Source organism: Giraffa tippelskirchi, chromosome 10 (assembly GCF_054371585.1).
Source record: "Giraffa tippelskirchi isolate mGirTip1 chromosome 10, T2T-mGirTip1v1.2.pri, whole genome shotgun sequence".
In the NCBI taxonomy this organism is placed as follows: domain Eukaryota; kingdom Metazoa; phylum Chordata; class Mammalia; order Artiodactyla; family Giraffidae; genus Giraffa; species Giraffa tippelskirchi.
Genome location: NC_137284.1, coordinates 2,683,464 through 3,824,498, shown reverse-complemented (window position 1 = coordinate 3,824,498; position 1,141,035 = coordinate 2,683,464). Strand labels below are relative to the sequence as shown.

At 53.2% G+C, this 1,141,035-nt stretch overlaps 8 protein-coding genes, 11 long non-coding RNA genes and 2 pseudogenes across 90 annotated transcripts; 9 read left to right on the top strand and 12 right to left on the bottom strand.

Moving 5' to 3' along the window:
- Positions 1-29,577: 29,577 nt before the first annotated feature.
- LOC145524902 (5S ribosomal RNA) lies at positions 29,578-29,696 on the bottom strand (annotated as a pseudogene).
- Positions 29,697-45,454: 15,758 nt separating this feature from the next.
- ANO1 (anoctamin 1) lies at positions 45,455-219,848 on the top strand. 30 transcript variants are annotated; one of them, XM_081533795.1, is made up of 28 exons: positions 45,497-45,775; positions 124,676-124,848; positions 130,800-131,132; positions 148,034-148,132; positions 148,894-149,045; positions 150,577-150,631; positions 153,651-153,702; positions 155,621-155,686; positions 156,178-156,233; positions 159,728-159,769; positions 165,738-165,802; positions 166,604-166,738; positions 171,188-171,348; positions 185,741-185,823; positions 187,904-187,915; positions 188,518-188,589; positions 190,842-190,919; positions 191,859-191,933; positions 195,211-195,412; positions 195,579-195,690; positions 196,797-196,854; positions 198,571-198,671; positions 199,603-199,748; positions 202,334-202,486; positions 209,095-209,147; positions 211,234-211,418; positions 216,009-216,114; positions 217,992-219,848. In XM_081533795.1, the coding sequence occupies exons 1-28, from the start codon at positions 45,718-45,720 to the stop codon at positions 218,253-218,255; spliced, it is 3,147 nt and encodes a 1,048-aa protein (XP_081389921.1). In that variant the 5' UTR covers positions 45,497-45,717; the 3' UTR covers positions 218,256-219,848. The 30 variants fall into 30 exon arrangements, 17 of the variants coding, with proteins under 17 accessions (XP_081389924.1, XP_081389921.1, XP_081389929.1 ...); XR_014066602.1 differs by lacking the exons at positions 187,904-187,915; positions 190,842-190,919 and having other exon boundaries at positions 211,353-211,418; positions 217,992-218,568; positions 219,593-219,848; XR_014066600.1 differs by lacking the exons at positions 187,904-187,915; positions 190,842-190,919 and having other exon boundaries at positions 217,992-218,568; positions 219,593-219,848.
- LOC145524531 (uncharacterized) lies at positions 106,660-110,908 on the bottom strand. The gene is made up of 2 exons (XR_014067637.1): positions 108,737-110,908; positions 106,660-107,900 (listed from the first exon to the last, which is right to left on the bottom strand). It is a non-coding gene; the product is annotated as an uncharacterized LOC145524531 (long non-coding RNA).
- LOC145523484 (uncharacterized) lies at positions 142,745-146,619 on the bottom strand. The gene is made up of 2 exons (XR_014066614.1): positions 143,019-146,619; positions 142,745-142,820 (listed from the first exon to the last, which is right to left on the bottom strand). It is a non-coding gene; the product is annotated as an uncharacterized LOC145523484 (long non-coding RNA).
- A 9,286-nt stretch (positions 219,849-229,134) lies between the features above and the next one.
- Positions 229,135-234,416, bottom strand: LOC145523483 (uncharacterized). The gene is made up of 5 exons (XR_014066613.1): positions 234,292-234,416; positions 232,933-233,044; positions 232,038-232,141; positions 230,557-230,629; positions 229,135-230,464 (listed from the first exon to the last, which is right to left on the bottom strand). It is a non-coding gene; the product is annotated as an uncharacterized LOC145523483 (long non-coding RNA).
- Positions 234,417-234,541: 125 nt separating this feature from the next.
- Positions 234,542-238,309, top strand: FADD (Fas associated via death domain). The gene is made up of 2 exons (XM_081533794.1): positions 234,542-234,902; positions 236,639-238,309. The coding sequence occupies exons 1-2, from the start codon at positions 234,617-234,619 to the stop codon at positions 236,980-236,982; spliced, it is 630 nt and encodes a 209-aa protein (XP_081389920.1). The 5' UTR covers positions 234,542-234,616; the 3' UTR covers positions 236,983-238,309.
- Positions 238,310-271,387: 33,078 nt separating this feature from the next.
- Positions 271,388-274,668, bottom strand: LOC145523478 (adenylosuccinate lyase-like; annotated as a pseudogene). The gene is made up of 2 exons (XR_014066599.1): positions 272,231-274,668; positions 271,388-271,794 (listed from the first exon to the last, which is right to left on the bottom strand). The product of XR_014066599.1 is annotated as an adenylosuccinate lyase-like (transcript).
- Positions 274,669-279,632: 4,964 nt separating this feature from the next.
- PPFIA1 (PPFI scaffold protein A1) lies at positions 279,633-359,121 on the top strand. 4 transcript variants are annotated; one of them, XM_081533790.1, is made up of 32 exons: positions 279,633-279,858; positions 281,063-281,326; positions 313,246-313,347; positions 313,814-313,978; positions 314,635-314,709; positions 315,080-315,181; positions 315,392-315,613; positions 317,518-317,664; positions 319,065-319,199; positions 320,028-320,102; positions 320,443-320,526; positions 323,290-323,421; positions 325,088-325,150; positions 326,113-326,192; positions 328,317-328,452; positions 331,063-331,286; positions 333,077-333,308; positions 335,378-335,407; positions 337,978-338,129; positions 338,939-339,111; positions 339,454-339,547; positions 343,875-343,956; positions 344,066-344,266; positions 345,782-345,844; positions 346,338-346,364; positions 350,775-350,950; positions 351,040-351,137; positions 353,044-353,219; positions 353,893-353,961; positions 354,871-355,036; positions 356,992-357,058; positions 357,715-359,121. In XM_081533790.1, the coding sequence occupies exons 2-31, from the start codon at positions 281,063-281,065 to the stop codon at positions 357,048-357,050; spliced, it is 3,804 nt and encodes a 1,267-aa protein (XP_081389916.1). In that variant the 5' UTR covers positions 279,633-279,858; the 3' UTR covers positions 357,051-357,058; positions 357,715-359,121. The 4 variants fall into 4 exon arrangements, with proteins under 4 accessions (XP_081389916.1, XP_081389917.1, XP_081389918.1 ...); XM_081533791.1 differs by lacking the exons at positions 335,378-335,407; positions 345,782-345,844; positions 346,338-346,364; XM_081533792.1 differs by lacking the exons at positions 320,028-320,102; positions 335,378-335,407; positions 345,782-345,844; positions 346,338-346,364.
- Positions 290,180-291,455, bottom strand: LOC145523477 (uncharacterized). The gene is made up of 2 exons (XR_014066598.1): positions 291,425-291,455; positions 290,180-290,625 (listed from the first exon to the last, which is right to left on the bottom strand). It is a non-coding gene; the product is annotated as an uncharacterized LOC145523477 (long non-coding RNA).
- A 13,188-nt stretch (positions 359,122-372,309) lies between the features above and the next one.
- On the top strand, positions 372,310-400,827 carry CTTN (cortactin). 26 transcript variants are annotated; one of them, XM_081533769.1, is made up of 19 exons: positions 372,310-372,402; positions 376,613-376,709; positions 378,672-378,758; positions 378,895-378,968; positions 380,821-380,950; positions 383,317-383,427; positions 384,092-384,146; positions 385,008-385,118; positions 387,401-387,511; positions 388,067-388,177; positions 388,913-389,023; positions 391,941-391,996; positions 394,045-394,114; positions 394,766-394,914; positions 396,608-396,672; positions 396,703-396,727; positions 398,243-398,384; positions 399,031-399,102; positions 399,805-400,827. In XM_081533769.1, exons 3-19 carry the CDS (start codon positions 378,672-378,674, stop codon positions 399,939-399,941), a joined length of 1,617 nt encoding a protein of 538 aa, XP_081389895.1. In that variant the 5' UTR covers positions 372,310-372,402; positions 376,613-376,709; the 3' UTR covers positions 399,942-400,827. The 26 variants fall into 26 exon arrangements, 24 of the variants coding, with proteins under 24 accessions (XP_081389895.1, XP_081389894.1, XP_081389896.1 ...); XM_081533768.1 differs by adding an exon at positions 373,462-373,834 and having other exon boundaries at positions 372,310-372,574; positions 396,608-396,727; XR_014066596.1 differs by having other exon boundaries at positions 396,608-396,731.
- On the top strand, positions 389,472-390,878 carry LOC145523855 (uncharacterized). The gene is made up of 4 exons (XM_081534964.1): positions 389,472-389,513; positions 389,576-390,531; positions 390,618-390,740; positions 390,836-390,878. The coding sequence occupies exons 1-4, from the start codon at positions 389,472-389,474 to the stop codon at positions 390,876-390,878; spliced, it is 1,164 nt and encodes a 387-aa protein (XP_081391090.1).
- A 12,538-nt stretch (positions 400,828-413,365) lies between the features above and the next one.
- LOC145523471 (uncharacterized) lies at positions 413,366-417,757 on the top strand. Its single transcript, XR_014066592.1, has 2 exons — positions 413,366-413,794; positions 417,378-417,757. It is a non-coding gene; the product is annotated as an uncharacterized LOC145523471 (long non-coding RNA).
- A 4,056-nt stretch (positions 417,758-421,813) lies between these two features.
- Positions 421,814-984,008, bottom strand: SHANK2 (SH3 and multiple ankyrin repeat domains 2). Of its 6 annotated transcripts, XM_081533759.1 has the most exons (26): positions 983,899-984,008; positions 949,481-949,578; positions 894,756-894,974; positions 873,805-874,008; positions 868,217-868,288; positions 866,190-866,298; positions 849,397-849,548; positions 848,265-848,432; positions 835,436-835,552; positions 822,947-823,024; positions 773,477-773,543; positions 725,045-725,360; positions 714,356-714,525; positions 707,851-707,964; positions 623,039-623,114; positions 583,275-583,357; positions 581,562-581,686; positions 444,368-444,503; positions 443,742-443,822; positions 443,467-443,475; positions 442,148-442,168; positions 436,747-436,877; positions 435,132-435,243; positions 434,338-434,358; positions 430,475-432,890; positions 421,814-422,444 (listed from the first exon to the last, which is right to left on the bottom strand). In XM_081533759.1, the coding sequence occupies exons 3-26, from the start codon at positions 894,960-894,962 to the stop codon at positions 421,874-421,876; spliced, it is 5,556 nt and encodes a 1,851-aa protein (XP_081389885.1). In that variant the 5' UTR covers positions 894,963-894,974; positions 949,481-949,578; positions 983,899-984,008; the 3' UTR covers positions 421,814-421,873. The 6 variants fall into 6 exon arrangements, with proteins under 6 accessions (XP_081389885.1, XP_081389887.1, XP_081389886.1 ...); XM_081533761.1 differs by lacking the exons at positions 773,477-773,543; positions 822,947-823,024; positions 835,436-835,552; ... (6 more) ...; positions 949,481-949,578; positions 983,899-984,008 and adding an exon at positions 729,209-729,440; XM_081533760.1 differs by lacking the exons at positions 442,148-442,168; positions 443,467-443,475; positions 773,477-773,543; ... (8 more) ...; positions 949,481-949,578; positions 983,899-984,008 and adding an exon at positions 729,209-729,440.
- LOC145523472 (uncharacterized) lies at positions 758,599-759,152 on the bottom strand. Its single transcript, XR_014066593.1, has 2 exons — positions 759,009-759,152; positions 758,599-758,891 (listed from the first exon to the last, which is right to left on the bottom strand). It is a non-coding gene; the product is annotated as an uncharacterized LOC145523472 (long non-coding RNA).
- Positions 984,009-998,742: 14,734 nt separating the features above from the next.
- On the bottom strand, positions 998,743-1,015,254 carry LOC145523468 (uncharacterized). The gene is made up of 3 exons (XR_014066590.1): positions 1,015,148-1,015,254; positions 1,007,145-1,008,082; positions 998,743-1,000,121 (listed from the first exon to the last, which is right to left on the bottom strand). It is a non-coding gene; the product is annotated as an uncharacterized LOC145523468 (long non-coding RNA).
- Positions 1,014,123-1,021,034, top strand: LOC145523467 (uncharacterized). Its single transcript, XR_014066589.1, has 2 exons — positions 1,014,123-1,015,949; positions 1,017,105-1,021,034. It is a non-coding gene; the product is annotated as an uncharacterized LOC145523467 (long non-coding RNA).
- A 48,240-nt stretch (positions 1,021,035-1,069,274) lies between these two features.
- Positions 1,069,275-1,104,961, bottom strand: LOC145524821 (actin, alpha skeletal muscle 2-like). 5 transcript variants are annotated; one of them, XM_081537827.1, is made up of 10 exons: positions 1,104,598-1,104,624; positions 1,104,258-1,104,363; positions 1,099,402-1,099,534; positions 1,094,016-1,094,144; positions 1,091,945-1,092,055; positions 1,085,896-1,085,980; positions 1,082,706-1,082,867; positions 1,080,286-1,080,474; positions 1,077,980-1,078,161; positions 1,069,275-1,069,579 (listed from the first exon to the last, which is right to left on the bottom strand). In XM_081537827.1, the coding sequence occupies exons 3-10, from the start codon at positions 1,099,513-1,099,515 to the stop codon at positions 1,069,436-1,069,438; spliced, it is 1,116 nt and encodes a 371-aa protein (XP_081393953.1). In that variant the 5' UTR covers positions 1,099,516-1,099,534; positions 1,104,258-1,104,363; positions 1,104,598-1,104,624; the 3' UTR covers positions 1,069,275-1,069,435. The 5 variants fall into 5 exon arrangements, with proteins under 5 accessions (XP_081393953.1, XP_081393954.1, XP_081393952.1 ...); XM_081537828.1 differs by having other exon boundaries at positions 1,094,016-1,094,141; XM_081537826.1 differs by lacking the exon at positions 1,104,258-1,104,363 and having other exon boundaries at positions 1,104,598-1,104,961.
- On the top strand, positions 1,080,452-1,084,974 carry LOC145524828 (uncharacterized). Its single transcript, XR_014067869.1, has 2 exons — positions 1,080,452-1,082,357; positions 1,083,236-1,084,974. It is a non-coding gene; the product is annotated as an uncharacterized LOC145524828 (long non-coding RNA).
- On the bottom strand, positions 1,094,630-1,098,530 carry LOC145524829 (uncharacterized). The gene is made up of 3 exons (XR_014067870.1): positions 1,098,392-1,098,530; positions 1,097,541-1,097,694; positions 1,094,630-1,095,959 (listed from the first exon to the last, which is right to left on the bottom strand). It is a non-coding gene; the product is annotated as an uncharacterized LOC145524829 (long non-coding RNA).
- A 395-nt stretch (positions 1,104,962-1,105,356) lies between the features above and the next one.
- On the top strand, positions 1,105,357-1,107,262 carry LOC145524825 (uncharacterized). The gene is made up of 2 exons (XR_014067866.1): positions 1,105,357-1,106,186; positions 1,106,955-1,107,262. It is a non-coding gene; the product is annotated as an uncharacterized LOC145524825 (long non-coding RNA).
- An 11,867-nt stretch (positions 1,107,263-1,119,129) lies between these two features.
- DHCR7 (7-dehydrocholesterol reductase) lies at positions 1,119,130-1,138,214 on the bottom strand. Of its 5 annotated transcripts, none has more exons than XR_014067863.1 (10): positions 1,138,131-1,138,214; positions 1,133,037-1,133,165; positions 1,130,645-1,130,748; positions 1,129,544-1,129,766; positions 1,128,275-1,128,365; positions 1,127,401-1,127,614; positions 1,125,350-1,125,554; positions 1,124,419-1,124,550; positions 1,120,068-1,121,189; positions 1,119,130-1,119,777 (listed from the first exon to the last, which is right to left on the bottom strand). XR_014067863.1 is itself a non-coding variant. In XM_081537771.1 (9 exons), exons 3-9 carry the CDS (start codon positions 1,130,740-1,130,742, stop codon positions 1,120,725-1,120,727), a joined length of 1,428 nt encoding a protein of 475 aa, XP_081393897.1. In that variant the 5' UTR covers positions 1,130,743-1,130,748; positions 1,133,037-1,133,165; positions 1,137,881-1,138,214; the 3' UTR covers positions 1,119,130-1,120,724. The 5 variants fall into 5 exon arrangements, 3 of the variants coding, with proteins under 3 accessions (XP_081393897.1, XP_081393896.1, XP_081393895.1); XR_014067864.1 differs by having other exon boundaries at positions 1,138,169-1,138,214; XM_081537771.1 differs by having other exon boundaries at positions 1,119,130-1,121,189; positions 1,137,881-1,138,214.
- Positions 1,138,215-1,141,035: the final 2,821 nt, after the last annotated feature.

The window sequence follows — 1,141,035 nt, the reverse complement described above, 5'->3', positions numbered from 1 at the left end:
CCCCCCTGAAAAGTGTCCAGGTTTGCTTGATTTTTCCTTCTTTTAGCATCTGGGGGGGAAGGTGGGCTGCTGACCACCAGCCCTCCCTGGTCGCCTCCTGGGCGGGGCCAGACCAGATCAGAGCTGGCCAGACCTCATGCTGCGTCCACAGCCAAGGATGGTTGCCCCCGCCCCCCAGCCTCTGCATGCAGGACCGGGAGCAGGGCCGGCTGGGGTCCTGGCTCCTCCAGGCTGCTTAGTAACCTTTGCTCGTCCCCTTTAGAACCCTGTCTCTTTCTTTCTCATGCAAGATCTTGAGATCCAGTGAGGGGTGGGGGTTAAGGCCAAGTTGAGAGACTGTGAATAAACATTTCAACTCTGCCTTCAGATTTGCTGCTTCATCTGATTCTTACGGTTCTGGGAAGGAATGTTGAAAGCAATAAATGGTGAAACGTTAGCTATGCAGTTATATGCCCAAGTCCCGCTGATCCCAAACAGCTCGTAGATCCATCCCTTACTGTACACCTCCTCCCGCTCCCCACTTTCTGGGATGAGACCAGGGTCCCCTCTGCTCCCAGACCACTGCATCAGCCAGGCAGACAGGCTTTACCTCCCTTTCCACCCCTTCTAGGCCATTCTCCACACTGCAGCCAGGGAATGCCTGGGGCTTGTTGGGGTCTGCTGACAGCCAGATGCAAAGATGCAGTTTGACACAGAAGAGGTTTGTTGATGGAACCAGCAGGAGACAGAGCAAAGAGCCTTCAGAACACAGTGCAGGACCGCCACCTCTGGAAGGAGAGAGGAGGACCAGAGGACCACGCAGAGTGGGTCTCCACCTGCAGCATCATTCTAAGAAAGGTTCAACCAAGCTGACTTTTTGGAGGGAAAAAGGCAATTAAAACCAGCAAAATTAAGAAAAAGAGAGAATATATACATCCATATACAGAATGCATGCGTGCTAAGCTGCTTTAGTCATGCCCGATTCTTTGCGGCCCCATGGACTATAGCCCACCAGGCTCCTCTGTCCATGGGGTTCTTCAGGCAAGAATACTGGAGTGGGTTGCCATGCCCTCCTCCAGGGGATCTTCCTGACCCAAGAACTGAACACGTCTCTAATGTCTCCTGCACTGGTAGGCAGGTTCTTTACCACCAGCACCACCTGAGCAGGCCCATGTACAGAATAAGACAATACAGACAGAGAAATATGAACAGAGAAAATGGAAAGAACCACAAAAGAATGCTTTGATCAACTTTATGCCAATAAATCTGTAGACTTGGATGAAACGGATTCTTTCTAAGAAACTGTAATTATAAGACTTAACCCCAGAAGAGACAGAAAAGAGAAAATGACCCAACTACCATAAAAAATGATATTCTTAAATAGATAGTTCTAGCTCACGCCAAAACAGCACCCGGCTGTGCGGTTTCACATGGGAATTCTAACACAGTTTTAGGAAACAGATTATTCCAATGCCATTTAAACAGTTCCAGGGCGTGGAAAAAGTAGACAAGTCTCAAAAAACCTTTAGAAAAAGCTAGTGTAACACTGGTACCAAATTCAACAAAAAGAGAAGAAAATCTTGAAAACCATTGACCATGCAACAATCTGAAATAGAATATTACTGAACACTACAAATCCTAACTTAGGGACAAAAACCCTCAGTGAAATACTCAATCAAATTGAGAAACATATAAAATGATTACACAGTATGGCCACATGGCATTTATCCCAGGAATGCAGGGTTGGTTTGACATATGAAAATCGATCAACATAATATATAATATTGTTAGAATAAAAGATAAAACCACAAATTCACCTCGATAGATGTGGGGAGAGCATCTAACAAAACATTTTCATAATGAAAACACTCAACAAACTAGGAATGGAGCTTCTTCAACATGATAAGAGCATCTATGAAAAACTCACATCTAACATCGACTTAATCTTGAGATCAGATGTACTGGAGGTTTTAGCCAGAACAATAAGGGAGGAAAAAGAAATAAAATGGTTTCAGGTAAACAGAGAAAGGACTCAGTCGTACATACACAAGTATCCATTCTCCCCCAAACTTCCCTCCCATCCAGGCTGCCACATAATATTGAGCAGAGTTCTCTGTGCTGTGCAGTAGGTTGTTGCTGGTTATCCAGCTTAAATATAGCAGTGTGTACATGTCCATCCCTAACTCCTTAACTATCCCCTCCCCCCAGGGGATGGCTCAAATTCTTTTAAAAAAACAGACAATGATATATACACAATGGAATATTATTCAACCATAAGAAGAATGAAATGTTGCCATTTGCAGCAACATGGATGGACTTGGAGGGCTAAGTGAAGTCAGACAGAGGACACATACTGTATGATACTGTTTACATGTGGATCTAAAACATACAACAAACTGGTGAATGCAACAAAGAAGAAACAGACTCATAAGTACAGAGAACAAACTAGTGGTTACTGTGGGAAGAGGGAAGGGGACAAGATAGTCACAGAGGATTAAGAGATACATGCTACTGTGTATAAAATAAATAAGCTACAAGGATATACTGTAGAGCACACGGAATGTAGCCAATATCTTATAATAAATATAAATGAGACGTAACCTTTAAAAACTGTGAATCACTATGTTGTACACCTGAAACATATATGCATCAACTATTTCTCAATTTAAGAAAAGAGACGGTAACAAATTTTTCAGAATCTTTGGCTTCTTTTTCCGACCAACCCCAGGCATGCCCCACTCCCTCACACACACACACACACACACACACACACATACTTCCCAGCAATACCCCAGTAACCAGCAGCCTGACACCTCCAGCTCAGGCAGGTGGAGCTGGTGGTCTTCCCCAGCTGGAGATGAGGCTCCACAGAGAAGACGCAGACTCTCCCTGTCCAGCAGCCTCCAAACTCCCAGGGGTGAGCGGAGAGTTTAGAGTTCACGTTCCTGAAATTCAGGCCCTGCGTTTTCAGACCCCACTGCCCCAGGATCAACTTTTGGAAGCTCTGAACAACCATCTTCCCAGCTTTGAAATCACCAAGTTCTCTCAAATGCCATAAAACTCAATGTAAACAGCTTTGCAACTCTAACCACGAGTGTCCCGGTCACCCCGAGAGGTTGCTAGGATATTATCTCGGGCGGGAAGTCTCTCCGCCAAGTTTGAAGACCAACAGCGTGGTTTCACAGCACAGAAAGTGGACAGATCTGCACAGAACAAACTTCCTGTCCTCCAACCAGCCCTCCCGGGGTGTCTGGCCTTTCTGGGTGCCCACAGGACGACGCAGCGGGGCACGGCTTCCCTGGATACCAGGGTGGGCTTGGCTGTGGCTCCCTGGAGAAGGGTCCCCAAGCTGTTCCCTCGCACTGCCCCCTCCCAGCCCTCCACCCAAGCAGCGAGCATGGGTCACTCAGTCCTGGGAGAGACTGCGGGGTGGCCGTGGTCAGGGCGCTGGGCAGACCCCAAGGCTTCTGAGAGCAGCCGTATCAGGCTGTTTCTGGCCACAGGGTGAGAATGGGGCTCGTCCTCCCCGCGTCGTGGGGCAGCGATCCCAGGATTTGCTGTTTCTCATGTTGAAAGCGCGTGTTGATGACCTGACTCCATCAGTGTTCTTCCCCCAGAGACAGACGAGGAAAAGGGCAAGACGAACGCGTGCTGGGGAGTAAGGGTGCCCCCAGGGGAGTGGGGGGGACAAGGGTGCCTGGCAGGGCTGTCTCAGCCCGCGGGAGGGGGCTTTTTGCCTCGTCCATCTTCTCAGACACATGGGCATTAACCCATTCAGCAGTGACTCCCCGGGGCCTTTGCATATGCTATGCCCCCTGCCCTGGTTGTCCTGGACCACCCCAAAGCCATGTCCCGGAGTGATCCAGGTCAGGAGGCCGCCCTCTGAGACCCCCAGGGCAGCAGGGACCACCCGAGGCTGCCACTGTGCAGTGCTTGGCTCTGTCCCCAGCGACAGGAGCCTTTCCTGCCTGGGTTTCAGTTGTGACTCTGCCTTCTTTCTGTGGAGGCGGTCCGAATGCGGGTTGGAAATGAATTTCCACACAGAGAGCATTTCAGAAGGGAGTGAGTTTATTAAGAACAAAGAACAGAGATAATGTGGGCCCTGCGAGCGCACCAGGTTGACCTCCTGAAAGACCAAGGGAAGCTGACCGTTTTCGTGGGTTAGTAGCCAATTTTTATAGCCTCAAGACAAAGAAAATTCCTGCCAGAAGGTGGGCGTTATATGGTGTTTGCTGGAGTGGACATCTTTGTCTAATTAGGAGTCAGGAAGCTTGTTAGTGATGATCAGAGGGGCATTTGGCAACAGTTACAATGGTTACAAAGAGGCTCACTCAGCTTCGGAGGTGACCTGTGTTCTGTGGCCTTGGTGCAAGGCCTGCGGCCTGGGGGGCAGGACTCAACACTTTCCAAAACTGGAGCCCACAGCAAATCTTTATTAAGGTCGGGGAAAAAAATCTTTATTAAAGACGGCCAGTGCTCTCAGCCCCAGAGGGGCTAGAGTGAGTGCCGGGACCCCCGAGGTCCCAGCTCCGCGAACCAGTGAGGCTGGGTTGAGCTTCCCTCGGGGCAGGGTCCTCACATCTGGGGCCGGAACGGCCTTTGTTGTGGACTCTGTTCTGTGTCCTGAAGGAAGGCGAGCGGCACCTGTGGCCTTGACCCTGCACACTAGGTGTCTAGCACCCCGACTCCCAGTAAAATGCCTCTAGACCTCGCCAAGGGTCCCTGGGGGATGAAATCACCAGGCTCCCCACCCCACCCCCACCTGCTGAGAACCGCAGTCCCAGGGTGGCCGACTTGCCCCCTGCCCCCAGGAGGCCCGCAGGGAAGAGGAAGGGTCCGTCCTGAGGTCAAGCTCCCCTCCGCACCCCTAGCTGGCTGCGTGTTACCATCTGCTCCGCTCAACAAGGCAGGGCGTGCCCAGAGGCAGGTGGGGCGGGGCGGGGCCCGGGAGCAGGTATGAATCCCGCCCTTGACCCCACCCACCTGTGACCTCCCTCCGCGGGCCTGTGAAGGAAGGGTCAACTCAGACAGGATCATCCAGGGGGAAAAAAAAAGAGAGAGCCTTACTGCACAGAGGCTCGCGAAAGCCAGCTGCAGGAGGACGGGCTTGGGAAACAAAGCCCAGCGGGTTCCAGGCTCCCTGGCCTACCCAGAGGGCAGTGCCAGTGGGCATGAGGTAGAAGAACAGCGATTTATCCGAGGTCCAAATCCACACAGGCAGAGACCGGGGTGGGGGAAACCAGCAAGGGCAAAGGTCAGGGCGATGAGGAGTGGGAAGCCAGAGGCCGGGCCCAGGCGGCACTTACGCTGGAGACCAGGGCTCAGCAGTGACCTGCCATGACCTGGTTTGCCTTAGAAAGGACAGCGACCTCCAGATGCCGCAGGGGTGTCCCTTCCTTCCCTCTGCTCGCACACCGCCCCGCGGAACATCGCCTCTCGTCTGGACAGCTGGACAGCCTCCCTGGCTTCCTACCTGCCCTCCCCACCTCCGCTGGACACCCCCCCAGTCTCTGCTTCACCGGAAAAGCAAACCAGCCACGCCCTGGGCTGAAGCCCTGGGTGGCTTGTGGCCCATTCTCCCAGGCAGCCTTCGGATCTCCGCTCGAGCAGGATGGTCTCTGGGACCTGTGTTCCTTAGCCTCACTGGCAAGGACCAGTGCCATGCGGCACACCCTCCTGACTCCAGGGGCCTTGCCATCACCTCAAGTCCCAGACGACGATGTTCACTGGTCTCTGTGCTTTTTCGGATCAACATCCATCTCCCCTATCAGACCTGAATCCCCAAGAGGCCAAGGCTGCGGTGCTTGGGCACATGTAGAGCTCCTAAAGGATGGTTCAGATGATAAAGAAAATCCGCCTGTAATGCAGGAGACCAGAGTTCAATCCCAGAGTCAGGAAGATCCCCTGGAGGAGGGCATGGCAACCTACTCCAATATTCTTACCTGGAGAACCCCCAAGGACAGGTGAGCCTGGAAGGCTACAGTCCATGGGGTCGCAAAGAGTCAGACACGACTGAGTGACTTTTTCACTAACCGACAGGTGAATGAATGAAATTGACACAGATGAGGGCAGTCTCTCTTCTAGAGGCAGAGACAGATTCCAGACTGCAGTGGCCATCGAGGCACTGCCCAGCCTGGCCACTGACTGCCCCCCCAAGCAGCTTCTATGCTGGTCGGTGAAGCCAGATCTGCCAGTGACAGCTGGTGACCTCCAAAGGCTCGCCCTGGCAGACGGGGACCAGTGGGCAGGCCGGCAAGATCCAGAGGTGGTGAGGACACACAGGACCCACCCCAGAGAAGGGCAGGCCACGGCTGGCCACCAGGACACCAGGTGAGTCCAGTCACTGCTCAGACCTGGTGGATGTGGGTGAGGCTGGTCTTGCAGGCTGGATGCAGGTCCTTGAAAGGATCCCAAAGAGTAGAGCTTTGCAAGCAGAATTCCTAAGGAGAGTGGGGTCCGGAGGAGCCTGACAGGACCATGGACATGGCCGCAGGGAGTGGACAGTCCCACTGGGCAAGAGATGGATGCAGAGGACAGAAGGTTTGCTCAGCCCCAACGTCCCTCCCACTTCCCCCTGGGGACCAGGCTGCAGGGAGGCGGGAGTCCATATCAGAGCGTCAGCCGTTTCCCACGCTGCCTCCTGCAATGGAGAGACCAGGTCCCCAGGGGAGGCTATTACAAGGACTGACCCAGGCCAGACCCAGAAGCCAGCACTGGGAGTCTCTCCAGGACCGGCCCCGATGAGCAGAAGACTCCCCCTGAGAGGCTCGGGCCGGCCTCTTAGGCCGCTGTGTGCCCCAGGCTGGTTGGGGTGGGGGTAGGGTACCCTGCCCTTGGTGGGCCCACAGGGGCTCGTGGACCCTGAACAGCCCCTCCTGATCTCACACCTCTGGGCTTGTCACTAAAAGAACTTGAGACCTTCTTTCCCCACCACCCAGGCCCCACCGTTTGAAGGTGGGTCCGGGCAAGAGGCCTTCTGGATTCTCCAGCATCAGCAAAGGGTCAGGGACCTCATGGAAACGTGCTGTTCTTCTCGCATGAGCGGGGGCAGATTACAATCCATCTTGGTAGAAAGGAATCTAATCTTGCCCTGTTGTGCAGACTCTTGGTGAAGACACTTGGAACGTTTCCACTGCCTGACGAGGAAGCGTCTTCCTGGGAATCGCTGATTCCCTGTTGACACAGTGGCCAGCACCTGGCGACAAAACACAGTCCCTCTTTTGAATTCGCCTCGGGGGCCTGACGTGGGTGGACCAGGCGGGGCCTGGGGTGGAAAGTGCTGGCATGAGGACCCTAGGTTCCCGCGTGGCTGGACAGGGCCCAAGGGGCTCCCAGCCCAGGTGGGAGGAGAAGCTGGAACTTGGGGGAAACTGAGGCAGAGTGGGCTGGCACAGGCTGGAGAGTTGTGGTAAAGGCTGCCCTTCTCTGCAGCTGGGGCGGCCGAAGCTCTGCCTGTGCTAATTCAAGGCAGCATGGGGCATGCCACCCTCCACGGTGGCCAGGGCTCTAGGTCTGGCCTCCCCAGTCAGAGGGGCCTGGAGCTGGGAGAAGACAGAGGCCCCCAGACCAGCGGTCTCCAGCCTTTTTGGTGCCAGGAATGGGTTTCGTGGAAGACAATTTTTCCGTGGACCAGGGGCAGGGGGATGGTCCCGGGATGGCTCAAGTGCATTACATTTGTTTTGTTGTTGTTTAGTCACTAAGTCTGACTCTTTTCAGACTCCATGGACCAGAGCCCACGGGCTCCTCTGTCTTGCATTTATTTACTTTATTTACATTACATTTATTTTATTTATACTCTCATTACATCAGCTCCATCACACACCATCAGGCATTAAATCCCAAAGGTTGGGGACCTGTGACCCAGACCATGGAGGAATCTGTTCTCAAGACCCCCGCCTGCTCCTCTGTGGGTGTCCTGCTCTGGAGCCAAGTGGCAGGACCCCCGGGGCATAATGAAGAGTCTTCCTTGGCACCCACCCATACCCTCTCCTGGGCTACCTCCTCCCACCCGCTTCAGGCGTCACCTCCGGTCTGGGATCAGGCTGGCTGTACCCACCGGCTTTCAGGCCTCACTTGGCAGGAGCTGAGTAGCCAATGAAACCTCAACTCACCACAGCTTAGATAGCTAAGACTCCCCGTGAGGCTGGCTCTTGCCCTAAAGAACCCAAAGTACGAAGCAACTCAGCAAACACGAGCCACAGAAAGACAATTCCAAATCAGAATCTGCAGAGGTCACAGGATTGGGGCAGGCTGGTGTTGTTCACCATTTCTCAGAGGCTGGTCCCTGGGCTGCAGGCCTCTAGCCTCAAGGGGCCTCAATCAGGAAAGACTCATTTCTCTGTGGAAGCTAATCAGGGTTAGTAGAGATGGCAGGTGTTCAGCGGCTACTTAGTGGATGGGAGGAAAGGAGGCGAGAAGGGCAGGAGGAGATACTGCTGCTGCTGCTAAGTCGCTTCAGTCGTGTCCGACTCTGTGCGACCCCATAGACGGCAGCCCACCAGGCTCCGCCATCCCCGGGATTCTCCAGGCAAGGACACTGGAGTGGGTTGCCATTGCCTTCTCCAATGCATGAAAGTGAAGCCGCTCAGTCGTGTCCGACTCTTTGCGATCCCATGGACTGCAGCCTACCAAGCTCCTGCATCCATAGCATTTTCCAGGCAAGAGTACTGGAGTGGGTTACCATTGCCTTCTCCAGGAGATGAGGAAGGGAGAAAGCAGGGAGAAAGGGAGGCTGGATTGTAGATGGATAGCTAAATGGATGGAAGGAATGATGAAATGAGGCAGGGAGGAAGGGAAGAGTGATTGATGGGTGGATATGTGGTGGATGGAAGGATGATGGATGATGGGTGGATGGATATGTGGATGGATGGATGGATGATGGATGGATGGATATGGGGTGGATGGATGGATGATGGATGGATGGATATGTGGTTGGGTGGATGGGATGGATGGGTGGATGGATGGATGCATATGTGGGTGAATGGATAGGTGAGAGGATAAGTGAACCTCCAGAGAGGGGAACCCCAATACTATAGAAAGATGTTTCACAACAATGATGAACAAAAGACTAATCAAAGTTGCCTTCAAGTGGCAAGACTGTGTGTGGTTGATCTTCCCCTCTGAGCTCTTCCATGTGTAACAAGACTGGACCCCTGGAGTAGGATGAGGATCAGCACAGCTGCTCACCTCCCTGCGGGGCCGGAGGCCCTTATCTTTGCTAAGAGGGGAGAAAAGTCTCCAGGTGGGAGGTGGGCAGACGAGGGGGAGCTCGGCTCACGGCCCTGACATGGGCAGCTCAACAAGAGTGTCTGGCACAGAAAAGACGTGTCTCATGGGTATTGGAGGCTGTCTGCTCTGGGTGAGCGAGGCCCTGCCCTCACAACCTCCCGTAACCCTAATCTCGTCCCAGAGGCCCCAGCATCATCCCACTGGGATCAGGCTCTGACATGTGAATCTGAGGGGACACGGGGGTGTCTCTCCTCCCTTCCCTGTTGAAATTGTCCAAATAGCCTAGAAATAAGACCACCAAGTTCAAAGTTCTGGCCTTCCCCGGAAGCCCCGTGCCCACGTCAAATGCCCTCCATGTGCTGCATGAGGGCCTGCAGCCCAGGGCATCGTCCATGGTGGGGGCATGGTAGGTCTGCACGTTGCTCGGCTCTGACGGGTGGATGGGGCACCTTCACCTGGTCTGTATAAAGTTGCCACGTGGCCTGGAGGCCCCCACCGCCGCACCCGCGGCTGGACGAGAGGACACACGTCCAGGCTCAAGCACTACCACAGTCTGCGATTACAAAACAGAGAGGAAAACCCAAGGTGGTTTGTGGTCCCCATCAGGCATGTTGAATGTTCTGGAACATTCCAGAACATTCCTGAAGCCCCAGTTCCTGATGTTCCAAGCATCACAATTCATGGAAATATCCTCAGGCTTCAGCTCAGTAAGGATGAGCCCAGCTGACCCAGGTGTCCTCCCTAAGCTGACCCCGGGCACCTGTACTTTTAAAATCTCTCCAGATGACTCTGATTCACAGCCTGGCTGATTCCCAAGTGGGGCTGCAGTTTTTCCTGACTGTTAGCCATGCTCCTCCTCACATGGTGGGCTGTGTATCACGGCTGAGCAGGGAATTCCCAGTCGACAGATGAAGCAAGCACCTCTCCCACCGACCTCCGGACAGTCAGGGTGGAAAGGCCTCCAGATTTTGCTCCCCTCCCCTCTGTGAACAAATGGAGAGGAGGGCCCGCCCCTAGCCCTGCCCTGGCCTGTTTGGTTCCCAGCCCCGGCCTCTCTCTGCATATGTGAGCCCCGCCATCAGAGCAGCAGAGTGACTCAAGTCCATGCCTGGGCCGGGCCATCGAGGGGCCCCTGAGTCACCGGTGTGTTTGGAGAACAAGGGCCAGCACCTCCAGGAGGCTGGAGGGATGGAGACACGGTGGGGGTTGCCAGGATGGGGGCTGGACGGCTCTCTGGCATCTGCATGGCTGAGTCACCGCGGGGAGAGTCGGGCAGGCTGGGCTGACCTCAGGACAAGGAGTGGCTGTGATAAGCGACAGATCTCACAGAGAAAGTGCCCCAGACCTGCGCTGCCCGGCCACCTCCCCACAGGCTGAGACCCCGCCCATGGAGAGAGAGGGCACGGCCCACGCGAAAGGGGGACCCGCGCACATTTAATGAAGGAAACTGTTGTTGTAGCTGTGAACTAAAACAAGAGACCAGCGGGGCTCGGGGAGTTGCCCAAGGCCCCCAGGGTGGGCAGCAGTGGTGGGGAGCCCGCATCCCCAGACCGAAGAGGTCGGGGAGGTACTGGTAGAACCAGATACAGCTGCAGCAGTGGGACAGGCTGCTTGGGGAGAGGGACTCAGCCGCGGCCAGCAAGGAGCCAGGACTAATTCCTCAGCCTCTCTCCCCAGCTTCCATCAGGCTCTCCCAGCGGCCCAACTCGACCAGAGGCAAGGATGGGATGAGGGGGTCCCGAGCCACCCGTGCAGGTCAGCCCCCAGGACATGGGGCTGAGAGGGGTGCAGAGAAGCACTGAGGGACCTTGGGGAGTCTGACCCACGCCCACCTGGCATTCAGGATGGAGCCCCCTGCCCCCAGGAGGGTGCTGGTCTCTGTGAACTGCCATGTCCACTGGTGGAGGAGTAGGGGCCTGCTGAGTCCTGCTCCCTGAGACAGAGGATGCTGGGGCCCCCACACAGGACCCAGTCCCGTAGGTGAATACAAGCCAGGGCCATCGGGCAACCTGCCACTAGGGCTCACAGGCCGGGTCAGACTTGTTACGTGGCAGCGGCCCCCATGGCTGGGGGTCAGGCACCCCACTGGGAACTCAGACAGACCACCCCTCTCCTGGAGAGGGACCAGAGGTCTACGGAGGACAGACTAGGGCCGAACAGCCAGATGCTGGGGACTGGCATCCTTGAGAACGGATGGATTTCCCCTCCAAGTGTGAGGCAAGGCAAGTCCTTGCCTTGACTGTGAATGGACTCCAGTCTGGCTGCTTCAGAGCTGGGAGGTTAGGGGAGACACCCACCGTGGTCCCCAGGAGAGCTGGTGGGGGCGGGTGTCAGACTGCAGTTCAGCGCAGTGAGGCAGGTGAGCGACTGAGGCGTCTCGTAGGGGCCCTTTGGAAGGTCGGGAGCCCTGGAGGGGGCTGGTGACCTCGGCTGGGAGAGGGCTGTTTGCTCCAGCAGGAAATTCCATCCTTGTTTCTATGCTAAATTGTTTGGGAGTTGCCAGGCCAGGCGCATACATGTGTCCCCTGAGAGGATATGACCAGCACCCACCTAGATACAGAAACTCCCTTCCTTTGTAGTTTCCAGTTCTTTGTCCCATCATCCCCCATCTTAGCCAGAAGCCTAGAATCTTCCTCTTGAATCCTCCTTCACTGATGTGAAAGTCCAAGAACCTCATGAGCCCAAAGTGTTGCGTCTTACTCGGCATGCAGAGCCCATGTTACACCCAAATTGCCAGTGACCGCAGCCATGAAATTAAAAGATGCTTGCTCATTGGAAGGAAAGCTTTGACAAACCTAAACAGTATATTAAAAAGCAGAAACATAACTTTGCCAACCAAGGTCAGAATATCAAACCTATGGTTTTTCCAGTAGTCATGTACAGATGTGAGAGTCGGACCATAAAGAAGGCTGAGCATTGAAGAATTGATGCTTTCAAATTGTGGTGCTGGAGAAGACTCTTGAGAGTCCCTTGGACAGCAAGCTGACCAAACCAGTCAATCCTAAAGGAAATCAACCCTGAATATTCATTGGAAGGACTGATGCTGAAGCCAAAGCTCCAATACTTTGGCCACTTGCTATGAAGAACCAACCCATTGAAAAACACCCTGGATGCTGGGAATGGTTGAAGACAAAAGGAGAAGGGGGGCGGCAGAGGATGAGATGACTAGATACAGTCACTAACTCAGTGGACATGAATTTGAGCAAACTCTGGGAGACAGTGAAGGACAGAGGAGCCTGGCGTGCTGTCGTCCACGGAGTCACGTAGAGTTGGACACGACTAATTGAACGACAGCCTCTTCTGCTGCCACAAGGTATCGCTATTGAGCACAGTCCCAGAGCATCCCTGCTGCTTGCCTGGGCTGGGGTCCCCCTGCTCAAGTCCTGGTGGGTCCCACACTCAGGAGCCCATGGAGCCAAGGGCTTGTCACTTCTCCCCAGCAGGAGCCCCACTGTGGCAGCACCAGCTCCCTTAACCTCCAGGTCAGCTGGGGAGAAGGCAGATGGGGGTCTCTTTGACACCTGGGGGCGTCCTTGGTCCCTCTCTTGCCTGTGACCTAGGTTGGAACCGACCTCATCCACCTGAGAGCATCTTCAAGGGGGCAGGGCTTCCATTTCTCCCCCAGAAGGCTCCTGCACCTTGGACATGTCTGCCCACCTCTCCTTCAGCACCACTCGGGAGACTGGAGAGAGATGGCCAACCCACCCCATCCACTCCAGACCCCATTCACAGACCCCGAACCCTTGTCAACACCGCTGCCCTCATTATCCAAGTGGTCGGAAAGACAAGTGGCACTTTCCTCGCCTTAACAGCAATAAAAAGTGGCATTTCACCCCACTTGACACCCTGAACTCTGGTGCAGAATGTAATTGTCTGAATTCTGGGGACTGAGAGAGAGGCCCTGAGTGTGGGGCAGAGTGGGGGATAAGCATTGTCTGGGGGGAAAGAGGAAGACGGGTTCTTCCTCAACGGGCTCTTCTTCAGCTCAGGACTGGCCCATTTGTAATGGGAGAAACGGGACCTTGGTCTCCCCGCTCCTTCCTTCAGTGTACGTCCGCTCAGCCGTGTCCGACTCTCTGCGACCCCAGGAACTGTAGTCCTCCAGGCTCCTCTGTCCGTGGAATTTTCCAGGCAAGAATACTGGAGAGGTTGCCATTTCCTCCTCCAGGTGATCTTCCCGTCCCAGAGATCCAACCTGAGTCTCTTGTGTCTCCTGCATTGGCATGCAGGCTCTTTACCACTGGCACCACCTGGGAAGCCTTGGGCAGCCTCATCTGCCCCAATGCCCTCTTGCTCCACCCTCCCCAGGGCAGCCCCTATCCTGGCAGCCTGCCTCCCCCAGCTCTGTGGATCCCCTAGAGACCCTGTCCTCCCAGAACTTTGGGGTGTTAGAAGGAAAGCGTGCTGAACAAACTAATTTATACTATAGTGACAGTGGCTGATAGATAGCAAACCATCCAAAAGCTATTAGTATTTTCTAAAAACATGTTTCCTGAGCCTAAGAGCTCACTAACTAGAGGGCGTCACACCTGGGCCATATCAAAGGCATAGTTCGGTTGTGACAACGCGAGGAGGGGTGAAAGGAGAGAGACAGGGACAGAGAGATGGTGAGAGACAGCTGGTGAGCTGTGGCAGCCCAGGGCCAGAGCAGGAGCGGCTTCCCAGGTGGGTGTGGGGGAGGGGCGGTTTCCTCCTCTCTGAGAATCTCCAGTTGCAAAGAAACAGGCCAGTGGAGGAGGCAGGAAGGTCTTCGGGGGCCGAGGGAACAGCGCTTACAGTGCCCAGAGGATGTGTTCCAATGGCCAGGGGTACCCAGTGGGAGAGAGAGGAGGTCAGCCCCAAAGAGGTCAGCGTGGTGATGAGGCCAGAGTTGGGGGTTGAGGTGTGGAGGGTCCTGGAGCCTGTCCAGGACGGTGAGTTCAATCCCGCAAATAGGGGGAGTCACTGAAGCTGTGAGGGCTTCCCAGGTGGCACTAGTGGTAAAGAACCCGCCTGCCAATGCAGGAGACGTAAGAGATACAGATTTGATCCCTGGGTGGGGAAGATCCCCTGGAGGAGGGGCAACCCACTCCAGTATTCTTGCCTGGAGAATCTCATGGACAGAGGAGCCTGATGGGCTACAGTCCCTAGGCGGGGTCGCACGGGATCAGACACGACTGAAGCGACTCAGCACAGCACAACACTGAAGCTGTGGACAGGGGGAGCCTTTCGGAAGGACCAGCCCACAGCTGGGAGCAGTGGCCCTGCACCCGGACAGAGCCAGGGCCAGCGACCGCCAGGGCCAGAGATGCGGCAGGAACCCGGCCTCAGTGGGAGGAAGGGGGCTGAGTCTTGGAGGTAGAGGCCATGAGCCCAGGGTACCGGAGAGGCGGGGCGGCAGAGGCCTCGATGTTCCTGCCTGTTACACAAAGGTCTACTGTAAGCACGGGACTTCCCTGATGGCTCAGTGGCAAAGAATCCGCCTGGATGAGGGTTGATCCCCTGGGGTCGGGAAGATCCCCTGAAGCAGGAAGTGGCAACCCGCTCCAGGATTCTTGCCTGGGAAATTCCACAGACACAGGAGCCTGGCAGGCTTCAATCCACGGGGTCACGAAGAGTCAGACACGACTTAGCTATTAAACAACTATGTAGCATAAGGAACTCTACTCAGGAATCTGTGATAACCTATATGGGAAAAGAATCCAAAAAAGTATAGACACGTGTATACGTATAACTGATCACTGTGATGCATACCTGAAACTAACACCACATTGTTAATCAAATATGCTCCAAAATAAAATTAAAAGATTTAAATACATATATATACACATATATATATGTGTATGAGCAACAAAGACCTACCGTGTAACACAGGGAACTACAGTCAATATCTTATAATAACCTATAATAGAAAAGAATCTAAAAATGCAATTCATATATATATCTGAATCACTTTGGTGTACAACTGAAACGTTGTAAATCAACTGTACTTCAGTAAAAATATATATTGGGAGGGGAAGTGTATGTTAACACGTGCATAGAATCACGAAGTGACACAGTTCGCCTCTCACAGCTCGAGCCCGTGTGTGTATTTCTATTTTCCCCAGGGCAGCGGAAACTGCTCACACCATCTGAAGCGTTTCTTTCCCCATCTCCCTCCGCCCCGTCCTCCTACATCCAGGGTGTCGGAGCGAGCGCTGAGCTGATGCAGGTGGTGGCCGGTGGAGGAAGCCAGCGATGGGCACCTTGGCTGCGTGTTTCCTCTGATTGGATGGAAGCTGCGCTCCCAGGGTGGTGAGGGTCCCACCTGCTCAGAACAGGGTGACCCCGTGCTCACTGGGGCCTCGCCTGCCTCCCTATCGAGACGCCCCACAGCTCGGGCTGGTGTGTATTCACGGGGAAGGGCAGGCCTGCATCCGGGGCCTCCGCTCGAGCACACGCTCCATCAGACTTCACCTAAAACCCCAGATTCAATAAGAGAACAAGAATCGGAAGACAGAGGCCGCACAGCACAAGACTGAGCTCGGGCTCTCTGAGCTGGCTGCTCCGGGGGACTGTGGGGCCCCACACCCCAAAGCCAGCTGTGACATCAGGCCCCGCTCCGCACCGTCTCTGGGAACCCTCATCCTGCGTTCAGTGCTTGAGGCTGGAGGCCTCGGGTTCTATCTAGGTCAGAAATCCTATAAATGATCCACTCCCTGGTTAATGAGCGCAGCTCCTTCCCAAAGGGGTAAAATCAGGGGCACAGATTTAATTTAACATCTTCCTTTTTTTTTTTTCCCTTTTTAACATCAAGATTTCTAGATCTAACCAGGTCTTATTTTAATTCAAATTTGCCTTTATCCAAATCCCCAAAGACCACCGGCAGGAGCGATGTCAGCCTCCTTCAGTTTTCGGTGCTCCTCCCACCCGGGCAAAGCTAATGGGGCCGGGCAGTATCTACAGGAGCTTTGGGGTAACTGAAGTGGAGGGTGGGGAGGGAGGGAAGAGGGTGAGGAGGGGCCAGGACAGGGGTCCTGGTGCAGGAGGGAAGGTCATGGAGGGTCTGCAGGAGCTCCACACTCGCCCAGGGTCAGGCCAGGCCAGGCCAGAGCCCATTCCAGGATAGACGAGGGGGAACCGCCAGACCCCCTGCTGGGCCTCCTTCACACCCCATTTTTAATAAGGAGCCTGGGCCGGGAGGCCCCTTGTGTTTGCAGAGGCCTTCACCAGCGGCGGGCGAGGTTTGAGGCATTTATTTATCTTTTCATCCATAATGCATGAGCTCCCGGAGAAGAGACTGAAGGTCTGGGCATTCCTGGACGCTGGCATCACCACTAAGGAGCAGGCAAGGGCTTCAGGCACGGCTGTCACCAGGTGACAAATGGGTCCCCTCTGGAGGCAGGCCAGCTCCAGCCACCTGTGACTCCTGGAATGGCTTGGGATGGGGGTGCAGAGGGGGCCCCCCATTAGCAGGCACCTCTGTGTCCTTGCCAGGCTCTTTGCATCCTTATCACAGCCCTGCTAAGGATCAGCGACAGCTCATGTTCTCCTGGCCGCCGTTTTGAGCACTTACAAAGTCATCAGCTGCACAGTTGCCCTGGGAAGGAGGCATGCTTATTATCCCAGTTTATAGATGGGCAAACTGAGGCAGGCGGAGCCAATAAGTGGTGGGACTCCTGACACCCAGGGGACACTCAGGGCCACATGCCTGGTGTTGGACAACACGGTCCCTGACTTATAGGTGAGGACACTCAGGCCTCGAGGCCACGAGTCCAGCCCAAGGTCACACAGGTGGAGCCACACCCATGACTGGCTGATGCCAAGGCCAGGACTGTCAACTGGCCAGGAGAGAGGGCTTGCCCTTCGAAGAGGTGTGAACCCCCTGGCCACAGGGCAGAGGAGCACGACCCAACACTGCCCTCTCAGGGACCCCCACACACTTTCTCTTAGCGGGCAGGCCCAATCTCCCCTTCCTCCCTGTCCATCAGCTGCTGCTAATTCAAACGGCTCCCACCCTGGCCCACGGGGCAGCTAAAATCTCCACAGCCCCTGCCGTCCTCGGGTGCTTCTGATTGCAAGCAACAGCAATTTAACCAAATCTTAGAGACAAGAACAACCAGGGTCAGATTGCTGCGGAGGTGAGGACGTCCACTAAGCCCCGCTTGACCTGGTTAGGAAGTTGTATCCCTCCTCTCGGCCACCCCTTGCTCATCCTCAAGGGGTGGGTAACAAATATACACCAGCATCTCCAGTCCACGTCCCACCCAGGCTCCCAGCAACACTCCCAGGCCCAGCTCGCCCTGGACCAGTTTGGGCCACCTGGCTTCCCTGGGCCTGCCGCCATAGTTCCAGACTGCTGGGGCTCAAGGCCGCCTAGGGGGCTGGCCCCGCCAAAGCTGGAGAGAGAAACTGGCCCCACCTGGGCCTCATGACTGGAGTGGGGAGACTGGAGAAAAGCTGGGACCCAAGAAGCAAAAGCCGTGCCTACACCCCTGAGACCCCGCGCACGATCTCTGCCCGCCATGGGCCTGGGCGGACATGGAGGGACTGGGAGTGACCGCTGCCCGTGACGTGGGGTCAGGAAGTCCTTCGCTGCCAGCTGTTACTGAGGCTCCGCAGCACAGACCAGAGGGGGCAAGGCCCCCGGCCACTCCTGCCGACATCACCCGCTTCTCCTCCGCACCAGCCTTGACCTCGAGACCCCGATATCTTACCCCTCACGACAAGACCACTTGAATCAGAGAATCTGCAGAGAGAACCTTCTGTGGAAGGTTTCTTGGGCCAGGTGGAGGGGGTGTTGACATCTCACACCCAGGGGTGTTTCCTGCCAAGTCCAGCGAAGACACGTGTCTGCATCCCAGGCTTCTCACCCACAGCCCACCACAGGGTCCTCCTCACCAGCCTTCCCCACCCTCCCCCCAGACTGCTGCTGCTGTGGGACCCACCCTCAGGCTCCTCATGCCTCTGAGGGATTTGCTAACTTGTGGCAAAGACCACCACTCATAAAATTCAGCTTTTCCATTTGCCCAATGCAGCGGCACTTGATGAATCCATGATGTTATACAACCATCATCTCCATCTCATCCCGGAATATCTCCATCACTCCAAAAGGAACCCTTGTACCCATGGCAGCCAGTCCATTCCCCCTTGTCCTAAACCCTGGCAATCACCAATTGGCTTTCGGTCTCTACAGCTCTACTCTGGAATTTCATAGAAATGAAATGGTACAGTCTGCAGCCTGTGGTGATCACCTTCTCTCCCTGAGAGTCAGGTCCTCAAAGTTCATGCATGCTGTAGCACATGTCAGAACGTCAGCCCTCTTTATGGATGAATAGTCTTCCGTGTCATGGAGACACCGCAGTCTGTTCATCCATTCCTCTGTTGGTGGACACTTGGTTGTTCCCACATTTTGGTATCGTAAGTAAGGCTGCAGTGAACGTTTGTCTAAGATCTTTTGTTTGAACACATTTAGCTTTGGGCCAACTAAACCCTGGACCAGATGGTGTGCGGGGTTTCAGGGGTGTAGGCACGGCTTTTGCTTCTTGGGTCCCAGCTTTTCTCCAGTCTCCCCACTCCAGTCATGAGGCCCAGGCGGAGCCAGTTTCTCTCTTCAGGTTTGGGGGGGCTGGCCCCCTAGGCGGCCGTGAGCCCCGGCAGTCTGGAACTACAGCAGCAGGTCCAGGGAAGCCAGGTGGCCCAAACCGGTCCAGGGTGAGCTGGCCCTGGGTTAATTGGTGGTTAGCCACACCCTAGAAGTGGAATTGCTGAGTCGTGTGTAATTCCATGTTTAACTTACTGAGGAAGCAAACTCTTTTTGAAGGATATCAAACCAGTCAATCCTAAGGGAAATCAACCCTGAATACTGATTGGAAGGACTGAGGCTGAAGCTAAAGCTCCAGTACTTTGGCCACTTGATGCAAAGAGCCGACTCATTGGAAAAACCCTGATGCTGGGAAAGATTGAAGGCAAAAGGAGAAGAAGGCGGCAGAAGATGAGACGGTTGGGTGGCATCACTAATTCAAATGGACTTGAACTTGAGTGAACTGTGGGAGATGATGAGGGACAGGGAGGCCTGGCATGCTGCAGTCCATGGGGTCACGCAGAGAAGGACACGACTTAGCGACTGAACAAAAAACTTTTTTCTGTAGCGGCTACAACATTTTATAACCCTGGAAAGGGGTTTTGAAAAGCTGCCTTGTAAGGTTACAAGTCCCTGGCACCTGTAAGCATCCACTGGACAGTAGAAAGGGAGGGACGTCCCTGGTGGTCCATTGGTTAAGACTCTGCTTCCAATGAAGGGGTGCAGGTTCGGTCCCTGGTCAGGGAGAGAAGGTCACACATGCCTTTTTTTCAGGGCCAAAAAACCAAAACATAAAACAGAAGCAATAATGTAACAAATCCAATAGAGACTTTATAAGTGGTCCACATCAAAAAATCTTTAAAAAATAAATAAATAAAAGGGAGGTGGTCAGAAGTACAATCTGTACAGACGCCGATCTACATGCAAACTCTGGTGGCATGACTTGCAGGCTGTGTGCCCTTGAGAGAATTACTAAAAGTCTCTGAGCTTCCCTTTCCTGATCCGTCCAACCAGGCTGTTTCAAGGGCTAAACGAACATGACGGTGTCCAGGTTCGCTCTGGGCACACAGCTAGCGCTCGGCAAGCCTCAGAGGTCTGTTCTCAGCCCACACATCTCATCTCAGCAGAAGAGGAGGTGGCCCAGAGACGTCGAGGGGCCCGCCCAGCCACACAGCAGCCAGGTCTGCCGGCTTCTCCCCTGTCATATGCAACCTCCCCACCGCAGAAATGGAACCTTAGACACGGTGCCGAGAGCAAGTATTTTATGCTCATAAAACTCAAGGAGCTCAATAATCCCAAATAAGGTCTCCTATGCGTTTCTCTAGGAACCCAGCCCAGAAGGCAGAATCGAAACACAACTTAGAAGGGGAAAAGTGCCACTCTTCCTTTCTTGGATCTCTCTTTGTAAGACCGCCGCGGTCATATCGTGAGGCCCAAACAAAAGCACTTATGGGACACCCGCCAGCTCCTGCAGCTCAGAGCCTCTTGCTGACAGTTCAAAATAACCCCATAACATGTCGGAAAATGATAAGCAGGGTTCAGGTTTAATGGGCAGAAGGAAACCCACTATTCTTGGTTATTGGAAGGACTTGTGGAGAAGAAACCACTCTCGGATCAGATGTCGGCATGGTGCCTGCCCCTCCGCTTAATAATTTAATAATGAGGATTTTTTTTTAAGTTTCCAAAGAGGTGTTTCTGGAAGGAGCCCAGCCGGGCTGGGCTGGGTGGCCTTGGCCTCCCCAGCTTTGACTCTCCACCACATCTCAGTGCTGCGACCGACCTGGGAGACCCAATTCCGGGTCTCGGCACCTTCTTTTACCCATGAGGCAACTTCTGCCTAATTGCTTCATTTCTTCAGGTGTCAGCTTTCTCACCAGCTAAACTGATGCAAGTGGGTTTCACCCTTGAATGAGAAAATGAGATTCTAAGAGGGCTGAGTACACGGGGAGCTCGTGGAAAACCGTCACCCTTTATCTTTGCCATCATCCGGGCTACCTCGCTGCTTCAGCACATGCAGAGGTCCCACGAGCAGGTCTCTGTGCAAATCTCACACAGCTGGTCCAGACCCCGCTCCGGGGGAAGGGGCAGCTACCTGCAGGCCACTCTGCCTCCTCCACTCTTCACCTGGCCCCAGCTCTGCACCCAGCTGCGTCCTAAGGTGCTTCGTTCATTTTGTTGTGACCGCGTCTCTAGGAATAAGGACCATCACATCACTTTGTACTGCAGAGGAAACCCATGTCCAGGGAGATGAAACCTGTCCTTGGGCTATGAGGGGGGCCCCAGTAACAGGGCTGCTCCCTGAAGGGCCTCAAGAGCCAAGCTCCACCTGCAGGCAGAGGACAGCAGGGGCCAGGACAAGAGGCAGGTGGCCCAGGCAGCTTTGTCTGCTTACCCAGTTTCATCCACTGTGATCCAGTGACTGGAGAGCCTGAGAAAGTGGCCAAGGCTTGGGCACTGAAGCAGCCAACCTGGCACATGGACGGCTAGTCAAGGCTATCATTCACTGAGACTTCCCTTCCCAACTGCAGAGAAATACCTGAGTCCTCCCCGTGGCCTGCACAGCCCTGCCTGGGTTCCTCTGTGCTGTCTCCTTTTCCTCCTGCTCCAGTCATGCTGGGCTTCTTTCAGACAAATCCCTTAATGTGTCAGCTCCTCCTGGCCACAGGGCCTTTGCACATGCTATTTCTGCAGGCTGGAATTCCTCTTGTCATCACGTCTCACCTAGTTAAGTCACATCTGGCCTTCTAGCGCCAGCATCAACTTCATTCCTTAGTGGAGGATATTGAATAAGTAAGTAAGTGAAAGTCACTCAGTCACGTCCACCTCTTTGTGACGCCCTGGACTATAGCCTGCCAGGCTCCTCTGTCCATGGGATTCTCCAGGCAAGAATACTGCAGTGGGTACCCATTCCCTTCTCCAGGGGGTCTTCCCAACCCAGGGATCAAGCCCACATCTTCTTCACTGCAGGCAGATTCTTTACCGTCTGGGCCACCAGGGAAGTCTCAAGACGTTGAATGGTGTCCCCTGAAAGATATGTCCAAGGGCTAACCCCCATATCTGTGAATGTGACCTTATTTAGCAGTTGGGTTTTTAAATAAGGGATTTTTTTTGATGTTTATTTATTTATTTTTGACTGTGCTCAGTCTGCATTGCTGTCAGGCTATTCCGTAGTTGCAGCGAGCGGCAGCTACTCTTTACTTGTGGTGCGTGAGTTTCTCATCGCGGAGGCTTCTCTTGTTGCAGAGCACGGGCTCTGAGGCTCTCAGGCTTCCGTAGTTGCAGCTCCCAGGCTCTAGAGCACAGGCCCAATAGCTGCGGTGCACGGGCTTTCTTGCCCTGCAGCATGTGGGATCGGTCCAGACCAGGGATCTAACCCGTGTCTCCTGCATTGGCAGGTGGATTCTTTACCACTGAGCCACCAGGGAAGCCCAGCAATTGGGTTTTTGCAGTTGTAATCAAGATAAAGATCGGAAGATGAGCTCATGCTGGATTCAGGATGGATCGGGCCCTAAATCCAATGACAAGTGGCCTTTTAAGAGACAGAAAAGGAAAATTCACAGAGACACAGAGAGGAAGGGGACAAGGAGACAAAAGAGAGATTGAAGGGATGCAGCCACAAGCCAAGGATACCAAGGCTTGCCCACAGCCCCCAGAAACCGTGACAGACGCTTGGAAGAGCTTCTCACTCAGATGAGATCGGGTGTGTTCAGGGTGGTATGGCCGTAGACAGCTTCTCACTCAGAGCTGCCAGAAAGGACCAAACCTGTCCACACCTTGATTTGAGACTCCTGGCCACCAGACTGTGAAAGGATCCATTTCTTCTGTTTTAATGCACCCAGTTTGTGGTCATTCATTACAGCAGCCCTGGGAAATGAATACACTTGGAAAGCCTGGCCTACAGGGACAAGCACCTCAGTTTACCCAGAGTGGAGGGCTTCCAGAGGTATGAGATTGCAGGGCCAAAGCCAGGACAATCCCAGGTGGGTGGGGAAGTCCCAGGGCATACCGTCGGTGCTCAGTTTTGGGAGATGCTTCTTGGTAGGAAGAGCTGGCCAGTAACGATCAGGCTGCATGTGAGGTGACCATCAGCTTGCCCCTGGGAGCATTCAAGCAGGGAGGCTGGAGGGAGGGGTGTGGTGGGGCCAGCCTACGCTGGGTAAGAGCTGCAATCAACAGTCTAAGGTCCCCTGAGTCCCAGGGTTCTATAAGCGCCCCATTATGCACACAGAAGACCATCAGCCTAGGTGGAAGGGGCACAGTGCAGGGTTGGGGTGGGAAGGTGGGCAGCCAGGAGTATAGAGCGTTGAATGATGACAGTGAACCTAAAGGAATGATTGCAGGGTAAGAGCAAAATGAAAGCCAATCATCAAAATAATAATAAAAGCTGGACCCATTTTAAAGGTGAAAAAGGCAGCAGAAAGTTAGCTAACTTGTCCTTGACTCTGGATAATGGAGGTTGGGGTCTTCATAGAGGATGAGATGGTTGGATGGCATCACCAGCTCAGTGGACATGGGGTTGAGCAAACTCTGCGGAGATGGTGAAGGACAGAGAAGCCTGGCGTACTTCAGTTCATGGAGTCTCAAAGAGTTGGACAGGACTTAGTGACTGAACAACAATGATCTTCATAGTTTGCAAAATACTTTCTTAAATAAAATGGAAATGTGTTTATTTTTCATGTAAAAATCCTGCATATGTGATAAGAAACCACGCTCCCTGCTTTCGGTGACCCAGGCTTCTTACATTTTGCTGCCCTGCTATTGAAGCCTCCATTCCCCAGGCCACTTCATAGTCTAAAATAGCTTCTTTCACTCCAGCCATCACAGTTGTATCCCAGCTAGTAGGAGTGGGAGAGGACAGGGGAAGGGCATCCTCTCTGTAGGATACTTCCAGATTGTTGCATTCTTGCACACCATCATAATAAATGGTAGGTGCAATAACAACATTTTGGAATCTTGAGCAACATTTTCTCATTCAGTTATTTCATTAATCCCACCAACGTCGTTTGATCACCTACCCTGTACCACTGGCCTCTCTACATCCATCCATCCATCATATGTACTTCTCCCAACAACCCTCTGAGGTAGGTCCCAGCAAGCCTGTTTCACAGATGGGGAACCAACTTGCCTGCAGCGCTCCCCCACCCCAGAAGACACGCCAAGGCTGGAGCCAGCTCAGGGCCTTCCGATGCCAGGCCCGGCTCCTCCACCCCACCCACCACACCAGGCCCCGGAGCTTCCTTCCTGCTCCGGGCCACCCTGTGAGTCACCACGGCCCCTTTGTGTCTCCTCTTCGTTTCCTTGTGATTCACATTGTTGGGTCCACCCCAGGTCATTCCTTGGAAGGAACACCCAGGTATGGAGAGCAGTGACTGAGCAGATGGCCTCCAGTGATGGCCGCCTTTTCCGTGGAGGCTAGACTCTCAAGGAGGGACCATGGGGGCCACCCCCTGCGCCAGGGGATGAGACAGCTGGTTCTACAGGGGGACTTCCTCCAGGCTCCTCCTGGCGGCAGGAGCTTCCCCTGGGTGGCTGTCACCAGGCTCTTGGCTCAAGGCCAGGACCAGCCTGTGGTCCAGCCCATGGTCAGCCTGTGGCCCAGCCCCTCCTCTGTGAGCACAAGGGCCACCCCACTTCAGCGTCCAGGATGTGTGGCAGTGCTGAGCCCAAGCCTGGCACCCCAGTAACATCAGCCATAGCCAACAGCTCACTCTTAGTTTCCTGCCATCCTGGGTTTGGTACACTCCCTGAATAGCATGTGCTAGAGGTGAAGAACCCGCCTGCCAATGCAGGAGACATAAGAGATGTGGGTTCCATGCCGGGGTTGGGAAGATCCCTTGGAGGAGGGCATGGCAACCCACTCCAGCATTCTTGCCTGGAGAATCCCATGGACAGAGGAGCCTGGTGGGCTACAGTCCATGGAGTCGCAGAGTCAGACACGACTGAAGTGATTTAGCATACAGCACGCACTGGACACCCCAGAAATCCAGGGACACCCAGCCTCCCTGAATCCTGCTTGGCAACAATCTATTTCGTTGTTTCAAATCAGTGTGTCCGTTTTGTTGTGCAGTCACTCAGTCGTGTCCGACTCTTTGCGACCCGGTGCACTGCAGCACACCAGGCTTCCCTGTCCTTCGCTGTCTCCCGGAGTTTGCTCAGTCTCGTGTCCGTTGAGTCAATGATGCCATCCACCCATATCCATACAGACCTCAGAGAAACAGGCAGTTCTTCTGACACCTGGTCCCATGCACCTAGACACCTAGCCTACTGCAAGCCCAGGGAACCCCAGATTCGGGGAGTGCGTCCCCCGACTAGGGCAGCACCCAGGAAGCAGCTCTGAAGGCTGCACCAGAAGCCCATCAGTGCCAGACCTTGGAGTGGGGGTCCTGAGGCCCACAGTGGACCGAGCCGGCACCTATATCCAGGGCCGGGTGGAACGAGGACTTGGAGGTAATTGTTTCTCACACAGTCAAAGGCAAAGAGGCCTCTGCAGCTGATTCCTTGGCTCCGTGACCAAATAAGGCAATATTACATTTCACTGTTTACAGTGGCGTGAAGCGGGCGGCTCAGCGGGCATGGGGAGAAGCCGTCAGCCCCGTCTCTCCGTCCTCATCATCCAATAACCCTGTCCAAAGCCAGTTCTAAGTTCCTTATAGAAACAACCATTTGTCACTTTTTAAATACACTAACAAACCCCAGAGGTGACCCCGTCTCGCCTCCAGGCAGCTGGGTGGCGGAACCCTGCTTTGAACCACCACGCACATGATTTAAAGGTCCTCTAAAAATTTTATTCCAGGGCCTGAGCAAAAACAGAGACTCTTCTTAAAGAGCCAGCTTCAGAGCATCATGCGTGAGGTGCCTTCTTCTGCCCTGAGAATTTATTTCAGACTTTCTTTTGCCAGTAAGACCTCTGCTGCAGCAAAGAACCATGAGTGACCTCCTTGCCCCGACAGTATTTATAAAAGGAGACACGCGGTTGGCAGGGTTGAGTCTTAGTAATTGGTATTAATAATAAGACAAGTGTAAATGTTGAAAACCCATTAGGAGGCTTTAAGTGCTAAACAAAGCTTCAACATGCTGGCATTTGCACCCTGCGTGTGGACCAATCTGACCTACAGCTGAGAAAATTGGACCCCTGGGAGGTTCTGCAGCGTCGCTGTGACCCGGCGCTGTCCTCATGGAGCACGTTTAGAGCGCAGGATGGGGCGTGGCTCTGGCAAAACGGGGACAACAGAAGAGCATCAGTCTCACCTTCCAAAGCGAAGTTTTGAACCTGACGTTCTCCCCACGAGACCCCCTGCACTGCCCCCACGCCTTGCTTGCTGTCGGGAACAAGGTTACTTTCATCTCTTTTCCCTACCCCAAAGAAGCCTTTCTGGACGCAGAAGGAAATGTTTCCTGGAAGGAAGAACGAACGAATGAACGAATAAATGGGTGAGCAAGTGAACGAGGAATGAATGAGTGTAATTTACTATTGCATCTCTCACCAGCGGCAGCGTCCGATTTTCTGCCCTTGAGTCTCACGTGAGCTAGTACCGGATGGGTTTGCAGCGGCCAGGCGAGCCGGGACCAGCTTTGCGATAAAATTCTTGAGCCCAGAGTCGATTTCTGGGGAGACCAACAGCAAATTGGTCCTCAGTTTCCTGCCCTGCTGCCCCCGAGATTCCCCCTGTTGTCCCAGTCCCACCCCCGACCCCCACATTGCCCCCCTGCCTCCCCCACCTTCCACACCCTCACGCCCTTCCTCCAATCAGGACAGCGACCATCACTGGCCCCGGCTCTGAGTGAGATCTGCACTGATGGTGAGCCGGGCCCGTGGGGGGAGCCCCCTGCTTTCAAACCTGCCCTCCTAAAGGAAGTGTAATTCCCACTCCCAGATGATGAGGACGCTCTCAGGGGCCAAATGCAGCCTTTTTAGAGATCTCATCCCTGGGAGTCAGACCCACCTGGGTGGAGACCGGCCTGCACTGTGCCTTTGGCCGAGTCACCTGACATAAGTGCTCCTCCAAAACGGCCACGTATGGACACGCCGGCCGGCAAGGTGGGCGAGGATCCTTGGCCTTGAGACGTGAGAGGCAGCCAACACTTACTGAGTCCTTACCGTGTGCTCGGATTTTTCCTGCTCTGCCCCTCTTAACCCTCACCGCGCCCTGCACTGCAAAGACGCCCTGGGGAAACAGAGGCACCACCAGCAGAAATCGTGCCTCCCATTCTCCCTGGCTCTCATCCAGACCTGTCACTGGACAGCCACCTGCCTGGACCTCACCCCCTCACCCGTGAAACTCAGACACACAGCCCTCCATTTGCAAGGCTGGTGAGAATGTTCACAGAGGGCGTGCACGTCGTTGTCGAGTGCCTGGCACAGCACAGGGAACAGAGCAGACGCTCAGGAAGCACAGCTGGCTGACCTGGAGGCGCCGCTGCAGGCCAGGGGTTAGGGTTCACTGCGAAACAGGATCGCTCTCCCTCAACAGCCTTGCCTCTTCGGAGCTGAGAATGAACAGATGAAGGGACAGGATCCCTGGGCATCCGTCCTCCCCTTGAGCAGATAATCAGACCAAGAGGACCCTGATGGTCACCCAGGACCATGGTCAGGGCTGGCGGATGCCATGTGGCAGGGGTCCGTTGGGATCCCAGGGAAGTGTCCGAGCTGTGCGTTAATGATTAACCCACGCGCTCTGAGCCCTCTTGCCAGCTGACTCATTTTGCAAACTCTGCTGGCCCGCTGGAGCAGCCTCTACCCCCTCGCTTGAGATTCCAGCACACAGGTGCCCCGACCTGCCGCGGGCAGCCAGCGCCCGCCTGAGGCCAGCCCCCAGGACACCCTCAGATGGAGGAGACAGCGGTGGACCTTCTGCTAGCGAGTAAGGAGGGGGCCCCTCAACCCGTGGGGGGCTGGGGAACACTGCTCCCTGCCCGACCCAGGCTGGACACCCCGTCTGCCCTCCAAGACCCTGCACAGGTCCAGGGAGGTCTCAGAGACTCCAGCATCCTGTGGTGCCCAGCCCAGCCCAACTCGGGGGTGGAGTGCACCTCCAGGGTGGGCAGGCGACAATGGGAATGTTCGTGCAAGACCCTCTCTAGGTGGGAAGCCCCTTCTTGAGAACAGGGAGCAGAGACCTGGCTTCGCCTGGCACTGTGACACTTGGGGCTGAGTCACTCTGGTCGTGGGGGCTGCCCTGGGCCTTCCTGGGCGTTGAGCAGCACCCCACCTCCACCCACTGGAGGCCAGCAGCATCTGCCTCTGTGGTGATGACTCCAAAACGTCCCCAGATGTGGCCCAGCGTCCCCACTGAGAGCCACCGCGCCGCCGGTATGAAGCGTTAACCGAGCACCCAATCTGCTGAGCACTCAGGCCAACGTGCCCCTGAGCTTCATAGGGGCCCACAAGGTTGGCCCCGATGCAAATCGCCTGACCCTCTGTGCCTTGGTTTTCTCATCAGTAAAATGGGGCTAATAGGAGCAGCCACCCCACAGCACCCTAGGGTGGGAAATGCTAGAGCTGAGATGTGTCAAGGGTGCTAACCTCCGGGCCTGGTCCCCACCACGCGCTGTCGTGATGACATTTCACACGAGCGGGAAAGGCTGGGGCTGGGCGAGGTGAAGTCGCTGGCCTGTGGGTCACACAGCTCGTGGCCTCGGGGCTGTGAGGGACCCTCTCCGAGGCTTCATGTGCTTGGAGGGGCTCCGTCTGCCTGGCGAAGCCCCACCCAGTGGGCAAAGACCAAGGACGGTTCACCCCACCCTCTCAAGCCACTGGCGTCCTTCCGGAGGTCCTTAGGGAGGGCCTACTTGGTGGGGCTGGGGCTCTGAGGCCTTCCTGGCAACCAGGGACCAGCCAGATGGCTTTGGGGAGGGTGGAGGGTCTCTCTGAAGACAGACTCCTCTTCCTGCTGTGTAGGAAATCAGCTAGCGAAGCCAAGTCTTGGATCCGTCTGACCGGCCACCCCGTTCCGTCCTTGGATTAGTGAATGAATGAATGAATGACATCACTCTGTCTTGAGTAAATGAGTGGAGGTAAAGATGAGGAATGAGGAGGTGGACTCACTGCCCCCTGGCCCTCAGAGGGAGCCCCAGGACCCGAGCTGGGGCAGCCTCTTCTGTAGGACAGAGGGCATGGAAGTAGTTCTCAGTGGCCCCCGTTCTGTGCTTCCCCGTGGAGGTCAGAGGTCAGAGTCTACAGGGCTTCCTTGGCCAAGACTGGAACACACCCCCCCAGGAATGGCTCTCTGGCCTCCTGTGGGAGATAAGTTGCAAGGGCAGAGGGGGAAGGGGTGAGGTTTTGCAAAAATGAGCGAATTAGCTGGAAAAGGATGAATTTTTATTTTTGGTTTGTTCTCAAAGTGTCTGAGAGTCAAGCCAGAGGGAGGAGGAATGTGAGTTGAGCAATCGGATGTTCAGAGGGGCCCTCAGCTCACTGCCAAGGTCACCAGGGCTTGGAGATTCCTGCCCTGAGGTTGACCCGAGAGCCACTTCCTCCTCGGTGGCCCCCACGGTGGGGGCATCGCTCTGCCTTCCTAGTGGGAGGGGCCAGCCCGATGCCCACAGAGGAGCAGGGGGGAGTCTGCTCCAGTAACTGTGGGAAATGCCGATTCTCAGAGCAAATACAGGGACTTTTGATAGAGAAAGAAGAAAGATTAGTCACTCAGTCGTGTCCAAGTCTTTGCGACCCCACCAGGCTGTTCTGTCCATGAGATTCTCCAGACAAGACTACTGGAGTGGGGTGCCACTCCCTTCTTCAGGGGATCTATCTTCCCGACCCAGGGATCGAACCCGGGTCTCCTGCATCTCAGGTGGACTCCTTACCACCTGAGCCACCAGGGAAGCCCAAAAGCCTGTAGCACCCGGTGTTCCCAGGGGGTCTCCCGTCCAAGTACTAACCAGGCCCAACCCTGCTTAGCTTCCAAGATCAGACAAGATCGGGTGTGTTCAGGGTGGGATGGCCAGATAAGATCATGGGCGACACCAAAGGCAGGAGGGAGGGGCTGCCGCTGGGTCCTTTCAGGAAAGGGCTGAGATGCGGTGGTCTGCTCCATCTACATCTAGAGAAGATGAGCGTGTAAATCTCCAGGCTTGCTGGGGGCGCCTCTACTCCGTCAGGAGCACTTCCTGGGCAGAATTTCTGTCCAGGAGCTGCCTAGTGAGTGATGCTGCTGCTGCTGCTAAGTCGCTTCAGTTGTGTCCGACTCTGTGCGACCCCATAGACGGCAGCCCACCAGGCTCCCCCGTCCCTGGGATTCTCCAGGCAAGAACACTGGAGTGGGTTGCCATTTCCTTCTCCAATGCACGAAAGTGAAAAGTGAAAGTGAAGTCACTCTGTCATGTCTGACTCTGAGCGACCCCGTGGACTGCAGCCTACCAGGCTCCTCCGTCCATGGGATTTTCCAGGCAAGAGTACTGGAGTGGGCTGCCACTGCCTTGTCCACTAGTGAGTGATACTCCTATGCTAACTGCACAGCCCATGGATTTGTGACCTGGCCTTAAGTTACCTTCCTGCTGGCAGCACAGGGCTATAATTTGAAAGTGTTCCCTGGGAAGACTTCTTGTCATGCTTTGGAAGCTGCATCCCTCCATCTCCATTCCTTTGTCACTAAGTTCTAGGTCCTCAGAGACCTTTATTAGAAAGCGAGTATCTGCAAAGGAGAACAGTTGGACGTGTATCTGTCTGTCACACCCTAGTATAAACAAAGTTAGCACCAGCCTTTCTTGGTAACTACTGGCGGTGTGGAAATGGGCACCACTATAGAATATTAGACAGCTGAGGGACAATCTTGCCGTCTAATGTGGGGGCTGTGGGGAGAGTCCCTGGCAAGGGGTGGAGGTGCGTGACTGGCAGTAAGAAACTTTGCTTCTCCAGCTGACACCAAAAACCAAGCATTTCCCTTTCAGGGCCACGTGTGCTGACTTCCTCCCAGAGAGGCTGGGAAGGGCTACAGGGGATCTGGTCTGAGTCAGGGCTGAATCCCAGTGCCAGGACTGCCTAGCTGGTGTGACCTGGGGCTTCCCAGGTGGCGCGAGTGGTAAAGAACCCACTTGTCAATGCAGGAGACATAAGAGATGCAGGGTTTGATCCCTGGGTCAGGAAGATCCCCTGGAGGAGGAAATGGCAGCCCACTCCGGTATCCTTGCCTGGAGAATCTCATGGACAGAGGAGCCTGGCGGGCTCCAGTCTGTTCAGTCACATGAAGTTGGACATCACTGAAGCCACTTCGCACGCACGGGCCAAACTCTCAGCTCTCAGCATCCCCGTCTGTGAATCGGGCACATCCCACGCAGAGGCCTCCTGGAAGGACAGGACGTCAGTGGCAGCATTTCCCCTGGTGAGGCTCACTGTCTGATACTGGAGCCAGGAAGAACCACACTCGTCTGCTGCCTCTATTTCCTCTCCAGAGTGAGGCCCTGAACATCTGCCCCTACTGGGAAATTGTGTCTCTCTTTCCACTAAGCGCAGAGGTCGAGAAATGCCACTGTGGGGTCGTGGGGTCAGGAGAAGGGCAGCTAGGGAGCTCTGTTGAGACCCCGATGGCAGGAAAGTGGCCAGGATGGATGACGTCACTCCTCAGCAATCAGAGGAGGGGTCTCTGTGAGGAGGGAGGAGTCGCCGAAGGTCAGAGGTGATTATGGCAAGGGGGGTGCACTCTAGTACCCTTAGGGTCTCAAAGAAAATCTCTGCCAACAGGAAATGCAGACAAGGAGGAAGAGAGGCAGGGGAGGAGGGACAGAAGGAGAGCTTAAAGGACCTTCTTGCTCCTGGGGACAGGTGATGCTTCATAGCAGAAGCCTGGCCAGAGCGTGTTGAATCACTGTCTCCAGCGGCCCCAGCAGCCGGCCCTCCAGGGACCGTTTTCTCAGAGCCAACGGGTCCCCACCCGCCCTACAGCGTGTCCCTGGGGAGGGTGGTGCAGAGCTGGGCTGACAGCAGCCACGGAGGCAAAGGCCTTTGAAGTGTCACCAGCCTCATCGATTAGCGGTCACGTGAACACCCTGTTGGGAAATGTTCTTCAGGCCACGGTCTTGGCCGCCACTCTGGAGGCAGGGCCTATTTGCTTTAGCAATTATCCTGTGCAGGTCTGAAGTGAGTGTTTATATAAGAGAAGCTCTGTGACCTCGCACAGTCCATGCCCCCTCTCTTGGGGTTGTTCTCCATCTCAATCATGATGAGAGAGTTGCACAAACAGCCACATGGCAGGGGGAGGAGAGCCAGGGAAAGTCTCTGTTGGTTCAACAGCAAAAAACAAAAAGTGTTATCTCTAAAAAGTGACTCTCCTATAAGAGAAGTCCACAAGGGTTGGTAGGGGGCTTCATAAACTCATCAGAGACCCAGGGTCCCTCTCTCAGACCACTCTGCCATGCTTAGCAAAGGCATCCTCCTCGTGGCCCAAAATGACTGCCTGAGCTCAAGCCATCAAATCTGCATTCCAGTACAGAAAAGAGAAATGGCAGAGAAGGGTACTTTCCTTCCATGAAAGTTACCCACACACTTTGACTCATCCCCATTGGTCATACCAAGCTGTAAGAGAAGCCTAGCCATGCCATCTTTTTTTCTGGGTAAACACATGCCAGTTAAAAAACTAGGAATTCTCTTACTGAGAAAAAGGCTAGGAATAAATATTGGGAGACAACTGGGAGTCTGTGATGAGGTTCAGGATGAATCCCTAGTCCTAGTGACAGGCCGTCAGCTGGCAAGGGACCTGGATGTCTTCTCTCACTCTGAGCCTTGATCTCTCATCTGCAAAATGGGATAGCTGGTCCCACATGGCCTCTGCTTTGGATAAGTGACACTGTTTGAAGCAAAAGTGAGGGCGAATTCAGAGAAATGCTGGAATATTTGACTGATAGGCTGTGTTTGGAGATGCCAGCTTATCTCGGTCTCCAACGTGGAGTGAGTGAGCACGCCTAGGCTTTTCTTTAAGTGAGTACATAGACATTTGGACACATATTTTCCAGTCCTGGCAAAATATGAGTGTTATTCCAAATGCACGGGCAGCAGGCACTGAATCAATTATGAGACAAGCTTCGCAAACAACTGAAGTGCCTCATTTCCTGGGTAGGAACACACACACTTGTGTTTCTCTCTGCTTTGGAAACTGTAAAATGCTGTCATTTTACAACCACACATCACACGTGTCTTCATCCTGAAGCTGTATGACAGTTCGTGTGCCCACTGGATTTTCCTCTCACCTTCACGCTGTATTGTGATCAGATATTTCCGTGTAAATACACAGTATCAACACTTAGCTGCAGTATGCCTGAGGACGTGGTTCATAAATGCAGGAGGATTCCATGTCCTTATTCTTCATCAGCACTCCTGAGAGTCAGGCCAGTTGTGAGAGTAAAGCGAGCCGCCCACGGGGCCTTTGCATGGCTGTTCCCTGGGCCCCGAATTGTTGTTATTGTTGTTCAGTCGCCAAGTCATGTCCAACTCTTTGCAACCCCATGGGCTGCAGCACGCCAGGCCTTCCTGATCCTCACCATCTCTCGGAGTTTGTCCAAGTTCATGTCCACTGAATTGGCGATACCATCCAACCATCTCATCCTCTGTTGCCCTCTTCTCCAGAATATTCTTCCTCAGATACCTGCACAGTTCTCCCCTCTTCACTCAGGCCTCATGCAAACACCCCTTGCCTGTCCCCTGCCTACGGCATCTTGTCATTCTCACTTCTCTCCCCCCACTTCATTTTTCGTCAAACCCCCTCCCTCTCCAGCACAGCATCATTTGTTTATTCTCTCTCTCCTGCATACGAGTGAGATTCCATAGCAGCAAGGACTTTCTCAAAGCCCTCTATCCTTAGCAGCTAGACTTGTGCCTGGGGAATACAGATGCTCAACAAATATTTATCACCCCACGTCATCCCCTTTTCTAAATATTTTTCTGTTAGTCCTTAGAGAGAGACTTTACTAAAGATGAAAATAGTTTTGGGGGGGTATCTATTTTTAAATTTATTTTACAAAAGTATAGTTGATTTACAATGTTGTGTTAATTTCTGCCTGCAGCAAAGTGATTTGGTTATACATACATTCTTTTTCATATTCTTTTCCATTATGGTTAATCACAGAATATTAAATATAGTTCCCTGTGCTACACAGTAGGACCTTGTTGCTCATCCATCCTATATAATGGTTTGCCTCTGCTAATCCCAGACTCCCAATCCATCTCCCCCTCTTCATCCTTGGCAATCACAGGTCTGTTCTCTATGTCTGTGGGTCTGTTTCTATCTCATAGATAAGTTCATCTGTGTTGTATTCTAGATTCTACGTGTAAGTGATATCATATGGTATTTCTCTTTCTCTTTGGCTTACTTCACTTAGTATGACAATCTCTAGGTCCATCCATGTTGTTGCAAAATGGCATTATTTCATTCTTCTTCATGGCTCAGTAGTATTCCATTGTATATATACATACCACATCTTCTTTATCCATTCATCTGTCGATGGACATTTAGATTGTTTCCGTGCCTTGGCAATTGTGAAGACCACTGCTATGAACATAGAAGTATATGTATCTTTTTCAATTAGAATTCTGTCTGGACACATGCCCAAGAGTGGGATGGCTGGCTCAAATGGCAACTTTATTTTTTAGCTTTTTTCTGTTTTTAGATTTTTCTGTTTTTAGTTTTTTAGTGTCTTCCATAATGGCTGCACCAACGTACATTTCCACCAAGAGTGTTGAAGGGTTCCCTTCTCTCCACACTCCCTCCAGGATTTGTTATTTGTAGACTTATTGATGATGGCCATTCTGACCGGTGTGAGGTGGTACCTCATTATAGTATTGATTTGCACTTCTCTAATAATTAGTGATGATGAACATCTTGAAGATGAAAATGCTTTTAATCCTCCACTCTAGCAGTGGTGGGGCATGGCTCTCCTCGGCTGGTATAGAGTCTTCTCGTGCTCTGTCAGGGCACGTGGTCTACCCTGAGCATAAGCTTTTAAGATTCCATCTTGTCCCAAAAGGACTTTAAGGTAGCTTACCAAGATCTTTTAAATATCTCAGAAATAAGATAATTTGAAAGTTTGCAAAGGAAAATGAAGCACAGGGAAAATAAGGTTCTGGAAGTACAATTAAAAGTACCATTCAGCGCTTACTGAATGGCGGCTGTGAGCAAGACACTGGCTTTCCGGGCTCTGGATGACTTGTTCCATGATGATGCTGATGGATCCCATTTCACAGATGAGGAAACTGAAGCCCAGAAGGAGAAGGCTTATGCCCAAGATCACTGTGCTGGCAAAAGGCAGGAAGGTGAGAGTCAGCAGTCTCTTAGCAAATGGGAACCCCGCTGCCCTGGCCCTGTGCTCTTGGCCCCAAAGCCTGGATTGAGGAATGTGGGACCACCTGTGGGTGGCAGAACCCTAAACGCCTTCTCGAGAGACCTCAAGATGAGCTGCCTCTGGGCATGAGTGAAAGCTCCAGTTTCCGTGGGTCAGGATTCCCAGCTGCAAGCAACAGAGGCCGAGTCTAGTTCACCATCTGGGAGAAAGCCTGCTGCAAGGCCCTGTGGGGACAGAGTGAGGACCTCCTGGGTGGCCACGCGTGGGAAAGGCCAGCGTCTTGCCTCAGCCCCTGCCCCTGCCGCCAGGACGCCCTGCCCCTGCACACGGCTGCCACAACCCCCGGACGGCGGCGCCACAGCCTTCTGAGAGAATCCTAACCCTGCCTCACTGGTCCAGAGGCCAGACCGCACACGAGCACGTCTGATTGGCAGAGCCTGGGTCACCTGAGCTTGGCCCAGTTGCCAGGGAGACAGACCCGGAGGACTTCCCACCCGCTTCCATAGGGGTGGCTTTTTATCCATCAACACCACACCCAGAAGATCTCCCAACAGGAAGGGAGGCTGGGTGCTGGGCAGCCCCTCCCACAAATGACCAAAACCACCGCATCCTCTCTGAGGAGTCCCCCAGGACCGCCTCCCAGGGGGTCCACTGAGAACCACAAGCTCTAACTGCCTGAAAAGCCAGGAGTGAGGGGCTGGTGCCTTTCTGTGTCAAGGAAGCCCCTGAGCGAAGGGGTGGGGAAATTGAGCAGACCCAAGGGTGGCCCAGGACCCTTGTTCAGGGGCAATTTGGGCTCCTTTATCACAGAGGCTTATGGATGCTTGGGGATCCTTTGGTTCTTGGCAGTTGCAAAAGCACCTTTACGGAATTTATCAAGAACTCGACAGCTTTAGGGTGCTGCCTCTGGACCCCCCCACCCCCCTGCTCTCCAGGACCAACTGCCCCAAACAGCCTGAAGGGTCCCAGAACCAAAATCACCCCCCAGGCCAGTACGAAGCTGGAGTTGTCTACCAGGTGGGCTGACTTGAGTTTTAGACAGTTCACTCCAAACCTACTGGCTGGCAGGGACGGAGCCGCTGACCGGATTGTTTGTTTTACTTCATTCTGCTTTGTTTGGTTTGTTAAGCTGTCCACGTGGTTGGGGTCAAAGCGCTTGTACAGGGTGCGGTGTGAACCTCTGTCCGCCCGCCTCCCTCGCTGCCCTGCTCTGCTTCGTGTCCAGAGAAGACGGCAGGGGCCAGTACACTGTGTCCACTTGCCCCTGTCACCCTCTGGATTCTGGACACGGCAGGCCACTGGGACCAGAGAACAGGAGAGGAACACTGATGTCTGTTCTCCCGGCCACTCCCGCCAGGCTGGGCCCACTGCTGAGGCCATGGCGCCCAGGGGCAGCCCGTCCCTCCAGCCCGAACCCCAAGGCCGGGCGCCACCCGATCTCTCATCTCTGGGAATCTGCATGCTGCCAGCATCCAAGGGCCTCTCCAGCCCTTATGATTTCCTCTAACCTGACCACGCCTCTGCAAACTGTTCTTGCATTAAACTTGTTTTGGGCTGATCTGTGTCTGCCCGCCTCCAAATTCATAAATGGATACCCTAAGGCCCAGCCCCTCTGAATGCGGCTGTATTTGGAGACGGGGCCTTTAAAGAAATAAATAAGGTAAAATGGGATCACTAGGGCGGGCCCTAATCCCACAGGACTGGTGTCCTTATAAGAAGAGATCAGGACACGGACACACACAGAGGGACGACCCTGTGAGGACACGGGGAGGAGACGGCCGTCTACACGCCCAGGAGGGAGACCTCAGGAGGACCAGCCCTGCCCACACCTGGGTCTTGGATTCCAGCCTCCAGGACTGGAGACAGTGAATCCTGTTGTTTAAGCAAAGCTCCATGTCTCACTGGAAGGAGCTGGGTGTTTGCTGCCAGGCCCTAAATGGTATTAATACATATCACAGCAATTTCATATCAAGGGCTTAGAAGGTGCTGGGCCAGGTGCTTCCTACATGGATTCCCTTATCCTTGCCCCCACCCTCGAAGATAGGCACGTTGGTGTCCCTGTTACCCCAAACCACAGAGCAGATACCCAGGCAGAGTCTGAGAATGCTCCAGAGGGTGTGCGGCTGGGACCTATGCCCGCTGCGCTCAGCCACACTGCACTTTTCTGACCACTAGAGGACATGTTGCCCAGAGTGAAAACAGCCACTACAGTCGCCCAAAATGGTCCTACATTCTTTAGACTGAAATTAATACAAGGGGCCGGAACACAGCTCTGGGTACTTCTTCCTGACCTGTCTCACCAGCCCTGGCACAGGTGATGACTCGAGGGTCCCGCCCATGTGCATGGAAACGGCTAGATGATGTCCTTCCATCCCCAAATGCTCCAGCTGCCATGATGAAAGCCCGCAGAACTGGTCAACATGCTGCCAACAGCTGGATGTTGTTCCAGACCCTGCACTGTGGCCTTCGGAGGGCTTGTCCTGCCCCCAGCGCCCCACTCACCATGCAGGGCCCTGAGGGCCAGGCCTGCCCCTCACCAGCAAGGCCACCTGTGCACCCTGACAGCTGCAGTGGGAGCAGGGTGGGCGGCAGGGCTGCCTTTTCAAAGGGGACACAGGGACTTCCCTGGTGGTCCAGGGGCTGGGACTCCACGCTCCCAATGCGGAGGGGCCTGCGTTTGATCCCTGGTCAGGGAAGTTAGAGCCCACGTGCCACAGCTAAAGATCCCTCATGCTGCAGCCACGAGAAAGGATTCTGAGTGCTGCAACTGGGACCTGGCAGAGCCAAACAAATTAAAAAAAAAGTGGGACGCAGCCTAGCCCAGCAGCCTGCACGGTGGGCCCCACCAGCAGGCCAGGCCTCCGTCTGACGCTCTCCTTCCAGCCAGCACGGCCCCAAGTCTCAAAGGCTGACCTCGGTTGATTTTTAAATCAAATGTTTCATAACAGGGAGCATGAGGGCGGCCTGGGGACACGACTTACTCCGCTTTTCAAGGACAAAGGAGGCCAGCTCCCCGAAGGCCTGGCCCCCGGATGACCAGCCCTGTGTGCGGTCGCCAGGGTATCGTGGGCGGAGTGTCGTCAAGGCCCTCAGCCCTTTGGAGATAGCTGGGGTCAGAGTTTCACTTTTCCTTCTCAGATTCCCTCCCAAGTCTGGGAAAGCATTATCTTGAGGGTCTGTGAACAGTCCTCTCTCTGAGTGGCTGTCGTTTGCATATGTGGCTGAAAGGGGGGAAGAAAATCCCCCCAGGGGCCTCAAGGAGTCTCTGCTCTGGGAGGAGGTGGCTGGTGTCCGCAGGGGCAGTGCCTCTGATGTTTTCTTTGTCTGGGAATCATCTCCCAGACAACTCTGAAGAAGGGGCTGGCCTTTGGGACACATCTGTCCCCTTGTGCAGAAGACCCTGAGCAACACCGGGGTTGCCCTGTGGTTCTGGGGGCACCGGTCCTCCAGCCATCGGAAGCGCCATCTTGCCCACAAGTACCGATGATCAGATGGTGGAGTTTATGCTTTCGCAGGCCAAGTACCTGAAAACAGCTGAGCCTTAAGAAACAGATCCCCTGGGAAGTGACAGATGCCTTCTTGATTGTTTTATTTTTAAACTAAACTCTATGGGAAGCGATCCTTCTCTGGAGACCGTTTTACCCTGGACTCCTGAGTAAAAGCTTGATGTCTCAACTGGGGTGTGTGTGTGTGTGTGTGTGTGTGTGCGCGCGCACACGTGCGTGCTAGTCACTCAGTCCTATGCGACTCTTTGCGACCACATGGACCGTAGCCCACCAGGTTCCTCTGTCCATGGGATTCTCCAGGCAAGACTAGCGCAATGGGATGCCATTTCCTCCTTCACTTGACTGTGGACTCACTGGATAGTCCTTGGGCCTTGCGGGTCTAGAAAGCACCAGGTGTGTTGAATTACAGATACATCTACCATCCTCAGATAGCTCTGAAACCATCTGGAGCCTGTCATCTCGCTACCATCACCTACCCCCCCACCTCTGGTTTATAGCCAAGAGCCTTGGCATCGATACTCTTTACTCTGAAAAAAAAAAAAAAAAGCTGTTTTCTTTGATGGGGCATCGATCGTAAATATTTGCACCATTAATTAGAGTCCCTTTAATTCCCCAAACTAAAACAATATGGGCAGCCTTTAAGGGTAAACAGGCCACAAGATGTTAATCATACCTGGAAGATCACTAGACGAGTGTCCTCCCTCAGGCCCTTCACCAACTTCATTCTGCAAATAAACAAATAGACTAAGGTTGAGGAGAGGCCAAGGAGGCCCCAGCATGAACTCTGGATGTAGGAAATATAAAGGGCTGATTATGGGTTCTCTCTGTTGTTTCCCTGGCCTTCTTGACCCATAATAATGTGTTGCAAGGAGTGTGGCGGGTCCATCCACGCAAATTTCAATTCTAGAGAAACAAATGGGATTTTGGTATGGTGCATTAGAAAGAGTTCTGGAGTTGACTAGAAATTTCTGGAACCCACTGGAGCTGGATATGTCTCCCAGTTCTGCCACTTACTAGCTGTGTGGACTTGGGCAAGTCTTGGTCCCCTCTAGGAGTCAGCTTCCTTAGCTATGAGTAGGAAGCATAACTCAGACATCATTTACTTGAGGTCACACGGGTAAAGATAGCTGTTGTTGTCTAGTCACTAAGTTGTGTCTGATTCTTTGCGAACCCATGGACTGCAGGACGCCAGTTTTCCCTGACCTTCACCACCACCCAGAGCTTGCTCAAACTCATGTCCATTGAGTCGATGACGCCATCCAACCATCTCATCCTCTGTTGCCCCCTTCTCCTCCTGCCCCCAATCTTTCCCAGCATCAGGGTCTTTTCCAATGAGTTGGTTCTTCACATCAAGTGGCCAAAGGATTGCCGAATCAACTTCAGCAGCAGTCCTTCCAATGAATATTCAGGATTGATTTCCTTTAGTATCGACCGGTTTGATCTCCTTGCTATCCGAGGGACTCTCAAGAGTCTTCTCCAGCACCACAGTTCGGAAGCATCAATTCTTTGGCACTCAGCCTTCTTCATGGTCCAGCTCTCACACCGATACATGACCACTGAAAAGACTATAGCTTTGACTATGAGCAAATATTTAATTCCAGCAACTTGTGTTGCCTGAAATCTCTGAGGCCAAGGCTACTTTCCTGCATCTGAGGGGGAAGATGGCCAGTGGGTGGAGGGCCACAGTGTGGGCTCACAAAGCCTGTGTAATGCCCGCAAGCCACCAGTGTTATTTCTGATATTTTCCCAAATGCAGCCCCCCAGGCCACAAGTGCTCTGCAGACCTGCCTGGGTGCCAAGGGAACCAGTCTCAGGTGATGGGAGGAGGGGGTCACAGACTTGGGGAGAATGCAGCGTGGTTTTCATTCCCCTTGCAGGTATTGGGGGCGTGTCAGGGAGATCTCAATCTGGTGCCTGGAGCTCCATGCCCTCTTTACCAAGTGGTCTCCCGGGAATTGGCACCATGTCAGGCTCAGGGTCCCCAGGGCATAGAACCCAGGTAGACCTGAACATGGTTGTACTTTTATTGTCCTTTATTAAACTGTCACCTTTTGTTCATGGCTGGTGATTCTGATTTTCCATCTCCAATCGTAGTATCGAGTTCTTTAAAAATACATTTGATAAGCCTCTAAGAAGGAAGAATTTGAGTTCCAGCTCTTACCGTTCTGTGACCTCAGGCAAGAGACTGTTCCTCTCTGAGCCTCAGTTTCCTGGACTGTAAAGTGGGGATGATGATAGAATGGACTGCACAGAACTAATAATTATGAAGTGCTTGGAACAGAGCCTGGCACACAGTAAGTGCTATGTAAGCGCTTGTTAAATAAACAGACATCCAAGGGGAAGCACCAGGCAGGTGGCTGCCTCTGTCGGCAGGCCCCTGCCCGGGTTAAGGCCTCGGACACAGACCCGCTTCAGCCATAGGTCCTCTGAGTCCATGCGGGGGCCCAGGCTCACTCCAGCGACTGCATGCTGGACTCCTGACACCAACAGTCAGGAGCGCCTGATATCAGCAGCAAGCAGCTGCCTCCAGTCCCCAGCTTCCCAGAAGGCTGGGCTGGCTCCTCCCAGCTCACCGTCCTCTCTCTGGTCCTCCTCCTCCTCCTTCCGCTCCCCTCCCCCACACCCTCCCCCACACCCTCCCCCTCCCCCTCCCACTGCTCCCCCCTCCTCTCATCCACTGACCTCTCTGCTCAGCCTTGCCTGGGGCCTTGGGCCATCTTGTGACCCCCTCAGTCCTTGCAGGCACTTTAGTGAGACACTTCAGTTCCTTTTCCTTTTATTAATTTGTTTGTTTATTTCTGTCTGCTGCAGCACTCATTGTAGCGAAGGGGCTTCTCAGCAGTTGTAGGGCTTGGGCTTAGTCGCCCCAGAGAATGTGGGATCTTAGTCCCCCCAACCAGGGATCAAACCCACGTCCCCTGCATTAGAAGGCAAATTCTAAACCGCTCGACCACCAGGGAAGTTCTCCCCCTCAAGCCCTTTCAAAAGGCTCCTTGGAAACAGCCCAAAGGTCCATCAATGGATGAACAGATAAACAAATGCGACCTAGGCAGACCGTGGAATATCATTCTATCACAAAAAGAAATGACGTTCTGAAATGTGCTGTGACGTGGATGAGCCTCAAAAGCACCATGGATTTTGAAAAAAAAGAAAATTATGAGAAAAGAAAACCACCGTGAAAGGGATGGGACACAAAAGACCACATATGGTATGATTCCGCTGATGTGAAGTGTCATCGATCAATCCGCAAGGGAGAAAAAGCGAGTTGACGAGTTGACGGTTACCGGGGGCTGGGAGAGGGGCGCTGACCCCTCCAGGGTGCTGGCTGTACTCAGAGCGATGAACGTGTTCTCGAACTACATTGTGGCAACGGGGTGATGATTTTATGATGCCAGGAAAGTACCAAACGCCACTGAACTGGACTTTAAAATGGCTGATCTTATATTATGTGAAATGCACCAGATACTACCTTCCCCCCCCCCCCCATAAAAGGACTTGCTTGTTCAATTCAGGGCAGCTGCCTGAGCCCACAGTCCGCAGGGTTCTGCCTTCAGATTCCTCCCTCCCCTGACCCCATCACCTGCCAGGCCACCCTGTTCCCTCACTTCTGTTCCTTTTCCCAGCCTCTCCCCTAAAGCCACCCTTAACCCCTAGAAACCCGCCCACCCCAGTTGGCTCCCACATCAGGGACCACTGCGGCTCTGAGATGCCCCCTAGGAGCCGCCTCCCCTGCCGTAAAGCGCCGGCTACGTGGCCCTTCCCGCTCATCTGGGGACACAAATACCACCCTCTAATCCAGGGCTTGGGACGCGCCAGGTTCTGGGCTGGAAGTGTCTCTCTCCAGCTTCCCCAAACCCTCGAGAGGCAGCTCCTGCCAAGGCCCTTTTCACCGATACGCACACTGAGGGGCCAAGAAGCAATCTGTCCATGGCTGGCTGGGCCCCTCTCCCTCCCTCTGAGGACCAGGGCTTAACGCCTCTGCCACCTTGCTTATCTCCTCAGACTGTACCCCGTGCTTGGGGGGTGGGGGACAGCCCTTGCACCCTCATCTCCTGCCACCCCTGAGTAGGGGCCCTAGGCCCTGAGTGAGAGATGCTCAGAGAATCAGACTGGAATTAAAACAGACTTCTCAAGACTCTCAGAAGCGAGCATTCCGGTGTCCTGTGACCCCGGACGTGTTCCAGGCATGAGTGACAGTGGAGGCAGGGTGTATGTGACAGGCTGGGCACCTCCCGGTCTCTCGGAGGGGCCTGGGTGACTGCAGGGGACAGACACAGGGATCTGCAGTGGAGAGGTGGCCATAGGCCCCATGACACTGTCGGTCCAGGCAGCTTTGGCCTCTGGCCCGCCCCCGAGCAGAATCTGGGGGCAGTGGAGACCTTGAATGGAGTCTGATAGGGTCTGGGGAGGGCTGAGCCCGCCCCAGCGGGGCCCTGGCCTCACCCTGCAAAGCCTATTTAAAATCAGCCCAGGGCCTGAGTGCTGGCCCTCGCTGCAAACTGCCTTCTCTCCCTCCCTCCCTTCCCCGCTTTGCCGAAAAGGGAAACCATTTTCCATAATTACAAGCATTGTGCTGCTGTGATTACTGTATTCCATAATGATGGCTGTGACAGCAGGCGTACCCCCTCCCCGGGACAGTCCACTTGCCCCACTCTGCTTTTGACATCAATGTCTTCCTGACTGCGCAGGGGGTGGACGGTGGGGCTCCCCAGAAGGAAAAGGAGCTGGGAGCCCGGGCACCCCTTCTTCTAGGGCACCCGCTCCCTGTCCAGGCCACAGGGGAGCCCAGCTTGGCAACATTTACCAAAATAGCAGCCGAAACCAATCTTTGTAAAAATGAGCCGGTTTGGGTATTTACTGAAATATCTTTTAAAACTTGATAGGATGAAATATCTTTTTTAAAAGAGTTTGGATCTCCAACGGGCTCTTTTGCATATGTTGGACACAGCTGAAGGGTTTCATCAGAACGCAGCTTAATGGGAGCCAAGAAATGAAAAGAAGAAAAATGGCTTCGATCAGAATGAATCAACATCTATTAATGGCTGTTTAACATATTTCGGCTAATAATAATACGTTAAATAATGTGCATTTTAAACCTGGCTAACTAGACAATAGCTCTTCTCTGCCCTCAAAAGGTAAACAATGATGGTTAAAAATAGCCCCAGGACCTATTTACATTTTTTTCCTCCTGAGCGTTTTTTTGGTTTATAGTTCATCATTCCAGGGGTTAGAATTCTAAAATTTTCTCTGTGTATTTACACAATGGAGCTATTGCTATGTATCACGTTGGCTATCAGACCTTTCCAAGAAAAATGAGTTCGTATCTGGACTCCCACACAACAGTGGTTTGGGTCAGTTAGAAGGGCTCTGGGAAATTCACGTGGGCCCAGCAAGGGCCCCTGCAGTGCCTTTTCTCCATCCAGCTTCCCCAGCTCTCCTGGGTACACATCCGGGGTACACACCCGGGGTACACAGCCTCTGGGCAGCCTCTGCACACAGTGACTCTCCACAGTGCCCCTCCAGGGGCCTCAACGCCCAGTTTTTCAGTCCAGACCAAAAACGAGATAAATACGAAGGACAATCCCAGGTCGCCTCTCTCCCTGACCCCCTGAGAGGAAGGAGGCCTGAGTACCCCCTCTGTACACCGCAGCTGGGGTAGGGCGCAGGGGAGAACTTTCCGGCAGGAAGCACTTCTTTGTGGTTTCGCTGCTACTAGAGCGTTTCCACTGATCGGTACACATGGGTACCGATGCCAGCAGGCCTGGTGGGGGCGCGGGGGTGGTCGGGGAGGACTGATCATCCATCCTCAAGGAGGCATAGACGGCTTTCTAGTGGATGTGGTCTGTCCCCACTGAGGGGCCAGATCCAGTCTCCTGCCCGAGCCAGCCAAAGCCGGGGGGCTCACGGAGTGCTTATTTGGCAGGGGAGCCAGGGGTCCCCAGACTGGGTGAGTGGGCTCCCAGGACCAGCCTGGCTCCTCCTCAGGGTGCAGAAAGTGGGAGGTGGCCTTTCAAAAGGTCAAGCTGTCTGCCCCTGTCCCACCACTGCCCTGCAGTGATCAGCAGCTTAAGTGAATGTTTTCTTTAAGGCAGTTCTGCCTCAGAATTGATGGTATTTATCCGGAGATGTCAGGGGTGTGAGGTCTGCAAAGACACAGGAGGCGCCTTGCCTGAGGCGCTCTGCATGCTCCTGGTGCCCCCATCGCCGCTGCCCGGGAGGATGCTGGCATGTCCAGACCTCACCTTCTAAACAGGAACAAGGCTAGAGAGTGGTACCTGGGGCTCCCAGCCCTGAGCCAGCCTGCGGGATGCGGGGGAAGCCCCTGAGGGCACCCCTGGCTGAGTCCTCTTAGCTGCCGACTAGAATCCTCAAATAACAGGAGTTTTCTGTTTGGGGACAGTTTTCACCTTATTCCGATTCCCAAGTTCTGCATAGGTGAAGGTTCAAGTTCAAGCCAGGCACTTGCCCTGTAACCTCCTGATCGCCTTCGCATCCCTGAGTTTCACTACCTCCCTCCTCTGACAAGTTGAGAGTGATGAACTGGGGTCCCGCTGCCTGGGGGAAGGGGCAGCGGCGCTGTTCGCTGACGCCCCACGCTGTGCGGGTCTCTCCGGACTCGGTCATTGCCTCCTCTCCGCCCCCCACCCCACCGCAGTCAGCACCCCCTTCCCTGGGGCCCTGGCTGGGGGCCCGCCGAGCACAGTGGCTCAGGGCTCCACTGTTTACCCCGACTGATAAGCGGGTCAGACAGCGGGTGGAGACGCACCCCGCAGAGGCCGGGGGCGAGCGGGACCCGCGGCGGATCGCCGCCGTGGCTGCTGGTCTCCAGCGTCCCGCGCGCTCTCGGTGTCCGGTGGCCGCGGGGGCAGCCGCGCTGCGCACTGGGCGGGGCGAGGGCGGGGTCCGCAGGTAGCCCCGCGGGGGGGTGGGGGGCAGGGAGCGGGCCTGGACCCCCTGCCCAGAAAGCCGAGGGGGAGGAGCGGCTCGGCTGTGCGCGAGGGCGGCCAAGTTTGGCTCCGGCGCGCGCGGCTTCGTGTCCTGCGTCTGGGGAGGCGGAGGGGGACCGTCCCCTCCCGAGTTGGGCACGGACCCCGGCGCTCAGAGCCGCTTCAGACCTCTGGGGGTGACTTTCGGTCGCCCCTCCTCTCCTGGATCCCGTGGTCCGGGGCGCACCGGAGCCGGGCAGCGAGCCGCGCCATGCTGGAGGGCGACATCAGCCTAGAGGCACTGACCCCCAAGGAAGCCCCCGCAGCGGGTGAGTATCCAGGGCCGGCGCGGGGGGGCGAGGGACCCGGGTGTGGCGGCAGCGGCGTCAGGGTCTTTCGGGGGCAGCGGCTTCCCAGGGACTGAGAGGCGCGCAGGGAGCAGGAGACACAGACCCCTGACTCCGGTGGCGGGGACGCCCCCCGCGAGCTTTTGGGTGTGTGGGTGGGGACTTGGTCGGCCTCGGGTCACTGAGGGCACTCACAGACAAACTGACAGCGGACAGACAGACCGCTAGCTTGGCGGGGCTGGGGGCGGCCGCGGGCCTCCCCCCCACCCCCCCGGGCCAGCATCAGCCGGCCGTGCGGTTTCCCATTCCCGGGATAGAATCGTCCAAGCCCTAGGCGGATGGAGGGTTTTCGGATGTTTTTACAGGCGCTATTAATACGCATAATATTTCCGTGCTGTTCCGGAGATTTATTTGCGATATAAAGTAACTACTATGACTTGAAGTCATAATGGAAACTGCGGTGAAACTTCGAGGGGGAGACAAGTGAGACTTGGACGGCAGTTGGGAGGGGGAGTCCCTGACTTCCTCCGCCCCTCCCCGCGCATAAATCATGACTCTGGCTATTTTTGTACAAATAATTTTAAAATAAATGGCCCAAGCCATGTTTCCTGGATGATTTTTTCCCCTCCCAGTTCAGAGGTTATTAAATAAACCTCAGAGAGGGACAGTGACAAGGGGCTATAGCAGGCACTTGGCTTTAATTACACAGCCAAGTTCCAGCCGGGAGCACCCTGGTTGGTATGCTGTGCCCGGTGGTCAAAGCCACCTGCAACCAGGAGCCACTAAGGAAGAAGACCTCCTCCTTGTTCCTTGTTCTCCGCTCCTTCCCCCAACCTTCACCTCTTCTGGTGGGGGGGGGGGGGATGCCCATGGAGAAACTTATCCTAGTGTCTGCTTCTTAAACAGCCCCAAATCGGACTTCTTTCTAGAAATGACACCATACCCATCAAAGTCTCTCCAGGAGGAAGAGAGAAGGCACTGCCAGCCAGGGGTGGGAGGCCAGACCTGGGAACGGGGAGGCTTGAGAAAGTCAGCCAGGAGGGCCTGGCCGTGCTGGCTCGAGGGGCCACCTCCAGCTCCCTCTGGACATGCTGCATGCGTGAGTCCCGAACTCAGCATCTGTGAGCGGCTAAGCAAGCTCTTGTCTCCTACTGGGCACTGGATTAAGCACGTCACATGTTTAACCCTCAGCCTAGCCCTGCAAGCTGGGAGCAGAATCATCCCCATTGTGCAGACAAAGAAACTGAGACCACACGGTTAGTTCCCGGGGCTACCCAGACTGGAGCCCAGGATGATGCCTGGGTCCAGCTCCAGTGAGATTTCTGGTCCCCCCTTACCCCCCACCAGGCAGAATCACCCAGTGATGCATCTGGAGCTGTAATTCCTGCACACAGGAGTGTACTAGCTGAGGGGCTTGCTCTTTGGTTTTGAGAGCCTTTAAATTGGGGGGCGGGCCATATCTCTGATGTGAGGATCCGGGGGCTTTCAGGAGGGTCTGATTCTGACGGACTCCACTCCTAAAGCAGCAGGCTTTCTGCTCCCTTCACCTGCGTCTCCGCTCTGTGTGATGGGCAGGGGTCTCGCCCCTTCTGTGCTCTGGGCTTCAGCAGTGACAGGTCTAAGACCCTAGGACCAGCGCTCCAACCTCCATTCCTGGGTTTGCCACCGGGCACCCGGTTCTGCCACAGCCAGTATGCAAGAATGTGGGCGAACTCTGATAGCATCACTCTTCCTCTCTAGCTCTCTCAGCAAAGACCCTGAGGCCGCATTGGCATGCACAGGTCAATAGGAAGTAACAAAGCCGCAGAGGTGGAGGATGGAAAGAGGCCTTAGTCCCCTCCTTTGTCTCTGTGCCAGGCACTGAGGCCCTGACAGCAGATGTCCTCCCGGGGGTTGGGGGGGAGGGTGCAGCTGTGGAAATCCTGATTCTGAATACCAGCTTTGCTGTGGGTGGCTCTGTGACCTTGCTCAACCTACCGAACCTCTCTGTGCCTTAGCTGTCAACCTGGAGGCTTTGAGTCTACAGCCTTTCTCCTACTCCTGCTCTGCTCTGCGCCTGAGTACTGCCCCTCCCTGCTTCATCACTACACACATCAGTCCACAGCTCCGGGTGTAATGTCCTACCCAGCGTCCTGAGACTTATCCCAGGACCAGCTCAGTCTTGCTTCCCTGAAACAATTGTTACAGATGCTACCTCCTTCTCTGTCTTCTTTATAAGCTCCCTCATTGTTTATTAATAAGCTATTTATTCATAAGCTCATGGTTTGCACCTCCCACAAGGGCAGGTGGAGTTAGGGTGAGGTGGACTCAGGCACCCCTCCCCCAGGACATGTCTGCCCAACTCACTCCTGCTCATCCCTCAAAACCCTGCCAGGATGTCCTCTCCTCTTGGAAATGAGCCCATGTGCCTCTCTCCACTGATGGCACCCTGGGCATGGAGAGAGGGAGGGAGGGCTGGTGGGTAAAGATGGCTGTTGGTTGAGCGGTTCGCTGTGGGCCGGGCATCATCACAGAGAGCCTCACCCACTATGTGAGGTGGACCCTGTTGTCTCCCCATTGGTGGATGAGAAAATCGAGGCATGGAGAGATTTCTGAAGGTCACAGAGCTGAGAAGGGGCAGATGCAAGAACTGAACCCCAGGCAGCCTGGCTGTGCCTTGTCACCACACTCTGCTCCCCACTCAGAGAGGATGGGAGAGCTGGCCCCCTGAAACTTTCACTTGCCTGTTCAGCAAACAGCTATCCAAGGCCTGTGGGGTGTCTGGCACTGCACCCTCTGGGCTTGGGACACAGCAGGGGACAAAGCAAATGCAGTCCTGGCCTTCGTAAAGCTTTCTTGATCACGTAGAAGAATTCGACATCTCATATCTTGGCTGGTGATGAGTGCGTGAAGAAAAGTCGAACAGAATAGGGGGCGATTTTCAAAAGGGTGGCCATGTGCTTGCTTCGGCAGCACATATACTAAAAAGGGTGGCCAGAGAAGCCCTCATCGGGAGGCAGCACGGGACTGCATGCCTCAGAGAGGTAGAGGAAGGGCAATCTGGGCAGAGGGAACAGCTGGTGCAAAGCCTTGAGCCTGGAGTGCCCAAAACACGCCAGGTGGGCTCACGGAGTCCAGAGGGAGTGCGAGGGGCAGTCCAGATTGTCATGGGCCCCTGGCCATGGGGCTGGGTGAGACAGGAGCCTCTGGAAGGGTCTGGAGCGGATCTAGGTTTGGGCAGGATCCCTCTGGCCGCTCTGAAGGGGAAGGAGAGGAAGGCTGAGGCGGGGAGGGCAGAAGCCGGTCTGGAGGCTCTGGCAGTAATCCAGGCGTGAGGCAGTGGTGACAAGTGGAGGGCAGTCTCCGGGTGTGTTTTGAGAGTACAGCAGACAAGAATTGGCCGCGCATCACATGCAGGGTCTGAGAGTAAGAGAAAATTTAAAGAGCAGCTGCAAGATTTTTGGATTGAGCAGGAGAAACAGGTGTGGGTTAGGGTAGGTGAGGGGCTCACCTTTTTGGTTTTTTTTAGTTGACGTTAAACAGACCTAGCATTTTCATCATTTTTAAGCATACAAATCAGTGGCATTCAAGTCCTTTTCGAATGTTGTGCAGCCATCACCACTATCTATTTCTAAAGCTCTTCTTACCACCTCCAAACAGAACCTGTGTGCTCATTAGGCAATAACTCTCCATTTTCCTCCCCCACCGCCAAGCCAGGGTAACATCTACCCTACTTTCTGTCTCTATGAATTTGACTATTCTAGGTACTTCAGAAGAGCTAAATCACACAGTATCTGTTCTTTTGTGTCTGGCATATTTTATTCTACATGCTTTCAGGGTTCAAGGTATCAGAATTTCATTCCCTTCTATGACTGAATAACACTCCATTGAACGTGAAACCACATATTTCTTACCCGTTCATTCAATGGACACTTGAGTTATTTCCCCCTTTTGGCTATTGTGATTAAAACTGCAATGAAAATTTGCATTCAAGTGTCTGTTTGAGTCCATGTGTGTATGCTAAGTTGCTTCAGTTGTATCTGACTCTTTGTGGCCCCGTGGACTGTAGCCCGCCAGGCTCCTCTGTCTGTGGGATTCTCCAGGCAAGAATACTGTAGTGGGTTGCCATGCCCTCCTCCAAGGAATCTTCCAGGCCCAGGGATCAAACCCATGTTTATTAAGTCTCTTGCATTGGCTGGCGGGTTCTTCACCACTAGTGCCACCTGGGAAGCCTTATCTGAGTCCAGTTTTCAATTATTTTGAATATGTACTCAGAAGCAGAATAGCTGGATCATATCCTTAACTTTCTGAAGAACCACAGCTGTGGCGCCTTCCAGCAATGTAAGAGGGTTCATCTTTCTTTCCATCCTCAATGCATGCTTAGTCACTCAGTTGTGTCTGACTCTTTGCGACCCCATGCACTATAGCCCACCAGGCTCCTCTGTCCATGGGATTCTCCAGGGAAGAATACTGGGGTGGGTTGCCATTCCCTCCTCCAGGGGATCTTCCTGACCCAGGGACTGAACCCAGGTCTCCTGCATTGCAGGCAGATTCTTTACCATCTGAGCCACCAGGGAAGCCCATATAGCCTTTGTTTATCTGTTCAATTTCTTTGCCCAGTTCTTAGGGGTTGTTTGTCTTCTTGTTGTTGAATTGTAGGAGCTCTTTATATATTCTGGATATTAAATCCTTGCCAATTATAAGATATGCAGATATTTTCACTCTCCCGTAGCTGGCCTCTTCCCTCTCTGAATCGTGTCCTTGGACACACTTGTACACACAGTGACTGTCTCTTCTGTGCTGTCATGTGTCTCATGGAGGAACCTGACTGGTACCTGCAGTTTGATGCATAATTCAACTTAGAGGCAGATGATGCTCGATTTGGGGGCCACTTACAGTGCCGGGAGCTGGAGATACAGGGTAGCCACGGTCCTGCTGTCATGGAGTTTACAGCCTGTGTTGATTTACATTGTGATGTTCATTGTGGAAGGGTGCTGATTCGGGCTGAGTAAGCCCTGTGTGCTGAGGACCCATCCACCCAATTGTCCCACCACCTGCCTCACCTGAGCTGTTCCTTCCGTCAGACACACGACAGGTCAGGTCTTAGGTAACTGCCTGGGCCATGTGTGCCTCACTCGATGGGTCCATTCTCTAGCCCCACCACAGGGCTTGGCAGAGGGAATGAAGGATAGCTGATGGTTCCTGTCCACTCATCCTGTTTTAGGCACTGTTCTGAGCCCTTTACATGCATCACTTCCTTTAATATTCACTTGATGAGTTGGTAACGCATTAGTAATACCATGAGCCCCTTGTGACAGATGAGGAAACCAAGGCACAGAGACACCAAGTAACATGCCCAAGCTCACACAGCCCAGGGTGCCCTGGGGATCAGTCAGGGTGGCTGGAGGTGGGGGGATCCTGAGACTCAGGTCAGAGCAGGGGCCGCTGGACGAGCATCCGACCTGGGTCCCCAGCTCTAGACGTGGGGTCCTCCCCAACTCAGCTGCTGCCTCCCCAGCCCTCTGTCCGGGAGGCAGTCCTCGGGGTGGGAGGATGGGGGCCTTGCTGCTGCTGGAGCCCCTGCAGGGAGCCGGGTGTCGCTCATCAGCTCTTCCTCCCCCGAGCCTGGCTTTGCCTGGCATGGGCGCCCCCAGCAGCCGGCAGGCCCTCCGCCTCCAGCGCCGGGCACACGTGTCAGGGTTTTCACGCTGCGTAATGAACTATCAAAAGCTTTCCGACCTTCAGAAATCCATTTGACCATGGTCACGTGGCCACTGGGTAGACAAATTACTAGTTTCATGCATTCAGCCCTTGGAGGCCCTGCGTATAAAGTAGATGTCTTGCCTGGTAAGCCAGGCTGCTCGTTTGCAGCCCAGGGGTCCCCTCGCTCACCTCGGGGGCTTTCACCTTGATGTAGCCCGGCTGGGCTCCGGGTTCCCACACGCACAGCGGAACCCACCAGGCGCCACCCTCTCTGGGCGGCCGGAAGCTCCTCCCTCCGCCTGCCTCCCTGTTCGCCTCTGGGAGTGGAGGGCAAACGTTCCCCTTGACACCCAAGATTTAATCCTTTCCTTTTCACACTCAACTGGAATGATTGCTGCCCACTTACGGCCTCGGGCGTATAATGACTTTTTAATGCATTTACATGGCACTTCGTTGGAGAAGTCTGAACGCACCGTTTGGGATGGAAATGGAGCTACTGATGTGAGCTGTTAGAATAAGGCATAATTGGGCATATTTTTGTTGCATTGTTTCCTGGTCAGAGAACGGCCAGGGACTGGGGGTTCCTCGGGAAGGAGAGTGGGCGAAAGCCCCGGTCTGTCCGCGGATTCCCACTGCAAACTCAGCTGTTGAGGACGTCGGGCTCCGGGCTGGAGTGGGGCCTGCAGAGCGTTCCTTCCTAAGCCCAGCCCTGTCCTCAGTCCGGGGGGCTCAGATCGCGCCCACCTGCAGGGACTCATGGGAATCACACAGCTCTGCGTGGTGCGGTCACGCTTCCGCTTGGCCCCACCTCCCACCCTCCCTTTACCTGACCCGGTTGATACCAGTTCCCGTGCACCCCTCAAAGCCTCCCCGGCTCCCCCGTCTGTGCTATCCACTCCTCAATTCCACTGTTGCCTCCAGGCTGGCCCCCTCCTCCCCACTGCGCTGGACCCCACCAGCCCTCACCTGGCCCACAGGTGAAGCTCACCTGCCCCTCAAGGTTCCCTCTCACCCTCAGCCCTTGCCCTCGCTGTTCAGCCTCACTGACCTTCTTCTGGTCCTTCATCCCCTCTTTCCTGCTCCCTGGGCTCTTGGCCATTTCTCCCTCCAAGCTCCATCACCTCCTCCTGGAGGCCTTCCCTGACTCTGATGGCCAGTGGGGTCTCAGCACCTCTCCCCTGAGGGCTTACACAGTTGCCCCTCTACCTGCTGCTAGAAGTATTTTTTCAGCGTGGCTCTCCCTGCACTGTTCCAGAAGGCCAGGCCTGAGCTGGTTTTTGCCAATTTGGTTTTACACACCCCCTCTTCGCCCTTAAACCCTTAAGACCAGAACTGGAGGAGCCTGGGAGGGGGCAGGTGCCCGGGCCAGCTCAGGACTCCTTTACACGGTGTTTATGGTCTCGGATGACCTCTTGGGAGTTAGGTGTATTTCATTTGTGTGCTATATGAAAAAGGAGTGATTTTAAGCAAAAGATACTCCACTGTGGATATTTGTATAGCCTGGGAAGATTTCCCTTTAATAATTTTATGTATTTCTTTAATTTTGGCCCTGCTGGGTCTTTGATGCTACACGAATTTTTCTCTAGTTGTGGTGCTCGGCTTTCTCTTTGCGGTGGCTCCTCTTGTCGCAGAGCTCGGGCTCTAGGCAGTTGCGGCTGCCAGGCTCTAGAGCACAGGCTCAATAGTTGTGGCGCAGGGCTTAGTTGCTCGGAGGCATGTGGAATCTTCTTGGACCACGGATCGAATCCGCATCTCCTGCATTGGCAGGTGGATTCTTTACCACCGAGCCACCATGGAAGCCCCAGGAAGGTGTCCCCTTAATTGATAGGTAGCTGGATGATAAGATAGATAGATGCATATAGTTAGGCAGATGATACAGAGATAGCTCTACATAATGTGTTTTGTATAATATATACAATCTCTTTATATTGTTGTTGTTCAGTCACTTCCCTGGTGGCTCAGATGGTAAAGTGTCTGCCTGCAATGCAGGAGAGCCAGGTTCGATCCCTGGGTTGGGAAGATCCCCTGCAGGAGGGCATGGCAACCCACTCCAGTATTCTTGTCTGGAGAATCCCATGGACGGAGGAGCCTGGCGGGCTACAGTCCATGGGGTTGCAAAGAATTGGACGTGACTGAACAACTAATACACACACCTGGCTAAGGTGGGGCATCAGGCTTCTGTGTGAAGTTACTTCTCTTTCTCACACTGTTGGTTGAAGTTATGGAGATTTCTTAGTGGGCTGTAGATTTTATTTATTTTTTAAAATATTTCTTTATTTGGGTGCACCAGGTCTTAGTTTTGGCACACGAGATCTTCAATCTTCATGCAGCATGTAGGATCTTTAGTTGCAACATGTGGGGTCTAGTTCCCTGACCAGGGATCAAACCTGGGCCTCCTGCCTTGGGAGCACAGAGTCTTAGCCACTGGACCACCAATGAAATCCCCTGGGCTATAGATTTTAGATAGTAGCCATCAACTTATGAAACCATCTTGAGCTGAATTTACTACATTTTATCATATGCGAACTCTTTCTTAATTCGTATTTTAACATCAGCATGCCTTACATCACTGACAGTTGGTTGTGGTTATAAATTAAACAATATGTGACTAAGAATACAAACAATTTAAACCTCTCGCTCGGCCAAAGCTCCAAGAGTTGTTAGGAGTGTCCAGCTGAGCCACAAATTGAGTCTTGACCTCAGCTGACCACCTCATTCACACACAGAGGCTCTCCAACTTCCATCTCAAAGGGGAAATCTTTAAGTAATTATGTCTTTGATTTTAACAAAAAGTCATCAGAACAGGTGATCTTCTGCCCTTAAAGAGGCTAACGAATGCCCTGGATCCCCTCCAGAGACCCTGGAATGAGAAAGCCAGGAAACAGGGACTCAGAGAGGTTGCGTGATATTCCAGAAGTCACACAGCAGATTGGTGACAGCGATGGGACCAGAGCACCCGTTAGCTTACTCCAAGTCCAGTGCTTTCTCCGCTCTTCCCAAACCCAAGGAGGAGGTTAGAATCAACATGTAATTAGCCTTGAAAGTCCCTTCAGGAGGCTGCACTGGGGACCAGCTTCGATCCCTGGGTGAGGAAGATCCCCTGGAGGAGGGCATGGCAACCCACTCCAGTATTCTTGTCTGGAAAATCCCATGGACGGAGGAGCCTGGCAGGCTACAGTCCATGGGGTCACAAAGAACATGACTGAGCAGCTAACACACACACCTGGCTAAGGTGAGGCATCAGGCTATCAGGCCTTTAAGAAAGGCCTGGTGTCACCTGTGTCTCCAGCCACTTTAGAAGGGACACCGTGTCTTTGGCTGGTACTAGGTGAAGTTCAGCCTCTACGGTGCAGCGGCTCTGGAGAATGCGCTCTGCTCCTCTGGGGCTGGGGTCCTGGAGGGTGGGTAGGTGACGCCCGCGCCCTGAAAGGCACGAGGGCACGAGACCTGAACAAAGAACAGCGGGTTCACCTCCCTGGACTCAGGCTCCCTGGGAGGCAGGTGGTGGGTGGAACGGCCTGCAGCGTTTGAACGTTTGCTCTTATCACTGTTCTGTTGCGTGGGGAGGAGGGATTAGCCGTTGCAGTTGAATCTTGATGAGTTTGCCTAACCCACCAGGAGCACGGGGATGGCCCCCAGAGCCTCACCTGGGCTGCTTCACATTCTACCCTTAATCCTGCCTTTTGGAAAAAACACTCTCCGCTGCCCTTCCATCCCTCAAATAAAAGATTATAGCCAGTTTAAGGACTTCCCTGGCGGCTCAGCGGTAAAGAATCCGCCTGTAATGCAGGAGCTGCAGGAGACACAGGTTTCATCTCTGGGTTGGGAAGATCCCCTGGAGGAGAAAATGGCAACCCACTCCAGTATTCTTGCCTGGAAAATACCATGGACAGAAGGCCCTGATGGGCTACAGTCCATGGGGTCGCAAAGAGTCAGACACAACTTAGCGACTAAACGGCAACAACAGCTACGTAGAGTAAGATGCCGGGATCTCAAGTGCCATTGATTTTAACAGAGCTTCTTACACCTGTGTAACCCATACCCCTTGAGATATGAAATATTCAGGGGCTTCCCTGGACGTGCAGTGGTTAAGAGTTTGCGTTCCAATGCAGGCGACACGGGTTCAATCTCTGGTGGGGGAACTGGGCTCCCATGTGCTGCAGGACAACTATGCCTGCCTGCCACCACAACTAAGACTCAATGTAATGAAATTTAAAAAAACAAACCATGAAATATTCCTATTGCCCCCAGACAGTGACCTCACACTTGTCTCCCATCAATCGCCCATCCCACCCCCACCATGGACAAACTCTGCCCGTTCTAAACTTCCTATAATGAAGGCACAGGGTGAGAACTCCCCCACATCCAGCTTCTGGTGCTCAGTACGATGTTTTGTGCAGAGCAGTAGCGGTTCTACTGCTGGGCCCGTCCGATCGTGTGGATGGGCTGAAGGTTACATGTCCATCCTCCTAGAAAGATTGGCTGTTTCCAGTTTGAAGCCTTTACGAATGGAGCTTCAAGGAACAGTGCTTTTTATGGTCATGTTTTCATTTCTCCAATAAATGCCTCCAACTGAAATACAGGGGTCATAAGATAAAAGTGTGTTTAACTATTTAAGAAACTGCCCATGTTGTTTAGTTGCTCAGTAGTGTCCCACTCTTTGCAACCCCATGGAATATATAGCCCGCCAGGCTCCTCTGTCCATAGGATTCTCCAGGCAAGCATACTGGAGTGAGTTGCCATTCCCTTCTCCAGGGGATCTATCTTCCCAACCCAGGGATGGAACCCAGGTCTTCTGCATTGTAGGCAAATTCTTTACTGTCTGAGCCACAGTAAAGTCCAAGATGGGAAGCACCAGGGAAGCAAGAAAATGCCAGATGGTTGGCTAGAGTGCTTCTCATTTTCCATCCCCTCAAGCAGGGTCTGAGAATTGTAATTGGATCTGATTTATTGGACTGACTTACTATCTGCCCAAACTCCGGGAGATGGTGAAGGGCAGGGAAGCCTGGCGTGCTGCAGTGCATGGGGTCACAAAGAGTCGGACACGACCGAGCAACTGAACAGCAACTATCTGCCCCTCCTCCTCCACTGATGTAAACGCCAGGTGGTCCAGGAGAACCTCTCTTGTGTGTCCTGAATCTCAGCACCCCCGCAGTGCCGGCACACAGTAGGTGCTCAGTAAACCTTTGCCGAATGAATGCGTTCCCAGTTGTTCTCTGCTGCTGGTTGTCCAGGACCCGTGTGGCTCACTGAGGATCAAGTGGACCCGAGTCCCCATCCTTTTGAGAAAGAATCTGAGCGAGGGCACTCCCACGTCCACTTGGAGACACCTGGAGGGTGTCTGATAACAGTGCGAAGGGTTTCCTCAAGGACAGAGGGCAGGGAGCCCCAAGTATCCTGCATACAGCGCAGCCCCCATTGTTGTGTTCTGAAAAGGCCTGGGGCCGGCTGTAACCAGACACGCACCTCTGCCCAAGTGAAGTCTCAGGAAGGCACTTAACAGGGAACTCCCGGCGGACTCTCCGTGACCGAACCTTTGTAACTGTAGCCCAGCCAGATTACCGGCTGGACGGGGATATGCAGTTGGGTCCGAGCAACGCACAATGACCCCTCGGGGAGAAAGTGGATCAGCACAAGCCGCTCGAAGTCCCGTCTGTGTGTTTGGGCTGGACTTGGAGGAAGAAAATGAAATGTGCACCGTTCCTGGGGGAAAGCTTATCAGTGTGTTCTCAGGAGAGAGGCTTGTTTCCCAAGAACCCAAAATCACATTGGGTGATTGACCAGCGTCTTCAAAGAAAGGGCCCAGTAAGCACATGAAAAAGCCCACAAGTTCATTAGTCATCAGGAAGCGCAAAGTGAAACCACAATTCGATACCATCCTACACCCACCAGAGGGGCTAAAATGCAAAACTCAGACGATGCCAAGCTCAGGCCAGAGCACTGGGCCATGGCGCTCTCACAGGCTGCCTGCAGGGGTGGGAGCTGATACCGGAAACTCTATAGTTGGGAGTCACTGAACCAAGCAGACTTGCTGCTCTCCCCTTGAGACGCCCGGCCTTGGTCGTCTAGAGACACACATGCAGATTCCTTGCAGCAGTGCACACGGTGGCCCCCAAATGGGAGCTCCCAGATACCCAGCAACCCTGGGCCAGATATATACATGTGGTCCCTTCCCACCCCAGAGCCCTCTACAGCCCTGGGGTGAACTGCTCACAGCTGCTCCCAACATCGGGGAGGAACCACCAAGGTCGAAATGAACAAAGGATGCTGGACACAAAAATGACACACGCTGTGGGATCCTGTTTGTAGAACAAGCAGAACGGCGTCTGACCCCAGTTATAGAGCATACAACAGCGAAATGCATCTGAGCAGACAAGAATCGGGGTAGTAGTTTCCCCTTGGGGGTCAGGAAGGGGACTCCTGGGTGCTGGCCGCATGGGAGTGCTTCGTTACCAAAAAGATATCATGTGTGCCTGTCTCTGGCATGTGTGTGACGCTCCCATGAGATGGTTTTAAGACATCAGGAGAGGGCAGTGCCAGAACCCACCCCTGCTTCAAGCTGCCTCAGCATTCTCACTGACCACGCAATCCCACCGTGGAATTATGCATGGCATGGCTTCTGTCTACATGGGGTATCCTGTGTTGAGCTTGCCGCCAATCCCTACACAAGGGTGAGAGACCAATGGCAGGGGGGTTAGGACAGATTTCAGGCAGCTTCTGGGGGCTTCTCCTGCAGAGGTCTGTAGAAGAGCCTTGGTCAGAGACCTGCTTCTCAGGTACAGTGCCAGTCTCAGAAACCCAAGCTCACTGCTTATCGAGCAAAGAGTTGGCACACATTTTAAGTAGGGTATCCACTAAATTAAGAGGTCTATGCTAGTGGGATCTGAGAGCAGAGAAAACTGTGCCAAAGCCTTGAGTCCATGAAAGAGAACAAGTCGACATGGATGAACTCACCACTCAGAGCCACCACAAGCAGTATATTAGTTAGCTTGCGCTGTGTAACAAACAACCTCAGAACCCAGTGGCTTAAAAAAATGCATATTTATTATCTTAGGTTCTTTCGGTGGGGTCAGAAATTCAGAAATGGCTTAGCTGAGTGATTCTGCCTCGGGAGTCCCTCATGAGGTTATCGTCAAGATGTCATCCAGGGCTGCAGGTATCTGAAGGTTGTTCTGGGGCTGGAAGATCAGCCTCCAAGATGGCGCACTCACGGGGCTGTTGGCGGAGCTTCAGCAGCTCACCACAGGGACCTCTCCTCAGGCTGCTTGAGCGTCCTCACAACATGGCGGCTGGCTTCACCCAGGGCAGGAGGTCCAAGAGAGAGTGAGGAAGAGTCTGAAATGCCTCTGACAGCCTTCTTTCAGTAGGTACATGCTGTCGTTTCTACCTTATTCTATAGATGAGAAGTGAGCACTAAGCTTGGCCCATACTTAAGGGGAGGGAGATCGGGCTCCCTTCTGAGCAGAGGATACCCCAAAATTTGAGGACATTATTTAAAACCACCAGAGCAAAACCCCAGGGACGGCAGTATTCTGGGAGCTTCTTCCAGGTTAGACTCTGTGACCAACCATGGGATGGTACCAACTGTCTCTAGCCCCCCTCCCCGCTCCCCAGTCAGAAAGTGGCCTCAGCTGGCCGTGTCCACGCAGTCTAAGACCTCTGGGTGTCAGCCACCATGTTCTCACTCTGGAGATCACACTCATTCTCCTCTAAGCATCGCATGCCCGGAACCCAGTGTCCTGGGCAACCCGGGGACCACACCCATCCTCTCCCACAAGTCGACTCCAGCACCAGTTTTTAAATATTTATTTATTTGGCCACGCTGGCTCTTAGCTGCATCGTGCTGGATTTTTTAGTCGCAGCACATGGGATCTTTCGTCGTGGCATGTGGGATCTAATTCCCTGAGCAGGGATCAAACCTGGGCCCTCTGCATTGGGAGCATGGGGTCTTAGCCACTGGAGCATCAGGGAAATCCCAGTAGCATCATTTTTTGAAGCAATAAGGCAAAATGAGCTTTTGATTTTATAAAGTCTCAGCCAACTCTGATAAAGAGTGTCTGGTCACATTTGCTGAGTTTTTGGCAGCTCGGCAGCAAGTTGAAAAATTGGGCCCAATCACACGCACAAGCTCATTCTATGATTTCCAGGACACAACAGTAAACATCAGTTCATGTTCAACAGGCAGCTACTGTGTGATTATCCACTGTTGCACAGTGAACCTCCCAGAACAGTGGCTGCGAACAGCCACCCGTTATCTCTCATCAGGCTGTGGGTCAGGGGGCTGACTGGGGCCAGATGTGTGGTCGATCTCCAGTGGGGACACTCCTGCATCCACAGTCAGCTGGTGGGTCAGCTGAGCTTGGCTGCTCAAGGGTAGCCACGGTTCCCGATGGACAAGCCAGCTGTTGGCTGGAATGGTGATGGGAGTCTCGTCCTCCAGCAGGGTGGCCTGGGCTTGTTCACAGGGCAGTGGCCAGGTCCAAGACAGAGAGCAGTGCTGTCAAGGCCCTGTGAGGCTTGTCACTTTGCCTCTTTCTGTTGGCCAAACCAAGTCACAGGCCAGCCCAGAAGCTGCCGAAATACTCTGTGCCTCTTGACAGGAAACACTGCAAAGTAGTGTGGCAAAGGGGGCAGCTACAGGCTGGGGCAGGAGAATCATGGCCTCCTACAATCCACTACATGTGTGGTCTTCTTGACTTGATGCTGAAGAAGACATTGGATAGAACTCAACATCTTCCCGCTGTTGTTATTATTGTTCTGTTGCTAAGTCGTGTCTTACTCTTTGCATCCCCATGAACTTCAGCACCCCAGGCTTCCCTGTCCTTCACTATCTCCCGGAGTTTGCTCAAACTCATGTCCATTGAGTCGGTAATGCCATCCAACCATCTCATCCTCTATTGCCCGCTTCATTGGATAGAACTCAACATCTTCCCACTTGACTGGATTCTTTACCAACTGAGCTATGAGGGAAGCCCATCTTCCCATTAAAAACTCTTCAGTTCAGTCACTCAGTCATGTCCTACTATTTGCGACCCCATGAATCGCAGCACGCCAGGCCTCCCTGTCCATCACCAACTCTCGGAGTTTACCCAAACCCATGTCCATCGAGTTAGTGATGCCATCCAACCATCTCATCCTCTGTCATCCCCTTCTTCTCCTGCCCTCAATCCTTCCCAGCATCAGGGTCTTTTCCAATGAGTCGACTCTTCGCATCAGGTGGCCAAAGTATTGGAGTTTCAGCTTCAACATCAGTCCTTCCAATGAACACCCAGGACTGATCTCCTGTAGGATGCACTGGTTGGATCTCCTTGCAGTCCAAGGGACTCTCGAGAGTCTTCTCCAACACCACAGTTCAAAAGCATCAATTCTTCGGCGCTCAGCTTTCTTCATCATCCAACTCTCACATCCATACACGATCACTGGAAAAACCATATCCTTGACTAGACGGACCTTTGTTGGCAGAGTAATGTCTCTGCTTTTAAATGTGCTATCTAGGTTGGTCATAACCTTCCTTCCAAGGAGTAAGCGTCTTTTAATTTCATGGCTGCAGTCACCATCAGCAGTGATTTTTGGAGCCCCCCAAAATAAAGTCTGACACGGTTTCCACTGTTTCCCTATCTATTTCCCATGAAGTGATGGGACCAGATGCCATGATCTTAGTTTTCTGAACGTTGAGCTTTAAGCCAACTTTTTCACTCTCCTCTTTCACTTTCATCAAGAGGCTCTTTATTTCTTCTTCACTTTCTGCCATAAGGGTGGTGTCATCTGCATATCTGAGGTTATTGATATTTCTCCCAGCAATCTTGATTCCAGCTTGTGCTTCCTCCAGCCCAGCGTTTCTCATGATGTACTCTGCATATAAGTTAAATAAGCAGGGTAACAATATACAGCCCTGACGTACTCCTTTTCCTATTTGGAACCAGTCTGTTGTTCCATGTCCAGTTTTAACTGTTGCTTCATGACCTGCATACAGGTTTCTCAAGAGACAGATCAGATAGTCTAGTATTCCCATCTCTTTCAGAATTTTCCACAGTTTATTGGGATCCACACAGTCAAAGGCTTTGGCATAGTCAATAAAGCAGAAATAGATGTTTTTCTGGAACTCTCTTGCTTTTTCGATGATCCATCGGATGTTGGCAATTTGATCTCTGGTTCCTCTGCCTTTTCTAAAACCGGCTTGAACATCTGGAAGTTCATGGTTCACGTATTGCTGAAGCCTGGCTTGGAGAATTTTGAGCATTACTTTACTAGCGTGTGAGATGAGTGCATTTGTGCGGTAGTTTGAGCATTCTTTGGCATTGCTTTTCTTTGGGATTGAAATGAAAACTGGCCTTTTCCAGTCCTGTGGCCACAGGACTGAGTTTTCCACATTTGCTGGCATATCGAGTGCAGCACTTTCACAGCATCATCTTTGAGGATTTGAAATAGCTCAACTGGAATTCCATCACCTCCACTAACTTTGTTCGTAGTGATGCTTTCTAAGGCCCACTTGACTTCACATTCCAGGATGTCTGGCTCTAGGTGAGTGATCACACCATCGTGATTGTCTGGGTCATGAAGATCTTTTTTGTACAGTTCTTCTGTGTATTCTTGCCACCTCTTCTTAATATCTTCTGCTTCTGTTAGGTTCATACCATTTCTGTCCTTTATTGAGTCCATCTTTGCATGAAATATTCCCTTGGTATCTCTAATTTTCTTGAAGAGATCTCTAGTCTTTCCCAATCTGTTGTTTTCCTCTATTTCTTTGCATTGATCGCTGAGGAAGGCTTTCTTATCTCTCCTTGCTATTCCTTGGAACTCTGCATTCAGATGGGAATATCTTTCCTTTTCTCCTTTGCTTTTCGCTTCTCTTCTTTCCCCAGCTATTTGTAAAAACTCTTAAAGAGTCAAAAAGTACAGCTTTGAAACAGGGTTAGAAACATCTATTTCAAGCTAAGAGCCAAAATCACAGTGAATAGTGATGTGTTGCAAGTGGTCTCATTAAAGTCAGGGACAAGTCAAGGATGCTGTGATCACCTCTGTTAATTATCAATGCTCTGAAAGTTCTAGAATGTGCTATTGGACCAGAAAATTCAATAATAATTGTGGTTGTTGAAAGAAGGAAATGAAATGGCCAGTGATTGAAGATGATATGATGGCCTACCTGATGCTTTCAGCTGAAAGTATCAGCTGAAACATGGTGATAATTAGGAGGACAGCTCTGTCAGGGAGTTAGCTGCTAACAACTCTCCAGAGTTGCTGTGTGGCTGAAAGAATCAGTGTAACTGCTGGAAATTGCAGTAGAGAAAGGATGCAATCCAAAAGAGCAGGATGGTGGGGGGAATAGAAATACTCTATGAATAAACTCAAGAGGATAAAATACCAACAGGCACAAAAATGTAAAGTTCTACTGAGTAACAAAGGAAGGAAGGGAGGCATGGGGGAAGGAAGGAAAGAAGTTTGTATAGATGGATGGATGGATGGATAAATGAACAGATGGATGGATTAATGAGTGGATGGGTAGATGGATGGATGGGTGGTTGGATAGATGGATGAATTGATGGACAGATGGATCAAGGATGGGTGGATGAGTGGATTAGTGAGTAGATGGATGGATGGACAGATGGCTGGCTGGCTGGCTGGATTGACAGGTAGATGGATAGATGGGTGGATAGATGAATGGATGGAGTAGTCAGTGGATGAGTGGATGGATTAGCGAGTGGATAGATGGATGAACAGATGGCTGACTGGCTGGATGGGTGGATGAACGGAGGATGGAGTGAATAAAACAGATGTTTACACTCCAATTCTAGAAATACCTTCTACGGAATTGAGTAGGAGCTGGGCAATGATTGTTTTGTACACAACAGTGACAAATGTTTGGAAATGGCCTCAGTGCTCATCAACGAGGGGTGAGGTACCATCTGTGGACACCCCACAAGGAACAGCCCTCCCCCTCCCTCCTGCCACCTTCCCCACCCCCAGGAGCTCATCAGGGGTTCTGCTCGTGCCCCCCACCCCACCCTACAGCCACGCAGGTCCTCCTGGGGTCTCTTCATCGCACAGTGTTATCCTCAGCCCCCCATCTCGCTCAGCTTCATCTCCTTGAGGACAGGGTATGTTCCTGCTTCCTCAACCAGAAATTGGTTGAGTGTCTTGTTTGTGCTGGTTGTGGGATTTTACAGGGGTAAGTGAAAGAGACGTGGTCTGGAACACAGTTAAGTGGCAAGACAGAAAAAGGAGCAGATTATAAAATGCTACCTCTCTTATTAATAAATACAACGCTGAGATGGATGGTGCATTGATTATACACCAGATGCTGTGTGTGCCCCTTACCAAGCAGGTGCTGCCACCTCCTGATTTACAGAGGAGGAGACAGTGATGGTCACACGGTTAGGGCGTGGTGAGGGCAGGTCCACACCCGCGCAGTGGGGCCACGCACTTGGCCAAGCTGCGGCCATCTCTCCAGTGGGCGCAACAGCGATAACACCTGTTGAGATGTCATGTTACATCCTCTGGGACTTAAGGCTTGTAACAGGCTTCTCCGTCTGTGCTCTTTCCTTAAAGTGCATCATGGAAAGACAGAACTATCCTTTTGGTGACTTCCCTGGTTTCTTTTAAAGCTAGGAAATAATGCTTCAGTGCTCCTGGGAGAGGTTTACCATATGGTCCCAAGAGAGGCCAACTTTCACCAGCAGGTCTGTGAATGGCCCTTGACTTGTGGAATCAGAATTGGTGGCAAAAAAATTCTCACCGTGAGTGCCTTATGATTGTCACCACTGGTTACTGAGCATCTCTGTTGTCTTCAGAACCCTATTATGGGTTTATTGTCTAGTTTACTCCTCACAGCATCCCTGAAAGGTAGAGATCATTTCTATACCAAAACTGCGATTCAGAGAGGTTAAGTAACTTGGCAAAAGTCACATAGCTTGTACCAATCTCTCAGAGCAGGAGACTGCTCTTTGCCAGTTTCAGAATCAAGGAGGAGGTGACATTGCTTAAAATGTCAATGAGAAAAACATGCTCGTTGGCACCCTGTCCAGGGTTATTCTAGGAAAGTCTGTGAGAAATTGCTATGGTTTGAAATCTCTGCTTCTCTATGGAGTCAGCCAAACATGGCCTCATTGTTGATCTTCAGAAGCATATTTTTAGTGTGAGGTGGGTTGTGTTTATTTTTCTGATGGATAGCAAAGATGAGGTTTCTATAAATAAAACCTTGGCTCCCCCCCCCCATTTTACTTCCTGTGAACGATTCACAAGTGAGTTGACCAATCAAATGAGTTTACCAGCTCCAAAGAACTCAAAATGGAAAGTTTCCGTGAGTGAAGGGACCATCTCAGTCTTTAAGGTGGCTTTCCACGCCTGGGTAAGAGCGAGCCAGGGGTGCAGTTTGATCATTTTAATGATAATTATGTGATGCGACTACCAGTTAAGGAATGTTTCTCTTTTAACTGAAAGCAACCCACTTTCTGAACTGGAAAGCGTTGTCAACCAAGTGATAAATCCATTTCTAGCTTTCAGTCTGTGAAACAGGTGGCGCCAGTGTGGGGTCTCAGATCACCCAGAGCCCCCAAGACTTGTACTGCTCTGAGTTCTGATCTCCAGGGATCTGAGGCCAGGCCCTCAAGGGATCACCCTCCCCATATTGAGCCCCTGAGCCCCCTTAGCACCACGGCCACGGAAGACCCCGTGCAAACTCTGAACATGTGTGACGGGAGGCGTTTATAGGAGCTCTTGCCTCGCGCTGCCACCAGGTAAGAAACCAGAGATGATGTTCTTAGGAAGAGAAGCCTCTGGAGACGATTTACACCCAGCATTTTCAGTTCTTCCTGCTATGGAGACAAGTCCTAGTCCCTCACCACGCCTGCTCATCCCTTGAGCCACCTCCGCTCTACCTCCAGGTGCGCCCCAGCTGTGCCCCGAGCCTAGCACATGGCAGGTACTCTGGGAGTCCGCATCCAGTGTGGTGCCCAGACGCTCTCCTACCAGAGCGTGCGTCCCAGCTGCCAACCTTGCTCTCTCCCTCTGTCCTTCCTTCCTGCCTGTGTCTTCCCTGTATTAACTCAACCCCTGTGTGATCCCAGCTCCCTGAAGTGAACTTGCCAAGTTCAAGGAGAGCACGGGGTGAGGCACAGCCAGTGTCCACACTGACCTTGGAAGGGACCCCAGCACGCATCTCCCGTGCCTACCTGTCTCCTCAGTTCTCCTCCCTGCCCTGACCTCAGTGTACCTGTCCTTTCCGACACACTCTGGTCCTCTGAAGAGCCTTTAGCTCTGTTAATATTATTGTTACAAAAGATACATCAAATTTCCCCTCCTGCCCACCTTTACGTGCACACTGCGGCAGTGTTAAGTTATTACTGCCAAACCGAAACACCGAACTCACTGGACAATTCTCTCCTTCCCTTCCCCTCTGCCCCTGGTACCCACCATTCTACCCTTTGCTCTTAAGAGTTTGTCTACTTTGAGTGCTTTGAGTAAAAGTGGCATCGTCCAGTCCTCGTGTTTTTGTGGCTGGTTTATTTTACTAAACTCTGGGTCTTCATTGCTGCACGGCCTTTCCTCTAGTTGCGGCGAGTGGGGACTACTCTTTGTTATCGTGTGCAGGCTTCTCTTTGCAGAGCTTCTCCCATTGTGGTTTGAGGGCTCCAGAGCACAGGCTCAGTGCTTGAGGTGCACAGACTTAGTTGCTCTGCAGCATGTGGGATCTTCCCAGATCAGGGATCGAACCCATGACTCCTGCATTGGCAGGCGGACTCTTTACCACTGAGCCACCAGAGAAGCCCTGTCCTTCCCTTTCAAAGCTGAATTACCTTCCATAGTCTTCCCTGGTTGCTCAGACGGTAAAGAATCTGCCTGCAGTGCAGGAGACCTGGGTCTGATCCCTGGGTCAGAAAGATCCCCTGGAGAAGGGAATGGCTAACCACTCCAGTAGACTGGGGAAGATCCTAGACTGTTTTGCCATCCTCCAAATAGGAAATTTCAGGGGGAAATGACCATATTGAGCAGCCTCATAGGGCTCTTTGAAAATATTAAAAGTTGATAAAACTCTTCGAGGACAAGGTACATTGTACTCAGATGGTAAAAGCGTCTGCTTGCAATGGCGGAGACCTGGGTTCAATCCCTGGGTCGGGAAGATCCCCTGGAGAAGGAAATGGCAACCCACTCCAGTACTCTCGCCTGGAAAATTCCATGGATGGAGGAGCCTCATAGGCTACAGTCCATTGGGTCGCAAATAGTCGGACACGACTGAGCAACTTCACTTTAAGCACTCCAGTATTTTTCCCTGGAGAATCCCATGGACAGAGGAACCTGGAGGGCTACAGTCCATGGGGTCACAAAGAGTAGGACATGACTGACTAACACTTTCACTTTCCACCTTCCATTGTGTGGATGGACCATGTCTTTTTCATCCATTCATCTGTCAGTGGACAGTAGGGTTGCTTCCTCCCCTTGGCTGTTGTGAGTAATGCTGCCATGACATGGGGGTGCAAACATCTCTTTGAGACCCTGCTTTCACTTCTTTGGGGGATGTACCCACAGGTGAGGTTGCTGGATCATAGAATAGTTCTCTTTTTAACTTTGTGAGGAGCCTCCACACTGTCTCTCATAGCAGCACGGTTTTGTGCTCCCATCAGGAGTGCACAAGAGTTCCAATTGTGCACTGCATCCTCAACGACCTGTGTTATTTTCCTTTTTTTGATAGTAGCCACCATAATGGGTGTGAAGTGCTACTTTGTTGTGCTTTTGATTGGCATTTCCTTGACGATTAGCGATGTTGAGCATAGTTTCATACGCTCATTGCCCATGTGTATATCTTATTTGAAGAAATGTGTATTCAAGTCTTTTGCCAATCTTAATCAGATTTTTTGGTTTTGGATGTTGAGTTGATGAGTTCTTTCTGTCATCTGGATATGAACTCCTCATCAGATGCATGGTTTGCAAATATGTTCTCCCCTTGTGTAAATTGCCTTTCACCTTATTGATGGTTTCCTTGGCTGCACGGAAGTTCCAAGTTTGCTGTAATCCCACTTGTTTGTTTTTGCTTTTGTGGCCTCTGCTTTTGGTGTCATATGCAAGAAATCATTGCCAGATCCCGTGTCATCAGGATTTCCCCTATGTTTCTCCTAGGAATTTTAGTTTCAAGTCTTCTGTTGAGCTCTTTGATCCATTTTGAGTTAATTTTTGCATGTAATGAAAAGTAAGGTTCCAGGTTCACTCTTTTGCTTGGGGCGATCCTATTTTCCCCAACCCATTTGTTGAAAAGACTGTCCTTTGCTCCACTGCATTCGGTGGTTCAACCAAATGATCTTGTTGAAGATAGTTTGACCGTCTGCACAAGGATTATCTCTGGATTCTCTCTATTCTTTCCCATTTGTCTGTATGTCTGTCTTTCTGCCATTACCACCCTGTTTGTAAGCCTTGCCTTCCTCTTTGGTGGTATGCTGTTGAAGCTGCTTCTACTTTTCCTTGAACTTTATTGATTTTTAGTGTGTTTGGCTGTGCCGGGTCTTTGTTGCAGCACGTAGGATCTCCGATCTGCGTTGCAGCGTGCTGGATCTTTAGTTGCAGCATGCAAACGCTTAGTTGTGGATGTGGAATCTAGTTCCCTGACCAGGGACCGAACCCTGGCCCCCTGCATTGGAAGCATGGAGTTTTAGTCACTGGACCACCAGGGAAGTCCCTTCCCTCAACTTCGAATGAAGCAAGTGCCCTTTAGATTCAGTGGCAGGTGATGACCACAGAGACTTTACAAAAGTTTTTACTTGTGCCAATCCATCCTAAGTGCTGTCAGGTCACTATCCAGAGTGGAAATTCTCTTGACCTCCCCGCCGATCCCGGGAGCTGAGACATCACCTCCAGGAAGCCCACGTGGATGCAGTCCTCAGCATCCTGTGTCCTGCACATCTCTGGGAGGGGATGTTAAGGAATTGAGGGAGAGCCTGATCCAGCCACAGAGTCTCCAGTGAGACAAAGTCGCGTTCCACAGGAGATTAGCCATGGGCCCCTGGCGCCCAGACAGCCCCCTTGGGTCCAGACGCCACAGGCGCTTCCCACATGCACCCCAGACGTCTGGAAAGATGACGTAGCCTTGGCAGATTTCATTATTTCCTTCTCTTAACACCCAGCCAGAATTCATGCCGGATGGGGACTGAAGGACAAAAGGCCTGTGGAGCAGCCAGTGTGAGTCCTGACAGGCCAGGACCAATGATGGGCAGGGCCTCGTTCTGGTGGGGACTTCATCCAAGGGTCAGAGGGCAGCCCCCTCCGTGTGCTCCAGGGTCCCCACGTGAGAGGTGGGGTCAGAGGGCACCCCTCCAGGGGGTTGGTTGCAAAATGAGTGCAGATACTCAAACTCCAGAAATCCTGCTTTTGTTATTACTTTCCCCGGCACAGTGGAAAGCCCCCCTGCTTAGTCTCCGCCTTCCAGAAGGAGATCCAGGAACCACCCCTGCGGCCCATATCCACAGATTCGAGGTTTAAGAGTTTCCTCAGACATCACAAGAGTTAGGGAAGATTACACGTCATGCCTGTTTTTCACCGTAAAGGAAAATGCATTAGTCAACCAGGGCCACCATAACGAAGTCCCACAGCCGGGCAGCTTAGTCAGCCCGATTCACTTTCTCCAGACCTGGAGGCTGGAATCCCAGACCCGGATGTGGGCGGGGCTGGCCCTCCCGAGGCCTCTCTCCTGGGCGTGCAGACGGCCGTCTCCTCCCCGTGTCCTCACAGGGTCGTCCCTCCGTGTGTGCCTGCGTCCTGACCTCCTCTTCTTACAACGACCCCGGTCCTGTGGGATTAGGGCCCGATCCTAGGGGACCTCATTTTGACTCAATCACCTCTTTAAAGGCCTGGCTCCAGATACAGCCACACTCTGAGGTGCTGGGGGTCAGGACTGCAAGGCAGGAATTTTCCTTTTCTTTTTTTGGCTGTATGCCACAGCATGTGGAGTCTTAGTTTCCAGACCAGGGATCAAACCTGTGCCCCCTGTTTCCTGCAGTAGAAGTACAGAGTCTTAGCCACTAGACTGCCAGGGAGTCCCCAGGGCAGGAATTTTGAGGTGACAGAATTGATGCTTTCGAACTGTGGCGCTGGAGAAGAGTCTTGAGAGTCCCTTGGACTGCAAGGAGATCAAATCAGTCAATCCTAAAAGACATCAACCCTGAATATTCATTGGAAGGACCAATGCTGAAGCTGAAGCTCCAATACTTTGGCCACCTGATGCGAAGAATTGACTCACTGGAAAAGACCCTGATGCTGAGAAAGATTGAAGGCAGGAGAAGGGGACGGCAGAGGATGAGATGGTTGGATGGTATCACTGACGTGGTGGACGTGAGTTTGAGCAAGCTCCAGGAGTTGGTGATGGACAGGGAAGCCTGGCGTGCTGCAGTCCCTGGGGTTGCAAAGAGTCAGACAAGACTGAACGACTGAACAATAACAAAATTCAGCCCACACAGGGAACTTTCATCTGAGCCACACAGCCAGGGACCCTGCTGTTCCCCATTCCTGCTCACTTACCCAGATTGCTTCTCGGTGCTTGTGTGTTGGAGTCTCTGCAGGCTTCGCCTGGTACTCCTGCAGGAGCTGCTGGTAACATGTGATCAGGCTGGGGAGGTCTTTCTCCATCTTCACAGGGGACTGTCTGCACTGCACAGTCATGGGAGGGGAAGAGGAATTAGACAAGCCGGGGCAAGGGCACTCTGGCTTCCCTCTGCAGGTGGGGGTGGGTGGCTAGCACACCCACGTGGACTGGCCAGTGCTTGGTCAAACCCCGACCACCTGCCAGAAGCTGCTGTGAGCACCTCGAGGAAGTTGCACCGTCATGAGACAGACAGACACTCAAGAAACAAGTCTTGATTGGGAGGGGCCCACGGGCTGCTTGGCCATCCCTCCAAAGCAGACCCCTCCCGTCTTGGGCCCTGGTCCTTGCTGTCCCTCCTGTCCGAGTCGAGATGCATGAGCTCAGCCATCCCCGCCCCCCCCCCCACGAGAGGCCCCTCCCCTCCTCCTGGGTCCACAGCCTGTTTGATAGCTGTTCACTACACCCCACAGCTTCCCAGGTGGCACTAGTGGTAAAGAATTTGTCCACCACTGCAGGAGACACAAGAGATGCAGGTTCGACCCCTGGGTTGAGAAGATCCTGTGGAGGAGGTCATGGCAACCCACTCCAGTATTCTGGCCTGGAAAATCCCACGGACAGGGGAGACTGGTGGGCTACAGTCCATGGGGTAGCAAAGAGCCGGACATGACTGAGTGACTGAACACACACACACTCTGCATTCTTCACGGATATTACTATTTATTCCACTGGTATGTCAGCCCCCTGGGTCAGGGGCTGTCCTGCTCATACCTGCTCTCAGTGCCTTAACACCTGTCTGCACGTAGTGGGTGCTCTGTGAATGTACGGGAGCAGGGATGTGTGGGGTGAGCAGTGGGAGGGAAGTCTGGTGGAATGTGTTGGGGGAATCCCAGGAAGGCCTCTTGGAGGAAGTGACAACTTCCAGGATGAGTAGACGTTAGATGGAAAGGTGCAGGGAGGGTGTTCCGGGTGGAGGGAATAGCATATGCAAAGGCCTGGAGTGGGGAGAGGAGGATGGAGGACCTGAAAGACACAGAGTTGGGCTGGGGGTGGCGAGAGAGGTAACCTTGAAGAGTTTAGCATGCGTTGCAACACCCACTGCCTCATCAGCCATCCCTGCCTCTGTCTGCCTGACCCTGTAGCTCACAAAGAAGCACCCATGGATTTCTGACACCCACCACAGCCAGCACCCTGGCACATGCCAGCTGCCCACACACCCAGGGTGCAAGAGCCAGAGTCCTCTCACTTCCCCCACGCAGGTGCTGGGGAAATGTCTTTTATCCACTAAAAAAAATTCTTTCTCCTTTCCGTGTAACTGGAGTATTTTTTAGGTGTTTCCAAGCTTTAGTGCTTTAAAAACATAAATATTTAAAGAGGTTCACCATTTGCCCCATCGATGAAATGCTGAAAGATGTATTCTTAGATCACTTCGTAAATATCTGCAAAGCACCAGAGTCCTGACTCATCCGTGCACCTCGAAGTTTCAACAGACGGATTCTGTTGTAAATAGAATTGCTGCCTGTTGGAGATACTTTTATTGGGATTGATATCTACCCATCCATCCACTTGTTCATAGATTTATCCATCTGTCCATCCACCCATCCACCCATCCATCCATCCATCTATGCATCCATCCATCTATGCAACTATCCACCCACCCTTCCAACCATCCATCTATCCAACCATCCATCCATCCAACTAGCCAGCTATCCATCCATCCATCCAACCAACCATCCATCCACTCATCCAACCATGCATCCATTCATGTATCCATCCACCCATCTATCCAATCCTCCATCCGGCCACCTTTCATTCACAGGGGGTGCTGTGGTCCCACTAGAGAACAAGACCAGTCCCTGCCCTCAAGGAGTTCACAGTCTAGTGGGGAAGACAGACAAAAGACAGCAATATTTCATACATTTCCAACCGGAAGGCGTGTAGTGAAAGAAAAGGCAGGTGCTTTGAGACTTTATACCAGATGAATCTGACCCAGCTCCGGATCAAGAAAGCCTTTCCCAAGGAAAAACATGTTTAGGCTGGAACCTGAAGGATGGGTAGGAGCTTGTCAGGAAAAAGGTGGAGAAAAGTGTTTCAGGTGGTAGGACCAAGAAGTGCAAAGACCCTGAGGCAGGTAAGCGCTTGGCATGTTCAAGCAACTGAAACAAGTCGGAGAAGCTGAGATAGCATGGTCTAAGGCTGAAGAGACCAAGAGGGCCTCGATCATGCTGTCTTCAAGACCGAATGATGAATTTGGACTTGATCTTAAGAGCAGAAGAGAAGCCAGGGAAGAACTACTAATAGAGGAGGGCTAGGACTGGGTTTGCTTTTTCAAGTCAAGTTTTAATCGAATACACCATAAGTGGAGAAAAGTGCATGAATCCTAAACACGCTAATTAGCTCAGGATGCCGTAACAAAATACCGTAGACCAGGGACCTGGAAGAGTAGAAATCTATTTCTCATATTTCTGAAGGCTGGAAGTCCAAGATCAAAGTCCAGCGGGGTTGGATTCTGGTGAGTGTTCCCTCCCTGGCTTGCAGATGGCTGCCTTTCTGCTGTGTTCTCACGTGGCCTTCCTTCTGTGTCTGGTGTCCCCACAGGACTAGAGCACCACCCTTGAGGTTAATGACCTCATTTACCCCGAACTCCCTCCTTAATAAGGATTCTATCTCCAAATACATTCCAGCTAGAGGTTAGGGCTTCCACTAACGAATTTGGGAACGATGCAGTTCTATCCGCAGCAGTACAACTCAGTAGGCTTTCATAAAGGGACCACACCCAGGTAACTCACATTCAGGGGAGAAAAAGAATGTGACCCCTAGATGCACTTCTTACCCCTTTCAGTCCCCCCACTGCACCCCCAACAGCTCCCGTGTCTTCCAACACCACAGAGCGTTTTGCCTGGTTTTGAATCACGTACCAGTGGAATTGGGCAGCGAATATTCTAGCTTCCGGCCTCTCTGGCTCAGCGTGTGCTGTGAATGCCATCCTTGTAGCCCATGCATCATGTAGCTCATTCACCCCACACCACATGCTCCTGACAGTCCTCCTGCAGGCAGGTGGGCTGCTCTGGGGGCTGCGGGGAGCGGAGGTGCTCTGGGTGTTTCGTGCAGGGCTTCTGGTGACCACGTGAGAGCGTCTCTGTAGGGAGTGGAACTGTGAGGTCAAAGGTATGCACGAGTGGGGCTCTAGCAGATTACACCTCGACACTTTCCAAATTTCTCTCCAAGTAACACTCCCACCAGCACCGGCTACATTGTGGGGACTGGGCAGCCTGGCGAGCAGGCAGCCTGGAATCCAGAGGCGAGGAGGCGGTGGTCGAGGGGATCCAGACACGTGGACTGTTGACAGATTTTGTAAGCCTTGCGCCCAGGGCTCAGCAGAGCTTCCTAATTTCATGAGAGGCCTGCTGTCCCTTTAATTTGTAAAGCTTCGGGGCTCCGCTCCATCTCTGCCTCTTCATCATTTCACTCTTGGAGCCGTGGTTAGGCGTTTGTGGCTGTTGTTGCTATAATTGTTTGCTGAAAGGCTTAAAATCCTCAAGCCAAGGAGGAAAGCAGGAGATGTGCCAGTGAGTTAACTTTGAGGGAATTATTCCCCATCCTGCTGCTGCTGCTAAGTCGCTTCAGTTGTGTCCGACTCTGTGCAACCCCATAGACGGCAGCCCACCAGGCTCCCCCATCCCTGGGATTCTCCAGGCAAGAACACTGGAGTGGGTTGCCATTTCCTTCTCCAGTGCATGAAAGTGAAAGTGAAGCCGCTCAGTCGTGTCCGACTCTTAGCGACCCCATGGTCTGCAGCCTACCAGGCTCCTCCGTCCATGGGATTTTCCAGGCAAGAGTTCTGGAGTGGGGTGCCATTGCCTTCTCCGATTCCCCACCTATTGAGGACCAATTCCTAGCCGTTGCTGGATTGCGGGAGCGCTATGGGCAGGGCTCTTTTGGATGATCTGGGGGACTCACGTGTACACCAGTGGGGCGCTGGGCCCAGACCAGGATGGGGCCTGGGAGGCGTTGAGCCCCGTCTCTTGCTGCTCCATCACTATGGGGAAGGAGCGGAACCCTGGCTGGAGGCTGAGAAGACCGTGCTCTTGGCACTTCCAAAGGTGGATGGGACCTTGCTTTCCTTTGCCCCCTTTGCCGAGCTCACTGTGACTCTGGCTCCTGGAGACATGCGGACACAGCTTCCCACACAGCTGACTCGGCCACGCAGCAAGCTTCCGTCACTCAAACTCTGGTCCTGTTCATCATCGAGAAGGTGACTCCACTGCAGGGCAGCCCCGGCTCGTGGCACCGGAGGTCCGCTTGCCCTGTTGCCCTTTGAGGACCAGGGAAAGGGGAAGACCTGGGAGACAGAACAAGGGAGGAGCCACGTGACCCCACAGAGGTCAGGAGACATGCCCACGGCCACACAGCTGCATAGAGTTTCCAAGTGATAGCTTACAGTGAATGATGTCGGATTTATGATCTCCAAAGAAGAAGATTTAGCTTCGGGACCAGGGACCAGGCTTCATCGCTCAAGAGATTCTATGTAGCAGAATTTTGTTACAGTCTAAAAGGGGACAGAGAAAGCTTCTGACATAGACATAAGAAGGGGAACAAAGAGTGCCCCCCTCGCTAGTCTTCAGTTCAGTTAGTTCAGTCGCTCAGTCGTGTCTGACACTTTGTGACCCCATGGACGGCAGCACGCCAGGCTTCCTTGTCCATCACCAACTCCCAGAACTTGATCAAACTCATGTCCATCGAGTTGGTGATGCCATCCAACCATCTCATCCTATGTTGTCCCCTTCTCCTCCCACCTTCAATCTTTCCCATCATCAGGGTCTTTTCAGATGAGTCAGCTCTTCGAATCAGGTGGCCAAAGTATTGGAGTTTCAGCTTCAGCATCAGTCCTTCCAATGAACACCCAGGACTGATTTCCTTTAGGATGGACTGGTTGGATTTCCTTGCAGTCCAAGGAACTCTTAAGAGCCCTCTCCAACACCACAGTTCAAAAGTATCTGTTCTTCAGTGCTCAGCTTTCTTTATAGTCCAACTCTCGCATCCATGCATGACCACTGGAAAAACCATAGCTTTGACTAGATGAACTTTTGTTGGCAAAGTAATGTCTCTGCTTTTTAATATACTGTCTAGGTTGGTCATAGGTTTTCTTCCACGGAGGAAGTGTTTTTTAATTTCATAGCTACAGTCACCATCTGCAGTGATTTTGGAGCCCCCCAAAATAAAGTCTCTCATTGTTTCTATTATTTCCCCATCTATTTACCATGAAGTGACGGGACCAGATGCCATGATCTTAGTCTTCTGAATGTTGAGTTTTAAGCCAACTTTTTCACTCTCCTCTCACTTTTATCAAGAGGCTCTTTAGTTCTTCTTCACTTTCCGCCATAAGGATGGTGTTATCTGAGGTTGTTGATATTTCTCCCGGCAATCTTGATTCCAGTTGTGCTTCATCCAGGCTGGCATTTCCCATGATGTACTCTGCATATAAGTTAAATAAGCAGTACTCCTTTCCCGATTTGGAACCAGTCTGTTGTTCCATGTCCAGCTCTAACTGTTGCTTCCTGACCTGCATACAGGTTTCTCAGGAGGCAGGTCAGGTGGTCTGGTATTCCCATCTCTTTCAGAATTTTCCACAGTTTATTGTGATCCACACAGTCAAAGGCTTTGGTGTAGTCAATAAAGCAGAAGTAGATGTTTTTCTGGTACTCTCTTGCTTTTTCTATGATCCAGCAGATGTTGGCGATTTGATCTCTGGTTCCTCTGCCTTTTCTAAATCCAGCTTGAACATCTGGAAGTTCACAGTTCATGTACTGTTGAAGCCTGGCTTGGAGAATTTTGAGCATTACTTTGCTAGCGTGTGAGATGAGTGCAACTGTGCAGTAGTTTGAACATTCCTTGGCATTGCCTTTCTTTGGGATTGGAATGAAAACTGACCTTTTCCAGTCCTGTGGCCACTGCTGAGCTTTCCAAATTTGCTGGCATATTGAGTGTAACACTTTCACAGCATCATCATTTAGGATTTGAAATAGCTCAACTGGAATTCCATCACCTTCACTAGCTTTGTTCATAGTGATGCTTGCTAAGGCCCACTTGACTTCATATTCCAGGATGTCTGGCTCTAGGTGACTGATCACACCATCGTGATTGTATGGGTCGTGAAGATCTTTTTTGTATAGTTCTTCAGTGTATTCTTGCCCCATCTTCTTAATATCTTCTGCTTCTGTTAGCTCCATACCATTTCTGTACCTAATTGTGCCCATCTTTGCATGAAATGTTGCCTTAGTATCTGTAATTTTCTTGAAGAATCTCTAGTTTTTCCCATTCTATTGTTTTCCTCTATGTCTTTGCACTGATCACTGAGGAAGTCTATTCTTTGGAACTCTGCATTCAAATAGGTCTTTCATTTTCTCCTTTGCCGTTAGCTTCTCTTCTTTTCTCAGCTATTTGTAAGCCCTCCTCAGACAACCATTTTGTCTTTTGGCATTTCTTTTTCTTGGGGATGTTCTTGATCACTGCCTCCTGTACAATGTCACAAACCTCTGTCCATAGTTCTTCAGGCACTCTGTCTATCAGATCTAATCCCTTGAATCTATTTCTCACTTCTACTGTATAATCATAAGGGATTTGATTTAGGTCATACCTGAATGGTCTAGTGGTTTTCCCTACTTTCTTCAATTTCAGTCTGAATTTGGCAATAAGGAGTTAATGATCTGAGCCACAGTCAGCTCCCAGTCTTGTTTTTGCTGACTGTATAGAGCTTCTCCATCTTTGGCTGCAAAGAATATTAACAATCTGATTTTGGTATTGACCATCTGGTGATGTCCACGTGTAGAGTCTTCTCTTGTGTTGTTGAAAGAGGTATTTGTTATGACCAGTCTGTTCTTTTGGCAAAACCGTGTTAGCCTTTGACTTGCTTCGTTTTGTACTCCAAGGCCAAATTTGCCTGTTACTCCAGGCATTTCTTGACTTCCTACTTTTTCAAGGCCTTTTATCAAGGTCTTATATACATTTATCAAACCCACTTCCACCACATACATCTTAAATTAACAAGGTTAGAACTAACAATAGAAAGGTCTTACCAGACTCACTCCCACAATATAACAAGATGTTATCTTAAGATAACAAGATTAGTCAGAAGGTTTTTGTTAAAGAGAAACATGTCCTTGAGCAAGATACATTGTTATAATGACTAAGACAAAGCAATGTAGAAGAAAATTTGTCCTTTTCTCCTTGAGAGCCCCAAACCCCTTTCTCCTTCTCAAGGGCTCCAGACCCCTTTCTCCTCCTTGGGGTCCCTGGACTTCTCAACCTACCTAGGAACTGACTCTCTCACAAGAACGCATTCCCCTCCACCCTCCTCCCTTTTTGTGGGGAGACAGGAGGATGACCTGAGATAAGAAAGTCTTCTTCAATGAACAATGCAAAGAAATAGAGGAAAACAATAGAATAGGAAAGACTAGAGATCTCTTCAAGAAAAATGGAGATATCGAGGGAACATTTCATGTAAGGATGAGTACGATAAAGGACAGAAATGGTAAGGACCTAACAGAAGCAGAAGAGATTAAGAAGAGGTGACAAGGATACACAGAGGATATACAAAATAAAAGGTCCTAATGATTGGGATAACCACAACGGTGTGGTCCCTCACCTAGAGCCAGACATCCTGGAGTGTGAAGTCAAGTGGGCCGTAGTAAGCACCACTAGCAACAAAGCTAGAGCAAACTCCAGCAGACGGTGGAGGACAGGGAAGCCTGGTAGGCTGCCGTTCATGGGTCACAAAGAGTCGGATGTGACTTAGCGACTGAACAACAACAGGAGGGTGACCAGATGTCCCCTCGGAGCATCTGCTCATGTGATAATGACAGAAAGGATGGATGCCTGGGTTTTACTGCCTCCCCAATTTGCATCTTAGCAAAAATAAGATGAAGTTGAGGACTCTGGGGAGCAGAAAGAGTGATGGGAAACTGTGCCCGCTCGTCTGTGCCTTTGACCCTGGATTCGAAGTCAAAGAGAGGAGGTGGTACGAGCCTGCACCCCTCTGCTGCCCTTCAGTCATCTGATTTCAGTGGAAGGATGGAGGCGGCGGGGGGGGGATGCTGAGGATGGAAAATGGCACGAGAGAGCAAAACTGGGACAGTATTAGGGCCCAGCTCCGCCCTAGAAAGATGTGTGGTGTGCATGCTAAGTTGCTTTAGTCGTGTCCGACTCTTATGACCCCACAGACTATAGCCTGCCAGGCTCCTTTGTGCATGGGATTGTCCAGGCAAGAATGCTGGAGTGGCTTGCCATGGCCTCCTCTAGGGGATCTTCCGGACTCAGAGATCAAACCTGCATCTCTTACATCTCCATCATTGGCAGGTGAGTTCTTTACCACTAGCACCACCTGGGAAGCCCCCCTAGAAAGATGCCTGGTGTCAAATCCTTGTCCGACAAATGAATTAACACATGAGTTCACATGTGTCTTGTGTCCTGATGCGGGGAGAGGGGTGTGGCTGCTGTATAAAGCCATAACCCGGATGTGTTTCCTTGAAACTACCCCCCCACCCGACCCCAGGAGACAGCACAGCACCCCGCACTGGAGCATAAAAGCTAATTCTTTAGGATTCAAAAGCACTTCTTTTTAAACCCTGAGCCTGTTTCCCATTTGAATGAAGCTGTTTGCATGTAAAACGATATCTCTGTGCCCCTCCCCTCACCCCAACCCCCATGCTTCCTGCTGTTGCCAAGGGCAGACCCACCCCCATGCTTGCAGGACAACCTCCTTCACCTGCTTCATGAAATCCCAGCTCTTAGGACCAGAACCAGCTTCATAATTAGTGGGGTGCATTCCAGAGTGAAAATGCCAGGTTTTGTTCAAAAATGATGAAGAATTTTAAGATGGCAACAGTTCAGTTCAGTTCAGTTTAGTCGCTCAATCGTGTCGGACTCTTTGCGACCCCATGAACCGCAGCACGCCAGGCCTCCCTGTCCATCACCAATTCCCTGAGTCCACCCAAACTCATGTCCATCGAGTTGGTGATGCCATCCAGCCATCTCATCCTCAGTCATCTCCTTCTCCTCCTGCCCTCAATCCTTCCCAGCATCAGAGTCTTTTCCAATGAGTCAACTCTTCGCATCAGGTGGCCAAAGTATTGGAGTTTCAGCTTCAACATCAGTCCTTCCAATGAACACCCAGGACTGATCTCCTTTAGGATGGACTGGTTGGATCTCCTTGCAGTCCAAGGGACTCTCAAGAATCTTCTCCAACACCACAGTTCAAAAGCATCAATTCTTCAGCGCTCAGCTTTCTTTATAGTCCAGCTCTCATATCCATAAATGACCACTGGCAAAACCATAGCCTTGACTAGACGGATCTTTGTTGGCAAAGTAATGTCTCTGCTTTTTAATATGCTGTCTAGGTTGGTCATAACTTTCCTTCCAAGGAGTAAGCATCTTTTAATTTCATGGCTGCAGTCACCATCAGCAGTGATTTTGGAGCCCAGAAAAATAAAGTCAGCCACTGTTTCCACTGTTTCCCCATCTATCTGCCATGAAGTGATGGGACCAGATGCCATGATCTTAGTTTTCTGAATGTTGAGTTTTAAGCCAACTTTTTGACTCTCCTCTCTCACTTTCATCAAGAGGCTCTTTATTTCCTCTTTTCTTTCTGCCATAAGGGTGGTGTCATCTGCATATCTGAGGTTATTGATATTTCTCCCAGCAATCTTGATTCCAGCTTGTGCTTCCTCCAGCCCAGCATTTCTCATCATATACTCTGCATATAAGTTAAATAAGCAGGGTGACAATATACATCCTTGATGTACTCCTTTTCCTATTTGGAACCAGTCTGTTGTTCCATGTCCAGCTCTAACTGTTGCTTCATGACCTGCATACAGGTTTCTCAAGAGACAGGTCAGGTGGTCTGGTATTCCCATCTCTTTCAGAATTTTCCACAGTTTATTGTGATCCACACAGTCAAAGGCTTTGGTGTAGTCAGTAAAGCAGAAGTAGATGTTTTTCTGGTACTCTCTTACTTTTTCTATGATCCAGCAGATGTTGGCAATTTGATCTCTGGTTCCTCTGCCTTTTCTAAAACCAGCTTGAACATCTGGAAGTTCACGGTTCATGTATTGCTGAAGCCTGGCTTGGAGAATTTTAAGCATTACTTTGCTAGCCTGTGAGATGAGTGCAATTGTGCAGTAGTTTGAACATTCCTTGGCATTGCCTTTCTTTGGGATTGGAATGAAAACTGACCTTTTCCAGTCCTGTGGCCACTGCTGAGTTTTCCATATTTGCTGGCATATTGAGTGCAGCACTTTCACAACGTCATCTTTCAGGATTTGAAATAGCTCAACTGAAATTCCATCACCTCCACCAGCTTTGTTCATAGTGATGCTTCCTAAGACTCACTTGACTTCACATTCCAGGATGCCTGGCTCTAGGTGAGTGATCACACCATCGTGATTGTCTGGGTCGTGAAGATCTTTTTTGTACAATTCTTCTGTGTATTCTTACCACCTCTTCTTAATATCTTCTGCTTCTGTTAGGTCCCTACCATTTCTGTCCTTTATTGAGCCCATCTTTGCATGAAATGTTCCCTGGCATCTCTAATTTTCTTGAAAAGGTCTCTAGTCTTTCCCATTCTGTTGTTTTCCTCTATTTCTTTGCATTGATCACTGAGGAAGGCTTTCTTATCTCTCTTTGCTACTATCTGTCTTTGCTACTCTCTTTGAACTCTGCATTCAAATGGGTATATCGTTCCTTTTTTCCTTTGCTTTTCGCTTCCCGTCTTTTCACAGCTATTCGTAAGGCCTCCTCAGACAGCCATTTTGCTTTTTTGCATTTCTTTTTCTTGGGGATGGTCTTGATTCCTGTCTCCTGTACAATGTCATGAACCTCCATCCGTAGTTCATCAGGCATTCTGTCTATCAGATCTAGTCCTTTAAATCTATTTCTCACTTCCACTGTATACTCATAAGGGATTTGATTTAGGTCATACCTGAATGGTCTAGTGGTTTTCTCCACTTTCTTCAATTTCAGTCTGAATTTGGCAATAAGCAGTTCATGATCTGAGCCACAGTCTGCTCCCAGTCTTGTTTTTGCTGACTGTATAGAGCTTCTCCATCTTTGGCTGCAAAGAATATAATCAATCTGATTTCCATGTCGACCATCTGGTGATGTCCATGTGTAGAGTCTTCTCTTGTGTTGTTGGAAGAGGGTGTTTGCTATGACCAGTGCATTCTCTTGGCAGAACTCTATTAGCCTTTGCCCTGCTTCATTCTGTACTCCAAGGCCAAATTTGCCTGTTACTGCAAGTGTTTCTTGACTTCCTACTTTTGCATTCCGGTCCCCTACAATGAAAAGGACATCTTTTTTGGGTGTTAGTTCTAGAAGGTCTTGTAGGTCTTCATAGAACCGTTCAACTTCAGCTTCTTTGGCGTTACTAGTCGGGGCATAGACTTGGATTACTGTGATATTGAATGGTTTGCCTTGGTAACGATCAGAGATCATTCTGTCATTTTTGAGATTGCATCCAAGTACTGCATTTCGGACTCTTTTGTTGACTATAATGGCTACTCCATTTCTTCTAAGGGATTCCTGCCCACAGTAGTAGATATAATGGTCATCTGAGTTAAATTCACCCATTCCAGTCCATCTTAGTTCGCTGATTCCTAGAATGTCGATGTTCACTCTTGTCATCTCCTATTTGACCACTTCCAATTTGCCCTGATTCATGGACCTAACATTCCAGATTCCTATGCAATATTGCTCTTTACAGCATCGAATCTTGCTTCTATCACCAGTCCCATTCACAACTGGGTGTTGTTTTTGCTTTGATTCCATCCCATCATTCTTTCTGGAGTTATTTCTCCACTGATCTCCAGTAGCGTATTGGGCACCTACTGACCTGGGGAGTTCATCTTTCAGTGTCCTATCTTTTTGCCTTTTTATACTGTTCATTGAGCTCTCAAGGCAAGAATACTGAAGTGGTTTGCCGTGCCCTTCTCCAGTGGACCACATTCTGTCAGACCTCTCCACCATGACCTGTCCGTCTTGGGTGGCCCCACACAGCATGGCTTAGTTTCATTGAGTTAGACAAGGCTGTGGTCTGTGTGATCAAATTGGCTAGTTGTCCTTGACTGTAGTTTCAGCCTGTCTGCCCCCTGATGGCGACAACGGAGAATTAAAGCCGGGGGCCTTGGGGGGTGTGCGGAACACACCCCCAGAATGAAATCCACAGGACGCCTGACTGGTGCCACCAGGCAGCCTCTCGTGGACGTTGCTGGGCCAGGCTGCAGGCTCCCCATGCTCCTTGGTACTTTCTGTTCTGGACTGTGCCCACCCTTGCCAATCCTGCCCGTGTTTCAGGAATGAGCCAGGTGGCCTTTGGCGCTGCTCACTTGCAGGTCCCCCTCCTCCTGGGACAAAGATGTGTGGGGCTTCCTGGCTGTGGACCCGTCTGGCACGCAGGTAGTGAGTGGAGGGGACATGGTTCCTTCTGGGCGGGAGCATTTCTGTTTCTAGACTCTGCTCTGACCGGTGCCCAGCAGTGTTTGGGGGCGTCTGCCCCCTCATCTGGATCCTGTGTGACCGCATGGGTTAGATGTGGAAGTTTTGAGTCATGGCTCATTCATCGCTGGCAGAACCTACCTGTCTGAAGGAGACTGAGGACCACCTTGAGCTCCCCCGAAGCCCACCCCTGTTGTGTTTATGCCACACATCAATTATCCCCTTGGTCACCTGTTCAGGAATATTTATGGAGGGTCTGCTAAGTGCTGGGCTCGGAGCCAGTGCTGGGGACACGGCTGTTAATAAGACCACTGTGGAATCTGCCTTGAAGAGGTTTCTCTTGCGGCAGGTTGTGCACGCCTGGAGCCCAAGGAGTTGTCAAATGCATCTGTATTAAGTGCTACGACATCAATGGCATGGTGCCCGTGTGTGGCAGGGAGACCTGTCCTCACTGGGGGACCGGAGAGGGCTTCTGGGAGGAGGTGCCCCAGTCATTACTTTATTCATTCATTCAAAACGCATTGAGACTAGCCAGATCTGCACAGGCCTGTGCAGTGGCGGTTTCACCATGGTCAAAAGAGCACACCTGTTCTCGCGCACTTTGGGGTGGTGAGGGAGACAAGAAAGGCCCCCCACCCCCATACACAGGTGCACGCAGAAAATGTAAGGCCGGGAGGTGTGTTCCGAAGGAAAACGAAGCAGGGAAACCATTGCGTTAGAGGAGCAGGACTCCAGAGGGGACAGCAGATGTCCTATGTTCTTCCCACAGGTCCTTCAAACCTTGGTGTGCTGGGGCTGGCTTACCCCGTTCACACCCATTCACAACTGTTCACAGCCACTCACTCTTGCTCACACTTGCACACACCCACCACACCTGCTCACACTCACACCTGTTCACACTCTCACACCTGCTTACATCCACCACACCTGCTCACACTCACTCTCACCTGCTCACAAGAGCCAACTCTGTGCCTCTTCCCACCTCTGCATTCAGAGACGGCACGTGGAACCTTGAACTCGGCAGCGGTGGGAGTGTTTACACACGGCCATCAGCAAACACTGTAAATCAGGCCTGATCCGTTTGGTTCCAGGAGCCCATTTACCACCCACCACTGTCTGAGGCTGGTCTTCCTAGTGCCCGGGGAATTCTCAGGCTGGTCCCGTGACTTTCTGGTCCCTGTCAGAAGACAAGCTTTCCCAGCCCTGTTGAGTCACAAAAACAGAGTCTCATGAGGATAATTAAAGTGTCCGGTCCCTTGTGAGATTTCACGGACCTCGACCCTGCCTCTGCCCTCTCTCGTTTCCCTAGGGCCTCCCCCACCCCTGGGGCCCCTGGCTGGGCTTGTATGTGAAGCTGGCTCTTGAGGCTGTCTTTGTGGGTTTGGGGCCCTGGTGCAATGAAAGCATCCCACTCAGACCACCCCCCACCCCTGTAGACACACGGGGTCTCTTGACTCCTGGCCGGCTCCCTCCCAAGGGCCCACTTCCGGTCCTCAGGACACTCTCTGACATCCTCACCCCACTCACGCCCTGCTGCCCAGGACATTCCAGCCAAGCTCTTGCCAGAGACGCCTTGAAGCACAAGTCGGACTCTGGTCCACCCTCCCCCAAGTCTAGGGACCTGACCACGCCCCCCGTGGGGTCTCCTGATTGTGTCCCCTCAGCCTCGATCAAGGGGACACCTCTTCACTCAGACAGTTTTCTCCCAGGACGCCCTCTCTTCCTGCCCACAGTAACTCCAGCCCTCTTCCAGACTGCAGGACAGTGTCCCCCTGGGTGTCCCCAAAGCTGTCCTGGTCACCTCCTCGGTGAGTGATGGAGCACATTGTTAGTCTAAATTAGAACGAGGCGCACTGAAAGGCTTGATGATTCAAAGAAGCCAAGGGCTGCCCTCGCAGGCGAGGTCATAGTCAATACTCTAGGAGAGTTTGCTGCTCCCAACTTACTGCTGGTCTGTTTATCAGCGGGCACTGTGCACCAGGCGTGGCCTTGACCTCTTCCTTTACACACATGTCAGCCCTGGCACAAGGGCATCCCCTGTGGGAATTAGTATTTATGTTTCAGAGAAGCCAAACGATTCACACAGCTGCTGAGGGAGAGCGGGATTCAAACCCTGATCTTCCAGATTCCCCGGTCAGTGTTTACCCTCACCCTGATGCTGGGAAAGATCGAAGGCAGGAGGAGAAGGGGATGACAGAGGATGATGAGATGGTTGGATGGCATCACCGACTCGATGGACATGAGTTGATGATGGACAGGGAGGCCTGGCGTGCTGCAGTCCATGGGGTCGCGGAGAGTCAGACACAACTGAGCGACTGAACTGAACTCACCGTGTCGCCATGGTCGACGACAGTGCTGGGACTGCCTGTCATCCTGCTTAACGCTGAGACCCTCTGCTTCACTGTCAATGTCTCTCAGTCCCCACTGGGCACAAGCAAGTCCCATCTTCACATAGTACTCTCCTGACCTGTATTTTAGCCCCTACATTTTCTTTGTCAAGCTACATATAAATTTCAGTCTTTAGAAGAGAGAGAGTTTTTCTTGTTGTTGTTGTTAGCTCGGTCAGAAGAGATTAAACAGAGACGGAATGGAAAACCAAGTATATTTTAAAATAAACCAACTGCTTGGTTCACATTCTCCCTCGGAGAGAGAGAGTGTATCCGTTTTAAGCAGCCTCGTTATTTTTAATGCATCCACTTCCTCGGCCCGCTCACCCGCTCGGTTTTCCCATGTTAATCGTCTGAAAAGTCCCAGCGGGGAGATTTATCCAACGCCGGCCAGTGGCTGGGCGAGGCCCCTGGAGCCAGCTGTTGCCCAGGGAGGCTCCAGAGATGGGAAGTGGGAGCCCTGAAACTGTGCCCCCTGCACACCGGGCAGCCCTCGCCACGTCCCTTGGCGGCACTGACATTAAAAGCCAGGAGCGTGTGAACCAAATCCCAGAGGCTGCTCGCAGTATTTTAAAACCTAAGCTGCCGTCACGTGACAGCTTGTTCCCCTAAAAGACTGGATGTCAGGAGAAGCGAGGGGGCGGAGTCAAGCCCAGGTGTGTCTTCACGGCCCTTTGACACTTCATCTCTCTTTGAGGCAGAATTCCAGAGAAAAACAAGGGTTTCTGAGAGTGGACCACGCGTGGCTTAAGGGTGGTCAAGACACCCGCTTTCCTCTGTGGCCCTTTCAGATTGGAGTCATCCTCTGATTTGCTGTTGGTTTTCAGTTGCTCGGTCTTGTCCGACTCTTTGGGACCCCATGGACTGCAGCACACCAGGCTTCCCTGTCCTTCACTGTCTCCCAGAGTTGGCTCAAACTCACGTCCATTGGGCTGATGGTGTCATCCAACCATCCATCCCTCCTTGCTATTCTTTGAAAGTCTGCATTCAGATGGGTGTATCTTTCCTTTTCTCCTCCGCCTTTTGCTTCCATCCCCCATACACAGTAGTTACTCAGTGAGCATTTACTGATTGAGCTGATGCAGGAATGGCCCTAGAGACCAACTGCAGTTTCTTCTTTCCCCGCATTTGGACATGTTCACACTTCGCAGGTGGGGTGGGCAGAACAGTGACCTCTCCAAGATGCCAGTGCTGATCTCCAGTACCTGTGGCTATCTATCTTTCATTATGTGTCAAGGAATAAGTGGAGTAGAGCCTGCTGATCAGCTGACCTTGGGGTGATGGGGGGGGCGATTATTCTAGATGATGAGATTGGGACCAATGGAATCCCAGGGTCCTTCAGTGCAGAAAGAGGAGGAGGCAGGAGGGTGGATCAGAGCCAGAGGAGGTGTGACGATGGGGGCAGGGTTGCAGTGAAGCATGGCTGACTTTGAAGATGGAGGGAGGGGCCACAAGCCAAGGATGCAGAGCCTCTAAAGCCAGAAAAGGACAGGAACCAGGTTCTCTCATAGAACTTCATGCTTGATTTTAGCCCAGCAAGACCCACCTCAGGCTTCTGACTTCCAGAACTGTCAGCTATTAAATCTGCGTTGTTTTTATGGTGATCTGTTACAGCAGCTGCAAGAAGCTCACGCTGCACTAGGAATTAAGAGGAAAGATGTTCTGAGGCTTCAGGGCTGAGTTTATGCCCCAGGGAAGCCCACCCCCACCCTCAGCAGCTGGCCAGCCTGGGGGCACTTGCATTAATACAAACTGAGTCTTTTTCTGGACAGCATGTCTTCTCAAATGCTAGCACACATGATGAGTGCCCACAGCAAAGGTGTAGTACAGATGTCCCCACACTTAGGTGACCATGGGACACTTTGCGCGGGGATGGGGTCACTTTGTTTTCCTCTGGGGTAGGGTTGGACCAACACTGAGATGGCCCGGTTGCTGCCAGTACCAGGGTTTGGGGAGGTCGGCTTTTGTTCTCTCTGGACATGGAGTCACAGCTTCATGCCCAGACGACAAGACGACCCAGCTAGGAAGATCTGTTTATTTTAAGAAATGCCAAATATTTAAACCATCACCAGAAGGCTTAAAATAATAAAGGCTCTGTTAATGAATTCATGTAGAACTTTCTTTCCCAACATCTTCATAGGAGTATGTGTCTCTGCCCCAGGCCGTCTGTGGGCTGAGAGTCAGAGAAAGAAAGTGGCTGCTGGAAGGAAGATGAGGAAGGAGACAGGGCTGCAGTTAGTTTGTGCTTTAAGTTTGGGGTTGTCCAGTGGACAGAGACTGAACAAAAGAACACAGATGGGTGAGTTTAACCCATCTGTACTATTCAGGACTGTTTGGGTTATAAGTGAAAGTAAACCAGCTTCAGGCACAGCTGGATCCAGGGGCTCAATGTCACCAAAGCTCCATCTTTCTCAGTCTGTTGGTTCTGCTGTTCTTTGGGTCCACCCAGAGGAAGATTCTCTTGGTGACCAGGTGACAGGCACACCTCCTGACGTCCACCTTGTACAGGTCTGGAGGACTGAGAACTTTTGTCCCTTGGACTTTCCAGCAAGAGTTCCAAGGTTAGCTCTGATTGTACTGACTTGGTTTGGGTCTATGATCATTCTTGAATGAGTCACCATGGCCTGGGGGATGCTAAGCTGTGACTGGCCAGAAGCAGACCCTTGTGGCCACTCCTGGAGTCCTGGTTCAGGGTATGGGGAAGTGTAGATGTCCACTGACCCTGAACCTTGTAGGCTGAGAGACGGTAGTGGTTCCTCAAGGAAAACCAGACTGTCAATAGCAAAAGGCAGGGAATAGAAGCTGACAGAGGACATTTATGTGGGAGGCTGGGTCCACCCCATAGAAAATAACGTCTCTTCAAGGGATCCCTCAGACAGCAGCCAAAAGAAATATAATGACCCAAATTTCTCAGGTCTGACAGGTTTGTAACTCTGTCACGGGCTTCCTGGACACCATCTGCTTTAATTCTCGCAACAACCCTGGGAGGTCAGGGTTCACGGCTCGCCTCCTGGTTTACAGAGAAGGAAACTGAGGTCCAGAGACATCCGTTCTGACCCAGGACCCCAAGTTCTTAACCACCGACATGACCAGTGTCTTGTCTGAGCTGCATCTGCCCAGTGGGGTCACTCTGTATAGAAAGCCAGGCTCAGCTGACAGCCGGGTCAGCACTGGGTGAGTCCCATGGCCAGAGCAGCCTCCACTGGAGAGCAGGACCTGGCCCACACATTGTTCTCTTGACTCATATACAGAGGCAGGAACACCAGAGGGCCACCAGTGACCCGCATGGCCATCTGCAGGCAGCAGGGAGGGGGCAGACAGCTGCAAGGACTCAGTGCTGAATTGCCGGGCTCCCCTGACAGAGGAAGAGATCTGAGGGTCAAAGTTGGAGGGAAAACAACAGGAAAAATAAACTTCAGTTCAGTTCAGTTCAGTCACTCAGTCATGTCTGACTCTTTGCGACCCCACGGATTATAGCACGCCAGGCTTCCCTGTCCATCACCAACTCCCAGAGCTTGCTCAAACTCATGTCCATCAAGTCAGTCATGCCTTCCAACCATCTCATCCTCTGTTGTCCCCTTCTCCTCCTGCCTTCAATCTTTCCCAGAATCATTTACTCCAGGCATCATTTACCCCAATCCCTCCTTAGGGCCCCATCACATTCTACCACAGATCTCTGACACTATGTTGCCCCAAGATGATTATATATCTTCTCATGTCTGAGATGTCCCTAAGGCAGGAAACAGCTTCTTCTCTCTGTAGCCTCCCATTTAGTGCAATGCCTGGAGCACAGTAGGTGGTCAGTAATGCTTTGTTTGATGAATGATAGATGGACAGATGGGTGGGTGGATTAATGGATGAAGGATGGGTGAGATGCATGACAAGAGGGTGAATGGGTGGTTGGATAAACGGATGGATGGGTGGTTGGATGGGGAATGGATGGATGGGTGAATGTTTGAATAGTTGGTTGGATGGATGGATGGTTGAATGTGTGGGTGGGAGACACCCTGCCTTCAGGAAACTTACAGTTGTTATGGAGCAGGGTTGGCAAACTCTTATCCAGAGGCCATATCGGCCTCCCACCCCTCCCGTTTTTGTAAATAAAGTTTTATTGAAACACAGTCACACACAATCATTCACATAGCATCTCTGGCTGCTTCTGTACTACAGCAAAGTTGAGTCTTTGCAGCAGAGACCAAATACAGGACCGCTTCATGGAATGTGACCTATACAGGCTCATGAGGCTCTGCACTTAGAAGGGCCCCGTGTCACCATCTTCATCACCCATGTCACAGTCTTTTTTATAAATACATGTTTTCTTTATTAAATTTATTTATTTTTAATTGGGAGGTAATTGTTTTACAATGTTGTGTTGGTTTCTGCCATACATCAACGTGAATCAGCCATAAGCACACGTATGTCCCCTCCCTCCTGAGCCTCCCTCCCACCTCCCATCACACCCTACTCTTCTAGGTTGTCACAGAGGACCAGGTGTGAGCTTCCTGTATCACACAACAAATCCCCACTTGCCATCTATCTTATCTATGGGAATGTATGTGTTTCAACCCTGCTCTCTCCGTTTATCTCCTCCTCTCCATCCGCTATGCCCAAAAGTCTGTTCTCTATGTCTGTATCTCTACTGTTGCCCTACAAACGGGTTCATCAGTACCATTTTTCTCAGTTCCATATACATGTGTTACTATATGATGTTTGTTTTCCTCTTTCTGACTTATTTCACTCTGTATAACAGGCCCTAGGTTCATCCACCTGACTAGAACTGACTCAGATTTGTTCCTTTTTATGGCTGAATAATATTCCATTGTATATATGTACCACATCTTCTTATCCATTCATCTGTCGATGGACGTCTAGGTTACTCCCATGTCCTGGCTGTTGTAAGCAGGGCTACAGTGAACACTGGGGTACATGTGTCTTTTAGAATTGTGGTTTTCTCAGCATACATGCCCAGTAGTGGGATTGCTGGGTCATATGGGCTTCCCTGGTGGCTCAGACAGTAGAGAATCTGCCTGCAATGTGAGAGACCTGGGTTTGATTCCTAGGTCTGGAAGATCTCCTGGAGAAGCGTATGGCAACCCACTCCAGTCTTCTTGCCTGGAGAATCCCCATGGACAGAGGAGCCTGGTGGCCTACAGTCCGTGGGGTCGCAAAGAGTCGGACACAGCTGAGCAACTAAGCACATGGTAGTTTTATTCCTAGTTTTTTAAAGAAATCTCCATACCGTTGTCCATAGTGGCTGGACATTTACATTCCCACCAACAGTGCGAGAGGGTTCCCTATTCTCCACATTCTCTCCAGCATTTATCATTTGCAGATTTTTTTGATTATTGCCATTCTAACCAGTGTGCAGTGATACCTAATTTAGTTTTTATTTGCATTTCTCTAACAATAGGCAATGTTAAGTATTTTTTCATGTGTTTATTAGCCATCTGTATGTCTTCTTTGGAGAAATGTCTGTTTAGGTCTTCTGCCCATTTTTTGATTGGGTTGTTTATTTTTCTGATATTGAGCTGCATGAGCTGCTTATATATTTGGAAGATTAATCCTTTGTCAGTTGCTTCATTTCCAATTATTTTCTCCCATTCTGAGGGTTGTATTTTCATTTTATTTATGGTTTTCTTTGCTATGCAAAAGCTCTTAAGTTTAATTAGGTCCCATTTGTTTATTTTTTCTTTTTATTTCCGTTATTCTAGGAGATGGGTTATAAAGGATCTTGCTGTGATTTTTGCCAGAGAGTGTTCTACCTATGTTTTCCTCTAAGAGTTTTATAGTTTCTTATCTTACATTTAGGTCTTTAATCCATTTTGAGTTTACCTTTGTGTATGGTGTTTGTTAGGAAGTGTTCTAATTTCATTCTTTTATAAAATGTCCAGTTTTCCCAGCACCACTTATTGACGAGACTGTCTTTTCTCTATTATATATTTTTGCCGCCTTTGTCAAAGATAAGGTGCCCATAAGTGTGTGGGTTTATGTCTGGGCTTTCTATCTTGTTCTATTGGTCCATATTTCTGGTTTTATGCCAGTACAATACTGTCTTGATGACTGTAACTTTGTAGTATAGTCTGAAGTTGGGAAGGTTGATTCCTCCATCTCCCTTCTTCTTTCTCAAGATTGCTTTGGCTATTCAGGTTCTTTTGTGTTTCCATATGAATTGTGAGATTTTTTTTGTTCTAGTTCTGTGAAAGATGCTATTGACAATTTGATAGGGATTGCATTGAATCTGTAGTTTGCTTTGGGTAGTATAGTCATTTTCACAATATTGATTCTTCCAGTCCAAGAACATGGTATATCTCTCCATCATTAATTTATTTATTTGACTTCACAAGATCTTCCTTGCAGCATGTAAAATCTTTGGTCTCGGCAAGCAAACTCTTAATTGCGGCATGTGGGATCTATTTCCGTGATCAGGGAGGGAACTCGGGGCCCCTGCATTAGAAGTGTGGAGCCTTAGCCACTGGACCATGGACCATGTCACAATCTTAAAATTTCCAATAATTTTTTACAAAAGGCCCTGCATTTTCATTTTTCTCTAAGTCCATCAGTTATGTCTGTATGACCCACGATGCCTGCAATATTTGCTATCTGGTCCTTTAGAGAAAAAGTTGGCCAGTCCTGGTCTGGAAAATAAGATAGGCACCCAACTTGGGGAAATTCAAGGTAGAAGTGTCGTGTGCCATCTGGGAAGGCAGGCACAGTGTGTCTGGAGCTCAGAGGGCAGAGAAGTCCCTCCAAGCTGAGGGACCCAGAAAGTTCTATGGTCCCTTGGCACCTGCAGCATCAGAGTTTGGGCGGGGAGACAAATGTGCACAGAGAACAAGGTCAGCTTGGGCACTGCTGTGCCAAGAGGGAGTCAACTTTCCTTCTTCCCTGGTCAAGGCAGTGTCCATAACCAACATAAATTATTCATTGTACAAGAAAAAGGAAGCAATTATACGTTGATTTCCGCCCACCTCCCCCAGCATTTATTTTGCCATCACAGCCACAAGCTGGGTGGTCTCTACTACAGGAAAGGACCACTGCTTTTGTGGACAGATCTGGACAAGGGTTGCACATCAGAAGAGGGAAAAATCTCTAGAAGATGGACAGGGAGCAAAGACAAAGCAAACTGTCTGCAGAAAAAGAGTTTCCACATAAGCAATTTTTTTTTCAGTGTTGGGGCTTTTGCATCTAATGGAACATAAATTTAAAGGAGTGAAGCGAGAGCCAGAAAAACCCAAGCAGTGAGCAGTGGCCCAGGCCCCGCAGAGTATGTGCCACTTGGTCAATATTTGCTGAACTGACAGATGCATTGTCCTGGCTGCATCCCAGACCAGGAAGGGGCAAGACAACAGGATCCAGTGGCCACGCCTTCCTCTCTGCACCCAAGTGGCCTAATGCGGGGGCATTAGGGGACCCCGTGCTCTCAGACACTCTGATGGTAAGAGCAGAGCGAGACCCCACTGGCTGAGCCTCCCCCTCTCTCTGTGAGTTCCCGAGAGAGCCACGCACAGAGGGACAGTGGCGAGGGGGAAATGGGTCCCCCTTCCAGCCAGCCAAGGGCTGTGTCCCCCCCAGAGCTGCCTGGCAGCCGGATGGGAGCAGGAGTCTTAGGTCCAGATCCACAGGAAGCTTGTGGCCAGGGTGTAGATTGCATCGCCAGGTTAGGAGACCAGCTGGGGGCTGAGCTTGTGAAGGGCATACAGGAGCAAGTCCTTCTGCCAGTTAGGGCCTTTTCACTCACGACGACTGCTGTGTGCACGTCCTGGGGCACTGCCAGAACAAGTGACCATAAGCAGGGGCTCAAACAACAGGAATTTATCGTCTCGAGATTCTGGAGGCCAGAAGTCCTAAATCAAGGTGTTGACAGGGTCATACTCCCTCCAGAGGCTCCAGGGGAAGGTCTTCCTGCCTCTTTCAGCTTCTGGGGGCTCTGAGCCTCCCAGGGCTTGCGGCTGCATCCCTCAGCCTCTGCCTCTGTCACCATGTTGCCATCTCATCTTCTCTTGGGTCTGTCCCCTGTGTGTCCTCTCATAAGGATACCTGACATTGGATAATCTAGGATGACTTCACCTCCAGATCCTTAATTATATCCTCAAAGACCCTTACTCCAAATACGGTCATATTCACAGGTCCCAGGGGTCAGGATGTGCGCACCTCTTTGAGGGGACACCATTCGGTCCATGCCCCTGCCCACCGGTGCCTGAGGCGTGGCCAGTGACTCTTTCTCTTGGGAATGAAGAGAGAAAGGGCTGAGGATGCTCCCCATACTCTGCCCTGCACAAGTTCTGACATTTGACCCCACCTAGTTTTTGACCTGTTTTCTCTCCCAGAGCCCAGGAGCCGCATCTCAGGCATGTTTGTAGTCCAGCATCTCAGGCATGTTTGTAGTCCAGCATCTCAGGCAATGACTGGTGCTTTGTTGGTGCTCAGCACACCCCTGCTCAGTGAACAGTAAATGAGTAAGTGAGCGACATGGAAGACTCCTTCCCCCTTCTCCATCACCCTTTGGTCCTGACACTGATAGTCGTGTCCAACTTTGTGCAACCCCATGGACTGTAGCCCGGCCCCTCTGTCCATGGAATTTTCCAGCAAGAATACTGGAGTGGGTTGCCATTTCTTCTTCCAGGGGATCTTCCTGACCCAGGGATTGAACCTGTGTCTCCTGCATTGCAGGCAGATTCTTTACCACTGAGCCACCAGGGAAGTAGACCCCTTAAATCATAGGCAAATTTCATAAACTGGATTTTTATGAGTGCCACGTTGTAGTGGCAAACATGAGAAACTAATGCCTTAGAGGAACCTTGACCTTCCTAACAGAGCACGAGGTTGTTCTTCACAACAGTATTTACTCTTTTTAGTTGGTATTTAACATCTAGGTTCGTGTCATTGATTTTTCAGGAGGACACTTACAAATGTAATGTTGAGATCTGAAATTTAAATTCACACACATCCAGCTATTTAGTCTCAGTGAAACACACATTTAAGCAATTCAATCATGCACTAAGTAACGGTTAACATGGCTGATTTTCATGCAGATGTTGGAACTTTGTATTATAAAAATGGCCACATTTACTGTCATAAAAAAGGTGTGACCTCAGGAGACACAACAACAACAACAACATAGTAACCGTGGTCAAGTGTGTAAGCGCCACCAAGGCAGGAGTCTTGGCCTGGTTTTGGTAGCTGCTGGATCCTGTCTAGAACTGAGCCTTGGTATCCAGGAGCTCTGAACACAGGTTTGTTGAAAGAGCAGTTTCCCTGTCCTTCCTTTTTTATCAGCAGAAGGAAGTCTTTTTACTCGGTGACATTTCATTTTCATTTCAAGAAAAAGGGACATAGAACTCCCTCTGAGGTTCCTGCTTATTTTCCTGCATAAGTGTTTCATTTCTATCTTTTAAACCCTACCAACAAACCGGAAGCAATGAGCAGATCTTGCTCATTGCTCATTAGATCTTGGCTTCTAAGTATCTTTCTCTGCTACAAGGAATCAGGGCTTCTCAGAGAGACAGCGGATTCCAGAGCTGGGCCTGGGAGAGCACTCAGTGAGACCAGGGCAAGGACATGCTCTAAGGTGAGGAGGGCGTTAAAAGGCACAGGGCAGGCCTCGTGATGCGGAGCATGACGGAGTGACAGGGCTCAGACTCGCCAGCCCCCACCCTGCCCTAAACAGCAGGAAAGCCATATCAAATCTATGAAGCATACAACTAAATCCCTTTGTTGTACACCTGAGACTCGCACATTGTAAATCAACTTTACTACAATATAAAATATATTTTTTAAAAAAAATCTGGGAAGCAGTGCCTTTCAAATGCTGGACAACAGGCAGCTCAGGACTATGAAAGTGAAAGTCACTCTGTCGTGTCCAACTCTTTGCAACCCCATGGACTATACCCCCCATGGAATTCTCGACCAGAATCCTGGAGTGAGTAGCCTTTCCCTTCTCCAGGGAATCTTCCCAACACAGAGACTGAACCCAGTTCTCCCACACTGCAGGCAGATTCTTTACCAGCTGAGCCACAAGGGAAGCCCAAAAATACTGGAGTGGGTAGCCTATCCCTTCTCCAGGGGATCTTCCCAACCCAGGAATTGAACTGCGGTTTCCTGCATTGCAGGTGGATTCTTTACCAACTGAGTTATCAGGGAAACCCCCATAGCTTCAGGACTATGATTCCTCACAATAAGGAAGTAAGCAGGGATGAACCCGCGATAAATGCTCCATCATCCTTCCTGGGGGCAGTGATGAGGCTGCCGCATGGGAAGGGAGCCCAAACAGCCAGCAGTCTCACTGACTCGAGGTTACAACGATCAGAGGTGAAGGGGCCAAGGCAGTTAAAATTCACAAAGCAGAGGATAGAGAACAGGATGCGGGAGAGAGAGAGGAAGCTACAGAGAGTCTCGAGTCTTTGGTGAGTACTAATCGTCCCAGGTATGAGAAGAAACCCCTGAGGCTGGGGAAGAACCACCAGAAACAGGAGGTCAAACACGTCTGAGGATTCACAGGTGGCTGGGAATGACTCATCTTCCCACCAGCTGAAGTGGGGCATCCCATGATACCCGGAGCATCACATCACAGGGTGTTAGCTGGATTCCAGGCTGCTCTGGACCTGCTCAATCAAGGCATAGAAGCCAACCTCGAAAGAATTCAGCTGATTCTAAGCAACGTCACTGCATGCCAAGACAGAGTCTAACACTAATTAAAGGAATAAGCAGCCAAATCCAGCACCGAACAGCATAAAATCATGATGTCTGGCATCCAATAAAAAAAAATCTACCAGGCGAGCAAAGAGGTGGGAAAACATGATCCGTGACTAGGAGAAAAGTCAATCAAGAGTAAAAGACCCAGAAATGGCACAAATGATGGAATTAGAGGATAAGAATGTGAAAACAGCAGTTGAAAATGTGCTCCATACATTCAAGAAATTAGAAGGGATCATTAGCGGATGAGGAAGAGAATGAAAGATATAGAAAAAGATCCCAATAGAACTTTCAGGTTTGAAAAATACAGAGAATGGGATGAGTGACAGACGAGATGCTGGAGAAGAGAAGGTCAGCAGAGGTGGAAGATGCAGTGACTGAAACACCTCCAAACCCACCCCGGAGTGGGAAAAGACTAGGAACAACTACACAGAGCATGAGTGATTTGTGGGGCAATATCAGGGGGTCCGTAGGTGAAGGGAGAGTCCAAGAAATAGGGAAGGGGGTGTGACAGAAAGAGTAATTGAAGAAGTCATGACCAAGAATTTTCCATCATACATGAAAACCACAAGCCTACAGATCTAAAACATTTAGCAAATCTCAAGTAGAAAAAAACGTGAAAACACATGAAGGCACATCCTAGTCAAACTGCTGAAAACAAGTGTGGTGGTGGTGCAGTCGCTAAGTCGTGTCTGACTCTCTGTGACCCCGCGGACTGTAGCCCACCAGGCTCCTCTGTCCATGGGATCTCCCAGGCAAGAATACTGGAGTGGGTAGCCATTTCCTTCTCCAGGGAGCTTCCTGACCCAGGGATCGAACCCGGGTCTCCTGCACTGCAGGTGGATTCCTTCCAGAGTGAGCCACCAGGGAAGCCAAGTGACAAAGATAAAATCTTAAAAGCAGCCAGAGAAAAAGGACATGTTATGTAAAGAACAAAGTTAAGCATTAGCAGAATTCTCATCAAAACGTATGCTGATCAGAAAACAGTGGAGCAGCACGCTTGAAGTATTGAAAGAAACAAATTGCTGATCTGCAGTTTACACTCAGCAAAAATATGTTTCAAATTAAAAATAAAATAAAGACTTTTCCAGAAAAACAAAAACTGAGAGACTCATTAACAGGAGAACAAGAAATGATAAAGGAAGTTCTCCAGGCAAAAGAAAGATGATAATGGATGGAGATCGGATCTACAGTCACGGATAAAGAGCATCATAGTTAACAAATAATAACAAATATGTGGATTAACATTAAATTTTTTTCTTATTTTTTATCTCCCTGAAAGATAATTGGCTGAAAGATATTTTATCTCCCTGAAAAATAATTGGCTGTTATACAATATAACGACCCCATGGACTATACAGTCCCCGGAATTCTCCAGGCCAGAATACTGGAGTGGGTAGCCTTTCCCTTCTCCAGGGGATCTTCCCAACCCAGGGAATGAACCCAGGTCTTCTGCATTGCAGGCGGATTCTTTACCAGCTGAGCCACCAAGGAATCCCATTATACAATATACATAGGAGTAAACTGTGTGATGGCATTAGTACAAAGGATGAGAGGGAAAAATGGAAATATGTAGCTGAAGGGTCTTTAACTGTATATGAAGTGGTAAAATATTATTCGGAGGTGACTACTACACATTTAACATGAGTATTGCAGGGCTTCCCTTGTGGTCTTAGTGGCTAAGAATCCGCCTGCCGATGCAGGGGATGTGAGTTCTATCCCTGGTCCAGGAAGACCACACAAACATGCTGCAAAGCAACGGAGCCCACGCACCACAGCTACTGAGCCGGTGCTCGAGAGCCCGTGAGCGGCAGCCACTGCAGCCCGCGCTCCCCAGCAAGAGACGCCACTCGGTGAGAAGCCCACACACCGCAGCTGGAGAGTAGCCCCTGCTCACCACAACCAGAGAAGACCTGCAATGAAGACTCAGGGCAGCCAAAAATAAAGAAAGAAGTAAATCTTTTTAAAAGTGCCTATTGTCAACCTAAGGGCAACCACTTTAAAAAGGAAAACAAAATCATATAGCTAGAAATCCAATAGTGCAGGTAAATGGAATTATTAAAAAAAATATTCAATTCATTCAGAAGAAAAAATAAATACATAACGAGATGTAGACTTATACTACACTTTATCAATAATCACATTAAATATAAATTGTCCACACACACTCCCCTCCAGAGGCAGAGATTATCAATTTGGATCAAAAAACAAGACTAAATTGTACGTTGTTGACAAAAGGGACAGAGGAGGAATCAGTGAAGGGAGTATCACTGGCCAAATTCAGAACAACTGGACCATCAAAATAAATACTATAGTAACATAAAACATCGAGTTCATCACGTAAACAGAAACCTGTGAGTCCATAGAGAAGAAGAGAGAAAGGAAGATCTTCCTTATAATTGAATATCAAAGAATAAATATAGAAGTAGTGGAAGCTACTATTGACAGTGAATGCTTCCTAAAGAACATAGCATTTACAAACTCATAAGGTTATCTCTCCACAAATTTCTTCCTGATTAGCAGGGGGAAAATAGTGTCTGGCCTATATTCTTAAAAGCTGTTAAGATCCAGAATGACAAAGAAAGACTGGAGAACTCTTCCTGATCAAAAGACACTGAAGACATGTGACAACAAAATGCAATGTTTGGTGTTAGATTGAATTCTGGATCTGCTGGGATGGCGGTGGGGATGCTATTAATGACAGCTTTGAAACAGTGACAAAATGTGAATATACACTGTGGATTAGATAACGTTGTATTCATGTAAAAATGTCCTGATTTTTATCATTGTGCTATGGTTATGCAAGAGAATGTCTTTATTCTTAGGAAATACATGCGGAAGCATTTAGTCTCCAACCTACTTTCAAATGATTCAGGAAAGAAATACTCTGTAGATACACACAGTCAGAAATAGAAATGAAAGCGGGTGGAGAGGGATAAGCGCACAGGGCAGACAGAAATGACCAGTCAATCTTCGTAAAAGATATTCAAGTGTTCCTTGTACCATCCTTGAACCTTCCTCTATGTGTTTGAAATTAATCAATATTCAACTTTTTTCCAAAAAAAAAAAAAATTCAGTCCTTTGGGACTGACTACTTCCTTTTTTGGAAGAAATGGTTCACCCCAGATGTGCTCTGAAAGCAGAATTTCTGGAACTGGTTTAATGTTAAGAAGCCATGTTCATGTAGAAAGAAAACAAATCTGAAGAATATGGCTATTTTAGAGCAAAAGATTTAATCGTCCTCTACTTGGCCCTAAGATTTCATACATGAGACCCAGAAAGCACCAGCAAAAGAATCAACAAGCATTCCAGTCCAGGCCACCGGGGCCAAGGTTCAGTCACTAATGAATTGATGGGGCTTCTAATTTACCGGATGTGAAGCCGAGCATGATTTACACAGCGGATTGTTTTCAGTGTCTCATGAGTGAGAGGTTTTTGGGAAGAGCTTAGCTTTCTAGCACTCTCTCGCCTCCACTCCTATCCCTGAGAAAAAGTACGTCGGGATAGGCAGCCCCCCCAACACACACGCATCTGAGGATCGGAACAGCACGCTGACTGGCTTCAGATGGAAAGAGGGCTCCTCTGTGATACAGAATCTGAACCAATAGGGATACAGAATGGTGAGATTTTTGTTCTTTTGAGACTGGCCTTGGTCGGAAAAGCAATGCTCCTCCTCCCCTCCCCCCATTCCAGTCTTCACTCGCTCTGGAATACATGACGTCAACTTTGCTGACTGTTCAGAAACCAGGTGCGGGAGAGGAACAGGGAGTGAGCTCAGTTCCCAGGTCAGAGAGCTGATCTTTGAGTCGGTCTGGCCATCACACAAGCTGACACGGGCCACCCAGGGAAGAGCAAAAATCTCTGAATGCACAAGAAAGCTGTGATGGATAACCAGGAAAAACGAAAATGATTCAGCAGAAAATACCCAGTGCCCGCCTATGTTGCAGCGGCAACTTTCTGCTCTCTTAATGTCGTAAAAGCACATGCCGTCCCCGGTGAAGCGGTTTCTGTTTATCCAAGCATCAGGATGCCCCGTGTGAGGGGGCACACACAGGAGCTGGTGTCACCTGACGCCCACCCAAGACCGTCTCTGGGAACACTTCAACAATGTGTGCGGCTTGGGGACCTCTAGTCCCGAGAGCTTAACAGAAATTACCTGATAAAAGAGCAGGCTGTGAATATTGCAAAAGCAGCTCTAACATTTGGAAGATGTAAACACAACCTGGCTTATTGTGATTTCCAGTTTTTCCAGCAATATGGCAGTTTAAGATAAATGAGACCACCTGGGATCCTTCGAGAACTGGATGATTCCAGATACCCGGGTTAGAAAGGACTAAAGTAAGCCTGACACACCTGATTTGCCAGGGAGCAAAGAAGTGTTCAAAGTTGAATGAGTGAGTCAGAAACAGCATCAGAAAGAATAATAATGTCATGTGATGTCCTGGATGGAATCTTGGAATAGAAAAAGTATATTAAGGGACTTTCCTGGTGGTCCAGTGGCTAAGATTCCATACTCCCAATACAGGGGGCCAAGGTTCAATCCTTGGTCAGGGAACTAGATCCCTTATGCTGCAATTAAAGATTCCATATGCTGCAACCATATGGGCTTCCCTGATAACCCAGTTGGTGAAGAATCTGCCTGCAATGCAGGAGACCCCAGTTTGATTCCTGCGTCGGGAAGATCTGCTGGAGAAGGAATAGGCTACCCACTCCAGTACTCCTGGGTTTCCCTTGTGGCTCAGCTGGTAAAGAATCCGCCTGCAATGCAGGAGACCTGGGTTCAGTCCCTGCGCTGGGACGATCCCCTGGAGAAGGGAAAGGCTACCCACTCCAGTATTCTGGCCTGGAGAATTCCACGGACTGTATAGTCCATGGGATCGCAAAGAGTCAGACACGACTGAGCAACTTTCAGTTTCATGCTGCAACCAAGGTCCAGTGCAGTCGAATAAACAAGTTAAAATATATTTTAAAAAAGGAAAAATGATACTAAGTAAAAACAAAGAAGATCTCAGTGAAGTCTGGACTTTATTTAATAGCTATATATCAACAATGGTTCTTTAATTGTAACAGATACATCATACTAAGGTAAGCTGTTAGCCATAGGGGAACCTGGTGCTAGGTATAGAAGGGAACTGCTCTTCAATTTTTCTGTAAATCTGAAGCTATTTTAAAACAAACAAAAAATGTATTGAAAAATAAGAATAATGGCCACAATAGGCCGAAAGACATTAAAGATATATGACCCCCTGAATGATCAGAGTGAAAGAGAAAGCTTACCTGTGTGAGGCCAATTGATATAGTATGAAGACAGAAAAATAGGCAAAAATTCTTTCTCTGCAGTTGAGGGTGGAGAGAGAAAAAAGACAAAAGAAGGGCTTTCTATTAAAAATAACTTCTGTTTACTTTTGGGTCTCTGAAGACCTTCTTCTCAACTGGAGACAAACAAAGATGACATTTTCAGTACAGTTGTTTGAATAATAAGGACCTTTTATTGTAATTCAGCATTTCCATGACACTTGTAAAAATAATTTTGGTAATTGAATATAAAATCATCATCACAAGTGAAAGACCCGGGGGGGGGGGGGGGCGGGGAACAAACTCTGGAATGAACAACTTGGGGACTTCCCTGGGGGACTCTGCACTTCCAATGCAGGGGGCAGGGGTTTGATGCCTGCTTTGGAAACTAAGATCCCACATCCTGTGGGGCGCAACCAAACAAAAGAAAAAGAAAGAAATGAAGAACTCAGCATCTAGTAGGGCGGTACCCTAGGTGTAAGGATGGAGGCTCAGCCTTTTTACCTGAGATACGGCCAAAGGAAAGGAAGGGAGGATGGAATTTCCCCTGGAGACATTAAGATTTTACAACCACTGCCTTTACAGGCAGTTTCTGGTTGGTTTGACATTTTTTGAAATAAATTGTATCTTTGTGGAATGAATGTTTTAAATAATAACCAAAGCCAGTTTCCAGTCAGGCTCCAGCTCCCAGGATTCTGCTGAAACCTCCCTTGCAAAAGTTACATGGACTCTAGGTAATCCAAATTAAAAATAAAATAACTTTTCCAAATATTTTGGTGAAAATAGAAACTTTCCGTTTTATGAGATATTATTTTTGTCTCCCCTCTGTACTCAAAGTAAAACAAAATATTAAGGCTTAATTCCATTTTATTCCAACTGTTTAACTTTGCCCCTGAACTTTTGGATAAACATTTACCCAATGGATGAACTGGTGGATTTGAATTTTTGAAACATAGTAAACATTTTCCTATTTGATAATCTATCTCGTTTCTATAAACTGTATCAATTTATTAGATGTTTTAGCTTCTTTGAAGGTTGAATAAAGTTTAAGGTTTGCTGGGAATTTTTTTTTAAGATGAGTTTATATTCTTCCCCATCTTGCTTTAAAAATGGTTATGGAGGCTGTCTCTGCTTGTGTTTAATCAAGCTTTTGAGGTGAGACAAGAAGTGAAGAGTGACTTATTGATTAGATGTGAGATCTAATCGGGGCCTCCAAGAACATCAGGAGCTCCAAGACGTGAAATAAACTTTGTCCTTGGTTTTCATTCCCTCCCTCCCTCTCCTGTCTGTCTCTCCTCCCTTCCCTCTCCCCAGAGGGGGGCATAGATGGCAGTCACCTTGCTGGCCACTAGGTGCTGTGCAGCACGCCCTGGAGTCTGCCAAACTGGCAGCAGGTCTCTATTCATCGGGAAACGCCACCACCGCACAGAGTGGACAGACGGGATTCTGAGCGCTGAGTCTGCCAGCGGAAACAGGTTCTTCTTGAATGTCAGGGGCTCTGCCTACCTTCTCCGGGCTGGTTTTTGTGTCTTGTGAACACCTGGGCATATGCTTCCCGGATGAGCAGGATATGTTTTCTTCCTGAACCACGACTGTTTTTCACAAGAGTCGCCACCGGCGACAGCCCCTGATTGATTCTGGTGGCTTATGTTGGGAGTTGGCTGCAATACCTGGAAGGTGAAAATCCCAGGTCTGAAAAGGTGCCAAAATCCAGCTCAGCAGAGTAAGCCACAACCTGGCAGGAAATAGGATCAGGGACGTCAGCTCCCACGGCCTGTACCTTCTCTTTTACCCAGCCACAGCAGCGGCACCCTGGGGACCTCTGCGCCTGATACTCTGGCTTTGCAATCCCAAGCCCTGACCTTGACCAAGTTACCTCGCTTCTCTAAGCCTCAGTTTGCTCATCTGTCAAATGAGGCTAATAGTCCCTGACTAGAGATTCTCCTGAAGATAAAGCAACAGGTACAAAGTGCAATCAATGCCTGCCACAGAGTTGGTATGGAGTAAATGCTAGCTCGTTCATGCATTCTGCAGATGGTGCTTTGATCACTTACTATTTTCCTGGCACTGTTATGCACACTGGGGATGGGTTTTCTAAATATTAGTCTTGAATTTAGCTCACCAGACAAAGGTAGTAGTAAAAGAATTGATGTTTTTGAACTGTGGTGTTGGAGAAGACTCTTGAGAGTCCCTTGGACTGCAAGGAGATCCAACCAGTCCATCCTAAAGGAAATCAGTCCTGAATATTCATTGGAAGGACTGATGCTAAAGCTGAAGCTCCAATACTTTGGCCACCTGATGAGAAGAGACGACTCATTAGAAAAGACCCGGATGCTGGGAAGGATTGAAGGCAGGAGGAGAAGGGGACGACAGATGGTTTGATGGCGTTACCAACTCAATGGACATGAGTTTGAGCAAGATCCAGGAGATGGTGAAGGACAGGGAAGCCTGGCGTGCTGCAGTCCATGGGGTCACAAAGAGGTGGACACAACTGAGTGACTGAATAACAACAACAAGTGGTAAAAATTCCAGGAATGAACGAATGAATGAGTAAGCAATATGTCCTCCTAGTTCTCTACAAAAATGCGCATAGTTTGTATTTTAAGCAACAGATACGGCCCCAGTGAAGTCCTCACACCTTTCTGTTGGGTTCCTACCTGGGATGGCATTGCAGAGTTGGGGGTGAGGCGTGGTTTGTTTTGCTTTGCTTTTAGCTCACCTGGTGAGTGTGGAGGAGAATCTCACTGTGGCTTTCATTTGTGTTTCCCTGAGGACCAGTGGTGGTGATCACTACTTCACATGCATACAGGCCATTTGGAAAGCCTCTTTTGGGGAAGAGCCTATATAAGTTTTTTTTTTTTAATTGGGTTGTTTGTCTTTTTTTTATTCCTTTGTGAGATGTGTTTATGTATATTGGATGCAAGTCCTTTGAGGTATATATGTATTGCAAATACCTTCTCCTGCTTTGTGACTCACCTTTTGACTTAATAGTATCTTTTGATCAGCAGAAGTTCTTCATTTTAATGGAGTCCAGGGTGGTAATCGTCTCCTTTGTGGTTACTGTTCTCTGTGTCCTGTTTCAGAAATGCCTGTCCATCGCGAGGTCATAAAGATAGCCCCCTGTGCTACCTCTAGACGCTGTGTTGTACTGTTTCTCCTTGGTGTGAGTAAGAGGTCAGGGTTCATCTTTCTCCCTATGGCTGTTCACACCATTTGTTGATTTCACACCATGTATTGGAAAGAACAACCCTTCTCCCAGTGGCAATTGTGTGGTAAATTTACAAATAACAGTAGATAAGTTTTCCTGTCAGATAAGATAAGTCCTCTAACCTGAACTCAGATTTTCTCTACTATTGTTGGCCTTTTACATTTCTAGAAGTTTCACTATCAGCTTGTCAGTCTGTCAATCTTCTGTCTCTTTCTTCCTGTCTCTTTCTCTCTCTCACATACACACGTACACACCTTCTGGCATTTTGACATGGATCACATTGAATCTATAAATCACTTTGTGGAGAATTGACAACATATACCGTATTGAGTCTTCCAGTCCATAAACACAGAATGGATTTCCTGGTTTCCTTTGTTGAAATCATGCTAAAATCATGTTTGTTCTTAGCTACTTCACTTTTTGATGCTATCTTAAAAGGCAAAAGTTTTTAGATTTTGTTGGCTCCTAGAATATGGAAAAATAATCAGCTTTTAAATGTTAATAATATAATCAATGACCTTGCCTAATACATTTCTTAATTCTAATGGTTTATCTGTAGATACTCCTGGGTTTTCTCCATTCAGAATTATTTTGTCTGTGGACAATGTCTGTTTTGTTTTTTCCTTTCCAGGCCAGAGCTTTGCCTTTATCTTCTTGCCTTATTGCATTCCTAGGACCTTCAGGGAAACATTGGATAGAAGTGGAGAAGGCAAATGTGTCTCAATTCCATTCTCGGGGCAAAGTTGTCAATATTTCACCATTTAGTATGCTATTTGTTGCAGATTTGGATGTTTATCCTTAATTTGCTAAGAGTTTTTTTATCATAAAAAATGTGTTAAATTTTACCGAATGCTTTTTCAGCACCTAGGAAGATTACCATTTGCTTATTTCTTTATTTTGTTAATTTTAAAATATTATACCAACTTTACATTTCTGAAATAAATTCAATTTGGCCATAATATATTACCCTTGTTAATGGAATCTCTTTGCTAATATTTTTGTTAAGGTTTTTGCATATGTGCTTATGAGAGAGATTGTACCTTGTAATGTCATTTTTAGGTTAAAATTAATTGAGAATTAGTCTTTCTTTATTCCTGGAGAGTTTGTGGGAGATTGATGTTATTTTTTCCTGAAATATTTAGAAAATGTCACCAGTAGAGCCATATGGACCTAGAATTCTCTTTGTGAAAAGGATTTAAATCATATGTCAAATGTATTTCATAGATATAGGATATAGGGGTTGTTTATCTCTTAGTAGGAAAACTTAAAGACATTGTGTTTTTCTGGAATGTAACTTTTTCAACGTATTTCTGTATTCATGGCACCCTCATATTATCTCCCTGTGTCTGTAGGGACTGCAGTGATGCTGACTCCTCGTTCCTGTTAGTAATCACGGGCTTCCTTCTCTCTATGCCCCCGAGAGGGACCCTGTTCAGAACCTTCCCCTGCACCTACCTTTCTCTGCATCCCCTCCTCCTCACCCCTCCCCGAGGGGTGAAATCACTGCCCACCCTGCACCACACCCAGTTTTGATACCATGCTTAAACATTCCGACTCCAAAGATCCTACCCAAATGGCCCCCAGCCCACTTCTGGGGCCTGCTTGGGCCCCTCACGGGACCACCATGAACCATTCTCATTGGAGTATGGTTGGTTTACAGTGTCTTTCTGTTGAATTGGCGTGTCATTATAAGACACCCCTTTTTATCTATAGCAAAACTTCTTACCTTGAAATCTACCTTATTTCATATGAATATAGCTATCCCAGCTTCCTCTCTGATTGTGTTTGCATGTATAACTTCCTCCATCCTTCAACTTGTGATCATTCTGAGTCTTTACATTAAAGTGTGCCTTCTCTGAATTGTATAGAGTTGATGTTTAAAAAAAAATCTAATCTGATAACTTTGTCACTTAATTGGAGTATTTATATGTAAGGTAATTATATATGTATAATATAATTATATTTCAATCCCCACAAGACACTATTATTTTTTTTAATTTATTTTTAGTTGGAGGATAATTGCTTTACAGTGTTGTGTTAGTTTCTGCTGTACAACAGCGTGAATCAGCTGTATATATACAAATATCCTCTCCCTTTTAAGCCTTCCTACCCCCACCCCATCTCTAGGTCATCACAGAGCATTAATCTGAGCTCCCTGTGCTATACAGCAGGTTCCTACTAGCTATCTGTTTTACACATGGTAGTATATATATATACATCAACGCTATTCTTTCAATTTGTCCCACCCTCTGCTTCCCCCACTGTGACAAGACACTATTATCCATTTTAAACAATCAATATTTATTTAGATTTGCCCTTTCCTGTGTTGACTTCCCTGGTGGCTCAGATGGTAAAGCATCTGCCTGCAATGTGGGAGACCCGGGTTCGATCCCTGGGTTGGGAAGATCTCCTGGAGAAGGAAATGGCAACCCACTCCAGTACTCTTGCCTGGAGGACCCTACGGATGGAAGAGCCTGGTAGGCTACAGTCCATGGGGTTGCAAAGAGTCGGACACGACTGAGCAACTTCACTTTCACTTTCCTGTGTTATTGATCCCTTTTTACTTCCATTTGGAATTATTTCCCTTCTATCTAAAAATCTCCCTTTAGTATTTCTTTCCAAGCAGACCTAAAGACAATTAGTTCTCTTAGTTTTCCTTCATCAGAAGACATCTTTATTCCACCTTCACTCTTTTCTTTTTTTAACGTATTTCATATATCTTTATTTGTTGTTGTTCAGTGGCTAAGTCGTGTCCGACTCCTTCTAACCCCAGGGACTGCAGCACGCCAGGCTTCCCTGTCTTTCACTACCTCCCAGAGTTTGCTCAAACTCATGTCCATTGAGTCAGCGATGTTATCCAACCGTCTCATCCCCTGACGCCCCCTTGTCCTGTGCATTCAACCTTTCCCAGCATCAGGGTCTTTTCCAGTGAGTCGGCTCTTCCCATCAGGTGGCCAAAGTACTGGAGCTTCGGCTTCAGCAGCAGCCCTTCCAATGAATATTCAGGGCTGATCTCCTTTAGGATGGACTGGTCTGATGTCCTTGCTGTTCCAGGGACTCTCAAGTGTCTTCTCCAGCACCACAGTTTTAAGCATCAGTTCTTCGGCACTCCGCCTTCTTTATCGTCTAATACTCACATCTTTACATGACCACTGGAAAGGCCATAGCTTTGACCATATGGACCTTTGCTGGCAAAGTGATGTCTCTGCTTTTCAATATGCTGTCTAGGTTTGTCATAGCTTTTCTTCCACGGAGCAAACGTCTTTTAATTTCTTGACTGTAGTCACCATCCGCAGTGATTTTGGAGCCCAAGAAAATAAAATATCACTGTTTCCACTTTTTCCCTATCGATTTGTCATGAAGTAATGGGACCGGATGCATAACCCCCAAAGCAACGTTAAATCCAGTCTTTATTCATACAAAAAGCTACCTATAATAATACTTTAAGAATATTTTCTTTTCTTTGAGTTTCCGTGGCATCATGAACAAATTTACTTTTTCATTTAAATCTTCTATATATTTACAGCCCATCTTCATTCTTGAAAGATGCTTAGGATATAAAAATCCCAAGTTGGCTGTTCTTTTCTTTCAGCAATTTAAATGTACCATTCTATTGTCTTTGGTGTCCATTGTTTCTGTGGAAGTGTTAGCCATTAACCTTATTATTGATCTTTTGAAAATGATTTCTTTTTTCCTCTGGCTGCTTTTAAGAGCTTTTTGCCTTGTCCTTTGTTCTCACCAGTTTCACTATTATATGCAGGCATACCTCAGAGATGTTCCAGGTTTGGTTCCAGACAACTGCAATAAAGTAAATATCACAATAAAGTGAGTCACGTGAATTTTTTGGTTTCCCAATGCATTTAAAAATTGTGTTTATACTATAATATAGTCTTTTAAGAGTGGAAAAGCATTATGTCTTAAAAAACAATGTACTTATTTTGATTTACTATCACCTATCCCGGGTTGCTCAGTGGTAAAGAATCTGCCTGCCAATGCAGGAGACGTGGGTTCAGTCCCTGGGTCAGGAAGGTCCCCTGGAGAAGGAAATGGCAACCCACTCCAGTATTCTTACCTGGAAAATCCCATGGACAGAGGAAGCTGGCGGGCTACAGTCCACAGGATCACAAAAGAGTGAGACACTACTTAGAGACTAAAACAACCACGATAGTTGAATTAAAAAAAATTGTAACATTTTATTTCATGGAACTAACATATAGGAAGCAAAAAAGCAAAAGTGTCAAAACTTATTTTCAAAGTGCTTTCTTCTTTCTAGTATTTCTTTATTTATTTAATAAATATTTGTTTTACTCGTAAGAAATACTTTAATGTTAAAAAGTGCTAACCATTATCTGAGCCTTCTGCAAGTCATAATCTTTTTCCAACAGTACCAGCAAAGGTCACTGATCACAGATCACCACACCAAACACAAGAATAATGAAAAACCTTGAAATGTTGTAAGAATAACCAGAATGTGACACAGAGACACAGAGTGGGCGAATACTGTTGGGAAAATGGGGCCGACAAACTTGCTTAATGCAGGGTTGCCACAGACCTTCAATTTGCATAAAAAAAATGCAGTGTCTTCAGCGTATGATTAAGTGAACCACAATAAAACCAGGTGTGCCTGCGGTTACCTGCGGTTTTCTTTGTATGTCTGCGCTTGAGGCTGATGGAGCTTCTCACGCTTGTAATTACAGGTGGCCTGGTGTCTGTCCGCGTTGTGGGAAACTCCGGGCCGGACCCATCTCTTCCGACTCCTTTGTTTGTTTATATTGCTTGATTTTTAATGGTTTGACCCTGCTTCCTGGCACTTGTGGTAATGTCTCATTGACTCCTACATATCATGTGTGAAAAATGGGGTGGTCCTGAATGACGTTTGCTTCTTCCAGAGAGGGTCTTAGGTTCTTTGGCTCGTTCCTATAGCGTTGGAGGTGACTTAGGCTGGACTTCAGGATTTGGGAAGGCTGGTCTCCCTCTGGAATGTTGTAGCCTTTCAGGGTTCTCATCTGAAACCCGGACAGCTTACCAGAAACACCCCACCCCCCGACTTCTTTGGTGAGCCCTGAGCTGCAGTTTTTGCTTTCCCAGAATCAAGAAACTGCCACATCTCTGATTGCCTTTGCATGGTCTTAGCTGTCTCTCTCTGCCTCCGTTCTCAGCTGCTCACCCTTGTGCATGAGCAACTTGGGAACAGACGGAGCAGAATGTTGAGCCCAGTTCTCCATGGCCTCCTCCTCTCTGGGATCTTAGCCCTCGAGTCCTATCTGCCTCGGCTGTCCTCCAAATCATCCCAATGCCTAGAGGGTTTTCTGGTTGTTTTTATCCAGTTTCCATACTTGTCCTTGGCAGAAGGATGACTGACACCATCACTCACTGTTGTGGCCAGAAGCAGAGCTCCCATTCCGCATCTTCCCAGCTGCCTCCTGCAGATCCTCTTATGCCTTTGAGGGGCGTGCACACCGCATGGCCGTGAGAGTTGGCATTTCATTCTGACAGTAGGGAAGGAAGCCTGCTCTTGGGCTCAAGTGGTCAGGGGAGGGTCCCTACCTCTGCTGCTTCCAAGTGCATGACCTTGAGTGGGTCACTGGATTTGCTGAGGCTTCAGTTTCCTCATCTGCAAAATGGTCTGATGATACCTGTGCCGTGCATCTCATAGACTTTGTGTGAGGACGAGCTATAGGGAATGCAGCCAAGAGTACTTTGAGAAGACAGACATGACTTTTTCTTCTTTAAGTAAGAAGATGCGGTGGGCCTGAATTCAGAATGGAATCCGGATGAGAACCTTTCACTGTGTGGAGTGCCACACTCCTGAGAGATATTTACAAACACCTGCAAAGGATGGGTGTGTGCTCCAGATATCCTTCCCCAGGGACCTATCTTCCAGAAGGCCCTAAAGACATTTTCCCAGTGAGCTGAATCTGGCAAGCAAAGGCAGAGCCTTGGGAACAAATGTGCACAATCCTGAAGGGATCAGGCTGGAGCGAGGTGGGCAGAGGGTCCAGTAGCCGCCCTCCCTCTGGGGCTCCTGTGGACTCCGCACCTTCTCCATAAAGAGTTACTGGTCCTACAGCACCACGGTCACCTGCGTGCGTGTCTGTTCCCCTGAGACCAGGTGGGTCCCAAACCCACCTCCCCCCCGAGCCTTGGGGGCAGTTGAGAATCTCAGAATGTGAAATCTGACCTAAACATTAGCCAAGACGCTGAACTTCCCTGGGCTAGTCGCTGCCACAGGCCCGAGTGTGCCTGGTGCTATAAGTTTGTTGAGGGGGTCGGGGGGGTGGGCGGGAAGGAAGCACCAGGATCCTTCAGCCCCTCTAATCCCAGGAAGTTCCACCCTGGTCTGCTGCCCAGTAGCCTGGCAGCAGGAATGGGCATTTTAGCTGAGCAAGTCCTGCGTTTCTCAAAGATAAGATTACATTTATGCTAATGCAAGTCTTACCACACCAGCTGGCATTAGTGCCCTTTGCTGGGAAAGCCAGCCGCCCCCAGGTGTCTCACCCACCGTTTTCTTGGTGTCTCGTTACATGTGATAATGAAAATCGGGCATTCCGTGCCCACCCACCCCGGGCTTTGGAAACCCATTGGTTCTGGAGAAATAGGATCAGCTCATAGCACATCTTTTCCCCCTTCTTTTGGTGGCTCTTTGATAAATCAAAGTCAAGCCACCACAGTAACTGTATTTAATATGACACGGAGGAGGCAGGGAGGGGAGGTCCTGATTCTGACCTCAGGGCTTTCCCACCCCTCTTCTCTGAAATGCAGGTCTTTACGCTTTCAGGGAATTTTGTGTTCTCTTTATTTCCCTTGTTCTCCTGTTTTTCTGTTTTTCTTCCACCTCCTTCCTCGTTCTGCCTTCTTTACTGGAAGTCTCCACGCTTTGGAAGTGTATTGGTGCCTGCACGTGGGGAGTGCAGCACAGAGAGGGAGGCTGTTCCCACGATGGGTACGCGGCATATTTATCACTTGTTGAAGGAAGGAGGCTTCTGAAATGCCAGGCGGTGCCCTTCCTGCTCCCGAGATCATGCTGGGGCGGGGGGGGGGGGCGGTTTGGAGCCCCAGCCTGGGGGGTAGATCGGGGCCAGGGTGGGGTCTTGCAACCTGTATCCACAGAGCAGAAGCATGGCCGTGCTTCAGGCACCATCTGTTGTCCGTCTGTTGGGAAGACCCCTACGTAGTTCCTTCGCCCCCACCCCCAGGGCTGGTTCTTCAAGGCCACATGTTTATCTGAGAAACAGGTTCCTCAATCTCCATCCTGAGCCATTTGCTGGACTTCAGCACTTTTTCTCTGTTCTTGCTCCTATTTCTGCTCTGGAGAGATTTTTCAGAGGGATGCCCTGGACTGAGGTGAGCTTTAAAATTGCCCCTAGAGGTCGAACAGATGCGGGACCCTCCCTATTTACGCTGGCCTCCAGAGTCGAGGCAGTGGGCAGTGAAGGACTGGGTCCAGGTCAGACCAACAGAAAATAAAGGTTTCCCTTTTTCCCTCTTCTCTCTAACTTTTCTTCCCTTTCCCTTTGCCATGGGAAGTTTTTTCCCTTCCTCCACTTCCCCCATCCCCAGATGTCTGTGGGCCTGATGCTGGTTGCTCTGTTCACCTAGTAAAAGTACGTGGAAAGAAAAAGTCATTTACACTTTAGTAATTGTCAAAGCTATGGTTTTTCCAGTAGTCATGTACAGCTGTGAGAGCTGGACCATAAAGAAGGCTGAGTGCCAAAGAATTGATGCTTTTGAACTGTGGTGTTGGAGAAGACTCTTGAGAGTCCCTTGCACTGAAAGGAGATCAAACCAGTCAATCCTAAAGGAAATCAACCCTGAATATTCATTGGAAGGACTGATTCAGGAGCTGAAGCTCCAATACTTTGGCCACCTGATGCAAAGAGCTGACTCATTGGAAAAGACCCTGATGCTGGGAAAGATTGAGGGCAGGAGGAGAAGGGGATGACAGAGGATGAGATGGTTGGATGGCATCACCGAGTCAGTGGACATGAGTTTGAGCAAGCTCCAGGAGTTGGTGATGGACAGGGAAGTCTGGTGTGCTTCAGTCCATGGGGTCGCAGAGAGTCAGACATGACTGAGAGACTGAACAGCAACAATAGCGTGAAATAGATCAGTACTTTGCCTGTTCTCCTGAGATTTGCTGTCTCAATGAAGAGCTTAGGGCTGCAGTGCAGACATTCAGGTGGTTATAGGAGAAAAGGAGCTAAGGATGGAGGAGGTTGTGCTCTAGGAGGGCCACTCTAGAGGCCAAGCACTCACACACACAGAGCTGCTTACCCCGAGTCTTCACTTGGCTTGCATCTGTCCATGTCCCAGAACAAAGGATTTTGAAACTATGCAGTTGAGAGTGATTCATGGCCTAATCGGGGACAGGGAGTAGAGAGAAGTGTGGCTGCTTGTCTGGGCAAGGATGAGATGCGGGAGCTTTGTTGGATGGCCGACTAAATCTTGGACATCGTTCCCATGATGGGATGATTCTGTGGGTCTCCCAAGCCTGGAAGCGGAGATGTCTGCTCTCCTGTAGAATGTTAAATACCTCCAGGCACAGGGATGAAGCCAGCCCATCATCTGGACGTTCCCCCCAACGGCGGATGGTGGATGAAGGGACCCCCGAGGCACAGCCGCACCACAGTCAGGAGGGAGGAGATGCCCACCGCCCCGCCCCCCCCCCCTCAGCTGGCTTGGTCTCTCTCCCATGCAACCCTCTCCCCTTGCTCTTAAAAAGGAAGCAGCAAGGCAATCATGAGAAATCCTTTTATTTGCATGAAAACAGAGTCTGGTTGTCAAAGTCTTCCCAAGGTCTCCCTCTCCTGAGTGGCTGTGAATGTCACCTTTGTGGTGAGGCCACTGTGCCTGCTCATGGGAAGTTGCCCACCCCACTCTCTGCATGTGTCCCCTTGTAACTTCAGGGGGACCGGGGTACAGTACTATGGCCAGGGGTGGAGGGACACCGATACGATGGATGAACCTGCAGACCTCAGCCTTCCCCACTGCCCTCCCTTCCCTCCAGGCTTCACCATCTCCTCTACCAGACCCCTGACGTCCTCACCTGCAGACCTTCCCGCTCCCTGGAGCAGCCATCCCCTCCTCTTCATTCTCCTGGTTCCCGGTCACCCTTTAGGGCTCAGCTGGGAACCACTGACTCTGGAGAACTTTCCAGAACCTACCGTGATCTTTCTTCCTCGAGCTTCTCCCCGGGTTTTTTGACTTCCCTGGGTGACCGTAAAGCTCTGTGTGGGCAGATCTGTCTTCCTGCTTGTGTCTGGGACTCGCAGCTCCTGGACCGCACACAGTGGGACCTTAACAGCACTCAGTCACTCAATCGTGTTCTACTCTTTGCGACCCCATGGACTGTGGCCCACCGTCCCCTGTCCATGGGATTCTCCTGGCAAGAATACTAGGATGGGTTGCCGTCCCTTTCTCCAGGGGGTGTTCCCACTACAGGGATCGAACCCACGCCTCTCTTCTCCTGCACTGGCAGGCACATTCCTCACCACTAGCGCCACCTGGAAGCACAGATGCCTGGAGCCCAGCCCTGCTCCCTCCCTTCTGCAGGTCAGAGATCTGATGAGGGCTCCTCCCCGGGGTCCTGCGGCTTCTGGACCAGAGGCCCCAGGACTCTCTCCCACAGCCCCTCCATCCTCCTGGCTCCTGGGGGAGAACCCATTTGTGAAGATTCCAGGCCTTCTGCAGCCAAGGCAGGTGACTCAGGGGTTGTTTGAATCAGATTAGAATTAGCTGTTAGTCGTAAGAGTGCTTGCTCCGCATGGTTCTGGGGTCTGTGGAGGCCAGCAAAGCACAGGATATTCACTCATTCACACTTTCTATGAATATTTTTACAATCTGCTGTGTGTGCTTTGCCGGTGCCGAGAACACCTCGGAGAGTGACAGATAAGAATCAGATAATTGGCCCTGATTCTCTGGCATAAAGAGGTGACAGGTGCTTCCGAGCAAAGGGGCGGGGTTGGGGGATGGGGAAGGCCTTCTGGAAAGGTGATACCTGAGCAGGGACCCAGGGGGGAAAGGTCACTCCTGTGAAGTCATTAGCAAGTGTCTGGCCATAGAGAGGGAATCCAGCCCTCATTTGAGGAAGAGTGGTCTCCTCTTACGGTCCCTGAAGTCCACAATGCTCTGACGGGAAAAGGAGGTGGGACCTGCCACCTGGTTCCTCCCTTGCAAGCTGACCCCAAATGTCAAGGCAGCTGCAGAGGCCCGTCTAGCTCTGAGGCAGGAGGCTGTGTGCTGGGGTCTCAGCCCAAAGCCACAGGCCCACGTCCTTTCTCAGGCTGGAGGGGCGAGTGGTTTGGTCTCCCCCGGGATGGCAGAGCGCCCCCCTCAATACACTTTTCCTCACAAAGTGATTGACGTGCATCTGCTCACGAAAGCCTGGGCCCATCTCAGGACACTATCTGGAGTCTTTTTTTTCCCCCTTGTTTTCTTTTTGAAATTATCAGGTCGGTGTTTTCCCCTCGGTTCTTTTCTCATCTTAGCAAAGAATTGAAATGACAGACCAGGACAGTTCAGGCAGGCAAGATTTGCTAAGCAAGCAGCAAGTAGCACACGCTCACGACATGAGACCAGACCAACCCCCACAGCAGTGGTCCCACTCTGGCCAGGTCTGCCTTTTCATGACCTTTGTTCCCTCCCCTAAGCATCCCCGAACCCTGATTGGTTCTGTCCCATGCAAAATAGGGCTTGTATCCAAGACCAATCAGGGAAGGGAATGTAAATAAGGCGCGTGTTCAGGACCAATCAGGCAAAGGGGCGTGTTGGATGTGCCTTCCCCCGGAGGGTCCCACTCTGGCCTGCAGCGTCCCTTTTTGTGGGCTTTCCCGTTCTTTGTCCTCTGCGTGGTTGCTCTAATCGCTGCTTCCTCTAACTGGCATCTTGGACTCCTTTTTTCTATTCTAACTGCCTAACAAAAGGAATTAGGAGCACTGATGTCCTCCCCAACAAAGGACCAGGTGGGCTTTCTCTTCCGGAAGGGGCTGGAAGGAACCGGGAGTGACTTCTTCAGGAAGAGGAGAGGTCTGGGGCTGAGGTCAGAGGTCAGCCTCCCTGCCAAATAGGGGGGAAAGCAGGAGGGAAAAGTGGATCCTTATAAACATCTCAAGGAGCTTGCCCTGAGACTAGAATTGTGGAATAAGACATCAATTAATTAAAAATTCCTCCTCCAAGGGGTTCTCTTGCCACTTAAGGGTGGGTGGAAGCGGTTGTTGTTATTGTTCAGTCATATCTGACTCATTGGGAAACCAAAGGCTGCAGCGCGCCAGGCTTCCCTGTCCTTCACTATCTCCCAGAGTTTGCTCAAATTCATGTCCATTGAGTCGATGATGCCATCCAACCATCTCATCCTCTTTCGCCCCCTTGTCCTCCTGCCCTCAGTCTTTCCCAGCATCAGGATCTTTTCTAAGCAGTCAGCTCTTCACATCAGGTGGCCAAAGTATTGGAGCTTCACCAGGGCAGGGGGTAAAAAAGAAGACATTTGGTTTTCCAGAAAGCCTGATTTCAGATGCAATCATTCTCCCACCCCAAGCAGAGAAACTGGCCCTCAGGCACCGCTTTGGGAAGTGATGGTGTTGGAGGCAGGGGTGCGGGCACCACAGAGAGGGAGGGCCTGGGCCCCCTGAGATCTGCAGGACTGCAGATCCTGGAGGATCTGGGGTGCCATGGGGATGAGCTTCTGAGTGGACCCTTTAAGTGTGAGGAAGTGACCTTCGTGGCTTCAGCCTGCAGCGGGTTGAAGTGAGGCTTCAGTTTCCAGCCAGAGACTGAGGTCGGGCCGCAGTGGTGAGAGCCCCAGGTCCTAGCCGTTAGACCAGTGGTCAGTGACAAGGCCCTGGCCCTTCGGCTTTGCAGAAAAGAATTCCCACAAAGATGAAAAGTAGAGAAGCAAGTATTTATCAGAAGGAAAAAGAGTACTGTACGTGTGTAGACGCACGGGGCAACTCACAGGGAGAGCTGTGCTCTCGTGGTGGTTTTAATCACTTTTATGGGGCACCTCTTCTGGGTTTCCTTTGGGGAGTCCCTGGTGGCTCAGATAGTAAAGTGTCTGCCTGCAATGCAGGAGATGCAGGTTCGACCCCTGGGTCAGGAAGATCCTCTGGGGAAGGAAATGGCAACCCACTCCAGTATTCTTGCCTGGAAAATCCCATGGATGGAGGAGCCTGGCAGGCTACAGTCCATGGTGTCGCAAAGAGTCAGACACTAATGAGCGACTTCTCTTCACTTCCTTTGACCAATCATCTGGCTCTGCCTGGGTCTGAGTCCATATTGGGTTTACCTCAGGAACCTCCCATGTGCGCCTGAGCATCTCTCAGCCAAGATGGATTCCGGTGAAGCGGCCTATGGGTAGTTGACGTCACTTACTGTAGGGTGGTGTCCCCTCTCTTTATGACCTCCAAGGAACTTTCTAGTTGGGAACGTCTCTTTGACTTCGAGAATGAGAAATATGTGGTCTCTTATCTTTTATCTGAGCAGGGCCCAGCCTCCTCTTTCCATTGTCATGTTATTGATATTTTGGAGTTTCTGTCTTCTTGGGGGAATGAACGTCAGCTGCTTTCCAGGGTGGGTGGCCCATCTACCTCCTGCCTCAGGGGGAGGTTAAACACTGTGGGCCCATTTTTAAGCTTTAGGATGAGTTGGTCTCTGTGTGACCATGTGTGTGCGTGTGTGTGTGTGTGTGCGTGCATGCGTTTGTGCACAGAGGTTGAAGGGGCCAAGTGAATTCCTCATGGGTTACACAGACGTTCCTCTCTCTCACTCTCTCCCTTCCTCCAAATATTTTACATCTTAACGGAAATGCTTCGGGGCCCATACTCACTGAACCACTGGCTCAGTTCTGTACCTTTGCCCTCCGTCCTGTGGCTTACTTTCTGGTGTCATTTTCAGGCACGGAAATCTGAAGTCACTGAATGAATCACGACAAAATAGCCTGGAGCTGACATTCTAGCCAAGGGAGCGGGTGGGGCAGACAAGAACAGAGACAATGAAGGGAATTATGCAGTGGGTGGGGGGTGGGGTGAAATCTGCCGAGAGAAACAGAAATGGATGGACGGACGGGGTAGGTAGCCAGAGGATGAGTGCAGGAATGGGCAAGCGGGTGAGTGAATGGACGGAGAATGAATGAGTGCATCTGTGAATGAGCGAGGGAGCAAATGGGTGATTTGAATGAATAAATGAGTGTGTGAATGATGAATGATTGAATGAGTGAACGAAGGAGTGGGTAAGTCATGGGTGAGTGAATGAATGACCCCTCCCCCCTTCAGCCCAGGCAGTGCTATCAGAAGGGCCAGGGGCCAGGAGCCCAAGGGTTGAGGAGTCCTCTGGGTAGGCAGGAGAAAACAGTCCACCCCATGCTCTGGTCCAGTATCTCAGACAACGTCTGCTCCCGTGCTCGGGTAGGGGGCACAGACAGCTCACACGTGCTGAACTGGTGCTTAGCTTGAGGACCACGGAGGATGCCCTCAGGTGGGCCAGGTGATGCCTTTCAGGTCTCCAAATAGAGACTCTCTTTCCTCCTTCACTAAAAAGCCTGTGTGGCCAGCCGTGTAATCAGATAGGTTTGTAATTAAAGACTAAACTGTCAAAATATTTTAGGAATGTGTCTCCAACTGGCCCTTAGCAAAGGTGGTTTTCTAAAGTGGCCATTTTTCCTCAAACAATCAAAAGGGTCTGATATAACCCTGCAGGCTGTATGGTATGTCAGAGTTTTTAATAATAGTCTTCCTTTTCCTGGTGATAAAACTAATTTGTGTTCATTGCAGAAATCTTAGAAAACACAGAAAATACAAAGCAGAAATAACAGCCATCCAACACAGTTGTCCTGCATAATAAGGAAAGGCTTTGTAGCTGGACTGTTCAGTACCTCGCCTGTGACCACATGCGGATCTGACCCTTGAAACAGGGCTTGTCTGAACTGGGATATGCTGTGTACGCATGAAACACACATTAGATTTCGAATTCTTATGGGACAAAAAGAATGTCAACTAGCTCTTCAACAGTTTTTATACTGATCACATGTTGAAAAGATAACATTTTATGGAACAAACTACATACAGTATTTTATCAGTTTCCCCTGATGATTTTTATCCTTGTGATATAGCAGAGGATGAGATGGTTAGAGAGCATCACCGACTCAATGGACATGAATTTGAGCAAACTCTGGGAGACAGTGAAGGACTGGGAAGCCTGGTGTGCTGCAGTCCATGGGGTCGCAAAGGGTCGAACATGACTTAGCAGCTGAAATATCGCATGGCTGTTTCAGCATTGCAGACTGCCAGTGGCTCACATCACATCCCTACTGGACAGCGCTGTTGCGTAAGGCTCAAAAATCGACTCCTTTAGTGCACCAGAAAGTTGCACCAGGAGGATGAGTTCCAGTGTGCCAAACCCAGAGGAGGTTCGAAGTTCTGATCACCAGCACTGGGGCAGGAAGAGCTGGTGCCCTTGTCCATCTGCTCTTTTACAACCTCCCCAAAACATCGGGTCATTGCTTTGGGCTGGGTGTCCAGCTGGGCAAGCCCCAGGACGCAGGACACAGTGAGCTTGTACCCAAGAGAAGCTTGCAGCCCAGCAGCTCGGCAGCAGGATGGAGACTCTGGACCAACAGAGGATGGAGGCTCTGGATCTAGCAGACGTCGTGACACAAAACAGAAGCTCTGCACTGAACCCCTCACATGTGAAGGCACAACCACGGGAACAGCAAGCTTTCCTGGGAAAGGCCGTGGCCCCACAAAATCCCAGATCTTTTATTCTGACTCTGGAATCTCACAGGAAAGCTCCAGTATCTTCCCATAACGACAGCTAAGCCTGATCTTCCGTCCAAGGATTTCTGGTTTTGCTTGATCTCTGGGGAAGCCGTGTGAGGTCACACGGGGTAGTCCGAGAGGATCCACTCTAGAAGGAGACTCAGGTTGCTGACCCAGGCTGTGACATCAGGGTCTTTAGGGAAATAGAGGGTTGTGTGTGGCCACTGAACACAGGAGGCAATAATGCAGGTGTGATGCACTTCAACACATGCATGTGTGCACGTGGAAGAGGCAGGCGGCTGGGCTGTGTGGGTGAGAGCAACTCCCCGGGTTCACACACTCCAAGGACACTGGCTGAGCAACATCCCAGCTCTGCAGACTGGAGATTCGTGCCACCTTCTGCCTGGAGCACCTGGTTCTCATCTCTCAAGAGACTCCACGATCCTGAAGACTCCGCCTGGTGTGGTGTGAGCCCAGATGAGGGCGACCTGTGCATGGGACTTGGAAATCCTTTGTTCTCTTAGGTAGCGTTGACGAAAGGAAATTGCTCCCTCTCAGAGCAGGGCAGGCTGAAACTATTTTATTCTTTCAAGCCCCAAGAAGAAGCGTTAGGCGTTTGGATGGGGCTTTCATTTTAAGAAGCGGGCAGTCAGCATACTGTGAGCAGAGTCTCCACACTCTGCTGGGCAGGGTGGTCCAGGGCTGGCCCGGTCGCATCCTGCATCCTATCCCTGGTGGGTGGGATTTCTGATGCCCAAGCTTCATCATCATGGGGATTCGGGTCATGATACCTGTAGGATCACTGGTGTGAAGGGAGCTGTTGGAAACTTGGTCTGGACTTCTCCCCAAATCTCCAAAGAAAGGACCCCAGGCGGGGTCGGGGTGGGGTGGGGGATACATCTGTGTGAATCCACTTGCAGCTGGTTGTAATCACTGTAAGAATTCGAGTTAATATTTGCAGAGAGCTTAGCACGCCGCTGGCTTGTAGTAAGTGCTGCCCCACTGCTTGTTAAATAAATAAACAAACAGGGAAATCTATATTGTGCCAAAGACAGGAGGGGTGGTGAAGAGTGCAGAAATAAAGAAGACATGAGGAGGGTGGAGCAAAAACGGGCTTGAGTGCCTGGACACAGACAGCAGAACAGAGATGAGTAATGCCAGTCAAACCAGAAGGGCTTCCAGGAGGAGGTGAGGGGCTGGGTTCTAACTTACCCTGGGCGTGTTTTTAGAGTTCCTAGGAATTCTTCAAAGGCGGGCCTTGGGTTAACAAAACACTTAAAACATCTGAAAACCTGCTGATGGAAACAGCATCCATGGATTCTGTTGTTGGGGGAAATCCCCCAGACAGAACTTCATGCTTTGGCCGCGGTCCAGAGCCCTGAGCTGGCGGCCTCCATGCCCACAGAGTGTCCCTGTCCAGCTGCAGCTCACCAGCTTCTGCTCAGGGTTCTGACATCATTCGAGGGAAGGAAATGACAGGGGTCCAGTCTCCCGCCCACCATATCTCAGTTATAAATGCCCCGGGCATGTCTCCCCTGGGGATAATTACATCCGAGTCAGTTTTAGCAGGTTAGGTCATATACCTGTAGGGCATTCATTTCTTTCTGCAAGGATTGCCCACCGGATATTCGGATATTCCGAGGCGAGGGGGGCGAGGGGCCCAGCTAGCGGAGGATGGGGGGGGCCCTGCCCTCACAATAGCCCTGAGTCATGAGCTGCTCACTTCTTCCACGCTCCTCTCCCCACCCGGGAAGCCCATGACTCAACAGCATTTATTTAGCACCACCGAGCGCAGAGATCCATCCTGGGAAGAAGGCTGCCCGAGCAGGCGTGGCCAGAACTGAGGGGCAGAGCAGCCTGGCATGCCCTGGATTCTGCCAGCCCCTCCACCAACTGAGAGCAGCTCTGGGGGGCAGGAGGCGCCTGTGTATTTTATTAAAAACAACCCCAAACTCCCACCACGTGCACCTTTAATAAAAAGCCAAGCACCTCGCCAGGCTTCCATTCTCATCAGAGAAACAGAGGCGGGAAGATCAACCTCCTGGGTCTTCCTTGAAGCCTGGGAACAGGGTTCTCAACAGGGAGTGGTTTTGCCCCCAGGGGGCATCTGACAGCGCCTGGAGATGTGTTAGGTTGTCACACTGGGGAGGGAGGGGTGGGAGGGAGTCAGGGAGGCTGCTGAGCATCCTACGGGACACAGGAGCATCCCCAGGCAAATTACGGTCCAGCTCCAGCTGTGCTCAGAGCCAAGCAGAAAAACCCCATCCCCACCCACCCCATCCAGCAGAGCACCATATCAGAGAGATCCTGGCGGGATGACCCCTGCCCCAGGCTCACCATGCCCTCTTCTGCTTGCTCTGCAAAGCTTGATTTGCTTGCCTGGCGAGGCTCAGACATGTGCACGAGGCAGGCAGACGGCAAGACGTTCTTGATCACACCCCCCAGGAGATGAAACTGATGCTACAAAGCGGAAACGAGCCCCTCTAGAGCTTCTCACAGAGGAATCATTCACCCGGGCGGGTGCTCAGTCCCCCCTCCTGTGTCCCTTGTCACTTTGTGCCTGCAGTACTGGGGACTATTAAACATGTCAGCAGAGCCGAAAGTGCCCAATGGTGGGTGGCGTCACAGTGACAGGAACGGGCAGCACACTGGCACAACACAGCGAGCCGGGAGGTCCAGAACTTCCCACAATAAAAGTTAATGAGGCCGGTTTTCAGTAATCGTGAGCGAGAATTAACCCTGCTGGTGAAACCCGTCCCCGTGGATTTAACCATGAGGATCACTGAGTCAAAAAGAAGAAAACGCAAAATTGATGCGAGAGTTTATCTAGAAAATCTGTTTATAAGCAATTAGCGACTCACAGGAGAGACAGAATCCCAACATGATGGCCCGTGAGACAGCAGAAGGCAGCGAACCCAGAAGGAGAAACCATCACCAGCACACAAGGCACCCTTTAAAGTCCTTCCGGGCTTCCCAGGCGGGGCTAGTGGTAAAGACCTGCCTGCCAGTACAGGAGATGTAAGAGATGCGGGTTCAACCCCTGGTTCGGGAAGATCCCCTGGAGGAGGGCATGGCAACCCACTCCAGTATTCTTGCCTGGAGAATCCCATGGACAGAGGGGCCTGGTGGGCTACAGTCCATGTTGTCGCAGAGTCGGACACAACTGAAGCAACTTAGCACGCACGCATGCAAAGTCCTTCTACTTTGGAGGTATCTCTCTAGAAGAATCCCATCCCCCCCTTCCTGATTTGAGGGGAATGTTATTTTTACTTCTTGTTGGTCCGTGGAATCCCCAGATCCAAGAACCACAACCCCACCCCCGCCCCTGGTCCAGGCCTTAAGCAGCCCGGAGTCAGAGCTGGTCCCAGACGACCATCCTTGTACCTGCTCTGGGCATTCCCCTCCTCTTGATGAAGCACCTCTACACCGTCCTCCTGGGAAGACTAGGAGAGGGGTCAGGAGGAAATGGATGAAGGAGGGGAGCAGAACAAGAAAATCTACTGATGTGCAGCGAAGAAAGGGACGCTTTACAGGCAAGCAGATAGCTTGAACATGCTAAGGCATGAACCACAGAAACAAAAGGAGAAAAACAGCCTTTGAGGCAAAGCCGCAGGGAACGCTGTCCTGCGAGGACACAGGGAGCTGCCAAGCCTAAGACACGGTCCCCTACCCTGCAGCCCCCAGGTCTCAGGCACAAAGCCCCAGAGTCCGTCCAGGGTCAGCGGTCAAGCGTCACCTCCCAAACGTTTGGAAATGTCAGTGTACCCAGAGTTGAGGCATTACCTTTTCACTCTTTCTTCACAAACTGTATCTCATAGATTTCAGCAAGACTCTGCCACTTGAAAATAAATTTAGAAAGATGGTACACTAGGTTTACACAGTCTTGGTGGTTTACCAACAAGGATGAATAAAGTTGCATGATCCTGTGTGTGTGTGTGTGTGTGTGTGTGTGTGTGTGTGATGAGTCTTCCCAACCCTGAAAACTTGAACTTTTAGGGTCAAGATCTCCCAGGTGTGGCAGAGACCCTGGAAGACTGTTTCTGGTGGGATCTTGGGCAGCCTAGTGCACTTTTCCAAACCAACTCTAGCTGTCCAAGGTATAGATAAAGAGTCCTTTATGGCCACTCAGCTCCTGTTGGCAAGGCCAGGCCAAGAATGGAGTAACCTCTTGCTTTTCTCCAAGTTCAAGAAATTGACAGACTTGAGCCTGAATGGGGGAGGGGAGAAAGTAATGGCAATGAAAAGATGACAGGAGTAGTAACCGTGGCCGCCATTGCCCAGCGCCCCCCAGCCCAGCACTGAGCTCACACACACTAGATGTTCATGGGAGAAGACAGAGGCTCCATGAGGCTTAAGGAGATTTGCCCAAGGTCACAGGGCTGGACAGGGCCAAAGCGGGAATAGACCCCACCCCGTCTCCCCCACCTCATCCTATCTGATCCCAGAATCCATTCTTGGAGCCAAAACAGGCTGCTGCCACCAGGACCTTAGAAGGCAGCTTGTCATCAGTTCTGTAGACCCCGAATCTTCCTCAGTGGCCATGCGACAAGCAATTATTGAGCATCAACAGGTTGTATGAACAATGAAAGTAGGGAAAGTGCTAGTCGCTCAGTGGTGTCCAACTCTGTGACACCATGGACTGTGTTACAGTAGCAACTGTAGGAAGCCACTGTAAAACGAAGTGGAGTAAAGAAAGTGCTGTCGTCAAGGTATAGACACGTTCTTGGGCCTGAGTGATTAAGTGAGGGGCAGTCCAGGGTGGCTTTCTGGAGGAAGTGGCATTCGGTACATACCTAGAGGAATAAACGGGAAATGGAGAGGCAGGAAAAAAGACATCATCACTGGGCAGGGTTGCTAGTGTGAACCCCAAAGGCTAAACCGGAGCATGGCTGCCCCTGGAGACCTTCATCCCCCTCCTGCAGGGACTGAGGATTAAAAATGCACCCAGGAACACCTACCATGGGCCGGGTCCCTGCTAGCCCAGGGAGGAGAGAGATCAAAGCCACCTTCCCCATCCCTCAGGGAGGTAGCAGAGATCATACAAGGAGTGCAGGCAGCTCTGTAGGCAGCTCTGCAAGCCCACCCACTTCCCTGGCCTCTGAAACCCCCAACCCCCCTCTCCAACAGGAGGATTGGGCTGTGGGTTCAATGAGATAAACTGTGTTCCAGACTCTGCTGGTGCCTGGGCACAAGAGTTCTGAACATTTGGTAAGTGGGGGCTCCGGGGAGGAGCTGGACAGGGCGGGCATGCAGCAAGCAGGGGAGGCTCCCCGGAGGAGGTGAGAGCTGAGTGGCCATCAGGAGTCAGCCAGGGGTGGAGCGGGAAGGGGCAGGGAGAGCATTTGTGACTCCAACCTCAGAGGCGTCTCTCTCTCTCGGCTGCAAGGTGACCTGCAGCAGGACTACCACGATCCGACCCTTTTCTTGAAGGTGGGGGCTGGTGGACGTTCCCTCCCTGCTGTGACACCCTGGCCTCCCTCAAAAGCAGCTCGAGGGGCACTTTCCTCGGATAAAAATAAAACTTGGAGGGGCCCCGCAGGGATGGAATACTTTCTTCCTGTGTTTAAATTTCTACGGAAAATCTGACCCGCGTGGCCGCCGCCCCGGCATAAGCGAGCGCACAGCGCTGGTATCTTTCTTGAAGGCGAAGGAAGCCGGCGGGGCGTCCAGGCCCGACCGGGCGCGGGACCCGCGGGGTGGGCGCTCCTGCAACGCGGCGCGCGGGGCCGGGGCTGGGCCGGGGCAGGGCGACGCGGGCGGCGGGCGGAGCGGGAGGCCCGGCCCCCTGCGAGCCAGCGCGCCCGAACGCAGCCTGTCCGCTTGCAGAGGCCGCCGGGGCCGTGGATGGGGAGGGCGCGCCGCCCGGCGGTCCCGGCGCACAGGCGGCCGCGATGAGGGTCAACGAGAAGTACTCGACGCTCCCGGCCGAGGACCGCAGCGTCCACATCATCAACATCTGCGCCATCGAGGACATCGGCTACCTGCCGTCCGAGGGCACGGTGAGTGTGGGCGGCCGCCAGCCGCGATCGCCAGGGAGGGCCGCGCACCTGTGCCGCGCCCCGGGAGGGCAGGACTGGAGGCGCCGGGTCTGCGGGGCTCTAGGCGCTTGGAGGGCGCCCAGCGGCGCACGTGGGCCCCGCCGCAGGCACGCGCCCACCCACCCCAGCCCCGAGTCCCCTCCCGCAGCCGCTTCACCCCCAGCTCGAGCACGACCCGGCGCCTGGGGCCCCGGGTGGGACGCTCCCTTCACCTTGGTGCCGATTTGGGGCAACGGGTGGGGGGTGGGGAAGCCGCCTCGCCTGGGGAGGGTGGCAGCCTCCAGGCCCCACCGCGCCGTCAGCCTCGGGCCACAGCCGCGCGCCTCCGTGCGGGGTGCCCGGCCTGGGAGCTCCTCACGCCCCAGGCAGCGGGCGCCGGCGCCGGTCTGTCTTTCCGCGCTGGCCCGCGTCCCCAACCCCGCGGCCTGGATGGTAGCCAGGCCGCGTGGGCCAGCACCTACCCGACCAGGTGACCACGAGACCCTAGGGGGGGGGTCTCCTCTGATCCCAGGTCAGAATTCGCCCGTCAGGGTTTTGGCTTAAAGTTAGAACAAAGTTTGCCAGAAGAGGAAAGGGCTGAGACCAGTGCCTCAGCCAGGGAGCCCCGCTGACTCTGGGGCCAGAATATAGACTCCCCTGTCTCCCCCCCCTCCCCAAGCACCGCTGGGCCCCTCCCCAGGAGATGAGGAGGCCCCAGCTGCCCTGTTCTGCTCTGACCAAGTCCAGCCTTACTCCTGCCGGCCTCTCTAGCCTCCCTGGAGTCCATGGGGGCATCCAGGGAGGTGCCTGTGACGTGTGTTTCAGGAAAGGCAGAGACCCCCAGCCGCAGATCACAACTGGGCTCCCATGGGCTTTGGGGCATCTTTTACAGCTGGGCCTGCTCCAAAATGCTGGGAGTGTTAGGAAGCTCTGTTCGTGGTGGCCTTGAAATCTTAGGGGTCATCGCTTCAGCCCACACTGTGTGTGCCTGCTGCCTGCCAGGCCCTGCGGGATCCTGGGCACCCCCACAGGGGACGAGACAGGGAACCCCGCCCAGCTGGGGATCAAGGAGCAGTAGTGGAGGTTACCCAGGACAGCGACAAGGGACGCTTCCAGGGCAATGGGCCAGTGGCTGTGTGTTAACTCATTTTACTCTCTCAGTAACCGTGGAGGGTAGGTGTTGTTCCTGCAGATGAAAAAGTGAGGGCTGGAGGGGGGCAGATGACTCTCTTGTGTCACCCACCAGCTGGGAGGTGAGCTCGGAAGAGCCAAGACACAGAGGTGGGTTTCCACGGACAGCCTGCTGGAGGGATGAACATTCTGGAGGAGACGGGGCCGGTTATATCCATAATTGGGTGGGGTAGGGCCTTCTGTACAAAGAAATGGCGTATATGAAGACTCACAGGTGGGAAGGAGGGGTGCACAGATTAGGAGGCATGAGATAGGGGTGGCAGCCAAGATAATGAAGAGAAACAGACATTCCAGAGGTTGACCAGATTCAACTTCAGAGAGACAAGTTGTGAAATGAAAAATGGAGCTCTTAACAGATGGCTCCTGGGTTCTAGAGCTTTACTTCAGGGACCCATTGCCCACCTCTTCTAGAAGCTCTCTGCTCCCCCAAGCCCTGGTGAGGACCACAAAGTCTGCAGAGAGGCCACTCGGCCCTTCCTTCAAGGTCTCCCCAGTCCAGAAACAAGTAGATAAGCCCAGAGGAGACTGGTGAGTCTTCCTTTGCACACAGCTCTTACTATGGGGAGGTTCCAGGTATGATGGGCTTGGAGGGCTGTGAATCAGGGGCACGTGGCCACAGGAAGGCAGGCTGAGCAGCATCCCACCAGAGAGAGAGGGCCTCAGGGAGGCTGGAAGCAGCGGCTCTGGGAGCCGGGGGCCTGTCCGTGCCACTGGGCAGGCGCTGTGCCAGGGAGAGCCTCCCAGGGCATCCCCAAGACTGCTCACGCCAACGATTGTTGCTCACTCACTACCTTGAGTCACCCAGCGAAGGCGGCTCCATGCACTTGAAGCCCAGAGGGCGTGGACTGCCTTTCAGAAAGTCCCCATCTGGTTCCCAGACTTGCATCCCATACTGGGGGTGTCAACATCATTTACATTGGCCATCAGAATAAGCCCTGCCCCAGCCTCCATGTCTGAACCTCTCCTCGCTCTCATTCCCAAGTTCAAGGGTAAAGGTCATTTCCTTGTTCCTGTAGTAAGAGGTATAAGAGAGAACTCAAAAACTAGAGCCCAGATTGGTGGGTGCAGTTCATTTCATGAAGTTTTCTTTGTGTTAATCTTCGAGTGTTTCTACTTTCTTCCTTCACACTGAGGGCTGTCAGTGGCCTTGAATCTATGTCCCAACAAGCCCAGACACCCCGGAGACAGGGCATCTGATGCTGGCATCTGCCTGCCTGCGAGATAAGAGCGCGTACTCATTATCTGCTGTTGGAGACGATCTGTTTATGGATCACGGAATTAGCCCATTAATCATAAGTAAATATGCAATGCGAGTGATTTAATTTAAATTTTTTTGGAGTGAAAGTGTTTCAGAGTGATGTTCAGATTGGAGTTGAAATTCAGAGAGTCCCAAGATGGAAAGAAATTTTGCAGGTCACTGATTTCATTTTCCCCATTTTGGGAAAAAGTGAATATAGCAGGTTCTCTTAGAATGATCATTGAGACATGCCCTAACTTGGTCTATTGCACACAAATGAGTGAATTCAGTTCCTGGAGCTCCAGCTCTAGGTAAGAAGCCAAATTAAAGAATGCACTGGGTTCTGGATATAGAGAACAGATTTGTGGTTGTCGAGGGGGAGGGGGAAGGATGGAGTGGGAGACTGGGGGTAGCAGATGTAGGTTTTTAACAACAAGGTCCTACTGTGGAGCACACGGAACTATGCTCCACATCCTACGAGAAACCATAATGGAAAAGAATAATTTGCAGCAAGACTGTGTATACATGTAAAACTGAATCACTTTGCTGTACAGCAGAAATTAACACAGCCTTGTAAATCAGCTATACTGTAATAAAAAAATAAATATAAAGAAAGAATGCACTGGGCCCCAGTGCAGCAACCGAGCTGAGGCTTCAGGGCTCCACTCTCCTCCTCTGTCCCTTTCTCAGAGTTTGGGGAGGCAGGTAGAGGAAGTTTGGGGAGGCAGGTAGACCGCCCTCTCCCTGTTCGTGGTGTTTGAGTCAGGACACACCTACTGTGAAGGGGAACTTTGGCCCCTGACCTCTTCTTCCGTCACCTCAAGCAGCCATCTTTCTACCTTCCTTGGGCTTCCCTGGTGACTCAGATGGTAAAGAATCTGCCTGCAATGCAGGAGACCCAGGTTCCATCCCTGGGTCAGGAAGATCCCCTGGAGAAGGGAATGGCCACCCACTCCAGTATTCTTGCCTGGAGAATCCCCATGGACAGAGGGGCCTGGCCAGCTACAGTCCAGGGGTCCCAAAGAGTCAGACATGACTGAGTGACTAACACTTTCGCTTTTCCTTCTGGAGCAGCTCAGGGGTTCATCTTCAAAATCCGTTCAGTTTTCCCATCACCCTCGGTCCCCACAAGCATCCCACGACCTCAGTCAAGGTGATGTTTTTGTCCCCATTTTGCAGATGGAAAAACTGAGTCTTGGAGCTCGGAGGGTGGGGGTAGTGTCTAAACTCTGGTCTGGCTGGGTCTCAGCTTCTGTATGCTTCATCTGGTGACCCCTACCAGTAGCAATGTGCAAAACCCATGCCTGTGTCGTTCATTCACGCATGCATACATTCATTCCAGAACCGTGCACTTGGTGCCAAGCATTTAAAAAGACAGGGAGGAGGGGATGAGGCGTCCTGACTCCCATGGGGGGAGGTGGGGGAGAAAATTGGGGAGGATGGTGCAGGCAGGCAGACCAGGATGGGCACTCCCACCCTCCGGCGCTGCACACGGCCCCTGGGTCAGCTCAGAAGATCTGAGCTGCCCGTTTGGAAAATAAGGAGGAGCCCCTTGTAGAGATGCTGGGAGTCTGGTGTGCCCAGGATGCTGGCAGCAGGCCGTGCGCCCTTCAGCCCTGCCTGCCTGGAGCCCACGTGTCCACCTGGCTCTGACCCCCTCCCACGCTCTCACCCTGCCCGCCGGCAGCAGCTTCATTGCTGAGCACCGGCCAGTGTCTTCAACCTTCCCTGGGCGGCCTTCTGGCTTTTCTGCCCACCCCATTTGCGAGGAGAGGAACCCCTTCTCGGCCAGCTCTCCGTGACGGTGCATTTCTCTGCCCCTCTTGGGATGCCCAGGGGAATGAGCGCCTGCCGTCGGCACCAGGATGGAGGGCTGGGAGATGGGATGGCCTCCGGGCGCCTGTCCCAGGAGTTAGAGGGAGGGTCCACCCACACTGAGTGCTCTGTGACTCAGTGAGTCCTCCCGGCCACTGGTGGGGGCAGCTTCTGTTACCCACCCATTTCACAGAGCAGGTAGAGTGTCCCCCAGGGCTCATACCTGGAGCAGGACCAAGCCTGGATGTGCCTGAGGGCTCTCGTTGCCCCAAACCCCCCCACCCCGACCTTACCTGTGGTTCTGGGAGCACGGGGTTGGAACCGTGGCCCAGCTGGGCAGCTGCGCTGACACCAACATTGTCCAGTGGGGCAAGCCATGAGGGGTCAGCAAGGGCAGCGGGGGCTGACCGCTTCACTCGCCAGAGCCCCAACTTCCTCCTGGTCCAGTAACCCTGATTCTAGTGGCCCTCATGCAGGGACTGCATGAGAGGATGTAGCTGTGCTGGGAAGGGGTGTCACTCCATGTCCCTGGTACCGTTGGGTGGGGGGGTCCCTGGGTGCAGCCAGGACTCCAGGCTGGACTCAGCCTGCCTGCACTGTTGGCTCAGGTGCCCCTCACCAGACCTCAGTTTCCCCGACAAATTGAGGTAAACAACTTTTTCCCGCCTGTCCCCCCATGACCCACCAAAGATGCTGGGGTGGTCTGTGGTCTCTGTCCTTGGCTGGGGGAGGGGAGACGGGCCTCCTTCCACCCCCCCCAGCCGCCTGGTCCTCCCAGCATGGGCCGTGGACCCGGCCTCTCAGCCCCAGCCCAGCTCCGAGGACTCTGAATGGTGCAAAATGAGGCCTCTTCCCGGCGTGATTTTATTTATTTTCTCCTATTTCCAAGACCAGCTTGCTGGGGACCCTAATACCCTCAACAACCATCTGACTCCCGTGGGAATTTGAGAGCTGGGTGCCCGTGGGGATGCCTGGACTTTGAGTCCTGCCCCCAGGCTCCATCTCCTTGGCCCCCTGGACAGGCAGAGGAGGAAACTGAGGCAGGACTGCATGCGCAGCTTCCCCGGCCCCTGATCCCACCTCCACCACCTCTGCCCTCTCTCTGGCCCCTGAGACTACCCGCTGAACCCAAATACTCGACTCAGGCTCTAGGAGTTGATTTGGGACAACCCAGACTAACAGCAGGTGCCTGGCACCTGACTGCATTAGTGGCAGAGCCAGGCCAGGTGAGGGCTGTAACGGGCCGGCGGTCACCTTCACGTGCCGTCGCCAGGCTCACTGGCCATCAGAGTCATGACGAGCAGACGCGGTCTTGCTCTGCTCCGCCCGGGACCCTGTGTGAGAGGAGCGCCCCTGAGAGGTTGGGCCTGCAGATTCCACACCCTGTTCAGGCCGCTGGTCCTTCCCAGGCAGCCCGCCCCCCTCCTCCACAGAGGTGGGATGTCTTTGCGTGAGAGCATCCAAGGTTGGCATCTGCACGTGCTGTGAGCAGAGACGGCTCCTCCTGAATGCCAGTCCCTGGAAGGCAGGGCCTTCTGCAGTGCCCTCAGGTGGTCTGGGCCCCTGTCATCAGAGGGCGTCAGTGGAGAGGGCGGGCGGTTGAGTGGCCGGTGGCTTGGCGGCGCGCTCCCCTCCGAAGGCCCGCTCCCGAGCCCCTGACGGCGAGCGGCTGTCTCCTTCCTCCCCACAGCTGCTGAACTCCTTGTCCGTGGACCCGGATGCCGAGTGCAAATACGGCCTATACTTCCGGGACGGCAAGCGCAAGGTGGACTACGTCCTGGTGTACCATCACAAGAGGGCCTCGGGCGGCAGGACGCTGGCCAGGAGGGCCCCGCAGGGCGACGCGGGCCCGGCCGCCCGCAGTGCCCGGCAGGACCAGCCCCTGCCCGGGAAGGCGGGCCCCGTGGGCGCGGGCGAGCCCGAGCCACCGCTGGACTACCATGAGGATGACAAGCGCTTCCGCCGGGAGGAGTACGAGGGCAACCTGGTAGAGGCCGGCCTGGAGCTGGAGCGGGACGAGGACGTGAGTGTCCCCGCTCCTGTGCGGGCGGCGGGCGGGGGAGGCGGCGGCCGGACAGCCCTTACCGTCAGCTGTTCTCAGAAAGGGGCCAGTGCCGACGCCATCCTGGCTGAGTGGAGAGATCCCAAACCCCACACGCCCCCGCCGCTGCCCCGGAGGAGGGGCTGGGCTCCTCCGCCCTGACCGGTGGGGTCATTTCCTTTTCCGGTCAGTTCCTCCCCTGGGAAGCTGGGCAGAGGACGAAGCTCTCCCAGGAGCCTCCCTGGTGCTCGACTTCAGCTTCTCAGGGCCTCGGTTTCTCAACTTGTCAAGCGAGGAGGTTGGCTTGGCTGATCCCCAGGGGCCCTGGTGCGCTGAACTCGGGGACCGTCACACTGGTTTCCGGAGCTCCCCTCCTTGGCAAAGCTGGAGAATCTTTCTCAGGGGACGTTTCCCGGGCAAAGCAGAAGGTCAGCTCACCTGGCCTGCAGGCTGCCCGAGTGGTGGAAAAGCACGCCAGTGTGCAGAGGTGACCTTGGTGACCCTGGGGAACATCAGTCCACTCCCTCAGCTTCTCAGCGGACTTGCTGGTGCTCCCGCACCGACTGCTTAACCTCTCTGTGCATGATGGGGTGGGGGCCTTCCTTCCGTGAACACTGGGGGGTCAGGCCCCCAGCCCGAGGAACTGTCACTGTGCAGGTTAACCAAGAATCAGCCGAAGTCTCTACAGCATGTTCAGAGCAGAGAACATAACCAGTAGGTAGACTTAGGGAGCCGTGAGTCCATCAAGAATGTTCAAAATAGAAGGTGGTGTTAGGTTGCTGTTTTAGTCGATGAGAACCACCTAGTCCTTAAATGGTGAACGCTTTGGGTCTGGTGATGAGAAGGTTTTCACGGTACTGAGACTAGAAAGCTAGTGACCAGGGAGCGGGTATGAACAGTCTTTCATACTTTTATGCTACTTCCCCGGAAAGCAACCAAACATGCTTAACGGCCCTCGTTCCACCAAAGCTTCTTTTGCTCAACAGGGACCACCCCTCTGGGTGGGGCTTTGGTTACCTGGCAGGTCTCGGTGAATTCAGCTGTAGGGTTGGTTCCCACTGGAGTTGTGAGGACATGAGGGACCTAAAACGTTCTGATGGTCCGGACACAAAGGTTGGATCCTGACCAGGTGACCGAGAGCCTGTCTCTCTGACTCTGAAGGCAGCAGCCGCAGACAGGCATATGCTGGTCCTTCGGCATTTTCTGTCTTGCTTTGTCTTAGACCTGAGCTGGGGCTGCTCGGGAGAGAGGACAGTCATTCACGCTGGTTTTCCCAGTCCCACCCAGCCAGCCCCATGGCCTTTTGTTGGAATAATACGGCTACTATAGAGGCTTGATTTCAGCATGTCCTTTGTAACTGGAGGAACCATTGGCCTCCTTCAGAAGCAGGAGAGGCCAGAGGGAGGCTGGTGGTGGAGCTTGTCCCTGGAACTGATCCTGGGCGCCGTGTGACGGGTGCCTTGTCTGTTCACCGGGGATTCATTTTCTGTCTCTGCCATTCTTTCCTGACTACAACTTTAGAATCTCAAGTTTCAAAGGACCCCCTACCCCAGGGTCCAATAATTCACACCCTCTTGGCCAGACAGCAGACCTTCTGCCTGTCCTTTGCAAGACATAAAGCTTCAGACTACTGTACAGTTGCACTCATTTCACATACTAGCAAAGTAATGTTCAAAATCCTTCAAGGTGGGCTTCAGTAGTATATGAACTGAGAACTTCCAGATGTACAAGCTGGATTTAGAAAAGGCAGAGGAACCAGAAATCAAATTGCCAACATCTCTTGGACCATAGAGAAAGCACGGAAATCCTAGAAAAACATCTACTTCTGTTTTATTGACTATGCTAAAGCCTTTGACTGTGTGGATCACAACAAACTGTGGAAACAATTCTCAAACAATTCTTAAACAGATAGGAACACCTTACCGGTCTGCTGAGAAACCTGCATGCAGGTCAAGAAGCAATAGTCATTACCGGACATGAAACAACAAACTGGTTCCAAATGAAAAAAAAAGTTTGTCAAGGCTGTATATTGTCACCCTGCTTATTTAACTTATATACAGAGTATGTCATGCAAAATGCTGGGCTAGATGAAATCCCAAGCTGAAATTAAGATTTCCAGGAGAAATACTAACAACCTCAGATATGCAGATGATACTACTCTAATGGCAAAAAGTGAAGAAGAACTAAAGAGCCTCTTGATGAAAGTGAAAGAAGAGAGTGAACAAGCTGGCTTACAACTCAGCAATCAGAAAACTAAGATCATGGCATCTGGTTCCATCATTTCATGGCAAATAGACGGTAGATGAGGAAAAAGTGGAAACAGTGACAGATTTTATTTCCTTGGGTTCCAAAATCACTGTGGATGGTGACTGCAGCCATGAAATTAAAAGACGCTTGCTCCTTGGAAGGAAAGCTATGACAAACCTAGACAACATATTAAAAAGCAGAGACATCACTTTGCCAACTAAGGTCCATACAGTCAAAGCTATGGTTTTTCCAGTAGTTATGTATGGATGTGAGAGACGGACCACAAAGAAGGCTGAGCACCGAAGAATTGATGCTTTCAGATTGTGGTACGGGAGAACACTCTTGAGAGTCCGTTGGACAGCAAGGAGGTCAAACCAGTCATTCCTAAAGGCAGTCAACCCTGAACACTCATTGGAAGGACTGATGCTGAAACTGAAGCTCCAGTCCTTTGGCCACCTGATGCAGAGCTGACTCATTGGAAAAGACCCTGATGCTGGGAAAGACTGAGGACAGGAGGAGAAGGGGATGACAGAGGATGAGATGGTAGGATGGCATCACCAACTCAGTGGACATGAGTTTGAGCAAACTCCGGGAGATAGTGATGGACAGGGAAACCTGTGTCGGGTTGCAGCCCATGGGGTCACAAAGAATCAGACACAACTTGATGACTGAACAGCAACAACGACAAAGTTTCACCATTTGTCAAACAGAGATAATAATGGTATTTACACGACTATGTGCATGTTCAGTTGCTCATTCGTGTCCGAATCTTTGCAGCCCTGTGGACTATAGCCCCCAAGCTCCTCCATCCGTGGAACTTTTCAGGCAAGAATACTGAAATGGGTTGCCATTTCCTCCTCCAGGGGATCTTCCCGACCCAGGGATTGAACCCAGGTCTCCTGCATCTCCTGGCAGGCAGGTTCTTTTCTGCTGAGCCACCTGGGAAACAAGTCATTACATCACTGGGTTATCCTAAAGTACTCAACTTGGAGTCTGGCACTCAGGAAATTCTCATTGGTGACGTGAAGATTCAGTTACATATCATTTATTGCTCATGTGAAAATGGAATGGCCATGCTCACAAAGGAGAAAGAAGAACCTTTCCAAGTCCAATTAAATCCTTTGCCACACGTATCTTTTTAAAAATTTCCTGACTTTGAAATAAACAGCAAACATAAAGACAGTGGTTATGGCCACCAGAAAAGACCGAGTTGTACCGCAGAAAAGACCGAGTGGCGAAGATTCTTCTCCCAATTCCAACATGCATGCATTGTTTCCTCAGCACCACCCAGCACCTTCTCTGACACCAGCTGGGGGTCCTGCAACGTAACTCAGTGTGGACACTGCCTATCTGGGGCTAGTGCCAGACCCCACAAGTTAAAGGCCCAGCCCTGCAAGACCCTCCCCCACTCCAGCCATCATTTGCAAGCCCAGATGGCCACCTGTGCTCTGACCCACTGGCTACTGTTCAGAGGTTCTAACGACTTTCGGTTCTATTAATTTGTAGAGTGGCTCACTGAACTCAGAGAAACATGTTGCCTACTAGATCACAGCCTTATTGTAAAAGGTAATAAACTCAGGAACAGCAGATGGAAGGGGATGCACAGGACAGGGTGTGCAGGGGGCGGCACGGAACTTCACGCTCTCCAAGCCCCGCTTTCCCCAAATCTGCACGTGTTCACCAACCCAGAAGCTGTCCAGACACTGTTTTGGCGGGTTTTTATGGAGGATTCATCACTCAAGCACAATTGATTAAATCACCGGCTGTTGGTGATTGCTTCAATCGGAAGCCCTTCTCGCTTTCCCAGACATGGTGCCAGGGAGGAAGTTCCAATCCTCGAACCATGTGGTTGGTTCCCCTGGTAACCAGCCCCCACCCTTTGGAAAGGAGGCACTCCGAAAAGTCACCTCATTCACCTAACAAGAGACACTTTGACTGCTCTCCCCACTTAGGAAATTCCCAGAGTTTTAGGAGCTCTGTGCCAGGACCAGGGGACAAAAACCAAAAATGTATTTCTTAATATTAATACAAATCACAAGGTCACAGTGACCCCAAATTTCAGTGATAATTGGTCCTATAGCCTTAAAAGGTTTTCAGCAGTTGATTGGGGCTTTTTTTAAAAAAAAACTTTGGGCTACACCTCGAGGCCTGCGGGGGTCTTAGTTCCCCAACCAGGGATTGAACCCACACTCCCTGCATTGGAAGGCAGAGTGTTAAACACTGGACCACCAGGGATGTCCCTGATTGGGCCCTTTTTAGATGAAAATGTTACCGTGGTGTAAACTAAATGGTTCAAGATTTCAAAAAGCTGGAGCTGAGCATCAGCCATCTTCCTGTGGTGTCTTCAGATCATAACCGACTTTTCCATGGCCCCTGCAACCCCGAGCTTTCCCCTGAGATGAGTCAGGCCCCAGGCAGCCTGTTGCCTTCACCTGCTCGAGACCAGAGTCTATTCAGGGGCCACCGGGCAGAGGCAGCGTGCGGGGTGTGCGCGGGTCCACGCCAGTGCGATTAGCGGAGAGACGCCTGGGATGACTCATTCCCGGGTGTGCTCTGATTACAAGAAGTGAGAGGGTTTGGGGAACAAGATAGCCTCAGAGAGAGCCCAGCCACACAACCTTGCCTACGGTGAAACAAAACTGGGGCTTATGCGCGCTTCCCCAGGGAGAAAGAAATCCATGGAATCCATTAAATACTCAAACAATGACCCCCAAAAGATGAAGAGTCTTAAAGTGGGATTTCTCAGCCTTGGCGTTGCTGGCATTTGATATCTTGAAGCATTCCTAAATACAACTGAAAATGTCCCCAGATGTCACCAGTGTCCCCTGGGCCCCAACACTGAGGGCCAGCTGGACAGGCTGGACCAGGAGCAGGGATGAATGAAATGAAAGTTGCTCAGTCGTGTCCAACTCTTTGCGACCCCATGGACTATACAGTCCATGGAATTCTCCAGGCCAGGATACTGGAGTGGGTAGCCTTTCCCTTCTCCAGGGGATCTTCCCAACACAGGGATTAAACCCGGGTCTCCCACATTGCAGGCAGATTCTTTACCAGCTGAGCCACAGGGGAAGCCCAAGGGAAGCCCAGGAGCAGGGATGGGGGTATGCAGGACAGTGACGCAGAGGAATGGGGGCAGATGAGCAAGTCCCCGCACCGAGATGTCTACTGGCCCGGTCGTCTGCAACTGTGACCGGGCAGGGTGTGGAGGTCACAAGGGTGCAGAGGTGTATGACCCCCTTTGCTCCCCCAGGACCAGCGGGTGTGTGAGGCTGAGCCGCTCCGGGGCAACGTGGGCCTCGAGCCCCACACAGACGGGGCCCCTGTGTGCGGTGGGAGCCTTTCTCCCAAGTCAGGAGGTTTATTGCTGAGAAGACATCCCGTGATGACCGGGGCAAGACCAGCCTGGCTGAGGTCATGGTCGGGGGTTGAATCTTAGGGATACAGAACCTTGAGTGTCCCAGGTGGGGCTTCTGATACCGACGACCACAGACTGCGGGGAGCTTAAAGCAATACTAATTGATTCTCTCCCAGTTCTGGGGGCCAGAAGTCTAAAGTGAAGGTGTCAGCAGGACCGGGCCCCCCAGCCCGGGCTCTGGGGGAGCGTCACTCCCAGCTCTTCCAGTTTCTGGGTCTCCAGGTGTTCCTGGGTTTGTGGCCACGTGCCCCCAGCCTCAGCCTCCTCCTCACACAGACTCCTCCTCTCTGTGTGTCTCTCCTCTTCCTATAAAGACACCCATCATTCTGCATAAGGCCCACCTAATCCACTGTAACCTTATCTAACTTGATTTCATCTGCAAAGACCCCATTTCCAAATAAAGCCCCCCTCGCAAATATGGGGAGTTGGGATGTGGGTGTCCCTTTCGGAGGGCACCATTCACCCTGCCTCAAAGCTGAGCCTTTACACACGAGTGGTTATCCCAGGAGTGGGGGGAGCTCACGCAGGACCCCTCAAGGTGCAGCCATGGGTGGGGGAAGCACGGCTTGTGGTTGGAGGGCTGAGTAGGGCAGGTGGTCTGGCGAGGACCAAGCCTTGGCCTGGCTGCCTCGGTGCAGGGTCCTGGGGTGGGCACGGAACCCCCTGAGGTCATCAGGATGCAGGCTCTGACTCAGCAGGTCTAGGTGGGTCCCACACTGCGCTTTTCACCTGCTCCCAGGGTGTATAAACTGCTGACCCTGGTCCATGCTTGGAGGTGTGAGGAGCGTGCAGGCCTGTTTCCCCAGGAGCCATCAGAAACTTCCCCAAGGAAGGACGCCCCCCCAATGTCCACAGAAGTCCTCGATCCACTGTCCAGTGCCCCAGATGTACTCCAGACAGAGGCCCACACACACACTGGTTGCCCTGGGCCAGGAACCCAGTGGAGGGGGGAGTGGTGGGTCTGGAAGTAACGTGCCTATAACTTCGTGTATAGAATGGATGGAGGCTGAACCTGGCTGACTGGCTGTGACCACAGGTGACCCACTTGCCCCCACCCTCCCCCAGGCACCACGGGCCCAGAGGAATTCAGCTTAAAAATTATTTTCCCAGCCACCCACAAGAGGGGCCCTTGTTGTCAAGTCAGGATCTGACACCTTGATCCAGAAGACGGCCCCTGAAGTCAGTTTCACACGTGAGGGTCCAGGAGGGGTGTCATCTCAGAGACCCCTGGGACAGCAGACAGGATGTAAGTGATGGGGAAAGGTCCTGGAGGCAGGCGGCCCGGGCATTCCTTCTCCAGGAGCGCCTCTTCCGTCCACCCCCCACTCCCCTGTCCCTCCGATGGCGTTGGGGTCAGCAGCCAGGGTTCCCAGTAAATGGACAAGAGCAGCTTGTGGGCCAACATGTTTCCTTGTAACTGAAACCCATCAGCATTTTTCAAGTCCAGCCTCAAAGCCAGAGCATTATTTATGTCCAGTGGTCATTGCCGAGAAGGCCACACAGTAAAATCCTGGCTGTGTACTGGGGGTGACCGAGGCCCACACTGCCCCGATGTTGAACCTGACTCCGGCTTTGGCGGAATTGTTAAGGCCAAAGACACTTGAACCCTACAAGGTCAGTTTGCTTTCAAGCTGCCGTTCAGGGCTAGCCACCGCACCCCAGGGCTGGTGGGCTGTAGTTTCTCCTCGTTCTTCCCCAGAGCTGGTGTGGGCCGCGGCAGCATCTGTTTCCCGTCTTTGTGGATGTTGTGTTTTGAAGAGCAAGTGAGGAGCCTGCAGGAGGATGGGAGCCGCCTCCACACCAGACTCCAGGACGTACAGTCAGGCGGTGAAGGGTACCTGAGCTCCCAGGGAGGCTCAGACCCCACCCAGCCCCTCTGAGGCCACACGTGTGGGTCCAGACCCAGCCTAGCCACTTCCCGGGGGCTGAGCAGCCTCAGGCAAGTGGCTTCCCCACTCAGGACCTCCGTTTTTCCATATGCAGAATGGATGTGATGGCATGTCCTTCCTCCCGGGGGGTGGGCAGGGTTGCCGTGGACACAGGACAGGGGAGAGGGGCGTGTTTCCTGCACTTTCCAGCTGAGGCCTTGTGGGCATGAGCTGGCGTCCGAGACAGTTCCCAGACTTGGCTAAGCGCGGTGCTGAGCGTGGAGTGGGGCTGGGGGGGGGTCTCTCCTCATGGCCTGGACATTGGGGTGGGGGTTCTCGACTTTGAGGCACCTGAAGTCTAATTTCAACAACTCCGTATGTGAGGACAGAGGAGCAACAGATAATCTCGGGGGACTTGTCAACCTGGAGGCAAACCCCCACCCCCACCCCACCCTGTGTGGGCACCCTGACCCACCTTGTGGGGCAGGGGTCAGATCCCTTGACAGAGGGAAGGAATTGAGACTCTGAGAGGTGGGGCAAGGAGATCAAGGCCGCTGGGCCCGACAGGGGCAGAGCCAGCACTTGAACCTGGGTGCTGGGTCCTCGTGTCACACTCTTTGCCCTGAGCTGTGAGAACTGGACTATAGAGAAGACTGAGCGCCAAAGAATTGATGCTTTTGAACTGTGGTGCTGGAGAAGACTCTTGAGAGTCCCTTAGACAGCAAGGACATCAAACCAGTCAATCCTCTAGGAAATCAACCCTGAATATTCATTGGAAGGTCTGATGCTGAAGCTGAAACTCCAATACTTTGGTTACTGATGCTAAGAACTGACTCATTGGAAAAGAACCTGATGCTAGAAAAGATTGAAGGCAGAAGAAGGGGACAGCAGAGGATGAGATGGTTGGATGGCATCACTGACTTGAGCAAGCTCTGGGAGATGGTGAAGGACAGGGAAGCCTGGTGTGTTGCAGTCCATGGGGTCGCAAAGAGTCGGACATGACTTAGTGACTGAACAACAACAAAATGTGGTCTTTAGCCCCATCTCATTCCTACCTCCAGGCTTAGTGCCTATGCCGTGAGCCTCTTCTACAGTGAGGTATCAGGGGCCATTGTCTAGTCCTGGAGCTACTCATATCTCTATTCATAATTCCACCATTACACATTCATTTCTTTGGCCATAAAGTTTTTATGTCTCTTGAGTCTTAAGTGCAGAGGCTTTTATACACCCCACCTGGCTTCCTTTGGGCCTCTCTTGGTTTTGTGGAAGCATACTTGTTATAAAGTGAATTCTGGACGTGTTTTAAGAGTCTTGTCTTTAAAGTTCCCCAAGGACAGCTCTGCCCAGGTTCCAGGTAGCCGGGCTGAAATCTGTGCCCCTCTGGCTGTGGTTCTGATGTCCTCCCATGTCTGTAGGCCGGTTGCGTACTAGAGTCAGCTCTTTCTGGCTCATCGGGAATTCTGCCAGTTGGGTGTTAACCCTTTGGTACATGAATCAGGCCATGGTGGGAGTATTTACACCGTGGAAACTGGCAAATGATGCAGCTACAGATCAGAATTGGTTTTTCTTCCTAGAGAGCAGGGGGTTGGGGCAGGGGGACTGCATACCTTGTCAGCATGCGCCTGCTCTGTGCACACTCATGTCTCCCTTTCCTGAAGAGGTCAAGTGTCTTCAAACGTGTCTGTTGTATTTTCACTTCTCGTTATGACACTTTTTTATTTCTGCAAGTTCTGTTTGGTTCTTTTCCAAGTTGGCTCTGTCATTTTCTTTAATAGTTTCCTGTCCTTTGCAGGACCTTTCTATCTTGAGGTTTATTTCTCTAAACGAGGTGAGCTTAGCTGATTTATTGGATTTATTATCCATCTAATCCTCTCAGAATCCCAAAGCTGAGGGGGTCACTTCTGCTGGTTCTGCTCCAGCTGTCTTTCATCCTGGTGGGCCTGGCGCTCTTCCCCACTGGCTACCACCCTTACATAACCCGTGGGGCAGTTCCCAAGCCCAGGAAGAAGGTGCCCTTATCCAGACAGGCTTGGCACTTGCATTTTCCACTCATCTGAGAACGTTATGGATAGGACCACCCTGAACCAAGGTCACGGGCTGACGTGCCTGGATGCACTGCGGTCCTCACCCGCTTCTTCTCCTGCTCGGCACCAACACCACCTTCCTTGTAATTCCCGGGGCTGGAGGAGGGAGGCCCTTTCTGGGTCAACGGCAAGTGTTGTCTCCTGGGAGTCCAGCTCCGTGGGGAGGGAGGGGTCTTCTGTTAGACTCCCATCTTGGGCAGTTACTCCTCTGGGTCTTCTCAGGTCTTCAGCAACTTTAAGGCGTGACACTTTTTTTTTTTTAATTGTTTTCCATGAGAGTGTGGATCTGAGTAACCTACCCACCCATCATCAAAGCAGGACTGTGAATGAATACATGTCTTTTATTCCTTCAACAAGCCAGGCCTTGGGAGCCAGACCCTATGCCAAGGGCTGAGGGGTAAATCCACCTCAGCCAGTCCTGCAGCCCCAGCTCACTCAGAGACTGCATTCTGGGTCCTGGCTCACTGGAGACTGTCAAGGGTACCATGTTCAGGATGTGTAGAAGGCACGCTTGTGCCAGCGCACCATGTGACCACACCCAAGTGACCACAACCACTCCTCCTGGGCAGGGCAGACATGGTCAGCAGGAACCACGGTGCAGAAATGCCTCCCTGCAGACCCTTGCCCGGGACTGGGCACTTTCCTGTCCCCTCCGGGAGCCGTCTGGGTGGAGGGTGGGCATGAGCAAGTCAGGGTCAGCCCCCAGTGGTGGTCCCAGCCTGCCCCCTCGTCCATGAGTATTAAAGTGAACCCAGGGATGCTGCCAGAGGTCAGGGAAGGACCACAGGAGCATCCTCGGCCAGCACACAGTAGGAGCCCAGCAGGGACTGTCCCCCCAGCCCCCATGGATCACTCAGCAAATACCATCAAGCTGGACTCCCATGCGATGACATGTTCAGGTGGCCCAGAAAGGACCCCTGTCTTCCAATTCCGGGAACTGGAAGGAGGGCGGTCCTGGCGCCGAGCAGGAGAAGGAGGGGATGAGCCCTTCCCCCCGTGCCAGACGCTCTCCCTCCCGGGGGACATGTCAGTCAGCTAAGCAGACAGACCCAGCCCAGAACCAGCTTTCCAGCTCACACCCACGCGAGACCCCGGTGCCAACAGGAAGAGCAGGCAGGCACCAGGGCTGCCAAGAATTCAACCGGTCATTAGGGACTGACCAGGCATCACGTGCCTTGAACACATTTGAGGAGAACACGATCCCTCCCGCAGAACAGCCCTGGCATCAGAGGCCCTCCGGGTGGTGGTATCCTTGGAGCCAAGGAAGCCGGGGGCACAGAGAGGGGCAAGTTGACCAGGCCCCTGTGGTGGTCAAATGTCTAGCCCAGGCCTCCTACCGGGGCTCTGGGGCTTCCTGGCCCAGAGGTGTACCCCTGCCATGTACACATGCTCCCCACAGCTTCTGCTGGACCGTGAGCTGGGGAGGGGTGCACACACAGGATGCTGTGGAGGCGCCCACACCACCCTCGGGCCTGAGTACTCGGCACCCCCTAATTCCCTGATGGCAGTGATGGGGCCCTCTGGGGTAGGCGGCAGCTGTGGGGTCAGGGTGGGCTGGGGAAGTGTGCTGCCCGGGAGCCCTCCGGGGGCATCTAGGGACCCCAAGCTCGGCCTCGCTGAGGCCAACCTTCCAACAACCTCGGAGCCCGCCCTTCAGCAGAGATGGGTGACTGTGACGTCCACATGCAGGCTCAGGCAGCCGTGGGGACGAAGAGGGGCCCTTGGCATCCTCGACCACCAGGAATCCCCCGCTCTGGGACGTTTATGCTTGTTCTGATTCCCTTCTTCCTTCTAAAAGGAAAGTACCAGGAGCGATTGTGGTGAGGTCTCTGTTCCTGTGAGTTGAGCTAGGAACGGAGGTTTAACCTCGTTCAGTCTGTGCTGGGCGAGCCTCCCCCCTTCCCTCCCCCACCTTGGACAGCACAATCCCGGTCACTCTTCTGAGCCCTCTTGGCTCTTTAGCTACTTTAAGGTGTGACATTTGTTTTCTTATTGTATTTCTTGTCTTCGCCCAGCATTTGGTGGCAGTCCATTGCAAGGGCCCTGATCCCGTCCCCTCCCCGAGCCCCTTGGCCCTGCCCACACCCACGCCAAGGCCCCCAGGCTTCTGTGGCCTCCAGACTCCCCACCCGAGGGGCCAGTCCAGACAGAAGCCACCAATCTGGGGCGTCTGGCTGGGGGAGGGGACGGGTGTCTCTCGGTTTCTTCCCGCCAGGAGCAGACTGCTGTCAGGCCGGGCACCAAGGTTTAAAACATCCCATATGTGTTCTTGTCCAATGAGTCCCACGACCCTTTCCCGATCCTGCCAGATGTTTTCCTGGGAGGGACCCTGTCGCTCACGTAAACAGTGGAGCGTGTTTTCCCAGGGATGCCGGGCCGGGCACTGCTTCTTGACCACCATCGAGAGAAATCTCCACGGACTCAGAGGAATATATTTTGGGTCTTTGCGTGCGGCTAAGCAGAGTGCACAGAAATAAACCTGGGCTGTAACAGGAAAGACAGGATTGGCCGTATGGGGCCATCCACGGTCATGTCACAGCGCCCCATGTGGTCAGCCCCACGCCCGGGAGCCCCCAGGCTAGAGGCATTGCTGCCTCTTGGGTCTTGGTGCCCCAGGGCTTCCTAGGGTAGGGGAAGTGGCTTCCAGCTTTTTTGCAAAGAGAGTCTGTGGAGGGGTGGTCTTAGCGGCCTCAAGGTCGTGGAGAGGCGGCCTACCCCCAGCCATGGGGTTGGGCAGGGGTACTGAGAGCACCAAGAACTGCCCCCAGCTGTGAAGCAAGTCATGCATGGCAAAGATTTGCAGAGGAGCAAAAGGTGGGCTCAGAGACGCTGAGTCACTCGCCAGAGACAACACAGCAGCAGACCGGGACTCCAACCCAGGTTGCTTAAACCACGGTTCCCTCCTGTGCCCATCCGACCTGCCCCTTGAGGGCAGCAGGAAGATCTGGGCTCCTCTGTACTGAGCCCCCGGGCCTGCCTCCCCTAGTCTGTGCTGGGATGTGTCCATTTCCAAACCCAGGTGCTCTGTCCCCCAGCCCTGGGCCGTCGTGTCAGGCTCCAGGCTCCCTGCAGGTGAGCCCTGTGCCCACCAGCACACCTCTGAGCCCTGCCCCTCTGGTCCCTGTGCCCAAGTGTCCTGATCCTAACTGTCTTCTTGAGGCAGCCTCAGGACTGAGCTCCTGGAGCCCTGCTTCTTCGAAGCTCCCTGCACCAAGCCCACTGAGGCTCTTCCCTGTGGCTTCATGATAAGTACGGTGGGCTGAGTGGTGGCCCCAAAAGCTGTCCATCCTCCTGCAGCCTGCAAGGGTGACCTTAGTCTGATGAAAGTTCTTGGCAGATGGAAGTAAGTTACTGACCTCTGCACGCGGGATGCATGTGGACCCTAAATCCAGTGACGGATGTCCTTGGAAGAGAAGAGGGGGTGATCTGAAGCACAGAGCCACCCAGGGGAGAATGTTTGTGCAGATGGACTCAGAGGTCTGGGTGATGTGGCCACAAGCCCAGGGAGGCCTGGGTTCCCCCAGGGGCTGGAGCAGGCCAAAGGGACCCTCCCCTGGAGCCTCTGGAGGGAGCTCAGCCCTGCTCACACCTTGATCACAGGTTTCTGACTCCAGAACTGGGGGAGAATGAATTTGTGTTAAAGCTGTCCAGTCTGTGGCCAGTGGCTGCAGCCTCCCCTGGACACTGACGGTAAACTTGCCGGCTCCAAGGGAGAACAGAGGCAGGACACCCCCCCCCCCCCAACACACACACACAACCTTGTCATGAGATTAAATGAGTTAATACACACAGATGCCCGAATCAGGGACTGACACTTGGATCTCAGCCCCCTTCACCTCCTCCTCCTCCTCATCACCATCATTGTTAGGGGCCCTCATCCACTCGTTTGGCAGATATACGGTGCTCCTGCACGGCCCCGATGTGGGCAGCAAGGCCAACAAGCTGGGAGGCTCCACACAGGACTCACCCTGCCTGCTGGGGCCACATGGACAAGGCCTGTGCAGTGACACGGAGGCCCCAGGAAAGGCTGGATCCTCTGGTCATGGGAGGCGTGGGGGCCTCAGCATCAGAGGTGGAGGGGAGAGCCAGGTTCATCCGGGGGGGTGCAGCCCTTCACTCAAAGTAGGGGAAGAACCCCACATGGCACCCGGTGTCTGGGAGGCTCCCCTTGCCCTGGCAGGCTGTGGGCACAGCCACAGATGACCAGGAGTCTGCATCTCACTAGGGGCCGAGGCTGGTGCTGAGTGAATGTGTTTGGCTCACTGAGAATTTTTTCTTAAAAACCATCCTAAGTGACTTCGGCTCCATCGCTTTTTGCCAAAAACCTACAGTGATCCCAAGAACTTTGTACACTCCAAGGGTGGTGACTGGACGTGGAGCCCAACACAGACCCAAGTCAGTCCTGCCCTGAGTCCCACGGGCCAGCCACACCATCCTCCTTCCATGGCCTGGCTTTCTTCTGCCAGGACCCCCAGAATGGTGGAAAAGCAAGTGTGGCCTCAAGCTGGGGGGCCCAGCGTGGGCTCCAAGCCCCTGGGGGTCCCCTTGGGAAGTCTGGGACCATAGTCCCCACTGCCATTGGGCAGCTCTGTCTCAGGGAATGTCGTGTTTCTTTGCTTTTTGTTGTGATGCGGAACCCCAGTTATCTTGGGGCGATTGGGAAGTCTGCTGGTGTTACATGCGCCCGCCTTAGATGGGGAAACATTATTGCTGCATTGATGCTGCTCACTCGATACTGGGAATCTGTTCAACACAAATGGCAAGGGGAACAGAGAAAAACAAAAAGAAAAATAGAGAATTGCTGGGTTGCTTCAGGTCTCAACTGTGATTAGGAGTGTACAGCCTGCACGGGAACCCAGGTTCCCACACCCACCAGCTACAAGGTGCCAGGCCCTGATTTTAGACCCCCAGCTTCACTAAAGAGTCATTGACAAATACAGTTTGTGTGTATTTCAAGTCTACATTGTGATGACTTGATGCCCATGGACGTCATGAAATGATTGCCCAACATACGCATCACCTCACACAGTTAACTCTGTGTGTGTGTGTGTGTACGCACATGTGTGTGTGTACGCGCATGTATGTGGTGAGGACGCTTTGGTCTCTCAACACCTTTCAAGTACACAATACCATATTATTAACTACGGTCACCCTGCTGTTCGTTAGGTCCTCAGAACTTCATCTTGTAACTGAAAGTTGGTCCCTCTCACCTACATCTCCCCATCCCCCTGACCCAGCGCCTGGCAACCACTGCTCTACTCCATGCCTGTGAAATCAGCTTTTATTGATTCTGCACATAAGTGATACCATACAATACTTGTCTCTCTGTCTGACTAGTTTCACTGAGCAGACTATCCTCCAGGTTTATCTGTGTTGTCACAAATGGCGTGATTGCCTTCTTTATATGGCTGAATAATACCCCACTGATTCTATCTACCACACTTTCCTGATCTGCTCATCCACTGAAGGACACTTAGACCGTCTCTGAATCTTGGCTGTCGTGAGTAAGGCTGCAGTGAACGTGGGAGTGCGCTTGTCTCTCCGAGATCCTGATGTCATTGTCTTGGGCTGGCTACCCGGAAGTGAGGTGGCTGGGTCAGATGGTGGCTCTCGTTTTAACTTTCTGAGGAACCTAGCCGGTGACTTCATCTCTCCAAGCCTCAGAGGTCCCATCCATGAAGGTAGCAGTGAGCCTGCCTTCCCCATCGGGCTCGTTGTATTACTGAGCCCAAGCTTGTTCTGCTCGCCACAGGACAGGCCAATAAATGGGGGGATGAGTTGCTGGAACAAGGAATAACGACTTTAACCAGAAAGCTAGTAGACTGCAGACTAGCGTCTCAAAAAACCATCTTCCCTCAGTCCGAATGCGGGCTCCGTTTATATAGGAGAGGGAGGGAGTGGGGCCACTATGGCACTGACCAATGGCTGAGCAAGATCACTAATGGGCGCTTGCTTGGGGGCGGGGCTTACCGTGGCACTGACCAATGGCTGAGCACGACCACTAATGGTCGCTGGTGGACAGTTGCTCACTAACGGTCCACTTGCTTGGGGAAAGGGCCCGTTGTGGTGCCAGCCAGTGGCTGAGCGGGGCCGCTACAGCTCGAGCCTGCCTTGCTGCCACTGCACCCGGGCAGAAAGGTGTGACACCAGAAAGCTTCCAGGTCTGAGGAAGTGCCAGCCGCTCCAGCAAGGTCGTCCCCCGGCTCTCGACAGAGAGGCCCACAGGCAGCAAAGAGCTCGGTGGCCACCCTGGTACTGGGATCACTATCTGAGGTGGCGGGCACAGTGGGCTCAGCCTGCCGCCGGCCTCACCAGTCAGCTCCTACACCGATGGAGTGGGGCCCCCGCCCTCCTGTCCACTCGCACAGTGGGTGGACGGCGGGAGCGGCCGTCCTGGTGGCCTAGGGGCAGAGAAGTACAGGCGGAGCGGCCCCTGCCTCAGTGGAGTGCAGCACCTGGCGCCAAGGAGGGCAGAGGGAACAGCCCATCACACCGGGGGTTCGGGCTGGGCTGGGGTGGCAGGGAGAGGGGCTATTACCGCTGGAGTCAGTCCTCAAAGTTCTTATCATAGCTTGTGTGGTTCCTGGCCCAACGGCACTCAGTGACCCTCTGCTGCCTGATTCTGTCATTCAGACACACTGGACCAGAAAGAAGCGACTGTCCAGGTTCGCAGCAGCTTAGTCAGGATGATGGACTTGCACACAGGCCGGTCTCGAGCCCACTCACATTAGGATAAAGGCAGTGCAGACCCAGGGAAGCTGGCAGAGGCGGGGTGGGGGTGGGAGGGTGGCCAGGTCCAGCCAGAGGTGTGTCCTGAGCCACAGAGGTGCCCAGGGGGGACCATCTTCACTGTCAGCTCCTCAGCCCTGCTTGGGGACCCTGGGGACACTGAATACACCCCCACAGTCGAAGGGCCTGGAGTCTCGGATGTGAAAGGTCTTTCGTGGCTCAGACTGTTCTGGGGGCCCTCGGCATCCCCCCCGAGTACCTCCCAGGTGTTGTGGGGTCAGGACCTCCCTCCAGGCACCACCCCCCCCCCCATTCATCACTCCTGTGGGATGCTGGGGCCCACCCAACCCCCAGCTTTCTTGTGCCATCTGCAGGGGATTCTAAGGGTGCCAGGGAGCATCGTCAGAGGAGTCCGGAGCTGATGAGCAGAAGCAGCCTCACCTGCTGCCATCGTGTAAACTGTAGTTGCCCTGAAGGTAAAAATGGTTTTCAGCCCCAAACATCTGCCCACGCTGACTGAGGCCCTCTCCCTCTTTCTAGACAAAAATTCACGGGGTTGGATTTGTAAAAATCCACGCACCCTGGAATGTGCTGTGCCGAGAGGCCGAGTTTTTGAAACTGAAGATGCCGACAAAGAAGGTCAGCGATGATGCTTCTGCTCCCAAGGGGTCCCCGGGTCTGTGTGTCAGGGAAGCCAGCAGGAGAACGACATCGGGAGGGTCCAGGTTGTTAGGAAAAAGCCCAAGGGAGCTTCAGCCGCCCCCACCCTGGGAGCGAAGGAGAGTCCCGGGGTCCCCCAGGAGGGCAGAGGTTACAGTCTGGCCCCCACAGAGATGGCATAGGGGCCCGGGAACTTCTCATAAACACAAACACAGGGAAACTTCCTGCTCCACTGTTCCTATGTTCAGTATTTCAGCGGGTTCATCAGACTCGTTTTATATGATTACGTTTTCTGGCTTGCTGGGGCTTTCTTCTTGATCTCCAACAACTTCAAGGTGGGGACCCCATGTGTCCCAGGAGCTCAGGGAGGCCTCAGGGTTTATTTGTGAGCGTGGAGAGGGCAGCTGTTCTCAGGAATGTCAGCTCCCAGCTTCTCAAATCTACTAGCATCCTTTGGATTGCCTCTTTTTAAACAAATGCAAAGTTGGGGGAGGTTCCCTGGAATGTATTAGAATTGCCCTTTTGGCTGGGATCTCCCGAAACTCTGAGCTTTCAGGAAACCCGGGCATGGAGGAGGCATCCTGGCCCATCCCCAACCTCTGTTCCCAGGCCGGCCAGCTCCGAGGTGGTGGGGGAGAGGAGGTAAAGGGGGAGGGGCTGCCTCCCCAACCAGCTCGGAAGAGATGCCTAGGGTCAGGGCTCAGCAGATGATGCGCCCCCCTGCCCTGCCTGGTCCACAGCTGTATCACATCAGCGAGACCCGTGGCCTCCTCAAGAAGATCAATTCTGTGCTCCAGAAGATCACGGACCCCATCCAGCCCAAGGTGGCGGAGCACAGGCCCCAGACCACCAAGAGGCTCTCCTACCCCTTCTCCCGGGAGAAGCAGCACCTGTAAGTGGAGGGCCCACCTGCCCACCCTTTCCTGGGGAGGGCGGGGCCTGCTGTGTGGTGACACCACCCCACACTGGACTTGCCCTTAACGACACAGTCTGCAGGACCAACCGGAATTCTCCATCCCTGCCCCCTCAAAGAAGTGGCCACTTCAGCCCCTGGAGCATATTCCCATAAAAGCTTGTGGTTCTTGAGCACAGACGGGGCCCTGAAAATAACCTCCGAGGTCACTATGAACTGAGGAATTAAGGGGACAAAAATCTCATCCTTTTGCTGGGTGACACTTAGGAAAACTGGCACCGGCCCGAGTGAGGGCAGTCCTGGGCCCCCTTCCCCTGCCTGACTGTGTCCCTCTCAGGATGCGTTCTGAGGAACTGGGCAAGGTTGACTGTAGCCCCTGAAGTCTGCCGAGCTCTGGGAGATGAGAATTGGAAAGCAGCCCCAGCTGGAGTTCTGGGGCCTGGGTCTTGCAGCTAGCAGGGCAGCCTCGCAGCCCTGCACCTCTTCTGGAACCTTCCCTCCTCCCCCACTCCTGACGAGCAGTGAGGCGTAGCCCCCTGGGTCAGTGGTGGCTGCACGCCCTTGCCAGGCAGAGCTGGAGCGTGGGAGGGAGTGGGAATAGAAAGTTTGGAGTCTGGGAATCCTGTGGGGTTGGGATGACAAAGCTGTGGGGGGTGGGAGGCCCCTGGACACCCCTCGTCCCATGGGACCCACAGAACTGGGCCTCGGCTCAGAACTGGAGCTTCTGCTCTGGCCAGGGCGTTAGTCATAGGGCAGGGGCCACATGCTTCATTGCTGTTTCCCAGTCCTGCTGGGGATCAGACATGAGAGAGAGGAAGTGCCCCAGCCCAGATTCCCCCTCCAACTCCAGGACCCAGGCCCCCGGGCATGAGAGGGAGACACCCGCCTTCCACGGCCCATAGGGCCCCGGCCTCCCTCGGCTCTGCCCCAGCCGCTTCCCTCGGCACCCTGTCTTGCAGGCCTGGCTCTCCTCCAGACTCTGGGCCACCCCTACCCCGAGTTGCCCTTTGGCAGCTCAACCCTGACTGTCTTGGGGAGTGGGTGATACATTCCAGACATGTCCCTCTGCCCTCTAGTGCTAAGACATCTGTGTGGCCCAAGACCTCAGGACCGAAACCATTTGGGAATTACAGCGAGACTGTCTCAAATGTTAAAGTATCCAAGAGTGTGATCGCCCTGGTGTCAAGGAAGCAGAAGTGAAATTGCCCCTTGAGGGTGTCCTCGGAAAGAAAAAGTGTCCTTGAAGAGGGAGGTCTGACCACATTTGATGCTAGGGTCACCTCCCCCGCCCACACCATCACCCTGTGTGGATCTCCCAGCCTCCCCAGGGGGTGAGGATGAGACAGACCCTTCCAAACATCCAGGGTTGGGTCACACCTAGCAGGTGGACTGAGCTTTGCTGATTTCACAGTCACCATTCGCAGGGGTAGTGTGACCTCTTAGGGCTTGGAAAGCAGGAGAGCCAACTCCAATGAGCTGTGTCTCTTTTTTCTCCCCAATATTTCAACAGATTTGACCTGTCTGACAAGGATTCCTTTTTCGACAGCAAAACCCGGAGCACGATAGTAAGTATCGCTCACTCATGGGAATCCACAGCTCCCCAGCAAGGTGGCCCCCAGGCAACAGGATGATAATTTCATTTCAGCTAAATTCCCCTGGGCAGAGGGGCTCTAATTGTCTGTGATGGAAATAATGAGAAGAATAAAACCAGCGGGCTGTGAGGAACCCAGGGGATGGATGGATGGATCCGCGGGAAAGAGGCAGAGGGACTGCAGACCCCACGGGTTATTTCAGAATGTTCCTGTGTCTTTGCGGCTCCCCGCACGCCTCTCCAGCCTCCTCACTGCTGCCCTTATGGAATCTGTACGTTCCTCTCTGCCTGGAGGTTTTTGAGCAGGCCGGCCAGGCTGGACTGATGGTGTGGTACAGACAAAGGCATGAGGGTTGGGGCTAGATTTCCAGGGCTTTGCCAGACGAGCAAACTGTGGTTTGAAATCTGACCAGGCCACTCTGCCCTACTTTAGGTATTGGTTTAATGTTTATCCAGCAGCCGCCAACTTGTCTACCAGCCATGATGGGCTGTGCCTAGCTTGGGACCCAACTTCTATCTAAACAAGGATTAACCTGGTGGCCAAGCTGCTGCTTTTCTCTTTTCCCAATCCAGAGAGGAGAGGGGCAGGGCAGAGAGTAGGCAGCCGCTTGACCTTGAGCAGACAGCTGCCCCTCACAGCTGTATCTTGAGGCTGGCAGGCACCAGGCACAGGACAGCAGTGCATGCCGCCTTGGCATGGGGAGCTCAGGCCGATGCCTGGACAGACACAGGTCCCATCCACCCTGTGTCCCCTCCCAGCCTGGCGACTTCCATGGTGGCCTCCTGCTCAAAGGGCTGCCGTGTGCCCAAACCGAGGGTGACCTGGATGCAGGGCCCACTGTTATTATTGATTGTGTTATTGGTGAAATTAAATCTCATTATAATAAACAAGGAGGAATTCACTTATGCAAAAATGCCAGCGGCCAGTGTAGTTTGGGGTTGATATGTGTCCAGGAGAGGTAACTTCCTCTTGGCCACTGACTGCTCCAGAGAACTGGACCCAGTTGAACCTGAATGGTTTCATTTTTTTCTTTGTCATTTTGGGATGAGGGAGGATTGGAATGGCCAGTGGGGAGACCTGGGAACCTGCCGTTTCCAGATGTATGTGCGCCCCGGTTTTATATTACCTGGAATCACCAGGATGCTCCTGGAAGGGTAGGGTGTAAATTTGTAAATTCATTCTTGTTATCGGGGAGGTGGCCCGAGGTTGGGGGGCATATGTGAATGAAGGCTCTGGGCCCCATCTTGTTTAGAATTTGCTTTATAATTGAATTCAGATGTGATCCCCAAGTCACAGAAAGCTATTCTGTCAGAGCCAGTAAGTGTTAGCTGAATCACCCTTGACTCTGATTACCTCTGGGGTGGGGGTCACTGTCTCCCAGAGACCTTGAAGGCCAGTTTGTAAACCACAATGCACCAGAGAAACTCTTTGGTGACCCTTGGTTAGTTTGATCCTATGGTCTTAGAGACCCAGCATCATTCTAGACAAGGCTAGGACAGTCCTTTCCACCTCCTTCCCCGTGCTCCTAGCATTGGGGCAGCCCAATGTGCAGGTGGGTAGGAGCCAGGATCATCAGGGAACCATGGGGAAGGGCCAGAGGTGCTGGTCTTGGGACTTGAATCTTCAGCCTGTAGGCACTAGGGAGCCATAGATGGTTGTGGAACAAGGTCCTAGAAAAATCACCACCAGTGGCCAGACATGGAAGAGAGTGGATATGGGGTCACAGCAGTGGTTGTGAACCAGGGGTGTAACTGCATGTGGAAAGGAAGAGGTGATTACGGGAGAAGCAGCAAGGTCAGGATGAGGCCACCAATGAGATTCAGGAAGTGCCGGGCAGGGAGCCAGCTCACTGGGTGATTCATTCATTCACTCATCAGTCGGTTACTGAGCACCTGGTGTCTTCCCAAGACAAGCGGGAGGGGAGAGGTAACAGGCACGCTGATACTTGGCAAGTGTGGAGGCATCCAGGATGAGAGGGCAGAGTTAGGGAACTCTCTGCCATCCAGTGGTTAGTACGCTAGCGCCAGGGTTCAATCCCTGGTCGGGGAACTGAGATCCTACAAGCTACGAGGCGCAGCCAAAGAGAAAGGGGGAGAGGGAGCAAAATTAGAAGGTGGAGCCGTGGGGACCATGGCTCCTCGGTCGCCTGTTTGTTAAGGTGGCCCTGCAGCCACTTAGCTCTTAGGGGAAAAGCGTTTCTGGTGAAAGGAATGGCCAGGGTGAAGACCCTGGGGTCCCAGGAGAGGGCCGGTGAGAGGGGCAGACAGGAGGCCGGGTTGCTGGGACACAGCTGGGCAGGTGAACAGAAGTCAGACGGCTCAGGGCCTGAGGGGCACTGGGAGGCGGGACCTCAGGGGTGTCGGGGGGTTGGAGTGCTCTGACCCGAACACCTACGGTGCAGGGTCGATTCTTTTCATCTCATTCTGCAGATGGGGAAACTGAGGCTCGGGACACGAGGTAGTTGGCCCAAGACCCCACAGCTTCAAGGACTCCAATGCAGACAGGCAGACCCCCAGGCCTGGGCTCCCAAGGACCGAAGTGAAGTAATTTGTTAGTAAAGATGGTTGGATGGCATCACTAACTTGATGGACGTGAGTCTGAGCAATCTCCGGGAGTTGGTGACAGACAGGGAAGCCTGCAGTCCATGGGGTCTGCAAAGAGTCAGACACGACTGAGCCACTGAACTGAACTGAAAGGAGCTTGAGTTTCTAGAACATCCAGGGCCACATCAGGGAGCGGTCCTATGGGCAGGGCCCTCACGCCTCTGAATTCCAGCTCATCTCTCAGCCGGAGGGGCAGAAACACGCCGTGCACTGGACGCCCATACCCCTGGGTGCCAGCTCGGCAATGGCCTTTCAAGGTGACCTTGTCCTAACATCATCCTAGGGGGACACCCTAGGACGCCCTAGGGGAGGCCGGTCACAGTCACCACCTCCCTTCCCAGCGACCCTCGATGGAGTAACCGCGGCCCCGGCCTCTGTCTCCACCACAGGTCTACGAAATCCTGAAGAGAACGACATGTACCAAGGCCAAGTACAGCATGGGTAAGGGCATGCTTGGGGCTTGAGGTCAGCACTCTTGCTGTGTGATCTTCCTCCCCATCTTCTCCGTGGGGGCTGGGCAGCCGGGCTGGGGCTTTCCAGAGGGTTTTGATTTAAGCCTATGTAACCGTTTCAAGGCAGGAGAGCTGTTTCAGGACCGCAAGGCGGTTTTACGGCCCTTTTAAGCACCAAAGGATCCTGGTCTCTGGCTGGAGGCGTCGGCGATGGCCTGAGGTGCCTCTCCCAGCAGAGGCAGTGAATCCTGCCTGCGGAAAACTGGAGGGGCCACCAAGGGGCCTCACTCTGCTCTTGACCCTCTCAGTCCAAGGGGAGGTCGATAGTGTTCCAGTGGGGGCACCGTCCTCAGCCAGTAGCTAGATACACACGCGGCCTAGAAGGTGCCTTCCCCCGCCTCCCACCCTGGGCCACGGCCCTGCTGGAAGGGGCGCCTGGATGCAGAACCTGCCGCAAAACCATTGACGCTGGGCTCCTCGGGTACCAGTTTACAGAACATCTCAACCACAGGTGCAAAACCTTTCTGATCAAAGCGTGCAGAGAGAACCCCCTCCCCATGGGGATCCCTTGTGCACAGCGCTGAATTTGCTAAAGCAAATCATTTCAGGACAAAGGGATGCCTCTCCCCAGCCTTTCCTCACTTCTGGAGCTGTTTTACAACTGCTGAGAGCTGAGCTCACAGCACAACCCTTTGTGCTCTAGAAGCATCTGAAGTTTCATGGCTGGGGTTCAAGGGAACGGGGAGGGTCTGGTAAGAGCCCTGCACTAGGGGAGCCCCCCCTTCCCTATTGGCTTCCTGGGGCGTGGGGGCAGGAGAGAGAGAGATGCTCTCAGCTGAAGCCTGGGGCAGGCCCGAGATGCGGGGGAAGGGGAGAGGATGCTGCCTCCAGGGTCAGATGGGTGCATGTCCCCTGCCTAGTGCGGCCAGTGGTCACAGGGCACTGTGGGACTGAAATCTCTAAGCCTGTGTCCTAAGTCACTGGGCAGGGGGGAATTCAGGAGTTGAGAGGAAGCCGGGAAAACTGACCCCATAGCCCAGCCTCTGATGGAGCGAGATCCTCCAGGGTGACCCAGGCCACCAGAGATGGGAAGCATGGGTCTAGCCCCAGCGATGCGTCTCTGACCTCAGTCTCCCTGTAGGGTCTGTGTATGGACAGAGGACCCTGGCAGGCTATAGTCCATAGGGTCGCAGAGTCAGACATGACAGAGTGATTAAATGCACAGGGTCCCTGCCGGTGAAGATTTGTGTGGTTGCTGTGAAGGTTTGCAAAGAGTTCAGGGTTGGGCACTTCTCAGCCAGAGCCGACCCCACACCAGGCCATGCTGGTATGGGGGAGCTGTCTCTGTCTTCTGGCAAGTTCCATGGCAGGGCTGGTTCCCAGCAACAGTGACAGAGCAGACAGATGGACCTTCTCTGCTCCCCATTCCACATTGGCACCTTGTCTGAAAGCCCTCCTGACTTTCCCATCCATGCCAGAGCAGAGTAGTCACAAGTGGGACAACCAGGCCGCTGAAATGTCTGACCCACTTACTGCCTAGAAAGGCTCTTGGGCCAGGTGGAGGGTTCTGTGACCAGCGAAGGGCTTCGTGGAAACTCCTGGGCAGCTCTAGCTCCCCAGATCAGATCTCCAAGAACCCCAGGCCCTGTGCACAGCCAGGCTCTGCCATCCCCCTTTACTCTGGGGCTGGGCATCTGAGTCCACACCTCTGGACTCTGGGAGGTACAGGCGTGGTTATGTTTATCCTGCTCCCAGTGCGGGACGTTGAGCAACAAACTAGGACCTGGCCGTCATTCCACTGCCCTGCAGGAGCACTGGACGGCAAGAATGAGCAGCTTGCCCCCCAGACATAGCTCTGATCCTCGGGGCTTCATTCGTATTTAACTAATAGCCCGATGTATAAACAGGGCAAGGAGAGGGAAGAAAGAAGGACTCTGCCCTTTTAAATAAGAGGCGCGAGTGTGATAGAGACGGTAAGTGCCTCTGCCCCACGTGGGGCCCGCAGGCCTCCTCTTCGGCTTTTCCAATCAACCTAAAATCTAATTCCAAATTGTATGTGTGTTTTCTGACACCATCAATTTTCCCATCCGTATTTTTCTCATGATTCAGCTTCTCTAACCACTTACATTCCACTTCCCTCATTCATCTGCAGGCTTGCCCTCAAGCAGGTGGGGGTAGCTGGTGAATCGCAGGTTTGGGGGTCCCTCCTTCCTCCCAGGTGTCACTTCCTCTTGGGGTTTCCTCTCCTGTCTTTCTAATTCTGCCAACAGAGCATGTTTTTATCATCTCCCAGTCGAACCCGGGGAGGAAACCCCAGAAAGGTGGCCGGGCTCTGTGCAGCCAGGTGTGGCTCACTTTGAAAAAATTCTCAATGATTGAGACAGTCCTGGGACCTCTCTGATTGAACCCAGAGCCGCAGGAGATGTGACTGGTCCGTAATCCTCTCTCTGCCTTTATTTTCAAGGCATCACAAGCCTGCTGGCCAATGGTGTCTACTCGGCAGCCTACCCCCTGCATGATGTAAGTAACCTTGACCCACACTGTCCATCTCTGCGCGTCATTTGAGTCCCCAGGTCTCCAGGGCCACACCACACCACAGCTCCCCCGGGGAGCTCTCATCATCCTGCAGTCCAGGCTTCCAGCTTTGGCACGCTGATAAAAACGTCACCCGCTCACAGCCCTTCCTGGTTCTCCCAGGTGGGACCAGACTTACACACAGAGCAATCTTTTCTCACTGAACTGTTCCTCCAGGACCAGGGCGCTATGGCAGCAACTCTGCCCCAGGCGTATCTGAACTTCAGGCCAGATGCTCCACAAGAACTGTGCGCTGGCTGGGTCTCCTCGCCCCCACCCACTGCCCCGCTGGGCTCTGTCAGGTTGGCCAGAGCTCTTCGTGTATCTGCTTCTGCAGAGCCAGTGGCCAGTTTCCTGAGCTGCATCTCCAAATCCCACTGGTACCCCCGACAAATATAGCCTGTGGCCACAGCCGCATTGTCTTGGCTGGCGATGGAGAGAAAGAGGATTCTCTTCTTATTGTCTCCATGGAAACAGGGACTAGAGTTCAGCAGGGCACTGGGGATGGGCCCTGGGGCCTGAGCAGTGTGGGAACCCCGGACGGAGGATCTCTGGAACTTTCGAAATGTATGTTACTGCAGAGGCTAGGAGAGAAGGGGGGCAGGCCTGGGGGTCCAAGGACCCAATTCTAGTCTTGGCCGCTTCCTCCTCTGTGGCCTTGATTGGAGGCAGCCCCAGTCCCCTCTGAGCCCCAGCACTCCCATCTGCAAGTCGGGAATAATGCCTGCCCTGTCCAGTTGCCAGGGCTGCGGAGGGTGTTGATGGGAATACAAAAATGGAAGGGCTTTCAGTGAGACACTGGGTTGGACAAACAGAGGGGGTCAGACAGCAAAGGGCTGTCCACACGGACAGCTGACCCAGAGGGAAGGATGCTTAGCCGACCTGCCGCCACCCCCTTGTCACTTGCTGGGGGGGTTGGGGATCAGCCCATCCCGCTTTCCCATCTCGGTGCCTCCGTTCCTGCTGTTCCTTCTGCCTGCAATGCTCTTCCACCTTCTTTGCCTGGACCCTCTCCCAGGGCACATAGAGCAACTGCCTGGAGCCTGCCTTTCCCCTCCCCCACACGGCTGAGTCCTCCCTTCCTCTCTGGGCCTGCCTGCTCTCTGTTCCACTAAGACAACACTGTTTGGCCGTCATTCGTTACGCATGTGGCGCCTCCTACGTACTCAGTAAGTGCGGTGTGGGATGAAGTCAGGTGGTCTTGACAATTGACCTATTGCTGGATAAATGTTTCCAGGACCAGGCTCAGACCCGCAGGTCCTGACTGGAGCTCCTGGCTCCTCCCAAGAAAGGGCCTCACTCATCCACCCCACCAGTGCCTCTTGGGTTTGCTCAGCCCCACGGGCACCAGGGACACAGCCCTGCATGGCCTTCCAGCTGGTCACCCCTACCAAGAGGTCAGGGACAGAAGCCAAAACATTTCAGAGCCTCCCTGCCTGCTTGATTCAGCCCTTTAAGTCTCGAAAGGGAAAGGGAAGAAATCAACGTTTCTGAGCACTTACTGTATGCAAAGAACCATGTTCAGTAGGAGATTTATCTCGTTTAATCTGGTGCAGACACGAAGGCTCAGAGAGGTTTAGCAACTTGCCCAAGGTCACACAGCACCCCTTTTGGGGAGCTTGGGCCAGAAGCCAGACCTGGTTGACAGGCTATTCCTCCCCCGGCTGCACAACCACCTCCACCTTCCCTGGAGGCTGATGCACCTCCTCTTCTCAGGCTTGGCTGCTACGTTTGTCTTAAGAATGGATTCTCACTGTAGTTTAAACCAACGAGTACAAGACTATCTAATCGGCGGGGCCCACAAAAAGCATTTCCAAGATCCGTATCTTGGAAATTCCTCTTGTATCATCATCTTGGCACCTGACAGGGCAGTGGGGAAGCCCGTCATGTGGAGACTGTTCCCACTTTACAGATGGGGAAACTGAGACTGCAGCTGCTCTTCAACTTGCCCAGGGGCACACAGCCAAGGGGCGGAGCCCAGATCCTGGCTCTGCTTCCAGGGTTCTTTCCAGCCGGTTGAGGGACCTCAGTCATCTCAAGGGAATATGAGATTTTCCGTCCATGAATTTTCCATGCAGCTGATGGACATGCACACCATTAAGTACTGAAGCTGAGTTTCAAATATTTGGGGTGATAAATCCTTCTGAATGGAGCCCCGTGGACCGCATGCCTTAAATAGAGGATGCTGGCTGCACTGAAGCTGCACCTTAGCCTCTGGCAGGAGGCAGAGTCCTCCTGTGCATGTATGGGTCTCACCATCAGCCTCTCACCCCTGAGCTGTACTAGTTTGCATCTCAGTACATGGCCCAGAGCACCCCACCCCCTCCAGGGCCTCACTTGTTCATTCATTCAGCAAGAGCATCCATCCGTCAGACCAGGCTCTGGGTCATGGCCAACCAGACAACAACCAGTTATGACTGTGCGTGGAGGATGGAGGAAGAGCCTTCCGATCCGTAACTGGCGTTCAACTCCGGAGAGGGACTTGGCATTTCAGCTGCTGCTGGACAGCTTTTTGGCTTCCTTCCTGGTTGGCAACTGCCCCCTTCCAGGTCACCAATTAACTGACCTCTGTGGAAATGAGGTGCTCCTGGAGCCGTGGGGCTGTCTCAGCCAAGAGGGAAAGCACTGGGGAGGCATAAAGGTTGAAGCGGGAAGAGGGGGCCCCTAAAGACTGGGGTGAACTTGGTTAAACTGCTCCCAGAGCATCTTCACTCAGAGACCAGGGGCGTTACTGGCCTGTCTGGTGATCACATTCTCACCACTGGAGGGGGCTGGCTGGACTGGTGGGGCTCGTGGAAGGAGCTGGTGAGTGGAGTGGGCACCAGGCAGACCCCCTCTGCCCAGCCTCTCCCACACTTCTATTCGTCTATGTCAAACGTCTGGGATACTGGGCTCCCTTTTGACTTCTAGACCTTCCTTCTTTTCTGCTGGAATTGGAGACCTAGGTCCAAGCCCCAGATCTGACCAGATCTCTTGTCTCCCAGGGAAGTCAGTGTGCTCCTCTGAGCTCCAGTGTTGCCATCTGTAGGATGACGACACTGGCCCCACCGATCTAACTCAGCATCCTTCCTGAGACACTTGAGAGGGAGGGGGCACCACCCAGGTGGGGCCTGGGACAAGACAGCAGGAGCCCCCTGGAAGGATGGAATGTACATTGACCATCCCTCCAGCTCCCAAAGCGCCTTTTCTTTGTGTCACCAGTTCCAAGGGACTGATTGCTTGCCCTTGCTAGGTTTCGTCTCTACATTGAGAAGAAGGCGCTTCGGGCTTTCTGGGAGTGGAGGGAGGGCTGGCAGGACAGCCCAGGGCTCACGGCACTTGTTATCACAGGAGGAGGGGACCTGGGGGCCCTTGTGCACTGAACGAGGTTCTCTCCTGGGATGAGCCCACCTGCCTCGTGGAAGGGTCACAGGACAGTAAGAGCCTTTCTCTCTTTCCAGGGCGACTACGAAGGGGACAACGTAGAGTTCAACGACAGGAAGGTAGGTGTGCAGACCCAGGAAGCCCGCTCCTTGGGGTTGGGGGCCTCGGGGCCAGCAAGGGGCAGGGGTGCAGGGGTCCCAGAGCTGCGGCCCCACAGCTGGTGGAGAAAGTGGGTGAAGTCGCCTTGTTGGACTATTTTCCTCATGCTGTGTGTGTGCTAAGTTGCTTCAGTCATATTTGACTCATTGCCACCCTACAGACTGTAGCCCGCCAGGCTCCTCTGTCCATGGGATTCTCCAGGCAAGAATACTAGAGTGGGTTGCCATGCCCTCCTCCAGGGGATCTTCTCAACCCAGGGGTCAAAACCCGGTCTCCTGCGGCTCCTGCATTGTAGGTGAATTCTTTACCGCTGAGCCATCAGAGAGCTCTGATCCTCAGAAGCATCCTTGGCAGGTCATCCGAGCATATGAGGGGAAGGGAAGTGCCCCCAGCCTGCCCTTTCGCCCTGTCCTTCCTTCATGCACCAACTGTATCTTACTGGAGCAGCCAGAACCTCCACGGTTCTTTGCTGACATTTAGCCTAATCACCCCAGCTTCCGGGGAAATGTTTGGGAGCAGCGAGGCCAGCCACCTGGAGTGCCCTGGCCCCCAGGAGCACTGTAGGGGACACCATGGATGGTGGTCAAGCCAGTGCTTCTCAAACTTACCTGTCCTGGAACCCTTTTTAATGGGGAAGTTATGGAGCTAGTGTTCTGTGGGACACACTTTGGGAAACAGCAAGTGGCCCTTTCTGCTTCACTGGTTCCTAGTCCCACCCACCCTGCTCTCAGGACAGTCTGCTCCTGTACCACCACAGCCACTTCTCCTCCTTCCCTCGCTTGCCTACTCCCAGATACCAGCCTCCCTGCCTCTGCATGGCTTCCCTGGTGGCTCAGACGGTTAAAGAATCTGCCTGCAATGCGGGAGGCCCTGGTTCAGTCCCTGGCTTGGGAAGATCCTTTGGAGAAGGGCATGGTAACCCACTCCAGTATTCTTGCCTGGAGAATTCCATGGACAGAGGAGCCTGGCGGGCCATAGTCCAAAGGGTCACAAAGAGTCGAACACAACTGAGCAACTAACACTTTCTCTGCTTCTACGTGAACTCCTCCCATCTCCCCAACAAGCCCAGCTCTCCCTCACTTCATGGAGCCACCCCGCCCTACATTCCTTCAGCCCCCCCACCCCCCCACCCCCCCCCCGCCACCCAGCCTCTTGCTCCCAGAGAGTGGATCCCGCTGAAATGATGGTGGAGACGCTTCCCTGAGAACCTCACAATGGAGGCCACGGAGGCCTTGTCCCCAATCACCAGGGCCCCGAGCCTCTGTATGTAAAATGCTCTCTGCTCCCACCTCCCTCCAGCTCCCAGTACGTGCTTTTAAATCTCTGGTACTTGATACAACTCGCCCGCCTGCTCGGGAATCCAACTGAAGATGCTATCTGATTTAGCACAAAAATTACATATTTGGTTATTTTTAGTGGAACATCTGGCATTTGTCTGAGAGTCCGTGACTTGCAGATCTCCCCCATCCGGTCCGCGGGCCTGCCCTGCGCCAACTCTGGCCTTGGAGCCCAGCCTCCTACGTCCCTCTGCACCCCCTGCCACTCCCTGACACCCCTGCTGGCCATTCAGCCTCCAGGTCCCAGGCCCTCCACCCCAGTCTCCCACCTTCCTCCCCATGCTCCAGCCTCACTGACCACCATTCTAATCATAGGACACTGACTGATGGCCACGTCAGTGCCAAGACTATGCTATTCAGTTATTACTTAGGAACTATTTGGCACCGCTGTGTGCCAGCCCAGCAGACAGCTCCAGGTTTATCCAGACCCAGCCGTGTTCTCTGCCTGGAATGCTGCCTGCCCTCCACCCTCCTCTCCCTGTTTAATTGTATGTCCCAGCAACAAATACAAGGCCTGAGAATACTGGGTGAGTGGATGGTGGATGGATGATGGGTGGGTGGACAGATGGATTGACAGGTGGATGGACAGGTGGGTGGATGAATGGGTGTATGGATGAGTGGAAGGATGGATAGATGATGAGCAGTGGTGGATGGGTGGAAGGAAGGAAAGACGGAAGGGAAGAAGGCGAAAGCCCCAGACACATGTTTGGGTCTCAGCTCAGAGAACTCATTCTCCCATGATCACTTCACCCTAAGTGATCTGGTTCTGAGTATTTTGATTTTACAATGAAAAAATCTGTGGCATCCTATCAGTGGCAGGAGCCCCACGTGCCTGAGGACACAGGACAGAAAGAGGGGCGAGCCAAGCCAAGGCCATTTTCCTGTGCTGATCTGACAGAGCAGGGCACAAGCAGGAGTGTTTCAGGGGAGGCAGGCCGGAGCTGGGCCAAGCACGGCCACAGCTATTGGCCTGATCTTTGGACTGCAAACCTGTGGGGCCTTGAGGCCAAGAGCTCCCTCCTCCAGGATCAGGGGGTGGGAGGGTTACTCCAGGTGTGAACTGAGGTGGCCTCTGGTGTGCGGTGCTGAGATCCCCAGGGCCCTGGCCTGTAATTCATTTATTCATCCATTCATTCAACAATTGCTTGCGGGAAACTTGTCATGTCCCCGGTTTGAGAAGCTGGGGATGACACAGACCAGACAAACCTGACCCTACTGGTGCCTCCATCCCAGGGGGAGATAGCAAGGGGCAAGTCCATGTACAGTCACTACAGACCACCTCAGTGCCATGACAGCACCACCCACCCCAATCCGTGTGGGCCCAGGTGGGAGGTCTGGGCCAGAGAGATGTCAGTGGGTGGAGCCAGGATCTCTCTGAGGTCAGGTGCTGGAAGGCTCCAGGGTCACCATGACCAGTGCCACCAGCCCCCAGCCACCCTGCCCCAGGGCTCCAGACACCTCCCACCTGCTTACAGGCCGAAGGGCTCCACAGAGCTCTGCCAACCCTAGCCAGGAAATCTGATGTTTGACTTCCTTGTGCTGACGGCTGCAGGGTGATTGACGTTCTCTTCTTGGCAGGAAGAGAAGTCCACCGAGATAAAGTGGTTTATGTAAAAAGCTGGGCTATGCCCCCATCTGTCATGTCTACTGGTGGGCGATGGCTGGCTTGCTGCAACCAGTCCCACTGGGCAGGCCCGGGAACAGGGTGACCAGTGTGACAAGGCCAAGCCTTCAAGTGGGTCTTTCTGTGCCTCCCCCTTTCCATCCCAGGGTCTCTCTCCTCATCCCTCCCTCTGATCCACCTCCAGCCTGTCTAAGGTGTAAATTTCAGCTGAGGGGAGGAAGCTGCCTTCGGTGACGGCTGCTTTGTTTCTCCAGAGGTGCTGTGCCATCTCATCAGAGTTTGCTGGCTCAGACCTCTCCCTTTAGAGAGTAACACTGTAGGCTTTTCCTCCTTTTCTGCATTATCAGACAGATGACACATAACGAGCCCCCAGCACTCCACTTCACAAAGCCTTGAGTCCGTCTGAGTTCTCGCCATGACTTGGGAGGAACGACAGGCTCTTCCCATATCAAGGAGATGATGGGACTCGGCTGGGAGGGTCTGCCCAGGACACCCACTGCAGATCCAGCAGAGCCACTGTCCCAGCCCGGCAGCATGGCTCTAATTCCTGGACCCTTTCTCATCTGAGATGGGGTCGGCCCTGTGCGTCCTAGTCCCTTCTGCAGAAGCTACCAAGGCTCCCCCACCAGCAACCAGACTTGCCATTAAGTCTTTCAGGACTTGGAGTCATGCTGGACATGTCCTGTTCATGCCACTTACAGAAAGACTTAAAATCCAAAGAAAGCTCCTCTTACAGAGATCAGAGTAGGAGAAACTCAGGATTTTGACAGCAAGGTTTGCTTGTAGTTGATTAAGAGTGCAAGGTTTGCTTGTAGTTGATTAAGAGTGCATTTAGCTGTTCTCTGTTGTTTTCCTCCCTGCGCTCTCCTCCCTGCTTGTTTTGTCCCTGTGTGCTGACTTCTGATGAAATACAGTGCCTGTGCTCTCCTGAGTATTATGCTCCAGCTGCAGAAGGAGAGAGGCAATGGAAAATGGAAAAAAAAAAAAAAAGGAAAGTTTGTTGAACTTGCTAAGGGTTCATTTCTAGGGACCCCTGACTCCCTGGTCTGTGGAAGCTGGACCCCTCTGAGTGAGCCTCTTACACTTTTTAATTTTCAGAGGCTCAGTTGAAGGGATCTTTGTGTATGGAAAACCATCCCACCAGCTGTGTGTCTTCCAAGTCAGTGGGGGAGAATGTACTCACTCAGGCTGATGTAACAAAGTACCAGATGGGGCAACTTGAACACAAAACATTTTTTCCTCGTGGTTCTGGAGGCTGGAAGTCCCAGAACCAGGTGCCAGCAGGGTTGGATTCTGGTGAGGGCTCTCTCCCTGGCTTGCAGACAGCCGCCTTCCCACTGTGTAGCGTTTCCTTCATGTGTGCACAAGAAGGAAGCCAGCTCTGGTGTCTCTTCCTCTTATAAGGACATGAGTCCTGTCAGGGTCTTTTCCAATCCCCTTCATGGACCACAGCCTGTGGTGGTGAAGGGGCTTGCATAACTCAATGAAGCTATGAGCCGTGCTGTGCAGGGCCACCCAAGACAGACGGGTCATAGTGGAGCCCTGATGCTGGGAAAGATTGAAGGCAAAAGGAGAAGGGGGCAACAGAGGATGAGATGGTTAGATAGCATCACCGACTCAGTGGACATGAATTTGAGCAAACTCTGGGAGATAGTGAAGGACAGGGAAGCCTGGCGGGCTCCAATCCATGGGGTTGCAGAGTCAGACATGACTTAGCAACTGAACAAGTCCTGTCAGAGCAAAACCCTGCTCTCATGACCTCATTTAACCTTGATTACTTCCATAAATATGTAACCTCCTAATACAGTCACATTGGGCGGCTAAGGCTTCAAAACATTTGTGTTTGGGGAGATACATTCATTCCATAGCATAGAGTATTGGGGGTGATGATATAAAAGGCTGTGTTTTAAAAAAACAAAATAGAAAGCTGTATTTGATGTATTTGGGGCCACAGCAGAATCTGAATGTAAGAGACTCTCAAAAGTTTTAAATTTAAATATTAAGAAAAGGGAAAAGGACAAAAGTCAAGCTTCAGTGTACAGGAGAGACCCAGGGACCTTCGTGAGTCCTCACAGGCATCCCCACGCTGGCCTCCTGTCCATTCCCCGTCTGATGCCAGCAGAGATGGGCAGCCAAGGCACTGGGTTCCCAGCTGGGGCCAGCTTCCCTCCAGCCAGCAGGGTCACCGTAAGCTTTGGGTTAAGGTTGGTAGAGCATTAATTACCCACGTGCATGGGATCTCTGTATTAAAACCAGCAGTCCTAACCTGGCATCTTCTTTAAGACACCCTACGTGTTCAAACAGACATATGAAAATACACGTTCCCACAAGGCCAAGCTCATTACCATCCTGCCCAAGCCTGGGGCGTAGTGGGTTTTGTGGATCTCATTCATCTCACTCGGCCGTGTTAATCAGACAGCCTGTCTCGGGAGATCCACGTCGGCTCTTTTGCACCTCGTGAGATCTGTTGAAATCATACCACTGGGATTTCTCTGCTCCAAAGCCTGGTGGGTCTGTCTTTAACAAAGAAAGTGAGGTGTCTGACAGTGGCAGGCCATTTTAAATCCCAGATCAAATAGTGAAGAGTGAGGATTCCATAATGATGCCAGAAGCTTCTTTCCCATCCCCACCGTCACCTAAAACCATAGGCCTGTTCTTGCTCAGGGACCCCACCACTGCCCGTGGGTTCTTTGAGGCCCTTACCAGAGCTGAAACCTTGGACCCATTTTTCCATGTCCATCTCCTCCACCAGAATGGGAGCTCCAGGGCTCAGGGGGGTGTCTGCAGTGTTCAGCTCACAGCCCAGTGTCCAGCACAGTACCTGGCACAGGGCTGACTTTCTATATGAGTTTGTTGAATGAATGAATGATGTAGCCATGAGCTGAGCACCTTGGCAGCTCTGTGTTCTGGCGAGGGACCTGGGAGCGGTTTACTTTTCCCCAGCCCTCACCACTTCCTTTTTCCCAGCTCCTGTACGAAGAGTGGGCGAGTTACGGGGTCTTCTACAAGTACCAGCCCATCGACCTCGTCAGGTAAGTGGGGACGCTGAGAGCAGGCCTGGGTGGATAAACATCCCTGTGCATCTCGACTGCACTGAGTGTGCAGAGCGTGGGCCCCTGCTTGAACTTGAAGAGCTTGTGCAGGGGACCTGAGGTCTCCCAGCAGGACCGGCAGGCTGGCCGAGCCTTAGATCAAGCAGTTTATTCAAATTCATTGCAGGACTGGCTCTCTTCTGTCATGTTCACTGTCTCCCCCTAAATTCATAGTCTGGCTCGACCCAGTTGGGCATCTGGTGAGGTTTCTTTCTGTGTCAAAAGGAAGAAAAGAGCTGCCTGGGAATCTGTAAGAATTCCCCCTTCGGACACTGTGTCCTCTCCTGAGAGACCTCCCTTCCAGGGCGGACAGACCAGGCAACGTGTGTGCTGTGGGGAAGTGTAGATCAGAGCCTAGCCCATGAAGAAGACAGAGATGCTCAATATATGGAGTTATTGGTGCCCCACGGCCGGAGTTTTTTCCTGTTTTTAGGCGGCACGAGGCTGGAACAGAGCTGACCGCCTCCGGGCAGCATCTCCCCCTGCAGCGTGAGCCATTACAGGTGGAAATGCTCCCATCCTCAGGGCTCAGCAGAGGAGGAGTGGGCACCGTGAAAGCAGAGAGCCCCCCCAAACATGACAGCCTGGCTCAGAACTGCCCCACCCCCACTCTCTGCTTGGTGGAGAACCAGGGGCCCCTGTGTGAGCTGTTCGCGCTGGGGAGGGGGCGTGGTGTAAAGTTTGCCCCTGGGATGGATTGAGAGTTAGTGTGTCTCTGTCTGGCTTTGCCCTGCGGTGCAGAAAGTATTTTGGAGAGAAGATTGGCCTGTACTTCGCCTGGCTGGGGGTCTACACCCAGATGCTCATCCCAGCCTCCGTGGTCGGCATCATCGTTTTCCTCTACGGATGGGCCACTGTTGATGACAACATCCCCAGGTAGGCGGGCAGCCCCTCTCCCCAAAGATGTCCTCATCTCACTAAGGAGCCATGTTCCCCTTACTGCAGAAACAGAACTCCCTGGGACTGGGGCCCCTCACCCCAACCCCTCGGTGCCCCACTCAGCAACCACCACCCCTCTCCAAACCGGGAAGTCACAGGCCAGGCTGGGCACTCTCAGGACCGGAGCCGCCCCGTCGGAAGGCTTTAATAGCCGTCTGAGAGCGTGGGCGGCCTTTGCAGGCACGCTCCCCCTAGGAGACGTTTTATTGTCGAGAGGAAGACATAAAATAAATATCCGACTCCTTTTTGTCCTTTGAAGCTTTTTTTCCCATTCAGTCCTTCGTCATTATGTGACAAGAAAATTCACTGCTTCCCTGTGAGGTCAGGAAGTGAAGCAGGACCGTTCGGAGACCTCGGGGCAGCACACTCAGCCGGCCAGGCCCTGTCTGCGCCGCACCCCTGCTCCCCACGGTTTGGGGAAATCGTGCAGCAGTAGCTTGGTCTGCAGGGGCTGGCCCAGTGCAGCATACCCCAGCCCATGAGTGCAGGGTTGACAGTCCTGCCACTGTTCCCCAGGGAGCAGGCCAGGCGTGGGGAGCTCTGGGAAGGAGGCCGAGACCCCAGAGACGGCCTGGCCTCACACCGGGAGTGCTTCTCCCAGACTGGCAGCCAGAGCGTGACTCAGACAGTGGGAGTCTGAGGACAGCGTCTCCCCTCTTTGGTCGCTGTTCCCGGAACTTGACAATCTCGACCCAGGGATAGCGGTTTATGATGTGAGCTCAGGACGCCAGCCCCAACTTCCATCAAGAACGCTGTGCCTGCGGGCAAAGTGCTGGTTAGAGAGGCAGACGCCCCACCCGCCTCCCAGGAGCTGGCAGTCTGTCGGGACAGTCTTGGGACATAGGGCAGTTTACCCTTCTTACAACTCAGCCCAGCGTCTCTGAAGCAGAGCTCTGGTTTAGGAAATTCATCTGTGGGTCTGGTCAGAAAAGGGCCGATGAAGGAGTCTTTGACCTGGGGAAGAGACTGGCTCCTTAGGACCCACTCAGTGGTGTAGAAAGGCCACGTGCAGTTAAGTTTTGTGCAAGGGATGTTTGAATACATGTTGCTGTTGTTGTTGTTGAGTCGCTAAGTCGTGTCCAATTCTTTGCGACCCCATAGACTGCAGCCCGCCAGGCTTCCCTGTCCACCACTATCTCCCACGGTTTGCTCAAACTCCTGTCCGTTTAGTCGGTGATGCCTTGCAACCATCTACATGAATAACAATAAAGTACTACACCCACCCGGAATTAGAAAGTTAAAGGAATCTGGCTTCTGTCCCCTCCAGGGTTATTTTGGGCGCAGGCAGGAAAAAGCTTGTCCCTTTGTTTGCTAATGACACAAGTTCACTGCGCTCAGGGGTTTAATGAAGGCAGAGATCAGAGTAGCCCAGACGTGGAGGGGACTTCACTCCTACGTGCGAGAGACCCCTACGGGGACTGCTCCATCCGCCTCCCGCCAGGTCCTGGAGGAAGGCAGGGCTGGCGGCCTCGGCCTGGACACTCTGCCTCGGGAGGCTCAGGCGCCCCAGCAAGGGCACTGACAGCCCCGGGCCAGGCCAGGCCAGCGCTGTCACATGGCCAGGGTTACAGACAGCGTTCACTGGGGATTCTGGGGCCCTGTCTGACCTCGGCCTCTGCTCACTTGGCGCCTTGGACCAAGCGTGAGGTGTGTGTTCTCGTTGGAGCCTGGCCTGTCCAAGTCTGTAGGATGGCCAGTGCCCCTGTGCCCTGCACCATGCTGCCCCACCGCCTGTCCCTGTTTGCTCCAAAGAGCAGGCGCCTATTGCTTGTCTTTATTTTGGCTGAAGGCAGTGAAGGGAGAGGCTGAGGGTTTAAAACCAGCAGAAACAGGCTTTTCGTCTGGCTGGCGTTGTTTAAGCTGGCAGGGTGGGGGGCTGGGCAGCCGTGGGGCTCAGGGGCAGACAGAGATGCAGGCCCTGGCCCTCCCCAGCCCCCATCCACCCTCAGACTCCAGGCTCCCCACCCAGTGGCACCAGGCCACACGCTGACAATGGCGCGTCCATTCACTGGTCCCCAGAGAGGGGCCGGGGTCACGCACGGGTGGGTGTCCTGCCCCTCTGCCTTTCAGGAGAAGCCCCCAGAAGAGAGGAAGCTCAGGGAGAATGAGAGATGGGCCCCTCGAGTCGGTGCCTGTACCTCCTTTTGGTCACTGCAGCTGCCATCGCCCCGTTCTTCCCACAGTAGTGATGGGGAATGGGAGGATGGTTTAAGTACCCCAGTGCCATTCCCAGGGCTTCCTGTACATTCCCTTGTTTAAGCCTCCTGACAACCCAATAACATGGGCTCCTGGGAAATTCCTCGGCAGTCCAGTGGTTAGGACTCAGTGTGCGCATTCACTGCCGTGGACCGGGATTCAATCCCTGGTTGGGGAATTAAGATCCTGCAAGCCATGCGGCATGGCCAAAAAAAACCCCAGTATACTTAAATAGAATGCCGTGACCCTTTAAAAAAATAAAAATGAGCTCTGTAGTCTCAGCACGCCCATTCTATGGATAGGGAAACTGAGGCCCAAGGAGTTCAAGCGACCTGCCCAAGGCCACATAGATCACAAGCAGTGGAGCTAGAATTCACATAGCTGGCTGGCTCCTGAATCCTTGCTGCCCTCCGAACTGTGTGTGCCTGACCCCCGCAACATACATGTGTACACATGCACACACGCATGCTCTCACACACACACACACACGCTTCCCCACATGCTCCGAGGCAATAGCTTTGCCCACCGTCTGTCTTTCCATCTACCATGCCTGACGCCGTGCCTGTCACACACAGCAGGTACACAATTTTTTGAAAAGTGTTTGGGGAGAGCCACTGTGAGAAGAGAATTGAGCGGGATGCCCGCAGTGTTGCCAGAGGAGGCTCCCCACAACCTCTCGGCAAATGCTCCCCAGTGGCTGTGGTCCAGCCAGGATCCAGTGCATAAGCCCATGTGCATCCAGCAATTTTTCTTAAAAGCCAAAAAACAATCACCCCATTCACCCCCCACCCTTCACCCAGAAAGCCATCTAACCCCTGGGAATCCACTCCCGCCTGTGCCTAATTACAGCTCAGCGTCTTGTCCAAGTGAGCAGGGAGGAGAGGGGCAGGGCAGGGCGCAGCTGGCAAGGCCCTTGCTGGCCTCTCTCCTCATCTTCCAGAAGGAGGAACCAAGTCTGAGGCTAAAGGGCCAGCCCTGGGCGCACAGAGGACAGAAACTGCCCCTCAAGGAGCCGAGCCAGGCCTCCTGGCCTCAGCAGGGAGCCCTCCTGTGGCTTCTGGGCGGCAGCTGAGAGCCGGGCAGGGGCAGACGGGCTTGACAGGGACAGAGCCCAGTGGGCAAGCCCCACTCTGCTGTGTGGCCCTGGACAAATGACATCCCTCTCTGGGCTTGCTTCCTCCTCTGTGAAGATGGGGTTCTAACAGCCCCAGAGTTGGTCCAGACTAGGTGGACCCTCAGTGCAGTCTCCTGCTCACATGGCTGATGGCCTTTAAATACTACACTTTTCAGTATTAGTAAGAGAGAGTCTGAGAACTGGCAGGCAGTGGAGGAAGACCCTGGGCATCGCAGAGCTCCCCGCGGTCCCCAGACTTCACGTCCACTCAGCAGAGTAAAAGCCTGCCCTGAGCAGGGCCCCATCCTGCCCAGGGGCCACTCCTCATTTCCAGGGTGAGCCCAGCCTGGTGGGACCACAACCCCAGGCAGCTTGTAGGTGTGTTCCTTCCAACCCAGCCACCTGCCTCCTGAGAGGAGGTCTGGGTGGACCACTTCTCCATCTTCTTATGGGTCCAGAGTGCCCAGCGAGGCTTCCAGGCTGGTACCCAGGGCATCCCCACAGGGGTAGACTGCAGCCCGCAGGAATGCTACTGAGCAGGTGCTGGGTGCGAGGTCAGCGCTCAGGAAGGGCATGGCCTCCTCGTGCCTTGACTCCTTTCCTCTTTCGGGTCTCCCGGGCCTTGTCACGTCAGGTCTTGGATGGCATTCGCTATTAGCACAGCTTTGACGGTGCCTGGTCATCAGAGGGAGGCTGCTGGGGACCTCGACTTCTAGGGGCAGCTCCAGGGCAGGCCGTGAGTCCCACTGCCCGGGGCCACCCCAGAGATGAATGCTTACCCGACCCTGTCCCACCACACAGCAAGTCGCATGGGTCCACACCCAGGGAAACCTACAGAAGTTGCAGGCTGGGTGCAAAATTAAAGTGTGGGGCCCTGTTCAAAAGTCACTAAGGCTATAAGGTGAGGGGGGCAGAGAGTGGAGATGGAGAGGAGGGATATGGGCCCCGGTGGAAGCCCGCTGGTGAACCATGTCCACCCCAGCAAGGACGGCGTGGCTCGGGAAGGTGCTGGTCCACGGGGGCCGGCGAGGGCCCTGGCCGTTGGCCAGGGGACTCCGGGCCGTCCTCTCTTGCAGCATGGAGATGTGCGACCAGAGACACAACATCACCATGTGCCCACTGTGTGACAAGACATGCAGCTACTGGAAGATGAGCTCCGCGTGCGCCACCGCCCGCGCCAGCCACCTCTTCGACAACCCCGCCACCGTCTTCTTCTCCATCTTCATGGCCCTCTGGGGTAAGTGAGCGCCGCTTTGGGACAGGGGAGACCTCGAGTGGGTCCCGACCCTCCCTGTCCCTGAGGTTATCCGCAGGGGTGTGTGCCAGGAATGCACGCGGAAGGGACGGTTGGCTCCCGTTCCGTCTGCAGAGTACCCGGGGGCTGTGCTGGGCCGCAGATGCACATGACCGTAGATGCGTCCAGCCTGGCCAGGGGCCCCTTGTGAAAAGTCTCGGAGGATGACTTCTGGAAACGGAGCTCTTTCCTGGGGTTGGGCTCTGTTGGCTCAGGAAGAGCAACTGCTTTCTAAGGAGGAGGGCCAAGGGGTCTGCCTTCTTCCCACCGTCCTCCCGATGATGCTGGGGAAGCTGACCCCGGCCAGACCTTAGGGCACGTCCCTCATCACCCCTCAGCACCCTGTGGATGCCACATGCCCATTTCACAGGTGAGGAAGTCAAGACCCAGAGAGAGTGGATGTGAATTGTCTGGGATCACCCACCTCCTGAGCAGCCATGGCCTGTGCCCTTACCCCTGGGCTCCATTGCCACCTGGAGTCCAGGGCAGATGGCGCCTCCTCAGAGCTTTTCTGGAATGTAGGTCCTACCTGGTACCCATCTCAGGCTTGAGGGGATGTGGGAGGTGTGTGAGTGGTGGCTGGATGAATCTCCACAAACTCCTCAAACGGATGCATCTCCGTTTCTGGATTAGCTGATGTGCCTACCTCCTCTTCTGCGGCCCCATGTACAGCCTTTGCCAACAGGGGATTCGGGGCTTGGGCACCCATGTGCTGACCCATCACCCGGGCACCGGAGCCCCCTTCTTTGTGTTCAGGGGTCCCAGATAGTAGGAGACAGAGCTGCACAGAGAGAGCAGAAGAGGGAAGGGTCAGGACCTTTGTGAAAGGGCAGTCAGGAGGGGCTGCCTGGAAGACGCGTGAGCCTCTTGAGCTGGATTCTGGAGATAAAAGGGGCAGGGGTGCTGAGATGTGGGACAGATGGACTGTAGACGCACAGAGGGCTGTGCCGTCGCCTGTTGAAGGGCAGCCCCGGGCCCCACACACTCCATGTGCTCGGTGGGCCGTGGTGGGCCTGGAGGTGGAGGGTGCCGCTAGCCAGCCAGGTGTGCGGCTCTTACCTGTCAGTGCGATTTAGATCCGTGAGGATCCCGTCAAACAGAGAATTCAGTACAAGCGTCTGTTACTAAGGGGGGTGGGGGACCCGCCCTCTACCTGAAGAGGACCCCTCAGAACCTCAGAATCCTCTGAGCTGGGGCCTTGGATTCCCAGCTCAGACAAGGCTGCAAGCCAGGGGGAGTTTGGTGGTGACAGGAGAGAAGAGCCAGCCTCCATGGGCAGCAAAGCAGGGCTGATGCCCCGGCGATGGGCTTCCAGGCATGCACGCTGCCGGAACCCTCTCCCGGCCTGAGCCCACCCTGCGTGGCCCCGCAGCTTCCCCCGCCGCCCTCGTGGTTGTGTTCAGACTCCATCAGTGTTGAAGGGGCTCAGTGAGCCCAGGGAAGCGCCAGGGGCTGGCAGGGGGCGGGGGTTTGTCCCATTTTGTCCAAGGCTTCCTGGAGCCAGGGTTCGGCCCAACCCGTGCGATCTGGAGGCAGGTGTGCAGAGGAGCCGAAGGCTGAGTCAGGGGTCAGGGAGGAGGGGAGAGCCTGGCCCGTCCTCTGGGCTCCTGTTGCAGCATGGGCCACGGGCCGGGTCCTCTGGTGTCCGACCGCTGCCCGATCACATTTCTACCCTTGTTGGAGACCGGGCAGGATGGGTCCTGGTGAGGGTCTGAGCTGCAGCACCTCCTCTTAGAAGACGTGCATGCGCCAAAGCCTCCCTCCCACCCCACCGCCACCTCGGATCTGAAGAGGGGCTTGGTGTTCTCATCAGAAGCCCCTTTTGGTTGTCTTCTCCACCAAGGCCTCATGCCCTGGGCATAACACACCTCTGCCTGCATGGCTAAGGGGACCCAGTTTTCATAGCAGCACCCTCCACACGCCACTGGCCAGCTCTGTTCCCTCATCCAGGATCCATCGGCCTGGGTGGTGGCCAAGCCAACACCTACTGTGGTCTCCAGGTGACCCACGAGCAGGCGTGAACATCTGGTGCTCAGCACCCAAGCCACTGGACGGCCGTTCAAGGACCCCTGTCCGGTTGGTCCACGTGTGCACTGTACACCCCCAGGGGACTCCAGTGCAGCCCATCATTCGACCCTCAGCTTCCGCGCCTGTAAAATGGGGGTGGGACAAGGATCTTTATAGCGGGCACAAAATCTCAGCCAACACTCAACACATACGTGGCTGACTCTCTAAACAGTCCTGCCCTTGTGACCGCGAACCACTGGCAGGGCTGCCTGCCACATGGCAGGGGTGTGAGACCGGGTAGATGTGCCTGGTGTGTAGGGCGTGTGCCGACCGGTATTTAGTTAAGTGTCTGTTTTGGGCTCCAGGGAAACCAAAGGAGGTGAAAACCGCTGTGTCCACTGCCTTCATCCAGGCTGCAGGAGGACACAGCAGGTGCAAAGGCCCCGTGGTGAGGCTGCAGGCCTGCTGAAGGAGCCTGTGGGTGCAGGGAGAAGGCGGGACTCTGGAGGCTAGCGTGGGCCACAGAGGACTTCATATTTTCACCGGGAGGACTAAGGAGCCGGTGCGGCCTCTGCTGTGTCAGAGTTTTTCTCGTGTTAAACTCATGTCAGAGACGGCGACTGATGCGCAAAGCAGCTGAGGAGGTGGTGGAAGGAGGCTGACCTGGCTCTGATGGGGGCGGCAGGGCACTTTCACTGGCAGACGAGCTCCATGGTGGATGCTCATCCGCCCGCGGGTGATGGCGAGAAGCCGGTTTCCATGAGGGCAGACAGAGCAGGAAGGAGGGCTGTGGGGCCGCGCAAAAGAAGCAGTCAGGGGCCTCTCGTTCCCTCCCTCCCTGCGCTGGGCTCCCCAGCAGTGTCCCGTCTGTTCCCACTGTCCTGCCCGGGTGCCTGGGAACTGCTTCTCCAAACTGAGGGCCTCTGATGAAGGAGAGTGACCGTCCCAAAGGGCTCTCCTGCCCGCCTTATTGTAAGCTAAGGAGATGCCTTGGGCTTGGCCAAGCAGGTGTCACCTGGAGGTCGAGGGATACAAATGACAGCCCCCCCATCCCACATGAACATTACCCCGCATCCTGCCTGCCTGGGCATGACCCACGGCCCAGAGGGTCCCCTGCCTGCCATCCACCTGCCACAGCCCAGACACATCCACCTCTGCAAACATCTCTGGGCAGCACACGGCTTACAGGTTCTCTGTCCTTCTCCTCTGCAAACATCTCCTCCTCCAATCAGAGCTCGCTTCAGCTGAGAGCCTGGGAGCCGATAAAGTCACAAGCCATTTGGACATTAATCACCCCATTTCCAGCTTCAAGAATGACCTTCCATGGTCAGCCCCAGGTGTGGTCTTGTTCCAGGAGTCCTGAGATCTCAGTTGGATTCTGGCCGTTGCCCATGTCTCAGCAAATCCTAGCGTGTCACACACCTTCCCTGTCACCTGCAGGACACGCCTGGGTGCTGCATCCACAGGGTGAGTGTGGTCCTCAGAGCGCCTTCCTGTGTGGTCACCCAGAGTCCGAGAAGACTCGGTTAGTTAGTGCCCTGGCTGTTCGAGAAGAGGCTAGGATGAGACTTGTCCCTCCCTCATTGGCTCAGCAATGGCCTATAGCCCACGGACACTCAGGTAATAGAGGTACCAGAACCATCCCTCCCCCAGGCTCTGGGGAGCTCCAAGCATAGCTTCACCATGAGCTCAGTCATCAAGGCACAGGCTGGTCCTCCCAGTGAGGCCGAGAATGAGTCACAGGTCACCAACTCAGTGCAAGGGAGAGATTTCCAGCAGAGAGTGCTAGACCAGGCTGGGTTGACAGGTGGTGAGCACCTCGTTCCAGGAAGCAATCAAGCTGAGGCTGGAGGACTCCTTGCCAAGGCTACTGCAGAACATGGGGAAGTGACGTCTGTGTGTGTGGTTCAAGGTGGCTTATGAGAATATTCCTGGCCCCACACCCTAGCTCTGATAATTCTGGGATCAGTCTGACTATAAATGTAGGATTGATGGCCATCAGTCATTGAGCTGATGTGTCTGTGTCTGACATGGGGCCTGATGCTCCTTGTCCTTCATTGCACTGCATCCCCGCAGCTGAGAAGTTGTCCCCACTTCACAGGTGAGGAAAGTGGGGCTCCACTGAGCCTGAGCCCGTGCCCCTCCCCTGTCCACCCCTATCTCTTTGGGCCCTGTGTCCATCAGAACCATTCCCCGTCACTCCTCCACCGCCCTCTGCTCATCACCAGCCTCCATGGCCTTCCTCAGAATCTCTGATCGCCTCCCTTCCTTCTCTGATCAGGGCCCGGGTGGCTCTGAGCTGAAGCTGGAGAACCTCCTAGCTGAGCACAAAATCTCCCGGTTCCCCTGCTCCAGGATGGGGCGGCTGACCCTGCAGCAGGCGCACAGGGGAGCCCAGCTGCGCAGCTGCGGACTGGGCGGTTTGGTCCAATTCAATGCCCAGCTAGGTTGGCTATGTGCCAGGATGGCTTGTCAGTGGGTAACAGCGCCAGCCACCAGGCCAGACTCGGGTTCAAATCTCAGCTCTGTCACCTAACAGCTGTGTGACCTCAGGCAGGTTGCTTCACCTCTCTGGGCCCCGGGTTCTCCACTTGTAAAATGGAGCTAGTAATCCAACCCACCTCAGAGAGTGGTTGGGAACGTCGAGTGAGTCACGCCGTGTGATGTCTTATGGCTGTGCCTGGTGCTAGTTGTCACGCTGTGCTAGCTGTTACATCCGATTGGTGAGCGCTTGCTCTTTGGAAATGTGAAAACAGCCTAGATAGGCCCTGTGAGACTGGAGCTCAGATATAACCTCTCACCTTGTGCCTGGGGGCCTCTGTGAACTGTGTCCCTTCATCTCCTTCGGAAAAGAACACTGGCTTCAGCTGGCCGGTGCTACTGCTAGTCGGACACTGTTCTGAGCCTCTTATGTATGGAGACTCATTCATTTTCCCAGTGACTATTAGAGGAAAACAGGCTCTGCTCCTCCATTTAGCAGATGAACCATTGAGGCAACTTTCCCAGGGTGACACAAGCTAACAAGGCAGAGGCAAGGGACTTCCCTGGCGGTCCAGTGGTTAAGACTCTGCTTCCAATGCAGGGGCACGGGTTTGATCCCTGGTTGGGAACTGAGATCCCACTTGCCGTGTGGTGCAGCATGACCAAAAAAAATTTTTTAAAGGGGAAGAGGCAAGACCTTGAACCCCAGCAATCTGACTCCCCAGTCCCACATATGTGACCCCTGGGCTCCACTCCCTTTGCCAGTGGTACTAACCAGCTCTGGCTAACGTGTGCCCTTATTCCCGGCAGGATGACCTTAAATTCATTCTCTCCAGGTGACTAGCTTCCCTGCCTCCCTCCAGGCAGACAGGCTCCCTTCCCCCTCCAGAGGTTCACAAAGTTCACTGGTCCCCACAACAGCCCTGGACAGAAACCCTGTTATTCTCTGATGAGGACATGGGAGCACAGAGAGGTTAAGTGACTTGCCCAAGATCACACAGCTAACAGATTCGTAACAGACATGACAGATCCGTGCCCTGGACTGCCTACCTCCGTGGCCCAAGCTAGTGCCCTGGTCTCACCTCTCTGTCCAAATATCTTCCACGCCCTTCCATGCCCTCCTCGGGAAACAGAGATTTACCACGAGCCAGTGGTGAGGGACAGGCAGGCAGCAATGCTGTTCAGCCCACCAGCATGGCAAGGAGCTTGTTGGATTTTGTGCACTCTCTCCATGAAGCCAGCTTGCTCATGGCATGCTTATTTATTGAGCACGTACTGTGCGCAAAGCGGTACCACCTCACACCCTCAAAGGTGCCAGCCAGCCCTTACCAGCAGCCCCGTCCTTGGGAGAAACAGACGGCTGCATCCTCCTCTATCCAAGATACAGGGAAACGGGCGAGTCTGTGCTTCCACTGTCTGCCCCCCTTCCTCCAGCTCCACTTCCGCTGTGGGAGACCACAAAGGTGCATGTCTGTCAAGGGCAAGTTCAGTCTACATGTTCCCGTTGGGGGGGGGCGGGGAGCAAAAAAGCCAAACCGCTCCCAGGAAGCACTTAGGGAAAGAGGAGCTTATTATAAAGCAAGACAGAATCAACAGGAAAGGGCCTGCTGGGCTTCGAGGTGCCCGCTGACTCCCCGCCCCTACCCACAGGGTGGAGGAGACACAGTCCCTGTGTCCCTAGTCCTTTCACACTTGCTGTCAAGTGTAATTAGCAGCAAGCTTGCCATTGTTGAGTAGGATTTTTTTTTATCCCTTATTCAATTACTTGCTCATTGCCCTCTACAGGATCATTTTCCCACTGGTGTTTCTCCTCCCACTGTGTCCTTTCTTTTCCTGTCCTCCAGCTGTGAACATTTCTTCTCACTCAGTGACAGAGAGGGACCCCAAACCTGTTTCTGCCCTTAGCAGGGCCGGGTCACCGCCCCAGGAGTCGCTGTGGCCACTGTTTCCATCTTGTTTTCCATCTGCCTTGGGGTCTGGCTTGCCCGAGGGGACGACCCACTGTTCCTGGAACCCTGCTGCTTTGGCTGAGCACTCCACTGCCTGGGATTTATAACGTTTCAAAACCTCCAATGAGGTGTCATATGAAGCAACTTTGAGCTCCATTTAGCTGTTTGCACTAGGATCAATTTTCTGAAATTATAGCATAATAATGGGGTTTTCAAGGCTTGTCAGTTCCAGGCAGAACAAAGGGGGTTACTGGATTTGAGCCCAGCTGCAAGGAGCTGTAGAGAGATGGTCCCAGCGTCAGTGGAATGACAGGTGTGGTTGAAACCCCTCCCGGGGTCTGTGCCTGAGGCTATGAATGCAGTTGGCAGATCACCTGCTGAGTCACCGGAGCAGGGCGGGGACAGAGAGAGACTTGATCTCTGCTGGAATTCAAAGGCCAGCAGCAGGTTCGTGAGTGGACACTTGTTCAGCGGATAAATAAGTAGAATCAGTGAGACCATAACGGGTCAGGGCCTTTGTGCGGGTGGGAGCCCTAGCTCCCCTGTGGGCTAACAGGCAGGTTCACACCATCGCCTGGTCCCTGCAGCCCAAGGAGACCCATCTCTGGTCTCCTCCTGTGGAGAACGGAGCCTGCACTGAGCAGGTGTCTACCTGTCAGGAGCCAGAGGTTGGTGAAGCTGTTCTCTGCTCTCGGGGACTGCACTTTAAGAAGGGTTCAGCCTGCCTGCCCCGGGGCCCTCGTGGCTCAGGAGTGCCTGGTCCAGGTTCAGGAGCCGAGACCCCCCTTCCCACAAGGAGCTTGGGCCTCACAGGGGAAACGGAGCCATTCTCTGGGCGGCTGCAGAAGCATCCAGCGTCGGTCAGAGCCTTCCCTCCATGGCCTCTGAAATTCCCACGGCAGCTTGAGTGGCTGTGATGTTCCAACAGAAGACAACGGGTAGGGGACTTCCCTGGTGGTCAGTCCAGTGGTTAAAACCAGGCTTCCACTGCAGGGGGCACGGGTTCAATCCCTAGTGGGGGAACTAGATCCCACGTGCCGCAAGGCATAGCCAAAAAAAAAAAAATCCTACAAAAAAAAAAAGTGGGCGGGCGGAACCAGGAGCATTTAATGACGCGTCCAAGATCGTGCCCTGTGTCAGTAGCCATGCTTCAGGGTAGGAAGATCTCAGAAAGAGGGTCCAGCAGCCAGCTGAGGAGACGTCAGAAACTGGGGAATTAGGGTTAGGCCTAGGAGTGAAGGCAGTTTGGACAGCTCAAGCAGGGCCCAGGGGAGGTGGGATGGGATGTGGCCTGGGAGGAGAGCCAAACCAGAGACACGAGGTAGCGTGGACTGACAGTTCACCTGACGGACAGAGAGGTGGATGGAAAGGAGGGCAGACGGTGGGCAGGTCAGTGTGTCCAGACACATGTGTGCAGAGGGCAAGCCACAGAGCTCGCACAGGATGCAGACTCTGGGTCAGTGGGGTGCTCGGAGTCTGTATTTCAGCAGGCCCCTGCTGCAGGGGTTCCGATACAGCCCACAGTCTGAGAACCCCTGGAGGAAATGGACAGCTTACCCCCACCCCCTGTAACCGGGCAGGTGTGTCTTTCTGGTCCATTTTCTCTGCAGCCCTGGAGTACGGCAGGGAATTTAAACACATAAGCAGGATCTGTACCCATTGCTCTGTGTTCTGTTTTTTAACTGAGGTGAAATTCACATAATGTAAATTAACTGTCCTAAGTGCACTGTACAGTGGCCTTTAGCACCCTCCCCACGCCAAGCCACCCTCACCAGCAACCCCCAGGGGGAGACCCAGTGCCCATTGAGCAGTCTCTCCTCCTCGCCCTGCCCCCACCCCTGACAACCGCCAGTCTGCTTTCTGCCTCTGTGATGGATGTGTCTGTAAATATTCTGGATGCTTTGTATATATAGGACCAACCCTGTGTCGGCATCTTAATGAGAAGTGGTGAGATCCTGCGGGTGGGCCAGGTCATAGGGCCGCTCCTCTGTCGAGCCCTCCACAGGAATGCCCCGAGGCTGGCAGGTGGGGGCGGTCCCGGGCCAAGCCCGCACCTGCTTCTATCCAGGGCAGATCTGTGTCCGACACTCACCCACCACCTCCGGGCTCCTCTACGAGAACGTGTTTTACCTAATGCTTCTCATTAAAACATGTTTGAAGGAAGAAACTCAACCACCCGCTTGCACCCTGGCCTGGGTTCGCTCTTCACTGCTTGTCTTTTGTTTTGCACTGCCTTCTGGGCTTGGATTTAGGGAAGTGAACTTGTCTCCTCGGCCTCCTTGTATGGCTCCTGGGTCGAGGGCCTCTCTTTTTGTCTTTTGTATCCTTGACCACGTTTGGCACATGGCTTGTGCTCATGTGGGTGGGAAGCCACGCCCCTAATCCCGGCCAATCTTGGGGGGAGAAGTCCTAGACCCAGGTTTCTGCTGTGTATTAACCAATCACCTGACTCCTCGGGGTCTCAGTTTACCCATCTGTGCAAAGGGCTTGCAGGCTGGATGCAAGGAGGTCCCCCAGCACACCCAGCACCTGACACAGACATCGAGTTACATCTGTGTGATGTAGGAGAACCATCGGGCCCCTCGAAAGGAAGGGATGGGAACTCAGCAGGACCCACAGGTGTCCACACAGCTGCTGCAGTGAGGGAGGGCTGCAGGGGCACAGCTGCAAAGGAAAGGCTCTCATTTTCCTTCCTGCCTCTGCCCAGCCCAGCCCAGTTGAGTTCAGTTCAGTCACTCAGTTGTGTCCGACTTTTGAGATCTCGTGGACTGCAGCACACCAGGCCTCCCCGTCCATCACCAACTCCCAAAGTTTACTCAAATTCATGTCCGTTGAATTGGTGATGCCATCCAACCATCTCATCCTCTGTCGTCCCCTTCTCCTCCTGCCTTCAATCTTTCCCAACATCAGGGTCTTTTCAAATGAGTCAGTTCTTCGCATCAGGTGGCCAAAGTATTGAAGTTTCAGCTTCAGCATCAGCCCTTCCAATGAATATTCAGGACTGATTTCCTTTAGGATGGACTGGTTGGATCTCCTGGCAGTCCAAGGGACTCTCAAGAGTCTTCTCCAACACCACAGTTCAAAAGCATCTATTCTTCGGCGCTCAGCTTTCTTTATAGTCCAACTCTCACATCCATACACGACTACTGGAAAAACCATAGCTTTGACTAGATGGAACTTTGTTGGCAAAGTAATGTCTCTGCTTTTTAATATGCTGTCTAGGTTGGTCATAACTTTCCTTCCAAGGAGTAAGAGACTTTTAATTTCCTGGCTGCAGTCACCATCTGCAGTGATTGTGGAGCCCCCAAAAATAGTTCGCCACTGTTTCCCCATCTATTTGCCATGAAGTGATGGGACCAGATGCCATGATCTTAGTTTTCTGAATGTTGAGTTTTAAGCCAACTTTTTCACTCTCCTCTTTCACTTTCATCAAGAGGCTCTTTAGTTCTTCACTTTCTGCCATAAGGGTGGTGTCATCTGCATATCTGAGGTTATTGATATTTCTCATGGCAATCTTGATTCCAGCTTGTGCTTCATCCAGCTCAGCGTTTCTCATGAATTACTCTGCATATAAGTTAAATAATCAGGGTGACAATATACAGTCTTGACGTACTCCTTTCCCAATTTGAAACCAGTCTGTTGTTCCACGTCCAGTTCTAACTGTTGCCTCCTGACCTGCATACAGATTTCTCAAGAGGCAGCTCAGGTGGTCTGGTATTCCCATCTCTTGAAGAATTTTCCAGTTTTTTGTGATCCACACAGTCAAAGACTTTGGCGTAGTTAATAAAGCAGAAGTAGATGTTTTTCTGGAACTCTCTTGCTTTTTCGATGATCCAGCAGATGCTGGCAATTTGATCTCTGGTTCCTCTGCCTTTTCTAAATCCAGCTTGAACATCTGGAAGTTTATGGTTCACTTACTGTTGAAGCCTGGCTTGGAGAATTTTGAGCATTACTTTACTAGTGTGTGAGATGAGTGCAATTGCTTGGTAGTTTGAACATTCTTTGGCATTGCCTTTCTTTGGGATTGGAATGAAAACTGACCTTTTCCAGTCCTGTGGCCACTGCTGAGTTTTCCAAATTTGCTGGCATATTGAGTGCAGCACTTTCACAGCATCATCTTTTAAGATTTGAAATAGCTCAACTGGAATTCCATCACCTCCACTAGCTTTGTTCATAGTGATGCTTCCTAAGGCCCACTTGACTTCACATCCAGGATATCTGGCTCTAGGCGAGTGGTCAGTTTACCAACAGTTTACCATCGTAATTATCTGGGTCATGAAGATCTTTTTTGTATAGTTCTTCTGTGTATTCTTGCCACCTCTTCTTAATATCTTCTGCTTCTGTTAGGTCCATACCATTTCTGTCTTTTATTGAGCCCATCTTTGCATGAAATGTTCCCTTGGTATCTCTAATTTTCTTGAAGAGATCTCTAGTCTTTCCCATTCTGTTGTTTCCCTCTATTTCTTTGCACTGATCACTGAGGAAGGCTTTCTTATCTCTCCTTGCTATTCTTTGGAACTCTGCATTCAAATGGGTAGATCTTCTCTTTTCTCCTTTGCCTTTCACTTCTATTCTTTTCACAGCTATTTGTAAGGCCTCCTCAGACAACCATTTTGCCTTTTGCCATTTCTTTTTCTTGGAGATGGTCTTGATTTCTGCCTCCTGTACAATGTCACGAACCTCCATCCGTAGTTCTTCAGGCACTCTGTCTATCAGATCTAACCCAATAGCAGGTGGTTTTTCACACTGCTCGCCATGCTTGATTCTGAGCTGAGATCTCGGGACTGCCGCCAGCTTGGTGTGAGCCTTCCCATTTCCCATGCTGCTGGCCAAGCCTCAACATCACAGCCCTGCCCCTTTGCTCCAGAGCAGAAGTGTGACAAACTCAGCACTATGGAGTCCGCCCAGGCAATAGGGCATGGTGTGGTCTGTGGCCCAGTGGAGAAGGCATGCCCAAACCTTGGCTAAGGAGGCTTCAGACTTTTAAAGGAGAAACGGGAAGTTCATGATTGATATAAAATGTCTGCATTTCTTAAACATAGCTAAGGCCAACAATCCTTGTCTATGCACCATCTCCTTGGCCACCAGGTTGTGACCTCAGGTCCAGCCTTGGTCCTGGTCAAACTGCAAATACTCCTGGGAGAGGGCCTTTGTATCTATCTTAAGACATTTAACAGTAACATTCTAGCAAGAATGCCTGGGTTTCAATACCAGCTTCCTAGCTGTAGGACCTTGGGCAAATTATTTACCTTGTCTGTGCCTTCGTCTCCTCATCCATAAAATGGCAATACAACTTTTGCTGTAACCATCAGACTTCCTGCAACTACAATTGTTACTCCTTTAAAGAAAGTTAAATATCTATGCAGAAGGTCAGTCAATATAATGGTTAAGTGTAGACTCTGGGGTCAAGTAGAAGTCAGTTCAAATCCCACTCCTGCTATTAACCTGCAGTCGACCTTGGGCAGAGCATATAATCCTCTGAGCCTCTGTCCTCACATGTAAAGGTGTGAGTGGAAATCATTCTCTAGTGCATCGCATTGTTTTGAGGATTCTTGATGTCAGTAAGTCACTAGCACAGACCCTGGTGTAGGCTGAGTCCTCATTAAAAGGTAGGGGTTACCACACTGCAGGCTAGTGAGTGGAAGGAGTGGAGGTCTAGGAGGCAGAGGTGTGGGTCAGTGAGCCTGGGAACGGGGAGGCACTGGGGGGTCGGGGAACAGGGGATGTAACCCAACCCGCTCCCCGCTGAGCATAGAGTCATCCCTTCTCCCCCACTCAGCCCGAGGTTGCAAAGGAGGCCTTGCCATGCGCAGGCAGAAGCCAGAGAGACACAGCTGTCAAAACACAGTGAAGGAGAGGCAGGCCTTCCAGAACTGGTGCGGGTATGGGAATGGGCCCTGACTGGGGCCCTCCGCTGCAGTGAGCCAAAGACACACTGAGAGAGGCGGAAGGAAACATCCTCACACCTTCCTTCTCAGGAGGCTGCCGATGGGCCTGCCCCACCAGCCACATGCTTCCTCCTGGAGTCCCCGCCACCGCGATGCCTCTGCTGAGAGTGCACTTGGGTCTCAGGGAACTACATTTCCCAGGCTCCCTTGCTGTCCCATTTCCTGGAAGGCTGTCGGCCAACGGGAGGCCCCGATGGGGATCGGAAGGCGTGAGGAAGGGAGAAACAGGGTATTTCTCCTTCTCTCTCCGTGCTTCCAGGAACATCTCTGGCAAAGCCTTTGCCTTCCCTCCGTGGCTCTAACTCCCACCGGAAAGCCCCTCCCTCTGTGATCCTAGCTTCTTCTGGGCAGCTCCAGTGTCTGGTCCTGGTAACACCAGCTCCCATTGTCCCGCTGCCCCTAAACTGGCAGCAGTTTCCTGCAGTTGCTAATCTCTGGGTGGTCTCACCATCCCCTTCTTGTTGTCTCAGCTCTTCTGCTGTCTATGTGGCCAAGTCCTAGGATGAAATTACCCCAGTCCAAAAGACCTAAGAGGTTCCTGTCTCCTGGCTGGCCCTGGCTGGGGTGGTAGCTGATACTTGACGTGTACCCATTATGTGCAGATATGTGCAAAACTGTTCTCACCTCACCTTAATGGGTGGGCATGTTCTCTGAACCAGGAAATGAGTCAGATTAAGACTCATTTTTCCCCAGGTCCAAAGCCTGCATTCTTTCCTAGTGAAGAATGACACCGGGGAATTTGCCCTGAAGTTCTCGCTACATTTCTGTCTTGACACCACCATCCATCATACAGGTCATTTAATTCCTCTGAGCTTCAGTTTCCTCATCTGTAAAAGGTGGATGTTATAGCACCTCCCTCCAAAGATCACTGTGAGATTTAAATGAGATTAATGCCAAGACAGTTGGATGGCATCATCGACTCATTGGACATGAATTTGAGCAAACTCTGGGAGATGGTGAAGGACAGGGAAGCCTGGAGTGCTGCAGTCCTTGGGGTCGCAAAGAGTCAGACACAACTAGTGACTAAACTAAACTGAACTGAATACTTCATGTGTTAGCTCTTTGAACAGTGCCTACCATATAACAGCTCAAGAATCCAGAGCTCTGGTTACCGTTATGGTCACTTGTATCATTCCTCCAACCTCCAGACTCTGCTGACTTTCCTGTGTTGGGTGGAAACATTAATGATGAATGATTCAGTCAGTGGTGTCCCCATTTGCAAGTGTGTGCTCTTAAAAGCCCTTTATGCATTCAATGAGCTCCCTTGAGGCACTTTTTGTACCAGACACTGGGCTTTCTGTGGAGGACCCAGAGGACGAGACCCCCATCCCTGCCTCCACACCCCAGAGAGGCCACGGGACATGGGACAGGGGTTATAATGGAAAGTGGCATGGGCACCATGAGCACGGAAGGTCCCAGGAGGAGTGGTTTCTTTTCTGACACTGAGGGAATCTATTGGAGGCTTCCTGGAGGAGGTGGCATTTGAACTGTGCTTACTCTGTTGGGAATACAAAGCAGGATGTAGCACCTAGGAACGCAGTTCAGCAGGCAGGACACCTGTAGGGGTTTGAAGCTTGAGTGAGTGGCCTTGGCTCACCCTTCACTCTTTCTGATCTCAGGACCCCCTCCTGTGACTTGGGGTCCCCAAGATCGATGGAGCAGGATGGTTAAGAACACAAGTTCTGGGACCATCCTGCCCAGGCCCCTCACCAGCTGGCAAAGTAACCTTGCCCAGGACTCAGATTCGCGGTACCTCCATTTTTTTTCATCTGTAAAATGAGCGATAGACCATCCCTGCCTTTCAGAGTCAGTGGAAGAACTAAACAGTTTAATATTGGTCCAGTGCCGTCACTCTCCAAATGGTGCAGGAGAGGAGAATGCTTTCATGTCCAACCTGGTATCGTGGGGCTTCTGAGCCCCTAACCTCCTGGTTCTCCTCTCTGCCCTCAGCTGCCACCTTCATGGAGCACTGGAAGCGGAAACAGATGCGGCTCAACTACCGCTGGGACCTCACAGGCTTCGAGGAGGAGGAGGTGAGTGGGCTTAGCAGCTGCGCCCCTGTGCCCCACCCCCACCCCGTTCCTTCGAGGGGATTCACTAGGCCGTAAAGTCCAGGCGAGGCTGCTCCCTGCCTGTCTCTCAGTTCATGCCCCTGATGTCTGAACCCCTGCAGTTGCCAGGGTGACTGCTCAGTGTCCACTCTGGTGTTTTAAATCTCCATGCCCACACGGACATACCACCCAGAAGTGTGGTCAGGGACGCAGGCCAAGGCTCACCACGCTGATCTCATCCAGTCTGGGGGCCACACCACTGATCTAGGGAGGGGATGGCTGCCACCCGCGAGGTCTAGTCCCCAGAGGCGGCCATGAGCCTTCACCCTGGGTGCTGACCTGTGGTCCCCGGAGCCAGCTGTCAGCCTGCAGTCAGGAGTGGCCAAGATGTGAGGCTGATCCTTCACTAATAGAGGGAAGCCATGTGCTGGGCATCTTTGTGAGCCAGAGAGAAGGGCATTCGGAGTTGAACAGCCACTGAGGTGGTGGGTGAACCCCCTTCCCTGGGGTTGCTCAGGAGATGCTTTGCTGCTGCCCCATCCTGAATTGCCAGCTCCAGCAGAATCCCCGTGGGATGAGAAGGAATGAAAAGGAACAAGAACCCCAGAACAGGAGAGCCGTTAGGTTTGGCCATGCTGATCGTGGCTTCGTGTTATGGAATCTTTTGCTGAGCACTTTTAAAGAGAAACCACTCGTGCATTTTTCATTGTAACGTGAAAGCCTCTTTCATCATCTTCTTAAATATCCCTGTTATTATATTACATATTAATATATCCCTATTATTATATGTTAGGCCTCCCTGGTGGCTCAGATGGTAAAGATTCTGCCTGCAGTGTGGGAGACCCCAGTTCGATTCCTGGGTCGGGAAGATCCCCTGGAGAAGGAAATGGCAACCCACTCCAGTATCCTTGCCAGGAAAATTCCATGGACGGAGGAGCCTGGCAGGCTACGGTCCATGAGATTGCAAAGAATCGGACACGACTGAGCGACTTCACTCATTATTGTATTTCCCCACACACGTGCTACCTCCAGGACTGAGTTGGTGGATCACTCTTCAGTCAAATGTGTAGCTTTGTGGGTTCTGAGTTGACTGTACTGTCTGTAGACAAGGGCACTAGTTTGCTGGAAGAGGCACCAGCCTCGTGGTGCCAAGACGACCTCCAGGACCAGGTTGTCCTGTTTCAGCATTGCCCTTGCTGTGTGACCTGGGGCAAGTTGCTTAACCTTTCTGTGCCTCATGTCCTCACCTCCCAAATAGGGGTGGAAGAGTGAGTTTGAGGGGGTCTCAGTAGGTCAGCAGATACAAAGCACTTTGAGCAGGGTCCGGCAATGTGAGTGCCCCCAACTGGTCTCCTGCCTCCAGGTTCAACCTCTTCCCGCAGTGGGTCTCATTGTCCTGTTTCACAAATGGCGGGACCAAGGCTGATGCGACGAGAGAGACACGTGTCTCCCTAGGTGCAGAGATAGGCGTGGGACGGGTGCTCCATCCCCCACATGTCACCAGTCAGCTGTCTGCTGGAGCAGATTTAATAGAATCAAATAGGGTTAGTGTCATCTTACTAATTTGGAATAGATTGAGAATGTCCTTTTCATGACGTCCTTGGGGTTGGGACAATTCAAACTGTTGGGAACCCGTCCCATGAAGTCTTCACCCTGATGGCTCAGGCACTAGGTAGTGGGGTAGTGATCAGAGCACTGGACGTGGGCCCTGGGGGGGCCTGAATGAGTCCCCGAGAGTGAGCCCCCCATGCTGGGTAGGGCCTCTTCTGGGGCTGGTCACCTGAGATAGGACTAGCCCCTACATGACGTGAACCCCCAAGGCGTTCGCTCTCGGAGCAGAAGGAAGCCTGTGCCCAGCTGTCTGGCCTGAGTCTCCTGCCCTGACACACACAGTCACCCTGGGTAGCATCAGCCTTTGGCAAGCCCTCCTTGTCCACCCGTGTCCATCTGCCTTCATCCTGCTTTTTAAGAGTATCACCTCTAAGAGGACTTTTTTCTTTAAAAACAAAACACAAGTAACGAAGTCTTTTTGTTCTTGTTTTACATTTCTGGTTCCCGGAAGGAGGCTGTCAAGGTTTGGAATTTTTTGTCACTCGTCTATCTCCTGGGAGAGGGACCTTCTGGCACACCTGCTCTGTCTGTTTCTGCTGAGCAGTTCCCCGCACCTCTTCCACAGCGGGCAGGGGTCTCTGCTTCCCCCCCACCTCCGGGTCTCTCTTAACCCCCATTCTTCTGTTCCAGTGCCCTTCGCTGACCTGCTCTGGGCTCCCCTGAGGCCCGGCGCTTCTGGTCTGCCCGCGCTTGCTGACACTTAACCGCTGTCTCTTCCGACCCCACAGCTCCTGATGGGATGTCCCCAGGGGCCAGTTCACGGCTGGGTGTTCAGAGTGGGCTTCAGGACAGGCTGCAGCCCAGCGCACACTGACCCGCCTCCAGGATCACGGAGCCTGACTCTGTGGCCTTCCCAGTGAACTGGGCTTCCCAACAAGGGGGAGAGTCCGGAATGAACCTCATTCAGGGAGCTCTGAATGGGAAGTGGTGCAAACAGCCAGCTAGGAACTGGCCCCAACGGGTACCCTGAGGGAGTGCCAGGGGTGAATTTGCCACACGTGCTCCTGTTAAGGGTCTCAGATTCGCAGTTCACAAGACTCCTCGCTGACTTGGTTTCTTTCACAGGACCATCCCAGAGCCGAATATGAAGCCAGAGTTCTGGAGAAATCTCTTAGGAAAGAATCCAAAAACAAAGAGGTATGGTGGCCGCTGCCAGTTGGCTTTCCCAGCAGTCAAACATTGTATGTCCAGCAACATCACAGGCCAGGGGTCAGCACATGCTGTGTAGACCGAGGGGGAGGCCCCCAGACAGGGGCAGAGAGTAAATATGCTAGACCCTCCAGACCTCTGTCACAGCAACTCTGCCATTGTAGGAGGAAAATGACCACAGACAGCAGGTGAACAAATGTGTCTGGCTGTGTTCCAATAAAATTTTATTTATAAAAAACTAGCGGAGGTTGGGGGGAGATTTGTCACACCCTTCCAGAGGTCAGCCCCCCCCTTCTGTCCTGAGGGTGATCTCAAACTTCAGCCAACACCTCAACATCAAGAAAACCAAGTGGTTTTGCAGCTTTTCTTGCTCTGGGTGGTCGTGTCCAACCCTCATGCTCTGCATTGAATGATGGATGGAAGGGTTTGCCCCAACAGGGCCCCTCAGCGGATGGCCAGTTCCTTGCCTCATGCATAGAGGATGAGAATGAGAAAGAGAAGTGTTTTTGTGATCCTCTTGAGGCCACCACCTTTTCTTAATATGTAATAAACGCCTTCCTTTCTCCCCAGAACCTCTCATTTAAATCGGCGGTCATGTTCGCAGTCATGTTCTCACAAACCTCTAGGGATGCTCGGTTATTTTGTTATCGGAGGATTTTTTTTAATATGACATGGGGCAAGAGCCCCCAGGCCCTTGTCAACCTCTCTCTGAGGCTGGAAGGTCAGTCCTTGCAGGGATAGAAACAAGGGCAGAATGGTCTTTACAGATCCTGGTGTTCTTTGGCCTCTGGGAGCGCGACCTTTGTCTTTTCCTGTCATTGTGTTCCATGGACAGAGTTTGCTGGTACAACGTGGCCAGGGGTCCCAGTTACCACAATCCCCCTTAGCAGGTAGGCAAAGTGGGTGCAGCAGAACCCCTTCTCAGACCGCAGTTCCCACAGCACAGAGAAAGCCCAGCTCAGTCCTCCCCCAGCCAGAAAGCGGGCGCATCTCCTTGAACTTAGAGTCCAAGCGGGACCGAGGGTGCAGAGGAAATAACCACAAAAGCGTGAGTCTTCACCGTGATGAGACTGTCCTTTCATTTAACCCATCGGAACGTCTGCCTGTCATGTGCCCATTGCCTTTGGAGCAGCCGCCCTGTGCCTTTGATCCACGGCTCTGTCAGCGCCCTCTCCCCAGGCTGTCTCCCCTCCTAAAGGGAGAGGCATGGGTGCCGCTGCTCTGAAGCCCCCAGGTACCCTGCTGAGGGCCACCATGCCCCACCCGCACCCCTAGACAGCCCACCCCGCAGTTCTGTGGTGGCCCCTCCTAGTGTGAGTGAGGATCAGATTGCACCCCTTCCTAAGGGAAAAGGGCCTTAGTGGCCTGCGTCACGTCCACTGAAGTCAGGGGCTCCCACAAACCCAAGCTCTGCACCGTGCCGGGAGCACCTCCCAGATTCCCCATCACCCAGCTCCTTGGCTTTGACCCGAGCTCTTTGACCACAAGAGCAGCAAAGGTTGGGGTTCATTTTCACTGGCCTCCGATGGTGACCTCAGGCCCTGAAAGCCTCCAGGGGGCCTCACCCTTGTTTTTTTTCCACTGTTTCACTGCCTCCCAACTTTACAGTTTTAATTTTTTCCCCTGGCTATGGCACCAAATTCGTTTAGGGGGAAAATAAGAGATTCCCCCCTTTCATGGGTGTTAGGCTGAGGAGTGTGGCTTCCTGCACGCTGGTGTCAAATGCACAGGGTAACCCGCGTCTGCATAAGACGCACCATCTGAACTACAGCCGCCGTCTGGCGAGGGGGCCCTGCGGAACCTGCCAAGCTTCCGGGCTGTTTCCATTACCTCGTTGCAGCCTCTCTTTTAGAATGGGCTTCCCAGGTGGCACTAGTGGTAGAGAACCCACCTGCCAATGCAGGAGATGCGGGTTCGATCCCTGGGTTGGGAAAATCCCCTGGAGGAAGGCATGGCAGCCCACTCCAGTGTTCTTGCCTGGAGAAGCCTTTGGACGGAGGAGCCTGGCGGGCTACGGTCCATAGTGTCACAGAGAGGGTCACGACTGAAGCGACTTAGCATGCACGCGCTCTTTTAGAATGTGAGTCTCTGCCGTCTCCGATGGGTTTAAGATGCCCAGAGCCTGAATCAGCCCCGGCAGCCGGCACAGCCAGGGAGGCGCTGGCTTCCCCAGGGGACGACGGGGGCCTGGGCCGCGGTCTCACCCCATGGTGCTCTCTTGTTCCCTCCACCCGCCCCAGAAGCGCCGGCACCTTCCGGAGGAGCCAACAAACAAATGGAGGCAGAGGGTTAAGACCGCCATGGCGGGGGTGAAATTGGTACATGTCATGTCACTGGGCGTCGCGCGTCTTCAGTGTGTGCAGATGAACCAAAGTTCATTGTGTTTCCTCGGCCGACTCTTGACTGCTGTATCATCATGCTAACATCCACATCCACGCTCCTTTGCCTTCCTCTGCACCCTCGGGCTGTGACGTGTGTCGAGGTGTCTCTGCATGGCCACCGTGGAGTCGTGGGAGGGAGCTTGGCTGTCTCTGGGGCTTGTGAATCGTGCCTGCCACAGCTGCCTGCCAGCGGTCCCTGGTCTCATTAACATGCATGCCACCCTCCCTGGAATGCGTGGCCTCAGGGGTCAGGCCTGCCAGCATTCTTTGACCTCATCCATGCATTTTTTTTTTTTTGCCTTAAAGATCTACCCCATTCTAGAAACATCCCAGGTTAGTGACAAGCATCCACTTCAGTCCCTCCAGACCCCTCAGTCCCCGCGCCAGAGCCTTGGGGCCGTGTGTCCCCACCAACCGCCGTTGCTACGCGGCGGACAGCGTTTGAACTCATAGTGCTGGTGGCTTGTCTCAACTTGCTCTGCAAAGGAAAATAACTATTATGGTCTGGGTGGCAGAGGAAAACAGCTTAGATCTTTTTGCCGTGCAGATGAGACTTTCAGCCAGGAGATGGAGGCCAGGCTTCTCCCGGATGGGGGTCTGAGCGTCTCATTTAGAAAAGCCTCTGGCGCCATCACACCTCGTACAGAGAAGACTCACACTTGTAGACAAGTACTATTTCTGTCATTTCATAGTGTCCTTTCATCAGGGATAAAGCCCGGATGTTTGCATTCATTCATCACCTGCGGGGTGTTTGTTTTCTCCAACCGTGTTTCTGTGGTCCACGTTGTTCATGCCCACACACACACACCACACACAGCACACACCTGCCCACCAGGATAGTCCCCACTGCTGACCCAGCCCTGTTTCGTGTTGCAGACGGACAAGGTGAAGCTGACCTGGAGAGACCGGTTCCCTGCCTACTTCACCAATTTGGTCTCTATCATCTTCATGGTGAGTCCCGGGAGGCCGAGGGGGCAGTGTACCGCAGCACGCGGCATGTACCTGGATGGGGTCAGCCATCCATGTGGCAGCTGTCTTCACCCCAAGCCAGGAAGGGGTGGGGGGGACTGTGGGGGGATTTCACCAGCGCCCTAAAATAGGGAGGGGCCAAGGTTCTATAGTGAGCCTCAGGGGCCTCCCTATACCCAGGAGATGGTTTCCCGTGGTCCCTGACACACATCTTTCGTTCTGAGAGTGACACATGTAAGTAACTTGTCATTCACACCCAGGCGTTCACAGGTATTTAAGACAAAATGGAGGGGTTTTAAAGAAAGCCACGGAATGAATAACACAGAGACAGGACAACAGTCAGGACGGGTCTGTGATGCCAGATTCATCCGGACCCTGTGGGTTTGAATAAATGAGCGACACCACGGCCGGCTCGCTTTGGAGGTTTTAACGCCCAGATGATTGGGCCGCATGCCTGGAAGGCCTCAGCCCATGCTCCCCAACGGGTCAGCACCAGCTGTGGTCACTATAGAAATGACCATCCCCTCATCCAGCCCTGGAACTTTAGGTTAGGGTCTTAGCCCCCCACCCTGTGGGGGGCCCCCCTGTGGGGGGCGCTGTAGACCAAGGGTTGGGCTGTGCCCAGTGGCCTGAGGGGCTCACACCTGCCTGTCCCCCCACATGCTGGTGAGGACACAGAGGCCGGAGGTCTCACCCTTTCCACAGGCTGTATGCCAGGCTGGCAGTCCACCTTGAGGCCCTCGCTGTTCTACGTGAACTTGGAGATGTGCAGATGGGCTTGTTTTCCCACAGGGGTCGGGGGGCAGCGGCTGAGGCCCCTAAGCTGAGTAGTTAGGAGCAGAGTGAGGACCCCGTCCCCTCTCACGGTCTCGCACACGGTTAAGGAGGACACCACTGATGCAAAGACATCCATAGTGGGGACCCCCAAGACCGTGGAGCCACTGCGGGGAGGGCTACCGTGTCTGTAGGTGACTCCAGCGGCAGTGGGCCCAGCCCTGGAACACATGTCCCAGACACACATGAGTGGTGCTGAGGGGTAACCTAGGACAATGTGGTCCCTGCCCACAGCATTGCCAGAGCTCACCAGCAGGGCATGGGGTATGGGAAACGGGGCTCAGGCATCAAGGTTCAGCCCCTCCTGGCAGAGAAGCATCAGTGTTACCACGGAAGGTCCAGCACGGGGATGGAAGAGGTGGGAGGCTGTGGGCCCTTCTGCACCACGGCAAGTTTGGACAAGAGCCCTCAGGTTACATGTCACTTTTATGAATAGTCTTCGGGGAGTTTTGAGTTTCTCGTGTAATAAGAATCAAGGTGTAGGCAATGGAGGGCTGGTCCAGCACTTCCATGATGCCAGCAGGCACTGACTTCTGTGTTCTGTGCCTGTGTCCTCTTGGTTACAATATGGCTGCTCCACCTCCAACATCACCTCCACTTTCCAGGCAGGAGAAAGGGGAAGGAGATGGATGCCAGTGGAGGCAGCCCCTCTTTGAAAGTGCTTTCCCACAGGGCCTGCCCACGCCTCTGCTTGCATTGTGCTGGCCAGCCCTGTCTGCACAAAGACTGGGAGATGGGCACATTGTCACTCCCAGCAAAGGTGGGATAGTGGGGAGGGAACCAGCAGACCTTGAGGTACTGGTGTCCCCATCACAGGTGAATCAGTCTTGTCCTGAACACAGGAGCTTCATTCTCTGAACAAGTATCAGCTGAGCACCTACCAGGTGCCCCCATGCCCCTGGTCCTGAAGGTGCCTACGTGAATGCTGCGTCCGAACCCCGGCCCTTGAGGCCCTTTCCTTCCAGAGCGGGCATTGCACCCAGGAAGGGACACAGCTATAGGGTGGTCATGGGGGTGCACCAGCAGGGAAAGGGGGCACCTTGCTGAGTCTCCTTGCAGGCCCAGTGCCCCGTCTACACCTCCACACAAGGCAGGAGGGGCGTCTCCAAGCCCAGGGCGATGCCTTCCCCTGGGGGCGTGGGGGGCCTCTTGGCAGGGGCACGGGAGTTTCCCAGGAAAGCCCTCGTTCTGGGAGCTGGCAGGAGTGGTACCCATGCCTCACCACAGGGCAGCCCCTTCTTCAGGGTGTGGTGAGGGACGCGGACGTTCCCTGGGCGGGTGTGGTCGTCGTTCAGTCGCCCACAGGCGTGGGCAACAGCGGAGTCATCAGCTGGAAATTTAAAATAGGAGCTTCCTGAGGTCCCCATCGCTGCGGCCTCCCTCTGGGGTAAAGCAGGCACAGCCCTGCCAAGCTGCATCCTGGAGCACAGCCCCTGCCCTCCAGGGCTGTCCCGGGAGCCACGAGGGGCCGTCTCGGGAAGGGCAGGTCCCCTGCACACCCTCTGTGGAAGTGAGATGCAGGGACCGGGGCACGCAGAGGGCACGGCGCTCTCGGCCTCGGGTGTCGGCCCTGCACAGCCTCCCTCCACCCTTAGGGTCGCAGGCATCCGCACCCTTAGGGCAGGACAGGGTCGAGGACAGGGTCTTCCTGGGTGAGTCAGGGCCTTTGAGGGTAAAGAAGAGGGGTAAAGAAGAGGAGCCCAGGCAGGCAGACAGCTCCACGCGGAACAGACTCATCATCCTAGCCAGCACCCACCCCCGTCTCTCAAGCAGCCGCCAGTCCAAGCTGCAGGGAACGTTCTGGTGCAACGGTGGGTTTGGCAAGATGAGGGATGAGCTGGAGGGGTGTGGGGGTCTCCTGGGGAGACCAGGAGAAGGGACCCCATCCATCTGTCCCAGGCAGGCCTGCAGCACTGCCGGGGGGACCAGACCACCCCGTGCCCCACCTGCCTCTCACAACAGCATTGAGCACGTCACTGCTTCCACTCAGAGTCACCCAGGCTGGGGGTGAAGCCAGCCTGCCAGCGCACAAGCCAGTTCCTGGGGTTGGAGCCGCCCTCTGTCCTGTTGGGGACAGTGGGCAAGGCGGTCATGGTTCTCACAGCAGGCACCCGCAGAGCTGTGCACTCCAGGCTTGGTGGACCCACCAGGAAAACCCCAGCTCGTGTGCTGGGTGACCTGGCCTGGTGAGCCCACCTCTCTGAACATCAGTCTCCTCTTCTATAAAACAGAACCTGGCCCCTCACTCGTCTGTGACGTTAACACCCGTAAAGCCCCTGGCATCTGGTGGGTGACAAGAAACGCCCGTCATTGTTTTGAAGCTGAAGCGCTCCCAGGTCGGGGAGAGCGGGGCCCAGGGAGCCGGAGGGTGTGGTCCGATGAAACCAGGGGGTCCAGCCTACAGTGTCCCCTCCTCCCTCCACAGATCGCCGTGACCTTCGCCATCGTCCTCGGCGTCATCATCTACAGAATCTCCACGGCCGCCGCCTTGGCCATGAACTCCTCCCCGTCCGTGCGGTCCAACATCCGGGTCACGGTCACGGCCACCGCAGTCATCATCAACCTGGTGGTCATCATCCTCCTGGACGAGGTGTACGGCTGCATAGCCAGGTGGCTCACCAAGATAGGTGAGCGCCCGGGCAGAGCCCCGGAGCCAGGCGGCCACATGTCACCTGCCCTCGGGCCTTGGGCTGGTCACTCAGCCTCTCTGAGCCCCGTTGCTCTGACGGCCGAGTGAAGTGACCTGCCTGGACCGGGACAGTGGCTCAGCGGCTTGCATCTCACTCCCTCTAGAGGTTCCAAAGACGGAGAAGAGCTTCGAGGAGAGGCTGATCTTCAAGGCTTTCCTGCTCAAGTTTGTCAACTCCTACACTCCCATCTTCTACGTAGCTTTCTTCAAAGGCCGGTAGGGGCTGCTTCGGTGACTCAGACACACTGCCTTCCCCAGCTTGCGCCTCCCCATCCAATAGAAGGCTCCCCCTCGCCCCCGTCTCCCCACAGGCAGGAGGCACCCAGGCCCAAGGCAGAGCAGTCAGTGAGCTCCTGCTGCTGCTGGTGTCAGGCAGAGGCCTGGCTCCTGCGGGGCCCCCAGAGGGCAGGGACCCTGGGGAGGAAGGACCCCAGGCGCTGGGGACTCCAGACAGCAGGGGCTCCAGGCCGCCTGTTTCAGGGGCTCCCACACTGGGCAGGTGAGGGGTGCCAGAGAAGGTATAAAAGGGCAGCCGCTGGTGTTCTAGGCCAGTGGTGGAGTGAACCCCACACCCTGACCCTCTGGAGTTGTCCTGGGTTTATAGGGGCCTGTGGCCCACCCACCAAGACCCCCACCGCCCCCACCCCAGCCAGGACCTGGCCGGTCAGATCCCAGAACCCCTCCCAGAATCTCTGTCCTCAGCATCATGTGATTTACAAATGCCGCAGCCACCCTCCCATCCCAGGGTCCTGGAGCTGGGCCAAGGTGCCCAGGCCCCCCTGAGAGCGCCCACAACAACGGAGCAGGCTCTCAGACAGCCCCCAGCTGCACATCCCACAGGAAACTGAGAGGCGGCCTTGGGGACCACCCCCACCCCAGCCTGTCTGCGGTCCCCAGCGTGGCTCTGTGACCCTGCTGTGGTGGGCAGAGCACTGTCTGGGCTCAGACCCCTTTGCCTTCTCCCCTCCTGGGCTCCCTTCCCTCCATCTGCCCTTCAGCCTCTTGGTTTCCTGTTGAAGCCATGTCTTCTTACCCACCTGTGGGCTTGGGAATCACATGAGCATTCGACCAACAGAAAGCTGCTGTTGTCGGTTCATAGATGAAGCCGGCAGGGGGAAAGCCTGTGGATTCTAGCGCTCTGACTTGGGCACTCACGGCGTGGCCCAGCTCCCACCTTTGGGGTCTCCCAGAGCCCACTCACCCCACTCTAACTGACCTGCATCACTGGCTGTGACCTGGGGAACCATGACAAGGACCAGCTCCCACCTTCGGGGCCTCCCAGAGCCCACTCGCCCCTCTCTAACTGACCCCCATCATTGCAGCTTTGTCGGACGCCCGGGCGACTACGTGTACATTTTCCGATCTTTCCGGATGGAGGAGGTAGGTCCGCTCCGCTTTCCTGTTCGCACAGCACACCTCAGTTCCCAGCCCGCAAGATTCCTGCTCTGTTCTCCAGCTGCTGCGGTGGGCTTCGGTCTTCCGTGGCATGTCCATATAGCATCACCTTAAAAGGACAGTGTCTCTTCAGGGTCATGGAAACCAAAAAAATTACACTCATTTTTTTTTTCTTCTTTTTCTTGAATGTTTTTCTCTTTGGTTAAGGTTAACTAGTGAGGAAAAAAAAAAAAACAGAACTCAATTACAGTTCTTTTACTTCAACGTTGAAATGCTTATCTCTCGCCCCGCCAAACACAGTGCTGGTGGTCTTTGGTTTCTGCTCAGCGATTCCAGCCACTGTGGGTCTAGTTAGTGTGTCTGAGTCCTGGCCCCCAGACTTGTTCCACTGGCTCCTGAACATCCCAAGGCCTCATCCACAGTAGCGGATGTTTGTAAAAAGCCCTCCAAGCGCTCCCCCGCTACCTGACCCGTCCTTTACATAGGATGACACCCTGTCAAGCTCTCTAACTGTTGGAGAAGTTGGGGGAAATGTCTTCGTGAAATAGAATAAAGCATGGAGTATCTTTATTTTTTTAAGGAGATGATGGCTCTCCCAGATAAATTTTTTGGCAATGGTATATGAAGTTTGGCCCAGGACTCAGAGAGGGTCAGCTGTGCCCTGGAGTGTCCCTTCCATTCCCACCAGTTGGACAAGTTAAGCTTCTGTCTGCCCGCTCACGCCCCCTGCCCCACCAGCCTATGGCAGTACAAGCCCACAGGGGACAGGGCGTTAGGCCTAATGGGGGTGGCCGGCAGCCTCACCATGCGGCTTCCCAGCTGCACGGGCCCCAGCCTGCGAGGCCGCTGCCCACCCCCTGCAGATGGGCTCTGTCTCCAGGCCTGGTTCCAGCCCCGACAGCCTGTCGCTCAGGTTATACTAACCCCAGGGGCCACTGTACAAGACACCATAGACGAGGTCGCTTAAGGCAGCAGTTTTAAGCTCTGATTGTTCTGGAGGCCAGCAGTCCAAAATCACAGTGTCAGCAGGGTTGTGCGCCCTCCAAAGGTTCCAGGGAGGGTTCCTCCAGGCCTCTCCCAGCTCTCTGTGCCACTGACTGTCCTCGATGTACCCGTGCTGACGGATGCGCCCCTCCAGTCTCTGCCTCCATCCTCGGGGTCTCCTCCCCTCTCCTGTGCGCCTGTGCATTTTCTCTTTTTCAAAGGACTGCTGCTGCTGCTGCTAAGTCGCTTCAGTCGTGTCCGACCCTGTGCGACCCCATAGACGGCAGCCCACCAGGCTCCGCCGTCCCTGGGATTCTCCAGGCAAGACTGGAGTGGGTTGCCATTTCCTTCCCCAATGCATGAAAATAAAAGTGAAAGGGAAGTCGCTCAGTCTTAGCGACCCCATGGACTGCAGCCTACCAGGCTCCTCTGTCCATGGGATTTTCCAGGCTAGAGTACTGGAGTGGGGTGCCATTGCCTTCTCCTTTCAAAGGACACCAGCCACTAGAGCAGGGCCCACCCTACACCATGGTGACTGCATCTTCACTCGGTCATGTCTGCAAAGACCCTGCTAACAAATGAGGTCCCTCTGTGAGGTTCCAGGGGCCGGGACATGGAGGACACAATTCAGCCCTCGGCAAGAGGGCCGGCCTCCCCTCGTGGGGAGGCTGGGCGGGGCGGGGCGGGGCGGGGGGCTGACCTGACCTTCTCTCGCAGTGTGCCCCGGGGGGCTGCCTGATGGAGCTCTGCATCCAGCTCAGCATCATCATGCTAGGGAAGCAGCTGATCCAGAACAACCTGTTTGAGATCGGCATCCCGTGAGTAGCTTCCAGCCTCGAGTCTCAGGGAGCACCGGGGCGGGGGCGGGCGGCAGGTGACATGGGGCCTGGACCAGGGTGGGGGCACCAGAAACAGGGAGGTGGTGAGGACATGGGGGAGATGGGCAGTACTGACTGCCTGGTGGACGAGGAAAGGGACAGGGCCAGGTGACACCTCCTCTCCCAAGTGGCCGAGGATGCAGGATACAGATTATTTTTGTTCAGTCACTCAGTCATGTCTGACTCTTTGAAACCCCATGGACTGCACCTCGCAGGGCTTCCCTGTCCTTTACCATCTCCTGGAGCTTGCTCAAACTCGTGTCCATTGAGTTGGCAGTGCCATCCAACCATCTTGTCCTCTGTCATCCCCTTCTCCTCTAGCCCTTAATCTTTCCCAGCGTCAGTGTCTTTTTCGACTCATTGGAAAAGGAAATAGATAAGTGCCCCCAAATCCAAGTGCTGGCCCCTGTGGTCCAAGGCATCCAAGTCTGCTCGAGCCCATCCAGTCCCGTGACACCTTGGGGCCCTCCCCAGCCTCCGTTTCCTTATGTCAGGGGTCCTCAACCTCGGGGCCAAGGAGGTACCTCCTGTCAGATCAGCAGCAGCTGAGGTTAGAAGTAAAATGCACAATAAATGTAATGCACTTGAATCATCCCGAAACCATCTCCCCCACCTCCAGTCCTAGGAAAAATCGTCCTCCACAAAATCGGTCCCTGATGCCAAAAAGTCTGGGTACCAATGTTCGTGTCACAAATGAAGTGGTGAGGCTTGCCCCTGCGTGCCCCTGGGGGGAGAGGGCAAAGGAGCTCGCCCATCAACAGAGCAGCCATCGCAGACACGTCAGCTCAGGCTTTAAAACAACCTGGAGGGGTCACACCCCCAAGTCCACCTTCCTGGAAGCCTAACCAAGGTGACGCCGTGCGTCCTCCAGGAAAATGAAGAAGTTCATCCGATATCTGAGGCTGAAGCACCAGAGCCCCTCGGACCACGACGAGCACGTGAAGAAGAAGCAGCGGTACGAGGGGGACTACACGCTGGAGCCGTTCGCGGGCCTCACCCCGGAGTACATGGAGATGAGTGAGTGACGGGGCCTCCTGGGGCGGGGCGGGCATGGGCCGGCGGCCACCCGGGGCTCCCAGGGGCACCCCTGGGGCTGAGCCGCCTCGCCTGCAGCTGTGTCTCTGGATGGGAGGGGCCCAGGGTGGCCCACGAATCCTGGGGCTGGGGCAAGAGAGAGAGACAGACAGCCACCCAGAGGTGGCTACACGGCTGTAGCTTGGAGCCTCCCGGACACCACCCCCCCCCCCCCAACTTGGGCTACACTGGCCTTCTTGCTGTTGTTGTTGTTCAGTCGCTGAGTCGTGTCCAACTCTTTGCAAGCTCATGGACTATAGCCCACCAGGCTCCTTGGACTGTCCGTAGGATTTCCCAGGCAAGAATACTAGAGTGGGTTGTCATTTCCTTCTCCAGGGTATCTTCCTGACCCAGGGATTGAATCCACGTCTGCTGCATTGGCAGGCAGTTCTCTACTGCTGAGCCACCAGGGAAGCCCTCCCTTTCCTGTTACCCAAACGCATAGAAGTCACGCCTACCTCAGGGCCTTTGCACCAGCTGCGTCCTGCCTGAAATTCGCTCCCCTGGTGCATCTCTCACTTCTTTCCTCCAGGGCTCTGCTCAGAACGTCCCCCACCAGAGCGATCTTCCCACAGTGTGTGATGGGGCAGCCCGGCCCCTGCTCTCTGCTTCTCCCCACAGCTGACATCTCTAGTCCCTGGCACTCTCTCAGTCCCCCTCCGTCTGTCTCTCCTGTAGAGCTGAAGCTCTGTGAAAGCTGGCCTTTTGGATTTTTTTTCCTCTTCACTGCTGTACCCCCTGCTCCTAGAACAGGTCCAGGTATACAGTGGGTGCTCAGTGCGTGTTCACTGAATGAATGGACAGGCAAAGGCGGAGACTCGTGTTGAGGGGTTCCCAAGTGTTGTGCCCCCTGACCACCGTGGATAGCTTATCCTAAATGCGGGTTCCCGGGGCCCATTCCCGGTCGGTTGGGCTGTGACCCAGGACTCTGCATTTTAACCTGGGCGAGCCAGCCAGGGACTGCTCTGCAGGGTGAGGTGCTTGGGGCCAGGTGGCCTTGGAGCGCAGGAGTGGTTCCGTTTAGTAGTACCTGCACTAGCCCCTTGGGCAGTCAGTGAGTCCCTCCCAGCTTCTCAGATGACAGCGCAAAAACAGCCCTGAGACTCCCAACAGGGAGACCACTGGTGGTGTGCCCTGGGGTCCTCCGTTTTGTCCCAGAATTGACACCGGGCTGAACCAGAGGCAGGCGGGCAGCTCCCTGCCCTGCGGGCGCCCCCCCCAGGCCTGCCCCCTGCCTGCCTGTTGACACTCATCCTGGGGTCTTGGAGGAGGGTCTCCACTGCCGGCCGCCTGACCATGGGAGATAGACACCGAGAACTGCAGCCTGTGATCAACTGGGAGACCGTGGTCGGTCGTTTCCCCAGATTTCCATTTTCCTCGTGACTGGAGAGTTCAGGGTCCTCTGGGGTTTGGTGAAATGAAATTCCTGGGACAGGCCCCGCCCTGCCCACCAGGGAGTAGTCCACCCCATGCCCGCTGGTCTCCGCCTCCAGGCTGACTCAGCTGGGATGAGGCGGAAGAAGTCACGTCCCTGCTGGGCCTGACTGGCCCTCTCCCCCGCCCCACCCACACCTCCACAGCCCTCCCCTGTCCCGTCTGAGATGAGGCAGTGTCACTCCGGAGTCAGAGAACCTGCAGCCTCAGGGCTGAGCGGCCCCTGGCCCTCCGGGGGGCCTCCATCACTGCCACCATCTGCAGAGCCTTCAGACAAGACCACTGCCCCCAGAAGCACCCCACAGAGCCCCTGTGGGGCGCACGGGGCCAGCAACCCCTCGCCAGGATGAAGGCTCACACGGAGCCCCACCTGCCCACCCGCTAACAATGGCCACACTCAGCCCGCCAGCCCGGGTGACATTCTGCTGGCTTCCTTGTTTACTGCCTGGCACCGAGTGCCCTTGGACCGCATCTGGCTGTACAATCCCTGAACCCACTTCCCCCGCTCGCTTCCGTTCAGCGACCTTTCCCTGACCTCCCTGGGAGCTGGGCCTCTGTGGGCTAAAACCTCGGAGGCCAAAGGTGCCCCGGAGTTGGCTGGTCGATGATGAAGATGACGAGAAAGATAGAGGGAATGAGGCAGAAGGGCGAGATTGTCCAGGACAGCAGACGGTGGTCCCCCACTGGCTCCCTGAGGCCCGATGGAGTGGACGCTGCGGGCTGTTGGAGGCGCACTGATGCTGCCGGCCCCCTCCCCAACCGCTGGGTCCTAGGAAGCATTCAGGCCCCTTCCCCGCCCGGACGCAGAGTGACTGAGTCTGGGCGTTTGTGCTCACAGGCACCCTTTCCCCATCATTGGTATATTTTTTCACAATCAGACTATAAGTGAGTACACACCCATTATTCAAGAGGCAATGTCAAGGTTCAGAGCACAACCTGGAATCCCCCTCCTGGCCTGGGGTCACCCAGGACCGCGGGGCCTGTCCTGAGATCCCCTCTCACACACGGGAGGCAGGGTGCCATCTGGCCCAGGGCGAGGGTCCCGCCGTGCTGGGCCAGGGGCCGCACGTGCTGACCGCCACCCCTCTCTGCAGTCATCCAGTTCGGCTTCGTCACCCTGTTTGTCGCATCCTTCCCACTGGCCCCGCTATTCGCGCTCCTGAACAACATCATTGAGATCCGCCTGGACGCCAAAAAGTTCGTCACCGAGCTCCGAAGGCCGGTAGCCGTCAGAGCCAAGGACATCGGTGAGTGCCTGGGCCCTGGGAGCAGAGACCCTGGGTTTGGGGAAAGGATCCCACTCCCCGGAAGCCAGAGGCAGAGCTGGCCAAGTGGGGCCCCGACTCCTCACCGCATCTGCCCTGGAGGGAGACTCAGACATGAGGCAGGCGTGGGGAGATGCAGGACTCTAGCCCCTCTGCACCCCACCCGACCCCCCAACTCCTGAGATGTGCGGGCCACAGAGAACGTTAGGGAACCCCGACTCCCCAACTCCTGAGATGTGCACGCCACGGAGAACATTAGGGAACCCCAAGCCCCCAGCTCCTGAGATGTGCGGGCCACAGAGAACGTTAGGGAACCCCGACTCCCAGCTCCTGAAATGTGTGTGCCATGGAGAACGTTAGGGAAGAGCTCAGGTCTCAGATGACTAGGTGTCTCCCTGGCCTGCTGCTCCGGCAGGTCCCTGAGATGCATTCTCTCTGCTGGTCCCCAGCACCCCTGCCCCACCCTAAACATCTGTGTGAGCCCAGAGTACAGAGCCAGACCACTGGGAAGGGCAGCGTCAGCTGCCCAGCAAGCGTCTTCCTACACAGTGTATCATGTAGTCATTGAACATCACAGAAAAGGTGAAGGAGGGAGCCCCCCTTCTACCGATGAAGGAAGAGCATCGTGTAACCTGCCTGGCGGGTCAGGGTCAAGAGCAGCCGGGGCCTTTTAACCCCAAGTCACTAAGGCACTGGGGGTTGTGGGGCTGTGCAATGAACATTGGGAATGACTTTCAAATAGTCAGAGACCTCAAAAATGGAGCCAGCTTCCTCATACAGCGGTGAGCTCCCTGTCACCAAAGGCATGGAAGCAGACGTGGGTGCCCATCTGTCCAGGAGTGGGGGGATCTAGTGAGCAGGGCTCAGAGACCCACGCACGCCTCAGCCAAAGCCAGCCCTCATCAGCAAGGACAATGCCCATCTTATCTTAAAGAGAATCACCTTAAACCAGGATTCAATTTTCAGGGTGAAAACAAAAAAGTCTTTATTGGAACTTTATCTTGAAATGAGATGGAAAATTACAAAATGTATTCGTTTTATTTCCTATTGAATACAATTTTAGTTAGAACAGCACCTGTGCCAGTTCTGTGCTGGTGCCCAAATAAACAAGATTGAATTGTGTGTTAGGGGTGTTATCTGTCATTCTACCAAATTAAAGACTGCACACCAGAGAGACAGATCTTTGGGTTGGACCTTGGTGTTAGTTCCTCAGTTGTGTCCAACTTTTTGCAGCTACATGGACTGTAGCCCTCCAGGCTACTCTCTTCATGGAATTCTCCAGGCAAGAATAGTGGAGTGGGTTGCCACCCCTTCTCCAGGAGATCTTCCCACCCCAGGGATTGAACTTAGGTCGCCTGCATAGCAGGCAGACTCTTTACTGTCTAGCCCAAACATAATCTTGCAAACATGCAGGGTCGTCATCACTCCTTCCAAAAGCTTCTCCTGCCCTTGGCATTAGGTCATCACATCCCAGGCCAGGGACTCCTTGGCTGGGGCTCCATGTGGTGTGGCCCCCACTGACTGATGGTGCCAGGACCACCAATTCCCCACCATCAGTCCCCGAGACGCCTGGAGTTCTGCTTTACACAGTGCACCTTCTCAGATTGTACTGGATGAAATTGCCATTTTCACAATTCAAACATGCTCAGATATTGGTGATTTCACCTGGTTCATGTTTGTGCCTTGGGATCCATGGTGTGACTTGCCGGACCCAAGCTTAAGAGGGTCCAGGAACACTTGCTGTTCCACCAGGAGGGACGTCTGAGCTCAGCTCCCATACAGAGGTCATCGCCCTGCGTTTTGACACTTGAGTCTCCTTCCTGTCCGGGCGACCCGGGCAACCAGTAAAGACTCAGCAAAGAGATGCCTTTTCCACCAGACTTTGAAGGATGTAAAAGGATGTGAATTCTCTGGCTCCCACGGTCCCTGATGCTGCCTCGTCTGTAGCTGTGGAGTGAGCCTCTGCCCTGCACACCTAGACTCTAAGGGCCACGGGGCCAGGGAAGAGCCGTCCAGAGCAGTGGGCTTGCCACTGTGCTGGGTCAGAGTCCAGCTCATGCTTCCATGCAGGGCCAGAAAGGAAACATTCTCGTCTCTGTGGGCTGTGAGGGAATGTGCAGGATACTCACCAAAAGGTGAAGTTTCTCATGTGAGAGCGGTTCTTCCCTCCTGGGCCGTCCAGACACAGGCCAGGCACTGCTCTGGGCCACCGGCCAGATTCGCAGATCCCCCGACGACAGAGGACGAGATGGTTGGAAGGCGTCACCGACTCAATGGGCATGAGTTGAGCAAAGCCTGGGAGATGTGCTGCCGTCCATGGGGTCGAAGAGTCGGACACAGCTGAGCGACTGAACAACAGCAACCTCGAGATCGAGGTGACGTGAAGCCCAGGGCTCTCTGAAGTGCCCCACGCCCTGCTCTGAGGACGGCCCAGGGAGCCGTGTCTGATGTTGCACTTTCTCTGGGGCTTTTTGCTGTTGTGTCCCCCAGGAGCCTGCTGAGGACCCTGGGGTGAATCCTCGGTCCCACTTTCCAGATGGGGAGACTGAGGCCAGGTGCTGAGCAGAGCCGAGCTGGAACCAGAGAGCTCAAGCCCTCGGCCCCTCCTGGCACGCTTCCTCGAGGGCATGCCTGCGGCGTGGACGGGGAGGACACGGCAGCCTGCCAGGCACTCCCTGCACGGTCCTTGGGAATTCTGAGTCTCCGCCTTGTGGCCGTGAAGAAAAGATCACCACTCCTGCCATTTTCTCCTTACAAAGGCCCAATTCTCGGCTACCCGGAGGCCCCAGGCGAGTCCACAGCGGCCACTGTTTGCTCTGGCATCCTGTGCCTGGCAGAGCCGCAGCCACGCCCCACAGCAGCACCCTAAACCCTGCAGCCCCCCAGGATGGAAGCGAGTCCCAGGATGCGCCCCCCCCACTCCCAGCCCTCCCTGGCCCTGGTGTCATTCCAGCACAAGCAGGGCTTGGAGCACGTCCTCAGGGTCTCTGCTCACGGCTGCGCGACTCTGTTTACGGATCAGCTGCTGACTTCCTGGTTCCTGCCCCGTTGGTCGAAGCATAATCTGGGTTTGTTTATGGGCTCCTCCACCATAACCTTTCCTTGAAGAGGCTTTTGTGTTCCTCCTGTGATCCGTGCGGGGCCCTGAAGGGACAGGGGCCCCCGCAGCCCCCGTGACCTGCACCCAGAGCGCCAGGAACCTGTGGAGGAAGCACCAGTGCCGTCCCTGCTCCGCTGGGCCACGGAGAGGGAGGCGCCGCGGGTCGCCGAAGGGACCCAGCCCCGTGCGCATGTGGGCGCCGGCTCCAGCATCCCAGGCCTGACCTTTCACCCAAGGCCAGCATCTTCCTTCTCTCGGGCTCCCTCTTCAGAGCCTTCCAGGTGAGAAACCCTTCCTGCATTCAGCTCCGGGGAGCTGTGAGCCGGCAGGCACGTCCGAATATCTCCCTAGACTGTTCTTCGAAACCAGGCTCGGCGCTGAAGAAGAAGGCAGGTGAAATGAGGCAGAGCCCTGCGAGATGTCAGAAGGAGGCTGAGATTCGCCCCGGCAGCATCAGCACCTCGCACTTACCTAGAGGTCGTCAGGACAGCGGTTCTCGTCATGCAGCGTGCGCTCGAATAACCCAGAGGGTCAAGACTCCAGCAGAGGCCTATCCCGTGGGCTGGGACAGGCGTCCTGGAGCCCACGGTTCTGGGCTGGGGGTCACACAGAGAGCCATCGACCTGGGCATAGAGACACCGCAGGACGTGTCGGACAGCCTCGGTCCCCCACCGTGGAGCTCTCTCTCTGGCCCAGCCATCTCCCCCGCGCCATCCCCATTTTCCGCTGTCACCTCTCTCAGCTCATTGACAGACTTGTTTTCTCCTGCTGGACTCAGGAGCCACCTCCCAAGGGAGCCCCCTGCCCGGAGACCTCAACTTGCCAGACTGGCCAGCACTCCAGCATCCCCCTCGGAGTTCTCAAGCTCAGATTGTGCGGGACCCCATGAATGAGTGGACAGGAGTGCCTGTTCCTGGTTCCCTTGAAACACCCAGCCCTTGGAGGGTTTTCTTCTCCATGCTTTAGTAGGGTCTGGGTTTGGATAAATGTATTTCTTGAAGCCACTTGTGATAAAGGGAGTTGCCTTGGTACAGAGAGAGCGGCAGTGCATGCTGTGGCCTGAAGGGGGCGCCACAGCCAGCCGCCGCTGTTGTCATGGAGATGCCAGCTGGGAGCTGAGGCTCTTGCAGAAGCAGCTAGTCTAAATTTTTTAAAAAATACATCATCCCAATTTGCTTACACCCACTGACATTGTGGGGCTTCCCCGCTGGCTCAGTGGTAAAGAACCCACTTGCCAATGCAGGAGACATAGCTTCTATCCATGGATCAGGAAGATCCCTGGAGGAGGAAATGGCAACCCACTCCAGTGTTCTTGCCTGGAGAACCCCATAGACAGAGGAGCCTGGTGCGCTACAGTCCATGGGGTCACAAAAAGTCAGACATGACTAAAGGAGTAAACAACAGCAAGAAACATTTTTTAAGTAGCAGGCAAGATTGATGAAACACCCCCATGCCTGGATGTGGCAACCTCTGCTTGGGCATGAAGAGTCTGGTTGGAAGAACTTTCTACGCTCATATAGTCACTCAGCAAACACTTACCCAGTTCTGAAGCTGAAGCTCCAATACTTTGGCCACCTGATGTGAAGAGCCGACTCATTGAAAAAGACCCTGATGCTGGGAAAGATTGAGGGCAGGAGGAGAAGGGGGCGACAGAAGATGAGATGGTTGGGTGGCATCACCTGCTCAATGGACATGAGTTTGAGCAAGCTCCGAAAGAGTTTGGAAACTCTCCCAGACAAACTTAGACAGCACATTTAAAGGAGAGACATCCCTTTGCCAACAAAGGTCTGTATTTGGGGCACTGGAAATGCTTGCCCTCGTGGAGTGGTCCCTGGCCAGGGCTGGGAAGCCGCCCTCACACCTGCCTTTGGGGGCTGGGTCTGAGCCAGTGGTTTCCCGATTCTGGGCCACATGGGCCTGAACTCCTGCTGTCTCTGCCGACCATCAGCATGCACCCCGCAAACGGGCGCTCACTGCAAGAGCAGGAACACCCATGCACAGCTCTCTGGGCCCTGGGTGGAGACCTCCCACCCTGCCACTGTCCCCACCAGCCCTTTCTGTTGTCATCATCTCAGATCTGACTCCGGGCAGGGGGAGAGGGTGAGTGGGACAGAGTTTCAGCCCCAAGTCCACGATGATGTGTTCCTGACCTGATAAGATGCCATCAGGGTGGGGACAGGGGTGGGCAGGGATGTTGGGCCCCTTTCCAGGAGTCGCAGCCTTGAGGCCCTAAGGAGTGAGGCCAACTCTAGGCCCTCAGGCTTCCTTCCTGGGCTTCCTGGTTCTCATCTCTGCTGGGAGCAAGGCCAGTGGGGCAGCTGGAGATGCTCCAAGTGCTATGTGGTCATCCACATTCCCCTGTGATTAGGTACAGCCTCGCTTCTCCTGGTGATGGAACAAGGGGGTATCCAGACGGGGATGGTTTGTATCTCACTGCCGTCCAGTCGTGATACCCAGGATGTGCTCCTGGCCTCACTAGCTAGGAGCCCTGGCTTTGCTCCTGACCCTGGCTCGGCATCTGGCCTATCCCTAAGTATGGTTTTTCTAGCACCGTTGTAGTTCAGTCACTCAGTTGTCTCCGACTCTGCACACCCCCATGGACTGCACACCAGGCTTCCCTGTCCTTCACCATCTCTCAGAGCTTGCTCAAACTCATGTCCATTGAGTCGGTGACGCTATCTAACCATCTCATCCTCTGCCACCCCATTCTCCTTTTGCCTTCAATCTTGCCCAGCATCAGGGTCTTTTCCAATGAGTCAGTTCTTCGCATTAGGTGGCCAACGTATTGGAGCTTCAGCATCAGTCCTTCCAATGAATATTCAGGATTGATTTCCTTTAGGATTGAGTGGTTTGAGAGTCTTCTCCAGCACCACAGTTCCAAAGCATCAGTTCTTCATAACTCAACCTTCTTTATGGTCCAACTCTCACAACCATACATGACTACTGGAAATAGCATAGCTTTGACTGTATGGACCTTTGTTGGCAAAGTAGTCTCTCTGTTTTTTGATATGCTGTCTAGGTTTGTCATCGCTTTCCTTCCAAAGAGCAGGCACTCCCACCACTAGAGGTATGTGAAAGTTTCTGGACACCGAGTTTTGTGGATTCCATCTCTACTTACGGCTGCATGGACTCTTCAGGGAGGGGGAAGCTACATCTAAATTGAATCTTTGTCTCTCTAGAAAAACCAATCAGTAGTTTGCACAGTTTCACGGCAGATTGTTCAGAACCGGGAACCAGGTGTTTCTAAGCATCCCCCCGAGAATCTAATTGGCTTACAAACAGCCGATGAGCCAGTACAAGCCGTGGGCTCTGCCGTTCGCCAGGCTACCCCGAGCCCTCCCCAAATGACTCCCAGTTACCACAGATCTGACCTGCCCCACAAGAGTGCCAGACCGGCCCCTGCTAAGGCCAGCCTGCCGCGGGCTTGCTCAAGTTACTAAGAGCCCCGGCAAGAGGGTCTTGAACCTGTGCTTCTCTGCCCCTCCCCCAGGAATCTGGTACAATATCCTCAGAGGCGTCGGGAAGCTTGCTGTCATCATCAACGTAAGTGACGTGGGGACCTCAACCGGCTGAGCCGCCACGCAGACGGGGACCCCTTCCGGGAAGCTGGTCTCTGCCTGCAGCCTCGAGCAGCCCCACTGGGGAGCACCTCCTGGTTCTACTGAGGAGTGGGGCGCGTTCCGGGCGGGAATGACACAGCCTCCTCAGCCGCTCTCCGCAACCCTGGGCAACACCCGCCACTGCGCCCACTTTGGCCCCTAAGTCCCCTTTCTCCCCAGAGCCTGAGAGAAGGAGATAGAGGCAGACAGGGCGGGAGGGAGACCCAGAGAAAGATTCCTCGTCAGCAACTCTTCTGCTCTTTGAAAAAGTTCATTCTTCTTCTTTATGTGAAGTTCACACCTGATCTTTAAAGAAGGTTTGGGGAGTGAAACATGGAGAGAAGAGGAACCTGCTAGCCAGATACATACACACACAGACACACACAGACACACACAGACACACAGATACATACACACACACAGACACACAGACACACACACAGACACACACACAGACACACACACACATATGCATACACACACAGACACACACACACAGACACACACAGAGACACACACACAGAGACACACACAGAGACACACACACAGAGACACACACACAGACACACACAGAGACACACACACACAGACACACACACAGAGACACACACACACAGATACAGACACACACACAGACACAGACACACACACAGACACACACACACAGACACACACACAGAGACACACATATACATACACACACACAAAGACACACCTACACACACACACAGACACACACACAGATACAGACACACACACAGACACACATATACATACACACACACAGACACACACACAGACACACATATACATACACACACAGAGACACACACACACAGACACACACAGACACACACACAGACACAGACAGACACAGACACACACACAGACACACACAGACACACAGATACATACACACACACAGACCCACACAGACACACAGATACATACACACACACAGACACACAGAGACACACACAGACACACACACAGACACACACAGACACACAGATACATACACACACACAGACACACACATACATATACACAGAGAGACACACACACGTGCGAGCCTGCTGGGAACAGCACCCCCCCATGGCCCTCTCTCCTGCCCCCGCATCTGGTCCACACCTTCCTGACACATGTACCCCAAGTGCAAGAACCTCAGGAAAGTCTGCAGTCCTGTGGCCCTCACCCCTCCACCCACCAGCTGAGCCTGAGCCCCCAGAAGCTGCCACCTTGCATCTTGGGGGGGCCAGGCAGACAGCCCCCCGGAGCAGATGGTCACAGTCATGGAGCTGACTCGGTCCCCATAGCACAGGAAGTGACACTCAGCCCAGGCAGGGACCCTCAGAGCCCTGGTTCCTGCTATCTCGGCGGGCAGGCCGCCCCCATCAGCTACCCACTCCTGCCGGCTTAAGGCTTTGAAACCCACCCATAAAGGGAGGCTGTGGGCAGAGCTCGTCCACCCCTCCAGGCTGAGCTGGGGACCCCGTTTTAATGAGGAGGAGCTGGAAACACCGAGGCCCAGCCCCTCTGTACAGCGTAAGCATGGGGCTGCTGTGAACAGAGCAGCAGGGGACGAACGGGGCGTCTCGTGAGAACAACCAGCTGCAACAATAACAGTAACAGCAGCATCTTGAACGTTCCAGACCCTGCTAAGCCCTTTCCGTGGACCACCCACCAGTGCACACATGGCCCCTGGAGGCAGGGGTATTGCCCCATCTTGCAGATGATACGGCTGAGGTACAGAGAGGTCAAGCCACTTGCCCAGGGCCACCCAGCCAGCAAGAGGCAGCCAGCACTGTCTCCCAGCCCCCTCGTTCCGGAGCGCCCTGCTCCCATCCCCAACGCTCTCCTTGGAATGCTGGAGGGGCTGATGGGGTGCCCGCAACCCTTCATGTGTTCCCTTGGCGAGCCGAGGCCACGTGGGTCACTGGCCAGGCCCCAGGGCAGTGCCGCCCAGGCTCAGGTGGGGCAGCGGCCCCTCCCCCCTGGGGGCCACGCTGACCGCTCCGTTCCCTGGCCAGGCATTTGTGATCTCCTTCACGTCCGACTTCATCCCTCGCCTGGTGTACCTCTACATGTACAGTGAGAACGGGACCATGCACGGCTTCGTCAACCACACTCTTTCTTCCTTCAATGTCAGCGACTTCCAGAATGGCACAGCCCCCAACGACCCCCTGGACCTGGGCTACGAGGTGCAGATCTGCAGGTACCACCCAGCAACTCTTTCTTTTAACGTATTTATTTGGCTGTGCCAGGTTTTAGTTGCAGCATGTGGGACCTAGTTCCCTGACCAGGGATGAAAGCCAGGCCCCCAGCATTGGGAGCTCAGAGCCATAGCTGCCGGCCTACCAGGGAAAACCCCAACAACTCTCTTTAAAGAGCCCCATTTGGTGTGCTTCTGGAAAAACCCCAATTCAACCCCGGAATTCTTTCCGGGCAAATCACAGAGCAGCTCAATTTTGCTTCAGAGAAAGAAAAAAAAAAGAGATTCCTGGGTTGGAGGTTATTGTTGTTGTTTGTCGCTCAGTCGTGCGTGACTCTCTACAGCCCCACGGGCTGCAGCTTCCCTGTCCTTCACCATCGGTTGGAGGTAGGAGGTGATTGATCGTTTCTTTTAACTAAAGTCCATGAGAGCTTCAGGCACAGCTGGATCCAGGGGCTGCCATTTGTCATCCAGCCCCATTCTGACACTGCCTCTCAACATGACTCCTGTACGTTGGCATCATTTTGTGGCAGGCAGAAGGGAATCCCCCAGCAGGCCTCTCTACACAAAAGTCCTGGTGGGAAGAATATTTCTTTCCCACTAGTCAGCAAAAGTCCTAGGATTGAGTCTCACTGACCTGCCTTCGGTCACAGGCCCCTCATTGAACCAATCACTGTTGGCAGAATGTGGGGTCTCTCTTTGGCTGGGTCTGGGTTGTGGGCCAGGGTGTGGGGTTGTGGCCATAGATTTGGGAGCATCTCAAGGAAAATGGGTTTTCAGACAAGAGGTCATGGATGCTGGGTGGGCAAAAAAGCAACAGATGCCTGAGACAGTCATTCAGAGCCGGCAGAGAGAGCCCCGGAGAGACGGGGGCAGGGGTGGGATGCGGGTGGGGCGAGGGGCACAGCCATTCACTGTGCTTCTTCCATGCGCCAGCCTGGAGGGGTTAGGGGCTAGGGGCTCGGGGCTGGGGGCTCGGGAACGGGCAACACGATCCCTGCTGTCCAGGGACCTTGTACAGGGGGCAGCAGAAGCGTAAACAGATCCAGTTAAAGGGGTAATAGTAGCTGGAAGCCTAAGGGAAGGGTGGGGGCATGGGGGGCGTTCCAGGGAGAGAGCATGCGGGTGAAAGCAGGGTGGTGGGCATGGGTGGGTTCTGGAGCGTAGAGCGTAAAGGCCCAGCGTGGTGGACGGTGAGACCAAGGGATGGGGCAGGGGCCCCATATCCCGGTCAGGAAACAGGACTGTGGTGTGATGGGCCACGGGCTGAGATGAGGCTGAGAGCGGGGGGCAGAGTGGAGACAGTGTGACTGCAGCTCGGTTAGTGTCCGCGGACAGTCTAAACCGCCTGAGATTCAGAACACGGAAGACCACAGGGACCGAGACACATGTCGCAAAGCCGGAGTGATGAAGCACGGCCCTTTCTGTGTACGGCGGTGTTTACTCCAAGCCTGTTTACAGTTACTTTGCACCTAGTTCTGTTAAGCCCACCTGTCTGTCTTCATACCCTTGACCTGGTAGCAGGATGTGGAGGAGGCTGCCAGGGTCCAGGGTACTGACAGCAACAAGCAGCAGCACGTGGCTGCAGAAGAAAAACAAAACACAAAATCAAATCAAACAACAGCAAAAAAACAGGCCCAAGAAATGGAAGACAGCACAGCTGGGGCCCCTGGATCTGGCGGGCAGGCCCACTCAGTGTAGGCGCAGCTGATGACTGAGCGGCACCTGTGCCCCGATGACCCCCCGGGACTAAATTACAAGGTGTGCCGTGCGTTCCGTGTCAGGGCAGGGACTGCACTTCCTCTGGGACCCATGCAGCGCTGAAAATGAGCAACTCGGCCAGGCCTGCCAATGGAGAGGGCGCGCGACGCACGAATACACAACACTCACGCTGCCTGCTGTCCAGAGGCCCACCCACCGCCCGTTTCAGGGCACACAGACGGGAGCAGATGCATCAGGGAGAGGCCGGGGGGTCTGCTCCAACTCGCGCGTGGCCCCCGTGGGCAGGGGCGGCCTGGAGAGCTGGGGGTCAAGGGCAGCGGCTCAAGGTCCCTTCCTCCCCATCGTCGGCAGGCCCGGGCCCCAGAGACCCCTGAGCTTCCGGTCCGGGCCCCCTGCTCGCCTCTCTTGCTTTGTTTGAACGCTCCACGCCAAGAACACGCTCAGGCCGACCTGTTTAACTCAAAATGAATTTCAGAAAAGAATGATTTAGAACAAAGAAGGCAGGGAGATAGGTGGTCGTTTTATTATAAATCCCCTCAAAAGGTCAGTGCTGGTGTTTACAGGGTAAGCATTGGTTTTCGAGAATGGGGCCCCGGGCACTCAGCCCTCTGCAGCAGCCCCCTATCTGAGCGTTGGTCGTTGGTCGGGAGTCCTGGCCACGGGGCAGGTCGGGGGTGGGGGGCGGGGAGCAGCGGGAAGGCTGAGGAGACAGGGCAAAGACCCCGGGGGTTTTGTAGGGGGTTGTTTTTTGGTTTTTCGGCCATGCCAGCTCTTAGCTGAGGCATGTGGGGTCTAGTTCCCTGACCAAGGATTGAACCTGGGCCCCTGCACTAGAAGCACAGACTCTTAGCTCCTGGACCACGCAAACACCCCCTTTTTAAGTGAGACCCTGGCTACCTTTCCCCCCACTGAGGTGGAAGGTCGTGGGCCAGCCCCCCTGCTCCCTGGGACTCTGGCTTTAGTCCGGCCCACCTGTCCGTTGGCCACGATTAAGTCCTGTGAGTGCTGTGAGCTCCACGCTGCCAGCTGCTCCCAGGGGAGTTCGCTGCAGGTAGCGCAGCACCCAGCCCCAGCCCGTGGCTGCGGGTGTGAAAAAAGCAGTTGAGGGCTGTGATCACTGCTACCATTTATCACTGCACTGAAACAAGCATGGGCTCATTGAATGCTCGCAGCCAGCTCCAGAGAGGGCATTATTGTCCCCGGTGAGGGGAGCTTGCAGGCTGAGCGCAAGAGCTGAGCCAGGAAAACAGTAAGATCGTCTCTGACAGAGGTCAGTGCAGGTGGTGGGGCTTGGCATCTGGACACATCTATAAGTGGGCTTTGAGGTATGTGTAGGAGTTTGCCAGGTAGCTCAAACACATTTCCCAGCATCCTAGTGCGGCTGGCCCTGAGCACAGAAGGAAGAGGGAGGAGCAGGTATGTGCGGCTGCTGACGCCAGGAGAGCAGTGGCCTCTTGTTCCACAGGAGATCAGGTTGTACAACTTCTGCATGGCTCAGCAGCTGGCACCAGAGTGAGCGTTCCCGGCCCGATCCTCTCTCTGGAGCTGGCAGCGCAGTGCTGCACAGGCTCTCTGGGGCTTCTGTCCTGTTGCCTCAGAAGACACAAAGCTCTGTGGAAGAGGAGTCCCGTCTGTGCCCCCACCAGCCCTAACCCCTGGGATGGGGCCTGGTGTGCAGCACTGCACAGTCAATTCTTGTGACATGACTAAGTGAGGGAATGCCAGACCGAGGCCCAGAGAGGTCAAGCGATGCCACAGGGACACACAGCGAGGCGGGAGCCAGGCCCGGGTCTGTACCAGGCCCACACGCCCAGAGCCAGGGGCCTCCTCTCCTGGCCCCCCGACGGGGCCCCAGCTTTTCAGTGACCAGCAGAGTGCACCTGCGCCTGGAAACCGCCCTTTCTCGGAAAGAAACCGGGGCTTTCTCAGACGGCTTTGGGGAAGCTCTTCCCACACAGAGACGGTCGGCCCTGTTAAAACCAGGCACCCCATATTTGGGAGTAGCTCGGGGCCAGAACCCCGGGTTGCCCTCCTTCCTCTGCCCCCACCTCAGGCATCTCTGGATCTCTGAGGAAAAGGCAGAACTAGAGCCGTGGAGGCCCCCACGCTCCCACTGTACCAGGGGCAGAGGTGGGGCCTGGGGGCCCCGGGAGTGAGCGCTGTCTCCCAGCAGGGAGTCAAGAGCCACATCTAGAAGCGATAAGAAGAGGGGTGGGCGGGTATTTATCGCACGAGATAAGGAGGTAACACTTGGCGGGAGGTGCCCTTCAGGCACTGAGGCTGGCAGGGTGGCAGGGGGCAGGATGGACCTGGGGACAGTTTCCTGGTGCCCTGACCGCACCGACTGTGTGTTTAACCTTCATACATGGGCTACTTTGCAAGGACGTTTCATTTATTCCAATAGTTTCCCCCACAGAGAGGGGAGAGCCTGGAGAAGCCGTTTTCACAGTGGATCTCACAGCACGTGGCCTGGAGTTCTGTGGACATGGGGGGCTGGGTAGAGGCTCCAGGTTTAGGGACCCCACCCCCTTCCACCCGGAAGGCCCCACTCCCTCTGTGTGACCCACTGGGGTCTCCAGGGGGATTTCTTTTTGGTACCACGGCTGCACTGCCTATAAAGTTTGGGGACCCTGGGCCAGGTCATCCCAGAGCCCCCTCTGTGGGCCCCCAGTTGGGCTTGTGAGGACGCCCCCTCAGGCCTGTCCAGCTCATGTGGGTGCCGGGATCCCCTTCAGTGTGGGGAGAAGCCCCCCACTCTGTGTGAGCGGGCGGGGTGGGGGCTGTCCTGCAGGCAGCCCCGGCTCTCCTGACACGAGCCCTGCAGCCGGGCCAGACCCCAGCTCCCCCTGAAGACCCGCCTCACGTTCGCAGGTACAAAGACTACCGGGAGCCGCCGTGGTCGGAACACAAGTACGACATCTCCAAGGACTTCTGGGCCGTCCTGGCCGCCCGGCTGGCCTTCGTTATCGTCTTCCAGGTGCGAGGGCCTGCTCGGCCTCCGGAGGGGCTGGGGGTTGAGGTGCCAAGGGTGCGCTCTTGCCCAGAAAAGGGTCAGGAGGGCAGGAACTGGCCGGGGTCAGGGGTTTGGAGGCTGGAGGAGTCACCCTGGTCACCCCGAGGTGTGAGGTGCTGGTGGCCCCCTGGGCAAGGAGAGGTCCCAGACCCCCCGAGTTAAAGGAAGGCAGGTCTAGTTAAACACAAGTCGTCTTCACTGAAGGAGACGCGAGGGGAGCCCCTTAGCGACTCCCGCACCGTGCAGCAGAAGATGCCCCCGCGGTCAGGGCTGGCGGGGTACCGGCTGACACCAGCCCCCACCTCCAGCAGGCAGGGGACCCGGCCCTGCCAGGCCCAGTCGCCAGGGAGGGGAGCTAACTCTGAGGCCTGAGCAGTTCCCAGTGGCCAAGATCCAGACCGGGAAGCCGGCTGGTGCACAAGGCACTGAGATCCCAACTGGGGAGGTCATGCTGGGGTTGCCTCCGGTGTGTCCCCCTAGCCCTGGGATCCCAGGAACTGGGCTCAAGCCCCAGCCCTGCCTCTTCTACACATTGTGGCCCCCGCCAGGACTCCCAGCCCCCGAGGTCCCCCTGCCTCGACCACCAGCCTTCCACAACCCACTGCAGTCAGGACTAGTGTCTGGGGCCCAGTTCCCCAGAAGCTGAGCCTGAGATGAGGATTCTGGTGCAAACGGGTTATTGAGGGAAGGCCTTATTATGTGTGTGTGGGAGGGTGCTCAGCAGGAAGGGGGCCTGGGCCAGAGTGTGAATCCTGTCACACAAGTGGGCCCACCTTGATGCAGAAGAGTGCCTCTGGTCTGCCCACATGGCCCATCATTGGCTTCAGGCCCAGAACAGGGAGGCAGGAGGGGGTGGTTCCCTGCAGACAGGCAGCTGTGAGTGTCAGCGCCCACAGCTGGAGGCTGGGAGCGTCAACCAAGAAAGATGATGGGGGACGGGGAGCGGGGGGCGAGGGGGAACTGGTCCCCTCTATGACCAGTCGACTAACTCAGCCACACATGCTCACAAGTGCTGGTCAGATGGAAGTTTGAAAACTAGAGACTTCCATCAGTCTATGAAAGCCAACTCGTCTGTCTGCATTCTACAGACCAGAAATGTAAGCAAGGAGGCGGCTGGCATGGATTCAGAGCAATCCTGGGAGGCCTGACAAAGGGCAGAAGGGCCTGCGGAGTCCTCAGAGATAGTTTAAGCTCCATTTGTTTTGTGTTCTTTGCATTTTAACTATTTTCCTTTGAAGCCTTAGCACTTGTATTTAGTGATGTGTAACCAATTCCCTGGTAGCTCAGCTGGTAAAGAATCCACCTGCAATGCAGGAGACCCTAGTTTAATTCCTGGGTCGGGAAGTTCCCCTGGAGAAGGGATGGGCTACCCACTCCAGTATTCTTGGGCTTCCCTGGTGGCTCAGATGGTAAAGAATCCACCTGCAATGCGGGAGACCTGGGTTCAATCCCTGGGTCAGAAGATTCCCTGGAGGAGAAAATGGCAACCCACTCAGGTATTCTTGCCTGGAGAATCCCCATGGACAGAGGAGCCTGGCGGGCTACAGTCCATGGGGTCGCAAAGAGTCGGACGCGACTGAGCGACTAAGCACAACAGATCAGATCATTTCTTAAGCCCAGAGATTCAGAATCATGCAGACAGTTTTCCTGTTTAAGAGGGCCCACTTCCTGTCTCATCTATGCCCTCCCGGAAACCAAGGCCAGGGAGGAGGAAGGTGTATCTGAGGTCACAGGGCCGGAGTGATGGGCGGGGCAAGGTGCTGTCCGGTGGGGCGCAGGGGTAGGTGGTTGCGTTTCCGGGGTCGCCCTTCCCAGCCCCCCGACACTGACTCTTCTTCCAGAACCTGGTCATGTTCATGAGTGACTTTGTGGACTGGGTCATCCCCGACATCCCCAAGGACATCAGCCAGCAGATCCACAAAGAGAAGGTGCTCATGGTGGAGCTGTTCATGCGGGAGGAGCAGGGCAAGCAGCAGCTGCTGGACACGTGGATGGAGAAGGACCGGAAGAGGGCGGAGCCCTGCAACAACCACAGCCCGGCCCCCGCCGCCCCGCCCCCGCCCCCGCCCCCGGACGGCCCCGACTTCCCCGGAGGCTCCCTGTAGCCGCTGGGCAGCCGCAGCCACGCGCACGCTCTCCCTCCCGGGCAGGCGGCTTCTCACAGCCACCTGGCCCGGGGGCTCCTGGGTTTGTGGCAAACCTGGAAAACCGCCTTCTAGTAGGACAGCGTTTCTCCATCTTTTTCTACTTCGTTTTGTTTTCTCTTGTTTTTGCACAAAACCACTATGCAGGGAATCCTGTTTTGTTTAGTGTTCAGCGTTAATCAAAATGATTGCTGGGGACAGGGTGGCATGCAGCAGATGCAGGTGTTTTGTGGACGTGATGCTTGGAGTCTGGGGTCTCCTTGGCAATTGGGAGGTGAGCCCCCAGAAGTCATCTTCTTTAAACCCTCCTGATGCCTTAAGAAAGGTGAAGTGGCATTCCAAGGCATTGGGCAAAAGCTGGTGAGAGATTTGAGGGCAGAGAGAGAAATGGATGAGGGATAAACGATGTTGACGCCCATTCCAAACAACAACACCTGTCTCTAGGTCGAAAAAGTCAGATTGTTTCATCGCCTTTTTCTTCCACGGGTTCCGAAACCGAGACACTGCTCAAAACGAGAGGTGCCCTGGCTGTGTCCCTCAGCCGGCCCGGGAGCCCCGAATTTACTCTTAGAGAACTAGCAGTGTGCAGGTGTTCTGAGTGAGCAGTGACAGGCGCCCCTGGGGTCCCCACTGTCAGCCACGCCCCTCCCCCACCACACCGAAAGAGAAAATGTTAGTCGCTCAGTTGGTGTCTGACTCTGAGGCCCCATGAACAGTAGCCCGCCAGGCTCCTCTGTCCGTGGAATTCTCCAGGCAAGAATACTGGAGTGGGTTGCCGTTCCCTTCTTCAGGGGATCTTCCCGACCCAGGGATCAAACCTGGGTCTCCTGCATTGCAGGCAGATTCTTTACCGTTTTAGCCACCAGGGAAGCCCACAAGTGACAGAAAAATGAGCGGTGAAAGATTATGACCTCGGAGGCATTTCTGCAGACAGCTTCAGGGTTTCAAGAAGTCTTAAGGCTTCCAGGGGTTCTTTTGCAGCTTCAGCATATTTATTGGTTTTGTTTTTTTTTTTAAATCAGTTCTACAGTGGATGTAAGGGTTTTTTCTCTGTAGCTCAAGGTGGAAGGCGTTCATTAGCTAACCAAATATCATTGAGAGGAATTTACTGTTACTACCAAAGATTTTTATTAATAAAGGCTTCTATTTTGGTAACACTTCTCTATATTTTTACTTACAGGAATGTTACTATTGGAAATTATCATTTTAAAAACTTGTAAAAACAAACCTCATAGCTGATAGGAATGGTCTCAACTTGCAGCCCCATTATACTAACCGATGATCTGAAATTTCTCAAGCACACAGAGAAACGTAAGAGAAATGTTCCAGCAAAGGGAGGAGCGAAAACACGAACATGTTTGTCCTGAAGATGTGGTTGGTGAGCGCGGACATTCCCGTGAGCTGTCATCAGGAGGGACGTCCGCAGGCATCATAGCTTTTTGTTATTTGCTAAAATCATGCCATCTTATGCTTCTGCTTTCTCTTGTACAGTAAATAGTTTGAAATGGGGTTTTTGTATATAAACATTGTATTAAAAATGAGGTGATTACCGAATATCTTTTTATGGAAACCATTTCTTTTTTAAAAAGTGAATGTTCACAGATTCACAGAGACTGAACATGCATCTGAATAAATTTGTATACACGACATCTTCCTTCCAAACCCTGTCCAAGTGACTTCTGCCCCCAGAAATTCAAGGGGCCAACCTCAGAGCCCCGTGATCGAACCTGCAGATTCAGGGAACCTGTAAGCCTCCGTTTCCTCAACACGGGACACCGGACCCATTCTGGATGTTCTTGGGACTTTGTCCGAGAGACTGTGCATGTGTATGGCTGTGTGGGTCTTTGCGTGCACATGTGTGATTGTGCCTGTGTATGTGTCTCTGTGTTGCTTTGTCTACACCTATGCACGACTGAGGGCAGAAGGAGAAGGGGGTGGCAGAGAACAAGATGGTTAGATAGCATCTCAGACTCACTGGACGTGAGTCTGAGCAAACTCCGGGAGACGGTGAAGGACAGGGAAGCCTGGCGTGCTGCAGTGGGTCACAAAGAGTTGGACACGACTGAGTGACTGAACAACAACAACGCATGCGTGTACGCGCATGGGGGGGGTGGGCACACCTTTCCAGCAGCGTCTTCCATGACCCCCAAATCCCAACCCCTGGTCCCGCCAACCCAACAGAGTAGTATTGAAGATTTCTAAATTTGCCCCCAAACCTTTAGGGGACCATCCCAGGATTGCCAGTGTGTTTTCTTTTTTTCTATTAATTTACTTATTTTGCTAGGTCTTTGCTGTGGCATGTGGACTCTTGGTTGCGGCATGTGGGATCCAGTTCCCCGACCAGGGATCGAACCCAGGCCCCCTGCATTGGAAGCATGGAGTCTTAGCCACTGGACCACCAGGGAAGTCCTGTCAGGGTTTTCATTCGGGCAAGTGGGGACACTTTTTCTTTAACCCATCACCTGTAATCCCCATCATTTCTTGAAAGAAAGACTCTCTTTTGCATCCAAACATCAATGAGGCCTCAACCCACACACTGCAGGGCCAGGGAGGGCCCCAGGCACCCCTGTTGTGTCCCCAAGGAAGTCTCAGCAAACCCAAGCCCAAGAGGCCCTGGCTGCCCCGCGGTCAAGAACGTCCTTCTAAAGCTTGAGGACTGAGGAACCACCTCCTCAGTCCTGCTGAGGGTGGCTCCCAGGGCCAGCATCGCCGGAAGACCTCCCTTCTCATGGGGACTCCCAAGGGATTGAGAGGCTCACAGGGGACCTTTAGCCCCTCTGGGTTGTGAGGAAATGTCTCAGAGTGGGGCGGTGACCCCCCCAAGAGCACAGGGCTCCCTGACACCCGGACCTTACAGACACCCATCCGTGCAATGTTCAAGAAGCAGCCGTGAGCAAGGCAGACACAGCCCCGTCCCCTGGGGGCAACCTCTTGCAGTGGGTGTCAGATACAGAGCGAGAAAATGCACCCCAGCACAAGATCGTCTCAGAGGAAGGAAGGGGTGCCGATGAAAATATAATGGGTGTGGCCGAGGGTCACAGAGTGACCGAGTTGAGCAGGAAGGCCCCCAGAGTCTGAGCAGGGAGGAGCCGGAATATAAAAGCCTGGAGAAAGGCAGGCGGTTCCAGAAGCGGTGGCATGCACAAAGGCCCTGAGGCAGCGGTGTGCCGGGCGGCTTGTAGGAGCAGCGAGAAGTTCATCATGTCTGGGGGATGCAGGGCGGAAGGTGGGGAATTGGGAACCAGCGCACACCAGCCCCCCCCGCCCCGAGGACTTCAACCTTGGCAGTAAGTCCACAGCAGGGGCTGGTGGCCTCCACCAGGGCAGGGATGGAGCTGACTCACACATCTCGAGGTCTTGGTGGTGTTGGGTGGAGACTGCAGAGGGGTTGGGACCCAGGGAGCAGAGATGCAGAAATTCAGGTGAGTAATGTAGGCCTTGGACAAGGGTGGGAGGAGGCAGGGGGGAGCCACCAGATTAACTTCACAAAGACCTGGGCTCTGGCAGCGGAAGGACCCCCAGAGATGAGCTGGGCAGATGGCACCGTCATTTCACAGATGGCAGAGTGGGGCCCAGAGAGGGTCAGGGCTCCGCTCTGGTCTCACTGCAAGCGGGCCCCACAGCCGCCCCTCGGACCCAGGCCCCTGGCACCCGGTGCCGAACGGTTTCTGCTCCCGGTCCCTGCAGTGGAGTGGCAGGAGCGGGGCAGGGCTGAGCCCCGAGCACAGACTGTGATGGACTGGGGCTCCTGGGGGCCGGGGCGGGGTCACTCATGCCAGCGATTGATCCTGAAGGTGAGGGCCGCCTTGAGCTGCGACCAGCCTGAGACACCTCTGTTTGGTTCCGTGCTTGTTAAATTTTCTTAGTTAATTTTATATATAGAAGGGCTTCCCTGGGGGCTCAGATGGTAAAGAATCTGCCTGCAATGCAGGAGACCCGGGTTTGATCCCTGGGTCGGGAAGATCCCTTGGAGAAGGGAATGGCAACCCACTCCAGTATTCTTGACTGGAGAATCCTGGGCACAGAGGAGCCTGGTGGGCTACAGTCCATGGGGTCGCAAAGAGTCAGACACGACTGAGCAATGGACGTTTTCACTCTTCAGTGTACAGAAAACTGCACAGATCTTGAGTATACACTCAGTCTCCACAGAACACACAGAGCTCTGTAATCGGCGCCCCGGAAGCCGCCCTTGGTGCTCCCTTCTGGTCACCCCTCCTCACCTAACTATAACCCTCGTCCCTGCCCATCGTCCTGACTTCAGCAGCTGGCTTGAGAGAGGAGAATGAAAAAGTTGGCTTAAAGCTCAACATTCAGAAAACTAAAATCATGGCATCCAGTCCCATCACTTCATGGCAAATGGATGGAGAAAAACAGGGGAATCAGTGGCAGGCTTTATTTTCTTGGGCTCCAAAATCACTGCAGATGGTGACCGCAGCCATGAAATTAAAAGACGCTTACTCCTTGGAAGAAAAGTTATGACCAACATAGACAGCATGTTAAAAGGCAGAGACATTACTTTGCCAACAAAGGTCCGTCTAGTCAAGGCTATGGTTTTTCCAGTAGTTATGTTTGGATGTGAGAGTTGGACTATAAAGAAAGCTGAGCACCGAAGAATTGATACTTTTGAACTGTGGTGTTGGAGAAGACTCTTGAGAGTCCCTTGGACTGCAAGGAGATCCAACCAGTCCATCCTAAAGGAGATCAGTCCTGAATATTCATTGGAAGGACTATTGTTGAAGCTGAGACTCCAATACTTTGGCCACCTGATGTGAAGAGCTGACTCATTGGAAAAGACCCCGATGCTGGGAAAGATTGAGGGCAGGAGGAGAAGGGGACGGCAGAGGATGAGATGGTTGGATGGCATCACCGACGCGATGGACATGAGTTTGAGTAAACTCCGGATGTTGGTGATGGACGGGGAGGCCTGGTGTGCTGCAGTCCATGGGGTCGCAGAGAGGGGGACACAACTGAGTAACTGAGCTGAATTGAGCCGAACTTGCCTGGTTTCACTTGTGGGTGGCTGCTTCCCTCTGCTGGCTGCCTGTGGGATCTGCACCTGAGGATGGACAAGACCCAGCACTTGAGGCCTTGTGTTGGTTTTCTCTTTGCTGCCCTGCAAATGACCATGAACTTAGTGACTTACTACAGCAACGTACTGTCTTGCAGTTCTTTAAGCCAGACGTCTGACACAGGCCTCACAGAGCTAAGATGAAGGTGTGGGCAAGACTGGACCCTTGCCACCATCTCCAGTCATGGCAGCCAGTCTTTCTCCCGAAGATGCCTCTCCAGCTCTCCGCTCATGAGGACCTGGCTTGGGTTGACTCCCCGGGATGACCCAGGGTGACCTCCCCCCACCTCAGAGTCCTTCATCTTCATCACACCTGCAAAGTCGTTCCCGCCACATAACTGACTTATTCACCAAGTCCAGGAACTGGAATCGGACACCTTGGGGCCATTGTTCTGTCCACCATGTACCCCCGCCCCCAGGGAAAAAACTACCTCCCTCCAAGCAAAGCCCACAGTCCCCAGATATCCATGGAAAGGCTTCATCAGGAATGAGAGCGATCAAAACAAACAGGAGGAGGAGGAGGAGCCTGGGGGGACACTGAGATGACACGAGAAAAAGAAAGAAAAGCAACTCTGTGCATCATCCTTGGGAGTGAAGACCAATGTGCACGGGAGAGTCACCTGTGCACCCAGGTGGCGCAGTGGTAAGGAATCCGCTGGCTAATTCAGGAGACACGTGTTCGACCCCTGGGTCAGGAAGATTCCCTGGAGGGGGGAATGGCAACCCACTCCAGTATTCTTGCCTGGAAAACCCCATGGACGGAGGAGCCTGGGGGGCGTCAGATGTGACTGAGCCACGCAGGTGGCAGCAGCTCATGCATTGTCGGGGCTGTGCGGTGCTCCGCCCTGTGAGTGGCACTCAACAAACTGTCGCTTATGGCTTATGCTTTGGTGGTGAACTTAGTGTATTGCAATGACAAGTCACACTGCTGGGATCTTCCTGCGTGAGCCGGTCACTGTGTGCGTGCAGTAGCTCCTCTAGGACAATCGGCGGCTGTCTTTGTATGGCTCACAAGCTGGGAATGACTCGTATATTTGAAATGGTTGGGGGGAGAAAAAGAATATCTGTGACATGAGAATATTATATGGAATCCAAATTTCAGTATCTATGAATAAACTATTATTGGAACATAAAAAAAGACCAGTGTGCCTCCATGAAACCAGAAAAAGGTGCTTTTTCTTTCTTTTTTTAAAGAGGCAATGCTAAGTGAAAGGAAAATACAAAAACTAGACTTCACCAAAATTTAAAATTTGGGGAGGGGGGGGTCAGAGGATACCCAACCAAATGAAATGGCAATTCACAAAATGGGAGAAAATAATTGCAAATCATATTTCTGATAAGAGACTTATGTCTGGAATATCTGAGGATCCCCTACAACTCAGCAACAAAAAGACCAGCAACCCAGTTGAAAGTGGACAAAGAGTTTGACTAGACATTTCTCCAGAGAAGACGTACAAATGGTCAATAAGCTCATGAGAAGATGGTCAACATCACTGGTTACCAGGGAAACAGAAATCAAACCCGCAAGACACCACTGCACACCCACTAGGACGCCTACGATCCAAAAACAGAAAATAATAAGAGGTGATGAGGGTGTGGAGAAATTGGAACCCTAGTGCATTGCTGGTAGAAACGTCAACTGATGCAACCACTATGGGAAAGACTTTGATGGTTTCTCAGAAAAATGAAACATAGAATGACCGTACGATCCAGTAATTTCACTTCTGGGTACATAAACAAAAGAATCTGGAGCAGGGACTCACACTGGTATACCCCTGTTCACCTACGGCTTCACCGGGACTTCCTGATGATCAGTTCACAGAGGAAGAAAAGACTAAGGCGTGGTTTATGGGTGGTTTTACATGATACACTGACAGCCCTCCAAAGGTGGATGGTCACAGCGCTACAGCCCCTCTTTGGGGCATCCCTGAGGGACAGTGGAGAAGAGAAAGCCTCCCAGTGGGCAGAGCTTCAGTCAGAACACCTGAAGCAGTGAGAAGAGGTCTGGGAGGGTTGGAGGAGAGTTGTTCCAGGAGCTATTTGACATCTATAGACACATCACCCAATGACACATTTTTTCAAGCATCCATGAAACATTTACCAAGACAGACCACATGCTGGGCCTTAAAACAAGCTCAACAAGTTTAAAAGAATTGAAACCATCCAGAGTGTGTTCTCTGACTGTAATGAGGACTGTAATGGAGTCAAACTATAATAGGAACCAATAACAGAAACTCACGCTCAGTCGTTCAGCCTCTGCGACCCCAGGGACTGAGGCCCGCCAGGCTCCTCCGTCCACAGGACTTCCCAGGCAAGAATACTGGAGTGGGTTGCCATTCCCTCCCCCAGAGGATCTTCCCAACCCAGGGGCTGAACCCACGTCTCCTGCATTGGCAGGTGGGTTCTTTACCAGAGAACCAACTGAGAAACCCTAATGACAGAAAGGCAACAGGCAAATCTCTAAACACAGGTACACTTCCAAATAATCCTGGGTCAAAGAGAAAGCCTCAGCGGAAAGAAAAATACATAGAAATGAATGAAAATAAAAACACAGCAACTTAAAATTTGTAGGACACAGCTAAAGCAATGTTGAAAATGCTGATCTTAGAAATAAATGACCTACATGCCTACCTCAAGAAACTAGAATGAAAAAACAGCAAAATATATCCAAAGCAAGGAGAGGGAAATAAAATAGCCAAGACAAGTCAAAATATGAGATAAAAATAGCGAAAGGGGGAAGAGAGGGAAATCACTGAAACAAAACACTGGTTCGTTGCAAATAAACTTGATAAACTTCTAGCAAGACAGAGAAACACAACTCAGAGAGAAGACACAAATCACCAATTTCAGGAATGAAATGGAGGATTCATTACAGATCTTATAGCCATGAAAAGGATAACGCTACAGACTGAATACGTGCATGCTAAGTCGCTTCGGTCTTGTCCGGCTCTGCGACTCAATGGACTGTAGCCTGCCAGGCTCCTCTGTCCACGGGGATTCTCCAGGCAAGAATACTGGAGTGGGTTGCCCTGCTTCAGGGGATCGTCCCGACCCAGGGATCGAACCCGTGTCTCCTGTGGTTCCATGGATTCTTTACTGCTGAGCCACCGGGGAGGCCACACACTGAATGCATCCCCCCAAAATTCATATGTTGAAACTCCACCCTCCCACCTGGTGATGGTGTTTGAAGGTGGGGCCCCCATGATGAGATTAATGCCCTTAAAAACACCTGGAGAGCACTTGCTTCCCTCTGTTTTTCTCCACGTGAGACTACAGTGAGAGCTCAGAGTCTGCTCTCTGGCACCGGCCCTCACAAGATCCCAAACCTGCTGACAACCTGCTCACAGATTTCCCACTTCCGTGTCCCTGAGAAATACATTTCTGTTGTGTATAATCCACCCAGCCAATCAGCTCAGGTCAGTTGCTCAATCATGTCCGACTCTTTGTGACGTCACAGACCGCAGCATGCCAGGCTTCCCTTTCCACAACCAACCCCCAGAGCTTGCTCAAACTCATGTCCATCGAGTCAGTGATGCCATCCAACCATCTCATCCTCTGTCATCCCCTTCTCCTCCCGCCTTCAATCTTTCCCAGCATCAGGATCTTTTCAGATGAGTCAGTTCTTCAAATCAGGTGGCCAAAGTATTGGAATTTCAGCTTCAGCACCAGTCGTTCCAATACATATTCAGGACTGATTTCCTTTAGGATGGACTGGTTGGATCTCCTTGCAGTCCAAGGGACTCTCAAGAGTCTTCTCCAACACCACAGTTCAAAAGCATCAATTTTTCAGTGCTCAGCTTTCTTTATGGTCCAACTCTCACATCCATACATGACCACTGGAAAAACCATAGCTTTGACTAGATGGACCTTTCTCAGTAAAGTAATGTCTCTGCTTTTTAATATGCTGTCTGGGATGGTCATAGCTTTTCTTCCAAGGAGCAAGCATATTTTAATTTCATAGCTTCAGTCACCATCTGCAGTGATTTTGGAGTCCAAGAAAATAAAGTCTCTCCCTGTTTCCATTGTTTCCCCATCTATTTCCCATGAAATGATGGGACTGGATGCCATGATCTAAGTTTTTTTGAACGTTGAGTTTTAAGCCAACTTTTTCACTCCCCTCTTTCACTTTCATCAAGAGGCTCTTTATTTCCTCTTTTCTTTCCGCCATAAGGGTGGTGTCATCTGCATATCTGAGGTTATTGATATTTCTCCTGGCAATCTTGATTCCAGCTGTGCTTCATCCAGTCTAGAATTTGCATGATGTACTCTGCATATAAGTTAAATCAATAAGGTGACAATATACAGCCTTGACATACTCCTTTCCCAATTTGGAACCAGCCCATGGTTCCATGTTCATTTCTAACGGTTGCTTCTTGAGCTGCATACAGATTTCTCAGGAAATCTATGGCACTTTGCTACAGCAGCACTAATGGACTAAGACATAAAATAAGGGAATACTACAAATCACTATGTTCATAAAATTTAAGGCTTTAGAAAAATGGACCAATTCCTCAAAACTGCACAAACTACCAGAACTCAATCAAGATGAAGCAGACAATTTGAATAGCCTTATAGCCGTAAAATCCAAAACAGTAAAATTTGACAAACTGGGCTTCATCAAAAGTTAAATTCTGGACTTTCCTGGTGGCTCAGAGGATAAGGATCCACCTGCCAATGCCAGACAGTGGATAAGGATCCACCTGTTCAATCCCTGGTCCGGGAAGATTCCACTTGCCTCGGAGCAAATAAGCCTGTGAGCTGCAGCTACTGAGCCTGCAGGCCACACCTGCTGAAGCCCACATATCGCAGAGCCTGTGCTCCCCAACAAGAGATGCCCGAGCCCCACAAATGGAGCCCTACTCACCGCAGGCAGAGAGAAGCCCACGCAGCAGCGAAGACCCAGCACAGCCAAAAATAAAAACTCAATAAAGGTTAAATTTTTGTTTTGTGAAATATCTCGTAAAGAAGATGAAAAGATAAGCTACCCAACAGGTCCTTGTTGGTTATCCATTGTGAATATAGCAGGGCGTACGTGAGATTCCCAAACCCCCTAACTATCCCTTCCCCACCCCCCCAGCAACCATAAGTTTGTTTTCTAAGTCTTTGAGTCTCTTTCTGTTTACATGGAACAAGGAAATGGCAACCCACTCCAGTGTTCTTGCCTGGAGAATCCCAGGGACGGGGGAGCCTGGTGGGCTGCCATCTATGGGGTCGCACAGAGTCGGATACGACTGAAGCGACTTAGCAGCAGCAGCAGCTACATGTTATGTGCCAGCCTGGATGGGAGGAGGGTTTGGGGGAGAATGGATACATGTATCTGTATGGCTGAGTCTCTTCGCTCTTCACCTGAATCTACCACAATATTGTTGATCAGCTATGCGCGCATGCTTAGTGGCTCAGTCATGTCCGACTGTTTGCGATTCTATGGACTGTAGCCTGGACTGTAACACGTGGATGCTCTGTGGGGGAGACGGGCAGCAAACAGAGTAGGAAGGAAAATGTGTAGAAAGTCAAGAAATGCCACGTGCAAGGGGCAGAGGAGCACTGCGGCGGGGGTGCAGCAGGTGGAACGTGGTTTAACCCTGCTTGGACCACCTCCCATCCCAGCCTCCTCCCCTAGCTCCTCCACGCCTCCCTTAGGATTAGACGCCCCACGGCCTCGTACCTGGGTCTCCTTTCAGCTCTCCCTCCATTGGTGACCTCATCCTGTGGGTGCTCTGAACACTGTGGTAGTCAAGGTTCTCAAAAGAGACACAGCCCATAGGATGGATAGAGATATGTGAGAAGCTTTATTGTAAGATTGGCTCATATGACAGTGATGGAAGCCAGGAAGTCCACAGTCTGCCATCCACAAGCTGGGCACCAGAAAAGCTGGTGGGTAATTCAGTCTGAAGGCCTGATAATGGGGGTGGGGGAGCCACGGGGCAACGGTGCTCCAGTAGAGACGGAATCCTCCCTTCCTCTGCCTTTTCATCCTACTTGGATGATGCCCACCTGAACTGGGGAAGGTCACTCGCTTTTCTTGGACAATTCAAATGCTAATTGCTTCTAGAAACACCCTCACAGACACACCCAGAAATAATATTTTACCAGATCACTGGGCAGCCCTTAGCCCAGTCAAGTTAACACATATGATTAACCATCACAAGCAACGTCTATTTGCAGGAAACTCCCAAATTCACGGGCTTCCCTGTGACTCAGACAGTAAAGAATCTGCCTGCAATGTGGGAGGCCTGGGTTTGATCCCTGGGTCAGGAAGATCCCCTGGAGAAGGAATGGCAACCCACTCCAGTATGCTTGCCTGGAGAATTCCATGAACAGAGGAGACTGGCAGGCTACAGTCCATGGGGTTGCAGAGTCGGACAGGACTGAGCGACTTTCACTCTCCCAAATTCACATCTCCTGCCCAGATTTCTGTCCCAAACCCTGGCCCTGTGCATCCCATCGTCTGTGAATATATCTAACAGGTTCTCCCCACACTCACCCTGAGCTCGGGTAGTCGTTGGGCAGCCACAGTGAGCAGCAACTTGAAGTGGGATCTCGGTTCCCTGGGAATCAAACACAGACCACGGCAGTGAGAGCGCCAGACCCTAACCGTTAGACCACCAGGAGCTAGTGGCTAGCAGCAGGGCCCTGGTGCCTGCCTGCTTGAAGAAAGAACTCAGCAAAGAGACGAAAAGCAGTGAGGCAGGGAAACTGCTTATTATGGGAGAAGATAGATGTAGAGAAAGCACAGGCAGACTGAGAGAGACGCACACTTTGGGGCGGTTTAAATCACTTAACTGAAGAACTGACTGCTTTTGATCCAACCAGTCCATCCTAAAGGAAATCAGTCCTGGATATTCACTGGAAGGACTGCTGCTGAAGCTGAAGCTCCAATACTTTGGCCACCTGATGCAAAGAGCCGACTCATTGGAAAAGACTTGATGCTGGGAAAGACTGAAGGCAGGAGGAGAAGGGGACGACAGAGGATGAGATGGCTAGATGGCATCACTGACTCCATGGGCATGGGTTTGGGTGGACTCTGGGAGTTGGTGATGGACAGGAAGGCCTGGCATGCTGCAGTCCATGGGGTTGCAAAGAGTCGGACACTACTTAACAACTGAAAAACAACAACAACAGATCACTTACATGGCAGAGGTTCTTCTGGGTTCCTCTGGCCGATCGTCTTGCTTGTCTGGCCTGAGTCCATACCTTGTCCGATGCAGGGTCCTCTCCTGAGTGCATGTGCATCTTTTAGCCAAGATGGATTCCAGCGCAAGGGTCTCTAGGGAGTTGGCAGAACACATTATGGCCTAGCATCCTCTCCCTTGAGGACCCTTCCTGTGCGTGTATGGTCTGGGGGGTCTCCTTGACCCCAGGAATGAGAAGTATGTGGTCACTTCGTCTCTTCCCTATGCAGGGCTCAGCCCCTCGCTGTTCCTGCCATTCCTGTTATCTGAAAGTGTCCACAGGAGACAAAGCCCGGCTGCTTATCCTGTTCCTGTTATTATGTCTATGTTTAAAATGTAAACAGGAGGCTAGAGGTAAATGTCTAAACTGGGACCCATCTATCTCCTGCCTCAAGCCCACCCACACCTTCCCCAGGTGAGCTAATAGGCATCCCACCCTTCAGACCTGATGAGCATCCTCAGTGCTCCTCATTTCCGTGCACCCCAGATCAAAAGAAGGCTGCTGCCTTCTCATCCCCTCCACTGCACCTGGTGCCCTCACCTCTCATCTGGATTATTGAGGTGTCCCTTGGATTCTACCTGGTGATTCTTTAAAAATGTAGCTCAGAGCTCACAGTAGCATTATTCATAACGACAAAAAAGGCAGAAAAAAACTGAAAAGTGCATCCACTGATGACAGAATTCAGAAAGGTGACCCACCCATACAATGGGATACTATTGACCCATAAAAAATGACTTTCCTGGTGATTCATTTGTTTTGAGGCTTCCCTGATGGCTCAGTGGTAAAGAATCTGCCTGCAATGCAGGAAACTCAGATTCAGTCCCTGGGTCTGGAAGATCCCTTGGAGAAGGAAATGGCAACCTATTCTAGTATTCTTGCCTGGAGAATCCCATGGACAGAGGAGCCTGGTGGGCTACAGTCCACGGGGTCACAAAAGAATCAGACATGACTTGGTGACTAAACAGCAACAACAAGAAAACCAGTTGTTTTGCTGAAAGTTTTACTTTTGTTTTAGGTTCAAAAGATTCATTAACAAAAGAAACCACTCGTTACACACAAATAAACAATTTCAATTTTTTTATAGATATTTGGCTTAATCACAATATATGGTCATTAAAAGAAAAGAAATAGAAAAAATAGTGAGAATAAACAACGCCGCACACACATCACCAAACTGGGCCAACAACCTACATCCAGACTTGAACAGTGCTGGGAAGTCCCTCAGTAAAAACAATTTGGATTCCTAACTGGGAAAATGTCCTGGGCAGTGTGTCTATCCCATGGATGAGACTTCAAATTCCAGTTTGAGGGGGCTCCTGCTTATAATCCCACTCTGTAAACAGATAACATCATCAGCTTGCCTGCAAAAATGCAGCTCTGGTTTAACTTTTTTTACAATATGGTTTGTTTCACCTTGTGAGTCACAGGATTTCATTAGACCCTGGGGGGCTGGCCAGACCCTTAGGGGCTCAAGAGATTCCAGGACCCACTCCCTTTCTTACCTAAGGGCCACCTGATTGGCTGTGCTTGCGTGCAGGCACAGAATCTGGGCAGTATCCAGGCAGGTCAGGAGCAGTTCAGAGGCCTAGTCTCCTACTTCTGAAGCCTGAAAAAGACTTTCCTCCATTTTAATCTTCCTAATACCAGTGGTTAAGAATCCACCTACCAATGCAGGGGACATGGGTTCAATCCCTGATTTGGGAAGATCCCACAGGCTGCAGGGCAACTAAGCCCATGTGCTTCAACTACTGAAGCCCATGTGCCTAATTTTTGTGTTAGCCACTCAGTCGTGTCCAACTCTTTGCGACCCCATGGACTGAGGCCCACTAGGCTCCTCTCTCCATGGAATTCTCCAAGCAAGAATCCTGGAGTGGGTCGCAATTCCCTTCTCTAGGGGATCTTCCTGACCCAGGGATCAAACCCTGGTCTCCAGCGTTGCATGTGAATCCCTTACCATGTGCCTAGAGCCCACAATAAAGAGCAGCCCCCACTCGCAGCAACTAGAGAAAGCTCGTGCACAGAAATGAAGACACAGCACAGCCAAAAATAAATAAATAAAGTAAAAAGAGGGACTCTCAGGTGGCACTTTAGGGGTAAACAATCCACCTATGCAGGAGACACAAGACATGTAGATTTTTATTCCTGGAGAGGGAAGATCCCCTCAGGGAGGAAAGGGCACCCCACTCCAGTATTCTTGCCTGGAAAATTTTATGGGCAGAGGAGCCTGGGAGGCTACAGTCCATGAGGCCTCAAAGAGTCGGACATGACTGAGCACACACAGGAAATAAAAAGAAATGAAGCACTGTCACAGGCTACAACATGCACGAACCTTGAAGACGCCACACTCAGTCAAAGAAATCAGGCACAAAAGGTCCCACCGTGTATGGTTCCGCTTACATGAAATGTCCGTAATAGTCAAATGCAGACAGAAGTCAATTAGTGGTTGCCAGAAGCTGGAGAAAGAGTGGGGAAGGGGAGGAGGAAATGGCTGCTGCTGAGTACCAGGTTTCTACAAAGGTGATGAAAATATTCTAAAATTAGCTAATGGTAGGGGTTGCACAACATTATAAATATGCTGAAAAATCACTGAATGTACACGTTTTAAAATACTAATGGATCTATTTGTCTGAGTCAGGTCTAAGTTGCAGCAGGAGGGATCTTTGCTGCGTCACGTGGGATGTTTTCTGCCGGACTGTGAGCTCTCTAGTGGTGGCACGAAGGCTTAGCCACCTCCCTAAATACGGGATCTTGGTTCTCGGACCAGGATTCCAACCAGCGCTCCCTGCGTTGCAAGGCAGGTTCTTAACCACTGGACCACAAGCAAAGTCGCTTAATTGTATACTTTAAAAGGGTGAGTTGCAGGGAATATGAATTATATCTCAATTTTTTTCCAGGGTAACTCAGATGGCTTCAGGCTTCCACTCACCCTCTTGCAGGGGCTCAGGGAAGGTAAAGCCGGGTTCTGACCTGGCTCCTCCTAATTCACCCCCTCCCCTCACCGACCACCCCCTGCCTTCCCAGCTCTGCCCCAGCACCCTGCGCCCTCCTCCGTGCTTCTGCTCTTGCCGTGGATCTTGCCGTGGGCCCACCGTCACGGCCCTTCACGCCTGCACACTGGGTCCTCTCCAAAGCCGCCTTCTCAACGTGTAGAGACCCCTACCTCCACACTCCCCACCCCCATGCTCTTGGCCCCTGGCTCGTACGGACTTCTGGCTTAACTGCACTTTCTTATCTGCTTGAGGGGACCTTGGGCTCCGATGCTGCAAGCTCCGGGCGGGTGGGGCCTTCCGCACTTTGTTCCTAAATCTGTCTCCAGGACCTACTCTGTGGTACACAGTAGGAGTCTAGGAGTCAAGAAACGATAGTAAGCCTTCTACGCAATGACGATAATTTTAGAAATCAAGTTTTCATTAAATTTTAAAAGCTAAATAAAGCTCTTAATAGTCTTTTCTGCACACAGATCTGCAGGAGGTACTAAAGCACATTTGTTGCTTAGTCGCTAAGTCCTGTCTGACTCTTTTGGGACCACATGGACCGTGACCCGCCCCCGAAGCTCCTCTGTCCACGGGATTTCCCAGGCAAGAACACTGGAGTGGGTTGCCATGTCCTTCTCCACGGGATCTTCCCGACCCAGGGATCTAACCCGACTCTCCAACATTGGCAGGCCGATTCTTTACCACTGAGCCACCAGGGAAGCCCAAAGTACATGCATTTTCACAAATGTTAATAAATAAATTCACTTATTATTATGAGCACCCGCAGCGCAACGTTCCACAGGAAACGGAGGCCGATTGCGTTCTGGATTTAGGGGTTGGGACCCCTAAAGCTGCCGGTCCTCACAGGGAGAACGTCGTCAGGGCGCATGGGTCTTCCGGGTCCCCAGCCAGGGGCGGTGCCTGGCCTCGGCAGGGAGCCTCCCGGGCGGAAATGGCTACGGTTGGGCTTGCAGCGCATGCGCGAGTCCCGGGAGTTATCGCGAGAGGGACCGGCCCGGCGGGATACTTCCGATGACGGGATAGCGGGCTCGCGAAGCGGCATCCGGCGCCACTAGGCTGAGACGGGCCCTGCCGCGCCCGCAGCCATGGACCCGTTCCTGGTGCTGCTTCACTCGGTGTCGGCCGGGCTGTCGAGCAGCGAGCTGACCCAGGTCAAGTTCCTGTGCCGGGACCGCGTTAGCAAGAGGAAGCTGGAGCTGGCGCAGAGCGGCCTGGACCTCTTCGCCGTGCTGTTGGAGCAGAACGAGCTGAGCGCCGAGGACACCGTGCTGCTGCGCGAGCTGCTCGGCTCCCTGCGGCGCGAGGACCTCCTGCGCCACCTGGACGACTTCGAAAGGGGCGCGGCGGGCGGGGCGGCGCCGGAGGAGCGAGGTGGGGGCGGGACCGGGGGCTGGGGGCGAGCGGAGCGGCGGGGAGGGCCTGGGGACCGGGCGGGACTGGGGGAGCGAGGGGAGGGCCTGGGGACCGGGCGGGACCGGGGGAGCGAGGGGAGGGCCTGGGGACCGGGCGGGATCGGGGCCGGGGGAGCGAGGGGAGGGCCTGGGGACCGGGCGGGATCGGGGCCGGGGGAGCGAAGGGAGGGCCTGGGGACCGGGCGGGACCGGGGGCCGGGGGAGCGAGGTGGGGGCGGGACCGGGGGCCGGGGGCGAGCGGAGCGGAAGGGAGGGCCTGGGGACCGGGCGGGGGGCCGGAGGAGCGGACCCTCGGGGGGGTTGGCGGGGTCAGCTGTCGATCTTACAGGAGCCCAGCCTTTTCCGGGTTCGGTTTCCGTGGGTTTTCCCTAAACAGCCCCTGGAGACGGGAACGTGCCCGCCTTGCGGACTTGAGAACCAAAGCTCAGAGAAGTTAACCTAACCTAAGTTGCGGGGCGTGGACAACCACCGCCCCCCGCCCCATCCAGCCATCCAGCTCAGTGCTTTCTCCTCCACCCCTCTCCCTCCGGGTAAATTAGAAGTTATTGGATAGAAGAAGACGTTGCTGACCTTCCGGGTGGGACAGGGGTGAACGAACTCCAGAAGAGCCTCAGGAGGAAGTACGGGTTGATCAGGCGCTGCTTTTGTATAAGGGTTAAGAGCGGACTCTTCCTGGTCTGTGACTGGCTGTGGGACCTCAGGAAGTGACTTGCCCTTACCTTCCCTGGGCCTCCATTTCCTCCTTTCTACCAGTGGTCAGTAACACAGGTGCCCACCTCACGGGGCTGGAAGAGTTGGCACACAGGCTGACAGCGTATTGGGTTTGTAGCTGGAGATGAAGCTTTGCTTCCAAGAAGCGTTTTGTCCTTACTCTCTACCTGCCTTTTGTTGTCTGTAGTCAGATCTCAGGAGTGACTTCTCAGCAGATGAGGACACAGTAGCCTGAGACTGAAGACTGGTGTCAGGACATCTTCCAGAGTAACAAGCAGGCTGTTTAGGGCTGCCATACAAATGATTGTATCTCAGTGGCTTAAAGCAACAGAATCTGATGCTCTTACATTTCCTGGGCTGGTAGTCAGATCCAGGTGTCAGTAGGCCATGCTCCCTCTGAGAGCTCTAGGGGAGGGTCCTTCCTCCCTCTTCTGCTTTCCGGGGACTCCAGGCATTCCTTGGCTTGTGGCCACACCCCTCCAGTCTCTGCCTCTGTGGCACATGGTCTTGTCAGTGAATTTAGGGCCCACTTGAATAAGATGATCCCCTCATCTCGAGATCCTCAGCTTACTCACATCTGCAAATATCCTTTTCCAAGTAAGTTCCCATTCACAGCTCCAGAGATTTGACGTACACGTACCTTTTAGGGCCCCCTGTTCAACCCCATCACAGGGTGGGATAGAGGCGCAACTCGACTCTGTTCTGAGTGGGCGTCTCCATTACAACACACCCCAACCAGTAAGTCTTCAGAGCAGGCCGCATCTCATGGGTAGTGTTTCAGGGTGTGGCTGGCTGGGGCAGCATGGAGCGTTCTGTGCCCTCCCTGGACCTTCTGCGGGGTAGTGTCCGCCTCTGCAGAAGGTCCTTTCGGGTCCCCAGCGCCTGGGTCAGCACCAGGAGGCCCGTCAGCTAGTGTGCGGTGACCTGTTTTCTAAACAGCTCCCCAGAGCACTGGTTAGCCACTCTGTCCTTTTCCCCCACCAGAGCTGCAGGCGGCGATTGAGATCATCTGTGATAATGTGGGGAAGGACTGGAAGAGGCTGGCTCGTCACCTCAGAGTGTCTGACATCAAGATCGAAGCCATCGAGGAGAAGTACCCCCGAAGCCTGGCAGAGCAAGTGAGGGAGCTGCTGAGGGTCTGGAAGAGCAGCACGCAGGAGGACGCAGCTGTGTCCCGCCTGGTGGAGGCGCTCCGGGGCTGCCAGCTGAACGTGGTGGCCGACCTCATCGAGGAGGACCAGCAGGCCCAGGCCGGCCGGAGTGGGAGCGCCGACCCCGGGTCCCTTATGTCCTGGGACTCGGGCTTCGCCACCCCGGGGGCCTCCTGACAACCCGGCGGCTCTTCTGCGGGGACCAAGGGCGACTGCACAGTCCTGACCACGTCCCGTCCGTGCCAGCCCCATGAAGACTCAGGAATGTGGCTGTGGGCCCGCGCTTCTCTGTGCCAGGTGGGCGAGGGGCCACCGTGGTCGCCCCGGGAGGGCGTTGCCGTCATCCCCGTTAAAGAGTTCCTCCAGGAGGGCATGTGGTACCGCATCCGGTACAAAGGAGGGGTCTGTGAAACTCGATGCTGTCACCGGTGCTGCTGGACACAAGAGGACGTGCAGCGTCGAGGAGCTGGAGGTCGTCGTGGTGGGGGCGCTGGGCTGGGGTCCAATGCTCTCCAGCTCCGGAGCCCACGCTTGGAACCCCTGGCTCGTTCTCCTGCCCCCACGGTTGCCAAAGCCTTGGAGGCTGGCAGTGCAGACCGTCTCCCAGGGTGGGTGGCGGGGGGAGGCGGCCCAGGCTCTCAGCGCTCGGGGGAGTGAGCCTCCTGCTGTGGGGCCAGGCAGCAAGCGCTTGGCACGTGCTGGTTCTCAGACGAATCATGACTCCAGTTCCACGATGGATTGCTAAAAATCACTTTTTCTGATAACAGAAGTAGCAAGGAAGATGAATCCTTTTTTTTTTTTTTTAATTTTACAATATTGTACTTGTTTTGCCATACATTGACATGAATCCACCATGGGTGTACATTGAATCTTCTGATTCTAAGAAGCAGCTTTTCTTCCTGCTTCTAAGGTAATCCTATTGAAGCAAGTGCCTTTACAGAGGAAACCTCCACGTGACAAAGAATTTCCTCTCCCTACTGGTGGTGATTTTATTTTACGTATCCTCAGAAGTCCCACTGTAGCCAGCTTCAGTGTCCCTTGAAGGTTATCACAGGCCCAACCTGCGAGGAGTGCCTGCGTTTCCTACCCGCTCCTGGGACCACGACCAAGGCGGGTGTTTACCGCGTGAGCCGTGGTCTGCGGAGTGCAGCCCTCACCCACTGTGGGCCCAGCCTCGGGCCTCCTAGCTGTGACCACTCCCCGCCCGGCGGGGGGCCCAGCCTTCAGCAGATCCTGACTGTATTGGGCACTGCTCGGAGCTGAGCCCTGGCAGCACACAAGGCAGAAGTGGCCCTGCTCAGTTGACTCTGAAAGCCTGGCTGGGAACGTGGGTGTTAACCAGGCATCATGAGTTTGGGAGCTGAGCCCATTCAGTCCCAGAGTCGTATGGCCCGGCCCGGGGTGAGATGCTGAAGAGGCTTTGGGTCAGGGCGAGTCTGTGTGTAATAGTAACATCATCACCACCAATAAAGGTGGGGCTTAACCCGTGGGTTGCCTTGGAAAATGGGTGGTCTGGGAAATGTGTCCGCGTGTCTTGACCAGAGGCAGACTACGAGATGGTGCCCATCCCTGTGGTTTATGGCAGATGCTAATACCGATGGGTGAGGATACTGAACATCCTGAGACCCGGCCTGCATCCCTGCGTGGTCCTCCCACCAGGGAGGAACCACCCCTCCGTCACTCCGGGTGTTCTCATGGACATTTGGACAACACGTGCTTACAGCACTCAGAGCTTCCCATTGCCTGGGCCCGGCGCTGCCACTGGCCCCCCAGACGCATCCCGGGACTGCCCTCCTGCCCCTCACGGTGAGGCAGTTGAACAGCCTCGGCAGACCTGTCGCGTGACTTAATCACACCACCCGAGGCACAGGTGTGCATTCGGAGCAGAGGCGCCTCCTACAGGCTCTGCTGTCGGCCTCCCCAGGGCCTGGAGGTGGCCTGCCCTGGCGCCTGTGGGCCACTGGGGCAAAGCCACAGAGCCTGGTGGCAGGTGAACCTGCAGAAGACACTGCCCGCAGAAGACACTGCCCCCAGAAGGGGGGAGCTCAAGGCCGGGTGGAGGCATCCTTGTGTCCCACCATCAGCGGTCAGAAAGCTTCCACCGTAGCCGCCCCCCAGGCACTGAGGTGAGACTGCGCAGGCAGGCGGCACTGAACTTCCCCAGCGTGGGGACACGCAAGGACGGTGCAAGTGTACAGAGGAAGCAGCAGGGCCTGTACGGGCCCCGGGGTGGAAGGTACACAGCGTCAGAGGGCAGCTCTCTATGGGCCCCAGGGTGGAAGGTGTACAGCCAGCATCGGAGGGCAGTTCCCTATGGGCCCCAGGGTGGAAGGTATACAGTCAGCATCAGAGGGCAGCTCTCTATGGGCCCCAGGGTGGAAGGTATACAGTCAGCGTCACAGGGCAGCTCTCTATGGGCCCCAGGATGGAAGGTATACAGTCAGCGTCAGAGGGTAGCTCTCTATGGGCCCCAGGATGGAAGGTATACAGCCAGCGTTGGAGGGCAGCTCTCTATGGGCCCGGGGGGGGAAGATATACAGCCAGCATCGGAGGCAGCTCTCTGGACAGTGCAGTCTTCGTGTGTGCTGTCTTGTGTCCCCGCTTCTGTGGTGTGGCTTTCAGGTGTCCACCAGATACAGCCCTGGGTGTCAGGGACTGTGGTGGGGCGCCCGGGGCTCTTCCCCTTAGGGCTCCACCACTCACAGAAGAGGCCATTAGGTAAATAGGAAGTACTTGTCCGCAGCTGCAGTGCTGTCCTTACGTTGAAGACAAACTGACGTCACCCAGCGCCTGGAGGGCTGTCAGACGCTGTTCCGCTCTGCACGGTCTCAGACACTTGACCTTGCTGTGCACAGAGGGCTCCTAGTTCCCCAGCCAGAGATCAAACCCGTGTTGCCTGCAGTGGAAGCACAGTCCTAGCCACTGGACCGCCAGGGGAGTCCTGTCCTGGGTCTTCTCACTACCCCTCCTGAGACACATGGTTAATCAGAACCAGGACCTGGGGACCAGTCAGCTACACCCCACCCGACGGAGCTACTGCAGTTTCAGCGAGGATTTCTGGCAGGTTTGTGAAAAATCAGTCGTGAAATTTTTCTGATAAATGCACACAAGGCGTACGGTTGACTTGAAAGCAGAAGTGGCACCTTTTGCTCTCAGTCCTTTTCCCCTGAGGAGGAAAAGAAGGGTCCGAGTGTGTGTGCTCTGCTGGAGATTTGCCGGCAGGGAAGGGGTGCTGAACAAGTGTCTCCTGAGATGAAGGGTCACCCGCCTCCGGCCTGCAGGTTTCCCAGCTTCCCACTTCCCGGCCCCCGGCCCTGCTTCTGGGTGCACACCGCTGTCGGTGCCCACCCAGGGTCCTCACGCCTTCTAGACTCGTCCCTAGGGGGTAGGGGGTTGACAGTCCCTCATCCATCTTGCCACTGGCTCCCATCTGCTCCCCTTCCTCCTTGGCACCCCCACAGCCACCCCGAAACCACACCGTGGACGGAGGCCCCCGGCCCACTGCCCTCTCCCTCTGAGCACCCCCAGCCCCGAGGGAGCACCTTGGCCTCGCCTCGCCCCCTCCCTGGCCCCTCCCTGGCCCTTTCTCAAGGTCCCCAGACTCAAGGCCCGGGGCTGACCCTGCCGTGCGAGGGGGCGGGTCACAGGTTCCTGGGATTAGGACGTAGGCACCACGGGGCCAGCCTGCCCACCACACACCTCAGACTCCACCTGAGAGGCGTGTGCCCATATCTGCGCCTGGCACCACAGTTGAGTGGGCCACCCTCAGGCTCCACCCAGGCCCCCTTCCTGGGGTGCGCTGTCCCACGTAACAGCAGCAGCTCCCAGGACACAACCTCACAAGCACGTCCTGCCTCCCCCAGTGCAGCCCCGCAGCTCTCAGGACAGCCCTGGCCCTGCTGACCCGCCCTCTTAAGCAGCCCAGCCCTGCTACAGACCCGCTCTGGGTGCTTAGAAACCACAGGCGCTCCACACATTTCTCGGTTTTGCATTTTTATTTCCATGATAACTACTCTGAGTCATCTTGCTGGCTGCCTCCTAACCACAGGATTTCTGTGTGCATTGCATTTTGGAACCAAGACAGGCAATCCTGACGCAGGGTAGCATGTGCTTACGCAAAAGTGACCAGTCACCCTCCATCTGCTGAAAGGCAAACCTCTTTTATGAGGAGAACTTGCAACTGAAAACCGTTTGCATCTCAGAAGCCCTCAGCTCGCTAAGTCAGTGACAGTTAAAACTGGCAAGAGTCCCATGTGGGTGCCAACCATGTTCGTTGTCACGGGAACAGAGGCCGGGTCACTGTGTGAGCGGGGTCCCCATCAAGTGAAGGCTGTCACGGAAAAGCGTGGGCCATTTGGCCACCCAAGCGGGGCCACGCTGCCCGTCCCACACCTGCCTGGTGACAGTCTAGATACGGGTGACAGTTTTGTTTCAGCACGTGTGTTCCGTGGGACAGAAGTTCTGTTTGGGGGAGTTGACAGAGTTCTCAAGACAGATGGGGTAATGTTGACACTGTGAGTGAAAAGGGGGAGTTTTCTGTTGGGTATTATTGTAGCACAGTTTTGAAAATCCTGCTGCTAAGTCGCTTCAGTCGTGTCTGACTCTGTGTGACCCCATAGACAGCAGCCCACCAGGCTACCCCGTCCCTGGGATTCTCCAGGCAATAACACTGGTACTTCACATTAAATTAACCATTTAGTTACATAATTAGTCTAAATTGTTTTTCAGGCTTCTCTCTAATCCGAATTTTGTAGGCTTTTCATAAGTTACAAGGGCTAGAAGCCTAAGTTTGTATCCAGCTTATATGTGCATCAAAGCAACATTATTATAAATAAAAACATGCCCATCACCGGGAGTCTAGGTCCCCATTACACCTTCCAGAGGGGTTTCCAGCTGGAGAAACCCCTCTGCAGGGCCCCCAGGTCCTGGGTCCTGATTCCAGCTTTGTGAGGAACAGAAGGGGCACCCAGCCTCGGGCAGCTTGTTCCCTAAAGGCCCACCCTGGTCCCGGGGGGCCTGAGTCCCGGCTCAGACACCCAGTGTGATGTGGCCTCGCCCAACCCCAACGACCTGCAGTGGACCGCTGCTGCTGTGTTGTCCTTCCCACCAGGCGCGCTTCCTCTTCTCTGCGGCCTCCAGCAAGCAGGTGAGTCAGCTGTGAGGATAAAAGGCCAGGCCCAGGTGCCCCGTGCAGGGGACCTCTCTGCCCATTGGGCCCTGCAGTGATGGAGACCCAGCAGGTACGCTTCGCAGCACCTAGTCCCAACAAAGTCCAGCCAGGGACTGCAGGGAGGCCCCCACCCCACCCCCTGAATCGCTGCCGGCCACCCCAAGGGTCCCCTCCCCAGGCAGGGTTGATTACACATGCAGAACACACGCGTCTTGGGTCTGAGTGCTCTGAGATGTGTGGTCTGCTCACGCATCCACCCACACACCCAAGCCTTCACTCAGTAGGTTCTCAGCAAAGAGCCGACAGCTCAGATGGGGTGGGGGTGGGGGTGCCCGCTTTCTCCCCTCTAGCTGGTGACCCCCCAGTGGAGCCCCAGCTCCCTGTCTCCCTGACAGCACTGCCCCCCCGCCAGTTGCAGCAGGGTCCAAGGAGAGAAGTGGTGATAAGTGGCTGGAAGTTACTGGCATGTGGTAAAGGTCACAATGTCATTATTGTAATTATTCCCAAGTGACTTTGTGTGCTTCAGATGACTTGGCTTTATACCAACTTGTCTCGGTATAAAACTCAGATCACACAGTCATTCCCCGAGGTCCTTGGAGGCATCAGATGATACCTGGGGAACCGGCCGCAATGCCTCTCACCAAAAGACACGTGACCCAGGCCCAGCCACTGAGTCCTCTTGCAAGAAAGCAGAGTCCTCTGTCCTCTGGTCGCACTGATGTCATCTGCAGCCCAGACCATAAGCCAGAGAACTGTGGAAATACAGGTGAACATAAGTAGGCGGACAATAAGGGCATCCCAAGTGACGCAGTGGTAAAGAATCCTCCTGCCAATGCAGGAGACACAAGAGATGCAGGTCAGATCCCTGGGTCGGGAGGATTCCCTGGAGAAGGAAACAGCAATCCATTCTAGTATTCTTGCCAGAAAAAATTCCTTTGACAGAGGAGCATGGGGGGCTACAGCCCCGTGGGGTTGCAAAGAGTCGGACATGACGGAGCACGGGGAAAGAGAGAATTGGACAAGACTAGAGACTGCCTCCTCTTTCTCACATGATGGGGGACCTTGTAGAGACCAAGGATACCGGAATGGCTAAGAGTGATCTAATAGGGATAAAGAGGAGCGCCACTGAGAGGCATAGCATCCCCTGGAGCCAACAGCCCGGGTTCGAGTCCCGGCTCTGCTGCTTAGCTGCTCCATGGTGCTGAGAAGATGAGCTCACCTACAAGATGGATTATTATACGACCTGCCTCAAAGGAATTGGGTGCTGGGGGATTCTGTCAGTAGTTCAGAGCCCACAGGGCGGGTACAAGGACCCCTGCGCAGTCTCATGACCACACAGGCATTTGTGTAGCAGCCAGCAGAGCCAGGAGTAACTAGCGTCCCTGAGTGTCCGAATCCACTTGTTGCACCTCTGAGCTCCATCACACGTGCTAACCCTTCTTTTTATAATTCTTGAAGACACTTTGTTTGGATTTTCTGATACTTGATGCCCTGAAAAGCATCCTAGTGATTAAATGGGAATTTAGAACATAAAGATGGTGTGTCAAATCAGTGAGGGAAAAAACCAATCACTGGGGTTAGGACAACTGGGAAAGATCATTGCATCCTTACCTTTCTCCTTCTACCAAGATAAATCCCCAGTGCAGACAAAATTCGGATTTTTTTTTTAATAGTAAAGCCACCCTAGGAGAATTTATCATCTTGAAGAATGAGAGGGCTGTAAAATAAAAAGACTGATCAATTGATCAATTTGACAGCTTAAAAAACTAAAAATGTCAACTTGTCAAAAAAATATTATAAGCCACTTTTGGGCTTTGCTGGTGGTCTAGTGGTTAAGAAACTGCCTGCCAATGCAGGGGACACAGGTTCGATCCCTGGTCCGGAAAGATCCCACACACCACAGGACAGCCAAGCCCCCGTGCTGCCACTACTGAGCCCACCCTCGCTAGAGCCCAGGCCCTGCGACGAAAAGCCTGCGCCCCGCAACTGGAGAGGAGCCCCCTTTGCCACAGCTAGAGGAAGCGTGAGCGCAGCCTCAGAGATCCAGGGCAGCCAAAGGAAAAAAAAAAAAAAAATATATATATATATATATATATACACACACACACACACGTGTATGTTCTTGTTTATATGTTGTTCTTTAGTCGCTAAGCCGTGTCCAACTCTTTTGCAGCCCCATGGACTGTAGCCTGCCAGGCTCCTCTGTCCGTGGGATTTCCCAGGCAAGAACACTAGAGTGGGTTGCCATTTCCTCCTTCAGGGGATCTTCCCTACCCAGAGTTTGAACCCAGGTCTCCTGCACTGCAGGCAGATTCTTTTACCACGGAGCCACCAGAGAAGCCCGATATAATACACATTATAAACAAGTTTAAAGACACAGCCACTTGTCTTTAAAGGAAATAAAGCTTTAAAAGCTAAAGGAAGTGAGGTCTAGGGTGAGGAGCCTGCCCAGCATCATTCACTCATCCCTTGTCAGCAAGTGTTTGCTGAGCACCAGGGCGTACTGTGTAGACGGTACCAGGATGGGAGCCGCTTCTGTCCCAGCAGGAGAGACACGGTGCCCACAGCTCCCCCCAGGAGGGTGACACTGAGCTGCCTCCAACACCCGCCGGGTCCCCAAAGCTGAGCTCTGAGTCCTTACAACTCTGAGCATCCAACGTCTGGACCCACGCAGGGGACAAGGCCTCGCAGAGGAAGGGGTCACACCTTCGCCCGCAGGCAGTTAACTTCTTGCTGGTATTGAACGCTCAACCCTGAATTTCCTGTGAGTAAGTCTGGGGGTACTCTGCCTTCCCCAGGGGCTTCCAGAGGACGAGGTCATCGAGAAGTTAGTGCTGGTTTATCATTCCCCCGGCACAGTGATTGCCTCAGGCACCAGGGAGGAAAAAGGGACAGGGACGGATAAAACGTGGTGCTGATGTTCAGACAAACAGAGAAGCAGTTACGAGTGGAGAAACTGAAGTCCTGAGAGTCACAGTGATCTGTCAAGTCACAGGGCAGAGACAGGAAAAGAACCCGAGCATCCTGACTCCAAGGGCCCTGCAGTATCCAGGACAGCCAACTGTGTTTCAGACAAGGGGCCTTTTGAGCTGGGTTTCGTAGGATTAATAGGAGTTTGCCAGATGGTGAGTGGTTTAGGCACAAGACAGCGAGTGCAGAGGCCAGGAGGCAAGAAATTGGAGGGCTTGTTCAGGAGGCAGCAAGTAGGTGAATGGGGCTGGTTCTAGGCAGGTTCAGGAAAGTTACAAGGGAACAAAAATGTACTGACAGGAGTTGTCCCTTAGGAGGAAGGTGGCACTGGTTAAGGCTATATGGCAGCTTTGCCTCTTGTTTTCATCTCACAGAACCTTGAACTGTATCAAGGGAGGTTGTTCTCCCCTTTGACAGGGAAGGAAATGGTGCGGAGGAGCTTGGTGATCAGCAAGAGGTCTCAAAGCAGGAGGGGCAGAAGTTGAGGTCTCCCGTCATTCTGCCAGACCAATCGGGTCAGCCTGGCCCGCAGAACTTTCTAGTCCCCAGACAGGCCCGGGAAAAGTGGCCCAGCTTGGGGTGGGAAGCAAAGCCAGGGGCTCCCAGGGAAGGCTGTGCCATCTCACCGCAGGGCGGGAGTGACCCCAAAAGCTAAAATAAGGTTTGCGTGCTCCAAAAATACTCTGCTCAAAATACTGCAGTGCTGGAAATAGGCCCATCCACTGGCTTCCCGCCCGGGGAATCAGGCAGAGCACAAGAGCCACGCTTCTGTCACCACCCCTTTATATTTGGGGCGATCAAGCCCTTGCCACCTGGAGCTGCCTCCGTCCACGGAAAGCTTCCTGGGGGGAGCCTGGGCACAGACGCAGGGGCGGTCGGTCACCCACTGTCGTAGCCTTCTTGTGCCAGGCCCTGCTCCTGATATCAGGGCACAGCAGGGAGCGTGGCCGACCGAGGCACAGCGGGCCTGGGGGTGGGGGGCAGATCAGGGCAGGCTCCTGGGGCTGTGAGGACACGGGCAGCAGACGCAGACAAGGTCACTAGTCCCGCCGCATCAGTACACCAGGACGTCACTTATTCAGGACTGCCCCGGGCTTAGCCTAGCGGACCCCAGCAGCCTCTGACCTACCGACCTCTGACCTGGCCCCCTTTAACTTCACCCCCTCAGCTCCAAGCCGCCTTTTTCTTCTTAAACCCCATCGCAAGCCCCGACCTCAGCTCCTCCTTCCAAAATGAACAGGCAGGCCGGCAGGAACCTGCAGCCCTTTCTGGGAAGGCTTACCCGGGGCCCTTCTCAGCAGGCCTGTAGCCGCTGTCCCCTACTTCACCCCCCAGCCTGGCTCAGACCCTCTCAGCCTCTCTTCTGGGACAAACTTCATCCCCAACTCCCCCCTCTCCCCCGGGGTCTCCCCTGCTGCAGGCCCTTCTCCACGCCCAGGCCTGAGAGCCAACCTGATCCTGAGCTTACACACCCACTTCGTGTTTCTGCCTTCCCAGTAGGTTTCCCAAGCATCGGTAACTCCAGGGCCAGCTTGGCAATTTGGGGGCGGGGGCGCTACACTGGGTCTTTGTTGCTGCACAGGCTGTCTCTGGTTGTGGCAAGCGGTGACTTCTCTTGTTGCAGAGCATGGGCTCAGTAGTTGGGGCGCACGGGTTAGTTGTCTGGTGGCATGTGGGATCTTCCCACCCCAGGGATCGAACCCTCACCCCCTGCATTGGCAGGTGGATTCTCAATCACTGAACCACCAGGGAAGTCCCCAGCTTGGCAATTTTTGTCTTTGCTCTGTGCCACCTGTTCTTTTATTTTCTTATCTTTTTCTCCAAAGTGACTCTCTTTCCTCACCGAATTTTAAATGAAAAGGAACATAATTTCTCCATCACAAAAGGAAAGCAGCACATGGCGGACATGGCGGGGGTCCTCAGTATCTGCTCATGCCCTCTCAGTTTACACTGCAGCCTAGCTTTCATTGCCTGGATCCAGACTATATTCCCAACCTGACTTGTAGCAAGGTATGGCCATTCAGCCAAAGTTCTACAGATGGGCAGAAGTGGTGGTTGGAACTTCCTAGAAATATTTTTTTTTTAAAGGGGGATGTGCACTTCAGCATCCCCTTCTTCCTTCCTTCTAGCTGGAATGCAGACATGGTAGATGGAGCATGGGCAGCTATATCGGACCATGAGGGAGTACAGCAACAAGATAGAAAAAGGCTGGGTTCCTGATGGTCATGGAACTTCCCTACCAGCCTTGGAAAAGTCACCTCAGGACTGCATTTGTATGAGAGAAATGCACGGAAGCCTCTGTGGCTTGGGGATTCCAGATGTTTGCCATAAACCTAATACGGGCTGAAACACGGCATTACTCGGAGTAAGCAGAAAGTGACTGTAACAATGAGTGCAGTGGAAAATAATATTCTAAAACTGTTGATAGATTCAGCCACCCTTCAAGGCTCTGAACCCAGGAGCTGCTCTTTTTGTTTAAAAAAAAAAAAAGAATAAAAGGAATTAGTCATCATGACCTTGAAACTGGATCTGTTTATTCAGAACTGCTGGATAACTGGAAAGGGAACGTCTTTGTCACCTTGTGACTTAATGCTGTTTAGCACCAGATTGCTTCCCTCACTGCTGCCTGAAATCATCCCACTGGACACACCCCGGAGGCGGACAGCGAAGCCGTGCGGAATGAAGCCTACTGACACCTCTGCTCCCAGCCTAAACCATCCTTCCGTTCCCTTCCCCGGGGCTCATGGGCTCCGCCATAACCAGCAGCCATAGACGATGTTTATCAGCCTCTGGAATTCCATTTCCTGCTGCCTTGCACAACACCCAGCCTCCACCCAGCTATCACCCCAGATCAGCCTTTAGCAGACTTTTCTCAAGCACCCACTGTCTGTAGCTCCAAGCACAGGCTCCAGACCCAGACAGCCAGGCCTTGTCCCTGCTGGCTGGGGGACCTGGGCACATTACATAGCTCCTCCCTGCCTCAGTCCTGCTTATCTGTAAGATGGGCATAAAGATTTAGACCGATCAGTGCGTGTCACATGTTTGGAGCGGAGCCCAACACTCACCCACCCCCTTGGACACATTAGCTGCCGCTGTGACACGTCAAGCGAGGGGGCTGCAGCAGCGAGCAGCCAGGCAAGGGTTCCACCCTCCTGGGGAGGCAGGGTCCCCTTCTAGAGGCCCCGTAGACACAGCGTGAGCCCTGCTGGCGGCACAACTCACCCTCTGTGTTGAGTGTGTCCCCCTGTGACGGGGCTGGATGGTGGTGGACCCATGGGGCCTGCCTTCCTCACTGGACCAGGGACGTGTGGCGGCAGGAATTTCAACTCACGTTCGACTCTGAGCGCCTAGCTGAGCGGGAGCCTGCACACAGCGGGTGCTCCGAGAAGCCGTATCAGCAAAGGAAGGAGCGTGTGAGACACCAGATGAGTGAAGACGGGGGCTGAGGGCAAGGCGGCCCAGGACCCCCACCCACAGGCGCCGCCTCCAGCCCAGATCTCTGCCCCCAGCCCAGCACTATTCCTTCCGCACCTGCACCAAAGGCTCTGAGTGGCTTTTTCAAAATTTTATTTATTTACTTATTGTGTTTTTGGCTGAGCTGGGTCTTCAGTGCTGTACGCAGGCTTTCCCTCGTTGTGGCGGACAGGGGCTGGTCTTTAGTTGCGGCGTGAGGGCTTCTCACTGCCGTGGCTTCTCTGGTTGCAGAGCACAGGCTTCAGTAGCTGTGGCTCCCAGCCTTAGTTGCTCCATGGCACGTGGAACCCTCCAAGACCAAGGATCATAACTGTGTCCCCTGCATTGGCAGACGGATTCTTAACCACTGGACCACCAGGAATGTCCTCTAAGTGGCTTGCTTCCTGGCCCAGGTGACCTCACTGACATGCATTTGTGCATATGTTCAGGTGGAGAAAATGTTAGCTGTGTGGACCCTGTGCTTGGAAATCATCAAACTGGGTTTGAATCCAGACTCTCCTGTTGGCTTGCTGTGCGGCCCCGGGCAAGTTGACCCCAGCTCTCTGAGCCTCATCTTTCTCACTAAGAAACTGGCTGTCGACACTGTGATCTATTCCTGTATAACAGATGACTGCAACACGTAGTGGCTTAAAACACCAACCATGTCCTGTCTCCCGGGGCGCCTGTGGGCTGGGGACCCAGCAGGGCTCATGGCCGGCTCTGGATCCAGGCCTCCAGTTTGGGCTTCCTCCCAAACTGCCTTCGGTGAGGGCAGCCGAATCACCTACCGGTGGCTCCGAGTGCCTCACGGATTCCGGCCAGCGTGAATCTGCAGCCCATCTAGGTTCAAAGGTGGAAAAATTAGACCCCACTCCTTGGTGGGACAGTGGGAAGGTTCTAGAAGATCATGTGGGACTGGAGATGTTGTCATAACCATCTTTTGGAAAATATAGTCGCCCCAGATGATAACACTTACGCCAGCCTCAGAGGGGCAGAGGAGGGTTTGCAGGAGGAGAATGCTTGAAACAGATGCTCCATGAGCAATCTCTGCATAAGCCGTGACTGATTGGCTTCCAAGGTCTGTCTGCTCCTCCCCTCCCCTTCCTTGGTCAGCTTACACCCTGTTCATAATTCAGAGGAATCAACTCCCAGGAGACAGCTGGAAAAAGCAAGGACCTGTCGGTTCACTTAGAGTGGCCATCTGCCAGACACGGGGCACGGGGCCCAGGCTGGGTGAGCCTCGGCAGCACCGCCTGGGAGCTGAGCATTTGCAAGGGCATTGCCCATCATGCCAGGTGAGCACATGGTGGCCACACACGCCCACCCAGAGGGCTCCGCCTCCATCATCCGTCAGTGTGAGGCAGCCTCCCCATAGACGAGCCCCTTCCAGATCTGAGGGCCTTGTAGCTTGGTTTCCTCCCCCTCCAGCACAGCAGCGCTGAGTTAAGAATTTCTGCTCATGGGGAACTGTGCACAGTTGGGCCCAGAGTGTGTACTTATTGGTCAGCCTTTCTACCATCCCTCTCGCCAGCTCTCTTTGTTACCAGACTCAGGTTTAGCTGCTCATCACTCAAGAATCCAATACTGAGAGGCAAGTGCTGGTAAGAAGGACAGACAGCTTTATTGAGGAAGCCAGGAGTCCTGGGGAGAAGGTGGACTCATGACCCAAAGAACCAGCGCCTCCCTCCCCAGATTTTGCTTAGAGATTTCATAGGGAAAAGAGGAAGAGGCTTCATGCTGGAGAGGAGGTAGTGTGGTGTGTGAGACCAGCTCGTGGACATTCTTCTGACTGGTTGATAGTGAGGTAATTGGGAGTCAGCATCATCAACCCTCTGGTTCCCGCCGGATCAGGGTCTCTGTGCTCGTGGGCAGCACACATTTAATTTCTTCCCCCTGGTGGGGGTTCCAGTATCTACAAACCAGCTCAATGGACATGGCTCAGAATATTACCTACAGCCTTAGAGGAGGAACTAAAGGTCCTTGACTTTGTACAATGGCTAAGTTATTATTATTTTGCCTTGTTTGACTATTTTCCTTTGTTTCTGCATTTTCTCATTTCTCTGATTAAATTAAATTTATTCTTTGAAACTCAGGGAAGGCCTTGGAAGCTAAAGCTTTTCTACCAACAAGAGGCAATCAGACCATGACCTTTCATGGTCTGATTGGACCATAAAAGCGGACCCTGGCCTGGGGTCCCTTCCGTGATCCCCCCTCTACTGTGTTCCAAGTAAATTTACATTCACCTGGGACCTTCAAAGGAATCCTTGTTTGGAAGTGGGGTCCTTGCAGATGTGATTAGATCAAGATGAGGTCATGTCGAACTTCCCAGGTGGTCCAGTGGTTCAGAATCCTGCTAATGCAGGGGAATAACAGGTTCAATCCCTGGTCCAGGGAGATTCCACATGCCATGGGGCAACTAAACCCATGTGTCACAGCTACTGAAGCCTGAGTGCCTAGAGCCTGTGCTCTGCAACAAAAGAAGCCACCGCAATGAGAAGCCCATGAACCGCAACCAAGAGTAGCCCCTACTCACCACAGCTAGGGAAAGCCCGCACAGCAACGAAGACCCAGTGCAGCCAAAAATAAATAATTTTTTTTTTAAAGATGAGGTCATATTGCAGTCAGGCAACTGATGTCCCTCTAAGAAGAAATCTGGACAGAGGGACACACAGGAGGAATGTCGAGCGAGGACAGAGGCAGAGCTTGGAGGTTCGCAGCTACAACCCTGTAAACATTAGGGATTTTCTGCAACCGTCAGAAGCTAGAGAGGGGCTTGGGGCAGACTCTTTCCCCAGAGACTCCAGAAAAAGCCAGCCCTGCCGACAGCAGACTGTGTGAGAATGTTTCTATTGCTTTAAACCGGTCAGTTGCGGGGGCCATTTATTATAACAGCTGCAGGTCACACACACACCACACCGCACTCCCAGCCACACACACCCTAATGCCCTTCTACTTCCTCCACACTCACCCTGGTTCAGGTGGCCCACTCAGCTCCTCTCTCTTGACTTATCAACTGTGGCAGGATCTTTAAAAAGATTTCTTTTTAAAGAAAGTACAGGCGGAGAAGGTGATGGCACCCCACTCCAGTACTCTTGCCTGGAAAATCCCATGGATGAAGGAGCCTGGTAGGCTGCAGTCCATGGGGTCTCGAAGAGTTGGACACGACTGAGCAACTTCACTTTCACTTTTCCCTTTCATGCACTGGAGAAGGAAATGGCAACCCACTCCAGTATTCTTGCTTGGAGAATCCCAGGGACGGCGGAGCCTGGTGGGCTGCCGTCTACAGGGTTGCACAGAGTCGGACATGACTGAAGCGACTTAGCAGCAATAACAGCAGCACCTTCTGACAGTCCACCCTGTCTGTGGAATGTATTTCTCCTAAATAAGTCCACTCCTTACCTATCACTGTCTCTAACTGAATTCTTTCTGTGACAAGACATCAAGAACCTAAGCCTTATTAAGTCCTAAGACCAAGTGTATGATCTCAGTTAAAAGATCTGGGTTCAAGACCCATCTGAGGTGCACAGTCTCAAAAGCACAAATTGCTTAATTAATAATGTTTGCTGTTGGAGAGTAGAATTGGCTGTGTATTTTTATAGTTAAAAATTAAAAATTAAAAATCAGAAACAAACAAAAAAAAAGAAAGTACAGGGACTTCCCTGGTGGTCTAGTGGTTGAGAATCCACCTTCCAATGCAGGGATGCAAGTTCGATCCCTAGTCAGAAGCATCCCACCTGCCATGGGGCTACTGAACCCACGGGTTGCAGCGAAGGTCTCTCAAGCCACAGTTAAGACCCAACATGGTCAAACTAATTAATTAATTAATTAATTATTTTTTTTTAAAGTACGTGTAACTATGCACAATAGCCAAGACAGGGAAGCAACCTAAGTGTCCGTGGACAGATGGATAAAGAAAATATGGTCCATATACACAATGGAATACTACTCAGTCATAAAAAAGAATGAAATAATACCATTTGCAGCAACATGGATGGACCTACAGATTATTATACTAGAGATGGTCACGCCACAGTGAAGTGAGACAGAGGAAGACAAATACGTCACTTACGTGTGGGATCTACAATATGATACAAGTGAACTTGCCTACAAAACAGAATCAGACTCACAGACATAGAGAACAGACTTGTGGTTGCCGAGGGAGAGGAGGGTGGAGGAGGGCTGGAGTGGGGGTCTGGGGTCAGCTGCTGCTGCTGCTGCTAAGTCGCTTCAGTCGTGTCCGACTCTGTGCGACCCCATAGACGGCAGCCCACCAGGCTCCTACTGCGAAGCACAGGGAACTGGGAACTGTATCCTGTGATAAGCCATCGTGGAAAAGAATATGAAAATGCATATATATATATATATATATATATAATTGAATCTCTTTGCTATACAGCAGAAATTAACACGGTGTTGTAAATCAACAACACCTCAAGATAAATTTCAAAAAATTAATTTACAATATTGAAAGTGTAATTTTTAATTTTATTAATACTATACCAAGTATTAATATTTCCAAATACGCCTGCTCCGCCCACCTTCTAATCTACTCAGGTCACAACTGCATTTGTTATACGTCATGTCAGGGGATAAGAATGAGGGAAAGGACTCTGCTTGAGCGGATGGTGCGGGGAGCTGTGGGGAAGGCCCCCGAGCCCCCCAGCCCCTCTGTGTGTGTCACTTATGCTGTCTCCCTCCCCAGCCCCACCCCCAACCCCAGCCACCCGGGCAGGGGGTCCGTGATCCCCCCGGACGCTGTCTACAGTCCCGTCAGCCAGAAAGGCAACGGTTTCCCATGGGTCTCTGCCAGCTCGACCTTGAGGATCAGGACCGAAGGCTCTGAGCCTCCCCACCCGCCTTACAATCGTGGTGAAATACACATGACACAGAATTCACCTTCCTAAACTCAGTGCACAGCTCAGGGATAGTCAGCACGTGCATGCTGTCATCTAGCATCGCCGCGGTCTTCTCCAGAACCTTCCATCCCCCCAAACTGACACTCTGTCCCCCTGAAACACTTGCTCCCCGTCCCCTCCCCCAGCCCCCACCACCCTACTGTCTCTCCCTATGGATTTAGTGCCTCTGGGGACCTCGTAGGAGGGGAATTCTACAGGATTTGTCCCTTCCTGCCTGGCTTCCCTCTTTCAGTACAGTGTCCTCCTGGTTCACCTGTATCGTAGCCTGTGTACGAATTCCAATGCCCATTACTCAGCTGTAAAAAAGAACGGATCTGGTCAGTTGTAGTGACGTGGATGACCCCGGAGCCTGTTACACAGGTCAAAGTAAGTCAGAAAGAGAAAAACGAGTATCGTGTGTTAACACACGCATATGGAATCTGGAAAAACAGTGCTGGTGAACCTATTTGCAGGGGAGGAAAGGAATGGAGACGCAGACATAGAGAATGGTCTGGTGGACACAGCAGGGGAAGGAGAAAGAAAAGTGAAAGTGAAGTCACTCAGTGGTGTCCGACTCTGCAACCACATGGACTGTAGCCTGCCAGGCTCCTCCATCCATGGGATTTTCCAGGAAAGAGCACTGGAGTGGGTTGCCATTTCCTTCTCCCAACCCAGGGATGGAACCCGGGTCTCCCGCATTGCAGGAAGATGCTTTACCGTTTGAGTCACCAAGGAAGTAGGGCAAATTGAGAAAGTAGCATTGACGTATGTATATACACTGCCTATGTGTGTGCTAAGTCGCTTCAGTCATGTCCGACTCTTTTTATAACGAGCATCCCTTCTTAAAGCCCGTTTCATGCGCCTGAAATGCAATGTGTCGAATGATCAGCACCTTGCCCCTGCCCCCCCTAAATATCCAGGAGGACCCACAATCACCATAACAAGCGACCCATCACCCTATAGTTCCCTGACACTCCCTAGGGGCACTCCTTCCCCCCGACAACCACCCAGAACACCCAGATGTCCCAGATGATGCTGGCCCTTGAGGAGCCCAGGGCTCTTTGTTCCTCATCCACTCCCCAAATCTCGAGCTCCTAACACCCCTATGATGGTCCCTCCCCCTTGCAGAGTTCATCGTCAGAAACAAATTGCACGTGAGCAAGGCCCCGAGGATGGAACGGACCCCACCCTCCACCTCTGCATAGGCTCAGCTGGCCACAGGCCACGCCCCACAGCTTCACCACCATCCTTAGCCCTTACCCTCATTTCAAAGAGATGGAGACTGAGGCCCAGGAGAAGGAGAGACTGGGACTGACCTTCACAGCATGCCTCCCCGGGGCCGCATGCAGTATGTCTCCCGGCAGACCTTGGGGAGTCGTCATCCCAGTTCACAGCAAGGAAGACCGAGGCTCAGAGAGAGGCAAGGAATTTGCTCTGGGGCACATCACAAAGCTGTCCGGTGACAAAGCCAGCTAGGACTTCTAACCCTGAGTCAGTACAACCTCCCCCTGCCTGTGTGAGGAGACCACTACACCCCCCACACGTGCTGGCCGCAGGGCCCCTGTGAGCCGCTGAAACCAGGCTGCTCGTCCTGAGCCTGTGAGGCAGCGTTCGGAGCGGACGGCAGCCCCGGTGCGGCCCAGTCTCTGCCAGGTGCTGCTGTGGCCGCCAGGCTGGCCGCGTGGGCAGGGCAGCATGTTCCTTCCCTGGGCCAGGAGGTGATTAATGACCACGCGGTGAGGATGAGCAGGTAGGGCCAGGTGCAGGCACCGCAGCCTGCCTAGTTCTTCCGTTTGGCTAGTTTCTCAGCAGCTGGCTTCACCCCACTCTGGAAAACCAGCTTTCCTACCTCGCCTCCGCCTCCTGCCCTCCCGGCTCCGCAAACACCACCTTTGCCCTGGCCCTCCGCCTGGCTCTCCTGCTCCCAGCCCTGCCCTTTGGAGCTGGCTGCCCCTGCCTGCTCCTGAGCCTGGCATTGAAGACCCGGTGCCAACCCCAGCTTCATTTGTCTCTTGACACAAGCCCACTCCCCCCCACCGCTCCTGTCCCCGAAATGCGCCCCAGTTCTCCTGCCTCTGAGTGCTTGTCTGTGATCCCCACCAGGTCTGCCCTCCTCACCCCACTTCTCCTAGGCTGAGACGGCAGGTCAGGAGTTACCGGAACCAGATTATAACCCTGACTTTGCCAGTGTAACAAGCTGTGAGACATCGGGCAAGTTCCCAAACCTCTCTGAGCTTCTGTTTCTTCATGTGTAGAATGTCGTTCAGTTCAATGCATATTTATTGAAATCCTGTGTCCACAGCAGTCTGGGAACTTGGCAGTGGGGAAAACATAGTTTTCGCTGCCTATCCTTTTATGGGCTTCCCTGGTGGCTCAGACAGTAAAGAATCTGCCCGCAATGTGGGAGACCCAGGTTCGATCCCTGGGTCAGGAATACCCCCTGGAGGAGGGCATGGCAACCCACTCTGGTATTCTTGCCTGGAGAATTCCATGGACAGAGGAGCCTGATGGGTTACAGTCCATGGGGTCACAAAGAAAGTCGGACACAACTGAGTGACTAACACACACACACATCCTTGTGTACCTTTTAAATGCTGTATTATATGCAAATATTGGCTAATTAAAAATTTTAAGGGACTTCCGTGATGGTCCAGTCACTAAAACTCTGTACTCCCAACGCAGGGGCCCTCCAATCTGATCCCGGTCAGGAAACCAGATCCCACATGCCGCAAAAAGGTGGCAGATCCTGTGTGCTGCAACTAAGACCTGGCACAGCCAAATAAAGTAGATCTTTCTTTAAAAACATTTTTAAGATTTTCGGTAATTGCTTTTTGTAGCTATTTTTATTGAAGTATAGTTGATTTACAGTGTGTGTTAGTTTCAGGTGTACAGGAAAGTGACTCAGTATGTGACTATATGTATATCCTTTTTCACTTTCCTTCCCCATGTAGGTTATTATGAAATACTGAGTATAGTTCCTTGTGCTATACGGTTAAGTCCTTGTTTATCTATTTCATAGCAGTGTGTCTATGTGATTCCCAATAAAATTTTTATTAAAATAATCATTACTAATGAAGCGAGACGTAGAAAAGGGGAAGATCTCTCACTCCAAGGGCTGCTCTGAGGATGAAGGTGGAGGACACGTGTCAGGTCTGGTGTCCAGAAAAGAGGACGCGCTCACCAGATCGCAGCTTCATCCAAAATGCTGCGCTCTCAGCTCCTCTCACAGGCCTTCTTCAGTTAAACCTGACCCCCACCTCCTCCAGGGTCTCATGACCCCTGTGTTTGTCCTAGTTCTTCCATCCGTCCATCCCACCCATCCATTCGTCCCCCCATCCATCTACCCATCCATCCTCCATCCAGCCCCCGTAGAGCCGTCCACTCTTCAGTTATTTATTGCGTACCCACAATGCGCCGTGCTCTCTGCCAGGAGGGTAGGACATAATGACAATGCAGCCCTAGGCCTTCCCCTCCTGGGGACACTGTCAGGTGAGGGAGAGAGGCCATCAAAAAGTACGTACGACATGGCGTTCCAGCTGCCAGATTGTGTGCGGAGTAAATGTGCTCCACAGAGCACATGACGGTGGCACGTGATTGGCAGGAAGGTCACGTGAAGGGTGGGAGGTAAGGTCAGTGCAGAGAGCCTGGTGGAACGTTGAGCTTGAAGTTAAGAGCAGGGCAGTCCTGGAGAGGTGACAAAGGACCTCGTAGTCATGTCAGGAATTTGAACTTTGTCCGGAGGAGCAGGCTTGGAGGGCGTCAAGCATGGAAGGGCAGGTTAAGGCTCTGGTTCAGAGCCCTAAGTCCGGCTGCAGCCTGGACGGTGGGCTGGAGGGGTGGGAGTCGGGGAAGGGCGGTGATGGTGCCAGGGGGCCTCTATAGAGCTGGAGCGGAGATGCCCCAGGCAGGAGAGGATGCTGGGAGCCGGGCGGGGCAGGGGCAGAGGGGTCCAGAACAGGATGAGCTCAGAAGATTCCCCCAGCTCTTTTTGTTTGTTTTAGTTCATCATTTTTTTTAATTTTATTTTTTGGCTGTGCCGGATCTTCACTGCTGCACACAGGCTTTCCCTAGTCGCAGGGAGCGCAGGCTGCTCTCTGGTTGTGGACCTCGGGCTTCTCCTTGCCGTGCCTTGTTGCAGAGCAGGGGCTCTAGGTGCCTGGGCTTCAGTAGTTGTGGCACAAGGGTTTAGTTGCCCCATGGCATGTGGGATCTTCCTGGGCCAGGGATCGAACCCGAGTGCCCTGTGTTGGCAGATGGATTCTTAACCACCGAACCATCAGGGACGTACCCCTCCTCCCTGACCCCCGCCCACCGACCCCAACTCTTTATTGTGAAGATTTTCACCCTGCAGGAAAGTTGGAAGAACCGTTGGCGACCACAGCCTCCACTTGGACTCAACAATCATGACTGTGTTCCCCTTCTGCCTTCTTTCAGTAGATAGATAGCGAGACAGGTCGATGTCTTTTCTCTGAACCACTCGGAAGTTTGTCACGAGTCCTTCGGCTGAATCTCCTGGCTCTAGGTCATCTTCCCCCTGAACCACAAGACCAGTACCACACTGGAGAATCAACAGTTTGGCATCTGCTGTCCAGTCTGAGTTCAGATTTCCCCAGTTATTCCAGGAATGTCTTTCGGAGTTGGGTTTTATTTGTTTTGAGAACCAGGGACCTGTCAGAAAGTTTTCGGGATTGCATCTGGTTGCATCTCTTTGGCTTTTAAGGAAGCTTCAGGAGGTGGAATGTGCAGGGCTGGGTGAGTCACTAGATGTCGACGTCGGGGTGGAGGGCAGGGAGGAGTCAGGGGCTCTGGCTTGGGCGGCCTGCGTGAGATCCCCAGGATAAGGAGTTCTGGAATGGGGACAGATGTCCACAGAGGAGTGTCTGGCAGGCAGGGGGATGTGCAGGGGTGACCTTAAGGGTCGCGGTGTGATACAGATTGGAGGCTGCCATAGTAAGTGACCACAAACTGGGAGCCTTACAGTAACCGAGCTTTATATTCTCTCGTGGTTCAGGAGACCAGAAATCTAAAGTCAAGGTGTCAGCACGACTGAGCTCCCCCGCGGACTCAGGGAAGGATCCTTCTTGTATCTTCCAGCCTTTGGTGCTTTCTGGTGACCCTGGGTGTCCCCGCAGCTGCATCCCCCGGTCTCTGCCCACTTCTGGCACTTGACCATCTCCTCTGGGTGTTTTCACATGGTCCTCTTATAAGAACACCAGTCACTGGACTTGGGGTCCACCCTAGTCCAATGTGGCCCCATCTTAACTAATTACATCTGCAGAGACCCTGTTTCCAAATGAGCTCACATTCCGAGGTTCTGGGTGGACCTGAATTTTAGGGGGGACATGATTCAACCCATTCCAGGGACCGTCACTGCCTGGTCAGGAGAGAATGAGATGCCCCTGAGCATACAGATGGAGAGGCAGGCCCTGGGTGAAACTCCATGCGATCCCGACAGTTAAGGGGGTCTCCCTAGGGTGAGGAACCCAAAAAAAGGAGCCCAGGAGTTGGCCACAGCAGGGAGGGGGAGTGGGTATGGGGTCGGCAGGGCTGAGCACTGCAGGTACCAAGTAAGACCCGCACCGAGCTGGGGGCTCTGGGTTCCAGAAAGAGAGTGGTTTCAGGGGCAAACCTAGATGGCATGGGATTTTTTTTTAACTTTCAATGCTGGCCTTGGAGCCTTCTTTGAGGCCGGGGGGGAAGTGGCTCTGTTTATGCATTGCTCTCTTGCCTGGAAAATCCCATGGACGGAGAACTGTGGTAGGCTACAGTCCACGGGGTCACAAAGGGTTGGACATGATGGGCGACTTCACTTTCTTTTCTTTCTTTCTTCTGATGCTGTCAGTTCTCCCGATAGGACGGGAAGCCCCTCCACATGAGGGACCCACGCCTGCGTTTGTTCACTGTGACGTGCCCAGCCCCCGGGACCCTGAAGTGAGCAGGCGACAGGGGCCGGCCTCCTGGCTACGGCTGGGCGTTTGAGCCGTCTGAGGTCCTCAGTGCTGGAGAAGGGGCTCCCGGCTGCTGTTCACCCCAGTTATCATCACCTTCCTGCTCCATCCCCAGGACAGGGGTACACACGGAGCCCCCAGGAAGGAGACCTGCCCTGCCCCTGCCCCCAGAGTGCAGGAGGAAGGAGGAAGACTGCTCAGTAACAACTGTAGTCACATGGGGGCAGGGAGACTGCAGACCCCTGCACGTCAGAGGCGGCCAGTGACGCCACGTGGGGGACGCTGCCCGCTCGTCCACCGCTTTCCTTTGGGTAGTGTGGTCTCTGCGTCTGCTCAGCAAGCCCCCAGGCCCCTGAAGGTTCCCTTTGACTTGGCCATAGTGGAGTCTGCAGGTCCCAGGCTGGGCCTCCAGGGTGTCCGGCCTCCGCTCTCTGCGCTCCTGGCCCCATGGCCTTCAGTGTCGTCCCCAAGCACCCCCCCCCACCCTTGCCCAGAAGCGCAGGACACCCGATTTCCGTCCACGACTTCAGATGCCTTCCCCTGAGCCGGCCCCTTGCCCTTCCTCCTGTGGACTCCTCCTGCGGGGAGGGGCGGATCCTGGAGATCCATGGCGGGACTTCACTCCTCCTCTTACACCGCAGATAAGCAAGCCGAGCACAGAGAGGTAGAAGCATCTACCCATGGTCACACAGCAAGCGAGGAAGCCAGGATCCAGATCCGGACCCTGGTTGTCTGGCCTAGAGACACGGCGCCTCACAGAGCCTGAGGCTTGGGCTGACCGTTGCCACTTGCCATCATTGCATGGGCTGGAGTGTCATGGGCTGACGGCCGATCTCAAGGGGGACCATGGAAGCTGTCTTGTCCTGGCCTGTGCACCTGCTCTGGGCTCCCTGGCCATCGTCTTGGGTCTGGGCTCGCCTGAGGCCTGTGCTCTGGGCTCCGTACACCCGAGCAAGGACAGGCCAGGGGCCGGGGCACTGGCGGGTCTGAAGGCCAGGGGCTTCAAGACCTCCATGTGGCCGCCAGGGTCCTTATATTTGCCCAGCAGGCGTCCTCCAGGCCCTGGGCGCTGGCCCTGCCCGTGAGCCTGCCCTGTCTTCTCCGCTTCCCGCCCCAGGCGGGCTTAGCTCAGCCCCGAGTCTGGAGAAGTCAGCCCCCAGCTCAGCCTGGCTGCCTGCACCGCAGCGGTGAGGTTTGCTGGTCTGGTTGGGTTTGTTTTCTTGTTTTTATTAGGGGTCCTCATCCTTGTTCTCATGAGATACCACAGCCTGTCATCTCCAGGCAGGTTGCTGCTTGGCCAGTGGGTGGGAGCCCGAGGCTCTGTTCCCACACCCCCTGAGCCCCGCAGCTCAGCACAGCTGCGGGGGGAGGAGCCTGGAGGCGTGGGGAGGGGGCGGGGCCTGTCCCTCCCAGCAGCCTGGCTTGGGGGTCCCCTCACTGTCCCGGGGGGGCGGGGGGGCCCGAGAAGGGTGGGAGGGAGGAACCTGCTTCTTTTTCTTTGGGAATTCTGGCAAAACTGAGCCTGCCCCCTACCCACTTTCTTTGAGAAAAAGGGGTGAAGTGTCTTGTAGACACACAGCCTCAGTGAAGGCTCTGCTCCCAGGCTTTGCTCTGCTGGTCTCTCTGCCTGGACCTTCCTCCCTGACTCTCCACAAATGACTAACTCTTACTCATCCTTTCTGTCCCGCCTTCCACGCTGCTTCTTCCAGGAAGACCGCCTTGCTTTTCCCGGGCCGAGGGTGGTGCTTTGCCCCCAGGCTCCCTTCCTCAGCACTCTTTCTGCTCCCATGGAAATAAGGTTCCTTGAGGGCCCAGGCCATGTCCTCTCCCCTCACTGTGTCCTCGACACTTGGCCCCACAAAACGTCATGGGCTTGCAGTGGTTGAGACAGGAGGTGGCCTGGGGACCTCGCTCCCCCTTCCTCTCAGCACCGGATTCATCGCCCCACTGCCTGAGGCTCTGGCCTCCCCCTCCCCACTGGGACCATGGCCAGGAGCTGCACCAAGACCTCGAAAGGCGAGAAGGGCTACTTGGCAGGGTGACCTCCTGGAAGAGGTGACTCTACAGCATGAGAACTCAGTGACGGGGAGACGTCAGCCGTGTGAGAGGCGAGGTCAGGGTGTTCTGGGAAAAGGGGAACAGCCAGTGCAAAGGCCCGGAGGTGGGAACCAGCCTGGCAGGTTCGAGGGCCACAAGGGTGGCCAGTGTGAGTGCTGCTGGGCGAGCTGTGAATTCCAGCCCAAGTAAGTGTGTCAGAAGCCAGGGAGGAACCAGCCCTGACTCAGCCCATGTCGTGGAAGGCAGGCTTTCTGGAGTCAGGGTGCCCATTGAGCTGAGGGACGGCGCTCCAGGGGGATTCACGGTGGTCTCCACCCCGGCAGCCGTCCGTGTCCTGCAGACGCTGGCCATCACTTGAAGATACTCCCAGGAGGCACAGCAAGGAGGAAAGCATCTGTGTGTGTGTGTCTGTGTGTGTGTGTGTGTGTGTGTGTGTCTGTGTGTGTGTGGTGGGGGTGGGGGTAGGCAGGATCACAGCTTCCGGCCCCCAGAGGCAGTATCAATATTGCATGGTGAGAAATCGGTGAGGGGCGAGAGAAAACCTGTTTTTCTGCCACCCACAGAGATAGATCCCCGGGTGCAAAGAGCACTCCAGCCTTCGGGCAAAGTCAGAGTGTCTTCTGTCTTAAGATACTTACACAGAGGTCAAATTATGTTGTCAACGGGTGTTAACTCGTTTGATGGCAAGGACCCCTCTTTTCCTCTCTTGTTGGCAGTGGCCTGCATTGTCTAAGGACTGGCCATGTGACTGGGCCGGTGTCCCACCCCGGTCCCTGGGGGTCTGATGAGGCGTGCCCACCTGGACCAGGCACCTGACTCTCCCCAGCATCGCTTATCCCCGTGTGAGCAGCCCGAACCTCAGGCAGCAATGTACAGGAAACGAGCTCAGCACCACACTCCGCATCCTGGGCCCTCTGAAAAAGATGTGTATCCTGAAATAGTTCATTTATACAAGAGAATAGAGAGGAAAATCTTAATACGGTAACACGGACCCCCAGATCCCGCCACCCACCGGGGAACTAAACCCGGGACCAACCGCGCCTCCCAGCACTCCCTGCGCCCAGCTCCCCTCCACGCTGCCCACCGAGAACCAGGGCTCCGCCTTGCTCTCTGTCTTCCTGGGCTTCTCCTGCCTGATCCCTGCCGCTCTGTGGTCTTACAGGCACATGGGATGTTAACAGGAAGTGTTCACTATATCGATGCTAGTCTCCTGTAACAAACTGCACAGCTTCTTCCTTAAAATAGTTTTATTTTTATTTATATTTTTCACCATGCTGGGTCTTCGTCGCTGCGAGGGCTTTCTCTAGTTGCGGCGAGCGGGGACTACTCTCTAGTTGCGGCGAGTGGAGACTACTCTCTAGTTGTGGCGAGCGGGGGCTACTCTCTAGTTGTGGCGCAGGGGTCTAGGATGCTGGGCTCCAGTAGCTGTGGCGCACGGGCTTATTTGCTCCGCAGCACGTGGGATCTTCCTGGACCAAGGCTGGAACTGTCCAGTCCCCTGCATTGGCAGGTGGATTCTTGACCACCGAGCCACCAAGGAACACCCCCCCCCAACACCACCACCACCAAACTGGACAGCTTGAGACAACAGAAATGTATTCTTTCCTATTCTGGGAGCCCTAGACTTATTGATCAAGTCCTTCCATCACCAGAAATCTGAAATGAAGGTGTGAGCAGGGTTGGTTCCTTTGCGAGACTCCAAGAAAGATTCCATTCCATGCTGCTCCCTCAGCTTCTTATGGTGGCCAAAACCCCTCGGTGTTCCTGGGCCCGAGGGCTTCCCTGATGGCTCAGATGGTAAAGAATCCACCTGCCAATGCAGGAGTCACGGGAGACGTGGGTTCGATCCCTGGGTGGGGAAGATCCCCTGGAGGAGGAAATGGCAACCCACCCCAGTATTCTTGCCTGGAGAATCCCATGGACAGAGGAGCCTGGCGGGATACAGTCCATAGGGTTGTAAAGAGTCAGACACGGCTGAGGGACGCACGCATGCACATTCTTGGGCCACGGCCACCTCCCTCTGCCCTCTGCCTCCGTCCTCACACGCCTTCTCCCTGTGGGTCTGTGTCCTCTCCTCCTTTTATGAGGACGCATTCACTCTACGCGGGGCCCACCCTAAATCCTGGATGGTCTCATCGTGACATCCATAACTGGATTACATCTGCCAAGTCAGATTTTCACGGGGACCAGGGATGGGACATGGATATTTCTACCCTCCACCGCATAGAGGAAGGTACTCAAAACGTACTTAGGGACGGAGGTGCTGATCCAAAAGTCTGGGGCGCCCTGTCGAGTGGGGCTGTTCCTGGCACGGCCTCTCCTTCAGGGTGAGACTACGTCTTACACCTCGGGGTCCCCCAGCTGATCAGTGGGATGGAGGAGATGAGGTCTGGTCGGGGCTGCTGGCAGTTCGCTCAGATGGCCGAGCAGGTCTGTTCAGACGGGCCTAGTGTGGAGTTGGGGGACAGCCAGGTCTCCCCACCTCCATGTGGCTGCCACAACACCGAGCTCTCACCCACCATCCTCCCCCATCAGACCAGCTTGGGGCAGCGCTGCCACTGCTCTCAGCTCTCCCGGCTCCCCTTCCTTTTCTGTGGGGCGTGTCTCACTATGTGATTGAAGAGATGACAGGCAATCCCTTCCTTAAGGCTTATCTCCTCCCCAGAGTCCTGCTCGTCCTGTTCCTGCCTTCCTTGCTCACAGGCCCTGGAGAGATCCCTGAGAGCGCTGAATGAAGGAGGTTGGGTGTGGGCAATCTGGGCCCTTCCAGCCCCGTCTGAGGAGCCTGCAGAGCGGGCTGGGTCACAGGGCGGCACTTGGCTGGTCCAGCGGGAAGGAACTGCTCCCCGCGGGCTCCCTGGGGCCTTTCCACGGGCAGTGGTCGGCCCACAGGTGGGACTGCTCACCCGCTTCCTGCTGGGGATCGAGGCAGAGCGACAGGCAGGCGGACAGAGTGCCGCCAGGCCCCGCCTGCTGGCCCAGAGCGCCCGGGGCCTCCCCCACGTCGCCCTCTCCACCCTCCCCACGCACAGGACCCGCTGCAACTTCCACGCTGCGAAGCCGGGTAAAGAGAAACCAGGCGTTCCCATCCTGCCCGGGGTGGAAGCCCAGACCAGCCAGTGCCGTGAATTATGAGGCCAGGCCCAGGGCTGGGCGGTTCCCAGAAGCCCAGCTTTGGGAATCAGCTCTCAGAAATCCCTTGGGGCGGCACCTCCGGGCACAGTGCGGGCGGTTCTGTGCCCCGGGGGCCCTGCCCCTCCGTGCTACCTGGAACCTTCATGTGTTCACAGGCTTTGCCGTGGCCTTGTGTCAGGGGAGGCGTTCCTCAGGACTAAATATTTTGATCCAGGTTAAAAAAAAAATCCCCACCCCCAGTGCCCAAGAAATGGGCCTCATTTCCCTTTCTTCCTCCCGAACCACAGCCAGCGGGTTCTGAGAACGCTGGGCGGCAGGAGACAGTGGTGGTGTTCCCCGTCAGCCCCTGCCAAGTCGTGGGCCACCCCTGCCATCACCGTCTCATCATGCCGGCCAGGGGCAGGCGCGGCCAGAGGGCTGGCTGGGCAGCGGGCAGCGGTGGCGTCAGGCAGGGCTGGGTGAGGGGGGCAGGAGGGGGCCAGGGCATCGTGGGTTTCGAGCAGGCGGTCCAGGCTCTGTTTATGGGAAGCAAGTCTGCCCCGTACATGGGAGATGCTTTTCTTTTTACGTTGGATCTGACTCATCCTACTACTGTGACCCAAGCTTGCATGCCCTCTAGAGAAGCGGCCTGTAATAAGCATAGAATGTGAAGACCAGTGCGGCACAAGAAAAGCACAGGTGCCTCCCCTAGTCTTGTCCAATCCTTTGAGACCCTGTGGACTGTTACCCACCAGGCGCCTCTGTCCACGGAATTCTCCAGGCAAGAATACTGGAGTGGGTTGCCATTCCCTTCTCCAGGGGATCTTCCCAACTCAGGGAACAAACCCATGTCTCCCACATTGCAGGCAGATTCTTTACCATCTGAGCCACGAGGGAAGCCCTAAACACAGTATAAACACACACAATTAGACAAAGCTAAAAGCCAGGATAAACACATCTGCCTCTGGCCGCAATAAGGCAAATGGTCATTAACAGCTTACAGCTCCACCAATGAGGTATAAAGAAATGACCCTAGATATTCTTCAGGTGTGGTAGCAAAGATATAATTAAAAAGTGGGGATATAATTTAAAAATGAGAATCTCGGGTATTTCCAGATTCTGGTTTTTTTTTTTCTCTTCTTTTTGTGGCTGCGTGGCTTGGGGGATTTTATTTCCTTGACCAGAAACCAAACTAAGGCCCTCAGCAGTGAAAGTACAGAGTCCTAACCACAGGACCGCCAGGGAAATTCCTCCAGATACATTTTTTTTAACTTTATTGACTTTATTTGGGGCGGGAGGGGGGAGACTAACGGTACGTAGTGTTTGCTGTCATTCGTCACTCAGTCGCTCAGTCATATCCGACTCTCTGTGACCCCATGGGCTGCAGCACACCAGGCTTCCCTGTCCTTCACCATCTCCCAGAGTTTGCTCAAACTCATGTCCATCGAGTCAGTGATGCCATCTAACCGTCTCATCCTCCGTCGCCCCCTTCTCCTCCTGCCCTCTATCTTTCCCAGCATCAGCGTCTTTTCCAATGAGTCGGCTCTTGGCATCAGTTGGTCAAATTATTAGAGCTTCAGCTTCAGTATCAGTCCTCCCGATGAATATTCAGGACTGATTTCCTTTAGGATTAACTGGTTGGATCTCCTTGCAGTCCAAGGGACTCTCAAGAGTCTTCTCCAACACCACAGTTCAAAAGCATTAATTCTTCTGCGCTCAGCTTTCTTTAGAGTCCGACTCTCACATCCATACATGACTACTGGGGAAACCATAGCTTTGACTAGACGGACCTTTCTCAGCAAAGTAATATCTCTGTTTTTTTTAATATTCTGTCTATGTTTGTCATAACTTTTCTTTCAAGGAGCAAGCGTCTTTTAATTTCATGGCTGCAGTTACCATCTGCAGTGATTTTGGAGTTCAAGAAAATAAAATCTGTCACTGTTTCCATTGTTTCCCCATCTATTTGCCATGAAGTGATGGGACTAGAAGCCGTGATGGATGCCGTGACCTTAGTTTTTTGAATGTTGAGTTTTAAGCCAGCTTTTTCATTCTCCTATTTCACCTTCATCAAAAGGCTCTGAGGCTCTTTCATTCCCCTTCACTTTCTGCCATAAGGGTGGTATCTTCTGCATATCTAAGGTTATTGACATTTCTCCCAGCAATATTGATTCCAGCTTGTGATTCATCCAGCCCAGCATTTCACATGATGTACTCTGCATATAAGTTAAATAAGCAGGGTGACAATATACAGCCTTGATGTACTCCTTTCCCAATTTGGAACCAGTCCGTTGTTCCATGTCCGGTTCTGACTGTTGCTTCTTGAACTGCATACAGGTGTCTCAGGAGGCAGGTAAGGTGGTCTGGTATTCCCATCTCTTGAAGAATTTTCCACAGTTTGTTGTGATCCACACAGTCAAGAGCTTTAGCATAGTCAGTAAAGCAGAAGTCGATGCTTTTTCTGGAATTCTCTTGCTTTTTCGATGATCCAATGGATATTGGCAATTTGATCTCTGGTTCTTCTGCCTTTTCTAAATCCAGTTTGAACATCTGGAAGTTCTCAGTTCACATACTGTTGAAGCCTAACTTGAAGGATACCTAATGTTATTAGTTACTAAATTCAGATTCATTTTTAAAACAAGATTCTCAATGGGGTAAAAGGTATGTTTTGATCCTTGAGTCGGCCCTGGCCATTCCAGCTTAGACTGTTCAATGTCAGAGCAGGAAGTTAACTCTGAAGGTGAGGAGATGACCAGTGGATCTACATTACAGACAGCCAAGGACGCTGCTGAGGCCAGCTGTCACGGGCAGAACTATGTCCCTCCCCAAATAACGCGCCGGAGTCCTGACCCCCAGCACCTCAGATGTGACTGAATCTGGAGATGGGGACTTTCGAGAGTTGATTAAGGTAAAATGTGGTCACGGGGTGGGTCCTAATCCCACAGTACTGGTGCCCTTATAAGAAGAGAAGGTTAGGACATGATGTACACACAGAGGGACGACCCTGTGTGGACACAGGGAGAAGACAGCCGTCTACACACCAAGGAGAGAGGCCTCAGGAGGGACCAGCCCTGCTCACACCAGTTCAGATTGTAGCCTCCAGGACTGGAGACAGTGAATGTTTGCTGTTTAAGCCTCCTGAGGCTGGGGAATGTTGTTACAGCAGCCCTCGAGAACTAATATACATGCCAATCTCAAGCAAAATGTTTTTCAGCTCCCCCACCCCTTTTTTTCTGCATGAAATACCAAACCTTTGATTCCTAATTAACTTGGTGTTAGCAGTGAAGATGGACACCAGACACTCCAAGGCAAAGATCCAAAATGCACATAAGAGCTCTTAGCTTGACACATGGATGCATCAGTTGGTTGATGCCGATTGCACGTCTGTCCACCTCTTCCTGGCTCCTCCCCCATGGAAGCTTATTGACCTTCCCATATAAAGGTAGAGGTCGGGGGAACAGAAGGGCAGAGAGGAGCTCTTGGCCATGGGGCAACCTCAATGCTGCATCTCAGTATAGGGGATCCAACCGATGTGAGCTCTTCTCAAGAGCCATTCCTGGCCACAGCACATACAGGTGCAGTTTTTCACTTACTCATCTGTTCCTCTGCCTGGACACTCAGGCTGCCGACCTGATTTATTGATGTATTTCCAGCACCTGGCCTGGTGCCTGGCATAAAGTGGCTCAACGTCATCACATCTATCGAATAAATGAATGGAGTGGGTAAAAATGGCAACGTCTCACAGTTGTCATATCATCCGTCAAAGTTAGAGTGGTTTTAAGGAGGTGTCGGGGAGAAAGAAAAAGCTTTCCCAACTGCAATGAGATCATTCACTCATTCAAGGAAAGAGCTCAGACAACACCCCCATTTCTTGTTCTGCCTCCCAGGCTGTGGGGGCGGGTGCTGGCTGGCACAGCCTCTCAGTGTTATCCTCATTCCTAAGTCAGCACTCACGGTGTCCAAATTCCCAACAGTACTCATCTTTGAGACTTGGGAATGAGGTATCAGAATTCCCCAAACCCTAATTACCCTGTATTTCTCCAGACACTGTAGTTATATGATTTCAATAATGATGGACCCTAATAAGCAGGTTCAGAGATTTTCTGTAAAAAAAAATCACATACTTGTGGCCCTTGATTATAATAAACTAATAGATTTTGACAATATTCCATATTTTAATAATGTGTGGAAAGGATCTCTATCTGATGTAGACACTGGATAACAGAAAACATAAAAAGAAGGGACTATTAGCAAATGACAAATGCCAATTAAAAATTGTTTTAACATGGAAGAACCTAGAAATTGTCATGCTAAGTGAAGTTAAGTCAGGGCAAGACGAATACCATATGATATCACTTATATGTGGAATTTAAAAAACATGATACAGAGGAACTTATTTATAAAACAGGAAGAGACTCACAGACTAAGAAAATAAATTTATGGTTACCAAAGGGAAAAGATGAGATGGATAAATTAGGAGTTTGAGATTAACGTATACACACTACTATATGTAAAATAGGTAAAGAACAAGGACCTACGTATACCACAGGGAACTATACTCAATATCTTGTAATAACCTATAATGGAAAAGTATATCACTTGGTTGCATACCAGAAACTAATACTACTTTGTAAATCAACTATTCTTCTATTTAAAAAATAAGTTATCAAAAATTTAAAGATAATTCCACAAATATATGATATTTAAAAGATTAATTGCTCTGTCTGACAGTCTTGAGCCTTTGTTTCATGATAAATATTCCAGTTGTAGTAAAACTTCTTTCACTTGGTGATGTGGGTCAGATATTAAGGAGTCCAAAGCATTCTTCAGGTTGGGCAAGAGGAGAGTACCAGTTGCTTTTTTTATTATGATAAAATATATAGAACATGAAAGTTACCATCTTAGCCCTTTCTATGTGTATAACTCAGTGGCATAAATTATATTCATATCGTTGTACAACCAACCCTACCACCCATCTTCAGAACTTTTTCATCTTCCTGGACTGGAAATCTGTCCCCGTTAAACACTCACTCCTCATCCCCATAGCCCTGTTCTGGGCCCCTACCATCCTACTTTGTGTCTTTATGGATTTAACTCATCTAAAAGACGCTCGCTCTTTGGAAGAAAAGCTATGACCAACCTGGACAGCATATTACAAAGCAGAGACATTACTTTGCTGACAAAGGTCCATCTAGTCAAAGCTATGGTTTTCCCAGTAGTCATGTATGGATGTGAGAGTTGGACTATAAAGAAAGCTCAGTGCTGAAGAATTGATCCTTTGAACTGTGGTGTTGGAGAAGACTCTTGAGAGTCCCTTGGACTGCAAGGAGATCCAACCAGTCCATCCTAAAGGAAATCAACCCTGAATATTCATTGGAAGGACTGATGCTGAAGCTGAAGCTCCAACACTTTGGCCACCTGATGCGAAGAACTGACTCATTGGAAAAGACCCTGATGCTGGGAAAGATTGAAGGCAGGAGGAGAAGGGGACAACAGAGGATGAGATGGTTGGATGGCATCACTGACTCGATGGCCATGAGTTTGAGCAAGCTCCAGGAGTTGGTGATGCACAGGGAACCCTGATGTGCTGCAGTCCATGGGGTCAAAAGGAGTCAGACATGACTGAGTGACTGAACTGACTGATAACTGAGGAACCTCCTGTGTGTGGAATTTGTCCTTTTCCGCAGGCATATTTCACTCAGCATCATGTTCTCAAAGTTCATTCATGAGGTCACTTTTTCCTAGCTTTTTCTCTCCTGTAGTTGACTTCTAATCTCATAGTGTTGTGGTCAGAAAAGATGCTTGGTATGATTTCAGTTTTCTTAAATTTGCCAAGGCTTGCTTTGTGTCCTCCATTGTGCTCTGTCCTGGAGAATATCCCATGTGCACTTGAGAAGAACGTGCATTTTGCCGTTTTGGGATAGAACGATATCAATGTCACTTAAGTCCATCTGGCCTAATGTGTCATTTAAGGCCTGTGTATCCTTATTGATTTTCTGTCTGGATGTTCAGTTCATTGATGTAAGTGGGATGTTCAAGTACCCTGCTATTATTGTGTTACTGTTGATTTCTCCTTTTATATCTGTTAACATTTGCCTTATAGATTTAGGTGCTCCCATGTTGGGTGTATATATATTTACAATTGTTCTATCTTCTTATTGGATTGATCCCTTGATTATTGTGCAGTGTCCTTCTTTGTCTTTTGTAATAGTCTTTATTTTAAAACCTATTTTGTCTGATATGAGTATTGCTACTCCAGCATTCTTTTGATTTCAATTGTCATGGAATACCTGATTCCATCTCCACGAGGTCACTTTTTTAGTGGCAAAATGATTTCATCGGCTTCACAAAACCATAGCCTACAGTGAACATTCAAACAGTGAGATGTGGCAGAAGGTATTATTGACTGGGACTCAAATCACACAACACTGAGATCCCTGAGCAAGTTTAACAACCTTACACAGAATCACATGTTAAAATCACCAATTTAAGGACTTGTTCGTTCATTCCTTAGAACACCACTCATAGCATGTGTGGGAAGTATCCTGCGTGTATAAACTCAATCATATTTACTTTATTCATGAGAATGACTCACCCCGGCAGAGACAGAGACCCGGGCAAGTGCTTACAATGTGCCACCACCATAAGCCAGACCGGCTCCATGGTGCCTGATTCTGGCCCCTGTGCTTCTGACCTGGTTCCCGAATGTCAACCTTATCCGTCAGCTCCACATGAGAGCGCTTCCTGCCCTTGCTTTTTTTTTTTTCCTGTGAAAAACAGAGTCCAACTACAATGCAATTTATTTCTGCATTGCAAACCGGAGAAATGTGAAAGCACCACGGAAAACAAAAAGTACTGTATTAATTTATGGTAGCAATTCTTGAGATAAAATACGGCACTAGAGTAATAGTTTTTATGACTCTGCAGTAAAAGTCAACAGAGCCAACAATGGTTTTTTGTTTAATTCTCTTCCAACTCTACAGACATAGTTCTGCCTTCACCTGCATCACACTTTCATGTGGTTTTTACAGGGGACACACCTGTACCTGCCGGGATGCACGACCGGTGAAAGAAGGAGGATCCGGTAAGTGGTCCACCTGGGGGTGGACTGGACTGAAGTGGGCATCAGCCTGGACGCGCTCGACGACGTCATTGTCACCCCCTTCCTGCTTGACCACAGCAGCTGCCTGCTGCGAGAGCACTCTGATTTTCTCATGGCAAGCCTGGCAGTTACCTCAGGCTTTCGCCATGGCCATAATGATGTTCTCTGTGGCCGTGAAAGGCAGCTCCTGCAGAATGCGCTGCTCAGTTACATTGGGGTATCCCACCAATCCTTCAGAAATGTTCTGCAATGTATTTAATACAGTATCTGAAGTGAGAGGGGCTTCCCTCATAGCTCAGTTGGTAAAGAATCCACCTGCAATGCAGGAAACCCCGGTTCGATTTCTGGGTTGGGAAGATCCCCTGGAGAAGGGATAGGTTACCCACTCCAGTATTCTTGGGCTTCCCTTGTGGCTCAGCTGGTAAAGAATCCGCCTGCAATGCAGGAAACCCCGGTTCAATTCCTGGGTTGGGAAGATCCCCTGGAGAAGGGATAGGTTACCCACTCCAGTATTCTTGGGCTTCCCTTGTGGCTCAGCTGGTAAAGAATCTGCCTGCAATGTGGGAGACCTGGGTTTGATCCCTGGGTTGGGAAGATACCCTGGAGAAAAGACTGGCTACTCACTCTAGTACTCTTGCCTGGAGAATCCCAGGGACAGAGGAGCCTGGTGGGCTGTAGTCAGTGGGGTCACAAAGAGTTAGACCCGAGTGACTTTCACTTTCTGCATTGAGAAACGACTCAGCCAAACAGATTCGTCAGCTGGCACAGTCATCGAGTGTGCGTTCAAACCACTGCACAGATACTGTCGGCAGGGGGTCCATGACCAGGGTCATCAGGTGACGGGCCAGGCTGCAGCACCGCTCTGAACGTGTAGGGTTCCGCTTGCAGGTGTTGCACTTGAGCTGATCTGCTGTTTTTCAAAGGGTTCCTCCGACTCCTTGAGGTTTGCCAGGAGTCATATGTCGGTACAAATCCTGAGCACCGATGCCCCCAAGCTAGTCAGCACAGAGAGCACCTCAACATCTACTTTTCCTGTATAGGTCTGCCCCGTGATGATGAAAGCCCTCTTGAATTCTGCCTTTTCTGTCACCGTCTTGTCAAGCTGCTCTCCTTTTGGTCATCTCCCTTGGAGAGCTGCAGGAAGCTGGTCTGGGTGCCAGTGGCACCCTTCACGCCTCAGAAGTGCAGCTCACCCCAGACATGCTTCAGGTTCTGGAGATCCATGCCCAGATCCTGAATCCAGAGACAGCAACGCTTCCCAACTGTGGTCAGCTGAGCAGGCTGAAAACGTGTGAAACCTAAGATGGGAAGGTCGGCTCGCTCCTTGGCAAAGTCAGTAAAGTGAGAGATCACCCTGGCAAGCTTTGGCAAAAGCAGGTCAAATGCATTTCTAAGAACATAAAGGTCTGTGTTGTCTCCCACGTAGCAGGAGGTGGCGCCAGGGTGGATAATGCCAGCGGCTTTGGGGCAGTAGTGGGCAAACGTGTGCACGTGAGTTATCACATCATGTTGTAACTGCTTCTCCTCCTCAGCTGCCATCTTGAAGTCGGGGTTGTCCAGGTTTGATTTCACCTCCTGGATTTGTTCATCTGTGTTAGGCAAACCCAGTGTCTGCTCAGTCTCCGCCAGCCACAACCATAGCTGCTGGCAGGTCTGAAATTTGTACCTGTTACTAAACATGAAGCACATCTCCAGGCTGGCATAACAGGAGGCAAGCGGCGAGCAGTAGCTGTCATGCCCGCGGGCCACCTCCCACCCGCCACGGTCACCCCTCTGCCACCATCCCAAACTCTGCCCCCGGCTGGAACTGCTTGCCCTTGCTTTTGACCTGATCAGTGAATTCCTTCCAACCAGTAACCTCTTCCTGTTGACCATTTCATTCTCTAAAGAGAATGCTTTTCCCTTTGTCTCCATGCATCAACTGGTTTTTCACACTATTTGGGATTGGCTAAATTGTAACTTTCCCGAGAAATTGTGGGAAGGCATTCCTGCCTGGAAACCCAATGGGCAGTGTCTTCCCCCTGTGGCCTCAGGAAGCTGCCACAGCTCCCGGTCACGTGTTCTGAAGGTCAGGGAGCAGACGGGAAGAAGAACCACGAGACTTTCTCCCCACACTGTTCTCCTGACAGAGATGGAGAAGTGAAGTGAAAGTTGCTCAGTCATGTCCGACTCTTTGTGACCCCATGGACCGTGGCCCGCCAGGCTCCTCTGTCCATGGGATTCTCCAGGCAAGAACACTGGAGTGTGCAGCCATTCCCTTCTCCAGGGGATCTTCCCAACCCGGAGATTGAACCCGGGTCTCCTTCGCTGCCGGCAGATTCTTTACCGTCTGAGCCACTCTGGAAGCCCGAAGACAGAGCGGGAAACCCCCAAGTGCCTGCAGTGTCCCCTCCGTGGTGTTGAAGAGATTAGGGTCCAGTCACTCTCTTAGACTTTCGGGGGCAGAGGGCAGTGAGATGCCAGAAGACTCGGCTGAATCCTGACTCTCTCCAGGAGGGATGGGCATGACGCGGATGAAAGGGACCATCTCGGGTGATAATTTGCTGTTGTTGTTCAGTCGCTCAGCTGTTTTTGACTTTTTGTGACCTCATGGACTACAGCACGCCAGGCTTCCCTGTCCTTCACTATCTCCCTCAGTTTGTTCAAACTCATGCCCATTAAGTTGCGATGCCATCCAAACATCTCATCCCCTGTCGTCCCCTTCTCCTCCCGCCTTCAGTCTTTCCCAGCATCAGGGTCTTTTTCAGTGAGTCAGCTCTTCGCATCAGGTGGCCAAAGTATTCGAGCTTCAGCTTCAGCATCAGTCCTTCCAATGAATATTCAGGGCTGATTTCCTTCAGGACGGACTGGTTGGATCCCCTGGTTGGATCCCCTTGCAGTCCAAGGGACTCTCAAGAGTCTTCTCCAACACCACAATTCAAAAGCATCAATTCTTCAGCACTCAGCCTCCTTTATGGTCCAACTCTCACATCCATACATGACTACTGGAAAAACCATAGCTTTGACTAGATGGACCTTTGTCAGCAAAGTAATGTCTCTGCTTTTTAATATGCTGAGGTTTGTCATAGCTTTTCTTCCAAGGAGCAAACGTCTTTTAATTTCATGGCTGCAGTCACTGTTCACAGTGACTTTGGAGCCCAAGAAAATAAAGTCTGTCACTGTTTCCATTTTCTCCTCCTCTATTTGCCGTGATTAATAGTGATCTCCTGTATTGCCCCATCCAGCGTGCATAACCCTCAAAGCCACCCTATGAGGTGGTTCTATTGTCTTCACTTTAGGGATGAGGAAATCGAGGCCCAGAGAGGTCAAGCAATTTGTGTAAGAATGCACAGCCATGGCACAAAGAAGCAGAGCCAAGACTTGAACTAGGCCACTGGGCTCCAGAGCCCACGTTTGTAACTAGTGTGCAAAAGTGCCTTTCAAAAGGGGCCTGATGACTGGCCTGGGCAGGGAGCCAGTGGGACTGCCAGGACAGGCACCTCTCGTCTCCATCCATGAGTTTCACAACGTCCCACTGTTATTATTCCTGTCTACAGCTGAAGAGATGGAGGCTTAGCATGGGTATGGACCTCACTCAAGGTCAAGGTAGAGGTCAGTGCTGGGGCCCCAGCTGAGCCCTCGGAGAGTCTGAACTACCTGCCTGGACCCTTCTTCGTCCAATTGCTGGGTGTTTTTGTTGGATCGGCTCTATCTGAAGCACATGATGAAGTTGTCAAGAGGAGCAAGTTGCAAGGAGTTTACGACTTGCTTTTAAAATATAATTACATGGATTCAGGAAACAGAAGTCTTCATGCTCGTGTGGGAGCCCTGAGATCGTCGAGGAGCTAGTGCCTCCCTGCGAGTGGCACTGCTGGGGTGATGGGGCGCATTGCAGACCAGGGTGGAGAGAGGCTCACAGAACCTCCATGGGCCCAGACTTAGTGCTTTGGTGGCCCCGCACTGGTTTTGTCCCCAGCTCTGGGGGCCTGGGGACTCTTTCTGATGTAACATCATGGTAACTGGCTTTAGAGTCAGTTTGGGGTTAGCCCCGGCTTCTACGGAATCATGAACTGCGGGCATCGGGCAGATAATCTGGTCCCTCCACGCCTCAGTGTTCATCTCCGTGAAAGGAAGGAGGATACATCTGTGGGAGGATTAAGTGAGGTTCTATGAGTAAGGGGTTCCCTGTAAATGCTCTGCAAAGGGGATTTTCTCTTTCAGGCTCTTTGGGATGAATGTGCACCAATCAAGCTCCCGACAGGCTCAGCCGTGGACCAGAACTTCAGCTAACTGGTTGACCTGTGGGAAACAGAGTTGCCATGGAAATGGCAACACACAGGCCCGTGATCTTCCCCGCTTAGGGGCCACTGGGACCTCAGTTTCCTCATGTGTGTAGTGGGAAGGCTACAGGAGCAGCCATGTGGGGAATGATTTTCACAACTAAATCGACAAAAACAGTCTTCTTTCTTTTACTTTCTCCTTGTTTGCCAGCCACTCCCCACCCCCCACTCCCACCCCATTGGCAGGGATACATGGGAAAGCCAAATCGGGTTGGTTCTAACGGTTAAAGGCATGGAGGTAATGAAGCCCAGGCCCCTCACCCCCACCCCCCGCCGCCTCCTCTGCAGGGGACGGGATTACCGGGACAGCACTGAGACCCACTGATAAAATGCTTAGTCCTTGGTGGTCCCTTCAAGAGACCATTCCTTCTCACAAGCAGAGTGGCTAGATCAGCAGTTAAGCCCCCAGTTCACGCAAGGTTCCAGTCCCAGCTCTTCTCAAATCAGCTGGGTGCTGCTGGGTAAATGCTTTTTGCATCTCTGAGCTTCAGCTCCTTCCTCTTGAATGGAGAGCCACAGCCTCCACCACCTGCCCTCAGCTCAGACCTATGCTCCCCTACCCTTCCAACATTATTGCCTTCCACCATTCAGTGGGGCTTCCCTAGTAGCTCAGATAGTAAAGCATCCATCTGCAATGCAGGAGCCCCAGGTTCAATCCTTAGGTCAGGAAGATCCCCTAGAGAAGGAAATGGCAACCCACTCCAGGATTCTTGCCTGGAGAATTCCATGGAGAGAGGAGCCTGGTGGGCTACAGTCCATGGGGTCACAAAGAGTCAGACACGACGGAGCAACTAACACACACACACACACACCATTCATTAGGTGCTTTGCATATTCTAATAGATTTGGGATGAACTCAGATCTCTGTGACTGAGGCCAGGCCACACATTCATCTCACAGGAACCCTCCTTCCGAGCCCCTTACTCTAGAAAGGGGAGGTGGCCCAGACCATGCTCAAAGCTGACATCTACATTATCTGGAGAGTCAAGCTGGCAGGCACATTTGTGAAAACACAACTCTGGCCACAGTCAAAAAAAAATTCTCCACAGCTGTACCCCCAATATTTTATTGACTTTTAATAGAAGAATTGGAGAGAAAACATTTGCCATGTTCTTTATTTTCCTGACTGAGCCTCTGAAGTATTTTTCAGGTAGATACTTCTGGGAAAGAGTTTAGTTGAGTGATATAAATTACTACATTGAAATGTCATCTGAGCTTCCTGAAAGCAATTTTCCATGGTTTGTTCTTGCCTAGGTTTTATTAAAGTAACATTGGTGGGGGGTTTTCCACTAATGATAAAAAAGGATGTACATTCATGAAAAAGTATCTGGATAGCACAAGGAAGAAAGTGACAACTACCCATAGTTCCCCTTACAAGCACTGCCAACAGGCTGACGTTAACTCTTTCCAGGAGTATCTATGTACAGGCATATACAGAGAAACATAAAAAAAAGAATTGGATACAGTAACTGTTTTCATATACAGACATATGTTTCCTTTTATAAACTCGAGACTAAAATTGAATTTTAGTTTTCCAAAATATTTCATTTCATGTAAAACTCATTTTATTAAACTTTTATCAGTTTGATTAATAATATTTAGAATTTTTCAGATACAAGATAACAAATTTTACATAATACATACTTTATCTAAACACAAACTGTTTTTTTTTTTTTAAATACGGGCTCACACTGTATATATTCTTGTGTGTAACTTGTTATTTTTTTTAAAGCTTTTTCCCATTGAAAAAATTAGGGCATAAATAACATATTGATGTACAGTTCTGAGGACTTTCCTGGTGGACCACTAAGACCAGATGCAGCCAAATAAATAAATAAATAAGTAAAAATAAAATATCTAGAAAATGTACAGTTGTGTGAGATTTGATCAGCACATGTAGTCATGTAACTACCATTACAATCAGGATAAGGAATTTCGCCTGTCATTTGGTGATCATCTAAAATATACCATCAAGCTTTCTGTCCTTTGCAGTGCAACGATTTAACCAGTCTTTTTTTTTGCTGGTCATTGGAGGTTGTTTACAATTTTCCTCTTACTGATTTGGCAATCTGAGGGAATGAAATGAATGAATGAAAGCGAGTGAAATCTGGGATTCTCATTTTCCTGTCACTCTACCAAATGGGCTGGGCTTCTCCCTTCTCTGCTTGGAAAACTGCACATCCTGAGCCCCAGCCCAGATTTTTCCCTCTGTGAAGCCCTCCTGATGCCAGATGGAGAGTTGATTCCCCCTCTTCTGTGGTCCCAGGACACCCAGTCACACACTCTATAGGACAGGCATTGTGATAGTTGGTTTCTCTTCCCCACTCCAGGCTGTAAGCTGGGCGAAAGTTGAAGTCTTTGGCAGTCTCCTGTTCCCCACACCTAGGCCATGCCTGGTTCACAGTGCTCTGTAAATGTTCATGAAATGAGTGAACATTTCACCCTGTGGACAATTTCAGTATTGTGCTGATCTCTTAGGACGCAGGTACCTTCTGAGCATGGCTGCAATATAGGCTGGATGAATTAAGCTGGTAACTTGGGGAGAGCTGGATCTTTACCTCTGTTCCAGAGGATCAGGGGTGCAAATTCATATTTATATGGAGTCATTCAAATATTTATTGAATGAACAAATACAAGAATAAAAGCTATGGTCCTGGACCTCTTAGCACCTGTTCTTGGTGAGCTCACAACTGGAATTCAAGGAATCCACCTTGGAAGGCTTCACACTTCCCCTCTCCCGCCCCCTCCCCACCATGCAGCCTTTTCTTAAAAGGCAGGTGGCTTAGACTTAGCCAAATAGTGGCCAGCATCACTTGGCAACAATGCCCAGACTCTTCAGCTTGTGATCCAGGAGACAGACCTTGAGTGGCGAGCACCTGCTTTAATTTATTAAAAGTACACTTATTAATATCTGTATCTGCAAGGTCTAGCACAGGACTTGGTGCATAGAAGGCATTTTTAAACGTTTGAGCAAGGATGACATATGGATATGAAAAGGATAACAATGTTTGAGAAAGATAAAAATGCCCGTCATTCGCTGAGTACTTCCCGAGTCAGGTTCCTGTCTAGGTGGCTCCCTACAAATCCCGTTTCTTAGAGCTGCCCTGGGGTGGGTCTGTATCATTCTTTCCCCCATCTTGCAGGTGGGAGGCAAGTTGAAGCTGGAGCATCTGACTCCAGAGTTTGCCTTCTCGGCGCAGCTCCCAGGAGCGTCCACATCACACTGCTACCTCTGCCTCTCCGGGTGCTGCAGGTGAAGCTCGGTAACGGGTCTTGCGTGGAGACCGCGTCCTTCCGAGTCGTGCAAGGATGGGTTCCTGGGAGGCTCCGGGGGCCTGTCCGCAGGCTGCGAGCAGGTGACTTGCAGCGCGGCGCGTTCTACCATCAGGTGTGTATGCAGCGATGACCTTTGGGTATGTCCGGCTCAGAACCTGACGCCAGCGGACGCTCGATGACGGCCTTTGGTGAACCCCCGCGGCTGTCAGCGGAGATCTGGAGACAGCCCCAGGCGGAAGATCCTGCCCGGGACCCGGCACAGACCCGGGACCCGGGAGCCCAGAGCCGCGGCTTGGCAGCGGCGAACCCACCTGGGCGGGGATTGGGCGTGGCTAGGAGTGGGGCTTGGGGCGTGGCTCCGGCCGGACCCAGCCAATCTGAGCCCGAGAGGCGAGCCCGCCCCCCTGAGGAGGCGGTGGCACTTGCGCACTCGGCCGCCCCCGCGCGCCTCTCCGGGGATGGGGGTACCGGGCGGGGCGTGCCGGCGGCGCTCGGCGCTGACGCTGCGCCGACGCGCCCGACGTCGGGCACGTTGACGCCGGCGACGCGCCGCCGGGCCCGCTCCTCCTGCGCTCCGCCAGTGTCCGGCCGCGGGCCGGCCTCAGTGACTGGGGGCGGCGGGCCCGGGGCCGCGGGGCCGCGGGGCGCGGGGCGGGCGGCGGGCGGCGGGCTGCCTTCGTCGGGCCCGGAGCTCGCCTGGAGCGAGCAGCCGCCCGCGGAACGTCCTCGCCCGCTCCCGCCGGCGAGCAAGGTAAGGCAGCGGGGCACCGAAGCAGGGTCGGGGCGGAGCGGGGCCCCGGCGGCGCGCGGCTGCTTAATGTCAGCGCCCCCGGGAGCGGGGGGCGCGGCCCGGGGGGACCCCTGGCGGCCGGGCTCGCGGGGCCGTGCGCCCCCTCACACACACACCTCCCTGACCCCAGCGCCAGGGACCCAGCGCTGGGCGCGGGGACGAGGACTCGGGGCCGCAGGAAGCCGCGGGCCAGGCCGGGCTCCGCGGTGACCGGTCCCCAGCGCCCTGGGGTCCCCGCTGCTGCCGCACCGGGCGCGGGTGCGAGCCGGGTAGAGGCGTCGTCCCCGTTGGGTGCGCGGTGCGCGGCCCTGGGCGCCTCAGTCCCGGTGGTCCGCCGAGCCCGGAGCACCGCCCCTCGCCCCGTCATTACATTTGAGACAGAGGAGCCTCTCGGAATCTCACCCTTCACTTTTCCTCCCTTCCTATCCATCCATCTCGACCGGCTATATTTCCATTGTGGGATATTTTGGGGGGAGAGTGGGGTCGGGAGGAAGAGGCTGTGAACTTACATAAGTGAGGTTGACTGACCAACTATCGCAGCCTTTGCAAAAGCACGTCTCGCAGCCCTTAAGGAGTCTAGTTCCGAGTCTAGTTCCCGTTTAGCGCTCACCAGATCCAGCCCAAGAATTCGAGGAGCCAGTCAGTCCTTCCCCGGAGCTGACTGCACACATTCCTGTAAGATGCCTGATGGGTTTTGTAGTTGTCAGTTTTACTGACTGTATGCTCCTTCTGTGCTTTTTCTGAAGCATGATTGGATGGCACGTGTTTTGACTTTCTCTCTCCCGGCCCCCCCCCCCCCCGGAAATAAGAAAGGAGAAAAACAAAAAGGGTTACAGAAGCACACTTGGTTTTCGACAATCAGAAAGTACAGCTTTGCAAACAAAATGCCACAGGGTTTGTCCTTTATGTGAGGGATATTCTGTTTGGTCTTTACCCCTTCACTGATTATTGTCAGTATTCGTGTCTTCATCTTGGGTGTGCCTTGCACTTCGGATAGGCCTGTGTGTATTTTCCCAGCGTACTTCTCTCTACAAAGCCTAACGGTCAGATCTGGGAATAGCCAGGCCTTTCATTTATCAGCTCCAGATAGCTAGAAAGTCGCAGCTTTGTAGAAGCCTTTATTTAGAAGCGCCTGATGATGGTGGTCCGGGTCTCTTATTTCAAGATGATGTGCGAGGTGATGCCGACCATCAGTGAAGCAGAAGGCCCCCCAGGAGGAAGTGGGAGCCAAGGGTCCAGCTCCCCTTCGCAGCCAGATGCAGATTCACATTTTGAACAGTTGATGGTCTCCATGCTGGAAGAGAGGGACCGTCTTCTCGACACGCTGAGAGAGACCCAAGAAACGCTGGCATTAACCCAGGGGAAACTGCACGAGGTTGGTCACGAAAGAGATTCCTTGCAGAGGCAGCTCAATACTGCGCTTCCACAGGTATGGATGACTTTCCCCTGCAGGTTTTTGTCTAAATGCTTTTTTTTTTTTTTGATGCTGCTATTTTAGATGCGTATGTTGCCATCATCACTTGCGCAGTGGTGGTTCTGTTATTTGTAAGTCACATACGGATAAAGTTCCTGAGGGATTAAACTTCTTAGCTAGAGCAAACTGTGATGTACTGTCAGGTCCTGAGAAGACACCTTATCCTGTTTGTCTCTTTGGAGGGGCAGCAGAAGGAGCCGCCTAGATTTGGAGGAGCGCTGCAGAGTTTCGGAAAAAAGGGCCACCAAGTAACCAAGCTCTGTGGTGCCTTCCGTTTTGTTGCCGTAAGCCTTTCCCTTCCTAATTGTGTGACTCCATGGGTTGTATCACGTATTTCCAGTTTCCTAATGCAGTGTCCTGGACAAATGGGATGGATCTCCCAGGAAGAATATTTTTGCAGTCTGCCTTTCTCAGCAGCCCGGTGCTTTGTAAGTCAAGTTTGTTTCAGGGGATAGAAGACAGAAGATGGGTTGCTTCAGCACTTCCTCTTTAGCAGCTGAAAATTATAAAACTCACAGTCACACCAAGGGTTTTCATCTAAGAGTATTGCATTTGGAGCCGTGTCTCCAGGCCTTTTCTTGTGGCGCTGGAGTGAGGATCTAATGATAGGTGCAGGGAGATATCAGCTGAAGATTGTGAGGTGGGTGGCGCAGAGCATAGCGGGAGACACGAAGGTTACTTGGGTGTTTATGAGCTACGGAGGTGCTGTTTGCCTTACTCATAATAGGTGCCTTTATGGTGCTGTCAGGTAGACCTGAATAAGCATGCATGCATTCTCTCATGATGGGTCTGCAGTGGCAATTTAATAAATGAATAATTACTAGCCTTAATGCATTTCTTGGCTTTTGTCAAGTCTCCTGAAAGATTGATAAGCCAAACATTTGGATTTCCTCTTTAGCAACAAGAATGTGATGTCAGTGCTATAACGTTCCTTCTCTGTCAGATGTGAGAATCATGGAAGTTTTTTCCCATTTGAGTCTTGTAAATTACCAGGTTGGTTTGGGTCCAGTTTTGTCACCAATACCACTTTCTCTAGGATATAGTGAAGGACTGGTGTGCTGCAGCCCACGGTGTCACAAAGAGCTGGACACGACTTAGACCGAACCACCACCACCACCACCACCACCACCACCACCACCACAAGCTTCGCAGGATTGCCCAAGTTGTGTTTTACTGGGATTTCATTGTAGTAGTTGTAAATCTTTTCAGTACTTTGGCGTTTTTCTTTTGTTTTTTCATAGTCGTATTTGTCTTATTGTAACTTGAGGTGCATCCACGGACGCGCAGTTTTTTGAAAGGATAAGCACAGGGACAAAACAGGGAAGGGCGGGGAGTTTTGTCAGGTCCAGTCTCGGGCAGTGGAGGTTGTCACACCAGCAGTGGGACAGTTGCTCAGTGGTTTGTTTCCAGTTGCTGCTCCGGGCTGTAGCCTGGAAATGCTTTGTTGAGTGAAGAATGCGATGATGTCACCGCTCACCTCCTGAGCACCTGAGTCCAGCCGTTTAGAAACACGGGAGCCAGTAAGTAAGCTTTACTTGGATCATTCCCTTCCTTGGCATTTGTAGTCTGTTTGGTGGCTAATTGTGTGACCAGGTAGGCGTGTGAATTAACTCCTGCCAGATTATGTAGGAAGTAACAATGTACTTAAAGAAACTTCACTGTAACAGAACATAGGTCAGAAAAAATTCACACATTATAAGTGTACATTGCAGTGAATTTTTCACTCAGTGAACACACTCTTGTAATTACCACCCAGACCAAGAAAAGAACATTCTCAGGCTTCCCAGGAACCCCTCCCACCCACTCCCAGTATCTCTCCCAGAGCTAACTGTAGTCTTTTCATCATTGATTAATTTGACATGTTCTTGACTTTATGTAAATGAAAGTGATAGGTATATTTTATTTCTTGATTCTTTCATTCAGCATTATTTTTGCGAGCTCTATCCATGTAGGTTTGTTTGTTCTCATCTGCTATTTAACCCAGTGTATGAATATACCATTGGGCTTCCCAGATGGCTTGGTGGTAAATAACCCACCTGCCAATCCAGGAGACGCAGGTTTGATCCCTAGGTTGGGAAGGTTTCCTGGAGTAGGAAATGGCAACCCACTCCAGTATTCTTGTCTGGAAAATTCCATGGACAGAGGAGCCTGGTGGGCTACAGTCCACGGAGTCGCAGAGAGTTGACATGACTGAGCGACGGAGCACACACACGTGAATGTACCATAATTTATTCCTTCTGTTGTTCACGGGTATCTGAGTTGTTTCTAGGTTTTACAAATGCTGCCCTGAATGATCTTACTTGCTTTTTGGTGCACATGTGTATGCGCTTCTATTGGGTGTGTTCAAAGCCGTAGCACTGCCGGGGATGGAGTGTGTTCTACCCAAGGTGGTGACCATGACTGTTGTCCTGCCCGCCACGCTGTGTGAGCCTCCGGTTGTTCCAACCCTTGGTGTCCTCTCTTCTGGTTGTAGCTGTCTGGGGGTGTTGAACAGTTGCAGCTCGGTGGGGTGGGAACTTGCTACTCCCTGTCCATCCCCGGACCGCCCGCCCCAAGCTGGCAGAGCCACTGCTTCTCTGTGGGCGTTTGTTGGCCATTTGCATACCGTTTTTGATGAAATAATTGTCTTTTGCCCATTTTTCAGTTGGATTGTCTGTTTTGTTTCTTATTGATTTTAGGAGTTCTTTTTATAGATTCTGAGTACATGTATGTGTGGCAGATTTTTTTTTTTTTTACTTTCTTGAGTGTGTTGCCTTTACTCTTAGTGGTGTCCTAAAAAATATAATGTCTTATTTTAATGTATCCCATGTGATCAGTCTTTTCAGTAATATTTAATGCACTTGTGGCCATTGAAAGATATTAACATGAAGCTGCATGAAGATACTATCTTGTAAAAGCTTTGTTGTTTATTGTTTACAGTTGGATCTGTAATCCATCTGAAATTGGTTTTTGTTTATGGTGTGAGATAGGGGCCTCGATTCCTTTTTTTATCCTTTAAGTGAATGGGTATCCAGCTGTAGTTTTTTTTTTTTAAACTATCCTTTCCCCAGTGTCATCTCGGTTGTAAATGAAGTGACTGTAAACATATGGGTCTGTTTCTCAACTCCCGTCTGCTTTATTGATCTTGTTGTCTTTTTTGCACAAATGCCACATTGTCTGAATTACGGTTGCTTTAGTCAGTCTTCATATCTGGTAATTTATATCCTACAGCTGAGTCCTTATTCAGTGTTACCTTGGCTAATCTTGACCCTTTGCATTTTCAGGAAAGTTTTAGAATCCACTTGGCTGTCTTTCCCCAGAAAATGCTGGGATTTTAATTGAGGTTGAATTTAATTTGTTGACCATGGTGGGGAGAAATGACGTCTTTTTAATGTTGTTCTTATAATCCATGAACACAATATACATAGCTCTCCAGTTTTTTAGATCTTCTTTAATGTATCTTAAAAGTTTATAGTTTGCTGTATGTCTTATACATGTTTAATTAGATATCTGATATTTTCAATGCCATTATAAACTACTAGTATATAGAGATAGAATTGATTTTTCTATATTCACTTGCTGAGTCCATTTATTTCAAATAATTCTTGTATTTTTTTATGTATACACAATTATATCTGCAAATAAGTGCTTTTTTCCCCTTTCCAACTGTGATAACCCTTTTCTTTTTCTTGCCTTATTGTGCTGACTAGGATGTCCAGTACAGTGGTGAACAGAAGGAGTGAGAATAAGTATCCTTGTCTCTTTCCCATTATCAGAGGAAAAGCTTTCAGTATTTCACCATCACATATGATATTAGCTTTTTTGTAGATATTTTTATCAAAATATGTAAATTCTCCTCTGTTAGTTTGCTAAGAGTTTTTTCTTAGTCATGAACCAAAATTATTACATTAAATTTTCTTAAGTTTATTTTCTACAGATTTTGAAACAGGTGCTTTTTCTTTTATGTGGTGATTTAACTTTTAAAACATTTTGTGATTCTAAAACAGTCCCAACCTGATCTCGATGTATTCTCCTTTTGTTGGACTTTATTTGTTAGTGTTTTATTTAGGATTATTTCATCTATACTCAGCATCTGTAATTTTACTTTCTTGTACTTCTTCCTTGTTGGTTTAGTATCAAAGGTTCTGCTAGTCTTATAAAACAAGGTGGAGACTGTTCCTTGTTTACCCCCAGAGTTCCTGTGAGATTGCTGTTTTCTTCCCTCAATTTTTGGAAGAATTGATTGGCAAAACCAGTTGGTTTCATTGTGGGGAGGCTTTTAATTTCAGATTTAATTTGTTTCATGCATGCAAATAAAATTTTCTGATTTTGTATGTCTTCTTGGGTCTATTTAGGTAAAGCATTCCCCCCCGCTAGGAATTTATTGAGGCCACCAGACTCTCCAATTAGTAAGTGAACTGTGGTTCCTGATATCTTTATTATCTGCAAGATGTGTTGTCTCCCCTTTTAAAAATCGTTGATACTGCTGATTTGTGCTTTGTATTTTTTTTAATCAGTCTCTCTAGGGATTTATCAGTTTTATCAGTCCTTTCAAAGAGCCAACTTTTGGCTTTGTTTTTAAAAAATTTCATATTTGTTTTCTGTTTCCTTATTTTCTGGTCCTTTTTCTTCCATCTGCCTTGTGTTTTGTTTGCTATTCTTTTTTTCTGGTTTCTTGGGATAGAGGCTTAACTGGTTTTTAGCCTTCCTTCTTTTCCAGTGTGTGTGTTTAAGGCTTTGAGTTACCCTCTAAACACAGTTTGCTGCATCCCACAAATTTGAATAAGCCAAATTTTCATTATCTTTTGTGTAAAAGTATTTTCTAATTTTCATTGTGTTTTTTAGAATTATTATTCATGAAGTTCTTAAAGAAGTATGTCATTTAACTTCCCAGTGTTTGGGGAGGTTTTTCTAGTTACCCTTTGTTGATTTCTAGCTTAATTCCATGCAGAGCCCTGTCTTAGTCTTTTTGGGCTACTGTTTTAAATACCGTAGACTAGCTGGTGAACAGCAGAAAGTTGTTTCTTGTAGTACAGCAGGTGCCACGTCTGGTGAGGCCTGGTTCCTGGTTCCTGGACTGCCCGCTTCTCCCTGTCCTCGCAGCACGGCAGCCCGTTCCCTCCTGACCTGACCCCCTCCCGAGCCCCTGCCTCCCAGCATCGTCACCACGTGAGGGGGATGAGCGCACATGAACTGTCAGCCCATCGCAGTCCCTAACTGTACCCTGCATTCGTTCAGTCCTTTGAAATAATTCGAGCTTTCCTAATGGCCCAGGTTGTATTCATTTTGCCATGTGTTCCTTGGGCTCTTGAAAATAACGTGTATCAGTGGGAATGCAGTGTCCCGCGTGTATCAATTAGATCAGGTTTGTTAATCATGTAATTCAGATTCTGGTAGCCACGCTGAAGAAAGCAGAAATAGGTGAAATTAACTGTAATGTATTTTATTTAACACACCCAAAATATTATCATTTCAGTGTGTAATCAGCATGATAACACCTAATGAAATATTTTACGTTTTTTTTTCATGCCAAGTCTTTAAAATCCAGTGTGTGTTTCATGCTTGCAGCACATCCCACTGTAGAGCCAGCCGCATTTCAGGTACTTCATGGCTGCACATGACTACGTTCTGGGGAGCCCAGTTCACGAGAGATGTGTCTTTAACGTCTCCCACTGGGATTATGAACCTGGCTGTTACTCCTTTTCTATTTCTGTCCGTCTGTACGTATTGATATTTTGAGGTTATGTTATTAGGTACCTTCAAATGTAGAATCCTCATCTTCTTGCTGGGTTGAACTTGCACCAGTATGAGACGCTCCTTTTTATCGCTGGTAATGCTTCTTACTTCAGACGCTATTTGACAGTGATGTTGCCACATCAGTTTTCTGTCCTTGTTTGCCTGGGTGTCTTTTACTTTCACCTGTCTGTGGTCTTCCATCTTAACATATACCTCTGTGAATGGTGTATAGTTTTAACTTTGATCAGTTTGACACTTGTTATCTTTTAATTAGAGTATTTGCTCTGTCTGTAGTTTTGATATTTCAGTGTGCAGACACCATGGCACTGTTTGTTTTCTGTTTGTCCCACCTAGGCTGCGTTCTTTGCTCTTGCTTCTCTTAGAAGGGTGAAGTGTTTTCCTGATTCTCTGCTCCTCTGTCAGGTTGCTGGGTGTACATTCGCAGATACAGCGTGTGTTTACATTTAAGTCTAACTTAGCACTTTTACTGCCTCCCTGACACTACTGTCTCCTCTTTGTCACTGTTACATGTTAACATTTTAGATATATTTTTGGCATTATCATCATTGTTTTGTAGCGTTAATATTTACCCTCATAGTTACCTCATTGTTGGTCTTTACTTGTTTTTTATATTTCTGTCAGAGACTACCTTTCTTTTTCCCAAAGAACTGCCTTAATATTTTTTTAGTTCATTTTTTTAGTCTGTGGGTGATGAGTTCTCTCATTTCCATTTGCCCTAAAAGTCTTTATTTTGTTTTCACTTTCGAAGAGTGTTTTTGTTGGGTATAGAATTCCAGGTTGGTGGTGATTTGTTCTGCAGCATTTTACAGACGCCGGTCCATTATCTTCTGACTTCCTTGTTCTTGAAAAGTCGGCTCCCAGTGTTGTTGTGCCATTAAAAGCCACACCTTTTTTCCTCTGAGTGCTTTGACATTTCCTCCTTGCCTTAGGCACCCGCAGAGCTGCTGAAACCAATGTTTGGTTTTCATCTTTGAGTCAATGGTCTGATTCTTTAACCAGCTCTTGCCACTGTCCCTGTCAGTCAGTTCAGTCACTCAGTCGTGCCCGACTCTTTGCGACCCCGTGGACTGCAGCACGCCAGGCCTCCCTGTCCATCACGAACTCCCGGAGCTTGCCCAGACTCATGTCCATTGAGCTGGTGATGCCATCCAACTATCTCATCCTCTGTCATCCCCTTCTCCTCCTGCCTTCAATCTTCCCCAGCATCAGGGTCTTTTCCAATGAGTCAGTTCTTCTCATCAGGTGGCCAAGGTATTGGAGCTTCTGCATCAGTCTTTCCAATGAATATTCAGGACTGATTTGCTTCAGGATTGACTGGTTTCATCTCCTTGCAGTCCACGGGACTCTCAGGAGTCTTCTCTAACACCACAGTTCAAAAGCATCAATTCTTCGGTGTTCAGCCTTCTTCCTGGGCCAACACTCACATCCATACATGACTACTGGAAAAACCATAGCTTTGACTAAATGGACCTTTGTTGGCAAAGTAATGTCTCTGCTTTTTAATATGCTGTCTAGGTTTGTCATAGCTTTCCTTCCAAGAAGCAAGCATCTTTTAATTTCACCATCTGCAGTGATTTTGGAGCCCAAGAAAATAAAGTCTGTCACTGTTTGCATTGTTTCCCTATTTATTTGCCATGAAGTGATGGGACCAGATGCCATGATCTTCATTTTTTGAATGTTGAGTTTTATGCCAGCTTTTTCACTCTCCTCTTTCACTTTCATTAAGAGGCTCTTTAGTTTCAATCCCTGTAGGCATTTTTTATTCCCCTTTCTGTCTTTTCTCCACCGTGAGGGGCCCCATTTGTAGTTCTTAAACAACGTCGTTTAACAACAGGCTCCTTTGATATATTCTACACTTTTTTCCCTTATTTTTTTTTTTAACTGATCCATCCTTCATTTCACTGATCCTCTCTTCAGCTACATCCAGTTTGATGTTAAGCCCAGAGACCGAGTTCTTAAATTCGATCACTGGTATTTTAAAGTTGTAGAATCAGTTTTGATTCTCAGAAATTTTTCCTTTGGTCAGGTGTATTTTTGAGCAGGTGAAGTTTGCATCTGATTCCTCTAGCATAGCTCTGATACGCTAACATACCTCTGATGCCTCTGTTTCTGTTTCAGCTCTTTTTCTCTTGGTCCTGTTTGTTGTTACGCCCTTTTTTGCTGTTTTGGTTGCATGTCGGACATGATGTAGGGAAAACCATAGAGGTTCTGAGTGATGCTGGCTTTTCCAGTTCCCTCCAGGGGGGACAGCGCTCTGTTCTCTCAGGGCCCGAGTGACTTGAGGCTGGGGGTGCTTGTAAGTGCAGTCTCAGCAGCCTTCACCCACCGTCCCCCCGACCCCAGGGAGGAGCCCTCCATCATCTCCGTCTGGAAGCCTGGGGTGCCTCCCAGGGCTCCTCCTCAGCAGGTCCTGTCTCCTGAGCACCACGAGGAGACTGATACTCAGTGCCCAGCCGGTTTGGGCCGGGTGCTGGGCACGTTTACTGTGCCTCCCTTTTCTGGGGGAGCTTGGTCTCTAACGTCTGGACTGACCTGTGAGGCCTGCACTCGAAGGTTTGTCTTCCCAGCCCAAGGCGCCGTCCAGAGCTGTGTTAGCCAGTCCCTCTGCTTGGCTTTTCCCCTTCCCTCCCCAGAGAGAGGCAGATGCCCCGAGGGAAGGCGCGGCCCTCAGCCTCCGCTCCCTCCCTGGGCTTCCCTTTTGTTTGGAATCTTGGGTTGAGGCTGCCTGAGGACCTGTTTTAAAATGTATTTAGCTTTTCTAGCTTTTGGTACGCTGACCTATGAGCTGCTTGCGTCTGTGACTGGAAGTGGGGAAGTACTAGGTGTCGTTTCTTGTCTGAAAGTGAAAGTGAAGTCGCTCAGTCGTGTCCGACTCTTTGCGACCCCATGGACTGTAGCCCACCAGGCTCCTCCGTCCATGGGATTTTCCAGGCAAGAGTACTGGAGTGGGGTGCCATTGCCTTCTCCAGAGGATCTTCCCGACCCAGGGATTGAACCCAGGTTTTCCACACTGTAGGCAGACGCTTTACCGTCTGAGCCACCGGGGAAGCCCACGTGTAAAAGTCACAGTAATTATATTGATCGTCTTTATTCGATACCGGGGGAAACAAGAGCCAGGGGTCCTTGCTTAGTGCCCACGGCTGTGTCTCTGGTCAGAACCCCCAGCTTGCCCGGGCTGTTGGAGTGCCGCTTGAACTTGGGAAGAAGGTGGAGCACGCGGCCACTCGGCCTCGGGACAGGGGAGCCGGTCTGCCCTCTTCCCCTGCCCAGGGCGGGCCTTGACGGGCTGCTGGTGGTGGAGGAGGAGGCTGAGGAGGGAGGGGTTCCGGGACCTGTATTCTGTGACGTGGTCGCATGCGGGTTTTCTTTTTCAGTTTGAAGAAAATGACTGCTTTTAGTCTTCCCTCCAGTTTCACTTTAAAGTTGAAAATGAAGATTTTATTCTTAAAGTTGAGCGCAGTGATTTTACAGTCTTTTTGAAAGCAACAGTGGAGGTTTTAAAAAGACATCTCAGAGAACTCCAGTAGATAAAGCCAAAAAAAGAGAATATGTTCTGTGTGAGCTGCGGGCAGGACCGCAGACTGTTCTGTGTCTCTCCCAGAGTCTGTGATTGCCGAGATGGGTGGGTATAGGACCCCAGGCACCCTCGGGACTGAGGTCCTCCAGTGACAGCAGAGGTCGGGCTGAGCCAGGGGCAGGGCAGACTGTGCCCGGTGAGTGGAGAGCCACAAGCGTGGGGGGGGGCCAGTACAGGGGGTGGGCGCCTCGGGTGCGCACGGAGGGGCAGCGCCTGGCGGGGTCTGGGGGGCTGGCTGTCGCAGCTCGCGGCAGGGCCACCTCTGAACCTCCGCCGTGCAGCCCCCACAGGGCAGAGTTGTCGGCAGCCCAGGGTCGAAGTGAAGAGGGCGAATTCGCAGCAGGTTGAATGAACCCCTGTCCCCACTGTGGGTTCATTTTTAGTGCCTGGAGCGAGGTGGGTCAGGCCCTTGGTGAGCTCGAGTGAGGGAGTCAGTCAGGGAGGACCGAGCTCAGGGTCACAGTGAGGGCAGCTGGCGTGGTGAGTCCTCCTCACCCAGCTGGGTTCTGGGGACGCCCTTGAGTTCAGGGGTGCCCTTTTAGTAGCCTCACTGGAGGCGTGTTTGGGGGGAGGAGGGGGCAGAAGCCCACTTAGGAGATGTGCTCATTCCTCATGGTGGTGGTTTCTGAAGCAGTTTATACTGTTGGGTTCTACTGCGACCCAGTACCCTTGCAGGGTCCTGTGTGACGGTGGGCCTGGGCTGTGGGCACGGCCCTCCTCCTCCCGCACCCCACACTCACCTGCTGCACCCCTGATGGTGGCCTGAGCCCCGCCCCCTGTTACCACGGAGCCCCTAGTGATGGAGTGGGTTCCGGCTCCCGGGAGGTGGGAGCTCTCACAGGTCCTGGCCTGGCACACATGGCCTACTTCCTTGTGGGTGGAGTGTGGGCCTGTGATTTCCTGTCTCTTGGAGCCGCCTCTGGGGTCCACTGGTGAGGTCTGGAGCCTTTCTTCACACACAGGTTGACTCGAGGGTTCCAGCCTGGCGGTCCCTGTGTCCCCCACCCCCAGTCCCGCCCCAGCCACGCTGGGTTAGAGGTCGTCCTCACACGAGACGTCTTTTCCTTTGTGAGTATGCTAGTTCTCTCAGAGGAGGCCATTCTTCTGACCCTGTCCTCTGCTTGCTAACTCTTAGCTACCGCTGAGAAATCTGGCAACTAACTCTTTCAAAGAACCAGCTCTACCCTGTGTATAAAACTCCTCAAAAACACTCATATTCTGACAGCAGTTGTATTTCCGCTAAGGAAACGGTTCTTAAAGTAGAAATAATGTGTAGCTCGAGTTCCCCAGGGTTAGTGGCTCCTGCTGTTCTCCCAGCCTTACCTCAGCGCTCCCGCTTTTGGCCTCGCTTCGGGACGGAGTGGTTTCTAGTGGGCCCGCTCTTGTGGTCGAAAGTGGGCTTGCTGGGCTGAGGCGGTGATTTCAGACCCCTCTTTGACTCTCCCTGCACTTCCTGCTGCTCCTCGGGGGCCTCCTAGGGCCCTAGTGACCACTTGGTGTTCCTGCCACCTCACTTCTTACATTGGAAGTTGCAGAGTGGAGGATTCTCGACATTCAGTCCTCCGTTTATTCACTGGTTCGCCTCTTAGGGAGCGCCCTTGCTGTTCTCTCTCTCTCGGCCCCTGTGGACGCTGGGATTGGTGTTTATCCGGCGTGTTCGTCAGCTGTCATCATCTTTCCAGAGACGGGCACCTTGACCCCCTTGGATTGGCTCCTGTCCCTGAACGTCTCCTTGTTTTCTGGCACAGAACCTGTCCCAGGCCCACATTGTGATTTTCCTGCCTCAGGTCTCGACCTATCCCTCTGAGAAGCCCCAGTTCCTCTCCGTGGGGAAGGATTTAGGAATCGGTACCTGGGGCCCAGGTGTGCTCATTGTCACAGGGGTCAGCATCTCTCAGGTCCTTGTGGGGAACAGAGCTAGATAGAGATGCTCATTTTCTAAAAACCCTGGATTTCACATTGTTACTTCCTTAACAAATTAAAATGGAGCCTTTCCACTTATTTATTCTTATTTTACACTGAGTTTTGATGTCTAATGATATTAACATTATTTCCTTTGTCCTATGATATACATAAATATTTTCAACATTTTATTACCATACTATTATTATCACCCTACTGTATGAGGCTTTAGAATTTCTTTGCAATTGATTTGGGCCTTAGAATAAACATATCTGAAGAATGTATAGATAGAATAACGGATTTTAAAGCAATGTGAAGTAACATGAACCACACAAATAAAATTTGATACACAATTAAGTTCATTTGTTTCTGTTTATTCTTAATTTTAGGCTTTGAATTTTTCTTTTGGAGTTAATGTTTCTCAAATACATAAAGTGTTTACTTGGTTCAAAATTCAGAGTTGTAGGAAAAGGCATCCTCAGACACCTGGTGTCTCCTGTCCCACCCGCCCTTTGCAGGCCGGGCACCGGCGTCCTTGTCGAGTGAGCTGTCCTGGCTTCTGCCTGTGCTGAGCGGTGAGCAGAGGCGCCCCCCTCACCCTCCGAAAGGAAACAGTGAAGGTTTGTTGCCTGCTGTTGCTAATTAGAGATGGGGACAAAATGTTTCCACTTTGTAGGTTTTCCCTGTGGCCGAAAGTGAGCTCTTGGCTGAGGTTGGCAGCTTGGATCATGGGTCCTTGGCAAGGAAGGTCCACCCAGGGAGTTCTTATTCCTGGCTAGCCAAGTCTCATTCTTATTCTGTGGGGAGGTTTCATTTTGCTCTGAAAATGAACTTGGGAACTTGTAGCCTCCTTTGAATTTCCAAGGTTTTCTGCTTTACACGTGGGCCAATTATCCACCCTGCCTGTGTAATCTGAAGCCCTTGCCAACAGTGGTAAGAACATAGACTTCAGGCGGTGGCATGCTGAAGCTGTCCAGTCATCTTTATAGCAGTTTGAGTTCTGCTCTAGACTGATCGATATTCAGAGCCATTAATCGCTCTTAAAACCAGAAGGTGCTGTTAGAAGCCAGGCCCCCCGCTCTCCTCCCCACCTGTAAAGTGGTTCACGGGAAACATGAATGCCAGGTAAAGTCAGGTCCTCTGTTCCCTAAAGTGGAAACCGATGTGGCTGGGGATGCGTTTCCAATAGTCTGAGTATTCATTTGAATAGTCTGATGTATTTGTTTTCACGCACATCACAACATAAAATAGGATTTCACTGGTGACTGTGAAATCCAGTTGGGGCAGAGGGTTGAAGAAGGTCTGTGTGGAGTTTTATTTTGCTGTTTTGTGGCTCAGCTCCTTTCCTTCCGCCTGTCAGCCAGCTGGCCTTTCACCCCTGCCCGCACTGTCTGCAGGCGTTTCACACAAAAATAGCACGTCTCTGTCCCCCAGCTGACGATGGGGACTTGGAGGAAGAGTTTAAAGCGGGCCTGCGGGTGTGCACCGGGTCTCTCACACTTGGTCCTGGACCTGTCTGTTCAGGTAGATCAACACACGTTCGCACGCACACGCACGCACGCACGCACGTCACCCAGGTCAGAGTCACGGCGGGTGCACTTCCGAGGAGAGCACTGCCTCTGTTGAGGCAGAGTTGGTGGGACTTCCCTGGTCGCCTGTGTCAGTCACCGCACAGAGGTGAGTCTTCAGCATCCTCATCAGTGAGGGACAGTGACTGTTCCTTTTTATTGAGCGGTTCTTAATGTCTGCCATGGGTTAGACATTGTCCCAGGGCTGCGTGGATGCATGTTGAGGGAGATTAGGTGAGCAATAGCCAACAGTTATTGCCTCTGACCCTTTAAGAATTGAAGTACAGTTGATTTACAATGTTCTGTTAATTTTAGATGTACAGCAAAATGATTCAGTTATACAAACATATGTGTATGTTCTTTTTCAGATTCTTTTCCCACACAGGTTATTAAAAATACTGAGTAGAGTTCCCTGTGCTGTGCAGTAGGTCCTTGCTGGTTGTCTGTTTTATGTGTACTGGTGTGTGTATGTTAATCACAGACTCCTAATCTGTCCCTCCCCCATCTTCCCCTTGGTAACCATGAGATTGTTTTCTTTGTCTGTGGGTCTGTTTCTGTTTTGTGTACAAGTTCATTTGTATCTTTTTTTTCTTTTTCTGGCTGTGCTAAGCAGGGCGTGGGGTCTTAGTTTCCCTGATCACAGATGGAACTCGTGCCCTCTGCAGTGGAAGCCTGGAGTCTGACCCAGTGGCCCACCAGGGAATTCCCGTGTCGTTTTTTTTTTTTGTTAATCCCACCTATAAGTGATACACAATAGCCTCTAAAGCCTCTTTATATGAATTAGCTCAGTGAAGACTCGTAATGGTAATACAGAGTATACTTTGAACAGTACTGTTAATAGCAAGCAGGGTGCTATTTTGTACTCCATTTTATAGATGAAGAGATTGAGGTGCTGGGAGCTGGCAGACCACGCTGGTGGTCAGTGCTGGCCCCCAGGCCGTCTGACTCCAGGGCTCCTCCCACAGGAGGAGATGGGGGTAGTCAGGGTGCCCCCAGGGCCTGCGGGGCTGGTCCTGGGAGGGCCAGGGTTTGCTTCTTCCGCCAAGGGTCTCTGCGTCCCTGAGGGCTCAGCCCTGGCCCCTCCACGTCTGCTCTGCCTGTGGGCGGCCTGGCGCCACCCGGAATCGGGGCCCTCCAGTGGTTCCCTTGGAGCCCGCTGCCCCTGCTGTTCTGCCCTGGTGCTCAGTACAGCGCCTGGCAGTGCCTCGTGGTGCAAACGTGGTGATTTCCTGATGCTGGCAGTTGGTTTCTCTAACGCCCAGAATCTTTGAGGTCTGTTCCTCTTAGATGTCTTGTCTGGTTCTGCCTGGCTCTTCTGCGGCTCTTTCCCTTGATGAATTAGACGTTTAGGGCTTAGACGTTTCTGTTTCTCTTTAGAGAGTTTCTCCGCTGTCCCTCATCACTTTCCGCAGACACTCTTTCCTGCAGCGCGTGCTGAGGGCTTTCCCCGGAGCTTGGCGCCTGGTGAGGTTCCTGTTCGCTCCCCTGCCATACCCGGCCGGGCCGGGCTGCTGCAGCAGTAAGTGAGGAGGGAGCTGTGGCTCTGGAGCGGCACAGGCCAGCCCGCAGCGCGCGTGTCAGGGCAGGCCGGCCCTGTCCTCTGTGAAACCTATGATGTGACTGCGGCCGCGGCAGAGCCTTCCCACGACTTCTGGTCTGCTTCCATCCCCAGGTCATCTCCTGGAACCTCTGGTCGCTTCTCTGTAGAGTAAGGGGGAACTCGACCCTGAGCACAAAGCTTTCTGGACAGAAGCCCGTCTCTGGAGGGTCTTCAAGGGGCCTGCCACCCTCGGGAGCCTGGAGGGTGGTGGGAAGCCCTGGGAGGTTTCCGCGTCCCTCTGGCGCCGCCGTGACTGCATGTGTTCGCGGGTTCCTGCGCCACCCTTTTCTGTGACGGAGGGCAGGGTCGATGGCTGGCTGCAGCTGGGCCGAAGGAGCGAGGGCTGATGCTGGGCACAGCACGTCCCTCTCCCGGGGCCAAGTCCGAGTCTTTCAGCCGCCCACCGGGAGCATCCTGGTGCACTTGGATGGGGGTATGGTTCCCGCTGTGAGTGTCAGATGGAGGTTTTGTGAGAAGGGCCAGGAATCAAGTGAAGGGAGAGAGACTGCAAGGATTGTCTTAACCGCATTTGTTTTTGCCTGTGTGGAGGGAGCCGTTGTTGCATCCGTGTGGTTCGGAGGTCGTGCCTCACGAAGAGCTGGGGCAGGGCTGGGCCCTCCCTGCCAGGCTGCGCGGCTGCCCTCAGCGTGCCTGCAGAGCCTCCCCAGAGCGCCGGGCACCCCGGAGCTGGCAGTGCCGCCCGGCCTCCTGCAGGCTGCTGCGGAGGAGTGCCAGGAAGTGTGGCCACGACGGGGGGTCAGCTGTGACCAGCAGGGAAGAGAGGGAAGCGAGCAAAGTGTGCAAGGCGGGGAAAGATGTGCAGTGTGTGCAGCAGCCGTCCCTGCCCCAGCGCGTCCTCGAGGGGCGATGCCGGCGGGGCAGCAGCGTGGTGTGTGAAATGAGCCTGCTCCGTCTGGGAGCTCAACGACAGACTGCCTGTGTGACCCACCCAAGGAGTAAGTCACTGTGTGGACCCTGCAGCCTTCCCAGTGTCTGGGGAAGCGGGGGGGGGCCGGGCCTGGAGGCCACGGGCCCCGTGCTGCCACGCGAGGCTCTGGGGAGGCTGCTTATCCGGAGACTGCAGCCGCCTCTGGACGCTGCCTGCAGTTTCCCGGCCGGAGTCTGGGCTCCAAGCCCGTGATGGGTGAGTCTAAGGCTGTTCTGCGCTGTCCCCAGGTGTGGGAGAGGCCGGGACAGCAGGCGGCTGGTGCTCCCGGCTCCTCCTGCAGGTCACATGCCGTTCCTCAAGGGCAGGCCACCTCCCAGCTGGAGCATGGGGGCTCCGAGGCTGGGTGGCCAAAATAGACGCCAGGCAGCCACTACCTGACCACGAGTCCCGACAGTGGAAGAAAACAGGTGCTTCGGCGGCAGATGGCGAGGCCTCTTCCTGGCGGGAGGCCTCAGGGACAGTGGCCGGGTCCAGCTCTTCTCTGCCCTGACCTCCTGCCAGAGGGAGAAGAGAGCGGTGAACAGAGATGGAAACCCGCGCTGGGGTTTTCTTCCTCCTGTCAGCCCTTCTGCTCTTATCACTCTCTCTCGTTTTTGTTTCCTGTTCCTGATGACCTTGACTCCATTTCCAGGAGACAGTTTCGCAATCTAGATAGAAGTGTTGCCTGTTTGGTGTGTGTAGCAGGGTGCCTGCTGATGACCTGGGCGGTCGAAAGGCCCATGCAGGAAAAAGTGGTGGGTGGTTAGAACAAAGGGTTTAAGTTGGAAAGAATGTACATTCCAAGGTTGTTTTCTTGTGCAAACCATAGAAATTCTTGGTCCCCAAAAAATTTAACAATGAATTAAGAGATTGCCTGAAAGCGCATTCCTGCTGATAGGTTGTGGTGCTTTGTACAAACCCTAGAATGTGTGGTACTTTCCTATTTGTTTCACCAAGGTGTTTTCACTATTAGTGAGTATTAAAAGGGCCAGGCACTGCCGGGAGGTGAGCCGTTTTCTGGTGCACCTGTTCAGGGAGGGGCTGCAGGCTGATCCCTCATCCTGCTGCTCAAACGGTTTCATTTTCCTCAGGAAAGGAGTGAAATTCCCTGCTGTCGACTTGGAATGCGTGTTTCCCTGTGCTTTGAAACCCTACCGGTGTTGCTTCGGTTATCTCATTGGAAGTTGTATGGTAATAAAGACATACTGACACACGTAATCTGCATTTATGGCCCCTTTAAATATCATCAGTAATCTAGAGGGAGCTCCTGTTCCCATCTTTGTGTATTTCCTGCGCCCAGTGGCAGGTGTTAGGTTCCTTTTCTTCACGTTAGGAAAGCCTCTGTGGGAAGAATTGAGGGAAAGGAAGCCGTTGCTTCCCCCGGGCAGTGGGGTAATTACCTTCATTTGGAGAGAAGTGTCCCTCCTGTCTGGCCAACACAGGAGCATCCCACCTCCTGCCCCCTGGCTGTAGTCAGGTGCAGCTGGTTTGCCTCAAGGGAACTGCCATGGCTGTGGCTTCAGCCCCGCGTTCGGGCCGCATCTCCGAGGCCCTGGGCTTGGCCAGTGCCTGGACGTGGCCCGTGTGCAGACTGTGCCAGCCGCCTGGCCTCCCCGCTGCCCGGCCTGCCCGCACCCGGCCTCCCCGCTGCCCGCCTCCGCTGCCCGGCCTCTCCCCTCCAGGACCACTCGCACAGTCTCGGTTTCTCTTTGCTAACACTGCTGCTCTTTGCTTCTGTTTACTGGCTTCTCGGCGTGGACCCTGGGTTCTGGGCCTCACAGGGCACCTCCTGCCCTTCCTTTCCAGCCTGCCCAGCTCCCGGGCGAGCCCGAGCCTCGGCTGTGTGCAGTGCCCCTCCCCGGCCGCAGAAGCCAAGGCTCAGCTCCTTGTTGGCACTCCCGGCCCGCGTCCCGGCTTTCTTCAGCTCCCACACCGCTTCCCTCCATGAACACCTGTCCTTGCTGGCCGAACCAGTCTGTTCAGCCTGCTCCCTGCCCTCACACCGGGGCCTGCCCACTTCCCTTCTCCCGAAATGCCTTTCCCACTCCCTCGTTCAAAACCCCACCTTTGTCTCATGGCCCAGGCCAGCCCTGGGTGGTCTTCTCTCACACCTCTGATTTCTGCTGGGCTTCAGGGGCTGCCCCATCTCAGACGATGGAGTCTGCTGCCTGGAGCTGGCTTTACTTTTTATTCTTTTTATCTTTTCTCCGGTTTTTATTTTTATTATTATTTTTTTAATAAATTTACTTATTTTAGTTGGGGGCTAATTACTTAACAATATTGTAGTGGTTTTTGCCATACATTGACATGAATCAGTCATGGGTTTACATGTGTTCCCCATCCTGAACCTCCCTCCCCATCCCATCCCTCTGGGTCATCCCATTGCCCCAGCCCTGAGCATTTGTCTCGTGCATCGAACATGGAATGGTGTTCTGTTTCACGTATGATAATATACATGTTTCAATGCTATTGTCCCAGAACGTCCCACCTTCACCTTCTCCCTCAGAGTCCATAAGACTGTTCTATGCATCTGTGTCTCTTATTCTGTCTCGCATATAGGGTTATCGTTACCATCTTTCAAATTCCATATATATGCATTAGTATACTGTATTTGTGTTTTTCTTTCTGGCTTACTTCACTCTGTATAATGGGCTCCAGTTTCATCCATCTCAATAGAACCGATTCAAATGTATTTTTTTTAATGGCTGAGTAATATTCCATTGTGTATATGTACCACAGCTTCCTCATCCATTCGTCTGCTGATGGACATCTAGGTTGCTTCCATGTCCTGGCTGTTGTAAACAGTGCTGCGATGAACATTGGAGTACACGTGTCTCTTTCAATTCTGGTTTCCTGGGTGTGTATGCCCAGCAGTGGGATTGCTGGGTCATATGGCAGTTCTATTCCCAGTTTTTTAAGGAATCTCCACACTGTTCTCCATAGTGGCTGTACTAGTTTGCATTCCCACCAACAGTGTAAGAGGGTTCCCTTTTCTCCACACCCTCTCCAGCATTTATTGCTTGTAGACTTTTGGATAGCAGTCATTCTGACTGTTGTGAAATGGTACCTCATTGTGGTTTTGATTTGCATTTCTCTAATAATGAGTGATGTTGAGCATCTTTTCATGTGTTTGTTAGCCATCTCTATGTCTTCTTTGGAGAAATGTCTGTTTAGTTCTTTGGGACCTAATTAAACTTAAAAGCTTTTGCACAACAAAGGAAACTATAAGCAAGGTGAAAAGACAGCCTTCAGAATGGGAGAAAATAATAGCAAATGAAGCAACAGACAATTAATCTCAAAAATATACAAGCAACTCCTGCAGCTGAATTCCAGAAAAATAAATGACCCAATCAAAAAATGGGCCAAAGAACTAAACAGACATTTTCTCCGGTTTTTAAAATGCCTTCAGCTTTAAGAAAAAAGCAGATGCAGCAGTAGGATTGGGTATATATCAAGGCCGTGCATGAGGAAGCAGGAGAAATCACAAGACCATCTCCTGGGGCTGTGTGGCTGCCCTTCCTCTTTCCTTGTGGGGATGCTGGTGACAGTCCTGGTTGACTGTGACAGTCCCTTCCTCTTCACTAGCTGTTGAGCAGTTTCTTTCTTTTCCACCCAGTCTTTCCTTCTCTCCACCCGCTATACCTGTTTCACGTCCTCAGCTTAGTAACATACTGATCTCAGCCAAGGTGTTACACTTCTGACACTGTTTTGTCATCTGTAAAATAGAGATACTCTGTGTTTCCCAGTGTTACAGGCAGCTTTAGTGAGTAGAATGGAGCGTCCGCTGTGATAACGGCACAGAGTTGGCGGCACTCACCACACGTGAGACATCTGTCTGCAGACCCCTTACCGCGCCCCCTCCAGCACACGTGGGGGCATCTCGGTCTGTATGTGGGCTTGGTTCTGCTGCTCTCCGGGTTGTCTTCTCCTGCAGGTAACATAGCCTCTGCATTGAGTTCTCGGTTCCAAGCCATTTATTAACCCAGTGACCTTTGCACTCCACGAACCTGCCTGGGCCTGTGTGTTCGGATTTGTAAAAGGAGGTCACTGTGAGTGCCTTACTGGGCGGCTGAGAACAAAATGTGATAACATATATGAAAATATTTTGAAAACCATAAAGCATTAATCAAAAATAAAGTTATTGCCATTAATATTTAACCTTATGTGTACTTAGTATAGTGCCTCAGCAGCTGCTGCTGTTGTTCAGTAAATTATTTGTCTGAACTAACAGGGAACTCATTCCTCAGGCTGTGTTTCTATCGACTAAGCTTAATAGCTGCTGCTGCTGCTGCTGCGTCACTTCAGTCGTGTCCGTCTCTGTGCGACCCTATGGGCAGCAGCCCGCCAGGCTCCTCTGTCCCTAGGATTCTCCAGGCAAGAAAACTGGAGTGGGTTGCCATTTCCTTCTCCACATATGTGTATACATAAATGCATATTGAAAGGTCTGAAATGATAACAGATCAAAGTACCTGAGGATTTATCTCTGGGGAGACACAGGGAGGGGAATGGACTAGTGATATTTGATACTCAGTGTGTATCTCAAAATTACATGTTTTATGAGAAAATTATATTCATGTATTAGTAATAGCAATACAATTTGAAAAATAACAGCTTTAGGAAAGAAAAACAATGTTACCACTGATAACTATTAAGATTTGTGGTAATAACAAAATGCACAAGACCCAATGTAGATTCAGTATGTATCATGTCGTTGTTAATAGAGCCACAGAGAAAACTGTATACCTATGGTTATGCTGTTATATAATTGTAACTTCAGTTAGGGTTGTGTCCCTGGGCCTTTGATTCATTCTGAGGTATTCTCTTGTTAAATTAAAGGGTAAAACTTGTAACAGAGGACTCTTGTCAGACAGGTTTGCAGGACAGAGATACGCAGACCCACAGAGGATGCTGCTGCTGCTGCTGCTGCTAAGTCGCTTCAGTTGTGTCCGACTCTGTGCGACCCCACAGACGGCAGCCCACCAGGCTCCGCCGTCCCTGGGATGCTCCAGGCAAGAAACTGGAGTGGGTTGCCATTTCCTTCTCCGATGCACGAAAGTGAAAAGTGAAAGTGAAGTCGCTTAGTCGTGCCCGTCTCTTAGCGACCCCGTGGACTGCAGCCCACCAGGCTCCTCCATCCATGGGATTTTCCAGGCAAGAGTACTGGAGTGGGGTGCCATTGCCTTCTCCAACAGAGGATGCAGAAGGTTACAAAGGAGTAATCCTTGCTGTCAGAGGTGGTGTGTTCCTGACTCCATATAGAGCTGCCACCTGTACACCTGCGTGCTGCCCGGCTCTTCGCGGCGGCTGAGTTCTCAACAATGAGGGGAATCCCATCTTCCCCAGGGTAGACTTGGGTCCCTGCACTGAAGTGTTGCAGGAGGCTTGGGAGAGCCTCGAGCAGGGGGTGAGTGGTCCATCCCGGCCCAAGGCCCCGGTTCAGGCTGCAGGAGGGTGTGCGGTTGTGACCTGGGGTGCGGGTGGGAGGAGACCCGCTGACCGAGGCCTGGCAGGTGTGGCTCCCAGGAAAGGGGTGGCCAGGGGCAGCGCCGGGCGTCTGCCAGCCTCTAGGGGAGACTCTTGACGGGCGGACAGGGTCTCAACAGGCCGAGAGGCGGTCCTGTGAGCAGTGAGACACTGTGTGGACAATAAACCCTTTATCTGTATCTTTTCCACCAATCAGCTCCGTGGTTTTCCAGTAGCCAATGTCATTCTTATTAAGAAAACTGCATGGCAGAGAATCAAAAGCCTTTTTCAAGTTCAGTTGTACTTATTACTTTGAGCCTTGGCTATATGGCCTTAAACACTGAAGCATTTGTGTTTCTTTGACTCGTCAGCAGAATTTCAGGAAATGCTATAAATGTAGCCATGCATCCTCTGAAGCTACTCATTCTTAAACTTGTATTTTACTGACTGAGTGTACTAGAGCCCCAGGAGGAACTCCCTAATAAAGCCCTTTCGGGGATGGTTTTATCCCACGTCCTTTGATTCACTCCGAGATCCCTGCCTTCCATCTGGTGTATCAGGGCAGCGGCCCGCACAGCCGTCCTCGGTCCTCTGCGTGCTGAGGCTTGAGCGCTCCGTCGCGGGCCTCGTGTCTGTCACATGCTGGCCAGAGTCACGTTGGCGCCCTGGAGCACACTCAGGTGCAGTGTTCGCTGACCCTGCTGCCTGTCAGGAGCTGCTCTTCAGTACCCGCTGGGAACGTGGTAGAAATGTCTCCTCCTGCCGACGTTGTGGTGTCGCAGGGCCACAGAGCAGGTCCTGTCTCGTAAGCCTTTCTGTGCAGTTGTTTGCCGGTACCTCCGAGGGCCCTGGAAGGCAGGGTCCGGAGGCTCCTACGCGTCTCGGATATCCTCATCTAATCATGTCATCAGCAATCTCACAGAGTGCTCTGCTGTTGTTCACTCGCTCAGTTGTGTCCAACTCTGTGGCCCCGTGGACGGCAGCACGCCAGGCTTCCCTGTCCGTCTCTGTCTCCTGGACTTTGCTGAGACTCCTGTCCCTTGAGTCGGTGAGGCCATCCCATCCTCTCTTGCCCTCTTCTGCTTGCTGCTGCTGCTGCTAAGTCGCTTCAGTCGTGTCCGACTCTGTGCGACCCCATAGACGGCCGCCCACCAGTCTCCGCCGTCCCTAGGATTCTCCAGGCAAGAACACTGGAGTGGGTTGCCATTTCCTTCTCCAGTGCATGAAAGGGAAAAGTGAAAGTGAAGTCGGTCAGTCGTGTCCGACTCTTAGCGACCCCATGGACTGTAGCCTACCAGGCTCCTCCGTCCATGGGATTGTCCAGGCAAGAGTACTGGAGTGGGGTGCCATTGCCTTCTCCGCCTCTTCTGCTTAAACCCATGTAAAAGAATTGATTGTGGCTTTTTTTGGGGGGGGGTGCAAAATTGAGGTGCTATGGTAGCTAATAACAAGCCTGAAAAATTCTAAAATTGTGACTAAATCAGAAAAACCTGGAGCACACCACAAAGCTTTTGTGGAGACTTGCTGAGCTGTGACCTCCTGAGCAGTCCAGGAGTGGTGCCGGGGAAGGCCGCTCGACGGCGCCTTGCCACCGGGCGGGGCTGCTCCTCCCTGGCTTCCTCTCCAAGTTCAGAGTGCGCGGACGCTGTCCCTCCCATCCCTTCTGGACGTTTATCTGCCCATGTTCCATGGTGGCGCCGTTGCCAGGAGGCTGTGGCAGGACCACCAGTGGTTCTGGAGCGTGGCTGTGGGGGCAAGGGAGCAGTGAGCGCCGGGTGTCCCGCAGCTGGAGCCCCATGCAGCGCCCCACGTTGTGGTCTTAACATAAGATGCGTGGGGGTGCCCACGTGGTGATCGGTGTCATGTGTTTCCCAAATGGCTCCCCAAAAGGAGCACTGCTGTAGTCACAGCAAAGGGTAGAAAACATAAAGAATCTCTCAGAGATGTGCTCAGTCCACGCGATGTGACTGCAGGTAGAATATAAGCATGCTAGACACAAAAACTTCACATGCAACTAGAATAAGTTATTTTATCTATTTTCATAATATATAGGACCGAGCCTGAGTCAGAGTTGACTGTTCAATCTGCCTTCCTAAAAGTGTATGTTAAACTGGCTGGCTGGTTGGCAGTTGTCTTAATGGGAAGCTAGGGGAGTTGCTTTGTACTTGAAATTGCCTTATATTTGGAATGTGAGAGTTGGACAGTGAAGAAAGCTGAGTGCTGAAGAATTGATGCTTTTGAACTGTGGTGTTGGAGAAGACTCTTGAGAGTCCCTTGGACTGCAAGAAGATCCAACCGGTCCATCCTATAGGAGATCAGTCCTAGGTGTTCATTGGAAGGACTGATGTTGAAGCTGAAACTCCAATACTTTGGCCACCTCATATGAAGAGTTGACTCATTGGAAAAGACCCTAATGCTGGGAAGGATTGGGGACAGGAGGAGAAGGAGACGACAGAGGATGAGATGGCTGGATGGCATCACCGACTCGATGGACATGGGTTTGGGTGGACTCCGGGGGTTGGTGATGGACAGGGAGGCCTGGCGTGTTGCGATTCATGGGGTTGCAGAGTCGGACACGACTGAGCGACTGAACTGAACTATGTATGTAATATATAATAAGTAATTTGGCTATCCAAGCAAATAATCAAAGGTTTATGGTTATTTTTACTGTTTAATAGCGTAATATTTTAATCTGTCCTTTATTGCCATGGGGGGTTAGAAAAGGCAAAGATTCTAAATGGAGAAATTGTGGTGACATTTGAACAAAATTAATGCCTTTTTTCTTTTGCAAATGAAGTTTCATGTTTAAAAAGTAGTGAGGCCATCCTCATTACCCAGGACTGTAAAGGGGCCATGCCAGCTGAACCCATGCAGAGCAGTCCACCATCAGGGGACATGATGATAGTCGTTTGTGATCATTACTTTTTTTTCGTCAAGACATCAAAACCCTGTAAGTTATAGAATGTACAGAGAGATGACAGAAGCGGCAGAACTAGTATTTATTTAGTATGCTGTAATTTATAACATTAGAAACATTGAGAATTAACTAACGAAACCCTTTGAGCCAGCAGGTCTACTTCCGTGTGTACCTTAGAGCAGTCCAGTAGCTCCTATTTATAATATTTTTTTTCATTCATTATTTTTTTATTGGCACATAATTGCTTTACAATGTTGTGTTAGTTTCTGCTGTACAGCAAAGTGAATCATCTGCATATAAACATATATCCCCACCCCTATTATATTTTAAATTATAATTTGTTTTCTCGTAAAATTATATTCCTTTAAAAATCTACCTAAACACATGAGTTTAAGAAATCAGTACATACCCTAATTGTAACATAAAGTGACTTTTTAGCATTTGTTTACAGTAAAATATTTTGTTGTCTAAGTGTTTGGGCATGACTGCACTGGAAGACTATAAGTCAGATGTGTGTACTCCTGCCAATGAGCGTTTCAGTTTGAGAAAAGATGGTCAAAAGCCATTCTGTAGAACAGTGTAGGAACGTCCAGATATATCAGGATAAGTAAAAACAGACCAACCTCACTTGTGTTTGATCAAAGAAAAATAACAGTAGCCGAAATGAGGATAAAGTGGCATTCATGTTACACAGTCAAGTGAGAAAAGGAGGAAGTATGATAACCTCACAAACAAGCTGAGCCTTGTTTGTAAGGGACTCGTCAGCTCATTCCCTGCCCGGAGAGGGTCAGGGGAGTGCAGGAGCGCCAGAGAACGTGGCACCTCCTGCTCGCTCCCGGTGGCGAGCGTGCGATCGGTGTCCAGCACAGAAGAAGGTTTTGGAGACTTGTGTGTGATGGGTGAGAAAGGAGGAGGACGGATCCAAAAAAGAAATGCTGACACCACAGTATAATAACACCCAGGATGACGGGACTTCAAGAAAACAGATGTTTTCACGCATTGCTGGCCCACGAGGACTCACTCAGCAGCGTCCATTAAAATAACAAATGTCCTTGGACTCAGAACTTCTCAGACCGTCCTACAGACAAACTTGGCAAATATGCAAAGTGATATATGTGCAAGGTCATTTGTTGTCACGTTATTTGTAACAGCAGAAGATCAGAGGCACAAACATAAATGTCCGTCAGCAAGTGCACAAAAAATAAGTTACTGATTTTGAATTCATTGGTGTATACAATCATTGCAGGTATGAAAAAGGAAAAGAACTTTATGCACTGATGGGGAAACGTCTTTAGGTTATGTCCTTAACTACAGAAAAGGAAGGGGAAATGGATGTATTTGTTGGCATACATACATATGCAAGAAACGCGTAGCTTTAATTACCTGCCGTGTGGAAGAGCAAACTGGGCACTGGAAGGGAGACTGTTCTATGTATACCTTTATTACTGCTTCAGAAGTGTGTGTGTGTGTGTGTGTGTGTGTGTGTGTGCGTGCGTGCGCGTGCGCGCGTGCGCTCCACCCTAAGCCCCCTTCCGCTGCTGCTGCCGTTACTGCTGCTGTTAGTGGTGGTTCAAGAAGTTTGTAAAGAAGACGAGAGCCTTGAAGATGAGGAGTGTAGTGGCCGGCCATCAGAAGTTGACAACAACCAATTGAGAGCATCATTGAATCCAGTCCTCTTATAACTACATGAGAAGTTGCCATTGAAGTCAGTGTCGACCATCCTACGGTTGTTTGGCATTTGAAGTAAATTGGAAAGGTGAAAAGGCTTGATAAGTGGGTGCCTCATGAGCTGACCAAAAATTAAAAAAAAAAAAATCATTTTGAAGTGTTGTCTGCTCTTATCCTTCACAACAACAACCATTTCTCGTTCGGATTGTGACGTACGATGAAAAGTGGATTTTATACAATTGGCAATGACCAGCTCAGTGGTTCAACTGATGAGAAGCTCAAAAGCACTTCCCAAAGCCAAACTTGTGCCAAAAAAAGGTCATGGTCACTGTTTGGTGGTCTGCTGCCCGTCCGATCCCCTGTAGCTTTCTGAATCCTGGTGAAGCCATTGTATCTGAGCAGTATGCTCAGCAAGTCAATGAGATGCACCTAAAACTGCAACACCTGCAGCTGGCATTCGTCAGCCGAATGGGCCCAGTTCCTCTCCACCTCAGTGCCCGACTGCACGTCGCACAACCAACGCTTCAGAGGTTGAACAAATTGGCCTGCGAAGTGTTACTTCCTCCACCATATTCTCCTGACCTGTCGCCAACCGACTGCCACTTCTTCAGGCATCTCAACAATGTTTTGCAGGCAAAACGCTTCCACAGCCAGCAGGAGGCAGAAAAGGCTTTCCAAGAGTTCGTTGAATCCCAAAGCATGGATTTTTACCCTACAAGAGTAAACAAATTGATTTCTCATTGGCAAAAATGTGTTGATTGTAATGGTTCCTATTTTGATTAATAAAGGTGTGTTTGAGCCTAGTGTAATGATTTAACGTTCACGATCCAAAACCGCAGTTACTTTTGTACGAACCCAATAGTTAGAAAGCACGATCAACCCAGACGTCCACTAACAGCTGAGTGGGTAAACAGAACATGCTCCATCCACATGATGAGTCACTATCCAACCCTGAAAATGAGTGAGGCGGTGGCCCATGTGGTACCATGTGCGAACCTTGAGAACATGACACTGAGTGAAGAAAGCCAGATCCCCAAGGACAAACGCGCACGTTGGTCTGTGTGAGATGTCCAGAACAGGCGCGTCCCGGAGACAGAAAGCAGACTAGCGGTTGCCAGAGGTTGGAGGGAAAAGGTGGGTCAGGGTTTCTTGGGGGGCAGGGCACGGTGGCCCAGGCTGAGAAGGTGGCAGCACGCGGTCTGGGGGCTTGGGGTGGAGGTCCAGTCAGCAGCCTCAGCAGTCCTGGCAGCTGGCTCACTTGGGGGTGGTGTGGGGAGGCCGTGTGGTTGCTCTGAGGGGCCAGGAGGGAGATGAGGAAGACCCTTAAGACAGCCATGTGGAGATGCGCAGTGGCCCGGTGGACAGTTGCCCAGCCTGGGGGTTGAAGCCTGACAGAGGTCAGATGGGCACCGTGTTTGTAGGTAGAGCAGGGGACCTCGGACGGAGCCCCAGGAGCACAGCGGTTCTTAACAGAGAACAAGGAGCCAGGGCAAGGAGGGAGACGGGGTCAGCTGCTCCCCAGGAAGGCGGGCGGGTGAACGCAGAGCCCGGCCTGAGCGTCCGCCGGAGCCCGGTCAGTGAGGCTGCAGCCGAGGCCCCCGCGCGGTGGCCCCGGGAGGGCAGGGCGCGGGCGGGACTGAGACACGGGGATGGGAGGGGGTCTGGGCCGGTCGTGGCCGCGCGGGCGGTCCCTGCTGCGCTCGTGCCCTGCGGTTTAACGTTGTTTAAAGGAAAGAAAGAAGTGAGGCTTGGCCTTTGGTGTGTGTGTGTGAGCTGGACTGTTCATTTCATCCCTTTGCTTTACTTATTTATTTATTTATTTGTCTGTGGCCGCGCTGTGAACTTGTGGGAGCTTAGTTCCCCCGCTAGGGATCAAACCCGGGCCTTCAGCAGCGACAGCGGGACTGCTAGGGAAGTCCCTGTTCTTTGTTTCTTAATACAATGAGAGTGCATACTTAATTGAAAATAAAAAAGAATAGAAGTTAAAAGACTCATTTCCAGCCTACTTTCCCAACCACAGCGGATAATCTGCATAGCAGTTTGGTGGGTATCCATCTGTGTTTCTTATATATGTATAAGAAATATGTATATATATATAAAAGATTGTGTTTGCTTTTAACCAAATTGAGATCACATTGCAGTATTGCTTTGCACCGTGTTTTTTTAGGTTCAGAGTATACAGTCTCCATTACTTAATTGCCAAACGCTATGTATGAGCATAAATTTCATCAGTTTCTATTCTTAGAAACCCTGAATATTCATTGAAAGGACTGATGCCAAAACTGAAGCTCCGATACTTTGGCTGCCTGATGCGAAGAGCCGACTCATTGGAAAAGACCCTGATGCTGGGAAAGGTTGAAGGCAGGAGAAGGGGCAACAGAGGATGAGATGGTTGGATGGCATCACCGACTCAGTGGACATGAGTTTGAGCAAACTTTGGGAGATAGTGAAGGACTGGGAAGCCTGGCGGGCTGCAGTCCATGTGGTTGCAAAGAGACACGACTGAGCGACTAAACAACAACAATTCTTAGAAATAAGAAAAGATAAATCACATGTATTGGGACCTTTGAACTGCTTCTGCATTTTTCTCTGTTTGCAAATAATCAGTGATTAAAAATCCAGTGCTATCACATTCATGACTTTAAGTAAGTCTAGTGAACTTGTGACTCATATTTTGCACAGGTGTAAAGTTGGTCTTTTTTTTCCCTAAGTGTCCCTCTGCCCTCCTCCCATCATTAGGTCACAATATGAATAGTTACACATAACCTTTCTAAGCAACTTTTAATCAATACATTGGAGTTTCAAATATGTGATTTGCTGGTTCATTTGAATATATAAACCTCTAATTATCTTTTAATTCAAAATTTAATCTACTTTTATAGCTGACTGAGGCAAATAGCTGCTGCTGTTAGATTATCTGAGTAAGCTCTGCAAGTCAGTTTTCAGGTGTTCATTTTGGTTTCTTAAGAATTAGACCCCATTTCCGGGACTTCCCTAGTGGCCTAGTGGATAAGAATCTGCCTGCCAATGCAGGGGACACGGTTTTGATCCCTGGTCCAGGAAGATCCCACATGCCTCGGAGTAACTAAGCCTGTGTGCCACAACTACTGAGCCTGTGCTCTAGAAACTGTGCTTCTCAACAAGAGAAGCCACTCCAATGAGAAGCCCTCACACCGCAAGGAAGAGTAGCCCCCGCTAGCTGCAACTACAGAAAGCCTGCAGAAACAGCAATGAAGACACAGCACAGCCAAAAATAAAGAAATTAATTGATTAAAAAAAAAAAAAGAATTAGACCCCATTTCCATCCTATATTACACTCCATGTTCCTCCACTAAGAGGACAGACACTTTTTGCCTCCAGTGGAGCTTCATTCTTTTCTCAGCAGGTTAGCAAAAATAATAAGTAATTAAAAAATAAAACAACCGTTGATGGAGATTACAGAGCTTAGAAGGTGTAAAACTGTGACACAGGGTGGTCAGGTGAAGCCCATGGGGTGCGGGCAGGAGAAGGGAAGGGTTTGGGGCCCCATCCATGAGGGTGGACTTTGACCAGACCCTGCCGCTCTCCCCCCCCAGCACCCCGAGTCCGCCTGTGGTGTCTGGGAAGAGAGCACGGTCGTCACTTCCAGAGCCAAATGTGGCATCCCGTCTGTAGGACTTACTGTAAAATCAGCTTGATTGTGGACTTTGACCAGTCATATCTGGTTCGAGTAATCTGATCCTGTTGTCCAGACCCAGAAATGATTAGTATTGGCATTTTAACACATTATGTGAAATCAGGTTTTTAAAACTGATGTTAATGGTTGGATATTATTTTCCCTGGTCTCAATCCTAGAAAATGTCAAATGGAAACGCAAATCTGTATTGTACAGACTTACATTTTAAACCGAAAATATTCCAATGATTATTGTATGTGTTCACTTTCAAAGAGTGGACTTCAAACTTTAATTACAGTAAATAGAATGTCAATTTTAACTGGCTTACAGTATTTTTTAAACATTTTTTTAAAGAGAAAAAAATTTGGATGCTGACAGCTAGGTTCCTATCATGGAAATAGTGTAGATCATTTATTGCACATATTTGGAATTTATTCAGGCTCTACTAGTTTTTTCTGCAAAAATAATACAAATGCAGTGCACATATGAATATACTTTTGGAATCTTAAACTTTGGAATTTCCTGTCTAATGTTTATCTAAACTCCTAAGTTTAATTTGCTTTGATACTTTTTTTCATTTGAATTCTTTTGAGCAAAGAGAAGAGTTTTTCTTTAAGGACTAAAAATAATTGTGAAGTTCTATACATTTGTTTTCTACTGTATTCAAAGCAGTATTTCATAGAATGGTTTTAACTATCGGATTCATTGTAAGAAGCACTTATATTTAGCCAAAATGATGGGAATTCAGTAGTCTCTTCATAGGTGAATGAAGACAGTTTGGCGCTATTTAGGAGAAACTTAAGGAAACTTTGCGTATAGAAGATACAGGTTTGCGTCTGGTGATGAAGGGGTTAGGAAAAAGGGAGCTGGTGGGAATGTGGAGAACGTCGTCTACAAGTGGTGGTGGGGCAGACGGCACCACGGTCGCGGCTCCGGGGCCTGCTCGCCGCGCCCCCGGGGCCTGCTCGCCGCGCCCCCCATGATGCCGTGGTCCCTCACCCTTCACGTCTCCCCTGTTGTCTTCCCCCACTGAAGCGCTGCGGTCCGCTAGTGTCATAGCCGTGCCCACACACACACACAGACACACACGCACGCCTCTCTCATCTGGTGGAAACCTGCTCCTGTCAAGCCAGTTCCCCGTCCGCACGGCCTGCAGTGGACTCGAAGGCCCACGGTCACGGTGCGGGCGTCCCGCCCTGCTCCGCGATGGCTGCTTCCTGCCCTCCCCCCGTGCCTCACCCTGCTTCCCACTCAGTGCAGAGGCATCTGTTTTCTCAGTGAAACTGGAAGAGATTCAAGGAGGACTTCCAGAAAGCCCCCACCAGCTTGCTGTTCAGCTGGATCCGGGCCCATGGATCTGACCGCCTGTCCCTTGACCGTCAGTGAGCTGTGCGCCCGGGAAAGGCGCCCTCTGCCCGCTCAGCTCCCATCCCGCCCCGGACCCCTGCCGTCGGCGTGGGAGCCGCAGCCCACCCTCTAACAGGGCTCTCCTGACCCTGCGTCTCCTGCAGCCATCGCCCGATTGTCCTTCAGTGCTTGACTGCGGAGTCCCTCACGAGAGCGAGCGTGTGCTCGCTCCCCCCCATCCTCTGTCCACTAGGCTTTGACCCTGCTGGGGCTGCTGACCTGCTGTGGTTCCGGCCACCGTTGGCCTCCATTTCAGCAGACCCTCTACTGACCAGTCAGCTGACCCCCTCTCCCAGCACCATTGACCCTGGTGACTGCTCCTCCCAGGGCTCCTGACTCCCGAGACGGTCGTCCCCTCCTGGCCTCCCCGGCCGGTGCCTCTCATTTCCCAGCCACCCAGCAGTGGCTTCTCGCTGGGCTCGGACCTCGTCTCTTCTAGCCCACACTCAGCGCCTTGCTCCTCTGTCTCACCTTGGCCGGTGTCCCCTAGGACTCTAGACTGGGAGGCTCTGGACTTGGCACTGCTGCTTGAAGGCCTGAGTACATCTCAGATTAAGCTTGTCTGGACGTTTAGCGCTCCCTCCAAAGCCTGCTCTTCCCCTAGACGTCCCCCCCCTCGGAGAACAGCGCCTGTGTCCTTCCCTCGCTCCTGGGGGGCCGTGGAGAGGAGACCTCGTCCCCGTGGCTCCCCTCCCTGCCCGCTTCCCAGCCGTGACGCCCAGCGGCCCTGTCGCGCGGGTGGAGTCTGTCCGGTGTGAGCTCACGCTGGATCGCCTCTTCCCGGTGGGACTGTGGCTTCGTATTGGCTGGTCTGCGCTGCAGTACTGATGTGAAGGGCTTTCACGTTCTGTAGCTGATGGATGCTCTTAGGAGCCACCTTGTCTCCAAAGAGCTGTGTGTGTGTGCGCGTGCGCACGCGCGTGCATTGTGATAAAATGCATATGACATGAATTTAACATTTTAACCAGTTTATTGAATGACTGGCTGACTTCAGTGGAGTCAGGCTAACGGATGGCCTCGGGGTGCCATCAGCCTTTTTCCCAGACGAACACTCCACAGCCTGGTGGCCTTGTAGACTCACCTTTGTTCTTCGCTCTCCCCAGCGGTTCTAGGTCACTTGTCTGTGTGTCGTTGCAGAATCTCTTTATCCACTTTGTTGTTAGGATTTATGTTTAGGAAAGTTTCTCAGACGTCCCTGGGTCTGGAGAAGGCGGGCTGGGATTCTGGGTTCTCCCCTGCCGCGGGCCTGCCAGGTCGAGGCGGAGGCTGAAGGCCTTTCTGAGTTGTGGTGGTCTGTGTGGTCTTGGGGTCAGCGGACCCCCTCTTCTCTGGAGGGGCAGGGAGATCCTTGGTGTGGAGCCTGGAGAGGCTTGACAAGGTCAGTCTTCAGAGTCTCGCTCTCTTTTTAATTTGTGTTTACATTTAGTTACTTACTCGTTTAACTGTTTTCTAGGAGTTTGCAGCACTTACTAAAGAACTAAATGTGTGCAGGGAGCAGCTTCTTGAAAGAGAAGAAGAAATCGCTGAGCTGAAAGCGGAAAGGAACAACACCAGGGTCAGTAGGGGGATTCTCACGTGCTGACATTTGCCCCGCGGGGGTCACCACTGGGCTCCGTGTGGCTGTCTTTAAACTCGGTCTGGTTTTCAGCTCATTTTTCATATCTTCCCATAGAGCAGACTGAGGTGGATCAGTTCGGGGTTCTCATACCTTGCTTCAAATTTATGAGAGCTAATGTAATTTTAGGACATTTGAGGGGGGATTTCTCTTAACTTACATTTTTGTCCACGCTTCACTCTGTGTGGTATGTCAGTTTCCCAACTGGGGATTAAGCCCATGACCCCTGCAGAAGTGTGGAGTCTTCACTACTGGGCCACCAGGGAAGTCCACTCTAACTTTAGACTAAACTGGCAGGATTCCAACTTGCCTTAGCATGGTTTTGGTCTTAGCGTGAGGCTGAGAGGAGTTATCGGCCCCAAATAAAGCGTGAGGTTGAAGGTGCTGCTTTGGCCCCGCCCTGCAGCTGCTGCTGGAGCACCTGGAGTGCCTGGTTTCCCGGCACGAGCGGTCCCTCCGGATGACAGTGGTCAAGCGGCAGGCGCAGTCCCCAGCCGGTGTGTCCAGCGAGGTGGAGGTGCTCAAGGCGCTGAAATCACTCTTCGAGCACCACAAGGCCCTGGACGAGAAGGTACCAGCCACCTGGCCGTCATGGAGTTGTACACTTGCTGCCTTGTTAGGTGGACGATGCACGTGTTTGTGTAACTAGTTGACTTTTGAGCTTCTTGAATTCTTGTAAATACATCTTTTCTGTAAGAAGTCACAGAGTTTTATATGGTTAAAAAGTGTTGCCTGCGTACATGCTCAGTCATGTCCGAGTCTTTGCGACCCTGTGGACTGTAGCCCACCATGCTCCTCTCTTCATGGGACTTCCCAGGCAAGAATACTGGAGTGGGTGGCCATCTTTTACTCCAGGGGATCTCTTCCTGACCCAGGAATCGAACCTGCCCTCTTGTATTGGCAGGTGGATTCTTTACCACTGAGCCACCTGGGAAGCCCCCAGTTAAAAAGTATTAGTTGACATAAATGTCTCAAGATTTATTGTATTCTGTATATCAATTTGCAGTTAAAAACTGGGTAATAGAATTAATTTAGGATACCATTTTTTTTCTCTCAAACTTAGAATTGAAAGCTGTTAACCAGCAGATTTTCTTGATGTTAAGATCAATGAGAGACATTAAAGGTACTCTGTCACAGTAGCCATGTATTAGGATGAGTGTACAATAAGAAGTGCACTAACGTATGTACACACATCAGCACACAGTGACTCGACACCTTTTATTTCAGGTGAGAGAGCGATTACGAGTAGCACTCGAAAGGTGTAGTTTGTTAGAAGAAGAATTAGGTGCCACCCATAAAGAGGTAAGCTTGATCAGTCATCGTATAATGTAAGTTAAGGGTTTGTCGTTTTTACCCTTCCATTTTAAAAAATATGAAGGCTGTAGTGGCGGACATCAGATGTTATTTATCTTTCTGATTGAGGACCAGCCCATCTGGGTTATTTTAGTGACTAGTAAACCCGACCTGCGGTTCCGAGCTGCAGAATCTCTTCAGTACCCATTTGTCCAGTAGGAGATAAATTCTGACTAACGACCTGGTTGTATTCGGGGTGGATGGCATCACCGTGTATTTTCCTTGTATGTTGGGTTCTCGGTTTAGAGTTGAGTTTTTCCAAATGCAGTTTTGCTGTCTTTACTTATTTCTTCACTCTCATTCAATTTTTTGGTTTCAGCTGATGATTCTTAAAGAGCAGAATAACCAGAAAAAGGTACTAACAGACGGGGTGCTTGATGTAAATCACGAGCAAGAAAACACGCCGAGCGCCAATGGGAAGGCAAGTCCTCGGTCTCTCTCTCTCTGTCTGGTTCTCGTCTTACCGTCCAGTCTGTGTGGGGCTGTTGGGACCTGTCACCAAGGCACCATGGAGGTCTGAGCAGCCGTGCGGGTCAGCGCAGAAGGCACTTTGGACCTCACCGATTTCCCGGAAGTGCTGTCTTCCCTCCCTCCCGGAACACAGCCATCTGAGGCTTCCTTTCCCCCTTAGAGATCCTCCGACGGCTCTCTGAGCCATGAGGAAGACCTGGCCAAGGTGATTGAGCTCCAGGAAGTCATAGACAAGCAGTCGCGGGAGCAGAGCCAGATGAAGGAGCGCCTGGCAGCCCTGTCTGCCCACGTGGCGGAGCTGGAGGAGGACCTGGACACGGCCAGGAAGGACCTCATCAAGTCCGAGGAAGCGAACACGAAGCTGCAGCGGGATGTCCGCGAGGCGAGTGACGGCGGCGTGCCCGTTGTCCTGAGGTGGAATGTGGGTCCCTTGTTCCCTCGGTGACCGCAGCCTCGGGATGGCTGCGTGAGTAAAAGCAGGGCACCGGCAAGGCCGCCGCCCCGCCTCTGCGTCGCGGGCTCTGGGGTGGAGGAGGCCTGGTCCAGGCGGCCCGTTGGCAGTGGGCCGACATGAGGGCAGCCTTGCGCTTTGCTGCACCCTGGGTGTGGATCCTCATTTCCACAAGTTCTAGGGTGCCCACTGTGTTCCTTTTAAAAATCCGTTCATCTATTCATTCATTTATTGGAGTAGCGGTGCTTTACACTGCTGTGTCAATTCCTGTGGTACAGCAAAGGGAATCAGCTGTATATATATATGTAGGTACACACACACATATATCCCTCTTTTTGGGATTTCCTACCCATTTACTTCACTACAGAGCACTGAGTTGAGTTCCCTGTGCTGAACAGTAGGTCCTTACTCATTGCCGATTTTATACATGGTATCAGTAGTGTGTATATGTCAACCCCAGTCTCCCAGTTCAGCCCCCCACCTGCCTGTCGACTGTGTTCCTGATGATGCTGAAATTTCCTTCTGATTCACTCAGGCGAGTCTGGTGACATCTGTGGAGCCCGTTCTCTCAGAGAGATGGGAGCATGCTGTGTGGGCTCTGCTCAGGCAGCTTGGCTGCCCATCTTCTCTAGTTTTCTGAGGTTCCGCTCCTTGAAGGGATGTGTGACATTGGTACCGGTGGTCAGACAAGTCGAGTGGCGTTGGCTCACCCTCGGATCCTCAGCCCCGTGCTGTGTAACCGTGTAGAATCATGGCGTTTCTGGCAGACGTGTCTGCGGGTGTCATGATTTATGAGAAACTACCTAACAGTCATTGTGAAAGCAGAAGAGTGCTGGGGGTTCGGGCCCCTCCTGTGAGCCTCAGCTCTCCTTTGTACGCAGACAGCCCACCCCGCCCGCCCCGCCCCCGTGATAGCGTCTCAGAGAGAACCCCTCCAACATGTGTTACGGCAGGTGTACTTGTTTAGTAGCTCAGTGTGAGTAATTTTGTGTGAACTCAAAACAGAAATATTTGCACGTTTGTATAACCTAATTGACACTACTCTTTGGCAACAGGAGGAGATTAGGTGGCAGAGTTTAATACATAGAGAATTCTGGAAAAAGCGTTTTTAAGACCTTTCACTTTTAATGTTCAGACTTCGCCAACATTGGTTACTTAGTGACTACGGAAGGACCTGAAATGGATTTTGAGCTGGCAGACAAGAGTTGCACCAGCAGTTAGTTCTGGTCCTGGCTTGAGCATTTCACACACGTGGTGTGACTCTGATTTAGAAGAATTAGGCTTGAGAAGGCTGCTTCCAGTTGTGTTAAACTTTGACTTCTCTTCCCACTCGTTAATATTCTTACTTTAATTTTGAGGAAATTGCATGAGATTTTCCAGCTTTTACCCGAGTAAACGAGCCTCAGAGCTCCCTGTTGGATCTGTTGAAGGTCCCTCCCTGTTCTGGGTCAAGCCCGCCTGTGTGGTGTAGCAGACAGAGGTCCTGACTTCATGCCGGATACCTTCCCTCCTGGAATTCTTGCAGTAACAGGGTAGTTTAGTATACTTTTTGTTTGTTGTTTGGGTTTATTATGTAGAAAAGAAACTTGGTAAACCGTGTGGCCAGACAGAATGTTAAGACAGATGGATGCCAATCGTGGCAAATGTGACATTTGAGGTAGGCATGTTTTTGCTCACGTCAGAGAAAACTGCCATGTCTAGGACTTTAATCTTGAGGACGCTAAATTTATGTTTGATTTGAAACTTAGGATTTAGCCCAGCTTTTTTACTCTTAAGTGTATCGGAGCGTTCCATGATAATGACTTACCTTTTCTCCTCTGCAATGCCTGGTGTAGGCCATGGCCCAGAAGGAGGATATGGAGGAGAGAATCACTACCCTTGAGAAACGCTACCTCGCCGCACAGCGCGAAGCCACCTCTGTGCACGACCTCAATGATAAACTTGAAAATGAAATCGCAAATAAGGATTCTATGCATCGACAGGTAATGGCTTTTACTGAACTGTGTTTGACTTTTATAGTATTGCATTACTGAGGAAGGTAAAGACCTTTTCATGTGACTCCCACGTTGGAAATCAAGTCCCAGTGTAAAGCTCTTAGGATCCTAAAATACTGAGTTCAAAAGTGTGGATGTACATCATGATAAATCAGCTCTACTGGAATGAAATACATTTTTTAAAAATTGGGGGTGACTGCAACTTACAGGTTTGAATTATTTGGGACTTGGTGTAGTCGTTTTGTGGAATTCCACTCCTGACTTGTTTTACTTGAACGTGAATCTGTTGGCTTGTTAGCGGTTTTGCTGAGAGACCAGAGAGCAGCAGGGAACTTCACGGCAGCTGGCTGCTGCTGGGAACTGGGGTCACTGTGACGAAAGGCAGGTTCAGCGCTCCAGTCTGGTTAGGGTTTGCACCTCCTCTGGTTTGGTGGGCCTTACTCGCTCCTGTTCCTGTGTGGTCTCAGATAAATCAGGACTTAACCAGGAAAACCAAATCTGGCTTCTCAAAAACAAAGTGAGTCGGTCTGATGTGTTACAAAAGGTATCATTGGCCCCAACACAAAAATAAAATACTAGAAAGCCATTGAAATTTATGATGTGGAATGCTAATTAAGAGCATTACGATATACAAAATAATGGCTGTAAAAGGCAGATCAGAAAATACTACGTACCATATGCTGTTGTTTTCCGAGGGTTTTAAAGCATGTCATATTGTTTGTGTATGTACATAGAGTAATACGCACAGAGGAAAAATAAGAAAGCTGCTTAGAAACAAACGTTAGCCTCTCAGGAACCTGAGCTAATAGATAATTTAGTTTTTTTTCTTTTTTAAAAAAGAATCTGTCTAGCTTTTCTACATTGAAAGTTTTTCAGAGTAAGAAGATCTGTTAACAGAATAATCGTGCATTTACAAATATTAGTTGACTGGCATTTCACCAGGCACACGTATCAGGTCTGTATCTCAGAAGATAAGAAAGCCGTATTTTGGCTCACATGCCCGTTGCCATCTGCGGTCAGTAGGGTTCCCTTCAAATAATGATTCTGGTGATGTTTTAAGAAGGGTCGGTTCTGAACGCTTCTTTCCTTAACTTGTCAACAAGAATGAATAAGCTTCTACAGGAAACTGATCTTCTTTAATATAGAAGAACTTTTTTTTTTTTTAAGAAAAAGACTTTGGGGACATTTAGGAAAAGCAGATACTCTGGCGGGAGGTGTTCTGCCCATTGAGACCAAGCCCAGGAACACTGAGAGAAAAGTTACCGTGACGCAGCTGCCGAAACAGAACTAATCCAGTAGACACGTGCATTTAGGTTTTGTCTCAGCTTACCAAGAATGGCGGAGCCTGCACACCCGGCCCGTCCTGACGCTCTGCTCTCTCTTTGTAGACGGAGGATAAAAACCGCCAGTTGCAGGAGCGCCTGGAGCTGGCGGAGCAGAAGTTGCAGCAGACGCTGCGGAGGGCAGAGACGCTGCCCGAGGTGGAGGCTGAGCTGGCGCAAAGGGTGGCTGCACTCTCCAAGGTGCTGCTCTGGGTCCCCAGGGGCGGCCGCGGGGGGCGGGCGGGCACAGAGGTGGCCTCTCTCCAAGGCGCTGGTCTGGGTCCCCAGGGGGCAGGCGGGCGCAGGAAGGGCCTGTTCCCGTGCCGTCCCACCGCGCCCCTGCCCCTGCTGCTCAGTCCATGCAGGAGCGCAGATGCGGGGGTCGTGCTGCCTGTCTGACATGGGAGCGCTCCCTGAATGTCGGCCAGTGTCCCCGCTTCTGTGTCATCCCTACATTAATTTCCCTCCAGTTTTGTCCCGTGTTCTGTGTGTCCCCAGGACGCTTCAGCTCCGAGTCACTGCTGCTCAGAGTTCAGTCAGCAGCTCAGAGCCTAGCAGGATAGCTCTTCTCAGACCTAGGAAAATCCCATTCTCGTTTAAGAGACTCTTAAGTCTTTATTCATACACTTGTTGAATCAGTCACGGCGGGGCATGTGCAGACCCAGGGTCCTGCTCCCAGCTCGCATCCCTGGGAGCCTGCGGGTGAGAGACTGCGTCCCGGAGACGTCCCACAGCCAGCCGGCCACCCTGTCCTTCTGGCGGGCAAGGCGTGGTCCCGCGCTGCTGGTGGGCACAGGCTGGGCACGGAGGGCCGGGCCGGGCTTGTGCTGACGCGGCTGTTGGGAGCATTGACCGGAGCCCCGTGAGCAGCTGAGGGCTGGCCGGGTGGTGTCGTGCGCTCGCAGACCCCCCCAAGCAGGGTCACTAGCAGCCACAGCGGGAGTGCCCTTCCGCCTGTGGTCTTCCTCTCAAGCCTCGGTTTCTTCTCTCCCCCGCGTCTCTGCTGTCTGTCCCCGCTCGGCCTTGTAGTCTGACCTTTTGTCTTCTGGAAGCTCTGCCACTAAGGAGGCTAAACTGTTCGAACTTACCTCCCAGCTTAGGAAGGTAGAACGTGTGCCTTGCGCGTCCTGTGCTTGCCGCTGCCTGCTGCCCGCGCTGGCTCGCCACACGCAGTCCGAGGAGGGGGCGCAGCGGCCGTGGGTGTGGGGCCCGGGGTGGGGGAACACGTCTCCTTTCACAAGCTGGTCACCAGCACCCTCTGTCACCCACGTGTCACACGCGAAGCTACGCAGGCTGCGTGAGCAGGCGTGCGGGCGTGCCCCTGCGAACCCGGGGCCAGTGGTCCGCCCAGAGCATGGCCCGCTTGCCGCCCCTGCGGTCACAGCCCGCGTGCTGTCAGGACGGGGTCGCTGCGAGCGGGACTGACGCTGTTCTTGGCCGACAGGCGGAAGAGAGACACGGCAACATTGAGGAGAGGCTGCGGCAGATGGAGGCCCAACTGGAGGAGAAGAACCAGGAGCTGCAGAGGGTGCGTGTGCTGACGGGGAGGCTGCATCTGGGCCGGAGACACGGCTCGGGCAGGGGCCGGCGCTGCCTTTCTCCGCCGCTCCCGTCTCTGCCGTGGAATGTGTGCGTATGTGGCCCGTCTGCTGATAGGGCACCCGCCTCCTCGGGAGCAGGGCCAGAGGTGGTCGCCTGTAGGTGGTGGGCAGGAGCCAGGGGGTCCCCACATCCAAGCAGGCTGCTTGTTGCTCTGACCAGCCAGTCGGGGGAGCTGCTCAGGGCACAGGTGGACCTTACGAGTGCCCCTCAGACAGACCTGAGGTGCCAGCCTGGGGCTCATGAAGCTGAAGGCATGGCGCCCAGGTGTGCAGCCTGCTTGCCTCGGACGTGGCGGTAGAGTCCCACGTGCCAGACTGCTGGTCCAGACACGGTGTGTGTAGGGTGGTTGCTCCTGGGCAGGAGGAGAACCGCAGTTGTGCTGCGACAGAAGGCGCGTCAGGAAGGGGCGATGGTGGAGGCTTGCGTCAGCAAGTCCTGAGAGAGGTTTCCTGGAGGGGTTGGTCACACATCGATGTGGACCATCTAGGAAATGGAGTGGGAAACCCAGGTCCAGCCTCAGGAGTTAGTACTGTCCCCACCACACCTGTGTTCTTGGGCCTGGACTGCAGAGTCTCACACGCGGGCTCCCAGGGGGCAGCGATTGTGACTCCCGTCTGGAGACCCGCGGTGAGGCGCCCTCCCCACCTTGGCAGAGAGCTCAGTGTCTCCCGATCAGGGGCGCGCTTCCTTACTTTCAGAACTGCTGCTCAGAGGCTGCTGAGAGCGGGATGCTGTTTGTGACTAAGACAATTCAAAGGAAACTTTTGTTTTGCTTTAAAAATATTTGAATGCTGATGCCTTATTGTGGAAGTTGTGACAGGTTTTATTTCCTTGGGCTCAAAAATCACTGCAGATGGTGACTGCAGCCTTCAGATTAAAAAATGCTTGCTCCTTGGAAAGCTGTGACAAACCTAGACAGCATATTAAAAAGCAGAGACATCACTTGGCTGACAAAGGTCCGTATAGTCAAAGCTATCGTCTTTCCAGTAGTCACGTATGGATGTGAGAGTTGGACATAAAGAAGGCTGAACGCTGAAGAATTGATGCTTTCGAATTGTGTTACTGGAGAAGACTCTATTTTAACAGAAAATATTTAACAGAACATAACCTGTTTTTTTAATTTTTTATGATGGAAAACTTCAAACGTGCACAAAAGTGGAAGGAGTAGCGTAATAAATACCCACGGCCCATCAAGTAGCTTCAGCAGTTTCCAGCACAGGGCCAGTCTCAAATATATCATTCTTTTGTCTTCTCTCCATTTTTTTTTTATACAGTACATCGTAAAACAGCTTTTTAAACCATGAAATTGATGTTCATTTTATAAAACACAGACTTGCCAACTTTGTTATTACATTTAAAAATTGCTTGAGGTAATTACTTCTAGGTTTTTAATATGAATTATCATATTGGAAAAGACCTTGATGCTGTGAAAGATTGAAGGCAGGAACAGTGTGGATGACAGAGGATGAGATGGTTGGATGGCATCACCAACTCAATGAACATGAGTTTGAGCAAATTCTGGGAGTTGGTGATGGACAGGGAAGCCTGGCATGCTGCAGTCCGTGGGGTTGCACGGTCAGACACGACTGAGCAGCTCAGACACGACTGAGCAACTGAACTGAACTGAATATGAATTATCATTGGAAGGAAAGGTATGACCAACCTAGACAGCATATTGGAAAGCAGAGACATTACTTTGCCGTCAAAGGTCCACCTAGTTAAAGCTATGGTTTTTCCAGTAGTCATGTATGGATGTGAGAGTTGGACCATGAAGAAGGCTGAGTGCCAAAGAATTGATGCTTTTGAACTGTGGTGTTGGAGAAGACTCTTAAGAGTCCCCTAGACTGCAGGGACATCCAACCAGTCCATCCTAAAGGAGATCAGTCCTGGTTGTTCATTGGAAGGACTGATGTTGAAGCTGAAACTCCAATACTTTGGCCACCTGATGTGAAGAACTGACTCGTTTGAGAAGACCCTGATGCTGGGAAAGATTGAGGGCAGGAGGAGAAGGGGACGACAGAGGATAAGATGGCTGGATGGCATCACTGACTCGAGGGACATGAGTTTGAGCAAGCTCCAGGAGTTGGTGATGGACAGGGAGGCCTGGCGTGCTGCAGTCCATGGGGTCACAAAGAGTCAGACACGACTGAGTGACTGAACAACAGAAATCATTACAAAGAATTCAAGTGATGTTGCATGTAGAGAAAAATATGTGAAAGTCTTATCTCCAGTGACTTTTTTTTCAAAATGAATTTTATCACCTTTTGCTTTATAAATTGAATTCATTTTACTCCCTTAATCCAGACTCAAGCTTCTGTTTATATATTGGGAAATTCCTCCACCAACATGTGTATAAGCTGATCCTCTTTAAAGTCTGCTTGTTTCTGAGTGTAAATCTGCTTGTTTCCCGAGCCCCTCAGACAGGTAATGGCTGGTGACACTAAGGTCCTCCACGTGCTCTGCCAAAGAGAAGCGTTGGGAGTGACCTTCTGACAAGTGACGTTCCTGCCTCGCTCTGCACCTGCCCGTCTGCTCTGGTGGTCCTCCAGAGCACCCCAGAGGGGGCCGTGGGAGGGGCCCGCCTTGGGAACCAGGGCACAGGCCGCTCACGTCGCGGCTCCCCGGTGCTTTTAAAATAACGACCGTACTTGTTCTTGAAGTTGATGAGTTTTTGTTTTGCCTGTTTTAGGCAAGGCAGAGAGAAAAAATGAATGAAGAACACAATAAACGCTTATCGGATACCGTGGATAAGCTTCTGTCCGAATCAAACGAGAGGCTTCAGCTTCATCTGAAGGAGAGAATGGCTGCTCTGGAGGATAAGGTGAGCTGGCCCCGCGGCCCCTTTACAGAGAGGCGCGCCTGGCCTGGCCCGGTTTGTGGAGGGCAGAATCTCCAGGACAGGAGTTGGAGAACTGTTCCCATAGAGGGCCCCAGAGTGAATGTCTTTACTGGGCACGAATAACTGAGTAGCAACATGTCACGCTAGTGAATAAGCGTGACAGCACCCACAGGCAGTGTGTAAAGGAACAGACGGAGCTGTGTGCCCGCCGTCCTCACAGAAAGTGTCAGGGAGCTGGACCCACCGACGGCCCCCAGGTACCAGCCGCCATGCTGGAACTCGCTTCTAGGTCCACCCTCACCCCTTCGTTTCTTTCTTAGAAGTTTATTCTGGGCTTTGCTGGCGGCCTGGTGGTTGAGAGTCTGCCTTGCAAGGTCAGGGATGCAGGTCGATCCCTGGTTGGGGAGCTAAGACGCCACGTGCCGTGGGGCGACCACGACAAAGGAGCCCCGCGTGACACAGCCGAGGCCCGAGGCAGCCAGATCAGTGAGCTTAGTTCAGTGACTTTTATAGAATGTGATAGAAAAGATTGAATCAGGTAAAAGTAAGCATTCTCATATTCCAACTCCAGCCTTCTCTCTCTTCATTTGCTTTGGGAAATGTCAGCTTTCGGGTTCACCCGGATGCTGAGACAAATCACGAGCCTCTCACGTGGACAGTGCTGTCCGTCAGAAAGATAGCACGAGCCACACACATGATCTAAAATTTCCTAAAAACGAACAGGCTACTTTACGTTCTGTTTTTCACTGTGAGTCTTGAAATCTCCTGTGTGATTTCCACGTCGAGCTTTGCACCAGCCTGTCTCACACACTCCGTGGCTGCACGAGGCGCATGCCTGCCGTGGCCGACAGCACAGAGCTGCCGGGTTGAGTGGAGTGACTCGGAAACTTGGCCCGTCTGACTTGTTTTACCCTGCGAGGAGGTGAAGTGGGGTGCAGAGGAATGAGTGCGAGGAATGCCCAGGAGAGAGTGTGAGCTCCGTGGAGGCGGTTTAAAGCAATGAGAGGAGCGAGGGCAGCGGGGTGAGTCCTGCTCCCCCCACCCCAAGTCCAGCTTCTCTCAGTGGGCAACAGTCGGGTTCAGGTTTGGTGAAAACCTGTCCCAGCTGTACCAGTGCCCTAAAGACGAGACCCAGAACCTTCCCTGAGGTCGGCGCTTGGACGACGCCTGTCTGAGAGACACCAGGGGTCACTACAAGTTCTGCAGCATGATTTTCCTCCACAAAACCCAAGAGGACACACACCTCCCTAGAGACTACACCGGGCAGTGCCCTCACTTCACCCTGACTTGTAGGCCAGCCCTGAGGTGGGGATACTTTTGTCTCGGGTTTGAATTTTGCATGTGAAACCTGCATCAATTTCCTGAGTGACCACTGAACTGCAAAAGCTAAAAGCAAGTATAAAGCAGTTTCACTTACCCCAGGGACCTGGCCTCCTTGTATCTAGAAGATCAGTCGGGGAAGGAGGAGATTGTATACAAGTCAGTGTTAAAAGTTTTCATGCGGCCTCGTGCCGGCACTTCACTCTGGGTACAAGGCCCGCCACTCATCCCGAGGGGCTTGACGCTTTCAGACAGAAGTGCAGCCATCCTGCGGTTCACGCAGCGTCTGTAAGAACTGACACTAAAGCACTGTTTGTATCTTTTTCAGAATTCTCTCCTACGGGAAGTTGAAAATGCAAAAAAGCAATTAGAAGAAATGCAAAACGACAAGGTACTTAAATCTCTAAATCGTTCAGAAATTTGTTAAGAGCTGAATTGAGCTGCGTTCATTGTTACTACCACAGGTGCTTAGCGAACGTTGAGTTACATTTTCTTTGTGGTTAGTCCACTGCTGTAACACGTGTAGCATTTCTGGTTTTGTACATTGAATCTGTTTGCTTTATAGGTGGATTTAGAGTGTGTGGCTGTTGTGTGTGGTTCAGAATTCTGAGTAGTCCTTTCTGGGTTCACTCGAAAGCTGAGACATATCACGAGCCTCTCACGTGAACAGTGCTGTCTGTCAGAAAGATAATACGAGCCACACACACAATCTAAAATTTCCTAAAAACGAACGGGCTACTTTACATTCTGTTTTTCACGTGAGTCTTGAAATCTCCTGTGTGATTTCCACGTCGAGCTTTGCACCGGCCTGTCTCAGGTGCTCCGTGGCTGCACGAGGCACGTGCCTGCCGTGGCCGACAGCACAGAGCTGCCAGGTTGAGCCGAGTGACTCGGAAACTTGGCCCGTCTGACTTGTTTTACCCCGCAAGGAGGTGAAGTGGGGTGCAGAGGAATGAGTGCGGGGAATGCCCAGGAGAGAGTCTGAGCTCCATGGAGACAGTTTAAAGCAATGAGAGGAGCGAGGGCAGCAGAGTGAGTCCTGCCCCCCCACCCCCATGCCCCAAGCCCAGCTCCTCTCTGCAGACTTCATCGTTGGTAACCGCTTGCCATGTTTCCTCCAGAAGCTCTTCTACAACTGAGATGTAACTTCTTATTCATTATGGTTTATAAGTTTAATATTGCCCTGAGTGTTTATGTTTGCTATGGGACTCTTAGAGAAAATTTTCTCAGAATTAAAATGTTTGGAGTTGATAACTACTAACCTGTTGTGTAACCTGTTGTGTCCATTTTGATGCAAGTCATTTTACATCCGGAAAGCAAGCAGTGCAGGCTATGTCATTTACTGTTTCGTAGGACCAGCTGATTCTAAACCTGGAAACCCTGAGAGCCGAACTGGACCAGACGAGGCTGCGAGGGGCTCCCCTCCACCACGGGTAGGGCACCCCGCCGGGCAGCTGCCCTCAGCGCTGCCGAGTGTGACAAGGGCCTGTCTGGTGTGTGGACAGTATGACTGGCTGTCGCTCATGGGCACACCTCAAGGAGCCTGTAGCTTAGTGGCCAGCAAGAGGGAAGAGACAAACATCGTTCGTTAGGTAGAACTGGGTACCAGGGAGAGTGGCGGTCACAGTATTGACAGAACTCAAAACCAGAGGTGGAGGTTTGGAAGTGGGGGTCGGACCAGTTGATATTTGGGTGTATTCATTTGAGGGACCTGTCAGACTATGACACTGATGTTCCTTAAGACCCGCAGAACGTTAATGACCTATAGTCATTTTTGCGTGTATGGAGACTGAGACATGACTTGCCGTTGGCTGCCGTGGGAGGAATCACCTGGCTTGTGAATGAGGCCAGCAGATTACTCAGCATCCTGATTTTTTCTTACTCCTTGTTATAGGGGCAGTAATTCTTACTAAGTATTTAGATTTTTCTTTGGCTTCTTCATGGAAAATGGTCACAAGTGAGAGTTAAACTTTAGCAAAGGTTATTAGAGTGCTTAACTGGTGACATTCATTCATCTGTAGGAAGTCGACTCCTGCTTGAATCCTGACTTAGGAGACAGTTTGGAGCCCACACGCGTATTTCTGCGTTTGTGGGTTTAGGGGATCCCCGGTCCAGGGCCCCTGCCCAGCCTTCTTCTACAGAAAAGGGATATCATTGCAGACAAAGGCAGAGCCAGAAACTGGCCCTGTGTCCAAAACCATGGTGGGTGGAGTTCAAGGGGAGCGCGTGCCCTGCAGGATGGATGGGGGACATGGCCTGCCTTGCTGGCAGAGGTCCTCCAGACTGAGGGGCTGGTGCTGTCAGAGGGGGAGACCCCCTGCTCCCGGGGTGGACGAGGCGAGTGTGAGGAGGACTGTGCAGACAGTGGAGGAGGAGGCGGTGGGCACGGCCTCCTGCTCTGGGGGGTTTGGGTAACGAGGAGGGTGCTGGTGCTGGGACCCGAAGGCCTGGCGCGGTTGGGGGTTCAGAGGGAGAAGCCTGGGGCCTGGTCACCAGTCCCCTGTGTGTCAGCGAGAGTGAGAGGCGAGAAGAGGAGGCAGCCACGGGGCAGGAGGGGCCGCAGTGGCTGGCGCGAGGGAGGGGTGTCTCCAGGAGGCAGCTCCCGAGGGGTCTTGGCAGTGACTCAGCAGCACCGGTGGGGCCTCGGGGTGGGCTTGTGGGCAGGGTGGGCTGGCTAGGGGGCTGGCTCAGGAGGGAGGGAGCAGGGACTGAAAACCCGGCTCACAGGCAGGGCGGACTCAGCATATTTGGCAGGACCTCCCAGTGGAATTGGTCACCTTGTCTCTGAGACCTTCTCCTGGAGGAAGGAGCCTCGGGTGAGGAGGGGGAGAGAGATGGAGGCTGCACTCCGCGAGGGGACTGGGAGGTGATGGTGGGCCCCCACCCGGAGGCCTTTGTGGCCTTCAGAGGACCCGGAGTGTCCGCGGTCCCAGGCAGCAATGTGTCGTAGCTCCCACCTGATTCCCAAGTGTGCTCCGGCTCCAGGCCCTTGGGTAGAAGTTGAGCAGAGAAAGGAATGGTTCCCTCAGGAGGGAGGGGAGATTCCAGACTCGAGTCTCCTGGGAAGCACCAGTGCGGCTCAGCGCCGAGCTGTGGGTCCAAGGGCTTTGTGCTGCGGGCTAGGAGCGGTGCAGGCAGTGTTCAGGCAGACTGGTGATTGTGATCCACGGACGTCACGGGGGGAGGGAGGGCAGAGCAGGCGCGGGCCGGGGGGGGTGCCAGTGCTGAGGAGCCAGCGGGGCAGGTGCAGGCCCTGCCCTGGGACCTGAGGGCGGGCTCCGGGGGGACCTCGGGCCCCCAAACCCCAGACAGCCGACCACACCCTCACGTCAGCACTGCCTTCCCCACATACGGGGGCTTCCCAGCTGGTGGTGCTGAGCCCTGAGGTTTTGCGGGGCAGCGGGCAGCCTGTTGCTGTTGGAGCCAGGAGGGCAGTGCCCTCCCCGGGGCCCTTTTTCTGTGAAATTGCCGATTTTCCAAATTGACAGGCTCTGGCTTGACTGACAGAGTGAGCTCTCTTTTCTTCTAACAGCACTCTTCTTTCCCGTGTGTTTCAGCCGACCCCACCTGGGCAGCGTCCCGGACTTCAGGTTCCCTGTGGCCGACGGGCCGGCAGACTCCTTCGGCGGCACAGCGGTCCTGCGGCGCCCCCAGAAGGGCCGACTGGCGGCGCTGCGCGATGAGCCGTCCAAGGCGAGGACCCCCCCGCCCCGCCCCCTGCCCGTCCCTGGTGGGCGCCTTGTGAGGCACCTGCCCCCTCACACTGTGGTCCTGACATGGTTTTGGAACTAAGAGTTGATAGATCGCTTTACATCTTCCCATTTTCCTTTTTCTGGCTAAGAGTTTACTTTTGAGGCATGTTTTTTTTTTTTTTTTAAAGAACCAATTTTGATAACTTGTGGCTTACTGTGAGGCCCAACACGGTACTAATTAGCAGTTTTGAAATCGTCCTACAAGTAAATGGATACACACATCCCTCATCTTTTAGTGCGACGAATTCTCCTTGGAAATTTAAGTGCCTTCATTTTTTTGCCTCGTTCATGGCGTGTATTTTTTCATATGTCTCTGTGTTTTGAGCTTCCACATTCAGTGAGCAGCTAGTTTGAGCCAGACATCATCAGAACTAGGACTCCAGCAGTGACTTAAAAAACCGTGTGTATTCTTTATCCACTGCTACGTAATGAATCACTGCAAAGCTTAGTGACTTCCCAGTGAGCAGGTCATGGTCCACAGTTTCTGTGCATTGTAGCCGGTGGGCCTGACTCAGGGCCTCCCGAGGGCGCAGACGTGGGGAGGCCCCCCGGGGCTGGACGGCAGGCTCTCAGACTCACCTGGCCGGAGGGGACAGGCCCAGGTCCCCGCCATGTGGACCTCTTCATGGCCTGGCTCTCCTTGGAACGCCCTCTGAGAGTGAGAGCGCGGGGCGGAGCCCGGGGCCTTTCGCCGCACACCTTCACTTCTGTTTGCGAGCGTGAGGTGCGAAGTCCTGCCTTGCTCAGGGGCTGAGCAGGAGTTGCCCGTTCTGCCTCTTGAAGGGAGGAGGATGGAAGAATTTGTGGACCCATTTTTAAACCCGTGCAGCCTGTCGGACAGTGATGAGCAGGGAAAGGAGTCCAGGATGCCTGAGTTGTCCGAGGAGGAGCGGACGCTCGTGTGTGAACAGGGTGGCCAGCGAGGTGACACCAGGAGGGTGACCTTGAACCAGAGACCCGGAGGCAGGAAGAGAAGTCGCCACTCAGAGATAGATAAAGGGTCGAGTCAGCAAGCGGGGACAAGGGAGAGAGGGGGCTGCATCAGGGAGGACCCGGGCTCAGGCCTGAGCAGCTAGAGGCTGGAGCCTGTCTCCTGAGGTGAGGAGGGCTGCCGGGGCAGGGAGCTCAGAGCCGGGCCTCAGCCCCGTGGAGGTGGACGAGCCCGTCCAGGGGACGTGTCAGGTCAGCAGCTGAGTGTTCCGGCCTAGATCCGGGAGAGGACTCACTCAGCTCAAGGCGGACTGGGGGTCGTGGGCATACAGATGTTGTTTAAAGGCACAAGAAAGATAAAGTCACCAGGCAGGTGCCCGTGGAGAGAGATGGGGTGCAAGGGTAGAGCCGGGGGGGCGCCCCACGTTCCGAGGTTGAGAAGGGGCACAAGGGACTGAGGAATAGCCCCAGGGAGGGCGGGGCCTGGAGCCGAGGGGGAGAGATGCTGGGAGGGGGTGGGGGCGGGGGCTTGGTAACACGAGGTCCTCGGAGCCCCCGGGAGCTGCCCTGTGGGAGGGGGCCCACCGCCTGCTTGCAGAGACCAGGCGGGGAAGGGGACAGTAGAGGCCGCTCCCAGGGAGCTCTCCGAGACCCGCGGTGGGCGCTGCAGGGAGCCCTGGAGGAGGAATCCGCTGGTTCCCGTGGTGCAATTTTAAGGCGAGAGAAGGGGGAGGACGTGCTGACCGGGCCGATGGGGATGAACCCGAAGGCAGCTGGTCAGCTGGAGCGGAGCAGGAGTGATAGCAGGTTGTCCTGGAGCCAGCGCAGGGGGTGGCCCCGCCCTGGGGAGGGGTCGTGACAAAGCCGGGGCGAGAGCACAGGCCACGGGGGACAGGGAGCCGGCAAGCCAGCACCTTGAGGCTGCCCCTCAGTTGCTTTGAGGTCACGTCTGGGAAAAGCAGGCAGGACCTGGGCTGAGGGTGGGGCGGGGGGAGGTTTTCAGGGAGATGGGTGTGAGCTGTGGGAGGGGGTGGGTGGGCCGGGCCGGCAGAGCCGCCTTGTGGTGTGAGGGGCCGTCCCCCAGGACAGCCCGCGGGCCCGTGCGCCGAGAGGAGAGCACGGGGGGCTGGCCCTCCCGTCCCCCCGCTGCCCCCGCTTGCCCCTGTCTCTGTGTGCTCAGAGCAGCCTGGACGACGGAGGGCGGGGAGCCCGTGAGGACTGCGCTCCTCGGGGAACTAGTACAAGTGACCGCTGAGGAGGGCCCAGCGGCTGCGGAGCTGAAGGACTTTCTTTTTTATTTTCCTTCAGCCCGGCTGACGGTGGCATGGATGTATGTGTTTAATTTTCGGTTTTTGGCTCTGACTCCATCAGCCCCCCCTTGTGAATAACCTCATAGGATTGCCTCCCGTCCACGCTAAGACCTGAGTGTCACCAGGCTGTCTAAGCACTGGATTCTCCTCCTGCCCGTTTTTTCAGTACTGCTGGCTTAAGCGCTGGCAGTGGCTTGTAAGCACTGCCCGTTTATCCACAGTCAGGGCTTCCACGTAAACTTGTGTTCAGTTCCGGATTCGCTTGAGCCGCCCTGCACGTTGCTGACGAGCCGCGGTCCTCTCATGCCCAGGTGCAGACGCTGAACGAGCAGGACTGGGAGCGCGCGCAGCAGGCCAGCGTGCTGGCCAACGTGGCCCAGGCGTTCGAGAGCGACGTGGACGTGTCTGATGGCGAGGGCGACAGGGACGCCCTCTTCAGCTCGGCCGCTCTGCTGTCGCCCAGCGGGCAGGCCGATGCCCAGACTCTGGCCATGATGCTTCAGGAGCAGCTGGACGCCATCAACAAAGAGATCCGGTGGGTGCGCCCGAGCCCAGCTCCCCGGAAACTCGGTTTCTCTGAGGAGCTGTCTTCTCCTCAGAGAAGTCCAAGTGTTCCACAGTAAGAAAACTGACTTCAGGTCTGCTTCAAGAATTTTCAGTTCCGAGATCACCCTTGATTATAGAGCTCAGTCAGCCAGGGCGTTCTGTCCACAGCGTGGTGTCAGCACTCCATGTGGGGGTTGTAGGGTGTCTCCCCCAGCTCTGAGCCCCAGGGTGGGTGAGGTGCTGAGGCGGTGTCCCCTGCGGCCCATGCACCCCCCGGCACCGAGGGTTCGGCCCCGTGTGTCCCTCAGAGTCTCCTATGTTCCGCTGTGAAAAGCCACCTGGAATAGAAAAGCTGGGGTTTGGGGGTTGGCAAATTCCCCCTCAGATCCGCATTTTCCTTTTTTAGTTAACACAGTGCGGAAGTTGGCTTGTTGTAAGACAGTGGTCCAAGGGCATGTGTTTGAGTTTTTCTCATCAGTATATTTAAGATGTTTTGTTTAGACACCGTCTTGACAGTTACAACAATTTGCAAAACAGGATAGAATCCACAGGGCCGCCTCGTGGTGAGCAGGGGCCCTTGGGTCTGGGTGCAGCCGGGTGGCGGGGGGCCCCAAGGCCTGCCTGGTGCCACACCGCAGAGCCGTGCCTCTGTCTCCAGTCCATGTTCAGAGTGTCCACAGGCTGGTGACCCCGCCCGGGACCTGGCAGAGCTGCTGCTCAGATTGTTCTTGTCACGTCAGCCCAGGCCAAGGTGCCCGTTCCTGTTGGACGAGTGCGGGGGGCCTGGGAGAGGGGCACGGGGTGGACAGTACAACCAGCAAATGCAGGTGGTGCCGCCTGCGCCTCTGATGCCGTAGATGGCCTGCTCGTGGGCCGTGTTAGGGCACAGACGTGCTCAGAGAGGTGGCTTTCCCCATCCCTGCAGGAAACAGGGACGGTCATGTATTAACGTTTTTATCTTTACAGCATGTTGTCGGGTAAAAGTGATTTTTCCTTATGCAACAAGTTGACTTGATATAAGTGGTAAATTCTGTCCATCAGCTTGTTATCAACAGTGAGAAACTTTCAGGATGTATAAGTGGAAGTGAAACCGGAGAGGTTACGACCTGTAAGAATCTTGTATTTTAATATGAAAATTATTTTATTTACATGATCGAGTATTTAAACTGCTGTATAAAATCATCCGCGAGACGTTAGGGGAGAAGAGCAGTAACCGTGAATTGTGGAGTCAGGCAGACGATCGACATGGGTCCAGCAACTCACATGAAGCTGGTGGGGGGCTTCATGGAGGGTCGCGCTCGCTCAGATACAACCTTTAAAACAAGGTCACCTCAGCCCTCGCCTGGTGTGGAGACTTGTGTTCAGGAGCTCCAGCTTGTTCACGAGCGGCTGTTTTGATTCTCAGAGTTCCCAGTTCCCAGTGGAAAGACTGGAGGTGCTGACGTGCATCTCTGCCCTGAGAGCAGGGAAGGCCAAGGTTGTCAACATCAGCTATCTCCTCACAGGGAGGGAGTCGCCACCCAGGCCCCATCAGAATGTTAGAGTAAATGAGCAAAATCAAATGTGAATGATCAGGATCCCCTTTGTAAGACTCAGTGATAAGTTATTCTAAGTTTGAGAATATTCAAAAGAGGGCAAGTTGAACCTTTCTGCTGAGATGTTAATTGAGCAACTGTTTCTGGAATTTGCTCATCGTGACACAGGATGCAAGCCCAAATTTGTTGTCCAGACACATTCCTCTGCTGACAAAGGCAGGTGACGGATTTTATTCTGTTTTAGGTTGATCCAAGAGGAGAAGGAGAACACGGAGCAGCGGGCGGAGGAGATCGAAAGCAGGGTGGGCAGCGGGAGCTTAGACAACCTTGGTCGTTTTAGATCAATGAGCTCCATCCCCCCGTATCCCGCCTCCTCGCTCGCTGGCTCCTCCCCGCCCAGCAGCGGGCGCTCCACGCCCCGAAGGATGCCGCACAGCCCAGCACGGGAAGTAGACCGGCTGGGCATCATGACTCTGGTACGTGTCTGCCTCCTCCCGGCCGCGTCCCTCCCCCAGCACAGTGGTTTGTGTTTTTTTTGTTTTTCTTTTTTTACCCAGAAGAAAATCAGGTACATTTTTGCTATGCTCAGAGGTCTAAGGTTTTTAAAACTGGCTAGTCTTTAATCATTCCATAATCGCACAGCAACAAATTAGTCTTGATATTTGGACCACCGGCTTAGCACGTCATCATGAACTCACCCAGAGTCTTCCTCTGTAACATTGGGCCTGGCCTGTGCTGGGCACAGCAGCTGCAGGGAAGTTTCTGTTCTCAGGGAGCAGACAGCTTCAGGAAAGTAACCATAGGCAGCTCTCATGGCGTGTGAAAACCGTGCAGCACATTTACATTGCGGATGCCTGGCTGCAGGGTGCAGGCCATGCAGTGGGAACAAACCCCCAAATCAAAATGGTCTGCTTGCTGACGGACCTAGCCGTGCGCTCAGGCCAGCTCTGCGTGTGAGACCAGGTTAAAAGCCCGGGGCCTCAGGGCTCCAGGGCCCCAGGGCCCCAGGGAAGAAGTCCGGCTTCCTCACTCTTCTGAGTCTAAAAACGGGATGACGACCTAGGGATTTTGGTGACAGAGTGTGCGGCTCTAAAGCACATGTTCCGGCTTTCTTGCGTGTTTAGCTTAGGTTTTCTGAGTACATTGCTGTTTACCCCATGAAATCATGTTTACAACGCTCTGCTTTCTAACTGCACTTGTATTATCACTTTTTTCTGTTACCACCCATTTCATTTTAGCTGCCTTGTTAGCCAGCGTGTAATTAAATTAACTGTGAATCATTTTGGCTGCATGTGAAATGGTAACTAGTCCATTTTGTGGTCTTTTGACACTCTGTTTTTATAATTTGCATCATTGGCTAATTAGCTGATATTTAAAATTCTTTGACGATTTCACTGTGGTTTCGTGCTTGATTTCTTTCCCAGTATTTGTAAAAGAACAGTTCTGTATATTTTTTCCTCGTTGTTGGAGTTCTCTGACGGTGTGTCTGCTTTCATCGTTGGTTTTGATTTCCTGTCTCGTCCTGTTGTCTGTTTAGTTGTCGTCAGTCCAGACCCCGGCCTCCCACCCTGCCCGCCCCCCAGTCTGCAGTCTACCCCTCCGTCTCCCCTCCCCCGTCCTCCCCGCGTGCTGGGGTCACAGCAGTGCTGGGGTCCACAGTGTGTGTTCTCTTCGTGGGGTTTCTGCTTCGTCTTCATTTCTCATTAAACAGTGTTTTTCCCCCATAGCAGTAAGCTTTAATTAGTGTGTCACTATACAGTTACAAGCCTAATGTAGATGGATCATACACTACCTAACGTGTAATTCATGAATGAGATTATGCTTATGTAAAGAAATGATCCTCTAAGTGTAGAATTAATGGGCTTTTGACACAGTATCCTTTCTGTGTTGGTGCTTGTACCTAAGACTGTAAATCTCATCAGCTTTTGCACAGTTAATGTCTCGACTAGACTCAAAAGTATTTTCTATGGTTCATAAAATGTAAAGGCTCCACATGCTATTATGCTAGCTTTCATTCTTACATATTTTCACAGGGTACCTGCTTTAATAAATTTATTTTGAGAAGTTTTAAATCAAATTCTAGGTAAGGATTTTACATTAATGTCCAATAGGTGGTTAGATTTGTTCAGTGTTAAAATAGGTATTATGGTAACTTCGTCATCAGTTAAATTACTATTTTAAAGTATAACATGTTTTTTATTAAGAGAAACTAAGTTATAGAGAAGTTTGGCTGAGAATAGACAACTGTTAAGGCCCTTTGCTGTACAGAATGCTGTGCTTTAATAAATCATGATGTTGTAATAGAATTGTATCTTCCTGAGTAATAATTTATAGTGTTTCTCTAGTAAATCTTGAATAGTTTATTTAACTTCTGTAGTCAAAAAAATGTTCTGTTTCCAGTTACATGTTCTCTAAATCTTAATCTCACTTATGTGTTTGCCATCATTTTTGCTTTACTGTATTTGCCTATACTGATTCTTGAATTTTTAGCTTCAAAGTTGCAGTAAATCTGGTTTCTCTTCATTTCTTTGCATGCATCTGTCAGCCTAGTGATTTAAGGAAACATCGTAGAAAGGTAAAATATTTGATTTAGCATGCCTTTGTTTCTCTGTGAAGTAGTAAAGAGTCCCTATCGTTTTACATGAATGAACACTATGTGGTTATGTACTGGTGAATAATTGACGTTTTAATGGAAGTGATGAAACTCAGCCACCACTTAAAATATGCTGATGGTTCTGCTGGAAATAGGTCATTCATTGGGACAATTGTAACAGTTTGCCTTTCTCCCACTTGTTTGCCTTCTAATCATTTCATGCTTATTTATAATAGACATAGTATATTATTTATTATTTTTAAAAGTTTATTTACTTATTTTTTTGGCCATGCTGCAGAGCTTATGGGATCTTAGTTCCCCAACTAGGGATAAGACCGGTGTCCCGGCAGTGAAAATGCCAAGTCCTAACGTCTGGACCACCATGGAATTTCCGCTCCGTGTTTTTTTAAAAGAAATGACTGAATCAGAGCCATAGATGCTAGATTTAGGGGAAGCCACTTTAATGATGGCGGTAGCAGTGTGCAGGAGACTCTGTGCGCCAGGCACCGTGCCGTGCGCTTTCCGAGTCTGTCGCCTAGTCCCGCAGACACCCAGGTGGGGTCCAGGCTGCTGTCCTCCCCATTCAGCAGACGCGGATACCGAGGCTGCGAGGCCGGCCCCGTGCCCAGGCTCGCACACCCAGCAGTGCAGTGCGGACTGCTCTCATCAGAGCCTGGACACTGAACCGTGGGGCTGTCCAGCCCGCTTTCCTCCAGAGGCTCCCATCTCCATCACGGCATCCCTGATGAGGGAGCCTCGGGAGGGAGCTCGGTGCCTCTCTCCTCGGGTCACTTGGGTGAGCCCCGCTCGTTGGAGTCCAGTGCCCTGAAGCCTGGCCTTCCTCGTCCGTCTCCCGCTCCCAGCCCGCTGATGGAGCACTCCTGGGGCCTTCCCGCAGGACTCGGGCAGCCGCGCCCCAGCCCTGGCAGCGCAGTGCCCAGGAGCCCCTCTGCCAGGCACGGCGGAGCAGCTCCGTCACCCTGCGGTTTGTGACCTGGGTGTGCCGCTCGCCCGCTTTGTGACTGGCTTTGCCCTCCTGTTAAGTGAGGACACGGTACTGCCCGTCCGAGTCACATGGGCACCAGTGGGGGGGCCTCTTATCCTGGGGGAGGGCGGCCAGGCTGGGGACTCAGGAGCCTTCCTTAGGAGGAGGCCTGGGGGAAGCGGCTGGCCGTGGTCCCTGACTTTGAAGCAGGTTTTTATCTCCATCGAGTCCATAGTCAACCCAGGTGTCATCTCCCTGCCGTGATCTTTGTTGTTCTCTGACTTTTATACATGCTTGTTTTAACTTGAATTTGAGATTCATCCCTGTTCAGTTCCATGTGGGTAATTTCTAGCCTTTGTAGCCTTCTGTTGTCGGAGGATTGTCATAAGAGATCAGGGGAGGGTGCTGCTTGTAAATGAGTTCAGCAGGATTTTGCACTAAAAAAGTCACTTTGTTGTCACCAAGCTGCTGTGGGGCTGCAGTGGATCAGTATTCTTTACAGAATTCCATTAAAAAGGCACAGGTTAGTCGCTTAAAACAATGCACTCATTGTTTATAAAAATGCTTGCCATGAATGTCTCATAAAACCTCCCATGGCTTAACCACACACCCAAATTTATAAGTGAGACCTGTCTGGACCCTGAAGGGGTTTATCTGTTCCCCACACTCTTGCCACCACCATCTTTCCTGTCCTCACACCCAGGACCAGCGGAAAAGCTGGGAGTTCGGGAGAGATCTTTTTTTTTTAATTTATTTTTTAATTGAAGGATAAATTGCTTTACAGAATTTTGTTTCTTTCTGTCAAACCTCAACATGAATCAGCCATAAGGTATACATATATCCCCCCTTTTGAACCTCCCTCCCATCTCCCTCCCCATCCCTCCCTTCTAGGTTGATAGGAGATCATCTCGTGGTGAAGACCTAGGGGTGCTTTATGTAAACCACAGTGAGAGAATTACGCTCAAACTGCGTATAAGCTCTTCAGTGTGTACGTTACCAAGAAATACAAGCCAGACACGTGGCGTTTGCCTGCAGGGGTTAGGTACCTTTTCTGTGTTTCACGTGTTGTCATGGGCTCCCGTAACCTGCATCCTCACTTAAGACAATCTTGGGTAGCGGTGCAAGTTGTTTCCTTTTCTCCTTCAAACAGAAAGGTCTGGATGGCTTTGCTGAGAGGTTTCTTACTCTTGCTAGTGGTCCTTCTGGGCAGCTTCTGGCGATGAGCACGGTCCTCTTCATCAGGGCAGTTCGTGCCGTGCAGGACTCGTGATGCCGGCGTGGCTCTGCTGTCCTGCCCGGCGGGGCCGTCCGCTCGCTGGATTCCAGGGAGGCTCCCGTCCGGGGTCTCTGCACTCGGTGCTCCCGCTGCCCCACGGCCCCGCTTCTCTTGAACAGGACGGTCCTTTAAGATGGCATTAAGCTAGAAGGAGGCTTTTTTTTGTACTTGGCAGAAAGCATATCTAATAGATTTTCAAATAAGTTTCTGGTTATAATGTAAAGCCTGTGTGATTGCCTTTTTCGACACAGTCCATTGTTACCCAGTTTTACACTTACCTCACCCCCTCAGCTGCCAGCTTCCCGGGAAGAGGTACGAGATGACAAGACTACCATCAAATGTGAAACCTCACCCCCCGCCTCGCCGCGGTCCCTTCGGCTGGACCGGCTGCACACGGGGGCGCTGCACACGGCCAGCCACGAGGACGTCAGGGACGCCCGCAAGTAAGGGGCCCGTGCGCCGCGCCGTCAGGTTCAGGGACCCCGCGCCTCTTGTCTTGAAAGAGCTGGAAGGACGGTTTTAAAGGAATCCCACTGGGTTCGGTGCCTGTGTGTAGTGGTGAACTTCAGGTGCCGGGGGAGAAAAGCTCAGTGACCTCAGTGATTTTAGAAAACCTCCGTCTCTACAGATTGACTCCTGTGGGAGCTTTCTTCCTGCTCTTGCTAGAGGTCTGCCCGGCCCGGGGCGTTCCTGACGGTGACGGCTCCGTGCCTCTCGGATGCGCTCTTGAGGGTCGCTCCCTTTTCCTCAAGGGTCTCCTCTCAGGACCCTGTCTGTCACCTCCTGTGACTGACACTGTCCGCATTGAGACCACCAGCTGCTGAGTTCGCGGTCCCCGAGGGAGGTGGGGGCGCTCGCCTTCTCCGGGAGCATCGTCACCCCCCGAGCGGTGACCCTGAGGGAGGCGCGGGGCGCTCACCTTCTCCGGGAGCGTCGTCACCCCCTGAGCGGTGACCCTGAGGGAGGTGGGGGGCGCTTGCCTTCTCCGGAAGCGTCATCACCCACCGAGCAGCGACCCTGCGGGAGCCTCGGAGCACGCTCCGCCCCAGCGGGTCTCAAGTGGAGGCCTCCTCGGGGGAGAACTCGAGTCGGAATCCCGGCTTCCCGGGGCGGTTGTTGCTCGGGTGCAGCGTGCTTGGTGAAGGAGGCCCCGCTGTCCGCCGCGAGGCTGAGGCACGGGTGTTGCTGGGAGTGTGTGCAGGGGTGTGTGTGCACGGGGGCACCGGTTCACGGGCGTCTTCTCTCCCTGAAGCTCGACAGGCTCTCAGGACGGCCCCGTGAGCAACCCGAGCAGCAGCAACAGCAGCCAGGACTCGCTGCACAAAGCCCCGAAGAAGAAGGGCATCAAGTCCTCCATCGGCCGCTTGTTTGGCAAGAAGGAGAAGGGCCGGCCCGGACACCCCGGCAAGGAGGCGTTGGGGCCCGGTGGGTGCTTCCCCGCTGAGGGGGGAGGGCTGCAGCGCGTCCCTGCTGTGTCTCCCCCGCCCCCGTCCCCACGAGGCTCCTGTCGGTCACTCAGGCTGGGCGTCCTCCTGGGAGCAGGGGCGGAGGAGGCATTTGTCTCCTCGGTGGGTCCCTCCGCCCCGCGTCATTCAGGGTCTCCCGGCGGTGGAGCCTGCCGCCCTGGAGCGCTTTCCTGTGTGGTGTCGTCTGGTCAGAAAGTCGGCCTCTAGAACTCTCTTTGCTCTCCTCCGGCTGCTCACAGAAACACCTGCCTTGGCCATGCTGGTTTCCTCTTAGTATCCTAACCACTCTGCTTCTTTCTAGCTGGTATTTCAGAGACAGAAAACTCATCTCAGGATGCCCTCGGACTCAGCAAATTGGGAGGCCAAGCTGAAAAAAACCGGAAACTTCAGAAAAAGTAAGCTTTTTGTTTCTTGTCGACCTCACCGAGCAGTCTTGAGTTGCTCCTGATTTTGAACTAACGTTTGCTGATTGAGTGTGGCGCCCTGCTCTGTATGAGTACTGTCTGAACGCTGAGCCCAAGGCCTTCCTTAAACTGCACTTGCCGGAGGACCTGGAGCATCTGGGATTCAGGAAGGACTCACACACGGGCTCTGGTCCGCTTCGGGAGGTTGTCTGACAAGGACGGGTTGTGGTTCACGCCTGAATCCTGGCTCCTCACAAGTGAGCTCTGGGCATGGGGAAGCTCCGCTTTCCTGCGCCTCAGTTTTCCTGTCTGTGAGATGGGAGTCATTGCGGTGCATCCCTCAAGGGCTTTTACGAGCGTCCGCTATGCAGATACACCTACATAAAGGTGATGAGGCGCCTCAAACAGTGCCGGCCCCTGGCGAGTGGGATGCCCGTGGCTGGGAGTGAGGGCAGCGCGGCGGGGACTTGTTGCCAGCTCTCAGGGGTTTGCTCCTCACACCAGCAGGCCGACAGGAAGTAGTCGCTATGTTGCCCTTTTTTCCTCTCCTCTGATAGGTTGTGTATTTTTATCTTAAATAGACTGTTTTGTAGTCTGTTACTGAGTTTTGATTCTGAGCTGTCATGGTTCTGAAGGAGGCAGTAACGGGGGAGAGCTTCCTGCAAAGGAGCCGGGCGTTGCGTGCCCCCGCGTCAGGCAGGGACATCGCGTGAGCTTGTGTCTCTGGGTGCGGTCCGTGTTCTGGTCCAGGACAGGTTGTGTGTTGGGTGACACCTCCCTGACCAGCGCTCAGGAGGTGACCGAGACTGTCCCAGTGAGCTGACCGTTGAGCGAGAAGTGTGAGCACCTTGTAGCCTCAGGTGAGAGTGAAGCTGTGCGTCGGGAAGGTGATGACAAGGTGGAATTCCTGGGCCTCGAAACGGGGAAGCTGGGTGGGCTCTGTGGTCAGTCTGACAGTGGGGAGAGTCATCTAGCTGCCGTCAGGCACCTTGAGAGCCCAGCACCGGCCTAGAACCCGGGCCACCCTTCAGCCCACAGGACCCCTCCACCAAAGGCCAGTTTGCCGTTAGCCCTGGAGTTGTCTGTTAGCTTTCTTTTGTGAAATGTGCCTCATTTTAGCTCTCTTCTCAGACATCCCGGTTTCCTTGCCTGAAATAATGTTGGTGAAGTTCCGAGTGAAACGTCTCTGTGGTTGCTCACGATACTATAGGAAGGGATACTCAGTCTTTGGTTCCTGTAAGTGGAAATTTGAGGAAGCCACTTAACAGCAAAATCTGACGTGAATGTTGCTGTGTTTAAACTGCATTAAAATGATTTAAAATAACTTGGGATCATTGCCACTTGGTTTTATGAAACTTAATATGCAAACTAGGCCCTTTGCCTCCTGGGACTGCGTGAGGAAAATTTGTCCTCTGGATTTTGCTGATGTGTTTTATTTCACATCCTCATACTTAACTATAACAGGAACGCTGAGTTTGTGACTCTGCCCTCCGGCCTTCCCACCCACTGCTCCCGAATGTTCGTATTTCACGTGGGATCCAGAGTAGTGTCAGTTGGCCAAACCGTGTCACCGTGTTTCACGCACTTACCTTGTCATTCTCGGGAGGTACGCTTGAGCCCTCAACGGTATGAGGAGAGAGCTCTGTTGGGTTATTTCCCCAGCATGTGATTCAGTTACGTGTGGGGTGGGGGTGTGTGTTGTCTGGTGGGCAGGTTTCTCTGGAGCTGGGTGTTGAGGTGAACGTCTAACTCTGCATGCGCGTGTGCACAAGTGGGTTGTCCTTTGCTCTGTTGTCATGCGTGGCAAGTTCTAGGATGTTCTGGTGGCTTCATAGAGAACAATTCAAAGTACAAAGAGTTTTCTGACCACAGTGGGTAATCAGGTCCGTCAGTCAACCAGAGACAACATTGACTTCAGGGAAAATGCCTTATCTATGAATGTGAAAAAATATTTCAGTTTTCTAGAAAAAATATCACTTTGAATATAGTTTAACATTTATAGCATTATAGATGTGAGAATCAGTTTGTTTCTCAAAACTATTTTCTTTCTATTAAGCCCCAGTTTGTCTCAGAGGTATTCTTTTAATTGCTGAATTTATGCAGCCAATGCATCCGCTTTCAGAGTTTTTGAGGGCTGGGGACTCTCAAATTTTCACGTTCTGTGGACACTACCAGAGAGAGCGCTGCGGGTACATCAGCCTCGGGACGCGCTCCGAGGGGCGGGGGCCACAACCGCCGGGACCGTCCACGCCCCTGTGGGTCACCGCAGCGTCCTGGGCCTGCAGGGACTCCCCCTGACATCACGTACCTCCTGCTCGAAATGCGGTCTTTCCTCTTCCCCTTGGTGAACACTGTCGTGCGCCAGCTCACAGGGGAAGCCGAGTCAGCAGGTCTGCTGAGCTATGTGTGTCCTGAAGCCTCCCCATGGGGCTCGTCCCCAGCTCCAGGCTCTGAGCTGCGCCGCACTGCAGGAGTGGGGCCTGGCGTGGTGGTGGTGACGGGGAGCCCAGCGATTCCTCGTGGGAGGCGCTGGGCTGTGTGGACAGTCAGTCTCAGAAAACAAGGCCACACCTGTTGTCTGGGCAGTGCCAACGTGTGTAGCATTTGATGAGCAGAAGCTCATGCAGCCATCTTGGTAGGAAAGACAGCTTGACCGTGGGGCTCATGGCCTGCTTTAAAGTGCCCGCTGTCATCCACAGATGGCGTGGCTTTCTCTCGGGCGTGTCTGTTCCCCGTAGAATTCACCGTATTTCCGAATGTCTTTCTCCTGTGGCTCTAATTTTAAGGCGAGGAAGCGTGCCACGTCAGTTTACTGCTAGAGCAAGTGTTTTAATGAATTGCACTTGGGGTCTCGAATTTGATCCTCGAGGGGCAGAGGAGGTCCCAGCTAAGTAGTGCCGCCGTGCGGCCTGAGAAGGGTTGTTGCAGCATTCTGCAGCGCAGGCAGTCCCCTAGGCTCGTCTCGCAAGCCGTCTCTATAAAGCGAGGTTTCAGGTGAGAGTGCGCTGGTGACAGCAGAGTGATGCAGTAGCTTATAGCCAAGGAAGGAAATAAACCCCAGCAGAAGCCAGGTGAGTCTTCCATTTGCTTCTGGATGGTGGTTGTGGTTGGGACGTGAACTCCAGGCACGTGGTATATGCCTCGTTCCCCTGGGATACAGGAATTTAAAAAGTTTGCCTTTTTTTAAAACTCTCCTTGAGCTACTAAGGGGCTTCCCTGGTATCTCAGATGGTAAAGCGTCTGCCTGCAATGTGGGAAACCTGTGTTTGATCCCTGGGTCGGGAAGATCTCCTGGAGAAGGAAATGGTAACCCACTCCAGTACTCTTGCCTGGAAAATTCCATGGACGGAGGAACCTGCTAGGCTATAGTGCATGGGGTCGCAAAAAGTTGGACACGACTGAGCGAATTCACTTTCACTTCCACATTTTGAGCTATTAAGATACATGTTGTGTTTTCTGGTATAATTATTCCTAGAAAATACAACATTTACTATTCTAGGAAACCTAAAGTTGACTTAAAGGAACAGTTACTTGAAATTTTATGTGAAACATTTTGAGCTTTAGCCATACATAGACTTCATAGTCTTAAGTAAAGTCTGATGCTATTTGAGTATATTGAAGAGCCACTGTGTATCTTTAGGGGATTCCCTAGCAGTCCAGTAGCTAGGACTCTGCCCTTCCCCTGCAGGGGGCCTGGGGTTTGATCCCTGGTTGGAGAACTAGGGTCCCGCAAGCCACATGGAGGTGCAGCCAAAAAAGCATCATCAGTGCCTTCATTTAGCACATAGCTGATGAGCTGGACAGCGTTGCAGGACAAAAACAGCCCCATCCAGCCTTCCTGCTCGCCGTGTGAGAGTTCCCGCGTTGAAAGTCTGCCTTGCTGTTTGTGTGTCTGTGAAACGCTGTGCGTCCCTGAAGCTCTCAGGGACAGGCTCCTCTGCTCAGACCCTGCCATGGTTCCCGCTTCTACGTATCCGTCCTCACTGTTGAGAGAGGGAAGAGTGGATATGTTTTTCCTCGACTACCCTACCTTGGTTGTGCCGACTCCTGAATCTTTCAGCTTGGCAATAACTCTTTCATCCTGGAAGGAGGTGATTAGGGAGTTGCGGGGACTCATTCAGCATTTCATGACTCAGGTGTTCTTTGTAATATGTCCGAGCTGCCATTAAGTAGATGGTTTAGAAGATGAAAGGAACATGATGAGATATGTACTATTTCACTTTTGAAAAATGTGTAAAGAGAATAACTACTTAGGCTAACTTGTTTTATATCCATGTGTAGCAGTGATTCTTAAATTTGAATGTCTCGTTACTTGCAGGCATGAGTTGCTCGAGGAAGCCCGGAGACAAGGCTTGCCTTTCGCACAGTGGGACGGGCCCACGGTTGTGGTCTGGCTGGAGGTGTGTGAGCGCCCCCGCCCCCGCCCCGCCCCCACCCCTGTCCTGGGCCACGTGTGTCTGTCCCTCCGCGGCCACGCCTAACCTCCCGCCTCGTGTCCCCCACCCCCAGCTCTGGGTCGGGATGCCGGCCTGGTACGTGGCTGCTTGCCGAGCCAACGTGAAGAGCGGTGCCATCATGTCCGCCCTGTCGGACACGGAGATCCAGCGGGAGATCGGCATCAGCAACCCGCTGCACCGGCTGAAGCTGCGGCTGGCGATCCAGGAGATCATGTCCCTGACCAGCCCCTCCGCCCCGCCCACGTCCAGAACGGTACGCCTGCCTCCTCCCGCAGGGAGGGTTCGCCCCCCGTTTGTGTCGCTTCCGGGGTTCTCTCTACAGACGTCCACTGTTCCAGCTTAAAGTTCTAGCATTCAAAATCGTGACAGCTTTTCATTTGCGGCAGTTGCGTTGTTAAAAGATAGATAATGGAATACTTCAGACAGATTGTTTTTGTAACAACTGGGCTGCAGTGGCCTTGTAATAGAGAAATGGGAGTCTTTGAAAACATAAAAAAGGGACTTTGTGAAAATGTGAAAATTGTGATAAAGGAAGTTTTTGAAAATGTATTAAGAAAATGTAAATATAAATGTCAAGAAAGTGAAAGAGAAAAGGCTGAGCCCCCAGGCTGCCTTGTTTTCCCCTCGTCTGACTTGTCCGGCCCGTCCACTTCGGGAGGTGCAGGCCCTGGGCTCTCAGGGTTTTAAGAGTCCGTACATCTGTCGGTTCACACCACGTCGTATCGTGCGCATCCATGTTTCCTCCACGTGGGAAGACCTTGAAAGTCCTGTAAGAGGGTCCTCCTAGTTGGAGAAGTTAAAACGAATCTGGTGGGAACATGGATTGTTGCCAGATCAGCGCTGGTCAGCTGCTAGTTTCTCGAGTGCAGACTCTGGACACAGCTCAGTCCCCGCGGTCGGTGTGTCCACCCTGGAGAGGAGCCCTGGCGAGGAGACGCGGCCTCCCAGACGTACTTGCCTGAGGAGCAGGTGGGGCCTGACTCAGGCTCACGGTCATTTTCCACGAAAAGTGTGAAGACTTTCTCGTCTGTCTGTCCTTCTTGTTTCTGAGTGTGAGCATGACGGTGGTGAGCTCACCCTGCACAGATGCACATGGGCTCAGCATATCTGCTCTGCTGTCTGTGCCCCAGAGGGTTCACCAGAGCCACCTTTTTAGAAATGAAGGTGCTGAGGGTTCCCCCGAGGTTTTATAAAGTGTCTCAGGAGAGGGAGCTTCTTAGGAGCTGAGTTTAACGGGTGGTGCACACAAGCAGCGCCCCCGTGAGGAGCCTGCCCCCCCCGGGGGCTCGGCTGTCTCGGCTGGTGATGCCACGGGGTGCCATCCGCGGGGCCCCCGCAGCTTCCTCTGACAGCGAGAGGCCGGTCCCTGGCGAGCGCCTGCTCAGAGTCGTCCCCCCAGAACCCAAAGCTGGCCGCTGTGCTCTGTCTGGGTGAGGCCCTTTAAACACGTTGCGTGAGTCGCTCCTTGAGCATTCCTCACAGTCTCAGATGTGTGCAGCGTGCTCTGTCCCTCGCGGTCTCCCCTGGCTCAGGCGGTCAGCACGCAGGCGAAGCGCTGGGGCCCCTCTCTGTGTGGCTGGGGTGCAGTTTTGAGGGTGGGGTCCTTCTAGGAGCCAGGCCCAGCGTGTTCTCTGGGGGCCGATGCGGGGCGGTGGGGGGTCGGCCTCTGCCCCTAACCCGCGCCTCCCACCCTGGCTCACGTGTCTGCCACCTCTCCTCCCTGTCACTGCTGCCCTTGCCTGGATGTGGCTGGCCACCGGCCCCCTAGACCACAGGAAATGTCTGGTTAACACACGAGGAGATGGAGACGCTCACGGCCACGCCGCACACGGTCAGTCCCGGCCCCGCGCTCGTCTCCCTCCCTGCGCAGCCCCGCGTCAGGGCGGCGCCGTTCTCGGCCCTTTTGTGGAAAACAGAAATGTCATTTCACATTCAGTCGTTCTGGATAAGTATCTCTCTTAGGTATTAGTTAAATGTGTGAACAATCCATATTTTGTCTTACGTTGTATCTGTTTCAGGAACTTTTAAGTTGGTAGACTTGCTCCCTGTAGAGTAGACTCGATGCCTGTCTCCTTTCCGGGAGACCAGGGTTGAGCCCTGGGGCCTAGTGTTCTCTTTTGTGGGTGTGCTTGCCGGGGGTGGGGGCGCTCTTGGCATGAGACGTTGGCTTGTGGCCTTTGCATGACTCCCGCCTGGCGCTCTGCCTCTGTGACCCTGGTCCCCCAGTGCGGTTGCCCCTCCCCTGCAGAGTGAACGTGCCTGCGTCCCCCGCTCACCGGTACTAATGGTTCTGTTCTTTTGCATCCCTAACCACGTAACGTCAGGAGGATGAGGAGGGAAGCTGGGCTCAGGTTGGAGACTTTCTGTAATGTATTCTTCACTGTATATACAAAAACAAAAAGAGTTGGAGCATGAGAACTTGTAATTTACTTTTCTTGACGTTTTCAACACCTTGGTTTAGTCAGAATACTGTTAATGGTTTGAAAGCATTAGCCAAAACAAAACACAAGATTAAAGAGTACGTCTCATGGACAATTTTGAACATTTCTGGTAGTTAATTCTCGTGGATGTAAGTCACTTTGTTTGACACATGTTCTTTCCTGCAAAGCCCCATGGCTTCAGCAGCTACTTGGGTGATGTATTTCAGTCCCTGGGGTAGCGTTAGTTATGAGATCAGCTAATGAGAAAATCGTGTTTTAATAAATTTCCAACACAAGAGTTGCCGTAGAGACTCTGCCTCTGTCGGTATTTACTGTGGACTGTCCTAATCCTGTGTGTTCCAGAGTCTCTCCTACTGATGGGATTCTCAGAAATTGAGCCCACTCCTGCTTAATGCACATGTTGAATTTTTAGATCCCCAGTTCAACTCAAAAACAAAAGTTCTGTCACAACTGTTTTGCAACCTTGCTTTGAGACAGTTTGCTTAAAAACAGTGATTTTCCTACCTGTGATCCCACCGACTTTGTTCTGTGACACACGGCAATTCAAAGTCTACCAGGTATGAGTGGGAGTTTCCTTGAGGGGCTCACTAGTGGCAATGCTGTGTATGTACCCTGGAAAGATACCTGTGTAACCAAAAAAGCAAAGGAATTCTGAATCAGAGTGTTCCTGACTACAAACTGACAGTTGAAACACCCAGTTGAAGCACTCTATTTGTGCTTCTGAAGTAAAGCCAATTATATCACTTTTAACAGAAGGGGAAAGTAGCTATGATTCTATGAACTCCCCCACCCCTTGACTTAGGTATTCTGTGCCACTGCTCCAGATAAATATCCTCAGTAATTATTTAACCCAGTCGGTAATGACCATCAGTGAGTTTAAAAGAGCGCATTTCACAATTACTTAAATATCAGTGTATTTCACACTAAGAGGCAGAACTTTGCCTGCATCATGAGAATTAAACTGACATATAAATTAAGCTGAGCGTTTGCTTTTTGCAATGGAAATACAAACAAGGATGAGCCATGCCAATGACGCCGGAATTGCTAAGTTTTGGTCTTCAGCGTGAGCAAGGACCACTTTCTATGAAGCCGTCAAGGGCAGATGGTGTAACGTGCTTCTCCCCTGTGCTGTCACACAGTGACCTGCTCCTGAGCCGAGGGGACGTTTGAGACGGCCTCGGGCTCTCGGGAAGAAGACATCAAGGTGTGGTCAGAGCCTTCGATGTCTTAACGTAGCCAGTAGCATCTCCCAGGTGTCTGCATACGCCTGTGCTCCCCACTGGCGGTGCCGGATGGAGCAGGGTCCATGCCGTCACTCTGACCTTGTCGGAGCTCAGGAAACTGGCTTGTGTTTGTGACCATTTCAGTGATGGAAGATAGACCCTACAGCCTCTCTTCTACCCCAGATGTTCTCTGATCATGAGAGAGCCCTGTTGCGTGCTTTTTTTCACGGGCTGGGATGACAGCCCAGGAAATGTGGATCTCCCTGGGACTGAGCCTGATCTTCCCAGGAGCTTATATTATCGACCACTAAAGTGTGAATCGAGTATATAATGAGTGAACAAAAATAAGGAGGCTTCTGCTTCCGTGGAATTCTCTACTTAGAAATATCTTTGCATTTTGTGTCTATTTAAAAATACATAATCAGCAAGTAGGAAAATAATACCAGATATTCATGCTATAAATGTCAGGCTTATGAGAGGAGAGTTGTAATTGAAAGAGTGAAAACACATGATATTGTGTTGATGTCTAAAAATGTTTCATGTTTATTTCCATTCATGATTATTTATAGAAGTTTATTTTTCTATTAGAAAGTTGTTTTTTTTTCCCTATTTGAGTGTTCTTGGAGTTTGAGTTATTCCTTCTAGCTTCGTTGATGTAAATAATAGATTAGAGGCCGTATTTTTTGAGACAGAACATGGTGGTAGTCAAGAGGTATTATTTCCAAGGATTCCATAATGTACAGAATTCCTCAGAGCATACCTTAGTCTTCTTGGACTGAAGAACATCAAGTGCCTTCTTTGGTGTGTGTGTATAGACATGTCAGGTGTTTATTTTCATTGTGCAGACCTTGCACGTATTCCATTAGATATGTCCCTGAGGATTTCATTGGTTTTGATGACGTTATAATAAAGGGTATTCTTCAAAATTTCAATTTCCGGTTAATTTCTAGTATCTAGAAATACAGTGCATTTTTATATGTTGACCTCGTATCCTGCAGCTTTGCTGAACTCACTTTCATTCTTGTTTTGTCAATTTGTTTTCCATGTTAATCATCAGGTCATCAGCAAATACAGTTGTACTGCTTTTTCAATTCGTATGATTTGGATTTCTGTTTCCTTGTCTTGTTACAGTGGCTAGGAGTTCCAGTACAGAGTTAAGTAAAAGCCATGAGAGCAGACATCCTTGCTTTGTTCCTGATCTTCGGGAGAAAGCCCATATGATGTCAGCTCTACATTTTTTGTAGATACCATTTATGAGGTTGAGGCAGTTTTTTTCCATTCCTAGATTGCTAAGATTTCCATATATAAATGATGAATATTGTCAGATGCCTTTTCTCTATCTTTTGAGGTGATACTGTGATTTTTATTTTCAGCCCATTGATTTGCTGAATTTCACTGATTTTTTCAAATGTTGGCCCAACCTTATGTTCTTGGGATAAACCCTCCTTGTCATGATACCTTGTACTTTTAATAGATTACTGATTTCCTCATGTGTAATTAACTAATTTTGCATCTATGTCTGTGAGGGATATTGATATTCTTGTAATATGTTTGTCTGGTTTTGGGTATCAAGAGAATCCTGGCCTCAGGATGAGTTAGGTGTTTTATTCTTCACTATTTTGGAATAGTTTGTGTATAACTAGTATTTTCTTCATAAATGTTTGTTAGGATTCACTAGTAAAGCCATTTAAGGGTAGAGATTTTGTGCATGTGGGTGGAAAAGATTTCTAGCTACAAATTCGAGTTATAATAGGATTCAGGTTATCTGTTTCTTACTTAATGGCTTTCATAGGTTGTGTCTTTTAAGAAAGTAGGGTATTTTATCTAAGTTGCCTAAAGTTGTTCACAGTGTTTTTTAAGATAGAGTCTTAGATTACTGATTCACAATCTTTCTTCATTTGTGTAGGTATTTAATACTGTCAGTTTCCCTCCAGGTACTGATTTAGCTATGTCCTGTAGCTTTTTAGTTTATTGTATATTCACTTCAAAATATTTCCCATTTCATTTGTGATTTCTTCTTTGATACATGAATTATTTAGAAATATGCTAATTTCCTGATGTTTGGGAGATTGCTGGATATCAGGGGTTTTTTAATTTCTAATTTAATTCTGTTGAGATCAGATAACATACTCTGTATGATTTTAGTCACTTTAAGTATGCTGAGATTTGTCTGTCTTTTGAAGAATGTTCCATATCCCCTTGAAAAGAATGTTATCTGCTGTTGCTGGAGGGAGTGTGCTATAAGATGTCAGTTAGGTCAAGTTGGTTGATTGTGCTGTTTAAGAGGGCTTCCCTGGTTGGTATCTCAGATGGTAGAGAATCTTCCTACAATGTGGGAAGGTTTGATCCTTGGGTCGGGAAGATCCCCTCGAAGAGGGCGTGGCAACCCACTCTGGTATTCTTGCCTGGAGAATTGTTTAAAGGCTTCTACATCCTTACTGACCTTGGTTGGTTGTCTGATTTGGCTTCCTTGTTCAGTCAGTTATTGAGTAATTCAGAGGAAGATTGAGGTCCCTGACTGTAACTGTGGGTTCGTCTAGTTCTTCTTTCAGTCTATTTAGTTATTGTTTTCCTTATCTCTTCTTTTTAAACCTGTTTTTTAATTCACTTAACTGACTTTGAAATTAGCAGATGTTTTGCTAAAGAAATCTAGTAAACAAAGTGTTGAAAATAAAATTAAAGCAGCCAGAGATATTTTTAGTGAGTAGAGTTAAGTTGATCCTTCAAACTTGTTCATGAGTCGTGGCCATTCTTTGTTGATATATTATTATATATAAAAGCTATTTCAGAAGAGTAATGTGTAGTCAGTTACAGTTTTATCATGGTTTGGTAAATAGGTTAAATTTATTAACACAGATGAGTCATAAACTTTTAATGGTATAATTTCTTTGTATAAAATTTTGCCAGCAAATTTAAAAGGTAGCAAATAAAAGATCAAATTATTTTGAAGCTATGAGCAATAATGTTGTCTTTAGCTTAGCCTTTGAGAATATGTAATTGGTTAAAAATCCATTTTAAAGATGATTTAAATGGCCCTTGTGACTGCTTCTATGGTTTTTTTTTTCCTGAATTGACCGTCTTTAATTATTGAAAGCAGACCCTTGCGTATGGGGACATGAACCACGAGTGGATCGGCAACGAGTGGCTGCCCAGCCTGGGCCTCCCGCAGTACCGCAGCTATTTCATGGAGTGCCTTGTGGACGCGCGGATGCTGGACCACTTGACCAAGAAAGACCTTCGCGGGCAACTGAAAATGGTTGATAGTTTTCACAGGTCAGTCACTTCAAGTCGTTCTTACTAGTTGGCTGAGAGATGTTTGCCTGTGGCCAGGTCTAATTTTTTTCTTTTTCTCTTGGAAACAGGAACAGTTTCCAGTGTGGAATTATGTGCCTACGAAGGTTGAATTATGACCGAAAAGAACTGGAAAGAAAAAGAGAAGAAAGCCAGAATGAACTGAAAGGCTAGTACAGCCCTATTTCTTGCGTCCCAGTGTATAAGCAGCCTCAGTGATTTCCTGTTTGAAAGAAAAATTCAGGAAATGCTTTCTGTGGGGAAAACACACCTGGCATCATTACGGAGGAGGGAGGGACGGAAGGGAGTGTGTCTGAGCCCGTCCCCTGGGGCTGGAGAACTGGTGCTCTACCCTGGGCTCACGTCGGTCTGTAGGTTGCGTGTCTCGAGGTGAGAGCGTCTCCCCGCGACTCGAGAGACCTCCCTGTCACTGCGCCATGTGTCCTGCTCTCCTCGCAAATGCTGCGTGCGGCCGTGACTCCAGAGCCAAGGAGAGCAAGACCTGCTGTGCACGCATTTACTGTGACGGACACTGCTCTGACCTCCTGGCAAAGGACCTGAGGACGCAGTGTGGTTCCGTGCCCAGGCTGGAGGCAGTGGCCTTGAAGATGGAGGGGGAGGCGTTTCAGTTACACGGCGGGTGGGGAGGCGGAAGGGGACGCGGGCTGTCCATGCAGGGTGTCCCTGGGGGAGTGCCTCTAAGCGCCTGAGTACAATGGAGCGATTTTAAATAAGGTGTTAGCTGTAGGACTTCCCTGGTGGTCCAGTGGGTTAGAATCATCCGCCTGCTAATGCAGGGGACATCAGTTCAATCGCTGGTCTGGGAGGGGATCCCATACGCCATGAGGCAGATAAGCCCTCATGCCCGCGAGCCTGGGCTCCACAACAAGAGAAACCACTGCAATGCAAAGCCCACCCATGATAACTGGAGAAAGTCTGCACACAGCACCAAAGACCCATCACAGCCAGAAATAAATAAAATAAATTTTCAGAAAGGTTATTAGCCATTAAGCTCAGTGTAAGACCTCCCAGAAGTTTCAGAAAATGGATCGCTGATAACAGTAACAATAACAAGACGTACTGAACGAGTCCAGGTACCTTCCTAGGTCCCTTCATTTAATCCTTACTATAGCCCTGTGCATGTAAGTGCCATTTTCATCTCCAGTTTTTACTAAGAAGGAAAGTAAAGATAAAAATCTGGTTGAAGACATGGCCCATGTGAAGGGTCATCTAGCTGTGATTGAATTCATTTGAATCATGAGAAAACCAGAAGCCAACATTTATAGTATCTGTCCCTTTACCCAGACAAGGGCATTGGAAGTGAGAGCTGTGCATTTGTCTTGTTTGTTTTCTGAATCCATTTTAAACCTTTTTACACTTGACACACGCTGTCTTTGAAAGTCATTGGTGATCAGCTGGATATATTTGTACAGAGTGGCTATTTTTAGCACTCTACTAGAGTAAATTTTGTAACTTATTACTTGACTTAACTAAGATCTTCCCCCCCACACACAAATCTCTAATATGCTGGACAATATCTTTACGTTTCTCTCTTTTTAAAATGAGACAACAGAAATGACTTAAAAAAGGCTTCAAAATTATAAATGAGAGGTTTATGTTGAATTGAGCAAGATGTCCAGATACGGTACTAAGTCCTTTTTGGTGATGGGAAAAAAGTACGTCAACAAACACTCAAAGAAAAAAAGACACTCAAGTCTGTGTCTGAAACGTGTTCGTACCTGGTGCACGTTCACGTTCTTGCATGTCCTTTCCTTTCTGATCCCTGGATCCTCATTCTCTGTTCCCTAGAAATGTACATAATCGCTTCATCTCTCTTGGACTCACTTGAAGAATGAGTTCTAGTAGGACAGTCTCCGTTAGGGTGGAGAGGGGCTGGGACACCAGTGTCCGAGCACAGCAGGTTGGCTGCCCGCTGAGCCGTGTCCCCCGGCCCTTGGGAGGTCCTGGCTTTTGTGAGGAGCTGAGGGTCAGCATCACATAGAACTCCTTCGCTGCAGATGCACGAAGGGAACACAACTTTCTGAGGCTCCTTTCCAAACTGTTGTTCCCTGCAGACGTGCTGGTTTGGAGCAACGACCGAGTGATCCGCTGGATCCTCTCCATTGGCCTCAAGGAATACGCGAACAACCTCGTCGAGAGCGGTGTGCATGGGGCGCTGCTGGCCTTGGACGAGACGTTTGACTTCAATGCGCTGGCCCTCTTGTTACAGATCCCCACGCAGAACACACAGGTGCGACCAGCTGGGCTCGGGCCCAGCGTGCGGGCCGTCTCCCGATGCAGATGCATAGCTGGTTCCCTGAAGGGAAACCAAACCTGACACCTCAGACAGCTGCAACTCTTGTTGCTCACCAGGTCTCTCTCGGGATCGTCCACAGTCAGAGATGCTTTGTGCCTCCGTGTTCGTGCGTGTCCACTTTTCATTCTCTGTTGGAAGCATGAGTCTTTCATAAAATAAGGGGAGCTTTCATTCAAGGCAGTGTGCTGCAAGAGTGACATGTACTTAGTTCTTACGTGGAAAGAGATGTACTCTTTGTGGGCCAGATGAAGGTTTTATTAATTTTGCTTCTGGGGGTCATTGCCCTGTGTGGTTCTTTTTGGCTCATGGGCTCATCTGAGAACGAGGGGACGTTTTTGTTCTTCTCCGGAAGGCTGTGAATCTTGTGTCAGTACCATGAGCTCTCCGCCAGCACCAGCCCACAGGGCACACTTTGTGATTTCCAAGAGCCCACGGCTCCCTCTTCTCAATACCCCCTCCACAGATACCACGTTAAACCCCTGATTTCAAACACTATCACAGTTGAACTTTTTTTTTTAAGTCTTGGTTTAAAAAGCAATTGTGGTGTGCTGATATTCAAATGAGACACTGTTGAAAGTTTCAGGAGGCTGTTTCTTTATAATTGCAGGCTCGGGCTGTCTTGGAAAGAGAGTTTAACAACCTCTTGGTCTTGGGAACCGACAGAAGGTTCGATGAAGTAAGTTTTCAGCTTAATGATTTTTCAAGTTGCCATAATGTAAATTATTTTACTACTCTTGTATGAGCCATGTAGTCATGGTATCCCTTCTAAATGTGGAGATAAATTAACTTTACAAGTTAAGCTTTACTCCTAAAAATTTATTAAGAAATGAGTCATTAATAATTAGTGTCTTCAATAAGATAGAGGATGGGTTACTTTTTGTTTGGGGTTTTGTGGGGGGTTTTTTTGCTATTTAACTTTTAGTACCCCTCAAAAATATTTTTTATATTAAGACATTGGTTTCTGCTTAGGAATGGTGTCTGTGAGTTGTGTTTTGGGGACCAACTGGATGGCCTTACCCTATTCCAGGGCCCACGTGCTAGGGGGCTGGTTCATTAAGTGTATTGAAAACATACAAAACATTAATTTCCCCTTACACACAACCGTGACTCATACACTCCCACACTATAGTTCTTCTCTTCATTGGACCTTAAGGAGACTTGAGTTTGACAAGGAGAATCGGACACCTGAAGAAGCATCCATTGGCTCTGTCCCAACGTGAGACAGAACTGGTTACAGCTTGAAAATGTTTCCATGGCAAATGACAGTGTGTTGTATGATATAGCAAGAGGCGATTTCTCCAGATGAGAAGGGAAACCTGCTAACTGTCGGGAGGAACGTCCACCCGGGCGGCCAGGGCGGTCCAGTTGGGGTCCAGTCAGGGTCCTGGCACACGTGTTACCCACACTTTGCCACGCTCCTCTGTTCCCAGTTTGGGCAAATCAGTCACACGGTCATCACAAATGGGGTCCAATACACGTGGACAAAAGTGCAGTAGTAAACTCAGCCGTTTTAAAGGGCTGGTGGCTTTTTGTTTTTGTCCTGTGTTTTACAATCTGTCATGTTTTCTGTCCTGTAATTTCCCAGGACGATGATAAAAGCTTTAGGAGAGCACCTTCTTGGAGGAAAAAATTCAGACCAAAGGATGTCCGTGGCTTGGCTGCTGGGTCCGCAGAGACTCTGCCCGCAAACTTCCGGGTCCCGTCCTCTCTGTCCTCGCCCTCGGTGCAGCCGAAGAAGATGCAGCCGGACGGTAGGTGAAGGGCCAGGCGGCGGTCGTGGCCCCAGGCCAGAACGCCGAGCGGGAAGGGCCTGCTTCCCAGGTCACAGGGCTCTTCAGTGCCATTGCATGCCCAAGGGTCAGTGTTCTCCAGTGAATCCTAACATCTGTTTATAAACGTTTAACAGTCATGCCTTTTTTTTTCCCGAGTTCTTGTCTGGTTGAATATTAGCATATTCTTCCAACTAATAAAACTAAGACTCGTGTGTGTTCTCAGAGCATTAGATTGACACCCATGCTTGTAAAGATGTGTGTGTGGCCGGCAGCGCTCAAGAGCTCTCTCATAGAACAGTAGGGCTGCTCTCAGGACACACCAGCCGTCCCTCAGCAACTCTCCACGCTGGGAGGACGGCCGAGTCCACCCTAAGTGGCAGCAGCGTCCGCCTTCCTGTCCTCCCCCCATCCTCACCGTCGTCGGTGCCTTTCACACTGTCAGTCGATGGGGCGGAGAAAGAAAGTGAGGCCGAGAGAGGTCCTCCCCTGAGTCTGGCCGGGCTGTGAATACACCGGCCTGGCGGTTGTCCTTTCAAACCCAGTTCTGGCGTTCCCTCTGACAGCCTCTCTGCCAGAGAACGCCGCTAGATCAGGCTGGGCGCCCAGGGCCGCAGTGTCCCCACTCGATGGCAAGACAGACGGCCCAACGGCCTGGGCCGGGGTCAGACTCTGTGGCTCAGGAGATGCCTTGTGCACGCCGCCGCCCCCCACCCGCAGTGTCCCGTCTGTGACAGGGGCGTCTCAGTGGCTCCTTCCTACCTGGCTGGCTGTGCCGGCCACACTGGGGGTTCCCAGAGGGAGTGTGCGCTCACCCCATGGGAGCGGCGCCTGGAGGGTCTCTGTGGTGACGTTTTTTTCCTGTTAGTAGCGCTTCCCATGAGCAGATTTATAAACTTTGCTCTCACTTGCTCTCACAGAGCAAAGTACATTTAGGTGAAGCCTGTGCTAAGCTGGGCGCTTTCGGTGAGCAGGCTTCCAGGGAAGCTGCATCGTCTCTCCGCCAGAACCCAATAATACGCTTAACCAGGGCTGGGGGAGACCCAGGGACTCTCTCCTTTTTCACACAGCCTTTTTCTTCCAAGGAGCATGCAGCTCATTTTTACAAATCTTAACTGTAGCTTAGCTTTCAGTTGATTGAAGAGTCTAAGTGCTTGCTTTTTTATTTTCCATTCTCCTCATTATAAATCCAACGTTTCCCCATCAGATGCACACAGTGATGTTGACATTAGAGTTTAGATAAATTAGAAACAACCCTAGAAAGAGGTGCTGGGAATGGAATAAATGGGAGATGACCTTTTACAAACCTCGTGAGAGAGACAAGGCATACACTGTGTAGCTGGGTTGTTTTCGCAGCTTTTGCAGTCGCAGTGCAGCAGGTCTCTGGGGCTCTTAGAATCAGAAGGGTTCAGACAGGTGACCTGCTCCATCAGCAGCCTCCGCTGTCTTCAGCCCTCTCTGGAACCCTGGCCAGAGACTTATCAGATGTATTCCTGGTGGGCCCAGGGGAAGACGGAAAACATTGAATTGGGAGCAGCGGGTTTCTGCTAGGGGTTTATGGCGATTTCTTATTCAGCTTGGAGCGGGGGTCAGGGCTGACCCATTGGGCCCTACAGCCTGTATTGTGACGAGAAAACAACGTCGGTGGTGACATTTCCGAGGGAGGCTGAGACTGAGTTTCCGCTTTGTTCGATCAGCCCTGTCCTCTGCCCTCCCTGAAGCCGCCTGGGGAGAGCAGCCCGGCCCCCAGGACAGCAGAGCGTGGGGCTCCAGGCTCGCTCTCCCTGGCTCATCCACCCTCTAGAAGTTTCCCCAGACCCTCAGCAGAAGTGGGTGCTGCCGCGGGTGTGAGTGTATGTGTCCTCGTGCCCCCTGTGACGTTCCACGACTAACCGCACGCTGTGTTTGCACGCTTCCTCCCGTGCTCGTGGGACCAGGCAGCGTGGCGGGAACGCAGAGGCTGGATTCCGCTACAGTCAGGACTTACTCCTGCTGAGCTTCGGGGTGAGTACAGGGCGGCCTGGCCCGCGGGGGCGCGGAGACCATGCCTTGGGCGTGGAGGGCCCGCAGGTCTCCAGAGGTCGGGCCCGGGAGACCCCTCAGCGGCTGAGAACATGACCTTGGCGCCTGGCTGCCACCGGAGTGGTCAGAGCACGGCCCGAGTCTCCCTCGGTTCCGTGTGCACGGGTGTCCCTCCCCTGGCGGCAGTGCTGCCGGCTGTGCCCTTGCGTGCACGTTCTCGGAGGGAACAGGGCCCAGAGCGTCAGGGTTCACACGGCTGCCCTAGCCTGGACACGCGAGGGCGCCGGCCGCCGCTGAGGGGCCTCCCTCCCTTGCAGGTGCTGCCTTGGGTGGTCCTCTGGTGGGCCCGGCCCGGGAGCCCAGCCCTGCTCCAGCCACCCTGAGGGCAGGAGGCTCTCTGCTCTGTCCTGTTCTCCTCTCCCTCGAAAGCTTGTCTGGGGTTAGTTTTTTGCCAGCAGCTTTCAACTGTGTGTCAGAGTCAGGTCAGCCACCGAGTTCCCTCCCTGATCTGCTTGGTCCTTCACGTCTCTCTGAATTCTCAAAGCCCCTGAAGCCCAGAATGGGGGGGGGGGTCTGGGGGGCAGGGCCGGGCACCAGCTGCCGCCCCAGGACTGACTTGTCCGTGTGTTTGCCCCCAGTTTACCCGCACTACTTCTACAGATGACCATACAGTGTCCAGGATACGGCAGAGGCTACATTTTGAACTCGATGGAATCTTTAATCTGTTAATACTTGTTATATGGACCCTAAGATATTTTATTACAGAGTTTTTAATTAGTGAAAAATTCATGAATACCATAGAGAAAATATTTTAGAATTTAATGTTTCTTATATTTATGTAAACTTATGGCTTCATTTATATAGTTACTTACTTTTTCTTGTATATCCAGGCTATAAATATCCTTTCAGATCAATTCATGTTCTGATACCTGATTTTAGTCTTTCAAATGAATGTACTGTAATGCTTGTATGTATAAATCCTATGAACAAATATAGGGCTTTTGTAAATGATGCATTTATTGTAATTATTCTTGTTTAATTTTTAAATGATAAACCATGAGAGAAGGGGTTTTACTGCGATTGTAAAATCATCATGACACGGTGTGCATTATCCTTCCAGAATGTAACCAAGCTCTCCAACAATCACTCTGAAATGAGCAAACTTAATTTCAACCAATTGTTGTATTTTAACAACTGACTAAACTGTACTTTTTCTAGCAAGAAATGCTTTTTCTCTGCAGCGTGAAGAGATTTAAAAGTACTGGGTATTAAGTGTCAGCTTCTAATCAAAGTTGGGCTGAAAGGATGACTAGAAGACGACTATGAAAATCTCTCCCGTAACCTAGTCTCCGTGGACCCGGATCCCTCGTCTCCCTCCTCTCGGGTGACCAGCAGAAGCCGCGAGCTGGGGAAGAGAGACTTGGCGGGGTTGGGGGGTGGGGCCTGGGCACCCACAGCCTGCTGTGCCCGCCCTCCCTGCCCTCCTCCTGGGAGGCAGGGTCAAGGGCGCCTACTCTTTGAGGACCAATCGCGACGCCCCGCACCCACTGCAGAGCCGGGTGAGCTGGACGTGAAGGCGCCACACCCCCCGACAGCGTAGTGCAGACAGCGTAGTGCAGCTCTGACAAAGGCCTTATTTTTCTTATGTAAATCATCTTTTTACATCTGTTTGTAAACATGTTTAAAGAATGGACCTAGGCGTACATTTTTAGATTTTGATGACATAGCCATTTTGGATTGTATAAGTAGCAAATGTAACTTTTACTTTTTCAGCGGCACATTAAAAAAGCCAGCAAGAGATGCGTTCAGATCATGGTGCGTTATTTATTATGCAGCTGATATCTTGGTAGACAAGAGACGGCATGTCTCTTTACATGTGGGTTCTGCCTTTAATTTACTTGTACAATTCATTGTTACCGTTCTGTTTTTCTATTAATCTTTTGTGAACTTCCTGAATATGTAACAAAGTATGTACAGTCTACTTTTGAACTATTTTTATCACAGTATTATTTATTGCTTTCTTTCAATAAAGTACTGAAGCAAAATTTCCCACTGCCAATAAGGAGTGTCGAGGGTAAGCTGTACTCTCACTGAGAACAGACCAGAGCTGGTAATGGGAGCCTGTGTCATCACAAGGGCATTCTGTTAAGAGAAACGGATGGTTAGAATGGAAAGGCTAGAAGGCGGAAGTATAGGTGTCCCCAGAGGACGACGGACTGGGTGTTGATGCCCCTGGCTCCGCAGACAAGAGGCTCCATCACTTCAGCATCTGCGGGGACAGGAACCCTCTGCTGCTGAGGCATGGGCAGCGGGCCGAGGGTGGGGCAAAGTGCAGGCTGAAGGCTCACCGTGGGTCCCAGGGCGGGGTGGCCCGAATGATGCACTAGGGAGTGGCGTGTGGGCGCTTTTTGTGTTATTTTAGTCAACAGTCTTTATTATTCACATATCCATAGAAACAAGAATGTAGCAAGGGGAGGTGGGAGGGAGCTTCACGAGGGAGAGGGCACGTGTACACCTGTGGCTAATTCATGTCGGTGTAGGGCAGAGTCAGACCGGTACTGTGAAGCGGTTATCCTTCCGTTAGAAAGAATGTGGCAAGGTGGTCAGGAAGGTGTGAAAAAAGGATTTCTCATAGAGATTTATAATCACAACTCTGTACATCTGGGAGCAGGCTGCCCACCATCATCAGACATTCCCCCCAGCATCAGGCCCTCCCCCAGCATCAGACCTTCCCCCCAGCATCAGACCCTAGTCCAGCATCAGACCTTCCCCCCAGCATCAGACCCTAATCCAGCATCAGGCCCTCCCCCAGCATCAGACCCTAGTTCAGCACCAGGCCCTCCCCAGCATCAGCCCCTCCCTGGCATCAGGCCTTCCCTGGTATCAACCCCCCCGCAACCCAGCATGAGGTGTGGCAGCCCACTTGTCTGATGCTCCTGAGCGCATTCACGCAGCCCCAGAGCAGCAGGAACAATAGCTCTTGCAGGAGATGCATCTTTAGGGATCACCTGCAGAGCAGCAGCTGGGATCTGTTTGAGGCTAAGGAGAAACAAAGCAGAGGCACCTGTGCCAGAGGCAGTGGTGGGTGTGGGCACGTTCCCCTGCTCTGCTTCCTCCCCGTGGGGCCTTTGCTCTCCTGCTCTTCACACGTGGTCACTCGAGGGCCCCAGGGCTGTGTCCTTCCAGATTCACGGTCTCCTTGATATCTCAAGCCAAGTCCTGAGTCGTTTCCCAGTCTGGCGTGGCAGAGGGCTGGGAACACCCAAGCTCAAGGGCTGAAAGGATCCCAGGGGGACAGCCAGGCCCCAGCGGGTGGCAGGGCAGGGGCTGAGGGGTGCGGCCCACAGAGGGCCCCACAACATCACTGGAAGGAGAGCGGCGATGCCTTAGCTCACTCGGGACGTTGTCCGGCCTCAGCACTCAGAGAGGTTACCATCAGCAGGCCTGGGGACGCAGGAAGCCCGGTGAGTGACACCACCCCGCTCGGGCCGTGTGGGTGGGCACTGCTGACCATGGCCTCGGTTTTCATTCTGGTTCCAACTGTCCCTCCAGGGGCTGACGGGCTCCCCTTCTGAACGGCACAGATGTTTTCTTTACGCGGGTGAACGCATCCCTGCTTGTTTCTGTCCGCACGGTTGCCGGTCATTGTGTGTTTTCCTCTTTACAAGCTGTGCTTGCTGCTCTGCCAGGTTAACTTAGGAGCAGCCCTTATTTTCTGCATTTCCTAGTTCTCAGGGGTCACAGGGGCTTTCCAGGTGGCGCTAGTGGTAAAGATCCTGCCTGCCAATGCAGGAGATAACGAGACACATGGGTTTGATCCTTGGGTTGAGAAGATGCCCTGGAGGAGGGCATGGCAACCCACTCCAGTATTCTTGCCTGGAGAATCCCACGGAAAGAGGATCTAGCGGGCTACAGTCCCTGGGGTCGCAAAGAGTCCGACACGACTGAAGCGGGTTAGCACATATACAGGTTTCAGTTCAGTCACTCAGTCGTGTCTGACTCTTTGCCACCCCATGGACTGCAGCACACCAGGCTTTCCTGTCCTTCACTATCTCCTGGAGTTTGCTCAAACTCATGTCCATTGAATCAGTGATGCCATAGAACCATCTCATCCTGTTGCCCCCTTTTCCACCTGCCCTCAATCTTTCCCAGCATCAGGGTCTTTTCCAATGAGTCAGTTCTTCTCATCAGGTGGCCAAAGTATTGGAGCTTCAGCTTCAGCATCAGTCCTTCCAATGAATATTCAGAGTTGATCTCCTTTAGGATTGACTGGTTTGCTCTCCTAGCAATTCAAGGGACTCTCAAGAGTCTTCTCCAGCACCACAGTTCGAAAGCATCAATTCTTCAGGGCTCAGCTTTCGTTGTGGTCCAGCTCTCACATCCATACATGACCACGGGAAAAACCATAGCTTTGACTAGACGGACCTTTGTCAGCAAAGTGATGTCTCTGCTTTTTAATATGCTGTCTATGTTTGTCATAGTTTTTCTTCCAAGGAGCAAGTATCTTTTAATTTCATGGCTGCAGTCACCATCTGCAGCGATTTTGGAGCCCAAGAAAATAAAGTCTGTCACTGTTTCCACATTTTCCTCATCTATTTGCCATAAAGTGATGGGACCAGATGCCATGATCTTAGTTTTTTGAATGTTGAGTTTAAAGCCAGCTTTTCCACTCCCCTCTTTCACCTTCATCAAAAGGCTCTTCCTCTTTGCTTTTTGCCATAAGGGTGGTGTCATCTGCATATCTGAGGTTATTGATATTTCTCCCGGCAATCTTGATTCCAGCTTGAGCTTCATCCAGCCCGGCATCTCGCATGATGTACTCTGCATATAAGTTAAACAAGCAGGGTGACAATATACAGCCTTGTCACCCTCCTTTCCCAATTTGAACCAGTCTGTTTTTCCATGTCCAAGTCTAACTGTTGCTTCTTGACCCACATACAAGAAGTTTCTCAGGAGGCAGGTAAGGTGGCCTGGTATTCCCATCTCTTTAAGAATTTAGTGAATTTAAATTTCATGCAGGGTTAACAAGTGTGAAATTTAAAACCATGGCTTGTCCTTCTCATCTTACATTTCCCTTTTTGCCTGACCAAAGCCGAGAAAGCCTTGAGTATCTGAAAGCTTCTGGAAACAGTCATCCATGATTCATAAGCTGCAGGTGTTTTATTACAACTTGATTCACTGATTCCACTTATGCCTTAAAAAAAAATGTCAACTGAGAAATTCTAAAAGAGAGCGGTAAGGAGATGTTACCGTAGATTCACTTTTCTAAGGATGCTTGTTAGCCACGTATTGTAGGTCTGCCCCACTCATGGCCAGTGCCCAGGACTCGCCCACCACGGAGATGGGAGGGGACTCACACTGCAGGCCAGATGTGGTCCCGTTAAACAACTTCTCACCATTAAAAACTATGTTAGGCTACTATATCCTCGTAAGTGCTGCCTGTAATTTCTCTAAATTTCACATCATGCATTTTTGAGGTCTGTCATTTCTTTAGTTGCTAAGTCGTGTCCGACTCTTTGCAACCCCATGGACTGTAGCCCGGCAGGCTCCCCTGTCCTTCTCCAGGCAAGAATACTGGAGTGGGTTGCCATTTCCTTCTCCAGTGAACCTTCCCCACACAGGGATGGAACTTGAGTCTCCTGCATTGGCAAGCAGATTCTTTACCGCTGAGCCACCAGGGAAGCCCATATTTGAGGTCACTGTGGTTTTGATTTTTGATCTTTGCCTTTTGCTAACTGGACTTCCCTGGTGGCTCAGAGGTTAAAGCATCTGCCTCCAATGCGGGAGACCTGGGTTCGATCCCTGGGTCGGGAAGATCCCCTGGAGAAGGAAATGGCAAACCACTCCAGTATTCTTGCCTGGAGAATCCCATGGACGGAGGAGCCTGGTGGGCTACAGTCCACGGGGTCGCAAAGAGTCGGACACGACCGAGCGACTTCCCTTTCCCTTTCCCTTTTTTGCTAACTAAGTCCTTGCTTCCCCCAGGATGAGTTTTCAGGATATCAAGAAGGGTCCATCTTCCCTGTAATCTTGGCAGGCAGGAAGGTGCAGGTCCACAGCCACTGTCTAACCACCCACACGCCATTCAGTACATTTCTGAATGTCTCAAACCCTTTTGTCTCTTACATGTCCTTGGCTTCATCCCTTGGTGAGAATGAGTAGCCGGTAACTTTGCTGTTTCATGTCCTGGCCTCAGCGGGGCACCTTTTCAAGACCTGTGGTCCAGGCCAGAGCTGTGTGCAGCCCGATACGCAGTGCACACATGCAGTGGGGAAGGAAGCGGGGCCCGGTCCTGGCGGAGGTTCAAGGGGAGAGTCTGTTCTCTCCTCTTCCAGTGTTTCCTCTCCTCTGGTCTGTCTGCATGAGGCCTCTCCCCCGCGTGTCTTATCTTCTGTCTTTTATAAGAACACTTGTCATTGGCCACCCTGGTAATCCCAGACCATCATCTCAAGAGCCTCCTCTTCATTCAATCTACAAAGACCACTTTTCCAAATTAACGCACATCCACAGGTTCCAGAGATTTGCACCTCAAGGTGTCCTTGTGGGGCCACCGCCATGTGAGATTCTGGAGGGGGCCCTGCCCTAGAGATCCTGGGACGGACGGGTAGGACTGGCCCCTCCCAGGGACCCCCTCTGGTGGGGACGGGGACTCATCCCGTGAAGGGGTGAAGGGCGTTGTGAGGGCTGATGGCGGAGAGCAGGGGCCAGGCTGGGACGTGGGGAAGGAGCTTCCAGAACACTGGCTGCGGTGTGGTGGGTGCAGCCGGAGACCAGCCAGGAAGAACGCGGAAAATACTCTAAAATCAACAAAATGAGCCCTCGCGTGCCGACAGGTTTGACTGGTAGGAGAGTTAATCTTTCAACTTGGGTGTGCAGAGCATCACCAGCTGCAGAGGGAGATGGGGGAGCTCTGCTCTTTGACAAAGTGATCTGGGGACCCCCCTGGTGGTCCAGGGGTTCGGACTCTTGTGCTTTCACTTCTGAGGCTGGGGTTCCACCTCCTGGTCCGCGAGCTAAGTTTCCACCGCCTGTGTGGCGCAGCCAAAAATGTTACGAAACAAATCAAATAAAAAATAGAATAAAATGATTTCCACAAGCCCTGTGGCACAAAAATTTTTTTAATGAAATAAAATGTTTTAAAATGAAAACAATGTAACTGAGGGATTGTAGTATTACACAACCTATAGGGCCTAAGAGATTTTAGTCATCAATTTTCCAACACCTTATCTTCTTGTCAAAGTTTTATTTAATGAAAGTAATAGCATGAATGTCACTTAAAGTAAAACACCAATGACCCCACTCTCTTACTTCTGCTTCTCTGGTCCATGTGCAACTGGGTTAACTATTTCCTCTGCTTGCTTCCTAACCCCTAAATAATTTGTGCTTAATGTGGCCTCTTGATTCACAATTTTCAAATTCACAATTTTCCTTTTTTATTTTTCAAAACACATTTGGGACTGCCCTGGTGGTCCAGTGGGTAAGAATCTGCCTGCCAATGCAGGGGACACGGGTTTGATCTCTGGTCCAGGGAGATCCCACATGCCGACGAACAGCTAAGCCCATAAGCCACAACTATTGAGCTCTAGAGCCTGGGATTGAGCCCATGTGCCATAACTACTGAAGCCCGTGCTCCCTAAAGCCTGTGCTTCGCAACAAGAGAAGCCACTGCAACAAGAAACCTGCGCTCTACAACTAGAGAGAGCCTATGAGCAGCAGCAGACATCTAGCATAGCCAAAATAAGTAAAATTAATTTTTAAAATTTTATTTGTCTCATTATTTATTTGACTGCGCCAAGTCTTCATTGCAGCATGTGGGATCCAGTTCCCTAACCAGGGCCCCCTGCATTGAAATCGTGGAGTCTTACCCACCGGACCCCTAGCAAAGTCCCTACACCAATTTAAACTTTTGCCTATTGCCAACTCTTTATGGTAGGTGGAAACTGTAGCATTCCTATGCCCATGCCCCCAACCTACCAACACAGTTCAAAGTTGTTGATCAAAACCGTGTTCACTGTTTCCATGAATAAGGCTGTAAATTTTATTTATTGCCAAGTCAAGTGGATTACCGTGATTACAACAAAACAAAGGCGTGTAGTAAAACTGTATTCTGAGGTATTTACAGATGAAATAACACAGTGCCTGGCGTTTGCTTTAAAAAAGTCTTGAGGCAGGGATAGGTCAGGATATGGATCAAACAAAACTGACTGTGTGGGTGGATAATTGTTAAAGATGGGTGATGGATTCATGAGGGTTTATTACATTACTCTATTTTTGCACTTGTGTGAAATGTTTTATAATAACAAAAATTAAAAATTTTTGGGACGCTCTCCGGGTGATGAACTGTCTCAGTCTGGACTAGGTGTCTGGAAATTGCTTTTGGCCCTCACTTTGGAGTGTAATTTAGCCCAGTTTTAAACTTTTATCTGCAACCCACAGTGGAAAACATTTTATACCACAGCTCAGCATGTATACACACATTTCATCAATTCTACTGTAACCATTTATTTCTCATTTTTTACCCATGAAGTCAGGTTGTGTCTTACAAACAATGACATCTTAGTATGTGGGACTTCCCTGGTGGTCCAGTGTTTAAGATTCCATGCTTCCAACGCAGGGGACACAGGTTCTATCCTTGGTCGGGGAACTAAGATCCTACATGTCTTATTTGGTGCTCACTCGCTAAGTCTGTCTGACTCTTTGTGACCCCATGGACTGCAGGGTGCCAGGCTCCTCTGTCCTTCAGTATCTCCTGGAGTTTGCTCAAATTCATTTCCACTGAGTCATGCTATCCAACCATCTCATTCTTTGCCACTCCCTTCTCCTTTGGCCTTCCATCTTTCCCAGCAACAGGGTCTTTTCCAGTGAGTCAGCTCTTTGCCTCAGGTGGCCAAAGTACTGGAGCTTCAGCTTCAGCATAAGTCCTTCAAATGAATCAGTTCAGTTGCTCAGACGTGTCTGACTCTTTGCGACCCCATGGCCTGCAGCATGCTAGTGAATATCCAGGGTTGATTTCCTTTAGGATCAACTGGTTTGCTCTCCTTGCAGTCCAAGTGTCTCACAAGAGTTCTCTAGCACCACAATTTGAAAGCAACAATTCTTTGGTTTGTCTTGGGGCATGGTCAAAAAATAAATAAATAAAGGAAAGAAACATAGTGTGTTACAAAAGGCCAGCTAGGCTGCAGATTCTATCTCCTCTCACAGAGAGGTGGAGTCTTAATCCTTCCTCCACCCCGACCCTTTAAGCCTGGGCTGGCCTGTGACTTACCTGGTTGACCAAAACAATGTAGCAGGGGGGATGTTCACAGACCTCTGGGGCAAGGTCAGCAGAAGCCTTGCAGAAACCAGCCACCAAGTAAGAAGTGCAACTACCCAGGACCGCTGGGATGTAAGGGAGCCCCCAGCTAGCTGCATGGAGTGCTGCTGTGGAGAGTGCCGGCCTAGCCTATTGGGACGTTCCTGTTCCTGGAGACATGGGGGGAGAAGAAATGAGGGGCTCACCCAGCAGTCAGAGCCAAGGCCTCCGACATGCGGCTCCGGTCAGTTCACACAGCCACAGCCAACCATCCCTGCTGAGGCCTCAGTGGATCAAGAGCATCCCCTGCTGCTGCTGTGTGTGCTGTCGCTCAGTCGTGTCCAACTCTTAGTGATCCCACTGTGGCCGCCAGGCTCCTCTGTCCATAGGATTCTCCAGGCAGGAATCCTGGAGTGGGATGCCATGACCTCCTCCAGGGGATCTTCCTGACCCAGGGATTGAAACTGCCTGTCTTGCATCTCCTGCATTGGCAGGAAGATTCTTTACTTCTGAGCCACAAGTCTCCCCTGCCCTTTCCAAACTCCCGAACCATGAAGTTTCAGCATAAAATGCTGGTGGTTTTCCACTACGAACTTTTGGAATGCCTTATACAGCGATAGATAATTGGAACTATTACGTATGAAATGAACTCATATTTTCTATTCTGCCGTCTTATATACATTTTTATGCTGTTTTCCTCCCCCAGAAAATTGATTTCACAATTCCCTAAAAGGTCACCATCTGCTATCTTATCTGTTGCTTTGAAAAAATCCACCCCAAAACAGCAATAAAAAAACAGTGATCTTGTGTTTCTCTTGATTCTGGGGACTGGCAATCTGGGTGGTTCTCCTGCCCGTCTTCCCTGGAACCACTCATGTGATGGCAGTCACCTGACAGCTCTTCTGGGGCTGGAAAGTCCAAGACGGCCTCAGTCAAGGACCTGAGAGCTGGCACTGGCTTTTGGCTGGAAGGCCTGGATTCTCATCCTGTGGCACCTGTTTCACTCCAGAAGGCTATGTTGGACTTCTTCACAGCAACATTGTCTCAGGTTCCAAGGTTCCAAGACCAGAAGTAGCAAGGCATCACAAGGGCTGGATCCTTAATGCTGTATTCAGAATCCATACAAGGGGACTTCCCATGGTTCCACTGCTGGGGGCATGGATTTGATCTCTGTTTGGAGAATCTGATCCCTGTTAGGGGAATTTGATCCCTGTTTGAGGAAGAGCACTACATCTTCAACTTGACTGTTGTTCAGTTGCTCAGTCGTGGCCGACTCTTTGTGACCCCATGGACTGCAGCACGCCAGGCTTCCCTGTCCATCACCAACTCCTGAAACTTGCTCAAACTCATGTCCATTGAGTCCATGACGCCACCCAACAATCTCGCCCTCTGTCATCCCCTTCTCCTCCTGCCTTCAGTCTTTCCCAGCATCAGGGTCTTTTCCAATGAGTCAGGTCTTCGCATTAGGCGGCCAAAGTATTGGAGCTTCAGCTCCAGCATCAGTCCTTCCAGTGAATACTCAGGGTTGGTTTCCCTTAGCATAGACTGGTTTAATCTCCTTGCAGTTCAAGGGACTCTCAAGGGTCTTCTCCAGCACCACAGTTCAAAAGCATCAGTTCTTCGGTGCTCGGTCATTTTTATGGTCAAACTCTCAGATCTGTACCTAACTACTAGAAAAACTATAGCTTTGACTAGATGGACCTTTGTTAGCAAAGTGATGTCTCTGCTTTTTAATACACTGTCTAGGTTTGTCACAGCTTTCCTTCCAAGGAACAAATGTCTTTTAATTTCATGGCCGTAGTCACTGTCTGCAGTGATTTTGGAGCCCATGGAAATCTGCCAGTGTTTCTACTTCTTCCCCTTCTATTTGCCATTCTGAAGTCATGGGATCTTAGCTTTTTGAATTTTGAGTTTTAAGCCAGCTTTTTCACTCTCCTCATCCACCCTCATCAAGAGGCTCTTTAGTTCCTCTTTGCTTTCTGCAATTAGAGTGGTATCATCTGCATTTCTGAGGTTGTTGATATTTCTCCCTGCAATCTTGATTGCAGCTTGTGATTCATTCAGCCCAGCATTTCGCATGCTGTACTCTGCATAGAAGTTAAATAAGCAGGGTGACTACATACAGCCTTGTTTTACTCCTTTCTCAATTTTGAACCAGTCAGTTGTTCCATGTCCGGTTTTAATAACCTCCTTACGGTTGGTGAATTCGCCAGACAGCTCAGAGAACTCAGGGAAAAATGTTACCTACTAGATCACAGGTTGATTTTAAAAGGTTATAAACTCAGGATCTGCCAGATGGAAGAGAGGCACAGGGCAAGGTGTGAGGAGGGGTTCAGAGCTCCCATGCTGTTTGAGCACCGCTCTCCCCAAATCTGCACGTGTTCACCAAATCGGAAGTTCGCAGAACCCATCCTTGTGGGTCTTTATGGAGGGCTCATCACACACCCACGACTGATGAACTCATTGGCCATCGGTGATGAATTCAACCCACAGTCCTCTTTTCCCCTCCCCAGAGCTCAAGGGTGGGACTGAATTTCCAACTCTCTAATCACATAGAAGGTTGTCCTGGCAACCAGCCCCATCCTTAGGTGCTTTCCAAAGTAACCTCATTCATACAACAAGAGACACTTTGTTGCTCACTCCACAGAGGAACTGAAGGAGGTTCAGGGCAGCAGGAGTGTGGTGACAAAGCGGGCCAGTGGGTGAGGTGGAGCCAGGTCATGTAGAAAGTGGGAGGGCACTGCAAGGACCTCGGTCTTTTTTCTCAAAGAAATGGGGGGACTTCCCTGGTGGTCCACTGGCTAAGACTCTGCACTCCCAATGCAGGGGGCCTGAGTTTGATCTCTGGTCAGGGAACTAGATTCCACATTCAGCAGTTAAAAAAAAAAGATCCTGCATACTGCAACGAACATCAGTGATCCTATATGCGGCAAGTAAGACTCAATGCAGCCAAATAAGTAAATATTCCCACTGCTGGGCATACACACCCAGGAAACCAGAATTGAAAGAGACGCGTGTACCCCAATGTTCATCGCAGCACTGTTTACAATAGCCAGGACATGGAAGCAACCTAGATGTCCATCAGCAGACGAATGGATAAGGAAGCTGTGGTACATATACACAATGGAATATTACTCAGCCATTAAAAAAAATACATTTGAATCGGTTCTACTGAGGTGGATGAAACTGGAGCCCATTATACAGAGTGAAGTAAGCCAGAAAGAAAAACAACAATACAGTATACTAATGCATATATATGGAATTTGAAAGATGGTAACGATAATCCTATATGCGAGACAGAATAAGAGACACAGATGCATAGAACAGTCTTATGGACTCTGAGGGAGAAGGTGAGGGTGGGACGTTCTGGGAGAATAGCATTGAAACATGTATATTATCATATGTGAAACAGAACACCATTCCATGTTTGATGCATGAGACAAATGCTCAGGACTGGGGCAATGGGATGACCCAGAGGGATGGGATGGGGAGGGAGGTGGGTGGGGGGTCCAGGAAGGGGAACACATGTAAACCCATGGCTGATTCATGTCAATGTATGGCAAAAACTATTACAATATTGTAAAGTAATTAGCCCCCAACTAAAATAAATAAATTTATAAAAAAAAATAAAATAATAAAAAAATAAAATAAAATAAGTAGGAAGTCCTTGGACGAGATTAAGCAGGGGGGAGAAATCATACAGTTTGTATTTGAAATCCCTCGGGCTGCTGAGTGGAGAATGAATGGGAAGAGGGCCAAGTAGGAGCCTAGGATGGACAATTCAGGCAAACTGGTGGTAGCAAGCAAGTGAGTAGACACAAGATATATTTATATAGTTAAACTGTCAGGTTTGAGGATGGATAGGGGGTATGGGGTGGGGAAGGCGATGTCAGAGGTGAAAGGATTTTTTGAAAGATAAAATCATGATTTTCTACACATATAAAATGAATGCATATCAAAGATTTTATTTCACTTAATACTAAATGAAGCACTAAGATGTTACAACTAGTTCAAAGGAGAAGTGAAGGGAATGCTGAAATGAATTTGCAAAAAAACGGTCTATCCATAGGGCAATGTCAGTTGTATTTTACTGGACACAGCTAATTGGCCTTTCTACGGACAAGAATTATTTGCATTGCTGTCTGTTTTTTACAGGTTAACTTCTACCTCTATAGAGGAGTGGAATAATCTAGGCAAAATTTTTTTATTTTAAAGGCACACATCCCAAAGAATCATGATTATCAGAGCCTTCAATGTTCTCTTAAAAGAATATCTAATCATTCCTTTTTCCATTCTAAAGTATGGATTTTGTTTTTTTTTTTTCTTTTAGGGAGCTAATGGGAAACTGCTGTATAACACATGGAGCTCAGCTTGATGCTCTGTGATACCCTAGAGGGGTTGGAGGGTGGGGGAGAAAAACGCACCAAGACTGCAGTGGGAGAGTGAGAATATGTCTGTGAACTTGGTTCCTTTGAGATGCCCATGACATGTCAAGGTGAGCTTCAAGAAGAGATGCTGGAGAGATGGCTTTTGAGCTGGAGCTTGAGGAGTAAGCAAGGTAAGGACATAAAAAGGTAGGAAGGCCATTGGGGAAGAGGGAGGGATTCCAGCAAGGTGCAGAGGCAGGAAAGAATGGGGTATGCATCCAAAGCATGGAGGCCAGACATATAAAACGCAAGTGTTTTCACTTCCATCATTATGACACTGAATGCTGTGTATGGTCAGGCATCAAGCTAACTCCTTGGCGATGACGATTGAAAAAAATTGGGAGAGCTGTGAGTTTGGGGGAAAATGAGGACTAAAGCCCAGGAGACAGCCTTTTAAGTATCTCTGAGGAACTGCTCTGAAGTGGGGAGGGAAGTCAGTATATATACCATTTTAAGTAAAGGGTGGGTATGTGAAGTCAAATACACACTTTGGCAGAGGACTGTGCTAGTCACAAGGAACAGATGTGCCTGTTAATAAATTTAGGGCTTTCTGGGTATGAAAAGATGCAAGAAATTAGGTTCAGAAAGTCTTCTCCTGAAAATATCTAATGATCTTACGGTCTGTTCTCCAAGTCTTTCCCAGGGCACAAAGGACCTCATTCTTTTCTTGCCTCAGGGCCTTTGCACAGACTCTTTTCTTGCCTGGAAAATTCTTCCCTTCTTTCCTTATTTACTTCTATTTGGCCTTCATATATCAGCTCAAATGTTAATCGCTGGAAGAAGCCTCTGATCTGCTGAAGGAGCTGGGGTCCTACCTTCTCTCCAATCTAACCTTGACATTTTCTAGAGCATCTGTCTTATTTCCTTAGTATATATGTATTTGATTAATGCCTGACTCCTCTTCTAGGTTGAAAGGTCTCTAAGGGCAAAGTCCACGTTTATTCTGCTGACCTCTACTCCTGATACATATCTGGTTTTCTCTGGACGAAGAGATTGACGGGTGGGTGGATGGATGATTGACCGGCGGAAAATGCAAGGAGAAGATGTATGGATGGATGATGTACGGAGAGGTAATGGATGGACGCATGGACGGAGGAACAGTCACCTGTTCCTCCCAGGTGACTGGCCGTCACAGTTACCTCCTGCGTCTTCAGTGCTCAGAGAACCTGGCACTGTCCCCTTTTCCGCTCGTTTTCCCTTTGTCACCTCGGGCGGTGCTATGAATACAGTACGACCACCTAGGACTGTGCACGTGAGCAGTCTGGCCCGCACACAGTGGGCGCTCCGTAAATTTACCCTTTAGCGTCATCTCACTTTTAGGCAGGCTCCACAGGCGAGCACCGAGGGGAGCTCGCGCCTGAGCCAGCGGTGGGCACTGCCGGCGCCACGTGGACAAGGGAGGCCGCAGGATCCACGGACCCGGCGGGGGTGGGGCGTGCCGACGGGGGCGGGGCGTGCCGACGGGGGCGGAGCCTCGGAGACCCGGATGCGGCCCCGCCCCCGTCCGCGGGACCGGAAGTGGAGCGGGGCGCCTGGGAGCGGCGGGCGCGGCGGAGGCTGGGTAGTGCCGAGCCGGACCAGACAGACCTCAGGCGGCGCTGAGCGAGGTCGGCCTTCGCCGGGCGAGGGAGCGGGCCGGTTCCTCAGCTGTGGTCCCCAGGCGCAGCCAGGTCCCGAAACGGGAAGGAAGCGGCGGTCGCGGCGATCTCGCCGCATTTCCGCTCGCGGTTTCGCGCTCGGGGGGAGCGCGGGCTAGGCTTCCCCGGGCTGGGGGCCGAGGTCAGAGAAGGGGATGGGCGGGCCGGGGGCTGAGGGAAGGGGCCGCCGGGCCGAGGGGCAGGGGCCGGTCCTGAGGGAAGGGGACCGGGGGGCTGAGGGAAGTGGAGGGACCAGGGGCTGAGGGAAGGGGACCGGGGGGCCGAGGGAAGTGGAGGGACCAGGGGCTGAGAGAAGAGGCCGAGGGCTGAGGGAAGGGGACCAGGGGTGCTGGGGGGCAGGGGCTGGTCCTGAGGGAAGGGGACCGGGGGGCTGAGGGAAGGGGACCAGGGGGCTGCGGGGTAGGGGCCGATCCTGAGGGGACGGGACCGGGGGGCTGAGGGAAGTGGAGGGACCAGGGGCTGAGAGAAGAGGCCGAGGGCTGAGGGAAGGGGACCGGGGGGCTGAGGGGAAGGGGCCGGGCCTGAGGGGTCAGGGCACGCGGTCCTCAGGGGCTGGGGAGGAGGGTCCGGGGTCTGAGGGGAGGATGCCCGGGCTCCTGGGAGGAAGAGGCCAGAGGGTTGGCGGGGGGGATTCTAGGATAGGAGAGGGGCCCTACCGGAGGGGTGCAGGACCTGGGGGTCGGGAGGAAGGGGCAGGGGGTCGGAGCGGGGGGAGGGGGGAGAGGCCGGGCCCCGGGTGTTTAGGGGAAGGGGGACAAGGGCCCAGAGGGTCCTGGGAAGAGCGGGGACCGCCGGGGAGGGGGTCCAGGACCTGGAGGATTAGGGGGAGGGGGCGGAGAGCCGAGAGGGTCTAGGGACAGAGAGGAGCCCTACCGGAAGGCGGGGTACTGGACTCGGGAGATCAGGGGGCGTGGGGCCGAGGGGGAGGGGCCGGGGTCTCCCAACGGCGGGGCGGGCCGCTCCTTCCCAGCTCCCGGGCCCACACCTATGGGGAGATGTTGCAATCAGGTCAGTGGAAATGCAGCGACCGGCGCGGCAGCAGAGTTGAGCGGCTCTGGATTGGGAACAGCCCCTCCTCTGGGTGCGAGCTGGAAGTCACTTGGAAGGGAGTCACTCTCGTGCAAGCTTGGTGCCCCTGCAGAGGGTCTGGGGCGAAGGGGACAGGGCTTCCTTCCCGAGGAATCTGGCCGCGTCGGGCCCGGGGGAGCGGGGGTGAGGAACCCACTTCCCGCTGGACGGAGCTCCGAGGCGTCCCGGGCGAGCGCCCCGCTGGGCTTCGCGGTGATCTGGCCCCCGGAGCTCCGTGGGGGCTTAACCCGCTGGGGCCGACCGCGTGATTCGCCCCGCCGGCCAGGCGGCGCTGGGCAGGGCCTGACGGCGGGTGAGTCACCGCGCCGGTGCCAGAGGCTGGCCCGCGCCTTTCGGGGTGGAAAGTGTTCCCAGACCCGAGAGAGGAGCGAGGAGGGGTGTGTGGGGTTGTCCTTTATGCTCTGCTCCACACCCCCCTCAGTAACTGGCAGTGTGTCCCCCACGACCTTTTATTTGAAGCATTTTGAGAGACAGATCTGTAAAAAACTTAACTTGGATGGAGTCATTGGTGATTCACATCTTTGGTCAGTACAGTGCAGCAGGGGCTGGGTAAGCGCATGGTTGAGATAGACAGTTGGGAGCCCTGGGGTCTGCCCTGTGTTGCAGTGGTCCCCGTCCTGGAGCCCTTGCCCATCAGGGGTCTTGTCTTTCACTGTGCAGGAGGCAGGGGTGGGAAGGGAGTCCTCTGAGTAATGGTGTTGTGGAGAGTGGGCCTTGTGAGACCTGTTAGCTACACTGGAGAGGGTGGGCGAATAGATGGCTAACAGCATGGGTGGTTTCATCACCTCAGAGAAACCTTATCAGGTTCCCTCACCCCCCAACACTAGGCAACGGCTAGTCTACTTTTTCTCTCTGTAGACTTACCAGATCTGGCCACTCATAGAAATGGGCCTGTGTAATATATGGTCTTCTGTGGCCGGTTTCTTTCACGTAGTGTAAGGTTTTTAAGAGTGGTTTATCTTGTAGTGGGTGTCAGTACTTCACTCCTTTTATCGTCAGATATTAGTAACATTCCATTGAATGGATAGACCACCTGCCGCGTGTCAATCGTATCACGTGGATATTGGGTTATTTTCACTGTGGGCTGTTAGGAGTGACGCTCTGTGAATAAGTTTTCTATATACCTAGGAGTGGAGTTGCTGGGATATGTGGCACCTCTGTGTTTAACCTTTGAAGAACTGCCAGATTCTTTAATTTTACATTTCCACCAGCAGCGTAACTGCACAGCCTCACCAAACTTGTCTGTTTTTTGGACGGTAGCCACCCTAGAACGTGTGGAGTGGTATCTCAAAAGTCAGCTTTGATATGCATTCCCTTGATGGTTAGTGATACTGTCTTTTCACAAGCTTATCATCCATTTGTATGTCTTTGGAGAAATGTCTGTTCAGATCCTTTCGCCGTTTAAAAATGTGGTTAATTGTCCTTTTTATTATTGACTTGTAAGAGTTCTTTATATATTCTGGATAGATGATTTGAAAATAGTATTTCTCATTCTGTAAATTGCTTTCGCTTTGATGGGTGTCTTTTGAAGCAAAAAGTTTAAAATTTTGTCCAATTTATTTTTTTCTGTTTTACTTGTGCTTTTGGTGTCATATCTAAGGTCTGTTGTCAAATTCAAGGTGATGAAAATCTATGCTTATGTTTTTTTCTAAGAATTTAATAGTTTTAGTTCAGACACTTGGGTTTTTTGATCCATTTTTTCCAGTTAATTTTTGTGTGTGGTGTGAGGTAGGGGTCCAGAGGCATTATCTTTGGATCAAAAAAAAAAAAGGCCTTCAGTTTTTCAAAGAGTTGCTCTCATGATTTTTTTTTTAATTAAAAATATTGAGAGGGAATAGATTATTACAGATTGGAGCCTATCACTAGCTACTCTTGGCAAGATTTTCATAGATGCTGGATGATAACTGCGGAACCCAGAATGTACTAAGCAACCTACACAATTTAGAATTTCTAAAGGCAGAATTGAGGAAGGCCAGCAGAGCATCTTCTGTCTGGTTGCTATTGCATGCCAGACCACACGTCAGCACAGACGGTGTGTGCCTGTGACTAGTCTGTTCTGGGGAACAAGGGGATACTATTCATCTGTAATGTCTAGCAGTGCAGTGTCTAGTCGGGGCTATCGTGTGGTCTTAGGGAAGAGCTGCTGAGCTGATGGGTCGCAGAATTGGAGTCTTGGTCTTTAACCTACCTGTTCGTTAGGGATGCAGCTTGCTTCTCCTTTGCTCCCCGAGTCACCGTTCTTCATGTTCCCATAGCTGTCACTGCTCTGAGTTCTAGCCCAGCCATGTCACCGTCCCTTTGGGGAGTGCTTCTCATATGTACATATATATGTGAGGTCACTCAGTCATGTCCGATGCTGTGACCCCATGGACTGTAGCCCTCCAGGCTCCTCTGTCCATGGACTTCTGCCTGCAAGAATATTGGAGTGGGCTGCCATTCGTTTTTCTGGGGAATCTTCCCCATCCAGGGATCGAAGGATTGCAGGCAGCTTCTCCCGCATTGCAGGCAGCTTCTTTACTGTCTGAGCCACTGGGGAAGCCACACACACACACACACGCACACGCACACGCACACGCACACGCACACGCACACGCACACGCACACGCACACACACACACACACACTAATAGAATTTTATTGCAGAATAAATTAGGATGAAACACACACACACACACACACACACACACACACACAGAGTAATAGAATTTTATTGCAGAATAAATTAGGATGAACCAGAAATGGAAAGCTGTCAGGATTTTAGCAAACAAAAATGTATGCTAGCAATTGAGGCAATGATTTCTGTTTGCATTAAGAAGAAACTTCATACAGTTGTAAATCTTATGGAACTTCTTTATTTCCTGTAGATTTTCACTGTGGCTGAAAGTCTGTTGAACTCTTTGGTTAGGGAAATGCAAATCTTCCCAGCCTCTTTGCACATTTCTTTACAAAACCTTGTTATGTTGGGGAGGATTTCAGAGGTATTCTAAAAGGATCTCAGCACACAAAGATTTGCCCAGGGTGTCTGTCAGCACATATCCTTCTGAGCTTTTTACTGTTAATCTTTTTACAGACAGAAGCTCTCTCCAATGCCTGGGAATTCCTTGTTGGATTACTGCGTTTTCAGCAGAGTTTTGTGAGGGTATCGCATCTGCACCTGGAGAAGAAAGGTTTGTACAACGTGAGCGTGCTCATATGCTCCACTGGGCAGGCAGGGAAACCCTTTCGACAAGGAAAGTGAGGGGTGTTCTCTCCCTGTGTTTGCAGTTCTGGGAAGAAATTTTCTTATTTGAAAGATAAAGTCAATTTCGGTGTTGCCTGTGGCCTAGAAAGCGGAGGGGATTGCACACGACCCTGGAGTGGAGGATCCGGGGCACCCCCTCCCCTCTGGCAGCCACCCGGCCCCTTCTTCCTGTTCCTTGGGGTTGGGGAGCCCGTGGCCATGATGCTGGGGCAGTGCTCACCTGCCCACGAGTGAGGCTGGTTCTGGAGAGACAGGTGGAGAGTGGGCCCTGTCACTTTTGCGCCACCAGCATGGAGAAGCCATAGGCCAGGACGTGGCTTTCACCTTGGCCTTGGGTGGGGAGTGAGTCTCGCTGGAGACCCCGTCCTCTGCATGACTGGCCATCCCCTCACTGGCTGAGGAGACCACTAAGCAACTGGAGTCCTGTGCGTGGGCGGCCCCTTCTCAGGCCAGGGTGGTGTCACAGGCAATCTTGACTCGGGGAGGCAGAGGCTTCGGGCAGAGCATTTGTCTTTCAGGCAACTGTGTCTCCATCTGTGAATGGGCATGCTGGTTGTGCCCGCTGGGGCTGAGCCTGGTCTATCGCCTCTCGAAGATTGTGTCCAAAGCAGTTTGCGTCAGGGCGCTTCCTGCCTTGCTTCACCTAGTCAGAGGGGAGCAAGGGTCCCGGTGGGACAGTGTCCAGGGGAATGTGTTGGTCCTGTCTCCCTGGTGGCACATGCTTCCCTGCCCAGGTGACATGGCAGGAATCCAACCTGGGAATCTGAGAGCTGTGCCCCTCAATCCACCCCTGCCACCACCTTGGACTTGTGACCTAGCAGAGCCGGGGGCGCAGGTGGACCTGGCTGGGGGAGTCGCAGGCCTGCAAAGGGCTCCCGTCCTGTCTGGATCCACATAGAGCACAGAGCGTGTGGCCCCACCAAGCAAGACTGGCAATGTCCAAGCCTTCAGTTGCTTCCTGGCCTGTGAGCAGTTTTATGGGTACTTCTGGGGAGAACAAAACCATTCTTCTCATTGCTTTCTTTTGAAGTCCTGAAAGGCTAGATTTTGCCTTTGCAGTTACGGAAAGAGCAGTGTGGTTCAGCTGTGAGGCTGTGTCATTGTTCTCCGAGCCGATAAGTTACAGTTTCAGGGCCCTGCTGAGGAGGCAGGGCGGCCTGCCTCAGGGCTGCCTGGCACAGAAGTTGGCATTCTGTGTGCTCTGCGTTTCCCCAAGTAGATGGCAAAGCAGCCCTTGAATGATCTATTGACTTGTCAGAGTCTGAGTTAAGAAAATCATTGTTAGGTTTCCAGTAATTATTTTTAAGTCAAAATGGCTGCTTAAAAAAAAAATATTGTGATAAAATACAGCAGACTTTACCATTGGTGGGAGCACATTCCCAGTGTTGGACAACACTGTTGTCAGGAGACTTAGTCGGGGAGGTTCCCATTGAGCAAAGTAGCACACGTGACTTCTTATATTCCAGAAAATTTTCTCACTTGAGTTGAAGCCAGGAGTATTTCTTCTGTGTTTCTGCCCTTTGACTGCAGTGTTAGAGCTCTCCTGTTCGGTTCCTTTTGATCCTTCCGGTGTCACTCAGGCACGGGGATTATGAGTGATCATTTTTTTTTTTAAAAAGAAAAAAAGTCTATTTGGCTGTGCCAGGTCTTGGTTGTGGATACAAGAATCCAGTTCCCTGACCGGGGGTTGAACTTGGGCCCCCGGCACTGGGAGGACGGAGTCTTAGCTGCTGGACCCCCAGGGACGCCCCATGAGTGGACCTCTTGAGCACGTAGCTCCCCGCCTTCCCTGTGCCGTCCAGGGTTTTGGGGTCCCGGGCAGAGCGTCTGTGTGGGTCTCTGGGCAGGGCTTTGCCAGTGTCTGTGACCCTCAGTGCTGCTCTTCCAGATGTGGAAAGCCTCGGCCGGCCACACTGTGTCCATCACCCCGGACGACGGGGGAGCCGATGACTGGGAGACCGACCCTGATTTCGTGGTAGGAGCTGCCAGTCTGCTCACCTTTCCTGTCTCCTGAAGTGGATCCTCCCAGGTTTTTGAGTGGGTGGGTGGGTGGGGGCTGTTTTTACAGTCCAGGGTGTGGGGGTGTACTCGTTCTTTATTTTTCTTTCCAGAATGACGTAAGTGAAAAAGAACAGAGATGGGGGGCCAAAACTGTGCAAGGATCTGGGCACCAGGAGCACATCAAGTAAGAGACTTTCTCGATCTTTGTGTGACAGCGACATCCTGAACCGTGAAAGGGCGAAGCGGGGCCCGCTCCCCACTGGTTAGCGCGAGTGCCCTGCTTCTACGTTGTCTGGTCTCTTGTAGTTCACACAGGAGATGAATATGAGGTCTGCTGTGTGTATACTTCGGTGTTTGTGTATGTGCATCTGCACAGACGTGCTCAGTGATTTAAAACTCTCATTGCCCGTGTCTCCTGTACTTCTAATTCTCCAGTCTGGTTTTCAAGCTTGTGGTTTTCATCCAGGAACACAGTTACCTAAGCTGTTCTCTCTGCAGATGGGAGGTTTCTAAAGCATGGGCTGTCTTTGAAGACATGAGATCAGAAACACCCCCTTCTTAATTTGTACTATTTTGTTATAAAGTTATTATTCTGTTGTTGTCAGTTGGATACTGTGAGCTGAATCCTGAAGTTCTTGTTCTCCTGAAGGTCCAGATAGGAGAACGGCACGAAGCAGGAATTGTCCCTGACTTGGCCAGTCTTAACTCGCCACCTCCGGGGCAGCTTGTTTCCTTGTTGGGAGGTGTAGATAAAAGGGCCTTTGAGAATGTGCTCAGACTTTTATTTCCGGCTGCGCTGGCCTCAGTGCGGGCGTGTGCTCCCCTGCCCTGATTGTGACCGGTTTGGTCATTTACAGAGTGCTGGTCTTGCTTGGCTCTAGGATCTCTGCAGTGAAATGAAGCTTTTCTTGGCTGAGAAGGGTTCAGCCATTCATCCAGAAAAGTGGGTGAAGTCTGCAGTGCGGGCATTTTAGACACAAGTGTTTCTCCCTCCCTGACTCGCTGAGCCCGCCACCTCCACGCCGCAGCTCGTAGGAGAAGGGCCTGGGACTGGCTGGAGGAGCTGGTGCTGGGAGCTACCTCAGGTTCCCTGCTCTGGGGTCAGGCTGACTGCTGACCTGGTTTTGTCATCCAGGCCTCTTAGCCCTGCTGTTCCCCGTGGTTTCAAAACACACTGGGGAGGGCAGATTGGAGAAGAAAGGAACTCTCTTTGGTCAGACACCCTGTGGGCGGGTTAGAATTCAGAGAACACCCAAGACAGAACTGCTTTCAGCATCCTGAGGTCCTTCCATGGTGCTTGGAGGCTGGTCTTCTTCCCCAGCTCTTCAGGGGCTCGGGAGGTGGCCAGGCCTGGTTGGTGTTCTAAGCCGCACATCCGGGATTGCTGTCTGGATGTGGAGATGTAGCTGTGGTGTGAGGTGGCCCTTGGCTGCCCTGGGTGACAGCTGCCCAGCCTGCCCGGTTCTGGTTGCATCTTGTGATCTGTCCCACTGCTCCTAGCGCTTAAAGTGAAAATGGCTTTTGCATCTTAAGTTCTGAAAGCTTCTCACTTCACCTTTGAATGGAAAGCTGGGGTGCTTCACTTAGAAACCGTCTAAATAGTCCACATCTCTGGGCTCCTGGCCTAGAGACATGCCTGTTGGCTTTGTCTCCCGTTTGCCTCTGGTGATGTTTATGGAGCTGGCTCTTCCAGGTCAGGTGTCTGGTGAACCCTGAGGAGCTGTCCTCCACGTGGTGGAATGCCATCCACATCGGAGCCCAGCTTCCGTAGGGGCTTGGAGATGACTCACTGTGTGTGTTCAGACTTGCTTTTATTTCCCCATTAACCTGCATCTGACTCCGAGAACTGCTGGAGTTAGGGGCAGCTGGAGGTGCAGTAGAGTGAACACAAGGCAGGCTGGGCTGGGGAGCCTCCGGGGAACGAAACCGCTCAGATTGCAGAGATGACGTCCTTATCTGTCCTCCCAGAAAGCACAGACGCATGTCTTGGCTGGCTGGCTGACCGATTTGTTCGTCTTCCATCTCTTCCCTCCAAGCATCCACAAGCTGCGGGAGAATGTGTTTCAAGAACACCAGACCCTCAAGGAGAAGGAGCTGGAAACAGGACCCAAAGCCTCGCACGGCTACGGAGGGAAGTTTGGCGTGGAGCAGGACAGGATGGACAAGGTGAGTCCCGGCCCACGTGGTGTCAGGGTCCTGGCGTGCTTGACCTCGCCAGGGTCAGCAGGGTCATCACTCAGCCCTCCCCCTCCATTGAAAAGTTGGGAGTCCACTTGTTGAGGATGAGATTTGCCAGAAGTAACCCTCTCTCAATTGACCTTAGCCAAGAAGGGCTGCGGTTTCTGGAAGCTCTCTTCAGATTCTGAGTTGCTGGGGAGGGAGTGGTAGGCTGGGAAGCCTATAGCTGGAGAGGAGGTCCTACCAGAGGCCGGCTCTGTGACTGCGACCGAGGCTGCAGGCGGCCAGGCTGCTGCCTGGGTGTCAGCTGTGGCTCGGGCTGCAGCCTTAGTGGTTCCCATCTGCTACTCGGAGCCGAGTTTCAACGCCTGGTTTCACGTCAAGGCTGGAAAGTCAGCCACCTGGCGTGCTGCTGTCCTTCCCACACATGGTGACCTTCAGAGAGGACCCTGTCCGCCGGCATCAAGGCACAGCCCACCAGGCTGAGGACAGGCAGGTCTAAGGAGGTGGGACTGAGGCTCTTAACGGTGCAACATCCCTTGCTGGTCCTTGGAGAGGGGGCTGAATCAGCGAGGGGCTGTGTCCGCCCTGCAGAGAAGACTCTAGACTGGAGCAGGTGCGCTGCACGTTCAGTGAAGTGGGCGGGGTAACTTGAGATGTCTGCCTTCACTCTGTGCTGAGGTATCAGCTGGGGCGGCTTCCTCTGTAATTCCACCCCGTCCCCCTTGTGCCCGGACCGGACTCAGCCTGGAATGACAGGGCTTGTGGCACTCTTGGGCCGGCACCTGCTTGAGAGAGGGGCGCCCCCCACGACCAGAATGTCATCCCTGCTTCCTACAGTGCTCTGCCTGTTGCTGACTATCTAATAAGAAATAGAGCCTCGTCAATGTAAGACCGAGGCCAATCTGGGGGAGAAAGCTGTTTTGATCAGAAAGTTGGGAGAATCGCTAAGCTTTTACTCGGGCCATATTTTTGGAACAGTTCTCTGACTTGTTAGTGATGAAGAGTCACGCTGGGGATCCTTTGGGCATGCTGCTGCCTCCATGTTACCTTGTCGATGTTTTTCTGGGTGAGACCCCCGAAGCTGCAGATGGGTGGTCTCTGCCACAGGTTTTCCGAGGCCGCGGTGCTCTTGATCCGCTGTTAGCTGTGGGCATCAGATCCAGCGTGGGAGGGAGAGAAAGTAACAGCTCTGGACTGGAAAGTAAAACCTGCTTTGCTCCCCGGCTGTGGAAGAATGCGCCCGAGCTGCCTGCAAAGCTGTCAGCGGTGGTGGTGACCCTGTGGGTGTTGGACCCTAAATCCTGCCGCTGAAGTTCCAGATAAACAAGAGGAAGAGGAGTTAGTCTGGTAGGGCGCTGGCAGGCCCCTCGCTGTATTGCAGGAGGGGGCCGAAGTGGGGGTGACTCCCTGAGTAGGAGCTAGGCTTTGAACGAGCCTCCTCCTCGCCCGGCAATGGGTCGTGTGTCAGTCACCTGTCCTGTGTCCACAAAGAGGTCCGTGACCGCTGTCCGTTCTGCCGAGGGAGCCTGGTGGTGCCTCACTCTGAGGGGCAGGCCTGGGCGACTAGAGCAGCACGGGGCCACTCAGAGTTCCGGGTGTAAATATTTTTAGTTTCCCGGCCACCACAGGGTGGCTCCTGAACTAGCTGTATTGCCTTGACACAAAGTTAGGCATAGATTTTCTGTAAATGAGCAGATGTGGTATGTTCTAGAAAGCTTTATTTACAAAGAACCTCGGTGTTGGATGTGGGCCACAGGCCATGGCTTACCGACCACACAGCGGAAAGCTCGGGGTAGACTGCTTGGTCAGCATGTGGCCTTGAGAGGTCACCAGACCCACTTCCCTGCCTGGGGGTGGTGAGGCAGTGGCAGGCCCCCCCTCCACCCCTGGGCGGGCTGGACGTGTGGCAGGGGTTGACACCGAACGAGCAATGTGCCTGGAGCTTGCCATCTGTGTTCCGGTTTGTGCCCTGATTCCTGGGTCACGTGCTTTGATAGTGTCCCACCTGAGGAGGGTGATCACTGCCGGCAGTCTTCCTGGAAGTGGGCTTAGGAGTCGTTGGCAGGCTGCTGGCTCTGTGGTTCTGGTTGGTGCCTGGTCTCACCCCCTGTGGCTGGGGTTTGTGCGACTTCTGGGGAGCCTGGTGTGGAGAGGTTTCAGAACACTTCACTGGGGGCCCTGGTGTTGCGATGCTCCCTGGAGTCACCTCCCCCTGGGCCGGCTTCCACGTTGAGTGGTTTTGTTTGCATCACCCATGCTGAGCAGAAGTGCAGGCTGCCTTGGTGGGGGGGGCGGGTCCAGTGGGGCAATGCTGGGGGGCGTCTAATGCTTCACTTTTGCCCCTGTTCCAGTCAGCTGTCGGCCATGAGTATCAGTCCAAGCTCTCCAAGCACTGCTCACAGGTTGACTCCGTCCGGGGGTTTGGAGGCAAATTTGGTGTCCAGGTGGACAGAGTGGACCAGGTGAGTGAAGCGTCGTGGGCAGCGGAGCCCCACCTTGTAGGTTGAGCTCTCTCCAGGTGTCCTCTGGGCATCTTGGAGTGTCACAGAGGTGCCTTGGACTGTGGGAATCCAAGATGGGGGTCCCGAGCACAGGCTCCTGAGGCCCCTCCTTTCCCCCTTCTCAGATGCTCTGAGATGATTGGCTGTTTAAGAGGCAAGCACGGGGAAGAGTAAGGGTTTTCCACTGATTGCTGTAGAAACTCCCATGTTAGTGCCTGCTCATCGAGTGGCCCTGGGATGGCCTTCGATGTGTCCCAGGGGGACAGTGGGGACTCCCTGTCCCTGCCTGTGTTACGGTGACTGAGGGCCTCCCTCACACCCACTTCCAGGGCTGTGCTGAGCGTCTGATGCTGTTCCTCTGCTACGAAGCCCGGGCTCAGGGACGGCAGCCCCCTCGTTTTATGTTGTAGCATTGAGAGCCGCCTTGCTCATTGTCTGGGGCAGCCCCCGGGCTCAGTGAGTGTTTCAAGGTGTGTAAATTCAAAATACTGGTGCTTTGGGCATTAGTAGCTTAGGAAATAAAAAATCAAAAAATACCAATAACACGGTTCGTGTTTTTTAAAATGTCACGTGTGTCATGGATCCAGACGTTGAAATCTGCATCTCCTTTTTTCTGTGACTGCAGTCTGCCGTGGGCTTCGAGTACCAGGGGAAGACCGAGAAACATGCCTCGCAGAAAGGTGAGATGGGGAAGATGCAGAAAGCCCCCCCCCCCGCTTTTGAAGGGCAGGAGCACGTTGTCCCTTGCGGCCTTGTCCGGAGGGGCAGGGGTGTCGCTGTGGGCAGGACACTGCCCTCTCCTTCAGGCATCTGGGTGTGTGGGTTGGTGTGGCAGCGTCCCCGTAGGCAGCACGTGGACCCCGGCGTCTTGTGTCGCCTCATTGCCTCCCCCGCCTCTGAGCAGGGTTGCCTTGGGAACAGTTTGCTCTTAAGCTTGGTTGGCAAAGCAGACTTGCCCCTTAGGATAGTAACTAGAGCCGTTTCATCGCTGATGTTTGCATAGTGTACGAGCCGTCTTGAACACGGTGCTGGCTGGTCTTCGTGAGCTCGTGCTCCCTTGTAAGCCTTTTTTAAATGAAAGCACGTCACTTCCTGAGAGCACTCGAGGTGTTTCTTGTGAACTTGTTTGCTTATGCCTCTCACAGGGCATCTGATGACCAGGGAAGTAGCCGGCCTGGGAGTGCTCTATGGGCAGGTCTGTCTGGTCCACCCAGCCCAGGGTGTTGGCGGGCTCCAGTCTTTTCTAGAAAGACCCACGTGGCCATGTCCCTTTCTTTATATGCTGAGCTTTATTTGAATGGTTACTTTCCAAAGTGCACCCGTGGCTCACCTCTGCCGTCCAGCTGTCGGAAGGGGCCAGACTGTAGAGACACAAGAGACGACACCCAGCGTCACATCTGATGGCGGGTGGCTCCTTGTGCTTTTTCAAACGTATTCCTATCTCCTGGTGCATTGCTGCCCGAAACTTTTGTCCTGCTGCTTTTAACCAGAATGACATTTTGCCCTGACACGTTTTACCTGCTGCCGCCCTGTCTCCCCAGACTACTCGAGCGGTTTCGGTGGCAAGTACGGCGTGCAGTCCGACCGTGTGGACAAGAGCGCTGTGGGCTTCGACTACCAGGGCAAGACGGAGAAGCATGAGTCGCAGAAAGGTGGGCTGGTGGGCCGCCGTGCACCCCACTGACTGTTGGGGCACCCACGGCCGCTCGTCGCTCATGCATTTACTGACACAAACCCAGGGGGCTCCTCCTCCCCGTGCAAACTGGTTTATGTTTTATTTATACAACTCTCGTAACTTGAAGTGTTTGGACATCCCTATTCTTACCTGGTCGGTGTAGGTGGTTTATCGTCGTTTCGATGAGTGCTCAGTTCTCTGTTGTATGAAGATTGTGTAGTCCCTGAACTGTTCCTCTCTGGAAGTTGGAGTTTAGCCTATTTCCAGTTTTGGATGTTAGGAATTGACTACCGTGAATATTCTTCTCCTTGTGTCTTATGTACAAAAGTGATTATTTAAAAGATAAGTTCTAGCAGTGGAATTGCCGAATCAAAGGATGTTGAATTTAAAATTTTGCTGGATGCTGCCAGGTGTTCTTAGCAGCCAGCTTGATCCTCCCTTCACTGTGGTGCCCCCAGTTGGAGGTCAGTTACAGCCCTCTGCCCACTGAGGTGCGTGTGGATGGGGTTGGACAGAGACTCGACCCCTGCTTCAGAGCTTAAGATTGGCTGGTTCTTCTGCATGGTGTGTTTTGTTTGGCCTGTGCATTCAGGATTTTGAATCATTGGCAACATAGAAGCTGAGAGCTCACATAGTTTTGTAAATCTCCAGATTTTTTAAGAATCAAAAATGAAAGCCTCCACTGGCAGCACCAGCAACTGGGTGTCTTTCTGAGGGAAGGCCCGCTTGACCTGAGGGTGCTGCTTCCCTTCTGCCCGGAGGGCCTGCCTGCCCTGGCCGCTGGGCCGCCCCTCCCTGTTCTGGGAACACACCTGTCCGCCTTGGCCCGTGTGCACATGCTCATCAGGACCTGCTGTTGGATCCTGTTCATTTTGCCAGACTTTCTTGCCAGATGCCCTTGCAGAAGAATAGCTACGCCTCCAGGAAGCGGGGGAGCAGAGGCCGGAGTGCCTGGAGCAGCGCAGGTGTCCTTGGCAGCTCGGGGCCTGCTCGGGTGGGGCTGAGTCTCCGCTCACGGGTCTGTGACGGAGCCTGCTGTGTAAAAACAGCTATCTAGTATTTATAGTAACTTAGCCTTGAACGGAGCTGACATTCCTAGAAGGTACTTCACGTTTATTCTGTTTCTTTGGAGGCGCCCCATCTCGTCTCTGCTGTAATTGAGGAAGCAGGGTGACTTAGTGTTTGTTTTATTTTTGGCTGCCCTTCCTCGCTCTGCGCGGGCTTTCTCTAGTTACGTGAACAGGACCTACTCTTTATTTGAGGGCTTGGGCTTCTCATCGCGGTGGCTTCTCCTATTGGAGCGTGGGCTCTCAGTGCTCAGGCTTCAGTACTTGCAGCACGCAGGCTTGGTAGTTGTGGCACACAGGCTTAACTGCCCTGCGGCAGGTGGAATCTTCTCAGACCAGGACTTGAACACGTGTCCCCTGAATCGGTTTCGCAGGGACTGCCAAGGAAGTCCCTGCCTAGAGGGCCCTTCTGAAAGCTGCTATTGCTCCTCCTTGATTTCAGAAGCTTCATGTCAAGTTTGTCTTCACGCTGTCTTTCGGAATAAAGGAGAGATGCTACAGTTATTCATCCGCTATATTGACTACTTTTTGCAGTTCTTCTGTACATATAAATAAAACTTTTTAAAGTGTTTTCCACATTTGCAGTATTCGAGTAAGCCTTTAAGTTTTTTTTTTTTCTCCTCCAATTATTTACTTATTTGACTGCTCTGAATCTTAGTTGCTGTTTTTAGGATCCTTATTGCAGCTTTTGGAATCTAGATCCCTGGGCTGCCTGCTTTGGGAGCGTGGAGTCTTAAGCCTCTGGACCAACAGGGAAGTCCCCCTGGTTGTTGTTGTTTAATTTTGATTTATTTATTTTTGGCTGCACTGGGTCTTTGTTGCTGCGAGGACTTTTCTCTGGTTGCGGCAAGCAGGGGGCTACTCTTCGTTGCAATTGCATGGGCCTCTCAGTGCAGTGGCTTCTGTCGCAGAGCGCAGGCTCTAGGGTGTGTAGACTCAGGAGCTGGCGGTTTCCCGACTCTAGAGCATAGTCTCAGTAGTTGTGGTGCACAGGCTTAGTTGCTCTGCAACATGTGAAATCTTCCCGGACCTGGACTTGAACCCATGTCTCCAGCAATGGCAGGCAGATTCTTTACCACTGAGCCACCAGGGAAGCGGAGTGATAGAAGTCCTTCCTTCCAGACTGCTGAGGTTCACAGCGTGCTTGCTGTTCCTGTGGCTGGTGTGTGAACAGTGCTTTTCTTGTTTGCAGATTACTCCAAAGGTTTCGGTGGCAAGTACGGTATCGACAAGGACAAGGTGGATAAGAGCGCAGTCGGCTTCGAGTATCAAGGCAAAACCGAGAAGCATGAGTCCCAGAAAGGTGGCCTCAGTTTTACCTCATTCTCCAGCCAGCAGCTGTTAATGTGCTGGGTGATAATCAGAACAGACGTGGAGAACCAGAACATGACCAGGAGGCCTGAGGGCAGATGTGCCATTAAACGTGGCACTTGAAAACAGCACATGCAAACCAGCGCTGTTAACTGAGAAACCCAGCCCTTGGCCATCTTGTAGCTCTGACCCCTCAGCAGAGCAGCTGGTAACGGCCCTCAGGTCACCCGTCTGTGTGCGGGAGACACCCCGCTGGCTCCGCAGTGCTGGCTGAACAGCACGCCTTGGATCTTCCTGCGTGGGGTCGCATCTCTGTTTATCCAGGAGACCCAGATTATAGCTGAGGGTATCTTCTGGACATGGTACGGGGAGGTCCTCTTAGTGCAGGTCACTGGAGGATTTGCCAAAGGTCTGGAGCAAGCTCACACACAGGAGCAAGGACGGGTTGAGCGAGTTGTGTGTGTGTAACTTTGTGGGAAACGTGCTTTCTCCCTGTTACGCAGGCTGCCTGTTAATCCTCAATTGTGGCCTTTTGTGTTGCCTGTAGACTACGTGAAAGGCTTCGGGGGGAAGTTTGGCGTGCAGACAGATAGACAGGACAAGTGTGCCCTCGGCTGGGACCACCAGGAGAAGCCCCAGCTGCACGAGTCCCAGAAAGGTGCGTTCCCCCCGTGACCTTCTGGAGCTCAGCTTTGTTCACAGGTTCCTGTGTGCTGGGCCTAGCAGTACTTGTGTTGCAGTGTGTCTTGTCTTCCCTGGGGGGGCGGGGAGGGTCCCTCTGCCTCCCTCAGCTTTGAAAAGACACTCCCCCCCCACCTGTAGTGATCCCCTGGGGGTTTGCGGTGAGGCCTCTGTGCCCTGGAGCCCTGCCGCCACAGTTTCCCGGGGCTGCTTCTGCCCGCACGGGTGGCTGAAGGGGCAGCTCTGTACTCCCAGCCAGGAGGCAGGCTGTGTCCCCGGGAGAGTGGCTGCCAGAGCCCGGCTCACACCCTCCCAGGCGGCAGGTCCAGAGCAGGGCTGCCATAGGGCTGGGGACAGGCTGTGAATGTAACGTGTCTCTTTCACATGTGCAGAAACACATACTCTCATCTGCAGTGCAGGCAGGACCCTCGAGACAAAGCTCAGAGCCTGGCGTGGCTTTTCCCAACCAGCTCACAGACAGTTCCTAGCCTGCTTTTGGGCCTTGGCTGACTTGTTCACATTTCATTTGTCCTTCAACCTTTTGAGCCCCTTGTGACCATCGGTGACGCCGGGAGCTGGCTCTGTGCCTCCCTCACTCGACAGGGCTCTCGTTTTCTCGAAGCGACATGTTTGATTCCTGCAAACCTTCTACGATTTTAACCAAACTTGTTTCCTCTCTTGGTTTTCTCCACGGTTCCGTGTGGATTTTCAGATTATAAGACTGGTTTCGGAGGCAGATTTGGTGTTCAGTCCGAGAGGCAGGACTCCTGTGCTGTGGGGTTTGATTACAAGGAGAAACTGGCCAAGCACGGGTCCCAGCAAGGCACAGTTGCTTCCCAGCCCCACCCTCCCCTTCCCGTGCCCTCGCTTAGCACAGACCTCAGGGCTCAGCCTCTGGTCACCGCTGTCACCGCAGGGCTTGGCTCTTCCCCCACTGCTCTGCGGAGCGGAACCCCCTGCACACTCTCTTCCCCACTCACTTTCTTCTCACCTGTAACCTCTGGGGTGTGTGCTTGGTAAAAGGAAGCAGGAATCTCAGGTGACTGGTCTCTGGAGCGGGCGCCTGGCCTCCCTTGGCCTCCCCCAGCAGCTCTCACTGTTGACATGGCTGCTGTGACTGTAGAATAAGCCGCCTTGCTGCCTCCGAGGCCAGGAGAAACGTGTTCGGTTCAGCGTGATTACTGGCCTTGGACCAGAGGGGCATAGGGCAGGCATGTCCACATGGTTTTGAGTCTCAGTTGTGGGGGTGTTTTTTGGAGTTTTGTTTTTTGATGACCCTGTCTGCGTGTAACTTCTTCACAACGAAGCAGACCGTAGGTACAGGAAGCTGGAACCACAGGAGGGTCTGGGTGTGTGTTCACATATAGGAAGCTAGAATCACCGGAGGTTTTTGGGTGTGTATTCATATACAGGAAGCTGGAATCACAGGAAGGTCTGGGTGTGTGCTCACGTACAGGAAGCTGGAATCACAGGAGGGTCTGGGTGTGTGCTCACGTACAGGAAGCTGGAATCACAGGAGGTTTCTGGGTGTGTGTTCACATACAGGAAGCTAGAATCACAGGAGGTTTTTGGGTGTGTATTCATATACAGGAAGCTGGAATCACAGGAAGGTCTGGGTGTGTGCTTAGGTACAGGAAGCTGGAATCACAGGAGGGTCTGGGTGTGTGCTCACGTACAGGAAGCTGGAATCACAGGAGGTTTCTGGGTATGTGTTCACATACAGGAAGCTAGAATCACAGGAGGTTTTTGGGTGTGTATTCATATACAGGAAGCTGGAATCACAGGAAGGTCTGGGTGTGTGCTTAGGTACAGGAAGCTGGAATCACGGGAGGGTCTGGGTGTGTGCTCACGTACAGGAAGCTGGAATCACAGGAGGGTCTGGGTGTGTGCTCAGGTACAGGAAGGGGAATCACAGGAGGGTCTGGGTGTGTGCTCAGGTACAGGAAGGGGAATCACAGGAGGGTCTGGGTGTGTGCTCAGGTACAGGAAGCTGGAATCACAGGAGGTTTCTGGGTGTGTGTTCACGTACAGGAAGCTGGAATCACGGGAGGGTCTGGGTGTGTGCTCAGGTACAGGAAGCTGGAATCACAGGAGAGTCTGGGTGTGTGCTCACGTACAGGAAGCTGGAATCACAGGAGAGTCTGGGTGTGTGCTCACGTACAGGAAGCTGGAATCACAGGAGGGTCTGGGTGTGTGCTCAGGTACAGGAAGGGGAATCACAGGAGGGTCTGGGTGTGTGCTCAGGTACAGGAAGGGGAATCACAGGAGGGTCTGGGTGTGTGCTCACGTACAGGAAGCTGGAATCACAGGAGGGTCTGGGTGTGTGCTCAGGTACGGGAAGGGGAATCACAGGAGGGTCTGGGTGTGTGCTCAGGTACAGGAAGGGGAATCACAGGAAGGTCTGGGTGTGTGCTCAGGTACAGGAAGCTGGAATCACAGGAGGGTCTGGGTGTGTGCTCACGTACAGGAAGCTGGAATCACAGGAGGGTCTGGGTGTGTGCTCAGGTACAGGAAGGGGAATCACAGGAGGGTCTGGGTGTGTGCTCACGTACAGGAAGCTGGAATCACAGGAGGGTCTGGGTGTGTGCTCAGGTACGGGAAGGGGAATCACAGGAGGGTCTGGGTGTGTGCTCAGGTACAGGAAGGGGAATCACAGGAAGGTCTGGGTGTGTGCTTAGGTACAGGAAGCTGGAATCACGGGAGGGTCTGGGTGTGTGCTCACGTACAGGAAGCTGGAATCACAGGAGGGTCTGGGTGTGTGCTCAGGTACAGGAAGGGGAATCACAGGAGGGTCTGGGTGTGTGCTCAGGTACAGGAAGCGGAATCACAGGAGAGTCTGGGTGTGTGCTCACGTACAGGAAGCTGGAATCACAGGAGGGTCTGGGTGTGTGCTCAGGTACAGGAAGGGGAATCACAGGAGGGTCTGGGTGTGTGCTCAGGTACAGGAAGCTGGAATCACAGGAGGGTCTGGGTGTGTGCTCAGGTACAGGAAGGGGAATCACAGGAGGGTCTGGGTGTGTGCTCAGGTACAGGAAGGGGAATCACAGGAGGGTCTGGGTGTGTGCTCAGGTACAGGAAGCGGAATCACAGGAGGGTCTGGGTGTGTGCTGGGAGTCCAGATGCAGACGTGCTTCTGCTCAGAGCAGCTCCCTCAGGACCCGGGCATGCAGTTGGCGGGGTGTTGTGTCCTGAGAGGCCCTCAGCCTGTGTTCAGGGAGGGAGGCAGAGAATCACCTGGGGCTGACCCCGCAAACCACATGGACGTGACCTTGGCTGTGTGTGGCGTTGACCCCACACGGCACTGTAATGGTCTCATGGACCTGTGTGGCCGTGGCATGAATGTGGCTGATAGACGTCCATGGGAGTTTTCTCTCTTTGAAAAGAATGAGAGAAACCACACCTTGGAGCCTCTCTGACGCTGGGTAGGGCAGGATGGCAGCAGCGGGTGAGGCTGGGTCGAGGCTGTGCTGGGAGGTGTGCCCTGCCTGCCGCCCGCACCCGCACCATCGTCCCAGGAGCACGCGGAGCATGGCCACCGCTTCCTTCCCCTTCCCTGCTTGCCGCCGAGACCCCGGGTGCAGGCACACTCGCCTCGCGGGCAAGGGCTCGTGGTGCCACGTCCTCGCTTGCGTTACTCTGGGAGCACTTTCCGGGCCGTGTCTGCGTCTGTCTGCATGCACCTGCTGTCGGCGGCTGCTGGTCCTCAGCCCAGGGCTGAGTGCTGTGTTGTCACATTGCAGACTACTCCAAAGGCTTCGGCGGGAAATACGGGGTGCAGAAGGACCGGATGGATAAGGTGAGTGCTTCTCCTCCCGGCCTCGGTGTGTCCTGCTGAGGAGTGGGTGGTCTTTGGCCTCTGGGGGTGCGCCTGGCACATCTTTGAAAAGCCCCCCAGGCAGGAGTGTGTCATCCCCATGGCGGTGTGGGTAGCTGACGCAAGTGCTGGGCTTCCCTTCCGGTATTCCAGGGTCCTCTCCTGGACTCCTGAGGCTGCATAGTGAGGCGGTTAGGGTCCCTGTCACGTATAGTGGGGCGTGGGGCCCTTGGCCAGATGGCTGTTTGTGTTGAAAGTACTGAGCTTGAACCACCTTGGGAGCTGAGTTCCTTGGTCACTCTGGCCGCCTGGTGGTGGCTGCGTCTTGGAGAAGGCGGGTCCATAACGTCTCTGTCACTGCAGGGGCTTGTGGCAGTCCACCCAGAGCCAGGGTGACTGCGAGGCTCCACTCTCAGCTCTCGCAGGGGTGCCCTCCTGACCCGTTTCAGAGTCTCCGTCAGTCAGTCCTTAGCACATCAGATGGTTGGGTGTCTGGTGTAAACTCCAGCTGCATCGGAGGGGCAGACCCACGAGCCGTGCGGAGCGGCTCTGCTGAGCACCTGTTGGCTCAGTGGCCAGGGGTTGCAGCTCCCCTGCCCATGGGAGTCTGGACGACAGAGCCTGTCCCCTGGGAGTTCCCGTGCATCAGGCTCCTGGCTGACCCCTGGGGGCCCCGCCCCGTGACTGTGTGTGGCCCTGGGTTGCAGGGCTGTGGCGGCAGGGGGTATCCTGAGGAAGCAGAGCCGGCGCTCGCTGTTGCGGAGCAGGGGGCTGAGGGCCTGGAGACGGGGCACTGCGAGTGTGTGGGTGCAGGGCCAGGCCTCCTCACCGGTGCAGGTGGGCTGAGGGATGCGGGCAGGCCCGCTGCTGAGGAGGCGGCACGTGGCTGGTGGGAACCCAGCTCAGGAGAGCCCTGCAGGCCCCGTGAGGATTTTTTGTGTTTCATCAGGGGGGTTCTGAGCGGCCGGGGAAGGGTCTGGCGGGTGAGGGACGCAGATGGGTTGTGTAGCCAGCAACCCCCTGGCCGCAGGGTGGAGAGTGGGTCTCAGGGAACCTGCCAGGCCGTGGCCCCAGATAGGAGGCGGTGTCAGTGGTTTGATCACATGCTTCCAGCCGGGGCTGGGGATGGGTGCTGACACCCCTGGGGATAAGGGGTGAGGGGGACAGAGAGGGCAGGGACTCCCAGGTGGATGTTGGGCATCTGCTGGGCTGGGGAACTAGGGGGGCAGGCAGGACTGGGGAGACAGCTGGGGTGGGCCTCCAGGCGGGTCAGGCACTACTGGTGGGGTGGGGGCCCGCAGAGTGTGCCGGCAGAGGCTGTGTCTGTGGGATGATGGCGGAAGAGGAGACCAGGAGGCTGGTCAGAGACCGGGAGGGTGCCTGGCAAGGTGGGGGGCACCACCGAGACCATCCTGGGGGCAGAGGAGGCCCGTGTTCTCTCCCCACAGAGCAGAGGCCTCTGGGCTCCCTTGTAAACACTGGGTCTCCTCAGTGGTGAAGAGTTCAGGAGGAAGACACGCTGGGTTTATGGTCGTGAAGATGGGATGTTGGTTTTTCTGCCCTTTTTGAGCAGTTTTCTTGCATTTGAGAGAAAGGTGCAGAGATTTCCCATATACTCCCCAACACACACACCCCTCCCCGTGAACCTGTGTCTCAGTCACCCACAGCTGGGGGCAGCATTGGGATTCACCTCTGGGTTGTACGTCCTGCGGGTCTGGACGAGCATGTGATAACTTCCATTCCCCACTCTCGATTCCTGCACTAGTTCACTGCTCTAAAACCCCTGGCCCTACTGATTCCCCCACACATGCGTCTCTTCTCTGACGCTGGTTCTGGGGTCACCAGCCGGGGTGTGTTGGCACACTTTCTGTGCCTCTGTTAGTGTGCAGGCTGGTGGGTGTGAGATCTCCGGGCCCGGGCTGGTTCTCCGGGAGGATCTGGGCCGGCTTAGCACCTGTGCAGGTTCAGCACCTGTGCCAGCCGCAGGAGAGGGGACCGGGCCTGCCTGACCCCCACTTGTGTCTCGGCAGAACGCCTCCACCTTTGAGGACGTCGCCGCAGTGTCCTCATCTTACCAGAAGACTGTCCCTGTTGAAGCAGGTGAGTCCTGGCCAGCCCCTGACAGCCCTGAGGGCTTTCCCAGGAGAAATTCCGTGCCTTGCGGTGTTCCAGGATGGTGCTGAGGGCAAGAGGAGGGTTGACAGGAGCTGGTGGAGCGTTAATGGAGAACCTGGTTATCTGTGGGTTTAGGGGACGGCAGGTGATTACCCATTGTAATCAAAATTCAGGGAAAACTGCATCCCAGGCAGTGTCAGCTCCGCCTGCTTCTCACCCAGTGGCAGATGCTTTCCCTGGAGGCCCCATGGCCCGTCCGCAGGGCTCCTCGAGGGGTGCCTGGCCCTCTCGTTTTGTCACAGGACACATTCGGGGGTGCAGTTCAGAATCGGTGCTTCTGACTGTTTGATCAAGGACCTCCCTAGGGACATATCTTCCTCGTGAGTGTCTGGTGGTAAAGGATGTAGTGATGTTTGGAGCATGAGAATGTTCCAGATGCAGGACTCCATGCCCACCTTCCCGCTGCACATGCAGCAGACCCAGCAGCGAAGGCTCGTTCCTGGCGGAGGCTGGGCTGGCAGCCGAGGGGGCGCGTCCCCACTCAGCCGGTGCCTGGGTCCCTGGGGAAGGTACCCTGGGCCAGCTTGGTGTGGGGGTGATGGCGGTGCTCTGGGTAAGTCTCTGCTTCCTCTGTAGTGAACAGCAAAACGAGTAACATCAGAGCGAACTTTGAAAACCTGGCGAAGGAGAAAGAACAGGAGGACCGGCGGAAGGCCGAGGCGGAGCGGGCGCAGAGAATGGCCCAGGAGCGGCAGGAGCAGGAGGAGGCGCGGCGGCAGCTGGACGTGAGTGAGGGCGGTGCCCGGGGGGACCTGGAGCCCGCGGGCCCTGGGTGCGGCCCGCTCCTGTCTCCAGTCCAGAGAGTCATCGTAGACACGGTGCCTTCTTCCACTGACGGTTGCAGCCGCACAGATGGCCCAGGCTCTTGTCCCTGGACACTGGACAGCTGACCCAGCCCAGGGTGACTGCCAGCCTGTCCTCCAGTCCGGCGGGCAGCCCACACACCCTCGGCCGAGCCCGCACCCACACGTCTCCCTGGCACTCTGTCCCTACCCATGCCCCTGGGGAGCCCGCCACCTCCTTGGGTGGAAGGTGGGGGACACAGGAGGAGTCCCCATGAAGGAGCAGGTCTGCGGCTCTTGTCGCTGTTGCTTCTGGAGCCCAGCTCTGCAGGTTGCTCTGTGATTCTTTGTAGACTTTTTCCATGAGGGAAAGTAGAGATGGGAGCTGTGAGAGGTGAGAAGGACGGGGCGGCCCTTCTCCTCCTAAAACCCTTCTGAGTGGACTGACGTCCGATGGCTCTATGCCAGTCTGTCACCCCCCAGCTGGGCGGCTGGAGGCAGATCAGCTCAGGGAGCCGCGGCCACGTGCTTGCCTGGGAAGCGGGTGTGGAAACCCTCGACTCGGGTGGTGAGGAAGGGTAGAATCTGCAATAATGCTTGTGATGTCTTATAGATAGTAAAGCTTTATTTAAATCCACAGACATTTCTTCCCCAAGTTGGTGTTTGGGCCTCTGAAGACCCCATCGAGGGAGGGTGAGGGGCCGAGGCAGGTGCCAGGCAGTGGCAGGGAGTGCTGGGCGGGGATTCCAGACGCCCTGATGCACGCTGCATGCTTTGTCACACGCGGTGAAGTCGGATAACCGCAAATTCATAATTACCTTGTATCATTCCTTAACTGCCAGGAGCCTTAAAGCTCTTTCTCCTTCAGGTTTTAGTCGGGCGTGTGTAAGTTTTTCACTGTTGTAGGCCCGCACTCCGAGGCATTTTTCCTGGTAACTTGGTCCCCTTTTTATATAACACCTTCCTCTCTTTATGACTCGGGAGCATAATCCCTGCGATCGGATCTGAGAAAAACGCAGGAGAGCTGGAAGACTTGAGAAGAGAGGTTTCTGGTGGCAGTTGTCCCTCCTTTTTGCTTTTGAGGGTCTCTTGCTGTCCCTTCTGCCGTGTCGTCCCTCGCTGCATCCAGCCCTGTCCCGCCTCCTCACCTGCCTCCCCCATGTGAGCCCCCTCAGCACAGCATCGCTCGCCCCAGCGCCCTCTGGGCTGTGAGCGGCGCTCCAGAGGCAGGACACAGACCGCATGCATCTTGGTGCTCCGTCTGGTGGGCAGGGGCCACGGATGCCTGACCCCCTGATCTTGGGAGCGGGCCTGCCCCTGGGAAGGAATGTCTCTGTTTCCGGCCAGAACGGGGCCAGGGGGCTGCCACAGATCCTGCGTGGTGAGCCACAGGCCCAGGTCTCCAGGGCCCACGCTCCGCCCTGCACGGACACAGCCCTTCAAGGACACTGGCTGCCTGGGGGGTGTTCCTCGTGGGTGGTTCCAGCACCTGGAGGACTTGGGACCGTCCTGCTAGTGCAGACGACCTTGGCTTCAAAGCACACGTGCCCTTGAAGTCTCTCGGCTCCTGTCTCTGCTGCTTTCTCTGGCCGTGAGTGGCCTGAGGACGTGCTGACTGTGTGTCTCTGTGTTTCAGGAGCAGGCCCGGGCCCAGAAGCCCACGCCACCCGCGTCCCCCACGCCCCAGCCGGCTCAGGAGAGGCCACCATCGAGCCAGCCGGCTCAGGAGAGGCCACCATCGAGCCCCGTCTATGAGGTTGGTGTCATTGGGTTTGCCAGTGACTCTCTTGACTCCCTGGAGACGCCCTTCCCAGCCCAGTGCCTGTGGATGGGGTCTCTCCCTGCACTTGTCGGTGACCCAGGGAGCAGTCCTCTTGTGTGCAGGGTTCTCACCCCCTCGGCTTCCCCCTGCTCCACTGCGTCTCCTGACACCCGGGAGCCAGAAGCCTACTGACCTTTCTCTCCCTCCCTCTCTCTGCCAGCCACTCCTCAGCTCTGTTCTCCCTCGGCCTTTTCTTCAGAGTCCTGGTCCCCAGCACCTGCTCCTTTGATCCCTGGTCACTGAGCCACCTCCCTAACCCCCCTGCCAGAGGCCCCTGTGGCCCTGCTGTGGGGTCTCTGCAGGCCCCTCTCCCAGAGCAGCTCGGCCCCCACCATCCACACCCACACACCCTGAGCCCAAGTCCCCCTCTCTGCCCCAGGGTCCTGTTCACTCGTGCGTCTTCCCTCATCACCTCAGACGTCACCTCTCAGCAGTCACTTGCTGAGTCCCAGGCGCACACACTGGCTTGACTCAGAGGAAACATTAAGGGCTTGGGGGTTGGGAGAGCTGTGGGCCGGGCTGGCCTGGTGGGTGTGGTTTTATAACTAATCCCATGGAAAGGGAGCCCTGTGCAGGCCCCCCTCCGCGCCCCCAGCATGTCCCCCAGCCGGGCCAGCCTACCTGAACGGCCAGCCTGCCTGAACCACGCGGTGGGCGGACAGGGCCCGTGGGGGAGCTGCTGCCCCCGCCCAACTGATCTGCTCAGGGTGAGCCCCCAGTGCAGCGGCTCCTCGCCCTCCAGTCTATCCCCCCGGCCTCCAGGGGATGCTGCCAAAAGGAGTCTGTTGCTGCTTTGTTCAGCCCTCGAGGTGCAGCCCTCCTCTCCACGGCCCCCAGAGGGGCTCTCCTGCCTGCTGCACCCCTGCCACCCTCTGGAATGCTGGGGCCTGACCTCTGGCTCTTCCTGGAGCTGCTCCATGCGGGGACTTTGCTGCTCTGACCTGTGTGGGTGCCCCAGGCGCACCCTGGTCGGGCTGGTGGTTGCAGCTTGGGGCTGTCAGTAGAGCGCCCTGTCCTCTCGTGGGCGGCTTGGTGGTCACTCCCATGCCTCACCTCCGCAGCATTGGTGGGGATGGGACCCGCCATGCGCGGGTTCGTCTGCTCTGACTGGAGGGCTGGGATGACGCCCTGGAGCTGTTGTCAGAGCCTCAGAGGGCTGGGGGCTCTTGGGGTTTGGGGTGCCTTGGCAGTCTGGGCCCGAAGGGGAGCAGGCCAGACCTGCCCCAGGAACGTGCGTCTTTCATGGCCAGCAGGTCCTTAGTGATGGCGGGACTCAGGGTCGGGGTGAGAGGGGATCCTGGAGAGGGACCCCGTCAGGACGCAGGCGTTCATAGCACGTCGGCGGGTGACCTGCCTCACCCTCACGTCTGTCCCATGTCAGCTAGGGCTGCCGAGTTTCCGCATGGCTCTGGGCGGTGGGGCCACGGGAACTTGCCCTTGACTCCCTAGGATGCGGCTCCATTCCGGGCTGAGCCGAGCCACAGCAGCGAGCCTGAGCTGGGCTACAGCGTGGAGGCCACGGAGTACCAGGAGGGCTACGTCTCGGAGGCCGTCTACGAAAGCACGGAGGCCCCAGGCCACTATCAAGCAGGTGCGGGGTCTCCTGCGTCACACCCCCTCTGCTGCTTTTCCTCTGAAAACCTCCCCTTTGCCACAGGCTGACCTGCCCCACCTCTGCTGTGGCCCTGCCCCTGGGGGCTTCCAGGGAGACCCTTGCCCGTGCAGGGGGCCCTGAGAGGGTGGGCGTAGGGGAGGGGCTCTTGCTGTCCTCTTCCCCGAGGGGAAGCCCCGGTGTCTGGAGGCCACAAGGTGGAGGATGAGCGTGGCTCCCTTCTGTGCGTTTGGGCCGTTCTCCCGCTGGGACTGACGTGGAAGTCAGCAGGAGAGCCTGCCCAGGGCAGCGCGCTCCCCTCCCCTGAGCACGATGGCAGGGGGGCTAGCTGTCTCCCGCTCGCCCTTCACTTGTTCATGACGTGGACATTTCCTGAAAATTATGCTGAATATTTGAAATTTAAAAGATTACACCCTGACAACTGTCCCAGTCTCAACCTAGATAATTCCTCTAAATCCTCTGCAGCTCCGCTCCTTGGGGCGGCTCCTCCTGTCGGTGGGAGGGGCCCGGTGCCCTGGAGCCGCTGACTCCTGACTGGCTCCCCCCGGACCTTGGGAAGGGCTGTCTGCCAGGAGTGAGCGTGGAGCTCTGGTTCTCTCTCAGACTGGGTCCTGGTTTATTCTAGAGGACGGTACCTACGATGAGTATGAAAATGACCTTGGAATCACTGCCATCGCCCTCTACGACTACCAGGCTGGTAAGAAACCACTGGCGGGCCGGAAACAGGGCTGGGGGGTGCGGGACTGGGGGCTTCCAGCGACTTCTCTCTCCAGAGTTAAGACTCTCAGAATGTTACTTACAGTATTTAAGAAGAATTTATATTTAAACAATTGCAAGGTTATAAAAAAGTTGCAGATACAATGCAGGGAATTCTGTATCTTCCTCAGTCCCATTCCATATGGTCTGGGTTAGGGTTTTTTGTTTTTTTGTGCTGAATCTTTTAGCTCTGCGGGCTTTCTCCAGGTGCGGGGAGCGGTGGCTTCTCATTGCCTTGGCTCCTGTTGTCTCAGTGTGGGCTCCAGGGTGCTCGGGCTTCAGTAGTTGCGACTTAGTTGTTTAGTCGTTCCACGGCACGTGAAATCTTCCAGATAAGCTGTCCAACCTGCGTTGGCAGACAGACTGTTGCCCACTGGCCACCAGGGAAGTCCTGGCTTGCGGTTCTGTATGAAGGGCTCTTGTCGGGTCTCTGTAGCTGCCCGTGTGCGTGCAGAGCCACCTTCACTGAGCAGGGGAGACCGGGAGCCCTCCACCCCCATGGATCCCCCCGTAGAACCCCGCAGCCCCACCGAGCCTCCGTGCGGGGCCGCCAGCTCGAGGGGCTGCTGGCGGGTCTTCCTCCTGGCGGTTGGCTGACCCGGAGACGCCGAGGGTGACCCCTGCTTTCTGGCCTCCTCCCTAGCGGGCGACGACGAGATCTCCTTCGACCCCGACGACGTCATCACCAACATCGAGATGATTGACGACGGCTGGTGGCGCGGGCTGTGCAGGGGCAGGTACGGGCTCTTCCCCGCCAACTACGTGGAGCTGCGGCAGTAGGCGCCCCGCCCCGCCCCTCCCCGGCTGCCGGGCCTGGCCTCTCTTAGGGTGCCGAGGGGCGTGTACGTTCCTGCTTTTCTATTTAATACTTTTGCTGATGCTTTTGGAAATGTTTACGCCCCAGAACTTGCTAATATATTGTAATCATGTTCCTTGGAGGACTCGCTGATTGTTTTTATGCATTTAAGGTATTTTCTTTTTTTGCCAAATCGACTGTGGCATGGAGCCACTTTGGTGACCTTCAGTCCCGAATGCAGGTTGTCTGTGCCCCGCTGTTGGGAGGCAGGACCACCCCTTGTGGTGGGGGCCTCATCCTGGGGGTTTAGAGGAAGGGAAGGGTCTGATGGGAAGTTAGCGTTGCGGGAAAGCTTTAGAAAGTACTGGTTGCGTGGAGGCGCTGCTTTCGCTGTGAAATCCTGCAGTGGTTGCTGGGTTTCACAAAGCCCCACCTTTCTCCTCTTGTCCTGGATGCTGCGGGAAGGCAGGTCCCTTCCCCCGGTGAACCGCAGAAACGCTTCCCATCAAGAGAGCTGTACTCTTTCTGCCAAAATAGCATGTTAAATGACAGCAAAATGTAATGAATCGACTTGCCTGAGAATGTGAAGCGAACAAGCGTGAGCTCTCCTTGGCTGCTGTGGGGAGCCCGTCCCCCGGGAGGGGCTGAGAGGCCCGCTCAGCACCCTCCAGAGTGACCATGTGGAACTGTCTCGGGTGTTGGTTGGGACCTCAGTGACCACAAGGGACACATTTTCTTTCCTGAAGTGCATTTGCTTTACCACAGTTAGGTTGGGTTTTATATGCAATCCTTGTATCTAAGTTTCTGTAGCACACCTCATAGGTATGGTTTTTTTAAATTAAATATTCAAAATAAACTTTTTTTGACCCACTTGCTGCCGAGTCACTTGACATGTGGTCACTTGATTCTCTGGTGGGGGCCGGCTTGGCTGTCAGCACCCAGCAGGGTAAAGCCTGGTATTTACCAGCTCCAGGCCAACCAGGTTCCCTTTTGAAAAGGCACACTTCTTAAAAGGTACTTTTTTTAGGAGTTGAAATGTTTTAACTCTCGAATTGTCAATTATTTGCACAAGGATTCCATGCAAGATAGAAAATGCCATGTTTAAAACTCATTTCTGAATTATAGTTCTCAAAGTAAGTCAAGTGGTGGTTGCAAGGTAGCCAAAGGTACCGTTTTCCTCGGGTGCAGTAAGCCCTGTTCCGGAAGGAGGACGGACGGGCCTAGGGGTGGGGCACGGGAGGACCAGGGTGGGGGAGAGTGTGGAGTGACCGCGGGACACACCCTGATCGCCCCGATCTGCTTCTGGTCCTATCGGTTTCTGCTTTGGAGACGCCAGAGGGGCAGGGGCCCACTGTGTGCTCACCCAGTCCCCCAGTTTCCAAGGCAGTAGGCAGGTCTCCCCTTGTGGGCAGCTCATGTGGCCACTGAGAACCTCGAGGCTTATGGAAGATCAGCTCCCCTACCCCCAGGGCCCCTGTCCCCTCCCGGATGAGCTGTGTCACAGAGCAGCCAGCCCCTCTGAGGACCCTTGCCTGGCGGGCTGCCTTTTGTCTGCAAGCTAAAAATGGAGGAATGTTGCTGGTGAGTCAGCCAGGGTTGGTCCATGGTTATAGTGGTGCTCTCTGAAAATTCAGCAATTGAGGAGTCGGCCCTGGCTGCCACCCATAGTGTTCCTGTCTCCCTGGATCTGGCAGGAGCTGACCTGGGTCCTCTGGGTGTTCACAGGCGCTGGAGGTGGGGCTGGAAGCCTGGGTCACCTGGGCTCATTTTCTTCCTGCCAGGCCCCCTACAGAACCTTCTGGCTCTACTGAGTCACCTCATTGACCCCCTTCAAGCCTCAGGGTGACGCCAGCGCCCCCCAGTGCTCCCTGGACACTTGTGCTGCCTCTTGGCCAGCTCTGCTCACAGGATCCCGGTCTGGGCGTGCCCAGCCCTCCTCCCATGGCAATGGGGGGATCCGCCCCGGTGCTGGAGGTTGGGCTGCCCTGCCCACAGCTGCCTGCAGGGGGCACTGGTCCTGGAGAAATGGGCCGGGGAGGTTTCCCCGCCATGGGGTGTGGGCAGACGGTGAGGAAGGCAGGGGTCAGCAGGAGCAGACGCGTCTTGGCCGTGTCTGCATGTCCTGCTGACGGGCAGGTGGGGGCTCTCAGAGAAGGACAACTCATTCTGCTGGCCCGTCCCCTGACATGCCATGGGCATGTTCTGTTACCTGGGCTGCCTGGCTGACCAGTTTCTTCCACAAAAACAGGAATAAAAACTGTCCTCTTGCCTCCCAGACAGGGGGCCCCAGGGGTCATTCTCTGGACTCGAGTTTGGAGTGTTGTGCCAGGATACACCTTAAGGGTCCTCTGATGGGGAAACTGTGTGCATCTTAACAGTAAGACATAACAGTTCATTTTAGGCGTTTGTTTTTCCTGAAACATTAGGATGCCCTAATTTTACCGTCTCAGACCCATGTTTTAAACTCTATTTTTTTTTTTTTCTATCACCCCTTTGGATATTTCTTCTGACCTGTCTGTTCTCCCCTGGGAAAGCAAACTCTGCATGTACGACTGTGAAAATGACAGTAGAAGGGAACGTAGGCAAATATTGCAAATAGGCAATAGGGAGTAGGTTGGGCAAGAAGCTTGTTTTCCTCCTCATTATCAGTTGTAATATTGCTTATTCAATTACATTTAAAACCATCCAGGGGACTTCTCTGGTGCTCCAGTGCCTAAGACTCCAAGCTCCCAGTTTAGGGGGCCTGGGTTCAATCCCTGGTCAGGAATCTAGACGCCACCCTTCCCACCATGCCGAAACTAAAAATGATCCTGCCTGCCTGGACCAACAAAGATGGAGGATCCTGCAACTAAAGATACTGTGTGTGGCGACACAGATCCCATGTGCTACAGCTAAGAACTGGCGCAGCCAAATAAGTTAATTAAATTTCTAAAAAAAACCAATCATCCAGGAGAACTCAGTTGCTGTTTGTGAGCTGTAGAGATTTCCAGCTGACAACGCACCGTCTCCAGATTTAATGTCAGTATTTTCTCTTTAATTAAACCTCCCGTTAGAAACACTGTCTCATGGGCCCTCCTCCAGGGGCTCTTCCCAACCCAGGGAGCGAACCCAGGTCTCCTGCATTGCGGGTGGATTCTTTACTGTCTGAGCCACCAGGGAAGCCCACCTCCCGGGTGGGCTGTGTGAGATGTGTGTGAACATCTCTGTCGGTCTGATAACCCTCAGGTGTGCAGAATAGTGACCTCCCAAAGATGTCCATCTGCGAGTCCCAGGAGCCTGTGATTGTCACCCTACACAGCCAAGGGCAAGTAAGGTCTCTAGTGGGCTGGCCTTGGTTGGGGGTTGTCCCGTGCGCCTCAGGGAGTGCCAGGGGTCTTTAAATTGGAAGAGGGAGATAACAGACTTTAGAATCAGTGATGATGTGGGAAAGGACTCGACCTGCCAGTGCTGGCTTGGGAGGTGGAGGCAGAGGCCACGAGCCGAGGAATGGGGAAGCCTTTAGAAACCAGAAAAGGCAGAAAGGGACAGCTTCACTCCTGTAGCCTCCCGCGGGCAGGAGACCCGCCTACAAGTTGATCTTAGCTTCTGAGACCTCCCCCGGATCCTGAGCTACAGAATCGTAAGGTCATAGACTTCTGTTCTGGGCCAGTAAGCTTGGGGTCATTTGTATCGCAGCCACAGGGAGCTAATCTGTCCATGGTGGGGCCGTGGGATGAAGTCCAGCTGTCTTTGAGGGGCAGGGTCCCTATTTTCCCTCCCCTCCCCCACGAGGCCCATCTCAGGCTTCCGGAAGGTGCTGGATCAGTGGGCTGCAGCTGATGAAGTGACTGAGTGAACTAGCCAAGCTGCTGTGCTGTGAACGTGAGAAGTGGCTTCAGGTCAAAGTCACCCCTCAGCCAGTGGTCCTCGGAGGTGAGGCCTTGACCTTGTGCCCATTAGCAGGCAGTCCCCATTCCCTGTTTCTCCTTTCTATAGTTAGGAATATGAGAGTGATGGCTGGAGCTCTGCCAGCTATTTTGGACTGTGAGGCACTGTGAAGGTACTTCGGGAGGATGGCGGAGCAGAAAATGGAGCTTGAGTTCATCATGGAGCTGCCACACCAGTCTTGCCTGCTTCAGTAGTTTGTTTTTTTTTTTGGATGAGACAGAGAAAAATAAACTAAGGCAAAGAATGTTGCCCACCATCCAGTCCTACAAGGACCAAATCATCATTCCCCGCAGTTGCTGATAGACAGTACACCCTGAGGAAATTGAGGACAGAGAACAAGACAGAGTTCTCTGTACTCGAGAAAAACAGGCCGCTTAGGTAGGTAGATGCCTCAGAGAAATCTTAATGAACCCAGATTCTTACATCTTCCCATACACAGAAAAAAAACACACTGAAATTATTAACTGAGATACCTGTTGCTCATGGCTAACAGGGACTTTTTGTTTTTTATTTAAAAAATATTTTTGGCCTTGCCATGTGGCTTGAGGGATCTTAGTTCCCAGAGCAGGGATCAAACGTGCACCCCTGGCAGTGAAAGCCCAGGGTCCCAACCTCTGGATCACTAGGGGGTTCCCAACAGTGTGCTTTTATTAAGCTATAAACTTGGCTCCATGTATATTCTCTAGTCATCCTTAAATACCCTGGTCGCTCCTCCTGCCCCTCGGAGCAATTCCTCAGAGCTGTCTAGGAAGTTGTCTCCAGACTGTGGTTCAGTAAGAACCTGAGTCAAACTCAACTCACAGCTCATTTTTTTTTTTCTAGTACCTGTAGTAACTGCAAACTGCAAACACAAATCCCAATTGATTGAGTCGAATATGAAATTTCCCTCCAAATAGGTTTGACTTAGCTTACACAGGGCTTCCCTGGTGGCTCAGTGGTGAAGAATCCACCTGCCAATGCAGCAGACACGGATTCTGTCCCTGGGTGGGGAAGATCTGGAGAAGGGAATGGCAACCCGATTCAGTATTCTTGTCTGGGAAATCCCATGGACAGAGGATTGCTGGGCTACAGTCCATGGGGTTGTGGCAGAGTCGGAGCTTACACAGGAGTGGGTGTTTCTTTGTCTTTTTGCCAAATATGCATATTGTAAAAGTTTTAAATCTCTAACAATAAGTGAAAACATATTTTTGTTGTTGTTGCTTATGTTTAATGGCCCCCTTCTTTCTTTCTTTCTCTCCTTTTTTGTTTGCTTCCTTTTTGAAAAAACACACAAGTGAGGGACTTCCTTGGTGGTCCCTGGGTTGACTCCGTGCTCCCAATGCAGGGGGTCCACGTTCCATCCCTGGTCAGGGAACTAGATCCCATATGCCGCAACTAAGACCCAGCACAGCCAAATAAATGAATATTACACACACACATGATTCTCTAGAAGCTCTTGGGAAAATTCAAACAGGGACTGTTAATTCTGGAAATATTTGGGACTAGACATTATGAAAACCCTCTTGCCTTAAAACATGAAGAGTGTTTAATTTTAACATGTATCTTTTCAGTGGAGAGTGAAGCTTGTGAGAAGGTAAGGAACACCTGTGGGTTGGGAAGATGAAACGGAAGAGGAAGCGGAAATAGAACATGTCAGTCCTGACATCCTGACGGCCACGAGGTCAGCGGTCTGTCAGTCCCTGGACCCAGAGCCCGGGCAGTTGTTAGGCACATGGAGCAGGGGATGAGGGTTTAGGTCCAGCAAGTGTGCAGCTGGAACAGAGGGTGTGGGTAAGGCCTGGGACCTTGAGGGGACATTGCCTCAAGGAAAGGGTAGGGGTGTGTGAATATCTGCCCACTGGCAAAGAGAGATTCTGACATAACTTGTCTGTCTAGTCCTCAGATCTGTGTGGAGGGGTAGGGGGGAGGTTGTGTGATATTCAGTGGAGATTTTGCCTAAAGGAGGTTAATGACTGACGAAAAGAGGTGGAAAGGGCAAGTTTGGACAGGATCCTAGGGGGCGGGGGTAGAATACAGAAGGAAGGTTAAGCAAGACAGTTCCTAACTCTGGCCACTAGGTGGCGCCAATAACGCAGCACAGCTTGGTTTCCCTATGAGCGAGCGATGGTGGTTCTCTACTATCCGGGTCCCGTGGTTTTCCAGGGGGTTGATTCCAGGACCTCTGCAGACACCAGAATCTGTGGATGTTCCAGTGGCTTATGTTAAATGTTGTGTTTGCATATAACCTATGCACATTCTCCCATATACTTTAAATCCTGACTCGATTACATATGATACCTAATGTGATGTAAATGGTATGTAGATAATTGCTAGGTGCATGGAAAATTTAAGCTTTGCTTTTTGAAACTTTGCAGAATTTTTTCCCCACAAATATTTTCAATCAATGGTTGGTTGAATCTGAGGATTCAGAACCCAGTAATACAGAGGGTTGACTGTATATTCTTTCCTTTTTCATAAGAATTGGTAATGTAGAGATAAAAGAGACAGCCTCAGTAAATCTGCACATAGAAAGACTAGTGGCTGCCAGAGGCTGGAGGACTAAGGGGAGCAGGGAGTGACCGCTCATGGGCACCGGGTTCCTTTAGGGGTGATGAAGATGTTTTGACAGTGGACAGAGGTGCTGGTTGAATTGTATGCTAAAATGGTGAGTAGTTTTTTAAAAGGACAGAGAGAGTATGTCTCAGTCCTGAAGCTTGCAGATATACGGATAGACAATCATGATACCATGTGAAAGGCACAAGAGCCCTGAGCATCCAGAGGACAGCGAGTGGATGGGGTCAGGGGAGGATTCTGGGCTGAGGTTGGGCTTGGGCAGCATCTTAAGAGATGCAGGGTGTTCTGAGCAGAAGGACCAGCAGGGCAGAGACTGTGTGTGCACAGGGCATCAATACTGCTGAAACCTCAGGCGTTTGTGGAGCATTGTGAACAGTGACGGTGGAGACATAGGCAGGGCCAGATCAAAAATGTTGTTAGGCACAACCTTTCAAAAAGGTTCAAAAAGGTTGTTCGTGTTTTCTGGGATACTTAACTTCTCAGCACCAAAGGCCTTACAGATGAATGTCCTAAATAAAACTCAATTTTTGGAATTTAACCCTTTGTATTTTGGGGTTACCTTTTTCCATATGTATGCTCAAGAAAAAAAATGCACTCATATTTAAATTACTGAAAACAAAATACGGTATTATTTGTATTTCTAAAAAAAATTTTCTTCCCTTTGGTGAGAATGTGGGGTTCGAGTTGATACTGGCTTCTGCACTCTGTTCCCGTGATCTGTTTACCTGTCTTCTCACCAGTGCCCCACAGTCTCTATTACTGGGGCCATGTAGTAAGTCTTGAAATAGGGCAGACTGATTTCTCTTTTTTCTTCTTTTATTTTTAATCAAAATTGTTTCAGCTGTTATAATTCCTTTGTTTCCCATATACATTTTAGAATAATCTTGTTTGTATCTACAAAAAATCTTGCTGGGACTTTTGATAGGAAATGTGTTAAATTTATTTATCAATTGAAGGAGAGTTGACATCATCACTCTAAAGAGCCTTCTATTACAAAAAGCAGTATTTCTCTCCGTTTATTTAGATATTCTTAAACTTATTTCATCAGCATTTTGTTTTCCACATACAATTCTTGTATGTGTTTCATTAAGGTGTTTTGTTTTTTAACAGCTATAAATGGCATTGTATTTTTAATTTCGTTGTGTATATTCACTGCTAGTACAGTTAATTTATGTAGGCTTATTTTGTATCCTACAACCTTTCTGAGTTCCTGTATACATAATAGAAATATTTTTTGGTAGATTCCTTGGGGTTTTCTACATGGATAATCATATCAGCTGAGAAGTGGGACAGTTTAATCTCTCCTTTCCAGTCTGTATGCCTCTTGTTGCCTTGCCTTGCCTTACTGTGCTGGCTAGGATTTCTGACACTGTGTTGAGAATGGATATTCTTGTTCCCAGTCTTAGGAGGAAATCATTCCGTTTTTCTCTAGTAAGTGTGGTGTTTGTAGATGCTGTTTATTTATTTATATATATTGAGTTATAGTTGACTTGCAGTGTTGTTAATTTCTGCTCCACAGCAAAGGGATTCAGTTATACGTCCATACATGTTCTTTTCAAAGTTCTTTTCCGCTTGGCTTATCACAGGGTATTGACTAGTTCCCTGTGCTGCGCAGTAGGACCTTGTTGCTTACTCATTCTCTGTAGAGTAGCTCACATCGGTTAACCCCCAGCTCCCCCCTGTCCTTCCCCAGTCGCCTCCCTCGTGGCAACCGCCAGTCTGTTCTCTATGTCCGTGCTTCTGTTTGTTTCGTAGGTAGGTTCATTTGTGTCATATTTTAGATTCCACATATAAGTAATACCATAGGTATTTGGCTTTTCTCTTTTTGACTTACTTCACTTTGTATGATAACCTTCTACTTGGCATCCATGTTGCTGCAAATGGCATTATTTCATTTTTTATGGCTGAGTAGTATTCCGTTGCATACATGTACCACCTCTATATTCATCCTGTAGGTGCTTTTTATTCAGTTGAGGGTGTTAATCCCTCCTGTTGCCTCTTCTCACATCCCTTTGCCCTGCTCCTTTATAATATTATTGACTGAAATATTTTCTCGAGTCCTACCTTCATCCATAAACTGGGCAATGATGTATTTAGAGCCAGCCTCTGAGATGGCTTCCAGTGGTCCTCTCCTCCTAGTACCACACCCTCGTGCAGCCCCCTCCCACATAGAATCAGGCTGACCTGCGTAACGACAGGATACTGTGAAAATGGCAGAGTGTCACTTCCAAACATAGAGCCTAAGAGACGCTGTAGTTTCTGCCTTGCTGTCCTAGATCATTTGCTCTGAGAGAAGCCGATCCCCCAGTCATAAGGAAGTTCAAACAGTGCTTTGGAGGGTCAAGGGGGCAAGGAACTAAGGCCTCCCATTGTGTGAGTGTGTCGCCTTGGAAACGAATTCTCCATCCCCAGCCAGTCCTGGCCAACACCTGGACTGAGAGCCTGAGCCAGACCTGTGCCGCTGACCTGCCTCCATTCCTGCCCTTGGGACACAATTTGAGATATTTTAAAACTTGTGTTGAACCATAGTTGATTTACAATGTTGTGTTAGTTTCAGGTATACAGCAAAGTGATTTAGTTACACATATACATATATATATATAAGATATATACGTACACTATATATGAGTGCTAAGTCACTTCAATCGTGTCTGACTCTGCAACCCCAAGGACCGCAGCCCGCCAGTCTCCTCTGTCCATGGGATTCTCCAGGCAGAAGTACTGGAGTGGGTTGCCATTCCCTCCTCCAGGAGATCTTCCTGACCCAGGGATCGAACGCACGTCTCATATCTCCTGCACTGGCAGGCAGGTTCTTTACCACTAGCATCACTTGGGAAGCCCCTATATTGTATATACATATGTTATACATACACATACAATATATATATGTTATATGTATGTGTTACATATACACATATATACATGTATAACATATATACATATATATACATATATAATGTACATATATGTTGTATATACACGTATAATATGTATATACTTATATGTTTATATGCATACATATTAAATATATACATAAATATATCTATATCTATACATACATATATATTAAATATATACATATATATATTCTTTCTTAGATTCTTTTCTATTGTAAGTTATTACAAGATATTGAATACAGCTCCCATACAGTAGGTCCTTGTTGGCTAGCTATTTTATATATAGTAGTGTGTATATGTTAATCCCAAACTTCTAATTCATCCTCCTGCAAGATAATCAGTGTTGACTGCAGCTTTCTTTAAATTTTGGCATTAACTTACAAGGCATGTATGTTACTTATGTTTGAATTTCTCATTTGAATCCACCAAAGAGGGGGCCTGGCCTCCCTCATGGAGACTGCTGCCGGGCTGACGGGTGTGCCCTGATGCCATCCAGGAGGGTCTGGTGTTTGGGCTCTTCAACTATTAATCAAAATGTATAAGATGCCTGTGAACGCCACAGTTCTCTTTCTGTGGATTTAATGTGGATGTGCTTACACACGCGAGTTAAGGAGACAACCTAGGTTTCCCTGCACAGCGGCTGTCAGACGTGGTGTGGAACGTCTGTGTAGGGGACCCGACAGCATCCGAAGGGCATCGTGGTTCTGTGGAGGCTGGGGCTGGGGAACCACGCCCGTGAGGAGCGCTCCTGGGACACTCACACACAGATGCATGTGGCTGTTTCCAGCAGCACTGCCTTTTACATTTTTAAAATAAATATAACATTTTCAAATCATTTTAGACTTGCAGAAAGGTTGTAAATACAAATGGAGAATTCCTGTGTACTGCCTACCAAGTTCCCCTAAAATTAACCTCTTAGCCATGGTCCATTTATTAAAGCTGGGAAATTTGCGTTCCTACCATGCTTTACCTAAATGACAGATTTATTTGGATTTCATAAATTCTCCCATAAACATCCTTTTTCTGTTCCTAGGTCAACTCTGGGATACCCACGTTACATTTAGAGAAGCATTTTTCCCCTTAAAAAACTGATTTATTGAGCTATAATTTGCCTACTATATAATTCACCTAGTTAAAAGTATACAATTCTATAGATTTTAGTGTATTTACAGGGTTATGGAAATACCACCACTGTATAATTCTAGAACATTTTCATCACCCCCAAAGAAACCCCATACCATTATCAGTCATGCCCCATTCCTCTCCCCGATTCCTGGGCAGCCCTTAATCTGCTTTCTGTCTCCATGGATCTACCTGTTCTGGACATTTTATGTAAATGGAATCATAAAACACGTGATGATTTATAACTGGCTTCTCTCATTGAGCATAATGTTGAAGGCACTGTTTTTATAGCCAAAAAATAAAAGGGAAATAAAGATGGACCAACAAATGAATGGATACATTTTTTGTATATTCATACAATGAAATAATATTCATCTCTGAACATGAATGATTTAGCAGTACATCTGTTGTCTTTGATGAATCTCAAGAGTCATATTGAAAAAAATAAGCCAGCTGCAGAGTTCACAAACACCAAGAATCAGCATACTATGGATGACAGAGGTAGTGGACACTTAAATGGGTGGTGAACGAGTTCTGGGCACCATTCTCTGTATAAGATGGCAGGTTTATCATGCCTGAATTAGGGACCATTTACATAGGCTTTAACATGTGCAGTGACACTACATGTTGTTTATGGACACATACACAAGCAGTCAACATAAAAACATGCATGGAAATGATAAACACCCAAGTTCCAGGGTAGTGGTTTCCTCTGGGTGGGAGAAAAGAAGTGGACTCAGGAGGAGGGGTCCACGGGGCTTGGAGGCACCTGTAGTGTTTGGTGTCTTCATTCGGGTGGCAACCTTGGTGCTCGTTTTCCCCCATCCTTTTGCTGTGCCCGACATATTTCATAATAATTTTAAAAAGAGCAAGACTATTACCCAGCAGTGTGTAGAGTGAGCTATATTCGTGTTTTTAAAATGATTCATATGCATATGCTTGCGGACGTATGCACCAGGCCAGGAATGAATCCCAGGGAATCCTTAATGGGTTTCAGGGTGGGGTCTGGGATCTGGGGAGCCCAGGGGAGCAGGGCTTTTTCCTGATTCTTTTTGAGTTTTTTTTGTTGTTTTTTAATTAGAGGATAATTGCTTTACAATGTTGCATTGGTTTCTGCTGCACAACAATATGAATCAGTCATACATATATATGTACCCTCCCTCTTGAGCCTCTCTCCCTCCTCCCATCTCACCCCCTAGGTCATCTCAGAGTGCCAGACTGGGCTCCCTGTGTTATATACCAGCTTTGCCCAGCTATCGTATTTTACACATGACAGTGTATATGTCAATGCTATTTCTCAATTCATTCTTCCCTCTCCTTCCCCCACCCTTTTTGGGTTTTATACCACATGTATTTTTTAACTTCCTGATTAAAAAGATACTCAGCCTGTGTTTGTTTAAATACATTCTTTGTGTTGGTGGCTCAGAGGTAAAGCGTCTGCCTGCAATGCAGGAGACCTGGGTTTGATCCCTGGATTGGGAAGATCCCCTGGAGAAGGAAATGGCAACTCACTCCGGTACTCTTGCCTGGAAAATCCCATGGACGGAGAAGCCTGGTAGGCTACAGTCCATGGGGTGGCAAAGAGTCGGACGTGACTGAGCGACTTCACTTTCACTTTGCGTTGCCAAATAATTTCCCATGCAGGACCTCATCTTCCCCCACAGTGTTCCTTGGGCTGCAGGGATTGTCAGCCCATATTTCAGATGGAAACACTGAGAAGCCCAGAGGTTGCTTTGTTCAGTGACTAGTGGTTGGTGCAGGTGGGAATGGGGCAGCTGGTTCTCAGATGAGGAGGTCCCATCCTGGACAGTGAAGGTGGTTGGAGGGGCACCCAGGATAAAACCACCAGCCCCTCGACTCACGAGGATGGGGGTGCCCTCCTGGGCATTAGGCATGGCCAGATGGGCTGTCCTCAGTGGCATCACAGTGCCCCCTGGGAGAGTGGGGCATGCACTCAGGGCCACGCAGCCATACTGTACCCTGCTGCACAGCTGGTTAAGTATTCTTCAGGAAGGATACTGCACCACCATCATGACTAACAGCCGGGACACTGCAACCCTATTACAAAGGCTTGCGGTAAAGGGAAGCGGTACAGGGCGAGAGCATCTCGTCATGATTGGAAAGAAGGTAAGGGAGTGAGTGTTAAGAGAGGGAAGGCCAGGGAGTTCCCTGGTGCCCTAGTGGTTAGGATTCTGGGCTTTGCTGCTGTGGCTCAGGTTCCATCCCTGGTCAGGGAGTTGTCATCCCACAGGCTTCGCAGTGTGCCTAGCACCTAGATGCGGTAATTCTTTTTCTGCATGCACGCACTGTGGTGGTGAGGTCCTGACACTCCAAACATTAAGTCTATTAAGACAATGACCCTCAGCAGTGGGCTCCCGATGGAAAAGCAGCGGGGTCCCAAGGGTGCTTGGGCTTCACGACAAAGCTGCCTCCCCGGCCCGGCAGCTCAGAGTAGGTGTGGGGACGGGTCAGGGCGGACATGGGCCTCTCCGAGGAAAGGCAGACGGGGTGAGCTCCGGGTTTCTTCAGCGGCTCTCCCCGCTTCCTCAAGGGCTGGCCCCTAGGCCCCGCGGCAGACGTAATGTCTACAACTTCCGGTGCCAGGGTCCTCGTGGTTGGGGCCGCCTTGCCCACAGCCCGCCTCCTGACCTCCGGATTGGTCAGAAGGTGCCCTGCCTGCTTCGGTTGGGCTATCCATGAAGCCACGCTTCTTTGCCAGTCATGATTGGTCCCTATGGGCACATGACCAGCAGTCGCTTTGCCAACGTTGATTGGTCCAAGCAGGGCACATGTCCCCGCGGTCTTTTTTTTTTTAAAACCATCTTGATTGGTCCACATGGGCCACGTGGCCCGCGGTCCCTTTGCCTGTCGTGATTGGTTCCTGTGGGGCATGTGGCCCGAGGGCCCACTGTCCTCTGCGCGCTGCCCCGGCGTTGGCTCATGGCTGGAGAGCCGGACCGTGAGCCGGTTCCGCGGGTCTGGGCTGCAGTTCAGCTGGCTCCGCTGAGGCCCAGGGCCGTGGGCACAGGCGTCCTTGGCTGGAGGTGGCTTCCGACGCCGGCCAAGCCCCAGGCGGCAGGGGTGCGGGCCGCTGCCAAGATGGCTTGCGAGGTCCCTCGACACCCGGCCTGGCCCCTGTGGGCCCTCTGCGCCGCGTTTTCCAACGCAGAGGTGGGCAGCAGCTCCCAGGGTTGCCTGGGGGGCGCACAGAGAGGGTGCAGGCCTCGCTCCCCGCCCGCCGCCGCCTCTGTGGTCCGCCTCTCTGCAAGTGGACGGATGGCAGGACGGGCGCCTTCTTCCGGACGCTGGGAACTGAGGGAAGTCCTCCTCCATGACAGGTGCGAAGCTCTGGACGAAGGAGGTGCCTGCTTTCCTGGAGGTGGCAGAGCCGCAGGCGGTTATGCCAAGAGCCACAGATAGGTGGATGGGCCGAGGGGAGGCTTCCAAGGACTTTTCCAGACCAGGGGACAAGAAGGGTGTGGGTTGGGGAGGCAGGGCTGAGGAGTCCCTAGAGGCTCTAGGGGACGTCTCCGTCTTTCCCAGGTCCTTGAGGGGTCGCAAAGAGTCCGACACGACTGAGCAACTGAACTGAGGACCAGACGGCAGCTTCTCTGGCATGCAGGGTGGCTGCCTCTGTGGTGGGCCCTGAGACTCAGGAAGAAGGAGGGGCCACCTCTGTAGATGCTGCGTTTGCCCGGGCAACAGCAGCGCTTGAGATAGGCAAAGCTCCTGTCCTCCTCGTGGGAGGGGCTGCAGATTGGCAACAAGTGGTTAATAAGCCCACCTGAGGCAGTCTGAAGTGTTACCAAAGAAAACGGGGAGGGGGGACCGTGTGATCAGGGTGATTCTACTCTCAACCTGGTGGTCCAGGCTGTGCAAAGATAGGGGAAGAACACCTTCCAGGTCCAGCGGGTACGGAGGAGGCCCTAAGGTTGGAATGTGGCCGGGAGCAACGTGAGCAAGAAGGAACAGCTGGGAGAGATGGGCAGGGTCCGGTCACTCGGGCAGCTGTAGGCAGAGCTGGGATGGGTGTGGCCGTTTCTGTGTGGCCTCGGTGAGTACACCGTGGCCTGCACTCTGTGCTAGGTCCTGTCTTCTCCTCTTAAGGCCTCCTTCTCTCCCGCCACGAAGAGCCATGCTCTCTACGCTCCCTTCTGGTTGCTGCCAGAAAAAGCCGGTCACTGGTGCCTGTGGGGAGAGGGAGGCTTTCCTGGTGCGCTGGTGGGGTGCTAAAGGTTTCAGGCCGGGCGGTTTTCCCCAAGGCCTTGATGTCTTTATCAGGGCCTTTGTAGTCACATATATAAACTCTCGCTGGAAAATGGAGTCTTTATTTTTAGCTTGCCCAGATGGCAGGCGCCAAGGCCAGGGGGAGGCAGCTGCTGCTCCCTGCCTTTGGTTTCATGTGAAGCTTCAAAGCTGTGGGGCCTGTTAGACTCCTTTTCAAACTCATTCTGTGGATTTGTGACTCCTTATCTCATCTTTCATTCAGCTGGCTTTCCTTTCTGCCAGTGAGGAGGTCGTGATGGGGGAGGAAGGGGCTGCCCCAGTTCTCACTGCAGGAAGAGGCTGCAAGTGGGGGGAAGAAGACACACTGGGTGGGGGTCAGATGCTGATCAGCCAGGAACGTGCAGCTGCAGAAGGTGGCGTGGACTGACTTGGGCCGCAGAGGAGAGCGCTGGGAAGAGCTGTGGTAGCTCAGGCCGGGGGCCGGAGAGATTCATGGGAGGATGGCCAGGCCACTCCCTGGGTAGGACTCAGTCTCCAGCTGCTGGACTCCACGGGACATGGCCTCTGCTTTCTCTGGGCTTCTGTTTCCTGCTGGGTAAAGGAGATAACCAGCTTCTCCGTACTCACCTTGTGCGATTCTGGTGTGAGTTAAACCAGGTGTTACCCATCTCTAAGCCAGGGGTCATTTTATGAATATCAGGTCTTTGTGAAAACCTGGGATCCTGAGGTCCAGGCTTCCCTGATTCTAGCTGAGGGAATGAGGGAGCCAGATTCCCTTTGAGTTAAATGGCCCTTTGTCGTGACCCCAAGCAATTCAGCTGGGAGGAGCCCCCACTTTGCCCAGCCCCCTGGGCCTCTGGCCCTGCATAGAGGCGTTTGGGGGGGGGCAGAGTGATGTGTTCTTGTCAGGGGTGGCTCCTGGCACCAGCAGTGCTTCTTGGGTTCTTTCCTACGACTGGCCTTGGCTGAGGAAGCTCTAGCGCACCTCCTGTGCTCGCTGTGGACCTTGCTGAGACTTGGTCTCCTCATCTGTGGAATGGGGCTGTTGGTTCCTGTCTCAGCGCCGTGAGACACTTGGTCCATGCAGCGCTCTGAGTGGTGCCTGGCGCAGAGAGATTGACTGTTGATTCCAGGCGGCTGTGCTACACTACCTCTCAGGACTGTGCCTGGGAATCACTGATTTCTGCCTTGTACTGTGGTCTCTTTCCCGGAGCTTCCAGGACTGTGTTCCCCTCCTGCTCTCTTGAGTTCTGGGGTTTGAAGAACACATTTAATTCTATTTAAGGCCCTTGGCACGGAAACTCTTTGAGTGGGCAGTGGCAGGAGGACTTGAGGTGTCAGGGCGTCGGGACAGGTTGCAGACCGCTAGGTGCAGGCGAGGGTTCAGATGTCCTCCGCTCTGTCTTGCTCACCTGGCCGTTTCCCGGGGTCCACCTCACATAGGGCCCACTAGGGCCGGCCGGCCGGCCTGCCTCCCCTGCCCGGCGGCCATGGTCACTGGCTCGCCCCCTTGGTGCTTGGACTCGTACACACCTCCAGCAGAGGCCGCAGTGCTGTGGGCGGTATCGCCACCTAAGAAACCCGGCCGTCACTCCCCAGCCACTCCCTTGAGATTCTCGGATGTGGGCTACATCTGTGGGTTGAAATGAGAAATCTGCGTATCTGGTGGCCCTTGGCCTGGTGATAGTAGCACTGCTGATGATCTTATCAGGTGAAAAAGCCCAGACACGTGGCAGGAGAACCCAGAGACGTGCTGTGGACGCAGCACGCGGCATCTGCCTTGCCTCTGGGAGGGTCTGGTCTGCTTGCCGAGGGTCCCTGAAGATGGGGCTGCTGCCGCTCTGACCTGGTGGAAGCGCCCCGCGGACTTCCAGTCTTGCTGGGGTTAGTCTAGTCCCAGGCAGGGCGGCAGTTCCTGACACGCTTTCTACGCCTCAGACCCATCTTCCAAGATGACCGAGGCTGTGCAGGGGAGCTTGTTTTAACGGAGTACGTGGAGACCATGGCCTTGAGAATAGTCTGATGACTCCTCACACTTTTAAAAAAACAGACCGTGTGTTGCCATGCCTGTAGCTTACAAAAAATGGAAGTAGTTCTGTGATGAGTGGCTTCAATCATTAAAAACACGCATTTTTATTTTTAACAAAATGTGGAGATGCTGGCTAGGTGGGGACTGGATAAGCATTTCCAACAAGGACCACCAGGGGGTGGCAACACAGGGAAGTAGGCCTGAAAGACGTCGTTGTCTTTTCCTGGCAAATTCTCAGCCATGTTTTGTATTTTTAACTAAATGAATATACTGAAAGTAGTATCGCAGAGAGGACTTTTAATGGAAAATTAATTGATAACACAGTCTTATTTCAATTTCTGTTTATTTTTAACTTAAATGACTGTGCATATTCCACAGTCTTATGATGAGAAAGGCTCCAGAATCATGTCCAGGTCTTCTCAACATTTCATTTCTTGGGTCGTTTTTTCACTTTTCGTTGTGCATCGATAGGGGCTTCTCAGTTCAGAAACCAAGGCACTATAACTATTTTATCAGCTACATTAAAATACATTGAAGGTGTATTTACCCTCTCATTAAATATACAGCATTTGAATACAATATGGTTTTATGCAGATCAGGTTCAAAACACCCAAGGCACACACTTTACTTGTTTTCCTCTTTTTTGTTTCTGTATTTATTTGAAGGCTTATAGTAAAATTTCAGAATTGCTATAAACAAAGAGTTCCAGAGGAGAAGCAATGGACAGTGATTGTTGTGATTTTAAACATAACACGGTAAAGACTGAGCTGCAGAAACATGTTACAGGAACAGCAAAGGAACAAAAGCGCTGGTACAGCGTGGATTGAACCGGAAGTGATCGGATCTGCTGAAGTCGGAGAAAGCCGGTCTGCAGTCCCCACTTGCCCACAAAGCAGGGGAGGCCCATCTGCACGCGGCTGCCTGGACCCCTGGCCGCTGTGGGACTGACACCTTGTTGCGTGTGTACACGGATCACTACAAACACATGAGACGTCCCAGTGTACTGGTTATTAAAATGCCTCAGGTAAAGTACAAGTAAACGGAAGGAGTCTTCCAGTATCTATTTTTTCCTTAACAAGACAGACAGATACATTTATCTGGAAGAAGCCATTGGACAGTGGGGCTGGGGGCGGTGAAGATCTGGAAGGAACCTTTGGATGGTGTAGCAGGTGGACCTCGGGGAGCGTAAACTACAGATGTGAGGCTGAGAATTTGTCATGAACATAGAAACAGTGGCTGCTGTTCAAGGGGAGAATGTGCCAAAGTAGAAGAAACTGCTCCGGAACTAAAGACCGTGAGTTTTCACTGATGAGGCCCAAGAAGAGGTTCAATATTTAAGTTTAAAATACGCTTCCCTACGGTGGAAGGAATAGCCCAGGTCTTCTTGGCTCAGTTCTTTGCCAGAAGACACATTCTCTTGCCCCAAGCCTTAGTGCACACTTGTTCATGAAAACATGGCTGGCTCTGCGTTAGCCAGAGAGGCTGCCCAGTCTGTGTGCCTGGCAGGTGTGCGGGATCCTCCACTCTGAGGAGCACGGTCTGCACCTGGCTCACCCACCACGCCCTTCTGCTTCCGTCCCAGACAGAGGAGAGCCCGGCCTCAGCGCCCTCACAGATGTCCGTGGTGCTGTCCTCACAGTTCTAAAATAATGCTCGTTTCCACCTGTACACTGAGAAAACTTGCAGGAGATGGAACCAAGGCAGAGTAGCTCACTGAAAGCATTTTCACTCTCTGGGCAGATAGTATCTGGTCAGTTTCATAGAGGTCAAGTGGCTGGACTGTAAGCTTGGCAACTTTTTAATTCAGAAACTTCTCACTGTTTGCAATCAGAACCACAACCTTAGTGCAATAGTATATTTATTTTTTTTTTTACAGTAATTTTGGTTGCCATACAAGAGATTTTAAGAATTGGGAGAAAGTGCAAATTACAGGAGCTTGTTTTTCTCTTTATGTTTTTAATAAGGTCTAAAAAGAATAAAAGCACAAAAGTAACAGAAACATAGATAATGTGAACACATGTTACACAAACTATAGTGTGGAACATATTAGTTTCTAAAAAAACAAAAATTTTGTTAATGGGAAAAACCAATATTTGTGGTCCACACACAAAAAGTCATTGCCCGATCACCCTGGGTAATGCTTGTTAAATAACTCAGGAAAAAAAAAAAATCACCATTTTATTAACTAAAGTATCACAAATGATTCACTTTGTGATATGTAAAGTTCAGCAAATCAACAGTCACACTGAGTCATTTTTATATTATGGATTAACTTAAAATGTGCACAGACACCCTGGAGTGGGTATCTTGGCAGGTATACATAATTTACATCTTGAGCAATTTTGGTTTTGTATACACAATATTACAGAAACTAGGCATGTAAATGCAATTTATTTAAATTACAGTATATAACAAAAGTGGATCTTTTTAAAACCTGGAATAAGTATTAACATAATCTTTATATGAGCAGTTTAACATCTGTTTCACCGTTGAAGAGGGGTGTGGGGTAGGGCCTGGTCCTGATGTGTCTCAAGGGGGAGAACAGTGGGAGGTGGGTCGAATGAGGAACTATTGCTTTCTCTAGCAAAACCGGTGGAGAGAGCTAGAGACTAATTCATCTTGGCAACGTGTTTATTTTGTTGGTCAGTGCAGGTTCTGATGGGTCCTGTTACTTCTCTATAGTAAGACAGTGTGAACCACCAATGCTGTCAGCTTTGCTTGCTTCTGGTCAGTTGCATGTGACTTGGAGTCTCTGAGAAAGGGAGTAGCAGCCAAGCCTCCCCTCCTGGCTCCCCAAGCCCAGTAACCCTAACGCCCCACGTTGCCGTTGGTTACCGTCTGACCTAAGGCTCCTTCCACTCCCATCCTGTCTAGCGTGTTGCCTGGCACTGAGCAGAGAGGTGAGACCGGCAGTAGGCAAAGGAGAAACGAGCTGTGGTGGGGTGCTGTGCTTACTGGGCTTCGCAACATCGCCAGATGGAAGACAGATAAGGGCCGAATCACCATCTTACACTTTCCGAACTGTCAGCAGCCTTAGCGGGCCACCCGTAGTATCTTGGCTTGAAACTTCTCTGGGGTTATATTCATCTCATGATGGGAAAATTGAAAGTACATGGAAGTAAAACGCCTTAATATTAAATTGATTTCATTCAAATACCAAGATTGACCTGCAGTAGGTTTTGGAACAGAAGGTCCAAAATTCAATTTCCAATTCAGGGACATGGGGCTGGAAAAACTGTGTGTGTGGTGAGTGTGTTTGTTTTTGCAGAAAACTGCTGCACTGTGAATTACAACCACTTCTGAAGAAATAATTGTCCTTCGATGACGAAGTTCTAGCAAAGATAGAAAATATAACACAGCTCTGCTGGTTGAGATGCATCCAATAAGGTTGATTTAAAAAGGTCATACTTTTATAATTATTCCACAGAAATAGTAGTATTAAATCACAAAAGGTTTGTTTTTCTTTAACTTTCTAGCACTGAAGTGGCACAAAGGCTGCCTAGTAGACCAGCCACTTTTTTTTTCCTTAAAATATTGTGCTTATAAACTATCTGTACAACTATTTAAACTTGCAGTAAAGAAAGATTTTAAATTGCTAAATTTTACGTGTTCATTCTAGAGCTGTTCCAGACCTAATCAGACACTTGATTGTGAGCATAAAGAAAAAAAGGAAAAAAAATCATTTTTATAATTAGAGATGGGCTAGGCTAGTTCTGAAATCATAATGAAAGCCAAAAACTTGACATTCTTCCATATGTGGGAGGACGTGCTGACTCCTGACTGGGTGTTCTGTGACTCGGATGCCGGTGGCGACCTCCTGTGGAAATCAGAGGTATTGTCGCAAGGAAGGGGGTCTGGGAGAATGAAGGGTGCAAGGCCCAGGAAAGCCTTGCCTGAGGCCAGACTGCCGCCCACGAGACCTCCCTGCTCTGTCCTTCTTCGTCTCTCTGCTTTGTACCCTCACCCTGGGTCCTGTCTGTGTGCCACGCCCACTGGGTTTTCTGAAAACCTGTTGTACTATTAAGACAAGCTGGTGGGATTCCTGGACACTCAGAGGAAAAGGGGGAAGGCCCCTCAGTACCGTCTTCCCTGGCCTCAGAGGACTAAAGGGCTGTCTCAGCAGTGATGCTTGCCCTTGGCAGGGCTCAGAGCTGGAGGGGGCTGGGCCCCCCCCCCCAGCATCCAGCAGCTGCCATGCCCACCACGGACCTTGTGTCATCCTGCGTGTCAGAGTGGATGCTCACCTGCTCCAAGGTCTGCAGAATTCAACACACCTTTCAATTTAAAGAAGGCTGAAAGGCAGAGAAGCCCCTTCCCACGCTCCTGGACAGCTGCTCCTGGCTGACAGCTGCTTCCACCCAGGGACACGCTGGCCCTGGAGCCGCGCGCGGGCAGCTGGGCCTCCCTCCGCCCTGGAATCGTGACTTTGTGCTTCGACTAACTCCACGTGACATCTGTTGGGCCACTTTGGAATTATGCTAATAGACTTGCAGAAAGAAGGAAAGCTAAGCAAAGCTGGGCATGATCCCATTCAGAACAACCCATCACTGCCAAGAGCCTCACGGGCCAGAGAAGCACGGGTGCACGTCGCAGGGGCGGGAAAGGATCCACGGAAGAGGGGAGATGCTTCTCCGCCTTCCAGAAAGGGCACCGGGTATGCGCGTCTGTGGGCATCTTGCTGCAAGCCACGTCCAGGAAAGAAAGGAGCGCATGAGCACCGCGTGCCCTCGAGAGGCCACAGACGGAGGAGGGCCTCGTGCCGGGCCAGGGGCCACCGGGCGCGCAGGGAGGCCGCGGGAGGTATGTGTCTAGAGTGCAGGGGCGCCCGCCTGCTGGAGCACGGCGCCCGCGCGGGCCGGGCAGCTCCTGGGCCGGGCAAGGCGAGGTTGCCTGCACGCAGGAGGCAGGCTGCGCACGCGTCCCTCTCCACCTCTGAAGGATCCCTCCCCTGTCCCCTCTTTGACAGAAACAGCCCAAAGGAGCCCACACAGAGAGCCGAGGCTGGAAGGCCTCGGCTCAGCCACGCCACGACACACATGCTTCTCTGGGTCCCCAGGAGACCAGCCCGCGGAACGGGGTTGGCGCTCACCATCCAAACATCTCAGTGCAAGCCCATCTCTATTTATAACAAGGAGTCTGTGACGATAAGGAGCAGCCACCCTTATCTGTCCAGCAGCTGTTTGAGAGCCCTTTCTATGTTCATTCTGTGCCCAACTCGAGTCACGCCCAGATCTATGAGGTCTTCTTTCTGGAGGTTTGGGAGGTGGCTGCCGTCGATCTCATTGTCCATGAAGGCCTCTTTATGTTCACCCAGGTTTAGACTTTCCAGCCAGTCTGCCACGTCAGGTTTAGTCCACAGGTGGACAGGTTTAGTTGTAAAAGGCTTATTGGAGATTGGCTGTTGCAGGATGGAGGGAGACGGCGACCTGCTGCGTCCCGCTGGGTTCAAGCCAAACAGGTCCCCGGCCGGGGACTGGCTCGGAAGGCTGAAGACATCCGAGAGGGTGGGTGAGGGGGACGCAGTGGCGGCGGGCAGGGGGGCGGGCAGGACCTCTTTGTTCAGCTCTGTTGGCGAGACTACGGGGCTGGGGGCGCGTCTGGGTCCTGAGTTCCTGCTCTCGTAGTCGGGGGGCCGGCTCTGCAGGGTGATGGGCTGGGAGGTCCCAGGGCGAACGGTGAAGGTGACCGTCGTGCTCCGTGTACCTGAGACGGTGCTCATGACCTCGGGGCCTCTGAAACGGCAGCAACAGAGAAAACCATTACAAGTCCGATCACAAGGCAGACGAGGACGTGGTCTCTGGGGAGAGAGAGGGAGACACCCAAACCACAGCAGCCGTCTGAGGGCCAGCGTGCGGGGCGGCCAGAACCCAGTCCCTCTGCATCACCGCGCCGCCCAAGGAGCGGCATCTTTTGCCTCCATTTCAGCAGGAAGGGCACCCGTTAGGAGACCCTTCCTCCTCATCGCCTGTCACCCCTGAGGCTTTCTGGCTTCACAGGACAAGGGCGGGAAAGGGCGCCTCGCAGGCCGGCCGCTTCAGAGTGGGATGCCCCACGGCTCCCGGGCGCTACCCTGTCTGATGAAAGGGTTGGGGTCGGGGCCCAGTCTGGCTGCGCCCTGTTCTGAGGTTGTGTGGCTGTCTGTTCTTCCTGCCCTGCGTGTGTGTGTGTGAGTGAAGCGGCCAGGGGGTCACAGGGGGCCTCTCGGCCTCTGGCCCTTCCCCACTGGGTGCTGTGTCAAGCGTGGTCTGAAGGGGGGCCTGTGCCGGACTCGGGCTTTGATCCTGTCCCGGGGAGAAGCATTTCCGCGGCCTGGGGGATGCCTGTGGCCGGGACCCCCATCCACCCCCAGGGCTTCACATGCGGTTTCCTGGAGGGACTCCAGGACTGGATGTTACATGTAGGAGATGCTGTCGAGAACCTCCAGGGGCTTTGGTTATCAGCTGCGCTGGTGTACTGGGGGCCAGCAGGGCAGGGCAGCCCCAGGGGCCTTGGAGGATGACTCCCCACTCAGAATGAAGAAACGGGAGCCCTGCCGGCCCAGGGCGTCACAGGCAGGGAGCGGGAGACCCCCCACCCCGCCACCCCCTGACCCCAGACCCCTGTCATGGGGGGAGAGGTGTGCCGGGCACACGGCAAGGATTTAAGAAGCCTGCAGATTCTGGGGCCCGGGTGGGACCGGAAGATGCACCGCAGTCCCCACTGAGGGGGCCCGTCTCCCCTCTGCTGGGGGAAGGCTCGCTGGAACCACTTGGATACAACAGCCAGGCGGCTGGAGGGACGACCGGGTGAGGGCGGAGCAGCGCCACCCAGAGGGACCTGCAGGACAGAGGGCCTTCTGCGCAGTGGGCGAGCATCTCACAGGAGCACGCCGGGCCTCCTGCGCCATGGCCCTGCCGGGGCCGTCCCGTCGGGAGGTGGCCTTGCTTGCTGGCTTTGTGAAGTGCTGCTGCTGCTGCTAAGTCACTTCAGTCGTGTCTGATTTGAGCGACCCCACAGATGGTGGCCCACCAGACTCCCCCGTCCCTGGGACTGTCCAGGCAAGAACACTGGAGTGGGTTGCCACTGCCTTCTCCAGGAAGCACCTTAATCCCCCGGTGACAGCAGCTCTTTAGACCCAGGCCGCACTTACCCGTGGGTCTCTCTGACCCCAGAGGGTGGGCATGAGCACCACCCTCCCTTTGGGAACACCCCAGCGATTCCCAGGGAGCTGGGATGCTCTTTAAGAGGGCTCTGCAGGCTGCTGTGTGCGTCGCCAGAAGCAGACCCGCGGGTGGGCAGTGAGACCGAGGGACAGGAGAGCACGCCAGACAGAAGGGGGCTCTGCACGCGGCACTTACGTCTGTTCAGCACGACCCTCTTCTGTTACCACCCGTCACGGGAGCAGACGGAAACGACAAGAGGGAACGGGTTGAGACAACACTGCAAAATCAACGACAATTAAAAACAGCAGCTTCTCCCGACGGAGGGGATGAAAGCGGAGGCCCAGACGCCGGGCCCTCTCTGGCCGCAGAGCGGGGTGGGAGGGCACACAGCTGCCCGGAGGGGAACGTCAGAAAGGCCTGCCTTTGCCGGTTCAGCGGGGGAAGCTCACGCGTCTGGCCTGCGTGGCCGGGGGTGTGAGCACAGACTGTGACCAGGAGGATGTTGAGAGGGGGACGTCGGCCTCCCCGTGCGGGCCCGGAAGCCAGCTCCCCGCTGGTACCCAGACCCGGGTTCCCGGCTGCCCTCTGTCTTCCGCAGCCTAGGAGGCATCAATCCGCACGCCTGCTCAGGGAGGCCGTGCTTTGCGTCAAGTCCGCGCCAAGGGTTGAGAGCCGGCAGCTAATAAAGGGGGCGTCAGATCTGGCTCTGTGTGGGGGGCCTGCCCATGGCCCTGTGGGACATCGCTACGGAAAAGAGGAACCAGAGCGTTCAAGTCGCTGCTGCGTGGAGGTTGCCCGGGGCTGGTCCATCCTGCCCTCCTCCTCAGAGGCTTGATTTACTCTCAGTTAATCAGACGGTATTATTCACTGGATCTCCTGGTTGCGGAGACCGTTTCGTTGCTAAGCAACCACTGGGTTCCCGGGTGGAACACACCAGAATCTGTTGCCCCGATTTAGAAACACAGACACACACACACTCGCGCACACACGCCCTCTCTTGGATTATTACTCTATCCTGCCTCTTCAATCCATATGGAAACATGAGAATTAAAACAGAAATCAAGAGTTAATGACACACTCAGAGATGCGCTGTTATTTTATCAGTCAGCACAAGATGGCTGGGGAAGGGGAAGCCAGTGCTCAAGGCGCCCTTTCATCGTGCTTACAGATGCGGTTCGGCCCCCGGACAGTGACTGGCTGTGGGCTGGAGGCTGCCCAGCGAGCCGGTCTGGGAGTTCTGAGCCCTCTCCGCACAGCCGCCCCCCAGCACGCCCCGCCGGCCCCCTGCATCCTGTGTGGTTACTGTTGGTCTGTGTGATGAATCCCTGGCGTGTGTGTAAAACGGCGCTTATTTCCAAACTGGTCTAAGTTCTGTCTTTGTAACATTTCTAAAGGTTGGGCACCAAAAGGACTGGGAAGGTGGCCGCAAGGGCCCCGGCGGGTCTGCATCCTAGGTGTGGCCTGCATGGGGGTCCAGCTGAGAAGTGTGGAGTGAACCAGGGTCGGGGCATGGATGTGGGCAGCTGGCGGCCCAGGTCAGGAAGTCGTGTGACTTGGCCAGGCAGGCAGATGGAGCCGGACATGGGGGCCGCGAGGCTGCCTCGGGTTCAGCAGCCCCTCTGACACACCTGAGCAGGTTGGGAAGACACCCGGTCTTCAGGGGGCAGTAGCCACCCCCCGACACACGCTGGCTGAGGGGTCCTGGGCGTCCAGGCTGGATGTGGATGGCACTTGAAGGATAGGCAGCTGCAGCAGGACCCAAACAGCCTCTCTACGTACCGTGTACGAGCAAACACGCAGCACGCGTTCACCTAATTACCCACAGTTTCAGTCACTGACACTCCCTTAGCATTTCAATTGCTCTTGTGAAATTATAAAACCTCCGTGACAGTGCCGAGGTGATGAAAGTGCCATTAAGCGGCTTCCATTATTGAGTCAGTTCCGAAGTCTGTGCTCTGGGACCAGCTGGGCAGAGATAAGTTTTTAACAACCCAAATTGATTTATTTTAAAACCAAGAGGCTCTCAGGATGATACTGCCGAGAGCCAGTGAGGAGCTGGAGGTGCTGGCTGGGCCAGGCCGTGGGTGTGGGTGCTCAGGGAAGGCACCCCCTGAGAACCGGGCAGTGCTGCCCTGACAGGCAGCCCGAACCCCACCTGCCCTGGGGGACCTAGAGCTCCGTTGGCGCCTCTGGGAGGTGAAGGCCCATCCCAGGTTCCTCCGGAGGACCCAGAAGAGTGAGGGGATCCAGAGGGGCTCCAGGAAGGGTGACCAATGCCGCGCCCCCTGGATGGAAGCCAGTGGGGTCCCCTGCAAGCATCCACTTGCCGCTCTGATCCTCGTCCCAACGGCCAGAGAACGCAAGCCAAACCCACACTGACCTTCCGCTCCCATGGGAGTGCGGACCAAGCAGAGCTGTCTTGCTTTCAAAAGATGATGGTCTCCTGGCTCAAGCCCCTTTGTTTTAGGTCAAAGCGCGTGTGTCAAGCTCCCATCTACTCGGGGTCTCTCTCCAGAGCGGAGACCCCAGGACCGCACACGGTTCTGCTCATGGGTTTCCCTGCGTCACTGTGACCCACTGACCAAACAGCTGCTGGGTCAGCGTCACGAAACAAAAAGTCAGGTCGTGCCAAGCCTTTGCGTAAGTCCCCGAGGGCTGCCACCACCGAGACACAGCCCTCCCTCTCGGCACGCGAGATGCTCCGAGGCCTTCCAGGCAGCCCCTCCCTGTGCTCTGGCCAGTCTCTTCCGGGTGGAGAACACCTTCGGGCCCCCCGGCTTCGTGCTCGCCGGCCCCAGCGCCTGGATGCTCTGCTCCCGGGTTTTCAGCGAGCTGTATCTCAGGCCATTGAAGTGCCCCTTTCCTGAGGAGGGTCACCCCCACCCTGCCCGTGGTCACAATGCGTTAGGACGTCTTCGTCCCTCTGTAGTTAGTGCTGTGCAGTTTGGGCTTGTCTTGTTATTTCATATCCGCTGCCCCTGGAGAATGTAGCTCTTCAAAGCGGGAGAGACCTTGGATGTTTCCTTGTTCAGCAAGGAGTCCTGGGGCCCAGCCCAGTGCTTGGCACACACGGCGTGATCAGCAGCCCCTGCGCCCAGCTCCCGAGGGCCCAGGCAGCCTCGACTGTGGACCCGCTTTGCTGCTGTCTTCCGTCAGGCCTGGGCTCCTGCAGAGAGCCCCTCGGGAGGTCATGGGGCTGCGCTGTGGCTCCGGGGCCAAAGGTGAGTGTCCCTCTGGCTCCTCAGCTCTGTGACTTGGAGGAACTCATCCCGCGCCCTGAAGCAAGGGGCGCGCGCCCGTGTGTCTGGAATAACAAAGGGCTCGGAGAGCAGCCCGCCTGGGCTGGGAGGTCGTCCTTGGGTGTCGGCGGTGCTCCGGCGCCTCTCCGGCTGCCCTGGGTCGCCCCCCTGCTCCCCTCCTGAGCTCAGCGCTCCTCGGAAGGGGGCGCGGGCCAGCGCGGAGCGGAGGGCGGCTGAGTCCCCCAGGGGCGGCACTGGCCTGAGCAGAGCTCTGCTCCGATCTCGGTGGATGCTCTGTCCAGAGACAGATCCTTCCAGGGGATCAGCCGGGGCGGCCAGAGGAGCGCTGTCTCCGGCCCTGTGTGCCTGCCCCCGCCAGGGTGAGGGGGAGCTTCTGGACGAGGCCTGGGGAGCAGCTGCAGCCGCGCGGGAGTAAAAGGGCAGCGGGACTGTCTTCGTCGTCTTCCTGCCAGCGCATCTGTAACCAAGACGGTGGCAGAGCCCACGTCGCCCCTGATTTCTGGGGACTCATCACAGCTGCAGAAACTCAGTCAGGGCTCAGGTTCATCTTGGGGCCCAGCGAGCAGGGCCTGGATGCTCAGCGTCTTCTCCCCAACCCAGGCCTGGGCTGCAGCACCGCGGAGCAGAGGAACCACAGGCCAAAGCAGGGCAAGTCCTCCCCTGGTCTCTGCCCTCGCAGCGGATACCTCGTGCGGTAGCTCTGGGACGATCAGACCGTTTCTATGGAAACGAGTGTGCACCTCTGCCTGTCCGTTGTTTCAAAGAGTATGGCGGGTTTTCAGTTTTCCCTAGCAAAGCTCATTTCTTTTCCCTCACTAGGAATTTCCTTCATCTAATTTTGTGCCTCATTTTGCCCAGGGCCGTGCACAGCTCTTAATTTTTAGATGCTCTTAAAAGTAGGGATGAGACATCCAGGCAGATGCGCCCTGGCTGGGAAGGTCCTGGGCTTTGGTGCCCGGCTGGCTGAAGCCCAGGGCTCTCCATGAGGGCGAGACCCAACCAAGCAGAAGCCTGGCGGGGGTGTGTCTGTGCCAGAAGCATGGAGCCGAGTGCCGCCTGCTCACGAGAGACCCGTGCTGGGGGCCTGGTCAGCCCCTCGGTGGCTCTGCTGAGGGGCTGCCCCCCACGTACCGGGTCAGTCCGCTCACGTCCACTTGGCTTTGCTCAATGAAGCAATGAGGTCAGAAAGGCCTGAGGGGCAGCGAGCACCCAGCTTGGTGTCTGGAGCCAGTGACTGACCTTTCTCCTCGCCCTTGAGCCTCAGGCTGACCTGTTCCTGGCCCCACTCAGTGCAGCCCTTGGTGGTGAGCAGGGTGGAAGGGGCTGCTGCCCCGGGGGCGGGGGCAGCCGCGGAGATGCCTGGGGACCGCCCTGCAGGCTCTCAGTCACCAGATACGCACGGAAGAGCTCCGGGCATCAGCTGGACTCAAGGGGCTCCAGAGGCCTCAGAACAGCCCCACCCTGGTGAGCTTGGGGCTGCGGGCGTTCAGCTGGGTGACCCTCCTTCCAGGCTGATCCGCAGCTCCAGGAGAGCAGAGAAGCAGAACCCTGAGGCAGCTCCCCGGGTTGGAGGTCTGCTTCTGTGCCTTCCAGCTGAGGGCTCGTGGCCAAGCGCTCTGCCCTCTGACCCCGGTTCTCCTGTCTGCACCCTGGGCACGTGTTCAGGCCCCGCCTCTGGCAGTGAGTAGCAGATGTCAGCGACTGCTCCGTGCAGTGTGCACCGGACAGAGGCAGGGTCTGAACCCTTCAAGTCCATCAGGACCCTACCAGCTGACCTCTGCTCTGAGGGCCCTCGCCTCCAGGCAAACCCCAGGGATGCCTGCCGCTGAGACCCCTCTGTCATGAGGCCCGAGCGGCTCACCCAGCCAGGAGAGGGGCGGGGGAGGCCAGCAGTCTGGATGCCGCTGAGAGAGGCCCCGGCCTCCAGAGGGGAGTGCCTTGCGGAGCACGCCGCCCAGAGAAGATGCCTTCCACACCTTCCGTACCGCGGACGTCACTGCGACGGAAGCGCCAATCAGAAGCCCTTGGCCTGGCCCGGCTCTGCCTGCCGCTGCCTGTGCTCATGGCATCTCTGCCTCTCCATCGCCCCTTCCGAGAAAAGGGTGTCAGTACCACCTGCTCCCCAGCAGCTGTTAGAAACATTATTCACCCACATCCAAGGGTTTTGTCAAATGTGAAAGAGAGAAAGCACCTTGACTGTTGTTATTTTCACGTAACCTAGCAACTAAGGACCGGCACTGTTCCACGACATCTCCTTGTGCCTCTCAAGTGTGTAATGCGCGTGTGTCCACATGTCTCTCAGAAGTGGGGAGCCCAGAAGGACTCCGAACGCCATAGTTACGATGAGGGCCCCCTTGAACATGGTGCTGGCCGGCGTGCTTCTCTCTGTGGATACCGGCTTGTCAGCACTCTGGGGAGGACCATGAACTGGCCGTGAGACCTGGCTGACCCACATCGAAAGAGAGATGGGAAGTCACGGCTCTCAGGACCCCACCGTCCTGCGGGACTGCTGATGGATGGACTTAGGCGTTCGAGTCAAACGCCCTGCCCAGCGGGCGTACGAGCGACCTCGTTAGTTCAAACAATGAAACCTGAGAGGAAGGAGGGCGGACAGAAGAACGCCGCCTGGGGGACCCGGGAAGCGGCACGTGTTTCCTGCGAGGGAGACGGAGCACAGAGAATGAGGGCGGGAGGCGCCGGCTCAACGGGGGGCCTGGCAGAGCCCGGGGGGCTTGGGTCTGGGACCAGCTCCCCGTGTGCGTCCCCCGTTCCAAGGAGGCAGGACCTCACGCTCTGCCCGACACTGTGAGCGTCCGCGCGGGCAGTACTGCACGCTCCTCTCCCACGACACGTGCCCTGCTCAGGGCGGGCTCTGGGGGCTTCACTCGGGGCAGCGGGTCCAGAACCTGCCCCTCCCCAGCCTCAGACCAGGTAGTGACGGGGGGGAGGGGAGCAGAGCTGCCGACACGCCGTCTATCGCACGCTGCCCGCCGGCTTCCCATGTGCCCCCTGGCTGGCGCGCCCCTCCCCTGCAACCTTCTGGGTGGGTTCCAGAATGGCCCCTTCAGGGTTCTGGCGGATCCGGAGGACGTGGGAGGAGAGAGCGGGGCTCCTCCCTGGAAGCCATGGCAGGGACCGCTCGTGTGGCTGGGTCTCATGGCCCGTCCCCGCGTCGGGGGGGCCGCGTCCTGCCGGGCGGACGCGCTTGGCGCCGTGGCACCGGAGTCCAGGCCATGACAAAGGAGGCCGACACGGCCGGCTCCGGGCGTGCCCTCCTGGCGTCCGCTTCAGGAGTGCCTCTGCTCCCTGGGGCACTTCCTGGTCAGCGCTGGACGAGGAACGCCCGTCGCAGGCACTTACCTGGGAGCGAGGCTGGCAGGCTTGGTCCCTGTCGTCGGGTCCAGTCCTTCCCCCGGCTTTGCCGATTTCTCTCGGTTCATTTGCTGCAGGATTGAGTTTAACTCACTAATCACGTTCGCCTTTGGGCCTGAGAGAATCGGGCTTTTGACCTCCGAGATGTCCCCCCACAACCTGGAGGTCCTTGGCTGGATGACCTTCGTGGGGCCAGGCTGGGCCCCGCCAGGCGGCGGCGGAGGTGCAGGCGGGGGGATCACGAAGCTGTCCACGTCCTCCTCCAGCAGCGCGTCGTGGTAGAGGGTGTTGCCTTTGTGGATTATGGGCTTCATTTTTGGCTTGGGAGGTACTGGGGGTTTGTCGACCATAAAGGCTTGCCCGTCTGCATAGACTGTGCAGGTGTCTGCGTTCTCCCCGCCCTCAGAGGACAGGGTGGAGATGCTGGACACCGTGGAGATGGTGCTGGTCGTCTCGAGGTGGTGGTCGCTGCTGCTCCGACTGTCCGCCTCCTCGATCCCAGAGTCCGTGACGGCGTCAAAGCTTTCGGGGGGCGGCAGGAATGAGGCGGGCAGACAGTTTGAGAGACCAGCCGGCTTCTTACTGTCTGCGGAGTTGGTTGGCTGGCTGGAGTTCAAGGAAGGGGACTGGGAGGTGTCGTTTTTTTTCTGCTTGACCAGGTCTGAGAGAGCGGGGACAGAAGCAACCCGGTCATCGGGGATATCAAAACTATTGGCAAATTCCAGGGGAGGAGGCAATGGCTCTGTGAAAATAAAATCCTCGTCCAGGTCCACGGATGCCAGAGGCGGGGGAGGGATGCGGAACGGCAGGATCACCGCCTCCTCCACGGAGCCTGCCGCCACGATGGTCCTGCCGGGCGCGGCGGCGGTAGTGGCCGCGGGCTCAGGGCCCGTGGGGGTCGGGAAAGCACCTTCGGTTTCGGGGGCGCCTTCTGGCGCCTCGGATGGCGGATGGTCTGGCTGCGTTTCCAGGTCGGCTTTCTCATCCTCTTCCTGCAGGAAGTCCTCCGGCCTGGCCGCGTCCACCGTGTGGACCATCAGCAGCCCGGCTGACTTCTGCTGGGACGCGTCCATGATGTTGACGAGCACGCCCTTCTTGTCGTCCCTGCGCTCCTTGCCCAGGTCGGCCTCGTACTTGTTCTCCGTCTCCTGCCGCCTCAGGGGCCCCCGCGCGCTCTGCCTGCCGACCGGAGGGAAGCCCGCTTCCCCACTGGGCCGCATTTTGGTGTCGATGTAGAGAGGCTTGTTGAGGTCGGCCTTGGGGGCCTCCCCTTTGGGGCCCTGCTGGGACTCCTTCAGGGCCCGGTCCCTCGCGGACAGCGCCAGCGCCAGCGGGGAGCTGGGGTCCAGCAGCCGCCCGGTGAGCGGGTGCACGTAGTTCTCGGGGCCGGCCGTGCTGCCGCTCCGGGGGGCCGCCGCGGGGCCGCCCTCCGGCGCCTTGCCTTGGCCCGGGGCATTCAGCAGCCTGCCAGCCTCACCCTGAGCTCCGGCCTCGCCCGCACCCACAAAGTGGTTCTCGGGCTCCCGGGGCGCCGCCCCCAGCGTGGGTGACGCCAGTGGCTCTGCGCCGTCCTCCTCGCCGAAGCCGCCCTCCTCGGGGAACTTGGAGGGGCGCGCCCGGGGGGCGGGCGGCCCGAGGCCCACATCCTCGTCTCCCAGGTCCGTGGACAGGAAGGCCGGGGAGTTCCTCCGGGCCTCCAGCCGCTTCTCCCGGTCGCGGACGGCCCCGGCGATCGCGGCGGCGAAGGGGCTGCTGACGGTCAGGCTGTCGTCCGGCCGCAGCTGGCCGGGCGGCTCCGGGGCCTGCGGGTCCGTCTCCACGCTGCTGCCCTGGCTGCTCTTGCCGCTGCTGCTGGTGGACGGCTCCTTGACAATGATGGTGGGGATGGGGATGGAGCACGTCTTCTCGGGGCTGTCCTCCACGTTGGACTGCTTCACCAGCATGCCCTTCCGCCGGGCGGGCTTGGCTGGCACGTACACGGCTTTGCTGGCGATCTTCCCCACCTCGGAGTACGGGTTTTCGGGCATCTGGCCCCTCTTGCCGCGGAAGTTGGCCTGGGGGCCGGCGCCGCGACTGTAGAGGTCCTCGGAGTCCAGGGAGTAGCGGTCGACCTCCCGCCTGTGGTAGAGCCCCTTCTCACGCACCATGGTGGCCACCGTGTCGGAGCGGGCAGCCGGGGACACCTTGGCGGCGGGGTTCTGGTTGAACGCGGGCTTGATCGTCCCGTAGACTCGCGGCGTGGGGGACTTGGGGCAGTTGTAGGCGGTGGGGGAGGGTGGTGGTGGAGATGGGGGCACCGACTGCGGTGGGGGCGGGATGTCCTCAGAGGTGTCCGGCATGGACAGGCTTCTGGTGAACTTGAGCATCGGCGGGGCCAGAAACTGCCGCTCTTCCTCCGTTATCCCTACAAGCAGAAGACAGGGTTAGACTTACATCACGGTGAGGACAGACAGCCCCGCGACGCTCCGAGGGCAGTGTGACACGCTAAGTCTCCTCCAAACTCACAAGTAATCACGATGCACACTGGTCCACGGAACACAGCACACAGGCCACAACGTCAGGGGGTCACGCGGCCCATTCTGAGCCAAAAACCAGGCAGGCACCGGGCGGCCCAGAGTGCGTGCTGCTGAGCCCTCCTGCCTGCGGTGTGTTCTGTCTCCCCGGGGCCGTCCACAACTTGGGAGAAGCGGCTGGAGGCCAGGAGGAATGGCCCGGCCTGCCTGTCCACGGACCTGGGGGATGAGGACATGGGCATAGGGCCACCCGCCCCTCGGGCATGACCCTCCAAGTTCCCCAGGACAGCAGTGTGATCCGGGGCGATGAGGGTGCCCTACCCCTTGGGACTGCACGTGTGTGTGTGTGGGGGGGGTAGGGGGGATGGGGCAGCTGGGATCAGGAAGCTTCTATTCCTTCAGACCTGGCCAGGGTGCCTGGCGGGTGTTCTGGGGTCTGGGACTGAGGCTGTGGAGCTGCCCGTTGGAAGCGAGAGCAAAGGGCACACCAGCTGCTGCACTGGCTGAGGGAGGAAGACGGGGCTGCGGTCCGGGGGCATCAGTGCCCTGACGTCCTGCAGGTGTGCCAGGAGGCCTGGCACCCTGGGCAGAGCCCTGCGGGGGTGCAGACCCTGGGGCGGCCTCGTCCGCTCGGCAGGGGCCCGTTTTGTTGCCTGACTTATCTGGGCCCCCCAGGGGTCCCGGAGCTCCTGGGCCTTCAGGAGGATGGCTGGTCGGCCCCAACCCTCTAACCAGGGCCCCAGGAGTAGCATCCTGAGCGAACGCAGCCCCTCTGGGTCCTGAGACCCTCTGGGCTGGGCTGATGGACCGGGCGGTCCACCATGGTCCCCACTCACCACGGTCCGATTGGACGGCTGGACCTACTGAAGCCTGTGGGGTTGGGTGAGGGTGCTGGGGACCCGTGGGGTAGACGGCCGAGGTGGGGCCCAGAGCTCTGGTGTGCCCCTTAGGTGGGCTTCCAGGTTCTCTCCGACAGTTCAAGATACAAAAAAACATCAACAGGACGCACTCTGGACACGGGAAGCAGGACACAGACGCAGACAGATGGCACGAATGTGGATCCCACGTCGGGGGGCATGCAGGGTTTTCAAAGCGATAACGGAACGGAGGACTTCAAATCAAAGAAGCTCCTACGACAGACTCCAGTAGCTCATCCCAATGGGAACTTCTGCTCGATAAGGGTATTCCAAATCTCACACGGCTCTCCGTGGGAGGGCATCCTGGCACGGCAGGCCCGTGGCCCTGAGCGCCTCCCAGGGAGTGCTGATTTACGAATACGCCTTATGGAGGAAACCACCACATTCACATTACAGACTCCAAGCCGTAAGGTTCACTAACCTGATAGAAAGATTCTGCTGTCTGACAGGAGGAAATTGATTGTTATTGACCAGTTTGAGAGCCGGGGCAGGAGGTGGCGTGTGCGCCGCCCTGCGGGGCCCCAAGCTCCTTGGGGCGGGGGGCTTTGAGGACCCGCAGACGCCACCTCTGCCATCCCTCATTCCTCAGGTCCTGCCTGCCGCGGCCCCCTCAAACTAGCCACAGCGCCGCTGGCCGCAGGCCCAGTGTCCGGAGGGGGCCGGAGGGCCTCTGGGAATTCACGCGGTAGAGACAGGGCCGGACTGTCACACACAGGGGCTGGGTTTAGGGGGTCGTGTTGACCGCACTCAGAGCCGAGTTGGTAGGAGTCATGTGATATTAACGAGAAGGCAGCTGCCTCCCCCCCCACCCACAGTACTATCCCCTCAGAGGGGGAAGCTGGCCCGGCCACCCCAAGTAGTGTGTCTGCTGAGCACGCCCCATAACGCGGCAGTGGCTGTTCACGGGGGTGTGGGCCCACCCTGCCGGTCACTCACCACGCGGGGTGGGGGTGAGGGGATTCCTGAACCTCGCCTGCCCACCGCCACACCCCTCTTGACTGTGGACCCTCCCCCTGCTGGTATCATCACGGATACCTGGCCTGTGAGGTCGGAAGTCACCTTGGATCTGGACTCCAGAGGGTAGGAAAGTTTCAGAGGGTCGGGGCTCCCCGGGGTGAGACTGGGGGCCTGTCCCCCAGTGGGCAGGTGTGGGGTCACCGAGGGGCCTTGCTGAGAGCCCAGGGCCACCTCTGTGGGTGCGGCTGTGCTGCTTACCTATTGACTTCTGCCTTCGCATCGTACCTCGAGGGAGGCCCAGGAACGGGCCCTTCGGGCTCCCAGGGACGGTGGGCGTCATCACAGCGATGCCCTGGCGTTCGTACACGGACTGCAAACCGGACAGCCGAGTGAGACGCGGCGGACCAGCCCCACCCGCGGCCGGCAGACACGGAGCCCTGGCCTTGGAGCCCTGCCACCTGCCTTCCCCCAGCTGTCCTGGGAGCATCTGAGCGTCCAGGACCCTGAAGGGGGCCCTGCTCGGTGGAGCCAAGGTCTGCCTGACGTCGACTGAGCGAGAGGAGAGCCAGGACGTGTGTCCTGCAGGGAAGAGCACCTGGCGGTGGGGGGCGGGATCTGACCCCGGCCATGGCCGCCTCCAAGGGCGGCAGACGACAGCGGCCGCGGTGGAGGGCCTGCGGAGCGCGGTGCGGTGTGAGCGAGCGCGTGGGACCCGCGGGGGCGCTGCCCTTCTCCCCTGGCCCGGGAGGGGCCCGGCACGCCCCTCCTTTGCGCTGGGAGCAGACCCCCTGGCCGCCCCCCACCCCGCCTGCTGCTTCTTGACTGCAAAGCCGAGGTTGCTGGCCGGCCCTCACCCGGAGTCGTTGGAGGGCGACGACAGATGGATTAGAGCCCAAAGGACACCCACGCGCGAGCTTTAAGGGGTCTGCTGCTCTGAGACCCTCCTCACAGGGCTCTGGCCTCCGCCCGGCCGGCTCTGCTCTGTTGCCGGGTGGTGGGCTTGGAGTCTCTGGGCCAGGGTGGGTGTGGGGCTACCACGAAGGGCAGTCACCCCCGGAGTGCCTGAGATGAGGAGCGAGCAGTGAACCCTGTTACCATTAACGTGTATCACAGAAAACTGGTACATTGGTACCCAGATCGACGACACTCGTGGGTATATTAAGAAAGGTTTGAAAGAAAGCTCAAGCGTTAGTCGCTCAGTCGTGTCCAACTCTCTGGGGGCCCCCTGGGCTGTAGCCCTCCAGGCTCCTCCGTCCACGGGATTCTCCAGGCAAGAATACTGGAGTGGGTTGCCGTTCCCTTCTCCAGGGAATTTTCCCGGCCCAGGGATCGAACCCAGGTCTCCGGCCTTGCAGGCAGATTCTTTGCCATCAGAGGAATGCTGGTTCGGCATTATTAAGAAAAGGCAATGTTAAACAGAGTGAGTCAATCTGAAGCGGAGTCAGAGAAAACACTTCAGTGCCACGGGCAGTGCTCAGCTCTGGCCGCAGGCTCGAAGCTGGGGGTGCAGAGGGCCGTGTCTGGGACCTGAGAGAAGCAGCCTGCTGGGCTCGGCTGGCGCTGGCAGCCGCAGTGGCCTGTGGTCTCTGCCACTGCCCAGGCAGGACTCGGCCCCTGGGACTCACGGGGGCCTGGGACCTCGGAGAGGCAGGGTCCCCCATGGGTGCTGGGACTCAGCTTGACACGAGGGTGGGGTTGGGCTTCTTCCACCTGGAGGGCTGCTTTGCTCCGGGTGTCCTGTGGGAGGACCCTCAGTGCCAAGGGAGCGGGTGACTCAGATCAGGGCTCTGAGTGTGGACGCCGGGGAGGCTGACCCGGCGCTGCATGGTCCGCGCACACCTGCCTGCGGCCCCTCCCTGGCCCGGCCACTCACGTTCATGTCCGAGACGGAGGGGAAGCACCGGCTGGTGGGCCGCTGCTTGATGGTGGCCACCCTGGACTCCAGCGCCACGCTCTCGGCAGCCCGGGATGGCTTGGCGGCTGGGACGATCTCCTCGGGTTTATCTGCAACAGGAACAGGACGGTCAGGACGGGCGTCAGTGACTGAGGCCCCAAAACACAATGGGGCAAGGGGCTGGTAGAAAAGTGCCCACGTGCCTTTTGCATTTGAAGAAAGCTTTTCTCGTGCAAGGGGTACAGAGCACGCATGCCTCAGCCACAAGCATGGACACTGACAGGACCCGGCCCCCCGCCCCGCATGTGGACAGGAGGGAGAGGAGACCCTCCCAACAGCAATGCAGCCCCCAAGGCCCTGGGACTCAGAGGGCATTACTTTGTTCACACCAGTGCTGTTCATTCTGGGAGGTGGGAGCTAAGTCAACGTTGTGAATTTCTTTCTAAGAGCTCAGAGGTGCAGCTCCTCTGTAAATGCAGTTGCTAGGGTCTCAGGACCCAGAACCCAAGGATGGAGGCGACTGGGCAGCATGGGTGTAGGCAGGGGTGGGGCTGGGGAACAGAGGCAGCCCCCCACTCAGGAGCCAGTAGAAGTCTGGGCCTTGCTGTGAGGGGGCCCCCTCCCCCCAGAAAGTGGACATTCTCAGTGGCTCGTGGATAAGCAACCCGAGGGTCAGTTATTAGTGATGCTTACAGCTTAAGAAATTATTTGAAAATGTAAATTTAAACTTTTTTTGGGGGGGGAGACCCGGGGACTGCATTCAGGCACCAGCATCTGGAAGGGGACCCTGGTTTGCTGAGATGGGAGGCGCCACTGGGGAGCAGGAAGCCAGTGTGAGGAGGGCCTGGTAGGACCCCGTGAGGCACCACACTCTCCTTGCAAACCCAGAACAGTCTGTCCACAGCTTGAGGTCTTCTCCGAGCTGAACCCCAGCCCCTTCTGGGGTCCTATGATGCCCCACGAAGCTCGTGCTGTTAGAAAGGCCCAGGTTTCTGGGGTCTTAGCAGACCCCAAGCTGTGAGGCCAGCGTGAGAGTCACAGGACTGGCACCCTGGTGCCCGGTTCAAGATGCTGCAGCAGCTGCCTTTAGCAGGGGCCGTTCAGGAGGAGCGCAGCCCCTGGAAAAGCTCCCCAACAAGAGGGGCCTGCCGGGGCCAGCCCACCGCCAACAGGCAGGCTTCTCGGGACCCTGTCCTGGACCAGGGCCAGGGGCCCGCAGTGCCAGCGCGCCTGGCCCAGAAAGGCAGAGGGGTTCAGGCGGCGGCAGCATGGGGGGACGCTTCCCCACAGGTGAGCTGGCGGGGGACCCCCCACCCCATCCTCCTCGCTCTGGGTCCTGCAGCTCTCCCAGCCTTTTCCCCGTAGATGTGTGGGACATAGTAAGTGTCCACCCTTTGGGAGTCGGTCGGAAGCACCCATGTCCGGTGGGGACCCCCCAGCTGCGGTCATGTGCTCTTCCCCACCTACGTTCCCGGAACCGGGAACCTTCCTGCCTGGTGAGGCCCTGCGCCCACCCCGTCCCAGTAGCGCGCCTCCTCTGCGAAGCCGGTGCCCTCGCGCCCGGGCTGGGGTTCTCTTCGGGTGGGGCTCTCACGTGTTGCTGTGCTGCTCTCCCCCACCTCCTGCCCCTCCAGCTGCGGGGCTCGGGGTCCTCGGGTGGCCCCCTTGGCAAGCCTGTGGTGATCGCAGGTCCCCCCAGCCCGGCCCTGGAATCCAGGCCCCTCACGCTGGCCGCCAGCCTGCTTCTGCTGGGGTGCGGCTCTTTCTCTGGAGATGGTGGGGGGTCAGGGCCAGCTCTGACCTCCGTCCACGTGTTTGGCCGTCTTCTTGGGCCCAGCCTCAGCTTCAGCCCGTGCAGCTCGGGCAGGCTGCCCTTCCCCTGGGGGAGGGGATGCCCCCGAGTTAGGGCAAGGGCGAGTGGCTGCAGCCTGCAGGGCCTCCCGTGGGGGCCCAGTGAGGGGCTCCAGGGCAGGACGGAGCTCCTGACATAGACAGTTACACAGCTGGGTCTTCGAGACCTCCTGTCCCTAGCGGGGCCCTGCGAGTCCACGTCTGCGGTTTGCCCAGCTCACAGGGCCGGTCCACTCCACTGAGCAGGCCACAGTGCAAGCCAGGATCCTCACAGGCCTGGACTGAGCCAGCGGAACACCGTGGTCTTGGGGTCCCAGGCATGTGGCAGGCACTCCCAAAACCCCTCGAGGGTGGGTGTGTGCAGGGAAGGCAAAGGCGACCCTGGTGGGACGTCGAGCTGCCTTCATGCCGTTTCTCATCTTAACAAGAGCCTGTTTGTGCGGGGACTGTCCCCATCCTGCAGACAGAACAACTGAGGAGCTGACGCCTTTCGTGCCGCTGGAACTCCAGGACCGGGTGGGGGCTTGCCGAGCCCCGGCCGACAGCGGAAATCCCGGCTTGCCATCGGAACGGCCTGCCTGGCCAGGCTTATTGAGAAGTCAGCGCCGTGCTCACCACACCACGTCCTGATGCGTGGTTTTGGGGTGCATTTGGAGGTGTATCCCTGGAGCCACGGTGACCTTGAAGTGACAATCCCGGCCGTTGTGTAAACCCTCTGGTCTCCATGTCCCCTCTGCAATCGTTGGAGCCGGGACACATGAGCGCATCTTGTTGTGGGGTTGTGTTGGGGGCTGTTATTCTGTTCTCAGTGAGGGTTGGGTTAGTGTGGTTTCTTCAATTCAGATGCAGAGGGCAGCCCCAGGTCACATCCCCTGGGGGCCTGGGGCCCCTCTGGGCCTCGTCTCAAGCTGGCTCAGCCCCAGCGGTGCAGGGCTTGTTTAGTGGCCCACGAAGGCTTTTCAGCAATGCTGCAAGACCGGCTTTTGGCTCCTGCTTCTAGGCTCACGAGGATTATCCTGCTTCGTTTACACAAGCCTGGGATTGGGTCTCTGTCGGTGCTGAGATTAGTGAGTCCAGCCAGCCCTGCGACCTTACAGGGAAGCACTCTGAGGCCTAAGGCCACCCTGCCAACAGGCTGGAAAACTGTCAAGTCTTCAGAAACAATCTAGGAGCAAGCTGATGCAAACACCCTGGAAGTGACCCTGTATTTTAATTTTCTAAGCAAACATGTGGCGTGGTGCCCACCGTCCCCAGGCTGCACACTTCCTGGGGGGCGGTGGATGTCAAGCATGGGGGGCGGGGTAGGTCGCAGGCAGCCCCGTCTCTCTTGCAGACCAGAGCACGAGTAGGGTGCTCTTGCCTGACCCCGGAGCACCCACCCACGAGCACTCTCCCAAGCACAGGCCGAGCCACCCGCGTGCCCACGCTCTCCTGCTGGAGAAGCCCTAGGTCATTCAGCAGAAGTCACTGGCATGGTCCGCAGGAGGGAGGCATCGATTCGAGGAGCGGAATGACCCCCCAAGTTGGGGCAAGGAGGGGAAGCCGAGGCCAGGCTGACACCGTGCGCCCAGTGGCCGAGTCTCCCCCGGGGGAAATGGGGCGCCCACCCACTGCAGACTCCCCCCATCCCTGGGCCCATGTTCCGGGCTGGATCCAGCACCCATGCTCCTCAGAACCATCGGGAGAGTGACCCCAGCTGCTCCAGGAATGCCTGGCACGGCTGAGATTCAGACTCTCAGATTCTGCACCATTTTGGGCGGTCGCTTCACGAAATGCATCCTAATCTCAGGGACATCCAGGAACCCTGACCCTTGTGACCTTGAACAGGGGGTCCTGCCGGGCCCTCTAGGGGGGCAGGGCCAGCCTCACCGTGTCTTGGGGTGAGAGGGTACACGGCGCAGGGCTTCCTCCACGACACAGCTTCTAAGGAAGCTAAGTGCTGATGGCACCAGATGGCACAGACCAGCCGCTCTTGGTGAAGCGGCAGCTGTTGGCCAGCTGCCCATCCTTTAATCTTCCCAGGAAAGGCCATGCGGGCGTGCTGGGGGTGGGGCAGGGCGCTCTGGCCCCTGCGGGCCCAGAGGCAGCAGTAAAGCTGGTCCCTCCCCTCTGGCCTGGCTTCTGCTTGGAGCCACCCTGGCCCAGTGTGGCCCTCACAGTGGCCCTGGCTGCCCCCAGCGGCCATGAGGACGACCTCTGGGGACAGAGCAGGTCCTTGGGAGATTCCTCGGGGACTAAATGGGGGCGTCTAAGCTCAAATTCAAATTCACATCGAGTTTCCTCCACTGTGCAAAGGAAAGTGGGCCCCCTCTCCAGGATTCCTGCCTGTCCTCTGTGTGACTCTGCCCTGGCCCAGGCGGGCCACGACTTAAGTCCTCTTGTTGCAGTCCAGGGTGTTTGGCCACTGGAGGCCCCTGAGGTGGGTGGGGACAGGCCGCACGTGCCCCCGAGGCTGGGCCAGCCCCATGATGGCCATGGGGCTCCCGTGTCCCAGGTGCGGGGCCTCTTCCGGAAGGCGCAGTGGGCAGAAACAGCGGTTCATGCCGGCTGGCCTTGGCCTTGGACCGAAGCGGGTTCAGAGGGTAAGGTGAGCCCAGGGAACTTCCTGTGCCCTGGGCACCCGCCCCCACGGTCAAGAGGGTGACCGAGCCTGGAAAGCCCACTGGGAATCTCCGAGCAGGGGGGTGGGGGTGGAGGCCCAGGACTGCTGCAGAGAGAGGCTGTCGGGGTCGGCCTGCCTCGGGAGACTGTGCGTGAGAGAGGTGCGTCCTGGTGCTCCCGGACCCGAGGCCCCAGATGCGGTCCCGCTGGGCTCCAAGGACTGCCCGCACCGCCCCCCACCCCATCTCAGCGTTTCACCTGCTGTGTCGTGTCTTATGGCAGTGCCGAGGGCCTGCGAGAGGGTCCCCTCCTTCCTCTGCACTGGTAAGTCTCCAGCGGCCAGGAGATAAACACCCTGCATGTGGGGACTGTCGGGGAGAGGCCCGTCCACGGGGGCCCAGCTGCCGGTGGCGGGAGGGGCAGCTCACAGAGCGGAGGCTGGGTCCTCTGTGCCACCGCCAGCCGGGGGCAGGGAGCGGTGTGGCCTGGCAGTGCCCCTACCCTCCAGTTCCAGGGCAGTCTTCCTGCCCGTGGAGAGCAGGCTTCCCGGAGGGCAGGGGTTTTCTGGGAGTTAAAGGGCGGCGGTCCCTGCCCACGGCAAAGAGCAGTCAGCGATCCGCTTGCCAGGGGCCCCGCTGGCCTGCACCCTGACCACCAGCCGGCGGGAAGGCCTCCCGGCCCTGACCCAGGCAGGCCCCGCTGGACGACGGGGGACATGTCGATGACGTGGACACGACTCGGGGAGACGCAGACACGCCAGACGACCACAGATGGGGAGAGGCGGGGCAGACATCACACTGAGACGGGACGTGTCCCGGGCTGGCCCCCCCCGCGGGACCCCGAGCAGGGAGAAGACAGTACAGGTCATGACACACTCTGGACACCGAGTGAGGGCCACGGGGTGGTGGGCGGGGGGCTCGCCCCTTACCCTTCTTCTTCCGGACGGAGGCTTGCAAACAGAAAGGGCAGTGTGAGTCCCAGGGTGGTGGGGGTGGGGCAGTGATTCCTCGGGCCCGGGTTGGGCTCCCTCGCTGGGGGCCTGACGACCCCCCACCCCACCACGGGGAGCCCGTGGTCCGAGGCAGATGCAGGTGGGCGAGGGGGCGCGGTCCGCTCTCCTGGGACCTGGGGGCCTGCCCTGTCCGCGGGGAACAAGGGGGTCTCCTCTTATAGCCCCCACCCGCCCCTGCCGCGGTAGGCGTCACGCGCCAAGGCGGCTCTCAGGAAGGACTCTCAGACCTGAGCTGATGCAGCTGGAGCCCCCACGAGAGGTGACCTGCCTATGGGTCCTCCTGGGGGAGCCCTCGTGGCAAACGCCACCCGGCTTTGGGGAAGCTCCCATGGACAGTCACACCGCTGTCCCTCTCGGGGGGCTGGGCCAGGCCTGGGGTGCAGGGGGGTGGTTTCTGGAGTCTTGTTTGGACAGACACGGTGTGGTCCAGAAGGGGCTGGAGGAAGGGGGCTCTGGGTGAGGAGTGGGAAGCCCCGTGGCAGGGCTGCCGGTTTCTAGAAGACCTAGGCCTTCGACCCAGCTGCAGGTCTAGCCCCAGGATGCGGCGACGGGCAAGGGGCGCTCACAGGGGCCGGCCCGGGCCCCGGGAGACCCTGTCAGAGGAGCGGCAAAGGGGGAGAGGCTGCTCTGTCCTTCTGGACGGAAGGGCCCAAGGGTCTCCCCATTAAGGCCGGGGCCGGGTTGGAGCACCCGGAGAGTCCCAGACCAGCGAGGGTGCTCACACTCTGCCCCTTGGACGGGCTGGGCCTGCGGGGACCGGCTCCAGGGCTCAGGGCTGGTTTCGTGCCCCTGGAACCTGCCCAGTGCCGAGTCACAGATGCTCCCCTTCTTCCCTGCCCACTGAGCTCTCTCAGCCAAGCGAGCCTTCAGCCCTTGGCTGTTCCTGTGTGGTCAGAGCAGCCTCCTCGAGGACATGTCCCTGAGCGCCATGGTGACCCCCCAGGATGGCAGCTGGGCAGCACCGGATGCCATCCTCGTCACGAGCCATGCAGCCACCAGGCCCGGGGCCCACGTGGCTCTGCGCGCCCTCCCCAGGCCACGCCCCGGGGCCCAGCGGCCACAGCCCTCTGTCCCTTGTGGTCTCTGGAGAAGGCCCCAGCAAGCCCCGTGCCCTGGACTGCAGCCCACCAGCCCACTGCTGTCTGTGCTTGCCCCTGGGGCCACGGCCTTGTGGTCCGAGCCACACGCGAGAAGAAAGATCTTGCGGGCACCCTAGACCGCAGGGGTCTGCTTACCTTTGTCCACTAGTGAGAGGCCCAAAAATTCAAAACAAAACAACGTTAGACAAACCAAGAGAGAGGAGGCCGGACGACGAAGCTCCCCCAAGCCCAGGAGGGACGCAGGGGGCCAGCGCGGGAGGCCGCGCTCAGGGAGGCTTCCTGACACCCTCCCGGGCGCTGGGGCCGGGAGAGGGGCAAGCGGGCAAGCGGGGGACCATGCACAGGCTTTGTGAGGCCAGCCCGCGGGAGCGCCGGGTGCTGGGCCGGGGCAGGCGGGACCCGGCACTTACCGAGCTCCTCCAGCTCCGAGGTCATGGACTTGGAGCGCAGGGTGAGGGCCGTGGTTGGAGCTCGCTTCGGAGGCGGAGGAGCTGGGGGCCAGGGCAGGAGACGGAGGTGAGATCCTGGCCCCGGGATGCCACCCTCTCCCGCCCTTCCAGAAGGCTCAGGAGGGCCTGGCCCCGGGGAGGGGAGCTGGCAGTGGTCATGGGAAGCGCTGGAAGTTCTCACACGCGTCTCCAGCCTCCTTTCTAAGGGGGTGCGTCTGGCCTGCTCCTGGCCCCCCTCTGCAGGCCTCACTGAGGCCCAGTGTCCCCCAGCTGTGACCGCTCTTGGGGAGGCGGGCGGGCCCTCGGACCTCTGCCGTCCCCGGGCCCAGGCTGTGAACGGCTGCAGTGGCCGATGCAACTGTTTGGAGTGGGAGCCCCAGGCGCCCATCTGTCGGCTGAGCACAGCCTGGCCTGGGGCCGCTGCCACCCTGTGGGCAGGCCCGAGTTGCCTCCTAACCTCCCTTTCCCGCTCTCAGTGGGGGACTGGGAGCCCCTGGAGGGCGAGCAATGGGCGCCCTGCAGGTGCCTGAGCACAGCAGGCAGGGGAGACGGCCCCCGCCCCGCTCCCCCGTCCCTCGGGCGGGCACCTTTCTTCCGGGCGGTGTCATCCGGGTCCAGATTCCTGGTCACCGTGACCACCTTGAGGACCAAGTGGTTCCCTCCCTGGCGGATCATGGTCACCACCTGCCGGTGGCCGACCTTGACGACGTTCTCGTTGTTCACCTGCAGGGAGAGGAGGCGGGTGGTGAGCTCGGGGCAACACGGCGCCCGGCTGGAGGGGTCACAGGCGGGCGGGCCCCGTGGCAGCGACGGGGGGGGGGGTCCTCAGGGAAACCGGGAGGGCGAGGCCGGGCCTCCAGCCGGGCACCGGCCAGGGCTGCTTCCCGGGAGTGAACGTCCCCGCAGCTGCCAGGGGGACAGGACTGCCTCCTGGGCGGCCTGAGCCTCGGAGGCGTCCACCCGGGCAGACCCAGGGCAGCTGCTGGGCGGCCAGCTTCACGCCAAAGCCCAGCACAGGCTCCCTGCCCAGGGGCATGCCGTGGCCTTCCACGGGCACGGTTAGGAGGGACGGCGACATGGCTGCCTCGTCCCTCGCCCGGACACCCCCGTTCCCTCCGGGTGCTCCCTCCTGCCTCCTCTCTGGTCCAGGGGCCAGAGAAGACAGCAAGCTTGGCTGGCAAGGCGCTGAGGCTGATGGGTCACTCTGCTCACAGGAGGGACAACCGCTCCAGGGACCCTGACACCAGGGTCATCAGGACCACCTCGGCTGTCACAGCCTATTCTTGCCCTCTGACCCCCATCCGTCCCTACTGTGATGGTGCTCGCGGCACAAAGGCAGACAGGACCCCAGTGACGTCTGGTGGGCCGGTGGGGCCTGAGCCCCCCACCCTCCACCTCTCCCAAGCCCACCACCGAGCGGAAGGCAGACCCGGCTCAGAGCGGGGGGCCGAGCTGCCCCCTGACCTACCTCCCCTGATCTCCAGGGTTTGGGTTCCATGCCGCCAGCCCGGCCCCCTCCCTCATGCCCCCGGCATTGACATGCCGCCCAGGTGGCCTCTGCCCTCTGCAGTCCCCTCCCCACAGCTCCTGGTGTGAGTGCTGGGCACGGAGGGCTTGTGACCACTCTGAGCACTGCCCAGGTGATCAAAGAATAAGCAGCACCCGACACCCAGCGCCCCTGTGACTGCCCAGCCCTGTTTTGATCTACTTCTCAGCCTGCTGTGGATTCCTTAAACGTGGTCAGTGCAGTGTAGCCACAGATTCACAAGCGTGGTGGTCTTCGCAGATGCAACAGCTACCCTAGGTGCCCAGCTCTGATGACCGGGACACGAGCGGGCCTCGTTCAGGCCAGCTTGCCCTGCTTAAGCCCGGCTGTCCGGGGGCCGGGAGCCCCTTCAGGCCTGGATGGGCATACGGGACAGCTGGCCCCCCTCCCCTGCCCTGGGGTGCAGCCTCCCTCCCGGGGGCCGAGGGATGCCCAGGAGGGGGGGACGCGCGCCTGATTCTGGGCGGCTGCCGTGTCTTTGCGAGGTGACTCCCAGCCGCTCTCCTTTCTCACAGGTTTTCTCAGGGTGACCAGGAAACCAGATGAACTCAGGAAGAAGATCAGTGGAAGGAGAGGGTGACAGAGGGTTTGACCGGGAGAGGAGACCGCTGTTTGCAGGCTTCCCTGGGCGGAATCCCGCTCAGCCCTGGGTCCCCCCACAGGCTCCAGATTCATTCCAACCCTCACTCTTGCTCTGACGGCCACTAAACCCAGGAAAGAGGGCTGGGGAGGTCCCGGCGGACAGTCCGCCCCCGCCCGCTGGGGCGCTTACATTTTCACAGGGGAGTCGAACTGCACGTGAGTCAGCGAACAGAGTCCTCTCAGCCATGCTGAGGGCCCCCCGGGGAGGAGGGCTGGGCAAGAGGAGGCAGGCTCCTGGGTGGAGGCGTGGGGGGAGGTGTGGGGAGGGTCGTGGACACTGGCCTAGCGCAGGCCAGCGAGATGGCGGGGGGCACAGAGCAGGGCGAACCAGGTGGGGAGCAGGTAGAGGGAATGCCTAGCTTCTGAGCGGCCCAAGGCCCACCCAGCAGGGCCTGGAGTGCAAGGCCGTAAGCTTTGGATAGAGTCTGGCCGCAAAAGCCAGAAACGCACCAAGGTCAGAGCTGTGGGCGGTGTGGGGGCTTTTGTGGGTCAGCGGCTGGTGTTCAGCTGAGCACGCTAACAGCGACAGCACAGAGGGCCAGGTGGCTGTGCCGTGATGCAGACACACAGCCCTCCTCCAAGAAGGCACAGAGGCACTGGAAACAACAGTTCAGCCTGGAATCAGCAAGACCGGGACCACCAGGCAGGATGGGAACAGGCCGCTCCAGCCTCCCACTGCAGAGGGACAGGAGGGCTTCGGTTTCCCAGCCTCAAACAAGCTGAAGCTTCAGTTGAGCCAGAACGGGACTCTGGAGCCAGCCACCATCCTTAAAGCTGCAAATTGCTCGTGTGGTGACAGGGTGAGTGGGTTTAAGTGCTTGCTGTTTCCTCAGTTGTCTGGGTTGGCATGCCAGCCCAGGGATCGGACCTGGGTCTCGTGCATTGCAGGCAGACTCCTCACCACTTGAGCCACCAGCAAAGCCCATCCTGAAGTACACTGTCCCTCAAAAATATTAAAAAGAAATAAAACCACACCAAGCTTGCAATTCTGGCATGCTGCCAGCAGGAGGCGTGCGCCTTCACCACCCGCCACATTCACAGGCTACACCAGATCCTGAAGGTTCCAGCCTTGGAGCAGAGAGAAGCTACTCGCAAATCACAGATCTTGCTAACTGGGAAGAAGCATACCATTCTCTTCGTACGTAGTTCTCACATACAAGACGGTGCGATTAATGGATAACCACGGCCACATCCTGGCAGAGGCACGGACACCAGCCTGGCCGCCACCTGGTTCAGGAAACTTCTGCCTGCCTTTACACACGTTTGCATCAAGTAATTCTTCCTCCACTTAAGTATCCAGCTTGTGTGTGTACACAGTTTAGAGGCAGACTTCTGTTAAGGCTTTTGTTACAAAGCCAAGAGGACCCCACCACCCTGCCCCACCTCTCATCAAAGCCTTGAAGCCAATTCTGTCTGTATCCAATTGCTGCAGCTCTGACCAGGTTTACATTGCTGCTCCTTGATGCTTTCGATATCATCTGCTGAGACGCTGCCACTGAAAACGATGATTTAGCTCTGCTCTCTCAGCTGTGGCACTACTGCAATTTTGGACCAATTAATTCTTTGTTCGGGTGTGCACCAAAGAGTGTTGCATCCTTGCATTGTGTCCATTAGATCCAGCAAATTCTGCCCCCCTTCCCCCAAATCCACCAGCTGTGACAAGCAAGAAGGCTTTGTCCTCTGGGAGGTCAAAGTCACCCTCCGCGGAGAATTCTTCACCCCACCACTTCCCCAGGACTTCTGTCCTCTGGTGATGGTTACATGGTAGTTTTAACCAATCAACATGAAGCGTTTACATCACGACTATTAGCTTCCCAGGTGGCTCAGTGGTAAAGTAACCTGCCAGCCAATGCAGGAGATGCGGGTTCGATCTCTGGGCTGGGGAGATCCCCTGGAGGAGGAAATGGCAACTCCACTCCAGTATACTTGCCTGGGAAACCCCACGAACCGAGGAACCCGGCGGGCTACAGTCCATGGGGTCGCCAAAGAGTCGGATACGAGTTAGGGACTAAACTATACCGTGCTGTCTGTTCGTAGGTGAACCGTGTAGCATGCTGACTTTGTCTTTTCCAGTGCATTTTGTTTTCCCTGGAATGAAGTGATTTTCTCGTGTCTTTACACTGGTTTAATTTTCTGTGTACTTGACAGTAATTCAAATCCAAACACTTCCTTAATGACGTAACTCTCTTTTCAAAACCTGGTACATTGGGTGTTCAGTTTGCCGTCTTGATGAAACCCCTCCTGCAGACTTCTTTGACGGTGTGGTTCAGTGTTCTCTTGGCCTGGGCTTCCGTCAGTCACCCTCAGGATTCCTGATTCTGTACTGTCTTGGATCTTCTGAATCCTGGACCCCATGTATGTATACATATTTGATTCAGAACCTCATTTTTTGGTAGAGGACAGTCTCTAGTATTTTTGTAATAAAAGAAGTTTGGGAGATGATTTTCTTTTTTGAGATATTGTCTATTTGAAAATGGCTTTAACTGTACAGTTAGATTAGTAGTTTGCCTGGGGTATGAAATTTGAGGTTGGAGGGTGAGGTAAAAGTAAGCTCATAAAGTCTGGACAGAATACAGACCCCTCATCCTCAAACCCAAACCAACAGAAACAGTTCCCTGGAAGCTCTGGGGCATGAACACAGGTGGGCACGTTTTGGGTGGAAGTAAAAAGCTGAAACTTTGGACCGTGGACGCAGCGTGGTGTAAGTCACCTGATGCTCTGTTAGGAAGGGCAGCCTTTCTGGTTTGAGAAATCAGAGGACACAGCCCTTTGTGTCCACAGCTGCTCAAGTGAAGGGAGAGTCCCAGAGAGAAGAGAGCCAGAGAAGAAGTGGCTCCACGTTCTCTGGGTAAACTCCTCCCAAGTCTCTGGTTGACATCCGAACTGTGTGTGCAGAGGGCCGACTCAGAGCTGCTTGCAGATAAGGCTGAAACACCTGATATCTGAGCTGCTGCCACAGGAGCCGAGACAGTTTGCAACTTGAATCTAACCAAGGTAACTATCAACTAAAACAAACACATCAGCACTCATGTGAGAAATGTAGCAAATGATGATGTACAGAGTTGCCATAATACAGGATATAATATTATATATGGGATATAATACAGACGTAGATGGCAACGGTGTTGGATTTATTAGACCGGGATTTTAAAGCAGCTATTATAACGATAGTCAGCTAAAGGAAAATACACTCTTAATGCATGAAAACTAGGAAATTTCAGCAAAGAAAAAAAGTAAGAAATGTTAGAGCTGAAAAAACCACAGTATCTGAAATTTAAAAACACACTAAAGTGAAAAGTGAAGTCGCTCAGTCGTGTCCGATTTTTTGTGACCCCCTATGGACCGTAGCCTGCCAGACTCCTCCATCCATGGGATTTTCCAGGCAAGAATACCAGAGTGGGTTGCCATTTCCTTCTCGATGGAATCTTCCTGACCCAGGAGTCGAACCCAGGTCTCTCGAATTGCAGTCAGATTCTTTACTGCCAGAGCCACCAGGGAATCTGCAAAAACACCCTGGATGGGCTTAATAGAAGAATGGATATGACAGAGAAAAGAGTGAACTTCAATACAGAAATAGAACTTATCCAATATGAAGAGAGAGGAGATTTTCAAAAGTGAACACAGTGTTAAGGACTTGTGGGACAACATCAGAAAGTCTAAGATTATGATAATTGAGGCCCAGAAGGGGAGAAAGTCAAGAGTCCTAGAAGAGGGAGAAAGACAAAAAACGATGGCTGAAAAGTTCCCCGATTGGGTGAAGGACATTAATGTACAGATTCAAGAAGCCCAGTGATTCCCAAACAGGATAAACACAGAGAAAAGTCAGGCCCAGGCCCATTACAGTCAATCTGCTGAAAGGCAAAGAACACGAAATCTTAAAGCAGGCAGAGGAGGACCCATTCCTTACACAGGAACTGTGATCTGAACCACTGCGGATCTCACATTGGAAACTACAGGGACAAGAATAGCCTGGAACATTTTAAACTGTAAAAAAAATAACTGTCAACCCAGAATTCTGTAACCACTTGAAAATACAAATGAGGGCAAAATAAAGACCTTTGTAAATAAATGATAACCAAGAGAAGTTGTTGCCAGCAGGCTTGCACTACAAACAATGCTAAAGGAAGTTCTCTAAGCTGGAGGAAAATGATGATGAGCCTTCAGAAGGCTCAGAGATCAGAAATGATGAACACCTGGCAAAATATGAAAGATGACTTGCATCCCTATTAAACAGATATGACTCTTTTAGGCAGAAATGATACTGTCCTGTGGGGTTTCTAATGTGGGTAGATGTACTTGGGACAATTGTAGTAGGATCGAGGCAGATACATCTCTCAGGTTGTCAAGTTTTTCTGCTTTATGTGAAGTGTGCACTGTGAATTCTGAGTGGATGGAAAAAGTTAAGGATGTATATACTATAATCCTAGAGCCACCACCGAAGAGAATGGGAAGAGACAGAGCTAAAAGCAGATAAAATGGAGTTTTCAAAGTGGTCAAATAATCCAAAATAAAGCAGAAAAGGGAGGAGAGCTGAAGCGAAACCGAAGGCAAGCTGGACAGCAACAGAAATTAATGCGATAAAACTCCAGATAAAACGCAGATATCAAAAAAAAAAAAAACATGAAAAAGAAGGGCCCAAATATGCTGTTGGCACACTCAACACAGATTGAAAGGAAATGAATGGAAAAAAATTCCCATAGATGGAGTGGCTATATTAATATCTCACAAAGTAGACTTCATCCACTTTGAAAAGTGTTTTGGTAGTTCCTCAAAAAGTTAGAGTTAAGATACAATCCAGAAACTCCTGGCCTTGCATATTCCCAAGAGAACTGAAAACACAATCACACAAATACCTGTACACAAAAGTTCATAACAGTATTATTCACAGTAGCCAAATGGGCTGGAGGAATGAGCCCCTCAGTGGGCAAGAGATTCCTCTTTGGAGTGACACAGCGTTCTCAAATTAGGCTGGCGATGATGGCTGCCGCAACTCTGAATATGCTAAAATCCACTGGGCTGTGTAACTCAAGAGGCTGAAATTTTGTGGTATGTAATTTATATATCAACAAAGCTGGGAAAAAAACAGACTTAAGGAAAGAAGCATTTCCAGGAATAAAGAGGGATATTTCATAATGATACAAGAGGTCAGTCACAAGGAGGACATAACAGTCATCCATTACTAGGTGCATAAACATTTACAGTAACAGAGCCTCAATATAATGAAGCCCGGTTTGACAGAATTAAAGAGAGAAACAGGCAGCTCTTCAAACATAGTAGGAAACTTTAATACCCTTTTCTCTAATTGATGAAACAGACAAAAAAATTTAAAAAGACTGCCCCCCTCCCCCAAGATAGAGAACCTTGGAAGATGATTTCTTGGTCCAGGTTTTCTGGCATTTGCTGATGTTCCTGGGTGTGTGTCTGTTTTCATCTCTCATACTGGGTTCTCATGAATCCCTTTCCATCGGGAACCTGCACCCCTCCATTCTAGAAGGTTTCCTTCAATGATTTCCTGAACATTTCTTTCATTTTCTCTTTGAGGTACCTTTATTTAGCACACACTGGACCTTCTAAATTATCTTTCCAACTTTCCACATCTTTCTCTTTCTGAAAGATTCTTTTTCAATCTATAAAACTGTTCATATCTGCTATAATATTTTTTAATTTCAAGAGCTCTTTTGTTCTCTGTTACTTTATAAAAGAGCATTTTGTTCTTAAAAGATGCAATATCTTTTATCTGAGTGATCATATTAATAATGTCTTTTCATGATCTTATTCTCCCTGCATAATCTGTTTCCTCTTTTCCTTCCCTTCACAATATATTTGTTTTGGGCTTTGTCTTTCATATTAATTGTCATTCACATTTCACCAATGTCTGGTGCTCCTTGACAGGAAGCTCATATTTAAGGGACCCCTCCCCGCACCCGCCAAAGACCTGACTTCTATCCTAGCCAGTTATTTTGTGAATACTGACAAACTGATCCTAAACTTTACATGGAAAGGCGAAAGACCCAAAATAGCTAATGCAGTACTGAAGAAGTACAAAGTCAGGTCCTTGACATTGCCTGACTTCAAGTCTTACTATAAAACTTCACCGATCAAATATTGGTTAAAGAACAGACAAATAGATCCACAGAGTAGAATAGAGAGCCCAGAAATAGACCCACACAAATACACTAACTGATCTTTGACAAAGGAGCAAAGGCAATTCAGTGGACAAAAGATTGTCTTTTCAACAATGGTGCTGGAACAATGGGACATCCACATGCAAAAAAAGAAAAAAAAAATTCTAGACACAGACCTTACTTTATACCTTTCAGAAAATTAACCTCAAATGTGTCACAGACCTAAACGTAAAACACAAAAATTATAAAACTTCTGGAAAATAATGTAAAAGAAAATCTAGGTGACCTTGAATTTAGCAATGACTTCTGAGGTAAGACACCAAAAGCACTATCCATGAAAGGAAGAATTGATAAACAAGACCCCAGAAAAAAGAAAAACTGCAAAATACACTGTGAAGAGAAGGAGAAGGCAAGTCACAAATGGGGAGGGAATTTTTGCAAAACACATATCAGATAAAGGACTGGCATCCAAAATACACAAAGAACTCTTAAATAACCCAAACAAAAATCAGGCAAAATATATGGACATCCCCCCAAAGAAGATACACAGATGATCAATATCATATGTCATTGCCTAGTCGCTCAGTCGTGTCCGACTCCTTGTGACCCCATGGACTGCAACCCGCCAGGCTCCTCAGTCCATGGGATTCTCCAGGCAAGAACACTGGAGTGGGCTGCCATTTCCTTCCCCAATCATATGTTATTAGGGAAATGCAAATTAAAAGAACAATGAGACACCAGCATATACCTACTTGAACGGCCCAAGTCCTGAACACTGACACCACCAAATACTGGCAGGGATGTGAAGCAGTTGGAACTCTCATTGCTGGTGTAAGTGCTAAAAGGTACAGCCATCTGGCAGACGGTTCGGCAGTGATTTATAAAACAACACATACTATCACCATATGACCCAGCAGTCAGGCTCCTTGGTGACCATTCACCCAAGCTGAAATTCCTGCCCACACAAGACCCTGGACGTGGGCATTTACAGCAGCTTTATTCATAGTCAGCTAAACTTACACACAGCCAAGTAGGTAAGTGGATCAATGAACCGGTACCTCCAGACAATGGACTGTTATAGTGATAAAAAGAAATGGGCTCTCAAGCCCTGGGAGACTCGGAGGAACCTTCAGCGCACCTGCTAAGTGAAAGAAGCCAGTCTGTAAAGACTACATACTGTATGATGCCAACGACATCACATTCTGGAAGCAGCAAAACTGTGAAGACCATAAACAGATCAGTGGTTGCCAAGGGTTGGGAGGAGGGAGGGATAAACAGGAGGAGCACAGGGCATTCCTAGAGCCGTGACCAGCTCCTCTGTACAGACTGCAATGGTGACATCTGTCCAAACCCAGAGACTGTCCACTGCCAAGAGGGAACCCTAGTGTAGACTTTAGTTAATAATAACCTATCCATATTGTATTAGTGTGGGTTCATCAACTGAAACAAATGTACCACATCAGAGCAAGATGTTAAAACTACAGAAATGGGTAGGTAGGGAGGAGTGAGAGGGGATGAGGGAACTCTGTACTTTCCGCTCAGTTTTTCCCTATAGATTCAAAACCTGCTTAAAACAAAAGGAGAGTCACAGATATAGAAAACAAACATGCTTGCCAGGGGGTGAGGGGGGGAGGGATACACTGGGAGATTGTGATTGGCAAATACCCACTACTATACTGGAGTGGGTTGCCTTGCCCTCCTCCAGGGCATCTTCCCAACCTGTGGATCGAACCCAGGTCTCCCGCATTGCAGGTGGATTCTTTACTGTCTGAGCCACCAGGGAAGCCCATGTGTTAGACAGGTAACTAATAAGGACCTACTGTTCAGCATAAGGAACCCCACTCAACACTCTGTAACAGCCTATGTGGGAAAAGAATCTTAAACAGCGTGGATACGTGTATATATATAACTGACTCATTTTGCTGTACACCTGGAACTAATACAACATTGTCAATCAACTATACGCCAATAATTTTTTTAAAAAATTGCTCAGAGATATAGCTTATTAATTAAAAAGGGCTTCCCTGGTGGCTCACAGGGTAAAGCGTCTGCCTGCAAGGCGGGAGACCTCGGTTAGATCCCTGAGTCAGGAAGACCCCTGGAGAAGGAAATGGCAACCCACTCCAGTATTCTTGCCTGGAGAATCCTGTGGATGGAGGAGTCTGGTAGGCTACAGTCCACGGGGTCGCAAAGAGTCGGATACGGCTGAGCGATCGCGCTTTCAGTTTTACATTTCCTATTATGGAACGTTGTCCCACGAGTAATCAAGAGCAGAGAGACTGCTCTGTACCACAGGCCTCATCAGCCAGTGCCAGCGTAATCAGGGGGAGGGTCCTAGTGCCTCCAAGCCGCCCCCTCACCCTCACGGGTCCTCCTGGCGCAAGCCCCAGCCTCCTCTCACCCTGCCTCAAAGCAGTCCGCCAGCTCTGCGTGAAAAGACAAAGTCTCACACTAAAAGCACAGCTGCAATACTACAACCACACCTAAAATGCAGCCCTCACTCCTTGGGTCAGGAAGTACCCCGTCACGGCTGGAGGTCTTCCCAGCTGTCTCGTAAGTGTCCCCAAGACGACAGCCGCTTCACTGGGACCAGGAGCAGAACCCGAGCCACACGCTGCGTCTGTTGGCGTGACTCCTCAGTCTTTTTCCCTCTGCAGCCTTCCCCCGCTCCTCCTTTATTCCCTCCCGGCCCATTTGCTGAGGCAGCGAAGCTGTCACAGCCTCTTGGTTTTGTTGACCGCCTCTGTCTTCTGTCTGCCCATCCTTTGCAGGCTGGAGGCTGGCACCCGCTTCAGCTTTGCTCTGTCCCGGGTGGGGCTGTGTGCCCCACATCAGAGCCCCCGAGTGTCTGCTCGAGGCTTTCCGGGATGTTCAGACTTATGATGGGTTCGGGCATGGTCAGCCTGACCCACGCCCCGTTAGTTGGTCAGTAACATTTTTGGCAGCTGCCAATGGTCACTGCCTGGATCATTTACTACCCGGGGGCTGTAAAATGGTGATATTCTACTTAGGGTGTTCCTTCTCCATTTATCATTTGGAATAATCTGTAAAGAGAAACTTCCCCTTCTCAACTGTTTGACTGCCCTGAGGGACAGTTTCTTTAAGAAGGGTAAGATGCATGCTTCACTCTTCCTTTCTGTTTGCCAGTTTTCAGAGTAATGAACTTCTTCCTTCAAGTTCCTTCAAGTGACCCATTCTTGAATGTAAACTGGTACAACCACCGTGGAGAACAGGATGGAGAGTCCTTAAAAAACTAAAAAATAGAGCTATCATGTGATCCTGGAGTCTCGCTCCAGGGTACATACCTGGAGAAAACCGTAATCCAAAGAGACACATTCACCCAGGGCTCACTGCAGCACATTCATAGTACCCAGGACATGGAGGCAGCCTGCGTGTCCACTGACAGAGAGATGGGTAAAGATGTGGTACACAGACACCATGGAATATTATTCAGCCATAAAAGAACGAAATGATGCCGTTGGCAACAACACGGATGGACCGAGAGACTGTCATACTAAGTGAATTACGTAAGTCAGACAGAGAAAGACAAATATCAAATGATAGCACTCATACGTGCAATCCAATGAAAAAAGTGAAACAAATGAACTTATCATCTGCAAAAAGAGAAACAGACACACAGGTATCGAACGCAAACTCACGGTTACCAAAGGGGAAACGTGCGGTTGGGGGGGGCGTAAATCAGAAGCTTGTGATACACACACACACACACACACACACAGACACATACACACACACACACATACACACACACACACACACACACACACACACACACCTATACATAAGACAGGTATCCAACAAGGACCTACTGTTTAGCACTGAGAACTCTACTCAATGTTCTGTGATAACCAACATGGGAAAAGAACCTAAAAAAGAATGGATGTATGTGTTTGCATAACCGAGGCCACCTGACGGTACCCCTGAAACTAACACAGCGCCGCCGATCAACTACACTCCAGGCAGAATTTAAAAAGAGAGCGACTCATTCTTCAGAGGTGTCATTATGAATTCAGGGATGTTTAAACAAACATATTCGATCCATCTGAAGCCACTGCAATTACTATGTTTTGTATTTAAACACACTTTTGATTTTAGAATGGCTTCAGAGGAAAATCGTGACGCTAGAGCAGGGAATCCCTCGCCCCTGACCCTGTCTCCCCTGTTACAAACACGGTACATACAGGTACATAAAGATGGCACCTCCGTCACAATCAGTGAACCAATACTGATACACTGTTGCTAACTAAAGCACACATTTAATTCAGATTTCCTTACTTGTTACCCAGTGTCCCTTTCCTGCCCCAGGGTCCCACCCAGGACAACACGTGGCGTTTAGGCTCCTCTGGGCTGGGACAGCTCAGCCCTGCCCTGCTTTGATGACCTGGACGGTTTTGAGTAGCCATCAGGTGTTGTGGGGTTTCTCCCCAACGAGGAGACTCTGAGCATCTTCAACACTGCCCCTGCTTGCTGCTGAGTTACGTGTTCAAGGCTCTTTGTGAGTTTATAGATCATTTCAGCTGACCTTTAGAGTAGCGGGGTTTTTCTTCTTTGATTTTATATTTGTATCTCTTTATCTTCGCTAAAAAAAACCTGGGTTCCTAATGACTGAAGCTCCAATACTTTGGCCACCTGATGTGAAGCACTGACTCATTGGAAAAGACCCTGATCCTGGGAAAGATTGAAGGCAGGAGGAGAAGGGGGTAATAGAGGATGAGATGGTTGGATGGCATCACTGACTCAATGGACATGAGTTTGAGCAAGCTCAAGGAGATAGTGAAGGGCAGGGAAGCCTGGTGTGCTGCAGTCCATGCGGTCTCAAAGAGTGGGACACAACTTAGCGACTGAACAACAAGGTAATGACTTATTTTCTTGCCCTCTTATCTATGTATCTGTCTGTCCATCCATCCATCTGTCCATCCCTCTATCTACCTGGCATTTATCTATCACCTGTCATCGCTATCATTAGACAGTTTCAGGCGAACATCATCAGTATCGTCACTAACAATAAAATTACTGACAAGAGTAAGATTTCTTTTCATTGTGCAGCGGTATACAAACTGATACTTGAAATAATTTCCCTGTTAATGCCATTAGTTTCATTTGTGCTTATGTTCATTTATACTACTTTGGTTTTTAAACTGCTGGCTTAATTGTGAAGTATTCACCCAATTTCATAATCTAATCTACAGCAATTTGTCCTCAGAAAAGTCTTTTCTCTCTCTTCCCGTGCTCTACCCCGAGGAGACACAAAATTAAAAAACATTCCTGTATAATACTTTAAGAGAATACTACCTTGTAAAATAAATGTGGTTCTTTTCTTTTTCAACCAGCACATGCAAAAAAAACCCCCGTAACATTTCTGTGTGAGGACTGTCCTTCTGTTAAAAAGAAGAAACAAGCAAATACCTGTGTGCACCTACGTGTGTCCCTACGTGTGTGTACGAGCACATGCGTGCACACGTGTGTACACCTGTGTGTCCACTGCCCACCTTCTGGTCACCCGTCTCTTGCCCTCTCTCTTCCATGTGACCATGCACCCCCAGAGGCAGTGCCGGGCCGTGTGTAGCACCCAGGTCCCCTGGAGACAGGGGGGACCCAGGGTCCAGCCAGATGAGGGAACCGGCAAGGACCAGGGGTGCCGGGCTGCGTGCGGAGACGCTCGGCTCCCCGACAGCCCCCGTGGTCCTGGCCAGTTCCTCCATCTGGCTGGACCCTGGGTCCCCCCTGTCTCCAGGGGACCCGGGTGCTGCTGGGCCTCTGCCTGCGGGGGCCCCTCGGGGCGGTCTGCCTCAGCGTGCTCTGCAGCTGCGGCCCAGGACCCTGCACTCTGGGGTCTCTGAGTCCCCATGCCCTCAGGCTCCCAGACTGTGCTGCTGTGGGCTTTTCACCCCTGTGCCCTCAGCGTTTATGCCTCCTGCTGCCCCCCTGCCCCGGGAGAGGGCCACGCAGGTGCGACTCTCCGCTGGGCCTCACCAGTCAGGTCCCTGAAAACTCTGAAAATCCACGTGCAAAGGTGCCCGTGGGACACGACTCAAAAGGCGCCGGTGGGCAGACCCCCGACTGAGTGGGGCTGTTGCCCGCCCTCGGGAAATGCTGCAGGCCACGTCGTGCGGGCTTGGCGGAGGGTGCGAGCACACGCAGGAGCTGGGGCGTGATCGCGTCCTCACTTGTCTCCAACCAGTTTATTCAAACCCCAGTCTTGTCTCCTGATTAGCAGGTGATCCCTCCAGACCCAGGTCTCTGAGCCCGGGCCCCGCCCCCAGCTCCAGGCAGGGCCCGCTGGGGCTCAGACGCAGGCGGCCGGACTCCTGCTGTGCTCCTTCAAGGATGCCCTGAGCTCGCCTTGGCCTCCGGGAGTGCGTCTATTCCCTCCGCTGTACCGCTGCCGGACCAGGAGACAGGAGGGAGACAGGAGGGAGACAGGCACCGTCCCTCGTCCAGGGTGACTCTGCTTTACCCTCCCGGGACTCCCTCCTGGGACCACTCCGGGAGACGAGAGGGGGCCCCGGCCCCCCAGCGCCCCTCTCAGCAGCCCGGGTTGCCACGGTGCAGCGGCTTCTGCTGGGGGTCTGCTCCAGCCCCGCAGCCCCGTCCCCACCCCCTGTAAAGATGCTGTAGGCAAGACCCCAGGCTGGGAGCGGAGGGCTTCCTCGTCCCAGCGAGCCCGAGGGCCTAGCATCCGGCACGGGCTCAGAGCCGGCGGTTTCCTCCCCGCCCTGGCTGAGCGTCGAGGCGCGTGGCGGGGCCGTGGACGCGTGTCCGTGTCCACTCGGGCTGGCGTGCTCATGGAGGGCGTGTGCCCCACTGGGCCTCACAGCTCACTGTGAAGCAGGGGGCGGGGCCTGCACACCAGCAGGCGCTCCACCGTCCTACCGTCTGCCTCTACGAAGGACGACTCCAGGTCCTCACGTGAGAGCACGCTGAGTGAGCACCAGCGGGGTGTCCCTGCGCTGAGGACCCGCCACGGTTACATCACTGAACCCCGTGGGCAGTACGCCAGCAGCGCCCCAGCCCCGCCCCCCCGCACGGCCTGGCCTCGGGGCCATGCTGGGTCTGACTCTGCCGCAGAGAGCTGACCAGCCCGGCTCTCCACGAAGTGCCTCGCTGGTCCCTGTGCGCATGACATTGTGGGGAGTGTGTCTGATAAGTTGGAAGCAGCAGGCACTTCTGATGCCTCATCCGTAAATGCAAGAGGGGAGGTGAACCCCACAAAAGTGCTCTGAGATGCCCTGGAGACTCTGCGGTCGGGTGGGCGGTAGGACTGCACCGCACGGGCTCAGGTGAACACACACACACACGCAGGAGGCCTGGCAGCCCTTCTGGGGTCTGGAGGCAGCGTGCGCCATGTTGGAGCATGTGTTCCCCACCCGCCTACAAAGCCCTCTGTGGGGCTGCAGCCGAGCGGGGCCCAGGGTGAGAGCGTGGACAGTCTGCAGCAGGTCCCAGGCTGCAGGGCAGGTCACTCGGCCACTATCCAGGGGCCCGGTGATGCTGAGTGTCCAAGCAAAGGGGATGCTCTGAGGGGTGTCCTGCAGGCACAGAGCTTGGGGACCCTGGAGCCGCCTGAGGCCCCACCCTGCATGTGACTTCTTTTGAGAAACACCTGTTGGCTCGCGGGCCTCAAGGGACTGAGGCCTGAGTGGTGGTGCCACTTGCCGAGACTACGTGGTTGGGGGGAGGGACCATTTCCTCGGTTCGTCCTGAGCCAGCCCCAAACACAGCAGACGGACTAACGGCAAAGGCAGTGGCCTGCCCCGATGCCAGGGCAGCACCCAGCACCGCCCTCCCCCTCCGTGAGCCCCAGGTCGGCAGCTCAGGGGCGGGCTGGGAGGGGGCTGTTTCTTCCTCTTTCCCCACTTTCTGTCCAGAGCATTGGTCACACCGCGACAACAGTGAGAGAAAGCGGCCTTGGGAGAAATGAAGGGCTTGGGGGTGACGGTGAAGGCAGACAGGGCCCCCGGGCAGGACAGAGGCTCTGCTTTCGTCCCTTCGGATGGAGCCCCCGCCCCGTCTCCACGGCCTGGGGGCAGCCGGCTGAAGGGTGTCTCCCCTTGATCCCCCTCTTGTGCTGAAGGGTGCCTGTCCCTGTCGGACTCCAGGGAGTTAGGGAACGGGCATCCACCCCTCGGTGGGGCGTGCTGGCCCGGGGGTGCAAGGAGGAGGAATCTCTCTTTCCTCATAGGACACGGACAGGTTGATACCCCAGGGGTGAGGAGCCACCTGGGCTCCTGAATCTGAGGACCTCCCTTCACAGGGTAGGGGTGGGGAGAGGGCAGGGCTGGGTCCCTCCCCACCTATGAAGCAGGAGGGACCCCCCCTTCCAGAACAACCGCAGTGGGGGCCTGAGCCATCTCACCCCGTTCGTCCCACCTCCTTGCCCCTGATCCCTTCTGTCCCTCCAAGGGCACCTTCCCTGCGTGCCCCTCCCTGCATCCCTGCACCGCCCCCCGCCACCCCAGCGATGTGCCAACAACCTGGCCTCCTCAGCTGCAGGCCAGATGCCCCAGGGCCTCAGCTGCCCCAGGGGAGGGACGCTGCTCTGGCCCCTCCTCCGTCTGGCCCAGGGGCCTGCAGCCTTGGTCTGGGCTCCCCCCACCCTCCCAGGACCCCTCGCCTTAAGCCTCCCAAAGAGGGTGCCCAATCGAGACTCTGGTGACCCCAGCCACTGGGGATGGGTAGGGGCTGACCCAGGCCCGCTCCTGGGGGGGAGACCCCGCCCGGCCCGGAACAGCCCCTGAGGGCCCGGGGAGGGTGTGGGCTCAGGTGGGCCTGACTCAGGTTGGGGAATCCTAATCTGTGGCTGACGTACAGTTGTGTTTAAGAGAATCCTTTTGCTCTTAACACAGAAGGGCAGTTGCTACAAAAGGCCCTCTAGCCGCGTCACCCACGGCACCGACATGTGTAATTACGGTTGACTTGGGCTTGAAAGAAGGGGTGCTGCTGGTGGAGCCCCTATGGGGGCATTGATCATGGCAGGTGCCTCTGTGCCAGCCTCATGGCCTCCTGCATCCCCGCTGCCCGTGACTCAGACACAAGGTCCCTGAGGAGGGAGCCTGGGGACACCCGGTGAGCCCGTGGGATGGGCTGTGCCCACCCGTCCCGCCAAGCTGACTCCTGAGCTAGCGGCCCCTCCTCTGCCGGCTCACGGGGCGGTGGCTGCACCATGCTGACCCCAGGGCCAGGCCAAGCGCCCTAGGGCACTGGACTCCCAGATGGAACCTCAGCTTCCTCATCGGCAAAATGGGGGACTTGGAACCTCAGGGACACGCTGGAGACCCGCTCTCTGTCACTGGAAGCTCCCGGCATAACCAGAGCGGGTTAAGTTCACGCACACGTTTCCAGGTTCTCTCTGGAGACACGCTGGGGACCCAGCACACCTGTCCTTCCGCCACTGTCTCACCCATCGCCTGGTCTCAGGCAAACGTCCACGGAACACGGCCGGACTGCATCCCAAAAGGAAAGAGCTTGGTGGGGACGCAGGATGGGGGAGTGGAGAACAGGGTGGAGGTTGTTCAAAAACGCACAGAATATCCATAAAACCCAGGAACCCTTCTGGGTATGTGTCCCAAAGCAGGGACTTGAACAGACACCCGTGTGCCAATGTTTATGGCGTCGTGACTCCCGACAGCTAAATCGTGTAAAATGCCCAAGTGTCCGTGGACGGAGGAAGGGAGAAAGGGTGGTCCCTCCATACAAGGGAATGTCACTCAGCCTTAAAACGGAAGGAAATTCTGACACTGCTGCAACGTGGACGAACCTCAAGGACATTATGCTCGGGGAAAGAAGCCAGACGCCAGAAGACAACCTCTGGGCGATCGCTCATGGGAGGATCTGGAGTCGACATTCATGGGGCGGGGGGCAGGGACGGGGCTGAAGGAGGGAGGGAAGATGCGTGTCTGCTGGGGGCAGGGCTTCAGTCCGGGGAGATGAGAGCTCTGGGAATGGACGGGGCGACGGCTGCACAACCGTGCGAATGACTGCACCTAACACCACTCAACCGGGCATTTGAAAGTGGTGGAGACGGGAAGTCTCACGCTTATATTTTATGTTTTAAAGGGAAAGTCATGGTCTGAGGTCCAGGAACCAGGTCCCAGCTCCGTGCCCCTCCACGGGTCACTGGGAGCTGCCCTTTGGGGCATGGTGTCTGTCTCTAAAATGGGCCGACAGTGGGTGACTTCACAGGGTCCCAGAGGACCAAGGAAACGCACACAAGTGCCTCCTGAGCCTGGGGCAGGGCGGGCAACGGGGTGACCCGTGGCTGATTTCCCACAAATGGACGCCCCTTCCCCTGACTCGATGGGAAGGTGGGGACCCCGGGACGGAGCACCGCTGCAGGCAGGAGTGTGAGGCCGAGGTCCCCCCCGAGGGGTGGTGGACCCTGTGCTTCATGCTGGTTCCCCCGCCAGGGCCAGGACACCTGGTGGTGTGACCGGGTGAGAGCTCAGCAGAGGCGGGGCCCTGGGGAGTCCCGTCTGCACGTCACACAGGGGCTGAAAGCAACTCGTCCACTGTCGCTCACTGGCTGGCTGGCGCCACGCTGACCCAAGAGGCTCCTCGGCCCTGCCGTCCACCTGCGTGTCTCGTCCCCGTCTTGCAGCCCTGGGAGCCAGGCTGCCCTGCTCCGGGTCCTGAGCTCGTGTGCCCAGGGCAGAGGCTGGCGCAGGGCTCCACGCACCTTCCCTCCTGGGCCTCCTCCCTGCAGGCTCACGGCACACGGGCGAGAGGAGGCCCTGCCTGGCGGTGAGAGGCTGTGTTGGCCGAACATGCATTTCCACCCAGGCACTGCTCTCGGGAACATCTCCAGTCCATGAGGGGGTGAACACGCTTCTGGGTGTCAGCAGGCAGGGCCGCCCCGGATGACCACGCAGGTTGTTCACTGCACGAGGGTCCCCCCGGGGTGGGGCCCCTGCCCAGCCTGCACTCCACTCATCTTGCTGGGACCCCCTTCCCCAAAGGGTGCCTTTTCCAACCTGCTGTGAAGCCGTGGACAACACTGGGGGCCTGTGTGCATTTTCGAAGGGCGAGGCCCCCGTACTCATCAGATTCTAAAGTGGGGTCCCAGCCAAGAAGAGGTGAAGGGTCTCCCTACGAGGGAGGCAGGCCCCGAGGGAGGCAGGCCCAGCCTAACAATGCCTCAGCCCACACAGTCCACCTCCCACACCAAACAGTGAGCGCCCGATGGGCATGGACCATGGGCGGCTGCCGTGGAAAGCTATTTGAAGATTCCTTCAAACGTGAAACACGGGGGCTTCCCTGCTGGCCCTGGATCCCCCTGGAGCCCGTGAGCTGCAACAGGAGGAGTCACTGCAATGAGGACCCACAGCATATCACAACAGAGAGAGCCCGCACACAGCACGAAGACCCAGCACAGCGAATAGATAAATATCTTAAAAGAAAAGATACAAAATGTTAAAAAATAAGTGAAACACACGGGACTTCCCCCGGCAGTCCAGTGACTAGGACTCTGTGCTCCCAGCGCAGGGGGCGCAGGTTCGATCTCTGGTCAGGGAACTCGAGCCCACATGCTGTAACTAAGAGTCTGCCTGCCACAGTTCAGACCCGGCGCAGCCAAATAAATAAAGCGTGAAACACAGAAGGATCATACGCCCCGGCGATTACAACCCTGGGTCTGTCCCCCAAAGGCGTGAAAGAGTGGCTACAACAGGCATCTGCACACCCACGTCCAGAGCAGCATTTTCACAACAGCCAAGTGGTGGAAACACCCTTGTTGCTCAGTAACTAAGCTGTGTCTCACTCTCTGCGACCCCATGGCCTGCAGCACACCAGGCCTCCCTGTCCATCACCAGCTCCCGGAGCGTGCTCAGACTCATGTCCATCGCGTCGGTGATGCCATCCAACCATCTCATCCTCTGTTGTCCCCTTCTCCTCCCGCCTTCAATCTTTCCCAGCATCAGGGTCTTTTCCAATGAGTCAGCTCTTTCCGTCAGGTGGCCAAAGGATTGGAGCTTCAGCATAATCACTCCTTTACAATCTTTCTAAATACAGTCACGTCCGAGGGGCTGGGGGGTCAGGACTGCACATCTTTCTGGAGGACACAGTTCAGCCCCCAGGACCGCGGCTCAGTCACGTCCTCACAAGGTCTCTGGGAATTCTCTGGCTTTGCCACAGCTATGTGTGCTGACCTGTGCCCGGAGCCACCACGACCCCCTGTAGAAGGACACAGTTTGGCCAACTGCTTCCCTGAGAAGCACAGAACAGACACCAGGCCCCTGTGAACAGGGCAGGCTGACTGCCTGCCCCGGCGGGCCCCTCTTGGGGGCCAGCCCGTGGACAGGCCCTCTGAGGACCCCAGCGCTGGGCACGCACTTTTTGTGCTGAAGCCCTTTCACCGGAAAAAGAGACAATGAAGAAAAAGAAAGAAACTGCAGTTGACATGAGCAATCGGCACATGGGCTTAAAAAAAAAAAAGTAAGCTCTCAACACCCCTGGATCTGGTGGTTCCGTCAGGGTACGAGGGGGCGTCCTTGGCCCCCAGATCGGGTGGTGTCTGGCCTGTATCACAGCCCCTACCACCTGCTCGTCTCTCCTGCCGCCAAAGCCAGGTCTCGAGCCCAGGGCTGAGCCGTGGGGCCACCAACGCCTCTCGGCGGGGGGGTGGGGGCCCACTGGCGCCCCTCCCCTCCCCCAGCATGAGGTCACTGGTGGCTCAGTGTGGCCGGGAGAGCAGACCCCGCGGGTGAGCTGCCTGGCGGAGACCTTGAGGGAAGAACCCGGGTCCCCCATAGCTCACGTCTCCCCTGAAGCCTAGGGAGCCGAAGAAACAGACTTGTGGGGCTGCTCAAGCCTCCTGCCGGCTCCACGTGAGGCTCCAGGGGGTCCAGCCTCCTGCCCTTGCCCACCCCTGGGATTATCTGCAACAGCTACCTGGCCCCTCCCTGCTCCCGTTTTGTTCTTTTTTTTTGAGTATGTAGACCTTAGAAAAAATTGAGGGACTTCCCTGGAGGTCCAGTGGTTAAGACCCGCCTGCCAGTGCAGGGGGCACGGGTTCAATCCCTGATCCTGGAAGATCCCACACGCCTCGGAGCAGTCAGCCCCTGCACAGCTCCTGAGCCCCAGCGCCCTAGAGCCGGCGCTCCACAGTAAGAGACGCCGCCGCGACGAGAAGCCCGCCCACAGCAACCAAGGGCAGCCCCCGCTCCCCGCACCTGGAGAAGAGCCCACAGAGCAATGAAGACCAGCCAAAAACAAATAAATAAAACTAAAAACAAAATCGAGGTGAAATTCACATAATGTAAAAGTCCCCCTTTGTAATTAGTGGCATTCCGTTCACCCACAGTACTGTGTGCCCCCACCCCTCCGGCTGCTTCCAGAGCGTTCTCGCTGCCCCCAGAGTAAACCCCCAGCCATGAGCTGTCATGCCCACTTCCCCTCCCCCAGTCTCTGGGTGGTTGCTTTAGTCGCTCAGTCGTGTCCGACTCTTGTGACCCCATGGACTGTCGCCCGCCAGGCTCCTCCGTCCATGGGATTCTCCAGGCCAGAATACTGGAGTGGGCAGCCTTTCCCTTCTCCAGGGGATCTTCCCGACCAGGGATCGAACCCAAGTCTGCCGCATCGCAGGCGGGTTCTTTACCAGCTGAGCCACCAGGGAAGCCCACAGTCCGATATAGTTCCTACAAATACGCTCCCTCCCTTCTGTTACCCATCCATTAATCCATCCATCCGTCTGTCCACCTAGGCATTATCCGCACAGCCGGTCCTCCTGTCCTACCTTCCCACGTATCCACCCACCCTAACTCCCATCAACCTATCTACCTGTCTGTCTGTCCATCCATCCATCCTTCCATCCCCTGGACCAGCTGATGTCTGTGAGGTTGAGCACTGGGTTACATGCTGTGAACGGACAACTTATGAGGATGATGGACTAAGGGGGAGCCTGGGCCATCGCCGCAATGTGGATGCGGGAGGTCCCCGAATCCTGTAGAGAGCCAGGCGGGCAGCCCAGCCCAACATTCAGGGGGCTCGACAGCCTGAGAAGAACAGGCAAGGACCTCAGGCTCTGGAGGGCCAGGAGAAAACGTGGATACCGGCCAGGGGCCTAAGGAGAGGAGTGTGGACCAGGGTGAGGCTGTGTGAGCGAGGGGGGCGCTGGGCCTGACCCCGCAGACATGCATGCTCCCCTCCAGGGCCCTGAGGACACGCCCAGAACCCTCAGGTCTGCGCCATTGGACCTCAGCACGCCTGCCCTACGGGTCTGGTCACCAGGGCTGAAGGCCACCCATGGCTGCCGGAGGACATCAGCCCAGGAGACCCCTGCACACCCCACCTCTGCCCGGCTTCAGGCTGAGCCGACCCCACATGGCCGGAAGCCGGGGGGCTGGGCCAGCTGTAAACGCAGGGCGAGGCTGGGCCCGTCATGCTTCTTTTTTTGTTAAAGTTCAAGTCTGTTGGACTGTGCTGAGCATGAGGCTGGGCCTAAAATAAAACCGGAGCTGCGTCAGCGTGTGGGTTGGCTCTGCAGGCTGGAGGCCGCTCCTCGGAGGCTGGGGGCTGCGGGCGGCATGCTGTTGTGCGGTCCCCAGGGGGCCGCCACCCAGGCCAGCTGAGCGCTTCCCCCCTCCCCGCCCCCAGGAGAGTCCAGCTGCCACCTCCTGAGAGCCCCAGGGCAGAGAAGCCGGCCCCCCGCCTGCAGCTGGGAGTCGGGTGGACACAGAGACGCACAGCCCAGGCCTGCTCCCCACACTCAGTTTTCCCGGTCAGCACTTGGGGTTCAAGCCGGCTGATGCCTTCCGCGTGGCTCGGGAGCCAGGCACCCCTGATTTGGCTCTGACTTCTTGGGCCAGGGAGCCATGGGGGGGCAGAACAAAGCAGACACTGCTTCTCCCACAAGGAGACAAACATGGCCTTTCCTGAGCCCCTTCAAGGGCAGGGTTTCAGGCTGTGCCCCGGATAAAGGAGAAGCCCCCCCAGATGAAGCTGGGGAAGGCGCTGGGGCATGGTCTGCTCATCTTCGCTCTCCTCCAGGGGCTCCCAAGCACTGGGTTCTAGGGAACAGGTTTGGAAATGTCTGGCTCTGGGACTGCCCAGCACCCAGCCAATGGCTGGGTTCTTCCATCTTGCTGTAATCCTGATGTGGTTTGGGGCAGCAATGTCCCCAGATTCTTAAGTGAATAATTTCCTAGTCTCCCTTGAAACTGCTGGGGGATGTGCAGCAGAGTTCTAGCCAAGGAGATGCAGGTGCAAATCTGCTGGCAATTCTAGGAAAGTTTGGCTTCTCTAATATAGGTGCTAATCGGTCATTTCCTTTGGCCTTCTTGACTGGAATGTAGATGCTAAGGCTGGACCTCCAGCAGCCATTCTGTGACAGAGAGGTGATGGCCACAATAATTCAAGCTACTGGATGCTTGACCTGTTGAACTACTGCTTGTAAGCTCAGGTGGTAAAGAATTTGCCTGCAATGCAAGAGACCTGAGTTCAACCCCTGGGTCAGGAAGAGCTCCCGTCTTCCTACCCCAGTGTTTTCCCCTGGAGAATTCCATGGACAGAGGAGCTATATGTTCCATGAGGTCCCAAAGAATTGGACATGACTGAGGGACTAACACTTCCCACATACTTTTTGGACTTCCCTGGTGGCTCAGATGGTGAAGAATCTGCCTGCCATGCAGGAGGCCTGGGTTTGACCCTTGGGGTCAGGAAGCTCCCCTGGAGAAGGAAATGGCTACCCACTCCAGTATTCTTGCCTGGAGAATCCCATGGAGCCTGGCGGGTTACAGTCCATGGGGTCGCAGAGTTGGACACAACTGAGCTACTAACAGTGAACTACAGATTAAGAGATCAAATAACTTTCTATTTGTTTTAAAACTGCTGTTTAATGTGGTTATCTCCAAAGTAGAAGCCAGTCCCTCACTGAGAAACCTGGTAAGGTGTTGTCCAACTCAGAGGTTCCCCATCCTTTTGCCTTTGGGTCCTGGTCTCTGTGACGTTATGCCTGCAGCCCTGATAAGGAGCCAGAAGGATGAATCACTACCTAAACCAGCTCTTCAGGAAGGCTGGACTCTCTTTCCTTCTCAGCCAGGAGAGGACACCCAGCCCTCCAGGACAGGTGGGGACATGACGTGTAAGCTGGGGCCAGTCTGTCCGCATCTCCCTTCCACTTCCCCCAATAGGAAACCCAAGTGATGGCCCCGCATGGACATATTCCCATCTCTACAGCCTCCAAGACGCAGCCGGCTCACCTGGGCAAGGCATGCCTTAGTGGACACATTTGCTGAGTGAGTGTCTGGGAGGGACCTGTTTGCAACCTGGTCCAGGAAGTATGTAGACGGGATGTGTGCCCAGGTGACCCAGTGCCAGGGGAAGGCGATGAAGACACAGAAGGTCAGAGGGGCAGCCTGGCAGGGAAGAGTGGGTACTGCACAGGGAGCCTTGCTGGGGAGAGTGGGGCAGCCTCCAGAGTGAAGGCAAAGCTCGAGCAAGGCCAGAGAGTAGGGCTGGGGCAGCCAGGCCCTGCGGAGGCTGGGGACGAGGAGCCTGGGACCTCATCCTGTGTGTGGCAGGCAAAAGGGGAGGGTCTCCAGGGGAGACAGGGCAGTGGCAGAGTGCATAAGGAGGGGGCCCAAGGAAGATGAACGAAGCTGGGACCAATGCAGTAGATGGTAGGCTGGGAAGGAGAGCAACAGGTTTCCCGAGCTGCTTTCTAATCTGAACTCTCCAGCCTCAGCAGCCAGCACACCCTGCCCCCACATCCCCTGAGCATCCCTCCTTGGAAGCCCCTTGCAGGGGTCTCCCCAATAACACCCAGAATTTAGGCCTCATGGGATGAGGGTGTCCCCCTAAAGACAGATCTGTGCCCTAACCGGGGAACCTATGAATGTGACCTTATTTGTAAAAAGATTTTCAAGATGGGATGACCCTGGCTCTAGTGTGGACCCTAAATTCAGTTCAGAATACTAAGATCATGGTATCCGGTCCCATCACTTCATGGCAAATAGATGGGGAAACGATGGAAAAAGAGACAGACTTTATTTTCTTGGGCTCCAAAATCACTGCAGATGGTGACTGCAGCCATGAAATTAAAAGACTTGCTCCTTGGAAGAAAAGCTATGACCAACCCAGACAGCATATTAAAAAGTGAGACATTACTTTGCCAACAAAAGTCCATCTAGTCAAAGCTACGGTTTTTCCAGTGGTCATGTACGGATGTGAGAGTTGGACCATAAAGAAAGCTGAGTGCCAAAGAATTGATGTTTTTGAACTGTGGTGCTGGAGAAGACTCTTAAGAGTCCCTTGGACTACAAGGAGTTCCAACCAGTCAACCCTAAAGGAAATCAGTCCTGCATATTCATTGGAAGGACTGATGCTGAAACTGAAGCTCCAATACTTTGGCCACCTGATGTGAAGAACTGACTCATTGCAAAAGACCCTGATGCTGGGAAAGATTGAAGGCAGGAGGAGAAGGGGACAACAGAGGATGAGATGGTTGGATGGTATCAGCGACTCGATGGACATGAGTTTGAGCAAGCTCCAGGAGATGGTTGGCGTGCTGCAGTCTGTGGGGTCGCAAAGAGTCGGACACGACTGAGCAACTGAACTGACTGACTGATTAGTGCGGACCTGACCTCTAATCACGGACGTACTTAGAGACAGAAGAGGGGACAATGTGGGGGAGGTGGCCACGGGAAGATGAGGCAGAGGCTGGAGGGACACCCCACCCCCCTCCCCGAGCTCAGGAAGGAGCCAGCCCTGCCCACACCTGGATTTCAGCCCAGTGAACCCGATTTAGGACTTCTGGGCCCCAGGACTGTGAGAGCACAAATGCCTGTGGCTTGCAGCGCCCGGCTGTGGTCGTCTCCTGAGGCAGCCCCACGACGCTCACACACACTAACGCCGAGTGAAGTGGAGAAGCAGGCGCGTGGCTGGGCCGCCTCAGTCCCGTGGAGACCCCCGCCAGCTTGGGGTTGGGGGCTCCCTGGGCAGCAGGGATGGGGAAGGGGGCTGGTCTGGTGCACTGGATCCCAGCCCCGGGTCCAGGAGTCATCGTGTGAGGCTCAGGTGAGTTACCTGCTTGGTGGATTTCAAACTCAGAGGGCAGGTGAAGGACTCAGCCACTCCTGAAAGACTGATTGCCAAGTGGCTGACTCACTTCGGATTGGCGCTACAGCCCGACACTCGCTCAGCCATCTGGTCCCGGGGCCAGCCGCCCACGGGCAGGGCAGGGACAGCACGGAGGTGGGGGAGGGAGGATCAATGACTCCCCTGTAGCCAGAGTTGTCAAGGGATCCGTGGCCACAGTCTGCCCCAAGGGACTAAGCCCAGGACACCCAGCGGAGCAGAGCCACCTGCCCAGGCTCCTTGTGGACAACTGGGGGTCCTCTGGGCTGGCTCAGGAGGGGGCAAGGACAGCGGGCAGCCCGACAGGGCTTTGCGGGAGCCACGCCCCCCCATCCCATAAGATGACCAGGGTGCTGGCCCTGGCCAGTGTTGAGCTGGGACAGAAAGAGGGACCCAGGTGGCATTTCAAAAGCATGCGGCAGAAGTGAGAGCAGGCAGCCAGGCCGCTTCTGTCCCGGGGAAGGGCCGTGAGAAGGAGACTCGGCAGCCCCCTGGGGCCGGGGGAAACCGGTCAGGTCCCAGCCCGCTCACAGGTCGTGGGCTCCCCTCTCTGTGCTGGTTGGGCGGGGAGGTTGACACTGACTCTAATGCCCTACAGGGCTGCAGGGCGCCCACACGCGGCGTCACGTGTGAGAGGTGCTCCACGGAGAGCCTGACACATGGCTCAGCGGGGCCCACCGCTCTGTGGTTAGAAACGCCAAGGCCGTGGAGACCTTGAAACGATTCCCTCCACCCCTCCAGAAACATCCCAGAGCACATGCTTTCGTGTCTTAATTTCTAATTGTGGTAAAATACATACAACCTAAAATTGACCACTTTAGCAGTTTAGAATTTTTTAGTTCTATTGTGATAAGTATATTCACATGGCTGTGAAACAGAACTCCCGAACTTTCATCCGGCATAACTGAGACTCTGCCCATTAAATAACTCCCTTCCCCCAGACCCCAACCCCCTCCCTCCTGCTTTCTGTCTCTATGAATTTCATGGAAATCAACCCTGAATATTCACTGGAAGGACTGATGCTGAAGCTGAAGCTCCAATACTTTGGCCACTCTATGGAAAGAGCTGACTCGTTGGAAAAGACCCAGATGCTGGGAGAGATTGAAGGCAAGAGGAGAAGGGGACGACAGAGGATGAGATGGCTGGATGGCATCACCGAATCAATGGACGTGAGCTTGAGCAAGCTCTGGAAGTTGGTGATGGACAGGGAGGCCTGGCGTGCCTCAGTCCATGGGGTTGCAAAGAGTAGGACATGATTTAGTGACTGAACAACAGCAAGGACCTCCTTGGGATTGTACAGGATTTATCCTTTCGGGACTGGCTTTTTTTCACTCAGCAGTGTTCTCAGAGTTCATCTCTGTTGCAGCCTGTGCCAGAATCCCCTCCGTATAAGGCTGAATCCCAGTCCACTGATGAACAGACCACATCCCGTTTATCCGTTCGCCTGTGGACGCGCTCTCAGGCCAGGGCCGGCTCTTTTTTAAAGTGTTTATTTATTTGGCTGTGCCGGGTCTTAGTTGTGGCATGTGGGATCTAGTTCCTGGAACAGGGGTTGAACCTGGGCCCCTGAATTAAGAGCATGAGGTGTTAACCAGTGGACCACCAGGGAGGTCCCTAGGGCCGGCTCTTTATTTGAGAACATCTGTCCTTCCCACCCAGCCTGACTGAAGCCTCCACATCTCCATCAGGGACTTCCCTGGTGGTCCCGAGCTTAAGACTCTGCCTTCCAATGCAGGGGCCCAGGTTGGATCCCTGGTCAGGGAACTGAAGTCCCACATGCCATGGGGTGTGGCCAAAAATGAAAAAATTTTCGGCTGAAGGCGAAGGGCAGGAACCAACATCACTTGACCCCGACCAGCCGTCCTCGGCTTCATCAAGAGAACTGACGGGGGCTGTTCTCAGCCTGGCGGTTCCCCAGCATGCCCTCTGACCCAGTCACCTCTGCACCGAGGGGGTGGGCTGGTAGGCTTGGGCAGGCAAGCGTGGGGTCAGCTGAGGAGCAGCCCCACAGGCGGCTGTGGATTAAGCTGGAGAGACTGCCGGGTTAGCAGGGGCAAAACCAAACTTTTTCTGTAAGTTAATTAATTTGTTAATATTAATATTTTCTGCACTGGATCTTAGTTGCAGCATGTGGGATCTGGTTCCCTGACCAGGGATGGCACCCAGGCCCATGCATTGGGAGGGGCGAGTCTTAGCCACAGGACCACCAGGGAAATGCCAACATTTCTGTCTGAAGCCACCCAGACGGTGACCCTTTGCCACGGCTGCCCCAGCAAACTCAAGGCGGGCTGCACTCTGCTCTCTCCCAGGGGGCCAGGCCAGGCGCCTGACCCTCCCTGCTCCTCCAGTGTAGCCAGCAGTTCCCTGAGCAGCAGCCCCCCACCCACAATGGCCCAGAAAGACCGGCAAATGTCTCGGAGTTGCCCCCAGAAGACCATTTCCTGTGGCAGCTGTTCTGCATGATGAGGTCAGAGCAGACACCTGAACCCATGGGCACGTCCGGTGACCCTGCCAGCGAACCCCCCACTCCAACCCCAGGGGCAGGGTGAGCGAGGTGTCCCCAGGGGGCTTCTCAGGGCCTCATGGGCTGACTGTCCCTGCAGGATCTGCTGGGAGGGGTCTTCTCAAGGGCGACTGACCAATCCTGTTTGTAACAGCTGGAACCAGGTGAGCGGGTGGGTGGGCAGCCGGTGCTGGGCGACTGGAGGACCCTGTCCGGAGCCCTCGAGCGGCCTGCTGGGGGCACTGGCTGAGCTCCCCCGGGGCAGTCAGACGAGGACCTGCACTTCTCGACTCAGCTCAGAGGGAGGCGCGGAGGAACGAGGGGCCCGATTTGTAGTTGACGGGAGGTGGTGAGTGGACAAGGACCCCTCCCTGCAAGAAGCCGAGAAACAAGCCGGGTGGGAAATGCGGCCTGGCTGCCCCCTCTCAGCCGGGGCAGGGGTGGGGAGCGGGCCCTGAGGTTGAGGGTGACGGGCCGGGTCATGGCCACACTCTCCATGTCTGGCCAAGAGACCCGGGGCCTCAGTATGGTTCTGTGCGTCAGTTTCCTCACCTGGGGCCACCCCAGTGCCCATCTCAGAGCGGCTGTGGGGGAAAGAACCAGGCCCCCGGGGTGGAGCCCTAATGCTGGGACCGGCCGGCACCAGCCGGAAGTGACTTCCCCTTGTTACAGACTGAGCGTGTGTGTCCCCCAAGTTCATGTGTTGAAGCCCTCAGAGGCGAGGCCTCTGGGAGGTGACTGGGGTTATAGGAGGTCACGTGGATGGAGCCCTGATCTGATGGATTAGTGCCCTTAGCAGAGAGCACCATGTGACACCCAGTGAGGGTCAGCCGGGAAGAGGCCCCCCCAGGGCAATGGACCTCAGTCCACAGTGGACAGCGCCCCCCAGGGCCTCCCCCCTTGGCTGGACCAGCAGGGTGGCCACGGGCTCAGGACGAGGTGGGGCCACCCCCTCCCCCGGATGACTGGGGCACCAACTGCCCCAGGGACCTCAATTTCAGGAGTTTTAGGAACCCCGAGCCAGTAGTTGAGGACAGGGACCAAGTGTTTATTTTTTATTCTCCCTTCAAGACCTCAGCCTGCGCTGAGATTGTCCGGCTCTGAGTCCAGAAGGGAGCCCTGGAAGCGCGGGTCGGGGGAGCCTTGGGCCAGGCTGTCACGTCTGCAGTCCTCACCCCTGCCACAGCCTTGCAGGGGCCACATCCTCCTGAGCCCTCGGAGACCAAGGGGAGTGCTCAAGGGCGGTCCACGGGCCTTGGGGCTGACTGTCCGGCCCGAGGTCCAGAGATGCCACGGGCTCTTTCCAGGATGGGGGTGGGCCCAGGAGGAAGGAGGCAGCAGGGCTGGAGACACTTCTTCACCTCAGAGGAAAGGCCATCCCGGATGGACAGCCCGCTGGGCAGAGGTGGTCAGCGTCGCAGGCCCGGCCCACCTGCTCCGTGGCCTGTCAGGGAGCACGGCCAGGCGAGGATGATCAGCTTCTCCCCGCGTGGGTCACCTTACTGAGCTCCCGATCCTGGGCTTGAGACCGCCCCCCGCCTCCACTCACTCACTCCTCCGCTCACGGGCAGCCTGTGCTGGCCCGGGGCCTTGGCCACCGTGGGGCCCCACGCCGCCGTCCTGGGCCGCCTCTGCCCCCAAGCCCGTGGCAGAGCTAAGTCGCAGCCTCCCAGTCTCAGGACCCCTTTCCCCACCAGAGTGTGGCTGACTGTCTGCGTCCACCTCGCAAGCCTGCTGGGGAGACAGGAGGGCCTCACGCATGAGACCTGCATGCAGTGGGTGCTCAAGGAACAGCTACTGCTGTTCCTGTGTGTTTTTTCAGAACACCACATACAGTCCAACAACAGTTCTCTGACTTTCGCACACCAGCCTCCACTTGAACTCAATCCTGAGTCCCTGTAGACCCCACAGGGTCCCACAGACGGCCCCCCCCACCTCATATCGCCCACCCAGGCCACATACACTGCACCTCGGACTGGCTGGCTAGGAGCTGGGGGTTCACGCAATCCCCCTTATTCGGTTCAGTAATTCACTAGAATGGTTCATGGGCGTGCTTGCGCGCGCGCGTGTGAAGTCGCTTCACTCATGTCTGACTCTTTGCAACTCCACGGGTTGTAGCCTGCCAGGCTCCTCTTTGCACGAGACTGTCCAGGCAGGAACACTGGAGTGGGTTGCCATGCCCTCCTCCAGGGGATCTTCCTGACCCAGGGATCAAACCTGTGTCTCCTGCGTCTCCTGCACCGCAGGCAAATTCTTGACTGCTGAGCCGCCGGGGAAGCCTAGAATGGTTCACAGAACTCACGAAAGTGCTTTACTTACTATAATAAACTACCTGTTTATTATAAAGGACACGACTCAGGAACAGCCAGACAGAAGAAATCCACAAGACAAAGCGTGGCAGGGGGTGAGCTTCCACACCCTCTCGGGGCCCCCCCAGAACCCCAAAGCCCCCCTGCCCCCGCCCTCCCCTCTGAAGTTTCGTTATGTAGGGGTGACGCTGAATCACTGGCCGACGGTGACTGACGCCCATCTGCAGCTTCCCCTCCCCAGAGGAGGGTCTATCTGGTGACCAGCCCCTGTCCTGAAGCCTTCTAGGGTGGCCTCCCCCACCCTGCCCCCCAAGAGGCATCTCCTTAGCACATCAAACAGAATAAATCCCAAGGGTTTTCAGAGCTCTGCACCCAGAACCGAGGCCACACGCTGCATTTATTTTCATTCTGTACAGCTGCCACCTGCCCAGATATTCTGCCCACTTCTGCAGTCTCTCCTTCAGAACAGGTCCCTCTGGGCACACCATCACTCCACGTGTGGGGTTCGCATGACCCTGTCCGAACCCTCCCTGGGGTGGAGCTGTGCAGACCCCTTGCTGGGCCAAGCGGGGTCTGCTCGGGGTCTGCCGGCCTCTGCAGCTGGTGGGCTGCTCCGGCCCCCTCCCTGGGCTGCCCAGCGGAGTGCAGGGCAGGTGCCTCTCCTGCCAGCCTGAGGTCCCTCCAGCCGTGGAACCTTCTGGGCAAATCCTGCCTCAGTTGGTTTTGTACCTGCCCCATCCCACCTGGGGCAGGGCTGAGGGGCACACCTGAGTTTTCCCGCCACTCCTCAGCCTTGAGGAAGGAACGGACCCACCCAGAAAAGAGAAACGTCCCGGAAACCCCAGCTGGCATGATTACCAACCTGAAACACAGCACTTATTCGAGGTCTTCCTGGTGCAAATGATCTGTTAGAGGAATGCTTCGTCCTCTGAACGGTTTTTGTTTTTTTTTTAGTATTTATTTATTTGGCTGCGCCCAGTCTTAGCTGCAGCAAGTGGGAGCTTCAATCTTTGCTCCTGCACGTGGGATCTTCAGTTGTGGATGCGATCTCTTAGTTACGGCACGTGGGATCCAGTTCCCTGACCAGAAATCAAACCTGGGCCCCCCCGTATTGGGAACACAGAGTCTTAGCCACTGGACCACCAGGGAAGTCCCCTCCTAACGGTTTAGACAGACAATCAAAATCAAAACGGAGAATTAAAAGCTTTCATCTGGCCCCTGGGAGCCCACATCTGAACTCCACAGTGGGAGAGGGAAGACAAGCTTGTCGTGGACTCAGGCCAGGAGGCACTCCTGGAACTGGACATGCCTGCTGGCCTCACAGGACGCAGTGGGCTGCGGCCCACCCCACTCAGGCCTGGCCCTGGGAGTCAGCCTCTCTGACCAGCATGGGCAGCCCTGGGCAGATGCTCTGGGAGCCCCATCCTCTTATGCTTTCTCCTCCCGTGGGCAGCAGGCAGGTGGGAGCTTTACGGCATCCAGGTGGGCCGCGTCCCTACAGCGCCCCAGGCGTGGCCTTCAGGAAAGGCCTGCGATGCCCTGGGTTCTGGGGTCAGGGGTCCTTGTGGATGAAAAGCAGTCCTCTAAAAAGGCGTGTCCCGTGCTGACCCCAGCACCTGTGAACGGGCGCTTACCTGGAAACGCGGTCTTGGCAGATGCAGTCGGGTTAGGATGAGGGCACAGGGGTGGGCCCTAATCCAATGACTGGTGTCCTTGTAAGAGGGAACCTTGGGCACATACACGGGGAAGAAGGTCGTGTGATCACAGAGGCGGAGCCTGGTGCAAGGACACCTGAAGCCCAGAAACCAGAAGAGGCAGGAAGGACCCTCCCCAGAGCCTCTGGCCGAGAAATTCGCACAAACAAACCTTGTTAAACTCTGCCCTCCCAGTTACTCTTTCACCATGGCCTACCCCAAACCCTGGGTCTTGTCAATTCTTTTTTTTTTTGGCCACAACTGGTATGTGGGGTCTGAGTTCCCCAACCACAGATCCAATCCACACCCCCCGTGCTGGAAGCACGGGGTCTTCACCACCGGCCCACCAGTAAGCCCGTCATGTCAGTTCTTCCCACAGTCATTGTTTCTTTGTCTAAAAGGTATAAAACCTTCCTGCTCCGGTCACTTTTTCGGGTCTTCATTCTCTCGGGAAGACTCCCACGTCCTTGTAAGGATTTCAGTAGGTTTGCAGGCTTTTCTCCTCATTGTCAATTTAATGTTTAGAGCCAGCCGGGGTCCCTAGAAAGTGAAAGAAAATTCTCCCTTCCCGATGACTCCAGGGAAGTGAGCCCTCACTGGCCGTTTCTACTTTGCTCAGGGGGCTCTCTCACACCATGTCCACAATCATGCATGCCCCCTTCACGTGTGCTCCTGAAAATGAGAACCTGATGGCCCAGAAAGATGCCCCAGTTACTCAGGACCTGGAAGCCGCCTGCCTCTTGGAGCTGCTGGACACCAGGCCACAAGGACGACCCTTGTTGACATTGCAAATCAAGTCCACGGCCACTGTCCCCTGGGAGGAGGGCAGCTGGCTCCTCGCTGGGATGCACTCTGCCCGAGGTCACTGTTTGGGGAGTGGGGCAGCCACATGGGACTCCCGGACTGCAGAACCCCTGCACAAGGCTGCTTCGTCCAAGAGGAACAGAGGGGAGTCTCGCACGGCTGACCTTCCAGGAATTCCCTAGAAAATCACACCTTTGGAAGGCTGCCCATTTCCATGCATCATTAACAGCAACATGAACGAGTCAGGACACAGAACTGCATTTTCTGCATTATTCTCAGGACATTTTGAAATCCAAGCTTCCTGGCAGGTACAGGCTTGCAAAGACCCAGAAGTGCCAGGCCACTTCTCGGCCGACTCTGGCAGGACAGCAAAGCCTGCCCCCTCCTGATAGTGCCTGTAGATGACATAGGATCTGCCCACCAGGACCCCTGGACAGCATATTAAAAAGCAGAGACATTACTTTTCTGACAAAGGTCTGTCTACTCTAAGCTATGGTTTTTCCAGTAGTCACATCTGGATGTGAGAGTTGGGTCATAAAGAAGGCTGAGCATTGAAGAACTGATATATTTGAACTGTGGTGCTGGAGAAGACTCTTGAGAGTCCCTTGGACAGCAAGGAGATCAAACCTGTCAATCCTAAAGGCAATCAACACAAATCAACCCTGAATATTCATTGGAAGGACTGATGCTAAAACAGAAGCTCCAATACCTTGGCCACTTGACGCCAAGAGCCGACTCATTAGAAAAGACCCTGAAGCTGGGCAAGGTTGAAGGTGGGAAGAGAAGGGGGCGACAGAGGATGAGATGGTTGGATGGCATCACTGACTCAATGGACGTGAGTCTGAGCAAACTCTGGGAAATAGTGAAGGACAGGGAAGCCTGGCGTGCTGTAGTCCATGGCGTCGCAAAGAGTCAGACATGACTGAGCGACTGAACAATAGCCCTGGGACCCTGGATACAGGCTCAGGGAACTGTGCACAGTCTCGGCCGGGGAGACAGTGGACTGTCCATTGTCACTCACAATCAGGACTCCCTTCCTTGGTGGAGATGCTCATAGGATGCAGGGCTTGGGCTCCTGGTCCCTGCTGAGCCCCTCTCCAGATCTGTCCCTGATCTGGGATCAGCGCCAACAACATTGGGCTTCCGTGTGGCTCAGCTGGTAAAGAATACACCTGCAAGGCAGGAGGCCTGGGTTCGATCCGTGGGTCAGGAAGATCCCCTGGAGGAGGGCATGGCAACCCAGGCCAGTATTCTTGCCTGGAGAATCCCATGGACAGAGGAGCCTGGCGGGCTACAGTCCATAGGGCTGCAAAAGAGTTGGACACGACTGACGTGACTGAGCACACACCCACCCACGCCAACGACACTGCCGGGTTCCTGCCCCGCTGGCTCATGGGGGTACAGGTGTGACCAACAGTGAGCCCAAACCCAGAACTTGCATTTTCCTTCCTAAGAGAAGCCTTCGCCCACCAACTGCAGACTGACACAGACTCGCAGCTACAGTGGTAGAAAGTACTCTCTGTCTGTAGTGAAAGGACCGTGGTAAGGATGGAGAAGGGGCTCAGAGATGGAAAACGCAGCGTTTGTCTGAGGATGCAGACCATCCTCTCCCTCACCTGCCTGGGGGTGCCCAGCCCACGGGCCCTAAGGCTGCAGGACCTCTGCCTGTCTGGGAGCTGTGATGGAGCTCATGGCCCCACCCACCGGCGGTGCCCACCCCTATTGACCCCTCAGCTGGGGGTCTGTGCTGGCTTTTCCCAGAAGGAAGGAGATTTAGGAAACCTACCAGAACCATCCAGCCTGGACCGAGGGCAAGAAGCCGCCTTGGGCCACAGGGCCCATGGCAGGCACCACCCAGCGGCAGGTCTCCCAGCTGAGCGCATGAGCGCCGCCTCCTGGATGGAACGTGGGTGCAGGCGGGGCGCAAGCACCCGGCCAGGGAGACTTCCAGCTCAGAGTAGCTCCTGCGTGTCCCACATCAGGATGAATTTATCGAGTGCTTCAAATCGAAGGCAGCAACTGAGACATTAATCCCTAAAGCAAATGATGAACTCGCAGAGAAGATGGGATGCCTCACTTCCGAGGCCCCGGTCTCCGGGAGCTCTTCCTGGAAGGCAATTCATCACTTCCCACCTGGGCCCAGGAGGGTGGCGGCTGCCTCCGGGCAAACACCAGGTCACCTTGGGCAGCCCCGGGGCCCATCGCTGGGCGTTAATTAAACCTGTGGCCCAAAGGGTCACGTTGGATGAGCGGCCAGAGAGCGGACACCCTCATACTGCAAGACAAGCAAGGGGCCGGCCAGGTCCCTGTGGACTGGGGTGTGTCTCCATCACCCCTGGGACTAGGACAGGATGCTCTGGGGTCCAGCTGACCTCCAGCTGCCTGGACCTTGTTCCAACCATCTCTGTGTGAGTCGCTTCCAGCTGCCGGAGCACAGCCCCACAGTCTGGGCGGCTCACACGACAGGAATTGTAATTTCTCCCAGTCCTGGAGGACGGAATCTGAGATCATGGCATCAGCAGGGCAATTTCTTTTCTGTCCTTGGCGTGTGGACGGCCGTCTCCTGCCCGTGTCCTCACAGGGTCATCCCTCTGTGTGTGTCTGTGTCCTGACCTCCTCTTCTTACAAGGACCCCAGTCCTGTGGGATTAAGACCCACCCGAGGGACCTCACTTCATCTTAATCAACTCTTTAAAGGCCCATCTCTGAATACAGTCACATCCGAGGTGCTGGGGGTTGGGGCCTCAGTATGTGAACTCGGGGACACAGTTCCGCCCGTGACAATCCCAACAAGCCTTTTCTCTTCTGTGGCCGTGCTGTGAGCATCGTGCGGGATCCAGGCCCCCAACCAGGGCCTGAACTCACGTCCCCTGCACTGGGAGGGGCAACTTCCGCCAGGGAAGAAGGAGAACCGTTCTTTTTTTCCATCTTGCTTGCCCACCCGAGCCCCTCTCCTGACCCCTGGGTGCTGGAGGTCACAGCCACATGACATGCGCGCTCAAGGGCAGTGAATCAGGGTCAGGACCCCAGCACGCCACCCTTTTAATCACAGACAGAGGAGCCTGGCAGGCTACAGTCCTTGGGGTTGCAAAGAGTTGGACATGACTGAGCGACTAGCATGCACACTTGTGACCCTTGGCCAGACACGTGCCCTCTCTCGGGAACGCGTGGGATAAGCCGGTACGAAGGTCCCTTCAGCTGTACCACACTTGGGTGTCACGGGCTCACCTGGGGGACTTGTGCGCTGTCCCTGCACTAGTTCACACGCGCTGCTCAAACCAACACTCTCGGATGAGCAGGAGCCAAGTCCCGCGGGAAGTCACTGCTCGGCTCGAGGCGGCAGCTCGCCTCCAAGGGGAGATTCAGGGTCCAGGCGCTGCTGTTCTCCACAGGGGGCTTCTGGGCTTGGGGTCCGTCTGCATCCGCGCGGTAGATGGATGGAGGACCTGGAGGTGGTACCCAGAGCTCCGGCCACAGAACAAGAGCTCGGGCGCGCCGGCAAGCCTGATGGCGGAACACAGGCGCCTGGGCAGTGGTGTCAGCTGCGTGCCCCAGAGGAAGAGACTGCGGGCCTCGAGGACAGCAAGCCGCTGTGTGGTAGGGAGGTTAATTCGGAAAAAAAAAATGTGAAGGAGAACCTGCCACACCCTGGGGCCACTGAGGGAATGGGGGCTGCTGGGGGCAGGGAGCCCTTCAGGTTGGCGATGAAGCCCCCATGACCTCCGTCTGGGAGGCAGGCCGCCTGTGCTCGTGTGCCCGGGCGCCTCCCCAGAGCTGCGCGGGGAGGAGAAAACGCCAGGCCTGCAACCTGCCCGAAGCCCCTGACCAGCGATCACACACATCTCTCTGACCCACCAGCCACTTCGGGACACCCCCCTTTTCCTTCCGGGACCTCAGCTCTGATGGGATCGTGGGGGGCCGTCCCCCTGATGGACTGGAAGGCCAGCGACAAGCTCTGGTCCTCACGCCCCTGGAACCCTGCAGACAGCTCCAGAGCCGCTTCTCTTGTCTGCCCTCTTCGGATGAGGGTTCCCTAAGAATCCCACTCGGCCGCAAGGAAGAACTTGGGAGGTGTGCGTGATCGCGTTTTCTTTTAACTGAGAGTTTATATTTTGGAACACTGAGCAGATAGGAGAGAGAGATCCCATGGACCTTCCCACATTCCCTCAACCCCAGTCCCCCCATCATTACTATCTGGTGTTGACGTGCTACACTGTTACAATTGGTAAACCAACCGCGACACATTATCACTAACTGAAACCTCCGTGTACATGAAGGCTCCCTCTCGCTGTTGTACATTCTCGGTATGTGTGTGCTTAGTCACGTGCGACTCTTTGCGGCCCCGTGGACTGCAGCCCGCCAGGCTCCTCTGCCCATGGGATTTCCCAGGCAAGGATACTGCAGTGGGTTGTCATTTCCTCCTCCAGGGGATCTTCCTGACCCAGGGATGGAACTCTGGTCTCCTGCATCTCCTGCATTGGCAGGCAGGTTCTTTACCACGAGCGCCACCTGGGAAGCCCTTGTACACTCTGTGGGTTTTGACAAATGCGTACTATCATGTACCCGCCATGCCAGCATCCTACAGAACAGCGTCACCACCCTAAGACTTCTCTGTGGTCCACGTAGTCACTCCTCTCCCCACCAACTCCGGATCCCCTGACTGTCCCCAGAGTTTTGCCTTTTCCAGAATGTCATATAGCTGGGATTACACAGCATGTAGCCTTTGCAAATTGGCATCTTTCCCTCAGTCAGATGCTTTTAAGCTTCCTCCATGTCTTTTTGTGGCTTGACAGCTCATTTCTTTTTATCACCAAATGATGGTCTACTGAATGGATGTACCACAGTTTTACTGAAGGACGTCTTGCTCACTTCCAGGTTCTGGCGACTATGGATAAAGTTGCTGTAAATCCTCATATGGCTCCTCATCGTGTTTTTACAAAGCCACGGCTATAAACGTCCTGGCATCACGGCTGTGACTCACACGGTCCTAACAGCTGCCATATTTCAACTGCTCATTACCTAGCAGGCAGGCCACTGACAGCTTTCCTCCTCCACCCCTCGCTTACTGCATGCCTCCTGCAGGCAGGAGTGTCCGCGAGCCAGGGACAGAGCAGCCAATGGGTGTCAGGCTCACGCCTTACAGATGAAAAGCGACCAAAGCCACTACCATACGGTGAGTGCCCAGGCCTGCCTGCCCTCAAATCTCCACAGGTCACCCAGAAATGGGGGACTGACAAGTGAGGGCTTCCACACAGAAGCTTCTGGAAGCCTGTTCTGGAGGCACGGTGGGTGAGGGAGCCCTGGATGCATCTGGTCAGCAGCCCTGGCTCCAAGGCCCGATTGGCCCTGGGCCGCCGGGTGTGGACAAGCTCTGAGGCCAGGCCAGGCAGGGGGCACGCAGAGCGGGGGGCTGGCGGTGCTGCAGGCAGGTTGGAAGAGGAGCCCTCATTCTGCCAACCATGGCCCCCCACATCCCGCTCATCACTGCCCCCCAGGAAGCAGGAGGCCCTAATCAGTCTGTTTCCCATCAGAGCGGGCACGCCCCCCACCCCGCGTTAAGTCCTCAGTGATGCCAAGGAAGTGTGGGCATGCGGCTTCCTGTGGCCCCCCAGCTGCCCGGCGATTCCAAGGGGCTCAGTGTCACCCTGGACTGCACGGAGGCTGGATGTCAGGCTGACTGTGCTCCCGGGATGGGGACGGGGACGCCCGGCACCTGCCCCCTCCCTGGTGGAAACACGGAGGCCGGCAGACTAGGCTGCAGGGCCGGGGCCTGAGTCACGGCCACTGTTTGAACATCTCTCCCTTCAAACAGACAGACTTGGCAAATACATTAAATACCAATCGAGACAAAATGCCACCGGGGACGCAATCATCCTTCGTCTTTCAAGCACAGAAATGCCACGTGGAGCCAGGACACGACGTGACACCATGGAAGGGCCCTGGGTCCACTGTCTCTGGCACTCACATCACTGGGCCTGGCCGTCCACCAGGAGACCCTGGGTCCAGGTGGCCTCTCCCCAGAAACTGAGAAAGCATCTCTGCCAACCCCCACTCTTGCCCAAACAGTAAACAACAGGACAAAGAGTAGACAGTTGGAATGTACTAAACAAAAAAAAGTCATGACACAGAAGGGTCCTCTCTCTTCTCTGCTCAGACCTCTCCCACCACGGCCCCCAGGGCTGAACACCTAATGGGCAGAACCTATGGCACCCTTTGGAGACCATCGGTGTAATTCTGGGATTTCCGACCTCAACTGCAACAAACCATCAAGACAGAAGTCTACAATTACCTTTACAACATCTTCAAAACAGTATGAAACAATTCAGGATAAATCTGGCCAAAGGTGTGCGCCCCTGCACACTGCAAACTATAAAACACTGCACAGAGATGTGACAGGCTTGACTGTAAAGAGTGATTTCCCACAACCGTACTGTCAAGATTGTCTTCAGATGTCAGTTCTCCCCAACCCGATCTGTCAAAATCTCAGCAGGCTTTTTATAGGAAATGATGATCTGATGGCTAAATTCACACAGAAATGCAAAATATCTAGGATAGCCAAGACACTTTGCAAAAGAAGAGCTGGAGAACTAACAAAACCTGATTTGGAGGCTTATTATGGAGAAGCAGTAATTGAGATGGCGGTCCACGACAGATATTTAGAGAATGGAACAGAAGGGCACTTGGAAGTGGACGCACATGGACACGCGAACATCTGGCCTTTGACGAAGGCTTGAGGTCGTGTCCCAGCTTTCATTTCTGCTGCTGGTAGCCTGGACCTTTTGCTTTTCTTTCTTTTTTTTCTGGGTTAGTCTGGCTAGAGGTTTATCAATTTTATTGCTGTCCTCAAAGAACCAGCTTTTGTGTCATTTTTTTCCCTTATCATCTTTCTATTTTCTATTTCTTTGATTGCTGTAATTTTCATTATTTCCTTTCTTCTGCTTACTTGGGTTTAATTTGCTTTTTCTTTTAGCTTCTAAGAGTAGAAGCTGAGGTCACTGATTTGAGGGCTTTCTCCTTTTCTAATAGAGGAATTTTCTGCTATAAATGTCTCATGAAGAACTGCCTTAGTGGCATCCTACAAATGTTGATATGGTGTGTTTTCATTTTCATTCAGCTCGAACACTTTCTAATTTCCCACTGGATTTCTACTTTGACCCACACATTATTTAGAACAATATAGTTCAGTTTCCAAATATTCACAGATTTTATAGACATCTTTCTCTTACTTGATTCTTAATGTGATTCCCTTGTGGTCAAGGAGCACATTTGTATGGCTTGAATAATTCTGCATTTATCGACACTTGGTTTATGAACCAGAATATGGTTTATCTGATAACCGTTAAAAGTGCATTTGAAAAGAAAGCATCAAGAGGTCTATACATGCCGGGTAAGTTAGTTAATTGGTGTTGTTTAGATTTTCTATCCACTGATTTTCTGTCTACTTGTTCTATCAGTTACTGAAAGAGAGGTACAGAAATAATCTCATTATAATTGTGAGTTTTTTCTATTTTTCCTTGTAGTTTTTGTTGCCTGTATTTTGAAGCTCTTTATTAGGTGCTTAGGGTTCTTATATCCTTCTACAGAACTGACCTTTTTGTCATTATGAAATAACCTTCTATAACTCTCTTGGCATTCTTTGTTCTGAAATCACTTTGGTACTAATCTAGCCACCCTGTTTTTCTTTTGATTAGTTAGTGTTAACATGGTATATTCTTTTCATCCTCTTACTTTTAACATATTTGCATCTTCATAATTTGAGTGTGTGCCTTGGAGGCAAGCATCTTGCTGTTTCATCCAACTGGATAATTCTTTCTTTTAATTGGGGGGTATTTATACCATTTACATTTAATGGGATTGCTGATATGACTAGGTTGAGCTCTGTCTTATTTCCATTTATTTTTATTTGTCTGGTGTGTATCCCCTCTCTCTTTTTCTGCCTTCTTTTGTTGAGTATTTTTTTATGATTCCATTTTATATCTTCTGTCAGCTCATGAGCTATGATTTGGCTATTTTAGTGGTTGCCTTAGGGGTTATGGTGTATATCCTTCACATATAATCAAGTGATGTTTTCTGACTTCACAAACAGGATAAGAATCTCTTCACTCCTCTCCTCCCAGCCTCTTTGCTATTGGCAGCATACATAACCTTTCCATGTCATAAACTTGAAAATACACTGTTATCATTTCTGTTTAACACCCGTGACTTTTAAAGGGATTGAAGTAATAAAGTGTTAGTCACTCAGTTGCATCTGACTCTTTGCAATCCCATGGACTGTATGTAGCCTGCCAGACTCCTCTGTCCATGGAATTCTCCAGGCAAGTATACTGGAGTGGGTAGCCATTCACTTCTCTAGGGGATCATCTTGACCCAGGGATGGAACTTGGGTCTCCTGCATTGCAGGCAGATTCTTTACCATCTGAGCCACCAGGGAAGCCCTGAATAATAAGACAATCTCTCTGCATATTCATGCAGGTACCATTTCTGGCACCTCTCGGTCCTCTGAGTATTTCCATCTGCTGTCATCCTCCTTTTACCTGAAAAATGTCCTTTAACATTTCTTACAGAGTGGTCTGCTGGTGATGGAGTATCACAGCTTTTCTATTTTGAAGAAGTCTTGCTTTTGAAATAGCAGTTTTTTCTTCCCTTTCAGCGCTTCAAAGATATCTCTCCCCTGTCTTCTCACTTGATTGTTCCTGACAATATATCTGCTGTCGTGTATGTCTTTATTCCTTCATGTAATGTAGCTTTTTCCCCTTTCAGGTGGCTTTTGAGACTTTTATCTTCATCCCTGGTTTTGAGCAATTTGAAAACTACATGCTTTGGTGTATGGTTTTTTTCCCAACGTGTCTTGAGCTTGGGAGTCATAGAGCTTCTTGGATCTGGGAGTTCACAGACCACTTCAAATTTGGGAACATCAAATTTCTATCAATATGTCTTCAAATATTCTCTTTTTTCTTCTTCCTCTCTCACCTCAATCCCCTCTGCGTATGTGTCAGGCTGTCTGAAGAGGTACAGAACACCTCACTGAAACTGTTTGTTTTTTTAATGACACTTCTTTTTCTCTTTGTGTTTCCTTTGAATAGTTTCTAATCCTCCTTCTGCAAGCTCACTCTTCTTTTCTTCTGCAGCCTCCGATCTGCCCCAAATCCCACCCTGTGTATTTTGTATGACAAAAAAAATATCAGTCGGTAAACTCAGATACCGACGGCTGTTTACCTCTAGAGGTTTGAGTTTTAAATTTAAAACAATTTTACTTGTGGTAAAATGCACATAACATAAAATCTGTCATCTTACACATTTTTAAGTGTACGGTTCAGTGACTTAGAAAAAAAGCCTTTTTGCGACCCCATGGATTATACAGTCCATGGAATACTGGACTCTCCAGGCCAGAATACTAGAGTGGGTAGCCTTTCCCTTCTCCAGGGGATCTTCCCAACCTAGGGACTGAACCCAGGTCTCCCACCTTGCAGGCAGATTCTTTACCAGCTGAGCCACCATGGAAGCCCTTGAGTTTTAAATTTAAAAAATTAAAAAAAAATTGTACTTGCGGTAAAATGCACACAACATAAAATCTGTCATTTTACACATTTTTAAGAGTACAGTTCAGTGACTTAAAAAAAAGTCCAGGTTTCTGTTAATGTTTTAAGCATGTGGAACAGAGTTACAATGATTCTTTACTACCTTTGCCTGTGGATTCTAACATTTGTATCCATCCCTGGTCAGTTTTGACTAACAACTTTTTCCTCACCACTGGTGGTGTTTTCCTACCCTTTGCATGTCTGGGGATTTCCAAATGGATACCAGCCACTGCAAATTTCACTTTATGGGTGCTGGATGTTTTTGTATTCTTACAGACATTCCTGAGCTTTGTTCTGGGTATGGCTAAATAACCCGGAAAGAGTTTGATTCTTTCAGGTTTTGGTTTTAAGATTTGGTGGGGGAGATGGGGGAGGAAAAGCTATGACCAACCCAGACAGCATATTAAAAAGCTGAGACATTACTTTGCCAACAAAGGTCCACCTAGTCAAAGCTATGGTTTTTCCAGTAGTTGTGTATGGATGTGAGAGTTGGACCATAAAGAAGGCTGAGCATTGAGGAACTGATGCTTTTGAACTGTGGTCTTGGAGAAGACTCTTGAGAGTCCCTTGGACTGCAAGGAGATCTAACCAATCAATCCTCACGGAAATCAGTCCTGAATATTCACTGGAAGGACTGAAGCTGAAACTCCAATACTCTGGCCACCTGATATGAAGAACTGACTCATTGGAAAAGACCCTGATGCTGGGAAGGACTGAAGGCAGGAGGAGAAGGGGAAGACAGAGGATGAGATGGTTGGATGGCATCATCGACTCAATGGACATGAGTCTGAGTAAGCTCCGGGAGTTGGTGATGGACAGGGAAGCCTGGTGTGCTGCAGTCCATGGGGTCGCAAAGAGTCGGACATGACTGAGCAACTGAACTGACTGATTGGAGGAGATCTGAGCTATGATTAATTCAAAGGCAATTCTTCTCCAGTATGGAAGCGAGACCCTTCTGAGGATTCTTCACAATGCTCTGTGAATTCAGCCTGGTGGGCAGGAAGAGGTACTTCCCACCTTCCCCCATCCTGAGCCAGCTCCAGATACTGGTTCTCTAATCCTCTGGGTGATACTATCTCCAGCTTCTGGTATTTTCCTCCCCCACATGTGATGATCAAAGCTCTGCTGAACTCTCCACGGTGGCCCTTCTGGAATTCCATCCTGCCAACACTACCTGTCACGGTCCCCCGGGCTCTCAGCTCCATTTCTTCTGCTTGACCACCCCTCCGGCCTCTGCTGGGGTTCTCACTCCCTGAGCTGAGCCTGGAAACTCTCGGTGCAGGAAGCCGGGCAGTCAGAGGCTCATCTCAAAACAGAACAGGGCCCTGTGGGGCCTTCCCAGGACAGACTGCGCCTGCTTCCATGTCCTCCACCTGCCTCTTGTCTGCAGAAAAACTTTAGCCACAGAATAAATCTAACCAGGGATGGGACGTCCCTGGTGGTCCAGTGGTAAGACTCCACCCTCACAATACAGGGGCCGGGCTTCGATTCCTGGTCAGGGAACTAGACCCCATACACCGTAACCAAAGATTTCACCTGCTGCAACTAAAGATCCCGTACGCCAGAGCTAAGGCCTAGTACAGCCAAATAAATAAATAAAAATAAATATTAAGAAAAAAAAAGAAACACTAGGACATGTGGAGCTGGAGGATCAGAGAGGGAGAGAGAGTGAAAAAAAGGATAAATCTAATCAGAGAGATGGAAAAAAACGCAGGAACAAAGGAAAGCAGTGAAACAAGACAAAATAACAGGTGCCCTCCGGGAGGGCTCATCTCTGCCAGGGCCCCTGTCCCTGTGGTGAGCCACTGCTGACCCACACCTCCAGAGGAGACCCTCCAACACCAGCAGGAGACACCAACTTGATCCCCGGTCCAAGGTCCCACATGCTTCCGGGCAACGAAGCCCATGCGCCACAACCAGAGAAGGCTGCACGCTGTAACTGAGCCCACACACTCCTGAGCCCGGGCTCTGAAACAAGAAGCCCTAGCGCCTCAAAACAGAAGCCCGTATGCTGCGACTAGACAGATCCTGCATGCGGCAACACAGACCCAGGGCAGCCAAAATACAAATAAATAAAAGGTTAAAGAAAGACAAAGCAACAATAGTTCAGCCGTTAAACAGAGTCAGGGCCCTTCCGTTCTTCTTCAAGGGCTACAGATAAAATTCTGAGCCATGTCCTTGGAGCCGTTTTCCAGATACGGAACCACCCCCAGCAGGCGGAAGAGGTTAACTACATGGCAACCAGGTTGTAGTCACAACATAAGCTGTCGGAATTCCGAGAACTAGCCTCAAGGAAAGGGGAACAAACCGACCCTAGAACTGAGGACTGCTGCTGCTGCTGCTAAGTCGCTTCAGTCGTGTCCGACTCTGTGCGACCCCATAGACGGCAGCCCACCAGGCTCCGCCGTCCCTGGGATTCTCCAGGCAAGAACACTGGAGTGGGTTGCCATTTCCTTCTCCAGTGCACGAAAGGGAAAAGTGAAAGTGAAGTCGCTCAGTCGTGTCCGACTCTCAGCGACCCCATGGACTGTAGCCTACCAGGCTCCTCCATCCATGGGATTCTCCAGGCAAGAGTACTGGAGTGGGGTGCCATTGCCTTCTCCGAGAACTGAGGACTAGCTGTACTTAAAACAACCGGGATGACGCTGATCAAACCACACACGAGCAACTCTACGACGGTTTTTGGGCTGACTGTGCTGTTCTGCACATAGCCCCCTCCTCCCATCTGTGCGCCCCAGAAACTCCCCTTTAGAGCTCTGATTAGCAGGGGGAGGTTGGTCTTTGGGACATGAGTCCACCTCGCCCCCAGGATTGCTGACTTCCTCAAAAAAGCCGTCTTTCCTTCTACTCACCACTTGTTTCTCAGTATCGGAATATTGAGCCACGAGCAGCCAAACCTGAGTTCGGTAACAATCTCTTTTGTTTCCCATCTTTCAGGGATCAGTCATTTGTTGTCTGATGCCGAATCTTAAATCTCTTGTTTCCTATATTGTCTGAAGCTTTGGTTGTTGCCTGTGGAAAGGTAAATCCAGCCTCTGTTTTCCCATCATGGGCACAATAGAAATAGCCATAGCAGTAGGCATTATTGCTATCTTTTAAAAATTTGTAAGTTTCTTTTTTTGAAACCTGCAAACATAAGCAAAAGCCGAGTACCATTGGAAATCCTATAACCTTTCCCGAAACTTTCACAATCATCTGTTTCATGGCATTATTCGCACACATCAAAACCACACTTCCCTGCCTCGAATCCACACCACCTCGCTTCTCACTGAGCAGTGAGTAACTAACCCCCAAAGGGAGTGGACAAGTGATGCTGCTTCCCAGTCCAGGGCAGGGACTGTTGACCTCGTGACCCCAGCCCCGGGCGGCGAAGACCCTCCCCAGCCCCCTGCCCCAGGCTCACTGCAGGGTAAGGTGGTGCTCGCAGTTCAAATGCCAGAATGAACACCAAGACTATCCACTTGGGCTCATTCTGGGGTCCACGATCACCAGTGATGAAGATACAGGTGACAACTGATCTTGAAAACAGAAGAAGTTACTTGTCTCACTGGGCTTCCTGGGTGGCTCAGACGGTAAAGAATCTGTCTGCAGTGCAGGGTACCCAGGTTCGATCCCTGGGTCGGGAAGATCCCCTAGAGAAGAGAATGGCTCTGCACTCCAGTATCCCTGCCTGGAGAATCCCATGGGCAGGGCAGTCTGGAGGGCTACAGTCCATGGGGTCGTGAAGAGTGAGACGTGACTGAGTGACTAACACTTTCACGGGTCCTCCTGAGAACCTGAGCCTCCCCCAACTTGCCCTCCCCAGCCCCTCCCCCACCAGCAGGCAGAGAGCAGGGACCTAGCAGTGACAGTGTCTCACGGATGCTGGGAGGTGTGACGCTGGCCACTAACAAGTCAGTCATTTAGTCTCCCTCACAAGCACTTAGCAATCTCTCTCCTCCCGGTTTCCTGCTTGGGCACCTCTGGATGCAGCAGTCTGAATAATTGATCTGAGCAGGAAAGCCTCGAGCTTTTGAAGTGGCTCATGAATAACCTGGACAGAAGGAAGACTCTGCTTGGCCACACACCTGCCCACCACGATCAAAGCAGCCTGCCTGGCTTGATCGGTTCCTCTGTTCGCAGGATGCAGGGTCCCCTTCCCTGAGGCACAGGCTGCAGAGAGCCCCTCTGCCACCCCCTCCCCCCGGCCCCCTGGAAAGGGGCTGCCCTTCCAACTTGGCTATGATGGATGAAAAGGTGGTCTGCAGAGCATCTTTTATTGGGGTGTCTGCGATGGGCTGCATTATGTGCCCCCCAAATTCATATGTTAAAGCATTGACCCCCGCCCCCCGCCAGTACCTCAGAATGTGACTGTATTTGGAAATTTGGCTTTTAAGGAGGTAAGTGAAGCTGGCTGGGTGGGCCCTAATCCAACCTGATGGTGTCTTTACAAGAGGGGAGTGGGACACTCTAAGAGGCCCCAGAGCATACACAGAGAGGTGGCCGTGCGAAGAGCGTAACCGTCTGCAAGTCCAGGAGAGACGTCTCAGAGGAAACTGGCCCTTACGGCCTCCAAAACCGTGAGAAAATGACTTTCTGTGGTTTAAGCCACTCAGCTGTGGTGTCCGGCCACAGCAGTTCACGCTGGCTGAAGAGCTGGTCAGGAGGCTACACCTGCCGGGTGTGTATTTTCTAACTCAAGCAGCTTGAAGCGGACAGGCCGAATCCAAACCAAAACACACCGAGGAGACAGGCCACAGAAGAGCGAATAACGACCCTTGAAGTGAGAGGTCCAGGCAGTTAGTTCACAGCCAACTGCAGGCTGGGGGTGCATTCACAGAGGGCCAGGAGGCCAGGGGAGGTGGCCAGGGTGCGACCTCCAGCCTGGTGGGGTGGTTGCTACTCAGGGGTCAGAGGAGACCTCCCAACAGGAGAATCTGGAAATCAGCTTCCAGCAGTCACATACGGATGTGAGAGTTGGACTATAAAGAAAGCTGAGTGCTGAGGGATTGATGCTTTTGAACTGTGGTGTTGGAGAAGACTCTTAAGAGTCCCTTGGACTGCAAGGAGATCCAACCAGATCCTTCAATCCTACAGGAAATCAACCCTGAATACTCACTGGAAGGACTGATGCTGAAACTGAAGCTCCAATACTTTGACCACCTGATGTGAAGAACTGCCTCACTGGAAAAGACCCTGATGCTGGGCAAGACTGAGGGCAGGAGGAGAAGCGGAGGACAGAGGATGAGATGGTTGGATGGCATCACCGACTCAATGGACATGAGTTTGAACAAACCCTGAGAGGTGGTGAAGGACAGGGAAGCCTGGTGTGCTGCAGTCCATGGAGTCGCAAAGAGTCGGTCACGACTGAGCGACTGAAAAACAACAATGGGCAACTGCAGCCGCCACCTCTTACCCCAAGACAGTCACCAGGCAAGGCTGGAGGTGGGGCCGCCAGGGGAGGAGATGTCTCCAGCCCCGGGAGGGATCCTAACTTTCTCTTTGAAAACATTCCACACAGGGACATCCCTGGTGGTCCAGCAGCTAAGACTCTGTGCTCCCAATGCTAGGGGCCCAGGTTCGACCCCCGGTCAGGGAACTACATCTCACATGCTGCAACTAGAGATCCTCCATGCCGCTGGGAAGATCGAGGATCCCGTGTGGCACAACTGAGACCTGGCACAGCCAAATAAAAAGCAAAACAAAACAACAGCAAAGACTCATCCTGGCCATGAGCTTAAGAATATCAGGAAAAGGCCGTACCATGAAAGAAACACAGACAGCTAAGTTCCCTTCCCCATCTCAGTCCTTTGAAAAGTTCTTGTGGGAGCCCCTCAGCTTCACAACCTAGAAAAAGCAATAAAAGTGACCCCAGAGAACACATCTGATGGTCTCCTGGAGGCGGCTGAAATTCTCAGGGCTCTGTGGAGCTGGGGAACATCTTATTCTGGGTAGAACCTCTGGCTGGAGAGAAAGGGCTTGAATTTCCTCAAAGCCAGTCTGCAGTGGGAGACAGCCACCCGTTCCTGCTGGAGAATGATCCACTCAGCGCCTCCTCCCCTGTGTGGGCAGCACACTGCTGCCGGGCTGCCCACTTCTTCCGGGAGGAGGGGGTTTGTTCTTTTCAGGAAAGCAATGAATAAACAGCAGAATGGAGCGGTCTGGGTGTGGTTCATGCGTGTGTGGTGTTGGTTGGGAGGCAGTTAAGCAGGGCAACCACGGTTTGTTTGCAGGGCGTGGCCTCTGAGGCTTTCGTTTTTGGCACCAGCTTCACTGCAGAGTATCCTCCTTCCCTCCTTCCTTCCTTCCTTCCTTCCTGGGGACTCAGGCCCTGGTACCCCCACTCCAGCTAGTTACCAGATGCCTGGGAAGCCCGGCTGTGTGTTCAGTGTGCAGCTGGGCGGTGAGGGATGGAGGCAATGCCGTCCCCCGAGGAAGCTCTAAGGCCCTGTCTGCCCTTTCTCCAGCTTTGGGCATGCCGGGCATGGCCTCCGCTGCCTCCTCTCACCCTAAGGCAACGACACCAGGGGACAGTGAGTCCAGCTCTGGGGTCCCTGCCCTCCGAGCAGACCTCGGTGCTGAGGGTGGGTGTGTGGGGCTAAGAGGCTGAGCCTCCATGGTGGATGGCTGTGGGGGTCCTAGGCAGTGGGGCTGGGGAGCTGTGACTATGGGGTCTGAGGTGGTGGGGAAACCAAGCCGGACTCTGTGGGGCTCCTGGGCGTGGAAGCCTTTCCATGGTCCCTGACTCCTGTGTGTAGGAAACAGGCTTCGTTCACCTTTGTGACCTTCCCAGAGTTCCAGTGGGTAAGTTCAAACAGTTCCTAAACAGAGAAGGGACAGGGATGCAAAGACAGAGAGAAGCAGCCAAGAAACACCAGTGTAGCCTTGGTTCTTCCTCAGGAGCACACGAAACTACACTGTGAACGCTCTCAGACGGTAAAGAACCCGCCTGCCGTGGAGGAGGCCCGGGTCCAACCCCTGGGTCGGAAAGATCCCCTGGAGAAGGCCATGGCAACCCATGCCAGTATTCTTGCCTGGAAAACTCCATAGACAGAGGAGCCTGGTGTTCATGGGGTCCATGGAGTCCATGGGGTCGCAAAGGGTCGGACACGACTGAGGGACTAACATTAACCGAACTAAAACCCCCAACAAATGGAAGACGTTAGCATTCTTCATTCCAGAGACATGCAAGTGAAAGCAAAGGTTGCTCAGTCGTGTCTGACTCTCTGCCACCCCATGGACTGTCTCCAGGCCAGAATACTGGAGTGGGTATCCTTCCCCTTCTCCAGGGGATCTTCCCAACCCAGGGATCGAACCCAGGTCTCCCACATTGCAGGCGGAGTCTTCACCAGCTAAGCCACAAGGGAAGCCCAAGAATACTGCAGTGGGTGGCCTATCCCTTCTCCAGGGGATCTTCCCAACCCAGGAATCGAACCGGGGTCTCCTGCATTGCAGGGAGATTCTTTACCAGCTGAGCTATCATTCCAGAGAAGGTCGCGGTTTAAAAACCTGTTTATCAAGAGACCACCTGATGCCAGAGTAACAGAGTGCAAGCCCTGAACACACCCTGATCCTTATCAGCAACCGCACCCCTGAGCCACTGCTATAAAACTCCTCCCCGAATCTCCCAGGGTGAAGACACAGTTTTGAGGCACAAGCCCACTCTGTCCTCTCCACCTGGCAAAGCAACAAACCTATTCTTTTCTACTTCATCCAAAGTCTGTCTCCGAGATCTGATTTGGCGCTGGTGCACAGAGGCTGAGTTTTTGGCTTCAGTGGGGCTGGGGAGCAACAGCCGTGGGGGTCCTGAATGGTGGGGCTCAGGAGCTGTGCCTGGGAACTCAGTCTGACTGGCCCCAGGGTGGAGAGGCAGGATCTGGATGTCCTTGAAGGGGCTGGAGGGAACTCCTGGTCCCTGCCTCGGGCCGGGGCGGAAGGTGGGAGGACACAGGGATGAGGCTCCAGGAGGAAGAAGAGGCTGCAGGTGGTGGAGATGGGGGCCTGAGCTCTGTTTGCCCAGGTGCTCCCCAGCTCCCTCCCTTCAGCTTTACTTCTCTGGCCTCCCCACAAGGTCCCGGACCAGGTCAGTGGGGGGACAGCCGTCTCTGGCAGTGGGAACACCCACAAGACCCAGTCCTGGCCAATCAGAGCTTCCCATTTCCCAGGCCACCATGATTGGTTCAGGGAAGGTCGTGTGACCCAAGTCAGACCCATCAGGATCCTGCCTGGGTTCTGCCAGATCTCCTGGGAAGGGTAGTCTGAACAGGGAGGGGTCATCAGCAGTGGGAAAGACAGACCCGTACCTGGAAGGGCGGCAGAGCCACAGAGGAGAGACCAGGAGAGGGAGACAGAGATGGAGAGACAGAAACAGAGACGCAGGCACAGAAAGACAGAGAGACAGAGAGAGACAGAGAGAGAGACAGAGAGAGAGACAGAGAGAGACAGAGAGAGACAGAGAGAGAGACAGAGACAGAGAGAGAGAGAGAGAGAGACAGAGAGAGAGACAGAGAGAGAGACAGAAAGACAGAGAGAGACAGAGAGAGACAGAGAGGGACAGAGAGAGACAGAGAGAGAGAGAGACACAGAGGCAGAGACGGACCGGGGCAGAAAGGCAGAGAGACGGAGAGAGGAAGGAGACAGACACAGCGCGGTACCACTCTGCATCCAGCCGTGCATCGGGGGACCCGTCCCCTAACTGTTCAGTCATTGCTCACTAGCTGCCATTTAAGCCTCAGCTATTCAGGTGGCCACATAAACTGCCGCTTTTTGTTGTTTGACCTAAAAAATGGCAGCTTCGACGGGGAAGAAGGGGCTTGTGTCACTGGAAGTTGAAAGAACCCAGAATAAAAATGGATTCAGCTGGTTGCTCTGTTGAGCTGCATGGCCTGGCCCTTTGAAGCCCTTCCTTCCTTTAGATCTTACGGGGCTCGCGAGGGGCACAGCGCACTCCTGTCCCTGGTCAGGAGTTGAAACAACTTTATTTCAAATGCCTGGTGGTAAACTTCAGGCCCCAGTGCCTCCCTGGGGCATGCTCTCCAGGTGGCCCTGGCCCTGAGAGGGGCTGCCTGGTTCTCCTTAGAAGCTGAGGTCAAGGGCGCCCCTGGGTCTGCTTCTGGGGATCCGTGGCTGGGGCCTCATCACCAGCCTCCCCGTGGAGGCCTTACCTGGGAGCAGCCTGCCTTTCTCTGTGGGCAGGGCTGGCACTCGGTCTGTTCTGCTGAAAGCTTGAGCCCAGAATCAGACAGTGCCACCCCCTCCCTAGATCACTTCAGCTGGGCTGGCTTCTTGAGAGGGCACACTGTCAGAACCTGTCTCCACCAAGGGGCTGCAGAACTGGGGGAGTCCTGGAGCGGGCAGCAGGGTGATCAAGGCACCAGAAACTCGTGCCCACTTACCCCAGGGTCCCCCATCCACTGGGGCCTCAAATGCACTTCCTTTTTGGAGCTATCAGTGTGGTTCCAGGGACACAGAGCCTGTCTGTCACACAACCAAAGATGTAGGAGCCAAGTGACGGGGCAGGGGGAGAGAGAGAGGGGGAGAATGAGACAAGGAGATCCCCCATCGTGGTGCGCACCCCACACCTTTCTAGTTCTGGTCACAGAGAAGACACACAGGTGGCTAGTAAGCACAGCATCATGGATCCTAACAGAAATGCATGTTAAAACCACGAGACACCTCCACACACCTATCAGAAGGTTTCGAACGAACAAGATCAACCTCACCAAGCATGGGCGAGGCCGGGGAGAAACGGAACTCTCACACAGGCAGGCAGGAATGCGACACTCGGCAGGGGCCTTGGCAGACAGGGTGGCAGTTTCTTTGAACATTTATCTATTAATACCACATGACCTGGCCCTTCCCTCTCTGAGAAGAGACACAAAAATGCACAAAGACTTGAATATGAATATTCACAGCATCGTTAAGAGTCAAATGCCCATCAGCAGGTGAGCGGACAGCCCTGAGGTGGCTCATCCTAGAGGGGACCTTCACTCAGGAACCCAGGGGGAGGATGGACCTTCACTCAGGAACCCGGGGGGAGGGATGGACCCTCACTCAGGAACCTGGGGGGGGAGGATGGACCCTCACTCAGGAACCCGGGGGCAGGAAGGGACCTTCACTCAGGAACCCGGGGGGAGGATGGACCTTCACTCAGGAACCCGGGGGGAGGGATGGAACCTCACTCAGGAACCTGGGTGGGGGAGGATGGACCCTCACTCAGGAACCCGGGGGCAGGAAGGGACCTTCACTCAGGAACACGGGGGGAGGATGGACCTTCACTCAGGAACCCGGGGGGAGGGATGGAGTCTCACTCAGGAACCCGGGGGCAGAAAGGGACCTTCACTCAGGAACCCGGGGGCAGGAAGGGACCCTCACTCACGAACCCGGGGGCAGGAAGGGACCCTCACTCACGAACCCGGGGGCAGGAAGGGACCCTCACTCACGAACCCGGGGGGAGGGAGGATGGACCCTCACTCAGGGACCCGGGGGAAGGGATGGACGTTCACTCAGGAACCCGGGGGGAGGAGTGGACCTTCACTCAGGAACCAGGGGGCAGGAGTGGACCCTCAGTCAGAAACACGAGGAAAGGGACGGTCGTCACATGCAAATCCTGAAATAATTACGCTGAGCGAAAGGAACCAAAAACAGAGCGCAGACAGTGTGATTCCATTTATGTAAAATTCCAGAAAAAGCAAACTACTCTGCCGTAGCAGCCAGCTGAGCGATGGTGGCCGGCAGGAGGCGGGGTCGCGCGGGGCCACGGGGAACTTCTGGAGCGGTGCGCGTGTTGATCATCCTGACTTTGGTGATGGTTTCAGCTGCGTACACACACGTCAAAATGTGAAGTGTGTGAAGTTTAGTGATGTCCGTTAAAGCTCAATGAAGCTCTCCGGAAAAAGAAACCGTTGCATCCTATTGCCGAAGATCGGGAGGGAGGCAGCCCCACGTGGGGGACACGGCGAGCAGCAGGAAGAAAATACCCAAGAGTGTGACCAAGACATGAGCAGGACCCCGCATCGGCGCCTCCGTCAGCCAGATCAAGTCTCAAAGTTCTGGGAGCCGGTGTCTGAAGCCGTGTCCCCTGTCAGCCCCGCGGCTCCCGGGGTAAGGACAGGAAGTGGGCCCCTAGCTGGCATTCCTGCCCCAAACCCTGCGGATTCAGGGAAGACCACTCCCACCTTCTGTCGTAGCGCCTGCAGAGTGTGTTTCACGCTGAGGACTTGGGGGCACCCCTGCCCCCCGTGATAGTGAAGGCTGCCCCTCACCCTGGGCTCTGGGCTGGGGGTAATCTGGACAGTCTGGGGGTGAGGAGGCCCCAGCTGCGGCTGCCCGGCTCCCTGTGGGATGGCCACAGGGGACAGGCCAGGTTCAGACCCTGAGGGCAGCACTGCTTGGGCTCAGGGGGCAGGGGTCACACAGCCTCCCAGAGCCTCGGGTTCATACACAGGGACTCATGGCACACAGGCCCATTTCCAGAATGAAGCCAGGGGATGGGCGTTCAGGGGCTGGGCAGGGCCGGGCAGCACTGACGCTGACTGACCACGGCTGCTCCCGGTACAGGGCACGCGGTGGCCAGAGCCTGGGGCTGCCTGCCCGGCCGTGGTCAGCCCTGCAGCTCCCGGAAGCCTGACCAACACTGCATCACAGGACACGTGGTCGGCGAGGACAGCGACGTGGCCCTGACCACGGCAGGAGCTCTGCTCTGGAACCTTCCATCTCCCAGAATGTTCTCTCTGCTCCCACACCCTGAAGCTCCCTGGGACCTGCTGCTTTGGTGGCCACACCAGAGACAAGCTGAGCCCCCACATGGCCCGTGTCACCAGGGTCCTTCCTCCGAGCCTGGCAAAGACCCTGAACCAAGAGGGAGAGAAATTTGGCTCCAGTGATGAGCTGAGGTCAGAGGGGTCCCTGGACTTTGATATTGATGCCCGAGCAGTGGCAGATACCTTGGCGTCCAGCATGGGGTCAGAACCAATCCCCTTTCTTCCATCAGCCAGCAGGGTGGTGGTGGGGGGTGGGGGGAGCTGTAGGACTGTGACGCGCTCAGGAGGCCTCGGGAAGGGCCGGGTGGGCTCAGGGCAGTCCCTCTGGGCACAATGTCCAGTCTGGGGAGGGCCTGGCTGGGGGGGCAGAGAGTGCAGAGGATAGGGGGCTGGAGGTCAGAGATCAGCTGCCCAGGCCTCCCGATTCCTGCCAGTTCACCCTCCAAGGGCTTCGGGGGATTCAAGGATGGGGCATGAGGCACTTGAACAGTGCCCAGAAATACCCACATGGGCTGGACGGTGTCCCCTGAAGTACCCACGTCCTGACCCCAGGACCTCAGAATGTGGCTGTATCTAGAGCTGGGCCTTTAAAGGGTCATTAAGTAAAATGAAGTCAGGAGGGTGGGGCCCTAGACCCACAGAACTGGTGTCCTTGTAAGAAGAGGAGGTCAGGACACAGACACACTCAGAGGGACGACCCTGTGAGGACACGGGGAGGAGACAGCTGTCCACACACCCAGGAGGGAGGCCTCAGGAGGACCAGCCTCGCCCACACCTGGGTCTGGGATTCCAGCCTTCAGGCCTGGAGACAGTAATTTCCGCTGCTTAAGGTGCCTAGGCTGTGGGTCTTTGTGTCAGCAGCCTGAACAAACCTATACGCATAGTAAGCGCAGTGTCCTGTCCACACTTACACACTCCGCTCCCATTTCACAGACCAGCGAAGGGAGGCATGGAGGTGTACGGCCCCCGGCCAGGTGGGACTTGGACCCTGGCAGGCCGACGCCCAAAGCCCCCACTTGCCCTGCGAGGTCTCACCTTCTCCTGCCTGCGGAGTGTGTCTGTGATTCTCAGAAGGACAACAGGCCGCCAGGAAAGGGGGCCCTGGCCCCGACGGAAGGAGGGCTGGACGTTACTTCTGAATTTGTATTCCAGCCGCACTCGGGTTGCGTGCACAGCCTGCTCACATGGGGATGGTGACGTCACACGCAGAACGCGCGGTCTCAGGTGGGACACGCCGCCCTCTCCTACAGCGAGCAGGGAGACGCGCAGAGACCCCGTGTACTCACGGGGGGAAGAATGAGCAGGCCACAGGAGAGCAGGAGCGTGTTCCGGCCACAGAGATGACAACAGCGTGTCCTCCTGAGAGGTGGGAGGTGCGGTGTCCACAGCCTGAGCCTCTGCGTCACACACCAGTTCCTGCAGCCAAGGCAAGGGACCCGCCACAAGATTCCGCATGCTAATTTCCCCAGGAGTGGAGCAATTGGAACAGCCAGCCAAAGGCTCTTAGCCCAGCTCAGAGATAACAGAGATGGATTTTGTTCATTCTTTCCAAGAAAATGTTGCTCGTTTGTGATGGCTTAGACCCTCAGGATGCCATGGGCTCAGAGGTCATCTACTGTGGTGACTGTCAGCCCATTTCTTGCCTTGACCCCATGCCCACAGCAGTGTCAGAAGGGGCTCTCACATCTGCCGTTTCTCTTCAGTCTGTGCTGAATGTGGGTGCGTGTGAATACAGGTGAGTGTGAGACCTTTGCTGAATACGAGTGTAAGCACTAGGTGAGTGTAAACACTAGGTTAAATATTCTTCTTACTCTGATTTATTAAAAGTAGGTCCTTCTCCTTAAATCTAGGACATGACGTGATAAAACTCCTAGAAGTCAACACATGCAAAACATCCTCTGACATAAATCTAGCAATGTTTCTTAGGTCAGTCTCCTACAGCAACAGAAACACAAGCAAAAGTAAACAAATGGGAGCTGATGAAATTTATTAGCTTTTGCACAGCAAAGGAAACCATAAACAAATAGAAAAGACAACCTACGGACTAGGAGAAAATATTTGCAAATGATGTGATGAACAAGGGTTTAATCTCCAAAATATACAAACAGCTCATATAACTCAGTAACACACACACAGACAAAAAACCAACCGAATCAAAAAATGGGCAGAAGATCTAAACAGACATTTCTCCAAAGAAGACATACAGATGGCCAACAGGCACATGAAAAGATGCTCAACATTGCTAATTATTAGAGAAATGCAAATCAAAGCTACCACGAGGTACCACCTCAGACCAGTCAGAATAAATAATAAGTGCTGGAGGGAGTGTGGAGAAAAGGGAATCCTCCTACACCATTGATGGGAATGCAAATTGGTGCAGCCACTATGGAAAACAGGATGGGGCTTTCTCAAAAACTAAAAACAGAACTATTGAATGATCCAGCAATCCCACTCCTGGGAATATAACCAGCAAAAACTCTGCTTCAAAAAGATACATGGACCCCCATGTTCAACGCAGCACTCTTCACACGTGCCAAGACATGGAAACAACCTGGATGTCCATCGACAGATGAACGGGTAAAGAAGATGTGGTACATATATGCAATGGAATACTACTCAGCCATAATAAAGAATGAAATGGGGCCATTTGCATCGACATGGATGGACCTAGAGATTATTACACTACATGAAGTAAGTCAGACAGAAAAAGGCAAATACCATAAGATATCTCTTCTTTTTGAAATCTAAAAAACTATTTTTTTTAAAAATCAAAAGAACTTATTTACAAAACAGAAATATACTCATAGACATAGAAGACAAATGAACAGCTACCAAAAGGGAAAGAGGTAAGGAAGGAACAAACCAGGGCTTTGGGATTAACAGATACAAACTGTGAATGTGCTGTGCTAAGTCGCTTCAGTCGTGTCTGACTCTTTGCGAGCCTATGGACCATAGCCTGCTAGGTTCCTATGTTCATGGGATTCTCCAGGAAGAATACTGGAGTGGGTAGCCATTTCCTTCTCCAGGGGATCTTTCCGACTCAAGGATTGAATCTGCAGTTCTTATGTCTCCTGCACTGGCAGGCGGGTTATCACTAGTGTCACCTGATTAATACTATATATAAAATAGACAAACAACAAGGACCTACTATATAGCACAAGGAACTATATTCAGTATCCTGCAATAAACCATGATGGAAAAGAAAAAAAGTAGGTCCTTTTCAAACTTCTGCACCCACCCCATCACTGCTGTGTGAAGACACCGAGGGTGTGGACATCGCCCCGGCCCAGCCCCGCTTTGCACGGCTGTAGTGGAGTCTTCCTACTGTTCAAGACCCTCATTTCCAGCCAGTGAACCCACGAGGCACGACCAAGCATCTAAACAGACAACAAAGGTGCGACTTCTCGATAAAGTGGAGGGAGGCCCTGGCGTGGCCCCCATGATGGCAGGCGGTGGGACGCGGCCCCACCAAAGTGGTCACTGCGTGGCTGGGAGAGGGCGGAAGGGTGGGAGCTGCTGCCTGGGAGCATCCAAGGTGGGGCTTGGTTTAAATGCATCTCACTTCAAGGAGGCCCTGCGAGACCCAGGCCTGTGTGTACGACAGGGAACCTGGGGGGACACACTGACCAGAGGCTGGGGGCAAGGAGCCAGTCTGTATGGGGCATCCAGGGTGTGCAGGCTCCGTGCCAGGCCTGGGGGCCAGAGCCTCAGACTCGGTCGGCCCTGCTCCCTGCCTGGTGACTGACCCGTGTTGGCTGCCTGTTGGCACAGCTCCATCCTCACCACGTGGCAGCTGAGCGTGGGGCAGCCTGGGCTGGCCCTTCAATGGGGCCGCGTGGCTGTGACCAGAATCGGCCACTGAGGGTCCTGTGTGAAAGGCCGAGTCTGGGGGTCCCTCGCATCCATCCTTCAGGCAAAGGCTTGCACCTGGGCATTGGCGGGCTCTCTGGGCCAAACCTTACAACCAGCCCCTGACTGTGCCAGAGAGAAGAGACCACCCAGTGTCACCTGAAAAGATGCAGAGGGCTTTGAGGCACAACGTGGCACCCAGTCCCCCAGCCTGGCCTGTGGTGCAGGACCCTCCCATAGCAACCTTCACCCCACATGGTCTCCTCGGGGCCTCTGTGCCAGCCTTGTGTCCGGGCTGGGACTTGATGGGGAAGGAGACAGACGTGGCCACACCACGCAGAGGGGACAGCCGTGTGATAAGGGATGGGCATGGGGAAGGGGCATTGGGAAGGAGGAGAGGGTCCACCAGGCAGGAAGAACAGCTCAGGCAGGGGTGGGTGGGAGTCAGGGCCATAGGATAGGGGGGCACCTGAGAGTGGGCAGAGTCAGGGGACAGGGGAGCAGTCATCAGCTGAAACCTACCGTGCGCTGTCTGCCCTGACAGCCCCTCCACACATCGCCTCCCAGAAGACTCAGCAAGAACATGCCAGGAGTGGATTCTCCTGTGGAGCCGGCACCTTGGTTTCAGCCCAGTGAGACCGTTTTGGACTTGTCACCTCCAGAGCTCCAAGGTAATAAAGTGTGCTGCTTTAAGCCTCTACAGCTGGGGTCACATGTTACAGCAGCTGCAGGGAAGTCAGGCAGGGGCACAGCTGGCTCCTGCAGAGGCCGGAGCAGAGTGAGCTGGGGAGGACAGGGCTGAGGGCTGACGGATGGATAGGGGGCCTTCCCAGAGCAGCTCCTCCCCGTCGGCTGTGGGGTGGAGACCCTGCCCGTGAATTCAAGATGAAGAGCAGCGAGCAGCTCACCAGCCAGGACCAAGGACAGCTCCTTGCCTGAGGCTCATGGAGACCCTGCACAGGAACTCAAGATGAACAGGAGGGAGCAGGTCACTGGCCAGAACCAAGGACAGCTCCTTGGCTGTAGCTCAGGGAGACCCCGCACGTGAGCTAGTTCCTCCCTCGCCAAGCCCCTGTCTGCCTCCATCCTTGGAGCCACTGGCCACCTGGCCTGGCTTCCCGGGACAGCCAGGGAGAATCTGCAAACCCACCAGGGCCGGGGCTGGGACAGGCAGAGCAAGGCCAGTGGACCCGGCTTCAGCACCAAGTCTGTGTACCAGAAGGAGGCCTCAGGGCCCTGCCTGCCCGCAGCAGCCAGGACAGGCTGGGCAGGTGAAGGCAGACCTGGGGGCTGGTCTGCTGGATTTCGTGTCGCCTGTGTGAACCCCTGGAGCATCCCTTCCATTGCCCTGCCTTGTCTTGGAGCCCACCATGTCCAGGGCACTGTCAAAGCTCCAGCCTCTTCTGCCATCATTGGCAAGTGTCCATCCTCGGTTACACCACCCCAGAGATGTGACCCAGGGAGGAAGATGCCAGACTGCAGACAAGAGGAGGGTGAGTGAGGCTCTCACGGGTCTCCCAGACAAGTTGTCCATGAGGACCTAGAGGGAGGGGCAGAGCTGGGAAATCGATTCTTTTTGGGGGAGGAGGGGCAGGGAAGGAAAAGCTTTTGTGGTCACTGAAATAAAGCTGTAAACGGACCAGTTACTCCATTAAACTAGGAAAGGACCATAAAGAAGGCTGAGTGCCGAAGAATTGATGCTTTTGAATTGTGGTGCTGGAAAAGACTCTTGAGAGTCCCTTGGACAGCAAGGAGATCAAACAGTCAATCCTAAAGGAAATCAACCCTGAATATTCACTGGAAGGACTGATGCTGAAGCTGAAGCTCCAATCCTTTGGCCATATGATGCGAAGAGCTGACTCACTGGAAAAGACCCTGATGCTGGGAAAGATTGAAGGCGGGAGGAGAAGGGGACGACAGAGGATGAGATGGTTGGATGGCATCACCAACTCAGTGGACATGGGTTTGAGCAAGCTCTGAGAGATGGTGAAGGACAGGGAAGCTTGGCGTGCTGCAGTCCGTGGGGTCACAAAGTGTTGGACACAACAGAGCAACTGAACTGAACTGAGGAAAGGCCTGCTGTTGTTGCAAAGAGGTCCTCTGTCTAAAGAACACACGTGCGTTGCATGAGGGCTGCATGGGCTTTCTTTATTTTTACCTCTGACTGACAGCATAACTTCACTGGATTTTTTTAAGCTAACCGATGGCAAAAAAAAAAAAAAAATCTGGGGGAAGGCTGGTGTCCGGAAAGGCACGTGGAGTATAAAGAGCCCAGCATCTTCATGGAGGAAACTGCCTCCATCCTTGTTCTGCCATCTCCATGCTGTGTGACCCCAGGGAAGCCATTTGACCTCTCAGAACTTTCACTTAATCTCTTGAATAGAGAAGGTCCTGATGCCTGTCTCTTAGGCTGAGCCAGATGAGGCTGGAACGTCTGCCGCAGCCCGGTCTCTTCTTTCAGCCAAAATACGGGGAGACAGTGCAGCAGACAGACAATCTGGTTAACCATACTCCCAGGTCCCCAGGGCTGGCCCCCTCTGTGCTGAGTCACTCAGGATAAAGCCCTGGAGGCTTCCTGGGGGCCCTCCTCACCCCCTACCCCCACCATCAGCAAACCAGCTCCCACCTGCTCCAAAGTCGACCTCGAGTCCGTCTGCCCCACATGCCCACTGTCAGGATGCTGGCACGTGGATGTGGGCAGGGACCCTGGAACTGGTTCCCCGAGCTGCCCTTGTTCCTCTGCAGTCCATTCTCAGCCAGGAAGCCAAAGAGCTCACTGCCCAGGGCACAAAACACAGGGCACTACAGCCAGCCAACCCTGCACAGTGGCCCATGAGGTCCCCCCGACCTGGCCCGGATACACCCTTTCTGTCCACCAGCGGCCACTCTCCCAGCTCACTCGGTCCAGTCCAAGACCTCCCTCCCTTCCTCCAGCTTCTAGGCACGACTTGTGGGGTCTGGACTCACTCTCCAGACATCCACAAGGCTCCCTCTCTGGCCTTGGAGGTGGGCTGCCCTGACCATTGACTTGAATGCGGCGACCACCCCCTCCAAGAGGCCATCCTTAACCATCGCCTGCTCCCCACCCAGACTGCTCACTTCATGGCTCTGCCCACTGTTTGCAGCTTGACCTGGCGCCTGTCCAGAGGGTCAGCAGAGACGTGGAGGTCGGAGGGTTGAGGACAAGCCCCCGAGCTTCACTGCCACAACCCCTGGGGGCAGCAGTGGGGCCTGGGGCTTGATTTAAGTGTTACAGAGGTCATCCTGGATTTTGGATGGAGGCCTGGTGAGCGCCATCTCACAGCTCCTTCTCGCTGGAACCACCCAGGCCACCCCTTCCACCTTGGGCAGCGTACTCTGTGCCCTGGCAGCCCCATGACCCAGGAGAGGCACCTGACTCAGGGGTGGCTCATCCGCTGGCTGGCCAGGGGCTGCTGCCAAGGTCTGATGCAAAAGGCATTGCCCAGGGATGACCGGTGCAACATGACTGGCTACTTTAAGAATCAGAGAATTCAAGGCCAGAGACAGTAGAACAGACCAGCAGAGAGGAGCTGGGACAGCACAACAGAGGGACAGGGTAGCGCCCAGTCTGTAAAGCTGCCCATGGTCCCGAAGCCTTGACTCCTAGGCCACAGGGCCCTACAACACTCCACAACCCTAAGTATCATTACAAAAAACTGGTGAGAATCTGTCCCTTTTCTTTGTTGTTAAGTACAGCATGTTTTCATCCTTCCACCCATCCCTCCATCCACCCGTCTATCTTTTTATTTATCCCTCCCTCCCTCCACCCATAGACCCATCCATTCTGCTATCCATCCCTCCTTCCATCCATCCACCAATCCATCCCTCCATCAGTGGATCCATCCACCCTTCTATCCATTCCTGTCTCCCTCCTTCCCTCCCTCTATTCATCCACTGACCCATCTATCCTTCTATCCATTCATCCAAAAGCAATTTGAACTCTTGAATGAGCACCTACTCCTAGGGAGACAATGAGGAATACGACAGATTTGACCCTGGCCCGTGGAGCTCCCAGACTGTGGGCGCATTGTCTGAACAACTAACCAGAGTGTGGGGTTCTTGCAGGGTGGCACGGGTGCCTGCCCTCGAGGTGAGTAACACGGTGGGAGCTATTCTAATCAAGCGAGGTCAGAAAAGGCTTTTCTGAGAATGTGACCATCAGACCTGCCTGGTGTTAGAGAGATGCCTGCAGGCATGGGGAGGCAGGTGTTCAGGAGGGAGGCTCCCAGGGCACGGATGCTGTTAGAAGGTCGCTGTGCTTCTCTGTTAGTTTTGCTTCTCTAGAGGAAGAGCTGGAACCAATGGCACAGGTGGTTACTCAGAGCCAGGTGGCATATCTCCGCGGGATCTTGGTGGTGGCCCCTGGGTGGCCAGCCAAGTGCACGTGGAAGGGACATGTGTAGACCCTTAGCATCCATCGCTGACCTCGACCACCGTCTCCGTGTAGGCCGACTGGCAACAGTGGCCACGAGGCCAGTCAATTTTGAACAGGGAGTTTCCTTCCTCGTTTGTTTTTCTGGACCCCTTCTCCCAATACAGTGCAGGAAGCGCAGCTCACAGCCATGCTGACGGTGGGCGTGCACCCTGCAGGCTGCTACCTGGGACGGCCGAGAGCCTCACCTGCCAGAATGGGCGGCGCTTCCACCACGTCATCCCAGAACGCTCTGCTGCTGAGTAACCCAGAAAAGCACAAGTCTCTCCTCTCCCCTCCCCCAACCTCACTCCCTTTCCAGGAGCACTGCAAACACGCATCTTTGGGCATTTATGCAATTACAGAAACACGAGGTGTTCTTTTCAATAAAATAGGGTCACTCTCGAGTCTGGGCCTGCCACTTGCTCTCACAGCTCAGCCATCTTGGCAGGGATACCGGGTTTCCAGCATCACTTCTCATGGCTGTGCTGGGTTCCATGGAGAGTCATAGGGTTCACGGAAGCGGCTCCCTCACACATCCAAGGATCCCATGTCACTCAGATCACCCAGGAACCAAACAGTACACTTCCCTGTCCCTCTAAAGGCAGATTGTCCATCGAGACCCCCATTAGGCAGGTCCTGCCAGGCCAGAGACTGAGACTGGGTGGTGGTAGGGGAGGCGAGGAGACCCCAGGGAAATGCACATCAACGGCACGGTCCCTGCAGGAACATCCCAGCAGCAAGAGCCAGGGAGACGGAACAGGTGTGGAGGGCTCTGTGCAGCCACCAGGACCACAGATCACAGTACCTGCTGATGCGGAAAAACGGTCTCCCTGTGTTGACTGAAAAAGGGTAGGTTACGATGGAGAACGTGACGAGTGCATAATTCAGAGAGAAGAGGCATTTGTGGAGAAGACCCACAGCACACAAGGGCCGCCTTAAGGGCAGGACGGTTGCCCTTTGAAAAATCACTCTAGTAAATAGTGTCCCTGCCCCTGATATATGTTAAGTCTTAAAAATGAAAAGACAGGAACTTCCCCAGTGGTCCGGTGGTTAAGACTCTGAGCTTCCAATGCAGGGGGCACAGGTTTGATCCCTGATTGTGGAAATAGGATCCAATATGCTGTGTTGGGTGGCCAAGAAAACTGAAAAAAAAGGAAAAGACAAAGAACTGGAGTGAAGTAGGCCCAGAACTAGCACGTGATGAAAGAAAGGCAGAGAAGGAAGAGGCAAGGATAGGAGGAGGGGCCGGACCCTGGAGCAGGCTGGAGCAGGTGACCACAGGGGACCACAGGAGGCAGACGGAACCCATTCTGAGCCAACTGGGGAGGAGATGCCATCACCAGCTCCCACACAGAGTGAGAGGCAGCATTTCTGCCAGTCTGGAGTTCCACATGGAGATTTGTGGTCAGGAGTCCCTGGCGGCCCGGTGGCGCTGAGACAGGCAAAGATGCACTTGGCTCTGTACCACCGGCCACATGGCGCACAGCTGCCGTTTGGAGAGGCTCTGGACACCACTTGGCTCCTACGACACCCTCCACCTCCGCTGCCTGAGGGCGGCTGGGAGTAGTCCCAGCCCTTCAGCTCGGACCCATCAGAGCTGGGATTCAAACGTGACTCTGTCAGATCTTGTATGAGTCAGCTCAGGCGACTCAGCTGTGTAACAAAATACTGCAGAGAGCACATGTGCTAAGTCACTTCAGTCGTGTCTGACTCTTTGTGATCCCATGAACTGTAGCCCACCAGGCTCCTCTGTCCATTCTCCGGACAAGAATACTGGAGTGGGTTGCCATGCCCGCTCCTCCAGGGCATCTTCCTGACTCAGGGATCAAACTCACTCGTGCCTCTTACATCTTCTGTATTAGCAGGCAGGTTATTTACCATTAGTGCCACCTGGAAAGCCCCCAAATGCTTCAGACTGGGGCTTAAACAACAGGACTTGATGGTCTCATCAAGTCTGGAAGCTGCAGATCCGAGACCAGGGTGGCAGCATGTTGGGCTCTACTAAGGACCCTCTCCCTGGCCTGCAGATGGCCACCCCCTCCGTGTCCTCACGTGGCAGGAAGAGCTCTGGTACACCCTCCGCTTCCTGGAAGGACACTGATCTCCTTGGCGGGGGGCGGGGGGGGCTCCACCTTCATCCAACCTGAGTTCTCTCTCCAAGGCCCCGCCTCCAAATACCCTTGTAACTGAGCAGAACCCCATGGGGCCTTCCCAGGATAGGTGCAGCCCCTCCCCCACAACCACCCATGTCTTCCACTGGTTTTTGTCTGCAGAAAAGCTTTAGCCAAAGAATAAGTTTAATCTGAACAGCAGGAACATGAAGAAGCAAAGAAGAGCAGTCAAACAAGACAAAATAACCGTCTAGCCCTTAAACAAAGTGAAGGACTCTCAGTTCCTCCTCAAGGGCTATAAACAATATTCTGAGCCATATCCCTTGAGCTATCTTATAGATACTGAAAGTCCCGCCAGGTTAGTGGAAGAAGTTAACTACATGACGACCACACTGCAGCCATGACATCAGTTCAGTTCAGCTCAGTTCAGTCGCTCAGTCGTGTCCGACTCTCTGCGACCCCATGAATTGCAGCACGCCAGGCCTCCCTGTCCATCACCAACTCCCGGAGTCTACCCAAACCCATGTTCATCGAGTCGGTGATGCCATCCAGCCATCTCATCCTCTGTCGTCCCCTTCTCCTCCCGCCCCCAATCCTACCCAGCATTAGGGTCTTTTCCAATGAGTCAACCCTTCGCATGAGGTGGCCAAAGTACTGGAGCTTCAGCTTCAACATCATACCCTCCAATGAACATCCAGGATTGATCTCTTTTAGGATGGATTGATTGGATCTCCTTGCGGTCCAAGGGACTCTCAAGAGTCTTCTCCAACACCACAGTTCAAAAGCATCAATTCTGCGGCGCTCAGCTTTCTTCACCGTCCAACTCTCACATCCATACATGACCACTGGAAAAACCATAGCCTTGACTAGACAGACTTTTGTTGGCAAAGTAATGTCTCTGCTTTTAAACATGCTATCTAGGTTGGCCATAACCTTCCTTCCAAGGAGTAAGTGTCTTTTAATTTCATGGCTGCAATCACCATCTGCAGTGATTCTGGAGCCCAAAAAAGTAAAGTCTGACACTGTTTCCACTGTTTCCCCATCTATTTCCCATGGAGTGATGGACCAGATGCCATGATCTTAGTTTTCTGAACGTTGAGCTTTAAGCCAACTTTTTCACTCTCCTCCTTCACCTTCATCAAGAGGCTCTTTAGTTCTTCTTCACTTTCGGCCATAAGGATGGTGTCATCCGCATATCTGAGGTTATTGATATTTCTCCCGGCAATCTTGATTCCAGCTTGTGTTTCTTCCAGCCCAGCGTTTCTCATGATGTACTCTGCATATAAGTTAAATAAGCAGGGTGACAATATACAGCCTTGACGTACTCCTTTTCCTATTTGGAACCAGTCTGTTGTTCCATGTCCAGTTCTAACTGTTGCTTCCTGACCTGCATACAGGTTTCTCAAGAGACAGGTCAGATGGTCTGGTATTCCCATCTCTTTCAGAATTTTCCACAGTTTATTGTGATCCACACAGTCAAAGGCTTTGGCATAGTCAATAAAGCAGAAATAGATGTTTTTCTGGAACTCTCTTGCTTTTTCGATGATCCAGTGGATATTGGCAATTTGATCTCTGGTTCCTCTGCCTTTTCTAAAACCAGCTTGAACATCTGGAAGTTCACGGTTCACGTATTGCTGAAGCCTGGCTTGGAGAATTTTGAGCATTACTTTACTAGCATGTGAGATGAGTGCAATTGTGCGGTAGTTTGAGCATTCTTTGGCATTGCCTTTCTTTGGGATTGGAATGGAAACTGACCTTTTCCAGTCCTGTGGCCACTGCTGAGTTTTCCAAATTTGCTGGCATATCGAGTGCAGCACTTTCACAGCATCACCTCTGAGGATTTGAAACAGCTCAACTGGAATTCCATCACCTCCACTAGCTTTGTTCGTAGTGATGCTTTCTAAGGCCCACTTGACTTCACATTCCAGGATGTCTGGCTCTAGGTGAGTGATCACACCATCGTGATTATCTGGGTCGTGAAGATCTTTTTTGTACAGTTCTTCTGTGTATTCTTGCCACCTCTTCTTAATATCTTCTGCTTCTGTTAGGTCCATACCATTTCTGTCCTTTATCGAGCCTATCTTTGCATGAAATGTTCCTTTGGTATCTCTAATTTTCTTGAAGAGGTCTCTAGTCTTTCCCAATCTGTTGTTTTCCTCTATTTGTTTGCACTGATCGCTGAGGAAGGCTTTTGAATCCTCGGGCCTCAAAAAGAGAGCTTTTCTAGATCTCTTTGCTTTAGCAAAGCTCTCCAGGGCTCCGCTCCTGGCAGAGGCGTCCTGGAGGACTGTGGTGCTGGACCACTATCCCCCTACCCCCAGCCTCTGCTTCGTCACTGGGCCCGGTGACCCTGCCTACCCACCTGCCCCACAGGGCTTCCAAAGCGCTCAGAGCCCACCAGACAGCGGGTGGTCATGACCCGACTGTCGAGTGAATGAGTGAGTGAGTGAGCAGACGGATGCTAAGGGCCAGGAAGCCTGGTGGGGGGTTACTTTGTGTTCAAGCGCAATGTCCACCTTCGGAAGGGACAAAGGGGAGATGTTGTTCCTTTAACAGCTCCCGAGCCTGCTGGCTGGGGGCTTTCCTCCCCCGGCTGTTGGGAGGTGCCCAGGCGAGGAAGGCAGAGGCAGTGGGGGCCACCAGGGTCCCCTCTCCAACCTCCGTGGACAGAAAGTCGTTCCAATATGAGCTTCTCTCCCAAGTGCCCTAGAGCCTAAGAACAAAGTCAAGGGTTCTCCAGGATCCTGCCCATGAAGGAAGGAACCAGAAAAGCCAAGAGGAAATGCAATCCTCCCCAGCACCCTGTGATGGGGGTCCTCACATACCTGTCCACCTCCTAGGGTGGGCCAGCCCCCCGGAGCCTCACAGCTCCAGCGACTGCTGAAGCAAGAAGGGAGGCGGGCAGACGGAAGCTGGGTGGGGGTTTGTGCAGCTGTTTCTGTCCCTTCACTAGTCTGTTCACTCATTCATTCAACAAGCACACGGCAGACGTGGCTCTGGCCCCTCCGATACACTGATGAGGACACCCATGGGGACCTGTGGTATCGGGCGTGGCCTGGACCCACCCAGGGGCAGCGAGGCTGGCCTACAGCTGACCTTCCTGAGCCATCCTGGCCAAGTCCACAGGCCTGATGTCTGCAGCCACCCCTGACATCTCGTGGTCAGCCGGTCACGACCGGGAGGGCCCCGTGACACTGTCCTACCCGAATCCCCTCGTCCTCTGAGGCCTGGCCCTGCCTCCCTGCCCATCAAGAAAGGAAGGATGCTCTTCAGGACCCCGAGTGCTTTGTATCAGCAGAGAACAGAGAACAGGTCCCTTTAAAAAGGGAGCTGGATGCCCATCAAATACCAGTATCACCGACGGGTGAGTGGATAACAAAACACACGTGTCCATCCACGCAGGAACATTTTTCAGCCACGAGAAGGGATGAAGCAGGAAACACTCCAGCAAGGGATGACCCTCCACGACACTCTGCTCTCAGTGAACGCAGCCAGGCTCCGGAGGCCGCACCCCGGGCGAGTCCATGTGCACGAAACATCCAGGCTGGGGCTGGGGGGGTAGTGACAGCTGATGGCTCAGGGTTTCATCTGGGGAGGGGGACATGAGAATGTTCTAGAATCAGCTAGAGGGGGTGCTGGCACGATGCTACACCACTGAACCGGATGCTTTGAAATGGTTAATCTCCACCTCAATAAAATGCTTAAAAAGTGAACTTGAACCCGGGATGGCTGAGAAGGGCTCCACACCCGATGGGCTTGTCCCCCTCAAGTGGCCCATTGCGTGTGGACGCCACTCACCCCACCGGGGAACAGCCAGAGCCTCTGGGAGCTGGGAGAGGCAGGAAGGACCCTTCCTGGGGGCCTCCGGAGAAGCGCAGCCTCCTGACACCTTAATTTTGGGGTTCTGGCCTCCAGATTGTGAGAGGATGGATTTGGTGTTTAAGCCCAGCATGTGGTCATTCGTCCCGGCCGCCCCAGGACATCCCACTCTGGGGAGCTCCCTGGCCCCTGGCATACAGCTGGTCCTGCCACAGAAGACCTGAGGGCACGTGGCCAAGCCGGACACCTCGCTGCTTGCAGGCCTCCCACTTGGATTTCCTTCTGGCTGACCTGGTACCTGGGGACCAAGGGGATGGGGCAGGTCTGCAGGCAGTTGTGCAGAAACCACAAGCTGTGGGGAGTGGGGAGGGGGCTTCTGAGAGATAGGCCAGGGCTGAGTAGCAGTGAGGGGCGGGGGCTTCGGAAGCTCTGCTCACGGGGGTTCCAGCTTCTGTGGCGGGAGAAGCACCATGACTCAGATGTGGCCTGGGGGGTCCTGGCCTGGGACCCCCAGGCCTCGCTGTGCCCGAAGGACCGCAGGACTTGATGGAAACGCAAAGTGCCAAGAGCAGCATCCAAACAGGGAGCAGGGGTTCCAGCGGGCAGGTGCTGCTCGGGCAGCGGGGCCACTGCTTCTGCATCCTGCCTCCTTCATTCCCTCAGCGAGCAGTTATTAGGCACCTTCTGCTGTGGCACAGCGGTGAACAGGAGGCACCTGCCCACCGGGGCCCCACAGACAGCTGGCCAAGCTCAGGGTCATGGGCTCTTTGATGGGTGCGCCTGGGAGCTTCCCAGGTGGCGCTAGTGGTAAAGAACCCGCCTGCCAGTGCAGGAGACGTAAGAGAGGCGGGTTCTATCGCTGGGTCGGGAAGATCCCCTGGAGGAGGGCACGGCAACCCAACCCACTCCAGTATTCTTGCCTGGAGAATCCCATGGACAGAGGAGCCTGGCGGGCTATGGTCCACAGAGTCGGACATGACTGAGTGGCTTGGCATGCATGCTCTGGGGATACCAGAGCAGCGCCCTCACTCCGACCTGGGGGTCATAGGAGGCTCCTCGAAAGAGGAAGTGGGGTCTGCACCGCAGACTAAAGGCTGGGAGGGGACCTGGGAGGCCTGGGGCACAGCGTGGACACAGGCCTAGAGGTGGAGGGTGGTGGGGGCAGGGAGAAGATGGCGAGGAGCTGCAGCCCCCAGGCCCAGGGGCAGCAGACAGGGCGTGTCGTCTGCCCAAGATGGACAGGCTGGACAGCTGGCCCCTGCACTCCAGGGGAGGGCCTGGCCCTTTCTCTGAGGTCCTGCTGGGGGGGGAGACAAGAAGACTGACTGGGGTGAGGGGGCTCTGACCTGGTGGGGGCCCTCAGGTCTACCACCTGGCTGTCCCAGGGGCCTCCACGATCGGGGGTCAAGTCTTCGCTCATCGCACCCTCTGCCCGTCTTCACGCGGCCTCGTCTGTCTCCTATGAAGACACCACCACTGGCTTTGCGGCCCACCCGGCTGAGCCAGGATGACCTGGTCTGGAGATGCTAACCTTGATTACACCCGCAGAGACCTTTTTCCCAAACAAGGTCACATTCACATGAATCTTAGGGGCCACCGTCCAGCCCCTCCTACACTCCGTGAATATTTTAGTTTATTTCATTTCAGTCTTCTGATGACTGTGGACAGATGTGAGCTCTCCCCATGCCCCCCCACAGTGAGTGAGGTCTGTCTGTAGCTGCATTTATATCCATCTCGAAAGCCCTGAGCAGGCCCCCACCCCAACCCCCCAGCCCCTCTGAAGAGTACTGAGTACCAAATGCACCTGCTGCCAGGTGTGGCTCTTCCCTCCAGCCAGGGGGTCAGCAGTAGTGGGGGGCGGGGGCAGCTGGGGGCACATAAGGGGCACGAGGCTGCCGCTCCTGGGTCCTGCCCTGGCTTCACTCTCTGCTCTGCTTTCTTGGGGCTTGTCCTTTTCAGAGCCTCCACAACCCCGAGGACTCAGACTGGGACACGGAGAACCGTGGCTCCGGGAGACACAGGAGGCCAAAGGAGCCCAGGGGCAGTTTTCTCCGGACCTCACTGTGGGTGGTCTGGGGTCTGCTGGAAAAGCCAGGTGAAAGGTCACCTGTGCCTCCGGCCATGGTTGGGACTACAGAGCTCCCTCACCTGGGCACCATCACCCTCCGCCTGCAGATCTCACCTGAGATGACCTCTCGCGAGGTGCCTTCGGGCATGCCGCCGAGGAGCAGCCCCCCTGGGCTGGGTGCCTGCTCTTTCCCTCCGCCTGGATGGAGCCTGGCTGGGGTCTGGCATTGAGTGAGGCCCTCTCCATCCCCCTGTGGGGTCAGGGGCCGGGGGTGGGGACAGCAGAGCCCAGGGCCACCGCGGGGGAAGAGGCAGGAAGGCTGTGGCGGTGTTTGACTTGTGTTTGTTGGCTGAATGAAGCTCGGCTGGAGCGTGGCGTGTTTGAAGGTGGAGAAGGCAGAGGAAGAGGCTGGAAATGTCTGCTCAGGGGCCTTAAATATCTGGGGAAGCAGTTTAGAATGGATCCCTAGTTAGCACAAACGACTCAAGAAGGAATCAAAACTGGAACGGTCCGGTAACCATAAAAGACATCACACCCGCAATTACACCTCTTCACCGGGAAAATATGAGGCTCCGCTGGCTGTCGGAGCAGGGTCGACCCCTCACAGAAGGAACAAACAATTCTAACCCAAACAACGTCTTCCAGAGGTAAAAAGAGAGAAAGCCACCTCCCAGCTTGTTCTCTGAGATTGACTTGATTCTCAGATCAGAAAAGAAAAAGTCTCAGAAAGAAAAATTACAGGAAGCCTCGTTCATGAACTTAGATGCAAAAATCCTAAATGAAACATTAGTGAATGGAATTTAGCAACGTATCAAAAAGCTCACTTCATCTTGGAGCACTGGTTTATCCGAGGAACCTAAGATGAGTCTCCTAGAAGATCGATTTATGTAATGAAGTAGCAAGGGAGAGAAGCCACACGATCGTATCAAGTGATGCACAGATGCCCTTGATAAAATTCAATATCCATTTGCAATTAAACTGAACCCCCTCGGCACACTGGGAAGAGACTGAAATATCAATACTTGAACCTGATAAACTGCGCGTCCAAAACCACCTAGAGTCAACAGAAATTTTGAAAGCGTTTCTTTTCAGATCAGGGTCAAGACAAGCAGGTCCTGTATCACCACTTTAACGTTTTATGGCAGTGGGTCCTAGTCAGCAGAGAGAGAAAAAGAATAAAAGACACAACCAATGGACAAAAAATGAGAATTAATAAGAAAATTTAGCAAGGTAGCAGAATGAAAAAAATCAATATACCAGAGTCAGCTGCATTTCTACGCTCCAGCAGTAATCAGCAAATGTAATTTTAAAAAATATACCACGAAACTACCAAAAAAAGAGAGAGAAACCACTTAGGAATAAGTTTAAAACTGCTGCCCCTGCTCTTTACGGAGACAGTTATTAAATCTGTTTGAATGACACTGAAAGGCGACCTTAACAGATGGAGAAATAAATACATTCTTGGAAAGGAAGATGAAGGTGTGGATTCTCCCCAAACTGGTCTACTTTGAGTCAATACAACTCTAATAAGAATCCCAACAGGGTGTTTTTGTTTGTTATTTGGTGTAACTTGATTTGCCAGTTAAAAAAAAAAAGTATATGGAAGAGTCAAGATCCAAGAATAGCTAAAATAATCCTAGGGAATTCCCTGGTGTTCCAGGGGTTAAGACTTTGCCTTCGAATGCAGCTGGTGTGGGTTTGACCCTTGGTTGGGGAGCTAGGATCCCACATATCTCACTGCCAAAAAACCAAAACATAAAAGCAATATTCTAATAAATTCAATAAAGACTTTAAAAATGGTCCATGTCAAAAAAAATCTTAAAAAAAACCCCAAAAAACTAAAGAGGAACAAGGTGGGTTGGGTGGGGGAAAGACGGTGTGTTTAGATGTAACCATGACAAAGGCATCAATTCCCAGCCCAGAAACAGATCTGCATCCATGTGGACACTTGGTTTATGACTGAGTCAACACTGTATTACTTGGAGAAAAGGTTCTTACTGCACAGATGATGCTGTAAGAACAGATTTTCCACCTGGGGGGGGGGGAAGATGAAATTGGATCCCTACCCCACACCATACATACACACATACACACACACACACACACACACACACAAACAAATCCCTGGGTTAAAGACTTAGATGTGAAAGGCAAACTTACAAAATTCCTAGAAAGCAAGACTGGTAAAGATATTTTGATGACCTCTCGGTGGAAAATAATTTCCTAATTACGTCACAACAAAGCATAAGCCTTCAAGGAAAAGTTGGATAAATTCATCTATATTACATAAAGAAGAGCTCATCATCAAAAAGATGAAAGAGGCAAGCTAAAGAGCAGCAAACAGAATATACAAAGAACACAAGTCAGAAAGAAAAAGATAAACAACCACAGGGAAGACTAGGCAAAAGAGGAAAATAAGCATTTCCTAGAAACGGCACCCCACACGGTTCATAAAATATGAAAAGATGCTCCCGAGAGTTCACTGGTAATCAGGCAATGTGAACTGAAATGCCAGTGAAAAAACATTGAATGCTCCTAGGCTGGCAAAATCTACAAGTCTGGGCAAGGAGCTCTTGACCCTTGGAAGGAAAGCTACAATAAATCTTTTGTTGTTGCTGTTCAGTCACTAAGTCAAGTCTGACTCTTTGCAACCCCATGGACTGCAGCAGGCTAGGCTCCTCTGTCCTTTATCTCCTGGACAAGCCTAGACAGCGTATTAAAAAGTCAAGACATGCCATGGTTTTTCTAGTCATGTACGGATGTGAGAGTTGGACCATAAAGAAAGCTGAGCATCAAAGAATTGATGCTTTCGAATTGTGGTGCTGGAGAAGGCTCTTGAGAGTCCCTTGGACTGTGAGGAGATCAAACCAGTTAATCCTGAAGGAGATCAATCCTGAATATTCTTTGGAAGGACTGATGTTGAAGGTGAAGCTCCAATACTTTGGCTATCTCATTGGAAAAGACCCTGATGCTGGAAAAGATTGAAGGCAAAAGGAGAAGAGGGTAGCAGAAGATGAGAAGGTTAGATGGTAACACCGACTCCACGGACATGAATTTGAGCAAACTCCAGGAGGTAGTGGAGGACAGAGGAGCCTGGCATTCTAGAGTCCATGAGATTGCAAAGAGTCGGACATGACTTGGCGACTGAACAATAACAACAAGATCTGGGCAACAGCCCTGCCACTTTGAGACCTGCCACCCAGTGTGACAAGTGGGGGGGGATTTGACTGGAATGGCCGCTATAGAAAAGTTCTGTGCCACCTCCTGGGAAAATTGCCCTGGTTACAGCTGCAAACGCCGAGAGGCCACCCAATGTCCACTCCAGCATGAGAGTGGACATCTATTCAACAAAAGAGATGCATACCACCTCCCAAACTCCCTGTCAAAATGGCCTGGAAACAAAAAGAGTTCCTCCTTCTTTTGTGTAGTTTAATTGGTGGGAAAACTTGGTCCCAAGAGAAACAGAGGCATCAATCAGCTGCATTTACCCTTCTGGGTGTGAACATCCAGATGTTCCGAGGCCAAAAAGTCAGCGTGCTGATTACATGGTGCTAATTCCTGGGATTATACAAAATACACAGAATCTTATATTTTGTAAAATTTAGCTTAGAGTGTAAAATAAATACACTGGGAAGCATACTTGGGCTTCCCAGGTGGCAACAGTGGTAAAGAACCCAACTGCCAATGCAGGAGACTTAAGAGATGCGGGTTCGATCTCTGGGTCTGAAAGATTCCCCTGGAGAGCTATGGTCCCTGGGGTCACAAGGGATCGGACACGACTATAGCAACTTAGCACATAGCATGTAATGCATACTTATTTTATCACCTTTGCTCTGAAACCCACTTGGACCCAAGGACTGTGGATGAGGGACTAAAAACCCGTCTACCCCTAAATGGAATCCTTTACATTTCCTGGGAAAACAAACAGACAAGGCACATACTTCTCTGAGGAAAAACCTTAAATGCATCACCATAATCAAAGGTGCAGGTCATCCAAGAATCTAGATGCCCAAATTCCACTTACATAAACTTGGGAAGCAGGCAAAAGTGAGCTCTGCTGAGTGATATAAACCCAGGTAGCCATCCTGAAACTAACACAATATTCTAAATCAACTTCAATCTTCAATCTTTCGTCTCCTTAAACAATAAGCTAAGTATGGAAATCAGAGGACAAGATGGTTGGACGGCACCACTGACTCAATGGACATGAGTTTGAGCAAACTCCGGGAGATAGTGAAGGACAGGGAAGCCTGGCGTGCTGCAGTCTATGGGGTAGCAAAGAGTCGGACACGACGGAGCAACTGAACAACAAGAATGGAAATACCTGTGTTTGTCTCTGTTGTGAAGCCGGGGTCCAACAGAGCCTTTGCTTAGGAGGAACACAAATACTCTTGAGCAGATGGACCACTAAGAGTAATGATAATGACACCAGGGAACAGAGAGGTTGAGTAACTTACTTAAGGTCACACAGCCAGTGAGGGATAGAACTGGGATCTGCGGAAGTGGCCTCCTCCATGCTGTGCAGCTTTTTCTCGGGCCAGGCCTCCTCTAACCCCTTCGTCCAATCCCCTAAACTTTGATGCTTTCATGAAAACTCGAAAGACCCTGGAAGAAGACAGGACAGCTAGGGGTTGGCTCCTAGACTGCCTCCACAATTGTCCTCCCTTTTCAGCCCAACTGGCAGGTGAGGCGATGCCCATGGAGCCTTCCCCCAACCCAAGGGACGTGCAGTGACCCACCCGGATGCTGGGGGCTGCAGTGATGTGAGCAGATGGAGGTCAGGGAAGCAGAAGAGCCCAGGACCACCACTTATGCAAACAACTAACCCCTGGGCGGGACCTCCCAGCGCTCCTGTAGACTCACTCCTCTCCCCCATCCCCGTCTCCTCCTTCAATAAACATCCCCAATGGCTCTCCCATCCATGGGAGGGGGACTTCAGAGCAACCAGACAAAAGTGAACCGAGCGAGCACAAAACTGTGACCTTGGGGAGGCAGGTGTACTCTGAGCATGTCTGGGGGGGGGCTGGCCTGACCCGAGGGCAGCGGTCACTTCCAGAGCAGGGTGCAGTGGGGCCAGAAGGATGCCCAGGGCCTCGGGCGGCTCGCCGAGGGCCACTCTCCCGGGAGACGGAGCCTCGTGAAGACCGTCCACTGGTTGATGCCAGCCCCCGAGCCCCTGCCCCAAGTCCTCCTGCACTGTTGTCCAGTCTGGACTGGGGACCCTGATGGGCACACAGCTACCTGGGGCTCTCAGGCCGCTTGGAATGGTCTGGATGGTGAGTCCAGTGGGCCCTGGGTGGCCTGCGAGAGGGGTTACCAGCACTCTGGGCTGCAGTAGGCACCAGTTCAGTTCAGTTCAGTTGCTCAGTCGTGTCTGACTTTTTGTGACCCCATGGACTGCAGGACTCCAGGCCTCCCTGTCCATCACCACCTCCCATGGTTTACTCAAACTCATGTCCACTGAGTCGGTGATGCCATCCAACCATCTCATCCTCTGTCGTTCCCTTCTCCTCCTGCCTTCAATCTTTCCCAGCATCAGGGTCTTTTCCAATGAGTCAGTTCTTCGCATCAGGTGGCCAAAGTATTGGAGTTTCAGCTTCAGCATCAGTCCTTCCAATGAATATTCAGGACTGATATTTCCTTTAGGATTGACTGGTTGGATCTCTTTGCAGTCCAAGGGACTCTCAAGAGTCTTCTCCAACACCACAGTTCAAAAGCATCAATTCTTCGGAGCTCAGCTTTCTTTATAGTCCAACTCTCATATCCATACTGGAAAAACCAAAGCTTTGACTAGATGGATCTTTGTTGGCAAAGTAATGTCTCTGCTTTTACAGCATCGGACTTTACTTCCATCACCAGTCACATCCACAACTGGGTGTTGTTTTTGCTTTGGCTCCTTCTCTTCATTCTTTCTGGAGTTATTTCTCCACTGAACTCCAGTGGCATACTGAGCACCTACTGACCTGGGGAGATCATCTTTCAGTGTCCTATCTTTTTGCTTTTTTGTACTGTTCATGGGGCTCTCAAGGCAAGAATACTGAAGTGGTTTGCCATTCCCTTCTCCAGTGGACCACGTTTTGTCAGAACTCTCCACCAAGGCCCGTCCATCTTGGGTGGCCCTACACGGCATGGCTCATAGTTTCATTGAGTTAGACAAGGCTGTGGTCTATGTGATCAGATTGGTCAGTTTTCTGTGGTTGTGGTTTTCAGTCTGTCTGCCCTCTGATGGAGAAGGATGAGAGGCTTATGGAAGATTCCTGATGGGAGAGACTGACTGAGGGGGAAACTGGTGATCCTCTATTCAGCAATTTAAAAATGTCCTTTCAAAATTTACTTCCTGGAAGATTTTCAGAAGAAGAGAATCATAATGTAGCTAACAATCTATCCTCATGGTCTTTACACTACTTGGCTCATTGCTGGTCTGCAGTGGAGTCTGACTGAAAAAAATCACAGAACGGGCAGTTGCCTGTGGCAGGTACGAGGTTGGTCAGGGGCAGCTCAGTGCCCCTGGCCCCTCACCCACCAATGCTGGCTCTGGAGAATGGGAGCCTGCAGGGAGCTCACAACCAGGGCTTGCTGGCTGGCTGTGGAGGAAGGTATAGTCAGGATCCTTCAGTAACACTTGTTAGCTGTTAGTTGACCAGGGGAACGTCTGACAAGTTTTATTCGCTCATTACTGTGGGCATGTCGGCAAGTCACTCTCCTCAGGGAAGGAGACAGGCAGTGTGTCCCCTGCCACCGGCTCTGCTGGGGCTGCGAGAAGGCTGACCTGGTGGTCTGAGACACGCTGCAAGGTAGTAAGAGGCAGGGTGTGCAGGCTGTCCTGGTATCCAGTCTGACTTTGGTGATTTCAGCCAAGATCTGTGCGAAGTTAGTCTGGGCTGACCTTCAGCTTCTGTCCTTAAGAGAGCCCCGGGTCCACTGCCAAGCTCCTCTGCCCGTCACTTCCTGGATGAGTGTATTCTTCTCATAATTTCACATCCTTCACATGTCTGACTATGCACTTGACATTCACTGGTCTTTTACATTTTCTAGTAGTTCTTTCATAATTTTCTCTAATGAGGGAGGCCTATTCTACGTTGTAAATTGAAATCAACTAAATTTAGATTTCCTTTTGTGCAAGGATCTTGCCTATCAAAATTAACTTGATGGTGCCACTGGGCATTTTGTGCGCACGTAAGAGACTCTGTTTAGATCACTGTGTTACCTTGGGAATGTGTTGTTAATTCTAGGAAATACTGGTCAACTGTGTTTGCTGCAGTCTGTAGCATGGGGAGCTGGGAACTGATAGTTTTTTAAGCCAAGAGGGTCTCATTTGTTTTCTCCTCTAACATCAAATATTAAAATTAGACATTTACCTTTTAAGTATTCTAATTACTACTAAGAGGCAGTGCAGCTGCTACCTCCGCACACTGGCTGTCAGTACTTGCGCCGCGCGTCCATATTTGTATCTTGGACAGATCATCCTTTAGCCGATCAGCTACCATTACTCTGTGGACACGGACCCTCGGCCCGGGGAGGGCTGTGGTCACTGTGTAAGGACGATGATGCGGCTGCTGGAAGGAAGGAGACCTTCCCCTGCCCTGTGGGAGCCACGTGCACTGTCATACGTGTGCACATACAGATACACGGCCTGACATGGCAACAAACAGAGTGTGCTGAGCCTGGCGCCCACGGGACTGCATACACGTGCGCCCATGCACACGTGTGGGAGGCTGGAGGGCTACAGGGCGGGCTCGTCAGTTTGGCAGCCGGTGTGTAGGCATCACCCTGGCAGCAGGAGGCCCTTCGTGCAGCTGGAGTCTAGAGGAGCCTCGGGTGGGGAAGCTGGGGGCAGGGAGTTGGTCTTGGGCAGGATCCGACTGGAGGCCTCAAGGAGGGGACAGTGGACAGTCCATATCATGCAGAACAGCATTTGCTCCCTGGTCAGCCTCTTTCCATCAAGCCCCATTTCTCTGTCCATAAAAATGCACCCCCCCGCAGGCCACTCCGAACCTTAGCTGAGAGCGATTCCTCAGAAGGATGCTTTTGTGCTGGGCGGCCTGGTCACACAATCACATGGCACATGGTCCTGTGCCTTGGGGTGAGTGCGCCCGCAGTGAGAAGGGCGGTCCTGGGGGCAACCAAGCTTGGCACACCCCAAGGGCGAGCTGAGTGCCCGCCTCCAGCTCGTGCGCGCCCAGCACAGGCCCTTCTCGGGATGGTGCCATTACCACTCATTTTTGGGTCACACTCTCTTCGACCCTTGAGTTTTCCTAATGCAGCTGGTCTCTCCCCTTCCAGCTATTAGCATGCCTGTGGCACGAGCTCCTGCCAGGTTCTTAATGGCCCGCGGCCTCCAGTCACCTTATTTTTAGCGATTTTCACTCCAGTTACTGCTCAGTGACAGTGCAGATGTATCGAGGACTTTTCCACCCCATACTTTCTCTCAAAGAGGCAGACAGAGGCGAGGGCGTACTAAACTGGACCCCACAGTTTCCTGGCCCCGGTGCACACAGCCCGATTTACAGATGTAAGTTTCCAGCCCATTTCTCACTGTTTCTCCTCCTGGAGCCAGAGCAAAGGTTCAGTTCGGTTCAGTTCAGTCGCTCAGTCGTGTCCGACTCTTTGCGACCCCATGAACCGCAGCATGCCAGGCCTCCCTGTCCATCACCAACTCCCTGAGTCCACCCAAACCCATGTCATATTGGGCACCTACTGACATGGGGAGAGCAAAGGGGAGCTGGGAAATTTGATGGCAACCAGCCCCAAGACGGCAGGCAGGCTGGCTCTGGACCACAGTCACCACCGCAGCCGAGCTGCGAGCCTGGCACCAAAGCCACATTCCTCTTTGCAACAGGACTGAAGGGAAGTGTAGCCGCTGCTTCGGCGCCTTCACCTCTCCCCACGCCCTCTGCAGGAAACACGGAGCCCCCAGGAGGACACGCAGAATTGAAAGGATCCCTCGGAAATCATTTATTGCTCCCGCCCGCCTTCCCTGAGATAAAAAGATACCATGAAATAACATCACGCAGGGACTCTGGGGGAAAAGCACCAGAGAGCTTGGGGGCCCCAGATGGGCCACAATAAGTTGGGACCGCTTCTCAGAGCCCCACTGTCAAGGAGTATTCCTGGCCAGAGGCACCCAAAGAGTGATCTGAGCTACCCCATGACTGTCGAGACCCATCTGAAAACCAGCCCATCCACTGTTTGTAAAGCATCTCCTTGCTCTCCACCAGGACCGAGGGTGTCGGCAACAGCCTTAGCAGGTCTGACTACCTCCTGCCCAGTGCCTTTGCATTTGCTCTTCCGGCTCCTCTGAATGTCTTCCGCCCACCAGTTCCATCTAAGGGACTCCTACCCACTCTCTTGAGATCCTAGCTTGCATTTACCACCTTAATGTCCACGCAAACTGTCTGAGATCTCGTCGGAACTCGGAGTGGGATTCGGCAGGTGCTGGGTGGAGCCAAATCTTATGTTTCAATCAGGCTCCAGAGTGATGCTGAGGCGGCTTCCTCAGAGCCGTGTCTGGAGCCCGAGCTTCTAGAGCTCTCGTCTGGTGGCACCCTCCCCCAAATGAACACACTGGTCCAGAGAGTTCTCAGAGAAAGCCTGCAGCCACCAGGGGACTGGGCAGACTGGCCTGGAGGAGGGGCTGGTGGCCCTCACGTGGTCCCCGGGCCCACGCCCACGAAGCCACACGCTTCATTTGGAAGCAGCTATGCTATGTGCCTCTGGCCAGGCCTGGCCCTTAGGAAGCCAGTGTGTGGTTCAGAGAACGTGGAAAAGAGGCCCGGGTCAGGAGGAGGTCACCCAGTGTTCCTGTTGGACAGGGTTTGACCCCTTCCTCCCCTCCCTCTCCTAGAAAGAAGAATCTATTTCTGGTCTGTCCTTGTGGAGCAGGGTGAGCAGCTGCCTACTGTCCACATGACTCTGACCAGAGAGACTGAGCGACTCTCCCAGGGTCACACAGCAAAGGCAGCACCAGGTATCTTGACCACTTCCCACCGCATTTTACAAAGAAGAACTGAAGGTAAACTTCCCCGGAGGCTTTGGTTGGAGATCTTCCCTGAAGTGCAAGGGGCTTTTTCTTGCCTCTCTTTGGAAGAAGGGCTAGTTTTTTAGTCACCGGTTGGGCTGCGTGAGGATTTACTTAGCTGGCCAGGTAGGGGGCTACCTGGGGATGGTGAGGGGGCCCACGGGCCTGAGAGGCGGGCTGGGTTCAAGCACATCTCTGTAGACTTGACACCCGGGGGCTGTGGGCAGGTCACTGCAAAGCCAGGAACGCGTCTCACCATCTGAGTCTATGAGGATCAAGTTGCTAACCACTGCGGGTGCTGACCTACCGCACACCCTGAAAGGAGTTCAGCATAAAGGGCAGGGGGAGGGACTCTGTGCTTTGGGAAAACAGGCAAAACAGGCCCTCAGATAGTTGCATTTCAGAAAACATTTTACAAACCTGAATTCTTACACCTTCGCATACATGGAAGAGCACTAAAATCATGAACTGACATGTCTGTTCCTGGTGGCGAGTCACCACCTTCTAATGAGATCTGAGCTTGACCGCATGAACCCTCTTTGCTAAAATCAAGTCTACGCCGGCCGCTCCCCCCAACTCTTCGCAGCAGTTCCTTGGGGCTTTCTGAGCAGCTGTTTCCCGGGCTAGGGTCCTGAGTAAGTCCCTGAATAAAACTGAAGCCCACAGTGCTCACGCTGTGCGTTTTCCATTTCAGTTGACATCACCCATCCTTTCTCCGAGCCTCAGTTTCTTCATCTGGAGAAGGCAATGGCAACCCACTCCAGTGTTCTTGCCTGGAGAATCCCAGGAATGGCAGAGCCTGGCGGGCTGCCGTCTATGGGGTCGCACAGAGTCGGACATGACTGAAGCGACTTAGCAGCAGCAGCAGCAGTTTCTTCATCAGGAAAATGGGTTGCGGGAGGGCCAGGACCCAGCCGATGCTTGGCAGAGGGAGCCAGTGAGGGCTGCTCCGTCTCCTCCTGCTGGCCACGTCCCCTGTTGGTCAGCTACGGGCTCTGTTCCTCTGGCCTCTCTCTGAGGACTCAGCTCCCCACCTGGGCGCGGGCCCCCACCACACACAGAGGCCCATTCACCGTGAAAAGTCTGTTCTGTTTAGTCTCATTTGTTTATAGCAGACGATAGAACTTGATCTCAAATTATAGGCCACTCAGCTCAGCACGGTTTATTACGCACAACCTCACTCGGATGGCTATAAATAACCCTCACCACACAGACCCCAGGAATCCTCCGGAAGGAAGCTGCTGCTTTTGAATACGGGGTAATGGAAACTCAAATTGATGCTAATGAATTTCACTGCTTGGAGAGGATGCTGCCGCCCCAGGGCGGCTGTGGTCAGTGGGGCTCATTCGGGAAAACCCAATGCACTAAGCAGCCTTATGGCTGTTTAGGGACCAGACTGAGAGCGGCCAGGAGCCTGCTCAGCCCTCAGCCCTCAGCCCTGGGATGGGGAGAGGCCCAGAGGGCGCACGCACGCACGCACACACACACACACACACACACACACACACACACACACACACACACACACACACACACACACACACACACACACACACACACACACAAATGAAAGGCATCTGGACTGCTTTTGAAGGCAGATATTTTCCAAGGGAAAGAACCTGTCTGCAGATGCAGGAGATGCAGGTTTGATCTCTGGGTTAGGAAGACCCCCTGGAGAAGGAAATGGCAACCCACTCCAGTATTCTTGCCTGGAGAACTCCATGGACAGAGGAGCCTGGTGGGCTACAGTCCATGGGGTCACAAAGAATTGGACACGACTGAGCACAGGATCTTCCGAGTAAGAGAAGAGAAGAGAAATCTGGAGGCCGGGCTGCAGAGGTGGGGGGGTAGTTTCCAGCAGGCGGCTCTGTTTGTTGTGCATGTCGGGCCCCCAGAGAGATGCAATTGAGGGCGTGAAACCGCCAGGTACGGAGCCAGTCTGGCAGGTCTTCAGTAAGATAACTGCAGAGTCACCTTAGGACCCAGGACCCCACTCCTGGGAGATGTGCCCCCAAAGATCCAAAAGTGGGTGTCCAAACACGTGTACCTGTGTGTTCAGAACCGCACGATCCACAACTGCCAGAAGGGAGAAACAACCCACGTGTCCATCTCCAGAGCAACGGAAGCCAGAGGGGCCCATCCACACAGTGGAATGGTACTCGGCCGTAAAAAGTAATGAGATGCAAATGAACTTATCTGCAAAACAGAAACAGACTCCCGGACATAGAGAACCGACTTTTGGCTGCCAAGGCGGGGAGATGGGGGAGGAGGGAGTGGGAGTCTGGGGTTAGCAGATGCAGACTATCACCTTTAGGATGGTAAGCAACAGGGTACGGGCTTCCCAGGTGGCTCAGTGGGAAAGAATCCGCCTGTGATGAGGGAGACGCGTGTTTGATCTCGGGGTGGGGAAGATCCCCTGGAGAAGGACATGACAACCCACGCCAGTATTCTTGCCTGGAAAATCCCATGGACTTTCCTTGGGAATGTGGTTACAGTCCATGGGGTCAAAAAAGAGTCAGACACAACTTTGCAACTAAATGACAAACAACAGTTCCTACTGAATATGCAGCACAGGGAACTATATGCAACAGCCTGGATAAGTCAGAGTGGGAAGAACATAGCAAAGAACATATATGTGTGTGTAACTGAGTCCCTTTGCTGCAGAGCAGAAATCAACACGATACTGTAAAATCACCTTTACTTCAATGAAGGAAAAAAAAAAAAAGAATGCAGCACGGACACAGGCCACCATGTGGATGAACCTGAAAACCTCCTGCTCAGTGCCAGAAGGCAGACGCAGAAGGTCGCACGGTGGAGTCCCCTTTATATGAAACGTCCGGAAGTGGTAACTCCAGAGAGAGGGACGGGAGACGTGGTTGTCAGGGGCTGGGGGAAGGGCAAGTAAGGGCTGCTTGATGGGAACGGGGTTTTCTTCTGGGGTGATGAGAAGGTTCTGGAGCTGAACGGTGGTGACGGTGGTACCAGACTGTGAGTGCACTTAACGTTGTTCAGTTGCTCGGTTGTGTCCGATCTTTGCGACCCCAGGGACTGCAGCACGCCAGGCCTCCCTGTCCATCATTATCTAATCTCCCGGAGTTTGCTCAGATTCATGTCCATTGCATCCGTGATGCTATCTAGCAATCACATCCTTTGCCGCCCCCTTCTCTTGCCTTCAATCTTCCCCTTTTGTAAAAATTCTTTTTTGCACTATGAAAAGGCAAAAAAGAATGCAGTTAATACTGTTTGCAACTGTTCACTTTAAAATGCTAAGGTGGTAAATTTTATATGTATTTTACCACAATTAAAAAATAAACAGTTACAGGACCCACGGGGCCTTAGAAGTGCGCTTCATTGTCCCCGAAATTCCATCAGCTTGGCTCCTTCCAAGGTTTGGAAAGTGGACATGTTTGCCTCCAACCTCCAGGGCCTTGCACTCGGCTCCCAGGCCCCTCCTGCTGCCTGATCGGTAAGGAATTACTCCATGCCCGAGTCTGGCTTGACGCCGCCCTGCCAGAGGGGCTGCGGGGTGGCAGAAGTCACGCCCTGTGACCTCAGGCCAGTCCCCACTGCGCTGGGAGCCTCTGGCTTTTCAAAGGCGAACCGGGCTCCAAGGAGTTGCTTTGTTCCCCAATTTCGAGGATGATGGCTTTCAAGCAGGCTGTATTTGCAAAGTACAATTAATTTTCCATTTGATATTAATTAAAGACAAACGTAACTGCCAGCCAGAGCTGCTGAATGGTGCCAGTGGGCAGAACAGGTCCAGAGACTCTCCAGTGAGCAGATGCGGTTTTTGCCCAGATGTGAACGTGACACAGAGCTGGCATTCTGGGGCACTCAGGCAGCCTTTCTAGCTCCTTTAGGCTTTCTGAATATTTAAAGCAGCTTGTAAATCCCAGGGCTATGTGAGGGGCCCCATGGGATCCACAGGACTTGTGCCAAGAACCACTGAAATCTCTCTCATCTTAAAACTCCTTGATTTTGAAAAACAAATGGTCCTTTAAAGATGAATGCTGCTTCCAAATGGAACCTCTGGGCACCCTGAGAAGGATGTTGAACCTGTCGCCATAGTGACTAATAGGCAACTTAGAGTTTTCAGATTTCTATAATCCAAGACGAGCTTACCTACAAATGCCGAGGCTTTGGAATTTATAAGCAGCAGCATCCTTTTAAGAAGAGCTCTGAGGTTCTCATTCAGTCGTGTCCGACTCTCTATGACCCCATGGAGGAATTCTCCAGGCCAGAATACCGGAGTGGGTAGCCTTTCCCTTCTCCAGGGGATCTTTCCAACCCAGGGATCAAAACCCAGGTCTCCCGCATTGCTGGCGGATTCTTTACCAGCTGAGCCACAAGGGAAGCCCAAAGGGAAGGGACCACTCTCTTCCAACAACACAAGAGAAGACTCTACATATGGACATCACCAGATCGTCAATACCAAAATCAGATTGATTATATTCTTTGCAGCCAAAGGTGGAGAAGCACTATACAGTCAGCAAAAACAAGACGGGGAGCAGACTGTGGCTCAGGTCATGAACTGCTTATTGCCAAATTCAGACTTAAATTGAAGAAAGTAGGGAAAACCACTAGCCCATTCAGGTATGACCTAAATCAAATCCCTTATGACTATACAGTGGAAGTGAGAAATAGATTAAAGGGACTAGATCTGATAGACAGGGTGCCTGAAAAACTGTGGAAGGAGGTTCATGACATTGTACAAGAGGCAATGATCAAGACCATCTCTAAGGAAAAGAAATGCAAAAATGCAAAACGGTTGTCTGAAGAGGCCTTACAAATAACTAAGAAAAGAAGAATAGCTAAAGGCAAAGGAGGAAAGGAAAGATATACCCATTTGAATGCAGAGTTCCAAAGAATAGCAAGGAGAGACAAGAAAGTCTTCCTCAGTGATCAGTGCAAATAGAAGAAAACAACAGAATGGGAAAGATTAGAGATCTCTTCAAGAAAATTAGAGATACCAAGGGAACACTTCATGCAAAGATGGGCTCAATAAAGGACAGAAATGGTATGGACCTAACAGAAGCAGAAGATAGTAAGAAGAGGTGGCAAGAATACACAGAAGAATGATATAAAAAAGATCTTGATGACCCAGATAACCATGATGGTGTGATCACTCACCTAGAGCCAGACATCCTGGAATGTGAAGTCAAGAGGGCCTTAGGAAGCATCACTACGAACAAAGCTAGTGGAGGTGATGGAATTCCAGTTGAGCTATTTCAAATCCTAAAAGATGATGCTGTGAAAGTGCTGCACTCGATATGCCAGCAAATTTGGAAAACTCGGCAGTGGCCACAGGACTAGAAAAGGTCAGTTTTCATTCCAATCCCAAAGAAAGGGAATGCCAAAGAATGCTCAAACTACTGCACAATTGCACTCATCTCACACGCTGGTAAAGTAATGCTCAAAATTCTCCAAGCCAGGCTTCAACAGTATGTGAACCATGAACTTCCAGATGTTCAAGCTGGATTTAGAAAAGGCAGAGGAACCAGAGATCAAATTGCCAACATCTGCTGGATCATCGAAAAAGCAAGAGAGTTCCAGAAAAACATCTATTTCTGCTTCATTGACTATGCCAAAGCCTTTGACTGTGTGGATCACAACAAACTGTGGAAAATTCTTCAAGAGATGGGAATACCATACCACGTGACCTGCCTCTTGAGAAATCTGTATGCAGGTCAAGAAGCAACAGTTAGAACTGTACAAGAAACAACAGACTGGTTCCAAATAGGAAAAGGAGTACGTCAAGGCTGCATATTGTCACCCTGCTTATTTAACTATATGCAGAGTACATCATGAGAAATGCCAGGCTGGATGAAGCACAAGCTGGAATCAAGACTGCAGAGAGAAATATCAATAACCTCAGATATGCAGACGACACCACCCTTATGGCAGAAAGTGAAGAAGAACTAAAGAGACTCTGGATGAAAGTGAAAGAGGAGAGTGAAAATGTTGGCTTAAGATCCAACATTCAGAAAACTAAGATCATGGCATCTGGTCCCATCACTTTATGGCAAATAGATGGGGAAACAGTGAAAACAGTGGCTGACTTTATTTTTTTTGGCTCCAAAATCACTGCAGATGGTGACTACAGCCATGAAATTAAAAGACGCTTGCTCCTTGGAAGAACAGTTATGACCAACCTAGACAGCATATTAAAAAGCAGAGACATGACTTTGTCAACAAAGGTCCGTCTAGTCAAAGCTATGGTTTTTCCAGTAGTCATGTATGGATGTGAGAGTTGGACTATAAAGAAAGCTGAGTGCTGAAGAATTGATGCTTGTGGACTATGGTGTTGGAGAAGACTCTTGAGAGTCTCTTGGACTGCAAGGAGATCCAACCAATCAATCCTAAAGGAAATCAGTTCTGAATATTCATTGGAAGGACTGATGTTGAAGCTGAAACTCCAATACTTTGGCCACCTGATGCAAAGAATTTACTCATTGGAAAAGACCTTGAAGTTGGCAAAGATTGAAGGTGGGAGGAGAAAGGGATGACAGAGGATGAGATGGTTGGATGGCATCACCGACTTGATGGACATGAGTTTGAGTAAACTCCGGCAGTTGGTGATGGACAGGGAGGCCTGGTGTGCTGTGGTCCATGGGGTTGCAAAGAGTCGGACACGACTGAGTGACTGAACTGAACTGAGGTTCTCAAATCAAAGATGCCACCTCCCAGGGCTGGTGCTGAAACACTACAGGAGGGGCTTCCCTGGGGGTCCAGTAGCTAAGACTCCGCGCTCCCAATACAGGGGGTCCAGGTTTGATCCTTGGTCAGGGCACTAGATCCCACAAGCTGCAATGAAGACCTGGCCCAGACAAATAAATACATATTAAAAAATAAAATAAGACGGTGCAGGAAAGGGCTTTTTCACAGACGCCCCTGATGGAAAGTTCACTAACGTTGCAAAGGGCAAGTTCACAGGTGCTGGTCAGGGTCCTGCTCTCAGAGGGCATGGTGAGACCAGCCAGGGCAGGTCCAGACAGCATCGTCACCCCTGAATCCACAGGTCCATCTGGAACCTCCAGCTGCTCCCGCCTGCCCTGTCTGGTCTGCCCTGCGTTGGTCCCTCAGCTGCCCCGGGCGCTTGGTCACCAACTGTATCTCATCCTTCATGGATCCCCCCACCGCTGGACAGTATTACAGAGCAGTGACGTGGGAGAGGGATGGAGGACTTCAGGTCTGAGGGCATTTCTGCATTTGTTTATCTTCCTGTGCTTTACTTCGGTTCCACATCACATCGTGGTTTTGGAAAAGCTAAAAATCCACAGAGGGAAGGGACCTGTTGGCCAGGGGAAAGCCAGGAGGGCATCCTGGGGGAGGTGTCATCTGAGGTTCTTTTACTCCTTTAACTCTTTAGGGAGAACTTCTAGGTATCTGGGCACCCAGGATGGGCCTTTCAGGATGAAGGAAGGAGTTTAGAGAATTGTCTTCATTTCTACTGAAAATGGTGAAAAAAGGCAATTTTCTGTTCTTTTCCTTGGCACCTAAGTATCATGAAACAAGGCTGCTGCTGCTGAAAGGGAACCAGAAGCCTCATCCCAAATTCGCCTGCATGCTGCTAAGGTCCCCCACCCCCCACACCCCGGAGACGTGAGCACTGAGACGGTTGTTGGGGGAGAGAGTCTCGCTCAACATCCAAGGAGGTGGCTGGGTGTGACGTGGACGCGGGGAGGGTGGATGCGGGACGGGAAGGACGCTTGCGACTACTGCCTGGGGGCCCTGGGCTCCATGCGGGGTTGGGGGAGCTTCCTGTGTCACCTGTCAGGAGACACACTCTAGTAAGGGCCGTGAAGGGGCCCCCTCCCGCCTGCACGCAGGCTCTGACTGCGAGAACACAGGAGGTGGGGCTGGTGAGGGTGACCCAGAGAGCTGCAGGAGCCCACTCACGACGCCCGCGCCTCTGACCTTGGTGGTACAATTCTTGGTGAGCACCTGGAATCCGGCCGACTGGGCCCGGGTCTCCAGGTGGGGCTTCAGGCCACAACAGGCAGGGTCTAGAACACGTACCTTCTCACCAAGAACAGAACCAGGCCTGGAGCCAGGAGGACTGCCCCCGAAAAGAGCCCTGGCCGCCCACCTCTTGCACACGTGGTGTCCTGACTCAGGCCCTGCTCGGGTGCTCCCAGGCGTGCTTCACGGGCGGGCCCTGCAGGTTCCCAAGCCCCTCACTGCAAGGAGCCCAGGCAGCAGCCCTGGCTTGGGTGGAGGGTCCTCCTCGAGGACGAGGCCCCGAGTGGGTGCTAAGGCAACTCAAGAAAGGAGCAGACAGCGCAGCTGTAGCTTGTGAACTTCCAGGAAGCAGTCGCTGCTCGGGCACATGCCCGTGGAAAGTGCAATGAAATGGCTGCAAACGGAAAGCCCCAGTGAGCGCAGAGCCCTGCCTCCTGGGACCCTGCTTGCCTCCCCACCGCCAGGGCCATCCGTTCAGTACCCCAGTGTGCAGGGAGAGGCCAGCGCGGCCTGTGTTCTGACGCCTTCAGGTCCATGTGTGGCTGCTCAGATGTCTTTACTTACACACACAGACACACACACGCACAGGTACTCTCAAGGGCTTTTTCTTTCCACGATTATAAGTGTATTTAGATAAACGCATACTTTTGTGGGGACTTCCCAGATGGCACTAGTGATAAAGAACCTGCTTGCCAATGCAGAAGACATGAGAGACACAGCTTCAACCCCTGGGTTGGGAAGACTCACTGGAGGAGGGCATGGCTACTCATTCCAGTGTTGCTGCTTTAAGGATCCCACGGACAGAGGAGCCTGGCGGGCCCCGGTCCATGGGGCCGCAGAATCGGACATATGTGAAATGACTTCACATGCACGTACTTTGATGAAGCATCATTCCGTATCAGAGCGCTATGACAACCTTGAGGCCAGCAGGGGCCTCCACCAGCCAGTCTTGCCACCACCCCAAGGTAACTGGGATTCTGCGTTTGTGTTTTTCGTGTGTTATCACAGGATCATATCCCTGAACAACCCAGTGATTCATTCTGCCTCCTCTTTAGGGAACCTTACATAAATTATGATATTTTATGCCTTCCCCGACAGCTCAGTTTTCCCTCCACACTGCTTCTGAGATTTATCTGCAAGATGTGCATGGCTGACAGTCATTCATTCTCTCACTGGTGATGGTACCCCTTGTACGACCACATCACAGTTTCTTGACCATTTCTCTTATTAATAGGTACATATGTCATTCCCAATTTCTTGCCACTGTGAGCAGAGCGGCTCGGAACCTTCTCGTGTGTGAGTGTGGCACAGGGTGGTGGTATGTGTGCCCCGGAGTGAACTGCTGGCTCTTAGAGTTGGTACATTATCAATTCTCATGGATAATGACAATTACTTGCCAAGGAGTTTGTCATTTGGGATCTTTTTCACATATTTTTTTTTTCCCCCAAAACAAACTGTTGAAACCAGAAAAGGCTCTGAAAGGCCTGGCTTTGTGTGACAGTGCTGTGGATGGAGATAATTGTTGGGGTAGTTCAGTCACTAAGTCGTGTCTGACCCTTTGCAATCCTGTGGACTGCAGCCCACTAGGCTCCTCTGTCCATAGGATTTCCCAGGCAAGAATACTCGAGTGGGTTGCTATTTCCTTCTCCCGGGGATCTTCCCGACCCAGGGATCGAACTTACGTCTCCTGCACTGGCAGGCGGATTCTTTACTGCTGAGCCACCAGGGAAGCCGTGGGTGGGGGTGTGTCTCCCCCAGAAAGATACTCTGAGGTCCTAAATCCCAGCACCTGTCAATGTAGCCTTCCTTAGAGGTAGGGTCTTAACAGACGTAATTAGGATGGAAGTTAAGATGAGGTTGTCCTGGGTTAGGGCGGGCCCTGAGCCCAAAATGACTCTTCTTGGGGACGTCCCTGGTGGTCCAGTGGTTAAGACTATGCTTCCACCGCAGGGTATGTGGATTTGATCCTTGGTTGGGGAGCTAAGATTCTGAATGCCGCGTGGCGCAGCCAAAAACAATCACTGTTCTTATAACAAGAGGGAAATGTGGACGCCGACAGAGACAGAGGGGCACAGCCAGGCGACAGCAGAGGCGGAGACAGGAGGGAAGCAGCCGCAAGCCAGGGATGGCCGGCCGCCCCCCTGAAGCCGGGAGAGCCGAGGAAGCATCTTCACCCGAGCCTCAGCGGGCATGCAGCCCTGCTGACCCCTCGATCAGGGAATTGTAGCACCAGAACGATGAGACCACCTATTTCTACAGTTCTAAGCCCCCAGCTTGCGGTCCTTGGTTACAGCCGCCAAGACACTAACCCAGGCAGCATTCCAGTCCTCTCCCGGCCCGCCCTGTGGTCCAGCCGATGTTTCGTGACCAGACAGGTCCCGTGCAGTGAGAACAAAGGATGGCAGGAGACTCCACGGATCCGCAGGGGTCTGTATGTCCCCCGAGCAGGGAGTGAGCATCGGGATCCTTCTCAACACAGCTCTGCAGCCGCCCGACTCCACTGCTTTGTCTTAGCAGCAGGAAGGCCTGTTTCCCGTCCCTGTGGCAGAGGCTTCCGAGAGGGGACAGGGGCAACTATTCTGCTCCTGGCTGGCCGACTGTGGTCCCAGAGGTTTGGTGAGGCAGGAGGGAGGAAAGAAAGACAGCCTGCTTCGATCCCCACAGCGCACGGGCCCGTTACCCATGTGCCGCCTGCAGCCCTTTGCAGACAAAGCCTTTGGAGGGCCAGATGCCCTTGGCCTCTCTGAGCCCGGAGCCTGGGAGGCAGGGGAGGAATGGCCCGCCACGGGGTAGGTTCAGACGGGTGGGAAGCGGGGCTGGAACCTCCCCGCCTGACCTGGGTAGTGGTCGTCGGGCTGGTCGGGCCAGCTCTGGCCTCCACAGCTGCTGCGGCCGCCTGCCAACCGAGCTCAGCTTCGCAGACCCTCGGTGCCAGCTTTGTGGGTGCTCAGGGAGGGCTCTGTCCCCGCCCCTCGAGCTCCCAGGTCAGGCTCCCCTCGGGGTCAGAGGTGACGCGAGGGTGAGAGAAGCGTTTCCTGGTGCCTGTTGGAGGTCAAGGCGCATCTCAGGATGAAGGACAGCGTGGGCACCCGAGCCTGCACAGGGAAGGCCACGGGTTTCTCCCTGGGTGGGACCCCAGGAAGGCGCCGTTGTCATAGGTCAGCTGGTTAAATGGGGGCAGTCAGATAAGGGTCAGCCTAACAGACGCCTCACCCAGCGCGCCTGCCCCAATAAATCGACATGGGGGCCCCAGAGAGCAAGAGGCCATGCCCTGCCCACCATGGCAGACGGGCCCTCGATGACCCCCGTGTAGGATCAAGCACTGGCAGAGACTTGGGGACGGGCCCGGGGGACCCTGAGAGGAGGTGGTCCCCAGCCCTGGAGGGTGAGCTCAGCAGAGGAATGAGATTCGAAAATCGAAAATCCGTGTGAGAGGCTGGGCCATGACTCGGAGGCAGACGCCGGGGGAGAAGGGACAGACAGGAGGCAAGACCAGGCCCCAAGGCGGGGAGGGCATGCTTCGTTTCCTGCAGGCCCAGGATCCGGCACTCAGTGCCCAGCTCTGGGTTCCAGGTGAGTCCTTCCAGGTAAAGATATTACACCTGAGATGGGGGCGGGCTGGGAGGAGGGAGGCCGAGGCTGCCGGGCTGGAGGCTGGAATGCGTTTCCAGGCCCAAGGGACCCAGAGCCTGGCTGAGTCCCAGGCAGTCCTTCTGCCAAGACCACCATCCCAATGGCCCCCAGGCGAGTAGTCAGCCTCTCCTGCAGAGAAACTCACATAGCTGCTATCATGCAAGAGGGATGCAGGCATCACCTGCGAAGGCCACAGTTCAGGTATTTTAGGGTCAAAGTTGCATGTCCTTCTGTGCATGTGTTTACAACTCTTTTAGGAATGTAAGACCCTGCCCGCTTGCAGGGTGCTCCGAAACGCTTGGTGGATCAAAGCTGGCCACAGTTTGCCAATACGTACATGCGGAGTCCCTCAGTTGCGTCTGACTCTGTGTCCTCGTGGACTGGAGCCCGCCAGGCTCCTCTGTCCATGGGATTCTCCAGGCAAGAAGACTGGAGTGAGTGGACATTCCCTTCTCCAGGGGATCTTCCCGACCCAGGGATCAAACCAACATCTCTAGCATCTTCGGCACTGGCAGGTGGGTTCTTTACCGTCAGCACCACGGGGGAGCACTATAGTTTGCCAAACATGCCATAAAAGAAAATCGATAAAGAGCCAGGCGCAAGAAGACCCTGAGCGGGCCGTCAGAACCAAGGGTTGCTGGGACAGGACACACGTGTATTCTGGACACCAGGTTAGTTTGGCCTTCCTGGGGGGGGGGGGGGCTGGGTAAAAAAGAAAGTGAAAGTCGGTCACTAAGTCGTCTCCAACTCTTTGTGACCCCACAGACTGTAGCCCACCAGGCTCCTCTGTCCATGGGATTTTCCAGGCAAGAATACTGGAGTGGGTTGCCATTTCCTTCTCCAGGGGGTCTTTTCGACCCCAGGGATGGAACCTGGGTCTCCTGCATTGCAGGCGGATTCTTTACCATCTAAGCCACCAGGGAAGCCCCTCGCCCCGCAAAGGGGAGAGGTAGCATCTAAAGCCAGAGGCAACACAGTAGCCCCGTAGCTTTCCAGGGCCCACGAGCCCTCGAAGCAAGTTCAAGTTCAGGGTGAATTTGGAAACTGAAAGGGTGGCCGGATTGGAGACCAGACGTTCAGTACCAGGGTAGGAGTCATCGCCCGCAAACATGACCCAAGCCAGAAAACAGGGTTGCAGAGTGATGTCGACCGCGTCAGGCACGTGTGAGGCTGAAGTGCTGGATGGCGGGGGTGATTCTACTCAGTGTTGACAGGGTGAAAATGACCCACAGGAGGAAGTCTCTGGGCCTCAGGACCCAGGTCCCCAGGTTGATAGGCACTCACATCCGGCCTCGCTCTCCACGGACAGAGCTGCACGATTCCTAGGCAACCCTCCCACTAGAACTCCCCGAAGCGGTAGGGCTCCTGACCCAAGCCCAGGCCTGGGGCTGGGGCCGTAATGAAGTCACAGAGCGCAAGCCTGGCTGCTCCTAGAATTGCGAGGCATGCAGTCTATGAATGCCGCACTCCAGCACAATCAGTCCCGAGTCAGAGAGCAGCCCCAAACCTCTGGGTTATGTTAGCCTGCATCTCAACGCCGACACCACGCAGAACTCGGCGAAAACAAACCCGGGCCTGGGGAACTGGGCAGAAAGGCCTGGGAGCGTGAATGCTGGTTACAAATATCAAAGAGTGGTGAGCTCTGTGGGGACCAGGGACACCCCAGCAGCAGCCAGATGGACAAGGCAGGGGTCACTGCCCACTTGCCAAGCCGCCCCCATCCTGCCTCTTCCTGGGTTTCCATCAAGCATCCTCCACTTCCCCCACGTGACCAGGCCTTAGAGAGAGCAGCCCCCACCACCCCGCCCCGCCCCGCCCCTAAGCGGCTCCGCTCTAAGCTCTTGCAGCATGTTAATCACTTAGGCCTCTCAGCCCAGATGCAAGGGCATTAGACTCCTCATTGCGGCTCTAACAGATGATCACAAATTCAGTGACTTAATACAAACTCATCTTAGAGCTTTGTAGGTTTGACTGTCAGTGACATCAAAGTGTGGGCGGGCCTGGCTCCCTCTGGAGGCCCCTCCAGGGGTGGGGGGAGCCTTCCTGCCTCTTGCAGCTTCTGGGGGCTCCAGCTGTGCCTTGGCTGTGGCCACAACACCCCACCTCTGCCGGCTCCCCGTCTGTATTCAGATCCCCCTCCACTTTCCTCTAGAAGGACATTTGTGATGACACCAGGCCTGCGACGGATAATCCCAGATCATCTTCCCGTCTCAGGGTCCCTGACTCCATCACATCTGTGGTCCCTGCTGCTGCGAATGGCAACATGCTCACAGGTCGGAAGGATGAAGGTGCAGGTGACTTGGGGACCGGATTCAGCCGCCCGCAGGGAGACACAGCTGCTCTATTCGGAGGACCCCTAGGGTCCCAGGGCTGATAATATTTGCTGGGACTGCCCCTTGGGCTGGCCTCGGTGTGGCCTCGGTCCCTGGGCGCCAACACTCCCTGATGTGAGGCTCTGCCTGGTCCAGAACACACCTGCCTTCACTTCCTTCTTCCCTGGCGTCCATGCTTGGGTAGAAACAGGTAGCCACGCCCTGGGGTCACAAGTGCATCCGCTCCATGCCCACCTCACCTTCGATTCCCTGGAGGTGACATGGGGTGGGCATGGGGTTTCCAGGTAAGAAGGCAAGTTAAGATCTTCCCACAATGCCTGGCACTTTGGGAGCCTAAACTGTTAACCTCTATAATAAATCATAGCCTCCCTAACAACATTAGCCAGCTGAATTGAGACGTGGGTCAGTCTTTCCCACGGCTGTGCGCATGCATGCGTGCATGCTCAGTCGTGTCCGACTCTTTGGGACCCTGTAAGACTGCAGCCCCTCACGCTCCTCTGTCCATGGGATCATCCAGGCAAGAATACTGGAGTGAGTTGCCATTTCCTACTTCCTGACTCAGGGATCGAACCCACATGTCCTGTGTCTCCTGCATTGCAGGTGAGTTCTTTACAACTGAGCCACTCGGGAAGCCCTCTTTCCCATGGCAGAAGCATCCTTTCTCTGCTGTAGCCCCCTCCCTTTTTTTTTGTAACAACAACAACAACAACAACAAATTGTTCTGCCTTTAAGAAGCCTCTGCTGGGCTGGGAGAAAAGCAGATTTCAGGGGCTGTCAATGAAAGACTGAATTAAGCAGAACCGGTAACCCCATCAGGGTCACCAGGAACTTGGAGACCTGCCTCTTCTGGGCAGTGCTGCCACCACTGGTGGACACCTGATCCGCCCCTGAGAGACTCCATCGTGGGGTCCTTCTTACTGCACTGCTCTGAAATCAGGAGCTGGGCTGTTTTATCCGAGCTCAGCTTGCCCTCAGGCCAAGTGCAAAGCATGTTGTTATGGTCTGAATGTGTGTGTCCCCCCCAGATTCATTTGTTGAGGTTCCAACCCCCAGTGTGACTGTATTTGGAGACGGACTCCTTGAGGAGGTAATTCAGGTTAAGTGAGGTCACGAGGGTGGGGCCCTGATCCTATAGGGTCAGCGTCCTGTAAGAAAAGACATCCGTGCAGCGTCCTCCTGGTTCCTCCCCGTCACTTGAGGACAGGGTGAGAGGGCGGCCATCTGCAAACCAGGACGAGGCCCCTCACCAGGAAATGAACCTACTTGCGCCTGGATCTTGGACTTCCAGCCCCCAGGACTGGGAGAAAGAAATGTCTGTTGTTTGAGCTGCCAGCCTAAGGCAGCCTGAGCTGATGAAGACACTTGCGGGGGCAGGTGTGAGACCTGCCAGGCCTCAGTTTCCCCACCTGTAAGGGGGTGTGGGAACAGCACCTGCTCTAGAAGCTGCAGGGGAATTAAATGTTCTGATTGCCTCCTGAGTGTTCACGCGGCAGGAAGACCCACAGGGAGCTTCCATCCAATACTGGGGTGCAGGGAGAGTGTGCCCGTGACTTCCCAGGAGGACCGAGGTCGCACTGAGACTTCCGTTCTCACAATGTCCCTCCATCCGATCCCCAACTTACAGCTGAGGAAACAAGCAGGAATGGAAAAAGAATTTGCCCAAGGTCACAGCGGGAATACCTGGAGAAGCGGGACTCAAACCCAGGCCTATTGAATCCAGAGACCCGGCTCCAGTCCGGGGCCAGTCTGTACTGTGACACATGCAGGCAACCTAAGCCGGTGACCGTCGTGGACAGAGGAAGCTTTGCCAGACCACGTGGGCAGGGAGGATTTAGAGGCAGCCTGGAGATGGATGAGGACCACTGCTATGAATCTCTCCTGGCAACACCCGTAAACTATTCAGGAAGCACACGACATACGACTTCATGGCAGAATGTGATAAACTGTGCCTGACAAGGCTTGCCAGGGGAAGGCACGCTTGCACCCAGGCCTCAGGAGCCCTCGGGTCCCTGCTGGGGAGAGGGAAGGGGTTTGAGGGGTGGGGGTCCCGATGCCCAAGGTCACCTGCGGCCCCTCCCTCAACCTGGCAGAACATCAGTGTCTGAGCTCTGGCTTCTTGGAGCTAAAACTAAACTTCCTGGATCTGTCAGCCCTGTGCTGGGAGCTCCCAGAGCTGAGCCCGCTTCCACAAGGGGGGGCCCTGTCCCTCTCTGCCGGTTCCCCGAGGCAAGTCAGGGTAAAGCATACTGCTGGGCCTTGTAGGGGGCCAGCTGACAAGAACAACTGCTGATGGCTCCCTGGCACTTTTTGGGCTCAGCGGGCCGTCTAGTGGGCATCTCTCCCCCACAGGGCACAGTAGGAGGCCAGAGGCCTGAAACTGAATCTTCTGGAGGCGCCGAGGAGGCCCCCCTACCCCGTCTAAGCCCCTCCCAGTTATTCGGGGGTTTCTCTCCCACTTCCTGTGTCTCCTCTCCTCCCAGTTCAGTTCAGTCGCTCAGTCATGTCCGACTCTTTGCGACCCCATGGACTGCAGCACGCCAGGCCTCCCTGTCCATCACCAGCTCCCGGAGTTTACTCAAATTCAAGTCCATTGAGTCGGTGATGCCATCGAACCATCTCATCCTCTGCCGTCCCCTTCTCCTCCTGCCTTCAATCTTTCCCAGCATCAGGGTCTTTTCCAATGAGTCAGCTCTTCGCATCAGGTGGTCTCTCCTCCCAGGACGCTAATCGTGGATTTAGGGCCCACAGATGCAGGACGATTTCATCTCAAGACCCTTACAATCACACCTGCAAAGACTCTAGTTCCAAATGAGGTTGCCAGCAGAGTGAGGTTTCGGGGGGACACTCTGGAACCCACTGTACCCTCCAAACTGTTCTTCTCATGGGAGCCAGCCAGGCTGAGATGTACACACACACCCGTGGAAATGAGACCTGAACTCCTCACCTTGCCCTTAGGGGTCTGTGCCTGCTTCTCCCACCCTCCCTGCCTCTGTCCCCACACTCAGGCCTCCTGCTGCCAAGACTCTTGCCAGCTTCCACCTCTGGGCCTCCCTGCAGCCGCTTCCTGGGGGATGGGGCATCACCAGCCTCAGGTCAGCAGCTGGGGATTCTTCTAAGTGAACTGTGACCTTAAGAGTGACTCATTGGTAAAGACCCTGATATTGGGAAAGATGGAAGGCAGGAGAAGAAGGAGATGACAGAGGATGAGTTGGTTGGATGGCATTACCGACTCAATGGACATGAGTTTGAGCAAGCTCCGGGAGATGGTGAAGGACAGGGAAGCCTGGCGTGCTGCAGTCCGTGGGGTTGCAAAGAGTCAGACACGACTCAGTCGCTGAACAACAGCAAGGCCTCACTGAATGTCAGTCCAATAAAGTAACTCAGCTACTTGTGGATACTCTTATTTTTTCCCGCTTTTAAGAAATTAAGTTTTTAACTGGAGTAGAATTGCTTTACAATGTCGTATTGGTTTCTGCTGTAAAAGGAGGTGAATCAGCTGTATGTACACATACATCCCCTGCCTCTGGGACCTCCCTCCCTCCCCCTCCCCATACTTTAGTTTTAATTGCTTAAGATGAAATAAAAATAAAAATTCAGTTCCTCACATGCCCACATTTTAAGAGGTCAACAGCTATGTGTGGCCAGTGATACCGTATCAGGCAGATGGGTATTTCTGGAAAGTTCTGCTCGACCGTCTTGCTCCAGACCCATGAACCAGAGAGGATCAGAGGCTGTCGGTGTTTCGAGGGGCCCTGGGCCTGTCTTCCAACCCTCCTATTCCTCCCAGGCAGGTGGGAGCCAGGCCAGATGTCGAGGAGACGCTGCTGGGCTGTGCAGGGCATTGAGGTTGAGGGGACAGTCCCCAGCCTCCAGTTCTAAGGGGGTGGACATTGAGACCTGTCACCAAGAATGGGGAAGACGTCCCGGAAATGGGAACCACCGGGGACTCTGCTCCCCACACGGAAAAGGAAGGAGTGTGGTCGCCTCGGCAGGAGGCCCTGGTGTGCCCTGGGTGGGGTAGGAGATAGGGGAGGCTGGCCTCAGCCTGCCCAGATCCTCCTGGGCCCATCCTATCCCCGAACAGGCAGGCCCCTCCCCCGAGGCTCCCAGGCTTCAGAGGGGCTGAGCGTGGGGGTGTTGGTGGGGGGACATGCAGCCCCCAGCGCTGAGAACGATGGATGGGGGAGGGGGAGGAGGTGACCCGAGTCCCCGTGGGGGAGGGGCATGTCCTACTCCTCCCCGGGGGACAGATGAGAGGTCCCCGAGGAGGGCGGCACTGGGTCCCCTGCTCCCCCTTCCCGGGAGAGGTTCCCCAGGGAGGCCTGGTGGACGCCGCCCCCTCCCAGCAGGCAACAACAGCTCCCCCCACCGGCTCTGCCCCCCACCTTCGCAGGACCCACGTCCCCTTAACCCTCCAGCACACAGTCCTGCCTTCAAGCAGACGCCCTGCGGCCCGCAGCCTGATCAACAAAAGTGAACACGGGACCACCCCTGCGTGATGCAGGGTCCTTGGCCCAGGGGACCCCCACGCCTGTCCCCAGGGGACACCATGCAGTGTCTGGAGACATTTTCATTCTCATGATCAGGATGTGCCGGACCCCCACGACGTGGGACTGGTCCCATGCGCTGAGAGAGTCTCGGTGGAGACAGGCTGCCCGATGCCACCCCCTCCCAGCCCCTAGGCCCCGTTTCTCTGCTCTCTTCTGCAAAGAGAATCCTTCAGCGGTCCCCCCGCCTTGCTCCCCATCCTCCTGCCCTGGGGCCCCATGGATGCTGCCTCCGTTTCTCCCACAAACCCCTCGGTTCCGGCCACCGTCCTCTTGCCCAGCCAGTGATGTCTAAGCCACCCAGGGGCCTTGCACCCGCCCCTCACCTGGAGGCCCAGGAAGCACCTCCAAGCACACAGCTTGTGAGTGGGGCCCTGGTTCTCCCCGCCCACTCCCTGCACACCTGTCCTGGCCTCACCTTCACAGCAAGCCCCAGCACCCACCGGGCCGCTCAAGGCCAATCCAGGAGTCACCCTGATTCCCCTTTTCATCACCTGCCCCCAGATTCAGACCATCCGCCAGCCCCGTCCACTCTCCCTCCAGAACACCCTTCCGACCCATCCACATCCCTGCACTTGACTCAGCGGGCTCTCCCACTGGCGTCCTGCAGTCTGCCCCCCACCCATGGCCAGCAGGACCTCCCCCAGATTAGATCAGGCCCTGGACCGCCCCGCTCCTGCCACTGCTTCCCCTGTGTCACCCCCGCGGCCCCCGCCACGACATGCCGGCTTCCCGCAGGGCTCCTGGCCCCCAGAACACTCCCTGGGACCCCCTGCCTGCCTCCAGGCCTCTGCACTGGCTGTTTCCTCTGCCGGCAATATCTCTCCAGAGTCTGGAAGGGCTGCCCCGGCTCAGGCTCCAATGATGCCTCTCTGGACAAACCCTCCTCCTGCCCTGGCCCTTAAGCGCCCACGTGAGGGTCAGTTCCAGCAAGTGCCACCAGCCGAGAGCCATCTCTGCCTGCTTTCTGCCTGGTGGACATGTCTACCTGTACCCCCAACCCAGACACGCTCCCCACCAGGGCACTGGAGACCGTCCTGGGCTCCATCACACACTGCTCCTTGGTGACCATGTTGAGCTCACTCAGTCGTGTCTGACTCTTTGTGACCCCCTGGACTGTAGCCCATCTGAATGCAGAGTTCCAAAGAATAGCAAGAAGAGGTAAGAAAGCCTTCCTCAGCAATCAATGCAAACAAATAGAGGAAAACAACAGATTGGGAAAGGCTAGAGATCTCTTCAAGAAAATTAGAGATACCAAGGGAACATTTCATGCAAAGATGGGTACAATAAAGGACAGAAATGGTATGGACCTAACAGAAGCAGAAGATAGTAAGAAGAGGTGGCAAGAATACACAGAAGACCTTTATAGAAAAGATCTTCACGACCCAGATAATCACGATGGTGTGATCACTCACCTAGAGCCAGACATCCTGGAATGTGAAGTCAAGTGGGCCTTAGAAAGCATCACTATGAACAAAGCTAGTGGAGGTGATGGAATTCCAGTTGAGCTATTTCAAATCCTCAAAGATGATGCTGTGAAAGTGCTACACTCGATACGCCAGCAAAACTAGAAAACTCAGCAGTGGCCACAGGACTGGAAAAGGTCAGTTTCCATTCCAATCCCAAAGAATGCTCAAACTACCACACAATTGCACTCATCTCACAGGCTAGTAAAGTTATGCTCAAAATTCTCCAAGCCAGGCTTCAGCAATACGTGAACCATGAACTTCCAGATGTTCAAGCTGGTTTTAGAAAAGGCAGAGGAACCAGAGATCAAATTGCCAACATCTGCTAGATCATCGAAAAAGCAAGAGAGTTCCAGAAAAACATCTATTTCCGCTTTATTGACTATGCCAAAGCCTTTGACTGTGTGGATCACAATAAACTGTGGAAAATTCTGAAAGAGATGGGAATACCAGACCACCTGACCTGCCTCTTGAGAAACCTGTATTCAGGTCAGGAAGCAACAGTTAGAACTGGACATGGAACAACAGACTGGTTCCAAATAGGAAAAGGAGTACATCAAGGCTGTATATTGTCATCCTGCTTATTTAACTTATACGCAGAGTACATCATGAGAAATGCTGGGCTGGAAGAAACACAAGCTGGAATCAAGATTGCCGGGAGAAATATCAATAACCTCAGATATGCAGATGACACCACCCTTATGGCAGAGAGTGAAGAAGAACTAAAGAACCGCTTGATGAAAGTGAAAGAGGAGAGTGAAAAAGTTGGCTTAAAGCTCAACGTTCAGAAAACTAAGATCATGGCATCTGGTCCCATCACTTCATGGCAGATAGATGGGGAAACAGTGGAAACAGTGTCAGACTTTATTTTTTTGGGCTCCAAAATCACTGCAGATGGTGACTGCAGCCATTAAATTAAAAGACGCTTACTCCTTGGAAGGAAGGTTATGGCCAACCTAGATAGCATATTAAAAAGCAGAGACATTACTTTGCCAACAAAGGTCCGTCTAGTCAAGGCTATGGTTTTTTCAGTGGTCATGTATGGATGTGAAAGTTTGACGGTGAAGAAAGCTGAGCGCCGAAGAGTTGATGCTTTTGAACTGTGGTGTTGGAGAAGACTCTTGAGAGTCCCTTGGACTGCAAGGAGATCCAAGGAGTCCATCCTAAAGATCAGTCCTGGGTGTTCATTGGAAGGACTGATGTTGAAGCTGAAACTCTAATACTTTGGCCACCTCATGCGAAGAGTTGACTCATTGGAAAAGACTCTAATGCTGGGAAGGATTGGGGGCAGGAGGAGAAGGGGATGACAGTGGATGAGAAGGTTGGATGGCATCACCGACTCGATGGACATGGGTTTGGGTAAACACCGGGAGTTGGTGATGGACAGAGAGGCCTGGCCTGCTGCAATTCATGGGGTCGCAAAGAGTCGGACACAACTGAGCGACTGAACTGAACTGAACTGGACTGTAGCCCACCAGGCTCCTCCGCCCATGGGACTCTCCAGGCAAGAATACTGGAGCGGGTGTCCAGACCCTTCTCCAGGGGATCTTCCCCACCCAGGGATCGAACCCTTGTCTCTTGAGGTTGAGGCTAACGGGTTTACTCTCCACTCTCTTCCAGAGGTCAAACTGATAATGGGGTGGCCCCAAGCTCCCATCAAAGACCACACTGTCAGACCACGTGGCTGAAGCCTCAGCTGACAAAGACGTGTATCAGGCAGGACAGGATGCTCCTGGGCCCCAGAGATGCCCTCCCAGGAACGGAAGGCAAGGACCGTTGCCTCTCTTTGGGTCAGAAAACCGAGGCCCAGACATCAGGGAACCTGCCCAGAGTCCTAGCAGAAGGGGAAGTGAGCTCTGATGGCTCAGCCCCACTGCCCTTTCAGTAGGACCCTCAAACCTCCATGCCCCACTCCATCCAGAGGTCATCACACCCGTGCTGGTGTAACCCAGCCCCGCTGCTTGCCATCTAAACCAGGAAACAGAATAAAAGACCTTTGTGTAAAAATGGAAAAGTAGGACATGCTCGTGTATGAAATGCGCAGATAGAAGGATGAGTAACAGAGGAGAGTGGTCCCCACCTGTTCACCCCCATGGAGACCACTGGTCATGGGGGTCTGGAGACTTAGTGGACCCCTGCTCACGTGCAGAGCCCAGGCCTCCAGGGCCTCCCCCTCCTCCCTACAACTCTGCCAGCATCTCCTGCCTGGCAGCCTCGGTCCCAGTCCCCCATCCCGGCTGAGCGTGGTACCCCGCACCCGTGGTTGCTAGGAGACCGTTGCCGAGAGTCACAACTTAGCTGGCGATGGAAAACACCCCCAGCAACACAGTTTGCCGGGCCTATTTAGTCATGTTTTCTGGTCCACTCCATGCCTCAGCCTTTGTGCAAACATTTGAAGGGTCTTCTCTCCCACGGTATCACGTAGCATGCACTCCGTCTTTAGGGGTAGTTGTGAAACAAACATAGCAGTCACTATGTCTGCGTTGAATATGGCATGAAGCCTGCGACTGAGAGGCAGGGAGACGTCCTGGGGAGAATCCACTTCTCATCACAGGCGGGCCGGGACTCCCGGCTGATTTAGGACCTTGTCTCATCTGATCAAATCCCAAGCAGAAAGCTTCAGGCCACCGAGTCCAACGCTCAGCAGATTCACGGAAAAGCAAGAGTGGCTGGCGGCTCCCATCCTGGAGGAAGGTGGGGCGGGGGGAGGGTGGAGGGTGGAGGGTCTCTGCTGCTGTGTGGAGAAACATCCCTCCCCGAGCCCTGTCCTGAAACCTCAAGGCCCCGAGCAGGCACGGAATGAGGTCTGAGCCCACCAGCAAGGGTGAGATGCTGGTCACCAGCTCCTCTGTTTGCACATATTTCATTTTTGGGGACCCCCAACCCAGGGACCTCAGGGAGCTGGCACAGACAGCAAGTCAGACAGATGCCCACGAGTTAGGATGGTGGCACGGCCGTGGTGAGGAGCTTTGCCCGGAAGCGTCTCCAATCCCCAGCCCTCCATCTGGCCAGGAATTCTAGCACAAAAGGTTCTTGCTTTGGGGCTCTGTTCACCAGAATCCCAATTTGCCTCCGCCTGGGCATATGCAAGGCGGCAGCTCTCCACCCTCCTGAGGCTAGGCGTGGCCCACGAGAGGGGAGCATAAGTGACAAGTTATCCACCTAGGGAGTCACCACGCCATTCACCAGGCTCCGCCTCCAGTCGCCTCGGCCACCAGCAGCGGGAGATGGCCAGTGTGCGGGGGTTCCACCCACCTGGGCTCCTAGGTGGGGATGTTGTGGGACAGAGCAGGGCCATCAGGCCACGAGGGTGAGCAGGAAATAAACCGCTGTGATCTTGGGGCTGTTTGTTACTGCAGGCTGACCGAGTGGTGCTGACTGCTACAGGCCAGGTGGGGGTCATACCTCAAGGGCACCCTTTAAAATGACAGCATCCCTGGCAAAGGGGAGATTTCTTAAAACTGAAGATCTTCTCAGGTAGCCCACGTGTGTGTGGGGAAGGCCACAGGATAAGCTGGAGAAAGGGGACTTGGACAGGAGCTGAGTTCTGACGGGGGCCAGTGGGGTTGTTCCAGAGCAGGAGGCCACGGAGGCAGGTGGACATCAGGGGCGGACACGGAAGGGACGCCTGTTACGTGATGGAAGGGATGGAGGGACGTAGGTGGGTAGCAAACGCACATGCCCCTCCTCCTCCTTCCTACCCAGGCCGCTCCCTCCTCCCTCCTACCCAGGCCGCTCCCTGCCACGCTGCTCCACTACTTCCTCAGTTTCTCTACCTGCAAAATGGGCGGAGTCACCCTTGCCCTGCGCAGGGGCTGGTGAAGACCAGTGGGAGGACTCTGGGTACAGCGAGGCCCTGACACACAGCACCAGGGTAGCGCGTCAATATACAAAGAGCACCTTTCACAGGGATCTCATTCAGTCTTGCAGGAGCTTCGAGAGGTGAGTGCGTGCGTGCTAAGTCGCTTCAGTTGTGTCTGATTCTGTGCGACCCTATGGACTGCATCCCGCCAGGCTCCTCTGCCCTGGGATTCTCCAGGTAAGAATACTGGAGTGGGTTGCCATGCCCGCCTCCAGGGCATCTTCCCAATCCAGGGATCGAACTCTTGTCTCGTTTCTCCTGCATTGGCAGGCGGGTTCTTTATCATTAGTGTCACCTGGGAAGCCCCTGAGAGGTGAGTATCTGGCTCCTTTTGCAGAAGTAATGGTGGCTAGCTTGGGGTCACCAAGCCCACCGCAGGCAGAGCTCACACGTGGCATTGAGCCACGGTCTTCCCCTCTGATCTCCTGAGCTGCAGCTCCCTGACTTCTGCCTTCCCTCCGGCCATGGGCGGGGTCTCTGGGTGGGGCGAAGCTGCGGAGTGCCCAGTCTGCCCACCCTCAGGATGAGTCCTGGGAGAAGCCCTTGACTGGCAGGGTGAACAGGGGTGGCAGCATGAGCGGCTGGCCCAAGGCACCGGCTGGGCACATAATCCCGGTTCTGGGGCTCTGGGCCCCAGCGCGACAAGGCAGAGCGTGTTCTGTGCAATCAAAGACAGGATGTACTAGGGAGAGGCCGAGCAATTGTTGTTGTGAAGCGGAAGAGAAATTAATTTTAATCTTGGAGTTGATTCCAGTTTGGGAGGGAAGTGCCAACGCTCGGAGAGGGCTGGTGGCAGGCGTGTGCCGCTGCTCACGTGGCCACTGCAGCCTGAATCTGGGGGGACGGGCAGCCCAGTGGGTGCCCGAGGCTGCATTACCCTCCCCCATTAGCACCCCAAGCCCACCCCCACATCCCAGCACAGGAAGAGGCCCTGGCCCCTCATCCCACCCAGAAGGTCTTGGACGTGCTTTCCACTGAGCTAATCCCTCTCCCCAGGCCCCTCCGTCCTCCTACTGAAATGTCCCCCACCCCCACCACCTTGCCGGGCCATCACCCACCAGATGCAGAGCGGCAGGGGCAGGGCGGTGGGGCCAACAGAACCACCTTTTGCACCCGCCCTGGGTGCTCTGCCGCCCCACCCCGAGCCCGGAGACCCACAGGCCTCCCCACTGACCTCTGATCGGTGAGCCCACCCCATCTCTGGGCCTCAGTTTCCCCAGCTCCGAGGCAGACCACTCTCATGACACCCATTCCAGGCTCTTCTTCTTCACTCCAGGGACCCCCAACTTCATCTTGGGGGTGGAGGCAGTGGACAGACCCTTAAGGTCTCTCCCAAGCCCACCTTCACTGCTAGAAGTGGCCAGGAGAGAAGAGGGGGCTCCCTCTGGTTCCCCACTGGGCTGGACCCAGCCTTCACTCTTCGCCCTGGCCCTCCCCTTCCTGCTGCCTGGACGCCCACGACCTGCAGGGGTGGAACGGGCATCATCGAACTCATGGCGGCCCCACGACAAGGATGGCCATGTCAACAGCCGTTAGGTGCTGCAGAAGATTCTTGAGATTCCCCTGGATTGCAAGGAGATCAAACCAGTCAATCCTAAAGGTCATCAACACTGAATACTCACTGGAAGGACTGACGCTGAAACTGAAGCTCCAACACTTTGGCCCCCTGATGTGAAGAGTCGACTCTTTGGAAAAAACCCTGATGCTGGGCAAGATTGAAGGCAGGAGGGAAAAAGGATGACAGAGGATGAGATGGCTGGATGAACATTAATGAACATGAGTTTGAGCAAACTCTGGGAGATGGTGAAGGACAGTGGAGCCTATGTGCTGTAGTCCATGGGGTCGCAAAGAGTCGGCCACAACTTAGTGACTGAACAACAACAACATGCCAACAGCCGGGAGGAGCCTGGCTCCTGGTGGCAGCACGGAACCTCAGTATGGTCCCCGGATTTCTGGCTCCATGAGAACCACGCAGTCCCTCTGCAGATTGAGACCCTGAGGTGTGTTCCTGGCCACTGCATGCAATTCCTAAGCAAAGCAAGCTCTGCCCAGGGATGGTAATAAAACAACTGTGTTATTATTACTAAGACAGCAACTGCTCTGAGCCTTCAGCTCTCAGCATTCATCCCACGATAGTAACATGATGAGGCCAGTCTCGCTCCTGCGTCCATTTCACAGATAGGGCTGAGAGATGGGGGCTCAGTCACCCCGATTTGGGCAAGGAGCTTCATTTCAAGGGCAAACGGCAATAGCGCTAAGTGAAAGAAGCTGGACAGAAAAAGTCACAGGTTGTGTGACGCCACTTACGGGAAATGCCCACAACAGGCAAATCCATCGAGACAGAGAGCAGACTGGTGGCTGCCAGGGGCTGTGGGGCGTGACTGCTAACGGGTACGAGGTGTCCTTATTGGATGGGAATGCTCTGGAACTACACAGTGCTGATGCCTACACAAGACTGCAAGATGCCTTAAGAACAGGGCCTCCTGGTCTCCCTCACCCCGGCTCTGTCATCCCCGCCCACAGGGAGCAACGAGGGACCAGCCCTAGCCTGGTGTGTCCTGAGGATGGCAGGGGACCACGGGGGCATCCCCAGCAAAGGGGTGATCAGGAGTGTGCGGGGGGAAGAGTGGCTCCGGGACCTCACAGGGAGACTTGGGGCAGGGGCGAGGCAGGAGGCTGACCGGCCGAGACCTGAGCATCCTGCATCCTTCCTGCTGGGACCCCAGACCCCATGGGGGCCCACCCCAGGTCCACGACTGGACCAAAGGCAACACGTCCTAAAATGACAAAAGGCCACACTGGGCGAGCCTGAGCCCAAGGTGTGACCACGGTGGGTGCTGGTTCACATCCTGCTCCCCCACCACACTGGGCAGTCAGCCCAAGGTTCGAGGGGTGGGGCGGGGGCCTGTGCTTGGAGCAAGAGAAACCACCCCAGCGGGCTGGCTCTGACTACACAGGTGCCCAAGGGTCAGCCCCAGAGGGCTGGGCAGCCCAGGACAGAACCCAGAGAGCGGTAAATGGAAGGGAAGGGGGGTCCAGGGCTGCCCTGACAGCGGTGGAAACAGTAACAGGTCCCCAGGCAAAGGAAGGGTCTCGAGGCCCCGAGGCCGGCCTATCAGGCTCTGACCTCTGCCCGTCACCAAGCCCTGCCCCTGGTGACCCGGCTCCCACCCCCGGGGGGCCCCGCCCCGCCCCTCCAGACACACTGGCATGGATTTAAATAGCAAGAATATCGCTTCGGATTAGCTATGAGGAGGAACACTGCAGACCAACCAATCAGCTACCAGGGGCAACAGGCAGGTAGGTCTCTTCCTTTACAAAGAGAAGAGCTGATTTTTTCAGAATCATTGAGGCCCAGTCTTACAAGGAGGGAAGGCCACTGAGGGCTTCCCTGGGCCCTTAGGTTCCGTGCAAGTGACACATTTAGGTGGAACCCGAGAGCAGCCTGCAGGGCCTTGTCATCAGAATGTCCCCCGGCACGGACACACTCCTCCCCACCCTCTCCGAACAAAACCACGGTCCTGCCCCGTTTCTCAGCATCGGCGTCCCCGTTGTGGGGATGGCCACTGAGGCCTGGGTTTCTCATCAGCGCAGCGAGGTCGCTGGATGGACAATGACCTCCCAGGCCCGGGGAGCCAGGCACACAGCCGAGCTCCGAGCAACACGGGGGGTCAGGAAGGGTGCGGGGAAAGGGCAGTGTGGGGCCCCCAGCAGTGGGGCGCTTCCTGGATGGGCAGGTGGGGCTGTCAACACGCACATCCTGAGCAGGACGGAGCTGGCCCCCTGATCTAATCAGCCTCTCTCAGGCGCCCTTCTCACCACCAGGCCTCCCGAGACCCAGCTGAAATCTGCCGGATAATTGGATCATCCTCCAGCTTGTGCTGTCTGCCCGTCTGCACCCATTGTGGAAAACACAAGTCTCCGCAGAGGAAGGCTGCTTCCAGAGGTAATTATCTCTATTACATTTCTCAGCATCACGTGGGGAAGTTGACTAATTAGATTTCCCCTTATTTTGGGGGAAAACAAAAAGTATGACTTTTGGAGGCTCAAGTGGTTTTCCATTTTACAAAACAGAAACAGGCTCACAGACTTCAAAAACAAGCTTAGGGTAACCAAAGGCGAAAGGCGTGAGGGAAGGCTAAATTAGGAGTTTGGGATTAACAGATATACACTGTATATCTATCTGTTATACAAAATAGACAAATCAACATAATACATATGCAACAGATAATCAACAAGGACCTACTGTCTAGCACAAGGAACCCCACTCGCTACTCTATAATAAACTATATGGGAAAAGAATCTGAAAAACATTGGAGGTACACACACGTATAACCGAATCACTTTGCTGTCCACCTGAAGCTAACACAACACTGCTCACCCAATATACTCCGAAATAAAAGAAAAATTAAAACATAAACAAACCAAAGAAAGTACAATGGGAATGTCCGTTCTCCTGAGAGAGGCTACATTAAAGCATTAAATATTCTGGTGAGTGGATGCGACCAGACCTCCCCGTGGGCACCCACACCATGCGCTCCTCCTGGTTCTGTCCTGACATCTGGTTCTGTCTTGACATCCATGCGGCTCTGTCCCAGGCGGGTTGTGGCAAAGCACCTTTGAGTCAGACCCACATTCTTGGTTCAACCAGTTTCTCCTTTCTTCAACTGATAACAGTCTAGACTTTGATTATTTTATAGAATCTTCTTTTACAACACATACTGCCCCCGCCCCCACTCATATCTGACACTGGCCTGGAGACACCCCTCTTCCAACTGGTATTGGTCCGGCACCCGGTGGGCACTCGACAAAGACAGTAACTAGGATGATCATGCCACAGAAAGCACAAAAGGGTAAATGTACAGCAATCATTATTTTTCAGAAAAGAAATGATTATTGATCTATAAAATGTTTTGAAATAAGGTGGTGATTTGGAAGGCAAGCGGGTGAGGGCGCAGACCCGGCTGGAAAGAGGACGCCGCTCAGCCACGCGGGCTGGGACGCCCCGTCTCAGAGAGAAGTCATCAGCTGGGGGGCTCCACAAAGGGGGAGGCAGCCGCCACCGCCTGACCCCAGCTTCCGCCACTCAGGATGGGGAACCCGGATCCCTGTGTCTCCTGATGGGATGAGCATGGACCACGTGGTGCCCCCAGTGGGATGCTGGGCCCAGCGGACGGGCCGCCGGTGCTCACGACCCCCTGCAAGAGGCAGGAGGCACAGAAGAGCAGGTCAGGGACAGCTCGGGAGGCAGAGATGCGTCCAGGCGTGTGGCAACCGCCCAGTCCCCTAACACAGCAAGGGCAGGAGGAGGAGGAAAAATGGATTAGACTGAAAGAAACTCGGGGGAAAGAGCTACCATGAACCACACCCGATCCTGAGCCAAGTCACTGCTCTGATGGGACATTTCCGATACGCCTGGGGAAAAAGATGAGTGGGTGGGTTTCCGATGAGGCTGTGGGGGCCGCGTGGAATGCTCAGGTGGGACCCTGGGGTTGGGCCTCATGAGGAGGAGGCTGTGCTTGTGAGAAACTCGGTCTGAAGTGGGAAGGATGCAACACCTGGGAAAAGAGAAAAGAAAGGGAGGGCTGGATGGTAATAGTTTCTTGGCTATAACAGCAAAGTACAGGCAGCAAAAGAAACAATAGATTGGACTACCTCAAAATAAAAAAAAAACACCAACTTCTGTACATCAAAGGACAAAATCAACAGAGTGAAAAGGCAACCAGTGAAGGAGAAAATGTCTGAAAATAGTCTATCTGATAAGAGATCAATATCTAGAATATACAAAGAACTCCCACAACTCAGCCACAACAAAAACACAATTCAATTTAGAAAGCAGGCAAGGACCTGAATGGATATTTCTCCAAAGAGGATTTATACAAAGGTCCAATAATAAGCACATGAAAAGACCCCTGACATCACCAGTCATTATGCAAATCAAAACCATAATGAGATAAGACCTCACACCCCCCAAGGATGGCTACAAAGAGGCAAAGCTGGAATAACAAGAGTTGGAGAAACAATCGTGTGCACTGCTGGGGGCGTGACTGCTGTGGACAATAATTCGACGGTTCCTTAAAAAACTAAACACAGTATTACCATTTGATGCAGCGATTTCACCCCTGGGTATGCACCCCCAAAGAACTGAAAGCAGAGACTTAAACAGGTATTTGCACACCCATGTTCACCGCAGCATGATCCACAACAGTCAAAAGGTGGAAACAACCCAAGTATCCATGCACGGTGGAATGGATCAACAGGATGTGGTCCATCCCCGCGACGGAACACTCTCCAGCCTGAGAAGGGGAAGGAATCCTGGCATTGGCTACAACGTAGATGAGCCCTGAGGACATGCTGCTCAGTGAGAGAAGCCAGACGTGAAAGGATAAATCCTGCAGGATCCCCTGGGGGAGTCAGATTCCTAGAGACGGGAAGCAGGATGGTGGTTGCCAAGGCTTGGGGGGCGGGAGGAGAGGGAGGGGGAATGCGTGTTTCGCGGGGATGGAGCTTCCCCGTTTTGCAAGACGAAGAGCTCTGGAGCTGGAAGGAGGGCAGGGCTGCACATTGTGAATGTACTGACGGCCACTGGCCTGCACACTTAGAGATGGACAGGATGTGTTTCACCACAGTTTAAAAAATTGTTGAGTGAGTGTAAATGTAAAAGAAACAGGGAGGGGATGGAGGGATCAGGTTCAGGCTACAGTTTCTGGAAGGCCAGGTGTCCAGATGTGTGTGTGTGTGAGTAGCTCAGTCGTGTCTGACTCTATGTGACTCTGTGGACTGTAGCCAGGCTCCTCTGTCCCAGGGATTTTCAGGCAAGAATACTGGAGTGAGTTGCCATTTCCTTCTCCAGGGGATCTTCCCAATCCAGGGATCAAACCCAGGTCTCCTGCACTGCAGGTGGATTCTTTACCATCTGAGCCACCAGGAAAGAGGTGGGGCTTCAGAAATCCTCCACCCCACTCCCACTGTGCTCAAAGACCCCAGTGCCAGCCCCCCCACCCATTGTCCTGGGCCTCACTGCATCTTAAAAGCCCCCTAGGATCTGGGCCCCACCCCTTCCTCTGACCTCACCTGCCCCCTCCCAGAGAGTTCTCAATCCCTTCTGCCCGGCCTGCCCTTCCCGGAGCCTTACCCTCACCCTCTAGGTTTCAGGCTAAATCTCGCCCCCTCTGGGGCCCTTTCCTGACCGCCCATGGGTGAAGGCCCCTCCCTGCTCTTCTGCGTCACCACATCCCAGCAGGTGCGTGCGTGAGTGTGTGCACACGTGTGTGCACATTCATTTCCTGGGGCTGCTGTAACAAACTGCCCCAAACTAGGGGGCTTAAAACAATAGATTCTCTCATCCTGGAGACCAGAACTCAGAAATCAAGGGCGGACCTCCCCCAGAAGGCTCTAGGGAGAGCCTGTCCTGCCTCTCCCGGTTCTGAGGGGTGTCAGGGTCCCGTGGCTGTGGCCACGTGCCTCGTCTGTGCCTCTGACTTCATGGGAACTCCACCTGCTCGTCTCTGTCAAATCTCCCTTCTGCCCCCTCTTACAGGGACCCCTGAGATGGCTTTTGGGGTCCACCTGGATAATCTGGGGGGTTTCCCTGGTGGCTCAGGTGGTAAAGAATCTGTCTGCAACGCAGGAGACCCGGGTTCGATCCCTGGTTGGGGAGGATGCCCTGGAGCAGGAAATGTCCACCCATTCCAGTGTTCTTGCCTGGGAAATCCCACGGCCCGAGGAGCCTGGTGGGCTACAGTCCATGGAGTTGTAAAGAGTCGGAAATGACCGAGCAACTGACACACGGAATAGTCTGGGATCATCCCCCCACGTCAAGATTCTTTATTCCATCACATCCTCTAAGACCCCTTTTCCTTGTAAGGTGATACATACGGGTCCCAAGGACGAGGAGCTCGGGTGGCCTTTATGAGCCCCACTACAGGGTTTGTGTGTGAGGATGCATGTGTGTATGTGTGCCTGTGTGAGTATGTGTGTGCATGTGTAAACCCGGCTCCCTCTTGCCATCACCAACATCCCTGTCCTGGCGCTTGTGGACCGTGGTCCCTCGGCACACCAGGCTCTCTGGATCTTTGCCCAGCCCCTCGTCGGGCACAGAACTGACTCCTGGTACAGGTTCCTACGTGGATGCTCTCCACTTGAACCGGGGAGCCGGAATCCAGCCCTTTCAGATGAAGGACGGTGTAGTTAGGGTGATCGGACCCAGCGCCTGCAGGAAGCAGGCCTTGTGCTCTTCACAGATGCTCTCAGGGATGCCGCCGGTGCTGGGGGGGCCAGGCAGAGAAAGATGGAGCACTGAGTGTCCCTGGCCCCCTGCACCCCAGGACCCCAGCAGCCCTGTAAACCTAGACCCAGCACCCCTGCACCCCCAGCATGCCAGCAGCCCAGGGAAATGCCAAGGAGCAGCCACCTTGGGACCTGGGCACCTGGGCCAGCCCCCAGAGAGCCAGCACGTGTGCTCTGTGACTGGCAGTCTCCCGTGGGGCCTGAGAGCCACCAGACCCTTTACCTGTGGATCCAGGCCTGCAGAGCTCACCCGAGACCTCCCCAGGGGCGAGTCCCCTTGTAGTAAGTGCTCCCCGCCCAGCAGAGGAACCTGGAAGACGCCCTGGGGCCAGCGGCAGCCCAGGGTGGGCTGGGACACACATGGCAATTGGGGCTAATTTTCTCCTGTGAAGAAGCTGATCCCATAATTTGGTAAATACACTGATCATCGCTGCGCGGCTCTGAGCGGGAGCGGCTGTGCTCCGGGGTGCAGGGGGAGTGGGCTGGTGGAGAGCCTGCTGCCAGGAAGGGAGCTGCCCAAAGCCAAGGCTGGGGTAGGAACAGCTTCTGGTGACCGAGGACGGGCTCTGAGGGGGACCTGCCGGGCCTGCAGCCACTGACCCCACACCACCGCCTGTCTGGCCTCACGTACAGACGGGGACACTGAGGCTGGGGCTGTGGACTGACCCGGGTCTCCCCAGTGACCATTCCTGCAGCTGGGGTCTGAGGTGAGTCAGCCTGTCTGCCTCCCCCTTCCACTGAAGCAGAGTCCAGGCGGCTCAGAAGCGAGGGACCACCACCTGGGGAGACGTTCCCTTGAATCAGAGGTGGCCATGGAAGCCCGTTTTTTTTGTTTTGTTTTTTTTTTCCGTCGGCTGAGTTTCTTGTGTAATAATAATAATAGAAAATCTGAACAATTACCAACAAAAGCAACTTGTTCCTAGACAAATCTCGGTGTTCGGCTGCTATAGACTGAATGTCTGTGCCCCTTGCCCCCCAAATCCCTATTTGAAACCCTAACTCCCCAGGGTGATGATAGTGGGTAGAGGAGGGACCTTGGGGACATGATTAGGTCATGAGGGTGGGGCCCTTATAAATGGGATTAGTGCCCTTCTAAAAGAGACCCCAGAGAGCTCCCTGCCCCTCTACCCCATGAGGACGGTGCCCCAAGGATGCCTGACTTGCCCGCCTGCTCACACAGAGCTGACCCTCTGGCTGGAGGTTAGGAAGGAGATGGTCCCATGCTGTGCAGGGGATTGCCTCCCCGTCCTCCTTCCACAGAATGCTCTTGAGTCTGGGCTCTGAACCCTGTGTGAGCCGCTTGGTCCCCAAAATCTCATCATCTTCATCTGTAAAATGGGATTGTTGCCGATCTTTGGTCACTCACTCGTGTCTGACTCTTTGGGACCCAGTGGACTGTAGCCCACCAGGCTCCTCTGTCTGCAGGATTCTCCAGGCAGGAATGGAGTGGGCTGCCATTTCCTCCTTCAGGGATCTTCCCGACCCAGGGATCAAACCCATGTCTCCTGCATTGGCAGGTGGATTCTTCACTGCTGAGCCACCAGGGAAGCCTGTAAAATGGGGATGCGGATGCTAATCCGATAGTGTGAGTGACCAGCATCATAACAATGACCACCTGGGATGGGACTGAAGGTCTGGAAAAGCCTCCTTGCTTCACTTATGAAATTCCAGCTAAAACCATACACTGGCCATTCCCTCATGAAAAGTAACAATAGATACTGTACAGATATTTTTTTAATGGTAAGTTTTTCCACGATGCATTTCTTTGAAAAGTGCTCAGGTCTGTTCATAGGCTCTAGGAGAAGTCACTCCTCACCCAACAGTGAAGACTGACCCTTCACTCTCCCAACTGCCCAGTGAGACCAGGGCCCCCCTCCCCCTGGGGACTCCGATTCCAGCTAGTGGTGCGCTACTGGAAGTAACCGGCCAGCTGGACACAGTGGAGCCTGGTGACCAGGGCATCCCCGTGTTGGGAATGGAAGAGCTGGGGGAAGGGGAGACCCTGGGTCTTTGACCACAACGTGGATGAAGGCTGGCTGCCCTTTGGAAGCATCCTTTAGGGACTTGAAAGGAGCACGAAATAAATCTCCATCGTTCAAATGACAGTCATGGACTTCCCTGTTGGTGCAGTGGACAGGAATCCTCCTCCCAATTCAAGGGACATGAGTTTGATCCTCAGTCCTGGAAGATTCCACATGCGTAACTAAGCCTGTGCACCAGAACCCAACCGCTGGGCGCACTTTAGAGCCAGTGAGCTGCAACTACTGAGCCCGAGTGCCCAGAGTCCGTGCTCTGCAGTAAGAGAAGCCACCACAGTGAGAAGCCCGTGCCTCACAACGAAGAGTGGCCACCACTTGCTGCAACTAGAGAAAGCCCACTCAAAGCGATGGAGACCCAGCACAGCCCCCCCCAAAAATACAGCCTTATTCATCCTGGGGTCTGTCAGTTACAGCACCTGGTATGACTCCAGCTGACACAGGGTCTGATGTGGTTGGAGTCCTGTGAAGGCAGCCCCCCAGGGAAGGGTCCAGCACGGGGGTTGTCATCGGGGCTGGCTGTTCTGGGTGACCAAGTTCACACTCTGTCTCGGGAGTTCTCAGGTCGAGGGAGAGGGACAGATGGGACGGGGCGTCAGGGTGGGGAAGGTCAGAGGACAGAGATCGGGGCTGCTGGGCATCCCCAGTGTCTCTCTGGGAGGCTATTTAGTGGGTATTTTGCCAGGGGCAGATTCACAGGCTTTGCCATCAGGGTCTCTAAAAGGAAACCAGACGAAGCCATCTCCGCACTTCCTGTGTCGGGCCCTGATCCCCTGATTGCAAACCATCCTGACGACCGTCGGGCACTTAAGGTGCCTTCCAGGTACATGCTTGTGGATGAAAATGCCACAGGCCTTAACACTGTGATTTCCTGCTTGATTCAAACTTAAATCCCTAATTGCAGCGCTGGGGGGAAATGACCAGGTGCAGACAGCAGACGACAGAGGGAGTGCTTAGCAGTAACCCCGGGCGTGCAGCGGTCCCAGGGGACGTCCCAGAGGAACCGCTTTTGTGAACACCCCGGGCGTGCAGCGGTCCCCGGGGACGTCCCAGTCAAGCTCTGCTGGTTCCTGCGGGCCGTGGCCGAGGCCTCCTGACTGCACCTCACGGGAAGCCGAGGAGCATCCCCCGGGCGCCCATCAGCCAGGCGGGGAGGCTGGCCGCCGCCCCCAGCCCCCGCCCCCGTCTTCTGGGAAACAGCAGGTGACCGGAGCGGGCAGCCATCTCCTGAGGATTTACAGCCAGTAGAGGACTTGCACCCCCGAAGGTGGCTCAGAATTCCGAGGGCCTTCAAGGGACCGAGAGACGCAGCAGCAACCTCAGTCTCTGCAGCCAGAATCCGGACGGACTGTTCAGTTTTAATCAGGCAACGAATACGAGTCTTAGAGAAACTTACTCTCCCCGAGGGCCGCCTCTCTTTGACTCAGCCCCAGACCTGTCCGTCGCTTCCTCCCAGGTAACCTGGTTATCACAGAACTTTTTTTTTTTTTAACTTACACACAAATCTTCACAGCCGCTTTATCTGCAACAGCCAAAAACTGGAAACAACCCAAACATCCAGTAACAGGCAAATGGATCCAAAACAAACAAACTGCGGTATATCTGATGAAACCACACGTCGAAATAACGGAGATACCCGATACCACCAACAGACTGCCCGTGTTCCTTTATAACCCTTTCCTCCCAGTCCTTTCTAACCTGCCTTCCCATAACTTTAGCAAGCAATTTCTAGAATCACGCAACTTTTTAAACACGTTGATGTTCCCAAGGAAAATTCAGAGCGTGGGGAATAAATACCATATTTTTGCATACTTTAAAGAAAGCATAAACATTTCCACACCACAGTGATTATCCTTAAACCTGTGTCTTTCACGCAGGTTTTGGGGGATGCCCTGTGCCTGCATGTATGTACAGTAAGTTCCCAACATACGAAAAAGTCCTGTTTCGAGAGTGTATTTGTAAGTCCTATTTGTTTGTAAGTCCAACCCAGCCCAGGTATCCAACTAACATAATCGGCCGTGTAGAACTGTACTGTAGTAGGTTCTTAATACTTTTCACACAAATGATATATAACAAACATAACAAAACGTTTTAGTCTTACAGTACAGTGCCTTGCAAAGCACAGCGGCACAGTATAACAGCTGGCACACAGAGGCTGGCATCGAGTGAAGAGGCAAGAAGACCTACTGACTGGGGGAGGGAGAGGAGGCGGGAGATGGCAGAGTGAAGGGTGGGCAGCAACAGGAGACGGAGGGCCAGCAGTGATCTCACTCACACGTGGTGTGGATGGAAAACATGTTCCCATCTTTGAAAGTTCACAACCTGAAGGTTCGCATGTAGGGGACTTACTGTACTGCTCTTTTTCTTTTGAACTTCTGCATAGTTTTCCTGCATCTGACAAGGATTTATTGAGCATCTCCTACACGCCAGGTGAGTAAGAAAGACAAAGGCTTTGTCCTCTTAGAGTTTAGGGTCCCACGGGGATCAGGAAGACTGCCTTTGTTGTTCAGTCGCTCAGTGGTGTCCGACTCTTTGCGACTCCCATGGACTGCAGCACGCCAGGCTCCCTGTCCTCCACTATCACCCAGAGTTTGCTTAAATTCATGTCCATTGAGTCAGTGATGCTATCCAGCCATCTCATCCTCTGTCCTCCCCTTCTCCTCCTGCCTTCAAATCTCTCCCAGCATCAGGGTCCATTTCAAAGAGTCGACTCTTCCAATCAGGTGGCCAAGGTACTGGAGCTTCAGCTTCAGCATCAGTCCTTCCAGTGAATATTCAGGGTTGATTTCCTTTAGGAGTGACCGGTTTGAGACTGACCTACAATTAAATACGCATGCAAACTATGCCCTGGGCTGCTGAGTGCCCTGAGTACACAGGAAGCTGATCAAAGGACTTGGGGTGGGGGAAGAGAGGAGTGCTAGGAGCTGGGAGGCCTCTGGGGGCCTCTGAGACGGGGTCTCGGGGAGAGGGAGGGGCCCCCAGGATCTGAGGTCTTCCCCATCTTTCCACCATTTCAAAGAAGCTGCAGGGAATGTGCTTGTTCACTTGAGAGGCAGGTGCCCCCGGGGGACAGGCTCTGGCACAGAGCACCTCCATGCCCCCTGTGACCCCAGGACCACGCACAGGGGGCGCGGAGGTATCGGTGATCTGGTTCAGAGCAAAAGGAACAGCTATGACACACCTGTGGTCTAATGGTAAAGACTCGTTGTTCAAAAAGTATTTTTTAAAAGTGACAATACTGCTTTCCTTTTTTCAGAAGAATAAACAATTTTTAAAAAACAATTGTAAAGTACACAGAACACAAACTTCACCATCTTAACCGCTTCTAAGCGCAGAGTTCAGTGGCATTTGCATTGCTGTGCAGCCATCACGCCGGTCCATCTTCAGAGCGTCAGGTCCCAAGCAGGCTCTGTCCCCCTCCCCCTCCCCACCAGCCACTTCCTCTACAGGTCTGACAGCTCTAGGGACCTGCTATGAATGGGATCACACAGCCTTCTTTTCCTTTTACCCCGACTTTGCCATTCTTGGTCCCCATCCGTTTCCAGAAGCCTCCTAGCCTGGACACCTCAGGGTGGGGGCAGGGAAGCAGTGGCATGGACAAAGAAGGGCCCCCACCCCAGGGCGGAGCCTGCAGCCCCTGTGCAGGTCAGCACCTGCTCAGAGCAAGGTGGCCCTGCTCCCTCCTGCTGGAAGTAAAGAGGAGGGGGGATCTCTGAAGGCACACCTTCCACACATGAGCGAAACTGTTAGTGAAGTGAAACTGTTAGTCACTCAGTCACGTCTGACTCTTTGCAACCCCATGGGCTGTAGCCAGCCAGGCTCCTCTGTCCATGGGGATTCTCCAGGCAAAAATACTGGAGTGGGTTGCCATTCCCTTCTCCAGAGGATCTTTCCAGAGACAGGCTTAATCTGAGCGAAGCCAGAGAGACCATGGCATCAGAATCCGCACCCAGACCTGCTGGCCGGGCCTCCTGGTCGCCGAGCCCGCTTTGCTGTGATCATTCAATTAATTCCTTCCATCAGGCCTTTATCTCCCAGATAACAGCCCATGCCTTGTGCCAAGACTCGCACCTGTATCTCAATAAACAAGTGAAGAAGGAGGTCACTGGCCACTGAAGGTGACCCCAGCGGAGCAGAGGGATGGACAAGCAAGAGATTCATTGGAAAGTCTTGGTGAGAGAGGGACGGGGCCCTCCAGGCTGGAACAGGGCTAGCCAGGGGTACTGCTGAGCACACAGCCTGTTCTCAAAAAACAAAAAAGCCAAATCAAACCAAATCGGGCCATTCCATCCAGAAGGCTGATTAACAAACACTCCTGGAAAATTAACTGACAACAAACAAAATTTCTTCCTGGAACAGACCAGGCCAGGCCAGACACGAGAATGGGAACCAATCGCCACCAGCCCACTCGGCGCTGCAGGGCTGGACTGCTGCCCAACGACAAGGTCATGACGCCTGTGCCCGCCACCAGCCCCAGGGCTGAGTCACCGCCCGCTCAGTGACCGACACGCCCCCTCTCCGGGCCCGCCAGGAAGAGGCGGCCTGAGCCTGAGTGGCTGGGGCCCAGTGCCAGGCGACCCGGCTCCTAACCAGCCCTCAGGGTCGCCTCCTCAGAGACGGCCACACAGCATGCAGGAGCTGGATGTGAGTTCGAGTCCTGCCCGGCCACTCCCTTTCAAGGTCGTCACGCTGACCAAACCCCCAGAGCCTAGGGTGCAAAGGGCACCTCTGTCAACCCCCTCTCCCAAGACACAGCGAGTGCTCAGCAAAAGGTAGAGTGTCCAGGCCCATGTGAACCCCAGCGACTCGTGGGCTGGAGGCCAGTGGCCACGATGGTTGTGTTTCTGGTCTCCCTGGCGGCTGCCCCTCTCTGAATGAGGCCATCGGTGTAACTGATTGAGTCTCGGGCTTGACAAACTGTCCATCAGATGGGACCTCACCCTGCGCAGTAGCTCAAAGGTCCCAGAGGCTCATTCCCCGAGCACGCTCTCATGGATGGAATATGTGTTACTCCAATATCCTTGGTGGAAGGCCTGACTTCGATGTGATGGTATTTGGAGGTAGGGCATCTAGGAGGTGATTCGGGTGAGATGAGGGTGGGGCCCCCATAATAGGGTTAGTTTTCACCAGGCTTCCCTGGTGGCTCCGACGGTTAAGAATCCGCCTGCAGTGTGGGAGACCTGGGTTCGATCCCTGGGTCTGAAAGATCTCCTGGAGGAGGGCATGGCAACCCACTCCAGTATTCTTGCCTGGAGAATCCCATGGACAGAGGAGCTTGGTGGGCTACAGTCCATGGGGTCACAAAGAGTCGGACATGACGGACTAACATTTTCACTTTCAAAGAAGAGGTGCCAGAGAGGAGATCTCTTTCCTTATCCAACGTGTGAGGGCAAAGGAAGGAGGCAGCCATCCAGGAGCCAGAAAGAGAGGCCTTACCAGGAGCGAAAACTGCCGGCACCTTTTTCGCTGTTGCTGGCTCTGCAGCTCAGCACGCAGGATCTTAGTTCCCCAAACAGGGATGGGACCTGCCTCCCCCCACACACACATCGGGAGCATGGAGTCTTAACCATTGGACCCCCAGGGAAGTCCTCCTAGCTGACACCTTGATCTTGCCCTCCCTAGCCTCCAGAAATAAATGAGAAATACAAGAAACAGATGTTCATTGTGTTAGCTGCCCTGTTGATTGTAATTTTTACAACAGCCAAGCTGACCGAAGGGCTTCTCTGATGGCTCAGCAGTGAAGAATCCGCCTGCCATGCAGGAGCCACGGGAGATGTGGGGAAGATCCCCTGGAGGAGGGTTTGGCAACCTGCTCCAGTATTCCTGCCTGGAGAATTCCATGGACAGAGGAGCCTGGCGGGCTATAGTCCATAGTGTCGCAAAGAGTCGACATGACTGAAGCTACCGAAACACTCACATCACAACAAGTTTGCCACCTGCCAAGCACAGGTGCTCAGCCCTCACCCTCACAATGAATGGCATTGTATGGCCCCAGCTTCTCTCTTCCAATACGCACAGTCCCCAAGGGCTGCCCTCTCATCCCTGCCTGGCACAGCAGGAGGTCTGTCCTCCCCTGATTCCTCCCGATCATGTTTTCGCTTCTTCCCTCCCCCCTGAAGATACTGGCAGAGGAAACACAGTGTGTGATGGATGCCCTCTGCTCAGGCACAAGGCTTGGGAGACTCTAACTCCAGCATCTTTAGGAATAAGGACCAGGCCCGGTTCATCTGTCTTCTCCAGCCTCCAGGTTCACTGCTGTCGTTCAGTTGCTAAGTCGTGTCTAACTGTTCACGACCCCATGGACCGCAGCAAGCCAGGCTTCTATGTCCTCCACAGCCTCCTGCAGTTTGCTCAGATTCATGTCCACTGAGTCAGTAATGCTCTCTAACCATCTCATCTTCTGTCTTCCCTTCTCCTCTTGCCCTCAGTCTTTCCCACCATCAAGGTCTTTTCCAATGAGTCCACTCTTTGCATCAGGTGGCCCGAGTACTGAAGCTTCAGCTTCAGCAACTAGGCTTGGCCCTACATAACGGCTGCTCGAAATAAGTTTGTAGATATGTAACCCAGAGACACTTCATCCCACACGGTCTGGTCCACGCCTAAAATGATTTTCAAATTCTGCTGAATCTGCCTACCCAGTGATTCATCTTCTTCCTTCCCACACCTGAAACTCCACCTTCCTTTGGGAGCCCGCCTAGCCATGCTCAGCTCTTGTGGCCAAGGGGGCTGACCTCGCCCAAGGCGTCCGGGGAGGGCATGTGATCCAACCTGGGCAACCAGCATTTTCCATCAGCTTAGCCAATCACTGGCTCAGGGACGGACATGTGACCCAAGGCAGGCCAATGAGATGTTCTTTCTGCTGGGGCTCTTCAATGGACAGGATGAGAACCTTCAGCTGCCACCCTTGTGGAGAGAACCCACGTGAGAAGGAAGCCAGCACAGAGGGAGACTGAGAGGGAGAGTGAGATCCTGGGGACATCACTGAGCACTTAGATCCAGCCGGGCCTGAAGCCCAACTTCTTTGGGATTTTCAATTACTCAAACTAGTAAATTCCCCTCGCATGCTGAACCAGTTTGGATTGAGCTCTGTCAGTTGTAGGGAAAGTTCTGGAATAACACAGTTGGAGAGGATGGAGGAGACGCAGCACGTTTGCTTTGCTTCCATCCTTAACCAACTTCCTTCAGTGCTTTAAGTTAGTTCCCCTCACTTCCTCCAGGAAGTCCACCAGGATCCTCTAATCAGTGACAACCTTTGCCTTCCATGGACTCAATTTGCTTAGCTAGTGCCTCCCCTCAAGATCTGAACTATTTCATCACCTCCAGTTGGGCCTCCAGGCTGGGCAGTAGGACCTACCTGAAAAGACGTGACAAAAGGCACAGCAGCCCTTGACCCCAAGCTCCGAGTTTAAGCCTAGACCCACTGTGAGAGCTGTGAGTCTGGGCATATCACGTGGTCTTTTTGAGCCTCAACGTTCTCATCTACAAAATGGGACCAGCAAGAGAGCTGACCTCCTGGTGCTGGGAGGAGTGTGAAATGAACCCTCTGCATACAGCTGACCACCAGCAGCAGGAGACACATATGCTGACCAACCGGCCAGGAACCCCATGTTTGGGTGAATGGCCATCACTCAAAGCTGCACTGGCCCTCCCTGCTGTCCCCGCTGTCCCCACTGCCCGCCTCAGACACGTGACCCGGCCTTGTTCATCCAAGGTGTCCCTGTTCTAGGCCTGCCCATTCCTCCCACCTCTGGTCCTCTTGGCAGGTGACCCACGATGACCGGCCACCCAGAACCCAGTGTCTGCGACCCTCACATCCCGTCCTCATCGTCCTCCTCGCCACCCGTGCCGGCGGTCATCTGGTCCCTCTGGCCCCCAGTCCTCCTTATTTCTACCAGCTCCAGTCTCAGCCTCTGTAAATCCAGCGGCAACAGGCTTACATGCCTCCTTTACAGAAACAATGCGCCCGGGGCAAGTGCAGGCCTGGGAGGCACGTCCTGCCTCCAGTGACCAGCCTGGGTGCCCCGTCAGCCCTGGGAGATGTCCCCATCCCTCTGGCCCCAAGCCCCCGCCTCTCGAGGCCCCGCCCCTTGGCTTGTCGTATTCGGGACACTGGCCAAGACACTCTGTGTGGCTGTACCATCTCCCGCCCTCCTGGGAAGTAGGTTCTGCTGCTCTCTCCCACCCCAGGAAGCCTTCCCCGACCCTCCAGCCCACCACGGTTCCCGCCTGGCGAGCCCCTTTACTCCATTCCTTACTCCAGGCTGTATGGAGGAGGCGTTCAGAGTGTGGAAGCAGTCACTGCCTGGGTCACAGCCCGGCCCTGCCACCCACCCACTGTGCGTCTGGGGGCAAGTGAGTCTCCCTCTATGCCCCAGCCTCTCTGTGCAGAAAAAGTTGCCGATCGGAATATCCAAACTCAGCTGAGCACTAAGGGTGGTTCATACGTGTGAAATTCTGAAAACCAACCCTGTTGTGCCCGGCAAGTACTCAAGAAATTCGAGCCTTTCCCATCGTCACCGCCGTCACTGCCATCTGAGTTACTTGCGGTCAGCACATGCAACCTAAGTACAAGCTCCCTTTCCAGAAATTCCTAGTTGGTTGTAGCTCTTAGATCACATCTTTAGGAGCTGAACGCCCTGGTCCTACAGGTGGCTGTACTCAGGGCACTGGCTCCAAAATGGGCTTCTCAGTTTTCTCAAGAGGTAAAGAATCCACCTGCTGATGCAGGAGACTCAGTCCCTGGGTCAAGAAGATCCCCTGGAGGAGGAAACGGCAACCCACTCTAGTATTCTTGCCTGGAAAATTCCATGGACAGAGGAGCCTGGTGGGCTGCTACAGTCCATGAGGTCGCAAAGAGCTGGACACGACTGAGCGACTGGCACACACATGCTGTCCAGCAGGGACACTGCCAGTGGGTTTGAGTTCTGTCTCCGTGGGCTGAGGCTGTCTCCCCTCCTTCTGCTCCTGGCTTCTCCCTCCAGGCCCAGCATCAGATGGTCATTTACTAAGTGCTCACTGAATACCTGTTGGTTCAACCCAAGGTTCGGTCAGCAGTTCAGGTAAACAGTTACTCTCTGACCCAGCAAGACCCAGTCTCAGGTTCATACACCTAAAATCTGAAAATAGGGACTCAGACAAATACTTGTACATTTACGTTCACAGCAGTGTTGTTCACAAATAGCCAAAAGGTAAAAACAACCCAAATATCTATCAACTGATGAATGGATAAATAAACCATGGTTTATCCATCATTGGGATATTATTTGGCCATGGAAGGAAAAGACAGGCTGCAGCCTTAGAAATGCTATGCTACGTGAAAAGGCCATGGACCACAGGATTCCACATATATGAAAAGTCCAGAAGAGGCAAATCCATAGAGACAGAAGGCACATTAGCAGTAGCCCGAGGCTGAGGGAAGTAGGGGGAGGGAGAGTGTGTGCCAAATTAGTATGTGGTTGTCTTTTTGGGGTGACAAAATGGCTTCTGGAACTAGACAGAGGTTAGGGTTGCACAGTATTGTGAATGTATCAAAATGCCCCTGGACTGTATGTTTAAAATTATTGTTGTTCAGTCGCTAAGTTGTGTCCTACTTTTTGCAACCCCATGAACTGCAGCACGCCAGGCTTCCCTGTCCTTAACTGTCTTCCAGAGATTGCTCAAACTCATGTCCATTGAGTTGGTGGTGCCATCCAACTATCTCATCCCCTGCCACCCACTTCTCCTCTTGCCCTCAATCTTTCCCAGCAACAGGGTCTTTTCCAATGAGTCAGCTCTTTGCATCAGGTGGCTAAAGTATTGGAGCTTCAGCTTCAGAATCGGTTCTTCCAGTGAATATTCAGGACCGATTTCCTTTAGGATTGATTAGTTTGATCTCCTTGCTGTACAAAGGACTCTCAAGAGTCTTCTCCAGCTACAATTAGAAAGCATCAATTCTTTGGCACTCAGCCTTCTTTATGGTCCAACTCTCACATCCATACATGACCACTGGAAAAACCATAGCTTTGACTAGATGGACCTTTGTCGGCAAAGTGATGTGTGTATTTCACCACAATAAAACAATGATATACACAAGGAAGAAAGTACATGCGGGCACACACGCAACAAAATGTATCTGTAACAGATATGTACGAAGAAATAAAAATCCGAGAAGATAAACCGTGTTACAGTAACCCCATCTCCTTACAGAATCACCTGACTTTCCCTAGGTGACAGCACAAGCATCTGAGAGGCAGGACTGTGACACAGTGTGGCACTGAGGCCAGCCCACCCTGTAGCAGCTCTGGGACTCCGAGCCTGCTATGGTGACTTTTCTGGGCCTCAGTTTCCTGCTTTGAGAAATGGGGACAGTGTGAGAACCCATCTCTCAAGTTTCCGATGAGGCCTAAACAGGTCAGTACACAACAGAACTCAGGGATGTGTGCCAGCAATGGCAGCTGACACAGGAATGGGTGGGGGCAGGTGTCCAGTCCAGTGTTCTTGTTTGGGAGAAATCCAGAAACTTGGGTCGCTGTACCAGGAACCACACCGCCAAGCACAAGGCTGGCTCTTAGCAGCCTGCAACCAAGAGTGACCATGACAGGCGTCGGTTTCTGGCCAGCTCAAGGGCAGAGCATTGCCCTCCTGCCCTCTTTCTCCCGCCCCAGCCTCAGCTCTCCAGGACCTGTGCTGGGCACTGGGGGTCCCGGAGCTCACACCTGACCTCACCATGGTGAGTCCCATGGTGGAGAGGTCCCCAGGCAGTGAGACACTGCCTAGTGGGGAGAGAGGGGTGCCTGGCCTGGCCAGGAAGGCTCTGTAACCCTCTCATGGGCTAAACACAACAGCAACAATAATAGCAATGATTCCCCCTGTGCAGACTAGGAGTCTTTTTTTGCAGATGAGGACATTGAGGCACAGAGGGGTTGTGTGACTTGCCCAAGGCCACACAGCACACACGCAGAGGAGTTGGATTTGGACCCAGGTGGGCTGATTCTTGGAATTGTGCTTTTAATCCCTGCTCTAACCTGCCTCCAGTCTGGTCTCTCCACCTCCACCTCTTTTCTTCACAAGGTCCCAGCCCAGGGACTCACAGGCCATGGCCGTTCCTGCTAAAACACCCGAGGTAGCTTGTTTCCATGACAGAGTGAAGTCTCACTACTCAGCTTGGCCTTCAAGGCCTTCCCTGCTCTTCAGGACCCATCTTCCTCATCCTTCCTGGGCCTACTGACATTTCCCACACATTCCTGCCTCTGAGCCTTTATCCAGTCCATGATGGTCATTTATCTCATGGAGCTTTCAGGCCAGGCAGGGTCGAAGACTGGTGCTGTGAGCGGATGTCCTGGAAATGTTGGGGAGGCTTCCCTGAGGAGGGGCCACTGGGCAGAGAGCTGAGGGTGTGCTGGAGTTACCCTAGTGGAGGAGGAGGAGGTGGAAGAGGGGAGACGTCCAGAGAGAGAACACGGAGTAGTGGTGAGAGAGAGCGAGAGGCAGGGGTGTGGGCTGGTGCTGTGGGTGGAGGGGGTACGGAGCACACCTGGAAGACCAGGAAGAGAGGGCCAGGATCAAGGCTGATCTGCCACTTTCCCCACTCATCCGAGTAATCCGTTCCTCCCTCTACACCCTAGCCAGGTTTACATGCCTCTCTGTTCCCTCCCCGCCCCCAACATACACTTTGCCCCTTGAGGCAGAGATGGCCTCCTTTCATTTCCAAGACCCCCAGCCTTGCCCACAGAGGGCTGAGCACAGAGGATGCACACTGGAAACTTTGCTGTATGAAACGGAAGGTCCTAGGGAAGACAGAAGTGGAAAACTGGCCAGTGGAGGGTTGGTCTCATGCCACCAAAGCAAGGAGACCATTTTCAGGATTTTGCAGCATCAGACAGTAACTGTGGCCTTTTACATCCCCTCCCCCGCCCCTTCTCATTTCAGTTCTACTTACTGTTGGCACACACACCCTCTCATTCCCAAGACTGAGAAACTCCATCACTTAAAAGACCCTACAAGGTATTTAGCACAGGCCTTCCTTCAGTTCATTTGCCAACCTAACCACTTGTATCATGAGACTCCCCACAAAAGGGCACTGCAGACTGAGACAAATCAACGCTAACGAGAGCCTGCAGAGCTCACTGGGAGGTGGGCGAGTGGGAGGAAGGGAGGAAGGGCAAGTGAAAAAGACCCAGGAGGGCTCCTTGCAGGCAAATCAAGAGTCCCATCAGAGAAGCCTGAACCAGAAGCTTCATATGTGGCGATCTCAGCTCACTATGCTTTCTGCAAACCTTACCCTAGTCTACACCAGGGATGGGTGTACTGCATCCTTCATGGGTTGAGAAAGATCATTATAAGATTACATTTCACTGACCCAGAACATCGTCCATACCCAAGCTTGGCATCAGCTGAGATTCATAAGCTCCCTGTGGGGAGCTGGCAAGCTAACTAATCTCTGTTTCATTACCTGGCAAGCTAACTAATCTCTGTTTCATTACCTGCAAATGGGCATAAAACACCTACTTCCCTGGAGTGTCCATCATTGAGCATGTGGTTTGGGGTCTCTTTTATACATCAGATACTATGCCAGGCACTGGGCACACAGCAGACACCAGGTCAGCAGATTGCCCAGCCCAGAGGGAGCAGGTATTCTTAGGAGGAAGACCGACAGCAGTCAACCCCTCAAAACGTGAGACGATTCTGACAGTGAAGGAGGCACACAGAGTAAGCATTAGAGTCAGGGGCAACCAGAGGGAGCCCGGGGCAACCAGAGGGAGCCCGGAAGCCCTCCCTGACAAGCTGGCAGTGGTAAAGGGAAGGCTGGCTTTGAGCACAGAACAGCACAGATGCTTAATCACATTGATCCCTTCACCCCTCCTCACAGACGAGATGTCTCCACCCAGCAGACAAGCACACTCACTGAATCATAAGCTGCTGTGTCCAGGAAGGCCAAGGACACAGGACACAGAGATGAGAGGAGAAGGGAATGAGGGAGGGGAAGTGCTGAGCCCTTTCACCAGGCTCCTCCTGATGGAAGGCTCCATCCTCTCAGTTCTCTGGTTCAGCACCCTGGAGAGATCCACCCACCAACTCCTCCCCGGGGATAGACTTCAGAACCCTGGACAGATCCAAGCCCTGCGCGATCCAGCACCTTGGACAGGTCCAGCCACGCCACCATTCCTTCTGTTGCTCTCTTCTACTGACCAGTCATCCAGTCACACCTACTCAAACTGACCCTGCAGACCTTCTCTGGACAAGCAAGCACCAGTCACCTTCAGTTCTGGAATATCTGATCACTCAAATCTGCCCTGAATCTTTCTGACCCCCCGACATTCCCCTGGAGACCCCTCCCCTCTTCTGTTCTGCCCTTAGAAACCCCACTTATTCATCAAAGTGTTGAGCCATCACCACTTCTTTCATGAAGACCTCTTCCTGATATAAATCAGGGCCTTCACCACATCCTCCTTTTGCCCTCCTTCCAGACTGAGTTTCTCGAGGAACCGTGTCTGATTCATGTCTTTTCTCCCCATAGCACACGCCAGCCCAGCACCCGATGGGCACCCAGTGTGTGCTGCAGAAATGAATGAGTGAAGTTGCAAAAATGATTTGTACAACTGTCACCAGTCGTTGAGAGCTCACTCTGCCAGAAGCTGCATGTTTCACACACATTTTTATTTAGTTTCAAACTGAGGCCAGAAGATGAAGGGATGTGCCCAAGTTCACATAGTGAAGGAGCGAGCCTCGATTCAAACCCAGATCCCACTGCACAGCCTGTACCCTTGACCGTGGCTTCTTTCTGCCTCTATCCAGCCCAGTGCACTGCCATCTGCCAGCCCCACAGAGCCTTGAGCACAGCAGCCGTGGTCCCCTGAAGTGATTCTGAATCTTTTTTTAGCCTGAAATTGAAATCACTGATGCTTCAAATTAGAACCCCAAAATGAACGAGCCAAGACTTCAGATCTGCAATAGCTAAACCGCCCGCATCCACCTTCTCAGCAGGATTCTGGGCTGCTCTTCAGCCTGGACCACCTGTTCTCAGCCAATATGGAGGACAAAGTGAACTATTTTCTAGGTACAGGAGGGGCTTATGTCTATGTGCAGGAAAGGGGTCCAGCCTCCCAGGCACTTCCCTTAGAGCAGTGGCCTCTTTAAAACTTCAGAGAGCAAAGACTTCAGTGCAATGAGTCTTAGACAGCAAAGACCCCAGTGCTATGGCCTTAGACAGCAAAGATCCCAGTGGTAGGAGCCTTGGAAGGCAAAGACTGGAATGACAGCAGTTTGCCCTGGGCACTGGTATCTTCTGAAGGCAAACAACAAAATCAGCTGAACTCCTCTGTGCTCACTTTTATTTGCTACTAAAGGGATGTCTCTCAACCATCACTGAGAAGACAGCTGGAGGCTCAGACCTCAGCAAAGGCCAGGCAAAGGGATGGAGAGGCAGATCAAGATGGCCACCGCCTCCTCCCCTGCAGTGGCTCAGGAGCTGGCAGCCCAGGTGCTGGGGAGCTGGAGTGGGAAGCTAGCCAGGGGTCCCAGGGCTCTTCCAAAACTAGCACAGCAAGAAGCTGCAGGGCTTCAGAACAGAAACACTCCGTGTTCTGAGGGACCCAGGACAACTGTGGGGCCCTGCTTGTGTTTAATATGAACCTGACATAATTTGACCATCAAAGTACTGATGTGATTCAAGGTCAAGAATTCACCAGTAGCCCTAGCTTCCTGCTAACATCAGCTGGTACTTGCTCTTAAACTTACTGAATTAAATACCCACTTTAAATGACTTAAATAAGAAATTAAGAATTTTCCAGGGTAAGGGAGTGGTCGAGTTCCTGGACTGGCCACACAGGCCACCAGCAGGACATGCGACGAAGTCTCTCACGATATCCTGGAAGGCAGGATAGAGAAATGTGAGCCATGTGGCACGGCTGACAAGGATGCTGGCACTGGGGAAATCACAAAGGGCTCTGGCCTCGGCCCTGGGATTTGTCACTAGAGGGTAAAACGGGAATCAGGAGCAGAAATTCCAAGATTACCTAAAAGGCAGGCTTGTGCCAAAACAGGATTGAGCAAGGCAGTGAGTGCCCGGGGAGCAGAGAGTCAAGCCAAATCTGAAGGTACGCCTGCCAAGGATGTTTGGGGCTTGGGGTGGGGCGGGGCAGGTGCCTGCATTAGCTGGCATCCCTTCCACAGAGAGGCACCAGGAAGCTACAGCCAGTGTACTCTTGGCTGGAAGTGCCCAGCTCTTTGTGCTTGGCCCAGGGTGGGTGTGCTCTGTAATGGCTACATGCTCGAAAGGACAGCGGTAACAACCACCTGTCATCATTACAACATTATTTTTCATGGAAGTATAGTTGATTCACAATGCTGTGTTAATTCCTGCTGTGCAGCAAAGTGGTTCAGTGATTTTGGGGGTGGTGTTTAGTCACTAAGTTGTGTCCGACTCGTCTGTGATCCCATGGACTGCAGCTACCATGCTCCCTGTCCAGGCAAGAATACTGGAATGGGTTGTCATTTCCTTCTCCAGGGGATCTTCCTGACCCAAGGATTGAACTGGAGTCTCCTGTATTGGCAGGTGGGTTCATTACCCATGAGCCACCAAGGAAACCCATTTCAGTTATACATACTTACATATATATATGTGTGTGTGTGTAATATATATACACACATACATACACATTCTTTTTTATCTACTTTCCATGATGGTTTATCACAGCATATGAATATAGTTCCCTAACTATACAGTGCTGTGCTAAGTCACTTCAGTCATCTCTCTTTGTGACCCCATGGACTGTAGCCCACCAGGATCCTCTATCTATAGGATTCTCCAGGCAAGGATACTAGAATGGGTTGCCATGCCCTCCTCCAGGGGATCTTCCCAACCCAGTGATCGGACCCTCGTCTCTCATGTCTCCTGCACTGGCAGGCGGGTTCTCTGCTACCAGCACCACTTGGGAAGCCCCGATAAACAGTAGGACCTTGTTCTTTGTCCACCCTATATATAACAGCTTGCGTCTGCGAAGCCCAAACTCCCATTTCATCCCCCCCACAACCAGCAGCCGTGTCTGTTTTCTGGGTATGACCTATCATCATTGGCTCAGCTCATTGTCACTGGCTTCACCTCCTGAGTCAGGCATCATTAATGATGATGGAGGACAAGACGATGACCAGCCACAAATACTGACAGGATACTACGCCCGGCTCTGCTGGCCCTCCACTATCCCCCAGCCAACAAGACGCGCCAACAGCAGCCTGCGCATTTAGAACTCAAGTGGCACATACAGTGGACCCCTGAACAACGTGTGTTTGAACTGTGTGAGTCCACATGTCTTCTTCTCAATGAATATACAGTCGGCTCTCCACGCCTGCAGGTTCCACACCGTGGATACGGAATCCTCAGATACAGAGGACTGCCCATGGCCCCGAACACTGACAGATTCTGCTATCTGTGGTGGGTGCTTGAATCAACCCCCCTCACCGCAGACACACCCAGGGATGACTGTAGTTGGTTTCCAGTGACCAAGCTCACACCACCACCCATTTTGCTGACAGGGATGCCGAGACGCAAGGAGCACGTGCTGGCTGGGGACATGCAGAACCATTGATCAGGAATCACGTGGACTTTATTTACTCTCCTCCCTGTAATACTTAATTTTCAAGCTGAGGAGGCTGACCGATTATCACCAGGTTGTAACAACTGTTTACACCTCCAGCTGGGTTGAAAGTCAGGATTTGGACAAACAGGCTCTAGGGTCCGCGTGACATTTTCCAAGTCGCGTTTCTCAAGGAGCAGTCTGACAAACATTTTATAAGGCACTCAAGCATCCCCTAAGGAAAACACCAGGGCCTCCCTCAGCGTCCTCACTTCAACGCAAACCGAGATTATAATACAGTTCCAGGCCATCTTTAGTACAAGCATTTCATACGAGGAAAAGTAATTAGCAAACTCAAGCATCACTTTTCAAGGATGAAGGATATTGCTGCCTGCTTTAATTGCAAGGGAAAACCTATTTAGGAAAATGAACACAAAAACAAGATTGGCCACTTCAGGACGAAGACAACAATCACAAAAACCATGGGAGTCTCCAGTACTGCGTGAAGCTGGGGAGGGGTCGCCCCAGGAAAATAATTAATGCTCAGGAAAAGTGCTGCCCGGAAAGCAAACAGTATCTCCCAGGGCATGGAGGCTGAGACAGCGCTCATCTACATGAGACAGCTTCTTCTAAGGAATAATTTTCTGTTTATGAAATTAATCCCTGTCAACAATTAATATTGTCACTCTAGAAAATCTGAGAAATAGAGAGAAGTCTGCCAAACAGAAAATAACCACACGTGATCCCATCACCTACGGGTTAACACTTTCTTTCCTTATTTTTCCATGGTTACTTTGGAGGGAGGTAGTATAATTTAGATGATGTTGTGCAGATAACTTTAACTCTTCCCTCTTCATCTAGTATAAGGTAACTGTTTCCTGCTGGTAGGAAGAACTTGCAAGCATAATTTTTGATGCTTTCTTATAAATCCATAAGAGATGCATAGTGCACCCTTAGCCATTCCCCTCTACCACCACCCCTTTCTCTTTGAGGCGCTGTGATCTCACCCTGGTTTTTTCTTTTTTTTTTTAAGATCACTCCCTTAGGATGGATTCCTAGATGTAATTCCTGGTTCAGCTTTATTGTTCTTATTACATACTGTCACATCGACTTCTAAAAAGTTTATGGCAATGTATTCTTTGGTGTAGCAACCTAGAAGTGCAGTCAACAGCGATGGGTATAGTAACAAAAAAAAAAGTGTTTGCTAATTTGAAAGTAACACTGGCATCTCATCGTTTGTACCTCTTCTTACTCCATGCCTATGCACACATCCAGTGCATCAAAGAGTCTCCCAGCATCTCTGAGCAGTGGTGTTCTTGACTCAGGCAGCTTGGGCTGGAATTCCAGCTCACCTGCCGTGTGACCCTGGGCAAGTGATTAAACCTCTCTGAGCCTCAGTCTCATTTGTAAAATGGAGATGACACCGACGCTATTTTACGGGATTATTATGAAGACTGGATGGGTAGTGAAATGTCTGGCAGACACGCTCTTGTTGATTAAAGATAAGGATATGAGCCTTTTGTTGTATTTACTGTACTGCTGTTTGCTCTTTTGATGTTTACTGTTTAGCTGTATTATGAGCAAGTTTTGAGATATAAGATATTTTAGTTTATACTAAAGTAAAGCAGGAAACAAAACTCAGGCTTCCAAATGGGGATGTCTGTGGAAGAAAGCCAGTCCTGGTCTTGAGACAACGAGATAATCACAGTGCCTGCTTCTAATCTTTTGTTAGAATGCTAAATTAAAAAGTTCAAAGAGCCCCCACGAGAAGGCCAGCTGGTCTTCATCTTGCCTGCCCACTGGAACCCCTGGCATCATCACTGAGTGAGTGAAAGTTGCTCAGTTGTGTCCGACCCTTTGCGACCCCATGGACTATACAGTCCGTGGAATTCTCCAGGCCAGAATACTGGAGTGGTAGCCATTCCCTTCTCCAAGGGATTTTCCCAACCCAGGGATTGAATCCAGATCTCCTGCATTGCAGGCAGATTCTTTACCAGCTGAGCCACAAGGGAAGCCCACTAAAGCACCCTAAAACTGAAGTACCCTAAAAACACCGATGCTCCTGCCTCATGGTTCTGACTGTTAGGTATGGGCTGAGCCCAGGTCTCGGGGTCTCTGGGAGGTCTGCAAGTAACCCCGGTGCCCAGCAGAGCTTCACTGGGCGAGGCTGGGGGTTGCTCCAGTTTGTTGAGTCCCTGCAGGAATCCAAACGACATCCCCACCTCCAGTCTCTTGAATTACTCCATGCGAAACTGTTACCCGTGACATCTACGTCCTCCTGATGACTCCTCATAAGCAGCCCCTCCTGCCCCACCTCGTGGGCGTTGAGGAGCCTTCACCCAGATAATCTCAAAGAAACAGCAGACAGAGTATATTCAACACACTGTGTTTGAGGTGGACTCTGCCTCTGGACTCTTCAATTTCAACTCTCCGCAAGCCTCACCGGTATTTAATTGGGCTTCCTGTCGTAACCAAAAGAGACGTGAGCCGGATGGTGGCCGCAACCTCACATTTGACCCGCAAGCGAGGAAATGCACCCTTACTCTGCCACCTGCTTCTCCCTCTGGACTGTCACTGCCCCCGCCCACCCTTCTGAGCATCACCCACCCCCCATGTCCCAGAGGGACACTCAGCTCCCACTCTGCCCACTCCCGCTGCCCCTCAGAGCTCTCTGGGGAAGCTTCAGTGTCACCAGCCACCCAGGGGGCTCTGGCCCATCAAACTGATCTGAAAATGGTAAACACACATGGTCTGCGGAGCCACCTGTTTGAACGTCCACATGCACAGAGCACCCACTCCCCGTCCTCCACCTTGACGGGACTTTTCACACTGTTCACACTAAGACCCATCCCCAGCTGGAAGACAGCCTTTTTCCACCAAGCTCCACTCAAAGCCTGGATTGATGGCGGGAGGGGAGGGGCGTGGTCATCAAAGAAACAGTGCCAAGAGCTAAAGACAGGCTCCTTCTTCCCAAAAGTCAGGGCAGAGAGAGAAAATTTAGAGAATGGGCACCCCAGAAACGCACACAAAGGAAACCCTTCTTGACGGGGGTCAATGCCGGCCAGACGACCATGTGTGCGTCCTGACAAAGTCCAAGAGGGGAAAACGACATTCGGGAGACGGTGAAGACTTCAGAGAGGGAGCATTAGCTTCAGAAGCTGCCCCTTGGTCCTAAAGTTCAAACTGCAGCGTGGATCTTTATAGAGAAAATAAAGATCGGACAGGCTTTGCACTCCTTTCCAACAGCAGAGAGAAAGGAAGGCTTGTGTGTGGGAGGAAGGGATGTGGAGAGACGTGGCCCGTCCGCCCGCACTTGCAGCCTCAATCCAGGACCCTGCACTTGACCAAGAGCCCAGAAACCCCAGCCTCCAGCACGGCTTCCATTCAAGCCAAAGATCCACCAAGACGTGCGAGTCTAAACAATCTCTCCAAGGTTGAAGCTTTTCGCTGAAACTCGTAGAAAAATTTTCTGTTGGAAAAAACAGGCACCTCCAGGGCTGCAAGTGATTTTATTATTTCAGGGGTGGGCTCGCGCAGCTAGGAAAGCAAGTCCGTGGAGAACCTCGGTTTTTCAAACCCAAGCACCTGAAGGAGAACTTTTGAGCCCCATGAATGAAACCTTGGAGTGAAACAGGAGGAACAGGTTCCCAGCGCTGCCCCCTGCTGCCCCTGCCCCTGCCCCGTGCCCTCTTTAGAGGAGGACCCGTGGGGGGCAGCCGGGTAGGGCCTGGGGCTGTCTGGGGCCCATTCCTCCTTCAGGGCATAAAAAGACCAACGGAACCTTAAGGCAGCTCTGGGCCAGCCATGCCTGGAATCCTGGAATTCAGAGGTCACCCGGAATATGAAAGCTGTTCCAAAATGGCAAACATGTTTGCATATCAGAGGTTAAAAGCAATGTCAGAGGAGGTGCTCTGAAAACAGAAAGGCACAAATTCTTCATGCTCCTGATTTCCACAGAGCCCTCCAGCTGACCCGGGCAGCCTGCCTTCTCCCCTGGCCTAGGCGAGTGCTGCGGACCCGTCTGCCAACCCAGCGTGGCTCTGCTGCCGGGGAGAGGGGTGGGCCCAGCGCACGCTCCACGGCTGCCCCACGCTTCTTTATTGACTAGTTTATCAAGGAAACAATCCGACAAGCCTCACTACCAGGGATGTTCCTGCATCTGCAGCCCTCATTTATTATTTAAAACCAAGAACCAGCAACAGCTTTGTCACCCTACTGGATTTTCTGTCTCTCTCTCTCTCTCTCTCTCTCTCTCTCACACACACACACACACACACACACACACACACGGGAAGGGAACTTACATCACAACTGCATCCTACAGAAGATGATTCAACCCAGTCTCTCTGCATTTTCATGAGGTTACAAACCGAGTTAACCCGTGAAATCACAGCGGGCTCCAGTCTCCACCATGCTGGCCATGCATTCCACAGTTTAAATGAACAAGAATCTGAAGATGCACAAGTCTTCATCTGAGCCAGGCTCTGATTGGTCAGTAATCACTTAAATACATTTTTTTTTCCAGCACATAAAGTGACACCAACACACAATGCCTGGAATAAGGTAAAGCACCTTCTCCATTTTACCTGGGTCTCTCTTCTAATAGCATCTTTCCTTCCGGATTTCCATCCTTAGAAACATCCTCCTTAGAACAGAACTGCAGCTCAGACAGCACTCTTGGAAGCTGAGGCATATCAGAGACAAATGGCTTCAAGTGGCCATCTCGCCATGGTCTGGCTCTCCTCCTTTCCAGAATGAACAAGCGTCTGGCCGGCCCCACGGCGGAGGCCCGGAGCACCAGGCTGGAGACCATGCACCCATTCTTTCCACCTGTGGGTGCCTTTCCAGAGCAGACGAGACAGGGCTGAGGGCGAGCCCTGAGGAACACCCTTCCAAGAAACGTGAACTCCCAGTGGGGGCCATCTGAGCTTACCGAGTGTCTTAGAATATTTTCAAGGCACAACGTATTCTTCTATCCTTGATATTTCCAAAGAGTAACACGTTCCTTTTGAAAGTAACACCTAAACCCGCAAAAGGCAGGGAGCTCAGGTGTGCCAGAAGTTTGGCACCTCATGCACACCAACATGGCATCTCCAGGTAAGACTTGAAGCAGCTGGGAACTCACGTCTAGTGGGATTTCTTTAAATGAAGACAGTGCTCCCTCCATTCACCTATTAGCAAAAGTTGGTTTTCACAGCATCTAAATTTACAAGCTTCCTTTTGGCACCATCAGCTCCAGCCACCCGACTTGCCCAGGCTCCTCGGTCCTTGAAGACCATCACCCATCGGACAGGCCAGTTACTTCGACTTGAAAATCAAGACTCTCAGCCACGGACATTACAGACCTCACGAGAGTGAGGCCGCGGCACAGTGCTTTCCACCTGCCCTCCGGGCACATGCACAGCCCACGGCTTCTCTTGGGTCTGTTCATACAGTCACAGCTAAGCCATCCACAGATCCTCACAGGTCCCTGACATCAGGGCAACCAGCTTCCTCTTACTTCTATCTTCTACTTCAAGATCAACAGTCAAGTTGCAGACCCTGCCAGCCTCCAAAGAGATAAAGCCAAGGCCTCAAAGACAGTCCCAACACTCTGTCCGCAGGAAATGGCATCCACCATAGGTGGAAACAACCGAGGAAGCTCGCATCCAAGGCAGCCTCCACATGTGCCCCCAGCCTGTCTCACTGGCCATGCCGCCAAGACCACAGACCCGACCCCAAGAGAGCTGGCACTCTCCCCAAGCAGAAGGAGACCAACACCCGTGTCCCTACCTCAATCAAGAAGTCCCCGGTCCTCAGTCCGGCTTGCCACGCCACTCCGCCTTCATCCACAGACTCCAGGTACTGCAGGGCCGGGAATGCCGGTGTGGGCGTGAATTCTTCGATGGGCGTATCCGCTGGTAAGACAAGGCGTACCTCGTTACAAGGCTGGGAGATGTTTGCAGGTTGGTAGCCCAGGCCTCCCACGGGACCCCGGGAGGAAGCAGGCCCTGTGTCTCCATGGGAAGCGGGTGGCCCAAGCCAGCTCTCCCCTGCGAGGGGGCTGACATTCATGGTCATGGGCCAACACCAACTCAAGCAATGGACCCAACTGCTTTTTGGTGCCTCTGGGCCTCTGTGCTGAAAACACACGGGATACCGTGTGCCCCTGTCCATGTCTATATGTACACGCCTGTCATTCTCTTTAAAAGCATCAGTGACTAAACATTTTCAGTTCTAAAAATGGAAAAGTTCTCCCCATAACCACATGGAGCTACAGAAACACCACACTGAACCGCTTGCCAAATTTACATCTACGTAGACTCACAACCAAGGGAATTCAACTTGGAGCGTGGACGGAACAGAACGCTGACCCAGTGGGTGGCTGCAGATTTGGAATCCGCTTATGAGTCCTCTCTGCCGGGAGCCCGGCTCCCTGTGGCCACTCTGCGGCCAGCATCCGCGGGAGGGCTGGGGCCCCGCTGTTCAGCAGAGCCAGTGTTGGCTTCCGGGGGCCCACAGCTGCAGAGCCAAAGTCTGGGGCAAGAGATGGACACTCCTGGGTGGTCTCGAGGGGCCTGGGGTGGGGGGTAGGGGGAGGAAGCTGGCCTCAGCCGGGGGAGGGGAGACCACACAGCTATGGACACTTGGGGGCAGAGGGATCTCCTCCTCCCCATAGACAGGCCGCTGCCTGGGCAGCCGGAGCCTGGAGCAGGTAGGGCTGGCTCAGGGGCAGGAGGCCTCCCCCCCGCAGCCAGTGCGGGACACCCCCCCCACCCCCCAGCACAGCCCCGAGATCAAACTTGCATATGGTTTCCCCACATGCGCGGGGCACAGATGCCTCCTCTCACCGGGAGGCGATGCCATTTTGTTTCATTTTGGCAGGGGGGCCCCTCCGGAGTTCAGGGCTGCGGGGGGCCGCACTGCCGCGGACCAGGTTCCCAGAGCCCCCCACCGTGGGCCACATGACGTGTGTGCCGCTGGCTGGGCCACGGCGGAGGGGACCATCTTGCCACATTCCCTTTGCAAAGTCACCTTAGAGGAAGGCACCCAGCCGCCTGCTGCACTCGGGGGCCGAAGCCCACTCCCAGAACGGGGCAGTTCTGAAATCCCCGAAGGAAACTCGGGACTGGGTGATTCTGGGCGACTGAGACCAGGAGCTCCGAAGCCAGCCACAATCGGACTGAACCAAGCCACAAAACAGATGAAATCCATGAATTAAAAAAAAAAAAAAAGTGGGGGGGAGGGACAGAGAGAGAGAGAGAGAGGAGAAGGAGCTTGTTCGGAGCAATACTGTGTACAGAAAATTGGAAATATTCCTAAAGGAAGCCCCGGTGTTTAAAAAGGCAGGATGTGAAAGAACATGGTTGTCTAGCAACCGAGTACCCCCAGGAAAAGGGCTTCTTTCCGAGCTGGGGAACGTTTCTCATACAGGCGTGTACACACACACAGACACACACACACACACATGTGAAGGCACCCAGGCCGGGAGCCGCCGGCTCTTACCTTTCGCCCCTCGGAGCACGAATCCGAAGCCCTCATTGTCTTTCTTCTGCAGGACCACGGTCTTCTCCTCGATAACGCAGTCGCTGTAGAGAGAGTTCCGGGGACAGCGCCCATTATTGTAGCCCGTCAACATCACCGCGGCCGAGGCTCCGCCGGGGACGTTCATCATCGTAGCCAATTAATCACCCCAGCTCGCCCGACCCAGGCAGGCAGCGTGGAGACGGCGAGCCGGCGCAGGAGGAGCGGAGGCAGCTGGGGGCAGGCTAACGGGAGGGGCGGGCTCGGAGCGGGGGGCCGGGCGGAGCGGGCGCGAGCGGGAGGCAGGAGTCATGCACGGCGGCGGCGGCGGCGCGGGCGGGCCCCGGGCGCCCCGGCACGGCGAGCGGCCCGCGGGCGCGGGGGGCGCGGCGCGCGCGGGGCCCGGCCGCACGCGGCGCCCCGGCCGGCGCGTGGCCCTCGGCCGGCGGAGACATGAGGCAGCAGTTTTCCTTTTTCTTTTCTTCCCGAAGGGCTTTTTTTCTTTCTTTTTTTTTTTAACAGAAGCCGCCGATTCTCTGCGCTCCCTGCAGCCGCGGCCGCCCCGGGAGGCGCGGCGACCCCTCCCTCCGGTCCGGGGGCGCGCGGAGCCCACAAGGCTGCCGGCGGCTCGGCGGCGTCACGCCGGCCGCGCAGAGGAACCGCAGGCCAGCGGAGGGGGCGGCCGGCGGGCGGGGAGGGGGTGCTGCCAGCGGAAGGGGGCAGGTCACTCCAGCCCGGCCTCCTTGGGGCGGGGGGCGGTGGGAAGGAAGGAGCTGCGGGCTCCCCCTGCAGCCACACCAGCCGCCGTTTGGCACAGCTTTTTTTTTTCTTAAAGGAAAGAAACCCCAAAAGCTCCAACTTTGCTTCGGTGGCCAAAGCCTCCCCCCATCCACAGCTCATCGCCGCCCGCAGCACCCAGCACCGGGAGCAGGGGAACCCCCCCGGACCCCCCACCTTTCGGGGCTGCCTCCCTCCAGGAGTCCCCGCCGCCCCGGAAGTAAGTCGGGGGGAGGGGGAGGGCCGCTGGGGGTCGGGGGGAGAGGAGGCTTTCTCCAGGGTCCTTAGGGGCTGGCTGGTGGGAGGGCTGAGTGAGGGGGAAGAGTCCCCGGCCCCGAGGCAGAGGTCCGGGATGCGGACTGCGAACGTGTGGAAGGGGCTCCAGGTCCCAGGGCTGAAGGTCAGCTCTGCCCAGCGCTGGGTCTGCCACCTGCAGGAAGCCCTCCGCCTCAGCTTTGCAGGAGCAGCCCCGCAACCCCGGGCGGGTGGTTAGGAGGAGGAGGGACAGGGCTGCTGGGACCCAGCGCTGGGCAGTAGCTGAGAACATCACCCTGCAGGGACGGAGGAGCCAGGGAGCTCCCAAGAGGTGGGGGGCCGCGGCCCCAGGACACACGGGTGTCCTGCCCCACTCCCGAGCCCTCGGCCCCCACATCGGAGGCCACACAAAGGAACTCATGGGTGTGACCCTGTCCTCCAGGAAGGGGCCAGCGTGGTGGACGCACACCTCGACGACGGGCAGTCCACACTATCCTGGATGGCCGCAGTCCAGGGTGGTCCAGGACTTGGGAGGAAGGAGTGAGTCCCTGGGCATGGGCTCTGCCTTCAGCCCTGAGGTCAGCCTGCTGGGTTGGTACAGGAGCCCCAGGTCTGGGAGCTTAGCTCCCGCGGCTCACTGGGCCAGGGCTGAACGTGACCAGGAGTCCAGGCCTGGGAGCCTGTGGGCAGGTCACGTGCTGGCCTGGCCTTAGTCCGAGACCGGGCTCTCTGAGCCTCAGGCCCCCTCACATCACAGCATGCTGAGAACAAGCCGCAGGCCTTCTGGGACTCCTGAGAGGTCAGATTGGAGGATGCCCACAGCCTGCGGTGGGACCTGAGAGCCCCAGGGAGCTATTGCGTTAACCGCCATCCACTTGGCGGGGAGCCAGCACCTGGGAACTGCAGGGGGGGCGGGGGACGGAGCTGGGCACGCGGTGCTCCGAGGGCGTGGACCCTCCACTAGCTAGTGGACCCTCCACTAGCCTCTCCACTTTCCATCCCCTGCCTTCCCCAACACAACTGTCTCCCGACGGCCCCTGAACTCCTCAGGCTGGAGGGCGCCCTGGCTCCTCAGGTACAAGCCCACCACCCACTTCGGCCACTTCCCCAAGCCTCTGAAGCCTTGCCTTCTGCCCCTGCACGTCCCCCTGCAGGAGCCCCTTGAAACTCTGCCATGATGATGCCCTCTCTGAGGGGCCAGACCCCTGCGGTTCCCCGGGGACCCACAGGGCCCAACACCCATCTCTGCCCGACTCCAAGGCAAACCTGTCCTGCTCTCCAATCATGAGGCCCTACCGTGGGCCAGCTCCTCTGCCCACCGCACAGACGACACCCCCCCCCCACCCCGACAGCCTTCAGCTGTCCCCCACGCCGGGGAAACTTGTTGGGGACAGTGTGGCTGTCTGGACACAGTTGGCACCCTCCCTACTGGCTGCACAGGGCAGGGGCATTCGGGCGTGGTGGGTGAGGGTATCACAAACGGCCCAGCTCAGATCCTGGCTCTGCTCTGACCCCAAGGGCACTCTGACCTCTGGAACCTTGGGGTCTCGCTCGGCAAAGTGGGAATAAGAGCAAGGCACGCCTTGTGGACTTCAGGAGGGGTTAGCAAAGAACCCACCTGAGCCCAGGTAGGCAGCACACGTTAATACCAATCATCCTAAGGGAGGATCATCATTTGCATGTGCCCACCTCCTCCTCCTGTAAGGACCCACCCCTCCTAGGCTGATGGTTCCCTCTTAAGCCTCTCAGCAGTTCCTAACTCACTGAACAACTCCTGACTCACTCGAGGCTGCCCCGACCTGTGTGTCTACGTCATTCTGCTCGCTGAGAAAACACCAGACTCCTTAGTCTCCGATCTGAAGGACCGTCCGAACTCTTCTCTCCTGCATTAGTTCAGGAACTGAATAGCCCTCAGCTCCCTGCCCATCATGACCCATCTCAGTTTCATTCACAGACAGAGCTGGGTTTGAATCCTGACCCAGGCATTCACCAGCTTAGCTTCTCAGAGACTCACTTTTCCCATCTGCACAGTGGGACCACTCATACCTCCCTTGCAGGGACTCTGCGGAGCAGGTGAGGGTAGTGCTCCCCTACAACAGGGAGAAGTGCTCTCATCAGCATTCCCACACGCGGATCTCCCAGGAGACCATGACCACATCCTGGGGGTCACCCAGCACAGCGCCATGTGGAATGGAGCAAAAATGGGCAAGGAACACAGCGTGGAAAACAGGGGCGGCAGCGTCAGGGGCTGAAGGAAGACCACAGGGTTTCAAGTGAAGAGGGCTCCGGGTCAGTCCCCGTCATCTGCAGAGGGCAGGGCAGTTCAGCATTGTGGAGTGCCTACTGTATGCAGCTAGCTAGGCCTAGGAAGTGGAAAGGCAGGCTCAGGCTGATGGAAACCCACAATCTCAGTAGCAATCCATGAAAAGCAATAGAAACTCCAACGCAAGAGTCATTCCCTTAAAACAAGAGCACATTCCGATTTTGTCTGAACGGCACAATCCCCCGGCACAGGCTCCAACTGGGAAATCCCACACCCCAGGCCTCAAGAAGGAGCTTTCCCCAAATGAGAGTCTCTTTCCTTCCAAATCCTCCTAACAAGGGGCCCCCGCACAGTCTGTACATGGAGGTCCCCTCCAGCCTTGCCCAAGCCTCTGTTGGGGCCCTTCTCACCTATGAAGCCATCACCTGTGGGCTCCTCAGGGGCAAACATCTTGCCTATTCTCTCTGAATCTCCCTACAGGGCATAACATCTACTCTTGTTGAGATTCTGTGTGATGAAAAAAATCCGTACTCCAGCTATGCTCTCTTCAAACGTGTCTTCTGAACAGGGCAGGAGAGCACTTTAACGTACCCCAGATGGACCCTCCTTTGGAAGCTTCTTGCAGTGGGAGCCATGGAAGGTAAAACCAGTGGGCATTCAGCCCTGCCAAGTACAGTTGTGCAGGTTGCGCATAGAGCAACTACAGAGGGATACCATTTGATCATGGCCGTCATAGAACCGTATGTTTATGGTGGTGATTTCGGCTCTCAACTGCAAGTAAAGGGCCTTGAGAAAGGGGTAGGCACCTTTTTCAAGTTCATGCAGAGATGGAGTACAGGCCATAGATGCACAGAATGCACGCAATATCCACAGGCGCATGTCTACCTTGGGGGGATGGGCTGCCGTGGAGTCGGGAGGTAGCCTCATAGAACCACATCAACACTGGGAGACATGACCTGGTGCTGTAAGTCTCCTGGGAGCCACACGGTAGAGGCTATGCCAGCTTTTCATGTTTCTACCCCCAACAGTCCTGCACATGGCGGGAAAGAATGCCGAATACACCTGGAGTGAGGCGGGAGTATGGTTGGCCCCACAGAGGGCCTCGGGGTCCCCACCCCACCGGCAGGCATGAAGACTCCCCTGGCATCTGCCTTGCAAGACTGCAGGTGGCCAGGCCTCAAGTGGCCTTAACTGTGGCCCCACGATGGGAAGGCTGCACTTCGCTTGGGTCCAGATGGTAGAGATGCCAGCAATGACAGCTGGCATTTAGGATTTGTCAGTCACTGAACAAGCTCCCTTGGCAGTGGCATCTGATCCTGAAGGAGGTGTAAATCTGAAGCCACGGGAAGCCAGGCCCCGGTGGCTGAGATGTGTGAGCATGTGGGCCCTGGGGTGGCTCTGTCTGCCCTGTCCCACATGGGAGGGCTCGTTGTGGGCATTTGAATTTTGAACACAGGGACCACTGGGGTAGACCAGATGGCCTCACTCAAACTCTCAGGATGCTGACTGGGAAGTGACTCTGACAAATCAGACAGTTCCATTTCTTCCCTGCTCCACTGGGATTGGGTTTTGGTCTTGAATTAAAGTTCAGAAACAATTGGGGCCATGGGTAAGCTACCATGTTAATTCACAAATCCATGCAGTCATTCTTAATGGTGGTTCAGATGGTAAAGAGTCTGCCTGCAATGCAGGAGACCTGGGTTCAATCCCCGGGTCAGGAAGATCCCCTGGAGAAGGGAATGGCAACCCACTCCAGTCTTCTTGCCTGGAGAATTTCATAGACAGAGGAACTTGGTGGGCTACAGTCCATGGGGTCACAGAGAGTCATACACGATTGAGCAATTGACACCTTCATTCCTTACTGAATACCTACTAAGGGTCAGGCAACAGACTGGGTATTTGGCATTTTTGGAGGGAACAAGCCAGACGTAGTCTAACCCTTGTAGACATGTCAAGGGTAGTGGGCGTGTTCAAGTCCAACTCCTCCTATCTGTGAATGTGACTTTATTTGGGAATGAGGTCTTTACAGATGTAATTAGTTAAGAATCTCAAGAGGAGATCATTTAGCTGCTGCTGCTGCTGCTAAGTCACTTCAGTTGTGTCCGATTCTGCGACCCCATAGACGGCAGCCCACCAGGCTCCTCTGTCCCTGGGATTCTCCAGGCAAGAACACTGGAGTGGGTTGCCATTTTCTTCTCCAATGCATGAAAGTGAAAAGTGAAAGTGAAGTCGCTCAGTTGTGTCCAACTCTTAGCAACCCCATGGACTGCAGCTACCAGGCTCCTCTGTCCACGGGATTTTCCAGGCAAGAGTACTGGAGTGGGTTGCCATTGCCTTCTCCGGAGATCATTTAGTGAGAGCCCTTAATCCAATGACTGGTCCTTAGAAGAGAAAAGAGAGGGAGACTGGAGACAGGCTCAGGGGAGAAAAGGCCGTGTGAAGACAGGCAGAGGTGGGCAGGATGCAGCCACAAGCCAAGAAGCACCAAGATCGCTGGCAAACACCAGAAGCTGGAAGAGAGGAGGACAGAGCCTCCCCTGGAGCCTTCAGAGGGAGCAGCGTTCTAGCCAGCACCTTGATCTTGGACTTCCCGCCCCAGAACTGGGAGAGTGTACATTTCTGCTGTTTGGAGCTGCTCAGTCTGTGGTCATTTTACAGCAGCATCAGGAAACTCACACATGGAGAAAGTGAGAAGACACATATGAATCTAACTATTCCACAAGTGGGCGGGATACAGTGCTGTGTGAACCAGAACAGGTCATGAGGACTTCCTGTAGGAGGAAGACCAATGTATGAATAGGAGTGAGTGGGCTGGGAGGCTGGAAGGGGAAAGAGAGAGAGGAGAACATTCCAGACAGAGGTAGAACCTCGGGGATAAAGGTCCTGAGGCCCACCTGAGAGGCAGGAGGGCCGATCACACCAGGCTGTGGCTGAGGGCCGCCTGCACACCCAAGACAAGGTCCAGGGGTGGCCTGAGGCTGGAATTCAGCTTCAGGCAGAACCAGGACAGCGCCTGCTTCCCCCAGCTGATCCACTACTTCCAAGCCAGCCTTCTCCCAGCCAGGCCTGAATCCCGCTGGGATGACCCAAGGTCAGCTTAAACGTGTCCCACAGCCATGCTTCCTGCTCAGCGAGTCACACACAAAGGTCTGCTGTAGTTGACGTAACAGCTCTCCCCAGGCACCAGCAGGGGAAGCTACAGGTCGTGAGGACGGCCCGAGCCCCGTGGCCGGAGAGGACACTGGACAGGGCACACACGGGGGTGCAGGAGACGCAGCAGGAGGGGCACATGCTCTGGTCAGAAGCGCTGACCCCCTTCAGCTTTGCAGGGAGGGGGCGGTGAGGACCGCCGGGCAAAGGCAGAAGGGTGGTTTCAGCCACTGGACCCTACAACCCAGTCCCCAGCAGCCTCAAAGCTTTGAGGACCCCCACAAACACGTTTGCAAGCTGGAAAGGAAAACCCACTGACTCCAAAATCCAAACAGCAAAACAACAAGGAAATGAGTCTGTGTTTCATGAAGTGTCTCTGAAATTGAACATGAGGTCAACTTCATTACGCGCTAAATTTCGTATCCATCACACATCCTCGCACGTGAAAACAACCTGCAAGACGGATTTTCTCACCGAGAGAGACTTCTCGGAGAGGTGGCTCAAAGTGACGAAATCCCAGAAGCCACTGGGGGGTCTTCCTGAAATGACTGACTCACAGGAAGATGGGTCCAAAGGCTGAATTGCCAAGATCATTTCAGCATTTGTGTGCGTGTGCTAAGAAGGTACGCTGAAGGTGGGCTGTGGGCGTGATGAACACAGCTGATTGGATCTGGGCTGGGGCAGCCGGAACGCAGGGTGCAGGGCCCCCGGTGGGGGGGTCTTTCTGAAGCACGGAGGCTGTGGGGGCAGCCGCGCCTGGGGAGACCCAGGGAGGGAGGCAGGAACGTGTATCATTGCTGAAAGCTCCTTCCTGGAGCAGCTGTCGGGGGGCGGGGCCCTCTCCAGGGCAGGGAAGTGGGGCCCGAGACAAGCCGTGTCTACGTCACTCCCCGTGGAAACGCACGCCGCTGACAGAACCTGATGCAGCTGGGAACTGGGACACTGTTAGAAAGAGGCCTCCGGGGACTGAATGGCAGTGGCTGTCCTAGAAATTTCTGGGCTCTGCCAATCAGGGAGGATGAGGCTAAACAGGGAGCCCGTCGGCTCTTCCGAGGGGGATGCCCAGGACCTCAACAGGTGGCCCAGCTGGGCAGAGATGCCAGGCGTGGGCGGGAGGCCTGGCTCCCTGGGGGCAGGGTGACGCGGAGGGCCAGCTCCATGGGCGGGCAGGGCGATGTCCCAGTCCTCGGGAAGGGTTCCCCAGTCACCTGTCACTCACCTCCAAAGGGACACCTCTCAGCTTGTGGCCACACACACCGCTCTCCCTGAATCCTGCTTCCTGCATCCCGGTCGGAGGGTGCTTGGCGTCCTCCCTGACCCGTAGGAGCAGGCGGCAGCCCTAGTTCCCAGGGCACAGGAAGCCCACGCCACCTTGGTGCTCTAAGAGGCGGGCCGTGCAAGGCTGCTCTGTGATGACCAAGGTACCCCGTTCACTCGCAGAACCGTCCCTGCCCGAGAAGATCGCGGCATCTCCCAGCTCATCGCTAGCATGATAAACAGCGACAAGTTTTTCCTAATAGAAGCAATAATGTGCAAAGAACTTGATTCAAATTAAATTGTCTCGTTATTTTCTGACAAATCACCACAAAGCATCTCCCAAACACAGCTCGGCTATGTTACCTGCCAAGTGGCTGGTGGAGGAGACAAAGGGACGCCGGAAATGATGGGAGGTGATCACTGCTCCCAGGAGAGGGATAGAAATGCGATCTAAAAGGGAAAACGGCCACTCAGGAACCAGAAAGGCCTGGGCAGGGGGTCCTGACTTCACCAAACGAGCTCTGGACCTTGATGTGAACTGCAGCCTTGAAACATCACAGAGGGGTAAGAAGTGGGGTAAATAAAAAAAGAAACTAGGAGTTTGGGATTAACAGATACACATTAGTAGATAGAAAACAGACAATGAGGACTACGGTATAGCACAGGGAACTATGTCTGATACCTTGTAATAATCTATAAAGCAAAAGAGTCTGGAGAAGAGTGCATGTGAAGCTAACACAACACTGTAAATCAACTATAATAATAATAATAATAAAAAGCACGCAGCACAGAGCGTGACATGCAAGAGAGGGCAGCAGACTTGATCAGCTAGTGAGAAGGTACCTTAGGCGTTCATTCTGAAAACGTTCATTGTAAACTGAAATATTTTTACCCGCTCCTTACATAAAAGAATCTGCCCATGACATCAGCAGAGCGCCCCCAGGCTTCCTTCCTTATGAAGGAACAGGCAGACCTCAGAGATCCTGGGGGTTCCATTCCAGATCACGGAAATAAAGTCAATGTGGAAACAGAGGGCGTCACGCTAGCTCTTGGTTTCCCGGTGCATATAAAAGTGATGTTTAGACGACACCGCAGTCCACCAAGTGTGTAAACGCATTATGCCTAGAAAACAATGTACATACCTTAATTAAAAAATACTTTAGGACTTCCCTGGTGGCTCAGTGGTTAAGAATCCGCCTGCCAACGCAGGAGACAGAGGTTCTCTCCCTGGTCCGGGAAGATCTCACGTGCCGTGGGTCACAGCTAAGCCCATGTGTCACAGCTACTGAACCTGCGCACTAGAGCCCAGGAGTTGCAACTGCTGAAGCCCCAAAGCTCCAGAGACTGTGCCCCCCGTCAAGAGAAGCCGCCACAAGGAGAGAAGCCCGCGCACCGCAGCTCGAGCAAAGCCCCGGCAGCAGTGAAGACCCAGCACAGCCAAATAAAGAAATAAGTAAACAAATAAAAACTACTTTGTTACTAAAGCACACTGACCATCATCTGAGCCAAGAGAGTTGTCATCTTTTTGCAATAGTAACATGAAAAGATCCCTGAAGACAGATCACTGTAGCAACTGTAATCACCACGAAAAAGTTTGAAATGTTGGGAGAATCACCAAAAGGTGACGCGGAGACAGACAGAAAGACAGAAGTGTTCGTCACTCAGTTGTGTCCAACTCTTTGTGACCCCATGGACCACAGTCCACCCCAGGCTCCTCTATCCATGGGATTTTCCAGGCAAAAACACTGGAGAGGGTTGCCATCTCCTTTTCTAGGGGAGCTTTCTGACCCAGGAATTGAACCCGGGTCTCCTGCATCTCCCGCACTGGCAGGCGGGTTCTTTACCACCAGCACCACCTGGGAAGACCCCCCGTGGAGACAAGAGGTGAGCGAATGCTTGCTGTTGGAAAAATGGCACCTACAGTCTCACTGGACACAGAGTGACCACAAACCTTTAAGTTGTAAAGCACACAGCAAAGCAAGGGACAATAAAGCGAGGTGTGCCTGGACAGCCTCCACGTGGGTTTACTTACAGCAGGACACTCCAGCGAGTCAGGAGTCCAGGAGGAAGGGGGCCCCCTGGGGAGGGACACCCAGGCACCCCCCTGCGCTCTCAGAGAAGTGGGAGCCCCCAGGGCTCTGCCTGTGTAGACGCTGCGTGCGGTCCCACGAGCAATGGCTGAGGGCGTGTCACCAGAAGGGAGGGGAGCTCAGCCTTGCAGGATGGGCACCCCAGAACCCAGGGAAAAGATGCTCCCGGTTCCAGGACCAGAGGGAAAGAGCCCGGGTACCCATGCAGATGGGAGGCAGAACACTCAGCTGCCGACCCCGACCCGAGGGGTCTTCCTGAAGCCCCTGTTCCCTCCCAATCCGTCAGCAAGTGCCATCAGCGAGGACACTGACATAGTCGGCATTCACACACCTGTCCTGACCTCCCCAAATCCCGAGGCCCCAGCATCTTTCACCCGAGGACCACAGAAGCTTGCCGACAAGTCTCCTCTGAATGCATTCTTTATTATAAAAACTTTAAATCAGGTCACATCTTCCTCCCTTAAAATACTCCCACAGCTTCCCATCAGAATTGGGTAAAAACCCAAGTTTCCCACCATGGCCAAGACCCTTCATGATCTGAAGCCCGGGGCTCCTCCTCATTCTCCCTGTTCCGGCTATATCGTGATTTATTTGTTTACTGCCTGATTTTCCCAGGAGTGAGTGAGTGCCCCCAGGTTGGGGCCTGGTCCTGCCCGCCTCATTTTCTAGCCCACTTTCTAGTCCTGGCTATGGCAAAGGCTGGTAATAGGGTCCTGGACAGGACGCTCACCCACTCTGGGCTGGGGTTTTCCTGTCTGCCAAAGGGAAGATCAGACCATGCCAGCAGCCACGTAAACTATGCTTAGTGACTCGGTGAATGAAACCCAGGCCCGGGACTCTTGCGTCTGGCCTGTGACGCAGACAGGGTGATCCACGTTCTGGGCTACCTGGGGACTGAGGGGTTTCCTCAGACACGGGGTCTTTCTGTTTTAAGACCAGGCTGGTCCCAGGCAAACCAGGAAGAGACAGCTGGCCCCCATTTGGCCTCCTGCAGGGGGAAGCGTGGCACCCACGGCCCTGTTTAAGCCACTCCCCCAGGCTGCTGCTCCCCGAGATCCTCAGCACACTCCAGGCGGGTGGGATTGTTCCGCGAGTCCACAAAGCTGGTGGGGGAAGGGTTTGCTCAGGGCTGCAGGGCTGGCCAACTCGTCAACCTTGGCCTTTGACCCTGAACCGAAATGTTCTTCCAAAAAAAAACAAAGCAAAAACCAAACGCATGAAGAAACCAGAGCCAGGGGAACAGGTCGAGCATCCAGCATTTCTCTGGGAGCACAGAAAGGGGCTGCGTGACGCCTCTTCCTTGGGTGACCCAAATGACAGGCCAGGCGCCCATCTGCCGGCCTCAAGTTTGCCCCCAAAGAGCACGCTGAGTGGGCCGGGGGACAGACGCCGGGCTTGGTTGGCAAGACCAGCCCCGAGTCCCTCTGTGGGAGGTGGGCGTTGTCCACAGTGACAAAGCCACCGAATCAGATTGAGCATGGGTGTCGCTCGGTGACCCTGGCTTTGGAGAGGAGGTGGAACCCCAGTGGGGCGAGGGGCTGGAGCTTCACCCTGAGCTCACAGCTCCCTGTGTCAGCCTCACCTGCCCAACCGGGAGGGCACTGACCCCCAAGGACAGGCCTGGCTGGAGGGGAGGGTCTGGCCACCGCTCCTGTCCACCCTGGACCACCAACCTCCCGCCACAGGAACATTTTATTTTTGTTCCAAGTGCTGAGGCTGAGATAAGAGATCACTGAAGGGGAAGTTTTTTCCTAAAAGTCCCTCAGAAGGGGAAGGAGGCATATTCTCAGGTAGATGGAGCCCCTTTGAAAGGAGCTTGGCAGACGTTCTAGATCAGAGGTTGCCAGACTCTTTTCTGTGAAGGGCCAGAGAGTAGACAGTTCAGGTTTTTTGGGCCACATGGTTCCTGTTGCAACTACTCATTCTGCTAGTTGTCGTGGAAAGGCAGCCATGACATTATGCACGTGACTGGGCGGGGCTATGTTCCAATGAAACTTTATTTACAAAAACAGCTTCCCATCAGAACTGGTGGGCCCGATTGGGCCTGTGGGCCGTTGGTTATAAAGACCTGTTCTAAATGTCCTAAAGATATTTGAACTGACACAAATAATATGTGTCTGTGACTATCTCAAGATAACCCACATGCACATACATATAATAAAAGCTAAGAAAAGTCTTAGTTCTCCTGTGCAAGCAACACTTAATGACCACACACAGGTGCCTGGTTTGATACGACATCTGAGCTTTTCTTCTAAAAAGGAAAAAAAAAAAACCTCTTTAGAAATGGGGTCATCTGTGAGATGCCCTAGAAAGTTTCAGAAGGATCATACAGAGAAACCTTTCTGAAACGCAAAGAGACACCCTCCACCCCCTTGCTGTGTCTAGGCTTTTGTGCTTTGTTGGGTCAAAGTGGGAGGAGGCCTGAATTCTGGGTTAATTAGTAATAATAGGTAAGTAAGGTGGCTCAGACGGTAGGGAATCTGCCTGCAATACAGGAGACCTAGATTCGATCCCTGGGTCAGGAAGATCCCCTGAAGGAGGAAATGGCTACCCACTCCAGTATTCTTGCCTGGAGAATCCCATGGACAGAGGAGCCTGGTGGGCTACGGTCCATGGGGTCGCAAAGAATTTAACACGACTGAGCCATTAACACTTTGACTTTTTTCAACAAAAGTTGCAGGTATTATAATTACCACGCGCAGTCTCTGAGCACTTTGGGTTGCCAGTGCTTCCTGTGCTAAATGTCCTGAATCCTCACGACAACCCCATGAAGGAGGTGCTATGCTTACTCCCACTCTCTGGATGTGGTGAGTGAGGCACAGAGAGGTTGAGTGATGTGTGTGAGAATACACAGCTGGAGGCAAAGCTGGGCAGTCTGGGGCTGGCACTGTCCTAGGACGGCCTGACACCAAACAACTTGGGGTGGGGGGTCACTGGCCAGGTGGGGAAGGACCCAGGGGAGTGGGGGAGGGCTGGTTCTAGCAGCATGTTCTGGAGAAGGCATCTTGGACTTCCTGTCAATTCCTGAGCTGCCCAGAGAGCCCCCAGGGGTGCCCTGAGAAGATTCTGCTGGTACATCCTGCTCTACATCGAAAGGGTGAGAGCCAGAAATGATGTCCACACACTTTGCTGAATGCAAGCAAGGAAGAACATGGTGGTGTGAGCAGAGCCAAAAGCAAAGGGAGCGTGACACCTGAAAGATGGCACAGGAACACCTGTGTGAAGGTTCAGTGTTGAAACAGCGTGTTTAATTATGAAGGTGCCACGCCTTACAATTCCCCATCGCAACGAACGGGCCATCGGCCAAATGAGGTCTTCCTGGTTGACAAGTGTGCTGTTCTTGGGCTCATCCTTTTACTTCTGCCCAGAACACACTCTGTAGGCTTGTTGTCACTATCTGCCAAACTCCTATTCATCCTTCAAAACCCACTTCAACAGCCATCACTTCTACAGCATCCTTGCTGGCTTAGAGGAAAGGCATTGAGCCTTGTCCCTCACACACCCAGCTCCTTCCCCCAGCCTGCTTTCTACTGTCAAGGTTGGAAAAGTGAGATCCTTGCTTTCCCAGCCTCCATTACACTTATGGATGGTCACCAGACACAGTTTTGGCCAATGAGGCCTGAGGGTGAGTCTCCTGGGGCCCTGCAGAGAATATTTTACTTGTGCGCAAAGAGAGATCAGAAGAGTGCTTCCTGATGCTTTCTTCCCATATATTCTTTTTTTTTTAATTTTGATTTTCTGTTCATGATGGATTTTTTGCACCCATTTTTATTTTTATTTATTCATTTGGCCATGCCCCGTGGCATGTGGGGTCTTAGTTTCCCAAGTAGGGATGGAACCTGTGCCCCCTCCAGTGGAAGCGTGAGGTCTCAAGCACTGGATCACCAGGGAAGCCCCTCCCCTCTGTTCCTGCATGAGATTTGCTCTGAGGACATGGTACGTGGAGCTGTGGCTACCATCTACAGCCCTGAGGGAAAGGCCAGAGGCCCACAGAGATGCCATGCCTTCCTCCAGACTCACCAGGGTGGTCTCAGCCACTGTTAGTGGGCTTTTTATTATTTGCAGCCCAAAGCTTCTTAATAGACATCAGAGGTTGGAGAGGGGCTTCCCTGGTGGCTCAGATGGTAAAGAAGTCAGGCTCCTTCTGAGCTGGAGACACACTCCCTGGCACGGTTCTTGTAGGGGAAATGCCCTGGCTGGTCCCAAATGAGCCAAGCTGCTGTTCACACTGCTTCCCAAGCACCTGCCATCTGCACGTCTCCCTACAGAAGACACTGTCTCACGACGGAGATGCTGTCCCCAGCTGGGCGGGACCTCCCACCCCACCTCCCGCGGGATGCGGACGGAGAGCTGGCTGGGCCTCCAGGTCACCAGGCTGCAGATGGGATCAACTTCCCAGGGCTCCAGCCCCAGCTCGTGCCTTCCCTTCCCCGTCCCTGTTCTCTGAGATCTCCTAATTCTCCCTTATTTTCCTCATTATTCTTTATTAAAGCCGGAGTCCCGCCACGTGGCTGGCCACGCCGGCCCATCCGTCTTGCCGTTCCCTTGCGCAGGGGCAGCTCACCTCTCCTCCTCGAGGTCTAATGATGATTTGCTTGTTTCTAGTTTGCCCCAAACAGACATTTTTCGGACTGCTACCTGCTGGGTTCCAGGCGCCTGTCTGCCAGGCCAGGCGGCATCTGTATTTGTTTTCCTTCCCTCCTCCCTTCCTGCTTGTCTTCTGAAAGATGGCCACCCTGGTGCCTTCTCCACTGACTCTCCCTTCTCCTCCCCCAGATCACTCACGCGCATCCATCAGAGGATCTAACGCTGTCTGAGTTTACCAAGACAGATTTCCGCTGAAATATACTTACGAGGGGCTTCCCAGGTGGCACTGTGGTAAAGAATCCACCTGCCAACATGGGTTCGATCCCTGGGTTGGGAAGATCCCCTGGGATAGGAAATGGCAACCCACTCCATCATTCTTGCCTGGAGAATCCCCTGGACAGAGGAGCCTGACAGGCCACAGCCCATGGGGTCGCAAAGAGTCGGACAGGACTGACCGGGTGAGTGAGAACGCACAGCACAGCGTTCTTACGAAGACCACCCTCCCTCCTTCCCCGTTACTGAGAACAGGGAGACGGTCCAACCACAGGTGACCGCAGGACCTACCAGAGCGACTGCAGATGAGACAAACAGTACATCCACGGCGGCCACAGTCTTATTCGCTACCCGCTGAGTCCAGGGAAGCCTCTACACCCATCCTCTCTCTCACAACAAATGCAGGAGGGAGGCATCGGTTTTTTCCCCCACTTTCCAGTGAGGATGGTGTGGCTCAGAGAGGTGCAGTGACTAGCTCAAGGTCACACAGCCCCCGTGGGGGTTGAGCTGGGCATCGAGTGGAGGCTCTGGGCTGCAGAGCCCCCTCGGCCGGCGGACGGAGACCACAGAGCTCCTCCCTGACCCTCGGCACCCTCTTTGGGACATGCGGTGTCCAGGGCAGCTCCCCCAGGGCCTGCAGAACTCGGGGGCTGGGGCCCACATCCTGTCTCCCCAGGACCATCACATGGGGCTGCTGAGGGACCCGAGTCTTAGGCCTGGAGCAGTGAGGGAGCCAGGAGGGAAGGGCCCGCAGGCCCCCTGCAGGTCCAGCTTCAATGTCACCTCCCTGGAAAGCCCCCCACCCCCCAGCCCCTTCGAGCCTCCTGCCCCGTGCTCCTGGCCTGCTCCCGTCACTCCAGAGCACTGAGGACCATCCCCATGGCCCTGGGGGAGATGGGGGCGTTGTCCCTCCTGCCAGCCCCGCTCCTGAGATCCTGGGGGGGTCTCTGCACACAGGGCATGAGGAAGTGGCATCTACGTGTGCCCTCACTGATGCCCCCGGAGCCTAGCCCTGGCCCCAGGCCTTTCCTTGCCCACCGCCCGCCACCCGCCCAGCACTCTATGGCTCCTGGCTGTCCATCCGCCAACACGCGTGGTGACTCCCTTCCAAGCCCCCAGGGCCCCCCCAGGGTGTGAGCTTCGTCTCTGGGGGGTGCACAGGCCCCACCCAGAGCCCCGTGGGAACTCAGGCTTTACATGAGGGCTGGAAGGGGGGAGGGTGGGGGTCAGCGGGTCCCAGTGCTGGACACTCGCCCGGGGCACACGTGTGCCCGAGGAGAGACACGCCAGAGGGCACACAGACTGGACAGTGAAAGGCTCTCAGTCGTGTCCGAGTCTTTGCGACCCCATGGACTGCAGCCCGCCAGGCTCCTCTGTCCATGGAAGTTTCCAGGCCAGAATACTGGGGTGGGTAGCCATTCCCTTCTCCAGGGGATCTTCCCCACCCAGGGATTGAACCCAGGTCTCCTGCATTGGCAGGTAGATTCATTACCACTGAGCCAGCGTCCCCCCCACCCCAAAATTCATATCCTCCCCAAACTCGGAATGTGCCTTACTTGGAAATGGGGTCTTTGCAGAAGTAGTGAGGGCAAGCATTGAGAAGAGGTCATTCTGAATCTGGGGGGGCTCTGAATCCACGAGAGGGGTCCTTACAAGAGAGGAGACAGAGGGACTTCCCTGGTGGTCCAGCAGGTAGGACTCCACTTTTCCAAGGCAGGGGGCATGGGTTTGATCCCTGATAGGAGAACTAAGATCCTTCATGCCACGTGGTGTGGCCGAAAGAAAGGAGGGGGAAGGCAGGGAGAGAAGGGAGCATGAGGCAGAGGCGAGAGGGATGCGGGCACAAGCTCAGGGACACGTGGGGACCCCAGAAGCTGGAAGAGGCAGGAAAGGCCCTCCGCCAGAGCTCGGAGGGGAGTGAGCCCTGACCACACACTGATCTCAGACCGCCAGGATTGGGCAAATGTGTGCTGGTCTAAGTCAGCCAGCGTGCGGTCACCCGCAGGACGGCGCAGGCCACTTATTCAGGGAGAGTCTCGGCGAGGCTGCCGCACAGACCGCTCGGGCGGGAGCATGTGCTTCTCACTCTGTCTGCACTGACCTTTGTGCAGGTGCCAGGGCCTCCGTGGGTCCCTCAGGGCCCTGTGGTCTCCCCAGGCTCCTGGGACGGCCGGCACCCTGCTCGGGCGTGGCTGGCTCCCTCGAGGGGCAGCACTGAGATGCCAAGCAAGGAGCAGGCACCCTGTTCACAGGCGGCCTCCGTGTGAGTCCAGCCTCGGTGGTCCAGCCCTGACCCAGTGCCCCCAGCCAGGGCCTCTTCCCAGACGCGGTGGGCTGTGCGGCAGCCAACACCTACCTCCACCTCGGTGGCCCCCGGCACAGCCTCAGAGTCAGGGGACCCCGTGGGTTTTCCCAGCAGGCACATGAGTTCAGACCTCATCTCCTGGCCCACGAGCCTCTGGGATGACCAAGGGGGTCCCAGGGAGGCCAGTGAGCGGGGGAGAGGGTGCAGTGGGCAGACTCTGGGAGAGAAGTCGGGGATCTCGAGTCCCTTCCTGGCCTAGGGAGAGTGGCTCGAAGTCCTGCAGCCTCAGTCTCCCCACCTGCAGAATGGGCTCTCCCTGCCGGTCTCATGGTGAGTGGGGATCGGAGGGCCTGTCCTCACTGCTCTCTGTCTCAGCGCGATGAAGGCCTGAAACACTTGTATTAGTTTCTGATGCTCCTGGAACAACTGAACACAAACTGGGTGGCATCTACAGCGCAGGGTTATTCCCTCGCGCTGCCAGAGGTCACAGGTCTCACTGGGCTGAGGTCAAGGTGTCTGGGGGCCACCTCCAGGAGGACCTGGGGGAGCATCTGCTTCTTGCCTTTCTGTTCCTAGAGGCTGCCAGGACCTCTTGGCTCCTGGCCGCTCCCCCCATCACTCCATCCTCTGCTCTTTGATCATATCTCTCCTCCCCTCCTTCTGATCATCCCTCCTCCCTAACAGGGGCCCCGCGATCCAACACCAGGCCCACCCAGATGCTTCTGTCATGTTCTGGACTCAAGGTCAGCTGACGTCTAACAGCTTCCCTAATGGCTCAGATGGTAAAGAACCCATGTACAACGGAAGAGACCTGGGTTCGATCCCTGGGTCAGGAAGATCCCCTGGAGAAGGGAATGGCAATCCACTCCACTATTCTTGCCTGGAGAATCCCATGGACAGAGGAACCTGGTGGACTACAGCCCCTGGGGTCGCAGAGAGTCAGACACAACTGAGCGCCGACCACTTTAACTTCCACATCTAACAAGGCCTCACGTGCAACCTTAGTCCTCCTCGGCCATGTGACACGGTCACGCTCAGGGATCAGGACACGGGTGTCTCTGGGGGCCAGGACTCGGACCGCCACGGGACCAAGCCGCCCCTCCCCTCCCGTGGAGAGACGGCGAGACAGGCCCCGCTCGCCATGCAGGCCGGGGGTGTTTCCACTGAAGCTTGCTGCAGACCTGGGGCTGACTCATCGAGTCCCAGGCCCTGCCTGGGGAGCTGCTGGGGAGCGGGGAGGAGCAGGTTGGCATGGGCTCTGGGGAGCAGGCAGACGGTACTGCGGCGGAAGTGTTCCCGCATTCTTTCCTCGTAAGCCACACTCTCCTGAGGTCAGAGGAACAAAGCCAGGCCAGTAATTAGAGCACATGCAATTACCCGCTGAAACAGCGACGTGCCATTTGCCACTGGCTCTGCCATCACCTGCCCCAGCTGGTGAGAGAGCTGGGCGGTGACCTGGGCGGCTCGGGGGCCCCTGCTCCTCGGGGGGAGGGGGGGCGTCGCCCTGGAGAGGACCTGTGAATGGCTGGCACGGGGAAGTGTGTCTGTGTTCTCAGGTCCCCAGAGGAGGAGAATTCGGAAGAAAATTCTTTGTAAGACCCGACTCTAAGCCAACATGTGACACTGACAAATTTCAGCCGGGGCCGGCGGGCAGCTCATCTCGCAAGGTTAAAGAGTCTGTCAGATTCCCAGCACAGAAACTAATTAAAGACGGAACCGGGCCCCCTGGGAATCGTCTCCCTGAAGGCTGAGAGAGGCGCGTCGCTGCGAGTCGACCTGCCCCGGCCGTGCCGGGGAATCGGATCCAGGGGCCCCCGCCGCCTCCCTGGGGCGGGGGACGCACCCCGCCTACAGGGGGGAGCTGGGAGGTTTGAAGTCCGCCCAGGCCGTGCTGTTTCCCACCTGCTCGGTCCTGTTGGTTTAAGAAGTGGTCCGAGTCCAGGCCACCAACACAGTGGCCCAGGATGAGGACAGGAAGCGCCCACGTGCCCCCAGAGCGCACCCGTCCTCTCTGGGTCTGTCAGTCAGAGCTCACGGTTCCAGTGACAGAAGCCCCCCACCCCCGCCGCGCCCCGCTGTCCTGAACATGCGGGTTCTGTGCTGACCGCGGGAGGACCCGATGGCTCACCGTCCTTGGTTTATGGGAGCAGGATGGGGACGTGTGTAGGTGGAATCCTGTGGGGACCCCATCTTGGGCGGGGTCGGGGGGGGCTTCCTCCAGGAGCGGGCAGCTGCTTTTCCCTGGGAGAGAAACAGGGGCCCCGTGCTGCTGGGCAGAGCGCGAGTGGGTCCAAGCCTTCGGTGGAGGAGTGGACGGGAGGGCAGGCGAGCCGGTGTGTGGTTTCAGGGGCAGCCTCCAGGGCACAGTGGGGCGTGTGCAGGATAGTGACCCTGCTGTGCGCCCCAGGCTGGGAGGGACAGAGCTGCCCGCTGGGAGGAGACCCAGCTGGGTACCCTGGGGCCCCCGTTCTAGATGGTATGAGAGGGCAGGTGGGGTCCATATGCTTGGAGGTCAGGGGTCACCTCGCAGGGAAGGAAACCAGGCACCGAGGGTGACATGTCGGCGGGGAAACAGCAGAGGGGGCACAGCGGGGCTCGGAGGCGAGGCTTCGCCGCGGGGCACCAGCCTCGCGCTCGGCCCAGGCGTCTGTCTGCCGCGGCTCCCGCTCCCCCGGGCTTTGGTCCACCCAGGGTCTCTGTTAGATGCAGGCCCGGCCCTATCCTGACTGACCAGCACCCACTTTCCGTTGCTTCTGCAGAACCTGTCACCTTCCGCTGGTGCGGTGAGGGTGTCCTGGGGCTGCTGGGGCCGATGACCGCACTCTGGGTGGCTTCAAACAGTGGAAGCTAAATGTCTCACTCTTCTGGAGCAGAAGTTCATTGACAGTTGTCACCAGGCCAACATCAAGGCATTAGCTGGGACCACTCCCACCAGGGACCCCAGAGGAGGGTCCTCCCTGCCTCTTCCAGCCCCTGGGGGCCCCAGGCGTCCCTGGGCTCCTGACCTCGTCCTTCCAGCCTCTGTCCAGCATCACTTGGCCTCCTCCCCTCATCTGTATTCACAACTCCTCTGCTGCCCTCTTACAAGGACACCTGTCATGGCATTTAGCACGCCACCGACATCCCCCCACCGGGATAATCCCGGAAAATGTCCCCATCTCAGCATCCTTCACCACACCTGCAAAGACCCCCATTTTTTGCTGTATAAGGTGATATTCACAGGTGCTGGGGACTTGACACAGACGTCTTTGGGGGCCATTATTCAGCTGACCACACATGCCGATTACGTCAAATACAATCCCTACACGTATGACACAAGTTTCCTCTGTGAATACATAACAAGAGACGGATGATGTGCTGGGTCCCCGTCTGTGCTCCCCCTTCTCAGTACCCACGTCCCCCTCCCCAAGGTCTTCATGGACCCATCGCCTTATCCACTCACCGTCCTGAGACGCGGGAAGTGGTTCCCAGGGCCTTGCACGCGCACGTTCAGAGACCCGCTCCCTGGCTTCCTAAGACGGTCTCACATGTTTGCTCACGCTCTCTCCCGTCAGGGACGTGACGCCATAGCACGAACGCTGGGGCAGGTCACAGGCGCCCCTCCACCCCACGCCATGCCCAGCAGGACGCAAGGGTGCCCCCGCTGTCCTTCCAGTGGAGGAGTGATGGCCGGGCCACGTCCAGTGGGTTACAGGCCTCTCTGCCTCAGTGTCCCCATCAGGAAAAAGATGCTCTAAGCATCAGGACGGGAGGAGGTCAGGGAATCTGAGCACCAGGACGGGAGGAGGTCAGGGAAGAGGTAAAACATCTCTGCACGTCCTCAGTGGAGACGACGTGCCACAGAAAGACGGAGCCAAGGACCCCGACCTGCACAGTACCCGCCTCAGGTCCCTGACCCTAGTCTCAGTCACATCCCCAGCACCAGGTGGTGCTGCCAGGGGACCCCCATCTGCCCATCCAAGAGCCTAAGAGGCTTGGCAAATAAGGAGATTAGTGAGCAGAAAGGGGCCGTACCTCAGGAACAGGACAGAAGATCCCCCTGGCCTGCAGCCAGAACCCAGCTTCGGAAGCTCCAACCTTCCGTGGGGCTCACCTTTCCCCCCGTCTTCCCCTGGACACCCCCAGCTCAGCCTCCAGCGCTCGCTCACCTACAGACAGCCTGGGCTCCACAGGGCCGACTCCAGGCCAGGGAGCAGGGGCATGACAGCACCATCTGCCAGGCCCGGCTTCCGGCCACCACGCCAGCCTCCACTTTGACCTTGATTCGCATAGTTGGGCAGGAATCAGCAAAGCCCTGTTTGCCAGCTGGCAGCCACCGGAGTATGTTCAGACACCCTGCGGCTGCTGAGCATGAAACCCACCTTCAGAGGAGGCAGCTGCAGGGCTTCCAGGCCACGCCTTCCTACAGGCCAGGGTCCTGGGGGCCAAGACAGCAGCCTGGGGCTCCCGTCGGCCCCTTTCCTTACCCTGTGTCCCTGGACGCAGCCCTTGCCTTTTGCCTTTGCTTTCCTGCCTGGGGGCCAGTCCTGCTTGCCTGCTGCTCGGACTAAACCCGTCTTTAGAAAAAGCCGGATTATTTCCTGTTCAAAACCACCGAGGTGCAATACATAAACTGGGGAATTAAGCATTGTGAAGCCGACATTTCAGTGGAAGTTAGAGCATTCACCGTGTTATGCAACCATCAGTTTTGTCTAGTTCCAGAATATTCATCACTCCTAGAGCAAACTTTGCCTGTGAGGTGGGCACGCCCCACAGTGATGCTTCTTGAAGACACAAAGGAAGAAAGAGACCTTGCAGAACGTACTATATCAGAATTGGGCATAAGATGGCTCCACAGAGGGATGGACGAAGAAGACGTGGCACACATATACAATAGAGCATCCCTCTCTCATAAAAAGAAGGCAATAAGGCCACTTGCAGCATGGACGGACCTAGAGCATCCTACAGAGTGAAGAAGCAAGAAAAAGATATTAATGCACATGTGTGGAATCTAGAAAAATGGTACAGATGAACCTATCTACAAGGCAGAAAAAGAGACGCAGACAGAACAAACATGGACACCAGCGGGGAAACGGGGCTGGGATGAACTGGGACGCTGGGATGGATGCATATACGGGACGGATACTGGGTGTAAAAGAGATAAGGAACGCGAACCTACTGTACAGCTCAGGGAACTCCCCTCGGTGCTCTCTGGTGACCCACATGGGGAGGAAATCCAAAAAAAGCGGAGATATGTGTCAAAAAAAGATGGCTCTACAGAGGGCCCAGGCCATAGTGACGGGAAGGAGGCCCAGCAGGGAAGCGCCTTGAGCCCCACAGGGCCGAGGCTGGGCGCCCGCCGCCCCGTGGTGGATTTCCTTGCACAGAGAGTGGGACACGGCCGGACGGCCTTCTCCCTGAGGGGCTGGGAGGAGGTGCCGAGAAGAGGCTGTGAAACTGGGGCTGGGGCTGCTCTCAACGATCACGCCTCGGCTTCCACTTCTGTGCGAGGACCAGAAGCCAGCTCACTGGGCCAGCACTCTGCACATAGTAGGTGTGTAAACCTCCATAGTAAACCTGACGGAGGTCGGGGAGGGGGGTCCCCAGATATCCAGGGCGAGTGTGCGCTGGGAAGCAGACCAGCGAGGGCAAAGGCACGGGGGTCCACGCAGGGGCAGAGGGGCCTGAGGGGAGGCGAGGCTCCTACACGACCCACGAAGCTGCTGAAGGCACCGCATCCAGGGCAGGTTGCAAGCATGCGGGAAACACATTTCAGAAATACCACGCAAGTGGCTGGACTGGGAGGGGACAGAGCTCCCGGTAGTGGGAGATGAGCCAGAGGGTAGAAGCCCAGTCCAGGTGAGGGGGGCGCCCAGGCTGCGTGATGGGGGAGGGGGCCCAGCCACGAGAACTGATGGGACTTGAGGCTGACTGGCTACCAGTGAGAGGCCAGCGGCTGCAGTCTCCTACCTGGCCACCTCTGCTTCGGAAATGTCTGTGCTCCATATGAGGAGGCCAGAGCTCTGGCTTGCCTTCCTTCCTTCCATTTACTCACCCACCAAACGCACTCATTCAGGCAACCATCCATCCATTTCCTACATCCAATCAACCATCCACCCACTCTCCCATCCATCTATCCATCTACTCATCCACCCATCCATCCATTTCCATCCACCCATTTCCATCCATCCACCTCCTCCATCCATCTAACCATCCATCCACCCATCCATTCAACCAACCAACCAACCATCCACTCAACCAACCATCCATCTATCCATCCAACCAACCAACCAACCATCCAACCAACCAACCATCCATCCATCCATCCAACCAACCATCCACTCAACCAACCATCCATCTATCCATCCAACCAACCAACCATCCATCCATCCATCCATCCATCCAACCAACAATCCACTCAACCAACCAACCATCTATCCATCCAATCAACCAACCATCCATCCATCCACCTATCCATCCATTCAACCAACCAACAATCCACTCAACCAACCAACCATCCACTCAACCAACCATCCATCCAACCACCAATCCATCCTCCTTCCACCTCTATCCATTCACCCATCCACTCATCTATTCATCCATCTTTTCATTCACCCATCCACTCACCCATTCACTCATCCATCCATCCATCTGCCATCAATCATCTGTCCATCCATCCTCCATCTGTCCACCCACCACCTATTCATCCCTCCATCCATTCAGCCACTTCCCGTCCCCACATCCCCTGTACCCTCTTCACCCCCACCTTGCTCCTGTTCTCTGAGGACTGAGCACTTGCCAGGCTCTATACCAGCTACCAGGGAAGAGGTGACAGGTCCTGTCCTGGAGAACACAGATGCAACAGGTGCCAGATGGATGGGGCAAAGGCAGAGCAGCCTCCCCCCGTGGCTCAAGTGATGGGGGTATGGCTGCCTCTCCTCTGGCTCCTCCCTGCTTCTTGGAGGAAGACTCGAAGCACCAGACACTGGCCAGAGGCGGGCAACCAGCATGGGCATCTCCTGAGGGCCTACTGGATGCCAGCACAGCCTTGGAGACACTCAGGGAACCGGCCTCCTCATCTTCTCCTTGGCCTGGTGCCCCCTGACTGCCTGTGCCCGCCCCTCAGGGCCTGCAGTTTCCAGGAGGGTCACTCACAGGTGCCCATGGGCTGGTGGTGACGGCAGTTTCAGGCAGGATGTATAGAAGTCTGTAACCAGGAGACACCTCGGGGATGATGAGGCCATTCTACAGGTGGGGAAGCTAAGGCCCAGGCAGGCAGCCAGGGTCAGAGCTGGGACTAGGATGCTGGCATCTGACCCAGCAGGCCTGGGCTAGAAGCTGCCCCCAGGACTTCAGGCTAGTGCACCTGATGACATATTTGAGGGATGGCTGTGTCTCACACCCTGAGCCAGGGCCACGGAGGGTGGAGGATGTGGATGTTGGCTGGAGGTGGAGGCGGGGGCTCCTACCAGCTTAGCTTGCAGGGCCAGCTCTGCCTTCAGGGACCTCAAATGGGCAGCCTGCCATCGGCCATGAAGGGAATATTCACGCTATGGACTTTGGCACAAGATGCAAAGCAGGCTGAGGCGGGGCAGGGGCAGGGAGAGGCCAGACAGCGTGAGGACGCACAAAGGCAGAGCTGCTTTGGTGGCAGTGACCACGGAAGCCCGTGACCAGGGAGAACCGGTGTGAACCGGCCGGGCAGTTTGGGGGCTGGGGGCTTCGTGCGATGCGCTGGTCGGCACCTGCTCCTCCCCCGCGGAGGACAGGCAGGTGCGGCCCAGCCTGGGGGTGCGGCCGGAACCCCAGCCTCCCCCAGCTCCTCCCCAGCTGTCTCTCCGCCGTCCCCCCATCCGCCTGCACTACCCCGGCCCACACGCCCACTGGCCACCTGGGCATGTTCTAAATGTGGCCTCAGGGAGCGTGGAGCCAGGCGCCTCCCTTGTGGGGAGGGACTTGTCTCCCGGCCCCCAGGAAGAGGCCTCCAGGTCCAGAACACAGGTTCCAGGGCCTTTCTGCAAAGGCTGATGAGAGAGCCCTGGGCCTCTGAGAGCCCTGCTTCTCTGCACCTGGGGCAGGCAGTCCTGGGGTCCTCACTGGCCAAGCTCAGCAATTTCACTCAAGTGCCCCTGCCCCAACCTGGTGGGCCCAGGGCTCCCCACCCCTCTGCAGGGCAGTCTCCGAGCTGGGTCCCTAGGCCTGTCCTTGTCGAGGGTCTGGGCATCTCCCCAGCCAGAGCAGCTTCACCTCAGCTTGGTCTGGGGACACCAGGAAGACCCCAAGCCCTGAGTCCAGTGCTTTGAGGCCACTTGGCCCACCAAGCCAGCGACCCCTGGCCATCCTGAGGGGCTGGGACCCAGCATGCACCCGGGACACATACCAAGAGCCAGGCCTGTGCTGCCTGCTCAACTGTCTACTCAGTCCCACTTTCAAGGCTCTGTGGCCGCGGTGGAATCACGGTGGTCGAATTACTGGGTTTTGACACCAGGTGGACCAGAGTGATGCTCTGGTCTGGGTCACAGGGCTGGAGAGGTGAGGCTGGGAGGGGGCCCAAGGGTTTAGCCCTTTGCACCGAGCACCCCTCCCTGACCAGAGGGCGCCCTCCCTTGCCGCCACCCAGCGTGGACCCAGCGCCCCCAGGATCTGCTCTTATCACCCCCTGGTTGCCTGCTCCACCACGCAAGCTCACTCCAGAATGAAAACACACCGGCCGCTCAGCCTCCAATTGGGATCCTACTTCTTATCCTGAACACACGCACAAGTACCAGAGTCTGTCTGCTTTCGAGCTCCCGGCAGGAGTGGGGCAAGGAGCAGGCCTCTGGCTCCTCTCTTTCCGGTGTCTGATCCGAAGGAACAAGCGTGCAGGGGACATGGCCTCTGCCTTGAGAACAGAAGACTCGCCCATGTACGGCTCTCCGGTTTGTCCCCAAACAGACCCCCAGACCACTTCCCCAAGCCTGGGAAGCTTATCCCATCAGTGAAAGGAAAAGTTCCTGGAACATCACCATGCAATGGCCAAAAGAATAACTTACAGGGACAGGTGGGAAGTTGAGGGAAGTTCTCAGAATACAGAGCGAAAAGGCAGAGTCAGAAAACATGAGAAAGAAGGGACAAGGGGCACGGAACTCAAATGGTCCAGCAGGGAATCCAGAAAGACGGAGACAGAGAAGAGAGGGGGTTCATGAGGAGAGTACAAGATGTTCTTAAAGCTGAAGCTGCTTCAGTCTGAAGGAGCCTTGAGAAGGTGAAGGGAATGGATAGAGGTCATTTGTAGAGACGTGGACGGACTCAGAGTCTGTCATGCAGAGTGAAGTAAGTTAGAAAGAGAAAAACAAATATCGTATATTAATGCACACGGTAAAGAATCTGCCTGCAGTGCAGGAGATCCAGGAGACTCAGGTTCAATCCTTGGGTCGGGAAGATTCCCTGGAGGAGGAAATGGCAACCCACTCCAGCACTCGTGCTGGGAAAATCTCATGGACAGAGGAGCCTGGTGGGCTACAGTCTGTGGGATCGCAGAGTCGGACACGACTGAGCAACTGAGTACACACACACACACACACACACACACACACACACACACAGACACACAGCTGACTCATTTCATTGTACAGCAGAAATAATGCAACATTGTAAAGCAACTATACCCAATTAAAAAAAAAAAAAAAGACTCACACCCAGATCCATCACCAGGGCATTCCAGAGCATCCAGGGGAAATAGATACAGTGATATTCCTACAAAGTTCCAGGGAAGAAATGAAGAATCAGCACTGTAACTTGCCGTTGGTGAAAACGGAAGGGGAGATGAAAAGCAGGCGCTGCCTGTATCTTTCAGGATGACCATCATGGATCGGGAATTCTACAACACTGAGCACGTGTGAAAATCAGAGACTTTTCCGTCACAAAGTTTGTACTCTACGTACCTTTTTTGAGGTTGTTACTTAAATACGCGTCCCCGCAGAACAAGGGACAGCTCTCTCACCCAGTAGCTCATGAAGGGGACTCTCAGAACAGTAACTGTGCACCAGGAACCCCATCTCAGGGCCAAGAACCAGAGGGCTCTGATGAGAGTGTCAGGGACCCAGTGGAACACGAGAAACAGGATGATATTTTGATGACATGTTAAAGAAGAAGATTCTTCCACAAGGAAAAAAGAAAGCGAACACCAACATCATGACCCTAATACTAAGCGAAAATGTGTCATGATCTTGAACAAACTGATGGATGGGAAGGAAAAGGATCCACTTGCCTGTGATGCTAGAAAGATCCTTCTCATGAATCTACAAAGTGGAACTGGAGTCCAAGCCCCATTCCTGTGCTCATGTAAGTGTTTATGTTGTCACAATAATCTCATGTTTTCTGCTGGTTCTGAACTTTCTTTTTTAAGTATTTATGTATTTATTTGGCTGCACCAGGTCTTCACTGCTTTCAAACTGTGGTGTTGGAGAAGACTCTTGAGAGTCCCTTGGACACCAAGGAGATCAAACCAGTCCATCCTAAAGGAAATCAACCCTGAATATTCATTGGAAGGACTGATGCTGAAGCTGAAGCTCTAATGCTTTGGCCATCTGATGGGAAGAGCCAACTCATTGGAAAAGACCATGATGCTGGGAAAGATTGAGGGCAGCAGGAGAAGGGGGCAGCAGAGGATGAGATGGTTGGATGGCATCACCGACTCAATGGACGTGAGTTTGAGCAAGCTCTGGGAGATGGTGAAGGACAGGGGAGCCTGGCGGGCTGCAGTCCGTGGGGTCGCAGAGAGTCGCACACGATATGAGGGACTGAAGAAACAGGATCGTGCAGGCTCTTCAGTTGTGGAATGAAAACTCTTAGTCAAAACAGGTGGGATCTAACTCCCTGACCAGGGATCAAACCTGGGCTCCCTGCCTTGGGAGCGCAGAGCCTCAGCCACTGGACCACCAGGGAAGTCCTGGCTTTTAACTGTCGAATCCAACTGAGAGACAGAAATCGGAACACTTAAATATGGACGTAAATGTAACAAAGGGCTCAAGTGATCCTGTCTAAAATTTATTTAGCAAGAGAGGAGTTTGAGAATAGTATTTAAAGGTTATCAGCAGATCAACAGTGACTGTTCAAAACTGGGAGGAAGAGGGGTAGATAGATGAAAGCCTCACCTTTTGTAGGAAAGAGGCAATGACGCTTTACATTGTTCAGTGAAGACACGGACTTACCCGGTGGCGCTAGTGTTAAAGAACCCACCTGCCAATGCAGGAGACAGAAGAGACACGGGTTCGACGCTTGGGTCTGGAAGATCCCCTGGAGAAGGAAATGACAACCCACTCCAGTACTCTTACCTGGAGAATTCCAGGGACAGAGGAGCCTGGTGGGCTACAGTCCATGGGGTCGCAAAGAGTTGGACATGACTGAGCAATGGAACTCACACATACAATTAAGACACAGACGGTAACTAGAGAGTTAGAGAGGTAACCATCAGGAGAATGAAATGAAAACAGTGAAAGCAGTCTCTCTGGCAAGATTCAGATTTAAATTGAAGAAAGTAGGGAAAACCACTAGACCATTCAGGTACGACCTAAATCAAATCCTTTACAATTATACAGTGGAAGTGACAAATAGATTCAAGGGATTAGATCTGATAGACAGAGTGCCTGAAGAAATATGGACAGAGGTTTGTGACCCTGTACAGGAGACAGGGATCAAGACCATCCCCAAGAAAAAGAAATGCAAAAAGGCAAAATGGCTGTCTGAGGAGGCCTTACAAATAGCTGAGAAAGGAAGAGAAGCAAAAAGCAAAGGAGAAAAGGAAAGATATACCCACTTGAATGTAAAGTTCCAAAGAATAGCAAGGAGAGTTAAGAAATTCTTCCTCAGTGATCAATGCAAAGAAATAGAGGAAAACAATAGAATGGGAAAGACTAGAGATCTCTTCAAGAAAATCAGAGATACCAAGGGAACATTTCATGCATAGATGGGCTCGATAAAGGACAGAGATGGTATGGACCTAACAGAAGCAGAAGATACTAAGAAAAGGTGGGAAGAATACAAAGAACTATACAAAAAAGATCTTCATTACCCAGATAACCTTGATGGTGTGATCACTCACCTAGAGCAAGACATTCTGGAATGTGAGGTCAAATGGACCTTAGAAAGCATCACTATGAACAAAGCTAGTGGAGGTGATGGAATTCCAGTTGAGCTATTTCAAATCCTAAAAGATGATGATGTGAAAGTACTGCACTCAATATGCCAGCAAATTTGGAAAACTCAGCAGTGGCCACAGGACTGGAAAAGGTCAGTCTTCATTCCAATCCCCAAGAAAAGTAATGCGAAAGAATGTTCAAACTACCACACAATTGCATTCATCTCACACGCTAGTAAAGTAATGCCCAAAATTCTCCAAGCTAAGCTTCAACAGTATGTGAACCGAGAACTTCCAGATGTTCAAGCTGGATTTAGAAAAGGCAGAGGAACCAGAGATCAAATTGCCAACATTTGTTGGATCATAGAAAAAGCAAGCTGCTGCTGCTAAGTCGCTGTAGTCATGTCCGACTCTGTGCAACCCCATAGACGGCAGCCCATTAGGCTCCCCCGTCCCTGGGATTCTCCAGGCAAGAACACTGGAGTGGGTTGCCATTTCCTTCTCCAATGCATAAAAGTGAAAAGTGAAAGTGAAGTCGCTCAGTAGTGTCTGACTCTTAGCGACCCCATGGACTGCAGCCTACCAGGCTCCTCCGTCCATGGGATTTTCCAGGCAAGAGTACTGGAGTGGGTTGCCATTGAAAAAGCAAAAGAGTTCCAGAAAAACATCTACTACTTTATTGACTATGCAAAAGACTTTGACTGTGTGGATCACAATGAACTGTGGAAAATTCTTCAAGAGATGGGAATACCAGACCACCTGACCTGCCTCCTGAGAAATCTGTATGCAGGTCAAGAAGCAACAGTTAGAACCAGACATGGAACAACACTGGTTGGGTTGGAACCAACAGACAATTTGGTTCCCAAATTGGGAAAGGAGTACTTCAAGGCTGTATATTGTCACCCTGCTTATTTAACTTATATGCAGAGTCAGTTCAGTTCAGTAGCTCAGTCGTGTCCGACTCTTTGTGACCCCATGAACCGCAGCACGCCAGGCCTCCCTGTCCATCACCAACTCCCAGAGTCCACCCAAACTCATGTCCATTGAGTCGGTAATGCCATCCAACCATCTCATCCTCTGTCGTCCCCTTCTCCTCCTGCCCTCCATCTTTCCCAGCATCAGGGTCTTTTCAAATGAGTCAGCTCTTCACATCAGGTGGCCAAAGTATTGGAGTTTCAGCTTCAACATCAGTCCTACCAATGAACACTCAGGACTGATCTCCTTTAGGACGGACTGGTTGGATCTCCTTGAGAGTCCAAGGGACTCTCTAGAGCCTTCTCCAACACCACAGTTCAAAAGCATCAATTCTTCGGCGCTCAGCTTTCTTTATAGTCCAACTCTCACATCCATACATGACCACTGGAAAAACCATAGCCTTGAACAGGCAGAGTACATCATGAGAAACGCTGGGCTGGATGAAGCAGAAGCTCAAATCAAGCTTGCTGGGAGAAATATCAGTAACCTCAGATATGCAGATGACACCATCCTTATGGCAGAAAGCAAAGAGGAACTAAAGAGCCTCTTGATGAAAGTGAAAGAGGAGAGTGAAAAAGTTGGCTTAAAACTCAACATTCAAAAAACTAAGATCATGGCATCCAGTCGTCCCATCACTTCATGGCAAATAGATGGGGAAACAGTGGAAACAGTGGCTGACTTTATTTTTGGGGGCTTCAAAATCACTGCAGATGGTGACTGCAGCCAGGAAATTAAAAGACATTTGCTCCTTGAAAGAAAAGCTATGACCAACCTATATAGCATATTAAAAAGCAGAGACATTACTTTGCCAACAAAGGTCCATCTAGTCAAAGCTATGGGTTTTCTAGTAGTCATGTATGGATGTAAGAGTTGGACCATAAAGAAAGCTGAGCAGTGAAGAACTGATTTTTGAACGGTGGTGTTGGAGAAGACTCTTGAGAGTCCCTTGGACTGCAAGCAGATCCAACTAGTCCATCCTAAAGGAAACCAGTCCTAAATATTCATTGGAACAACTGATGCTGAAGCTGAAACTCCAATATTGTGGCCACCTGATGCGAAGAACTGACTCATTGCAAAAGACCCGGATGCTGGGAAAGATTGAAGGCAGGAGGAGAAGGGGACGACAGAGGATGAGATGGTTGGATCGCATCACCGACTCGACAGACATGAGTCTGAGTAAGCTCCGGGAGTTGATGATGGACAGGGAAGCCTGGCGTGCTGCAGTCCATGGGTTCACAAAGAGTCAGACATGACTGAGTGACTGAACTGACTGTCTGACTCTGCCATGTGGGGCTGTGTGGATGAGGCTGGGGGAGGCAGAAAGACAACACTTCATTCCTTTTCCAGCCCTGCCTTGTGGTTCAGTTAAACTGGTGATTTATTGTGTTATATGTATGTAGTGCTTCAACCAAAATCTGTGAAGGGAGCGAAAATCTTTTCCTGAGAGAGAGTAAGGAGGGGGTCTCCGGTGCTATCAGACAGGGGAGGGTCAGAGTGTGGACTGGTGCTGGGGGGCCGACTTGCAGTGGGGGGGGGGACGGTATGCTGCTCAGTCCTGTGTGATGAAGTCAGCGAGGAGGAGGCAGGGAGAAAGGGAGGCGGGGCCAGGCTGCACAGAAGAGCGCTTGTGCGGAATCCCAGTAGGCTAGGGCTTCCCTGGGGGCTCAGCTGGTAAGGAATCCGCCTGCAATGCAGGAGACCTGGGTTCGATCCCTGGGTTGGGAAGATACCCTGGAGAAGGGAAAGGCTACCCACTCCAGCATTCTGGCCTGGAGCATGCCATGGACGATAACGTCCATGGGGTCGCAAAGACTCGGACACGACTGAGCGACTTTCACTTCATAACAGGCTCAGACTGGGGCATATTCCCTGGGGCCGTGACTGGTGCTGACGGAGACCTGGCTCCCAGCTGCCGTATGCACGCAGGCAACCACCCTGGGAGAGGGAGATGGGCGGGTGGGGGCACACACTTGGGGTGACTTCTGACTTTGCCCTGAGAGCCACCCCTCTCTTCCTTGGTTTCACAAAATTACAAAAGAAATATGTCATTTATGAAATTAAAAATGTAGAGATTCCCAGGTCGGGCAGTGGTAAAGAATCCGCCTGCCAATGCAGGAGTCACAGGAGATGCTAGTTTGATCCCTGGGTAGGGATGATGCCCTGGAGAAGGAAATGGCAACCCACTTGAGTATTCTCGTCTGGGAAATCCCATGGACAGAGGAGCCTGGCGGGCTACAGTCCATGGGGTAGCAAAGGGTCTGACAGGACGGAGCACTCACACATGCACACAAAAATACAGACATGTACAAATTCAAAAATTAAGAATACAGATATGTATCAGCTACAAAGTAAAACCACCACTTTCCCTCTCCCAAAGGAGCTTCCCCAAGGGCTCCATGCCCAACCCCTGGGTCCAGTCATCAATTAAGAAAGAGGAGAACAAGAGTGTTTTTCCTTATGAATCTAGCCAGCGCACATCCTCAGAGATTGATCCCTCCTTCTTGAGTCTAAGGTATAATAAAAAATGTAGAAATATAAAATGATGGTGGAGGAAGAATGGGGGAAAATGCCTCTTGCCATTCAGTTCTTACTACCTACACACCGAGGCAGTCTTCCAGAACACAGAGCTAGGGTTTCAAAGGAAAGCCAGCTACCCACACACGCGTTCACATCCAGCATCCCTCTGGATTTATATAGCACATGCTTCGAAGGAGCTGCAAGCACCAAACACATACCTTCTCATTCATCCTGACATGAACACTGCTGGGGATATGGCGTTGACTCAGGAGCATGATCTGCACTTTGTGAACCAGGTTGGGGGGCGGGTCAGGGACCGAGGCACAGAGCTGGACAGCGAGTTGCCCAAGGTCACACAGGGACTTGGTTGGAAAGTCAGATCGAAAACTCAGGATGCTCTATTTTCAAGGGCTTTAAAAGGCTTCAGGCAATATGCACCGCCTAGGGCTCCCCAGGTGGCTCAAGTGGTAAAGAATCTGCCTGCCAATGCATGAGGTGCAGGAGATGCAGGTTCGATCCCTGGGTCAGGAAGATCCCTCGGAGGAGGAAATGGCAACCTGCTCCAGTATGCTCACCTGGAGAATCCCATGGACTGAGGAGCCTGGCGGGCTACAGTCATGGGGTCTCAAAGAGCCGGACACGACTGAAGCGACTGAGTACGCACGCAGTATGCAAGTACTCAGAGATCATCTCTGGAAAGAGTCTCAGGAAATCAGTAACGGAGGCTCTCCCCGGGGACACAATCGGCTGCGTGGTAAGGAAGAGAGGCAGGCGCACTCTCCATTCTGTAGCACTTGTGGGCATGTTGAATTTTTTAACGTGTGTATCTATTTCCAATTACCATTTTCAAAAGATAAAAATTGGACTATGATGTCTGAAGGCCATGAAAATAAGTAGCTGCGGACCGTAATGTTCTACTGGTGAACAGGCAAGATTTGCCACCCTGCTAATTCAATCTCTAAGAGCAAATTGGTCTCACTAGGGGGATGAATAATGAAATCGAGCCCCTCCGGAGACCCTCATTTGTGAGCACGATCTTCTGAGCAGGTGAGAAGCTGTCCATGCGGCAGAGCTGCTGGAAGGACTGGATTTGACCCCCTCACCTCCGGGGGCCCCTCCCTGTAAAGCCCAAGGGAAGGGGGAGGAGAATCCTCCTCCTGGAGAATCCCATGGACAGAGGAGCCTGGCGGGCTACAGTTCATGGGGTCGCACAGAGTCAGATGTGACTTAGCGGCTAACCAATAACAACGCAGGTTTCAACTCAAAAGTCACTTCCTCTGAGAGCCCTTCCCTGGCTCCCTAGCCAGAGCAAGCCTTCCGCAACCTGCCTGATGGTACTGCTGATTCGCTTCACAGTATAACCACAAAGAGGGGTTTTTTTTTTTGGCTTATTTATTTGTTCAGTTTGTTGTTATCTTCACTAATTAGACTTTAAGCTACACGAGGTCAGAGACTGAGCTTGTCCTGTTTACTCCCATATCCTTAACTTCCTGAATAGTTACGTTTTGATGAATTCTGGCTAATAGATGGACAGATGGAGGGAGGGGATGAATGGATGGAAGGATGAATGGGCAAATGGATGGACGGATGGGTGGTTGGATGGACGGGTGCGTGGTTGGATGGCTGGGTGGTTGGATGGGTGGGTGGTTGGATGGATGGCTGGGTGGTTGGATGGGTGGGTGGTTGGATGGACAGCTGGGTGGTTGGATGGACGGCTGGGCGGTTGGATGGACGGCTGGGTGGTTGGATGGACGGCTGGGTGGTTGGATGGGTGGGTGGTTGGATGGATGGCTGGGTGGTTGGATGGCTGAGTGGTTGGATGGCTGGGTGGTTGGATGGATGGATGGATGGATGGGTAGGTAGACAACTGGGAAGACAGCTAGCTGGCTGTTTGGCTGAGTGGACAGGTAGCTGGATGGAGGCGTACCTGGTGGGCAGATGGGTGGATGGACAGATGGGGTGAGACGCTGGGGTCCCCTCTGCCTCTCCCACATAGACCTCCCCTGGATGCCCCACCCTAGTGAGGCTGGGGAGCCAATTTAAGGACACTGAGAACTTCAGACGTTATTTCCTGTGCTGAGAAGTGTTTTAAAACATGACATTGAACTACCTTAAGGTTCTGTTGTAGAAATGGCCCCAGGTCCTCTGCCTTCTGACCTGGACATGTGTCCACGTTTCTAGATCCTTCTATCACGTGCAGGATGGGTAGATGGCAGGGAATCAGCTCGAGCAACCAGACATGTTCAACCACAACTGGGGGTGCGTGCACCCTTGCGCTCTCAGCTCTGAGTCTCCGAGTCAAGTTTCTGACATAAGAGGGGGCGGGAAGGGGAGAAACCTCCTGACTGATTCAGAAACTGTCTCCGTTGAGTCTTGCTTCCCATGGCATTTTCTTTCATCACATCTGCATCTGCCGAGGGGAGCCCTGAGCCCTGAGCCCCGAGGCACGGGTCCAGGCTGTCACCCGCCGCCCACTGTGGGTAACTGGCCCGAGGCTGGAGCGGCCCCCAGACCTCTGTGTCTAACGTGAACCTGGAAGCGGGCTAACGAGTGCCCAGCTGGTGTGAGGCCACACTATGGCATGCAAGCCCCCTGGACGCTCTTCGCCGCTCACCCAGAGGACCAGAGTCAGCCTCTCACTTCAACATCCACTCCAGAGCTGCCCCTGCCAGGCCTGGGTGACGATGGCACACAGGGGTCCCCGGCTGCCTCACTGCCCGCCGTCCAACGCCTCTGCCAAGCGCACAGTCTGGATGAGGTCAGCTGGGGGCCGCAGCGGGATCCCACAGGTAGGCCCCTGCGCCCTTTATGGAAAAGCTCAGAGGTGCTGTGGTTACCAAGGCAACGTCACTGCTCCCATCTCCCAGCACCCACCACGGGGCAGTGGTTCTGTCCTGATGGAGAATCTGGCCTCTCACTCTCACCCGTCTTCCGCAATCCCAGGCTGGTCCCTGGGCCAGCCCGGGGCAGTAACAGCTTCACCCTGGGAGAAGGGCTGCTGAAGGCATGGGCTGTGTACTCTGAAGGCCTCAGACACTCGTGTGGCTGAGCGCCAGGTCCTTACACTTGCCCCCCACCCCCGCCATCTCCTCTCCAGGGTCCTCCTGCCAAGTGGACAGTGACCGCAGTGTTCCAGGTGGCGGGCAGGGTCACTGGTCAGCGGCGCTGTGATCACTGCAAGGTGGCTGGCCCGTGGCAGGAAGTTAACAAACAGAACGATCGTCATTCTGATTTCTTTCATGGCAACACCTGGTCACGTGGGGCCCACGTGGGGCCTGTGTGACTCCTTCTTGTGGGAGAGGAGGGCTAGCTTCTAAAGTGCGGTCAAGGCCAGAGCTTCTACCATCTGCTTAGCAGCCAACATGTGACCCAGGTATGGTCAACAGTTTCCTCCTCTGTGATCTCGGGTGCTGGCCCACAACAGGTACTCAGTACACAGGGAGAACCCAAGCCTGCATCTATGGCCAAAACAGGGATGCTGATCTGGCCCCCATCTCGGAGGTCATCTGGTCCAGACTTCTGTGACATTCCATCAAGACGATGCCCACCCTGCTTGACTTCCTCCCTAGATGCGGGGAAGCTCTGTGCTATCGCTGAATAGCCAGGGTGGCTCCACACATCCTCTATTGCCGAGCTACAGCAGACAGCCCTGCTGCTCTCTGGACCCGTTCTCAGTCACAGGACACGTCGCCCAGACAGCCCAGCCCCAGGGTCTTCTCTCCTCCCAGCTCAATCAAGTCAGGCCCTTCCATGGCTCCTCTGTGGGGAAGCAGCCCAGCCCGTCTCGAGCACTGAGTGTGCGTACACACCCGCCCTCACACACATACACATGCTGAGGGTGGCCTGCTGGCTACTCTCTGCTGATGACGGATCTCATGGGGACACAGCTCTGCCAAAGCCGCAGCCTGTGGGTGAGCCACGCCTGGCCAGCACAGCTCTCAGAAGCCCCCTTCCCTCAAAGCCCCACTGCCAGCCTGGACAGCCCTCCAAGTCACCATGGCAACAGCTCCCGGGTTTTTTGGAGCCTCAGGCGCCCCTCCCTGCTAGAATGGAAGCCAAGTGTGACCGCGTGCTGACCGTCACCATGGGCCCAGGGTCCACTTTGACGGGCGGCCTCCTGCTACGGCAGAAACAACTCATCTGACCCAGATAGAGACTCATCGGCAGAAGCCAGGGGCAGCCTGACTCCCTGGAAACCATCGCTCTCTGAGCGCCGTTTTTCGGCTGTGCGGGTGGCCAAGCTGCGGATCACAGCCTGGGCTTTTAAGGTCAGGAGGTGGGCAGTCTTAGCAAGGTCTGAAGAGCCCGAAAGCCCCCTGAAAGAGGGGACTGGCTACTCTGCTTGGAATCACATCTCTGTTCCAGCACATCTTGTTTATGAGAGAAGGGAGGCTGGGGCAGGGCAACATGAGAGAACCAGCAATTCCCCGCCTAGATGCACGCACAAAAGAACCGGAAACAGGTGTTGCAAAGAAACACTTGTGCACAAGTGTCCACAGCAGCCTCTTTACAACAGCCGGAAGGTAGAAGCAGCTCCAGTGCCCACCCACGGATGAACTGATACACAAAAAGTGGTCCGTCCCCACGACGGGGTGTCCTTCAGCCTCAAAAAGGAAGGATATTCTGAACCTGGTATGACACAGATGGACCTTGAGGACATTATGCTCTGAAAGAAGCCAGACAGAAAACGACAGATAGTGTATATGGTTCCACTTACAAGGAGGTCCCTAGAGCAGTCAAATTCTTAGAGACAGAAAGCAGGATGGTGGGGACCATGAGCTGGGGGAACGGTGGGGAGTGAATGTTTAATGGGGACAGAGGGTCAGTTTGGGAAGATGACAGTTTCCTGGCAATGGATGGTGGTAACTGCTGCCAACAGCATGAACGCAGCCAGTACCATTGAGCTGTGCACTCAGACACGGTTATGATGGCGTCACTGACTCAAAGGACGTGAGTCTGAGCAAGCTCCGGGAGACAGTGAAAACAGGGAAGCCTGGCGTGCTGCCGTCCATGGGGCTGCAGAGTTGGACATGACTGAGCGACTGACCAACGACAGCTGCAGTTCGGGGGGGTTGCAAAGAGTCAGACATGACTGGGTGCCTGAACAGCAATAATGTGAGTGTACCTGGTGCCACTGAGCTACATACTTACACGCGGTTATGATGGTCAATCTTATGTTACTTGCATTTTGCACTGAAAGTGAAATGTTGCTCAGTTGTGTCCAACTCTTTGTGACCCCATGGACTATACAGTCCATGGAATTCTGCAGGCCAGAATACTGGAGAACGGGTAGCCTTTCCCTTCTTCAGGGGATCTTCCCAACCCAGGGACTGAACCCACTGAACGCACTGCAGGCGGATTCTTTACCAGCTGAGCCACCAGGGAAGCCCAAGAATACTGCAGTGGGTAGCCTATCCCTTCTCTAGCGGATCTACCTGACCCAGGAATCGAACCGGGGGTCTGTTGCATTGCAGGCAGATTCTTTACCAACTGAGCTATCAGAGAAGCCCACTTATATTTCACCTCAATAAAAAATTAGAGAAAAAAAGGATGAAGCACTGACGCATGCTACAGCACGGATGAACCTCGAAAATATTCTACTAAGTAAAGAAGCCACTCGCAGAAGCCTACACACTGTAGGATTCCATTTCTGGGAAATGTCCAGAACAGGCCAATCCTTAGAGACAGAAAGCAGATTGGTGGCTGCAGAGGGATGGGGGAGGGGAGGACGGAGTCTGCTTCACGGGTTGGGGGGCTCCTTTTTGGGGCAACAGAAATGCTGTGGATCCAGACAAAGGTGATGTTGTCATTTAGCTGCTAAGTCGTATCTGACTCGTTGTGACTCCACGGACTGTAGCCCTGCCAGGCTCCTCTGTCCATGGGATTTCCCAGGCAAGAGTACTGGAGTGGGTTGCCATTTCCGTGACCAGGGGATCTTCCCAGACCAGGGATCAAAGCCGTGTCTCCTGCACTGGCAGGCGGGTTCTTTACCGCTGAGCCCCCAGGGAAGCCCGAGAACACTGTGAAGGTACTAAAGGCTGCTCAATGGGGCGTTTTATCGTCACTTTAGGCTACGGAAATTTTAACTCAGTAAAAACAAACACACGAAACCAGGTTCCACCCCTCGGCAGACGAGCATTAAGACCCCACCAAGAGTCCAGGGAGAACCAGGGGCAGGGGTTCCGGGTCCGTCCCCAGCCCGGAGCTTCTCAGGAGGTGGGGTGGGCAGGGAATTCCAGACGGGACCCACGTGTGGCTGTCTGGCGAGGCGGAGCGCGAGCGTTTGTCCTGCCTCCTCTGCTTCCCAGGCTGGTCCTCACTGAGCCCCCCGCCCCCGCCTTGTCCAGTAAGAACCCTTAGTCTGGGTGGGGGGACAGAGAAACTTTGCGCTTGGGGACAGCCAGAGCCAGAGAAGCTGACGCAGCGGCGGAAACACGGGCCGGAAGGGGCACTCGTTCCCAGCTCTTCTTGGAGTCCTGGTCCAAAACGGCACTCCCCCTCGCCCAGCAGGACCCCGGTCCACCTCCGCGGCCCCCAGAGCTAAAAGGCAGAGGTGCCGGGGACCTGAGGAACGGCTCCCTGCATTACACGAGTGTGTTTCTGCTGGAAAACCTGAATCCCGCCCTGTGCCACAACATTCTCCGCAGGAACCAAACGAGCCACTTCTGAAGCATCCAGAAAGCAAACCCACCCCTCTTGCAAGGTCTGCCAGCTTTCAGGTCACCAGGATGAACACTCCTCTGACCAAATCTTCGGCTCAGTGGCCGGAGGAGCGGGGAAAATGCAAATAAGGTGGAAGCCGGAGGGCACCCTCATGTCCCCCAGGAAGACGCTGCCACGTGGGGCCGCCTCCAGGCTCCTGCGGCCCAGCAAGGTCATCTTGCCCACTTGTCCTGCTTTCCCCCCAAACAAGGCCAGGCTCTCCTCCTCCTCTCCCCTGGCTGCCCCACCCATGTGCTCCAGCCCAACTTAGAGCCGCAGGCGGCCCAGAGACCACTTCTAGAGCGGGTCCTCTGGAAGATGGTGGTCTCCACCATCCCAGCCCACATCCACAGGGGGAAGGGGGGGCGGGTGACGGGGGACACACAGGAGGAAATAAGCCAAGGGCCCGAATGCTCCATGCAGGATGGCCCAGCGCCTTCCTGACACCTACAAGCCTCTTTGAGCAGAGGGGGCCTGGCAGGAGGAACCACGTCTTACCTGGAGGCATCGAAGCTGTCATAGGAGCCGACTGTGTAGTGCCGGAAGAGTTTCTTGCTGCGGTCTGCACGAGTTTCTGCACAGAGAGGGAAGAGAGACATCATTTAGAAAGTCACGGTCCCCGAACGCTGAAACCACGAGAGGCTGGCCAGGCTCCCGCATTTGTCTGACCTCGGAAGCGTGGGACCCGCTTCTCCTGGGGAAAGATCTGGGAGAGAGATGAGGCCCCGCTCTGTGGCCTAACTTTGCAAACTGTGGGGGATGCCGATGAACGCCAAGGATGACTGCTGGAGGGTCCCGTGCTCCGGGGCCCAGTGGGGGCTGAGTCCCAGGGCCCCCAGGTGGTGGAGGATGAGCTCTGCAAAGGAGACAGGGCCGGGCAGGTCCCAGCAGCGGCCCACTCGGCACACGGGATCTGCTAGAACGGTATTCTCAAGTGATGCTGCCCAGCCGTCCAGCAAATCTGAGAACCTGTGAACGACTGCTTTGGGGAAAAAAGGATGTTTATTGCTATTTTGCTGATTATCATTGTGTGTATGGGTTCAGTTGCTCAGTCGTGTCCGACTCTTTGCGACTCCATGGACTGTAGCCCCCTAGGCTCCTCTATGCATGGGATTTCCCAGGCAAGAATACTGGAGTGGGTTGCCATTTCCTTCTCCAGGGGATCTTCCCAATCCAGGGATCGAACTCGCATCTCTTGCGTCTCCTGCATTGGCAGGTGGATTCTTTACCACTGTGCCACCTGGGAAGCCCCTGATTATCGTTACTTTCTCCTAAAACAAACAAAAACCAAACAAACATGATTAAGTTCCTAATTAAGTCCTCTGCTTACTTCTCTTACTCAGCAGATTTCGAGGTAAATTTCACGGGAAATTATATGAATGGTGTAGTTAGACTTAATTGATAGCTCAGAGCTGGAGGGGGAAAAAACCCACAACAGCACAAATGCAAGAAATACGGCTGCTTCTGACATTGTTTAGATATTTTCCCCCACAAACCTCCTGCATACCCTCTTTCCCAAACCCTGGGAAAAATACATAGAAATTTTGTGGTTGGCTTCAGGAAGATGGCTCAAATCTCATGCAAACCCTTGTAACTCTGTTGTCCATCTCCCTGACCCCACGTTTCAAAGCAAATGTAATTTTATCCAAACCCAAAAGCACATTTTCAGTGGAAACGTGAACAATTCCAAGGGCGTTGAGAAGGGTATGCCTGATAACAATTGACTCCTTTCAGGCCCAGAGGCAGCTGATGCAGCAAAAACACACGCCCCCTTCTATTAATATAAAGTGTGGTGTTGCCTTTGGGGGGGTGCAGGTGGCCAGCTCAGGACTACATTTCCCAGCACCCCCTGCAGCCAGGCTGGCCATGTGACCAGCTCTCACCAATGGAACTTGAGCACACTCCACTGCAGGTGGGGAGGGGAGGGCGGTGTGTGTCCCTTCCAAGCTTGGCTTCTATGGAGGCCAGGGAGCTCTCCATTCTCTCTCTTGCTGCTTCTCCCAGCTCAAAGCTAGGACTCCCAGGCCCGAGAGGATGATGAGATCCTCAAGGATTCCTAGCAATGCCTGGGTCTCTGTGCGTTAGCTGTTGAAGTGGGCAGCAGACTTGTCTTCCTTGTGCTACACTCCAGGGACCTGCGTGTCACAGCAGCTAACACCACCTTAAAGGTACTCTGGGACTCAGCTTCCCCGGCCTCTCCCATCACTCCACCCGAGGCTCCAATGATACGAAGGTTACAATTCCCGGAATCTCGGTAACAGCTGCATCCCCACCGTGGTCCCTGACGCTGAGCACTGGTGGGGTCCCAGGTCCTGTTCCAAGTGCTGCTCCTGTACCCACTCATCTGCCCGCCATGGCCCCTGGGGAAGGGGTCCATGTGCCACTCTGCAGGTCCTGCCAAGTCCAGCCAAGCGTGGCTCCCCTGCTTTTGGTCCATCTCACGCCACCCTTCTCATCCCCGTGTCCTCGCTGTGCAGTGAGCCACTCGCCTCTGCTTGGCGTCCGTCGCTGCTCTGTCATCACTGTCTTTGGGACAGGCTGGGGTGTGGGACCCCTCACTGTGGTGTTTGCACCCGGACAAACATCTCCTCGAGTGACAGATATAAAGAAACTCTAAGGGGCTCAAAACAAACACATGCATGTGCAGTTGGGGCAGATTCTGGACAAGATACAAAAAGGCCAAAAAGCCCAACGGCCACTTCTGCAGAACAGGGAGCGAAAGCAGGTACCACGCATGATCTCTGCACACACGTCACCACCGAGGGGTGCGCAGACCACCACAGTCACTCCTTTGCCTCAACCCACCGACCTGCCCCTACCCTCACTCCAAGGAACCAGCTTGCTCCCCTGGGGAGCCGCAAGGGAACGAGTTTCTGGTTCTCTGTCTCTCGTGGGGCAGCACGAGTCCTAGTAAAGCCTGGCCTGATTCCTCATCTGGCCTCTTTATCCATTTCTGTTGATTAAAGAGTCCAAGAACCTGGGTCTGTAACATCTCTGTCCTCACTAACATCTATTGAGTCCCTCCCTTGGATCACGATTTGTGCCCATCCGGGCTCATCCGTTCCCACTTGTTGGTCACAGAAGCCTGGTGAGAGAGATAAGACTGCTGGACCCATTTTACAGATAGGTCTGCTGAGGATTGCCGAGGCCAAGGCACACGCCTGCTAAACAACAGGGCTGGGATGGGTCCCCGGCCAGCAGATGGGCTGAGAACCAGCAGACCACACCAACGGGTCCCTGGTGAGGGCTGGGTGCCCTCTTGATGCTTAAAGGCAGGGATCTGGCCTTAGTTCTCTCTGTATCGACTTTGGTGTCTAACTCTTGGCAGACATGTGATGTCGAAGCTGGCAGACCTACTCCCAACCGTCCACTGTAAGTCAGCAAATGGAGACACGCTGCACACAGTTGGAGGGACCCGGGGGCACTGGTCCAGCCGGGCTGCACGCATGTCTGCTGTGCTTGGCGGCCAGACCGCATGCGCCCATGTGTTCCCCATCCTCCTCTCTGGCATCCTGTGCCACACACATGTTCACGTCTAGTTACCATTTATCAGGTCCACCTGGAGGCCAGGCCCTGTGCCCCACATGCGGGGATTAGAAGGACTCAGAGAGGGTGGGGCCTCTGCTCTCTGGGCTCAGGATCTTGGGGGTGGGGTGGGGGTAACGCTAACGGATGCTGGCTGGGCTGAGGGCCTCAGGAGTCAGATAACTGTGTGGGGGCGGGGGAGCAGTGGGGCAGGCAGAGCACCTGGCCAGGCCGCCCTGCGACATCTGAGTGCGGCAACACCCTCCCCAGGCCCTGGAGGATAAGCGGGACTGGAACCGGGACTGGAACCCGTTTGTGGGGTTAAGCAACGCAGCTCAGGAACCCATTGAATGACTGTGGGGATGGGCTGTTAACTGTTATTACAATTGCTTATTTCCTGTTGCTTAAGCCCCACGTGCTTGTCTAGGGAACTGCTGGGCTCTGAGAGCCGGCTGGTGCTGGCCGCTGGCTGGGGTCAGAGGTTCCAGGTCTCAGGAGCAGAGCGTGTAGTCAACGTGTGTGTGTGTGTGTGTGTGTGTGTGTGTGTGTGTGTGTGTACATGTCCACGTGTTTACCAGAGGAAACAAATGTTTCAGAAAGAGACCGTTTCTAGATCAACTAGCCAGGGGCTCCCAAAGTTTGGGATTTTGTGGACCAAGAAAATTTTAGACAAAAGAGGGAAGGATGTAGACTAACACGAGATTTACCAAGTTTTTAATCTGGCCTTAAAAACAATGAGTTCCCTTCCACGACCACAACTGTTTTATGAGAAAGGGGAGCTTTGGGGATCATATTATTTCTGACTGCTTTGTGAAAAATTCCCACTGCACGGACACTCCCTGCCCTCTGGCTTCTGGACACAGTCAGACTTCCACTCTGAGATATGGCCCTGAGGGACAGCAAAGTGGTCCATCACCATCATCACCATTACTGTCACCAGTGCTACCATCATCAGCCCCATCATAGCAGCAGCAACCTCCTTACCATCACCATTATCATGATCATCAGGACCATACCACCATCATCACCACCATCATCACCATCACCTCATCTTCATCCCATTGTCACCCCCCCCACCATCATTATACGTTCACCACATCATCTTTACCATCGCCACTATCATGATCATCAGGACCACACCACCATCTTCACCACCATCATCATCACCATCACCACCCCCACCAGCATCACCATCATCACATCATCGTCTTTACCATCACCACCATCACCACTACCATCATCACCATCACTATTAACATCATTCCCATCATCACTGCAGCTCTTTTTTTCCAGTAAATGAAGTCTTTCACCGTATTTGGTCTTCCTGCAGCAGCCAGGGCTAAGTGGATTTCTTGCCGCTGTTTTGCAGAAGTAGCAAAGGCCATGATGAGGGATGTGGGCTCTGAGGCTACACTGGCCTGAATTCAGACCCAGCTCTGCTGTTCACTGGCTGCAGGTCGCCAGACTCTTCATTTGTAAAGTGGGGATAATAACAGTTCCTTCTCACAGGGAAATGACTGAGGAGTAAATGAATTAATACATGGAAAATGCTGCAACAGTGCTTGGCAAGTGGGAAGCACTCTAGTATCTGGTTCCTCCTGTGCATGTAGGATTAGGGTCCTCTGCTCCTCAAGGAGGTCACACATCCTGTGAGCGCAGACCCCCCAAGGTTCTGCCTCTGGAGCCTGTCTGACAGCTGCCAACAGCTATTGTGTTTCCAAACATCCACACGTATTCTAAGTGCTTTATTTGCATGAGATCAATACTGTTACTGCTCCTGGTTGACAAGTGAGGAAGGTGAGGCTCAGAGAGGTTGAGGGAGCTGCCTGAGGTCACTCAAGCCACTGCGAGTCACAGCCTCGTGGGTCAGCATCCGCTTGGGTCCCTGGGAGGAGGCATCTTCACCAGCAACCCATCCAGGACCCACAGAGGGGCAGTGGCCTTTGTCTGAGATGTTCTGAGGTCTGCAGGCTGAGGAAGGCGATCTTGGCCATGAGGTGGGAGGACGTGGGCTGTGGGCAGGCACAAGGCATCACAACACATCCCGGGGAGAACCAGCCTGTGAAGGCAGCCCGCACACAGCAGGAGGCGGGGCCGAGCGTGACACGCGGGCCTGTCCCTGAGAATCCCTGGGTTTTCGCTTCTGGTGGTCATGAAGGCTACTCATTCAGGATTTCTGGCTTTATTCCCTCTGGGTGTGTGCTTGGATGGATCCTCAAAACTCGTTTTGTCCAAATGAGCGCTCCCCAAACCGACTCATGTCACTTCCTGGATGGATGGAACATACAGCTACCAATCCAAGATTCCCCTGCCCCCAGCCCCCTTCACCTCCATACTATTTCTTTGCCCATGGGCATGGCAACCAAAACGTCTGAGATGATGGTGGTTCTAAGAATCTGGGTCCCCATGTGTGCCCCCGGGATGCATGACAAACAGGTGGTGTGAGTAGGAAAGAAACCTTTGTGGTTTCAGGCCACTGAGATCAGAGGCATGTTTGTTACTGCAGCCTTCCCTGGATAAGCGGACTGATGCAGACCACGCACGGTCTTCTCTGCCAGGCAAGTCAGTACACTCTATGCTTTGCTCAAGCCTGGCAGAACTGGCTCTCTGGCAACCAAAAGAGTCCTGGCGAGGGGAGAAAGGGAGACCAGACAAAATCAAGGCAGAGGCTGAGTCTGGCCCCTTCTCTGCGAGGATGCCCGTTCTTTCTAGAAGAAAGTAGAAAACCACCCAAGACGCAATAGGAACACACTCCATTGGACACGGAGAGAGCCTGGTAGGCATCACAGGCCTCTGTGAGTATCAGAGAGGGAGGCCTCTCTGCTTATGAAAAGGGAGGCTGAAAAACTAACCAACTAAGCGGGAACTAGTGACTCATGTTTCCTAAACCGCACAGAAGCTTCTCGAAGTGAATGGTTCACAACCAGGCCCACCTCCTGGGCCAGTTTCAGGCTCAGTGCTTCATATGGAAACGTCTAGTCCCAGTCAGCTTGGAGGCCAGCAGTCACTACCCACTCTAGTCTGAATGACCATCATCTTCTGAACCTCCATACAGAATGAGCTTCAGACAATGTATCAAGTGATGCCACTTTTCTGCTTACCACTTTCTGATGGTTTCCCGAGGAAATCAGAGCTGCCTCTGCCTCCTCATGCCCCTGGTGACAGAGGTCTGTCGCGACAAGGCCCCGTCTGCCTCTGAACCCTCCTCTCCGCTCACTCTTCCCTCCTGGATCACTCCACTCCTGTTCTATTAACCTCCTCTTGGGCTTCCCTAGTGGCTCAGATGGAAAAGAATCTGCCTGCAACTCAGGAAACCTGGGCTTCGATACCTGGGCCAGGAAGATCCCCTGGAGAAGGGAACAGCTACCTGCTCCAGTATTCTTGCCTGAAGAATCCCACGGACAGAGGAGCCTGGTGCGCTACAGTCCATTCAGTTCAGTACAGTCGCTCAGCCGTATCCGACTCTTTGCGACCCCATGAATCTCAGCACGCCAGGCCTCCCTGTCCATCACCAACTCCTGGAGTTTACCCAAACTCATGTCCATCGAGTCGGTGATGCCATCCAGCCATCTCATCCTCTGTCGTCCCCTTCTCCTCCTGCCCCCAATCCTTCCCAGCATCAGGGTCTTTTCCAATGAGTCAATTCTTCGCATGAGGTGGCCAAAGTATTGGAGTTTCAGCTTCAACATCAGTCCTTCCAATGTCCATAGGGGTCACAAAGAGTGGGCCACGACTGAGCAACTAACACTTTCTTTTCTTCCTTGAACTTGATGAGCTCGTTGGCACCTCGGGGCCTTTGCACTTGCAAGATTCTCTCTGGGACATTCCTCGCACGGTCTAAGTTCACTGCACTGCTGGGTCCCCAGCTCCTACTACACAGCCTGGCACACAGTAGGTGCTCAGTGGCTGTGGAGTAACCAAGCCAAGGGAAAAAACCCACATTTCCTGGACCCTTTGTTCCTATCCAGGTTGGCACAGCCACCTCCCTGGGTGTGAAACTGGAACAAGCTGAGGATACCGTGCAGAAGACTGAGTTTAACTCCAATGCTCATGAGTGGAAGGGGCCACCTGCAAACTGAGAAACTGGAGTCCCGGCCTTGACCTTGGGGGCGACACCCTGTGACCTCTCCCTGCAGTCCCGGACTCTCATTTTCTCCACTATCCAGCCAGACATTTGGATGAAATGACCCCAGAGCCGCTCTGCCTTCTCAGGGTGACCCATCCCCCTCCACCACTCATGTGACGGGGGACCGAACCCCCTTGCCCGGAAGAGGGCCACAGAGTGATTAAGCCGGTGTGCCTGAAAGCTTTTCTCGGAATATGGCCTAGAAACATCTACATTGAGAGGAAAAAAAAAAACAAACCTAGAAATTCCATTCCCTATACGTCTTGCGACTCGTGAACAGGAGTGACAGATTGCATGATGAGCTTCAGATTGTCAGCATCTAAAATAGCCCTTCCCGTAGAGCTGCCGGGAGAGGATCCCTCCCAGCTCGGCGAGGAAGCCGGGGAAGGTCTCGTGGCCTCTGGGCCTTGAGAGTCACTGTTCCTGGCAAAGGGAACAAGAAGGGGAATCTTCTCAAAGAAACCGATTAAGACTCTGAAAGGTCAAAAAAGGACTCAAAGGGTGGCGTGGGGAGGAGGTGGGCTGCAGGGTCAAGAAATGGCCGTGCGGAGAGGGTGAGAACGCCACCACAGGGCTGAGGCCGCATGAACGCCAGGCCCCCACCCTGACCTGGTTCCCACGTGGGATGGTCCCCTCGCTCGTGAGTTGCCGTGGACAGGAGAGGCAGGGAGGGAAGCCTGCCTCTAGACAAAGAAACGTGAGCTTTAGTCCTAGACAGCTGCACAGCCCTAGGCAGGAAATAGCCTCTCCAAGCCTCAGTTTTCTCATCTATAATATAGGGCCAGCAGCAGAATGGACCTTACGGCCTTGTGGGGAGGGTGAAATGCCATCCTTCATCCAAGTCCCTTCCCGGTGGGCTGTCAACCACTGCTGTCCTCCAGGAAGCTGTCTTGAAAAGCACCCTTCTGCCCCTGCGACAGAGGAAGACTCCAACCACATCTGTACTCGGAACCTCACGCCCTGACCAGAACCGCCAGCCCGGCTCATCAGAGCCCCTCTAGGGAATCTGGAATAGGAGTGACCAGTCTCTGTCCCCCGTGTAAACAGAGGATGCCTCTGCTTGGGCACTGAGGCTGTCACTGGGCTCACCTTGTCAGGAGCACAAAAGAATGGACGTTGAAGCAAGAGGCTCAAGGTTAGTGGTGGCGTGTGTAGCCCTAGAGAGACGGCTGAGCTGGCTTGGCTCCCAGAAAGACCCCCACATCCTGCTTCCAGGACCTGCTGGGCCACACGTTCCACCTCGGGGTCCAGGAGAGGCCACTGCGTCCCTACAAGGTGGTGGGGGGAAGCTTTCCTCCTTTGACTCGGCTCGCGTGGGTTTTACGTCTCTTGAACCACAAGAGCCCTCCCTGTCTTCCAGCTCCTCTGTTGTTCTGGACAGAAACTCTCGTCACCCAAGTGGACCAAGGCAGCGTCTCCGGATTTCACCTAGGGGTCTGGATGGGCGGCCGGTCCACCACGAAGGTGCGGCTGGCCAGGGCAGCCATGGACACCTGCCTCCAGGTCCTACGCTCTGTGTTGACTGGGATAACGTGCAGGGTCCCCAACACCCCCGGGGGCAGCACGCCCCCAGGGAGGACCTCCAACCTGGCCCCAGACAGACGTCCCTGGGCCCGCACAACCAGAGGGAGGGTCCTGGGGATGGAGAGGTCCAGACGCCTCCCCGCTCCATGAGAGAGTCGAGACCGGCCACGGACGGGAGACTGAGCGCAAAGGTCACACGGCCCAGTTTGTCTCCCCTCACCCAGCTCAGCGCGCTCCTCAGGGCCTCCAGCTGCGGCCCAGCCCGTGACACTGTGACCCTGGGCGCCTGAGGCAGCGCGGAGTCCAAGGGAGGGGAGCACAGAACCCAGGCATGCCCACCCGCACTGCTGCCCCGCCAGCCTGTGAGCTGACAACGGGCTGAGCTCACTCTCTGTGCAGGATGGAAACTCAGAGACAGGGGCCTCCGCTGCCTTCAGAGTCCTGCCTGGGTGTCCCCTGGAGCTGAGCCTCAAGCCCAGCAAAAGGGGAGTCAGACAGAGGCAGGGACAGAGAGACAGACAGACATCCACAGACAGAGATACACACAGATAAACAGAGAGGGAGACAGAGATGCACAGAGAGACAGAAAGACAGAGAGAGATGGTGAGTGATCAAGACAGAGACGAAGACAGAGAGACACCTACGGAGACAGACAGACAGACACAGGGAGAGACAAAGGAAACCAGAGACACACAGACAGAGCTCCAAAGAGAGACAGAGCGAGAAGAGGAAGTGGTCTGTGAGGACCTCCACGCCTGCCCCCTGCCCCCCTCTGTTCTGGCCCCTCCCCTGGACTCCACGTCTTTTTGGCTGTTACGGTCAGCCCCTCGCCCCAAAGAGGCAGAAAAGGACCGAGGGGACCCCACACCCTCACCACGCGGCGCCCGGCCAGCCCGCGAGGTGGCGCTTCCTGCCCGGAGTCGCCAGCAGCAGCCACACACCTCCTGCCCATGAGGCTCCCGCCATCCCTGGCGGGCTTTAAATCAGACACCGTTCAGGCTACACCCGGGCCGGTGAGCCAAAGGCAGGCTCCGAACCACAAAGAGGAAAGAAATTACCGACGGGGATGGAGACAGAAATAACTTCTCTGTTTTAAAACCAGCGATGCCCACGGGCTCCATGCAGTGGAGGACCACAGACAGGAGTGTGGGAAGACACCTCGGTGGGCACAGGTGGGCTGGCTGGAGGCAGGTATAAGGGGGCAGGGTCGGGCTGGGGTCTCGAGTTCACCACCGCTTTCCACTGGCGCCAGACCCCAGGACTCATGAAAGGGGACAAACCAGTGTGAAGGGGCGGTGCAGACCAGGCAGCACGGGGGGGCAGGGAGCTCAGCACCCAGCTCCACCACCACAGTCACCGCGCTGGGCAGACAGGTGCCCACCCCACCGCTGGGCACAAGGTCAAGGCCTCACCTCCGAGGACCACTGCCTGAGGGGCGAGACTTTGACCTGAAGCCACTTCTCACGTTCACAGCACAGCAGCTTGGTTAGTTCACTCAGTCACTTCATCAGCTGCAGCCTACTGATCCAGCACCTTCCGGAAGCCTGATATGGGCCTCGTGGGGCAGGGGAGGGAAAATAGGGACCCTGCTCCTCAAAGACAGCTGGACTTCATCCCACGCCCCCACTAAGGTTAGGGGATTAGCTTCCTGTGGCTGCTGTAACAAGTGACCACAGATCTACCGGCCAGGAACAACAGAAGTCTATGACCTCATGATTCTGTAGGTCAGGATCCGCTGGGGGTCTCAGGAGCGAAGATCAAGATGTGGGTGGGGCTCCTGCCTGCGGGAGGCTCCAGGGGTGAGCCTGTCCCTTCTTTGCCCCTTCTGGCTTCTAGAGGCTTCCCCATTCCTTGGTTGTGACCCCTTCCTCCACCTCCCAAGCCGGCACTGCGGGTCGAACTGTCAAATCCCCATCACTCTGATTCTGAAGTCTGTGTCTCCCTCTTTCAATCAAGGACCCCTGGGACCACAGGGATCCTCAGGGCTAAGCCAGGATCATCTCCCCTCATCTTAACGTCAGTCGACTAGCAACCTTCTTTCCATCTGTGACTTTCCCTGCCCTTGGCCACGTATCCGGACACAGTCAGCTGGTCCAGGGATCAGGACACAGACGTCTCTGGCCGTCACCCACTCACCATGACCACGGAGAGACCGTCCCTGCAGGGCAGCACAGTGGGGCCAGACTTGCTCAGAACACTGTTTAAACCCCTCAGTTAAGGAACTCAGAACCCCGCGCTCAGGTCAAAAACTCCTCAGGAGAAAGAACAGTGCTTCTTTAGCGAGTGTATTTCTCTGTTTGCGGTACAAGACAAAGCTCAGGTCAATGTCTGACTCCGCAGGATCACAGTGAGACCGAGGAGGGCGCAGCTCCTCTGACCCTCAGCCTCTCCTCTGTGTTGCAGTGTTGTTTGTTGTCCAGTTGCCATGTTGTGTCTGACTCTCTGTGACCCCGTGGACCACAGCACACCAGGCTTCCCTGTCCTTCACCAGCTCCTGGAGTTTGCTCAAACTCATGTCCGTTGAATCGGTGGTGCCATCCAACCATCTCACCCTCTGTCATTCCCTTCTCCTTCCGCCTTCAATCTTTCCCAGCATCAGGGCCTTTTCCAATGGGTCAGTTCTTTACATCAGGTGGCCAAAGTATTTGAGTTTCAGCATCAGTCCTTCCAGTGAATATTCAGAATTAATTTCCTTTAAGACTGACTGGTTTGATCTCCTTGCAGTCCAAGGGACTCTCAAGAGTCTTCTCCACAGTTTCAAAGCATCAGCTCTTTGGTGCTCAGCCTTCTTTATGGTTCAACTCACATCCGTACATGACTGTTGGAAAAACCATAGCTTTCACCATATGAACTAGGTTGGCAAAGTGATGTCTCTGCTTTTTAACATGTAAAGAGAGACACATGGTTCGACCTGTGCCCGAGGTCCCTTCGGTGAACAGAATCAGCCTCTGGACAGACAACAACCCTTCCCCCAGAGACCTGCAGCCCTACTTTCGCCGCGGTCAGGTGCTCTACCCCTGAAGCATCTTGGTTTCGGTGGCCCAGGCCGCCTCCACAGCGGGCTGCAGCACCAGCACACACCTGAGTTGCTGGTTCTCTTTACCGCCAGCTCCCTGGAGTACCACAGGGTGCACATGTGTACCGGGCGTCATGAGCTCTGTTCTCCCTGCTCAGCCCTGGGAAGACCGGCTCTGGGCTCACCCAGCTGGGTAAGGACCGAGCGGCAAGGGCCGTCAGAAGTTTTCAAAAACTTGCCCTGAATTCACTTTTGAGCAGGCATGGGCGGGTGGGCATGGGGAGTGAAAGCCATCACCAGTCCTGTAGGGTCCCCAAAACATGCTGGCACCACACGAGAGCCAGACCTGCAGACACCAAAATCCAAAGGCAAAGGACGGTGCCAGAGACGCGGCTGGTCTCTAGCTCCAGGACGAACAGAGAGCCTGCAGGGGACCGGACACAGCACGCCTGTGTTTCTCCTTAGTCATCCCAGCCCACTGCCAACAGCAAGATGACAGAAACACCTGGAGGTGAGCAGCAGTCGCTTGGCTGAGGGAAGAGGGTGCTGCTCCTGGGGCTGTGACTCAGGAAGCGGTCTCCCTGGCCCATGCCAGCCGCAGCTGCGAAGCCCTCACGGAACCTAGCGATAGCCGGGCTCAGGGGGCCCACCCGCCGAGGGAGAGATGAGCCCGCGCGCCAGGGAGCCAAGGGCGGGTGGGGGCAAGGGCCATGGCTGTGGCTCAGCCAGGATGCTTGGTACGGGCAGGAGGACTTAAAGCACCAGGATGGCTGGACTTTCAGAGCAGGGCTTGACGATGGGGCGTGGGCAGGGGGTGGTGGTGAGGATCCCAAGGGCGTCACTGCCACCGTCACGGTCCTGATCTGTGCGGACATCCGTCATCCACCATCAGCGTCACAGGTGACCTCTGGGGGCCACGCACGAAGTGCAAATCACGTGAGCTCTCTTGGGTGCTCCAGCCACCCTGCGACTGTGACCGTGCAGGTGGGGCTGAGCAGCAGCTGGCATTCCTCCCTGGAATCCCCGTTAGGAAGTGTTAGGCGGGTCGACCTCTCTGTGCTCCCCCAGTCCGCGGCCCCCCCCACAACCTCAAGACCCCTCACTCCCCGGGGAGCACCTCCTCTTGGGTTCCAATCGCAGGGAAAGGCTGGTCGTCCCACCCACCGCCCTGCCCTGCCTGGCACGCTCTGCCCCGTGCTGAGATGGCCTTCCTCCTCACCGGCTCTCCCTGTCGGCCACTCGACACCCACTTCCCAGCTCCTTTCCCTCCAAGGGACTGCGCGGCCAACCACAGACGTTCCCAGGCTCCGCCCAGGAGAGGCCATGTGACCGGGTCTCGGCCAATGAGGCGGGAGCCGGCGTCTGCTGGGCGGGGCCTCCTCTCCCCAAACCACGTCCCCCCAGGGCACGCTCCCTTTCCCATCTGCATTGTGGAAGTCTGGCCGCACCGCCCCTTCCCGGCAGGGAGTGTCCGGACAGTAGGCGGAAGAAGCCGGGTCTGGCCCCGCCCTCCCGTTGGGTGGGACAAGGAAAGCCCTGTGCATTAGGGTAGCGGTTCGGAGGTTTCTGTTTCTGGACGCCAACCCAAGATCGTCCGGACACGTCTTCTCTGGTTGAATCACCAACTGCACCATGAACCAGATGCTGTGTTCCGGGGGCAGAAAAACCAAAGCACAGAGAGGTTAAGCGACGATCCCAAGTCACACAGCTCACGAGGGACCGCCGGACTGACTGTCAGGCTGCTCTCTGAATGCCTCTGCAGTCGCCGCCCACAGCTCCACAAGGCTCGATCAGAACACCGGACACGACTGGACCGCTTTCAAGGCGCTCAGCCTGCGGGTGGCAGAGCTGGGACCCTAGCCCGGTTCAAGGGCATGGCTCACACTTGAGTCCCCTTCATCACGTTTGTATAGGACAAGCCTTCCAGATGAGTCATTCCCTGCGGGAGATGCTTTACAATGCTGCGCTTTGAAAACCACTAGGGAATGTAGGAAACCTGGACCCCGGGCTTTCAGATTCAGGAGCCCTGTCCGACGATGAGTGGGACCAGCCCCATTCAAGGGCAGGGTGCGGGGACACCCGAGCGGATGCCTCCCACCCAGGCGCCTGGCGCAGTGACCGGAGGTCCGAAGCTCTGCTTTATCCGCCTCTCTCCCCGTCTTGATGCCCTTGAGCCAAGTGAGGCTGGGGCTCCAGTCGGGGGAGGCCGAGTAAGCTGGGTTCCTGGCCACATTTCCCTATCTCCACCCTCCCAAATTGTCTGGACAAATGAATAAAGCTGCTAGCTGTCAATGAGTTGCTTTCTACTCTACAGTAATTAGAAGGTTTAAAAAAAAAAAAAATCAGCCCAGGCGGCTCGGTGGAAGCATTTATACTGATCCATGGAGCCAGACAGGCAGTTTAAGTGGAAATTACAGTAAATGGAGGACTCGGAGCCTGATTGCATGTTGTTGCTAAGCTTGGCAGGAGCGTCCATGCCAAGGAGGCTGTCCTCATCTCTCTCCATCACGGGGCGCACTCGGGGGGCTGGGGGAGACCGAGCTGCCCTGGCCCAGCAGTCCAGGGCTGGCATGACCATGCGGAGGGGCAGGGTGCTTGAAAACACGCCAGGACCTGGGAGCCTCCTGGCACTGAATCCGGCAGCCAGGCTGTGGGGGAAGCAGCCCTCCTCCCTCTGTCCGGTGATGATACCTGGGCCAACCCCCTCTGTGCTCCCCCAGTCCACGGCCTCCACCATCACCGGCCCCTCCAGCCTCAAGACCCCTCCCTCCCCGGGGAGCACCTCCTCTTGGGTCCCACTTGACTGCAGCCTTTCCCTGCCAATTGCAGTGCCTGGCACAGAACCGAGGTGCAGGGGAGGCCCCAGTATGGAGCCCCTCTCCCCATCCTGACGACGCCCCTCCCTCGAGGCAGGGTTCTCCGCCCCCTTCCCCCTGGAGGGGCCCAAAAAGGTGACGGCGAGAGGCCCAAGGACACACAGAGTGTGAGCGGCAGAGCTGGATTTAAACCCAGGAACCGACTGGGGGCGGAAGGATTCTTTTTAGTTCCTTAAAATCTTTTTTAGGGGCCCTGGCAGCGGAGGCTTAGGAAATAGGACATGGAGAAAAATGGGACCTGTTGAGCTCCAGGAAACCGCCCTGATCGTGTGGGCAGGTCGCTGAGACCTCCCGGCTCGGCCTCGACACAGGCACACCTTGGACGCGGCATGGTTCAGGACCAAGAGGGTAACCGGATTCACCCCGGCAAGGACCAGGGGGGTCTGGGAGGCTTCAGGGTTAGGTGGCGCTAACAGATTGCACAAAGACCCACCCTGACAGTGACCTTACAAACAGCACTGGCCTCTTGGGTGCTCACTCCCTGAAGCCCACCAACCTGCCCCCCAAAGATGCTACCGGTCTGTGACAGACACTGAGGCTGGCAGGGGGGTGAGGACCAGCAGGTGAGACTTGTGGGGGGGGCGGGCGTTGCTGGAGCCTCAGCCATTCATGGCTCAATCTCTCTTTGCACACCTCAAAGGGACCCCTGGGAGGCGGCGGGGCAGGGGTGTCCTTCAAGGATCGCTGAGCTCCCCTGCCGAAGCCCTCGCAAGCTAGCTGCATCCCCTGTCCTCTGCTTCTGGGAGCGAGAGGGCGCAGTTGGCAACAACCTACAGCCTAAGAAGTTGAAGAAGGCAATGCAGGCTGAAAATACAGATGGTGTTTGCTTGTCTCAGAGGCTACCATACCGGAGAAGCACCCAGTTCACTTGATTTAAAACACACACACACACACACACACACACACACACAGAACTAAAAAGCACACCAGTCATGCTTTCTTTGAAGAAGGGCAGGCTGGATGGGGAGGGAGGCACGCTCTCCCCCTGTCCAGTTTGGGGAAACGGGTCATACAGCTTGTCAGGGGGAACACACAGGAACCCTGGACACATCTCTGCCTTTAAGTCACGGCGATTCACAATGCCATCAGTCATCTGCCCTTGGAATTTAACAACAGTGCTCACTCGGAATAGATGCTCCAGTTGGTCTTCACTCCCTGCACCTCCCCCCCTGCCCCCCATGGCAGCTCGAACGGACTCTGGAGAGGCCCCTGGGACACTAACAGTAACCGAGATGCTCAAGTCTGCCCGGGTGACTTGATGGCTACCTTGATTGTCTCTTCTATCTTGGGAGCAGTAGAAAGCCATTAGGGAAACAATAGCCTTCCCTGGTGAAATACAACCACCAGAAATACAGTAATTCTAAAACACACCCAGTGCAGAGCCATCGCCTCTACAGCCAGCCACCCCATCTTGCCCAGCGCTGGCAGGACCAGCACAGCCCGCCACGCTGCCAGCCCCGGCGGGTCAAGAACAAAGACTCTCGCGCGGCCGCCAGGAGCAGGTTCGGGAGACCGCACCGTACCTCCGAAATGAACTTTCTTCTTGAACCGGGAGTTCTCAGCCATCATCTCTAACCTGGGTGTGACCATCTCACTCAGGCTGGTCCCGCTGCTGGAGCCGCATCCACAGCACCGGCCTCATCTACTACTGTCTGTTAATCCAAGAGGAAAAAAGTTGCAGCCCTCCGGGGTCAGAATTGCAGAACAAAAGCGGGAAAAAAAAACAGAGGAAGAAGAAAGATGGCTCTGAGTGTTTAATCCACGGGGAGGTTCACAGATTTGACTTTGGGAGACCGCATGTCGAGATCGGCGGAAAATTCGGTTCTTTGACACAAGTTGTAAGCTCCAGATTGGAGCCCGCATCCTTTCACTTCCCACTGTACCAGGGATGGTTTTTTTTTTTTTTCCTAGTGCCGGTTTCCATGGCAATGCATCAGTCACTAGTCTAAATAAGTACGGGTGAAGGACGCCTGGAAAACCAGTACAATTACGCATGCCATTAGCGGAGAGAGGAAAATGATTCAACCCCACGATTAGCACAGGGCCGAGGTAACACTTAGAGCCTGCTGTCGTCCTTGTCCTGAGGAATCGCTTTCTCATTTTGTCACACAGGGTTTTCGTGGTCCCAGCGGTTTCTGAGCTCTGCGTGCTGCGGGGTGGACAGACGGGTGGAGAAGTCCATTCTGGCCGCGCCACCCCGCGGAGCCAAGGTCAAAGAGAGGGACAGGACCTCAGTTAAGCTGGTCTTGGCTGAAGGCATCCCTTGGGCCTTCGGTTGGTCCCTGCATCCCAGGGGGAGGGGGAGCGGTCTTCAGGTGTTTAGAGGGATTGGGGGGACGTTCACGCACGCAGCACACTCAGCGTGAAGGCTGGTGGTGGGCAGGCTGCAGGCAGGGCTCGCTCTTGGGTGGGCGCCTGAGCCTGCCTCCTTCCTAGCGACGCCCTCTCACCTCGTGGCTCCTGCTTGGGAAGGCTCAGTGGGGTGGAGGCCAGGCTCTAGCTCCTTTATCTCATCTGTCATCAACTTCTTCCCTTAAATAGCTGCCACGAGTTCACGGTGTGGTCCCAGACAGGACCCCTCACCTCTGAGCTGCAGGATTCCTGTGGGTATGAAGGGCTGGTGATTCTCGGTCAACATTCTTTGGACTCTGAGAGGCAGGCCATGTGGCCAGGGGACAAGCAGGAGCCAGGTCCCACACCCGCCAGCTGCATGGCCCAGGTCCAGCCTCTTATTTGTCAGACGGCATGATGATAATGAATTATCTAAAGCTAATTATCAATGAATTAAACCAGTTACTTATTACTTAATTTAACAATTAATACATACATTATTAAAATGGGATGTTAGGGTTGTGAATCATTTTGTTTCAGCGCCAATGTGAAGAGCACAAAACCTCTGCTGCCCGCAGACCTGAGGCTGGACACCGCCTGGTTCGAGGTGTGACTCGCCCTCAGAGTCCTGTCCACCCAGCTGTGTTGGAGTAGATGCCCCATGAAGACTCAGAGATGAGGACACCGGCCCAGAGAAGTTAAGTGAGTGACCTAAAGGCACACAGCCAGCTAAAGGTGAGCCTGGAACCTCTCGACCCAGCGCTGTGCCTGCCCGCTATCCCTACCTCCTGCCGTGCACCCCCAAGGGACTTGGGGCTCTCAGCTGACTGGTGGGGATGAAGACCAAGGGGGCTTCCTCCCTCATCCCAGCTAGGGACATCCCTAGCTGGGTGTCCTGGAAGATATGCTGGTTTCCGATCCTGCCCCGCTGTGGCCCACACCTAAGTGGACTCCTGCTTCTCTGGGGCCCCGTCCCCCCACCGGCATTCCAACCCGTCTCTGGGCAAAGCAGGGGGTCACAGAAGCAGCCGGTGCCTGACACGCTGGAGGCCTGGGGGCCGCGGCCTGTGGGATCGCTCCCCAGGAGGGACCCCGTGGGGGGCAGCAGTGGAGACAGGAGGGTAAAAACAGCATGGGTTTCCCACCACAGCCGCTCACACGCCCTTCATCCCCGTGTTCCCTCCCCCAAGAGTCTCAAAGCCTCGTGTCCTTGGAGGCACCCCGTCCCTCTCGGGGGGGGGGGGGGCGAGCCGCTTGCGGCTGCAACTCCTCCAGGTCGCTGATCCATTTGGCGGGCAAACTGGGCCCTGAGGGCAGGGCTGGCCCTTTCTGATCTGTGACCTTCTGTAAATATCTTGCCCTCTCTGAGATTCAGCTTTAGGAAAAACAGGCATGCAAGAACATGTCCTCATGGAAGGGCTACCTGAAAATCACGAGTCGGCCGGGGCAGGGCGCTGGCTCCCAGCGGCAGAGGCGGGTCCAACCCGGACGCACCTGCGTCCCCAGGCCTGTGCCCCACTGATGCCCCTGTGTACCCACTGCACACATGAACATTCGGCACAAACTGTAAAGTGCCGTACGCAGTCGTCACCTGTCCAGACAGCCCATCACAAAGGTGGACGTGGCCCGGGCGTCGCACACACACACACACACACACACACACACACACACACACACACAGATGTGGTTCATCTCCCATGACTTGAGAGATGACAAAGGATTTTCTCCACTCCACATGGTCACAAGGGCCTCGGTCTACACCCCTGACCTGACGCCCAGGGGCTCCGGCACTTTAGGGACGTTCCTGAAGCTCTCTGTGCCGCATCACAGACTGAACTATGTCCTCCTCCCCTCAAACTCATATGTTGCAGCCCTAAACCCCTCCTGTGGGTGGCCTGTGGAGGTGATGAGGGTCAGAGGGAGGTCACGAGGGTGGAGACCCCACCAGGAGATTAGCATCCTTATAAGGAGAGGCAGGGGCTTCCCTGGTGGCTCAGCTGGTAAAGAATCTGCCCGCAATGCGGGCGACCTGGGTTCGATCCCTGGGTCAGGAAGATCCCCTGGAGAAGGGAACGGCTACCCACTCAAGTATTCTGGCCTGGAGAATTCCACGGACTGTATAGTCCATGGGGTTGCAAAGAGTCAGACACGACTGAGCGACTTTTTCACTTTCAAGGAGAGGCCAGAGACCAGAGCTGGCTCCCTCCAGCCTGTGAGGGCAGAGGAGAAGGCGGCCGCCTACAAACCAGGAGGAGAGCCCACTCCAGGGGCTCAACTGGCGCCTTGACCTTGGGCTTCGGCCTCCGGCACCGTGAGAAGTCAATGTCTGCCGTGTGAGCGCCGGTCAGCGCGGCCCCAGTAGATGAGACAAGTGTGCCCTGCATCGGGGAGGCGGGGTCGGACAAGGCGCTGACTCGGGGGATGGAGAGGGTGCCCGCGAGGGTGGACTGCAGCACCAGGCGCTCACTCACCGCACCATGAAGAGAGCGGCAGACCCCGCACGCATCACACCCACGGAGCTTCCTGGGCAGGAGACTGAAGACGAGACGCGTTCACGTCTCTCAGCCGAACACCTGCCTCTAATGACTTAGAAACCGGCAGGACTGACAGTCATGCATTCTTGAGGCTCAGGTGCGTGCGTGTGTGCATACACACATTCACACTCACGCACGCACACATGCACTGTGGGAGGGACAGAGCACAGGCTGCAGATTTGGAATTCATCTATTTGCCGAGGAGACCTAAAGCTCAAAGCTCCTTTCCAGAACCCAAAGGAGCTCCGTGCACGCTCCTGGGACGCTGGGGCCATGCCGAGGCCATGCTCTTCCAGGCATGCCAAGGACGTCGCGATGTCTCTTCTCATCGTGTGCAGACCCGGTCTCCCAGGCAGTTTCTCTGTTCATTCCCGGAGAGGGGGGCCAAGCCTCTTTCTCAAGTCCCATTCACAGGTGTCACAGCCAACAGTTGTGCATGTCGGGGCATGTGGGACTTTCCTGGAGCGTGAACTGCTCAGAGGTACTCACAGCATTCCCCATCTCTGACACTTCGTCCCCGGCATCTGGCGCGGGCTCGGTTCCCAATGAGTTATACGATGTCCCTTGGGTTTAATACACAAACCAAAGTCATAAGCAGGAGCCACAGATCCAACGCCTCCAGGCAGGCCACGCGTCAAGGAGCAGGTGTCAGACAGCAGGGAGTGGTGGGGTCCGAGGTCGACAGAATCTCAACGATGAGCAACTCCTAACTTCCAGGGAAGCACTGTTTTTTTTTTCTGAAAGCAGCTGCAGGCCCCTGGCAGTGCTCTCACAGCGGGCAGTCCTGAGTCTGGGGGTGGTCTGGAGGTCCGTGGTCCCAGTGCTGGAAGGTACTACGAGCAAGTGTACCTGGCAGGGCCGGGTGTGGTCAGTCCTTAGCTACCTCCAGATGGATGGAAGAACTCATAACTCTCCGAGCTCACATCCTACACTCTTGTCACACGAGACGCACAGAAACACGCCGGACTCTCCGGAAATGCCAGTGCCTTCAGCATCAAGAGAAGAACATCCTTTGTTCATCTGGAGCTTTTCGATGATGCTTATCAAGTCCCCACACCACACCCCTGGTGGCAAGGACCCTCAGGGGGTGTGAGCGTTTCAGGTGACATCTGGGGTGATGATGGCACTTCCTGAGCGGGAGCACCCGTCTAACTCCTGTCTTCCGGTCAGGCGGCCCCCGAGAGTGCACACTCTGAAATAACCCTGCCCTATCCTAGCCTGTTTCACACTCCCTGCCACCCCAGTGGTGACGTGTGCCCCCCGGGGGCTCTGTCGGCCTCCCACCCCCTGCACCCTGATGGGGAGTGACTCTGGTTTCCCAGACGCCTTGGCCGGGGCAGCAGCCAGGTTCTGAAGAGGAGGCCCCTGTGCAGGGCGGCAGGGGCGCCACTGCTTTGCGTGTCCCTGGTGGGAGGGCCCCGCACCCCCCGAGGAAAGCCTCTTGGGTCTCTTTGCTGCCCTCACTCAGGGGCAGTGGTGGCTTCTTGCGGTGACCCGCTCTGGGGGGCATCACCTGCCCCTTTCTCTTCCTCTCGCCCTTCCTACAGTCTTGGCACAGAAACACACTGGATTCTCCAGAAATACTTTTGAAATCAATCTCCTGCATTCCAGGGGCTTCCCTGACGGGCCAGTGGTTGAGATTCTGCCTTCCAGTGTAGGGGGGTGTGGGTGCGATCCCTGGTCTTGTGGCCAATAAACCAATACATGAAACAGAAGCAATACTGTGACGAAATTCAATAAAGACTTTAACAATTGTCCACATCCAAATAAAAATCTTTTTAAAAAGTTTCCTGTATTCCACCCTCTCTGTATGAAGCACCTGCCAAGGTGTCTGTTTGCTCCTGACTGAGCACTGGCTGATAAAGGGTGTGATGTGAATTTTTTTTGGAATGAGGTGTATTATGGGTTTTTAATGTAAGAATTTCATTGCAAGAGAAAGGGATTCTCGTACATAATTGCTTTTAAAAATGGGTGCATCGTGCTCCTCAGAGCTGGGGACTCTCAGACCTGCAACGAGAGATGGTTTCCTAAAGAACTGGGAGGAATTGAGCTGGAAATAGGAGTCAGCACCTCACTTCCCACCCTGCCGTACCTCAAAGGCCCATGGAGCTTTTTACCTGGAGAGCGTTTCAAAGAATCTTTCAGCTCAAAAGCAGGACTGATGACAGCAGCAGTGGCAGCAGGGTACAACGGGCTCTGGGAGACTCGAAGCCTCCGACGCACAGGTTTGGAATAACCAAGGCTTCCCAAAGGACACCAGGTAGAGAAAAACCCGCCACTGACGAGGGAGAGCCCCGGGTCACACTCTTCGGTTGGGTCCCAACTTTCCTTCTCATGACAGGATGCTTTACAAAGTACCATCAGACTCTGTCGGGGGTTGACAAATATGCTGATAGTCTCTGTGGCGGGTAGTCTGTTAAGCAGCCCTGAGGATCCCATCTCCCAGTAAGATTCCCACCCCATGAGCGTGGGACCTGCAATGTGCCTCTGACCAGCTGAACATGGCAAAGGGAACAGGCTGCATCTGACCACATGCCTGTCACTGAGGAGACTGCTCTCTTGCCCGTGCGATGAAGCAGGTGACCGTCTTGGGGAATGCCACCTGGGAGGGACTGGGGGTGGCCTCTGCCTGTAGAGAGAGGCTTGGAGCCTCCAGCCAGCAAGAAACGGAAGAATTCACAAACCTAGGAGACTCAGTTCTGCTGACAACCCGAGACAGCTGGAAGGGACCCCTCCCCAGGCTAGTTTACGGATGAGGATGCAGCCTGGCCACCCAGCCAAGTGAAGCCCAGCAGAGGAGCCAGCAGAACCACGCCCAGCCCAACCCACAGAGGCCATGAGTCACGAGCACAGAGTGAGCCTCCCAACTGGCAGTAACACTGCCCTGCAGCAACAGGTGATCGACAAATCCCACGCCGTTCAGAGTTCAGAGCCAAATATCCGCACTTGGGTAACACACTGCAGACCTTCTTCAGGTCCCATTCTCTCTTCAGGACGTTAGTAAGTGTGGGGATGAGGAACAGGCAGATGACAAATCTCGAGGAGCAAGTCTGAGAGACAACAAATGGTGGCTTGTTGAGCAGCTGTGACGGGCCAACTGTCTCCTCTGCTTTTCTGAGCACACAGCCTTCTCGTGGCTTAACCCCTGGCCCGATCAAGGGTGCGTGGAGAAAACCCCAAACTCACAGCCAACCCCGGACTCCTCATCAAGAGGTGTGTCCTGCGGGCCACTTGGTCAGTGAAGAAAGATAGGCTCGGGGACTGGGTTTTGGGGTGTGTGTGCACATGTGTATGTTTGTGTGTGCATGTGTGTGGACAGGTGTTTGTGCATGCATCTGTGCATGTGTGTGTGTGTAAGCACATGCATGTGTGTGAGTGCATGTTTATGAATATGCACAAACTTTCTCAAGACCTATAACTGCCAGAAGAAGCCCTCAGCATCCTCAGAACCTTCCCGATCTTAGCTAGGCTGTCTTCTCTTTTAACCTCTTAACATTTCCTTTTAGAAAGTCAGATGGCATGTAATTCAGAGGATGCAAGAGGCTGGAATTTCCCTAAGAAATCGTGGTGACCATATAGTTGCTGCCAATCATCTCACACCAAGTTGCACTGGGGCCCCCGTGGTCAGGTCTAGTCTGGGCAGTCCTGAGTTTAGACATTAGCCCAGAGGCAGCCAGAAGCCAGGCTAATTCTGGATTTAGAGAACCCACACGCTCAGCATTTGGGAATGGAGATCTCTCAAGGTCTAAGGAGCTGATCAGGTGGCCAGCACTGGTCAGGAAGGGGTGGCTTGTGCATTTATGTCCACTTACACCCACGGGTAAGTTTTCATTCCAATCCCAAAGAAAGGCAATGCCAAAGAATGCTCAAACTACTGCAAAAGTAGGAAGTCAAGAAACACCTGGCGTAACAGGCAAGTTTGGCCTTGGAGTACAGAATGAAGCAGGGCAAAGGCTAATAGAGTTTTGCCACGAGAACGCACTGGTAAGAGCAAACACCCTATTCCAACAACACAAGAGAAGACTCTACACATGGACATCACCAGATGGTCAACACCGAAATCAGATTGATTATATTCTTTGCAGCCAAAGATGGAGAAGCTCTATACAGTCAGCAAAAACAAGACCGGGAGCAGACTGTGGCTCAGATCATGAACTGCTTATTGCCAAATTCAGACTTAAATTGAAGAAAGTAGGGAAAACCACTAGACCATTCAGGTATGACCTAGATCAAATCCCTTATGAGTATACAGCGGAAGTGACAAATAGATTTAAGGGGCTAGACCTGATAGACAGAGTGCCTGATGAATTATGGACAGAGGTTCATGACATTGTACAGGAGATAGGGATCATCCCCAGGAAAAAGAAATGCAAAAAAGCAAAATGGCTGTCTGAGGAGGCCTTACAGATAGCTGGGAAGAGAAGAGAAGCGAAAAGCAAAGGAGAAAAGGAAAGATATTCCCATCTGAATGCAGAGTTCCAAAGAATAGCAAGGAGAGATAAGAAAGCCTTCCTCAGCGATCAGTGCAAAGAAATAGAGGAAAACAACAGAACGGGAAAGACTAGAGATATCTTCAAGAAAATTAGAGATACCAAAGGAACATTTCATGCAAAGATAGGATCGATAAAGGACAGAAATGGTATGGACCTAACAGAAACAGAAGATATTAAGAAGAGGTGGCAAGAATACACAGAAGAACTGTACAAAAAAGATCTTCACGACCCAGATAATCATGATGGTGTGATCACTCACCTAGAGCCAGACATCCTGGAATGTGAAGTCAAGTGGGCCTTAGAAAGCATCACTACGAACAAAGCTAGTGGAGGTGATGGAATTCCAGTTGAGCTATTTCAAGTCCTCAAAGGTGATGCTGTGAAAGTGCTGCACTCGATATGCCAGCAAATTTGGAAAACTCAGCAGTGGCCACAGGACTGGAAAAGGTCAGTTTTCGTTCCAATCCCAAAGAAAGGCAATGCCAAAGAATGCTCAAACTACCGCACAATTGCACTCATCTCACATGCTAGTAAAGTAATGCTCAAAATTCTCCAAGCCAGGCTTCAGCAATACGTGAACCGTGAACTTCCAGATGTCCAAGCTGGTTTTAGAAAAGGCAGAGGAACCAGAGATCAAATTGCCAATACCCGCTGGATCATCGAAAAAGCAAGAGAGTTCCACAAAAACATCTATTTCTGCTTTATTGACTATGCCAAAGCCTTTGACTGTGTGGATCACAATAAACTGTGGAAAATTCTGAAAGAGATGGGAATACCAGACCATCTGACGTGTCTCTTGAGAAAACTGTATGCAGGTCAGGAAGCAACAGTTAGAACTGGACATGGAACAACAGACTGGTTCCAAATAGGAAAAGGAGTACGTCAAGGCTGTATATTGTCACCCTGCTTATTTAACTTATATGCAGAGTACATCATGAGAAATGCTGGGCTGGAAGAAACACAAGCTGGAATCAAGATTGCTGGGAGAAATATCAATAACCTCAGATATGCAGATGACACCACCCTTATAGCAAAAAGTGAAGAAGAACTAAAGAGCCTCTTGATGAAAGTGAAAGAGGAGAGTGAAAAAGTTGGCTTGAAGCTCAACGTTCAGAAAACTAAGATCATGGCATCTGGTCCCATCACTTCATGGGAAATAGATGGGGAAACAGTGGAAACAGTGTCAGACTTTATTTTTTGGGGCTCCAAAATCACTGCTGATGGTGATTGCAGCCATGAAATTAAAAGACGTTTACTCCTTGGAAGGAAGGTTATGGCCAACCTAGATAGCATATTTAAAAGCAGAGACATTACTTTGCCAACAAAAGTACATCTAGTCAAGGCAATGGTTTTTCCAGTGGTCATGTATGGATGTGAGAGTTGGACGGTGAAGAAAGCTGAGTGCCGCAGAATTGATGCTTTTGAACTGTGGTGTTGGAGAAGAGTCTTGAGAGTCCCTTGGACTGCAAGGAGATCCAATCAGTCCATCCTAAAAGAGATCAATCCTGGATGTTCATTGGAACGTCTGATGTTGAAGCTGAAACTCCAATACTTTGGCCACCTCATGCGAAGGGTTGACTCATTGGAAAAGACCCTAATGCTGGGTAGGATTGGGGGTGGGAGGAGAAGGGGACGACAGAGGATGAGATGGTTGGATGGCATCACCGATTCGATGGACATGGGTTTGGGTAGACTCCGGGAGTTGGTGATGGACAGAGAGGCCTGGCGTGCTGCAATTAATCGGGTCGCAAAGAGTCAGACACGACTGAGCGACTGAACTGAACTACTCCTTGGAAGGAATGTTACGGCCAACCTAGATAGCATATTTAAAAGCAGAGTCATTACTTTGCCAACAAATGTCTGTCTAGTCAAGGCTATGGTTTTTCCAGTGGTCATGTATGGATGTGAGAATTGGACGGTGAAGAAAGCTGAGCACCACAGAATTGATGCTTTTGAACTGTGGTGTTGGAGAAGACTCTTGAGAGTCCCTTGGACTGCAAGGAGATCCAATCAATCCATCCTAAAGGAGATCAGTCCTGGGTGTTCATTGGAAGGACTGATGTTGAAGCTGAAACTCCAATACTTTGGCCACCTCATGCGAAGAGTTGACTCATTGGAAAAGACCCTAAAGCTGGGTGGGACTGGGGGCAGGAGGAGAAAGGGGACAACAGAGGATGAGATGGTTGGATGGCATCACTGACTCAATGGACATGGGTATGGGTAGACTTAAGGAGTTGGTGATGGGCTGAGAGGCCTGGCGTCATGCAATTCATGGGGTCGCAAAGAGTCGGACACGACTGAGCGACTGAACTGAATTGACCCCCACGGGAGAGCAGTTCAGAGAGGATGAATTGAGACAGAAACAAAAAGTCTCCATGATCATTAAAATCAGACTCAAGACAAAATTCAGTCTGAAGGGACGAAAACCAACACTTGCTGAGTGCCGGCTGTTATCACTGAACCAAACTCGAATCTGCTCAACCACGCACAATAAAGCAAATCTATTGACCCCAGCTTGTGGTGAAGGAAAGGGCAGCGTTTATTGCAGGCACCCAGCAAGGAGAACGGGCAGCTCATGCTCAAAGGACCTGAACCCCCTGCTGGCTTTCGGGGAACAGTTTTAAAGACAAGGTGAGGGAGAAGATTCAGGACGCACAATCAGCTCATATTCAGTTTTCAACTGGTTGGTGGTGAGGTAACAGCAGAGATTCAGGAACCTTAGTCGCCAACCTTCTGGTTCCAGCTGGTCTGGGGTCTACATGCTGGTGGACAGCAGCTTCCATCTGGTGGGAGTCTGGTTTCTGCAAAAACAACTGAGGAATGTGCATCAGACATTGGTTTCCAGGTCCTTCAGGAAGGAACTATAGGTCCTGCAGCTCTGCTATTTGGCTGATCTAGCGTTTAAATTGTTAATTGTTACGAGCTCTCCTGCTGGACTGCTGTTCTTTGTCTCTGCGTGGTCTCACTCCTCTGATCGTTAACCCTTGGGCCAGACTTTCTGAAATTCAGGGAAGGCTCAGGAGACTGAAGGTTTTATTTAAGCAAGAGGTGAGGAACATGCTGAGGTTGGTTACTGAGAAAAGCTGGTCTGGTGATTGATCAGTTTCACCACGTGTCGTGAGCTTTCATAAAAGAAAATATTAAAATTTTGGAAGATGGTGTTTTAACGCAAGATTCTTTGGGGAAGAAAAATCCTGAATCTCATTTGAAGACTGTCATTAGCCTCAATAACACAGGCAAAAATGAGTGTTGTAGGATGTACTAAGGGGAGTGGTGTTTTTTTTTTTAACTGTGGAATTTCAGTGAGTAAATGTTTTCCTACAAAATTCATAAATGCCACTAACACCCCAAACCAGCAACATTTAACTTATCTGCAGCTGGTTCTGTGCCATATTTAACGTGAATCATATTGCAACATTTGGGGACTATTAAAAGCGGAGTTCGCAGGAGGAGTTTCGTCGGATATCAGGGTAGGATGAGAGAGCTGAGGGCTTGCCAGCGAGCAGTGGCCTGGAATGACATCCCTCCAAGGCCTCTGCCAGATGCATCATCTCCGCTGCCACCAGCTGGCTGGAGCTTCGACTACTGAGGTCAGTGAGGGCCTGATGCCTGAAAAGGCTCATTACATGCTGAATCACTCAGACCTGAGGGCACATTCGCACCACCTCACCCTGATGCAGGCTGCTGTCCCACGAGGGCGAGACGTGTCAGGATCCGCTTAAACATCTCAGTACCAATAACAACAGGGAGTGCAGTCCGTTACTGAGGTCCACTTTCTACTAGCGCATGGCAGGCACCCTCTGTACTGAATTCCCCATCTTCACGGATTCTCCCATCATCCTTTGCAGACAACTGGAGTGAATGAAAAGACACACAGGAAGAGCAGGGACGTAGGGAAGATGCAGGGCCCTCCTGAGCTGTGGCATCCATGCTCAGCTGCACTCAAGGCGGGCTCGTTCTCATAACCAGTCCCATCTGACAGTCAATGTGGCCGCCTCCAAGGGCCGCACGCCCATATGAGTGGGTGTGAAGGTGCCCGGCAGTGGCAGGGCTGGTTTTAGCCGCATGCGTTTTTTTCCAGGCTCGACTGAGCTCCTTGGAGCTGTACTTCTTTCAAGTTCATGGGGGACTTTTAAATCTCCTTCCAAGCCTGCCGTGATGGGTGAAATCCTACCCAGCTTCTAATGCACAGAGCAGTTGGAGGCGGAAGCCCACTTAGCTCCCACTGACATCCTGGAGGGGACCTGGGCTTCCTGGGGCCAGTGTGGAAGCTGGGGGTGAGGGCTCTCGGCTGTCTCAGAGGCTGGGAGAGCAGAGGTCCAGCTACCAGACTGGAGGCCCAGACCCCTGTGGTCAGCCACGTCTACCCACCAGAGCTTCGTGGAGCCCCGTGTGGCTAGGCTTTAGGCAGGGTCTTGGCCATGAAGCAGCTGCCATCTGGCTAGGTAGGCAGATAAAATCAGACTCTTCTGGGATCAGAGATTGAACAGAGGTGTGAACAAAGCCACCGGGAACCAACAGGCAGGAGCGAGTGGGAGGCTCACGAGAGGTTTTCAGGGAAGAAGAGATTACGATCATCCTGGAAGGCAGGTGGCGGTCGGCTGTGGTAGACTGTTCACAAAAATAGCTGCAATTATTCCCTCCTTGTATCCACACCCATTTGCGATGTGACTCTGAACTGTTTCCACCAGAGTCAAGATTTATTTTCCCAGACCAAGAATCCTGGCTGGCCCCATGACCTTGATCAACAGAACATAGTGTTGGTAACACTGTACCAGTTCTGAGTCCAGATTTCCAGAGGCTGTGCCTTTTCTGTCTGTGCTGAATGCTGCCCAGAGGCCATGTCAAGAAGCTTGGGCTGGACCACTAGACCATGAGACCAGTGCCCCAGCATCCCTGCCAGCTTGCTTGTTGTTTACCAACTGCCACTATAGACACGAGACACATCTAGTGGTAACAGCAGAGGCTCCCAGCAGAGCCCAGCCCAATTTGCTGACTTACAGAGTCATGAGATAAATGGTTACTGTTTCAAACCACTAAGTTTGGGGCAGCTTCTTATGCAGCAGCTGCTGACTGCTACATTAGTTACCTGACTTTTCACTTGGAGATGGTTTCACCACCTAACTGGGGATGACAAGTCTCGCCGCTTTCAGGGAGCCGTTTTAAGCACACTGCAGATTTTAAAGTGTGAGGCAACCAAGGGGAGAAGCATTAGCATTAGAAGGACAGTCTGGGAAGTTTCCTGGTGGTGCAGTGGTTAGGACTCTGCACTCTCACCGACAAAGGCCTGGGTTTAATTCCTGATCAGGGAACTAAGATCCCACAAACTGCATGGCATAGACGAAACAAAACAAAAAAAAAGAAGAGGGACGGCCTGGAAAACGCAGGGTGGGTGGTTGGCTATGCTTCATGTACACACTGCCATGTTCACTGTCTTTTTTCAGAGAATGGCAGAGCCACCTGCGGGGCCCGCTGTGGGGATGCTGAGTCTTCGTCGGCTTCTGGGAAGTTTCCAACGCTTTCTGGTTGCTAAGGTGGCGGGTTATGTGCTTTATGATGGAGGAGGTACCGAGGCACAGCAGCGAGCACCCTGGAAGCTGGAGTCATGGAGAAGGTGTTAGATTCTGGCTCTGTAGGCAGAATCAGAGCTGCTTCATAATTCATGCCCTTGGGCGAGAGTGTTCCCCTCGCTAAGCTGTTTCCTCGCTTGTAAAATGCATGCTACCATCCCAGCTCTGCACTCCACACAGGACAGGTATAATAAGATGAGAAAACCCAGGTCAACACTCAGGACCACTCTGAGTTACGACTCCCCATCAGTGACCTCCTGAGGTCCTAAGAAGATCAGCCAGGCCCGCAGACATTCAGCTGGAAGCCCGGCAGAAGCAGACGTCTTTTCCACCACACTGTCCCCTGCAGGCCGTGGGCTGGTCTCCATTTCTGTGCGTGAACAGTGATGTGGACAAAAGGAAACGTACAAAGCAATGGAGTGATGCTCTTCTTGTGGGGGAAGAAGGCAGAGAGGTTTTCTGACCATTTTGTTGACTGACATTTTTCAAGAGTTATTTATTTCAGGGCTTGACGAAGGCTCTCGCTGTTTCCTGTTGTGTGCCACGAACGCATTAAATAAAGAGAACAGAGGATGACATGGGCGTTCCACATCAGGGCAGGAACAGGCAGGTGCGGGCGGAGCCCACACCTCCCTCCCAGCTCACTGTTTACTATTGCCATAGAGACAGAGCTGGGAGGAGAGAGGGCAGCGCCTGGTAACCAACGCGGGGAAAGATGCTCTCGGCTCGGTACCCAGCCAGTGCCCAGGCCACTCCATCTGCTCGCTGAGGACACAGGAGAGCTGCACGCCTCCTCCACAAATGCAGATGGGACTTGGCAGGATGCGCAGTGCATCACACGGCCTTCCCCTGGGATGAGTGAGAAGGGGACGGATCCGTCCTCAGCCAGCATGCCCGTCCGAGGCTCGGCGTCTCCGAAGCAATCACATAGAACTCATCTGGTAGAAGGCGGCCCCTCCCGATTGCCAATTAACTCAAGACAAACTGGCAGCCACACAGACAAGTTGTCAGCAAAAGTAGAGTCAATTACTCTAAAAGTAGAGTCAGTAGTTCCAGGGCTCCAAGGAACTCAGCATGAAAACCAGAGCTCCAGGTCGCCTGGGCAGAACAGGGCTGGGCTCGTTAGCTTGATGGGCAGAGAAAATGAATTTCTACCCAATCGACACAGCTATCTGCAAACACATAAGACCGGGACAACTGAGCGCTTGGGTAACGCAGCTGCGCTGTGGTCTTTGTTAAACAAGAACGAGTTCCCAGGGAGGACTCCTGAGAGCCCCCTGGGCGGCAAGGAGACCCGACCGGTCCATCCTAAAGGAGACCAGTCCTGAATAGACTCCCGAGAGTCCCCTGGATGGCAAGGAGACCCAACCGGCCCATCCTAAAGGAGACCAGTCCTGAATAGACTCCTGAGAGCCCCCTGGATGGCAAGGAGACCCGACCGGCCATCCTAAAGGAGACCAGTCCTGAGAGTCCCCTGGATGTGAGGAGACCCGGCCAGCCCATGCGAAAGGAGACCAGTCCTGAATAGACTCCTGAGAGTCCCCTGGACGGCAAGGAGACCCGACCGGCCCATCCGAAAGGAGACCAGTCCTGAATAGACTCCTGAGAGCCCCCTGGGTGGCAAGGAGACCCGACCGGCCATCCTAAAGGAGACCAGTCCTGAGAGTCCCCTGGATGCAAGGAGACCCAATCGGCCCATCCTAAAGGAGACCAGTCCTGAATATTCACTGGAAGGACTGATGTTGAAGCTGAAACTCCAATACTTTGGCCACCTGATGCGAAGAGCTGACTCATTGCAAAAGACCCTGATGTTGGGAAGGATTGAAGGCTGGAGGAGAAGGGGACAACAGAGGATGATATGGTTGAGTGGCACCACCAACGCGATGGACATGAGTTTGAGCAGGTTCCAGGAGTTGGTGATGGACAGGGAGGCCTGGCATGCTGCAGTCCATGGGGTCGCAAATAGTCGGACACGACTGAGCGACTGGACTGAACTGAACGGAAATACTTCCAATTACACTCACACGCCACCCCATGCACACCTTCTCATGGAACACAATGCTCGCTGAGGGAGGCAGTGCCCTCCAGATGCACAGCTGCATTGGCATGACAGGTGCAGAGCAGGTAAACCCAGAGGCAGGGAGCCAACTGGTATTGCCAGGGGCTGGAGGTGAGGGCAATGGGAGAGACTGCTAACGGGTCTAGGTTCCCTTCTGGGCTGATGAGAATGCTCTGGAACTGGACAGCGTGATGGGCAACCTTGTAAATGCACCAACTGCCATGAATTGTGCACTTTCAAAGCGTGGTGCTAGTGGTAAAGAACTTGCTGGCCAATGCAGGAGACATAAGAAACGCTGGTTTGAGCCCTGGGTCGGGAAGATCCCCTGGAGGAGGAAATGGCAACCCGCTCCAGTTTGCTTGCCTGGAGAACCTCGTGGACAGAGGAACCTGGCGGGCTACAGTCCATGGGGTCACCAAGAGTCAGACGTTACTGAAGTGACTTGGCATGCATGCATTCAAAGTGCGGTTATTATGGTATTTGAATGACATCTCAATAATTGTTATAGAAAAGTAACAAAGGGGCTTTCCTGGGGGTCGGGTGGTGAAGATTCCAGGCTCCCAAAGCTGGGGGCCTGGGTTTGATCCCTGGTTAGGGAACTAGATCCCACATGCTGTAACTAAGACCCAGTACAGCCAAATAAATAAATGTGTGTTTTTTTTTTTTTTAAAGAATAGATCACATGGGTGCCTCTGCACTGGGCCTCAGTTCCGGTCCTGCTCTGCCATAAATGGCTCTGAGGCTTCGGGCGAGCGGGTCAGCCTCCCCATGCCCCACTTTCCTCATCTGGGATGGTGCCCACCCCGTGCAGAGGGAAGCGGCCTGCAAAGGGCAAGCGATGACTTTATCCCAGCTCGCTCACTCCTAGCACCCACCATCAATGCTGCCTGCAGCCTTAAAATCGAGAAGGACTTTCCCGCCACAGGGACCCTCCCGCCGCAGTACGCCACCCAACCCCACGTCCTCCGCCTGCCTCTTGTCTGTAGAGAAAATTCAGCCAAAGAATAAATGTTACCAGAGAAGTGGGAAAATACAGAAGCAAAGGAAAACTGGTCAAACAAACAGGACAACACAATAATAGTTTAGCCATTAAAGTGAAGGACTTTGAGTCTCCTCTCAAGGGCTCCAGGTAATGTTCTGAGCCATCTTGTACATACTGGAACCCCTAGCAGGTAGAAGAAGCTACCTACGTGATGGTTAGACTGTAGCCATGACAGAAGCTGCCACAGTTCTGAGAACTGGCCTCCAGGAAATGGGAACAAACCAACTCTGGAACTAGAGACTAACTGGACCTAAAACAGTCAGTGATGCTGGTCAGACCACTCACGACAAGTTCAAGATGACTGTCAGTGCTGACGGTGCTCTTTCTACACGTAGCCCCCTCCCTCTGCCTGTGCATCCCTGAAACTCTCCCTTTAAAAGCTCTAGCCCCAGCTGGCAGCAGGGAGTTGCCTTTCTGGTGAGTCCACCTGCTCCCCAGGTTGTTGGCCTCCTGAATAACGCAGCCTTTACTTTCCACCAATACACTGTTTCCTGCTCAAATCCTTGAATGGCCCTGTGCATCAGAACAAACCGCACAGTTCTTACTGCAGTCCACAGGCTTCCTGAGCCCATCTCTCAGTGGAATCCCCCTCCCACCATGCTGTAGTCATGACACCCTCCTTGCTGGTCCTGAAACACAAGCCCGTTCCTGCCCCAGGCCCTTTGTACCTGCTGCTCCTGCCTGGAATAAGCTTACCCTGCGTCTGCACGGCTCACCCCTCATCTCCTCCAGGTTGAACACCCCATCTCCATGTGGCCATAAGTGGCCTTGCTGCACACAGCCTGCCTCTCTGTTCCTCAGTACTATCCCCCACGACAGTGGTGGCCACCTCCCTGCCTGCTGCTGGAACCCCATGTCTGGAACCGTGTCTGGCACACACAGCCTGCAGGAGCGCATCTTTGCTGAATGAATGAGTCTGAGCATCTCTGCGAGCCACATGCTGGGGATGGAGAGATGACTAAGCTGAGATGAGGCACAGGCTAGGGGAGGGTGAGGGAGACAGACACGGAACAGATGATCACAACAGAGTGGGATGGGCCACGGCAGGAGGCGGGTCATGCACTACAGGGCAAAGGAGAGCACGGACGCTCCCAGCTGGGTCTTGCCGGATGAGCAGGAGTTTGGCAGATAGACAAGTGAGGGACGGGCATCTCAGGCAGGAGGAATGGCGCAAGCAGAGACAGAGGTGTGCAAAACGGGGCACATCTTCACAGGCAAGGAGTCGAGGGGCTGGCACTGTCATAACAATCCTTCTCAGCAATGAACGCCTGCCCTGGATCGCCTTGTCTGGGCTTGCTCCAGCCCTGCGTGGTGGTATAAAGACCATCTTCATTTTCAATGGGGACACTGAGACTTTGAGAGGATCTATTCTTTCCAGAAGCTACGTAACCACTGGAAGCAGAGCCGGGACTGGAACCTGAGCCTGAACTCCTGGCCACCCTGGCTGGGGTCTGCAAGTGAGGCCGCCCGCTTTGTCAGGAACGTTCTGCTGGGACAGTGACCCCCACGCGCCATGTACCATGTGTGTGGCTGCTTTTGTGCTACAATGCAAGGGGGTAGTTGCCCCAAAGAACCCCCAGCCCGCAAAGACAGATGTTTGCCCTCTGGCCCTTCAAGGCAGATTTCAGGGAGCCCTGGCCCAGGGGATGGCGATGAGCTTGGACAGGCAGGTCGGAGGTAGGCGGGGCCCCTGGAGTGGGGTCCTGGCAGGTGGGTAGGGCTGAGGGAGGGGGAGGGGCAGAGAGGGGGTCAGGGCAGGGCTCAAGGGATGACAGAGGACAAACACAGGCTCTGAGACGTGGGGTGGTGCCCCTCCGACCCTTGGTTCCCTGGTGCCTTTCTGGGCCTGGCGTGCACCAGGCTAAGGCAATGGAAACCCAGACCAGGGCTGAGTCCCCACCACAGACGCAGTCACAGCAGGAGGCAGGAGGTGCAGAGGGGAGTGGGGGGGACCGCCGGCACTGGGAGATGGCCATCAAGCAGGGAGGCGGGATGAGACGGGGGCGCAGCCGGGCAGAGGCACGGGGCTGGCCCCGGCAGGGCAGCCTGGACGGAGCTCGGGCTGGGAGCAAAGGTGTTGGAGCTGCTTTACTTGGGAATGTCTTGGCCTGATGCTCCTGAGCAAGTTTTGAAGAACCAGAATAATTAAAATCTGAGAGATGCTAAAGGAATGTGTGTGAAGGTCACACTTAAAAACTGTATCTAGAATCCCATATCATAATGAGTGATAGGACAGCCTGGGTCTCCCGGCCGAACGCAGCCACATTCACGGTTAGGTTGGTGAGACACGGGCTCCATCGACCTGGAGCAGGACCCTGGGGTCGTGAGGACACGGAGTCCTTCAGCTGTGTCCCTGCTGAGAGTCTAGAGGGCCAGGGCCCAGGAGGAGGTGGACATAACAGGTATTCCTGGGTGTGGCAGGGAGGACCAGCATCGACCCTCCCGTCAGGAGAGGATGTGGGACAGTGGCCTGTATCCCAGGGACCGAGGATGCAGCCACACAGGGGAGAGGAGGGCTGCTGGCCCTGGGGCCTTTGCAGTGACCGCTCGGGAGAGCAGGGCCCTAGGGGAGGCGGCCTGGCTGAGAACAGCACGCGCCGTGTGGCTGGGAACGGCAGGGTATTTTAAGCAGCACCCGGGGGAAATCTGCGTTACCCTGGAGATGGGGTGGATGCAGGCCTCAGTGGCCACACAGCATCTGTGCTCAGCTAGAGGCCTGTACTGACTCTGGGCTGGAGCGGCCAATGGGAGGGATCCATCTTGGGGGTCAGCGTGGGGAGGTGGAGGTGGCTGCGGCTACCCAGGGTGGGCAGCTTTATGGGCCCCTGTTCTGGGGGCCCCTGCTCTGAGAGGGAACCTACCACTCTAGGGGATCCTGGGGTCCCCAAGCCAGCCCCTTCCCAGCATGACTATAAAGTGTGCAGAGGGAGTGATGGATGTGAGTAATCCTTTCACCTCCCTGGCCCTGGACATATACTCCTTATGACATGACCTCAGGCTACCCTGCTACTTGCCAGGTTCTCCTGATGCAGGCCATTCCCCTTCCTCCACAGTTACCACAGGGCAGCCTTCATTAAATGGTACATCCTCATCAGAGGCCCCCTGAGGCCTGGGCAAGATGGACCCATGCTGGTCCATGTCTGAGGCTCTTGGGTGAGAACGTAGTTGACCCTGGAGGCAGAGGACTGGCAGAGGTCCCTGGCCAGGATAGGTGGGTGCTCAGCTGGTGACTGTGGGCAGATTTGAAAGCTCATGTCTCCACCTGTAAACAGTCACTGAGAGTGTCTCCAGAAAGGAGGAAGGTACTGCTGGTCAGCGTGATCATTTCTGGAAAAGAAGTCTGCGGCTGTGATAAGTCATGGGTCTTGAGCTGGGGTCATCCTGGGTGAGCCGGGTGGGCCCTAAATCTGATGATAAGTATCCTTGTAAAGGGACAGAAGAGACACAGACATGGAGGGGGAGGCTGTGCGGAGATGGAGGCAGAGGCTGGAGGGACACAGCCACAGCCCAGAACACCTGGGCTCCCAGGAGCTGGGAGGGGCAGGAAGGACCCTCCCTTGGTGCCTTGGAGGCAGTGTGGCCCTGGGACACCTTGATTTCAGACTTCCAGCCTCCAGTCTGTGGGAGAAGTGATTTCTCTGCCCGGCGTGTGGTCATCTGTCTCGGCCGCCCCAGGACACTGATGCAGTGGGCTTGTGGGTGCCGGGCACAGTCAAGGCACTTGACAGGTAGGACTGGCTGGGCATGCCCACCACTGAGCCCATTCTCCAGACTGAGACCCCCAGGGGTTCTGGTGCCAAGGACATGCCCCCGGGAAGAAGGGGATCTGAAGTGAGTTGTTTGGCACTGGGCCACACGTGGGACCCTGTGCACAGAGCTCCAGGGTGGGAGTGGGCTCTGGTGCCCATCCAGGCAGAGGGCAACCTAGCAGGTGCCCCAGGAGCAGCTGTTGGGCTGGGCGTCCCAGGGTGAGCCTCACAGAGGGGCGGCCTGGGCGGCTGCTTTATTCCACCCTGCCCTCGCTCCAACCTCAGCAACTCCAGCTACAGACGTGGCCACTCAGCCGGACACCAGCTCTGGCCCTCCCCTGCCCCCATGTGCGCCCCATGGGCCTCTCCTGCTACTTCTGAAACAACAAGGCTGTATCTTTGGGGACAATGGCCTGGGCCATGAACCCATGACACGCACTGCCTTCCTGAGTCCACAGCCTCATCGAGCTTCTCCTGTTCCATCCCTGACACCTGTCCGCCCCACCCTGACTCTGAAACCTTGTCACTGATCTGTGGACTGGATGTTGGTGTCCCCACAATTCTTATACTAAATACACCCCAACGTGATGGTATTTGGATTAGGGTTAGATGAGGCCATGAGGGTGGGGCCCCCAGGATGGGGGTCAGTGCCCTTGAAAGGGGAGGAGGAAGACCGGAGCTGGGGCTTTCTCTCTCTGCCACACGAGGACACGGTGACACTCGGCTGCTCCGGCCCCCCCGCCCCAGCCAGAGACACATGGCTCTGCCCACCCCCCCGACCCACTGGGGTCTGCACTGCAAGATCCACTGGAAACCCACCCGTACCTTGCAGCAGCCCTGTGAGAAAGGTCTGACTGTACCCCCACTTCTCAGATGGGAAAACCGACTCGTGCGGCCTCATGAGGGTTGGTGGTGAAGATGAGCAGACAGTCGGACTCAGGCCAGGCAATGACCTGTGAGAACCTGTGAACGCCACGGACTGTCAACACCAACGTCCCCATGATGACGACAGTGTGTCTGAAGGCAGCTGAGCCTAAGGGCTCCCCAGTAAGTGACCTGGAAAGACCGGAGTCTCTGAAACAGTGGCTTATAAATTTCCTTCTCAGGAAATTTTCTGGTGGTCCGGTGGTTGAGAATCCGCCTGCCAATGCAGGGGAGACAGGTGACAGGTTCGATCCCTGGTCCAGGAGGATCCACATGCTGTGGAGCGACTGAGTCTGAGAGCCGCAACCCCTGAAGCCCACGCTCTAGAGTCCACGCTCGGCAATGACAGAAGACGCTGCAGTGAGAAGCCGGGGGACGGCAACCAAGAGCAGCCCCTGCTCGCTGCAACTAGAGCGAGCCCATGCAGCAATGAAGACCCAGCACAGCCAAAAATAAATAAATGAACAAAAGTTAAAAAAAAAAAAAAAAAAACCTTCCCTTTCCCTGGCATCTTGGGGACAGAGCAAACTTGCCACGGACGCTTTTCTCCCAGATCCCAGCTCCAGAGCGCAGGGCGGGGCCTTGGAGGGGGGGTGGGTGGAGCAGAGTGCCAGGGGTGCCCCCAATAGCACCCCAGCTCCTGATACCTGTGGATCAGAGGAGGCTCCAGGGGCCCTTGGCATGGGGAGGACCCTTGGCAAGCATTTTGGAGGTGGGCACCTGTCCTTTCTGGGGTCCTCCCCAAGATGGTCACCCACCCTCCCGAGTCCTCTTCTCTCTCTCTGACAAAGATGCTCTTTTAGCTGGTCTGAGTGGGGAAGAAGCTGGGCAACCAATACAGGGCACGTCCCGATTCCAAGGAGATGTCTGTAAACGCTTCTGGTGCTAACTGGCCAGAGTGGCGGCTGGCCCCCAATTGGGGCCTGCGGGGGGCAGTCTGCCCAGGGTGGGGCCGCAGCCTCGGCTCTCCCCCAGGAAGGCACGGCCGCCATCCACCGACATACTCTTTCAGCTCCAGTGTCCAGAGGACTGATGATTCTAGACTAAGGGCTCCACAGGGATGGCGAGAAGGCCTGTCATGCACTCCCCATCAGTAACAAAAGTTGGCACAAAAATGAAAAGACAAAAGATACATCTGTTAACAAGGCTCCACGGAGAACGGGCAGGACAAAAACAAGGATGCCCAGCGGGACCCAGGGAGCGGAGGGCCTGGGTCTCCTCTGCAGGACAAGGGCTCAGGCCTCCTGACTTCCAGCGCCAAGTGTGAGGCCCGTGCAATACCAGGACCCGATCACCTCCTGGTTACTGAGTCCTAGGAGGGTGGTGTGGCCCCAGCCAACATGACAGGACCCGAGGGCCCGGAGTGGGGGGCTGACCAAGATCACACAGATGCCAGGTGAGAAGTGAGCTGTAGCTTCTCCAGAACCTTCCGCGGACTGACCCTCGGAGCTGTGGCCTGTCTCCCTTCAGCATCTAAGGGCCAGTGGAGACGCAGGACTGCCTGCAGCCAAGCAGAAACCGGGTCCCCAGTCCGGAGGACAGGCTGCGTCTGAGCAGGAAGCTGGCGTCTGGGATGCCCCTCGGGGTCTCACTCCTCCTGCCCACGGTGAAGAGCCATGTGTTCATGCAAAATGAAGCCGTGTGGTCTTAAAGGCGTGTGAGAGATGAGTTTCCCAAACTCATTAAAGCTCCATTGGAATAACAAAGGAATTTGGTCCAGGGTAGTGGATGCTGTAACTCAGCCCCAGAAGGGAGGTGCTGGGGCTGGGTGGGGTCCCCTGAGCCCTGATTCCCAGTGCCCATGACAAACCCTCACCTGGGCTGGAGGTGGAGGTGACTCTGACCTGAGCCGTGGAGGCTGAGTGCCCGTGAAGGGAACCTTCTGGAACTGTTTCCTGCCTGGGTCTGCCGGGACAGAAATGTAGGAATGGTGTTAGAAGCACCCGGACCGTGAGAGCCACACCAGGCCACAGGAGCCTTGGGGGCCAAGGCGGATGTCTGTGCCGAGAGACAGAGTGGTTCACATGCGCGGTGGGTCCAAAGGCCGTCCCGTAAGTCCTGACACCACAGCCACCTCACGCGCAGCACAACCAGACTGGAGGGGGCTTCACAAAAAGGACACGCGTTTCACAACTGCTGAGAGACCTGGCAGATCAGACCCTTCAACTGAAGAACAAGCAAACCTGCAGAGGGAGGCAGTGGGGCTTGGCAGAAAAGCCAAGCTGCGCGCACCTACTATGCGCCGACCTCTAAATTAAACACGCGGCCTGGTCATCTTGACAACAGCCCCTGGAGAGCTCCTCTCACAGGCTGGTTACAGGCCACCGCCCGAGCCTCGCGGAAGGTACGTGGTGTGGCCTAGGACACATGGAGAGGGACGGCCTGTCCCCTGCGCGTCGACGGCCCTGGAGTCTGCACACTCGGTGTGCACACCCGTTCTGGTCAGGTGAGGCCCCAAACTCATCCTCCTATTCCACCACATCAAGCGGCGGTGAAGGACGGCCACAGGGTGCTGCCCTCCCGTCTTTCCGCAGTGGGCTGCTCATCAGCCCGCCATCCTGACACACAGACGGGAAGCAGGGAGGGTGGAGGATGAGCCGGAGGCCCAACCTGCCAGAAAAGATGCTGCTCTTCGGCGGAAGTGGCAAATACAGCAGCATCAGTAAAGGAACCGTTACGCTTCCTCCAGCGACGCTCAGCACGGCACAGATTCTTGGAGGCTCTGAAGTCCACGCACTGCCCATCGGCCCCCAGGGGCCCTGCGACGACCTCAAATGGGGATCAGGACCCGGGGGCACAGAGCAGGTTCAAGGCAGGGCAGGGGTCTGCAGCCCAAACGAAGGACTTTTAACCCAAGAACTGGGGCCAAATGGGGTTCCGACAGCCCTTGTGGTGCCGATGAGCAAGGCTACTGAGTTTCTCCAGCCAAGACGTTGCCTCTTTCAGCATCTTGGTTTGGACACCTGGTAGCGGGATGTACCTACTTGGCTTGTTACCCAGTGACTTGGTGCGGCCAGTGAGCCACACCCACCAGGGACCAATGCATCAGGGCATGTGCACTTGGGGTGTACACCCCCCCAGCCCACACCCGGGCTGGTCTCCCTTCATCCTTTCTCCTCCTCCCAGAGGAAGGCAGGAGCCCACCTGCAACAAGGCCCTCCTCTCCTCGCCTGCTCACCCCTGGGGAGACCCTGCAGCCATCAGGGCAGGGACGTGCGCCGGCCTCTGTGCCCAGGCCCCCTTCTCATCGGCTCTCACCCGCTCAGGTCTGTGCCTACTGGAGGGTCTGTGTGTTCTGTCCTGCTCCAGATACTAAGCCTTCTAGGGGGACATCAACCAGTGCCACGTAGATCCCAAAGGGGCTGCTCTGGGCTGAACTGTGTTCCCCTCTGCCCACCAACCCACGATGCATGAGGCTTCCCTGAGGGAATCCACCTGCAATGCAGGAGACACAGGAGACGTGGGTTTGATCCCTGGGTCGGGAAGATCCCCTAGAGGAGGGCATGGCAACCCACTCCAGTATTCATGCCTGGAGAATCCCCATGGACAGAGGAGCCTGGTGGGCTACAGTCCATGGGGTTGCAAAGAGTCAGACTGAGCAACTAAGCATGCATGCACGCAAGCACAGAATGCATACATCAAACTCTCAGCATCCCAGAACATGACTGGGTTGGGAGATGGGGCCTTCAAAGAGGTGACAAAGGTTAAATGCGGTCATACGGAGGGGTCTAATCCAGTAGGCCTGGGGTCACAAGAAGAGGAATTCTACACACCCAGACGGTGATCAGGGATGCACGGGTACAGAGGGATGACCACGTGAGGACATAGCGAGGAGGCGGCGTCACAAGCCAGGCAGAGAGGCCTCAGGAGGGACCACAGCTGCCCATACTCTGATCTCGGACATGCCCCCAGGACTGGGAGAAAATAAACGCACACTGTTTAAGCCGCCCTGTTTGTTGAAGGCAAAAGGGGAAAGGGTGGCAGAGGATGTGATGGTTGCATGGCATCACCTACTCCATGGACATGAATTTGAACAAACTCTGGGAGATGGCGGAGGACAGGAAAGCCTGGCATGCTGCAGTCTGTGGGGTTGCAAAGAACTGGACACGACTTAGTGACTGAACAACTGTGTGATTCCGTACAGGCAGCCTGAGGGGACTGGGCGGAGCCCCACTCGGCCCCTCCACCCAGCTTTCCTAGTAAGGCTGCCCTGGGCCTCGAAGCCCCTTGGTTTATTTTTATTTTTTAGCTACTATTATAATCGTTGATCTGCACATACCAGGCCGCAAGCACTCTGCATACGATCCTGTTTGCCTCCTGACAATCTTGCAAAGGAGCATGATTACCCCCATTTTACAGACGGTTGACCCTGGAGCCCAGGGATCACACATCAAGGGAACGAGGACCGAGACCCAGGTCTGTCACATCCCAAAGTCCCCGGTCTTTCAACTTCAACACCCCGATTTCCCCAGTGCCTGAGAAAAGCTCCCTTTCAACGCTGTGCACTGTCAGTGGGAATGCAAACCGGGTGTAGCCACGATGGAAAACAGTATGGAGATTCCCCCGAAAATTAAAACGACAACTAGCGTATCACCCAGCAATCCCACTGCTGGGTATTCATCCCGAATAAATGAAATCACTATCTCAAAGAAAGAACTGTACTCCCAGGTTCATCGGTGAATTTTCATAATAGCCAAGGTATGGAAGCAACTGAAACATCCGTGGACGGATGGATGAACAAAGAAAATGCGGTGTGCGTGCGCGGCAGGAGATTATTCAGCCATAAAGCAGAAGGAAATCCTGCCACCTGTGACAACACGGGTGAACCTGGAGGACATTCTGCTAAGTAAGATAAGCCAGAGAAAGACAAATACCACAAGATCTCATTTATATGTGGAATCAAAAAAACACCTCATATAAACAGAGAGCAGAATGGTGGTTGTCAGGGGCAAGGCCGGGGGTGACGGGACATGCAGTCAATGGTACCAGGTTTCAGTAAGGAGACGAATCAGGTCTGAGGATCTAACGTACAGCGTGGTGACCACAGCTGATCACACTGTCACAAAGCTGAAATTTGCCAAGAGAATAAACTTGGATGTTCTCACCCAAAAAAGAGACACACAGGAGATAAGTGAGGTGAAGAGTGTGCTAATTAACTGAGTGTGGGGGTCCTTCCATGATGGACACACACGTGAAATCGTAACTTTTCAAAACTGCACCGCATGGCTCTGGCAGCTTAGTTCCCGACCAGAGATGGAACCCCAGTCCCCTGGCAGAGACTGTGCCGAACCCCAACCACTGACTGCCAGGGAATCCCCAAATACCTTACAATTCTCTTAATATTTTCCAATGAAAAAGACAATGCTCCGTAATTCAGCCCTAATCTGGAACGTCATAGTCACTATGAGTGGCCTCCACATGTGATGAAGGGCCAGCCAAATGTGTACAAAAGATGCTGGGCTTTTCACCATCATGATTGAAGGTCTGGAAACGCTTTTAGAGGGCTTCCCTGGTGGCTCAGCTGGTAAAGAATCTGCTGCAATGCGGGAGACCTGGGTTCAATCCCTGGGTTGGGAAGATCCCCTGGAAAAGGGAACAGCTACCCACTCCAGTGTCTGGCCTAGAGAATTCCATGGACTGTATAATCCATGGGGTCACAAAGAGTAGGACATGGCTGAGTGACTTTTACTTTCACTTTTTCAACCCTTTTAGATGAGCTGTTGAAGGAACCAGGGATGTTTTGGTTGGGAAACTAAAAAGTGGGGGGAAAATATCCTAAAATGTTAACAATGTGTGTCTCTTAATGGTGGGGTAACAGGTGATTTTAATTTTCTTTTTTATATTTTCTAGATTTTCTATGAGGAACGTACTATTTTTCAGAGAAAGAAAAACACTTCAATAAAGCATAATTAAAAGATGAACTCGGTAGTCTAGTCTGTGAAAATGGTGCTTTGCTCATGACCTTGGAAGAGAGGTTGTGCCCAACGTGTAAAAATCAACAGGAGACACATTTGTGCTCAATGTTGAAATGAGAAATTAGCTGACCTGAGAGTTGGCCAGAAAGTGTGCAGCCATAGGCCGGGGTCAGGTTGCACCAGATGAGGTCCCTTTCCACTTATCCTGTGACCTGAAGCCAATTTGGTTCCTGGAGCCTGTTTCTATTTGGTTAAGGACACAGAAAGGAAAGATCCCCCAACTTCCTAACCAAGCAGCCGGTGTCACATCAGAGCCCCTCTTATCCAGGGGATGAGCCTGAAACAAACCATGCGAGGGGGCACAAGACCCCAGCCCGGCCTTTTTTTGCTAGATGGAGACCCTGGATGATCAATCACAGGACCAGCCAGACGAGGGGCTTCCTGAGGGCGGAGTTTCTGCATTTACTCACTGATTGATCCCCAACTAAGATCATGGCATCTGGTCCCATCACTTCATGACAAATAAAAGGGGAAAAAATGGAAACAGTGACAGACTTTATCTTCTTGGGCTCCAAAGTCACTGTGGACAGTGACTGCGGCCATGAAATTAAAAGATTCTTTCTCCTTAGAAGGAAAGCTATGACAAACCTAGACAGCGTATCAAAAAGCAGAGACATCACTTTGCCAACAAAGGTCTGGAGAGTCAAAGCTATGGTTTTTCTAGTAGTCATGTAGAGTTGGGCCATAAAGAAGGCTGAGTGCTGAAGAATTGATGCTTTCGAACTGTGGTGTTGGAGAAGACTCTTGAGAGTCCCTTGGACTGCAAGGAGATCAAACCAGTCAATCCTAAAGGAAATCAATCCCGAATATTCATTGGAAGGACTGACGCTAACACTGAAGCTCCAATACTTTTGCTACCTGATGCAAAGAGCCTACTCACTGGAAAAGATCCTGATGCTGAGAAAGACTGAAGGCAGGAGGAGAAGGGGATGACAGAAGATGAGATGGTTGGATGGCATCACTGACTCAGTAGACATGAGTTTGAGCAAACTCCGCGAGATGGTGAAGAACAGGGAAGACTGGCATGCTGCAGCCTGTGGGGTTGCAAAGAGTCGGACACGATTTAGCAACTGAACAACAACAATCCCCAACAGCTTGAACAGCACCTGGCACATAGGTGCTCAGTGAACACCTGCTGAATAAGTGACTCTGTGGGCCTCACATTCGTATGAATGAAAATGTTAACATCTGACTGCACTGAAGTTTTAAGGCAGTCCCTAGGAAAGGACCCCACCCCAGACCCAGAACACAGAAGGTGCTCAGTGAACGCGGGTTCCTCTATGCTGACCTCTGCTCTGGGTTGCTGTGGCCTGGGTGCCCTCCATGCTGGGACCACCCCTCCCGCACCCAGTGCCCCAGAACACCCCCCTTCAGTGGTCGTCTCTGGGTCTCACACATTCTGCGGCTGTAAACAGGGAGAGGCAGAAGCACCCTCCCCCGGGTGATGGCGTCAGAGGGCTGGGATCGAAGCCCTCCTTCACCTCCCCCTCCCCCTCTGCCCGCGCTGATAGGCTCTTGGGACACAGCCTCAGCCTGCCCCGGTTATTTTTAATCACATGATTACCCGGGGTCTCTTGTCACTTCAACAGTTTAATTGGGAGCCGTGGCCCGCCTACAGCAGAGCTGCTGGAGGAGACGTCAGCTGGAACACCCCGGCAGCAGCAGGTGGAGGGGGCCGGTCCCCAGGGTGCTCCAGGCATCCAGAGCCAGTCTGCCTCCATCAGGCAGATGCGGGGTGTGGGAGGGGGAACCAAGCCCCTCCACTGAGGGAAAGCCCCAGGGCAGGTGGCACTCTCGGCCGTGGCCAGGGAGACAAGTCACAGCTGAAGACAGTTCTGATGGGCAGTAAAGGGGAGTGGAGGAGGTTTATCTGTGTTGTTGTTGTCTGACTCTTTGCGACCCCATGGACTGCAGCCCGCCAGGCTCCTCTGTCCATGGGTTTCCCAGGCAAGGATACTGGAGTGGGTTGTCATGCACTTCTCCAGGGGATCTTCCCGATCCAGGGATTGAACCCGTGTCTCCTGTATTGGCGGGTGAATCCTTTACCACTGAACCACTAAGGACGTTCTTTATCTGTTCATCCATTCACCTATCCACCCATCCTGTCCATTCATCCTTCCATCCATCCACCCATCTGCCATCTGTTCATCTATCCATCCATCAATCCACCCATCTACCCATCCAACCAGTCACCCATTCTTTTCAACCACCCATTCATCAATCTCATACATTCATCCGCTGTTCATTGTGCATCTACCAGAAATATTCTCCCACCATCGGACCCACTCAGCTTCCTAGAGGTGTTGCTAACCCATCCATCATTCCAGCATCCTACCCACCCATCCATCTCCCCTTCCACCTATCCCTCCCGTACCTTCACCTACTGTTCACTAAGCACCCACCAGATACTTTTTCCTATCATTTTTATGCAATTTAAAAAAAATTATTTATCTTTTGACTGTGTGGCATGTGGGGATCTTAGTTCTCCGACCAGGGATCAAAGTCACTCCTCCACCCCTGCACTGGAAACGCAGAGTCATAACCACTGGACCACCAGGGACATCTCTCCCCTACCTCTAATCCCAGTTCCTTTCTAAGATGAGGTGCCTACTCATCGCTCCCAGCTGGTAGGGGTCTCTGGGCCCGCCCCACCCCCTCGGCGGGCCCCCTGCCCGGCTGCATCCCACTCCTCATCCGAACTTAAGCAGCGGATGCTCACCCCCTCAAGAAGGAAGGAAACTAACAGGACACCTAGTATGTGCTGGGCATGCTGCTTCCGTTATCTCACTAAGTGGTCATCAAAGTCCTTTCTGCTTTCCCCGGGAGAACCGGCAAAGGGAGACCAAGGCCTGGAATGCCTGCTGGACATCCAGGGCTCCTTCTACTCCCCCTGCTGGTCCCCCGGGAAGCAGTCCTCGTGGTAATGGACTCTGGACAGTCTCGAGGACAGACTCAGTGCCCAGAGTCCCAGACCCCCTCCCTGGCTCCCGTGCTGTCCCCGCTGAGGGGCTGGACCTCTCAGTCCCCATTTCCTGCACAGGACAGGATAACGCAGCCCATCTTGCATGATCCACCATTACCTGCTGCTCCTTCAACCAGCCAGCATGGCAGCTGCACGTTCTGGCAGCCTTCGTGCACTGGAGACCACTGCTTTGTTTCCAGGCCACACAGCCCTGGGGGCCTCAGGGGCCAGGGACGCAGACAGCTGGCAGTTCTCCCCACAACACAGAGAACCGCTCCTCCTGGCCATCTCCTGCTCACCCTTCAGAACCCAGGTTGGCTGTCACCCTGTTTGGGCGGTCACGGCTGTCCAGGAGCCTGTTGGGCTGAATGAAGAAGGCCAAGGGGTCCCCCCCGTCCCTCAAGCCGCTGTGCAAAGCTTGGGGAATTATTCCTATGGGAGGAACATTGCTTCCCTGTCCAGGTCGGGCCCCATTCTGGGCAGATTTCCTTCCTCTTACTAGAAACCACCCCAGACCAAGTAGGAAGGGGGCCTGGGATCCCAGCTTCAGACACCACACTCCACTAGCTGGTTTTGTCACCCCACCACAAAGAACTCCCGGATGACAGACAGGCAGGCCCAGGAGAAGCAACATGAGCCCTAATCTGTTTCAGCCAAGAGGCTCCGGCCACCCCCCTGGCTGGCAGAGATAAGGAGAAGAGGGGAGGGCGCTTGGCTCTGGGCCACGCTCTGCGTCTGGGGGGGCGGTGGGGAGGACAGCTGTGCATGCTGAGGTCTGCCTGCACAGGTGTGGGCAGCACTGATAAGAGAAACTAAAAGAACTCTTGCCACGGGCTGTAGGTGGAAAATTCGTGCCTTGAATGACTTGCATGCAGTCTGCAAGCCTGGACAGGTCTTAGCCTAGACTCCTGGCACCTGGGGCTTTCCAGGAACTTCAGACACGTTTTACCTGGAGGGGCACTCATGGCTGGAGAGCTGATCAGATCCGAAAGGGATATGGACCCGGGAGAGGAAGGAAGGAAAGACCCAGAAGCCATGGACAGCTGAGGGGGCAGGCACCCCAAAACGCAGGTATGAAGAGCTGGGGTGGGCTTGCGGGGTGGGGGAGCACTCCCAGCAGCCACTAACTGCACAAGGCCAGGGAAACAGGCTTCCTGAGATGGGACTACAGAGTGGAGGTGGAGGGGACCCCTGTTCATCTGCTGAAACCCTACCCTCCTGAGCAGTGGGATTTGGAGGCAGAGCCTCTGGGAAGCGATGAGGCCAGGAAGGCAGCGCCCCGCCGTGAAGGGACTGTCAGCCGCTCAGTCGTGTCCAACTCTTTGCGACCCCATAGGGTACTGCCCGCCAGGTCCTCTGTCCATGTGATTTTCCAGGCGAGGATACTGGAGTGGGTTGCCATTTCCTTCTACAATGAAGGGATTAGTGTCCTAAGAGGCACGAGCAAGCGTCCTCTCCTCCACGTGAGGACACAGCGAGAGTGGCCGTCTGCAGAGCAGCCAGAGGGCTCTCCCCAAAACCAACGGCTGGCGCCTCGACCTTGGACTTCCCAGTCTTCAGACGGTGAGAGCCTGCTGTGGAAGCCCCCGGTCTGTGGCGAATTGTTACAGCAGCCTTTGCCACTCTGTTACTCGTACATACAAGGCACGCTCACAGCCGGCACTTGATTCATCAATGCTGACTGTCTGGGACAAGCAGGTGCTACAATCAAGTCGCTACGGGACACCCCACGGGCAGACGGCAGGAGAGGCAGGGAGCTCTGGAGGGGGACGGCATACTCTTCCACCATCTCCCTCCTCCCGGGGGACACTAAGGTCCCGGCCAGCTCTGCCCAGCTTTCCCAGGGGCCTCCTGCCCCCAAACCCTGTGGATTCCCACTCTAAAATGTCTTTCTCCACCAGATCTCCTTCTCGGCTTTGCAACAGGACTCGAGCAATGCCCCCAGAGTCTCCGTGGCCCCCCGAGGCCCACAAGCCCTGATCCACCCCGCCCGCAGAGATATCTTCCTGAAACATCCATCGGACGCACCCCTGCCCAGCCCCCCAGGGAGAGAGGCTCCCTCTGTGATGGGCTGGGGGCAGGCGGTGGGTCAGGATGCCCGCCACCTCTCCCTACACTCCTGTGAGCCGCCTGGTTCCTTCCCTCCCCTGTGTGGCCTGGGCAGGCCCTTCTCTCACCGGCAACCTTGGGGGTTCAAGCACACCCAGCCCTTCTGAAGACAATTCAGGTTAGAAAGGGAGCCTCACATCTCCACTTGCCACGCCTTAGCTTTCAAGCAAGGGGTCACTGCCTTCCTCTCTCCTGGCTGCAATCTTGCAGTGTTTACAAAAGCTCTTAAGTGTGAAAGCTGCAGGCACATTCATGGAAAACACAAGTCTTTGAAGAGCAGAACACGTGTGTGCTGATCTGTCCTGCTCAGCCTCCCTGCTGACCAGACTGCGGGGCCACACGCCCACTCTGCCAGCCAGAAGTCACAGGAGGAGAGGAGGCACCCACACCGAGCCTGGACCAGTGCAGGGTCAGAGGGCAGGGTCAGTGCAGGGTCAGAGGGCAGAATCACAGACAAGGCTTCCAGGGGCTGATGGGGTGACCTCGGAGGAGCGTGATAACCCAGGGGGGGCAGTGCCAGGAGGGAGGACAGACCCAGTCACACGTGTGTGCACTCAAGCACACACACACACACCCCCACACACTCATCTGCATTCAACACACCCACGTACACTCACGAGCACAATGCAGCCACATGCACACATACAGACACCCACGAACTGTTGCTCCTGCTGCTCGGCACTGAGAGGGGGTCCAGCGCAGCCCCCCGAAGAGCCCCATTTCCGGTGCCAGCCTCTGAACACTCCGGGGCAGTCAGCTCCCAGAACCCTAGCTGGGGGTCTGCGGGCCGAGCCCCCAGCTCTGCCGAGGGCCTGCTGGGCTGTGACAGGGAACCCTGGTGCCTACAGCTTCCCGCTCTGGCTGCCTGGGACCGCGGGAGGGAAGCCCCGCAGGGGAAGGACTGCTCTGTCCACTGAAACGAGACCTGGCTCTCCAGGCAGCTGGCCATCCTCCGGGTCCCCGGGTCTGTGCTGCACGCAATCTGACCCTCATCCTCAGGGACCACTTGGACAGCTGATTATTCGTACAACACTCAGCCTGTGAAATGGGTGTATCATGCCTGCGTGCGGGGCTGAGGACAGGGCTCTGCAGAGTCTCAGGAGAGCAGCTGGCATGCCTGCCCAGGATGTGCCTGACAGACGTGTGCTACAGCCGCCCCGGGGGTCTGTGCCGCCTCTGGGCTGCTCTGAGGGCAACCGGGAAGGAGCAGCCAGACCCTGGCAGCAGCTGGGCACGACGCTGGAGCCGTGCCTTGTACCCGGGCACCCTTCAGCCCGGGGTTTTCTCCTTCTGGAAGGGCCTCCCCAACCCCACTCTTGGACTGCCCAGACCCCTCACTCCGTCCATGCCTGGCCATCCCAACAGGGACCCTCAGCGTACATGTCAGAGCATGCCTACCTATCTCCCAGCCACAAACCTCCACCCTCATCACCCACAGGTAATACGCGTGCCTGGTTCTCTGTAGCCCAGAACCATGCCTGGCACAGAAAGTACTAAGGATGTTAGGAAGAAAGAAGGGCAGGAGACAAAAAAGCATGTACATCCTGAGAGATGAAAGTAGCTTGAAGACCACCTTGCCCACCAATCCATTCAACAGTCAGGAAAGCCAAAGAGGTTCAGTGACTTGGCCAAGATGACACAGATCTCGGCAAAAGGAAGCATCCTAGGCTCTGGCGCCCGGCAGGTACCCCACCCACCGCCCCACATGACCTTCCCAAGCTCCTCCCAGGACACCCACCAGCAGACGCAGCCATGCACGGAGCTGCAACGTAACAGCCCCACGGGGGTGGCTCCACCCAGATTAAGTCCCCACGAGGCACTGCTGCTGCTGCTGCTGCTAAGTCGCTTCAGTCGTGTCCGACTCTTTGCGACCCCATGGACTGTAGCCCACCAGGCTCCTCTGTCCTGGGATTCTCCAGGCAAGAATACTGTAGTGGGTTGCCATGCCCTCCTCCAGGGAATCTTCCCGATCCAGGGATTGAACCTGCGTCTCTTATGTCTCCTGCACTGGCAGGCGGGTTCTTTACCACTAGCGCCACCTGGGAAGCCCCCACGAGGCACTGTACTTCCTCAAATTACTGGTGAAGCACATGCCCCACGGATGGATTCCTTGGAGCACAGGGTCCTTTGGACAAGGGTGAGTAACTCAACAGCAAGCATTCATTCACCAGAAAAGCTGGCCGTTCCCTTTCTGCTCCCCATAGCGATGGGTGGACGCTGTGCTAATCTCTAGTGCTGCCCATAGAGACTGCTGGTCCAGGGGCGGGAAGACAGAGTCCAGAATCAGAGAGGGTTAGTGCTCAGGGGGCTGCTGCGCAGCATCGGATCCGTCAGTCCCTAATCTTCTCAGACCTCACAGACCACCTTTAGAAACTGGTGCTACCCTTGTACTCTCCGGAAGTGAAATTCACAGACAATGCACCTTTCCCGTATCCCTAATCCCAGTACAACACCTTCTGACTGTAATACGCAGGCGAACTAGAACAAGGAAGTAGTTCACAGTGAAATTATCTGCATTTCAATATGAAGTGCTTATTCCTATATATAGAGTCACCACGAATGTGAAAGCCACAAATGCAGAATAAGCAGGTGACTCCCGTCCCACCAGCCCTGCTGCTGTCAGCACTGAAGCGGAAAAAGGCTCTTGGTAAAGTTCCAGATGAAACCCCAGCACAGCAGAGCTCTGCTCTTAGCACGGTGGTGTGAAACGGCTACAGAACGACCCTCCCACTGGTCACAGTCATGACTCTGCACAACAGAAATACCTGCCCCCCCTCCGATCTTACAACAACAACCCAGAGATTCTGTAGAAAAAAATGAGATTGGGACAGGGGCAAGTTTCCCTTTTGTGGGACACGCTGCAGACACAACGGTGGGCGGCACAGGCAGGTAAAAGGCTAATAGAAAGCCGCCCATCTTCCTGGCTGGAGGAACTGGGGGGAAAGCTCAGGCAGGTGTAACTGGTAGGGGAGAGAGAGAGGAGAGAGTCCTGGAGGGGAGAAAGCCAGAGGAAAGGCATCCCTAATCCTGGATGTGTCCGCAGAAGTTTCAGCCTGACCTTGAATCACAAGTGTCTACGTCAGACTCAGATAAGTTCAGCAAAAGAGTAAATCACTCAACTAAGACCCACTGATGATGAGATGCAGCTTAAGTAGCTTGAGTAACTGTCAACTTAAAGTATAAAGATTCCTCAGACGAATATAACAGAGCCCAGACTCTACACAATATCATACAATGTCGAGCAAACAACAATCTCCAGAAAAACAGGACCTGCACTCAAGGGAAAAAGACAACCAACAGACACCAATCTTAGATGATGCAGATGCTGGAATTGGTAGACAAGAACTTTAATGTTATTGTTATAACTATTTCCCTGAGGCAAGGGAGATGTAGTTGGTATTCTCATTCAGTTCAGTTCAGTCGCTCAGTCGTGTCCAACTCTTTGCAACCCCACGAACCGCAGCACGCCAGGCCTCTCTGTCCATCACAAACTCCCGGAGCTTACCCAAACCCATGTCCATCGAGTCGGTGATGCCATCCAGCCATCTCATCCTCTGTCGTCCCTTTCTCCTCCTGCCCCCAATCCTTCCCAGCATCGAGGTCTTTTCCAACGGGTCAGCTCTTCACATCAGGTGGCCAAAGGATTGGAGTTTCAGCTTCAACATCAGTCCTTCCAATGAACACCCAGGACTGATCTCCTTTAGGATGGACTGGTTGGATCTTCTTGCAGTCCAAGGGACTCTCAAGAGTCTTCTCCAACACCACAGTTCAAAAGCATCAATTCTTCGGTGCTCAGCTTTCTTTCTAGTCCAATTCCCACATCCATACATGACCACTGGAAAAACCATAGCCTTGACTAGACAGGTCTTTGTTGTCAAAGTAATGTTTCTGTTTTTTAATATGCTTTCTAGGTTGGTCATAACTTTCCTTCCAAGGAGTAAGTGTCTTTTAATTTCATGGCTGCAATCACCATCTGCAGTGATTTTGGAGCCCAGAAAAATAAAGTCAGCCACTGTTTCCACTGTTTCCCCATCTATCTGCCATGAAGTGATGGGACCGGATGCCATGATCTTAGTTTTCTGAATGTTGAGCTTTAAGCCAACTTTCTCACTCTCCTCTTTCACTTTCATCAAGAGGCTCTTTAGTTCTTCTTTACTTTCTGTCATAAGGATGGTGGCATCTGCATATCTGAGGTTATTGATATTTCTCCCAGCAATCTTGATTCCAGCTTGTACTTCCTCCAGCCTGGTATTTCACATAATGTACTCTGCATATAAGTTAAATAAGTAGGGTGACAATATACAGCCTTGAGGTACTCCTTTCCCAATTTGGAACCAGTCTGTTGTTCCATGTCCAGTTCTAACTGTTGCTTTCTGACCTGCATACAGATTTCTCAGGAGGCAGGTCAGGTGGTCTGGTATTCCCATCTCTAGAAGAATTTTCCACAGTTTGTTGTGATCCACACAGTCAAAGGCTTTGGCATAGTCAATAAAGCAGAAATAGATGTTTTTCTGGTACTCTCTTGCTTTTTCCATGATCCAGCGGATGTTGGCAATTTGATCTCTGGTTCTTCTGCCTTATCTCAAACCAGCTTGAACATCTGGAAGTTCACGGTTCATGTATTGCTGAAGCCTGGCTTGGAGAATTTTAAGCATTACTTTGCTAGCGTGTGAGATGAGTGCAATTGTGCAGTAGTTTGAGCATTCTTTGGCATTGCCTTTCTTTGGGACTGGAATGAAAACTGACCTTTTCCAGTCCCGTGGCCACTGCTGAGTTTTCCATATTTGCTGGAAATGGTAATTCTCATTAATTCTCATAATTATTCTCAATTAATTCCAATAATTCTCATAAATTCTCATTAATTCTCATAATTATTCTCAATTAATTCTCAATAATTCTCACAAACTTTCATTTAATGGTATTCTCATTAAAAAGAACGAAATGGAAAATTTAAAATTTAGAAATACAAAATCTGGAAAAAATTTAATGGAGAGCTTAGACAGTAGAACGGAGATGATAGAGTGAGTGAAGCTGGAGATAAGTCAGTAGAACTTATCTGATATGAAGAAGAGAGAAAAAAAGATTGAAAAACATGAGAGAATCAGGGTTTCAAAGGACAGCATAAAAAGATGTATAATAATTGGGTAAACAGAGTTCCAGAGAATGAGGCAAAAAAATAAATCAAGAAATAATGTCCTCACCAAAAGATAAAGAATTTTGTCACTATGTGTGGTGCCATATGTTATAATAGCTTTAGACTTACTGTGGTGATCACTTTGCAACATACATAAATATTGAAACATTGTATACCTGAAACCAACATAATGTTACATCTCAATTATTGTTGTTGTTTAGTCACTAAGTCATGTCCACCAGGCTCCTCTGTCCATGGGATTTCCCAGGCAGAAATACTGGAGTGGATTGCCATTTCCTTCTCCAGGAGATCTTTCCAATCCAGGGATCAAGCCTGTATCTCCTGCATTGCATGCGGATTCTTCACCACTGAGCCACCAGGGAAGCCCCTGAGGGACAGAGGATGAGATGGCTGGACAGCACTCCTGACTCCGTGGACAGGAGCCTGAGCAAACTCTGGGAGACAGTGAAGGACAGGGAAGGCCGGTGGGCTGCAGGTCACAGGGCTGCAGAGAGTCAGACACAACTTAGCAACTAAACAACAACAATGTACGTTAATTACACCTCGGTAAAAAATGAAAAAAAGAAATAATGGACATAAACTTCCACAAGTTGATGAAAGAAATAAATGTACAATGTAAGATCATATGATAAAAACTTGCCAAAAAGTGGGCTTGAAAGGAACCTATCTCAATATAGAAAAAGGCCACAAACAACAAACCCACAGCGAACACCATTCTCAATGGTGAAAAACTGAAAGTACCTCCTCTAACATCAGGAACAAGACAAGAATGTCCACTCTTGCCACTGTTATTCAACACAGTTTTGGAAGTCCTAGCCACAGCAATCAGAGAAGAAAAAGAAATACAAATTGGAAAAGAAGAAGTAAAACTGTTACCGTTTGCAGACGATGCTACTACACACAGGTACAAGCTCAGCGAGGGGTTCTAGTTCCTGGAAAGATGGAGTAAGCACATGCTGCCCTATGTCTCCCTCAATGAATGCAGCTATAAACCTAGACAGATGCTGGGGCAATTATCTGCAGACTAAAAATAGCAGCAGGCAGACTGGGGAAGGAGGCAAGATTTCAAAGCACCAATAAAGAGGCTGTAAGTTTCCACTTATTTTTCATCAGGTACAAGCTGTCTGGGCTCCAAGGTCACCTGAAGGCCAGGCCTGCACACCAAGTGCAGATGAAAAGAGCTTTGAGATGAGACTTTGTCTTTTGACCCAAGGAGTAGGACAAAGGAATCCTGGGGCTCAGTGTGTGTGTGTGTGTGTGTGTGTGTGTGTGTGTGTGTTCCATCCTTTTTATCTTTACTGCATTTTCTCCCACTGACAGCCCCAGGAAATCCTGTGGTGGCACAGTGGCAGTGGACACTGGGTGGGTGGGCACTTAAAACTCCGAAGGAGGGGAGACCTTCTCTGACCATAGGAGCTGTGGTTCCAAAAACATGGGATGAATCCCCACCGCTTCCTTCTCTCTGTTCTCCTGCCACATGCCGCCAGATGAAGACATATTTGCAGTAAGTTCATGGCAAGGTAGGGGAATTAAGGTCTCAGTTTTTTGTCTGGAGGACGTAACAAGGCTGCCCAGAGCATTGGAAAGTGTCAGGGAGACTGTGATAGGAGAGAGCAGAAGAGTGATTGTGTAAAGTGGTATATGAACTTCTGCGCTCACCTCAGGTTGTGGATGTGCGGATCGGACCTTAACTGGCATGTAAAGGATACTGAAGACGGGCCTCGGAGGTGATCCATCATCCATCTCCAAGACTGGCCCCTGTTGGTGTGTTCATGAGGCATATCTGAACAGCAAAGCTCTGAAAACTAGACTGACGTTGGAATCACACCCATGGAAAACTGGCTGGAACTTGGGCCCTGACCCCAACCAAGTAATCAGGTACATCAACCTTTCACACAGGATTTACACAAGACCCTGAGTATTATAACAAAATATTCAAAATTTCCATGATACAAGCTGGACTCAGTTGGCATACAAAGAACTAGAAATATGCCAACTCTCAAGGGAAACAACAGAAATAAAAATAGTTACTGGATAGGTTCAAAAATAGAAGATTGAGTAAAGAATCAGTGAACTGGAATTTGAAGATAGATCAATGGAAAATATCCAGCCTGACAGAGAGGATCACATAAACACAAATTCAAGAAGCTCAGTGAAGCCCAACTGGATTAACTCAAGAAATTCGTACCCAGACACACCATACTCTGATTACTAAAGACAAAAAACCAGGAAAACATGCTACAAACAGATAGACAAATATGACTCATCTCACGTAGGCGAACAGTCATTTGAAAGACTGCAGATTTCTCATCAGAAATCATGGGGGTCAAGAGGAAGTGGAACAGTTTTTAAAGTGCCATTGACCCCAAACTCTATATCCAGTGAATATCCCTGAGGAATAAAGGCAAAATCAAGACATTCTCAGATGAAGAAAAACCAAGAGAACTCATTGCCAGCAAGCCAACTCTAATAGGAATGCTAGAGGAGATTCTTCCAATGGAAAGGAAGTGATACGAGAGAAACTGAAAATCAGGAATAAAGGAAGTGTAATAAAATTGGTAAATATCTATGTAATAGGATATCCTTCACTTCTGACAGTGAAGACAGCATCACCAACTCGATGGACGTGAATCTGAGCAAACTCTAGAAGACAGGGAAGGACAGAGGAGCCTGGCACGTTGCGGTCCGTGAGGCCACAAAGAGCTGGGCACCGCTTAGTGATGCAACAGCAAGGTTTCACTTCTGACAGTCTTCACAATATTTATGGTGGCTGAAAGCAAAAGTTATTAGGTCATATGACAGGGTTTTCAATCCATCCAGATTTAATACACATGAAAAATTCAACATGAAGGGAGGAGAACAGAAGGAACAAGGTGGTAAGGTTTTCACATTATACTTGTAGAAGTAAAACATTAACTTTCAGAAAACTGAAAGAAGGTAAGTACCCAGAGCAATCACACACACACGCATAAAGACATACAAGTAAAAACTTCAGTAAGTAAATTAAAATGAAAAGGAAACTATCCAGATTTTTTTTAAAAAAAGGAAAGAAGGAAAAGAGAACAAAATGCAGAGGGAACAAGAACTAAAATTGTAGATACAAACACATTAATAATTAGATAACATTTAGTCTCAACACATCAGATAAGAGATTGTTAGAATGGATTGTTAATAAACTGCCCAATGATCTGAAGCTTACAAGGAAATCAGCTTTTTCTATGATAACATAGGTAGGTTTGAAGTGAAAGGATGGAAACGATAAATCCTGCAAGTACTAATTACCAGGGAGGAACAGAAGCATTAAATAATAATAAAAAGATCAATTCACCAAGAGGACATAAGTCTTGAATAAATATGCATCTAACACCAGAACTCTAAGACACATGAAACAAAATCTGACAGAAATGAAAGGAAAAAATGGACAAGTACATAATTATATTGGAAAATGTCAACATTCCTCTCTTAGCAATCAATAGAACTAGTACAGGGCAAGTCAACAAAGGCATAAACATTTCTGAAAAATAACATCAATAGGATCTAATTGACATTTATAGAACACTCCACAGAATGCACATTCTTTTCAATGCATACAGAACACATGTTCTGAGTCATAAAACTAGAAAAAGAGCAAAATAAATTTAAATCATGCAGGAGGAAGAAAATAATAAAATCAAGGAATCGGTGAACTAGAAAAAGGAAAGAGGAAAATCAATGAAACTGAAAGCTAGTTCTTTGAAAAGATCAATAAAACTGATTACATTTTAGCAAAATTGGCAAAGAAAAAAAGACAGAGGACACAAATTACCAATATCAGTAATGAAAGAGGTGCTATCACTACAGAAGAGACATTAAGAAGATAATGAGGGACTCTATGAACAACTCAGATAAATTTGACAATTTAAAATGGACTAATTCTTTGAAAGTCACAAACTACCCAGATTCATCCAAGAAGTAGTAGATAATCTAAAATGCCTTATATGTATTAAAGACATTGAATTAGTAGTTTAAAAAAACATTGGAAAAAAGCTGTCTTTATACTTAAATGATTTCACTGAATTTTATGAATCATTTCAAGAAAATAAAAAACACCAATTCTACATAATCTTTCCCAGAAAAGAGAATTGGAGGGAACACATCACAGCTTAATTTATGAAGACAGCATTATACTGAAATCCAACCCAGACAAAGGCAGTATCAGAAAACCAGGCCAGTACGCCTCACAATGCCCTCAACAAAATCCTAGGAACTCAAACCCAGCAACGTATAAAAAGACTAACACTTTATGACCAAGTGGATGTTACTGCAGGAATGCAAGGTCGGTTCAATATTTGAAAAATCAATTGACACAAATTACCATACAAACAGAAAAAGAAAAACACACAATCCCATCAATGGATACAGAAAAAGTGTTTGACAAATTTCAGTGTATCCATAAGGAGAGGGGCATGTGCCAGGCCTGGGGCCCAGGTCCCTGACTCCCCTATTTTGGCTTCAAGTGGCTTGGGAAAGGCTGGGGCAGGATGTGGGGGAGACAGGGGCTTTCTGGCTCCCCAAGGCCTCCATGTAACTTGAACAGCGCAGATCAGTGAGGGTTAGTGGAGATGCCTCGCTGGCAGGAGCGGGAAGACACAGATGAGAAAAACCAGGGTGCCTGAGGCCACGCTGACCATCTTAGAGACAGCAGTTCCCCAGGAAATGCAGGCTGAGTTGAGGCGCTAGCAAGGCCTACTTGAAATGGTTGGATCTAAGGTGGCCCTGGGCCTTTCACTGGTGGTCCACGGGCTAAGACTCCATACTCTCAAATGCAGGGGTCCTGGGTTTGATCCCTGGCTGGAGAACTAGACCCCAGATGCTGCAACAAAGATCGTGCATGCCACAACTAAGACCCAGCACAGCCAAATTAAAAACAAAACAAAAAAGATGGCCCCAGACAGGAGAGACATCGATTACAGGGGGTGCTGGGTCTCCCCAAAGAAACAAATAACAGCAATAATAATCACAGCAATAATGACTGTTATGCAATCACAGTGATAGAAACAAGAAAAGCAAAATACGTGAAGTGCTTGGAAATGTCCTGCACAATCCCCCTGGATGTGAAAACCCTGTTTGTAATTATTTCAGCCTAGAGTAAAATCCATTTTACGTATAAGACAGTGAACAATAACGATGGCTGGTGAATTACCGACACTCAGTGTTGTTTTTGTTCGGTCACTCGGTGGTGCCTGACTCTTTGTGACCCCATGGACTGCAGCACGCCAGGCTTCCCTGTCCTTAATAATAATAACACTTAATAACATCATGCATTAACAGCACCTGCCTATCCTGGGCCAGGTGATGTGCCGACAGCTTTACATTTAAAAAAATTATCTATTTATTTTGGCTACCCCAGGTCTTGGTGTGGCCTGTGGGATCTAGTTCCCTGACCAGGGATCAAACCCTGGCCCCCAGTATCGGAGGTGCGGAGTCTTAGCCACTGGACCACCAGGGAAGCCCCTGCTCCATGTTTTTAAACTTGGTTGATCCCACCAATGGAACAGGGTAAGGTCTATAGTCCTCCCTCTTTTGCCAGCTGCGTGCTAAGTCGCATCAGTCGTGTCCAACTCTTTGTGACCTTATGGACTGCAGCCCGCCAGGCTCCTCTGTCCATGGGATTCTCCAGGCAAGAGTGCTGGAGTGGGTTGCCATTTCCTCCTCCAGGGGATCTTCCCGACCTAGGGATCCAACCTGCGTCTCTCACGTCTCCTGCACGGGCAGGCGGGTTCTTTCCCATTTTAGTGCCACCTGGGAAGCCCCCTCTCTGCTGTTTTACACACCCAGAAACTGAGAAGCAGAGGGGCCGCCCAGCTGGCCCACGTGGCGTCGTGGGGACCGTCAGAGCTGAGGTGGGAGCAGGCTCTGGGCTCCACGGCCTCACCGCACGCTGCCCGTCTGAGACGAAAGCACACCACCGCTCGCACTCTGTGTGCTGTGGGCGTTTCTGTGCCTGCTTCCCGAGCTCACGGAGGGTCTGGAACAAACAGAAAATCCACGTGCAGCCTTCTCTCGGGATGTCAGCCTCCCCAGGGCTTCCTGGAGGCGAGTGTGCGCGTGACCCTCTTCCCCCAATTCCCAGTGCCCTGTCCCTGGGCAGGGATGGTCCATCCTTCCGCCAGCCTCCTGGTATGTCCCCAGACTGGCCCTGCAGAGCCCAGACAGTGCCTGCAGGCCTGGGACTCCGGCGGCTGCTGCGAACAGCAACCGTGAACACGTGCTCCCCCAGAAATCCCAGTGGAGGGCTGCCTGAGTCCCTGCAGGACGGTCTCCCAGGGCTCCGCTTGGATCAGGGACCCACACGCCCCTCTCGGTGGCTTCTGCGCCCCACCGCCGCCATCTAGTGGCTGAGACAGGGAACACGGAACCGGAACCACTTCCTAAAAGGTCCAGAGAAACAGCAAGAAGTGGAGGTGAGGTCACTGGGTCAGGGGGTTCCTCCAACACCAAGGCTTCGGAGGGGATGGTTGGGAGGATGCTGGCGGTGGGGTTACACTAGGACAGCTTCTGCTTTTTGCTTCGATCTCTGCGTTGGGAAGATCCCCTGGAGAAGGCGGTGGCTACCCACACCAGTATTCCTGCCTGGAGAATCCCATGGACAGGGGAGCCTGTCATGTTCATGAGGTCGCAAAGCATCGGACACGACTGAGCGAATAACACTTTCCCTTGCTTGGAAACTGGTAGTTATTTCCATGTTACAAAACGGCTTTAGGTTATCTGGGTTTTGAATAACCAGAACCCCCACCACCTGCCCCGGTACAAGAAGATGAAGCTGTGACCTGGCCAGCTTGGGGGGCAACCCTCTGTCTTCAGATGACTTAGTGGGGTCAGCCTGTGTGATCCTGGGGAAGTGGCTTGGTTCTCCCAAAGGCTGGTTCAGGGAGAGAGGCTGAGACTCTCTCAGAACCGTGACTGCTCACCCCCCTTTCCTCAAGGCAGTCAGACGCGGTGTGAGGCGCGCAGGGGGCACATTTCATCTGGATGGGTGGGGCTGGGCGAGAGGAGGCTTGGGAGGGGTGAGCGGGGTCGGCAGGAAGGGTCCCTGGGCCGTCCTGGGCCCACGAGGTCTGCCCCCACCCCAGAGATGATGCTCAAGCCTTCAGAACGCACTCCCACCCCTCAACCCCACCGTTCCCACGAGTCACAGGGACTCTGTCAACACGCAGGTCCTCCACCTGCGTGGAGGTCCCAGGTGCCTGGGATCTTGCGTTCCTATCAGGTGGCCATGCCCATGCTGGGGTCTATGGACCACACTTTGAGTAGGAGAACCTTCCTCGATGGCCCTTGACTTGGTTAAGCCGGGACCCAGAGCCCTGGAATTCCCAATTCTGGAGCAGAACCCAAGCACCTGCATTGCTTTCTCTCCTTTTTGTTTCCTTTCTACTAATACTTGGCTGCACCAGGTCTTGGCCTTCCAGGCGGCGCTAGTGGCCAAGAACCCGCCTGCCTACGCAGGAGACGCAAGAGATGCGGGTTGGATCCCTGGGTTGGGAAGATCCCCTGCAGGAGGGCATGGCAACCCACTGCAGTACCCTTGCCTGGAGAATCCCGTGTCAGAGGAGCCTGGCGGGCCGCAGTCCATGCAGTAGTCTGCACGGCTGCTCCGGGGTCGTGCAGAGTCGGACACGACTGAAGGGACTGAACATGCACGCACGCACTGGGTCTTAGCTGCCGCAAGTAGGCTCTCGGTTGCAGCCTGTGGGGTCTAGTTCCCTGATCAGGGATCCAACCTGCGCGCTCCATGGGTTGGGAGCTCACAGTCTCAGCCACGGGGAAGTCCCGCATCTGCCCTTCTGACATGCTTCCGGGCGGCAGCGCTGCAGGGGTGGACTGTCAGGGAGCACAGCTGGAGACCTGCTGGCCGCAGCCCAGGATGCCCATCAGTGCCCGGCGGGGTTGCCCAGGAGCCCCCGACCTGCATCCTGCTTCTCTTTCTCCTCCTGCCCACACGGCCTCATGAATCTTTCATCTGGAAGCCGACAGAAGAGAGCAAAACTCCACCAAAGCGAAGCCCAGGCCATCATGTTAGTTATCCAAGTGCTGCTGTTTCCCAGATGCAGCCTAAACGGGCTTATTCTGAAGCTGAGGGACGAGCAGGCCCACCTCCATCGTGGTCCTCTGAGCGCAAGGGCAGAGGCGGCAGGTCTCCGAGCATCACTGGTGTCGGGGTCTGCGGGGGGCATCACTGGTGTCGGGGCCCCCCAGGGGGCTGAGTGTTGGAATTAGAGGCAGCTGGACGCAGGCGTCCCTGCCTCTGTATGTCAGGCAGCCGTGCTGTGAGTCCCAGGGCGCGCAGCTCTGAGCAGGCTCTGGGGATGTGAGCACAGCACCGTCCCGCCCCAGGTGCCCACCATGGTCCAGGATACGAGGCGGGCAGCCTGCCACGGAGGCGCCCAGGCACCTGGGCAGCGGAGGGTACGACCTCTCAGCCTGGACCCTCCTGGATGGCCGAGGGCTCCGTCAGCCCCAGAGGCAGCTGCACCCAGGGCCTCTCGGGCAGCGACACTCAGCTGGGGAGGTGAGACGTGAGCACAGTCGCGGTCACCCTGGCCATCGCAGTGGCCACCTGACACGTGCCCTCACTTTGCCCCGAAGGAGGAAGGGACAGCTGGCCGGTGGTTCAAGGGGCTCAGAAGGAGCGGGAGGAGGGAAGCATCTTTCTGAAGTCAAGGCCCACAGTCAGGCCCACTCCCACTGGGCACCACCGTGAGGCCCTGCTCGGCCGAGAGCCCCAGGTCACGGGACACCCTGCCTGGGCTGGGCAGGAGGCCCTGGGGCCATCATGTACCAGCTCAAAGGAAGCTGGTAGAAAAAAGCTCCTCCCTGGCCCCCGACTTCCCCTTGCATGGTGAAGAGGGAACTCCCTGAGGGCTCTGGACCCAAGCTCTGCCTTTGCCAGTCAATGGCTGTGTGATGGGAAGGAAATCACTTAATCTCTCTGAGCCTTTACTTCTTCGTGCAGAGAATAGAGACCAGTGATGTTGGATGGCAGGTTTAAGTTACAACTGCAACCAAGACTAAACCCTACGGGACACTGTTCACCGAGTGTCTACTGCGTCCAGAGGCTTTATAATCATGGGATTGTTTCAGTCACCCTCAAAACAAGGCCAACCGACAGGACTACTCTGTCTATGTGGCACGGAAGGACAGAGGGGCTGAGCCAGCATGGAGCCGGGGATGAGGACGGCACGATGCCCGCCCCGCTCCTGGCACGCGCAGGAGGGGTGCTCGAGCCCTGAGCCAGGCTCCCCAAGCTCAGCCAAGGGCGCCTGGCCTACCCTCTGTTCCTGCGCTGGGCCCCGCGGCCAGTCACGCGGGAGGACAGCGTATGCTGAGTCAATGAGTTCTGCCACAGTGGCATCGGGGCAGCACAACATGCCTGGTGTCAAAAGCTCCACCTGCGGGGACACACGGATGTATCCCTGGTGATGGACACGGGCTGCACGTCATAAAGAGGACTCGGACGGAAGGCACTCCGGCGGGACACTGTATTTCCCACCAGGATCACACCTAGTGAGGAGGGAGAAGCCTGGGCAAGACTGGGGGACCTGAGTCAGCATGAGGAACCCGTGCAAATACAGCCCCAGTTCACGCCGGCTCTGGAGGGACGCTCAGCTGGCTTGGGTCTCCTGCCACATCTACGCCATTAAAATGCTTTTTACAAGTACTGAATGTCTGAAAGTTAAATGCTGGTGGGTGTGAAATGATATCACCTGCATGGAGTTATCAAACTGCATGGAGTTAATCAGGGCTGTGTGATCCACAAATAAATTCTTCCTTCTTCCATCTGGTTATTAGATCACCCACAAACCCATCCATCCATCCATCCATCACCATCCATTATCCATCACCACTCATCCATTATCTACCATCCATCCATCCACTATCCATCACCATTCATCCATCACCCACGAAACCATCCATCCATCCATCATCCATCACCCACGAAACCATCCATCCATCCATCATCATCCACTATCCATCACCACCCATCCATTATCTACCATCCATCCATCCACTATCCATCACCATTCATCCATCACCCATGAAACCATCCATCCATCCATCATCCATCACCCACGAAACTATCCATCCATCCATCATCATCCACTATCCATCACCATTCATCCATCACCCACGAAACCATCCATCCATCCATCATCCATCACCCACGAAACTATCCATCCATCCATCATCATCCACTATCCATCACCATTCATCCATCACCCACGAAACCATCCATCCATCCATCATCATCCATTACCCATCACCACCCATCCATTATCTACCATCCATCCATCCACTATCCATCACCCATGAAACTATCCATCCATCCATCCATCCATCCATCCATCACCATCCACTATCCATCACCATTCATCCATCACCCATGAAACCATCCATCCATCCATCATCCATCACCCACGAAACCATCCATCCATCCATCATCCATCACCCATGAAACTATCCATCCATCCATCATCCATCACCCATGAAACCATCCATCCATCCATCATCATCCATTACCCATCACCACCCATCCATTATCTACCATCCATCATCCATTCATCTGTCACCCACGAAACTCCATCCATCATCCATCACCCACGAAACTATCCATCCATCCATCCATTATCCACCACCATCCACCCTTTCTTCCTCCCACCCACCTATCCATGCATCACTCTGGCCACCCGTCCTTCCACCCACCTGCCTGTCCTTTCTTCCTTCCACCGACTGGCCACCATACATAGACTAGCACCTGTTCTACACCAAGTTCTGGGCTGGGCAGGCACTGAGGGTCCAGAGAGGGTATCAGAATCCTTATCCTACTAGATTCTCAGGCCCTGGGAGGAAAAGCCTTACGAATAAGAAGACAAGCCTGCGAGCAAGGCCCTGAGGGCAGGAGCCTAGGACAGCTCTGTTTTTACTGAGGGGAGAAGAGTCAGGGCAGGAGCCACAGGTGCAGGAGGAGGGGTGGAAGGGAAGGCTGTGCTCATCCCACCAGTGTCCATTTTCTGTTTCTGGGGAAACACACTTAGCCCATTTAGTGTGTGTGCCATGCCCAGTCCCCCCAAGGGTGGGCACAGGATCCTGGTCTGGTCAGTGGGTCCACCGTACCCCCTTGGTCACATGCCTTAAATCAGCTCATTGAGACTCAATCCTGAATGTTCTCTTATATTGACTGGGAAGGAGGCACTCTCCTCCTTCGACGGCTGCTAAAACAGTTGGACCTTAACCTGGTGCTACTGGTGGCCACCTCCCCAAGGTGTGGGGAGAGGCTGCCAAAAACAGAATTCACGCAGAGGAAACCAGAGGAAAAAGGTGGGAAGAGAGCTGCCTGATACTCTCTAAGCACCTGGATCCAGCCATGCCTGAAGCCCTCATTCTTGAGGGCGTTCAAGTTATTCTTTCCCTTTTTGGACCCCAGCCAGGTTGAGCTTGGTTTTTATCATTTGTAACCAAGAGGCTTGACAGATACGAGGGGTGATACTCCTTGCTTTGGGACACAGGTTCTGACCTGGTATGAGGTCCAGGATCTCAGAAGGTGAGAAATATGATGGGACTTTGAAATCCCAGTCAGGGCCCCCAGGGTGGCTAGAGTAAGTGTGCAGGCACTAACACGTTGGGCAGCTCCCTTCCACTCTACAAGCTTCAGTTTCCCTGTGTGTGAGACAAAATGTTTTTCTTACTTACAGCATCCCAAACCTTTACCTAAATGATATCTTATGCCTTGCATCCTGAGCTACTCTGGGTGAGATGGACATGGCCATGATGGGTGTGGGGAGGTTGTCCAGATGTGGTGAGCACTATGGAAATAGGAAGAAGGCTGTATCTTAGGATGTACAATGGCAAAGTGGCCAACTGTCTCCCCCAACATCTGTTCTCCACTTTTTCCTCAGGTTGGCTGGAATAAGGGCTACAGTTCTCAACCTTCCTTGAGATTACACTGTGGCCGATAGTTGGAAGAGTAGTAGACACTTTATATAAAATGAGGGACCATGGTTTGTTTCTTCTCCTTTCCTCTGTTGGAATGTGGATGCAATGGATGGAATCTAAGCAGCTACTTTGAACCATGAGGCAGCCTGTTTAAGATGTGTTAGTCGCTCAGTCGTGTCTGACTCTTTGTGACCCCCATGGACTGGGGCTCTCAGTCCCACGCTCTCTGTTCATGTAATTCTCCAGGCAAGAATACTGAAAGTGGGTAGCCATTCCCTTCTCCAGGGGATCTTCTCAACTCAGGGGTCGAACCTGGGTCTCCTACATTGCAGGCAGATTCTTTATTGTCTGGACCATCAGGGAAGCCCTGTTAAGGATGATAGAGCAGCAAAAAAGGAAAAGCCTAGATCCCTGTAAGCCTGGAGTGGCAGAGATGGAGGAGGAGGCTGTCCAGATGTGATGTGCACTTTGATGGGCTGGAGCCCCCACCCCAGCACTGGACCACCTTCCTCTGTCTCCTCTAAACTGACAGAGAAACAAACCTCTGCCTTCCTGAAGCCGTGGTTCTTGGGTGTCCTGTCATGTGGGGCGGCATGTGGTGATGCTCCAGTGGAGGGGGCAGGAGACAGTGGCGGGCAGGGTCTCTTCTTCCAAGATACGAATGTCTGGATTTTGATGCTAATTTGAAAAGCATCCTATTTATTAGAGTTCTCCAGCCAGGCCTCCCTTACTCATCTCCAGGCCCCGGTTTAACTCACTAAAAGTTTCTACTCCTAAGCAACCACCCTCTCTCTGATGGGTTCTCATCGAGGGTTTAGTCAAACTGTGGAGCCCGCACGTGGAAATGAGGGCTCCTGGGGGCATGTGGGGCAGCCGTGCCCGTGGTGCTCCCACAGGTGTGTGTGGGGTGCTCCTCACTTGTTAACATGTACCTGCCGATTTCCTCTTTGTTTCATAACAACTCCATTTTGTCACTCTAATTTTAGTGGCGATGTTTTTGTTCCAATCAGCGATCATTTTGGAAAAGTAGGCTGCTAGAAGAGTTCTTGGCATACAAAATGACAAGCAATTTTTAAACGGCATAAGACTGATGATTTTTAACCACACTGAATTCTAAATCTGTTTCAGGCTGGTTAACACTCGTTAGCAAATAACAAAACTCTTTCCGATGGCTGTCCGTTCGGCCAGCTCCAAAGCAGTGGGCGGATGTGGGGTGCCTCCCGGGCACCCACCCGGGTCACTGGGAGGCGGCAGGCAGGGTCCCTGCCCCGAGGAGGGATGTGCAGTCGGGAGACGGGGACACAGACTCGGGAAAGTGTCACCGCAGATGTCCACCCAGGGGCTGGGCTTCATGCCCCACACGCTGGTGCCAGGCTGGGCGGGGTAGGGGGAGTGTCCCCACAGCCACCCAGCCCACGCCCCTGCCCCAGCTGTGGGAAGCACCCGCCATCTGATCTTTATATGCAGGGTCAAGATTTCAGAGTGTGGAGAAGCCTGGCAGGTCCTCAAAAAATGAAACTTAGAGTGATCGTGAAAGTGTCAGTTGCTCAGTTGTGTCCGACTCTTTTGCAACCCCTCGGACTGAAGCCCACCAGGCTCCTCGGTCTGTGGGATTCTTCAAGCAAGAACACTGGAGTGGGTGCCATTTCCTTCTCCAGGGGACCTTCTTGGATCTTCCCTGGATCTTTCAGACCCAGAGATAGAACCCAGGTCTCCTGTATTGCAGGCAGATTCTTTATCAACTGAGTCACTGCTCCTGAGAGTGATTGTATGACCTAGCAATTCCTCTCCTAGGTGTGACCCCAAAGAACTGAAAACAGGACCCAACCAGACACTCAGGCACATTCACATTAGCTGAAGGAGTGGAGACAAGCCAAGCGTCCACTGATGGATGAAAGCATGGATAACAAAGCGTGGCACACACACATACGGTGGGCTATTAAATTACCTCCTTCTAAAAAGGAACGATGCAACGATCTACGCTACAACACGGATGAACCTTCAAAACATCATGCTAAGTGACAGAAGTCAGACTCGAAGGCCCACACGTTATGCGATCCCTTTTTCGTGAAATGTACAGAAAAGGGAAATCTATAGAGACAGAAAGTAGATTAGCAGGTGATGAAAATGTTCTAAAATGATGATTATTATTATTTTTGGCCTGGTGGTGTACGGCATGCGGGACCTCAGTTCCCTCACAACCAGGTATTGAACCCACACCCTCTGCAGAGGAAGCACGGAGTCTTAACCACCCAATGGTCAGGGAAGTCCCAAAAATGTCCTAAAATTAGACGGTGGTGACGGTTGCACAAGTAGGTGGGTATTTTAAACGCCACTGAACTGTTCAGTTTAAATTGGTTCATTTTACATTGTGTGAATTCCACTTCATTTTAAACACATCTAAAAAAGAAAAAAGATCCCAGAACATTCTGCCTGGGGCTCTGCTCGGCCACCACTGCCTGCCCTCTGAGTGCCCACTCCTTGGGTCACTGCCTCGGGTCATCTGGGTCTCTCCTGACGGACGTTCCAGGCCCTGGGCCGAGAAGCAGCGTGGGGAGGGCTGGGGATGGAGACACAATGCCCAGGCCTGTTCAGACCTAGGGGGGCCATTTGCTAGCTGGGGGTCCTTCCAAAAGCTGCAGAGCTTCTAGAGCCTGTTTCCTTCCTTGTCAAGTGGAGAGACCCACATCCCAGGCCCCATTGTGTAAGGCGAGCTCTCTGCCCACCTGTCCCCAAGGGCAGGGTCACACCTGCTGGTGGGTCCATTCACAGAGCTGATGGTGACCCAGCACAGGATCTGCACAAGACCCAGGATTTGGGAACTAAGAGGCGAGTGAGGCAGTGAGGTCTCTGCTGTCACTCGGGGGGCAGAGGATGAACAGAGAGACCCCAACAAGCCAAGGAGTTTTATCCTGCAAAGAGCAGGGCAGGTGGGCCCTTGATGCAGGGTCTGAGCTGAGATCAGAGGCTGGGAAGGAGCGAGGGGGCGGGGAAGGGCCTTGGACCCGGCACAGTACACGCGGGGCATGGCAGGGGTGTGGGCACGAGGGAGACCGCCCTGGGGGTCTCAGAGCAGACCCTGTTCCAGCGGACAGGCCGGTCTCTGCAGGAGAGAGGCCCCCGGCCCCTGCGGAGCCAGCGGGCACCACGCTGCACTCCTGATGGGTCAATAAGCAAAGGAAGGGGGAGGGGTGGGTGGGGCGGTGTCTTGGGATGGGGAGGGGGGCGCTGCAGAGGCAGTGTGTGCTCCCCTGGGGGGCCTTCCCTCCATTCCCTGGCCCTCTCTGACTCCCTACCCTGGATTCACCGAGCCTGTGCCTGGCCCTGAACACAGAGCTCACAGACCGCAAACAGCAGACTGTCAAACGCACTGAACTTGCGGGCACAATGGGGCAAGGCCGGAGAGCTTCCAGGGCGGCGGCCCCAGGGCCAGCACTGATGGAGACGTGGAGACTGCCTGGAGGAAGGGCATACAGAGGAGCCGAGCCCAGGCACGGGCCCCAGGCTGGCCGCGGGGGTCTCGGGGAGGAGGCTCCAGGGTCCTTCCTGCCTGCAGTGCAAACCCGACCTCGGGGCCCCTGCTGGTTCCCGGCTGGCCTGCCCTGGCATGCCCAGTATGAGGCCCGGCCATGCTGCACAGCGGGTCACACCGGACCCGGGAGGCCACTTGGGGCTTGGACCCTGACTGTCGGGCAGCAGTGGACCGGGGCCCCTGAGCTGCAAGCAGATGCTGGGTACCTTTACGGTCATAATCTGAGTTCTCTCCAGGCCCAGGGTGGGTGGACACAGGACCGTCTGCAGGCGAAGGGACTGAGCACAGAAAGAAGGCGGCTGACGCCCCCAGGTCCCTGGGCCAAGCCAGGGTCCCCAGTGCAGAGACGGACGCCCAAGCCACTGTGTCCCTGTGGGGTGACCCTTCAGATGGACCCTGGGGGTATGGGGGTCACCAGTGTCACCTTCAGGCACAAAGGGTCGTCGTACACAAATCCAGAGGTGACACACCTGGCCCCCACTCCCCCGAGCGATGCTCCAGGACCCGGACTTGTCCGATTGGTGCCAAGTCCCCACCAGTGTCGGCAGGCGGGTCGCCAGTGTCAGAGTGGTGGGCGTCATGCTGAGCGCCTGCAGTGCCGGCTGTCAGGCTGTTAGCCTCTGGGGCTCCCTGTGGGGTTTGTCCACCCTGATAAACGTCTCTCCTTCTCCTGGAATTCAGGGGGGGCTCTCCTCCATGGGACCCCAGGTGTCAGCCAGTGCAAGGGTGGCGGGGTGAATGAATGAATGAATGAATGAATGAATGCAGCAGCGGGGGTGTGAGCAGCCCAGCCACTCTGGCTCTGGTTTCCTCCCACCTGGACCTGCCCCGCCTCTGCTCCTGCAGTAAGTAGGGCGGCCCCAGGCACCTGGCAGCGGTGAGTGGTGCCAGGTGCTCTGCTTTGCTCCCAGAAGTGTCCCCGTTTGGATGATAAATGATACGGTCACCCTGGCAGTGAGACTCCTTCTAGGAGCGTCCATAAGCGAAGCCGGGTGCTTCAGGAATAGGAACTAGGTCAGATCGTCGCTAGGGTTCCGTCCCTGGGCCCGGGCTCAAGGACAGCCCAGCCCCAAAGCCACGCGGGGGCTGCACGCTTACCTGAGCAGGTGTGCAAGGGGCACACGGTGCAGTCAGGGCCCAGGCAGGGCTCCTTGAGCCTCTGGGAGAGCCCACAGAACCGCGTGTGTGCACACACATGTAGGCACACGTGTTCGTGTGTGCTGCACTGTTCAGGTGTGCAACTGCAGACGCGTGTGTGCACATGTGTGTGGGCAGCCCACATCTGACCCTCAGCGAGGCCCGTGAGCCCCCACCCCCAAGGCTCTGATCTGTGCCCGTGGAGAGGCTCCAACACCCATGGGTTCCTATAGACCCAGGAGGCTGGAGACATGAGGCTGCTGCCAGCTCCCACCCCGACAGGGGCTGTGGAAGGGACCATGGTGAGGATCTGACCTCGGGGGAGCAAGTCACAGCAGCGGGGTGGCGTGGCCTGGGCCCCCATCTCTGCTGGACAGCGGGCAGGGGGAGATCAGGTCAAATAAAGCTCTGGTCTATGGGGAAAGAAAGTTCTAGCCCAGTACCCTGTGTGGGACTGGAGCCTGGCCGTCTCTCCTGCTCTTTCCCTGGGTGTCCTTCCGGGAAATGGAGCTGGCAGCCCAATCCCGGCTCCAACAACTCAACCTCGGAAGACGAATCAGGCTGGGGAGTGATGGCTCACGCCGCTGCAGCCTTGCTCCCCTTCCGCGTCTGCTGATCTGCTCGGGAGGACGCTTTCGGAACCCATCAAGGTCACAGTCAGGCACTGTTGAGGGGAGCGGTCTGGCTAAATGATCTGACAACTCCCCCCGCCCCCGCTGGCCCTGAGAGACTCATCTGGACCGATGTCACCCTGTGTGAGAAAGCCAGAGAGCCTGGGTCCCAGCATGACCGCCAGAAAGCGACTGAACCTCCAGGGTCCTTCTCTGTAAACCAGCCCCTCAGGTGGGCTGCCAGCCCCCTACATGCCGAGGAAGAGGCTGGGACAGAGAACTGGCGCTCTGAGGGGCTGCAACCACGTGCAACCCACCCCCCCGGCCACACCCCGCTCCCCGTCTCCTCCCTGCTCTGAGCTCAGTGCCTCCTCCCCACACAGCGCCCTGGGAGCTAACAGGCTCGGGGACCCTCGGCTGGTCCTGAAAGGCAGGCAGGGAGGGATGCAGGTGAGCGTCAGAGACGTGGAGGCTGGGATGCTCTGGGGTCACGCTCCCCGCTGGCTGTGCTGAAGATGCAGCTGGCTCCCTGGGCACCTGCCGAAGGAAGGTGCTCAGCCTGGGGAATAGGGCTCCATGGAGAAGCCCAGGGGAGCCCCCTCCGCACACCTAGGGAGAGCCTCCCGGATTTGGGCGAAGGGCACATTTGCATCTCGGCTAAATAAGCAGAGGCTGCTGGGGCGCATTCGCCGCGGTTAACAGCTGTTCCGGCTTGGACCATGCTCCTGGGGGATCCGGATGCATCCGGCAGTGATTTCACAGCACGAACCTCTAATCAACACAACCTAGAGGCAGGGGCTCCTGCCGCAAGGGGGCACGGAGCCTGGGCGGGAGAGGATACCACCCCGTGCCCAGCGTAGCAGGTGGTGAGCCCGGCCCAGTGTGGTCAGCTCGGCCAGTGCCAGAGTCGAGGGCTCCATCCTCGGGTTTTAGCAGTTGCATAAATAATGCCAAATCCCAAATCGAAGCTTCAGCTGAGCTACAGGAAAAACTCCCAAGCCACCCAGCCTGTGCCATCAGGAATTAGGAAACCCTGTGAGTTTTCAAAACAAAGTATGTTTGTTTAAAGCTGGCAACGCTCCGGAGGGTGAAGATCTCCTAACGCGAGCACGAGACACGTGCCCTCAAGCGTAACGCGGAGGCAAGGGGTGGCACCTCTAGGTCAGCAGAGCCGCTATGAACGTTTCGGGACCCAGCGCAGAATGAAAATAGGGGTGATGCAAAAATGACCAAGAATTCCAGGACGGAATTGACTTGAGAGCATAAGAGAAGCGCGTGGCCCGTGCCCATGAAGACAATCCCCGCTGATTTGAGGAAAGGTGTGCGGTGCGTCCCCAAGTCCCCTGCCCCGAGGGCTGTGGGCAGGTCCTATCTCCAGAGAGCCATCGAGAGCTGCACCCAGAGAGAAAGCTCGGGGACTCCCTGGAGGAGACAGATGGGAGGCAGCCAGACCTCTGTCCCAGACGTCAGCACAGTTCTGGGGCTGAAGACGGAAAAGGGGTGGCCTGGAGCTGTGGGGAGTGCCTGGGTGAGTCGATTCAAGGAGACGCGTACTGAGGAGACGGACATGGAAGCTCTAACCTGAGAGGCTGCTCACTGAAGTGCTACCTGCAGAAGCAAAGCAGGAAGCTGGATGGCCACTGTCATGTCAGGGTCACACCAGTGACATCGGTGATGCAAATGGTGCATCAGTGGCTCCTCCAGGGCAGCACGGAGAGCCTCTGGAAACAGCGCTTCCGAAGACAACGTTCAGGCCACAACACCATGTCCTTTGTCACTCGGGAAAGAGCAAAAGTAAGACCCATAATTTTAAAGGATGCATTCAATTTTGTTTACTAGGCATTATACTCAAAGAAGGGCTGACTGGTGATTATCAACACGGCGGTAGGATTATGAGTGAGTTTTATTTTCTTTTTTATACCTTCCTGTGTTTCCCAAATTCACTGCAGGACCAAACATGATGTGTATGAAGTGAAGTGAAGTGAAGTGAAGTGAAAGTCGCTCAGTCGTGTCCGACTCTTTGCGACCCCGTCCATGGAATTCTCCAGGCCAGAATACTGGAGTGGCTAGCCGTTCCCTTCTCCAGGGGATCTTCCCAGCGCAGGGATCGAACCAGGGTCTCCTGCATTGCAGATGGATTCTTTACCAACCGAGCAATCAGGAAAGACAATGAGAATGATAAATATGTTAATTTAAAGAGTGAACACCTCTCCAATGATTATATGCAAATGGCCAGCAAGCATGAAAAAAGACGCTAAACATCACTGGTCATCAGAGAAATGCAAGTGGAAACCACAATGAGATACCACCTCACACCCACTAGGATGGCGATTATCAAAAAAACAGAAAATAGGCGTTGGCAAGGATGTGGAGAAATCAGAACTCTCATATCCCACTTGAGTGAATGGAAAATGGAAGATGGTCTGGCAGTTCCTCAAAAGGTGAAACAGAGCTACCATGTGACCCAGCGATTCCACTCCTAAGTGTGCCCAAAAGAACTGAAAACAAGTATCCAAACAAAAACCTGTACATGAACATTCCTATCAGTGCATGCGTGCTAAGTCACTTCAGTCGTGTCCAACTCTGCGACCTCGTGGACTGTAGCCTGCCAGGCTCCTCTGCCCATGGGATTTTCCAGCCAAGAATCCTGGAGTGGGTTGCTGTGCCCTCCTCATGTGATCTTCCTGACCCAGGGATCGAACCAGCATCTCTTAGGCATCTCCTGCATTTGCAAGGGGATTCTTTACCACTGAGCCACCTGGGAAGCCCATTCATAGCAGGACTAACTGCTAAAGCCAAGACACAGAAACCCAAATGTCCATCAACTGATGAATGGGTCAACAAAATGATGTCTATATTCATAAGGGAATGCCATTGTGACACAGGCTACAATATGGATGAGCCCTGATAACGTTATGCAAAAGCAAGCCGGTCACCAAGGGCCACATACAGGAGTCTGTCACTTGTAGGAAATGTCCAGGATGGGCAAACCCATGGAGACAGAAAGTAAATAAATGGTCCCTGGGGGCCGGGGGAAGTGGGGGTGGTGAACGCTTGTTAATGGAATGAGTTTCTTTTTGTGAAGATCAAACGTTCTGGAATTAGTGGTGATGTCTGCACAGCCTTGTGAATAGACTAAAACCACTGAATTCTATGCTTGAAAAGGGTAAATCTCACGGTTTGAGGAGTCCATCTCATTTTAAGGAAACAGAAAGCAAGGTGCCCCGTCTGAAGTCCTCTAGCTCATAGAGGAAGTAAACTGAGACCGGAAGGAGCTGACCGTCCAGCACTAACCTTACAACCTGATTCACCACTTTTTTTTTTCCTGTTGTACCATATGGCATGTGGGATCCTAGTTCCCTGACCAGGGATCGAATCCGCATCCACTGCAGTAGAGGCATGGGTCCTAACCGCTGGACCCGTCAGGGAAGTTCCTTGATTAACCATTCGGAAGCTTCTGGAAGCTGCATTTGCTGATGATGACGGCTGCCTGTTGGTTTATGTCTGTGAGTGATGCCCAAGCAGCCACTTCCTGCCCTGTCTCCTTGGCTGCCCAGGGTCAGGTCCCCCAGGACCCCGGGCTCCTCCTCCTCCTGGCTCCCCCTTACCCCCAGATCCAGCCTGGCTGGGCGCAGGTACACACAGAGCGTCCTCCCAGATGCTTTCCTTGGCTCCACGATTTGCAGGAGCAGGAGCTGGCCCTTACATGTCTCCTTACATATGCATGTCTTCCATTTAATCTGCCAATGTGAGATTTCATCTTTCCCAGCATGCAGCCCCCATAAGCCAATGTTTATTCATTATCCCCGGATCTGTTTCCTATCGTCTATTTCAGAGGAGCCAAAAACAACATCTTAACTCAATAACAGAGCACCATCTGATGGCTTTCATTCTCCAAAATGAGCCACGGCTCACTCGGCGAGGTGGCCCTTGGCTCCTGTCTGTGCCCCAGCTAGAGGGGGGCTCCCGGCCTGGCTAACCATACCTAGACTGGGTACCGAGGGAGAGACTGCGGGTCTGTCCTCTCTAGAATGACAGATGGTGGGTCAGGGTCCACCTGCGTATCCTGGGAGCATCCCAGCTCTTGCAGGGCATGACAACACCATCTTCTGGGGCACTTAAGAGGCCATCACTCATGGGTGATGAGGACGGGACAGCCAGTTTCCTAAACAGGGTGCCCAAGCCCCAGCACCATTCTGCCAGCTCTGCAGGGGCAGAGGGGGGTCCAGCTCCCTGTATGTGGGGTGAGGCAGGGCAGGCAGAGACAGAGATCACTGACTTTGGCTCAGTTGAAGGGACTGCTCCCTGAACAATCTCCGGGAGCCAGACTCAAAGACACCATGGCCTGGAGTGCTGGTACTTTCTTAGGTCTCAAAGTAGCCCACCACCTTCCCTGCGGTCCACAAACTCGATGGTTTTAAAGAGACCTCATCCAGTAGAGATAGAGAGGTTTAAAGTGAGAGAAGCTCCATCACTGGAACTGAGATGAGCTGTGTATGAGAGGGAGAATGGATATCGATACTATCCACACATCCACCCATCCATCCATCTCTCCATCCATCCACACATCCATCAATCCATCCGCACATCCACCCACCCACCCACCCAAACCTTCACCCACCCATCCAATCTCTCCACACATCCACCCATCCATCTGTTCATCTATCAATCCATCCATTCATCCACCTATCCATCCATCCACCTACCCACCCAGCCAGCCAGCCAGCCATCCATTCACCCATCCACCCGACCACCCAAACCTTCACCCATATGTCCATTTACCACCCCTCCCTCATCTGTTCATCCATCCCAGAAGTACTTTCTCAGCACGTGGTCCATTTCAGACCCCACGTCCTGAATGGGGAATGCCAATATGAACCAGCTGTATCCTCCTGGTTCTTTGCCCTCAAGGAAGGGTAATACACCTCAGTCAACTCACCTTACAAATCATATTTACAAACTAACTCACAGGCCCGCTCCTTCCATCCCCTTGGCTGGCACCAAGTACACAGATTATATCTGCCCCAGAGCAGAGGACAGCCGGGGCCTGCTTGGGTCAGGTGGGTCAGCTTGCAACCTGGGCGGGTAACAGTCTGAAGACAAGACAGCACAGTTGCTGTCCTTGAAACTCAGATAATGGAACAGCCCCACGGGGACGGGTCTGTACAGCAAGCAGGGGAGCGGGGAAGGCGTCTGTAGAGAGTCCCCTGTGGAGCAGAGCACAGCTCGTGAACACCAGTCTTCGCCACCATCACAGACCGAACGGGGTCCCCAGACTCACAGGTCGAAGCCCTAATCCCCAATATGACTGTATTTGGAAATAGGGTCTTTAAGGAGATACTTAGAATTAAATGAGGTCATAACTGTGGACCCTCAGCCAACAGATCGGTGGGCTTACAAGAAGAGGGGAGACCCCAGGGATGTGCCAGCACAAAGGCCACGTGAGGACATGGGAAGAATACAGCCGCCGGCTCGCCGAAGAGGGGAGCCTCAGGAGGGACCTGGCCCTCAGATTCCCACCTCCAGAACTCAGGAAGATACACAGCTGCTGTTTAAGCCCCCTTGGTCTGTGGCATTTTGTCACAGCAGCCCTTCTCTGCCCACTGCCATCCACACAGGAGGCCCAGGGTAGGAGCAAGAGTTGTCGCCCACCCCGGGTGAGACCCCTGCACCCAACCCCAGAAGCCCGGCCAGTAGGGACCCCCACCGTGCCAGGCCGAGGGGACTGTGGACGGAGCTGGGGACACCACATCCTGTGGCTCCAGGAGGGGCCATGGAGAAGGAGGGCAGGGCTGGTACCTGTGTTAGCAGGCTGCCATGGTAACCAGGGCAGGCCACCCCCGCTGCGGGGAGGGCAGAGGGCCTGGGTCCCAGGGGGACACCACGGACTGAATCCTCCCAATAGAAGCAGACAGACCTGCCAGAGCTCTATTTTGGGGGTGAGCCCGAGCGTGGAAGCTGGTATTTAAAACACAGAGAAGCTGCCTGGAGTCAAGGCGCACACACCAAGGCGGAGGGGCTCCAGGCGTATTTTAATAAAATGGCGTAAGAGAAAGAGGGCGGGGGGTGGGCTGGGCTATGTGCTTCTGCCACGGTTGTTTAACAAAAACACAATCATTAGCAGCCAGGACAATGAGTCCCCATATTTGTCTTATGCTCCGTTAGGGAACAGCTAGTAATTGGAAGCCGGCTCTCTCGTCGCTTATTAATATTTTGGATTACAGTTGCGCTAATAGAGTCATTTGCCTGTATTTTTAAATGTTCTAAAGATAACAAAAACATTCTATTTTGGAACCGACCGTGCCCACTGGGGTGTGTTGCGGACGGTTCGCACACTCCGTGACTAACGGGACGTCTGTTTAGGCGGGACTGAGCAGGGCCCGGCCCCCGTGGCTGCACCCAGAGCCGCTGGGAGACGCGGTGACAGCTCCCGCCTCGTCTGCCACGAGGCAGGTGGACCACAGCATGGCCTCCTCTCCCGGTCAGAGAGCTCGGATGCTCTGGCCTCTCAGCTGAAGGGGTGGCCGCGGCTGAGCAGGCGGAGCCCCTTGGCTGGTGGAGCACACGACTGGCCCGCCTCCCTCAGCCCTGCCCAGGCCCTCACACGCTCACATCCATCCCCCAGCCACAGCATCTGATTCCGGGGTGGGGGACTATGTATGACCCAAGTCAACCTAACCCGGGCCAGGCCTGGGATGTTTGCCGAGGAGGCAGAAGACTCGATCTCCTATCAAAACCTCTCTGCTGGATGTGAATCTAGCAGGACTGAGCCCAGGGCAGCCAAGGACCAGGCTGAGAGGTGAGCTGCCCGGAGAATAAAGCCGCCAGGCATGCACAAGGTTTCTGCCCGGCTCAGCCCAGATCGCAGGGTGGCCTCTGAGCCCCCAGGGTGGGCCCAGGCTGTGGGCCTGATGGGGCGGCAGGGAGGACCTCAGGGCACACTGCTGCAGGAGGGGGCTTCTGTGCCAGGACAGACTCCGGGGGGGCCTGGGCCGGGGGTGCTGGGCCCCATGTCTGCTCACCGTCCTGCCCTCAAACTTGAGGAGGCTTGAAGACGGCAACTGAAAGTTTGGGGTGAGCCCAGGGCAGGCCTGGGGCCTGTGTGGGGTACAGGGAGGTCTCTGGAGGGCACTGGGGGTCCAGAGCAGCCCCAGGGGCTCAGAGGTTCCAGGGGCTCTGTCTCACACCTTCTGCAGGCAGGATCACATGGGTCTGGAGCACACAGGGCAACTGTGCTGAGAGTGACCAGCCGTGGCCTTGGCATTGTTCCCAGCAGGTCACAGCAGCTGAAACCAGAGATGAGCTGGACTTCCATTTACTGGGATCAAGGAAACAAATGCTCAAACACCCCATCTGCCTCAGGGATCATCTGGCTTCCAGGTGGGGGGTCAAAGAGGAGGGGTCTCACCATCAGCAGAGGAGCCCCCGATGGGCTGGGCCTCCCGCCGCCCTGGAGAAGAACCCGGGGCACGGGTCTGCACCATGGCCCAAGTGACCCCCTGAGGGTGAGGGGGACTGTGTAGGCATCTGCAGCAGTGGGGCGGGACCGTGGGACCAGGGTAACTTCCAAGCAGACACAGAGCTGGGATGAAGAGCAGCCCGTCGATGCCAAGGGCAACCACACAGAATCGATTCTCTCCTCTCGGCTTTTTGCGCCTCATCACAGCTCTGGTGGAGGGGGCGCCTCGCGGAACCCAGAGTCGGCCAGGCCTCCTGTGGTCACCTTGGCCACCTCTGGAATGCAGGGGGGAGGGGCGGTTAGACCAAGACCCACAGGGGCTGGGGGGGTGGCGGGAGCCCGCACGATACGGATCCACTCCCGTCATCCAGAGTACCACGTGCCCTCAGAGCATCCAAGGGGTTGGCACTCCCCCATGGCTGCTGGGGCACTGACTCTGCAGACACTGATGATAAATGTGTGACGGGTGTGGGGGATGGGCATGCACCTGATTAACTGTCCACGTCCTCCAAATAGCCACGCTCCACACACATACTCCACGGTAACGTCGTTACCCACGGCACCTTGTTGTCAGCTCTCTGGGCTGATGCATGCAAACAGGTGTGTATGTGTAAATCGAGACACACCTCCGTCTCTCCCGCATCGAAACAAGACCTCCTACAACCCTGCTTCCCCCCCGAAGCTGCACACGCATTGCTCGGAGCCTTCACATCCTTCCCTGGGGAGGAAACCCACGCTGTGGGAGGAGCCAGCTGGGAACCAGGGGGACTGAGAAGGAGCCAGGGGTCACCCCGAGTCCCCATCACTCCAGGTGGACGCACATGGGGATTAATCAGGATCCTGTGCCGGGCACCCCATCGGGGGCTGCCCGAAAGCAGGGCTACGCCGGAGCACAAAGCGTTAACAAGTCTGAAAGGATCAGCCCCCGCCCAGCCTGGTGCTGAGACATGGGTGCTCAGGTAGGGGGTTAGCTCCTGCCCTGCTTACTCCACACAGCCCAGACAAGATGCCATGGAGAAAAGACTGCTGGAAACACACACGGTCCTAAGAAATCAGAACCAAGGTCAAGATGAGCAAGGGCGTCACTTGTTAGAGAAATAAACTGCCAAACTCTTCATGGAACCAAGTGGAGCTTATATTAAATATCAACAAACCATCCAGTGACCCAAGGCCACCGTTTCAGTCCGCCCTTGGCTTCTACTCTTTGTCATTAGGCGACGAGAAATCAGTTGGTCCTGCTCACAGGCAAAAAGTGCCTTGAGTAGGGTTCTCCATCTCGCTGTTCCTCCACTAAACATTCACCTGTTGTTTAGCGCATGTGGGTGAGATGTGTAGCAACATGTTCGCTTTACAATATACCAAAGTGTTGCTGTTTAGTCGCTCAGCCCTGTCTGACTCTCTGTGACCCCATGGACTGTAGCCCGCCAGGCCCCTCTGTCCATGGGATTTCCCAGGCAAGAATACTGGAGCAGTTTGCCATTTCCTCCTCCAGGGGATCTTCCCGACCCAATGCATCTCCTGCATTGCCAAGCGGATTCTTTACCACTGAACCACCAGCGAAGACCGATATAAAAGTGGTCCTATACCAAAGAGAAAGCTTCTCAGGGCTCAAGCCAGCCAACTCTGTGCAGAAGGAGCTAGCTGCATGGAAACATTTAAAAAATATCTTCTCCCATCTTCTGGATTCTATGTATACTCAACATAATTTTCAACATTAAAAAACAGGCGCTATAAAAAGTGCTAATTGTGAAAGCAAAGAATGGAGAAATTGTACTTCATTTAAAATTTTAAAGAACTTTCCACTTGTTAACAAACACGGAAAATAAAAAGGCTAAGTCAGAGACTGGGAAAAGTCTTTGCAACAGATACCTGATCAAGGACTGATACACAGAATCGGTAGAGGACTCCTCTAAGCTGGTGATGGCAAGATAAAGAGCCCGGTTAAAAATGGACAGAACATCTGAACTGATACTTTGCAAGAGAAGCTATAAGTAAGGTAAGTAAACACATGTCAGTCACTAAGTCATGTCCAACTCTGCAACCCCATGGACTGCAGCACACCAGCCTCTCTGTCCTCCACTATCCCCCAGAGTTTGCTCAAATTCACGTCCATTAATTCGGTGACTCTATCTAACCATCTCATCCTCTGCTGCCCCCTTCTCCTTTGCCTTCAATCTTTCCCAGCATCAGGGTCTTTTCCAACAAGTCAGCTCTTTTCAACAGATGACCAAAGTATTGGAGCTTCAGCATCAGTCCTTCCAATGAATATTCAGGGTTGATTTCCTTTAGGATTGACTGGTTTGATTTCCTTGCAGTCCAAGGGACTCTCAAGAGTCTTCTCCAGCACCACAATTTGAAAGCATCAATTTTTCATTGCTCAGCCTTCTTTATGGTCCAACTCTCACATCCATACATAACTACTGGAAAAATCATAGCTTTGACTATATGGACCTTTGTGGTGTTTAATAACATTAGTCATCAGAACAATGCAACTTATACCTACAGTAAGATATTCTCCACACCCATCTGAATGGCTGAAATTAGACTGATGTTACCAAACGTTGCTGAGAAGTGGGGCCACTGGAACGCTCACACACGGCTGGCTGGAGTACAAGATGGCACAGTAGTTTGGACAACTGTTTGGCAGTTTCTTATAAAATTAAACACACTCCTATCTTGTGACCCTAGGTGCTTCCCCAAGAGAAAGGAAAAGACATCTGGAGAAAGACTTGTACAAAAATGTGTGTAGCATCTTCAGTCATGAGCCCAGATTGAGAAGCAACCCAAACGTCCATTACCAGGAACATGCATAAACATCCTGGGGCATAAATATACAACGCAACACTCACCGACCATAACATTTACAGAGCCCTGACTTAAACCCCTGCAATGGCATTCAGCAGCGTGAAACACGCCGGGCTCAGGAGTATGTGCTGTAAGTTCCAGCTCTGAAACAACCGCAGGCTACACTGATCTCGGGTGGCAAAGTAAAACTGAGCAGAACCCTGTGGGGACTTCCTGGAGGCAGACACCCCCACCCCTTGTGTACCTTGCCTCTTGTTTGCACAAAAGTTTTAGCTTCCCAGGCCTTCCCCAAGTTCCAAAGCACAAATTTAACCAGATAAATACAAAACCAAAGGGAAACAGTCAACCCAGACAAAATAATAATAGTTTTGCTGTAAAACAAAGTCAAGGACCTTCAGTTCTTCCTCAAGGGCTATAGATGATATTCTGAGCCACATTCTTGAGCTGTTTTGCAGATACTAAAACCCTTACCAGGCGGAAGAAGTTAACTGCATGCTGCCTACAAGCACATAGACCCTGGAGTAAATGGAACCATAAAGTTGATGGTTGAGATTCCAGAAATATCACGCTGTCACCTCACCACCAACCAATCAGAGAACTTTGCATGAGCTGACCACACCCCCAACAACCCTCTCCCTCACACATGGGGCTTTTGAACTTGAGCTGCCTGTTCTCCTTGCTTTGTGATGCTTTGCAATAAATGCTGCATTTTCCCTCACCACAACCTAGTGTCAGGTTGACTGTACTGCATGTTGAGTAAGTGGACCCAAGTTTGGTTTGCTAAAAGAATCAGAACCAGAGTTACCTCTGGTTGGGAGGTAGGTGACTGGAAAGCAGTGGGAGAGACCTTTCTGGGGCGATGGACATGTTTTCTTAATTGCAGTTGGAGACACAGGTGTACACATTTGTCCAAATGCACTGAACTTTTCTCCTACTTGTGCATTTTTGAAAGTGAAAGTCGCCCAGTCGTGTCCGACTCTTTGCAGCCGCATGGACTGTATAGGCCAGAATACTGGAGTGGGTAGTCTGTCCCTTCTCCAGGGGATCTTCCCAACCCAGGGATCGAACCCAGGTCTCCTGCATTGCAGGCGGATTCTTTATCAGTTGAGCCACAAGGGAAGTGGCATGTAAATTGTAACCTAAAGATGGTGCTAAGTCTCAATCTCAGAAAGCCTAAGGCAAAGAGAACCCAATAGGAGCCACTCTGGACTCCCTCACCCTAAGTGAAGTGAAAAGTGAAAGTTGCTCAGTCATGTCCGACTCTTTGTGACCCTGTGGATGGTAGCCCACCAGGCTCCTCTGTCCACAGGATTCTCCAGGCAAGAATACTGGAGTGGGGTGCCATTCCCTTCTCCAGGGGATCTTCCCGACCCAAGGACTGAACCTGGGTCTCCTGCATTGCGGGTTTACCATCTGAGCCATCAGGGAAGCCCCTAAAGTCCAGCTCAAACCCCATCTTCTTCGCGCTGTTTTCTCCCATCATTCCAGTCCACCCCAGGTCATAGGAGTGACTCCCTCCTCTGATCCACAGCCCATATCATCAGTAGAGTTATTATTCCACATTCACCATCCTTAGTGAACAGAGGATGGTCCCTCAAAGATGCCCATGTTCGAATCCCTAGAACCTGTGAGTACACGACCTTATGCGGCAAAAGGGAATTAAGCTTCCTAGTTAGTTTAGCCTGACGTGGGTTAGGCAGGTGGGGCCGATCCAACCACACGAGTCCTGAAAAGTGGAGGAAAGGAGGCAAAGTGAGGGTCTGAGACAAACAGCCTGAGACCTGGCCCATAACTGGGGGGTCTGAGGATGAAGGAGGGACCACCAGTCAAGGAATGCGGTGGCCTCCAGAACCTGGAAAAGGCAAATAAATGGACCGTCCCCTAAGGTCTCACAAAGCAACACAGCCCAGCTGACACCACCATGAGACCACCCTCCCCCCCACCGCACTCCTGACCTCCAGAACCACAAGATGTCACACGTGTGAGATTGAAACCACCGTGTTTGTGGAAAAAATTTCTAGCTCCTAAGATCCTTAACCACAGTGTGGATTACACACTATCATGGTTATCCACATATAGCATGGATTGGAAGGACTGATGCTGAAGCTCCAGTACTTTGGCCACCTGAAGCGAAGAGCTGACTCACTGGAAAAGACCTCGATGCTGAGAAAGACTGAGGGCAGGGGGAGAAGGGGGCGACAGAGGATGAGATGGTTGGATGGCATCACTGACTCTACGAACATGAATCTGAGCAATGTCCGGGAGATAGTGAAGGACGGGGAGCCTGGCGTGCTGCAGTCCATGGGGTCACAAAGAGCTGGACACAACTGAGCGACTGAACGACAAAAACCCTCCCTCCCTTCAGGAAGCTCGTATTTTCTGGAGGACGCAGGGAGCAGGGAGGCCCAAGTGACCCTCACATGTGGTCGCTCTGGCCTCTTCTGTCCAGGTGTGAAATTGCCAGCAATACCAGGCACCAACATGCCTGAGTCTTCCAGTGGAAGCATGGGGGCAGGAAACCAGTGGTACTGAAGCTGTTAACTGGGAGCGGGGGGGTGGGGGGGGGCTGGATTTCCTACAGGTCAGGAGGGGAGGGGCGAGATGCCCAGCAACCTGGAAAGGCGACACAGGCCGCAGCCTTGCCCTTCCCAGACCAGAGAGGCTGGGCAGCTGCTCACAGGAGGGCACAGGTGTGGGCCAGCGGGTGGTGGGCACCGGAAAGGCCAGGAAGTCCAGCCTGTACCAGGGGCTCAGAATATCATCGCCAAACCCATGAAAACACGCTCCCATCTGCCCGCTGACCACCAGCCCACCTAGCCCAGCACAACCAGTCTTCCCTTTCAGGGTTGAGTGAGCGACATCTCTTACCTCGACACCCTCACAAGATGGCAAAGGTGACCATCCCTGTCTGGGTTTAACCTGAGCAGGACTGTGGGAAGCTTACAGACCGACACGCTCATAGAATCACATTCTCAGAAAGGGAACCAGCTGGGCGTCTCAGTGTCAGCAGACCGGAGACACATCCTGCTTTTCCAGGCTCGCCCATTCAGGACAGCTAGTTTCCTGGTGAGGCTGGCCCAGCTAGACCTGGACTGGGAACCTCGAATGGGTCAGGGCCACCAGACTGCCCAAGGATGCAGCTACTGGCTGCAAAGCAAATGTGGCTACTCCTGCCATGTGCGTCACAAGACTGGGATTCCACCAGAAGTGGGCAAAGCCCGCGTTGACCAGGCTCTTACAAGAAACCACTGCTCTGCGTGGCTCCAGCTCATCTATTTTTTCTCAGCACCCTTTTATGTAAGTGGAACTCTCTTAACATTTTAATCCACTCATTCTTCTGGTAACCACATTCAGGGTGGGTGTCAGAGCTGTACCTGGGAGTTTGGGGAGGGGCTGGAATGACTTGCTTCGGTGAGCACTGACCTCTTTCTAGCACTTTTCATTGAGACATCAAGCCTCGAGTCCTCAGGGAGGGCCCGGCAGAAGCCGGTGGGAAACGCAAAGCTGCCTGTTATGAAAGTTGGCATGAGAGATCGATAGAATAGTATCAAGCATTTAATCAACCCCTGAAGCCTTTTTCCAATGGCTCGAATGCATGGTCCAAGTTTCCTGGCAAGTGCACCGAGCAGCATTTTAACTACAAGTTTCCAGGCTGCTCCTCCCCGCCGCACCGGTTTCTGGTTCAAACAAAGGCCAGCGGGATGGCGTTCACCGCTCGGAGAATCAGAGATGCCCTCGCTTGGAGCACCTGCCGCGCACTGGACATTGCCCTCGACGCTGACCTCAGGCCCGGGAGAGGTGGACCACGAGGGCGGGGTCCGCTTACCTGCCTGGCTGTCCCTGGGCTTGCAGTGGACCTCCTCCACACACTCAGCGGGGAACCATCCGATGTGGCCGCGGGCGCTGCCTTCCCAGAAGCCACCTTCGCCGATGCTCAGCACTGCACACAGAAAGGGGCGGGGTTAGTGGGCGGGGCTTGGGGGAGATGAGGCTGTGAAGAGCAGGCGGCTCTGGTCCATTTGCCAGCTGACCACGCCCCCTTCAGCAGGGGACCAGGGGGCTGGCAAAGCGTCCTTCAGAAAGGGCAGTGCGGAGCCTCTGAGCCCCCTCTGCCTGTTAGGCCTGGGTGCGAGGATGCAAGCACGGGGCATCCCGGCATCCTTGTATCTTGCAGCACATGGCATGTGGCCACTGCGTCCTGTCCCTTGGGTCCCAGTTGAGACGGGAGGTTAGGAACCTCCAAGTCCTTATCATCAGTTATTTCAAGTGTCAGAGTCGGGACACAGGCGACCCCAATGAAGAGAAGGAACCATGAGGTCCCGAGCTAGGGGTGGGGGAGCAAGAGTCCAGGCTCACAGGATGTCCTAAGTTAGTTTGATGAAACAGAATTCACAGCAGGAGATGGAGAAGCAGCCTGCCTGGCGGCTACAAGATACCACCTGGACTTGAAGCGGCTGACCGATGCCCCACACGGGCGGTCCTGGGCCTTCGGCTGGCTTATTGATGAAGAACCTACGGATTATGCTGGTGCTACAAGCAGTAGGGGACAATATACAAGTCCCGAATATCCAATGGAAGGACTGATGCTGAAGCTGAAACTCCAATACTCTGACCACCTGATGAGAAGAACTGACTCATTGGAAAAGACCCTGATGCTGGGAAAGATTGAGGGCAGGAGGAGAAGGGGACGACAGAGGGTGAGATGGTTAGATTGCATCACCGACGCGATGGACATGAGTTTGAGCAAGCTCCGGGAGTTGGTGATGGACGGGGAGGCCTGGCGTGCTGCAGTCCACAGGGTCACAAAGAGTCGGACACGACTGAGCAACCGAACTGACTGACAAGCCACAGGGGGCCACTGCATACAGTGAAAGCAAAGGACAAGGGCAGCGGGACGGACACAGCTGTTCCGCCTACAGGGCTGAGCGCACTGGGTTCCCCCTCCCTGGGCTCAGCGCTGGGTGCGCAAGGGCCTCAGACGAGGATGAAGTGTATTTGTTTTTAAACTTGGCTGATGCCGAGCGTTGGTGAGCAATGCAAACCCAAAGACACGAGGACCCAAGTGCCGCCCAGGCACCACCTGGACAGATATTTGGGTTGTTAGGGATAAGAGCTCGGTGGTGAGGGTGGGGAGGGTCTTTGTCTCTTAGGCCTCTGATGCTGGGCTGGGGGTGCTCCCCCCCCCCACAACGCCCTGGCTCCCTCAGAGCACGGCTGTGCCTCAGGAGGTCAATATAATCTCCGCACGTCTGAAGCTTCTGTAAATTACTCAGGAGCCCCAGGCACCTAGGCTGCAGAGGAGGGACCAGGACCGCAGACCTCATCTTAATCTCTGAGACCAGATAAAGGACGCCTGGACCCATGAGTTTTGAAGGTCAACAGCCCAGAGAACATCAGCCTTAAAAGTCCTTGCCTGATAATTTGAAGAAATGGCCTGAACGAATCAGACGGGCAAGCTCCCCGCCGACCAGGATGATCATAAGCCCTCGGACCACTTTCTCCAAAAATCGATGCTGGTCTCACACTCCGTGCAGCCCAGCTGACATACACCAAGGGGGCCCAACTCGGGCATGAGAGGGTCATCTCGGAGTGCAGCCCTGGATGGATAGTGGAGGACAGGGACCTGCCAGGGCGCTGGCACCATCCTTCTTGGTAATTGTAAGCAGGCCACTGTGCTGTCTTAGAGGGTCTAGGGGAGGAGGGACTGCCTAGGGAGACACCTGGGCAGCTCCTGGAACTCCTACCTCGCTTTCTCTACTTGTCAGAGCAGGAAAACGCTCCTCAGTTCAGACCGGCCCCATGTGTGAAAAGGACATGTTAACCTCACAGCAGGGACCTCCAGCCATCACTGCCCCCCCCACCCCCGCCTGCCACCCGCTCCAGGGACGACACACCCAGACCCACGTAGAATCTGTATCAAGAACACACTTCTGGGCGTGACTGTTCATACGAGATCGCGGAGAGAATGACCGGCCGTGGACAGCTGACCTGAGAGCAGGGAAACGTGTGCGAGGACGTGGTCAGCTCGGGGACCCTTCCCAATGACCTCGGGGGACAGAGGAGCCCGACAGACAGACTGTGGGTCTGTGGGTGAGGGAGGCAGAAAGGGCCCAGGTTGGTCCTGGGTCTCTGGTTCAGCAATGGTAGCTGGGGGTCCTCTTTACAGGGGCAGGAGGCAGGGAGGGGACGTGTGCAGGGGCGGGGCGGGGTCCCGTCGGGACCAGGCTGTGTGTTAAGTGAGGGACTCACTTCTGCCCCTCGGTGAGTCCAGCAGCCGGGTCTGCTGGCTCATCCGGGCTCACCCGTGGGCCTGCACTCTGGGCAGTCTGTCCACCCACATCCCTGGGGAGCGGCCTAATGGCTCTCCAGGCCAGGTGCCCCTGGTACAGCGAGGAGGGAGCTGGGTTGGGTTCACTCATGAATTCTAGTCTTAAGTCACTGAAACGTCAACACGTCACACCTGAGAAGTGACGGTTTGGCTGGAGAAGGTGCCAGGGGAGCCTCTGCCCCAAAAGCTGCCCCCAGGCCCGGCCCTGTCCCCCAGAGACATGCACCCTCCCTCGTAAACAGAAAAACAATAATAACCACCCACCCTAGATTAGGCTGGCAAAGTTAACAAGCCCCCACCCCAGCCCACCCTGCCTGGTCACTGAGGAAGGACCCGACTGACGTGACAGGCTGGCCTCCGGGTTGAGATAGCCCACACCCCAGGCCTGCCTGCATTCTGCACCCAGTCCCAGATAGGCATGGACATCTATCTACACCACCCAGAACTTCAAGCCATCATCACCAGGAAGAGTGGGACAGTGGCCTGTGCTCAGGCGCCCCTCAGTTCAGAGGGATGTTGGGGTTCAGTTTCCCAGGGGCACGGGCTCCGTGTCCACTGGGAACATTAAGACCCACGACGTAGGGCTGAGCAGAAAAGATGTGAATAAAATGAGAGCTGCGGGTGGTCAGCAGGACCCCAGGGCCCACCCACCTGCCCCCTGGACCCTGGAACTGGGGACAGCGAATCCCGAGGCTTAGTCTGCCCAGTCTGGGGACTGTGCTGCCCACAAGATGGGCCTGATGCCTGCGGCCCACGCTGCTGGGAGGTTTACATGGAAAACGTGAGCTGTCCCCAGCGGAGCGCCTGATGAACAGCGGGCACCGACGAGTCTCCACCTGCATCTCCTCCTCTGTTATCACCTCTGACACGTGGACAAGGACATGCGGCCCCCAGGCACGAAGTGACCGGCCCCTGGGTCACTGGGACGGCTCCGCAGGCCCTTCCCAGGCCAGCCTGCTGCAGGTCCCCCCCGGGCCTGAGGGGACAGTGAGGTGGACGGTTGGATCCATGGGGGGTAAAAGCTCAGGGCTGCGGGCTAGCTGGTTTCAGAGCTGGGCTGGGCCAGGAGACCCGGTGCTCCATATCTGGGGGCCCCAGCTGAGGGGGTGCGTGCAGACAAAGCAGCCCATTCAGGCCCGCTTCACCTTCACACGAGCCACCAGACCCCCGCCTCCTGGGCAGCTGACTCTGCAGATTCAGGGGTCGCCCCTCCAGGAACAGATGTGGTTATTTTTAGCAGCGCCGCCGCCCAAGGGTCAGCAGGCAACAGCTGGTCAGCGCGGTGAGCCCTGGCGGCCTGCCCTTGCCGGCTTCCTCGGAATGGTGGCTGCCCCTAGAGGTGACTCTCCTGGCCCGGGAACGCCGCCTGCCTTCTGTCTGGGAGGAGGGCGGGGGGGGGGGGGGTCACGGCCGCAGCAGATGGATCCCCTGCGAGAGCTGCGGGAGGGCCCGCGGGACCCGGGCGTCTCCAGCTCCCGGCGCCCCGTGGCCTGCCAGCTCTGCCGGGAAGGGAGCTTCCGTGGTACTTTCCATGCCCTCCCCCCCCCTCGGCCTGCAAGTTGCGGGCAGGGAGAGACACGCCCCCTGCTTCCCCGGGCAGTAGCAGCTTTCTGGGCTAACGCCGCTGTCAGGAGGCTCTTGTCCAGGGATGGCCGTGTGCTCAGCAAGGGCCTGTTAGCCGCCTTCAGTCTGCGCTCGGCATGAAGCCGCTGGCAGGCACCTCCTTGGGTGCCAGCCAACCAGTCGGCAAAGGCTGTGCCCTGTGGGCGGGTGGTGAGCTGGCCAGACAGGGGCTGTCGCGGGGTCAACTGAAAATTAGTCCACATGCAGGGGAAAAAAAGTCTACTCCACAGTGGGCTCTGGGATTGAAATACCAAATTGTAGGTCATGTAATTTAAATGCTGATACTTTAAGAGTTAGCAAAAATATTGTGTTAAACTACGCAGAAACAATCAGGGACTTAAATGCTCAAAGACCCCCCTCGGAGGCAGCCATAAACCGTGTGTGCGTGCGTGCGCGCGCGCTCAGCTGTGGACGGCTCTTTGCGATCCCATGGACTGTAGGCCACCTCTGTAGGCAATCGTCTGTCCAGGGGATTCTCCAGGCAAGAAAGCTGGAGTGGGCTGCCATTTCCTCCTCCAGGGGATCTTCCCGATCCAGGGACCGAACCCCTGTCTCTTACGTCTCCTGCACTGGCAGGCGGGTTCTTGACCACAGAGCATGGAGAGAAGTAGACGGGCCTGGTGGGCAGCATGCTCGCTGAGGAAGGGGAGGGGAGCTGGCCAAGGAAGCCCTCCCTCCACGGCTTGTAGGGACTCGGGGTGGTCCCCAGGGCAGGGCTGTTGGGGGGGCACTTGAGGAGAAGCCTGCGTTCTGAGTGAGCTGCCGAACCAGAATGATGAAGCCAGGAGACCAGCCAACTGGGAGAGAGTGGAGGTGTCCTCACAAGGGAAGGAGCCAGAGAGGGGCTGGCAAACTCAGCATCCCCACTTCTCTGAACAGATGCAGAGCAGCTCAGCTCAAGTTGGGGACCTGAGCTGTCACCCAGGCAACTCTCCAAAACGAAAGAAAGACAAGGGACCGAAGCCACCATCGCCACAACTGAACACCCTGATGTCCAGAACGCGACAGAAGATTACGGGACACAGAGACCCGAGAGGACGGGGCCCCCGCTCCAGAGAAGAGAAAACCCGGTGAGCCTGACCTGACCCTCACGGAGACGACAGAGGGCGTGTTAGAGGGACGATGCCGCCCGCCCAGGCTGGGTGAGCTAAACACCATGTGCTTCCAAAGGAGGGAAATCTCAACAGAGCAACAGGAAGGCTTAGCAAATAGACAGAAACTATAAAAAAATATACACGTGGAAACCCTAGAGTTTAAATACGCTATTTCAGAAACGGAAAAATTCACAGGATGGACTTAACAGAGAAGAGGACGTTTTGAAGGAAAGAGCAAGTGAACTTGAAAACAGACCAATAGGAATGACCTGAGGTTAAAAGAAAATGATGGGAACGAAATGAACAGAGCCCCTGGGACTTGTTGATGCCACCAGATGGTCAAGTTTGCATGCATCTGGACCAGCAGCAGGAGCTGAGAGGGAGAACGGGGCTCCAGCTGCCCTCGGAAACTTATAAATGCAGGTGATGTTGGCCAGATGACTGCACCGTGTCGAGGAGGAAGCAGGTCATTGCCTGGTCAAGGCCAGATGGGTTGAACTTGACCGACTGAGCCCGCGAGGGGCACACTCTGCTGCCTGCCATGCGTCTTCCGGAAGCCTGTCCTCCAGCGATGGGGAGGTGGGGTGCGCCCTTTCCTGCTCCCCCCAGTGAGCTCAGCTGCCCGCAGGTGGGCACCTCCACCTCCCTCCCTCCGTCCCGTGGCCTCCAGGACAGCAGAGCTCCGCTGCAGCCGCCGCCAGCCTCCCGCACGCGCCTGTGCTATACCCGTCTTCCCTAAGGGCCTCACACACCTCCTCTCCCTGGGAAACCATCACTGGCTCCCCAGCACCCTGGGAACAGAGCCTGACTCTTGGCACGCATGAGGCTTGTCACCTCCATTTCCCAGGATTCTGCTTTGGGCATCCTTATGTCTCATCCTGTGGACCTCCTGCCTTGGAATGTCGCAGGCCCCCAGGCTGAACCAGTCTCCTGACGCCCCTCCTGGAGCCCTAAGACATGTCTGAACTCATCCTGTGCTTGGCCCCATCCCCGCACCACCCACTCCTGAGGCCCTGGGAGTGGAAAGGAGCTGCCTGTCAACTCCTCGCCTGCCTCTCCCCTGCCGACTCTGCAGTGGACTCCCACGCCAGATGGCCACATGCCGACCCTCCTGATGGACATCGGGGTCGCCGAGGCCACACCATAAGGACCATTCGAATCCCTGTTCCGCCCTCCCAGGGCTCCGTGTCTCCACAGGGGGCCCCGCCGGAAGCAATGCCCTGGGGGTCAGCTGAGGTCAAGGCGCCCCAGCCTGACCCCGCCCTGGAAGCAGAGTGGACACTGACCTTTGACCCTGTCGCCACGGTGCAGGGGGATCTCGCCGTCGACCTGGGGTTGGTATGGCTTGACGACAACGAAGAGCCTCCCGGGCACGGCGCTGTACAGCTTCCGTCTGGGCCCCGGGTACTCGAAGGCGGAGTGCGCATCCTTGTTGGCTCCTGCTGGGAAAGCTGGGCTGCGGCAGGGAAGGGGGGGACAGAGAGAGAGGGGGTCACGGCCCGAGATGCGGCAGGGACGCCCATCCATTCAGAACAAGTGTCCAGCCCCAAACAGTCACAGCAGAGCTCCTGGTTCTAGATGGGGCTGGAGATGTGCAGACGCATTTGTGGTTAAAAGGTAATTCCAGCAATCCCACCTCTGGGAAGGTGTGCAAGGAGTGAAAGCAGGGTCTCAAGCAGACATTCGCACACCCACGTGCACAGCAGTGTGATTCTCAAAAGACGACCCAAGTGTCCACTGGGAACGAACCAATGCCCGAGACGTGGCCCAGCCATACGGCGGAATATTGTTCAGACTTAAAAAAGGGAGATTCGGTCACAGGCGACAACGTGCATGGAACCTGAGGACATTATGCTACCTAAGGGAAGCCAGTCACAGAAGGACAGATAACGCGCGATTCCACCATGACAGGCACCCCGTGTCGTCAGATCCATAAACAGGGTGGGGGCAGGGGAGGGGCTGGGAAGTGAGCCTTTAATGGGGACGGGATTTCGGTTTAGGAAGAAGTTCTAGAATGGACATCGACAATGGGTACACGACAGAGTGAACACACGTGACACCACCGAACTGCACATGTAAAAATGCTTCTGGTGGTAAATTTTATGTGCATTTTCAATACAGAGACTCCGGCGGGGCGGAAACTGAGGAGGGCCCTGGGTGTCTGCCATCTGACCCGTTTCACTGTAAGTGCCAGCCACGCCGGGCGAGGAATCACCCAGAACCTGCTGGCACAAGGTTTCATCATCGCGGGGCAGGCGGCCCAGCCCAGCTGCCCCGGGGACACTTCACAAGTGGGACTTGAATACGTTCCTGTTTTATGTATTTCACAACGACCGTGTGTTTCCAGAGTGACTTCCAGGCCTGACACTGAGTGTGGACGCCTAACTTAACGGCACAGTGGTGGAACGAGAGAGAGACTGAGAGAGAAGCAAAAGCTCCCAGAGCAATGTGCAAAGTGGTTTCTGCAACGACACCCCCGTCTTTGTGACGGGTGGCCAGGGCTGACCCCGGGAGGAGAGGACAGCGTGCGCTCATCGGGGGTGACCCTGAGGAGCCACATGGAGCTCTCCTCCAGGGGGAGGGCGGTCTTTAGAAAAGCCACATGCACGTGGATGAATCTGGGCAGGGATTTACAGAGGATGCGCCAAAGCTTCCTGGAAAAGCGTTCACATCCAGTTGGCGTCCTCCCAAGAGGGCACCCCGCCCACGATGGGGAGGAGGAGGCTTAATAACCCTGGGGGCAGAGTCCCACATCAGGGAGCCACATCTGAGTCTCGGGAGGCGCCCACCCGCGCCACAAATTCATCACCATGAAGGGTGGGGTCCCCAACCGCGCTCCTCCCTTCAGATGACACACGCCGTGGCCTGGGAGCCCCTAGACGGAACCTTGAGCTTTCTGCAAGGTGTGAAACAGGCTTGCAGGGAAGCTTCTAGAACACAACGTGACCACTCACTTTGGGGATTTCATGTGAACCCCTCGATTCCTTCTGGGCTTTGCTTTACCCACATCAGCATTCCTGATAAATAACGTATGTTGCTTTTCGTTGCAAGAATTCACGGAAGCGTGACGGTGCTCCATTTTGTTGTGCTTCTTACGTTCTCGCTCAAGGTCATGACTGTGAGAGCTAGGCACGGGAGCCCACGTCTACACACGTGACGGGCTCGCTTGACACCACAGTTTATGCTCGTCAGGGGAGGAGGAATGACCGCCGGCTCTGCCAGCCTGACCCCAAAGCCCAGAGCTCTCCCTAAACCACGGGAGCAGAGGGCAGGCATGTGACTTTCCCAAGTGCTCACCTGGGCTCAGGACACAAGAGTGTGACAGGCCACAGCCCCGTGCCCGCATGCCCTCTGTCCCCAGGGATGCCCCCTCCTCTGCCCGTCCCCCACTCCAGGCTTCTCTGACCAAGACGGAGGTGACAGCATCCTGGAAGGAGATGCCCGTGAACTTTGCACCAGGCAGTGCCAGGTGGCTGCACTGTACTTCCTCACTTCCTCCTCCCTCTCCGCCAGGTGCAGATCGACACAGATGCGAAGATCCACCCTGAGGGTCGGAGGCTCCCTCCTCACGGATGTCACTGACTCCAAACACCCCGGAGCCCAGGGCAGCGACGCTCGCAGAGGCCAGGTCATGTGACCACATCTGGTCCAGAGGTGACAGCTGACTCACTGAGAGGAAGGACAAGCTAGGTCCCCTGCCTGCGGTGGGAAAGAACCCGGGAAAAGCCAGAACTCTCTGAGTTCCCTCCGGAGAGGACAGCCCGCCTGCCTGCCTGCCTGTTAGGATGCAGATCCATCCATTCAACCTGCTTCAGCTCAGCCTGACTCGGGGCTGACTCGGGGCTGGGACGGGAGGCAGGAGACAGTGCCTTCACTGAGCATCACCAGACTCTCCTTTCCAGCTCCAGCTCCCAAGTCCTGGGAACCAAGGGGACTCAATTCTTTGGAAGTGTCTCCTGGAGCCTTTCCACCTAGATCCAAGGGTTTGGAAGAGGCTTGGGGTCAGCAGGGGAGGGGGGCTCTCGGACGACACCCTGCACCAGGCCCAGGAGCCCTCTTTGCCCTGGCCTCCAAAAGTAGTGCTTGGATCTCCCCTGAGCACCTGCACGGGCGCTGAGCAATGGCCGAGTGGGGTCTGCTGCATGGGGCTCCTGGAGGATCAGTAAGGGAACACAGATGGAGTCCACCTCCCCAGCCCCCACCAGCTCTGTCACTGCAGCTTTGATAGCAGTTATCACCTTTGCATCTGACCGTCCATCCACCCACCCATCCATCTACCCACTCCATCCATCATGTATCCAACCACAATCCATCCATCCGCTCACACCATCCATCCACTCACCCATCCATCATGCATCTAACCACCCATCTATCCATCCATCCATCTATCCATCCACCCACCCATCCATCATGCATCCAACCACCCCTCTATCCAACCATCCATCCATCCATCCACTCACCCATCCATTATGCATCCAACCACCCATCTATCCATCTATCCATCCACCCACCCATCCATCATGCATCCAACCACCCATCTATCCATCCATCCATCTATCCATCCACTCACCCATCCATCATGCATCCAACCATCCATCCGTCTATCCATCCACCATCCACCCACCCCATGCATCACGCATCCAACCACCCATCCATCCACCCACCCATCCATCATGCATTCAACCATCTTCTATCCACTCACCCATCCATCATCCATCAACTCACCTATCCATCCATCCATCCATCCATCCATCCATCCATCCATCCATCCACCCACCCCATCCATCATGCATCCAACTATCCATCTAACCACCCATCCACCCACCCCATCCATCACATCCAACTGTCCATCTATCCATCCATCCACCCACCGCATCCATCATGCATCCAACCATCCATCAGGCATCCAATCATCCATGCATCTATCCATCCATCCAACTATCCACGCATCCATCCAGCTATCCATCTCATCATCCATCAACTCACCTATCCACTCATCCACCAACCATGAATCCAACCATTCATCCATCCACTCACTTACCATCCTCTATCCTTCTTACCACTTACACAAACACCACCTATCCACTCTTCCATCCACATTTCTACAGAACCCTGCCAGAGCCCCGCTGATCCCTTACTATCAGATGCCGAACAAGTCAGTTAACCTCCGGAAGTCTTGGTTTCCCCATCTGATAAGACAGGATGATCCGGTGGGACCCAAGAGAGAGTCGGCAGGAACCGCTCTGCACAGGTGTCGTATTAACACTCGTGCCATTACCCTCTGCTTCAGCGGAAAAGTGGGTGACAAGATGCGTGTGTCGGCCAGCTGGTTTCAGCCGGCTCCAGAGTATGTGTCACTGGGCAGAGAAGTCAAAGCAAACATAGCTCTAGCCTGGGAGCGTCAGTCCAAGCCCGGGAAACCTTTAAGAACAGGGAGAAATTGGTCCTTGAAGATCAGTGTGCGTCCATGGTTCTAGGTACCAGCAGTGATGTGTGGTCCCACACAGATGCTGAAGCATCTTCCCACGCCAGGTTAATCTGAGCCTGCGAAGCCCCATTTCACAGGTGAAAAAACAGAGGCTCCATAAGTAATGGCTTAGGCACAGAGATACAGACCTGACCTCACATCCCGGCTCCCTGACTGCAGCCCAGGACCACCTGCAGGCTCCCCGCTCTGTGCTGGGATCTACTAGAAATCGGGGTGTCTCCCAGGCTCCAGGCTCACGCCGGATGGGCGGACAAGAGGGTGCTGGAAGTTACCCGCTGGAGGCTCTGACAGAGGGCAGTTTCCAGCACAAAGCCCTGTGCCTGCTGACAGTGTGTCTGAAGCATACAAGCTCAGACCCCAGGTCGCCCCTCATACCATTGGCATCATCGCCCTCTCCGCCTTCAGGCCGGGAAGAAGTGCTGGAGGCCTTGGCCTGCACGTGGCCCCGGGCACCGTGGCCTCTCCTGGGCTTCTGGGTCAGCCCTGGGGCCCATACCCCAGGCTCCATGGCCTCCCCATGCAGTCCTGAGGAGTGCTGCATGGATGGATGACGACCAGATGCCCCATCCTGCTGGCTGGGGCGCCGCGAACTGGGGCACGCGTGCACATCGGAGGCTTTCACGGACTCCAGAGAAGCGGGGGCCGCTGTGACCTTAGAGGCATGCGTGCCTCGAGGCCTGCTGCCCGAGTCCCCCAGGGGCCCCCCGGCCATCAGCAGTGGGGTGCTGCCTGTTTGCACCCCCAAGGCCACCCCGGCTCCAGGCAGCAGGGGGCGGGCACCCAGAGCCCCCGTGGGATGGGGAACAGTCTGGAAGGTGCCTCTTTCCTTAAAGCTTCCCCCAGTCTGCTCCGGTCACCCAGGACGCCCTGCCTCTCCCCAACGCCTGGCTGGCCCCTTTCTCCACGCTGGGGGGCGGCCCCCTCACCCCAGGAGGGGTGACCTGCATAAGCTCTGACTCCCGGGGACTCTGTTGGGGGCTCCCCGGCCTCGACGACAGCAACCCTGGGGCTGACTTGTCTCTGGGGCGCCCACCGCTCTACCGGAGGCCAGCCTTTCGTGTGCATTCATGCCCCCAGCTGAGAGCAAACCCCGAGTGTCAGCGGTGCGGGGAAGACCGAGGGACAGGCGAGGGCAGCCCGTGTGGCGCCCAGACCCGATTCCCCAGCGGGCGGGAGGCACCCGCTTCCCCAGGGCGACTCTTCCCCTGGCCCCGCCTCCGCGCCAGGGGGCCAGCGCCTCACGGACCCCCTGCTCCTGATGTTCAGGTGACGTGCCACTAGCAGCCTGGGCCAGGTGGCACAGAGAGGGGGCAGGGGACAGCCCGGCTCACCCCCGCCCGGCCCGCTGCCCACCCCCTTTCGGGGTCCATGTGGCCGAGGGAGGGGGCAGCACCGTGGTTCTCACGGAGGAAACCAGGGCCCCGTGCCCTGGGGGCGCACAGCTCTGACCTTCCCAGTCCCCATGTCCCCAGAAGCGGGGTGAGGGCGCCTGCAGGTGAACAGAGATGCGATCCAGAGGGACCCCAGGGTGCCCTTCACCCCTCAACCTGCCCAGTGGGGGAACAGCCCCTGGAAGGGGTGTGCAGGGCGGGGCAGGTTCCTGCCACCCCGCAACCTCCGAGAACCCCTGCTCCGCCCGCACAGCGGGATTCAGGGAAGGAAATGAGAGCCAGGCGAGGCGGACTTGGCTGAGCCCCTGCCAGGGTCTGTCTGGCAGCAGGAGCCTTGCCGGCTCTGCCCACCTGTGTGGCCGGCGGTGCCACTGTCTCCCCGTGGGCGGGAGACCCGGCCAGTGAGCCTCCCCGCCTGCACGCAGCGGGCTTCCTCTCTGCTGAACTGAACCCACCCGGGAACGGCTCCTGTGATGGTAGAGTGGCCCGCACGCTCCCCGGGGCCGGTGAGGCCAGGGCGGCCCTCAGGACCAGGACCTGGGCCTTGCAAAAATGCATCAAGAGCTGCTCTGAGAACAGGGCAGCTGGGAGCGGTCCTACTCCTCTCCACGCTCAGGGGGTGGGTGATGATGGAGCCATCCGGCAAAGCCCCCTCTCAGGCTGGTTCTCAGAGACATGGACCAGCCATGCCAGTGGGCGTCGCTAGAGGGCGTCTCGGGCAGGTGCGCGCAGAGCCTCCAGGTGAGGCAGGACGCCGGCCAGGGCAGCAGGGACATGGGCTCCCATCTGCTCTGGACAGCTCCTCCCTCTTCTGCTTGGCCCTAGGGTCCACTGGCTCTCGAGGGCGGTTCCTGGGGGAGGCTGACCCAGCCCGGGAGGCTCAGTCAGAGCCGCAGGGGCCCAGAGATGGGTGAGGAGGGCTGGGACGGCGGGGGAGACTGTCTGCACCTGAGGTTGGGCCCGAAGCTGGTTCTGGCCACACAGAGGTCCCCGTCAGATGCCTGGCTGAGGCTTCTGGGGACTCAAGTGGGCACCAAGGGCTGTGCCTGCGGGGGTGCTGAGTGGGCAGCCTTCCTGCGGGCAGAGAGGGCAAGGAGAGGGCGTGGTGGGGGTCAGCCAGAGGGCACCCCCAGGTGCTCGGGACTCGGCTGACCTGCCGCGCTCCGCTTCCTCTTAGCCCAGGCCGCGGCGGTCACCAGGACGACCTTCCTGTGTCCGCCCCGCAGCGGCTGAGGGTCTTTCAAGATGTAGCCAGCACTCCTGGGTAACTTTCTGAGAGCCACAGCCCGGTATGTGGCAGCTGCTACACTCAGCTTCATTCTCATCACAAACCCATTAGACCCTTTGGACGTACGAGAAGACGGAGGCACAGAACGGCAAGCGACTAGCCTGAAGTCACACAGCAGGAAGGAGACAGAGCTGGACACGACCAGCAGTTTGGCGGCTACCCACGGCGACAGGACCTTGAGACAGAGGGGTCCGTGCGGGCCCGGGGCTCTCCCCTCCATGACCGGGAGTGCCCCCCGCCCACCTCCAGGTTCTGAGACAGCTAGAAAGCGCTCTGGGGGTGCCTGGGCCACCCCGAGGCTGGGAGCCATGTCCTCCCTCCAGAGGCCCTGTCTGTCCCAGGAAAACGCTGGGCTCTGAGCTGCCACCCCTTCGAGCCCCCAGGGGCTGCACCGCGGTGCCCGGCGCACAGGCCCTCCATCACTGGGGCTGTGTGTGTGGTCACTTTCATATCTGAGCATGGGTGTGAAAGCAGACAGCTTGCACATGGCTCAAATGCCACCGTCATCCTGGCAGTCCCAGGAGCTGGTGTGCCTGGCAGGTTCCCACTAGGACAGGGGAGTCTTGGGGGCAGGACCTCCGCGGGCTCCTGTTAGGACGCAGCGGCTGTCACGGATGAGGGAATGGTCCTGAGCAGATGGACAGGGGCCAGGCAGGCACTGATGGGGTGGGGAGGGCGGGGCTGGCTGGGCTGGGACCACAGCCCCCCGACGGGGATGGGCAGCCAGCCGGCATCAGCACCGAGAGGCCTGTGTCCCAGCAGCCTCTCGCTCCCGGGGCAACCACAGCCGGGGCGACAGGAACCCCCTGGTCAGGCGCCCCGCCCCCAGGTGGACAGAGAGCTGAGCTGCGGCTCCAAGCCACTGAGGACTGCGGGCTTGTTACACGCGAGGACCGCCGTGCTGTCACGTGTCCCGTCTTGGGAGCAGCCAGGGAGCTGCTGCTTTATGGTCATTTCACGGTCGCCAAGGATGAGGCACGAGGTGTGAGTAAGGGGCCCAGGAGGAGTCCAGGGCGCGTGCTCAGGAAGCCCCACAGCGGGACTCAGGACTCACTGGGGCTGTGACCATCACGTGGGCACACACACAGACATGCATGCATGGCCAGACACACGCACACACGGACACCATCACACACACATGCACATCCTTGGACATAAAAAGTACGGGAAAATGCACACACAGAAACACACATGCATCTAAACACAAACACAAAAGTGCACGCACACAGGCACCCAAACACACACAGGCACACCAGTGCGCACACACACTGATGCACACGGGCACAAACGCACAGACACACACGCACACACACGCAGCACAGGGACGTCAGGGACAGCCAGACGGACCGCTGCAGCGTGCGGTGCTGGCCTCTCTCTACAGCAGCATGTTCTTTGCAGCTTTTGCAAGTCCCTGGCCACCCTGCCTTCGGGATCTTATTAGATTTCATCCTGGAGGAAGGGGACCCACTCTCTTTAAAATTACAGCCATAATTCCAGCTAACCGTGTGAAGTGGAATTTGAGGCCTCGGGGGAACCCTTTAATTCAGCTTTAAGCGGCTCCCAGCACCTGGCGCTTCTCCCTGGGGTGACTCAGAGAGAGAATCTAGACCAGAGCCAGGAGGGCTCCCCGGTCTGAGACTGAGACTGCAGGGGGACGCGTGGATGGGTCCCAGCGCCAAGGTGTGCCTGGGGGGCGCTGGCACCGAGGGGGCAGGCTGTGACCCCACTGAGGGGCCAGGAAACTGGGGTCCCCACGGGCAGGCTCCCCTGCGCCCGCACAGCCGCAGCCTGGACACCTGGCCTGCTGCTCCTGGTCACAGCAATTGTCCTCCCCCAGGACCACCTGGGACACTGACCCCTCCACCCTGACTCCTGGTCCCCCTCCCCAACATCCCTGATCAGAGCTGGGGGTGTGGCATCAGGAAGGACCCCAGCTGGTTAGAGGCACCGCACAGGTTAGGCGAGCCCATCTCAATGGCGTGCAGCGGGATGGGGAACCGGGTCACCGGGCAGACGGCTGGACCAAAGGGGGCACTCGCCCCTCACCAGACATGCCAAGCCAGGCAAAACACACAGTGTGCCTGCTCTCCCGGGACCACCAAGGGTGAGGACAGAGCTCAAGAAGGACAAACTCTCACGATCTGTGCTGGATCCAGGACCCAGCCTCAGTGTTATCATCTGGGAAATGGGGACGCAGGGTCTTCCACGGAGAACAAGCAGGGTGAGACAAGGCGCGTGGAGCAGCGTGTGGGTCCACGCGACACTGCAGGGGGTAGTGACAGGTCAGAGACAGGGCTGCTTGGTTGTTCTGACTAGCACTGAGGCCCCGGCCAGGAGTCTACCCCCAGGAAGTCTCAGCCTGGACAGAAAAACGCCAGAGGCCATGTGAGGAGGTGGTGGGTGTGCCCGCGAGAGCTGGAGCTCTGGGTGGGAATGCAGCCCCCCACCAGTGCGGGAGACGGAGCAGGGAAGAGCACAGAGCCCCAGCGAGATGCCTGGGGGTTCATGCTGGGTCTGGCCTTTGCTGGCCTTATCTGCTCGTCTAGAAAGGGGACAAGAATGGGGTTGCAGCTCCTGGCTGCTTCAGAGTGCTGAGACACACGCCCCCTCCCCACCCCTGCCTCGTGGGCAGACAGAACAGGACCAGGCAGGGGCTTGTCATGCCCTCAGCTCTGCCAGGGCTCCTCGTGGCCATGAATGCGAACACTCACTCAGGCTCAGGACCGTGCACATTGAAGCCTGGTCCGTGGAGAAACCCAAGTGTCCAGCCACAGAGGGACAGGTAACGAGGATGTGGTACACACGTACGATGACATATTACTCAGTCATAAAAGAGAACGAAATAATGCCATCTGCAGCAACATCTTTTTTTTCTTAAGTCGCTCAGTCGTGTCCGACTCTTTGCGACCCCATGGACTATACAGTCCATGGAATTCTCCAGGCCAGAATACTGGAGTGAGTAAGTAGCCTTTCCCTTCTCCAGGGGATATTCCCGACCCAGGAATCGAGCTAGGGTCTCCTGCATTGCAGCAACAGAGATGAACCTCAAGATGATGATCATAGTAAGTGGGGTCAGTCAGACGGAGACGAAAGTCGTATGGTATCACTTACATGTGGAACCTAAAATATGGCACCAGTGAACCTACCTATGAAACAGAAGCAGACTCACAGAGAACAGACTTGTGGCTGCCAGGGGCAGGGGAGGGAGGGAGGGGGAAGCCGGAGCTCGTAGAGCAAACTGTTGCCTACACAACGGATGAACAGCGAGGCCCCACAGCGTAGTGAAGGGACCTACACCCCATCTCCTGGGATAAACGTTAGTGGAAAAGAACGTACAGAAAGAATGTATATAACTGAGTCACTTTGCAGTACGGCAGAAATTAACACAACGCTGTAAATCCACTGTATTTCAAACAAAACCCCCACATGGCTCCTGGAGGAGCTCTCAGCCCAGAGCAGGCCAGCGCCCTCAGCTCCTTCTCCATCCACACTTCACTTTTAAGACCCCGAAGCCGACGCACAAGGAAAGGAAACAGTCCCGGGCACCCGCCGCAGCTCAAGCTGCCCCAGAAGCCCAGTGGGGCGCCCACCCTGCCGGGCACAGTCACTGCTCTCAGGAGACAGTCTGAGCCGGGGCTCTGGCTTTCAAGTGTTCTCAGCGTCTGAGTTGGAATCAAGCAGGCATCCTGCTCAACCTCTGGTGGCGCCCTGAGGTCCAGAATCCAGGGCCCTGTGCACAGAGGTGCCCCCTCCCCGCTCCCCCTGGATGCCTCCCCCAATGCCCCCCACCCCCCGGGTCGCTCCTTACCCGACGTGCCAGGGCTGCCGGGGCCTCTTGGCATCCTCACCGGCTCCGCCCAGCCTGTTGAGTGAGGGGGACCGGCTGCGGGGCCCGGGGGTGTAGCTCCCGAGGGTCTTGGCGGCCCCGTCGGCCTTGCCGGGTGTCTGCTGCAGCAGCTGGGGCGAGAGGCTGAGGTGGGAGGCGGCCGCGCAGACGGCCCAGTCGGGCGCGCCGGCGTTGAGGTTGTTGTCACTGTTGGAACGCAGCAGGAGCCGGGGGGCGGCCAGCGTGCTGGGGGGCCGCCGCCTGCGGTTGGAGTACGCCGGGGCCTCTCGGAAGGGCACTGGGTCAGAGAGAGCAGGAGACGCGGGTGAGCATGTGTGGCATCGTCATCAAGGAGGAGTGCCTGCCCCTGCCCCCCCAGCTGCCCAGGACATGGACGCTGTGAGCTCAGGGCCCCCGTGCGTGCAGAGCTCGCCCCGACACAGAAGCAGACAGGGGTGGAGGCGGGGAGCGCCGCCCTTGCACGGAGGCTCAAGCCAACGCTTGAGATGGAAGGGGCCCGGGTCCCACTTTCATCCGCGCGGCCAGGAAACCGTGGACGGACTGGCTGCCCTGGCTCACAGCAAGGATGGGCAGACACGGAGGCAGCCGTGGAGTTCTCTTCCTCGCCGTGACCCGCACTAGGGGTTGGATCCTGTCCCCCAGACCCCTATGTTGGAGGCCTGACCCCGAGCATCTCAGAATGTGGCTGTCTTTGGAGATGGGGTCTTTTAAGAGGTGATTAAGGTAAAATGGGGTCACTGGGGGGCCCTAACCCCACAGGACTGGTGTCCCTATAAGAAGAGGAGGTCAGGACACGGACACACACAGAGGGATGACCCTGTGAGGACACGGGGAGGAGACGGCCGTCTGCACGCCCAGGAGGGAGGCCTCAGGAGGACCAGCCCTGGCCACACCTGGGTCTTGGATTCCAGCCTCCAGGACTGGAGACAGTGAATGTTTGAGCCGCCCTGTCTGTGGGGCTGTTACAGCCGGCAGGGCAAACGCACGCGGCTCCCTAGCTCTACCGGTGGGAATCCGCCTGCCTGAACCCCAATGTGCTCCGTTCTCCACCCATCAAACCGGGACCTGGCAGCAAGCATCAAACAGGAGGTGGTGGACACACCTCACCACGGTTTTCATGAAGTTCTAGACCAGAGGCAGGCCCTTTACTCTGTGAGATCAGCCCGGCCAGGGGCTCGGAACGAGGGCACGGTCCTCGGGGACCGCGAGGGCTGGAACCCACGTGGTCGGCACCCCGGGTTTCTCCAAGGGCTGGAGCCACAAATAGGGTCCTTTCCAAGAGTGTGCATGCTCAGTCGCTTCAGACATGTCCGACTCTTTGCAACCCCATGGACTATATAGCCTGCCAGGCTCCTCTGTCCATGGGATTCTCCAGGCAAGAACACTGGGGTGGGTTGCCATGCCCCCCTCCAGGCAATCTTCCTGACCCAGGGATGGAACCTATGTCTCCTACGTCTCCTGCACTGCAGGCAGATTCTTCACCCGCCGAGCCACCAGGGAAGCCCGTCCTATGCAAGAAGAGGCATCTAAAGAAACACAAGCCTCCAGGCTGCGGGGAAGCAACACAGCAACCACGACAGGCAGCAAAGAACACGAGCCTCCTCGAGCTGGCCCTCCACAGACCGGACTGCAGAGCGACAGGAAAACACGCGCTCTCCTGCAGGGCTGACTGGGACGTGGGAAGACCAGCGTCTCAGAGGAGAAAGGCGAGGTCAGGACAGAGCCCTGCACGGTCCACCGCCCTGGCTGCCCGAGGTCAGAGGTGGTGAAGTTCGTCACGGAAACCAAGGACAGCCGCACCCCGCTCAGAACCTGGGCAACCCCCTGCTGCTGGCCATGCTGGAGAGCTGGCAGAGCTCCACCGAGACAGCTGTTACCCAGCGCACCCTTCACTGCCTCCTTGGGAGGCAGGACCATCCTGGGAAAGCAGACATGCAGCCAGCCCGGGGAAGCCGCAAGGAAATGGCACGAGGCTTCCCGAGGATGCACGCTCGGAATTCACATCTTGGCTCGTATGGTCGTGAGAACTTGGAAGTGACCCACAGGGGAGGTCACGCTCTTTCCAGCAGTGACGCCAACCTGCTTCCTCTGAAGCCCGTCTGTCGGGGCAAGGAGTACCATCACTCGCATCTACTCCAAATTCTTCAAAGCGAAGGATCTCTTCAGTGCCACCCGGCCGGGAGGGAGACAGGGAGCAGGAAAGGCGTGCTCCGTAGACCCCCACCTCTGGGGCCCGAGAGGCTGCCCTGTCCAGGGCTCGGCCCCTGGGGAATCAGTCCAGGTGTTTTGGAGTGGAAGTCTATTTTGGGGAAAAGTCCCGAGTTTGTCTTTGCCTATCACCGGGGAAACTACGCCCGTGTCACTCCCGCTGTCAGCATCGGACGGCGGCCAGAAGACTTCTGGAATGACGGAGGGTGACCTGAGCCCCGCCCGGGAGAGCGATGGGGGGACGGGAGCCCTCACCAGGACGGTGGATCCAGGATCTCGGAGAGAGACGTTCTTCCTGCCGAGATCGTCAGCTGCAGGACCACAGCACCGAGAGGAAGCCAGCCTCTCGAGCAGATGCTCGCAACAGAGCCCCCTCGACTTCCTGGCTCATCCTTCCTGCGACCACCCGAGGACAAGCCAGGGCTCGCGCGGATGGAGCGGAGGGGTCACCCCAGCTCGGAGGGGACCCCCCCAGACCAGGAAACATTTGCACTCCATGATGCGAACTCATGCTGAGGCTCCCAGCTTCCCTGACCTTAGAGTCAATTCTATTTTTCTGCTGGATATAAGCGGGTACAAACGCCCTTGATGGAAAATGATGGAATTTGGGGGGAGCCCTGCCAATAGCTGAGACAGACTCCTAAGGGAAGAAGAGTCTAGGGGAGAAGGGAACAGAGTGAACAGAACACACTGCCCCCAACTGAAACACCCATGCGGAGCACATATCACCAAGATCAAAGTCCCAGGGGTGAATCTGGGCTCATCACATAAGCAAATGTGCTCAGACAAAGGCTGTCTTCTCTGTACGTTACTGAGAACCAGGCGGAAGAGGTCTTTCAGAGAGGGGCAGCAATTCACGGTGGGGCGGGGGTGGGGGGGGCGGCTGTCCTCGGAAGATTAAGGGATAAAAAAGCTGGGACTTTTGCAAATACGTTCTGCCCCAAGGAGTCAGTGAGCTACTCAGCTGGAGTCTCATAGGTGACGTTTTGGTGAACTCTAATGAACGTTATCTCGCTGAATTACCAAGATTCACATTAAGTTCATTTCCTGTGTGGTGTAATTGGAAATTTCTTCCATGTTTATTTTTTGGCTTGGGCTGGGAAGTATCTCCTTAATTCCTCTAACCTCACATCTTCATAAACCTCCCGGTTTCATAAAATGAGAGCTCCCTGTCTAATCAACTAACCGGAACCCGCCGTGGAAATGTTGTCGCTGTTTTATTTTTTTTAATGTGCAAAGGGTTAGAAATAACTCTTTTCCTGCCTGAAAATGATTAATATTCCACCCAACTGTTTCCTTCTTTCAGGCAATCTGCAAACTCTAAGTGGGTGGATGTTTTCTTAGCTTAGCCTTCCATGCATGTATTTATATGTTTCTTTTCCACAATACAAATCACACAAGGCATGCAGAAAAGCAAGATGCACTTTCAAAGTCGCCACCGTGCATTTCCCACCCGCTCCCTGAAACCGCAAGCCGGGGTTGGCCAAGGGACGCCGAGCGGCGGTTCTGAAAGCGCCCACCTGGCCAGAGCAGCCAGCGGCATCCTGGGGTTCCTTACTACTGCCTGAGTGCTCAGCACCCTCCAGGCAGCGGACAGATTAGAGCCAAACTTCCTATTTTCCACAGGACTTAGTTCTTTAACAGTTAGACTCTGGATGCACTAACAATGCACAATCTACATTTCTGCAAGGGGCTGGAGACTTGGGGGAAAAAAACAATGAAACCGACCCCTTCAAGTGGGTTAACAGTCCAGACCAGCTACAACAAAGCCCGATCGCCCACCAGAAGTAATGACTCCCTTAACACGGCGGGAATGAATGAACCGGCAATTTTAGGAGGACCCGGAGTCCCCAGCCCCCCCCCGCCCCCCTGCTTGTCCCCATGCACCCCGCGCCCCACGGCCGGCTCTCTGCTTACCTTCCTTCTTGGTGAAGGCATTTAACAAAGACTTCATTTTCCCTCCGACTTTGGCAGCGGTCCGCTCATTATATAACCTTCTCGACTGGGAGGAAGGGAAGGGCGGCCCGGCCCCTGGGCGCCGGAGCAGCTCGGACCCGGGGAGCGGCGGCGGGCGTCTGGCCACTGCCTGCCTCCAAGCATAGCTGGGCAGGCCAGACCCAGCGCGCTGGTGACGGCGCCCACCCCATACTCGTCTGTCAGCTGGGAACCAAGCGTGCGTAGACTGAGGCTGTTCTCAGAGCCCTCTGCCGCTCCCCGCGCCCGTCATGTGAGCGGCGCTCCCCTGCTTTTGTGATCAGTCCATCGGGGAGGAGGCTCGCAGGCGGGAGGCATCGGTGAGCCCCGAGCCCCGACCGTCCAAGGGCGGGCGCTGGGGCTGGGGCTGCGGTTGCTCCAGCTCAGACGCGCCCGGGCAGACAGAGCACAGCACCTGTGCTTTGCTGATTTTCATTCGAAAGAAAAAGCCAAGTTTTTCCTCGCTCTCCGCCGCTGTTTGTCCGCCAGCAGACGTGGGGAGTCGGTCCCGGAGATAAAACGTCCCGGTTCCAGATAAGCCACGAGCCAGACCCGCGTTAACTGGGTGGCCGGTGCCAGTCTTCCGGAATCTCTGAACGTGACCCAGATTTCCGTTGGCAAGAATCAGACACAAGGACCCATTACTTCTCTGGCTCCCCCCCATGGAGGTAATGACCCTGGAGAAAACAGGATTTCCATCCCCCTTCCTAATTTTTTTTTTTTTTGGAAACAAAAGAGAGATGAAACAATTAAAATTGCAGCCCAGCCAAAGCTCGCCCTAATTCCAGGCAGCTGATAAAAAGCCCATTCCGAGCCAGGCTGCACGCTTCTTACAGGAGTCCGGGAGACACACGGAGAGGCGACGGGGGAAAAGTTCTGCAAACACAGAGGGAGGGGCCGTGGCGAGGAGCCCCACGGCAGGTGGCTCGGGGTTATTTCTACACGAGGAGAAAGGTCTTTCCGCAAGCTTAACGGAGCATCCCAGGGAGCAGGCTCTGCCGCCTTTGCTGCTGGGGCTGTAATTAAGTGTGCGTTTTTTCGGTTGCTAAGAGAGCTGCTTCTGAAATTTGAAGGGGAAAAAAGAGAGAGGAGCGAGGGAGGAAGATGGGACGAGACGAGGCAAAGCACCGGGAGCCTCTCTCCACGGGACGCCTGGGGCTGGTGGGACGTCTGTCCAGGGTGGCGAGAGCACGACTGGGTGCCCGTTACCAGCCGAGCACTTGAGCGTCGTTTCACTCCCACGATGCCCCATCGCAGGGCTTAGAGCTGCCTTCAAACTCTGCCCCGGGTGACCCTCGCCCGGCACGCCGGAGCCCAGGCCACGTCTAAGACTCGCCCTAGGGGACACTCATCTGCTGGTGCGTTTCACCCATGAAGACGTCACGACCTGCACCGCGCCACTCACGTCCCTGGGGGACGGAGGAGGCGACGGCGGGGCAGGCTGTCCTTGGACGTGGCTGCCAGGCTGCAAAGCTTCCAGAAGCATCTCTCTTGGATGCAGAAACCAACAAGGGTACAACCACTCCTGCTTGGGGAGCCAGCCACTGTGCCCCTCGGTGTAGGAAACGTCAGGGATCTTCAAGGTGGGGGTGTCCAGTTTATCGGGGGTGTGCTGGCTGCCTGCCCCGGCTGGGACATGATGCCCCAGTGACAGTGACCTGGAGGAGATTCCTCCCCCCAGAGGCGGGGGCCCTGCCACGTGGGCCCCAGGAAACCCTCCGGGGAGCGGGCGGGAGGCTCTGCGACGCTCAGCGGGCCTCCTCCCGCGCCAAGTCCCCGCGACACTCTTGCCCCCGGCGCCGTGGCCTCTGCTGTCAGCAGGAAGCGCGTGTGGTCCAGGGCCGACGGGCAGTGACCGAGCCCAAGGCCGGAAGTGCCCCCGCCGTCACGAGCTCCCTGTGTGGACCTGGGGAGGAGCGGGTGGGGAGAAGGTGGCTTCACCAGTGCCCCCTGTGAACATCCCGCGTCTTTTCAGAGGGAGGAGGAGCCTTCGCCCCCGCGCTGGGAGCAGAGCCGGAGACGCCCAAAGAGAATCCACCCGCGGCCCAGGGGGAACAGCTCCCAGCCCACCTGCCCATCCCTGCGTACAGAGTGATGGTTCCTCATGGTGCCTCTGCCCACAGTACGAGCAGAGCCTGGAAATGACGGGCCCCTGGCTGCCTGGCCCAAGGGCGGGCCTTTCTGAGACAAATCCTGGCTCCCCTGGTGGCTCATTGGCACAGAATTTGCCTGCCAAGCAAGAGCCACGGGTTCGATCCCTGGGTCAGAAAGATCCCCTGGAGGAGGGCATGGCTACCCACTCTAGTATTCCTGCCTGGAGAATCCCATGGACAGAGGAGCCTGCTGGGCTACAGTCCAGGGGTCGCAGAGTCAGACATGACTTAGCAAGCGAAACAACAGGAGCCGTCTGGAAGCGACAGGGCCCCGGCTGCCCGCCCAAGAGGTGAGACAAGTCTGAGGCAAATCCCAGAACCAGGAAAGACCCGGCCGGCCTGGGGCAGTGGGGGGGCCCCCGCTCCCAACCGCCCCACCTCCAGGCTCCACATCCCAGGGCACATGTGGACCCGGGCTGTGCAGGCCCAGGGGACGAGGCAGTGAGCGAGACGGAGACCCCGGCTCCCTCCCAGGCCGCACAAGGGGCAGGTGGGCACATAAGAGCAGCCTTTGGACGTAACAGGATGTGAGGGGCCCCAGGAAGCTTTCCTCAGCCCGAAGATTCCCATTCCCATTCCTCTAACAAGCAGACAGCCTTCCCAATCACCACTTCCAGGAATCCGAGCAAACGACTCACTGAGATTAGCAGCAAGAGCTTAGGGTCACGTGCGGACCTACTGCGTGCCTGGCCCCGGACCAGAAATCCTGTGGAGAGGGAGGTGGTCCATTCCTGACTCCACCCACCTCTCCATGTGAAGCTTCCTGCCCACTGGCAGGCATGCTCTCCTTGAATACTTCCAGCAACGGGGAGCTCACTACCTGTGTGCTGGTTCTGCACCCACGCACACCAGTCTCCTTTCCCATCACACAGACACCATTTCCACGCCTGCCACATACTGATTGGAAGGGAAGGCTGAGGCGTTCAGAGCAGACCTCATCCCAAGAAATAAAGTAGGTTTGGGGGTGTCAGAGCTCAGACGCACAAAGATAGCTGAGCTTTCCTCCCATCAACTCCTAGACCCTTTGTTCTGTTGCCAGGTCCTTCGTGGAGCAACCAAAGTGACCGCTAGAGGCTGTGCTGGCCACATTGATGAGGTTTGGTTTCAACTGGACTTCATTCCAAATGAGGGGGAGAAGAGAGAGCAAAGATTCTGGTTCTGAGCTGGGCTGGGGTGAGGTGGGTGGCCAGTGGCAGTGGGAGGGGTCGGGGAGGGCATGGGATGACTCTGTCCACCTGCTCACCTGCCCACCCACCCCCAAGGAGCATCTTTTGAGTTGGGGGCTGTTCGAAGGACAAAAAGCAGGAGGAAGGATTAGATGGGGCCTCCCCAAATCAGACAGCTTCCAGGAAGGAAGAAGGTCATCCCGGAATGAACCCCAAACTGTCAGCCACCTGGCCCGGCCCGTTAGCCATCAGCTCTGTCCCAACCAGCCCAAGTCCAGTGCCAAGCCCTTGGTAAGAGGTAATAAACGAACAATAAACTCTGCATGAGCGCCTCCGTCCGCTCCCGCTCCCCCCCAGGACCCACACGGTTTTGGCCTCTGCACGCCACCCACCGCCCCCCGCTCAGACCCGCCTCCCAAACCCTCACTGTCTGAGCCCTTCATTTGCCACGTCTTTTGACAACTGCCTGACAACAGGCTGAAAATAATTTCATTTCTTGTACAAAAAAGGCTCTTCGCACATCAGAACATTTCAAGACGCTATGAAGTCCTGGCAGGGAAGACGCGCCAGGTGTTATAAACACGCCTGGTGCGAGTCTGCAGGGCCGCTCCGCGGAGACGGTCAGCCCACCTCCTTCCCTATGCCGGCCAGCAGGCGAGCGCCGGACACGGGGCCACGGCCAGCATCTGACTCAGGGGCCGGCTCTGTGTTTTACTGCGAGGCGGCCATGGGCTGGCCAGACACCCCAGCCCGCAGATTCCCCTCTTGCAAGGTGGGAACAGCCCAGCGCATTCCCAGTGTTGGCCATGAGATCACACGAGTCTTGTCTGGAGCACAGAGCAGGGTGGTCAGCCTTCTGGGGTCAAGTCCCAGCGCCTCCACCTCCCAGCTCTGTGACCCCGGGAGCGGCACCGCGTCTCTCTCTGCCTCTGTTTCCTCTTCCATGGATGGGGATGTGCGTGGCGCTGCCACACAGGAGGCGAGGAGCAAATCAGTAATAGTAATATTTGTAAGTGCCTGGGTTTGAAGGCTGCCATCAATGGCTAAATAAACAAATTTAAAAAAAAAATTCTGTGAATGAATAGCGAGCCAGTCTCTCTGGCCCCTACCCCGGCTCCGTGTCTGTGATAAGCCTTCCCATGTCCCCTAGAATGCATTTACACCGTTTCTTTGGGTGCCACCTCCTCCAGGAAGTCTCCCTGAAGGATCCAGTCCCTGGAGATCCCCCCACTGAGGGTCGCCATGCCAGCAGTCCTCCCTGGGGGCATTTCTCGGTTCCATGGGACATCAAGCATGTCCAGTCCAGTGTCCAGCTCCTCATCACTCTGCAAATGAGGGGGGGGAGTAGTGCTCCTACAGCTCTGGACGTGAGTGAAGGAACCAGAGAAGAAGGAGATGGCCCGTCCGGTTTCACCTTGTTTGGAGTGTTCCGAGGCCCTTTTCCAGGCCCCCCCCAGGCGGTCTCCTTGGCTGTGCTCTCCTCCCTTCTGTGCCCCATCCGGCCTCCACCCACCCCCGTGTCTGCCCAGGTCCTGCCTGCCATGAGGAGGCCCAGCCGGGCACCGCAGGAGGCCCGCCCTGCAGGGCTCTGGGTCCACCTCACCTGATGGGCAGGCGCGCTGGACATCAGGCAGGCCCGGGTCCTCAGTGTCCCTGCCGTGTCCTGCCCGCCTGGGGGTGGGGGAAGCTGGGGTTGTCCTGGGGCTTCGAGGGCTGCCGGGGCTCCAGGTGACCAGACGCACGGCCAGGGCTCTGACCCAGGGGACGCACAGGACAGGCCGGAGGGCAAGGACCCAGCTCAGGGCAGCACCGTCTCTGCAGAGCCGCCACGTGGGGCCGGTCACCAGGCTGGCCGCGGAGCTCCCAGTCCCAATGCCCCGGGAGCCGCAGAAGTCCTTCGGGACCATCCCTCCCCGCATCCACAGCCAGAGCGATGTTTTCAATGAGACCCCGGCAGACGAGCCAGTGGGGCTGGGGCGTGAATGTCAACAAGGATCCTGAAGACCCCGAGATGGGGGCTGTTCCCCTGCTCTTTCCAAGTGGCCTGGGGACCCACTCAGGGCCCACCTCCTCTTCCTGGGAGCGGGGTACAGAAGGGAGAGCCGGCTAGGGTGGAGACGGGCTGGGTAAGCAGGAGAGGCCCTGAGTCTATTTCTGCCTCAACGCAAACTCGCGGAGGCGGGTGTAGCCTCTTGTCAGACAGGAGGCCCGTGGGGAACTGAAAAGAGGGGAAGAAACTCCGGAGGGTCTCAGGGGCCCACCAGCCCCCCCTCCGCCTTGTCTAACGGAAGTGACAGCCAGCTGCCGGGCAGGAGACCACCGGTATGTGCGAGCTCTTCACCCAGCTCGGGGGAGCAGGGGGGCAGCGGGTCCCTGGGGGTCTGTGGGCCAGACCTGGATTCTTCCTGCCCACTCCCCACCTGAGCCAAAATAGCAGACCTCGCTTCCTTCCCGCGTCGCTTTAGATAACTGCGATTTAAATATTAGTAGGCAACATTTCTCCATCTCACAATCATTGTTCAATGAATCATACGTTTATAAATAACAGGAGATATAAAAAGGCGTCTCGGCAATAGTGCGGGGGTTATCTCTGAGCCAGCATGGAGGTGTCTGTGAGAGGGGGAACGTTCCAGCAGCTGGGACCGCAGAGGGAGGCAGGCACTGCTCCTGAAGGATCCACCGAGGCCCCTGGATGGGGGGAAGGGGCACCGATGAGGGGGCTGCAGAACCAACCCACCAGGGTGCGGGGTCTCTCCCCAGGGTGGGGGTCTCCCTCCAGGGCCTCCAGGCTCGGGGCTGATGGTGGCAGGGCTCGGGGACTCCGGTGGGGGCTAAGCACCAGCCCTGAGACAGGGCTCTAGGGCCCAGACCAAGGTCAGAGCAGAGACAGGGAGAGGGGCTTTGGAGGGCTGAATGGGGCTGACCACAGGGAGGACGAGGCTCCCCCAGGTGCCTTCCAGAAGGACCCCAGACTCCAAACCCCGCGCCCCGTCTCCTCCCTCTGTGCAGCTGCAAGCCCTGGAGAGATACTGTGCGCTGGGCCAACGCTCTTACCGGGCCTTGTGGGGCAGCAGGCAGGGCAGTCGATTCATACAGAAAGCCAGGGGGACCCTGGGTGGCCCCTCTGGGAGCCCAGTGGCTGAGGCTCCTGGACTTCCCACAGGGGGACCTGGGCTCAGGATGCCGAGACAAGTCAGTAGTGCCCAGTCCACCCCACTGTTCAATGGAACCATCTGAAGTCCCCAAGGCCAGGCACGGACACCTCTTCCGGAAGTCTTTCGGGCGCCTGGACAGTCGGGACCGGACTGCAGGTGCCAGGACCACAAAGAGAGAACAGCCCCGAGGCCGCAGGGTGCCCACGTCTCTGGACATGCTGGAGAGCTAAGCACACACAGAGGGATTCGCTGAAAGGCAGCCCTGGAGCTGGCTGGGGGTAACCAGGATGACCGTGTGCTAGAGACGGAACACTGTGTCTCCCGAATTCATGTGCTGAAGCTGAGTCCCCAGGGTGACGGCCCTGGGAGGTGGGGCCTTCAGGAGGTGACGTGATGAGGTCACGAGGGTGCGGCCCCAGGACGGGATTGTGCTGTGTGTGTGAGTCGCTCAGTCGTGTCCGACTCTTTGCAACAAGTGGGCTGCAGCTCTCCAGGTTCCTCTGCCCAGGGAATTCTCCAGGCAAGAATCCTGGAGTGGGTTGCCATTTCCTTTTCCAGGGGATCTTCCCGACCCAGGGATGGAACCCGTGGCTCCCGCATTGCAGAAGGATTCTGTACCGTCTGAGCCACACTGGTGACGGGATCAGTGCCCGCATAACAAGAGGCATGGGAGGCATCTCTCTCTCGGCCATGTGAGTACATGGCAAGAAGGCACCATCCGCAAGCCAGGAAGAGGTCCCTTGCCAGGAACTGAATTGGCCAGCGCCTTGATCTTGGACATCTAGCCTCCAGGACTTCAGTGAGTGACAAATGGATGTTGTTCGAGGCACCGTCTGCGGTGGCTTGTGAGAGCCGCCTGACCTTCAAAGACACCACACGTGGCCGACCGTGTCCCTCTCCCCTGCAGGCCCCCGGGGGTCCCCACCCTCCCACGGAGTGCTCCCAGCCCTGCTGGCACCTTGAACACAGCTCTGGGCATCGCCGCTGCTGTGGCCTCTACCTGGTCTCCTTTACCTTCCCCTCCTGCCCTGGTTCTTCTAACTCCAGCTCTTCAGCATCACTCGCCAGGTCGCCCCATCACAGAAGTGTCTCGACTGTCCTTTCTAAAAGGACATCCCTGTTCTTCTCTCTCTTAGCCCCTCGTTACTACTCCTCCACTGTATTTATCAAAATCTGAAACCACACCACCTGTGAGTTTGCTTATATTGGTGTATTTTATCCACAGGGACTGAGTCTGTCTTTTTTTTAAAAAAAAAATCTTCCTTTTACCTTTTATTTTTATTTCTGGTGGCACTGGGTCTTCGCCTGGCATGCACAGTTTCTCTACTGGCGGCATACGTGTGGGCTTAGTTGCCTCGAGACATGTGGGATCTTAGCTGCCCGATCAGGGATTGAACCAGGTACCCTGCCTTGGAAGGTGGATTCTCAACCACTGGACCACCAAGGAAGCCTCCTGAGCCTGTCTGACTCATTATACCATCACCAGAACACAGCTCAGCCTCTCACAAGCCATCTATGCTTCATACCTGCGCTCAGTAAATGAACAAACAAAAGGACGCACTTTCCTCCCTTACCTCCTGGACTTCATCACTGCGGCTTTCGCCGCGCTTGCTTCACTACGTGAAACATCTGTTTCTAGAACTCTTCCCACCACGAACACTTCCTCCCCACAGCTGGAACCTTCTGGAAGGCATGGGGGCAGGGCAGAGGCTGTACACAAGACACAAGACCTGGCACAGGGTGGGGGCTTAGAAATACACGTTCCCGTTATTAATATCTCAGGTCCTCGCCTGTCCATTCATATCTGGGTCATCTATTAACTGTGGTTTCCTTTGGTTACACGTCTTGTTTTCCTGCTTCTTTGCTTGTCTAGTTATTTGTGATTCTGTATCAGCCATTGCATTTGATATGTTGTAGAGACTCTGGGTTCTGCTATCTTCCTCTGAAGAGTGTGGAGTTTCTCTAGCAGGGAGTAAAATTATCAGAACAGTCTATTCTGTGAAGGCATGGCTTTTATGCTTTTGTAGGGAATCCCTGTTGGCTTGGTCCTTGTGGGAGGTCCTGACTTCTGGGGCCCTTCTGGGGCTCTGGCAGAAAATCTCAAGGGTTTGCCAAACTCCTGTAGTAAGACAGAGCTCAGCTTCCTATTGTCTCTCCTTGGCTCTTTGAGTTTTAAACTACTTTGTTCCACCGGGATCCCTGGACTCTCATTTTGGACAAACAGTTCAGAAGTCAGTCAAGGATTTAGGGGGATTTACGTGCAGATCTGAGGACTCTCCCTCTATTTCCAGCTACTCATGCAGCCCTGATCTTGGCCTCCAACTGCTGAATCTTCAACCCAGAGAAACTCACTTTCTGTCAGGGGACCCCTCTTTCACGTGGGTTCCCCCCAACCACACACCTGCATGCATACACAGTGTGTAGCAGTGAGTCCCTGATCTGCATGTCCAGAGGCAGCAGGGAGAGGGGGGAGAGGAGACTCTGGTGAGCTGGTCAGTGGTCAGTGGCCTCGGAAAGTAAGGTGACGAGATGGGGATGGCGGCTGCCTCCCGTGAGCAACCCGGGATGAGCAGGTGAGGGCTCTGAGGGCCAAAGCAGTGGTCGGTTCTTCAACACTAACCCCTGTGTCATCCTCGTAGCCCCCCACTCCGAATACCCACACAGTGCAACCCAGGGCTGGACCTGCTACACGTTCTGTTCTCTCTGCAGCCCAGTGAGGTGGGTCCTTTCACACCCACTTTACAGATGTGAAGACCGAGGCTCAGGAAGTGCCAGAATTCATCCAACCCCTTTCCCGTCACTCCAGGGCAGCACTGACCTCACTTTCACCTCCATCTCAACATCAGAGCTGGAGGTGGGCTTCCCTGGTGGCACAGTGGTAAAGAATCCGCCTGCCAATGCAAGAGACACAGGCTCGATCCCTGGTCTGGGAAGATCCCCCGTGCAGTAGAGCGACTAAGCCCGTTCGCCACGACTACTGAGCCTGTGCTCTAGAGCCCAGGAGCCACAACTCCTGAGCCCACGAGCTGCAACGACTGAAGGCCACGAGCCCCAGAGCCCATGCTCCAAAATGAGAGACGCCCCCGCCCTCCAGCTAGAGCACCGCCCCCACTCGCCACGACCAGAGAAGAGCCTGGCCAAAGCCAGGCAGTGGCGTCCTGACCACCGGACGGATGAGAGCTGGGTGGGACCCGACGGGGGGGGGGAGGGGGCCCACCTGGGAGGTGGGTGATGAAGGAGGAAGCCAGCTGAGTCATCTGTGTGTATCCTGACCTCACCTCTGCTTGGCTGTGGGTCCTGCCTCTGCTGGGCCTCAGTGTCCCTGTATATCCATAAGGGGCCCAGCAGAATGTTCCCTGGAAGTCCTGGCTGGCAAATCCGAGGGCCCTGTGCAGCATCCTTGTCTGAGAGCTGGAGGGGGTTCTCGGGGCTGAGTAGCAGGATTTCAGGAGAGCAGCCTGGGTCGGCTCCCAAGCTTTTAAGAGACACCATGGGCCATCCCAAGGTGGTCGAGCTGTAAGCCATGAAGGCCCAAGGCCACAGCAGTTCCTGGAAGGGGCCTGCCATCTGCCCAGTCCCGATTTCACCTGTGCTGAGGTTTGGCTGTGCAACCACGGACAGGCTGAGCCGTCTCTCGGAGCCTGTGAGCGGGGCTCTGGTGATGATGCACTTTGCACACAGGACCTCTCGGGGGCCCCTTCCATGGGAGTGAAGTGGGAGGAGGGGAGGGGTCTGCAGCCTGCCTGCTGAGGTCCCGTGGCCGCCGTGGGCTCCTCAGAAGGCCTTGCTGAGCAGAGAGCAGCACGTCTCTCTCACCGAACCTGGCTCCTGCCAGGAGCCAGCAGCTCACGTCGTGCTCAGGGAGGAAGCCAAGCCCTGCCTGGAAGCTGAAGAGGCCCACGAGATGGCAAGGCCCCTCCAAGCCACACCCTCCGAGCACCATCCTTCGGGCCTGTCCTGGGGACCGGGGGACCCTCCCCATGTCGCTGGGCTCCAGCCTTTCGTCTCTAGATTCCGACTCCATGGGTGAGTGGCCGTGCCACCCTCATCCAGCCGGGCTGAGAGGCTCGGCCTCGGGATCCCTTCCCCAGGGACCCCCAGCCTTCCTTGGGACGGGCCACAAAGCCTCTGTGTGCCCCTGGTTACCCCCCGAGTCTGTGCTGGGGGAGAACCCCGAGCTGTTCAGGGTCCACGCATGCCCAGCCCTGCCGGCCTCCCTCCACGTCTCTGGATGGACAGAACCTCCAGCACTGTTGTCCTGGCTAACGCATCCTCCACGGCATCAGTTCAGTTCATTAATACTCTGCTTTAAAAGAACCCAGCAAACGCCCCATTTTCCTAATGGGGTCAGCAACCGCTCCCGTGTACCAAACACAAGCTGTTCAGAGTCACCACCAGACAGCTCTGTCTCTGCCTCCAACTGTCACGCATCTTTCCACTTTGGAGGGGTGACAACTTTGCTCCCTAAACTCCAAGTCTAGCCCACCATAGCCACGTCTTCAAGAAGGTTGTTTAAGATGCTGCGCGTGTTTCCATTGCGGCCTAGACTTGTCCACTCCTAGCGGAAAAGCTGGGGAGGTGAGCCTGGTCCTGCATTCTGCCCTTCAAAGCAACTACCTACAGCCCCCGCGTTCCGGGCCACCCCGGGGCGTGTCACAGAATACCCCGTGAGCCCACATGCCCTTATTTATGTGACAAACTCCTTAGTGTCAGGCTGGGGTGGTTTCTGGCTTTTCACTTTTATAAACAACACTGCCGAGAACATCTTGCAATTCTATTCCTAGGAGTGGAATTGCCAGGTGGAAGGTCTGAAGGGTCCTACAGGTATGGATATACTTTTGCTAAACCACTCTCCCCAAAGAGTGACACTAGTGATACAACCGGGCCACTGGAAACGAATTTTCTCTTAGAAGAAAGAAATTCATTTCTGGAGAGAGAAAGAAAATGTGTCTCAACCAGACAATAGTAAATTAAGAAACACAAGGACACCAGTGAGCTAATAAAAGCACTCTCACTCTGAGTGGGTTTTTGGAGGGGATGTGATTCTACACGGAGGGGCTCATCCATCACAACCAGAGGATTCTCCTTCCAGCTGAGAAGTGGGCTGCGGTAACGCCAGCCCTTCCAGGTCGTCAGGTAAGTCCATGGAGCTTTTCCTGTTTGGCTTCATGAACTTCCGTGGAGTCTGCTTATCAGCACAGGTGGGGCTGAGGACTCTGACCTTGGAACTGGAAGGGGCAGGAGGCTGCTGTGGACCCAAGGGCACAGGTGGAAAGACAGGAGAGGCGGGTTATCACGCCCCCGAGTCATCCACACAGACCGCTCCCAGGCATCTGAGGCAGGATTCGGGGCAACACCATGAAACTGAGATCCCACAAGAAACAGGACTCAGGCGACGGAAGAGAGAGAGATGCCCAGTGAGATTAAGAATCAAACAGACGGGGACCTCCTTGACACTCCAGTGGCTGAGAATCTGCCTCCCAGGGCAGGGGGACGAGGGTCGGATCCCTGATCGGGGAACTGAGACCCCACAAGCCGCGGGGTAACTAAGCCCGTGCTCCTCAATCACTGAGCCCACGCGCCACAACAGTGACCCCACGGGCCGTGACTCACAGCCGGCGCAGCCAAATAAATAAATATTTAAAAAAGAATCAGACAGGCGGCCGTGCGTGCAAGAATGCACGTTCCCCATAATTATCGAGAGATGGAAAATAAGGGGCTAGACCAAAGGAAGAAAAGACGGTGTGCGTTTCCAACTTGCCAGCAGCGAGGGTGTAAAGAGATGTCCGGTGAGGTGGTGCTGCGCTGACCTCGCCAGGGCTCGAGCCCGAGCTTCCTGCCATAGGAGTGCAAGCAGCTCACAGCGGGGCAGGAAAGGGCAGACGGTCCCTGTCTCCCCCAGGATAAAGGCGGCCCAGGGCAGCAGCCAGGCACCCCCGACTTTGGGTTTCATGTCTTTTGCAAAGTGGAGAGGCAGGGAGGGGGATGGCAGGGTCTGGGACAGGCCATCAGGAGGACAGCAGCCACGTGCAAAGTCAGAAAGAGACAGCAGGGAAAAGACCCGTCTATCTGGGCAAAAAAGGACCGTGGCCCTGAGCCCTCAGGGCCACAAGCTGCTCCTCTGTGAACTAGTCACAGTAACAGTGGTGATGCTGACGCTGGTTGACGCCGACCCTCTGCTGACCAAGTCCCAGCCCGGCTTTAGCACCGCGTGAGCCTCATCTCAGCACCAACTCAACAAGGGGCAATACGGCCCCAGGATACCAGGAAGGCGACTCCTGCTCAGAGAGGGTCAGTAACCCACCCAAGGTCACACAGCCGGGATGCAGGCTGAGGAGTCTGCTCTCACTTAAACCAGCACTCGCTCCGGTGCCTGGAGGACCTACCCCAGAAGGTGCCGTGGGCACCAAAGGGGATGATCCAAGCCTGGAGCCTTTGGCGAGTCCCCGGCAAGGAGGACACGCGTGCCCAGGTTGCAGGATGGGATTTGGGAAATTATCCCAGTTTGCTGAACAGCTCTGAGCCAGGGAGCCGGGCCTGCTCCCCTCCTTTGATTAGGGGCGCTACCTTGGCTGGGCCGTCGGGGCCCCGGAGCATTTGGCTGAGGTCATGGTTTCATGGGGGAGGGGTGCAGGCTGGTGCAGAAGGGGGGTCCCCACCACCCCCTGCATGGTCCTGTGATGGCCTCGGGGAGACCGAGGCACTGGCCTCTGCTTTGGGTCTCCGCAGAGCTGTCCAGGGCCGCAGGGCTCCTCCAGCAGCTGGGGTGGGGTGTCCTGCCTCCCCCAGCACCACTTTGACGAGGGGGGTCCCACCACGGCCTTATCTCTCAGGCCCTTGTCTTCTCTGTGCTATTAAGCAAGAACGCAAGGCCAGGAAGCACAGCGTGCACCCGAGTCTGCTGCTGGCATTAACAATGTGGGGGGGCATGCCTGGCTTCCGGATCACCCATCGGGGCGGAACTGCCCCACCCCGTCCAGCAGAGGCGCCACAAATCCACCTGAAGCTCCTCCGGACAGGGGCCCGGCGCCCACACCCTGTGGGGGCTCGTCTCTGCACCGGGTCCCCGTGTCCAGCCCCCCATTAATTCAGGGCCCCAGGTCACAGACGCAGTGTCTAAGCCATCTGAACGCGCCCTGGGGTCGTCACATAAATGAATTGGCTTGGCTTTGCCTGGGGGGCACCCCCACCCTCTGAACCCCCCGAGCCTTCCTAGTCTGGCCTCCAAGCAGGTCACCTAGGAAGGTGTGGACCAAAGCTGAGGACAGGACCTGGAGACGCGCCCAGGGTCCCCGGGGTGGGGTGCTGGGCCAGAGGGGACCGGCTGGGGTGGGCCGCGCGTCCCCGAGGCTCCGAGGTGGGCGGGCCAGGGCTGGGGGCGGCGCCACGTGCATCCTCAGCTGCTGAAAAGGGCGTGAGGTCCGAGGCACTTCACTCTCCAGCCCACGGAGCAGAAGGAGGCCTCTCCCAGGACAGCGCTTTCCCTGAGTCTCTTAGCTACGGCAGTATTATTACGACTTCCTAAAAAAGAAGCCGGCACCCTGGATTTCTACAGAAAATCTCATTTCAAATGCCGTGACGAGTGACTATTTTATCGAAATGTGTCTTGCAGTACGGGTGAAACGATCTGCCGTGAGCTGCCGGGAATCTGGGGACTCGGGGCTTTGCATGACAGCTGCCCGCTCTCTGAGCACCCCTGGAGAGGGAAGGGGACGCCCCCAGCCCACCCCCGGGCAGCCCCCCAGGCCCAGCAGTCACACGGTGACTCTGGTGTTGACTCAGTATGGCTTTCCCAAAGTGAGTTTCATGGGACCCTGAGGGCCCTGGAGGCAGATGGTGCAAAACAGGCTCTGCAGTCAAGTTTTGGGAAACGCCAGGTCAGACAAAGCTGGGGGCTTCTTTACCGCAGGCCCCACCTGGGCCTCTGATGTTCTAAACACATCCTGAGGGTCCAGGAAGGGGACAAAGAGGGCAATGTTTCCAGAGGGCTTCAGCTGCGGACTTGTGTCTTGCAGAGCCGGCAGGAGCTCCACAGAAGCCAGGACTCTGCCCGTGTGACCAAGAGCGCAGGCTGTGGCACCCCCCACCACGGCTCACCCCGGGGTGCAGGCATCTCACTTCGGAATCAGAGCCCTGTCCTGCCCCGTGGGATGAGCCTGACCCCAGCCCCCGTCGGAGACCACCAGGAAATCAAACTGGTACTTGGTTCTGGGGACCGGTGCCACGCAGATACACAGGCCTGCTGACCTGGGGCCCCTGCTCAGGGGTGCACATCCCGGGAGCATGGACGGCTGGGGCCCTGAGTCACGACTGGTGATGCAAACAGCCTGAGCTGAGCCCTCGGGGCGATGAGCAGGCTGGTACGGCCACCGCGGGGAGAGATGGCCTCGGTGAGGACAGTGGCTGGTGATCCTGCCAGGCCTGCCCAGAAATAAGGGGCCTGGCCGCGGGGCGCCTGCCTCCACTGGAGCGCACCAACCTCCCGGCCTCGGTTTCCTCCTCCATCAAATGGGAAACTGAGGCGCTCGAGGGAGGACGAAACGTGCGGACACACACGTCAGCTACTCCTGGCTCCTTCCTCCCTTTGAATGAGGTGAGAGATGGTGACCCCTCACCTCTTCTCGAGGCATTTATGCAGCCAGAAGGAAACCAAAGCAGAAAATATGCAAACAGGAGCGTCACGTCAAAGCTCCTGACGCTGCTGTTTATCCAGTCTTCTTCTGGCTGATGGTGGGGTAAATGCTTCGCTACCTTGTGTGCACGCTCAGTCACTCAGTGGTGTCGGCTCTGAGACCCTCTGGACTGCAGCCCGCCAGGGTCCTCTGTCCACGGGCTTCTCCAGGCAAGAATACCGGAATGGGTTGCCATTTCCTCCTCTAGGGGGTTGCCCCAACCCAGCAGTTGAACCTGCATCTCCTGCCATTGCAGGCAGACTCTTTACCAGGGCTTCTCTACTTTATCTTCTTTTAAAGCAATTATTTTTAATAGTGGTCAAACGCACACAACATAAAATGCACCATTTCTGGGAGTCCTGTGGTGGCCTAGTGGTTAGAATTCCAGGCTTTTGCTGCCGGGGCCCAGGTTCAATGCCTGTTTGGGGAACTGAGATCCCGAAAGCTGTATGCACGTCCAAAAAATTATTATTATTATCATGTTTACAATTTCTAAGTGTACAGCCTGGTGGCATTAATTACACTCACGCTGCTGTGCAGCCATTCACCCGGAGAACGTCTCCTGAAACTGACCCTCTGCCCCCTTTCACCACTAACCCCACAAATCCCTCCGCGGTCGGGGTCCCACCGTCTACTTTCTGACTCTCTGAGCTGAGGACTGCAGGTCCTCTTACGAGTGGACTGGAGCAGGGCGTGCCCCTCCGTGACTGGCCTGCCCCCCTCAGCACGTCCTCTAGGTTCCTGTGGTAGCAGGCGTCAGAATTTCCTCCCTGAACCCCTTGAACCTTCACAACAGGGTTAGGAGGTTGATACTCAGATGGCCAGAGTGGCTCAAGCAACATGCCCAAGGTCACCCAGCCCCATCTGGGACTGGACCCTGGAAACGTCTGCTCCAAGCCCCACCCGGCACTGGCCAGCCTCACGACCATGAGGAACAGGAAGGAGGAGAGGTTCTCACTGAATTTTTCCCTGAATGAGAAGCCTGCGTTTGCTGGTGGCAGGCGCGGCTGGTTTACACGGCTCCCTCCCACTCACCCAGCCAGTGCCCAGAGCTGCTGAAAACGTGTCCTGGCCGCTCCTACTGTCAGTCTCTGCACAGAACTCCTGCTGATCACGCCCAGGTCTCCAAACTTTCCATCCTACCAAGTCCCTCCTCTCCATCCCTTAGATCCAAACCACAAAACCTCACAGGGAAAGGACAGACCTTCCTCCGGGAAAGATCTCCTCAATTAAGGCAGAATAAAGGGCTAGTGTGGCTCAGGCTCTTGCCCATCTCTCCCCTCTCTGTCCTTCTCTCTTCCTCTGAAACAGACCCTGGCCCTTGAGTTGGTCACCTGCTCTCCCAGAAAGATGGTATTTCCCTTCTAGGAGGGAGCTGTATGGTAAGGTCCTAGCCAATGAGATGCCAATAAAAGCAATGTTTCCATTTAGAAGTATCATTACATGGTAGGGACATGCTTGTCTCCTACCCCCTTTTCTTTCTGGCTGATTAGAATGATGATGTGATGGGTGGACTTGAAGCAGCCACTTCGGACTCTGGGGGAAATCGGGAATGAAGTCCACACATAGCGGAGTAATAAGATAGAAGGAACTGGGCCTCAGACACCATGGAACACTGCCCCATGGCTGGAATACATAGCTGAACTTTTATCGGAAAGACACAGACTTTTGAAAATTTTGGAATTACTTGGTTACTAATAGCTAGATCTCACCACAACTACTAGAGGCTGGCAACACTGATTTTTTAATAGCCAGGAGAGAAAGGGTACAGTCATTAGGTGCTTTGGGGCCAGTTGGACCCAAGGGTGGGGCTCAGCTCCCCTGAATGGGTGCAAGGCTCAGGTCCACCATGGTCCTCATAGTCTGGTGGAAAAGACAGACTTCTAAACAGATAATTACAACACTATGTAATCAATTAATACCAGGCATACGGTGCCAGTTCCTATACACTCTTGAAAGTAGTAAAACACAGTTTCTTTTAAAAGCAAGACCTTACAGGCCACTCTGCATATAGAGAAGCGGAATCTGCAGTGTCCACTGACCGTGAGGGAGACCTGGGGAGTCTGCAGGGGAGACAAGCACTCTGATTCAGACACAACACCCTGCTCTATGTGGAGGAGCATGTGGCCCAATATCCAGCTGCTCGCAGAGCATTTAGAACAGAGGTCCCCAACCCCCCAGGACAGATCCACAGTCTGTTCGGAAGCAGGCCGCACAGCAGGAGGGCTTAGCTTCGTCTGTATTCACAGCCACTCCCCGTCACTCTCCTGTCAGGTCAGCGGGCACTAGATTCTCATAGGAACGTGAACCCGACTGTGAGCTATGAATTCCAAGGACCCAGGTTGTGCGCCCCTTTGTGAGAATCAGCCCGAAACCATCTCTCTCACCCTGGTCCATGGAAACACTGTCTTCCATGAAACTGGTCCCTGGAGCCAAAAAGGTTGGGGACTGCTGATTTAGAAGGTGCTTTAGGGCTTCCCTGGTGGCTCAGATGGTAAAGAATCTGCTTGCAATGCAGGAGACCTGGGTTCAGTCCCTGGGTGGGTAAGATCCCCTAGAGAATGGAATGGCTACCCACTCCAGCATTCTTGCCTGGAGAATCCCATGGACAGAGGAGCCTGGCAGGCTACAGTCCATGGGGTCACAAGAGTCAGACACGACTGAGTGACTAACACTTTCACTTTTCCCTTTCCCCGGGCCCTGGGGCAGTGAAGGCTAAGGGAGGTGCTCTGTGTGACGCAGGGTATGGATGGGAGGACTATGGAGGGCACAGAGGACTGAAGGTGTCCCCTCTTGAGGGCGGCAGTGGGACAGGCTGTGATCTGGGAAGCCCAGGGCTCTGGAGAGGCGGGGTGTTTTCCCTGAGACCCGCGGCCAGCACACGTGTGTTGACAGGAAGAACCCAGCGTGGGGTCCAGGGAGGCGATCACCTTGGAGAGGCCAAGAGCCAGCCAGTCTCCGCGTCCTTGTCCACAAGATGAAGCTGATGGCCCCTGACCCAGCGATGAGGGCGGTTACAGGGAGAGGCAATCCCGGACGCCTGGTGTTGCATTTGTGTGGATGGACAGAGCCTCGGCAGGTCCGACAGGGGATGGAGTTTTCAGAATGTCTTCAGACTGTTTCAGGGACTGGATTCCAGAACCCCAGGTGGGTGGGGCTGGACCAGGGGTCCAAGCGCCTCCCACAGCCCTACTGCTCAGAGCTTTGGAAGCTCCAGAACCTTCCAGCACCCCCAGGGAACTTTCCCCGCCCAAGAGGACGAATGGGAACCAAAGCTGGGCCTGGGGAGCACCTGCGGCATCTCTCCCGCTTTCTCTATGGCCAGCGGGGTCCCGCGCAGCTCCCTCTTGGCCCATACGACACAGGCAGGTGTGCCACGCAAACAGCTCCTGTGAACTTGGAGCTGGCCTCATGTGGGATGAAGTCTGGGCATCCTTGACAACTCCCAGTCAAGGCAGGAGGTAACACTAACATCTGGGCATATTCTCTGAATCGAGGTCCTGGGGCTGCCATGGCAACCGGCAGAGCTGGGCGAAGAGCAGCGATGCACTCTCTCAGGCTCTGGAGGCAGAAAGTCCGAAATGAAGGTGTCAGCAGGGCCAGCTCCCCACTGGGGAGTGCGGGGGAGTGCGGGGGAGGAGCCTTTCTGCCTCTTCCAGCTTCTGGGGGCTTCAGAGTCCCTTGGCTTGTGGCTGCATCCCTCCAGCCTCTGCCCCGTCTTCTCTGTGTGCATACCTGTAGGTCTCTGAGTCTGAAGCCCCCTCTCTTTTCTTTCTCTCTTAAAAAAAAATTTACTCACTTATTTGGCTGCACCAGATCTTTGTTACGGCAATGTGGGATCTAGTTCCCTGACCAGGGGTTGAACCTAGGCCCCCCTGCATTGAGAGCATCGAGTTTTAGCCACTGGACCACCAGGGAAGTCCCCTTCTCCTTTCTCTTATGAAGACGCCAGCCAATGGATTTCAGGCCCATCTTAATTCAGTGCAACCTAATTTTAACTGAACTAATTAAATCTGCAAAGACCTTATTTCCAAATAAGGTTACATTCGGAGGTTCTGGGTGGACATAAAGTTTTCTTTTGGGTGGGGGGACACTGTTCAACCTGCTTCCCAGGTAGCACAGTAGGAAGGATCCTCCTGCCCGTGCAGGAGATTCAGGAGATGCAGGTTGGACCCCTGGGTCGGGAAGATCTGCTGGAGGAGAAAGTGGCAGCCCACTCCAGTATTCATGGCTGGGAAATCCCAAGAACAGAGGAGCCTGGCTGACTACAATCCATGGGGTTGCAAAGAGTCAGACATGACTGAACACACACATGCTATTCGACCCCGTGAGACCTCCCAGAGATGAGACGCCTCAGTATTGACAGTGATTATCTCAGAGGAGTGGGGATTGGGGCAATTTCAGATGAATCCATCTTTGTGTAATTTCTGTGAAGATCAAATATGAACTCTCTAAATAAACACATACATTTTTGATCAAGAGCCAAATTGTTTCAAGTCCCCAAGGCCCTTTGTTAACCATCATTTGAAGGAAAGTCACCTCCCTCCCACCCCTGCAGGAACGCTGGCATAAATCCTGCTGAGTCCACCCAGGAGAAGGTGACCAGCTGATGAGTGAGGTGCCTTAGAACCGTGGCCGCCACCACTACCCAGGAGAGTCCCCGGGGCAGAGGAGGCTCTGACCCCAAGGGCGAACCTTCGTCTCCCGTTCAGGGCAGAGCTAGCAAGGGCCCTTCTCTTTGGGAGATGCAGGAGGTGTGGGTGGCAAGGCGCAGCCCCCTGCGGCAACCACGGGACAGTCCAGCTCCAGAAGCCATCTCCGCGCCCGGCTGGGAGCAGACGCCACGGCAGCCAAGCCCCACCCCGGACCAACCTGCCCCGAGAGGGGACGGGACTCTGGTCACCTGCCGCACCCGTGGCCCCCCCAGGAGGGGGACGGGGCACAGGCCACACTCAGTTACATTTCTGCAGGAGGTCAGAAGCACGTTTCAGCCCCCATCGTCGGAAACCTGGCCCTGGAGGTCCTAACTACCATCCAAGCAGCGCAGTGGTCTGGGGCCTGGACCCGCCGTCCCAGAAAACCGGATGATTCCGGTGACCCGTCTCGGGGAAAGGACGGCCCTGTGGCCCTGGCTGTGCGCACGGCGGGCTCACCTGCTTGTCACCGACTTCATTACGAGGGACAATTAAAAACGCCTGCCCTGCTCCGGCCTCCTCCCCCATCCACCCTGGTCACGTGACAAAAGAGGCAGCGGAAACAAACAAGGAGCTCTGAGCCCAGACGACTGGCGTCTTCTTGGCTGAGAAGTCAGCCTGGCCGCTGGAAGCTCCGGGTGCAGGAGTTTGGGAACCTGATGGCTCGGGCCCCCCCAGTTACAGACGGCAGGACCTCTCTGCCCTCCACGGCCCAGGCTCAGGTCCCATCCTCCCAATGATCCCAACAGCCTGTGGATGGTGGCCCTTCAGTCAGGCCGTGTTCCTTCCTGGTCCAACTGAGCCCAGAGTCCCTCAAATGCCGCTCTAACCAGGGCACGGCTTCGGAAATCGCCCAGGGCTCCCGCTGCCCAGCCCCACCCACCTGCCCTCTCCCCATTCACACACGGTGCCATCCATCCTCCACGGGCCCCTGGACGAGGGGAGAGCGTCACCCATCACCAGCCCTCTGTGTGCATAAGCCCCGCCCCCCAGCGGGGGACACTGCCGGAATACAGGGGACACTGAGCCCTGTGATGGGTCAGGCACGTCTCTAGCATCTACGCATGTACTGACCCTCATGGGAACCTGGCGGCGGGTGTGAATCCCAACCCCCCGACCACACCATCCCACAAGGGGGTCCCAGGTACTCGGCACCTACTGAAGCTGAATTCCCCACCATCTGGGTCCCCACCGCCCTCCTCTATGTACAGAAGCTCAGCAGGCCCTGACCCTGGCCCCCTACGGCCACCAAGACAGGACCTGGCAGTGGACACAGTGGCTGGCCCTTGGACGACCCTCAGAAGACACAGCCCAGTGGGACCCAGAGCCTTTCTCCTGCTGGCCTCTCTTTCTGCCTCCCTGAAGGGTCTGAGCAGGGCCACATGCGTGTCACACGGACTGACAGGCAGAGATCTTGGGAATCATGTTTGTGGATCAGGTCAAAGCTTGGCTGGGAAAGCGAGGGTGGAGCTGCGTGTAGAGAACATGCCAGGAGCCACTGCCCAGCCTCCCGCTGGTCCAGGGCCCAAAACTTGTGAGGAGGCTCCTTGGGCATGAATAGCGGTGAGAAAATAGGAGTGTGGGAATTCCTGGGTTCAAATCTTGGCCCCCAAGCTCACAGCAGACAGTGGGTGAAGATAAACTGGCCGCCCTTGAAGGCAGGAGAGCTGCCTTCTGTGTACGGGGCACGGCCTCAACCTTGAGCAGAGGGCCTGGCAGATGTGGCCACAAGCTCACAGCAGATGTGGGATGAATGGACGGATGGGTAGGTGGATGAGAGGAAAACAGGGAAGCATGAAGGAAGGGAAGAAGAAAGGAAGGGGAGATGGATGGATGAGGGGCTGATGGGAAAAAGGGAGAAAGGAAAGCAGGAAGGATAAGTGGGTAGATGGACACACAGATGAATGAATGGGTGGGAGAATAGGTGGGTGGATAAATGGATGGATGGATAGACGGAAGAATGGATAGATGGATGGATGAGGGATGGATAGGCAGATGGATGGGTGAACACAGATGGATGGGTGGGTGGCAAGATGGATGGGTGGGTGGGCGGATGGATGGGAGGATAGATGGATGGATGAATGGTATACAGTTGTGTGGGCTGAATGGATGGTTGGAAGAATGAATGAGTACGTGGGTGGGTAAACGGACGCATGGATAAATGGAGGGACGGGTGGGCAGGTGGATGAATGGATGAGCGGGTAGGAGGATGAGTGCTTAAAAATTACAGTATTATTTATGTCAGGCTCTATGCTAACATCTTTAAGAGGGGCTGGGGATAGGAGATCCGAGGCCAAATCCAACAATTTTAATAAGTCACCAATATATACAAATTGAGATATTCCCTCACAAAGCCTATGCTTCTGGACACACTCGTACACCTAGAGCCCGTGGTGGCACCCCGCCCACGCTGCTCCATGGCACCCACCAGCTGGGGCCAAGCACCAGCTACCACCCCCAAAAGGGGCGAGCTCACGGGGTCCCCACTGCCCCTCTGCAATCTGCAGCACTAGGAAGAGCGGGAAAGACTCTGTGCTTCCACGTCTCTCTCAGAAGAGGGAAAAACAAGCCCAGAGCAGCTGTGTGCGCAGAGGACACTGCCCTCCGCCTGGCCGGCTGTCCCGTCCCCGCTGTTTGCACGGTGTGCCTTCGGCCCTATGATGAGGCGCCCGATTCCGGCTTTCTCGAATCACCATTACCAGGAGCTTCAAAAATCCACGCAGTAAGCCACCGGCAGAGCTGGGGTTCAAACACACCCGCGTCTGTCTGTCTGCGCCCGGAACTCCTAGCACTACTTTGCCTGCTGTCCTCGGTCTCCCTGGGGGCCTCTGGTCACCCACCACCTTCACTGGCGGGTGGTCAGGGGCCCTGCACACTCCCCGCCCAAGGCCCCCAGCACTGCAGTCCATGCCGGGGGCGGCATGGAGCATGACCGGGAGACCTGAGCCCAGGGGGGTGGGACGCCCAGGAGGCATCGTGAGGTATGGCGGCCTCCACACGTGGCGGGAGTGGTGAGTTGCAGCGACATGCTTCCCTGGAGAGACGCCGGAACCCCATTCACGGCGGGCTCCTAGCTCCGTGAGTTCACCTGGAGGTCGGATGGGGTGGCACTGGCAGGTAAGATCCAGGGGGCAAGTCCACAGGCCGGCGCTGCGTGCCCGCGGCCAGTGATCGCAGGGGTCCCTGGACCCGAGCGTGGCTGGTCAGGGGATGTCTGCAGCTCCGCCGGCCCATCTTGGCATCTCGAAAGCGCAGACTGTCAGGGCGGGTGGCAAGACGCCAGGGGGGAGGGGGAGTTATTCAAATCAGAGCACACCCGTGACCTGTGCTTCTCAGCTTTCATCCCAGCCCAACTGTGCCGGGAGCTAAAATTAGGGTGTGGCTTGTACCCGGCCTGTGCTCTGTCGAGAGAGACACCCGGAGCATCTGCTCCCCGTCCCTTGCTCGGGATGCGTTTTAAATGCAGCCATCAGAATTCAGCGCCACATTCGCAGGAAAAAAAATCGGCAGTCCGGGCCACGGAATTTGCATAGCGCTGCGTGGTCGGGCTGCTTCTTCATTTAATCCTTAGCGTGCCACGTCGGGCGGGCAGAGGCAGTGGGGACTTGGGTCTAAAACGACACACGTGCCTGCACACACCGCCAAGCCTGTTGCTTCCTCTGGCCTCTGCCGTCCGCCCACCTGAGCACCCCATCCTAGGCAGCAAGGCAGACTCCCAACCTGCCCCCGCTCCATCTCCCAGGACGCGGCAGCCTCCGGACACAGACCTTGCTTCCCTCGCCTCCCCAAAGGCCGACTGTCCACAGAGCAGCCCATGGGCTCTTTGTGAAAATTCTAATCGGGGTGACTCCTTCGCCAAAACCCATCCAGGGTTCTCGTCAGGTTTAGAAGGAAACCCAGACCATTGCTTTTGGACCAGACCTTGAGGACCCAGCTCCTGTGGCCCACCTCTCCCCCAGGACTGTGGAGCCCCGGCCCTGCTCAGACACACACACCTGGCTCCCCGAGGTGCTGAGGCCAGCTCAAGTCAGCTCTTTCCCACCACGTGTTGGCAAAAGCCGTGTCAGTAATGTGCGACCGCGCATTTCCGCACGGCGGACTCCTCCCTCCAGACAGCGTGCAGCCCACATGGCACCCTCCGTAAAGCCCTCCGTGATCATTCTGTTTGAATGGGGGGCAGTCTTCTCTGCGCCAGGCACAGTCAACAGAACTTAATATCTACTGCTCTGTGTCAATGGATGAAGAGATGGATGAGTGGATAGGAGGGTGGGTGGGTGAGTGGATGGAGAGCCCGACAGGAGAGTAGACAGGTGGATGGACAAAAGCATAGGTAGATGAATAATCACCACCCCTTACGCGGAGTCAAGCTGAAAGTAGAAAATGGCCATGAAACCATGTATTACTAGTTTTAGAAAGGTGTTGACATTGAGACAAGATTGTGGGTGCCAATTCTCTCCTATGACAATGAAGGAGCACCTACTGTGTGTGGGAATGTGGGAAGCTTGGCCAGGTTCTTCAGCTGCTAAATCTTTTTGTACTTCACTCCACCCCTTTCCCTCATCGTAACTTTGGGTAGAAGCTGTGTTCTAGTCCAATTGTACTAGGTTAAACCATCAACAGTATCTCTTTCCTTCCTTTTTTCCCTCCCTCCATCCCTCCATCCACGTTCTCATCCACCTTCCCATCCACTTATCCACTCATCCAGCTACACATCTGTCCATCTAATTACCTGTCCACCCACCCCATTTTCACTCATTGAACAAAAACTGAATGAGCACCTACTGTGTGCCAGGCCCTGTGTTAAGCACTTAGGATGAAGTCATGAATGATACATTCTTCAAGGAGGACATCGTCCAGTGAGGGGAGGTGAAAGCCAATAAAGAAAAAGGGCACGTGAACCATTCCCTCCATTCAGACGGCTCATTTCTCTGGGAGGCTGAGTGCAGCTCAGACAAGGCTCTGCCCCAGGACCCAAGAGATGACACAGCCAGCGCTGCTCACCCTGCGGGCCTCCCCGAGGACAGTGCGGGCCTTCTGGGCTCCACGTGCTCAGGGGAGAAGCCAATGTGCGGAGTCCACAAGCCCTGCAAGTCCAAGGTGGCAACCCCGCCAGGCATCTCGGTCGGACCCCGGGGAATACGTCCTGCCTCTCACCTGCAAGCTTCAAGCCTGCCCTTGGGGCACTGTGTTTCACAGCGAGCCCTGCTGTGAAGCCTCTGCTTCCACTTGGAAGTAAATAGGTCCCAAATCTACTAATGGTTTTTCTCCTCCAAACGCCCTTTTAAAATGGGTCGTGAGGACTAATGCTTTAAAAATACCACAAAACAAGGTCTGGGAGGGCTCCGATGCCTCAAAAATGTATTGAGATAGAAATTTATACGTTTTCCTACATCAACAGCATCAAAACGGGCTCTGAAATGAGGCAGAATAGTTGGGCCCTCTGACTGCGAAAAAATTCCCAGCCCGATCCACACCTGAACACACCTTAGAATGTATGATTCCCATCAAAATTCTCATCAGAAGTCTTATTTGGTGGAAAATAGGTTTTAGAATTGGTGTTAAAAAAATCCCACTCCTGGGAGTAATTGCCCTGAGCTGGCCTCTTTGACAACAGTTAACTCTCCCTTGCTCAGAACCAGGGGTCCCCGTCTTTGAATTTCCAGCTGGGAGCAAACCCGGCACCCCACAGGCATCGCTGCAGGGGGCGTGCCCCGTGAAGAGCCGGAGGGCGAAGACCCAAGGCCGAAAGGGCCTGCAGGCGGCAGCCGCACGTCCGTTCATCACGGAGAAACCCAGCTGAGGGCCAACTCATGCCAGGGGGTCAGGGCAGGGAACAAGCTGGACATGGCCCCGTCCTGAGAATCAGATCATAAACAAGCCCAAGAACAAACGAGTGATCTAACCCGGAGGAGAACGACAGGGTGGGCAGGCAGCTGCCACTGCAAAGCTCAGGGCACCTCCTGAGTCAGATGATGGGGTCTGGGGGTAGAAGGGACCTGGGCCAGGGGCTGCCCGGCCCCGAGGACCCTCTAGGTCCTCAAGGTTGATGCCCAAGGTTCTGCCCCTGAGACTTTAATCACCAGCTAAAACCGCTGGGAACCTCTCCTTGGTGGTCCCAGCCCTTGAGTGGCTCCCCCAGCAGCCGCTCTGCCCCTGAGCTCCGGCATCACCCTTCCCCTCGCCCGGCAGTTACCATGGGAGGGGGCCACACTGACGATGTGGTCCCCGCCTCGTGTGAAGTCCCCGTGGTGGCCCGTGTCCTGGCATGGACTCCAAGGCACACAGCACAAGGGAGCCGTCTGGGTCTACAGCCTCTCGGCCAAACATGGCCAGCAACCGCAGACAGCACAGCCGGGTTACGCGCTCCCTGCCAACGGGCAAGCAGGAACAGGAGAACTCGGGGCCATGGCCCCATGCTTCCCTCTGGCACCAGAGTGGGGAGATGGTTTAGGAGGACCTGAGACACAGGAGAAGGGATGGAGGAGCCTGGATCCACCTCTGCGAGAAGTGGGTGATTAGCATTCCGGGGCCAACTAGACGGAAGCACAAACCAGCGGGCAGATAAGACCCGGGAACGTCCAGGGCTGACATCTGGCTACGAAGAGTCCCAAGTGTTCCTCTCGTTGGATTTTCAGAAAGTCAAAATCACGGTTTGCAGCCGACCTCGGCTGGGTTTGAGGATCTGAGGGCAGCGACTGCCAAGGAGGGACGATGAAAGCAAAAGTCTTCCTTCCCTGGTGGTCCCGGGGTTAAGAATCCACCTGCCAATGCAGGGGACTCGGGTTCGATCCCTGGTCCAGGATGACTCCACATGCCTCAGGGCAACTAAGCTGGTGCGCCACAAGGACTGAAGCTCAAGCACCCTGGAGCCTCTGCTCTGCAGCAAGAGAAGCCCTGCTTGCTGCAGCTGGAGAAAGTCCACGCGCTGCCACGAAGACCGAGCGCAGCCAAGAAACCATCAACAGGAACTGAGCAAGAACGTCTTCTTATCAGTTCATGAAAGGAGGCGGGAGCCAACCACCCACCCAACCCACTGCAGGTCCCTCCGGGTGTGGGTTTTCCTGGGTCTGCCCAGTCACCTCTGCCACCCGACAGCTTCTGCAGAAAGGACAGCATGCAGCATGAAGCCCCTAAGTAATTCCCAGCGGGTTGGGCAGTCCTGGCTGGGGGAGCACCAGGCGGGTATGAGGCTCCTAACCACCCATTCTTGCCGATGGCCACCAAACGTCACCACGTCCTGGGGACGTGCAGGGATGCGGCTGGTGGGTTTTGGTGGCGCCAGCAATGGCTGGCTGCCCCCAGGCAGACGGAGGGAATGTGCCACCCTGCAGTTACAAGATCTATTGGGACCCTCAACTTCACGTGTCTCACCTGGGGGGTGGGACTGATGCTTCTAGACCAGGCTCGCTCTGTGGGGAGCCAAGCAAGCTCCGTGCAGACCTGTGGGCCACCCAGCCTGCCTCTCCCACCCGGATGCCCATGGCATCCACTCCCAGCCAGGCTCCAGGGCACAGAGTTCCTGAGGGTGCCGGGTGTCCCGCCCACCCTGAATCTGGGGCTTAGTGGCCGGGGCTCAGGGACTGCTGGGTGACTCGGGCACATCATGCCCAAGTTGTCTTGGACGTGGGGTGAGCAGGGCATCAGGCCACTGAGTGAGGGGAGCTCCCCTTAGAGCACTGACCACGGCCCCACTGCTCCGCCACAGCTGCAGGAGGCCGCCTGTCACCTCCAGCGGTTTGTATCCCATCCCTCTGCTGAAAGTCCCTGGGCCCCCTCCTCCAGGAAACCCCTACACGTGATGCACACTGACTCCTGCACTGGGTCTGACATTGTCGCCCCCCCCCCAATTTGTGTCCCCCCAGAACCTGTGATGGGACGTTATGTGATGGGACGTTATCTGGAAACTGGGTCTTGGCCGCTGTAATTAGTTGAGATGCGGTTTGACACCGTGATTGGTGTCCTTACAGGAAGAGGACGCCCGGGGCACCATGGAGGGGATTTGAGGTCAAGCGGAACCGCAGGATCTAAGTGCTGGAAGTGCGCTTCGGCTGCAGGGCTCGGCGGCGAAGGGGGACGGAACCAGAGCCGAGCCCTCCAGTAGCCGCTGCCAGGGTCCCGGTGACAGAAAAACAGGCCCAAACCAACGGGAGGCAAGACGGCAGATTTGGGAGATATTTAGAGGGAAGGCAGGCAGGAGCCCAGTGAACCAGATGGGCTGCCAGGACGAATCTGGGGCGGTCACGGTGTCTGCTCCTGGTGCCCTAACTGAGCCGGCGATGCAAGGAGGAAGGGCTGCTGGCCAGGGAGACGGTGCGTCTGTTTTATAGGGCTGCGGGGACAAGCCCCACAGACCGGGACTTAAACCACAGACATATCGTCCCAGGGGGCTTCTCTGGTGGCTCAGGTGGTAAAGAATGGACCTGCCAATGCCAGAGACACGAGTTCCATCCCCGGGTAGGGAAGATGCCCTGGACAAGGGAGAGGCAACCCACTCCAGGATTCTTGCCTGGAGAATCTCCATGGACAAGAGGAGCCTGGCGGGTTACAGTCCACGGGGTCACAAAGAGTCAGACATAACTGAACGACTAACAGACACATCATCTCAGTCCTAGAAGTGGGAAGTCTGAAGGGTTAGCGGGCGGTTCCCTCGGGGGCTGTGGGGGGTGGGGGCAGGAAATCTCTTCCCTGCTGTGCTGGACACTTCTAGGCCATCTTTGGGGGTCTTTGGCTCCTACTGAATTGGCCAAAAAGTTCGTTCCAGTTTTTGATCCCCGCCAATGGACAAACTCAAATGACCTTTTTGGCCAGCCCAACAGAGGCATCACCCTGATCTTGGCCTCTGTCTTCACAGGCCGCTCTGCCTGTGCGCACGCCTGTCTCCACACTTCCGCTCGTGATACGGACATCAGTCCTCTTGGACTAGGGCCCACGGTAACAGCCTAACTTGATCACCTCTGTAAACACCCAATTTTCAAATAAGGCCACATTCTGAGGCATGGGGCATCAGGACCTTAACATGAATTTGGGGAAACACAGTTCAGCCCCTTATAGATGGCAGCCTGGGGTCGAGGGGTCCGGCTACCTGTTGGGTGGGTCCCACAGGGGTCAGGGGACAGCTCTGCAGCCCCATGCACAGAGGGTCGGGGTGCTGGGGGAGGGAGAGAGGGCAGACAGAGGACGCAGCCTGCATAGGTCAAGTGATCACACCGAGGCCACGTGGACCCCACACCCCAACGATCCTCTAACCCATCTGCCGAACCAGCCAGGCAGGAAAAGAGGAAACAGAGATTTGAAGAAATAAAAATGACAGTGTCTCTGATGCAAAGAGGAGAAACCCTAAACCCAGCAGAGGGAGCCACACCCAGCCCTCCCGGGCCCCTTCGGGGTCTTATGGGAAACTGTAGCCACGCGAGGGAGGAGGGGGCTGAGGGTGTCCAGCGAAAGAGGCAAGGTCCTTGTCTGACCTTGACAGAGAGAGTCAAGGCCTCTGTGATTTCCATGTAAGACTCCCTTTAATATTTAAAGCAAAGATGACGGCCCCATCCTCGGAGACAACACCATCTTGAAACCCTTAAAAGGTAGACCCAGGGTTATTTTGAGGTTAAGAACACTTGTTCATTCAGCAAATACAGATCCAGGGCACCATGGCTGAAGACCGCGGGGTGGGCGTGTGTGGGCATTTTCGAGTTGCTGGCTTCGTCATGACAATGCAGCCCATATGCTGTCTATTACGCGGCACCCCTGGCGGATCTGGGCAGACTCCCGTCATCAGTCACAGGCGGGCTCCTGCAGGGGGTGGATGGATGGATCGTCACCCTAAGTAGGGTAAATAAAGGCTATATATAGCCTCAAATCAGTTCAGGTCAAGTTTGACTGCCGATGAGGCAGGAACAAAGCGCTCACTTCTGAGATCCTTTTTCGGATGAAGGGTGTGGATCCTGCGTCTTCTGAGAGCCGTCCCTCTGGCCAGCAGGGAGCTCAGGCTGTGGAGTGGACCGCGGGGCGTGGGAGCGGAGACACCCTACCCTAGAGGCTCCTGCTCCACCCCTGAAGCTTGCAGAGGAGCGTTAACAGAAGGGAAGGAAAACACGTGGGTGAAGAGGAAACACAAGCAGGAGAGGCAGTGAGCTGAGGGCTCGGGGTGGGAGGACGAGGACCTTTCCAGGAAGGGCCCGGGAGGAATGGCGAGGGCCACCCAGATGCCCTGCGTGGACCGCGGTCTTGGTGCACAGGGGCCACGGGGAAGGGGTGACCAGTCCCTGGGCCACGTGCGTACCAACCCTCGGCGTGTGTCCTCCAAGCCCCAGACACCACCTGTCCCTCCTCACTCCTTGCAGGGCCAATTCAAACTGAATTGTAGCCATTTTCATCGCCACTGTCTTAAGTGTCAGGCGTGGGCTCCTCTGCCTGGTGTTGAAATCTGGGACCACACTCGAGCCGGCAAAGTGTGGGAATCTTTTGGCTCAGGAAGGGAACCCATGATACCCCAAAGAACCTGTCTCCTTGGGGCAGGACGAGCACACCTCTGCTGTTCATCCCCTCTGCACGGTCATTCACTGCACTCACCATCCTCCACTCAGTCCCAAACATCAGAAAGACTGAAGACACTCACAGACACCTTCAGAAAGAGGAGGCGGCAGACAGTCCCCCAAATCTGTTTGGTACCTCGGCCCCCAAGGAAGGCAAAACCTGCAGTTTGGACCCATGCTATTCACAGGCTAATAGCTCGTGGTTCCCCAAACAAAGAGCCGTTGCCATGACAACCATAGCATCCCAGAGCTCAGGGGCTATTCTGAGCTCTATTCTGAGCCGTGAGCTCTACCTTTACGTGCATCTGATCAGATTGGCTTCGTCAGTGTTAACGCTCTGCAGCAAGACTCCTGAGCAGCCGGAAGAGGGAAGTCTTCCAGCGGCTGACACTCACAAAGCCCCTCAGGAGCGGTATGTGCGCTTGTGAGACAAATGGATGCAGCTGCACCAGACATGGAATGAGCGGAATAAAAAAACGGAAATGGAAGATTTCAGGCCGGAAGTGGGCAGGATCCCTGACCCTTCAGCCAAGGGCTCAGGGCAGGTGGGAGATGTGGCAGATATCCAAGGCTATTTCACAAGCGATGCTGAGCAGGACCACCCGGGAGCTCGCCCTTCTTCAGCATCACTGCAGGGACCCTGACAGAGGGCAGTGCCCACGGAGCCACCATCACCCCTGGTGCTCACCCCTCTCCCCAGCTTTTCGCCACATAAAACTTCATTGTTATCTACGAACGCCTCACATGGTCAGGACACTAACTGGTGACACCAAGTAGATGAAACTGGGTTTGTTCCCAGCATCAGCAACCTGTGGCCAGCATGATGGACAAACCATCCTCACTGGCACTGGATGGTCCGTGACAGAAACACGTGTGACCGGAAAGATGGCAGGGTCTGGGGAGGGGGGTTGGGAGGTGGGGCTTCAGCACAAGGCCTGCTTTCAATGGAATGAAAATACACATCTAAACATCTCACCTGACATTTATCGGATGCCCATTCTGTCCCAGACCCTGCAGACAAAGGACACTCATGACCTCGCTGCCAACCACAGAGACGGTGGTGCAATTCTACTGAAGCAGCTCAGCTGAGCAAGCATTTAGAGGCGAGACTTCCACTCTCGGGGCCACGGGCCTGGCTACCCCAAAGCTCTGACCGCCACTTAGCCTGGTCCATCTGAACAGCGACAAAGACCCTTACCCCCAGGTGTTGGAGAGTTCCAGAAGGACTCAACAGTCCTTCACACCAGCTTCGGTGCTTTCTAGGATCTGTCCACCTGGCAGAGGGTCACAGATGCTAACAACTGGAATCTCAGCATGGCTCCACGAGAAATGAGCAAAGACTATTGCCTGCTCCCCCCCTCTCCTAAGCCCTTGGCCACACAATTCTGTCATAACCCTTCCTCATCGCTATTTTATCATCTGTTCTGGGCACCGTAAAGGAAATTGATCAAGTTGTAATGTGCGGGCACGCTCAGGCTCTAAGTCATGTCCAACTCTTTGTGACCCCTGGCCTGTAGGCCAACAGGCTCCTCTGGTGGGAGAAACACATGTCACCAGGGGTTCATGGGATTCTCTGTGCCATTTCCTCCTCCAGGGGATCTTCCCGACTCAGGGTTTGAACCCAAGTCTCTTGAACTTCCTGCAATGGCAGGTGGGTTCTTTACCACTGAGTCACCTGGGAAGCCCTAAATTTGCAACAAAAGGAGCAAAACACAGTGTTCTGAGCACTTTTTTCCTGTTATGAAGCACATCCATGTCGAATTTGTCTTCCACTTGGTGGAAAAGTCTACAAGAAAGCTGGGCCCATGATGGACAAAAGGTGGAGTGGGGAGACCTGGGCTGGACCCCAACCTCACCCCAGTGACAAGCATGTGACCTTGGGGATTGAGCTCTCTGGACCAAATTTCTGTAGGAACCACCTACTGTGCCCAGCAGTGCCTGTCACCTGCCTTTCTCTGGCGTAGCATCCTTCCCCGACCCCGCTGGCTGCAGGGTGACCACAGAACCTAGGACTGGCCGCTGGCCAACGATAAATGAAGGCACCACGGTTTAAGACAAGGGCTGGTCCTGTCCCCAGCCCGGGTCCAGCCACATCCTGTCTCCACTGAGTCACTGCTCCCCAGGCCGCAGTATCTGTCCTGCCTTCCCTTTACAGCTCTCCCTTTCCAGACCCCTGTGGGCCTCCCCAGAAGACACTTTCTGGGGTTACTTATGGTCCTTTTCCTGGAGACACCCCCACCTGGGTGGCCTCCTTGGTCAGAGCAGCCTATGTGGCCAATGGCCCCGGAGATGAGTGCAAATTGGTGTCTGTTTTGTGCCTGGACCTGGATGACTGAGGACCGGACACTCATCACCCCACAAGCCAAGACGGGATGACTTTTCTCTTGTTCGGCCTCACTTTTCCCACCTGCTGCTCCCTCAGCTCCTCAACATGTCCCTTCTAGCTTGACTAAAATCGACGCTTCTGTGCCCACGTGGACGACTTCTTCCATCTCAAAAACCACCTTAGTGTCTTTCCACACTCAGGCTCATTAAACCAGAATAGAAACCTTCTCTGCATTCAGTTGAATTCCACCCCACATAGTCTTCCAAACCCTCCGCCCGCGTATGAGGCTCAAAGGCTTGCAAAGCCCCGAGGAACTTCAAGAAAAGACGCTTGGTTCTATCTATTTGAATCCAGGCCTAGTCATGAGTCCCGGGCACAGCCGTGGTGCAGAGTGGAGAGAGTGCTCAGGTCTGCAGTGGCTGCTGAGATGGGCGAGACACTCGGGGCTCCGCCAAGATCTCGGGGACGAGTCCAGATAGAACCCACGTCCTTCTGGCACTTGGCCTAATGCTTTCTTCTGGTCCCCCTACACAGCCGCCTTCACACCTTCACGACAAGGAAGCTTCCCGCGCCTATTTCCTGACATAGTTGAGATGGACACGCTCCAGGTGGTTCTACGCAACGAAGTCCAAAAATTTCGGGCTGCGCGTGTTTCCCTAAAGGCCATATGGGGCTTTGCCCGGCTCGCTGAGAGTGGATGGGGGCTTAAAAGCAGGACACGGGGGTGAGGACCCCCTCTGCAGGCACCAGGATGCTGGCCTGACTCAGGCCTTGTCTGGGGTCCTGTTGTCCCTCCCAGACTTGGTGAGTCAGGGACCCCACGATGGAAGGACGTAGGTGAGGGGTCAGGATGGAGCGGAGCCCCGATGGGACCCAGCACTCTCACCACGGCGGCAGAGGGAGGTTCCAGGGCTTGAGGCTCGCCAGATGTTTGGGAAGCTGCCACCCACAGCGCACCTGCCTGCTCACCACCTGCTCTGTCGTCATTCAGCAACTATGCGCCCGGCAGCTCTGCAGGGACAAGCCAGGTCCCAGGAGCTGGGGACAAGGAAGGCCCACAGCCTGGTCTCGGGGGCTCCCCATCCAGTCCAGGGGTCCGTGCACCCCGACTTCTGGGAAACAAGCTTCTACTCTGCATGGGCTTTCCAGGTGGCTGGAGACATTAAGGAATCCACCTGCAATGCAAGATACCCAGGATCGATCCCTGGGTTGGGAAGATGCCCTGGAGAAGGGAATGGCAAGCCACTCCAGTATTCTTGTCTGGAGAATTCCATGGACAGAGGAGCTTGGGGAGCTACAGTCTATGGGGTGGCAAAGAGTCAGACACGACTGAGCGACTGACACACTCACTGAACGCTGAAGGAGAAGGTGGGGGGCACCTGTTGGGAGACCCACAGGGAAGGCGGAGGTGACCTGTGAGGTAGCTGGGAGCTGCGGGAAAGCCCGTGGTTTGGACAGAGGGTAGCGGGTGGATGGGCAGCTGCCGTCTGATCTGCGTGGAAGGGCCTGGAAGGGAAGGCGTGCATGTGGGCAGCACAGAGGAATTTCCACTGGGAGGAGGACGGGTCTTCTTAGGGAGGCCTGGGGGTGTGGGCCCAGGGCAGCTCGGGAGCCATCTGGTCTGGCTGGTCCGTCCACCCCACGGGGGTACCCGGGGGGGGGTGTGTGTGTGTGAAATGACTCAGTGCCCAGGGCCGTGGACTGGAGCAGCCTCCTGAGAGCCCTGTTCCCCGGAATTGCAGATTCCCATTCCCAGAAAGTGGGGCCACCAGGTGGGGTCCCACTGCTCCCTGTGGGGAAGGGGGCTTCCCGTCCCCCACCTCAGGCCAGGCCCACCACCTCCCCGGGCCGCTGGGGTTCCGGCGGCGTCTTCACAGTTCCTCTGGACTCCTTCACTCGGAAATCCGGGCTTCCCTGGGGTCACCGACTGTCACCCCCAGGGGACAATTACTTCCCCAAACATCTGGATCTTCTAAGCTCTCACCGTGAAGACGGGGAGGGGGGTGTGCAAATCTGAAGACAGGGGCGCACCTCCCAGGAGCTTGGCCTCTTCTCCTCCCAGGAGGCCCTGCCAGACTTTCTCTCCGGACATGGGGATCAAGGGTGGGCAGGGACTTCCAGAACCTGGTCTCCTTCCGATGCACTGGTCTCTTTGTCCATGACACAGACACGCTTAACTCACCGGGGCTAACGGGGGGGTCTGGAAACCACCCCTAGAGGGACACCCTGAGACCAGGGTTGGGGGACAGGGCAGCCGGCCTGGAGGAGGTGGGGGAGGGGAGAGGAGGAGAAGGGGCTGCTTCCCTGGGAAGAGGAGGGGAGCCCCAGGGAGGGGAAGGTGGGGGCTGGCGAGCCTGGGGTAAGGCCACTCATTGAGTGCATCTTGGACATGCCGGTTTTCCTGGATAAAATGGCTCAGATAAAAAGACCAGGGAAAGTGGTCGGGGGTGGGAGGCTGCTCTCCTTGGAAGGTTCCTTGGCCACCGGGCAGGCTCTGGGATGGAACCTGGCGACCTGGCGTCATCAGGAGACAGGACAACAGGGGCCAGGGCAACTGGGCTGCAGTAGGCTGAGGAGCGTGGGCTCGGCCAGCAGAACCCAGACGCGCCGGTAAAGTCAACCCAGAGCACAGGTCGGGGGCCGGGGAGGACGGTGCCCTCGGGGCCCGCCTGGAAGGGGCAGCTTGTCCTCAGGGAAGGGCACCTCTGTGCCCAGCTTTGGGGAGCTGCCTGCCGACCCCCCAGGAGGCAGGACTGCAGGGGAACAGCAATGTGGGAGCAAGGAGGAGGGAGGGCCCAGGAACTGGCGAGGAGATAGATGCACAAAGGCTGGAGGGCAGCATAGCGGTGGGTAAGGAGTGGCCCAGTCCAAACCCCAGCTCCCCATGACCTGGACATGGAACTCACGTCTGTGCCTGAAGCCTCACTCTCCTCACCTGTAAAATGGGGACAGCGCCGCCTCCCTGGCAGGGATCACACAAGAGCACTGAGTGCAACCCAGGCACGAAAGCGCAGCAACAGCACTGCTTCTGCTGTTCACATCAAGACAGCCTGTGGCCTCCTCCAGGAAGCCGTCCCGACTCTACAGCCCATTGGGATTCCATGGCCCCCTTAATGCTGCTGACCCCAGCCCTTCCCTACTCCCTCTCACAGGCCCAGACGTTCTCCATCTTTAAGGGAACTGGCCACCGCAAGTCCAGTCCTCCAGCTGGGACACAGGTCCTGCCCCTGACCATGCCCGGAGCCTGGGCCGGGGCATCTACCAGGAGGGCAGTCACGGCGGGAGAAGAATGATGCGGGGGGAGAAAGGCCCAGAGGACCGGAGGTGGGAGCAGGCGGGGAGGTTGAGCAGGGCAGCAGGAAGCGGGGTGAGAGACTAAGCCAGGGACCCCAGGCACCCCTCCTCCTCTGTGGGACGCGCATCCAGGGCAGAGCCGCTGAAGGAGGAGGGATGGGCAGGGCTGGGCCGGGCCCTGGAGCAGGTCAGAGGAGGACAAGGGGCCCCAGGCAGCAGGAGGTGCAGCCACCACGCACCTCAGCCTCGGGAAGGGTGCTCGCCCTGTCCACTCCCTGGATCCCAGCCTCCCCATGATGGGTAGAGGGCCCTGGATGGGTCACGGGGTCAGAGGCGGGCCCTCAGGTTAGAGACCCTCTGGGGGGAGAACAGCCAACCCCAGGCATGCGAAGGGGCTGCGGGGCGGAGGACCAGACATGGGGGACGGTGCTCACGGGCACTTGCGGATGCAGAGGAGGCCTGCAGCGGGAAGGCAGGGGCGAGGCGGCCGCGGTTAGGCGCCGCCCCACCTGTGCCGGGACCACCCCCTCAACCCCGCAGCTGTGGTTCCCACGCGGGCTGGCGTCCACCCGGGTGGGGGGCCTCCGAGGCCATGTCCTTAGTTGGGGGGGGAGGGTTTACTTGTCACAGGAGGTGAGCAAGGGCCAGACTCCTTAAATGTCCAGCTGTCATGGGACAGCTGGATGAATTATGAATGATCACCAGACATTCGTGTAGACGCAAAGCATAAATCGTACCCCCACCCCGACTCACAGACACAGATCCTTCCACACAGGTATCTGCTGAATTTTTCCCCAAAACGCAAATGTCATGTAAGTAAAAGAGCGTATGTGGTGTCTGGTTCAGAACTTTGCTAAACAGAGCACATGATGCCAGGAAACTGCAGGGGCTGGCAGGGCCCTCGGGGAGTCCCAGCTGCCCAGGGCGGGGTGGAGGGCTCTGGGATTTGAGGGCGAGTGCGCTCGGAGGGGGCCGGCCACCGCCCCCACACTGGGTTCCCCCGCGTGGGACGCTCTCAGGGACACTCAGGTCACTGCCCGCCAGTCCGTCTCCGCTTCCCGTTCCTGCCGGGACAGTCAGGACGTTGTGCTGATCTTTAAAAATTCCGCGCACGTTAGGTTTTCTCGTCTGTGAATCTCGCTGGAGGACCGTGAAGGTGGGGCTGCACCATGAAGGCTGTCAAAGGCGCCAGGGCCTCGGGGGCTCGGGGGCCAGGGCTCAGGGCCGGGCTCACCTTGAACAGAGTCTCGCAGAGGCTGCGCGGTTGAGGCTGCGGAAGACGGGGGGTCTGGGGGGCTGCCGTTCTTCCTCGCGGGATGGAGTGGGCAAAGGGTCTTCCCCAAGGGCCCACCTTGCTCGGGACTGGGAAGCAGAGAGCCCGGAAAGACTCAGGTTTGGGGACCTGTTCAACCCGGAGGGCGAGAAGCAGTAGATGCATGCGGGCTGGCGGGTGGCTCCTCCGGGCACCTCTGGCGGGACGCGCGCTCTAGCGGCTGCTCTTGTCCCCTGCACGGGGGACACTGTACTGGGGCACGTGTCCCCAGGCTGGGCCTGCCTCCAGAAGCGTTCCCAGGCCGTCTGCACCTGAAGGGGTGGCTTGGGAGGCCCAGGGGAGCCTCGGGGCAGGACACAAGCAGTGTGTGACATGTATCCGCACACTGGGCACAGGAGGTCAAGGCCTCGTGGCCGCAGCTACACCCTCTCGGGACCGAGATGACAAGCGTCCCTGGAAGGCGGGCGAATGCAGCGTCTGGGACAGACCGAGGGCACCGTGCATCCTGAGCGGATGCTCACCGGACGCCGGCGCCGGCCACCCATGAAAACCCCATCCCGACGGAACACAAGAGCGATCGGTGCGCAGGGTCACAACCAGGCAGCAGCTACCTCCCAGGATTTGGGGGAAAGCTCCTACACTTGAAGGTAAGCATAGGGGAGGGGGGCTGGAGCAGCGAGCACCTGACCGCAGCCGGCGGAGACCCCGGCAGCGGACGGACACGGCACGCAGGGAGCCACGCGCCCATGGGCGGCCAGGGAACCAGCACGGGTGGCTGGCATGCGCGCCCCGGCTCCCCCGGCCCCGAGAGGGAGGCAACGCGGAGCAGAATGAGCCATGACAGCTGACAGCGGGCTGCTCACATCCGCTCAGCGGCCGCGTCTGCTGAGGCTCCATCACACCTCCTCCCCTCAGCAACGTGCTTTGAAAATATTCTCTGGGAATGTGGGCTGCAGCTGCGATGGCCGCACCGTCCTGGGGAACAAACCAGCCCGGGGAAGCCTTGCTCCTCACTCTCAGGAGGGGACACATGCAGCAGTGCTGACCCAAACGAGCCGATCTGATGAGATGAAGCAGAGGCTAGAACGCTGGGTTTTCCCCAGGACCTGCTGGCTCTCCCTGCAAACAAAGGATGCCGTGTTTACTTAATACCATTGTCTACGTTCCATGGTAAGTGGCACATTTTACACTCCGAATGCCAGGAAACCTGACTACTTCTTTCAAATCGGATCTATTTTATTTCACAGCAGGTGACAGCTACCAAACAGGTTTTTTTTTTCCTCCAAAGCATCATGGCTCCGTACGGATTTTACATTCTCACACATAAACACACACACACACACACACACACACCCAAAATAATGCATTAACAAATCTGTTTGAAAACACCACCCTCTCTTCATCATCTATACATATCTAAAGCGTAATTACATAGACACTCGGTCTCGAAACCTAGCAACAGTATCCAAGCAATCCTCGGGCGGCTCATCAGACACCCAAACTCACACATCAGCTCAATGGGCTTCATTTAAAAAAAAACCAGAACCTCTCGCTTCTCTCCCCCGTAGCTGCGGAAGGACAAGATATAGGAAAACAAACCTTGTTCCGCTGAAGAAGAACAACCCATGTCATTTAATCCATCTGACAGTGCGTGTCCCCATAGAGCCAGGCAAAAACAAAAATAACAAAGGTGGTAAAAAAAAAAATAGGTTATCTCAGTCCAAAGCTTATCAGCTTGCAACACGCTTAATCTTTGCATGACTATTTCGGACTCGAGCTCCCCAGCTCCCCGACAGCCTTGCTTTGGGGGACCTCCATCCTACAGAAGCCATCGCAAACGCTCGATGGCAAAAGCTTTTAAGACCTGCTGGGCTCATGGACTCAGCCGCAGCTCAGCTGTGGATCACAACAAGCAGGATTAACTTTGGTATGCACGCTCGCTTTTAAACCATCACTTTCTCCGAGTGGGCAAATAAAACCACCCAATGGAGGTCACAATTAATTTTTTAAAAGAGGGAGGGAGGTTTTTTTTTTTTAAAAAAAAAAAAGAAAAAAATTGAAGCACAGCACCGGTGAGCAGCAACCTGCACGCTGGCCGGATTGTGAACAGAACGCTTCACGACAAGATGCAATCTCTCTTTTAAAGGGATAGGGTGGCATCCACTCGGCGAGCCCGATCCACTTCCAGATTCCGCAGACCTCGGAGGGCCCATTCATCAGCTCACCGTGATCCGACAGGTTTAGTGTCCTCCGCCCAGTGCCACATCAGAACCTCTGAAGTACCCTGATTTCTCGGCGGGGCACTTTCATGTCTAGAAAACAAAGGCTCCGTGGCTTGAGGTGGGGGGATACTTGAGCTGTTCAAGGGGCTTTTTCAGGAAGGCATCTCATTGGGCTACAGGCAGAAAGTCAGCAACATTTTAATGGACTCATTCTGAAGACTCAGAGTCAACCCCATGCCCAACTTGGAGCCCGGGGATCCTTCCATCATGTTTATCTTCAAAAACGTAACCCAACACCATGGAGGAAACGCTGAGTCTTACCTTCATCTCCTCTGAGTTCGGGATCCTGACACGTGAGGCTGGGTCCCCCAAAACGCTGCCCCAGCCTCCACTGAGCCCCACCAGATGTCTGACAACCCTGGCAGCAAGCACACGGGCTCGTCCTGGCAGAGTAAAGAGCCCAAAGCCTCAGATGTAGGACCTGAGATCCGCTCTCCTGTGTGCCTTCTACACCGTGGTGTAGCTCAGAAGTCAAAATTTGCTGAAGATCATAAAGTAGGAAGAAGGCCCCCGTCCCAGCCCTCCCCAGCACACCCACCATGATTTCCAAGGCTGTGGCAAAAGGCAAATGGCCCCTGGAGTTTTCCCCGCAATCATACCAGACGCCCACCACCCAGACAAAAGGGCACCCCCACCGAGACAGACAGTCAGCACCCCCACAGGTCATGGAGGAGGTGGGGTCCCGGAGCCAAGACCCTCACAGAAGCTGGAACGGGAAAGCCACGTGGCCAGAGACCCTCACACACGACCCATCGGAGACCCCCAATCTCACACGGCCCCGGAATGACCTGCTCTGGGCAGAAACACGGCCCCCACTCGCCACATGACCCACTTGCCCCGTGATCCCCTCTCAGACCACGCTCGGGGGGATCAGGGCGTTACACTCCGACGCACCCAACGCACCCAACGCAGCACTGATGTGTCCACGGGACTCGGCTCCTCGACCCCAACTCCAGGTGCCGCGAGGCCAGGATTTTACGTTGAGAAGAGAGCGGGGCTGAGGTGGAGTGGGCACACTGGCAGAGGGAGGGGTCGCCCACTCAGCTGACATCTGCCAAGGCCCCACTATGCACCAGGCTTCCCCGGTGGCTCAGTGCTCAAGAATCGGCCCGCAATGCAGGAGACTTGCAGGAGACGCAGTTTCCGTGGTTGGATCGGGAAGATTCCCGGGAGGAAGAAATGGCAAGCCATGTTAACATTCCTGCCTGGGAAGTCCCAAGGACAGAGGAGCCTGGCAGGCTACAGTCCATGGGGTTGCAAAGAGTTGGGCACGATGACTTACTCAACAACAACTGTGCGCCAGGCAGGGAGCAGTCCAGAGGGTCAGTCAGCACCATGAGGGACCTCCAGTGGGTGATGGCAGCCCTGGATCCTGTGTGTGCGTGAGCTTAGCCGCTCAGCCATGTCCAGTTCTTTTGCGACCTCATGAACCACAGCCGGCCAGGCTCCTCTGTCCATGGAATTTCCCAGACAAGACTACTGGAGTGGGTTTCCAGGTCCTTCTCCGAGGGATCCCGACCCAGGGACTGAACCCAAGTCTCCTGCATTGGCAGGCGGATTCCTTACCGCTGAGCCACCTGGAAGCCCCTGCAGTGTACCCCAGTCCTAATCCTACTGATTCTGACGACCCCTCTGCAGCCCCCAGGCCCAGCTTCAAGCCGTCTCCCAAGTGTTCTCCTCCTCCGCCCACTCCTGCCCTCTCAGCCCGTCTGGGGAGCCGAGTTCAGCGGACAGATACTCAGCTCTGGTGACCACAGAGCCCTGAGCCGGGACCAGGGGACCAGAGAACTTCCTGCAGGGCGATCCTACTGTCAGCGGTCTGGGACCCAAGAACCCTCTTCCCCCCTCCTTCCTCCACCCACTCGTCCAGCCCTGGTTCCAACACCAGCCTGTGTGAAGCCCCCGAGCTCCCCGGCCCCAGCCTGCACTGCTGCCTGAAGCTCTAGAGTGTGGCCCCGTTTTTCTGGGTGCACAGGGAGATGCGGAGCCTGGTGGTGAAGAACCCAGAGCCCCCCCAAGTCAGATGGGCCTGGCTTCAAAGCCTGGCTCAGCCCATCACTCTGGCACGTGGTTCTGGGGGAGTCCTGCCTGGGAGATGCCCCTGGACCCTGCCCACGCCCCCTGGTGCTCAGCAGGACCCCAGAGGCACTGCACTGCCCAGAGGAGGGTCCTCCCTGGCACAGAGCAAGCCTGAACCAACAAGAACTTGAGGCGGTGGGTAAACACACAGGTCGCCTCACCCTGGGGTGAGACAAGGCCAAGGTCAGTTCCCGCGACCCCCCGGGGTACCGACAACACCTGGCGCACCTGCTCGCTAAGGCACTGGGCTGGCCTCCTGTCCATCCGGACTTAACTCTGTGCTTCTGCCTCTGCCGTCTGGGTGTGCAGGCTCGGCAAGGGTTGGATGTCTGCCTGGGGTTGTTCATCCACCCAGAGGCAGGGCAGCTCTCTGAGGCAGGGGGTACAGACCCCCGCAGAGGACTTAGCGAGACCCACTCGGGGCACGGGACAGCGCCAGACCCTCCCCGCCACACACCCAGCACCCGGCCCCGCCGGTAACAAGGGCAGGTGCAAAGCTGGGGTGGCCACGGGGCACAGAGCAAACCACCGAGTTCAAACCTAGGGGTTCAGCTCACGGGATGCTGAACTGAGGTCTCAGGATGGATTTCCTGTGTGTGCGAGAACAAACGCCCCGAGTGACGTCTGCTCCTGTGAAGGACCCGCAGCCTCTCTGCAAGATCTTCGACGGAGCCGACTTAAAGGGCACAGTTTGCTAGTTCACAGTCAGAGATGCTGAGTCAGACGACTCAGGAAAGACATCTTTTTCCGCCCTCCCCTCCCCTCGCCTCTCTTGGAGATGCTGAAAGGACCCGGCGGGGGAGCACAGATTTCCCGTACTAACCCTTCCCTTTAGGACACACTGGGCAGAGTCCCCGGCGCCGGTCACAGAGGGCACGGGCTGACAGCAAACGCCACCCTGCATCTTCCCGGAGCCCCGGGTGTCTACACAGGTGCAGCAGGACAGCCTCCAACCTCAATCCCCGCAGCCGGGGCCACGGACGTCACACGCGCCTGCCGTGACCATCCCATCTCTTGACAGGGCAAGCCCTCACCGTTTAAAGAAATCATTGATTGCAGTGGATGAGTGGTAATTCAGATGTGTTCACCCAACAAACAGGTATGCTTCTTATAATAAGAAAGTATGTTTGTAGAGAGGCGTTTACATCCCGGATAGGGAACGGGAGAGACAAGCCAGAAACTGCCCCGATCTGGGTTTTAAAATCGGCACTTTTTTGAGTTCGTGGCCGGGGCGAGAAGGGGAGTGAATCTGTAAGGCCGGGCTGGGGGACGGCGGGCAGGGTCTATAGTTTCTCCTGTCTCCCTCCTGACAGCCAGCCGGGGTAAGGAAGCCCCTTCACGCCTCCCCGGGCTCAGGGGAAATCAGGACGGTAGCCCCAAGCTTGTCCCCATCGCAGGAACTCAGAGATCCTGGATCCCCGGGACCACTAACCACCCCGGGGTCCTGGGTGGGGCCTGCACACCTCCTCCTGGCGGTCTGCCCTGCTCAACAGGAGTTCCAATTCCCTTCATGGCAACCGGTATTTCTGTACCGCTCTCTCGTATTAGGGGGTGGTGGGAAGAGCTGGGAGGGCTCAGTTCATCCTCTAGAGCGCTTTGCGGACATGAACTCATCCATCTGCATAGTGTGCTTAGGGAGATGCCGACGCAGCCATGCAGGATGCCCGGATCTCAGAGCCATTAGGAGCTTTGGCCCTGACTAGCGGGAGGACTCGCATCAACATCGGGTGCAGGAGGCCCCGATGCTCAGCACAGGGGACCAGATGAGGCAAGCGAGACATCCAGCTCCGCATCCTTGTGCGATTCTCGAGGCAGCTGGGCGCCCGTCAGACGTTCGACACGGAAAAGACCAGACAGCCAGATGCATGGGATCGCTTACCCCCCAGCGCCCAATACCGAGGGAGCGATCCAGGCAACAAGACACAGAGGCCACCCGGCGATTTCTCCAGGTGCCCTGGAGTCCCGCTGCCCACCCCCTGGCTGGGATGGCGCTGTCTGGAAATCTCACCGCTGCTGGTCCAGTGGGCCTGCTCCCCGCTGCTTGTCCGGTGTAAGCCCGGGGCCGGAGGGAACAGGCCAGAGGGCTCTTCCAAGATGCAAGACTGGGCCCAGCCGCCGGCAGGGCGACGGGACAGAGGAGGAGCCGCAGGGACAGTCCTCCTGGCGGGCATGAGGGGTACTGAAAAGGGGAGTGGTCATCAGCAGATAGAGCCAGGGACGCAGAGGCGGGAGGGGGAGGGGGACGCCCCCGGCTCTTCCTGCCTCGTTTCATCACCTTCTCCGACTTTGAATGGCATCGTGTGTGTTACAGAATCCCCCCGCAAACCCATCTCAATCGGCAGCAAGGTGATCTGGTTCTCCGGTTGGACGGCAAGGCCCTGCAGCCATCGCCGGCGCCCTCGCCTGACATCTAAGGGGTTCTGTAGCCCGACCCTGCCACACGTCAAGAAGATGCAGCAACAGAGGCACAGAAGCTGCTCAGACTGTGTTCCCGTGAAGTTTGGCTAAAAGCAGACTCCGAACCAATCCAGTGAGGTGACCACACGGAGCCCCTTCGCGGTTCACGGGCAGACAGCCAGCCTACTCACCGATGTCGGTCTCCTTGTGGTTCTTGATGTACTCGGCCAGCTCGAAGTTGCCAGCGATGATCGCCACCTGCCAGAAGAGGGAATCACGTTAAAGTGCCAAGTGCAGGACACACTTCACATCCCGACAACCCAAGAGCGAAAGTCCAATCAGAGCTTCTTTTGAAAAAAATAAGGGATATTCCCCCTTTCCGGGTTTCCTGAGATACAGTCGATACACATCACTAAGTTGAAGGTGTGCAGCCTGATGACTTGACTTGGACATAATTTTGTGAAATGATGACCACGGTAGGGTTAGTTAATGTCTATCACCTCATATGGCTACACACACACAGTTTCTTTCCCAGGGCTTCCCTGGTGGCCCCGTGGCTGAGACTCTGTACCCAGTGCAGGGGGATGGGGTTCGATTCCTGGTCGGGGAACTAGATCCCACGTGCTGCAACTAAAAAGGACCCTGCGTGTCTCAAGGAAGATCAAAGAACCCGCGTGCTGCAACTGAGACCCAGTGCAGCCAAATAAATAGTTATTTTTTCAAATGTGAACAATTTATCTGAAGATTTTCTTCAAAAAAAAAAAAAACAAACTTTTTTCCCCTTGTGATGAGAACTTGAAGGATCTACTCTAACCAACGTTCAATTGAACCACATGGCAGAACTACATACAACCATCGATCATGCTGAACACGACATCCTCGGTGCTAGGTTATCTTGTAACTGGAAGTCCAAATTTGGACCATCTAGGAGCAAGAAGTCCAAATCTTCACCCATTTCCCCAGCCCCCGCCCCGGGAACCACAAAAACTCTGATCTGTTTTTCTATGAGTTTGTTTAGACACCACAACAAAGTGAGACCATACGGTGTTTGTCTTAGTCTGATTTCAGGCAGTGGAGGCCCTCAAGGCCCATGCACGCTGTGGACCAGCCAGAGCTATTAAAACAGCAGCCACCACACCCATCAGCCCGACCAGAGGCACCTCCGCCCTCTTGGCCCCCTTCTTCAGGGCCCTGGCCATTCTTCCACCATGAGGCCATCATTCCGTGAGAATCTACATGAGACAGTCTTATGCCCAGAAGGCCATGGTGGGGGCAGGTCAAGGGACTGAGCCTGGAAACCCCCTGGACTGCATGCTGCATTCCCACCAGTCCTGACCGGTTCCAACATGCTCCCCAGAGGTGGGGGGGAGGCATCCATTCCTCTGATTCGTCCCCATAGCTAGAGGGATGGGGAACCTCAAAAAGCACTCACAGCTCTTCACTGGGTTTCAATGAAGCAGAAAAAATTCCACCTATACACAGCATAAACCAGCCCCTACAGGCAATGGTCCAGCTCAAGCCACACAGACACAGTGACTAAAGCAAAGAAGCCACGTGGTCCGTGATGCACTGAGGCAGCCAGGCAGGCAAAGACAAAGGCCCGGGGCGGGGGTTGGCCACGGGGCCCCCGGGAAGACCTGATGCAGAGCTCACGTGGGCAGGGCTCTCTGAGCCCCAACGGGGAGCCCTGGGCCCAGGGAGGTGGGTCTCCACCCTCAAATGAGCCGGGCGTTCAGACACCAGCCTGCAGACACACACGTCAACCGTCAGTCGACTGGCAGCGATAATGTGGGTGGGCCTTCCCCGATCCTTTGGAGGCCTTCAGAGCAAAAGCTGAGATTTGCTGGAGGAGAAATTCTGCCTTGAGGCTGCACCACCAGCTCCTGCCTGAGTTCCCAGCCTGCCCTTCTGAGTGCAGACTTGCCAGCCCCCACAGTCTTGGGAGCCAAATTCCTGCAAGAAATTTCTTAAACAGACATGTCTCCATCCTGCCAGCTCTGTTTCCCTGGAGAAACCTGCTTGACACGGCTCCATATGGGGGCAAGGGGGCTGTGGTGCCACAGACCCCAGACCTCTGTCTTTGGATGTGGCACTGACTTCAACTCTCGGGCATCACCTAATGCTTGGTGTCCTGCAAGGATGCCACTGACTGGAGCAGCCTGGAGACGAATTCAGCCTCCTGCCCGGTCTGCTAATGTCAGGGGAGCCACGGCAGCCCTTGTCTGCACCAGGCAGGGGTCCTGGGGGTGGACAGCAAGGGCCATTTCAGCGTGGGGCTTCCCTGGGGGCTCAGATGGTAAAGAATCTACCTGGAACGTGGGAGACCAGAGTTCGATCCCTGGGTCAGGAAGATCCCCTGGAGAAGGGAAGGGCAACCCACTCCAGTATTCTTGCCTGGAGAATCCCATGGACAGAGGAGTCTGGCGGGCCATAGTCCACAGGGTGGCAAAGAGTTGGACATTACTGAGCGACTCACTCACACACACACCCACACACACACACCCACACTGGTTCTGCAGACACAGAAGCAGGTTTAGAAGCACCTGGTGAACGGAACTTCACCAGCCTCCTGCGGGTGACTGCCCATCTGGGATGCAGGTTTCAGACGGTGGATCCTTGAAACACACCAAGGGGACTTCCCTGGTGGTCCAGCGGTTAAGACTTCACCTTCTCACATAGGGGATGTGGGTTCGACCCCTGGTTGGGCAGCTAAGATCCCACGTCCCTCTCAGCCAAAAAAATCCAAAACGTAAAATAGAAACAAAATTCTGACAAATTCAATAAAGACCTTAAAAATGGTCCACATCAAAGAGAAAGAAAGAAACACAACAAGGACAGAGGTTAGGAACCCAAGCAAGAGGTCCACAGAGGCCCTGAGAAGCCAGTGACCTAGTCTGCTGGCATTTATGACATGAACCTAAAAGGAAGAGCCTACAGGGTGACCCAGGACATGTAACCCAATGTCGTTTAGGGGACAACTGGTCAGAGTCATTCCCTGGTGGTCCAGTTGGTAGGACTCCACGCTTTCCTTGCAAAAGCCTGGGTTCAATCCCTGGTCAGGAAACTAGGGTCCCGCAAGCTGCACAGCGCAGTTAAAGAAAAAAAAAAAACCATCATTCCCTGTCTTCCAGCCGAACTCTCAAAGGTAAAACTCGCTCCCACCCATCAGGATGGCTACTATCAAAAGACAGAAAATAACAAGTGTTGGCAAGGATGTGGAGAAATTGGAAGGGTTGTGCATTGCGGGTAGGGATGTAAAATGGTATGGCTGCTGTGGAAAACAGTGTTGAAGTTCCTCAAAAAAAAATCCTACATAGACATGATCCACCAGCCCTGCTTCTGGGGATTTGTACCCAGGGGATCTGAAAGCAGGAATGATGGTTAATTCTTCATGTCAACTTGACTGGGCCACAGACGGCCTAGACATTTGGCCAAAAGTTACCCTGGGCATTTCTGGATGAGATTAGCATCTGAATCAGTAGACTGAGTAAAGCAGATTGCCCTCCCAGTGTGGGTGGGCCTCATCTAATCAGTTGATGATATGCCTAGACCAAAAAGACCAAGTAAGAGACCTGCCCATCTGTGAGTTAGGACATCTGTCTTTTTGAGCCTTCAGACTCAGAGCAACACCAGCTTTTCTTGGATCCTGAGCCTGCCGGCTTTTGAATTGGAACTTACACCACTGGCAATGCTGGGCTTTCAGTTCACTACAACCTCAGATCTTGGACTCCTTGGCCCCCAACATAAATCTGTGTGTGTGTGTGTGTGTGTGTGTGTGTGTGTGTGTGTGTGGTGAGTGTGTGTGTGTGTGTGTGTGTGTGTGTGTGTGTGTGTGGTGTATACCCTGAGTGGGGTGCTGCTGTAATCCCCCTGCAGCTGGAACCAGGCTGAAGGAGGAGCTGCGTTTGTCCTCATCACTGGCTAAACCATCATCTCCTGGGGTCTGCAGCCAGGATGTGGGGGAAACCCACGCCCCCACCCTGAGTGAAGCCTCATCCTCTCACCAAAACCAAATGTGCCTCCCAACACAGAGAACTATTTATAGGCACACTGAGAGCCTGGCACATCCTCGCCAAAACTGGAAAACAGCTCTGCGCAAAGACAGCAATGGAAACTGCGGTCTCGGGCCACCCACTTCTTTGGTCTTCCTTCCAGACACCACGTCCCCTGCTCTGGACTCCCAGGGCAAATCGGGAAGTGGCCAACACCCAGAGACCCAGGGGCCTGGGAGGGTGTCCAAATTCTGAGCATCCTGCAAGCATGTGGGGAGGGAACTGGGTCCTGGGCTTAGGGGGTCAGAGGTCAAAAATTCCACTGGACCAATGCCAAGGGGGTGTCCATCATCTCTAGGCTGAAGGTCAGAGCGCAATAGGCAGTGGGCAATTGTTCAGATTCCAGACCACAGCCCTAAGGCCTCGGCAAATCCCAGGGGGCCAGGAGCCTTTGCAAACTGATGTGTTACCCGAGGGTTCAGGGCCCACACCAACCTTGGTGGGCTGCCTGGAGGGAGCGCCTGCCAAGCAGTGGAGGACAGCAGCATCCATACCACCAGAAGGCCCATCTCCAGGGGCTTCGGGCTGGGCCCCAAGCCAGAGGAAGCCGCCAGGTCACCATCATACAGGCAGCACCATTCTGGGGGACCCTGAGCCCTCCTGCGAGACCTGCCCAGGTGAGGCCTCGCCTTCTCTGGACTGCCGAGGCTGGGGGTGAAACGGCTTCCTCATCCCCTAGCCCAGGAATAAAGGGTATGCCCTGGGAAGTGGTCAGCCTTCACATGGGCAGTATGGTGCTGTGGTTATGGCCACAGCCTCCCCAGGGTGGATCCCTCCAGAATGGAGACCACAGACAAGGCACACTGCCTCCTCTGTAACTGGGGATCATTGCAAGCCTAGCCCTTCTGTGACGCCTGGAGGATTAAAATCGTTCATACTGATAAATGGCGCACAACTGAGCCTGACGTTCCACAAAGAAAACCCAGGCCTGGAGGGCTTCTCAGATGAAGTCTCCCAAACACATAAGCAGGAACTAACACCCGTCTCATCCAAATTCCTCCAGGGAATGAAGAGGGGGAATTCCCCAACCCCATGGACGAGGCCAGCACGACCCCAGTCCCAGGGGTCCACAGGGGCGGGAGGGAGTCCTCTCTCCCACAGTGGTTGGCATCCAGACCAAACAGTAGCAAATCAATGCAGTGAATGAATGAAAGTCACTCAGTCTTGTCAGACTCTTTGCAACCCCACGGACTATACAGCCCATGGAATCCTCCAGGCCATAATACTGGAGTGGGTAGCCTTTCCCTCCTTCAAGGGATCTTCCCAACCCAGGGATCGAACCCAGGTATAGGAATCCATTGCAGGTGGATTCTTTACCAGTTGAGCCACAAGGGAAGCCCAAGAATACTGGAGTGGGTAGCCCATCCCTTCTGCAGCAGGTCTTCCTGACACAGGAATTGAAGTGGGGTCTCCTGCATTGCAGGCGGATTCTTTACCAACTGAGCCACAGGGGAAGCCCATAAATCAATGCAGGAATCTATCAGTTCAAAGGAGAGGACCACACCACTATGCAGGCTTCTTACAGGAATAAAGGAGCCATCAGTGCAATCCACTGCACTAAAAGAAAAAGGGTAAATCTATAGGGTCATATTTTTAAAAAGCATTTATTTCTGTTTTTTAGATTATTTACTTAGTTGGCTGTGCTGGATCTTGGCTGCAGCATGCAGGATCTAGTTCCCTGACCCAGGATTGAACCCAGGCCCCCTGCACTGGAAGCACGGAATCTTAGCCACAGGATCACCAGGGAAGTCCTTCTACAGGATCATCTTGATGGCTGCAGTGACTGTTATCAATTGTGATACTTTATCAAAAAGCAGTTGATGAAACTTAATTCATGAGAAAACTTAACAGACTAGGAATAAAAGGGAATTCAATCCGCCATCGCATCAATGAAGTATCTCCCTGGCTAAGAAGCCTCCGGGAAGCAAAGTGGTGCGGGGCTCCAAGGACCCCCAATGTGGGCTTCCTGTGCCTTAAGTGGGGGTCCAGGTGGGCCAGCAGGTGTGATGGCCTCACCACGTGCCTCACCTTGACCTCAGCTCACGTGTTTGCTTCCACCAGCCCGCCCAGCCTCAGTAGAGCCGACTGGCTCCCTTCCACAGTGGCCTCAGGACAGAGTTCCGTGTGGGCAAAATCTAAAGCAGTGAAGCCTGCAGAGGGCAGGCTCTGGAACATCAGTCTGCATCATGGCTTCCGGAATGTTCTACTGCTCAAAGCACAAAACCAGAGTCTAGGCGTGAGGGGAAATACACTCCTCCTCTCTGTGGGAAGGACTGAACGGCGCTATAGGCATGCTCCTCAGTCTCCTAAAATTCCACTCTGCACTGTTATCTTGAGAGTCCCTTGGACAGTAAGGACATCAAAACTGTCAATCCTAAAGGAAATCAACCCTGAATATTCATTGGAAGGACTGATGTTGAAACTGAAGCTCCAATACTTTGGCCACCTGATGTCAACAGCCAGCTCATTGGAGAACACTCTGCTGCTGGGAATGACTGAGGGCAGGAGGAGAAGGGGCGACAGTGGATGAGATGGTTTGATGGCATCACTGACTCAATGGACATGAGTTTGAGCAAAGTCCAGGAGGTAATGGAGGGCAGAGGAGCCCAGTGTGCAGCAGTCCATGGGGTTGCAAAGAGTCAGACATGACTTAGTGACTGAACCACAACAACTCCTGCCCAGTGACCACAGCATGGGCATATTCCCCGGTCCCAGGGGGTGGCCTGGTTTGTCCTGTTGCCCCTGAGACCAGGTGGAAGTCCCCAGGGTCACAGAGCCATTCAGGATCTGCTTCGGGGCTCCAGAGTCTACCCTCCTAGATGCTGTACACGGTGCTTCCAGGTTAAACTCTCTGGAATCAGGGCCCTGGCATCTGTGAGTATCACCCAGGGAGGGTGAGGACCAGCACCAGAACTGCCCCCCTCACAAGGGAGGTGCTGAGCCCCAAGGTCGGTGCTGGGGATTCACATTTATGGGGAAAAACTCATCTTCAATGTTCAGAAGTTGGTGGCCTGACAGTCACCATGGGAGGTGGGACAATGATCCAACTGGTCTGCCTTGATTTTAGCTTCTCAGCGGCCAGCTGTGGCAATGCCGAACTAGGGAGAAACGTACCAGGCTCCATCTGGGGAGGGACTGTGACTGCGACCCCAACTCCTCTGGTGCAGAAGAGACCCTCAATGCAGTATTATTCAGTCTTCAGTTGTATAAAATATTCATGATGTCAAGGGACAAACAGACTTGAAAGGCATCTGAAGAGAGGTGTAAAAGTCTACCATGCACACAAAGATTCCTTCCTATGGACCCAGAGCATCATCCTCCTCCCAGATGGATCTGCCAATAAAATGCAAATTTCTTCTTTGAAGTAGCAACGGCTGTGAAGGACACCGTCTGGTTCCAGGAATCTTGATAAAAAGCAAACAGTTCTTCATTGTTTGGGAAAAAAAAAAAAAACCAACAGCCTTCAAGAGAGCAGCTCCCGTTGGGACCAGCAGGTTGGAAAGGTATGAACCCAGCGGGTACGTGCGTTTTTCCCTACTTGGCCCCTCAGTCCCTGACGCATGGGGCAGAATGAATGAGACCATTGTGTGGTGGGAACCTGTGATTCGGGGGTTGACAGATGTCCCTAGACTGGCCCCCACCATGCTGTCATACAGATGACCACAGTGACCAGGTAAACATAACAGCAACGGAATCGGCTCACGTTGACTCAACACGCACACTCGCCTGAGCATCTGAGTGCAGGATCTTACTTAATCCTCACGTCTGGGAAGGAGGGCTGCTGTGTCTCCTACTTCCCAGCTGAAGGGACAGACTCTAAGAGCTCCAGGAAGTCAGACGTGTACCTGACACGTGTAGTCAGACGTGTCATGAAGGTGGACCGCACCGTCTGGCCCCAAAGACCTGGGCGTGTAGCCCAGTGCCCCTACACAGACTCGCACGGCTTTCATCCCAGAAAATTCTCCTGCACCGGGGCTCAGCCAACTCACTTGAAATGCCCTCTCATTTGAAAAGAGGTCCAGGAGAGATGAATAATGAGATCTGATTCAGAAGCAGAAATTCAGCACCATTTTCCACAGGTCAGCAACCAAAGAAAGGATTAACAGTTGAGGCCACCAGACACCCGTGAATGAATCAGCTGGGGCCATCACAGCCAAGCCCTGCAGATGGGGCGGCGTAAGCAACAGGCATTCATGTCTCCAGTCCTGGAGGCTGGAATCCCAGACCCGGGGTGGGGCAGGGCTGGTCCCTCCTGAGGCCTCTCTCCTGGGCATGTAGACGGCCATCTGTCTCCTGCCCGTGTCCTCACAGGGTCGTCACTCTAGGTGTGTCTGAGTCCTGACCTCTTCTTATAAGAGTCCCAGGTGGTGCTAGTGGTAAAGAACCCGCCTGCCAATGCAGGAGATGAAAGAGACGTGGGTTGAATCCCTGGGTCTAGAAGACTCGTTGGAGGAGGAAATGGCAACCCACTCCAGTATTCTTGCCTGGAGAATCCATGGACAGAGGAACCTGGGGGGCTATATAGTCTATGGAGTCGTAAAGAGTTGGACACAACTGAAGCAACTGAACACAGCAAACACTCATAGGATTAGTGCCCACACTAGTGACCTCGTTTTACCTGAATCACCCCTTTAAACAGCCAGCTGCAAATACAGCCACATTCTGAAGTCCTGGGGGGTTAGGATGCCCACACAGGTATTCGGGGAAGGGGACACAGCTCAGCCCATAACACCTTGCTTAATTAGCACACACAGGGAGAGTCTCTACCTTCCACCGGGACACATACATTCCCCTGGCAAACACCCGGATCGGATGCATCAGGGGCACACACGGCTGGAGAATCCCCTCCACGTGGTCTGTTTTTAGGATGGAGATGGTGGGGCTGGGGGCGACCGCCAGGGATGAAATGCAGGAGCGGAAACTGCGTCCTCTGTCTTACTTTTACACGGAGCCTTTATCTCCCCCACCCGCAAAATTACCTTAAGAAAATTCTCAAACACATCTAAGAAGTTGAAGGAATCCAGCAAGGAGAATCTGTACGCCATGTAATACAGTTAGGTTACACGACGGTTTCCGTGTTGCTTGGTGTGGTGAGTGTACCTGCATCTGTGGGCACACGATGGTTTTTTTTTGGCTAACTCACTGCGATGCTTCTCCTAAATGATCCCAGCATCTTCACAGACGAAGGACCTCCTCCTACACGTACAATCATGATCAGAGAATCAGCATTCATTTCAGATTATCCTCTCATGACCACTCCGTACCCAGAGGTCTCCAAGGGCCTCTTTCCCCACAATTTTCAAACTGTTTTCATTTAGGTCAAAGTGCATACAGCAAAATGCTCAGAAGGTACGTACACAATTTGATGAATGCAGGGGGGTTCCCAAGTGGTGCTAGTGGTAAAGAATCTGCCTGCCAGCGCAGAAGACAAGAGATATGGGTCCAGTCTCGGGTCAGGAAGATCCCCCAGAGGAGGAAATGACAACCCACTTCAGTATTCTTGCCTGGGAAATCCCATGGACAGAGGAGCCCAATGGGCTACAGTCCATGGAGTCACAAAGGGTCACACATGACTGAGCGACTGAGCGCGCGCGCGCGCGCACACACACACACACACACACACACACACACACACACACAGTCACCACTCCCGTCAAGAAACAGAGCATTCTAGATGGACCTGGAGATTAGCACATTAAGTGAGCTAAGTCAAAAAAAACCAAGTATCATATGGTATCGCTTATACATGGAATCTAAAAAATGATATAAATAAACTCATTTATAAAACAGAAAACAGACTCACAGACACAGAGAACAAACTTAGGGCCACCAAAGAGGAAAAGGGGGAGGGATGCATTAGGAGTTTGGGATTAACACACACACACGACTGTGTGTAAAACAGATGAACAATAGGAACTACTGTGTAGCACAGGGAATTCGACTCAATACTCTGTAATAACCAATAGGAAAAGAATTTGAGAAAGAATGGATATAAGCATTTATATACGAATTACTTTGCTGTTCACCTGAAACTAACACAACATAGTAAGTCAACTAGATTCCAAGGCAAAATAAAAATTAGATTAAAGAAGAAATAGAGCATTTCCGTCACCCCTTTCTAGTCAATTTCCTCCCTCTCCCTCACCAACCGAGAGAACAGGTGGCCACACACTGCTCATGTCTGTGACGGACGCCACACGCGTGAACTCACACGTTACCTGCTCTTCGCGCCCTGTCCTTTGCACACCGTTCACGAGCATTGCTCACCCTGTTGGGGACCGCAGCTCTGGTTCCTTTGGTTCACAGCCTCCCGAGGAGGGTGACGGCTGGCGATGGGGCGGTGCGGCTCTGACCTCACAAGAAACTGCCTTCCTTCCCAAGTGGGGGTGCCGTTCTGGGGCCCCATCAGCGTCATATGAGAGCTCTGGTTAACTCACGTTCTCATCGACACTTGCTGTCGCCCATCTTTTTCATTTTGGCGATTTTGGCACTTTCAAGTTATATTTTTAAGTTATATTTATTCCCCCTCCTTTTATAAACCTCATCGTTGCTACCTTTAAAATCAAGTGAACTCGTATGGTGTTGGTCTTTCTCTTTCCGACCAATTTCACTTAGTCAGACACTCTCTAGATGCATCCGTGTTGCCGCAAATGGCGTTATTCCGTTCTTGTTTACGGCTGAGCAGTAAACCCGGCACAAACGGACGTATCTATGAGACAGACACAGACAGCAGGCTCGTGGCTGCCAAGGGGGAGGGGGCTGGAGGAGGGAAGCCTGGGGTTCGGGGTTAGCAGACGCAAACCACTGTATGTAGGACGGACCGACACCAAGGTCCTACCGCATAGCATGGGAGACCATGGTAAACACCCTGTGATAAGCCAGAATGGAAAAGAAAATAAACGTACAAGAGAATGTCTGTATGTGTCTAACTCTCCTGCACATTAGAGACTGGCACGACCCTGTAAATCAACTACACTTCAATAAAAAGAAAACAACTTCCCATTTTCCCAGAAGTTTGAAAAGATGATGATTCCATGACTCAGACCAAGAACTGAAAAACTCAACCTCACTTAAGTCGCTGCTAATAAAACTGTCTCTGCAGCTTCCACGGGGCCACGAGGTGTGAGAAAAGAAAAGCCACCGCTATTTCCCCAGAAACATCGCTTCCTACCCCCCACTCCAGTAACAAGGGGGAGGAGAGCGGTAGCAGGGATCAGGCGGTAAAACTTCCAAGTTGACCTCGTATACACACACAGGATGTTTCATTTTATTCAGGGATGCGAAGAAAGTTTAACAAATTAAATTACAAAAGCTAACAATCGTGCTTGTGTGGTAACACAAGCCTGTAAGGAAAGTGAGCTGCTTTTGTCTTCAGGAGCAGTTTTACCGGCTCACCTTCTACAAGAAACAACCAAAGAAACACGTTCACTAAAACTGCTGCCACGTGTCGCAGGGGGAAAGGCTCTGAGCTCTGCACCGAAGCGCTCCCATCGAAGCCTGAAGGCCTTTGGTGGAATCTGCCCTGCGTCTTCAGCTCCCCAGCGGCTGTGGTCTCCTCACACACCTTCAAAGGCAAGCTCCAGGTTCAGACCACGGGCTGCCCCGCCTCTCCATCGGAGAAATGAAAAAGGAAGCACAACCCTCACATCTCGTCCTCCTCTTCCCCTCCCGCAACTCCTCCCAGCGTGTTTACAAATACATTCAGCCTAGGTCACGTCCTTCAGACAAAAAAGCCATCAACTTACAGTGAATCCCACTGCCTCAGAGGAAACATTACATAAAGAGCGCTTTCCTCCCTCTTTTCTTACACGCATCCTGCATGACAGCTCCTATTATTAAAACGTGGACCACTCAGGGGAGGATACGCTGCATACCCAGAGGATTCTATCTGCTAAATGCATGGGATGGATGTGAATTAAATTCAACACGATTAAATAACAGCAAACTGCATTTAAATTCCTTTAGGAATAAAACAAGACGGCAAGGAAGCGTGACACATTGACTGTATTAGGAACAACCTGGGGGGGGGGTGGTTTCGGTTCTTTGTAAACAGCAGGTAACGTCTGGAAGGAAGGAAAACGCAGAGGATGCAGCCAGAAGGGAGGAAGGGGGGAAAGACGGCAAAGAAAGGGCCGGCTTTCCTAAAGAAGGCTTGTTCCAAACCACTGAAGAGAGAAGCTAAGGACTCAGATGTTCCCACCCTGGGGTCTGGGGTCTAAAAGAGATGATTCTGGGTTTGGATGTTGGCGCATTTTAAGACTTGCCCCAGAACTCACGCTGAAACATAACCCCTAAGGGTCTTCGGCTGGGAGGAGAGAAGTGGGCACACTTGGGGCCCTGCCGTAACCGCTGGCTGGCCCAGTCAGAGCAGCCCTTTCCCCTGTCAACACACCGCTCGGTTTAACTGTACCAGCATCTAAGTCAGAGGTCCCCAACTTCCGGGATCCGATGCCTGATGATGTGAGGTGGAACTGATAGAACAATAATAGAAACAAGCTGCATATGAATGTCATGTGCTTGGATCACCCCAAACCACCCCCACGTCCCCCGTCTGGGGAGAAACTGTCTTCCATGCAACTGGTCCCTGGTGCCAAAAAGGTTGGGGACCGCTGATAAGTGTTCAGGTGATGCTCACGCTGCTTCTTTAGGGAAAGCAGCTGACGTCAGGATGCTATTGTTAGAGCAGCCACGTGACGGTTTTGTTGCTGTTGTTCAGTCGCTCAGTCATATCTGCCTCTTCGCGACCCCATGGACTGCAGCACGCCAGGCTTCCCTGTCCTTCACTGTCTCCTGGAGTTTGCTCAGATTCATGTCCATTGAGTCAGTGATGCCATCCAACCATCTCATCCTCTGTGGTCCCCTTCTCCTCCTGCCTCCAATCTTTCCCAGCATCAGGGTCTTTTCCAATGAGTCAGTTCTTCGCATCAGGTGGCCAAAGTATTAGCTTCAGTTTTAGCATCAGTCCTTCCAATGAATATTCAGGGTTGATTTCCTTTAGGATGGACTGGTTTGATCTCCTTGCAGCCCAGGGACTCTCAAGAGTCTTCTCCAGCACCATACTTTGAAAGCAGAGGATTTATCGCTTTTCATTTCATTCGCTTTGTGATTTAGTGTATTTACACAGGTGCAGCTGCCCTGGAGAAGGGAATGGCACCCCCCTCCAGTGTTCTTGCCTGGAGAATCCCACGGACAGAGGAGCCTGGTGAGCCACAGTTCATGGGGTTGCAAAGAGTCATACACAACTGAGAGACTCACACACACACACACACACACACACACACACACACACACACACACACACACACACACACACACACACACACACGTGCAGGTGACAGAGGGAGCCCTGGCCATGAAGGGTTTACGTTGGGAGTCCCGCTCACCTGCCCGCGTGAGCTCCAAGACCGTTTGGGGACCTGGAGATGCTCAGGCACCTATCGGCCTCAGCAGCTCCGAGTCACACAGGGCCACCTGAACAAAGACATCCTCGGCTCCAACAGTGGTTCTCCCTGACCCTCTGGGTCTCTGTTTTGGGCAGAGCTCACCGACCACCAGGGGAGCTGGCAGCTCCCCAGGCCAGGGCTGGAGGAAAATCTCCCCACCTGCCCATCTGAGGCCCAAGAAAACCCAGAGTGAGACGAAAACTCCGAGCTAGCACTAAATGGCCCCTCCAAATAACTATCTTGCAAGCAAATGTGAAAGGATGAGTCTATGAAAAGGAAGAAAACTTGGTCACTAAAAGCATTCTCATGGGGCTTCCCTGGTGGCTCAGCGATCAAGAATCCTCCTGCAATGCAGGAGACGTGGGAGACATCGAATCGACCCCTGGGTCGGGAAGATCCCCTGGAGGAGGGCATGGCAACCCACTCCACTATTCTTGCCTGGAGAATCCCACGGACAGAAAAGCCCGTCGGCTACAGTCCAGGGGGTCGCAAAGAGTCGGACACAACTGAGCCACTAAACAGCAGCAAAGCATTCAGGAAGCCTTGAGATCAGAGCGCCGTCCACTCTCGAAACTTCCTTATCTATTGTGATCTGAGCACTGGCTCCTGCCTCCTGCGTCTCTGCGACACGCTGCAGGGTCAGCTGGCTTCTCTGCACCATCGGCTCAAGCTTACCGTTACTTCTGGGTGGGGTCCAGGTACTGCTTCTTGCATTACAAGCCCATCCCTGGTCTTGGTACTACGGATCAAAATCTGGATGCCTTCTTTTAAACGTAGACCTCGGTCCTTGGAGACACTTTAGCTGTCCCGGGACTCTTGTCTCAGATGCGCATGGCTGCTGTTCCCGTATCTGCCAGCACGCGTTAGCAGACCGTACCCCGCGCCCCCCAGAAATAACATCCCTTAGCAACGACATGCTGGTGCCGCACGTTTTAGTTCTTCGGTTATGATTCACGGTGCCGTCTGTGGACAGATAATGAGACAATGATCCAAGAATAGCTCTGAGGCATTTGCTCAAAAGAGCTGCAGCCCACCTGTGGGGGGGCCCGGGTCCACCGGGGGCGCTGCACCCAGCGGGATGGAACAGAGGGTCCGGGCTTCTGAGCCCGTCTCTGTGAGCCGTCCTCTGATCCTGAGAGCACACGCGTGGGGCCTCGGGAGGCTGGGAAGGAGGGAGACCCATGGAGGCTTCCCCCGCATGGGACCGCCACCCTGCCTGCCTGCCTGCCGGGCTGAAGGCGGTCCGCAAGGAAGGAGCCCAGCTTGGGGTGAAAGGGAGGTTGTAAACTCAAGGTCGTGCTGCAAAGCCTTCTGGACTATTTGACTAATCACCCTGGAGCAAATCACGACTTTCTAGAAAATAAACTCCATCATCTTCCTTGTACCCTTTTATTTCAGAACACACGCCGGGACTACAGACACCTGTGTCACGCTCTCTGTCCACTGGGCCTCCCTGCACGCTCTCTGCCGGGCACCGTGGCCCTTCCTCTCCGGAGCCAATGCATCCAGGGAGGTGTATGTGGTGCAGAAATACTTTCTGCAGAAGAGGAAGAACTGAAGGAGATGCCACCCCGTCAGCGGTCAGCCCGAAGGCACTGTAAGGTGAGCGGGGCACCTTCCTGTGAATCTTGCAGGACAAATCTCCCCCTCCACCGCTCCCCGGGCAGAGGGCAGACAGGGGCTGACGTCCTCTGGCCCCCCGGGACCTTCCTGCCTCATCCTCACAGGTGCCGTTCTGGGAAAGGCTGGAGGATGTGAGCACAGCTGAGAAGGGCCAGGGTGGGAGTCGGAATAGAAGAGGCCACCCACGTCTCCTCTGCTGACCTGTCACATGTCAGACTGGATGGAGGCACATACATCCTCGGGGCTTCTGAACGCAGGGCTGGCAGAGGCCAGGGGTGCTCAATCCCGCGTCAGCTGCACACACACACCCCCGCTGCCCTGTCCCTCTCCGTGCACAGCAAGCTGCAGAAGTGGCTTCCAGAATTCTAACGGAGCCTGAGTCACTGGCAGGAGGACCAGGATATAATTATCCATGCGTGTCACTCACATGGCAAGGGTCTCCCCGCCCCTCGCAGCCTGCACACCATTCAGCATCTCCCTGCGGTCCGCGCGGAGGACTGAGGAAGCATCTGCCCCTCCTCCCCACCCGCACGTGGGCACGTCTGGGACGGCAGCCTGGGGAGAGGTCGGCCAGGACGAGACGGGTCCAGAGAGAAACAGGGGCCCAGCGGTGATGCAAGGGGGCCAAGCATCTGCCTCAACAATGGGGCTCCGCTTCTGAGTCCCTGTGGTTCCTGAGGTCCGGTGCAAGGAGGGTGTGTGTGTGTTGTGTCTGTGTACATGTGTTTGTATGCATGTGTGGGTATATGTGCATGTGTGGATATGCATGTGTGTATATGTGTGTGGTGTATATGTATGTGTGGGGGTAGTGTATACATGTGTTTGTATGTATATTTGGGTATGCGTGTGTGGCATGTGTAAGAGGATGTGTGTGTGTGTGAGGTATATAGGCATGTGTGTATAGATGTATATGTGTGCATATGTATGTGTGTGTGGTGTGTGTATGTGTGTGTATACATGTGTGTATGTGTATTGGGGCATGTATGTGTGGGATGCGTGTGTGCAGTGTGTGGTGTATATGGCTATATGTGTATATGTTTTTATGTGTGGGCTCCCCTGGGGGCTCAGTTGGTAAAGAACCCGCCTGCAATGCAGGAGACCTGGGCTCGATCCCCGGGTTGGGAAGATCCCCTGGAGAAGGGAAAGGCTACCCACTCCAGTATTCCAGACTGGAGAATTCCATGGACTGTATAGTCCATAGGGTCGCAATGAGTCAGACACAGCTGAGCGACTTTCACTTACTTATGTATATGTGTGCATCAGTATGTGTGTATGTGAGTAGGGGTTGTGTGTACGTGAGGGGGTATACATGTGTATGTGTGTATTTGTGTGTCTGTGTGTGTGTAGGTATCTGTATATGCATGTGGAGGTGGGGGGCTCAGGACTCCAGGCCAGCATATTGGGCTGCTTCAGTTCCTTTTTGTGGAAACGGGAAAGCAGGGTGACAGGGGAAGGTGACCAGGCAGAGCCATCGCGGGGCAGGGTTGGTGGGGGGAGCCGGTGCTGCGCGGGCCTCAGACAGCTCAGCAGCCCCGCCCGCTGCAAAGGTCGCACCTGGTGAGCCCCGGAAGCTGTCAGGCCAGCCCACACTTTAAATTGCTTCGCTGTGACAACCAGGAAAGAAAAGCTGGTGCTGGAACACAGGCGCCCACCCGCCTCCGCCGAGGAGAGCCGAGCTGGCAGGAGGACTCTGTCTCCAGCCACACGGCGAGTGCTGCTGGCGGGGGAGGCAGCTTCAGGCGGGCAGGTCACAGGGCGCCCGACAGGGCACCTGCGCCAGCTCTGAGGACACAAGTCAGACGCGCTCTTGATAAATCATCACAGCTTTCCTCTCTCCACGGGGAGAAGCCAGCGGTGCCAAGATCACTGACACAGCTATGTCCTAGAACCAGCAGGCCACCAACCACTCCTAGCTCATCACCCATGCCAGGTACAGCCCCGGTGGCTCGGAAGAGGAATAGCAATCAGGCGGAAAGTGCCAAAGACCATGTGGGTACTTTAAAACATTCATCACAAGCAACCAATCACAGCTTGGTAACTGACAGTTTCCGAAGCTATGGAAACTCAGTTCCACGATCACGTAGGGAGGAGACCCTGCTTCTATTTCCAAGGTGAAGCCGGTGTGCTCTGTGACTTGGCCTATGTCAGTTAGCATCTCTGAGCCTCAGTTTCCTCATCTGTAAACAGGAGGAATATCAGAGCTCACCTCACAGGTATCTTGTCAATTAAAATGAAACAGTGTTTGTAGACTATTAGCAGCACCATCTAATAAACACGTACTCAATAAATGGCAGGTATTTAGTAATTATTAGTTTAAAAATCACTCTCTGTAAAAAATGGAGGATAAATTTTAAAAAATTATTACCGAAGGGGAAGAAAAAGAATAGCATAGAAAAGGGAGGGAGAAAGGCTGAACTTCTCTGCATTTACCTTGTTTTATAGATTTGATATGAAAATTTTATATAGTTATTAAAAAGTTAAAACTTCAAAACACAATCATTAAAAAATAAAAACAAATGAACCTGTGTGCAAAGCATACCCAAATAGAGATTAAACACAGTAATCTTACTGCATATCCCTAATGAGAGCTACTCTGATAAAAAAAAACCTGACTGAAAATGAAAATCTTAAACCATGTGAGCATGATATCGTTGGTAGAAGTGTTGGCATGATGACCAGGAGAATTCTGTGTGTACCTGGTGGAAGAAACCAGGATAACAGTGATGTGGCTGATAAAACTTGCAGTTTTTGGTGTGGCTTAAGGAGACACAGATGGAGATTCAAGGAGATTAAGTATAAACTTGTCCTAAATTAGGATCAGTAACAGTAGGAAGACTCGTGATGTATCTTAAATACATGACCTTTATAATAAGCCCATGATAATGATACTGTAATATAATACTACAATCAGAGAAGGCAGGGGCACCTCACTCCACAGTGTTCTTGCCTGGAGAATCCCAGGGACGGGGAAGCCTGGTGGGCTGCCGTCTATGGGGTCACACAGAGTTGGACACGACTGAAGTGACTTAGCAGCAGCAGCAGCATAATACTATAATCTAGTAATACTCATAATCTTGCACCACCATAATCCTGGACCACCGGGACTTCCCTGGTGGTCCAGTGGTTAAGAATCTGCCTTTCAGTGAAGGGGGTCTGGGTTCAATCCCTGGTTGTGGAGTTAAGATCCCACATGCCTCGCAGCCAAAAAAACCAAAACATAAAACAGAATGAATTTTGTTAACAAATTCAATTCAGACTTTAAAAATGGTTCACATCAAAAAAAAATTTAATAATAAAATTAAAAAATCCCCTCCTGGCACTTAGAAGGTGGCTTCTAACACCCATTTGCAATAAAAGGAATGAGGCATCCCCAGAAAAGCGGCTGATGTCATGTCTGATACAAGAAATTTACTAGAGGAGCATGAGACATCTGGTCACACCAGAAAATAAGGAAGCATTCAAGAACTAGGAGGTCAGGAAAAGGACTCAGGAGATAATCTGAACAAGCCCCCACTGGGCACAGACTGAAGTCCAGGGGGCCTTAGGAAGCATCACTGCGAACAAGGCTGGTGGAGGTGATGGAATTCCACTCGAGCTGTTTCAAATCCTGAAAGATGACGCTGTGAAAGTGCTGCACTCAATATGCCAGCAAATTTGGAACACTCAGCAGTGCCACAGGACTGGAAAAGGTCAGTCTTCATCCCAATCCCAAAGAAAGGCAATGCCAAAGAAGGCTCAAACGACCGCACAATTGCACTCATCTCACATGCTAGTAAAGTAATGCTCAAAATTCTCCAAGCCAGGCTTCAGCAATACATGAACCATGAACTTCCAGATGTTCAAGCTGGTTTGAGAAAAGGCAGAGGAACCAGAGATCAAATTGCCAACATCCACGGGATCATCGAAAAAGCAAGAGAGTTCCAGAAAAACCTCTATTTCTGCTTTATTGACTATGCCAAAGTCTTTGACTGTGTGGATCACAATAAACTGTGGAAAATTCTGAAAAAGATGGGAATACCAGACCGCCTGACCTGCCTCTTGAGAAACCTGTATGCAGGTCAGGAAGCAACAGTAAGAACTGGACATGGAACAACAGACTGGTTCCAAATAGGAAAAGGAGTACAGCAAGGTTGTATATTGTCACCCTGCTTATTTAACTTATATGCAGAGTACATCATGAGAAATGCTCGGCTGGAGGAAGGAAAAGCTGGAATCAAGACTGTTGGGAGAAATATCAATAACCTCAGATATGCAGATGACACCACCCTTATGGCAGGAAGTGAAGAGGAACTAAAGAGCCTCTTGATGAAAGTGAAAGAGGAGAGTGAAAAAGTTGGCTTAAAGCTTAACATTCAGAAAACTAAGATCATGGCATCTGGTCCCATCACTTCATGGCAAATAGACAGGGAAACAGCAGAAACAGTGGCTGACTTTATTTTTCTGGGCTCTAAAATCACTTCAGATGGTGACTGCAGCCATGAAATTAAAAGACACTTACTCCTTGGAAGGAAAGTTATGACCAACCTAGACAGCATATTAAAAAGCAGAGACATTACTTTGCCAACAAAGGTCCATCTAGTCAAGGCTATGGTTTTTCCAGTGGTCATGTATGGATGTGAGAGTTGGACTATAAAGAAAGCTGAGCGCCGAAGAATTGATGCTTTTGAACTGTGGTGTTGGAGAAGACTCTTGAGAGTCCCTTGGACTGCAAGGAGATACAACCAGTCCATCCTAAAGGAAATCAGTCCTGGGTGTTCATTGGAAGAACTGATGTTGAAGCTGAAACTCCAATACTTTGACCACGAAGAGCTGACTTGCTTGAAAAGACCCTGATGCTGGGAAAGACTGAGGGCAGGAGGAGAAGGGGACGACAGAGGATGAGATGGTTGGATGGCATCACCGACTCAATGGACATGGGTTTGGGTGGATTCAGGGGATTGGTGATGGACAGAGAGGCCTGGCGTGCTGCGGTTCATGGGATCGCAAAGACGACTGAGCGACTGAAGTGAACTGAACACAGACAGGTTATGGTGAAGTCATTAACATCAGATGCACGATCCTGCCAAGAAGAACAGAAGAAAATAAACAAATGCAACACCACGGACATCTCTGTAAACCATGAGAGAGCTACAGATGTGACAGAGGCCAGAGTGAAGAGTTCTGAGAGGGGACAGCAGTGACATGAAGCATCTACACATTCTAGACTCAGCAACGCGGCCAAGGACCTGAGAGCCAGTCCCTGCTGGGTGCAGAGGAGTCAGTGGAGCTTTTAGCCATCGAGTAAGGCTGCCCAATAGTCAAAACGGCAGAGCTGAAGGGCCAAAGTCTGGGCGGGGAGGGAGGAGTGGAAAACGGAAATGTTTTCAAGATGTTTAGCAAACTCGGAGACTGAGAGGCACAGGGGGCTAGAAATCCGTTCATGAGGACTGGAGGGCAGGCATCCCAGGCGCTCAGCTGGGCCATCGTAGGGCTCAGCTGAGGGCATCTGCAGAGGAGAGGGAGTGCCCAAGGAGGATGGATCCTTGGAGAACTGCAGCCCAGCCTCGACTCAGACCAGTCTCCAAACAGACGAAGGTGAGAAGCTCCCACTGCAGCTACCCTGCACAAGCGAGGATAATCCTCTCTGAAAGAAAATATGTCCCCTGGAGTCCCCATGGTTCTGTAAATATATGCAAGCCCTATCTCTATAAACAAGCACTAGTCATTCCCAGAGACAGTACCAACGCTGGAAAACAAAGGGAAAAACCAGTCAACAGACACAGACCCATGGATGGTCCGGGCATTAGCATGTGCGGGAAGGAACCCTGAAACAATTAATACCTTCCAGAAAATAAAGGAAACACTAGAAAAAAAAACAGCTGAAAAGATGGGAGAATTTTGCCAGATAATTGAAATGCACCAAAAAAAAAGAGTCAACTGTAGACTCCAGACCTGAAAATGCAGTATCTCTAACTAAGAGCCTACAAGATGGACTCAGAATCAGACCACACAGAGCAGATGGATAAAGAGATCAAAACAGGTCAAAAGAAAAGGCACAAACTACGGCACAGAGAGAAGAAGGAATGGAATATAAGGGAAGGAGATCTACACCTCATGAAAAGCTCTGACATTTCTGTGACCAGACACCTAGGAGAGAGGACAGAAAAAGCGCAGAAGTGTTACTTAACATGAAGGCTAAGCTGACGAAACACGCAAACCCAAAGACTCAAAAAGTTGTATGAATCTCAACCAAAATAAATACAGGAAAAACAACATCTAGACCCACAAATCCTCAAAACTAGGGACAAAGAGAAAGTTTATAAAGTAGCCATAGCAAATGACTATTATCTACAGTGACACCGGCAGAACTCTTTTCAAAATTAACACTTAAGGAAAACAGTGGCCAGGGCAGAAGGCACACCTAACAAAGATTGCCTCCAGGAACGAGACAGAATCAAATTGCGTCCAGAAAACTCGGAGCAGAGAGCCTATCTCTCTGCTTGAAATAAAATAGGGACTGAAATAAAAATAAATCAAATAGCATGAAATAAAAAAGGGACTCCTTTTAGCAAAAGAAAAATGCTGCCACAAGCAACCCAGAGGCTCAGGAAAGAATGGAAAATGAGCAAATGGGAAATAAATGAGCAAGGGATATAAAGCCCTCAAACGCACAGGTGGGAAAACTTCCAAACATGTCACCAGGGCTGGGAGACAACAAGGAGAAAACTGACTTGGTGACATAAAACATAAACAAAGTTAAAAACAATTTTTAAGGGACTTCCCCGGTGGTCCACTGGTTAAGACTCCACACCTCCAACGCAGGGGCACAGCTTCCATCCCGAGTCTGGGAACTAAGATCCCACAAGCCACACAGAGCGGCTCTCCTCAATTAAAAATAAAAAAATGTTAAACATTTTAAAAGTGAAACAAAACGTAACAAAACTTTCTGAGCTTAAAAAAAATGACAAAGAAAGCCAAAGGAAAACATTAACTTGAAAAAAAATCTATAACCTTTGATTGGTAAGAGACATAATACCTATTACATGATTATAAACCTAACAAAGAGGCTTAAACCCAAACCCTAAAACAGGCAAAGCCCAGTGGGGAATCTCCATACCAAAGAGTCAGTGGGTGCCAAATGGGTGGTAAGAACCATCCAAGGGAAAAAAAAGTCTGCATTGAGTGCTGGGAGGGGCTGAGAGATGTGGGGGGGGGGCTGTGTCTGGCGGAACAGGACGTGACAGCTGGGAACGCGATCCCCACACTGCTGCCTGCCTGGATCCTCAGCTTTCACTGGTATTCCTGAGCACCGGCATCCTTTTGTTTGAACTCTGACAAGCGCAGTCAGCAGCCCCTCTCCTCTTCCAGCCTTTGACACCAGCCTTGAGAAGCCAGACTGGTCCATAACCACCCGGTGACAGGAGCAGGGAGCCCTGCGTGCGCCCGGTGGGGCAGGGACATGAAGCTGGTTGATTACCCACCATGTCTCGGGTGCTGCTGCAAAACACTGGTTTTCAGATGTGCAAGGCTCAGGGTCCCTCCCACTTCTGCTCTGGGAAGAGGGCCTGGCTGAGACGCTCAGGTTCTTGGCTGAAGCATTTTCCATCCATCACGTGGCTTCTGTGGGCAGCCATGCCAGGAAGTTTCATCCAAGCAGATGTCAACATAGATGGCTCATGATTCTCAAAGACCACCTTGAGATGAGTATGTTGCATCAGCCTCTCTTGCACGTTCTTTTTTTCCTTCCTTGAGCACTCCCCACCCCATGTACACAGGGAGGCCGCAGTCTTCTTGGAAAAATGGCACTTGTCACAAGCAACTATGGGACTGGCTTCTGTCTACCCCCAAACTCAACACTCTGGGGACACGGTATTCTCCAGAGTTGTTGATCTCTAGCCATTGCCCACCTCCAATACTACAAGCTCAACCGGACCCTCCCTCCCACCACCATTCAGCCCCCGAGGAGGGCAGAATCTTGGCAACTGGAATTTTACCCCTTGCCCACTCCAGGCTGTTCTCCTAGGCTTCCCTCCACCAGCGGGTAAGGAAGCCAATGAAGCCAGCTACAAGATGATGGTCCACAGCCCAGAGGGAAGGCTTGCGGGGCTTCCCGGGAGCATCACTACTTATACCTGCATGAATCACCACCCTTAAGCTGTCTCTGTAGGTTCAAGAAAGCAATGGTTAAACAGATGCCCCATTTCATCGGGGACGTTCCGGAATAAACACTTCTAGGGTATCCTGCTGTGCTAACTCCGACCTAAGAAGCACGCACGTCATTGAAGGCTGCCCAGCCACGCAAAAAACATTCTCTTAACACTTGCATGTGAGGTGCTGGTCACCAGAGAACTCTCCAGGCCGCTTAACGAGGAGAGAGCCTGTTCACTGAACACGTGCTTTCAGCTTTTGCTGCATCTTCGCCCTACGGTCCACACTGAGCAGAGATCCTGACACATCCCTGCGTGAAAGCCAGATACGTAAGACCTGCTAGAGAAAGCATCTGAGGCAGATCCCTGCTGCCCACGTGCCTGTGTTAGGGCTCAAAAATAAAATCAAACCTACATTATGTGCCCTGTGGATTGAACCTGGTGGGAAGAGAGGCTGGATTCTCAACAGGCAAGCAGACCAGGTATGATGTCAGCGCGAACTCGGGGGAGCTGGGTTTCCCCTGCTTGTCCCGCCACGCGGGCCAGACCCAGCTTCTCACCGGGCTGTGGGCACACATGGTCCTTTGTCACACACTCACGATAGTTATGTCCCATGAAGTCCCCATGAACACGAATTTAGACACCCTTGAACCAGGGCTCCTCGCAGAGAGAAATGCTGGGTTCCTGCAGGCTCACAGTCACATTTTCATCAACTGATAATGACACAGCCTTGCTTTATGTGTGTTTCTGTTAAAAGACATCATATTTAATACACACTGTTGATTCATTAACACTGAACTCACAGCCAGTAGCACCAGCACTCATGCCTGGATGAAGCTCATCTAATGCACATGTTAATATTTTCTCCATAAGGCACAAGGCAGGCTTCATGCACTTCGGACACTAGACAGCTCTTCAGTACCACATTTGGGGAGGAATTTTATGCAGCACCAAGAAAGGGCTTCCCTGATAGCTCAGTTGGTAAAGAATCTGCCTGCAATGCAGGAGACCCCGGTTCGATCCCTAGGTCGGGAAGATCCGCTGGAGAAGGGATAAGCTACCCACTCCAGTATTCTTGGGCTTCCCTGGTGGCTCAGCTGGTAAAGAACTCACAGGCAGTGTGGGAGACCTGGGTTAAATCCCTGAGTTGGGAAGATCCTCTGGAGAAGGGAACGGCTACCCACTCCAGTATTCTGGCCTGGAGAACTCCATGGACTGTATAGCCCATGGGGTCACAAAGAGTCAGACACAACTGAGCAACTTTCCCTTCACATCACCAACAAAAAGCACAGAAATGAGGAAAGCGCTGCAAGTTTTTATGTGGGGGTTAAACGTAAATTGTAGCGGGCAGGTGAATTTGCAAATATGGAATCGATGACTAACAAGACAGACAGCACGGAGGTTTTCAAGATCCCCTGGTCTGCCCCATCCTGATGAAAGGAGGCATCTCATTCTTATTTCTTATCAATCACTAGTTTCTGTTCTGTCTCCTGATTTGTTCCTCCCCACCTGCTTAAAACACTGAGATGTAAAAACCCATGATGGGAACCCTCTGCTCCATCATGTGGTTGGGAAGGAGGGCCCCAGGTAAGTACACATCATATGTTTGTTAAGGCATCTCAATATGTTAGCTTCTTTGTTTAAAAAAAATAAGGGCTCACAAGGAGAAATAGACTCAGAAGAAACACATGGAGACAAAAGATTCTTTGTATCTATTTTGTAAACACTGAAACTTCCCACGGTGTTAAAATGAGTAAGATTCCATGAACACTGACTCTGAATCCCAGTTAAATATTCATGAGGATTCTGAACTCTTATCTCAAGAAGAGATTTCACAGTTAAATATTCCTGCTATGCCTTCCCTCTCGCTGTGAGTTCTGGGTCGTGGCGCTGTCTGGTGTGAGAGGGAGTGGGCTTGTCCCATGGGACTGACAAGGTGGGAGCAATGGGGGCAAACGGGGGAGGGAGAGAGGAAGTCCATGCAGGGAAGAGAGCCTGGCCGCAGGCCCCCTGGGAAGAAAGAGCGCCCCATCTCTGCAGGGGTTCAAATGAGGGAGAAAGGCTCTTAAGGATATGGTAATTGCCATCAAGACACAGGGAGGTCCAGGTGGTCCTCACGACATCTACACATCACGAATCACAAGTCCTGAGACTCAGGTGAATGAGGATGTTCCTATCAATGCCGTCCCCATCTCTGGAGACGGCTCAGATTCCACAACTCCTTAGTCACTTAGGAGAGGCCCCGAGAAGCCTGGCATTGTCCTCTCCAACCCTTGTGCTTCCAATGTGCCTAGAAGAAAAGAGTTGTCTATCTGAAGGGGGAACAACTGAGGCCAGAGACAGCTGGCCATAGAGCCAGGACATCTAATTCAGCGAAGAACCAGCTCCCGGGGTGGACCAGCCACGGGTGAAGGGCTTGTGCTGGGGCAGGCCCGAGGTGTGCTCGCGAGATGGGAAGCCCCGTGGTTGCCACGGCAACCTCACCTTCAGAAAGGGCCCTCCTGGGGAGCGATGCTGCAGGGGTCTCCACCTGATTTGATCTGCAACATGGGATGGGACCTCAGAGCCTCGAGATGGAGAGAAATCACACAGCAGAAGGTGAAGGTTGTTTGTTTCAAAGCCGGTCCCTGGGAGGAGCTGAGACGGGGTGGGGGCACCAGTCGTGCCCTTTCCTGGGGCAAGAACCTGCTTCCTCCAAAGTCACCCACAGGACAGAATCGGGAGCAAGGAAAGGAGACTTCATAGGAGCGTCACCAAGGTTCACATGCGGGCAGGTGGGGTTCTGCCTGTGACCCCGAACCTGGATGGGCAGTGGGTCCCTCGTCATCCCCACATCCAGCCTGTACCAGAAATGGGAGTCAGAACACCCCACACAGGATAGAGGGTGCGGGGTGACCCCCAAGTGACTCCCAGCACCTCCTGGGTGGGTGGGGCTGGCGGAAGGGCAAGCAGACCGATTCTAACGGGGACCCTGAGGGGAACACAGCCCTGGGGAAGCTCACTGACATCAAGTAGAAAGAGAGGGCTTGGGGGGCATCCAGTGCAAAAAGAAATGGCATCGGGACTTCCCTGGGGGTCCAGAGGCTAAGACTCCAAGCTCCCAATGCAGAGGCCCCAGGTTCAATCCCTGTTTGGGGAGCTAGATCCCACACGCTGCAACTGAAGATCCTGCAGGCCGCAACCAAGACCCGGCGCTGCCAAATACACACATAAAAGTAAGTACTTCTGTAAAAGGAGCTAAAAATTATTTTTGAAAGAAATAGCATCCATGGGAGGAGCCCTGTGTCCAAGGGCTCATCATGTCTTTAATCTCCTCCAGTGTGACTTCACCCACAGTCACTGTTCATTAGCTTGGATCATAACAAGGAAGTAACTTTTACAGAGAAATCTGAGGGGTGCCCTGGAGCCAGCAGGACACCTGGGTCTGAAGACGGCTCTGCCCTCGACGGGGCCACTTGACGTCCCTCTGCTGGTTCTTCCCCTGTCACGAGGGGACAAGGACCGTTCCCACCTCAAAGGGCCGTGTGAGGACTCAGTGACCGGGATAGGAGTTTCCTGTGGCAGCAGAGACAAAGGACCACAGATGCAGCGACTCAAAACAACGACTCTGATTATCTTCCAGTTCTGAAGCTCAGAAGTCCTAGAACCAAGGCATCCTCAGGGCTGATTCCGGGTGAGAGCCCCAGGGGAGAGTCGGTTTCCTTGCTTTTCCAGCCTCCAGAGGCACCTGCATCCTCGGCCTGTGGTCCTCTTCCTCCACTACACGGCTGGCAGCTCAGTGCCTTCAGATCACTTTTTCTCTCTGATCTGAAGGACTGATGTTGAAGCTGAAACTCCAAGACTTTGGCCACCTGATGCAAAGAGCTGACTCATCTGAAAAGACCCCGATGCTGGGAAAGATTGAGGGCAGGAGAAGAAGGGGACGACAGAGGATGAGATGGTTGGATGGCATCACTGACTCGATGGACATGAGTTTGAGTAAACTCCAGGAGTCGGTGATGGACAGGGAGGCCTGGCATGCTGCGGTTCATGGGGTCGCAAAGAGTTGGACACGACTGAGCGACTGAGCTGAACTGTGTTCCCACCATCACGTCACCGTCTCTCACTTTGACCCCCCTGCCTCCTCTTCTAAGGCCCCTTCTGTCGATGCTGAGTTGGCCCAGTTCATCCCATCTCAAGATCCTGAACTTCAGCACCTCGGCAAGCTCCTCCTGCCATGCTAACATCACATCCTCACAGGTTCTAGGGATCAGGATGCAGGCATCATTGGGGGATCATTATCCAGCTGACCACAGCATATACAGCAGTCAGATTCACATATATTTATATACATATATTTATATACATATAAAATAGTCAGATGGGCTTCCCTGGTGACTCAGCAGTGAAGAATCCGCCTGCCAATACAGGAGACTTGGGTTCGATCCCTGGGTCAGGAAGATCCCCTGGAAGAGGAAATGGCAACCCACTCCAGCATTCTTGCCTGGAGGATCCCATGGACAGAGGAGGCTGGCGGGCTACAGTCCATGGGGTCACAAAAGAGGCAGACACAACTTAGTGACTAAACAACACAACCACAAAGAAGTCAGGCTGGCTACAGAAATGTGAGCTGTCCCTGCCCCAGTGACAACGGGGATGCCGAGCTGATGGGGGTGGATGTCTCCAGCTCTGCAGGACAGAGGATCTCTATCATGACTATTCAACTCGGCTGTCATTGGCAAAGAGAAAGCAATGGGCCTGACGTGGTTGTAGTTGGCCCAATGCCTGGGGCAGAGTTTTCTTGATTCCAGTCATGCCACTTCTGCCTGGACGAGGCTTGGACATCTGTGCCCACTGCCTGTGACCAGCAGAGCCCCCTCACCGGGAATGGAGGCATGTCCTTCCAGGCCCTTCTGATGCCTTCTGTGCTCCATCCCTCTGCCCAGAGAATGACCATATCTCCTTCAGTCTGGATCCTGGGACAAGGCTAAACTGGGGTGAAGCCTTTAAGCATCATCACCCAATGGCTGGAAGCCAATGAAAGTGCGGGGATGTTTGTTACGGCACACAATCTAGTCTAAGTTGACTGATGCAAGTAACACGCGCTAGTCAGGATTATTCTGCTTACTGTTTCTATTTTATTCTGGTTCTTTCCATCACCCCATTTGGCCAGCATTGGATGCAGAGGCTTAACCATTCCCAAGTAACTGGCAGGTCTGGGAAGAGGTCATTGTCCGTGGAGGCTGATCCGGCCAAACTAAAAGCATTTTGTAACAGCAGGAAAGCACAGAGGCCATCAGCTGGTGAGTGGACACACAGACTGTGGTCCTCGACACAATAAAACACCATTCCTGTGAAAAGGAATGAAGCCCTGACACAGGCAACAGCACAGATGACCATTGAGAATGTGATGCTCCATGAAGAAGACAGACACAAAAGGACAGAGACTGTAGAATTGTTTATACGCAACGTCCAGAAGACGGAGAGCCACACAGACAGGAAGGGGGCTCCAGGCGGCCAGGGCCTGGGCGTGGGGTGGGGTTAGGGGAATGACAAGGCAAGAGCTTCTTTTTCAAGTGTGGAAAGTGACCTATCACTGGCCACAATGAGGGCTGCAGGCCTCCATGAACATACTGAAAACTGCTGAATTATACACAGTAAACAGGTGAGCTGTATGGCACGTGAATTGCATCTCCATGAAACTGCTGACTCGGCCACAGCGAGGGCAGGTGAAGTCAGGATGGCGCTCTGGCTTCAGCTGCCGTATTTGACCAGGGCAGGTCATCTTTAAGACCTCAACGACCCCCTTCAAAGTTAGAAGAGAAAGTATCCTGAGAAGCTTTTTTTTCTAAGTTAAAGTCACTGCCAGGGACCTCCCTGGTGGTCCAGCGGCTGAGACTGCGCTCCCAGCGCCAGGGGCCCAGGTTCAATCCCTGGTCAGGGAACTAGATCCCACATACCACAGCTAAGAGTCAGCAAGCCGCAACTCAAGACCTCGTGTGCTGCAAACTGAAAAACAGATCTGGCATGCCACACAAGACCCGGTGCAGTTAAATAAATGAATGAATGAATCTTTAAAAAGGTTATTGGTGGCCTGGGAGCTGGCACTAACGGCGAACCACCTCCCGAGTCCCTGGCAGGCTGAAGCTGCTGCCTATCTGGTGGGCAGGCCTCTTTGCACAGATACACGCTCTCAACTACACCGATTATTTTTCCAAAGTGAAAATCATCCTCCTAACAGTTTCAAAAGAGAATGAAAAACATCATCCGTTTTTCAAGCCGGCAGAAACCCTGGTGATTCAAAATTAGCATAACAAATATTATTCTTCTGGAAAACTCTGGAAGAGTCTCTATATGCAATATTTATTACCTGTTTCCATAAGGCCCCTCAAAACTTCTTAGAATTACCATAATCTCTGTGACACTGTAGCTTCCATTGGAAATGGCTTTTTCCAGCTGAAACCGTGATGTTCTTGGAAGAAAAGAGAACATTTTGGAGACATCTGGTTCTAGACAGAAGTGTTGGCTCTGCTTTGGAGACTGAGACTTCAGCCACAAAAGCAAGGTCCCTTTCAGGAAACAAAATCATTGCCTCTGACAGAAGCTATGGAAAATATTAGTTTCCAGGTGCACCAGTTTTTAACTTGAACCCCGGAACCCCTACACAAAGCGGGGTATCACCTTAGACATCCAGGAACAGCATGAATAAGGGATCGCAAACCCAATTAGCAGCAGAAACAACGAGGCTCTGATGGGTCTCATGACTCTGCTGTACCAGCCAGGGGGCCCGGGTGCAGAGAAACTGGCCAGAGAGCAAGGCTCACCTGCATCACTAACTTCCTGCCAGTTTCCAGGAAATCAGCTCCATCTTCCACGTCTCCCAGCCGGGCTGCTGGCCCACAGTGCCCCAGGGTGTGAGCAGGCCTTCGCTCACAGGTGTGGGGTCTTCTGTTACTGCAGAGGTAACCAGGACCTCAAAGACCCCTCCTGGGGTCCACTACCCAGGCGCGGGGGTGTCTCCTAGCCAGGACCCTGCTCGGGCTCACGGCCTCCTTAGGACACTGTCCTGGCAGTTGGCACAGAAACAGAACCACTTAAATCACACCACACACCACCTCACCCTCATCAGGATGGCTATTATATAACATAACAGGAAACCATAAACGTTGGCAGGGATGTGGAGAAACGACCCTTTGCACTGCTGGTGGGAATATAAAATGGAGCGGCGGTTGTGGAAAACAGTACGGAGGGTTCTCAAAAAATTAAACATACAATTACCACGTGACCCTGCAGCCCCACTTCTGGATATTTACCCCAAAGAAGTGAAAGCAGGGACTTGAAGAAGCGCTTGCACACTGGTGTTCATAGCAGCATTACTCATGATACCCAAGGGGCATAAGCAACCCAAGAGTCCACGATGGACGGTAGAGAAACGAAAAGAGGTCCATCTGCACATGGGTCACTGCTGTTGTTGGTCAGTCGTTGAGTCACGTCGACTCTGCGACCCCACAGACTGCAGCACGCCAGGCTTCCGTGTCCTTCACCATCTCCCAGATTTTCTCAAACTCATGTCCATCAAGTCGGTGATGCCATCCAACCATCTCATCCTCTGCTGCCCCCTTCTCCTCCTGCCCTCAATCCTTCCCAGCATCAGAGTCTTTTCCAATGAGTTGGCTCTTTGCATCAGGTGGCCAAAGTAGTGGAGCTTCAGCTTCAGCATCAATCCTTCCAATGAATATTCAGAGTTGATTTCCTTTAGGATTGATTGGTTTGATCTCCTTGCTATCCAAGGGACTCTCAAGAGTCTTCTCCAACACCACAGTTTAAAAGCATCAGTTCTTCAGTGCTCAGCTTTCTTTATAATCCAACTACTGGAAAAACCATAGCTTTGACTAGAGGGACCTTTGTCAGCAAAGTAATGTGTCTGCTTTTAAATATGCTGCCTGGGTTGGTCACAGCTTTTCTTCCAAGGAGCAAGCGCCTTCTAATTTTGTGGCTCCCATCACCATCGACAGTGACTCTGGAGCCCGAGAAACAGTCCTCAGCCTTACAAAGGAAGGGCATTCTGACTCATGGCACGGCGTGGATGAACCTTGGGGACATGATGCTAAGTTAAATAAGACAGACACAAAAGGACAGATGCTGTAGGATTCCACTCATATGAGGTCCCCAGGGGCACGACATGCACAGAGACAGATGGTAGGAAGGTGGGTGCCTGGGGCTGGGGAGTGACTACTTCCCGGGGACAGAGTTTGCTTCTAAAGATGAAGAGGCTGTGGAGCTGGATGGTGGAGGCGGCTTCTCAACAACGTAAACGTGCTGAACGCCACTGAACTGTGTCCTCAAAGACGGTTAAGGCAGTCATTTCTACATCATGTATATTTTACCACAGCTGAAAAGAATCTGAATTTCTAAATTCCCTTGAAAAGCGGGACGATCTAGCAACACTGGATGCGTTTTACCATAATTTTCAAAACGCAGGTATAACAAAACAACAACACAAACGCAGCCCATGAAAACCAGGCGTTCGCTCCCTACTGCGAATCCCGAACCCACCCACGGCGGTCAGTACCGCCGGGAACACGCCCCGCTTCGGGCCAGCCCCACCTCCCCCGCTCACCCCCCGCCCTGCACAGCCGGCATCGTCGTGATGGGGGCCTCCAAACATGCGGCCCCCATCGGTCTTCTTGCTTCTGAGCTGTGACTCAGGTTTCAGATGCTGGAGAACATGCTCCCCCCCAGGGAAGCCTGCTGAGACCCTGGACCTAGTGACCGGCAAACATCCCCGCCCCCAGCAGCGTCCACGGCCACTGTGATGACCGTGTTCCCTCAAAGACAAGACCCCTCTGACTGCACGACGCTTACCAGTTTCTGTGCTCAACGACAGGAAAGAGGCTAAATCGAAACGCACCGATGGCGACGACTTAATGGGAGAAGGGACCCCTTAGCACAGAGGAGACCCAGCACCTGACTCAGAAGGTAACAGGCGTGCACGTTACCAAGGAGACGAGCAGGTCCGACTCACCAAGGCCAGTCACAGTGACAACTGGATTTACCTTCTAGAACCTTCCTGTCTTGAGCTGCCTGCATCTTGCTGGGACCAGGTATATAAACCAAAGTGATGAAGCTGGAGTGTGGGCCCATGTCAGCTGCCCTATTCCATTCACCCCAGTGTTCACTAGTCCCGTTTCACAGGTAGAAAATCTGAGTCCCACATTAGTAACTAGTCCCGATGACATGGTTAGCTGGGGGCAAAAAGAAGAATCCCAGCCAGGCCTATGGGCTCAAAGACACTGCTGAGCTGTTCAGAATCCATCTTAGGAGGTCACTCTGGGTCACACCTACCTTCCCAACACCCTACAATCTAAAGCGACAACCAATCCCACTTTGGGCCTGAGCTCGTCTCCAAACCCGGGACGCTAACTTATTTCTTCTTCATCGGTTCAGTCAACAAGCACCCCCTCTCTGTGCTGGGCCCTGAGCCCAGTCCTTAGCTTCAATTAGGAGATGAATAAAACACAGAATCTGCCCCAGGAGGCGACTTTCTAAGATGAGAAAACCAGCCGCAAGAAGGCAGCTTGATGATACTTTTATTTATTTTCCCTTTTAAAATTAATTTGTTTTTATTGAAGTATAGTTGGTGTACAATATTACAAGAGTTTAAGATATACTACATAGTGACTCACAATTTTAAAAGGTTATATTTCATTTATAATTATCATAAAACGTTGGCTATATTCCCTTTGCTGTATAAGATATCCTTGTTTGTAGCTTATTTTATTTCTTTTTTTATTTAACTTTATTTGTGGGAGAACATGGGCTTCCCAGGTGGCACCTGCCAATGCAGGAGGCACGAGAGATGCAGGTTTGATCTCTGGGTCGGGAAGATCCCCTGGAGGAGAGCAAGCCAACCCACTCCAGTCTTCTTGCCTGGGAAATCCCATGGACAGAGGAGCCTGGCGGGCTACAGTCCATAGAGTCACAAAGAGTCGGACACAACTGAGCAGCTGAGCATGCATGCATAGTGGCATGTGCTGGTGAGAATGCCATTTTTAATAGATACCATTTACCAATATAACAAAACTAATACCACATGCTTATGCAATAAACCATTTGCTGATAAAACCTATATGTGTGTAAGATTGTATTTTTCTCTAACATTTTTCTTTTTTCAATACTTGGGCATTTGTATTTTTCAAAAAATTCCAAGACACTTTTAAAACTGCAAGTTCTGAAAAGCAGAATGAATCTTTATACCGGGTTTCTTCTTTGTGATGCTAACAGGCATTTTAGTCTGGCCCATCTATTGTGAACCGTCCTGGATAAAACACAGGTTTGGCGGTCTCCACCACAGACAGCTGGGGGCTGACGTGCAATAGGCCCCCCACCGCAGCCGCACTGGGCGAACCGCATCGTGGGACTCACTCCTGGGTCCCCAGGCTTAAGTCTCACGCGAATCGAGACCAATTTGGCCTTATCAGTGTCACAGCTGGCTGAGTTTCCTCTCTTTCGAATAAACATCCTTCCATAAATGCCAACTCTCTGGAGCGGACTCCCAAAACGTTAAAAACCGGCAGGGGAAGAATCCTAGTGTGAAAACCAACCTGAGATTTTAAAAATACCTTAAAGCAACAGGCAAAAGGAGAGAGCCCCGCCTCTGTCTGTCTTGGCTATTTATCTGTTTTGTCGGCAATACTTTTGGTTTCTGACGACCATACCCAGCACCCAAACGGCACGACCGAAACCGTTGTCCACCGAGGGGGTGCTGGTGCTGGCGGGGTGAGCCCTGGGGGGCCTGTGTCTTGTCCACCTCCACCTCCCTGGGCCCAGCTGCTCACCCCCACCCCCGACAGCCCTCCCTAAATAAGAGGGTCCAGAGATGAAGAGCAAGTGAAAATCCCTGAATAAACCAAACGGCAGGTAAATTACACCCGTGCCCACTGTCGGTCCCTGGCATGATGTAGTCCACGCTGCATTTCTTGGGAGAAACCTCCATCCGTGCAGAAACTCACTCTTTAATGTCCCCTTCTTCCCCTGGGATTCCTTGATCGGCATGACTTTTCCTGAAATGTTGCTGCAAGCTGCAGCTTTTAAACTGCAAGCCTGTCATCTGCAGCATTAGACCGGTACTTCTGTCCGGCCCAAACCCCGCTTCTCCGCCTGGCATTGGCACAGGATATGCCAGCCCTGGACAAGCTAAGATGCTATGCAAAGGGACTCCGGGCTTTTAATAAAGCAATAGGATCAATATTGCTTACGTCTGGAAGGAGCGTTAAAAACAACAAACACCACATGCCCAGATGCTTTCAAAACTGAGAGGGGGTGGAAGAAAGCGTCCCTCGAGGAGAACCGGTGATGGAGCGTCCACATATCTTACAAAAGTCCTGAAGCCACACAGCCGTCAGGCAAGCATCTAAAGCCCCAGAGCAGACACAGAGACCTCGTCTGAGACCTGTTGCTTGGCTGTGCTGAGGACCCAGCATGGCGCCCCTGGGCCTGAACGAGACAGAGGAGCCCCAGATGGACTCAGGGGGCCGGGTCATCATCAGCCCCTCGGTGTCTCCCTGACCCTAAGCCTCTGGAGGAGCCAGACACGCCCTGGAGAAGAGCTTCCTGTGGCCACACGGGCTTGGGGCCGCCTTTGGGAGTGACAGGGACCGACCTTCAGCCTCATCTGTTCCCTCCTCTGTGCACCCAGCGTTTACCTCTCATCCCGGTGACCGCGCGCCCACCGAGCACCCTCCGAGCCTGGCCCTGGGTGCAGCTCGCTGGACGGCCACGGGACGGCCACGGGAAAGACGTGTGAGCCGAGAGTCAGGCGGACGCGGGGAGCAGAGGCGGGACTCGGAGGAGGAACTCCGGGTCCACAGGCGCCGCCCTGTTCAACCCGGAACTGCCTGTCCTTGACGGACACAAGCCCACAGGTGGGCTCAGCCGGAGAGGGGGCTTTCGGGGGAACCCCAGGAAAACCTGGGGCAGGACGCCCAACCTCTTCATCTGCATGAGTGTGCATGAGTATGTGCACACACTCGTGTGTGTGGGTGTGTGTGTGTGTCCGTCTTCCTCTCCTGATCCACACCATCTCTGGGCTGTTTTCCTCCACTTGGGGTGTCCTACCCCACCTCCCGCTGCTCCCCCAGGGCCAGGGCTGCCAGGGGGTCTTTGGGACCACGCCCTCGCCCCCCTCATCCCAGTTTCCTAGGGGACAAAATCCAATTGGCCCTGAGTTGCCAACTGTCTGTGAACTGGGCGAGGCAACACCTGTGTGTGTGGGTGGGGGGGAAGAGTGAGAACAGACCCCCAGAAGGTTCTCAGGAGACCAGCATCACAGGGCGTGAGAGTCCTGGGCACGTCTGTAACCCCCATGCCTGGAAGGGACGGTCAGAGGACTGGGTGGCACTAACCAGGGAAGGTGGCTCCGACGGTCAAGAATCTGCCTGAGAGGCAGAAGACCCGGGTTCAATCCCTGCGTTGAGAAGATCCCCTGGAGAAGGGAACGGCAACCCACTCCAGCATTCTTGCCTGGAGAATCCCACAGACAGAGGAGCCTGGTGGACTCCAGCCCCGGGGGTCGTAAAGAGTTGGACACAACTGAGCGACTAAGCCAGGAACAGGGGATGACATTCTTCGTGAATGTCATCGACCGAGCTAACACTCTGGGATCCTACTGAACACAGGGCTCCCTCCCCCACGAGGAAGGGCAAGGCCCTCAAAACGGACACTCACGCTCACTCAAGGGTGGGGGTGGTTAGTGTATCAGAGACCATTGGAGCACCTGACAAACCCAGGTAAGTCAGCTGTGTTCACCGACACTCAACCAACAGACAGACGTTTGCTGGCCACCCGGGGAGGGTCAGCCGAGGACCCACGGGGAACAAGACGAGGTTCTGCCCGCGGGGGAGGCAGACGGAGACCCCGGAGGCAGCGACGATGCAGGGGAAGAAGACCCTGGGGGCACCGCACCCCACTTAAGGGAAGGGCGGGAGCCTCCCTGGGGGAAACGTGGGCACATGAGCGTGGGAGGCGGAAGTGGGGGACGGAGGGGAGCTCCAGGCGGCGGGGACAGCAGCTTCAAAGTCCCAGAGGTCAGGGTCACCAGAGAGGAAAGGGGAGGCAGCTGCTCTCTGCGGCCCCTCGTGGCAGCAGAGGTGAAGGACCTTGCCCACGTGCCTCTGGAGAGGCTGGGCAGGGGGCAGGGGGTGGGGAGGGAGGTGGGGCGTGGAAGGAGGCTGGTGCAATCCAGGAGTCACGCTCAGGCTCAGGGCTGCAGGCCCAGGAGCCCGGACAGAAGGAGGGAAGGGTTAGGAGGGGTCTCCAGGGCCGGGAGGCACACCCAGGGTCCCGGGACGGTTTCCTGGGTCCTAAACACGACCGTGGCCCCAGGCGGCTCCTCAGCGCTTCCCATCCCTGGCTGCACATTTCCCTGGAAATGCCTTGGGGTCCGCTGCGCTGCCTGCTCACCTCGGGGGCCTTCCCCTGTACCTGGGGCTCCAACCACGCCTCAAGGTCTCTGGGGGTCGGGCACTCTGGCCTCCCTGCTCCACCCGGACCCACAGAACCGCTCGTGTCTCTGTTCCCTCCCCCTCCAGGTCCGGGAAGACACTTCCAAGGCGGGCTCCCTCTGCCCTCATCCACCCAGAAACCCTCTACTCCACTTGGCTATTCTGTCCCTCTCGTGCGGACAGAATAACGCACCCCGCCCCCAGAGACCTCAGGTCGGAATTCCTGGAACCTGTGTGACCTCACACGGCAAAATGGGGGGTCTGCAGGGGCAATTAGGTTGAGGATGCTGAGATGGGGACACAGGATGATCCGAGCAGGCCCTTAAGGTCATCACAGGTGTCCGTGTAAGACAGAGGCAGAGGGGGATTTGAATACAGACGAGGAGAAGGCAGAGGCCGGAGGGACGTGGCCACAAGCCTGGGAACACCTGGAGACCTCGGCAGCTGGAAGAGGCAGGGAAGGGCCCTCTCCCGGAGCTTTGGGAGGGAGTGTGGCCGCGCTAACACCTTTATTTCCAAGTTCTGGCCTCCAGACCATGAGAAGATGCCCGGTGCTGTCTCTAATTGCCCAGTGGGCGGCAATGAGAATCAGCCCGGAGCTCCTGCGTCTCTGCCCTGCTCCTGCTTTCCTCCTTCCGCTCCGACGATCCCCAAAGAAGCGACTCGATTATGTACAAACACTGGCTTTCTCCCCCACACGGAAAGCTCAGGTGCCCTAAGCCATTCTCAGAGGAGGTGAAGACTGGCTCTCAGGGGTGCAAAGATTCCTTCCTCTTTTCCTGCATAAAGCGCAGCCATAGGGACAGCACCTAAGATTCACAGAACATCCACGGTGCAGACACGTCACGGGGAGGGGGCAGTGGCGATCAGGACAGAAAGGGGAGAAGCACTGACTTAGACGAACAAGCACAAGTGGGCGTCCCCAGGGCCCCTCGCACATGAGCCCACCTGTAAGTGACCCCCTGGGGACAGCAGTCACGGTGGGGCTGCGCTCATCCCGGGGGAGGGGGCTGCGCTCATCCGGGGGGAGGGGGCTGCGCTCATCCGGGGGGAGGCCAACCCTGGGGACAGCAGTCACAGTGGGGCTGCGCTCATCCCGGGGGAGGGGGCTGCGCTCATCCGGGGGGAGGGGGCTGCGCTCATCCGGGGGGAGGCCAACCCTGGGGACAGCAGTCATAGTGGGGCTGGGCTCATCCCGGGGGGAGGCCAAGATTTTTCTAAACCATGTATTTACTGACCACGCTGTGCAGCTTCTAAGATCTTAGTTCCCCAACAGTGAGTTAAATCTGGGTCTTTGGCAGCGAAGGCACAGAGCCCTAACCACTGGACGGACGTGGAATTCCCATCTTTCTTGTTTTTGTTTGTTTTTAAATATTTGTCGGTGCCGTGATGGCATGTGGGATCCTAGCTCCCCGACCAGGGATTGAACCCACTCCCCCTGCAGAGGAAGCGCAGAGTATGAACCACTGGACCGCCAGGGAAGTCTGAGGCCAAGGGTAACAGGGGGTCATCAGCTTGAATCCCCCTAGGCAGATGGGGTGATTAGAAGTGAGATGTAAATGGGGAGACTGACAGCCCCGAATGTCGCTTCTGCCTTTGCTAGCCAATCTGTAAAAGGGGTTCACGGTATTTCAACATGAGGGGTATCCGAGGATGACTCTCTCCCACTAAAAGCTCCTTGCATGGCCCCCAGTGGACACTCGGTAAACACCACCCTCTCCATCCTCCTCCCTCTCTCTAGAAAGCTGCTGGGCGTTTCCTGATGGACTGCGTAGTCTTCTAGCCTGACACACACGTGTATGCACATCTGTCCCCAGAATTACGTCTGCAGAGAGACAGCAGGGTGCTGTCCCAACACTGGGAGACTCCAGGTAGCAGAAGTATTACAGCAAACTGAGAAAACGCCTTAATAGCCTTGGCCCAAAACATCTCCCCATCTTGCTGTTTGTGTTTAAGGACTGTGACCGCCCCACTCAAATTCCTGTGCTGAGGCGCTAACCCCCAGTGGGGCGTGTTTGGGGGTGGGACTTTGGGAGGGAACGAGGGTTGGAGGGGGCCCCTGATGGGGTCAGTGCCCCTAAGACGGGACCCCAGCGACCTCTCCAGGACACAGTGAGAAGGCGGCCATCTGAACGCCGGAAAGAGAGCCCTCACCAGGCGCTGGGGGGGCGGACGTCTTGGTCCCGGATGTGCCGCCTCCAGAGCCAACAGAGACAAATGTTGTTCTTTAAGCTGCCCCGTCTGGGATCCTCTGTTATGGCAGCTGAACTGACTGATACGGGGTCATTTCTACTTCGAACTGATGAATGATTGGAGGACTGACTTTCAGGACAGATATTTCTTTAGGATGGAAATAGCAAACATCAATCATGAGCACCCTGGCTCCCCAACCTGCACACCTGGACTGAGCTGTCCCAAGATGACACTGCCACTTACTGCCCGGTGTGAGGAATTACAAGGATTACACCACAGGAGCTTCCTGAAGAGGGTGAAGGAGAGTGGAAAAGGAGCCTTAACATTAAATATTAAAAAAGCTAAGATCATGGCATCCGGTCCCATCCCTTCACAGCAAATAGAAGGGGAAAAGGTGAAAGCAGGGACAGATTTCCTCTTCTTGGCTCTAAAATCACTGCAGCCATGACATTAGAAGGCAATTGCTTCTTGGCAGGAAAGCTATGACAAACCTGGACAGTGTGTTAAAAAGCAAAGACATCACTTTGCCAACAAAGGTCCACGTCGTCAGGGCTATTTTCTTTCCAGTAGTCATGTACGAATGTGACAGCTGGACCAAAAGGAAGGCTGAGTGCTGAAGAATTGATGCTTTTGAATCATGGTGCTGGAGAAGACTCTCGAAAGTCCCCTGGACAGCAAGGAAATTGAACCAGTCGATCTTAAAGGAAATAAACCCTGAATATTCGTTGGAAGGACTGATGCTGATGCTCCAATACTTTGGCCACCTGATGCAAACAGCTGACTCATTGGAAAAGACCCTGATGCTGGGAAAGATTGAAGGCAGCAGGAGAAGAGGGTGACAGAGGATGAGATGGTTGAGGAAGAGGCAGGCGGGGGCGGGCAGTCAGGAGCGGTGGGGACTGGGGCAGGCGGCAAGTGCAGAGCGTCCCAAAGAGGCGGAGCTCCCCCATGCCAGCCAACTGCCAACACACACGACAACTGCGTGGGTGTGCCCGCTTTTCCAGTTATTCAAGGGTAGCTGGAAACTGGAATTTTATATGAAATTGTAGGATATTTTAACATCGGCAAAGAATCTAGCTTTAAAAACTCTGGGCAGGCAGTCTGCACTTCCAGTGTAGGAGGCACGGGTTCGAACCTTGGTCAGGGAACGAAGATCCCACGTGCCACATGACCTGGCCAAAAACAAAACAGAAAACTTAGAAAAAGATGCAAAACCATGGGAAGGCCACAGTCTAAGTCTCTGGGTTGAGATCCACCCCCCCAGATTGCAGACTGTGGCTTATTCCACCAGGAGGTGGGTGCCCAGCCCTGCGGAAGGCCAGCAGATCACGAGCCCTGAGGCGGGCACCCACGATGCCTGCTCCTGCCCCACTGAGCTGCTTCTAAACACCCCAGAGACACACACCCAAAGGAGAAAAGAGAATCTGGTCAGACCGAGAGGCGCAGTCTGCTGTTGTCACTCGTGGAAAGGGCTCGGATGAAACCTGGCATCTCATCACTCATCCTGCGAGGGTTTAAACGCTGCTTCTCACGGAGCGCGGGTGGAGCGGGTTTCAAAGTGGAGAGGCTGAGAAGGCGGCCATCTGCGAGCCCGGAAGAGGGGCCCTCACCAGGAACCGGAGGGCCGGCACCTTGACCCTGGACTCCCCCGCCTCCGGCACCACGAGAAACAAACGCCTGCTATCCGAGCCGCCCCATCTGTGGGGCCTATCCCAGCGGCCCCGCAGACTGACACACCACGGGCAGAACAAATGCCGTGTTCACGTGGCTGTGGGGTCCAGCTCCCATGCCGTGGCTTTCCATGGTGGCTTCCCGTGGTGGCAAGGCGCAGAGATGCACCCAAGCTGCTGACAGTCTTCACAGAGAGCAGAAGGGAGACTGTGGGAACCGAGGAGGGAGCCTGGCTCAGGGCACCAGGCTGAGCGGTTCGGGGCTTGAGCAGCGAGAACCGGCGAGCTGGCTGCTGGCTCGCCACCCGCGGGCTCTCGTGGCAGCCCCCCACAGCGGCTGGAGCAGAGGAACACACACCGCGGGCTTCGAGCAGCAGAGCCCCAACCCGTTCCGGAAGCCCCAGTCCAAAGTCAGGCTCGCGGGGCTGACCCAGGCTGTGGGCAGGGCTGGCTCCCTCTGCAGGCTCCCGGCGAGGGTCCTCCCTGCCGCTTCCGGCTTCTGGGGGCTGCCAGAGCTCTGGGCTCGGGGCTGCGTCCCCCCGTCTCTTCCTCGTCTTCACGGGGTCCCTCACCTGTGCTCACCCCCTTAGAAGGACCCTTGTGATGACGCTGAGCCCTCTCAGATAATCCAGACGAACCGCCACCTCGAGATCCTTAGCCCCTTGGTAAGGTCCCTGTTGTACAAGGTCACAGCCGCAGGTTCCGGAGGTCAGGACCCACCTCTCCTGGGGCCCTTGTTTAGCCCAGCACAGGCCCCCTGCCCTGCGGGGTGGGGCCCCTGCAGCATCCGCCACGTGCCTCCTTCAGGGGCACCCGGAACCCGTTCCTGGGATCCGTCACGGTCATCCCACGCCCTGGGCCCTGGCTCCTGCCCCGTCCTCCGGAGAGCAGGGCCCGCTCTGCACAGGCGGCCGCACCTCAGCTCAGGTCTGATGGTGGTCCCCTCACACCGGGGTCCTCGGCCCCCCACTTGTCTCTGCTCTCTCGTCTTGTTACCTGCCAAGGGGAGACGTGCCCCCCTCACCTGGGGGCGGCCACGTGGGGCCAGTCCCTCCCCTCTCACCACGCTCCCTGCTCCTCCCCGGCTCTCTGCCCACCACACACAGGGCATCCCCGAGACTCAGAGGCATGGGTCCAGGTGAGCTCAAGGTCAAGCTGGGATCTCTTTTTGGGTCCATCCTGGGTGATGGGCAGGGATCACGTGGGTGGTGGTCCTTCTGAGCTGGAGACGGGGAGGAGGAGGGCCCGGGACCACCTCACGGATGAGGGAAGGAGCCACGGTGTGCCCGGGGGGGATGAGGCTGTACGGACGCCATCGGGGTTGAATTTACAGGCATGGCCGCGGACTCTGAACCCTCAACTAGATAAGCTCCTCCAGAGGGTCTGTGTGTGTGCATGTGTGTCTATGTGGTGTGTGTGTCTATGTGCGCACGTGTGTGTCTGTGTGCATGCACATGTGTTTCTGTGTGTCTTTGTGAGTGCAAGTGTGTGTCTATATGTTGGTGTGTGCGTGTGTCTGTGTGCTGATATGTGTGTAAGCAGTGTCTGTATCTACGTGTGCACGTCCATGTGTGTATGTGTGTTTCTGTGTCTTTGATGTAGTTTTATGTTAACGCTGCACTTCCCCATGCCCCTGAGTCTCGGGGATGCCCTGTGTGTGGTGGGCAGAAGGCCGAGGAGGAGCAGGGAGCGTGGTGAGAGGGGAGGGTCCAGCTCCACGTGGCCACCCCCGGGTGAGGGGGGCATGTCTCCCCTTGGCAGGTGACAAGACAAGAAAGCAGCGTCACCTCATTCCATCTGTGGCACAGAAGGCAGCCCCGCAGGAGAGGGGCTGGGACCCTTCCCGCAGCCTACACCAGGGAAACGCAAGGTTGTGGGAGAGACCACCACCCTGACCTCTCACTACAGTCCATGCGGGTTTCTACGACCCACCCTGACCTCTCACTACAGTCCGCGCGGGTTTCTACGACCCACCCTGACCTCTCACTACAGTCTGTGCGGGTTTCTACGACCCACCCTGACCTCTCACTACAGTCTGTGCGGGTTTCTACGACCCACCCTGACCTCTCACTACAGTTCGTGCGGGTTTCTACACGACTTCACGCTGTTGAACAGTCCTACTGTCAAGTCACCAGCAAGGAAAAAAGTCAGAACAGGCGCCCGGAGGAAACAGCATCCAAGTGCCTGCTGAGTGGATTTCACCGACTTCCCAGGAAAAATGCAGCACCTGGAACCCGGATGCCACCCCCGAGTGTCAGGCTGCCTGTCGCTGGGCTGTCCCCCAACCCAGTGGCTCAGCACACGGAGAAGGACGGGAGACTCGGTCACTCGCAGGGGTCATCGCCCTGCCCGACATCAGATGTGACCCGGGAGAATGTCCGTCCGTCTCTGGCTGTGTCCCGGGATGAGCGAATGAAGTTGGAGCTGTAGGAGATGCTCGTGGGCCTGAAGGGCAACAGCCAGGATCCGACACTTCAGGAGGGACCCAAGGTCGTTCCCGTGAACCAAGTGTCCCCCAGAGAACCCACAACACCACGGCCACGTCCTGGCATCAGAGTGCAAGTCACGGAAGGACAGGCTGGGGGAGACGGAATTTACGGCCGTCTGCCAACACCGGGCTCGGCTCGGTCATTTACCGCCCGAGACCCGAGGAACTGAACCCCTCTTTCCTGGTGCCGGCCTTTCTCATCCTGTCTTATCCCGAGTGACGCTGGAGGAAGGACTCGGGGTCCAAGGCCGTGAGTGACCCGCACCATCCCCTTCGAGCTGTGGACCCCAGCGTCCACCCACCTCTCTATCCGGAGGGGACAACGGAAACCTGTGTCACGAATGACGTGTGTTAAAGGCCGAGCGTCTGGCGGGGAAAAGAGCTCTGCTCCCTGCGCACGACGTTCACGGAAAAGAGCCCCCTTCCCTGTCCCCCGCCCAGTCCTGCCTCTGATCCCTTCTCACAGGTCCCTCCCTGGAGGACACCCGGACGTTAGGTGTTCGAAAGGACTCTCACTGCCCTGCCTCTGCCCGTTTCCTCCTCTCTCTCTGCTTCTTGACATCTGACAGCAGCTGCAGAGGGCAGCCTGGGGACCAGCACATCAGCAACGCATTGGAGCGGGGGAAGCTGCTTCTCCAAACACACAGGGGCTGGGGGCCTGCCCTCCAGAATCACAGAGCCCCTTTGGAGTGGAGCTGCTGGCAGGCAGGAAGGGGTCAACTCCATCCTCCTGGGCACCAGCCAGAGCTCTCCAGGGAAAGATACACAGGATGTGTGCACACATACACACACTGATTTATTTTAAGGAACTGGCTCGTGAGATTGTGAGGCCTGGCAAGTGTGAGGTCTGTGGGGCGGGCCAGTGGTGGGAACCCAGGCAGGTTCTCTGTATTACAGTCTGGAGCAGATATTCCTTCTTCTCTGGGAAACCCCAGCTTTTGCTCCCAAGGCCTCCAACTGATGGGAGAGGCCCACCCACATCACAGAGGGTTCCCCTCCTCAACTGAGTCAACTGACTGCCGATCTGAACCTACAGTAACTTCACAGCACTGGCGCCTAACCCAGCAGACACCACGGCCGTCCCACCATCCACGGCCATTCCTCTCCCCACTTCCCTACTGGCTGCACGCTCTCTTCACTTAGACCTTCCACCTCCTTAGAATTCTTTCCATCCCATTTCCCTTTAGCTTTGGAACCAGGACACGCTTACTTCCTTGGACTCAGTGATCCAGAAAGCAAAGGATTCCCTGTTGCTGTTCACTCCACGCCAGGATGGAACAGCAGTCACGGGCCAGAGGATGTGCCTGCCTTCTCCCCAGACCAGAGCCCAGGATGGCATTCAGATGGCCTGGAGGCCATGGACATGGCCATTAACTGATTCAGGAAGCCTAGGCATCCATCCCTAAGTCCATGTCTCCCATAAACTGGGCATAAAAATCCCACCTCGTTAGGTTCTCGAATATTAAATGAAAATGTACAGAAGAGCAATTGTGAGCTTTGAGAGTCTGTGCAACTGGGAAGAGTCATCATCACTATGATCATCAATACGGTAGACACCATCATCACCAACATCATCATCATCACCACCATCATCACCAACACTATCACCATCATCATCACTATCATCATTAACGTTATGATTGAACTGCATCGCCCTCAAAATTCGTATGTTAAAGCCCTAATTCCCATTGTGATGATATTTGTAGACAGGGCCTCCAGGGAGGTAAGTAAGGTTCAGTTCAGGTCAGTTCAGTCAATCAGTCATGTCCGACTCTTTGCGACGCCATGAACCGCAGCACGCCAGGCCTCCCTGTCCATCACCAATCCCCGGAGTCCACCCAAACCCATGGCCATCGAGTTGGTGATGCCATTCAACCATCTCATCCTCTGTCGTCCCCTTCTCCTCCTGCCCCCAATCCTTCCCAGCATTAGGGTCTTTTCCAATGAGTCGACTCTTTGCATGAGGCGGCCAAAGTATTGGAGTTTCAGCTTCAACATCAGTCCTTCCAATGAACACCCAGGACTGATCTCCTTTAGGATGGACTGGTTGGATCTCCTTGCAGTCCAAGGGACTCTCAAGAGTCTTCTCCAACACCACAGTTCAAAAGCATCAATTCTTCGGCGCTTGGCTTTCTTTATAGTCCAACTCTCACATCCATACATGACCACTGGAAAAACCACAGCCTTGACTAGACGGACCTTTGTTGGCAAAGTAATGTCTCTGCTTTTAAATATGCTATCTAGGTTGGTCATAACCTTCCTTCCAAGGAGTAAGTGTCTTTTAATTTCATGGCTGCAGTCACCATCTGCAGTGATTTTGGAGCCCAAAAAAATAAAGTCTGACACTGTTTCCACGTTTCCCCATTTATTTCCCATGAAGTGATGGGACCAGATGCAGTGATCTTAGTTTTCTGAACGTTGAGCTTTAAGCCAACATTTTCACTCTCCTCTTTCACTTTCATCAAGAGGCTTTTTAGTTCCTCTTCACTTTCTGCCATAAGGGTGGTGTCATCTGCATATCTGAGGTTATTGATATTTCTCCCAGCAATCTTGATTCCAGCTTGTGCTTCATCCAGCCCAGCGTTTCTCATGATGTACTCTGCATATAAGTTAAATAAGCAGGGTGACAATATACAGCCTTGACGTACTCCTTTTCCTATTTGGAACCAGTCTGTTGTTCAATGTCCAGTTCTAACTGTTGCTTCCTGACCTGCATACAGGTTTCTCAAGAGACAGGGCAGATGGTCTGGTATTCCCATCTTTTTCAGAATTTTCCACAGTTTATTGTGATCCACACAGTCAAAGGCTTTGGCATAGTCAATAAAGCAGAAATAGATGTTTTTCTGGAACTCTCTTGCTTTTTCAATGATCCAGCGGATGTTGGCAATTTGATCTCTGGTTCCTCTGCCTTTTCTAAAACCAGCTTGAACATCTGGAAGTTCATGGTTCACGTATTGCTGAAGCCTGGCTTGGAGAATTTTGAGCATTACTTTACTAGCGTGTGAGATGAGTGCAATTAAGTAAGGTTAAGTGAGGTCATAAGGGTGGGAAGCTAATCAGATAAGATTGTTGTTCCTACAAGAAGAGGAAGAAACACCAGGAGTCTGTCTGTCTGTCTTCACAGTACCCTGAAGAGATACCAGTGAGCAGGTGCCTGTGCATAAGCCAGGAAGACAGCCCTCCCAGAAACTGCATCTGCCAGCACCTTGACCTTGGACTTCTAGTCTCCAGACTGTGAGGAATAAATGTCTGTTGTTTAAGCCCTGGCCCGGGGTGACTCAGACAATCACCATCATCACAATCATGACCATTTATTTAAGAAACATCCAAGTAATACTGTAGACATTCCTTCTCCTGCTCTTCCTTCTCTTCCTTCAAAACGTCACCTCTGTCTCATGATTCTCAAACCTGAGCAGATGCTGAGGTCTCTAGGGGACTCATGAGGACTTAGGGCCCGAAGACCTGCCCCCAAGCTTTGGATTCAGGGCACCGAGAGGGGAGCCTGAGAACCTGCATTTCTCTGAAGTTCCTGCATCCTGCTGCTGTTGCTCCAGCCTTTACATTAAATCATCAAGCAAAGTTCAGCCAGGTGAAGTCTGTCAAATATCCCACGATTTGTTAGAAAAGCCCCTGCTCACAACAGCGGCTGAATACCTTCAAGGCTTCCCAGGTGGACACCCTTGAGCCCTGTTAAATGATGCCACAAGCTAACATTCCCCCCGAAATCAACAGTGAGGGGTTCATTTTTCATCACTGGGAGGGGAAGGATCATGAATGCAACATGAATGCTGGGGGCATTTTACAGGCAAGTCTCTTTGTACCATGAAAACATGAGGAGGTGGGGACACGCGAGGCAGGGAGACCAGCTCACACACGCATAGTGGGAGCCCATCCCGGGTGAGCACATCCCGGGCTTTGATTCTGCCCCGGCCGTGAACAATGTCTGCATGGCACAAAGCCCTATTATCCAGGCGTAATTGTCTTCCTGAACCATCTGGGGCTCTTGATTGATTATTGTTAGCAAAATCGAGACAGATGGCCTCGGGTGTGAGCTGGGGTGGATCTGATGCGGGGGTGGGGGGTGCACAAGGGTTCCTGCCAGGACTCCTGGAAGAAGGGGGCGTCCCCCCGAGGTGGTCGCTGCCTGTGGGGACGGGACAGGAGTGGGGACTCACGGTGGGGGTGTTGCCAACAGTGACCTTCTGTCCTGGATGCCGTGCACGACTCACTCCCCTGGAGAGTCAGGTGGTGGTTACAAACCTCTGCCCAGAAGAGTAGCAATGGCTCTGTGGTACCGTCCATGTGCCTACCCGAATCAAAGGGCACTGTTGTTCTTCAGTCGCTAAGTCGTGTCCCGCTCTTTGTGACCCCATGGACTGCAGCACGCCAGGCCTCTCTGCCCCTCACCAGCTCCCAGAGTTTGCCCAAGCTCATGCAAGTCCATTGAGTCGGTGATGCCATCTAACCATCTCATCTTCTGATGACCTCTTTTCCTTTTGCCTTCAATCTTTCCCAACCAAGGGCATTAGCTGCTGTTTTCTAAGCAATTTTAGTACCATCTGACTTCAAAAAAAGGGCCACAGAAATGTATCACTTAATAGCAACAAGATATTTAAACAGAGACCACTGACCCACGGATGAGTCCCACCACGAAGTGGCAAGAGCCCACAGCTCCCTCATTATCACCACTGTGAAGAGGACATGCTTTGGGGATGAAAGCATAGTCTTTGTAGACCCCACAGCACACCAGGAACTCACCTCCACGACACATTTCACATTAAATACTTTCAAGCCACACATGTAGAGTAAAACCCAAGCCCGCCGCTGCTCATGAGCTGAGCAAACTTATTAATGATGACTGTTAACACCCAGCTCCATTTGGGGATTGAACTGACTCATTTTCAAGCCATTAAGGGCTTTCCCAGTGGCTCAGTGGTAAAGAATCTGCCTGCCAATGTGGGAGACATGGGTTTGATCCCTGAGCTGTGACGATCCCACATGCCTTGGAGCAACTAAGTCCAGGCATCATGACTACTGGGCCTGCGCCTGAGAGCCTGCGTGCTGCGACGACTGAAGGCCACGCGCCCACAGCCCGTGCTCAGCAGTGAGAAGCCACTGCAAGGAGGAGCCACACAACACATCTAGCAAGTGGCCTCACTTGCCGCCGCTAGGCACAAACAAAAACACAGAGCAATGAAGACCCAGCACAGCCAGAAATACAGTAATTTTTAAAAAGATATCAAACCCGTCTATATTACTAATATCCGAGGGGAGGAATCCCTGATGGCTCAGCAGGTAAAGAATCAGCCTGCAATTCAGGAGACACAGGCGATGCAGGTTCGATCCCTGGGTTGGAAAGACCCCTTGGAGGAGGAAATGGTTAACCACTCCAGTACTCTTGCCTGGAGAACCCCATGGACAGAGGAGCCTGGTGGGCTACAGTCCACGGCGTCGCAAAGAGTCAGACACGCCTGAGCACTGACACAATGACAAGGAGAGGATTAGCCGAATCACCCATGGAAGCCAGGTCTAAACGCGTGACCCCTCTCTGCTCAGGAAGGTGTAAAAGTTCTTTCCAAATAAAAAAGAATCACAGTCACCTCAATGTTCAGTTTGAGGAGAGAGAGTGCGCCGACTGTGTTTAGGAAGAAAAAGCATTTCTGTAACTTTGGGCGTTTAGCCACACACACACACACACACACACACACAAAGTTCTTTCATCCTAAACCATCTGGTCAGCTGCATCAAAATTCTATGAGCCCCATGTTTATAAAACGGGGTATTACTCGGCCATAAAAAGGGGTGAAGCAGCGCTACACCCGACAACACAGATGGACCTTGAAAAGGCCGTGCTGAGTGAAAGCGCAACACAAAAGACCACGCGTGGTACAAGCCCCTCCTCTTCTGAAACGTCCAGGAGCAGCCCATCCCCAGGAATACAGGGAGATGAGTGGTTGTCCAGGGGCCGCAGGAGGGAGGAACAGGCAGTGACTCTTCTGGGTCCAGAGCTTCCCTTGGGCTGATGACAAAGCTCTTAACCTCACAGAACTGATGCTACCACACCACGCCATGTGCCCACGGCTACTGAACTGCACGTTTTGACACGACTATGATGGTACATTTTGTGTAATATACATCTTACCACAATTTAGAAATCAGGACCCTGGCTTTCCGCTCCACTTCGTAACCCCGTGGCCACGCCGAGCTGGGTTGTTCACCCTCTACCCAGGACAGCAGGCCAGGTGGGGGCACCAGACGGAGGGCAAGCCACCCCCTCTCCCCCAGGGCACTGTCCCCATTTGCAAGATGGGCAGTGAAGCCAGCACTGCCCACCGCTGCAATGAGAACGTCCGCGTCCTTCTGCTTTTCCCAAACGGCCTTCGTGAGTTGGCGCCCACCCCCCGGAGGCATGGCTGCCTCAGCTGTTTGGCCTAATCGGAAGGAAGCCGGTGTGCACAGGCAAACTGAAACAGGGGTGCAGCTCCGAACACAGAGCCCGCCCGACACCAGGGCCGAGCGCTCACCGACACACAGAGGACGTGCGGGACGCGGCCCGGTGTCGCGGGGCCGGAGGAGTCTGCTTACCTGGAACGGGGTCTGGCTGTTGTAGTTCTTCAGCTCCTTATCTCCACCTCGAAACAGGAGCACGCGAGCACAGCTGTCCTGCACAGAGAGGAGAAGGGATCTGTTTGCAAATCACGGCACATACTTCTTCCAAAGGAGCTTGTTCACAGGGCGGGCTCACAGGAGTTCAGAGACGTGGGAACACAAAGTCAACAGCAGGCCGTTTCTGTTCACTGGAGCGACCAGGAGGAGGGCAGATGGCCCGGACCCTGTCGGCTGAACCTTCACTGCTGCAAAGACTTGGGACAGCGACTCCGCAGAATCCATAAAAACTTCACATACATACACCCCACGGCCAGTGAGTCTACTTTTTAAGACTATCTACCCATGGATAAAGCTGAGCACGGAAGAACTGATGCTTTTGAACTGTGGTGTTGGAGAAGACTCTTGAGAGTCCCTTGGACTGCAAGGAGATCCAGCCAGTCCATCCTAAAGGAAATCAACACTGAATATTCATTGGAAGCACTGATGCTGGAGCTGAAACTCCAATACTGTGGCCACCTGATGCAAAGAACTGATTCATTGGAAAAGAGCCTGATGCTGGGAAAGATGGAAGGCGGGAGGAGAAGGGGACGACAGAGGATGAGATGGTTGGATGGCATCACCGACTCAATGGATGAGTCTGAGCAAGCTTCGGGAGTTGGTGATGGACAGGGATGTCTGGCGTTCTGCAGTCCCTGGGGTTGCAAAGAGCAGGACACGACTGAGTGACTGAACAGAACTGATGCGTGGAGAAGGAAATGGCAACCCATCCCAGTATTCTTGCCTAGGAAATCCCATGGACAGAGGAGGCTGTCGGGCTACAATTCATGGGGTGGCAAAGAGTCAGACATCATTGAGCAACTGAGCACATTTATAGAGAGCTTTGCACATGTACATAAAACAGGTACTAATTGAAAGACCACAAGTAAACTCCAAAAGGAAAGAAGAGGAAATGTGGAGATGGCAAAAACACTCTAAAGAAAAGCGGGAATCATTCTGGAATATTCTTTGTTTTCAAAACAACTTTCTACTGAAGTACAGCTGATTTACAATGTTTCAGGTGTGCAGCAACGTGATCCAGCTACACACATAGATGCACATTCTTTTTCAGATACTTTTCCATCATAGGTTATTACAGGATATTGAATATACTTCCCTGAGCCTTACAGTAGGTCCTTGTTGCTTATCTGTTTTATGTTTAGTAGGACCTGTACCTGTTCATCCTAAACTCTTGATTTATCCCTCTCCCACCTTTCCCTTTGCTAACCATAAGTTTGTTTTCTATGTCATGGGTCTGTTTTGTAAATAAGTTGATTTGTATCATATTTCAGATTCCATATGTAAGTGATATATATCTTTATCTGGCTTACTTAGTATGATAATTTCTAGGTCCATCCATGTTGCTGCAAATGGCATTATTTCATTATTTTTAATGGCTGAGTAATATTCCATTGTATATACGTACCACAACTTCTTTATCCACTCCTCTGTTAATGGACATTTAGGTTGCTTCCATCTCCTGGCTATTGTAAATAGTGCTGCTATGAACACTGGGATGCATGGATCTTTTTCAATTAGCATTTTGCCCAGATATATGCCCAGGAGTGGGATTGCTGCATCAGTTGGTACCTCTATTTTCAGTTTTTTACGGAACCTCCATAATATTCTCCACAGAACATTCTTTGCCAAGGCAGTGAGAGCAAAAACAAAACAAAAAACAACATACGCCAATAATAAACTGACTAGAAAAAAATCCAAAATGTCTAACTAGAAAATATGAGTCTCAGAACGACGATACAGCTTAATTTCACTTCCATATTAAAGTTTATATTTTAGAAAGCGATGAATAATTCTGAAAAGAAGTGACCAGTTAACAGGAATTACTTTCTCAGGAAGGATTAAGGGTGAGGGAGTAAACAGAAGGAATGTTTTGCTGTTATTTTCTGTACTTACATTTTCTAATGTCTTTAAGAGGCAGCCAAGATTCTTTCCTTGTGTTATCTGTACAACGAGAAGGGATCTATTCCCACCCACTTAGTGAGCGTCTACTGTTCACCTGGAGAGGCTAACCCTCTTGAAAGTCCTGATGGGGAGGGTGGGGACGAACACCCACAGAGAAAAAGCCTCGCGCAGGGAGCCCCCAGGTCGCCTAGAGGAGAGGACTCCGCGCGTTCTCTGCTGGGGCCCGGGTGCAATCCCTGGTCGGGGAACTGAGACCCTGCGAGCTGCACGGAGCGCCAAGTAAAATGGAAGAGAGACACGTGGAAGCAGACTGACGTAGAAGCAGTGATGATGCGCGTCCTCTGCCTAATGGACGCAGCTGGGCTGTTACCAATGAGCATGTTACATTTGGGGACGAGTATTCAGATGCTCAAGTGCCCACAGGCGCTGGCGCCTCACGCAGGGGGCTGCACTGTCTCCCATGGCAAGCACCCGCCCCGGGCCCGTCTCCCTGGTCTGCCTCCATCTACAGAGTCCAGAGCAGAGGCAACAGGCATGGTCCCCCAGGCTGGACGCTTGGTAAGTAACTGCTGAGTGAAGAGTCCGTGAGGCAACCAACTGGGGTTTCCACCCAGCGACCTGTTTACGAGGCTAGGCCAGCAGCCCCACCCCAGCCCCAGAGGACCCGCTGCCCCGGGAAGGGCAGGGGCCGAGATCCGGACACACAGCGCAGGCGGAGGACCTGGATGAACAGCAGACTCGAGACGGAAGCTGGAAATCCGGACACAGGACAGGCGAGCGCTGCCTGGCGGGGGCTGGGGGTGGGGAGTGGTGTGGGGCAGTGAAAACGTTCCAATAGTAACTCTGGGCTGGTCAGCCAATGTGTAAGCAGGTTGAAAAACACCAAACTGTATATTTTAGATAAGCAAACTGTATGCTGTGTGAGATAAATCTCAATAAAGGTGTTAAATATTATCAATAGAAAAGTAAGAAAGAGACAGTCAGAGTCAGAGATCAAGAGAGACACAGTCAGAGACCAAGGAAGACAGAGACCAAGGGAGACAGAGAGATAGAGACACAGTCAGAGACCATGGGAGACAGAGACCAAGAGAGACAGAGACCAAGAGAGACAGAGACCAAGGGAGACAGAGACCAAGAGAGACAGAGACCAAGGGAGACAGAGACCAAGGGAGACAGAGACCAAGGGAGACAGAGACCAAGAGAGACAGAGACCAAGGGAGACAGAGACCAAGAGAGACAGAGACCAAGGGAGACAGAGACCAAGGGAGACAGAGACCAAGGGAGACAGAGACCAAGGGAGACAGAGACCAAGAGAGACAGAGATAGAGACAAAGACAGAGACCAAGTCAGAAAAACCAAGAGAGACAGACAGACAACGCTGGCAGGAAGCTCGCTCTGTGCCCGCCAGGCCCCGCAAGCATGCTGGGGCCACCCTGACCCCCGAGACCCGGGTGAGGGCCCCCCGGGGCCTCTATTGCAGGATGTTAATGGGGGAACACCCGTGCACGGGGCAAACAGGAGGCGAGGCACAGGGACCCTCGTTCTCTGAGCCATGGTCAGGCAGACACATGGACAGGGAGGAGTCTGCTCACAAACCCGCCGGCCACAGGCAGGACGGCTCCGAGTTCTGCAGGCAAGACTGCTGTCGGGCGGCCGGGGTCCCGGGTCTCAGTGGCACACGTGGGTGGCTGTGAGGGTCACTTCAGACTTGGGGTGCACACTGCACCGGCCCAGATGGATGCTGCCCTCGGGGACCACTGTGGGTGGGGAGAGGGCCTGGAGACCACTTCGGGCTGGGTCCCCAAGGCAGGCAGAGAGACAGGGAGCCCTTGGGAGGGAGGGCAGCCTTCGTAGTGGCAAAAAGGACACTCGCAGATAGAGGTTAGGAGAGAAAAAGATGGTGGAAGGGCACACAGCCAGGAGCCCGCTGTTCAAACAGCCGTGAGCATGTGATGCCCTTGGTTCAGACGGCGGGCAGGCCCGCACCACGTTGACAGGTGGAAACTGCAGGGAAACCCCAGTCTCGGTCTACACTGTCTGCACCTTTTCCATGAGTCTGACTTTAAGCGGTGCTCTGAGTAACTAAAAATGCTTAAAAGAAAAATATAAAAGACGGAACTATGCTTGGCAAGCACAGCTTTCACATTTGGGGTACAGTTAATCCCAGGCTGTAAAAGAAGAGCCCCGGGCGTTACTTCCAGGGAAGATGAGCCCTGGATCCCGGCCCAAGGTCACACACCCCGGACTGAGGCTGGTGAAGCCATGCCCCAGTCCAGTCATTTGATTCTGGGGTCTCACCTCCCGCCCTGCAGGTTCTGTGAATCAGCTTCTGTTGCAACTTGGGCTCCTGAGCGTTTGGGTCCCGCCCCAGGCTCCTGGCCGGGCCGCCAGAACCCACCCCGCCAACTGGGGCTCATTCATGATGACCCGAAGTAAGTTAGTTACTTAAAACAACAGTGTGATCTTGCCTCAGGGAGCAGTGTTCTGCAAAGAGAGGAAAAAGGAAAGGGTATCTGAGAGAGCCCTGGCCCTGAGGGGACAGGGTCCCGCGGATGAGCGGATTTCGGCAGGTTACCACCCGCGGTGTGGGGGGAGCAGGTGAGAGAGAACGAACTCCTAGGGCAGTGAGCCAGGGCGACCCCCCCAGGGCTCGGAGACCTGAAGGCTGCCTGGGGGCTCATTCTGAACTGAGTTCACACTAGGCCTAAGTGTGTCCTGGCCCAGCTCAAGGGCAGCCAGGAAGGACCTGCCAGCTGACCATCCCAGATGTCTGGAGCCACCGGACGCCATCAGAACCCAGGACAAGAGTCTGACCCGGCAATTCTTTGTAACTGCTCCCCACCGCTCCACAAGGACTTCCACTGAAAATTCCCATCAGGGAGGTTTATCTCCTAGGAAGCTAAGAATAATCCTTGCCAGGCACTGCCAGTCACACCCTCCCAGGAGGAAGCCAGCCAGGATCCCAGAAAACTCCTCCGCTCACCCACAGAGGGACGGCTCTGAGTCAATATTACCCAAGCTCGAGGCACACACCCTGTCATCCTAACAGCTGCCAGACTTGGAAGGGGAAGCGATTTCAAAACCGAAGGGCAAGTGGTTCACGTGACTTTATGACGACACTTGGGTGTGTATGTGTGTGTGTGTGTACAGACAGGTGTATGTGTCTGTGTGCACACGTGTGTGCATATGAGCACAGGTATGTGTGTGCACACAAGGATGCTCTACAGTTCAGAAAACACACCTATCCATTCCTTGATTCCACCCTCAGAGCATTCTTGCTAGAGGTAGTAGGAGGCCCATTTCACAGATAAGGCAGCGGAGGCTAGGAAGGCTTAAATGAAAACCTGCAGCTTCAGGAAGCGACCAAAAGGAGAAGTCCTGACCCAGAGAAGTTGCTAGTGGGAGCCTAGCGGTGCCCATGAGCGGCTGCTGGCTGCCCTGTGAGTCCGCTTGCGAGGGAATCTCGTAGGACTCATTGAGGTGTGTCTTCATCATTTTAAAGGAGCCCATCCAGTACAGACACAGAGGCACCCTGTGTGTTTTGAGGGCGAAAGCATCAGGAAGAATATCCAATTATTATCCAGGGATGACTTTTGGAGACTTGATCATAGTCGCTTAAATGTCACAGACACGAACTACTCAGCACTCCAAATTATGAGTCAGGAATTCGTTTCCAGTTTAAATGATCCCTTGAAATGAGCCTGTCCTGGCAGACATAAATCTAGGAAGAGCCCGGATGCGTGCAATCAATAAAATTCTAAAGTGCAGAGTTGGGACGCTGATGTCACCAGAGCAAGGGTTGGAACCTGGCTCCAAAGACCTAGCCTCTTTAAAGGGTGGTGCCCCAAGGACCACACCACACATGCGCCCTGACACATGGCTCCACCTGACTTATGCCCAGTGGAGCCTCATCCTACCTCCAATCAAGGGGTTAGAGGAACCCATCCCCAAGGCCTGGGGAGGAGCGATACAGGGTGGGTTTTGAGCCTGGCTTTGGCGTTCACTAGCTGAGCCGCTTGGACTAAGCCTGTGGCTCCCGGCCTGTACAAGGGAATGATAACCAAGAGCAGCCTCCGAAGGCTCACTGGGGGGATCTAAGGCGAATGACTTTGGGACACCTTTCTGCACACTCTCAACGCCCAGAGGACGATCGCCCCTATGAGGGCCCCCCGCAGAGACTCCCACTGGCCACAATGCTGACAACCATGGTGTGGGGTGTGGAAAGGGCACAGACACCAGACAGAACACAGCCTGTCAAAAGGGGCCTGCTCCAGAGAGGCAGGGTTTATTTATTTTTCAACTTTCCAGACAAATTTGCCTGGCTTAGTAACTTTTGATATTTCAAACTCCCTTCCTTCCTTCATTATCCGGGGTAGAAAAACAAACACCAGGCTGTCTCCCTGCCTCCCTCTGGGGCTCCTGGAAAGCCAGCCAGCAGACCGAGGGAGCCAGAAGATTAGATGCAGTTTGCTGCTTACGATCAAAGCCCTAATTAGTTGATTTCATAAAAGAAGAAGACAGAATATTCCGATCACAGTGTGTTTTACTAGAAGTATACGGATGAGGTCTGCCTAAAACTGATAAAACACACAACCAATCCATAAAGCTGATGTTTTGACATTTAATGAGAATTTTGTTAAGTCAAATTAACAGCAGTATGGGTGGTATCACCATCACCACCTTCACCACCATCAGCATCACCGTCACCACCATCAGCATCACCATCCTAATCACCACCTTCACCACCATCAGCATCACCATCACCATCCTAATCACCACCGTCACCACCATCAACATCAGCATCACCATCCTAATCACCACCGTCACCACCATCAGCGTCAGCATCACCATCCTAATCACCACCTTCACCACCATCAGCATCACCATCACCATCCTAATCACCACCTTCACCACCATCAGCATCACCATCACCACCATCAGCATCACCATCACCATCCTAATCACCACCTTCACCACCATCAGCATCACCATCACCATCCTAATCACCACCTTCACCACCATCAGCATCACCGTCACCATCCTAATCACCACCTTCACCACCATCAGCATCACCGTCACCACCATCAGCATCACCATCCTAATCACCACCTTCACCACCATCAGCATCACCATCACCATCCTAATCACCACCGTCACCACCATCAGCATCAGCATCACCATCCTAATCACCACCTTCACCACCATCAGCATCACCGTCACCATCCTAATCACCACCTTCACCACCATCAGCATCACCGTCACCACCATCAGCATCACCGTCACCACCATCAGCATCACCGTCACCACCATCAGCATCACCATTTGTTGTTGTTGTCCAGTCACTCAGTTGTGTCCGACTGTTTTCGGCCCCATGGACTGCAGCACACCAGGCTTCCCTGTTCTTCACTATCTCCTGGAGTTTGCTCAAACTCATGTCCATCGAGGCAGTGATGCCATCCAACCATCTCATCTTCTGTCGCCCCTTCTGTAACTCTTGCCTTCAGTCTTTCCCAGCATCAGGGTCTTTTCCAATGAGTCGGCTCTTCGCATCTAGTGGCCAAAGTATTGGAGCTTCAGCTTCAGCACCAGTCCTTCCAGTGAATATTCAGGGCTGATTTCCTTTAAGACTGAGTGGTTTGTTCTCCAAGTTGTTCAAGGGACTCTCAAGAGTCTTCTGCAGCATCACAGTTTAAAAGCATCAATTCTTCAGCGCTCAGTCTTGTCTATGCTCCCACTCTTACACCCGTACCTGACTACTGGGAAAACCATAGCTTTGACTATCTTCACCACAGTCACCACCATCATCATCACCATCATCACCAGTCACCATCCATCATCACCATCACCACCATCATAGTCACTTTTACTGAAAATCTACCGCATGCCAGGCACACCATATGTTTGTTTTCTATTTTAAGCCTCTTAGCAGCCCTGCCAGTTAGGTATAATTATCTGCACATTACAGAGGAGGGATTTTCTGGAGCCCAGACGGCCATGTCTCCCTGCACTGCAGCTCTATCTCGAGGCAGCTTCTTAATCCCTTCCCCTGGCTCCTGTCCTGACCCAAAGGCACCAGGTTCCCACCCCAGAGAGTCTACTTCTCAGCGTCACTCTCCAGAGTGCCCTATACGACACCTCATTCTGCTTGAAGTAGTTTCTCTTGTTGGCCCTGAGCCCAGCCTCACACATCCCGTATGTGCAGAAAGAGGAAGTGGACTCAGCGAGGAGGCCAGCATGCTGGTGACTTGGGGAGGACAGGGCCTTGGGTTAGGTATCAATACAATTGCCAGGGGTGTGTGACAGAGGCTGGGGGACCCTCGATCCCTCCGTCCAGCCCTCCGCTCCCCCGAGGACGGCTCATCAAAAGGATGTTAGTGTACACGGAGCTGCGCGTCTCTGAATTACACTGAGATGCCATCTGCACCAGCTTTTCTCACTGGTTGGGAGGGGGGCAGGAGCTGAGGGAAAAGATTAAAGGTCACACTAGTATCCCAGGGAGGGGCACAAGGATTCAGGAGGCTGGATCCCAGAACACTTGCCAACTCCCAACTGGACGTGCTGTCCAGAACCCACGGGCCACCAAGCGAGTCTGTGACCCTCCATGATGGCCTCTGGGACAGAATGCAAGGCTGGGTGTCCAAAACAGGAGGTGCCCCAAAGGCATTTCTGCCCATGCTGCTGTGGAGGGTCAGGTGGGTAGGGCTGGATGGCAGCAGGCGGGCCGCGACGGTCCCAGGACCCTGGACAGGGGACAGCTCTCATGCCCCGGCCAGGCTCCCCAGCACGCTGGGAGGAAGGTACTCAGCCTGGAGCAGGGAGTCTGTCCTTAACTTACGTCTGCTGAGAGACCAGATGCAGCCTTCTGCGCCCGGGCCTGGCAAACTGGGGCCCACAGGCTAAACTGGCCCGCTGCCTGGTTTATAAATAAAGTTTTATTGGCGCACAGCCACACATTAATCTGCATATCGTCTGTGGCTCAGTTCACACCGCAGAGGCAGGGTGGAGTATCTGTGAAGAAGTCCATGTGGTCTGAAAAGCCAGGATATTCACTCAGTGACTATAGAAAAAGTCTGCTGGCCTCTCTAACCTAAGGCAAGAGAGGCAGGGTCTTCCTACGAGCCCTGGGCAGCTCTGGGTCATCCCAAAGCCATTGGCCAAGGGTGAGGACAGGTCTAGAGGACGCAGAGGGAACCCAGCCCCACAAATAACTCAGAATACAGTTTCCCAACATTCCAATAAAAAAGGTTACACTTTCAAAGATCATCCTGTCCTCCATTATTTCAAGAGACAGAAAACATGGTTTTCTGTTTAGGTTTTTTTTTTCCCCCATGATAAAATATGCTTAAAATCTACCAGGGAAAATTAAGGAATGCTTTCCCCCGTCTAAAGCAATAATTAAGAAGCACATGTTGGCACAGATGTTTTACCAGCCAAAGCCAAGCCTCATGACGTGTGTTTTTCTAGCCCAGCCGAGCAAGATATCCCCCTGCTCATAAATCCATTCCAACATCCACGTGCCTTGGAACACCTAGGGCCCCAGCTGTGTGCAAATCCCATCAATATGCTTTCATTAAGGAGCTGGCCAGCAGCTTTCAGGAAATCCCTTGAAGTCAGACTGAAACGCTTCCCCAGCCCCATCTGGCCGAGCCGCTCCCCTGTGCCAGGAGCAGGGGACACCCTGAGAGATGGCAGTTTGTGTCCCTGAGAAGGTGGGCCCAAAAGGCAAGGAGATTCAGGCAGCGAACACAGGTAAGGCCTAATAATGACCTGGCCCTGGGCAGTTCCCCTGGGCTGTACTGCAAAGGGCTGTGGAAAAAAGCACAACTCACTCTACCAGGGGCTCATCAAGGAAATGCTTGATTGAGGGCAGATATCTCAACTGGGTCTTGAAGAATGCATAGGAGTTTTCCAGGGCAAAGTGACTGCCGTCACGCAGGAGTCTTGCCTGGAGGGAGGGGGTCACATCCCACCCCTGCTGCTTTCTGAGCATGCTCCCATCCAGCTCGCCTTGGTTTTCAGTCCGTCTCACACGGGAGAGCAAGGGCTTTATATAAACTTGCTCACATCAAGGCTCCACTGGTGGAGCCTGAAAGAAGTGAGCAGGGTCCCGAAGAGAGACCTGCACTCCTGTGTTCACAGCATCACTGTTCACAACAGATGACAGATGGAGGCAGCCCATATCCCCTGACGGATGGAAGGATAAACCGTGGTCCATCTACACAAGGGAAAACGCTGCTGTTGTTCAGTCGCTCAGTCGTGTTCGACTCTTTGCGACCCCATGAACCGCAGCACGCCAGGCCTCCCTGTCCTTCACCAACACCCAGAGTCCATCCAAACCCATGTCCATCGAGTTGGTGATGCTGTCCAACCATCTCATCCTCTGTCGTCCCCTTCTCCTCCTGCCCTCAATCTTTCCCAGCATCAGCTTCTTTTCCAACAAGTCAGCTCTTCCCATCACGTGGCCAAAGTATTGGAGCTTCAGCCTCAGCGTCAGTCCTTCCAATGAACATTCAGGGTTGATTTCCTTTAGAATTGACTGGTTTGATCTCCTTGAAGTTCAAGGGACTCTCAAGAGTGTTCTTTGGCACCACAATTCAAAAGCATTAATTGTTCGGTGCTCAGCCTTCTTTATAGTCCAACTCTCATATCCATACATGACTACTGGAAAAACCACAGCTCTGACCAGAGGGACCTTTGTCTGCAAAATGATGTCTCTGCTTTTTAATATGGTGTCTAGGTTTATCATAGCTTTTGAAAGCTATGACAAGGAAACATTGCTGCTGCTGCTGCTAAGTCACTTCAGTCGTGTCCGACTCTGTGGGACCCCATAGACGGCAGCCCACCAGGCTCCCCCATCCCTGGGATTCTCCAGGCAAGAATACTGGAGTGGGTTGCCATACTCAGCCTTAAAAAGGAAGAAAACTGTGACACAGCTACAACCCGGATGAACTTGAGGACAGTACACTGAGTGAAGTAAGAGATACAAAAGGACAGATTCCATGCGATTCCACTCACAGGAGGCCCCTAGAGGTGTCAGGTTCACAGAGACAGAAAGCAGACAGTGGGGGCTGGGGGAGGGGATGGGGAGTGGTTTAATGGAGACAGAGTGTCACCTTGGGAAGATGGAAAGTTCTGAAGATGGACGCAGGTGACGCTTGTACAGCGATGTGAATGCTCCCAACGCTACTGAGACACACACCTTTAACCGCATAGTTAAGATGGTCAAACGTTTGCTCTGTCTCACTTACTTAACCACTATGAAGGAGGAATTAGGTTTCCCAGGTGGCACTCGTGGCAAAGAACCCGCCTGCCAATGAAGGAGACATAGGAGATGTGGGTTCCATCCCCGAGTAGGAAAGACCTCTTGGAGGAGGGCATGGCAACCCACTCCAGTATTCTTGCCTAGAAAATCTCATGGACAGAGGAGCCTGGCAGGCTATAGTCCATGGGGTCACAAGACAGTTGGACATGACTGAAGCAATTTAGCTTGCAAGAAGGAATCAAATAGAAAAGGCCCGCTGAGGACATGTGTGTACATGTGATGGAAGGCTTGCCGTTGTTACACGGCGGTCCCATTGGCATTCAGTGGGGTGCCATAATCATCTTGGGGGCTCTGTCAGCCACTCCCATCCCCAATTCACGGCTCCAACCTGCCCCTCTTCAGGCCCCAGGGCAGACTCTGCCGTGGGGGGTTGTGCCCAGCTCTGACTGTACCAGCTGTGTCCAGGACCCTCTTCTCACTTCCCATGACTCAGGTTCTCCTTCTATGACAGGGATGTGTGTTGTGCTTGCTAAGTCGCTTCAGTCGTGTCCGACTTTTTGTGACACTATGGACTGTAGCCTACCAGGCTCCTCTGTCCATAGGATTCTCCAGGCAAGAATACTGGAGTGGGTTGCCATTTCCTTCTCCAGGGGATCTTCCCAACCCAGGGATGGAACCTGATTTTCTTAGGTCTCCTGCATTTGGCAGGTAGGTTCTTTACCACTAGCGCCACCTGGAAAGCTCGTACGATAGGGATAACCATCCTCAAAGAAGCTGGTGAGGACCTCTCTCCCAGCTAAGCACTGAGTCTCTATGCCACCCCAGAGTCCTACCTTGAAGCCCTAATACCCAGTGTGACTGTATCTGGAGATGGGTCTTTCGACGTGATTAAGTTAAAAGATGTTGTAAGGGTGGGGCCCTGATCTGATAGGGTTAGTGTCCTTGGCAGAAGACACAACAGAGGGCTGTTTCCGTCTCTGCACATGGGAGGACACAGCCAGAAGGGGCCAGGCAAACCCAAACCGGGAAGACAGCCTTCCCCTGGAACCACGCAGGGCAGCCCCTTGGTCTGGGACCTGCAGCCAGAACTGTGAGAAAAAAACATCTGCTGTTTACGCTGCCCTGTCTGTGGGGCTTCATTACAGCAGCTGGAGCTGGACACCCACGTGCAAAGCACTCCGCACTGCCCTGGCCCTGGCGTGCACAGTTAGGGAGGGCGTGGGGCGCGTGCCCGGCTCACTGACCTGGTTGTAGAGGGCGCAGATGTGCAGGGCGGTGTTCCCCGAGGCATTCTGAGCCCCCATGTCGGCCCCGTAGAAGAGGAGGTGCTCCAGGTGCTGCACGTGGCCGTACCTGCAGGCCTGAAACGAGAGTCCACGCCGTGAGCGGAGCCGCCCGGGACACACCTGGCTCCCTCAGAGCTGACAGTGCAGCCAGCACAGCTCACAGCCCACTCCTGCATCTGGACCCCCCACGGGAGACCCCAGGGTGGGGAGCAGGAGAGGGGCTAGTGACGGGACTAAGGATAGTGCTCAGCTGTTCAACAGAGGGGTGGGTCTGCGTAGGGGCCACCCATTCCTTTCATTTGGACCTGCAGGAGGGGAACCCCAAAGACACCAAGGCATGTCTTTGCCCCCTGGCCTCAGCGACCAGCCCCAGGAAATGCAGATCAGGACGCTCCCTGCCTGGCCTTGCTAATCCAAGCCCTCCGGACCCCAGGATGACCCACGAGAACAGCTGGGAGTGTGCGAGGACCTGCTGTGTCCTGGGCAGGGACCCCGCCCACCTGTCCAGTCCTCCTCCGGGCAGGGGCAGCCCCACTAAGACTTTAACATGAACCCACCCTTGAAGGGGTGGTGGTGGCAGGGGAGGTGGCCCCACAGCGTGATTTACCCTTTTCTGAGCCCTTTTAGGGGGTGATGTGGGATTTACGAGCCAACAAGATTCTGGGGTCAACCAGATCTGGCTTGGTTTTCCAGAACTTTCACTCTGAGCCTATGTCTTCACGTGCCAACAGAAACCCTACTCCTCGAGGGGTTTTCATGAGTCACATGAATACGGGGCCTGAAAAGATTGCCAGTGATGCTCAGGGACAGGCCAGCCCCCCACCCCTCACAGCAAGCAGGGAGACCTGGCATTGAGACCGGGCGGGGGCGCGGAGCTGTCATCCCGCTCCAGGGGGGTGTCCAGACTACACTGCCAGAGGCTGGGGGCGTCTGCTGACCCTGGGCAGCGGGTCATATCCGACGAACCCCACCCCATCCACCAGCACCGCCTGCACACGCAGTGGGGCACAGCGCTGAGGTGCTGAGACCCCGTCCCTGTGTCGGGGCGACAACGCGGACGGGGAGACCCGAGAGGCCAGGGAACGGGTCCTGACCCAGCACTGCGCACACGGAGGGCGGGGAGCGCCGGGCACAGAGCAGACAGCTGGCCCAGGCAGGGCGGGCAGCCACAGGGTGTCGGGGCCGGGCTGGCGCTCAGCTCGTTAGCCCTGCCTTTCTGATAACTGAGACTGACTGAGCGGAACCTCACCTCTGTGCGGTGCAAGAGAAGAGCGCTACACCTCGCCAATTAACAGCGGAGAGAGGACGGGAGGATATGGGGGCTAGTAATCGGATGAGCTTAAAAAAAAACCCCGAGAAACACCCACTGTCAATCCCGGTGCCACGTTTATAGTGCAGGTCACCATCAGAGAGAAGATTGCTTCTAGCTGCCTGCCCCACCTTCCCTTTTTGTGGCAACAGCGCCTGCCTCTTCCTCTGGGGCCCCGACCCCACTCCCAGAGGTCTGGGGGCCCGCCCCTCCCCACGCCTACAGCGCACCCAGAACTTTCTAGCTTCTGGCCACGGGCGTGGGTGGGGGATGCCCAAGTGACTCTCAGGAGCCGCGAAGACGGAGGCTGAAACATTTGTCAGAACGACGGAGAAAATGAAGTTCTCGCTTTCCTCCAGGAGGGTCGGCAAAAAAAGCCACAGAAGCTCAGAGCTGCCGGGGCCACCAACGCAGAGGAAGGGAGAAGTGAGAGCTGAAGGCAGGAGAGCGAAAACAAGACACACAGAGACAGACACACACAGAATAGAGACAAAGACAGAGTCACAGAGAGATGCACAGACACACGCACACACACACAGACACAGACACACACAGACACACAGACACACACAGACACACACACACACACAGACACACAGACACAGACACACACACACACACACACAGACACACACATACAGACACACAGACACAGACACACACACAGACAGACACACAGACACACACAGACACAGACACACAGACACACACAGACACACACACAGACACACACAGACACACACAGAATAGAGACAAAGACAGAGTCACAGAGAGACGCACAGACACAGACACAGACACACAGACACAGACACACAGACACACACACACACAGACACGCACACAGACACACAGACACACACAGACACACAGACACACACACAGACACACACACACAGACAGACACACAGACACAGACACACACAGACACACACACACAGACACACACACACACACAGACACACACACACAGACACACACAGACACACACACACAGACACACACACACAGACACACATAGACACAGACAGACACACACATACACAGGCACACAGACACACACAGACACACACACACAGACACACACACACAGACAGACACACACAGACACACAGACACACAGACACACACAGACACACACACACAGACACACACACACAGACAGACACACAGACACAGACACACAGACACACACACACAGACAGACACACACACACAGACACACATAGACACAGACAGACACACACACACACACAGACAGACACACACAGACACACAGACACACATAGACACACACAGACACACAGACACAGACACACAGACACTGCCAAGGTAATGCCCTGCGAACCCCTCTCAGCTAAAGCCGTGCCTGGGCTCTTCAGGACGCAAGCCTAGGCATAATTTTAATTTTCCCCTTATATCAGTTTGAGATTTTTGATCCTCAAATTGAAGAAGCCCTCGACAAACCACTCTCTCCAAAGGCCTTCCAGGAAGCAAGGCTGTGTTTGGCTTAACTATCCCATAGTCAGAAACAAAGAGAGCTGCATTGGCGTAAAAAAAACCTTCAGCAATCACTCCACACCCATCCTCCCCCTGCCCGCGGTTAATCTGAAACTGTGAGGTTTTATGTGACATCATGGGATCGTGTCTCGCTCTCCTCACCGAGGGTCACGACACGATCAACGCAAAGAGATAAAACAGCGCCGCCGACTCTGGGCAGACTGTCTGGGAAAGAACCCCCTTAAGGGCTTCCTTCCCACCCCTGTCTTTCTCAGAGCCCAGTGTCTGAAAACAAGCAAAATCAGAAAATTCAGACACGTGCTGAAACAACAACAACAAACTCCCATAATCGCTTTTCTAAAGGATCATCTTTGCTCATCTCTTCTCTTAAACCACTGGCTGTTACATGCCTCTGGCCACCTGATGCGAAGAGCTGACTCATTGGAAAAGACCCTGATGCTGGGAAAGATTGAAGGCAGGAGGAGAAGGGGACCACAGAGGGTGAGACGGCTGGATGGCATCACCGACTCGATGAACATGGGTTTGGGTGGACTCCGGGAGTTGGTGATGGACAGGGAGGCCTGGCGTGCTGCAGTCCACAGGGTCACAGAGAGTCTGACACGACTGAGCGACTGAACTGACTGAACTGTTATGTGACAGAAGCCATGTCTGCTGAAGAAGCGGCCTGGCGCGCGGGAAAGGGAGGAGGGAATCTGGGCGAGGTGGTGGCCAGAGGGGTGAGCAGGCCGGCTGCAGTCAGTGTGGGCTGGGGGCGAGAGACAGGTAGATAAGCAAGGGAAAAGGGGAGCAGGTTTCCCAGTGTCAAAGAAGGGAGTCAGTGATGCAGGGCGGGAGAAAACGAGAGGGAACTCTGCGGCACTGGACCGGAAAAGGAGGTACTTCTGTATGAGCTTCTGGTTTTCAGTAGAAAAGCAAAGAGTAACTGTGTAGGCACAGCTGGACGTATGTGGACATACGCCCCTAACTCTGACCTAGCACCCGCGCACCTGAGTTTCTGGCTTCGGCAAAAGATTGGATGAGGGTGGTGGTAACCTATACGGGGAAAATGAGAACGAAGATCGGGAGAAACGATAAATCAAAATTCCTATTTTGACCAAAACAGGTTATCCCATGTTTATGAGACTCCTGTGTGGCCACGGAAGTATTTGCAGGTTCCAGTCTGGAGTTTCAAGGAGAGTCAGAGTTGAGTCAAGTTATGGAGTCTGTTGGCAGCTATGGACTGAAATCGTGTGAAATTGTCACTTTTAGTCAAAAATGGCTGAATGATGGTGGTTTCGCTGGTTCAGTCTAAGACATGATATTTAAACCTGCAGGTCTGAATGCAGTCGCTTAGGAAGAGCATTTACAGGGGGGAGAACGGGGGCAGAGCCTTGGGCAGCCACCACTTAGAGGTAAAGCAGAAGAGCAGGAGCTTTCCTGGTGGCTCAGCTGTAAAGAATCCGCCTGCCAACGCGGGAGACATGGGTTCAGTCCCCAGGTTGAGAAGATGCCCTGGAGAAGGAAACGGCAACCCACGCCAGTATTCTTGCCTGGGAAATGCCATGGACAGAGGAGGCTGCTGGGCTACAGTCCACGGGGTCGCAAAGAGTCAGACACGGCTGAGAGACTAAACGACAACTCTCTCCAATAGGGCTTGGAGTCAGTAACAGCCCGGGAGCAGCGAGCGCACTTAACACCCAGATCTTGGGTTCTAAACACCTCTCGGTCCTCAAAAGAACCAAGACTCCTGACAGAGATGGCTGATTCCAGGGCTGAGGCAGGAAAAAACAAGATGAGCTTGGAATCCCTTGCTGAGCCAGAAGGAAAAAGGATGACAATGTGTCCACAGGACACAGAGGCCATCCTGAAGGGGCTCCCTGGACCTGAAGTGGGATAACGTTAACCTCCTGAATAAACAGAAATCCTTGAAACCACATTACTCTAAATAAGTGAATAAATAAACAGGAAGAGAAAGCTCCTTCTGATAACAGAAAGCCAACTAATTAGTGTGAGAAGCAAGGATGGGAGTAGGAAAATCTCCATTTAGCAGTTAATTACTTAATTCAGGCAAGAAATACCAGTGCATGCTAAAACTAGCAGGTGAGAGGGGGATGGGAAAAGGGGCCTTCTCAAATACCCCCTAACTGCAAAGGGAAGAGACAACTGCGGTGGAGAACTTGGCAGATTCCAGGTGAACAGGGGGTCAGAGTCAATATCACCAGTGACGGCAAATGGTCACCACCTGCCCCGATTGGCCGCCAGAAACACACGCCCCCTCCATATATTCCTGCAAAAATGCCCCTCGGTACACCGCATTACCAGGAAACACTGAGCAAATCCACAGCAGGCGACAGTCTCCACACGACCACCCTGTAACCTTCAGAAGAGGCCGCTGAGAGAACCAAGGGAAGACAGGTGAACTCTGCCAGAGAGAAGGGTTCCTGCAGGGTCCCAGACTGGATCTTTTCACTGTGTGTGCCAAGTCATTTCCGTCCTGTCTGACTCTTTATGACCCTGTGGACTGTAGCCCTCCAGGCTCCTCTGTCCATCGGATCCTCCAGGCAAGAATACTGGAGTGGGTTGCCATGCCCTCCTCCAGGGGATATTCCCTAACCCAGGGATCAACCCGCATCTCTTACGTCTCCTGCATCGGCAAGCATGTTCTTTACCACGAGCACCATCTGGGAAGCCCCACATCCTTTTACTATATTGGTCATTACTGGGACAATGGAAAAACTCAAACGTGGTCTCTTGAGTACACAGGATTCTCTGTAATTTGCTTCTGCAAGTCCTCTTTAAGTTTGAAATTAAAATATTCACTCAGTTTTACAAAAAGAGAAATTAGTACTTGACAAAAAGACCTCAAAGCTTATTAAAAATGTGTCTTCCCCCAAGATAAGTTGCACTAACCCTTTGTCCTTTATTTGAAAAGCGTGTTGTGCTTTCTGGCCCTTGGGACACAGATTTAAAGGATCGACAGAGGTCAGAAAGTAACTAGAATGTAAAACAGCACCCCCTACACTCATGTAGCTTAACCATTTTCTAATGAGACGCTTTCTGGAAAATGCATGTGACTGGGGCTCCATCCCACGACCACTTTCTGCAAACCTCCTGGGCAGGTGCATGTGGAGGAGACTCCCCACAGAATCTGGGACCTGGATTCCCTCACCTATGCGGAGCGTCCCCCTCCCCCCATCACCAGCCAAACACATGATACGCGTAAATGAGGGGAAAAGACTGCTCCTTCCTCCAGGCACTGCACTGCCACCTGCTGGACACCCGCCGTGATGCAGCTACAAGCCTAAATTTACAGCACGCGGAACAGCGCCCCCTGGGGTTGTGCAGTGCAGCTGGAGCAATGCAGAGTTCACTGCATTGCAAACGCTTCTGCTTGGTTCTGTGCCACAAGCAAAATTATCTAAGTCCACACCACACTTAGGCATTTCTCCTACAGCATGTGCTTTATAAGACAAGCTGGAGATACGACAGCAGAACACTCATCATGCAGCACCCGCACAGACAGACCCAGACCACACCCTGCTGTGAGTGCCGCAAGGGAACCTCCAGGGGGCCTGTCCCATCACTGTGGGGTCAGGGGGAGCTCCAAGGACGTGGGAGCCCAGGTCTGAGGGGAGCAGGCGTTAGCCCAGTGAGGCAGAGGCACAGGATGGAGCAGTGGCCCTAACCTGTAATTTCCTTAAGGCTAAAGCTTCTCATTGGAAAATGATAAATAATAAACACAACCAGTAACAAATTAAGACCAAAAGGTAAACATCCTTAAGAAAATTGTTGCAGGGAATCAAATGAGATCTGTATGAAGGCCTGTGAGCAAATGGATTAGGTGCTGTCAAGTATCATTCCTGAGAGACAGAACCAGACAGGGCCAGAGGAGACGGTGAGGATGAGTTTGGGGGCGTGGCCAGATAATGATGATGATGATGTGGGCGTGGCCAGATAATGATGGTGATGGGGCGTGGCCAGGTGATAACGATGTGATGATGAGGGCATGGCCAGATGATGGTAATGGGCGCGGGGGCAGATGATAGTGATGGTGATGGGGGTGTGGCCAGATAAAGATGGTGATGATGGGGGCGTGGCCAGATGATGATAATGACAGTGACGACGACGGGGGCGTGGCCAGCACTTACTGAGCACTTACCAGACGCCAGGCTCTAGAGGAAGTGTGTCATTTCACTGTCTCAAGAGCTCTATGAATTGTTACTGAGCCAACTTTAGAGATTTAGTAAAGTTCAGAGAGGCTAAACCACTTGCTCAGGTGGCCCAGGCCATGCTGAGGGGCGTCTGCAATCCCAGCCCAGAATAAACTATACTGCAGCTCAAGGAAGAAATCTCACATCTCCCAAACAGAATCAGACAGAATCAGGGAAGGAGGAAGAGAGCGAGATGCCCCACGTGGGCCAGTCCTGTGGGCACAACTGCTCACGAAGGTGTGTGGGAACACAAGACTCCTCCGCCAAGCAGCTGTCCCCTCACTGGGCCCTCAGCCTCACCAATGACGCAGCCTCGAGTCCTGAGATGCACAACCCCCCATCACTCAAGTCAGAGCGGGATGACTAGAGCTGCACTGTGGACGTGAAAGTGTTAACACTTAGCAACTAAAACTGCGCTGAAAGTTGGGCTTCCCTGGTGGTCAGATGGCAAGGAATCTACTTGCAATGCAGGAGACCCAGGTTCGATCCCTGGGTAAGGAAGATCCCTTGGATAGGGAATGGCAACCCACTCCAGTATTCTTGCCTGTAGAATCCCATGGACAGAAGAGCCTGGTGGGCTACAGTCCATACAGTTGCAAACAGTCGGACACAACTGAGCAACTAACACAAAACTGCACTGAAGCCCCCTAATCCGACCCACCAATTGCATAGGCGGTGGGAATATATTTGGGTGGTTTTTACTTCTTTATGATTCTTCATATTTTCAAAAAATTCCACGTTGAGCAACAACTTCTTCAGTAATGAAAAAAAAAATTAGACTAAGGTGAACACAAGCTTAAAGAAGGTTTGCAGACATGTCAAAAACGTGTGCTCTTCCAAAGTCAGCCTGCAGGGGAGCGTGTGTTCCCAGTTGCGAGGCCTGGGGGCTGGATCTGAAGGCCTCACTTTGCAGGTAAACGTCAGCCTCTGGCCACCCACGGGCAACCGAGCCGCCGGTAATACCTGGGAGCAGGCGGAAAGGAGCTGTCAGGTGCCATGCAGAGGGGGCTGACGCAGACCCCAGAACTCCGTGGTGCTTCTCCAAGAATCTGGGCGATGGAAACACGCCTGCCCTCGACTTCCTTCTGCCACCAGGGTGCTGTTGCTGGAGAGGTGGCTTTGTCCGGGAGCCCTGGAGGCCGGACACAGCACCAGGCTCCCAGCACGAGGTGCGCTGGGAACCTCGGGCAGGTCACTCACCCTCTCAGAGCCCAGCAGGTGTCTGCCAGGGTTGTGGGAGGGGTGTGAAGCGATGGGGATGACAGCGTTCGCTGGGGGAACGGGGCCCTCCCCGACAGAGGATGATAATCGGGGAGGAAGGGCCGCACTACGCTTAGTTCCTTGCTCAAGCCCCCTGCACGACCCCTGCTGAAGGTCACGGCTCCGTGGACGGCCAGCAGCTCCAATTAAGCAGGTGCTTCTGCAGGACTCACGTGGAAAAGAAAGCCGCCACCAGAGTGTGGTGTAAGAACCCTGATGGGTGACGCGGGAGCAGGACAGGACAGCCAGGGTTAATGCCTCCACCTTCCAAATGCACTGCTGGGGCAGGGCTGCAAACCCGAGGCTGGGTGGCCTCTGGTGCCAGATGCTCGGAATCCACGCAGGGGGTCTCAGGGGCCACAAGCATGGGAGTCAGAACCACACAAAGTGAACCCCCACCCCCCAACATACACAGTCACTCTCCCTCCAGCGGGGGCAGCCGTCCCAGGAGACAAGCAAGCTGGCCACGACCATCCCCTGTGTCTGATGAAGGTGTCGGGCTCAGGGTGAGGCCGCCCCAGCCAGGGATGGGGGTGGATCGCCTGCCTGGATGAGGCGGGAGGGGAGAGGGAGGCGGGAGGCAGAGCCAGCCTGCTGAGCGAGGGGCAGCCGATCAGAGCTGAGCGCACTCTGCGGTCTGGGGTTCTATGTGTTTGATGCTCTGGCATTGGGGGTCTTGCGGGCACTGGAGGAGCTGCCCTGCCAGGGAGAGCTGATCCCCAGAAATGGACAAGGAAGCAACCAGGAGCACAAATACACAGCCCCCATGCAGAGTCCTCACTGCCCCTCCTCCACGGGGCTCTCACCCTGCCTTAACCACCCCGGGAGGGTCCCAGACAGCCGGGGCAGCCCCTGCGCCCCAGGGCTGCTGGGGTCCCTCAGCCTGCTTGCCCGGCCTCACCCATTCCTTCCCTTGAAAACCACAGTAAAGGCTGTCCACAGGCCCCCTCTGCCCTCCCTGCGTGGTATGCCTGGCGGGCTGTGTCCCTCCTCTAAGGTCTGTGAGTGACAACCATCCTTCACGGGCAGCCATGTCCCGAAGGGGCAGCCTCACCAGACCTGAACAGGAGAAAAATCTACACTTTCATGGGGGTGGGGGTGCGGCTTGAGGAGCAGAGGCCCAGCACATGGACACAGAGGGTCCCTGGGGAGTCTTCCAAAACGCGCCGGTAAAACTCCATCTGTGCCAGGGAAGGCCTGAGGTCTGTCCAGCACCCAGGGCCCGGCCCTGCCACCCCAGGGACACAGACTCTGCCCCAGTGTCGTGACCGTGCGGGGCAAATGCGCTCCCCCTGCATCCCTCGCTAATCCCGCACTTAAGGATGTCATATTCTGAATTCACATTTATGGAGTTCAAAAAGAAAACTGCAAAACAACCAAAATAATGACGTCTAAAGGGTGGGTAAATCCAGGGAGAAAAAGCACGCGGGTGTTTTCCAGAAGGACAGTTTGATTTCCAGGTCATATGTGCCTTTGGCCCCATCACGTCCTGGGGCGGCTCAGGCGACAAAGGAAACCTGTTCTGCAGACGCTCCTCTCTGTGACGGGCAGACTGCTCTCGGACGCATCACTGACAGGAGCATCAGGTGTGGGGCTGACCCCGCCCAGCTCCTCCTTTGGATGGGCCAGGGGGCCAGGCCTGGGGGGCACCCCACTTGACCCTGACTCCTAGGACTCACAGCTCAGCCCGATGCCCTGGGCCAGCGGCTCTTCTGAGACCCTGAGGATCACGAGGAGGACAGGGTGCTCTGTCCTCAGGTGACCATGCCTCATGACCCGGCCTTGCACCTCCTCCTTCCTCGCAGGTCACCCCGGAGTGGAATGGTCCCCAGGGCTGCCCCCACCAACAGGGCTGGGGCCCCCTTGGTAGCTGCTGGCAGAGCCTGAAACTGTCCCCTTTCACATCATCAGCAAAGTCCACGTGCGATGATGACAGGCTTGGTCTTTTAATGGTCAGCAGGAAGCTGAGAGGGCTTCCCCAGTGGGGCAGTGGTAAAGAATCCACCTGCCGATGCAGAAGATCCAGGAGACGCAGGTTCGATCCCTGGGTCGGGAAGATCCCCTAGAGAAGGACATGGCCACCCCTTCCAGTGTTCCTGCCTGGAAAACGCGATGGACAGAGGAGCCTGGCGGGCTACAGTCCACGGGGGTCACAGAGTCGGACATGACTGAGCACACACACACGAAGCTGAGGGCCGAGGGCGGCTATGAGCCGAGACGAGCAGACAGACAGAGCACCGCCCGAGCCTGGGGGACCACTGGCCTGTCCCAGCCCGGTCACGGCGGGAATCCTCCCAGGCAGATGCGGAGCACGGCCGGGCAGACGTGTGTGTGTGAGTGGGCACGTGGGGGTCTGTGATCGTTGTTCACGTCTATTTGTCTCACCGGTCCCGCCACATGGACATAAAACCCACAGGATGGGGTGTCACTATTCACCGCTGGGCTCAGTGTCCTGGACACTAGCAGGCCTGGCAGGTACGACACAGTAGGTGACACCCATGCCAGCGGGGGGCTCTGCGGTGTGGCTGCAAAGCCAGGGCCCTGGGCTCAGGGGCTCACGGTGGCTGCCTGGCACCCGAATGCCACGGCCCGGGAGTGGTTACGGAAAACTGCGATTCCGTGACAGTCAAGGTCTAGGCCTCAGGCCCGTCGGGGTCTCCAGCAGCTGTCTGCTTCGCTGAGTTAAAGGAGGCAGATCCCCGAGCACGATCCTCTCCTGGAGGGCCAGGCGTCCCATCGGCAAGACCCCCAGCCAAGGCGTCCGGAGCCTCCGCCCGCCCCTCAGCTCCACCAGCTACCCCCTCAGCCTCCCAGGCCCCTCGCAGCCTCACCCCCCGAAACGGACCCTCTGGCCGCCGAGAGACACATGTGCCTCCTCCAGGGGCGAGTGGTTCACACGACAGGACCCACGGTGCCCCTGAGAACGCAGTGTTTTCACAGGACGAACCCAAATCCAAAGGAAGGCAGCGGCTCAGCAGGTGGTGTCTGCAGAGGACGCGGTCACCTTTCCCTCCCTGCCGCCTGTTCCCACCTCCTGGGGGATGTGACCCCGGATGTCCCTGAGGCCCTCAGCGGGACGCTCACATCCTTACCCCTCCTCTTCCAGGCCCGTGGAGCCTCCAGCACATGGGTGCCTGAGGGCAGCCCACCCCACCTGCCCAGGCCCGCTGTGCCCACTGAGAGGTCTAGTGCCAGGACTACAGCCTCCAGCCTGAAAGCCAGGTGCCAAGTGACAACACTGCCAGGGGAGGGGTGACTCCTCCCCGAACCTTCCACGGTGAAGCCCTGGAGACCCGAAGCCGGTCACTGGCGAGGCCCATGCTGGTGCCCGCCCCCTCTTCCCTCACGTCCCCTGAGCAGCTCAGCCCCCCTCCCGCCCCCACCCAGAACAATGCCATCCACAGCCCAGCGGCACGGAGGACAATAGTGGCCCTCGGCTCCTACGGACTCTGCAAACACAGCAATGCGGGCTTCGGGGTTGTGCATAGCCTTGCTGGGGGAGCTGGGGGCCCAGGTCATGACATTCCCTGCAGAAGCAACTGCTTCAGCCAAGAGGGCAAAGAAGGAAGGCGGGACCTTTCTGGAAAACACTGGGTCTTGCCAGCGTTCCATCCTTTCTACTGCCTGAGGGTGTGGGAGGCCCTGCTGAGCCCACTTCACAGATGAGCAAACGGAGGCCTGGTGAGCAGGGTCGCAGAGGCCTGCCACCCCCACTCGCACCACAGGGGGGAACCGGGTGCTCCTCCAGACTACATGGACGCGCCAGAACTGAATGCTAGGCGCGCCAGGCTGGGGCGAACCCACCTCCACACCTCCGCACCCCTCCGACCGCAGTGGGTGGGGTGCATCAACCTGCTGAGATGGGCAAGTGTGTAAGGCAAGGGTGTCGAAGGGAAAGACAGGTAGCCTGAGAAGCAGTGAAAGTCACTGCAATGAAAAGGCTGAGCGTGAGACCATCAGAACCTCCTCCCTGACCTCCTGGCCGGATATCCCTGCCCCTCTCTCCCAAACTCCCTCCATCCGCAGGGAGGCCCTCACGGCCATCCCTGCGCCACGGGGCTCTCTGATTGGCTGGCTCTGGAGGAACTCAGCCAATGGGAGGGCGGGAGGATGGAGCAGCCGGTACCTCTTCAGGGCATCCTCCGTGACTCTGCCCAGCTCTGGGTACCCTCCTCTGCAGGCTCTGCCCGCCTCCCCAAACAGTCTCCTCTCCGTGACCTCCGTCCGCTAAAGAAGCTTCATCGGAGCCACCAGGTGGATTCCGTTTCCGCCACGACCGCAGCCGACACTCCCCCAGCCCCGCTGCTGCAGAGGGGGGCGGGTCTCGGAAACTCGCGCCTCTGGTTGCAAGGACATCGAGCCCTGCGCCGGGTGATCCGCACTCAGAAAGCCCCTGGCCCCAGGCTCTATAGGGTGCCCGGAGCACCCATGGCTCCTACGGGGGGGCGCCTGCCCGGCACCCCAGCCCCGCCCCCCAGGCTGGCAGGTGAGGGAGGGCAGCCGCGCCCACCTGGTGGATCTCGTGCCAGCCGTTCTCGTCCTTGCAGCTCACGGCCGCGTGCTCGTGGAGCAGCAGCTCACAGCAGCAGGGGTCGCCCCCGACCACCGCCGTGTGATACAGTGGGGTCAGGCCGCAGCTGTCCTTGTAATCCGGGGACGCGCCAAGCTCCAAGAGGGTCTGAAAAAAAGCACACCAAACATGGTCACTGGTCTCACGGCCCCTTCTGCAGGAGTGAATCCATCAAGAAGGAAGAGGAGCGTCACGCTCCCTGCTCCCAGGCCAAGGTGACCATTAGCCCAGGGTTCCTGTACTTTTCCTGGCCTCCTGGAACTGAAATAGCCACCTGGTGTCAGGCATGCACACACGCTTACACACCCGGGGGATGGAGGCGTTCCGCACAGGTGACCCCCGAGCACTACCTGCTGCCCGGCTGACCCCCATGGACCAGTGGAGAGTAACGGGGGAGATGACATTTGAGATGACATTTGCAGGAAAGAGTTGTACTGTTGAACCTAAAAGTACAGTGTAAACCATCTCTGTGCGCGTCCTGCAGGAGGCAAAACAAGCCAGAGTCGTCACAAACACTTGGTTTTCAAGGAAGCCAGCTGAACAAGGGCAGCTGCTATGAAGTTAAGAAATCTGCTTTATAGAAGAGCACCATCTGGGGGTCCTCCGCCCACAGCAGTGGGTCCCCTCCCCTCCTCGCCCTGACAGAGAGAGGACCAGGCGCCTGAGACCCACTGCCCCGTGCTCCACAGCACGCCACAGAGCCTGGGCTGGTAGAGCGTGTTTGAATAACAGCGTGGGGAGTGAGATGGGGCTGAGGCCCACCCCCTGCCCCCCAGCATCGGCTCCCAGTGTTCAGGAAAGTGGCGGCAGCAGCGAGGCTGGCTCAGCAGCCTCAGGACGGGTTTGCAGCCCCCTTTCTATGGAGGGAGGTGGGTTTGAGCTGAAAATGTGAGCCCTTCAGCTGAAATAGAAGGGAAAGATGACTTTGTGTGATCAGCTTGCACTTCCAAGCTCCAGTGAGAACCCGACTTTGGGGTCACCCTGGGGTGGCTGTTGTGGGGCAGGAAGGGGACAGGGCAGACACAGGGGGTCAGACGAGGGGCATCCCCGTGTGAGATGGGCCCTGTGTTACCTTCAGGGCCAGCAGGTTCCTGGTGCGGGCGGCTTTGTGCAGGGCTGTCATCCCATCCTTGGCACGGAAGTCCAGGTGGGCCCCGCCATTCCGGAGGGCCTTGATCACCTCCGTGGGGTCGTCCAGCTGAGCGGCCAAGGTCAGGGGAGTCTCTAGGGGCCCAAACACACGCGCGTTAGAACCAGCGAAGTCAGATCATCCCCACGGCCAAGTTCAAATGTCCCAAAGAGCTTGACAAACTGACACCCCCAGAGTAACAGGGCCCCAACCCACCTGCCGACCCCAACTGTCCACGCAGTTCCAGCCTGGCTCTGGCAACCCTAGAGACAACGGCGGTGACTCTCGGGGTCATGTGCAAACCACAACGGGGGCAGAGGCAACATTTAACCTCATCCCCTCGTTGCCCCTGAGTCCGAGAAGCGGCCTCTGCTGCCTCTGCCCTCGGCACAGAGAATCCCGCAGCCCCAGCCACCACTGCCCTATAGGAGTCTTCAGTCAGGGCTGCAGGTAAAGATGCAAAGGAAGGGACTTCCCTGGTGGTCCAGTGGTTAAGACTCCACGCTTCTACTGCAGGGGACAGTTTAATCATTGGTCGGGGAACTAAGATCCCACATGAGGCAGGGTGCAGCCAAAAAGTAAAAAATAAATAAAAACAAAATTAAAACACTGGAAAGGCAGACGCCCGCCTTTCTCATGTCAATTTCACGACATCTACGGGCACCTTGGGAGATGCCAGGAGTTGAGCTGAAGGGAAACAAACATGAGTAAGAAACAGGCTCGTGCCCTCCAGGGGTCTCCACTGGGCCAGCACAGAGACCCCGACCATCATCATGATGGGAGGGGACCAATGCAAACAAGGACCAATCTACAAAGCCAGGGACAGAGGCTGGAGACCACCTATGTGGGGACAAGGGTCAGGAAGGGGCCCCACGCTGGGCAGGTGGGCAGGGGGCTGTGGCTGAGGACGAGTCTCTGTCATCAGACAGCTCTGCTCAGTGTCCCTCGAGCTCCCGCCATCACCCCTGTCGAGCAGACTTCATGACTCTGATGTGGCTAATTTGAGAGGCTCTTAACTCACAGTAAAGGGCAAAGAGTAATACGACAACACAGGTTCCCCCGAAACACCAGCAGTTAATAATGAGTCGTTCTAGCCCCGAGCAGGTTTGGAGAGTAAGAGAAGTGGGTTATCTCCCAGGGGCAGAATTCCCTTCGGACCACCTGTCACCGTCACAGCACCCTGCACCCTGAGAAAAGGCAACTTCTTCATCACAGATTCAGATTGACCACTCCCTTCTATTTGTAATTTCGACATTTATCTATCCGCAAATGGGCTTTGTTTGGGGGGCTTTTAAAATGCACTGCTGGAATCCTTCTGTGCCTTGATTTTTCGTGGTGAGACCCATGGGTTTAACCTGCTCCTTATAACTTGTCTGCAGCAAGCAGATACACCCCAGAGTGTGTGAACACACAGCCTATGTGTTCTCTTCCAAGGGAAATGGTATGATACTCACAAATGCCACAGACACATGCCTGCTGTAAATCTACCAGAGGCACCCTCTCACGCAGAGATATTAAAACAAAGGAGTTTTCTGGACCGTGGTGACACTGGGGACATTCCCTACACATAAAACATCAGCAAGGCAAGAAAATCAGGACTTGGAGAGGGTGTTTGGGAATCCAGATTGGCTGGGCTCATGGGCAGTGGTGTGGACACAGGGCGGACAGGCAGAGAGAAACGGACTCAGAGAGAGACCCCCGCCTGCCAGAGACGGGAGAGGGAGGGCCAGGCCCTCGCTGCCTCGCCCCAGCCACGCCCGAGGGTCTGCCTCCCTGGCAAAGGGTGAGGGGTGACCTGGGAAGGGCGTAAGGATGGGGTCGTCAGGAGCCACCAGCAACCACCCTCCAAAGTCAAGTCTCTTACAGCAGCTCCTGGTGTGTGATGTCAGCGCACATCCGTGCTGACGGCGCCCAGGGCAAGGTCAACCTTCCAAATGATTCGGGGTTTTTTTCTTATTTGACGGTCTGCACTTGGCCAATGCCAAAGCCAGGCAGTCCAAAGGAGAAATTTTTGTTTATGCGGCACTGTTTTCATAGCTGACAACCTCAATGTCACTTTACACTGAGAACACTGTCTAAGAGGGAGGTGCTGGTAAATGGTGACATTCCAAATTACAGAGCCCTCTGGCCCGGCTGCCCACTGAGGGCCAGCCCTGGGCACACAAGCAGGTGGAAAGGAACAGCCACCCCGTCGGGGGCTGCGTGTCTCCTGCACAAGATGGGACCTCAGCCCTTGGACGCCACTCAGGGACACTGAGCAACACGTGGCCGTGTCATGAGAATTTCAGAGGCCCTCGTCGACTGACACTGCAGACTTGGGACGCTCAGACCCAGCGAGGACCCAACCTGACGAGGTCAGGAGAGCCCCCAGTTTAGACTCCCGTTCCAGAAGGGGGCGTCCAGTGAGACCCCACGTGGGCAGATGGGAGCACCAAGTAGATGCTCGTCAACCAGCTCACTCGTGCGGCCCTTACAGGACTGCACCGTCTATAACTGTGTATCGTGATCCCGCCTCCAGCACGCTTGGGAACGGCAATCAACTGGCACCCTAGTTCTTTGAAAATATTTCTGCTTTGGCTTTTGAAATTTTCTAAGTTTTAAAAAATGCACCGGAACCTCCATGAATATAACCTCACAGGGGACCAGTCTCTCTCATCTTTGGAGGTGACTTTGAAGACAGCATCTCCTCTAAACCTACAAACTGCCTGATGGAATTCTGGCTCCAGGAATGACCGGGACGTGCTTTGAAAGGCAGGTTCTCGGCCGTGAGCATGGGAGGCGCCTACAAGCCCAGGAGGAGGATACCAACTACAGGGCTTCCGGTCTGTCTGGATGTTGGGTGAGGCCTAGCGGCCGGAAGGCAGGTGGCAGGATGCTGTGCAGGCACGGGACAGCTGCCAACCCCTGCAGCTGGGAGTGTGCGCCAGCCCCGGTGCAGGGGCGCAGCCGGGACCTCAGAAGGACGGGAGCCTGGTGAGAACCTCCCACAGGGGCAGCGCCGCCCAGCTCTGCTCCCGAAAAGCTTGGGCAGCCTCCAGCATGTGTCCCAAACCTTCCGGGCCTCAGTTTCCACACCAATGTTACTGCTGTTTAATTGCCAAGTCATGTCTCACTCTTGGCCATCCCAAGGACTGTAGCCCGCCAGGCTCCTCTGTCGATGGGATTTCCCAGGCAAGAATACTGGAGTGGGTTGCCATTTCCTCCTCCAGGGGATCTTCCTAACCCAGGGATCGAACCTGCATCTCCTGGTTGGCAGGCAGATTCTTTACCAGTGAGCCACCTGGGAAGCCCTCCTACAACGATATGAAGGGAATCAAAGTAGGACCAGCACCTCATGGGGCTCTGGGAGGATCAGATGCCACATCTTATGCTAGAGCAGTGCTTGGCCCACAGGCAGAGTTTCTCTGGGGGATCTGGCTAGAAATGGGTTTTATTATTGTTTGACAAACCTAGACAGCATATTAAAAGCAGAGACATTACTTTGCCAACAAAGGTCCATCTAGTCAAAGCTATAGTTTTTCCAATAATCATGTATGGATGTGAGAGTTGGACCATAACGAAGGCTGAGCACCAAAGAACTGATGCTTTCAAATCGTGGTATTGGAGAAGACCCTTGTGAATCCCTTGGACTGCAAGGAGATCAAACCAGTCAATCCTAAAGGAAATTAACCCTGAATATTCATTGGAGGGGCTGATGCTGAAGCTGAAGCTCCAATACTTTGGCCACCTGATGCGAAGAGTTGACTCATTTGAAAAGACCCCGACGCTGGGAAAGATTGAAGGCAGGAGGAGAAGGGGGCGACAGAGGATGAGATGGTTGGATGGCATCACCGACTCAATGGACATGACTTTGAGCAAACTCCGGGAGATGGTGAAGGACAGGGAAGCCTGGCAAAGAGTTGGACACAACTGAGCGACTGAACAACAAGGTTTTTTTTTCAGTATTTTTTAAAACCTATGCAATGCCTTTATTACTATATAATCATAAAAGCAATTTCTAAAATGAACCATGAAGCCAATACTTATTCCCATGTCCCCCGGCCCCCTGGACAGGCACAAAGCCCACGAGACTTTCTCTCTTTTCTCAGCGAGAGACAGTCATGTTGCCCCAGGACACAGACCAAGTGAAACGAACATTCCCAGACCTACTAAGTGATCTGCCCTGTGCAGGGACAGCAGCCGCCCCGGGCGGAGGACCAGGTGTGTCTCCTCAAACTCTTACAGGACAGATGGCCACACAGACAGGCAGGATGGTGGATGGACGGGTAGGTGGGTAGATCAGAGGGAGGGAGGGAGGGACGGGTAAAGTAAAGTGCCAGCTGATGGCATACAGAGATGCCACACACATGCCCAGTTAAGAATGAGTTGAACAAAACAACAGAAGACTAAGATTTGGTCTCAAGGTAGACTGAGGGAACGTAAACCATGCACTCAATTTACCTTTGTGAATAATTAACCCATCACTGAATATAAAACCCATTACTGAGTTAGTCCTAATTGAGAGATCAGGCCCACCTCATTCCATGGCCCGTTTGCCTCGTGCAGAACAACTCCAGCGAGCAAAGCCTGACCTTGGGGTGGAACCACTGAGTTCATCTGGGCTCAGCTATGACCTTGACAAAAACCTCGAACCCTACAGGCTGTGGGCTCCCCATCTGCTTTGCAAAGCTCCGCCCACACGAAGGGTCACAGGAAGCCATGGCTTTGAACGTGCTTTACCCGAGTGGGAAAAGGATCCACAGTGACAGGACAGGTAAGAATCACGGCACCAGTTTAACCTGGAAATTGAGTCCCCACAACACTCGAAAGAGGGACAGTATTCCAGTGGACTCAGGGCGTCTGCCTTCACTCACATTCATACAACCTCACTTTCCCAAAACAATCCATTTGGTTAAAACACGCATCTCTAAAACACAGCACATCCCTTCTAAGTCACACTGAAATTTTGCCACTCAAATGCAGAACTCCGGACAATGACCCAGGACACCTTCCCATCTGAGACTGCGGCTGCCAAACCCAGGGGAGAAGTAGCCTAGAATGTTCTAGAAGTCCCCACAATGCAGGTGTCTCCTTGGAAGGGGAGACTTGAGAAGCTCCTACAAACAAAACAGCAGAGAGCTGGGGCAACGCTCTCCGCCTTGCCCTTCTGCCCCGTATCTCTCCTCCACGCCAGCAAACATCTGACACGGCCCCAAACGTCACATCACAGGCGGACATGTCCACATTTCTGTGATGAATCCAGGGATCTCAGCAACTCCTCAAAACTCCCCAGGCCCAGCAAGAGGAAACGTGGGATTCAGGAAGTCCTTGGTCGTCACCTAGAGCAACAGCTCTCAGACTCTGGCAGGCATGCACATCACTCAGACGGCTTGTTCATGCAAAGGGTACTGGCTCGGTTCCCAGAAACGGTTCAACAGGACTGAGGGGCTGAGGAACCAGAGCTCTAGGAGTGACCCTGGTGGACAAGGGCGCGCTCTGCTGGAGGACACGGCTTCCCAGACTCGGCCACACAGCGACATCATGGGTTCCCACCTCAGACACTAATGTGACCACTGTGGCACATGACCCAAGAATTAGGGTGGTACAGCCTCCCCAAGTGGGTGGTTCAACTTCCCCAAGTGGCTTTAAGTTGCAGCTGAGTTTGAGACCCACTGCTCTGAACACCTGCCAATCGCCAAACACTGGAAGTAACTGAAACGTCCTTCAGTAGGTGAACAGGGTAAACAAAACTGGAAAACCTGTTCAATGGATTATCACTTAGTGACTAAAAAGAAAAGTGTATCAAGTCCTAAAAAGATACAGCTCAATCTTAAATGCATGTTGCTAAGCAAAAGGAGCCAGTCTGAAAAAGCTACGTGTTGCATGATTCCAATTACAAGACATTCTGGAAAACTCAAAACTATGAGGATGCTAAACAGATCAGTGGTTGCCAGGGGTTCTAAAGAGAGGCAGGACTGAACAGGCGGAAAGCGCAGGGGTTTTTTTTTTTTTAAGTTGCAAAACCATCCTGTATGATTCTGTAATGATGAATATGAGAATCAAACATCTGGCAAAACCATAAACTCTACAAAGAGGGATGCTCACTGTATGCAGATTTTCAAAATAAAGCTTAAAATTTCATTTAGGAGATGTGGGATCCCAGGATGGAACGCCGAATGTGACAAAAGAGTCTAATCGTATTAAAAACGTAAAAAACAACCTCACCGGAGGAGGTGGGGGAATGAAGTGCTGACCTAGGTGGCCGTGGGAGTGAGCAAAGGCAAAGAGAACGTCACACGAGCACTGTTCTCAGGTGGATGAAGCCGTTCATTGTGGGGCACAGGTCAACAGTCTGGGAACCACTATATTTCTGTCCTAGAAATGAGCAGTTAAATGCAAAGACGGCTGAGAGCAGAGCCCAGCTTCTCACTGTCTGCACAGGCTGTTACAGAAAAGCAAGGGGTGGGGACTGGAAGGATCCTTATGGCGACCGATGAGGACATCAGTATGAACTCTCGGTGAGTTTACTACAGATTCAGATGGGCACCCGTGGAAACATTTACAGACCTGTATCTATTCACGAGCAAGTACACACACACGTATCTCCCCGCTCCTTCCTCTGAGACAGCCCCCAAGCAACGGCTCCCCAGAGGCGATGAGCACATCCAGCGCCCAGATCCTGGTCTCTGAGGCCACCTCCCAGGGCTGCTGGAGGCACGGCAGATGCCATGACCAGCGCAGGAGACAGGCAGGATGAGCCTGGAACACCTTCTGGGGCCCAGAAGCAAGAAAGTGGTGTGAGGAGAAGACGGAGGGGAAGGAAGAGCAGGGGCACGGGCGCAGGAGGGAGGAGGAGAAAGAGAGGAAGAATCCACGCTGACACAGGAGCCAAGTGCAAGAGCCCCCAGGGGTCAAGGCCGGAACCATCCGAACAACAAAATATGTAAGGAGCACTGTGCATGCGTGTGGGCGTGCTAAGTCGCTTCAGTCATGTCCGACTCTTTGCGACCCCACAGACTGCAGCCCGCCAGGCTCCCCTGTCCTTGGGATTCTCCAGGCAAGAACACTGCAGTGGGCTGCCATGCCCTCCCCCAGGGGAACTTCCCAGCCCAGGGATCGAACCCACATCTCTTCTGTCTCCTGCACTGGCCGGTGGGTTCTTTAGCACATGCCCCACCATGGAAGCCCAAGTGGTATTGTATCATAACTCAAATTATAAATTAAACAGCCATGCGGCCACACTGGTAAAAATAACCGTGATTGAATAAATAAATGAACGGGAGAGAAGAGACAAATTTCATCTGCTGAAGAATTCCAAGTAGTTTATGGAATTTACTCTGCCCTGGAGGAGGCGGAGCAGAACTCCTCATCTGTGAGTGTGGGCTGGGCTCAGTGATTCTCCGGAAGAAGACAGTCAATAAAGGCAGAAAAAGCAGGGGACTACAGCAGGGAAGCCTGAAAGCACAGCTCAGCCAGGGGAGCAAGGTCCACATCCCAGTGACAAGTGTGCCCTCGATACGATGTGATGAGAAGGGGTCCACCTCTGTGACCTTCCTCCCAAACCTGCGTGCCCCTGTCTAATCATGACCCAAACGTCAGACAAACCTCAACAGAGGGACAAGCACAAAACACCTGACCGGTTCTCCTCCAGGTGGCCAAGGTCATCGAAAACAAGGAAAGCCCTGCAAAGCGTCATAACCAAGGGGGCCTACAGAGACAGGAGGACTAATTGTCATGAGGGATCCGGAAACAGAAAAAGGACATTTAAGAATTCCGAGTTATGGAAGGGCACGAGGGGGTGCAAAGGACATTCAGTAACTACCAAGGAAAGATGAGCAAAGTACAGGTCTCACTCCATGAGACCACCTATGATCCTTTCTGAAACACGGCGGGTTACAAACAAGAAAAAGTTGGCAAGGATCGCATGTGCTGTTGCAGCTCTCACTTAAACGCAGGTCTCTCTGAACCAGAAACCGCACCTGACAAGCCGCACACACCCAGATGTCTCTGGGGTCACGGCTCGGTGGCCCTTAAGGGCTCTCCATCGCACTGGGTACTTGGTACATCTCGGACTCTCTGCGGACTGATGTTTATGAGGTCCCAGGACCGTGTCCTCAAGGTGCTATTACTTCTGGGGAATTTCACTGGACTTATTCAGGGGCGAGGACGAGACAGCAGGATATGGACCGAAGGACCATCATCATTAGACCGGGATCCACTGTCCAAGGCACCTTCTAATTGGGCTGTGTGGGAGCTGGGCAGGGGCGCATGGCAGCGCCAGGCACATCTTGGCTCAGATGATGAGTTACCACCGCCTGGAAGCTAATGTCATCACGAGAGCTCAGAAATGAGGCCCGGACTCACCACGGGGGCTCTGCAAAACCAGCCCAATCAACGCATATTCCATTTCTACTTCTCCTCGAGATTCTTCCAGGGCTGAGAGACGTTTCTAGCTTTATTACAGCCCTGTCTTCGCTGTGCCTGGGCTACTTTCAAGTGTGGGAAGACAGCACAGAATAAAAGCCCTAACTTTTGTTCCAGTTGTTAGTTTCACTTCCTTTTCAGGGCTCAAAACATCATCCATCTCATCCCAGAGGTTCCCACCGAAGCAGGAGATGAGCCAAGACCCTGGTGGACGAGTCTATTTCTTTCTGCTGCTCTCATTGTTACCTGATCAAATTTCCATCCGAACGGGGACCAGACGGTCGGAATAACCCAGGATGCTTTGATTTAATTGACAGGCTGCTCCTCCAGGATTTAATTATCTCCGGTGCGTCCCTTAGTCCAGAAATGCCGTTTCGCCCCGCGCAGGCCCCCACGCTCAGCCCAGGAGCGCCCCCAGGACACGCAGCCCACGTGCAGGGATGCAGCGTGCATGCTGTGAGCCTCACTGCACTTCCTGCACTTGGGAAGGAAGCCACTTCCAACTCTCTGCTCCGGGAATGAAGTCTGGTTCTCAGTCGGACTCTGCCTCTTGGCAGCTGGCTTTTGAGGAAGTCACAGATCTCAGCCAGGAGCTGCCAGGACACAGGCTCACCCTGGGATCATCAGACCTGCAGAGGACGACCGCGCAGCATCTGGAATAAGGGGGGGGGGGCGGCTCTGCCTCCCTGGGGCTGCAGCGGATGACTCCCTCCAGGAGCTCGGAGACTCTACTTAAAGCCCACGCTCTGCAGCCCGTCCCCCACAACGAGAGAAGCCACTGCCGTGAGAAGGCCACCCACCGCCATGGGAGAGCAGCCCCCGCTCACGGCAACTGGGGAAAGCCCACGCACAGCAACGAAGACCCAGCCCAGCCGAAATTAAATAAAGAAGAAATTTCTTAAAAATGGCCCTAAGACCACTGACTTAAAAAAAAAAAAGAAAAACCAAAACCCCACTGTGTTTGATCACTGTCAGTTTTGTCCACACAGAAACCTGCGTGGATGTTTATAGCAACGTTTGTCACTAAAACTTGGAAGCCACCGAGGTGCTCTTCCGTAGGTGGACGGATACACTGTGGTGCGTCCAGACAGTGGAATGTTCTTTGGAACTAAAAAGACACGAACAAGGGGGGAAGGACTGGGAGTGTGGGACCGGCAGATGCAAACTGTTACATACAGGACGGGAGAACAATCCTACTGCACAGGGCAGGGAACTACTGCTGTGTTCGGTATCTTGGGATAAGCCATAATGGAAAAGAATATAAAAAAAGAATGTCTATATGTGTGAAACTGAGTCACTTCGCTGGAGAGCAGAGTTTGGCACAACATTGTGAATCAACTATAATAAAAAAATGAGCTATCAAACCACGAAAAGACACGGATGAAATGTAAATGCCTATGACTAAGTGAAAGAAGCCAATCTGAAAAGGCCACACACTCTGTGATTCCAACTACATGACATTCTGGAAAAAGTCAAACTATGGATTCAGTAAAAAGACCAGTGGTTGCCAGGGGTTAGTGGGAGGGAGGGGTGAACAGGCAGAGCACAGAGGACGTTTCGGGCAGTAAAACTAAACTCTGCTCGATGGATACGTGTCCGTACATGTTTGCCTAAACCCACAGAACGCACAACGCCGAGGGAGCCCTAATGTGAAAGTGGATTTGAGTTAATACTAACGCATCAATATCGGCTCATCAGTGCGTCACTGGCCACACTGATGTCAGACATTAGCCGTGGAGGAGCCTGGGAGGTGGGAGGTTATACGGAACCCCTGTTCCTCCCATTCAGTTTTCTGTAAACGTAAAACCACTCTCAAAAATAAGAGTCTACGGTGGCTCAGACGGTAAAGAATCTGCCTGCAATTCAGGAGACCCGGGTTCGATCCCTGGGTTGGGAAGATCCCCTGGAGAAGGCAATGGCCACCCACTCCAGTATTCTTGCCTGGAGAACCTCACGGACAGAGGAGCCTGGTGGGCTACAGTCCAGGGGGCCGCAGAGAGTGGGACAAGACTGAGCAACTGACACTCTCACTTTCAGGGGAAAGCGAAAGTTCTGCTGTACAGAGACTAGTAGCTACAAGAAGTAAAACTGATGTAGAAAGTTACCATTTGGCAGCTTCCACGCGAGAGCTGTTCAATAATTCTGTTTTAAATGTTGAAAGTGAAAACAAATAAAAATTTATAATTTATCTACCCAGACTCCCCCCAGAAACCACCCAACCCAAGCCCTCTGATTACTGTTAACTATTGGGTGAGACCCTGGAACGTCCTGGAACAGGACCGTCTGCCCAGGAAGTGGGGTCCCCCACCTGCTGGCGGGGAGCCTGGTCTCAGCCTTTGCTGGAGCCCCTGCCCTTAAGTCTGTGCTCTGGCAGGCGCTAGTTCACATGGATTTGAGGGGAAAAGGGTTTCTCAGAGTTGGCTCTTCCTGCTCAGTGAGTCCAGAGGCCGTCCTTATGGGGCTGGTTCAGGAAACCCCAGCGTTTATTTGACCCAGTGCCACCTTCTCCGTGGGTTGCTGCCGGCGGGTTGACTCTATTTCAATTTCAGGGGAGAGTAGGGAATATCCTCCTCTGTCTTCCTCCCTCCTGGGTCCCCGCGGCTCCACTGCAACTGTTCTTGCGATGACTCCGTCCATCACCACGAGGATAGCGTTTTGTTTTTGTTTGTTTGGTTGGTTGCTTTTTTTTTAACCTTTATTTATTTCTGGCTGCGCTGGCTCTCTTGCTGCGCCTGGGCTTTCTCCAGCTCTGGAGTGCGGGCTTCTCAGTGCAGTGGCCTCTCTCGTTGCAGAACACAGGCTCCAGGACACAAAGGCTTCAGTAGCTGTGCCATGATGTGCTTACTTGCTCCGCAGCATGTGGGGTCTTCCCAGACCAGGGATCGAACCTGTGTCCCCTGCATCAGCAGGTAGATTCTTAACCGTTGGACCACCAGGGAAATTCAAGGTCAGCATTTTTAACTCCAGCGGGAGACCAAGAGAATGCCCACTGACCTCCATTTGGAAGCAATCTGGGGGTCTACACTGACGTGTTGTTAGAAGCTCCGTTAGGGTCAGCTCTGGAATAACAGTCACCTCAAACTCTTGGATCCCCGAGACGCTGGTGGCCTTGGTTCACGGCGGGAAGGATCCAGTGGGAGGGGGTGGTGCTCAGCCCAGAGAACTATCAGGAAACAGCCGTGGATGCAGCCAGGTCAAGAGGGGCCCAGGCCAAAGGCCATCCAAGGAGAGAAGCCAGGTCAGGGACCCCAGGCCTGGCTCAGGTCTGTGACTGTCCTTGGAGGCTCAGGTTCACTCTCAAGAACCCACGGACCCATCTGTGGTCCAAGCCTCAGTACTGGGAACCACGTCACCGTGATGGACAGAACCCCACCACCCCGCCAAGAGCTGGGTGCCAGCCTAGATGGCCAGGCCCAGAGGAGCAGTCCGCTCACCATGGGGCCAGAACCAGCATGTGCTCACTGCCTGCCCTCCAACCCCAGCCTGGTGCTCAGACTCAGGGAGTCAGAACCCCTGGTGCCCACCCCTGCCGCCCCTGTGGATGGAATGCCCAACCCCGCCTCCCCCCGCTCCCCATCTAGACTCTTCACAGAAGCCACCCCCCACCTGTTGCCTGGGACACGCCCTTCTCCACAGCCCCGGGGCCTCACCTCACCACCCCTGCCCTTGGAAGGTCAGCCCCTGCAGGCATGGCACAGCTTCCTCCTCCAGGGGTCCCCACCCACAGGATCTCAGCCTCATGCCCACATCACCTATCAGGATGGCTGGGAGCCCGGCTTGTCCATGTCGCCCCCCGTCCCAGCACACAGACCCCCGGATTCCCCGTCTCACCACGTCCGCTGGGCTGGTAACCTGCTCACCTTCAGCCAGGCCTCTGCACTCATCCCCCCTCGAGGTCTGTGATCTCCTGACCCCTCCAAGTAACCACTCACGCTGTCCTGTCCCCTGGCACCTCGGGCACTGAAGGTGCATCACTGATAAACCAGCAGCCCTGCTCTCACACTGTGCAGCTACATTTCAGGGACAGGGGTTGACAATGGTCACAGCACGGCCACCTCTGCGTGGACGGGGACTGACATGGCCGGAGGAGCACAGGGGTGGGTCCTGTCCCCACGTGAGGGGTCAGAGGAGCCCCACAGTGATGAGCAAGCTCCCTTCCTCCGGTGACAAACACACCTGCTGTGGGTTCGGTAACTGTGAGGGCCACGTGTATATGTGCCGTTGACATGAGGTGGGCGGGCTGCCCCATCCCAGGAGGAGAGGGGAGGCAGGCCCTGCTCGCTGAGTCCAGGATGAACGCTCTCTGCTCAGCATCACCCACCTGCCGGGGGGAGGGGGAAGCCCTAAGTTGCCATGGAGACCCTCGCCTGAGCGGCTCCCGGCTCTCACAACAGCCTCACTTCTGCTGGTTGCATTCACGTGTCTCGAGGGTACAGGGCTCTCTCTGGGAGGATGGTGCCTCCCCCCAGGGGACACTGCGTAATGTCTGCAGACATCTCTGGTGGCCACAGCTGGTGGGGGTGTTCCTGGCATTCGTGGGTGAAAGCCAAGGAAGCCATAAACATCTCACGATGCAAAGGACAGGCCCCAGCATAAAGAACGGCCTGGCCCCGTGATGGAATGTTATTCCACCATGATAAAGACGGAAATCCCACCATTTGCAAGGACGTAGATGGACCTTGAGGGTTTGACGCTATGCAGAAAGACAAACACTGCACGATCTCACTGACGTGCGGCGTCTAAAGCAACTGAACTCACAGAAACACAAAACAGACGGGGGGCTGCCCTGCGCAGGAGGCGAGGGTGGGCAGAACAGGTGCAGGGCAGCAAAGAGTCCACAGCTCCAGCTGTGAGATAAGTAAGTCCCGTGGATGTCTCAGGCAGCATGGGGACTACGGTTAATCATGTCGGGTTTCCGGGAGGCCCCTGAGGGTCAGTGGTCAGGACTCTGCATTCCCCAGAGGACACAGACAGAACCCCTGGGTGGAGAACTAAGATCCCCCAAGCCACACGGCATGTGCGGCTCGGAAAAAAATACTCTGTGTATATTTAAAAGTGCCTAAGACTGGAATGCAAAAGCAGGAAGTCAAGAGACACCCAGAGTAACAGGCGAATTTGGCCTTGGAGTACGGAATGAAGCAGGGCAAAGGCTAACAGAGTTTTGCCAAGAGAACACACTGGTCATAGAAAAACACCCTCTTCCAACAATACAAGAAAAGACTCTACACATGGACATCACCAGATGGTCAACACCAAAATCAGATTGATTATATTCTGTGCAGCCAAAGATGGAGAAGCTCTATACAGTCAGCAAAAACAAGACCGGGAGCTGACTGTGGCTCAGATCATGAACTCCTTATTTCCAAATTCAGACTGAAATTGAAGAAAGTAGGGAAAACCACTAGACCATTCAGGTATGACCTAGATCAAATCCCTTATGATTATACAGTGGAAGTGACAAATAGATTCAAGGGACTAGATCTGATAGACAGAGTGCCTGATGAACCATGGACAGAGGTTCGTGACATTGCACAGGAGACAGGGATTGACCATCCCCATGGAAAAGAAATGCAAAAAAGCAAAATGGCTGTCTTAGGAGACCTTACAGATAGCTGTGAAAAGAAGAGAAGTGAAAAGCAAAGGAGAAAAGGAAAGATATTCCCATCTGAATGCAGAATTCCAAAGAATAGCAAGGAGAGATAAGAAAGCCTTCCTCAGCAATCAGTGCAAAGAAATAGAGGAAAACAACAGAATGGGAAAGACTAGAGTTCTCTTCAAGAAAATTAGAGATATCAAGGGAACATTTCATGCAAAGATGGGCTCAATAAAGGACAGAAATGGTATGGACCTGACAGAAGCAGAAGATATTAAGAAGAGGTGGCAAGAACACACAGAAGAACTGTACAAAAAAGATCTTCATGACCCAGATAATCACGATGGTGTGATCACTCACCTAGAGCCAGACACCCTGGAATGCGAAGTCAAGTGGGCCTTAGAAAGCATCACTACGAACAAAGCCAGTGGAGGTGATGGAATTCCAGTTGAGCTATTTCAAATGCTCAAAGATGATGCTGTGAAAGTGCTGCGCTCGATATGCCAGCAAATTTGGAAAACTCAGCAGTGGCCACAGGACTGGAAAAGGTCAGTTTTCATTCCAATCCCAAAGAAAGGCAATGCCAAAGAATGCTCGAACTACCGCACAATTGCACTCATCTCACACGCTAGTAAAGCAATGCTCAAAATTCTCTAAGCCAGGCTTCAGCAATACATGAACTGTGAACTTCCATATGTTCAAGCTGGTTTGAGAAAAGGCAGAGGAACCAGAGATCAAATTGCCAACATCTGCTGGATCATCGAAAAAGCAAGAGAGTTCCAGAAAAACATCTATTTCTGCTTTACTGACTACACCAAAGCCTTTGACTGTGTGCATCACAACAAACTGTGGAAAATTCTGAAAGAGATGGGAATACCAGACCACCTGACCTGCCTCTTGAGAAACCTGTATGCAGGTCAGGAAGCAACAGTTAGAACTGGACATGGAACAACAGACTGGTTCCAAATAGGAAAAGGAGTACATCAAGGCTGTATATTGTCATCCTGCTTATTTAACTTATACGCAGAGTACATCATGAGAAATGCTGGGCTGGAAGAAGCACAAGCTGGAATCAAGATTGCCGGGAGAAATATCAATAACTTCAGATATGCAGATGACACCACCCTTATGGCAGAAAGTGAAGAGGAATTAAAAAGCCTCTTGAGGAAAGTGAAAGAGAAGAGTGAAAAAGTTGGCTTAAAGCTCATCATTCAGAAAACTAAGATCATGGCATTTGGTCCCATCACTTCATGGAAAATAGATGGGGAAACAGTGGAAACAGTATCAGACTTTATTTTTTTGGGCTCCAAAATCACAGCAGATGGTGACTGCAGCCATGAAATTAAAAGACACTTACTCCTTGGAAGGAAAGTTATGATCAACCTAGACAGCATATTAAAAAGCAGAGACATTAATTTGCCAACAAAGGTCCGTCTAGTCAAGGCTATGGTTTTTCCAGTGGTCATGTATGGATGTGAGAGTTTGACGGTGAAGAAAGCTGAGCGCCGAAGAATTGATGCTTTTGAACTGTGGTGTTGGAGAAGACTCTTGAGAGTCCCTTGGACTGCAAGGAGATCCAACCAGTCCATCCTAAAGGAGATCAGTCCTGGGTATTCATTGGAAGGACTGATGAAGCTGAAACTCCAATACTTTGGCCACCTCATACGAAGAGTTGACTCACTGGAAAAGACCCTGATGCTGGAAAGGACTGAGGGCAGGAGAAGGGAACGACAGAGGATGAGATGGCTGGATGGCATCACCGACTCGATGGACATGAGTTTGAGTAAACTCCAGGAGTTGGTGATGTACAGGGAGGCCTGGCGTGCTGCGATTCATGGGGTCACAAAGAGTCGAACACAACTGAGCAACTGAACTGAAGAAAGCAGATGGGTTTCCCCTGGTGGCTCAGTGGTAAAGAAACTGCCTGCCAACGAAGCAGAAGCAGGCTTGAGCCTTGGGTCAGGAAGATCCCCTGGAGAAGGAAATGGCAACCCACTCCAGTATCTTGCCTGGGGAATTCCATGAACAGAGGAGCCTGGAGGTCTACAGTCCATGAGGTCGCAAAAGAGATGGACATGACTTAGCGACTAAACAACGAGAGAGTAGCTCCTAAAAGTTCTCATCATAAGAAAAGAAAAAGGGGAACTTGGGAGGGGCTGGATATTAACTAGACGTGTCACAGTGGTCATTCCCCAGTGTATCTACAAACCAAATCGTTACAAACACACCGGAAATTAATGCAATGTTTTGTGTCAATTGCTTAGCCATAAAACCAGAAACCAAAAGAGAAAAGAGAAGATTCAATAAAAGTGCCCATTTGGAACTGGTAAAAAACAGAAAGGCTCGTCCAGCCCCCAGGTCAGCAGGCCGGAGGATGGTGACCGGTCCTGTTCTATCCCACACTCGATCCAAGGCCCCGCATAGAGACTTGGTTTCCAGTGGGGGGAGCCAGACACCCGCGAGGGTGCGCCTGTCTTCCAGGGCAGGAGACAGCAGCTGTGTGTTATCCACTCACTCATTCAACTCAGGTCCGTGCTGAGCACCTACCACCTGCCAGGTGCTGGCCAACTGCTGGCAACTCCAGGTACAACGCAGGCCCTCAGAGCAGGGAGAAAGCACGTTTAAGACCCAGTGAAGGGTGATGCTGCGGGTGGACGCGGAGTCTGAACGAGAGCATCACCTCTCCTCCCTGAGCCCATGCTTCAGGGGGCTTTTCCGAAGTCTATCCAACCAGCCCTACCTCCAGTCTCCAGGTCGTGGAAATTCGGATCCAGGCCTCGGTCCAGCATCTTGACGATTTTCTCCACCGACCGATGCTGGATGTGATCCATGCATTTTTTCAAATTGGTCTGGAGAGAAAAGTAAAAGTGGTTTTACGGAGAAATGTCTCTACAGACCACGGGAAGGCTTCTGGTGGGGTGCACGCTGGCCTCCTCTACAGGGAGGAGAGCTACCCCTCGATGGGGCCCCACTGCAGACCCCAGGCTCACCAGGTAGCATCGTTCTGTGTCTGGAACCCCAGGGCCAAGCTCAGAGCCCAGTACTTGGAAAATCCAATCATCCCACCCTGGATAAATGTTCTAGAAACCGCTCCCCCCCCCCCCGATTCCTGTCCTTGCCTAAAGTCACAGGACGTTTCTTCACTTTCAAAAGGCTGAGCATCCTGGACCACTTTGAAAACAACACTTTCCAGGGCGCACCCCGGGTCTTCCGACTTCATCCCTGGTGAGCAAAGCCCTGGGATTGGTATTTGTGCTTCTTAATCTCTAAAGCGGCAGGCTCAATGGAGAGCATAGCTCACTGGGCTTAAACCAAGCAAGTCAAGGTGAGGGAGACAGTCACTCCTCAAGACACCAGAACGACCAGGGGCTCAGCGCTGACAGGGCCGCCCAGCCACACCTGCAGGGAAATAACGATCACCCGTCCATCGGGCAGACAGCCCGGCTGTTTGATCATAATCACGGAATCCAAGATAGCTCTGTCGGGTGAACCTAAGGCTCTCACTGGCTAGTCCTCCGCCTCTACTCTGCACCTCTCCTCCCCAAACACCCCGAAGCCCCTGGACCCTTCAGCCCAGGGACACAGGCTGAATCTCCACCTGGACGCTTTCTGTACATTGTGGGAATAAAAATTCACAAATATCCAAGGACAGAGGACACACTTGGTTACACTGAACACCTTCACTGCTATTTACTGATCGACATTATTTTAAAGGCACACATTTTCGTCATTTTCATCTACACGCTGGAGGGTAATTAAGAAACCAAAGTGCCCAGACGTGGAGTCTAAACACACCTGTGCGGGTGGATCCCAGGGCTGGGCAGAGAAAGCCCAAGAGCAGCCTGACTGTCTTGTGCCTGAAAACTGCCAGCGCTCAAAGCACAGTGAGGACACATCAAGGGGGTGGAGAGCCAGGCGGAAGGGCCACCAGCCACGTCTGGACAATTCGAGCACAAAAATAACACAACCGGCAGGCGACAACCCACTGAACACCATGAAAATCCGTACGTCCTTCCTGATACGAATGGGGGCGAAACATACATGAGGGGACCCTGCAGGGTGGGGAGGCCCCGTGTGCTCCTGGCTCCAGGTGAGCGCACCTGGGCAGATCAGGGCCAGCTCGGGGAAGCCGCCAGGCAGCGACCCGATGCTGGCCTTCCCTGAGCTCCGCAGCAGATGCTCCGGGCTCACCAGGGAGGGGCGGGGCAGGGGGAGGGCATCCCCGAGCATCCCTGGGCATCACACCGCGTCCTCTGTGCTGGGCGAGGTGCCCGCCACACGCTCCAGCTCCAGCGCACCCTGGACATGCACAGCATCCCTGGCAGGGCGCAGCCGTGCCCGGACAGCAGCCCACGGATCTTTGCTAACCCTCTCCTTCTCCCTGCGCAGTGGTCTGGCCTCCGAGCAGCTTATGTGAACAGCACTTTAATCACAAGGGCGGCGGCAGCAGACACCTACTACAGCGCTGTCCCCCATCTGGGCAGCAATGGCTCAGAGGGAATGGCCACCCCTCCTTCCAGAAACACCAGGCGGGAGGGGAGTAGAAAGCAAGGCCCCAGTCTCCTCTCTCTCAGAGACATTACTTCCCTTCTGCACGGGCATCTACCGAGCCTGCCTCACACAGGAGGAGATGTAGGCGGTGTTTAACGAGGCTCTGGCGGCTGCAGGGGCCTCTTCAGCCCCAACATCTCCCGGGAAGAAGAACCACTGTCCGAGACCTTCCCTGATCTCTGGAGACGATGCCACAGGCACGAACACCACGCCTACCTTCGTGTGCAGCTTGGCCAGCTGTTTCTCGTCCAGGTTGGTCTGTCTATACACCCGTTTCTTGTAGCGAAACTGACACAGACAAGCAAACAGGGAAAAAAAGAAAAGAAAGCCAGGTAAGCATTTCACACGGCTGCCCACTGCGAGGAGAAGCCTGCCTCTTCCACGGCTATCTCACCCCCGCAGGGGCTCCCGAGCAAAGCCTGCGGCGTTAAATAAGCCGTTTGTATTTGAACCGCAGAGACTGCGGCAGCGAACGAGTAACTTCTGCAGAGATGCTGCTGGAAAGTCACTAAGAGAAAAGAGCCACCTGGAGGGACAAGCCCAGTGCTCTCTGCTCCCCTCTGCCTCGTCAGCGATTCAGTCTCCCCGCTGTCGGCGAGGCACCAAATCAGGACCCGCTTCTCACATCGGCTACGTCCCCAGGGTCGGCCACCCTTATTAAACACACATTAGAATGCTGAGCGCCGAAGAATTGATACTTTCAAATAGTGGCGCTGGAGGACTCTTGCAAGTCCCTTGGACAGCAAGGAGATCCAACCAGTCCATCCTAAAGGAAATCAACCCTGAATATTCATCGGAAGGACTGATGCTGAAGCTGAAACTCCAGTCCTTTGGTCACCTGATGGGAAGAGCCGACTCACTGGGAAAGACCCTGATGCTGGGAAAGATTGGGGGCAGGAGGAGAAGCGGGCGACAGAGGATGAGATGGTTGGATGGCATCACCGACTCAGTGGACATGAGTTTGAGCAAGCTCCGGGAGCTAGTGAAGGACAGGGAAGCCTGGCATGCTGCAGACCATGGGGTCACAGAGAGTCGGACACGACTGAGCTGCTGAACAGCAGCAGCAGCCCCAGCCTGGTGAAGCTGCCCGCCCGCAGTCTCCGCCTGGAACCAGGAGGAGACAGGGGAACAAGGGCACACCTCGGGCAGGGTGCCCAGGAGGGCGCAGTGGGGCTGCAGGCTGCTTCTGAGTCCCCAGCGACCCCGCCTGATGCCCCCTCCTTCTCCCAGGTGCCCCGGATGCCCCAGGGTGTGTTTGGGAAGATGCTGGCAGCCTGGGTGTCACTAGGTCTCTAGGTCAAAACATGGCTCCAATTCCAGCCCCGGCACTGTCCCAGGGTAACCAAGAGTGGGGTCCAGCTGCTCGCCATTCAAAGCCAATCAAGAGGCCAGGTTGGTGGAAAGGGGAGCTTGTTTGATTTCAGATGCTAGCAACCGGGGGTGGGGACCAGGTGCCTGTTCAGAGGCTGACTCCCCTCCCGAACAGTCAGTGGGCAAGAGCTTTCACCGAGAGACGGAGGGGGCTGCAGGCACAGTCGGCTCTGACAGGCATCTTGAAATTGGTCATTGGTGGTCTGACCAGCATCATCTTCGCTGTTTTAGGTACAGCTAGTCTTTAGTTGCCGGGTTGGTTTGTTCCCATTTCTTTGAGGCCAGTTCCTGGAACGGTGGCAGCTCATGTCACGGCTGGGCTTCCCAGGCAGCACTAGTGATACAGAACCCACCTGCCCATGCAGGTGACGTAAGAGACGTGGGTTCGATCCCTGGGTCGGGAAGGAGGGCATGGCAACCCACTCCAGTATTCTTGCCTGGAGAATTCCACAGACAGAGGAGCCTGGCGGGCTATCGACGAGGGTCACAAAGAGTCAGACACGACTGAAGTCTTAGCACACACACGTGCAAGGATGCATGTCCCGGCTACAGTCTGGTCGCCGTGCAGTTAACTTCTCCCACCTGGTGGGGTTTCAGTATCTAAAAGACAGCTCCCAGGACGTGGCTCAGAAAAGCACCTACAGTCCTTGAGGAAGAACTAAGTCCTTGACTTCACTTACAGACTAACCTTTATTCTTTGGTTCCGTTTGAACGTCTCCCTTTGTTTCTGCATGTTCTCACTTCTCTGATTAAACTTATTCTTTGGGTAAAGTTTTTCCACAGACAGAAGGCAGGCAGAGGACATGGGGGGCCAGGACCACACGGTCCTGCTCCGTTTCGCTAGCGGCTGAGTCACGGGGCTGAACACCTGCCTCACCCGAGCCTCCGCTTCCTTGCCAGTCACACGGGGATCACACACAAAGCTCCCAGGGCGCCGGAGGAAGGAACGTGAGCTTCCTGGCCCAGAACCAGCGCTGGGCAAACACTGTTTTACCCTTCCCGCCCCCACTTCCTTTGATTCCCCCTTCTCACTCCAAGGAGTTTAAATAACCACGGACGTGACATGAAGGCTCAGAGTGGGGGCCGAGCTAACTCTAAAGGTCTAATTCCATTAAAGTTTCCAGAGCGACCCCCTGTGGCCTCCTCCCAACTCCAAGCAGAAGAGCAATCCCATAAGAAACCACATTCCTCGGTGCCACAGATCGAAACCTGTTCTTTTTTTTTTTTTTAGGTGCCAAAATAAACCAGTGCAATCAGAAACTCCTGTGAGACGCAGGCAGCACCCAGTTCCCGCATCACGTGTGCTGTCGAGAACAGTCAGCGTCCATCCTCTTGAACTGACCTCGTGGGAGGAGACGCAGGCCGTTTTAGGATTCTGCCCCTCTTGTTCCAGAGTCAACAGGGACACCACGTTCCGGGGACGGCCATGAAACCTCCCTTTTGCTTATCCTCATCCAAGATGAGATTGCTTGTCTTCCCCACCGATCTTCGCCCATGGCCCTGGGGTCGCACACGCCACTGAGGGACGCGGCTGTGTCCATGTGCCTCTGCTCAGTCACTGAGTCATGTCTGACTCTTTGCGACCCCACGGACTGTAGTCCGCCGGGCTCCTCCGTCTGTGGGATTTTCCCTGGCAAGAATACTGGAGTGGGTGGCCATTTCCTCCTCCAGATGATCTTCTCGACCCAGGGATCGAACTCATGTTTCCTGCATTGGGAGGCAGATTCTTTACCACGGAGCCACTTGGGAAGCCCCTGGGAGGGACATGAGAGAATGTAACCGTTTGCTAACTTGATGGATCTGTGTTCAAGTCAGTGTTCAAGTCAGTGGGTGCTTCTTCCAGTTATAAAAAAACATGCTAGGGTCAATAACGTCTCTCAACAGGAGGGTGAGCCCTTACAGGAGAATGTCCATTTCCAGAGTCATAGTCGTTTGCAACGTGTGGCTACAGAGGGACCCAGGCTCAGAAACACAAGTCCTTTTCTCGCCCTTCTCTCCATGTTTCCTAGGCAGCCAACCCTGTCCTCCTGCAATGATCCAAGGCTCAGATCCATGCTGCCCCTGGCGTGTCTGCCACCAGGCCCGGCTCAGCCCCGTGCAGCGGATCACCCGGCAGGACGGTGGTCCAAGGGGATGAAGGAAGACACGTGCGAGTGATGCTTCCATGGCAACGAGAGCAGACAGCAGGGGCAGCTGCAGCACCGCCGCTCGGGCTCGCCCATCACCAGGCCGTGTGCTCAGAGCACTGCCCCGTGGAACAGCCCACCCGAGCCTCACGGCCGTGGAGAAGGCGGCCGGACGCTCCCCTGCCTTCACAGCTGGGAACCTGCGGCTCAGAGAGGCCGGGGGTGGGGAACACGCAGGGTCTCTCGGCGGCCAGCATGGGACCCAGGCTGTCTGAGGTCACAGCCCCGGCTCCCGCGGTACCCGAGCCGGACATCAGAAGGACACGTGTGCCAGCTGTTCTGAAAGCCAGGACACAGCCCTGTCCAGTGCCACTGGGCTCTCCTCAACCTCCTCTTGTTCAGGGGCAGTGGGTGTGGGATGGGCCAGCCTTCTCCAAGATGCTTTCAGATCAAGAGTAGGCTCTGGACTTCCTGTTCTCACCTGTTTTACCGTCTTTACAGAAATGATCAGCCCCTAAAGGAGCTGTGTGTTCACTCTTCCATAGAGTGTAAGCTTCATCAGACCAGAACCCTGACTGTCCTGTGCTGAGAAAGGGCTGGTACTGAGCAGGCAGGCCCCCAACAAGGGGTTGGTCAATGGATACCCACTCCACAGTTGAGCAAACCGAGGCTGGAACAGGGGCCCACATGACTCTGGAGAGGCATGTCAGCTTTTCCTCCATGGGAAACCTTCTCCCTGGCCCAGGGCACATTGGGGACCGCAGAACCTCAGCTTTGAAGTCCCCATCAGACCTGGGAACGTGCAGGTGAGGTGCGGCCTCGGCCCATGGAGTCTCTGACTTCAGAGTAACCCCCTACGGTGGCCTGGATGCCACCCACGATGCACTCCCGGGCTCTCACTGTCGACCGGGCTGAAGTAAAGACCACCACTGGATAATGAGAGTGACGTATGGGGCACCTGCAGAAACGCCCATGTTTCCTCCGACTTGGGTCTCTGTGTTAATACATCGTCTGGGGGGCGGGACCCACTGGGAGACAGACTGACGTGTACACACCACTATACACAGAACCGATAACTAACAAGGACCACAGTAGGGGGAACGGCAGCAGTGCCCTGTAATGGCCTATATGGGAAAAGACTCCATATAGGAGTGGATATACGTACATGAATAACCGATTCACTTTGCTGTACACTTGGGCTTCACACAGCACCGTAAATCAACAATACTTCAATAAAACTTAATTTAAAAACACCTGAATCTGTATCCCGCTGTTGTTTAAAAATAGAATAAATCTTAATCATGTTGAATTGGTCGTGGTGCTTTTAGGTCTACTGTATCCTTCTACTTTTCTCTCTGTTCATTCTGTTAATTTTTGAGAGCTTGATATCGAAACTCCAACTAAAAAATCTTAATTTATCTACATAAAAAATAATTGTAATACATTGTGGAACTGTATATAACCTTGTTCTGTATTTTCCAAGTCTCCTGTAATTGTGTTATCATACTTCCATAATTTAAAAAATTTTTTAATATTAAATAATTTTAAAAAATACATGATGTGTAAATTTCGTATGTAAACCTGGGCTCCCCAGGGGCAGGGTCTGGGGACGCCCCTTCTGTGGATGTGACGCTGCCAGTGGATCCACCCCGAACGTCACAAGGCAGCCCACCCACCCAACAGCACCTGACCGGCCACAGTGGCTCAAACAGCCCACCAGTCCCTCCCGAGACTCATGTTTCTGACAACAGCTGGATGGCCGCTGGCCACCCCGTGCCAGGGAGAGACTCAGTGGGGCAGATGCAAATCCCACTCTGCACCCCCAGACTCAAAGGTCCTGGGGACATGAGCTTGAGTCAGACCCCCGGTTTGCTCACAAGAAGACATCCCTCCAGCAAGACGTTCCTCCAACAAGTTCGTCAGATCCACAGTGAGAAAACACATGGCCACACGTTGCACGTGTGCCTGCTAAGTCGCTTCAGTCGTGTCTGACTCCTCGCAATCCCATGGACTGTAGCCCGCCAGGCTCCTCTGTCCATGGGATTCTCCAGGCAAGAATACTGGAGTGGGTTGCCATGCCCTCTTCCAAGGGATCTTCCCGACCCTGACGTCTCCTGCATTGGCCGAGGGGTTCTTTACCACTAGCGCCACCTGGTCTGCAGACCAGGACAGAATCACCCGCTAGCTCAAGAATGCAAACTATGATTTAAGAGTGATTTCTGAACAGGAGTCAAACCCGGAGTCTGGGAAGGCGCTCCCCACCACTGCCCCCCCGCATCGTGCTGGCTCTGGGCAGACGAGCAGTACCTCCAGGGACGGTATGCCCTTGCCCGTGGGCTGCGGGTACTCGCGCAGCAGCCGCTCCTCGTCCAGGAACTTGCCATCGCGCCCGTCGCTCGCTGGCTGGAACAGCCCGTAGTTCAGGACGTCCTTCAGGCTCTGGTTCAGTGAGCACAGAATCCGCTGCTTTGCAACCCACACCGTCGCATCTGGGTTGAATCGAATGCACTTCTGCAGGGGAGGACAAGACCCCTGGTTAGCGATGCAGGAAGCCCCCCAGGCAGGTGGTCAGAGATGCCCAAGGGGCCTCCATTCCACCCCGAGGGCTCCTCTGAGCGCTGCACTCCCTGGCTTCACGGTGAAAACCATGACCTTCTCGTCTCCTTGGTAAATATAAAAGGGGAAAAGCTCAGATGGAATCACTGATTCTGGGGCCCCGGCTCTCACTGCTGGCTCCAATCTCCGGGACCATCTGCGTTTTCTGGTCATCACTTAAAATCACAGACTGCCTTGGGCAGTTCTCTCACTTGTACAGAGCTTCTCGAAGTTCCCTGCCTGTTAAAACACACACGGTTGACACCCGCCCCCTCCTGGAAGAGTGTCGATGCAGCGGGTCTGGGTCCGACCACAAAGCTGCATTTCTCACAAGTTTCAAGGTGACATCACCGTGGCCGGTCCAGAAAACAGACTGAGGACCACGGCTGGAGCAAATCACAGCGTGGCTGGATTTCTCCACCGATGGCTCTCTGCTGACATCTCACGGACAGACAGAGGTCTCCTTTCCTCACCACCGATGGGAGAGCCCAGGGCACCGGCGTCTGCGCCCCACCCACCCGACTCAGAACGTAAGGGCTGTAAAAACACGGACAGCGTCCCTCCCAAACCATAAAGGAAGGCGAGTATGAAAAACGGTTTGACTTAGAAATCGTATCCGTTGCCATGAAAGTTAATTTTTGAAAAGATTAAATGGTACAGACGGGTCCTGCAGACCAACCGTGAACACTTTTCAAGGACAGAACAGCACCGCCAAGAACCCAAAGACGAGACTTGGTCACACCCCCAGGTCCTGCCTGTGAGACCCGCCCATGAGCCAGGAGAACAGCGCTGGGCCAGACCCACTTGACTGCAACTTCTGGCGTTTACTGAATTAAAGCTCTGCCCTGCTGCACAGCCATCAGCAGGGGCTCCAAACTTGGCTTACTTGCCGTGAAAGCATTCGGATAGGATGAGGGGTTAGCTGCACCTGAGGCTCGAACCAGTTCTCTGCACGGGCGCCCACACGCTCGAGGCGGCACCAAGGCCCTCCTCTCTCCCTGACCCTCTGCCTGGGCCGCGCCTCCCGGGAGGGTAAGAGGATCCCGCTTTTCTCAACAATGAGGTTGGTGGAGCAGGCAGCCCGGAATCCCACTGCCAGGAAACCTGACCCCACGTGCATGAATGTGCCATCTGTCCCTCTCCAATGGCAAAGGCTGAATTGGAGAGGAAGGCTCAGAGTTCGTCTCGGGGCTGCGAGGCTGGTGGGGGGCCGCTTGTTCACTTCAGGGACTGCCAGCCACCCCCCGCCACCTCGGACTGAGGAAGAAGAGTGTCTGCGAACTCCCAGCCCACCTGCGCTGTACCAGCTGTGACCAAGTGGGGGGGTGCATCCCCCGGCATTTCCTGCTTGGAGAATCCTTGCTGGCCTCTGGTTCCAACTGCAAGGACAGCTCCAGTTCCCGGAGATACCAGCGTCCAGAGGGCCTAAGGGTCCCTCCCTGTGGCCGGCAGAAAGGAACCTGCCAGCAGGTGGGTGCTGAGTGGAGCACAGGCTGGGAGTCAGGCCCCAGGGGGTCTGTGTGGTGTTTGCAGGTGGTCCCAGAGATTACTGGTGCCCACTGCCACTCAGCGGGCAGAGCTGGGGAGGCTGCCTCTGTGCACTGTGTGGGCTGGCCCTGCACAACGAAGGGATGCCCTGCTCCAAAAATGCCAGGAGGGCCCCACTGAGAAACTGCCAGAAGGAACGGGAGCTCGGAGGTCAGAAAGGCTTGGGTTTACAACCCAGCTACATACACTAACCTTGTGATCCTGGGCAAACTCACCTGCTCAGCAGTTGCCCTGTTGCTGTGATGAAAACCATCCCAACTGCATAACTTGCACGTCTGTTGTAAGGATCATACAGAACATAGATAATATGTGCTATTACTGGTTGAACTGTGTCGCTCCCAAAAAAGATAAGTGTTCCTTAAGGAGCTCCAAAGTCTATCTAGTAGGGCGTAATGATTATGATGATAGTGGTGATGATGGTGGTGACGGTGATGATGGTGAGGTAATGATGGTGCTGATGGGGGTGATGGTGGTGATAATGTGCTGACATTGATGATGGTTACAGTGATGGTGAGAATGATGGTGATGATGGTAGTGATGCTGTAATGATGGTGATGGTGGTGGTGACGATGGTGGAGATGGTGACGATGGTGACGATGGTGGTGATAATGGTGGTGGTGCTGATGGTGGTGATGGTGGTGGTGGTGATGATGATGGTGAAGATGTAATGATGGTGGTGATGATGGTGATAATGGTGGTGATGCTGTAATGATGGTGGTGGTGATGGTGATGATGGTGAGGTAATGATGGTGCTGATGGTGGTGATGGTGGCGATAATGTGCTGACATTGATGATGGTTACAGTGATGGTGAGAATGATGGTAATGATGATAGTGGTGTCGATGATGGTGATGGTGATGATGGTGCTGTAATGATGGTGCTGATGGTGGCGATGATGGTGCTAATGGTGGTGATGATGATGATAATGGTGGTGGTGGTGATGATGATGATGGAATGATGGTGCTGATGATGGTGATGATGGTGATAATGGTGGTTATGCTGTAATGATGGTGCTGACGGTGGTGATGATGGCGATAATGGTGGTGGTGCTGATGGTGGCGATGGTGATGATGGTGATGCAATGATGGTGCTGATGGTGGTGATGGTGGTGGTGGTGGTGGTGGTGGTGATGATGTGCTGACACTGATGATGGTTACAGTGATGGTGAGAATGATGGTGATGATGGTGGTGATGCTGTAATGATGGTGATGGTGGTGGTGATGACGATGGTGCTGACACTGGATGGTTACAGTGATGGTGAGACTGATGGTAATGATGATAGTGGTGTTGATGATGGTGATGGTGGACAGAACAGTGATAACAACGACCACAATGATGACACTGCAGGGTTGACATTTACTGACTCTTAACACGCCAGAAGTTATGCTAATTGCATTTACCTTCACCACAATCACAACTGCAAAGTATGACTGCCATTATAATCATTATTATTGATATAATGTGATTATTAAATCAACGTTGTTGATATAATTATATCAATAGCATATTAATTTTAATACATAATTATATATTAAAACATAGTAACAGTCACCACTATTCCCATTTTCCAGATGAGGAAGCTGAGCCTCCAACACTCCTGTATCTACCCCAAGGTCACGTGTCTAGAAAATGGTGGAGGTTCATGTTGAACCCGAGTCAAATCAGCCTGGCTCTTGAGTCCTCATGACTTAACTGACATTATTTCCTCTCCTACAGGCACACAGCACCTCAGAGCAGACAAATTATGAAATATCAGTCACTGAGAAAATGGAAGAGGATACTGATGCTCAGGTCCTTTGCGGACCAGGGAGACAATGCCTTTGTTCTGATTTTACAGATGCCTGTCAATCTGCCCCAATGTTGAACCCTGACAGCTAAGAGGGAGAACGTTTCACCCCCACAGCAAGGGTCACTGTTTGGAGATTCTATATAATTTCTTTCAAAGATGTAAAGGCTGAGCTCGGAGACACTTTTAAAAAGAGACAACGGGACGGATCTCAAGGTGCTAGGAAGACCAGCCATGGACGCATCTCCCAGAAAAGGCAGGGGAGCGCCACGGACACAGGGTCCTTCCTTCCACCCAACCACTGGGCATCGGGCAGGATGGACCCAAGAGAGCCCCACAGACCAGAGCACGTCACACAAAGGGCCGCACCCTGCTGTGATCACACGACCGGAAGACCTCGGAACGGGCGCCTCAGTGGGCAGGGGTGGCCAGAGCTCTGGGCACACACAGAGGGAGACGCAGGGACCCGGTCACCAGAGGAGAGATGAGTAACTCCGTGGGGGCTGCGAGAGGACTCCTGCCGCAAGGACGCAACGCCCAGGCTGACCCCCGTCAGCCTCCTGCCCCTCCCCCTCCGTGCTCCTTCCCGTCTCAGCGGCGCCCCCACTCCCAGGCCACAAACCCAGGGGGAGCGCTTGACTCCTTCCTGTCCTACACCTTACAGGTCGGTCAGCATTAAGCCACAGCCTCAGCTGTGTGAGTCCCTGGCCTTCCCACCACTGCCCAGAGGCCTTTTCACCTGGGTCAGTCCAACCGCCCCTGCGCTGAGTGCACCCCAGGCCTCTCGGACCCACGTAACCTGATTCCCTGAGCAGCCACCAGGGTCCCCTCTAAAGTCAATCACTCCACAGGTCCTGCCGGTTGGTGTCGCCTCTGCCCTGGCCACACCCCCATACACGTGTGCACACGTGAACATAAAAACATATAAACACACGTCCACACACAAAGACATGTACATAAACGTATACAAACATACATACACACACATACACTCCAGCAACACCCAACCGCTGGCGGGCAGTCCTCTGGAAAGACAGGCCACACGCACAGGCCCCGTGCCTCCAACTGGCCGCCCTGCCCCTCCTCGTCTGCCAGCTGAAATCTCCTCACACCTCCCAGCAGGGTCCAGGACTTGCCTTCTCTCCAGCCTCCCTGGGAGGAGCTGACCACTGAGCTCCGAGTTGAACCCACTGTCCACTGACCATCCGGGCTAGTCCAGCTGCTCTGTGCCCTTGCCCATGGGTCACAGCCTCCCTCTCCTGCACTTCCTGTCTCCCGGAAGGTGGGACCCACGTGTATTCCTCCCCGACTCCTCCTGAGGGACAGGAAGGGTTTGGTACCCGTCACTCACTGATCTCCTGCTGTGACACGCCAAAAGCTGAGACGTCTGGACCCACCTGACTGTCCGGTGTGTCTGGGCTGAGCTGGGTGGCTTAAGATATGGGACGCTTGTAAGAGGTTGCAAGGACATCTCTGAGACCCACAGCAAGGGGTCCTGCCCTTACGTCCTGACGAGCGGAGCACTCATCACGGGACCCGGGTGGTTTGGGGCCGGAGGGGAGCTGACACAGCAGAGACGCTGTGACCGGCACCAGCCTCGACGTCGGGAGGGTGGCCGGGCATCCAGAAAGCGAGGACTCCTGCAGGCCAGCGCCAGCATCCGCAACGTAGGCAGGTTCAAGCCCAGGGGACCAGCCGCATCCCTGTCCGCATCTCCCTCCGAGATTCATCCATTCACATCCCTCCCCCGCGCTCGCTCTCTCCTCTCTTTCGGCACCACTGACGTTCAGCTGGCCAAAGCTCTCCCTGCCCCTGACTGTGAGCTGCTGCCCGGGGACAGGGTCTTGGTCCTTCTCTTGGCATGACCATACTTGACATTCAGCGGGTATCCATGGACCTGAACTGCACTGAGCACAAAGTTCCGTACCTGGAACTGTCTGGGGTGACAGAACTCAGCAGTCAAGTGAGGTCCGGGCTTGGTTAGGACGAGGCTGGTGGGAGTTCCCGTTTCTGGGGGCCTGCTGTGCACCGAGTATGCTGTGACCTCATCGTCTCTTTGAATGACGCAAAAATCTTTCGAGGGGGACACACCCTCAAAGTGAGCAGAGCTGCAGTCTCTGTAGACCTGACATATGTCGAGTTGGCGGCATGCGGTCAAGCCATGTGAAACCCCAGCCCTTCTGCTGGCAGAGCTCACTATCAAACTGAAATCTACAACAAAGAGCCATGCACGATAAGGTTTTCCTAAACGGGTAGAAGGGGGCCTTGTTATCTTGAAGCAGAGCCCAATTCATTCATTTGAGCAGGGAAAGAGTTCACCGATGTAGTGATTTGTTTTGGCTACTTAGCACCTACAGTCCTCTGCTCCACCAAATGAACTACATGGTTAGACAGCATCACTGACTCCATGGACATGAATTTGAGCAAATTCCAGGAGACAGTGGAGGACAGAGGAGCCTGGCATGTTGCAGGTCATGGGGTCACAAAGGGTTGCACACGATTTAGCGACTAAACAATGACGACGGCCAAGTCTCTGCCACCCAGACCCTCAGCTGTGCGTCCAACCAACCCCCAGGGTCCACAGAGCGTCACACAACCTGGCACTCTGGGGTCACGTGTGTCTGTCGGAGGGGCTGCCCACAGGGCAGAAGCAGGCAGAAGTTGGACAAGACTGTTAGGATTCACAAAAACAGGCAAGAGCTCAGGCATAAAAAGGAAGGAAACTGCGCCCTTGGCAGATGTCGGTGGTAGAGGCTGTCATACAGAGTGAAGTAACTCGAATACCGTATATTAGCGCACAGACGGGTGGGATCTAGAAAAACAGTACGTCGTTGATGTTGTTTAGTCACCAAGTCACGTCTGACCTTTTTGTGACCCCATGGACTGTAGCCCGCCAGGCTCCTCTGTCCACGGGATTCTCCAGGAGAGAATACTGGTGTGGGTCGCCATGTCCTTCTCCAGGGAATTTTCCCAACCCAGGGATCAAATTGGTATCTCCTGCATTGGCAGGCAGATTCTCCACCACTGAGCCACCAGGGAAGCCCATAGAAAAATGGTATAGATGATCTTACTTGCAAAGCAGAAATACAGACACAGATGTAGAGAACAAAAGTACGTACAGACACCAAGGCGGGGGAAGGGGATGGAATGAATTGGGAGATTGGGACTGACATATATATACTATTGACAACTACATATAAAACAGGTAAGTAATGAGAACCTACTGCATAGCACAGGAAACTCGACTCAATGCTCTGTGATGACATAAATGGGAAGGAAATCCAAAAAGGGGGAGATATATAAATATTATACATATATATATATATACACATATATATACACTTAATATAGTTGATTCAATCTGCTGTACAGCAGAAACTAACATAGCACTGTAAAGCAACTATACTCCAATAAAAATTAAAAAGTTTTTTAGAAATAAATAAAAAGTACTCAGATGAAACCAAAAAAAAAAAAAAAAAAAAAACCATGGCAAGAGAATTCTATGTAAGATGGTAAATTGTTCTCCAAATCTGTCCTGGGCCCTGAGAAACAGAGATGATGGCAATGGTTGTTTTGTAAGATGTTACAGGATAAGAAGCTTGAAACATACAAAGCTTGAGAGAACGGTAAATATTACACTGCATGAAATATACATCGTTAGAGTGAGCTGTCTGCAGGCCAAGGGAAGAACCATCAACAACACAGGTTGAATTACGCATCTGTTCATATCACCTCCTCGGCTTGCTCATAGTCCTCAGGTGAGACTTAAATTCAGCTCATTCTTGACTTTCTCCAGGAAAAACCCAGGAGGAGGGGGAGGGGAACTGACAAAGCCTTCGGGGGTTACCATGCTGTGGGAGCCCCCGTGTCACCCCATTCTGGATGAGGAGCTGGAGACACAGACCCCAGTGCTTTCAGCAAGAAAGCAGGATATTCTGAAAGAAATCCCTGCTTCTGAGCACGTCTTTCATTGCAAAAGCAGCACGTTTCATGTCATCCTCAATGCTTTCATGATGCATTTCAAAGACTCTCAATAAACAGAACCTGCCAGGAGTCATTTAAAGGTGCATCGAGGGGTGCCTGGCCTGTAAGAGCTGTTCACCCGCCACTTGCGAACCTCTGCCCCCCAAATCGTTATTGGGACGGTTTCCAAATGCAATTGCCCAAATGAAATGATGCTTTTTGCTGTGGACAAAGATCCATCAGGCTGGACTCGTCGTGGGGAATAGCCAAATGCTGTCACAGGTCACACATGAAGGGGTGTGTATACAGAAGGGGGAAACCGTGACTGACCTTGACCAAGAAGGACAGCCTGATCCGAGGAAGGTGATGGCCAGGAGCCACACTGGTGCTTCTGAATGTTTAAACACTAAGAAAGGCCAAAGTGGCCATGGGTTAGGGTTTTTCCAATCAGAAAAACATTTTTCAAAGAATCAAAGTTTGAAAGCAGCCCCTGACGCTGTGATGAAGCGGTGGGCAGACCTGGTGACCTTTGAGGGGCCAGCTAGTGGTCCTCTGTACCGTCAAGGTCCTGGCACCTGAGAGGCACTGGCTTGGGCTCTGCCAGAGACTCACGCCCTCCCTGGAGGCGAGTTCATTTTCCTTGTTGGTCCCCATGATTTCCGGCAAGCACAGAGCCAAGTGGAGGATCTGATGCCAGCTAAGGGGTCCTCCTAGAAGCGGCAAGAGCAGAAGGAGGAGGATTAAGCCACGCTGACTGCAGACACAAAGTGCGCACCATGTGCCCGCCAGCCCAGCAAAGAAACTGTGTCAAATCCATCATCTTCTCCCCGTGTTCTCCTTGCGGAGGTATCAGCAGCCCCAAGCCCAGAAGGGAACACGCTGGACCCTCAGGTCTGCCCCCAGCATCACAGAGCTGCCAGAGGCAGGGCTGGAATGAACAGACCTGAGGGCTGAGGAGTTTCAACTTGGCCCCATGGCATGGGACGGAGCCGCGAATTGGGAGGGTTCAACTGGGGGGCCGCGAAGTGGATTCCAGGGGAGAGAGGGAGATGGGGGAGGGTAGCCCAGTGCCCGGGGCCAGACGCTGCGCCCACCAAGCGGAGGAAGAGCTCCCGTCCGTCCACCTAGAAAGGAGTGAGAATAAAGCTTCTCCCGGCCTTTAGCAAGCTGCCCCACAACGTGAATGACAGCCAGCTCGGTCACAGCCCAACTTTCCCACAGACTTTCACCAGAAAGTACCTGAGCCTTCCCCTTTGGTTTAAACAAGTGATGACACATCAATCTCCTGATTAAAACCATAACGTGTAAACCACTGCACTTAAGGACAGTGAGGCTGATTATCACCGCATCACAAAGAAAATGGAGGCAGGGGGAGTCGGGGACCAGGGGGAGAGGGCTCTCCTTGGCCTTAGCAAGCAATTTACGAAATCACAAAGAAAATCAGATTCCATGCTTCTGTCCCCACCAAGTGATCCAACCACAGACTACAAAGGACAAAACAGCGTGGCTCAAAGTAGAGATAAATATCCAAACCATGTTATTCCTGCGAGGCAAAGAGAATACATGCATGGACAGATGGAGGGATGGATGGATCGCTGGCTGAATGGATGGATGGATGGAGAGAAGGATGGACAAAGGGAGAGATGCATGGATGGATGGACAGCTGGACAGATGGCTGGCTGAATGGATGGGTGGATGGAGGGACAGACAGATGGATGGATGGACAGGTGGATGGATGAACAGATGAATGGATGGATGGATGGGTGGATGAATGGATAGATGCATGGATGGACAAATGGACAGATGGATGGATGGGTGTATGGATAGAAGGATGGAAGGATGGATGGATGGATGGATGAATAAGTGGTTGGATAATAAGAATAAAGACAAACCTTAAAAACATAACACCTAGTGGAAAACGTAAGTTACAAATGACATGCTCAGTGTGATACCAGGTTATCTATAATTTCCTTTTTTACTCAACCTCACAATACCCTCTAGTGACCGCTGACACACACAGAAGAACGAGGGACAAGTGGGGTTCGTACAATATTTGTCCCTGAGCAGAACGGCCAGGAGGGTGAGAGAGACACTGACTTTATCTGAAACATTCTAACCCTATAATTAAAAAATGACAAAATGTTAACCACTGTCAATTCTGCATAATATATAATAAAAACTGGTACGGATGATACTACTCTTTGTCTTTTCCTATATTTTCAGTTTTCTCTAAATTAAAAAAAGACACATCAGTCTGGAACCTGAGGCATTCCTCAGCCTCTCAGGGCTTCCCAGGCTAGACAGGCGTCGGCCTTGGACCACACTGCACGGCTGAAAGCACCACTCTCGAATGAAGGCGGTGGTCACTGTCGTCTCCTTCTGCCCACTGAGTCCCCTCTGAGGACTTTTTTAGGGCAGAACATGTACTCAAGTCAGGGTCACAAGCAGCTAACTTTCTAATTAAGTCTAAAATCCCAAGCGAACTTCCTTGTGGTCAGCAAACAAGCAGGTAGGCGAGGAAAACCTGAAAATGCAACGGCAGCATGGCAGACGAAAGCACTTTCTGAGACAAGAGCGGTTTCATTGCTGTGTGGCCCGGGCTGTGGGCGACCCGCGAGGCCAGTGAACGGAGGCGTTTCAGGCACCAGCGGGATAAGTGCTGTTCTGGGGGGAGACTTGTGGGGAGGGGCTTGTCTCCAATAGGAGAGGCTGACAACAGGAGTAAATAAATAGAAGGCTCCCTCCCAGGCCACACATCGCCTGATGCCACCGACACAGAGCCTCCAGGACAGGCAAAGCCATCGAGACAGAAAGCAGACCAGCGGGTGCCAGGGACTGGGGGAGGGGGCGGGGAATCCCCGCCAATGGGTACGGGGTTTCTTTTTGGGGTGATGAAAATACTCTAAGATTGACTGTGGTGGTGGGTACCCTCACCTCTGAATTAACTAAAATTCACTGAATTGCACACTTTTGATGGGAAAACGGTATGGTACGTGCACGGTATGTGAATGACATCTCTGTTTTTAAAAGAAAAGGAGTCTGTTTTTGTTCCTTTCCTGAGAAGGTGCAAAGATGCAAGCACCACATTTCAAACCATGTTGCCACCAGTCACCCTCAAGGACCCTTTCTTTCCTGGCCAGAGCGCACGCTCCTGCGAGAGTCACATCCGCTGTGATGACCCCAACTCTGTCATCAGGAACCTGTCCCCACCCCCGCCCCGTGTCCACCTTCTCCCGCTGCCCCTGGTCCCAGATTCTTGCAGGGACCCCCCACCTGCCTCTGCTTCCTTCCATCCTCGCCTGAGAGAAGCTGAGAGAAGAGATCTCATGCTCTGCACCAAACCTTTCCAAAGCCCTCGCTGTTCTTCAGGGGGAATCACACCCCCCAGCCCGCCTCAGCCCCTACACACCGCCCTCTGCCCCGAGCACCCACCCAGCTGGCAGCCTTGACCTTCTCCGCTGCCCCGACACACCAACCCCATTCATTCCCACCTCAGGCATGCCACTCCTGCAACCCTCTGCCCAGAAGGTTCTGGCCCAAGATCTTTACAAGCTAATCTCTCATCACCTGGGGCTCAACTCGGATATCACCCCTCGTGCAGTGCAGGCGAGGGCTGAGATGAATTCATGATGTCCTAAACGTGAAGCTGGGGGATCTGCAGGGGACGGGGCGCCGTGTACACTTGATATTACCCTAAACACAGAAAGCCTCGTGGAGGGAGGGGGGTTCGACAACAAAGTGGCAACTGGGTTTACATTTAAGAAATCACTTCCGGCAGGTGCAGAACACTTCTGAGGAGAGAGGCGTCTGCAGCTCCTCAGAGGGAAGATGGAGAGACGGGGCTGGGGTGGGGAGACCGTGACACGGGTTCAAAGGGATTCAGAAGGTCAAGGGCAGGACCTGGCAGTGCACTGGCGGAGGGGCGATGGTAGGCCCTGGATAACTCCTGCGTACTGGCTCAGAGAAAGGAATCAGAGAAGGCTCACAGCCCAAAGTGGGAACAACCCAATTGACCACCACCAGGGGGATGGAACGAGCCACTTGATCTATAAGCTACTACTCGGCGATAAAAAGAAATAAAACAGACAGTTGCTTCCATGCAGGTGAGAATCACAACCATGCTGCTGGGTGAGAGAAGCCAGACATGAAAGCCCACACACCATGTGACATGTTCACATGGATCGTCCAGAAGAGGTGACTCCATGCGTGAAGACAGAACACGGTCAGCAGTTGTCAGGGCTGGAAAGGGGATTGAGGATGAGCAGCAAAGAGGAACAAGGCGGGTGATGAGCCGAGTCCAGACCCGGATGGTGGGTGCACAGCTCAGCAGACTTACTGAAAACCACTGGACGGTGCCCTTCAAGTCAGTGAACTTCGTGGCCTGTAGTGACACCTCCATAAGGTTGGGTTTTTCTATGGTAACCACTGGGGGAGAGAGGGACCCTGCAGGCCCAGTTTGGAGGGTCAGAGGGAAGGGGACAGGGTGGTGGCATCTGTTCTGGACCATCTGAGTCGAGGGGCCTCTGAGCTTCCAACTGAGAACGCGTCAAGGGCGAAATGAAGTCTGTGCCCTGGATGGGAGGTCCAGCTGGAGACATGCCGTGGCCAGAGGGCGCTGGACAGACGTGGGAGCTAACAAGGCCTCCTGTTGGGGGGGGGGGGCGGGGGCGGGGAGAGCCTCGCCGAGCCCGGCTGTCATGAGAGACGAGATTCCCCCAAGAAGGAATCCTGTCTGAGCGAGACAAGCCCAGGCGGCAGGAAGCCCCAAGGGCTGGGCTGCATGGGCCAGGCTGGGCCAACCAGTCCCTTGGCCCGAGCCTCCCGCTCTCCACTGACCCAGTGCCTGGATGACCAGAGAACACAGCAGAAGGTCCATCTAACCCACCTCATCCCTCCAGGAAAAACACATCCTAGGGAACCGAGGCCAAATCTGGGAGTGGAACTAAGTCTGGAAGGAGACTCCAACCCCCAGGGAGCCCAGAGTGATGAACGGGACACCTGCCCAGCCACGTGCTCCGATGGAGCATCTCAGGGTGACCAGCCACTCCTGCACAGGCCCTTCCAGGACCTTCTCTCACGATGCATGCCCACCTCCTGGTCTTTGCAGAGCCAGAGGCCAGCCATAGGGGCTGGATTCTCAGCTACCGCAAGAGGAGACAGGCTCAAAACTGCCAGGACAGGCTGAAGTCCTCCCCTTACTCCACAACACAGGAAGCCTCAGATGTGAAAAGCAAATATGATGGTTGTCTGTGGCAACAGGATAAAGGAGGGATTAAAAACCCAGGGGAGGAGCAGGTGAAGCCTCTGCAGGCTTGGAGTTCTGTTTTGAGCCTAAGTGACAAATAGGAGGGCCGAGGTCCTTGGACTGAGCCCATCTGATGGCCTGACTGGAGGCAAGCGATGGACCCGGAAGTGTGGCTGCCAGCTGATGTGTGGGGCTGGGTGGGGGAGGCAGGTGGGCGAGAATTCGGGATGCTGCAGGGATGCAGGATGCAGTGAAGATGCGGGATGCTGCAGGGATGCGGGATGCTGCAGGGATGCAGGATGCTGCAGGGACGCAGGATGCTGCAGGGATGCGGGATGTAGCGAAGATACGGGATGTAGGATGCTATGGGATAATGCTCTTGGGGAGAAATTTGAGTGAGACAAACGGGTGAAAGGAGATGAATTGTGGCCTAGGGGTGAGGAGAGCAGCTGAGACGCATTTTCCAAATTAAATAAACTTGAAGATGCAGCTATCTAACAGACGGAAGCACTGATTAAAGCACAAAGGCATTTTCCCAAAGTCTCTGCCAGGCACACCAGGCCCACGGACCCCGTTAACTCTCCCAGGCGGGTCATGGGGACCGACACGAGGGCTGGCAGCTCCCTGCAGCCATTCGGTGCCAACTCTTGGGTGGAGGTGGGCGAGGGGGCTGAAGCCATAAACACCCAGGGGAACCCAGAGAGTGCATCCCTGTCCCTTCTGCGTCCTGTGCTGTCCGTGTGACGTGACATTCAGGGAGAGCTGGACAGGACTGGGAGGGCCCCGGTGCCAGCACCGGTCCCACGTCTCTGTTCGCTGCGCCCCAAACAGGAAGAACACGAGAGCTACAGTTTCTATTGATTTTGGCGCAAAGCCTCCCGCTTAAAAGGCCAAGCTGATGGGTGCCTGCCAACCCTCGACCCCACAGTGAGCTCCCTGCGCATCTGCGATGCTCCGGCGAACAGGAGGAACGCCCGCACACCGCGTCCGGGAGCCCACACCACGGCGCCCTGCATGGCCTGAGCACCCCCGACAGCCAGGACTCTGATCACCAGAGTGTGCAGTGACCTGAGGGGGCATTCCTGGAGGGAGGACCAGCACTCTCCACCAAAGCTCAACACTCCAGTCCCGCCGAGATGCAGAAAGGGCGGTCACGCGGGCCAAGAAGCATATCCAGACCCCACTTGGAGAGGGACTCCCACCTGGGGAGAGACCCCACCTGGGTAGAGACCCCACCTGGGGAGGGACTCCCACCTGGTGAGGAAATCCCACCTGGGGAGGGACCCCCACCTGGGTAGAGACCCCACCTGGGGAGAGAATCTCACCTGAGGAGGGACCCCACCTGGGGAGGGACTCCCACCTGGGGAGGGAATCTCACCTGGGGAGGGACCCCACCTGGGTAGAGACCCCACCTGGGGAGGGACCCCACCTGGGTAGAGATCCCACATGGGGAGGGACCCTGCCTGGTGCAGAAGCAGCACCACATGGGCTCCTGAGAAGCCGCGGGCAGGTGCGGGGCTGAGGAACCTGCTCGGCAGCATCGAGAGCCCTCCGGGCAGGATTCCAAGCAGGTCTCTCGTCTCCGCCTCCAGGACTCACCAAAGCAAGGGCCTTCTCGTGGGAACAAGGGCCGCTCTGTCCTGAGGGCTCGCACCCATGGGATTTCTAGTCTCAGGCTCCAGGGCCTTTGTTTGTCTCGGACAAAGAGACAAAGAGAGGTGGTCTTCAGAAGGTTCTGGAAACAGTTATGCCCCTGGGAGTGGACTCCAGACCCTGAAAGGATCTTCCTTTGGGGAAGAATCTTCCTTTTGCAGAGCAGGTGTGTCTCCACCAGTAACTCCCGATGGTTTGGCGGCTTAGTCGCTCAATCGTGTCTGACTCTTTGTGACCCCGCAGACTGTAGACCACCATGCACCTCCCAACAGGCTCCTCTGTCCATGGGATTCTCTAGGCAAGAATACTGGAGTGGGTTGCCATTCTCTCCTCCAGGGGATCTTCCCGACCCAGGGATCGAACCTGAGTCTCTTGTGTCTCCCACATTGGCAGGCAGATGTTTTACCACTAGCGCCACCTGGGAAGCCCCCTATGGGTCCCCAAAGCCCACGGCCAGAGGACAGAACACCTTCTGGCCCCATCAGCGGGCCTGGGACAGCCTGGTCTGACATCCCACACACTCGCCAGGCTGCCCTGGGAACCTCTCAGCAGGCAAGGTGGCAGACGGCCCCTCCCCACTGCAAGGAAAAGGGCCTCCCTGGGTGGACGGTGCTGACGGAGGGGCTTTGACCAAGGAAAGCAGTGGAGGACACAGGCATTTGTAAGTCCAGCCCGCTCGCCTCACTGCATACCTGCTCGGGGACCCCAGGCTTGCAGCCCTTGAGTACCAGCCCCGGGGATGCGGGCAGCCCACCTTGGGGAAATGGCAGAGAAGGGGCACATCACCCTAGCGGCTCTGTCTCACCTGCCCTCTGCCTTCCCATTCAGTCTTGGGTCTGGAGTCTGAAATCTGAGGGGAGTGCTTCCCCAGTCTCTGAATCCTCCAGCATCAATAAACAGTAACAGAATCTAGGGGCTCAAGGGGTTAAACCCTGCAGCGTAAGGATCCATCCACGCCGGGGTGGCAGGGTCACCAGGTCCACACTCCAGCTCCCCGCCAGGATGACCAGGGCTGCACTTAGGAGCCAAGAAGGGGTTTAGTCAGTCTGACCCAGTGACCCCAAACAATGAAAAGCCAAAACAGGCATGACCTACGGCCAGAAACATCCCTCTTGGATGCTCTAGGGAAACCGAACCCTCTGAGGGGAGAATCCCCCCAATGTTCACTGGGGGGGACAAAAATCCTGGTATTTTGTGGGGTTTTTTTTTTTTGGCCACGTCCTGTGGCATGTGGGATCTTAGTTCCCTGACCAGGGATGCAATCCTTGCCCCCGCATCGAAGTGTGGATTTCTAGCCACTGGACTGCCAGAGAAGCATCTAAAAATCCAGACATTATGCACTAATATACTCTATTCTTGACAGATGTGAACTGAAGGTCCTTCTCTCTTCCTTCCTCTGGCTGAGCCGGGGTTGGGGGGACAAAGGAGCCCCCTGGGGCTGACTATCCAGCAGAGACCCCGTTCTGGCAGGGCTTCTGAGTGGGAGTGTCGGCGGTGTCCCTCCACAAGAAGGGGAAAGCTCCCCGCACCAGGAAACCTCAGAAAAGAGAGCCCGGACCTTCTAAAAAGACTCAGCACTCCCTGCCCCCGGGCCCGTGTGTAAAAGGGCCAACAGACAGACCCCCAAGTCTGACTCACTCCCGAGACCAGAACAAACAGAAATTCAAGTCACTGACAAACCACAGAGACAGGTCAGGAGAAACAATGCAGAAATAAGGAAGATGTCGCGGGAAAAGACACGGAGAAAGGGAAGAAGGACAGCAAGTAAAAATCAGACACAAGGTTCACCTGCTCTGGATGAAAATACACCCGATCAGAAGAAAAGAAAGCTCAGTGCTTTGTGCCAGGGGGAATAATAAGCCGTGAAACCTACTCTACAAACAACAACTCGAAAGAATAATTTCCAAAAAGAGCAAGCGCAGGGCTACAAAAACCAACAGGGGAAACAACGCGACCGTGATCAACCAGAAGTCAGAACGGATGCACCTGAAAATACTGTGAAGAGAGGACAAACAGGGAAAACAACAGGTGATCAAAGCCATGAGAGAAAAGGTGACCAAACAAGAGGAGGAAAAGCCAATATTAAAAGTGACTGTATTCCCGTGATGGAGAACAGTATGGAGGTGCCTGAAAAAACTAAAAAGAGAACTACCATACGATCCGGCAATCGCACTCCTGGGCGTGCATATGGAGAAAATCGTAATTCAAAAGGTCCAGGAAGGGGAACACATGTAAACCCATGGCTGATTCATGTCAATGTATGGCAAAAACTATTACAATATTGTAAAGTAATTAGCCCCCAACTAAAATAAATAAATTTATTAAAAAAAAAAAAAAAAAAAAAGATACATGCATCTCAACATGCACTGCAGCACCATTTACAATAGCCAGGACCTGAAACGACCCAAATGCCCATCGACAGATACATGTACAAAGAAGACGTGGCACAAACAATGGAATATTACTCAGCCATAAAAAGGACGAAATAACACCATTTGCAGCAACGTGGATGGACGTAGAGATGATCATACTAAGTAAAGTCAGACAAATACCATATGATATCACTGATATGTGGAATCTAAAATAAAATACAAATGAACTTATACACAAAACAGAAATAAACTCATAGACATGGAAAATAAACTTATGGTTACCAAAGGGAAAGATGGGAGAGGGATAAATTAAGAGTTTGGGACTAACATATACACAAATATAAAATAACATCAAGGACCTAGAGTATAGCACAGGGAACTATACTCAATTTTGTAATAACCTTTAAGGGCAAAGAATCTGAAACAGAATAGATATTTAAGCATATTGATATACGTATGTGTATAACTGAATCACTTTGCTACACACCTGAAACTAACACAACATTGTAAATCAGCTGTATTTCAATAAAAAGGGGAAACTGTCATTGAACAGAGAACAGCTCCCAGAGAGAGGAAGGGAAAAAAGGAAAAATCTGGGAAACAGACACCTTCAGGAAAAACAGAACGGCCAGCACCAAACACTTCCTGGGTCAGTGCTCACGCTTAGTCACCCAGTCATGTCTGACTCTCTGCGACCCCAGGGACTGTAGCCCGCCAGGCTCCTCTGTCCATGGACTTCTCCAGGCAAGAGAACTAGAGTGGGTTGCCATGCCCTCCTCCAGAGGATCTTCCCACCCAGGGATCGAACCCAGGTCTCTGCACTGCAGACAGATGCTTTACCATCTGAGCCACCTGGGTTAGTAACTGAAGTCAATTCTTTAGGAATCCAGTAAAGAAAAAAAAATCCAGTCCTGGACAAGATACATCTAGCACAAGTTCAGGGCAAGCGGACCATCAAACAACATCCCTGCAGGTCTGGGGCGACACAGGGTAGGAGCTACAGCTCAAAGATTACACAAGAAAACCACATACAAGCTGACATGCTCATGTACACAGTTCTTATTCTTCGCAGATTCTGTATTTGGGGATTTGCCTACTTGCTAAAACCTACTGGCAACCCCAAATCAATACGAGCAGCGCCACCGTGGCCACTCACAGACAGAGCAGACACGCCGGTCCCTAGCCGGGTCTGAGCAGAGGACCAGCTAGCTCCGTCCTGTGTCCGCCGCAATCTTATAAACAAGTGTCTTTATCCGGGTCTATTCGGGGCCCTGTTTTGCATTTTGGTGCTTTTTTTTGGCGATCCTGAGGTTTAAAATGGCCCCCAGGCACAGAGCTGAAGCGGGATCTGGTGTCCACGGACAAGAAGGCGGTGACGAGTCTCGGGGGAGAAATCATGTGTCAGGTGAGCTGCCTCCAGGTGTGAGTCCCAGGCTGCTGGCTGTGAGCCTGGCGCTAATCCTGAGTCAACTGTATGTGTTAAATAATACTCTTGACACAGAAAGGCACGTGCAGCCAGGCTGTGCACTGGTCCACGGACGAGGATGCAGCCAGAGGCACTCAGGACCCTGACCCACTGCATCCCCCGCGGGCAATGGACCCCAGCAGCGAGACCAGCGGCCGGTCACTGGGGAAGCACTGCCCCCAGGACCTCCTCCTGAGAAAACCCTGGACAGTCAGCTCCATCCACCTAAGAGGTGGGGCGGAATAAAGAGCAGTGACAAGAGGAGGCCACTGTGCACCCGGCAATGAGCAGGGACCCTGGGGGAGGGACAGGCATCACGTGGGGTGGACGGTGACCCCGGGCAGAGCGCTCTACACCAGCAAGAATCCGGTGGGGAGGAGAGGCCTCACGTGTGTACACGTGTGAGTGTGTGTGTGCATGTGCAAAACAGCTGCTTGTTCTCCACACACTGATCTTTTCCTTCCCAGTCTCAGAGCTAAACTCCGTTCTGCAGCCTCCTCTGCGGCCAGGTGCGCGGGGCAGGTGCCTGTGGTCAGCTGCAGGTCAAGCGCGTGGGTCAAGCGCATGGGTCAGGTGTGTGCAGGCAGGAGCAGCCTCCCGAGGGCACAGGGAAGATGGGAGGAGAGATGTGGCCCAGCAGTTTCCTCTTTCACTCCCTCTGAGCAGATACAGGAGACCCGAGAAGGCCTCCAGTCCAGGGAGCCCGCGTCCCTGAACGGCTGCGTGGATGCGAACCGCCCCGTCCTCATTCTTGCCAACCCCCAGGGGACTGAGAAATGCGACATCTATGTGTCAGGTGCCTGAGGTTTGGAGGGCTGTTCATTACAGCAACTAGTTTAATCCACCCCCAATACACAGGGAGAGAGCACCAAGTTCCTTCAGCAAAAAAAAAAAGGGAGGAAAAAAACTGTAATCAAAAATAAAAACCAATAAAGAGATCCGCCTTCCAGTGTTATTTTGTAATCATTTCTTTTAACTTGATAGATTCATTTGGAAACAGTCTCTCTTGTGGCGAAAAAAAAAAAAAAAATTACTAAAGTTCAGCTTTTCCTTCACTGACTTTCTCTCCTTTCACTTTCAAATTAAGTCACCTCAACGATGCTGATTTATTAACAGCGTATCCACTCTGAGTCTGTGCTTACCCAGGCCACCCGTTACCTGCAACCCTTTGGAGAGACACGTCTGAAATGTTCATGAAACGTCAGCGACAACCGACAACCGCTCCGGGAGCTGGCGTCTGTGCTTCTCCACGTGACCTGAAGCTTTTATAATAATCACGTAACTTTCATAAGCAACGTCAGATGACACAGAAGGAAGACGAGCTGAACCTGCCATGTCGCCAGATTGGTTCTAGGGCTCAGGTCCGCCTGAGCTCTCCCTGAAAGGTGGGGTCGTGAGAGCTCGCCCTGAGATGACCCCAGGGCACAGCACCCTTGGCCCAGGCAGGGCCGCTCCCAGATAGCAGGGGTTTCCTGGGTGACCTGAGGCCCAGGAGACTGGCCTTGGGTCAGAGCCCAAAGGACACATCGGCGCCAATCGGCCAGGAGGTGGCACCGTGGGCCTCCCCAGTCCCTCTGATCCCAGCCAGGCCCCTTCCCAGCAGGGCCTTCAAGCACACAGGCTGGAGCCTCCCAGAGGCCATCTACACCCGCTCCAGCCCAGTCTATATTCTTCCCAGCCCCACCTCTCCCACCTCCTCTCTAAACTCTAAAATGAGGGGTCCTCTCGGGCACACAAGCCTCACGGAGACCTAAGGAGCAGAGACAACGAGAAAGGAGACGCCCCGAAGGGGAGCCCCCCAGCATGAGCTGCAGCAGGAAGGGCTGCCCTCTGAGATCCCAGTCACCTGATCCCAAGAGACAAGAATCCCCTCGGGAGGCGCCCACTCGGCCCGACTGTGGGTCTGTGCACCACCTGCCAGCCTCCGGAAGCCCCTCCTGGGGTCACCGAACCTTCCCAGCCTCCCCGAGGGCCCGGATGCCACATCCACTAGCCAGACCCTGGACGTGACTCCGCAGGGGGCTCAGGTCCAGCCCCGCCCAACCCGAAGGGTACCCCCACCATGCCTGGTGCAGCCCCCTGACTCCGCCTGCCAGGCTCCACCCATCCAGTTTCAGCGTGCAGCCCTGCCACCTGCCCTGCCCACCACAGAGGGAACCTGTATTCTCCAAGGCCCCCGAAACAGCACCACGGCCAGGGGGACCCCTCTCCTGCACCCGCTGTGGCCACAGGGACCTCATGCAAATTCACCATAGGGCTCGGACCTCGAGGGACGACTCAGGGGCTGCCGGCGGGCAGGGCAGGGAAGGGCACGTCAGGCAGAGCTTGCAGACTCCAGGAAGTGGGGACCCCAGCGCCAGGGGAGGCAGAAGGGCCTGCCCGGGGCGGGCAACCCGTTTACTAAGGCACCCACTGTGCTTGCTGCCTCTGCAAGCCTGATCTCTGTGCTCAGAGGCTTGGCCTCCATGCCTGCACATAGTAGGTGCAGCGAGTAGGGAGGAGGAAGGGGGAGGAGGGCCCAGCAGGAGGGGGCGGGCCGGCGCTCATGGGGTGGGGGCAAGCAGAGGCCCCTGGAGTCCAGGTCACGCGTGCCATGGGCCCGGAAGGCGGGCGGGTGGGCGGGCGGGCTCACCGTCTGTTGCAGGTCCTCGATGACGATGCGCAGCACCAGCGTGCGGCCCTGGCCCTCCTCCGTCCTGGCGCCGCCCGGCTTCTGGGCCGTGGCCCGGATGGTGTCGTAGATGGTCTCCTCCTTGGAACTGTCTGACTCCAACTCCTCCGAGGAGTCTGAGTAGCTCTGGGCCATCTCGTCCTCGCTGGATGTGGGGCTGCGTGGCATGGCTGCGCGTGTCTACATGGAGAGGGGAGGAGGGAGACAGACGTCAGGCGAGGCTCGAGGAAGAGGCCGGCGATGTGGCGGAGACCGGTGTCCGGGGGCGTGATCGCAGGCTGGGCGACCTGCGTGGGTAACACACACACACCTCCACACACTCCCAGCTCCCCCCGGAGCCCGAGCCAGGCAGGACCTGTGGGGGCCCCAAGAGCCCTGCCCCGGTGCTTGGAAACCCAGCGCTTAAAGAACTTGCTGCGGCCGTGGGATGGACGAAAGGGCGGTGAGGCGGTCTGAAACGTTCGAGAGTAAGAGGAAAAGCTCTCTTTGTTTTTCTTGGAGGAAGAGCGGCAGGCAGAGAGATGCGGGCTTCGGGTCAGAAGGGTACCGAGCTCCTGCTATAATAACCCCCTCTGCTTCAAACACAGCAATGATAGGTACTGTGTAAAAATAGACCCAGCACACAGGGCCAGGCTCAGAAATGAGATAATCTCCGGGCCCAGGAGCACAGCGGATCCCAAAGGCTGATGGGGGCAGGCTGATGGGGGAGGCTCGGGGGTCCCCAAGAGCCTGCGGAGGCTGGGAGGGCGGCTTCCTCACCATCAAGTGCAATAAAAGCCCTCCACCCCGGCCGGCAGGGACCCAGGTGAGGGGCCAACTGCCACCTCGGACCACGGCTGTTAGCAGGACAGAACTGGGGGGCAGGCTGCCCACGGGACACCCCCAGCGCTGTGGGCAGGGGTCTAAAAGGTCAGGCAACTAAAAGTTCTGGGCGGGGGGCACATCCCAAATCAGCTGTTGCACTTCTGTGTGAACTCTGTAAAGGAAGTCAAAGGTCAAGTTCACATGAACAAGAAAGATGTTCCCTGCAAAACGGGGTGCCCTGGTTAACCCAGCTCACACGCCACCCTGACCACTCAGGGTCTGCCTGACCGAGGAGGGGTAGTCTCTCCTCCCCACGGACAGCACAGCTGAGAGCAGCACGGACCCCAACGACCCACGCAGGGCCCCGAACGGAACCCTGAGAAGGGACCCTTCAGACACGGTGTCCTCGTTCACAGAGGCTGGAAAGATGCAGGCTCGTCTGGAGCCTGATGTGAGCGCGACGTGAGTGACGGGGGAGAGGCACCCACAGCGACAGGAACGCCAAAGTGGGGGGCGCGGGGGGGGCAGAAACGGGGTCACAGGGCCCGTGACGTCACTTGTAACTTGGGTTTCCTCGAAACAGTTCCAGGTGACGGGACAGAAAGCCAGACGTCGACACACCTGGGACACAGATGCTTGCGACGCTATTCTCTGTGCGTCTCTTTGTGCGGGAAATATTTCACAGCAGAAGTGGGAGGGCGGCAGGGGAGAAAAGCAAGGGGAAAGGGAGGAGGAAGACGGTCACCTGGCTGACCACCCCAGGGCTGGGGCGCGCGGCCCCTGGAAGCCGTTCATTCTGGGGTGACGAGCCTCAGAAAAGTCCCAGGCAGGACACGGCTCAGCCAGTTCCAAGCCGGCATCCAGTCTGAGAAGGCTGACGCCCACCATTTACCTCCCGAGTTCACTTAAGGTCAGCGGACACCCATGGAAGCGCTTCTCTGCTGGGCCACCAGGTCCCAGAACATTCCCAGCCGCTGATTAGACACACGAAGCCCAGCAAAGCGCAGGCGCCACCCCAGAAAACGCACCCCCACACACACCCAGGGAAAGGCAAGGCCACGACAGGGCTGGGGGCTCCCCTACCGCCAAGAGCACCTGGACCGTCCTCTGACATGGGGTCCATAAACGCGGCTCTGTCCAACCTGCAGAGGGGGCTGAATGAGTCCTAACCCGGAGGTTTCACATGAAAACCCCGATATCTGGCTCATCCTGACCACCAGGAAAATCTGGCCTGGTTGAGGTCTGCCTTGCAGCACCCAGGGCTGGAGCAAGTTACAGTGACTCCCTGGCCAGCTGGTCCTCCTCCCCAGGTCCTCCCGGAACCAAGCAACTCCACACGGTCAGACCTGCCCACCGGGCTCTCTCCCTGGCCTGTGGGCCTCAAGTCTGAGCAGCTGCGAACTGATCCACCCAACCCTCCAGCCTGGCCTCCTCCTCGGTCTTCTGCCTTCACACATCCCGTGAGGGGTCCCTGGTTAAACATCTCAGACAGCAGATGACCCGTATCACCCAGGTTAAACATCTCAGACAGCAGATGACCCGTATCACCCAGGAAGGCTTTCATTTCTTAAAGTAAAATTACCAAGTGAAAAAGTGTTAGTCGCACAGTCATGTCTGACTCTCTGCGACCCCAGGGACTGTAGCCCACAGGCTCCTCTGTCCAGAAGCTTCTCCAGGCAAGAACACTGGAGTGGGTTGCCATTCCCTTCTCCAGAGGATCTTCCCGACCCAGGGTCAAACCCGGGTCTCCTGCATTGGAGGCGGCTTCTTTAGCATCTGAGCCACCCGGGAAGCCGAAAATTTCCAAAGTACATCCCATCCAACACTAAAACTTCAGAGCACCTGGGACTCCTGAATTCACTGACAAACGCCTCTGTCATCTGAGCCTCATATTTTTCCACCCGTACAAGAGCACAGACTGGAGAGGGCGGGGAGGGTCTGAGGCCGAGGACAGGGTCTGGCCAGCCCAGGTTCTACCTTAGGAAGGTCCCAGCCAGCCTGGCTGCGACTTCCACCAACACGTTCATTCCTGCATTTGCTCCTTCACCATTTACATAGGAAAAAAAAAAGTGCCTGGCGTAATTATATGCCACATATATACTATATAATATAGAACACAGTTACAATTATAATTGTAATATGAAATAATTTCATGTTATTATAATATATTATGATAATTATATACACACAATTATCATATTATAACATAATATAAATATAAATTATGTACTACATCATTGTGTGTGTTGTTTTAGTTGCTCAGTTTGCGACCCCGTGGACTGTAGCCCATCAGGCTCCTCTGTCCACGGGATTTCCCAGGCAAGAATATTGGAGTGGATTGCCATTTTCTTCTCTAGGCATCTTCCCAACGCAAGGATCGAACCTGGGTCTCTTGTGTTGCAGGCAGAGTCTTTACCGTCTGAGCCACCAGGGAAGTACCATTAGCTAGTTGCATATATATATAATCATTTCCAACAAGGTCTCCAGGTTTTAATATCCTCGAGAACGGGTGAACTCTCTGGCGGTAGAGTGGTTAGCACTCTGTACTTTCACTGCCGAGGGTTAGACAGTTGGACCATAAAGAAGGCTGAGCACCCAAGAAGTGATGCTTTCGAACTGTGGTGCTAAAAAAGACTCTTGAGAGTCCCTTGGACTGCAAGGAGATCAAACCAGTCACTCTTAAAAGAAATCAGTCCTGAATATTCACTGGAAGGACTGATGCTGAGGCTCCAATCCTTTGGCCAGCTGATGCGAAGAGCCGACTCACTGGAAAACACCCTGATGCTGTGAAAGATTGAGGGCAGAAGCAGAAGAGGGTGACAGAGGATGAGATGGTTGGATAGCATCACTGGTTCGATGGACATGAATCTGGCAAACTCCAAGAGATGGTGAGGGACAGGGAAGCCTGGTGTGCTGCGGTCCACGGGGTCACAAAGAGTCGGACGCGACTTGACTGAACAATAATCCTCTAGAACAGTGTTTCTTCAGCCTGGCTGCACAAGGAAGTCACCTGGGATCTTTTTCTAAAAAACGGTGGTGCCAGAAGGTCTGATTGAACTGGTCTAGGTGAGATCCCAATATCGATATTATCTTTATTTGCCTGCACCAGGTCTTAGTTGCGGCATTTGAGACCTAGTTCCCTGACCAAGGAGGGAACCAAGGCCCCCTGTATTGAGAGTGCATCACGTTGGCCACTGGACCACCAGGGAAGTCCCCCCGACCGATGTGATCTTCAGATGCCCTGAGACTCTGATGCTGGGAGAGACTAAAGCAGAAGAAGGGGCGGTAGATGATGAGATGGTCAGATAGCATCACTGACTCAATGGATACGAATTTGAGCAAACTCCGGGAGAAGGAAATGGCAACCCATTCCAGCGTCCTTGCTCGGAGAATCCCAAGGACAGAGGAGCCTGGCGGGTTACAGTCCAAGGGTCACAAAGAGTCAGACACGACCGAGTGACCGCTGTCGCACAGGGCGTGGGAGGAGCCCGCAGGTCCAGATCCAGAGGCAGTTTTGAGACAGGTCAGACGATGGGCAAAAACTGGGAATGTACAAACGCTGGCAACACCTTGTTTCTCCAGGGTGACTCTGCAGCTGCGGCCCCCAGGCCCGTGACCCATTGTGGACACGCAGTCTGAACAGTAAAGGGTACCTGACCCCAGGGTCTTCCTTCCAGAAGACCAAAGGTGGGGGTGGGGGTGGTTTAAGGATGTCTGTGTCACACAGAACTGACAACGGAGGGGAAGGCACCCTGTGCCCCAAGCCCCCTGCCACCCACAGTCCTCACCCGGCCACAAGAAGTCACTGTTGCTACTACATCAGCTTAGGCGTGATGGTCACACACGGACGCATCTGCCACCAAAACCCACTGGACGGGTCTGAGGGGAAAAGGCAGCCCCGTGCCCACGTCTTCCCAGGACGTCCTGGGAGCTCAGGACAAAAGCCCCAGCAGGCTGGTCCTGACCTTCGAAAGGAGCTTGTGTAACTCGACCAGCTGATCCGCAGGAAAAGCAAACACCTGGGGAAACACTTAATTATTAACTGTGGCAGGTGACACAGAGGGCACCCGGGACCCTCGCATTTCGGATAAACAACAGACACGTTTTATCCTAAGTACTTCCTAAGCGCTGGGCAGGACATGGAGTGCAAGGTGCTCAGTCGTGTCCGACTCTCTGTAACCCACTGGACTGTAGCCCCGCCAGGCTCCTCTGTCCATGGGATTTTTCAGCCAAGAATACTGGAGTGGGTTGCCATTTCCTTCTCCGGGGATCTTCCTGACCCAGGATCGAACCCACGTCTCGTTTATCTCCTGCACTGCAGGCGAATTCTTTACCTGCTGAGCTATCAGGGCACTCACACTAAAACACTGACAATCTGAAATTCACACAGAAGTAGGTGCCCTGCATCTCATGAGGCAATGCCACGGCGGGTGGAAGGGCTTCTCCAACCTGGGGGGCGGGGGTGCGGGGAGACGCTCTGAGGAGAGGAAACCAAGGACAAAACTCAGTCTGGAAACCAGCTTCCCCAGGAAGAGTCAGCGGCAGGACCCGGAAGGGAAGGTTACTCAGCACCCGTGGGCAGACGTTTCTAGAGTAACTAACCTCTCGGGGAAAATACCAAACTGTACAAGTGGAGAAAGTTCAGCATCTCTCAGAATGGGTTTGCTTCACTGGCCCTGCTGGGCACCTATTAATAAGCGGGAAAGAAAGTAACAGTGGGAAAAGCAATTTTAACAAAAACTCCACATTTTGCTGCCGAAATGTTCCAAGAAAGCACACAATTGTTCCAAGAAAACATAAAATCTCAAACTGTCTCCTGAGTCCCCTAACACCTGTGAGGAACAGGCAGCTAAGTTTTCCTCCTGGTTCCTTCGTCAGACAGAGAGAAAATATGAAAGCTGGCCTGGGACAGAAGACACAGAGTGAAAACCAGAATGACTTTACCAAGGTCAAAGGTGCAAGAATCACATCTATGAAGATAACCTATAAAAAGGCAGAGGTTCCATCAGCTCTGGTTTATTTTTTTATATGTGTGTGTATACATATATGGGGCTTCCCTGCTGACTCAGATGGTAAAGAATCTGCCTGATATGCAGAAAACCCGGGTTCGATCCCTGGCTTGGGAAAATTCCCTGGAGAAGGGAATGGCTACCCACTCCAGTAATCTTGCCTGGAGAACCCCATGGACAGAGGAGCCTGGTGGGCCACAGTTAATACACACACACACACACACACACACACACACACACACACACACACACACACACACACACACACACACACACACACACACACACACACACACACACACACACACACACACACACACACACACACACACACACACACACACACACACACACACACACACACACACACACGGTTTTTTTGCAAAAAAAAAAAAAAATGTTTTTATTCAAGTGGAATCTCAAACAGACACCTGACATATTTAACATACTGGAAGCAAGGTTTTGTGACTATTCATTTACTCTGTACATCCAAATATATTAAACCGGCTGGTCCTCCCAGCAGTGGGACCCTGCTCTCCCAGGGGCTGCTCTGGGGTTTTGTGCAGACCAGACGTGAGAACTCAGGTCAAGGACATGGCCAAGGACTGCAACAGCCTCCACCAGAACCGGTAGGTCTAGAACTCGATTCGGGAGGGGCCCAGGGTCCGCCACACCCTTTGAAAGTCACTAACAGATGACGGTGAGTTAACACAGGCTGACAGTGAGTGGGGGTGCAGGGCAGGTGGGTTTTGGGGAGCAGTGGGCCAGATGCAGGCTGAAGGCACCTGGGAAGGTGAGAGAAAAGCACGCCCATGTCTCGGTGCTCATTTAACCTGCGTCGCTTTTCCCTTTGGGCTTCCCAGGTGGCGCAGCGGTAACGAGCCCCCCTGCCAATGCAGGGGACACAGGAGACGCAAGTTCAGTCCCTGGGCTGGGAAGATCCCCCTGGGGAAGGAAACGGCAGCCCACTCCAGTACTCTTGCCTGGGAAATCCCACGGACAGGGGGGCCTGGTGGGCTACAGTCCATGGGGTCGCAGAGTCAGACACGACTGAGCACACACACACCTTCCCTGCACCCACGCGTCGCGTGCACTGAGAAGGGGGGGGGAGCACTGCAGCACTGGGGGTGGGGGCTGCCCTAGAAGCTTCTGCCGCACCAGCCCCCCTGTAACTGCGTCAGAATCTAGTAGGCGTGGTCTAGGGATGAGACCGCACCCCGAGGACGGGGAGACACCAGGATTCAGGTCACACGCCACCTCTTCTGAGGACCCCTGTGGGAAGCTGCTCCCCCAACCGCTCCAGCAGACGGACCGCAGCTGCGGCCCAGCTGGCACCACCCGGCAGCCACCCCACCTGTGAGGGCAGCGTCCTCTACCACACCGCAGGCCAGGGGGAGGTGTGAGTGCAGAGCCTGCCCACCAGCGTGGCATCCGCCCATGTCCCCCCACCACCAACTTCACATGTTGGGGCCCTGACCCCCAGCACCCTAGAAGGCGGCTGTGTTTGGAGTTTGGGACTTTCAAGAGGTGACCGTGGTAACATGAGGTCACTAGGGTGGGCCCTGTCTGATGCGCCTTTTGTACTGTTCATGGGGTTCTCACGGCAAGAATACTGGAGGGGTTTGCCATTCCCTCCTCCAGCGAATGCTGGGCAAGATGGAAGGCAAAAGGGAAGGGGGCCGCAGAGGATGGGACGGTCGGATGGCATCACCGACTCAACGGACATGAACTTGAGCAAACTCCGGGAGACAGTGGAGGACAGGGAGGCCTGGTGTGCTGCAGTCCACGGGGTCACAGAGAGTCAGACATGACTCAGTGACTGAACAACAAAAACAGTCCGGTGTGACTGGTGTGCTAATCAGACAAGGAAGTCAGGACACACAGACACACACAGAGGGACGGCCCTGTGAGGACACGAGGGGACAGCCGGCCACACGCCCAGAAGGCAGGCCTCAAGAGGGCCAGCCCCGCCCACACCTGGGTCTGGGATCCCAGCCTCCAGGCCTGCAGACAGGGAGTGTCCGCTGTCTAAACCCCCAGGCTGTGGGCCTTTGCTATGGCAACCACAGGAAATGGGTACAGGGTGAGGCCCTCCTGATGTTCTTAGCTAGACGCACGAACCACATTTCTGAGGAGAATTGCCATCGAGAGAGAGCTTTCTTCTGAAACCACTGTCCAGAATAAACTCCATTTTCATCCCTTCCTGCGTCTTCGGATGAGCTCCAAGAAGGACAGCTGCCGTCTCTCTTCCATGAACTGCTGGCATCCTGTCTGCCCTGAGTCTCTCTGCCCTGCTCCCCGAGGCCTCCCTTCACGCCTGGCTCACCAGACCACACTCACCCTCCTTCCCGCTCTCCCGGGAAGCCCCGCGGTCCAGACGTCCCCGTTAGCCTCTGATGATTCTCAGCTAGTGTTCCGAGAACCACTCCATCACAGACACTCCAGGCCATCCCTGGCCAAAGGAGTTTGGGAAACACAACTGGATTAAACAAACATGCACCAATCACTTGGAAAGTCCAAGTGCTAGCTGCTCAGTCGTGTCCGAGTCTTTGAGACCCCCATGGACTGTAGCCTGCCAGGCTCCTCCACGCAAGGATACTGGAGTGTGTAGCCATTCCCGTCTCCAGGGGATCTTCCAGACCCAGGGATCAAACCCAGGTCTCCTGCATTGCAGACAGATTCTTGACTGAGCCATCAGAAAAGCCCAATCACTTTACTGCAGAATTTACTGGAGTGCTTTATGTGGTCGACTCTCAGAGTGGCTGATGCAATATTTTCCCAAAACTACTTAACCCCTGGAGAGGTTAAGTAGGTTAAGTGTTCCTGGAGAGGACAAATGTCACCTCCCGCATCAGGCATGTCACACGCCTCCAGGGCATGTCCCGCAGAGCCCCGCTCCCTGCCGAGCACAACCGCCCTGGACGCTTCCTGGGTAAAGACTTGTTCGGCAGAGAACTGGAAACAGTCCTCTCCCCAGAGGAAAAGGGCTCCAGGGGTGTTACAGCTACTCAATATTCTTCAGCCAAAATCGATCTCCCAAATCAGAAAAAGAGCTGCTGACGACCCAGATGCCTGAATTAAAACGTCTCCGTTGAGGATCATTGCCCATAAGGAGGAGGATCACACGCCTTGCTGGCGTGTTCTATGTGGTTACTGGCCTGCGAGGTATCTAGAAGCATTCTGGGTGGGTTAACAGAAAGGCTGGGATCTGGAATGTTCACAAGATGGACCTACTTCCCTTCTACCCAGCAAAATTCCCTCAGGAGCCTGTGCTTCTGCCCATGGCTTCTGCCTCCCCGCCTCCTGGAGAGAGCCAGCTGCTTCCAGTTTGGGCTGCAGGGAGCTCCCATCTGAGCTTCTGCTGTAAATGTTGTTCAGTTGTGTCCAACTCTGCGACCCCACGGACTGCAGCACTTCAGACTCCTCTGTCCTCCACTATTTCCCAGTTCAGTTCAGTTCAGTTCAGTCGCTCAGTCGTGTCCGACTCTTTGTGACTCCTTGAACTGCAGCACACCAGGCCTCCCTGTCCATCACCAACTTGCGGAGTCTACCCAAACCCATGTCCATCGAGTCGGTGATGCCATCCAGCCATCTCATCCTCTGTCGTCCCCTTCGCCTCCTGCCCCCAATCCTTCCCAGCATCAGGGTTTGAAGAGTCAGCTCTTCACATCAGGCGGCCAAACGACTGGAGTTTCAGCTTCAACATCAGTCCTTCCAATGAACACCCAGGACTGATCTCCTTTAGGATGAACTCCTTGGATCTCCTCGCAGCCCAAGGGACTCTCAAGAGTCTTCTCCAACACCACAGTTCAAAAGCATCAATTCTTTGGTGTTCAGCTTTCTTTGTAGTCCAACTCTCACATCCATACATGACCATTGGAAAAACCATAGCCTTGACTAGACGGACCTTTGTTGGCAAATTAATGTCTCTGCTTTTTAATATGCTGTCTAGGTTGATCATAACTCTCCTTCCAAGGAGTAAGCGTCTTTTAATTTCATGGCTGCAGTCACCATCTGCAGTGATTTTGGAGCCCAGAAAAATAAAGTCAGCGACTGTTTCCACTGTTTCCCCATCTTTTTGCCATGAAGTGATGGGACCAGATGCCGTGATCTTAGTTTTCTGAATGTTGAGCTTTAAGCCAACTTTTTCACTCTCTTCTTTCACTTTCATCAACAGGCTCTTTAGTTCCTCTTCACTTTCTGCCATAAGGGTGGTGTCATCTGCATATCTAAGATTATTGATATTTCTCTCGGCAATTTTGATTCCAGCTTGTGCTTCCCCTAGCCCAGCGTTTCTCATGATGTACTCTGCACATAAGTTAAATAAGCAGGGTGACAATATACAGCCTTGACATACTCCTTTTCCTATCTGGAACCAGTCTGTTGCTCCATGTCCAGTTCTAACTGTTGCTTCCTGACCTGCATACAGGTTTCTCAAGAGGCAGGTCAGGTGGTCTGGTATTCCCATCTCTTCCAGAATTTTCCACAGTTTATTGTGATCCACACAGTCAAAGGCTTTGGCATAGTCAATAAAGCAGAAAGAGATGTTTTTCTGGAACTCTTTTGCTTTTTCGATGATCATCTCCCAGAGTTTGCTCAAATTCATGTCCACTGAGTTGGTGATGCTATCTAACCATCTCATCCTCTGTCACCCCCTTCTCCTTTTGCCTTCAATCTCTTCCAGCAACAGGGTTTTTTCCAATGTAAATAGGGCCACGTGATTCTAAAGAAGGCCTGTTTTTTATCATAGGCCCACATTTTGGTTTTCTGCCAGCATAAATGAAGAGATTCTAACCGACCAGTGTACCCCCCACCCCATCACGAAACACATGGCTCACTCATCTAACACTTTTGCAGAAGCAAGAATCCATTCACTCTGAAGAAAAGGGCTCCCTGGGATATCACGACATGAGGACTAACAGGTCAAGACCCCTCCTCTGCTGGGAGCGGCCCCGCCCAGCGCCTCGCAAACCCAAGCTGCTGTTTGATAGGCCTTGTGTCCTCGGGGACCAGAGGCCTGGACTCTGACCACCACAGGGTGGATGTCAGGGGACTAGGAAAGGAATCCCCCTCAATCAGGCCCCAAACATCTAGAAGAAAAAAATTAAGGATCATTTCCCTAACTGGAACAGTGAATCTGCCCCAAGCCTGTAGCAGCCATCAATATCACCAACACACAAGCCAGCAGACACGTGGATACACTGTTTCAGGGTTAAAAAGATGGGGTGGGGGGGACTATTTTTCAGATACTAGGCTTCTCTGCGTGGAAAAGCCAGGAGCACTTGGAAATTAATTATGTAAACCAGTGAAAATGCTCAGCAAGTGCTAGATAAGAAATTAATTAATACACACAGTTAACTAAGTTGCTACATTTGCAATAAGTAATTTAAAGACATTAAAAATTCTATCAGAGTCCCAACAATAGCCAAAGACATAGAAGAAAAAGTATCTAAAGCAACCTACGCTAGACCTTTATGGAGAAAATCAATAGGATATTATTCAGAACAACAAAATAAGAAAGACACAGGTCTTCATAGGAAGACCAGATGAATGGAAAGATCCACCATAATCATGGAAGCTAGGGTTTAATATCTTAAAGACAAAAGTTCTCCACAAAATACAGATTTGAGGCAACTTCCAACAGAAACCCTGGGAGGACTGTTCACAGAACTTATTCTGGTTGTAAAGTTTGCAGAAGAGGAGAAAGAGTGAAAAATAACCAGGACAGGGACTTCCCTGGTCGCCCAGTGGTTAAGGCTCCACTCTTCCAATGCAGGGGCACAGGTTCAGTCCCTGACCAGGGAACAAAGATCCCACATGTTTTGCAGCACGGTCAAAGCACAGTTTTTAAAAAAAAATACCAGGACTAACTTTGGAAACAAAGAGATGCCAAATCTTCCTAAACAGTTATAACATGAGATCAGGAAGACTTTGCTACAGAGACAGACACAGATCAACGTGAAGAGCAGAGAGCTCGGGACAGGCCTTGTAAACACGGGAATGCAATGCGTGTCCCTGTGTTGGAAGGAAAAGAACCGATAAATGCATGATGCTGACACCGTGGGCTGTTCACATGCAAAGTATAAGAAACAGAGCCCACCTCCCCACACACGAGCCAACGCCACACACACTAAAGACTTAAGCATGAAAAAGCAAAACTACAAACATCTAGAAGGAAAAAATACAAGATTTCTTACTCAAGGAATCTGGGATGCTCGATAAGATGGGGTTTTGGTGCTGCTGTAACAAATGACCAGAGATTATTTGGGATGAAAAAGAACAGAAAGGTATTCTCTCACAGTTCTAGAGGCAGAAATCCCAAACGAGCCACAAAGGGCTAATGCCAAGGTGGGGTCAGCGCTGGTTCCTTCTAGAGATTCAGGGAAGAATCTGTCTCCTCGCCTTTCTCAGATTCTGGGGCGCCCTCTACTCCTCCGCGCACAGTCTCTGCATTGCTGTTGCCTTGCCTTCTCCCTTCTGTACCTGCCAAACCCCCTCTGCCTTCCTCTAATGAGGACCCCTGAGATTACAGTCAGCGCCACCCCAAATCACCCAAAACAACCTCCCCACCCCAGGATCCTGACCTTCATCACATCCACAAAGCCCCCTCTGCCATAATATAATAAGTCCCCTACATTCAAACCTTCAGGGTACAAACATCCAAAGACACAATGTGTGGTCCAGCAACGTCAGGTGTGAATGAAAGTGCAGCTCGCCCTCCGTCTCCTGTTCTGCCCATCCTTCAGCTCTGCCGTCTCCCACCTGCTCTCCCTCCTTGAGTCAGTGACTCTTCTTCCCTGTTCACTCGATGCCAGCCCCTGTATGCCAGCTGCTGTACTCTACTGCTGAACTTTTCAAGGTAGTGTACTGTTAAGATTAAAGATATTTTCCTTATTTTTTGTTTTTTAATGTATTATCTGTGTGAAAAGTATTATAAACCTATTACAGTACAGGACTATACACAGATTGTTTTAGTCGGGTATCAAGGCAAACTTTGCTGGAACTACAAACAAATTGGACTTACAAACGTGTTCTCAGAACAGAAACTCATTGGTACACAGGGGACTTACTATAAGGTCCTATTCATGGGATCCAGAGATTACAGCCTGGTATCTTTGGGAGCCAAGACTCAGCTGACCAAAAACCTACACAGCATATTAAAAGGCAGAGACATCACTTTGCCAACACAGGTGTGTACAGTCAAAGTTACAGTTTTCCCAGCAGTCATAAACAGATGTGAAAGGTGGGCCATACAGAAAACTGGGCTCTGAAGAATGGATGCTTTCGAATTGTGGTGCTGGAAGAGACTTTTCAGAGTCCCTTGGACAGTAAGGAGATCAATCCGGTCAATCCTAAAGGAAATCAACCCTGAATATTCATTGGAAGGAATGACCCTGAAGCTCTAATATTTTGGCCACCTGATGCAAAGAGCCGACTCATTAGAAAAGACCTTGATGCTGGGAAAGATTGAAGGCAAAAGGAGAAGAGGGCAGCAGAGGATGAGATGGTTGGATGGCATCACCGACTCAAAGGGCATGAATCTGAGCAAATTCCGAGAGACTGTGGAGGGCAGAGGAGCCTGGCGTGCCGCAGTCCCTGGGTTCCCTAAGAGTCGGACAGGACTTAATGACTGAACAACAGCAACAGAATTCTTACTATGCTTTTCTACATTTTCATGTTTATAATGTTTCTAGTTAAAAATAAAAACTTTTAAAAAAACTAAGGACTATGACATCTGCCTGTCTTATTACCTCCTTCCTGGAGAACCAAGCACACTCCTATTCATCGGGGAAGACAAAGGACAGAGGGCAGAAAGCTACACACACGTAATATATATTATTAAAATGTATTATGTAAAACATTAACATGTTTATATAAAATACATTACATATGCTATTTATACATAATATTATTAAATATCAATAGACATTCAAACACTGGAGAAGGAAATGGCAACCCACTCCAGTATTCTTGCCTGGAGAATCCATGGGACAGAGGAGCCTGGTGGGCTACAGTCCATGGGGCCGCAAGAGTCGGACATGTCTTAGCGAATAAACCACCACCACCACCATTCAAACACTATCATTTTTTTCATCGCTAAGTCGTGTCTGACTCTTTTGCAACCCCGTGGACGGCAGCTCGCCAGGTTCCTCTGTCCGTGAAATTCTCCAGGCAAGAATGCTGGAGTGGGTTGCCATTTCCTTCTCCAGGGGATCGTCCTGACTCAGGGATCGAACCTGGGTCTCCTGCATTGGCAGGCAGTTTCTTTACCACTGAGTCATCAGGGAAGCCCAGTATAAACAAATATATTATGAAAATATAACTGACAGACAAAAACATACAAAATTTTAGCCCGTATATATTAAAACATACATAACTTCTGGGGTGACATTTTCCTTTTTGCAGCAGCCTAGGCTGAGAGAACCTGGGGCTGACAGCACAGAGGGCTCCCAGGTCCCCACCCTGGTCCTGCTCAGATAAGCAAGGTCCTCTTTAACTCCTGGACCGTTCCTGCCTCAGGCCAGCCTCCTGGGCAGTTTCTCTTGGGCCAAGGCCTGAAAGTCGGGACAAAGGTCTCTAGTCCCATCTAGTTCCTCCGGTTCTGATGAGCCTGTCATATTCAGGATCAAACGCAAAAGGCAACATCCAAACACGCCTCTGCAGCCTGCATGGCTGGCGGTCTCCAGATACCGGGTGCCCTGCAGCCCCCAGGCTCCCAAGGCTGGTGTGGGCCCCCCTAGGGAGCTCTGGCCACCGGGCTGTGAGGGGCGTGAGCGGCGTGGGCTCCCGGGCAAGGCACCTCCCTCCTTGCTCCCCCTGCTGGAACCCTGCGGGAGTGCAGCCACACCCTGGGGCTCCCCTGGGAGGTGACACCCACCCAGACAAAGCGCCCCCAAGGGCACGCGAGCCTTAGAATCCAGTTCACAGTGTGTGCCCTTTCACTATTAACCTGCCTTCCCTTTGTATGTGAGCCGCGTCTGGCTTGACTGATGGCGTTGGCATGAAACAGACTCACCAGTCTGCCCTCCAGCCTGGCCCACCTCCCAGCTGCCTGCTCGGTCTGGACAAACCACAGCAGAGTCCCTGGACGGAGGCTGGCGGAAGGCAGCTCCAGCGCAACAGCAAGCTCTGGCTTTTGAAGGGCTGACAGAGGCCCCTCCTAAGCTATGGGTTGTGGGTTAGTTCGGTCAGTCGTGCCTGACACTTTGCGACCCCATGGACTGCAGCCCGACAGGCTTCTCTGTCCATGGGATTCTCCAGGCAAGAATACTGCAGTGGGTTGCCATTTTCTCCTCCAGGGGATCTTCCCGACCCAGGGGTTGAACCTGAGTCTCTTGCGTCTCCTGCATTGCAGGCAGATTTACTATCTGAGCTACCAGGGAAGCCAAACTATGGGTTACCGGCAGCAAAGTCAAGGTAGTGAGTCTGGGAACCGGGCACATCAAACAAGGCTGCAGAGCTGAAACATCCCGGGGAGACAAAGTGTCCCTGAGATCTTAAAACCCAGATGAGTCTGTTACAGAAAGGCTTTCAGTTTTTCAGAGCCAGCATGGGGCCTCTCAACAGCTTTCTGCACCAGGCATCAGGCGCTGCCTGGGTGGGGGGTGGGGGGGGTGCTCTGTCCAGGCGCCAAGTCCCTGACCCTGCGGAAACTTTGTGGTCACTTGTTGGGGGACGGCCATGGCTGCTCCCTGGGTGGGGCTTTAGCTAGCCCGGTCCTGCGATCCCCCATAATGACAGTGTTTAAGCTGAGGATGGGTTTTGTTTAATTCCTATCCTCCCAGGCTGAGGGAACCTGCAACCACGGTTTCCATTTTCTTCTTCTGTTTTCCCAGGAAAGGATCTTAAAGAAATACCTTCCCTTCTAAGGGTTTAGAGCCACCAAGCTGCCCTCCCTGTGTGATTCGGTCCTGCAAACTCTCTGGGGATGCCCCTCTAAGTGGACACGTCTGTCCAATAGCCCAAGGGCCTTCCATGTCCCCTACAGCCAGGAGAATGAGGTCCAAACACCAAGCCCAGAAGCTGGGTCTGACTCACCTCAGCATAGCCTGGTGGAACCCCACAGAGAGATCACCCAGCCGACAGAACTCCTCCTTGGAACCCCTACCCTCAGCCTGTCCCGGGGATTCCCAGTCTCACTGAGATGCGGGAACACGAAGCTGTCCTGGGATGCCGGAGTCACTCATATTCAGGTGCCCCCAGGAGGTACACATGCCCAACCAAGGTGGAGAATCTAATGCATGTCCTAGGATGTCATCCAGCCTTTTCCCGGGAGCAGAGACTCCTCGTCGTGAGCAGCCTCCCTGCAATGCTGTCCTCTGGCTGACCCAACAACCCACCCTCCCAGTGCTTGGGACCCGGGCCAGGTCACGGAGCATCTCCGCGACCCCTGGCGGGAAACCACCTTCCTCTTCGTCCTCTGCTGACCTCCACGGGAGGACGGCTCTTCCACACCTTCCAGTGCCACACAGACGGACGGACTGATGGACAGGACGTCTGAACTTGCAGAGAACGTGAGCAGGGGAAGTGCTTAGGTAAGAGACAGGTCCACAAGCCACGTCTCTCCAGACGGCAGGGAAGCGGTGGGAGCAAGGTGAGGCAGCACCCACAGTGCTACTGGGCATGACTCTTAACTTCCTTTCCAATCCCCGCCCTACAGGGACGCGACAGTCACAACAGTGCAGGGGACCTCCGAGAAACACCTGACAATATTAAAGAGTCTATGTGAGTGCAAAATGCGTATCTACATAAGTCTAGACAGGACACAGGCTTCCCAGGTGGCAGCAGGGGTAAGAACCCGCCTGCCAATGCAGGAGACACCAGAGACTGGGTCCGATCCCTGGGTTGGGAGGATTGCCCTGGAGAAAGAAATGGCAACCCACTCCAGTATCCCTGCCTGGGAAATCCCATGGACAGAGGAGCCCGGGCGGCTACAGCCCATGGGGTCACAAAGAGTCAGACACGACTGAGCTCGCACACGCATGCCGGGACCTAGATCTCAGGTGCCGCAACTAAAAGACACGACATCTGAGCGGCAGAACTGAGACTCATTTTAGGTTCATGAAAAGATCCAACGACATTAAATTTTCAGAAATCTGAATTTAAATGTGTCCGGTTAAAGTACTGTGATTTGAAATTACCATGGTCATCAATTTTAATACGTATTTTGCCTCCGAGTGGGTGATTAGAAATTTTAGGCGCTCTTGTGTCTGCAACCCTTTGAAAAAAAAGCTCAATGCTTAAATTTATTTTAATTTACATTTTTATGAAAATCCATCCAGGTTCTGTACACTGTGAACATATTCAATTCTTAATTATTTAGATGATCACTCTCAATGGAACATAAATTATGTAAAAAAAACCTGGATTGTAACAACATGCATAGTAATTTTGCCAAACAGAAGGCAAGACAAGTACATTTTATGGAATATATAGTAGTTAACAAATGATGTTTATAACTTATCTGAATATCGTTTGGCATCAACATAGTACCCAAGTGTACAAATAATAATTAACTCCAGTCATATTGGTATATTGCCAGCTATCAGTCATATATGTCCCCACTTTTAAATTTATGTCACTATAAAGGCTAATCTGTGAAAAGCAGAAGGAGAAAACATATTTTATCGAACAGCTTGCCAGCTTGATTTATGATTTTTAAATAGGAAGGATGAGGCTTGTCGAACTCCATCTGGAGTCCTGCTCCAGCCCCCAAATAATAAGACAGGCCTGCTGGGAGGTGGCGTGTGGGCCACTTCTCACACTGAGCTCTCAGCAGAGTTGAGGTGTAAAAGCTCGGAGAACCCCAGGAACAAGGGGGGAGCAGCTGTTTCTTCCGGAACTGCGGACTGGCCCTGTGCATAAAGTCACGGGGGCTGCAGGAAAACAGGTGCCCAGCGCACACCCCAGGGTTCGGCGCCGGCGTGCTCACTCCCTGGCTGCGGACTGTCTCCTCCAGTGCCCTCACTCGCAGAGAGGGGGTGCTCTGGGTCTCTTCTTGGTGGTGGTCGTTTAGTCACTCAGTCGTGTCCGACTCTTGCGACCCCATGCACTGTAGCCCGCCAGGCTCCTCTGTCCCTGGGATTTTCCAGGCAAGAATACTGGAGTGGGTTGCCATTTCCTTCTCCCAGGGAATCTTCCCAACCCAGGGGAGGACACTAATCCCATAGGATCAGGGCTCCAACCTCATGACTCATTTAACCTTAATGGCACCCAGGGAGGCCCCATCTCCAAACAGAGCCACACTGGGGGTGAGGGCTTCAACAGATGAACACAAACGTTCAGTTCACACCATCTGGGAAGGCCCACCGCTGCTCTTGAGCTCCTGCAGCCCCCGGGCCCATGCTGGAGCTCTAGGCTGGGAGGCCTGTTTCAGGGCTGCAGGAGCGGGCGTGAGGAGAGGACCCCCACGGGTGGGCGAGGCTCCAACAGGGCCCGAGCATCACCTGCTCGACGCCACCTGGGACGTGGCGACTGAGTCAGCAGAAGGGGCCACGGGCACTCAGGACTTGCAGCCCAGCACTCACCAACCCCCGGAGCAAAGGAGGCTCACAAAGCACCTTGGCAGCCGCCATCCCCACCCGCCAGCTTCCTGCCTGACCTCTGGGCACCAAGGAAGGGAGGATGCCCAGGAGAGGCTGACACCAAGAACACTGGCAGAGGCCACGAGCACAGTTCCTCCTGGAACTTTATTGAAAAGAAACCGCCTTTTAAAAATCCAGATGCAGATCAGAATCATCTTGGAATTTCTTGAAAAATACAAATGCCAAGGTATTGCTTTTTTCCCCCAAAGCTCCAGATATGTTTCTCATGAGCAGCCATGTTTAAAAACAACTGGACTATGTGATGATCTTTTACTTCTATCTAGTTTGTTTCACTTTTTCTATTTCATATTCAGTGCTCCCATTTCATTTAGTTTATGTTTTCCCATTTCTCCATCTTTTTTATTTCTTTCTCAAGCCTTATCAAGTGTAGTAGTAAAGCATGTGTATGTATATGTTATAGTATGTGTAAAGTGCATGTATATATTATATATATGTATATATTATAGTATGCATACATACATGCCATATTATACATATACATACATACTATATATACATATTATAGTATGCATAATATATATGTATTTTAGAAAACTTGTGAATTTTTGCCTAATTAAAAAATTTATGACATTTTTATTCCACCTGTTTGACTTACTATGAATAGAATGCTAGACTTCTAACTTTAAGAAAACAGATATGCAACAAGCAACAAAGGTTTCCTGCAGAGCACAGGAAACTATAGTCAATATCTTGTAATAACCTATAATGGATAATAATCGGAAAAATAATATTCATGTATATGTGTTACTGAATCACCTTGCTGAGCACCTGACACAGTGTAAGTCAACTATACATCAATAAAATATATATATTAGGAAAAAATACAAGAAACCATCTTTTAAGCATCCTCTCCCATACTTCGAATAGCTTCCTCGGAAAGCGTTCTTAATAAGTGGACGAGCTGTTATCACCGCGTGTGTGTTTCTCCGTGGGCTCCCCCATGAGAGAACAAAGCCAGGCTGCCTTCCAGAAAACTGCCCAATTCACACCAGGGCAACACGCAGCTCTGCAGGTCAGGGTCTGACCCCACACAGCAGGCAGGAAGAGGCGGGCATCGGGCACAGTGGCCCCTCCACAGGCCTCCCAGAGCCCACGCAGAGGGAGAACATGATGGAAAATGCACACACACGGATTCGGGGCTCTCCAAGGACACTCGTAAGGGCTGTGCTTCACCGTCCCACGGCCTCCTGGGCTGAGAAGTGAGCATGCCGTCCTCCACCCAACGTCACACGGTCACTCCCACGTGGGAAGAGCAATGGTGACTTGTCTGACAGTGTTTCATAAACCTACCTCATTAATTTTTTAAGCATTTGGACTTTTGTCAACTTCACTAACAATAAAAGGAAAATCATTCCCAATACTCATGGAGAACACAGTTAAAAAAAAAAAAAGAGTTGGTGAGGGGAGTCAATTCTAGAATTCAAGACCTGGTTCTCCTTCTACCTGGGACCACGGGCGGGCGGGCCCACTGTGATCTGAGCTTTCTGAGTGGAGTGAAGATGAGTGTCCCAAATGCCACCGAGCAGGCTGACCGCTGCGCTAGTTTCAGCGTTTGTACCACTTCCTGCAGCTTTGGAGTGAGTCATCCCCCAGGACCGCTTGGCTGCCACACAAAGAGGGACTACTGCGGAATCCTCTCCCCTGACCAGCCAGGCCAACACCCCTGAGAAAAGCTACTTCACACCCACAAGCCAAGAGGAAAGTGAAAGTGTACATGCTAGCTGCTCAGTCATGTCCGACACTTTGCAACCCCACAGACTGTAGCCTGCCAGGCTCCTCTGTCCATAGGATTCTCCAGGCAAGAATACTGGAGTGGGTAGCCAATTCCTTCTCCAGGGGATCTTCCTTACCCAGGGAGTGAACCCAGGTCTCCTGCCTTGCAGGCAGATTCTTTACCATCTGAGCCACTAGGGAAGCCCCTGGGAAGAGAGTGGGTCCTAAATCCATTATTGGTGTCCTCACAAGAAAGCCATGAGAAGATGCAGACCACAGGCAGGAGAAGCAGGGAAATGGCCAGGTGATGACGGAGGCAGAGGTTGGAGGGATGTGTCCACGGGTCAAGGTCAAGTCAAAGTTACCAGCCACCACCAGGAGCTGAAAGAGGTGAGGGAGGATCCTGCCCTGGAATGCAAGTTGATGACACCTTGATTTTGGACTGTGACCTTCAGAATTGCCAGAGAATAAATTTTTGTTGCTTTAAGCCACCACCTCGTGGCCATTTACTCCAATAGCCACAGATAACTAACATGCCAAGGATTTATACTCAAGGGAGTAGCACCATTCAAAACTCTTCTCAACTGATTCCTCTTTGGGCAAACCGCACACCCAAAATCTCACACCCTGTAACCTCTTCAGAATAAGGAAACAATCACAATAACAGATAATCACACTGGCACTTATATAAAGTCGCTTGGACTTCCCTGGTGATCCAGTAGTTAAGACTCTGTGCTTCTAATACAGGGGATGTGGGTTCAATCCCTGGTCAAAGAAGTTCCGCGTGCCTTAGAGTCAAAAAACAAAACGCCCTTGGAAGCCACTGGCTAACAAAGTGATAGAGACAGGAAACAAGCAGACGGGAGACAGGCTTTGGGGGAGTTGTACAGATTGGGTCTCAACGCTGGAGCCCCTGGGCATGGACGCGGTGAATGCGTCCACCTTTACATTTGCTGTTCCCTCCGCCTGGAACTCACCCTTCCCTGCTCCTACTCCCAGTCACTCGGAAATGCCTTCCCTGACTGTGCTTTCTCAAGCTACAACACACACACACACACACACACACACACACACAGCACATGCTTCCTTGGCTGAAATTAACACCCTGGTTTTTGTTAAATCTGTATATTTGTTATTTTTTGTCACCATCAGGACAGCCAGGACGGAACCTGCTATTTGTATTGCTGCTTCTTTAGCACCTGAGGACACGTTTGAAGAATAATAAATAAACAGTCATGGGGTCCGGGACTGTAGGGGGACCTGCAATCCACACAACTAGGGCAAGACAGTTCTCTCCAGAACATGTCAAACCTCTTACGCTTGCACCTCCGAGGTGGGCAGATCAGGAAGCTCAGGCTGCCAACGGTGGTCACGCAGATGCTGGAGCTGTGAGGGGGAATGTGGCAACAGAGCACAGGGAAGGCAAGCACGTGGGGAGAAACAGAATCCAGGCCAGATGGAGAGAGGTGGGGGCAGGAACACAACACAAGGGCAGAGGAGGCAAAGCAGAGAGAGACCTCCACTTCCAGGCAGATAGGGCAACAGGTGCTGGGTTTAGCCTCCCGCCTGAAACCACTGAAATGTGCTCAAAATATACGGTAAGTGGTTTTCAAACATGCAGGACCATGATGCAAAAGAGCCAGGAAACAGACCAGGTGAGTCCTGGGGCTGCTCTCAGCTTCCTGCATTCACAGTGTCTGGGCCACGGTCCAAGAAGGGACCACGTGATGCTGGGCGAGTCCTCTGTGGAGGCAACAGGCTGAGAACTCAGGGGGGCCAAGGTGACAATTGCCCCAGGACGACAGAGAACAGGAGAGGACAGACTGGAACACAGAGGCCACTCGAGACCTGCAAAGGGTCCTTGGAGCATTCTGAAGGATGAGATCAGCCCATATGGTGTGACCAACCTACCAGGGGAACTACAGCTCACAGTGACCATGAATCACGTGGGTCCAGGAACACTGCCTGCTCCCACTGGACAGACTGGAAAACCTCATGACTCACGGGACACTGAACACACAGAGGTCTGGCCTCAACCGTGGGAAATGCCCAGGCCCAGACTGAATGCTGCCATCACCCAAAGAGCAGACACAGGAAGCAAGACCGGAAAGGATCAAACTGTCTTTAAGTAACTCAACTGAATATTAACAAAGAACTCAGGAGAACAAAGCTCATGAACATTTACACAAATTCAAAGATATACAGACGCAACAAGAAAAATCCATATTTTACAAAGCTTAGCAATAAAAATATTACTATATTAACAAAACAATAAAAAATGATCAGGTATGCAAAGGAGCAGGAACGTACGAACCATAATGATGAATACAATCAACAATCAAAACTAACCAAAACTGGTACAGATGTTATAATTAGCAGAAAAAGCATTAAAAATTATATTAACTGACCTCTGCATGTTCAAAAAGGCAAGCAGAGACATGAAAGATTAAAAAAAAAAACCTAAATCAAATGTTCAAAGATAAAAATGACAATATCTGAAATGAAAAACACACTGGGTAAGATTCACAGCAAAACGGACAACAGATAAAAAGATGATGACATTGAAGATATTGTAGAAAAGCAACATGAAGAAAATAACGAATCACTGAGAGAGAACAGATTACCAGAAGCTATGAAACTTCAGCCAGCTTGATGCATACAGAACTAGGGTTCCTGATGACAAAGACTACAAGAAACTGTTTGAAATTTTGGCCAAAAATAATACTCATTTGATGAAAACTATAAACCCACAGACTCAAGAAGCTCAATGAAACCCAAGCATAAGAACCATAAAGAAGACTACACCAAGGCACACCATAACAAATCAAAACCAAAGATAATGAGAAAAATCATAAACGGAAAAAGGAAAGCAAAAAACACATTATATTCAGAAAACAAACTTAAGACTGACAGCAGATTCCTGGTTGCAAACAATGCAAGTGAGTGGACAATGGAGCAATGCTTTTAAAGCATTTTCCCAAAAAATCAAACGAGAATTACTTAACCAGGGAAAACATCTTTCAAAAATGAAGACTCTTCAGACATATAAAAGCTGAAAGAACTCAAGTCTTCCTTGCAAGAGACATTAAAGGAGAAATTTCAGGCAGAAAGAAATGATACCAGAAAAAAAAAATGAAACTACACAAAAGAATGGAGACAATAGGAAATGGCAATCACATGGGTAGATACATGAGTTTCTCTTATTTAAACCTCTTTAAATATATGTATTTACAAATATGTATTTATTTATAAACACACATACACATATAGGGGTTTTTAAATATGTAGAAAAAAATATATGACAACAAAAGCACAAGAGGTGAGAAGGGGAAAAGGCAGTACACCATCGTACAGTGCGCGTGAGCTGGCACGATATCCCTGAAGAGACTGTAAGAAGGTAAAGATGTATGTGAGAGACACTAAGCAATCACTGAAATAATAAAACAGAGAGTTATAGCTGATACATCAGCAAAGGAACTAATACAGAATCATAAAATTCTGCTCATCTAAATGACAGCAGAAAGAGGAGAATAAATAACAGATGGGACAAGAAGGACACACATAAAAAGATGACAGACTTAAATCAAACTATTACCATTTTCACATCAAATATGATCCGACTCTAAGCTGTTGATAATAAATGCACATTAAAAATCAAGACAAAAACAGAGGAAAAGAAGCTAAGAGTTGCCAGTTTAACGCGAATCAAAAGAAAACTACAGAAGTTAAATTTTTTTCCATAAAATTGACAAGAAGAATGCCTCCCAAATTATCCTCTGAGGTCAATATTGCTACCCTGATACTAAATAGAAAGCAGATTGATATCCTTCACAAACACAGATGCAAAAATTCTAAGCAAAACTGTGGGAAATCAAATATATAATACTCCATAACCAAGGGTGATTTATTTTAGGAATGCGAGGTTGATTTAACATTTGAAAAACCAATCAATGAAGTTCACCATATTAACAAACTAAAAATAAAAACCATAAGATCAATTCAACAGCTGCAGAAAAAACATTCGACAAAACCCAACATTGATTCATGACAAGAACTCTCAGCAAACTAGGGCTACAAAGAAACTGATAAAAGGTATCTCAGCCAAGCCCACAGCAAACATCACACTTCATGGCGAAAGACTGAAAAAAGTCCTCCAGAGATCAGGGATAAAATAGAGATGTCCAGCTTCACAGCTTCTGCTCAATAAGAAGAAAAATAAATAAAACACATCCTGATGTGAAGGGAAGAAATAAAACTGTCTTTATTTGCAGACAACATCCTTGTCCATGCAGAAAATTCATCAGAATCCTCAAAAAAAAAACTACTAGAACTAGTAAGTGATTTAAGCAAAATTAGCGGATACAAGATGAATATAAAACAATCCATTGTGGGGACTTCCCTGGTGGTCCAGTAGCTAAAACTCTGCAGAGTCAATGCAGGGAACAGGGGTCCGATCCCTAGTCAGGGAACTAGATTCCACATGCCACAACTAAGACCTGGTGCACCCAAAACAAATGAATAAATATTTTTTTAAAAAAACAACCTACTGTGTTTCTGCAGAGTGGCAGGGAACAACTGGAAATTGAACCTTAAGGACAATACCATTTATAACATCGACCAAAAATATGATGTGCTTTGGGGAAAACCTGACAAGTGAAAGACTCACACACTCAAAAGGACAAGCCAATGCTGAGAGAAGACTTCAGAAAACAAGAGGCAGCCACCAGAGGAGAGCCCCGAGGTCCAGGCTGTCACAGTCTCTGCTCCAGTTCGGGACCCGGCAGCCCGGGGGCTTCCCCTGCAGTGTGGGGATGACAGGGAGCTCGGCCAACTTTCCTGGAAAAAAATGTCGTTATTTCCACTTTGCAGAAAAACGTGACGCAGAAGCAGTTGGCTCTGGGGATGCTTTTCCCAGAAGTCCCCCCAACCAGATCGCCCCGCCGCACCCCCACCCCCAAGCCACAGGGCGTGGGATGTCCTTCGCTTTATTTGAACGGATGCTGCCTACTGGTACTTTTGATCAACAGTACAGGGTGGAAGTAAAGAGAACAGAGGAAGCGGTTTCCACGCAAACATGTGGAGGAGCTGACAAGTTTGGCTAATTGATGGTCTGGGCAGTTAAAATAGCATTTCCTGCCAGGGTGGGAGCGGAAGAAAGGCAGGAAAACATCAGGTTCCCACCCTAGGCCGTCTAACAACGCCTCCTACGAGCCCACGGCGCAAGCCCAAGTCAGAAAAACAAACAAAAACAACACTCGGGTCCTCACCGAAATGGACACAGGCCTCCCGAAAACACGTGCAGACGGCATGTCTGAAGAGGCCTGCCCATCCACACAAATAAACCACACCGCGCTTGCCCACACGCCCACATGCATCAAATTAGTTTCAGCCCAGGAGTTCAAGCCTCTAGAAAGTGCTGGAACTGCAACCCAGTGGGGTTGGTACAATCTCTAGCCACCATCCATGCCACTTCAGTAGGGTGCTGGAGAAAAATCCCAGGTTGCCAAGGGGCTGGGGGGGCCGGGAGAGGGAAGCTGTGGGCGTCCGGGGTTCGCGGGTAGAACAGATAAACAACAGGTCCTACCGCGTAACGCAGGGAGCTCCAGTCGGTGTCCCGTAAAGAAACCACAACGGGAACCCACTCTGAAAAGAATGCGTACATGTGTATAACTGAATCACTTTACTGTGCAACATAAATTAACACAACATTGCAAAACAACTGTCCCTCAATTCAAAAAGGAGAAAATTTTAAAAAGAGAAACCCTGCAGGTGGGGGGTGAGGACGGATCATCACACAGCCCCTCCTTCCTTCCAGAGGAGCCCTCGTCACAGCCCTGCCCTGGCCGCCCAGTTATTCCTCATTACAGAGCAGACCCCCACTCTTACAGGGCAGACTGGCCACACCCCTGCTTCCCCTTGAAACCCCGCGAAAAAAGGAAAGTGATTTTGTTTCTAACACACATGAACACAAAGACAGACAGAAAAGGAGCAGCTAGAACAGCAAAGGAGAGATGACCCAAGGCCGGTGAGCATGGCTGGCACCAAGGGTGAACCGGTACCAGCTTGAAGCACAGAATTCCAGAAGGGCTCAGAAGTGACCCAAGGGTTTCTCACAGTGGGCCGAAGGCAGGAAGACCGGTTCAAAGGCTGTCTGGTAGCAGCCAGAGCCCCGGGTCCAGTCCTCCCACTGGGCAGCTGGGTGACTGTCCTCATCCCCATCACATGAAGGAGGAAACGTGGACATTCTGGAGGAAGACCCTGAACGTGGGGGGCTGGAACCACACAGAGAACAAGGGAGGAACGGCAGGACTCCTGCCCCCACCACGGCCCCTTCCCCTCACCGCGACCCTGGAACTCAAGATGTCTCTGAGGAACTTAATGAACCCAAGAGAAGAAGTTCATTTCCAGATGTCGGGATTCCCCAGTGAAACGGTCCATCCCCTCCTTTGACCTTCCACGTGGGATGACCATCCTTCCCGTCACACTGCCAACAGTCCACCTTAATAAACAGCCGAAGACGGACCGACTCCGAGCAAATTAGAAGTAAGATCACAAGAGAAGCCAAGGTGCCAGAGGAGCGGTGGACGTGGGGTACCCCTCTCTCCACGGGCGCATCAGGGTGACATCCTCAGATGTAGGAGGTCTGAGAGCAGGCAGGAGCCCCTGACCACCAGGAACGAATACACAGATCCTCGCAAAAGGGAGGAAAGGAAAAAAGCGGAGGGTGGGCAGGGCTGGACCTGTACCCACGGGGTGGGGGAACTGAAGCAGGGGTCAGATCCCCACAAAGGGGCAACTGTTTGGGGCAGAGGGCAAGCATTTGAGGCTGCTGGAGAGCACCACAGCTGATCTGTGATTGTCTGAATGGGGTGAGAGTCCTTGCCACAGCCCTACGTACCCTGGACAGGGACGCAAGTCCCCTGGGACACGCAGTGGCCGGGAGCTGTCGGCTCCTGACTGCAGGGAGATGGCCTGAGGGGACATGAGGGAGGAGATCACGGTGGACAAAAGGCCAGTGGCCATGGAGGCAAGGCGATACTGCTGAGTCACGCGCAGAGAGTGAAGCCACCACCGTCGCCTCCCTCTCCTCTGGCATCGGCTGGCATTGGCAGCTGACGACAAAGACCCCAGAGAGGATGGCCATTTGAGAGCCTGATATGCGGAACAACAGGGAAGGACCCCAGCTGGGGGACGTTTGAGTGCCCACTGTATCAAGCAGCAGAGAAGGACCCGTCAGGAAGGCCCTCTGCACGCTGCCAGAGGCTGGAGAAAGACTAATGGAGCCACAGCTCAGATGCCCGAGGCCGCCGGCGTCCCGGCACACTTGGCGCCACCAGAGTGCCCATGATCCAAGCAGCTGGCCACCTCCACGCTCGCTCCTCACCGGGGCAGAGCTGCTAAAGGCTACAAAAGACTCGTAACAGTGCCCTATCTCCTGCGTTTGTGGCCACCAGCTCCCCTTCAGAGCTGGCACTGCCAGGGCCCCTGAAGTTGAAGCAGCCATGCCCCCTCTACACCTGGTCCTCACTGGGGCAGACCCACGTCCTCCAGGGCAGCCCCAGGAGCAAACCCCTGTGGATGGCCCACACGCAGAGGTGGCGGTAAAACCACAGCTGAACTCCAGGGGCACTGTGGCTAGGGAAGAGAATCGAAAGCCTTTCCGCCAGCTGTACAAGCTGCAGATTAAATTCACCCCAGGCAGACTGTCTGCAAAGCACGTAACAGGACAATGAGAGATCCCACAAAAGAAAAGGTCCTAGTTCTGGCAGCTTTGGACATTGAGAAAACAACACGCGAGGGGTAGGGGCAGATCAGAGTCTGAGCTGTCCCCACAGAAGGCCCGGAGACCAGCCTAGCGATGGAGGGCATCCTAGGGAGGCAGAGGCGGACTGTGACTCGCAGCAAGGGGATGGATGCTGACAGCTGAGATCTGAGAAGAACAAGTTATTATTATTCTTGCATTTTGACAGAATGTTCTGTAGTTGGTTCCGAATTTTTTCTTTTGTCTCTGTTGCTGTGGTTGTTGATTTCATTATAATTATTAACTCTAAGCTTTTAAGAACTTCTTTTTGCCAGAAAAACCCCATAGACAGAGGAGCCTGGTGGGTTACAGTCCATGGGGTCACACAAAATCAGACACGGCTGAGAGACTGAGCGCCTCTACACTGGGTTTTTGCAGTTCTATGGGGTTTTTTCTTTAATATTTGTTGGTGTTTTGTTCTTTTTCTTATTGTACTTTTCCTGCTGTCGTTATTCTTTAATATATGTAAATCTTTTTATATACCTCTATTTAACTTTGCTTTTCTGTTTTTCTCTCGTCTTCCTGTTCTTTATCTCACCGTGTGTGTTGGTTTGCTTACTTCGCTTTATTTCCCAGTCGGCACTCTTCCTTGGTCCTATTTTCTGGCTTGTGTTTTAGTTTTGTTTTTAACTGATCGGTACCATTTTTGGTTTCCTTTGCTCACCAGGTCCCTCTCTTGTACTGTTTTCTTTGGACTCTTCCGGTTTTCTGTGCACGCGCGCGTGTGTGTGTTCCTTTGTTTTTGTTATTATTTGTCTGACTCTGTATTGACCATTTGTCGGGGTGCACGTTTTGTTTCTTGTTTTGTTTCACTGTCTGCTTTTGTGTGTTTGTTTTAATCCCCTTTACGGCCATAACAAAAGGCTTGTGGACTCTCGGTTCACCGCCGGGTATCAGGCTGAGCCTTTGGAGTGGGAGCACTGAGCCCGGACACGAGGCTTTCAGAGAGCTCCTGACCCCAGCGAGGATTAACCTGCGAGCACTCTCAGGAAGGCCTCCACCGGTACCCAAGACCGGGCATCGACCAGCTGCCAGCAGCCCCCAGTGAAGACACATCACTCAAACAACAAGCAAGACAAAAACACAAACTCAGTCATCAGAAGACAGGGTTCCCACACACACCCCAAAACATACCACCTCACACAGCCCTGCCCATCAGAAAGGGAAAAAACTCACCTCCTCCCACCAGAATGCAGGCTCACGTCCCTCCCGGCAGGAAGCCTACACAAACCACTGGGCTAACCACACCCACTGAGGGGAGAAGCCAGAAGGAAAAAGCAACGCAACACTAAGGACTAGCAAAAGCAGGCCTGAAACAGAGTAGCTTAGAAAAACTGAAAAGACATAAATATTGCACAAGTGAAGGAACAAGGTAAAAACTCACAAGACCAAGTAAACAACGAGGAAACAGGCAAACTACCCTAAAAAGGATTCAGAGTAACGATAGTAAAGATGATCCAAAACCTCGAAAACAGAACGGAGATAATGCAAGACTCAATTAACACATTTAACAAGGACCTAAAAGAAATAAAGAATAAACAGAGATGAACAGCACAATTACTGAAATTAAAAATACCCTGGAAGGAACCATTAGCAGAATAACTGAACCAGAAGAGTGGATAAGTAAGCTGGAAGGTAGAGTGGTGGGAATAACTGCTGAAGAGCAGAATAAAGGAAAAGAATGAAAAGAATTGAGGGTAGTCTTAGTGACCTCTGGGGCAATACGAAATGCACCAACATTTGAATTATAGGGGTCCCAGAATAAGACAAAAACAAAGGGTCTGAGAAAATTTTTGAAGAGATCATAGTCAAAAACTTCCCTAACATGGGAAAGGAAATGATAAACCCAAAGAGAAACACCGAGGCACATACAAATCAAATTAACACAGATTAAACACAAATAAAGATCAAAAGCAGCAAGGGAAAACCAGCAATTAACATACAAGGAAAACCCCACAGAATTAACAGTTGATCTTTCAGCAGAAACTCTGCAGGCAAGACGGGAATGGCAGGATATATTTAAAGTACTGAAAGGGAAACATCTACAGCCAAGATTATGCTACCTGGTAAGGATCTCATTCAAAACTGATGGAGAAATCAAAAGCGTTACAGACAAGCAAATATTAAAGATTATTTAGTACCACCAAACCAGCTTTACAACAAATGTTAAACACAAGAGAAGGAAAAGACTTACAAAAACAAACCCAAAACAATTAAGAAAATGCCAATAGGAAAATATATATCAATAATTACTTTAAATGTAAATGGATTAAATGCTCTAACCAAAAGACACAGACTGGTTGAACAGATACAAAAACAAGATCCATACATATGCTGTCTACAAGAGACCGACTTCAGACCTAGAGACACAAAGAGACTGAAAGTGAGAGAATGAAAAAAGATATTTCATACAAATGGAAACTGAAAGCCAGAGTGGCAATTCTCACAACAGACAAAATGGACCTTAAAATAAAGAATATTACAAGAGATAAGGAAGGGCACTACATAACGATCAAGGGATCGATCCAAGAAGACATAACAACTGTGCAGCCAACGTAGGAGCACTGCAATACATTAAGCACAGACTAACAGGTATAAAAGGGAAAGCTGATGGTAACACAACAGTAACAGAGGAGTTTAGCACTCCACTCACACCAACACACAGATCACCAGAGCAGAAAACACGGAAACACAAACCTCAAATGACACATTAGACCACAGACCTGACTGAGACCTTCCGGACATTCCAACCAAGTACAGAAGAATACACGTTCTTCCCAAGTGCACAGGGAACATTCTGCAGGACAGACCACATCCTGAGTCACAAATCAAGCCTCAGTAAATTTAAGACAGTTGAAACCGTATCAAGCATCTTTTTTGACTACAACTCTGTAAGACTACGTATCAACTACAGGAAAAAAAAATCTGTTAAAAACACAAACACATGAATGTTAAACAATACAGAAGAAACAAAGAGGGAAAGAAGAAAATTCCTAGAAACAAATGACAATGAAAACACGATCACTCAAAACCTATGGAATGCAGCAAAAGCAGTTCTAACAGGGAAGTTCATAACAATACAGTCCTACCTCAAGAAACAAGAAAAATAAGGAACAGACATCCTAACTTCACACCTAAAACATCTGGAAAAAGAAGAGCAAAAAACCCCCTAAGTCAGTAGAAGGAAAGAAATCATAAAGATAAGGAAACAATAGTAAAGACTAATAAAACTAAAAGTCAGTTCTTTGGGAAGATAAACAAGATTGACAAACTATTAGCCAGATTTGTCAAGAAAAAAAAAGGTGGGGGGAGAAGAATCAAATCAACAAAATTAGAAATGAAGATGGAAAGGTTACAACAGACAATGCAGAAACACAAAGGATCATGAGAGACTATTACAAGCAACCTTATGCCAACAAAATGGATAACCTGGAAGAAATGGACAGACTCTTAGAGAAGTTCAACCTTCCAAGATGGAACCCAGAAGAAAGAGAAATTATGAACAAGCCAAACACAAGCACTGAAATTGAAACTGTGATCACAAGCCTCCCACAAAAGAAAAGCCAGACGGCTTCACAGGCAAATTCTATCAAACATCTAGAGAAGTGCTAATGCCTGTGCTTCTGAAACGCTTCCCAAAACCTGCACAGGAAGGAACACTTTCAAACTCATTCTAGGAGGCCACCATCACCCTGATATCAAAACCAGATAAAGAAATCACAAAAAAACTACAGGCCAGTATCACTGGTGACTATAGATGCAAAAATCCTCCACGTAATTCTACCAAACAGAACCCAACAACATACTGAAAAGATTATACACCATCATCAGGCTGATTTTATCCCAGGGATGCAAGAATTCTTCAATATATACAAATCAATCAATGTAATACACCATGCTAACAAACTGAAAGATAAAAAACCATATGATAATCTCAATAGATGCAGAAAAAGTTTTCAACAAAACTCAGCACCCATTTATGAAAGAAAAAAAACTCTTCCAAATATGGGCACAGAAAAAAACCAACCTCAACATACTAAAGGCCATATATGGTAAGAGGGCTTCCCTGGCGGCTCAGCTGGTAAAGAATCCACCTGCAACCCTGGTTCAATTCCTGGGTTGGGAAGATCCCCTGGAGAGGGGATAGGCTACCCACTCCAGTATTCTTGGGCTTCCCTGATGGCTCAGCTGGTAAAGAATCCGCCTGCAATGTGGGAGACCTGGGTTCGATCCTTGGGTTGGGAAGATTCCCTAAAGAAGAAAACGGCTACCCACTCCCGTATTCTGGCCTGGAGAATCCTGTGGACTGTATAGTCCATGGGGAAACCCACAGCAAACATTATTCTAATAGTGAAAAACTGAAAGCATTTCCTCTAAGATCAGGAACAAGACAAGGGTGCCCACTCTTGCCACTATTATTCAACATAGTTTGGAAGTTCTAGCCATGGCACTCAGAGAAGAAAAAAAAATTAAAAATCCAGATTGGAAAAGGAGAAGTAAAACTCTCACTGTTTGCAGATGATATGATACTATACACAGAAAACCCTAAAGATGCTATCAGAAAATTACTAGAACTAATCAATGAATTTAATAAAGTCTCAGGATATAAAATCAATACACAGAAATCACTTGCATCCTATACACGAGCAATGAAAAATCAGAAAGAGAAATTAAGGACTCAATCTCTGTTTATAAACAAACTCTGTTTTATCACTGCAACAGAAAGAATAAAATGGAATAAATGTACCTAAGGAGACAAAAGAGAAATTATACAAAATACAGAAGCTATAAGACACTGATGAAGTCAAAGATGACATAAACAGACAGAGAGGCAGTCCATGTTCCCAGGCTGGAGGAATCGATATTGTGAAAATGACTATACTGCCAGATGCAATCCACAGAGTCGATGCAATCCCTATCAAATTACCAATGGCATTTTTCACAGAACTAGAACAAAAGATTTCACAATTCATAGGGAAAGATGAAAGACCCTGAATAGCCACAGCAATCTCGAGAAAGAAGAATGGAGCTGCAAGAATCAACCTTCCCAACTTCGGACAATACTACAAAGCTACAGTCCTCAATAAAGTATGCTAAGTCGCTTCAGTTGTGTCCGACTCTGTGTGACCCCATAGACGGCAGCCCACTGGGCTCCGCAGTCCCTGGGATTCTCCAGGCAAGAATGCTGGAGTGGGTTGCCATTTCCTTCTCCAGTGCATGAAAGGGAAAAGTGAAAGTGAAGTCGCTCAGTCGTGTCCAACTGTTAGCGACCCCATGGACTGTAGCCTATCAGGCTCCTCCATCCATGGGATTCTCCAGGCAAGAGTACTGGAGTGGGGTGCCCAATAAAGTATGGCACCGGCACAAAAACAACAATAGAGACCAATGGAGCAAGACGGAAAGCCCAGAGACAAGCCTACACATCTACCGGCACCTTATCTTTGACACAGGAGGCAAGAGTATACAGTGGAGGAAACATGGTCTGGTCAGTAAGTGGTGCTGGGAAAACTGGACAGTTACATGTAAAAGAATGAAATTAGAACACTTCTTAACACTATACACAAAGATAAACTCAAAACGGATTAAAGACCTAAATGTAAGACCAGAAACTATACAACTCTTAGAGGAAAACATAGGCAGAACACCCTGACATAAGTACCAGAAAGATCTTCTACGAGCCACCTCCTAGAATAATGGCAATCTATCTTCAAAAAATCTACAAACAATAAATGCCGGAGAGGGTGTAGAGAAAAGGGAACCCTCTTGCACTGTTGGTGAGGATGTAAACTGACACAGCCACTATGGAAGAAAATATGGAGTTTCCTTAAAAAACTAGGAATAAAACTACCACATGACCCAACAATCCCGCTGCTGGGCATACACCCTGAGAAAAACATAACGGAAAAAGACACACGTGTCCCGATGCTCATCGCAGCACTACTGCAGATAGCGAGGACGTGGGGGCAGCGCAGATGTCCAGGTTAACGGACAGAGGCTGTGGTACATGCAATGGGTATCTCTCAGCCATAAAAAAGGATGCATTCAAGTCAGTGCTAATGAGGTGTGTGAACCTAGAGTCTACTATACAGAGTGAAGTAGGTCAGAAAGAGCAAAATAAGTATCATATATTTATGATATATGCATATATATGAGCTATGCATATATGATAAAGCACATATATGGAATCTAGTGAGGTGGTACTGATGAACCTATTTGCAGGGCAGTAATAGGGACGCAGACACAGAGAAAAGACTTGTGGGCAGAGTGGGACGAATGGAGAGAGTGGCATGGAAACACGTACATCACCGTATGTAGAACAGACGGCCAGTGTGAATTTGCTGTATGACGCAGGCAGCTCAAATCGGGGCTCTGTGACAACCTAGAGGGGTGGGATGGGATCGGAGGGGGAAGGGAGGTGCAACAGGGAGGGGACATATGCACACCTAGGGCTGATTCATAATGTGTGGCAGAAACCAATACCATATTGTAAAGCAATTATCCTTCAATTAAAAATAAATAAATTTTTTTAAAGTAGGATCACAGAAGACCAGGGGGATAAAACTGAGGGAATCTCCAGGAAGGAGAACGAAAAGGCAAAGAGTGGAAAATGAGAGAGAAGGGTTAACAGTGTAACAACACAGCTGGGAGCAGCGCAAGGACTTCACAGCAAGACTAAAGCAAGCTCCGGGATGGGAGTGCGGAAAACGGGGGGCGGGGTTCATCCTCCTGCCTCCTCACACGGCCCCCCGTGTCTGGGCCCAGATGTCCCTCAGAGGGACACCAGGCCCAGCCTAATGACCTCACCCTACTCCTCGGCAGAGAGCTTGGGAGCTGTGGATCCCGTCTTTACTTGTTGGAACCACCCACCTCCAGGAAGCCAGCTCTCACGAGAGAAGTCCACCAACCCGAGCCCTGGAGAGCCACCTGCAACAGAGTGACCACGTTCTGGAGGGGCGAGAGTACCACCAGCTCATCCTTGCCCGAAAGCCCAGCCCAGAGAGTCACGAGCAAGAAAAACGGCTGGTGTTTAAGTCCCAAAGTTTTGGGGTTGTTTCTCGAGCAGCAGAGAACATCTAAGTCTACTTCTTGGCTAGACTGGAATTCACTCCAAGGGAGGAGGGTCAAGTCTGCTAACTGCTGGGCAGTGCTGGGCATGGCCTTCAACCCGGGTGCATTCAGAGAACACGCCAAGGCTTCGACGGACATCACGTCACCTTTGTGAGCCGCCGCAGGGGTAGAAGTTGCATCAAAGCATCTTCAGAAGCAGAGCACCCCTCCCCATCCCGAACCATCAGGAAGGCCCAGAAAAGCCCCCACGGCTTTCCACCCACCCCCCGCAAACACGTCCCCGCCCCTGCCCTTGCAGGCTGAGGGTTTCCCACCGGGACCCGCATGGGTCCTCTGGGGAGGGAGGGGTCTGTGCAAGGCAACAGGAAAACACAGTTATTACAGCTGACGTATGAGAAAGTACAGGCACGTGAATAACTGAAAGACAGAAATAACCGTGGCCGCCTGAATTGCCTTGGCAACCAGGTAGAGCCGTGGAGACCACGTACTCAGGAGTCCAGACGGCTGGGCTAGGGGTCGGGATGCACAGTGCCGGGGCCCAAGGTGCCGTCTGTTCCCCCATCAGAGCCTTGCCCACTCTCGGAGACTGTGGATGGACACCGTCCAGACGGAGCTCGGGTCCATTCGGGCTCCTGGGGACCCTGAGGTTTTCTCTAGCAGGAGGGGGAGTCACCGCCTTACTCCATCAAGCAGTGGGTCAAGGCAGGCGGGGGTTCTCACAGCACAGCTCCCACCTGGATGAAGGCTGAGACTCCAGAAGCTACCAGACCGTGGGGCACTGAGCCCCCGAAAGCTGCCAACCATGGGGCACGCCTGCTAAGACCAGGACCCGTCATCACGGGCGCGCAGACGTGGACAAGTTCTCCGGTCTCATGGACAAGATGCTCACGTTGGGTGTCGGAGGCAGCCGCCAGCCACCCACCCTCCCCAACACACTATTCTGGTTCCTGCTCCCGAGCCTCCTCCTGACCTTGGCATCCCTGTCTCCTGCCAGATGCCCCGATGGCTCCAAGGGTTTCCCAGGCACCGTCCACCCGCCGCTGCCCCTAACGAATCCCATCCTCCATTCAGCAGCATTAACCCAGTGCCTGGCATCACGGGTGGGCTGTGAGTGTGCACGTAAGTGAGAAAGCACACAGACTCAGCAGCACCCACCTTAACACTCGAGGCCACTGGTGCCCAGGGAGGGCGAGTTACGTGTCCAGCGCTGCACAACTGAGACGCAGATTCTGAACCCAGATCTCCCTTCTGAATCCTAGACTGCTGGACCTCTGCTTCTCTGGGAAGACACACGAAGCAGGAGACCTTCAAGACAGGCCTGGGGTTCCTCTACCCCACAGACTTCAATGCCCAGAGCCCAGGGGAGGGGCTGGCTGCCTGGCTATAAAGATCAGAGAGCAGAAAGCAGAGCCTCGGGCAGGACAGGGAAGGGCCAGGCCCGTCCAGCAGGGCGGCTCTCTGTCCCCAGCCCAGCACAGACCTCGTCTGCCAAGATGCTGCAAGTGGTCGACCATAAGCCCCCGGACAGCAGATGGGTCCAGGTGGGGCCCACAGGCGCACGCAGAGAAGGGATGCAGCCAGCAAAGCTGAGTTAGCACCGCCCGCGGCTGCTGTTTCTCCAGTCCAGTCTCTGGTCCGAGCCGGCCGACGGCCCCTTCCGTACATGAGACAAAAGCTTCGTCAACACCACAGGCAGGCGCCCGCAGTCACACTCCCGAAGGCTGTGTGCCCTTAGCATTTAATCAACAACCAGGCCCTGAGGGTGGAGGTCAGTACCCAGTGAGGGAGGCCCAGGGCCCAGGATGTCGGCGGGGACAACGGAGGTCTGAGCCACCTCTCCGGGGAACAGACGATGGGCGGCCGCTGTCGGCCACTGGGATGGTGGAACGTGGTCGACGGTTCTAGACCAAGTGTGGCCACCACCCTCCCCGGCGGCGGGGCTGAGACGGCCCCTCAAGGCATCTCCCCTCTCTGACCGCGGATGCCCAGGCAGCCGGACGTTCCAGCAGGACTCAAACAGAACAGAGGACAGGAGACGCCCAGGGACATGGTGACAGCTCCAGCCTCTAAGCTGGACAGAGCTGCCCTCCCCAGCCTCGGCCATGTGGCCGGAGTGAACCAGCCACACCGTCTTCAACTGTAAGGTGGGGGCCCAGCCCTGATGGTACTGGAGAAGGCAAGAATTTTTTAAAAAATGTATGCGATGCGCTCAGCACAGCTGGTACTCACTGAATGATCGCGATTTAGCTGCACGTGAAGTGAAGCTGTGTGTATCCTCCCAGTTGGCTCCATTCTCGTGTGAGACTGCTCTGGCCGTACCAAAGCCCACAGCCTGGGCGGCTCAAACAACAGACCATTTCCTCCTGGTCCTGGAGACTGGAATCGGAGACCCGGGTGTGGGCGGGGCTGGTCCTTCCGAGGCCTCCCTCCTGCGTGTGTGGACGGCCGTCTCCTCCCCGTGTCCTCACAGGGTCGTCCCTCTGAGTGTGTCTGTGTCCTGACCTCCTCTTCTTATAGGGACACCAGTCCTTATATATATGACCACCCACACGACCTCACTTCACCTGAGTCACCTCTTCACGGGCCCCATGGGGTTGCAAGTGGCTGAGCACGCATGCACACATACCTCTCCTAACAAAGGCAGGCATTTTAGAGAAAAGAAACAGTGCAATGCCAAAGGAGGAGACAAATCAACCAGCAAAAGATCTGTAGATACAACGGGAGACAAGAGTTCAGGTGCAACTCAGATGATAAAATCCGTCATTCGTCAGCGCTGCCGTGAACCTGCACACATCTTGTTGCTGTTCAGTCGCTTGGTCGTGTCCGACTCTTTGCGACCCCATGGGCTGCAGCACGCCAGGCTTCCCTGTCCTCCACTATCTCCCGGAGCTGCTCAAACTCACGTCCATTGAGTCGGTGATGCCATCCAACCATCTCATCCTCTGTCGTCCCCTTCTCCTGCCTCCAATCTTTCCCAGCATTAGGGCCTTTTCCAATGAGTCAGCTCTTCTTCAGATGTTTTGTATGTCACAATAAAGCCTTTTTTATTACTCATTTCTCCTATTTCATTATGTCTTTTTTAGCGTCCCTCTTTTACCTTTTACAGCACATTTGCCCTATGGCCCATCACTTGTAGGAAGAAAGTAGAGCAAAGATGCTTAAGGCGAAAGTACCGAGAACCACCTACGTGAACTCTCACTCGAATCACTGGCTGGAACCCAGTGTCCCTGAATGGAACAAGACAATGCTATGACCTCCCAAGCTGCCCCCTGGAACCCAAACCTTCGCAAAGATGTCGTAAATAAAAGGAAACTCAAGGCAAGGGTTAATGGGACAGGCTGTACGAGCTGACATGGAAGAGCCTCAACTAGATCAGGAAAATTACTTAATCAATCCACTTGTATACTTTCCGCCTTCAGTCATTACTAGAATGTTCACTTACAAATGCAAATTGCAAGGAAATCTATACTCATTAAGGCTTTCGTTTTCTTGGAGTTTTTATCGAGCCATCAGGAGGCTATCAGCTCATAAAGGTGACAGAAAAAGCAAGACCCAGAGAAGGCAATCAAGCCTGCCTAATTAAGTCGTGCACAGGGCGCCCGAGGAAATAACAGAGCACCTCCTCCAAAATACTACAGCTCCAGTAGGGGAACAGGCTCCGCCAAAGGTAAACATCCACTTCAGACAAAAGCCGTGTAGTTCATTCTTTGCATGCGTGCTAAGTCGCTTTCCGAGAAGGCAATGGCACCCCACTCCAGTACTCTTGCCTAGAAAATCCCATGGATGGAGGAGCCTGGTAGGCTGCAGTCCATGGGGTCGCTAAGAGTCGGACACGACTGAGCGACTTCACTTTCACTTTTCACTTTCACGCATTGGAGAAGAAAATGGCAACCCACTCCAGTGTTCTTGCCTGGAGAATCCCAGGGACGGGGAGCCTGGTGGGCTGCCATCTATGGGGTCGCACAGAGTCGGACACGACTGAGGTAACTTAGCAGCAGTAAGTCGCTTTAGTTGTGTCTGACTCTTTGCGACCCCATGGACTGCAGCCTACCAGGCTCCTCTGTCCACGGGATTCTCCAGGCAAGAATACTGGAGTGGGTTCTCTTTTCCTTCTCCAGAGGATCTTCCCGACCCAGGGATCGAACCCGCGTCTCTTTACGTCTCCTGCATTGGCAGGCGAGTTCTTTACCACTAGTGCCACCTGGGAAGCCCTCACTCTTCCTTACTACCTTAAAAAGTCTAGAGAACCGAGCCTGGTTGTTTGGAAAGTATCAGGAAAAGAGAGAGGGAGGAATAAAACCCTTCTCACGGCTGCCTCATTAGGTGATGCTGAGAGAGAACAGCAGAGTTGAGGCTGCGCCAAAGCCAGACACACTTAAGGTCCAAGTCACGCAAGCTGCTGGGATTGGGCACGATGGTGAGTCTTACGGGAGGGGACGGGTGGGGGATCCCCCCCTGGCATTCCAGCGCACAGATCCCGACGCTTCACACAGCCCTGCAGCAATCCCAAGTCCAAGGACTTTTTTTTTTCTTTTTTTTTGCCAGAAAGAGATGCCCATTCCCTGGGTTTACCTACCGTCCACAGAGTGAGGCCATCCCCCAGAGCTGGACCTGGAGCAAGACTCCTCCTGACCCCACACAGCAGAGGGACCAGGATCACCATCACATGGGAGAACTGAGCCGTGGAATACCTGCCGTTTCTCCAAGGTCAAAGGGCACCGCCTGGCCATCAGGACCAGAGTCCCCCTGGATGTCCCTGTCTGCACAGTGAGCTCTCCGCCTGGAGGCCCTTGTCCCTTTCCTGACCCCTTGGCACCTGCAGTTTGCTGGGGCTGCTGAAACAAAGCACCGCAGATGGGGTGACGACGGACATTTCTTGTCTCTCAGCTTCGGGGCTGCACGTCCAAGGTCGCCGTGTCAGGTTCCACGCGGGACCTGCCAGGGAAGGAGCTGAAGTCTCTCCCTCGGCCTGCGGACAGCTGTCTTCACGCTCACCTGGCTTCTCCCCGTGTGCACGTCTGTCTCCAAATTCCCCCTGCTTATGAGGACAGGAGTCACGCTGGATGAGGGCCCACTCTAGTGATCCCGTTTTACCCCCATCACCTCTTTAAAAGCCCAGTTTCAAATACAGTCACATTCTGGATATGGGGATGGGGGTGCTTCCCTGGTGGCTCAGACAGTAAAGAACCCCCCTACAAAGAGGGAGACCTGGGTTCGATCCCTGGGTTGGGAAGATCCCCTAGAGGAGGGAATGGCAACCCACTCCAGTATTCTTGCCTGGAAAATCCCATGGATGGACGAGCCTGGAGGACTACAATCCGTGGGGTTGAAAAGTCAGACACGACTTGGCAACTAAACACTTTCTGGATACGGGGGTTAGGACACTAATGCGTGAATTTGGGTGGCACAGCCCAGCCTATGACAGCACTGTCCCTGGAGTGACCAGACCAAGGGCAGCACCGTTTCTGTGTTACAGGGATCTCACCGCACAGAGAGAACCCCAAAGCCTTATAACACGAAACAGATCCCCAGCAACTCCAGGGTGGGGGGAATGGGAAGGGTGGGTGTCCAGACAACTCACAGGCAAAGCTCCTCAGGTGGCCCCCGAGGCTGTGTCTGAGGCCTGTCCACAGGTGGCTGGGCCTCAAGCGCCCTAAGAAGCAGGCACTGTGGGAGTCAGCCTGGGCCCTGACTCCAGCACAGCGCCGGGCGGTCAGGGCTGAGAGCCCACTTAGGGACCCTGCAGCCCCCACCTCCACCTTCAGCTACCCACAAACCACCTTCGCTATCGGGATCTCAGGCCCCAACGCTGCTCACTCCCTGGTCATCTTTGAATTATTTCTCTTTTTTAAATTCAAATTTTATTCAAAAAGGAAAACCAGAATCAAGCCAGTAAACACGACCTAACTGCTGGATCCAAAGGGCAGATGAGGGCAGGAGGGGGCTGATGTCAAGGAGAGGGCCAGCCAGAGAGACAGAGAAGAATGTGGAACCCAGGACAGGTAAAGCTGTAAGTTATACGCAGCTGCGAAGGATCTGGAGAAATGGGCATTAAGTGTCTTCAGAGCCAAGCTGGAAGTAATTAGAGGCTTAGAAGAGCCCCCCCAAAAAAATATGCAAAATAGCAGCAAGCAACTGAGGGAGTTAGCCACAAACTTCCTTACAAGCGAGGATGGAGGATTCAAAGTGTTAACAATTATCCGCCTTCTGTACTTGAGCAGGCCCTGGCCTGCTGGGCTGCAGGGTCCAGGCCTCAGAGTCAGGCGGGACTGGACAAAGCCACAAGGGCCTGGTCCCAGCTGGATGCCCTGGTGACGGTCAACCCCGGGCCCGAGATGTAAGGGCCACACCGCCGGGCTGGTCTGCGGGTCAGTGCTCTGTAACCCCAAGAAGCCTTAAACCTAAGGGTGATGAGAAAAAAGATACCAAAAGCGTTGGCCAAAAGCTTCGTTTGGGTTTTTCTTAACATTTTAAATCTATCTGGGTTTTTTGTAACATCTTAAATCATCTTAAAGTGAAATAAGGTTTCACTTTTACCCCCTGTACCTGTTTATACTCATCATCCCAGTCAAAATTGGCCACAGAATGGCAGGGTTAGTCATAAGACTTTGCACCCAAAGTATAATTTAAAGAAAGTTCAAAAATGTCTAGAATGTCTCAGAGAATGTGAGTTCCCCAATTTTCAGTATAATTAGGTTACACTTTACTAATCAAAGCAATAAAAGAATGACTGTCATCCCTGAAACAGAATTGTTGTTAAAATTCATGGGCAATTTGAGTTTATAAGTGAGATCTCATTGTTATCAAAGGCCCACTCTTTTTTTTTTTTTTTAACTTTTTGGCTGCGCCCCACAGCACATGAAATCTTTGCTCCCAACCGGGGATCGAAGCTGCACCGCTGGCATTGGAAGCGGATCTTAGCCACTGGGCCACCGGGAAGTGCCAAAGTCACGCTCTTCTTAAGGGATTATAAAATCACCTCGGTTCATAAATAGAGTAACAGCTGTAAATCAAATTCAGGAGCTTTAGGAAAGCTAAGTCTTAGGGTACGTACCTTGAATAAACTCAATATTGATTCTAAAATCACAAATAACTGAAGGTTCTCTTTGCTTCATGGGAAACCTTTGCTGGGTTAAAAATAGGAAGTTCGTAGGGGCAGACTGCTTGCCAACAAGGAAAGCCAGCTGTCCCCTGAAAACGCACAACCTCAAGCTGAGAATTATGCTTAATTTGGTGGACTTTCTGAGGACTTAAGTCCGGAAAAACAGCCTCTTAGATCATTGAGGGGCTGCTCTGAAAAGGTAAGGGACAGCCAGGTTATACAGGAGCTTTTGCAACAAAATCAAGTAATTGGAACATCAGAAGATTATTATTAAAGATAACCAGACATCTCAAGTTAATGAATTTAGCGGTTTTCTCTGTACCAGAAGATGCAAGAGTCTGGGCTCATTGAAATCACTCCTTCGAGATGCACCTCAGCTGCCTGGAGCCAGCATCCTGGCCCCTCAGGGTGCACCGGCCGAGGTGATGACACTTTTACCCACAAAGTCCTCGTGTGAAATCTGAAATTCCACTTGGGGAGAGGTAGCCCTGGAGTGTGCAGCTGTGATCTCGGTTCCACACCCACAGGGCCCGAGGCAGGCTCATCCTGCTGGACTCAGCTGTCTGTGACGTCACACCAGCACTGGCCATTACGTACCACTTCCCCGAATTCCACCCCATTGGTCTGCCTCGGCCACCTGCTCACCCCACCACGGCCAACCTGGGGCCCACACTCCCTGTGTGTCACGATCGGGGACCAGCCTGGGTACTGCCACTTGCTGTGTGACCTTGAGAAAGCCCCTCAACCTCTCTGAACCTTCCCCGCTTCACCTGTCACACGAAGCTGTAGTTCTCATTTTCCTGAGTTCAGATGATCGTCTGAGTTCATCCGACAATCTCTGCAGAGTCGCTTTGTAAACTACAAGTTCTGTTTCTGGCTAAAGCACAAAGGCTAGCACGGAAGTCAGACTCAAATAAATGTAAATAGTTGATGAAAACGAGCTCTTATCCGGATACGAGAGACTCGGCAACAAATCGCTGTCCCTAAGTCAAAGCAGCCCGCATATGCGGACGGAAGCCTGGCGCCTGGACTGACCGGACTGGAGGGGAAGGACAGGCAGCAGCTGGCCTGCGGACACCCCCAGCCACGGGGACGGCAGTTCACACCATCCGTTGCCCTAGCGGTCCTGCCCTGTTAAGAGGCGCTCCGTGGAAGGAGGGGGCCCCAGGCAGCAACAGGTGACCCGGCTCCTCTGCATGGTCTCCGGGTAACAGCCTGCAGGCGGCGCAGCCTCGGGGGGCGGAGGGCACAGTGTGACTGCCAGTGAGGGTCCCTAATGCCAGCCCTCCAAGGATGCCTCCAAAGTGGGTCGGCTCACCGGTGACCCTGGCAGGATGTCACGCCTTGCCGGGCAGAACGCCAACTCCCTGTGGCTGGAAGAGACAGCCGGTGACCCGGTGCAGGAGGAGCAGACCACGGGCGAGGGCTGCCCGTAACCGTGTTATCGGGACGGCATCGCGGGCACCAAGGATGCGAGAAAACAGCAGAAATCCAGGCCGGGGCGGGGGGAGGCCTCTCCCGCTCCCCACAGAGAGAATGGCATCTCACTTCAAAACAGATTATTCTTCCTCAAGGCATGCAGTTTTGTTTTCTCATTTGTCCTTTTTTTTTTAAAACTTATTATATTTTTAGCAGTTTCGGGTTCACAACAAAATTGAGAAGAAGGTATGGAGACTTCCTGTGTACCTCCTACCCCCCACCCCGGAAAAGTACAGCCCCCCGACCATCGACGTCCCCACCAGAGCGGTCCATTGGTTACTGATGAACCTAGACTGACACGTCGTCATCACCCAGAGTCCACAGTTTAAACCAGGGCTCACTCTCGGTCTGGTATCGCCTGTGAGTTCGGACAGATGCATCCACCACCGCAGTATCACGGGGAGGACTTCCTGCCCTGAAAACCCATCCATGCGCTCTCAACTCACCCCTCTCCACACTCCCACCCCTGGCAGTCAATGATATTTTCACTGTCTCCACAGTTTTGCCTTTTCCAGAAGTTTATATAGTCGGAGTTGTTCATTTTGGGCTTCCCTGGTGGCACAGTGGTAAAGAATCAGCCGGCCCACGCAGGAGACACAAGACTCAGATTCGATCTCTGGGTCGGAAAGATCCCCTGGAGTAGGAAATGGCAACCCATGGAAGCCTAGCAGGCTGCAGTCCAGGGGGCCACAGAGTCAGACAAGACTGAGCGCACGTGCGCGCGCACACACGCACACACACACACACACACACACACACTGGGCAGCCTTTTCAGACACAGACACAGACACAGACACACACACACACACACAGTGGGCAGCCTTTTCAGACACACACACACACACACACAGTGGGCAGCCTTTTCAGACACACACACACACACACACACACACAGTGGGCAGCCTTTTCAGACACAGACACACACACACAGACACACACACACACACAGTGGGCAGCCTTTTCAGACACACACACACACACACACACAGTGGGCAGCCTTTTCAGACACAGACACACACACACAGACACAGACACACACACAGTGGGCAGCCTTTTCAGACACACACACACACACACACACACACACACACACACACACACACACAGGGCAGCCTTTTCAGACTGGCTTCTTCCACACTGTCATAGCAGTTAAGGTCCCTCCGTGTCTCCATGGTGTGACAGCTCATTGCTCCCTAGTGCTGAATAATATCTCATCATCTGGATGGACCACGGTTCATCCACCTACCTATTGAAGGGCATCTCACGGCTTCCAAATGTTGGCATCATAAATAAAATCTGTGTACATTTTGGCAATTATAAATAAAATCTGTGTACAGGTTTTTGTGCGGATTAAGTTTTCAACTTTGGGTTAATATCCAGGAAGAACACGATCGCTGGAACACAAGGTAAGACTGTGTTTAGTTTTGTAAGAAGCCGTCGAATTGTCTTCTGCAGCAGCCGCACCACTGTGTACCCCCACCAGCAACAGTGAGAGTTCCCGCTGCTTGACATCCTGCTTGGTATCTGACACTAACACTCCAGGCTGGGCCGTTCTCCTAGGAGTGTGGTGGTATTTGGGGCTTATTTTAGCAATTTTTATACGGAAATACAATTCACCATTTAAAGAGGACAGCTCAGTGGTTTTCAGGTGTTTGGTACAAGCATCACCAGCATCTAATTCCAGGCCATTTCTATCACCCAAATGGAGACCCCCAAGCCCATCACATTCACCCCCCACTCCTTCCTCCTCCAAATCCCGCCCCAGCCAATCCTGCCCCTCCCCACCACGAGCCTCACTGTCTCCTTCAGGGCACTTCACATAACTGGAATCACTCTTATGTCTGGCTTCTTTCACTTGGCATAACGTTCTTGAGGTTCTTGCATGTTGTAGCGAGTGTCAGGGCTTCAAGCCTTTTCACGGACGAATGATATTCCCTCGTACGGATGGACCACGTGTGCTTATCCATTTGTCTGTGGATGGCCATCAGTGTTTCTGACACTTTGGATCTACTGGAAGTAATGCTACTGTGAAGAGTCACACGTGTCCATGTCTCCTGGACAGACACATGTGAACATGTGTTCATGCCCCTTGGATATGTGCCCACGCGTGGAACCGCTGGGTCATATGGCAGCTCTGTGTAACTCTTTGAGGACCTGCGGCCTGCCCTCCTCAGTGGGCAACCACTGAGTCACCGGCGTGGCCACAACAATCACTCTCTTTCATCAGCTGCCATTCAGCCTTCAAGCTCTTTACCCCTGTGCTTATCCAGTATCGCCCCCATTTTACCAATAAGGAAACAGAGACATAAAGAGAGAGAACAAGTACCTAAACCAGAGAGCTAAGACGTGGCAGAACCAAGATATGATGCTGGACCCAGAGTCCACGCTCTGAAACACTGCTATGTGGTGAAGAGTGAACACAGCCGGTCAGGATTGTCCAGACCCTTGACGGGACTCCTGGGAGGGCACCTCTGAGCCCTTGAAATGTCCTCCTGAGAAAAGTAACTGTGTTTATATGAGGCTATGAGCCACAACAGGTTATTTATACTAAAAATATGGTTTATGGGGAGGGCCTTGAGCTTGACCGAGGGGCTGGAGACCAAGCTCAGCCTGGTGGTCTGCCGTGCCTCTGTGACCGACCCCCAGTAAAACCCCAGGACTCCCCAATGCTCCCTGGGGAGGATTCCTAATTGGCAGCAGCTCACGTGTGCTGCCGCACAGGGTTCCTGGAAGAGTCAAGTGTCGTTTGCAGGTGTCCTCTGGGACAGGACAGCTGGGAGCTGGCGCCTGGTCCCCCTGGACCCTGGCCCACAAGCCTCTGCATCAGCTGCTTTCACCTGTGTCCTCTCTCTGTAACAAAGTGTGACTACAACAGCTTGGCTGAGTCCTGCAAGTCCTTGTAGAGAATCACTGAGCTTGGGGGTGGTCTGAGGGCCCCTGAACAGCCAGTTCTGTAAGTGACTGTAGTTCTCAGGAGCAGAGCTGCGTGGGAGAGGTGGGGAATCTGATACCTGGATTAATGCACCAGCAGGTAGGTCACTTGCATAAAAGTAAAACAGGTAAACCTAATAAAAGAATCAAATACCACAGAGAGGAAATCTGGAGAAGCCTGCTCCCAGAGTAACCGGAGGACCAGGGCAAGCGGCTTGCAGGCACGTTTCCTGGCTCGAGGTGGCTGCAGGAACAACGCACCCCCCCTGAAGACAGGTAACGGGATCCGACTCGCTTCCCGTCTGCACTGCCCAGAACAGCTGCCAACTCCTGGGTAAGGCGAGCCTGTGTGGGCAGGGACCTGGTCCCCATGGACAAGATTTCAGGTGACGGGCTCCCCACGTGAAGACGAGGACACAGTGCCGCCCGGGACTCCAGACACAGGAGTGCATCACAGACGCACACTGGGCGTCTGTCCCCCGCCAGCCACCGCTGCACTTTCAGGGCAAGCCCCACCCAGGTCTCACGTGGACCCCTCAGCCTCGGCCTGATCAGAGATACAGAAGCAAGCCCAGGGCCGTGCTTCCCGTCACACGAACTAGTTCCCTCCCTGGACGCTGCCACGGATCCAGTCCTGGGCAAGGGATGCAGGATACAGATGCCACAGAAACAACATCTCCTCGGAAAGGGAGCCCCTCCACTGCTGGTGAGGATGCAAAGAGATGCAGCCACTATGGAGAACAGTATGGAGAGTCCTCAAAAAACAGAGTTACCACATATCCCAGCAATTTAGATTCCTCTAAAAATAGAAATATCATATGATCCAGCAATCTCACTCCTGGGCAGATATCCGGAGAAAACTTTCATTCAAAAAGATACATGCATTCCTATGCTCTCAGCAGCCAAGACATGGAAACAACCTAGATGTCCATCAACAGATGAATGAATAAAGATGTGGTACATATATACAGTGGAGTATTACTCGGCGATAAAAAAGGAACAAAATCTGGTCATTTGTAGAGACGTGGATGGACCTAGACTCTCTCATACAGAGTGAAATTAGTCAGAAAGAGAAAAACAGATATCACATATTAATGCATATATGTGGAATCCAGAAAAATGGTACAGATGAACCTAGTTCCAGGGCAGGACTAGAGATACAGATGTAGAAAATGAACTTGTGGACACAGCAGGGATAAGGGACGGTGGGGTGAGTTGGGAGATTAGGACTGACATGTATACGCTACCAGGCGTAAAACAGACAGCTAGTGGGAGGCTGCTGTATGAACACGGAGCTCAGTTCGGTGCTCTGTGATGACCTAGATGGGTGAGAAGGAGGGGTGGGAGGGAGGCCAAAGAAGGAGGGGATACACATATACATGTAGCTGATTCACTTCACTGTACAGCAGAAACTAACACAACACTGCAAACCAATTATATTCCAAAAAAATAAAAGGATGTGCAAAAAAAAAAAATACCCAATGGGCCTGAACTACATTCCAACGTCCTAGTCACTGGATTAAATATTACTTTGAATCCATTTCGTGACTATGGAACAGCTCTGATTAGTGGAACCACTCTCTCTAAAAACATCCAGGGAGAATTAGCGCTGGAAGGTGACTGTGTACCTGCCATTCGGGTGGAAGGAATAAATACAAAAGAGGAACAGGAGCGTAAATATTTAGAGAATGTGGAAACAGCAGCCCTTCCCTCCATCCCCGGCTGTGCTTCTGACAGACAGGTAAATTGCACTCTTTTCCATCCATGGCTACAGGACCAAAGCAAAATTACAGAGACTGGCTCGCTACCTAGGTAAACAGGCGATAACTTGTAATAGAATAAAAATGTCAACAGTAAAAAAGAAAAAAGAAAGAAAAGGGGACAATTTGCATCCATGCAAACACCTTGAATTTTATTTCCAACTGTCCGAGATAGGAAAAACCTCATTCATCTGAAGGGTGATATGCTTGTTTTGGTGAGCTACATTCTCTCTGACTTCTCCCTTGTTCGTTCCAAGGAAAGGTGAAGTCAACCAGTCGGTGACTCCCCGCAGTTATAAAGACACACAGCAGCCGACCCTTCCAGAACTGGACCATAGGCTGGCATCAGCCCCCAGCCCAGCCGGGGGCTGTGAGAGACCCTCTGTTGGGTGCATCCCGGGTCTGTAGAACAGCAGGGAGCTCCAGACACCAGGTTCTCAATCAGTTCCCCCAACACAGCCCCTTGGTGCTGTTTCACAAAAACCATCCCCTTGTAAATGTGTGATTAATGCCCAGCGTCAACAAACACAGAAAATTCCCGATTTGGCTACATCAAGTTTTTTCTTTTGAAACAGATTGTTACTGTTGCTCTGGTGTTTAGTTGCTAAGTCACATCTGACTCTTTCTCCACCCCATGGATTGTAGCCCACCAGGCTCCTCTGTCCATGGGATTTTCCAGGCAAGAATACTAAAGTGAGATACATATACATTTACAGTCACATGAATATCACTTTGCTTGCATTCACTCTCATCTAACTCCTTCCTTACCAGGAAGCTGTCTCTATGAGCCTCAGTAAATCCAGCCCCACCCTGAGACCAGATCCTAACTCATTCCGTCCAGTTACTTCCACTCACTTGGCATGGGCTCAGTGGACGGGAGCAACCCGGCTTCTGCTGAGAGAACCCAGGACACACACAGCCTGCTCTGCTCAGAGAAACCACCCTCCACACCTTGATGCCATGTCCGACTCTGTGTGACCTCAAAGACGGCAGCCCACCAGGCTCCTCTGTCCCTGGGATCCTCCAGGCAAGAACAATGGAGTGGGTTGCCATTTCCTTCTCCAATGCATGAAAGTGAAAAGTGAAAGTGAAATCGCTCAGTCGTGTCCGACTCTTCGTGACCCCACGGACTGTAGCATACCAGGCTTCTCCGCCCACGGGATTCTCCTGGCAAGAATACTGGAGTGGGGTGCCATTGCCTTCTCCCCTAAGCACTGCACGACCCAACATTAAAGCCAAGTTCTCTCAGTGGGGCCTGCAGCAGAATCACTTGGTTAGTAAACTAACAAGGCAGGTTCCTGCTGAACTGGAGGAGGTCTTGGAACCTGAGATTTCAACAAGACGCCCAAGAGTTCTCGTTCCTTGGCTCAGGTTCTAAGTCAAAAGCAAAATAACACAGCCCTTTTCCTAGAACTGAGATGACCCATGTGGGTCAACAAACCCAGGTCTTCCTCATCCTCGATCATTCTCACCCCTGCGGGGAGCATCGGTGAGCTGGCCCCGGTGCTGTGTGCAGGGGCTGTGGTAGACGTGGCCGGCACGCACACGCGGCCCGGGGGAAGGGCTCCGCCTGCCGAGATGACAGCGCCGTCCTTGCCTGAGAGATCTGGGAGGATCTTCATGACAAGCACAATGACCAGCACCGCTTTCCCGAGACCTCACGGCCTCCATCTCGGTCCTCAGAGGAGACCAGCAGCTCCGGGGGAGACTCCGGTCCACCTGGACCCGTGCGGCCTTCTGGACGTCACACTCCAACCCCGGGGCTCTGCGAAGCCTGAGGTCATTCCGGCATCAGCTCTTCAGGTCCCCCTCCCAACTTGGGGGGATGTTTCCCTCCCCACCTGCCTCAGTGGGCGACCACGTCTAAGTGGTTGGAGGAGGTGGGGGGCAGAGGAGCAGAAGGAAACCCAGGGGCTCTGGGCTCGTTCCCACAATGGCCCCGAGACGTCCGAGGGTGCAGCTGCATCCTGTGCAGGCCCTGGGAGCTGGGGGCTGTGACAGGTCACAGAGAGCGTGCAAGGGTGGAGACGGGGAACCCTCCTGGGAGGTGGGGTCTCCTGACAGTCAAGGGCACGGGAAACATGCCCACAGACAGTGTGGAGCCACGTGCTGCCCTGAGGGGTGGGCATGGCCTGGCAGGTTCCCCAACCCCTCGGGCCTCCTTGCTCCCTCTGCCCTGGTGAGACGTGAAGGTCCTGGGGTGGCCAGAGCAGAATGTACCTGCCCAGAAAGACCAAAGGCAGGAGGCGTGTGGACAGGGCTCTGGGTGCCCACTTGACCTCCAGGCCTCGGAAGCGGGTATAAGCGCTGAAAGTGGACGTTCGTGGGGGACACTCTGAATGTGTGAAACACTCGGGGCACTTCTGTGGGAGTCAGCAGTGTGAGGCCAGCATGCAGACCTCAGGCTCAGTCTGGCCGAGAGCGGGGGTGCTCAGGGCCTTCCTAAAGGAAATCAGTCCTGAATATCCACTGGAAGGACTGATGCTGAAGCTGAAACTCCAATACTTTGGCTACCTGATGCAAAGAACTGACTCCTTGGAAAAGACCCTGATGCTGGGAAAGACTGAAGACGGAAGGAGAAGGGGTCGACAGAGGAACTGAACTGAACTCAACTGAACTGAATGCCTCTCCCGTGGTTTACCTGGGGGCACGTCCTGCAGACAGTGCCAGCGTGATGGCAGTCTTGCCCACGCTGGTGCTAAGCCCGCTCCCCAAGATTTCAGCTGGGCCACGGTGACCTGGGGAAAGGGCATCACGTCTTCCTGTGACCAGCTAGCCATCGAGGTAAGCCTGTTCAAACCCCGAGCCCCAGCCACACGCGAGGCCCCATTCCCTTCCTCCTCACTGAATGTGAGCCTGTCCCCCGACCACAGTGACATCGGGATTCACACGGTGTACGACCGTCCAGGGTCTGCTGTGACAAAGGGCCGCAGGCTGGGCGACACAAACGTATCCTCTCGCAGTCCTGGAGGCCGAAAGTCTGGAATCAGGTTCACGGGACGGAAATGCAGGCGTCACAGAGCTGGCTCCCTGCGAAGGCTCTCAGGGAGGGGCCTTCCTGCCTCTTCCAGCCTCCAAGTGTCCCAGCTCACGGCTGCGTCCCCCCATCCCCTGCCTTCACGGGGTCTCCTCTGTTCAGACCTGCCTGTTGTAAGGCCTCCTGTGATGGCACTAAAGGCCTAATGAGAGAATCCCGGGTAATCCGTACATCAGAGGACCCTTAGGGTTCGTGGTGAAGGACAGAGAAGCCTGGTGTCCATGGGGTCGTGAAGAGTCAGACACAACTTAGCAACTAAGCAACAACTTCATGAAAACGGAATCTCTGAATTCGTTCAAGCTAGCGCCTTGAATCATGAGTGAGAATTCACTGACTCACTGGAAAAGACTTTGATACTGGAGAAGACTTTGATGCTGGGAAAGATTGAGGGCAGATAGAGGGGAATGTACGACAGAGGATGAGATGGTTGGATGGCGTGACACTAATTAGCTGTGCATTAATTCCATTACTCTCGGAGAAGGCAATGGCACCCCACTCCAGTACTCTTGCCTGGAAAATCCCATGGGTGGAGGAGCCTGGTAGGCTGCAGACCCATGGGGTCGCTAGGAGTCGGACATGACTGAGCGACTTCACTTTCACTTTTCCCTTTCATGCACTGGAGAAGGAAATGGCAACCCACTCCAGTATTCTTGCTTGGAGAATCCCAGGGACGGCGGAGCGTGGTGGGCTGCCGTCTATGGGGTCGCACAGAGTCGGACACGACTGAAGCTACTTAGCAGTAGCAGCAGTAGCAGCAGCAATTCCATTACTCTACAGTGATGCCACCCGTTATGTAACATCCTGGCTGCTCCCTAAATTACCGCCCAAGGGTCCTTTTCCATGTTTTTCCAAGTAGCAGCTGGAGGGGATCGCTTCCAAAGGCCTGAAACCCAGAATCCCTGAAATCCACACAGCTTTGCTATGTGATGACCGTCTCCACTGCAAGGGGACGCAGTGGCCAGGACGGGGGTCATGGGGCGCCCACGCAGGGGCGTCCGCGATGAAGGGCAGCCTCTAGGATAGGACATCTGGAGGTCGCTGAAGGGCAGGGTCCCTTCGCAGGAGAACTGAGGATGCAGGAAAAACAGCTGAGAGGGAGACGAAGACAAACCTGGGCCTGATGGAGAATTCCGCCTCCATTCCCCCAACCCACTCAGGACGCAGCACGTCCTGGGCTCACGAAGACTGACCCCCGAGAGACGGAAACTGCCCCCCTCCATCCACAGCACAGGACCACCATCCTTCTCCAGCTGAAAGGCCTTGGGAGGCTCCCCTGGGGCTCATCCCTCCGTGAACACCCGGCCCCCCGAGGCCCCCTGTTCTGGAGATGACCGACTCTGCGGGCAAAAGGCGCCCTGGCCGGCAGAGCAAGCTGACAGCGCGTCCACTCCCGGCCTAAAGGGCCACCCGGTCCAGCCGTTCCTCTTCTCTTCCCCCTGGCACGTCAGTGACCACTGGGGTCACAGAGATGGATTCTGAATCCATAGGCCCCGCCACTAGGGGCCAACGGCGCGGAGTTCCCGAAGAAGCGGCTGGAGGCCCAGCCCTGACGCAGGGTTCCCAACCCTGGGCCGGGGACAGGCAAACGCTCAGGTTGACCTGTCAAGGGTCCCTTCTCAGAAAGGAGGCCGAATGAGGCGAGCGGGCCTTGGTACAAACCAGGCTCGGGGAGGTTCGACCTGGTCATGAGCCAACAAGCCCCCCACCCGGCCTGGGGCAGACGGCCCCCCACAAATGGGGAAACAAGCTGCTGGGGGGCTCGGTGCCCTGGCCCCGGCGCCACCGTAATGAACGGTGAGCAAGGCCCAAGTCTGGAGCCCGAGGGTGGGGGCGAGGCCACGCGGTTCAGCCAAGTCCCGGACCCTCCCTCAAGCCTGGACACCTCCTTCTCTGAGCCTGCTCCACCGCTAGAGGAAACGGTGGCCACAGCCTCCGCGAGAGTCACCCACGCTGTGCACCCACCCGTCAGCTTTCTGCTGAGCCACGTGAGTGAGCAGCCATGGGGATCGGCACCAAGGGCTTCCCCACGAGGGAACTGCATCCAGCTTCGAGGACGGACAGAGGACGAGGGGACTGCAGGCTCTGCCTGCTCGGCCAGAACAGCGGGGCTGGTCCTCCCGGAGCCCCGTCACCGCCCGCCTGCCGGGACAGCGCCCACATGCGCCGGGGGGAGGGCAGGAGCAGGGGCCAGAGAAGCACCTCGGGGCACTCGGAGGGACCACGACCCCGTGGGAAGGCTTGCACGAGGACAGGGAGAGGGCTGAACTGGATCTCAGGCAGGACTGGAGGAGGCCCGGGAAGCCAGGCGTAGCAGGTGTCCCCCCACAAGCCGAAGGTGACCGGGGCCAGGGCTGGGGCAGCGGCCCTGACATTCCGCTCCTGCCTGGGGTATTTGTAACCCTAGGACGGTCTTCTCATTCTCACCAGAATCTGGGAAGGTGCAATGGGTCTTAGTGTTTTTAAGCAGAAAGCAGCAATATACAAGCAGACCATAAACAGATACACAGCACGCCCATGTATTAAAACCTCGCTGGGGTGGACAATTTGGAACAAGGGTCTAAAATGTCTCCTTGGATAGGCGATAAGTTTTTTCAAAAGTCTGAAAAATACGTCCAAGCGGGAGCAGACCTCACAGACCTGCCTCTCTGGTCCCCAGGCTGGGCAGCCGGGTGTGACACCAGAAGGGCTCAGGGTGTGCAGAGCCAGGGCCAGGCGGAGCGTCTCGGGACCAGCGAGGCCCGGAGCAGCGGGTCTCACCGCTGGGGACCCAGCCCCTCACCCAAGGACGGCAGTCGGTGCCCCTTCCTCACGAGGTCGGCCGTGGTAAAGCCCAGCGTCCAGGCAACACTCAGAAAATGCCGATTATCAGCACATATTACACATAAACGCCCCCAGAGGGGCCCTCAGTTGATGGTCAACATGCAACCAGCAACGGGCGTCAGACTGCGAGCTCAGAGCACATCTCAGCTCTACCAAACCACAGGCTGTGGGCTTCCCTCTGTGGTCCCCACGCTGGACACAAGCACGCATCTCCTGGTCCAGGAAACAGTGGAGGCAGGGCACCTGTCATACCTCCTCCAGGACTCTACCCTCAGGACTCTACCCACCCTGAGCCGTGGCAACTGAGTCCAGCCAGGACATCTCGGAGCAGAGACAAAGAGGCAGACTGGGGTCTCAGCCACAGTCCCGGTGAGTCCCCCCCAAGGTCACATTAACCGGGCACCAAGGGCAGGCAGGTTCTTCCAGCACCCAGGACAAACCCCCCCAACTCGGACACAGGCGCTGGGGTCCTGGCCACGAGGAACCGCCGTCCTCTGTCCGGGGTGCCAAAGCGGGGAGGCGGTCCACACCACGGCACTGAAGATGTTCTAACTCACCAGAGGCGCTGGCAGGCTGGGTCCCGCAGGAAGGCTTCTCGGAACCGGAACCGACCGCGCTCCGGGTCAAGGCACGGAGACAGGAGACATGTCGAGAGCTGTGAGAGACAACCAGGGCACGGTCAGACCGAGGCTCCACGAGGAGGCAGAGGTCAGAACTACAAGCGCTCTGATGCCTGCGAGCTGAGATCCAGCGGCTGCGTCTCCGCTGCCTGAAAGACGGCATAGACGCACTTTCCCCACGCCTCCGAAGACGTGCAGCAAAAACCCCAGGATGCTGTACAAGAGACACACCTAAGACCCGGAGGGGTGGAGAGAAGGCAGGCCGGTCAGGGACCAGGGACCCAGGGGCTAGCACGGCGGCCGGTTCTCGGAGCTGGGTTTTTGCCTCATACCCCAGATGGGGAGCTAAGAAGCCAGAAGAAACAGCAGTTGCTGTTCTTCAGTCAGTCAGTCGTGTCCGACTCTTTGCGACCCCACGGCCTGCAGCACACCAGGCTCCCCCGTCCTGCACTACCTCCCGGAGCTTGCTCAAGCTCATGTCTATTGAGTCAGTGATGCCATCCAACCATCTCATCCTCTGTTGCCCCCTTCTCCTCCTACCCTCAGTCTTTCCCAGCACCAGGGCCTCTTCCAGAGCGTCAGCTCTTCACATCAGGTGGCCAAAGGACTGGAGCTTCAGCTGAAACATCAGTAGAAGCGGGAAAAAAAAGCTGCCAAGAACGACTACTCTCTCCAGAAAAAAAAAACAAAACAGGAAAATGGCAGCAAAACAGGAAAAACACATTCAGACAATCACTCCTCTACTCCACCCAGATGTCACAGAAGAATCGCGGCCCCCACCCTGAGTCCCAGGAGCAGAGGCAAGGGGGAGCCTGGACTTCCCCTCGCGTGGCTGTCACAGGCACTCAAACCTCCACGGGGAGGGGGGGGCAGATAAACCAAGCTGCGGAGCTGGAACTTTCTTCCCCACCGAGCAGGCACGCATCCTCCTCCAGTTCCACTGTATCAACGCAGACATCACATGGAGCCTGGATTTCCGCACGCACACGGCACCCCGCCCTCATCTCAGTGGACGAGGTCAGAAGAGGGCTAAGAGAGAGTAAGGACCTTCCCCATCGCCAGCAGATGAGGCCACCCCCACCTCGTATCCCTGGAGACCACGAGGGGAGCAGGTCCCTTCCCCCACCAGCAACAACAAGGAGCCTCCCCACTGGGGTATCAGTGGGGGTCAACCGAGGACCCTGGACGTCTGCCTTCAGCTGGCAGTAACGAGGCAGCAAGCCTTCCCTGTGATGTCCGAACAAACGGGCTGAACCAGCAGGCTCAGGGAAACCCACGGTCTCACGACAGAATACGAAACTGTGCACATTTCCACCGAAAATCATTCATCATCCCCTAAACCAGGAAGATCTCAAATGGGTGAAAGACAACCGGTGGACGACAACACTGCGGGGACAGAGGTGTTAGCGCCGAAACTGAGTCTGAAGCAGCAAAAACAAAAACGCTTTGACAAGTTAATTGTGAACACACCGGAAACACGTAAAAACAGAAAACCTCACTGAAAAAAAAGAACGGAAAATCTCAACAAGGAAATACAGATCTTCCTTGACATATGATGGGGTGACATCTGGGCAAACCCATCCTCAGTAGAAATGATCGTTAACTCGAAAATGCACGTAATACACCCAACTATGAACATCACAGCTCAGTCTCACCTCCTTTCAACATACTCAGAACACTTAGCCCAAATGATCTAACACAAAGCCTATTTTATAACGAAGTGTTGACTATCTCACTAAATCTACTGAAAACTGTCCTGAAAATGAAAAACAGAACGGTCGTCCAGGTACAGAGTGCTTGCAGGTTGTTGGCTGCGCACCCCTGTGACCCCGTGACTGGCAGGAGCCGCGGCTCACTGCTCCCGCCCACGACAGAGGATGGTTCCACGTGTCACAGGCCCAGAAAGATCAAAATGCAAGATTCAAAGTAGAGTCTCTACTGAACATGTATCACTTTCACACCATCAGAAAGGCATGCTGCTGTACAACAGAAACTAACATGTTTTAAATCAACTATACTCCAACAGAAGGGCTTCCCTGCTGACTCAGTGGCAAAGAATCTGCCTGCCAAGGCAGGAGACGGAGGTTTGATCCTTGAGTCAGGAAGATCCCCTGGAGAAGGGAATGACAACCGACTCCAGTATTCTTGCCTGGAGAATTTCATAGACAGAGGAGTCTGGCGGGCTACAGTCCAGGGGGTCACGAAGAGTCAGACATGACTGAGCAATTAAATAACAACAATGCTCCAGTAAAATTTTTTTTAAAAAGAAAACAGAGGGGGAAAAAAAAGAATAATTGAAAATCAAAGTCTAAGTTCCCATCTCAGGAAGCTAGTAAAAGGTGAGGAAAATAAATCCAAAGCAAAGGTTTGAAGGCAGGAAGGAAATAATCAAAAGAGTGAAGATAAATAAAAACAAAACTAAAAAAAACAATAGAGAAAAATCAATGGAATGATGAGCTGGCTCTTTGTAAAAGTCAATAAAATTGACAAAACTAACCAAAAAAGACAGAAAAGGCACAAATTACCAATTCCAGGAATGTAACAGAGGATATTATTATAGACTCTTCAGGCACTGAAAGGATAAACAGCTCCACACACTTAAATTAGACAATATAAATGAAAGAAACCAATTCTTCAAGAAATGCAAACAGTTACAACTCATTCTGTATGAAATAGGTAATCTGAGAAGCCCTACAGCTATTAAGAAGATTGAGTTCCTCATTATAAAACACACGTTTCTGTAAGAAAGAGGAAATCGCCACACCCAAATAGTTTCACCAGAGAATTCCATGAAATATTCAGAGAATTAGTATCAATTCTATACAATATCTGGAGTAGGAAATGGCAACCCATTCCAGTATGATTGCTGGAAAACTCAGTGGACAGAAGAGCCTGGTGGGCTGCAGTCCACGGGGCTGCAAAGAGTCAGACAGGACTGAATAACTGAGTACACACTATACAGTATCTTCCAGAAAATAGGATCCAACCTATTTTATGGAACCAATATGATACTGATACTAAAACCATACAAAGAGAAAATCACAGGCCCATATCCCTCAAATAGAGATGGAAAAAAATCCTTAACAAAATATTAACAAATAAGAGTTAAGCAATTACCTATAAGAGAAGAATTACACATCAAGACAAGTAACGTTTATGTCTGGAATGCTAGGCTGGTTCAATATTTCTTTTAAAAAATTAATTTATGTGATACGCTATACCAATAGGTTAAAGAAGGAAAATCACACAGTCAAGGCAATCGATGCAGAAAAAGCATTTGACAAAATTCAACATCTGTGACAAATTCTACCACCCCCAAAAAAAAAGGAAGAAGGGAAATTCTTCAACCTGATCAAGAGCATCTGCAAAACTTCATGTAATCAGCTAACATTATTCCAAATAGGAAAAGACGAAACGCTTTCCTTCTGTGACCAGGAACAAGGATGTCTGCTCTAATCATTTTCACTCAACATAGCAGTAGATGTTCCAGAAAAGAGAAAAGGCAAGAAAAGAAGATATAAAGCATACAGATCAGGACAGTGAAAGCGTTAGTCACTCAGTCATGCCCGACTCTTTGCAACACCGTAGCCCGCCAGGCTCCTCTGTCCATGGGATTCTCCAGGCAAGAACACTGGAGTGGGTGGCCGTTTCCTACTCCAGGGGATCTTCTCGACCCAGGAATCAAACTCGGGTCTCCCGCGATGCAGGTGGATTCTTTACTGTCTGAGCCACCAGAGAAGCCCCCTGATCAGGAAAACAGAAATAAAACTGCCCCCATTTGCAGATGACAAGACTGTAGAAAATCCCAAGCAATCTCCAAGACAACACTTCCTACAAATAATAAATGAGTTGAACAAGGTCACAAAATACAGGATCAACATATAAAAGTCAACCGTATCCCCTATACTAGCAATGAACATGTAGACAACCAAATGTATAATCCAATACCATTTATAACTTCTCAAAAAAACTTAGGTGTGAATGTAACAAAACTTGTATGCTGAAGTCTACAGAAATCAGTGAAAAATAAAAGAACATCTATGGGCTTAGACTTCCCCAGTGGTTCAGACAGTAAGTGCAAGTCGCTCAGTCGTGTCCGACTCTTTGTGACCCCAGGGACTATACCGTCCATGGAATTCTTCAGGCCAGAATACTGGAGTGGGTAGACAATCCTTTCTCCAGAGGATCTTCCCAACCCAGGGATCGAACCCAGGTCTCCCGCACTGCAGGCAGATTCTTTACCAGCTGAGCCACCAGGGAAGCCCTCAGACAGTAAAGAATCTGCCTACAGCGCAGGAGACCAAGGTTCGATCCCTGGGTCGGGAAGCTCTCCTGGAGAAGGGAATGGCAACCCACTGCAGTATTCTTGCCTGGAGAATCCCATGGACAGAGGAGCCTGTAGGGCTACAGTCCACGAGGTCACAAAGAGTTGGACACGACTGACTGACTAACACTTTCACTTTCACTTTTCAAGAAGTGGAGAGGCAAGTCCTGTTCATAGGTTGGAAAATCCAACGCAGTCATGACATCGACTTTCCCCAAATTGAAAACACTTGGGTGAAACCCAATCCCAGCAAGGTTTTTTTTTTTTTTGTAGATATAGACTATATTATTCTGAAATTTATATGGGAAAGCAAAGGACCTAGAATTACTAAAACAAATTTGAAAAAGAATAAAGTGAGAGTCATCAGTTCACCCAATTTCAAGACTTACAGCTCGAGTAATCAAGGCTGTGGAGTCCTGGAGGACAGGCAGGGGCCCAGATCAACAGAGGGCCCAGAAATAGACCCGCACAAATACACGCAACTGATTTTCAACAAAGAGATAAAAGCAACTCAACAGAGGAAGGACGGCCCCCTCCAACAAAGGGTGCTGAAGCAACTGGCCGCTGACAGGCAAAATGACAGCCATTAACCCGAGCCTTAAGGGCTGGAGTCGGAGAAGGAAATGACAACCCACTCCAGGATTCTTGCCTGGAGAACCCAATGGACAGAGGAGCCTGACGGGCTGCAGTCCACAGGGTCACAAGAGATGGACACGACTTAGCAACTAAACCACCACCACCAACCCGAGCCTTACATGACGGCCCAGCAATCCCACTCCTGGGCATATACACAGACGAAACTTATTCAGAAAGATACGCAAGTTCACAGGAGCGCTGTTCACAGTAGGCAAGTCCATCAGTAGAGGAATGGATAAAGAAGATGTGCTACATACACACAACGGAATATTCAGTTCAGCTCAGTTCAGTCGCTGAGTCGTGTCCGACTCTTTGCGACCCCATGGACTGCAACACGCCAGGCCTCTCTGTCCATCACCAACTCCCGGAGTCCACCGAAACCCATGTCCATCGAGTCGGTGATGCCATCCAACCATCTCATCCTCTGTCGTGCCCTTCTCCTCCTGCCCTCAATCCTACCCAGCATTAGGGTCTTTTCCAATGAGTCAACCCTTCGCATGAGGTGCCCAAAGTATTGGAGTTTCAGCTTCAACATCAGACCTTCCAATGAACACCCAGGATTGATCTCTTTTAGGATGGATTGATTGGCTCTCCCTGCAGTCCAAGGGACTCTCAAGAGCCTTCTCCAACACCACAGTTCAAAAGCATCAATTCTTCGGCGCTCAGCCTTCTTCACCGTCCAACTCTCACATCCATACATGACCACTGGAAAAACCATAGCCTTGACTAGACGGACTTTTGTTGGCAAAGTAATGTCTCTGCTTTTAAATATGCTATGTAGGTTGGCCATAACGTTCCTTCCAAAGAGTAAGCGTCTTTTAATTTCATGGCTGCAATCACCATCAGCAGTGATTTTGGAATATTACTCAGCCATAAAAAAGAGTGAAATAATGCCATTTGTAGCAACACGGATGCACCTAGAGATCGTCACACCGAGTGAAACAGCTCAGACGCAGAAAGACAAATATCATATGGCAACACTTACACGTGGAATCTACAAGAATGACACAAAGGAACTTATCTACAAAACAGAAAGACTCACAGACATAGAAAACACACTATGGTTACCAAAGGGGGAAGGGGTGGGGGAAAAGATAAATTAGGAGTTCAGGATTAATAGATACACTGGTTTAGTCACTAAGTTGTGTCCAACTCTTGCAACCCCAAGGACTGGAGCCTGCCAGGCTCCTCTGTCCCTGGGCTTCTCCAGGCAAGAACACTGGAGTGCACTGCCATGCCCTTCTCCAGGGGAGATGGACACACTACTATATAGTAAAATAGATGAACAACAGAAGCATACTGCATAGCAGAGAGCTGTATTCAATATTTTTAATAACCTATAACAGAAAAGAACCTGAACAAGAGTAGATATATATCCATCTATGTATAACTGAGGGCTTCCCTGATGGCTCAGTGGTAAAGACTCTGCCTGCCAACGCAGGAGACACAGGTTTGATCCCTGAGTCGGGAAGATCCCCTGGAGAAGGAAATGGCAACACACATTCCAGTAGTCTTGCCTGGGTAATCTCATGGACAGAGAAGCCTGGCTCCGGACCCCAGGCTTCAGTCCATGGGGTCGCAAAAGAGGTGGACACGACTTAGCGTCTGAACAACAATAATGCATAACTGAGTTCCTGTGCTGGACACCTGAAACTAACACAACATTGTTAATCAACAATACTTCAACTAAAAAAAAAAAAAAAATCAATTCAAAACAGATCGTGGGGGACTTCGTGGTGGTGCAATGGTTCAGACTCCGAGCTCCCAAGGCAGGGGCGTCAGTTCAGTCCCTGGTTGGGGAATAAGATCTCACATGCTGTATGGTGGGGTGTAAAAAACTAAAAATAAGTAAACAATAAATTTAAAATTTTATTTAATGAAATTTTTACATTTTTTAAAAAAGAATGAATCATGAACTTAGATATAAAATGCAAAATAATAAAACTGGAAAAGAAATTCTCACAGGAGACAATCTTCAGGCTCTAGGGTTAGGAATGCCAAAAGGATGCCAAAAGCACGAGCCACACCCAGAAAAACTGATAAATCAGACCTCATCAAAATCAAAACCTTTCGTTCTGTGAAAAAGAGGGTACAAATACAAACCACAGGCTGGGAGAAAATGTCTGCAAAGCACACGTTCAACAGAGGACCAGTGTCCAGAGTATAAAGAGCTCTCAAGACTTAACAGGATAAAAACAACAGACCATTCAGTTAAGACAGGGACAAAAGACACGCAGAGACGTTTTACAAAGGAGGGCAGCCAGATGGCAAAGGGGCATATGAGAAGATGCTCAACCATCATCGTCCACTAAAACAAGGCAAACTAAAACCTCAGTGAGACGCCCCTACACCAGCCCAGCCAGTGTAAGACACAGCAACGCCAGACGCTGGTGAGAAGCTGGCGAGCTCTCACATCGCTGATGGGAGTACCAAAGGAAACAGCACGGCAGGAAAACAGGGCAGCGCTTTCTTAAAAATCTAAACATGCAGCTACTGTGCGACCCAGAGAGGGCACTCGTGGGCATTTATCCCAGAGAAATGAAGACTAACGTTCACACAAAACCCACAGCATTAATGCTTGAAAAGTGGAAGTGAAAGTGTCAGCCGCTCAGTCATGTCCGACTCTTCATGACCCCATGGACTCTAGCCTGCCAGGCTCCTCTGGCCACGGGGTTCTCCAGGCAAGAACACTGGAGGGTAGCCACCTCCTACTCCAGGAGACCACCAGGGAAGTCCCTCTACCGAGTTTTGATGACAGAGAAGCCAACTCCAGAGAGCTGTTTACTGTATAATTCCATTCTGTATAATTACTGAAATGAAATTATAGAGATGGAAGACCGATTAGTGGTTGCCAGGGGCCAAAAAGCAGGTGAGGTGGGAGGGAGTCGGTGAGGCTATACAAGCGCAGCATGAGAGATCCTGTGCTGATGGCGATACTTGTATCCTGACCGTGACACTGTCAGCGTCCTACTAAATGTCGACATTTAGTTCTGCAGGATACGACTTGTGGGGCAAACTGGGTAGAGGGTACAGAGGACGGCTCTGTATTATTTCTTACAACTGCAATTATTTTTTTTAAATACAGAGGTTCTTTTTATTTTATAAAGTACATTGTGGAAAACAAAACAAATGAAATTACACAGAGCTGACATGTGACCGAAGATATATGATTCTATTTCAAGGCATATACCTACAATTGATAAGAACATATGTCTAGGATTTCCCTGGTGGTCCAATGGTTAAGGATCCACCTGCCAATACAGGTGACGCGGGTTTGAGCCCTGGTCTGGGAAGAGTCCACGTGCCCCCGAGCAGCAAATAAGCTCATATGCTACGGAGCCCGTGCTCGACAACGAGATAACCCGCCGCAGTGAGAGCCCAATCGCAGCCACCAAGAGCAGCCCTGCTCGCCGCAACCAGAGAAACGCCCTCGTAGCAGTGAAGACCCAGTGCAACCCAAAGTGAATTTAAAAAAATTTTAAGCTTAAAAAAAGGAACATATGACCACCACAAGACTTGAACTCTAATCTTCGTAGCAGCTCTCTTCCTCGCAGCCAAAAAGTGGAAGTAATCTGTATGTCCACCAACCCGTGAGTACATAAATAAAATGTGGTGCAGCCGTGCAAGGGAGCCGTATTCAGTCCCAACGCAGTCCCCACGCACTGACAGACCACACACCTGGGTGAACCCTGAAAAGTGGAGGAAGTCCATCACAAAGGCTCCATTTACATGAAATGCTCCGAGCAGGCACATCCAGGGAGACAGAAAGCAGACCGGAGGGGATGGGAGTCAGGGGCAAACTGTTAACAGGTACAGGGTTTGTTTCAAGGGGGACAAAAATGTCCAAGCATCACTTGTGGTAATGGCTGAGCGATCCAGGGATCTAGTAAAACTGCAGTGCATTCCACCCTTCGTGTGGACTGCATGGTATGCAAACTACATCTCAAATTGTTGGGGGAAAAAAAGCGAGCAGCGACTGGGCTCTAGGAAATTTTAAAAGCACCCACTTTACAGTGATCCTCCCTGTCCTCGCTGGAGAATAACTAAATTATTGAACTGTTTTAAAATGTTAGCCTTCAGCATTCTGCAGCTATTTTTAGAAGTGCTCATCATTCCTGGGGAGATGGAAATCGTAATTGTGAAGCGTCCTGAAACAGCTCTGGAATCCCAAGGACTCACCCCGGGCACAGAGTGGCCCGGTGTCCTGGGCTGGGATTCAGGAGGCAGCAGCCTGTGGCCCAGATGGACCCGGCCGCTCCATCCCCGGGGACCCCCTCCACACAAACAGAGTTCCTGGAATCCAGCTGCCTCGTCTGCAGCTCTACCCTGCAGCCATCCCTGACCGTGTTCCAGCTAATTCTGTGGGATGGGAATGCATGAGGATCACCCTGGAGCCCTGGGGATTAATAGAGCAGGCACAGAAGGCTTCCCCCGAGGGCCCCCATCAGAGGAAATGTCACCACCTCTCTCCGATCCAGAAAGGCAGCGGGAATGGCCCCATAACGGCAGGTCCTCTCGAGAGGGCGGAACCTGGTTCTGCCAAAGGTGAGAAGAGGCTGTTTCATCAAAAACTAAAGTAAAGGAATGGACTCAGCAATACCGCTTCTAGGCACATACTCAAGAAACCAAAACTGAAAAAGACACCTGTATGGATGGATGTGAGAGCTGGACCAAAAAGAAAGCTGAGCGCCAAAGAATTGATGCTTCTGACCTGCGGTGTTGGAGAGGACTCTCAAGAGTCCCTTGGACTGCAAGGAGATCCAACCATTCCATCCTAAAGGAAATCAGTCCTGAATATTCACTGGAAGGACTGATGCTGAAGCTCCAAAACTCTGGCCACCTGATGTGAAGAACTGACTCACTGGAAAATACCCTGATGCTGGGAAAGATTGAAGACAGGAGGAAAAGGGGATGACAGAGGATGAGATGGTTGGATGGTATCACCAACTCAATGGACATGAGTTTGAGCAACCTCTGGGAGCTGGTGATGAACAGGGAAGCCTGGTGTGCTACAGTCCATGGGGTTGCAAAAAGTCGGACACGACCAAGCGACTGCACTGAACTGAACCCCAATGTTGATTGCAGTAGTATTTATAATAGCCAAGACACGGAAGCAACCTAGATGTCCACTGACAGATGAATGGATAAAGAAGCTGTGGTACATATACACAATGGAATACTACTCAGCCATAAAAAGGAACGCACTTGAGCGGATGAACCTAGAGCCTGTTACACAGAGTAAAGTCAGAAAGAGAAAACAAGTATCGTTTATTAGCGCATACATATGGAATCTAGGAGGATGGTACTGACGAATCTGTGCACAGAGCAGCAATGGGGATGCAGACATAAGAGAACAAATTTGTGGACAAGGGTGGGGGAGAAGGAAAGGGTGAGATGAGCAGAGAGAGCAGCATGGATGCACATACACCAACATGTGTAAACAGACAGCCAGCGGGAATTCGCTGTACGACTCAGGGAACTCCATCTGGGGCTCTGTAATAACCTAGACGGGTGGGAATGGGTGGGAGGTGGGAGGGAGATTCAGGAGGGAGGGGACAAATGTAAACCTATGGTTAATCCATGTTGATGTATGACAGAAATCAAACCAATCATCAATCAAAAATAAATAAATAAATATTTACAAAAAACCAACTAGTCCAGGAATGCATGCTCCTCGCAGCATCATTCACAACAGTCAAAAAGTGGAACCAGCCCACGGTCCACTCACTAACAGAAGAAGCGGCTGGCAGATGGTGGTGCTCAGTCGTGTCCGACTCCGTGACCCCAGGGACTGCAGCCGACCAGGCTCTTCTGCTGATGGGATTCTCCAGGCAAGAACACTGGAGTGGGCTGCCATTTCCTCCTCCAGGGGATCTTCCTGACCGAGGGATTGAACTCAAGTCTCCTGCGTCTCCTGCACCGGCAGGCAGGTTCTTTACCCCTGAGCCACCCGGGAAGCCCCAACAGAAGAACAGGGGAAACGTGCTCCATCCACACAAGGGAAGAGAATCCAGCCGCTACAAGGGACGACACCCTGACGCGGCCACCACGTGGGCGAACGCTGGAAACATTCTAATCAGTGAGAGAAGCCAGACACAAACACCCTTCCACGTCGTACCAGCCGCTTACATGCAACCTCCAGAGCAGGTCAATTCACAAAGACAGAAGAAAGCAGACGGGTGGCTGCTGGGAGCTGCAAGGATGGGACTGTTCGTGGGTAAGGAGAGGCCTTTTGGGGTGACAGAGCTAGAACTTTTTGTACTGAATGCCACTGAACTGTACAGTTTTAAATGGTTGGTTTTATGTGTGTCTCACCTCAATAATAAAAAAGAACCTCATTCACAAAAGCTCACGAGGATTCAGAATCCACTTTATGCAGAAAGGGAGGCGAGAAAATCTGAAAACAAGGCAAAATGCCAACCTTCTCAGGGATGAGGAGGAAAAGGGGAAAAACATCTCTTCTCATCAGCTTCTGTCACAGCACCTTTCTGAGGCTGACCTTCCCGTGACCCTCCAGGAGTGCCAGAGTGTGGACACTGCGTCGCCACTGTACCATCTGGTTCATGGCTTAAAAGTCTGGGGAGGCAAGAACATGACTTCATCTGGTCTACCCATTCTCCCAATGAAAAAACTGAGGCCAGGGTCCCCGAGCTGCTGAGCAGCCCCGTCAGGACCAGAGCTCCCGTTCCTGCCTTTCTGCCATGGCCCCTCCGTTCCCTCTGGAAAATCGCTCATCACAAAAGAAGACCCTGTGGGTCCCTGACCTCCGGAGAACGCTCTTAACGCTGCTTCTGCTCTGGCTCCATGACAGAGAGGGCAAAAGTGCAGGTGGAAATGAGCTTCTTAACAGCTACCGCATAAGATCACCCAGGAATGAAGTTAAAATATTAATTACGCCTGCCAGCCGAACCACAGAGCCCGTGACCCCTGAAAGCATGAAACCCCACCTGGGCCCTCGGCTCGTGAGTGTGATGATGACCACCAGCTGGGGGACTAGACGCAGACGGGGCTGCACCACAACCACCCAGGGCGCAAGCCTCCCAGTGACCCTGGACTTGGCCATTCTACTGGCTTCAGCCAAACGGGCCAGAGCAAAGGGACACATGGGCGCTTGCTCCCTCTTGCTGTTCTCAGGGACCCTGAGACCGCCCAGTGACCAAGCCAGATTGGCCTGCAGAGTGGGGCGGTAAGAGATGGATGATGCAGTTACTGCCCACCCCAGAGACAAGAGTGAGGCTTGCTCACCAGCTGACCACAGCTGAACTCAGTGACCACAAGAACCACCCATCCTCCTCCTGCTCAAATGGTGAGATAAATAAACCAGGGGCTGGCAAATTGCTGCCCGTGGCCCACGGCTTGTTTCTCTAAATAAAGTTTTATTGGGGCACAGCCACGACCATTCATTTACATAATGCCTGTGACTGCTATTGCTTTGTAGAGAGACTTCACAGCATAAAGCCAAAAATATTTACTCTCTGGCCCTGAAATAAGCAGTTGTCACTTCACCCTAAGTCCTGCAGGGTTTTGCTATGCAGGGTGGTAGCTGGCAGACCGCCATCTAATTGTTACTGGTGTGGGGCGGTGTGACCAGCCCCATACGGTGGAAGAGCAGGCGACGATCACACAGGTGGTTCACGCAGGCAGCGGCCACACAGCAGAACGGAACTGTGGCTTGTCCAACACCAAAGGCCCTAGCCCGTCACAGTGCAGGCTTTCCAGAAAGGGCTCCGAACCGGATGACTAACCTTCTATCCCACCCCCACCTTCCAGGCCCTCCCCTCCCTCTTAAATAGACGACAGCAGGATTGGGTTTCAAATGAACAAAAGCACCTCCACATCAGGAAAACCATCTGAGAGCCAAGAAGACCCACTTGGAACAGCTCCCACCTCTGCCTGGAGATCCTGGAGGCTGGGGGGGGGGGTGTCAGCCCCGCTGGGAGCCTCCCAGGGGACCTCCCCAATGTGCCAGGGAGCAGAGGAGCTCGGGTGGGTCCCCAAGGCTTTCGAGGACCCCTGCAGGGGCAACTGGTATCCAGAGAGGTTGCTGGGTCCCTGCCCCACCCCGTCACCCTGAGCCCCCCATAAACCTCGTGCACTCACAGCTCAGACCAGAGGCTCTGCAGACACCAGACGGGGCAGGAATTCGCGACGGGGCCTGGACAGGAGGTCCCAGCAGGAGAGGGGAAGGGAGTTTACTGACTCCAACCCGCACGTGGCCCGGGTCCAATCAGAACAGCTCGAGCGCAGACAGGTGTTGCCAATGACAGTGATGTGAGCGGCTCATGGCACACGCAGGCGGGTCATGGTGAGACGGGCTGGGACCTCGGTGCCCGCACCTGGACGCACCTCTGCTAGAGCAAAGAAACCATCAGGAACTAAAAATAACACTGCATGGGCTGTTGGGGCAAATCCTGCACAAAAGATACAAAGAGACCAAAAAACCCACCTGCCACTTCTGAAGAGCAGGGAGCAAAGGCAGGGTACCGCGCATGCCCCCTGCACTCAACACTACCTAATGGGCAGGCAGACCACCTAAGGCACCCATCTGACACCTGGACACACCCCTACCCTCACCTCATATAAGGAACTAGCTCCTTCCCCCTCGTGGAAGGGGCAAAGGAACCTGCTGGTTGTTCTTGCTCCCCCCCCCGGCTGCAGAAGGGGCCCCAATAAAGATTTGCCTGGATTTCCTGTCTGGCCTCTGATCAATTTCTATTGATTAAGGAGGCCAAGAACCCTGGTCAGTAACAACAGTCTCAACTTTATGTAAAGTGAAGTTGCTCAGTCGTGTCCGACTCTCAGCGACCCCATGGACTATAGCCTATCAGGCTCCTCCATCCATGGGATTTTCCAGGCACGAGTACTGGAGTGGGGTACCACTGCCTTCTCCGATTTATATTCATAGTGCCCACTATACAACTTTATGTAGATGATTTCATTTAATGGTCAATGTCACCAGAGATATGTCATCACCCCATTTTCAGGAAGAGGAAACTGAGGCCCAGAGAGGTCAGCTGCCTGGCCCAAGGTCACAGAGCAGTCATGTGTCCGAGCACAGGCACCACCTGTTTGGAGGACACTAGAGCATGCACGCGGGGCCGGTCAGATACTCTCCAAAGCTGCTAAGATTCAGGAGCAAGAACAGAGACGTGAAATCACTGTAGCCCTGCTCCATCCTGGGGCCACGATAATCCCCGTGTGGATAAAATGCTCCAGGCTGGACACCCCCAACCACAGCCTTGGAGGAGGATGCTCTGGATCACTGCACACACTCATCCCCGCCAGGACAAAGGCACCGTCCAGGGTCTAGAGGACGTTAGAGTCAGAAGGACGTTTGAGACGCTGAACCTGCCTTCATCCTCATCCCTCCTCCCAGAGGTCGGGGGACGGGGCTATCCAAACACAGAGTCACTGGGCAGATTTCATAGTGAGCGGTCAGCAGAGACATCAGGATGGACAGACACTTGGGGAGAGAAGCGGGACAAAACCCTCACATCCCTCCAGCTCTGAGGCTGGCCTGGTCAAAGCACCAAGGCACCTGCCGGGCTCAAAACCCCAGTCACTGCACCTCTCTGGGCCTCAGTTTCCCCTTCTGTAAAATGGGCATAAAAATACTTCCTTCACCCCCAGGGTGGATTGTGAAGATGCCACGAGATCACAGGCATGGAAGTGCCTGGAACAGGCAGGCAACAACATGTATTCTGACAAAAGCTGGCAATAAAATGCAAATAACAATAATCAAGCTACCCACAAAGATATGCGTAACTGTATTTTTTTATTATTTTATCTTATTCTATTTTATGTGATGGCATTGTTTACTTCATGGCCTATTTCAGTTCAGTTCAGTTCAGTTCAGTCACTCAGTCATGTCCAACTCTTTGTGACCCCATGGACTACAGCATGCCAGGCCTCTCTGTCCATCACCAACTCCCAGAGTTTACTCAAACTCATCTCCATTGAGTCAGTGATGCCATCCAACCATCTCATCCTCTGTCATCCCCTCCTCCTCCTGCCTTGAATCTTTCCAGCATCAAGGTCTTTTCAAATGAGTCAGTTCTTTGCATCAGGTGGCCAAAGTATTGGAGTTTCAGCTTCAACATCAGTCCTTCCAATGAACACCCAGGACTGATCTCCTTTAGGATGAACTCCTTGAATCTCCCTGCAGTCCAAGGGACTCTCAAGAGTCTTCTCCAACACCACAGTTCAAAAGCATCAATTCTTTGGCGCTCAGCTTTCTTTATAGTCCAACTCTCACATCCATACATGACCACTGGAAAAACCATAGCCTTGACTAGATGGACCTTCGTTGGCAAAGTAATGTCTCTGCTTTTCAATATGCTGTCTAGGTTGGTCATAACTTTCCTTCCAAGGAGTAAGGGTCTTTTAATTTCATGGCTGCAGTCACCATCTGCAGTGATTTTGGAGCCCAAAAAATAAAGTCAGCGACTGTTTCCACTGTTTCCCCATCTATTTGCCATGAAGGGATGGGACCAGATGCCATGATCTTAGTTTTCTGAATGTTGAGCTTTAAGCCAACTTTTTCACTCTCCTCTTTCACTTTCATCAAGAGGCTCTTTAGTTCTTCACTTTCTGCCATAAGGGTGGTGTCATCTGCATATCTGAGGTTATTGATATTTCTCCCGGCAATCTTGATTCCAGCTTGTGTTTCTTCCAGCCCAGCGTTTCTCATGATGTACTCTGCATATAAGTTAAATAAGCAGGGTGACAATATACAGCCTTGACGTACTCCTTTTCCTATTTGGAACCAGTCTGTTGTTCCATGTCCAGTTCTAACTGTTGCTTCCTGACCTGCATACAGATTCTCAAGAGGCAGGTCAGGTGGTCTGGTATTCCCATCTCTTTAAGAATTTTCCACAGTTTATTGTGATCCACACAGTCAAAGGCTTTGGCAAAGTCAATAAAGCAGAAATAGATGTTTTTCTGGAACTCTCTTGCTTTTTCGATGATCCAGCGGATGTTGGCAATTTGATCTCTGGTTCCTCTGCCTTTTCTCAAACCAGCTTGAACATCTGGAAGTTCACAGTTCACGTATTGCTGAAGCCTGGCTTGGAGAATTTTAAGCATTACTTTACTAGCGTGTGAGATGAGTGCAATTGTGCGGTAGTTTGAGCATTCTTTGGCATTGCCTTTCTTTGGGATTGGAATGAAAACTGACCTTTTCCAGTCCTGTGGCACTGCTGAGTTTTCCAAATTTGCTGGCATATCGAGTGCAGCATTTTCACAGAATCATCTTTTAGGATTTGAAATAGCTCAACTGGAATTCCATCACCTCCACTAGCTTTGTTCGTAGTGATGCTTTCTAAGGCCCACTGGACTTCACATTCCAGGATGTCTGGCTCTAGGTGAGTGATCACACCATCGTGATTATCTGGGTCGTGAAGATCTTTTTTGTACAGTTCTTCTGTGTATTCTTGCCACCTCTTCTTACTATCTTCTGCTTCTGTTAGGTCCATACCATTTCATGCCCTATTTATTACGATGTAATTAAGTAAGCCCAGTAAAGAAATCATTTTTGCCTCAAGACTTGGAGCATTGTAGAGCCAGCTGAGTGGTCCATTACCCTGGAGGTATTTCCTGTCTTCTGGGAAAGCCCCAAACCACACCTCCTTCCTCCAGGTTGCTGACCCCACAGCCAAGCAAGGGTTACGTTTTGCTGGGGAATCTTCCAGGCATTTCAGGTGACCGCACAGCCTGACGGCCTGAGCACTGTGCGGACAGTCCAGTGGAGACCAGAAAACCGTCTGTATGTCCAGGGGCAGCACTGACTGTTATATAATACTACTACTATTCCTAGACACTTCCAGTAAGAATCCAGGTGTTTTTTTCTCTTTGTTTTTTTTTTTTGAGAAAAAAACCCCAGAAGCTATTTCACTGGGCCTGGTCTGGGTGGAGCATCTACACTAACCCCCCTGGGCCTCGGGGTTTAGGGCAAGCCGCTCAGCCCTGGGGGTCAGGGGTCCCGCAGGAAACCTACTGGGACCTGGCTAGGTCCCTTCTCCTTTCTGAGGCCCAGCGTTCTCCCAAAGGCTGGACTCGGGCCCCCCAGCACCAACATTCTGGAACCCTGATCTGTCCTAGTTAATTCTGGGGTCCCCTCCGCCCCCAGTTTCTCTGAGAGGTGGGACTGAGCCCACCCTGGAGTAGAAAGCTGACAAAAGAGAAGTCCTCACCTCTCTCCCTGTTCCTCCAATGAAGTCCTACTGCTAAACCCAGGGATCACCTCTGCAGAAAGGGGGCTCCATCTGGGAACAGGACGGTGGGATGCCAGGTGGAAGCAGGAGGGACTTGGGGGTGGGGGGACAGGGGACAAAGAAATAAGGAAGCCGACCCCAGCCCGCAGTGAGGGCTGCTACAGATCCGTGCGGACAGCAACAGAACTGAAGCCACAAACGTAATTTTCGATTTCTGAGTAGCCGTGTTTCAAACAGAAAAAAGAAGAAAACCGGTTGAAATGAATATTTATAATATATTTTATGGAATCCAAAACATGTAAAATACTGGCATTTCAGCTTGCAGCACTGGCCACGTTTCAAGGGCTCGAAAGCCCCACGGGGCTGGCACCACCACACTGAACAGACAGAGCTGACTGGCGCCGACCTGGGTATCTCGTCCCGGAGGCAACGGTTCCAGACGCACAAGGTAAGACACTGGCTCAGCGCTCCAGCATCCCCTTGGACTGGCTGAGCCCGGGGGTCCGGGCTAGCTGAGCCCAGGGGCCCAGCCTGTCTAAGCTTGATCCTCCCTGAGGGGGAGCCCTGAGCTGCCCCATCCCTCTGAACCGACTCCTTTTCTCAGCCACAAAAGGGAATGATTTGCAACGTGGTTGTGTGCGGTCTAAAGGAGATCATATCGCCAAGCATCAAAGCTTCCTTCAGAGGGACTGTAAACACACACGGTGGACTTGGAGCCAGATCGATAGAAAAGCAATCCCCAAAGGACTCTGGGAGCTGGAGCCTGACAGGGGGAGGGCCAGAGCCAGCAGGGAAGAGGGCGGGTCCCCCTGTGCTGAAACGGACAAACTGGATCCAGAAGGGATTCCAGACACAAGGGCTAAGTCCTGATGGAGGAAATTACACACGAACGCAAAGCAAAACACTGAAATGATCAGAAGACAGCAGAGGAGGAGGGTGTCTCATGGCAACGGGCTGGGAATGACTCGGAACAGAGAAATCCTGGGACATCAGAAGGCACAGAGTCAGTGAACAAATCCATCTAGTCAAAGCTATGGTTTTTCCAATATTCATGTACGGATGTGAGAGCTGGACCATCAAGAAGGCTGAGCGCCGAAGAACTGATGCTTTCAAACTGTGGTGCTGGAGAAGACTCTTGAGAGTCCCCTGGACAGCAAGGAGATCAAACCAGTCAATCCTAAAGGAAATCAACCCTGAATATTCACTGGAAGGACTGAGGCTGAAGCTGAAGCTCCAATCCTTTGGCCACTTGATGCAAAGAGCTGACTCATTGGAAAAGACCCTGAGGCTGGGAAAGATTGAGGGCAGGAGGAGAAGGAGACGACAGAGGATGAGATGGTTGGATGGCATCACTGACTAAATGGATGTGAGTTTGAGCAAACGCCAGTAGATGGTGAAGGACAGGGAAGCCTGGCGTGCTGCAGTCCACAGGGTCACAGAGAGTCGGACACGACTTAGCAAGTGACCAACGAAGTGAATGAGCAATATCACGCAGGAGGCATGCCCGCCCTCGCTGCTCTCCACCCTGGTGCCCTCCTCAGCCCTGTCCTAGCACCAGATGAGACCCAGATTCCCAGGCAGAAGCGCCTTTCCTCCCTGGGGTGGGAACACTGGACGTGGAATTTCTCCAGCGTGTGAGGTCACCCCTGCCTTGTGGAGACACTCAGGAGGAAGGACGGGCCTCGTCCTGTAGGAAAGTAGCCTGGCTAAGGAGGGTGGTGAGAGAGCCTCAGCTCTGCCATCCTGAGACCAGACGGGCCTCGGGCTGCTCGGCGCTTAAAAACATGCCTTCTGAAAGGAGGGGATTGAATACCCACATTCCCGGCAGCATCACTCACAACAGCCAAAAGGTGGACGCAACTGAGTGTCCGCGGACCGATGAACAGATACACAAGGTGTGGTCCATCCACACAGCGGAAGGCGGTGGTGGTTGCTCGGTCGCTCCGTCCCGCCCAGCTCTTCTGTGACGCCATCGACTGTAGCCTGCCGGGCTCTTCTGTCCATGGGATTTCCCAGGCAAGAATACTGGAGTGGGTTGCTATTCCCTTCTCCCGGGGATCTTTCCCACCCAAGGATCAAACCCAGGTCTCCTGCTCGGCAAGCGGATGGATTCTTCACCACTGAGCCACCGGGGATTATTGAGCCTTAAAAGGGAAGGAAATTCGGACACAAGCCTTGAGGACACTATGCCCAGCGAAATAAGCCAGACACAGAAGGAGAGGTAGTGTATGTTTTCACTTATATGAGGACCTACCGTCATCAAATCCACAGAGTCACAGAGCAGGGTGGTGGGGGCCGGGGCTGGAGGGGGAGGGTGAGTGAGCGTGTTAATGTAGTTAAGACGGTAAACGGTATGTCATATACAACTTAGCACAACTTAAAAGTGTTACGTGCAAAAGAGTGCTTTGCACATGGATTTCCATCCAATTGTTTACGTCTCACTTATTGCTTCCCTCCCCCCTTCAAGTCAGGGCTCAAGCGCGGCTTCTCAGGGAGGCTCACCCCACCCACCCTCCATCCCAACCCCCTCACCAGGCTCTCCTTCCCTCCCGGACCACCCTCTTCTCATCATTTGTCTCCTCTGGCTGCAGCCAACACTGAGTGAGCAGAAAGGAGGAAGTCATCAACGTGAGGGTGGAAACTAATGAAAACAGCAAAAAATGAAGGAGACCAAAGCTGGTTCTTCGAAAAAGTCAATAAAACTGACAAACTGTTCGTTTAGAATGATCAGGAGGGGGAAACGCTCAAATCACCAAACTCAGAAATGAAGGGGGGACACTTCTACCGGCCTCGCGGGAACACAAAGGAAGACAGGGGACGCTCTGAACGACGGAGGGACGATGAATTCGATGCTCAGAGGAAACAGACAGATTTCAGTGAAACACAAGCCAACCACCAGGACTCAAGACGAAACAGAGACCCAGGCCCACGCAGACCAGGTAGGGAGCCAGTGAGCAAATTCAAGACTGCACACAAAGAGAAGCTCAGGCCCAGGCGGCCCCAATGGCGAATTCTACCAAACACTTAAAGAATTAATTTCTCAAAAACATACAGGCCCTCCTATCACAGCAGCAGTATTCTTAACAGCCAAGACATGGATGCAAGCTAAGTGTCCATCGACAGAGGAACAGATGGAAGATGTGGTATATATATATACAATAGAATATTGCTCAGCCATTAAAAAGAATGAAATAATGCCACTTGCATTATTATTATCATGTTGCACGTCCAACATGAATGGACCTGGAGATTATCATACTAAGTAAAGTCAGAGAAAGACAAGTATCATATGATATCACTTACACGTGGAATCTAAAATATGGCACAAATGAACTTGTCTATGAAACAAAAACAGACTCACAGACATAAACAACAGACTTGTGGTTGTCAGGGCGCTGGAGAGGAAGGGGGATGGACCTCGGAGTTTGGGTTAGCAGACGCAAGCTATTATATATAGGATGGATAAAAAACAAGGTCTTCCCAGGTGGCTAGGTGGTAAAGAATCCGCCTGCCAACGCAGGAGACACAGAGAGTAGAGTTTTACCCTTGGGTCGGGAAGGTCACCTGGAGGAGGAAATGGCAACCTGTTCAGTGTTCTTGCCTGGGAAATCCCATGGACAGAGGAGCCCACTGGGCTACAGTCCATGGGGTCACAAAGAGTCACAACTGAGCGTGATGCTTCTACACATATATTGTACAGCACAGGGAACTACATACAATATCCTGTGATAAACTATATACATATATATGGAAAAAATACCAAAAAAGGATTTATACATATGTATAACTGAATCACTTTGCGGTATAGCAGAAATTAAATTTACGATGTCGTAAATCAACTATACTTCAATTTAAGAAAAAAGAATTAATACCAACTCATTGCAAATTCTTCCAAAAAATAGAAGAGAATACACCCCAATAATTTTATGAGGCCGATATTACCATGATACCACCCCAAGACAACTACAGACCCATAGCTCTTATGCACATATACACAAAAAAGCTCAGAAAAATTCTAGAAAACTGAATCTGGCAGCTTACAGAAAGAATTATAAACCATGACTAAGTGGGATTTATCCCAAAAATGTAAAACTGGTTTAACATCAAACAATCGATTAATGTAAGGCACCATATTAATAGAACAAAGGGCAAAACGCAGCTGATCGTCCCAAGAGACACAGAAAAGGCACTTGACGAAACACAGCGTCACTTCATGACGTAAACGCTCAGCAAAGGAAAGAGAACCTCTTCAGCCTGACAGAGGACATCTGCACGGCGCCCACCACGGTCAGGACGAGTGCTGCTGCCCGGCTGGAGGCGTGCCTGAGATCAGGAGCCAGCCCGGCGCACCTTCTCACCACCTCCATTCAACGCTGTGCTGAGGGCTCCAGCCAGGGCGCCTGGCAAGACAGTGAAACAGAGGCACCCGGCTGGAAAGGAAGACATGTGGGGAGTTCTCTCCCCTCAGGCGAAGTCTGCCTCCCTCCCGGGGGCCGCCCTGGCCCCCAGCCGCCTCTGTCTACCGGTCCCTTTGCACGTGGTCCCCCTCCGAGATCAAGACACAGTCTTCTCGCCTGAGGAACTGCCTGGCTCCCAACTGCCACCACACCATCTAGCTTTTCCGGTGGTTCAGAGGTAAAGAGCCTGCCTGCCGGTGCAGGAAGACGCAGGTTCGATCCCAGGGTCGGGAAGATCCCTGGGAGGAGGAAATGGCAACCCACTGCAGTCTTCTTGCCTGGAGAATCCCATGGACAGAGAAGCCTGGCATGAGGCTGTCCACAGGGTCGAAAAAAGTCAGACGCAACTCAGCGACTGAGCACAGAACACCACACACCCGGAGAGCAAAGGGCCCGCCCCGCGAACCGCAGCTGTAGATCGAACCAGCTCCCGCCTGGCTGAGCCCACACCCCGCCACCAGCAGGCCCATCCCATGGGGTGGGGACCACCCGATGACCTTCTGGATCAATGCCATGCTTTTCATTAAGTCTTGTTTCAGAAAACAGCGGTGTTTTCATAAAAAGACGTTACTGACATTGACATATATGGGTTTAGCTGTCATTTTTAAATACACTGTTAAATATTTTTAAATTCTATTTTTAAATTTTTAACAAGATGTGTGCATGCGTGTAAGTCACTTCAGTCATGTCCCACTCTCCACGACTCTGGACTGTAGCCTGCCAGGCTCTTCTGTCCGTGAGATTCTCCAGGCAAAAATACTGGACTGGGTGGACATGTCCTCCTCCAGGAGACCTTCCCAACCCAGGGATCAAACCTGCATCTCTTACATCTCCTGCACTGGCAGGCGGGTTCCTTATAGCTAGCACCACCTGGGAAGCCCTAATAAGATACATATTGGTAGACACAACGCCCATAAACAAAAAGCTCTCGGGGTCCCTAAAACTCTTCAGAGGGGAGTGGGATCCTTAGACCAAAAGTCTGAGAAGCGCTGTGCTACCCCACTGCAGTGAAGCTTGGGCATCACCCCTGAGATGACAGTGGGTGGCAAGGGCTGTTGTTGTTCAGTTGCTGAATCATGTCTGACTCTTTGAGGCCCCATGGACTGCAGCACACCAGGCTTCCCTGTCCTTCACTATCTCAAACTCACGTCCACTGCGTCAGTGATGCCATCCAGCCATCTCATCCTCTGTCGCCCCCTTCTCCTCTTGCCCTCAATCTTTCCCAGCATCAGGGTCTTTACCAATGAGTCAGTTCTTCGCATCAGGTGATCAAAGTATTGCCGCTTCAGCTCCAGCATCAGTCATTCCAATGAATATTCAGGGTTGGTTTCCTTTAGGATTGACTGGTTTGATCTCTTTGCAGTCCAAGGGACTCTCAAAAGTCTTCTCCAGCACCACAGTTTGAAAGCATCATTTTTCCGGCGCTCAACCTTCTTTATGGTCCAACTCTCACATCCATACATGACTACTGGGAAAACCATAGCTTTGACTACATGGACCTTTGTTGGGAAAGTGATGTCTCTGCTTTTTAATACACTGTCTAGGTTTGTCATAGCTTTTCTTCCAAGGAGTAAGCATCTTTTAATTTCATGGTTTCAGTTATCATCCATGTTGATTTTGGAGCTGAAGAAAATGAAATCTGACACTGTTTTCACATTTCCCCCATCTGCTTGCCATGAAGTGATGGGGCTGGATGCCATGATCTTAGTTTTTTGAATGCTGAGTTTTAAAGCAGCTTTTTTACTCTTCTTTCACATTCATCAAGAGGCTCTTTAGTTCCTCTTCACTTTCTGCCATTAAAGTGGTATCATCTGCATATCTGAGGTTATTGATATTTCTCCCAGCAATCTTGATTCCAGCTTGTGATTCATCCATCCCAGCATTTTGCATGATGCATTCTGCATATAAATTAAATAAGTAGGGTGACAATATACAGCCTTGACGTACTCCTTTCCCAATGTGAAACCAGTCTGTTGTTCCATGTCCAGTTCTAATTGTTGCTTCTTGTCTTGACTACAGATTTTTCAGGAAGCAGGTAATGTGGTCTGGTATTCTTACCTCATCAAGAATATTTCACAGTTTGTTGTGATCCACACAGTCAAAGGCTTTAACATAGTCAGTGAAGCAGAAGTAGATTTTTTTGGGAATTCCCTTGCTTTTTCTATGATCCAGCATATGTTGGCAATTTGATCTCTGGTTCCTCTGCCTTTTCTAAATCCAGCTTGTACATCTGGAAGTTCTTAGTTCACATGCTGTTGAAGCCTCGCTTGTAAGATTTTGAGTATCACTTTGCTAGTATGTGAAATGAGCACAACTGTGTGGTAGTTTGAACATTCTTTGGCATTGTCTTTGTTAGGGACTGGAATGAAGACTGACCTTTTCCAGTCCTGTGGCCACTGCTGAGTTTTCCAAATTTGCTGGCATAATGAATACAGCACTTTAACAGCATCATTTTTTAAGATCTGAAATACCTCAGCTGGAATTCCATCCCCTCCACTAGCTTTTTGTTTGTAGTGATGTTTCCTAAGGCCCACCTGACTTCACACTCCAGGATGTCTGGCTCTAGGTGAGTGATCACACCATCACGGTTAACTGGGTCATTAAGAGCTTTTTTCTACAGTTCTTCTGTGTATTCTTGCCACCTCTTCTTAATTTCTTCTGCTTCTGTTAGATCCTTGCTGCTTTTGTCCTTTACCGTGTCCATCTTTGCATGACATGTTCCCTTGGTATTGCCAATTTTCTTAAAGAGATCTCTAGTCTTCCCCATTCTATTGTTTTCCTCTATTTCTTTGCACTGGTCACTTAAGAAGGCTTCTTATCTCTCCTTGCTGTTCTCTGAAACTCTGCATTCAGTTTGGTATATCTTTCCCTTTCTCCTTTTGCCTTTCGCTTCTCTTCTTTTCTTAGCTGTTTGTAAGGCCTGCTCAGACAGCCACTTTGCCTCCGTGCATTTGTTTTTCTCGGGGAGGGATGGTTTTGGTCGTCACCTGTACAATGTCACGAATCTCCATCCGTAGCTCTTCAGGCACTCTGTCTACCAGATCTAGTCCCTTGAATCCATTCATCACCTGCACTGTATAATCATAAGGGATTTGATTTAGGTCATAGCTGAATGGCCTAGTGGTTTTCTCTCCTTTCTTCAATTTGAGCCTGAATTTTGCAATAACGAGCTGATGATCTGAGCCACACTCAGCTCCAGGTCTTGTTTTCGCTGACTGTATAGGGCTCCTCCATCTTCGGCTACAAACAATATAATCAATCTGATTCCGGTACTGACCATCTGGTGATGTCCATGTGTAGATTTGAGGGAAGGGAAGGTCCCTAATTCTGCACGGCAGAGTGGACGGCTGCCTAGCGCAGGTCCCAGTAGCCAGGCTGGCTCCCTCTGCCTTGATTTACTCCCCCAGAGAATGGGCGTAGGACACAAGTGCCCACTTGTCGGGACTGCATCAAGGACGGGGTGCGTCCACACGTGGAACCCTGCGGGCCCACACGGTCACTCTTACCCTGATTTTTTTTTTAATTTTTTTTTTATTGAAGGATAATTGCTTTACAGAATGTTGTTGTTTTCTGTCAAACCTCAACGTGAATCAGCCACAGGTACACATATATCCCTGATTTTCACAACGTAAAGTCACCAAGATGGGCCACCGAGAAAGACAGACAGAGGGAAAGACGACTCTGGGAGCCCGTCTGGCCCTGCAGTGACCATGACGATCCCCTAATACACCCCCGACCCTGGTCTGACTGGGTGTCCGCCCCCCTCAACCCAAACACCCTCATCAGAAGCAGGCTGATGGAGAGACAGCAGAATCCAGAGACCCCTGCCATCACTCACCAGCCTGGGACACACCCATGAGGACCCCAGAGAATCAGGACACATCTACACCAGGTGGCTCCCCACGCAGTTTTGGGCCATTTCCCTGCAGGAAAGCCAAGAAGCCTTGAAACCCTTGGAAACCCAGAGTGTGCCAATCACCACCTCGTGTCTGGAGAATCATTAACCACACACGCCAGGCGCGCCACAGCCGTCTTCAGGAATTCCACCCCCAGCTTCACCTGGACGCCGCGTTCAACAACAAAACCATTTAACCACAGCTGAAGGTTCGCCCCACCCCGCTTCCCCGGGTGCCAGCTTTGTGAACACCCCGACGGTCGTCCAGGAGGATGTAAATCCACATGCCACCCGCCACGACCTGGCATCCTGGAGGCGGGTGGCAGGGAGCGGCCAGACTGTCCCCGGGTCTGAACTCTCAGGCTGAGGCCAAGAAAGAGCGGGCCAGTGGCCTGCCTGGGAGCTGAACACCCACGTGGGAGGGGAAGTCTGGACCCACTGATGCCATCCAGCCATGTGACAAGGGCTACTCTGAACCAGTGCCCTCCCAACCCTGGGCAACAGAGAAACAAGACCTGGTCCTTTCCTGGGGACCTGTCTGCCTGGTAATCCCATGCAGGGTCCCCCATGCAGCACAGGCCAACGCCTGCAGTTTGCCAGACCCCGGTCCAGGGTAATGGGGGCGGGGATCAGGAAAATCCCAAGAAACGAGCCGCTGTGCCCTGGCCTTTGAGGGGCACGGTCAAGCGGGCAGAAGCACCCCTCCACCACTCACCCAGCCTGCCTCCTCCGCAGGGCAGGGGGCCCAGAATTTCCAGGAAGGTTCCAGGGCTCATTTCCCCTCCTCCAGGCCAGGCTCCAGCAGGTGTGACCCTCTCCCTGGGCCTCTCCGGGGACCCAGTCTGGAGGGCCACGGTCCCGCGGCTCTGTCCTGCCCTTCCTCGGGCTGAAGCCACACCACGGGCCCCTGAGAGCCCCGGGAAGGGTCCTGGGGGGAGCCGCTCCCCACCTGGCCGGGACGATGGGCCCTGCCTCTCACTCCTGCACAGCCCTGGGAGGAGCCCTGAGTGAGCACAGTTTGGGGCAGGACTCCCCGTCCACAGGGCCTGGCCCGTGTGGAGCAGCAGGTGGCATCACGTGCCACTTCGGTCACCCAGGTGTCACCCCATCCCCGGGGGGAACCACCTGCCAGAACCGTGAGGGCTGCGCTGAATCTTCCACGCCCCTCTCCTCCCTTGCGGGGGCTCCAAAGTGGAACCCTTTTCCAAGGGGCCCAGTCTAAAGAGAATCAGTCTTCCCCGAAATCACTCTGTCACAGAAAGGACTGGGACACCCCCCTTTCCCCAGAAGCCCCTCGCATCTTTTACCTATCAAAAGCCTTCCAGCCCTCTCTGAATCTTGTGGGGAGCAGACTCCCGAACCCCAAACAAAGGCTTTAATTCAAACCCCTGAAACACCCACCTCCTGATCGCTAAGAGAGGCATTTCCAGGAACATTTTTCATTTCTAAAAATCTGCAATGTACTTACACTGCTTGATCGCAGGGCTTTCTCAATCCAAAAGGGATTTGTTTTTTTAATATTTAGCAGCTTGAGGTCACAGGAAAATTTTAAAGTCAATGTATGGATATTTTCCTTGCAGAGAACTATGCTTGATCAATTAATAAGAGACCAACAAGCATAAAGAGCGAAAAGCTGGAGAGGACTCCTGGGAGTCCCTTGGACTACAGGGAGATCAAACCGGTCAGTCCTAAAGAAAGTCAACCTTGAATATTCACTGGAAGGACTGATGCTGAAGCTGAAGCTCCAATACTTTGGCCACCTGATGCAAAGAGCCAACTCACTGGAAAAGATCCTGATGCTGGGAAAGATTGAAGGCAAAAGGAGAAGAGGGTTGCATAGGATGAGATAGTGAGATAACATCATTTACTCAATGGACATGAATCTGAGCAAACTCTGGGAAATAGTGAAGGACAGGGAAGCCTGGCATGCTGCAGTCCATGGGGCTGCAGAGAGTTGGACATGAGTTAGCGATTGAACAACAAAGAAAAAAGTCTATGACATCAGGGTAAAACGCCTCAGGGAAGCAGGGGGTATAAATCCAGGAAAGGAGAGGAGCAAAGAACCTCCCCTATAGGCCCTCAGTTACCTGTCAAGAAAAGGTGGGTATCAAGTCACACCTTAGGCTGCAGCAGATACAGTTAAAGTTAGGGAACAGTTACTTTCCAAATGTCAGTGTTGACTCCCCAGACCAAGTTCTACGTCCTTGGCAAATATTTAAACCTACGAAGCACAACTTTAGAAGCTGCCTTGAAAATGCAGTGGGGGGCCTTGATGGTCCAGTGGCTAAGACTTCACCTTCCGATACAGTGGGTGCAAGTTAGATTTCTGGTTGGGAAGCTAAGATCCCACATGCCTCTTGGCCAAAACACCAACACACATAAAAGGGAGCATCACATTCAATAAAGACTTTAAAAACGGTCCACATCAAAAACATCTTCAAAAACAAAAAACACTTAATGCTCTGGGGCCCTTTATTCGGCAGGGAGAGTCGACAAAGTGAGTAACATGTTCTTTCTGGAGGCTGCTGCTGCTAAGTCGCTTCAGTCATGTCCGACTCTGTGGGACCCCATAGACGGCAGCCCACCAGGCTCCCCCGTCCCTGGGATTCTCCAGGCAAGAACACTGGAGTGGGTTGCCATTTCCTTCTCCATTCTGGAGGCTAAGCCTGGACAATTTGACAGCGTTAAATTTGGGCACAACATATAACCCTGGACTTGCCCTGCAAGAGCCAGCGGAGAAACAGAATGTTCCATCACCAGGTGCCCACTGACGTGTAAGGAATCCAGAAGACACCTGAGTGTGGGCAGATGTGTGACGACATCGTAGCGTGGCGATCCGGGAGGCCCTGAGACCCTTTCAGGCCCCCAACGAGGCAGGAACGTGTCATAGGGACGCTCGGATGTTGGCCTTGCCCCCCGCCCCCGCCCCATTCGCAAGTAAACCATGGATTCTCAATGAGTGGGATGCAGGTGCCCGTGAGAATCTCGGTGGCTTAATGAAGGGATTTGTGTGTGTCGGTTTCTAACGGATTCATGAATCATAATAAAGACGACTATATACCTAAGAAAAAAGACAAGAAAGAAGGAAAGAAAGTGGGAGGGAGGGGGAAGGAAGGATGGTAGGAAGGGGGAGAGAGAGGTGGGGGGGAGAGGAAAGAAGGGACGGAGGAGCTCGGCAGCTCTGACCTCTGGAGCCTGTGGCTTCATTCCCTCCGGAGTCAAAGGAAGCACTCCGCAAACCTCCCCAGGACTGTTGTCAAGCCCTGTCCCGCCCCTCCCTGCACTGGCTTCTGCCACTACCCCCGCAGGAGGTGACAGGAGCCTCAGCTGGCCCACCCCCGGGGCACATCCGTCAGCTCTGACCCAGCGCACCGGCCCCCAGCCCGGGCCAGCTCAGGTCTGCCCAGCGGGGACGCGGGCTCCCTACCCTTCCACCAAGACTGGAAGCCCCTTCAGTGGCGGCCAGGCCTGTGCTGCATGCATCCTTGCCGCCCTGAGACCCGCTTCAGAATGACCACAGGAGCCAGGGACAGTAACATTTTGAGCCCCTTCAAAGCATTTCTTGTATCTGCTTTCAACGAAAAATTTAAAAAAAAAGGTCTATCACATCAGGAAGTGTGATCAGAAACTCTGGTTTTCATTTGCTGGCTACAGCTTTTCTCACACCATAGTAACAAGAAAAATAAACTTCTAACAGGGTGAGTTTTCCCGCCGGGTGACGTGTGCGGTGTGGGGGCTTAGGGCCAGGCTCTTCCAGGCTGCCTGGTGCGACCCCAGCTCCCACATTCCCTTGCTGTGTGGTCTGGGGCAAGCGGCTTCACTCCTCTGGGCTTCAGGCTCCTGATCTGTAAAATGGGAATAACCAATTGCACCGATCTCTTTACGGAGGGTTTTGTTTTGTTTTGTTTTGATGTGGACCATTTTTTAAAAACTTTACTGAATTTGTTACAATGCTGAAGCTGAAGTTCTAATACTTCGGCCACCTGATGGGAAGAGCCAGCTCATTGGAAAAGACCCTGATGCTGGGAAAGATTGAGGCAGGAGGAGAAGAGGGCGACAAAGGATGAGAAGACTGGATGGCATCACCGACTCGACAGACATGAGTTTGAGCAAACTCTGGGAGACCGTGAAGGACAGGGAAGACTGGCTGCTGCAGCCCATGGGGTGGGACACGACTTAGCGACTGAACAACAACAGCAATATTGCTTCTGCTTTATGTTTCAGATTTTTGGCCCCGAGGCACGCGGGATCTTAGCTCCCCGACCAGGGACTGAACCTTCCTCCCCTTCAGTGCAGAGCGGAGTCTTATCCACTGGACCACCAGGGAAGTCCTTCTCTTCCTGGAGTTTCAAGAAACCTGGATGAGGTCATCTACAGCAAGATACAGCGCCATGCTGGGCAGAAGAGGAGAAACTTACAGCGGGCAGAATAAGAACCAAACATTCCTGCCAGGTCCCAGGGCATCACCGCGACATGATCTGACACCCCAGGCCTCGTCCAGGTGTTTTTAGGTCTCCCTCACCTTCCTTTCCCAGAGGGGCCCCTATCTGTGCGCTACAGCACCCGACGGTCACCTGCATCACAGCTCCTGTGCCACCAGCAACAACTGTCTAGCCCACACTTCTCCCCTCCAGCCTGGAACCTCGGGCGGCCCCCTGCAGCCAGCTCGAGGCACCCAGATGACTATTTGATGGGCTCATGTTTGCAAGACACAGAGAAAATCCAGTATAACCTGGATCACCTCTGAATGATTGCCCAGCCCCTTATTCGGGTGGGCGGGTCAGGGGAGGAGGCCAGGTCACAAGGGTCCCCTGGCCTGGCTCTGAGCCCTGCACCCAGCCAGTCCCAGGTGAGGGCGAGGGGAGGGAGCTTCCAAGATGAAAACGATCCAGCCTTTGTTTGGGTGCTTTCCTCCTCAATCTATTCCTTCCCACAAAGCAGAGGATTCAATAAACTGGCCCCAGGGTGACTTGGAAGATCCTAAATGCTCCCTCCCTGGGGCTCGGGACAGTGTGAGGCGCAGGAAGGCTGTGGCTGTACTTTTCTCCTGGCTTTTCCAGCCACACACTTCCCCCACCCCTGACTCCAGGAGCAACGACCGACTCCAGGTCTGAAAGCCTGTTGCCAAGCTGGGCCTTGGGGAACTGAGTTCAGCAACCAGGGGCTGGGATCCACACTGAAGGCACCCCACAATTCCCTCAGCACCTCCCAAACTCAGCCCCACTTTGGAAACGCCTCCTGCACTCACCCGAGGTGACAAGGACACCAGGACTCTACCATTTGGAAATAGAGCGCGTAAGATAAAGAATTATTTTTCTATAAAAATCAGTGTGACTATTGTTTTCCTGCACACTGGTTAACTCCCCACACCTTTTTCTTATTTCAAGCTTTTTCTTCCCTCCTTTTCCCATCACTGATGAAATACAAAATGCAGCGCTATCTTGGAAAGCCTTCCTCCTCCTCCTGGTGGCCTGCCTCACACCTGACCCCACGGTCCAGGGCTTCTCCTACACAGGGGTCCCCCAGAGGCTTGGACCAAATCGCCTGCCCGCAAGACCCCTAGATGCCAGCAAGGGGGATGTGCCCACAGCCCCAAGCACTTCAGAAAAACGAAAGAAGGAAAACCTCTGGGAAACACACCTGCATATGAATAGGGCTTTCTAAAGCAATTGTGCTGGGAGCCAGGAGGCAGAAAGATTCCCTCCCCTCCCCCGCCCCCCAAAGGGATCTAATTTGTTCAGAGCAGCCAAGTGCTGTCAACAGTACCCACAGGGAACCACCTTTATAGGCAAAATCACTGTATTCGTCAAGGGCTCCTTTTGATTCCAGAAGAATTACAGCCTCTTCCAAAGGAGCCCAAAGAAGCACCAGCTTTCCACTCAATTCTTTCTTCTTGGAAAAGCAGAAATTCCCCAGCACAATAATGGAACCGGCTTCCAGGAGAAGCCTGCGCCCCAGGAGTTTTACGTCCAGCCACTTGCAAAGCGGCCTAATGCCTATTAAGACAGGGTTGTCCTCTGGCCTCCTTAAGGATACTGTGACTTCCTGGGCACAGGTCCACGCTACCACTTATAAATCCCCCTTAGGGCAAGGCAGCGGCAGAGGATGAGATGGTTAGATAATATCACCTACTCAATTGGACAAGAATTGGAGCAAACTCCAGAAGATAGCAGACTTCCCTGTAGCTCAAACGGTAAAGAATCTGCCTGCGATGCAGGAGACCAGGGTTCTAACCCTGGGTTGGGAAGTTCCTCTGGAGAAGGGAATGGCAATCCACCCCAGTATTCTTGCCTGGAGAATTCCATGGACAGAAAAGCCTGGTGGGCTACAGTCCGTGGGGTCACAAAGAGTCGGACACGACTAAGCAACTAACACACACATCAGAAGACAGTGGAGGAGAGAGAAGCCTGGTGTGCCCCAGGCCATGGGGTCACAGAGTCAGCCACGATTTAGTGACTGAATAACAACTTAGGGCAGCCACGCTGACCTTCCCCATTTAACCACCGCCAAACCCTCCTAGGGTACAGAGTTCCAGGCACACAGACGTTCAACCTTTTTATCAAAGAGCACCCTTGTTATCGCCGACAAGTGGTTTGAAAACTCGGGTCTCCAGAAGCAGCCACCTCCGGGGGCTCTTCAGGACATCCCGGAGCCCCCAGCCGCGGAACAGGTGGTCACCAAGGATTACTGAGCGCGTCCAGCGCCACCCTGGGATGGAGGCCAGACCCAGCACCACGGGCTCTCCCTGCGGCCGGGTCGGCCGAGCTGAGGGCAAGTCCCAGGCAGAGACCGAGCCGCCAGCCCTCCGCGGACTACTTCCGAAATTACCTCCCTGCTTCTTGGAGATTAATTTAATTAGCGGGTTGACCTCATTAACGTTGGAACTTGAGTTTCAAACAAAAAGAGGTCACGAAACTATCCAATTTACTACCTCGAACTTCCACACGGGAACCGCTTTATTTTCGGAAGGTCTCTGAGGACCCCTGGGACCGTGCCCATAGCTGTCGCCCACCGGGGCCCCCAGGTACCCCGGGCTGAGCTCCCATCAGGGGGCCCAAGCGACTTCTCAGATCCAGCCGCCCAGGGTCGCTTTAAAATCTCCGCCTGAAAGCCCACTGTCACCAGCAGCGGCCTCGCCCCCTTCGGACGCCCCCAGCCCCACGGAAACACTGACCTCGCCAACGCGCCCACGCTCCCATCCTGTGCCGCGTGGGCGCACCTCCGCGCGGGAGGAGGCGCGCCGCGGTCCAGCACCTTCCGAACTCCGGCGGCGAGGTCCACCCCGGCCCCGGCACCTTCCGAACACTGGGGGCCAGGCCCACCTCGGCCCCCCACCCTCCGATCAGAGGCGGCGAGGCCCTCCACCGAGATCATACCTGCTCGCAAAATCCAGCGGCCCCAGCTCAGGCGGCGAGTGCGCGGTCGCGGTCTTCAGGCGCCCCCCGCGCCCCGGACACCTTGCGGAGGCGCCAGGGCCACCGCGCTGCGAGGGCGGAGCTGCCCTGCAGCCAGGGAGGGATGCCCGGGCGAAAGTTGCCAGGGAAACTTGAGCAACTCGAGCGCGCCGGTGCCAGCCTCCTGCATAATTCACGGGCGGCGGCGGCGGAGCAAGGGGGGCCACTCACCTGCCTCAGTCGGGCCCCCCAACCCGGCTGGGGCGCGCGGCGTGCAGAGGCCGGGCATCTGGCGGGGGCTCTGCTCGACCCCAGGGACCCGGGGGTCCATCCACGACTCCCGGGCCCGCGCCAGGTGCATCGGCCCCGGCCTCGCCAAACCCGCTGCTCCAGCCGCGCGCACCTGGATGGGGGCTCTGGAAGCCGGTGCGGGGCCGGGGTAGCCGACGCAGGGTCTCCGGGGACCTTGCGACCGCAGCACGGGTCCCCGCCCCCCGCGCGCCCTCTGGCGGCCCCGTGCCAGTTCCACCGCCGGGCATGCAGGCCCAGGTAGCCGCGCCAGTGGGCGGCGACCTAGGGCAAGGAGACCCCGAGCAAGAGGCGGAGGTAGGTCCATCTGCGGTGCCCCAAGGGGAGGCGCTAGAGGTGAAGGAGGGTCATGGGCGCGGGGGACAATGAGGGTGCTCCTGCGCTCTGCCCCCACGCCGCTTCCAAAACAGTTTAAATCGACCCCTAGTCCCGAACGAAACGGTGGGGGCGGCTGGGTGGGGATGTCTCTACAGAGAAGTGACTCCCACCAGGACTCGAAGGACCCTTTCCCAACCCCCCACCCTCAGCCTCTGTGAGTCCAGAACCGCGCTTCCCCAGTGGTTGGTGCTCCTGGAAGCCAGAAGCACCCAAAGAGCAGCTGGTCGGCATGGCCGGGCTCCCAAGGGACCAGCCACTGTCCTTCCCGGCCGCACACGGTGCCCCCGCCACCCCCACCCTGCAACCGCAGCGCCCCGCGACGCCCCCACCCCACCCCCCGCCGCCTCGGCCTCACCTGGCTCGGGGCGCGGCTCCGGGAGTCCGGGCGGGTCGGAGCCCCCAGGGAAGGGCGGGCGTCTGTGCTCTCCAGGCTCGGCCGCGGGCTCCGGAGCTACGCCGAGCCCCGGCTGGCCGGAGCGCGGGAGCCGCCGCCGCCGCCGCCGCCTCTCAGGTGTCCGGGTCGGGGGGCGGGGGGACGCCGCGGCCTCGCCCCGCGCGGCGGCCGGGCTGGGGGCTCCGGGCAGGGGCAGCCGGACAGACCCTCCCCCGGCCGGCCGCCAGCGGTCGGGACCAGCGAGGGTGGGGGAGGGGTCCCCTTGGCGCCAAAGGACGCGCGCGGCCCGGGACTCACGTGCGCCCCTCGCCCGGGGTCTCCTCCCGCCCCGCCGAGGCCGGTCGACCCCTCCCCACCTGGTCCTGTCCAGCTGCAGCCCGCGGTGGCGACTCGGCCGCGGCGTGCAGGGTCTGTTGTAGCAACCGCGGGCCGGCGGGCGCCCGGGGCCGCCTCCGCCCGCCGCCCCGCCCCGCCCCGAGCTGCGTGGCTCGCCGCCCCCCAACCGGTGAAACCCAGCGGACCTGAACGTCCCTGGATTTTGTAAAGTCCGGTTCCTTCTGCGCGGCGGGCTCCGGCCCGGGAGTGTTCTGTTTACAGGGCTCGGAAATGCAGAGCTGCCCGCACCTCCGAGGGTTTGCGGGACAGATGCAAACTTGGTGCCTGGGCAGCGCGCCGCCGTCCGCCTGGATGGGCGCCTCCGTGCCGGGCGGGCCGACCCGCGTCTCGGCCCGCGGCCCTCCCAGCCGTCCCGGGGTGGGGGAATTCAAGCCCGCGGCTCCGAGGAGGGTACCCTCCGGAGAATGCTGTTATTATCCAGGACCCCGGCAGCGCTAGGTTTGCCAAAACCCCAAGGCGGGTGTCCTAAGCCCCTGCCCCCTGCCCCCTGCCCCCAGCTCCGAGCTGGGAAGGTGGCTTTACTCCTCCCAACCTGGGGGTCCGAGCCATCGGCTCAAAACTTTTCTCAAGACCCTGATAATTCACTGGTCACTCCACCTGTCTCTGAGGACGCTAGGGAGGTTTCTGAGTCCTGAGATTGCCAGTATTTTGCCAAGGGAAAGCATTTCCGGCCGCCAAAGTGTGCAGGTATGGGGGGAGGGGGCTGGGTGGTTGGCAAACACCAGCGTCCGGACTGTGATGTTAAGCAAGCTTTCCCCTATACAAAACCTCAATCCACGTCTCCCCGTGAAGAATATATACGTGTATATATATATATATATATATATATATATATATATATATATATAAGTCAACTTTATAGGACATGCCTGAGAGATCTGCATGGGCCAGTGACTTCAACATACCAAAGGCAAAGTTAAATATTTGCTCTAGATATCTTTTTTTTTTCTGCTTGCATAATTGTCCCACATTTCAAAGAAGTCTTTAAAAGCACTTAGATTAAAAAAAAGTTGTGTTTGGGGCCTGGTAGTTCAGGACACACGGGGATAAAATACTGGAAGTCCTTTAGGGCAGCTGCCGGATGCAAACTCTTTTCTCTCCTCTGCTCCCTTAAGCATGAGATCTAATAAAATATTTGCTGAATGAATAAAGGAGGCAATCAATCCAATAATAATGATCCTTCAAAGGGGAAGAATGAAGGCCTGGCAGGATCCTGCCAGTGGAGTGTCTTCCGCCTGGAAGCAGGGGATTGGGGCAGGGGCGGTGGACAGAATCTTCTGTCCTCTGGGTTCCTCAGTGGCGGGTCTTCTGGGAGGTAGCTTACAGGGAGTGAGAGGGCCAGGGGAGGGCTTTCTTCCACCCATCCCCCCAGGATCCCAAATAAAACATGTTACCAGTGTTTGCCACTACTGTATTTAAAATAGATAACCAACAAAGACCTACTGTGTATCACAGGGAATTCTGCTAAGGATTCTGTAATAATTATATGTCGAAAGAATATGAAACAGAATAGATACATGTATATGTAGAACTGTTTCACTTTCATGTACACCTGAAACTAACACAAACTTAATCAGCTATGTGGGCTTAGTTGCTCAGTGGTGTCTGACTCTCTGCAGGCCCCATGGACTGTAGCCTGCCAGACTCCTCTGTCGTGGGATTTCCCAGGCAAAAATACTAGAGTGGGTTGCCATTTCCTATTCAAAGGGATCTTCCACACCTAAGGATCAAAACTGTGTCTCTTGAGTCTCCTGCACTGGTAGGCGAGTTCTTTACCACTAGCACCACTTGGGAAACCCTTCAACATAAAATAAAATAAATTTTTAAATGGCATTGTTGCCCTATAACTATAACTCAAGTCCCTACAATATCACTCCCCCCAATCAGATTCCTGCCCCCTAAAAGCTTCTGCCCAGATTTCTAGAACCACCCTGCAGATGGCAGAGGAAGTAAGTGGCTGTTCTCGCAGAGGGGGCCAATGCCAGAACCTGCCTGTGTGTAAGAAACACTTCCCTGGGGGCCCAGGCCTCCACCAGCCTGTCCACCCCACTGGACACCTGTCGGCCACCCCCTGCAGTCCCTCTGATCTGTTTGTTGCTTGACAACAGGGCTCTGTGTGAGCCACATCTTTTGGCATTTTAAGGACGGTATCCTACTTTCGTCCCAGTTTCTCTGTGTCCATTTCGGTATCCAGTTCCTCCCTGCCCGGGTGAGACAACGTCCTTCCAGGCTTCTCTTGTGAGATGACTGGGGATCCAAAACCGTGCGGTGGTGTCTTTCCTCCCTCCTCAGTGCCCCGAGCACACGTCGGGGGCACCCTCAGCCCTGGAGAGCCGGTGCCTGCCTGTAGTTTGCCCCCTAGACATCCCGGATCAAAGCGGTCTTCTTCCTGGTGGACCCAGCGCACTCATGTCTCAGCGCCTTAGCTCCATCTCAGGGTAGGAGAAGGCAAGTCATTCTTTTTCTTCTCGGTGTCAGGACTGCCTGGTTTTGTTTCTGGAAGCTGCCTTTTCCTGGACCCCCCACCCCACCCCCAGCACGTCTGATGGTGTGTGGATGGAAGATGTGACATTGTCCACCTCTGAGCATTTATTTTTCCCTGTAAAACATGAAGCATCTGGCTATCAGTCACCATATTTCTGTGTTGTACCCCTGAGCACGAGGCAGGCCAGGATTTCCCAGAAAGAGTAACTGCTTTACAGAGAACTAGAAACTGGGGCATCGTACCGTGAAGAGATACGAAATCACCCAGCTCCTCTGTCTGGGGAAAAACATTATAAATATTTTGTGGCTTTGATTAACCCAGATGCTCATTGCATTCAGCGGCAGGCCTGGTCTGTCCCTCGCTTGGAGAAGTTCCTGGCTTTGGGATGTTGCAGGCCAACATCCTGCTTCAGAGAAGAGGTCTTAGGCTGCCCAGGTGAGAAGGAACTAGCCGAGCCCTCCAGCTTAAACTAGGGGGCAAGAAGTTATGGGACTCACCGGCGAAAAGGAAGTCAGAGCCAGGTAAAAACAGGTGCTCCAGCCAGCGAGTTTTCCCCATTCCCCCATCCCTGCCAGACTCCCACACTTCTGCAGTTTTTTTCCATGTGTTTTCCACTGTAACACGAGATCTACTTCCCTCATGTTCCCCTCACATCGAATATTGGACCACTCATTCATTTCTTTGTAATTTCATGACAGTTTCTAGCTGGATCCCGCAGTTCAGTTCAGTTCAGTCGCTCAGTCGTGTCCCACTCTTTGCGACCCCATGAACCGCAGCATGCCAGGACTCCCTGTCCATCACCAATGCCCAGAGTTTACCCAAACTCATGTCCATTGAATCGGTGATGCCATCTAACCATCTCATCCTCTGTCATCCCCTTCTCCTCCTGCTTCAATCTTTCCCAACATCAGGGTCTTTTCGAATGAGTCAGCTCTTTGCATCAGGTGGCCAAAATATTGGAGTTTCAGCCTCAACATCAGTCCTTCCAATGAACACTCAGGACTGATTTCCTTTAGGATGGACTGGTTGAATATCCTTGCAGTCCAAGGGACTTTCAAGAGTCTTCTCCAACACCACAGTTCAAAAGCATCAATTCTTCGGTGGTCAGCTTTCTTTATAGTCCAGCTCTCACATCCATACGTGACTACTGGAAAAACCATAGCCTTGACTAGACGGACCTTTGTTGACAAAATAATGTCTCTGCTTTTTAATATGCTGTCTAGGTTGGTCACAACTTTCCTCCCACCACCTGATACTATAAGAATATACCCAGATCTTGCAAATCCCTTAACTCCCCTGCCAACATGCCTCCCATGCAACCCTCTCTATCTAAACTAGTTTTATTACTCTCCTTTAATTTTCCACAAAGTTGTTTTCCATGGACTTGTTTTGAAAAGCCTCCTGGGGCTGATGTCTGAACAGAGAGTCGGGGCTGCTCACGTGGCAGGCACCCACGGGGAGCTGGCTCCCCTTGGCACCTGCGATGGTGAGAGAGGCTGGTCAGAAGCTTTTCCTGCTGGACTGGAGAATGGGGGAGCCACGGGCAAGGGGACGAAGGCTTTCCTCCAGGACCGCGTCTTTCTGCTGTAGCACATTTCCCGGGCCTCCTGCGGGCACCAGTGCAGCCTGAAGCTTGCAGGCGTTATGGCCCCGGGGTGGAAGGGGTGGTGCTCAGCCTTCCCGGAAGCATCCAGGGAGATTGGAGTTGGAGCTTCTCTGCCTTCCCCGGAGAGTGACCAGTCCTGCTGGGGATGCTGAGGCCTCTAAGAGGTGCCGTTTAGCCTCCCATGCTTACGGCGGAGACCTCAACAAAACCTCTTTATCTGGGGGCTCTTCTTCTGTGTCCCCCTATCTTATCGTCCTCACTGCTGGTTCCAGGTACCCACTCTCAAATACAGCATCTCTCATCTGAGTCCTTCTCCCAGACAAAGCTTTCTGGGGAAACCCCAGATAAAGCGAACGCTGTCTGTGATCCCGTGAGGTGTCCCCGAAGGTGAAGGCCAAAGGGACAGTTGAGATCAGCCTGGAGGCAGCATGACCTGCCACCAGGGAAGGTCCCTTGAAGGAGGGAGGGGATTGGCCTGATGCACGACAGCAGGAGCTGCTGGAGGCTGTCATTGGGAAATGAAGCCTATCGGAAGGTCCCCCTTGTAACCAGCTCAGAGGCTCTTGGGGTTTGCTTGGCAAGCAGGCAACTTAGGCAAAACCTTTTAAATTATCTACAGACAGAATACAGAATACTATGACTAAGGGATGCTTATTCCCATACGGCTGGAAGGTTTCACTATAAGGACATCTATTAGGAGATATGTTTGAGCAAACAAAACTTCTTAGTAAACAAAAAACAGTTTGAGACTGTTTTGATATTGTCCTGTTTTAAATATCAAGCTAAAGCCAGGGTGATGTTCAGTGTTAAACACTGAATCACCTTCATTTGGTTCAGGAATAAGATATGAGAGCTTGCTAACATTACCAGCACTTAATATTTCTCTAGGAGTGCTAGCCAATGCAATAGGATAAGGGAATGAAATAACAAATATATCTATTTGAAAAGGGAGGGAAACTTACCATTTGGGGAGGTGCTATGATTTTCTAGATGAAAAATCTAAGGAAATAAACTGAAAGCTCATGAAAGAGTTTAGTAAGGAGACGATAGGATATTTGTAACTTTTTTGTTTATGAACAATAAGCAGTTGGAAACAGAAACCAATGACCTTCTTGGAATCAACAGAAATAAAGGGAAAAATAAATACCAAGACAAATATAATAAGAACTTTGTGAGACTCAGAGGGTGGAAAACTAAAAATTGTCTGAAGAGAATGAAAAAAACTAGAATAAATAAAGGGCAGGTATAGGGTTGTGGTTAAGAACAAGGACTGTTAAACCAGACCAAGCTCCACAGTTACTAATGGGGTGGACTGAGCCTTGTCTCCTGGCTTCCCAGGTGGCACTGGTGGTAAGGAATCTGCCTGCCATTGCAGGAGATGCAAGAGATGAGATTCAGTCCCTGGGTTGGGAAGATCCTCTGGCAAAGGAAATGACAACCCACTCCAGGGTTCTTGCCTGGAGAATACCATGGACAGAGGAGCCTGGTGGGCTGTGGTCCAGGGGTCGCAAAGTGCAAACATACACAGCCACGTTTCCCATCCTGTCTACACATTATAAATACACAGATTCTCTACAGACTAAATGTCTGTTTAGAAAGTAATAGAAATCTTTAAAAACACTAATTGAAAACTGGGTAAATGACAGAAAAGGACAACTTATTAAAAGATTTTTTAAATGGTCTTTTCAACGAATGGTGCTGAAATAACTGAACATCCATATGGGGGGAAAGTGAACCTCACACCTTATAAAAATGATCTCAGAATTGATCATAGCTCAATATGAAAGATAAAACTAAACAACTTTTAGAGGAAGAGCTAGGAGAAAGTCTCTTCTGTCTTGAGTTAGGCAAAGGGTTTTTACTTATGACAACAAAAGCATGATCCATAAAAGAAAAGAAAATGGATACACTGGACTTCATCAAAGTTTTAAAATTTTGCTCTTTGAAAAACATGCTATAAAGAGAATGGAAAGCAAGACATAGACTGGGAGAAAAGTCCTGCAAGTCACAGAGGTGCCAAAGGATTTGGATCCGGAATACTTGAAATAAGAGCTTGAAAATCTCAGGAATAATCAGACAGGCTGCCTAAGGAAAACATGGGCAAAAGATGAGGACAACGTGTTCACCAAAGAGGATATTCAGAGGGCAAGTGAGCCCATGAAAAGATGCTCAATCTCATTAATCATTAAAGAAAGACAGATTTAGACTACACACCTATTACAATGACTAAAAAGAAAATAGTGCTGAAGACGTGGAATGGTTGGAACTTTCACACATTGCTGATGGCTATGTAAAAGCAGACAAGCTCTTTGGACAATAGTTGGGCAACTCCTCCTGAAATTAAACATATACTTAATATGTTCAACCCAGGTCCATATAGTTGAAGCTGTGGTTTTTCCAGTGGTCGTGTATGGATGTGAGAGTTGGACCATAAAGAAGGCTGAATGCCAAAGAACTGATGCTTTTGAATTGTGGTGCTGGAGAAGTCTTAAGAGTCCCTTGGACAGCAAGGAGCTCAAACCAGTCAATCCTAAAGGACATCAGTCCTGAATATTCATTCGAAGGACTGATGCTGAAGCTGAAGGTGAAGCTCCACCTACGCCACCTGATGCGAAGAAGTGACTCATTTGAAAAGACCCTGATGCTGGGAAAGATTGAAGTCAGGAGGAGAAGGGGACGACAGAGGATGAGATGGTGACTCAATGGATACGAATATGAGCAAACTCCAGGAGACAGTGAAGGAGAGGGAAGCCTGGTGTGCTGCAGGCCATGGGGTCACAGGTGTCTGACACAATTAGTGATTGAACAACATAAATTTACCCAAAAGAAATGGAAAATGTTACTGTATGGATGTTGGTAGCAGCTTTAGTGCTCCAGGCAGGGGATCTGGAGGCCCCTGGGAGCCCTGGTCTCCCACCCCAGCCCCTCACATCTCCAAGTCCCTCACATTCTCCTTCACCTGCCCTGCATCCAACGTGCCTCCCCAACTCAGCAGGTGCCTGAACCCTGACCTCTATCACCTGCTGCTGGCTCTGAGCCTCCTTCAGCCCTGCACCTCACCACCTCTCGAGGGTTGATGGGATTCCTCCCCTGCTGTAACTCCTGTAGGCTCCCAGACCTCCTGGGTCAGCTCTAGGCTCCTCGTGAGGTTCTCAGAGACCTCAGCCTCTGTCCTCATCTCTTCCAGTGACTGGCTCACAGACGCTAGGTCCCTCCATGGGCTAGAAATCCTGGGGGTGCATGGCGTTTCCTGTCCCCAGGGCACCTTTCATGTTTTCAGTGGGGGGGGGGGTTTGAAGTTTGGGGCTAGGGGTTGGTTCACACACTGGCCTCCTGCACAAAGGGCCAGGAGAGACGAAAGGAAGAGGCAGCCGCTCCCAACGGGCAGGTGGAGTTAGCAGGAAACTTACATAGAGACGTGTACGCAAAACCAGTGTGTCTTCATGACCACCTGCCAAATCTTGAGGTTTATATGAAGCTCAGGGCTCAGGCAGGTGCACTGGCCGGTGGTCTCAACACCACTCTCATCTCTCAAGGCCGCACCCTTGAACATGGCCCCCACTGTGGGCCCAGGTGGGCGGAGGACACGTTCAGGGACAGGGGATGGGTGAGGGACAGCCAACTGCCTGGGACTAGCTCATGGGTCCATCGGCAGCCACGTCCTCTGGGTGACCTCCTCCAACACCGGGTCCCTGAAGTCATTTAATATAAGAAGCATGTTACGGAGCTGTTACTAGGGACCAGTGTTTGAGGTGCTGTAGACAACAGGGCTCCCGAACACCCATTCCAGCATAAACATCTCCGGATCCCGATCCATCACAAAGAGGGGGACATGCCCCGACAAAGAGGACAGGTCACTGTGGCTCAGGGTCTCCAGGTGGGTGGAGCCATCCAGGAAGTGTTCCTATTGACCGCACCAGAAAGCAAATCCCATGACAGTTGAAGTTTGACAAGTGTGCAGAGCTGATGGATCACTTCCAGGCATCCAGTACTCAGAAGGCAATCGTATTTAGCAGAGTAAAACATTTTCATTTCAGATAAGTGAGTGATGGCTACAGCGAAGAATCTGGCCTGCTGCCACCACCTGGGCCTTTGGTAGGTTTCCCGCTTGTAACAAAGCCTTCTCCCTTCGCCCTTCCCGGATCAGAGTCAAGGAAATTACTTCTAGAGGGAAGAGGTAACATAAAAGTCAAAAGAAAATGTCAGCAGTGAATTATTTGACTTTCTGCGTGAGAGATGGATGCTTTCTCCTCTGACAGCCTGTATCGGAGGGTCCGGATGTTCTAATTCTACCCAGGGTCCACCCTTAGAACAAAGGAAACAGAATACGGAACCATTTTATTAACGTGATTGAACTTTCTCTCTCTGGACTGCGGCGTGCACATAGGACAGGGTGTAGGTAGGATCTGCAAGGTTTTAGGAAAACAAGATGCCAGCTACTCAACCCCCATCTCACCTGCTTGGGAGGGGCTGGGTGTGGGGGCTTCCAATGGGAGCCCATGTCCAGGGCTCACAGGCTGGAATCAGGGGAGCCCCAGAGTCACAGCTGAGGGGTCCTGCTGGTCTGCTGGAGGGGGGACTGGTAACTGCACTGCCCCCCCACCCACGGCAGGCCCCCACCCCAGCAACCCACTGTGCCAGACAAGCCCGGGCTACTGCAGTGCTTGTGACCGGGTGTTGGAGGCAGCCAGGAAGTCTGGGCACCCCAAGAATCATCTCACACTCTCCAGGGGAGCCCCTCCTCTGGGGGACACTGCTCCGTGGTGGGCTCTGAGACCTCATTTCTTCGATCGTCACATTCCTCCAAAAACACAGGTTATAATGGCTCAGACAGGAAAGAACCTGCCTGCAATGCAGGAGACCCAAGTTTGACCCCTGGGTCGGGAAGATCCCCTGGAGAAGGGAATGGCAACCCACTCCAGTGTTCTTGCCTGGAGAATCCCCTGGACAGAGAAGCCTGGCGGGCTGCTGTCCACAGGATCGCAAACAGCTGGACATGATGGAGTGACCAACACGTTCAGTTTCCAAACTCTGACCTTCAAGGTGGGAATGGAGAGATGGTGGAAGCTTGGAGACTGCGGGGAGCCTGAAAGGAGATACATGCCCTTACCCCGTTGCCCTGTTCCTGCACTGACCTGATGTTCCCCGGGGAGGTGGAAATGTGGAGCTGTACAGGGCTGTGAACAGGGTGCTGCTACACAGTCAAACTTATATTTGCCTCGGTGATCATGTAATTATCATTATTACTGCATTATTATCTTTGTTATATTTTTGTTACACTGTTTTTAACATTGATGCATTGTTGTTATTATTGTTAATTATTAAAATAATCAAACCAGTCAATCCTAAAGGAAATCAACCTTGAATATTTATTGGAAGAACTGATGCTAAAGCTGTGGCTCCAAAACTTTGGCCACCTGATTTGAAGAACTGACTCACTGGCAAAGACCCTGCTGCTGGGAAAGATTGAAGGCAGGAGAAGGGGGCAACAGAGGGTGAGATAGCATCACCAACTCAATGGACATGCTGCTGCTGCTGCTGCTAAGTCGCTTCAGTCGTGTCCGACTCTGTGCGACCCCATAGATGGTAGCCCACCAGGCTCCCCCGTCCCTGGGATTCTCCAGGCAAGAACACTGGAGTGGGTTGCCATTTCCTTCTCCAATGCATCAAAGTGAAAAGTGAAAGTGAAGTCGCTCAGTCGTGTCCGACTCTTGGCGACCCCGTGGACTGCAGCCCACCAGGCTCCTCCGTCCATGGGATTTTCCAGGCAAGAGTACTGGAGTGGGGTGCCATTGCCTACTCTGCGATGGACGTGAGTTTGAGCAAACTCCGGGAGACAATGAAAGACAGGGAAGCCTGGCATGCTGCAGTCCATGGGGTTGCAAAGAGTCGGACGTGACTTAGCAACTCAACAACAACAATTAAAAGGATGCAGTAATAGAACAGCAGATTTTTGTCCAGGCAGACAAGATAAGAAGGACCTCTCCCATGGAAACCACCTTGCGCTGTCGGAATGTGTCCCCCAACTCCTTGGTCCGGGCGCATCTCTGAGCGTGGAGGAGGCCTGAGTTTGAGAAGAGGAGTTGGGGAGGGGGAAGGAGAAGGAGAAATAGGAGCCAGGGAGGGGGGCGTGGGGGCAGCGGAGTAGGGGAGGAGAATCTGCAGTGGGGAGGAAGGTGGGCTATGCAAACTTCCTCGATTCCAGAACTTTGATTTGCACTGTGGACAGCAGCAGCTGGTGCTAATTGTGGCCTGCACCTTTGGGGACCTCAAAACCACCCCACCCACACCCCATGAACAATGTGAAAATGTGTGGTTGTTACATATTTGACAAGACGGGTCAGTGGAAGAATACACTTCAGAAGTCCTGGAGACCAAGAGCATAAACGGCCTTTAAGAGAGGAGGCGCCTGGTGGACGGGTCCGGCTGGGGGTGAGGGCTTACTTATGGATGCTGAGCCCCACAGCCCTTTTGTCAAATACGGTAGGCATTAGTATGTGTTTCACTGCATTTTACGAGGGTAAATGAAATTGTGCACAGAAGGTGGCTAAGACAGAGCCTGCCACAAAGACGGAGCTCATTCAATGCCAGCTGGTATTATGAAGACCATTGGAGAGAATTAAAGGACACAAGAGAAGACTCTACACGTGGACATCACCAGATGGTCAACACCGAAATCAGATTGATTATATTCTTTGCAGCCAAAGATGGAGAAGCTCTATACAGTCAGCAAAAACAAGACCGGGAGCAGACTGTGGCTCAGATCATGAACTGCTTATTGCCAAATTCAGACTTAAATTGAAGAAAGTAGGGAAAACCACTAGTCCATTCAGGTATGACCTAGACCAAATCCCTTATGAGTATACAGTGGAAGTGACAAATAGATTTAAGGGACTAGATCTGATAGACAGAGTGCCTGATGAACTATGGACAGAGGTTCGTGACATTGTACAGGAGATAGGGATCAAGACCATCCCCAGGAAAAAGAAATGCAAAAAAGCAAAATGGCTGTCTGAGGAGGCCTTGCAAATAGCTGGGAAGAAAAGAGAAGTGAAAAGCAAAGGAGAAAAGGAAAGATATTCCCATCTGAATGCAGAGTTGCAAAGAATAGCAAGGAGAGAAAAGAAAGCCTTCCTCGGCGATCAATGCAAAGAAATAGAGGAAAACAACAGATTGGGAAAGACTAGAGTTCTCTTCAAGAAAATTAGAGATACCATAGGAACATTTTATGCAAAGATGGGCTCGATAAAGGACAGAAATGGTATGGACCTAACAGAGGCAGAAGATATTAAGAAGAGGTGGCAAGAATACACAGAAGAACTGTACAAAAAAGATCTTCACGACCCAGATAATCACAATGGTGTGATCACTCACCTAGAGCCAGACATCCTGGAATGTGAAGTCAAGTGGGCCTTAGAAAGCATCACTACGAACAAAGCTAGTGGAGGTGATGGAATTCCAGTTGAGCTATTTCAAATCCTGAAAGATGATGCTGTGAAAGTGCTGCACTCAATATGCCAGCAAATATGGAAAACTCAGCAGTGGCCACAGGACTGGAAAAGGTCAGTTTTCGTTCCAATCCCAAAGAAAGGCAATGCCAAAGAATGCTCAAACTACCCACAATTGCACTCATCTCACATGCTAGTAAAGTAATGCTCAAAATTCTCCAAGCCAGGCTTCAGCAATACGTGAACTATGAACTTCCAGATGTTCAAGCTGGTTTTAGAAAAGGCAGAGGAACCAGAGATCAAATTGCCAATATCCGCTGGATTATAGAAAAAGCAAGAGAGTTCCAGAAAAACATCTATTTCTGCTTTATTGACTTTGCCAAAGCCTTTGACTATGTGGATCACAATAAACTGTGGAAAATTCTGAAAAAGATGGGAATACCAGACCATCTGACCTGCCTCTTGAGAAACCTGTATGCAGGTCAAGAAGCAACAGTTAGAGCTGGACATGGAACAACAGACTGGTTCCAAATAGGAAAAGGAGTACGTCAAGGCTGTATATTGTCACCCTGCTTACTTAACTTACATGCAGAGTACATCATGAGAAACGCTGGGCTGGAAGAAACACAAGCTGGAATCAAGATTGCCAGGAGAAATATCAATAACCTCAGATATGCAGATGACACCACCCTTATGGCAGAAAGTGAAGAAGAACTAAAGAGCCTCTTGATAAAAGTGAAAGAAGAGAGTGGAAAAAGTTGGCTTAAAGTTCAACATTCAGAAAACTAAGATCATGGCATCTGGTCCCATCACTTCATGGGAAATAGATGGGGAAACAGTGGAAGCAGTGTCAGATTTTATTTTTTTGGGCTCCAAAATCACTGCAGATGGTGATTGCAGCCATGAAATTAAAAGACACTTACTCCTTGGAAGGAAGGTTATGGCCAACCTAGATAGCATATTTAAAAGCAGAGACATTACTTTGCCAACAAAAGTCCATCTAGTCAAGGCTATGGTTTTTCCAGTGGTCATGTATGGATGTGAGAGTTGGACGGTGAAGAAAGCTGAGCACTGCAGAAATGATGCTTTTGAACTGTGGTGTTGGAGAAGACTCTTGAGAGTCCCTTGGACTGCAGGGAGATCCAAGGAGTCCATCCTAAAGGAGATCAGTCCTGGGTGTTCATTGGAAGGACTGATGTTGAAGCTGAAATTCCAATACTTTGGCCACCTCATGCGAAGAGTTGACTCATTGGAAAAGACCCTAATGCTGGTAGGACTGGGGGCAGGAGGCGAAGGTGACGACAGAGGATGAGATGGTTGGATGGCATCACTGACTCGATGGACATGGGTTTGGGTAGACTCCGGGAGTTGGTGATAGACAGAGAGGCCTGGCATGCTGCAATTCATGGGGTCGCAAAGAGTTGGACACGACTGAGCAACTGAACTGAACTGATCTAGAAGTGGAAGGAAGTGCTAGGGCCACCACTGAGTCATTGATGAAATGGCTGGTGGAAGTAGAATTAGGCTTTGTCTCACTCTTGTAATTTGGGTTCAACACAAAGAACTTTCCTTGACATTGGGTCAGGAGTCCCCATGGCATTGCCTTCAGGGTCCACTTTCAAACTCAAGAATCTGGGGTGGAACATACGGGGACATTGAGGACTGATTTGGAAGCATGTTCCAGAATTCTGAGAACACAGATTTAGTTTGCTAACAATAGTGATATGAGTGGATGCTTAAATTATATTTCAATTAAAGTTAGAGGATGCAATGGAAGGTTGGGGTTAGCAGATGCAAAAAACTACCTTATATAGGGTGGATAAACAGCAAGGTCCTATTGTATAGCAATACAGCCACTCAATTGTGTCCGACTCTTTGGAACCCCATGGACTACAGCACGCCAGGCTTCTCTGTCCATCACTATCTCCAGAGCTTGCTCAAACTCATGCCCATTTGCCATCCAACCATCTCATCCTCTGTCACCCTTTCTCCTCCAGCCCTCAGTCTTTCCCAGCATCAGGGTCTTTGCCAATGAGTCAGCTCTTAGCATCAGGTGGCCAAAGTATTGGAGTTTCAGCTTTAGCAGTCAACTATATTTCAATTAAATCTTTTTCAATTCCAAAAAATAAAAGAAAAAATGCTTTAAGTAAATGACTGTTTTTAACAGTAGTAAAATCTCCCCTTACACTTCTTGCCAAAGTCTCTGCCAAGCAGAACTGGGTCTGCCCACCCAGTGGCTGAACAACAACGATAGTTGATTTGACAATGTGTTAATTTCTTCTGTACAGCAAAGTGATTCAGTTATACACATATATGTTCTTTTCATATTCTTGTCCATTACAGTTTATCTCAGGATGTTGGCTGCAGTTCCCTCTGTTCTCCTAGCCCCAGGAAGCCACGGTCTCACATTCTGGGAGCCGTGGTCCTTCTCGACGGCTGCTGGACGATCATGCCGTGTGCTTGCTTCTCATCCGCAGTGAGTGTAGCTGGCTGCCCTCCTCACGCAGGCCCATTTCAACCTGGATTCTGTCTGAAAGACAGTGCAAGACTGTGCCCGCCCTGGTGGAAAGCGTTCATGTCACCATTCACTGGACTGAAGACAGTCTCCCTGATGCCTCTTGGAGGTGCGAGGTCCACCTGGGCACACCCCTCTGGAGCCTGGTCAGTGCCCCCGCAGGAATGCATTGGACTGTCTCGGAGGCAGCCCCCTTGGCCACTGCATGGGGTCTGGTAGAAGTGAGATGGGCCCAGTGTGGATTCTGTAGGGGGCCTCCCCGTGTTGGCTGGAGGAGCAAGCAAGAACCGCAGATGGTCTTCCTAACCCTCCGAGGTGGGTACCCTCTGAGAACAAATAGGGGTTTCAGCTCGACCCTTGGACCACCCAGAGGTCCTCCCAAGCCTGCTTCATCACCAGTGATTAATGTGCTCCCTCGGCAAGTCTTTTCATGCTATAGGCCCTGGCATCAAGGTTAATTGGTCCGTTAATAACTTAATCACGGAAGGCACATTACAAAGAATTATAACCAGTGTCTTCCACTTAATGATTCCTTCCCACGGATTCCCTGAGTGCTTTTTAGCGTGAAAGCTGCAGAGTTTACATTAAGAGCATCACAGGCCGGGAGAGGACTATATTTTGCCGCCGTGAGAGACGCAAAAGAAAAAGGAGGTTTGAACCTAAGTGAAGACAGACAAAAGATGCAAAGGCAATTGTGGAATTTGGCATCGATGCTTTTCACAACTATTGAATATAGATCCCATACCTGAATTATTTTATTCAGTTTTATTTTTGATTCCATAATGAGAGCTTGCAGGGTGACGAGTTTTTGTTCCCATGTGTGTTGTGAAAAAATATCAAATTAAGCGGAAGGCAGGGTTGGAAAAAATTAAAGCAGCGAGATGGAGCTGGCTTTTGTCTGGCTTAAGACTCCCCAGGCCGAACCTTAGGGGGAGATGGAGGGCGGATGCGGTCTCCGGGGTTGGAGATGGGTCCTGTCGTGCGAAGGCAAAGGAGAGGCTATGTTCTACCCACTGGCCACGACATGGGGCTGAAATACTGTCCCACATGGAGCCCTGGCTTGCTTCCAAAGATTTAATTTCAGCTCTTAGTTGCTTTATTTTTAACATGTCTCCCTGGGTCGTGGGATTAATAACTACTGAAATGGCTGTGAAAGAGCCTGCCCAGCAAGCACATCGTGGAGAGGTGCTGATGGTCTTTGCACGAGGAAAGCTGGGGGCTCATTGGGTTGCTGAGGCTTGACAGACAGTCCAGTGGCCCATGAAAGCTGGGGGCGTCGTTATCCCAGTCCTAATACATAGCTAGAAATGGGAGCCCAAGACCTGTTAGCTGCACAAAGGGACCAGCCTGTGGGGCCGGACGGGCTTCAGGGACAGCCATCCGCCCCGTCGAGCGATGGCAGTGCTGGGTGAGGGCCCCGCTGGTCTCCCTACCATGGAGACTCCATCCTCACCAGAGCAGGCAGATACAGAGCTGCCCCCAGGGAGCTGGTTTTAGATCAGAGAGAAAGAAGATGGCAGGGTAGGCTCGTATTTTTTTTTGTTGACATAATAGATGAAGAAATATTTCTTTTAAATGAGCTGGTCAGAGATCAAGCCTTCATAAAAGGAGAGATGTGTGGTGCTGGAGGCAGCCAGAAGGAACTTGTATCAGCCAGTGCAGGCTGAGTTATGCTGTGATAACAAACGTCCCCCAGCTCCAGTTGGTTTCACACAATCAGTCTGCTTCTTCATCACCACTGTGGGTCTGGGTGGCTTTCCAGGAAAGCTCTCCTTCACATGCCTGTAAGTTGTCACCGCAAAGGGAGAGAACCCCCACCAGCATTCAAACCGCCTCTGCATCTGCTGATGCTTTTTCCTTGTTGACTAAGGAACGTTGGTCACATGGCCGTGTCCATCGTGAAGGGGGCTGGGAAATGTGGTATCCTCTGGGATGTGTTCAGGAAAGGGAGGAGACAAGAAACAGCATAGACCAGCCTCAGCAGTGCTTATGGTGAGGCCACGTCTTAAACAGAAATGCAGGAACAACCTTCTTAGGGACTGAGCCTTCATTTATGGCATCCACCGCTCAATGGATTATTCTGATGTGGGTCATTTCCTCTCCCTGGAAGCAGGCGATATAGTCTCCTCCTATATCAGTAGGAAAGAGAATATTAAACTCACAGGCATGCACATGCTTCTAAAACAGTGGCTTCAGAATTTATAGCGTCAAAGAGCATGACTTGAAGCCAAACAGAGCTGTGTTTGTTACTTACCAGTCACATGACTTTGGACAACTAAATTAATCTTCTAAGCCTCAGTTTTCTTATCTTTCAAATGGGAATAATAATGATGACTATTTTATCTGGTTGGATGAAAATTGGAATAATTCAAGTAAAAAGCTTATAATAAGTGCTCAAAAGGTGAGTTATTCTTAGTTATCCGTGATAGTATTATTATTAGCACAAATTATATTCTACTCACTAACATGCTCACCTTTCAAGCCCAAAAACCAATATGGAACAAGATTTAAAGAACTGGTGTGCCAACAACAAAGTATCACGGTTAGCTACTTAACCAGCAGAAGCCCAGCTTCCTTTTCCTTTCTTTCCATATGCGTGCTGGATTGCCTTTTGGTTCCGTGAACAGCAGCTGTCTTCTCCCACCCGCCCGGCCCTTCCTCTGTAGGTGGAGCACACCTCCCCACCCTCTGGATTTGTCTTGCTTTGTTCAGTGGGTGACGGGGCCCGTCATCTTGGGCTGACAGTGGATGTGCAGCCTGGGTGCCCGCCGGCCCGCCACCTTCCTGATGTCCACCAGGAGGACAGACCTCACACATGCTGCTCCCGCAGCCTCAGCCCAGAATGAGGGACACGTGACAGGGCCTCACCTGAGCCTCCTCTGACCCACAGCCTGGACCCAGGCCAGCAGAGCCCGGGAGGCCTGGAGGAGCCAAGGCCACCCCTCACGCTCCAGTGAATAAGAAAGACACACTTCGGGGCAGACAGCCACTGAGTGCTCAGGGCTGCCTGTTACTGCGGTGACAAACTGGCTGATAGACTTAGGGTGTGAGAAGATCTTGAGCCCTTGTCTAGATCACAGACTGACCGTCCAGATTAGCATTAAACAAGGTGGATTTGCTAATACAGAAAGACATGTTCTATAGCTTGAAACATGCTGTCTGAAAATGCTTGCTATTATATGTTTTTTCATAACTTCACATGCATGTATATGTACTTAAATGCATAAAAGTCACCTGCGAAAATAAATTCTAAAAGATGAACAATATTTGCCCCTTAATATTGAAAATTATGGGTGATGCCTCAAAAATCATGTTCTGCCTTCTTTTTAAATTATAAATCTATTGCACAGATGGTAAAAAAAATTCCAAGTATTATGAAAGGGGTATACAATTAAAAAAAGATGAGCTTTTCTCCTAGTCTGACCCCCAGTTTCACTTATCAGAGATCATAATTTCTTGGTGTGATTCTAGAAATTTTCCATAGTAGCCATATTTTCAAATGACTCTGATTCACCATCTAGCCAAAAAACTAAAGTTTCACCAGAATCTCTGAGTGAAAGAACTTATGGTTTAAAATAGTATTATACCCAGGACTAATTCTTAATGTCCTACACAGAACTAATCTGTTTCTCATTAAAATTAAGGATCAAATGTTAATCCCACATTTCTAGAAATAAGAAAACTCTTTGTACTCTTACTTGTTTCCCGAGCTGAAAGGCTTATATTTATCTTTGAAAAAATAAATCTCATTTAATGCAAGAATTCAGGATTATCTATTGTGTCATTAGATCCATTTTGAAAGCGTTTGTAAAGGATTTTAAAGAAAGGAAAAAATTTCACAAGGACTGGTCAGTTCTCCAGCCCTTCCAGGCTTACCTTGTGGCTTAAAAATTTTTCCACTTAGTGGAATTTGCACTTAAGAAATGATGCCATGTGAATGGAAAGAAAAGTAACTTGACATATTAGGCTCTCTGGAAGTTTACTGTGCCTTCATCTCTGTGATCCAAATATGTTGCTCATGGAAGCAACCAAAGGGAAAAACTCAAATAGAGTCAGACACAATCAATATGTGAAACAGTCATATGAAATTGACAAGCAAGAAGTAGGTTCCCATGATGACAGGAGTGTGTGTTTTAAGTGGAGTGTATTTTCCGATTTGAAAAGAGTTTCAAGTCATTGAAACTGGCTAAGTTATCCCAGGAACGTGACCTGTCTCGGGGTCGGGGGAAGCCCCAGGCTCTCAGGAAGGCAATTTCACCATCCAGGATGTAGACTGTAAGACCTGTGGAATAAGGTGTGGGGTCCAGCTCGGGGCAGGTCCTGGTTGGGGTCTGCACTGGCCCCAGTCGAGGGGAGGGAGTCTTTGGTGCTTTACACCAGGCTTTTCAGCCTCCTCTCCTTGGCATTTTTCTAGATGATCCATAACCTTCTGCGGGTCTCCAGGCCCCCAGGAATCCCACCCACCAGGTCTGCCTTCTCCTGGAGACTCACGAGTGAGGAGCAGACGGAAGATGAGGAGCCTGGAGTCAGAGCCGTGGCCACCTTGGAGCAGGGTGGCAGCTTCTTGAAACTTTAAACACAGCCCCTCTGAGGGCTTCCCTGGTGGTCCAGTGGCTAAGACTCCACGTTCCTATGCAGGGTTTCTGGGTTCAAACCCTGGTCAGGGAACTAAGTCCCACACGTCACCACTAAAAGTTAGACCTGGCAAAGCAATCCCCCCCAAAAAAAAACCCATAATGAAATAGCATTTTAAAAAAGAAAATAAACACACCCGCTCGGTATGACCCAGCCACTGTACCCAAGGTACTTTCTCAGGAGAAACAAAGGCACGTGTCTACACAAAGGCGTGTGCATAAATGTGTACCACGGCTCAATTTGTAAAAGCCGAAAGCTGGAAGCTACCCAGACGTCCACCAACAGGTGAACGGGTAAGCCATGCGTGGTATCTCCATACCTCGGAGACAACTCAGGAATACAGAGGGGTGAGTTATGGGCAGTTTGAAAATAATGAAGCTCAGAGTCTAAAGAAAAAAATCCATTTTGTGTGATTCCATTTATACAAAAGTCTAGAAAATATTAGAAAAATCTATAGCAGCAGGTAACAGGCAGTTGCCAGGGTGGTGGTTACCTGGGAAGAGGGGCCCACAAGGCGGGGACGGAACCTTAGGGGGGCGGCGGCCGTGGCAGTTGTGGACTCAGCACTGGTTTCACGGGTGTGCACAGCACACTCATGGTCCTCACGTGGGGACGCTGTGGCCCCTCGCGTGACACTGTCTGGAGATGGTTCTGTTATCACACCTGGGAACAGGTGTCTCGCAGACAGAGGCCCCCAGGGACACTGCTAAACATCCTGTAATGTGTAGCACAGACCCTCCTCCCCCCACAATAAAGAATTGTCCAGTCCCAAATGCCAACTGTGCTGAGGCTAAAACCTTGGTGTGTAGATTTGTCAAAACCCACCAGGTTGTACAACATTAAGCTGGGGAGTTTATTGTGCTTCGTCTTCATCAATAAGGTTGGAAAGTAACGAAAGTCCAGTCCAGCCACCGGCTGGCTGTGTGACGTTAGGCATTTGACTTCACCTCTCTGTGCCTGTTTCTGCTCTGAAAATACGGGGGTTGATGACCTTTATATCCCAGCTTTGTTTAGCAGGAAATAAGGTCCTGAGACTCAACTGCTCCATGTCTCAGGCATAGGGAGCTGACTTCTGCCACCAAGGGAGGAACTCGATAAACCATCCATGGAAAAGACATTTTCACTGGACTCCAGTCTTACAGAAACCAGCAGACCCAGTAAAAACGACCTAGGACTCTTTAGGCGATAGTCCCAGGCCCATGGGGGCAGAGGAGAAGCCCCGGATGGAGACTGGCCATCCCTTCATCTGTACGTAGCAAGGACCTTGAGATGACCTTGGGGCCTGACTTTCAGTCTGACTCTCAACAGGAAATAATGACTCTGATATGATTTAAGGTAGAGATAGATTAATTTACGCCTTGGCAAAGATGATCGTTCACTGGGCTACAGCCACAAAAACACTCAAGAAAATTGAAGCAGCTTGAAGGTCTGATCAGAGTCCACCTCTCGAGGGCTGCCCCGGAGTCTGGGCTCTGCGCCTGGCGGGACCAGTTCAGGATTACTCACCGGGCACATTTCTGTAGTTTAGACCCAGTAATCACAGCTTTACCCCCGCTGGGCCCTCCCTCTCCTGGATTCAATTGCACCTTGAGGAAGATAAATAGGCGAGGGCTTAGGAAGCAGGAAGCCAGAGTGTTCAATCAGCTCTTTGTTCGCTGGGGAGACTGGAGGAGGCTCCCGGTGATGCTGGCAGCCAAACACCACACCTTTGTCCCCACACCGTCCCGGGGCCTTTCAGAATCCAGTGCTGGGGCGGGGGGGGGTAGGGCCACTTTCCCCGCTGTGACATCCGTGGCACCTTCAGGCCCCCTTCTGTCCCAGAGGGTGCCGAGAGCTGTGTGTCCTCTGGATCCCAGGCACCTGCTGGTCGCCCCCCAAGGCCACCTTTCCCCAGAAGACGCAGCAGCAACCAAGAGCATCTTCAAAAAGGCAGCCAGGGCGGCAGTGGACCCCAGGGAATTCCAGGATTCCCCCCCACCAGCCCTGCGGTCCTCTGGGAACAAGGAGCCCATTTCTGGTCCTTTAGAGTCAAGAGAGAAGCCCGCACTCCCAACTGTGCCCCAGACCTACCGTGAAGCCCCAGCTGTCTGCAGGGTGAATCCTGGGCCCCCCAGAACAGAGGCAGGTGGTGGCCTGGCGCCAGCTCTGGGCCCCCCTGAGGCTCATGGCCCTCAGCCTTGCCCTCTGCACTCCAGGAGAACCACACACACCCTGGGCGATCTTGTCTTTACTGACGGTGTTTCCTCTGCTGAAAATGCCCTTCCCACTGACCCCGGGCAATTCAAACCATATGGGGTCCTCAGAACTCTTTTAGAACAGGGGTCCCTCTGGGCAGCCTGCCTTGATGTTCCAAGGCTGGGTGACATCCCTGAGGACCACACCCCCCTGATTCCTCCACCTTCTCCGGCAGAGGTCTCTCCCGTTGTTAGACTGAGGGAGTATCCGTGTCTCGGTCACTTCTGAACCCTCAGTGCTGGGCTTTAATGTCTGGCTCAGAGATGTCCCCAGGGCTGGGTGCTGAGTACACCTGTTCAGTGAGGGCGGGGTGGAACTGGCCTTCTTTCTTGGTTTCTCTCGCTCTGCCTTTCTTTTTGTGAAGTGTGGTTGCTCTGGAATGTTGTGTTAGTTTCCGGTGTGCAGCAAAGTGATTCAGTTAGACACACACGTATATGAAAAGTAAAAGTGTTAGTCGCTCAGTCCTGTCCGACTCTTTTCAACCCCATGGACTGTAACCCACCAGGCGCCTCTGTCCATGGGACTCTCCAGGCAAGAGTACTGGAGTGGGTTGCCATTCCCTTCTCCAGGGGATCTTCCCGACCCAAGGATCGAAGCCAGGTCCCCCTCCATTACAAGCAGATTCTTTGCCATATGAGCCACTAGGGAAGCCCATATATACATAGCATATATATTACATATACATATATGTATATTCTTTGTAAGATTCTTTTCCATTATAGGTTATTACAGATTATTAAGTTGCTTCTGTTCTGCAGAAGGTCCTTGTTACTAATATTTGTCTGTTTTATATACAGTACTGCATATCTGTTCATCTTAAACTCCTCATTTACCCTCCCCCCGAAACTAGCTTTCTTAAGGAATCTCATGACTTCAAAAGCCCCGCAGAAGGAGGGGCAGCTGCCGGCCTGTCAGCCCCGCGGGGAGGCAGAGGCCAGCTTCTCAGGGCCAGTGTCGTGAGGAACAGGCCCGGCTGGTTGGGTGGGTTGTGTGGGGCAAGAATCAGGAAGAAGGACGTTGTTCTTCATAATCCAGCTTGTTTACCGCAAACAATAAAACAGGGCAGGATTGTTCGGAGATGCCGGTCGGGCTCTGTGAGAAACACCCCGCTGGACCAAGAGGTCCGTTCAGGAATGCACAGAGCCTGGGAAACCCAGAGGGAAGCAGGAGCAGGGCCGGAGGGCCCAGGGATGGGGCCTGGCTGCCGTGCGCCTGAGCGGCTTGGCACCGGCTCAAGAGTCAGCTGGACACTTTTCTTCCCGGTGCTGTGGTCCAGTATGTGTGAGGGTCAATTTTATGTGTTCACTTATTTGGGCCACGGGCTCCCGAATATTGGGTCAGACATGAGTGTCTGTCTGGGAAAGTGTTTCTGGACGAGATTAGCATCTGGATCAGCAGACTGAGGCTGGCACATCATCTGCCCTGAAGTGGGTGGGCCAGGAGCAATCAGTTGAGGGAGGTGCTGATTTGAACAAAAGGCTGAGGAAGGGAGCACGCACTGTCTCTTCCTGACTGTCTCGGAGCTGGGACATTGGTCTTCTCCTGCCTTTGAACTTGGACTCAGACTGGAAATTGCACCATTGGTTCTCTGGGGTCTGACCTTCTCAGCAGCTAGAGTCATGGGAGCCAGGTCCTTATAATTCATACCTTCATGTGTATATACAGCCACCCTGTTGGTTCTGCTTCTCTGGGGAGACACCGTGGTCCCTGAAGTTGCTCACGGTGGGGAATCAGTAAGTTCTACAAGTCAGCCCTTCCACAGCCCTCCCCCCACCAGCAGCACAGAGGAGCCCAGGGACAGCCCTGCCACCTGGAGACTTTCTCAGGCCAAGCAAGGCTGCGGGTCCTTTCTGGGCCCTGCCCACAGGTGGAATGGCTGGATCGTATGGTAGCTCCATTTTTAATTTTTGGGAAAATTACCATAACTGTTCTCCACAGTGGCTGTGAAAGTGAAAGTGTGAGTCACTCAGTTGTGTCCGACTCTTTGTGACCCCCTGCACTGTAGCCCGCCAGGCTCCTCTGTCCATAGGACTCTCCAGGCAAGAATACCAGAGTGGGTTGCCATTTCCTTCTCCAGGGGATCTTCCCAAATCAGGGATCGAACCCTGGTCTCCTGCATTGGCAGGGGGATTATTTACCATCTGAGCCACCAGGGAAGCCTGGACCAATTTCCATCCCCACCAACACTGCACAAGGTTCTGATTGCTCCACATGCTGGCTGACACCTGTCATCCCCTGTCCTTCTGACAGTGGCCATCCTAACGGGTGTGAAGGGCACTTACTGTTGTTAGGAGCCGTCTCTGCTTTGCTGTGGGCACACCTGCGCCATGGAGCGAGGTGCCGTGTCCATCTTCTGCATCACGATGTTCTGACTCAGCACTGGAGGCGATGCCGGGCTGGCCCATGGCCTCCCTTCCACAGGCGGGGCTGCGCGGGTCCCTGACGTGAGCCCTGCTGGGGAGGCTTCAGGGAGAGTTTCTCTCGTGTGTGCCTCCCCCAGCCGGACTGCTGGACTGCAGACCCACAGGGCCCTGTGCATCCTTTCCAGCCCGTGTGTTCCGCGTCTGCCCCCACGGTGGGCGCTTCTGGAGGGTTCTGCCTCCCCACCACCTCCCCAGCGCTGGGCATTGGCCACCCTCTAACCCTTACAGATCTGCTGGGTGTAGAGGGCATTCCCAGTTCACATTCGCATTCTCTGAGCACGGGTAGATGATTCCCTAGTACGTGTATCATGCCATCTTCCCTTCTGTGAACCGTTCTCCCGTAGACGTCAGCCTTAAAGCACCCTCCATGCCTTCTGTCACTGAAACGGCAGGAACACCGGTTACTTGTCAAGGAAAGCAGACTTGTGATGGGAGCAGTGTGCTACACGCAGCTGGAGGTCAGGTCCAGCCCTACAGCTGTCTTCCCAGATGCTCTGTGCTGTCGCAGCAGCAAGCGTGCAAACTTGGTCCATGGCCTCTGGGATGCAGCCGAGGAAGGGGCCCAGGCGGGGTGGCCCTTGCACCCCACGTCCTGCCCAGGCAGAGCTGCAGGCCTGGGCCTGGCCAGGCTCTTTAAACGCTCACTCGGTGGTCAGTCCAGCTGCTCCTTCGACAAACAAGATGGGGCAGTCACTCGGTAGGCTGGCCGGCCACCATCACGACAGCCAGGCACATCTGGTCTTCAAAGCCCGGCTCTCAACACTGAGGGATTCGTTCAGGATTTTTAAAGGCTGGATCTGAAAGCAACCAGATAGCGAGATTCAAAAAATGTCCAGTTTAAATTGTCGGCACAGTTATAAAGAAGGAAATAATGCTATATGCATCAACCTGGGTGGACCTGGAGATGGTCATACTAAGTGAAACTCACGTCAGACACAGAAAGACAAATATCATATGATCCCTGATTCGTAGAATTAAAAAAAAAAAATGATACAAATGAATTTATTTACAAAGCAGAAACAGACTCCAAGATTTAGAGAACAAAATTACAGTTATCAGTGGAGAGGAAAGGGTGAAACAGGGTAGATTAGGAGCTAGGGGTTGATATGCACACACAGCTGTGAAAAAAACGTCCTTGAAAAATAAAAAGTAAAAAATAATACAAATGAATCCCTATGCAAAACAGATTCACAGACATAGAAAACAAATTTACCAAACGGAGAGGAAGGGAGGGGCAAATTAGGAGTAGGGAATTAACAGATACAAACTACTATATGCAAAATAAATAAGCAACAAGGATTTACTGTAGAGCACATGGAATTATATTCGGTATCTCGTAATAACCTATAGTGGAATTTAATCTGATATAGATAGATAGATAGATAGATAGATAGATAGGGCTTCCCCTGTGGCTCAGCTGGTAAAGAATCCACCTGCAATACAGGAGACCTGGGTTCGATCCCTGGCTTGGGAAAATTCCCTGGAGAAGCGAAAGGCAACCTACTCCAGTATTATGGCCTGGAGAATTCCATGGGCTGTATAGTCCATGGGGTTGCAAAGAGTCAGACACAACTGAGCGACTTACACTTTTTCATATATATATATAAAATTGGATCACTTTGCTGTACACCCAAAACAAACGCAATATTGAAATTAACTATCAAACAGTTTTAAAAGAAAAAATAAAATAAAATAGATAAGCAAAATGTATAGCACAGGGAACTCTGCTCAATACTCTGCAATAACCTAGCTGCAAAAAGAATTTGAAAAATAATAGATACAAGGATATGAATAAATGAATCATTCTGCTGTCCGCCTGAAACTAACACAGCATTGTTAATCAACTATAGTCCAATATAAAATCAAAATAAATAAATAAGTAAATTGTCGACACAAGGATGAGAGCCAAAATGAGTGCTCAGTGCCTGGAGAGGAATCCCCCAAGACTTCAGCAGGTGCTGGAATGGATGATGAAAGGCAGAAATTCAGGACAGCTGCTCCCGGAAACTTGTCCCAGGGGCCGTCCCCTCCAGCCGAGCAGGCGATGCCTGTGCCAGGCTGGGGCACACCGTCCGCGTCCACGGAGGCCCCTGGGGTGGGACTCGGCAGACCTCTGCACCTCCGCAGATTTCGCAGGCCTCTGACACTGTGTTACCGTCGGGTCCAGGGCTGTGACCTCGTCCTGTCAGCACAGAAACCTATAACCGCCGTCTGGAAGAAGACAGCAAGGTGTGTGGCACCCCTGGAGACGGGAGCCCTCGGCCCACCAGGAGGTGGTGCCCCTCCTCCGAGTCTGCAGCTTTTTCTCCTATCCCTCTCCAAAGTAAGCTTGGCAGCAGATAGATTATGTGTCCCAAATATGGCAGGTAATACACTTACACTAAAAAATTATTTGTTCCTTATCTGAAATTCAGATTCGGCCGTGCACGCAGTTTTCAAAACATCTTTGTCTGTAAGTCATCCTCTTTTCCTAATTCATTTTAGGTTCACAGCAAAAACGAGCAGAAAGCACAGAGTTTTCTTATCCTGTATACCCTCTGTTCCCTGAAAAACCACGCAGAGCCCCCCCGCACTAACAACATCCCCCGGCCAGGTGGTACAGAGCGCCAAAGAATTGATGCTTTTGAAATGCGGTGCCGGAGAAGACTTTCGAGAGTCCCTTGGACAGCAAGGAGATCCAACCCGTCCATCCTGAAGGAAATCAACCCCGAATATTCATTGGAAGGACTGATACTGAAGCTGAAACTCCAATACTTTGGCCACCTGATGTGAAGAGCTGACTCATTGGAGAAGATCCTGACACTGGGGAAGATTGAAAGCCAAAGGAGAAGGGGGTGGCAGAGGGTAAGATGGTTAGACAGCATCACTGACTCAGTGGATATGAATCTGAACATCCTCTGGGAGGTAATGGAGGACAGAGGAGCCTGGCGTGCTGCAGTTCATGGGGTCACAAAGAGTCAGACACGACTTAGCAACTGAACCTGCAGTAACAGGGTGTCATCACCGAAGCCCCCAGTTCACATCAGGGCCCCCCCAGTGTTGCACATTCCATGGGTTTGGACAGATGTATAATGACATGCCTCCACCTGGATTCGGGTGGACCCTTAATTCAATGACCCGTGTCCTTATGACAGGAGAGAGAAGGTGATGTGAAGATAGGCAGAGACGGGATGGAGGGCTCTACAAGCTGAGGAACGCTGGCCCTCACCACAATCTTGGGGGGAGCCTGGAAGGGACCCCCCTTAGAGCCCCCAGAAGGAGGCAGCCCTGTCTACACCTTGACTTCATGCTTCTGGCCTCCAGGCCTTGAAGGAATCCATTCCTGTCATTTCAAGCCTCTCACTTTGTGGTCATTTGTCACAGCAGCTATAGTACCTACCCCCAAAACAGAAAATGTACAGGTGAAGCATGGGTGCACGGGGCTCCTCCAGATGAGTTACCCAGGATGGGACAAACCCAAAACCATTTCTGGAGGGCAGACCAAGGAATAAGAGGTCTGAGCTGTTCATCACAGCAGGGAAACCAGAAAACAAAGAGGGTGAAGTGGCCTCATGGCTCAGACAAAAATGTGAAAAATGTTATATTTCACATATCTGCGTGTTCTGCCACCCAGACAGTGATCAATGAAGATTTTTCTTTTTTCCACCAAAAAAGAACATGTTGCATAAGCTCAAGTTTCTAGGGGCCAGAGAAGGACAGAACAACATTATCTCAAATTCTTTCCGGTCAGCCAAACTATTGGCTGTGGCTCTCCAAATGATATCAGCGAAACCCCAGAGACCATGGATGTCTGCTCACCCCAGCGGGAGGGAGGGGGCCGGGCTGTTCTGATGACCCTGGGGTGGGGAGAGGGGCAGGCACAGCTCCCCGCAGGAAAATGAAAGACAGAGGCGCCAACAGGGCAAATTCAATGCAGGCAGGAGGTGTGAGCAACGGTCTGGAATTTATCTGCACCAGTGGTTTTCCCAGAAACTGCTTTTTCTTAAGGAACATGAAGAACATTTCTAAGGATATGTTAGGTCTCTGCTCTCAGTCTTTCAGAATGACTTCATTTGCCAAGGTAATGACCTCAACCCACCTCTGCCGGTGACCGCTGATGGTGGCCCCACGGGAGGGAGGGACAGACTCTGACATCATAGGATGCTTGGAGACACTGGGTGGCTGAAGGCCCCCCAGACCCTGGATCCGGGGTTTGGGCTGCTGTTCCCTCCACCTGCTGATCCTCTTGAGTTGCTCCAGCATCTACAGGACTCAGTCAGTGTTGCCTCTAACAATGAGAAATTTGCACAACTGACAAGTTTCCAGGGCAACCGCGACAGAGGAGTGCAGTGATGGTCTGGAGATTGTGTGTTAGATGCCAAGAGATGCCAGGATAAATGGCCCACCCAAAAAGCACCCACCCCAAAGAGCTCTCCTTTCCCCATGGTCCTGAAACCCCTCCTCTGGGGAGCCCGGCAGGATAAATCGCTTCCTCCGTGGTTCTCCCTAAACCTGCACTTGTGACTCTGGTGTGACACATAGCACGCTGCGAGGGGCCCAACGCTTTGTATTCACTGGAAGGATTGATGCTGAAGCGCCAATACTCTGGCCACCTGATGCAAAGAGCTGACTCATTGGAAAAGCCCTTGATGCTGGGAAAGATTGAAGCAGGAGGAGAAGGGGACGACAGAGGATGAGATGGTTAGATGGCATCACCAACGCTATGGACTTGAGTTTGAGGAAGCTCTGGGAGTTGGCGATGGGCAGGGAAGCCTGGCGTGCTGCAGTCCATGGGGTCACAGAGAGTCGGACACGACTTAGCAACTGAACAACAACAACAGAGGTCCAGTCAGGAGATGGAAACCCACATTTTAGCAGAATTTGCTGAAGAAGTAGGTGGCAGGATGCTCCCTGGGGGTCAAGTTCTTTAGATCTGGTTGATGGAGGCCCCGTGAGGACTCTGAGACTGCTCCTACGGGGGAGGTGGAAACAGGGAACAGCTGCTCCTAGAAGCTCAGACCCCGATCTCCAAGGAGGAAACACTGGCTGGCGCAGTGGGTGTTGCAGAGAGGGGTACAATGTCACTGGTTCTGCCAAAGCCTGGAAATTAGCAGCCTGTACCACCTGTGTCATGGGAAGGACCTGCCGTAGACAGAGGGCAAAAGTGTTGCTGGGAGATGCACCCGGAAGCAGAAAGCACCCACAGTCCTGCAGCCTCCCTCGGGCACCTTCTAGGGGCACAGCCTCCCGGGGAGTGATGGTGTGGTTGGCAGAGCCCCAGCCCTGGATTTACAAAGTGCTGGGAGCCCTCTGGTTTATAACTGGCTCGGTCCTCCCCTTTGTCTATTCAGATTCTACACACATCCATAACATCCCTGCCAAAAGAAAAAAACAAACTGTGTTTCTGCTTACAAAGCTTCATGCAACTGATATCCTTCATGCACGTAAAGATTTCCTCGTTCTCTCCCCCAAATGAGGAACTGGCAGAGCCCGCCCGCCATTGTGTCCTGGGAGGGGGTCACCCCACCCCTCTGGGCTACACCAGAGGGGTTTGGTATTTCTGGGTTTGGAACTGCTGGGTTTGGTATTTCTCAAACCCAGCCACGGTTGGTCCTAGTTCCCTACGGCCGCTGGAACACATGGCCCCGGAGTTAGGTGGCTTCAAGCCTCACGGATTTATGTCCTGCGGTTCTGGAACTCATACGTCTGACGAGGGTCTCACTGGGCTCCGAGCAGCAGGACTGTGTTCCTACCGGGGACGCCAGGGGAAAATTTATTTGCTCGTCTCTTCCAGCTTCTAGAGGCAGCCGGCCCCATTTCTTGGCCTATGGGCCCTTCCTCTGCCTTTAAAACCGGAAATGTTGCATCTTTCTCACCTTTCTTTGTTTGGAACGCCAGAATCCTGTCCAGAGCTTGATGCAGCCAGATGTTCAGTAAACGCAGGGCAATGGACCCCTATGAACGCAGCCGTGCCCAGATGTGCTGTTCCCAGGAGGCCCGTTGTGAGCATTCAGGGAACCGGCGCTGTGTCTACACCCCGGGAGGGCCATCCCGGTGGAATCAAGCAGGACAAGGCCTATGTGCCCGAAGGCAGCATATGGAAGACTAAGGCATGTTTTTCTATTGGACTAATGTCACTGATAAGGCAGTCGGAATATTCACACTGCTTTTGTTGAGCAGTGATCAAGAATTCATACCCTAGTATGAACGGGTTCATAAGTTCTCTGTCAAAAGGCAGAATGGGTGGGGGCTTCCCTGGTGGTCCAGGGATTAAGGATCCGCCTTCCAATGCAGGGAACTTGGGTTTGATCCCTGGTTGGGGAACTAAGACCCCACATGGCGAGGGGCAACCGACAGCACAGCTGCTGGGCCCGCACGCCGCAACCAGAGAAGGGTGCGTGCGGCCTCGGAGACCCTGTGCGCCGAAACCGGGATCCGATGCGGCCAAAAACAATGAATAAATAAGCAGATATCTTTTTAAAAAGTAGAATGGAACTGGATACAAAATAAACAGCAAGGACCTGCTCTATAGCACAGGGAACTATAGCCAATATCTTGTAATAACTTATGGAGAAGAATCTGTAAAAGAATACATATGTGTACGGAAAATTGAATGATTTTGCTGTACATCCGAAGCTAACACAACATTGTAAATCAATGATACTTCAGTTTTAACAAAGAACAAGAAAAGTAGAAAAGTTAGGAGGGAAAATGTGAAAGCCCAAAGCATGCTCTAAGAGGTCAAATGTCACCCCCTCCCCCAAGTCCTCACCCTGGGTCTGAGCGAATGTGACCTCATTGGAAAACAGAATCTTTGCAGATGTAACAAAGCTCAGAATCTCAAGATGAGATGGTCCTGGGTGTCATGGGAACTGCGGAAGACGCGGAGATACAGAGGGAGCCAAGGTGGGGACGGCGGCAGAGACGGGAGCCATGGGTCTGCATGTCCAGGAGAGCTGAGGGTCGCCGGCCAGCCCTGGGAGCTGGACGAGGCAGGGGCGGGCTCAAGACCTCCTGGAGCCTCCAGGAGCCCGGCCAGCTCCCCGCGGTTCTGGACTTCTGCTCACAGCTGTGAGAGAACCAATTCCTGGGGTTTCTAAGCCGCACAGTTTGTACTGAATCATTAATCTAGACAGAGAAAATGAGCCCCTGTGCCTCGTGGGACATGAGACGAGATGAAATGGCGCAGGGACGGGCCATCCTGGGGGCCTTCGGGCAGCGCAGGGGCTGTGAGGAGAGGGGGGCTGCATCCCCAGGAAACGCCCGCCCCTCACGTGTGTGTCCAGGGCAGTCCTCCTTGCTGGGGGCCGGCTCGGGCCAGTCAGGAGAGCTAAGACAGCCCCGGCCCCGGAGGGGAGGGCCACGGCTGCCACGGCCCCCGCCCGGGATGAGAGACTCTGTTCCTCTAAGTGGGGCGAGACTTCCCTGCCTCCTAGAAGGAGGCTTCTCCGGCAAACCCAGCAGACGGAGGGCTGTGGCTTCAGAGTCTACCAAACCAGTCACTTAGGGGACAGTGGAGAAAACAGGATGGTTCTCCCACCCGCGTGGACCCCAGAATGAAGGCCCCCACGGCCTCAAATGCAGGACATCAGCGCCAAGAAACCTCCCAGAATGTCTTCTCTCAATGAAGAAATAAGGAGGGATCAGGAGACTGCAAGGAAATGAAAGGGATGCCAGTTGGGGGTCGGGCGTGGGGGTGGAGGGCAGAAGAGCTATCCTGGAAACACACACGTCTCAGGCCCCTTGAGAAGCAAAATGATGGAGTGAGCTTGGCAAGCAGTCCAGACCCACCCAGGGGAGAACGGAAGTCTGCCAAGTTCACGGGAGCTGCTGCTCTCCGCTGGTGGGTTGGGTGGTAAATGCAGTTTTTTAAATGTGACCACCTTTTCAACAAAACTTTGAAGGTCAGAGGTTGACACAGCACGTATGAAAATCTGGAACTGGGTGAGCATGAAGCCAGCGGGGCCTTTGGATGGTCGATTCAGCACCCAGGGTCATAGAGGGGACGGTTGTGTGTCTGCCCCTCCCCCATGGGCCGCAGGGTCTTGAACCCCACGTCAGAACCTTGTTCTAGGAATCTGTTACAGAGCAAGAACCCACCCCAGAAAGTAGATCTGAAAACCACAGTGTCGTTTATTTCTCTGTCCCGAGCATCAGCAGGGGTGACCGGGCTCACGGGGGTCCTTCCTGCATTGCAGCCAGCCCGTGGCTGCCCTGGGTTTTCTCGGAGGCATCCTCTCACGAGTGGCTGGTGCTTAATGCCAGCCCGCGTCTTCTCCACGTGGCCCAGGCTTCCCCGCAGCCTGGCAGCTGGGTCCCAAGCAGGGAGGAGAGCCGGCAGAAGCTGGACTGCCTCTCAGGACCTGGCCTCTGGCCCCCGAAGTCACGCAGCCTGTCATCTGCTACATTCTGCTCATTAGATGTGAGTTGCTCAGACGACGGTTATTCAGGGGATGAAATTAAGTCCCAAGTCTTGACAGCGGGGCGTTGAAGGATTCGCAGGCAGGTTTTGAGCCGTCAGCCTTTCCTTCTGGTTTTTTGGGAGGAAACGAGGTGGGTCAGCTCCGGCCTTTCGAGATCACAGAGGGAACCCTGGAAACAGCCTCCAGGAAGTGGAGAGCCCACAAGTCAGTGCAAGGCCGTCTTGTGATCTGGCCCCTGAGCCTCAGTCTTCCCATCTGCAAGGTGGGTGGAGCTAGGGAGCACGAATCCTCATTTCAAACCCCACTCTCCCTGCCCCCAAACCCACACGTGTGCCCGCAACACCCCGGAATCTTCACCGAGACCCCGTCGTCTTTGAGGTTTAAGCATACATACCTGAGAGTTCCATTCATACTTAGATTTTTCTTTAACCAAATCAAGCTCTCAATTACCTGCTCTGTGGGCAGGACAGCCAGAGCTATCTTTCCGCCTGGGAAGGCCCCCAGCAGCCCTGGGGCCTCCTGCAGGCTTGGGCCTGGGCTCTGAGCAGCAGGGTCAGGCCTGGCCCTCCCTCTCCAAGGTCAGGGTTACGTAACCCAGCAGGAATGCCTGGGCAGCCTGCGTGTGGAGGTAGTGGAGTGCGGGGGCTCACCTTCCCACCCAGTCAGCAACAGCTGCTCATGGAAGGGCCCTCAGGGTGACCGGAGGATGCTGGGAACCAGAGTGGGCCAGTGAGGGCAGAGGAGTGAAGGCCTGCGGATGCCATCCTGGCGGGGAACCAAGCAGGGCCTCACACCCCCGCCGTTCACTCCGCGTAATAAGCAGTTTGCTGAAATCAGCACTCTTCCCCCGGACGCTGGCCCATTAGTGGGCAAATGAGTAATTTTTGATCATTATTGACTAATTTCTAAACGAGCATAATCAGAGGACCAGATTATCCCATGCTTATGCCACATACCGGCCTGTAGTCTATAGCAGCTCCAGGTGACTTTCTGCTACAAAGTCAATTTGAGGAGACCCTCAAACACCCGTCAGAGGGGGTCGCGATCCAGCCTTTGTGAACACGATCCCCGCCCCCAACCAAGTCAGATACCCAGATGCCCCCAGGATGGAGGCCTGACATGCTTAGTTGGAATAAGAATAGGCTGACTGGTGGGATCACCAAGAAGGTAGAAGCAGGGTTAAGGAAAGTCATCCATTCAGGTCCTGCTCTGGGGGGCTAGTCCATTTGGGTGAGCCCACAGTGTCAGGCCACGTGGACACGTGGTGCCAGGGAGTCCTAAAAGTCATTCCTGATCTTAGGCCAAAGAGGGGAGGGTGGTCAGAGAGATGCTGGACTGCTGGGTGGGAGACCGGGGTGTAGCCCTTGGCGTGACCTTTACTGAGTATCTTAATCTCGCCGTTCTTTTCCGGTTCCAGAATCAGTGATGGACGGCTTCCTGGTCACAGCGTACTGCTCTTCACTCTGTGGACACAGCAGTGATCCAGAGAAGTATGCCTCTGCCCCCGTTAACTCAGAGTCTCTCTGGGGAGACGGAGGTTAAACACATAAGTAGATGTATAACTCATCAAAGTTGTGGCAGATTTTCCAAAGCATCCCAAAGGTTTTAAGAAAGCGTTGTTGTCGTTGTTCAGTCACTAAGTTGTGTCCAACTCTTTGAAACCCCATGGACTGCAGCGCGCCAGGCTCCTCTGTCCTCCACTGTCTCCCGGAGTTTCCTCGAATTCAGGTCCACTGAGTCGGTGATGCCATCCGACCATCTCATCCTCTGTCGTCCCCTTCTCCTCCTGCCTTCAATCTTCCCCAGCATCAGGGTCTTTTCCAATGAGTCGGCTCTTTGCCTCAGGTGGCTAGAGTATTGGAGCTTCAGCTTTAGCATCAGTCCTTCCAATGAATGTGCAGCACTGATTTCCTTTAGGATGGACTGGTTGGATCTCCTTGCTGTCCAAGGGACTCTCAAGAGTCTTCTCCAGACCACAGTTGGAAAGCACCAATTCTTCGGCTACACTTACAGGTCTCCAGATGTAACACAATTACATTTCCCTCTCACTGAGTCTTGCTCATCACCTGTGCCTCACCATGGGTCCACCAGAATCCCGCTCTCCTGGGCCGTCACAGATGCTATGTAAGAGGAGATAGCACGGAATGGTGGCAGGCATGCTGCCTACCTCTCCTTTGTCACACGCGTGCCCCACTCTGTCATCAGACTTCAGTTACCAAACACATGTTCAAAGATAAATTCTTGAGAATTTCAAGTCAGCAGTTACCAAGGCGGGGCCCATCTAAGATGTGCCGGCCCTGAGTCCTGAATATAAGAGCAAACGCCAGGACGCCGTCCTGTGCCCAGGGAGGGACGTCACAGCCCCAGGATCATGTTGAGAAGAGGCGGAGTGGAGCCGGGAGAAACGCGGGGAAGAAGACTTGGAGCCTCAGTGACCGCCCTCCAGTGCTCGGCTGGCTCTCAGCTTCCAGCCGCCTGAGCCACTTGCTTCGAATCGCTTGGAGCTGAGTCTCCCGCTTCTTGGTCCCCAGGTGTCAATTTCCCACCCGTGGGGTGGAGACGCCGTGTTCCCGCCCTGCCTGACAACGCCAGGCTGCTGGGCTCTGCGAAAAGCCGCTAAATGCAAGGCTGGCAAGAACCGTGCACGCGGAGTCTAGGGCATGTCTCCACCAGATCATCGCCGACCGTGACCTAGCACAGCAGAGAAGTCCCTTCACAAACAGCCTTTTTCATTCTGCGACAATCTGTTCATTCCGGTGGCAGCTGGTTTTGAAAGGCGCTTGAGAACGCTTGGTGACCTGGGACCTGAGATCCTAGATGGAAACGCTCAGGAACGTTTCTGAACGCTTGCTATCCTCCGGCAGTTTCCCTGAAGCGCTTGAATGCAAAAGCCAAAGGCTGTCTTACAAGTGTTCTGAGGCTGTCATAACAACTTCCCACACACTGGGGGCTTAAACCATCACAGATTCATCCTGCCTCAGTTTTAGGGACCAGACGTCTGGGGTCGGGGAGTCCCAGGGCCGTGGTTCCTTTGGAACGTCCTCGGGAGGGTCATTCCCGCATCTTCCAGCCTCTGGGGGCCGCAGGTACCCCGGGCTCGTGGCCGCATCCCTCCAGCCTCTGTCTTCACACGGCCTCCTCCCCTCCCTGTGGGTCTGTGTCTTCTTCCCTGTCTCTTGTTAGGATGCTGCTCATTGCTTTTAGGGCCCACTCAGGTGGTGCAGTGGTAACGAATCTGCCTGCCAGTGCAAGAGATGCCAAAGATGCGGGTTAGATCCCTGGGTCGGGAAGAAGGCAACTCACTCCAGTATTCTTGCCTGGGAAAGCCCATGGACAGAGGAGCCTGGCGGGCTAGAGTCCATGGGGTTGCAAAAGAGTTGGACTGAGCGGCTGAGCGCACACACACACACGAGCGATGCCGAGTGAGCACATCTCGAGACCTTTAATTTCATCACATCTGCAAACACCCTTTCCCCATACAAGGTCACATTGGCAGGTTCAAGGGTGAGCTGTTATTGTTGTTCAGTTCCTGTCATGTCCGATTCTTTGCGATCCCATGGACTGCAGCACACCAGGCTCCCCTGTCCTTCACCATCTCCCGGAGTTGGCTCAAACTCATATCCATTGAGTCAGTGATGCCACCCAACCATCTCATCCTCTGTCGTCCCCTCCTCCTCCTGCCTTCAATCTTTCCCAGCGTCAGGGTCCTTTCCGATGAATTGACTCTTTGCATCAGGTGGCCAAAGTATTGGAGTTTCAGCTTCAGCATCAGTCCTTCCAGTGAATATCCAGGGTTGATTTCCTTTAGGATGGACTGTTTTAATCTCCTTGCTGTCCAAGGGACTCTTAAGGATCTTTTCCAGCCACAGTTGGAAAGCATCATGGAAATGGATATTTGGTGGGGGGTTTACCATTCAACTTGCCAAATCAGCAGCTCATTGAGGGATGCTCCTGGGAGGACTCGACTCCACTCTCTAAACCCACTCTGGCCAGAGAAGCTGGTCTCGGCCATGCCCGTGCAGGGAGAGGCCCCTCGAGCAATGCCAGAAACAGCTGCTCTGAGTCCCAGGCTGGATGTTGCTGGGAGAATTGTTGTCTAGTCTGACCAACTTTTCCCTTTTTAAGTACTGTTCATCCTCAAGCCTTTAGAGATGGTTGCTAGGTGGGGGTTAAACTGCAAAGTGGTTTCTCAAACTCTGCCCTCCTGGTGTTTGGGGCCAGGTCATTCTCTGGGGTGAAGGCTGTCCTGTGCACTGGGATATTCAGCAGCACCCCTGGCCTTGACCCACTAGACCTGAGTGACACCTCCCAATCCTGACAATCAAAGACGTCTCTAGATAATTGCCATTGTCCCGGGAGGGGGGCAGAATTGCCCCCAGTGGCGGGCCCTGGGCTGCAGAAGGTGTGGTGGAAACAGCCTGCCAGCCTGGGGTCTGGAGGAGGGGCATGCACTGACCTGCTGCGGGACCTTGTGCTTGTTCTGGAAGGTTCTGGTCTCGGGCTTCCCTTATGGAAACCTAAACACTCAATGATGTTTTGATACAGCTAGCCTCTGTGTATAAAAAGACCATCAAGGGAGCTCCCTGCTTGGCTAGTGGTTAGGACTCAGTGCCCTCACTGCCATGGCCTCGGCTCAATCCCTGGTTGCGAAAATGAGACTCTGCAAGCCGAGCTGGGCAGCAGAAGAAAAAAGAGGGACAGTCAGGAAGAAAACAGGTGCTCAACAAGGGGCATTTCAGATTTTGATTTTATTTTGTGAAGTGTACCAACTTCAATGCAGCCTGCACCCAGCCCAGTGCCAGGCACCCAGGAGGTGCTCACTGGGACATGTCTCCCTGGGCTCATGGTCTTCAGGCGGGTCCCCGGCTTCTGGACACCAGGCCCCCTCACTCCCTGACGTCCCTTTCTACACGTGGGATGTGAAAAGGAATGAGGAGAAAGCTGAGACACCCACCGCAAGAGGTCTGGAGGCTCCTTCTCATCCCCAGGCTGCTTGCGAGCCCTCCTAAACGCGCCCTCAGTTTGCGCTTTGAGAATATGCTTCCGGAATGTGGATGGCTGGCCTGGAGCCACACTCCTCCATGTGAACCACCAGAGTTTCCCTGGGAACTGGCCTCCACCCAACAGCTCCCCGGAGGGGAAGAAGCCCTCTGACCCTGCCATCTGGATGCCACTGGACTTGAACCGCTGCCCACTTCCAGATACTGTGGGTCTGCATTGCCATTTACGCACTCCGTAGCTGGGTCAAGAAAGGAGCAAAAATTGTAGAGAATTTAAGGATTCCTTTTTTAAAAATCCACCGCATTGATGTATGATGGACGTTTTCTTTAAAAAAAAAAAAAACAAATCTCTAAAACAAATGGCCAGAGGCCTACCCACTAACAGTTTCACGTGCAGGACACGGCATCATTAACGGGAGGTACAGTGTTGTACAGTAGACACCCAGCACTTATTTATCTTGTTTAACTGAAACTTTACGCCTCTTAGACATCTCCCCGTTTGCTCCCCCCTCCACCCCAGTGACACAAATTTGCCCTCTATCACTGAGTTTGATTATTTTAGAGAACTCATAGAAGTAGAATAATAAGGGTTTTGTCCGTCTATAACCAACTTATTTCTCTTAGCAAAATGTTCTCAAGCTTCATCTGCGTCGCTGTCCACAGCAGGATTTCCTTCATTTTCATGGCTGAGTAATATTCCGCTGCGTGTGTAAACCACATCTTCTTTATTCATTCATTAGCCGATGCGCACTTAGGTAGTTTCTCTATCTCGGCCACTGTGAATAACGCTGCAATAAACATGGAGGTACCAAGACCTCTCCAAGATCCGGATTTTAACACTTTTGGGTAGATATCCAGAAGTGAGATTGCTGGATCACACGGCAATCTTATTTTTAGAGAATTTTATGGTGCTTCATAATGTTTTCCACAGCCATTGCACCATTTTACATTTCCACCAACGGTGCAGAAGGTTGCAGTTTCTCTATACCTTCACTAACACTTACCTTTCTTTTGATAACAGCTATCTTGAGGTAATAAGTCATTGTAGTTTTGACTTCCATTTCCCTGATAATTACTGAAGTTGAGTGTCTTTTCACATGTATGTTGGCCATTTGTACATCATCTTTGGAGAAATGTCTATTTAAATATATAAGTTTTGAACTGGTTTGTTAATTTTTTGTTTGTTTTTAATTAATTAATTTCATTGGAGGCTAACTTTACAATATTGTGGGGTGTTTGCCATATATTGGCATGAATCAGCCATGGGTGTACATGCGTCCCCCCCATCCTGAACCCCCCTGTCAGCTCCCTCCCTACTCCAGCCCTCTGGATTGTTCCAGAGCACCAGCTTTGAGTGTCCTGCTTCATGCATCGAACTTGCATTGGTCATCTATTTTACATATGGTAATATACATGTTTCAATGCTACTCTCTTAAATTGTCCCACCCTCGCCTTTTCCCACGTAGTCCAAAAGTCTGTTCTTTACATCTGTGTCTCTTCTGCTGGCTTGCATATACGGTTGTTATTACTGTTTTTCTAAATTCCATTTAAATGCATTAATACACAGTATTGGTGTTTCTCTTTGTGACTTACTTAGCTCTGTATAATAGGCTGCAGTTTCATCCATCTCGTTTGGTGATAATGAGTAGAGTTGTAAACTTTCAAATGCAGATTTTTGTGTGGACATAAGTTTTTGAATCAGTTGGAGAAATACCCAAGAGTATACTTTCTGGATCATATGGGCTTCCCAGGTGGCACTAGTGATAAAGAATCTGCCTGTCAGTGCAGGAGACAAGAGATGCAGGTTCGATCCCTGGGTTGGAAGGATCCCTTGGAGAAGGGAATGGAAACCCACTCCAGTATTCTTGCCTGGAATATCCCATGGATGGAGAAGCCTGGCGGGCTACAGTCCACAGGGTCGCACAGCGTCAGACACGACTGAGCACACACACGTACTCTCATATATTCTGTTCTTTTCACATTTCTTTTTCTCTCTGAGTTTCATTTTGGAAGGTTCTCTTGCCCTTTCTCCAAGCTCAGATTCTTTCCTCCGCTGCCTTACAGCTTGTGATGAGCCCATTGGAGACATTCTTCATTTTTGTTACCGTGGGTTTTGTTTCCAGTGTTTCCTTTTGATTGGTTCTTAGAGTTTCCATCTCTCTGCTGACATTATCCATCTGTTTTCTGCTGACATTACCCATGTACTATCTACTTTTTCCATCAGAGCCCTCAAGTATTAATCACAATTGTTTTAAATCCCCCGTCAGAAAATTCTAACATCTGTGTCATATCTGAGTCTTGCTCTGATGGTTGCTCTGTCTTTTCAGGCTGGGTTTTTTCTTGCTTCTTGGCAGAGAAGGGAGCGGCAACCCACTCCAGCACTCTGGCCTGGAGAATCCCATGGACTGTATGTCCATGGGACCACAAAGGGTCGGACACAACTGAACGGCTTTTCACTCCACTGGCTGATACCACAACTCTGCTGCTCTTTCTTTGCCAGCCCGCACGAGCCTGAGACCTTCTTCCTACATTCTGGGAAGCCCAGCCAGGACCCTGACCTAACACAGGACTGACGGGGTTGATTTTGCCATCTGGGAAACATGCAAACACACAAATAAAAAACTCCTGCCCCTTCTACTGTGAGGAGAGTGTTTGATATCCCTTCTTCTGTCTCCAACAACTTCCAAGGGAGTCAGAGTCAGCACATAAAAGTCCTCTTTCATCAACACTGAAGCACGAGCAAAATTCAAGTAAGTAACTTCCTCAGGTTCCACAGGGAGTGCTGAGCTGGGAGCCCAGAATCCTGCATCCTCACCCAGGAGCAAGGGAGGGGACAGAGCTTCGTCCAGCACTGGGCTGGGAGGGAGCCTGGGGTCCATCCGAGCCATTGCCTCCCCCCCGCCTCACCGTTTATCACAGCTCCGGCCATCAGGGGAGGAAACCACTAGGTCTCCACCGCTCTGAAATCACAGCACGTCTGCGGCTGCTTACCCAGTCCTGGAATGGGCACTGCAGGAAGAAAAAGTCTTTCTAATAAATTCCCAAAGCCTGCTTCTAGGAGCGTAAATGTTCAGTAAACATTAATATTCCAGAAATGCACCTCAACATATGTTAAGAAGGATGTATTAAATGCTAATGATAACAGTGTTAATTATAAGCCTGAGTACTCAGTACAAGCTGGCAGGGCTTTAATCCTTGACACACGTGACTGGGGTCTCTGAGCCCCTCTCTGCACTGGAGCTCTGAGCTTCACAAGGGCATGGGGCGCATGCTTTTGTTCACTGCTGCTCCCCCAGCCCTGGGCTCTCTGCTTCTGTGAGAAATGATCACAAGGCAAAATACATGAGGAGAGCCATGAAACCCCCGGGATGCCTGAGCCTCAGTGTTGTGAACGGTCATGCTGGGGAACAGTAACAGAATCCAGGGTTTGGGGAGTTGGGGTCCATTGTGCCTGCACCTGCCTTCTCAGAAAGCACCAAAGACCCCCACATGCAGGGGGTCCCCTACCCTCTCAGCCTCAGTGACCGTTTGGCTTAAATGAGATCATTATCCAAAGCCTCATGTCTTAGCTCAGCTCCCGTAACAAAGTATCCCAGACATGCGGGCTTAAGCAACGGACATTTACTACTTTAGCAACGGACGTTTACTGCTTTCAGTCCTGAGGCTGGAACTCAGGGATCAAGTGTCAGCTGATTCCTTGTCTGGTGGGAGTTGTCTTCCCAGCTGGTAGACCGCTGCCTTCTCACCTCGGCCTCACGCGGCCTTTCCTCTGAGCACACGTGGGCAGAGAGAGAGAGACAAAGACAGTGAGCCAGAGAGTGTGGGGTGAAGACACCTACCCTTCCGGTCAGGGCCCCACCCTTACGACCTCACTTAACATTATTACTTCCCCAGCTCCAAATAGCCACTCAAGGGTGAGGGCTTCACCATCTGAATTTGGGGACACAAATATCCCACCCATAACACACGACAAGCGGGACTTCCCCGGTGGTCCAGGGGTTAAGACTCCACCTTCCACTGCAGGGAACCCGGGTTCCATCTCCGGTTGGGGAACTAAGCCCATCGCCACGACTAGAGAGTAGCCCCCCATGCTGCAGCAAAGACCTGAGGCCACCAAGAATTCAAAAAACCAAAAACAACAACAACGAAACACGTAACAAGCAGTGTGTGCATGGAGGGTCTTGTGCCCTGGTTACAGGCAGCTGGTGGATGGAGCCAGGTTGGGGGCGGACAGGGGTCTCGTCCAGGCTGAGGTCAAAGTGCAGGGTGACACAGGGAGAAAAGGGTTTGCAATGAGAACCCTCCACCCTCCGGCTGATCTGGGGAAAGCCACTCACCCCTCTGCCTCAGTTTCCCCATCTTCAAAGCGGACCCACTGTCTCCTGGACACTAAAGTCTCTAGAGCCAGGCTGTGCACTAAGTATGTGTCATCAGCAACCCCGTCGCAGGCCATCTGAGGACCAGGACTTGTCAGCAGAGGATAGGCTGCACAGGACCTGGTGACTCTCCCTCTGGTCCAATGGGACCACCAGGGGGTGACCAGGCCATCTTTCGCCCCTTTGTGTCAACAGTTTGGCCACATGGAAGGTAATTTCTCCCCTTCTCATCTACAGACTGACTGCTGGGCCAATTAAAACAGCCTGGAAGGAATTACAAGTCTAACATGCGAACTCGCCCTGGCGACAGGGCTGGAAGCAGCATGTTGACCTCGCGGTTACCAAGCTTCTATCCGGTTGTCACGGGAGCCAGGCCGCACAGACTGGACACGTCTGATGCCGTTGACGGCTATCGAATTAGGCTCTGGGGCCATCAGCTGGGACCGTGTGCTTCTGCCGGTGTAATTAGCTTCTCTGCTGAGCTGGCCCGGCGCTCCCCGGCTGGCAGGGTTGACCACTGGCTGGCTTCAGGTTCTGCCTCTGCTCCCAGCCCTCGGCCCCAGCCCCCCACCTGTGGGTCCCACACAGAGGCCCCCATGCCAGGTCCTGGTCCCCAGCTCAGTGCCTCCCGACAGCAGAACCACCCGAGAGAGGGCCCCCGGCCAGGGGTCCAACAATGGACCGTGAATTTCGATTCTTCGGTCGGGTGTTTGCAAGGACTTCTGACTTCCTTGGCTGGATCAGCCTCCATCAGACACTGTTCGGGTGTATCAAGGAGCAAAAACACACCCCTTTGCTTTGACCTGTGTCTCCATCTCTTCACAGCAGATCCGGGTCTTAGCCCAGAAGCGTGAGGAGATCACGTGCCTTCACTTCCTTTAAATCAACCCCAACCTGCCTGGCGTCCAGGTGCTGGCGGGCAAGCCCTGCCGGGCTGAGACCCCTCCTTCCCCTCCTCCCCCCGAACCCTCGCCCGGGGCACATGGGGGCCTGGGGCTGTGGCCCCCAGAAGCAGGCCTTCAGGGGCTCAGGAGAGAGCACTGGGGAGACCCTAATGGAGAGACGGCCGTTCCCCCACCCCCACAGGGGGCACCTGGCCTGACCTCATTATCTCCAGAACAGCTCCCTGTGGACACCCCTCAGCTTCTGATTCCTGCCCTGAGCTTGGGGGTGCAAACGGGTCTGTCCTGGCCTGGGCGGAGGGGAGGGCAGACAGACATGAAAAACAAAGCCAGCAGTCTGCCGGGCAGCACGCACTCCGCACAGGAGTGTGTGCGGACACCTGGCCCTCCCCGGGCGGCCAGCATCTCCCGTCCTCCCGCGGCTGACGGCGTGTGGCGCGCCAGGACGTGGCCACCACCCTCCCGGTTCCGATTCTGCCTTGTGCTTTGTTGCTCAGTCGTGCCTGACTCTCTGCGACCCTGTGGACGGTACGCTCGCCAGGCTCCTCTGTCAATGGGATTCTGCAGCCAAGAAGACTGGAGTGGATAGCCAACCCCTTCTCAAGGGGACCTTCTCAACCCAGGGGTCAAACCCTTTGGAAGCACACGATACAGTCCTGTTGTCTCCAGGCCCTGTGCTGGACAGTCGCTCTCCAGGACTCATTCATTCATCCTGCAGAACTGAATCTTCGTGCCCTTTGAAAATCTCCTCCCAGTTTCCCCTTTCATATCATCCCTTGGGTGTAGGATTAGTCTCTCGGTGCTCAAGGTGAGGAGACAGAGGCCTGAAAACGTTCGCTCAGAGTTGGGACTTGAAGGGGAGCCCCGGGCTCTGAGGCTGGGAGGGGGTTCCTGGGTTATGGTGGTGTGAATGAAAAACGTTGCTGCCCTGTCAGTAAACAAAGGGTGTTGAAGCCATTAAGCCATCACCCACCTGGCTGGAAGGTGAGCCCTAAGGGAACTCAGGAGGAGAAAGCACAGGAAGCGGGCCCCAAGAGATAAATTGCGTATCAAAGGAATCATTTTGGGAGCCCAGACTCTTGCATCTTCCCATTCTGAGAAAAGCACTAAATTCCTTAATTTGAAATGTCTGTTGTTCAGTTGCTAAGTCGAGTCTCACTGTTTGCAACCTCATGGACTGCAGCAGACCAGGCTTCCCTGTCCTTCACCATCTGCTGAAGTTTGCTCAGCTTCATGTCCATTGAGTTGGTGATGCCATCCTACCATCTCATCCTCTGTCATCCCCTTCTCCTCCTGCCTTTAATCTTGCCCAGCACTAGCGTCTTTTCCTATGAGTCAGCTCTTCGCATCAAGTGGCCAAAGTATTGGAGCTTCAGCTTCAGCATCAGTCCTTCCAATGAATAGTCAGGGTTGATTTCCTTTAGGATGAACTGGTTTGATCTCCTTGCTGTCCAAGGGACTCTCAAGAGTCTTCTCTAGCACCGTAGTTCAAAAGCCTCAGTTCTTCGGTGTTCAGCCTTCTTTATGGTCCAACTCTCACTAAGAGTCATCTTTTGATGTTCTGACTACTTGGTCTTTCTTGCAAAAAGCCCTATATATCCTGGTTTCCCCCACAACTCATCAGAGGAGCCCCTCAGAATTATTTGAGATGCTGTGTCTGGGCCCTAAGTCCTCAGATCTGTCCATCAAATAGAACCTAACTCTCCATGTTTAGGGTGTGCTTTTTTTTTTCAGTCAGTAGTAGGGAGTGGGCACAGAAGTTAGCAGAAAATAGCAAACATGCCAGGACCAGCCAGGAAAGGTGGGTCAGGCTTCACACTGGAGCTTGGGTGGGGGAAGGGAGATTGAGGTGGAGGGGGGCAGACAGGGGCTGTGGCCGGTGAACCCAGAGTCAGGGACACGCTTCAGGCCTGCCTGCCATTCTGCTCTGACCCTGTTCCCCACCTGCAGGAGGCCCGGCTGGCTCTCCCACCCATCCTGACTTGGGCCCCACTGGGAAGTGCTCTTGTGCAAGGGGTGGTAGGTGAGCCTCCAGGACTGTCCTGGCTACCTGGCAGTGGGCAGCAGGGCCACAGAGGGTGAGGGTGGCAGATCCTAGTTCCCTCCCCCACTGAATTAGGCTCCACCAGGGGCCCTGGGGATGGGGGCAGGGAAAGCTGCCTCTTTCCAGCCCACACCCTGGAGGACTGGGCAGCACCCGATTCGGTCCCGATCCTGGGCCTCCCCATCCAGCCATGATGCCAGACATCCCCTATCCTGCCCCTCACCCCCCATCCTGGAGACCCACTGAAGCTGAGGGGAGAGGCGAGCCCCCTTCTCCATGGGCTTCTTGCCCTGCAGGGCTCTGAGCAGGGGTCAGGCCTGATAGGACCTTGGTCACTGGTCATTTCCTCCATGGCTGTGGCTGCAGCAGCAAATGGGACCACCTAGTGCTTTTCTAGGCTCTTAGCCTGCATTAAAGGCATTAAGAGCATCCTGCCTTGATCCTGAAGATGGATCCATGAAATTACTGTGAAATGAGATGGAAAAAGACAGGCCGGCAGTTCCCTTTTCTCTAATCTCCTTATTTGAGCTCAATTTGATGTCCAAACAGGCCCCGATGCCGACACTGCATTTTGCCAAAGAGATTTCGAAGGGTGAGGTAAGAGATTATGCAGTTTCACATTTGGAAGTGTGTGCATACATTTGCATATTATATGCATATATTATAATGGATCGTAAGTTGCATAATCAACCCAAAACAATCGCTTTTTGTCCTGCCGCATTTGTATTGTTTCTTGCAAATGACAGGAATCCCACTATCTGGGAGCTCGACAATGGGATCACACTGACAACTAGACTCAGGGTTGCCAGCATGCTCCTCTGGGAGGAAATACTTTGGGATCCAAGTCAGGCAGGGGTCCAAACACTGACAGTAGGTTTTCCTTTTAGTCTAGTCTGCACTGCACCCCTCCTGGCCTGGAGTTAAAAGCCCATGAGTCATCTTAGCACCATGAGGGATTCTGGGTTGATTAGCCTCTTTTGCCTGGGGACCCTAATCTATAAAATGAACATACTTTCAGGATGTCCTTGGTGGTCCAGTGGCTAAGACGCCCAGCTCTCGATACAGGGGGCGCCGGGTTTGATCCCTGGTCAGGGAACTAGATCCCACATGTAGCAACTAAGAGTTCGCAAGCTGCAACTAAAGATCATTCATGCTGCAACTAAGATCTGGTGCAGCCAAATAAATAAATAAATAAATAAAAATAATATGTTTTTAAAAAAAGACACAGTTTCAACCTTTGCTTCTTCTCTGTCTCTTGGGTTGCTAGAAAAATTCCCAGAGTCATCAGTTAAGTTTCAGTTGCAGGAAACAAAGACCACTCTCGATTTAGGTTTTAAGACAAAGGATCCTGGACCGGCTGGAGTCACAGTCCTGGGCTGGGCCTTCCGGCCAGCCCGTCCGGAAGAGCCCAGTCAGGACGCTGCTCTTGGAAGCGCTGATTTCCAGAATGTCCACTGGGACTGGGATGTGGGGGTCAGCTGCTGCCACCTGCACAGCCACCCCTCAACAGCCATGAAACCAGCGGCCAGGCCACAGGACCCACAGCTCCACGGCTGCGTCCATCAGCAGAAACACAGGCCATTCATGGCTCTCACACAGCTATAACTGGAGACTGTTAATTTACATTCAGCAAATTTTTCATTCAGAACCCCAGCTGCCTGTGATCTCAGGTGGCCTCCAACCTACAGCAGCGTGAAGCAGGGTTTCGGTTCCCCAGCCAGAGAATGAAGTCAGGCCATGACAGTAAGAGTGCCAAATCCCCCGGCCAGCAGCCCCCAGGGACAGTGGTCAGCGAAAAGGCCCTGGCCCATCACCTTTTCAGAAAATGAGTTTCTACAAAGAGGCAAAAAATAGTGAAACAAGTAAAGTCTTTGTGTTTAGTTGCTCAGTCGTGTCTGACTCTTTGCAACCCTATGGACTGTAGCCCACCAGGCTCCTCTGTCTATGGGATTCTTCTGGCAAGAATACTGGAGTGGGTAGTCATTTCCTTCTCCAGGGGATCTTCCCAACCCAAGGATCAAACCTACGTCTCCCGCGTTGCAGGGGAATTCTTTATCATCCGAACCACCAGGGAAGCCCAGTAAAGTCTTTACCAGGAGGAAAGAGTACGTGTGGACAGGCACAGGGGCGGTCTCAGTGACAGAGTCATGCCCTCGTGGTCGTTTGGATCACTTATCTGGGGCGTTTCTTCCGGGTCTCCTCTGTCCACTCATCTGCTTTACCTGGCTCTGCTCCATATTTGGTTCATCTCAGGGTCCCCCCCTGTGTGCATGCATGCAGCTCTTAGCCAAGGTGGACTCTGGTGAAGAGGCCTATGGGTAGTTGACATCACTCTCTTTTTGACCTTCAAGGAGCCTTTCTGCACAGGTAGTTGGGAAGGTCTCCTGGACCTAAACAATGAGGAATATGTGGTCTTTTGTCTCTTATCTGGGCAGACTCAGGTCTTCTCTCTTTACTCCTGCGATTTTGGAGCATCTGTCTGCAGGAGAGAAACTTGAGTTGCTCAAACTGGAGCCTGTCTACCTCCTGCCTCACCTGGGAAATGCAGGTTGCAGTTTCCCACCTTCTGCAATACAGGCTGGCTCCCCAGAAGGCAGCTGGAATGGCTGTGGGCCAATGCACCAGGACAACCCCACCCGGTGAGCTGGGCACGGCCGGGCCCAGGAAAGGCCAGTGCATCTCCGCTCACTGTGGCTGTTTGTGCTCCAAATGGCTGGCCTTTCCTTACATCAGGACTGCTCTCAGATCTGGGAGCAACTGAGTGCTGGGTGATGGGGAGCCAGGATCCACAGTCAGACCTGGGCTCCACCGTCCCCATTCTGCAAGTTACAAATTCTCCGAACCTCAGTTCCCTCCCTGCAATGAGTGGGGTTAAGAACTTCCATACAGAGGCTACTGGGAGAAATAGAGGAGACGGTTCTTTGGGCACCAGGACCAGTGGCCACACACAGCGAGTGTTCAGTGAACTTGAGCTGAGCTGGACGGCCGGCCATGAGGACTACGTCAGCATGGTCCTGGATGGAGGGCTGATGTGAGAGACGGAATATTTCCTGCCATATCAGTACACGAGGATGTCAGAGTTATTGTCAATTCCAGCCTTCCAGGGCATTCAGCCATCAAGTTGCAGCCACTCGCTATGGTGAGCACTGAGGAACTTTGGGTGTGAAAGACACATGATACTGGTCCCAGGTAGCTGAGATGCATTTGAAAGGCATGATTTCAGTGAATCCAGACACTTGCATCTTCCCATACATAGAGTACGTGCATGCTAAGTTGCTTCAGTCGTGTCTGACTCTGTGTGACCCTAGGGGCTGCAGCCCACCAGGCTCCTCTGTCCATGGGGATTCTGGAGGCAAGAATACTAGAGTGGGTTGCCATGCCCTCCTTCAGGAGATCTTCCCGACCCAGGGATCAAACTCATGACTGTTATGTCTCCTGCATTGGCAGTTGGGTTCTTTACCATTAGTGACACCTGGGAAGCCCTCCCATACATAGCTGCTGCTGCTGCTAAGTTGCTTCAGTCGTGTCCGACTCTGTGCGACCCCAGAGACGGCCGCCCACCAGGCTCCCCCATCCCTGGGATTCTCCAGGCAAGAACACTGGAGTGGGTTGCCATTTCCTTCTCCAATGCATGAAAGTGAAAAGTGAAAGTGAAATCGCTCAGTCGTGTCCGACTCCTAGTGACCTCATAGACTGCAGCCTACCAGGCTCCTCCAACCGTGGGATTTTCCAGACAAGAGGACTGGAGTGGGTTGCCATTGCCTTCTCCATAGAAAAGCACTCAATTCCTTAACTTGGGATGTCTGGTTTCCTGTGAAAGTGAAAGTCACTCAGTCGTGTCCAACTCTTTGCGACCCCATGGACTATATAGTCCATGGAATTCTCCAGGCCAGAATACTGAAGTGGGTTAGCCTTTCCCTTCTCCAGGAGATCTTCCCAACCCAGGGGTTGAACCTAGGTCTCCTGCATCACAGGCAGATTATTTACCAGCTGAGTCACAAGGGAAGCCTAAGAATACCGGAAAGGGTAGCCTGTCTCTTCTCCAGAGGATCTTCCCAACCCAGGTATCGAACCAGGGTCTCCTGAAAGGCAGGTGGATTCTTTACCAACTGAGCTATCAGGGAAGCCCTTGGTTTCCTGTAATTAGCAATAATCTCTTGGTGTTCAAACTACCTGCCCTTTGTTGCAAAACTTCTATATAACCTGGCTCCTCCCTCATCACCTCCTTGGAGCAGTTCTCTCAGGGTCACTTGAGATGCTGCCTCCCGGGCTTAAGTCCTAAAAACTTCTGCCAAATAAAACATAACTCTCAACTTTTAGGTTGTGACTATTTTTTGACAGTAGGAATCAGGAGCCTGGGGTTTGGACCTTTCGAGCTGTCCCTGAAGACGTTTCTCTTCTACTTTCATTCTCATCTCTGACACAGCCATTGGCTCCCAGGGCTAAACGCACCCCAGCAGGATGCCCTTAGCACCAGGCTGGGGCTGAAAGCACAGAGTGGACTCCAGGAGTGCCCCACCCATCTCCATCGAGCTGGTCTGAGAGAGGAGAACGGGCACTGCCAGCCCTGGCTGTGCCAAGCACACTGAGCAGGCCCCAGATGCTAACTACCTCCTGCTGGCTGGCCGCTCCCCAGGCTCCGGGAGCCCTCCCACTGGCCCTGCTGGCTGCTGATCTCTGTGCTGGGCCCATTAGCCAGCCTCCCAGGGGGTCCTCCCCCCGTCCATCTCACCTTCACTGTCCCAGAGGAATGATGCGTGGGCAGGTCTCAGGGAGGGTCAGTGCCACCGAGCTCCTGCCTGGGGGTTGGGAACTCTTTGCATTCTCTGGAAGCTTCTCAGAGGGTCCCCACATGAAAATGACTCTGAGAAGCCGCCTGCAGGCCCAAGGGCGCACCCAGCCCCCAGCACCCCAGCAGCAGGAGCACCCCCAGAGCTGGGAGCTCTCCCTTCCCCAGACCTCTCCCTCTGTGGCCCCGCTGGACGCTCGTGAAGCAGGACCTCTCCTTGGTCACCCCAGGGACTGTAACTGCGGACGCGTGGAGGGTGAGAGGCACAGACCCGGGAGCTGCTCCGTGAGTGACCGGCCACCTCAGCTCTGGAGGTGCTCCACGTGGAGAGGCACTGCTGGATCCGAGCACGGACAGGGCCCAGGTGGGACCCCACGACGGGTGTCAACTGCAGAAGGTGGACAAATGTCAGAAACTGCGCTCCAGGGAAAGACAGGACCCACAGCGCAGCGAGGTTACCAGCCTTCAAAAGACAATGTGCCCACAGCGGTCCCTCTGGAGGTGGGCAGCCAGGAAGAGCTCTGTCTGAGGAAATTGTTGCTACAAAGAAATGAGCATCCAAACAGTAGCTCAGCCCTCTAGGGTGTGCGGGACAGGACCAGCCATCTTCCATGACCGGGCACCACCTCCCACACTGCACAGCTTCATGCTCCCCTGAAGCGACCCTTCCGGCTCAAGGGTCCCTGTCTTTCCTTGCTGCACGGGCCGCCCCTCCTGGATCTATTCCATTTCTTTTTAAAGAATTAATTCAACATAACCAAGTAGGGTTAACCCAAGAATTAGAGAGATGATTAACGGATATCAATACAGCTCCACGTATTAACATCTTAAAAAATAAAAATATGAGGCCATCCTGAGAGATAATGAAAAGCACTTGCAAAATATGGTAGCTACTGTTGATAAAAGAAATCAGTAAGTGGGGTTAGAAGTAAACATATACTTGTTTTCATGAAGAGCAGCTATTATTTTCAATAGAACACAATACACTTGTAGTTGAAAAATTAAAAATCCTAGGTAGAAGAAGAAGAAAAGCCACAAAAGATAATATTATAGTAAAGAGAGATATTTAATGACATTGTTTGCAGAGTTATGCTTGCAATGTCTAAGTTATCAAACTTTTAGGTGGGGGAAAAATCTCAACTTTGCAACAAGGAAAAAAAAGTAAAACATTGCATCAGAATTAAATAAAGTTCAGTGTAATGGCTTTATTTAAGATCAAAATCAGAAAATGTTTAGTTTGTCTATATTCCTTGGTCTATTACTAATATGCCACCTCCCATCCAGAGTTTGGTGCTGGGAGGTGAGTGCTGGGACTATAAGCCTGCAGCCCAGTTGCACTTCACCTCCCTTGTTGTGGACATAATACTCCTGTTAATGCAGCCCGGGTTGGGAGTGGTTCATGCTGCAGTCCATGGGGTCGAAAAGAGCTGGACATGACTGAGCGACTGAACTGAGCTGAACTGAACATGGCCCAGAGCTTGCAGTTGGTCACGCACAGAGAGGTGAGGACGTGGCCTCCGCGGTGGGGTGGGTGCGGGGTCGCCCTAGGCCAGTGCTGGCTTCTCTGGGCTGTGCTGCTGCAGTGTCCACCCTCAGTCCCTCTGGCTGGTCTGAGACCCCCACCCTGGTCAGCTGGCTCTCCCACAGGCCTGTGGCAGAGCTCAGGCTGAGCAGGGGCTGCTGGCCAGTGTGGGAAGGAGGGCTGGGTGGGGTAGGGTGAGGGGTGTGTTTGAGATTCTGGCTGTCCTCCAAGAGCCAGCACGGTGAGCTGGGGGGTGGTTCATCTGCTGAGCACAGACCCTGGGAGGAGACAGTCTACTGACTTTAAGAGCAGACACTGCAAAACCTCCCTGTTCCAGACCCTGAATAGAACCCACAATTTGGAGTCCCAAAACCTGCTCTTCCTCACCGCGGGCGGCCAGAGGACGCTTCCAATCAGCTTCGCTGTAAGCAGAGCCCTGCGGGGAAACCCGGGGTTACAAGCTTGCGGCAAGAAGACATGAGCCAGAGGCCGGACATCTTTCTCCTTTATCTCAGTTGATGTTTCTGGGAGAATTAACAAGGAAATACTGGATAGACAAATGGCAAAAATAACCCCGAGCAGCACGCACACCAGGAGCACACGCTGAATCACACCACCTGCGGCAGCCTTCCCAATGCTCCTCGGAGGAGCCTCCCCATCTGGGGGGACCCTGTGTCATCCACACTGGACACTTTTGGGGGGGGAAGTGTTACCAGTAATCACGTAGGCAGCAGGTATAAAGCAGGGAAAGTGAAAGTGAAAGTCACTCGGTTGTGTCCGACTCTTTGCAACCCCACGGACTATACCGTCCATGGGATTCTCCGGGCCAGAATACTGGAGTGGGCAGCCTTTCCCTCCTCCAGGAGATCTTCCTGACCCAGAAATCAAACCGGTGTCTCCTGCATAGCGGGAAGATTCTTTACCAGCTGAACCCATCAGGGAAGCCCCTAAAGCGGGGATGGTGTTGGCAAACCAGGACCTGTGGCTGCTGTGATGTCAGTGCAGTTTGCAAGCATGATAAACACAACAGGAGGGCTGGGAAACCAGGACAGCACCGCCGTCCGAGATCTGCGATGTGGTGGCCAGTTTGTTCATCCCACAGACAGCTGAGCTCTGGCTGTGTGGCCTGGGGGCAGTTACAGAGTGAGACAACCTCTGGCTCACGTGTCCACCCTGCAGCCAGCTTTGTAGAGAGGCAGCAGGTGGAATGGAGAGGACAGGGCTTCGGACCCGGGCCGCCTGGGTTCAGGTCAGTTCCCAGCCCACAGCGCACCAGCTGAGTGGGGAAGGTGTTCGTTGGCGTGGATTTTCTCCTCTCCTGCCCTCCTGGGTCTTGGTGGAGAGGACAGGCCCCTCTACTGAGGTAGGAGATAGATGCACCCCAGGGCTGGGCACCTGGTGTGCGTCAAGTGGAATAAAATTCAAGCTTTGTTTTCACCCAGACATTCCAAGGACAGAGCCAGTGGCAAAAGCTGAGCTCTGCTAAAGTACAGAGATGAAGCACGCACTCCTGAGGTCAAGGAAGACTTCCCTGCCTGCACATGCGCAAGAAGGCTTCTTGGGGATTGAAAAGGGAGGGGGCCCCACCCCATAATAAGTGTGGACATGCACCCATAGGCCTCTGTGGAGGGATCCATCTTAGAAAAAAGCTGCACGTGCATCTTGGGGAGGGTCTAAGACCAGTCAGGTGTGGAGAAAGAAAACGTTAATTGGCCATATGCAGGAAAAGACCCAGAAGGACTGTCCTAGAAAAGGTGATGTAAATCACCTCTGTATGTGCTCCTTACTCAGGACGCCTGCACACCTCTTTCAGTGTGTATCTCTGCCGTGCCTCTGACATAAATAAAGAAGACTGTTTCTCTGGGTGCTCTCCCATATATTGTACTGCATCTCTGATAATAAACTTTGTATCTTGTTTTGCAGTTTTTTTGCCTCCTTGAAACATTCTTGGTTTCCAATGGGGTAAGACATAGGGAACTTTGCTTCTAGCCTCTAGCCCCTGGTGGACTGGAGGCTAGGTTCAATCCCTGGACAGGGAAATAAGATCTTGATTCAAGACGACTGTTCCTCTGAGAACACTATGCTGCTGCTGCTGCTAAGTCGCTTCAGTCGTGTCTGACTCTGTGCAACCCCATAGACGGCAGCCCACCAGGCTCCCCCGTCCCTGGGATTCTCCAGGCAAGAACACTGGAGTGGGTTGCTATTTCCTTCTCCAACGCATGAAAGTGAAAAGTGAAAGTGAAATCGCTCAGTCGTGTCCGACTCCTAGTGACCCCATGGACTGCAGCCCACCAGGCTCCTCCGTCCATGGGGTTTTCCAGGCAAGAGGACTGGAGTGGGTTGCCATTGCCTTCTCCGGAGAACACTATGAGGGACGCTCAAAGCACCAGACCTTGGCTTTACCAGTCTTCCTGGGCTCTGGGCGTGGGAAGGTGTTCTGATCCAGCCAATCATATGTTCTCCTTCTGAACTACTTAGCCAATCAGTTGCATCTGCTCAGAATCATGTGGCCAATCAGATGGAACTATCCTACAGTTCTTAGCCAATCTGATAGACTTCCCCTGAACTTCCCAGCCAACCAGATGTGCCTGCTCTGAATTACTTGGCCAGTCAGGTATGACTATTCTGATCTGGGCCAGTCTGCCGGTGTCCTGACTGGGACATCCGGCCCTCAGGGTCCTGAGCACAGTCCCCTTGCCTAACCTGTTCTGAAGCCCTGTCTGCACACCTTTGGAGCAGCATTTTCCCTTCCTCCCATTAGTGCTGCGTGCCGTGCCTCATTTTCTAATCCATTTTGTTCTGCATATACTGAGCAAAATCCATTTTTCCCTTTTGTTGTTGTTCAGTTGCTAAGTCGTGTCTGACTGTGGCCTCACAAACTACAGCACACCAGGCTTCCTTGTCCTCCACTATCTACCCAGATTTGATCAATCTCCTATCCACTGAGTCGGTGATGCCATCCAACCATCTCATCCTCTGTCGCCCCCTTCTCCTCCTGCCCTCAATCTCTCCCAGCATCAGGGTCTTTTCCAGTGAGTCAACTTTTCACATCAGATGGCCACAGTACTGGGGCTTCAGCTTCAGCATCAGTCCTTCTAACGAATATTCAAGACTGATTCCCTTTAGGATGGACTGGTTTGATCTCCTTGCAGTCCAAGGGACTCTGAAGAGTCTTCTCCAGCACCACACTTTGAAAACATCAGTTCTTCGGTGTTCAGCCTTATTTATGGTCCAACTATCACATCCACACATGACTACTGGAAAAACCATAGCTTTTAGAGGATGGACCTTTGTCGGTAAATGATGTCTCTGCTTTTTAATATACTGTCTAGGTTTGTCATTGCTTTCTTGCTTACAACCAAAGCACCTTGACTAATACACTGTGTGAGCTTGGCCAATCTCTGAGCCTTAAGTGCTTATTCTTAAAATGGGACGAGAACCCCCTGGCAGGTTTGGCTAAGACATGTGCTGTATGGGTGCTCCTGGGCCACCTGCATGGTTGGAGAGCCTGTGAGAGCAGTGTGGATAGAAGTGTAGCTACAGAAGCTACCTCACTAAATAATAGCTTGTTAGCCTACTTATTAAATTAATCTCCTTTCTGTCAAGAGGTTAACATTTTCAGAAACAAAAAATGTCTATCAGAAACAATATGTCAAACCCATTTAAGAGGATTTGGCTACCTGATACTATGGCCCCCTGATGCAAAGAGTAGACTCATTGGAAAAGACCCTGATGCTGGGAAAGATTGAGGGCAGGAGGAGAAGGGGGCAACAGAGGATGAGATGGTTGGGTGACATCACCAATTCGATGGACGTGAGTCTGAGCAAGCTCAGGGAGGTAGTGGAGGACAGGGAAGCCTGGCCTGCTGCAGTCCCTGGGGTCCTGGTGTGCTGGCATCCTGGCATGCTGCAGTCCATTTAAGAGCCCATGTGAGGAGCTTTGCATCCCAGGTAGGTTTGCCAGTTAAAATACAGGACCCCTGGTACAATGGACTCTCAGACAAACAATCATTTTAATTTTATTGTTATTATTATTTTGGCCACCCCTCAAACTCGCAGGATCTTAGTTCTCTGACCAAGGATTGAACCTAGAGCCCGGCAGTGAAAGCAGCAAGCCCTAACCACTGGACTGCCAGGAAATCCCCAGACAACCATTGTTTACAGCATAAATACGTCCCATGCAATATTCAGGACCACTCCTACTACAGGCATATTGGTTGCTTGTCTGAGATGCCAGGGCGCCTGGCTGCCCTGTGCTTTTGTTCACCGTCTGCTCTTTGGCTTCCTCGGGAGTTCATCTTCCGCACCCTCCCTGAGCCTGCACTTTGCAGGGGCTCTGCTGACCATCACTGGCTATTACCCGACACATCCCTGAAAGCCTGTTGCATTCGCTCCAAGCTTATTAGGTCAGGCCATTTTGACAGCGATGAGGAACATGTGCGCACACACAGCCGTGTTCCAGAATCAGTGGTGTCTCAATAATGAAACTGCCAGTGCTTGCACGCACCTCACCACAGGGAGTCCAGCTGGAAGCATAAACACCCTTCTGGTTTATTACGGCTCATTTTCGCATCCCAAAGAGCCTGTTTCTCAGCGGGTGCCTAGGATCCTTCCCCCACCAACCCAGCCCGGTCCCTCACAGCCCAGGTCCATTATGAACTCCCCTCTGTCCACTGCGGCCAGAAAGAAGAACACATTTGCTCAACAAGCCTCCACCTCCTTGTCTCCTTCCCTCAGACAGACATGAACGCTTCTCGTAAGGTCTTACTGCATCACCCAGGGAGGGAGACCATTTCCTGGACTAGGCTGCCTGGAAAAGACTCTCCCTCCCAAAGTGGCACGTGGAGGGTAGAAGCCGGTGGGGGCCACGTGGGGACCTCCAGCCACGTGGAGAACAAAGACCCAGGTGCCTGGGTCAGAGGCTCCTCCTGCCTGTGGGCTCTGTCCAGAGGCCACAGAGCCAGTGGCTCAGACAGGATTCCTAACTGTGACTGTGGGCCTCGGGGACCGCATTTTGGGAGGCTGGTCAGCATCTCTGTGGAAACATCTCCAGAGCTTCATTGTTCCTGCAAAGCGGATACAGCAGTCTTGAAAGGGAGTGCCCGGGAGGGGCTGTCCCGGAGCGAGATTGAGGTTAATTTACTGTGATCGCTCACGGGGCCCTGTGATGTTTGTTCTGAGAATAAGTCACAAGACACATAGATGGTTACGCCCCCAAAAGTCCTCACTGCCGCTGGTTTTAAAGGTGCCAAACGAGTTCCCAACGTGAGCCTGGCCGGGCGGTTCCGATCAGGCCTCGGTTCTGCTGTTCTTTCATCAGTCCACTCAAGAAGCATGTCTTGGGCCCTAACACGTGCCAAGACTCCTGTGCTGGGGGCTGGGCCACTCCGGCCATGAGGAGGGGACAGAGGGGGGCTGCGGGGTGCAGGGGATCGTCAGATGAGGAATTCCAGGCCACGCGTGATGGAATCTATCAGACGCAGCAGGGCTGTGTGCGGAGCGGCCCTGAGGGGCAGACGCAGGGCCACACGGCTGCCACAGAAGGGTGCCCATGGTTCCCACCTCGTGCCCCGTTCTGCCCTCCCGTGCCACCCCGTGTCTTCACTCTCCTGGGGTCTGACCTTCGCTCCCCATCTGTGCTGTTTCCCATCCCAGGAGCTGGGGCTGAAAAGTCAAGTTCACACCAGAGCTCCCGGCAGACATCGCTGCATGGCTGGAAGGCTCCCTCCTCTGCAGCCTCCTAATCTGGACCCCACGAAGGGCATGGGGAGAGGCTGGGACTTCAAGAAGGAACGAGGAGGCCCTGGGTGGTTGGCTTTGAGACATGAACTTCAGGAACTGCCGTGAGTGCGCACATGGTGTCGGCCGGGGCCCAGAGAGAGGGAGCCTGGGCTGCTGGGGGCTTTCCGGACGGCGCCCCTTGGCCTGGGGGGTATGCGGAGGGGCTGCCATGCTCCCCCCTGCCAGCCCCAGAGGGGCACATGTGGGCTCAGCCCCGGGCTGTATACTGACCGGTGGGGAGGGGACGCCCTGGCCCCCGCTACTGCAGGCGTGGTCTGCGGACCAGCCGTATGGGCGTCACCTGGGCGCTTGCTCCAAGGCCGAATGCGGGGCCCACTCTCCGCACAGGACTCAGTGCCAGGCCAGGGTGGGATTCAAAATGGGACCACAGAGGGGAACCCCCTGGGGGTCCAGTGATTAAGACTCCAAGCTCTCCTGCTGCCGAGGACCTGGGGTCAGTCCCTGAGAAGAGAGAACTAAAGGGAACTAAGATCCCATAGGCCATGTGGTGCGGCCAAAAATAAACAAAAAAAGCTTTAAAAAATGGACTGCAGAGGGAATGGTGTCATTCTGTTCATCGGACACACATATTAGGTGGGCTAGCACACTCATGGGTATGGGAGCGGGTTGAGGAAGAAAAGACTGATACGGTGAATGAGCGCGGTGATGAGCAAGACTCGGTCCCCACCTGGGAGGGCTCGTGGGTTAACTGCTTTATAACCAGGAATTACATGATTTTTCCAGGACCATGTTGAGCTTCCCTCTTTGCCTCAGGCTCATCCCCTGCTCCTCCCCCATCCGTTAGTTTGCATCTCACAGTGCGGTCCACGGGTCAGCAGCAGCAGGCACTAATCACTCACTCGGGAGCTTATTAGGGAAGAAGGTTCCTGGACCAACCCCAGACCCATGAGTCAGAATCTCTGGGTACTGGATCAGAGATCCGGTTTATAAGCCCAGGCTTAATGAGGAAGGGATCCACTCTCCCCACGTAATGAGAAATGCCAGGCAGACAGTCCAGGGGTGGTGTGCAACCAGGATGCTTCCCAGCGAGCTGCTCAGGTCTTGTGTGCAGAGTTTGTCTTCATCCTGGTGGTCATGCATTTTTAGGATAACTGTCCCCTTCACGTGGTCCAGGTAGGAAGAGAGCAGAAGGGACCAGCTGGGTCCGCCCCTTTTCCAGAAGCTCCCCCAGAACATCACTTACATCTCATTGTTCATGAGGCTGTAGCTGGAGGGACGGGAGCTAGGAAACGTAGCCTTTTGGCTGAGCTGGAGGCCACCCCCACCCCACTGGGCTTCTGCTGTAAAGAGGAGACTAAGAATGGGTCCTGGGCACCCCCAGAGTCTGCCTGTGCACACCCACGTGTGCCGGGTCCTCTCCCCTCGACTTGCAGGGCTGCTGTTCTGTCTTCTTTGTGGGGACCGAGAGGCATGGAACAAGTCCGACCAATGAACTGTGCGTAGAAGTAGGTCAAGCATTTGCAGTGCGGGCCTGAGACTCTCCAGGGCTCTTTCCATCTGCACGGCAGCTGGCGGGGTTTGAGAACACAGCTGCTCCCTGAGCCCAGGGCCCCGAGTGACTACGACAAACAGTCTCTCTGCTCGTTGTTCCTGAGCCCTGCTGACGCATGATAGACATGCTACCTGAGCAAAGAAACCGTCTGGCGCTGTTTAAACCACTGGGACTTAGGGGATGCTTGTTATTTCAGCGTAACCTCGGTTACCCTAACTGACATAATTCTTCTCAATACATATTAACAGTCCCATAAGATGACTTAATATTTTTAGACAAACAGTTTCTTACATATACTTTGTCCACTCCATTCTCAGATTTGTCCATCTTTCAAACTCCAGTTGCTTGTCCCTGGGAAGCCTGTCCTGACCTTCTTAGGGTGGATGGGCCCTGTGCCTCCCCTCTTCTTTGGGTGGTACCCCACGAGAGCAACGGCTCCTTGGCCATCAGCTGTCCGCAGACCCTGACCTCTCACTGCACCGTTTCTCAAGGGTTGGGATTAGGGTTTACTCATCTCTGGATCTCAGCTCCAGAACAGTGCCTGGCACGTGGGAGACCCTCGAAAGACACGTTGAATTGAACTGAAACAGGACACATGCGGACAGACCAAGTACATGGGAGACCAGCAGTGGGCTTTGCTTGCCTGTGTGACTTTGCTCATACGTCTCCCTTTGCTTGCAGTGTTTATTTCCTCCTCTAGGTCCCCATCTATGCCTATTATATGCATACCCTCCCATAAAGGAGCTGCCTTGTAGGAAAGTCATCAATCACCCAATAACTTTATTGAGAAGCTACTAGGTACCAAGTATGTTTCTACATTCTGGGTCTGGAGTGATGAGCAAAACAGACAAAAGTATTTATATTCTAATGGACAAGATGGCAAGAAAAAGCACATTAAGATGTCAAATTACGTGAGATGCGCCAAATGCTCTGAAGAAAGGTTAGTTGGGGAAAGGGCTGGTAGGTGGCAGGTGATGCTGTTTTCAGAGGAATGTGAAGAAAAGTCTGGGAGTAGGTGATGTTTGAGCTGATATCTGAAGAAAGCGAGAAATTCGCCAGGCAGATAAGTCAGGGAAGGACATGTCCAGAGGAACAGTTTCTTTAGACAAACAGTTTAGGCCAGTGCAAAGGCCGAGGTGTGAAGAGCAGTGAGTAATGGGGAGACTGAGGCAGGGAGGCTGGGGAGTTGGGTGGAGCCACAGAGACCCCTCTAGCTGAGAGTCAGAGGGTAGATGGGGTTGGGAGTGACAGATGTCGGAGACTAGGAAGAGGTGATGGTGGCCAGTTTGATGGAGCTTGTGAGGTGGTCAAATGGCCATGTGGGGGACACTATTTGATAGTCTGGGGCCCGTGGGAGAGGGCGGGGCTGGGGGGTGAAATCTGAGGACCTCTATCGTCTCTGGATGCTAAGCCAGTGGCTGGGCAGCATCACGGGGTGGGAGCGGGGGCGCTGATAGAGACCCTAGAGCAACACTAGGGCCACAGGTAAAGCTGGGAAGAGGAGGGGTCCCCAAAGAAGGAGCAGGAACAGCCAGGAAGGTAGGAGCAAAGAATAAACAAAAGGCAGAACCATGACGCTCATATGAGATGAACCCCCGAGGTTTTCTCTGGCTTGCTAATTAACAAGGACATCAGTCAGATGTTACAGCCAGGAGAATTTAAAGAGCATTATAGAGGATGTAAGGATTCCACAAACTTACATATATTCCTGGCAGTTCTGCCTACAGGGCGAAAACCAATTTCATTACAGCAGTGGCAATTAATTTGCATTTCTGTGCCTGGGAATCATTTTCATTATTCCGTTTTCCACAACAGTTTTGTGCAATCTGTAAAAGAGCTCGAGGAAAAATAGAGGGAAAAAAAAGGACAGGTGCAGTAGACAGGACACTCGGGAAATTTGTGGGGAGTTTTGGTTATTGTTTTTTGCCCATTTAAAGTCTTTATGTCTTTTTCCTAACACAGGAGACCGTGGCGTCTTAGAAGACACAAGAGTTAAGTGTTTCCAGAGGAATGATCCATGTGCTAGAGGGAAGGTGAGTTGAGAGCTGGCTCCTGGATTTGCCCAGATGCAGTGGTTGGTGACGTGACAAGGGTGGTTTGGGTCCATTGACGAGAAGGTCAGCTGCGGTGGGGGCGGGGGCGTTCAGGAGACGGTGGGAGGTGGGGCAGAGGAGCCAGCGAGACTAGGCCCCTCTAGAAAGGTGATCACAGGCTCCGCTGACCTGGAGCAGAGAGGGGCTGGATGAAATAGCTCTTCTGGGGGTGGTCCTTATCACCACCATCCCTGGGGTCTTGCTGATTCCTTAGGAAAACAGATCCAAGTGGCCGTAGACCACCTGTCCCAGGAGAAAGAGACCAGCACCAAAGCAAAAGCCCCAAGGGCGGAGGAGAACTAACTCCAGAGGATGCAGACCGCGTGAACCCCCCAGCGTGAACATCCTCACAGAGGATGCAGGTAGCAGAAGCCCCCTCTGGACTGGGGCGCGTCCAAAAGGACGCCCCTGTCCTGTAGGCTCCAGATTAGGGTGCCACCGCGCCCATCGCCCTGCCTCCATCTTCCAGCTCTGGGTCCCCTTCCTGCTCTGTCCCCTCCTCCCCTGCCCGCCCCTCCTCCCAACTGTTGAGTCACTGCGGCTGTGAGCACACCGCTCCACTCCGGGCTCACAGCTATTAAGAGGCTCGGCAGGAGGCGCACCCTGCCGTCTTGGGTCCCAGAGTCTCTGCTCTTTCAGCTGCTGTGTCCCTGCGCTACCACCTTCTGCAGAGAGAGAAACGTGTTAGAAAACATCGCCGTGCGTCCCCCCAGGTGAAACTTGGTGTTCGGAAATGTGTGATTTTTGTCTCTGCATTTGCCTCTGAGAATTCGCTATCTTATTGAGGATTATCTTAGAGAGAGAGAGAAAAAAAAAAGAAAGAGGGCAAGAGAATCTGTGAGGAAGAGAGAGTGGAAAGGCAGCTGGCCACCAGGGAGGGCGTGGCTGGCTGGGCCACCGGCAGGAGCTTCTCTGGAGGCCTGTGATCTCCCAGCTCCTGCTTTGCAGAGTCTCAGCCCAAACCTCGGGAGCTGGGTTTCCTTCTCACTTCACAGAGGAAACTGGGGCCCCCAGGGGTTTGCTAAGATCCTGAGCTGGGAATCACTCGTGTCTGAGTGGCTGCAAAATGCCAACTCTGGTCCCATCACTACCTCCCAGGAGAGCCGTGAGTCAGTGGTGCTGCCTTTGAGCCTGGAGCAGGTTTGGGCTTTCTGGAAAAGTGAAACGGGAGGCAGGTGGGAAATAGCGGTGTTGAAGGATGAGCAGCATCAGCCAAGGGCTAGTGAGAGGGAACGTGTCAGCTGTCAGTCGTGTCCGACTCTCTGCCACCCCACGGACTGTAGCCTATCAGGCTCCTCTGTCCCTGGGATTCTCCGGGCAAGAATACTGGAGTGGGTAGCCATTTCCTTCTCCAGGGGATTCTCGCGACCCAGGGATCAGACCCAAGTCTCCTGCATTGGCAGGCAGATTCTTTAGCATCTGAGCCACCAGGGAAGCCTTGGCCAAGGGCTGTGTTCCCTGTAAATGTCTTCAGTGGGGATTCCATGTCATTACCTGTGTTTGAGCAAGGACAGGGGTCACGGGTCCTTGTCTGGCCCCAAATCCTCCTGGGGTTCGGAGTCCCCAGCCCCTGCCGTGGTGAGTCCCAGCAGTGGTCACCCCCACCCCAGACATCCACGGTCTCCCCTCCCGTGAACAGGGAGACTGTGACGCTGTCCAGGTGAGCCTGCTCGCTCCAGGAAGATGCAGGAATGCGTCCCCTCGCCTGCTATGATGGTGCCCACCGGCCCCCGGCAGCAGGCATGGGGGGCGGGCAGAGGTCAAAGGGTCTGGACCCTGGCTTCTCAGATAAGAAGGCAACATGCAGACAAAATCATGAGCCCAGATCTCCAGCAACTCCTGGGTCTCAGGGGCACCTGCCCCAGGGGCAGCAAGGTTTCCTTCATGGTTTTGGAAAGTTTAAAGGCAAAAGTGAGGATTTAAAATGTCATGATCCACTTTAGATGAGAAGATCTGGGCTCTTCCAGAGATGCCCTTGCCAGCTTCTAGGCTCCTTGTCATACTGTTACCCTTCATCACACCCCCTCCTATGCCCTCCCAGCTTCTAGGCTCCTTGTCATACCGTTACCCTTCCAGAGATGCCCTCCCAGCTTCTAGGCTCCTTGTCATACCGTTACCCTTCCAGAGATGCCCTCCCGGCTTCTAGGCTCCTTGTCATACTGTTACCCTTCCAGAGATGCCCTCCCGGCTTCTAGGCTCCTTGTCATACCGTTACCCTTCCAGAGATGCCCTGCCAGCTTCTAGGCTCCTTGTCATACTGTTACCCTTCATCACACCCCCTCCCAGAAGGCAGGGGCTTGTTCTTTTTTCATCCCTCCTTCTCATCTTTCTGTAAGTAGGACATGCATGTATGTGTGTGTGAGAGTGTGTGTGTGTATGCAGATATACATTTAAGAGTACACATATATCAAATATTCCTGGAAGAGGGCAAGGCAACCCACTCCAGTATTCATTCCTGGAGAATGCCATGGACTGCAGAGCCTAGCAGGCTACGGTCCATAGTGTCAGAAAGTCAGACAAGACTGAAGCAACTTAGCACCCACACAGCAAGTCAAATATTGCAAAAGGGCAAATAAACAACTGTCCCCACCCCCACTCCAACTTCTCAAATGCATTGGCTTTCAACTCGTAGTTAATTAAGCCTCTAAGTATTGAATAATTACATCATCTATACTCTTAAAGAAATATTGCTTTCATCACAGTCTCTAGATTTAACAGCTTTAGGCAGTATTACAGAATGCTGAGGCACTCACCTCTCTTTAAGTTATCACCTCCTCTCCCAGTCCCTCAAAGTGGCTGCAGCCCAAATTTTGGACCAATCACTATTCTGGATTCACATTATTGCAACTAGGTAATTATCATTTGCTTTTGAGTCAAGTGTAACTGATTTTTCTTTTTTCTCATGCAACTTTTTGTTTTTCCTGGAGTTAATACTTGCCTTTTTCATCCCTAAGTTGCTTGGGGTTTGTTTTTTTTTTTTTATCATATCTACTCGTGGCTAAGTCTTCCCACACTCCAGCAGCCTCTCCATGCAATTCTCCCCTGGCACCAAGCCCATCAGGCTGCCCTTAGTTCCATTTTTCCTACACCCTTTCTTCTGGGGTCCCTGCAGCCATTTGATTTAATCTGGATTTGCTCTCTAGGCCTGAGATCTTGGACTGTGGTCAGGAAGGGATGGGGGTCTGGTGGGGAGAGGGGTCCCTGCTCAGTCTGCAGAGACTGGAGGCAGTGCTTTCAGCGTCTCATGCACCCCTCCCCCCCCGCAGACTGGGTTAAGACGTGTGCCGCCGTGTTCCCTGTTTTGTTCTTTCCTTTTGCAACGTGTTTTAATCCGTAGGCCAGACTCAGCTTTGGCACGAGCGAGCATCTCTTTGAGTAACTCCAGGGAATAGCATGCGTCCTGTGACCGCTGCCCACCTTGCCTTCTGTCGCTACTCCCCCTCGCTGTGCCCCTGCCTGACGGCCCCTCCACCCCGTCCCTGCCAGCGAAACCCCCAGCCTCCTCTCTGCCGAGGGCAGCCTCTGCCTCCCTTCCCCTTCACGACCGGCTTTCTTTCAAGCTGCTACCTCTCTTTCTTCCCACCACGGCACACGGCTCGCTGTACCTGCCACCTTTCCGTCCCCTGGAATGTGAGCTGCCGACGACCCAGGGAGCCTCCATCACAATGTTTTGCCCAAAGCTCCTATTCGATAAATATTTCATCAACACTGATAGGTATCCTCCTAGTGTCATGGCGAGGGGTCTCCAGAGCCGATCTCCACCCAGATGGTGCTCTCAGAAGTTAAGAAAAAAGGAAAAAGGATGCCTCTTATTCTAGGAGATTTTGGCAAATGTCTTTCATTCAGTATTAACTCTGTGTACGTTTCAGCTCAGCCAAAACTAAGTCTCCCAGGAATTGTCTGAGATAAGAAAAAAACAATCCCTCAAACACCCTCAATTCTAGAGCTTGTAAACTTTCTTCTCCTCTTCCTTCTCCTTCCTCTTCCTCCTCCTCCTTCTTCTTTAATGTTTGTTGCCTATCTTTAAAAAGATGCTCGGCTGGGTTCGGGGCAGTGTTGACCAAACACTAGTAGAAACATTTGACCTCAGTTATTTCTACCAGAATTTCCCCCAACTTCCTGCTGCATTTTAAAGGCTGCCATGTCACACCAGGGCGTGAGGCTCCCTGGGACGGGTGAATGGCAGCCTCACCGTGGAAGTGTGAACGGGGCCATCCTTCATGCTTTTGCCAAGTTATTCTGCCCCCAAACTGCTGGCAACTTTTGTTCTGTCTTTAAAGACAATTTAGCCAATTTTTTTTCTCAAAGATTTTCAGGTATTTGAGAAAAAGGGTCCATTGTGCAAGCGTCACAGGATTGGGACCTATTGTCTTTGCTTATTACCAGCTCGCTAGATGAGACTCTCAGGCTGTGGTATTAAGGCCTTTCTATTTTTGATGCCCCATTTCTCAAAATAGGTGGTGCATGAGCCTACTTGCTGGCCCAGATCGTCCACCTGGGCGCTTGGCTTTGAGGGGGTTCCTGCCTCGACTTCCAACTCAAGCCTTTATCCAAATCCATGCAAGGAGCCCGGAACGCCTCCCGAATTCACCAGACCCTCAGGACCAGACTCAAGGTAGAGGTTCATCCCAGGACCCGAGGAGAAAGACATGGGTTGGCTCTTTTGAGTCACCCATTGAGTGACACAGAAAACGTAGAATTTTCTGATAAAGTTATAGGCGTGCTCAGAAAACTATAAAGTACTTTTTCCCTAGTGTTGACTGTCTAACGAAGCATCTGCCCCACCTGGAATCCTTTGTTTCCCTAGCTTTGGGCTCCCCGTCACCTCTCCCAGGATGGCGCGGCTGACCTGGGGATCAGAGAGTGGTCCGTGGCAGAGGTGATCGAGGGGCGCTTGGATGGCCACTTGCGAGCACGACAAAGGCCTCCCAAACTTTGGCTGAGAGCGCAGATCAAATGGCCTCTAAATTCCCTCCAGTCCCGGTGTTCTCGTTCACTTCAGTCCTGTCCAACTCTTTGTGACCCCATGGACTGTAGACCCCCAGGCTCCTCTGTCCATGGGATTCTCCAGGCAAGAATACTGGAGTAGGTTGCCATGCCCTTCTCCAGAGGCTCTTCCTGACCCCGTGATAGAATCCTCATCTCTTACGTCTCCTCCATTGGCAGGCGGGTTCTTTACCACTAGTACCACCTGGGAAGCCCAGTCCTGGAGGCCTCAGCTTTGCTGGAGGCTGAAGGCATTAAGTACAAGGTTTACTGTAGCCCAGGCACGCCCAGTCCAGGCCCCGGCCACTGACCCCTGCCGTGGGCTGCTCTTCCTGGTCTCCCATCCTGTCCCTCGGTGACCCAGACCCGAGGATGGGGAGTGGAATCAATGACACTCACCAATGACTGAGCGTCTCCCCAGAACCAGGCCCTGGACAACAGGCTTACTATCTAAGGCAGAAACAGATGGATGGGAGGCCCCAAGGGAGCCCTGAACCAGCCCCTGGGTTGGGAGGGAGAGAGTGGTCCCCCCGCTGCAGGTTTGGAAGAGATCCTTGCCCTTTAGGGGTTCTTGGTATCTGTGGAGAGACAGAAAGTCCTCTGAAATATCAGGTAGAGAGAGGAACCAGTACTTTTACAGGCTCAACCTAAAGTCAAAGGGATATTGGCCAGCCCTGTCTTCCTTTGCTCCCTGGCAAGGAGGTCCAAGTTTCCTTAATAGAAAGCAGCACACTTGCTGTTATTTTATTTGTTGCTGCTGTTTAGTCACTAAGCCATGTCCGACTCTGTGAGACCCCATGGACTGCAGCACATCAGTCTTTCCTGTCCTTCACCATCTCCTGCAGCTTGCTCGAATTCACTTCCATGGAGTCAGTGATGCTATCTAACCATCTCATCCTCTCCTGCTCCCTTCTCCTTTGGCCGTCAATCTTTTCCAGCATCAGGGTCTTTCCTGGTGAGTCAGCTCTTTATTTACCCGGTGATTTATTTTTCTCTGTGTCCCTCACTTGGAAGCTCCCTGTGAACAAGGACTGTGATGGCTGTGATTTCTTGGTGTCCAAGAAACGTTCTCAACGTGCATTTATTGAGTGAATGGGTGGATGCATGATTAGAATTTTAAAAATTAGAAGGCTTACGAGAAAATGAAGTTCACCTCCAGATGCTTCTCTCAAATACCAGCCACTGCACTGCAGCACTGCTTCTCGGAGGCCTGTTGTGTTTTCTGGAAGACGCGTCACTCACCTCCTTGTCAAGGAGACTGCGGGAGAGTTTGTGCGGATGGAGGGATGGAGACAGGAGGTGGTGAGTCCCAGCTTCGTCCTGGCAATCAGGGCTGTCTCTTTCCTTCTCTAATTTCCCTTATCATTTCTCCTTTGATCCATGGGTTATTTAGAAATGAGTTGCTTAACTTGCAAACACAGGAGTTTTCCTACTCATCTCCCAGTTGTTAAGTTCTAATTTAATTCCATCGTGGCCACAGAAGGTCTCCTGGATGTCCCAGGATAACTGGAGATCTATTTGGAAGAAATGAAACTCAGCATTTACTACACATTATACACAAAAGTTGGTCTTCCCAGAATCCACCTGCCAATTCAGGAGACACGGGTTTGATCCCTGGTCCAGGAAGATCCCACCTGCTGAGAGGTAGCTAAGCCCGTGCGCAACAACTACCAAGCCTGTGCTCCAGAGCCCGAGCTCCGCAGAAAGAGAAGCCGCCGCGATGAGAAGCCCGCCCACCACAACCAGAGAGAAGACCCACTCACTGCAGCTAAGAGAAGCCCTCACAGCAGCGGAGGCCCAATGCAACCAAAAACCAAAAATAAATAAGCAAATAAATAAAGTCACTTAAGATAAAAATTAAAACACCTTAAAAAAAGAAAATGAAAGGAATGCCACAAACGTCAAATAATATTCACAAAATACCTATCTCCCCATAGACTCGTATCCAGCCTATATAAAGAACTCCTGTGTGTGTGCCAAGTCGCTTCAGTTGTATCTGGCTATGTGTGACCTCACAGACTGTGGCCTGCCTGCCAGGCTCCTCTGTCCATGGGATTCTCCAGGCAAGAATACTGGAGTGGGTTGCCATATCCTCCCCCAGGGGATCTTCCCGACCCAAGGATTGAACCCATGTCTCTTACCTCCCCTGCACTGGCAGGTGGGTTCTTTACCACTAGCATCACCTGGGAAGCCCCAGAAGAACTCAATAGAAGACAAACAACTTGAGTGAAAATGGGCAAAATGCATGAACAGACACTTCACTGGCCATCCAACGCTCCGCAGATGTTAGTTTCAGTGCCCGCTGAGCATTCTTGGGCTTCCGGTGTTGGCCCCAGGTTTTCTTGGTCAGAAAAGAAAACTCTGCCCTCCTCCTCTGTCCACGTGCTTGAGCAGATGACACTTCCCTTCTGGTCCCTGAAAGAGGCCATCAGAGCATCATGTTCCGCTAACACAGAGTCTGCTTGGAGACAGGCACAAGACTCAATCAGAGCCCGGGAGAGGCAAGTCCAGGACTTGGAACCTTGTGAGAGTCTTTCATCCTCCTGGACAGGAGCTGGGAAGGTAGAGTCCAGAGCTGCTCTGTTTGTGGCCAGCTTGCCAAGCCACTGAGAAGGTCAGCCTGAGAGAGGATCTGACAAGGAAGAAGCAGAGATGCTGCTTGAGCTCCTGGATCCAGCCTAACCTGCAGCCCAGTGTGGTAGATTGCAAACACGGCCACACATCTTTGCCAGCTCTGTGACTTTAGAGTCCTCCCAATAAGTCAAGTCCCTTTATCCACCCACTTGACTCTGGGCTGGCTGGGCCACATGACCTGCCTGAGTCAATGCAACAGTGGAAAATGTGACCCAAGCAGAGACCAGGAAGCTGGTTGTATGTAGGGCTGCTCTTGGGCTAGGCCGCGAGGCAGCGAGAGACACATGGCCCGGTCACCCCCATCATCTTGCTGGCCTTCAGCTCCAACTGACCGCCAGAGCCAACTGGCCTCCACATGACTTAGGACATTCTGGACCACCAGTCCCCAGTCTAATGGCCTCAGCTAAGGGCACACTGTCCAGCGGACGTACAGCCTCATGAGCAACAACACAATGGTGGTTGTTGAGTTTGGGGGTGTTTTATTATATAACAAATCCGCCTGAACTTAACTAATACCCCAAACTGATGCCTGGGCCTTTCACTTATGCAAGACAAAACATAATCTCCTTTTTTTCACTTAGTTTCGTTTAGTTAGGATTACATCTCTTTTCAAGAACAAACCCAAAGCTCTCTCTCCGCCTCCATGTCACCTTGGCAACGGCTGAAGGGTCTCAAGCAAGCATTTATCTCAAACTTCTTTTGAACCTACATATACGTGAGTCTCTGTATGTATTTGGGTCTATAAACATGTTTAGACTAAGCCAAGGTGGTAGTGGTAAAGAACCTGCCTTCCGATGCAAGGGATGTAAGAAAGATGGGTTTGATTCCTGGGTTGGAAAGATCCTCTGGAGGAGGGCATGGCAACTCACTTCAGTACGCTTGCTTGGAGAAGCCCGTGGACAGAAGAGCCTGCTCCTCCTCTGTCCACAGGATCGCAAAGAGTCAGACACACCCGAGCAACTGAACAACAATGACAAGTCTTGCTCCAGATGGGGCTGCCTGTGGACACAGCAAGCTAAAGAGAATATTCTGACTTTTTGATGCCGCTTGTAACCACGCCTGCTGCCTGCCATGTTCCTGTGGTTTTAGGTCGACTTTCCCTCAAAGCCACTTGCTCCTCGACTCCTTCCAGAAGTTTCTCCCCTTGGCTGGGGATGTGTGCAGACTCAGAGGTGACGTGTGCACGCTTTCACCTGGGTCCTCTGAGAGTGACCCGTTTCCTCTTTGGTTCTAGGACGAGCCGGGCTCACCAATTAATCATGGTGACCTCACTCAGCTCTTCACCTTCCTCCACCTTGAAACAGAGGAAGCCCCGTCAGGATGGACCTGCAAGGCTAGGAGTCTCCCAGGGCTGTGACAGGTGGCCTGAGTGGGGTCCACCTTCTGGGGGAGACTCAGGGGAGACTCCAGACCCAACTGGGCCAGTCCTTTCTGCTCTCCTCTCAGAGGCAGATCCTAAGGCTTGGGATGGGAAGACTCCTGGGAGTCACTTCTAGAACCCACTGATCTAAGGATCCGGATGAGGGACCAACTCAGGAGAACCAGACTGTCCCCTCACCATCCAGGGCCTGTGTCCTCTAGAGCCAGGGTCTGGAGACCCGCAGTCATCCACATGTTCACCTCCTGGAGATCTGCTTTTCCCATCCCAATGATGGGGCAATGTTGCTCCCTCCCCAGGGGATAACCTGAGCTCACGCACAGGAAGCGCTTGGCTGAGAACCTCCCTGATACGGTACAATCGGCAATGGGGAGACAACAGGATTGTGGCTATGTTGTCACTGCCATCACCAGCATCAGAGCTTATTGTCATCATCACTGTTCTTAAAACTGGTTTTGGGGCATCACTGAAGACCACAGCAGAGCAGTAATAACCAGTATCTCTTGATTTGCCAAATTGCACTAGTGGTAAAGAACTTGCCTGCCAGTGCAGGAGACTCAGGAGACCCGAGTTTGATCCCTGGGTGGGGAAGGTCCCCTGGAGGAGGGCATGGCAACCCACTCCAGTATTCTTGCCTGGAGAATCCCATGGACAGAAGAGCCTGGAGGCCTACGGTCCATGGGTTCGCAAAGTCGGACACGATTGAAGTGACTTAGTAACAGCAACAGTACAATTTGCAGAGCATTTGTTTCCTTTGTTTCCTGACAACACACTGGAGAAGCACAGCAGGTGCTGGGAGGACTAAGGTTCAGAGAGGCTGAGCCACTGGCCCCGAGTCACACAGCCGGCCTGCAGCAGAGCCAGGGCCTGAGGACTCGGTGCAGTCCGGAGGTGAGTGTCCATCCCTGGCCTTGGTCAGCGTGGACTCGGGGCCAGGCTGCAGCCACAGAGTCTTCCTGGCAGGGGGCTTCCTGCTTAGCTCTGCTTATTGTGGGCTCTCAGTCTGGGCTTGATAAAAGGCGTCATTAGTGAGTATAATTACCCTGTATTAGTTTCCACCGCGGGCCTCAGCATCACATCCATACAGAGAAGCCTCGCACCAGGGGAAAGGCGACAAGAACATCCCGAGTCTGCAGAGAAGGCAGGAGGAGGGGCCCTGGGGTGGGGTGGGAGGGGCGCCCACACCGAGGGGCCTGGGTGATCTTCCTGTTGCATGCCTGCAGGCCTGCCTGCTCGTGTCAGTCTGTCTGCTTGTCTGCTTTCTATCTATAATCTATCAATATTTCCCTATCTATCTATCTTCCTATTTTTCTATCTAATCCACCCACCCATCTATCCAGCCATCCATTCATCCATCCACCCACCCACCTATCCATCCATCCATCCATCCACCTATCCATCTATCCACCCACCCATCCATCCATTCATCCATCCAGCTAGCCAGCCAGCCATCCACCCACCCAGCTATCCATCCATCCATCCATCCACCCACCTATCCATCTATACATCCCTCCATCCATCCACCCAACTATTCATCTATCCATCCATCCACCCACCTATCCATCTATCCACCCATCCATCCATCCATTCATCCAGCCAGCCAGCCAGCCATCCACCCACCCACCTATTCATCCATCCATCCACCCACCCACCTATCCATCTATACATCCATCCATCCATCCATCCATCCATCTACCCACCCACCCATCTATCCATCCATCCATCCATCCACCCACCCACCTATCCATCCATCCATTCATCCATCCATCCATTCATCCATCCATCCATCCACCCACCCACCTATCCATCCATCCATCCATCCATCCACCCACCCACCCATCCATCCATCCACCCATCCATCTATCCAGTCCTCCAACCATCCTATCTCTCTCTCTCAAGCTAGCTACCTAGCTAATCCATCTATTATCCCAGTCTAGCCCTCCATCAGAGGCATCTCTACGTTGGTTTGGGGAAAAGGGTCACAGAACAGAAAGTGAGGCCACCTGTGCAGGGGGACAGAGAGCCCCGTGCTGACCTCTGGACTCCTGGAGGATGCTGACTTGAATGAAGAGGAGATGAACACCTGTGATGCTGTTTTGCAGGTGTTGTGAGCTCAGAACTCAGCTGTGTGTTGCACGCAGGGCTCCTTTAGGGGAATCCAAGCTGAACCTGGAGCGCGGAGAGGTGGAAACCCAATTCAAGGGCAGGCTCGGGCTCCCCTGCTCCTCACAGGCTCTGCTCGTCCACAGACCAGCTGGGTAAGCTCGCAGACACCACCCGTCTGCCGTGATTTCTACACTTGTTCATCCTCAACACCTGTTCCTGCATCACCACCTGAGCCAACAGCCACAAAGGTACTCCCTAAGCTGTTCAGGGCGTGAGACACCCAGGTTCTTGGTCAAGCACTGTGGGCTCGCACAGCACCTCAGCTGGGCTTTGCCTGTAGCCTGTTGAGCAGGAGGAGACTGCAGGGGTGGGTGTGCGTGCCCCTTTCGGTAATGAAACACTGGTCCTTAAGGACAAAGCTCAGTCCACAGCCCGCAGGTCCCCTCAGAGAGCCCACAGAAGCCGTCAAGCCATCTGGAAAGTTCTTGAGCTCTCTTGGATGGAGGTGAGCCTGTTCCCCAGTCAGCAGAGCAGCTGGACACCTGCCCAGCTCTCGGAGCCCCGTGGTCCCCCGACCTGGGGTGGGTGCTCAGAAGCACCCAGCACCCTCTGGCTCTGAGCTGCCTGTGGCCGCTGGACCATGAGATGGGGCTGGGGCGTCTATGCCCACGTCCTTAGTGCCTGAGTGATGTTGGGGACCCAGCTGGGCCAGGCACACATTCCGTCTGTGACTCTCATTCCCAGCAGCTCTGCAGGGCCATCCCGTGGCTCCTGGGTCACCAGGGAGGACGTGGGTCCAGCAGCTCAGTCCAGGCTCTGCTGTGCCGCCCAGCAGCGGGGCCGAGCACGGCCTCCGAGCTGCCGTCTCTCTCTGTCTGCCCGCCAGGCCGCCCGCCTCTCCGGGCTCTCTGTTTCCTCTTTCGTTCCTGGAGATTCTGCTGGCTCAGCCCTTCGATTCTGGGAGGCGCAGAGCCCTTAGTGGGGGCGCCCTACCAGGCATCTCACAGGCTGGATTGAGTCTCCAGGGGCCTGACGTTGTCCCCAACCTGCAGACGGGAGAACTGAGCCCCAGAGGGGCTGGGATGCCAGACACCCGGCTGCCGGTGTGTGAAGCCACAGGTCCAATACGGGATGGCTGGTTTCAATGCCTCTGCTTCCCCATCTATGATGATAGGATTTCTTACCTCCTCTCAGCCTTCAGTTCTCTGTGGACCGCACGTGACAGCTCGACACAGTGGACGGGTAGGACCTGCCCTCCAGGGGAGCAGGCTGGGACCGGGGACCCTTTGCTGCAACGCTTGTGCCTGGACTCATGTCCGCTCGAGCAACAACGTACAAAGAAACTATGTGCTTAGTCACTCAGTCGTGTCCGACTCTTTGCGACCCCATGGGCTGTAGCCCGCCAGACTCCTCTCTCCGTGGGGACTCTCCAGGCAAGAATACTGGAGTGGGTTGCCATGCCCTCCTCCAGGGGATCTTCCCGACCCAGGGATGGAACCCAGGTCTCCCTCGTTGCAGGCGGATTCTTCACCTTCTGAGCCCCCGGGGAAGATAAGGGACTAAAAATAACTACGTGCGTGTGCTGTGTTCATTTGCTCATTCAGTTGCTCAGTCCTGTCTGACTCTTTGTGACCCCACAGACTGTAGCCCACCAGGCTCCTCTGTCCACGGGATTTCCCAGGCAAGAATGCTGGAATGGGTTGCCATTTCCTTCTCCAGGGGATCTTCCCAACCCAGGGATCGTACCTGCGTCTCCTGCGTTGGCAGGTGGATTCTTTACCATCTGAGCCACCAGGGAAGCCCAGTTGTGTGCAATTGGGGCAAATTCTGGACAGCAAGACACAAAGAGACCAAAAGCCCAACTGCCGCTTATGAAGAGCTGGGAGCAAAAGCAGAGCACTGCGTAAGCCCCCCGCACTCAACACCAGCAAAAGGGTGGGCAGACCACCCAAGCCACCCTTCTGCCAGCTCCCCGGACACACCCCTACCCTCAGCCCATATCAGGAAGCAGCTCATCCCCCTTCGGGGAGGGAGCAAGGAAACCTGTTGTGTGTTCTCGCACCCCCCTGCTGTAACAGGAGCCCCAGTAAAGCCTTGCTTGAATTTCTTGTCTGGCCTCTAGTCAACTTTTGCTGATTAAGGGGGCCAAGACCCCTGGTGGAAAGCACAGGCACTGGTGTGGTCCAGGCTTTGCACTTGGACGGCCTCAAATGGTTCCCTGGTCGCCTCCCTGGGCAGGGACGAGCCCCTCCTCGCGGCTCCTGCCCACCACCCTCATCAACTAGCCACCGGAGGCCAGGACATGTTCCCTGGGGCAGTGTCGGGGGCGGGGCCAGGCGCAGCAGGAAGACGCCTTGATGGGCGGGGGTTCACCCTCCCTCCCCAGGGTCGCTGTCCTTCTCGGAATTTCCTGCCAGAGAATGAATCAGGTCAAGCTTGTTCAGTGAAATAAGCAGCCCACTCCCCATGTTTCAGGGAGGATTGCAGGAGCCGCGCTGGTCCATGTGCTTGATGAGCTTCCTGTGGTCTCCAGATGCTCGCCAGCTCCACCACCCAGGACGGGCACCCCCGCCAGCTCACACGGCCTTAGTCTTGACCTCTGGATGCTGCCCCCCACCCCGATCCATCCTCCTGCCAGGAAAGTGGTTCTGAAAGGGAAGCCTGGCCAGGCTCACTCTCTGTAATGGATGGGATCCTAGCAGGAGACGTAGCGGGCCTGGGAATGGTCCCAGGGCCCTGACCTTGGCGGGGAGGACCAGCGACTAAGGATGGGTGCTGTCGCCATGCCAGGCAGTGTCGGGAGGGACCTGGGCCTCAGAGGCAGGAGGGGCTCCGCTCGGCTTTGCTCCTGGTCCCCTCACTCCCCTCGGGGCCCCAGCTCACGGGCAGCAGCGTCTCTCCAGCTCTGAATGAGGCCTGGTGCCTGATGGGCGCTCGGAGAGTTTGCCAAATGAAATATGCCCCCGCCTCACCAGGGTGACCGGGACTGGCGTTCACCGAGGCCGCAGGCTCCCCCACACCCTCCTCTGCCAGTCCGCACCCTCGCTGTGATGGGCCAGCCACGGCCCCCCGGGGAAACCGGGTCCCCACGAGGCCTCCCCAGGATGACCGGCGCTCACTGGGGTGGGTGAGGCCAGAGAGCTGCCCCCCACCTCCCACTCCCGGGTCTGATTTGAGATGTTTGTCAGGGACGTACTTGTGGAGTTCACTCCTCCTTGTCCCTGGTGGCTCAGAGGTAAAGTGTCTGCCTGCAAGGCGAGAGACCTGGGTTCAATCCCTGGGTCAGGAAGATCCCCTGGAGAAGGACATGGCAACGCACTCCAGTATTCTTACCTGGAGAATCCCGTGGACGGAGGAGCCTGGTAGACTACAGTCCACGGGATCGCAAAGAGTCGGACACGACTGAGCAACTTCACTCACTGAATGCACACGGACACCCACTCACACGTGCCCTCCTGCTCCTGGTCAGGGCCTGGTCGAAGGTGATTGCCCACTGATTTTCAGCGGCTCCGCCGAGATCTGCTAGACGGCCCAGCCTGCAGCCTGGTGTCAGGGCGACACCTGCTGGTCAGTTCTGAACCGCAGGGACCGCCCTGAATGGCGTCCCAGGCCCTGTGTGCCTGCTAAGTCGCTTTAGTTGTGTCCAACTCTGTGTGACCCCCTGGACCGTAGCCCGCCAGGCTCCTCTGTCCATGGCATTCTCCAGCCAGGAATACTGAAGTGGGTTACCATTTCTTTCTCCAAGGGATCTTCCCAACCTAGGGATCGAACCCATGTCTCTTTAAGTCTCCTGCATTGGCAGGCAAGTTCTTTACCACTGAGCCACCTGGGAAACTCGGCCTGGCCCTGACTTGGGCAGAGACCCGGGTGCTGCTAACTCACGGCCCAGCCGCTGCCCAGGAGCCCCGAGTCTGGGCTGGGGCAACTGGGAATCTGCATTTCCACAAGCCTGAAACTCAGCCAGCAATGGACAGTGAGCCAGCTGGGAGCGGGTCAGCACCCCGAACTGATGCACAGTCCAGGAGAGGGGGGCTGCGTGCAAGGGTGGGGACGGGGAGGGGGAGACGCCAGGGGACGTGGTTCGGTCCCCAGCACAGGCACAGCGCCCTTCACAGCGACTCTGGTGGCTGGGATTCTCACCTTGTCCTGCTGTTGGGAACTGGTTTTTGTCCTGGTCTTGGTCCGCCAGGGAGAAGGTGGAATTTGGAATCACGCGTCCCTCCTTCCCACACACAGCCCCCAACCCTGCTCCATGAGGAGGAGGGCGGGGTTTCTGTCTTGTAGGAAGCAGTGAGAGGTGCTGAGGAGGACCATGAGCTGGTGGCCTGCAGTGAACTCTCTTGAAATCTGCCTCATTTATGAACCCGACTCTCACGGAGATGGCTGAGCCCTGGTTCTAATCAGCCCGTCCCCAAGGGAAAATGTTCTTGAGTGGCCCCTGTCTTTGGAAAAATACTCAAATTCTGGGCTTCCCTGGTGGCTCAGATGGTAAAGAATCCTCCTGCAATGCGGGATACCCAGGTTCAGTCCCTGGGTTGAAAAGATCCCCTGGAGAAGGGCATGGCAACCCATTCCAGTATTCTTGCCTGGAAAATCCCATGGACGAGGAGCCTAGCGGGCTACAGTCCATGGGGTTGCAGAGTTGGCCACAACTGAAACGACTTAGCACATACGCACAAGTGCCCCAGGGACTTGGGCTGGACTGTGGACTCATCACCGTCTGTGGTCAGCAGGGGGTCAGGTGGTTCACGTCTGTAGTTGACAGTCAGCAGTTGACAGGCTGGTGGTCAGCTGGAGTCAGGGGGTCACGAGGCCTTGCATCGCCCATCGTCCCAGGCGTGTCCACCAGTTACAAGGTGGCAGCTGCAGCATTTCCAAGAGCAAGCCCGATGCACATGTGCTCCTCAAGCCCCTGCCTGCGTCCTCTTTGCTGTTGCCCGCCGCTCATTGGCCCACGTCAGTCTCGTGACCAACCGGTATTAAGGGATGTATACACAGACTCCTCCCCCGATGGGAGGGAAAGGGTCTGTGGCCGGTTTGCAATCTGCCACAACAGGCGCTCACCGGACGTGGGGTGTCTGCGGCCTCGTCCTCGGTGCTCTCTCGCCAGTGGGTGCGTGTTTGTTGTGACCGTAATGGCAGGAGTTCACTTTCTGGGGCTTCTCCTCCTTATACGGTGGTGGAGGTCCCCTGGCATTATGGCAAATGCATCCGAAGAATTGATGCTTTCGAACTGTGGTGCTGGAGAAGGCTCTTGAAAGTCCCTTGGCCTGAAAGGGAATCAAATCAGTCAATCCTAAAGGAAATCAGTCCTTAAGATTCGTTGGAAGGACTGAAGCTGAAGCTGAAGCACCAATGCTTTGGCCACCAGATGTGAAGAACTGACTCTGGGAAAGACCCTGCTCCTGGGAAAGATTGAAGGCAGGAGGAGAAGGGGATGACAGAGGATGAGATGGTTGGATGGCATCACCGACTTAATGCACATGAGTTTGAGCAAGCTTCAAGAGATAGTGAAGAACAGGGAAGCCTGGCGTGTTGCAGTCCAGGGGTCACAAAGAGTCGGACATAATTTAGCCACTAAACAACAACAACAATCCATTTGCCCAGCTCCAAGCAAAGGATCTGGGGAAATGAATCTTACATATGCATGCTCAGTCACACAGTCGTGTCCAACTCTTATGCGACCCCGTGGACTGTAGCCCACCAGGCTGCTCTGTCCGTGGGATTTTCCAGGCAAGAATACTGGAGCAGGTTGCCATGCCCACCTCCAGGGGATTTTTCCGACCCAGGAATCAAACCCATGTCTCTCATGTCTTACTCAGTGAATGTTTATTAAACAAGCCATTGAATTTGTTGAATGGAATTGAAAGTGAAAATGGATGCAGGTGAGCAGCGTATTAATTAGACCCAGGATCTGAAATTCCAGATGGATAGTATGCAAATTAGCAGTGCTTTTCAGAACATTTCTTTAGATGCCAAGTTCACAGTGATTTGACTCCCCACCAATGTTCTGGGACACCTGCTGTGACCCGGGGGCATCCTGTGGACCACCAACAGGGGATGTTCCCAGCCTCCCTTGGGTCATAGCCCCACCGAGAAGCTGAGGAAAACAGTGGACCTTCTCCCCAGAAAGCACACTGCAGTGTTGTATGTACTGGGGCTCTTGCACAGAACGGGATTCCCCCCAGCTGATTTTAGTCGAAAGGAGATCATCATGGGGTATTAACAGGGCAGTGGGGTCATAGGAGTTGCTGAGGAAACAGATACTGAGCTGTGGCCTCAGAAATGACTCTGAAAATATAACTGGGCCAACCAAGGGGCTCCTTGCTCACTGGAAGCCACCTGCTTAGCTGGGAAGCTGCTGCGACATCCTTTGGCCTTAGAGTCAGGTCACCACTGCTGGCATCAGAAAACTTCCAGAAACCACCGGGGTTGGGAAGCCGCCAATAGGAAAGCTACACACCTGTGCTCAGCTGCAGGAACATCCAGCGGTGGTGGTAGAAGCTTTGCCTTACAGGCACTTTCAGTTGGATGGAAATGTATCCATGGGTCACGCCCACATCACAGCTGGACCACTCACTGCAAGGGATTGTGGGAAATGCAACCAGGAAGATGCTAGGGAAGGTTAAGATGAGGGTGGTCTTCACGACCTTGCTCTGCACTCTGCATCTCTCTCTCTCTCACTATTTCCCAGACAATATCAGCTCCCCATCCATTTACTGTAGGAGACAAACCCCAGGTCAGTAACTTTAAGATGCAATATTTCCAATAGTTCGTACGAGTTCAGAATCAGAGCGAAATCTTTGCTTAGGGTGAAGCGGGCAGTACAGTGAGGCTATGATCATTGGGTCTGGATTTCTGAACTTGTCTGTGCCTTAAAGAGAGCAGAGTCAGGGTTATCATTTTGTGTTTGTTATGCATCTTTCCATAGAGTGCCCCCTCCTGGACACCCACCCTCCGGCTCACAACCTTCCTAAAGAAGGCGGCATAAAATGTCAATGAGGACAGATATAAGATTTTCTCTACGTTTACCCAGGAAGAGAGAGGCTGGGGATGGGAGGAGAGAGGAGAGCTGTAACCACGAGCTTGTTCTTTATATGTGTGAGTGTGTTTCTGTTTTGTTATGTACATTCATTTGTTTTATTTTCTAGATTCCCCATATACGTGATAACATACAGTATTTGTCTTTCCTGACTTATTTCACTGAGCACAATATTCTCTAGGTCCAACCACGTTGTTGCAAATGGCAATATTTCTTTCTTTTTCATGACTAAATAGCATTCCACTGTATATATGTACACATCTTCTTTACCCACTCTTCTGTTGACGGGCACTCAGGTTGCTTCCATGTCTTGGCTATTGTAAATAATTCTGCTATGAACATTGAGGGCCACGTATCTTTTCAAATTAGTGTTTTTGTTTCCTTCAGGTAAATACCCAGGAGTGGAATTGCTAGATCATACGGCAGTTCTACTTTTCATTTTTTGAGGAATCATCATACTGTTTTCCACAGTGGCTGCTCCAATTTACATTCCTACCAGCAGTGTACAGGGTTCCCTTATTACCACATTGTGCCAACGTTTGTTATTTTTGGTCTTTTTTTGACATTCAAAAATAAACTCAAAGTGAATTAAAGACCTGAAGGGCTTGCCAGGTGGCGCTAGTGATAAAGAACCTGCCTGCCAATGCAGGTAGAGGTAAGAGATGCAGGTTTAATCCCTGGGTCTGGAAGATCCCCTGGAGAAGGAAATGGCAACCCACTCCAGTACTCTTGCCTGGAGAATCCCATGGACAGAGGAGCCTGGTGGGCTACAGTCCACGGGGTCACAAAGAGTCGGACACGACTGAAGCAGCTTAGCGTGCACGCACACATAAGATCCCAAACCACAAAACTCCTAGAAGAGAACATAGGTAGGACAGTCTTTGACATAAAATGTAACAATATCTTTTTGGTCTCATATTCTAAGGCAAAAAGAGAGAAAAGCAAAAATAACACAAATGGGACCTAATTGAAGTTAAAAGCATTTGCACAACAAAGAAACCCTTCAACAAATGAAAGGACAGCCTATGGAGTGGCAGACAGTGTCTGCAAATGACACGACAGATAAGGGGTTAATATTCAAAATATACAAACAGCTCATACAACTCAGTATTTTTAAAAATTCAATTAAAAAACAGGCAGAAGATCTGAATAGACATTTTCCCAAAGAAGACATACTGATGGCCAACAGGTACTTGAAAAGTTGCTCAACACCAGAGAAGAGTTTGTATCAGAGAATGCAAATCAAAACCATGAGATATCACCTCACACCTGCCAGAATGGCCATCACCAGAAAGACCTCCGGGTGATTCTGATGCACTTTCAGTTTTAGAACCACTGGTTTATGCCAATGCCTTATGCTTGCAGACAGCTTTACCATTTGTACATACCATTTCTTACTCATTCTTGTAACAGCTCTGCTCATGGAGACAGAGACGATGTTGTTGTTCAGTCGCTAGGCTGTGTCCTACTCTTTGCGACCCCATGGACTTCAGCACACCAGGCTTCCCTGTCCTTCACCATCTCCCGGAGCTTGCTTAAACTCATGTCCATTGAGTCAGTGATGACATCCAACCATCTCATCCTCTGTCACCCCCTTCTCCTCCTGCCCTCAATCTTTCTTAGCATCAGAATCTTTTCCAATGAGTCAGCTCTTTGCTTCAAGTGGCCAGTTTCCTGGAGTTTCAGCAACAGTCCTTCCAGTGAACATTCAGAGTTGATTTCCTTTAGAATTGCCTGGTTTGATATCCTTGCTGTCCAAGGGACTCTCGAGAGTCTTCTCCAGCCTCACAGTTCGAAAGCATCAATTCCTTGGAGCTCAGCCTTCTTTATGATCCAACTCTCACATCCATACATGACCACTGGGAAAACCATAGGTTTGACTAGACAGACCTTTGTTGGAAAGGTGATGTCTCTGGTTTCTAATATGCTGTCTAGGTTTGTCATAGCATACTGTTCATGGGGTTCTTGAGGCAAAGGCACTGGCGTGGTCTGCCATTCCCTTCTCCAGTGTAAAAGATGAGGTAGACATAGAGGCAAGGACAGAAATAGAGAAGAGCAGATGGTCAGAAAGGGTGATGCTGGGTCAAGGGAAGTTCAGAATGATCATGTGACCTGCCTCAGGTCACAGGTCACAGCTCAGCCATGACTGCAAAGTTCCTCTTTCCCCATCGTGCCATTCTCCTTCAGAAAGGAGGGAGTTGTGTGAAAGGAGAAGCCAATGGTGTCTGCTTTGCATTATGTAGACTTTTCCTTTAAAGTTCAGTCTTCCACTGCTGGGCATACACACTGAGGAAACCAGAATTGAAAGAGACGCGTGTTCCCCAATGTTCATCGCAGCACTGTTTACAATAGCCAGGACATGGAAGCAACCTAGATGTCCATCAGCAGACGAATGGATAAGGAAGCTGCGGTACATATACACAATGGAATATTACTCAGCCATTAAAAAAATACATTTGAATCTGTTCTATTGAGATGGATGAAACTGGAGCCCATTATACAGAGTGAAGTAAGCCAGAAAGAAAAACATCAATACAGTATACTAATGCATATATATGGAATTTGAAAAATGGCAACGATAACCCTATATGCGAGACAGAATAAGAGACACAGATGCATAGAACAGTCTTATGGACTCTGAGGGAGAAGGTGAGGGTGGGACGTTCTGGGAGAATAGCATTGAAACATGTATACTGTCATGTGTGGAACAGAACACCATTCCATGTTCGATCCATGAGACAAATGCTCAAGGCCAGGGCAATGGGATGGCCCAGAGGGATGGGATGGGGAGGGAGGTGGGAGGGGGGTCCAGGAAGGGGAACACATGTAAACCCATGGCTGATTCGTGTCAATGTATGGCAAAAACTACTACAATATTGTAAGGTAATTAGCCCCCAACTAAAATAAATAAATTTATTTAATAAAAATAAAATAAAATAAACTCAGAAGATCATTTTGAGCACTGAAAAAATAAATAAATAAATAAAAATAAAGTACAGGCTTCCATCCCATGGAGGGTGAGCCAAAATGGTGCTATGAGCCTGAGGTTGCAAGTCACCCCGACTGTGATGATGCACTGTGCCCTGAGCCTGCAGCCTGCTCAGGTAGACCAGCTCTCCACCTCCCGTTCCGTTCCTATTTCCTGCCTGTTGAGCCTGGCAGTCAGTCCACCTGGTGGGAGGTGCAGACAGCAAACTTGATACTTGCCAAGTGGGTTCAACTACTCTACAGCTTAGCTTTTATTTTTAAATTATCCATTCCCCCCTGACATTATGTCTTTTCCTCAAGGGACACCCAGTCACAGATTTCAGCATCTTCTATAAATCAGTGAGCTTTGGTGCCGGAAAATTTAACGTGCACCCTGACTTTGTCCAGAGTTACAAGACATCTGGAAGATCATCTGGGTCTGTCTCTTTATGGAGATACAGAAACAGCAAGTTGCTTTGCTCACTAAAATGTTGGTAATTAAGAATACCAGTATGTTAAGAAGTTTTTAGTCTTCTCATCAAGAAGTTTTTAGTTTAATGCAGTGTCATGATTTGCATTAAAAAAGTACCAAGTTTTAACAATGACTTGAAAAGAAATAAAACATAAGAATAAGATCATAGTACTGTCTTTATTTCAAAGCAGCACAAAGGTTTCTCTGGAACCATTTAACTACCGCGTTCGCAAGTCAAGCTCCTTGTCTTCCAAAGTCTGAGCAAACTTGAGTATCACATAATTCCTTAGCACGCTACCAGCTCTGTGAAACCTTCTTTGAACTCCAGCACGTTTTCTGGACTTCTCTTTAAAACCTCTCTTTGAATCTGGCTTACAGTAACTGTTGGTGAATATTTAATAATAATGATAATAGAGCGAGAGCTCAACGGGAGGCACGTGAGGTCTTGGGAGTCTTAGCCCCCTGACTAGGGATCAAACCCGTGCCGCCTGCATTGAGGGGCTAAGTCCTAACCACAGGACTCCCAAGTAGTTCCTCAAAAAATGTGTTTTATTCATACATAAAATGTTCTTTGGCAATAAAATATAACAAATTATTAATAAATGCTACACCACCAGTTCAGTTCAGTTCAGTCGCTCAGTCGTGTCCGACTCACCTTAAAATATTATGCTCAATGAAAGAATTCATTTATAAAAGACTGCGTATGATATGGTTCCATTTCTGTGAAATATCCAGAATAGGTACATAAATATAGACGGAACACAGACTGGTGACTACCTATGGGAGGAAGACAGGAGGAGCAACTGCTTAATGAGCCCAGGGTTTTCTTTCGGGGTGATGAAAATGTTTTGGAACTAAATAGGGGTGGTAATTGTACATTTTGAATGTACCAAATGTTACTGAATTGTATACTTTAAAATTGTCAAATTTTTATGTGAATTTCACTTCAGTTAAAAAAAAATAAAGGCTGAGAAAAGACTGAAAAAAATAAAACAAGTGCTCAAAAAATTTACTGAGCACTTTTTACACACAAGGCAGTTTTCTAAATCCCTTATATGGATCAGTTCTTTGAATCCACTGCAATTCTATTGTCTTCTCCTCTTTACAGCAGAAGAAATTGTGCTATAAAGTTAGGTAACTTGCATAAGGTCACACAGCTTGTTTGAACCACACTTCAAATCCAAGTGTTTCACTGCAAACTTGTACACTTATGAGGTGTGACCTCGGTATTTAACAAATGAGTGAGGGATGGATGGATGGATGGATGGATGGATGGGTGGATGGAGGAAGTGAGGGAGGAGGGATAGATGGATGGGTAAATGGGTGGCTGGCTGGATGGGTGGGTGGATGGAGGAAGTGAGGGAGGAGGGATGGGTGGATGGGTAAATGGGTGGCTGGATGGCTGAAGGAGTGGATGGATGGACAGAGGGAGGAGGGGGGGAGGGAACGATGGGTGAATAGGGACGGATGGATGAAGGGCTGACTGCCTGGCTAGCTGGATGGAAATAAAGAACAAGAAGTAGTACCCTTGGGTCACCTCTAGCCTGGACTCTTTACTCCTGAGCAGCCAGCACAAAGTGGCCTGGCCCAGGGACGGCACCGGAGCGGCAGGGTCACCCTGAGTGAGCCGGGAGGGTGCTCACTGGAAATGACGGCAAGTCAGGAAGCCCTGGGAGTGACAGGATGGCCCCAGCTGGACCGTCTTCCCTCACTGCTGTTGCCCGGACTGGAGCATAAACAGCCCCCTAATCTGAGCTGCGAAGAGGTCTGAGCTGCCCATGGCACGCGCCACCTTGGGCTGGGATTGGGGATTCAGCCAAAGGCAGAGAACAAACTCTCCAGGGGCAGGAGAGTCATCTGGGCGCTGAGTTTACAGTTATTTACCCCAATCTCTCAATGGGCTTTTAACAAAGCCATTTTCAGCATCCAATTAAGTCGTAATGCACTATTAGGATCACTAATTGTTGTGTATTTAATAGGAGAAACTCACTCTCCGGTAGTTAATGTAAATCACTTGCTGAATGTTGATAACTACACTCCCCAGGCAAGCCGGATTTCTGCATGTATGTACATGAAGCTGTAAGTTCCCCTTGGCTCACCCTCCCCGAATGGGCTTTCCACCTCTCCAGTCAGACACACCCTCCGCAGGGTGGGTTTCACGTCTGTCCCAAGGAACACAAGATGGGAATCTTCTCTCTAAGCATCACACCAGCATCGCCCCCGCCCCCACCACCTGTGCTGGAAGCCTCTCGGATATTTGGGGAGTTTGGAGAGTGAGGTCAATGCTTTTCTCTATCCTGAGCGTTCAGCTTGACGCCTGCTATGAGCGCTTGCTGTATGATGATGAGAACAGAGGGAGGAAAGACTAGGGAGGTGAGGGTGCGCCAATGCCCACAGCCTGTGCTTGTTCCCGCGGCTGAGGCGTGGGGACTGGAGGGGGAGCTGCCGGAGGCCTTCTGCCGCAGGGGAGCCTTGCTGGGGAGTCCGCCTGGGCTCACAGCCCTGGTGGTGACGATGTCAAGGCTGAGAGCCCTGCCAGCAGGCACCGAGGCCCTTTCCCCAGGAAAATAAAGCCTCCTCAAGCCTGCTAGCTGTGTGACACCCCCTCTCTCAGATGGAAGAACAGAGACTTTAGGGGACCTCCTGACTTCAACCCTCCCCACCCCACTCCTGGTAGAAAGGGGCTTTGGGGTGAATGAGAAAATGAGAGAGTGAGTAGACAATACCCCCCCCGGAGGAGGTTGGAGAAGGCAACGGCGCCCACTCCAGTGCTCTTGCCTGGAGAACCCCAGGGACGGGGGAGCCTGGTGGGCGGCCGTCTCTGGGGTCGCACAGAGTTGGACACGACTGAAGCGACTTAGCAGCAGCAGCAGCAGGAGGAGGTGTGTTCCAAAGCCAGGTATTTGGAAAGATTGTTGTTGTTCGTCGCTCAGTCACGTCCGACTCTTTGTGACCCCGTGGACTGCAGCACACCAGGCTTCCCTGTCCTTCACCATCTCCCAGAGCTTGCTCAAACTCAGGTCCACTGAGCTGGTGATAGTTGGTGATGTCCAACCATCTCATCCTCTGTCATCACCTTCTTCTCCTTGGAAAAGATTATCCAAGTCTAAATCCCAGTGCAAAATTCCATCCCAAACACAGGAGACATAAGAGATGCAGGTTTGATCCCTCCCTGGAGGAAGACATGGCAACCCACCCCAGTATTCTTGCCTGGAGAATCCCATGGACAGAGGAGCCTGGTGGGTTACAGTCCATACGGTTGCAAAGAGCTGGACATGACAAAGCAACTTAGCACATTCGAACGCATGTGATTTTTAACCATGTTCATATTATGCAGTTTTAAAACTAATATTTTACAATGATCAAATCCTTACTTGAAACCGTAGAGTTGGTAAAGGATGTATGCAATTTTCAGTATTAATTCAGAGACATACAAAACAATTTTACTGGCATTTATGTGGAATAAATGAGGAATAAATATCTGAAGGATATGCTTTCCTGAACCTAACTGTGCTTTCAGGAACCAGAGCGCCCATTTTGTTCCTCCCGTGTTGGAGGTCAGGTTCATGTCAGGGTGGCCCTCCCCAGCCCCCATGGTGGTTTAGGGCCACGTGACTTGCTCTGAACAATTAATTGTGGATAGATGTGCAGCATGTACCTTTGCTGCCAGTGAAAGGTCCTCCAGGGCACCCATATGGGCACTCACAGTATGAGACAATGTTTCAGATGGTGTCAGCTCTGTCAGCCTGATTCTGGGGTGAAGGTGAAGCAGGAGAGAGTCCCTGGGACCTTCAGTGGACATGTAACACGGGCGAGAAATAGACTTTTGTTTTGTGGCACTGAGTCTTGGGGGATGTTTGTTTCTGCAGCAGAGCTTAGCCACACTGACTGATACACATTTGCCAGAAATCCCCTCTGCTCATGACTCTGCTCTGATGCAGAGAGTGCCCTGTGAGCATTTCCCAAAATGCTGCAAGCCTTGCTCAAAGAGGTTGTCTGTTCTTTATTGACCCTTTTAATCGAAGTCTGGGGGAGGAAGGGCCATGCCCACGTTTGAGTTGGTTGTGAGCTCTGATCAGTTCAGTCAAGCTGAGGTTCAGCCTGGAGCTGGTGAGACAGGTGATGTGGTCCAGACAGCCACGGATCAGAGGGTCCTCCTCCTGACGGCAGAGGAGCCGATCTCCCTGTATTCCTCTCTGGTGACCCACATGTCCTTGAAGGTGGAGAGTGAGCACAGGATGGAGCCACCGACCCACGCACCATACATGGAATACGGACAGGTGGACACCTGCATGGGGGTGGAGGAGGGAAGGGAGGAGGGTGAGGCAGGAGGGAGGGTCAGAGGGGAGAGAGGGAGAGAAACCTGGGTCAAAATACTAACAAACTGGGGATACAACATGCCAATCCCTGAGTGAACTTCACAGGCAGTCATTCCCCGCCCCGCCCCCCACCCCCCAGCAAGTACAGTCTATTCCAACCTTTAAAGATGCTTTGTGGCCCTCATCCCACTGCTTGTAGCTTAAAATTATAAGATAAAAGGAATAAGAACACAAAGGACTCACAGTTGACTCTTGAATTCACTCTAAAATACATGACACACTTGATACGTATATTAAGACTATGCAAAAGGCATACATTATTTTGTAGAAAAAATACAAATAAGCAAAAAAAAAAAAATCCAAGTAATCAGACCACGTGGAGAGATCTTGTCCACCGCCTGGGGCATCACATCAAGACTTTCTCTGGCTTTTGCTCCGTTCTTACTTTTAGACGGACATTAGCCACGTGTGGGACAGACAGCAGTGTTTCTTATCCAAGCCAGGCCACCCCTGGATGGAGCAGGTAAACGTCTCCACACCCACTTGCCAGGTGGCATCCCTGAGGCTCTGAAGGAGAGTTCACTTGCTCAAGGTCACAGGTGTCATCCTCACACGTCCACTGACTTTCCTTAAGGCTCTTGGATGTGTCATAGGACGTGTCTATTCTCCTAAGCAGAGAGATGAGCACACTGCTGCAGGGCAAAGGGATTTCGAAGGAGGATCTCAAACACCCGAGGTCCAGCTGGAAGTGGGAATGAGGGAACGTGAGTTACCAGGTTCAGCCACGGGGAAGCTTGCTGACTCTGTTGCCATAGAACCATGCTTGGCTTGGAAACCATCCGTTACTGTTGGTTAAGACAAGAAAAACTGCTAAAATTTTAAGGGGGGGGGACAAGGAAAAGGGTCAGAAAGGGCATGGGAGAGCACATTCACGGTCAGGCATCAGGCAGAGAAAAGAGCTGCTCACGGGGGCCTGGGACCCTGTGTTCTGACTTTTTTTTCCATCAATAAGCTGCCACCCTGGATGAGCCACAGACCCCATCTGTGTCTTGTCTAAACAAACACCCAAAACCAGGCAAAAGTGTACACAAAATGAGGTCTGTTCATTCAAAAGAGAGCAAAGCCCCCAGCAGAAAAAAATGGCCAGGAGGTTGGAATAAGTGATTACAAAAATATGTTAAAATAAAAGACGATAAACAAGAAGGTATATAGCACAGGGAACTATATCCAATATCCTCAGATAAACCATAATGGGATAGAATATTAAAAAAATGGATACATACGTATCACTGAATCACTTTGCTGTATAGCAGAAATGAACACAACTGTGAATCAACTGTTCTTCAACTTAAAAAAAGAAAAAGAGAAAACCTACAGACAGCTAGGAAAACTGCCAAAGACTCACCTTCATTAGTCATTAAAGAAACAAAATTAAAAGTTATTTTTCATCTACCCATGGGCTTGGGAAAGAGTTTTAAAAATGATGGCCCCCATTGGAAGGACTTATATTGAGGCTGAAATGCCAATACTTTGGCCACCTGATGCAAAGAGCCGACTCATTTGAAAGGACCTCGAGGCTGGGAAAGATTGAAGGCAGGAGGAGAGGGGGGCGACAGAGGATAAGATGGTGGGATGGCATCACCAACTCAATGGACATGAGTTTGGGTAAACTCCAGGAGTTGGTGATGGACGGGGAAACCTGGAGTGCTGTGGTCCATGGGGTCGCAAAGAGTCAGACACGACTGAGCGACTGGACTGAACTGAACTGAACTGATGCTGAGTGAACAGCGTGGGTGAGACAGTCTCCCCAGCCTCAACAGGACTGGAGGCTGGCTATTCTCACGGGCACCTTGGCCGTAGGTTCCAAAAGCCTTAACAGTGCATGTATTTCTGGCTCAGGAAATTCCCATCTGGAAATGGATTCTAAGGGGGAAAAAATTCTCCTAAAGAAATAAGAGGAAATCATGGCACAAGAACATTATTATAGCAAGTTGTCAGGAGAAGCTATTATTTTAAACGTTGGCCCCATGGAAACCAGCTGTTCTCTAAAGGGAGATGAGTTTGTTTTAGGGAGAGCATCTTTCTGTTCTTTAGGGGAAAATATAATGAGCTCTGTGGTTGACTAAAGGTGAACCCACATCCACTTCTCTCCAAGAGGTGTCTAGATGGGAGAGAAATTGGGCAGAGCCAGAGCTAAGTTATAATAAAGTTACAGGAAAAGGGCGATGCCTTCAAGCTTCATATGGAGAAGTTTTCGGGCTGGGGGTCTGGGGGTCTAGGGGGTAACTTGAGGGCTCAGAAGAAGTGGGGATGGGAGAGTTTGGTTCAAACCTCAGTCCAGCCACAGGCTGGTGGGCAAAGCCAATGAAGACAGTGTGAAGGGTGCTCTTTGCAACGGTGGTCAAGAAACACAGAGAGACTGTATTATGTTTCCATTTGTTTTCCATTCTGGCTAAGCTTGCCTTCCTTTCTGGTTTAGGGGCTTCCCCAGGGACTCAGATAGTAAAGACTCTGCCTGCAATGTGGGAGACTGGGGTTTGATCCTTGGGTCGGGGAGATCCCCTGGAAAAGGGAATGGAAACCCACTCTAGTATGCTTGCCTGGAAAATCCCATGGACAGAGGAGCCTGGCAGACTACAGTCCATGGGATGGCAAAGAGTTGGACACAACTGAGCAACTAAAACTTTCACTTACTGGTTTAATGCAAGTTCCTTCCAGGCAAGAACTCAGAGGGTCAAGAGGAGGAACAGTGGAAATGTATTCCTGAGGAGAGCGGAGGACTTCAGAGTGAGAAGCCGTGAGGGATAAGATCTTTCTAATAATTATGTAAGTGTCTCATCTCATGTGAGATGGTGGAAGGAGACTGCAGCCTTGGGAGGTGAGGAAGCAGGTCAGTAACAATTTTCCAACATTATCTATATTATGTAGCATCATACGAAACTGTATAAAGAAGACGTCAGCCTTAGGAAGCCCAAAAGTGGGGGCACCGTTCTTTAATATGAATGTGTGCCCTGGTGGATCCTATTTTATGATGAGGGTTGCAGTCTTAGGAAGGAAGGGATGGGATTAATTTTTCAGTGTTACATGGATTTGTGTAATAATAATGGAGTTTTATATATAATGTATACACAAGAGGGCTGCTGACTTTGGAGGGGAGGCCAGTACTGACTATATAATACCCGATACTTTTAGCTTTCCAAGAAGTTCCTGAGTCTTCCTTGTTGCCCCAGTGGCTCTGGAGGAGGAGGCCTAGAGACCATCCAGAGCAAGGAGCACTGTTGTGCTTGGGGGACAAGCCTCAGTCCTTGGTGTCTGAGGGGTGACCAAGGCCCCTATTTAACTAAGAGCATATGGGTGGCCCCATCCCTACACCCCCAGCCACCCAGCCTGGGCTCATGCTGAGCTGGTTCCCTACAGTTAGAGGGAGAGACAGGAAGATGCTTCTTCATGGTGCAAATTGGGACTGAAATTCCAAACCCACCGTATCAGTTCAGTTCAGTTCAGTCACTCAGTCATGTCCAACTCTTTGTGACCCCATGGACTGCAGTACGCCAGGCTTCCCTGTCCTTCACTAACTCCCGGAGCCTACTCAAACTTATGTCCATTGAGTCAGTGATGCCATCCAACCATCTCATCCTTTGTCATCCCCTTCTCCTCCCACCTTCAATCTTTCCCAGTATCAAGGTCTTTTCAAATGAGTCAGTTCTTTGCATCAGGTGAGCAAAGGATTGGCGTTTCAGCTTCAGCATCAGTCCTTCCAATGAATATTCAGGACTGATTTCCTTTAGGATGGACTTGTTTGATCTCCTTGCAGTCCAAGGGACTCGCAACAGTCTTCTCTAACACCACAGTTCTAAAGCATCAATTCTTTGGCACTCAGCTTTCTTTATGGTCCAACTCTCATATCCATCCATACATGACTACTGGAAAAACCATAGCTTTGACTAGATGGACCTTTGTGGGCAAAGAGATGTCTCTGCTTCTAATATGCTATCTAGGTTGGTCATAGCTTTTCTTCCAAGGAGCAAGCATCTTTTAATTTCATGGCTGCAGTCACCATCAGCAGTGATTTTGGAGCCCTCTGACAATGAAGTCTTTCACTGTTTCCACTGTTTCCCCATCTATTTCCCATGAAGTGATGGGACCAGATGCCATGATCTTAGTTTTCTAAATGTTGAGTTTTAAGCCAACTTTTTCACTCTCCTCTTTCACTTTCATCAAGAGGCTCTTTAGTTCCTCACTTTCTTCCATAAGGGTAGTGTCATCTGCATATCTGAAATTATTGATATTTCTCCCTTCAATCTTGATTCCAGCTTGAGCTTCATCTAGCCTGGCATTTCACATGATGTATGCTGTATATAAGTTAAATAAGCAAGATGACAATATACAGCCTTGACGTACTCCTTTCCTGATTTTGAAGCAGTCCATTGTTCCATGTCCAGTTCTAACTGTTGCTTCTTGACCTGCGTACAGATTTCTCCAGAGGCAGGTCAGGTGGTCTGGTATTCCCATCACTTTAAGAACTGTGGACAGAAGTTCGTTGATATTGTGCAGGGGGCAGGAATCAAGATCATCCCCAAGAAAAAGAAATGCAAAAAGGCAAAATGGCTGTCTGAGGAGGCCTTACAAATAGCTGGGAAAAGAAGAGAAGCTAAAGGCACAGGAGAGAAGGAAAGATGTTCCCATCTGAATGCAGAGTTCCAAAGAACAGCAAGGAGAGATCAGAAAGCCTTCCTCAGCAATCAATGCAAAGAAATAGAGGAAAACAGTAGAATGGGAAAGACTAGAGATCTCATCAAGAAAATTAGAGATACTGAAAGGTTGTTGCTGAACCACAAAAGACGCCGGGATTCTTGGCCTCTGGAGGACGGGAATTCAATCCGGGGCTAGAGACGAGGCTTGATCGCTCAGAGCTTTTGTGTAATAAAGTTTCATTAACGTATAAAAGAGATAGAGAAAGCTTCTGACATAGGCATCAGAAGGGGGCAGAAAGAATACCCCCCTGCTAGTCTTTAGCTGGATGTTATATAGCTACTTGCAGTCTGCTAATTAAAGAAAGGAAATGTTTCAAAACTCAGAGAATGGCACCAGGCTCCTCACCCACAAGATGCATTTGGAGATAATCTTGGCACCAGGTGAGTCATCCCGGCCATAAAATGATTGACATGAATCTTGAAGAAAGGCAGATTTACATACAAATATATAGTTTCATTAACAGATTAGGAGAACATTTACAACATACTGGTTTGTCAACTCAGTTCTGAGCCTTTAGGCAGAACTTGAAGACTTGAAAACAGAGTCTAGGGTAAATACATAGCACATTAACATAGCTTAAGACAAACCTTTCCATAAGAAAAATGCATTGGTTAGCTCAAGGTTTGAGAAAAGTTAAGTTCAGGTGAAACCAGGTGTTATTATGGCAACACAGAATTTTAGAAGAAATTTTTAAATTTGTATAGAGAAGGGGGGGGAAATGTAAACTAGTTTGTTTCCTCCTGCTGCTTAAGAGAGAGATAAAAAATGTCTGACACTTGCATCCTATTTCCTGTTTGGAGACCCCTGGCCTTCCTGCCTATTACCCTGTCAATACTGTTAGGTAGTTAGAATAGGAAACAGGAGTCTAAAATGGGGTGGCTAAAAGACAAGGAAGGGAAAAGCCAGTGAAAATAGAACAAAGGAAGGTCAAAGGAAGGTCCGAGGACCGGAGTGAGGACCTCAGGTAGAACAAACAGCACTCCTGGCTAAGCCCAATGTGCATAGGGCAGGCCCGGTGGGGGGAAAAAGCATATAAAAAGAGGAGCTAAAGGGCTCTCTCTGTCTCTCTCTCCCGCGTGCTGGCACGCTCCCCCACTCTCTTCTCTTCGTGTCTTTGGGTCGGCATGCCCTCACGCCTCGAGGATGGGTTCTCCTGCTATTTTCTAAATAAAATAGAGCTGTAACACGGAACTGTAACACTGATTTGTCTAAGAGCTATAACACGGTCTGCCCAAGACCCGAGAACTAAGACGCGCCAAGGGCTTTAATGTCCATCGCTCCAAATCTTTGTTGTGACGAGACAGAACCGGGGAGAATACACTTGCCTGACAATACCAAGGGTACATTTCACGTGAAGGTGGGTACAATAAAGGCAGAAGTGGTATGGACCTAACAGAAGCAGAAAAAATCCAGTGTATAAACATTGCTTCTAGAACTACTTTCATAAGCAGGGGGAAAAAAGAGAAAGAAAAGATTTGAAAATGGAGTCAAAAAGAAGCCCATGTGAAAAGGCTACATTGCTCTGTGATTCCAACCACATGAGCTTCCAACGACTTGATTCCAGCTACATGGCATCCTGGAAAAGGCAAATCTATGGAGACATTAAAATCATCTGTCGCTGCTCAGGGACAGGGGTGGTGGGGAGCAGTGGGCAGCGCCCAGGGCATTATTAACATGAACTATCATGTGACAGCCACCATGGATGTGGAATTACTTCCTCTACAGGACAGGGTATCTGCGGATGCATGACTTTCTACATTCCTCAAAGCCCATCAGACGTACAACACCAGGGGTGAAGCGTAATGTCAACTACAGACTTCAGTTGACAACAATTGGTTCATCGGTTGTAAGGATGGCCTCACAGGGGCGACTGGGTGCACAGGGAGGAATATGTGGGAACTTGCTTTCTCTTCGATTTTTCTGTAAACCTAAGACTGCTCTAAAAAAACAAAGGCTGTGAATTTGAAAGTAAACAAGTAAAATTTACATGGTGGTGAGAGCATGGCAAGAAGCCCCCTGGCAGGGGTGGAGGGTCAGGCAGGGGAAGGTCCCTGGCTTCCTAAAGCCAGAGGTGCATGGAAGCCGGGCGCCTTTTGCAGACCTGGACCTGGGAAGTGGGGGTGGGGGTGGGGGACGTGGGGGGAGCCTTTGCGTTGACCACCCTCTGCACCATCAACTTCCTTTCCCCGCAGATAGTCCCTGGCAGAGGTCATACAGGCAGGTAGCTCTCCCGTCTTAAAACCACTGCCACCACAACCGCAAAACTCTTTCTGATCTCGCGTCCCAGCTGTTGCCCAGCTTCTCTGTGCTTCTTTGCAGCAAAAGTTCTTCAAGTCCCCTCCAGACATCGGCTTTACAGGCCCTCCAGGTGGTCTGTCTCACTGGACAGAAGATGCTGAATCCCAGGCCCCCAGGGACCAGTCTTCAGCCTAGCCCTACCTGCCAATGTTGCAGGATTTCTAGTCCGGCTCCCGCTGCTACCAGCAGGGCTGCCCACTCTCCTCTTTTCCTGCCTGAGCTCTAGAGCTCCAGTTCCCAGGGGCACCCCTGTTCCTCCAGCCTCTCCCGATGGACCGAGGGGGCTGCGTGTGGAGCTCGGCCCAGTACCCTGTCTGCACCCCTGTCCCTGGTCTCTAAGCATCCCGCCTCTGATGAAGTCTCCAGTGTGGAGCTGGAGCCCAGCATCCTCCCACCTCTGAGCTCTATACCTCCTGAATTCTGCTCCATGACAGACAGGAGACATCCCCAAGTGGACGCGTCCAAAACGCCACTTCACACTTCCCCTGGCCACCCTTCTGGTGACCTCGACCATCTCTGCCACAGCATCTCTGTCTCCCCAGTTGTTCAGGCTAGCACTTCAGGACCCGCCCAGGGTTCCTCTATTTCACCGCTACTTCACATCTCCCCGAAAATCTTGTTGCCTTTGCCTCGAGTGTGAGCTCAAAATTTGGCCACCTCCCCATACCCTCCGTGCTCCCGACTCTGAGCCATCAGCATCCCTCACCCGGGCCACAGCATCACCTCCCGCCTGCATCCGCACAGTCCACCCCCCACGCAGCAGCCTGACCCACCCTCCAGAGCCTGGCCTGATGTTGTCACTGCTCTGCCCAAACCTCCTGCTGGTTTCCAGTCTCCTTCACGGTAAAATCTCCCATGGCTTCTCTGACTCCGTTTATCCCCCTCCCTCTCTCAGTCCAGCCAACCTTTCTCAGCACTTCCTTAAGAAACCAGCCTCTGGGCCGCTGTGTGGGCTGTTCCCTGTGCCCGAATGCTCTTCCCCACATATCCACCTGCCCCCCTCTCCTCCTTCAAGTATTCACTCAACACTGCCTTTCCAGGAGTGCCCCTGCCCTGACCTCTCTCCCCTTCTTCCTTTCTATCTCCCCGACCCCAAGGCTCATAGCCCTTCCCAGCATATCACCCTCCGTACATATGATCTGTATTGCTTATTCCTTATCACCCCCCCACACACACACACACTAGAATGTAAGCTCCTGGGGTTTTGTCGCTGTCTGTTAACTGAGTCTTCTGCAAGCACCCGGCACCTCGGAGGCATTCCAGGAACATCTGTGGAAGAAACTCGCTGAGCCCCAGGGTGGGCGGAGGGGCCCTACCTTCACATTAATCTTCGGGGAGACCAGGGCGGATGCTTCTCTCTGCAGCCGGGACCTCAAGCCAGAACAGCTGCCCGTACCTCCCGACAGGATGATGTGGCCAAAAAGGATCTTCCAGAGGGCGGGGTTGCAGGAGCTGATGCATTCGAATGCCTTTATGTGGATGCCCAGGTCGTTCCGCTCTGTCAGGATGGACGGAACAAGGAAGAACTTAGGGGACCAGAGGCCCAGTGGCTGCACCTCTGGGCTCCTCCCTTCCCCGGCAGGGGCCAGGGAGGCGGGGGCCCCCGAGTCTCGGGCAGTTCAAGGGCAGTGGACAAACAGCAGCGCTGGCCATGAGGCCCTTACGGGTTCAACACGGTAAAGTGCGCGAGCAGCCCCGTGCGGCCGTGGGGTCCGCTGCTAATGACTGAAGAAATAACTGTTAATTCTCCTCGCTCATCCGAAAGACCTTGTATCCAGATGTCACCGACAGTTACTAAATTTTAATTTTTTAAGATTCTTTAGATTAATTTTTATTGGGTATAGTTTCTTTACAATGTTGTTTGTTAGTCTCTACTGTTCAGCAAAGTGATTCAGCTATACGCACACATGTATCGCCTCCTTTTTGGATTTCCTTTCCATTTAGTCCTCAAAGAGCACTCAGCAGGGTTCTCTGAGCTGCACAGCAGGTTCTCATGAGCTGTCTATTTAACACACAGTATCAATAGTGGATGAACGTCCATCCCAGTCTCCCAGCTCATCCCACCCCCTTGGTGTCCGCATGTTTGTCTTCTTTGTCTGTGAGTTATTAGTTTTTAATGTGTCGGCATCAATTGCCTTATGAAAGGACTTCTGTGGCCTTGGAAAATTATCCTGGTCCTTCCTTTCCTGACTCATCCCTCGCCTGTATGGCCTCAGATGCAATGAGAACAGACCTAAAGGACGCGTGTGCCGTGGTCCTGTCTGTCTGAGATTGTGAGGTTCTGGGAGGGATGGCCGGTGCCTATCACTGTGTCCCCAGCTGTCATGGTACCGACCGTGTGACCCTGGGATGAGGACTGAAAAGTCTAATTCACAGGAACCGTTTAGACGTGTGCGCCTGCAGCTGCCGTCAAAGTTACAGTTGTGCCCGCAAAGCTGCACTCCACCTAGACCCGGAAGAGAACTCCACCTAGACCCGGAAGAGAACTCCACCTAGACCCGGAAGAGAACTCCACCTAGACCCGGAAGAGAACTTCCATACTGTGGGCGAAACTTCATCCAACGGCTTCTTCATTTACCCTTAGTATCGGGAGGAGTGTGCCACGTTTTAAACCTGCACCCTCTACACAGCCTGTCGGAGAATGCAGAACCCAGCTCACCTGTACTAGATAAAAACACCGGGTCCTTCCTGGGTACTAATTCTGGGGAAGTTTACTTCTCTTTATTCCCTTTTGTCCCTTATTAACGTAACCAGTTATCTTTCAGTTTTGCTTTCAGGCAAGAGCTGGCTTTCCTTGACTACTTTGCAGACTTCATTTTCCCCATCAAAGGGAATTTCATAACTCATCATTTCTTTCTTCCTGTTCTCCCATGTCTGCCAGAGAGGTTTGTCAGCTCAACCTTCATTTAAAGTCTCTAGATCAGCTAGATGTTTAAAGGTTCCTTCAAATTCCATGGGTTTTACTTTTTCACTTTGTCTCAATATCTATATTCCGAAGTATTTTGTAAGCAGGTAGAGGATAAATAATACATAATGAGAAAGACTTTCTGTCCAGGGTAGTATCTCATCACATCTGATGAGTGATCTAACACTTTCCAGTAGGTTTCTTCATCTGTAAGATGAAATAATGTGAGATCTGGGGAAGGCTGAAGACACAACCCACGTGCAAATAGTCAGCAACGTGACGGGTCTGTTGTTGTTAATTGTTGTTTAGTCGCCAAGTCGTGTCCGACTCTTTTGTGACCCCTATGGACCGTAGCCCACCAGGCTCCCCTGTTGATGCCATTTCCCAGGCAAGAATACCGGAGTGGGTTGCCATTTCCTTCTCCAGGGGATTGTCCTGAACCGGGGATTGAACCCCCGTCTCCTGTACTGGCAGGTGGATTCTTTACCTGATGAGCCACCAAGGAAGTCTTGGAGACTATTTCTTAAATAGTGGTAAACTGTGTTTTGGTGCTTAATAAGTGACGGTTGATATCAGAGGACCTTTTGAAATGAGGTGTCAGCTTGCTATTGTTTGCACTCAAAATAGAATGCCCTCCTGGCTGCCCATCTCCTTCTGCCTTGCGACGTGCTCATCTGTCTGTGTGTAGTTCATCTCTGTCCCCCTCCACGGACTCACCCATGAGGCTTGGCTGGAAAAGCACTTCGGGGCAGAAAAACCTCTCCCTGCCAAGGTCTATCTCCTGGCCGTCAGGCAGCTGACACTTTTGTGGGTAGGAGGGAGAGTTGGCTTCTGCCTTCTCTTTTTCAAAGTCCAAAGCCACAAAACAATTTTTCTCTTTCAGGTCCCGCACACACTCCCGATCAGCTGTGGAAGAAATGAAAAGGATCTGACTGTGAGTTGAGTTCACAAAAGGATTTTTTTCTCCAGGAGCCTCCTTCTAAAGCTTCAGCTCCTTGAAGGTGGGGGGACCAGACGGAACCATTGCAGCTGCAATTTCTATTCTCATCTCATATTCTAGTACCAGACTTCACATAGCTCAGTGTAAAGATTTTGCCTGCAATGGAGGAGACTCAGGTTCTATCCCTAAGTTGGGAAGATTCTCTGGAGAAGGGAATGGCTACCCACTCCAGTATACTTGCCTGGGAAATCCCATGGACAGAGGAGCCTTGCGGTCGCAAAGAACTGGACACAACTTAGTGACTGAACAACAACACGCTATTGCCTGCTGAACTGTGGACTAGGGATGTTCTGAACTAAAATGCATATGTTTGAGAAGTGCCTTCATTTTATACGCTGTGTGCTTTGGGGGCTGGATAATCAAGTTCAATTTTATTATCTATTAATCTAGGAGGTGATGGTGCTCGCATCCCTACTTGCTACGAATATTGCCTCCAAACAGTTCAGAACTGCCCCCTCCTCTGGAGAACTGCCCAAGACAACAGAAGCCCCCTATTCCAGAAACATCCCACCTTCTGGACTGCTGACAACAGGTTTCAGACTCAGCTACATCTCCTGGTGTTACACTTTTATTTTTCATCCATCATCACTTTTGAGATTGGGTCAGAGGGCTCTCCCTGCACCTGCTCACCTGGAAATCCCACTGGTTCTTCAGCCCGTGGACATCTGACCTCTCCCTGTCACTTCACCTAAACCAGGATGATGAATCTGTCACTTGGTAATGGCAGAAGTGGGAGAGGTGAAATTTGAAAGTCGACTTTTTCTTGACTTCTTTCGCTCCGACAACTGATGCTGTTGGTCACACCCTTCTCTTTCCTTGCCTCCTGGGTAACACCTTATAGTTTCCCCTTCTTTGCCTGGTTTGGGCTTTGGTGAGACAAGTATAGGTTCAAATCACCTCTTCCACCTCTGCCATTTACCAGGTGCCAAGCTTCCCTGATAGCTCAGTTGGTAAAGAATCTGCCTGCAATGCAGGAGACCCTAGTTTGATTCCTGGATTGGGAATATCCTCTGGAGAAGGGATAGGTTACCCACTCCAGTATTCTTGGGCTTCCCTTATAGCTCAGCTAGTAAAGAATCCACCTGCAATGCGGGAGACCTGGGTTCCATCACTGGGTTTGGAAGATCCCCTGGAGAAGGGAAAGGCTACCCACTCTAGTATTCTGACCTGGAGAACTCCATGGGCTGTATGGTCCATGAGGTCGCAAAGAGTTGGATACAACTGAGCGACTTTCACTTTCACTTTCAAGCTCATTATCCTCTTAACCTTCCCTCTCCTCATCTTCAAGAGTGGGACTGATCATCCCTCACAGTATTGCTGTAAGGATGAGATGAAATAATGCATATATGACTTTGCTGAGTGTGAGGTGTCAGTAACACGTATGAGTCCACCCAGCCGATCTTGACCACTGTCCCTTGCTTTCCTCTAATTGACACTATTCTTCTGGGTTCCATGCTTTGCGTGGTTTGGATAGAGACCTCTCGCCTGAGAAGACCGGAAACCACAAGGCGGGTTATAGGCTTGTTGGGAATGGGTGTCATGTAGGGTCTACAGGCTGGGACTTTAGTCCCAGAAGTGGGTGAAGAGTGGACAGGCCCTTCCTGGTCTGGAGTCCTTGGGTTCACTTCCCAGCAGTTATACCTACTAGTCATGGGAAGCTGAAGTCATCTCACTTTCCTAAACCTATTCCTCTTGCAATGGAGGTAATTGTTTCTACTCAGGATATTGAAGCATAAAGCAATGAGAGAATGGATGCAGACTGTTTCCTTAGCCAGGTGCCTTTCACAGGGTGAGTACTCTGTAAAGCTTAGCCCATCAGCATCAGCATCAGCATCAGCATCACCTTCACCACCACCATCATCGTGACCACCACCATTATCACTGCCATCAGCACCTTCATCACCATTACATCCTCATCACCACCTTCACCACCATCATATCCTCATCTTCACCATCATCCTTGTTGCCATCATCAATGCACTAAATGTCCCTATATATAGATAGCATTGCTTTTTAGAACTAGAATGATGGTAAAGTAGCCTTTGCTTTACAAACTGAGGGCTGTAGGTGGAGGAAGCTAAGGAGGCTATGACAGCCCAAAGACAGGTTTACCTGGCTGAGAAGAGCAATGTCCTACCTGTGCTCACAAATGAGTGCCCGCTTTCTGACAGCAGATGTAGCAAGTACAAGGTTAGGTCTTGGCCCGCAATGTCCATGTGGAAGGTTGACTGATGCAAAGGACAGCCGTCAATGATGGGCACAAAGTATGTCATTCCTTCTCCAGATTCAATTGTCATTCCTAGGCAAGAAAGCACACTGGTATCATAAGGTCAGGTACAGGGCATTGCTTATCAATTATCAAGTCTGCTTGAAGACATGGCAGAGGAGCAAATAACTGGATGGGAAAACAAGGGATCTGAGGAGAAAACTTTCTTTCCCTGCAGGAGAATGTGCTAGGATGATGCCAATCTGGATCAGACCAATGGCTAAATGTGTTGGAGAGGAAGCTTGCAGGTTTTTTAATTAAATCAGACATCCAGGTATTAGCCTTTTCATACTGTTCATGGGGTTCTTAAAGTAAGACTGCTGAAGTGGTTTGCCATTCCTTTCTGCAGTGGACCATGTCAAGGTTGTATATTGTCACCCTGCTTAATTAACTTATTGCAGAGTACATCATGTGAAACGCCCGGTTAGATGAATCACAAGCTGGAATCAAGATTGCTGGGAGAAATATCAACAACCTCAGATATGCAGATGATACCACTCTAAAGGCAGAAAGCAAAGTGGAACTAAAGAGCCTCTTGATGAGGATCAAAGAGGAAAAAACCTGGCTTAAAACTCAGCATTCAAAAAAGGACGATCCTGAGATCTGATTCTATCACTTCATGGCAAACAGAGGGGGGAAAAGTGGAAACGGTGACAGATTTAATTTTCTTGGGCTCCAAAATCATTGTGGATGGTGACTGCAGCCATGAAATTAAAATACGTTTGCTCTTTGGAAGAAAAACTATGACACTTGTATTAAAAAGCAGAAACATTACTTTGCTGGCAAAGGTCTGTATAGTCAAAGCTATGGTTTTTCCTGGAGTCATGTATGGATGTGAGAGCTGGACCATAAAGAAGGCTGAGTGCCAAAGAACTGATGCTTTCGAATTGTGGTGTTGGAGAAGACTCATGGCAGTCCCTTGGGCTGCAGGGAGATCAAACCAGTCAATCCTAAAGGAAATAAGTCCTGAATATTCATTGGAAGTACTGATGCTGAAGCTGAAGCTCCAATATTTTGGTCACCTGATGCCAAGAGCCAACTCACTGGAAAAGACCCTGATGCTGGGAAAGATTGAGGAGAAGAAAAGAGAAGGGGATGACAGAGGATCAAATGATTGGATGGCATCACTGACTCAATGGACATAGGTTTGAGCAAACTCTGGGAGATAGTGAAGGACAGGGAATCCTGGCGCGCTGCAGTTCATGGGGTCGCAAAGAATAGGACATGACTTAGCAACTGAACAACAACAAGGGCGTGGCACCAACATTTTCTTATTTTAAGACTTATTAAGCTAGGAAAAGGCAACCCACTCCAGTGTTCTTGCCTGAAGAATTCCATGGACAGAGGAGCCTGGCGGGCTACGTCCATGGGGTCGCAAAGAGTCAGACATGACTGAGTGACTAACCCTTTCAAAGCTACAGTAATCAAGACAATGTAGTATTATCTTACAGCTACACAAACAGATTTGGAGAAGGAAATGGCAACCCGCTCCAGTGTTCTTGCCTGGGAAAGCCAGTGGACAGAGGAGCCTGGCAGGCTACAGTCCATGGGGTCGCAAACGGTCAGACACTACTTAGCGACTGAACACGCACAAATAGATTGATGAAGCAGAAGAGAGAGCACAGACACAGACCCCCACACACAGACGACTGGTTTTTAAAAGATGTGCAAAGGCAATTCAATGAAGAAAGCATAGTCTTTAAACAAATACTGTGGGGAAAACGAGACCTCTGTACACACACAAAACTTCACTCATACTTTATACCATATGCAAAAATTTATTCGAAATGGATCTAAATGGAAAACTAAATGACAAAGTCTCTAGAAGAAAACAGCAGGAAACTTTATGGGCTCAGCATGTATTTCTTAGATATGACACTAAAAATAAGAAACTAAATTGATAAATTCATCTTCCTTGAAGTTAAAAGCTTCTGCTCTTCAAAATACACAGTGAAGAGGGTGAAAAGTCAAGTGATAAACTGGGAATAAATAGTTGCAAAACTTCTGTCTGATAAAAGACTTGTACCCAGAATACAAAAAGAATTCATAAAGCTCAAAGATAAACAACTCAATAAAAAAATTGGGCAAAACATTTGAACAGACTGAAGTAGATCTATGGATGGCAAATAAACACGAAAAATGCTCAATTTGATTGGTCTTCAGGGAAATGCCAATCAAAACCAAAATGAGATACCACTGCACACCTGTTCAAAAGCAGAAATGAAAGACTGACCCCACCAAGGGCCTTGGAGGAACCGGGCCTCTCACAACGGCTGTGTGGGACCACACAAAACGGCCCATGCAACACCACTCTGCAACTAGCCTGGCCGAGTTTTTAAAAAGTTAAACATCCACTTACAATATAACACAGTCACCTCCCTTCTAAGTATTTGCCCAAATGAAACGAAAGCAAGTGTCCGTGCAAAAGTACACAGATGGACACCTGTACACAAATGTCCACAGAAACTTTACTGATAAAGGTCCCCAGTTGGAAATATCCCAAATGTCCATTCCCGGGTGAATGGGTGAAGTACGGGCATTCATACAAAGGAGCATTACCCAGCAGCAGCAAGGGATGAACTGTTGATACAAACAGCAACACGAGTGAATCTCCAGATAATCATTCTGAGTGTAAAAAGCCATACAGGAAAGGGTACCCACTGCATAATGACACTTACATGAAACTCCAGAAGATGCAGACACATGTGTGGGGACAGACTGGAGGAGGCAGCGTGTGGGGGTGGGCGGGAAGTATTTGGGGAAGATGGATAAGTTCGTCCTCTTGACTGTGCAGGTGGATACAGAGTGTATCCACACCTCAAGGTGTATCCAGCTGTACGCACTGCAGTTCAGTACATGTCAATCATACCTCAATAAAGATGTTCAGGAAAAAAGTGACTCAGTGCGGGAGGTGGGGAGAAAAGTTCAACCAGGAGGTGTGAAAAGGGCTTGTAAATGGCTTCTATGAATTCTTCCTTTTCTTATTTGGCAGCAAGGGAGTGGGCAGCCAGAGGGATGGGCTGGGTGTGGGCGTGGGCGTGGGGTCCCAGGGGCGACTCACCAGCGGTGTGGCCGGAAGCATAGAGAGCAAGGACTCCTTGGTTGGCTAAATATAAGGCAGGCACACTGAAGGTCTCAAACAGGATCTGCGAGAGGCGTGGAAGCAGTCAGGGGGCGGTTTGCCTAAATTGCTTGAGTGCACGAATCCCTCTGGCCAGAGGCACATGACTCCCGCAGAGGGATCCAGACAGCGGTCAGGAATGCAGTTTTCATCCCAGCCCTGCCCTGATGAGCTCTAGGACACCCTGTCTCCCGTCTGCAGAATGCGCCCACACCCTTCCCCAGCACCAAAAGGGTGAGCACCTTCTGCACTGTCTCAGGACCGACTAGAGGGCATCATGTCGTCTGGTAAGCCACCGTTTCCTCACGGTGGGGAACACGCAGATTCCCAAAGCCTCTGAGAAGCCATTGCTGGTCCCTCCACTGAGTACACCCTTCTTTCCTCTCTCCAAGCAGGGTTCTTGGCCTTCCCCAATCAATAGAAATCGATCAGAGGCCAGACAAGACGTTCAGGCAAGGCTTGATCAGGGCCCCTGTTGCAGAAGAGGGGGTGGCAAGAACAAGGAACAGGTGCCTGGTTCCTCCTGAGCGGGGCTGAGCTGGTTCCTTACACGGGGGAGGGTCGGGGTGTGTCCAGGGGTGAGCAGAGGAGTGGTGTGGGAGGCTTGCCCCCCGCTTCGTGGTGCTGGGAACAGGGGCACGTGCAGGACCCTGCTTCTGCCTGCACTACCCAGTTTCCGTCAGTTTTGGGGTTGTTTTTTTTTTGCTGTCAGCTCTTCAGAAGTGATAGTTGAGTTTTTCAGTCTCTTTGTATCTTTTGGTCTGCAATTTGCCCCCAATACACACGCACGCAGTTATTTTTGGTGTCGTATAGTTTCCCAGTGTGTGTCCCAGTGCAAGCACTGCAGCAAAGGCCGGGTCCCAGGGCCCGTCTGCAGATGTCACTGAAATTCCGACACTTGGACTTAGGACAACTCACTTGTGTCATCATGATGGAGCAATGAAAGCTAACGGTTACTGTGTGTCAACTACAGGCCAGGCGCTTAGTCCAGACGTGGCTTGGTCAAGAAACCTCTCCTGGGTGCTATGTACAGGGGGAAGGAGCAAACAGGGGAGGCACAGCCTCGTTTTTATGGCCTATGGTGGCAGCCCCCTGGTGGATGTGATGCAGGATTCCCTCCCACCCCATGCACATGAGAGATCATGGGCAAGAACGTGAGGGAGCAGGTGGCAGAAGTGGGACGTGAACTCGGGCTGCTGGACACGCCAGGGCACTGCCTCTGGGACCTTGGTGGGCTAAGTGAATGATTCTCCTGCAAGATGGTGACCCTGGGGTCCACAGGACTATGGGTTCTTTTTTTAAAGTTCCCTCAAGTCCTTCCTAAGGCTATTCCTGCCCCTATACTCCAGAGGCAACCACCTCTGGCTTTTTCTTCTTTTCGGCTGGGCGGGGTTGCTGCACGCTGGCTTTGGTCTGGGTGCAGGGGCCCCTCTCCAGTCTCACGGCACTGGCTTCTCTTGGTGCAGAGCCCGGGCTCTAGGCGCATGGGCTCAGGAGTTGTGGTCAACAGGCTTAGCTGCCCCATGGCATGTGGAATATCCCCGGACCCAGGATTGAACCTGTGACCCCATTGAAATTGTGTTTGCATTGGCAAGAGGATTTTTAACCACTGGACCATCAGGGAAATTGTATCGGTTCTTTCGATGGCGGGACTCAACATGGTGTCACTCGGATAGATGGAAGACAGACTGTGTCACATGCAGCTCCAAACCAGGGACAACTGCCAGGCTGCGCCATGGGGGTAGGACGGGGGGTGCACCCAGGAACAGGGTGACAGTGAACTGCAGCCGTCGGGGACAGAGCACCGACGGCCAGCGGGGTGGTCTTCCAGGTTTCAAGGGATGCTTTGGATTGGCTCGTTTGATGTCATGGGCCCCTGTGCATAGGAGCAGACCCTAACGGTCCGGTACCCGGCTCTGAAGTGATTAGGGCAGGTGTATAGTGCCCTGGGGTGTGTGACAGGACCACAAGGGGAGTGGTTGGGGTGTGGACTTAATCAACTGCCCAAGAGGGAAATTAACCAGCCTCTAGCCAAGACCCCAAACCAGGTCAAGACAGCCTTTTTAAACAACATTATACACGGAACACACACCACTGAGTGTGTTACTCACAAAGCATGCTACCCTCTAAGGGGGTTATTACAGAGCAGGGCCTGGGGGCTTGATGATTTACCAAGAGACGTGAGAACACATGTCTGTACAAAGACTAGCCTGTGAGTCTGTGCCGTTCTTGGGCGCCCCCCCAACTGGACCCCGGAATTTGGATCCTAGTAGAGATAGGAGGGCAGCTTTTACGATTCAGCTAGAGACTCTTCCCCTTAAAAACACAAAGACAAAAACCAGCTCCACTCCCCCTGGCCTGGCAAGAGCTTGGAAGGGTCTTCAGGGATCCTGAGGTCAAGCTCCCATTTCATAGACGAGAAAACAGAGGCCTAGGGAAAGAACCAGCATTTACTGAGTGCTTGATGGTGCTAAGCATTGGCACAAGTGCTTTACAGCATTAACTCATCTCATTTCCATAATGCCCCTGGGGTGATGCCATTATCATCCTCTGAGGAGGACACCAGGACATCAAGAGGACCCGTCACCCGACCGAGGTCACGGGTGTTCGTGGAGCCGGGGCCAGAACTTGGGGGTCTCAGTGGCAGCCCGCGCCCTTCCCTGTATGCTGGGCTGCTCCCCCCACTGGTTTCTCTCCTGGGACCTGGCCGCCAGAAATCCTCTTTGGATACACATTTATTCTTGGAGGAGAACCAGCCCTGCAGTCCTCAGCCTGCTTGTCTCCAGGAGGAGCCCCGGACATCAGCTGCTGGACCGAGGGCCAAAGCAGGGAGGGGACCCGCTGGAAGGCCGGGGCAGGACGGGAAGCTCAGCGCAGACCGTAGAGAAGGCCGTTGTCCGCAGGGAGGTGGCGTGCCGGGGCCTCAGTGCAGGCCACCACGGCCGGCTGTCTCATTTGTCTGCAGAAGCTTCCACCCTCCGGCCCCGGTCTATCCTGGGCTGTGCTCACAGGTTCCCCTGCCCGTGGGAGTCCCGAAGGACAGACAGGGGAGGTGGGAGAAGGCAGTGGACCGCTGACGTCCCCACTCCCTCCCTCCTGGCCCCTCTGGGTGCTGGTGCCCGCCGGCTGCCCACCCAGCCCCGGGCATGTGACGGCTCCAGTCACCAGCCCGGAGTCCTGCACCTCTCTTGTTACTGTTCTGAGACTTGGGCTCACCCGTGTATGTCGTCTCTTCAATAAACTCTCACCAACACTACCCCATGTGAGCGTCCTTTGGTTTCCTGCTGGGATCCTGATACAATTAGGGAGTAAATTCAGCGACAGTCGCAGTCGTGGCAGAAAGGCAGGGAGCGGGTCTGGGAGTGCTGGGGAAGCGTCCGAGCCAGGCTTTGTGGCCGGCGCTGCAGTTAGTGTGAGGGTGGTCAGCTTGCCTGGGCCACAGGGGGGCAAGACACTGGGTCAAACACGGGTGTGGGCGCGTCTGAGGGTGTTTCTGGGTGAGGCTGGCAGCTAAGTGCACGTGCTGAGTGCTGCGCTCAGTCACTCAGTCGTGGCCGACTCTTGCAACCCCACGGACTGCGGCCCGCCAGGCTCCTCCGTCCGTGAGATTCTCCAAGCGAGATTACTGCAGTGGGTTGCCATTTCCTTCTCCAGGGGATCTTCCCCACCCAGGGATTGAACCTGTGTCTCTTAAGTCTCCCATATTGGCAGGCAGATTCTTTACCACTAGCGCCACCCATAGACTGAGCAAAGCAGATTGCTTTTCCCAAAGTGAGTGGCGTAAAAGTGAAAGTGCTAGTCACTCAGTTATGTTGGACTCTTTGTGATCCCATGGACTATAGCCCGCCAGGCTCCTCAGTCTGTGGGATTCGCTAAGCCAGAATACTGGAGTGGGTAGCCGTTCCCTTCTCCAGGGGATCCTCCTGACCCAGGGGTCAAACCCAGGTCTCCTTCATTGCAGGCAGATTCTTTACTGCCTGAGTCACCAGGGAAGGTGGGTCTCATCTAATCAGCTGAAGGGCTAACTAGAACAAAAGGCCTGAGCTTCCCTGGAGGAGAGGGAATTCCTCCTGCCTGACTGCCTTTGAACTGGGACATTAGGTCTTTTTTTTTTTTTTTTAATATATTCCTTATTATTATTCTGTTTCTCTTTGGCTGTGCTGGGTCTTCATTGCTGCCCGGGCTTTCTCTAGTTGCGGCCAGTACACACTTCTTGTCGCTGTGGCTCCTCTTGCTGTGGAGCCCGGGCTCTAGGGCTTGCAGGCTCAGTAATTGCGACTCCCGAGCTCTGGCGCACACGCTCAGTAGTTGTAGCACATGGGCTTCGTTGCCTGAGGCACGTGGGATCTTCCCAGATCAGGGACTGAACCCATGTCTCCCGCGTTGGCAGGCAGATTTTTACCACTGAGCCCTCAGGAAATCCTGGGACATCAGTTTCTTTGTGGTTTTGGACTGGAACTTAGACCGCTGGCTGTCCTGGGGTCCATCCTGCTGGCTACAGATGCTGGGACCTGCCGGCTCCCATGATCCTCACTGACTCCTTACAACAATATGTATTTCTCCGTGTTGTCGTTCCATCGATCAGTCGTGTTCGACTCTTTGCGACCCCACGGACTGCAGCACACCAGGCTCCCCTGTCCTTCACCATCTCCCAGAGTTTGGTCAAACTCTTGTCCATTGAGTCAGCGATGCCGTCCATCCACCTCATCCTCTGTCGTCCCCTTCTCCTCCTGCCTTCAATCTTTCCCAGCATCAGGGTCTTTTCCAATGAGTCGGCTCTTCACATCAGGTGGCCAAAGGATTGCAGCTTCAGCTTCAGCATCAGTCCTTCAGGTGATATTCGGGGTTGATTTCCTTTAGGATGGACGGGTCTAAATCCCTTAACTCTGCGTCTCCTCCACTGCATGTGTATGTCCTACTGGTTCTGCTTCCCTGGGGAGCCCTGAACGAGACTGTCTGGAGCATCGTGTTCTCTCAGGGGAGGGATGCTTCTGTCTCTCGCTTCTCTCTCCAGCTCACAGGGGCCTCTTGGGGCACTGGGCATTCTTGAAGCTGCTGTCTGCCGTGGCAGGACTGAGGCTTCTGCCGGGTCCACGTGCCGCCTGGCGTGGCCCATTTCTGTCCGCGTGCAGGGGAGGACTCATCGGCGCCCCGAGCTCTGTGTTAAATGAGGTGGAGCTCACACCTGTGCTGTGATGGACGCTGCTCTGTTTCTGGGCCACGGAGGGAGCCTCCTCCCTGGGCAGGTGGTGCCTTGGGCCGCTGGGCATGCCTGCTGGGTCACCGCTCACTGGGGACGTGCCACCGGGCTCCAAGGAGTCCAAGCCAGGTGGCAGAACCTGGCTGCTTGCTTAATTAGCTCGCCGATGTCCTCATTAGGCAGCCGCTGCGGCCCCTATCCCACCTGGACCCCATGCCAGCCCTGAGGAGGACTCTGCCGTCTGCACCGGGGGTGCACCCCCCTTTCCCTACCAGCCTTAATAGGCTCCGTCACCCAGTTCAAGCTGGGGCAATCCAACCAACATACACCGCCCATTCCTTGGGGTTGGGGGGCAAGCCGGGGTGAGTTAGAGATGGAGGAGGTCCTGGGGCTTTTAAGTCAGGCTTAGATGCACAGGCCGGACACACCAGGCATCAATGCTGAGAATACACTGTGCACACAGACCCCGGGGGTCTGGGTGTGTCCACAGGCCACTCGCTGTGTGACCTCAGCCATTGACTTCCTTGGCTCCTGGAAGCCCCAGGTTCCCTGCCTGCCCAAAGGGGCACATAAGCGCCCTGGACACAGAGCAGCCGCAGGTCTAGATGAGATCATTCGGCTCCAACAACATCGCTGTGCTCGATGGCTTGGTGAGCCCCTGGTGGAAGCTGTCACGCTTGCTGCTGAGGTCTCACTGGTGTCTCTGTCTCCCCTCAGGTTGGGAAGGGGCCCCTGCTGCCCTCCACCAGCCTACTCCCTGACCCCCGAGCTCACCTCCTGGCCTCTTACCTGTGACAGTCTCTCTTTGTTGGACATTGAGTTCAAGGGCGACTCTGTCATCAGCAGAGGGTGCTGCTCTGGGGCGACGTGGAGCATCTGGTAGAAGGAGTAGTGCCAGACCTGACGAGAGACGGGGTGAGCCCGTCAGCGCCCTGCAGCCCCTACCCCGGCCTCTACCGTTGCCCACTCTGGAGGAGGCCAGCTGAGGGCTGCGAGGACCGTAGGGAGGCCCCACAGAAAGGCCACGTCCAGAGGGGCCACCTTGCTGGCTCTGGAGAGCATCATCTCAGAAATGGGTCCTCCAGCCCTAGCCAAGCCTTCAGATGCCACGGCCCCAGCCAACACCTGCCTGCAGCCCCGTAAGAACTGAGCCAGAACCACCCAGCTAAGCTGCCCCCAAATTCCTGGCCCACGGAAACCATGGGAGGGAACAGGTGACCATCTCTGTTTCCAGCCACTCCATGTCGGGATGACCTTAAGCCTTGGATAGTTAACGCATCATCCAAGGCAATGTGAACCTGTTCAACTACATATGGAGCCCTCAGTCACTGAGAGAGTGGTTCAAGTTAGCTGTGTCCATCCCATCCTTACTACATTGGACATGGCTGGACGGCATCACCAACTCAATGGGCATGAACTTGGGCAAACTCCAGGAGATAGTGAGGGACAGGGAAGCCTGGTGTGCTGCAATCCACGGGGTCACAGCAAGTCAGACACAACTGAGCGACTGAACAAAAGCAACAGAAATACACAGAACATAAACTTTGTAACCTTTTTCCAAGTGTACAATCCAGGGGCATTAAGTACATGCATATTGTTGTACGACCATCACCTCCATCCATCTCCAGAACTTTCTATCTCCCCGAAATGACACTCTGTCCCCAGTAAACACTAATTCTCCATCCCCTTCCCCAGCCCCTGGTCCCCACCTTCCGACTCTCTGTCTCCATGAATTTGATGACCCTCAGTCCTCACAGAAGTGGCATCATACTTTATTTGTCCTTCTGTGACTGCCCTGTGTCACTGAGCGCCACGTCCTCAACGCTCACCCCTGTTGTAGCTGCGCCAGGATTCCTTCCTTTTAAGGACCGAACAACATCCCATTGTTTGGAAGGGCCACATTGTGTTCATCCATTCGGCCGCTGAAGGACACTTAGGTCATTTCTACGCTTTATCTGTTGTGACTCTTGCTGCTATGAACACACGTGTACAAATATCTCTTCCTGGCCTTGCTTCCCAGTCTTTGGGGATTCCCTCTGCAGGGGGATTGCTTCCGTGGTGGCTTAGACAGCAAAGACTCTTCCGGAGACTGATCTACATGATACCCTGGGTTTGATCCTTGGGTCAGGAAGATTTCCTGGAGAAGGGAATGGAAACCCACTCCAGTAGTCTTGCCTGGAGAATTCCATGGACAGAGGAGCCTGGTGGGCTACAGTCCATGGGGTCGTACAAAGTTGGACACGACTGAGTGACTCACACTAACAGTCAGACACGACTGGGTGACTGACACGTTCACTTTCACGATAATTCTAGTGTGATTTTTTGAGGAACCACCGTATTATCCTCTATAGTGACTGTACTGTTTGACATTCCCACCAAGAGTGTTTGAGAATTCCAAATTTCTGCCTCCTCATTCTCACCAACATTTGTCATTTGGTGGAGGGTGAGGGGTGAGGTGTTTATTTGTTTTTAAGATAATAGCCATCTTAATAGGCGTGGAGTGTGTTTCAGATTTTTTAAAATCCATCGGCTCCTTTAATTCTCACAACAGCGTTACATGGTAGGAAAAGTTATATCCCTCTCTTATAGATTAGTAAACTGAGGACCAGAGAGCCAAGTTACGGGTCCAAAATGATGCAGGTCATGCATGATGGAGACGGGATTCAGGTCCAGGTCTGTGATTCTGAAACCTGTATGGTGAGTGCTGTGATGCAGTATCTCCAGGGACCCAGAGCCAGGAGATGCCGGGAGAGCCCTGGATGGTGTCCGTACATCCCTTCCGAGCTGCCGGGCATCAGGCCACCCCAGGCATTGGTAGGGGCCCCTGAGCGCGTCCCACCTAACAGAAGTCACAGCCTACCTTCTCCATGTCGTCCCAGCTGGTGACGGCAGCCCGAGAGATGGGGTATATGGGGTTGAGTCTCCCTCGGTTTTTCGGAACCTCGGTTCCGATGAACCAGTCTTTCTCCTCCATTCCCACCAACAGCTTCTGAAACACACAGGCCAGGCCACGTCTGCCGTCAGCAGCATCTCCCTCGACTTTTTGGTCTGTGGGTGCACAGCGGACGCCGGGGACCATCCCGGGTCACCGCACCGCTGCTGGTGGCCTCCTCAGACCCCCACGCTGTGTCAAAACGCTGCTAAGGGGTTTCAGCAGATGGCCTGCATGCAGGAGGTGCACCCAGGAGCCCCTGTTGGGACAGGCTCTTGCCCACTTTGTGGGTGAGGAGACTAAGGCCGCAAAGAGAGGGGCAGGAAGGAAGGAGCTCTGGAGGTGGTGAAGGGGCGGACACACTGGTTTCTATCTTTGCTTTGGAAAGCAAGCAGGGAGAGTCTCCAATTTAATATAATTTGTTATTTGGGGGGAAGACAAGTCTACTTTCATGCAGATTAACCCATGCATTCCGTCATCTGGAAAAGATCTGAGAGTCGGCTGTGTGTTAATCTGAGTCCACCAAGAACCAGACACCGGGAGGAGATGAACAGCACAAGGATTTTATTAGGGAACACGCCACACGAGGAGAGACTCCAGGCTGTTGTTCGATTCTGAGGCCAGGTACAGGACAGTGGGTTGGATGGGTGACCTGGTATACCGGCCAGTTGGCAAAGGCGTTGGAGTCCTTGAGCCAAAGTCATTCATCAGAGTCATCCATTCATCTGTGTCTCCCAGAAGCGGGTCTGCCTGGGTGTCCCTGCTCCGTTGTTGGCCACAAGTCATCTGTGGGCAGCATGGCCTTGGTGTCACGGGGCAGGCTGGCACTGGTGCAGAGGCAGAGAGCTGTGGTGGTGTCCAGGCGCATGGGGGTCATGCTGCATGGTGCCAGGCTGCGATGGTGCATGCTGCAGCGATGCGGGTGACCCAATGGCCTGCTGGTGCCAGGCTGCCCTGCTGCAGCGGATTTCGGAGAGAGGCCCCCTCGGGGAGCACCACAGCTCCTCCGCACAGAGCTCTTCCATCTCAGGAATTAGTGTTTTAGACCGAAGAGGCCGTGAGCCTCATGCATGGAGTCTGCCCTCTCTGAGCTCCGCCTCCTTCTCTGACTGGTGTGACAACGGCCGTCCGTCCCTGCATCTAGCTACAGTGTTGCCAGGGATCAAGTCTAGTAAGTCTGTGCCTGGGAACACATTTTATAAACCGAAAATATCCGTTGATGCAAGGGGCAGATTTCAGCTCAGCCCAGTCTTCGTGAGGTGGGAGAGGGACCAGGGGCGCCTGCGGGAAAGAGGAAGAGGCAGCCTCGTCCTGGTTTGACGCGGACGGTGCTCGGGTCTGAGCTTTGGTTACGGCGGGTGAGTGACTCTGGGCAGAGCCTGTCCCGCCCCTCCGTGGCCAGAGGTCCCCCACCAGGGGCCTCCCTGCCCTCCTGCTGCTACACAGAAGGGCCCAGGAGGGACCGTGCTGTGGTTGGCACGGTTGGAAATGAGTCCACGCGGAGCATCCGGCTGTGTGCCAGCTCCTCCTGGAGGCAGCAGCCTCACCCGGGACTTGCCCGAAGCTGGATGGGCGGCACCAAGATGCCTCACGGATCACGAAGACCGAGAATCCAGCGCACCGCGGCTCCGACAGAGGGTTTGCTGCCTCATCGCTCGTCTGGGTCACACGTTGCCGTTCTGATGAGGAATTTGAACTTTTTTGCCGTGGTCTTGTGCTTCCCCAAGTACGTAACCAACACTCTGTCTCTCACTGAGCCTCTTTGTAGAGCGAACAGGTATCATGTCCTCCCTGGGGCTGTGGACATGGGTTTGGGTGGACTCCGGGATTTGGTGATGGACAGGGAGGCCTGGCGTGCTGCGATTCATGGGACTGCAAAGAGTCGGACACAACTGAGCGACTGAACTGAACTGAACTGGGGCTGTAGAATGTTGTTCTATGGGCTGATTTTTTTTTTTTTTTTTTTAGGATTTAGGCTATTTCTTTCTTTCTTTCTTTTAGTTAGATGGTAATTACTTTACAGTATTGTGATGGTTTTTGCCATGCATCAACGTGAATCAGCGTGAGTTATACACATAACCCCTCCCTCGTGAGCCCCCGTCCCGCCTCTTTAGGTTCAATGTTAAGTTTGACCTCACAGGACAAACGATCACATCTGTCAGGGCGAGAGATGTCACACCAAGGGTTTCAAACAGAGGGACCGAGTACAGGGAGGCGGTCACACCGTGCTGGGAGTTCGGAAGCGCGAAAAGGGCAGAGAGTAGGCCCACCCGGAGGCCGCTGGGAGGGGCTGCAGGGCGATCCCTGGTTGGAGCTGGGGATGAGGACTGCCTGCTGCTGGGGGCGTTGCTGAACAGGAAGGGAAAACAGGAAGCCTGCCCCCTCCCACCGCCTTCCGGGGGGCTTTGGTGTCTCCTATTGCAGAACCTCTCAGGGGCTGGTTGGCAGAGGAGCCCCAGCTCCAGCATCACGGAGCGGAGCAGAAACCAGCTGCAGAGGTTTGAATGGCGGCCCCTGAGAGAGGTCCGCGTGTAGCCCCCAGAACCCACGCGAGTGCCACCTTGTTCGGGAACAGGGTGTTTGCCGATGTGACTCACTTAGGGATCTGGAATGAGGCTGGATTTAGGGCAGGCCCGAGACCCAAAGGCAAGTGTCCTTAAGAGAGAGAGGGAGGGGAGATGAGCGGAGAAGGGGAAGGAGGAGAGAGAAGGCAAGGGACAACAGAGGCAGAGGCTGCGGAGATCCAGCCCCAGGCCCGGGAACGCCACCGGAAGCGGGAAGACGCCTGGAGGACCCTCCCCCAGACCCTGGAGAGTGTGCCCCTGCAACACTCTGCCACCTGCCGTATCAGGAAACAGAGGGTGTCGAGGCCAACAAGCCCTCAGCCACTGCAGCCGCCCCGGCTGTGCACCCCAAGGGGACTCGGGATGGAGAAAAGCAGACAGCAGAAAGTGCTACTCGCCCAGTTGAGTCCAACTCTTTGCGACCCCATGGACTGTAGCCCACCAGGCTGTTCTCTCCATGGGCATTCTCCAGGCAAGGAGACTGGAGTGGGGTGCCATTTCTTCCTCTAGGGGATCTTCCCAACCCAGGGGTCGAACCCAGTCCTCCCACATTGCAGGCAGATTCTTTATGGTCTGAGCCACCAGGAAAGTCCAAGAATACTGGAGTGGGTAGCCTATTCCTTCTCCAGGGAATCTTCCTGACCCAGGGATCAAACCTGCATCTCTGAATTGGCAGGCGGGTTCTTTACCAGCTGAGCCAGACAGTCGAAGTGCACGTCAAAGGAATGATCCCAACGAGCCCAGACTCTTGCCTCTTCCCATATAGAGAAGACCACTAAATTTATTAACTTGCGATATGTGCTCTTCCTTAACTAATAGCAATCTTTTGATGTACCAACTACCTGGTTTTCGTCACAAAAACCCCTGTATTCGTTGACTGCTCCCTTACCCTTCGGAGCAGATCCTCAGAGTGACATGAGAGGCTGTCTACTGGACCGAAGTCCCTTAGCAAGTCCACCGAACAAAACAGAATTCTCAGCTTTTAGGCTGTGCCGATTTGTCTGTTTGCTTCCATCGACAACACCTTGATTCTGGAACTGGGCCTGCAGAACCAGGAGGGTCTGAAGGTGTTCTGTTTCGGCACCCAGACGGCAGCCCTCAGTCACGGCCGCCCCGGGGCACTAACCCAGCAGCAGTTACAACACAAGAAGTGAAGTCTCCCTCCTCCACGCCCCGACCCCCAGCTAACTCCCACCTCCCCCTCCCAACTATTGAGTAGCTGCTGCTGCTGCTGCTAAGTCGCTTCAGTCGTGTCTGACTCTGTGCGACCCCATAGACGGCAGCCCACCAGGCTCCTCCGTCCCTGGGATTCTCCAGGCAAGAACACTGGAGTAGGTTGCCATTTCCTTCTCCAGTGCATGAAAGTGAAAAGTGAAAGTGAAATCGCTCAGTCGTGTCCGACTCTTCGCGACCCCATGGGCTGCAGCCAACCAGGCTCCTCCGTCCATGGGGTTTCCCAGGCAGATAAACCCCTAAAAAGCAGGGTGGGCCGGGGGGAGGTAAATGCATTTCCATCCTCTCGAGGCTGGTAGGGAATTATTCAGAGACAGTTCAGTTTCCGAGAGAGGGTGGACAGCAGAGGAAGCTCATAGGCCCTGAACCTCTGGGAGGCAGGAGCCAGGGGAGGCCCTGGGCCGAGCCCCTCCTTCTGGGGACGTGGCGGGGGGAGGGCAAGGGCTGACGGACGGTCTGCTCCTTCCTGGCCTTGACTGATGGCTGTCACGGTGGCCGGAGCTCTACCTGCAGCTGTGCGTTGGGAGGGCCCTGGAGGGGTGTCGGGACCCCTCTCTCACCCAGCTGAGCCGTGGTAAGTGGATTAAGCGGGGCTCTCGCAGCCTTTTCTTGTCTCCAGCGTTCACACTGCCCCAGACTCTGGAGCCTATGGGACCGGAAATCAGCTGCCACCACTAGCAACAAAGGTTAGACCGGGAAGCACGGGCAGCTCTTCTGGAAAATTGGGCGGCTCAGGCTCCAAGGAAATCTGCATACCCTACAGGTTCCCCTGGCTCTGACTGTGGCAGCCCTGTCTCCTCCTGCCCCCCGCCCTGCTTCTCTCTGCTTCTTGGACGCACAGGACGGGCCCACCTGGCTCCAGGGGACGCGGCTGGATAGGCAGCCAGGAGACCCAGAAAGAGGGAGTGGACCGCCTCAGAGAGAAGGGGCTCAGACAGGGCAAGGCTGCTACTTCCTTTCCCCTCCAAGAGAGCATGCCTTTCATTACTGCTTAAAGCACGCTATCAGTTGAACTGTGTGCCCTCCCAGCAAACCCTGTGTTGAAGCCCTGACCTCAGAGTATGGCTGTATCGGGAGCCGGGCCCTTAAAGAGGTGATTACGGTAAAATGAGGTCACGAGGGTGGGCCCTAGACCCACAGGACTGGTGTCCTTATAAGAAGAGGCAGTCAGGACACAGACACACACAGAGGGGCGACCTGTGAGGACACGGGGAGGAGGCGGCCGTCTACACGCCCAGGAGAGAGGCCTCGGGAGGACCAGTCCCACCCACACCTGGGTCTGGGATTCCAGCCTTCAGGCCTGGAGAGAATAATGGTCTGCTGTTTAAGCTGCCCGGCTGGGGGCCTTTGACCCAGCAGCTCGAGCAAAGCAACAACACAAAGCAAAAGCCGAAGCAATGTGTAGCATTCTCAAGCCAGGTCCTCTTGGTGGGATGTCTCTTAAGACAAGGCTCAAGGCCCTTTGAATCTTAGCTGGGGAGGGGCTGCGGCCCCCAGGGACGATGCCCGGCACTCACCTCGTGACGGAGTTTCCCGAGGATGGTTGGGAACACGGCCAGGGGAGCTTCTGTCCCCGCGAAGCCCACCTTGCTGAAGCCTGAGCCGTAGTCACAGATGAGGGGCACATTCATGGTGCCGCGCGTGAGCCAGCTGCAGGGAAGACAGAGGGTGTGGCTGTTTGTGCCATTTGCAAGGTGCCCACCTGAGGGCCAGGTGCAGGGCCAGGTATGTTCTCGGCCTTGGGCACCTGGAGCTGGGCCTGCCTGCAGGGTGAGCTGCTGTCTGGATGCACTGGGCAGTTTGCTGGAGCGGCTGGGCTCTCAAACGACCACCTGAACTGGCTGCCCTGGAGCCGTGTGTGTGGCCCGTGACCTGCCTCACTGGGGTCTCCTGAAGCAGCCCCTTCACCGTTCGCCCAGCCAGGGGGTTTGGCCAGGGGGCCCTGGGAGGTACAGTGGCCCTGGTGGTCTGCATGTTGGTGTCACGGCCAGACCCCCAACCCCTTTCCTGGGAGGCCTCCCGCACCTCCTGGCCCCAGGTCAGAATCAATCCTTCCCCTCCACTTGGCTTCCAGACAACTTCTTCCAGGTTTTGGCAAGTTTGGAAAGCAAGAGAAGGATAACGGAGGAAATCCCAGCCTAGAATGGGTTCAGAGCGGGGAGGGATTTGTCTCCAACCGGCCGACTCCCTGAGCCTGCCGGTCACTGGACAGGAGGGTAGGACCACTGAACCCAGGACAGAACAGTCCCCGAAGGGGCGCTTTCCTGCTTTACCCCAAATCCTTACGGAGCCGGGACTCACTCGTGAGACTAAATATTCAGTATCAACACATGGAAGCAAAAATCTAACAAAGGGTGTTATGGAGATTGGAAGGGAAAGGTTCAGACCATTAGGAGAAGTAACTGGGGCTTCCCTGGTGGCTCAGTGGTAAGGAAACTGCCTGCCAGTGCAGGAGACGCGCATTCAGTCCCTGATCCGGGAAGACCCCACGTGCTGAGGAGCAGCGAAACCGTTGAGCCTGCGCTCCGGAGCCAGGGAACCGCGACTATTGAAGCCCGTGCACGCAACTAGAGAGCGCGCCCCACGCGCTGCGGCTAGAGAAAAGCCCACACAGCAACAGCACAGCGAAATGAAATAAAGTTATTTACAAATCACTTTAATCCGATGTGATAAGGGCTGTGCATGGGAGGCAACGTTCTAAGTCGGCCTGGGAGGACTTGGACAAGGAGCTGCGCCCTCAGACTCACAGGAGAGGGGTGAGTATTCTTTTTCTCCTTGTCCTATTTTATGATGATATACATCCGTGACTCAGTGGTAAAGAATTCGCCTGACAATGCAGGAGACATGGGTTCAATCCCTGGGCCAGGAAGATCCCCTGGAGAAGGAAATGGCAACCCACTCCAGTATTCTTGCCTGAAAAATTTCATGGACAGAGGAGCCTGGGGGGCTACAGTCCATGGGGTCACAAAAGAGTTGGACACGACTTAGCGACTGAACAGCAACAACATCCAAGTGAGGCTCAGCATCGCCCTGTGCCCCTCACAGCACTTGACCTCTCCCCTAAACAAACGCTGAGGTTAATTACTTAAGTAATGAGGCCCAAAGCAATACTGGCTTGCTCTCCTAGGATGCCAGACTTCTTGGTCTAGTCCAGAGGACATCACAGTTATATATTTAGAATTAAGTATTTGCATGCGCAAGTTAATACATATCAGCAAACTGTCTGTGGAAGGTGGCATCAGAAGAAGGCTTCTGGCTCTGGGTTTTGCATCCTGGATCCCAGGTCTTGCACCCCAAGAGTGCACACAATGTGACCTGGGATGGTGCACCCCTTCAAGACGCTGGGGTCCGCTCTGTTTCTTCCTGCAAAGCTGTGTGTCCTGGCTGTCCCCTGGTGGCCGCTCACTAGACCACAGCTCTCAGATCCAAGTTAGGAAAGATTTCACATGTTCTTCCTTCTCGAAAGACTTTCAGCCTTTCAACTGACCTCTAACACAATGCGGAGTAATTTGACAACATTAAACAATTTTTAAGTACAATAGGGAAAGGGAGAGGCAGTTTTTCTTCTTCTCTTTTTAAACCTGTAGTTGATTTACAATGTTTTAATTTCTGCTGTACAGCAATGTGATTCAGTTACACATTGTTTTCCATTATGGTTTATCACAGGATATTGACTATAGTTCTCGGGCTGCCCAGTAGGACCGAGTTGTTTATCCATTCTAAGTGTGATAGTTTGCATCTGCTAACCCCAAACTCCCACTCCAGCCCTCCCCCAGCGCCTGCCCCTTAGCAACCACAAGTCTGTTCTCTGTGTCTGGGAGTCTTCGTCTGTTTCACAGATACGTTCATTTGTGTCGTATTTTCGATTCCACGTATAAGTGCTTGTCTTTCTCTGTCTGACTTACTTCATTTTGTCTGATCGTGTCTAGGTCCATCCTGCAAATGGCATTGTAGCTGCAAATGGCATTGTTTCACTCTTTTTCATGGCTGAGTAGTAGTGCATTTTGTATACATGTACCAAAGCTTCTTCACGCATTCACGTGTCGATGGACGCTTAGGCTGCTTCCATGTCTTAGCTATTGTAAATAGTGCCGTTGGGGACATTGGGAGCCTTGTATCTTTTCAAATTACAGTTTTGTCTGGATAAATGCCCAGGAATGTGTTGCTGGATCACATGGCAACTCTTTTTTTTTAGTTTTTTGAGAAACCTCCATGCTGTTTTCCACAGTGGTTGCACCAGCTTACCTTCTCTCCAACAGTTTAGGAGGGTTGCTTATGGGCTAGGCCATTTTAACACATTTGTACTTAACTAAAATATCCATTTCTGGGTCCTGAAAGAATACAAAGGTGCTGTCTCTATCTTGTAGAAGTGACAAGTCCATCTAGTACAGAGGGCCACACACATGGCCCATGGGCCACTTCCAGCTTCCGTCTGTTTTCTTAAAGTTTTATTGGCACACAGCCACACCTATTTGTCTACATATGGTCTCTGATACTTTCTTACTACAGCAGCAGCATTGAATGGTTGTGACAGAGGCTGTCTGACCCACAAAGCCTAAAGGATTTCCTAGGTGGCTTTTTCTGGAAAAAGTTTGCCCACTCCTGGGTGCATTGGTTCATGGTGACACCTGCAAAATGGACTATGGTTAGCTTGGAAAGAAGTTTCCTCTGTGGATTTAATTTTTCATCAGTTCATGCCAAAAATTATTGCAGACCTACTGTGTGCCAAGCATTATTTCTGGTCAGAAAAGATGCTTGATGTTTTCAATCTTGGAGGCTTCAGTATTTTCAGTTTGGACAACAGTCATGCCAGTTACCAGCATTTTCCACCCAAAACAGCATCTCACTCTTTTTCAGCTTCCACACCAAGCCCACCACCTGGACCAAAGTTTTACCCATTCAACACAGCTGCCCTGTCTGCTAGACTGAATTTATCATGGGCACCCTCTCCTCACTCACCTGTATCCCCTGGTAGTGTTGGAGGCCAAATTCATCCTCCAGAGAGAACAACAGCAAAGAAGTGTCCACCTCACCTGGTCAGGGCCCACAGGAAGGGAGAGGAAAGGGCACGCTGGTGCAATCTGGGTCTGGTTTTGCACCTGCTGTTAAGTCAAGGCTCTGCCCCCTGAAGTCCTTAGACCTCCACTAAAGATTTCTTCACCTGTGTCACCCTGGTTTGCATCACTGATGAGAAATGCAAATGCTTGTGAATTTCAAATACACATTTGGAAGAAAATGCCGACGTATTTTCATTTACCAGTGGCCACAAGCAGCCCAAAGTGGACCCTTCTCCTTAATAGAATCTTAATTTAAATGTGAATGTGCGGGGCTGTTTGGGCACATGAAAAGAAACCCAGGCTGCTTTGCTATGTGTTCTGCCAGGAGCCCCTGACTCTGGGACCTGGGAGCCTGCTCAGGTGCCCAGACCCGCAAACATTGGGAAATTCCTGAGACTTTGAGAATTGAATTCCAGACCGTTTCAGAAGTAATTTGGTCCAATCCCTACTTAGAAGTCTTTTATATATAATCTGAAGGAAGAAGATTAAAAGAAGCATCAAAAGAAAACTTGATGAGGAATTCCCTGGTGGACTACTGGTTAAGAATCTGCCTACCAATGCAGGAGACATGGGCTCGATCCCACATCCGGGAAGATTCCCACAGGCCATGGGACAACTGAGCCCCTGCGCCACAACTACGGAGCCCCTCTGCCCGCTAGCCTGTGCTCTACAGCAAGAGAAGCCACTGCAGTGAGAAGCCCACCCACCAAGAGAAAGACCCAGTGTAGCCAAAAACAAAATTTTAAAATTTTTGTTTGAAAAAGAGAAAACATAAAACCATTCATTTTTGTTGTTGTTGTTGCTTAGTCGCTAAGTCGTGTCCAACTCTCTGTGACCCCATGGACTGCGCACGCCAGGCCTCATCATCTCCTGGAGTTTGCATAACTAAGTTCATGTCCATTGAGCTGGTGATGCCATCAAACCATCTCATCCTCTGCTGCCCTCTTCTCCTCCTGCCCTCAATCCTTCCCAGCATCAGGGTCTTTTCCAGTGAGTCAGCTCTTTGCATCAGGTGGCCAAAGGATTGGAGCTTCAGCTTCATCATCAGTCCTTCTAATGAGTATTCAGGGTAGATTTCCTTTAGGATTGACTGGTTTGATCTCCTTGCAGTCTAAGGGACTCTCAAGAGTCTTCTCCAGCACCACAGTTTGGAAGCATTATTTCTTCTGTGCTCTTCCTTCATTATGGTCCAGCTCTCACATCAGTACATGACTACTGGAAAGACCATAGCCTTAACTATACACACCTTAGTCAGCAAGAAATTTGAAATTCCCAAGCACATCTTGGTTCTTGGAAAGTGACCAGCCCCATCTTACCTCCACGTTCCCGGGGAAGAGACGTGGAAGGTGCAGGCCTGGTTCTCAGGGGAGGGGTTCTCGTTTATTCAGCAACCATCAGTCTCATTCAGCAACGTTTCTCTTTCTATTAGAAAAAAGATTTCCAAGTCCTCTAATTAAACAGTGAAAGCATCTAGGCCAAACCAGAGGCGCTGAAACGAAGAGCTGAATGACCGTCACTGACAGCGCAGCCCACGAAGGCCCTCCCCGCCCCGTCCCCTGAAGAAAAGCCCTTCCGTAAAACCGAGCTATCTGGTTAACTAAAACTTTGTGAACGTGATGTTTGCAAACACACAAGCCTCTCAAGGAGATGACAAACCTCTCTGCCCGCTTCACCAAGGATGCTGGCCGTGGGGTGGCCTTGTCTTGGTGGCCTGGGGCCACCATGATGCGGAACAATCACACTGTGCTATGACACAGCTGTGACCTCAGGGTCCTGCCCTGACGTCAGCTCCAGCCTGCCAGGTCCCGGCTTGCCGCCCAGTGCTTGTGACCTCCTTTCTGCTTTTCCTGTACCCACTCTTGCGGTTGTTCTGGCATGTGGGGCCCTCCAGGAATCAGCCCTGCTGCCAAAGAATGGAGATGCAGGCCCCCGCCGGACCCCCGAGGCCTGCCCCTGGGATGTGAGCCCCGGGCACTGGAGGAGAGTTGACCGTTGGGCAGAGCTGCCTTCAGCCTTGGGCAGGAAGGTGATGGGCTGGTGCAGGCAGGTGTCCTGGCCTGGACGAGGCAGGGGCAGAAGCAGCGGCGTCCCCTCTGTGGGCAGGACATCCCAGCACCTGACTGAAAGGGCGCGTATCCGGTGAGGCAGGGAGCAGGGCGGCTCCGGACCTCCCATCCCAGCAGATGGGGTCCCACCAGCAAGGGGTGATGGGACTCCTGGAACCCGTCTGCTCAGAGGATCACGGCACAGCCTCTGGCACTCAGGGTGTGAACACAGGGGCCCGATGGGGTAAACTGTAACAGCCCTGCTTCCCTGAGCCCACGATCTGCTCCTAACGGTGTCTCCGTGAAAACCTCGGAACGGCCGCCTGGACGCACAGACCCACCTGGTCAGGTGAGGGGTGAGTGAGTGGCTGCAAGGGATGGGCGTCTAGATGCTCGTGTGTGATGAATCCCGGCCGCCGCTCAGCGCGGGGCTCTGTGCCTCCCTCTCGTCCGTCTGCTCAGGGCACGTGTCCCTCTACCACCTCCCTCTGCACTCAGGGGCTCTCTGCCACAGCTGCCCCCTGCCCGCCTGGCGCTTTTCTCCCAGAGGCCGCTGGACGGCCTAGCTCTCCACCCTCAGGGGCTCTGCACCAGCCTTTCCTCTGTGGGTCCATGCAGAGGAGCTGCCTGACTCCTTTCTTTTTGGAAAGACATGAGGTCCAGGTAACGGAGCTCGTGCGTTTACGGCCACACCAGGATGCCCTTGATGTTCACTGTCCCTGTGTAACCAGATGGAGACTCAGGTGTTTCTAGTCCCCGGAAGGGCCACCCTGTACCCTCCACTTTGGCCACACCCCTGGCGGCCTTGGAGGTAACCACCCTCTGTCTCCTGGTGCCATGATGCGGCCGGCCTGACCTTGGAATTGCTGGAAGTGTTTCCTCCCAGGTCGGGCTCCCTTTGCCCCACACCGTGCACAGGAGTCTCCTTTGCACGGTAGCCTGGGGTAGGGGGTTGCCTGGCTCAGTCACTCTGCTGTCCGCAGGCTTTCAGGTTCCTTCCTGTTTATGAGCAGTGCCACTGTGAACACTGCTGTGAGCCAGACGTTTGGTTCCTAGAGGCCAACCTGGTGAGGGGAGTTACTCTGAGTGGACACAGGTGTTGGGGTTTGAGATGCTGCCAGACTCCTCCCTGAAGGGGCTGTCCCAGTCTGCACCCCCATCCAGGGCAGACTGCCTGAGGCTGCACATCCTTACCAACAGGTGGGCTTCTGGGCCGTTTCTTCTTCACTCCCCCCACCCAGGGTGGTGGTTTCATCCTCACCTTCCTGACAATAAGGATGCTGAGCACATTTTCATATGGTTATTGGTCCTTTCCTCAAGTCTCTTCCTCCTTGACAAAAATCAGCTTGCCAGTCACTATCTTAGTGGCTTGTTGGTGTAGCTGTTCAGTTGCTAAGTCATGTCTCCCTCTTTGCAACCCCATGGACTGCACTATGCCAGGTTTCTCTGTCCTCCAATACCTCCTGGAGTTTGTTCACATTCATGGCCATTGAGCTGGTGATGCTATCTAACTACATTCTGTCCATGAGTCCTCCAGTGGAGGGAGCATCACTGCAAACACCTTTCCCTCCTTGTGAATTACCCTTTCACTCTCTGAATGTTCCCTTTTGATGAGAAGGAACTCTTGACTTCGTTGAAATGCAGTCTTTTCTTTTTTGTGGGTAGTGCTTCACTGTCCTTTTTAAAGAAATCTTTGCCTAACCAAGACGATTCTCTTTCATTTTTTAATTTATTTTTAAAAGAATATGTATTCATTTGATGGCCCCAGATCTTAGCTGCAGTACACGGGATGTTTTTTAGTTGCAGCATGTGGGATCTAGTTCCCGACCAGAGTTTGAACCCAGGCCCCCTGCATCGGGAACATGGAATTTTAGCCATTGACCACCAGGGATGTCCCCCCGCCTCTTTTATTTTTAAAGAAGATTTTATTGATTTACCTTTTACATCTCAATTTTTGTATATTGTTAGGTAGTTGGGATAGGAAAAAGGAATCCAAAATGGTGGTGGCTAAAAGACAAAGAAAGGGAAAAGCTCGTGAAAATGGAACAAAAGAAAACCCATGGACCGGAGTGAGAACTTCAGGTGAAACAAACACACCCACTTCTTGATTAGCCCAATTTGCATAGGGCAGGCTCAGGGGGAGGAGAAAAAAACATATAAAAAGAGGAGCCAAAACTGAGCCTCCCTCTTCTCTTTGCGTCTTTTGGGTCGGCCCACCCTCACACCTCGAGGATGTATTTCCCTTTGCTTGCCAAATAAAACTGAGCTGTAACCGAGCTGTAACACTGGTCTGCCGCTTCAAATTTTTGCCGTGGTGAGACAGAACTGAGGAAATTACACACTCCCCCGACATCTATGGTGCCATGATTCGGATTTAACCTGGCTGAAACAACCTCGGCTTGGCTCCCTTGAGGCAGAGGCCAAGCACAGAGGAAGCCCAACTCGGTGAAAGCTCACACAGTGGAAGCTGAATGCAAAGAAAACCCAGCACAGTGGAAGTGACAAGAAGCCCAGTGTGCTGAAAACTGGGACAGCAAAAACAAACTCGGTGGAAAGCTCACGTGGCTCAGGCTCAGATTCCAGAAGACCTCCAGTTAAGGTAGGAGGTCCTCACTCCTATGGCTGGAAGGACATATGGCTAACAAAATCGTAATTCCTTTACGATCTCTCGTTTATCGCTTCCTTGAACCCCCTGCAAACAGGCGAGTGGCATTGGGGACAATTAAGCGACTCTGGCAGGGGCTACTCCCATTGTGACCTGAAGGCTCCACTATCTGCTGTGCCCTGGTAGCTGTTGCCCAAGTGGGTGGAGGTTCTTCTGTCCTTAATCTTCTTTGTGCCAAGGATCAGGCCAATGAAAACTGTGAGCACAGGTCAGGTATTTAGCAGATTTTCCAGTAGGTTATGAAGGGAATTTCTTGGCACGTTCTTCCCATTGCTTTTTCCTTCCCTCCTTCAACTCCTCTCTCCATCTATGCCACTGCTTATGAAGTATTGGGCAGGTCATCATCTTTGCATTTCTGAAAGTTGTGTTTGAAACTGTTTACCTCAGATTGGGGCTCAAACCCATGTGGCAGGGCCTCTGTGCTATGCTTAGTCACTCAGTTGTATCCAAGTGGGACTTGAGCCCGGCCAAAACCCACAGTGCCTGGTGCCAGGACCTAATGAAGCTCAGGTTCTTGATGTCTCATTGCAAAAAAATTCAATGAGAGACACAGCGATAGGCAAGAGGTAGATTTGTTCAGATTCAGAGAGAAGCACAGTCCACAGAGTGTGGGCCATGGCAGAGGGCGAGTGCAGCGGCCATGAAACGTAGTGTGGTTAGTTTTTACGGGCTGGGTGATTTCATATGCTAATGAGTGGGAGGACCATTCCAACAACTGGGGAACCACCCACTCCTTGGTGTTTTGATAGTGCCTTGGAACTGTGTGGCACCTCTGGGTGTGTCCTTTAGCTTGCAGATTGAGGATCCAGGTTTAGTTGAATTTGACTTGTCTGCCATCTTGGACCCATTTGATTTTAATGGGTTTATATTATGCCCTTGGGCTATGTCATTCTTTCAAAAGTTGTGCCCTGCCCTTTTCACTCCTGTTTCATGTTCTTTTCCTGAGCCCCATCTGGGCCCACAATATTGCCTTTACAGTCTTTTGGCGGGACAACCAGAAAATAGCTGGCCCTTGGGAGGGAAATCTAATCCCTCTAGATATTCAGGCCTTCACCTTCCATGTTTCCTACAACATGTGTGACAATAGCAACTCTCAGTGGACCCGCTGGGGTGCGTGACTGGCACATAATGCCTGCTGAAGTCCATTTGTTGGTGGCATCCCTTCAAGGGCAACTGGGCTTCCAGGGACAATGTTTGCCACTGGGAGTTAGGCCTGCAGGCCGTTTGGGCCCAAAACCTTACCACCCTTCTCCTAAAGCTACAAACATACCCCTGGATCAAATCTCCACTCCACTTTTATGGAACAACTGGTCTGTTGCCTCTTATCATTTTGTTCTTAAGCCACTTGCTAACTCCTGCAACCAGGACCCTGCTCCCTTGTAGGCAACATCGCTCCACCTAGCTTATTATTAAAATACTCTTAATGGTTTTTCCAGTAGTCATGTATGGATGTGAGAGTTGGACTATAAAGAAAGCTGAGCACCAAAGAATTGATGCTTTTGAACTGTGGTATTGGAAAAGCCTCTTGAGAGTCCCTTGGACTGCAAGGAGATCCAATCAGTCCATCCTAAAGGAGATCAGTCCTGGATGTTCACTGGAAGGACTGATGCTGAAGCTGAAACTCCAATACTCTGGCCACCTGATGCAAAGAACTGACTCACTGGAAAAGACCCTGATGCTGGGAAAGATTGAAGGCAGGAGGAGAAGGGAATGACAGAGGATGAGATGCTTGGATGGCATCACCGACTCAATGGGCATGAGTCTGAGTAAACTCTGGCAGTTGGTGATGGACATGGAGGCCTGGTGTGCTGCAGTCCTTGGGGTCACAAAGAGTCAGACACAACTAAGTGACTGAACTGAACTGAATGTCTCTAACAGGACCAGATAACCCACTCCTTTTTCATTACTTCTGTTATTACCTAAAGTGGGTCTATGACAATGAAATGTTTACCATTGGAAACACCCTAAACTGCTCTTAGGAAAGACTAGGGGAAGAAATCAGTGACTTACATTCCCTCAGAGCAATAAGAGGGTAAGTTTTATGGCTGTTTCACTGGGTTCCCAGTCTCAGGGCACAGACTTGGATTGGTTTACATCATGGTATGTATTCCCATCCACGGTGGACAAACCAGCAACGAGTTAAGATTACAGCCCCTAATCCTACCCAACACTAGTCACACTGGAGACCTTGGGAATGCCCAACTTCAGCTTGGGGGGTCCCAGGAGGTCAACCCACCTTGACCTGCCTAGGGATCTGGTCCCCAGGAGGTTGTCATGCCTCACCCTGCCTGGGGATCCACCAGTCCAGGGGTTCCAGGAGGTCAACATGCCTTGACCTGCCAGGGACCCAATTCATAGGAGGCCAACATGCCTTGATCTGCCCGGGGATTCGATCTCCAGGAGGGTGTCACTCCTCAACCTGCCTGGGGATCTGTACCCCGACCTGGGGATGCCTGGCTCTCAGGTTGCAACAGTACTGGGTAGGGTAAGCTTCAGAAAGATTCACCCTTAAGGAAGTCCACCCATGGAAATAGAAGGAAGTCTATTAGTTTTGGGACTGTGTCCGGTTTCAGCAATAACTCAGGAGTCCAACAAAAACCCCATTACCCTTCTGGAAAGTCTAAAAGAGGCCCTCCTAAAGTTTACCAATTTGGACTTAGACTCTTACGAGGGACAGGTGATTTTAAAGGACAAATTCCTGTCCCAATGTGCATTAGACATCAGGATAAAGTTACAACAGCTACAGCAGCAGAACCCTGCTGCCTCTTTAGATGAGACGGTCCAGACAGCCACCAATACCTTTTATTACGGAGAATAGGAGACAGAGGCCAAGGCCCAGAAAGGGAAGAGAAGGAAAGAGACAAGCCATGCCCAGATGCTGGCTGCCCTCCAGGGAAGCCCTATGGCAAACCCCGAGTCCTTAAAGGACAGCGCGTGAGGCAAATGCATAAACTGTAGACAGGTGGGACATTGGGCCAAAGAGTGTCCAAACCGTGACAAGTGTCCTAAAATGGCTTGCTACAAATGCCATCAGTTGCAACATTGGGTGTCTGCTTCGGGACCCAAGAGCCTCAAGGTCAAGCCCCAAGCCTTCCCTCATGATGGTTAAACAGGAGTGAAGCCGCCTGCTCCAGCCAGCCTACCTGTCACAGATAACCATCACGGGGCTGGAGACAAGGGTGCATCTGGATGCAGCAGGTAGGTCTGAGAATTTCTTGGTTGACACAGGGGCTACCTAGTCTGTCCTGGCCTCCTACTCCAGAGCCTTCTCTTCCCAAACCTGTACCATTTTGGGTGCTACAGGAAAAACAATTACAAAAAGATTCACCTGAACACTTCTTTGTTGCTGGGATGGATGAATATTTCCCATATTTGGAAATTGGTGGTCCCCGAGTATCCTACTCCCTTACTGGGAAGAGATATACTCACTAAACTGGGGACCATCCTTGTGATGGGAAGCTTTCCAGCCCCTAGAACCCTATAGCTTCTGGCTACTACTGAGGAGCCCATTACACCTTCTCCAATAGAGAGGGACCAAAAAGTATGGGAGGACAAAATTAACCCCCAGGCGTAGGACCAGGGGACTCCTGGGCGAACCCACCAAGCTGAACCGGTCATCACTGTCCTCCGAGATCCCAATCAGTTTCCAAACCGGAAACAATATCCCCTCAGAAGAGAGGTTCAGGAAGGACTGTAGCCCCTAATGAATAAATCCCTTGCCTATGGGAAATCAGTCCCCACCAATTCGCTGTGTAACACCCCGATCCTTCCTGTAAAGAAAAAGGACAGGACTTGGTGAATGTTTCAAATCTCCAGATCATAAATGAAGCTGTGGTCCCCTCCATCCCACAGTACCCAATCCCTATGTAATTTTAGGAGAAATCCCACCCAGTGCCAAGTGGTTTACAGCCCTGGATCTCAAAGATGCATTCTTTTGCATACCACTGGCTAAAGAATCCCAATATCTTCTTGCCTTTGAGTGGAAGGCTCCAGGAGAAAAACACCAACAGGTGACTTGGACAGGATTACCTCAGGGGTTCAGAGATAGCCCCACCTGTTTGGGCAGGCTCTTAGCCGGGATCTCCTAGATATGGACCTGGGACCTAATGGGAAAATATTGAAATATGTAGATGACCCACTAATCTGCTCTCCAGGTGAGAAAAGTGCCCAACAACATGCAATTCAGGTTCTAAACTTTTTGGCAGAGATGGTCGAGACAAAGGTCACTTGCCTGGGAGTTCAGATTACACATGGGTCCAGGAGGCTGTCCTCTGACAGAGTACAAGGAGTCCTCCAATTACCCTCCCCCAAGACTCAAAAACAATTGCGAGCTTTCCTGGGGCTAACTGGGAATTGTAGAATCTGGATACCCAACTATGGGCTATTTGCCCAGCCCTTTTATGAAAGCTCGAAGGGACGGGATGATTCAACCTCACTGATGTGGGGAACTCCTCAAAAGAAGGCAGAGACTACACCGAGACAAGCCTTAACTCAAGCACCCACCTTGAGGTCGCCAGACCCCCGAAAAAATTCCAACTTTATTTCCACAGAAAGGAAGGAATAGCTTTGGGAGTGTTAGCTCAAAATCAAATCCTTAGGCTCTTGGAGGCAGTCCATCTGCCCACTGAGGTTTCAGTCTCCCTGTCCTTGTAAAGGACACCAAAAAGGGAGCACGGAAGTGGCACGAAGGAACCAAGCAGCCGATCAGGCAGCCAAGAGAGCAGCGTTACAGAGCACTGACCTACTAGGGGTTGCCACCTTAGTTCCATAGACTAATTTGCCAGAAACTCCTTCATATACTGAAGGTGAGACTCTTAAAGCTAAGAGTGAGGGCTTTCAAGAGGCTCATACTGGGTGGTTCCAAAAGGAGGGACTCCTTTTTCTGCCTGGGAACCTCCAATGGAAGTTGGTTAAGTCCTTACATGCCACCACTCTTTTATAGGAAAAGGCCCTCCCAAGATTACTAGAAAGGTCCTTTAGAGGAACAGGCCTCCAAATGACTATAAGGCAAGTGGTCTCCTCTTGTCCCACTTGTCAATTAAACAACCCCCAAGGAGCTTGAAGACCCCAGCTGGCCCAGCCCATCCAGTGGCATGGGACCTACCCAGGAGAGGACTGGCAGATGGACTTCACCCAGATACCAGTTTCTCAAGGGTATAAATACCTATTAGTCATGATAGATGCATTCACAGGATGGATTGAAGGCTTTCCCACTGGACTGAGAAGGCTGAGGAGGTGGTAAAAAAAAAACAACAACTGCTCCATGAAATTATTCCGAGATTTTGTCTGCCCAGGTCATTACAAGTGACAATGGGACATTATTTTCTTCTAAGGTCACCCAAGGGATCTCTAAAGCATTCAGTTCAGTTCAGTTCAGTCACTCAGTCATGTCCGACTCTTTGCGACCCCATGAATCGCAGCACACCAGGCCTCCCTGTCCATCACCAACTCCCAGAGTCTACCCAAACCCATGTCCATCGAGTCGGTGATGCCATCCAGCCATCTAAAGCATTGGGCCTTACTTATTATCTCCATTGTGCCTGGAGGCCTCTGTCTTCAGGAAAAGTAGAAAGAGTCAACCAATTATTAAAATCAGTGCTAAAAAAGATAACCCAGGAGACCTCCCTGGGATGGAAGGAGGCTTTACCAATAGCTCTCCTCTGCAGCCATATTGCCCCTAAGGAACAGGTTGGTCTTGGTCCTTATGAGATGCTATACAGGAGACCTTTTGTTTATGTCAATGACCTCTTCCTAGATCCAGAGCCTCAGACCCTCCAGTCTTACACTATGGCCACTGGGTAACTCCAACAGGATATATGCTTGTGGGGTGTCATCCAGGACCCAAAAGATTCTAAGAAGCCACCACTATATGTTCCAGGGACTCAGTCCTAATTAAAGTCTGGAAAGATGGGTCCCCAAAGGCTCAACTCCAGTCCGCATGGAAGGGCCCCTACCCTGTACTACTTTCTACCCCCACAGCAGTCAAGGTAGCAGGACAGGACTCCTGGATTCACTACTCACAAGTCAAGCTGTGGAAGAAAAGAGAAGAGGACACTCAATACACCTGTGAGCCCCTGGAGACCTCAGATACCTATTTAGAACTACTAATGCGTGCGGTTCTAATGAGCACCCCCAAAATTAAGTTTCTGGGGATAAGCTTTCTCAGGACAGCTCTAAAGAGCCAACACAGCTTGGCAGAGGTTGTACTCTAAAACAGACAGGAGATAGACCTTCTGATCCCTGAACAAGGAGAAATTGAACCATCTTGAATGAGATGTGTTGTTTCTGGGTAAACACCTCCAGCCGAGTTAAAGAAAGTCGCACAGTCCTCAAGAAAAACATTCAGATCCTACAGGATCTCAAAGAACAAGCTGGAGAGTTCTTGGGGTGATTACCGTCTCTTTTTGGGGGATTTTTCTCCTAGCGAGGGGGAATTTGGAGTTGGCCAGTGCCCCTACTATCTAATGCCCCTGTTATCACCATAGTGATGCTGCTTATGACTGCTCCACGTATTATCAATTGTCTAACCCGTTTTGTCTCTGTCTGTGTCAACAAGCTACAACATGCAGTGCCAGGTCAACAGGTGTATATAAAACTACACCTAAACATGGAAAATATCATTCATGCCCCCTTCTTGGCTAGCTCAATTTGCACAGGGCAGGCTCGGGGGGAGGAGAAAAAACATAAAAAGAGGAGCCAAAACTGAGCCTCCCTCTTCTCTTCCCATCTTTAGGGTTGGCCCCCCTCACACCTCGAGGATGTCTTTTCCTTTGCTTGCCAAATAAAACTAAGCTGTAACCGAGCTGTAACACTGGTCTGGTGTTTAAACTGAGCTGTAACACTGGTCCGCTGCCTCAAATTTTTGCTGTGGTGAGACAGAACCGAGGAAATTACACACTCAGTCGACAATATGATGTGAGCTGGAGTCAAGATTCATTTTCCTCCATTTGGGTAGTCATCTGACCCAAGTTTGCATTTATTATGTTTTAATTAAAACAATTTTTAGGGACTTCATTGGTGGCTCAGTGGATAGGAATCTGCCTGCCAGTGCAGGGGACACAGGTTCGACCCCTGGTCCAGAAAGATCCCACATGCCATGGAGCCGCTAAGCCTATGCACCACAATTCCTGAGACCACACTTTAGAGCCTTGGAGCCACAACTACTGAGCCTGCGTGCTGAAACTTACTGAAGCCCACATGCCCTAGAGCCCATGCTTGGCAACAAGAGAGCCACCGCAATGAGAAGCCCGCCCACCACAACAGAGTAGCCTCCCGCTCCCTGCAATCAGAGAAAGCCCTCGCACAATGAAGACCCAGCACAATCAAAAATAAACAAGTTTTAAAAAATAAAATAAAACGCTTTTTATTGAAAAGCCCCCCCCCCCCGCTTGATCGTAAGAGGCCTCACCACCTGACCGAGTTCTCTGACGCACGTCCGGGGGGTGCCCAGGTGCTCTTTGTAGAGTGGCAGGTGTGGGGAGCCATCTGGGTGCCAGGCCAGAAGGCAGAGCCAGGCAGCAGCCACAGGCCACAGTGAGCCCTGGACCCCAGCAGGAGGCGCAGTCGGTGGAGGGTGACACGCTCTCACCTCTTGGTGGAACTCTGCCACCGCCAGACCTGCCCGCATCAGCAACCTCCAGGGACCTCTGCAAGCTTCCTTATTGTCAAGTAACCTACGGCAGCCTGCCTCCAAGATGACACCTCTGGCTGCTGGTAACCCCTGTGTAGCCCCCTCCCACACTGAAAAGCACTGACTTGTGTCACCAGTGGAATATCACAGAGGTGGGGGTGCAGGACTTCCGAGGTTGGTGTAAAGGACGTTGTGTGAATGGGTTCCCCCACTATGGGGGTCGCTATGTTGGGAGGACCCTTGAGCAGCCTGTGGAGAAGCCCATATGGTGACAAGTTGAGGCCCCCAGCCAACATGTACATTAGTCACTCAGTCGTGCCAACTCTTTGCAACCCCATGAACTGTAGCCCGCCAAGGCTCCTCTGTCCATGGGGATTCTCCAACCAAGAATACTCGAGTGGGTTGCCATACCCTTCTCCAGGGGATCTTCCCAACCCAGGGATAGAACTGGTGTCTCCTGCACTGTGGGCAGATTCTTTATCAGCTGAGCTACCAGGGAAGCCTGAAGCCAGCACCAGTTGCCAAACACATATGGAGCTGCCTTGCAAACAAGTTCTCCAGCTCCAGTCGAGTTTTCAGATGATGCAGTCCTGGCCAACACCCCGCCTGCAACCCTGTGAGAGACCTTGAACCAGAACCACCCGGCCAAGCTCATTCTGGACTCATGAACCTCAGAAACTGGGTGAGACGATGTTTACTGCTGGTTTAAGCCATTCAGTGTAGGAGTCACTTACAACACAGCCATGGATAATACATAACCCTGCCCTTTCCTAGTGATGATTTTATGACCCAAGAGCGGGTTGCAACCCACAGTCTGGAAAGTGCTGGTGGAAAGCTTTGGCTCTGGACCTTCCCTGCTTTGTGACACAGCCTGTCTAGTTATTTAACACCTGGAGCAAGAGGAGAGAAAGCTCCAGAGGGAGGTGGTAAAGGGCACAGACTCTGGTGCCAGATGGAGTTTGAGCCCCAGCTCTGCCATGCATCAGCCTGCATCAGCCATGCGTCAGTCTCACTGACCATCTGTGCCTCAGTTTCACTCACTGTAAAATGGGAATGACAATAGTATTTAGCGGCAGGGTTATTGTGAGGGTCGGAGGGTATGTGTAAGGTTTTCATGACAGTGGCTGGAGCACAGTAGGTGCTGTAAGAGTTGGCTTCTGACTTGTGGCAGACGGTGTTCTGGGTCTGGGGATACATCAGAGCATGAAATAATCAGAAATTTACCCTCACTGGGCTTGTATTCCAGTGGGGGAGACAAGTAAGCAAGATAAGTCGGTAATTTATGTTATGTCAGTGGGCTTCCCTGGTGGCTCAGATGGTAAAGAATCTACCTGCAATGCAAGAGACCTGGGTCAATCCCTGGGTTGGGAAGATCCCCTGGAGAATGGCATGGCAACCCACTCCAGTATTCTTACCTGAAGAATTCCATGGGCAGAGGAGCCTGGTGGGCTGGTCCATGGGGTTGCACAGGGTCAGAGACGACCGAAGCGACTTAGCACTTATGACAGATGAGGTTACCGAGAGATTTCTTGAGTCTCCCTGTTTGCCCAGGTGATCATACTGGTCCTGCACGAACCTCCAACCGCTGCCTGAATTCTGGGACAAGGAACTGGGTGGCATGGCCAGGTCTGCCCATGGATCACTGATGAAGAGCCAATGCAGGGCACTGAATTTCTGGAAGTGAATGACATCCCCTCCTGGCCTCCCAGTCAGTGTGGTCTCACCCCCATGGGGTGAGAATGAACTGCCCTTTTTAGAAAAGAAGCATGTGGTGGGAACTTATGTCTTGATTTTGTACATTCTGCTCAACTCAGCCTCTCACCCAGAGAAGCTGGCTGTGTGTCACTGCCTGGCCTGGCTTCTCACCAATGAAACAACACCCACATCCAGACAAGGGAGTTCCAAGACCTGGGGGAATACCCTCCTGGAATAACTCTCCCCCAAAACAGCAGTGAAGCCAAGCCCATCACCGTGGGTAGCGTGTGTCTGGTGTGGGAACCATCCTTGCCCCCACTGCCCACACCAGCCTCACCATGCACAGGGGTGGAGCTCCAGGCTCCCAAATCCTTGCCCAGAGAGGGCTGCTGGGTTTCATCCACATGCAGAAGAGGTGAGCAAAGGCAGACAGACCTGCCCTGTTGCACGAGGTGCCCAGCTTCACTGTGCTGGCTGAGCGTGCTGGACAAAACAGATCAAACTGCAGCCCAGCTCCAAGACGCTGACACAAACACACGAGACTTGGCCAAGTGATAGACAGGCCGATGAACCTAGAGCTCTCCTGGGAAATCCATCTCAGAAGGCTTCTCACACAAGGCAAAAGAATCATCACCCTTACTCTTCACACAAGGACACACAGAGGGAAGTCGCCTGCTGGCGGTCACATGGTTGTTGAACAGGGAAGACAGGATTTGGCTCACAGACACCACCCTCCAGCCTCCTTAAAATGAATTCGCCCGAGGCCTGGGAGGAAACGGCGGGGTCCACCGTACTCAGGGCCATCCTGGTGGGGGCCCAGTGCTCTGGCTGGCCCTCGAGTCCCTCGTGTGGCTGGTGAGATGCCCAGGACCCCCTTTGACTCATGAGCTCCAGTGGGCAGGGGTGGGGCCCCAGCACAGGAAAACCATGGCTCTAAGTTGGCCCAGCCTCATGATGAGGGTGAAAGAGGAGAGTGGAAAAGCCGGCTTAAAACTCAACACTCAAAAAACCAAGATCACAGCATTTGCTCCCATCACTTCATCGCAAATAGATGGGGAAACAATGGAAACAGTGGCAGATTTTATTTTCTTGGGCTCCAAAATCACTGCAGATGGTGACAAAAGCCATGAAGTTAAAAGACACTTGCTCCTTGGAAGAAAAGCTATGACAAACCTAGATGGTGATTAAAAAGCAGAGACATCACTTTGCCAAAAAAGGTCTGTATAGTCAAAGCTATGGTTTTTCCAGTAGTCATGCATGGATGTGAGAGTTGGACGGCTCACATAATGACGGCTGAGCACTGATGAATTGATGCTTCTGAACTGCAGTGCTGGAGAAGACTTTTGAGAGTCCCTTGGACAGCAAAGAGATCAAACTGGTCAATTCTAAAAGAAATCAGCCCTAAATATTCATTGGAAGGACTGATGCTGAAGCTAAAGCTGCAATCCTTTGGCCACCAGATGTGAAGAGCTGACTCACTGGAAAAGACCCTGATGCTGAGAAAGATTGAGGGCAGAAGGGGACAGCAGAGGATGAGATGGTTGGATGGCATCACTGACTCAATGGACATGAGTTTGAGCAAACTCCAGGAGATAGTGAAGGACAGGGAAGCCTGGCATGCTGCAGTCCATGGGGTCACAGAGTCAGACACAACTTAGCAGCTGAACCACAGTGAAGTCAGGCCAGGTGGGAAAAAAGCTCTGGTCTTTCCTGGCTATTCCACAGTCTGCCTGGCTTTGCTTAACCGGTCCTAACTTGAGCAGGGAAGACGTTATCCTGCACCTGCCCTCCCTGCTCAGAACGTGGGGCTCCCAGCTCACCCCAGTCCTCGTTTCCTCCAGGCGTGAAACAAGTCTAGCACCATCTTTCTGGTTTCTCCATTCTCTTGCTGGGGGAAGGAGGTCCACATGGAGTTTCTCCCTTTGGCAAACGAAATGGATCTTCACACCCAGCACAAGAACAGCCCCAGCAGAGGGCCGATGGTGGCGGAAGCGGGGGCCCCTCCCCTGAATCCCACAATGCGTACCCAAAGCTACAAGGCTGACTCGAGCATCTGATCCAATGTTCCCTGAGCATCCCTTCTACACACCAAAATCTGAGTCCTTGTCTACGGCCAAGTACCAATGGGAGACAAACCACACAGAAGTCTGAACTGGGAAGTTTAAAACGGGCACACCTCATTTATTGTGCTTTGCAGATATGGTGCTTTTATACAAATTGAAGATTTCTGGCAACCCTGCGTCCAGCAACCCTACTGGTGACATTCTTCCAACAGCTTTTGCTCACTCCGTGTCCCTGTGTCCCATTTCGGCATCTGTGGCTGCACTTCAAAACTGTCGTTACATTTGATAACGGTGATCTGTGCTCAGTGACCTTTGTTATTACTAGGGGCATCATTTCGGCGTTTTTTAGCAATAAAGCAGTTTTTAATCAAGGTACATACACTGTCCTTTAGGACAATGCTATTTCATACTTAAAAGAGTACAGAATCGTGTAAACATAAATTTTATATGCACCATGAAGCCAAAAAACTCATGTGACTTGCTTTATAGTGATACAGGAAGTCCTCTACACAGGAACCTTTAAGCTGCGAACTTTCAAAGATGCAAACGTGTGTTCTCTCAACATTAGGCGTGGCGCTGCAGCTGGCCCTCCGTCTCCTGCCGCCAACCATCCTTCAGCTCTACCATCTCCCACCGCGTCTCCCTCCTCCAGTCAATAAGTCTTCTTGCCTATTCACTCGATGCCAGCCCCTGTATGCCAGCTGTTGTGCCGTACCACTGTACTTTTCAAGTTATGTCCTATGAAATTAAAAATGTTTTACTTGTAGGAAAAGTACTATAAAACTATTACAGTACAGCACTAAACAGCCAACTGTGCTAGTTGGGTACCTACACTGACTCTGTTGGATTTACGAACAAATTGGACTTTACAAATGCTTTCTCAGAAGAGGACTCGTTTGTGTGTAAGGGACTTACTGTGTTTGCTTTATCAGGGTGGTCGGGAACTAAACTCGCAGTATCTCCCACGTCCACCTGAATCAAGGATTATTAACTCTATGAGGCCAGTAACATCTAAAAGTCAAGAATACCTGTGGGTCGAGGAGCCGGCCGTGGTAAGAAAGGGGTCCCCTCCCGAGGCTGGGGTTCAGGTCTCCTTGGAGAAGGCTTGGGTGAAGACCCCCTTGATGGTGGCCAAGGTCTCCGGGTCACCTGTGCAGAGTCTGTAAAGAACCAGACCCAGAAGCCGGCCCTTCCTCGCACAGTGTCCCTCGGCGCCCTCCACAGACAAACGTAAGCCGGTGCAGGAGCAAAGGGGAAAAGTCTGAAAGACGCAGCTCACCACCCCGAGCAGGCGACGCAGGCGGTACCTGGAGTGGAAAGGCGGTACGGTGACAGCCGCGTAGCTGGCGGGTCCACTGCTACTGTATTTAGCAAGAGCTAAGGGCGGGACTGACCACGGGGGCTGGAGGACATCCCCTTTGACGTCAGACACCCACTGTCTGGACCGCAGATGGAGAGGAGACAAGTCATCCGCGGGCAGACCGGGTCATCCTCTCACCCCCGGAATGCTGCACACAGGAAGACGGTGGTTTCTGCTGGTGAGGAGGCAGCTGGTGTGAACCCTGGGAACTGTGCTCGGGGCAAGAGCTCCATTCAACAGGTGAGGACGCGGAGGCTCCTGGAGGGCGGGGCTGGGAGCCACGTTCTTCACCACCCCGCGGGGGCTCCTCCTGGCACAGGCCCCCCTAGAAGATGCCGGGGAGCAGGCGGTAGGGCACGGCAGCCGTGTAGCGCTCCCAGTCGCGGCCGTACTTGTTGGCACAGCGGTGCTCGTCCCGCAGGCAGCGGTGGGTCAGCAGGATGGCCATGAAGATGATGTAGAAGTAGGGCAGGAGGTGGCCGCCGCCGCAGGCCAGGCAGTACGCCAGGCTGCCCATCAGGTCGCCCGTGTAGTTGAAGTGGCGGGCCACGCCCCAGAAGCCCGACACCAGCAGCTTGCTGTGGTGTTTCTGCCCGTCGGCCGACGTGTAGGAGCACTCGATGGCCTTGGGCTTCCTGCCCCAGATCAGGCAGCGCCCGTCCGTGCGGCGGAAGAGGTCCTTCTGGTGGTTGGTCATCCGGAAGATGTAGTAGCCGAGCAGGCCCAGCAGCAGGACGCCCAGCGCGTAGGGGGTGGGCAGCTGCACGGGGTGGTACACCAGGTACAGGCCCTGCGGGGCGAGGCGAGAGGTCAGGCCTTGTCCGGCGGTGGGCGGACCACGGGCCAGGAGCACGGCCCGGCTTCACACCCCAGCTGTGCCCCTGACCAGCTGCCCCCCCGGCCCTGCCTCGGTTTCCTCTCCTGTGAACAGAAGCACCCGCCTCGGAGGGGATCAGACAAGTTAAGTGTGCAAAGGACGCAGGTTCCAGCCCTGGGTCGGGAAGATCCCCTGGAAGACGGCACGGCAACCCACTCCAGTATTCTTGCCTGGAGAATCCCACGGACAGAGGCTGGCGGGCTACAGTCCATAGGGTCGCAAAGAGTTGGACACGACTGAAGCGACTTAGTATGCACATACTAGCTAGTTATCTGCCTTTCTGTCTATACACACACACACACAGATCACATATAGCATAAACGTAAAATATATAGCATAATGTGATTTCCAATTATGGCTCAGATGGTAAAGAATCTGCCTGCAATGAAAATGACCCAAATTCGATCCCTGGGTCAGGAAGATCCTCTAGAGAAGGAAATGGCAACCCACTCCAGTATTCTTGCCTGGAGAATCCCTAGGACAGAGGAGCCTGGTGGACTACAGTCTATGGGGTTGCAAAGAGTTGGACACAACTGAGCAATAAACACACAGCATAATATTAAAAATACCACTTGAATAGGATGGTTAATTTTTTTGTGTCCCCTTGGCTAGGCCATGGGAGCCAGATACTTGGCCAAACAGTAGTCTAGTTGTTACAAAGGCATTTTTAAGATGCGATTAGCATTTCCAATTAGACTGAATGAAGCTGATCACTCTCCACAAGGCAGGTGGGCCTCATCTAATCAGTTGAAGACGCTAAGAATAAAAGCCTCAGGAACAAGAGTGAATTCCACCAGTGGACGGCTGTCAGACCCACCTGCAATACCAACTCGTCCCAGGACCTCCAGCCTGCTGCCAGCTGCCATGAAGAGTTTTGACTTGACAGGACCACAATCACACAATCAAACAGACACATACGTGTGTGTGTGTGTGTGTGATCTACTGGTATAGGTTTGCATGCCTGGAAAATGGTGCTCACAGTATCAGGGAGCCAGAGAGCCTGCAACCACCAAGTGGAGAAATGGGTCCAGAGGGTCTGTGCAGAGGACCCAGAGTGGGGACCAGAGGCCAGAACTTCCAGCCTCCAGCCCAGGGCTCTTTCCCGTCCACCCTGCCGGCTCTGCTGACCTTCCTGCTTCCCTGCTCTTGCTGCAGGATGCTGCAGAGGGGTCAGCCAGGTAACAGCAGCCCTGCCATCACTGCCTGCAGGACTGGCTGACAGCTCACCGCCTCGCCCATACTCATCCTGGCCAGCCTACAAGGTCTGTCCGCGTTGGTTCCCTCCACTCTCACACAGTCTGTTAAAGCAGGCCATCTGGGCTGCTGCGAACCACGCAACGGCCCAGGAACCTGTTCTCTTCCACCCCGCACCTCCTCACTTGGGCTCACGCCACGAGCAGGCGGCATGTGGCCGGGCTCTTCACGCAGCCACCCTACATGGGAGCCCGCACACCACGCAGAGGAAGGTAGGGCTGTTCTCTGCGAGCTAGGAGTGGTGTGGAGGGCTTGCCATCCCCCAACAGCCTCAGAGGGCTTCCCAGGTGATTCACTGGTAATGAACTCGCCTGCCAATGGAGGACACATAAAAGATGCAGGTTTGATCCCTGGGTTGGGAAGATCCCCCGGAAAATGAAATGGCAATCCCCTGGAAAATGAAATGGCAACCCACTCCAGTCTTCTTGCCTGGAGAATCTCATGGACAGAGGAGCCTGGCGGGCTACAGTCCACGGGGTCACAAAGAGACATGACTCAAGTGACTTAGCATGCACGCAACAGCCTCAGAACCACGCCCCCCGTGGTGGCTCCCATGCCACAGAGCACACGGCGGGCACCGGGGCAGAGCTGCCCAGCCCAGCTTGAGTCATCAGCCCAGCCCTAACCAAGGTGAGTCCGCCCTGATTTTTCAGAGATGCTCAAGGCCCCTCCCCCTGGCTGGTGGCCCAAGAGAGGTGCAAAGCCAGGTCCCTCCGGCTCCCCAGGCCAGGTTTCTACGCTCGACTCTTGTGATGCATGCGAGGGAACTTCTCCCGGAGTCTGCGGCCCCGGCCAGCCTCCACCCTCCTCTCCCCTGGAACGCTCCCCTCTCCCAGGCCTCCCGCCTGGCACTGGGCTCTGACCCCCCCAGCCTCTAGTCTGGCAGTGTTCATACCCCCAGACTCTTCATTCTGCTCCTGGTCTGGCTGTGGCCACCCCAAGATGTTCTGGCTGATCCCCATGTCCAGGCTGGGGGCACCTCCTTGGCCCTCTCTCAGCGGTCAGCACCCCACTTTCTGTCAAGCACCCTATCCCCACCCTGGGCTGCCTGCGTCAGGACCTTCCCCTGCCCAGCCACGAGCTCCGAGAGGGCAGGGCCCCCTGGCGTGTCCTCCATTCATGCGTGTGGACACTCAGAGCCTTTAAGGGAAAAAATGACAGGAGAGCAGGCCTCTTATCCTTTCAGTGTTAAGATCTGAATGAATGTGAGTATCAATAGCCACTTTCATCCACCCTGATCTCACAAATCATTTCTTTAGACCCAAAGTCTACTCTGAATCATCCTCTTTTCAGTCATAGGGGCTGAGTTGTGTCCCCCACATTCATATGTTGCAGTCCTGAGCCCAGGACCTCAGCAGGTGGCTGTATTTAGAGATGGGCCTTTAAAGAGGTGATTAAGGTAAAATGGGGTCACTAGGGTCCGTCTAATCCCATGAGACTGCCGTCCTTACCAGAAGGGGAGGTCAGGACACGGACACACACAGAGCGACCACCCTGGGAGGACACGGGGAGGCGACGGCCGTCTACACAGGGGAGAGGCCTCGGGAAGACCAGACCCACCCACACCTGGGCCTGGGATTCCACCCTCCGGGACCGGAGACGGTGAATCCTGCTGTTCAAGTCGCCCAGCCTGAGATATCTGTTACAGCGTCTGTGGTGACTCATACACTGAGCCTTCTCTTCTCCCTAAAACAGGACCAGCCCCCCTTCTCCAGGTTGTGGTGCCCCCGCACCTGAAAAATCCAGACACCTGGGCAAGGACGAGGCTTGGCACATGCTCAGCTTGTTCGCTCTGAGGGCGGCGCTGGGCGTGCCCGGGGGCCCGGCCATTGAAGGTCCTGCGGGGCGGGGGGGCGAGCATCACGGGGGCTCCCTGCCCGCTCCTCACCTGCAGCGTGTACAGGTACGGCAGCCAGACGCAGTCCCCCCAGCCCAGGTACCACCCGAAGTGGTCGTGGCAGATGTCGATGGTTTTCAGGTACCAGGTTTCATTCCAGAAGAAGTCCAGCACGTAGATGGCCTGCAACACAGAAGCGGTCGTGTACTGACCACGGGCGCGGACGGGGTCCCTGGGGGTCCCTGAGCTCCCCTGGTGACGCGCACCACGGGGCAGCTGCTGCACTTCCTGCCGGGCCTGGGCCATCAGGGGTAAGTGGGGGAGGGAGTCCCTGTCCGCAGTCTGAGATGACGCGTGGCCCAGAGGACGGGCGCTCAGCAGCGTCCTGGACGCCAGTGTCCAGGGCTGTGGAGCCGGGAGCAGAGAGACGGCTCTGGGGGTGGGGGGTTGAGACGGGGTCCTTCCACGGCCACCTGAGCCGTGTTGCCAGGACCACTGACACACTTGAGCAGCAAACAGCTGTTTGCCGTGGGGCCACACGAGTCCCCGGGGCCAGCGCAGTGCCTGACAGGCGAGGACATGACTCCTTCGCCTCCCACTCTGCAGCCAGCCTCCCAGACACGTGCGAAGGGTGCCGATCCCCTTCTACAGGCACGGATTACAGTCTTTCAAGAGACTTCCCTGCGGGCTCAGATGGTAAAGAAGCTGCCTGCAATGCAGGAGACCAGGGTTCGTTCAATCCCTGGATTGGGAACATCCCCTGGAGGAGGGCATGGCTACCCAGTCCAGTATTCTTGCCTAGAGAAGCCCATGGACAGAGGACCCTGGTGGGCTACAGTCCATGGGGTCTCAAAGAGTCAGACATGATTGAGCGACTAATACTTCTTACTGTCTTTTGAAACCTATCTGGCTTTCGGGTTTCCCCAGCACCCAGTCGGCGTCAGAGCTCACACCCCCCACCCCCAGGCCACAGACAGGCTACCTGCAGGACGTTGACCAAGACCATGGAGTTGGTCACATGGCCATAGAGCTCCTGCTGCTTGGCTGCAAAGGACAGGTTGATGAGGGTCCAAGCGACGATCCCGGGGCGTCCATTGAAGAAGAGCTTGAAGTCAAACCACTTCCCAATTCGGGGGTTAAACTCGACGCCCATCATGTAGTTGTAAAAGAAATTGCCTGTGAATTTGCTTGAAAACACAAACAACAGGTGCTGTCAGCGATCGCCTCTCACAAGCAGCCTCTTTGGCTGGCATGGGCACAGGTGCTCAGCCCGGCCTGGTACTGCAGGCCCAAGAGAGAAGACCTGGGGGAGGCCTGCCGTGAGCTGCAAGGACCCAGCACGCAGAGGCCGCGTCAGCCTCCGGCCCGCTCCCTGACAGCCATGATACTTCACTCCGCATTCAGCCCCAGCCTTGAGCTGAGATGCTCACCCTGTTCTAATGAAGGTGGGGAGACTGTACCTGGGCAGGTGCCCAGGATCCTCCCTCCCACCTCCAGGCTCCCCAGAGGTGAGCTGCCCAACTGGCTCGACTGGACAGAGATTTTATTCTCAAGGACTCATAGAGCCTTCGGGCCTCCGTGGGCAAGTGAGGTTATAAATGATGCCAAGGCAGGCGTGAAAAACAGCGCCAGTCTCAGAGCCAGGTGCCCGGCTCCCGGGCCCACACCCCTGCCTTGCTGGGCAAATTTTAAATGTTTCGCTGCCCTCATCACCTGACCACAGGAGTGAGCAGAGAGGATCAGCCAGGATAACCCAGCTGGAGACGCACACTACCACCTCCTGCACATACACGGGGATTTCTGTGTCAGTCAGGGAAAGATATTTTCATGTCCATTTCCCTCAACTAGGATAAGTAGAAAGAAGCAACATATACTAAGTCTACAACAGGGGGTGTGATTATAAAGCAGAGAAAATGATTTCCACGAGGCACAGAAGACCAGCCTCGTTATTTGATCATCACACAAGCTCAAAGTGCCATAATCCAAACACGCTTCCTAAGAGCCTAGGGGTAACCGTTAAAGGAAGCACACTTTGCTTTCATCTGGAACCAAAACTAAAATGTAATCACCCTGAGAACAAGAATCCTGTTCATACCTAAAGCCCCACTGCCTACACCTGTCTACAGGAGGGACCCAACAAACATCTCTTGATGAATGTGTCCATGGAAGGAGGCGGGGAGGGAGAGATGGGGGACAAGTGGATGCATGGGTAGATGAATGGATGGCTGGGTGGGGGATAGATGGGTGGGGACATGGGTGAACCGATGGATACAGGAAGACAGGGAGGGAGGGGCGGGGGATGTGGGATGGATGGATAGACGGATAGATGGATGGTGGCGGGATGGGTAGATGAGTGGATGAATGGATGGGTGGATGGTTGGATGGATGTGTTGGATGGGTGGTTGGATGGGCAGATGGGTGGATAACTGGATGGGTGGATGGTTGGATGGATGTGTTGGATGGGTGGCTGGATGGCTAGATGGGTGGATGAGTGGATGTGCTGGATGGACGGATGGATAAATGGATGGATGGGTGGTGGATGAATGGATGAAGAAGTGGATATATGGATGTATGAAGAGATGGGTAGTTGGATGGTTGATAACTATCTAACCCAAGGCTCCATGAGAATGGACACCAATCAGTAGGGCTCTCCCTGGGAATCTATTACATTAAAGCCACCGAGATAACAAGACTTCTCACTAAGACTGCTTCAGGCCACACTGACATTTCACAGAAAAAGGGATTGGGCTGCCCCTGCCTGCAAGGAGTTGCCTCTCCCGCCCTCCTTCTTCCCCATGGCCCTGCTGGAGATAACTCAGCCACTGAAGATAGACTTGGCCACCTTCAACTGCATCCTCCCCAAGACAGGAGAAGCCACCCATTCAATATGGATGCTCCCCAGAGTCCATCACGGTCCCTTGAGCTCCTTCTCAAGGATGCTCAATCCTCAGGCTTCTGCAACATCCTAGCCCAACGTACTAGAAAAAGGCACTGACCCGCCACCTAGGGCTCAGGTGGCCGCTGAGGACGTACCATTCCCGGGCATCGGTGGGGAAGAGGTAGCCCTTGACCATGGCGAAGGTGGAGACGGTGTAGCCCAGGATGTTGGCACACCAGAGCAGTGGGATCCAGTTGTCAAAGATGATGGTGGGAGAGAACCAGGCGAGGAGGTGGGCATTGGCGAACCACAGGAGGTGTGTGAGGAGCCACGCCTGCAGGCCGTTGATCTCGTACTTGTTGACGGCTCCTGCAGAGGGGAGACGCGAGTGGGCCCGTTTGCCCGCTGTGACTGCTCCTGGCTCCTTTCTGGGGTCCCCAAGCCCCCGGCCCCCAGAGCCAGTCAGTGGCTGCTGCCACTCAGGCCCTCGGGGTCAAAACGCCAGCAGCACCCCTCACACTGTGAGCTGGGGACTAACCGCTCGTGCCGGCTGAATGCCTAAGAGGGGGAGAGGGGGCGCAGGACGTCTGTAACCGGCCCGAGGCTGAGTCACCAGCCTGCAGTTTGCTGGAAGCTGGAGCCACAGCAGAAGGGACGAGGGTCCCCTATAGCAGCTGGCCGGGGTGGGGGTGGCGGGAGGGTAGCCAAGCGCTCTCTGTGGGCTGGGCCGGGATCCCAGTGACTGCGAGGAATGAACGGACCAGGTGTCCCTAAGGCCCTGAAAGTCTGAGCTCGGGCTCGCGCAACACCCCGGGGGCCTCCAGGTGTCCCTGCTGGGAAGATCCTCCGTGAGCCCAGCCACACAGCCAGCAGGGAGCGGGGGCTATTTCGTTCCCTGACTGGGCACATGATTTCTGACCTCACCTCTGGCGGCCGTCCCTGGAAGCTGTGTGTGTATGTGTGTTGGGAGGCGGGGGAGGACAGTCCCCGTAAGAACGGACCGGGAAAGGCAGTCCGCGGGCGAGTTACCTGCGGGAGTCACGGCACCCTCCTGAACGCCCCCCACGTAGCCCGGCAGAAACTTGTGGCAGAAGTCAGGAAGCAGCATGTACAGAAGCACCTGAAACAGAGAGATGTTTCAGCTGGTTTCCCCGTGGGCTGCTGGGCCTGGCTGTGCCTCGACAGTTCACCCTTGAAAAGTGTTCACTGAAAGTGTTCAGCGTATTCCCAAGCTTGTGCCACCTACCCAGTGGCTAATTCCAGGACATTCTTATCACCCCGAAGAGGAGCCCCACACCCCCTGGCGGTCCCTCCCAGCGGCCCCTCCCCGCCAGCCTCTGACAACCACCGATGCACTTTCTGTCTCTCTGGATCTGCCTGTCCTGGACTTTGCACATACACAGAATCAGACAGGACGCGCCCCTTTGTAGCCGGCTTCTCTCACTGAACATGAAGTTCTCAAGGCACCGGGGCTGCAGCCTGTGTCAGACCCTCACTCCTTCCCATGAGAACAACACTGCCCTGTGTGGTTGGATCACACCACGTGTGTGTCCACGTCTGTCAATGCATATGTGGTCTGTTTCTGCCTTTAGGCTATTGTGACTCTCGCGGCTCCAAATCACCTTTTACTCAAAAGGACCAAGAGGCCTGAAATGAGAGGGAAGCTGAAGCCCAAAAGCTGGGATCGTGGGGAGAAACAGCTAGCGGAGGTCAGAGCCTCCGTCCAGGGGCAGGAGGCACCTCCCTACCCTGTCTCCCAGGATAATGACAACATTGTTACTAATACTCAGATATTAAATACTGTCTGTTCACCGAGTTCATGGTACAGACAGCCTTCTGATGAACTCCTTCTGGTTGGGAAGTAGTGAGGTCACAGCAGAGCCAAGGCCCGCCCCCACCATTGGCCGGGCCTGTGTGACCACCTCTGGGGACATGGCCTGGGCTTGGCCAAGACCAAGAGCAGCTCTTAGGAGCTGGGCAACCCTAGGACACAGTCCCCATCGTGCACAGGGCTTCCTGGGGGGGAGCCACGCCCTCACACCCTCCCAGGGGGTACTGCTCCCTGCTCAGCACAGAAGCTCAATGGAAGAAGGCGAGCCGGACACCGAGATGCCACCAGGTGCCCCTGAGCTGAAGACAAAGCTAAGTCCGTCAGGCGGCGGATGAGGCCCGGCTGGGTCCCAGGAATAAGGATGTCCGTGTGAGCCGGACACCATCCCCGACCAGGGGCCAGGCCCACCCCGAGGAGGGAACGTGCGCGCAGGCTGAGCCCCCACTGCAGGGGCCGGGAGGGCTGACCTGGAGCGTGACCCACGCCGCGTAGATCTGGGCCGCCTTCGCGGTCACGGGCGGCGTCCTGGCCCAGATGTCTGCGAGCCGAGCTCGCCCGGCAGCGAGGTCCACAACGGGCGCCGTCAGGGAGCAGTCGTACTGGTCACAGGCCAGGATGAAGTAGTACACGATGAAGGGCGCGAACAGCAGCAGGAAGATGACGCTCGCCAGGGAAAACCAGTCCACCTCCCTGCGGGGCCGGCGGACGGCGGCAGGTCACGGGGGGCTGCCCAGCCCCCGACCGCACACGCGGGACACCGAGCTCCACGGGCTCAGCAGCCAGCGCCTCCCGAGAGGAGGCCGGCGGACGGCGGCAGGTCACGGGGGGCTGCCCAGCCCCCGACCGCACACGCGGGACACCGAGCTCCACGGGCTCAGCAGCCAGCGCCTCCCGAGAGGAGGCCGGCGGACGGCGGCAGGTCACGGGGGGCTGCCCGGCCCCCGACCTCACACGCGGGACACCGAGCTCCATGGGCACAGCAGCCAGCGCCTCCCGAGAGGAGGCCGGCAGACGGCGGCAGGTCACGGGGGGCTGCCCGGCCCCCGACCTCACACGTGGGACACCGAGCTCCACGGGCACAGCAGCCAGCGCCTCCCGAGAGGAGGCTGTTGGCTCGCAGGGCCAAGGCCCCCGCTGCCTGGGCAAGACACCCCACTCACATGCTCCGCTTTGAGCAGTCTGAAGGCCGACGGGCCCATGGACACCCCAGAAAGCCCAGGGCCCAGGACACAAGCGCAGAAGGCCTTCCACACCCCACGGGTCCAGAGGCTTCCTGTTCTGGGCCATCTGGGACACTCACCAGGTGCCCATCACTCTGTGGCCTGAGATCCATGACCCCGTGTGTTTCACACTGAGGGCAAAGCCAGGACACCCACCGTCCCTGACATTGGCTTTTACAATAGTTTCTTCTTTGGGTTCCTAACTTTCTAAAATGGAAAACTGCTACTAATGAGAGTCCTACTGATAAAAAGAATTGCTTTAATAGGTTCCTGAAATCCCAAAGGCTGGCAACCTCTCACTGAGAGCCCATTTTACTTTCCAGCTGGGAAGAGGGGTGAGATGCTTACCAGGCACGGCCCCACTGCCCTTGGGCTGCAGCCTTGCCGTTGGTGATGCTGCTGGCACTCTTGGTTTTAGGGGTGCTGGGCTGGGACTTCGCAGCCATGGGGCCCTGAGGGAAGGAGACACCATGCTGAGATCATCCCATGACAAATGGACACTGCAACTCCCTGCCATTGGTCACAGGCCCCACGGAGCTGGACTCCTTCATTCACTGACTCTCCACCTTGTCCTGGATGGGTGATTCCAGGCAGGGACTCCCACTCCGGGAACCTGCAATAGCCTCCCACCTGGCCCTACTGCTTTTGTCTCAGTTCGTTTTCGAACAACAGCAGAACATCCTTCCGTTACAGAAACCCAAACACCTGTGGCTCAGAAACCTCCCACCAGGGGCTCCTGCCTCCCCTCCCCCACGCTCTCCCATCACAGCCGCTGCTGCAGCACACAGAGGTCTCTTTCCACCCACGGAAGTGATTTATCTCATTCCCAATACCTGCTACTTCTCTGCTTAGAACACGCTTTACAGGTCTCCTCATTTGGGTCTCATAAAATGTTCCCTCCTCAGTATGACTTTTTATTTTTCCTGGAGTCAATGGTTGCCTCACTTTTCCCATTTGCTGAGATTTCTATGCATCTATCACTAATTTTTTTTTCTGAATGCTCTAATGAGCTGTCATACACAATAATAACTTTTCTACATATTCCAACATAATTTATCATTTCCATTCCTCCTTCCCACCCATAGCCATTCATCTTGTACCAAGAGACGAGCCAACCCGTGGTCATAATATGAGGGAAACAGTGACACCCCCACTTCCAGAATGAGTTCACAATGGTGACGTTTCAAAATATAAGGCATGAAAAAAAGATGATATTAAATGCTTCCAGAAAAAAATCCAGGATTAACAATCCTGCTAGTAGCAAGCTGGTTCTAGAAGACAAGATGAAAAACCTCAAAAATTCTGAGGGAAACTTAAGCTGCTAAAGAAAAGGCCAGTGAAAGGACAAGAGGAAATCCCAAGATAATAGCTGGGCAGTGGACCAGACAGTAACCGGTCCACAATGCCACAAGATGAATGGCTTTAGGCCAGGGGCGGGGGGAGTAGGGAATGAAAATAATACATTTTGTTGTGTTGGAGAGTATACAAAAATTAGTGATAACTATGATGGCTCTGTTATAACATGCAGGTAAAACAATTAGTGACAAATACAGAGAAACCTTAGCATATGGAAAAAGTGAGGCGACCATTAACTCCAAGTAAACAAATAAATAAAAAGCCATGTAAGGGGAAAAACACCAAACTATAATTATAGCACATTACTTGGCTTAACAGTAAATAATAATTTTGCCAGACAGAAAAAAATGTGTAAAGTTGAGGGCGCTAAAAGGAAATCATTTAGAAATAAGCAGGTAAAAAACAACACAAAAGTAGCTTAGAGAATGAAAAAGTATTTGCTTCTGGGAAGTGAGACTCTTAAGATGATGTAGGAAATTGTTTATTTTTTATATATAAATCTTTTAACGCTGGTTTTATTTTAAATGTGAAGATGAATTACTTTAATACAACCATATATTCACTTAAAATTTTTCAGTGATGAAAACTGCAGCATATCACTTTATTTTCACAGGTTAGTTTATGGAGCATTTATGACGTACAAGGCAGACCAAAGAGTTCTTTATGGACAGAGGGCCATTCATCTTTACAGCCCAAAACACAGAATATTGAGCCTGGTACGTGGTAGTTACTCTGATCTAACATGCTGGAAAAGTGCAAAAGGGCCAGAAATGTATAGGCTACGAGCTAAGTTTGGAACACCAAAAGCATATTTTCTAAGGATTAAAACAAGCCCACATAATTATTTTGAGCTTATAATGGCCTTCATTCACCTGTCACGTGTGTGTGAGCTGCTGAGTCGTGTCTGACTCTCTGCCACCCCATGGACTGTAGCCTGCCAGGCTCTTCTGTCCATGGGATCTCCCAGGCAAGAATACCAGAGTGGACAGCCATTCCCTTCTCCAAGGGATCAACCTGACCCAGGGATCAAACCCAGGTCTCCTGTGTCTCCTGCATTGTAAGTGGATTCTTTACTGCCTGAGCCACCAGGGAAGCCCAGAAAGGGAATGCTGTGGCTGCATGGGCCAGGAAATGGGCGTGGCCCTCCCACGTGGCAGGTGTGAATTCTACCACTGAACCATCCACGCACCTCTCTGTCATAAGCATTGAATTTTTAGTAAATGTGGAAGGGACACCCTTGGCAGTAGGTGGCTGAAAATAGGGGAGAGGGTGGTGTCCAGGAAGTAATGAACGTTTTTTTCCTAAGAATCAGGCAGGAATTGACACCGAGCACTGACAGACCAGGTGCCTCTGAAAACAAGCAGCAGCAATGAGAGGTGCTTACCTCCAACCTCTCACCAAGCGGCTCCGCTGAAGAATGTAGGTTTTCCTTCTTGAACTGCCCCCTTTCAACTCTCTAGACTCCTATACTCCACAGGCCTGCGAGATCCTTTTCAACCCACTGAACAAAGTCCTGCAGGGCACACAAAGGTGATGAAAAGACTCAGGAAGATAGGGATCCAAATAATAATTTTCTCAAGCGCCCAGGATTTGAAAGTGCAACAGGCCCCATGGGTGGGGATCTCCACGATAAGGCAATCTTAACTCGTAGCTTCTCTGCCTGGCACACACGATGTCTGCCAAAGAAGAAGCACTTATAAACAATGGGTGGAGCTGGATGGGGGAGCTTCCTGGAGGAGTTGCCCTGGAGACGAGCCTTAACACGGCGGACTGATGAACAGCCCAAGTTGGCTTCTTTGCAGACTCATACCGCGCAGTGCACATGCCCCTGGAATGTCTGTACCATCGACCTGGATCAAGTCCCACCCTGCCCACTCCACCCCCACCCCCACCCCTGCCCCTAAGCATGCATCTTCCCCCTAGGCATTCCCGGAACCAGCGAGTGCCACGAATACAGGGCATCACAGACAGTGATCTGGGCTTGGAGCCTGGTTCTCTGCAGACTTACTGGACCCAATGACCTTCATGAGTGTCTTGGGGCTTCAAAGCCCACACACACACCCAGGGAGGAGTCAGGGAAGTGCATGGGGCTTTTCGACACCCTGGTCAGCTCCCCAGGCCGCATTATGAGCTCCATAGGCGACCCCATGGACTGCAGCCTGCCGGGCTTCTCTGTCCTTCACCATCTTCCAGAGTTTGTTCAAACTCATGCCCATTGAGTTGATGATACCATCCAATCATCTCATCTTCTGTCACTCCCTTTCCTTTTGCCCTCAATCTTTTCCAGCATCAGGGTCTTTTCCAATGAGTCGGCTCTTGACATTGGATGGCCAAAGTATTGGAGCTTCAACTTCAGTATCAGTCCTTCCAATGAATACTCAGGGTTGATTTCCTTTAGGATTGAGTGATTGGATCTCCTTGCTGTCCAAGGGACTCTCAAGAGTCTTCTCCAGCACCCCAATTGAAAAGCATCAATTCTTTGGTGCCCAGCCTTCTTTGTGGTCCAGCTCTCACATCCATGCGTGACTAGTGTCTCCATTGTTGTCCTGCAAATAGGTTCATGGAGGTGGGAGGTAGCAGACGTATGTATGCCTATGGCTGATTCATATTGATGTATGGCAGAAATCAACACTACTGTAAATCTCTTATCTTCCATTTAAAAATAAATAAATATTTTTTATAAAACAGTGAGCCCGTGAAACTCTAGACACTGCTCTCTCACGCCCTCGTAAAGGCAGGGCTCCAGGCCCACACACTCATCCTCTTTCTACTCAGTCTGGTTGAGTGGATGCAGGCAGGCAAGTACCCACAGGACCTGTGAGTAATAAACCTTGTTCCTCAACCTTCCCTAATGGCTTTTGCTGATGGTGTCCTGCAATCGTAAGAACTGCAAGGGCCGGTCTGGCCACTACATGGTCCCAGTGGGAGTGCTGTCTATGGGGCTCCTTACAGTAAAGCAGTCCAGGCGAGTGCCTTCAGTGTTCCTAGCTGAGAACACCACCATCAACAGCCTGGGACCCATGCAACAGATGGCTTAAGTCCTGTGGCAGCCCTTTTGGCATCTTGAGGGTTTGGTGTTTGGAGAGGCATTGGAATTGCAGAAGCACGGCAGAGATGGGATGGCACGGTGATGCCCAGGAGGCCCAGATGTCACTGGCAAGGCTGCAAGTTCCCTGCAGGATCAGGTCCTGTTGCCAACATGTCTCCACTTGGAACTCAGAGTGTGTGACCGTGAGCAGCTCCTTCCACTCACTAGCCTCAGTTTCCTCACCTACAAAGTAACCCGCTCTGTGGGGTAAATGAAGTCACGGGGCCAGGTGCTCAGAGCCCCTCCCAAGTCCCGTCGGAGTTCTTCCCAGAGAGGTAGCTACTGCCAACACCACCGTCAGCACCTGGGCCTCAGGAAGGTGGGCTCACACAGGGTGTCGGGGTGAAGCTCGGCCTGGCAGAGGTTTAAAGCGGATGCCCCTGCCATGTCCAACCCTGAAGCATTCTGCTGCCCTCCATGCAACTCATCTCTTCTCAATGCAGAGGATGAAAACAACAGTCTTTTGGGAATCCCCTGGCCGTCCAGTGGTTAGGACTCTGTATCTTCACTGCTGAGGGCTTGGGTTCAGTCCCTGATTAGGGGACTAAGATCCCACGAGCAGTGCGGTCAAAAACAAAACAAAACCATCTTTTGTCCTCTTTCAGTGTTTCTGTGGGTCGGGGATCTGGGGAGGCTGCCTAGGTTAGCTCCAGCCTGGGATGTGATGGTGCAGGCCAGCTTGGGCTTCCTCCCAGCACGGCGGCCTCAGGGCGGAGGGAGGAGGTGCCCAAGCTGCCTTTTCTTCCTGGGAAGGCATGTGACATCACTCCCAGAGCGTTCTGTTGGCTACACTGAGTCAGCAGCCCACCACCTTTTAAGGGGAGGGGAAGCAGGCTCTGATTCTTGATGGGGGAGCAGCAAGGTATTAGGGAAGCACAAGATACTGTCGGGCATCCCTGGTGACACAGGCAGTCACAGGTGGCCACCATTCGCCGGGCATCTACCAAGCTGCAAGCACCTGTGAACCCACAGAATTCCCACCCCACTCTGGAGAGTTGCCGGCAAGGAAAGTGGAGAAAGTAGCGAGCACAGACCTACGGGGAGGGAGCTGGGTCTGTGGGCACGCCACCTCCTGTGACACACTTGGGAGGCTGAGGAGGAAAATCAGAGTAGTGGGGCTTCCCTGGTGGTCCGGTGGTTAAGAGTCCGCCTCGCGATGCAGGGGACACCGGTTTGCTTCCTGGTCCCAGAGGAGCCCACGTGCCACAGAGCAACACAGCCCCTGCCCCACAGCCACTGAAGCCACGCTCCGCGATGAGAAGCCCCCAAAATGAGAAGCTCACGCACCACAGCAAAGCGTGGCCCCCACTGGCCACACCTCGAGAAAGCCTGCAGGCAGCAACAAAGACCCAAAACAAAAATAATAATAACAATAAAATAAAAAATTCAGAGTAGTGATGACAACAGTCAGTCTTTGTGAGTGCTGGGCTAGGTACTACCCTAACACACATAGAGAAGCGGCTGGAACATTATTGGAACAGCAGAGGTTCTGGTTTAGAAATGCGTTTGTCTAAGGAGTAGGAGACACGTAAAAGGACAGACGTGCCCTAACTAGTACTGAAAGGAATGACAGAATTCAGGGCCAGCGAGGGCTGGGCAGCTGCTCTTCAACTGGAGGACAGTTCCAGAGGCCAGGCAGACCTTCAGGTTGGCTCAGTTGCTACCTGTTGAAATTCATCCTGGGACATAAGCAGATGGCTATGTGAAAAGGCAGATGCGAGAACTTCCATTCTGCGGCACTTGCAACATATTGGAGATGACAAAATGACTATTAGTAAGGAGATGAGGAAAACAATGACGCCCTGGTACAGGGGAATACTCAGCAGCTGTTAAAAAGAACGAGGTTAACGTGGAACAAGGTTCCCTGGTACGTACCAGCACAAGGGCAAGCTGTAAGACAGTCTATCACTAAAAACCTATTCAAAAAGTCATTCTGATCCAGTGGCTAAGACTCTGTACTCCCAAAGCAGGGGGCCCAGGTTCAACCTCTGGTTAGGGAACCAGATCCCACACGCCACAACTAAGACCTGGTGCAGGCAGATAAATAAATTTTTTAAAAAGCCCTACACCAAAATCCTCAACAGGGTGGGACTTCCACGTGGGTTCCCCCAGCCCCTTTTCCTAATTTTTCTAGTAGACATGTACTTGTATTATAAAATAGTTTAACAACAATAAAAAGAGCTGTTGAAATAGCTCTTGGAGTCCTTAAATAGACAGTTCTGGGAACATTTGTGGCTTTCTCCAGGGGCAGGGAGGTCATCGGTCCCCAAGGCAGGGGGCGGTGATGTGTGGGGTGATACTTGAGTTTACTTGCAGCTTTTTTACATCCTCTCAGCCCACTTTGGGTAGGGTGGTCATGCCCTCACCCGCACATGCAATTCACAAGCCTCAGTTGCCAAATGCAGAGACGGCTATTGGCCCTTCCCAGAGCTCGGCCCTGGAGAGCTCTGGCTCAGCTGCCACGGAGATTGTTCACCCGCCCCCCCACCCCCACAGTAAATGCAGGCTTTGCCCTGAGGACTCCTCCCTCCAAACCAGTCTGTCGCCAGTATCTCTGAGTTTGAACCCTGGCTATGTTGCTAAGTACAGGACTCTCCACATATCACTGCACCTCTGGGGAGCCTCAGTCTTCTCATCTGTGAGATGGAGCGATGTCTAGAACGCAGGGTATTCTGAGAATTTAGGTCAGAGCACCCAGGATGGAGCCAGACATTCAGGAAACATCACTTTTAACAAACATGATCTCCTCATTTGCAGTTTTCCTCCCTCCTTTCTCTTTTTGTCTGAAATCTCACCAGAGCAATTCCTACCCTTAAAAACCTTTTCGATAAAATTATAAAATGTCCAAGAAAGAGGCAATACTACTCCATCAGTTAAGTTAGTGGGGAACTCTGGAAGAGAAGGAGGGCGCGTTCGGTCTTTTGTGAGCAACTTCCTGCGCTGCCGGCTGGGCCCCGACCCGCACCCCCCAGCCCCCTGCAAACAGTCTATTCCTAGAAGCAATTCAGAGTCCGCTGCTCCGGGCTCCCCGCTTCTCAGTGAGCAGACACACGGTCCATGTTTCCTCAACAGAAAACTGCATCCACTCGCGCGGGACACCCGAGGAAGGAAGCGGTCCCCCCGGCCCAAGAGGCACTCACCTGGCTCGCCCCGTCTCGGCTCGCCCAGGGAGCTCCCGACCGCCGCGGGGGGGACGGACGAGCATCCCCAAAGGGCCGTCTTCCGGTGGCCAACCCGCGCCCCCAGACCTCCAGACTTGGCTCGCCCGCTCGCACGCGGCCCCCGCCCATGCGTCTGCTCCCACGCGGAGCACTCGCCGCCCTCCACGCCCAGCCCGGCCCGGCCTGCGCGAGCCCCCCGATCTGTCCACCCGCCCCTGCGCGCACCCACCTGCGCGCAGCCCACACCGGCGCGGCGGGCCAGCTCACCTGCGCACCCGGCTGCGCGCCAGCTCTGACCCGCGCGGTCTGAGCCGATGGCCGCCGCGCCCCCACGATGAGGTGTAGCGACAGGCGGCCAATCGCAGACGGGCCCGGCACGACCCGGCGCCCCTCGGGCCCGGCGATTGGCCGCGGCGCCTCGCCCCACCCCGTGGGCTGACTCCGGGCCACCGCGCGCTCCACTCGGCAGCCGCGGGGCGCGAGACTGACAGCGGAGGGCCTGCCCCGCGCTCGCGGCCTGTGGGCGGGGGCGTAACCCAGGGGCCCCGGGAGCGCGGCCCAGACTGGGGGGCGCGTCCCCAGCCGCGGTCGTGGGCAGGCCGCTGAGCTCCCCAGCCTGCTTCCTCTTCTGCCAATGGGGTCCCCATCAACCGACGAAACAGACAAGATCGCTGCCCCTGGGGTGCACGTGGGGGTGGGGGTGCGGGGGAAGCGGGATCAGTAAACAAACCGTCAATGAGGAATATGGTGAAAACTGGTGTGGAGGAGGCTGAAGCGGGGCGTGCAGGTTCCAGCGTTACTGGGGGTGTCGGGGAGAGCTCTCCGCTGGAAGGCCATCATAGGTGAGGGCTCGCCTGGAACGGAGCCAGAGATGGAGTTCAGGGTACGGATCAGCTGTGCAGAGCCGCGCAGAGGGCAGGAAGTATCAGAGCCGGGCAGAGGGAGAATTTGAAAGGGGGGGGCTGCAGCTTAGGTCAACCACGTGGGGAAGCCCCCTAATAAGAGAGGCCCTCGGAGTGGTCCCCTGGTTCACATATCAAGGGCTGGGGCAATCACTCCAGCGGTGAGTCAACTCGAACTGTAGGCTCACCAAAACCACCTGTTTGTGGCCTATTAAACCGGGCGGCTGCTGCTGCTGCTGCTGTTGCTAAGTCGCTTCAGTCGCGTCCGACTCTGTGCGACCCCATAGACGGCAGCCCACCAGGCTCCGCTGTCCCTGGGATTACATCTGCTTTAACCATTCAAAACAAAGAAGGCCGTTTAAAAAAAATCGAAATGGAGGAACTACGGTTCAGCCATTTGAAATGGATCTGGATGGCCACTGTGGACAGGGTTTCAGACATGTTCCTGCGTCACGGAGAACTTGAGTTTTCTGAACCTTATCACCCTCAAGGACACCCCCAGCTAGTCTCAGAACAGCAATCTGCTAGCTGCCAGCGGCAACCTTCAGAGACTCAGGCTCTCCTCTTGTCATTAGGCAACCATTTTGGACCCCAACTAATCCTTGCTTAACAAACATACTTACCTCTTGCCAATTGTGATTACAATTCTTGACAAACAACTTTCATCATTTTGTGGATTTTTACATTTATAAGCATCCCCCACTTTGTAGTTTTAATTGCTTCTCGAATCAGAGTCTCCTGGGCTATAATCCTCAGTTTGGCTCAAATAAAAACTCTTCTATTCCTATTATAGATTGGTTTATTATTTCTGTTGACAGCAGGAATGGCCAACCCTCTCTCATATACCCCTACCTCCCTCAATCACGGTACACAGGCTACTTTTGCAAGGGCATGACCTTGACCTGGGCGGCTGTGGAACCCAGGCAGAGTCTGGTGGCGAGGGGCGGCTCCACTTGCAACATCCGGGCATCAGCCTTTCCGCCAGAGGGGTCTGCATGGGCGTTTCTGTGTACCTCATGGAAACATTCGTTCCCTCTGCAGTTTTTTATTTTGAAAATGTCAAACATGCAAACCAGTTGAATAAATAGTAAAGTGAACACCCACATACCTAGATTCAACAGCTGTCAACAGTTGGCACGTTTAATTTCTCTCTGCCTTCCTGTAGCTGTGTATATTTTTCCTGAAACACTAATTAGCTATAGATGATACCTCCTTCCTGAATATTTCAGTATCCATCTCCTAATAACAAGGACATTCTCCTACACTGTCAAAATAAAGTGGCCACACTCTGGAAATTTAACATACATGCAATGCTATTGTCTGATATATTACTCATATTCACTTTCCTCCAACTGTCCCAATCATATCCTTCATGAAAAAGTAAAGTCGCTCAGTCAGGTCCAACTCTTCGCGACCCCAGGAACTGTCCAGTCTATGGAATTTTTTAGGCCAGGATACTGGAGCGGGTAGCCTTTCCCTTCTCCAGGGGATCCTCCCAACCCAGAGATGGAACCCAGGTCTCCCACATTGCAGGCAGATTCTTCACCAGCTAAGCTACAAGGGAAGCCAAAGAATACTGGAGTGGGTAGCCTATTCCTTCTCCAGCGGATCTTCCCGACCCAGGAATCAAACCAGAGTCTCCTGTATTGCAGGTGGATTCTTCACCAGCTGAGCTATCAGGGAAGCCCATATATCCTTCATAGCTCATTTTAAAAATTCCAGGATCCAATTGGGGAACCACACTGTGCATTTAGGTATCTTGGTTCCGTAGCCTCCCTTAATCTAGACCTCTGCCCCAGCATTGCTTTCTGTTTTGTTTTATTGTATCTTCTCGGTCCTTGACCATTTTGAGGAGTCAAGGCTGGCTTTTCTTCGCAGCAAGTCTCTTGATTTGGTTTGGCTGTTTTCCTCGTCCTTGGTTGTTTTTTTTTTTTTTTCCCAGCCACGTTAAGTAGCATGCGGGATTTTAGTTCCCCAACTAGGAATGGAATCTGTGCCGCCTGTGGTGGAAACCAGTCTGAACCACTGGACCACCAGGGAAGTCCCTGTCCTTGCATTTAGGTGATGCATTGTGAGGTAGGATAATATACTACATAGATGTCATGCATCATAGCAGGGGGCAACATGATGTCACTTTGTCCCTTTGTCGATGGTGAGTTTGATCCTGTGGTTGAGGTGGTTTCTGCCAAAAGTCTCCACTTTCCTTTCATGATTAATGAGTAAGCTGTGGAG

Excerpts from the sequence above, each read along its gene's own strand:
- CTTN (XM_081533765.1), top strand. The coding sequence starts at position 378,672 with ATGTGGAAAGCCTCGGCCGGCCACACTGTGTCCATCACCCCGGACGAC. Across the intron at positions 396,728-398,242 it reads CATCGAGCCCCGTCTATGAG|GATGCGGCTCCATTCCGGGC; the intron begins GTTGGTGTCATT and ends TTGACTCCCTAG. Across the intron at positions 398,385-399,030 it reads CCCAGGCCACTATCAAGCAG|AGGACGGTACCTACGATGAG; the intron begins GTGCGGGGTCTC and ends GGTTTATTCTAG.
- FADD (XM_081533794.1), top strand. The coding sequence starts at position 234,617 with ATGGACCCGTTCCTGGTGCTGCTTCACTCGGTGTCGGCCGGGCTGTCG. Across the intron at positions 234,903-236,638 it reads GGCGGCGCCGGAGGAGCGAG|AGCTGCAGGCGGCGATTGAG; the intron begins GTGGGGGCGGGA and ends TTCCCCCACCAG.
- LOC145523855 (XM_081534964.1), top strand. The coding sequence starts at position 389,472 with ATGACCCTGTCTGCGTGTAACTTCTTCACAACGAAGCAGACC. Across the intron at positions 389,514-389,575 it reads TCTTCACAACGAAGCAGACC|AATCACCGGAGGTTTTTGGG; the intron begins GTAGGTACAGGA and ends ATAGGAAGCTAG. Across the intron at positions 390,532-390,617 it reads GGGTCTGGGTGTGTGCTCAG|GTACAGGAAGCTGGAATCAC; the intron begins GTACGGGAAGGG and ends GTGTGTGCTCAG.
- SHANK2 (XM_081533759.1), bottom strand. The coding sequence starts at position 894,962 with ATGCCACGCAGCCCCACATCCAGCGAGGACGAGATGGCCCAGAGCTAC. Across the intron at positions 432,891-434,337 it reads CAGCAGAATCTTTCTATCAG|GGATAACGGAGGAAGAGCGG; the intron begins GTTAGTGAACCT and ends TTCTGCTTGTAG. Across the intron at positions 422,445-430,474 it reads CCTGCCAGCCTCGCTCCCAG|AGGCCCCGAGGTCATGAGCA; the intron begins GTAAGTGCCTGC and ends CTGCCGTTTCAG.
- ANO1 (XM_081533795.1), top strand. The coding sequence starts at position 45,718 with ATGCTGGAGGGCGACATCAGCCTAGAGGCACTGACCCCCAAGGAAGCC. Across the intron at positions 45,776-124,675 it reads CAAGGAAGCCCCCGCAGCGG|AGGCCGCCGGGGCCGTGGAT; the intron begins GTGAGTATCCAG and ends GTCCGCTTGCAG. Across the intron at positions 124,849-130,799 it reads ACCTGCCGTCCGAGGGCACG|CTGCTGAACTCCTTGTCCGT; the intron begins GTGAGTGTGGGC and ends TCCTCCCCACAG.
- DHCR7 (XM_081537771.1), bottom strand. The coding sequence starts at position 1,130,742 with ATGGCTGCGAAGTCCCAGCCCAGCACCCCTAAAACCAAGAGTGCCAGC. Across the intron at positions 1,127,615-1,128,274 it reads GGGTGCCGTGACTCCCGCAG|GAGCCGTCAACAAGTACGAG; the intron begins GTAACTCGCCCG and ends TCCCCTCTGCAG. Across the intron at positions 1,125,555-1,127,400 it reads CCCACCGATGCCCGGGAATG|CAAATTCACAGGCAATTTCT; the intron begins GTACGTCCTCAG and ends TGTGTTTTCAAG.
- PPFIA1 (XM_081533790.1), top strand. The coding sequence starts at position 281,063 with ATGATGTGCGAGGTGATGCCGACCATCAGTGAAGCAGAAGGCCCCCCA. Across the intron at positions 315,182-315,391 it reads CGCCGAGCGCCAATGGGAAG|AGATCCTCCGACGGCTCTCT; the intron begins GCAAGTCCTCGG and ends TTTCCCCCTTAG. Across the intron at positions 320,527-323,289 it reads AGAACCAGGAGCTGCAGAGG|GCAAGGCAGAGAGAAAAAAT; the intron begins GTGCGTGTGCTG and ends TGCCTGTTTTAG.
- LOC145524821 (XM_081537826.1), bottom strand. The coding sequence starts at position 1,104,665 with ATGGTGGCCCCAGGCCACCAAGACAAGGCCACCCCACGGCCAGCATCC. Across the intron at positions 1,080,475-1,082,705 it reads GCACTCATTTGTGAGCACAG|CTGATCGGGAGTGTGTGCGG; the intron begins GTAGGACATTGC and ends TTTCTTCCACAG. Across the intron at positions 1,078,162-1,080,285 it reads TTTCCAGCCAAGCCTCATGG|AGCGGAACGACCTGGGCATC; the intron begins GTGAGTCCGTGG and ends CCATCCTGACAG.